Raw genomic sequence first — 1,153,433 nt, forward strand, 5'->3', positions numbered from 1 at the left:
ACGGGAATGGCTGCGAGAGGGCCCAGCAAAGGCGGGGAAGACAGACGAGTCTCTAAGGAGTGGCGAGCTCCCAGACTCAGGCAGAAAAGACGGGGAGGACAGGAGGTTTCAGAACGATCACAGCACCACTCTCTCTAGCCACCCAGAGTGCCAGAGGAAAGAGCCCATAAACGCCAAATATTTGGTCCTTCATGTCCACCAGGCCAGCAGGCCAGGGCATAACCTCAGGACCCCACCTCCTGTGGCCTGGAGGGTACCCTGGGCCCTGCCCTCAGGCTTCCCAGAGGAGCCTCTTATTGTTGGAGAACGTCAGGGTCAGTCAACAGCCAAGACACTGGAAGTGGGCTGGTTGGAAGGGGAGGCGGGGGTTTCTTTTATCTTTTGCAGTTGTATCTGGCTTCTCTGCCTTCTTCACCACAGGCCAGCCTGTTATCCTGGCTCTTTTGAATTTCTGTGGGGCTATGGGTGTCTTGCCCATAGTGTGACAGGCTCAGGCATCAACAAAAGGATGTATTTGAAATAGGAGAGATACCTAGGATTTGGCCCACAGTGTTCCCTGGAACTTCAGTAGACCACTGTTAGGGCCTGCTCAGCAAAGCCAGCCATAGCTCCCAAATCAGGCCTAGGATTCTCTGACCTTCCTTCAGGGAGCATTGGGCCCCTTGCCCGGTATCACAGATCCTAGAAGGCCTGGCCTGAACCCCAGGGGCCCTGGGAGCAGTTCTTATCCCACACTAGACACCTCAGTCTCTGGACACCTCTCTCATGGCCTCAGTCATCTCTTCTAGCCAGAACTTAAGTGGCCCGTTTCACCAAATGTCACAGGGATGAGCCTTAGCAACTGTCTCTTTCTAAGAGTTCCCTGTAGTGGAGCCTCTGAAGTGGTTTTGAAGGCTCATCCCTGACTCACTTTCAATTTCAGCCAGGCCCATAGGAGACTTCACGACACAGCTGCCACCCCACTTGGAAACACGAAGGTAGTGCTCTAGCTGTCCTGGAAGACAGTGTGGCAGCCAGGGACCACAACTGTGGCCTTCTGCCTGATGGCTTGCTCACCATTCTCACTCCCCTCCCCTCCATACTGTGAGGGAGCTGGGCCTTAGGGGTTGGCCATGGTCCTAAAGCTGCTGGGACATTGAGGTCTTCCACTCCTGTCCTTGCCATTCTTCACTATTGCCAGGGTCTCACAGAGACCTGGTGTGTGACAGAAGGCCCTACACTCAGGGGAGAAAGGAACCTGGTGGTTTTCACCTTGACCTGAGCCCCATTTCCAGGAGCTAAGAGGAGGAAATCTCCCAAGCCCAGGCTTGGTGATTTACTCCTGTTACCCTCTTAGCAGCACACCAGAGGGTACCTGTCCCCTCTGTGGAGTCCCTGCTTCCATATGCCCCATCTGGCTTTGTGGGAATATTTCTGGGTGTGCCATGTACACAACGTGTAGGCTGTAGTGGCAAAGTCAGGTTTGTGCCCACAGCCTCTGTGCTTTGAATAGGCTGCCCACTTTCCAAGTTTGGTAAGACTCCAGATGGACTTCTGAATGGATTCTGGGGCAGCTGAGCTTGAGTGATTCTTAGTGAATCCTGAAAACTTGAATATGTGGAAACTTTCTGATTTCACTTGAATTTGCATAAGCCTTTGCTCAGTGTGCAGGTGGTACAGAGCTTCAGAATTTCTTACCAAGGGCTCTGAGTTTTAGTTCCTCTTAGGGCTTTAGTGAGGCTCTTAGGCCCTTGGAATTACACATAACTAGTGGGTACATGTGTCCCCTGTGAACTCATCTGCCATGTCTAAAAGCTGAGAATCATTGGACTTGATTGCCCTTAATGCTCTGAGAGCAGGAATGTGTCTGCATATCTAGTATCCACCATCCTTCATAGGGCTAGATGTACTGTAAGTGCTCAACAAAGACCTGCTGATTGATAATAAATACATCAGCCCATAAATGAATTTATTAGTGGCTTGCTTTAGTATAGGGCCATCCACAAACAGGTATCTGTTGGCCATGAGATGAACTACACTGGGGCCCCCAGGAACCCAGGGAATAGGCCAAGCCAACAGAGCAGCGTGGGCAGAAGGCCCCTCATAGGGGTGTTGGGAGAGCTTGAATGAAGGTTGTCAGGAGGTCTAGATGCAGGTATCCACAAGACCTGGAAGTGTGACCCAGGAACAGATCTAGGCAGCAACCGATCCAGCATTAGAGAGGCCTGTCAGACAAGACAGGTGTGTAGACTGGCCCAGGAGTACCACTCTGATCCCAGGGAGGACTAAGTAGAGAGCTCAGAGTGAGGCTCCAACTCCAGATGAATTGGGGCCCCAGCAAGGGGAGTAGGGCAGAGACTGAAGCTCAGGGGATGGTTTGGACCCAAATCCTGAGCAGAACCTCAGAAGAGATGGCCTGAGGCTGAAGTGCTTGTCCAGAGCCTCTGGGGCACAGCAGGTGAGTTCAGGCAGCCAGGTAGGACTGAGCTCAAGGCATTGTTCATGGCCCCAACAGGAAACATGACAGAGACATGGTGTCAGGGCCTCAGCATATCATTTCAACAGCCAAGTAGAAGCCGCAGAACAATGACTAATCCTAAGGAAGGTAAGAAAGTTAACATGTCCAGTCATGTGCCTCAGTCAATAACCCCGAGAGTCCAGCCCATGCCAGCCATCCCACCAACTGCCTTCCTTTCCAATGTGGGTAGAATCTACACATCCACAGCCTGATCCTCCTCAAGCCCCTCATTCCTTGAATGCCCAGACCACTTCAGTCTGTGCTATTTGCATGTGTGTGCACACACCTACCTCCTACCTCCAGCGTTAGAAGAGTGCGTGTGTGTGTGTTCTTTACTGTCCCCCCAGGCATGTCTATTGAAGTTACATTTTTCTAAAATTTTATTGCAGGTGAAAGAAATGCATAAATGTGCAGTGTGGAATTACTGACACATTCAGGATATACGAGGGACATTAAAGGCACTGTTAGGATTTGATGACAGCTGCCAAGAATCTTTTCTACAATCATAAATGAGATAAACACAGAGCAGTGAGACAACATAAAAGCCTGGCAGGAGCTGGGGACAGGTGTTTCCCCACTGCAGTTAATGACCCCGTGGGAGCCGCTGCAGGCTGGAAACACGTGCAGAGCCCCTGGTGCCCGGGGTTCAGGGGGCTGGGGAGCCGCAGCAGCTCGCTCATTCTCCATGTCCATTTTTACCTGCACACACTTTCCAGACTGATGCCCCAGCCTGCAGAGCATCCCCTCCTGTGCTTTCATCCCCGGGGACTCCTGCCAGCCTTCCAAGCCTCAGCGGGCACCTTCACCCCTGAGAGACTGCGTTAACTTCTCCACTCCACGATGCCCTTGCCCTGCCTCCTGCCACCTCAGTGGGTCCCCGAGCACTTGGGTAGCTGGGGCATTCCCTGGCTCTGCGGCAGGGCACACTCTGCCCACTCAGGCAAGTGTTTTACCTCCACGTTGTTTATGCTCCAGCTACCCCTCCTGTCTTCCAAAAGTGCTCTGTTCTGAAACTTTCAAGCAAATTCCTATTAGTGGCACACGCCACTCTGTTACGATCCCAATGGAGACACCCGAGGGAGCAGAGTCAGCCTCAGCGTAACTGAGGACAGTCAGGACGTCTGTCCTCTCCCCGCACTCCCTGCATGGGCTCACTCAGCGGGAGATCGCCCTCTCTGAGGCCTGATGGGGGGTGGGGGAGCAAGGGAGGGGGGCCAGAGCTCAACCTGAGGTGAGATCCCAGCCAGCAGATCTCAACTGCTTGCGGGAGACTGTGGGGATGGACCCAGTCTCCAGTCCCTCCTGAAGGGGGCTGAGGCATGATGGGGAATGAGCTGAGGGCTCTGCAGGATTCAGCCTGCCTCCCCCAGCCCCAGCCCCAGCCCCAGCCCCAGAGGCCAGCCAGCCAGAGGGGAGGGGGCTCCTCAGCTTGCCCAGGAGACTGGCGGGGAGTGGAGCAGCCCTGGCTACAGAGGACAAGGACAAGGACAGGGAAGGCTCTGGGACCAGGGCAGAGCAGGTCAGCCGGGGGCTAGGACGTCCTCGCTTTCCACCCCAGACAGCTCCTCCTCCTCAGAGACGGCTCCAGCTCCAAGGCTCTCATGAACATGTGGACCAAGCGAAGACTCAGGTGAAATGACACCCCATGTTTTAAGGCCTCTGATTTAACTGTGGGCTCATGAGCTGGGGAAATCCATAGATACCAGTATTCAGGAGGAAGGGGCTTTAAGGTGGAAGCCTTTGAGCAATGTCTGATACCCGGGGGGAGTCTGGGAAATGAAGGGGAGGCCCGAAAGGCAGGAAAACTGCCCTCAGCTTTTCTAGCAGCTGATATCCTGCACTCACCCCAGGACTGCCCGCCCCCCTGCCCTCTGGACGCACCCACCCAGGTGATTCTTGCTTCACCTAACTCAACCAGACCCTGTCTGCACCACCCAGCTGCTGCATACCCTCTAAGATCTCTAATCTGACCAAGCCTAAGTGGAGACGGTAATGTCAGTGCCTACTTTCGGATTGTTGTGAGGATTTGGTGAGCTGGGTTGGCCCCTGTGAAGCACCCAGAGCTGGGGCTGACACAGCAGGGCTCACTGAATGGCAGCCATGGAAGTGGTGCTATTATAATCACTGTCATTCTCCCAGCCGGGAGAGCTCTGGGCTGTCCATTGTCAGTTCTCCTTTGTGTACCACTTAGGGCCTTATGGGGCTGGAGCTTGAGGGCAGGGAGAGGAAGCCAGGACCACCCAGAACCCTACTTATTGCTACAGGTACCACGGCTGCTGCCTCCTGTACACTGAGCACACTCTGTGGCAGGGATGTTGTCTACACAGGATCTCTCAAACATTAGTGCATCTGAGAACCTCCTGGAGATCTTGCTGAAGCACAGAACACTGGGCCACACCCTCAGAGTTTCTGATTAGGTTTGCACTTCTCACAGGTTCCCAGGAGACGCTCGTGCTGCTGGTGCAGGGGCCAGGCTGTGAGCACCGCTGCTGGAGGATGGTGCAGGCAGGAGCTCTTCCACATTGTCTCAGCTGTCTCCCCTGCACCCAGCACGGTACCTGGCACAAGAAAGTGTTCAGTAACCACAGCTGATGCTTTGTGCATGCCTTGCTTGTTCTGTGATCATCCAGCCTACCGCCATCTGGTTTGAGAAGCCAGGGGATCTGACCTACCCTAGCAGCAGGGGAAACCACTCTGTCCCCAAACCTCTTCAACATGCATCTAGCAGAGCTACAGTGCAGCCCACGCCTGGCCTGAGCACAGCTTCCGACCATGCCATGCCCAACACAGTGCACAGATGCCTGTCACAATTAACCTCTGACACTTCCAACATCATGAACTGGCTCCAAGACAGGAAGGAGCCAGAGGTGAGGGACAGAGGGAGAAGGTGGAAACGGTGGGGCAGTCTGAGCCCTGAGGCAGCTGTGCTCAGCCTTTTTATAACCCACCAGTTCTTTCAGCTTTTTGTTTCTTCTTCCTCTTTCCCCTTTCTTCTTCTTCCTCCTGCTCCTCTTCTTCTTCTGTCCTCTTTCTTTGGTTTCTAGTATTTTTCATTTTTATTTCCTAAAATGTTATTAACTAAGATAAGACACTCTCCCAAGACCAGCGATGAGCTTTAGGAGTTCCTCTCTGTTTCACATAAAGGTTCAGCAGACTCTTTCTTAGAGGATGTAATTTTTCCTACCCTGTGGCCTCCACCACACCTGCCCCAACACAGACTCCAAGTCCTCCTTTGAAACGTTGCTCCATCCTACACGCCAGATGTTAGGGTCCATCCTGCATCCCTGTGGTCTTCCACCCACAGTAACCCCCTTTGACTCTTCTCATTTTTGTGATGTGTCCTCTCTCCAGGGGGGTCTACACCACTCTCCTGTTTGTCAAAACTAAAAAATTAACATCAGTAATCACCATTAATTAAACTTCATATTTTATTTGGATTGCACCAGTTTTCTAGTAAGGTCATTTTTCTGTTCCAGTATCCAATTTGGCCAATAAATGGTTTTGGTAATTCAGCAAACTTGCACGGAGTACTTTGGGTGCTGAAAGCTACTGTGAAGCAATCGTGCCTTTGGGAAGCAAAAACTTTTTGATCTTAAGAGGTCTCTAATATACCACCCTTCTGAGACAGGTGACCCATGAATGTGCTATCAAGCAAGCAGATTCTGTTATCTGTCATTTATAGAAATTCAAAGGTCATAAGCAGCTATATTTGTGAAACAGCTTGACAAGAGTCTGTGACTTCCCAGGGAGGTTGGCAGATGGCTGGCAAAGTAGGTGGAGGGGCATCCCAGACTGACTCTTGCATTCTTAGGTACATGCAGCATTGTTCTGACTAACCAATGATCGGAGGACCTGCAGACCTGTGTCATTGTCCTGATGGTGTCCCTCTCCAGATAAGGGACCTTAGCAACTTCAGTGCTCCTCTCTGCTCCTCAGCATCTTACCTCATGAAGAGGGGTGGGTGACCTGGGTGACATCCAGGCTCCCACCTGCTAACTGCCTACTATTTGCTATGCAGAATGGCCTGGAATCTGACAGACAAGGAGTAAAAACAGACATGGCCTAAGCCACCCCAGGGACACCAGAAGGTCACTTCTTCATATCTCATCTCCTAGGCCCCACATCAGAAGTCTAGCCTCAGAGGCCAAATTTAGAGACAGGAAGCATGAAAGCAATTTCACAAATAGGTGTTTTAAAGGCACCTAGCCACCTGCAGCCAGTATGACTTTGCCATCTCTCTTTGCCCAAGCCTTTCACCAGGTTGTACCCAAGGCCACCCACAGCCAGGGGCTGGCTTTTCTGTGGGCATGGGGAGGGGAAATAACTGAGGTTGGAGGTGTCTCAGTACACAGGGCTGTCTACCATCTGTCTGGTTAGAGGGATGTACCCCATGTGCCCCCTACCTCTAGGCCTGGACAGTGGATGGGGAAGCAGCTTCCCCTGAGGGCCAGATGGTTAATTGGCAGAGCCCAGGGCTGGCTGAGGTGGTGCAGCTGCAGAGGACACCTCAGATGAGCTTCTGCAGTGCCCCAGGGTATGAATGTTAGAGCCCAAGGAGCAGGAACTATAGAAAGGATGCGTGGCCCAAAACTCCACCACTAGAATGAACAAAAGGACAGGACCACGCTGCGCTGTGAGCCCATGTAAGATGGGGTGCTCTGGGCAGAAGAGTCCCTCCTCCCTTGCCTGCAGAGCTGGGCTCCTGGGGCTCCACAGGGAGAGTGCTCTGTAGCGAGCACCCTCGAGATAAGCATAATGCCGTCCAAGGGTCTGCTTTGAAGGACACTTAGGAGATTACGTGGGTTCTCATGGGTTTCTGTTCTTTTCTCAAACACAGTACATACAGTCCAATATCCTGCTGCATGTCCCTGAGTTTTGTGGGTTTTTTTTTATCCTAAGTTAAGAGCTTTGGGGCTTTCTGGGTGTATAGGAAAAACAAACTGTTTTTCTCTATACTCTCAACACTTCTGACACCAAATATGGGGGTTGGGGGTCCACACCAAGCAATTTTCCAATTCTCTAGGGACACCAAATGGGTGTCCTGTAATTCAATTTTGTTCTGACACTACCTACCTGGAGTCAGTTAGGGGTCCCACGAGGTAAGGGTTCAGTCCCACTGCTCCCACTTCAGATGCCAATCCCAAGTCCCAAGTTTTCACCGGTACTTCTGACCAACTGGCTATGTATTGGTGTTCCCATGACCTCCTCCTCAAGTTCAATAACTTGCTAGAACAGCTCACAGAACTCAGGGAAACAAGTTTACCAGTTTATTATATCTTGAAGGATATGGTAAAGGATAAAGGTGAGCAGCCAGATGAAGAGATATACAGAGTCAGGTCTGGAAGGGTCCCAAGCACAGGAGCTTCTGTCCCTGTGGAGTTGGTGTGCGCCACTGTCTGGGCATATGGATGTTCACCAACCTGGAAACTCTCCAAACCCCATACTTTAGGAATTTTTATGGAGGCTTCATCACATAGGCATGATCAATTCAATCTCCAACTCCTCTCCTCTCCCCAGGGGATGGGGGGTGGGGCTGAAAGTTCCAAACTTCTGACCATGATTTGGTCTTTCTGGTGACCAGCTCCCATCCAGGAACCCACCCAGAGTCAAATCATTAGCCTACGAGATGCTTATATTATCCAGGAAATTCCAAGGTATTAGGAGATCTGAGTCAGGAACTGGGGGCAGAGACCAAATGTACAGTCATGCATCTCTTAATCATGGGGATACATTCTGAGAAATGTATCATTAGGGGACATGCTCATTGTGCAAACATCATAGCATGTCCTTACACAAACCTAGATGGTAGAGCCTACTACACATCTAGGCTATTACGGTATAGCCATTATGATCTTATGGGACCACCATTGTATATGCAGTCCATCGTTGACCAAAACGTCTTTATGTGGCGCATGACTGTACATCTTTTATTATGTCACACTGGGCCACACTAAGTCCTGTGGTTAATGAGAACCTCAGATGCATATTTATCAGTTTGTGTTGAAATTTTCCGTAGACTATTTCATTCTTCTTTTACACTTCTCCACGGTACTCAGTAGGGATTTCTGCCCACACTGTGTTTGAATGAATGGTGCTCACCAATTTACTCCCGTAGGTACAAATGAGAGCAGTGGGGAGTGAGGTTAGCTACTGGGAATGACAAGCTGAGACTCAGAGCTGCTGGTGCCAGTGCAGTGCCATAGGCACCAGTTATGTGGGTGAGATGTGGCAGGGCATGCTGCACTGCAAGCACGACAATAAACAGAGGGACTCAACAGCTCTCGTTTAAGTCAAGAAAACACATTCATGTGTGTGTGTGGTTTCTGATCTTCAAGGAAAATGGAAAAGAGAAAGGGGAAAAAAATAATGTTCTCTTAAGCTTGGAAGTGGCCAAAGCCTTTGATTTCTCACCTGAAGTTCACAAAATGTTTCAATTTGGGTGGTTTCCTTGAGGAGAGGATAAGAAGTGGCTTCTCTCTATTTACTTATTGGTGTTGGTGACAACTAATATAATAGTATTTCTGGGATTGTCCACAGTCACGGGACCCTTGATATTAATGAGCTCCAGTCCCTGGCTCCCAGCATGAAGGGCCTCAACTTGAAGTCATGGCAGCTTGCAGACAACATGCTCTAGAGGGTCTACACCCACACAGCAGCAACTTTTGCATCCCTGATTGCAAGACTCCTCCTGAAAGCTGGTAGTATAGGTGTAGAAAAGTTAGGACACTCTTCAGATGTTGCCAGGACAAGTCTGGGCTCCCTGCAACGTGGGTATCACAGCCTCCATCCCTGAGGACAGGGGACATTGTCTGGTCCCTTCTCCCAGCCCTGAGGCCCTCTGCCCCTCCCCCCAAGTATATCTAAAGTGGATTTTCCTGAGAGACAGAAAGAGAAACAGCTCCTGCTTTTTCCTCTACCAAATGCTCCCTAGGCTAGGAATGCACAGGCTTCAAACATGGGAAGAGGAGCCAGGAGGAACCCACACCAATTAATACCATGTGAATTACTTGACTACATGTGTATATGTGTGCACATGAAGAAATCTGGCTGGGTGTGTGCCCAAATGTAGTTATCTCTAATGACAGGGATGGGGTGGGGAGACAGAGATTACGGGTGATTGTATTTTCTCCCTTTAATTTCTCTGCACTTTCTACAGTAAATATGAATCATTTGTATCAAAAATTTAAAGTTCAAATGAATAAGTCGGTAATAAAGATAGGATTCTTTTAGAGGCCTAGAAGATAGAATTTCTAAAACAGGAGAAAGCTAAAAGCAGGGGCTATGAAACTGGCCCTGTGAGGAAAACGAAGATTTTCTGATTGATTTCAACTCTAGTGCATGCTCTGAAGATTTAGCTCCTCTTCCACCATGTGTGAATAGCTACAGAGGAGAAGAGAACCACTCAGAGCTCTGTATGCAGAGACCCAGACCTGGAGATGTCAGGTGGGGTGAAAAAGCCATCTCACCACATTTGGAATAAGTCAGGACACTGGCATCATAAACTTCAACTTTATAGCAGTCCAAATGTTCCAGGAGTAGAAAAAATAGCTGTAGGCTGGCCGGTTTCTCAGTTGGTTAGAGCATGGTATTATAACACCATGGTTAAGGGTTCAGATCCCTGCCCCAGCCAGCCACCAAAAAAAAAAAAAGAAAGAAAGAAAGGAAAGAATAGCTGCAGAGAATTGAGGGAGTGAGATTGAGTGAGCAGCCCCCCATCCAAGGCCCCCTCCACCAGAAGCCAGAGTTTCAGAGTGTACATCCTGGGCCATGACCGTTAAGTGCTACCCAGTGAGTGTGTGTGGTGGGGAAATTTCTAATCTTCCCTGAGTCCCCTCAGTCCCTCCTCCCTGTGTCCCCTCAGTCCCTCCTTCTTGTGTCCCCTCAGTCCCTCCTGCCCTGAGTGCTCTCAGTCCATCCTGCCCTGAGACCCCTTAGTCTGTCCTGCCCTGAGATGTAGCAACACCTCCAGATGTGTTTTTTATTTGTCCCCAACTCCCCCTCCCCACAAACTTCTACTGGGTGACAAAACAAAGAGGAGAAGCAAGAGCGTCTGAGTCCCACTCACTCTGGTCAGCTCCTCACAGGGGACTGGCTTTATTTGGTTTGGCGAGCTGGCCAGCTGTTAGATGTTTGGTTTGGGGCTTGGGATCAGGACTGTTTTCCTTTCTGAGTCTGGTGGAGTCCAGCGAGAGGAAGGATCCCAGGGCCTGGCCTCTCAGCCCTCAGCTCTCTGCTGCTTGGGATTCCAGCTCCCCCAGCAAATGTTGAAGAGGCTGCTTTTCAGGGCCAAGCAACAGGCAGCCAGATGTCCCCCCTGCTCCAGGGGCAAAGCACTCCTAGCCCCTGGGACTCTTCCCAGGAGTGGGAGCCTTGGTAAAGGACAGAGGAAAGGGGCAGGGAGGTCAGCTCCCCTCCAGCCTTGAGCCCCCTGTTTAGGCTGCCCGGCTCCCAGGGCTGTCAAAGGCTATTTCCCCCCACCTCCCAGCAGATTCTCAGCATCCCCAGAACACGCAGTAAGTGGGGTCCTCAAAGGCTCTTTGATCTCAAATTACTGGAGTGCCAGGCCATAAATATTGTGCTACCACCCCTGTCACCAGCCCTCCAGCGTGACAACGTCTGTGCTTTTGATTCTTACTTAGATTAACAACATTAAGTTCTATTTAATGATGCCTCTGTCTGGGCTTTTTCCCTTAGCTTGATTGAAAGTTCTTTTAGGATAGAAAGTATTTTCCCTCAAGGCAAAGCATAGGTTAAAATATGACCAGTTGCCCAAATCACACTTTGAATGATAAGGCTGGATGGATGGATGGTCAGACGGATATAGGGGGACACATGATGGGTGGAAGGCAGACATCCTTCACTGAGGTCTTTCCATAGCAGGAATAGCTTTTCTGTGCAATCATCCAAGAAATATTTACTTACTACATGCCAGCTGCTGTTGCAGTGAACAAAAACAAATAAAAGTCCCTGCCTTCATGAAACTAATATTCCATTGGGGGAACCTGTAAGCAGTAAACATTTCAAAAACAAGTATGTTATATAGGATGTCAGAAAGGGATAACTACTGTGGAAACAAAAAAAGTAGAATAGGGTAAGGAGGGTTGAGATTCGGGTGGAAGGAGGTTGTAGCCCATAGGGAGAGCGGATCTTATTGAGAGGGTAACATCTCAGCCAAGATTTGAGGGAGTCCAGGCAGTGGATCACGCGGACATTCGGAGAGGGAGCACTCCAGCAGGGTGAACGGCAGTGCGGAGGCTGTAAAGTGGAGCGTGCCTGGGGTATCTGAGAAACTGCAGTGAGGTCAGCAGCCTGGAGTGGCATAAACAAGAGGAGGAGTAGAGAATAATTCAGAGGGGGGAGGTGGGATGTGCTGGCAGATCTTGTAGGGACTCAGAGAAATAGGGAGCCACTAAGGTTCTGAGAAGAGGAATGACATAATCTGACTCCCTCTGGCTGCTGTTTTGAGAGAAGAGTTCAGAAGGACAAAGGTGGAAGCTGCCAGGAGTTGATACAGTAATCCAGGTGAAGAACGATGGTGGTGCCAACCGGGATGGTAGCCATGGGGGTGGGGAGCCTATGCAGGTGGGAGGTTGCAGTTGCCATCAAGTGAGATGGAGATGGCTGTGGATGACACAGGTTCACTAGGTGGGGGTGGGCACAGGGCAGATCAGAAGAATATGCTGAGCTGAAGATATCATCCAAGTAGACATGCAAGCAGAGATCTGAAGGCTGGAGACTTCAATTTCAATTTGGGCATCAGTGATACATGACATGCAAAGCCATGAGATCAAGTGAGATCACCAAAAGAATTAATGTGGATAAGAAGAGAAGAGGACCGAGGCCTGAGCCCTGAGGGATATCAACCCTGAAAGATCAAAAAGATGAGAGGAACCAGCAAAGGCAACCAAGAAAGAGCAACTCGGGAGCCAGGAGGAAAACAAAGTGTGTGGTTCTGGAAGTCAGGTGAAGAATACGTGTCATGGAGGAAAAAGTGATTAGCTGTGTCAAATGCAGCTGGCAGATCAACTAATCTGAGGACTGAGACTTGACCACTAGACCCAGAAATATGAAGGTTGACAAGAGCAGTCTGTTGAAGGGTGGTGATAAAAGGCTGATTGGAGTGGGTTTAGGAGACAATGGGAGGAAACAAATGGGAGAAAGGGAGCAGAACTTTCTGGAGAAGTTTTGCTGCAAATGGGGATCAAACAAAATGTTGCAGGAGAAGTGAGTTGAAGAGAAGGTTTTTTAAAAGAGGCAGAGATAATCACATGTTTGTAGGCTTATGGGAACGATTCAGGAGAGAATGAACAATTGAAGACACAGGAGAGAAGTGAGAAATTTGCTGGAGCACTGTCCTTGAATAGGCGAAAGGGATGGTGGCTCCAGCACGCAGGTGCAGAGGTTGGCTCTAGAGAGGTGCCTGGAAGTTCATCCCTGTTAGAGTCAAGGAAACAGAGGACGTGAAGGCAGATGCTGGCAAGAGGGAGAGGGAAGGTTGGTGAAGAGGGAAGCAGGGTCATCAGGCGGGAGTAACATCAGAGGAAGGTGCCAGGGTCTGCAGACAGAAATGATGGTGCTAAGTTGCCATCTAGGACAGTGGCAGAGTGAATGGACTCAGGACATGGTGTATGATGATCTGGCAGCAACTAAAGGCCTCCTAGAAAACTGTAAAATGCATTTAAAATGGAATCAGTCAGCAGTTGTATTTTTTCCCCAAACAGGCATGGAGTAAATGGAGAAGTGGATTTACCCATAGTTGTGGTTTTGCCAAAACAGTACAATGAAATGAGAGAAGCAAGGGTGTCAAAGAGACGTGCAATGGAGTGACTATAATGAATGACCATGGAATTTAAGTTGCATCCTAGAAAGAAGGGTTTCCATGTTAGTAAGTGGGAACATGTGAGGTCTTTTACTTTGCCAAGAGGGAGCTGTGGATGGAAAAAGTCTGAGACTCACCGCCTGGAACCATCATTAACTCAGTGATTCCCTGATGACTTAATGGAGGTGAACTGCCTCCTGAACTTGCTTGCACGATCAGTTCACCAAGAGAGGCGATGCAGTGCAGGGTTGGCAGCAGGAGAGGGAGGTGAGGGGCTGTCCTGTTTCATTAAACTTGCTGTGAGGCTGTCCATGGAGCACCCTACTCACCCTAAAGACACAGTCCTCCCTGCTTCATAGCAAGCCTGGCCTTGCCAGGGAAGTTGCCTTACTCCAGCAGTTAACTCTGACCTCAGCTCCTCCAATTTGGGCCAAAGGAGCTCTGCTAGGAAGCTGCTTGTTCCCGTTCTCCTGCCTCCATTTTTGTGGTTGGCCTCCCCACCCAGTTTGTGAGTCCTGGGATGGAGACTCACCCTGGATTAATGTTCTCTGAATTTCCAGAGATTTCTGATCTCTGCATTTGGCTTATAGGACCAAGTCCTTGGCTACTCTTCCACAGTCAACCCTCCACTCTTCCTCACCCAACTGGTCCCCATCAACATCCAGGCTGGACCACACCAGCCAGTCTCATCCCTACATATTCAGTCCCAGGATTGGTTGGCTCAGTCTCACCTTCCCCCTGCAGAGAGCCAATCTCTGGGTCTGTTTCCAGGATCATGATGATGATAATAACAGTAGTAACCACCACAATGTAACCACTGAGAAGGTAGGAACCTGCTACTTTGCTCACTGCAATGTTCATGTTCCCAGAATCCAGTACAGAGCCTTATGCCTAGTAGGTACTCAGTAAACGTCTGGGAAATAAAAGAATGAAGGAGTACCATCTACCAAGTGTTTATTAAGTCCCCGGGATGGTCTAAGAATTTTGCACACATTACCTAACTTAATCTTCCCAACAATCCTCTGTAAGAGATGATCCTGTCCTAACTTTATGGATGAGGAAACTGAGATGCTAAGAAATCACACTGCTAATAAATGGCAGAAATAGATTTAGAACCCAGTTCTGTCTCGCTCTCAAACCTACTACATTATATGGATCTTAAATCCACTATATTATATGTGAGTCCCCAAGGTTACTCTGGCCCTACAGAGAACAGGACAAGAAGTTACAAATCAGAGCACCCAGGCCAGAGCCCTTACCAGTCAAGCAACATCTCATGATGTATTATACAGGAATGGCGAGCCCCTGGCCCCCAGAAATGTCTTTGTCCTCCCATCCCCAGCTCTGGGAAGCCAGGCCCCAACACATGCTGTCCCAGCCCTCTCAGACAGCTCTGCCCAGGGGGTTCCAGCTGACCATCCAGAGCTCTGGCCAGGGACCCCAAAAACTCCTCCTTCTGGTGACCTCCTTCAGCCCCTTCCCTCCACAGCCAGCCTCACTGTGCATTCCAGGCAGGTGTCTGAGATATGAGCTGGGGCTCGAGTAATTTTGTAGTCCAAATACCTGACATGAATGCAAAGACTACCAGTTGTCCCTAAACATTTATTCTTTCTTTAATAATAGAATTCCCAAGTTTTAGATGGATATATGGCTGCCCAGCAAAGTTTTGGGCAATAGGATGACACCAGAAGTAACATATGCTTTTTCTAGATCACTTGTTCTTGACTGGAGGTGATTTTGTCTCCCAGGGGACATTTGACAATATCTGGAGACATTTCTCATTGTCACAACTTGGGGGTACTACTAGTATCTTGTGGGTAGAGGCCAGAGATGCTGCTAAACATCCTACAATGCACAAAACACTCCCCCACAAAAAAGAATTCTCTGGCCCAAAATGTCAACAGTGTCAAGGCTGAAAAATTCAATTCTATATCATATCTTTAAAAGGGATGCTCATGGCTTCCTCAATCCTTTCCTCCTTTTCCAGCCTACAAGTTGAGGAAAATTGGAGCAATCTCCTTGGACTTAGATACTACATGTTTGGAGATGGGACAGCCACTCTAACAGCCCTGGACTGCCTACCTCTACTATTACCATGAAAGAGAAACTATCTTCTCTCTTGCTTAAGGCATTGTATTTTAGGGTCCTCTTGTGCATCTTAGCCCATACCCTAACAGATACAATGGATTTTAAGAGGGTAAAGACCTGGACCCCCTGAAATGGCTTACAGAGTCCCCAGATACCACTCCCTGCCCTTCGGCCCACACTTTCAGATCACCATCTGGTGCTTTTTTGAGATGGTGTCTAGTTCCAGACTAAGTAAGATTTCAATTTAGTGTAACTGAGTGTAATTTCTTTTCTCCTATTTCTTTTGCTCTTGCCCTTTCTTTCTATGACACCCAAAAATGCAGAATAAGTCTCCCCTCCCCCCAAAGATGTCTACGTCCTCATCTCTGGAAACTGTGAACATGTTTTCACATGGCAACAGGGGATTAAGATTGTTAATCAGCTGGCCTTAAACTAAGGAGGTTATGCTGGGTTATCCAGGCAGCCACAGTGTCATTACAAAAGTCCTTATAAGAGAAAGAGGAAAGCAAGAGAGGCAGAGGGCGAGTGATACAGTGTGAGCAAGACTTGACTGACCATTGCTGGTTTTGGCAATGGAAGGGGCCACAAGCCAATGAATGCAGGCAGCCTGTAGAAGCTGGAGAAGGCAAGAACGTATTTTCCCTACAAGCCTCTAGAAGGAATTCAGCCTCACTGGCACCTTGATTTTAGTTCAATGAGACCCATTGAGGACTTAAGACCTCCAGAGCTGTAAGACAACATAAATTTATGTGTTTGAACACCAAGTGTGTGGTAATTTGATATTGTGGCTGTAGAAATAGAATATTCACCCCCTCTTCCTTTCTCTTTCTTTTTTCCTTTATCTCTCTTTCCCATTTAGTTTCTGGGGATCTATTTTCTGTCTATGAAAGTCTGAGCCAGTGTGGAGGAGAGACCCCGTTGGCCTATGCCTGGAGCCTCTTCAAAAGCCCCCACTGGCAGCATAGAATGTACACTGGAGAAATGAAACAGTGGTCATGTTAATCCTGAGCATGGCCAGGTCCAGCGATTCATGGATTCAGAACTAATCTCTTTTATGATTTGTTTTCAGAAACACACATTTCTTCTGCACCCAAGATCCTGCAGTAGTAGCCCAGTGTGCTTTTTACAAAATCCAGGTTATCTCTATGATGGTCTGCTTTTCCAGAGGTGTTCTGTCCAAAGCCAAAGGGACCAGCAGGCAATAGCCATACTAAATGGAGGCAGAATTAGCCAACCCTCTAATTCCAAAGTGTTTAACTTTGGAGCACAAAAAGTTAAACACCTTCTTGCAACACATTGTAAACATGTCAGTGTGTTTAACATGTTAACCGTGCTCTGTTCTCCTGCCCACGTGTTTAGAAAAGAAACAGGTTATGATGTTTAACTAGTGAATGGATGTATGCGCTCATAGCAGCTAACACTTTTTAAACACTTGTGGATGCTTAAAATTATGATGTGTTTAAGATTCGAACACGTTTGCTTTTCTACACTCTTAATCCAATGAGTACTGGCAGCATTTTTTTCTAATCACAAGGGTTTGTCCACCTTGCAAAGGCCAGTCTGCAATGACAAGTTCCTAGAGCTGCCAATTGCTCTTTTTTTTTTCTTGGCATTTTCTTTCATACATGAACCCCCTTCTCAGGGGAAAATAATAACTAAGAGCATGTAAATAATAGTCATTCTTTAGAGGATGTCTAGAGCCCTGTTTCATTAGAGAATCTAAAGGGTTTTACTGGCATCAACCACAAGGCTTTATCAACTTCACTATATGGTTCAGAAAATGAAAAGCAAAGGGATTCCAGTAACTTGATGGGCCACACAGGTGCTACCCAGGTGCTACCTGTCTTCTCTACTCAGTCTGTCCAAACCAGTAGCTGAAAAAGGCATTAAATGCTGCTGCACTCTTCCAAGAATGGGCTCATTGTTTCCAACCATCCGGAGGGTTGTTTGGGGTGGTTGTCCATCTGTATTCCTCTGTGCTGGCGTGACCTCTCCAACCTGGGCCTCTATCCTACCTGTCTGATGACTCCAGTAATCTCCCCATCAATCTCCATCCACTTTGTCTGCCAGTTCTGCATACCCCAGTTCCGACCATAGCCCCTCCTGTAAGTGGCCTCTAAATGGCCTATAAGGCTGTCTGCCATCCGACACCCTCCCTAACCAGCCTTATATTTTGCCAATGTCTCCTTCCCTCTCTATGCTCCAGCCACTATGGCCTTCTTTTAGTCCTCTCTACTTCCTGCTCCCAGGACATGCTGTGCCCTCTGCATGGAAGCCATTCTTTCTTGGTTCTCTTCAATTGGCTGTTTTAAACAGCAGTGCCTTGCAACCCCACAATCCCCTCAAGTCTAGGTCATGTCCTGCTTTTCTATGCTATCCTAACACTCTTTGCTTCTCCCTTGTAGCACTTAATTACCATTTATTTAGGTTTGCCTTCCCCCACTGGGCTAAATTTCCAATGACTTTTTCACCATTGTATTCCCAGGACCCAATGCCTGACACATAGTTAGCACCTAATGAATGTTTGTTGAATGGCCAATGGGACTTCCGGCTATTCAGTCAGTCTCCGAGAAATGCAAAGAAAGATTGCATTGTGAGTTGGGGCTGTAAGTGTAGTTTCCCACCTCCTGTGAGCTGTTTCATTTCTCTGACTTTCAGCCCGTCTGCATACCAGATGGGGAACTGGCTTAATTCAGCTAATGTTTATTGAGCTGACACAGTGTATAAGGACTTTTCTAGGCTCTCTTGGTGCCTAGTGAGATGAAAAACACAGCCCTTGCCCTCAAGGGGCTTGTAGTTTAATGTGCAAGATAAGACTTCAACATAAATAACCACAATACAAGGCAAATTTGATGATGCTCCAAGATAATTTGAAAGGACTAGAGAACCCACTTCCAAGTGGCAGACTGAGAAGGCTTCATTTAGGAAGAAACATCGAGAAAACCTTAGAACAGGAAGGACTTCAGCAGACTAAAAAGTGGCAGAGAGGAGAGGTAGTCCTCTCTCTAATGCAGTGACATTAAAGCCACAGAGATGGGAAAGCTTGGGACGTGGCTGAGGAGTGTCTAGTGTCCAGTTTGACTGCCATGTAGGATACAGAAGAGGAGCTGAAACTGGAAAGTTTCCATCTATGAGGCGAGTCCATTCACGGCAAGCAAGGCTGCGCGCTAGACCCAACACCAATGAATTTGCCAAGTGAATGCCACCTGGTGGAGACCGGGGTCGAAGAGAAACAAGGAGGTCCCTTAAGGGAATCTTATGGGCACAAGTGATCCTAGGCTTTCAAAACCAGTATTTTAAAGATATTTAACACTTATTTAGAAGAAATAAAGGGGAAATTTGTTTTCCAACAATAACGAATATTAATTTATTCTAACTGATATAAAATTGAATTTCAAAATTGAATGTGCCATTAACACTTTAGTGCATCTGGAACAGTCCTTCATTTTCCAGTTTTTTCCTCACCCTAAATGGATAGCATTAGTCTCTCACACTCACTGAAGTTAGAGGTAACCTCCATGGATAGAGTTACAAAGTCATATTTAAAATATGATTTATGATTTTTTTCCTGGTTTCCTATTTTTCTGTAACTCCTTTGGAGTCAGGTGGGTGGAAGGTTGGTGCCCTGCAGGTGGCCTCCCAGAGAGGAAATCGGCCTTCCACAGAGCTCCACGGTTTCTCGGCAGTTTTCTAAACTAGGTAACTTCTTAGGAAGTATATTAAAAAGTTTAACTTTTAGATAATAAATCACTCATTTCCTAAGAATAGCATTACTCCATGCATGATTCAGTTTCAGAATTTCAGCTGACTGTGTCTGCCAGCTTCAAGCAACTGTCAGGGGCTAGTCTCAGGACTGGCAGGGATGCCTTCAATTCATACCATGCAACTTGCAAATATGAGGTACCAAAGCACTTGATGGATACAGAGTCAGTGCAGTAGACTGTTTTCCATGCCTCTTGAGTGCACTGTGTCTGTGAGGACATGGTAGGCTTCCACTAGTGTCCACTAATCATTAGTTCTCATTCCCTTCTTGCCCCAGGACATCTGTACTTCTCAAGCCCCTCAGAGCAAGGCAAAGCCATATGCAGGATTCTGGCTGTGGGTTGAGAAAGGAAGTGACTCCTTGACCAAGGCAATGACAAGCCCTTGCATGGTTTTCTCTGCCTCATTGATTAAGGAGGTCATATGTTTTAGAAACACAGCCCTCATGGGTCCCTGAGTTGTTATACAGAAGACATTGTTATCACAGAGTTGCCAGCACTAGTGTGAGTGAGAAATAAACTTTGTATGTTAAAACTCAGATATTTGAAGATAGTGTGTGGAAATGTGACCCATACCAGATTTTTTCATTTGTTTGGGTGACATGTTAGCTCCTATAACAGATTGGTGACTGTATTAATTCCCTATTGCTGCTGTAACAAATTACCACAATCTTGGTGGCTTAAGAAAACACAAATTTGTTATTTAACAGTTGTGGAAGTCAGAAGCCCCAAATCAGACTCACTGGGCTAAAGTCAAGGTGTTGGCAGGGCTGTTGCCTTCTGGAGGCCCTAGGGGAGAATCCATCTCCTTGCCTTTTCAAATTCCTAGAGGCTGCCTGCATTCCTTGGCTCGAGGCCCCTTCCTCCATCTTCAAAGCCAACAGTACAGAATCTTCAAACCTCCCTCTCTCTCCTTCTCTCTGACTTCTGCTTCTGTCATCACATCTCCCTGTATAACTCTGACCCTTCTGCCTCCCCCTTAGAAGAACCTTTGTGAGTGTATTGGGCCCAGCCAGATAACCCAGGATAATCTCTCATCTCAAAATCCTTAACCAAACCACATCTGCAAAATCCCTTTTATCATGTAGGGTAACACAGCCATAGGTTTGGAGGACTGGGTTGTGCACCTATCAGGGCAGTGACAGGGTGGTGTTGGGGAGCATTATTTGGCCTTCCACAGTGACTAAATGGTCCTTAATCCCACACTAGTGGGATTTGGCTGGCAGCCAGATGGCCTGCCCCAAGTAAGATTCCTCCATATTTCCTACAGCCATACATCTTTTCTGAAACACATACTGTTACACATATGTTGACTGATTATGGAGAAATAATCCAAATGAAGATAAGTTTTATGCACAAAGACGTTTATGAAAAATTATAGATTTTCTTATAAGAAAAATTGGAAACATCTAAATGTGGAACAATAAGGAAATGTGCAAAGAAATTCTAGAACACCCCATATATGAATATTATGTAGCTATGATGAATGTTTAAGAAAAGATTTTATAACTTTGATACTCTCTTTGTAATAATTTTTATAGCAAGTTACATTTGTATGATCTCAACTCTAAGAAAAATACATAGAAGAGAAAATTCTGGACAGGTATACGTCAAAATGTCAACTGTGTGTTTTTTCTGGAAGTTATATGTGAATTTTGTTTTCTTTTTTATTCTTTTACTTTTTAAAATGTCCACAAAGAACAAGGACTACTTTTGTAATAAGAATTCTCTACTGGTGATAACAGCAGATCACCAGACTGGACAAGAGTGACCTGGAAGTCCTAAAAAATTATTACTTACTAGGCAAGGTGCTGCATCAGTCTATAAGTACCTGAGGACTGGTGGCTGGGTGATTCCTGCTTCCATGTGTGCTCAGATTCTAGGGCATCCCTTCTTTCTTGGTATTTGCACTCAGGATTAGCTGATCAGCAGCTAGGATTTCTGCAAAAGGTGCAGGGACCCACTGGAGCAGCATGGACGATGAGGTATAAAGTTGGAGATGTCACTTTGATGGTTACCCACAGGCTTCTATTCAGCCCAGCAAAGAGATGATCAAAGGAATGTCTTTAGTGTGAATATGAAAAACTACACCACCTTCCAGGATAGCCAGAGCCAAGGTAAAAAAAAAAAAATCTCAAGCAACAGCTGCACTGCATAGAAGCAGCGCTGGTCTGAGACCACATCATCCCCAAGACGAAAAGGAGTGACAGCCAGTGTGGTAGACAGAGTGGGAAAATGAGCTCATTCAAAGACTGCTAGAGGATGTGTATACTGGTGATAACCATGTTGGAAGGCAGGAGGGAGTCTGTATCAAGTCGTAAAAATGTCTGTAACCTACGTACGGCTCAGGCTCAGTATTCCCACTTAAAGGCATTGATCCTAAGATGGGAAAAATAATCATCTAAATGTTTAGCTCTATGAGATCCACACAGTGGAATACCATACAGTCATAAAAAATTATGCTAGAGAAGAATATTTAAGAAAGAGATGCTATTCATAATATATTGCTAAATTTGAATAGCAGAACATAAAACTGTAAATATATCATAATCCAATTCAATAGTAAATAAATTTTTAAGCAAGTAAATATATAAACAGATGTTTCTAGAAAAAAGCCTGCTTACGCTAAAATCTTAAAATGTGATAGAATAACAGGTAATTTGCTGGGTGTGTGGGGAGGTGTTATCCCGATTTCCCAAGTTTTCTGCATGAAGTATTACTCTTAACATAGGGATTTTGCTTCCAAAATTCTCATCCCAAAATTTCTGCTGCTGTGGGAGCCCCTGTTCTGCTCCTTGGCAGGAACTCCCTCCTCCACTGTCCTCCTGGGCCACATTAAGTGGTTGCTGGAAAAGATGGACTTTCAGGGGACTACATGGCTTTTGCAGGCTCCTTCTTCCTGTTGCAGGACTGAGTGCCCAGGAATGGTTTTAAGGATTGAACAGGCTTTTTAAGGCCAAGTTTATGGTTTCTTTGGTAAAATAATTTCTTCAAATACTTTTGAAATACTTTTGCTTCTGGTCATTCCATGTGCAAAAAAAAAATACCATTAAAGCTCTTCTTGCCTATTCATAATTTTTAAACCTACAGATTATTCTTTCACCTACCAACTGCTGGGCTCTGCCAGTGCTCCCAGTTTAATGGGAACTGTCCTGAGGCCATCTGAAGCAGCAGGCGCTGGTAGGAAGGCAATGCTCTCCAGCCCGCCTAGGCTCACCACTGCCACATGGCAAAGCACTAATTTTATCCTCTGCTAAGTCCATGGCTTTTCAACAACAGCTTATTCTGTGCTTTGGTTTCAGGTACAGAAACAATTGGCTTTTTCAACCCAGCAAGGCTCCAAATTCCTGAATTCTCAGTCAATTTAGATTCTGGGCTGCAGGCAGGAAAGCAGCACAAAGCCATATTCCCTTCAGGCTGTTCTTGCAGGCCAGCTACTGCTAGCCTGACCTCCCCTCCCTCTCGCAAGATCTAGTAAAAGCAACAAGGCACAACCCAACACACGCTAACCATCCGAATCGTTCTCTCCACTGCCCCTATCGCCACAACCTCAGGCAGCATATGGTCTCTCCTAAAATCAGGCACAGTTTCAGCAAATATTTTGCCAAATACAACAAGTCACTCAGCAATATCTGAGTCCTTACGGAATGACACCTAAAATCCTTTCCGGAACAAGGCTGTGTATGTAGCAGAACATGCACATCCCAAGGAACACCGCCCTTGCTAGGTGATGACTTTGAAGGGACAAGCTTCATCTGGCTGTGTACATTCTATAAACCTAGTTTTTAAAATGCCAGCCTCATTATCATCTTCGTCACACTTAATAATTTCCTGCTCAATGTCCCTACAGGGAGACTTCCTCCACATTTAAATGCCTTTCTCATCAATTAGCCAAAAGTGGACATGAGCTTAGCTTGATTAATCATGTCATGTATTAAGGTGTCTACACAGCAGGAAGGTCCATCAATTCCTCATTAGATTCCAGTGAAATGTCTACTGCTGATTTGATGATGGGTACACAAGGTCAGCACTCAGGTTAAAGTAGAATAATGTCCCTTCACCCCCTGTTTCCCCAGTGTCTGACCAGAATGACGGTGTTTTCCTCATGGCCCCAGATAGGAGGGGGTGAGTTGTCGTAGGTGATGCCCCAGCTTTGTCTGTGTGTCTGATCTGGGTCCACCAGCCCTTCTTCACTCTGCCTTCCATTGCTACAGCTGCAGGGAAGAGTCTGCTTTTTCCAAGACAAATGATGACAATGGTGACAACAGCTTTGCAAGGTTGGAGGAGCCAACCCCATTAGCATTGTCATCTCCCTGGTCAGGACAATCTTCATAAAAGACCAAGGGGGTGGGGTTGGGTGAGCAGGAGGGGCAGACGAGCAAGCTGCCTGTGGAGTGTGACCTGTGAGTGCAAGGGCACCACCAAAGCTCCCTGTTCTCAAGTTTCTTGTCCCCTGAAGTCTCCACAGTCCACCATTAAGGTTCTTGTTCCTTAATCAAGTTCCTCCTTTAAGTGCCTATACCCAAGTAGGACAGCTGCTTGTGGACTGGGGGTACACTGCAGGAAAGACGCCTGTCGCGAACCCACCCCCAGTATCTCCTCGTCCCTCCTCCAGCCTCTGTCCCTCTCATCTTTCTGCCCGCTCCCCTGCCCGGGTATGCTGGGCTCTGACGCGGCTCCTCTTCCTGCTCAGCCCGGTCCATGGGGTCCCTCCTGGTCACCACCCTCGAGGGCAGTGAACCCACTCATCACCGAGCACCTCCGAAGGGCTAACTCGACCGCTGCTTCCCAAGAGGAAGGAACCTGTGGGCAGGGCTGGAGACCAGGCCAAGGGCTAGCTCTGCTTCCCACTGTGCCCAGGGCTATGGCAGCGTCATGGCGCTCGGCCAGGTTCCCTTGTCATTGACCGTCTTCTTTCAGGTCCTGATCCAAAGACCATTCTCAAGGATGCTGCCCGTCTCAGACCGTGAGTTCCTTGAGAGGACAGGTGGAGCCACACCCAGCACAGGGCAGACGTGCAGGGGTGGGTACGTGGGGACACTGGAAGAGGGAGGACAAGAGCACCTCCCTGACTCCAGCCTCCTCCTCTCCCTGTCCCCAGCCTCGCCGCCTGGCCCCATCACTGAGTGGAGCCCGGCCAGTACCCTCCCGCCAGCTCGGGCTCGTCACCTGCGTGCACGTGGCTGCATGCGGCGTGCGCATCGTCTTGCTCACACCCCAACTGGCAAGCTGCTCCCCTCCCTTCCCTGCGGTGCCTAATGGGTCCTTGCTGCAGCCTTGATTGATTGGGTGACAGGGTGGCCAGGGTCAGAGGCACCCTGGTGGCTCTTTGCAGAAGAAAGGGGTGTCCAGGGCACATTCCAAGCCCTGTCAGCGCTGGCTTAGCCCCTTTGTGGTGTAAAATCTCACGTCTGGAGCCCCATAAGCCCCTGGTACCAGCTGCAATTTTATTGGTGGTCTGTGACTTCAAAGCCCTCTCCTCCTGCATGGCTGGGCCAGGCCGGCTGCAGAGCAGAAGGCCCGTGCCCAGGGCACTGGGGAATTCCCCCAGGACCTGGACTCAGCCTCCTCACCAGCCTGCCCTGCCTCTTTCTTTTGTAGTCACAAAAATCACTTTCCCAGCTCAGTGGGTAGCCACAGCAGACGAAACTGCAGAGAGAGAAGCTCTCTGCTTAGGAGACTGCTTTCATGGACCTGTATGTCCCAGGTTTATAGGAAGGATGCTTCTGACCAAATATCTGCACAATGTCCCAAAAGAATTAAGATACTTTTTCCCCCTATGGAAAGCCCTTGCAGTGGCAAAACAGGAGGCTGGTGTGTGGTCTGGGTAACTTGGGCACCCACTTGACATCGCTCCACCTCATCTATCAAGAAGGGTGACACTTAAGTCCAGCTGCTGCCTCACAGTTCTTTGGAGGTTGGAAGAGGTCAGGTATGGGAGGGCAAGCAGAAAAGCTCTCAGATGGAGGTGCTGCTCCGTCGCACTGCTGCTATCCCCTCTGCTGCTGTCCCCTCTGGCTGCCTTGAAACTCAATGAAGTGTTTAAGACACACTCACTGTTTGAATTTCAACTGTGGTATTTCCCAGCTGTGCTACTTTGGATGAGTTACCCAACCCCTCTGTGCCTCAGTTTCCTCATGAGGATTAGTTAATGCTGGTGAAGCACTTTAACAGTCCCTGTGCCCACCAGGTGCTATAGAAATGTTTGCTATTACTATTATTACCACCCATAAACTTTATCTTTCTTGTTTATTCCACATGAATAGGTTGGGCCCGCTAATGAGATGACAAGCTTCCAGCATTTTTTCCCTCCTTTCCCTGGAAACACACACAGACACACAGGTGCACGCCAAGCCCAGCCTGGTGTGGGGGCAAGGGCAGCCCACGTCCCACTCTGCCTTTTGCTTGTTAGGTGAGGTTAGGCATGTTATTAAACCCCTGCAACCCAGTGTACTCACTTATACAGGGGAGCTTCACAGAGCAGTATAGAATTTAGATGAAATTTAAGTAAAGCTACCAGTAAACATCAGCAAAGCTCAGTGCCTGGCCGGCAGTAGGCGTTTAACGAATGTTTTTTCTCCCTGGTCTGGGCACACAATAACTCACTAAACACTCAGGCTTGAAGTCAGTTCTGAAGAGCATGTATTAAACTGGGCGGTGGCATCAAGTTGCCACCCCCCACACACCGCTGGCCACGCCTTCCCAGTGGCCACACGTAGAAGACACTCAGGCCGATGTGTGTGAACCCCGTGAGAACAAGGACTGCATCTTATCTCTAGAACTTGCCTGTTGCTGGTACAGCTCAGTACAAACCATGCAAGACCCAGCCCCAGCAGAAGTGGCCCTGACTGTCTGAGATCCCATCCAGAAGAAAATTGTGAGAAAGTCAACGAAGGGAAAGCTGCCCTCAGACACACCCAGAATCTTGCTGGAGATGGAAACTAACATCGATGGAAACATGACAGCAGAAAAATACAGAGCGTTTTGAAGTCTGCCCACCTGGGAGTCAAGCCACATTGAAAATCAATAAGGCATCAGGGCCGGGAGCTAGGAGAGCTGACTGCGTACCTGTTTGGGCCTCCTGCTTTAAAGCAGGGAAACCTTTGAAGTTGCAGACGACCAATAAAAATACAGCTGGCATTTACAGCTTCAATTCCTCCTGCCTTTGCTTTTCACCACATTGCTAAAGCCGCAGACATAGCTGCCTCAAGCTGGAATCTTGGCTCAGAACCACAGGGCCCATTCCCATTCCATGGACAAGGACAGTGGCTTCTTGTGTCCACTGGCCAAGGGTTGGTGATTAACTGTAGGCACAGTGGCACCTTCCCAGGACAACTCTGTCTTGGGTTTTGGCCATTAGAGGCAGTGGCTGAGGTCCCCCAAAGCACTTTAGTAAGGTAAGCTTAATTAGAAACAGTGTAAGTCTTGGCCAAGGTAAGCCTCAGAGAAGCTCTTGCCCTTGTGGGACCTCCACTCAGTGTGCTTTCCCATCTCCTGCTCATTCTGTGCTCTCTTTTTAATGCCTGTAACACTGGGAGGAGGACAGGCCAGCTGGAATGATTCCTTCCCCCAAAGGATGGAGCAATTGAGACAGAACAGGGTTAAGAGACTAGCCTAACAAGGCAACAGAAGTTACAGTGAGAGGGAGCTAGACCCCAATTCCCACCCTAGGGTTTAAAATGCTGAAATCGGAGGCTCTTCTCACATCTCTCATTTTTCTATTTGCCATTCCTAGGAATCTCCATGACCTTCCTCTTCCTTCAGTAAGCATGTAAAGGGCTCTCAGAACTGAGATCGTGGTCCACTCAGGGAGACTGTAATGTTAAGGAAAAAAGCTACAAAGCAGTCTTAGAATGAATGGACACTGTTATACCATACAACATATATGGGCAATGTCAGGCCTAATGACCAAGCTGAGCTAATGTCAATAAACAGAGAACTATTAGGAAATTCATTAATCAAGGTCTTGTTTATACTCCTATTTTTCAGCCAAATTATTTGTTTGACTTGTGGCCTCCTTGGTTTATTATGGTCACTCCTGTCATCAGCAGAACTGCGCTGCTGGAATTTCACACATAGGCAGCGCCTGCACCCGTCTTAGGTATGCCGTTAGTCAGCCTTTGCACAGAATCAGAGCTCGCAGCAGGGGCCAAGGTCTGTCTTCAGTTAACAAATAACTGCTCTGTATAATCCATGGCTTACTGGGCTTTAATTACTTGATTTGCTCATCACCGTTTCCTGCTTCCAGAAATAACCCCAGGAAGTTGACCTCTGAAGCATCCTCCTGCCCTTGGGGGAATGTCATCAGACTGAAAACACAACAGCAGGGCATATGGGGACTAGCAGCTTTCTGAGGACACCTGAAGTCCTGCCCCGGCTGGTTTTGCTCTTCACAATGCTGTCTCTCACTGTCCTCCCACCCCCACCCGTTCTGCACATTTCCTTCTTTCTCACTGGGCTCATGCAATGCCCCCTTTCCTAGCCTCAGGTGGAATGTCAAGCGCCTCCAGAGAGTCTCCCCAGACCACATAAGCCAAAAAGGATTTGTCCCAGCTCTAGCTTCTGAACTCCTCAGTGCCAACGACTGTCTCTGTTCCATCGATACCTTTCATGCCCAGCCTTGTGAACTGTACACTCTGACTAGCAGCAGAGTATAAGTTCCTCTTTGCATGCCATTTCCTTGGCCCCACACCCCCACCAACACACACATATGTGTACATGCCCACACGCAACGCTGGACCAATAGAGTACTCTGTGCAAATGTGACTATTTCTGTAGCAGTTTTGCCTCCTCCCATACCATACCCTAAGGTATTCCTGTTTAAGGCCCTGCCTGTAAGCAAGTAGGGAATGATAATCACCTTGGTAAGGAGCAACAGCCTTCCCCACTGTCATCTCCTAAGTTGTACTAGTTTCTGGGGTTTCCACCTTCTCTGGGCCAGAGCTTCCTGTTTGGGAAATAAATGTGAAATGATTTCTCCATTCAAAGTGACAGATCACAGTAGGTTTCTGATTAGCGGGCAGGGGAACCGGCCTCATAAAACGTAGACATCCTATATTACTTTGAAGGGAAAAGGGTGAAGGGCCTTGTGGGGGAGTGGGACCAAGGATCAGATTTCTCCAGAATCACTCAGTAATATCTATCCTCAGCAGCCACCCTATGGATTCTGACACACCTCAAAAAAGCAGGAGTCTGGAAAAAAGAAGTCAGAATCTCTTGCTTTCTGCAAAAAGCTACTGTGCAGTCTGTTCCTTTGTAGTTTGGGGTTTTTGTGAAAAGTCAAACCATCTTGGAAAAATCAAAAAGCAGATGCGCCCATAATTGAACTTGGCAAGAGCAATAGAAACCTCGTTATGGGAGTTACAGGCACTCACACCTCAATTAACCTGGGGGGTGGAGGGGCTGTCAGTTTCTCTGCACAGATGTCTGGGGTTAAGAGACCCCTGTGGGCAGAAGATTTAGGTGCCCTGAGACCCCTCTGGAAACTAAGGGCCCAGGACCCTCACCCAGCCTGGCCCAGAATCCCTCTCCGGGTATCAGAGACTCATGCCCAGGGGAGACGCTGGACCCAGGGCCATCTCTGGTGAATGGACCTGCCTGGGGCACCAGGCGCTCCGCAGGGCAGACTGATCATGGTCTGCGGCTGGCTCTGCACGACAGCCACGACCCAGTGCTGAATTTTACTATCCACCATTTGCCATTCTGACGGGGAAAACAAATTTAAAACACCTGGAAATTTATGTCTCTGATGGGTCAAGTTGCACTGTTCCATTATATTAAATAATCCAGGCTGTGCGCTTCAAAGGCCACCAGCCTCTGGGAGGCCGCCAGGGCGCGGGGCCTTTGTTAACATCAGCGCCGACCTGCGGCCGGCCCCATCTGTGTCCCAGCCCTGGCCGCCAGGGTGCTGGGCCTCCTGGAGGGTGGCCTTCATAATCAGCCCCTAGGGTGTCCACAGTGGTTTTGACTCTTTCGGAGGCCTGCTTCCCCCTTCCCCTTCCTCCCTCAGGATTCACCCAGTAGCTTACTGGCTCAGTGACCTGGAGCCTCAGTTTCCCCATCTGTGTAACTGGATGATCATGGTGAGCAGCTGTTTGTGTAGCCAATGCCCCTCCCCATCCACATGCTGCCCCTGACACACTCTCAGACTTACCAGCAGTATCCAACTGAGTCCATTCAAGGTCTCTAAAGGTCAAGGTGGGCACGGAGCAGAAAGAAGGCTGGAGTTGGGAGAAACACCCCAACTGCTAAGACTTGGATGGCTAGAGGAAGCCAGAAGCAGAAGCTGGAAAACCTCCAGTCGGGAGGCACTTGCTGAGATTCGGGGCCAGGCAGACCTCTTCGAGGAGGGAGTGCCCAAGAGCAGCTCGGATTTGGTGGGACAGGGCTCAGCATCCTGGGACCATCCAGAGAGCAGCAGTCACTGAGCACTGACACTGCGGGCAGGAGAGGCAGGGCCTCCCCAGGGCTTAGGGTCAGGGTGAGGACTAGAAGCCCAGAAGCTGGGTAGGAAAGACAGGTGAGTAGTGCTTGGAGTCTGAAACCAACAGACTGGATGAAGAACTTGCATGAGGTCGGGGAAACCTCCAGAAAATACTAGAGGATGGGATGGGGGTGGGCTCTGAGATGTTCTCACCCTGCGGTGAGGGCTGTGAAGCTTCTTGACTTGTTTGTGCTACATTAGTAACATGGAGATAAAGCCTCCTGCTCCCTCTGCATGACAGCTACTACTACTGTGGGGGCCAGAGGGACAGTCTTCCAAAAGCATGTTGTAAACCTAGGTTTTATTACTGTAGTTAGGAAAAGGGAGTCTGGAAACAGGGCAGAGCCTCAGCAGAAAGAGGAGAAAGATGGGAGAAGGTGCTTTCACTCCCAGCTCTGTGCTGTCTAGTCCCCCTGTCCTGCAGGTCAGCAGAGCCCTGCTCCCCTCCCTCGTCTCCTCTAAGTGTCTCTGCCAAGCCATGGGTCCTTCTCAGGGTCACTGGGGATACCCTGCTCAGACACAGCACCATAAAGTAGAGAAAACACCAAGCCAGTCTTTGTAGAACTAAAAGACTTCCTAGAGCAGGTTTGCTCTTTGTATTTATGGCTGCTGTTATGTGGATAAAAGTCATTAATCCAGCCCATGCTCAGGCCGAACAGAACACTTCTGAAGATGGCCCACCTCAGAGACTGGGACTCCAGAGGTCTGGGTCCCAGGGCTGGATCTGCCTCCGCCTAGCTGTGGCCTCAAATTACACCTTACTTTGCCTCCGCTGGCCTCAGTCTTGTCACTGTGGACGTGAGGGTGTTGGGCTGCATTCTCTGAAGCCATCCCACTCCCTTCAATGGTTCTGAACCATGGAAGCACACTGAAATCATTGGAAGAGGTTTTTAAAAACACCATTGTCTGGTCTTCACGTCCTGAGGTTCTGATCTAATCAGGCTGGAATGGGACCTCAGGTGACTCTAGGGTGCGGAGAAGCTTGGGAACCCCTATGCTAGCTGCTGTGAGGATTTTTTTAAAGCAAATGTCAAATCCACATGTAGTGAGAAGCTCAGGGCCCAGAACCTGGACATTTATTCTGTGAGTTTGATTTTCTCTCCTGGAATAAAATTTTTAAAAACTCAAAAAGCCCTAAAGGTGACATTTTTGGTCTCTTTTCAAATTATGGCACTAAAGTCAGGCCACCGCAGTCTTATATAGTCAGAAGAGGGTCCAGTCCCGGCCTGGTGTTGGAGGAATTCATTGGCCACAGAAATACTGGACTGAACTATCCTCAGGGGCCTCCTGGGCAGGAGGAATCAGGAGCCAGAGAGGCCGTTCCACTGCCTCACTCAGACCCCAAGTTGGAGGGACACTTTGAGCCCCATGCCACTAGGGCAGCTTCCCCGACAGGAGGCGCCACCTGGGTGTGTGTGGTCAGCCATTCCCTCTAAGCCTCAGGGGAGCCTGAGAGCTTTGAACTGGTCTGCTGGACCCACAGTGCAGTCAGTGTTCTGAACTGGCATGTGGGAGAACACTGCCAGAAACTCCCTTCCTCTATGCACCAGAGGGGGAAGGACCTTGAGGAGCAGTGAAAAGTTCTCTACCAGAGTGTTCAAAAGAAACCCTATTTTAACCCTTTCAAGGATACCAGATACAGATGTTGGATCTTGAAGATGACTCCAGGGAGCACCTGGCCCAAGCTCTACCAGAAGGCAGGAAAGGTACCCTATCCCCCATGTTACCGTCAGTAAAAACCCAGAGGAAGAGCTGGTCATGTGCTGCCCACCTGGTTCGCTCTGATAAAACGGGCTCATTACTAATTAACCAGACTCTATACAAATGGTGGAACTGACATGCTCGAGAAGTTTTCCTTTCTTAAGTAATAACAATACTTTCCCTTGATTCCAATGTGCTTGCACAGTACGGCACTTCATAACCCCTTGAGATGGCTGAGGCAGGGATTAATGTCACTGTTTCACAGATTAGGCACCTAGTGGAAGTTAACGCCAGTGTGAAACTGTTCTTTAAGCCAGGTCTCCTGAGTATCTGCCATGGTCTTATCATTTCATGTTGCTGTTAAACAATTCTCTCTTCAACTGCAATCAAGCTTATGCTGTTTGCTTGCTCAGCAATTTTATTTTTAATTTAAGGGCTTATGTTGTGTTCCCAGTTATAACATAAAGGTAAAAAAAAAATCATGATACAAAAGTATGCTTAAAGTATTATCCCAACTTTGAAAAAGTGTGTGTATGTCACACTCACATAGAATAAAATGACCAAAATACGTCAAAATATTAATCATGGTTAGCTATGGATGGTGAGAATGTGGTTGACTTGCACTGTCTTCATTTTATCTTTCTATACATTTTAAGGCCTTTAAAATGAGCATGTGTTGATTTTGAATTTTAAAACAAGATATTGTAAAAACTGAGTTTTGGTTCAGTAGACTGTGTAAGAGTAAGCTTCAGTTCAGCCCCATCTGCACCATTGTGAGTTTTCAAAATGGCACCAATCCAGGTGGGAATGGCAATTACCAAGGGAGAGCTGGTAGTTTAGCACCCCAAGCAAAGCCCCAAATTAATGGCTGTTAGCCACGACGATGGCCAATTTCTCAAGGATCACTCTGTTAGGATCTTCTCCGTGGCTTACAACACCAGCCCTGTGACTTCAGACAAGGAGCATCTGCAGCACAGCTGGAGCAGCTGGATTGGAAAATCAATCACTGCCCAACAACTGAGCAACTGATGGCCCATCAATCAAAAACATAAGGCGTCCGCTCCATTTATAAAACACATACATTTGCTTGCAAATCTGCAAATGCAATAAGCAGCCCAAGCACCTCCAGCTCTGGAGAAACAGCAGCACCAGTCACTTTTGCCTGCAGAGAATCACAGACTGGCACCCCAGATGAAGTGCTCCCACTGCAAGAGCCTGGAAAGACCCCTGGCTCCACACCCACTGGGCCTCATAGCCTCTGCCATCTGCAGGGGTCCTGAGTCCTCCTGATATCCACATTCAAGGTTGGCTTTGAGATTTTTAATGGCCCTGACAACAGCCATGCTATAACTCTGTGAGAACACATCAGTGCTTTGAGCCTTCTAAAATGCATTCCTCCCTCCCTCCTCCCTCCCTCCCTCAGTCCCTTCCTCTCTTCATTCCTTCCTTCCTTCCTTCCTTCATTCCTTCCTTCCTTCCTTCCTTCCTTCCTTCCTTCCTTCCTTCCTTCCTTCCTCTTTCTTCCCTCCCTCCCTTCTTTCCTTTATTTCTTCTAAAATTCAAATATTAAGGAAGAAATGTCTTTTGCCTAGATTGTGGTCAGGTGAAGATCAAACTGGTGGAACTTAGTCATCTACATGTGAACTGATTTCTGGGGTGAATTTACTTTCTCGCAAGACTTTGCCACAAGGCCCACAAATGACATTGCTTCACACAGCATTTCACAGGCCCTCAGTAAATATGATCTGAATACACGTATGAACAGAAGGCCTTATATGCAAGTATGCCCACCTGGAAAAGTACTATAAGCCACGTCTGTTCCCTCCAGAACACCCCAATACTGTCTGACAGCGAATCCCTCACTAACCTCTGTAGTAAGGTGGACAGTCATCGGGTTTTGGCCTGGCGCTAGGGTGGAAAGATAGCCCAGCCAGTATCTCTGGTCCCTACCAAGACCACTTAATATGTTCCTCTCCAAATAATAATAATGATTATGAACACCACATATTGCTTCATGATTTATAGATTATCTCACTGGATCCTGAAATTCCTGTGAAATAAGCATTATCATCACCAAAAAAGATGAGGAAAGTAAAAGGGAACTAAGGGAAAAGAATATTTACTATGTGCCTATCAATGATGTGCCTGGCACTGTGCTAAGCACTTTTTAAATGAGAGGTCGTTTATTCTTTAGGACACCCTGAAGAATGTAGCATGTATATATTATTACACCCATTTTAAAGATAAGGAATTAAACTCAAATAGGAAAAAGAATCAGAGAGGCTGTAAGATATATCAAAGTCACATGGCTAGTGATGGGATGAACTAGGATTTAAACCTGGACTTCTGACTCTAAATCCTCAAAACCTTCCAGCTACAGTTTTGTTAATCAAAGTATGTTATGGGCACAGTTCTTAAAGTCATATAAGCTTTCTTCATTGATTGATGACCTGGAGCTCAGGATTTCTTTGCAGGAGCAGAAACTAGACCAGAAAACCCCAGAATTGCTCAGCTCGAAGCCCAAACTCACTCCTGAGAATAGTTCTCCATGACCCACCCCAGCCCAACTCAGCCCTGCAGCTGGAAATTAGGGTTCTGGGGTCACCGTTACCTACATACCAAATACAGCATCAGGTTTTCTCCTCTCAGTCCCTGCCAACTCAGCCCAGAACCACGGGCTCTAATTGCTCCCAAGGGGATGTTTCCTGAAGCCCTTCGATCCCCTGCCTGCAATGGTTTGGGGGAAGAAAGGCTGAGCTTCCTCTGCCTATGGCTTTTGGAGCCTTTCCCTCTGTGAACAAGGAGCACATGGAATTGGGGGGCGGGAGCAGGAGGGAGTGCTGCAGCAGACCCCGTTCCCATTCTGAGAAATGTAATAGTGGTATTACCACATCGTCAGAAAACTGCAGGCAGCAGAACCAGACTGCCAAACCACATCACGCCTGGAGGTGAGCTGTGAAATGACGGGGCACGCAGTGCACAGGGAGCTTGGCTGGGTTAATGGTGTTCAGAAATTATCATTGTAGAGAGCAATTACTGAGCGTTTACATGTTACCAGGTGGAGGAGTGATTGAACTTTTCCTTATGGTTCCAAGCGAGGACCGCAGGGAAGAAGCCAAAAGGAGACAGATTTCAGGTTGTAAAGCGAAGAACAAAGCTATGCAGATACAAAAGGCTGCCTTGGTGGGGAGCGGGTTTCTCATTACCCAAGGTGTTCAGACATAGTGTGGACGAGCCCTTGCTGCGATGTTATGGATAGAATCATGGAATAGAGCGTAAGATTTGAAAGTCTTTAATGTCCCTTTCAATAATGAGGTTTCTATGATTCTGCTTCTGTTTCACCCACATGACTCCTCTCTTTCATCCTTCAAACCAAGCACTTGCTGAAATTTTCCAGCTCTTCTTAGCAATCCCCATGTCCCAGAAGCTCCTGGAGGGGTGGGGACTTGAGGACTCTTTTTCCTTGTATATTCCCACAAAGGTTCAAGACCATGCCCCAGAATTTTATGCTAACACAGTGTTGTTAGGTCACACCTGGAGGCCTTCCTGCACTACAAAACATAGCAACATCACATCAAATATAAGACGAGAAGTTACAAAGACATAGCTCCAATAGCTCCAAACCAGATAAACACTTCTGAAGACCTGAAACCAAATAGAAAGGCAAGCTAGCAAATAGGCAGCAGCTCAGCTCTCACTGGATAATAGGCTCTAAAAATGTCACATAGAGGCAAATGAGTCCAGACCCATGGTCCTGAACAAGGGATTGGGATGGGGCTTCCTTACCCATGAAATGAGGTGGAAAAGAGCTCTGATTGCTGCTCTAGGGTCCATTTTTCAGGAGGGGCAGGGTGAAAGAGTACATCCCCAGAGCCAGGGCCTAGGCCTAGCTCCCTCTGGCTCAGAACAGGAGACCTGAGCCACAAACACCAGACCTGTATCTAAATGAGATTCCTGGGACACGGAACCCAGGAACCCGGCAAAAATGCTAAACAAAGGGATAAGTGCAAAGAGAAAGACACACACACACACACACACACACACACACACACACAGCAAAATTCCATTCAAAATGAGCTTCCAAACAAAAATTCCAAAACACACAAGGAAAACTAATCCTCAGGGGAAAAAAGCCAGGAGTGTACCTGAAGACCTCACCAGCTGCAAGCAGCCTCCTCACCCACTTGCCAGACAGATGGCAGCAGGGCACCAAGGGAACTCAATAGCCACAGGCAGCCTCCACCTATCCAACTGATGGCAGGTGTATGCCCAGGAACCTCACCAGTCACAAACCTTGGCCCCCACTGCTGCTGCAGACACCAGTGCTGCACAAGTGGTCCACCATAGCCATGGGAACAGCCATTGCTGCCACAAGGATGGCTTGCTGCCGCAGCAGCAGCCAGCACTGTCTTATAGGCAGCCCACTGACCAACCAATGGCATCAACAGAAGTAGAGTCACCAGTAGAGCCTGTAGAAAGATGTGAGTGGGTGCAGACCCACCATCCAGTGGCCCACCCACAGGAGGAATTATGCTGCCACATGTGGCAGCATACCTAGGGTTCGAAGGTACATGCACAGCCAATGAGACTGCCTTTACCCAGGGAGATACACAGGTGGAACCCCCCAAGAGTACAGAAACCCAAGATACCCAAATAGAGCAAAGAAGAAAATTCCCATTCACACCAACCTATCCCCCAAAAGGGACCCAGGAGAAGACTCTGCCTGTAGGAAAGAAAGAGAAAACCTGCCCAGGGTCACCCATTCAAATTTAGGAGCTTCAGTATACCCAAGTATACCTATCAGGGTCACAAGATGATCGCTGGGGTGCCGACAAGCCTGCCCAGGGTCACTCACCCCAGCCAAAGAGCAACAGGGCACCCAAGCGCTTCTCCCAAGAACTCTAGAGCTTTCCCACATCCCCAAAGAACCAACACAGGGTCACTAACCTCAGCAAGGAATCACTAAGTGCCCCAGTGCCTAGGCCATGGGGGCACTCACATGCAACTCCATGGTGAATACAGACAAAGTACCCACATAGAGACTATACTATTGCATCTACCTGAAACCAATGCTAAAACACCACACTCAACTGTCAATATAAAACACATCTAAAGGAGGAAGTCTTTCTCCTCAAAGGCCACTCCAAAATAATGGAATAAGCAACTGCTCTACCAGATGACCAGACATCAACACAGATACTATAAATACCAACAAAGAAAACAAAACAAAACAAGAAAATATGACACCACCAAAACAATACAATAATTCTCAAATACCAGACCCCAAACAACAGGAAGCCCTGCTTTTCCTGTTTTCAGGAAATGAGTGAAAAGGAATTCCAAGCAACAATCTTAAGGAAACTCAATGAAATACAAGAAGACTCAGTTAGACAACACAGCAAAATGAGAAAATGTATCCACAATCTGAAAGAGGAAATTTACAAAGAGATTAATACCTTAAAAAAGAATGTAGTAGATTTCCTGGAACTGAAGGATTCATTCAATAAAATTTAAAAAAAAATTTTAAAAACAACAACAACAAGAGCTTAAGCAGCACATTAGAGCAAGCAGAAGAAAGAATATCTGATCTTGAAGACAGTCTTTTCAAAATAACCCAGGCAAACAAAAAGAAAAAAGAATTTTTAAAAAATGAAGGAAGTCTAAGAGAGATAGCAGACAATCTTAAGCGCACAAACATCCAGATCATGGGTGTTCCAGAAGAGGAAGAGAAAGGTAAGGGCATTGAAAGCATACTCAATGAAATAACAGTGAAAAACTTCTCAGGTATAGTGAGAGACATGGACCTTCAGATCTGAGAGATTCAAAGATCCCCATACAGAATCAACACAAAAAAGTTCCTCTCTGAGACACATTATAGTCAAACTGGCAAAGCTGAAAGACAAAGAGAGAATCTTAAGAACAGCAAGAGAAAAATATCAAGTCACCTATAAGGGAGTCCCCATCAGAGTAACAGCAGACTTCTCAACAAAAACTCTGCATGCCAGAAGAGAATGGGATGATATATTCAAAATATTAAAAGAAAAAACTACCAACCAAGAATACCACACCTGCTGATGGAGCTTGGTTGTATCATCCTCCCAGAACTCATATGGAAATCTGATCCCCAGTGTGACAGTTTGAGTCATGGGGGCAGAACCCTCATGAATGGATTAATGCTCTCCCTAGGTAGGAGGAGTAATAAGTGAGTTCTCACTCTTTAGTTCCCACAAGAACTGGTTGTTTAAAAGACCCTGGCACCTCCCCTCTCTCTTTCTTGCTTCCTCTCACCATGTGATCTGATTATACCTGCCAGCTGCCTGCCACTCTCCACCATGAGTAGAAAAAGCCTGAGGCCTGTGCCAGATGCAGCTCTCCCAGAATCATATGCCAAATAAACCTCTGTTCTTTATAAATTACCCAGTCTCAGGTGTTCTGTTATAGCAATACAAAATGGACTAATACACCCACCAAGACTATACTTCAAAACTGAGGGACAAATAGTATATTTCCCAGACAAACAAAACCCATGGGAATTCACTACCACACACCCAGTTCTGCAAGAAATCCTCAAGAGAGCCCTGCATCTTGAATCCAAAAAATGATAATCACTACCATGAATACACAAGAAAGAATAAAACCCACTGGTAGAACAAAAATGCAAATAAAAAAGAGAAAGAAACTTTATCTTACCACCTCAAAAAACTAACAAACACCAAAGACAAACAACAAAAGGGGAAGAAAGGAAAAAAAGACAGGTAAAACATCCAAAATAAAATTGATAAAATGCTAGGAGTAAGACAATACCTTCCAATAAAAAAGCCTAAATGTAAATGGATTAAATTCCCCACTCAGAAGACACAAACTGACTGATTGGATTAAAAAGCTAGAGTCAACTGTACGCAGTCTACAAGAGATTCACCTCATGTGTAAAGACACACACAGACTAAGACTGAAGGGATGGAAAAAGATATACTGCACAAAAGGAAACCAAAAATGAGCAGGAGTAGCTTTTCTTATATTGGATAAAATAGACTTTAAACCAAAAACCATAAAAAGAAAGAAAGAAGGTCATTATCTAATGATAAAGGGATCTTTATCAAGAAGACAGAACAATCAAAAGTATATATGTACCAAACACAGGAACACCCACATATATAAAACACTATTAGATCTAAAGAAAGAGATAGACCCCAATATGATAATAGTTAGGGACTTGAATACCCCTATCTCAGTGCTGGACAAATCATCTAGGTGACAAATCAACAGAGAAGCACAGGATATAAACTACACTTTAGACCCATTGGACCTGGCAGGTATCTACAGAACATTTCATCCAACAACTACAGAATATACATTCTTCTTATCAGCACATGGAACATTCTCCAGGATAGACCACACATTAAGTCACAAATCAAGTCTCAGAAAATTTTAAAAAATTGAAATCACTTCAAGTATCTTTTCAGACCACAATGGATTAAAACTAGAAATCAATAACAAACAAGACTCTGGAAACTATACAAATTCATGGAAATTAAACAACATGCTCATGAATGATCTATGGGTCCAAGAAGAAACTAAGCAGGAAATCAAACAATTTCTTGAAACTTATGAAAATAAAGACACATCATACTAAAATCTGTAGGATACTGCAGAAGTTCTAAAAGAGAAGTTTATTGCAATAAATGCTTGCATCAAAAGAAGAGAAAGATTTCAAAGAAGCAACCTAATGCTATACCTCAAGGAACTAGAAAAATAAGAACAATCAAATCCTTAAGTTAGTAGAAAGAAATAATTAAGATCAGAGTAGAACTACATGAAATAGAGACACACACACACACACACACACACACCCCGCCAAAAAAAAAGATATAAAAGATCAATGAAACAAAAAGTTGGGTTTTTGAGGGCTGGCGATAGCTCAGTTAGTTAGAGTGTAGCCTTGTAACATCAAGGTCAGAGATTTGGTTCCCCGTGTAACATCAAGGTCAGAGATTTGGTTCCCCGTGTAACATCAAGGTCAGAGATTTGGTTCCCCGTACTGGTCAGCCATGGGAAAGAAAAAAAAGTTGGCTTTTTGAGAAAATAAGCAAAATAGACAAACCATTAGCTAGGCTAATTAAAAAAGGAAGCATGAAGACCCAAATAAAAAAAATTATAAATCAAAAAGGAGACATCACGACAGAGAAACATTACACATTTCTATTATTAAAAAAATATATGCCAACAAATTTGAAAACCTGGAGGAAATAGATAAATTCCTGGACACATACAAACTACCAAGACTGAATCAAGAAAAAATAGAAAACTTGAACAGACCAATAACAAGCAATGAGATTGAAGCAGTAATCAGCAGTTTTCCCAAAAAGAAATGCCCCGGACCAGATGGCTTTACTGCTGAATTTTACGAAACCTTTAAAGAGGAATTAATAACAATTCTCTTCAAACTATTCCCAAAAAATTGAAACATAGGCCATTCTCCCAAACTCATTCAATGAGGCAAGCATCACACTGATACCAAAACCAGACAGAGATACAACAAAAAAAGAAAACTACAGGCTAGTGTCTCTGATGAACATAGACATAAAAATCCTCAACAAAATATTAGCAAACAGAATACATCAGCACATCAAAAAAATTATACACCATGATCAAGTGGGATTCATCCCAGGGACACATATATTTAAACATACGCAAGTCAATAAATGTGATATACCACATCAGCAAAATCAAGGACAAAAATCATATGGTTATCTCAATAGATGCAGAAAAAGCATTTTACAAAACTTAGCTGCCCTTCATGATAAAGACTCTCAACAAATTAGGTATACAAGGAAAGTATCTCAACATGATAAAAGCTTTATATGACAAACCCACTTCTAATATCATCCCGAATGGGGAAAAGCTTTCAGCTTTTTTCTTGAGAACAGGAACAAGACAAGGATGCCTACTCTTACCACTCCTATTTAACATAGTATTGGAAGTACTAGCAAGAGAAAGAAAGAAAGGGCATCCAGATTGGAAAAAAATGAAGTTAAACTGTCCCTGTTTGCAGATGACATGACCTATATATAGAAAAACCTAAAGACTCTACAAAAGAACTCTTAGAGTTGATAAATGACTTCAGTAAAGTTACAGGACATAAAATCAACATGCAAAGATCAGTAGTGTTTTAATACTCCAACAACAAACTAACAGAAAAAGAAATCAAGAAAGCAAGCCCATTTACAATAGTCACAAAAAAAATGAAATACCTAGGAATACAGTTAATCAAGGAGGTGAAAGATCTCTACAACGAGAACTACAAATCACTGTTGAAAGAAATTAAAGAAGACACAAAAAGATGGAAAGACACTCCATGCTCTTGGATTGGACAAATTAACATTATGAAAATGTCCGTACTACCCAAAGCAATCTACAGATTCACTGCAATCACCATCAAAATACCAATGACATTCTTCACAGAAATAGAAAAAACCCTAATATTCATATGGAACAACAAAAGACAAAAAGAGCCAAGGCAACTTTAAGCAGAAAAAATATAAAGCCACAGGCATAACACTACCTGAATTCAAATTAAACTACAAAACTATAGTAACCAGAATAGCATGGTACTGGCATAAAAACAGATACTTCGACCAATGGAACAGCATAGAGAACCCAGAAATCAATTAATATACTTATAGCCAACTGATCTTTGACAAAGGCAACAAGAACATACACTGGAGAAAAGACTGCCCCATTCAGTAAATGGACATCCATTTGTAGAAACTGCAAAACTGGACATCCATATGTAGAAGAATGAAACTAGACCTGTACCTTTTGCCATATACCAAAATCAACTCGAAATGGATTAAAGACTTAAATATAAGAGCTGAAACTATAAAGCTCCTAAAAGAAAACACAGGAGAAACACTTCAGGAAATACGACTTGGCAAAGATTTTATGAATAAGACCCCAAAGCACAAGCAACACAAGAAAAAATAAACAAATTGGATTATACCAAACTAAAAAGATTCTGTGCAGCAAAAGAAACAATTAACAGAGTGAAAAAGACAACCTACAGAATGGGAGAAAATATTTTCAAACTGTTATGTAACAAGGGATTAATATCAAGAATATACAAGAAACTCAAACAACAGAGAAAAAAAAAACCAAGTAACCCTATTAAAAAATGAGCAAAGGAGCAAAATAGGCATTTCTCAAAGGATGATACACAAACGGCCAACAGGCACATGAAAACAAGTTCAACATCACTAAGCATCAGGGAAATTCAAATCAAAACCACATTGAGATATCATCTCACACCAGTTAGACTGGCTATTATCAAAAAGACAGAGAATAACAAATCCTGGCGAGGATGTGGAGAAAGGGGAGCCTCCTATACCATTGGTGGGACTGTAAATTAGTGCAGCCATTATAGAAAACAGTATGGAGATTTCTCAGACAACTACAGATAGAACTGCCATACAATACAGCAATACCACTGCTGGGTATATATCCAAAGGAATGGAAATCACCATGTCAAAGGGATATCTGCACTCCCATGTTTATCACATCTCTATTGACAATAGCCAAGAGTTGGAATCAACCTAAATGTCCATCGATGGACAACTGGATAAGGAAAATGTGGTATATATACACAACAGAATACTACTGTGCTGTAAAAAGAATGAAATTCTGCCATACACAGCAGCATGGATGAATTTAGATAAAATCATGTTCAGTGCAATAAGCCAGGCACAGAAAGAAATATCACATGTCCTCACTCATAAGTGTGAGTTAAAAAAATAAATAAATTTAAGAAGACAAAGATAGAACAATCACAATAATTCATTGAACTTTCAAAAGAAGAGAAGAAAACTGAGGCCACCAGAGGTGGGAAAGTGGTGGGGGAGGGGGAATTAGTGAGAAATTCGTGAAAGGCCACAAAAAATGATTTCATCGTGTAAGGTTGAATACACTAATTATCCTGATTTGAGCATCACATAATGCACACAGGTATCAGTATTCACCACTGTACCCCACAGATATGTACAATAAGTTATGCTTCAAAAAATAATAAAATATAAAAGAGAAAAAGAAAAAACAGTCTAAAACTTCAAAAATCAGGGAATGACTTTATTTCAAATGAAGTGAAAATTATAGAGAAATCTAAATGCAAATTTAGAATAAGTACTTTTAGGTATAGGAGGCAAAAGAAGTAAAGGAAGAATTAACACAAATATTTAAAATTATGAAACAACAACAAAAAAATCAGGAAGAGAGAGATAAAAATAAAGCGAACCAAAATATTGGAGATAAAAAATTTAGTTAATCGAATAAAAAAATTAATAGAATAAATTCTACATGGTATATAGTTTTTCTTTTCTTTTCTTTTATTTAATTTATTTATTTATTTATTTATTTAATTTTATTTTGTCGATATACGATGTGGTTGATTATTGTGGCCCATTACCGAAACCTCCCTCCCTCCTCCCTCTCCCCCCTCCCACCCAACAATGTCCTTTCTGTATGCTTGTCATGTCAACTTCAAGGAATTGTAATTGTTATGTATTCTTCTCCGCCCTGTTTGGTTTTTTTGTTTGTTTGTTTGTTTGTTTGTTTGTTTTGTGTGTGTGTGTGTGTGTGTGTGTGAATTTATTTCTTTATTTTTAGCTCCCACCAATAAGTGAGAACATGTGGTATTTCTCTTTCTGTGCCTGACTTGTTTCACTTAATATAATTCTCTCAAGGTCCATCCATGTTGTTGCAAATGGAAGTATTTCATTCTTTTTTAGAGCTGAGTAGTATTCCATTGTGTAGATATACCACATTTTCCGTATCCACTCATCCGATGATAGACATTTGGGCTTGTTCCAACTCTTGGCTATTGTAAAGAGTGCTGCGATGAACATCGGGGAACAGGTATACCTTCGACTTGATGATTTCCATTCCTCTGGGTATATTCCCAGCAGTGGGGTAGCTGGGTCATATGGTAGATCTATCTGCAATTGTTTGAGGAACTTCTATACCATTTTCCATAGAGGCTGCACCATTTTACAGTCCCACCAACAATGTATGAGAGTTCCTTTTTCTCTGCAACCTCGCCAGCATTTATTGTTCAGAGTCTTTTGGATTTTAGCCATCCTAACTGGGGTGAGATGGTATCTCAGTGTAGTTTTGATTTGCATTTCCTGGATCCTGAGTGATGTTGAGCATTTTTTCATATGTCTGTTGGCCATTCATATATCTTCCTTAGAGAAATGCCTACTTAGCTCTTTGCCCATTTTTTAATTGGGTTGCTTGTTTTTTTCTTGTAAAGTTGTTTGAGTTCCTTGTATATTCTGAATATTAATCCTTTGTCAGATGTATATTTTGCAAATATTTTCTCCCACTCTGTTGGTTGTCTTTTAACTCTGTTTCTTTTGCTGTGCAGAAGCTCTTTAGTTTGATATAATCCCATTTGTTTATTTTTCCATTTATGATTGTTATGTCTTCTTGATGGATCAATCCTTTTATCATTACGTAGTGTCCCTCATTGTCTCTTTTTATGGTTTTTAGTGTAAAGTCTATTTTATCAGATATAAGAATAGCTACTCCAGCTCATTTTTCTTTTCTGTTTGCATGGTAAATCTTTTTCCATCCTTTCACTCTTAGTCTATGTGAGTCTTTATGGGTGAGGTGGGTCTCTTGAAGGCAGTATATAGTTGGGTCCTCCTTTTTAATCCAGTCAGCCATTCTGTGTCTTTTGATTGGAGAATTTAAGCCTTTTACATTAAGAGTTGTTATTGAAAAGTGTTGATTTATTCCTAGCATTTTATTGGTTGTTTGGTTGTCTTAGGTGTCTTTTGTTCCTTGCTTTCTGATTTACTGTTTGTTTTCTGTGTTTGTTCGTTCCTTGGGTTGTAGAGCGCCTTTTTGTTTGTTTGTTTTGTCTTCATGAATGCCATTTTTATTATACTAGTGGGTTTTGATTTTTCATGGGTTTTATGGCAGTGGTAGTTATTTTTCAGGAACCAAACCCAGTACTCTCTTGAGAATTTCTTGTAAGGGTTGTCGTGTGGTGGTGAACTCCCGCAGTTTTTGTTTGTCTGAGAAATACACTATTTGCCCTTCATTTCAGAAGGATAGCCTTGCCGGGTAGAGTATTCTTGGCTGGCAATCTCTGTCTTTTAGTATTTTGAATATATCATCCCATTCCTTTCTGGCTTTTAGGGTTTGTGATGAAAAGTCTGATGTTAGTCTGATTGGGGCTCCCTTATAGGTGATTTGACACTTCTCTCTTGCAGCTTTTAATATTCTCTCTGTGTCTTTGAGTTTTGCCAATTTGACTATAACATGTCTTGGAGAAGACCTTTTTGGGTTGAATATGTTTGGGGATCTTTGAGCTTCGTGGATCTGAAGATCTGTGATTTTTCCTATACCTGGGAAGTTTTCTGCCACTATTTTGTTGAATATGTTTTCAATGCATACTCCTTTTTCCTCCCCTTCTGGAATACCCATGACTCGGATATTTGAGCACTTAAGGTTGTCTGATATCTCTCTCAGATTTTCTTCAATGCCTTTGATTCTTTTTTCTTTTTTTCTTTTTGTCTGCTTGTGTTATTTCAAACAGCCCATCTTTAAGTTCAGAGGTTCTCTCTTCAACTTCTGCAAGCCTGCTGGTTAAACTCTCTGTTGTGTTTTTTATTTCGCTGAATAACTTCTTCAGTTCAGCAAGTTCTGCTACATTTTTTTTGCAGGGCATTGATTTCCTTGTACATTTCTTCTTTCAGGTCCTGTATACTTTTCCTCGTTTCATCATGATGTCTAGCTGAGTTTTCTTGTATCTCATTCAGTTTCCTTAGAATTATCACTGGAAATTCCTTGTCAGTCATTTCAAGGGCTTCTTGTTCTATAGGATCTAGAGCTTGAGAGTTATTATCCTTTGGTGGTGTACTTTCTTGATTTTTCGTATTTCTGGTATCTTTTCTTTGATGTTTATTCATTGTGGCAGAGTTTTTCACAGTCCACAGTTTTGACACTATTGACTGACTAAGATGTTGCTGTGGTTGCCAATTTGGTATGGCTACCTCAGTGACTGCTCAGTTGGCCACTAGTGCCTTGCATGTGTGGTTGCCTCAGGTCTTGGGCCTCTCCGGGGAGCCACCTCTCTGGTCAGCTTGCACTCGGCGGGGCTGCTGGATCATGGGGCAGTACCGCAGGGTGTGTGGTCTCTGCTGAGCTTCCACCTCCCGTGCTGGACTTCTCCATGTTCTGTGCGCTCTGGGCCGGGCTGCTGGGATGCAGGGAGGCACTGCAGAGCGTGTGGTCTCTGCGGAGCTTCCCCTTCCCCTGCTGGATGTCTCCCTGCTCTGTGCACACTAGGCCAGGCTTGGGATGGAGACGGGTGGCGGCTGTGAAGCCTACCTGCTGCTGGATCGCATGGTGGCAGCCCCCCTACAGGGTGTGTGGACTCTACGGAGCTTCTATCTCCCCTGCTGGACGTCTCTGTGCTCCGTACGCATTGGGCCGGGCTGCTGGATCTTGTGGCAGCAGTGTGGTCCCCGTGGAGTTCCCGCCTCTCCTGCGGACATCTCCCTGCTCCGTGAGCACTAGGCAGGGCTGGGAATGGAGCCAGGTGCCTGCGGTGAAGCCTACCTGCTGGATCACGCAGTGGTGGTCCCGCAGGGTGTGTGGTTTCTGCAGAGCCTCCACCTCCCCTGCCAGACGTCTCCCCATTTGGCGCACTGGGCCGGGCTCGGAATGGAGCTGGGTGGCGGTGGTGAAGCGTATCTGCCGGATCATGCGACGGCAGTCCCACAGGGCATGTGCTCTCCGTGGAGCTTCTGCCTCCCCCGCTGGATGTCTCCCTGTTCAGTATGCACTTGATGTTATGTTTTTATAGTTTAAATTGGTTGATTTGTGGGAGAGAGTGATGCTAGGGACCATCTATTCTGCCATCTTGACCGGAAGACCATCTACATGGTGTATAGTTAAAGAAAGAAACAATAAATTAGAAGACAGTACCAAGGTACAAGGGTACTTCGAAATATTCATAGAAAAATAGAATTAAAAGATAATACGAGTCTTTCCACGAACTTTTTGAAGATCCCTGTATATATGCAGTTTAAGAGAACTGCACGATAAATTGAGCTGCTCAAACAGATGTTTAATAGAAGCTCCATAAATTAAGCAAACAAAAAACAACAACAACAGCGAAGGAGTAACAGAGAAGCAACATTCAGAGGGATGATGCTGGGAGTTTTTAAAATTGAAGAGATATGGCTCATCAAATGGAAAGCGGTCGCTGAGTGAAGATCGGGATAAAGAAAAATACTTTGACACATTAGAATGAAACTGCTGACCCTTGAAGAGAAGAGAAAATCATTTTTAAAAGTCCTGGTACTGGCTCTATTAGAACTCAGAGAAGGAACACCTGGGGAAGCTCAGGCCTAGGAGCTGTAAATTCTCTTTCACTTGGTTCTGGAACAAGGAGCAAGATTGTCCCCCAACACCAGAAAGGAGCAGGGCTGAGGAGCTGCCGCCCCATCCTCGGAGTCTAGGCGAGGTACACCAGGAGGCACTCACATACCTGTGTCTCTTGGGAAGCTGCGTCTATCAGGGCCCTTCTGCATGCCACAATCTGACAAGCTGTTTATAAAAACTCTCAGAGCCATGGTAGCTCTTTCTGGCATTTGCAACGAACACAGAATCCAGAACTTCTGTGACTGAAATAACCGTGATTCCCAAAGAAACAGGTCTTCTGGAAGGCACTGTGTTCCTCCCTTGCTATTGCCAATTGCTCTTTTTCTTTACTTTGTAACTTTTAGTTCTTCCCACAGGTCATCACTGTGGAGAAAACATGGAAATGGGGCTTTCCCATGTTCGAGACAGAGAGCAGACTCCTGTTGGAAAAAATGAAACTGCCAACCTAGAGCCCCAACCCTGAGTCAAACTTTCCACTGAGCCAAGATATCTACTTGCAACTTGAGAGGCAAAATTAAGTTGTAATATTCCAGCAAATGGCTACAGCCATTCAGAATGCTACTCCTGGCTCCTTGGCTGAAGAACAAACTGATGCAGAGACAAATTTAATTACCTGTCAGGAACTAAATAAAAGCTTTGCTTCATCTAATACTCCCAGTGTGGGGGACAGCTATGAAAACAAGTCTGATGCTCAATCGATTTGCTGTTTACAGAGGCCCAAAGAGGCACTAAGACACACAGGTAGGCTACCTGAAGCTTTTGAAAGTGTGAATATTCTTTAATGCATTTACAACTGCTCCCTTTTCCTGAGCTGGACTCAGAGGCCATGCCTATCCCCAAGAGCTCTTGCATGTGTTCCTTAAAAATATCTCATAATCTTTCCTTTCAGATGTCAAAACCAGCTGTCAGAGTAAGTCCCACCCCTTAAGGTTATCCACAACAGAATGCTCATCTCTTCCAGAGACAATCTTGTTTTCTGAGATCCACTTTCTACTCATCAAGACCTCCAGGTTGCCTTTTACCCCTAGCAGCACTGGCTATCAGCAAGACATGGTAGAAAGAATATTCTGGCACAGGGAGAGTGCTAAGTTCACATCCCTTGCGCTAAACCTCAGTTCCCCAACTACAATCTGGAGAAACATGCTTTGCCCACTGACAGGGTGTGATGGTGGGTGTGGAGGACTGGGGCCGATGGAAGGAGGTGTTCTTCTCACTGATTAATACGTGCCTGGAGTTAGAGGGCCAGAGTCCAGGAAAGGAGCAATGTCTCTCTTCACGGAGGTTGGAAATGGCAGCTGTGAGCAGCATACAGAGAACAGGAGAAGGGCAGGGCAGGTGTATGGTGGGAGCTGGGCAGGAGACAGCTGCTCCCAGCAGAACCCACACGTGGCTGGGACATCCAAGCCCCTCCTCGCACGCTTTGCAGAAAGCAGAGTCAGCCCACAGCCTAGCTTGGGAGAGCCCACCCAGCTGATGGGAAACAAAGGGCAAAATCGGGACTGGGGAGAAGAATTTTAATTTTTAAAAATCCTTTCTTTCCTGGGCCTAAAGTCGGCAGTATTGGTTTTTAGAGCTGGGACTCTGTGTGGCTTTAGCACTAGGACATGTTACTTAACTTCCCTAAGTCTCAGTTTCCTTACCTATAAAATAGATTCTGAAAAAGTAAGTAACTTTTTATAGTGAAAATCATTCTGTCAACAATTCTTATACCATTATGGTTTCAGCCACTTTTCACCTGGGGGCCTGGAGGACTCCGGTGAATGATAGGGTCATCTGTCCTCACTCTATCCATATGAAGGACGCTAAGGATGCTGAGGGTTCAGACCTCGGTCAGTCTCCTCAACCCCGGGTCACTGGGCCAAGTGGGCACATTTTTCAACTTAAAGGGCCCAGGGTCCCAGCATGAATGTCCTGAACTTATAAGGGATTAATTAAAGCAGAGTCTCCCCATCTGCCCCCACACCTGACATCCAGGCTCTGCCACCAGCCAAAGCAGGGATCCCAGGACCAGAGGGGCCTCATGAGTCTTTCCCCACACCCCTTACTAGACAGGCCCTAGCAAGTGCTTGACACAGCTGGGCCAGGACCTGAGTCTGTGCTCAGTCCCCTCTGCTGGCCTGTCATGGTAAGAGTGAGAGGGCTCTATTCACATTCCCACCTCCCCGTCTTTCACAGATCAACTTAAAGTGTACCTCCACCAGCCACCAAAGAAGCATCCTACTCCCTAAGCCCTAGAAGGGGCTGTGGATAATCTCTCTCTTCTCCGCCAAACTCAGGGAGGCCCAGGTTATCCCAGCACAACTGGCCTTTAACCTAAGATGGAATAGATAACGGCTTTTAGAGAGCCTCCAATTCCTTTTTCCAAGAGTAGTGTAAAGAAACATGCTCCCTATCGCATCTGCAGTACCCTGCTTATCAGCAGACACATTTTAAATTTCTCTCCATAGCGTTTTTTTTCTAAGCAGTACTAATAAAATCTTCACGCACGTGGCAGCCTCCCTGCTCATCCACTGTTAGCTGCCCTCAGGCTGCACCAGTTTGTTTATATTATAAATAAAGGCTGAAATATGCAGCTTGCTCAGTGCAGGCTCCTTGGGGGCAGGTGGAACGGAGCCAGCCCCCTCCTTGCCCACCCCCAGTTGGGGGAGGGGTGGCCCAGGAGAGGCCTTGCCTGAAGTCAGCTCCCTGGGACATTAACAAACCACTACGCGGGTGAGGGCGTGCAATCCATCCCTGGAATCCTGGTTTAATTATTTAGGAGGAAGAGCACTTTTGCTCCCCCCAAGTCCTGAAGCCCCCAGAGCCCAGGGAATCATTGTTCAATGTTTATTACCGCCGCAGCCCCCGGGCACAGTGTTGCAGAGACCTCATTTCAATATTTACCACTTAGATCACTTAAGGGCTGTCAGCTTTAATAACATTTTATCAATTGGATACTTATATTATTCAAGGCTTCATAAAAATAACAAGACCTGCTTTGGCATTTCAATCATACCCAGGCTAATTTCAGTGACTGCTCAGGGATTTCGTTTTTATTAACATTTAGATCCACCGTGACTGATTCTCTTCCTGGATGCACAGTGCTTGAGGTGGCCGCCTGGGCAGGCCATGGGAGTGGGCTACAGAGCTCTTCTGCCCTGGGGCTGGGGGGCAGAAGGGGTCATGGAGTTGACACGCCAACAGGCTGGGCTGAGACCCCTCTCCAGTGGTGTGACTCATTCCCAGTGAGTGGTGTGGCTCAGGGCTCCATTGGTAGAAAATGTTCTCCTACAGCCCTTGACAATCTGGCCCCCAGCCTCACCTCCGTCCACCCCACTCCTGGGCTGCAGCCGTGGTGAACTAGCTCCTGGGCTCTGGAAGGCAGCATCCTATTCCTCAGAGCTCGGTCTGGAAAGCCTCCACCGTGTCCTCCACCTGCAGAATCCATACTCAAGGTTGGCTCACCTCCAAGGTCACCTCCACCAGGAAGCCCTCCCCTGCTCCCCAAGAGCCTGCAGTGTGGTGGGTGCTCAGAGCGTGTCTGGGGAGTGAGTGGCGTCCCCCTGGCCTTTCTGGTAGCTTCCCGCACAGCTTCTCATGCCTCTTCTCCCTCAAGTGCCAGAGTTCTGGCCTTTCCTGCAGCCGTCACCACCCTTTCTGCTGTGCCTCAGGAGCATGGCACACACCCAGACTTTTCCTGCCTTTTGCTTGCTGAGGAAAACGCTTGCAAACCCTTTCCCGGCTCAGAGGTGTTTGCTGTTGCTGGTAACTGCAGGGTAACTCCAGGACTTTCATTCCTTGTTCAGCTTGGCAACCAACCCCTGAGAACTGTCCCCTTAGAGGAAGTGCCACCTGCTCCAGCAGCTGCCCCATCTTCAGCAGCTCTTGACCCCCATCATAACTCTCCTCTCTGCTGCTCTCGGGCTCTCGGTCCTTTTTCAGTCCCCGTGTCCCTCAGCCATGCCACTGAGGCAGCCTCCTAACTGGTCCCGCCTGCTTCTCTTTGCCCCCTCCAACCCATCCTCCTCGCAGGCCACGGTCCTTTCATGTCATTCTGCTGCTTATAATGCTTTGGTGGATTTCTATTGCTCTTAAAACCCAATCCAAAGTCTTCACTGCCGCCTCCACTCTCTGGCCTCAGCACACGGCCCTTCCCCAGCTTACAGGTCTCTGGCCACACTGGTCTTTCAGATTCTCAATCCCCCAAGCGTTTTGCTTCCCCCGCCCCGAGCTTGCACAAGGGCAGCCATCCCCAGAATGCCCTTTCCACTGTTTCTCACGGGGCTGACCTAATCTGTTTAATGTCACCTAAAAGAGAGCTTCCCCCTCTAACGCTGCTCTCTCCTTCCAGCCCTGTCATTCTCTACCTTGGTCCTCTTTGCTATCTCCATGGGACCGATCACAACTTGCAACTTTGTAACTTCTTTGTTGACTTGTTTTGTTCCATGAACTGAGACTGTAACTCCCGCATAGTTGCATGGTTTTGTGGTTGCTGCACAATTATGTGTTGAATGAATGAATGGATTATCTATCCATCCCCTTATTCCTTTGCCTTATGAGAATCCTCCCCCACCCCCTGCTCAGCAGCCTTCCCTCTCACATCATCTTGAGTGTTCAGATAAAGAGAATCAGACTCATATAGGCCATTGTTGTGGGAAAATGCCCAGACTAGTGCCCACAGTCCACAGACAGACAGGACAGCACGGTTTAGTGACACAGGCTCTGGGGACAAACTGTGTTCATGTGTCAGCTGTGTGCTCTCAGGCAAGTTCCTTAACCTTTCTGTGCCTCAGTCTGTTCATTTGTAACTTGGGGTTAGTAATACCTACTTCATAGGGTCACTGTGAGGATTACATGAGTTAATATATGTAAAGTACTCAGAACAGGGCCTGGAGCACAGTAAGTGCTCCATAAATGTCATCTGTTATTATTGTAAGTTTAGAACTGCCTTCTGCATCTCCCACAGATACAGTCATCGCCTCCCCCTGCCCACACTGTGCTGCTCCTGAGCTGGGTGACTGGTCACCACTCCCCATAGAGCCCAGGGAAGAACATTCAATGAAGCTGCGGCTCCCTCCCCTCCCTGCGAGTGCTTTGAATGGCCTGGGCTGGGGATGCGGGGGAGAAAGGTGAAGCCCTGCTGCTGGCTCACCAGGCAGATCTTCCCAATGTGGGGACAGGCCTTCTTGCTTCTCATTCCTGCCTGCTGTGCAAGGGCAGACTCCCTGGATCTCTGTAGAAAAAGCCTATTCTTTGCAAAGAGGCTTAAGGGAAGTCAGATTCTCACAACTGCTCCCACAAAAAGGTTGTCACATCTGCATGCCCCATGGTGGCGGGGGGGGGGGGGGGGGGGGGGCGGGTAGCTGGGGAAGGGAAAGCCTGGGCTGGCTTCTCTGGTCACCACACAGAAAGTCAGAGCCTGGCCTGCCCCTCCTCCCCTGGCTGGAGTCCTCTTAACAGAGGCAGATATTCCAGAGCTCCAGGCTCCGTTTGTGCTCTTAAGCAGTGCTGATTCTGTCACTAAATATGTCCATTGCTTGAAGTTTCAATTTCTGTTCCAGAGACGTTAAATGCCTCCCAGGTGACTGACTGGGCTGCAAGGTTTCCAATCTCTTGGGGTAGAGAGAGAGTGTGTGTGTGTGTGTGTAGTGGGGGAGCTATGTAAAATAAGACCTATCCCTTTTGACTCCCTGGGTTGCCTGGGTTCTGTTCTAAATTGCAGGAGAAATTGCCCAGACAGAACCTCCCGCTGACAGACAGTGTCTTTTGTTACAGACGGAGGTGTTGATCCTTCTCTAATCAACAGCTTAATTAGGTCTGCCGAGATGAAAGAGTCATTTTTACTTTGGGAGCTAATATTTATAGACAACCCTGTCCCCAGCCCCTGCACTGGAGGTGTTAACAACTTGAGGGCTAAATCAAATAAAAATTATAAAACTCATTTCTTCACTCTACAAAAATCCCCAGCAAACTCAGACAAAACTCTCCAGACTGTAACCTGTATCATAGAGCAGACTGGGTCACGGCCACAGAGCCCAGCACAGATTCTGACCCACAGTGGGCACTCAGGAAGCATTTGTTGGATTTTGAAAGAGTGGAAAGTCTGTTTGATGGTTTTCTTCTCTATCAGGAATCACTATGATATTGTGATTAAGAGCTTGGCTTGGAATTAAATCCTAGCAGCCTCACCATTCAGCTGTATGACCTTGAACAAGTTGTTTAAGATCTTTAAATCTCAGTTTCCATGGCTGTAAAATGGGACAATAAAAATACGTATTTTATAGGGCTTTCACCCTTAAAGCCTAGAGCAAAGTCTTTGGTGCATAGCAGCACCTTTAGCTTTGGCTACTACATGGAGAGGTGGTAGCAGGTAGAAGTGGAGGTGACCGGTAAACCCCAGTGCCTTCACTTCTATAGGCAAGTCTCCTGGGAAGCTTTTAACCTATCTTGTTTCACAGACTGCTCAGTTTTGTTAAGAATGTAGTAGGCTCCCTTATCTGGGAAATGAAAATCAAAACCACATTGAGATACCGCTTCATACCGACCAGGCCAGCTATGATTAAAAAAAAAAAAGTGGAAAACAACAATGTTGGTGAGGATGCTGAGAAATTAGAACTCTCATACATTGCTGGTGGGTGTGTTCAGTGGTGCACACCAAAACAGTTTGGAGGTTCTTTAAAAAAGTTAAACATAGAATTACCATATATCCATCCAGCAATTCCACTCCTAGGTATATGTGTTAGTCTGCTCAGGCTGTTATGACAAAAGTGCCTTAGACTTTTGTTCTTAGAGTAATTTATAAATAACAGAAATTTTTCACTCACAGTTCTAGAGGCTGGGAAGTCCGAGATCAAGGTACCAGCAGATCAGTGTCTGGTGAGGGCCCACTCCTCATCTATGGTTTCTTCTGTGTCCTCACATTGTGGGAGGAGCAAAGGGGACTCCCCCAAGTCTCTTTTGTAAGGGCACTAACCCCATTGCAGAGGGCAGAGCCCTCATCTCCTAAAGACCCCATCTCTTAACACCATCACAACGGGGATCAGGTTTCAACATGAATTTTGGAGGGTCACAAATGTTCAGGCTACAGCAGTATATCCCCAAAAGAATTGAGAACAGGGACTCAAATACGTACTTGTATTCCAATGTTCACAGCCACATTATTCACAATAGTCAAAAAATCGAAAACAACCAAAATGTCTGTCAACTGATAAATTTTTAAAAAACTAAAGTATATCCATACAATGGAATATTATTCAGCCATAAGCACCAATAAATTCTAATAAATGATATAATGTGGATGAACCTTATGAACATTATGCTAAATAAAAGAAGCCAGACACAAAAGGCCATTTATTATATGATTCCATTTATATGACATGTCCAGAACAGACAAATCAATACAGACATAGATTCGTGGTTGCTATGGCTACCCACTCCCCCTGTAGCTGGGGGGTGTAGGGGGACACTGATAATGGGTGTGGGGTTTCTTTGGGGGATGATGAAAATGTTCTGGAATTAGATAGTGGTGAAGTTGCACATCATGGTGAATATACTAAAAACCACTAAAGTGCACACCTGAAAATAGTGAATTTTATATTATGTGAATTATATCTCAATTTTTATGAAGAACGTATTGAGCTCCAATGGTCTATACCCGGCACTCACTCCCGCTGCGCTGCTCGCACCCACCTGCTCAGGCCGCCTCATCTCCTTGCTGTCTGGGACCAGAACCAACGACGGTTTCCAAGGTAAAGCTGACAGAGTATAAAACTTTTTGTAACACTCTGCAATGTACAAATCACCTTCTAGTTTGATCCTTACAACAGCCAGGAAGGCAGGTATTATTATTACTCTTCTATATATGGAAACGGAAACTCAGAAATATGAGCAACTTGGCAAAGGTCATGCAGGTAATGGGTGGAAGAGCTGGAACTGGAACTCAAGCCTTTAAACTTTAACACCCTCTATTTTCCCTACTAATGCTACACAATTTGGCCAACAGTGCTTTTCAATCATCACAAAGTGAGGCACTTCCACACAGAGTCCCGACTCACCTCTGGTCTCAGCCCTTGACCTCATCTACGTGTGTCGCATTCCCGACCCTGGGACCTCCAGGCCTCCAGAGTGCATGTCCCACTGGTCAGAGAGACAGAGCTTCATGCACAGGACTTGCAAAGCGGGTCACCCAATTCCCATTTCACCCAGGCAAGGAGTTTACCTACAGCATGAGTCATTATCCAGCTGCCAGGTGCTCTCCTGAATGTCCCACTAATTGTGACATTGACCAAACACCTCAAACAAGGGGAAATAAGGAAGTCCCTGTTTTCACTTGTTTCTGTCTTCTTCCTGCCCTATATAAGTCCTGCTCCTTTTGGAAGAAAGCCTTTGCTGAAGTTCAGAGGCTTTTACCTACAAAGATGAGTCAGATGTTGGAGGCCTCCAATCAGCTGGGTCAAGAAGAGCAGGCCAGATTTGCGGAAGCTGGAAGAACAACGAGGACTTTCTATTCCAGATGTTGGGATGAGCTGTAAGAGAAAGAGAAGGGGGAAACCGAGGAAGAGGGTGGGGAATATGCTAAGTATATGGAAGGAACCATGAGGAGCCCAGCCTGCCTGGAGCAAAAGGGCAGAGATGAGGCCGGAAGAGCAGATGGAACCAGATTTAGAAGGCCACGCACACCTGGCTAGGAGGGAGGCGACTCTAGCAGGCAGTGGAAGCCATCGGAACTTCCTGAAAAGGAGACTGATATGCGAGTTCATAGAAGTCTCCTGAGTATGAGTTGTCCGTGCAGAAAAGCCATAAAAACACTCATGAGCCTCAGATGTAATTTCTGTGGGTGGCCAAAAAAGGTTTTAATAACCAATCAAGTTGGAGGTTCCTCGTGAGGAACAGAACCAGTGGAGTATGTACAGAAGTTCGTACAAAAACTTTGGACTATGAGATGTTGGGAAAAGTCCCCAAATCCCAATGCTCTGTTCTTCACGTGAACACCCTGGCACCTCATGGAACAGAAGCTGTCCCCCTTCAGAACTGGTCAGACTCAATAGGCACAAAGATGATGGCCTTGTCACTTTTTCCTGTAGTCACACCAAATCATTTCTTCTTAAGGCTGAAAGTGACCTCAAAGTCATTGATGCTTTCACGTGAAGCCCAAGTTCTGAACTAACATCCTTGCCAAACTTGTCCACCTTCTGCCTGAACACCGCAGTGACAGGGTTGTCACTATGTATTGAGGCAACCCTCTCTATCTTTAGAAAGGTCTGGATTTTAGAAGCTATTTTCTTAGGTAAAGACAAAGCCTGACTTCCTGTGACATCCGTTCATCAGTCTCGTTCCACCTCTTAGGGCTGTTCAGAAACCCACTGGCTCACTCTTCTACCTGACAGCTCTTCAATATTTTATGCCTTCTGTCATCTCCTCAGCACCTGCTCAATGAGTCTTCTCTTCTTTGTATGTCTTGTATGTCACTGATTGGAAGCTTCAAACTATCTTCCTCATTTTACTCTTTTTTCTCTTCTTACTTTTTAGAGAAAAAGAATTCATTTTCTGCATTTCCTCTGAGATACGTCTGAACTTCCCCTCCATGGGTTAGCATTGCATCCTCACTAGGGAAAACTTAGTAAAGGTATGATTTTACCTCCTCCTCACTTCCCAAGTGTTACATCTCATTGCATGGTCACATGTGAATGACGGCAGGAATGGCGATCTGGAACTAGATGCATCAGCTGGAGTATCACAAAGTCAAGCATAACAGCAGAATGTGACATCTAATGGGCATGGAAACATCAGCAGCCATCCAGGAGTTAGTCCAACAATGAGGGTCTCAAGGAGGGTCTCCCCAGAGGTCTGGAGCATAGACACCCAGGAATCAGACATCCAGTGATACCGCAGGAACGAGGAAGACAGCGGCACCAGGGAAGTGTTGCAGCAAGTGGCCAGGCCGCAGGCCAGGGCCCTTGTCTTAAGGAGACTGATATTCTGTGAAAGCCATCAGCAACAAGGATGCAGGTAAAGAGAATTGAGCCCTAAGTCCAGATCTGGGTGAGGGACTTGGTCTTGGCCAGGTTGCATGCCACCTCTGACTGGTCGGTAGTAAGTCGTGGGGCACCCTGCTGCTCTTCCAGCCTCCTCTCTTGCCCTTTTTGCCCCTGGCACGCTGGGCTCCTTGTGGTTTCCTGCACACACTGCACATTGTCCACTCTACTCCTGCGTTCTCCTCTTCCTCCCTTTCTCTCACTCCCCATCCCCCAATCTGCAATGAAAAGCCCTCCTGACTCTTCTTAGTTTCTTGACGTCTGGACTTTTCTTCCTGACCCAGATAATCGGATGCTCCCAACACCTGACTCTTCTAAATTCTAGGACTGTAAGGCTGCTTCTAGAAAGGAGTTTCATGGTTGATTACCAATGTCACTCCAGGCATAGGAGGCTACAGTAGTGGCGTGAATGTTGAGTATTTCCAAACCAGCAATAAGGTTTGTTGCTGAAACTGGGATCAGGGTCACAATGGCAAGAGCATCAAAGGGTACCTGAAGCTGTTGAGTCCTGATGTTGGACCAGAGCTGCTTCGATCTCTCCTGCAGGCAGGACTGATGCGCAGACCGCAACGTAGCTGAGCCTGTCGGGGACATGGTGAGAGAGAAAGAGACCACCAAGACTGGAAGACCAGGCCGGACTCAACAGCCACAGTCTGCAGGTCTACGTGAGGCTCTAGCCACTTACAACGCCTCCAAATTGTGCTGACGCTAGACTTTCCCCGGTTTAGGGGGGAAGTTATGCAATCAGGCAGCATTCTGCAGAAGCAATTTTTACAGTGAACAAAAAGAGAATTCCAACTGTTTCAGGTCAAAAACAAAAACAAAAACCAGGGTGGGTGGGACGGGGGGAAAGGGAGATGAAATGAGGATGGAAATAGTAATAGGAAGACTGGCTTCTATAATAAGTAACTGGCCAAATATTTGAAACTTTTTTATGTATATCTAAAAGTCTCATATCACTACTTGCAAGGTTGTCCTGCATGTGAAACCTGTAATAGAAACTGGCTAGGTTTTCTCTGACTGACTTTCTTGTTAAAAACCCACATTCTTAACAAGGCATGGGAAAATCAGAAGAGGCCACCAGGATGGACCACAGCAAGAAAGAGGACAGATTATCTTGAGATGTTTGGAGCCTGTCAAGACATTTGAGTAGGATTTTATGCAAATCTAATCAACTCCAAAATCAAATCACAATTATTTATCCCATTATCACTGGTCCAGAGTAACGCCAGGCATATTGTTCTTACCAGCTCCTTACTCTGTCAAGATGAGGAAGAAAGACAAGTGTTTACTTTTATTATTATGCATCCCATGATGAACCCCATAGTCGCTGAGTACACACAGCACCTTTAACTAAAGAAACTAATTGCAAGCCACTTTCAATATCTCTTGTTTTTTAATTTAATGCCCTCAGAGAGATATAATTGGGCTGGAGGGAAGAATTTTCACTGAAGTCATGAATTTGCTATATAAATACAAACAAGAAAGAAAGCTAATACAGTAAGGGAATATGGGATTAATTTTGAAATTGTCTGATTAGTGGATTGCTGCCCATCAATAATTGCCTTATATTTTCCCAAGGCCCTCTCTTTATTGGAGTCTGGCACCGCATCTGCCCACAGTCTGTCAATCAGCCCGTGCAGCTGGAAGGGTCTGGAGAGACTACAATTGGAAGCCTGCTGGGGCACCTTGTTAGACAAAGCAATATATCCCAGACGTGAAAACACTCCCATCTCAACTCGGCTGCTAACGTCTTTACACTCAATCCTCCTGCGTTGGAGGAGCGCCTTAATGGGACTAGGTCTGATTTTTAAAAAAGAAAAGAAAAAGTCACAATTGCCTGTTTACATGCCTTTTACAGGCCTGGACTCTGCTGGAGTTTGAGGTCAGAAACACCTTCCCCCTCTCAGAGGCTAAGTGGCCTAATAATGTTATGAAGACGGGCTCTGCAACAGCTGGAATTTTAAAAGCAACATCAGCATCATGGGGGAGACCTAAACACGCTTCATACATTTAAAAATTAAGAAAGATGATCAGAAGGGTTACAAACAAGTATACAGATGGCAGGTTTCTAACTTAATTAATACTTAAAATCTGGAATGTTCCTCAAACTCCGAGAACATTTCCATGTATCCTCTCCAGGCCTGATGGCTCCAAGTCCTTAAAGATTCTTGATCAGAGAAAGGAGAGGAGGGTCTGTTGACTGAACTTACCATAAACATCTTTTCAAACCACACACACACACATACATACACACAACACACACACAAGTTGCAGAGCTGCTAATGATATGTTTATGCCACGTCCATTTCCAGAAATATTTATGTCTATCTTGCCAGCAATCAGTCAAAGTATACAAAAATGGATTTGCATGTAAAGATGCTTCATTTGGAAGACAAAATATGATAATAATAGAACAAAGATGGCTCAGATCATGTTCTTTTCTGTACCATTTTCTTATCATCTACCTTTTTCCTTTTCTGTTTGGCATTTGAGCATTTGTTGTAAATTGGGATTTTGTTCTTGTGAGGTAGGGAATAAAGTGACCCGGAGCTAAGGTCCCTATAGCACCAGGACGAATTTTTAGCTAATGAAGGGCAATTTCCTTTCAAAGTCCAGGTTCCTGCTCTGTTCTGTGGCCAAGATTAGGTGCCACCGTCCAGTCTGTGCTTTGGACACCTGCGTGCTAAAGCAGCAGCCCATTAGGCATAGGGGCTTTGGTCTAAAGGACAGAGCTAGACTGGACCAGGCCTGTGTGATGGGAATACCAGCCCCTGGGACACTGAGCAACTCACGTCCATGCCAGCCACAGAAACCTCAGAAACCCACCCGTTCCCCCGCCCTATACTTTCCATTTGGGCCCCAGCCTTGGAATGTGTCGCACCTCCCTCACTGTGTGTCTTCCTCCCTGCATTGGTGCTTGGACAGCCTCAACCACTCAAGGTGGATGCTTCAGAAAATGTACATCTCCTTCTGGTAGGTGGGAATACAAATACTGTATCACAGAGCTGCTGTGAAAATTGAGACAGAAACAGGCGGAAACGCTTTTTAAGTTCTAGTTTAGAACATTCTGTCAAAGTCAGGGGATATTTTGTTATTACTAATACTAGCAAGCCTTTTAGTGACTGTCTATAATAGTGGCATCGAGGCAGCCACTGTGGCTGCTTGCCTTGCTTTTGGGGAGCAGGAACCACCAGCTTAGGCCACAGGTACACTTGTGCTTATGCTCATAGCAGCAACCTTCCCAGGTACTGAACTTGCAGCCCAGGATGGCGAATGTCTTCCCCAACTGTTTCTCTTTTCCGATCTGCTGCCACCTTAGACACTGGACCGCTTCTCACTCCAACTTGGAGGAAATTACAGTTTCTTTTTCTTATGGGTTAAAATCCTTGGAAAGACAAAGCAGTAGCAGGCAAAGTCCTTCTCTCAGGGTCCTAACCTGGCTCTCAGGACCTCCATGGTGCAGATCTGCTACTCCCCAATGCACCCACCTCTCCCAAGCTGACCTCACCACTCCTGAGCAGGGCTGAGTCTTCCATCTGTGCAAATCTTCCCCTTGCCTGCAATGCCTCTCTTCTTCCTGCACTGGCCCAAGTCTGCCCTTCTTTAATGCCCTGCCCTATCCTCATGGCTTCCAACCACGCCTCCCTCCACTTTCTCTAACCACACTAGCTCTTACTCCTCTCCTCCTCCCTGAATCTGGCAGCATTTGTGGTTGGTAGATGTCACTGGACAATGATAACCTCCATGGGCTCATTCCTTTCACATCTGTTGAGAATCTCCTGTGTGCCAAGCACCATGCCAGGGCAGAGCCACACAAGAACATACATGCTTTATCATTCCTCATTTTATGTTTGCAGGTTTCAACTGCCTGGCTTGATTTTAAGCTCCTGGAGGGCAGAAACCATATCTTATTCTATATTTTGCAAATGTTTGTAGCATCTATCAGTGAATATTAAGTGAGTGACTCAGCAATAACCAGCGGTTGGAGAGATTCAAGGATGAGGTTGCACCATAGAGAAAACAAGCTCTTAAAAATCGAAATGTTGGTGGCCCAGTCAGGGCAGCAGTGTCTCTTGCTTCCTAGATGGCCTGTCCCATATTCTCAAACACATAGTGTGATAGATAAAATCAGACACAAAATAGTCATAACCTCTCTCTAAAACATGATAATCAGCTCTGTGGATCAGACACAAAATAGAAAAACAGTATTCAAGTGGGGCTGAAGCCATCAGTTTGCTGGTTCTAAGACCAGAGGCAGGCCCCTGCTTGTGAAGGAAACCAACACAGCTGCTTAGGATCCAGGGTCCCTGCCCTGGAGGAGTAGGCCGCCAGAACAGGGCTGGCGCTAAATCTGTGAGATCCCCAAGGTTACTGTGGGTAGGAGCCTTAAGCCACCCATATGTGAAACTGAGTTCTGGACTGGGAGGTCAGTAAACCAGGTGGAGACTCCCACAAAACTGTTAGATCAGGAGGGGTGAGCTCAGGGGTGGCTCTTCTATTCCAAATTTGTAAGTGCTGGAGTGCCCTACAGCTCAGTCCTCTTCTCCACCTACGCCTCCTCCCTGAGTAAACCCCACCCAGCCCCATGGCCAGAGTATAGCTATGTGCACATGATACCTATATTTATAGCTTCAGACTCAATCTCTTCCTGAGCTCCAGCTACTTGGATATCTGATAAGTATCCCAAAGTTAACCTGTCCAAAACACACCTCTTGATTCCTGTCCCAAACTAGCTCCATGTTCACGTTTCCCTTTCTCAGTAAATAGCATCACTGTTCAGCTGCCCAGGCCCAAACCCTACTTCTCATTTTCCCTCACGCCCCATAGGCAACCCGTCAGCAGGTTTTGCTGGCTCTATCTTCTGCTGGCTCTATCTTCAGAGACGCTGAATTGACGGCTTCTCGACAGCTTCTCGCCGCCTCGGCCACCGTGACAGGGCACCAAGCCAGCCAGCCTCTGCCCGAGCTGCTGCCGCCGGCTAGCTGGTCTTCTTGCTTCCACCTTGTTCCTTGCTAGTCTGTTCTCTACACAGAATCAGAGTAATATTTTAAAGTGATAAATCAAACCTTGTCAGTTGACTACTGAAAACCCTCTGATGACTTTCCCTTCTGCCTAGAATAAGATCCAAAATCCCTCCCATAGTCTACAACACCCCACCTGATGTGGCCTCATTTCCTGCCAAGCCCTCTTTGTCCTCTGGGCTCCAGTTGCATGGCCTTGAACCCACCATGCTGTTTCCTGCCTCGGGGCCTTTGCACCTCCCTGATGTTCTTCTCTTGGATCTTTGTATAGCTCCCCGCCTCATTTCCTGCCACCTCCACCCAAATATCACCTTCCAAGGAGGGTCTATCCCATCTACTCTCCCTTTCCCCACACCCTCATCACTCTTTATCCCTTTTCCCTGCTCATTTTTCTTCACAGTCACTGCCTAGAACTACATATTCTATATGTTATGCTTGTTGACATCCCCTCCATATAAGATCCATAAGGGTAAGGGTTTTGTCTTTCTGTTCACTGTTATAACCCCAGTGCCTGCATGGTGCTTGGTACAGAAGAGGCACTCAAGGAAGATTTGTTAATGAGTAAATTAGTAAATGGATAAATAAATAAGCTCTAAGTTAATGCAACATTATTATCCTCATCATCGTGTACATGGTAACTCTTCTGGAGTAATTAAAAAAAAATTTGGATATCTTTGTGGGGGGAAAAAATGGTCCTCAAAGAAAGAAAAACACTAGGGTTGATGACAGGATGGCACGGATGATAAAGAAAACCCTTAGCTTCCTTAATAAAACAAAACTCAGGTCTTGCAGGGTTGGAGAAGTATGTCATGGGGGTGTGGCTGGACCCTGTCCTGAAGGTTCCCTCCCTCTAAGAGCTCTGAATGTTCCTGCTCTCACTCCAGCTCCAGTTTCTCCCAGCGGAGCTGAGGCCAGAATGGAACATTCAAACAGGACTTCAGCAAAGGTCCAGGGAAACTGGAGGAAAGGCTTGGTGGGTAGTTAGCAGGGTATCGTGAGCGGGCACAGGAAAGGAGGAGGAATGGGCTCCTCCATGCCCTTCCTTGAGGGCCGGACTCACTGACATTACAGGACGGCCCCTTTGAAAAAGAATGGAAGGTTTGGGAGGCTGAAGGAAGACTTAGAAACAGAGATAAGAACGTGCTTATACTTTCACTCGTTCACCTTAATCTTCCTTACCACTCATGCAAGGTGGAAACCCTAGTCACAATTTTTATGAATAAACACTGTGCTTGGAGGCGGAAGCTCCAATCAGGTGTGCATAACCAGAAAGTGGTGCTTTTTGAAACACCTTGGATCTCCATGCCACCAAGACCCATTGCACCGAAGTCCCTTTCTCCAGCTCGAGCCTAAAGAACATTGTAGGCATCCACTTACATTCCATGGTCTTTAAAAGTCTACAAACACATGTGCTGGCTTGTTTTAAAACAAATGGTATCACACCTGACTCCACATGATCCTCACACCAAAATGGGAATAGGCGAGCCCACAGGGGAAGGAAAGCTTTGAAGCAAAGCTACTCCCTAACCAAGAGGCCAAAACCTTGCCAGGGACTGACTGATGATGTGATAACAGGGTGCCTGTACCATACAGAATGCAAAACAGGAATTCCAAGGTAACCGATTGCATATAAAGAACTAGGTAACTGACTGCATACTAGGAACACAGTTTCCATTTACCCCCTTGGAACAGAACAATCTATAGCATAAAAGGAGAGTAAAATTTGGCAGGGCTCACCGTGAGCTGGCAAGGAGGCATGAGTAGAGAGAATTCCTAAAAGAGATCCTAACTTAATCAATCACTGAAGCAGGAGGCAAAAAGCTGCCTTCGGAAATAGATCAAAAGGGTTGTATTGGCCCAGGCATGCACACACCGTATCAATCTCTGGCCCAACCGTGCAAGGCCCCAGGCATCACCTCACAAGCAAGCCCAGAGCAGCCTGGTTTTATTTGTAAATGCACAGGGACCACCTGAAAAGCAATCCCGGAGCAAGGCTGACGGGGTAGGGGCCATGTGGAGGAGGTGTCAGGACCAAATGGAAATTCCCTCAGATTGATTTTCCTCCTGATTTCATTCCTGTGGAACACACACTAAATTCATCCCCTAACTGACAAATTAGTGGGGACCCCATGTAAGAGATGGAAAAGGACCTGAGGCGAGAAAGGCCAGAACTGGCTTGTGCTAAGGACAGAGGACCCGCCTACTTGGCCTGTATCTGCATGAGCTGGACTCCCAGTAACTGAGGCCATTCCTGGTCCCATCACCTCTTAAGCTCTGGACCCTGCAGCCAGTCTTAGCTCACCTAACTCTGTGCATATAGAAGCAACTATATAGATAGCTTTTTTATTTACATGGAAGGGATTAATTATACACTGTGTTATCCATCTTGCTTTTCTCACTTCATAATATATCTTTTCTCACTTTACACTATATCTTGAAAATATTTCCATATTAACTTTTGTCCCAAGAAGGAACTAAGCCCAAATGTTCTAAGGCAACAATGGATGTCTTATGTCCTATGCATTCAGAATGGCACTAGTCATGTACAATCCTCGGGAGAACTGAGAAAATGGTCATTCAATCACTTTCTGTTTTCTGGGGTTTGGGTGAGTACTTGGGGTATGAAAGGCTTTGAGTGTCACCTTGCAGGGTGAACTATAATTTAACCAGTCCTGTGTTGATGAACATTGAGGTTATCCTTCCCTTTTTTTTCTATTACAAATAATGCTGCAGTGAATATCCCTGTAACATGACTTGGTGAACTTTTGTGAGTATATCTGTAGGGTAAATTCCTAGCTCTAGAAATGCTCTGCAACTACATTTTAAGGTCCTTCAAATAGGAAAAAGTTTTAATCACCTTTCTTGCTCCCTTACCTAGCACAGTCAATATATAGTAAGGGACTCAATAAATACTTGTCGACATGTATTAATGAAAAAGATAAATACATACCCTGAAATTATAGAGCCATAAACACAAAATAAACAACAAAACAAAATGGTTTATAATAAAGTGTTAAGTGAAATGATATAGAACTAGTAAAATTGCCACAGGAATTCCAAATGGAAGGTGTTGGGTCTTTGAATTTTACCCTTTTTTCTACATCTGAATTTTATATAGCATTGCTAATTAACATCTTGTTCTAAAAGGCCAATTATGGATAAGCAGCTCTGCCTTCTTATTCCTGGAAATGACAAATGGGAGGAAGAAAATAATCCTGGTCAGAACTTATTCCTTTTCACTGTAATTTTTTGGGAGACACCTAGAACTCATAGATGGGCATGATTTTGAACACAATTTTCTAGTAATCTGACTGACTCAGGATGTTAGTTTAAAAAAAGGAAAAAGAAAAAAAGAAAAAAATGCTGTAATTTGGAATTTGATATTTTTGTCTTCAAAAAAATTTGGATCACAGCTACTTAAGGACAAACCCCACTAATAACCAGAAGTTCCTAAATCCACATATATGAAGATCTCAGGCTTCCGTATGGGATTTGGAACAACTACGGTTGACTTTGAAGCTAACTGGTATTTCATTGAGACAATGTCATCATTATTAGCATCCCAGCAAAACACTATGAGGTTTTATTATCACCGTTTTACAAATTGGGAAAGTGAGGCATAGAGAAGTTAAGTACTTGACATCCCATAATTCTAACTGGCAGAGCTGACCTTGAATCTGGGCCTTTTACTCTACTCCCTTCCCTTTGCACCCAGGGGTGGAGTTATCTTATGCTTAAGCCTCAGACCCACACTTACACCTCAGCTTCCAAGACCCTGGGAGGGGCCCTAGCATGGTGTTATACGTATCTTTCACATGTATTTTTGTCACATTTGCAGATGTAAGATATTGACTGGGAGTTAAAACCACTGTGTTTTCATTCCAACTTTCCTCACCAACTCACTCCCTTCCTGTTGGGTGGCCTTCAAGTAGCTGAATGCATTTTTAAGATCTGGCTAAAAGAAAGTTGGGTTGGGGATACATTTAGTTTGGGTTTGGTGAGATATGTTCATATAATTCATAATTATTTCTATATAGAGTTAAGTTATTGTTGGCTGTTCTTGTGTAAAAACTAAACAAAACAAACAAAACCCTTAATTTTACTAAAATAATATGTATACTAGGTTACAAATCAAATAGTACAGGGAGCTTAGAGAAAAGTTGAGTAGTACTGCAAGACTTAACAACCAAAAGCAGTCCTCCCCACCCCTCTGAGATAGTCACTTTTCATTATTTTGGCAATTTCTTGTGGCATTTATCTCCATAGTTTTAAACAATATCCTACTACTTCATTTTTAAATTTAAAAAAAAAAACTTGTGGATGTGTGAAACTTTCCTTACAGAAATTATTTTAAAGTAATTTTTGTTTGCATAGAAAAATATCTAAATTTGGTTTTGAATATTATGAATATTAAATATGAAAGTAAGCTTTATAGTATATTTTATAACACTTTTTCTTGATTTATCAATATTAGACATTATCTGTTGATTTCTTATTTCAGTAGATAAAGCTAAAGTTCTCTTTAACCTATCTAGTTCCTCTCTCCCATCTTTTCTTATAGTTATTTTATAATTTTTGGCTAAATCAATAGTCAGAGTTTACATTTCATGTAACAGGGATAATATTTTTACAGATATTAATACATTTTGTTTTCCCCCTCAGATAATTATTCCTAACAGAAAAGCATGCATATGTTCACCAAGAAGATAAGCGCAAGAAAGTTCATAGCAGAATTATTCATAATAGCTTCCTACTAAAACCAACCTAAATGTTCATCAATAGTAGAGTAGATAGGCGAGGCTGCGGAGAAAAAGGAACTCTCATACATTGTTGGTGGGACTGCAAAATGGTGCAGCCTCTATGGAAAATGGTATGGAGGTTCCTTAAACAATTGCAAATAGATCTACCATACGACCCAGCCATCCCACTGTTGGGAATATACCCAGAGGAATGGAAATCATCAAGTCGAAGGTATACCTGTTCCCCAATGTTCATCGCAGCACTCTTTACAATAGCCAAGAGTTGGAACCAGCCCAAATGCCCATCATCAGATGAGTGGATACGGAAAATGTGGTACATCTACACAATGGAATACTACTCAGCTATAAAAATGAATGAAATACTGCCATTTGCAACAACATGGATGGACCTTGAGAGAATTATATTAAGTGAAACAAGTCAGGCACAGAAAGAGAAATACCACATGTTCTCACTTATTGGAGGGAGCTAAAAATTAATATATAAATTCACACACACACATACACACATACACACACAAACCGGGGGGCGGGGAGGAAGAAGATATAACAACCACAATTATTTGAAGTTGATACAACAAACAAACAGAAAGGACATTGTTGGGGGGAGGGGGGGAGGGAGAAGGGAGGGAGGTTTTGGTGATGGGGAGCATTAATCAGCTACAATGTATATCGACAAAATAAAATTTAAAAAAAAAAAAAAAAGAAAAAAGAAAAAAAAAAAAAAGAAAAAGAAACAAAACAAAAAAAAAAAAAAAAAATAGTAGAGTAGATAAATAAATTATGATACACTTGCATGATTGAATACCTATATACATGATAATGAACTATTGTTACACACAACATGAATTTCAAAAACATAATATTGTGCAAAAATCGTGCAAAAATTCATAGTATATGAATCCAATTACATAACATACGAAAACAGACAAAACTAATACATTTAGAAATTAGTGTAGCAGATACCCTTGAGGGAGGTACAATGACTATAAGAAGGCAAGAGGGAGGCTTCTGTGAACTGATAATGTTTTATTTCTTAATCTGTTTTTTTTTTTAAATATGGGTGTGAAGTTTAATTCTAGGTGTCAACTTGGTTAGACGAAGGCAGCCTGAGAAACCTGGTAAAGCTATCTTTTTAGATGTGTCCAAGAGGGTGTTTCCAGCAGAGATTAGTATGAGAGTCTGAGTGGCCTGGGTGGGAAAGACCCACCCTCAGTGTGGGTGGGAACCATCCAATCCACTGGGGGTCCAGAGAGAACAAAAGAAAGAGGAAAGAAGTTAAGCTCTCTCTATCTGCTGGAGCTGGGATACATTCTTCTCTCCTGTCTGTGGACATCAGAGCTTGAGACTCTTCAGCTTTTGGGTTCCAGAACTTACACCAAGGACACCATCAGCTTCCCTGGTTTTGAGGCCTTTGGACTTGGACTGAGCCATGCTACCAGCATCCAGTTTATAGACGGCCTATTGTGGGACTTTTCTTCATAGTCACGTGAGCTAATTCCCCTAATAAATCCCTCTCATATAATTATAACATATCCTATTGATTCTGTCTCTCTGGCGAATCCTGATTAATACAGTGGGTATATTCTGTAAAAACTTAATTGTATGTACAGTTACAATTTCTGTATTTTTCTATATGTCTGTTTTACTTTCACAAAAAGGTTTTGAAAATATCATTACAAAAAGATATTTACACCTCTATTATTAATGATATCTTTTGACCTCCCAGATTTTAAGATTTTTTTATACTCATAACATCTTCATCTTTATCCCTTCTGCTCCCAACTTTATTACTTTATTCCATTTTCACAATATCTTAGTTTACGATATTTACATTTTCTTTTGTAATCAAAAACTCTACATTTATTTGAGTTGTAGTTCTGTAGTTAAATAGATTCAGTGATCACCATCAGATTATTTTACTACAGTTTCCCAGTCTTAGGTAATTAAAATGCATGCCCTTATTCATCAAAAAGCTTCAATGAAACAATACCCCCCCCACACACAATATTCTTACATATTCAGAACAGTTTGTTGGTTGCTTTAGTAAAGCATTAGGATGATAGTTTGGCTGGTAATAAAATTATTGAGTCATAATTTCTCAAGAAAGTATGTTCTATTGCCTTTTAGTTTATCTGAGGCTTGTCTGATAGGCTCCATATGTTACTCTCCCATAAGTAATTCTCAATTTTTTTGTCTGTTTTCCCAAATAATTCTTTGATGTTCAGTGATTTTGTAATGATATATCTCTAAGTTGACCATTCTGACTCAACATTTCCTGGCTTTGCCCTTTCCATATAAGGATTCATACCTTTCTTTTATTTCAGGGAAGTCTACATTGAATTCTTTGGCTTATCTTCCACAATAATCATTTCCCCTTTAAGACTTTCTATTCATTCATTTGCTTTTATTTCATTTTGCTATCTCTTCTCATTTCTATTCTCAATGCTAATAGTGTTAATGGATACCCCTGGGCAAAGACTTTCTAAGGGATATGCAAGCATAGATTGTTTTAAGAGCATCAATTTCTGGAAGCAAGATGGCTGACTGGAAGACTTTACCACTTGTATCTCCCACAAAAATAGACAAAACAATTAATAAACAACTACACTTGGATGAAAATAACTAAAGGCAAGCACTGGAGTACTCAAAGGAGTATCAGAAATGCTACTAGGCACAGAAACTCAGAATAGCCACATAGCAAACAGAAGGAAACACCCAGGTTCCACCACCCTATCCCTCAGCCAGGAACATCAGGGAACCATGAGGAACTTCTCCCCATGGGGATAAGACAAGTGAGAGGACACCAGCATCCCTCATCAATACCTTGGACACCTACTGTCCTCATCACTGGGGACCCTGGCAGTCCTCACAGGCACTAAGCCCAGATGAGGGAACTGTCTGGAGTCCATGCAATTGTGCTCCCTCAGAGGAACCAACACTATGCCCTAGCCTCTGTGGCTCATGCAGCTATTGTACCATCTTGGAACTGGAACTGTTGTTGGAGGGTGTCTTACCCCAGGGGTGAGTGATACCCTTTCATCCCAGAACTAAGCTGCCATTGAACTGGCTTCCCTAAGTGGAGATGAGAGCAGCTGTTACACCCTATCCTATGGGACTAGGTGGTGAAAACCCCCTCAGGCTGAAACTGAAGCTGCAAAGCTGCATATTCTCCCTGGGAGAATCTTTAACTATCTCCATCCTCCCAGTGTGGCTGTGTCCCCCCTGCCCCAGGGCAGAGCTGAAGGGACACATCACCCCCTAGGAAGTTGCTAGTTTGGCTGTTAAGCTGCTTGGCCAAGAAGCTGCTTGGCTGAGCTGAGCACCTGTGTGTCCCAGGGCTGAGCTTACATAGTACCTTGTATCCCAGGGAAACAGAGCAGTGGCTGAGCTGAGACACCCTGCCCTATGGGATGAACAACTCTAATACTCTGCTTCCCTGGGGCAGGTCAATTCCCCTGGAGACTGAGTTGCTGACACAACCCTTGCCCTGGGGAATGAAGTCAGTGCTGTGCTGCTCCATGCTCCTCAAGGCCCAAATAACAGCTGCATCATATCATTCTGGGTTTTTGCTGCCACTGCACCTGACCTCACAGAAGCTGAGATATTGTTGAGTCTCACTGTTCCAGGAGCTAGAGTCACCACTACAAGGTACCTTACCCACTTCAGACTCTAGTGACAACTGAGCCCCATTTGCTCTGGTTCACAAATTGCAGCTATACTCTGCTCCCCAGGCCTAAACTTCAGAGCACTACTTTTCCCCCATAAATGGACCAGTACTGTGCTCATCCCCCTAGGGTCAGAGTCACAGCTATAACCCAGCTCACACAGCCAAAACAGCCAGAGGTCCTCAGAATCACAGACCCTGGTGCAGTGGACAATTGACATCCAACCCTAGCACAGAGAGTGAACCTGAACCTCAAGATCTAGGTGCCAAAATAGGTTTGCAAGATGCTGAGCCACAGCTGCTCTAAGTACCTACACCTAGAACCCCAAACCACTGAAGCTGCTTGTAGGTGGGTCAGACCCAATGCCAAGAGCAATCCCCTTGATAAAGTTGCCCCATTGTGGAAAAAACAAGGATAGAAATAGCCCACAAGCCCTTGCCACCAGAGATCGTAACAACCTGTGCTGCCGCCACCACCACCACAAACGTCTATAGCTGAGGGCACTGAAATGCCTACAGTTAGTGGTGATGTTGACCACAGTTGAATAATCTGCCCAGAGACTAAACCATTGCATCAATGTGGAAATAAAACCACCACACCCTTTTCAACCAGCACAGTGAGACCTAACTGCAGGTGGAAGATTCTGTTATTAAGGCTCTCTGTAAAGTTTGGAAGAGGCAATTATTTTACCAGATACACAGACTCAACACAGGAACATAAGAAACATGAAAAAGCAAGGAAGTATGACACCACCAAAGGAACACAATAATACACCAATGACAGACCCTAAAGAAAAGGAAATCAATGAACTTCCAGAAAAGGAATTCAAAATAATGATCTTAAGAAAACTCAATGAGATGCAAGAGAATACAGACAAATAACTCAGTAAAATCAGGAAACAATTCATGATATGAACAAGAAATTTAACAAAGAGACAAATATTATAAAAAAGGAGCCAAACAAAAATCCTGCAGCTGAAGAATTCAATAAATGAAATAAAAAATATAATAGAGAGCTTCAACAGCAGACTAGAGCAATCAGAAAAAAGAAACTCTGAATTCAAAGACTGGTCATTTGAAATTTCCCAATCAATGAAAAAGAAAGAAATAAGATTTTTTTTTTAAAGTGAAGAGAATCTACAGGAACTATGGGACACTGTTGAGCAGACAAATGTTTGAATTATGGGCATTCCTGAAGAAGAAGGAAAAAGGCATCAAAAACTTATTTAATAAAATATTAGCTGGAAACTTTACAAGTCCTGAAAGATATTTGGACATATAGATCCAGGAAGCTCAAAGTTCCCCAAATAGATTCAATCCCAAAAAGTCCTCTCCAAGGCACATTATAGTCAAAATGTCAAAAGTCAAAGAGAGAATTCTGAAAACAGTAAAAGTGTCAATCAGATATAAGGGAATCCCCATTAGACTAATAGCTGATTTCTCAGCAGAAACCTTACAGTGCAGGAGACAATGGGATCTTATATTCAAGGTGCTGAAAGAAAAAAATTTCCAGACAAGAATGCTATATCCAAGAAACCTATCCCTTAGGAATGAAAGAGATATAAAGTCTTTCACAGACGAGCAAAAACTGAGTATTAATCACTACTAGACTGGCTTTACAAGAAATGCTCAAGGGAGTTTTCATCTGGGAGCAAAAGGAAGATAATCACCATCAAGAAAACACATGAAAGGATAAAATTCACTGGTAAAACAACTATACAAACATTAAAGAAAAAGGTAGCAAACCTTATCACTGCAGAAGAACACCAAATAGCAATGATAAACAATAAGAGAGGAAGAAAGGAACAAATATATACGAAACAACCAGAAAACTATCAAGAAAATGGCAGGAGTAAGTCCTCACCTATCAACAATAACCTTAAATGTAAATGGACTAAATCTCCCAATTAAAAGATATAGACCAGCTGAATGGATTCTTTTTTTAAATATCCAACTATATGCTGCCTACAAGTAATTGACTTCACCTGTAAAGATCACATAAACTGAAAGTGAAGGGATGGAAAAACATATTTCATGCAAGTGGAAACCAAAAGTGAGCAGAAATAGCTATACTTATGTCAGATAAAATAGACTTTAAGTCAAAAACTGTAAAAAGAGACCAAGAAGGTCATTATATAATGTTCAAATGGTCAATTCAGCAAGAGGACATAACAATTGTAATATATATGTATATTAATATATAATTGGAGCACTCAGATATATAAAGCAAATATTATTAGATCTAAAGGAGAGATAGACCCTAATACAACAATAGTTGAGAACTTCAACACCCCACTCCCAGCACTGCACAGATCATCCAGGCAGAAAATTGACAAAGAAACATTAGATTTAAACTGCACTAGAGACCAAATGAACCTTACAGACATTTACAGAACAGTACATCCAACAGTTGCTGAATACACATTCCTCTCATCAGCACATGGAACATTGCCCAGGATTGACCATATGTTAGGCCACAAAATGTCTCAAAAATGTTTAAAAAATTGAAATCATATCAAGTATCTTCTCTGACCACAACAGAATAAAACTTGAAATCAATATCAAGGGAAACTCTCAAACCTGTACAATTACATGGAGACTAAACAACATGCTCCTGAATGACCATGAGTCAAAGAAGAAATTAAGAAGGAAATTAAAAATTTTCTTGAAACAAATGAAAATAGAAATACAACATACCAAAATCTATGGGACATAGCCAAAGCAGTACTAAGTAAGAGCAAAGTTCATAGCAATAAATGATTATATCAAAAAAAGTTGAAAGATTTCAAATAAGTAACTTAACAATGCATCTTAAGGAATTAGAAAATCTAGAACTGGGCTGGCCTGTGGCTCACTCGGGGGAGTGCAGTGCTGATAACACCAGGCCATGGGTTCGTATCCCATATAGGGATGGCTGGTTTGCTCACTGGGTGAGCATGGTGCTGACAACACCAAGTCAAGGGTTAAGATCCCCTTACCAGTCATCTTTAAAAAAAAAAAGAAAAGAAAATCTAGAACTAACCAAACCCAAAATTAGCAGAAGGAAAGAAATAGTGATCAGAGCAGAAATAAGTGAAATTGAGACCAAAAAAATAAAAACAAACAAAAGATAAAAAAAATTTTGGTTTTTTAAAAGATAAACAAAATTGACAAGCCATTAGCTAGACTAACCAAGGGGAAAAGAGAAAAGACTTAAATAAAAAAGTTCAGAAATAATAAAGAAGACATCACAATTAATACCACAGAAATACAAAAGATCATTAGACATTATTATGAACATCTACATGCCAACAAATTGGAAAACCAAGAGGAAATGGATAAATTCCTGGATGCATACAATCTACCAAAATGGAACCAAGAAGAAACAGAAAACCTGAACAGACCTACTGTGAGTAATTAGATTGAATCAGTGATAAATAGTCTCCCATTAAAGAAAAGCACAGGACTGAATGGCTTCACTGCTGAATTTTACCAAACATTTAAAGAAGAATTAATACTAATTCTCACACTCTTCAAAACAATTTAAGAGAAGAGAACTCTTCCAAAGTCATTCTACAAGGTCATTCTGCAAGGTATTACCCTGATACCATAACCAGACAAAGACACACACACACAAACTATAGGCCAAGGTCTCTGATGAACATTGATATAAAAATTTGCAACAAAATTCTGGCAAACTGAATCTATCAGCATATTAAAAAGATCATTCACCATGATCAAGTGGGATTTATCCCAGGGATGCAAGGTTGGTTCAACATACACAAATCAATAAATATGATACATCACATCAACAGAATGAAGGACAAAAAGCATATGATCATCTCAACTGATTCAGAAAAAGCATTTGATAAAATTCAACATCACTCCATGATAAAAACCCTCAACAAATTAGGCATAGGAGGAACATATCTCAACATAATAAAAGCCATATATGACAAACGAACAGCTAACATACTGAATGGGGAAAAGCTGAAAACTTTTCTGTTAAAAACTGGCACAAGACAAGGATGCCCACTCTTACAACTCTTATTCAATATAGTACTGGAAGTCCTAGCCAGAGCAATCAGACAAGAAAAAGAAATAAAGGGCATCCAAATTGGAAAAAAAGGAAGTCAAATTGTCCCTTTTCATAGATGACATGATCTTATATATAGAAAAACCTGAAAGCTCCACCAAAAAACTCTTAGAACTGATAAACAAATTTAGTAAAGTTGCAGGATACAAAGTCAACACACAAAAATCAGTAACATTTCTATAAACCAATAATGAGCAAAATAAAGAAATCAAGAAGGCAATTCCATTTATAATAGCTACCAAAAAAAAAAAAAAAAAAACCTAGGAATTAATTTAACCAAGGAGGTGAAAGACGTCTACAGGGAAAACTATAAAACACTGGTGAAAGAAAGTGAAGAGGATACAAAGAAATGGAAAGACATTCCATGTTTGTGCATTGGATGAATTAATATTGTGAAAATGACCATATTACCAAAAGTAATCTACAGATTCAGTGCAGTCCTGTTTTAGTCCGTTTTGTGTTGCTATAACAGAAATACCTGAGACTGGGTAATTTATAAAGGAAAGAAGTTTATTTGGCTTACAATTCTGGGACAGCTGCATCTGGCATGGGCCTCAGGCTGCTTCTACTCATAGCGGAAAAGCAGCAGGCAGCCGGCGGGTACAAGCAGATCACATGTGAGAGGAAGCAAGAGAGAGAGAGGAGATGCCAGGGTCCTATAAACAACAAGCTCTCGCAGGAACTAATAGAGCAAGAACTCACTCATTACCCTCCCTCCCCCAGGGAGAGCATTAATCCATTAATAGGGGATCTGCCCCCCATGACTCAATTAGTTTCCAACACTGCCACATTGGGGATCAAATTTCCACTTGATTTTTGGAGGGGGCAACACATCCAAACTCCATCAAGTCCCCATCAAAATGCCAATGACATTCTTCACAGAAATAGAAAAAATGATCCTAAAATTCATATGGAACCACAAAATACCCTGAATAGCCAAAGCAATCCTGAGCAAAAAGAACAAAGCTAGAGAGTTCCAGTCAAGATGGTGGAATAGGTGGTCCCCAGCATCGTTCTCTCACACAAATCAACAAATTTACAATGATAAAAATGTAACATCAACCAAGCTGGGGCTACTGGAGCTCAGGTGAAGAGCAGGAGAGACCTATGGAACCCATGAAGGCAGGAGAAACCACAGTGAGAGAAAGAAAAAACTGCTCTCAGTGTTTCAACCCGCAGCTGCTTTAATGCTGGAGCGCATGGAGCAGGAGCTGGCAAAAGCCATAGCTGTGCCATTTAGATGGAGTTACTTGGAGGCAGAAGGGAGAAGAGGACTTTGGAGGCCCCCAGGACAGCAAGACCACTAATAGGGTTCCCGTGGACCCATGCAGGAGTGAGGAGCCAGAACAGCTGAAAAAGGGGAGCCATTCAGAGGCCAGTGAGTCAACGCAAGGGACCAGTGCAGGGCCTGTCCCATGGGAAGTGTTTGGAGCACAGGTGGTGGGGGAGATGGGCCCACTAGGAGAACACTGGGCCACAGCAAGGACAGCCGATCTGTCCACCAGTCAGGACAGGACCACTCAGAGGGGACTGGTCAGGAATGCAGAATTGCATGGGGTGCAGTTTAATGAAAAAACTCAGGCCCAGATCAGAGTTTCTACACAACCCAGGTGCACTGAGTATCAGAGCCAGAAGTACCTACAAGGTCAACCATTAAATCCTGAGCTGCACAAAAAGTCTTCCCTAGGGAAACAGCAGCAAAGCAGCAATTTAGGTTAACCACACAGCTCAAGTACTGGTTCCCACAGGAAGTTCCCCCATGTTATAAGTAAGCAAAGAACAGAAATTTAGTTTCGGCCCAGGCACACCACCAATGCCTTGGGGCCCACCAGGGGACATGAGGCATGAGGCCAGGGGCAGGACTCCTGCCCACAACCACTCACACCGCCAGAACGTTGGGGCCCCACCCAGGAACCCAAGGATTGAAGCCAGACACTGGACCCCACTCCCACATCCAGGCACACCACCAATGCCTCAGGGCCCGCCTGGGGACCTGGGCATGGAGTAGGGGACCAGACCCTCCCTCCCACAGCCAGGTACACAGTGCCAGTGCCTTGGGGCCCATCTGGAGACTGGGGTCATGGAGAAGGAGACCAGACCCCTCTCCCACAACCAGGCTCACTGTGCAAGCACCTCAGGGCCCATCCAGGGTCCTGGGGCATGGAGAAGGGGACCAGACCCTCCCTCCCACAACCAGGCACACCTCACCAGTGCCTTGGGGCCCACCCAGGGACCCATGGCATGGAGAAGGGGACTGGACCTTCCTCCCACAACCAGGCACCCCATGCCAGCACCTCAGAGCCCACTCAGGGACCCGGGGCATGGAGAAGGGGACTGAACCCCCCTCCCACAACCAGGCTCACCATGTCAGCACCTCAGGGCCCACCTCGGGTCCCAGGGTATGGAGCCGGGGACAGGACCCCTCCCATAACCAGGCTCACAGTGCCAGTGAGAAGAAATCTAGGGTGATTGGGGGGAGTGGGAGGGAGGGAAAGGTGGATGTGGAGGGATTGGACAAGGGGCATAAATAATAATTATGATTTGTAACAATGTACATGCTAGTAATATTGATTTGACCAATACATCTCAAAGTTGAACCCCAAAATTTGTATAATCAATTTTGATTCAATAAACATTTTTTAAAAAAAGAACAAAGCTAGAGGCATCATACTTCAGTGTATACTACAAAGCTATAGTAAGCAAAACAGCATAGCATTGTCATAAAAAGAGACACACTGACCAAAGGAACAGGACAGAGAACCCAGAAATAAAGCCATGTATTTACAGTCAACTAATTTTCAATCAAGGCACAAAAAGTATTCAACGGGGAAGAGACAGTCTCTTCAATAAATGGTGCCAGAAAAACTGGATATCCACATGCAGCAGATTGAAACTAGACCCCTATCTCGCATCGTACACAAAAATCAACTAAAAATGGATTTAAGATCTAAATTCAAGACATAAACTATGAAACTACTAAAAGAAAACATAGGGAAAACACTACAGGAAGTGGGAGTAGGCAGCACTTTTTTGAACAAGACCACAAAGGCAATTTAAGCAAAAAATAAACTAATGGGCAACTAAAGCAAAAGTAGAGTAATGGGACTACATCAAACTAAACAAAGATAGAACTAAAGCAAAAATAGGCAACTAAAGTAAAAAAAAAAAGTCTAATGGGACTACATCAAATGAAAAAGCTTCTGCACAGCAAAGGACACAATCAACTAAGTGAAGAGACAACCTACAGAATGGAAAAAAGTGTTTGCAAACTACACATCAGAAGAGGGGCTAATATCTAGAATATATAAGGAGCTCAAATAACTCGACAGCAAAAAAAACCAACCCAATTCAAAAATAGGCAAAGAACCTGAACAGACATTTCTCAAAAGGAGACATACAAGTGGCCAGCAGGCACATGAAAAAATGTTCAACATCACTAACCACCAGGGAAATGCAAATTAAAACCACAGGAAATATCACCTTATTCCACTTGGAATGGCTGTTATCATCAAGACAGAACATAAATGCTGGCAAGGATGCAGAAAAAAGGATTCTCCTACATTATTGGGGGAGGGTAAATTGGTACAGCCATTGTGGAAAACATAGAGTTTCTCTAGAGAACTAAATAGATCTTACAATCCAAGTATCCCACTACTGGGTTTATACCTAAAGGAAATGAAATCAGTATCTCAAAGACACACCTGCACTGCCATGTTCTTCACAATATTATTCACAAGAGCCAAAATATGGAATCAACCTATATGCCCATCAAAAGATGAATGGATTCAAAACAAGCAAACGAAACACACAAAAAACACCATGGTATATAAAAACAATGGAATACTATCCAGCTATTTAAAAAATGGAATACGGTCATTTGAAGCAACGTGGATGGAACTGGAGACCATCATGTTAGTGAAGTAACCCAGGCATAGAAACACAAGTTCCAGATGATCTCACTCATAGGTAGAAGATAAAAAAGAGCTGTTCTCATAAAAGTAAAGTAGAATAATGGTTACCAGAGGCCTGGAGGGGAGGGGGAGTATGGAGAGGGAAAGTGGTAGACTAACAGGTATAAATCCTCTAAGTGAATCAATGTACAGTACATGCATCTATTGAAGCAACACAGTGCACCCCCAAATATGTACAAATACATATTAAAATTTGAGAAATAATTTTAAAAGACCGTCAATTTACATATGTTTTCTTTCCAAAAATTGATCTGCCAGAAAACATACCTGAGGTTGAGCTGTTTTGTAGGTTCTTTCATCCCATCTCCCCCTTTACAATTATGCAACATCACTGGTGTTGGTGAAATCTCCTTTAATCAAGGCACTATGAACCCTCAGTAGGGCTTCCTGTCTTTCCTTCTCTTTTACACGTTTATGTTAATGTTGAAGCACGGCATTAGAAACAGAATTTTGCCTGTTTTGGCAAGTTCTGAATTCATTGTAGTGTAGGGCAGCAGGAGAGATGACAAATTTTTCCTACTAATCTCACTTCTTCCAATCCATAACAGTCGTCAAAGAATGCATTGCCCCTCAGGGGAGTCTTGTGAGAGCATGCAGGGGACAAATTCATGACAAGCCCTGGCTCTTATCTATCTTATCTACATATCCATTAACCTAAGAGTTTGAGTAAGATTTATATTGAAATGATATATCAATCTGCCACAAATCACTCTTTCTGAATTTCCACCATTCTTAGTGATGGAGCTTGGAGAATATTCTCATTCACCCATGCCTTGGTGCATCTCGGGTGCAAATCTGCAGGATTTTGAGGAGAAGGGAGTGAACAGTTCCACTAATTTCCAATGCTACCGGCAGATTAATGCTACATTTGGAAATGGAATATATACCTAAATTAGTATTCTATATTTTCTGGAACATTTATTCAGACTGGTAGGGAAAACATTGTTATTAACTTTCACCAACAGATTATGGGATGCTATAAACTCCTATTTGTGTTTTATTTGGACACAGATCTCCTTCTCACTGCCACTAGTCAACTCCCTGCTGCGTAATTATTCCTTTTTGCCATGCAATTATTAGATATACATTATTGAAACAGAAATATAGACCTCACTGTAAATAATACATGTAGCAACAATTAGTAATAAAGTTTTTATGTCTTCTACTTATTGACAGCCCAATACTATTTTTTTGCTGTTAGTTTACACAAAGTAGTTTAAAATGCATTCTTAAAAGTAGAACATCTACCTCTGTACAGGTGTAGGATAAAATGTTCCCAAAACAAAACTAGAACATAATATCTTGAACTTTACAAGACCAGCTTTATTTAATTAGGAATAATTCCTCCCTCTCAAATGTTGATGTGCTTGTTAAATAATGTCGAACACATATATATAAACATGCCCCTTTTTGACCATTAAGTAAATTACCAACTTATCTCTATATAACAACTGTCAAGTATCCAATTCTGCCCATCTGTCTTGCCTTTTTAAGACATTTTAAGATGTCATAGAAAACTGAAATTCAGCCTGATTATACTTTGTTTACAAAGGAATTAAAATTTGCAATTTTATGTTGCTCTTTTCTTAAATCACCGTATAAGTCATTTAAACTCCAAAATTGAGGTTTCTCTAAAAATAACAAGAATAATTAATAGTAGTTTGATAAGTTTTTTTCTTCAACCCAACAATTTAAATAATGGAAAGTAATTTGATGTCTTGAAAAGACTTTTTGACAAAATTACCAGAAATTGAGAAATTGGATGGCTCTAAAGACTAGGAAACAAAATCTTCTGCAGGTTGGGGGGTTTTAATTCCTGGGTTTCAACAAAATTGAGGGAAAAATCTAATCAAGTTATTAGCTATAGATCATTAAAAATAATTTTGATGATCACTATATGATTTTGGCATATGACTCAATAGAATTTCCAAGCCTTTAGTGACATTAAAAACAAAAGCTAAAAAAAACCCCTCCTTTTACCTTCACCAAGTTATTTATGTGAACAAGGGATCTCAGCTCTTACATTTATAAAAACTAAAAAGAGAACAGAACTGATGCTAAGCCTGTCTCATTCTGAACATAATCATATTTCTATATTTACGTATGGATACATGGACTGTCCAAAAAATGACTTACTCAATTTCATTAAGTGATAATATTCTAATAAGCTTTTACTTTTTAAATTTAAACATTATTTACAAAAATTTATAACATTTATTTTGCTTAATTATATACTACTAATCATTGCAATAACTCAATCAGAAGAAAAAAATGAATACCTAGAAGGCTTATGAATATAGGAAATTACAACAAATTAAATTTTAATTTACATATGATTTTTGTTGCAGAGAAATATAAGATAACTAATAAACACGTTTTAAACATAAAGATATTATACTGGAATAAAATTATATGGAAGTAGAAAGGAAATAGGATTTCAAGGTAAAAAGAAATGATTTACAATATTTTACTGCTAAAAAGAGTTCTTTCATGTATTTTGGTGCATATCAAAGCATTGTGATATTTAGATTTGAATGGATAATTTAAAAGTTGTGCAAACAGTTTAATATGCGTCTCCCTGGTCTAGACATAGGAAAGTGATGGAAAAAATGTTAATAATGCAGGTTAAACTTAAAAGTATGTCCTGTCTGTAGCTATCGCATTGTGACTAGAAAAAAGAAAAGAAGTATTCCTCCAGTATTCAAAAACTATCATCCAATCCAGCAAAGAAGTCACGTGCCACTGACAACTGAGGAAGGAGTGATGTTCCAACATATGTTTTCGTGGTTTCACTTTCATCTTACTCATTAACATTAACAAAAGTATCAATCAACATTTGTATAGGAACTACACTTGGAGAGCAGATTGTTAAACATTTTTTAAAAATTTATACATATTTATGGGGTACAGAGTTGACTATCAGTATTTGTGTGCATTATGTGATGATCAAATCAATATTATTAGCCTGTTTGTCAGTACAAATCAGAATTAGTTTTTCTGTCCCTTACCCAGTTACTCCCTATTCCCCGTCTGCCTCCACCCTTTCCCACCTCAAGTAACTACGGTTCTGTTTTCTCCTTCTGAAAGTTCAACGTTTTATTATGGTCTTTCTTTCTTTCTTTTTTTCTTAGCTCCCACTTATGAGTGAGGACATGTAGCATTTCTCTTGGGTTGTTAAACATTTATCAGCACTATACACTGCTGGACTTAAATGCATGGTTTCTTGTTTAATCCATCTCCTTTTGTTTCTCAAAACCCAATTTGATCTTGAGAAACTTCTGCCACCAGCCTATGCATTTTTTTCTTGCTATTGTGCACAAAGGATTTAGGTCTTACATTTTGGGATGTGTCCCTCAACGCTGAGAAACACACTCACTAGGATGCTTTGAAATCCGCAGTAATCTCTCTCTGCTTCTGCTGACTTGCAATGTGAGACCCCTGGGTCACTGTACCGCCCCGTGACACAGCAGCCCGGCAGAGTCCAAGCTGATCAGAGAGGTGACTCCACAGAGAGGCCCAAGACCCGAGGCAACCACACATGCAAGGCACTACTGGCCAACTCAGCAGTCACTGAGGTAGCCATACCAAATTGGCAACCCCAGCCACATCTTAGTCAGACAGTAGTGTCAAACCTGTGGACTGTGAAACCCCCTGTCACAATGAATAAACATCAAAGAAAAGATACCAGAAATACAAAAAATCAAGAAAGTACACCACCAAAGGGTAATAACTCTCAAGCTCTAGATCCTATAGAACAAGAAGCCCTTGAAATGTCTGACAAGGAATTTCAAGTGATAATTCTAAGATTTTCTTGAATAGGATACAAAAAAACTCAGCAAGACAACATGATGAAATGAGGAAAAGTATACAGGACCTGAAAGAAAAATGTACAAGAAAATCAATGCCCTGAAAAAAAATGTAGCAGAGCTTGCCGAACGGAAGAATTTATTCAGCGAAATAAAAAATAGAATGGAGAGTTTAACCAGCAGGCTTGTGGAAGTTGAAGAGAGAACCTCTGAACTTGAAGATGGGCTGTTTGAAATAACACAAGCAGACAAAAAAAAAAAAAAAGAAAGAAAGAAAGAAAAAAGAATCAAAGGCATTGAAGAAAATCTGAGAGAGATATCAGACAACCTTAAGCAATCAAATACTCAAGTCATGGGTATTCCAGAAGGGGAGGAAAAAGGAGATTGCATTGAAAACATATTGAACAAAATAGTGGCAGAAAACTTCCCAGGTATAGGAAAAATCACAGATCTTCAGATCCACGAAGCTCAAAGATCCCCAAACAAATTCAACCCAAAAAGGTCTTCTCCAAGACATGTTATAGTCAAATTGGCAAAACCCAAAGACAAAGAGAGAATCTTAAAAGCTGCAAGAGAGAAGTGTAAAATCACCTATAAGGGAGCCCCAATCAGACTAACATCAGACTTTTCATCACAAACCTAAAAGCCAGAAAGGAATGGGATGATATATTCAAAATACTAAAAGACAGAGATTGCCAGCCAAGAATACTCTACCCGGCAAGGCTATCCTTCTGAAATGAAGGGCAAATAGTATATTTCTCAGACAAACAAAAAGTATAGGAGTGCACCACCACACGACCACCCTTACAGGAAATTCTCAAGGGAGTACTGGATTTGGTTCCTGAAAAATAACTACCACTGCCATAAAACCCGTGAAAAATCAAAACCCACAAGTATAATAAAAATGGCATTCATGAAGAGAAAACAAACAAACAAAAGGCTATCTTCAACCCAAGGAACCAACAAGTACAGAAAACAAACAGTAAATCATAAAGCAAGGAACAAAAGACACCAAGACAACCAAACAATAATCAATAGAATGCTAGGAATAAATCAACACTTTTCAATAACAACTCTTAATGTAAAAGGCTTAAATTCACCAATCAAAAGACACAGATTGGCTGACTGGATTAAAAAGGAGGACCCAACTATATGCTGCCTTCAAGAGACCCACCCCCCCCTAAAGACTCACATAGACTAAGAGTGAAAGGATGGAAAAAGATTTACCATGCAAACAGAAAAGAAAAACGAGCTGGAGTAGCTATTCTTATATCTGATAAAATAGACTTTACACTAAAAACCATAAAAAGAGACATTGAGGGACACTACGTAATGATAAAAGGATTGATCCATCAAGAAGACATAACAATCATAAATATATACGCACCCAGTGTTGGAGCAGCCAGATTTATAAAACAAACTCTATTAGACCTAAAGAAGGAAATAGACACTAACACCATAATAGCAGGGAATCTGAACACCCTACTGTCAATATTGGACAGATCATCCAGGCAAAGAATCAGTAGAGAAACACAAGATCTAAACAATACTCTAGAGCATTGGATTTGGCAGATATCTACAGAACATTCCATCCAACAACCTCAGAATATTCATTCTTCTCATCACCACATGGATCAATCTTCAGGATAGATCATATATTAGGTCACAAATCAAGTCTCAACAAATTCAAAAAAATTGGAATTATCCCATGTATTTTCTCAGACCACAATGGATTAAAATTAGAAATCAATAACAAATGAAATTCCGGAAACTATACAAACACATGGAAATTAAACAACATTCTACTTAATGACATATGAGTCCAAAAAGAAATCAATCAGGAAATCAAAAAATTTATTGAAACTAATGAAAATAATGATACATCATAACAAAACCTGTGGGATACTGCAAAATCAGTACTAAGGGGGAAATATATCGAATTAAATGCTCACTTCAGAAGAATGGAAAGATGGCACATGAACAACCTAACACTTCACCTTAAATAACTAGGAAAACAAGAACAATCCCAACCTAAGGATAGCAGATGGAAAGAAATCATTAAGATCAGAGCAGAACTTAATGAAATTGAAACCCAAAAAACAATACAAAAGATCAATGAATCAAAAATTTGGCTTTTTGAAAAGAAATAAAATTGACAAACCATTAGCATGGCTAACAAAAAAAAAGGAAGAGAGAAGATTCAAATAACAAAAATTAGAAATGAAAAAGGTGATATTACAACTGATTCATCTGAAATACAAGGAATCATTCGAGACTACTATAAACAACTACACGCCAAGAAATTTGAAAATCTGGAGGAAATGGATAAATTTCTGGACACACACAAGCTCCCAAATCTGAGCCATGAAGATGTAGAAAATCTGAACAGACCAATAACAATAAAGGAGACTGAAGCTGTTATCAGAAGGCTCCCAACAAAGAAAAGCCCAGGACCAGATGGATTCACAGCAGAATTTTACCAAACATTCAAAGAGGAAATGACACCAATTCTTTACAAACTATTCCAAAAGACTGAAACAGAGGTCATTCTCCCAAACTCATTCTATAAAGCAAACATCATCCTGATACCAAAACCAGGTAAAGATATTACCAAAAAAGAAAACTATAGGCCGATATCCTTGATGAATATAGATGCAAAAATCCTCACTAAAATACTAGCAAACAGAGTACAGCAACACATACGTAAAATTATTCACCATGATCAAGTGGGATTCATCCCAGGGATGCAAGGTTGGTTCAACATATGCAAATCAATAAATGTGATACACCATATTAATAAAATCAAACACAAGGACTATATGGTCATCTCTATAGATGCTGAAAAAGCATTTGATAAAATTCAACATTCACTCATGACAAAGACCCTCTATAAGTTAGGTATAGACGGAAAGTATCTCAACATAATTAAAGCCATATATCATAAACCCACTGCCAATATCATCCTGAATGGGGAAAAGCTGAAAGCTATACCTTTAAGAACAGGAACTAAGGATGCCCACTCTCACCACTCCTATTCAACATAGTGTTGGAAGTACTAGCCAGAGCAATCAGAGAAGAGAGGGAAATAAAGGGCATCCAGATTGGAAAAGATGAAGTCAAACTGTCCCTGTTTGCAGATGACATGATCCTATATATTGAACAGCCTAAAGCCTCTACAAAAAAACTCTTGGAGGTTATAAATGATTTCAGCACAGTAGCAGGATACAAAATCAACACACAAAAATCAGTAGCATTTCTATTCTCCAGTAGTGAACATGCAGAGAGGGAAATCAAGAAAGCCTGCCCATTTACAATAGCCACCGAAAAAATAAAATACTTAGGAATTGAGTTAACCAAGGATGTGAAAAATCTCTATAATGAGAACTACAAACCACTGCTGAGAGAAATTAGAGAGGATACAAGGAGATGGAAAGATATCCCATGCCCTTGGATTGGAAGAATCAACATAGTGAAAATGTCCGTACTACCCAAAGTGATATACAAATTCCATGCAATCCCCATCAAAATTCCAATGACATTTTTCTCAGAAATGGAAAGAACTATCCAGACATTTATATGGAATAACAAAAGACCACACATAGCCAAAGCAACACTGAGCAAAAAAAATAAAGCTGGAGGCATAACACTAACTTACTTTAAACTATACAACAAAGCTATAATAACCAAAACAGTATGGTATTGGCATAAAAACAGACACACTGATCAATGGAATAGAATAGAGAATCCAGAAATCAACCCACACAATCTACAGCCATCTGATCTTTGACAAAGGCACCAAGCCTATACACTGGGGAAGAGACAGCCTCTTCAGCAAATGGTGCTGGGAGAACTGGATATCAATATGCAGGAGAATGAAAGTAGACCCATACCTTTCACTATACACTAAAGTCAACTCAAAATGGATTAAAGAATTAAATGTACACCCTGAAACAATAAAACTTCTTAAAGAAAACATAGGAGAGACACTTCAGGAAATAGGACTGGACACAGACTTCATGAATATGACCCCAAAAGCACAGGCAACCATAGGAAAAATAAATAAATGGGATTATATCAAACTAAAGAGCTTTTGCACAGCAAAAGAAACAATTAAAAGAGTTAAAAGACAACCAACAGAGTGGGAGAAAATATTTGCAAAATATACATCTGACAAAGGATTAATATCCAGAATATACAAGGAACTCAAACAACTTTACAAGAAAAAACAAGCAACCCAATTAAAAAATGGGCAAAAGAGCTAAGTAGGCATTTCTCTAAGGAAGATATACAAATGGCCAACAGACATATGAAAAAATGCTCAACATCACTCAGCATTCGGGAAATGCAAATCAAAACTACACTGAGATACCATCCCACCCCAGTTAGGATGGCTAAAATCCAAAAGACTCTGAACGATAAATGCTAGCAAGCCTTCAGAGGAAAAGGAACTCTCATACATTGTTGGTGGGACTGCAAAATGGTGCAGCCTCTATGGAAAATGGTATGGAGGTTCCTCAAACAATTGCAGATAGATCTACCATACGACCCAGCCATCCCACTGTTGGGAATATACCCAGAGGAATGGAAATCATCAAGTCGACGGTATACCTGTTCTCCAATGTTCATCGCAGCACTCTTTACAATAGCCAAGAGTTGGAACCAGCCCAAATGTCCATCATCAGATGAGTGGATATGGAAAATGTGGTATATCTACACAATGGAATACTACTCAGCTATAAAAAAGAATGAAATACTGCCATTTGCAATGACATGGATGGACCTTGCGAGAATTATATTAAGTGAAACAAGTCAGGCACAGAAAGAGAAATACCACATGTTCTCACTTATTTGTGAAAGCTAAAAATAAATAAATAAATACACAAAAAAAACGGGGTTGGGGGAAAGAAGACATAACAATTGCAATTCCTTGAAGTTGATACAACAAGCATACAGAAAGGACATTGTTGGGAGGGGGTGGGCGGGGGGAGGAGGGAGAGAGATTTTGGTAATGGGCCACAATAATCATCCACATTGTATATCGACAAAAAAAAAAAAAAAAAAAAAGAACATTATGATGTATGAAAACTTAAAAAAAAAAAAAAAAAGAAATCTGCAGTAATGATTTCTCTTGGCTGTCTGCATGTTCTCCCACTTGAGTTGCACAGCTTTTGTTTTAATTTTTATCCAGACAGAATAACCTCTTCCTTTTAATCAAAGTATTTGTATTTAAAGTACTTACTGATGTATTAATACCTAAACCTATGAACTTTCTATCTGTCCTTTCTTTTCTATGCTTCTTCCCCTCTTTTCTCTTGCATTTAAGAAGATTAACCAAACACTTTTTAATCATTGAATTTCTTTTTTGATTAGTTTGTTAATTATACACTATTTTACTACTCTTTTCATGGTTACCCTAGATTACAACATGCATTTTGATTTGCTATAATATGACATAAATTTGTATTTTTACCCATGCAAGGAATATACAATAGTTCTCTTTACTCTTTTCCTGCTTTTTGTGCTATTATTGACATGAATTATATTTCTACATATTTTAAACACCTCAAGATAATATTATGTGTTTTTATACAGTTAATATTCATTATATATATATCCACTTTTTGGTATCAAGATAATGCTGATCTCACAGAGTGAGCTGGGAAGTATTCTTTGATATTCTAGAAGTGTTTGTGTAGAATTAGTATTATTTCTTTCTTAAATGTTTGGTTAATTTCCCCAGTGAAGCCATCTGGGCCTGAAGTTTTCTTTGTAGGAAGATTTTAAACTATAAATTCAATCTCTTTAATACATATGGTACAATTCAAATTATCTATTTCTTCTTGTGTGGGCTTTGGTATTTGTGCTTTGTAGGGATTTGTCCATTTTGTCAAAGAGTTAAATTGATTGTCATAAAATTTTTCTTTTATTATTTTTTAAATCTTTTTTTGTAGTTAAGTTGCTTTTCTCATTCCTTACAATGGAAACTTTTCTTCTTGCTTTTTTTTTTTTTTTTTTGATCTGTCTGGGTAGAGTTCCCCCCCACCCCCCCAAAGAATTGGTTTTTGGCTTTATTTTCTCTATCGTTTTTCTGTTTTCTATATCACTGACTTTTGCTCTTGTGTATTACTTTCTTCTGCTGCTTATTTTGGTTTCATTTGCTCTTCTTTTCTTAGTTTCCTAAGGTGGAAGCTGAGGTCGCTGACAGGACTTGAGGGGCAGGAATCCCAAAGAGAAGGGTAGTGTAGTCTGTGCAACTTTTCTTTTCAGGGAATCTGCTGATCTCAAATGGCATAGGAGCAAGCGTTGAAGAAACAAAGCAAAGAGCAGCGGCTTAGAACCTGGGAATCCAATTGGATCTTGCAGCAATCTCTCAGGCTGTGTGACAGAAATTAGAGATCACGGCCTACCAATGAAGATGGGCCCTGGTATACATTCCAGATTTCCAGTTAAGTCTCTGGAGGAATAACACAATAGGTATCTGGGTAAGTTGGAAATAGAACAGCATGCACAAAAGACTGAAACTCAGCTTCAAATGAGCTCATCCCTGTTTGAATTAAAGTGATCAATCCCTACCCTAACTGCCTGCCAAATATCAGTAAGTATACTCTGGAAAAAAACCCCAAAACATTAGCCAGAGCCTCAAATTATATATACAATTTTCATATATAAGGTTTGACATTCAATCAAGGAATTATCAGACATGCCAAAAGACCAATTGACCAAAACCAAGAAATAAAACAGACTTTAGAACAGATTCACAGATGATACAGATATTGAAGTTATCAGGCATGACTTTAAAATAACCATGATTAATATGTTCTAGACAATACGGGGCAAAAATGGAGACTTTCACTAGAGAACTAGAATCAATTATAACGAAAAGAGAGGATCAAATGTAATTTCTCAAACTGGAAAACATAGATTGCTGAAATTGAAATTTCATTAGAAATTAAAAACTGAATAGACACAGAAAAAAAGAGGATTAAGATAGGTTATTGGAAGATACCCAGAGTGAAGCAGAGAGTAAGAAAGGATGATTTCATGGGTGTACAAATGTTACAACTTATCAAATCACACATTTTAACCAAGCGCAATTTATTGTATGTCAGTAAAGATATATCACCTATTATGGGACAAGAATCAAAGTGGCATCAGATTTCTTTTCAGTAAGATCATTTTATAGAACACAATAAAGTAATATTTTGAAAGCTCTCAGAAAAATATCACTTTTACTCTAAAATTCTGTGCTCAGCTAAACTAGCAATTGAGTAAGAGGATAGATTAGTGATATTTTCAAACATGCAAGTCTCAAGGTATTTACATCCAGTGCACATTTTTTTGAAATAAAGAAATGTTAAGAATGTACTCTAGTTAAACAGAAAAAGAAGTGCAAGAAAGACCAAAGCTTCAACAAACAGTGATACTTACCTATGAGTGTGATAAAAAGAAATCCCAGAATGACAGATAAATGGTGGACGTAGAAAACAACTAGTTCCAACTGGACCACAGAAAGGCTACCTTACATAAGAAAGTGGATTTTATCAAAAGGTAGTGTGGTGAAGAAGATGTATGTTTTAATGTTATGGTGAAGGTATGTATTGCATATATTGTAAAAAATGTGTATAATGTATATATTGAGAAGAAAAAAGAAAGGTAATATAAATTTTATATTTGACTTTATAGACATTTTCAATAGCAAAAAATTCCAATATTTTTCTTTTTCAAACATTAATTTAACCTTTTGTCAGACCTACTTGATCATTTAAAAAATATGCTCTTTCTCCTTGTACAAATGATTTGTGTGTTCAATTTCTTCTTTCATTTAAACATATTAAATACACTTATTTTATAACCTTTGTCTAATAATTCCAATACGTAAGGGCTTCACGAGTCTCATTCAGTTCTAGTTTTTTGCTAGCTCTTACTAAAAGTGGCTTGTTTCTTTTTTGAGATTTCTTTTGTTTGTTTCTTAATTTCTGACTTTAAAGTTTTTTTAAAGTTCCATATTCATTGGAATTTTTCTGGGAGAATTGTCTTTCAGAGATTTGTGTTCGTTTCAGCAGGGGCCAAGGAACCCAGTCATTTAAAACATATTCTTGGCTTGAGGATTTGGGGATCACTCAGGTAGCAAGAAATCAGCAGTACTAAGCAGCATTTTTGTTATTTTTGATAGGTTGTGTTTTTCTTTTTTTTAAAGTTCTAAGTATTTTCTAATTTTCATTTTGATTTCTTCTTTGATTGATGGATTATTTAGAAGGTCTTTAAACTTCCAAACATTTGTTATTGTTGGTTTTTGCTACCTTCAATTACCTCTAAGAGCATTCTGCAAGTGAACCTTTATCACTACTACTGTATTCAGGACTTGGTTAACTCTTGCTTGTACTAGAATAACCAGTACACACTAGCTATAGCCCCAATGTTGTATCTACACTTAGGGGAGAATACACTTTGTCCTTTGGGTTTGTTTGTTTTAACTATATGTAGAGGCGTGTCTAAGCTATATCTTGCAAAATTATTCCAGAGAAAAATTCAGACAAAACCTCCTAGAGAGGATATCAGTGATAAATGGAATCACCTGAATTCACCTGAAACAATAGAGCCTATTGAATCAGGGCAGTCAAACATGCTTTCTCTGAGGACACTGAATTGATTTGTTTAATTTCTAAAAGGTCATCTGCCCTGGGAAAGGGAAGAGGAATTCTGCTTTTTCTTCTATGGTCTGTAACCTCATCCCTGACAGCTGCAAGAACACGTGCATGGGGAAGAATCTATCCTTCTCCTCTTTCCCCCTCCTCCCTTGCTATTCACACGTGACTGCGTGGCAAATGACTTTCATCACCATGTCCTGGGATGGCTTTACTTGCTAGGCAGCATGCTCTCCACAGAGGCTTTCCATGGAAAGCCTCTCTCTCTGAGCCCTTCCAATTGCCAGACCAGGCATTATTCCCCTCCTGGGTCCATCCTTTACTGACCTCAGTTCATCAGCAAGTCCTGTGTGTACCTATCCATGCCTGACTCTGAATCAGTGCCTATTCACACTGACTTAGACATTCTCAGCTCCAGAAGGCAAAACACAAGGCAACAAAATCAAAATCAAGCCAAATCAAGGCTCCCATTAACTTGTACCGATTGCAGCAAACTGCCTCTGAACTTTCTCCCTGATTTCCAGCCTCACACCACCCCAAATGCATTTACACGTCTCCCAGAACAACTGTCCTCCTGTCACTGTAAATATTTAAATACTCCCCCATTTCTTTCCCCCACCAAAAATCTTTTCAGTGGATCCTCTCTGCTTAGAAAATAAGGTACAAATGAGGAAAACCAGAAATGATAGATAAAAAGGTTAATATAACAAACTGTATAAATATATACTTGCTTTCTTTTCTTAGCTTATTTAATAGACACTAAATTATATAAAGTAATACTCATACCAATGTATTGTTGGGTTTGTAACATATAGATGTAACAATAATATAACACAACAATAATAGTCCAAAAAGGGTGGAGAGGAACAGAGTTATATAGGAATAGCGTTGCTATATCTTACTGGGAATAAATTAGTATAAATCTGAAGTAGGTTCTGCTAAGGTAGGATGTATATGGCAAGCCTAGAGAAACACTAAGAATGTAACTCCAAATAAAGACATCACAAGTAAAGAAAACTAGAGACCAACATCTGCTATGAATACAGATGCAAAAATCCTCAACAAAATGTTAGCAAACCAAATCCAGTAATATATAAAAAGGATTATGCATTAAGTTTGCTAGGGCTTCCATAACAAAGTACCACAAACTAGGTGGTTTAAACAACAAAAATTTATTGTCTCACAGTTCTGGAGGCTAGAAGTCCTTGGTTTGTGATTATATACCTCCAATCTTCACATAAAACCAAAAGCACAAGCAACAAAATAAAAAAATAGATAAATTGAATATCATAATTTGAAATCTTGTTCTTCAAAGGACACTGTCAAGAAAGTGAAAAGAAAACCCACAGGATGGGATAAAATTTTTATAAATCATATATCTGATGAGACTTGTATCTAGAATATATAAAGAATTCCTATAATGTAGAAAAAGTAACCTAATTAAAACGTGGTCAAAGAGCTTGAAGAAACATTTCTTCAAAAAAGAATACAAATGGCCAATAGTACATGAAAAGATGCTTGACCATTTTATCCATGAGGGAAATACAAATTAAAACCACAATGTGGGGGCCGGCCCGTTCTTCAAAGGACACTGTCAAGAAAGTGAAAAGAAAACCCACAGGATGGGATAAAATTTTTATAAATCATATATCTGATGAGACTTGTATCTAGAATATATAAAGAATTCCTATAATGTAGAAAAAGTAACCTAATTAAAACGTGGTCAAAGAGCTTGAAGAAACATTTCTTCAAAAAAGAATACAAATGGCCAATAGTACATGAAAAGATGCTTGACCATTTTATCCATGAGGGAAATACAAATTAAAACCACAATGTGGGGGCCGGCCCGTGGCGCACTCAGGAGAGTGCAGCGCTTGGGAGCACAGCGGCGCTCCCGCCGCGGTTTCGGATCCTATATAGGAATGGCCGCTGCACTCACTGGCTGAGCGCGGTGCAGGCGACACCACGCCAAGGGTTGTGATCCCCTTACCAGTCACAAAAAGACAAAAACAAACAAACAAACAAACAAACAAAAAAACCCCACAATGTGGGCCGGCCCCATGGCTCACTTGGGAGAGTGCGGCGCTGGTAGCGCCGAGGCCACGGGTTCGGATTATATATAGGGATGGCCAGTGCGCTCACTGGTTGAGTGTGGTGTGGACAGCACCCTGCTGAGGGATGTGATCCCCTTACCGGTCAGAGAGAAAACAAACAAACAAACAAACAAACAAAAACCCCACAATGTGAAACCACTAGGATGGCTATAATAAAAAATACAGGTAATAACAAGTGTTGACGAGGATGTGAAAAAATTGGAACCCTCATACATTGCTAGTAAGAATGTAAAGTGATGTAGCCACTTTGGAAAAAAGTCTGGCAGTTCCTCAAAGGTTAAACACGGAATTACAATTTGATCCAATAATTCCAGCCCTAGGTATCTATCCTAGAGAAATGAAAACATATATCTACACAAAAAATTGTACGTGAATGTTCATGGCAGAATAATTCATAATAGCCAGAAAGTGGAAACAATCCAAATATCCATCAACTGATGAAGAGACAAATAAAATATGATATATCCATGTAGAGTATTATTTAGCAACAAAAAGGAATGAAGTAGTGATACATGCTACAACATGGATGAACTTTGAAAACATTCTGTTAAGTGGAAGGAACCAGTTACAAAAGCCCACATATTGTATTATTCCATTTATATGAAACAGCCAGAATAGGCAAAAATCTACAGAGAGAGAAAGTAGATTAATAGTTCCATAAGGATGGAGGTAGGGGTGGGATATGGAGCAACTGCTAATTGGTACAGGGTTTCTTGGGGTGATGAAAATGCTCTAAAATTTATTGTGGTGATGGCTGCAGAACTCTGTGAATACACTAAAAACCATTGACTTCTACTCTTTAAATCGGTGAATTGTATGGTATGTAAATTATATATCGATAAATCTGTTAAAGATGGGGGGCGGGGCAAGATAAAGTTTCTGGAGGCAAAATTTTTGGTTGTAGACTATTTTCTTTGGTCCTGGACCTATTCGTTAGGGCCAACAGACTGTATTAGGGAAGAGTTGGCCAAAGCCCAAAGGAACTCTCTTGATTTGTGCTTTGCCTTGAGCAATTTATTTTTATCTTATTTTATTTTATTTATTTATTAATTTTTTTAAAGATGACCGGTGAGGGGATCCTAACACTTGACTTGGTGTTGTCAGCACCACGTTCACCCAGTGAGCTAACCGGCCATCCCTATATGGGATCCAAACCCGTGGCCTTGGTGTTATCAGTACCACACTCTCCCAAGTGAGCCACGGGCCAGCCCCTGAGCAATTTATTTTTAAATAACCCTTTGTCAAATTAGACATACAGCCTAGTTTTGCATATCCTTTCCTACGGTTTTCAATGTTTTTATCTTGGGGGTGTGGGGTGTAGAGCGTTTGTTTTCCTCTTTGAAAAATGTGGTGAGTTCAGGGCCAATTGTCAGTTTTAGTTTTCTTGGCCCCTGACCCATGTCCATTTGCAACTCCAACAGCTTCCAGTATCAATCACACAGGAGCCAAAAGCTCCATGAGCCAGAGAGATCTCCCCACTGATCTGAATTTCTAATTTTCTTTCTTTAGTGGATGTGCAGCTGCTGCTCAGTGTTCTTAGAGGTCTAGGTGGTAAGGAAGTGGTCCAGGGGAACCTTGTAAACAATGAAGAAAGAAAGGCTTTTTTGGCACCTCTGTTACCTGGTGTTACTACAAATTGCGATGCCAGGGATGGGCAGGTTCTAGGGCTGACTTGCCTGGGAGCTGGTTGTGTAGCCTGAGTCAGAGTTGAGTTCCACGAGTATAGAACAGGAGCAAGAGATGACTCGGGGGAAAACTGGGGTGGTGGGGGGCAGTTCACGTAAGCTGAGCTAGTTCGGAACAACCCCGATTCTAATGCTCCAGAGGCTACACCAGACCTGTTCATGCAGCTCCCCAGGTTCCCTCAGCCTCGTCTGCATCACCCGTTCCCCACACTCAGCCAGTTGCTCCAGGGAAAGACTGGCTGCTACTGCAGTTATGCTGCTTGCTGTCTCACCTCAGCTCGGGGATGGGGGAAAGGACCAAACTTCAGTGTGGGCTCCATCATGCCTGCCACCGTGGGATCCGAAGTAGCTGCAGCACAAAGGTCTGACCCAACTGGACCAAACTGTGGACTTCCTTAGCAGCTGTCCACAGAAACCAAGTCGTAAAACCTGGAAGTATGGGGGATCAATGCCTGGTAGGATAAATGTTGACCATTAAGAAAGAAACAGGAGAACAGGAGACAAGAAGAAGACAGCAAATAAATTCCTTCTCTTTCCTGCCTTCCTTTTACACTTCCACTGTTCTGAGCCACCATCATTCCACACAGCTTCTTTCAAGACAACCTAGTGACTAAGAAACTGTCAATGTTTTCTCATGAAGCTGTGACCAGCTCAGTAATGCAGTACTTTGTATTTGCTTTCTCTGCTTCCTGGTTCATTTCCCTTTTTCCTTCTTCTGGCTCTCAGATTGTAACCCCAATAAAGCATGAATACATAAGCTTTTTTCATGCTCTGCTTTCTAGAGAAACTCAGCTAAGACAGAGACCAAGGCTAAAACACCATATCTGGAGGAATCAAAGTAAAAAGATGGGAGACTCAGAAAGTCTGGTAAGAGGAGGTCAAAACCAGAGGAGATAAGGAATGAATAAAAGGGGGGTGAAGTTCCAAGATTACCACAAATAGTGGTGGATGTTCAAGGGTGCAGAGGAAGACATATTAAATGCTGTTATGATATACACAAATATACATGTGCCAGAAGTGAAAGAAAGTTATATGGTGCAAGGACAGCTTATAACAATGAACATGATTTAGTCTGGGAAGTAAATAAGACTCTTCTGAGAAGGCCATCTGGAGTGAGATCCAATCACAGGGACCTGATAAGGGGTGGAGGTGAGAGTGAGTGGAAGCTGTTTCAGGTGAAAGGAATGACAACTACAAAGACTGTAGTGCGGGGGGATGTGCCAAGGTGGGGAAACAGAAAGAACTCCTCTCATAGAGACAAGTGGCTCCCAGTCTTGGCTTTTACACTTTTTTTTTTTTAACTCAACCTACAATAAAGAATATATTTTACATCTTAACCCAGTACCAGCACAAATATATGGACATACACAGCTGAATCAAAAGTTTCATGAAACAATATTTACCTGTACTGTATAGGGGGATGGAGTTTCATAATAGCTGTTGATATTTAAATGTGCATATGCTTTGACAGAGCAATACCAGCAGGTCAGTGTACCATGGTGTTCATTTCAGCACTCTTTTCAGCTATTTACATACATACAATGAAACATATTCAGGTAGATGTGTAGGTATTGGTGGAAAGATGTACGTATTATACTGTAAAGAGAAAAAGTGGAACAGTATTTATAACATGATTCCAACTTATCAAAAGTTTTTATAAAGGGCTGGCCAGTTACCTTAGTTGGTTAGAGTGTGTTGCTGATAACACCAAGGTTCAGGGTTCGATCCCTGTACTGGCCAGCTGCTAAAAAAAAAGTCTTTTTATATGGAGGGGTATATGTATAGGAAAAGAGCTGAGGATATACATAAACTAAAAAGGTAGCTACTTCTCAAATTACAGGGGACTTAGGTCTTCCAACTTTTATGTTTCATTATTTGTACTTTTTACCACATATATATTACCTTTTCAGTCAGGAAAAAGGCATAAAAATAAAGGATGACAAATGACCAAAATAACTTCATGTTTCTTGCGGGTGCTACTACAGATAAAGTAACAGTACACCCTAGTAGAAATTCAGTTGTTTTGGCTACAGAAGTAGTAAATTACACCAAATTTGACTGAACTGGCATTTTAAGTTTTAGCTTCATGGAGTCACTTTAACTCTGTGAAGCAAAGAATCTGAGCAAAGCGTAGGTTTGACTTTCACTGGTGCCACCTTCTCCCTCATTGCCAAGAGACTTAAACCTAGGAAACAGGTGGGCAAATGTCAAATGATCAAAGGACCAATCACTAGGGCAGGAGAAATACATCCAAAGGCGTGCTCCCTTGGGGGAAATTTCCCTAGTTATTGTAGAATTGGCTATAAGGAGGTGGAAAGTTTGGTCAGAAGTGGAGAGCTTTCAGTAGCAGACTTTTATCCGTTACTTGATTACTTCTGCAAAACACTGCAATAAATCTGGAGACGTATATTTGGCCAAATTGCTTGGATAAAACAGGACTCTTGAAATGTGGGACTACAATAGTGAGGGGCTACTGCATTGCTCTCTCCTTCCCCCCATCTCTCCCTTCATCATTGTAGCTTTAATTTTAGATTTTCCTGCTAAGATTGGGCTATATAACATTTCTGGCCTGTCACATCAGATGGGTCATACGGTTGTGATAAACTCTCTGGTATCTGAGAGGTTTTCCTGTGGTATTTAGATTAATAATTTATTTCCTTTCTTCATGATGAGCTTTTTCTCCTTGAAAATATTTGAGCGGTGGGTATTACAATCCTTATGTCGATTCTTGGCATGAGGCAAGAGAACAGCAAATCTTTTCTGGGAGTGGTTTTTAAATGAATTTCTAAAAAGGTAATTTTTAGTGCTGACAGGTCCATAGTCTGTTCCCTAAATAAGAAACCCAGCCTTCACACACAGAATCATCCTCACCATAGAAAATGAGTGAGTGAGAAGAAATCTAATCTTTCTTCCTGTGGAACAGACTGCTTTGGCAATGAGCCCAGTCATTCAGGAGCTCTCCATGATCTGTTATTTAAATTCAACTCATTATGACTGATTTTAGGCAGGAAGCCAAAATGAAAAGATTGACTATATATTTTTGGTTTTTCCATCCTGTCCCTTCTTGCTGTCTCCAATTTTAAAACAAGTGCTAACTCTGAGGTCAGGGTAAGATATATAGACGCCCAACATGAGTATTCCATTAATCCAAAGCTAAACTTTCCAAAGGGCCCTGTGGCTTCAAATGAGATGAGAAGCCACCATTTGTTGAAGTAGACAGCAGCCAGGTTGAATTCCAAAATGTCCATGATATTGAAATTAAAATCCCCTTTGCTGCAGCTTAAATGCCAACTCCTCCAGGCTGAAGACACCCTCAAAAGATGCCTTATACATCTTTCGTTCCTAGCACCTCGCACAGCATCTCATCGTTAAGCGTCCAGGATATGTCTTCTGAATGGAACTTTTAGGTCTATAGGCCTGTGTTCCCCCTATCTTTTCTTGCATTCCACAACTGTGACTATTCAATCACTTCTCAAAGGCCTTCCGTTTGCTAAGGATAATTTTATTTATGTATAATTCACCTGGAATTTATTTTTGTGTGTAGTGTGATAATATAATCTTGCCCCAATCTGAAGTGCTGCTTTATAACACGCATAAAATTCCCACTGATTTTGAATTCTCTGGTTTTATTCCATTCTTCTGTTTGTCTATTCCTGTGCTACTAACATACTCTTTAAATGATGGAAGCTTTAGTGTACACTTAAGTATCTGGTAGGGCAATTCCCCTATACCATCCAACCCAATTTTCTTTTTAAATTATTGATTTCATATTTTTTTCACATACTCTTCTAAATAAATTTAACTTTAAAGTTTAAATAAATAAATAAACAAAAGCAAATCCAGTCGGAATGATGATTAGAATTTTGTCAAGAGTATGTATAAATTTTTGGAAGACTAATCTTTCTATACTAGTGTGTCTTACCGCTCAGGAACATGGCAATGTATTCTGCTTTTATTTTATATTCATTAGTAAAGTTTTATAATTTTCTAAATATTCATTTTTTATATTGCTTGTTGGATTATCTCTACATCTTTTATAGTGTGTTGTCACAATAAACAGGAATCTTTATTCCATCATATTGTCTAACATGATTTTTTGGATGATTATTTTATATTCAACCATTTTATTGAATCCTTATTAGATGTTAATTCATTCATTTATTCATCCAATCAATCAACATTTATTGAGCACCTATCACATGCTGGGCATTTTTCTACATATAGGGGATATAGTGGGAAACATCACAAATGTGTATTACACTTTGACTGTAAACCCCTTCCCCAGCTTAAATGAACGAGGGGTTTTGTTTTTTCACATAATGTTAAGTCCAGGGTAGACAGTTCTGGGCATTTTGGTTACTCTACAATGCCGAGATAGACTTAGGAACTGTCTACCTTTCTGCCCAGAAGTCTCTATGGAGTGCTTGTCACTGTTTGATGTCCAGCACTTCCAGCATTCTATTTGCATTCCAAGCAGGAAGGAGGACAAGGGCAAAGGATAAGAAAGCATGATAGCAAAGCTTGACCTCCCCACACTTTAACTTCCCTAGAATCCCATCCCATGACTTTTGCCTACATTCAACTGGCTAGAACTATATCACATGACCATGTGCATCTCCATTAGCCACTTTATTGCTTCCCTCAAATCAGAATTCTCTTAGTGAGGAAGGAGCGGAGAAATCTGAATAGGCATCTAGCAGGCCCCACTACAAGACAAAATTCCTGTCCTTATGGAGATGTTTAAAGAATTCACAGCTGAGTGTCTTGGATTTTCAATAACTCAGTCCTTGAACCTATTCTTTATCTGTACTCATTCCATGGGTGATCTCATTTAATCTCATGGCTATAAGTACAGTTATATGCTAGTGACTACCAAATTTACATTTCCAGTCTGGCCCTCTTCCCTGAACTTCACACACAAGTAGCCACTTGCATAACCTGGCATCTCCATTTGAATGTCTAACGAGTATCTCAGATTTAACCTGTCCAAAATGAACTCCATTACCAAACTGTTCCTCCCACAGCCTTCCCCATCTCAGTGGATAATAGTTCTATCCTTTTGGCTGTTTAGGCCAAAATCCTTGAAGCCATCCTAGACTCCTGTCTCTCTCACACACCTTACACCAGGAGATCCTAACTGTCTCTACCTCCACTTTCCAATTATATCCAGAATCCCACCACTTCTCACCATTTCTACCACGAACATTCTGTTCCAAGCCACCATTATTTTATGTCTGCATTACTGCAATAGTCCCCTAAAATCATTATCCACATAGATAACCCTTGAATTCTCAGTTCTTGATCTCTTCTTCTCTAATGGTCATATCCTCATCCTCTACTTCTGGTACTTAGCCCACCATCATTCCCTATACTGTCATTGCCAAAAAGTCTAGAATGTCAAGGCTATGCATCCCATTTTTGGCAACCACTCTTATCTACCCATCATGTTCTCTATTATTCCTACTCAAACATCCCTCCAACTCCATCAGGACCTACAATCATTTAATCCTACACTTTTCTACTCCTCCTCTCTTTCCCCTTCTACTCCCACATTTCTTCTTACTGAGCTTACATTCCATCTTCAACAAATTTCTTGCCCTTCTCTCCATTGTGCTCGTTTTGCAAATTCCCAAACCTAATTAGATCACCTCTACACCTAATCTGAGCCTGGATCCACACAGCTGATAGGGCTGGAGAAAAATATGTAATCAAGCTGACTGATCCTACGTTCAATTCATGATCACTAACCTCAAGTGGAACATTTAATACTGCCTGACGATCACACTCTATTTATTTCCCTAGGCTTTCACTTTCATTCTTACCCTTTTCTTTTCTTCTCAAACCTCCAACTCCCTGTCCCTCTGATGTTCAGTCTCGTATGATGACATTCCTTCATATTTCAGTAAGAAAAACAGAAAAAATTCAAAGACACCTTCCACGAGCTTCCACACTTACCTACCTCAATCTGTGCCCACATGATCTTTTCTCCTATTAATATGGAAGAAAACTCTTTGTATTTCTATCTTAGACCAACCCCTTTTGCACTAGATTCCATCTGATCTCATCCAGTCAAGGATATCATTCCAGTAATTCTCCTGTCTCCTGTATCAAATTAACCTGTTTTACTAGATCATTTCCATTTGTATATACATTCTTTTGTCTTAAAATAATAAAAAACCTTCTCTTGACTCCATTTCTCCCTGAAGCCACTATGCTATTTTTCTTCTTCTTTACACCCAAACTCCATGAAAGAATTATCTACATTCACTGTCTCCACTCTAACATCTCCTACTCTCTTTTAAACCCACTCCAATAACGCTCATGTCCACCATTTACAGAAACAGCTCTAATCGAGGTCAACAAAACATTTGTCCTATTTATTAACTTCTGGTCATCTTTCACATCTCAGTCAAACGCTACTGAAACATTTTCTGACTTTTCTAAGTCAATTCATCTATTATATGCTGTCACAACTATATCACTTATCATGGTTACAATTTAACAATTTTATAAGATTCTTTGATTAATGATTCTCTTCCTCAATAGACTCTAAGGGTAGGGATAATGTCTATTTTTCTATCACAATTGTATGGTCAGTGTCTAGCACAATGCCCGGCACACAGGAGGCCACCGATAAATGTTCAGGAGAATAAATACTTTACTATCATCATCCCAATTTTAACTTTGAGAAAACGCAGCCCACAGAACTAGAGATACAAGTTCAAAGGCACATTGTGGGTTATTGATAGAACAGGGACTAGGAGTAGTAGAACATACCACCATGCTACGTTTTGGGAGTTGCAATGATAAATGAGATATGACTCCTCTTCTCTCATCTTAGGCATATGGAGTCTCCACCGTGTTTGGGATGGAAAGGACAAACAACACAACCTAGTGCAAAATAAAGACCTCCTTGTGTCCACAAAGGCTTAGCTGGCAGGTCAATGGAGCTGCTTCACACTGTCAATTGCTCTGGTTCCTGTATCCAAAGTGCCCATGGAGAAGACCTCTTCCCCAAAGTTTTGCCGTGAAATTACATCTCTGGCTTCAGAATAAGACTCTTCGCTCATCGTGGATCTACAAATTATGAACTAGGAAGAATATTGGGAGGAGTAAGTAGGAAGATCAACTTAAAGTTATAACATTAAGATCTATTGTCAGTTGAAGACCAGTAAGAAAGAGAGAAAAAGGATTTATTTTTAAATTTTTATTTCTCCTATGGATTTTTTAATACTATACTTATAATTACACAGTAAAATCATTTCTGGTGGCCCTTTACCAATTTCTGGCTAACCCCTGCTTCCCCCTTTCATACGTCTGGTGGCCTCAGTTGCGTTCTCTCCTTTTGAAAGTTCAGTGATTTATTGTGATTGTTGTATCTTCTGTCTTTATTTCTTTTTCAGCTCCCACTTATGAGTGAGGACATGTGGTCTTTCCCTTTTTGTGCCTGGCTTATCTCAGTTTATATAATTTTCTCTAAGTTCATTCATGTTGCCGCAAATGGCAGAATTTTATTCTTTTTTATGGCAGAGTAGTATTACATTGTGTAAATATACCACATTTTCCTTATCCAGTCATCTGTTGACAGACATTTGTTTCCAACTCTTATCTATGGTAAATAGAACTGCAATAAATATGAGAGTGTAGGTATCCCTTCCACATGATTATTTCCATTCCTTTGGGTATACACCCAGCAGTGCAATTACTGTTTTCCATTATCGCCGTACTAATTTACAGTCCCACCAACAGTGTAGGAGTGTTCCCCTTTCTTCACCTCCTTGTCAGCATTTATTATTCTCTGCCTTTTTGAAAATGGCCCGTCTAACTTGTGTGAGGTGATATCTCAGTGTGGTTTTGATTTTCATTTCTCAGTGTGGTTTTGATTTTCATTTCTCTGACACTTAGTGATGTTGAGAATTTTTTCATGTATCTGTTGGCCATTTGTATACCTTCCTTTGAAAAATGCCTGTTTAGCTCTTTTGCCCATTTTTTAATTGGGTTACTTGTTTTTTCACTGTTAAGATGTTTGAGTTCCTTGTATATTCTGGATATTAATCCTTTGTTGGATGCATAGTTTGCAATTATTTTCTCCCACTCTGTAGGTTGTCTTTTCGCTCTGTTAATTGCTTCCTTTGCTGTGCAGAAGCTTTGTAGTTTGGTATAATCCCATTTGTTTATTTTTCTTGTGTTGCCTGTGCTTTGGGGGTCTTATTCATAAAGTCTTTGCCCAGTCCCACTTCCTGAAGTGTTTCCCCTGTTTTCTTTTAGGAGTTTTATAGTTTTGGGTCTTTATGAGTCTTTAATCCATTTTGTGTTGACTTTTGTATATGGTGAGAGGTACAGGTCTAGTTTCACTCTTCTACATATGGATGTCCAGTTTTCCAAGCACCACTTATTGAAGAGGTAGTCCTTTCCCCAACGTATGCTTCTGTTCCCCGTGTCAAATATCAGTTCTGTAAGTATGTGGGTTTATTTCTAGGTTCTCTATTCTTTTCCGTTGGTCCGTGTGTCTGTTTTTATGCCAGTACCATGCTGTTTTTTTGTTAGCCTAGCTAATTGTTTGTCTACTTTATCTTCTCAAAAAACCAACTTTTTGTGTCATTGGTCTTTTGTATTGTTTTTTGGATCCCTATTTCATTTAGTTCTGCTCTGCTCTTTATTTCTGTCTACTAATTTTGGGATTGGATTGTTCTTGTTTTTCTAGTTCCTTGAGGTGTAGCATTAGGTTGTTTATTTGAAATCTTTCTCTTCTTTTGATGTAGGTGCTTACTGCAATAAACTTCCCTTTTTGTACTGCTTTTGTGGTATCTCACAGGTTTTAGTATGATATGTCTGTATTTTCATAAGTTTCAAGAAACTGTTTGATTTCCTGTTTAATTTCTTCTTGGACCCATAGGTTGTTCATGAGAATGTTGTTTATAAATTTCCATGTATTTGTATAGTTTCCAGAGTTTCGTTTGTTATTGAGTTCTAGTTTTGTGGTCTGAAAAGATACTTGGAATGATTTAAATCTTTAAAAATTTTCTGAGACTTGATTTGTGACCTAATATGTGGTCTATCTTGGAGAATGTTCCACATGCTGATGAAAAGAATGTATATTCTGTAGTTGTTGGATGAAATGTTCTATACATGTCTGCCAGGTCCAATTGGTCTACAGTGTAGTTTAAATCCTTTGTTTCTCTGTTAATCTCTTGACTAGATGATCTGTCCAGTGGTGAGAGACGTTGTTCAAGTCTCCTCCCATTATTGTATTGGAGTGTCTTTCTTTAGGACTAATGATGTTTGCTTTATATATCTGGGTGCTCCAATGTTGGGTACATATATATTTATGACTGTTATGTCTTCTTGCTGGATAGATCACTTTATCATTATACAGTGGCCTTTGTCTCTTTATGGTTTTTGGTTTAAAGTCTATTTCATCTGATAAAAGAATAGCTACTCCTGCTTATTTTTGATTTCCATTTGCGTGGTGTATCTTTTTCCATCCCTTCAGTCTTAGTCTGTGTCTTTATAGGTGAGGTGAGTCTCTTGAATATAGCATACAGTTGGGTCTAGATTTTTAATCCAATCAGTCAATCTGTGTCTGTCTTTTTAGGGTTGTTGTTAAAGGTACTGTCTTTCTCCTGGCATTTTATCAATTTTCATTTGGGTGTTTTAAATATCTTTTGTTTCTTTCTTCCCCTTTTATTATTTGTCTTTAATGTGTGTTGTTTTTTTGAGATGGTAAGATTTAGTTTGTCTTTCTCATTTGCATTTTTTGTTCTACCAGTGGGTTTTGTTCTTTCTTGTGTATTTGTGGTAGTTATTATCACTGTTCGGATTCCAGATACAGGGCTCACTTGAGGAATTCTCACAGGGCTGGTCTTGTGGTCGTGAACTCTCATGTTTTTGTTCGTCTAGGAAATATACTTTTTCTCCTTTATTTCTGAAGGATAGCCTTGCTGGATATAGTGTTCTTGGCTGGCAGTTTTTTATTTTAGTATTTTGAATATATCATCCCATTCTCTTCTAGCCTGTAGAGTTTCTCTTGAGAAGTCTTCTGAGAGCCCGATGGGAGCCACTTTGTAGGTGGTGACTTTACGCTTTTCTCTTGCTGCTTTTAGGATTCTCTCTTTGTCTCTGAGCTTTGCCAATTTGACTATAATGTTTCTTGGAGAGGATCTTTTTGGATTGAATCTATTTGGGGATCTTTGAGCCTCCTGGATCTGACAGTCCATGTTTCTCCCTATTCCTTGGAGGTTTTCTGTTACTACTTTGTTGAATAGGTTTTCAATGCCTTTTCCTTTCTCCTCCCTTTCTGGAACACCCAGATTCATATGTTTGTGTGCTTAAGGTTGTTTGCTAGCTCTCACAGATTTTCTTCATTTTTTAAAATTCTTTTTTCATTTCTTCTGCCTGGATTATTTCAGAAAGACTATCTTCAAGATCAGAAATTCTTCCTTCAAGGCTTTCTTTGGGGCAGAGCATGGTGTTATAACACCAAGGTCATGAGTTCAGATCCCCACACTAGCCAGGTGCCAAAGAAAAAGAAAGAAAGAAAAGAAATCTCTTCTGTTTGCTGCTTAAGCTCTCAGTTGTTTTTATTTCATTGAATGAATCCTTCAGTTTCAGGAGTTCTGCTACATTTTTTTTTAAGGTACATTAATCTCTTTGTAAATTTCCTCCTTCATATCCTGGATATTTTTCCTCATTTCATTGTTATCTGAGTCTTCCCATATCTCACTGAGTTTTCTCAAGATTGTTGCTCAGAATTCCTTTTTAGACAACTCAAGGGCTTCCCACTCTCTGGTGTCTCATACTTAAGAATTAGTGTATTCCTTTGGTAGTGTTACATTTTCTTGTTTTTTTGTATTTCTAGTAGAATGTAGAACATTGATGTTGGGTAATCTGGTACAGCACTTGGTTCTTCTATTATTCTGGAGTGGGATCTGAGGAGAAAGACTTCTTTTTCCAGTCTGTGCTGGTGAGTCTCTTTGTGTCAATGCAGTCAAGGGGGTGGCAGGCAACCTGCACAATGGCTGTAGTTGCTACTGTGGTAGCAAGCCACCCTTGTGGTGGCAGTGGCAGTGGCTGTGGCTGTGTTGGACCACCCACACGGAAGCGGTGTTTCTGGTGTGCGCCTGCCTTCTGTGCACCAAGGGTTCTGCCTGAAGCTCCTGCCTAGGACCATGGGCATGTGCCTGCCTTCTGCTGGGCTCTGGGGGCTACCTGCAGCTCATGCCTAGGACTCTGGGTGTTTGTTTGCCATCTGCTGGGTGGTGGAGGCTGTCTGTGGTTCCTGCCTAGGATCCTGGGCATGCTCCTGACTTCTGCTGGGTGGTGGGTGCTCAGGATTTCATTTCTGAAGGCAAATAGGACTTGAGTTATACAACTTTTAAGGAACCTACTGTATTAAAATGATCTACACACACCAGTTGGAAGGCTGTACATTTTGAGAATAGTAAACCACTGGACAGAACTGTCATGAAACACACAATCATAGTCACTAATTTGTACATGATTACTGTTACTAGATGATCATATGATTTACTATCCAAAATGGAGCACTTTGAGAACAGAAAGAGGCACTTACAAAATTATGCTAGGTGGGCTGGGCTGGCCGGTTAGCCCACTTGGGAGAGCACAGTATTGGTAACACCAAGGTCATGGGTTCGGATCCCTGTACCAGCCAGTTGCAAAAAACAAACAAACAAAAAATACCCTTCTATACTCAACAAAAATAAATATAAATAAAATTGATAAAACAACAACAACAAAAAACCCCAAATTATGCCAGAATAATGGATGCTTACTAGGCAAACAGGGCTGTCACCCTCTTTAGTTGCCATCTTTCACTATTTACACATGCAGAAAACCAGGTACTTATTCATTTATGCAATTGACTTTATTAAGCAAATCAACAACAGAAGCAGTAGTCAGAATGAACAGGATACCATTCCAGTGTGGGCTCTATTTAAATCATTTTGACCCTGAACAGTCATGCTACTACTTACCATCTCTGCTGAACAAAAAAAGAATGAGTCACTTTCTTTATCCACTTGCTTTTCTTTCCCCTTCAAGCCTGATCTATATTTAATCTTTAGGAAGACCACACCTATCACCATTTTAAGTTTAATCCTGATGGCTAAGAAACAATATACCCTTCTGTGTTAAGTGAAACAAAGCCATTCTTCAAATTTTCAGAGGCTTCTCTCTTCTCCAAAGGTGCAGCTGAATGGCACACCTTCTTTAATCAAGATTGACTTCTAGATCATTCACTTAATCAACACAGCAAAAACAAGTCACTAGCCACAAAACTTTATTGTAGGGATCAATACATATATCCTTATAAAAATGTTTTGAGCCATTCACTTGGTAGTTACAAACACATTAGAATCTGTTTTACTGGTATATTTTTTGTTTGTTCAGCAAGGTAAAATAAAGATTACTGCAAAATCACAAATCAAGTCCAAAAGGCCTGATTAAAAAAAACCCTTATAAAATGAGAGGATTAAACACTGCCAGCCCCACTGTGTCAACAAACATTTTACAATTCAAATCAAGAAGACAATCCCATATAAGTCCAACAAGGTAGATACTGGCAAGGAGAGGTGAAGCAATCTGTTATACAAAATGCAAAAAGAGTCAAAGATAAATTATAAAAAATAAAATTTTGGTCAGAAAACCATCACTACATAAAGCCAAATAAGGGTGTCTATTAGTTGTTTTCTTTAAAGGGAAAAGAAAGCAAACTGTTGTTAGTTTTTTATCTATCCTGAAGAAAAAATAAGAAAAGTGTTTGGAAAATACTTCTGATATTAAGTCAATTCTTTCTCTTCTGCTATATAGAATTCATAAACATCTGACTTATCCTTGTCAATCTGTAGAAATGAGCAGATAAAATCAGTGTTTGGCCTTCAGTGGGACACTCACAACACCCGAATGAGGTCTAGAGTAATCCTAGATCGGGGGACGTCAATGTTGAGAACTTGGACTTCTACTCTTTCTCCAGGGCCCAGTCCAAGACTCCTTCTCTTCTTCGTTTTAGAAAGTTTTGCTTCTGTTACATTTCGTATGGGAATAAGCCCTGATTTCCCCACTCCTATATCCACAAAAATTCCAAACAGAGTGGCATTCTCGACTTTGCCCGTAAGAACTGTCCCGACCTGCAGATCTTCTAGGCACACTATGCTTCTCTTGAAATCAGGTTTATCAAAATCTATAAGTAAAGGGAAAAAAAGACAGTTAGTACTTCTAGACACAATATAACTCAGTGAATAAGAATTAACTATGTATCAATTACATGCCCGGACCAATATTAAGCATTGTGGGGGGACATAAAAGATAGGCCTGACTTTGAAGAGAATGCATCCTTGTTGGAGAAACAACATTCATACAGAAATAATTTTTTAAAAAACTTACTCAAACAATTTATTCTCCTCAAACTCTACCTCACTAACATCACATTAGCATTGTACACGAGGATTGAGAAGAGTAGAGTATTATTTTCTCCTTTGTGAGACGATAAGAATATGTCTTTGCTCAATGAATATACAAGGCTAAAACACAAACATTGAGAAAGAAATCTCTTAGAGACAGGAGACTGGGAGTTGGTTATTTTTTTCAGTGTCTGGATTCTTAAATTCTTTATAAGTGGTAGGAAGTACATTAACTTTTGGTAAAATGTGGATGAAATTCAAATGTTCTCTCTCCTCACTTCCCACAAATTTGGAACTCAGGAATCGATTCCTATCTATTTCAAATATACTTATCCAATCAGAATTTATGGATTCTTGATTATCCATGGCTCAGGAAACCAGACCACCTAGTACCTAATCTTCTTTCTCTCCTTTCAGGTAGAACATTTGTTATTCCTATTATTATCTCCCACTCAGGCACCCTGCTGGTTTTAGAGTCACAAAGATGAAGACAGGAAGATCTCTGTTCTCAGTTTCCTTTCAGCCCTCTTTCCTTGCTCACCCCAGCATACATTTCTCTGTTTATTAACACCAACCCCCAAAAGGTGGACATAAAGCATGTCAAGGAATCATCAAGGCTCTAGTTAAAACAACAACAACAACAAAGGTTTTATATAGAACTAACAGTTAAATGGGGCTGTGGATTCTCTGTGGACTCCATTTATCCATGCTCTTCTTGGCCCCCATTCCTAGGATTACTGACTGTTTGCTCTAGTAACAAAGAACGCATTCTATGCTTGGATCTCCTTTTACTAAGACCTCATTTTCCCCTCCACCCATTCCATTTCCTTTTCCTCCACAGCTGTTGGCTTTATCCTGATTACTTGTTAAAGCTATCCTTTACATTCGTATTAACAAGAGGTCACCTCTTTCTCCCCCTCCCCCAGTCCAACCATACTGAAACCAAGATTTTTAAAAAATTAAGCTTTTTTCTGTAAAACAAGACGAAAACCCTCTTTAAAACTCAAATCTCATTTTCCTCATAAAAAAAGAGGACATGCTAAAATTAGAATTGATTCTGTAGAATTTCACCAGACATTGAAGCAATGAATTCCAAATGCAAAAACCTACTGTAATGCAATATTACACTGGCCAAGGACTGTGTCAAAGCAAAGTGAAACTAAGTTGTTGATAAGGGCCAGAGGTATGATGGTCTCTGAGGTCCCACAGGCATTGTTTTTATGCTTGGACACTTTTTTCCCTTTTTTTCTTGCAGAGGTCCAGCTGCTGCAAATTCCCCAAGGGTTCCTGATCAGCTGCTTAGTTTAATTTCGCACGGAAAATCAGAGTCAGGAATTACTTAACATGTTCCTGAAGACAGTCTGGGCCACTGAGAAATCCAAAAATCCTCCATGTACCAGGAAAACTTTAACACTTTGATGGCCAAGGCTGCACATTCAGTCTACTGTTGCCGAGCTACTTCTGATGAACCCCATTTTAGATTCTGATGAATCAAACTAGCAACCAGAGTGTTAATAAAAATGGAATTCATTATGTCACTGAGAAAACAGAGGAGAGGATGAGTATGAGGAAAGAATGAGGCATTAAGAAAGGAAATACTTTCAAGAAAATGGAGAAAAGAGATGTAAAAGAAATACTGTAGTGGAAACATCCAAAATACCATCTACCCCCTAAAGAATATGGCTCAGATGCATTCCCCCTTGGGGATGTGTTTAGTAGTAAAACGAAAGTTCTCAGACATCTTGAAAATTATGGCTTACATTAGGGCAAACGTCAGTTCCAAAGTTTGCTTAAAGAGACCTATTTGAAATTTCACTTGTCATACCGATAAACACTGTCGTAACTGGAAAGCTCAGTCCAGAGTCCAGGTGCATTCACATTTCTGCTCAACTAAGGGCATCCCAGGTAAGCACCTCTACTTAGCTTGGTTGTTATTTGATTAGACCAAACAATTTGAGTGTTGATCTTTGCTCTGATTCATAGTGTGACTGGGATAATGGAGCAATCAACAGCATGATAGAAAAACAAAGATGGGCAAGAATATCCAGTACAGGATACTTGCAGCTAGAGTATATTTGCAACCCTCTAATGCACTGCATGTAGGCATGACACTCCAAATCCCACCCTGTTTGAGATCCACTGTTTTACTTGGTATTCCTGCTAGACAACACCCATGGAATTCACATAAAAGGATACCAGGCCTCCAAACAGAGATGGATTTGTTTGCTGAAATATCCACTTGTGTGGAGGACCACTTGGTGGCTTCTACTCCTACATTTTTGGCATAGGTCTCTTACTGGGTGTTTTATTTTATTTTTCTTCAATTTTTTTTTTTTCTTAAACTTAAAACCTACAGAAGAGTTGAAGGAATAGTACAATGAACTTGTGGGTGTGTTTTTAAATTCCCTTAAGCCTTTTCAAAGAAGCATGTCTAATCACCTCAACACAGCCTAAACTGGAATGAAAAGAGCCAAGCCCTAAACATGGTATCATCAAAACTGGTTATGAGATGAGTGTGGAGATTCATTTAAATCTCTATTCAAACTTCCTTGGGAAGTAAGTCATTCAGTACCTTAATTCTTTTTCTCTGGGTCACTGCTCTCAACAACTATGGCTGTTACACTTCCCTCACCATCTACCTGTGCTGAAAGCTGAGAACATTTTTAATTAGAAGGAAAATCAACAGAGAGATATTATCTTATTTGTTCAATGTGTTCATTGACAAAGAATCCAAGAACTTGGAAGACTGTAATTTAGGAAGAAGATTCACTTTTTAGCTTGTGAATTGAGTGCTTTACCTTGGAATTCTGGTTCCTAGAAGATAAAAACAGATTACAAAAGGTTCATTAAAAATATGTGCCTCCACGTACACAGCAGTACAAGTTTGATGCATTTAGTCTGGCATAATGGGAAATGAATAGTGGACAAGGAGTCTGAAAGCCACCTGACTTTTAGCTTTGGCTCTGAATATTAACTATAATGACATTAAAGGAAGCCCACTATGTGTTAATTTTCTCATGCAGAGAATGGGAGAATAATATCTGCTTTGCCTATGGCATAGAATCATTGGTTGTGATAACAAAAGGAGATAACGTGAGCTGCACAAATGCAAGGTGGTATAATTCAAGTTCAATTGTTTACCTGTTCGAAAATCAAAACTTTCAGGCTGGCTGAGACCATCTATGATGACCTGTAAGGTGTGTACTGTTGTTTGCAATCTTTCTGCAGTTTTCTCTATTCCCTCCTTTTCAAGGAATGAATTTATTTTCTTTTGCATTTCAGGCTTCCCAGTCTCACACAGTGTCCCTCCAATGAATGATAAAAATCTGTAGTAGAAAAAAAAGCCCGAAACATATCAATAATATTACTACTTTTCCAATTTCCTTATACAGGTCACCTTAAAATTCATTCTTCTTAGATCCATACACTGATCAGTCTTTATCGAGAATCTACTCGTATCCTGTGCTATAACTGGTGATCTGTTTTGGAGGGGGAAAAAAGGCAAAGGGAGGGGGAGGAGGGGGATGTAGATTCTTGTGCTATTTTCCAAATGAAGCACCTGCTCAAAGTCAGTACCAGAAACGTTTTACAGTGGAATATTCATTATTGTTTATTGTCATATATATTTTCTAAATAAGGATACCTTAATTTACCTCATGTTTCCTAAAATTTCAGTTAGGAAAACTTATTTGAATTTAAATTATCTAATAGGCAAACAACTAATTGATGATATTAAAATCTAACAAAATACACATAAGTGTTGCCAGCTTTTGACAAATGAATTACTCTATTCACGTGCCATATCATTGCTTTTTACTTCTGTGTACCCATGATAGCAGTGTTACCTGTGTAGCATACTATCAGCCTAATAACTCTAAAATTCCATCAATAGTCAAGCCTCACATAAACTAAATTATATCAAGTACACTGAACACTCAGATTCAACAGAAAATATATGGGAAGGGATATCGAAAAGAAAAAGCAACTTTCTTCCAAGTAAGACTTCAATTATATAATCTAAATACGCATACTATCTTACACACTTTATATGTTACATAGCTGTAATCTTTACAAATAAAAATGTCTGCCTTTTAAAATTTCCTTTTGCTATGTTTACCATGTCCCTGGCTTGCACTCCTCTCACTTACTTAACTTTGGAGTTTTATAATAAGTTGATTAAGAAAAAAACAATTAAAGGGTTAAGATGCATTTCCCTTCAATTTCATGTGAATATTAGGCTGTAGCTTACTCTCTTGACATTCCTTGGCTGGATATTTGTCTCCATCATTAAGTTCCATTTCCTATGATTAATGGCACTTTAAAAATGTCAACACAGTAATCAGACAGTGATACTAATGCCCTCAAATCCTTTCCTCTAAGGATGTCTCTGGAATACAAGAAGGGAAAAAAGAAACTGTTAAGAGGTTTGTCTATAATCAGAATTGGGATGTATCCTATTTGGCAGATTACTGCATCATCATTGAAGGAATGCTTGTGATTCCTAGTCTTTTGCATTGTTCTGTTCAATCACAAAAGGCCTCTCCAGTGATAACCTAGTACCTGGTGGAGAAAGTGCTCCCATCTCTCATTTAATTAGGGCATCTCTTTGGTTTCAAATGAGCAATGGTTTTATATTTCTACAGCCATATTTTTGGTCAAAACAAATTCTCCAGCATCCAACTAATTCTTTTGAGAATATATTTTAGTTAATGGTCTAATAAAAGACCATGGATTTGGTGCCTGGTCTCCCTCTTTGGAAATGAGCTTCCATTCAAACTGATGGCCAGTGAGACACACACTATAAGTCTTTGTGTCCATGGCTTCCCCAGCCTAGTGGAGAGACAGCCGGTATCTGTTAGTGCTGATGGATGACAGTGACACACAAAGGCCCTGGTGACAGGGAACAGCTGTGGGAGCTCTGACTGACAGGGCAGATGACACATGACAACCTTTGCCCACAACCAACTTCCTTACACAACTTTCTAAATAATTCATGCCCTGCTGAGCAAGCTTCCCTGGTATTCACCCTCTTGGCTTTGCTGGTCTGTAACTGGTTATTTAGCAGAACATCTTTCAAATCATCAAGATTCTGGCTTATAACCATTTGTTAAGATGCCAAAAAGTGTATTTGTGAGCTGTAAATCTATAACCTTCAATCGCATTTTATAATTAGTAAAAGCAACTACATCACAGAAACTTCCAGAAACACTATACAAATCTTGGCCTAAATAACAAAAACACCAGCTCAGCAGGACACTTGGACTCTTAAGGTTGTGTGTGCACATGTGTGCATGTGTGTGTGAAAGAGGAACTAATTGCTAACAAAGTCATTTCCATATAAAGAATTCTGCTTATAGTGGTTGCAGATGCAAAAAGAAAATTGGTCTGTTTAACCTGGGTGCATATTTCATATATCATTTTCATTCTCACACACATAAGCCTGAGGGCACTGGTAACTGAAATCGATAAAAAAGCACCAAGTTGTACTCCTAACTAATGCTTCATATTGATCAACCCTATTTTTAAATGACTATGGAATAAAGTCAAGTGCTTTTTTATTTTGAAAACTTTCTTAAAGCTAACAAGGTCACATAAAAAGAAAAATAGCAAACAAAAGGGTGAGGAACTATAAAATAAACTGAGAATAGCATTCAGATTGACTTCTCCCGTACTGGATTCCAAGTATATTCAACTGTATATGATAGGAAGCAATGTTTTATGCTTAGTGGCCACTCAATAAACATATTTTCCTTAAATATCCTATGAAAAATTTATTCCACATATTCTTAATTTTCCTTTAGAATTGTGATAAGTAAGATTCAATATAAAGTTTCTCTTTAGAATTGTGGTAAGTAATACTCAATACAAAATATTTTTTAGTCTGAAAGTTCCAAATAGAAACACATTGTACTTTATGAAGCTTGGAACACAGAATGTAAGTGAATAGATACTGATAAATATGTGCCAGGCACTATGCTAGTGCTTGATATTCTCATTTAATCCTGACATTAACCCTAAAAGGTACGTGTCATATCATACAGAAAAGGAAAATTGAGGTTCAGGGAGATTAAATAACTTGCCTAAGGCCATGCAGCTATTCTTGCTAACTAGCTTCATTGATGTGCCACACACAATGTGTGCATCTGTGTATAACTGAAGGTATGTAAAAATTAAAGTGCTATATATGGTTACGATAGAAAATACAATACTTTTGGTAAGATTTTACCAACACAATTTAATGGCAGATTACCTTTAAACATTAGACAGTTAACACTGAATAAAATCCTGCAAAGAAATTATTATACACATGCTTCTAAATAGACAATTCTCTCAAAAGCCAATGAGTTATTAAAATCATATTCTCATTTTCTCCACTGTCTCTGGAAGGCTTGTTCAATTTGCTAAAGATTGCTGTTTGAGCTGCTGTTTTTATTTAATGTGTAATTTCATCCATCTTACTTAAAATAAGAAAGTAGCATGAATGCAACAAATAAGCACATCATGTTCCTTTAGCACACATCTGCACAAAGTTAAAATACAGACCTTTCAGCACAGATAATGCTTATTTTTCAAATGGGATGCAATATAACCTAAAATTGCTTATATTTCCACAGAAACTTGTTATAAATGTAGGGTTTTCCCCTCAAAGAATAAGAAAAGTCCTTGCAAGATTCTTCCTAAAGAATAAAAATTCTCAAGATTCATAAGACTTCAGACATAGCCATTCGGTTTTTTGTAAACTTTTCCAGCATGGAGATTTAGGAGCTGAAGACTTGGTTCATTACATTAAAGCAACATGACACCCTCCAGAGCACAGAAGAACCATGGTGATGCAACACAATCACTTTAAAAACAACTTAATATTAGCATGTGCTTTGTGGGCAAAACACATGTGATTTATAACTCCACCAAGAACCATTCTATAAGGCCAAAGTACTTCTAGTTCTCTATTCACTATCAACGCTTTTAATAGACTTTCATACTTGTTTATTTTTACCCATTAGTTTTACTGTTTTAAAGTAATTACACCAATAAGCAAAACTTAAAATGCAAGAACACAGTCATTTTGGAACTAAATATATAGGAGATAGAGCAGGTCATAACTTGTGAAACAGGTAGCCATTCAATAATTTAGAAAGAGAGTTTATATTCTAAGAGAAAATGTGGCCTTTTAAACTGTGATTGTAGATTAAGTGGTGGGACACAAATGTACATTTAGTAATAATTTGTTACTCTAAAAAACACAGACACTACATAACATTTCCAAATCTACTGCCCTTAATATAAAAGACCAAATATAAGTTCAAATGTGGCAAAGGAGAAAACCTGCTACTCCTTTTGCACTATCTACAGGGGAGCTAAATTTACACAGGTGGGTATATAGCAACACATGTTTAGTTTAACTCAAAGTGCCAGCTTTATCACATCTGCTGTTCCAGCAGTCAAATCAAAGAGACAACAATGTGAACTGCACCTCAATCATCATCAAGGAATCCTCTCAAACTTCTAAACTCCCTGTTAAACCAAGGCATTGAACTGGGCCAGAATCCTTAAAAATCTTAGCGGGTGCAAAATCCACAGAGGCCTATAGAGGTATATTAACCACAGAAGCTAGTAGGTACCTAGTGAAAATAATATTTAAATGGCTTTTCTTAGTATATAATCATCCACAGAAAGTTAGAGCAAATAGTTCTCCCCAACAACTTACAGCTGACTGACTTTTGAAAACTAACATATTGCAGATAAACATTTTAAAAAATATAACTTTTCCAGAAAGGGTAACTGGGTTGTTCTGAAAGCTCTTACAGACTCTGATCTGAGAGTATAGTTTTTAAATGGTATGCAGCTATCTTGACATGGGTGGGGGCAATTTTAATGTTATTGCTTGGTACCATTTAGAGTGTCTTTGGAGTATCTCTTGCATCAGTGAGTAGCAGAAGATAACCAAGAAGAACTAAAAAGTAGAAGCTGTCATGAATTAAGGAATGCAGTTTGTTTTCCAAAAGGTTTGGTTTATAAGCATTGGACTGTTACCTGTTTCTAACTTCTGAAGAACTTACTAAATGTTTCCTTCTTTTTCAAAGGTCTGTTATACATGCACAGAAATCAGATACTCATTGCATGTTGCATTAATTGTACATAGAACATATCCTCAGAAAACAGTTTTATTTTGAAATTTATATTCCTTAGCAATTTAGTACAGGGCATTAATATTATAAAAAAACCAAAACCAAAACAAACAAACAAAAAAACAGTTAAAATGTTTTTACACAGAGACCTTCTTAAAGTTTAAGGTTTAGAATAATCCTTTTAGAAAGAGTTGAAGACAGTGCACATATGAGTTACATCAAGTATCTAACATCAGTGAAATAACATGCCATAAATAAGTAGCACTGATTATTTATGTAGCTTTTCCTGTTTTAGAATTACTTGCTATGTATTATATACTATGTAATTATCACAGAATTTGAACTATAATTAAAAAAACAAATGTATATACATATATATCCAAATGAGTATGAGGATATAAAAACAGGAAGGTATCATGTATTGAGGTGTTGCTATTATTGCTGTAAAAATGTCCAAACTCCTGTTGCAGGTATTGCCTTAGAAATAAGTAACAATTTACATGTGACATAAAAAATCAGCTTTCTCATATTTTTAAAAAAATAGCTCCCCAACTGCCCCCACCCCCCTATCCTATTTCAAATGATAAAGATTTGCTTAAATCAAGGCTCTTCAAAGAAATGTGAAAAACATGCTGAAGCCAATTAAAAATAATTTAGAATAGCATACTCAACTTTATTCAATAAACATTTATTTCCTTCGCAGGAAGACTCTATGAAAGATAACAGAGCCTATGCTGTTGAGTAAGCTTACAGTTAAATTTCAAGTAATGACAGTACAATTGGAATAAATAGTCTTCCACTTATATCTGCTCTTTTAGAGGCGGGATTTTATGTGCAGATAAATAGATATTTTGAAAGTGCTCAATAAAGACGATTTCATTTAATTCTCTCAAAAATTTACTGTGAATGTATATTTGCAGATAAGGGAACCAAACCTCAGAGAGATTAAGTGACCTGCCCAAAGTCACACAGCTGAGACCACAAGACTACAGCTAAGGTAGATGTTATATCAAGCTTTATTACCACTTCTACTCCTTTACTTTGTGGGGGGTATTCAGTGCAGGCAGAAGATTTAAAGCTCAGATAAAATTTGGCACCCAGGACCACTGCCTGGGAACAATTTTATTATTATTTTTTAAATCACATTCAAAAGAAAAAAACCTTTGGCTCTTTTTGAGTTACTGAATAAGAGTTGGACAAAATTAAGTTAGTGATTTCAAAGGCTACAGACTCTGTACAGCTCAAAAACACTGTGTTTAGAATTAATATAATTTAATATACTGCCTGTAAAGCTATAATGTGGATTGATGCCTATGAATGTTGAAAGAGGAGGGCAAATAAAAAAGGAGTATTCAAAAATGTACAGGCTAGTGACGAAAGAGCTGACACTAAGCAGCTCTGGCACTACTAGGGGTCAAAGCTCATGCACTAGAGGTAAAGGACTTTCTTCCTTGAGAAACAGCATTTTTGCTATGAATGCCATCCTGTCAAAGAATCCTCCCTTCAAAAATTTTAAAATGCTATTAACACCTGCCATTTCAATAAATCCCTCACTGTCCTCTGAATGGGCAGAGATGTTTTCATTCCATTTAAAGAGTTGGTTACTGAGGTCAAAGTAACTTGCTTAAGGTGATGCAGAGAACCAGAAGACCGGCTAAGATTAAAATCCATAGCTAGAGTGGGGACAGGAAGGGGAGGAAGGAGATAATGGGAGAATAAATCAATACCCTACAAAGTTTCAGGCTCCAGACTGAGTGATCTAAGCTTGAAGAAGAGAAGAAAAGACAAGGGCGGACAATTACTTTGGAGATGGAAGAGACTGAAGCAAGCACAACTTTATGGCTGGCCAGCAACTTCCTCTCACTACTCCACTGGGTACTAATAGGTGGCTCCAGATAAGCAAGAGAAACCAGTTTTCTCCAGTCCCAAGACCCAGTATTAATATTAACAATGTTAAATACTCCACATTACATCCAGATGACACAGTCAAATAACAAATAGTAATTCATGTAATCCTATGACATAGGTACTATTATTATCCCCATTCAACAGACAAGAAGACTGAGGTTAAATAACATTCCCATGTTAAATAGCTGTGATTTGTCTGATTACTGCACTGCCTCCAGACTGAGCTAGAGGAAAGTTAGATATAGTTTCATGTTCTGGAACTTCCTCGTTCCCTGTACCAGCTTTGTCAGAAACTTCATGTAGGCTGTGTGTTGGACGAATGTGTAACATATTAGATATCAATCCTAAGAACCCCATAGTTGGATCATCTATTCTCAAGTGGGTGGATTCTCTTTCATCATTTTTTTCTTTTGTGAGGGCATTTTTGAAAGTATGATGAATGTTACTTCCTGGGATCTATAGTAAGTTTTTTAGGTTTTAACTACTAACAAGAAAAGAACAAAAACAAAAATCACTTTTAGTAATCTGTCCATTTAACATCCTTGTATTTTAGGTTTGGCCTCTCTCATATGATGCTATGTCTTTTTGTGAAAAGGCAATCTAATATTGTCTAACCATAGCTCCATTAGAAATTAATGGAAGATGACTAATTGATACACATCCTAAGATATCATTTATCAAAAGCCAGCAATGATTCTGCCTTAATTTTCATGTTCATGATACTGCCAATTATTGTGTGGCAAACCCAGAAAAATTTGAGATCTTTCAAATTTGCAAATAATCTCTTAGGTCTGTTTACCTAATCGTCATTTATTTTATAGCACTGGCTGTTGGATTTCTTTCCAGACAAGTTTCCTACAAAGAAACATGTTTTTATCATTGTAGGAATGAGACGGCATGCCAATGCAGCACAAAGCTGTGGTGAATTTTAGATGTGGGGAGGTGTACTAGACATACTAGGCTAAGGGGCTCACCCCTCAGAAAAATGACAAATCATAGGCTGTGGGCCTTCTGGTTGCTCATAGCCGAAACTATGAATATCAAATCTGTCAATGTCATGGGTCTACTGTTGCTGTTTTTTAAAAACAAAAACAATTTAAACTCCCTGCATTACAGCTACTTATTAGCTAGAAGATTTCTTTCCTTGCTGGGCAGCAGGCTAAGGTTGGAAAGAAGGTAATAAAACCTCTGAAAGCAATTCTAAAAGAGTTCAGAGATGCTAAATCCTGGAACAGGAACGGGAAAGAGACCCACAGAGACTAACATATACCCACTCACCTGAGTCTTCGATATTGGCCACGTGTCACCATCTGGCTTGGCTTATTTTAGATCCATTACAGGAAGCAAGCCAGGACCACTAAGGGCCTCCCTCTGCCCCAACCACTGTTAGATGCACCTGTTAGGATTCATTATCTCATCAGGAAATCCTTGTGTATCTGTAGGATTAATTCTACTTTGTGTCTTAAAAACCTGACACAAGTTTTAGTAAATTAAGGATGAACATTGCTTAGCTTTTAGATAGAAGTTCCTCCGCTCCCCAAGTAAATATTTTGCTAGGTTATGTGATTATTCCTGTCCCAGACCTGAATTTTAAATTCATGGTTGTCTACTCTCTGAAAACATACTTTTCAACATTGATTGTCAGGGTCAGAAATAGGCACACTGGCAGTAATAAAGGAAACATTACCATACTAATATTAAAGTACAGGTATTGATACAAATCATTCCTTGATACACATTGACCTAGTCCATTAGAATGGTGCTGCATGTCATATTCCTCCTACAGAGGCTGTTAGCCTAATGGCCAAAATGGAACTAATAAACACTAGCTAACGCTTTATCAAAATGAGTGCCGAGTGACAGTCTTGACATTAAATTTCCTGGCATTTTTCAAGTTAAATCAAGAGCACAACAACTTTCAAGCTTAACTATCTGGAGTGAATCAAATTCTTAATGCAGCAGATTCTTTGGGAGAGTGCCAGGTCTCACTGTGACATGTACAAATCAGCATAAGCTGCAGCACAAAGCACTACTTCCTGGCACCTTATTCAAGAAACAGAGGGAAATCCGATACTTGCCTTGGCTCTCTGGATCAACCCAAACCGGTAAGACAAAAAAAAGAGGAGGTACTGGGGCTGGAACGTTGGTAATCCCTAAATAGGTTGTTTCTGGGCCTCATTCTACTCAATACAGCAGCAATTTTACTCATGGTTTACAGTACCCAGCACAATGAAATCACTCACATGTGGAAACATTGTGATGATTTCTGGATGACAACAGAAAATGGTAAGAAATCCTCTATCATGGCCTGTCTCTGCTTTTCTAGTCTGTAAAATCTAGGAGGGCCTGGGCCCTGAACACGATGCTCTGTGAAAGCAAATGGGATTCAATTTGGGGAGATCCTGAAATCCTTTCAATCCAAGAGAGATACTGAAAGAAGCACTTAATCAACTTGTGGGATAGGTAATGTCAGGACAGGATGTTCTATTAACAGTTTTGTTTATACAACTTCATTGACCTCAGCCGGTTTAGACTACAAAAAAAAAAAAAAAAAAAAAACACAACAAAATTGGATTGAAGTAAAGCTAAACATTTCATTTTGTTCTATTAAAGTTATCAATTTCTGAGTAGTTTCCTTTCCTCAGTGTTCTTCCATGTACTCATCTTTCATTCTCTATTTCTATCTATAGTCTATTCTTTCATTAAACAAATATTGACAATATCAGTCTTTGTTAGGTGCTGGGGATAGAGTGACAAATAAGATTCTTATGGTCCCTGCCCAACTGGAGCTTACAGCCTGCAATATCCTTAAATTTAATAGCCACTAGTCTAGCAAACATTTTCAGATGCATTATTTATTTTGTGAGACAAGGACAATTAGAGAGGCTTACAGCTTTACTTTATGATATTCTACAGTGTTATACTTCTTTTTGACCATCTACATCCATTATAAATAAATGGTGATAAAGTAGAGTACTGAGGGCCACATCAAAAGCAGCTTTTTAACTGAAAATAATTTTAACCTATTATTCTTTTTCTTGCTTTTATGCAAGACGTATCTTCTTTTAAGATCCCTGATATCTAAGATCAGCTCGATGTTCCCCATATTTTTTGTATTCTTTATGGCTTTAATGTTTACTGTATGAATTTTATTGGTGATGATTTTATTCATCACTTAGAATGTGCAGAGACCCGAGGAAGGGTCTAAACAATATAAAATAAATAGTGGTGAGACTATTTAAGGAGACTACCAAAGTAGAGAGGATAAAACATATACACAGATACCATAATAGAGGTCAATAATAAGGAAGTGCACTTTGTGAAGCACAAAGCTTGTTCAAGGAGAAAGCTTATCTCCAGATATGGCAAGATCAAGGATGATTTCAAGGCTTTTGGACCGAGAAACTGAAAGGATAAAAAGAAATCACCTGAGATGAGAAAAACCATGGATGGGGCAAGATTTGGGGGAAAGACCTGGAATTCAGTTGTAGGCATGTTAGGTTTGAGATGTTGAGTAGGTAGTTGGATACATGAGTCTGAAATTTCAGAGTGGTTTGGGCTAAGGATATAAATTTAGGAGTCATGGTGCTTATGATAGTCCTCAAAGCCGTGAGACTGGAAGAGCTCACCAGTGAAGTGATCACTGTTTACTTCTCTAACTTCTCCCTTTCCAATTCTCCTTCCAATGAATGGTCTATTTCAGTCTCCACAACGTCTCTAGTATTCACATTATTTTTGCCATTCACAACCACAGTTACTGTCTTTCATACCCTTCACTCTATCTGGCTGTACTTTCAAAATATGGTCGGAATCAGAACACTTCTCACCACTTCTATTATCACCTGGGTCTCATCTTTCACGTGGACTACTGCAATTAGTTTAACTGGTCTCCCTGCTTTTACCACTGTCCCTTATAGACTGTTCTTAACACAGCAGATGAATGGGATTACTTTAACATGTAAATCAGATCATGTTACTCTTCAGCTCAGAACCTGGCTATGGCTCCTCATTTCACTCAGAATTCAGGCCAAGTCCCTATAATAGCCTCGTAATCCCTTTTGACCTCATTGCCTATTTGTCTCTCCCTTGCTTACTCTGCTCTGGCCACACTGGCCACCTTATTATTCTTTTACCATGCCAGGTCTGCTCCTATATTAGGGTTTTCTCAATTGTCCAGTCCCTCTTCCTGGAACTCTTGCTCCAGATATCTGAATATAGCTAACTCTTTCACCTCCATCAAGACTTTTCTCAAATGCTACCTTGTCAATAAGGCCTACAATGACTAGCCTGCTTAAATCTGCAAGCCCTTACCCACAAACCTGGCAATCCTGATCCCATTACTCTGCTCTTTCCCTGTTTTCCACAGCACTCATCACCTTTACTATACTGTATAATTCATTTATTATGTTGGTTCTGTATTGTCTGTCTCTTTGAGATCAAAGATCTTTAAATGTATTCCAAGATCACAAAAACCTGGAATACAGGAGGCACTCCAAAGACATTTGTTTAATGAATGAATGGATTCTGTTAATTCTAGCCTAGGTTAATGGAAAGACAGTAGTGTCATTAACCATTCTTTATGAAACAACAGATGAAATACCAAGCCTTTTTGTTTGTACTGTTTTTTTTTCTCTTTCTTTTTTTGGTGTGTGTGCAGGGCTAGTGAGGAGGAATAATGGGAGGAGAAGATGGATTACAAAGGGAGAGAGAAAAGGGGGTTCAAGTTTCAGTTTTAGATATATTGAATTTGAATTGCTAAGACATTTATGAGAAAAATCTCTTGCAGACAAATGGAAAGGGGGAACTAGAGCTTAGGAGAAAGACCAGAACTACAGATGTTAAGATGTAGGACTGGAATTACGTGGAAAGGTAAGAGATAAAGATAGTCATGTGAGTGAATGCGGTCACCCAAGGGAGCATATAGAACAAGAGAAAAAGAAGGCTAAGGTAAAAAATGTGAAGAATATCTACATCTAGAGGGCTAAAGGAGGAAGAGAAACCAGAGAAGATAAAATATAAAAACAAAAGCCACGGAAGGTCAATAAATTAATGGTGTTAAATGTGGCCGAATGGGTAAATGGTTTAAGGATGGAAAGAGGCCACTGGTTTTGACAATCGGAAGGTCATTAGTTGAAAGAATAAGAATGAAAGCCATCTGTAAGGGACTGGGAGAAAGAAGGCAGTAAGAATTAGAGGCAGATCTCCTAAGAAGTTTGGCAATGAAAAGGAAGAGCAATGGATTATAAATTCTAGGGGAAAGTAAGATAAGAGGTGATTGCTGCTTTTAGCTTTTAGGGAGTGGGAAAAGGGGAGACCACAACAATAATAAGGCCATGGGCTAAAACTATAGGAATAAGTGGAGGATACATTAAAGATATAAGAGGCAGTCATAATATCTTACAATGCTAAAAGATCTTATTCATTCAGTTGTCATTTACCCCTCACCTTTAGAGGTGAGGCAATTACAGAGATTACAGACACAGAGATTAAGACAATGGGCAAAGTCAAGAGTCCTCAGCAGCAACCTGGGAAAGTGAGGAAGGTGAAGGAAACAAAATTTTAAAAATGGATGAATAGCTTAGGAAGGACAGGAGAGAATGAGTAAAGATATGGAGACAATCTGAAGAAGGGGATTGTAAGGTAGTTTTGGATTTTTTTCAATGAGATGGGACGTGAAATGAATTTGAGAAGACCCTAAAAAAGTAAAAGGGATTTAGAATAGAATGGCAAAGGTGCTGAACAGACATTTCTCAGGGGAAGATATACAAACGGCCAACAGGCACATGAAAAAATGCTCAACATCACTAATCATCAGGGAAATGCAAATCAAAGCCATACTGAGATAGCATCTCAGCCCAGTTATACTGGTTATTATCAAAAAGACAATAACCAATGTTGTCAAGGACGTGGAGAAAGGGAAAACTCCTACACTGTTGGTGGGATTGTAAATTAGTACAGTCATTATGGAAAACAGTACGAAGGTTTCCCAAACAACTACAGATAAAACTGCTACACGATCCAATCCAGCAATCCCACTATTGGATATATACCCAAAGGAATGGAAATCACTATGTTGAAGGGATACTGCACTCTCATGTTTATTGCAGCTCTATCTACAACAGCCAAGAGTTGGAACCAATCTAAATGTCTATCAACAGATGACTGGATAAGGCAAATGTGGTATACATACACAATAGAATACTACTCAGCCATAAAAAATAATGAAATTCTGCCATTGACAGCAGCGTAGATGAGCTTGGAGAAAATTATGTTAAGTGAAATAAGCCAGGCACAGAAAGAGAAATACCATATGTCCTTACTCATAAGTGGAAACTAAAAGATAAAGAAAGAAAAAAAGGATGGATGGATGGAAGGAAGGAAGAACAGAAGGAGGGAGGGAAGGAAGGAGGGAGGGAGGGAGGGAGGGAGGGAGGGAGGGAGGGAAGGAAGGAAGGAAGGAAGGAAGGAAGGAAGGAAGGAAGGAAGGAAGGAAGGAAGGAAGAACAATCACAATAATATGCTGAACTTTGATAAGAGAACAGAACTGTGGTTACTAAAGGTGGGAAAGGAGGAAGGGGAGGGTAGTTAGGGAGAAATTGGTTAATGGACACAAAGAATGATCACGTTTTACAATGATGAATATGCTAATTATCATCATTTGATCATCAAACATTGCATACAAATACTGATAGCCAACTGTGTACCCCACAATATGTATAATCAATTATGTTTCAATAAAAAAATATGGCTTCAAATGACTATTGAAGGAAAATCTATCTGCAGCAATAGTAGGTCTCTAAATCCCATTTTCCCATTATATCCTCTATAATATGGGTTCTCTTACCATGTTTTTTTTTTTACACTGACATTCCACCCCCATACTCCCTTCCTCCTGGGAAGACACTTGTGTGACACTGTATAAGAATATGAACTATCTATGTTGAGTGATGTTTAGATTAAGTGCACTTGAAAGCCAGAAATGACTATTGTAGTTCCAAACTGGATAATGGGAATAAAGCTTAATTAGATAAATGGTCAGTTTTATCTCGAGATTTTAAATGTCAGGAACTGAATAGCATACAGAAGAAATTTTCCAGGAAATAGTCCATAAGTACCCTGCTTCTGAGAGACAAGGATACTCCCAAAGCAAGCATAGAGAAGGTTGGAGTCACTAGTAGAGCATTTATGTTTCACATGTAGAAACTGGTCATATGAAAATTGGCAGAAAAGTACTAACAGGAGAAATTCAAGATTTTTCAGGCTTGAACATTGTTGATTGCATTATAAATCAGTATGTTACTTAGCAATGTATGTCAAGAGCCACAAAAACTTTCAAACCCTTTGGCAGAGTAATTCCACTTCTAGGAATCCATAATAAGCAACTACTACTACTATTACTACTACTAAATTACAGTTCAATCACTTGGTAAAATGTTACGTTGCCTTTTAACAAGAGGGATATGTAGAAACAAAAAAAGTTTGTGCTTATAATAGAAAGCAAGTTGAAAAAACTGAAAACTTGTAAACCATATTAAAATTATATTACGGAGACAAACAAAAATGTACATAAAAAAAGACAATTGTTTGCACAGAACATCATGCTAATTTAGTCCCCATGGAGACATCAGAGTTATTGCAAGAAGTCTGTGAATCCATGTGCACATATGCTTCTTATGAAGCAACAACCACTAACAATACAATTACTATAAGGTCACAATATTTTTTGATATTAAAAAAAATGGGAGCCATGGTCCTGGTGTTGAGAATAAGACAAGGATGCCTACTCTCACCACTCCTGTCCAACACTGTACTGAAGGTCCTGGCCATTGCAACAGGCAAGAAAAAGAAAAATATTAAGATTAAAAATGGAAGAAGTAAAGCTTTAATCTATTTGCTATGACATAACTGTTTATACAGGAAAACTTGAGGAATCTACAAACACCTATGAGAACTAGTAAGTGAATTTAGCAAGTCTTCAGGATATAAAATTATTATACAAAAATTGATTGTTTTTTACACATTCACAACAAAGTAGCAGCAAATTTAAAAACTGCATTTACAATAGTGTTGAAAAACGATACATTTAATAAAACATGTGTAAGACTTGTACACTGAAAACTAAAAAACATTGCTTACAGAAATAAAAAAAGACCTAAATAAGTGGATAGAGATAATAAGTTCATGGACCAAAAGACTCAATAAATATTATTAAGACATCACTGTCCCTAAATTCACCTATGGACTCATAATGCCACCAGACTGTTTTTCAAAGTAGAAATTGACAAGCTTATTCTAAAACTTATAGGAAAATGAAAATCATCTAGAATATTCAAAGCAATCTTTAAAGAGAACAAAACTAGAGGACATCTACTGTCTAACTTCAAAACAGTATAAAGCTACAGTAATTAAGATAGTGTGGTATTGACATAAGGATTGACAAATAGATCAATGAAATAAAATCTCTATTTTGAGCCAGAAATAGACTCATACAGTCATTTGATTTTCAACAAAGGCACCAAAGCAATGGGTAAAGGAAAATGGCTTTAAAAAAACAAACAAACAAACATGGTGCTGGAATAGCTGAATGTTCATAATGGGGAAAGAAAATGAACCTTGACTTCTACTTCCAATCACGCACAAAAAGGCATTTCTGATATATTCCAGATCTAAATATAAAGGTTAAAACCATCAAGCTTTTAGAAGAAAACACTGAAGAATACATTGACTTCAGGTAGGCAAGTTTCTTAGATAGGACAAGGAAAGTAACAAGGATAAGAGCAAAAAAACTGATAAATTAGACATCAAAGTTAAAAGCTTCTCATCAAAAGACACCATGAAAGAAATAAACTAAGTCAAAAACTAGGAGAATATATTTGTGAAACATATTTGACAAGGAACTTTTTAATATATGTAGAATATATATAAAAAAACTTCCAAAACTCAATAATAAAAAGGCAAACAACTCAATTAGAAAATTGCCATATGTTATAAACAGATATTTCAAAGAAAATACACAAATGACTAATACGCCCATGAGAAAGTGTTCAGTATCATCAGGGAAATGCAAATTAAAACTACAAAGAGAGACTACTACACACATATTAGAATGGTTGAAATCAAAAAGACTAATATCAAATAATGACAAAGACGTGAAGTAACCAGAACTCTCATGGTGAGGGTGTAAAATGTAAAATAATACAAAAGTTTCTAATAAAACTCAACATTCTTCAACCCTATAACCCAGCAATTCCTCTCCTAGGTACTTTTCCAAGATAAACGAAAATAAATGACAACAGCAACAAAAAAATGTACAAGAATGTTCATAGTAGTTTTATTCCTAACAGCCCAAAACTGGAAATAGCCAAGGTTCCACATGACATTGGGAAATATATATTTAGTTTTCTTCCTGACAAAAAGCTCCTAAAACACTTGGTCTCTGGAGTGATGAGAGGTGTGTGTGTGTGTGTGTGTGTGTGTGTGTGTGTGTGTGTGTGTGTGTGTGTGTGTGTGTGTGTGTGTGTGTGTGTGTGTGTGTGTGTGTGTGTGTGTGTGTGTGTGTGTGTGTGTGTGTGTGTGTAAGCTCCTAAAACACTTGGTCTCTGGAGTGATGAGAGGTGTGTGTGTGTGTGTGTGTGTGTGTGTGTGTGTGTGTGTGTGTGTGTGTGTGTGTGTGTGTGTGTGTGTGTGTGTGTGTAAGCTCCTAAAACACTTGGTCTCTGGAGTGATGAGAGGTGGGTGTGTGTGTGTGTGTGTGTGTGTGTGTGTGTGTGTGTGTGTGTGTGTGTGTGTTAATAAAATGACTGAGGGCTCCTAGATAGCTTCTGGTTGGGGGCCGGGGTGGTAGTGGTCATCAGAAGAACCAACCACACAGTTAAAGGGTTGTTACTTTCAGCTCATCCCCTACCTCTGGGAGGGGAGAGGGGCAGCCAGTTGAGTTGATCACCAATGGCCAATGATGTAATCAAATAGGCCTACATAATGAAGCCTCCATAAAAACCCCAAAGGATTGGGTATGAATGAGCTTCCAGCTAGCTGAACATGTGGAGCTTCTGGAGAGTGGTATGTCCAGGAAGGGCACAGAGTTCTGTGCCCCTTATCCCATACCTTGCCCTATGCATTTCTTCCATTTGGCTGTTCATCTGTATACTTTATATCATCCTTTATAATAAATGGGTAAATGTAAGTGTTTCCTGAGTTCTGTGAGGCAAGTTAATCGAACCCAAGGAGGGCATCATGGTAATCATGATTTATAGCTAGTCAGTCAGAAGTACAGGTGTCTGTGGTGGTGGAGAGAGCAGTCTTGTGGGACTGAGCACTCAAGCTGTGGGATCTGATACTATCTCCAGGTAGCTAGTCTCAGAATTGAACTGAATTAGAGAACACTCAGCTATTGTCCCATAGAGAATCTGCTACAGAATTGACTGGCTGTTTGTGGGGAGAAATCCCCATACATTTTGGTGACCAGAAGTTATAGACGTGTTCTACGTTGCATTGAGAGTACAGAATAGAAAAAACAGCTTAGTTTTTCCTATATTTCTTAGCTTCCATCAATAGAAGAATAAACTGTGGTTTATTCATATAATGAAATATGACTCGGCAATAAAAAGGGACAACCTACTGGTGCTTGTTATAATGTGGATAAATCTTTAAATGCAATGCTGAAAAAAACCTTACACGAAAGAGTATAACTGTATGGTATCATTTATATAAAGTTCTAGAAGCAGCAAACTAATCCTTGGTAGAAAAAATCAACATAGGGCTGGTCAGTTAGCTTGGCTGGTTAGAGGGTGGTTCTGATAACACCTAGGTCCAGGGTTCGATCACTGTACTGGACAGTGCCAAAAAAAATTAGGCTATATAGTTATTTCCAGGAGGTTGAGGAAGGGACTGAATTGGAAGAAGTATAAGAGGATGTTTTGGGATGATAGTAATGTTCTTTATCTTGACAGAGGTTTGGGTTATACAAATACAGGTATTTGTCAAAATTCAACTTATGTACACTTAAAATCTAATTGTATGTGAATTTTACCACAAAAAAACTGTAAAGAATTATCAAATTGTAGTTAATTATATGCATACTAAAGTACTTAGTGGAAAGTGTACTGATGTCTGTAATTTTCTTTGCAATGCATAAAAAAATAGGATGGATTGATGGAAGAATATATGAATAGATATGTGGGAAAACAGTTGCAGTAAAATGTTAATGATAAAATTAGGTGTGGGTATATAGGAGGAATTCACTGTAAATTTTTTTCGTAATAAAATGTTAGGGGAAAAACAGGAACCACTGCTTTAATGCCGACAGAGTATTATTTTTACTTCTTTTTTCTATGTTCTAAGTTCTCTATAATGTGGCATAATCTTTATAATTTCAAACATTTTTAAAAGAAAGCAAACCAATAACATTTACTAAAATAATCAAGTAAAAATTAATTAAAACAAGTTTAACATTTTATTTTAGATTCAAAGAAAGTTAAAATATTTACTATTTTTAAATCCAGTCATATAATTCAGTAAGAACCTTTAAAAAATTTGGTTATGTCACAAGTCACTGTCTTCGAACTAATTAACATTTTTAAACTAATCAAATGTGCTATTAAAAGATTGTTTTCTCTTTTAATACCTTACATTCAACTTTCCTTGTACTCAAAAACCTCCCCCGTATCATTCTGTGTTAATGTATGCTCACTAAAAGTACACCATTTCTTAGGCTCTGTAATATCCAATCAGAACAGTATTTCTTAGAAAATCTGAGTTTGCTGTTTACTTTCAAAAGGGCTTTATCTTCAGAAAAGCACAAGCTTTATGCCAGGTGCTAGTCAATTGTGTCTTGTTAATTTCCAAAGCAAACAGAGGAGAGTGCTGTGCAATTTCCATTACACACACTTCACCATTAATATCAGGGTTTATTAGCTTGACATTGCTCCAGGAATAATGGTTTCATTCCCCACTAAAATAAAATCATGTGTCACGTAACTCAGCAATGCAGAACTTCTGAAAAATGTCATGTTAAACACGGTCATATATTTCAGTTTCCATTATGCCAAAACAAAGGCCATTTGCTGTAAAGAATTCACTCTGGGCATGGAGAATTCTTGCATGAGCCTGAGACTTACCTCATCGCTATGTCATATGATTCCGGATGAATACAAGTTTGGTCCAAAGGATTTGGCTTCAATACAACGTTCACCGTAGTTTTGCTCTTCTTTTTGCTCTGCTTCTCATTTGTGACCTCCACACCTGCTGAAGATGTCACAGGAACTCCTTCAATTTGGCCTGAAGTTTCAGTCTGACTACTGCAGCCATGTAAAACCAGAAGAAAAAATTTTATAAAGAGGTAAGGTTGGGCAGAAAAGAGTGCTATTTCTCTGCCATACAAATACATATAAACAGTAACCAGATTCTGACCATTCACTTCATAGAAATTACCGCTTATTTGTTTAATCCACTGTTAATAGAGCTTTCTGGTACTTGAAGCCAAAAACATTCTTAACTGATTCAGTCTGTATAATTGGCATTCTAGGAGAGAACAGAACAATGGAGGATAAAGGAGGTGGAGGAGAAGAGGAAAATGAGGAGGAAAAGGTGGAGGAGGAGGAAGACTTCTTAGATCTGAAGAAAAACACAAGTACTCAAAAGAACCTTCTGAGTGCAGAATAGGATAAATGGAAAAAGACTCACACCTAACATATTGTGAGGAAACTTCAGAAAATAAATAATTTTAAAAACCCCGAAAGGATTTCAATAGAAATAAAACAGATTACTTCGAAAGGGACTAGAATCAGACTGGCATCAGATTTCTTGTTGGCAAAAATCAGATGTCAGAACATACTGGAATAATATTTTAAAAGTTCTGAGAGAAAATGATTTTGAATCTAGAATCATATAATTAGCCCAACTAGCATTCAAGTAAGAGGGCAAATTAAAATAATTTCCAGATGTAAGGACTTAGTATAAACCATATAACCTTTGTAAGAATTTCTTAAGGATAAAGTACAACAAAAAAATGAACTCAAGAAAAATGGTAAGAAGAAACAGCGATGAGCACAGAAACCGTAAAAACTTCTTAAGTTAAATAAATACTCATGAATAATATTAAAAAATATATATGAAAAGAACTAGTCTAAAACTAAAATTCTAGGTCATCTCATCGTGGGAGGCAGAGTTGAAGAGAGGAGGTTAGGAAGAGTCTCAAGTTTTCAGTCTTCTTTGGGAGACAGACAGAGACAACAATTAACTCCAGAGGTCAGTCCAAAACAAATTTAAGGATGATAATCATCAGAAGAACAGAAGTAAGATGTACAACTCTGAAATCACTAAAGACAGGTAAAGATGAGATGGGAAAACAAGGAGAGAAATGAGGAGAAAAATTGTTAATGGATCAATCCAACAAACAGCATGAAAGGAAAAAAAAGAATCAGAAAGCATGATGGAGAGAAAATATACAATAAAATGAAAGATTAAGTTCAAACATATCAATAAACACAATAAAGATGAATGTATTAATATCGGATTGGGCAAAACCACAAAATTCAGCTATATGTTTATAAGAGCCATATCATAAATTAAATGCCATAAAAATATAAAATAAAAAAATACCAAGTGTATTCTGAAAAGGCAAATATAACAACATTGCTAACAAATTTCAAAGCAAAAAACATTAAATGAGATAGCAATATTCCATTCTAAATAAAAATATGAACTATCCAGGAGATATAACAATTATAAACTTTTGAGTACTTAATCATCAGTTAAAAAAAAATAAGGCTTTAAAAAAACGTGAATGTTCATCAGTAAGGAACCAATTAGATTAAAATATGGCCCATCCATACAGTTAAATATTATGCACATCATAAAGAATAATAGAAAAAAAAAAAAGTATGTGTGTAATAAGTTGGGAAGAGATCCAAGATATATGACTTAAATAAAGCAAGTTTCAAATAGTTGTGTATAACATGATCCCTTCTGTATGCATTTAAAAAATAATAAACATATACACACAAGATGATATAAGCATAAATTTGCTTTCTGGAAGCAAATATAAGAAACTATTTTGAAGAGAGAGATTGAGGCACCTTTTAGTCTTCATTTTATTCTTTATTAATACTGTTTGAATTTTCTAACCAAGTGTTCAAAAAATATAAAAACTAACAAATATAGGATTTATTTTACCCTCAGTTTTTTTCATTTCTGGCTTCTGGGTTTTGTGGTATACTTAGAAAGAACTTCTACCACTCCAATGTTCTGCAAAATTTGCCCATGTTTTCTTCTGGTACTTTTACAGTATCACTTTTTACATTTAAATCTATTATCCATGTGAAATTTATTTGGGTATAAGGAGTGAGGTGGGACTACAGCTTCTTCCATACCTACAGCTTCTTCCATACATATCAAATTCCTTCCAGTTGTTATAATACCATTTATTGAATAATTAATCAATTTTCCCGAGTATTTGGTGAATTTCAGTTTTTATTCTGTTCTATTTCATTCTTTTAAATTTTAATATTCTTTTTTTCTTTTTTTATTGAAACAATTGGTTATACATATCTGTGGGGTACAGCATTGAATATCAATATCTGTGTGCAATATATAATGCTCAAATCATGGTAATTAGTACATTCAACCCTGCACATCGTAATCATTTTTTTGTGGCCCTTTACCAATTTCTCACAACCCCCTTTTCCCATCATTGTTGGCCTCAGTTCTGTTAGTTATCTCCTTTTGAAAGTTCAATGAATTACTGTGATTGTTGTATCTTTCTTTCTTTTATTATTGATTTATTATTTTAGCTCCCACTTTTGAGTGAGGACATGTGGTATTTCTTTCTGTGCCTGGCTTATTTCACTTAATTTCCTCTAAGTTTATCCATGTTGCACCAAATGGCAGAAATCCATTCTTTTTTATGGCAGAGTAGTATTACATTGTGTAAATATACCACATTTTCCTTATCCAGTCATCCCTCAATGGACATTTAGGTTGGTTCCAACTCTTCGCTATTGTACATAGAGCTGTGATAAACATGGGGGTGCAGGTATCCCTTCTACATGATGATTTCCATTCCTTTGGGTATACATCCAGCAGTGGAATTGCTGGGTCATATGGCAGCTCCGTCCATAGTTGCTTGAGGAAACTCCATACTGTTTTCCATAATGGCTGTACTAATTTATAGTCCCACCAACAGTATAAGAGGGTTCCCCTTTCTCCACATCCTTGCCAGCATTTGTTATTCTGTCTTTTTGATAACAGCCAGTCTAACTGGAGTGAGATTATATCTCAATGTAGTTTTGACTTGCATTTCTCTGATGCCTAGTGATGTTGAGCATTCTTTTGTGTGTCTGTTGGCCACCTGTATATCTTCCCTGGAGAAATGCTGTTCAGCTGCTTTGCCCATTCTTTAATTGGGTTACTTGTTTTTTTACTGTTAAGTTGTTTGTATTCCTGTACATTCTGGATATTAATCCTTTCTTAGATGCATAGTTTGCATATATTTTCTTTCATTCTGTAGGTTGTCTTTTCACTCTGTTAATTGTTTCTTTTGCTGTGCAGAAGCTTTTTAGTTTGGTATAATCCCATTTGTTTATTTTTTCTTGTGTTGCCTGTGCTTTGGAGTCTTATTCATAAAGTCTTTGCCCAGTCCTACTTCCTGAAGTGTTTCCCCTATGTCTTCTTTTAGGAGTTTTATAGCTTCAGGTCTTATATAAGTCTTTAATCCATTTTGAGTTGATCTTGATATATGGCAAGAGGTACAGGTCTAATTTCATTCTTCTATAAATGTCCAGTTACCCATTTATTGAAAAGGCAGTCTTTTCCCCAATGTATGTCTTGTTGCCTTTGCCAAAGATCAGCTGGCTACAAGCATGTAGGTTGATTTCTGGGTTCTCTAATCTGTTCCATTGGTCCAAGTGTCTGTTTCATGCCAGTACAGTGCTATTTTGGTCACTATAGCTTTGTAGTATAATTTGAAGCCAGATAGTGTTATGTTTCCAGCTTTATTTATTAATTTATTGGGTTGCTTTGGCTATTTAGGGTCTTTTCTTGTTCTATGTGGAAGTTAGAATTATTTTCTCTATTTCTATGAAGAATATCATTGGTATATCAATAGGGATTGCACTGAATCTGTAGATGGCTTTGACTGGTATGGAAATTTCTACAATATTAATTTTGCCAATCCAAGAAGCATAGAATGTCTTTCTGTCTTTTTGTATATCTTAAAATTTCTTTCAGCAGTGACTTGTAGTTCTCATTGTAGAGATCATTCATCTCTTTGGTTAAGTTTATTCCTAGTAAACTTTATTTTTTGGTGACTACTGCAAATGGGCTTGCTTTCTTTATTTCTTTTTCTGCTAGTTTGTTATTGGAGTATTAAAATGCTACTGATTTTTGCATGTTAATTTTGTATCCTGTAACTTTACTGAAATCACTTATCAGCTCTAAGAGGTTTTTTTTTTCTTTTTTTTTTTTTGGTAGAGTCTTTAGGTTTTTCTATATATAAGGTCATGTCTTCTGTAAACAGGGACACTGACTTCTTCTTTTCTACTCTGGATGCCCTTTATTTCTTTCTCTTACCCAATTGCTCTGGCTAGTACTTCTAATACTATGCTAAATAGGAGTAGTGAAAATGGCATCCTTGTCTTGTTCCTATTCTTAAAAAGCTAAAAGCTTTTCCCCATTTAGGATAATACTGGTGGTGGGTTTCTGGATATGGCTTTTACTGTGTTGAGATACTTTCCTTCTATACCTAATTTGCTGAGAATCTTTATCATGAAAGAATGCTGAATTTTGTCAAATGCTTTTTGTGTATCTATTGAGATAATCATATGGTTTTTACCCTTGCTTTTGTTGACGTGGTGTATCATATTTATTCACTGCATATGTTGAAACATTCTTGCATCCCTGGCATGAATCCCATTTGATCTTGAGGTATAATCATTTTGATGTGTTGCTGTGGGTGTTGGTATGATGTTTATTTTAATTAGCTTCAAGAAATTTTTTGATTTTCTGTTTAATTTCATTTTGGACCCACAGATTGTGCAGGAGCATGTCATTTAATTTCCATGTATTTGTATAATTCCCATTTACATTTAGAGTTGTTAATGAAATGTACTGTCTTACTCCTGGCATGTTAACAAGTTCCACTTGTTACTGATTTCTAGTTTTAATCCATTGTGGTCTGAAAAGATACTTGAAATTATTTCAGTTTTTTAAGATTTTCTTAGACTTGATTTGTGAATTAACACATGGTTTATCCTGGAGAATGTTCCATGTGCTGATAAGAAAAATACATATTCTGTAGTTATTGGGTGAAATGTTCAGCAGATATCTTCCAGGTCCAATTTGTCTTAAGTACAGTTTAAATCCTGCATTTCTCTGTTGATTTCTTGCCTAGATGATAGGTCCAAAGCTGAAAGAGGTGTGTTCATATCCCCAATTATTATTGTATCAGGGTCTCTTTTTTTAGGTCTAATAGTGTTTGCTTTATATATCTGGGTGCTTTGGCTTGGGTGCATACATATCTATGGTTGTTATTTCTCCTTGCTGGAGAGATCCCTTTATCATTATATAGTGGCCTTCTTTGTCTCTTTTTATTGTTTTTAAAGTCCATTTTATCCAATATAAGAATAGCTACTCTTGCTTGTTCTTGGTTTCTATTTGCATGGTATATCTTTCTCCATCCCTTCAGTCTGTTTGTGTCTTTACAGGTGAGGTGAGTCTCTTGAAGACAGTATACAGTTAGGTCTAGCTTTTTAATCCAACCAGTCAGTATGTGTCTTTTGAGTGGGGAATTTAATCCATTTACATTCAGAGTTGTTATTGAAAGGTACTGTCTTACTCCTGGCATGTTATCAATTTTTGTTTGGATGTTATAAATATCTTTTTTACCTTTCTTTTCCTCTTATTGTCTGTGGTGTTTGTTGGTTTTTTGCGATGGTAAGATAGTTTCTTTGTCTTTCTCATTTGCATTTTGTTCTACCAGTGAGTTTTGTTCTTTCTTGTGTATTCACGGTAGTGATTTTTGTTTTTTGGATTCCAGATGCAGAACTCCCTTTTGGATTTTTTGTAGGGCTAGTCATAGGATAGTGAACTCCTGCAGTTTTTTTTTTTTTTTGTCTGGGAAATACACTATTTCTCCCTCATTTCTGAAGCATAGCCTTGCTAGGTATAGTATTCTTAGCTGGCAGGTTTTTTCTTTTAGTATTTTAAATATATCATCCCATTTTCTTCTGGCCTGTAGAGTTTCTGTTGAGAAGCTTGCTGTTAGTCTGATGGGGTCTCCCTTATAGTTGACTTGATGCTTTTCTCTTGCTGTTTTTAAGATTCTCCCCTTGTCATTGAGTTTTTCCAGTTTGACTATAAAGTGTCTCAGAGAGGACCTTTCTATATTGAATCTGTTTGGGGATCTATGAGCAAATTCAAAGATTCAGGTCTCTGAATCTGAAGGTCCTTGTCTCTTCCCATACCTGGGAAGTTTTCTGCTATTATCTCATTGAATATGTTCTCAATGCCTTTTCCTTTCTCCTCTCCTTCCAGAATACCCATGTTTTGGATATTTGTATGCTTTAGGTTGTCTGCCAGCTCTCTTAGATTTTCTTCATTTTTAAAAGTTATTTTTTCTTTCTTTCTTTTGTCCTCCTGGATTATTTCAAAAAGACCAACTTCAAGATCAGAAATTCTCTCTTCTGCTCACTCTAGCATGCTACATAAGCTTTCAGTTGTGTTTTTTATTTCATTGAATGAATCCTTCAGTTCCAGGAGTTCTGCTACATTCTTTTTTAAGGTATTAATCTCTTTTTATGTTTCCCCTTACATATTCTGGATACTCTTTCTCACTTCATTGTATTGTCTGAGTCTTCTTGTATCTCATTGAGATAGTCTTTCCTTAACAGTGTTACTTGGAATTCCTTTTCAGTCATTTCAAGGGTTTCCTGCTGTATGGGGTCTGGAAATTGAGAACCATTGTAGTCCTTTGGTAGTGTCATATTTTCTTATTTTTTCATATTTCTAGTACGTTTACATTGATGTCTGGTCATCTGGTAGAGAAATTATTTCTATTACTCTGAAGTAGGCTTTGAGGAGACAAGATTTCCTCTTGTACACGTGCTCTTTCTCTGGGCTCCACTTGTGTTAACACAGTTGAGTGGTCTGTGGGCCGCCTGCATGGTGGTGGTGGTGGCTGCTGCAGCACTGAGCTGCCCTTGTGGCAAGAGTGGCAGTGGTGGACCACCGGCATGGTGGTGCTCCCTGCTGTCTGCCAATCTGGCAGGGGCTGCCCACGACTGCTCTATTTAGTATTCTAATTGCAATTCTCTTGCATTCAAACTTTGCATGCAAAATTGAGTCAAAAAGAGACTTCTTCCAAAGCTTGCTTTCTTCTGAGCCATAGGGAGTAGTCATGATCAGCAGTTGTTCCCAAATGTGAAGCTCCTCAAATCAATGGAAGCTGGCATTTGCAAATTGATGAGTGTTTCAGTTTTATTAACTCTGATACAAGGATCCTTTGGCCACAGTGGTACTCTAGATCCAAATGTCCACTTGGGGAGATGGTGGAGGATAAGTCTTCAGATCTTTTTTAGATTTATATCATGAACTCTTTCTGTGGTTGCACACTATCAGAAGTAATACATCAAGAAACACTTCCTTCTATGAAAATCCCACAAGAACAATTCTGTCAACATAGTCTATGATGTTCAACATTCTGCTATTTATTTATTTATTTTTGGTTGGCTGGTATGAGGATCTGATCCCATGACCTTAATGTTACCAGCACCATGCTCTACCAAGTGAATTAAGTGAACACCCCGTTCTATTTCAACATCAAAACCAAACTTTTCAATTACTATAGCTTTATAATGTATTCTACTAGCTTCTAGGGCTGGTTTTCCCTTAGTCTTTTTTCCAGAATAAAGATACTTTTCCTTATGAACTTTATCATAGTTTTGTCAAAAGAAAAAAATACACATGAATGAATCAGGTAGTCATAAAGTAGCAGATACATAAAAGCTGTTCTTTCATGATTATAAAATGCTAAGTTTATCCAATTTCTTTGTTTTTGTGCTACCAGGATTAGAAAGTAATAATTTAGCTCTTAATCTACACAACTGATAGTTAATGCTTTGGTCAATTTTCAGTGAGGAGGGAGTGGGAAAGCTTGTCTATGCTTAGGGAACAGCTACGTCAGTATGAAGTGGTCATTGTGAAGTCACCTTTGTCACCTCATCTCGTAGCAGTCCTTCCCATTTGCTATGCTTCAATCATGTTGGCCTTCACCTCGTTTCTTGAATGCACCAAAGTTGGTCCTGCCTTAGGACTTTGCACACAGTGTTTGCTTTGCCTGGGATGCTTCCCTTCTGATCCTCATTTCCTTCAAAATTCTGCTCAAATAATTTTTCAATGAATAACTCACCTAAAGCAGTTGCACTGCTTCTGAAGACTGTGTCATATCTCTCTGTTTTAATTTTTATAGCACTTATTACATCTGAATCCACTTATTTTACTAGTTTGTTTATTGTCTATCTCACACATTAAAATATACGTCCATGAGAACAGGGAATTTGCTGACTTGTTCACTGCTGTATTCCCAATGCCTAGCAAAAAACAGACATTCCAATACACATTGAATGAAGGCATGATCAAGGGACACCTAGAAACAATAAGAGAGAAAACTGGCGACAGAAACAAGAGTGTACACTTTAATAATCACCTGCAAAATGTTCTAATGTAATCCTGGTTGATTCTGATGAAGCCAGCACACTGCTGGAAGGATTTTGGACCCAGCCCTTTCACTTTCTTCAACTGTTCTCGATTGATGAAGGGCCCGTTTTTCTCTCGCCATTCAATAATACTTTTGGCTCTGTTGGCATTGAGTCCTGCGATATGCCTTAGAAAAAAATATACAGAATGAGTAAACTGAAAGGAAGATCTCATCTGAAAAGATAACGATATAAAACATGTGAATCATAACAACAACTGCAATTACATATTGTTATATGACTAAGTGAAGTTAATCCAAAAGAACAAAGAGGAAAGAATTGTCCAAGAAGAGGGAAGAACAAAATAGTGACAAAACCAGTAGCTGTTATAAAGATGCTGGTAAACTGGTTAACACTGATGCAAGAAAAAGAACTATTCCCCATAGTGTTTCTATACTACACACATTCCTTGTATTTCTGAATCAAGTAATAATTCTGCCTATTTCTGTTTAGCTTACAATGTGAATTAGCAGCAGAAATTAAAATAGCAACAATTGTCTTATCCTCCCCCTTCTGTTGTTGGCCTGTTCTTATTAGTTTAAAGAGTTCAACTACAAAAAGGTACTTATCCATGAATATCATAGTAAGTATAAAAATATGAAAACCATATCATTAGGTAGTTTGCTTGGTGTTAATTAAAAGATTACTATTTCAGAGAATCTAAATTCTATTATGGAATTCCATATATGGAATTGTGAAACATTTGTAGCTTTGGTAGAAAAACAACACCTTAAAATGTAAGGGATATTTTCTACTATACCAGTTTCAAGGAAAAAAGGTCCAAATCCAGGGAATTTCATACTGTATCAGCACACTTGTGTAATAAATGCAAAGCTATAAACAAAAAAACAACTATTTTCTACAGGGAAAAAAGAGTACGTAAGATACGATTACAGTATGATGGAAATTTTGATAGGTGACTTGTGGAATTAGGGTACAAATACGGTAACCATACGTTGAACCCTCAGAATTTATCTTTTGGTTACTGCCAGCTTTGACAGATGCATGCAACAGACTGAAACAGCGAAAAATATTTACTTTCATGTGGTGGGAAACAGCTCTTTTCCAGGTTAATCTTATTTAAATTCTATTAGCGACACTAATACACTCAATGGTTACACATGCTCTTCACTTTAGATTTGCAATATTAAAAATGATAATGTGAACTGTTACAATTCTTTTCTTAAATGATGTCTTCCCCTCTGACTGATTACCTAAAGCAATGTATAAACCCACAGATTTTTCTATACTTGACAACTTGACACACAAGTCCCCTTGTTCTAACAGAGTTTGGACTAGATAGCCAGTTAAATTCAAGATTCTGTGATCTTCAGCCACAGACTTCCTGTCTCACCTTAACAAAATTTCTGAACAGATGTTAATATCCACTCCCACAAAGCTGACGCATTCTTCTACAACACTGTCCAGTGTTGCCTTGAGTAAAGTCTGGGATACATCATGCTGAAAAGACAAAGATCAAATATCAATCAAAAGCAAAGGAGATGCAGTTCTTGGACTATTTATTCCATTACTCTGTCTATATTACTGGAAGTTGGTTAACATACACCATAGTAAATTTCTTCATTCCTCTTAAACACATTGTTAGCAGATGTAATTGAGCTAACTTAAGGAATCTGTGTTTTTTTAGTCTCATGCACCTGACTTGAATATAACAGCACCAGTATTTTTCCCTTGTCTGAAATTCTGCTTAGAGCAATGGTTCTCAAACTTCAGCTTGCATCAAAATCACTTGTAGGGCTTGTTAAAATAGGCTGATGGGCCCCACATTAAGATTTTTGACTCAGTAGGACTGGGGTGGGGCCTGAGAATTTGCATTCTACCAAGTCCCCAGGTAATAGATGGCTGCTGGACCACCATTTGAGACACAGTGGTCTCTATCACTCATGTACTGACTTAAAGTGTTAACTTCACTCGCATAGGTATCCTGTTCCTTAGTTGTTCTTAAGATAACAAAACTTAAATTATAATAGGAGGCAGTAAAATAATAAGTTGAACAGTAAATCAAACTCTCATGTTTCATTAAACTGAATATGGTATTGTTTATATGAAGCAACATTATTTTATGTACCATTAAGAAAGAAAATACAATTAAACTATGAAACATGCTTTCTTATTGCTTAGAATTTTTATTTTTTATTTTATTTTTTAAATATTGAGAGAGCTTTTTTAGATTTACTTAGAAACTTCTGAAACCATATACCATGCATAAGTAAAAAGAAAAATATCAGCAATCTACACTAAAGTATTCCTAAAATTTCTTCACATTCAATGCTCAACTTTTCTGAATCACTTTTATACTTTGAAGCTTTTTTTTAATACTTTATAGCTTTGAAGACGATACATAGCCTTTTCTTTATCTAAGTAGATGAGAAGCAGCAAAATGAAGAGTGGACTTTTAAAAATGAGAGGGTTGGAGATAGGATGACAATGTAAAGGCAAGTACAATGATAGCAACAAAAAAAAACTATCAGAGGAAAAAGATAAAACTATAAAGAAATCAGGGAAAGGAAGAGTAAGAGTTGGGAGCCATTAGATAAGAGCAAACAACTCTATATACTTCAAAGTACTCCAGATGGTTAGGCTATCTAAATGAGTAAGTTACGGTCCCTGTAGCAATCTTGTTTGCCTATCCTGCCTCTAGCTCCAACCCCTTTTTCCCCCTTCCAAACAGATGCTTGACTGTGTTTCATGCATCTACCCCCCTTCTGTAAGGCAACATGCTTTGGAGAATCTGGCCCCACCTCCAGCAGATGATACTGCTTGGTTAATACCAGTGGTTTTCAAACTGAGAGTTATGATCAATTAGTGAGTCATAAAATTAATCTGGTTTGCTTCCAGCATAAAAAAAAAAAAAATCAAAAAAGTAGACTACATATAGCACGTCACACATATCCTTAACATGGAATGAACAGTACAATAAATAATGCAGCCAATTAAGACTATTATGTGAGAGGAATAAAACATAAATTGGCCAGAAATAGGTATTTGGTTTACTGATATCTCATTTGATCTTCTGATACATAATGGTCAATTTGACCTATGATTGATGGAGTTACTTTTTAGTAACGTTACAGTGTTATAAAGCAAAGTATGTAAGAAGTTTATCACCTATTGGCAAAGTGATGATTCTTTTAACCAAGTTTAGTTACAAACTTTCAGTGTTTTTTTCCAGAAAGAATGTTATTGAGTGTAAAATTTTCAGCTATTATAATATTTTAACTGAGTTAGTACAAGCTGCCTATAAAACGAAGCATTTGAAACTTAGAAGAAAAAAAGAATAATGAAGTAAAACCTACAGAGGCAAGCCCAACTACCAGATTTGGAAGTGCTAAAGTGGCAAAATTGAGAAAAAATGTTGACTCCACTCAGTAATCTTTGACTTGAGCCAAGTTTTAAATAGGAAATAATTATAAGACTTTAATATAAACTTGATTTAAAAATGGTTTTATAAATATGCAAAACAATAAAAATGACAGATCCCAGATGTATTGTTGGTAATATTCTTATAGATGATAGCTTAAAACCTTCAAAATTAAAAAGCAAACAAAAACTTGGAACACCCCTACCAGAATGGCTAAAGTGAAAAAGATGGAAAATACCAAGTATTGGTAAGGATGTGGAACAAATGGAATGCTGATAACATTATCATCATATATGTTTTAGGTCATATATGCAAGACAAGGCAGTTTCATAGAGGATTTATTTCATACAGCTTAAATGTAACTTCACATAAAACTGAATCAGATATATTTACACATTATAAAAATGCATTATTGTTCAATATAAATTAAACTAGATAAACTGTAAAGAAATTTAAAGATGGACAAATTTCTAGGAACACAGAAATTGCCAAAACTGACTCAAGAAGATATAGATTAGAACAGACCTATGACAAGAGATTCAATCAGTAATCAAAAATCTCCTAACAAAGAAAAGTTCAGGACCAGATAGCTTCATTGGTGAATTCTACCAAACCTTTCAAGAATTAACACCAATCCTTCTCAAACTTCTAAAAAATAGAAGAAAAGGTGGTATGGGTTACATATGTCTCCCCAAAGCACATATACTGGAAACTTTACCCTCACTGTATTAGTGTTAAGAGGGTAGAAAATCCAAATATGATTAGATTGTGAAGACTGTGCCCTCCTGAATGGACTGATTCATTCAAGAAGTAATGGGCATGGTTTTTATGGCTTTATAAGGAGGCAAGTGAGAAGACTAGCTTACTCTTGTTTAGCCCACTGTCACCATGGGACCCTGAACAAAGTTCCCACACAGAAGGTGACCCTCACCAGATGTGTTCCATGGACTTAGGACCTCTCAGCCTCTGAAACTGTAAGAAATAAATTTCATTCCTTAATAAATTACCCAGTTTCAGGTACACTCTTACAAGCAACAGAAATGGATTAATACAAGAGGCAACACTTCCTAACTCATCCTATGAGGCCATCACTATTACCCTGAAACCAAAGCCAGACAAAGATACCACAAAAAAACTACAGACAAATCTCTCTTATAAAAAGGTGTAAATATCCTCAACAAAACACTAGTAAACCAAATCCAACAGCAAATTTAAAGGATTATACACCATGAATACATATAATATGTTCACCATTTATGAACTCAAGAACCAGATACACTTTTTTTAGTTAAAAAAAAATCCCTCTTCACATTTTTAAACTTTTAATTTTGAAATAATTTCAGATTTAGAAAAACGTGTAAGAGTAATACAAAGAACTTCCTTAAAGCCTTCTCTCAAATAAATTCTTCAGTATGTATTTTCAAACAATAAGGACACTGTCTTACCATACCATAATGTAATTATTAAAATTAGAAACTTATTGATGTAATATCTAACATTCAGCCCATACTCAAATTTAATCAGTTGTTCCAATTCTACTTTACAGTGTTTTCTTCCAATCCAGAACTCAATCCAGGATCACATATTGCATTTAGTTATCTTTTCATACTCTGTACCAGGCAGCTTCCAAGATGGTTCCCAATGACCCCCAAATCCTAGTATTCATATCTTGTGTAATCCCCTCCCACAGAATGTAGAATTCATTGATAAAACTTGTCTGAATCAATGATCATTAAGATCATTTTGCCACTCACAAAGACCTACTTGTATGAAAGAGTATTTTCCATCTTTTTACGAAATTTAAAAGAACAGGCTCAACAGTGTACCATATGTGCTCACAGCATTGTCCTCATGTGTTCTGGACTGGAAAAAACTCATGAACAGCTTAAATTAAATCTTCTCTAAGTTTTGTATTTGGGTATGTAAAAACTTATATTTAAATATAAATAAAAAAGCATTTAACTTCATTATAGGTAGTAAAGGTAAGAAAGTAGTGTTTTGAGAAACATTTATTTTGAATTGTGTTTAACTGTAATGAGAAATATATATTCAAATATATGTGTGGTGGGTGCTCCGGTCATGATGTAAAATGTATTTCCCAATGTCTGTCATGATCAAAAGGATGAAAAACAGTACTCTAAGCCAATCACTGTGGTCCCATTCCATTTATTCAATGAAATGTGAGGGTAAATCTCCCGGGTGCTTCAAAAAGGACTTCACTGCTCTTGAATAGAGACCCTTATAAAGAGCTGGACTTTTCTTCTTTTTATTCAAGTATGACTCCTGGAATCAGGGTAAGCATTGTGTCATGTGATGGGACTAGCTCGAGGAAAAGCTGACTCACTGAGGATAGCAGGTGGCATACACTGAAGACTCAGGTTCTTGAGCTCTGCAATTAACTAGTTCTAGACTCGCCCTCCTCTGGGCTTCCTGTAATGAAATTTCCTTACTGTTTATTAAAGAATAATAAGTTTCCTGATTGTTCAAGCCATTCTAAGTTGGAATCTCTGATGTTTTTCTAACTGAAGCAGCCACTTTAGGGGCTCAAAGTCTAGTGGGAAGACTGAGGCAATGAAAATAAAACCATATTACCCAAAATCCTTGAGATTTTACTGTCAGGCATTGTTGTAAAGCTTTATAATGTCTAACTGAACCCTCACTACAATCCTACAAAATGTATATAGGATTTTATGCAGCATCTTCATATGTAAGAATTTATTCTAAGGAAATAGCAAGACACATGTGCAAAGGGGTGTGTGTGTGTGTTCACAATCTAAAAAATCCACCCAGAGGGGATTCAAAACAAATAAATTATGGAACAGCTACACAGTGAACTACTATGAGGCCATTAAAAAACACACAGTAGACCAGCTATTTCGCCAAAATGCCTTATAAGAAAAAAAAAAGTCCACGATAACATGCTGAGTTAAAATATTTTCTTAATTCCTCTAAGTAGCTATGCATGTAAGAGAAATTTCCATAAGCACTACAATCAGATATAATCATGAATTCTGCCTACAGTCCTTCCAAACTTTTGCTTAGGAAAGTACTGAAGAGTTAAGACTATTTTCTAAAAGTAAAAATTATACATATTTGGGGGAGGGAATACCAGACAAAGTTCTTTACTGTCCCCACAGTAATGTCTTTGACATTAAAGCAGAGGCATTCACTTTGCATTCTAAAAACATTTTCTAAGCAACTATTATATACTAGACACTGTGCTAGTTGTGCTAGGTATTGAAAATATAGGAAAAATCATATGTATTCCATGTCTTCAAGAAGTTCTGTTTAGATTTGCTAAAAGCTATGTTGTGACACATCACCCTACTGGCAGTCACTGGTATAAGAGGCATGTGGCCTCCAGGACTGACTGTGCTAATAATTAATAATTCCCAGGACTTCATGCCAGGGAATATGAACTGTTCCTTTTTCCCTTTTTTTTTTAAGTTACCCAAATCTGAATTTTTGGGCAAGTTCTTTGAATCATATAAAAAGTCTTTTTCAAATTCAAGGAAATACTGTTTGGACCATTACATTTTTAACTAAAATTTATGAGATTTTTAAAACGGAATATGTGGTCATTTATGCTAGTCAGCTTTTTTGAGGTCAGAATCCACATTTTTATTATTACTCTACCACAAACTTCTGAAGAATTGCTCAAACTTCTGTGTTTTATGTTGTCCTGAAGCAATAAAAGTATCTCACAATTATTTTTTTTAAAAAAAGTCCTTCCAGATAAAACACTGATGTGGACTACAGCTTCTACAGCAACACAATTTCAATTTACATATTCCACCTTAAACTTCAAGTTTATTCCCAAGTGATTTTCTGGAGCAATACTCTTACTCAAGTCTTTATTTTATTTAGCAATTATCACACTCATGTTCATCCCTTCATGCCCCTTACTATTGCCAAAATACAAAATGCAGCTAGAAATTGAAGAGGGAAAAAAGCTTTACAGGGAAAGTGTACCACTTTTCAAATAAAGCAAGTTTATTTCCTCATCTTGCATATAGTTTTCATTGATTGACATGTGACAGTTTAAAAAAGTCATTGAGAGGAGTGTGTTGGATGACCTATCAAAGACAGAACTCACAGGAGAATGGAAAACAATTGAGGAGAAGCAACGGTGTGTGCTTAAGAGTAGCTCCTTCTCCAATTCTTCAAATCCAGTATACAAGAGGTATTTACATACTGCCTTTAAAGATTAAGACAATGTTCAGCACCACAGAAATACTTCTTTATAACCTTTAAAAAATCTATGTGTTCTAGCTCTATTGATTACATATAATTACATGTTACAGGACAAATAATCTTTTTAAAACATGTACTTTGAATACTAGCAAAACATTTTTATTTTAAAAATGAATAAACTGTACAGGTTGTTACTCATTGTGTCTATGGAGTTCTGGAATTAAAATGGCAAAAAGCATCAGACTTTCAGCACTGGAGGGATTTTTCCAGATTTGGAAACATAGATTAAAGTATTAACAGTGGTCATTGGGGGGGGGATGGGGATGAGAGGAAAAACACAAAAATGGATTCTCTGTGAATTTCCTCTTTTGATAAGGCATATGAAAGGTATGCTGAAGACTCCTTTGTTGCTAACTCGATATTAAAACATCCAGTTTGCATGTACTTACATTATTTAATGTAAACCAATTATTCAAGCCAACTTGACAGAAAGATCTCTGGGACAATGATTGTTTTATTTTTTTCTACACAAGAAAAATGGAAACTAATTTTAAAAATCCAACCTACCAGGGCTTGACTAGCCCCACTCCTAAGGCACGAACCTTCTGGGGTATCAACTGAGTGCCCACAGTTGTTCAGTGAGGTGTCCTTACTCTGGATGGCCAGAATTCTTATGTTTCCAGGGCAGTGTGTAATCTCTGGAATCTCCATTCAGCTCACAAATCTCCTTCAGCTTTTCCATGCCAGGCCTCATGGAGTCTTGGCCTATACACATGTACCTTAATATTTGACAACTGATTTTAGACATTAGACAACACGTAGTGCAGGACCATGATCCCAGAGAGAGGAGAACTACATAGAATAAGCTCTGCAATCACCCCAGCTTTCTGGGGACACTTTCCAGATTGTGGTACAGAACAGTGGCACAAGCAGAGCATGGCAGAATTACTGAGCTAGTGAAGCAGAAACTGAAGGTCAGAACTGCTGAGGCAACTGGAACTTTAAGAGCATAATACCAGAAAGAATGGAGTTTGAAGAGCAGAACTCCAGAAACTTGTATAAGAGACACCTTAAATATTTAGGTAAATACTAAAGTTGCACATACCCAGGGCACCAGGACAAGACTCTACAAGTCCAGGGGAAAAACAGCTGCCTAGGAGTTGTTGGCTACATAGAGATTCCTGAAATTGTACAGAGCTGGCGACATAGGATGTCCTACCAGCTATGGTAGGAAGACCTCATGGAACACCCCGGATACTCTGCTGATACTCAAGAAAGGGGTAGAGGTGTACTGTTCTAGTCTTAAAGTAAGGGCTACTCTATACTCACCTTAATAAAGTTTTTAAAAATGATCTTTACCCAGATGGGTTCGCTAGTAAATTCTATCAAACATCTAAAGAAGAAATTATACCAATTCTTTACAATCTCTTCCAGATGATAAAGGTGGAGGGAATACTTCCTAACTCATTCTATGAAACCAGAATCACTCTAATACCAAAACCAGACAAAGACAGTACGAGAAAACTAGAGACAAATATCTGTCATGAACATAGATGTAAAAATCCTCAACAAAATATTAGCAAATCAAATCTAATAATGTATCAAAAGAATTACACACCATGATCAAGTGGATTTATCCCAGGTATGCAATTCTGGTTCAACATTCAAAAATCAGTTAATGGAATCTATCACTTCAAGAGGCCAACGAAGAAAACTCACATAATCCTATTAATAGACGCAGAAAAAGTATTTGACAAAACCCAACAAACATTCATGATAAAAACTCTCAGCAAATAGAGGGGAACATCCTCAACTTAATTAAGAACATTTACAAAAAAAAAACCTACAGCTAGCGTCATATTTAATAGTAAGAAACTGGAAAATTTCTCACTAAGAACAGGAACGTGGCAAAAATGTCATCTCTCACCACCCCTTTCAACATCATTCTGAAAGTCCTACTAAGGCAATAATATAAGAAAAGGAAATAGGAGGTATGCAAATTGGGAAGGAAGAAATAAAACTTTGCTCTCAGATGATATGATTGTCTTTCTAGAAAATTTGAAAGAATCAAGCAAAAAACTCCTGGAGCTACTAAGTGATTATAGCAAGATTGCAGGATACAAGGTTAATAAACAAAAATCAATTGTTTTCCTATACACCAGCAATGAAAAAGTGGTATTTGAAATTAAAAAGACATTACCATTTACATGAGCCTCCCCCAAAACAAGGATCTTACGTATAAATCTAACAAAATATGTATAAGATCCATATGAAGAAAACTGCAAAATTCTGGTGGAAGAAATCACAGAATTAAAGAAGTAGGGAGATATTCCATGTTTATGTATAGAATGACTCAGTATTGTCAAGATGTCAGTTCTTCCTATCTTGATCTGTAGATTCAACACAGGCCCAATCAAAATTGCAAGTTATTTTGGGAACATTGACAAAATGATTCTAAAGTTTATAGGGAGAGGTAAAAGACCCAGAATAGCCAACACAATATTGAAGGAGAAGAAGAACTATCACAGAACTGACACTACCTGACTTTAAGACATACTATAAAGCTACAGTAATCAAGACAGTGTGATATTGGCAAAAAAGCAGATAAACAGACCAATGGAATAGAATAGAGAACCCAGAAATAGACACACATAAATACAGTTAACCGATCTTTGACAAAGGAGAGAAGACAATACAATGGAGAAAATACAAAATAAAACACAGTAGGACTGAGTACCTATTGTGTTTCAGGATATAGCAACAAACAAAATATGCTTATTTACTTACACACACACTTGTATGTATCAGATGATAATAAGTACTATGGATAAAAATAAACTAGGAAATGAGGCTAGGAGTGGTATAGGGGGCAGAGTTTTGGAGCCCAGTCTTCGTTCCCATCGGTGCAGGAGGTTAGGTGTGGAGTGATCATTGCGGGTCACATGGAGCGCCTGGATTCTCTGTTTCCATGGTCATGTGGAGACATGACATGCAAATAAAAGAGAACCTTGCCTTTCCATATTAACACTCTGACTTACTGGAAACACATTAACGTGCATCCTTTGCTTGCAGTATCAGCCTCAGGTCTAATTGGGAAAAGTTTACTGTCTATAATAATAATGGGCTAGAAACCAATTCATATCCAACTGCATGTGTGGCCACATACGTGTATGTGTATTTAGGGAGAGAAAAATGTACCTTTAGAACTTACTCCTGGAAATATTAACAAGGAGCCTTGTTTCTACATTTGGGGAAGCAAAACCTTTTTTATTACTTTGCATAATTACCCTTTGATCTCCAACCTCTGCCCCCTCAAACAAACAAACAATTTAAACACTAGGCTATCAAAATTTCTGTGCATGACAAGTGTTCTCTCTCTCTTTCTGTCTTTCTTTCTCTGTCCCCTTCTCTCAGACACACAAACACAACCATAGTTTCAGATCAGATTTTCTGCACGCTGTTTTAATTTATTAGATGGGAAAATTCTCTCTCATGGCTAAGTCTCTGCACCCTAAATTTTTCTAAAGTCCACTTTTATGACTAAACTATAAATCTCTAAAAATAGAGATTTACAGTGGAAATGTAGACTCCTTTGTATTATGTCAGGTCAAAATATGTAGCTAATTGGTGTGCATTTGTTCATGCATGTGTCATAAGCCAGGATTATGTTTTAGCCCAGTGACCACACATGGGGCAGAGAGGTATAGTCTGTTTCATATGTGTTAATGTTTTTTTTGTTGAGGATATCTTTGTGTATTTACCAGCCATTTAGAGATTTCTTTGTATTCCTACTTCCTAACACCATGCTTCTTAGTACAGGTAGGTACTGAATACACCGGATAAGGAAAAGAACAACCAGGGCAGATTTCTACCAGTTCAGCTTTTGGATTGTTGCTGAGGCTGGGAATTTGGTTTAAGAAAATGAGTTGCCCTAAAATAAAAGGAGATACTAGTGACATGGAATTGCTTGAGGGTAGTATGTATAGCAGCACAATCTAAATTCATATTACAGAAAAACATTTTTAGCAGGCATTAGTCAACAGCAAGCTCAGAAGTGAAGTTTTAAGATGAAATCTAAGATGTCCTAACATAACATGTTGAGACTGACCATGGCCACAGGCCCTTCTACACCAACCTGCCAAATCCTCATGCAAATAGTTTCCCCCTAAGTTTCTAGTTCAATAAAGAGTTCCTGTTAATTAAGACCCAAGTCAGACTAATTTCTGATGCTTTTGATTAGAAATGCTTAAGTCCTTCTTTTCCTGGGAACTTAAAATTCAAGCTTCTGTCAGTTAGAACCGAGCTAAAGTGTAGCATCTTGTCACACAACAAAAAGAGACCAAAGAAGCTGTGATATCTGGAACCAGAATACAAAGAAACACTAGGAAGAAAGTCCTGGCTTGCCAGTTTCCATGTCAAGCTTCATTCATGAGATCCCATATGCCATAAAACAGACTATCTGATAACTGACATGATTACAAATCAATGAGGCACCTCTACCAGAAGGTCAAACAACACACCTTGACACTGGTATGTACCTTGATACAACTAACAGGTTTGGAAAATTGATATGAAAATGTTGCATTTAGACATAATGTTTCAAGGCTCAATTTAGCATAATGACTCATTTTCCTTAAATACCTCAATGGGTCATGGCAGGATTTGGCAAAATCATACCCATTTGACCTATACAGTAACTGGGCAATGCACAGGGGCTAGGTTATAGAGTTAAAATACAAATTGAAGGATTCTAGAATTTAGAAGAGGGATACAGATGTTACTATCTCCTCTTTATCACAGGCCATAGGAACCAAACATTGCTCTTTAAAGGATCAGCTATACAAGCAAGATCAGATTCAAATAATTCTTCATGTTATTCATTCCTCAAACCATTAAGGGGAATATTCTATTAAAGTAAATCTCAGTTTAGAACTGACAATTTATTTTAAATAAGTCTGGGTTTTAAAGTGAATTAGCAACTTATTTCCATTCACGTTTTAAAGTTTTCTAACATTGAGAAGAGGGAGGAAAAGGCAGTCTAGCTGCCTTCTTTATGTGCCTCTTTTTAAAAATAACATTCTAACAAAACTTCTTTCCTTCTCCTTGAGGCAGAAAGATCTTTGGTTCATAAAGAGGAAGTCTGTAATAAATATCTACTGTTCTGAGTGGAAAATTTCAGAAGCAACCAAAGTCCCTTGTTTGAGTGGGAAGCAGTATTACGCTTTGCTCTTTCTAAAAGTCATAGTGGCCCAGGTACACTTAGGAAACTGATACATTATCATTAATTACTGTGGCAGACAGACCCTATGGTGACTCTAGTGGTACCCACCTCCTGTTGTTCACTCCTTATGTAATCCCCTCACCTCAAGTGTGTTGCAGTAGAATGCAACAAAGATGACAGAATGTCACTCCTGTGATTAGGTTTCGTTATAGGGTAAAGGTGATTCTCCCGACGTCTTGATGAGGTAAGTAGTCATGGTTAAGAAGCCCACGTGGCAAGGACTGTGGGTGGACTCTAGGAAGATCTAGGAGTGCTCTCTAGCCAGCAGCCAGCAAAAAGCTGGGCCCTCACACAACCACAAGGAAATGAATTCTCTCAAAAACCCGAATGAGCTTCGAAGTGAATTCTGGTTATTTGTTATGGAGCAATAGAAAACTGATACAGGTGTCTATGCTTACTCCAATACTCACTGTATGACTACTGGACACCTTTTGTAAATGTTAAGCCCAGCTTTATTTTGCCATATAACTAATGTCAGCAGCTCTTTTAAGTCTAGTTGCTTTAAGTCTGTGCTATCTGTTTATAATTTATTAATATAATTTTCCTATGTCATCTTTCTAATCCATTCCCATTGTGCCTTGAACAGATTCAAAGGCAAGCAAATGAAGAACTTTCTAATGCTTATAAGAATTCACTCATTCACTTAATAAATGTTCTATTTCCTGAGTGCTTTATACCTGGCCCTATTCCAATTAATAGGAGAATAGTAGCAAATTGATAGACAAGACATACAATTAAGTAAATAAATAAAAATTACAACTTGTGATAAATGCTTTAAAGGAAACAAATAGAATAACATGATAGTCAAAGGGGTTTGAGGTAGCTGCTTGAGTGATTGGGAAACTGACTCTTTGAAGAGATGAATTACAAAGAACGAGAAGGAGTGCTTGAAGAATGGGAGTCAGCCATAGAAAGAGCCAGAGAAAGAACATTACTGGCAGAGAAAACAAGTACAAAGACCCTGAGGCAGGAGCAAGCTACGGTGTTCATGAAACTGAAAGGAGGGCAGAGTGGCTGGGACATAATGGGGAAGTGGAAAAAGTGGTCAGAAACAAGGGTGGAGAAGTAAAGAAGGATCTTATAGGTCTCCATGACAAGGAGCTTGAATTTTATTCCAACTACAGTGGACAAAGAAATAGAATGACATACAGTTTTTAAAAATCATGCCATAGAAACTGGTTTGAAAAAAGACAAAAACAGAAACAGAGTCCTAGTAAGAGACTTTTTCAGTACACCAGGCGGGGATGATGGTTGTCTAGAGTCAGGTGGTTGAAGTGGAAAGAGGAAGGGAAAGAAATTGATGGAGTTAATATTAGGAGATAATGAAGCAAAGGAAGAATCAAGGATTTTAACAGAAAAATTTTAATGACAATAGGTTTGTAGCTTTACTATTTAAGGGAATGGAGATGCCATTAATAGAAATGGGGAAGGATTCGGGACAAAGTGTCTAGCGGTTTTTATTTTAAATTTTTCTGGGGGGTGGGAGGTTTGTGGAGGGAGATCAAGAGTTCTCTTCTATGTTTGAAACACCTGTTAAAACTTCCAAATTGAAAGGTCAAGTTGGCAGGTGGATATATGGAGTTTAGAGTTCTGCGGAGAGATCTGTGGTAAAGCATTTAAAGTTTGAAGGGCCTAATGTGCAGGTGGGAGGAAGATAATAACCATCTAGGACCTTGGGAGGGAGGCAGGGTAGAGTAGGTAGAGGGTCCAGCAATATCAAGGGACAGAAATGGAAACACACATATTGTAAGCAGCTAAATAAACAAAAAATTGTATACAACTCTTTTGCAGTTGCTATACGCAAATAAGTCTAAAATTTATCTGAAAAGGGGAGGAGGTGATAATTAACTACTTTTTTCCTAAGGAGTGTTGTCTCCAAAATCCTTCTTATGTAAACGCAGTGATGTCCATTAGACAAGGTACTCAATCTTTATTGACAGGTGATCCATAGGTGCATGTCTATGACAAGGCTGAATTTCCAGGTAAGAATTCATAATTTGGTGCGGTTGTAGAGGCAAAATATAAAATGTTATAGAGAAGCTACATTAAGCAGTTAAAGTTCTTCAAAATCCCAGTACAAGAAAATCCATTTTATAGTAATAATACCAGAATATATTTATGCTGGTTGCTAGTAGTGTCTGGAATTTTGCAGTGCTAACTTAATTTACCCTCACAACCTTGTGGGGTAGGAACTATCATCATCTCCATTTTACAGAAGAGGAAACTGAGTCACAGATAGGTTAAGTAGATCACCCAAGGTCATGCTGTCAGAGTGTAACTCAGTGCAGAGGATCCATATCTTGAGCCCAAACTTTTAAACACTAAGCCCCTCTATTTCTCATAAGTAGTATCACTTGATCTAGCAATGCAAATTCTATCTTTTGCTTGGGTTGCAAAGGAAAACCACCGACTGCCTATTTTACTTTTTAAGGGAAAGTTCTGTAACAATCATGAACTTTAGTATTTTTTATTCATTCATAAGGCTTACTATGACTAAAAATGTTCTGACAAAATAGACATGCTTTTAAAATTCTGTATCACATTGTTCTCATTACGAATCTTATATAAGTGGTAACAATGTCTGTGCAACCTCAGAGGGAAAAAAAGATTTCTGAAGAAACTACATGGCAACTTGCTTTGACAGGGCGCTAGTCTTTTCTATTATAAAACTATAATTTACTTTCTCCTGTTCCCTTTCCCTCTAATTTTTCTATCCTTCTGTCACTAAGAGAGATCAATTGCACCATTTTATTTGACACACTGAAAATGATTATGATTTGCTACCTAACCAGCTCAGTTATGAATGACAGATGCATTTCTTTCTCAAAGGAAACAACTACTTTGGAACATTGCCATTGTGGGTTGGTTCCTTCACACTGATATAGCATACTTTCTAGTATGGAGGTTAGGACATAGTATGTATGAGTTAGAGTCAGAGAAAAAGAAATATGTCCCTTCAACTGATGGTTTTCTCACTTTTGACTTCTGGATACTTGTATTTTGTCCTGATGAAGTTCCAAATTTGACTAAAAACAATTGCATTTTTAAAAATGCAAGCAGCAAAGATTTCATGATTAACGCTTTCCTTTTGTTGGCAAACAGTACGGGAGAAAAGAATGATCTCCAAAGGTCTTCTTTTGGAATTTCAAAATTTTAGGACTAGAAAAGCTTCTGAGACATCATATAGTATAACTTTTTAATTCACAGATGAGAAAATCTAAGCGCAGAGAAACTGGACAGCATGATTAAAGAAAGTGTCTTTATGTGTTACTGTGCCTTCCACCACAAATAAGAAATACAATTTGAGTTTCTTCAGTTTGGTTTTTTTATAGCCACAATTCAAAAGACAACAAATTTTTCTTTGTTTAGCAAACACCTGAGAACACAAAGGAAGGCAAAGTTGAAAATTGCTTATTGAAATATGGCTTATTGAAACAATGGTTCCCAAATGCCAGTTTATGACAAAATTCTCAGTGGTCAATAGCAAAATGAGGAAAAAATAAATGTGACAAGTTTTTCAATAAGCTAAATTTATTCCATTTAAACAACTGTTCTTAAATGCGTGATTATGACATTCCTACTATTTTTGTGCTAAAACAGTCCTTCTCTTTTCCTTGTTCGTGACAAGGATAAACTTTAGAAATATGTCAGTTCTCTATAACCCCACTGCATTAGTTATCTACAGCTGTATAGCAAATTACCCCAAAGCCTAGCCGCTTAAAACATTATTGTCTCATGCAGTTTCTGAGAGTCAGGAATCTAGGAGAAGCTTAGCTGCGTGGGTCTGGCTTTCATGAGGGTATTCCGTGAGGTCGCAATCAAGATGTCAGCTGGGGCTGCAGTCATCTCAAGACCTGAGTGAGTTAAAAGATCTGTTTCCAAAACGGCTCACTCATGTAATTGTCAGCAGAAGGCCTGAGGTCCTTAGATGCTGCTGGCCAGAGGCCTCAGTTTCTCTCCATAGGTCTGCTCATGACATGCAGTTGGCTTCCCAGACAGAGAGTGATCCAAGAGAATGAAACCATCCATGACAGAAGCCACAATGTCTTTTATAACTTAATCTCAGAAGTCACACCTCTCTTCTGCCGTATTTTACTGGTCACAAAGACCAGGCTGTCTACCACAATTTTTAAAAAAATTATTTTATTAGTCCATGAAATAAAAAACTGGAAACTATTGTTGTAGAAAGGACATAAAAGTTAAAATTTAAAAGAATACTGTTCTAGTCATAACCAAAACACTAACTAGTGGTGGACAAGCCACTTAATTTTCTAGGCTTGTTTCTTTAGAAAATAAGAGGGTTGGGCTTGACAGTCTCAGATACCTTTCAGTGCTAACATTCTACAGTTCTACACTAGGAATGATGATGGTGATTATGACAACTTGATAACTTTGCCCAAGGTCACCAGGCTAGTAAATGGTACAGCCGAAATCTGAACTCAGGCAGCTAGACTACAGAGCCCATGCTGTCCTAACCTTAGGAAATAAATGACAATGAAAGGTAGTAAGGAAGACTAAGCAAGTCAGATAACATCTTGCTGCCCATACTATCCCTATTAAGCACTTCATAAATACTAATTAACTGTTTTCTTCATTATTATTGACTTAGTATATTCCTTCATTGCAATGGCCCATTTTAAGAAACTGTCTTCATTTCAACTTATAATAATGTTTTGTTTAACATAAAATTCCCATTGTAAAATCATTATGCTTACTATATTGTTATAGTTTCACTTCCAGATAACTTTGGTAAAGAAATGATAAGCTTGTTAATATCTACAGTCAATGCAAGCCTTCTGTTCAGAAGACTTGGAGTACAGATGAGGTGGTGGCAATTTTTTATCTTGTTTTTTTTCTTTTCTCTTTCTTCCTTCTTTTTCTGAGAACTACTTTTAACTTACAGGGAAATTTTATAATAGCTTAGTTTTTAATGAATCCTTTTTGTTAATATGTTTTTCAAGAAAAATATCAAATACTATACAAATAAAAGGGCAAAAGGTCATACTGGTCATACTGTAATGGCTTTTAAGTTTGTTATCCTTCTCTTTTAGTTAAAAATAACAATAATAACTTACCAGTTGGCATCACATTCAGGACAATTTCAGTTATGTTTTTTCTAAATTTCCTCTGAATATACTTCTCAGTCCCCCCAATGCTAATGCTCTTTGCACCAGAATCAGAAGCCAGTTAAGTGGGGGAACTCCTTTGATATCAGTATGACACAAGGAAAGCACTTGGCCCTGTGATTGCTCAGTGTTCAGCAAAGGCAACCCTCTGGCATGAAAGCAAGGCCAGAAGTCAGTCAGAAAGAATGATGCAAAATTTCTCAAAAATTTTTCCAGAGGATGAAAATGAAAAGTAGAAGGCAAAATAACATTGTCAAATTTGCTCTCCATTTTAGGAACTCAAAGCAAGACAAAAGTCATCTTGTGAATAATAGACAATGTTTCCATTGCTTTGAAATAATACAGTAGAAAAAGCATTTAAGGTTTCAGGCATTCAAGAGTGACAACTGTCTTTCAGACAGTTGGAAAGGACTTGAAAAAACATTTGTTGGAATAAATGGAATGTGCCTTGGCTTCTGTGGTCAAAATTTCTGGAACTCAGCTGAAACAAGATTCTGGCTTAAGACTTATATGGTTTTCATCACCCCATAAACATTAACATTATTGATGCAGATCTGTCACTTGAAATATTTTACCCATATCCTCCACTGCAAGGAATTTTCTTTTTCCCCATTAATCTCTAGTGACAAATTTGTGGCACTTACAAATTTAAAAGGCTGTCAAAATCTAATAATGAAATCTTGGGGGGAGTCATGTGGGGCACCGATCAGAAAGAACCAAAATTAATTTCAGAGGATTTACTACATAGGTTAGGGGTCACAATGAGGCAAGTTTCTCTATAAAATGTGAAATCTACAGAAGGAATACCTTCCTAGAAGGAAAGAAAAATCAAAAAGGAATTAGTGCTAGTCAAGCCATGGAACAAAGTTAAAAACACATTAAAGAAACCAATGCATAGAAAGCACAGAAAAGCATATGTTGTCAGTGACTTAAACCATGCCAGGCCCATACTTGTTTTAATAATGGCTATTACTAAGAATCAGACAAACTTTTCAACTACTGATAACTCACCTATGAAACTTCCCCGTTGAAGGGATTGAATTTTAAAGGCTTGAGTTCTACAACTTTTCCGTAGCAAAGTAAAACAAAAATGGAAAGATGGTTTAAAAAGAAAAAAGGCCAGGATTTTTTCCCTTGCCAAATCCTCTGTGATGTACTTGCTACTAGAGAAAGTTCAACAGCTAGGAGCAGACGTTTGCCTCAAGGCTTTAGTATCAGGTGTCCTGAGGAAGAAAAGTCAGGAGAAAGTTGTAAGCTGGCACATTTATGCAGGTGACACAGTTGAGGAGAGAGCTCAGAAGTCAGGCAGAACTTCTAGAGGTCTGGCTTGGGATATGTCAGAGACCATACCGGATAAGACCTGGGGCATTAATTCAAAGTTGGACTATAAAACAAAGAGTTGCCTCTTACGAGAGGTAAGAGTTAACATGCCAAAGACTGGTTCCTGGTATGCTGGCTTCCCACAGAAGGAGGTGGCCTTCTGCACAGTGTTCCAAGGGAACAGCAGTTTAAGACAATCAATTCTGATAAAAGGCTGAGGTGATGAATCAGGTCCCTACTTCATAATGTCCCCAATGCTAGAACTGTAAGTCTTCAGACCCCAGACCCCTTTACCATGCCCAAGAAGGGCTGGTGGTCCCCTAACCATGATGCTGAGGTAGAAGAACAGAAGAGGAGGCAAAAGTTCTGCCACACCCTACTATACTTGAATCTTCCGAGTCCTTCCCTAACCATCAAACCTATTCATCAAGTCTATTCTCATTGCCTAAGGACTGGGAATCCTTTCCAAAGTCTGAGGTTTCATATCTGAGGTCTGGTCCTTTGAACTTCTTGCACACAGTCCCAAATGTAAAGGGCTATGAAGAAGAGATGCTGTTCAAAAGGCCTGATGAGTGTGCTGCTCAGGCTATTAAGTCTTATTTGCTGCACACCCCTTTCTTGGTTTCCTAAGGTTGCTGTAACTAAACCCTACCTGCATATAGCAAAGCTCCATTCAGTTTTCTATGGCCATATTCTTAGATGGGAAGAGACTATTGAGGCTCTCATAAGAAGCTGAAAAAGTCTTCATCCTAAGAGATATCAAGATAGCAAATTGGAAAACAAAAAAGAACCAGAAGAAACAGAGATAGAGGAGAAATCCTTCTGGTTTGTAGTCTTAGAAAAATTAAAGAAAATATTGTATGTAGCTAAAAAAATAGACAACAAAAATAACATAATACCATAAAAGGGAATTAGAGATTAAGATAGTATTTTTTAGAAATTAAAAATATGGGGCCAACCCCGTGGCTCACTCGGGAGAGTGCTGTGCTGGGAGCGCCGAGGCCATGGGTTTGGATCCTATATAGGGCTGGCAGGTGTGCTCACTGGCTGAGCGTGGTGCGGGCGACACCAAGCCAAGGGTTAACGATCCCCTTACCGGTCACTAAAAAAAATAAAATAAAATAAAAAATGAAATAAATAAAATGATTAGAAGAAGGTAAGGTTGAGGTACTTCCCCAGGACAGCAGCAATAACAACACAAACCAAGAACTGAAAAATCAGACAAAAGAGACAAAGATGTTCTACCTAACAAGTCCAACATCCAACATAGTGGAGTCAGAGAAAGAGAAAACAGATGGCAACAAGTCAAATATACAGCAAAAGATAATTTCCAAGAAGTGAAGGACATTTTTAGATTACAAAGGTACAAGAAGTATCCAGACCAATGAATGGAAAAACACAAGCACTTAAGCAAAACAAAGATGCAAAAACACTCAGAAATTCAAAAAACCCTCAAAGGAATCAGAAACAGATCACCGTCAATACCACTGTATGGAAGAAGAAGACAGTAGAATGGATGCAATAAAATCCCTAAGGGAAAATTATTTTCAATATAAAATTCTACATTCAGTGAAACTATTATTCAAGCATACGAGTAAAATTCCTTTTTGACATGCACAAACTCAGAACATATACCGTATATCTCCAAACGTCATCCATCAGTGGTAGGGCTTTACTTGCTTATTCTTCTTTTCTAATTTTCCATCTTCTACTAATGTAATAAATGTTTTGTATTTACTTAATGAATACTCTCTCCCTAAAGAATTTAAAGCAGAGATTACTTCTGTGACTTTCTTCCTTTTCGTATCACTTGTAAATAATTACTTTTAAAATCATATGCCACATTTCCTAAATGGGACTCAGATACAAACAGTTAAGTGATTTAAACCTCATAAGATTATTACAAATTTTGGAACACATATATTTTTTGTTCCATATAGAAACCAATTTTCTCCCTCTAATCAGAAACCCCCCAAATTGGTTTTTTTGCCAAAAGAAAACCAAAAGGCAGAAAAATACCCATATATTTGAGATAACAGGCATTAGGCATGTAAAGCTATGAAGGTTGTATATCAAAGTATTTACCAGACAGCTTTGTTTTTATACACTTAGATAGTTATTGCAGGGATCATGTTCCTGAATATGTTAAGTAACAGCTACTGAGTATATCAGAATTACATATTTGAAGCTAACAATTTTACATAAGAAATAGGTATACTATTCCTTAGGACAGAATAATATTTATACCAAGTTTCCATGGTAAACACCAGTATTTCTTCTCCATATCTTAACACACGATATACAATTATAAATTTAAAATAAAATAGCACAGTTTATTGTTTTATAGTAAGAGTATAAAGAATAATACCAGAAACCTATCTCCTTTCATTTGTGACATGCATAAACAGGAAAGGCAACTGTTACCTAGTGCTCTCTTTAATAATATAAGCAGCATGGTTAAAGACTTGTAGTGATGCTGAAATACAAATATAATCATCATGCATATGACTTATCTGTTAAGAGCACAGATTTTGAATCCAGTAGATTTAGCTTCAAATCTTGGCTCTACTATTAACAGATTCTTAACCTCTTTGAGCTTCAGTTGTTTTATGTGTAAAATGAGGAAAATAACAACACCTACCAGTATAGAATCTTGAGAATTACAATGATTAATGTAAGTTTTCTATAAGCTGGGTACTGCATAGGGGACCAACAAATGCTAATGCTATAATCAACACCATCACCACTACCATTATCTTATGATGGGTAAAACCAAACCAAACAAAATCTAGAGTGGAACATTCTACCATTATGACAAAGGTGTTCAGCAATAGGCATAGAGCTGGAAAAATAAAAAGTGCATCTCAGAGGCCTAGTAGGTTACAAAAATGTGTGAACTGAAGAAGTAGAAGAGAGAGATGGGTAGGGGCTTATGGCAAACTGGAGAGGCTTATGCCCTCTTCTAAGGTCATTCAAATTTAAATTATTTTAATATTTCAATGCTGGCCAAGAAAAATCCTCTCTTGGTGGAACAGGGCCTTCAGGTAACTATTTTTTTTACCTCCTGAACTAGAACCATTATTCAAGCCTTCAAGCTGCCCTGAAAGAAATTAGAAAACAGGATTCCTACATTCCAAGTGTCACTACTATTTTTTTTTTTCTGGATTTCTCATTTAATACATCCTTTTTTCTCTGGGAGAAAAAACATGTTTTAATTATATGTTACATTTTTAAATTATAGCAAATTAGGAAAATGCAAAAATGCATAAAGAAAAAGAAAATAATATATACAATCTTAGCACCCGGGTGTAACTCATCTTAATTAACTTTTAGGGATTTTTCCTTTAGTTTTTCCTAGGCATATTTTTCTTCTGTAATACAAATATGAATCCAGATTTTTGATATTTGAACATTTTATTTTCACATCTTCTTAAAGATTTTTTGGAAGCTTAATTTTAAATGACTGCAAATTATTCAATTACATGAACACACTTTAGTTAATTCAGTCTTTTTTTTGTTGAACATTTTCTTCGCTTTTCCAGTTTTCAATTATTATAGGTAACACTATAAGAACATGTTTATGCATAACACTTAAAAATTAACTTGCTTCCTTAGGACATGATGTCCAAAAAAAAAAAAAAAATCATTGGTAAAACAAAAAAAGGACAATTTAAAGACCTTGATACATATTGTCAATCTGTACACTGATTAAATCAGTTACATTCAGTTTATATTCAGTTTAATCAATTTAATTAGTTAAATAGTTTACACTCCCCCAAAAGAATAGAGGAATGTCTTTTTGGCTACCTGTTCACCAATTGTGGGCCTGTGGGTATTCTTAACACATATGTCAAATTAAGATTCCAGGCCCAGGGTTCGATCCCTGTACCAGCCAGTGGCAAAAAAAAAAAAAAAAAAATCAAAATCCAAAATCACTTCTTATACACCACCAAAATAAGAAAAACAAATTTAAATTCTTATTTAATAAGTGAGTCTGATTCTGAAATCAATGCCACTATGACTTAGAATTTATATTATTTTTACTAAGAATGCATTGTAAAGTTGTATTGATCCTCTGAAATATTCTATATTAATACATATGAATATGTATGATTTTATTTCAATTATTTAATTTGTTGGGGAGCAAAACCAGGGTGGGATATTAAGTTCCAGGGATAACATTAAACCTATCACTTTGGCCAGTATTTTCAACCAATTTCAAACCTGAATTTCTCTTTTACAGAGCTATAAGAATAAAAACTAAAACACTGTATCTTACAGCAACATTCTCAGAGGACATACTGTAGAGTACTAGCTTATACTCTTGTAGATATGCTATGGAAAGTAAAGTCTAACTACATGAGAGTAAAGAAGCCGCAATAAGCCAGCTAAAGTTAATACAAACTCATCCTGAATCAGCTATTTCAATTAAACTTCAGTGTGTGAGCTGAGAAGGCAAAGATCAGGGCTTCATAAAGGTGATTAGGATTTATAGTGATTATCTGTCCTAGCTCTCTGCCTTAAGATAGGTGAAACCATGTATCACATATAGGTTTTAGGGATAATGGCCCCATGCAATATTATAAAGTGTCCAAACACCTGGAAATGAAACCAGATTTTTACATTTCCCAACAGATAGCATGAGACCATAGAAAGAAGCAGGATAGGCCTAGGATACTAAATTTTCCTATTCATCTTATTAACGTTACAAGGAAATCAAATGCAAGAACAGCTAAGCATTTGAAAAATTAAAAATCATTATCCCTAAATAATGTTATAAACTGACACATTTTGAAGCATTAATTATTAGTGCAGTACAATAAGAAGATTCTGAATTCAAAGTTCCTTAAGGTCAGGGATCATGTACTTCATGACTCCCATGGTTTATAGCATGTTGCTCTTGACACTGCAGGTTTAATATAATTATTTGTTGAGTAAATTAATAAATAACATTAAACTATGTTTGTATAGTACCATATGTAAAACATTTTTCACATAATGAATCTATAGCCCTAGTAGCAACATGTTTCCAAAAGTTTTAGATCCTCTTTCCTGGAAGAAAGTTACAGTATTCTTAAATTTTTTGAGCTCTAACATTAGTTGCAAATTAAGTTATCAATTAGCATTATATCTTAAAATGAAGCACTGTCCTCGCCCATTAGATGTTCAGGGAGGGAACAAGAGAATGACTATATATGTCAAAGCAATTACAGAACAGAAAGATGCTGGGATGAATATCTATCAAGTTAGTTTTAGAACACATAAGAAGCATCAGAGTTTCAGAGGAAAAAAAAAAAAAAAAAAGGCAAAAGTGCCCTATCTTGGCTGAGTAGCACTATTAAATTCAGATGCAGGGTTCTATTTAGTTTGGACAGATCCCAGCCATAGAACAAAGTCAGTCTGTCTTAGTTCCATAACTGAATTCTACAAGTTAACAGCTTTTCATGAAAAGCTGCCATTTCAAAATGTCAATCAAATCTGAGCATAAGTGGGAACTCCTGCAGAAATAACTAGCTGCAGGTTTGAAAAACATTTTTCACTGAAAGTGGAAACACAAAAGATGTTTGAACGGGATCTCTTTTCATTCCTGTAACAGTAGACAGCCATTTTCACAACATCAAGGACAGAAAACAGAGGACAAAATTGCAAATAATGTCTTGAAAGGGCTATTTGCAGGGGTGATGACTGATTCAAGTTACAAATGACAGAAATATTGACAAATGGGAACTCATTAATATGAAATTGTTTGTTTCTCATTAAGTGATCATAGTATCAGACTATTTTTTTAATTGCATTTGAATGATTATGCCATACAGAAGGAAATATAGCCTGAAGTTTGACATTTATTTTCAACATCTTTACAAAAATTGACTATAGTATCTTCTGAACTTATGGGGGGAAAATCCTCTAATTATGGCTTATGAACACATAAAAAAGAAACACTATTTTGATAGCCTGAAGCTTGACATTTATTTTCAACTTCTTTACAAAAATTGACTATAGTATCTTCTGAACTTATGGGGGAAAAATCCTCTAATTATGGCTTATGAACACATAAAAAAGAAACACTATTTTGCTTTTCAGGATAAGAAAGATAATAAAAGTACTATGCATCAATATTGTACCTTTCTTCCAACTCCCTTGTAAGCAATTATACAATAAACTGAGACTAAATGATAGAGTACTAAACATGATATGAGAGTTTTTGTGGAAGAGAAATAGGACCTACTCAGGGAGATGCATGTAAGAAAATAAGACTCTGTAGAAGATCTGCCACCGTGCTGTATCTTCAGAGACACATACAGCAAAAAGATTAATCAGAAAATAGATTTTTAAAGTGGTTCCACAACTTTAAGAAAGTGGTACAGCACAAATATCCTCCAAACATTTTCTTTTTACATCACACACTTCAACAAATCTTTTTTTCATTTGCTGGCTGCAATTAAGAGAATTTCAGTTCACAGAAATTATGACTTCTCTCAACACCAATGCAATTGTCTGCCTGTGCAATAAGATGATATCAATGTTGATTTTCTTTTATAGAAATGAAAGGTAAAATCAAAACTGTAGTTTAAAAGGCACTACCCATACTATAAGGTCCTATTAGAAATTTGGGGGCTCCAGAGTCAGCCAATTTTTATTTATTTGGAAGACTTAGAAAACCTGTTTGAACTTTGTTTATATATTTATTATCCCCTATATTGTTGTCACAAATATGAAAACAAAAAGGAAATAGACTTTCACCCCCAAATAAATGCTACAAACTATTCAAACCAAAAAGTGCTTTCACATGTATGGAATAATTCAGGAATATAAGAATCATCTCTTTTTATTTTTCAAAAAGTTCAATTTCTCATTTTCAGATAATTAGACTCTGTTGACACAAAAATTTGCCACATCTAACTCAATTTCATTTTAGTAGGTACAGTCTAATTAACATACTTATCTCTTGGCCAAATTGTGATTCTCTGGTTTTGCACATCTTTATCTACTTGAAAATTTCTCTTGGGCTCACACCCAGCAACAGTGGAGCCTCCAAATACCAAATAAGCATCTAATAATATTTGTATATAAATTAATTAAGCAGAGATATAATAAATTTCATTAATCTTCCTTAATCTTTCCCAAAGAGCCAAACCTCATGTTTAGCTACACACCAATGAAATTCTCCCTTAGAAAGAGAAATACTCTCCATGCTAATGTGAATAAATGAATTTGGTTTTAATATAGGTATTTCCAAATATGGGATAGGTAAGTCTTGGCACAATGGTATCTTTTGCTTTATTTTAAGAACTTTTCACCTAGTGCTGAAGCATTCATAGCTCTTCTTATGAGAATATCCAATACTTAGTTCTGAATTTTTTTAATTCTTGTGTTCAAACAGCTGTATGAGATTGTGGAGCTTGTTAAAAAAATTGGTTGTGGTAAGGGGTATGAGTTGGTTACCAGTTGTCACCCAAAGATAACAGTTACTTTTATTGGGGTATTACAAATGCAAATGGTTAATGTGGTATAAACTGTACACTAGGTTTTAGTTAGAATGTCTAAAGCTATCACACAAGGCATTCATCTGTATTCCCTGTTTATAGGAATGAAATATGTAGTCATTTGAAGTCCACAATATGTATACTGTGTTTGTAATAACTGCAGATTTTACAAGCACATTATTCTTTCCATTAGGATTAAAACCTCACCGAATAGCAATTTGTGAAAGAATTCTAGCAGGGCCTGGAGCCCAGAACTCTGACCTCTGATGAGATGCTTGGCAGCAACAAACTCTAGGTCTAGGCAAAACATCTGGTTTGAGTTAGACTTCCTGAAAAAATAGCCCCTGTACTGGGGAAACTGGTATTCACTCAGCTTTGTATATATACTTTGACTGACTTCAACACTGCTATGGAAAAAAAAAAAAAAAAAACTCCACTAGAATGCTGTCAATCATGACAGACTCCTTGGTGGCCCCTCCAGAGTTAAGCACACTTATTAGTTACAACAGCCTATTTCTTTCCATATTCCTTGAGTATTTTTTTCCAATTATAGCATACAGAATGTACAATAATGTCAAAAAAAAGTCCAAGTTTGTTATTAACAAACACAATATATAACTTTTCACTTAGTCACTGTAGGTGAGGAATCACTGGCTATATTTAACCTCATTCTGTTTACATATATGAAAGGAAAAAAGATAAAACAATCATGTGTTGAGAGTTCCTATAAACTTGGCAAATATTAAAACTCAAAAAAAATTAAACAGATTTTAACAAGCATTCCTTTCTTCTAAAAAATTACAAATTTAAATGTAGTAGCAATGTTTATTGGAAAGAGGCTCTGTTTTTGTTTTTAATCTTCACTGCAAATTCAATAAAAATCACAATTCAAAAATTATTACTCTAATACATACACTAGAAAAAAAATGCTCTGGGTTAATATGTAAATATGAAACAAAAATTTGGAGATGAGACATTATTTAAAAGTTCTCCTGCCCATTTTTATCTTCTGATAAGTACCTTAAGTAGGACAAATGTCACAATCTGTCCACTGTAATTAACATAAATCTCTAGTTCATTTAAAACTCATCAAAAGATGACTTAAATTATTTCACATTCTTATATATACAGTCTTTTGAAGTAGGGTTCTTATATATCAGACTGAAGATGCCCCCAAACTATGAATGGTGCTACAAAAGGAAAGGGCAATACCTAGGTGAAGTGGTTTCTACAGCCAAAGGTTAATGTAGGGCCCTTACTAGAAGCATATAAGCAGGATATTCCACTCCATACCTTGAATGTGTTTTGATTTGAGGTTCTGGTAAAAGCAAAAATATAACCTAATTTATCCCATTGTTAATGTCTAAGATCCAGGTCATATGGAATAATGATTGGGAGCATGATTCACTCTGAAAGACCCGGAAGAGTTTTGTCAATCTCAGATGGTGGTGACTTGCCATTTTACCTTGCTATATATCACCTTAATTTAACTATCATCTTTGTGAGTAGAAATGCAAACTCATTTAAATTTAGTCTTTTGATAGAACAGTGTTCTCCAACAGGTATCAGCAATCTACAAACTCCACTTTTACCATACTTTGGCAAGCAATTTATGAGTAATTATGCTTATTTACACTCTGCTTACAGGTTAAAAATAAAGTCTTACCGATGAAACAAGCCAGACTCTGCTCAAAGTTCTTCAGTTCTTAAGTCACACGTATACTTATTTGTCTACTTGTCACAAATAGCACAGTTTTTAATGTAGGTCACAACTGTTATTCAGATTATGGATTTTGTGCTATCTTAACATTATACAGTTTTTAAAAAGAACATTCATATTTCTACCACAAAGTCTTTTTATTTCTATTCTAATCTAAATCAATAAAATAACCATGGAAAGTAAAAAATTTTGCTTCTCTAAACTTTGTTTCTTGAATCCATAATTTTTATATATTTTAACATAAAGTCTTCATTTGCCAGCTTTCAGTAAAGACCATGAAACTCAAATTCAGCACCTTTTTTCTCCACACCCTTGCAACCTCTGGATATACACAGAACACACAACCTCTCTACACTTCTTAGCACACTATAAAATTAAATAAATACCTTTCTCTAGAAGATACTAATTTTGATATAAATTTTAAAGTTAATAAATGACGTGACAAATTCTTTATACTTAAATTTAATTTTTGAGAATGTATTGTGAAATTAAATGCAGATTAATACTAGTAAATTTCTACAAGGACACATTTACCTTTCCACTTCAAAACAACGATAAAGTAAACCTGTTCGGTTCAGTTCAAAGAGAAGGCAGAAGCATTTTTTTAAAACTCTGTAACGATGCATGCAGTAGTATCACTCATACGTATATGTAATCATACGATAGGTATATGGAGGTAGACTGACGGATAAAGTTTTTAGAATAATCATTGCCTCAGATGCCAAGATAAAATATTTTTCAAAGACTGCATTACTTTAAGCCTGACTGTATAATGATCCATATTGTATATGTCAGAGCATAAACATAAATATGTATGACTTGACACATGTAGCTTTTTCATTTTGTCTGATGATGATAAAAGAAAGCCATTCTCCTAATTCTGAAGGCCACTCTGACAGGGGAACCCACTGAAGCACAGGGAAGCGGTCTCCTCTGTCATCCTCCTCATGACTGAAGTATCAAGCAAACATTTTCTCCCTGATACAATTGTGGAATGTATGTAGTTAAATCCTGTGAGTACAGATCAAAAAAGTTGAACAATGAATAGTAACAAAAAAAATAACAGTGGTGATTTTGTATTCTAGTAGTACTTTCACACTGGAATTAAGCAGCAAATTCTCTTTCCAAAAGGCATAAAGAACATGTCACTGCTAACCCCATGCATTTTTAAAAGCTATGGCCACAAAGGCACATTTATAAAATAACCCCCAACTTGTTAAAACTGTAACATTGCCACCATCACTAGTTTCACCTTAGTGACTTAAATAAATATAAAGTAATAAACACTATATGTTTTATAGAGTTCTATGAACTAAAAAAAAAAAAAAAAAAAATCACCTTACTAAATAACCTCCTGGCAAATGCAAAAGAAAAAGCTAAATTTGGTTTGCTTATATTTTCTGAGTTCCCAGAATATAAGAAGCAGTGGGGAAAACCTAACCTAATTAGGTTTTCCCTAAAAAATAAGACTTTTGCTTATTTCACTGTTCACATTGGTCTTTCTGGAAAACAAGGAGAAAAAAGGATTAAACAGGAAAGAATGAAAGAATTAGAGAAGAGCAATCAATATAATAAAAAATATTTGGGCCTTTTACAGACATCTTTCGTATTTATGTTTTAAGATGACTTGATGAAAACCTTTCTGCTCACTGAGGTTAGAGAATGAAAATAAGCTCTATAAGAATCAGACATGATGGCCTGCTAGCCCAGGTGGTCAAAATATTGAGCAAGTGAATTAGTTATCCACTTTGTTTTCCTATCAGTTAAGTGAAGGTAAAACCCTTCATGCTACCGCTGTCAGATGGAGGTTAGTAAAATGTTTATTCAGAATTGAGGAAGAGAAAATAGTAATGGCTACTTTCATATGAATAACTTTCAAAAAATACATTGTTTCAGATTTGTTAATATACTAATGGAGATTTTGTAAAGTTTAGATATAATTTTTGAGTCATCACCTGAATGATATCAACAACAATACTTATTTTAAATAACACCAAATTATATACAGTTGAATAAATTTTATTTGTTTTCATTTAAGGTTTTCTAAAGTTGAGGCCAGCACACTGAAGAAAAATATTAAACTATCCATAACCCTGTGTCAACATATGATGCTACTGGGAATGGTAAGTGAATTAATTTTCCAAGGAAAATTAATTACTTATGACTTACAGTTGTAAAAGCAAACAACGTAACTCTGGATTAGCGCACATTTAATTTCTGTTTGTAATAGCGATTAAATTAATTTCATATAATTCATGGTATGTAATGGAAAGCAGAACAAAAATGAAATTCTAGACAATGACTGACATAGAAAAATGTACATATTTATGAAGCTGATCCAAAAATAAAGGTCATGGATATTAATCACTGGCTAATAAACCTGCATTTTAATGGTTCTGTACTAATGGATTTTTAGCATAGTTTTTGAGAAAGCATTACCAAATAAAAAAGTCTAACACTGAGAAACAAAATAGGAAACTGTAATAATATCCTGTTACATCTCCTAATACTCCCCTCCCCAAAAGGCTGTTGGAGTAAGGATATGCACACCTTTTATTTATAATTGAATAATTTCTGTCCACATAGATTTGGGGCAGTTAAAATTAAATATACCATTAAATGGTTTAAGGATGAAGCTCTTAAAATTACAACTAAATTTTCTTCCCTGGACACCCAAATAGTGAAGTGCTTTTGAATCATCTGTGATTCATCTGACTGAACTATACACCTGAGCACTACTAAGACAGACTTTGGTTGAGACCTAAGACTATATGCACAATTGCACATGTGAAATTATTCACCTTTATATTCACTTCATCACCTCCTATCTGCTCCAATTAAGCCAGACATAATCTTTTAATTTTGGATTTCAACTTTATGGTATAGCTCATTTTTTAAGATAAATAAGTGTTGCCCTGATGCTAACTACAATTATATAGTTTAAAGTAGCTCAAAGAAATGTCATTCTCATGGTGTATTTAAAAAAAGAAAAAAACCACAAAATCAGAATATTTCACATTCTGGTAATCATGCTAAGTATTAACGGTCACTAGCCACCTGGTGAAATCACTGATACCCTACTTCCTGCTAACATTTGGTATCATTTGGCTATGAGAGAGCAAGCATTTTGACACGTGCTTTTAAAGTAAAGTAAAATATTTCTATGACTTATGCTTTTAGAAAAAAGTAGATGTGAACTTCAGGTGACAAATATAGTGTGAACACCATGCAAATAACGGAAATAAAACTCATATGAAATATACTTTTCTCCTCAAAACTTTTTACAAATTTAACTAAAGTATTCCCTTTCCTAGTCACTCTTCTATTACAAAAATAGCACGTACTATTCACTATTTCTCTTTTAAAATATATATATACAGAGAAAAAGTATTAATTTATGTAATGCCTTGGAGATCAAAGAGAGAAAATTACTAAAACTATTCTAAACTCTATCATAATTTTAAAACTATAAAACCAAAGAGAAATTGTGATGTTACTTTGGAATTTATAAAAATAAAAATTTGTGGCACTGTGAAAAGATAAATTAGGGAGAGAAACTTTTCTACTCCTAGAGAAGCTGTGATTTAAGCATGATTAGAAGACATTTTTCTTTATTTTGAAGAGTAAAACTAAATGAAGCAACAGAAACCTCACCTTTCTGGCTTGTTTTCCCAAAATACAGGGTTACCCTTATTTCAAAGTGAGCCTCACTTAGCATAACCCAGATTGAAAAGGGGTCTGTTTATAAAATGGCCTAGATAAATCTCTTTAGAGAAGGAGGCACATTCAGCTTTTTTTCAGCTAGTGAAGCTACTCAGCAGGCGGAAACATCACCTTGGACTCTCAGAAAACTTAAACTTAACTTTATTTCCTTTCATTCCTGCTTTCAACATTAGAACAGAAAGCAAGCAACCATTTCCTTCTGAATAAGAACAAAATATATCCTGCTGTCCACATTAGTGCTGCCCAACTACATTGGTGAAAATGGAAAACAGAATGCTTTTCAGATTGGCAACAGAGTCTCTAAAACAGGGAAGAGTTACACTGATATTCCCTTCTTAGAATACACACACAAAACACCCTCTGTGTTTCCTTAAGTTTGAAATGAATTTCAGAAGTCTCTTCAGGCATCTTTGTTTTATTACAACTCACATTCATATTTCAGTAGAATGACTACAGGGGAATCACTAATTTTTTATCTAAACTATGACGTTTTGGCAAACGTTATATAACCAACTATAAATCCACAACAAGCCCCAAATACTAAAGAGCTGGTAATTACATGATGAGAAACAGCTTGATTATGGGAGAGGAAAGTCAGGCTGTCAACAAACAAACAGCTGTTTCTTATTGCCAACCCATAACTAGACCATGCATCCCAACAAACTGAGTTTGTTTCTGTTGTTCTGTCGCGTTTGTTTTTAACTATTCCATCCTCTTCCACTCCCACCTCCTAAATACTGAGTCAATTTAAACATTAGATATAAACCACAACAGAAGAATCAGATACACAAGGATAACAATTAAAGCACTATACACTTACAAAAAAAAAAATTCTGTAGGTAGTAACTAACAAGTTTAAAGTATATTTTCCAATTCAACTTCAAATGCCTATCTTTCCCCATGCAACAAGTCCTCGTCCTGTCTTTACTATTTATAAGAGGCAGGCAATGGGCCTCCATTTCCTCATTCCTGTATTATTGACCACAGCCATGCCGCCACTCTGATCCTTTGTTCTGGAAGCTTTCCCCACAGCTGCTTCTGTGCTCCCTTTTAGCAGAAGGGAATGAACATGCTTATACCTGCCAGTATGAACTACATGACCTCAAAGTTCCCTTGTAACTCAAAATTAAATTAAGTATTCTATGAATACTTAATAAGGTTAGCATATCAATAAATAATAGAAGTAGAAAAAAATCCCACTAAAGTAAAAGGAATCTGTTTATTTGATGGCCCTATCATATGAAATAACACTTTCACATCTGCACCTTCAGGCACTTTCATGTCTATTTTTTTCTTTTTCCTTTTAACACTTCTTCAGAAAGCATACAGGTATCCTTATCTTATCTTCCAATAAAGCATGAAGAAGTAAAATTACTTTCCCAAGGTGACATGGCAAATGAGGAGCTACACCAAGGTAAAGCTGTATGATCCCTTTGGTGCCCCCAGGACTCGGAGTTCTTTCCACTGAACCACACTGAAATGAGGATGGTGCCAGCGAGAATATTTATGCAATTTTAGTTTGTTCCCTGTCTCTATAGGAGCTTTACTTCCCAGGGAAATTTTGATTAAACACACCCTGAATTATAACTACCTAACTGCAAAGATGGGCGTAGGTCAAGGAGCATAGTTACGTGCCCCAGGCATGACTAGCCAAGAATTTTAATCTAGAATCCAAATTTCCTTTCACAAACTTAATGATAAACACAGGATTTCTCCACAAGAAGGTAAGTCCTGCCTCACTCTCAACTGCAATGTTCCATTTAAAATCATGCCCTTCCCATCTAGCAGATAGGGCTAATGTCTTCTGTTTTCTGTTGCTATCACTGGGTCTGTGTTAATGCTAACTTTGTCCACAAATTTGTATTTTGAAAAACTCAAAAAGTTGCTTAAATTTGTCAACACATATCTTAGTATGTTTCAAATCATAAACAAGGGTTGGATCACTTTTTTAAAGACCCGGTTGTATTTCACACCATATGAAGGGGGCCGAGTGAGGGACTAGGGAACAAAATGCCTCTTCAGAAAGCAGCTCATAGGTTGGAGAGGAGGTGAGGAAAGAGGCACATAAGCAAGTAGACACAGCAGGAGGAAATGCTGAGGGAGACAGAGAAAAATGGAGGGCACACTTGGAATTAAGCTTTCTCCATTATCTATGCTTTAAAAGCATCTGTTATGTTCTGCATTGGTTTGGGCATTTGGAAGAGAGAAAGAAAGAATGGACTTTTTAAAGTCATCTCCCAAGAAGAGTTTTTTAATCTCAATCTTTTAAGAAGAAGCAAAACTGTTAAGATGACAAATTCACTTTTAACAAATTAAATGCTAGCTTACATAGTGTTGAATATAATGTCTCTTGGAATGTCCAAACAGTTTTATTCTGCTGAAGAAGATACCTGGAAGTTTGAGAGGTCCAACCAATATCATTAAAATGAAGTTTTACCTATAATCCAATTTCTTTTAAATTTCTGCCACAATCTGGGGCTGTGGATGATCACAATTAATCACCAGAACTGACTGGTCATGATGACTGTGTAATGACCTAACCAGGGGTGCCGATGCTCCCTCCTAGTCCACTGTTTACAGAAACCACAGGCCTAGACCTCCCCCCTCTACGCCGTCTTTAAATTACATAAATGATGTTTCTCCTGGCTTTTGCCAACACTCCTGGGGAAGTGCTATGAAGGAATGACATAATTTTTAGAGTAAATGTAGGGTTCTGAAGAAAACTGTGGTGTGCCATTCCAAAGAAGCAGAAATAAAATATAAAACTAATTGTTATCCTTACTTTCATGAAGACTCGTAATGTTCCAGATATAAAATGCCTTAACTTATTCTTGTCAATTACTGATTTCTAAGTAATTCTGTTTGTAAATGGTTGGTACTAGGCACATCTGGAAAATGAAGGAGTCTTTCAAAAATATCGCTGGGAAGATGACCTATTTTTACTCTCTCTCTAGGCAGGTTCACATCAACAGATGATGCTACATATGGCTCAACTCCAAGGAAAACAATCTTTTCTTGGTCTTTCAGGGGCTGTTTATGTGTATACAAGTGCTTTATACACACTGCAAGCTTGTTAGATGGACAGGTCCTCTTTCTATCCTACTCTACAGTGTGTATACTTCTGTGTGGTATTACATCTTCACCTCCTCCCACAACCGACTCCCACTTCCAAACAAACGTTGCTCAGAGACCCTTCTGCAGGAGATTAATTTTCTTTTCCATTATAGTATCTGCTTATAAATGCATCCCACAAGAGAGAAAAACAATATGTGCCTTCCTTAACTCCTATCTGACTCCATATGGTTATCCTCATTCATTGAGGGTCGAGAATATTGATTCATTTTGTGGAGTCCTCCTCTGAGGTAGGTACATGTGGGTGCTACTACAAAGATGCTACTTACGTCCCTAATGCCCTCTCCCCCTTATGGATCCTCTCCCCATTTTTTTCCTTTGGCTTGCTGGCAGGACTGTTTAGATCATTAATACTCAGTAAATGCCCACAATAAAATGAGGGAAAAAATGTCGAGTTTAAAACTGGACAAAAACATTATGAAAAAAAAAAAAGAAGAAATCATTTTGTAGATAAACTTCATGCTCTGGTGTTGAAAGTTAAGGTCCACAAATCAAAAAGCAGTCATTTCTACAGAGCTAGGCTTTTCCACTGCACTCTCAGTGAATCATGCTGTGGTTAGTTGAAAGTGCTGTTCACATAATAAATTAACCACCTCATTTCCTTCATCACCAAAATATACATAGCACCCCCATACAGATTTGTTTTAATAAAAGTAATAAAGCAAGCCCAGAGGTTATGGCTGTTATGACATAATCACACCTCCGAGATTTAAAAACACTCACTTGCACATCATGCCTCAAAAAGCCTTTGCAAGCCCCTCTGCACAAAACCTAACTGCACTCATACCCTCTGGCCCCATTTATTCCATATAAATAATGAAACAAAAGCCTTGTATATGTCAGGAGAAAATTCTTCCTTTCAATTATATGTTTGAAAACGACACTTTTTAGTCATACTATACAATAAACAACTTGGTTACCCTGACCTGGATTATTAAAGAAAATGTATCACCGGAGTGAATAGTATGCTAAGAAGGCAGCCTACTAGCCTACTGTCTCATCCAAAACAAATATATTTTCTAAAGTTAGTTGTTCAAAATGTCAAACAACATATGTATTTCCTTCTGAGGGCTGAAAAGCAATCTTCATTCTATACAAATCAACGGGTAATTAGCTTTTCTTACCTGCTAATGACATTTAATTATTGAGAATAATTCAGGGGAAAAAAGAAATCTCTTGTCAATATAATTTTTTCTCAATACAGACTTTTCCCTTTAGAATTCCTTTCCGTGATTACCAGAATAAAAGACACTTGAATACAACTGTCCATAGCCTAAGATAGATTTGGTGGAAAATGTGCCATGAGTGAACTCATGCCGTAATTCAATGAGGCCATTTTTCCTGTCTCTGTACCACATTATAATCACTTTGTAGGCAGGGTTCACTTCTCACCTCAACTCTATAAACCTCACAATCTTTTCTGCAGGATCATGTATTTAATGCATATTGTCAGTATGATAATTACAATGCCTTTCCCTTGAATTTAAAACGTAATATACTCTCACAAGTAATTAAATCTACCTGTGCTATTCCTAAAGACTATGATCAACACTCACCCCAACATATACATAAAGAATGAGTTAATTAACATTCCTAAACAATTTCAGATATCAGATATTCAGAATACACAGTTTTTAAATTCTTAGAAGCAACCTTCCTAGTATTTACAGATTTTATTTCCTGTCTCAAGAGCTATAATTACTTAGCATAATCTTACATTAGGGTTTTCAATGATTTTTTTCTAATATGAACATTACACATAGTAGTTTTTTGTCCTGAGTAAAGTTAAAAATTACATCCAAGATTCTCTCTTAGAATGCCAGTTATCCACACATAATTATATCCCCAAAATCCTGTAAAATGGAAAGTGATATCGGGCCGGCCTGTAGCTCACTCGGGAGAGTACAGTGCTGATAACACCAAGGCTGCGGGTTCGGATCCTATATAGGGATGGCTGGTTGGCTCACTGGGTGAGCGTGGTGCTGACAACACCAAGTCAAGGGTTAAGATCCCCTTACCGGTCATCTTTAAAAAAAAAAAAAAAAATGATATCTATATAAATATCAGAATGAACCGTTTTTGGAGTAATCTTATTCCACTATTTTTAGTCTATAGACTATGCATCCACACACAACCAATACTAGACTTAACCAGTACACTAAAAACTTCCTTAGGGCTCTGTATCAAACAAAAATAAAATTATTAAGAATTTCCATAAGTGTACATCTTAATAGACAATTTCGCTTTATAGGAAAGATTTGATTACAATGAATCCATTGCAACAAAGATTTTTCTTTGATAAAGATATTATGTACTATATTAGTTATATATTGATTTGCTGATTTAGTCACAATTGAAGAACATTCCTCTAAAAGTACTCCTTCTGATCTTTCCTGGTAAGAATTATTTCTGAAGAGAATAGAATATGTATTGTAGAGGGGGGGAAAGGAATGAAATGATGTGTGCTAAATTAAAGAACTTTAGTTCTTTCATCAATCGCCATCCTTCACTCTCCTCAGTCATTCTCACTTCAACTACATGGCTATTCTAATGTTCTGTGCCCCTAAATTCTCAAACACCTTTCACTGCAGGTGTTCACACACAGCATGCCCACAAAAGGATCCGAGACAAAGGGGAACAGAAAGGAGATGAGGTGTGCCAAACAGCTCTCTCCTATCCCATTAGCTTTTATGACCTTTTACTTACTAACTCATTTTATAGAGAATTAGCACCACTCTGTTTACTTTTCAACTCCTTATTTTGACTAAAATTCATTATAGAAAAACAATGCTCTAAGGCATCTCTTGAAAAGACACTTCATGTTGTTAGAACGCTGGTTTAAATGGCATGTGTAATAAAGAAACAATAGTCTTAAAGGGTCAATTAGTAAAGAGCTGTCAAGTGTCACCTCCATACACTGGACTTCATAAAGCATTCCATCACCAAGAACAGAAAGAATGTGGCATTGGTTATTGTGGTCACTACCTCAGCTTTGAGACAGATACATTTTGAGCATGTAACAAGGCCTTCACAAGGCCAGCCACTCACTGTAAACTAAATCCAAGAGCTTGAAATCCACATAGGGAAAAAACATGGAGGCACAAAGTTGGAGACTGGATCAGTGTTCAAGATTATAGAATGTGTAAATGAGACAAAATATTTTCAGGTAACTACAGTCTTAACATTAAGTCTCTAAAAAAGTATATGCCAAATATAACTTAATAAAACAAGAAAAAAGGCTATTTGTGAAATAGTAAAGTGATTTCACCATCTTTAAGCATTCATTGGAATTGTTCTCAATGAACTGAGTATAAATACTTTGTGTTAAAAAAACGTCATGTTTGAGATTATACACACACACACACACACACACACACACACACACACGGAATGCTACATTCTCTCCGTTCTTTGTGATAGAATGTTTATGCAGTCCAGTGTATGGAGGTGACACTTGACAGCTCTTTACTAATTGATCCTCGTGTATATATGTGTGTATATATGTATATATGTATATATGTATATACATATGTGTATACACACACACACACATTACACACACACGGTAGTCAAAATTCTGATGGAAAGTCATCTGACTACAGAAGCAGACCATGGTCCCTGTCTTGCCAAAGAACTGAACAAATTCTTACCTTGAACATAAAGGACTTAAAACTTTTAAGGGTTAAACTATAATAAGAAGAACTGGAAAGGAAAACAAGAGGATTTTCGAGATATTTTCCTGAAAGGAATTTCATTTAAAAAAAAAAAGTAATAACTAACAGTTCAGGTTTACCCAACAAAAATTTTACATGAGTGCTACAGAATTTTTTGGTGTGGGTTTATAATAAATAGAGTTTAAAAATATAGTAAATGGCCAACTACACTGATAATCTATCACTCACTTATTCAGCAAATACTGAATGAATATATACCATGAGCCAGTCTGGGAGCTGTAGATATAGAGGTGGAAATACTGTGCCCTCATATAAGGGTTTACATTGCATTAGAAGAGACAGACAGTAAACAAATGAATACTGAAATTTCAGAAATTTAAACACTAGCTGGTTTTTTTGGGGGGGGGGCGGGGGCGGGTATTAAACAGTAGGTTCCTACTTCACAGAGAAAATAAAAACTGTCAGGCAGGGGAGCAACCCCCCTCACAGTCCTGCTATCTTCTGTTTCTTCCCAGCCACCCACTACCCACAAGCTTCTCTCTTTTGAACTCTTTGTTCATTTCCTTCTTAGGCTAGTTCTGTAGGTATCTTGCAGATGCCACCTCCTTAGACACTCAGCTTTCTCCCAATCCTGCATCTTAAACTTCCCCCTCTCTACTTGTTTAAGCTCCTATTGACATTTAAACACATTTAAATCCTGACCTCCTTAAAAAAAAAACCCGTCATCTTTACGGATTTGTATACACGTTCTCTTAAATGCTAACCTTTCATTAAATCCTGGATTTACTACTGACTTCTGCCTCCACCACTGCAGTAAAATCATTCTTGTAATGATTACCATCAACATTTTTTTATTTAAATATGAAAGACAAATTTTCAGTTTTCATCTTACTTTATCTCATCCTACTTTTGTAATGTTTTACAATATTAAGTTTTGCTGCTTCTCTCTCACCCTTAAATACCAGCATGTCCTGATTTTCCTATTTACATACATTGTAATGTGCATTCAAAACACCTGGAAATCTTGTTAAAATCAGATCCTTATTCAATAGGCCTGGGGTGGAGCCAAAGAGGCTTTAAATAGGGTCTCTTGCTACTCAAAACAGACCAGCAACATTGGTATCACCGGAGAGCTTTACTAGACACACACAATCTCATTCCCCACCTCAGATCAACTGAATCAGAATCTGCGTTTTTAACAAGACCGTGAAGAGGCTTTACATGCACATTCAATTATGTTTTAATTAAAAAATAATAACAACAAAATTTTTAAATGCATCTCATAACTTTCACTGAATGAAAGTTAAAGATTGGACACAGGCTTGTGAATAGGTCTTTGATGTTCTGCACAGAAATAAACTATTTGAATCTTAAAAAAAAAAAGAAAGGAAGGCATTAGAGACCAGTGGTTCTCAAACCTAAGCCAGTAAGACAGATTAGAGGGCCCTACCCCCAGACTTTCTGATACTACAAGTCTGGGAAGAGGGTGTAAGAATTTGCATTTCTAACTAACTCTCAGGTGATACTGATGCTGATGATCTGGGGATCATATTTTGAGAATCACATTAAAATGACCTGAAGATTTTTAAAAAGTTTTTTGCGATGTGGGGCTCACCTCCAGACCACCCAGAGACCAATTAAACTAAAATCTCTTGGGGTGTAACCTAAGTAAAGTATTTTTAAAAGCTCCCCTGCTTAATCTTAAGGTTTATAATTTAGATAATTTACAAGTGACAGAGGCAGATCGTGGTGAAAAGAAAACAGGTTGGGTAAAGGGCATAAAGAAATATCATGATTTATAAGAATGAATATGCTAATAATAAATTTTAAATTTTAATAAAAATTAAAAAAGGAAATAGTGTAAGATGAATGCCAGTTAAATGATACCATTATTAAAACATCCCACAATTCCTTAAACATATGCTCTACCCACTCTGCCCTGTAAATAAGCAACAGAAATTTAACAGTCTACAGGTTTGTCCTAGGCCATATCTCTCTAAAATGACCATGGGCGCAAAACAAATAATATTCAATTCTTAAAACTCACAGAAGAAAAATCTATATTTGTGAGATGAAAAATTTCTAAAGGTAGTGTCAAAACTTGGCATTAAAGATAATAGCTGACTTGGGGCAAAATTAGGGTCTTACAGAAGAAAATTTATAAAAATTTTATAAAATGTAACCTGTAATATTTAATGTATTTTTTCATTTTCACTGAAAAATTAAAATAGCTTTATCTTTTGATTAAATAAATAAATCCTCATTGTAAAACACACACACAAATGTATAAGGAGGAAATTAAAACCCACTGAAAGCCAAAGTTCCTGAATTAAAGCACCTTTATCGTTTGACCAAGCTTAGCTGCATCTTATTTTAAAATTATGAAATATTTAACAAAAAATTATAGAGTATGAGACAACATCTATCCACCAATCAGCTTAAGAAATAAAATATTATAAATTTAATTGAAACTCCTTGTGTACCTCTCCCAGTTCTCATTCTTCTCATTCCATTCCCTACCCAAAGTAACCTCTATCTTAAATTCTTGTGCTTATTTTTATATTACTATATTTTATATTGGTATTCATAAAAAATTTATAGTATTTTTCATATTTTAAAATTGTATATCAATCATATAATATCATACATGTTCTGTAACTTGCTTTCTCTCAACATTATGTCTTATGAGGTTTATACATACTAATATAGGTAGCTATAACTGGGTCATTTTCATTGCTATATAATATTCCACTGAGTATACTAGTTTAGTTTTCCATTTTCCACATGATGGACACACTGTTTTCAAATTTTCACTACTATAAATACTTCATTGAACTTCCTATACCTGTCTTCTTGTGTCAATGTGAAAGATTTTTTCTAGGCTATGTATATGTAGCAACAGAATTATTGAGTAGAAAAGAATCCCCATCTCCAACCTCATTAATTTCCAATTACTCTCCAAAGTGGTTGCACCAATTTATACTCCTACAATTAATGTACAAGATTCCCAATGTTCCATATGCTTGCTAACATCTGAACTCTCAGATTAATTTTTGAGAATCTGAAGGGTTTCCCATCAAGGCTCTAGTTTGCATTTCCCCCATTACTAGTGAGAGTGATAATTTTTTTCATATCTTTATTGGTCTTTGTGTCTGTCTTTTGTGAACTGCCTGTTCATATCTTTTGCCTATTTTTTCTGTTGAATCACTTGTCTTTTTTCTCTTGATTTGTAAGAGATCTTTATATATTCTGTTTCATTTATACAGAATAATCCTGTCTGTGGATTGTCTATATACTGCTTTCTGATTCAAAGACATTTTAGATTCTGATGCAGTATAATTTATTAATCTTTTCCTTTATGGATGTATTTTTAATGTTGTGTAATTTTTTTTTTGCAATAATCATAATTACTTGTTTTAAACACCGTGAAAATACATTAAAGTGTTAGAAATTCTAACAGTGATTTTTGTGCTGATGTATGAGAACTAGAAGGTGAACTTCAGCAGAAACTGAAATGGATCTAGTTTCACTGCCAAGGTCAATGACATATAGAGAGTAAGCAAACAAAGATAAAAGAAATTAGATATGTCATTGTTAATAATTTAAGGCATTATTTGTAAGGTTCTTGAAATCATTCTAACATTTCACATTTCCTTTAAAGATAAGTAATGGTGTTACACAAGGGTATGTGTGTGTGTATACACGGCTTATAACATTGTTGGTGATTTCAAAGAACCTAAAAATTAAAGCTAATATTTTAACGTAGGATGCATAACTCATCCCGAAGGAAAAAAATATCCAGAATAGATATTTTAAAATTTGAAGTTTAAGGAATAATTAGCAAATTCTAACACATGAGTTTGGTTCATACTCCCACTCAAGGTCAATTACTTGTTTCCATTCAGTTAGGTCTCTTCATGGTCACAAATGAATGAAATATCTGAGTTGCAAGTCTGAACTTCACTCATAATATCCTGTAAAGCAGAGATTTGGGTAGAGCCCGTATCCTGGGACTCAGAGTCAAGGCACAAGATTGCAAAATCGTTTTGGCAGGGAATTCACTTGGGAGAATAATGATTCAATTTTAGAAGAGTTTCCTCTGTTTCGCCTTTGTGCTTTCTCTACTTCAAAACATTGCTTCAGTGTATGGCATAAAAATCCAGGCAAAAGTCATCTAAGTGACTGTCCATGAGGCAGACTCTTCTGAATCCCTCTCTACAGTCTCAAATAACTAAGAAATGAATATATTTAAAAAGATTTGAGCTAACAATACAGAACAGATGAGGAACATTAACTTTTATAGACCTAAACTAAAACTACATTTGCCAATCCCTATATGTTCACTATAAAACAGTTTTTAACAGAGTAATGTCACACTGAAGGTTTTTTTCCCCCTAGGATTGATCCCACAGAGGGGATGGTAGAATAAAATGCAAATGCCCACCTTTGAGTTTTACCATGAAAAATTTCAGCTGGGAAGATAATTTTCCTTTTACAGTGACTCTTCCTTATCCACAATAATGAGGAATAAAGATGGCCTGGATATAGAATCCACTGAGGGTTCCAAAAACTTCTTTTGTACCACCACTTCATTGTCTTAACATCATCAAATGATCTAACAGAGAGGCACAAAAGGAGGAAAGAGGGCCGTTCTGAGTCCTTCCTACCTTACTGTGTGCATGCTCATTACCAAATGGAGGTGGTAATGAGCATAAAAGTATTTAAAACACAGTCCAAAGAAGAAATAAATAACAAGTAAATCCAACATATTTAAGTTGTGCTTTCAGGATACGACAAGGCCAAGTTAAACGATCATTCCCCATGTCCCACAGAAGTCAGTACAGCCAACACTGCATCATCCTGCTCTCACCCTGGAGTGTTTTCTTGGGAGTAACACCAAGCCACTTTCCAGCAAAGTCTTTAGGGGTCAGTTAGGGATATGCTGTCATTCAACCACACTGGCTGCCTCTCTCCAAAAATAATGACAGGCATGTGTTTTTAAAATCAGCTCTCCCCATTTTCTAAGACAAAGACTGGAGTGCTGCCTTTAGCATTTTAGCTCTTATTAAACCAAAAGTATTTTAGTTTCCACTGAAATAATAATATTATAGCTTATATTATTTCATCTAACTATTTGACATTTTTTCTTTGAACAGTTTTCACTTTTTAAATCAGCAGTGTTTGTCCATCTACTCATATCTTAAATTAAAATGAATATAAGTATTAAATTTATACTAAACACACTTAGTAGTCCCAACTAAAATGAAATTCAGTCCCACTCTGGTTGTAAAGGAAATCCATTGTATCAAGTCTTAAGTGATCCATTGGCTGAGATATGGAAATGAATATATATTTTATAATAAATTTTTCCTAATACATATTCACTACAGAAAGTTTGAAAAACAAGAAGTGAAAAAGAAAATAAAAGTCCCTAATCATAACAATCAGACATGTCATTCACCAGCCAAGTTGTTTTTCCTTCAATGTAAGTGCATATCTATATTTTTAAAACACAAATTTGTTTTATTCTGTGTCAACAACTTTGTTGTAATTTAAAAACGTGTCAAGAGCAATTTCATGTTTTATATCCTCCTTGGAAGCTTGAATTTTTAATGGTTGTATAATTTTCAACTGATGGATATACCGTAATCCTTCTTAAACTATTCTCCTACTGTGTTTGCTTCCAATATTTCGCTATTACAGAAAACTTGTATATAAATCTTACCAACAGTTCTTATCACTGCCTTAGGACTAGCTAATGGGAGAACTACCAGGTAAAAGAGATGCCTTTTTAAGATGTGCATCTTGCTAGGCATTGATTACTTGCTAGAAATAGCAATTTATACTTCAACCAGCAGTGTACAAGTGTACTTCAAAAAGTTCATGGAAAGATTCATATCATCTTTTAATTCTATTTTTCCACAAACTTTCTGAAGTACCCTTGTATATGAATGCTCAGTTCACTGTACCATTCTCACCTGCACAGATTTTTATCCTCTTATTAGAACTTTACACGATTGTTAAGTTGAAATACTATTACCTTGTTTAATTTGTTTTTTTTTCAATAAAGAGAGAAATTTATATTTCTTCTAACGTAAATGGTGTATAGAGGCTCTTTATATATTTTATACAAATGTTTTATATAAACTAACGTAAATGTTTACAAATCAACAAGAAAAAAATAAAACCTTAATAACAAAATATGTAGTAGGTATATATACATATAAGTTTGTGGCAAATAATTTTTCCATTTCATTACCTGGCTTTAAATTTACGTGTTAACAAATGACTCAGCAAATCCACTCTGAGATATATATCCAAGAGAAATTAAAACACACATCATAAAAACTTGTATGCAAATATTCATAGCCACATAGCTGATTGACATTTGGGTTATTTCCACTTTTGGGCTATTATGAATAAATCTGCTATATATATATGTGTGTGTGTGTGTGTGTGAATATATATTATAAATAATGCTGTATATTTGCATGTGCATGTACACACACACACACACACACACACACACACACACGAATACTATTTGGTCATAAAAAAAGAATGAATTACCAATACATGCTGCAACATGGACCAACCTTGAAAACATTATGCTAAGTGAAGGAAGCCAATCACAAAAGACCACATATTGTATAATTCCATGTATATGCAATGTCCAGAAAAAAGCAGATTAGTGGTTGCCTAGGGCTAGGGAGGGAGGGACAATGGAGAGTGACTACTAATGGATATAGTGTTTCTTTTTGGGGTGATGAAAATCTTCAATTTTCACAACTCTATGAATACACTAAGTATCATTGATGTGTACATGTTAAATGAGTGGACAGTATGGTATGTGATTAAATATCTCAATAAAGTTATTTTTTTAATGTATGTATTAATATATTATGGTCTATTAAGACTCCTGCAAAAAATGTAAATTTGACTCATTCCCTATTTTTTAGAAAATCTGTAATACTGCATATTTCTTGAGGCTATGCTGTTAAATAACAGAATGTTCAGGACAATTACATTTTCTTGGGAAACTGTACCTGTTATTAATATAAAATATCCTTCTTTGAGTTATTTAATCCTTTTTGCCTTAAATTCTATTTTGTTTGATATTCAACATTGCTATGACTGTCTTTGCATTCATGGGGAATATTTTTCTCCAAACTTTTAATATCAAGGTTGCTTTTTTTCTTTTGAAGTATCTCTTGCACATATTCTGCTTAGAGCTATATTTTATTTTTAAAAGTCTGAGGTTCTATTAATAGGGGAATTTCACCTATTCATTTTTACCTACTACTTATTCCTGTCTCCTTACATCTTGTTTACTTATTTTATTTTATTTTCTCTGCCTTTTGTTGGAATAATAAACTTTTTGTATTTTACTTTCATGATTTATATTAAATATCTTATTTGTGGTTGTTCTTCATATATTTCAGGTTACTTAAAAAAAAAAAAATCAAATTCTAGAGGTAATCTATATCTGAATCTTTTTCCTGAAAAAGAATCCTAATACTTTATCACTACTTTTTCTTGTACTCTCCCATGCTCAGCCGATCTGATCCAGACTTAAATATTTAAAAATTAACATTACAGATAAAAAAAGAAAACTATGAGACTCACTTATACATTTTACTGTGCATGTGCATGTGTGTGTATATTTTTAAGCTCACCACTGTTTCCCATGTCATGTCTTTCCCTTCTTTGGACACCCCCTCCCTTTTTTGGACAGGAGTAGTTCCATAAATTCTTTCAAAGAAGATCTGTAACAATCAGGGAAGGTGAATTGCTACAGGTTCAAAAATGTTTTTATTTTCCTCTCATACTGAATTGATGGTTTGGGCCGACCCCGTGGCGCACTCGGGAGAGTGCAGCGCTGGGAGCGCAGCAGTGCTCCCGCCGCGGGTTCGGATCCTATATAAGGACGGCCGGTGCACTCACTGGCTGGGTGCGGTACGGCCGGTCACAAAAAGACAAACAAACAAACAAAAAAGACCTGAATTGATGGTTTGCTTGAATATAGAATTATGGGTTCAAAATTATTGGTTCAACAAGTTTTTCCCACAACTTTAAAACTACTGCATTTCTACCTTCTATCATTTATTTTTACCAATAATAGGACTGATGTCAATCTGATTCCTTCCTTTGTAGATATACTGTGTTTGCTTTCTGGACACTTTTAATCAGTTCCTCTTTATCAATTTCTGAAATTTCATAAGGCATTTGAGTGTAGGCCTAGGCCTTCTGTTATCCTTTTATTCAGCACTCACTATGCATTTTCAAAAGACTTGTCCATCTTCAGTTTGGGGAAATTTCCTTCTATTATTTCTGTGCTCATAACTCTCCTCCATTCTCTTTATTTGGATCTTCTATCAGATGGATATTGAAGCTTCAGAATGTCTTGTAAATTAAAGCTTCAGAATGTCATGTGACTTTCTGTTCATACTTTCCACCTTTTTCAGTAGAAGACTTCATTCTGAAGAATCTCTTAGCTCAGTCTTCGATTTTATTAATTTGCTTTTAACTGTGTTCACTCTATTCAGACCATATATGCATTTTTTATCTGGACGATCATATTTTTGAATTCTAAGATATCTGATTGGTTTAATTTCATTCTACCTCATGTTTGTTTATAAATGCAGCAACCTCTCATCTCTCTGTGAATATTAATTTTACTTATTTTAAAGTCTCTGTTGCCTATTCATTGCTTCATTGGGTGTTATTTTTTAAGTTTGGTGCCTTGTTTTTCTATCAAATGTTTGATTCTTAGTAGGAAGATCATTTCAGAATCCCTATTTGTCTGTCTACGTATGCTCTTTCTGTTTACTATTATCTGTCTCCAGTGATAATGTACGAAATGTGGGACATCATGCCAGATGCCATGTACATGTCAGGAGTTTGTCTTCTCAGTATTAGGCTCCTTGAGCATCCTGATAATCAAAGGCCTCTTGAGGTATCTCCCAGCCTCTCTGGCCTGTATTATACTCAGTGCTTTGGCTTGGATTCAGAGTATATTGAAGGAGGAGGTTACTATGAGCCTAGCTACTCTATGTGCATCTCCTTATCTAATACTAGATAAGTAGGCCACCTCCCCACTACCTGAATCTGACTGGTTTGGCTCTACCTGGAACTACACCTACCTCGAGAACACTATTGACCTATATATGTTTTGAGCTGTGGCTCCATCAGGTTTTATGTCTCTGTGGGTGTGATTCCTCATATTTAGTATCTTTCAGGAATTCCTGAAATTTCTCTCCACTGATGGGATCCCTTCTTATTTTACCAGGCTGTTGAATAAATTATCAATTTATTCATATAAATATGTGTTTACATAGGTACAGATACACATGCACACCTTTTCTGTCATCTCGTGGGATTTGGAATTGTGGATATGCTGGTGGTGGTGGTGGTAGTGTAGTTAAAGAGTATCATGAGCTCAGCCTTTCATCTCGACTACTTTCCCAGTTTCATTTTTTGCTGAACGGTGTGTACTCCAATGCTAATATGGCTATTTCTTTTAACCTCAGACTTGTATATCCAACTCTTATTTGACATCTTCCTTTGGATTTCTTATAGGCATCTCAAACTTAACATGTCTAAAACTGAATTACTGATCTTACCCTACCAAATCTCTCTATTCAGGCATCATCCACATATCAGAACCCTTAGAGCAAATTCTTAATGATTCTCTTTCCCTCACTTATCACCAAGTAGTCTACACAAAACAGACTTAGTTTCTTTTCATTTGTACTGCCATTAACTTTGTCCAAGCACCATCACCTCTCATCTGGACTACTGTAATAGCCTCCTAATTGGTCTTGCTACTTTTCTTCCCCTCTAATTCCTTCTCCCCAGAGTATCCAGAGTCAATGTTAAAAAACACAAATCAGATCATGTCATTCCCTTGCTTAAAACTCTTCTATTACTTCTCACTGCTGTTGGAGTGAATCTACCTCTGAATCCAAACCTGGGGGCTAGGTCTTTGCTCTTTACTTAAAGACCTCTTTGATGTCAACAGCTTATTAGGCTGCCTGGGTTCTTATAAATCTGAAATCTCTCTCTTTTCTTTATTCCCCTGCCTTGCTGAGATGATCCATAACTTCATCTTGAATTGATATAACTATAATTCCCTCTCAATACAGTGCCCATATCACAAAACTGCTATAGTTGTACACTTTAAATACCAGGCATTTCTATCTACTTGTAGCTAGATCAGTACCTTAAGCAACTATCTTTCCCAAATGAACAAGCCCAGTTAAAGGTCTGAATGGCTCTTAGTCCACTTTGCTATAAAATGGGAATACTCCCACTTGAGTCTTAATATATGACACGTTCCTCCAAGCTTTGCCACTGTGTGATCCTGAGTAAAAATCTTGACTACTCTAGGACACAGCTTCTTTCTCTGTCAAATGAGGTGGTAGGGTTGTGTGATTTCTGAGGTCTCTTCCATCTCTAGTAGTCACAGATACCATGACCTAATATAATATTTCTTTAGAGAAAGTATAGCATATCACTGAAATCCCATGAAAACTATATGGAGGATAATATTCTATTTCAGGTTTAAGAAGGACTTTCATGACAGCAAAAAACAATTTGACTCAAGCCTTTTGGAGACAACTTAAGCCCACATAACATTCTGCTATCACTACAGATTCACTCTGACAAGATTTAGTGCTATCCTCAATTGCACGACGAACTCTAGAGTTGAAAATACAGTAACAACAAAAACTACTACTACTATCACTACTACCCAGTAACAACAATCAGGAAGTTTTAGACTATTCTGAACTAACTGCAATAATCAAATAGGAATTGAAAACACAGAAAAAAAAGTAAAGCACAGTAGGTACCAAAGGCTCCTTCCCGAAAGATCAATAGTTCATACTGATTTACACAAAGAGCCAACATGTCTCCATTGTTCTATATCCCTCCATTTTTATAATAATGATAAAGGGACTGGATCTCCAAATTAAGTTACTAATTTGGTCTAATGTTTTAATAGTCTTTAAATCTGACTGCAGCCAATTCTAAGTTGTTTTTTTTTTAAGGGTTTCATTTCTGCTCTGGGACTTTTAAAATTTTTTTTTCAAGTTTATCTATTAATAGTATTTTTTTTTTTACATTCTATGATGTTGTTGCAGAGCAGCTGGGTGGCAGGGGCAGAAAGGAAGGGGGAAGGAAATAGGGTTGGAGAAAGAGCAAGGAGAAGGAGCAGGGTTGAGGCCTGTGGCACCCCCCTCATTCTTGCATGGGAGACTAGAGGGCTTCCAGTGGTGGCTTGGTCATAGCTGGGCTGGGTGCAGATGTCAGGAGGGTGTGGCTGAAGCCCTCACCCTTCACTGCCCCAACTCGGGAGCCTGGGACGCTTCTTGCAGCAGTTTGGTGGTCATCACTGGGCTGGTTGCAGGTGTTGGGGGGGTGTAACGTGCATGGCTGAGGCCCTTGGCCCCCCACTGCCCTGGCTCCCCCCTCCCTTGCTTGGTAGGGTTTTATAGGTGTTCTTTGTGAGATCTTTACTACTTAATATCAATCTTTGTCTCTGGTCTGTGGGTATTTTGTTTTTCTTTCCAGTTCTGTGTTGGATTATTCGCTCTTCCTACCACTTAAACTCTGCACTGGAACTAATTTGTTGCCCTTTGCTTACCTCTAAAATGGGGGAACTTCCTGTGGGGACCAGCACTTGAGCTCTGTGGTTGAGCTAAATTGTTGCTTTGCTGCTGATTCCCTGGGGAAGCCTTTTTGTGCAGCTCAGGTTTTAATGATTGACTTTACAGGTACTTCCACGTCTCATGAGATGTGGTACACCTGGGTTGTGTGGAAACTCTGGTCTGGACCTGAGTCTTTTCATCAAACTGCACCCCATGCAATTCTATATTCCTGACCAGTCTCCACTGAGTGGTCCTGTGCTGACTGGGGGGCAGATCAGCTGTCCTTGCTGTGCCCCATGGGGCAGGCCATGTGCCGGTCTCTTGCAATGACTCATTGGCCTCTGAGTGGCTCCTTTTTTCAGCTGTCTGTGGCTCTTTGCTTCTACATGGGTCCACTGGAACCCTGTTAGTAGTCTTGCTGGCTTAGGGGCCACCAAGGCCCTCTCCTCCCCTGCCGCCTCCAAGCAACTTCATCTGAAGGGCACAGCTGAGGCCTTTGCCAACTCCTGCTCTATGCACTCACCAGGGCCAGCCTTGAAATGGCTTGAAATGGTAGGAGTGGTTCTTTTTTTCATCATGAATTATCCTGCCTTCATGCACTCTGTAGGTCTCTCCTTCTCTTCTCCTGATCCCTAGAGGCCCCAGCTTGGCTGTTGTTGCTTTTTAATAGTTGTAAGTTGATGTGTGGGAGAGAGTGATGCTGGGGACCATCTATTCTGCCATCTTGACCGGAAGCCCTCCAATTTTAAGTCTTGATCAAAATAATTAACACTAGAAAAAAATTTTTTTTCTCCTTCCCTAATAACTTAGAATTCCTAACTACCTTCCCACGAACTGTAAAACCTTTGAAAATGGGAATCTACTCCCACTGACTCTTAATTACTATGCCAGGTTTGAGTACTGTTCTTTGCATTGATGGATTTCATAAATTAAATGATTTGCATTGCTTTACCTGATACATTCCAACTCCAATGTGCTTCGGCTCAATTTTCACTAGCTCAGCTAATGGATCTTGTACACGTCTTGCTATGGAAACTGAAAAAATAGAATCAGAAAACAAGTATGACTTAATGTGAAAAGCAGTGCCCAGATAGTTACTTATGTTAGTTCCTCATAATGTAACTACTTAATTCTGTCCCTCCTCCTCCTCAATCCGCCAAAGACCAACATTTTAACTAAGTTTCAAAACTCCCTTTTTCCCCCCACAAAATTTAAGTGCAAAATTTCAGGATTTAATTATGTCACCAGAACTCCTAGGCATTCTTGAGCAAAACTAGGTGGAAAGGATCATAGATTTAGAAAAACAAATAAAACACTTAGTTCCTATACCTATACAATTATCTGTTCATTTTTTAAATAAAGCATAATAGAGAACCTCATGTTCTAAAAAGCAAGAAGATATTTGTTTTTACTTTTAAGTAATCCTGCATTATTATAGATATGACATTTATATGTCAAATATGCTTATTAGGACTACATCCCGATAATAATGAATGAATGATGGAATCATATCTTAATGCAACCAGAGACCAAGTCACTTGGCTACTGAATTCACTTGCATGGTCTTGAATATGATTGCAAGCTTGCCCTGGGAGGCGATCTCCTTTGATTCCCAATTGCCTGTCTCTTAACACACACACAGTTATTACGTTCCTTTCTTGACCATCACAATCCATGTTCAAGAAACCTCGAGAGTTAACTTCAAACATTCCTTTATCTGTGTCATGATTTTATTTAGTTTATAAGATAGATTTAGCTAGGGAAAAGATATAATATTTATTATGGTTTTTACAGATACTTCTAAAGGCAGCTCCTCCCCATCTCCCATTGTCTCTATTTCCTCCAAATAGGTTTTTTCTCCCCAGAGTATTTTGGCATCTGCCTTTAATAATGTAAGTTTCCCTTACATGTTAGGTGACCCTTCATTGTCCACCAGGGGGCAGGGTACTGAAAAGATAACTCTAAGTGTTTTGCTCAAAGGCAAGGCTTGTCAACTACGGGCTTCACTATACAGTGCTCTGGCCATTTCTTTGTGGAACCTCTAATCTGTTTCTTTAAATGTTGTCTCTTGTGTTGGTCAGAGTCCCCTAATCTGCAAGGAAGGTTTATTCCTCTTTAAGGTCTCTATAACAGCTGTAAATATTTACTTAACCCCCCCCCTTTTTTCCAGTAGATATCCCACTATCATTTGTAAGCTATGTCGTCCATTGTAGTGATCTTCCATTTAAATCTCTCCAGAGAACAAACCTCCAGTCTTCTTCAAAGGTAGAAAAAGAACAGTTACTCAACTGTGTGGAAGGGGAGATTTAATTGTTGTTATTTCACTGAGGTGAAATTCACATAATAGAAAATTAACTAACATGTAGAAATCAATGCTACTTAACATATTTACAATGTTGTGTGACCACCACTTCTATCAAGTTCCAAAACATTTTCATTGTGGCAAAAGGAAACCCTGTATACATTAAGAACTTTCCATTTCCATCTCTTCCCAGTTACTGACAACCACCAATTGGCTTTCTGTCTCTACAGATTTGTCTATTCTGCACATTTCATATAGATGTGATCATATAATATGTGGTCTTTTGTGACTGGCTTTTTTCACTTAGTGTAAAGTTTTCAAGGTTCATCCATGTTGTAGCATGTAAAGTACTTCATTCTTTTTATGGCTGAAAAATATTCCATTGTATGGATACACCACATTTTGTTTATTCATTTATCTGCTGATAGACATTTAGGATGTTTCCAGCTTTTGGCTGTTGTGAATAGTGCTACTATGAGCATTTGTGTGCAAGTATTTGAGTACCTGTTTTCTATTCCTTTTGAGTACATGCCTAGGAGTAAAACTGCTGGGTCATATGGTAATTTTATGTTTAACTTGGTGTCACTGCTTTTTAAACAGACTTTCAAACAATCCTCTTATTTTAGATCCTCCCTCAACCCTCCCAGCATACTTCCAAAGGTACCTGGTGCCATTTCCTGAACCTATAAGGGTTCTATGATACATACTGGGTTAGCTTTCTATTTACAATGCTGCATTGGGACTCAACTTTGTCAAGTTGGCTACTCATCACTCTTCAAAATTTGTTGTTGCTGTTATCTCCCCTTTCAATCTTTCTGTCCTAGTGGGTTTATGCCTTCATTCTATCATGTTACTGTCCTTTTAATGGGATTTCAGAAGGGAAGGAATAAAAGGTATCCCAATATCCCATTTTGAATCAGAAATCCATAATAAACATTTCAACATCCTCCATCTACTAGTCTATCCATTCAACTTAAATGTCTCTCATGTACGATGTATTTATTGTGGGGAATGTGATCACATATAAAGACAACTTCTGTATTCAATAAGCTGATGAGCTGGCTAAGGAGATACAGTAATATGAGGGTCATTTTCTTACATTTGTTTAACACATATATGAATGTGAGGTTCTATTATATTCTGATATAGTAAACTGATTGAGGGTGTAAAGGTAAAATCCATGTCTGTAGGTAGCTCAGGTCCCAAAGCATAAAGTCATCCCTGGCATCAACCACTAGGAAAGAAAAAGACTTCCAGTCAGAAACAGGAATTGAAAAAGAAGTGGGACCTAAAAAGCTAAGAATGAACACTTCGAACTTCTTTGAATATTTGCTCCAGGACCATACTTTAAAGACTCAAAGTGTCTAGGTAGATGTTTTCGGGTGATATGGATTAAACATGATCACTGACACACAGAAGCAAAGTGAGACACAAAAGAAAACCATACCAGCAGTAAATAAGAAACTGAAGACACAGCTAGATTTTGAAATCAGAATAATTAGAATCATATCCCTGTTCAATGAAATAATAGCAGAAAACTTCGCAGGTATTGGGAGAAACATGGACTTCCAGATCCAAGAGGCTCAAAGAGCTTCAATCAGATTTAATCCAAAAAGGTCCTCTCTAAGACATGTTATAGTCAAACTGTCAAAAGTCAAAGACAAAGAGAGAATCCTGAAAACAGCAAGAGAAAATCATCAAGTCATCTATAAGGAAGCTCCCATCAGACTAACAGCAGATTTCTCAACAGAAACCTTACAGGCCAGCCAAGAATGCAATGATACAGTCAAAGTAATGAAAAGAAAAAAACCGGGGCTGGCCACATAGCTCAGTTGGTTAGAGTGCAGCCTTATAACCCCAAGGTCACAGGTTCAGTTCCCCTTACTGGCCAGCCACCAAAAAAAAAAAAGCTGCCATCCAAGAATACTACACCCAGCAAGGATATCCTTCAGAAATGAAGGAGAAATAATCAACAGTATATTTCCTAAACAAAAACTGCAGGAGTTCAACACCACATGACCAACCCCACAAGAAATCCTCAAGGGAGTCCTGCATCTGGAACCCAACAATAATCAGCACTATGAATGCAAGAGATAAAACAAAACCCACTGGTAGAGCAGATACACAATCGAGAAAAAGAAAGAAAATATATCTTACCACTTCAAAAAACCAACAAACACCAAAGACAAATAAAAGGAACAGAAAAGATAAATAAAACAAACATACAAAAATCAATAAAATGCCAGGAGTGAGACAATACCTTTCAATAACAACCCTAAATGTAAATGGATTGAATTCCCCAAAAGATATAGACTGGCTGAATGGATTAAAAAAACAAGACCCAACTATATGCTACCTACAAGAAACTCTTCTCACCTGTAAAGACTCACACAGACTAAGAGTGAAGGGATGGAAAAAGATATATCATACAAATGGAAACCAAAAACAAGCAGGAGTAGCTATTCTTATATTGGATAAAATAGACTTTATGTCAAAACTATAAAAAGAGACAAAGAAGATCATTATAGTAATATAGGGATCTATCCAGCAAGAGGATATAATAATCATAAATATATACACACCCAACACTGGAACACCCAGATATGTAAAGTAAACACTACAGACCTAAAGAGAGAGATAGGCCATAATATAACAGTAGTTGGGGACCTCAACATCCCTTTCTCAACATTGGACAGATCATCTAGGCAACAAATCAGCAGAGAAAAACATGATTTAATTGTACTTGGTAGACATCTACAGAATATTTCATCCAACACCTACAGAATATACATTTTTCTCATCAGCACATGGAACATTCTCCAGGATAGACCACGTTAGGACACGAATCAAGTCTCAATAAATTTTTAAAAACTGAAATAAAGGGCCAGCCCATGGCTCACTCAGGAGAGTGCGGTGCTGATAACACCAAGACCACGGGTTCAGATCCTATATAGGGATGGCCGGTTGGTTCACTGGCTGAGCGTGGTGCTGATAACACCAAGCCAAGGGCTCAGATCCCCTTACCGGTCATCTTTAAAACAAACAAACAAACAAAAAAAAACCAACCAAATAATTTCAGGGATCTTTTCATACCACAGTGGATTAAAACTAGAGATCCAATAACACGCAAAACTTTCAAAACTATACAAATACATGGAAATTAAACAACATGCTCCTGAATGACCTATGAGTTAAAGAAGAAATAAAACAGGAAATCAAAAATTTCTTGAAACTAATGAAAATAAAGACACATTAAACCAAAACCTATGTGATACTGTAAAACCAATACTAAGAGGGATGTTTATTGCAATAAACACAACAAAAAATAGAAAGATTTCAAATAAGCAACTCAACCCTACACCTCAAAGAACTAGAAAGACAAGAACAATCCAACTCCAAAATTAGTAGATGTAAAGAAATAATTAAGATCAGAGCAGAACTGAATGAAATAGACACCAAAAAAGCAAGACAAAAGATCAACATTAAAAAAAGTTGTTTTCTTGAGAAGATAAACAAAATAGACAAACCATTAGCTAGTCTAACTAAAAAAAAGACCCATATAACAAAAATCAGAAATGAAAAAGGAGACAATACAACTGATACTATGGAAATACAAAGAATCATTAGAAAAAAGTATCTGCTAACAAATTTGAAAACCTAGAGGAAATGGATAAATTCCTGGGCACATACAAACTACCAAGACCAAACCGAGAAGTAATAAAAAACCTGAACAGACAAATAACAAGCAATGAGATAGAAGCTGTAATCAGCAGACTTCGAACAAAGATAAGCCCAGTACCAAATGGTTTTACTTCTGAATACTACCAAATATTTAAAGAGAAATTAATATGAATTATTTTCAAACTATTCCGAAAAATTGAAAAAGAGACCATTCTCACAAACTCATTCTATGAAGCCAGCATCACACTGATACCAAAACCATATTAAGATACAACAAAAAAAGAAAAACACAGGCCAATATCTCTGATCAACACAGACACAAAAATCCTCAACAAACTATTATACAACAGCATGTCAAAAAGATGCATCATGATCAAGTGGGATTCATCCCAGGGATGCAAGGATAGATAGTTCAATGTATGCAAATCAATAAATGTGATACACCCCATCAACAAAATCAAGGACAAAAATTATATGATTATCTCAACAGATGCAGAAAAAGCATTTGACAAAATTCAACATCCCTTCCTGATAAAGACTCTCAACAAATTAGGTACTGAAGGAAAGTATCTCAACACAATAACAGCCATATATGAAAAACCCACCACCAATATCATTCTGAATGGGAAGAAACTGAAAGCTTTTCCTTTAAGAACAGGAACAAGACAAGGATGCCCACTCTCACCACGCCTATTTAACATAGTACTGGAAGTACTAACCAGAGCAATCAGGCAAGAGAAGAAATAATGCAAATCCAAATTGGAAAAGATGAACTCAAACCATCTCTGTTTGTAAATGACTTGACCCTATATATATACAAAAACCTAAAGACTCTACCGAAAAACTCCTAGAGGTGCAAAAGGAATTCAGTAAAGTTGCAGGATACAAAACTATATGCAAAAATCAGTAACATTTTAGCATTTTTATACAAAAGAGACAAACTTGTAGAAAAAGAAATCAAGAAAGCAAGCCCATTTACAATAGTCACCAAAAACCAAAACAAACAAAAACCTAGGAATAAATTTAACCAAGGAGGTGAAAGATCTGTACAATGAGAACTACAAATCACTGCTAAAAGAAATTAAAGAGGACAGAAAAAGATGGAAAGATACTCTGTGTTCACAGACTGGAAGAATTAACGCTGTGAAAATGTCCATACTACCTAAAGCGATCTACAGATTCAATGCAATCCCCATCAAAATACCAACAACATTCTTCACAGAAATAGAAAAAAACAATCCTAACATTCATACGGAACAAAATACCCTGAATAGCCAAAGTAATATTCAGCAAAAAAAATAAATAAATAAAGCCAGAAGCATTACACTACCTGAACTTCAAATTATACTACAAAGCTGTGTCAACCAAAGCAGTATTGTACTGACATAACACAGAAACACAGACCAAGGGAACAGAATAGAGAACCCAGAAATCAATCCACACACTTACAGCCAACTGATCTTTGACAAAAGCACCAAGAACATGCACTGGGGAAAGGACAGCCTCTTCAATAAATGGTGCTGGGAAACCTGGATATACATATGTAAAAGAATGAAAGTAGACCTGTACCTCTCGCCACATACCAAAATCAACTCAAAATCGATTAAAGACTTAAATATAAGACCAGAAACTATAAAACTCCAAAAAAAAAAAAAAAACAAAAAAAACAAAAGACATAGAGGAAACATTTCAGAATTGTAGGACTGAGAAAAGCCTTTATGAATAAGACCCCAAAAGCATAGACAATAAAAGAAAAAATAAATGGGATTATATCAAACTAAAAAGCTTCAAACAATCAACAGAATGAAAAGTCAACCTACAGAATGGGAGGAAAATATTTGCAAACCATGTATCTGACAAGGAGTTAATTTCCAGAATATACAAGGAACGCAAACAACTTAGTAAAACCCAAATAATCCAATTAAAAAATGGGAAAAGGAACCGAACAGAGATTTCTTAAAAGAAGATATACAAATGGCCAATAGACACATGAAAAAATGCTCAATATCACTAAGCATCAGAAACATGCAAGTCAAAACCACACTGAGATATCATCTCACCCCAATTACACTGGCTATATCAAAATGACATAGAAGAACAAATGCTGGCAAGGATGTGGAGGAAGGGGAACACTTCTACACTGTTGTTGGGACTATAAATTAGTACAGCCATTACAGAAAACAGTGTGCAGGTTTCTCAAACAACTACAGATAGAACTACCATATGATCCAGCAATCCCACTACGAGGAATATTTAAAGGAAAGGAAATCATGTTGTCGAGGGGATACCTACACTCCTATGTTTACCGCAGCTCTATTTACAATAGCCAAAATATGGAACCAACCTAAATGTCCATCAATGTATGACTAGATAAGGAAAATGTGGTATATACACAATGGAATACTACTCTGCAATAAAAATGAATGAAATTCTGCCATTTGCAGCAACACAGATGAGCTTGAAGAAAATTATGTTAAGTGAAATAAGCCAGGTACAAAAAGAGAAATACTGCATGTCCTCACTCATAAGTAGGAGGGAGGGAGGAAGGGAGGAAGAGATAAAAAGGAAGGAAGGAAGGAAGATCACAATATGTTGAACTTTCAGAACGAGAGAACACAACTGTGGTTACTAGAGGTGGGAAAGGGGGAGTAGGAGGGGTATTACTGAGAAACTGGTTAATGAACACAAAGAATGATTACATTTTGCAATGACGAATATGCTAATTATTCTGATTTGATCATCACATGTTGTACACAAATACTGATTGTGAATTCTGTACCCCACAAATATGTACAATCAATTATGTTTCAAAAATTTAAAAAGTAAAAAAAAAGTAATCCAAGCAACTTTACAAAAAAAGAAAAATCACATCAGGATCCTCCTTTTTAGTATATACTCTTTTCATAAAGTCTTGTTGGAATGTTGTAATCTTATCTCACCTATAATGCTGTGACAGTTATGCACCCACATGGGCCAGTGGTTAAGAAGAAAAAGCAGTCCTTTTAGTAACTGAAGACCTGAGGGATTGCTACCTCCTAGAAAATATGGTCCAAGAGGATTCTTCAAGATGGCGGTGGCTGCGGCGGTTGGCGCAGAGTAGCTGAGGTGGAAAACGCGTCCACTGGGCCTTAGGCAGCTGGGAAACTTGTGGACCTTCCTCTTGCCGTCTCTTAAGGGAGAACCGCTGCTGGTGACCGGTCGTGGGGGCTGACCGCCACTTTGCCCTTGGCAGGAGAGGTTGCCTCGTTTACAGGAAACAGCTTTGAAATGTGGAGCAGGAAAAGAACTGTTTCTTAGCTGCAAAAGCGAGTCTCTAAACAGGGAACACGGCGCCAGGGCTGCTGTTGATGCAGCCAGGATCCCGGAGGCTGGGGCCGCGCTGAAGGCGGCCAACTGCCCTACTCAGGATTCGAGGTTTCAGGCTGGCATAAGAGAAGATTCCTGGGAGTGCCCGACCCACGCCGTGGGACCGACTGAGCAGCCCGAGGCGGCAGCAGCCAAGAACAGGGACAGCGACAAAGGAGAGGCAGAGAGGGAGCCGCCCGACCAAGCACAGCCCTGTGAGTGACCCCCGACCCGGCCCTACTCGGGGGGCAAACACCCGCCTGGCTTCCGCCTGCATCACTGGGCCACTCACGGCCCCCGGGGCTGCCTCCATTTTCTCAGGTGGTGACAGCTCCGGCCCAGCTCAGCCAAGCCTGTCCTCCTCACCCGCCTCGGCTCCTCACTGAGCCTTCCCACTTGCTTGCCCCGGCGTGGGGCTTCCCGGGACCTGCGGGCTGTCCTCCCCTCCCACTCCCTCCACGGTTCTCTGGCGGGGCTAGTGGTGTTGGGCGTCCCCGGCCAGCGTCGGGAGGGCAAGGAAGTACGGGCTGGGCCGACTGTCACTCCACCGCACCCTGGGCTCTGGCCCCCGGTAAACTTCCTGTTACTGGGAGGCAGATACCATCTCTGCAGCCACCAGTTCAGAAAAACGCCTAACCGATTTCTGGTTAGGAATAGTGTGGTTGGAGAGTTCCCAAGTCTGCTTGAACCTGCCGGAGAGCTGACTGCGGGCAGGCACCGGACTCGGTCCGCGCCGGTGGGATACAAAGGTGAACCGTGTGCTGCGGGCTCCTCCCCCGAGGAGCTCATGCTTTGGTGTGGGAGATAAGACAAGTACACAAATAACCGGGATACCAGGAGGAAGGTGATAAGTCCCGAGAAAGATCTACACAGTGCTACAAAGGCACCCAGAGCGACCGGTCGTCTGCACCTAGCAAAAACCTGGTAGACTTCCAGGGCACGGCGGTGCCGAGCAGGGTCTTGAAGGCCCAGCTGATAGACGAGGGGTGCAGAAGACACGTCCCAGCCCAGCCCAGTGCGCACAGAGCGAGGAGACGTCCGGCTAGGGAGGCGGAGACTCGACAGAAACCACACACCATGTGGGGTTGCCACTTCACGATTGAACAGCCCGGGCCAGAGCGCACAGAACAGGGAGAAGTCCTGCACGGGAAGTGAAAGCTCAGCAGAGACCACACACCCTACGGTACCGCTGTGTGATCCAGCAGCCCAGCAGACTCAAAGCTGAACAGAGAGGTGGCTCCCCGGAGAGGCCGAAGACCCGAGGCAACCATACACACAAGGCACTAGAGGCCAACTGAGCAGTCACGGAGGGAGCCATACCAAATTGGCAACCACAGCAACATCTTAGTTAGTCAATAGTCTCAAACCGGTGGACTGTGAAACCCCCGGCCACAATGAATAAACATAAAAAAAGAAGATACCAGAAATACAAAAAATCAAAAAAGTACACCACCAAAAGTTAATAAATCTCAAACTCTAGATCCTATAGAACAAGAAGCCCTTGAAATGACTGACAAGGAATTTCGAGTGATAATTCTAAGGAAACTGAATGAGATACAAGAAAACTCAGCTAGACATCATGATGAAATGAGGAAAAGTATACAGGACCTGAAAGAGGAAATGTACAAGGAAATCAATGTCCTGAAAAAAAATGTAGCAGAACTTGCTGAACTGAAGAAGTTATTCAGCGAAATAAAAAACACAACGGAGAGTTTAACCAGCAGGCTTGTAGAAGTTGAAGAGAGAACCTCTGAACTTGAAGATGGGCTGTTTGAAATAACACAAGCAGACAAAAAGAAAGAAAAAAGAATCAAAGACATTGAAGAAAATCTGAGAGAGATATCGGACAACCTTAAGCGCTCAAATATCCGAGGCATGGGTATTCCAGAAGGGGAGGAAAATGGAGATTCCATTGAAAACATATTCAACAAAATAGTGGCAGAAAACTTCCCAGGTATAGGAAAAATCGTTGAGCTTCGTGGATCTCCAAATGTATTCAACCCAAAAATGTATTCTCCAAGACATGTTATAGTCAAATTGACAAAAGTCAGAGACAAAGAGAGAATCTTAAAAGCTGCAAGAGAGAAGCGTCAAATCACCTATAAGGGACCCCCAATCAGGCTAACATCAGACTTTTCATCACAAACCCTAAAAGCTAGAAAGGAATGGGATGATATTTTCAAAATACTAAAAGACAAAGATTGCCAGCCAAGAATACTCTACCCTGCAAGGCTATCCTTCCGAAATGAAGGGCAAATAGTATATTTCTCAGACAAACAAAAAGTGTGGGAGTTCACTACCACAAGACCACCCTTACAAGAAATCCTCAAGGGAGTACTGGGTTTGGTTTCTGAAAAATAGCTACCACTGCCATAAAAACCCAAGAAAAATCAAAACCCAATAGTATAATAAAAATGGCATTCATGAAGAGAAAACAAACAAACAAAAACACTATCTACAACCTAAGGAACCAACTAACACAGAAACCAAACAGTAAATCAGAAAGCAAGGAACAAAAGACACCTAAGACAACCAAATAACCAATAAAATGCTAGGAATAAATCAACACTTTTCAAAAACAACTCTTAATGTAAAAGGCTTAAATTCCCCAATCAAAAGACACAGACTGGCTGAATGGATCAAAAAGGAAGACCCAACTATATGCTGCCCACAAGACACCCATCTCACCCATAAAGATTCCCATAGACTAACAGTGAAAGGATGGAAAAAGATTTACCATGCAAACACAAAAGAAAAACGAGCTGGAGTAGCTATTCTTATATCTGACAAAATAGACGTTAAACTAAAAACCATAAAAAGAGACAATGAGGGACACTACTTAATGATAAAAGGACTGATCCATCAAGAAGACATAACAATCATAAATATGTATACACCCAATGTTGGAGCAGCCCAGATTTATAAAACAAACTCTATTAGACCTAAAGAAGGAAATAGACACTAATACCATAATAGCAGGGGACCTGAACACCCCACTGTCAATATCAGACAGATCATCTAGGCAAAGAATCAGTAGAGAAACACAAAATCTAAACAATACTCTAGACCAATTGGAATTGGCAGATATCTACATAACATTCCATCCAACAACCTCAGAATAGTCATTCTTCTCATCACCACATGGATCATTCTCCAGGATAGATCATATATTAGGTCACAAATCAAGTCTCAATAAATTGAAAAAATTGGAATAATCCCATGTATTTCCTCAGACCACAATGGATTAAAACTAGAAATCAATAACAAATGAAATTCCGGAAACTATACAAACACATGGAAATTAAACAACATTCTACTTAATGACATATGAGTCCAAAAAGAAATCAATCAGGAAATCAAAAAATTTATTGAAACTAATGAAAATAATGATACATCATAACAAAACCTGTGGGATACTGCAAAAGCAGTACTAAGGGGGAAATATATCGAATTAAATGCTCAATTCAGAAGAATGGAAAGATGGCACATGAACAACCTAACACTTCACCTTAAATAACTAGGAAAACAAGAACAATCCCAACCTAAGGATAGCAGATGGAAAGAAATCATTAAGATCAGAGCAGAACTTAATGAAATTGAAAACCAAAAAACAATTCAAAAGATCAACGAATCAAAAAGTTGGTTTTTTGAAAAGATAAATAAAATTGACAAACCATTAGCATGGCTAACAAAAAAAAAGGAAGAGAGAAGACTCAAATAACAAAAATTAGAAATGAAAAAGGCGATATTACAACTGATTCATCTGAAATACAAGAAATCATTCAAGACTACTATAAACAACTATACACCAACAAATTTGAAAATCTGGAGGAAATGGATAAATTTCTGGACAAACACAAGGTCCCAAAACTGAACCATGAAGACGTAGAAAATTTGAACAGACCAATAACAATAAAGGAGATTGAAGCTGTTATCAGAAGGCTCCCAACAAAGAAAAGCCCAGGACCAGATGGATTCACAGCAGAATTTTACCAAACATTCAAAGAGGAATTGACACTGATTCTTTACAAACTATTCCAAAAGATTGAAATGGACGCAAATCTCCCAAGCTCATTCTATGAAGCAAACATCATCCTGATACCACAACCAGGTAAAGATATAACCAAAAAACAAAACTACAGGCCGATATCCTTGATGAATATAGATGCAAAAATCCTCACTAAAATACTAGCAAACAGAATACAGCAACACATACGTAAAATTATTCACCACGATCAAGTGGGATTCATCCCAGGGATGCAAGGTTGGTTCAACATACGCAAATCAATAAATGTGATACACCACATTAATAAAGTCAAACACAAGGACCATATGATCATCTCTATAGATGCTGAAAAAGCATTTGATAAAGTTCAGCACTCATTCATGACAAAGACCCTCTATAAGTTAGGTATAGAGGGAAAGTATCTCAACATAATTAAAGCCATATATGACAAGCCCACTGCCAATATCATCCTGAATGGGGAAAAGCTGAAAGCTTTTCCTTTAAGAACAGGCACTAGACAAGGATGCCCACTCTCACCACTCCTATTCAACATAGTGTTGGAAGTACTAGCCAGAGCAATCAGAGAAGAGAAGGAAATAAAGGGCATCCAGATTGGAAAAGATGAAGTCAAACTGTCCCTGTTTGCAGATGACATGATCCTATATATCGATCAGCCTAAAACGTCTACAAAAAAACTGTTGGAATTGATAAATGATTTCAGCACAGTAGCAGGATACAAAATCAACACACAAAAATCAGTAGCATTTCTATGCTCCAATAGTGAACATGCAGAAAGAGAAATCAAGAAAGCCTGCCCATTTACAATAGCCACCAAAAAAATAAAATACTGAGGAATTGAGTTAACCAAGGAGGTGAAAAATCTCTATAATGAGAACTACAAACCACTGTTGAGAGAAATTAGAGAGGATACATGAAGATGGAAAGATATCCCATGCTCTTGGATTGGAAGAATCAACATAGTGAAAATGTCCATGCTACCCAAAGTGATATACAAATTCAATGCAATCCCCATCAAAATTCCAAAGACATTTTTCTCAGAAATGGAAAAAACTATTCAGACATTTATATGGAATAATAAAAGACCACGCGTAGCCAAAGCAATGCTGAGCAAAAAAAATAAAGCTGGAGGCATAACACTACCTGACTTTAAGCTATACTACAAAGCTATAATAACCAAAACAGTATGGTACTGGCATAAAAACAGACACACTGATCAATGGAATAGAATAGATTCCAGAAATCAACCCACACACTTACTGCCATCTGATCTTTGACAAAGGCACCAAGCCTATTCACTGGGGAAGGGACTGCCTCCTCAGCAAATGGTGCTGGGATAACTGGATATCCATATGCAGGAGAATGAAACGAGACCCATACCTCTCACCATATACTAAAATCAACTCAAAATGGATAAAGGATTTAAATATACACTCTGAAACAATAAAACTTCTTAAAGAAAACATAGGAGAAACACTTCAGGAAATAGGACTGGACACAGACTTCATGAATACGACCCCAAAAGCACGGGCAACCAAAGGAAAAATAAACAAATGGGATTATATCAAACTAAAGAGCTTCTGCACAGCAAAAGAAACAATTAACAGAGTTAAAAGACAACCAACAGAGTGGAGAAAATATTTGCAAAATATATATCTGACAAAGGATTAATATCCAGAATATATAAGGAACTCAAACAACTTTACAAGAAAAAAACAAGCAACCCAATTAAAAAATGGGCAAAAGAGCTAAGCAGGCATTTCTCTAAGGAAGATACACAAATGGCCAACAGCCATATGAAAAAATGATCAACATCACTCAGCATCCGGGAAATGCAAATCAAAACCACACTGAGATACCATCTAACCCCATTTAGGATGGCTAAAATCCCAAAGACTCTGAACGATAAATGCTGGCGAGGTTGCAGAGAAAAAGGAACTCTCATACATTGTTGGTGGGACTGCAAAATGGTGCAGCCTCTATGGAAAATGGTATGGAGGTTCCTCAAACAATTGCAGATAGATCTACCATACGACCCAGTTATCCCACTGCTAGGAATATACCCAGAGGAATGGAAATCATCAAGTCGAAGGTATACCTGTTCCCCAATGTTCATCGCAGCACTCTTTACAATAGCCAAGAGTTGGAACCAGCCCAAATGTCCATCATCAGATGAGTGGATACAGAAAATGTGGCACATCTACACAATGAAATACTGCCATTTGCAACAACATGGATGGACCTTGAGAGAATTATATTAAGTGAAACAAGTCAGGCACAGAAAGAGAAATACCACATGTTCTCACTTATTGGTGGGAGATAAAAATTAATATATAAATTCAGACACACACACACACACACACACACACACACACACACACACACACACACACAAAACCGGGGGGGGGGGGGGGAGAAGATATAACAACCACAATTACTTGAAGTTGATATGACAAGCAAACAGAGGGGACATTGGTGGGGGGGGAGGGGGAGGGGGGAGGGAGGGAGGTTTTGGTGATGGGCAACAATAATCAGCCACAATGTATATTGACAAAATAAAATTAAAAAAAAAAAAAAGAAAAGAAAAGGGATTCAGAACAGATCAGAAGGTTAACAAAAATAAAAAAAATTTTTTAAAAAAAGAATATATGGTCCAAAAATTTTTGCAACATCTTGTTGGAAGATAATCTTTCAATGCCAACTTGGGAGGTTCTAGATTTTATTTTTATAAAGAAAAGTATCATTTTATTATAGAAGTTAGGGACACAAATATTATGTACACACTTACTGGGTGTGTGGGCTCTTTAAATCTTAGTTTCCTCATCAGGAAACTATTCCTTTATAGTGGGGATAAAAATAAATGTCTCACAGAGCAATTGTGATGATAAAATAATTTGGGTAATATATTTACCACAACATTTCATAATATTACATGCTTAAAAAGATTAGTATTAGCAGCTCCCACTATGATTACTATTTCTACTCCTATTATTATTATTATTACTATTGTTATTACAAGGCAAGCACCAAAAGAGCACAGAGTAAGGAGGTAGAGACCATGTTGAGCTGGTGTGATAGGGAAAAGCTTCACAGAAGAAGCAAAATTGTAGCTGGGACATGACTCTGAAAAGATGATCATTTCAAAAGGGATTGCATCATTGAACAAACAATGAAAGGAAACTACAAGTTCTTTTGGATATAAGAACATTTTTATATTTAGATTAATGCAAAAATTTTCAAAGATATATTTCCAGGCATAAATTTCAAAAACAGCCAATAAAATCTGGTGACAATATTTAAGGAAAAAAATTAAAGGTCCACTACTCACAAAGTAAATTACCTGCCTATCATGCAGAGAAATGCTCTGACCAGATCTAACATTTTGCTTACGATACCAATTGCTTTCACTAGATGTATTGAAGTAGCCTAATTTCTTTACACACAAGATTTTAACTATTCTACATCATAAAAATCAAAGCAATTGAATACAACTAAAATCAAAACAGGATGTTTAAGCAATACTCTATCAAATGACCTCTATTAGCAAACAAGAAAGACTAGTCATTTGACATATTTAACAGTAAACTGAAAGACTGTGTATGTTCATATATTTGCACTACAAATACTTTTATGTTAATATATTATTTTTTTCCAACAAAAGGCTGTAACAGTTAATATTCTGTAATAATAACAATAATAGATCTTAGATATTTTATTATTTGTATTAGTAAACTCTTTGGCATTTAATTTTACTAAAGAATTTTTGGGTTAATTTTTCATGGTACTCTAGAATACTATTCAGTATTCTTTAAAAACAGTACAATATTCTCCCCCTTTTTTCCCCATAATTCCAATTATTAGTCCAACCAACCACTTTCCTTCTAATATTCCAATTCTTATACATATGATAAATTTTCTTGAACATTTAAAATATTTAGCTTTCCATACATGCAAGCCCAAAATATCAAAATCACATGCTTTTGTGATGGCCCATAGTTTCTTACCTGCACTTCTCAAATTAGGGTCCAGCCCTGGCATCTCTTTGTTAGCTTCAGGACTGACACTGTAGATTGATGCTCCTGCTTCACTGACAATACTGAGAAGAAAGAAAATGGGAAATATCACTTTCTAAACTTTCTGCCTAGTCAAAGAAAATAAATGAATAAGACTAGGTATGACAAGAAAAAAATAGGAAGGCAAAATGCTCTCTCCATATCTCAGTGAGACCCATAGCGTCTAATATTTCATTAATATAAAGTGATTAAACAATAATAGTTTTCTTCACATAGGAAATACACAGGCTTAAATCCACAATAAATTCATTCAGTTGTTTTCTCTGCCACTGGTAACAAGAGATGGCTTATAGATGAATATAATTAATACTCGCTCATGATGCCAACTTCAAAATTTTCAGAATACACTTAGCTTCTCCTGTATTTATAAGCCATTATTGACTGACATTTATGACTCCCATCTGAATTAATCATTCTAAGGCATCTTGGAAAGCATATGTGTGGATATGTGGAGATGAGGACACATAAAAAAATCATTTCCATAAACATTGCTATTGTTATTACCTGGTTATAATTAACAACCACACATGAAAAAGAAAGGGAACAAACAGGATGTCACCCCACTTCTTTTCAGGAGGGTCTGAAATCACCCTTTCAGTGAACTTGAAGCCTTTTACTTCAGGCAGGTGTTAAACCATTGCATTTCATCATTTATTTAATCAAAGCATCACACAAATTATCCCCTTCCTTTCTTCTTTGGTTCCAAATACTTTACAAACCACAATGGGAACACTATCTTACAGCTCACATTTGTATGGTTGACATTTGTATAGTTTTTCAAACATTTTTAAATTAGAGTTCCCCTTTATGACATATGATGCAAAGAAACATCACCTACCCTAAGTATACACAAGGCCCATGACTCTATACCACATGACCACCTAGGTGTCAAGATTCAAAAGCAGAAACATGTTAGGGCTCAATTTTTAATACACTCTTAGCAAACTCTCCCTTTCTCTGTTCCTCAGTATTCACTTCAATTATTTGAGACAAGTTTGGTGGATAACTTTTAATGTATTGCCCCATTGTAACAATTAAACACTGAGAAGTAAAATGTGAAAAAGTTAGTTTCCTAACCCTGTCTTTGGAGAGCTTTTGACCAAATTTTGATGACAACTGTAAGGCACCAAGTCTTAAGATTATTCTATGGAATGTGAAGACTTATCTTCTTGCAAGCAAGATCTATCACTCTAAATTTTGTAATAGGAAAAATAAACCCTGTAATTGAAAAGCAAGGCTGCTGTTTCTTATCAACACCATCGTCATGATACAATAAGAGGTAACTGAGTGCATATTATATACAAAGCACAAAACCAAGCATGTTATAGACATTATCTCATTTAATGGGGTAGGTTCTATTTTACAGATAAATGATGTGCCCAAGGTCATATAGCTATTAAGCAACTGAGCTGGATTTGGACCTTAACCTTTTTGATTACCAAGTCTGAGCTTTTAACCAGCACAGCCAGGTAACTCCTAAATAGTTTCACAACCTCTCATTAAAATGAAAACCCATATTTCTGTGCCAAATAACAAATGCTACATCTTTACTAAGGAAGAACTGCTTTAACAATAGATCTACAAGAATGCGTATCTCTTTCATTTCCTTCACCTTTGATCAAAAGGTATAGTAAGTTTTATTTTTTTAAATATCTAAGGTAGAACCTAAAGCATATATACAGAAGGTCAAATATGTTCTCTAATTTTAGAGACCGACTTTAAAATTAAAAATCAATTGTGCTTCTTCTTCAAAATAAGATTTATATTATGCTTATCTTCTACTATATAACAGTCAAGGAGAAAATGTAATGTTAAGTAAAGCTTGAAGTGAAGAAAACTTTTAGTGTGGCATAATAATATGATGTTAAAACCAAAATGCTAGAAGTGATTTTTCAGTTCCATTATAAACAGAGCTTCCTGACGTAGGGCCCTTGAACTACAGGGCAGGGAGAGGCAGGATTAATTAAAACTATATACAAAACGTTTGTGTTTATGCATTTTTTCCTCTAGGACAAGGAGTTATAACTTTCATTGATTACTTGATATCCATGACTCCAAGAAAGGTTAAGAAACACCATCACAGGATTAGAATATTCAGTCACCAGCCATGAAAAATTCAGTTTCAGATATAAAGCAATGCTAATTCTAACAAAGTCTTTTCTAAGAAATCGGAGTATCCATGAAGTGCAGGCTGGACCTATCTATTATTAAGATAAAAGAATATTCTTAAAAATCTCACCATGGATTTATTTGCTATAATTTCTAGAAGCCTCCTAAGTTACAACTGTTTAAGCAAAGAGAACTTAAGTGGTCAATAAAAACTCCAATTAACTGTGGCCTTTAGCATTTGTGTACCTGAGAATTTGCTGGGTGATTCACTGTCTCTTGGAGGTAATAATTCCCAATAGACCGAGGGAAACTGTTGCAGAGAAAAACACTCAGGTAATAAATATTCCCCCAAATACCATACTGCCACTTCTTTTAAACAGATGAATACAAAACAGATGTGACACACTGCACCCAAAGATTTTAGATTAACATTAATATTAAATCAATACAAAATGTAGTAAATTTCATATGCTCTAGCTATTGAACAGTATGGATCCAATAAATAGTTCAGTACTAAACACAGATCAGAAAGCTTAAATAATCTAAATGAATAGAAAAACCTCAACACTGATTACTTCGATATAAAGCATAAAAGGAGCTAAGAAGTAAGTATATATGGCAAGAATTAAATGAAACAAATCAAACTAGGAGTGGTGATGATTTTTTCCAGGAGAATTTGCTAAGAACAAAAGCTATATGTCCCCTTCCCCCTCCGTTTCTATTTAGAGTTCAAGAATAGACATTTGGTTAGATTTATAAGGTGCTTTCTGTTTAATAGCTTATTGGGAAATTATTCCAACTATCTCTAATATATTTTGAGGAAAGCAAAAATGCACTTTGTACAAAATTCATATAACTTGTGATATAATAAGTATTATATTTCACAAAACAAATTTATCTCTGGTATAAACAAATTAGGCTCAAAATCTTAGCAATTTGATTATTTCATGTATTTTGCCATAAAGCAGACAAGACTCTGAGCAGAATTTATTATTTAAGGGGATTTTAACTGATGCAGTTATAATTGAACTAATGTTTCTAGATTATTACAGTACTCCAAAGGCCCTTCAAATTGCTACAGTTTAGACAAACACCTAAATGGATACGTATGGTATCTGGAGCTTTATATATATGAAAGTACATTTCAGCAGCTACCATTGGCCTTACATTTTACCAGACCTATATGTTAATATGCTAATTATCCATAATTAAATTGTTAATTTTAAAAACGTTTTATTTAATCAAGCACTATTTTAGGGTCTCTTTAGGTCTTTTTATTTTAAGAAAATAAACCATACCCTAATTACCTAAAAAGCAAGTAAAATACCTACAATATAGAGGCATTCACTTTTAAATTCATTTAAAAGATTTTTTTACAAAAACCATATGACTTAATAATGCTAAATTTTGTTATCTCAAGTAAAATGCAATGATGTTACTTACATAAAACCGATCATTGATCAACGTAATTGTTTTCTTTTTAAAAGATATATATTTAAATTACAAAATTGATATTTCCAAAGTTTGAGTCTCTTCTGCAGTGACAGACTGTGTGTTGTCGACCTTTTAAAAACAGGTTTGTGAGTATTTTTCCTAAAGTGACCATTCTGGCAGTAAGAAATTAGTAATTTTTTAAAATCAAATTGAGATGGGAGTTTGGGATTCTTTTCACAAGAAAGGAAAACTAGCTTGGTTTTTTTTTTTTGTTTTTTTTTTTTAAGTTATTGGGCTAATAGTTTTCACATTCATTTGCAAGGCTACATGAAACCTCCATATAATCTCCTACCCTCTCCCTATTTCCCAAATATGAAAATAGCTTTATTGATTTTTCTGATTTTAAAATTAATTACATGCTTCCTTATGTTAACAAGAGAATTTAATTCAAAGGTAATTTACTTAAATGAAAATGCAGTTATCTAGCAAAATATCAACAATCAGCCAGGATATATTTCTTAAACTAATACAGACTGATGTGTTTTTAATTCTTTACAGAAGCATACTAGAATTCCTCAAGCCCTCTCAATATCTAGCACCTTCTCCTTTTTTCTGCCTATCAAAAAACATGTACTAAACAGTTACTATGCTAAATATCTTGCTCATTTCACTAAAATTTCAAAAACAATTTATCTAAAAACCATTCTTTCAACTTTTCAGACTGAGAAACATTCATATCGGGAGAGTTTAAATGTCTTGCCCTAAGTTTCTCAATAATTAATAGAAAACAAAATATAAACCCACACGGATCTAAATTCTTTGCTCTGCATATGACACAACCTGTTCTGAAGTATGAAAGTATAGCTGTTAGTATTTTAGGGATAGCAGACAAGGCCAAAAGCCAAACCACCATAAATAGAAAGGGCTTTAGGATTTAATGCTTAAAGGATATGGCTTATTTCTAAGACAATATCAAAGCAATTTGAAATTCCTTTATTTAATAATGAATTATCATTTTAGGTAATCTCCAATGAGCAATACTTAGTCACTTTAATAACTAAGGTAATCTGGTGATGAAGAGGATACAGAGAAACAAGCAAAATCATGTACTGTTAAAAATGTTTAAACTATAGAAATCTTGGGTGGTAATTTAAAAATTAGACCAAAAGTCAAAAAAATGTACATTCTCTCTGAACCAGCTATTATATTTTTAGGAATTTATACAAAAGAAATTTTAAAAATACACAAAAAATTAAACAGTGCTATTTATCAAAGCACAGCTGTGACCAAAAGGAACTGAAAACTAAAATGCCTATCGTTAAAGAGTTCATTAAATGGAAAACTATGCCGTCATTAAAAGGTTCTATCGTAAAATTTTTTGATCTCATGTAAAATAACCATATAAATTATATCTCATATAAAAATAACCATGAAAGAAATGGTTATAAAGCTATGAGACCAACTTGATATTTTAAAAATATGTGTACATACAAAAATAAAAAAGATTGATGTAATGTTAATAGTACTTAAACATGAATTTAAGTATTTGATATTTTAAAAATATGTGTATATACAAAAATAAAAAGTTTTATTTAATATGTTAATAGTACTTAAACAATTACTCTTTTAATTACATTATTGTTTCTTTAAATTTTTCTGCAATAATCATGTAATATTTATTTATAGTCAGAAAAAGTTTAAAATTTAATCACAATTATTTAACTGATCAGGATGTCTGACATCAGATAATGGCCAACTTTTAAAAAATTTTTACCAAACTTTCTCTTAAAGTTATAAATGTGATTTTTGAACTTAAATCTGGGTATTTATATCATTTGTTAGTAATAACCTCTGAATATGGCCTCTAGGAGATCTCAAACAATGACATTTTATGATATTGTTAGATAACATAACAGAAAGGTAGCTGAGCAGAAAGTCAAGAATAAGTTGTCAACTTTTATACACAGGCCAGATAAGAAGCAAATGCATGATGAAAAATTTCACCAGAAAGTACATATTATATATCCTTATGTTTTACTTATTCCATGGCCTCCTGAATCCATTTTCCAAGTTATCCTTCATGATCACTATCCACAATATAAAAAATGTGAGGTAACAGTAGTATACCAGGAAAGCAGTATATATGAAGAAAAACACTAACAGCCAATATGGTAAAGCAAAAAAAGAAAAACACAGAAAATATACAATCTCATTATTTCAATAACACTAGAGGAGTTTACACGAGGTATGTAACACTAGCACCATCTGGTGGAAAACTAGTTAGAAGCAATTCTTCAATTACCAGTTTAAAAAAAAAAAAAAAAAAAAAAATTAGCATTTTCCAAAGAGAACAACTCTAGCAAGGGTACAGTTATCACATAGAGAATCCATAACAAGCCTGGGAGAACTTAAAAAGTCTACCAACCAGAGGACCTGAGTGTACTCCCTGATGGACAACCTATCACATCTTGTCCACAAAGCAATATTTCAACAAAAGAACACTTTCCAGACACAAAAGAAACCTAAAAAGGGTAGACCCTAATTAGCAACTGCCAAGCAAAACTTTAATTTGGAGTTTGGGGTTCCTCAAAGTACCAATTACCTATCCTTCTTTGCCATAAACAATAGTATTTAACCCAAGAATCTGATTTTGCTCTTTAGCATCACAGATTTATGTTCACAATGACACTAAGCTGCTAGAATGTTTCAAAAAACTATATTCAAATCACTTTTACTGCTCTTGACCGGCCATTCAATGATAAAGACGACAAACTCAATAGTACCTTCAAATGCATCACAGGGGAAAAGCAAAGCAACAACTGAAGGACAAAGAAGATGGAGCATTTGTCTCCTATTTGTAGGTTAAGTCTGTCTCCTGAGGTAGAAGCAAAGTCTGACAAAGAATGGCACGAACAGAATTTGCCAATTCTCCACTACCTTCCACACTAAGCATCTCTTTTATTCTCTCTCTCCTTTCCCTTCACCTTCTTCTGCTTTCCTTTTTAAAAATCTCTTCTTTGTTTCTTTTTTTCCCTACCTATATCTGAAACCAACTTGAAGTTGTTACAAGTACTGCATGATACCATTAAGGGAACTCAAGGAAAAAAAAGTTACTGGACCAACTACAAGGCCTGGTGCATAAATGGCATTGAACTAGGCAAACGGCAAGGGCCCTAAATTGACTCTGGGACAGGAAAAGCAAGCTCAAAGGAACACTAACTGTGAACAAAACTGTTGTTTGCAGCAGTACTATAAACATTACATGTTCCCTACTAACAAGATACAAAAACTGAGAGCACAGGGAATAAACACTTTTAATTTTATAATTAAAATGTTCTTTGGTCAATATTTTATATTTTGATATGTACTGACTTAAAAAACATATGTCAACCCACCTGCCATCTCCCCAACACACCCTCCTGATTCTTGCAGTTAACACCAGACTTTTTTTATGAATTCAATTTGTTATTCATATGACAGTTTATCCATATTTGTTTATTCTTGTTCAATTGCAATTCTATTATGAGAGTTGCGTATAGAATTGGAAGCAATAAAATTCTCTTACAAAGAAAAAAGTTTGCTTCATTTTCTCTTTTTTTCCTACCCCTTCATAATTTTTTTTTTTTTTTAGCTTAAATGCATCTATGGGAGTCTGTCCACTAATAAATAAATATGAGGAATTCATATTGCTATGGCACAGATTTTTAGAATACAACTTTTTGCAAATTACTCTACTCCTTTATCATACATCCAATAACAGAAGTCAGAATCAGAATGACTAACTTAGAGGGTTAATATTGTAATATTTTGCTCATAAATACCCAATAATATAATACTGAGTATGAAAAGCTTTAAAAAAAGAACAATAACAACAAAAAGAAAACCCCAAACAAACAGAAAAGAAGTAACAGTAAAGAGACAGAAGCAGAGATATACCCCGTCAGCAACAAAGAGCCCAGTTCTTTTTCCATACAACTGAAAAAAGTTTTGGATTTAACAATGGTTTGTGTTACATTCCCTGAATATTCTTCTAAATAGTATTGTTAACAATCTCAGTGAACTTCACTAACATACAACACACAGTTATCAGTTTTCATATTGTTTCCCAATCCTCCTTTTCTCCCCTCTTACATTTTTATCCCTCCCCCTGCAAACTCTACTTCCCTCTGAAGTGAACTTATACCTCAGCAGAAGTCATCACCACCCCCCACCCCCCCACCCTCCCACCCCCGTCAAGGGAGACCCTATTTACAAACTTCATCTAATATACTTACCAACCAGCAGCCTCCAGTTCGGATCTCCGAGCCCTATTCTGGAGCAGCCTCAACCTTTAGAATTTCTTTTGGACACCCAGTTAATGCTGTAAAAAAAAATACTGAAAGCACATGCTATGTATAAGATCACTACTGTAGATCAGCCCCTTTTCTAATCATGGTTTTTAAAGTACACTGAACAGATGGAAGGAGAATGAGTTGCTCAGTTCAGCTGGCTGCTCCATTTACTTCTTTATCTATAGTCAGATCTCTACTTTTTTTTCTATCACTTCACATTTCTGGCTCTGCTATATTATACTATGTAAATATTTAGGAGAAGTAATTCCTTTCAGGGATCTAAACTTCCACTGTTGTTATGGTAAATGAACCTGTTTATGCTATGTTCGTTAACTAACAGAAACCCTAAAAGAACACAGGAATTTACTAACAAATGTAGTATACAAACATCATAATCATAAAGCTTCTTGTAGGGACATATCAAGAACATGAAAGCCCAGTCTATTTTTATTCCCATTGCCCTGTAATTTCCTTTACCTCTACAGGAACAGTTCTTAATTTAAACCTTTCCTGCAGTTACAGGAACAGGATAGGCTGAATAAGCTGTACCAAAAACTACCCACATCTCTATATGTAACTTTCCCTGACTCTAGAGCAGTAATTCTCAAACTTGAGCCTGCATCAGAATCAGCTGGAGAGTTTGTTAAAACACAGATTGCCAGGTCCTATCCCCAGAATTTCAGCTTCACTGGGACCAAGAATTTGCATTCTGACAAGTTCAATGGTGATGCTGATGATCCTGATCCTGGGACCATCCTTTTTGCTTTCAGGTTCTGTTAAGTTATAATTTATATTTCATAAAATTCACCCTCTTAAGTGTATAATTCAATGACTTCTAGTAAATGTTGCACAACTGTCACCAAAATCCAATTTCAGAATATTTCCATCTCAAAAAGATTCTTTGTGCCTATTTGCAATCACTCCTCTTTCTCATCTCCAGCCCCAGATATCCACTAATCTACTTTCTGTCCCCATATATTCACCTTTTCTGGACATTTCATATTAACAAAATCATACAACACATTGTCTTTTGTGCCTGGCTTCTTCATTTAGTATAATGTTTTTGAGATTCATCCATCTTGTAAAATCAGCACTTTCTTTTTATCATTGAATAGTATTGTGCTGTTATGGATATATCACATTTTGTTTATCCATTTACCAGTTGATGAACTTTTGGGTTCATCCAGTTTTCTGGTATTATGAATAATGCTGCTATAAACATTCACATACAAGTCTTTGTGTGGACAGACATTTCATTTCTCTTGGATAGACTCCCAGAAGTGGAAATGCTGGGTTGTAAATTTATGTTAATTTTTTTAAAAACTACCTAGGTGCAATGAATGAGGGCTTGTTTGTATCTTTGATAATGTTTGTTATTTGTCTGTCTTTTTAAAGCCTCAAAAACTCAAAAGAAACACCAAGCCCTTGAAAACTATGAAAGCTTAGTGGTTTCCCATCTGCATAAGCAATACATTAATGTCATTCATAGCATCTGCTTTTCTGTTTCGTTTTATAAAGTAAAGCCTATCATAATCAGAACTATCATCCTAAACATATTTATACTTTTTATGAGAAGAAAAGAGAATTTGCAACTGGCTTTAATACATTATGTAATAAATAAATGTATTTTCATTTATTTCAGCTGCAGATGGGCCTGAGCTACCACCTGGGAACACAGGATGGCATGTTGATACTAAAGAATAAGTGTTTTCAGAGTCATCAGTTAATACTATGGCTTTTGACACTATGCTAACTAAAGATGTAAGAACTATGTTCACTCTACAAATTAATGGGAAGAAAGATAAATGTTGCACCATGGTGAAGATTACAGAGACAGAGCATATTATCTGAAAGATACATTTGATCTATCTTGGTATTTTTGTGTAATTTTTTTTAGTGTTCCTCACCCCAAGGCCTTTTAAAATAATTCACACACCAATTCAGCCCTTTCTTTGTTGAAAATCTATTGTATCTTAAGTTAAGAGAAACCAAAGATGGTAGCTAAAATTCAAATCTTGTCTAGTACCATAATTTGCAACTGTATGAAACATACTTCAAGAAGTATAAAATACATTTGATTCAGGTAGAAGCAATATCAAGATTGTTCATTTCCACGGTGAAACCCCAAATAATACCAAAATAATATCTATTCCTTGATGATTATCCACATCCAAAAACCAAATCCAAAGAGGAAGATACTTATGTGAATACTATTTTTATAACTATAACCTGAGACACATATTCTGTGATTCTTTGGAAAAACTGTTACAATAGAAAGGATCCAGTTAAAGGATAAAGAAAGTTTAAATTTGCAACAAGAATCCTTCATTATATAATTCAAATTGACCTAGGACTCTAAGCAAAAAGGTTTGTTGAATGAAGAACTACTAGGCTCCTACTGTAATATATTTTTTAATATTTATGTTCCAATTCATGGATCTTATTGATAACATAAAAGCCATTTGTCCTCATTAGTTTTCAGTTGCTAAAGATGAGTTTTATTTTTCTACTAGTCTTCATAAATTACATTACAAGGAACAAGCCTTCTTCAATATTAGCCAATATTTATTCTTCCTCTCCCACTGTGCCGCTTAAAAGTCACTTGAGAAGAAGCTTTCAAAAGAGATGCCAGAGGATACAGCTTCACATGTGATCCACAGTCTCTCAATATGGTCTGGCTCCCAATAAGGTAACTTTTAGAGCAAAGTCTCATCCAACCTCCTTACTTTTTTGCAGTTCAAAAAGATTAGAGTCATTGGAACTTCTTTCCTAAATTACACCAAATTCGACTATCACCATCCCTACTGATCTTATTAAGATCAACGTATGAGAAATAAAGAAAATGGTTTACTCAATAACATACAACCAATTATAATTTATCCATAAGATTGAAAAGTAAGAACAGCAAAATAATAGTAATAGTAATTGTGGATTTTTAAGCTTTCATTTTATACCAGTCTAGTTTTCTCCCTCAATCAGTTATATACCAGTGACTAGGAGGAACAAACTCATCAAATGGGCAGTTCTCCTGTCCTTTATTTACCAATCAGTCTTCTGGACTTAGAACTAAGATGGCTCAAGAGAAAAAAAGAGAAGACAAAGCAGCAATAACCTCAAACAGGTCTTAATCTTGGCTATTTAAGATTTGACAGTCATTGGTGTGTGCATATGTACAGCACATGATCATAACAGAAGCCCATCCTCAAAAATCTCCAATTTCCTACTGAAATTTTGAATATACTATTTAATAAAATTGAGCTTAATAAAAATGAAGAGTAAAGATGAGAACTCCCCAACCCTCATCAATATCCAGTAAAATCCAGAAAATAATCACTGAAATCTTTGCTTATATAAGTGGCAAATTAGCATCACACCAAATAGGTGCAAAGGAGAATAAGAACACATAAACACACCTGAATCTTCTATATAAAACCTATGTGATCTCTCAAAAAATAACTGAAGTGTACCACTTCAGCAATTCATCCAAATGTGAACGAATGCCCTCAGCCTACTCCTGAGAAAGGGAAGAATGATCAGTTGTATCTGTCTTCATCTTGTCTGAAAATCTTGACATTTTTCAGCAAGTAAAGGTTCCAAATGGCAGGTGTCAGAATGTCTTAGCCTCACATGTGGTGCTAGAAGGCAGAAAAAGCAGCAGCAGCATGTGGTCATGTCAGAGCCACACAGAAGCTGCCTAGAGAGCACATTCTGAAAAGAGCAAACCTCAGACTCAGTTAAATCAATCTAGTGCCAGATGCCACTATCAGAACAAAGCTGTGGTGCCAAGGATTAGCTGCCCAGAGAAACATTCAACTCAAGCCTCTCGCAAAAGGGAAAATAGCTAAACACAATGGCACCTGTCCATGTCCTGTCTGTATAATAATTTGGTCAAACTGTTGTCCGCCAACCTCCCAACCATCGTTAATAAAACTAGCTTCTTCTATGTTGAGAAGAAAATGGCCATAGAATTCTTTGCTTAGTCTACAATTGGTATTATTTTCTCAAGGTTACTTTCAGTTATTCTAAAGTAAATAACATGAATCTCCTGCATTTGCACAATACTTTTATAGCTTTCTGAAAGTGCTGTAAGATCTACTAACTCAAACTAACTTATTTTAATATTTATAGCCCTATAAGGAAGTCAGGATCATATAAGTAATTTCATATTTTGAGTGAGAGACCCCCAAATTTAAATAATCTAACAAGATCATCTGAAGCCAACAAGTAAAACCAAGACTTAAAAAGACTTAAAAAGTCTGTTAGGCCAGACTTCATTTCTATGAGTATTTAGATACCCTCTGTCCATTCCTCTCCTTCAAACCATCTTTTCACAGATATTCCCAATAATAAGAAAGCTTTGGAAGCCTTAAAAGTTGTTTGTGAAGGTCAGTCAATTACCATTTTTGTTCCCAGATGTTAATATAACCAGTATTATTGTTACCGACAGGCCAGGCATGGCTTGCCCTCTCGCATTAAACAAATGACCTGAAAGTCCAAAAGTTGGTGCAAGGATTGGAAGGTTTATTCAGATAACTGGTATTCAACTAAATGTCTAACCAAAGCAAACAAACAAAGAGAAAAGAGGAGCAGTGGGGTCCAGTTTATCCTAGTTCCAATCGGTGGGGCCAACCTATTCCATTATCAGTAAGTGATAAAAAGCAGTTCTCCCCACTGTTTTCAGCAAAAAGAAGAAAAGTACCAACTAGATTTATAAATCAAAGAAACAAAGCATAGACAGGAGCCCTCCAGCATGCACCTACATAGTAGTGGATACAATCCAACTAAACAGCAGAAGAGGGCTCAGAAAATCAGAGAAAGGTAAACAGAATAAAGCATTGCCTTGTCAGAATTTAGGCCAGGGACTCCAGGAGAGATGTACCAGCAGCAGAGACATGGGAGCAAAATAGTCCCAGTGGCCACTTGCCTCCTGCAGCTAGAGTCTTCTCTGGTACACAAAGCTTTCCAATTTTTGCCCATGATTAAATTCGGCTCTTGGATTCCAAAGTCATAGAAATGAACAATGTATCCAACAGTAAAGCAAGCAACGCTTTATTAAAAGAGGAGATAGACTTATGCATAAGGGGGGTAGCAACAGTAAGCTAGCCGCCCCCACCCCACCCCCCCCACCCCCCCCCCGCCCAGGGGAGCTGTTCAGAGTCTTTTACAGGGAAAAGAGTTAAGGGGTACAGGCCAGCATCACTGCAGGTGGTCCATGTCCTTCCTGGTTGGGTCATGGGCTCATGCTCAGTAGGTCCAAAATGGCAGTGTTCATCATTGATCCATCAGACCCGCCAGGAGGGTCACTGTAGCAGTCACCTTGATGCTTTGTGCACAGGTGGGAATTCGTAAAGGGGTCTTAAGGTTAATCTGTAACTTTTACAATTATGGTAAACAAGCCTTGGTGAGGGGTTTTGCAACTCAGTAAATATCTGTTTCCTCTCTTATCTCAGTCTATTTTGTCAGGGAAGCCAATGGGGTAATCATTTGCCCTGGGGGTCTCATGACTGAGGAGTGGAAATGCAACTAAGTATCCTCTACAGAGAAAATGGAGTCAGGTTGGTTCACAGGCCTAGCCTTACTCTGTTTCATTATGATATACTTTGTTTCTCCTCAGACCTGAGTCTAAGAAACAGTCATGATGTTTGAGGGATACTCAAAGCAGGAGATGCTGGGGAAGCACCAAACTAAGTTATTTCTTTAGAAAGGAGCATTCACTATCAAGTCATCTGTTTAGATACATCACAAACTAAACAAACTAGTATTCACTCAGATGAGCATTACATGGTTAATGATACAATCCATTCATGGAAAAAGAAAATTCAATATCATTTAGGTTTTTATATTCCATTAGAATATGCAAAGGAATCACTGGGCCAAAGATTAATACTGGGCCAAAGATTAATACTTGAAAACCACTTGATTTCTTCCCATACCTCACAAGACAAAGCATGAACAAAAGCCAGGACTTCACTTCAAGGTAGTAATCCTTTAACATAAGATAGTGTCAACATGAGGGCCTTTGAAAGTATCCAGAACACGGATAATGTAATTCTCTTACCAAAAAATTGTTTTTTTCCTCTACAACATTTTTACTCGCCATGACTACACCAATGACATTTATTTATTTGCCATACACTTGTGCCTATTTTCCACTAAAACAATCTAGTGGAGCCTACATTACCTTGTCTTGCCTTGTCATCAACTAGCAAATATTATTATTCTTCAACTCTGTGCAGTTGCTCACGTAATTTCTCATCTTCATATTAAGGCCAATTAAAATTTATAGCATAGAAAGGATAAAAATACCAATCAACATAGACCCACATTCATATAAGGACCAAGAGTACTATCACCAATATATTCTATAGTTTGAAAATCAAATGTATTAAATAAAATTAAAATTAAATACATGTTAAAATAAAAGTACAATATTCCAAATTAATTTAATATCTTGTTCACTTTTTAGTCTGCAGGTTTCCATATCTGTAAAACATGTTATTTTGATATAATTTCCATGTCTGCTGTTTTTTTCCTACATACTTTGCTGACTTAATTGATTCCAGACTTCCCAGCATCTCATGTTTTTCTGTTTTACACACTGAAATAGAGGGATGTTTTTTCATTAATATGGATAAAAACTAATTTGTGCTCATATTTGGAGTATAGTAAAGATGAGTGTCGGTAAAAACAGTGCTATGCTGCTGTCAAGGAATGTTTATTACTCAAAATCATGCAAATGGTAAACAGAGTCATGAAATAGACAGGCTTTACCTTAGAATCATACTTGGAAGGTATATCAGCTGAAATACAAGCAGGACTAAAACAAGCCAGACACAAATAACTCAAAATGCTGTTATACAGTCATAGTAACAGTCACCAATTTTTTCAGTCCACAAAAAAGCAGACAGACAAACTAGGGCACTTGAATGTTATTTGGCTAATGACACTCACTGCAATCTCTCTGATTAAGCTGAACCACAGAAGACTATGGTTATTGAGATCACTAAACATTCTCTGAAACTTAAAAGTAAATTATTCTATAAAAAGCCAATTCTCCCTTCAAGCCACTAAAATCTTCTAAATCTTTTTTTTTTTTAATCTCATTTTAAAAACTTAATTGTTAGGCCTAACTTTTGGCAAATATGTTTTACCTCAACAATTCTCGATGCTAAGATGAAATAATAAGTGGCAGGAAAAAAAGAGCCTAAAACCAAGAAATGAATAAACATAACCTTTTGGTCTAATCTGACCTAAGGTAATGATATCTTACAAAACAATGCTATCTCCCCTAAGTGAATCATTGTGCAGTATTTTCATGTACTGAAATACACCATACCCACAAAAATGTACATGAAAATATTAAAATAATTTTTGAAAAGTAATGACATCTCCCCCATTCTTTCTTACAGTTTCCTGTCCTTAATTGTTAAAACCTGGCCAGGAGATATTTATATAATATTAAAAACACAATATACTAAAAAAATTTAGAAGGTTGTTAGATATTTAGTTACACTATAATTTAAAAGGTATATATTTTTGGAAATTAAAAACAAATAAAAAATTAACACAAAGTAGAAGAAAGCTAAAGACATGTTCTTGAAATTCCCAAAGGTAGAGAGGAAAAGAAAAGTTATAGCCATCACTTAATATGTACTTAACACCATGTGTAAAAAAATCTACAATATAATCTGATCCTAAAGAATTTAAACTACAGACTTCCTGATTCCCCAGTGCTGGATATCACCTCTAACAGTACCTATACAAAATGGCTGAAAGAACATTTAAAATTACTTTATTTACCCTAAGTTCATTTTAAGTATGAAGTCTCCATTCCAAAGTAAATTTTAAAGCACTTCATGTTGTTCTAAAAATATATTTTATAGCAGAGTTGCGCAGCGGAAGCGTGCTGGGCCCATAAAAATATATTTTATATCAAAGGTTCCCAATAAATTTTTCCTGTTAATTTCTCAAGTTTTCTAACTCAAATTTAGGACAATTACATGTAAAATTACAATCTCTAAAGTAATATTAATGTAGCATATCACACACTTGGAGTCACATTCCAACATCATTTCCATTTGAAAGTTAAAAAACACTAACAAAAAGATGTTATAATACAAACTCAAGTGTGTGATATGGTATGTTAACTTTAACTTTTTCATTCTTAGGATTTTTTTTTCTTAGAAGAAGTTTGAATAGTAGTGTTTCTTCTTTATAAGCAATTTTAACCAGTGGATTGCTAAACATAATAAACAATTTTAATAAAAATAAATGTAAAAATGATTTAAATCATAAGTCTTCATGAAACAAAACAAATTATTCAGTCATAGAAATTCTTACACAATGATAGGAAAGATGTTAACCTTTCCCCATATTTAAATGAGAGAAAAGAAAAAGGGAGAGGGAGGGAGGAAAGAAAAGGAGATGGAGATGGACGTTTGCAAAGGGGGAGGTGAGGGGGGAGGGAGGAAGAGAAGAAGAGGGGGGAGTGGGAGGAGGAGACAGGGAGAGAGGGAGAGAGGGGTGTGTGTGGGGAAAGAACATGCACTAGCACGCCTATGTATATGACCAGCAAATCCATTAAAAGTCTCCTTTTCACTAAAATACATAGGATACACTCACACGGCTTGTAAAGAAGTAACAGAATGTAACAATACTAAGCAGTCTACTTCTCCAAATCATCCACCCACCCTAATCTCAGGAGAGTATATTGGTAGTAAAATGAATGTGTTTTCCTCACCTAGGATAAATCACTATTATCATGAGCAAGTTTAAGAGTATCAATTTCTAACCTTATCTAGTGGTTAAAAAACAAAACTTTACATATTAGAAACACATGCACAACACAAAGAAGAAACTAAAAGTCACTTTTTCCTTTTCTTTCAACATATTTCTCCAGTTTAGAAACTAGGCCTCTGTCACCACATATTTTTCAAACACCTATTCCATTTCCAATTTGGCCATTTAAATACTTTCCCCAAATACTTGGAGAAATGGAGATTTCTAAGATATTTTTTCAGAAATAAATAGCATACATGCTTATGTGTGTATGTTCACTCTATATTTGCTTCAAGCTTTAGCTCTGTTACTTAAAAATGTAAGTTTTCCATTATATGGAGATATACAAAAGCAAAAAAACCCAAAAAACAAACAAAAAAACCCCAAAACACTGTAACTGAAATTAGTCTATTTTACCATTTTCAAATGCCAGGAAGAAATTATTAAAACAAATAATATTTAGAGTTAGAAAAGTGTACACTAACATAATTAAATACAGGGGCATAAAATTTACACATTTTATACCTAAATTTATTGTCCCTTTGGAAAGCTGTGTTTTTGTCACAGGATTAGAATTTACTGCATTACCCCCCAAATCCTATTTATAGAAAAAAAGTCTTTCAACTGTATAATAGTACTTTAGGTGAAGCTTCTATGAAAACACCTGCCAAGCAGCTTGAACTATCATATTAAATGGATCACAGGGTTTATAAAGTGCTACAGACTTTCAAAGGCATTCCCTGCAATGAGTATCACAATCATAGCAAGAGAAGACTCCACTCCAGGCACATGTCTAAGTCATTTACCTGAATTGTTTCTTGTCAAATTAAAGTGTCAAAAATTATCCTATCAATGTTGTCCCTAAGGAATCTAGCTCAATCCAAAAGGCAGCTACCAATTAGTAAAGTTGGGCCTTTTAATGAGGAAAAATTTTCTTTTTCTATTGATATGTAAAATTAGCTGGTCCAAAAAGAAAAGTTTCATCTCAGCAGTTAGTTTAAGTGCTACTGATAGCTATAATCACATGCAGGCTGCAATTCCTTTTGAAAGGCTTTTCTTTTTTTTTTTTTTTTTTTTTTTTTTTTTTTTTTTTGTCGTTTTTTCGTGACCGGCACTCAGCCAGTGAGTACACTGGTCAGTCCTATATAGGATCCGAACCCGCAGCGGGAGGGTCGCCGCGCTCCCAGCGCAGCACTCTACCAAGTGCGCCACGGGCTCGGCCCTTGAAAGGCTTTTCAAGTGAACAAATACAAAGAAAAACGAGAAACACAAGTGTTTTCACAGTGAATGACTGCCTAGGAGTACACAGTTATAAAAAAGGCAAGGTTAGAGATCCAGATATCCAGGAGTATTGTGAACTAACAAACCAAAATCAAAAGTCAAATGAAATCCTTGCTTACTCTTTTGACAAGGTCAGTGCACCTTATCCCTTAGCACAATAACCGATTGAATTGCAGGTTGCAGAAGGTGCTCCAGGAAAATAAAATGCACCACAAATCATTTAATGTTTCTCAATTGCCTTAGATGAGCAAATAAAATCCTCAGAGAAAAACATTTCCTGTTCAATTGGTTGTTTTTCAAAAGCTCCATATCACTTGGGATTGCCTTGTAAAAGTGCTCATTCATTAGCAGCATAAGAGTACAGATGATTAATAGATGCCCTATCTTTTTCACCGGCAAGTCCAGATGAATTTTTATAGTACACTTATAACTTACCTACAGAAGTGAGAGTCATGTTCACCTACGACATGAACTTCCCCCAAAAATTCTAAAACTTGATTTCAAAGAATAGAAATACAAGCAACAGACAGACAAGCTCATGGAATAAGTCTGCTTACAAAAGGCATGTACTTAAGTTGCCCAGGCTTACGATGTTGCAAAAAATCATTTTATGACTTGTGGCTACTAGAGTAATCAAAAGGTTTGATTTTTAACTGTGGTGAAGGACAAAGTTAACAGCAAAAATTCAACAGTATATATTTCCATGCATATATTCCTTCCACACTTTTCACAAAAAGACTCAGACTTGATCAAATACTTCTTAATGTTGATGCCTTTAAAGTCTCTATTCCCAGATACCAAACTTCTTAGATTTGTGGTTCAAGCGATGACAAACGGATCATTTCCTATTCACTCCACTTACTTTATCATCAACAAGACTGCTAGAATCCAGTTACATAAAGAATTATTTTCGACAGCCACCTTCAATTACAGATGTTTGACAAGATCACAGACTTCCGATGTTAATCTCAAGTTGAAATACCCACACTTGTGTCAAGGGCCCTTTGCGACACACAGCATGGCTATTTTTCTTTGCTTTGCCTTATCCTGCAAAGATGCTGAAATAGATTGGAATCCTCTCTTCTCCCCCCAAATTACTGCCATATCCATCTCTTATGCAAAGTAGCATGCAGACCCACATGCTTTCTTGACAAAGGGATTTTCATGGTTAAAGCACTGTTTTTCTAAATATGCTTCTAAACCCAAAGGATTTTTAAAGAAAGGGAAAGAAAATCTTCATGTAATTGACTCATTTCTCCAAGTTTTCTACCTATAGATCATACTTCCTTAGCTTACATTCATTTGCATGAACTGAATGTATTTAATTTCAGGGCTCTATTGCCAACCACAATTCTGGACTTAGAAACTTTATAGTTTAGTTCAGAGAGTATACCCATCACTTACTGAAAAAAAGGAAGCCTGAATCTACAAAGAATAATCCTATCAGCATACTATATTGTACTTATCTGTTGAACAGAGATTTTTTAAATAACACAATTTTCTGGCAAACCAAATTCAGGTATTTATACCAAGAGCATAGATAGAACTGTCTACTATTTCCATGTGACAACCAACTGGAACTCTGAACACAAAGACAATGATTCTGCTTTATGTGTAGGTGAATTCATGAAAATCTGCTCTTAAACTGAATTTGTATACCAAATTCCATTTTAAATGCATTTAACATGTAACAGGGAGCTTACTAGCTAAATGAACTACAAAGTAAAATTTTTACAGTGCAAAGAATTCATTGGTAAAGGAACTGATGACCCCTTCTTTTATGAGCTTTTGTGATATGTGTTTAGAATTCATATAAGTGAATAAATAATACTTTTCTTTGTGCCTACATCATACCTACGCTAGTCATGGAAATGTGGACCTCCATGTTCTCTTAGAGGAAAGAAATGTTGGTCCCCCTTAAGATACATCTAGCTTATGTTAAGGGAAGTGGGAACTCATGCTGAGAAGGACCAAGCAAGCACTTAATAAACACTCATAAATTACCCTGGGAGCACAGGACCCTCAGCTAACAGGAAACAACATGAGAAAGCAAGAAATCAAACTCTACCTTCAAATTGATTCTTTCCTGGCCATGCCACTATTCTTCTGTAACATTTCTCCCATTGCTCCAGCAAGGTCATAGCCACAGAACAGCATTACACATTCCTCCACGTTCCTCATCATATAAAACTGTGTTAGCCCAAAGCTAATCCCTCAGCGACTATTTCTTGCCATTTGCTGACACTTTAGGCTCAAAAAATGTCCAGGTATGATGAGAACATATGACATGTAGTCTACTCACATAATGAAGGCTAGATTACCCCTGAAAGTTCCACTCCTCCAGAATGCTTCCTCAAAAAAAAAAAAAAAAAAAAAAAACTGACCAGTTAATGAAATAGTTAATTAGTTTCAACCTAGCATTGAGACAAATTTAGTTCATTCTGAACCCTAAAATGTTTAAAAGCTGAAGAAGATGGAAAATTCAAAAGAAGTGTTGTATTCCACTACCTTAATAAATGACTACTTGAAAGAGATTTAGGGCCTATAAAGAATAAACTGGCTGGCTTGATCATTTAGCCTCAGGCCCCTTCTAAAAAATGAGCTGGACTAGATCTTCCAGGTAGATCTTTCAGGTATTAATCTGAATATAAGCTCAGTCTTTTTCAGAAGTGTATTTTGCTACTGTCTCCTCAATTAAAGATAAAAGGTAAAATTAAGAGTGTTAAAGATAAGTTTATTCTTCAAGTCAAACTTCCTGGTACCAGCTACCATATTTAAAAAGGTGAAAAGGCAGCATGATGTGCTAGAAACAGCATGAACTTTAGGATCCATGTTAGTCTGCAGTTCAGTTTCCTCACTTGTAAAATGAGAATAACACTTATAACCACGGGGTTACTGTGTGAAATGAATAAGAATAGGTGTAAAGGTACTTGATAGGCAGCAGTAAACCCACAGACTATTATTACAATAAAGTCTGCATTAAAGAATTTACTAAAATCTACTTTTATTTCATCATGATGAAAAATCCATCATGATTTAAGTTAAAAACACATAATACGAGGATACTTCAAAAAGTTCATGGAAAGATTTGTATTATTACAAAATTGTGAATAACACAAAATTTTTTTTAAAAGTAAAATTATTTCTCAAGTACAAACTACAAAAGTCAATACTTAAAGGCAATTTTCCTGATTTTTGACTGTAGTAACTTTTATTTTCTAAACAAACAAAGAAACAAACTATTTGAAACTCTTACTAATTAAGAGTATTAATTCTATAACTTCATTCTTCACAAATTCCCAATTTATGAAATCGCATTTTAGGAAGTGGTGACCTACTGACGAAGCAAAAAAACAAGGTAATTTTTTGTGGTGAAGTAGCACCCAATAACCACAGGATAACCAGGAATTCTAAATTATCCAAATACAATTTCATAAGCAAACAGATACGAATCTCAACAAAAAGAAAATTGTGAGAAATAAAATTTATCTGACAAAAAGATTACTACTATACTTTAATCCTAAAATAAAAAAATACCATTCAGAAACACAGATAATTTAGCTAACTTGCAAGCTAAAATTGGGCAGAAAAATCATTTTCGTACGTGCCTACATAATCCACGGCTAGAATGAAAACAAACACCTGTCACTCTGGACCCTTCTCAGCAAAAATAAAATGGAATGAAGGGTATTGGAACTGTCTGAGACCTTCTGGCTCCATCATTATGGAAATCAATGAGTAGTCTGAGTCAGGGTTTCCAGAGGAAATATCTACTTTCATCACAGTCTCTCTGGAATAAATTCTTCTCAAAATGTTCCAATTCTCATTTAAACCACTTATAAAATTATTAACAACTTCCTTATACCTTACAAATTTTAAAGCACTGACAATTTTCAAAGCATTTTAATAAAAAACTCCATGTCTGTCTTAATTATGAACAGATAATACAGACCATATTCTTTATCAAATGTCCTTATTCAGTCCTTTAATCATTGTATGTCACTCTTTAAATTTCAAAAAGAATTTCTGTATCTCATAAGAAAACACACTAGTGAGCAATATGACTGAGAAATTTAGAAGTTAGTAGTGCTTCAAGCTCAAGAACAGCAAATTCAGTGAAAATTCAGGACAGGAGAGAATGAATAAAATTATATACTACTAGACATATAGTGTGGAACCACTTCTGAACTAAGTCTTATTATTATTAGCTACTAAGTATTAGTACTTACAGCTTATAGAATCAGACACTATTGTCCTACATATGTATTAATTTATTTAACCTTAATAATAAACATTTTATCCTATATAACAGCTGAGGAAATTGAGGTACAGAGAGGTTAGGTAATTTGCTGAAGGTTTTACAACTACTAAGTGGTAGAGTTGGGAAATGAACAGACAGTCTGACTCAAGAGCCCTTATTCTTAAGCACTATTTTTAAATACATACTATGTTTAACACAGTATGGATATTTCATTCAATCCATACATTCCTGAGAAGCAGATATTATTATTCTCATTTTACTAATTAGAAAACTGAAGCTCAGAGAGATTAAGGAACTTGCCCAAATTCAGCCGGCTAGCAAGAAGCAGAGCTGGGGTTCAAACCTAGGACTGTATGACTCTGAAGTCTGTGCTCTTTGATTTAGCACTGTACCACCTCCTAAGGAGGCAGAGACTCCACTACTGCCATCAGAATGCCTCAGCAATCACTGTGATACTTCTTTCTCCTTCTCTATCTCGCTGGATTACTGCTGTGATTGGCTAAGCATGAAAACCAAAATAAATAAGATCATTTACATATTATGATATTTCTAAGTCATCTCTATAAAGACCATTGTCAAAAAAAATTTTTTTACTCTCATCATTAGGCAGGTCATAAATTCACCTTTTCAAAATCCCTGGGCATGCTGGCTGATATGCACCATAACAAATCCCAGAGACACAATCTTAAGGGAATCTTTTGGTGCAACTGTGATGTTCTTCAGCAATCTCTGCCTTGTCCTGGGTCACCTATCTTTTCTTCCATTCTAAAAGAACTTCTAGTCAAGTATTCAACCTTGACTTTAAACACAGGGGAAAGAAACAGGACATCTAATAAGCTCATTCCAAAGTGCCAGGAACTTAGTGTGTTCAATTCCAAAATTGGATTTGAGATAAAACTACTTAATATACAGATTGCATCAAGGGTAAAAATAAGAATCTTTTGCTCTTAAGATGGGGAAAAAATAAACATTCCAAATATATAAACAAAAATATAAGACAGTACAATATTCTTTTCCAAAAATAATTATTAAGGATAAGTAGCAGTTGGAGATGTTTTAAGAGGTGGGATCTGTGTGCTTAACAGTACCCCTGCAAAAAAAAAAATCCATATTCTGAAAAAGTACCATAAAATATGCACATACAATTAAATACTATTTGGCAGTCCTTAAAAATGATGAGATTCCTTAAAAATGATATTTATCTGTAACATATTAATGAGTGGAGGAAAAAACAGATATCCATTAATGTTAAATTATGTAACACACATACATAACAGAGATATGAATCTAGATTCATGTTCACCAATATAATAACGATTGTTACCCTTGGAAGGTGAGGTACACATAATTTTCTGTGTTGTTCTTTAGACATTCTACACTGTTTAAAACTGCTAGCAGGAGCACATACTTCCACAAAAACAATAAAAATAGTATTAATTTGTCAGTATATAAAGTGTATAAGTATAAGACTACTGATACAGTTTGGAAGTGTTGGCCCCACCAAAACTCATGTGGAAATCTGATCGCCAATGTGGCAGTGCTGGAAGCTGTTTGAGTTATGGAGGTGGATTCCTCATGAATGGATTAATGCTGTCCCTGGGGGAGGAGGGGTAGTGAGTGAGTTCTCATTCTATTAGTTCCCACAAGAGCTGGTTGTTTAAAAGACCCTGGCACCTTCCCTCTAGCGTGCACATACTCGCTTGCTTGCTTGCTCTCTCTCTCTCTTTCTCTCTCTCTCTCTCTCTCTCTCTCTGGCCATGTGATCTGCTTGTACATGCTGGCTGCCTGCCACTTTCTGCCATGAGTAGAAGCAGCCTGAGGCCCATGCCAGATGCAGCTGCCCCAGAATCGTAAGCCAAATAAACCTCTATTCTTTATAAATTACCCAGTCTCAGGTATTTCTGTTATAGCAACACAAATGGACTAAGATAACTACACATTAAAATTTTCACAAAAAATGGTTTTGTTTTTTAAAAAAAAAAAAGCTAAGTACTTTCACCATATATATTCTGTGAGACTTTTAAAAGTGCTACTGTAGAAAAAGGCATTTTATTAATGTAAATGCAAATAAGATATACTAGAATCCATAAATTCTGGTTATACAGAATATATCAATTTAGTTACTGAACATATGAATACCATGTGCTAGGCACTGCTCTTATGCCCAGGGATATATCAGCAATCAAACAGCCAAACATGCCCTGCACCAAGGAGCTTACACGTTAGTATAAATGGGTATCTAGTTCACCACACACTCATCACCATTAAATATTACTTAAACATTTTAAAAATCAGTTTGAACACTATTAAACCATACTGTCTTCCCATTGTTTTGCTATGTATATTTTATCTTTTAAATGCTTAGCTCTGTTTTGGCATTTTCTACTGTATTTATTAATCCCTATTCCTATTTTTGTTGAGTGTCACACTGCTTTGTAATATGTTTAATTTCATTTGGAACACACCTTTTATGTTAGTGAGAGTTTTCATTAGAATATGTTGTGGTAACAAACAAATCTTAAAAACAAGTAGGTTATAGCAAGGTAACTAAAAGCAGGAAAAACTGCTAAATCCCTCAGAATAGATGAAAGCTATTAAGAGAAATGAGAGGCTGGTGTGACAAGCTTTGAGCAAATCTACATACAGCTAAGTCATTGAGCATTAATTTGTCAAATTTCTTGTTGATTTCAAGCAAAAGTTAACTCTCAACTCTTCAAATATAGAATTTCAGAAATGTCATGGTCAATTTTATTTAGTTTATACTTTTTATGTATGTACAAGAGTAATTCATGGTAAAAATTTATGTCTAGATAACTCAAAAAGCTCATTCTATGTGATGAGAAAGCACGTCATAATTTAATAGGCAGGGTTTTTTTTTCCTTTAAAGGTACATAAAAATGATACATTTAAAATTGATAACATCTTTGATTCATCAAAATACAATAATGTATTTAGCCTCCACAATAATCCTGTAAGTATTATTATCATCACCATTTTTATAGGTAGGAGAAATGAAAGGTTAAGTAATTCACCCAAGGGTATAAAACTAGCAAAATATCAAAGTTGACCTGGAATCCAGAAATCTAGCTCTGCTATGAAGAGTGGTTTAAGTGAAAATTGCCCCTTCAAAGAGTCTACTGAATACTTAAGTAATTACCCACCACCACCATCTCCCAACTTACTTGAGCACTCCTATATGAGATGATTTTGAGCAGAATGAATGACAACGGTATTGTACGGTAATTCCTAATTAGATTGGCAGTACTTGCCAATTCAGCTGTTTGCTGAGTGGAGTGGGAGGGAGAAAAAGAACAGAGAGACTAGCAGAGGCCGCAGAGTCTCATGTTATGCCTCTCATTACCTTAATCCACAGCACTTTGTTTGGAAACCACAGCTAAGGACAAGTAGGGATTAATCTTCCACTTTACATTTTTACAACATGCCTGGGATTTCTTAAGAATCAACCAAGGAAACATCTTTATGTTATGGACAGACAGTAAAGGGATAGTTTAAAATTAAACAGAATAATGACCTGAAAATTTTCTATATAAAGGATACAACTGTATTGAGCAACTAAACTTCTTCAGCCACAAATATCTAATTTGACTTATTTTGTTTTCATTAATGAGCCAACAATTTGCAAACTGCTCATGTACTTTTCTAGTTTGTACAACTAAAAAAATGTATTTAAATCTCATTTTTCTCAGACAGAAATGGCAGATTTGGGTTTTCTCTATGGCTTTCTCAGGTTGAGCTCCTGAAATGAACAAGCCTTTAAAAAGAAAAAAAAAAAGATAAAAAGAATATCACCATTTTAGTCTAGTAGATTTTCTCACAAAGTATATTGAGCAAGCCTAGAAAATTGATACAGGGCTGGCTGGTTAGCTCAGTTGGTTAGAGCATAGTATTACAACACCAAAGTCAAGGCTCAGATCCCCGTACCAACCAGCTACAAATATAGATAGACAGATAGATAGATAGATAGATAACACAAAAAGCTATAACAAAAACTAAAGATATTCTAGGAATGACTGCAAGCTATAATTTTTATGGGTGCTGGCTGGTTAGCTCAGCTAGTTAGAGCACAGCCGTGAAACACCAAGGTCAAAGGTACAGTTCCCCATACTGGCTAGCTGCCAAAAACGGAAAAAATAAATAAATAAAAGAGTTAAACTAGATAGATCCTAACTAAAGGAGAGCACTGAAAAAGGAAACAAAATGTTTAGTTTCCTCATATATAGATAAGTAAAAATATCAGTTATTCTCAGAAAGACAAAAGAAACAACTTTATAGCCTGCACAATACTCCCATACTCAGCAGTCCTCAACTGTACAACACTGGGACCCCTCTAGCCTTACCACCACCTCATCTTACACCCCACTTCTTTCAAACTAAACCTTGTCCTCCACTGGCCCAACCAAGGAAAGGAAGGAAGTTTCCAAGGTACAAAAAGAAACAAAAAGTTCATCTGGCCTGTTATGCTTCCAAAGGCCTAGGTGCTGGTCATTTAAGGAGTTTACAAGGGTATCTTTGATTAAGCACAGTTTTCATTATGTCCCTCACCCCCAAAGATTGATTAATCCATGCATACTCTTTTACTTCCTTAAATTTACTCAACATACTTATATTCTTTATCTGATAATTCCAACTGCAATGTTTGATGGTTCAAAAAAATTTTTGTTACTTCTGCTGACTCAGGCACAACATTATGTGACTTCAAAAAAAAAGTTTATTCATTTGTCATGGCATTTTAACTTAAGAAAATCTTTGATGCCTGAATTTAATGAATTTTTCCTTCAGAGAGGATGGAATTTGCCTCTGCTATACTGTAGTGGAGCACTCTCCTAAGTACTTTCATAGTTAACTCATTTAATCCTTGAAAAACCTTATAAAATTATTTCTTATTATTATACCCATTTTACATAGGCAGAAAACTAGGCGCAGAAGGGTAAAGTAACCTGACCAAGACCCAAATGCTAGTAAGTGTTGGAATTAGGATTCCAACTCAGGCAGACTAGACACAAAAGTGATGCTCTTAACTACTCCCCTGTATAGGATCTTCATATTTAAAAAAGATATCTCTAAAATGTGACAGACCAAAAGGATAAGAGTAAAAAACAGAAAATTACCTCCCAGACAACTACGACTCAAAAGAAAGCTGTTCCAGATGTCAGTCAAGTAGAGACCAGACCAACAAGCTGTGAGTTGTGGGCAGTGCAGAGACAGCAGCAGCAGGCTGCCCGGACCCAGTGGTAGTTCTGTGCTGTTGCTGGGTTGAGTCAGGCCCATGTCTGCAGGAATACATCCACTCAAGCTATCTGGGTTATTTAAGAGCATCTGGAAGAGACTGTCCTCCAAAGCCCCATGGGCAGCCCAGGCAACCTTGTGAGAACAGAGATTAGCACCTGTTCACACTGCCTCAGGGTACTTTGCTTTCAGCATCATTGGTGATAGCTACAAAAGCCCTGAACTCACCACCAGGATGCAGCCCAAACATGTGGGGAGCTAGAAAAGCAGAGGAGAGCACCAGTCTCACAATGTAGAAGAATCCCTACAACTGAACAATGAAAAGGCAAAAACCCAATTCAAAAATAGGCAAAGAGGACTTGGATATTTCTCCAAGGAAGAGATACAAATAGCCAATAAGCACACGAAAAGATGCTCAACATCACTAGTCATTAAGGAAATGAAAATTAAAACCACAGTGAGATACCATTTCACCCCAACTAGATAGCTATAATCAAAAGAGAAAACAGTAAGTGTTGACAAGAATGTGGCGAAACTGCAACCCTTGTGCATCACTGGTAGAAATGTAAAATGGTATAGCCACTGCGGAAACCACTTTGGCAGTTTCTCAAAAATCAAAATATGGAATGACCATATGACCCAGTAATTCTACTCCAATTCCAAAAGAATTGAAAGCAAGGACTCAAATGAGTATTTGTACATCAATATTCATAGCAGCATTCTACACAAGAGCCAAAAGGTGAAAACAAACCAAGTATCCATCAACAAATGAATGGATAAACAAAATGTTGTATATACAGTTATGTGTCACATAAAGATGTTTCAGTCAATGATGGACCACACATACGACAGTGGTCCCAGCAATAGGCTATATAAAACATAGGTGTGTAGTAGGCTATACCATCTAGGTTTGTGTAAGTACATTACACAATGATGAAATCACCTGATTCATTTCTCAGAATGTGTCCCCATTATTAAGTGACACATGATTATACATACAGCAGAATGTTATTCAGCCATAAAAAGGAATGAAAGACTGATATATGACACAACATGGATTAACCTTGAAAACATTTGGGGAATTGAAAGAAGCCAGACAGAGAAAGACAAATGTTGGATAATTCCACTTATATGAGATATCTAAAATGGACAAATTCAAAAAGGCAGAAAGTAATTGAGGTTACCAGGGGTAGGGAGGAAGGTAGTAGTGTTAATTATTACTTAATGGGTACAGACTTTTTGCTGGGGATGATGAAAAGATTTTGAATACAGACAGGATGGTTACACAACATTGTGAATGTATTTAATGCCACTGAATTGCACACATACAAATGGTTAAAATAATTTATATGGTATATATATTTTACTACAATAAAAAAAATTAAAGCAGTGGGAGTGAAAAACCAATAAATAAATAAATAGATAGATAGATAGATAGATAAATAAAATTTAAACAGATAGAAGCAATACAAAGTATGTGTATGGCCACAATAAAATGAAATTAGAAATAAGAAAGAAATTGGGGAAATTCACAAATATATGAAAATTAAACTCCTAAGCAGCTAATGAGTCAAAGAAGAAATCAAAAAGAATTAAGAAAATACTTTGCGATGAATGAAAATGAGGACACAACATATCAAAACTTACAGGATACAGTTAAAGGAGTACTTATAAGACAAATTATAGCTGTAAAAGCTTATATTAAAAAAAGAAGAACAACCTCAAATCAATAACCTAAACTTTCACCTAAGACACTAGGAAAAGAAGAGCAAACTAAAGCAAAAGCAGGCAGAAGAAAGGAATAACAAAGATTAGAGCAGAAATTAATAAAGAGAAAATTATACAGAAATTCAATGAAACAAAAAGTTGTTTCTTAGAACATATCAACAAACTTGACAAACCATTAGCTAGACTGCCTAAGAAAAAAAAGACTTAAATTACTAAAATCAGAAATGAAGAGGTCACAACTACTGACCTTACAGAAATAAAAATGATGATAAAAAAATAATAAAAACAACTATATGCCAATAAATTAGGTAACTCAGATGAAATGGACAAATTCCTGGAAAGACACAAACTACTGAAAATTATCCAAGAAGAAATAGATAGTCTGAATAACTAATAAAGATATCGAATTTGTAATTTAAAAAAAAAAAAAAGAAAACACTACCCACAAGGAAAGAAAAAAAGCCCAGGCCTAGATGACTTCACCATTGAATTCTACCAAACATTTTAGAAAAGAATTAATACTAATTCTTCACAAACTCTTCCAATAAATAGAACTCATCCTATGAAGCCATTATTACTCTGATACCAAAACCAAAGACAACACAAGAAAACTATAAACCAATATCTCATATGAATATGGATAAAAAATTCTCAACAAATACTAAAAAACCAAATCCAGCAACATATAAAAAGAATTATACACCACAATCAAGTGGGATTTATCTCAAGAATGCAAGGTTGGTTCAACATTCAAAAGTCAACTAATACAATACATAGTATCATGTCAACAGAATAAAAAACAAAACTCATATAATCACCTTAACAGACACAGAACAAGCATTTGAAAAAAGCCAACATCTTTTCATGATAAAAACACTTACCAAACTAGGATTAGAAAGGAACTTCCTCAACCAGATAAAGAGCATGTAGGAAAAATCCACAGCTAACATTACAGTTAATAAGGAAAGACCAGGTGCTGGCCAGTTAGCTCACTCAGTTAAAGCATAGCCTTATAACAACAAGGTCACAGGTTCAGATCCCTGTACCAGCCAGCCACAATAAAATAAAATAAAATAATGAAAGACTGGAAGCTTTCTCCTAACATAGGTACAAGATGAGGACATCCACTCTGCCGTTTCTATTCAACAGTGCATTGGAGGTTCTAGCCAAGGCACTATAGGCAAGGAAAAAAAAAAAAGACATCTAGAAAAGAAAGAAGTAAAACTATCCTTTATTCAACAATGACATGATTTTATATATTGAAAATCCTAAGGAATCCACTAAAAAACTGTTAGAACTAATAAATATGTTCAGTAAGCTTACAAGATCAATTACAAAAACGAATCATACTTCTACACACTTGCAACAATCCAAAAATGAAATAAGAAAAGTCTGTTTACAATAGCAACAAGAATAAAATATTTAGGAATAAATTTAACGAAGTATTAAATTCATACTTTGAAAACTACAAAACATTGTTGAAAGAAATTTAAAAAGATCTAAATAAACAGAAAGACATCACACGCTCATGAAGTGGAAGACTTAACCTTGTTAAAATGGCAATAATCCCCAAACTGATCTACCCATTAAATGCAATCCCCACCAGAATGTCAGCTGACGTTTTTGTAGAAATTGACAAGCTGATTCTAAAATTCTATAGAGGGTTAGAAATCTTGATTCTCGTTTGATTTTTAGTATAGGGTTTTTAGGTATTGCATGTATGGGACAAAAGTCCTCAGTTACAGGGCAAAAGTCCACAGCCAGTGGGCAACAGCCCATCTAATCAATTCTAATCACTGTCTAGGGATGGGATTATGTACTTTGATTATTTAACATACTGATTGTTGATAAAAGATGTTGAAAGAATTGCTGTAGGGAAAAATGTGAAAAAATGTTTGCTATGGGCAAGCTGTTTGTTGATGGAAACTTTAGAGACAATTATATTTAGATTTAATCTCTAAGAACGTAACTTTTGCTTAAATCATTTAAGGAGAGGTTATATTTCAGATTAGATAATGATTGCAGTTTGATCAACTTAGCTTTTCACCAATTGTACTTCGGAAAGTCATGTTATTAATTTAAATGATGTTACTACTTTCTATTGTTTAAGCTATACTTAGCCGTAGATAACTTCTTTCACATTGCCCATGTGTTTGTGTCCTTTTGAAATGACTGAATCAACTGATTTTTCTTGTGAAACATCCTTGTCTTTACAATAAAAAACAGAAGCTAACTTTGAATCGGGGCTGTACTCAGTTTTCTCCTTCTAACAGAGGAGTCGCTGAGTTGCAGTCCCTTCGGGCTTCTCATTGCATTCATGCAACTTTGAGTAATCCTTTTTCACATCTCCGTTACACAGCAAGAAGTGTAACAAAATTCATATCAAATTTCAGGGGACGCTGAATAGCTAAAACATCTTGAAGAAAACAAAGTAGAAGACTCATACTTCTCAATTTTAAAACTTACTATAAATAAATGACAATCAACACATTGTGATACTAGTACAAGGACAGATTTATAGATCAATGGAATAGGACTGAGAGTCCACAAATAAACCCACATACCTATGGTCAACTGATTTTGACAGGGTGCAAAAATCACCCAATAGGGAAAGAACAGTCTTTTCAACAAATGCTGTTTGGACAACTGGATAGCCACATGCAAAAGTATGAAGTTGGACCCTTATTTTATTTCATATACAAAAAATTAACTCAAAATTAATCAAAGAACTGAATGTAAAACTATAAAACTCTTATAAGAAACATAGGAGTAAATTGTCATGACATTGGATTTGGCAAAATGTTCTTACATATGACACCAAAAGCCTGAAAAACAAAAACAACAAAAAATAGATAAATCGAACTTCATCAAAATTTAAAACTTTTGTTCTTCAAATGTGATCCTCAAGAATGTAAAAGGACAACCCACAAAATGTGAGAAAATATCTGCAAATCATACATCTAATGAACTTGTATCCAAAACTATAAGGTACTCTTACAACTCCACAATAAAAAGACAAATGATCTAAATAAAAAATGAGCAAATGCTTCAGTTAGATAGGAGGAATAAGTTCAAAAGATCTATTATATTGAATTCTTAAAAAATGCTAAGAGAGTGGATGTAAAGTGTTCTTACCAGAAAAATCATAACTATGGGAGCTAATGCACATGTTAATTAGCTAGATATAGTCATTCCACAAGGTACATATACTTCAAAACATCATGATGTACATAATAAATACATACAATTTTATCTGTCAAATTAATAAACTAAGATAAAATGAATTAAAATCACCAATAAAACACTAATATGTGTTTTATTAAGTTCTTAAACAAAAAACAAAAACAAGCAAAGGATATGAATAGACATTTATCCAAGAAGCATATACAAATGGCCAATAAGCACATAAAAAGATGCTTGACAACATTAGTCATCAGGGAATGCAAAACAAAACCATAATGATACCACTTCACACCTGCTAGGATGTCTAAAATCAAAAAGATAAGTGTGACAGGATGTGGGTAAATCAGAACCCTCATACCCTGCTGGTGGGAATATAAAATGGTGCTGCCACTTTGTAAAACTATCTGCAGTTCCTCAAATAATTAAACATAGAATTACTACCATAGTAATTCTACTCTGAGGTATATACACCTAAGAGAAATGAATACATATGTCCACGCAAAAACTTGTACATAAATATTTGTAGCAGCAGTATTCGTATTAGCCAAAGAGTAGAAATAACCAAATGCCCATCAACTGATGAATGGATAAACAAAATGTGATATATCCATATAATGGAATATTATTTGGCTATAAAAAGAAACAATGTTCTGATACATGCTTCAGCATGGATGAACCTTGAAAACATGATGCTAAGTGAAAGAAGCCAGTCACAAAAGACCACATATGATATGATCCATTCGTATGAAATTTCCAGAATGGGGAAATCTGTAGAGAACAGAAAGCAGATCAGTGGGTGCTTAGGACTGGGGGGAGGGGAAGGAAGGAGGAGTGACAGCTAAAGGGTACAAAATTTATTTCTGAGATGAACATGTCAATTAAAAATTGACAGTGATGATAGTTGCACATATTTGTAAATATAATTTAAAAAATTGAATTGTATGCTTCAAATGGGTGAATTATATGGTGTGTGAATTATATTTCAATAAAACTGTTAAATAAAATAAATGAATTCAAGCTTCCAAAAACAACAAACAAAACCAAAAACAACACAAATGTTTATCACCTCTAAAGTAGAAAGATACTGTATAATTATGTAGTGCAACACTGATAATGAATAAATCACAGTTTATGTATATGTATGTCTCTGTGTGTGTGTATATACATAATGAATGAACCTATAAAATAATCCTGGGGGGGGGGAAGCAATTCACAGAAGAATGTATGCAATAGGATTCTATTTATATAAAGGGGTCTTCTCATAAAACAGCAAGAGAATTATTAACACAGAACTCAGGAGAGTAAATATCTCTGGAGGGGAAAATGGGAGATCTGAAGAAGGAGGGACAGACAGGAAGGTTCAAAAGTACTGATAATGTTATATGTCTAAAGCTGAGTGGTGGAGAAACACTTCGTTTAGTCGTTATTGTTTAAGTTGTTTCTATGGTATATTTTAAAAATATTTTTAAATATACAGATAACATGTAGTTTTAATCTAGAAATCATACCTTTTATTTTGTGTATCCTCCATAGCACTTATGGAAGTAACATATGCACAGAAGGATCATGTATATATACAAATATATATAGATACTCTTCACATACATTATGTGCAGATGAAGGCAGTAGTTAGTTTTAAATCAATTTGAATTTCTAAGTGTCAAGATGGGCAAAGCAGTAAACTAGGTACTCTTCTAAAGAGATGTACAACAATGACCTCTGGTCATAAACGATTTTCAAATAACAGTTATACAAATAGGTACACTATAAAAAAGGCTATATATTAAGTGTCATATAGAAGTACATAGAAAATTTCAGGGGTACTCGGAGGAGGGTGAGATTAATTCTAAACAGAGAAACCTAAGAGAATTTCATGGAGGATGTGGCATCTGAAACAGGACCTGAAGGACAGGTAAGATTTTGATAGGAAGAGGATGAAGAAAGGGTATTTCAAGGGAAGAAAACAGGATGAGCAATATTATTATTATACATTTAGTAGTTATGGTAAAAATAACAGCAGCTAACATTTATTAATTACATACTATGTGCCAAGCACTATTCTCAGTATTTTTTAATGTATTACTGAATTTAATCTTCAAAAAACACCACTATAAAGCAGATACTATTATTATCCTCACTTTAAAGATGAAGAGACAAAGAAAGATTAAGTAACTTAAGCCCAGTCACTGCAGTACTAAGGGATGAAGCTGTAATTTGAACCTGACACCACAGTCTACGCTCTTAACTGCAAAAGAGTTAGGGGAAAAAACACACACATGCTCCAAGAACAAATATAGCAACTCACCTGCATTTAAGAATTACTGGTATCTGAAAATACTTAGTATAGAAGGAAATGGCACATAAATGGAAGCCACAGGAACCAAAATTTCACTGTAAACAATAGATCATTTAAATCCTCTTCTCATATAAATTATAGATCAGGCTGCCTTGAAAAATTAAACAAAATATTAACAAAAGATAGGATGTAATTGTAACCCTGTACTCATTTCTTTATATATGTATTATTACTTCTCTCATGTCCATGTGCTAATTCTTGTAATGAATAAAGAATAAGTAAACTGTTGATTATATACAATTTTTTAATTGTATGGTTCCTTAATGAATGACATCAATGGCATAATGTAAAGATAACTATGGAGACTCAGATTATGAATGATTGAATGATGAATGTCTTGTGTTGAGAAGTGAGTATCAAGAAATTATACTGGAAAAGTAGGTTGAGGCCAGCTCATGAAAGCGTTAACATCTCAAAGAAAGAAGAGACTGGCAAACAGAAGACATTGAAGTGGAAGAAAGAACTGGCAGAAACGTTCCAGAGATAGAATTGACAGGACCTAATGGCAGTTTGAATGAAGTATATGACAGAATAAGAAATCAAAGATTACAAATTTTGTGCCCAAATGGATCATTAGCACATCACCAAAGCAGGGGTTAATAAAAGAACAAAAAACACATGAAAAACAATAGGTTTAGGAGCCAAAGCAAGGGGTTAAATTTGGTTAACTCTGAGGCACGAGAGGGATAATCTAGAGACTAGCACAAGCCACTGAATTTGATGCCTGGAGAGAACTTGAAGCTAACGATGTAGACTTGGAACCCATGCAGTGGCAAAAGACAGAGCCCCAAGAGCGGATAGAGAGACTATCAGGGAAAAGGAGATATACAGAGAAGACAAAGCGGATGAGGAAAATATAAGTATTTGGAGTGTTGTCTAAGTTTATAAGCAGGATAGGTGCAACAATGCATGGTTAGCAGAATTAGAAGTAAGACTATCAAATGGAGGTGGGAAAAATATCAGTATATGAAATTGAAAAGGAGTGCAAACAAGTTAGAGCTTAGAAGATGCTGCTGGATTGAACATAAAATGGTCATTTGATATGGTTTTATGAATCTTTGACTCCACAGTGTCTAGCACAGACCAAGGCACTCAATAAATATTTGTTGAATGAATGAGTTAATAAATTTTGATAATTAAAGGGGAAAACAATTATCCTAAATACCCAGAAGATTCCTGAATATGTTATTGAAGATGACAGTAATTGTGATACTACAGTAAGATTTCAGGCTTTTAACTGTGGAGGGAAATTTAAATGAAATATTTCACTTCTGTGTAATGCCAAAAAAACAATGCTGTGCATACACTAGATTCTGGAGACAAACATTCCCTGAAGATATTAAATTCAAAAAGACAAGTACACTTTATGTTTTCCCGCTAAGCATGAACCTGTCACTTCTCACTAAAGAAGAGGTAGTCAGAAGGAAGATGGGAAAAAAGCAGTAAAAAAAAAAAAATGAAGAGTAGAAGCAAATCAAACTTGAAGGATCTAAGATACTTCAAAAGGATTTAAGATAGCCCAATGGGTTCCTGAGGTATCCTCATATCTGCTTTCTTTATCCACTTCTCATACGTTCCTGCCAAAAACCATGAATGAGAAAAAAGTTAACTCCCAAATATGAAAATTTGAGCAGGGGTCCCTAACATCCTTCCAAACTTTCTGTACCCAACAAAATTAATTAAATTGAATAAAAGACTGATTTTGTGGTAGAAATTTTAATTATTACTTTTCCCACCAACATGTAAAACATCTAAAAGTAGCATTTCCTATTTAGAACCAGATACAGAATCTCCCAAATGGCTTGAGTGGCAGGGCCCCCCCAGTAAAGTATATAATAAGTATCTGATTTCCTATATAACCAGTGAATTTTAATTTAAAATAAGCCTTGGACCTTGAAAAGAAGGAAATCGTTGAATCCTTGAAATTGGAGTATACGATATGAATAGAAATGGACATCCTCAAAGTATTTCTTGATACCTAAGACATTGCAGAGGTTTCTCTGCATCTCTATCCCACAAAGTTTTGGCAATACTAACATTTGAATTCAGAGCCAGAAACATCCCAAATATATTGCTGAGTGTAACTTAAAATAGAAAGTGGAATATGACAATAACAGTGATGACAGTGGCCTGGTTTAAACAATGGAACTTTGTGAATTCAAAGCTGTTAGGAGTAAGGAAGTGTTTTAGTCCGTTTTGTGTTGCTATAATAGAAATACCTGAGACTGGGTAATTCATAAGGAAAAGAGGTTTATTTGGCTTACGATTCTGGGACAGCTGCATCTGGCATGGGCCTCAGAACTGCTTCTACTCATGGCAGAAAGTGGCAGGCAGCTGGTGGGTATAAGCAGATCACATGGTGAGAGAAAGCAAGAGAGAGAGAGGAGGTTCCAGGGTCTTTTTAAGCAACGAGCTCTTGAGGGAACTAAGAGCAAGAACTCACTCATTAATCCTCCCTCCCCCAGGGAGAGCATTAATCCATTCATGAGGGATCCGCCCCCATGACTCAATCAGTTTCCAACACTGCCACATTGGGGATCAAATTTCCACATGAGTTTTGGAGGGGACAACACATCCAAACTCCATCAGGAAGGTAGTCTATCAAACTTCTTATGGTCCCCGGCAGTCTTAGATTCATGGAAATCATTATGTTGAAAGGAAAAATAAAAATGCTTTGAAGGATAGCAGGAATTTTTTAAAAAGTGGGTAACTGAGTAAACATAAGAATCAGTCAAAAATATACCCATTGATTGCTAAGCTGCTGACTCAATCTGCAAGCTCAAGTTGCTCATCACTAAGAAACTAATAAATCTACTTATAATCTTTGGCTTTGCTGACTCTAATCAATCAAGCTTTAGACTAACTTGTAGTTAATATGTTTGAATGACAATATATACAATACTAAGGCCAATTCATGTACCATAACTGTACTGACCCTAAATTAGGTAGGATACACAAAGCCTCAGAACCTTAACAGGAAAAAAAAAAAAAAAAAAAAAAGCATGAGTCACCAGTCAACCAAAGGACTTCACAACTCTCTGCCTCAGGACATTAAAATCCTTTACAAAATAAGATCTTGGTGACTTTTTAAGCAGTATCATTCTTCATTGTTTTCCAATTCTCTATGACTATGATGAGTCAGTCATATCAAATTATTAAAGGAATATCCTATATGCTAAAGAAGATACTGTTAACTGTGAAGGGGGAAAGAAGACAGGGGTCAAAGGGAAATGTGGCATAAATAGAAACATCTTCCAGCCTTCATTCTACTACCTATTTCCTAATATCCATCTCTCTCAATCCTAGAGGTGTTCAAGTGCAAGGGGTGAGCCATATATGGTATATAGCAATGGCAGCAAGAAGTTCTACATTGCCTATACTAACAAATGGGCAAAGATGTACCTCTCCCACCCACCTTCGTTAATCACAGATCCACCTCCCAACACCCACAACCAGCCCAGCAATGACCACCTAGCCACCGCAGGGAGTACCCCAGGCTCCCAAGCTGGGGCGGTGGGGGGGTCAAGGTCCTTGATACCTGCAATCAGCCCAGTGACTACCAGTGAGCCACTGCTGGAAGCCCCCTGGTCTCCCAAGCCTGGGCAGTGGGGGACCAAGGGCTTCAATCACACCCCCCTGATATCTGTATCCAGTCCAGCAATAACCAAGCCACTGCTGGAAGCCCCCTGGTCTCACCTGCAGGAATGAGGGGAGTGCCACAGGCCTGAACCACACCCCCCTCCTTCCTCCTCCCACCCTATTTCCTTCCCCTTTTCCTTCTCCCCCTCTCCCCAGCTGCTCTACAACATCTTAGAATATAAAAAAAATTATTAATAAACTTTAAGAAAAAAGCTCTATATAATCACAGATTCAAATGCCAACTAAATAGCATACATTCCTCACTCTCCATACATACTAGGCTATCTTCCTTCATAAAACTCCAAAGAGACCACGTAAAGCATTCTATATTGACAGTTACAGTCTGTCTCAAATATCTGCTTTCCTTAAAAAGGAAACACCATTACCAAACTCTGTATCAGTTGTAGTACTGGTTTCTTAAACTTCACATGTCAAAGTCTTTTGTTCAATGAATTGCCAAATCCAGGTCTGGGCTGCAATTTATTTTCATACCATATATAAATAAAAAGTTAGTTAAGCAAGTAAGTACAGACAAAATTACAGAATATCAAGGGAATATATGGGGAAGGGGGAAGAAAAAGAAAAAGAAAAAAAAAGAGAATATACTATTTTAAAAGCATTTTAATATCATACAAATACACATCAACTACTTTTGTACTACCTACAAAAAAGTTTTTATTGCAATAGATTTTAAATGACCTGTACAAGTCAAGGTTAGGTTAGTAAGTTGAAAATAAAGTATGAATTCAAACTCAAGTAAATTTCATTTTCTAAGATATTCCATAATTTCCATTTTTCACTATTCAGATTAAGAAAGTTCTATGGTAAAGATGATAAGAATAGGTCCGGGGACAATCCTGATGATAATCTAAAAAGTAAAACGCTTTTAAATACTTTTTCTTAAGTAGGGAGAAATAGCCAACTAATATTTGTGAAACAAAGAAGGAATCAGTTTCAAAATTTAGCTGCAGGAAGTTCTACCCACATATATTCAGCCTAGAACAGAGACAACAGCCTCTAAAACATGTGTTTACAGCAAAATAAATATTGTACAATACATATGGCAAGCCTTCTCCGAGTCCTGTTTCCTTTGTTCTTTCTTCAGACTCAGTTTCCCACATTACTATGTTTAACAGCTTTTTCTCATATGGCTCAGTAAAGAATAAACAGGCTGTGAAGTTAGACTGATTAAATAATCTCTGAATAAGATACTGACATTGCCTTTTATTCTTTCTTTCACAGAGATTCGATAAATTTTCTTTAGCCATCTTCAATTTTTTGATAACCAAGATGAGTGCCTCCTCCTTCTAATCATAAGCACTGTATTGAAGACACCTCAACCCAAATAAAAGCACAAAAACAATCTTGGAGCACAGTTAGAAAAAAATATGGTCTTAATATCTCATTTACTCTCATTTCTGGCTAAGTATTACCATCCCACCACCACTATCACCACTGTGGCCATAATCACCATTCCCCCTTCCCCCCAAGACTTGAAACAACTGCTTTAAATTTCTTTTAGTGCAGCAAGCAATAGCTTGTAAAAGGATGCAAACCAGCTGAAACATTTGACAGACAGTGTTAAATACCAAGGAATTCCTATCAACCATTTTACTTTAAAAGGTGCTTTGATGTTGGCTATCTTTCATGTACCTCTTTCATGGCACATTAATAAAGAAAACGGAGCTGAAGTAAATCAAGACCCAAGGTCATGTCTAGAATTACAGCAATGTAGGTACCTGATGAAATACGGATTAATGCTGCATGAGTAGTGAATAAATAAAAGCACCTCTACCCACCAATCAGGCAAGTCTTACAAGTGCTTCTGAACTTTATTCTGCAACTAGACCTGAGACATCTTTAATCCCCCATGCCTCTGAAACCTAATTATCATAATGTGAACCCAAATGTTAGGGTTCCTTCAAAATGCAAGTGCTATGAAGCAGAAAAGTAATGAGAATTAAGCTGAGTGTAACCTTAGAAATGTACGGATGTGGGGAACTTAAAAGTGGTATGTGGTATTTCAATAAGTTAGGAGAGTATAATACAAAAATTTAGCCACATAAAATACATTAGAATCAAAAGCCCCCATCCTACTCCTGGCCATAAAGCACATATTAAACACAAACAAGGTGGATTCCAGAACTAGTATGTTCAAATATCAGTTTCTGGCCCCTGAATCTCCGAGTACTACACACCCACATGAAAATGATCTCAACAAAAGAATCCAACAATTTTGGATTCTTCTAATGCAACTGAAATGAGAGAGAGTACCATAGTGTTTCTGTACAACCTGAACAGTTGCAATAAGAAAAAAACTTAAATGTTCCCCAGTAATCAATTCAATACATTTTTTTTAAGTGTTGGTTAAAGGTGAGGGAAAGAGCAAACTGTTTAATGCCAAAGAAAAAAAACAAAATATGAATGAGAACAGGCCAAAGAGTTAACAATCTCAAAGTAAAAATGGTTCCATTAGTAACCACTGATAATGCAGTCCTTCCTATCCCTTGCTCATCTAATTTACTCTAGTAACTATTGTCAAAAAAAGAGCTAAAATTACTTAATACAAATACATTCATCTTGTATTCACTACAACACAGAATTCAGCATAAATGAAGACTGCACTGGATTCTATTCACAGGGATAATTACTAAAAGTCCCCAAAGAAGTACACTACAACTCTATAATATGGTTCCTAACTTCACCAGAATACCATTAATGGAAAGGATTTCACCTACCTATTTACAAGCATTAGAGTCTTAAAAACTATTCTTTTCTACTCAACTGATGTCTCTATGACAAATTACCTGATGTATCTACTTTAAGAAATAACAGAACTGTGTATATATGAAATTGGTAAACTCCACTCTATTTTCAAAATCACAGTAAAATGTCAGTTTGGGGGAGTATCTAGGAGTGTAAAACTGAACATACAAACAGATTAGACAGAGAAGAAATGTAAAATAATTGCTCAAAATAAGGCATTGTTTCTTCCATTTCTAAAGGTTATCAGAAATACTCATAAAATCCCAAAGTTCATCAATTGTTACATTAATGCTGAACATATTGCTGTTTAACTTATATTTTAGATTCTACTACAGCAAATACACTTGTCTAAACAGAACATCTGTTTTGGTTATAATACACTGTATCTTTGGCAAGAACTTACAATAAAACTAACAAAAACAATCAAGAATTTTTATAAGATCTGGCAACAAAAGCAGATTTGTAACCAAAAACCTTAAAAGGAGAAATGACCATCTTTGGGCTGTAGGCCAGTTCTAATCTAAGTCAATAAACAAAGATCTGCAAGAGGGGGTATAGTTAAGGGTGGGTTGAGATAACTCCTGCTGTTATTTAAATTGGACTTAGGGACACAAAACACATGGGATACAAAACTGGTAAAACATTTTATTTTGATCAAAAACTGTCAAACTGAATTCAAATCCAAATGTGTTTTAAAACCAAACACACACACACACACACACACAAACACACACTATTTTTCTCTCTCTCTCTCCAATTATTCATTCCTTATGCCTCCTTTCTCAGCATACTTCACTGAAACAATCTATTTAAATATGTATTTTTAAAAACTACTGGCATTTCAATAAAATGAACATAAATTATATTGGTTGTAAAACATAGTTTTATTTTAAAATTTACTTTATGTCAAAAACATCCCAGAAACGAAACCTTATAAATAACAGTCTAGTGTTTATAATAATCACAGAAATGGATAGAGGAATATCAATAGGTGAAAGGCAACAAAATTCTAGACTGTCACAGTACATCTGCTCAAGCCATCACTGTAGAAAGAAGTGGGAAATTTAAATACCATATCACCTTAACTTGTCATTAAGCATAATAATCAAACTATATCCAGAAAACAATTTAGGCTGTCCCAAGTTCCAAGGCTTATTTATGGCCTTCATCATTACTAGGAAATTGCTGATGGAGGAGACATAATATTTAAATACCAAAACACCTGATTTCACATTTCACATGAAAAACAGGGAAAGTATTGCACTAGTGAGAAATAAATAACAGCAACCACAACAACTTTTCCTCCATATAAAACAGTATTAACATCATAATATTATAAGCTTTACATAGCTATATATACAGTATTTTAAGTTGCCTAGCTAAGCTTTTTGATTTGTTGGAAAGTAAATCTCTTTAAACGAAAGCAAAAGAAAAAGGTTTAGGTGGTTCAGGGCAGAGAAAATCTGCTGCATATTATTCTGATAGAATCATCATGGTCAGAGTTCAAAGAAAAAAAAAAAACCTCTACCAAAAATTCCCTCTAGCACCACAAAAGTCATTTATTCCTATTACAGTTCATGTTAGATTAGGTCCAAAAATTCAAGTCTTTCAAACACTTTTCTGATCCTGATTCTAACATACCTCAATGTCCACCAGTTTGAAAAACATGCCTCCAAACCCAGACTAAATTATTGACTAAAATGTTAACTGATACATGTCTTTGGCATGCCACTAGACCTCATACCACATATCAATCCAATAGCTAATTAACATTCTTTTGGGAGCCACATAACCAAATATTTAGTTTGTCCATAAAGGTATCAAGAGACTATCAAAAGCTGTACTCAGACCCAGATGTGTCTACCAGTCTAGTTTTCCTACAAGAAAATGAAATAGGATAAGATCAAAATGTTTTATTTATAAGAAATGAATGCTGACTGTTCTATTGTCCCTCCCTAAGTGCTCATAAACCATCCTTTTATAATTTAATAATAATCTTACCTGATTAAGATCACACTCAACAGCTATTTGCATAACTTATTTTATTTCCTCTTTGAAACATCGAAATATCTGCTAATCTCCAAGCTTCCACAATTTCTCAACAATTACCAACAATGGGAACAAAATTTTATTTACAAGTCCATTCAGAACTCCAGAAAATGATTCATCTGGGCCAGAAGATAAAACAAGAAACAGAAGCTCTCTTAATACATCTTAATTACATTTCAGTTTTCTTCTATTGATACTTATTTTTTCAGCTCAAAAATCATTCTATCTCACAGATCAAAAGAGGAGTTGAGTAATTCTACTTTCTCTTAGCCACAATTAGGATTATGAAACTATCTATAAGCAATGGGATACCTTTTCTAACTCTCTTTTCCCTAAGATATCATTAAAAGTCTTTTATGCTATACACTCTTAGCACTAGAGGGGAGGCAAGTACTGGAGAGAGTCAGGCATTCTTAAACGTTAGTATTCTAGTAGTATTTTGACAGATCCGTGATACCCCTCTTGCACACATCCTTGGTTACTTGCACTTTTTTCTAATTATATAAGTCTCTGTAAAATCCACACTTGGTAGGGAGTCCACAGGTAGTACATACAAACTGATTGAGAGTAATCTTCCTTTATCCATGGTTCAACTTTCCAGTTTCAGTCAACCACAGTCAACTGCAGTACGAAAATATTTAATAAAAAATACTGGAAATAAACAATTCATAAGTTTTAAATTGTGTGCCATTATGAGTAGCATGATGAAATCCAATAGCATCACCCTTCATCCTGTCCCCGACATGAACCATCCTTATGTCCAGTGTATCCGCACTGTCTATGCTATCTACCCATTAGTCATTTAGTAACCATCTAGGCTACCAGACCAACAGATCACAAGGAGAAGGGTGAGTACAGTACAATAAAAGAGAGAGTGAGAGAGAGTGCATTCACATAAATTTTACAATATATTGTTCTATTTTTTTATTAGTTGTTAATCTTTTAATGTACCTAATTAATAAATTAAACTTCATCATAGGTTTTTTCATAGGAAAAAACATAGTACATTCAGGTATCCAGTGGAGATCTTGGAACATATCCCCCTCAGATAAGGGGAGACTACTGTACTTTCAGTTCCAATTTTTTTTCTGGTGACAAAGTCCCTGGAAGTCAATGTGCTCTATTCAGAAGACGATCGAATACTTGTATAGTAAACAATATGATTAAATATATGAGCTAAATCAGATACTAGATTTTAGTAGACATCAAAAAATTAAGAAAAATGTATGAGTATAAAATAAAAATTGTTCCAAAGTTGGTCTGGCAAAAAATGTCTCTTGTATAATGTAATTTGTAAACTTCTCCTAGGAAAAAAAAAAGAGCATTCTTGATAGAATGCTTAAGTAGTTTTCTGATATTCACTAACGGGTTTAAGACATGTTCTAGCAAACCAATCACCCAAACATTTTTGTTTATTTTTTTCCTTCTGTAATTATTTTACGCTCTCTTTTCCACAAAATTTTGTTACCCAAGAGCACATCTCCGAATTGTCCTACTAGAGGCCTTTTCCCTTGCAATAAAATTACAACAAAACTTTGACATGTGTTAATAACTAAAGTGTTTGGAAAGTTTTCTTTGACATGTGGAATTTTAATTGAGAAGATTCTATCCATTAATTTAACTTTTTCCAGAGAATTGGAAAGAATCATTGTTTGTAATTTTACTGGTAGAGTACATTAGTCCCATATCACAATGTGTTCTGAGAAGTACTGCCCTATTTTCTTTCCTTAAAAGGACCTTTTGCAATTGTATAAAGTAGTCTGAATTATATTTCTAAGAGCTTCCCAATTTCTTATTACAGACTCTTGCAAGTCAATCTTGCTTTTAACTTTGCATTTTTAAAGGTTCAAAAATGGAATTTCATACAGCAAGATTTCTCAGACTTGTCTGATCATCAACAATGAAAAATATGCTTTACATCACAACTCAGTACACAACACATATATGTAACCAAAATAACGATTCAAGAGACAGTACGTAGCCTACTACATGAAATGAACTCTATTTTCTATTCTTTTCTATTGCTTTGTTTTTTTTAAATGCTGGTTGAGAACCACTAAACTGATTTCACCTTTCACCAATGGGTTGGAACCTACAATTTGAAAAACATGGCTTTAGAGAGCTTGCACAACATGGAAAAATGAGGATAACGAGGATATGAATCTGGATGATGTGGATAAATGAGGATATAAGTTCATCATACTTTAGTATGATGTTCAGCCTGGGTGGTTTTTCTTAAAATGTATCTCAAATACCATACCACACAAACAGAATTCCTTTCACTAAGAGATAGGAATATCTGTTAAACCTATATCTATCCAAAAATTGTACTTCTTGTCACTCTCTACTCTCTTGCCTTTCTTTTAATTCTCTATATAGAATTTATAACTAACTGACATAGTATATATAAATACACACACAATTATCTTTTTGTCTATTTTTCTCACTACAAGGAAAGCTTCAACAGATCAGGCAGGTACTCTGACTTATTCACTGCTCTTATTCCCAGTGCATAGTACTGTGTGCCTGCCACATAGTGTGGGTTCTGAGCAACGCTGCTGATTGTATGAAAGTACATGTAATGGGATGGTTTTGTTCTAATTAAAGCCTGTTTTGCTAACATTAGCAATCACCAACTTTGTCCTATAAAATGGGTATGTGTTTGCAGGGAGAAACAGGAGAGAGTTCAAGTTGACAGAGAAAATTTCTTTAGGAAAATGGCTGAAATGCTGTGACATTTCTCCTGTTGTCCCTACATTTTATGGAGAAGGACATCCCCATTCATTGCATGCCGAGTGAGAGGTTGTCACTGGGACCACTATGTGAGCTTCACATATGCTTCCCAGAGTATGGGGAGGTAAACATGTCTTAGAAAAATGAAAATCAAGAGCTACCACTGAGGGCACAGAAAAGAAAGTACAAGGGACAGGAGGGTATGGATACAAAAGAGAATCAGTATAAGCCCAAGCATATGAGAAAGAGAAAGAATTAAAAGGGGGAGAAAGCTGTGCTGAGGATAAGTTGTTAACCCCCCTTTGAGAGTAAGCAAAGATGTATGAGCCCAAATGGGCCCATAGGAAGAAGTGTGGAAGGCTTTCAAGAGATTCTGTCCAGGAAGATTGAGTAGCAAAGTGACCCAGACAAGGGCGGCCTGTCTGAAGCCCAAGTCTGGTGAAGGAAAGCCGCAACTGGTCAACCAGAAAAGGTATCTGCTATGTCACATTTTCCTAGTAGGGGAAATCTCAGAAAACACAAACAAACAGAAAAATCCTTCAAAACACCCCATGAAATAAAGAATCAGTGACTGTATTTGGGCCACCCAGAGGGCCCTATCCCCAGACTGCAACTCTTCCCACTTCCTAAGACTATGCTCCTTTCCCCTATTTTCCTCATCTCTGAGGACTAAACTTGGAGGGATCAGAATATTCAGCTAGTAAGTTGGAGAAGAGGAGAATAACAAGAAGGGAAAGAGAAGAAGCTAACCGTGCCCCCTGCAACCCCCTACAGGAAAGTAGTATTTCTCAGAGTGAAAAAGACCTGACATGGAATTTATCTTATATCAAGTTTGGAGCTTTGATTATTGCACTAGAGATATTTCAATTGCTGAAATGAGACTGTTGCAATGACTAAGAGGGACTAAAAAAGCTATGAGACCTGTCCTTATTCCAGCTAGTGATGAACTTGAGTTCATAGAAACAGTTGAATAAGGAGTGGTGGTAGTAAAGAAAAAGTTGTTATCTTATATCCTATTGAGTCTACCTCATTCAATACAACATTTACATATGATAAATACTTGTTGAATGAATGAATACATAAGTAAAATAACTAAAAGAAAAACTATAAAAATATTAATACTATTCTCTGAGTAGTAAGATTACAAATAATTTTTATCTTCCTCTTTGTATTTTGCTAGATTTATCAAAATCTCTCTTTTGAGCATACTTCAAACAAAAAAATATTATATTGCCAGAGAATGAAGGCTATGTCATGTACATGTTTCAACAGGCACTCATATCCTGAGAAATCAGCAAAAGAAACAAGTAATTCTTAACTGAAAAATATAAATTGAGATGATTAAAATGATCATCTTCTAATCTGAGAAAAATGAAGCTGATGTTCACACAAAGACTTGTACAAGAATGCTCATGCAGCTTTATTTGTAATAGCCCCAAACTGGCAACAACCCAAATGTCCATCAACAAGTGAATGAATAAACTAATTGTGATACAGCAATATAATGGAATACTACTCAGCAATAAAAAGAACAAACTATTGGAACTATTGGTATATGCAACGACATGGACGAATCTCAAAATAATTGCACTGAGTGAAAGAAGCTAGCAAAAGAATATGTACTGTATGATTCCATTATATATAAGTCCAGAAAACACAAACTAATCTATAACTATAGAGAGCAAATCAGAAGTCACCTGGAGGGAAGGAGGAGGCAGGGAGGGAAAGGTAGATTAGAAACACATGAAAATTTTGAGGGGTAATGGATATGTTCATTATCTTGATGGTGGTGATAGTTTCAAATGAATATACATGAGTTAAAACTCATGAATTGCAGGCTTTAAATATGTGCATTTTATCATATGTCAATTATCTCTCAATAAAGATAAAAAACTAATAGAACTTCTTTCTAAAAGTGAAAGGTACAATAACTGAAATTAAAAATTCAATGGATAAGTTTGACAGCTAAAGAAAAAGCTAGTGAACTAGGGAAAAAACTGGAAGAAATCCACCACAAAGCAGCCCAGGGAGACAAGAGATGAAAAATGAAGAGAGAGAAATTAAAAGTCATGGATGATAGAGCGAGAGGCTGAACACAGTCATGCCCCACATTTGGTCAACGACTTCGTATATGACAGTGGTACCATAAGATTATATGGAGCTAGTAACGTCATATCTATAGTAACATCACAGCTCAGCACATTAGTCATGTAGAAGCAATAGGTTATACCACATAGCCTTGGTGTGTAGTAAGCCATACCATCTAGGTTTATGTAAGTATACTATGATGTCCATACAATGACAAAATTGCCTAATGATGCATTTCTCAGGAAGTACCCCAGTCTTAAGCAATGCAGGCATAACTGTATACGTACACTCAGAATTTCAGAGGGAGAATGGGGAGGAAGTGGGACAGGGGCAAAATCTGAAGAATAATGGCTAAAATTTTGAAGAACTAAAAGATAACTTACCTATAAATTTAACAATTCCAATAAATTGTTAATGGAATAAATAAAGCAGTATAAAATGACACAATGGCAAAAAAAACAACAAACTGTCCAATATTTCATTTTCTTATCAACATATTTGTACTCTTCAGATTGAATGGTCAATAGTAAATTTAAGAACAGAAATGCCTTCTCCTTACCACATTACAAATTCACACTAAATATGTCTGCAAATAAATATTGAAATTATGTTCTATAAGTCTGTACTAATAGTTTTAGAACTAAAGATATATCAAGAATTAGAAATAACCAAGTTGTCAAACAACAAGAGATGACTAGAATATGGTACAACCAAACAAAAGAATTAAGGGAGGGAGGAGAAAAAAGGGGAAGGTAAAAAAGAAGGGAAGAGGAAAGGAAGAAATCAGGTGGCTTTGCTGTTTATGCAATATCACACTTGGGTGAATAAAGACCTTATGAAAAGAAGGGAGGAAAATCAGTATCCATTATTTTTTTCAAAACAACTCTCAGTTTATTTAACAACCTTCTAGTCTCTATTTCTGTTATCTAAGCTGATTCTCTAGTTAATTTTTGGTGTCTTAGAGAAAAAAGCTTCAAAGCAACCATATAAGTAACTGAGACGATAATCAGGTTCTATAGCTTCATAAAGAAAAGTCAGAAGATTAAAGAAAAGTTAGGAAAATAAAAATTTGAGAAAGGCAAAAAAAAAAAAAAAAAAAAAATTTGAGAAAGGCTTGAATTGAAAAAAAACGAAACTTGATATTCCTGGACATATGAGACAGAGTTTCTACAAAACCGACACAATACTTTATTAATATTCTAGACTCAAACAAGCATACTACAAAACCCAAAAGCCATAAAGAAAAACGACAGGTAAATCTGACAAAATAAAATTTAAAATTCTGTGTGAAATAAAACTTACATTACAAATGGAGAAAACTATTCCTATAATTTGAAAAAGTTATGACATATACACCAATTATTAATACATAAAGACATTTATAAATCATTATGAATGAGAGGAAAACCCCCAACAGAAAAAAAGAATAAACTAAACAAAGGACATGAAAAAGCCACTACCTACCTCCACACAAACAAAACACAAATGGCAAAAGAATATATAAAAATACATTGGCCCTCATTAAGAATAATAGCAAGTATGAGCCAGTTGCTATTCTAAGCACATAACATATTTTAACTCATTTAACCTTCATAACAATTCTACAAGATTGGTACTATCCCATTTTATGGATGAAGACACTATAATACAGAGAGGTTAAGTAATTTGTCCAAGGTGACATAATTAGTTAATAAGTAATGCTGCTGGGACTTCAACTCAGGTAGCCAGGCAAATTAAAACAAAAATGGTAGACCAAACAGGCAGTGTTAAGACCCACACAGAACAATGGGAACAGAGACATTGCAAGTAGGAGTATAAACTGGCACAATCACTCTGGAAGACAAAATAGCAATGTACTTCAAAAGCCCTAAAAATGTGCAGCTTTAAAACTGATTTTCTTAAGCAATAATTTATACTAAATTCAAGATAGTGGTTATGGGGAGATGGGGTTTGAGGGAATGAGTATGGAGAAAGAAGCTATCCAAGGGAAAAGCATGCAAGGAACCTGAAAGCTGGAAACAAAGAGGCTCATTTTATGCTTCTTTAAACTGTATTCAGGTTATATAGTCTTTAGTACATTTTGATATATTTCACAATTAAAAAATGTTTTATATTCTTCCTTTTCTATACGGTCTTTTATATGTACGAATAATATATACATTTTAAAATAAAAGAATCCCAAATTAGCCAACATACTGAGAAGAGGGAGAAATGTAGTAAGAAAATAATCTAAGTAGTGGATTGGGTTTGGTATTTCAGCATTTTTAATTTAGAAGCAGTGGTAAGGTACCTCTTTAAACCTGGACCCCATTTCCCAGAAAGTACTCTAAAGAAATAAGATTATGTACAAAGATCTAAGCACAAGGAGATTCATTTTAGCTTTGTTTATAATGGCAGTGATTAGAAAAAACCAGCTGTCAAACAAGAAATAACTAATACCAGATAAAATCATTTAAGAGTATCTGAGGGAGAAGGCAGGAGCGCACTTGGGGACCTCAGCAGGAACCACAGGAAGCCCCACCCGTCAGAAGGCAGGAGAGCACCTGAGGACTGCATATTCCTGCCACTGCCGCAAACACTGCTTCTGCATGGGTGGTCCACCACAGCCACTGCCACATCCACTGCCACCATAAGGGTGGCTTGACATCACAACAGCAACCACAGCCACCCATGTGGCCCATCAACCACTCAACTGCATTCACACAAGGAGAATCACCAATGGACTTTGGAAAAAGAGGAGAAAGTCTCTCTCTTCAAAGCCCACTACAGAGTAATAGAAGAAGCAACTGCTCTACCAGATGACTAGATATCAACATAGAGAGATACTAGAAATAAACACAAACAAACAAAAAAAAACCCACCACCACCAACAAAAAAAGCCAATATGACACCACCAAAGGAATAAAGTAATTCTCAAGCACCAAATCCCACAGAGCAGGAAACCCTTCAAATGACTGAAAAGGAATACCAAGCAACAATCTTAAGGAAACTCAATGAGGTACAAGAAGACTCAGTTAGACAACACAATGAATTGAAGTAAAAGTATCCAGGATATGAAGGAGTAAATTTACAGACATTAATACCTTAAAAAATGTAGCAGAACTCCTGGAACTGAACAATTCATTCAATAAAAACAAATAAACAACAACAAAAAATACACAACCAAGAGCTTAAGCAGCAGGTTACAGCAAGCAGAAGAAACTATTTCTGATCTTTCTTGAAGATAATCTTTTTGAAATAACAGAGGTGGGCCAAAAAAGAAAAAAGAAAAAAAAAAAAAAGAATTTAAAAAATGAAGAAAATCTGAGAGAGCTAGTAGACTACCTTAAGCATGCAGACATCCAAATCATGCAAGAGGAGGAGAAAGGAAAAGGCACTGAAAACCTATTCGATGAAATAACAGAAAACTTCCCTGGTACATTTAGAGACACAGACCTTCTGATCCAGGAGGCTCAAAGATCCACAAACAGATTCAATCCAAAAAGGTCCTCTCAAAACACAATACAGTCAAACTGGTAAAGCTCAAAGACAAAGACAGAATCTTAAAAACAGCAAGAAAAAAGTGTCAAGTCACTTACAAGGGATTCCCCATCAGACTAACAGCAGACTTCTCAACAGAAACTCTATAAGGCCAGAAGAGAATGGGATGATATATTCAAAATACTAAAAGAAAAAAATTGCCAGCCAAGAATACTGTACCCAGCAAGGCTATCCTTCAGAAATGATGGAGAAATAGTATATTTCACAGGCAAACAAAAACTGCAGAAGTTCACTACCTCATGACCAGCTCTACAAGAAATCCTCAAGGGAGTCCTGTATTTGCAATCCAAAAAATGATAATCACTACCATGGATACACAAGAAAGAGCAAAACACACTGGCAGAATAAAAATGCAAATGAGAAAGAGAAAGGAACTTTATCTTAACACCTCAGAAACCAATAAACACTAAAAACAAACAATAAAAGGAGAAGAGAGGAAAAAAAGATGTATAACATCCAAATGAAAATCAATGAATTAGTTATAGAAGTAAAGTATCTCAACACAACAAAAGCCTTATACAACAAACTCTCTTCCAATATCATCCTGAAGGGGGAAAAGCTTTCAGCTTTTCCCTTAAGAACAGGAACAAGACATGGATACCCACTCTCACCACTCCTGTTTAACACAGTATTAGAAGTAATAGCCAGAGCAATCAGGCAAGAGAAAGAAATAAAGGGTATCCAGATTGGAAAAGACTAAGTCAAATTGTCCCTGTTTACAGATGACATGATCCTATATACAGAAAAACTTAATGACTCTACCAAAAGACTCTTGGAGCTTATAAACAATTTCAGTGGGCCAAGCCCATGGCACACTCGGGAGAGTGCGGCACTGGGAGCACAGTGACGCTCCCGCTGCGGGTTCGGATCCTATATAGGAATGGCTGGTGCACTCACTGGCTGAGTACCGGTCATGAAAAAGACAAAAAAAAAAAAAAAAAAATTTCAGTAAAGTTACAGGACACAAAATTAATTCACAAAAATCAGTAGTGTTTTAATACTCCAATAACTAGCAGAAAAAGAAAGCAAGAAAGTAAGCCCATTTACAATAATCACCAAAAAAATAAAATACCTAAGAATCAATTTAACCAAGTATATTAGTCTGTTTCTGTTGCTTATAACAGGATACTTGAAAGAGGATGATTTATAAAGAAAAACGAAATTTATTGCTTACAGTTTCTGAGGCTGGGAAGTCCAAAGTCGATCTGGTGGTAGTGACAGTGACCCAGGGGTCTCACATTGAAAGATGGTAGAAGCAGAGAGAGCAAAGAGAGACTAGCCTCTCACGTGCTCTACTTTTAAAGCCCTCAGAACCACACCCCAGCCACTATTTGTAATCCATTCAATAGGGCATGGTCCTACAGTCTAATCACCTCTTCAGGGCTCCACCTTTCAATTACCATAATAGGATTTCCCATCCTCTTAACAGTCACAAGTGGGCCAAGTTACTAATACATAAAACTTGGGGGACACAATTCAGGCTTTAGTGAGTTTTGGGGGAACAAAATTCAATCCACTACACAAAGGAGGTGAAAGATCTCTACAACAAGAACTAAAAATCACTGCTGAAAGAAATTATAGAGGACACAAGAAGATGGAAAGACATTCTATGCTTTTAGATTGGAAGAATTAACATTGTAAAGATATCCATACTACACAAAGCAATCTACAGATTCTATGCAATCCCATTCAAAATATCAATGACATTCTTCACAGAAATAGAAAAAAAATTCCTAATATTCATATGGAACAACAAAAGATCACAAATTGCCAAAGCAGTCCTCAGCAAAAAGACAAACAAAAAAACATAACACTACCTGACTTCAAATTATACGGCAAAACAATAGTAACCAGAACAACATGGTACTAGCATAAAAACACACATGGACAAATGGAATAGAATGAAGAACTCAGAAATCAACCCACATACTTATAAACAACTGATATTTGACAAAGAACATGCAAAGAACACACAACAAGAACATACATTGGGGAAAAGACTGCCTCTGCAATAAATGGTCCTGGGAAAACTGGACATCCATATGTAAAAGAATGAAACTAGAACTGTACCTCTTGCCATATATCAAAATCAACTCAAAATGGATTGAAGACTTATGTAAGACCTGAAACTATAAAACTCCTAAAAGAAAACACAGAAGAAACACTTCAGGAAGTAGGACAGGACAAAGACTTTATGAATAAGACCCCCAAAGCACAGGCAATGAAAGAAAAAATAAACAAAATAAACAAATGGTATTACATCAAACTAAAAAGCTTCTGCACAGCTAAAGAAATAATTAACAGAGCAAAGACAATCTACAGAATGGAAGAAAATATTTGCAAACTATGCATAAGACAAGAGATTAATATCTAGAATATACAAGGAACTCAAAGAACTTAACAGTAAAAAAAAAAAGTAGTCCAATTAAAAAATGGCCAAAGGAGCTGAAAAGACATTTCTCAAAGGAAGTTATACAAATGGCCAACAGACACATGAAAAATGCTCAACATCACTAAGCATTGAGGAAATGCAAATCAAAACCACACTGAGATATCATCTCACCCCAGTTAAACTGGCTGTTATCAAAAAGCCAGAATAACAAATGCTGGTGAGGATACAGAAGAAAGGCAACCCTCTGACACTGTTGGTGAGACGGTAAATTAGCGCAGCCATTATGGAAAACAGTATGGAGGTTCCTCAAACAACTACAGATAGAACTGCCATACAACCCAGCAATCCCACTGCTGGATATATACCCAAAGGAATGGAAATCGTCATGTGGAAGGGATACCTACACTCCCATGTTTATTACAGCTCTGTCTACAATAGCTACACGATTGAACCAAACTAAATGTCCATTGTCAGATGACTAGAGAAGGAAAATGTGGCATATATACACAATGGAATATTACTCTGACATAAAAAAGAATGAAATTCTGTCATTCACAGCAACATGGATGAGCTTAAAGAAAATTAATTCATTATTTTATAGTATAAGTGAAATAAGCCAGGCATAGAAAGAGAAACACTACCTGGCCTTCCTCATAAGTGGGACCTAAAAGAATAAACAAATAAATAAAAAAAGAACGAAAGATACAACAATCACAACAGTTCGTTCAACTTTCTAAAGGAGAGATTGGAACTGAGGCCACCAGAGGTGGAAAAGAAGAAGGGAGAGGGAGGTCAGCAAGAAATTGGTAAAGGGCCACAAAAAATGATTACATTGTATACTGCTGAATATACTAATTATTCTGATTTAAGCATCATACACACAGATATTGATATTCAACACCATGTCCCACAGATATGAACAATCAATTATGTTACAATAAAAAAGAAAAAACTCTTCTAATGTAAATTTTCCACCAAGACAACAAAAGAGTATATGAGGGTACTTTTAAAAGTTCATGAAAAAAAGAATTAAAAGATAATAGGAATCTTTCCATGAACTTTTTGAAGTACCCTCATATCTGTGATAATTTTTAAATGATGTTGTGAAGTATGTTTACTGGTATGGAAAGATGACAATATATTAAGTGAGGAAAAGGATAGAGAAGATACAGTGTGAGCTCCTTTTTATAATACAAACATAACAAAAATCTAGATATATGCTCTAAGATATGAATAACAATTCAGGTAATAGAAAATCTTGTCCTATATCTGTATTTTCCAATTAATCTACAATAACATATATTATTGATATTTTTAAACAAAAAAATTTATTTTTTAATTTGAAGACAAAAGATTTTCATTAGCTTTACTGTAAGGAATTTTTCACAAGTAAGTTAATCCTTTAAGGCTCAAGCTATTCCCTGCAATTAAGTTAGAAACTCTGGAAGGTATATCAACTTATCTCAAGCATCAAAGCTATGATTCCTCAAATTATATTTTCCTTCTGTTAAATGTTCGTACCCGACTGGAATGAAAAATGAAGAATGAGCTTCAATGTATGTTTCATAGATGTCCAGCACCAGCCCTTCTTTCCTAATATGATCTGGCCATCTGCCTGTCCTTCACTGACTGGGCCCCTTGTACACATCTAACCTCTATAACCATGTCCCCAGCCCCCTACTACAGCAATTCTTCCCTTTTCTTATTCTTTCATCACATACTATACTTTTGTAGTTCACTCTGTTTTCTAATTCTTTTACCACCCTAATAAGAGAGGTCATAAGGAAGCAAAACCAATTTCTTTTCTCTTGTTTTCTATACTTGCCTGCTTAAATTTCTTTGTACATTACAGCTTTCAGAGTAGAAACATTAAGCATAAGGTCTGAAATAACAGCACAAAATACTCTTTCCCATTTTCTGCTCCCAGGTTTTAAGTGGCTTCATAAATCTGTGATACTTCAAAATTCACATAATGCTGTGATTTTTAGCAATGTTTAACATAAATCCTGCCAAACAGTTTAAAATATAATACAACAAACATTAAAGATTACTTTTGGTTCTTTCATAGTTCATTAAATATACAATTCTAAACATCTAATTTTTCTTATTTCCAAAAATCATCATTTATCTTTAGCAACATATAAGTCTATAATTTGCCAGTTGCAAATTTCTGCATCAATGAAATAGAGAAAATTGTAAGTCATAGATTTACTAAAGCATTAAGCAGAGCAGAAAATTTCAATAATTTTTGTGTATAGTAATTCTGGTAAATAGTCTTGAAAAGACCTATCTGATTAAAAATAGTTTTATGTTTAATACTTAAGAATTTGAATAAATAAATATTTATCAAGCTAGAACTATAAGTAATATGCCTAACGTGAAGAGGGTAGAGATTAGTGATACATGGTCCACTGATTTAAGAAGGTTTTGATGAAGAAGAAATTGGGATAAATTTCATATAAACAAAACTGTGTATTAAGAGCTAAGCAATTTTTACATTTCAGTAAGTTTCACCAGTACTACACAAAAGAAAACACTAGTTTTTACAATGAAAAAGTACAGGTAAAAGATTGGAAAATTATCAAGTGTGGCAATTTAACAGGAATGGAAACAAATATTCAGATATTCAAAAAATAAAATGTGTGCCTATTATGTTACAGAGGATTGAAAATAGCAAACCATTCCAGCATGTACTTTAAACAAAAGACACATAACATACTGCAGAATTTTTCACTAACATGTACAACTTCATACGTACGTGGCTAACTGAGCCTTAGCATAGTTACATTCTGCAATATAATTCCAGTTTAATTTTTTTCTCTTTTGGTAATTAGGTTTTGAAGCTTTGGATGACTTGCCCCACAGTAGGTATAAGTATCAGAGTTTGTAAGGTTTTTTAAGGGTAGGGAGGGACATAAATGACAGAAAAGATAAATGGATAGATCAGAGGATGCTAAAAATGACTGCCAGAGAAAACATGGAGATTTTGACTTCAATGTAACTTAAAAGTGTTAGATGGAAAAAACATGGTTTCTTCAAACGGCCCCTTTGAACTGGTAAAATGATAACAAAATGAAATCCAAGAGCTGATTTTCCTAAAGTACTCACTGTAAATTTGATTAGATATTTGCATCATTTAAGAATTTCACATTAGCAAACAGATTCTACAAGTATATTAACAGTACACTATGACAAAGTGGAGTTCAAATCAGAATTGCAAAGATGGCTCAATTGTAGGAAATTACTGCTATTATTCACCATATATATAGATCAAAAACCCCACATGACTATAGCACACTTCTGAAAAGGCATAAACTTTATCGTTCATCTTGATGTTTAAAACAATAAAATATAAATCAATATTTTAAAAATACTCATAAAGAAAGACTATTTTCTAAAATGATATTTTAAAAATATACAAAGCCAGCATCATACTTAGGGGACAAATAGTAGAAGTATTCTCAAAAAAGTAAAGGAGGCAGAAAAAAAGGTCCACTATCATCATTATTATTTAACAGTTTTTCAAAGATACTGTATCCTGGGAGCGCCCGAGCCACGCTGCGGGACCAAGCGAGCAGGCCAAGGCGGCGGGAGCCGAGAATGGGGAAGGCGACAAACCAGAGGCAGAGAGGGAGCCGCCCGACCTGGCAAAGCCTTGTGAGTGACCCCCTACCCGGCCCTGCTCGGGGGGCTGACGCCTGCCCGGCTTCCGCCTGCATCACCAGGCCACTCACCGCCCCCAGGGCTGCCTCCATTTTCTCAGGTGGCGGCAGCTCTGGCCCGGCTCAGCCAAGCCTGTCCTCCTCACCCGGTTTGGCTCCTCACTGAGCCTTCCCACTTGCTTGCCCCGCCGTGGGGCTTCCCGGGGACTGCAGGCTGGCCTCCCCTCCCACTCCCTCCACGGTTCTCTGGCGGGGCTGGTGGTGTGGGGCGTCCCCAGCCAGTGTCGGGAGGGCAAGGAAGTACGGGCGGGGCCGACTGTCACTCCACCGCACCCTGGGCTCTGGCGCCGGTAAACTTCCTGTTACTGGGAGGCAGATACCATCTCTGCGGCCACCAGTTCGGAAAAACGCCTAACCGATTTCTGGTTAGGAATAGTGTGGTTGGAGAGTTCCCAAGTCCGCTTGAACCTGCTGGAGAGCTGACTGCAGACGGATACAGGACTCGATTCGCGCCAGGGGGATACAAAGGTGAACCGTGTGCTGCGGGCTCCTCCCCCAAGGAGCTCATGCTCTGGTGTGGGAGATAAGACAAGTACACAAATAACCGCGATACCAGGAGGAAGGTGATAAGTCCCGAGAAAGATCTACACAGTGCTACAAAGGCACCCAGAGCGACCGGTCGTCTGTGCCTAGCAGAAACCTGGTAGACTTCCTGGGCGAGGCGGTGCCGAGCAGGGTCTTGAAGGCCCAGCTGATAGACGATGGTTGCAGAAGACACGTCCCAGCCCAGCCCAGTGCGCACAGAGTGGGTAGACGTCCGGCTAGGGAGGCGGAGACTCGACAGAAACCACACACCCTGTGGGGTCGCCACGGCACGATCCAACAGCCCGGGCCAGAGGGCATGGAACACAGAGAAGTGCTACACGGGAAGTGAAAGCTCAGCAGAGATCACACACCCTGCGGTACCGTCCCGTGATCCAGCAGCCCAGCAGACTCAAAGCTGAACAGAGAGGTGGCTCCCCGGAGAGGCCCAAGACCTGAGGCAACCATACACACAAGGCACTAGAGGCCAACTGAGCAGTCACGGATGGAGCCATACCAAATTGGCAACCACAGCAACATCTTAGTTAGTCAATAGTCTCAAACCGGTGACCTGTGAAACCCCCTGCCACAATGAATAAACATCAAAAAAAAGGATACCAGAAATACAAAAAATCAAGAAAGTACACCACCAAAAGTTAATAAATCTCAAACTCTAGATCCTATAGAACAAGAAGCCCTTGAAATGACTGACAAGGAATTTCGAGTGATAATTCTAAGGAAACTGAATGAGATACAAGAAAACTCAGCTAGACATCATGATGAAATGAGGAAAAGTATACAGGACCTGAAAGAGGAAATGTACAAGGAAATCAATGTCCTGAAAAAAAATGTAGCAGAACTTGCTGAACTGAAGAAGTTATTCAGCGAAATAAAAAACGCAACGGAGAGTTTAACCAGAAGTCTTGTCGAAGTTGAAGAGAGAACCTCTGAACTTGAAGATGGGCTGTTTGAAATAACACAAGCAGACAAAAAGAAAGAAAAAAGAATCAAAGACATTGAAGAAAATCTGAGAGAGATATCAGACAACCTCAAGCGCTCAAATATCCGAGTCATGGGTATTCCAGTAGGGGAGGAAAATGGAGATTGCATTGAAAACATATTCAACAAAATAGTGGCAGAAAACTTCCCAGGTATAGGAAAAATCACAGATCTTCAGATCCAGGAAGCTCAACGATCTCCGAACGTATTCAACCCAAAAAGGCCTTCTCCAACACATGTTATAGTCAAATTGGCAAAACTCAGAGACAAAGAGAGAATCTTAAAAGCTGCAAGAGAGAAGCATCAAATCACCTATAAGGGACCCCCAATCAGGCTAACATCAGACTTTTCATCACAAACCCTAAAAGCTAGAAAGGAATGGGATGATATACTCAAAATACTAAAAGACAAAGATTGCCAGCCAAGAATACTCTACCCTGCAAGGCTATCCTTCCGAAATGAAGGGCAAATAGTATATTTCTCAGACAAACAAAAACTGCGGGAGTTCACTACCACAAGACCACCCTTACAAGAAATCCTCAAGGGAGTACTGGGTTTGGTTCCTGAAAAATAGCTACCACTGCCATAAAAACCCAAGAAAAATGTAAACCCATTAGTATAATAAAAATGGCATTCATGAAGAGAAAACAAACAAACAAAAATGCTATCTACAACCTAAGGAACCAACTAACACAGAAACCAAACAGTAAATCAGAAAGCAAGGAACAAAAGACACCTAAGACAAACAAACAACCAATAAAATGCTAGGAATAAATCAACACCTTTCAATAACAACTCTTAATGTAAAAGGCTTAAATTGTCCACTCAAAAGACACAGACTGGCTGACTGGATCAAAAAGGAGGACCCAACTATATGCTGCCTACAAGAGACCCACCTCACCCATAAAGATTCACATAGACTAAGAGTGAAAGGATGTAAAAAGATTTACCATGCAAACACAAAAGAAAAACGAGCTGGAGTAGCTATTCTTATATCTGACAAAATAGACTTTAAACTAAAAACCATAAAAAGAGACAATGAGGGACACTACTTAATGATAAAAGGACCAATCCATCAAGAAGACATAACAATCATAAATATGTATGCACCCAATGTTGGAGCAGCCAGATTTATAAAACAAACGCTATTAGACCTAAAGAAGGAAATAGACACTAATACCATAATAGCAGGGGACCTGAACACCCCACTGTCAATATTAGACAGATCATCCAGGCAAAGAATCAGTAGAGAAACACAAGATCTAAACAATACTCTAGACCAATTGGAATTGGCAGATATCTACAGAACATTCCATCCAACAACCTCAGAATAGTCATTCTTCTCATCAGCACATGGATCATTCTCCAGGATAGATCACGTATTAGGTCACAAATGAAGTCTCAACAAATTCAAAAAAATTGGAATAATCCCATGTATTTTCTCAGACCACAATGGATTAAAAGTAGAAATTAATAACAAACGAAACTCTGGAAACTATACAAACACATGGAAATTAAACAGCATTCTACTTAATGACATATGGGTCCAAGAAGAAATCAAGCAGGAAATCAAAAAATTTATTGAAACTAATGAAAATAATGATACATCATACCAAAACCTGTGGGATACTGCAAAAGCAGTATTAAGGGGGAAATTTACTGCATTAAATGCTCACCTCAGAAGAATGGAAAGATGGCAAGTGAACAACCTAACACTTCACCTTAAAGAACTAGAAAAACAAGAATGATCCATACCTAAAGTTAGCAGACGGAAATAAATCATTAAGATCAGAGCCGAACGGAATGAAATTGAAACCAAAAAAACAATACAAAAGATCAATGCATCAAAAAGTTGGTTTTTTGAAAAGATAAATAAAATTGGCAAACCATTAGCATGGCTAACAAAAAAAAAGAAGAGAGAAGACTCAAATAACCAAAATTAGAAATGAAAAAGGTGATATTACAACTGATTCATCTGAAATACAAGGAATCATTCGAGACTACTATAAACAACTATACGAAAACAAATTTGAAAATCTGGAGGAAATGGATAAATTTCTGGACACACACAAGCTCCCAAAACTGAACCATGAAGATGTAGAAAATTTGAACAGACCAATAACAATAAAGGAGATTGAAGCTGTTATCAGAAGGCTCCCAACAAAGAAAAGCTAGGACCAGATGGATTCACAGCAGAATTTTACCAAACATTCAAAAAGGAATTGACACCGATTCTTTACAAACTATTCCAAAAGATTGCAACAGATGCAAATCTCCCAAACTCATTCTATGAAGCAAACATCATCCTGATACCAACACCAGGTAAAGATATAACCAAAAAAGAAAACTACAGGCCGATATCCTTGATGAATATAGATGCAAAAATCCGCACTAAAATACTAGTAAACAGAATACAGCAACACATACGTAAAATTATTCACCATGATCAAGTGGAATTCATCCCAGGGATGCAAGGTTGGTTCAACATATGCAAATCAATAAATGTGATACACCATATTAATAAAGTCATACACAAGGACCATATGATCATCTCTATAGATGCTGAAAAAGCATTTGATAAAGTTCAGCACTCATTCATGACAAAGACCCTCTATAAGTTAGGTATAGACGGAAAGTATCTCAACATAATTAAAGCCATATATGCCAAACCCACTGCCAATATCATCCTGAATGGGGAAAAGCTGAAAGCTTTTCCTTTAAGAAGAGGAACTAGACAAGGATGCCCACTCTCACCACTCCTATTCAACATAGTGTTGGAAGTACTAGCCAGAGCAATCAGAGAAGAGAAGGAAATAAAGGGCATCCAGATTGGAAAAGATGAAGTCAAACTGTCCCTGTTTGCAGATGACATGATCCTATATATCGATCAGCCTAAAACCTCTACAAAAAAAACTCTTGGAATTGATAAATGATTTCAGCACAGTAGCAGGATACAAAATCAACACACAAAAATCAGTAGCATTTCTTTTTTCCAATAGTGAACATGCAGAACGAGAAATCAAGAAAGCCTGCCCATTTACAATAGCCACCAAAAAAATAAAATACTTAGGAATTGAGTTAACCAAGGAGGTGAAAAATCTCTATAATGAGAACTACAAACCACTGCTGAGAGAAATTAGAGAGGATACAAGAAGATGGAAAGATATCCCATTTTCTTGGATTGGAAGAATCAACATAGTGAAAATGTCCATACTACCCAAAGTGATAAACAAATTCAATGCAATCCCCATCAAAATTCCAAAGACATTTGTCTCAGAAATGGAAAAAACTATTCAGACATTTATATGGAATAATAAAAGACCACGCGTAGCCAAAGCAATGCTGAGCAAAAAAAATAAAGCTGGAGGCATAACACTACCTGACTTTAAGCTATACTACAAAGCTATAATAACCAAAACAGTATGGTACTGGCATAAAAACAGACACACTGACCAATGGAATAGAATAGAGAATCCAGAAATCAACCCACACACTTACTGCCATCTGATCTTTGACAAAGGCACCAAGCCTATTCACTGGGGAAGGGACTGCCTCCTCAGCAAATGGTGCTGGGATAACTGGATATCCATATGCAGGAGAATGAAACTAGATCCATACCTCTCACCATATACTAAAATCAACTCAAAATGGATTAAGGATTTAAATATACACTCTGAAACAATAAAACTTCTTAAAGAAAACATAGGAGAAACACTTCAGGAAATAGGACTGGACACAGACTTCATGAATACGACCCCAAAAGCACGGGCAACCAAAGGAAAAATAAACAAATGGGATTATATCAAACTAAAAAGCTTCTGCACAGCAAAAGAAACAATTAACAGAGTTAAAAGACAACCAACAGAGTGGGAGAAAATATTTGCAAAATATACATCTGACAAAGGATTAATATCCAGAATATATAAGGAACTCAAACAACTTTACAAGAAAAAAACAAGCAACCCAATTAAAAAATGGGCAAAAGAGCTAAGTAGGCATTTCTCTAAGGAAGATATACAAATGGCCAACAGACATATGAAAAAATGATCAACATCACTCAGCATCCGGGAAATGCAAATCAAAACCACACTGAGATACCATCTAACCCCAGTTAGGATGGCTAAAATCCAAAAGACACTGAACGATAAATGCTGGCGAGGCTGCGGAGAAAAAGGAACTCTCATACATTGCTGGTGGGACTGCAAAATGGTGCAGCCTCTATGGAAAATGGTATGGAGGTTCCTCAAACAATTGCAGATAGATCTACCATACGACCCAGCTATCCCACTGTTGGGAATATACCCAGAGGAATGGAAATCATCAAGTCGAAGGTATACCTGTTCCCCAATGTTCATCGCAGCACTCTTTACAATAGCCAGGAGTTGGAACCAGCCCAAATATCCATCATCGGATGAGTGGATACGGAAAATGTGGTACATCTACACAATGGAATACTACTCAGCTATGAAAACAAATGAAATACTTCCATTTGCAACAACATGGATGGACCTTGAGAGAATTATATTAAGTGAAACGAGTCAGGCACAGAAAGAGAAATACCACATGTTCTCACTTATTGGTGGGAGCTAAAAATTAATATATAAATTCAGACACAAACACACACACACACACACACACACACACACACACACACAAACCAGGGTGGCGGGGGAGAAGATATAACAACCACAATTACTTGAAGTTGATACGACAAGCAAACAGAGGGGACATCGGTGGGGGGGGGGGGGAGAGGGAGGAGGGAGGGAGGTTTTGGTGATGGGCAGCAATAATCAGCCACAATGTATATCAACAAAATAAAATTTAAATAAATAAATAAATAAAAATAAATAAGTAAATAAATAAAGATACTGTATGATACCATTAAACAAGGGAAGCAAATAAAGAGGCATAAAACTCAAAAATGAGTTAGTAAATTCACTATCTTTTGTAGATAATATGATTATACATGTAGAAACCCAAGAGAATCAATGAAAAAACCTATTATAAACAATGAAAAAATTCTGTACTATGGCTGGGGAACAAAATTAACATAAAAAACAGCATTCCTTTAAACAGATATAAAAGAAATAGTAATTATTCATAGAAACATGAAAAGAGATAAATATAAAAGAAAGTTTTCATATGAAATATACAAGATCATTATGAAGAAAACTTCAAAATGTTACTGGAAGCAAAAGCAATAAAAGAAATAATTGATAAACTGGACTTAAATGAAATGGAACACCATGTTCTTCAAAAGACATCATCCAGAAAGTAAAAAGAGTGGGAAAAAAAAGTATTTGCAAGTCATATACTGACTTGAATCCAGAATATATAAAGAACTCTTATAACTCAATAATAAAAAGACAACCCCATTTAAAAGTGGGCAGAAGATTTGAATAGACATTCCTCCAAAGAAGACACACAGTCAATAAGCACATGAAAAGATGCTCAACATCATTAGTCATTATGGAAATGCAAGTCAAAACTATAATTATATACTATTTCTCACCCACTACCAGCGCTATAATCAAAAAGACAGATAATCATAAGTGTCAGCAAGAATGTGGAGAAATCAGAACCCTCACACATTCCTAGTGGGAATGTAAGATGGTACAACCACATTGGAAAAGAGTCTGGCCGTTTCTCAAAAAGTTAAAACAGACTTTCCACGTGACCCAGCAAATCTACTCCTAAGCATCTACATAAGAGAAATGAAAACAGACGTCCACATAAGACTTGTACACAAATATTCATAGCAGCATAATTCACAATACTTAAAAAGTGAAAACGTCCATAACATAGTAAGTAGATGAATAAAATGTGATACGTTTATACAATGGAATACTATTCACCAGTTGGTAACTGACACATGCTAAAAAGCAGATGAACCTTAAACATGCTCTGTCAAAGAAGCTAGACACAAAACAAAACACATAATATATAATTCCATCTAAATGAGATGTGCAAAAAAGGCAAATGTATAGAAACAGAAAGTAGATTAGTGTTGCCTAGGGTTGGAGTGGGAAAGGAGAATGCAAATGTACACAAGGTGTCTTTTCAGGGTAATAGAAATGTTCTAAAATTAGATTGTGATGATAGTTGTATAATTCTGTAAATACACTAAAAGTCTTTGAAAAGTACCCTTAAAATGGGTAAACTGTTTTAAAAAATGTTGCTAAAATAATAAGTATAGCAAAAGAACTAAAAAACAAAACAAAAAAATGTTACTGAAGAACATAAAGACAGTTATTGTGTAGAACAGCCATGAAATAGTAAATTTTCTCTAAATCAATAGACAATTTGAACACAATGAAAACTACCATAAAGATGTTTACAGGGAGAGGGGACTAGAAAAGGTGATTCTAAAGTTTGCATGGAAAAATAAATTTAAAGGACTAGCCAGTAAAATGCTGAAAATGTCAAATAACGGGAGAAGTATATGTTGAAACACTTCAGGATTCCACTGTCATCAAAATAATGTGGTACTGTTTATGACAAATAGAACAAAACATTTCAGAGTTCAAAAATACCCAAATGAATATAGGGCTCTAGTATAAAGATATTAATGACATTTCAAATCAGTGCGAAAAATTTGGATTATTCAATAAATGGTAGATATCAAGGGATTAATATCCAAAATGTGTAAGAAACTCAATTAATTCAGTAGCATGAAAACAAATAACCCAATTAAAAAATGGGCAAAGGACCTGAATAGACATTTCTCAAAAGAAGACATCCAAATGGCCAACAGGTACATGAAAAAATGCTCAGCATCACTAATCATTAGGAAAATGCATATTAAAACCACAGTGAGATATGACCTCATATCTGTTAGGATGGCTTTTGTCAAAAAACTGAAAGTTAAGTGTTGGAGAGGATGCAGAGAAAAGGGAACTCTTACATGCCATTAGTGGGAATGTAAATTAGCACAGTCATTATGAAATACAGTATGGAGTTTCCTCAAAAAACTAAAAATAGAACTACCACGTGACCCTGCAATCCCACTTCTGGACATATATCCAAAGGAAGTGAAATCAACATGTCAAAGGTTTACCTGCACTCCCATGTTCCTTGCAGCCTTACTTGCAAAAGCAAAGATATGGAAAATACAATTATCCATCAGTGGATGAATGGATAAAGAAAATGTGGTATATATACACAATGGAATATTGAGTCTTAAAAAGGGAGAAAATCCAATCATTTGCAACAAAATGGATGGATCTGAAGGACATTATGCTTAGTGAAATAAGCCAGGCACAGAAAGACAAATACTGCATGATTTCACTTATATGTGGACTCTAACAAAGTTGAACTCATAAAAGTAGAGAGTAGAACGCTGTTTTCTAGATGCTGGGGTTGTAGGGAGGGACAGAATGGAGTGTTGCCAATCAAAGGGTACAAAGTTGCAGACAGACAGGAGAAATAGATTTTGAGATTTATTGCACCCCAAGGTAACTATAGTCAAAATAATATATATTTCAAAATAAGAGTAAATTTCAAATATCTCACCTTAAGAAATGCTAAGTATGCAAGGTGATGGATATGTTAATTAGCTTGATTTAATTATACCACATTGTATACATGTATCAAAGCATCACACTGTATCCCATAAATGTATACAACTTTGAGTTTTCAATTAAAAAATCATAGAAAATTTTCAATTTCCACATTAAAAAAAATTCCATAGATAAAGCCTCAGGACAACACAAACAGTAGAATATGTGAATACATAATAGACAAAAGACTAATTTTCTTAATATATAAAGAGCTCCTACAAGTCAACAATAAAAAAAAAATAACAATCTATTAAAAAATGGGCAAAAGGAAGATAGCGGAATAGAAATCACTTTCTCACACAATCGACCAATTTACAGCTATTAAGAAAGCAACGACTGCCCAGCTGGGGCTTCTAGAACTTAGGGGAAAGAGGAGGAGAGACCTATGAAGTTCAGGAAGGTGGGAGAAGCTGCTAAGAAAGAAAGAAGGAACCATTCTAACCATGTTGAACCCCGGCCATTTCAAGGCTGGCCCTGATGAGCACATGGAGCAAAAGCTGGCAAAACCCATAGCTGTGCCCTTTGTGTGAAGTTGCTTGGAGACTGCAGGGGAGAAGAGGGCCTTGGTAGCCCCCAGACCAGCAAGAGTACTGACAGAATTCCTGTGGACCCACATAGGAACGAGGGGCCACAGACAACTGAAAAAAGGAGCCAAAGGCTGGTGAGTCATCACAACGGAGTGGCGCAAGGCCCACCCCATGGGAAGTGTTTGGAGCACAGTGGGGGGGAGGGGCATTCTCCCCTAAATATCAGCTATTATAACTACCCTGTCTTCTGGAATTAAACTCTCTAGGACTTAATATTTTACTGTAGTTTGGAGAGGGTACACATGGCTATTTGAGATTCAAGGAGAAAGTGGGGAAACAATGGTGAATGAAAACAGAACTACGACAGTTACCGGTATACAGAAATTGGGTCATGTACTAGAGAAATTCAATACTAGAGAAACTGGGTCATGCTAATCCAAGGCTATACAGAAGTTATCTGCATGCCTGTATGAAATGAAAGCCTGTGACCAAAAGACAAATGAGAAAGAAACATCAGAAATGCTTTTTAATTTATAATACCTACCTTGGCTCTCAGTTATGACACTGGTTCATAGGCTTCAAAACTTTGGGAGAAGAAGGCTAAGTTATCCACAGTCTGCAGCTCCTAGCCTGGTACACCATCCTACTTACTAGTCAATATTTAACTAGAGCCCCAACGCAAGGTACAACCCGGAAAATCCCATGAAACTAAGTGAGCCCTAAGATACTCCCTCTTTGAGAGGTTTCAGGATACTGTCCGGCTCTAATCATTCCTGTCTCAAATTTCTCCAAGAGACAGATACTTTACATTATCCTGCAAAGCTCATATGAACAGCAAGAGGTAGCTTGGGGGGCAAATAGGAGGCATATCTTAAAATGAGAAGGGAGAATTCATCACAAAAGATATAAGTTTCCATGCAAGAAAACAAACATTCCTTACCAGTAAACAACATCCAGTGGTGCAAAGTAATTTCTCATTATAAGATCAGCAAAGTAAGCTTCGGTTTCCCGGCAGGCGGTTCCATTTCCAATCACCACTGTGCTGCAGCTTCAAGCGAGAAACAGAATGAGAAATTCAATGAGTTCAAAGCATGCTTTGAAATCGACCACAGAAAATATACAAAACGCACAAATACTATTATAGGATGCTCTTATTCTCTCATATAGTCAAGCAACCTCTCCATTGTTTCGCAAGGAAAACACAGACTTATGTAAAATAAAAGGAACTGCTCCTGCATTTGGTATAAGAAGTGGTGGAGAAATATCTTACTGTCATATAATCTCAAGAACAATCAGCTTTCTTCCTATCTAGAAGGAACCAAATTAGACATGAGTGAATAAACTCTGGAGCATTCCAAGTCTCAATAAAGACATTACAACTGAATCATATAAAATGTTCTCAATTTCTGAAGCCTTTACCTAGTACCACATCCATTCCTCAGAGAAGGAAAGAAGAAGAGAGGGAGGGAGGGAAGGAAATCCAAACAAAAGAATTAAATGCTCACATTTGCCCATATTACCACATTTATTTGTGAAGTTGGCAGAGGAAGAGGGCAGCATTCCTCGGGAGTCTCCATATGTAGAGCTCTCTAGCAATTTGCCCAGGCATTGTTTTACATGGTTCCTTCTCTCTCACCAAGGCACTTCCCTTAATCCCTCCCGCCAAATTAGGGGCTTCAAAGGTATCTCTGATTGGCTGACCACTGAAGTACTCAAAAACATTTATTTTCGTACTTGAAATTCAGCAAAAGCCTCTTTATTTTCTCTGCCTCTCGGAAGCCTTGTCCACAGTGCAAGTAAACCACATCAGTATGAAGTATCTGACCTTAAAAAAATGAAAAGAAGCCATTTTGTAAGAAATTACAAATATAGCATACCAACGATTTAATTAAGCAAGTTGTAACAGAAAAGGGCTTGTCTTTTAAAATGCAGTCTTGTTCTGGTCAAGATGGTAGAATAGACAGTCCCCAGCGTCACTCTCTCCCACAAATCAACCAATTTACAACTATAAAAATGTAACATCTGGGCCGGCCCGTGGCTCACTCAGCAGAGTGCGGTGCTAATAAGACCAAGGCCATGGGTTCGGATCCCATATAGGGATGACCGGTTAGCTCACTGGGTGAGCCTGGTGCTGACAACACCAAGCCAAGGGTTAAGATCCCCTTACCGGTCATCTTTAAAAAAAAAAAAAAAAAAAAAATGTAACATCTGCCAAGCTGGGGCTACTGGAGCTTAGGGGAAGAGGAGGAGAAACCTATGGAGCTTATGAAGGCAGGAGAAACCATGATGAGCGAAAGAAAAATCTGCTCTGAATGTTTTGGGCTGCAGCCACTTTAATGCTGAAGCACATGGAGCAGGAGCTGGCACATGCCATAGCTGTGCCCTTTAGATGAAGTTACTTGGAGGTGGCAGGGGAGAAGAGGACTTTGGTGGCCCCCAGAACAGCAAGACCACTAATAGGGTTCCCGTGGACCCACACAGGAGCAAGGAGCCAGAACTGCTGAAAAAGGGGAGCTATTCAGAGGCCAGTGAGTCAATGTAAAGGACCAGCACAGGGCTCGCCCCATGGGAACTGTTTGGAGCACAGGCGGTGGGGGAGACAGGCCCACTGGGAGAACACTGGGCCACAACAAGGACAGCTGATCCGCCCCCAATCAGCGTAGGACCACTCAGAGGAGACTGGTTGGGAATGCAGAATTGCATGGGGTGCAGTTTGATGAAAAACCTCAGGCCCAGATCAGAGTTTCTATACAACTCAGGTGCACTGAGTCTCTGGAGAGCTGGAAGTACCTATAAGGTCAACCATTAAACCCTGAGCTCCACAAAAAGTCTTCCCTAGGGAAACAGCAGCAAAGCAGCAATCTAGCTTAACAACACAGCTCAAGTACTGGTTCCCACAGGAAGTTCCCCTGAGTTAGAAGTAAGCAAAGGGCAAAAAATTAGTTCCCACTCAGGCACACCACCAATGCCTTGGGGCCCACCAGGGGACATGAGGCATGGAGCCAGGGGCAGGACACCCACACACAACCACACACACTGCCAGCACCTCAGGACCTGCCCAGGAACCCAAGGCTTGGAGCCAGGGCTGGAACCCCCCTCCCACAACCAGGCACACCACACCAGCACCTCAGGGCCTACCTGGGGACCTAAAGCATGGAGAAGGGGAATGGACTGCCCTCCCACAACAAGGCACACCGGGCCAGCACCTTGGGGCCCACCGTGGACCCAAGACATGGAAAAGGGGACCAGGTTCCCCTCCCACACCCAGGCACACTGTGCCAGCACCTCAGGGCCTGCCCAGGGCCCAGAGGCATGGAGAAGAGGACTGGACCCCCTCCCACAATCAAGCACACCGTGCCAGTGCCTCAGGACCTACCCAGGGACCCAAGGCATGTAGCCAGGGATCAGACACTCTCCACAACCAGGCACACCACCAGCACCAAGGAGCATGCCAAAAACATCACCCCCATGTGGGTGGCCCACCACAGCCACCACAATAACCATGGCTGTCACGAAAGCAGCTAGACGCCACAACCACCACATAAATGGTCTGCCAGCCACTGGAGTGCATTCATACAAGGAGAGTCACCAGCAGAGGTAAAGAAGAGAATGTCTCTCCACAAAGCCCATTTCAGAGTGAAGAAGTATCTGCTCTATGATAATATTGGGGGACCTGATCACACCTCTCGGGATTGGACAGATCATCTAGGCAACAAATCAACAGAGTAACCATTATTCTTTCAGAAGGAGAGAAGAAATCTAGGGTAATTAGAGTGGGGAGGGAGAAGGGGATGGGGAGAGATTGGACAAGGGGCATAAAGAATAATTACAATTTGTAACAATATATATGTTAATAATATTGATTTGATCATTGTATCTCAATGTTGAACCCCCAAAATATGTATAATCAATTTTGATTCAATAAAAATTAGAATAAACAAACAAACAAATAAATAAAATGCGGTCTGCATCATTCATATCCACTAAGTCAGATTTTGCCTAAGAACTCTAAAATATTGTTAGTTCCAAAGTCACAAGGATTATATTTTGCTACACGAAACCATTATTAGCTGGATAATACTACATGCCAAAATACATAAAAGAGAAATGATTTTCCTTAACACCTAACATTAGTAATAGTAAAAGCTAACATTTACTGAATACTTGCTACATATCAGACACTGTTGTGATACTATTCTTCTTTCTAGATGTAGATATATAAATTTCTTTACCTTGGAATTATTTGAGCTGCATATTTAATAATTATGAGCTACTCTGTATTGCATTATACAGATATTTTATTTTTTTCCTTCATCTATTAAGATATCATATGGGTTTTGTCTTTTACTGTGTTCCTGTGATGAATTATATCATTAGATTTTGTAAAAATGGCAGATCACACTTTCTTAGATAAACTTAACTTGGTCTTGATACTTTCTTCTGCATAATATTATTAGCTGGATAATACTGGATAATTTTATTTTAATTAAAAATATTTTTTAAAATTTGAGGGTAACCACCTGAAGCATAGAAATAATGAGCTAGGAGACCAACTTTGGAAGTTAGGAAAAGGACAACAGCATAATCCAAGGAAAGCAGAAGGCAAGAAACGATAAAAGCCGAACTTAATGAAATAGAAAAAAAAAAAATACAACAGAAAGGATCAACAAAGTTTAAAGTTAAAAATCACATATAAGAAAAACACATATTTTTAGCAATACCAATCAAGAAAAAGAAAGGTTAGAAGGCACAAGAAATGAAAAGAGGATAAAACTAGAGATTGAGCACAGATTAAAAAGATACAGAGAGACTATTATAAATAACTACATTAATTTAGATTAAATGATAAAATAAATTCCTAGAAAAATCTTACAAAAATAGACTGAGGATATATGGGTGTATGTGTATAAAATTTAAAGAATTAGCCTATAAGCAATATAATAACTGAAAACTGATCCAGCAACATATCCAGAAGTATTACGATCAAGTTAATTTTGTGTAAGAAAGTGTGATCTGCCATTTAAAAAAAAATCTAATAGTGTAATTCATCACAGGAACACAGTAAAGGATAAAGGCCACATGATATCTCAAAAGATGAAGGAAAAAACAGATAAAATATGCTTCCCATTTACTGTAAAAATGATTAGCATAAAAAGACAACTAGGATAACACCACCAAAAACCCATGACTATATCTGTAACAAAGGTAACAAAATGTCCCCCCAAAACCCAAAAACTGAGCAGGTGGGAACAACAAACTGATAGCTACAAGACCTCCATGCATCAGCATCTGTATGGGAGGAAGCAGAGAGAAGCAATATTATCTGATGGACCTGAGACCATAGGAATCCCAAAAATGTCAAAAGACACTTCCCTGGAAATCACAACAGTTTGAGAAGCAGAGCTGAAACTGGGGGGATTCAGTACAAAGGTTGCTCTGTAAGATCAGAATGCACTGGAAAACTCTGATCCCTATGAAACAATAGAATATCCCTTTCAAGACAAAATCCCACCTGAAAAGAAGCAGTTGGGAATCACCTCCAAACTGAGCAAGCTAAGGATCATATGAGCAAAGGGGAAAAAAAATCCAGTTAAAAGAAGGGAAAGCAACAGAAAAGCAGATTCCAGAAGTATAGGATTATCTCTCTACCCACATAATTTTTTTTTTTTTTAATAATTCCAAAAAAAAAAAAAAAAACAGAAGGGAAAGTTCTACAGATATACAACTAACAAATCTTTCTTGGCCCTACCTCTCCTAAAATTTCTGGAAAACTAATTTTATGTAAAACTAAGCAACAGAAAAGGATGATGGTCAAATTCCATACAGAATGATTATTTATTAAAACAAAATAAAGAAGACTAGTAATAAAGTCCTTATGGAAAAATGTGCCCACAAAACAGAATATGAGAACAAGCTTTAAAAAAGGAACATTATAGAAAATGAAAAAATTATAAATCAGAATTAGAAAATCTCAGTAATGAATTAGATATGAAAGAAAAAAATTATTTCAGAAGTGAAAACCTAAACTAAAAGAAACATGAGAACAAATAAACGTAACAGTAAATGCCATAAGAGAAACAGAAGATAAAAAGAAAAATTTTAAATATTGGAATTTAAGATATTTACCAAAGAACTGTAATCTATTTTTTAAAGTATCAAATGGAAATTCTAAAACTGAAAAACCAATAACTTAAGAGAACTCAATAGATGGATTTAATAGCAAATTAGACATAATAGAATGGAGAATTAATTAACTTAGAAAATCAACAGAAAATAAAACAAAAGAATGGAAAAAAAGTAATTGAAAGGTCTAACACACATGCAATTGGAGTTCCAGAAAGAGATGCTAGAAGTTCTATGAACCCCAAGTAGAATTCATATAGGAAAAAAAAAAGAAAAGAAAAGAAAAACCCTCATACATACACACACTTAAGCACATCATAAGAAAAGTTCTGAAAATCACAAAGAGAAAATCTTAGCAGCCAGAAGAAAAAAGCATATTACCTTCAAAGAAACAACAATAAGATTTTTGGCTGACTTCTTAAACAGAAACTGTAGTAGTCCCCAAAAATAAAATAAAAATGGAATGACATCTTTAAAGTACTGAAATGTACTGCCAATCTTGAATTCTACAACAAACAAAAATATCCTTCAAAAATGAAGGCAAAGTAAACTTTTTCAAACAAAAACAGAGAAAATTTGTCACCAGCCGACCCACATTAAAAGTAACAGCATAGAGTTCTTCAAGCAGAAAGAAAATGATCTTGAATGAAACACAGAAATGCAGAAAGAAATGAAGAATAATTGAAAAGGTAAATACATGAGTAAACAGGAAAAAAAATTCTGACTGGAAAAAACAATAAAAATGTCTTTTGTTATTTAAAATACATACAGAACTAAAATGCATCACATAAAACTGCATCACAATAAACAGAAGTAGATAGGGAGATAAAGAGTGTTCGAGTCTGAGCCTAGTTAATCCTCAATATCTCCACTGAGGCACAGGAAAAGGTATAAATGATGGCCATATGCTGATGGTTTTGACGAACAAATAAGAAAAACAGAAAGTTTGATTCTCTGGTTCCCATATCCATGTATGTAAAAAAACCATTTTCTAAGCCTTGAAAATTAACATTATTTCGAAATCCTCAGGAAATGGATGAAGTGAAACTTATGCCCAAGCAAACAACTATTCTATGAAAAGCTGAAAGACAACTTACTTGTAGGAGAAATTATAGCTAATTTGCAACCATGTTTGTAACCAGGATCCACTCCCATCAAGGTGCGTCCTGGAACAGGGCTTGTTAAAAGGAGCTGACGAAGATTCCGTCCAAACATCATTACTGATTCCTTCTCTGCGTCTGATGTTAGTTTGGCTCTTTAGAAATAGAAAAAAGGAAAAGAAAACAGGTACTTTGTTTTTTCATACACTCAAATTTTCTTTCCAGAAAATGAGAATTCATTTTGTACTGTTCCTCACAAGAGCACTTATTATAACAAAACAACTCAGGAGAAAAAATATCATATACAAAAATTATATTGAGTTTGTTTTTGCTAATCAGCAATACATCATACCACAGACAGTTCTGAAGCAAACCTTGAGTTTGTCCTATCTACATTCCTGTTGTATCTGCTCTCTGTTATATACAAAACCAGTATGTATATATATGTGTGAATTTGAGAAAGACAGAGAGTGTATATAGATTTGTCACATGGGATGTTAAAGTTTCTCAAAGGATTAAAAATATAAACACAAAATTAGAATGACAAATTATCAAATCGCAAGTAGCCTCCAACGATATTACTGGAGTGAGCAGGACTAAAGCTATGTTGGAACCTAAAACCACATGGGCTCTAAAAGATTTTTAAAAGACACAGTTTTTTTCTTGGCATGCATTTTTCTGAGTTCCCCCATGGTTATTTAATATTTTGAACCTTGATTATGGGGCAAGATGATATTATCTGTATAAATGTAAAGTTGTTTTCCAGTCAGCCTGGAGCTGCAGACTTGCATGTACTATCCAGACCCTGGGAAACCAAGGAAGACATCAATAAAGCTATGCTGATTCCACCCCTCCAGCAGGACCCTGAGATAACAGCAAGGACAAGAGCAGAAACCAGATGGAGCCCTGGCAAGACCTTGCACCTGGCTCCTTGCACAGAGTTCCCATAGCTCACATCCCTGTCCCTCGTGCTTTTCATTTCCCATGTTCCATTTTCTCTACCCCTTCTTTTAAAAACCCTTCAGTAAATCTGAGTCTTTGCGACGGCTTTAGCCTGGCCATTCTCCTTCAGGTTTACCTAAAGTACTCAGGTTTACCAGTATTCCTGAATAAAAGCTGACTTCCATTTTCAGCTGGAGTGGTTTGCTTTTGAAAGGGGGCAGGCAGCCAGACTTAGGCCCTGTAACAATATTTAGTTTAACACCTTCACCTATAAATATCTCCATGTCAACTTCTCACTTTATTCTTTTCTCTACCTTCTTATCATTCTCATTGTGACATGAAATGACCATAGGTGCTAATAGCCAGTCCAGAACTATGCCTCATATAAATAACTTCCAAATTTTATCCAGAGAAATTATTAAAAATCTAATTTTAAGACTTTCTAGGATAAAACATACATCTATAATGGGTTTAAAGGCATTTGGAAACTAAGCTTTACACTATTCATCTACTTAACAGAAGCTCTCAACATATCTCCTGAAATTCGTAAGAATTTATAAAAAGTATGTCCTCTCTGTTAGACCAAATAAAAAATGCATGCCATTGGCCACAAGAAAATTTAGAGTACAAAAGCAACTCAAAGTACATTTCATATTAGTGTTGAGGTAGAATTATCTACATATATGAAGATGCACACAGCTAAATAATGTTTGCTTCTCTGGCTTAATTTAGTTTCTTAAGGTTTTTCAATCATCTTCCCTAACATTTCATTGTCATTCTCCCTGCATTCAGGCAAACTACACGAAAAGTACCATTATATGTATTTCTAATTCTTCACTTTTTCAACTTTACTAATTGGGTGAGCAGTTGTTGTCAGCCTTACACAAGGTACTGTGATTGCTGCGAGAGATACAAAACTGAAAAGATAAAATCCCTGCCCTTAAGACCATTGTCTGATCGAAGAAACACAAAAATAAACAAACAAGCCTACAACAATATTAAGCACTAGGCTAATGGGATCGCATGGGAGGGAGAGCTAAACAAGGAAAATTTTCTAGAAGAGATGTCTTCTCAGGTAAATCAAGAAGGAAAAGGAGTAGAGTTAAGCAAACAGATGTCTTCTGAGGTAAATCAAGAAGAAAAAGTAGTAGAGTTAAGCAAACAAAGGTAGGCACAGTAGATGGAAGACAGGAGAAGAAAACCCAGACAATGGTAGCAGTATATGTAAAGGCTTATGGCTCATTATAGAAAAAGCAAGTACTTTCATATGCTATAGTAAAACGAAATAGGAAGACAGAAAGCTGTCGAGGCAAGAAAAAAAATCAGATCACAAAGCGTCATACATGTTCTTGTAAAGAGCATGGATTTTATCCTGGAGACAAAAAAGATCCAGTGAAGGATTTTAAATAGACAAGCATGAAATAAAGAGATAGGAGTTTTAAAATGGCAATGGGGAATAAATGTTGAAAAAGACAAGACAGAGATCATCTATGACTCCAGTACAGTAATCCAAACAAGAAATGATATCTTGAATTAAGACAGTAACCACGGACATCAAGAGGAGGCAAAATTCAAGACAAAGTAAAAGATGGTAAAATAGGTAGCACTTGATAACTGAAAATATAAGATTGATAAGAGGGGTAAGTGTGAAAATGACACATGGATATTATGACAGTCTTAGAAATAAGAAATGCAGAAGTAGGTTATGCATAGTATACAGTCAACTGAATAAAATGACTGCAAAATAATTAAATCTATATGATTTCTTAAATGCACACAAACGGAAAAAAGTCTGATTAACAACAACAGTTATCTCTAGGTAGTAAAATTATGTGGGTTTTTTTCCTTTTTGCTTTATTGATTTTTCCAATTTTGTCTATAATTAGAACAAGTTTCCTTTTAGTTAGAGAAGTAAAGTATTTTTCTTAAAAAAAAAACAAAAAAAAACAACAATTGAGTTTCCTCCCCTCAACTGCTATTCAGGTAAGTATTTAAATCAAGAGACAGCTCTGTAGACAATGTCTGCAAACTAACTTATGAACAGAACTAAGTTATATTTTTTAAACACAGGCATTTTAGAAAAAGAGAAAAGTACTCTTGCTTGCCCACTACTAATGGAAATCAGAAAAGGATTAAACAATCCTTTAAAACAAGGATTAAACAATCCATTAAACAATCCCAAACCAAACTGCTTACATTAAATCTCAATAAAATTATTCCACATGCAGTGAAGCTACTCAAATCAAATGTATACAAAAATGTCAAAAATGCCACCAGACATATGCAACATGAGAAAACAAGATAAAAAAAAATACAAAAATGAATTGAAATTTTAAATAAGATCTGTTTCCTTCAACAACAGAATCCCTTATTTTTAAAGTTTACACCCTGGCACTCAAAAACAAGAGATGTTACTTCACAGACTTGAAATAAAATTCCAAAAGAACAATATTTTTAGGGGCCATCGAGGCTAATAAAGATGATGCGAAAGATTGAATGACTTTGATAAAAAGAAATTGAACAAAGAAGCTGTGTCTTTTTTGAGCTGTGTCATTTCTGAACTCAACGGTCAAGTCCAGCAAAAGAGAAACAGATAAATATTACACAGGCTACTAGAAGTTCTAGTGAGATTGAAGAGAAGGCTAGAAATCCACAGTTCCTAGGTTGCTCTTGCTGAATCCTATAAATAAGTGAAAATGAAGAAAATCTATAGCACACAGGAAGGAATGTATGAGGGAATGGCTAGTTTCTAAAGATTGACTACCAAGGCAAAGGCTAAAGAGAAGCGAGAAAGAGAGGTTTTTCTTTCCATCTTCTCCCCTAAAAACAATTCTGCACCTCACCTCTTTTCAGTTTTCATCTTTATTGCTCTTAGTCCTTTTACTAGTCCATTTACAAGGTCATTTTAATAATCTCCTAATATTTGTTCATCACTGTTGATAATTTTTCATCCAAACAACTCTCCTTTGGAGTTAAAAACATATATACTAGCATTCTCTTTTCATAGTAATAAATTCATAATGTCCTCTACTGATCTCCTTATGCTTTCTTTGGCTCTCTTACCTCTAAAAACTGCCTCCAACTACCTTTTCCATTAACTTCTCAGTTTCCTTCCTCAAAGCCAAATCTCTAAAAACCATTTGTTTGGCTTGGTTGTCAAACTGCAAGACTAGTATTGCAGAATTGGAAGAAGTACACATTAAATGGTCAAGCCTGAAAAGTATATCATAATTAAGAACTATGTTTTATGATATATGCATATGAATGCATCTACAGACTGAAATCAAGGTAAATTAAAGACTTTGTGATTCTAAGTTCTTAGGACTGGTTAATCGATCAACAAATATTTACTACATGCTATAATGGGATTAGTACCATACATGATAACAAACAGTACACAAAATTAAATAAGAAAAGATGCATACCTGAATTCTCTACAGAGAAGAGGACAAATAAGACGTTTAAAGGAATCGTCCAGTGAATTATGTAAGATCTTCATTAACTCTGGCCTTGCAAAGCCACGTGGTCTCCACCTGCAAAAAAGAAAAAGCCATACAAAAATTGATACAACAAGAATAAGACCACGAAAGGGCTCCTGAAAGAAAGCAGGAGGAGAGGAGTAGAAAAGGGGGAAAAACCTTTACTGAAGCCAAAGTAACATAATCTGTGAGGAGAGGCTGTGCCATCTGGAAATTATTACTATGACATCTGGAGTTTTTATTTTTTAAATCCCGGTAACTATGGTGAGACATATAACTTAAGTGAAAAAATTTCCTCTTCTGGGAAGAGTCTCCAAAGCATTATTAATAATGGCTAAATCATAAGATATAAGATATAAGAAAGTCACACAAAAAAATTACTACCGCACTGCTATATTGTGTACCTCCCCAAATTCATACACTGAAGCCCTAACCCCCAAAGTGAAGGTATTTGGAGATGGGGCCTTTGGGAGCAAATTAGGTTTAGATGAGGTCATGAGAGTGGGTCTCTTGGAATTAGTGCCCTTACAAAAAGAAACACCAGAGAGCTTGTTCTCTTTCTCTCCCTCTCCACCATGTGAGGACATAGAAAGAAGGCGGCTGTCTGCAAGCCAGGAAGAGAGTCTTCACCAGGAACTAAAATGGCCAGCACCTTAATCTTGGACTTTCCAGCCTCTAGAAGTATGAGAAAATAAATTTCTGTTGTTTAAGCCACCCAGTCTACCTGGGTTATGGGACAAAATGTTAGGAAGATAGTCCTTAGAGAAAGAAAGATCTTAATGGAGTGAATTTTTTTTTAATGTACATATCTGATATCTGCTAAATGTCATTCCCTTCAAGCCCCAACCAAGGTTTCCCAATTGTTTGCAGAAAAATGCCATAAATCAATATTACCTACCCACACCCTCTCAAAGCCCCAAAAGTCTTCTTTAACCCTTAAGATCCTCCCTTGGCTTGGACTGCTCTGCTCACCTCCCTAGAAAAGAGTGCTGTGAGTCTATTTTATACCTGAGGATTCCTCAATTACTCTCATTCAGTTGACCTTTAGACCATTAGACCAGGCCCTAAAAGATAATAGCACCATACTTGTTTCCTACATTATAGAAACTCCTTTTTGTTCTTTACCTAACAACATTTTCATTTCACTGCTTCCTGGGATCTATTCATGGTACTTAGCACACTAAGGGACCTGAAATAGTACAGTGAATCCACAGACCTTATTACTTTTTCTATCTTTAAACTTAAATACAATGAGTTTGCTTTATAGGATATCATCTCAAAACTTTATTTTTCCTCTAATTCAATAGTTAAATACCTCTGAATAAAACTAAGAAGCACCTGAGTTAAACCAAATTCCACAATACAAATCACATGTTATATAAGATGTGCACAATGAAGCACAAAATTACAATGGGGGGTCACAAACTCAAATACCTACGAAGGCCAGGATACTACTGTAAACAACTGAACAAGACCTTAGTCCTAAACTGTATGTTTTTGACAGAGACATGTTTATTCACCCATTACACACAAAGAAATATTCTCCACTTTGACAAAGAAATATGCTCTCCCCATTTCTTACATGTAAGATAAGGATAGGATGTCACCTAATTTTCGTTTTTCCACATTTAAAAGAGAATTGGATACAGGAAATAGTTCCCCTTAAATCTACTACATGAAAAACAGGAGCACAATTTTAGAGAACAGAAATTTATTCATCAAGTTAAAGACACAAACATCTGCAAGCTCAAGAAGAGAAGTTCTGGTCATTATATAATCCAACTCATGGATGGGGAATCGTTGAGATCATTCCCTCACATATGTTTTCGTTTAAAGAGCAAACACAGAAACTCGCATTATTGGGGTTCTCACAAACATAACAACTATTTCAGCATCTGATAAGCTTAGAAATGGAAAGATTGATATTATCTTTTAATTCTAATTTTCCACAAACTTTTGGAAGTACCCTTGTATTTGTCTAGTTTACGGGTGGATCTCCAACATCTAGCATATAACCTAAATGGATGGTGTTGGGAAAATAGAATAGCTTGGTCAGGGCCCTCGCCTTGGGTCCAGTTGGGTGTGGTTCAGCATTCTTTGTAAGCAAATTGTGTGTGTGTGTGTGTGTGTGTGTGTGTGTGTGTGTGTGTGTGTGTGTGTGTGTGTGTGTGTGTGTGTGGAGTTAGTGTGCATGCATGCCAATGTATCTTTTTAGTTTTGTTGCTATTCTTGTGTTCTTCTTGAGAGAGAGAGAGAAAGATAGAGGGAGGGAGAGAGAGAGAGAGAGAGAGAGAGAGAAAGAGGAGTTTTAGTGAAGCAGGCAGGTGGGCGTCTGCCTTGGGCATTTGCCCTGCGTGGCCATACTTTCCAACCTATGGCTCCAAGGACCTTTTGGCCGGTTACCTAGCTCATAGACCTGCGTGTAAGCAGTCTGGTGACCCAGCCTGATGTGTGTGGGGTCTGGTGACCCAGCCTGGCATACGAAGGGTTTGTGACCCAGTCCATGAATTGGCTTGAGGGGTCTGGGAGCTCCAGACCCAGACCTAGCTCAACAAACGGCCCAGTCGGCAGGATTACTGGCAGGTAAAAGAGCCTGACAACTGGCGTGGTTATGGAGCTAGACAATTGGTGTCGCAAACAGGATAAGTAGCTCTGCAGTTGGTGCTGTGAGCAGGATTTTGACATTAGCCATAGCCTAGCTGGAGCGCCACAACTGGCGTAGTCAGGACAGGATTAAGAGCTCTACCATTGGCTAAGTCGGCAGGATGCCAACATCAGCCTTAGCCCTGGCTCCACAGATGAGTACATGAGAGAGAAGGAGGGTGGAAAGGCAGGAAAAAAGAGAGTTAAAAAAAAGATGAAAAGATTCATCAAGTAAGCATCTCCAATAATTTGAATGTGTTTAAAGAAAAGAAAAAAATCCTTGAGAATAGTACTTTAGTTACCTGAGAAATGTTTCTGCTCTTAGAATTATCTATATGAAGAAAAACTGCTAAACCTGACTAAAAAATATATTACTATACCCTAATGGTATAATACATATATTGTAGGTAAAATAATATTACCAATTATTCAACTGGAGTAGAACCAAACAAAATAAAATATAGATAAGCTAAGGAAAAACAAATCACTGTAAAGAAAACCATTCCTTAACATTTACGTAGTATAAAGATAATTGGTTAAAGCATAACTAATACTTCTTTAACTATTGAGGACTGACTCTGATACTGAGTATATGAATATCTGTAGGAAAATAAGCTAGAAATTGTATCCAATTTACTGTGATCTATTTACTAAAACATTTCTAAAAAGGGAATAAGCACAATAATCCCACCGCTCTGTAATAATAGATAATCAAAGGCCAGGCACTGTACTACACAATTTCATGGTATATCACTTAATTCTCTCAAATCTATGAGGAAGATATTACTCATTATTTTAAGGATAATGAAACTGAGAAAGAAATTAAGTAACATGGCCATGGTCACATGGGTAGAAAGTAATATAACTGAAATATACCCGTTTCTCAGGATTTTGCTCTTTCTATGAAACTGTCTTAGAGTTTCATTATATCTTAAATTGAAATTATCTAATTTCTTAATACAATCTTTTAAATCTAGGATTTCTTTTCCTTTTTATTTTCAATGGAATTTGCTTATTTACAAAGGAAATATGCACTGATTAAAAAATGACAGCTATAAAAAAAGGGCATATAATAGAAAATAAAAATCTCATATCAGAGCGAAGGAATAAACTGTTTATCTTCTCAGACATTTTCCTACACATACATAAGTATCATTTGCCACTAACGAGATCATACTATAAATATAATTATAAACTGTCCTTTTAACCTAAAAAGACATGTCTATATCTCCACTTTTAGATCTATCTCAACTTTTCCATACCGTATGAATATAATGTAATTGCCTTAAGTAATCTACCACTAATTAACATTTAGATTGTTGCTTTACTTGATGCTTGCTTAGTTAGTATTATTTGGTTCAGCAAGTTGATACTTCATGGAATTGGCTTTTTGCAAACCGGCTTCCAATGAATTGACACAAGAGCTACGTTGGATGAGAGAGCTAATTCCCAAGGTACACAGCACTTACTCTTCTCAAAGAACATCTCATCTAATTTTTCGAGTAGCATTCTCAGCAATCTCTCTAATGTAAGGACACACAGAGCCAGCTGGTGATGAGCACATCCAAAATTTATATCTCCTCACTGCTAGGTAAGCCACTTTTCCTCTTTGCATCAGTTTCTCATTGGTCAAATGGTGGCTACAAACTCTGCTCTACCAACTAAATAGATTGTTGTGAAGCTGAAACACAATCTGAAAAGTTAAAACTAAAAGTTAAAAGTGTTATACAAACATGTGGTACTATTTTTAAAGGTTCCCTTAACAAATGAAAAGGATAATAAAAATTACATATGTTTAGAAATTTCTTTAAAATATCTAATAAATTTAATGTTTATTTCAATCCTTAATGTGTAAAATATTTTAGGTGAATCACATATAGTATGTTTAGAGATTTACAATGTAATATCTGATAAATTAAATTTAGTTTTGATTATCCTTAATGAGCAAAACATTTCAGATATGCTATATACAGTATCATGTTTTCATTAACTTATTTTTTCACAAGAGAAAACATGCTCTTTATAAAAGATTCGAATGGTACAGAGAGGTATTGAAGTAAAAGTCCCTCTCTCTAAAGATAATCACTATTAATAATTTCTTATGCACGTTTCCAGATATTTTCTATTTAAACACACACAACACGTATAGTGTACTTATTTTTTTAAATGTAAAAGGAATACTATATATAGTCACTTGCTTTTTTTATTTTTAACATAATAGACATCTTTCTATATTTGTACATACAAGTGTCACCATGGTAGTTTAGAAAGAAAAAAGAGAAAATTCTGAAAAACTCTATAAACAGACCTGTTTTGGATACACCACCTACAGAATTCATTCCTCACTCCATCAGAAATATTGACCTTGACTGTTAGTATCTTCAAATTTTCTCCACGGTTAATTGCCAGAATCTGAGAGCAAACATATATGGCAAAGACGGATAATTCACAAAACATATAAATGATAAATTTAACCAGTCAACATTTAAGAAACAAACCAAGTGGCTAGCTAAGAGCTTTGTTAATTTTTTAATCACTTATTTACCAAGAATGTATTCAAAACTAATAATTTGTTTATACTTTTCTCAAGTAGCTTACCTCCCTCATAAAACCATAACATGCATTTTGAAAATAAAATACAGGTACAAACCCTATCTATCAGATTCCTAAAAAAGAGACTGAAGAGAGCTAAAAAATCTCATTTCAGATTCTACTAATTAAAAATTTTGATCATCTGGAGTTGGAAGGGTATACTTTTTACAACTGTGAAAAGATAACTGCTGCTAAGAGAAATACAAATATGCAAAATCCTAAGTACAATATTTAATAGCTGCTAATTTTTACCATTTACAGAACCCTTACTAATTGTAGGGCCCATCTAAGCACTATAAATATATTAACTCAAGTAATCCTTACAACTACCAGTGATGTATGTATTATCATCTTCATTCTATATAATGATTTTTCTGAAACTAACTTGTCCCAAGTCACAAAGCTAGCAAATAGCAAAGGAGGAATTTAAACTTAGATCAACTTGTCCATGCTCTTAATTCATATTATATTAAAAGAACAACTATTTTAAAACACATTAAAAACACTCCTTTAAGAAGTGTCAACAAAACCTAAAGCAAGCAGAAGGAAGGAAATAATAAAGAATAGGATGAAAATTAATAAAATAGAGAATAGAAAAAAAAATAGAGAATATCAACAAAACCAAAAGTTGGTTCTTCGAAAATATCAACAAACTTAAAGGACCTTTTGCTAGATGAACCAAGAAAAAAAGAAAAAAACACTCAAACTACCAAAATCAGGAACTAAAGAGAGGCCATAACTATGAACCTTATAGTAATAAAAAGGATTATTATAAGAGAATACTACGAACAACTAATGGACAAATTCCTAAAAAGACATAAACTACCAAAACCAAATACAAAAGAAATAGAAAATCTGAATAGACTTGTAACAAATAAAGACATTGAATTAGTAATTTAAAAATTTGCCACAAAGAAATGTCCAAGCTCAGAGGGCTCCACCATAGAATCTGGCCAAACATTTATAAAAGAATTAATAACAATTCTTTACAAACTTTTCCAAAAAATACAAGAAATGGGAAAACTTCCCAACTGTTTCTATGAGGCCAGTATTACCCTATACAAAAACCAGACAAGCAGAATTACTGCAGATGGCAGTACTGAACAAGAAATAGCTAGTGTAAAAGATGCAAGAAGTGGGACATCAATAAAAGAGACAACAAAAACAAAAAGGAACAGAAGGTCTGAAGTGACAATGTGAAGGCTGAGTAACAAATTCATGTGGTAGAAAAGACCACGCAAAGGACCACTTTGGAGAAGAAAGAAAAGAAAGATACAGCCAGAAATATTAATTTAGTAGACAGCTATAACAGCTATTCCCACAGTATTTGGAGAAGGAGTTCCAGGTAATGTTGTTCCTTTACCACCGTCTTTCAATGTTTTTATTCATTTCTGTATTTTGGGGTATTACATACTGGGGTATCTACAGGGAGGCTAGAAAGTAGGGCTCATAGTTAGGGACATGAGGCCTCAGCACTATAGAGATTGGAAAGCCATCTTTATGACCTAGCATATCCTCATTCCAGCCTACAAGATAACTAAAAAGTTTTTAAAACACAAGACTGTTTTTCAAAACCGACATTCCCAAAATGCTTTACTTTCTCAGACCTGAGTACTGTCACACCCAGAAGCCAGTGTCAATCATTATCTTAAATTCAGCCACAAACTAACTCAGAATGCCCCATGTGCTAAACACACTAGTTAAAATGCAGAGACCAACAAAATATTTTCAGAGATTAGAAAGGCTAGATTTTAATAGAATAAAAGTATTCACATTTTTCCAAAAGTTCCAATAAAATTAAATCAACATGAAGGAGGACAAAATATTACAGCAAAATCATTTCTACAAAAGAAATTTTTGTATTCTTAATCACTGGTTCTATTAAAAATTATCTTTCATTATGCTGTATCAGTGGACCATAACTAGGCAAATAAAATTTCACTGTACTAACTTTTCAAATTATTTAAAGTATGTACTTCATCTGATATGATAAATACAGTGTACACAAAAGTAAAATTGAAAACTTTAGACATAATAGTGAAACATTTCAAATCTTCAAGGGTAGTACTCGCGTCAGCTCTATACCCCAAATAGGACCCAACATATAACAAGTGTTCAAGAAATATTTGTGTGATAATTGAAGACTTGTCATATCATATTACACCAAAACAAACAAAAATTTTTTATATCTATATCATAAATTTTAAAAAGTTACATTTTTAATGATGAAAATTAAATATCGCATGAAAAGTAAAACATTCTAGTCTTTTCCATCATCTTCTCTTTATAGCCGTAAATTGCTGATAGGAAGAAAAATAAATTTAAAAAGTGATTATTGAGGACTTCCAAGTTTGGAGCACACTCAGTCTGATGATTCCAGATCTCCTTCTCATCTTTCCAGACGAACCATAAAACCAATAAAGAGAATAAATAAAACAACACAGGACCCACATCATTGGCATTTCTAGGAGGTAAAGGATAACAGTCGGCAACTAACAGACAAACCAAAAATTCTGTGAATGATGAGGCTGGAAAATGAGATATTTGAGGGGAATATGGCTTTTTAAAATTCCTATGCATACCAGTGACTCTAGCAGTCCACCTGCATACTCAGGGCTAGACACATGCTCTGAAAAGACCAGAGAAGACCTTAAGCTTTCACCTTGGAATGACCTTTGAGCTCCATGCAAACAGGAGGTAAAGGCTAAGGAAGAATTGTTAATGGCCTCACTAAGTGTTAAAGGAGTGCCCCAACACACAGCCAATCTACAAAGGCTGGGAGAATTTGTGTTTTAGTTTGCTTGTTTGCTTAGTTCCAGGTATTTAAGAAAATCTCTGTCAAATAACTAACTGGAGACTTTGGTGGCCACACATAACAAGGAATACAGATTTAACAACCCACAATAAGCAACAACAACTAACACTAGGGAGGGAAGACAATCTGATTTCCAGAGTTGCCAAGTTATAATATTCAAAATATCTACTTTTTAATCAAAAAAAAAAAAAAAAAAAACAAGGAATGCAAAGAAACAAGAAAGTATGACACATTCATAGGAAAAAAAAGAAATTAATAGAATCAGTCCCTGAGGAAGCTTAGACACTGGCCTTACTCAACAAAGATTTTAAATCAACTGTCTTAAATATGCTCAGAGTTAAAGAAAATCATGGAGAGAGAACTAAAGGAAGCTGAGAAAATGATGTCTCAACAATATAGAAACCAATAAAGAGTTAGAAATTATAAAAAGAAACCAAATAGAAATTATGGAACTGAAAAGTACAATCACTGAAATGAAAAATTTGCTAGTGGGGTTCAACAGCAAATTTGAACAAACAGAAGAACAAGTCAGCAAACTTGAAGATAGCTCAATTGAGATTATACAGTCCAAGAAGAGAGAAAAAAAAGAAAGAAAAGAAAAAAAAATGAACAGAGCCTAAGAGATCTGAGGAATACTACCAAGCATATCCAATGCATATGATGGGAATCCCAGGAGAGCACGAAAATGAGGAGAAAGAATATTTAAGGAAATAAAGACTAAGAATTTACCAATTTTGATGAAAAACATTAATTTACACATTTAAGAATCACAATGAACTCCAAGGATAAACTGAAAGAGACCCACAACAAGACACATTATAATCAAACTGTCAAAAGATAAAAAAGAAAGGGGAGAAGCCACACACACACACACACACACACACACACACACACACACACACACACACACACACACACACACACACACACACACAAAGACAAAGACAGAATCTTGAATGCTACAAGACAGCTGATTCCTCATCAAAAACTGTGGAAGCCATACCATAAGATAGCAGACGACATATTTAAACTGCTAAAAGAAAAAAAGCTGTCACCAAGAATTCTATATCAAGAAAAATTATCCTCCAAAGATGAAGGAAATGTTTAATGGGTATAGAGATTGAGTTTTGCAAGATGACAAAGTTCTGGAGATTGGTTGTACAACAAAGAGAATACACTTAACACTACTAAACTGTACACTTAAAAATAGCCAAGACAATACATTTTAAGTTATGTGTATTTTTACCACAATTAAAAATAGTTTTTTTAAAAAAAGGAGAAATTAGGATTTGCCAGAAAAACAAAAACTAAGGAAGGGTGTCACTAGTAGATCTACCCTACATTAAATATTATAGGACGTCTTTCAGGCTGGAATGAAAGGACAATAGACAGTAGCTCAAAGCCACACAAAGAAATAAATAACACTGGTAAAGCTAGCTACATATGTAAATATAAAAGCCAGTATTATTGTATTTTGATTTATAACTCCTTTTTTTCTCCTTATATGATTTAAAAGCTGCATTCCACAATGCAGATATAGCCTATGAATACATTTAGAAAAAAAATTAGTAAACTGAGATAAAATGACTAAATGAGATCTCTCATACTTTATTCTAAATCAGATATCTGTGACTTCTATTTCACATAGAAAAGATCCAGAATTGAGCTCAAATGTAAGCATACTGGGGAGCAGAGACTAACAATAAAGATGACCAGACAAAAAGTCAAGATAACTGAGTTGTTACACTGTCAGCTCTGCTAATAATTCTCAGTTTCACTTACTAACTTTTCTGGGTCTTCAGTTCCCCATTTGTGAAATGGAAAAGATATGACAATATTATAGAATTTATGATTTAGATCCCTGTACTGGTCAGCCACCCTGCACCCCCCAACCCCCCAAAAAAGAATTTACATGAAGGAAAAAAGAAAACAGTTGACATAAAATTCTTGAAATCCTTAGTCCTTAGTAAGTAAAGTAGCAGGCAAATCCAAAGTATTATCATTATTACTATAAGCATGCACAAGCAGTTTCCTTATTTACCTGATGATGCTGGATGTTTCTTATGTTGCATGAAAAATTCTGGTAGAGCAAAAACTTATCAACATCTTTCTCATTTACCTTTTTTGAGGACACTTTTGCCAGAGATGACTGGATACAGATGTATCTATTCTGGCACCTGTTTAGATTCACAAATGTTCAAAAAACAAGCAGTTATTAATAAGCGCTTTAGTAAAGAAAAACATTATGTAGAATAAGTATAGAAAAAAAAGTTAAGCTATTACCAAATGAGATTTTTTAAATAATGCCCAACTATGAAAATGATGTTACTGACCCACCAAAGAGGACTCTTTGCCTATTCATGCTAGTGCAGGTCCTACAAATCTGTTTATATATCAACCCAATCCCCCATAAAATGCCTAAATGAGTTCAGATACCATTTGTAGTTATACAAGAGACCAAACTATCTATAAAAAACACACCAATAACTTGGTCTAAATATCCAACCACTAAGTTAGGTAGTCAGTTAATTAAAAGCTAAAAAAGGAGGGAAACAAAAGGATGTGTCAGGACAGCTTCCAACAGCAATTTATAAAACTGAACCAAATATCAGCAGCATAATTACTTATAAATACACATTTTTAAACCTAAGCAACTCTCCTACTTCAACTCATTCCTGCTGGGGCCATTGAGAAAACAGAAAAGTTCTCTTCCTTGTAATAACAAAACCCTGACAAGCAACAGTACTCAAGTGGTTCATCTCTACCTTTCCTCTCCTCGGTACAGCTCACTCAGAGATGTAGAGAGAGAGAGAGAGAGGAAGAGCAGACCTCTGGAAGAAGTCTGTCTTCTCTTCTGATACACAGCAGAAAAAGACAGAGTACATATAAAAGGGTTTTAAATTAATATCTTTTTTAAAATGAGGAATAAAACTCATATAGCCAAGTAGGCTTTCGGTCAAAGAGCTTTAATCTCTTATAAATTGGGACTGTGATTCCATGGATAAGCTGCTCTCCCCAAGAGCTAAAATTCATTCTGAGGTCACCACTTTTATCCATACCTGATATTACACATTCTCATGTCAATCCAATCATTGGTAAACACCAGAAATGAGATATTATAAAATTGAGCATATACACCACAATCAACATGTTTAAAAGGCAATGCCACCTACTCAACATGACCATGAATCTCTCTCTAGTATCTATTGTGTAATTCAATGGTTTTTAAACTGTATTCATCAGAGCCCTCCACTGAGGTGCCTCTGTGTAAGGAGGATGAGTAGACAGAGTTCCAGTCTCCCTGCCCAGAATTCAATTAAAACAAATTTACTTTTATCTGTTTTATATATTAAGGTTTTGTTGTTTGAACAAAGAGTTCTGCTACTAAAAAAAAGTACGAATACAAAGTTTTTAATGAACACTGGTGTTAGCACTAACCATGTGACCCTTAACACAAGTCAACAAAGCAGAAAACTCTATAAAAGAGTTACTCACAATTTCCGAATGAAGTCAAGCGTGTCTTTGTCTTTAGCAATCATGTCTGCTAAAATATGCTGCACTCCTGTTTCAACATCCTGGAGCACTGAAAGTCCTTTAGGAGAAGGATAAGGAGAACAAAAACAAAAAGTATAAGATTGGTTTTAAAGTCTATAATTAAATCACAGTAAACTGATTCCAATAAAAATAAAACCTTAAATTGACAAACTCAAGACAGAAAGGTGTCAGCAGTGACTAGCTCCCCTCTGCAACAAAAACAAGTCTCCAAAAGCAATAATTCAGGCCATTACATACTCCATCGCCTAGTGGCAAAAATGCAGCTCTGGAGCCAGCTGCCTGGTCTAATCCTGGCTCTACCACTTGTGAATTATGGGACCCTGCACAAGTTACTTGACTTAGCTCTACCTCAGTTTCCTATAAAAATGGATTAATACTAGTACTACCTTCATGAAATGGTTGCAAAAATTAAATGTGTTATGGGAAATATATATTAATAAAGTCATATCCCAAGGTACACTATTTTATTTGTTACAAAAACTCTCCTTTACGAGCCATTTTATTAGTATTCTTATTTTGGATTATGAGGCATTCATTCACATTTTCAATGACCCAATTGAATTTCTCAAATCTTATATACACAAAGCAGGAGCTATCATGCAGTTGTTCATCTTCACAGTTAAAATGTCTTCCAGTGGAGCATTAAGTTCTCTCCAAGAGCTTTCAGTTTGCTAATTGACAGCAGTGAGTCTCATACATCATGGCCCTTGTGATACCAATTTATACATTGAGAGAGAGCATTTACATTGCTTTCTTTCATTTCTTTTGTCATTATTGTCCTATTTGCATTAAAGCTTTTTTTTTTTTTGCATTAAAGCTTGAATTACACAAGCACTGAATATCATATCAAATGTGTGTTCTCCTGTGAGTTTAGTTTTAATGAGTAATAGGGACAAAAGCCAAAGAGAACAGGAGAACAAATTTATTATGGCATAATTAATAAAGAGAAAGTGCCTTGTTTGGTTGTGTTATGATAGCTAATGACTATGGAAGTAATTCTATTTATTTTAAAGAAATTTAAAGAAAAAAATTTGGCCCTTGAAATTAATAGGAATTCTATTTACATTTTAAGAGAATTTCCCTATGAGGGAATTTTCAGTAACAAATTACCTTTATGAGGTAGAAGATTGTATATGTAAAGGACTTAAAACAGCTATGGCACATAGTAAGCACCCAATAAATGTTTGCTCTTGTGTTAGCTATCTCCCTAGAGCAGTCTTCATTTAAGAAAACCATTCAGTGTGCTCTAATCCCTGGAGCCCCAAAGCACCTCAGAGCATCATTACACAAAATTTAATAAGAACACCAGGGTGATAAGTCAGTAATAAAGATGGAACCTATAGTGAGAAGCATTAAAGGAAGCAAAGAACAGAAAGAAGAAATTATGGACTTTGCTATAGCAAAGGCCTTTGAAAAGCCCCCCATCATATGGGGGAATACAATTTGAAAACCTTACATAATTAAAATTATGCTAGAGCTCTACAGCAATGTTTTGTAAAGTTGAATTTGAAGACCTGAAAATAAAATCATACTAGGAACTTGTTAAAAATATGGATTCCTAGACTGTGGGATTGTATTGTTTTATAGAGAACCCCAGATGATCCTGATACTCATTAAATTTAAAAAATCACTGCTAGGAAGGTGCCTTGAGCTACCTCTAGAGCAGTGGTTCTCAATGGGAGGCAGAAATTATCGGAGTCATTTGGGAAGCTCTATCAAATTACATACCTCCTCTTAGTCCAACCAGGGAGAAAAAGAATTGAGAAAGAAAGTCTTGTGTGTTTTGAAAAAGCTCCATCCCCCATCAAAGATAATTGATCTTTGGGGCTTAATACAGCCAAGGATAACTGGAGTTCCAGAAGTTTATCACCTCAGTGAAATCAGGAGGAAATAAGGTCCACAGAACCAGAAAAATATGTCCCTTGCCTTATAATGAAATCTTTCCAGCTATAGAATCTCCAAAGGTCCACAACTGTAACAAAAATTGAAAGGCCAACATTTCTTTTCATCTGCACTTATGGTACCTCTTCTTACATACAACAGATCGGCTACTCCCCCTTATATACAACACAGGGATATTCTGTATCTCCTAGGACAGAGTCCATTTGTGGCAAAGCATAGCTTTTTGATTCAAACCAAATTCTTATTAGTCTGTGGAAAGCTACAAGTGTCTTCTACTGGGGTTGGGGGGACAAAAAACTGAAATATCTGGTTTCCTAAATATTTCTTTGAGGAATCATGGGAATGACAAAAAATACTTCTTTAGAAAAACAGTAATAGAATTGAAGGTGATCACAAGTATGTTGTGTAGCATAAAGAATAAGGGGACAGAGAGAGAGAAAAAACATTCCAAACAAACTTTAAAAAGCAGTACCTAGCTTATTTGGAATTAATTATAATTCTTCTACATTTGTGATCAGAGTAAAAGAAAGACGGAGTAAAGCAAACAAAGTCCTGATACGTCTGCTAGTCCTACTGTAACTGTGCTGGGCCCTGAGCTATCCACATTATCAGAAGTATCACAAAGTGTCCATCATCATGTATTCCAGGAGCATCACAATATATGACAATCCCATATATCCTATAAAGAGATACGGTTATCAAAACCCACCTAGTAGAAACTCAGTATTTCTGAGAGCTAAGGAGACCTTTGATCCAAAGGGGGTGGGAAGTAAAAGGAAAGGAAATTAACTATAAGGAGAAAAAAAAAATTTTTTTTTAAAGGCAATAAACCTTTGTGAATCTAACATTCTAAAAGCTCCAACATTCCATTCTAATAAAACATACTGGGCACAGATAGTTCCCACTGTAGATAACCTTAATGCTTGGTCATAAAAATATTAAATGTTGCAACCATTTGAAAATCTAACTATAAATACACACTAAAAAATTTAAAAATTTAAATTTTACTCATTTCAACCCATCTCTAAATTCAAAAAATCCTATTTTGTTTTGTCTTTTCATTATTGCTCTTTTCCAAACATATTAAGATGTGTATATTTGTGCATGAACAAACATTTGTATTTTACAGACACACACTCAATTTTTTTAATCACAAATTCACATTTGCTGGATTACTTAAAACAAAAACAGGCTATGGTATGCTATAGTTTTCTACAGTTTAGCGCATACAGTGGATTTTGTTATCAGAGATTGCCCCCTACAGACATTTACATCTCCCAGCCTAAAGAATCAACAGAAGGCCAAAAGAAACTAGAATAGGGGATGGGGAAATGCAGGTCACAGAGTACAAAGTTGCAGTTCTGTAGGCTAAATAAGAGCTAGAGATCTAACTTACAGGGTAGATTACACTTAATATTGTACTGTACATTGGAAATTTGTAAGAGTGTAGATTTTAGGAGCTCTTACCCCCCAAAAACAAAAACGGTAACTCTGTGAGATGGCGCATATGTTAATTTGCTTGATTATCACATACAGTGTTGCTTGACTGTGGTACTCATTTCACTATGTATATCAAAATATCATGCTGTACACCTTAAATATATATAATTTTTAAAAACATTAAAAAAAAACAATTTTAAAAAAAAAATTTAAGGTGTCATGCTGTACACCTTAAATATATATAATTTTTAAAAACATTAAAAAAAAAAAAACAATTTTTAAAAAGAGTAGGGATTACCAGAGCATCAATCTACCCCACCCAATCCTAATAGGGAACTCCTAGAAAAAAACACTCTTACGCAGAAAGTTTTCACTCTAAGGCTCATTTTGATAATAAAACCAATGCATCCTGACTTGCATCAATGCCATTATCTTTGAGTTTTCCTTAGAAATATCTCTCCTTTACTCCCTCCCTCTCTCATTCTCTGTCTTGTGCATGCATACACACAAAAGGACAGGAAAATACACTTGGAAGTAAATTTCAGAAAAAGTCACTTTACTCCTACAGTGTAGAAGTATGAGTGGAGCTTCTCCTTATACTTCGTGCATGTCAGAATGTTGAAATTCTTTTTAAAGAGTAGATGTAACTTTCATAATTAAAAAGAAATTTTAGAAATAGAATAAAAGTTTTAAAAGACAATACATGAGAATCTTTATAATCTTGGGATATGATGGGATTTCTTTAAAAAGAAAAAAAAGCAATTATCTTAAAAGAAAAGCTTAATAAATTAACTTCAATAAAACTAAGACCTTCTACTTACCAAGAGATGGCATAAAGTGAAAATATAAGTTACAAGTTGGGAGAAAAGATTTGCAACACATACATGTGATAAACAACATCTAAAAAATAATTACAAATTCATAAGAAAAAGAGAAACAACACAATGGAAAAATGGGCAGAAGACTAGAATAGGCATTTCATAAAAAGAAGAAAGCTAAATGTCTAAGCAAAAGGTATGTCAGGATTTGTTTTATTAGAATTACAGTATTTATTCTTTATATGCTATAATATTCTTTTGTATAGTCATTACTTAATGAAACATTTTTTTCAACATGATTTTTCAAATTAAAAAATAAAAAACCAGAGAGAATCACTTAAGTAAAGCTGGTACCTTTAACATCAGTTTTAATGTAAGATAGCAGATTGAGCTCCCCTGGATTCTCAAGCAGTGTCCTGGCTGCTCCTTCTAATCCCAACTGTTTTGCTCTCTGGGCTTTGGTGCCTTTGCTCCCAGTTTTATATGGAGCAGACTAGAAAAAAAAGGCAGAAAACATATGATTCAGTTTTAAAAAGCAAAAGTTAAAACTAGGATATAAAATTACAGGACATGGCAAGAATGCTAAACACTTTTCTCAACCATTTCCTCTTCCTTCAGAAATGAATACTAACTAGATAATACTGTACAAAGATGGTGTGTGCCTCATCTTATTCTTTACACTTTTCTGTATGCTTAATAGGTTATTTGTTTGGTTTCACTCATTTAACTCTTCACTGGACAAGATCCTCTCCTCAACACCAGTAAGCTTCCCTAGAAGTTGTCTATACACAATGCTCTACTTCTTAATCCACATCCACTCCTCAACCCAACACTACCTAGCTTCTCTTCCCACACAACCTGCTGAAATTGGTATCACAAAGATCCATGACGATCTCCTAATTACCAAATAAATACGTATACATTTTTTAGTCTTTATCTTGCCAAACCTCCCTGCTATATTTAACTATTGATCATTGCCTCCTTCTAAAACTCTCTTCCCTACTGTTACATGGCACCATCATCTCCCGATTCTCCTCATACTTTTCTGACCATTTTTTCCATGTCTTCTTAAGCTCTCCCTTCTTCCACCCACACTTCAAAAGCTGGTGTTCCCCAGTGGTCAATCCTGACCTGCTCACCCCATAAACTTTCGTTGAGTGAGTTCTTCTATCCTCATGGTTTCAAATTTGTATAATCAAAATTGTATAATCTACTCTGCTTCCCCACTCAACTGGGAATTCCCTGAGGACAAGGACTACGTATAATTCATCTTTGCAAACCCAAGTGCCTAGCACAAAAAAAAAAAACACTCTATAAATACTTATTGAATAAAAAATAAATGTTTTGTTGAATTAAACAATGGTAGCTAATGACTTTAGCTTTGTATTTTTCGGTGTTCTTTAACTATTAAAAAACCCAAATTATAATATATTCAGGCATTACGTTAAAAGATAAAAAGGGTTTCTTACCACATGTTCTAGTTCTTCAAAAGTTTTACAATTCAGCAAGGCTTTTAACAAGCACTCAGACATCTTCCCCTCCTTCTTAATTTTCTGGATTGTACTATGAACCTTCTTTGCAACAGCCCTGAAAATAAAAACTTTTATAATATACAAGACCTATATGTCAAAACTTTCTTTCTAAGGCTCTCTCAAACTCACAGAAAAGTTGCAGGTAAAGTAAAAGGAATTTTTTCTTTCTCTGGCCCAATTGAGCATCTAATCCTCAGACCTCATTCAAGTTTCACCAATTGTCCCAATAATGTCCTATGGGGATTCAGTTTAGTATCATGGGTCCATGTAGTTGCCATGTATCTTTAGTCTCCTTCGAGCTAAAACAATTATTTCAGTCTTTCCTTGATTTTCAAGGTCTTGATACTTTTGAATGCTACAAGCCAGTTACTCTGTAGAATGTTTCACAAGTTTGGGTTTCGCTGATGTTTCCTCACAATTAAATTCAGATGACACATTTTTGGCAGCAATATCATAGAAGTGACACTGTGTTCTTCTCACGACATCCTATTAGGTGGCAAATAATTTTGATTTGTCCCATCAGCAATTAACTTTGATCATTTAAGGTAATGTCTGTGGGTTTCTCCACAATACAGGTACCCTTTATTCCCTCTATAATTAGTAAGTATTTTGTGCAGAGGAACTTTGAGACTATGTAATTATCCCATTCCTCATTAAACTTTCCATTTATTCACTGATTTATTTATATCACTATAGATTCATGGTTTCTTATTTTATTTAGTGGTTATAATCCATTGCTATCACTTATTTTAATGCTAAAAGTGTTCCAGATTTGGCCAGAAGTAACTTCAAAGCTAGCTTTTATGTCCTTTTGACATGTCCCCATCATTTTTCGAGCAGTTCCTTATTCTCTGGCACAAGATATTTATTCAAGGCTCATCTTTTACTTTTACTCCTGGAATTAGGAGAATGCTACTTAAAAACCAAGTTATGGATACTAGGTATACTCATTGCTACTGGAGTATCAGTGCTCAGTACGAGCACACCTAGCACCCATAATTGATTTCTCAATGCCATTCTCCACTGAAAAGAAAAGAACCAGAATTCCATGTAGAAAAGCTGATTCCAAGAATCAACGCACAGGGACTAATACTCAAGTAGGGGAGCAAAGGGAGGAGTGGGCACAGTAGCTCCCCACTTTACAATGGTTTTTCACTGTAAATATACAATCCTGTTATTATATTTAATGCTTCTCATCCTATTTCATTACTTGTTCCTATATATAGGACCTGCCTAATAATGGTATTGTTAAAATGAGGAGCAAAAGTTAGAGATGATAATATGAATTATTAAAAATGATTGGTAAAAAAGAAAGCTAAATCTACTTATATATTTTTAAAAAGCTAGGGCAGAAGATTGTAAATTAGAGGAAAGAATATGCAGTCCTTAGATTACAACCTGTATGTCTTTTAGAATCCTGGTAGCCAAGACTGTTTTCAAGGTCTAAAGCCTATCAGGGTCATTTTGATAAAAGGCCAATAACCTGTCGGACTACATATAAGGAAAAAGAGAAGCATCTTTAGAGAAAAATACAGAAAACTGTTCTTGCTATCCAGAATGATACTTTTTAATTCACTTTTTAACAGTGACTGTAGTAAGAAATATACTTATCTTGCAACCCAGTATACACATACATATATACTGTATAATGAAACATTTCATGAAATAGTATTTACCGTTACCACATACACTGCACTAATATTTTCTATTCTCTATTTCATTTTTTTAAGTGGCATGACATTAAATTGGTTTCACTTCTCATGTATGGTTAGCAATTAACAGATTGAAAACCAATAATACAGTTATAGAAAATCTTAAATTTAAGAAAAAATAGAAACCATATCTTATCACCAAAAAGAAATCTCTGTATTATATAAAAAGATCTTCAATGCCCCCACTTAAAGGGATATTCCTCTACTTATATTCAATTTATTCCTCTACTAATAGAAACCCAGAGAATGGAGCTCTTTTGCAGTAAAAGTGTTTTATATAGAAAATAATAATAATCATTATCATCTTGATATAAAGCTTCTATTTGTCCCCCATACAACCAAATATTGTTAGAATACCTTTAATTTTTGTAAGCAAACTATTCTTGCTTGTTTGTGACACTTCTCCCAATTTCAGGTCCCCAAACCATCAGATTTTCTTCATTTCATGTTATTCAAACAAAAAGCTTACTTCAGAATTTGCAAACTGCCGGTCTTCCAAATGCTGCCTATACATGGTTTTGTTTGGCCCAGAAAAGTTTTACCTAAAAACTCAAATTTTCAGCTTCTTTTCAGAAATAGGAAGATACAGCAAACTGGATAGATAACCCTGAATGTCAATAATCTGCTGGAGATGAGTAGGGACTGTCCCTTTTAAACAGGACTTGTAATACCAAGGTCATATCCCCCCCCCAATGCTTCATAGCACCAGCCCAGCCCTTGAACATTTGCATCTGAGACCATTTGATTAGCAAATCTTTTACACTTCTGAATTGGCTAATTGATTTTGCCTCTCATTGAAACATAATTTTCTACATATTAACATTTTAATTCTCCTGGCACTAAAAGAACTTCAACAAAAGGGATAGAAAAGTTAGTGAGATGCAAGTTCTCCCCAAATCACAGGTAGCTTAAAATAAACCCTTGGTACTTTAAAAATGACTTGGTCATTTTTGGTAGGGTTAAATCCAATTTTAATCAGATCCTTGTTGTAGAGTTGAATAATATACACATTAACACTGTGCCTGTAGGAGACATGCAATAAATACATGAATGGTTAAGTGTTTCAATAAACCCTATGAATAATATGGTTGGTCTTTTTATGCATATTTCTGAGTTATTACATTAAGTCCAGAGACATAATTTTGTCTTAAGGAAAAGGTACTTTCCATTCTATAATCATAGACAACTTACAATCTACTAACATTAAAATATCATTACCTTTAAAGAACAGAAAAAGGAAACATACATATTTCCCACCAATATCTACTCTGCTGAAGAACTCACCATTTAGGGACTTTTCAGTATTAAGAGGACACTTTTACGCAAGCTATTGAAGGTGCTTTTCTGAGTTTTCTACTGGCAGTCCTAATTTTGCCATTATTGCCATAGAAATGCCCTATCATTTCTATGAGAGAAGATGACAGTAAAACTCTGTGGCACACACTTTTCTGCAAACCACCTTTTTGCTGATACATGCCCAAGCTATGCATAAACACCCCAGCAGAGGAACTCCATAAGCCCCTAAATAAGTAAAATAGAGCTGACTATATCCAGATTACAATAATTCAAGGAAACAAAACACTGGAACTGTCAAAATCTACTGTCATTCACTTCCTCACTGTTTTTCCTCATTGGCTCATCTACTCTCTTTCCCCTAACATTAGGCTGATCCCTTCCTAGATTTCTTACCATAGTTCCTCTAGGGTTTGTCGAACTTCTCTCAGAGAATCAGCATCAAGGTTATTAATGAGCTCTTTTCGATAACGTATAATGAAGGGAATTGTGTTGTCATCATTAAAGAGACGAATGATGTTGGCACAAACCCAGAGTTCAATATTAGTTCTCTCAGATAAAACCTGCAAATTGGAGATAGTGATTTAAGATACCAAAAATTAAACATCTACATTATAATGTATAATTTAAAATACAGTATCAAATAATGTTCTCCAGTCACTTAGAAACTACTTGTTGTAGTTTCCTAAAAAAGGAAAACTATATAAAACACATGTATGTATTGAGAATCATTATGGTAAGACAGTCATTTCACTAATTCAGTAAAATCCAGTCAAAATCACTCTATCGTTTAAATTCCACAGCACTCAATAAAGGTATTTTTTAAAGATGCAATGATGTACTTTTCATCTCTCAGAATGACAGCAAAGTTCAAGGGGTTGGTAACTCACTGTGTCAGCATGAGTATAGGAAAAAGGCATTTTTAATCTTTGTTAGTGAGAAGGTAGAATAGCAGAAGCAATTTGACAATATCTATCAAAATTTACAATGCATAGTCTCTTTGACCCAGTAATTACATTCTTGGGAATTTATCCTGATATATATACATATCTCTGGAAAATGATATTTACAATTTTTTTTGAAGAACTGTTTCTAGCATAGTAAAAGTCAGCAAAAACCTAAGTTTACAATGGGGAACTGGCAAATAAATTGTAATATGCCATACAGTAGAATACCATGTAACCATTTGAGAATCTGAGGCAGCTCTATATGAACTGACATGGAATGATTCACAAGAACTGGGAACATGGCTCACTTCCAGAAAGGTAATTGGTTGGCTGAGGGTTAGGGTAGGAAGAACCTTCTGTATCTTTTCAATTTTGTACCATGCACAGATACTACATATTCAAAATAATAATTTTTAAAATAATGTCTGTAGGTCTCAGCAAAATGTACATGTAAGTAGAAAAGTTTAGATAAGTTGGACTTGAGAACAGAAAGAATAAAATGCAATTTCAGTAACTATTCTCAAAACCTAAGCAGCTTTTTCAAAGTAAAGAACAAAAAAGTAAGTTTTATTTTACTTCAACCTTGATGCCCAATATCTAAAAACTGGGGGGCGGGGGGCGGGAGGGGGGGAGACGATGACGACAGGGAAAAATTATTAAGGAATTATCATAATCATCTGATCAACAAAATCAAGTCAAGATACATAACAGAATTTCAAAACTATAGATTAAATAAATGGCTGAACTCCAGAGATTATAGAGGATACTTTCTTCTCTGGGCATCTTAAACCCCGTGGCCTATATCTTATCATCCATTCTGATACCAAATCTCTGGTAAGGATGACAATTTCACATCTCCAGCCCTGACTCTTCCACACAAGCTGCAGACTCATTTAGCCAGCTATCTGACATATTATCCTGGAAATCTAATAGGCATCTCAAGTTTGTATTTGCAAAGTGATGTTCCTCTCAAACTTAATTCCCTATATGATGTCTATCTAAACAGCAGTTCAAGCCAGAAAACAGAGAGCCTATCTCCTTCAACCCTTAAATCCAATCCATCATAAGAACCAGACAACTCTAATTGCAAAATATTTCCTTAGTCTGCTCTTCATATCTTCTGTCCCACACACCAGTCTAGTTCTAGCCTCGACTACTGAAAAGCCTTTAACTGTTCTCCCTGTATCCACTCCAGGTCCCATCAATTCCAATTTCCAAAAAGCATGAATGCTCTTTTCAAAATGTATATTGGATCATGTCATTTGACTGGTCAAAACCCATCACTGATTTCTCATTGCATTTGGAATCCAAACTCCTTACCATGACCCAAAAGACATCAGCCTCCCTCTCCAACATCATCTTATCCAATCCTCCCCTAGATCATTAGAAGCCAGCCAAATGGCCTTCTCCCAGTTCCAGAGCAAGTCCAGTTGCTTCCCTCTTAAGACTCCTTCATGAAGTTGCTCTCTTAATCAGAAATGCTCCTCTTGCTTCTTATCTTCCCTGACCCACACAAAATCAAACTCGTTAGTATTTTCTCCATCAAATCTATACATTTTCCCATTTCCTACTCCAGTCAACATCATCATCAACCACAGAAACCTTAGGGGATATTGTGGTTATCTCTCCCAATATTGTGGTTACCCCCATATTACACAGCAGCTATGTGGCTTGGGAGCATTTGATACCACTCCAGCTTCACAGCATTTGGTTCAAGTAAGCAGTTGTTTTGCAAACTAACAACATGAAAATTAAAAAAAAAAAAAAAGAAAAAGGAAGAATTAACAACAGTCACAGTGTGGCGATGCCCTGGCCAAACAGATTAACCCAATCAGTATGAAGCTTCAAGATTTGGGCTGGAACTCTGGACCCAGGTACAATTCCTTCCTTTGGAGAAATATAGCTTGCAGAGGCAGAACCTTGAAGCTGTAGCTATTTTGCTATTATGAGGATGGTGGTGCTAAGAGAACAGTAGAGAAACTATTTCAGTGTACTGAATTTCCCTGTTATGTAGGTCAATAAATCTCCTTGATAGCTTAAACTAGTTTGAGATGGGTTTTCTCTTATTGTAACCGAAAGCATTTTAATCAACGGCCTCAGAATCAGTGTGTTCTCTATCACACCCATCTAATCTGTCACCAAGGAAGCAAACAGAACTTCCAAAACATCTGTTCCTTCCCTTTGAGCTTCCTTTCCACTAATGTCATCTTTTATCAGAACCATATTACAGGGATTTTTTTGTTCCTTATGCCTCCCACACAACCTCTGTGCATTATTACTGATTATATTTCTAAAATACAGACACAATCATCTCTTTTCTTTTTTTGAACTTAAGCTCCAATGATTTATCTACCTACTAGTAAAAGTCCAACCACTGTAGCATAGTTTTAAAATCCCTTCCCAAACTTGGCCCCAAACTTTCACAATCCTCAAGGAGTTAGCAACCTAGAAAGGAAGATAAAATATTAATGCAAATAAGCACAAATAAAACAGCAAGTGCCAGGCAATAGATGGTACCATGTTTTCAGAGAAGAGAAAGATCTCCCTGGTGTAATCAAGGAAGGCTTGCTAGAGGAGTGGCATTTCAGTTGGCCCCTGAAGGACAGGCAAGATTCTGAAAGTCAGAGATGACAGGTGGAAACGACCAAAATGCTCACCATTCTGGAACTGTATGATAGAGCAACCCATGGGCTTCACCTACCAGCTCAGCTACCGTCAAACAAAAGGAACCTAAAACAGCTAAGACTTCAGACCCAAATCTGGATAGTACCAGGTTCTAACAAATCCAGACAGAATAATATGTTTTAAGGGAGTGTATGCTGCTACTTACACAAATTTGCTCCTTAATATTAAGGCTAACAAAACTACACCCAAGCAATCATCACTTTGGGGCCTACAAATCACCAAATTTCTTCTACATTGATTTAGTCAAACATCTGCGTTAGCTCATATTAAATGCCAATAACCATACTAAGCCAGTGACAATCAAGATGTAAAAAAACCAATGCCATCTTCCCAAGGAGCTAACAAGCTAACAAAAGACAGACAAGTAAACTGTTAAAATATGGTGTGATCTGTACTCTGGCAGAATCAAATATACATGCTTTAAGCGCACAACAGTGATGAAAAAGCAACAAGAGAATGAAGGTATCGCCAGGAAGCTAAATGGGGGAAGGGAATTCCAGGAAGAGAGAGCAGCATAACAAAAGCCACTGATAAGAAATCACTGCACATTTTTAAAAATGCTAAAAGATCACTAATGCTGAAATGTACAAGGGGTTTTAAAATCAGGTGAGAAATGGAAAGATGAATAGGGCTAGATGGTAAATTCTATAGAGTTTGAACTTTATCCTATATTCAGGATGAAGCCATTCAACAATTTATCTGCTCACTGCTTAGTTTTAGCAGTTGAGTAAACCCTCTTTTTGAGAATCAATAGGATCTGCGGACTGCAGCAGCGGTTCACAATGTGTGGTCCCCAAACTAGCAGTAAAAACATCACTTGATAACCTTTTTAAAATGCAAATTCTTGTGCCCCAACCAAGATCCACTCAATGAGAAACACTGGAGTGGCACCCAGCAATCTGTGTTTTAGAAAAATGAGGCAAACAACAAAGAAATAACTAAAGGAGTTAAAAATAGAGAGCAAGCCTTAGGGATGGGAAGGGGTAGGAAAGGGAACTAATGTAGTTTTTACTTTTAAACTATTTACACTTATTATTTTATTTATTTGTTTTTTAAATTAATTGGTGACTAGGAATGAGAGTAAAGCTAAAAAAAAAAAAAAGAAGGCAGTCTCAAGAATTTTTTCACCTCTAAGACCTAGGCGCTTTTTGTGACCATTCTTTTAAGTTAATACCTATACAGGGTTTATTATGTTCTAAACCCTTTTACACATTCAATGTTAACTCATTTAAACTATATGAGATAGGTACTATTATTATTCCTATTATACAGATGCAAAAACCGAGATCCACAGAAGTTAAGCAAATCGCCCAAAGTCCCACAAGCTATATTACCTCTTCAAAAATTTTGATTTGTGTGCAAAGCAAGACAATTTTGGGGGGCAAAAATATAAATTAATCAAACTGCCACACTTCTGTTCCTGAACACTTTAGATTAGTGAGACATGGTGACTAAATACTGCCCTCTGGCTGTCTAAAACATGCAACAAAATGCCTTCTCCCAAAGTGTCCTGAGATTTACTCCTCCAAAAAGAAATTCCTATTCCCTCAATTAAAAAGAAAACTTGTAGGTATCAGCAAATAAAGTATAGCTTTAATTGTCCAGGCAGCATGTGCATTCTAAAAGAACTAACATCTGAATTAAATGACTCTTTAATAAGTAGAATTGAGAGAATTTTCTGTTCAAAATCATTCCCAAACCAGCAATTGGAGACCTCCCTTCTGAAAAGCTGTTGACTCCTGCTGTTCTCTTTACCCCTTACCTAGTCATTTTATTTATCACACAAAAAGTTTCCTTAAAGACTGCTAAAGGAAAAACTAATCTGTTCTGTTAAAAATCAGAAGATAGTTATAGTAGAAGAAAGGGGGAACTGGAAAAGGGCATAAATGGGGATTCAGGGTGTTGATATTGTCCTGTTTGTTGATCCGGAAGGTTGTTACATGGTTACACTTGTGAACATTCCTGAGTTGTACACTTAAGTACAATTTTCTGTATGTTATACTTAAAAAGGCTGCTGTTTATTTTTTTCTTTTTTTTCTTTTTTTTTCTTCTGGAAAAAAGAAGCCAATAACAAATACTAACAGCTAAATTCTATTAACAAAAAGTACCAATATAATTTATTTAATCTCTCCTGGGACAAGCAGGTTAAATCTAATGAGTCGTACTGTATTCATATGCAGAACTGCAGTGAGACAACCAACTCAGAGACGTTGGCCACCTTTTGTTCTCACTTCATTCCCCAATTTTGTCATCCCATGGCTTTCTTCACCCACATAATCCCACACAATCTCTTGCCACAAGGGGAAAATGGCTAATAAAGTAACTTTGTTGGCTTTTTCTCTCCAATTTAGCAAACTTTAGTAGGATATTATAGTTGGCTACTCCACTCCTCTACACCCACCACTCTCAAAAAAAAGAAACTGTGTAAAAGCAAACACATCTTTGGAACAGTTTAATTTTCTCAAAAATTGCTTGTAGCCAGTCCAGTCCTCAAATTCATAAAAAGTTTATTGCATTCGTAACATACTTCATAATGATAAAACAGACTTCTAACAAAACTAGTTTCTGGTGGCAACCTCACACCTGCAGTTTGGGAAAAAGAGCTGAAAAAGGAGTATGTTGTTTCTGCTCAAAAGAACTAGTGATCCCCAATCCCTGAACAGAAAATAGACACAGAATATGTTCATATGTAAAGCCTGTTAAATAAAAATTTTAGGACACTATTGTTTTTAACCTCCTGCACTAGGCCTGGACCCTGAAGTAGACAGGTGGCCCCAAACACCCTCCTTTTCTCAGAGAAACTACCCTCCCACCATACACACACATGCACATATGGAGCCCCGGCAGCCATATTTCTACAATATGATGAGGCATCTGTACCCATCATTGGACTAGAGGTATATACCTGACTCAAGTTCAGACACTCAGATTTTCTTCCTGAAATGTGGAAGTGGAATGCAGAATTAGCTGGTCAGTAACTAATAGCAAATGAACTGAAGAGCTCTCATCTTCTATCCTCTGTAAAGAAGCAGAGACAACTAGTATGCTGAGAGAAAATAATAACTCAAACAGAAGCAGCAGAAATGGGTGACCACAGAGAAAGAAAACTGAGAATATTTTCTCCAAGTCCTCACGATTATCCAATCTCTGGTCCAAGTCCTTTGGGAGACTTGATAACATTCTATCCCTTCTGTTCTCTGAAAGGCCTCTGTGTACACGGTAATAAACTCAAAATAAACTAAAACTTCATGGCCTTTGAAACCTGTCCTTCCTCATGCACACTGTCAACTACCAGAGGTGGATCTATGACAATAAACAGAAATAAGCTTAAAAGTGTTAGCAAAGGGAAAGATGGGCAAAATGGGACATGTCCCTAGGCCTATATGTCTGGTCTGGGACCAAGGACTCTGCATTTTAAGAAAGTCTTCGGGGTGAATCTGATGAAGGTGGTCCATGAACCACACTTCAAAAACACTGCCTTGTAGGTCTAAACGAATAAGGGGAAAAAAAAGGCATATAAAGGAGCCTATTATACCCTGTTTCTCTAAGATACACTGGACGATTTAGTACAGGAACAGGAATGAGAAGAAAAGCTGTGAGGCAATGTTCCATTCCTTAGTGGGCCAGAAAGCACAGAAATCATGATCAAAAATTACCAATGACATTCCACTAATAGGTAATAGAAAAGGCAGCATGGTAAAAAGATATTCCTCTGAAGAAAAAAGGTGACACAAAGACAGTCCCAGACTGAGAAGTAGTATTAGGATCCAGCAGAGGCCCTGGGCTCTACACCAGCGATTTACAGCAGGGGAAGGAGTACTTATGTGAATCATCAGGGGACACACAGCACGGAATGAGGTTGCCCCCATCTACCCTGAGAGGCACTGCCATGATTAAGTCTGAAATGGTCCCAATGTGTGTTGGGGAAGACAAAAGATTGAAAATCACTGCTCATAAGCCACTCTTCAGATCCCCTCTGCGATTCCCGAAAGCCAGCCAAAAAAACTGGAAGAAATCCAACTTCCTCGGAGGTAAAAAAATATAAAAGTTGGAATACTTAAAAAATTTTCCTTTAAAAATTGCTAGGCCTTGTTTATAGTATATTATTACAACATTACACTAAGGGTTAAACAGATGGATGAATGGCCAATGACCTAATCACCTGCACTATTTTTACGGGGAAATCCAGTTCAAAGCAAAAACTTAACAATGAACCTTTGTGGGTCCAATCTGCTGGTGCAATCTGTCTACGTGGTATACATTCCCTAAAACACCACGGCAAAGATCTACCATGACTAAGGTCACAGCTCTTAGCTGAAGAACTGATGATGATAAGCCATAATACAAAATAATGTACTAAAGAAAGGCAACTGTGGCTAAAGCCTCCAGAAATCACTGGCAAAATTGAAGAGAAGTGAAAACTCCCAGCCCTTCTCTTAGCCAATACAACCATTATGCTAATGAAAAAAAAGAAATCAAATGAACTAAAGTAACAGGAAAAAGCTGCACATACCTGTACTATGTCCCAGTTCATTTCTACCTCCTCTTTAAAACTGTTGGCATTTATTGGAAACTTGACAGGCTGCCCTTGAAGACACATTTCAGTCTTCATTTTCTTTAAAGGGGACTGACCAAATGTAAAGTCATCTTCATTCTCTTCCTTCTTGCATATACTTTCCCACGTGGTGCTTGTGGACGGTGTCTCTGTACTGTTACTTTCACCGTCTAAGTTGCTGGCTCTGTTGGTTTCTTTACCAGCCTTCAGCTTTTTAGTCCTTGGAGCTGAAAGTGACTGAGCTGAGTTTTTCCGTCTTCTCTTTGCTGTTTTCAGAGTCTGTACAGTATCCAATTCATTTTTTTTCTCTTCCGAATCAACATCTGCAATAGCCACAGAGCTATTCTACCAAACCATAAAGAGAACACATGAGAATTAGAAGATAAAAACCAACTGCCCTGAAATATTACTCAGAAATAAAAAGGAACATATTATTGATGCACACAATAACTTGGAAGAATCTCAAGGGAATTATGTTGAGTGGGAAATAAAGACAACCTCAAAGTTACATACTATATGGTTATGTTTATATAATATTCCTGAACAGATTAGTGGTTGCCAGGGTCAGAGATAAGAAGGCAGGAGGTGGGAAGATGGAAAGGAGGTGGGCGTATCTATAAAAGGGCAACACTAGGGATCCTTGTGGTGATGGAACTGTTCTGTGGTGGTAGATACACAAACCCACACATGACAAAATTGCACAGAACTAAATACATCATATACACACACACGCACACACACAAATGAATACAAGTAAAACTGGAGAATCTAAATAAGATCAGTAGATTTTCTTAATGTCAACATCCTGGTTGTGATACTTTGTTATAGTTTTGCAAGATGTTACCAGGGGGAAATTGGATAAATGGTACATGGAATCCCTCTCTTATTTCTTACCACTGCATATTTATTTAGAAATAAAGAGTTTAATTTTTAAAAATGAGTAAAGGATCAGTCTACCCATGCCAGAAAACCAAGATTAAAATTTACATCAAAGTCAACCATAGAGGGAGAGAAGAAAAACACTCACACTCATAAAACTCAACAGGCTACACTTGCCATCAATTCATTTAGGAGAGAGAACAGAAAACACAGAATGACAGCAGGGTAATGTCAGGCACTTCTCTTGAACAGGAGTCCGCACAGCAGTCCACACAGGTGTCCAGGGACTACTCTCTGCACCACTACTGCCTCCAAACCCAAATGATAGCTCAGGTATGAAGGAACAAGACCTGGCACTCATTTTGCACTGGCGATAGAGTGGCAAATAAGATAAAGACCCTGCATTTAAGGAGCTTACAGTTTCTCAAGCTAGCCTGTTCTGTTACCTAAGTAACCCAGATGGCACAAACACAAAAAACTACCAAACTAAACTTCAGTTAAAATTCAGTTTTCTCTCCTATCAAATAATTCTTCCAGAATTACTATTAAAAATATTGGGAATGGGCCAGCCCCGTGGCTCATTCAGAAGAGCGTGGTGCTGACAACACCAAGTCAAGGGTTAAGATCCCCTTACCAGTCATCTTTAAAAAAAAAAAAAAAGAAAAAAATTATTGGGAACTACAGCACCCCCACCCCAATGCCTACCTACCATCATCACCCTCTGAACTTTAAAAGGATGTACATTAGAAAGCCCTCTGAGTATTAAATTTTTCACTCATAATGGAAAGTAGAGATATGATAAAATGACTCCCAGGCCTGTAAGAGTTGAAAATAATCTAATCAAATGAATAGGCACAACTAACGAAACTGTGTCAGTCATGAAGGGAGTTGTCAGCCACAGAGAAGCAAAAAAAGGAGAACTGTAAAAGCAAATATGACCAATGTACGAAAGACAGAAAAGCTCAGATTTTTTTTTTCTCATTGTTCAAACCATTCACACGGAATGGAATAAAACTTTATTCATTTTAAATTCCACACATAAACTTAAGCAGATTCTGAGTATTTTGGTCCCAATGGTAAGACAGCCCTGCTGTGAGATGGATACTTCAGACTATCTTAGCTTCATGCAGTTAAAACATTCAATTGTCATTGCGGCAAGCACAGTGCCTAGACCACAGTAGGCATTCTATAATCCCAGATGGATGAATATATCTAATTCTCTTATGTTCATCCATGCTCATCAAACAAATTTCTGATTATTATTTAATTCCCTACTTACTTCAGCCTCCGAGGAGAAAAAGTGCTGGTCATAAGAATATCAAATCTTTGTGACGATTATTTCTAACTATTAAACCAGCATTCTATTATTTCAAATTATTAAACCAGCACTCTAGTTGTATACATCACTCTTGGGAGCATGGCTGATATAAAAACACCCATAAGGATATATCGGTTCCCAAAATGCTGACAAAATCACATTCCTGACTTAGAAACCCAGTTCCATCCTTACTACCTGTGCACAGTGAGCAAGTCAGTTAATATCTCTTGCCATGGCTTTCTCATGTATAAAGTCAGGAGAATAATAGCACCTGCCTTGATGGTTGTTATGAGGATTAAGTAAGATCATACAAGCGAAAGGTTAATTAAGCACATCGCCTGACTAAAGGTGAGCACTCCAATATTTGCTAATACCACTACCACACCTACACCACCTCCTAGGAGAGGGAAAAGGAAGTAGACAAAGAAACACAGTGAATCTGATGGTAAATATTATTAAGACCCATAGCAGGGGACACCACTGCCCAACAGTTTTTGTCATTTACATGCTTTGTCTTACTCTGTGTGAGGAGAAAGTAACATCACCAATCAGGAAAAGACCTACAGTGTTCCCACCTACCAGCTCCTCCTTAACAGCCACACCTTCTGAGCCATCAGTGATCTGTGAGGTGTTCCTCTTCACCCGAGGTACCCTCTTTGGTTTGGATTCCTTGGTAATAGGCTGCTTACGGCTTCTGGGGACTTTCTTTTGGGGCTCCCAGGCACTATCTTTGTCATCCTCTTCAGAAGCTGATGATCTAGGAGTAAATTAAAACAATTTCCAGAAAAAAATGAAGCCAAACATCAAAGGTAAAAAAAAGAGAAAAAAATTAGGCTTCTTGAAAAAATGATAAAGTAGGACTTGCTTAATATAAAATGGAATGATATCAGCACAGGCTGCAAGCAATTGCTAAGAATTAATTGAACCGACAGAAGTGATCAGGGACCAATGTAAAAATACTCCGAGTACACTATAACCCACAGGTCTCTCCATTCTCCTCTCTCCTAACCAACAAACACACATACATTCGAGACACAGGAAATTATTTGTTACCTTAAGTAATTTCTGGGTCATGTCACACCCATAGTCAATGTGAGCTTTTCAATTTTAACAGTGAAAAGCACTTAAGTTCCTAAGTGCTAATCAAATTCATTTAAATTGTATTAAGTTATTCAAATCAATGAAAGGAGTGGGAAATGACTCTAGGAAACACCCTAAATTACAGAAAAAGCCAGCACCAAGACCTTTTCAACTGCTTTAATTAACCCTTTTTTCCTTTCAGAGAATGAATTTTTTTCCTGATTAGATTGGATCAGGTGCAGATATAGTGTTTTTCTAACAACCAAGAATCAAACTCATAGCAACAGCAGAGAAAAAGCAGCCATGGGAACTGTTAAAGGAATATCATGCTCCTGCCAACCCACTTAATTCTATTTCTACCCTAATGTAAGAGGTCAATATTAGTGGGAAGGATAACCACTTCCTTCACTGAGACTAGTACATAGGGATGTCTGGGTTTTTGAATGTTAAGTTCTGCCTGGAGGCAAAAACCTGATTGGTTGACTTCTTAGCTAAGTTATGCTCTAGGAGAGCATAATTATGATAGTTCAAACCACTGATATTCTCAAAGTGAATTCTCTTCAGAGGTAGATGCTACTGAGCCCAAGAATAAGCAAAACCCTCCCCCCCCCCCCACCGGCAAAAAGACAAAAAGACATGAGAATAACATAACCATAACACAATAGCAGTGGAGGTGACAGGAACTAGACTTAGAAAACCAAGGAATTAGAAAACCAGGGTTCCACTCCTCATACTGTCACCAAACTGATCAGGGTGACTTACTTCTCACCCCAGTTTCATCATCTGTCAAGCAGAAGCACTGACTGACCCTATTTCACATGGGAATATAACCAAGACTAAAGGAAAACACAAGCACAGGTATCACTTTGTTATACACAAAGTAATTGTTTTTTGTTTTTTTGTGGCTGGCCAGTAAGGGGATCCAAACCCATGACCTTGGGGTTATAAGGCTGCACTCTAACCAACTGAGCTAACCAAACAGCCATGAAGCAGTTCTAAGGAGCTAGTCAACTCTCATTCCCAATCACGTGTGAATTCTCAGCAGCATCTGGCACTCACCCGTTAGACACATCCTTTATATGCCTTCCAGGAACCCCACTCTTCCAGTTTTCCTTGAAGTTTCTTCTTAGTCCCTTTGATCCCTCCTCCTCTCCCCATCCTCTAAATGTTGAATTCCTCCAAGGCTTAGTCCTCAGCCCTCTCCTCTCCTTTGTCAATGCTCTCTTGCTAGCTGATCTTATCTTGTTCTATGGCTCAATATAGGAATCTCAATTTTATATTCCCAACTTGACCCTTCCCCTGAGCTCAAGACAAGTATATCCACTTTTATATGCATGTCTAACAATCACCTCAAACTTACCAAGTCCAAAATAGGACTCCTGATTCCACCACCCTTATACATGTTCCTCTTTCAGTCTTTCCAAAAAACCTCTTTCCTTCACAGCCCAAATCCAATCCACCAGTATGTCCTGTCTGCTCTACCTTCAAAATATATCCCAAATTAGACCATTTCTCATTACTTTTACTTCCAGAACCCTGGACTTCTACAATAATCACTATAACTCACTCATCCCCCTCCTTACATTCTTGCTACCCTCTAGTCTATTCTTCACCAAGAAACCAGAATGATATTTTATAAACCTAAACCAGATCATGTCACATCCCTGTCCCAAACCCTCCAGTGGCTTCCCAACACTCTTCAAATAAAATCCTAATACCATGTCATAGCCTATTAGATCATTTCCATTCCAATCTTATTTCCTATCACTCTCTGCCTTGATGACTCTGGACTGGCCACACTGGTCTTCTTGCCTTTCCCCTAACACACCAAATTCATTCCTGCCTCAGGGTCTTTGCACTTGCTGCTCTCTTCTTGGAATACCCATTCCTGAGATCTTTGCCAGTTACACTCCCAAATCTCATTTAGATCCTCCAAAAGAACTCTCTAACTACTCTCTCCAAAATGTGCCCCCCCATTACAATCACTCACCATGCTCTCTATCCCTTGTCTTGCTTTATTTTTCTTCACAGTACTTATTACTGCCTAACATTAATCAGTAACTTATTTAACAAATATCTTCAGACCACCTAATACAGTGCTCTAAAGCAGAGACTATCAACTAGGGACAACTTTGCCCTCCCAGGGGACATCTGCAATGTCTACAGACATTTTTGATCATCACAACTGGAGGGAGATGCTATTGGCATTTAGTGGGTAGAGGCCGTGGATGCTGTTTCACATCCTACAAGGCAACAATAGCCCCTATAACAAAGAGTTATCCTGTATACAATGTCAATAGTGCAGAGGTTGAGAAACCCTACTCTAAAGCAATATATAAAACTCCCTGTTCTCATGGAGCTTACATCCTAGGGTAAGTATTATGTTATATAAACATGTATTTTTTTTTATCTATTTGTTTTAATTGACATATATTGATTGTACATACTTATGGGGCACAGCGTTTTATTTCAAAATTTGTTTACAATGTGTGATAAGCAAACAGGATAATTAGTAATTGATATTCGGCATCACAGAAACATTTCTTTGACATGGAAGCACTTGAGCTCCATTATTCTAGCCAATAGAGAACATATGATAAATTATTTTTAATTACAGATGCCTAGTACTACTATAGACCACTAGAAATTATTTCTCCTACCTAGCTGTGATTTTATATCCATTTTAACGCACCTCTCCCTATCCTCCCACTTACCTTCCTTCCCAGAGTCTAGTAACCACAATTCTACTCTCTACTTCTATAAGTTCGACTTTTTTTTTTTAAGCTCCCACATGAGTGGGAACATGCAGTATTTATCTTTTCTGCCTGACTTATTTCACTTAACATGTCTTCCAGGGTCATCCATGTTGCCACAAATGACAAGATTTCATTCTTTTTCATGGCTGAGTAGTATTTCATTGTGTATTATACCACATTTTCTTTCTCCATTCATCTGTCAATGGACACCTAGGTTCATTCCAAGTCTTCTTTATTGTGAATAGTACTGCAGTAAAAATGGGGGTGCAGATATCTCTTTGGTATGCTAATTTGCTTTCCTTTGGATAATTACCCAGCAGTGAGATTGTTGGATAATATGGTTGTTCTATTTTTAGTTTTTTGAGAAAATTCCATACTGTCTTCCATAGTGACTATACTAATTTACATTGCCATCAACAGTGTGTAACTGTTTTCTTCTCTCTGAATTCTCACAAGCATTTGTTATTTTTTGTCTTTTTGGTAATAGCCATTCTAACTGGGGTGCGATGATATCTCACTGTGGTTTTGATTTGCATTTCCCTGATGATTAGTGATGTTGAGCATTTTTTCATATACCTGTTAGTCATTTATATGTCTTCTTTTTTTATTTTGTTTTTTTGTGGGTTTTTGGTTTTTTGGGGTTTTTTTTGTTTTTTTTTTTGATGCTGACCAATACAGGGATTGAACTCTGGACCTTCGTATTATCATCACCACACTCTAAGCAGCTGTGTATGTCTTCTTTTGAGAAATGTCTATTCAGGTCATTTGCCTATTTTTTAATCAGATTATTTGGATTTTTTGCTGTTGAGCTAAGTTCCTTGTGTATTCCGGATATTAATCTATTGCTGGATGAATAGTTTACAAATATTTTCACCCACTCTGCCAGTTGACTCTTTGCTCTATTCATTGTTTCCTTTGCTGTGCAGAAGCTTTTCAGTTTGATGCAATCCCATTTGTCTATTTTTGTTTTTGTTGCCTGTACTTTTAAAGTCTTCTCCATAAAATTTTTGCCCAGATCAATGTCTTAGAGTGCTCCCCCTATGTTTTCTTCTAGTACTTTTATAGTTTCAGGTCTTACGTTTAAGTCTTTAATCCATTTTGAGTTGGTTTTTGTGTATGGTAAGAGATAGTGGTCTAGTTTCTTTCTTCTGCATATGGATATCCATTTTTCACGGCACCATTTACTGAAGAGGTAATCCTTTCCCCAATATATGTTCTTGGTGCCTTTATCAAAACTCAGTTGGCTGTAGATAGGTGGAGTTATTTCTAGACTCACTCTTCTGTTCCATTGGTCCATGTGCCTGTTTTTATGCCAGTACCATGCTATTTTGATTACTATAGCTTTGTAGTATATTTTGAAGTCAGATAGTGTAATGCCTCCATCTTTGTTCTTTTTGCTCAGGACTGCTTTGGCTATTTGGGGTTTTCTGTGGTTCCATATGAATTTTAGGATTGCTTTTTCTATTTCTGTGAAGAATGTCATTGGTATTTTGATAGGGATTGCACTGAATCTGTAGATTGCTTTGGGTAGTATATGTTATATATTTAATTGGTTACTTTCTCTCTCCTAATATTCAATACTTTATCACCAACACTAGACAGAGCCTGGAATAGCACAAATTCAACAAATATTCATTGCATGAATGAATGAAAAAGACACAGCCTTCTTCCACCCAAATCACTTGAGAAGTTACTAAGTGATGTAATGCATTACTTTCTAAAATATGCATCACGCCCCCATCCCTAATAAAACCAATATGCTTACAACTCAGAGAAGGAAGAAAATTCATCTTTGGATACTGCAGTCTGGACCTGTACTCTTGCTCGTCTTGGCAATGATGACATCTGGAAGAAATAGAACATGAAATCAGTTGAATAGTCTGACCATTTTACTTGGCTACAAAATGATGTACCATTCAAAACTAACACTATAGGTGGGACTGAGGCGGTGCCAATGGCCCCCAGCACCCGTGACAGGCTGCGCAACAGGTTCACTGGCAGCGGCCTGACGACCAACTGGCCTGCAGCGGCAGCTGCAGCAGCCGAGTAGGGTCTCCCGGCACCCACCCGCACCCACGCTGCCAGTGCTCATTTCTGACACTTTTCTCAGAAATGGAAAGAACTATCCAGACATTTATATGGAATAACAAAAGACCACGCATAGCCAAAGCAACACTGAGCAAAAAAAATAAAGCTGGAGGCATAACACTACCTGACTTTAAACTATACTACAAAGCTCTAATAACCAAAACAGTATGGCACTGGCATAAAAACAGACACACTGACCAATGGAATAGAATAGAGAATCCAGAAATCAACCCACAAACCTACAGCCATCTGATCTTTGACAAAGGCACCAAGCCTATACACTGGGGAAGAGACTGTGTCTTCAGCAAATGGTGCTGGGAGAACTGGATATCAATATGCAGGAGACTGAAACTAGACCAATACCTTTCACCATACACTAAAGTCAACTCAAAATGGATTAAAGATTTAAATATACACCCTCAAACAATAAAACTTCTTAAAGAAAACATAGGAGAAACACTTCAGGAAGTAGGACTGGACACAGACTTCACGAATATGACTCCAAAAGCACGGGCAACCAAAGGAAAAATAAACAAATGGGATTATATCAAACTAAAAAGCTTCTGCACAGCAAAAGAAACAATTAACAGAGTTAAAAGACAACCAACAGAGTGGGAGAAAATATTTGCAAAATATACATCTGACAAAGGATTAATATCCAGAATATACAAGGAACTCAAACAACTTTACAAGAAAAAAACAAACAACCCAATTTAAAAATGGGCAAAAGAGCTAAATAAGCATTTCTCTAAGGAAGATATATGAATGGCCAACAGACATATGAAAAAATGCTCAACATCACTCAGCATCCAGGAAATGCAAATCAAAACCACACTGAGATACCATCTAACCCCAGTTAGGATGGCTAAAATCCAAAAGACTCTGAACGATAAATGCTGGCGAGGTTTCAGAGGAAAAGGAAATCTTATACACTGTTGGTGGGACTGTAAAATGGTGCAGCCTCTATGGAAAATGGTATGGAGGTTCCTCAAACAATTGCAGATAGATCTACCATATGACCCAGAATATACTCAGAAGAATGTAAATCATCAAGTCTAAGATATACCTGTTCCCCAATGTTCATCGCAGCACTCTTTACAATAGCCAAGAGTTGAAACCAGCCCAAATGTCCATCATCGGATGAGTGGATATGGAAAATGTGGTATATCTACACAATGGAATACTACTCAGCTATAAAAAAAGAATGAAATACGGCCATTTGCAATGACATGGATGGACCTATAGAGAATTATATTAAGTGAAACAAGTCAGGCACAGAAAGAGAAATATCACTTGTCACTTATTGGTGAGAGCTAAAAATAAATAAATAAATTCACACACACACACACACACACACACACACACACACACACAAAAAAAAAAAAAAAAAAAACCGGCAGGGGGGAAGAAGACATAACAATTGCAATTCCTTGAAGTTGATATGACAAGCATACAGAAAGGACATTGTTGGGAGGGAGCGGGGAGAGGGAGGAGGGAGGGAGGTTTTGGGAATGGGCCACAATAATCAACCACATTGTATATCAACAAAATAAAATTAAAAAAAAAAAAAAGAAAGACTAACATTTGAGCTGGGATACATCTTTTCCGATATATGAGGCATATATTGTCAAGGGCATGAGGTAGAGACCATGTTACTTGATTTAAAGTACACTAAAAAAACAAACAAACAAACAAAAACTAACACTATAAAAGTTCTGCTACTAGAAAATGCCAGAGGAAAAAAAAACATGGGGCTTATTCACAAGCCCAGACACTGATTTCCCTTGCTATGTAGCTGCCAATTAAAATAGCAGCTAACAGCCTTCCAGTGGTCTCAAAACTCTTATGAGTGTGGGCCATCTTTTGAAAAACAAGCTCCTATAGGGTGCCGATTCTTTGTTTCTTTAGAATTATAAGCTTGAGTATTCTGCAAGTGTTATTCGATGGTGATACTCTCAGGCAGCAATTATAAAGTCCCTTATTAAACTACATCTCAAAGACAAGAAATAATTTTCCCTCTTCTATATCTTCTTATACTATAAAGTAGAGCCCTCTCTACAAAGTCGGCAGTCAAATAAATGACGCTGACTGACTGAATAAGCAGACAGGTTATTTCTAAAACAGGACAACCGTTCCCTTATAACAAAAGTTTATAATACTTAAATAAAACGATTAATCACTATGTCACTAAAAAATACTTACCAAATTCAAAAGTTCACCTCTAAAACAATTAAAACAGCCAGAGATATCACATAATACAGGAAGTAAATAAATTTACTTTAGCTGATAAGATTTACTACCTTAAGAATGTATGTCATACCATAAAAACTGCATTAGACTCTGACACATTAGGAACTCTTTAAACAAGTTCCTAAACCAGCCATATGTTATAATGCCTCTGGCTCTAACATCCACTTACAGGAGGAAGTAATGTCCCATAGAAACACTAAAGGGGTTGTCACAGAAAGGAACATGTTCTATGAGCAGCTATAGCTCAACTCAACCCAGTGAGTGCAAAACTACTGGACAGAATAGAGCTCAGAGGGAAACAGGAGAACAAAAGGAAAGCAGTCTCCAGGAAGTAGACAAATTAATCATCTGTTTTTTCCTTCATTCTCTTTTTGGGATTTTTTGGTTATGCAGATCATCTTTCCTGAAATGACTATTTCCAGATACTGATCATAAAGGAACATGTAATTGTGATTTCTGTGTTGCGCATATTTTACCAGAATAAAACAAAACAAATGAAGTTAGTGAATGACAGGTGTGGCATTTCAAACCAGGGAAGGGAAAAACGGATTACTCGATAAATGGTATTGAGACAACCACCTATTTCCCTGGAGAAAAACCAGGGTTTAATTCCTACCTCCGCACTATGAATAAAATATATTCCACAATGACTAATGATTTAAAAGGTACAAAATAAAACCACAAAAGCAGCACTACAAAAAATAAAGTTGACTCCTTTCATAATCTTGAGTGGGGTTAGAGGAATGGAGGTTTTCCTAGCCATGACTCAAAATTCCAAAACTAAAAAGGATAACAGTTTTCACCACATAAAAATTGAAATCCCAAGCCAGTAGCAGAAGCATTTGAGAACCAAACCAATTTACCCTGCAGTATCCTCAAAAATATCACAGGAAGCATTTAGCTAATACATTTGGAACTAAAGGTGAAGGGGGTTAGGGTTGGTTGTCAGCTGTCTCACACAAAGAAATATCTCTAAGTGCCTTAACTCACTACATGCTATTAGGCAACGGCCCCAGGAAAAAGTCTAGAAGTTTATTCTCTGGAGAAGGTAAAACAGAGTAGACTAGAGACACCAAGTACAACTGCAGGCATGGAAACCACATAGACTAAATGCTAAATGCTAAGTTCCCCAAACACTGCCATTCAGATCCTTAGCTTCTAGGGAAGAGAATGGGAATGCTTTTCTCTGGAAAATCTGATCAGTGCAAGAATAAAAACTTGAGGGTGCTAAGCTCCCCATCAAACAACCCACTCGGATCACCTTACAACTGCTCCCAAAACCCCATTCTACAATATACATGAACTCAGAACATTCCCACACAGACCACCATATACCAATTCTATCTTCACACTTCAGCCTGAACAGAAATGTATTTAAAATAGGTACAGGTAAACCCTTGGAAAGGTTATGTTTTGATTAACCATTACCCTTAAAGAAGGCTTCCCTGAAACAAATATTTCCAGCTGCCCCTTTATTAGGAGGCAATGACAATGGAAAGACAGTAAGATATAATCATTTCTTTTCACAGGCAAAAAAATATGAGTATAAAAGGGGAGGTGGGAAAGGAGTCTGCATGTACATATAGGCCAATTTCAGGCAGATCAGTTTTAGAAAGGGTATACACAGAAGCTAAGGACCTAGAAATTATTTCTTAAAAACTATGTATACCAGCTATACTCCCAGAGATGTGTATACTCCAGTTTAAAGGCCAGTGTTCTTAGGGCCTGTTTCTCCATCTCCACTCCTCCCACATCCTCTTACTTCATATCATAAAACTTGTTAGATTAACCAAGATCTCATCCATGGTTTTAAATACCTATATCACCCACTTATTAACAATATAAATCTCTCCATCCCAAACCTTGCCTTTAGGAGTCAGATTTATATAATAAACTGCCTGCCTCTGAAACTATTTAGATGCCCCGTAGTTATCTAAAATTTAACACATCCACGATGGAATTCTTCATAACCATTCCTTGCCCTGAAACCTCCAGTCTTTCCCATCTCAGTAAACGACACCACCATCCATCTATTTGCTAAGCCAGAACCTTGGAAAATTTTTTAACCACTTCATTGAAGTATAATTGTCATGCAATACACTGCACTTGTTTAGCAAGTGAACAAATCTGATAAGTTTTGACAGATGTACACACATCACCACAATCAAGATAATGAATATATCCATCATCCTCCAAAGTTGCATTCACTAAGCCAAAACATTGCAAATCTTCTTTTCTTTCATCACTCACATCCAGACTATTAGTCACATAAATTCTTCCTCAAAAATATATCTTAAATTTCTACAATCTCCAGTGGGTCTTTAGTCCCCAACATCTCTAACCTGGACTACTGCAATAGTCTCTTAACTGCCTTTCCTGCTTCCACTCTTGTCCCTACAACCCATTCTCCACCTATCAACCCAAGAGATCATTTTTAAAATGCTTTAAAAATATTCAGTGATTTCCCACTAGATAACCCTTCATTTAGAATCAAACCATATTTTTTACCATGGCCTTCTAAAACGCCCTACAGGACTGACCCTGTCTACCTCTCTAACCACATTTACCACTTTCTGTAGCTCCTCAGCTCTAGTCACAACATTCTTTCAGTTCCTGTAATAAGCATGATTCGTTCTCCCCTCAGGTTCACTCTGCCTGGGGCACTCTTCCCGCTGCTTGTCAATTGCTCATCCCTCAGATCTCAACATTGTAGGCCTAAAATGGGTTTGTCAGTTATACCATATTTTTTAAAAGCCTCATTTACTTCCTTAATATAATAGTATAAAAAATAATCTATAATTATTCTTTTGTTTTACTTGTTTATTGTCCACATCCTCGTCAAGGTAGTAAACACCGTGAAGGAAGGAAACACATTTGCCTTATACACTTCCATGTCACACAGTCTGGCACCTAATTGCTGCCCTATAACTATTCATTAAATGAACATAAGAATACTTACAAATATAGTCTCTATAGAAGAATATACATTTACTTTCCATCACTATTAGGCAATGCCACACATAGCACTCACTGCTCTTCTGAAACAATGATAGCACATAAGAACATACCTATTCTTTAGTGAAGTGGGATTTTCCTCCTTCGGAGCTATCTTATCTCTGTGGGTACGTGAACATTGGAGGTTGCAGTGATGTTACCAAGAGAGGAGGCACTAAACAGGGGCAGGTGAAAATTGGGAGAAAGGGGTGGAAGGAGCTGCACACATACAAACATTAAATTAAAACTGAGAAAACTTAAAAACTTAAAAATTCAAGAAAGAGAGCAGAAGGAAACAACTTCTTAAGAGGAACCTAAAGAAGTTTCCCTGAGGGACCAAAAGAAGTACTTGGAATGTTAGCCCAGATCCCTAAGTCATAAAAACAAAATACTGGAGCTGGAAAGTGCCTCTGACATCAGAGTCCTGCTATATTCAGAAGCCTGAGATCCAATGAGGTGAAAAGGTTTACTCAAATGGAAGAGATACGTGGCAATGGACTAGAATCCAGAGCACCCAACACAAAGACTAGCCTCATTTCTCATTCAACACACAACACGTCAATAATATACTGTCGTGTGGGAAGTTCACGGAAAGGTGCTTAGAGAGCTCCCATTCATTTCTTTGCTTAACAGTTATTCTTCGCCTCCTAAGTGCCAGGCACACTGATGAAAGTGCAGTTGATTCAGATAGGGCCACGATCTGACAGTGAAACAAGGTGCTTCCTCCCCATCTCCGATAATTTGAGGTATAAAAACAATTAGGTTTGCCCGGGCTTTCCCATGTCTGCTCCTTAGCGCTAAAAGCGGCTGCAACTTGACTGAGAAGAGGCAGCAGAAGACAAGCGGCAGGTAGGCGGGGTTTTCCGGATGCAGGGTGTGAAACACCGACCGCTGATAGTAAAATGTAATGAAATTTCTCACTTTTAAAAAAGGGTGTTATTTCCCAAGTGAGCGCTCAGAACTTTTTTAAATGGCCCCAAAAATACCGGAGCACGGTAGCCGGGCTCGTGCGAGCCCGCAGGACGACCGCCTAGGCGCACGCACAGCTCACCTTCCAGCCGGGTAAGTCAGAAGACCCGGGATTCTCTGGGTCACAGCGTCTTCCGGTTCCCGCCGGAAGTTTTTCAAACACCGGAAGTCCCGCCTCGCTTCTGTCAGACGAAGTTAGCAGCGCGCAGACAAGGCGCGGCGCCACCAAGGCGGGGCGGAGCCAAGCTGGACTGAGGGAGGGTTAGAGTGAGGATCCCGAGGGAGCGCTGGGGTCGGACGTGTTGTCCATAGAAATGAAAAATGACTTTTTTTTAAATTGTCTTTTTTACCAACCACAGTAAACTCTAAACTCAGAGATACAGCCAAAGGAATTACGTTGTAATATTAGGGAAATAAGGCTGTTAGTCTAAACTAGAATTTAGCAGATCAAAATTTCATGGATCTGTTTTATAAGATTCTAAAAAGCAGCTTTTCCCTACTAGTGATTCATTTGCAGGGACTCTGAGTACCGAAGAGCCTAGCAAGGTATCGAAATGACCTATGAGTGGGCCTTGCTGCATATCCACCCAAAGTGAGCAAAGATTTTACTGGATAATGTTCGTGACGCAAAGAAAAGCAGGACTTTTTAGGAAGTCTTATCTTCTATATCTGAAAGTGTTGGTCACTAATGATCAGTTTCTGAGACTGTTTAAGGATGTTTTTCCGTCTTAATTTGTATAGTCTTATCTTTTGCAATAGCAGTTCCAGAAGTTCTGGAAGTGTCTGCTACAATCACAGGCTGTTCCACAATGTATCATACGGAAAGAATTCTAGAGAACACATTACAGCCTGGGAGTATGGGAAGAGATAAAAATCAACAACAATAATTTACTATTTACAATTTACCTACTTTTGATGTGGCATTGTGCTAGACAGGCTTAAGATAGGGGGTTGTCTTAGTCCATTTTCTGTTGCTATAACCAAATACAACAGACTGAGTAATTTATAAGGAGGAGGTTTATTTGGCTCACCGTTCTGAAGGCCCGGAAGTTCAGGATTGAGGGGTCTTCTTCCTATGTCAAAACATGGCAGAAGGCATCACATGGCAAGAGAGCATCAGAGAGAGAGAGAAATGGGTACAAAGCTGTGCTAAGTAAATCAATTTGCATGTAGTGAAACAACACACTGTACCCTACAAGTACATACAAATAAATGTTTTTTTAAAAAGGGAGAGAGAGGGGTGGGAGGATAGGCCAAATCACTTCCATGATAACTAACCACTCTCGCTATAACACCATTAATCCATTCATGAGGGCAGAACCCTCATGACCTAATCACCTCTTAAAGGTCCCACCTCTTAATACTATAACAATGGGAATTAAATTTGAACATAAGTTTCAAAGGGGTCATTCAAACGATAGCAGGAGTAGTAAGAGTCAAGGGGAACCAATATTCTACAAAGTCTTTTGACATAATTCTTTCCCTGGAGGAATTTACAAACAAGACTGGTGCCTACATACAGCCAGAAGAGACAGAGACTCAAGCAAGACAGTTTAGATTCATGGGTCAGATTATGCAGATAGTAGCCACACTACACAGTGAGAGGGAGAGTAGGGGTTGGCCAGCATAGTCTTGGACCTTGACTCCTCTCACCCTCACCAGGGATATTTGCCTTTCAACTGGAAAGAAAAAAGATCACTAAGCTAAAGTAAATAATCTAGTAAGGTTTTAGAGATCAGACATCTGGGAAAAACAAAACCTGGGGCAGGGTGCTCTGAAATTAAAGTATGTAGGTGGTGGCCTACTCCAAAGGCAAGTAAAACTGTCCAGAAATTATTTCCCTTGGTATTTTTCAAGTGAGCCACTCCCATTTCAAGCTGTCAAGCAAAATTTGTAATCACTTAAGTATAAACCAGTCTCCACCACAAAAAAACTGGCCTTTTCCATCTAGGACTTTGCCCAATATGTTATTTACCTTTGGATCTCAAGTGCTGAATTCCAAGAAATTCATGGATTTAGACTCACAGCCTGAATAATCTGGACACCCATCTGAAACTATGTAATAAGGTTTGGGAGTAATGAAAACATGTTTTGGATTTGCTTGGAGCTTGTTTTATTGCTCCACCATGTACAGCTCTTCCCATGATATTCATTTGTATGTTTTCAATGTTTTCTATGTTTTCAAGTCCTTTTCCTATGGGTTCTATCTCCCCAGGGAGAATTAATAATAATAATAACTTACCTTTGTTGATCACTGACCATGTGCCAGGCACTAAATTACTGCTCTTACATGTATTTGTGTATTTGATTCATATAACAGCCCAAATGAGATGTTGCTCTTGTCCCATTTTTATAAATGAGAAAACCGGTATAGAGAAGTTAAATAATTCATCCAAGTTCACATCAGCTAATAAATTGCATATCTGGTATTCAATCCCAGTGATCTACCTTACTCCGAAACCAGTACTCTTAAAGACATCTATGTAAAGTCAACCCCCCTAGATCAGCAGATGCAAGTTCCTTAGATTCAATCAACCATGAATCAAAAACTTTGGCCCTCCGTATCCCACGGAGATGGAGAGTTGACTGTACCATCAACTAAAAGCAAATATCTTTTTCTCAACTATGGCAGCCAGTACAAGACTGAATCCTTAAGATTCTCAGAAATAGTTGAATCTCTATATACATTACATAAAGTACCATTTAACCACTTAAAATGTAAAGCCATTCTCTCTATTGACTTCAAATTAATTGAAGTTCCGTGGAACAAAAATTCTTAAGATAGATGCAAATGTTTCATCCACTAAAATGTAGGATACTTGGATCTAAGAACTAAATCTTGGTCATTTTTAATCTCCCCCTCTTCAACTTCTCCTTCCACCCACACAGTGCCTAAGAATATTAAATAAATAATAGGTACTCAATAAAACAGTAGACTAACTCCTGGACCTAAGAATGTACCTAGAGTAAAGAAAAATCCTTCCTCATACTAGAAAAATAAGCTAAAGCTCATGCCACACAGCAGGTGGGTTACCATTTTAAAAATCAAGTGTACTTTTGAAAATTCAAATATTTTTTCCCTTAGAGTCAATCACTTAGTGTGCTGGTTAATTTTAGGTGTGGACTGGATTAAGAGATACCTAGATAGCATTATTTCTGGATATATATGTGAGGGTGTCTTCCAAAGAAATTGGCATTTGAATCAGTGAACTGAGTAAGAAAGATCTGCCCTCATCCATTGTGGGTGGACACCATTCAATCAATTGAGGGCCCAGACAGAATAAAAAAATGGAGGAAAGACAAATTCTCTTTCTCTTCTAGAGCTAGGACACTTTCTCTCCTGTCTTTGGACATCAGAACTCCAGGTTCTTTCGGAATGCAGGATTTATACCAATGCTGCCCCTGTTCCCCCAACCCCCCACCAAGGTTCTCAAACTTTTGGCCTGAGACTGAGAGTTACACCACAGACTTCCCTGGTTCTGAGGCCTTCAGACTTAGACTGAGCCATGCTACCAGCCTCCCTGGTACTACAGCTTGAAGATGGCCTATTGTGGGACTTCTCAGACTTTATAATTGTGTGATCCAATTCCCCTAATAAGTCCCCCTTCATATATCTATATCTATATATCTATCTATATCTACCCTATTGGTACTGTTTCTCTGGAAGACCCTGACTAATACACTTAGCAAAGGCAGAAGAGTCCGTTTCATGTTACGGACTGCACAAACTGAAACTGAGCCCTACTTCATAAATTTGCATATCAGCTCCTGCCCTTCCTTTTTTCCCCACTATCAGAAGTTATCATTTCTAAATACTAAAACTCATTGGCTTCAATTAGCTTCTCTGAATAATTCAGCCAAGAATTTAGAGGTTTCCTGCAAAATCTGAGAGCTGGTAAGCAGAAAAGGGAATGCCTCTGTTTCCCAAATAAGAAAGGGGTTCCTTATTAAGTGAGGTAGACCAGGCTGGTAGATGAGGTTCCCAAACTTGGCTTTTCCTGTTACTCTCAATCTGGCTGGAAAAAGCAGCATATTTCCGAAATGCTAAGGCCATTGATCTAGGCCAGAGAAAGTTTGTCAGTCTCTTTATAAAAGAAGAGAGTTTCACAGGATTAAAATCCCAAGTCTTGAGTAAATATTGAATGGATCTCGAGGAGGTATCAGTTAAGCCTGAGGAAATTAATTGTACAGATGTTTCAAAGAATTGGAACCAAAAGGATTACAATACATTTAAATTTATTCACATGAAGTATAATTATTTTTTTTATTTTTATTTTTTTAAAAGATGACCGGTAAGGGGATCTTAACCCTTGATTTGGTGTTGTTAGCACCACGCTCACCCAGTGAGCTGACCGGCCATCCGTATATGGAATCCGAACCCGGGGCCTTGGTGTTATCAGCACCACACTCTCCCGAGTGAGCCACAGGCCGGCCCACATGAAGTATAATTATGAGACCTACATATTGAACTAGAATATAATTTCTGTCTTTAGCTGAAAATTAAAATTTGCAATGTTTTATCCCACTTATTTTTTATAGATCTCCAAGGTGTTTTGTAGTGAATGCAATAAGGAACAAGATTAAGACCCATAAAAAGCATAAGTGATAGATGGAGTACTGTATCTGTTGCATGGTTCATGGTTCCACTCATCACTTGCCTGACAAATTCACTGGTTAAGAGGCATTCAAGACCAGACATATTTCAGAATTTTCTCCTGGTGAGTTTCTTATCAGAAGTGTCTGGGGCCACCTGAAAGGTCTAAGATATGCATTAAACAGCTTGAGATTCAAGTATGGAAACTGCAGAGGGCTCATTAAGATCCTAATTGTGGCATGGCTGTTTGGGTTGCAAGGAAGGGATGAATGGCAGCCTAGTGGGGCCAGATTTTTATTAGTCTAATCTAGACTAACCACAGGGAGCCATGTCTGGAGACTCTATACATCAGAGCTAGATTTTATATCTAGTACCTTTGGTCCATCTTCCACCTTAATACGCAGAAATCATCATGCAAAGTGGTTGCTTGAAACACTCATCCAGGAATGCCTATAGTCAGAATTTTAATACTAGAGCCTTCACACACTAACTGAAATCTCAGTGTAGAAAAGCATTGTGTGTTGGGTCAGTCTGTGTCTAAGTTTGTGCACTTTTTTTTTTACGTCAGATTTATTGAGGTGTAATTTACATAGAGTAAAGCTCACCTTTTTTATTCTGACACACATGTATAGCTGTGTGACCACCACCACAATCAATATATAGAACACTTCCGTCACCCAAAAAACAAATGCCGTTTTGTAGTCAGTCTTCTCCCCTGCCCTCAGTCCCTGGCAACCACGGATCTGTTCTCTGGCTCAATAATTTCACCTTTTCCAGAATGTCATATAAATGGAATTATGAAATATGTAACCATTTGAGCCTGGTTTCCTTCACTCAGTGTAATACATTTGGGATTAATCCACCTTACTGAATGTATCAGTAGTTCATTTCTTTCTATTGCCAGTTAGCATTCCATTGTGTGACTGTATCACAGTTTGTTTATTCATCAGTTGATAGACATTTGTTTCCACTTTTTGGCTATTATGTATAGTGCTTTTATGAACACCCATGTATAAGTTTTTGTGTGGGCATATGTTTTCATTTCTCTTGGGTAAATAAATATCTGGGTACAAAATTGCTGAGTCATCTGTCAAGTGTGTGTTTAATTTCATAAAAAAAACTACTAAACTGTTTTCCAGAGTATCTATACCATTTTTCATTGCCACCATCAATGCGTGAGATCTCCAGTTGCACTACATCCTTGCCAGAAATTGGTATTGTCAGATTTTTAAAATTTCTTTTTGACATTGTAATAGGTCTATAGGGGTATTTCATTGGTGTTTTAATTAACATTTCCCTAATGACTAATGATGTTTATAAGTAATGGGGTTTTTTTGCCATTTATATATCTTCTTTCGTGAAGTGTCTGTTCAAATCTTTATTCAATTTTTAATTGGAGTTTTTGATTACTGAATTTGAGAGTTCTTTTTATATTGTGGATAGTCATTTAGACTGGACTGTGATCTGAATGTAAGAAAATCCAAATAGTTTACCAAGAAACTCCTGTTAGATCCTGCAAGATAGGGAGTTTAGCAAAAGTAGGTATTGCATATAAGAGGTCCTTTTATAACTTTCTACCATAAGCTTTTGTCAGTTAGGAGATCCTAGGTCTACGGTTCCTGTAACTTTCAGTCCTATTTCTAGAACTCATTAGCTAGTACTTTTCAAATTTTATTGCGTATAAGAATCACCAACAGAGCTTCTTTTAAATGCCAATTCCCAGCCCCCAGCCCCCAAGATCCCAAATTAATGAGTCTAAGGTGGTATCTACCTGTGTATGAGGACACCAGGTGATTCTGATGGGGTCTGATGCACTACAGAAAGACTGGCCTTATTTTTAGTGTGCACGTGATTTAGAAAGCTTAGAGAACTGAATTATAGAAGTATGGTTTTCAAATACTGTACATGGTTTTATGGGGCTTAACCCTAAATGCTGTTCCAAAAGGTGGACCAGATATTCATACTTCCTGCCAGCCGCACTAACTACTATGATATAGTTTATTAGTTGAAAATAATAAAAATAACTAACAGAGATTGCTTAATATTTACAAGATACTATAATAAGCACTTTATATACCATTTTAGTTTTAAGTTTTTTTTTTTTGTTTGGTTTTTTTTTAAAGATGACCGATAAGGGGATCTTAACCCCTTATGTTGTCAGCACCACACTCTCCCGAGTGAGCTAATGGGCCATCCCTATATGGGATCCGAACCCGTGGCCTTCGTGTTATCAGCACCACACTCTCCCAAGTGAACCATGGGCTGGCCCCTTATTTTTTTTTTTTTAACTTTTTAAATAACCCTTTGAGGTAGATAGGTGATATTTTTATTTTAAGATGATGAAACTGAAGCTTAGGGAATTTAAGTAATTCACCCAGAGTTACACAGTACAATTAAATAAATCTGTAAAAAACCTCAAGCACTAAAAAAAAAAGTTATATGCAATACCTACTTCAACTAAACCTATAAATCGGTTATCACTGCAAACAAATTACCTCAAAATATTTTGTTTTATGTTATAAATATTTTAAATAATCCACTGGCTCTCCTGACAAGCAAACTGGAAGAATTGGAATCCAGAGAGCCAGAGTCTTTATAACCAAGAATGCATATTCAAAGATATATTAAGAACAATATCCCCAGACTATTTTATAATATAATAAAAAGAATTGGTCTTTTTTTAATTTAAAAGAAGTAGACTTCATAAAGTAGAAGAATAATGTTATTAAAGGTTTTACTAATAAAATACAAGTCATACTGTATTGACAGTGTCAACTCAATTGAGAGACAAAAATAGTGCTAAACCTGAATAGTGCACAGTTCAAATGACTACCAGAATAAGTCTGAATTTAATCGAAGAAGAAAAAGAGGAAGAAGAAGAAGAAAAATGAGAAAGAGGAGAAAGAAGAGGAAGGAGTAGAGGAAGAAGGGGAAGAGAGCAGGAGTTGAAGGAGGAGAGGAAGAAGGGGAAGAAAGGGAGGAGGAGGAGGAGGAGGAACATAATTTAGTCTTCTTTGGTCGTTTTAAGGAGTCACACAGATTTAGGACCTGGGCAAAGCCTACTTGTTCTCATGACCACATGTCTCAGATATTTCTGACAGAAGACAGAAACCCTTATGAAGCTCACAGGAACAGTCTACAGGTTTGGTGGGGGATGACTTGTTTCGGTCATGAGCTGCCGTTCTAGTTCTATCAAACCTCCCTCAGTGCACGTGTCCATGGAGGTCAATTCAAATGGATTCTTTGATTTATCAGGTGTCAGTACAGGTAGGGCCACTGCAGTAAATGTCTGAAAAGTAGAAGAGGTCTTAATATAATTTAGGTCACCAGGGAAATTCTTTTTTAAGATGTTTGAAATAGCAATGTTGTTGTTAATAGAATTATATTTTTTAAACATAGCTAACCCTGAAGATCTGAGAAGCTGATTTATTCAAAGAAATGAGTTACTCACTTGCTCTTCTTTTTGAATTCTCTTACTACTTCTCCCATCCAATCTGTCTCCCCTTCCACTTTTCTAGTCAGAGGGGACTATTTCATTGCTTCACTAGAACATGGGCAGGGGAAACACAAGCCTGTTAAATATGCTACTTGTTAGGTGCTTTGTGGGAAGACAGTTGGGATTTTGTTTGTTTGATTGTTTTTTAAGAATTCGGCAGGACTTCTAGCTATGGTGGAGTGAAGAGGTCTTCCCATCCAAAAAACTGGAAAACTGGAAAAAAATCGTCAAAAAGAATCATTTCTAGGTCCTTTGACATGTATTGCAAATTTTTTTTCTCAGTTTATTATTTGTCTCTTAATTTTGCTTATAGTGATTTTTTCATCAGGAATTTTTTCATGTTTATATGGTTGTCCTCTGAGATTTATATCATACTTCTAAAGAGCTTTCTCATCCTGAAAAAAGGTCTCTTAGTCATTGAAACACCAATTCACACTAGTCATTATCTTGTGTTAGTTTTCTTAGTTTTATTTTTGGGTTCTTGATAAGATTTGGAAGGCAATCTAGAGTCCTAATGGGAGATTGGGATAATGCTCTAATTCCTTGATAAGATTTGAAAAGGCTTTACATTCAGTACTAGCTTATTTAAAAATTCACCTCCTCCTGTGACAAGTTTTCCCTTTTTGATGTGTCTAGATATCACCTGGATAGCTTGTTTAAAATATCGATTCCCCAGCCTGACTTCCAGAGATAGAACTGGGTAGGGCCTAGAAATATGCCTTTTTGATCAGTTCGAGATGAGTGTGATATGGATCATCTACCAGCCACACTTTTTAAAACTGTGGTTTGGAGGTCATTTTTTCCATTTGGTCAAATTTGGGCTGGGACTCCTGTGGGAGAGTGTATCAGTCAAGGTACCAACAGGAGACAAATGGTACATTCAAATTCAAAGAGGAGAGTAAGAGAATGCTGCTGCAGCCCAGGGCCTGAAGGCCTGAGGGGAGGGAGTGGGTACCAGCAGCTGGAGAGAGTCCTGTACAGTTGACCTCCTTGAGAGGAGGAGTGACCTTTTGTCAAAGGACATGGCCATCCTGTTGGCAAAGTGGGGAATAAATACCCTGATTTCATTCCCCTCCCTTGATTTCCTGCCAGAGCTCTCCATTAGTCAAACTCAGCTGAAAGCTGGTGGGTGTGGGAGCCCATAGAGGTAGGCCTCCAGAGACAGACAGTAGGATGGAGAAAGGTGGCAAGTGAATCTGAAGGAACAAACAGAGGATATCTGTCACAGGACCTATGGAAGAATTGTGCCATGGAGTACAAAATGTGTGACAGAGAAAGACAAGCCATAGAGGAGCAGTCATCCCAGTGATTCTTGAAGGAAAGACAATTGGGAGCAATACCTATGATCTCGTGTTTAAATAAGAAAACCATATTTTCTTTCTTTTTTTTTTTTGTTTGTTTTTTTAAAAAAGATGACTGGTAAGGGGATCTTAACCCTTGACTTGGTGTTGTCAGCACCACTCTCCCAAGTGAGCTAACCAGCCATCCCTATATAGGGATCCGAACCTGTGGCCTTGGTGTTATTAGCACCACACTCTCCCAAGTGAGCTACGGGCTGGCCCTAAACCATATTTTCTATACTGTACATTGGAACAAATTGTCTATTCTTTAATTTGGGAAGTTATTACATGAAATGTTTTATGTTAGTTGCACATTAAATTATCAGTCTTAGTGCTCGCCTGTGGCTCACTTAGGAGAGTGTGGTACTGATAACACCAAGGCCACGGGTTTGGCTCCCTATATAGGGATGGTGGGTTAGCTCACTTGGGAGAGCATGGTGCTGACAATGCCAACTGGTCATCTTTTTTAAAATAAATAAATAAATAAATAAATAAATAAATAATCAGTCTTACTGAAAAGTAAACTTATATAAAATTAGACCTGTCATAATTCTAGGAAATTTTTTTATTGCATCTGTACCCCAACACACAAACCACAAAAAGTGGTTCATTTTACTCCTGGGCGTTTACTTTACCCTGCATCAGCCTGCTGATAAGTGAACCACAAATGCCCGCAGGAACTGATGGTAATCACCCTGGAACCTGCCCCTTTTCACACCCAATCAGCATTGGCTTAGATCCTATCTTTGTCAAGCTTGAAAGTTCTGGCCCTTATAATTCTACCTCTGTTGTGTATTAAGCTTTTTGATTTCTTCCTTTTGGAACAAGACTTCTTTTTAGCTCAGCACTGGTTATCAGTTATTCTTTGCCAACCAAGATTGCTAGGATTGACTTTGCTTACTTGAGATTTAATACAACTTTTTGCATGTGTATAACATTCAGAGTGGTCTGGGAAGTGGCTATTTTCATTTATAAATATCATCAACAGGAATGAATCAGCAGTGGGTTTTTGATGACACGCTTAACTGCCGGCATCTTACAATCATGCCTTGCGATTGTCTCCTGGTTCATTTAGCAAACAAGAATAAGCTATCATGATAACTCAATTGTTGTCAAGTGCATTGGCGCCCATTAAACTGTTTTTCTTTTTGAGATGCTTCTTTCATCATCTCTCTAGATGCTGTTTGATGGTTCTGCTGGAAGTCAAAATACAATAAAAGCATAGAATCTGATATATTTATGTGTTGCCTTAATGGAACAATTTTATCAACAGGAAGGTAAAGGAAGCAAAGAGGGAAACAGCTATATTAAACTTAATTTTAACCAACAAAGATCTGGTTAATGATTGTGGTTAGTGCCTGACCAGACACCACGCGAGACTCTAGATTAAGAGTGATGCACATGCTGGCACACCCCTGCCTTCACAGCGCTCATCAGCCATTGCTAGAGGCAAACACAAAACTACGTACAAATCTGTACAAAGTAGTGGTGCCAGAAGGACTCGTATCCATTTGTATTTTTAAATTTGAATTTATTGTTCAAATGTTTTATTTAACATAGTTATGTGATTCAAAATGTGAAAGATACAAAAGGAAATGCGATAGAAATTCTGTCACCTCTATTCTGCAGCCACCTAGTTCTCCACCCCATGAGCAATCTTTTACCAATTTCTTGAGAAACCTTTCAGAGAAAATTCTATGTATATTCAAATAAATGCAAATAATATATTTTATCAAACCTAAGATGCCATACATAGATTGAAAGATGCACCATTATTATGTACACTACTGCAAAAGAAATGTTTTTAAAAGCCCTGCCAATTAAACTACACCTTCTAATTTCAGAGACATCAAAAATGTGGAAGTATGTACATCTCAGAATCAATAAACTATGGTCTGTATCTTCCAACTTTACACAAAAAATAGTAGCCTATGTTTATGATCTGCACCGTGTTTGCCTTAATCAACAATATATCTTGGAGTTTATTCCATATTGTTACCTAAAGCATTTCCTCCTTTTTATGGGTGAATAGTATTCCATGGCAAAGCAGTGAAGAAGAGAACTTTCACAAGTATGTTCTAAGTCAGAAAGTAAAGGAGAAAGAAATGAGACTTTCTTTGGAAAAGATAATAAATCGCAGATGATTGGGGAGAAAACCACAGTAATCCCTATTTTGCTTCTTTCTTCTCCAAAGGATAAAAATTTTTGAATTGAAAAGTGTAAGGAAAATACCATGAAGGTTCTGACATAAAAGAAAAAAAGTAATAAGATGATATCTGGATAGTTTACAGGAGTTAAAGTCTCTGTCTGAATAAATACAAATCACAACACTAAAACAAACACACGGATGTGATGGAATCATTCTTGGGGATTTTTGTGAATTAATGAAGAAAAGAAGAGGAGATTGAGGATGGGATAAAAGATTTTTACAAACATGGAAAATGTAGATTATAGGAAATATGGACTAGTAAAATTTCCTATCCGAGTTTTAGAATATTAAACAGATGGTTTACTAGCATTTAAAGAGTAAAAATATCATACTTTAAGGGGCTGGCCCATGGCTCACTTGGGAGAGCGTGGTGCTGATAACATCAAGTCAAGGGTTAAGATCCCCTTACCGGTCATCTTAAAAAAAAAAAAAGTCATACTTTTTAATGTAATTTAAATAAAAGCAAGAGATTAGAAAGAACCAGAATAAGTTTGTCAGAAATATGATGCCACAGCTAGCTTGTGGCTATGGTATAGGGAAGGAATTAAGCAAACGCTTTGGCAGAAAATTAAATTAAAATTAAAATTAAATGATGGTGCCCTTAAATGGAGCAGCCCTTCACCCATGCTTTGAGTGACACACTGTGGAGAACTACAGGTGGAATGGGGTGAAGACTGGAACTGGATCAAGTCCTGTTTCTGACAACACCTAGTGACCTTGGGCAAGTCCCTTCATCATGTTTTTCCTTCTCTAAAATAAGGACGTTGCATTTATTGATTCCTAAATTCCATTCTGTTAATTACATTTTAACTATCACCTGATATCACTTGATTCGGGAGAATCTGGAAGATCTAGATTTAGCTGACGGAAGCAAAATGTCTGATGTTTTTTATGATATATTGGTGAAAGTGATGAAGAAATGCGGGTTAAGTTCCCATTTAATACCAGTCAAGCTGGCATTTGTGACCGCATGAGAGACCCAAAGCAGAACCACCCAGCTAAACTGTTCCTAGATTCCTGACTGACAAATGGTATTAGATAATATGTGCTCATAGCTTTAAGCCACTAGGTTTTAGGATAATTTGCTTCACAGCAACAGAGGACTAATACACGCAATTACAGGGACATTGACAAACCTAAGTGTGTTCCAAGAAGGACAGCAAGGAGGGCACAAGGGTTTGAAGTCTTGTCATGTGTAGAATGCATTTGAGGCATTTGTCTGGAGTTGGGAAGTCTAACGAGGACCTCACAGCTGTGGGCAAGTATCTTCCAGCCTATGAAAGAGTGGGCAGACCTTCTCTATGTGACTCCAGCAGGCAAAATAATGGTGGAAGTAGGTTTGGGTTCTCATCTGGGAATCATTTTCTAGTAGTCATAACTGACCCACATGAGAAGGGGACTCTTAAATAGAATTGATGGAAGGGGCCTAGCTGAGGCTCGATGGCATTCTAAGAAATGTTGATGTGGAGGTTCCTACATCAGAAGAAAGCATGTCTCCTTAGGGACATCTGAAGGCTTCACTCCTCTCCACCACAATTTGGATCCTGTTTAGGACAGCTGATCTGCAACTCAAAGTGGACTACAGCTGAGTCCTTAGCTTAAATGAATATAAAGAGGTGTTCTCTCTACATTAAACTACAAGCTATTAGAGTTCAGGATCTCTGCCCAGTGCTCAGTGCTGTTCAGTGAGGTGACAGGTAACATCTTGGAGGGGCAAGGATTTTTCATAATGACCATATTTACATCTGCACCAGCCTCTAGAGTTTTCAATGTACTTTCACATACCTTCTCTGGTTTGAGACCAACACTTGAGCAGGAGGCAGGGATGACTTGCCTCATGCACAGATGAAGCTCAGAGCCATTAAGTGATTCACTCCAAATCACACAGCTGGTAATTAGTCAGGCAGGGACTTGTAACTTGGATCCTGTCCATGTTCAAAGAGAAATGTCACAGGAAAGCTGAACTGCAGGTGGGGGGTGACCAGAGGAGTCACTGGTAAACTTCAAAGCTGATTAGAGCAAGCAAACCAGTGAAGGAGAGATCAGCCTTAATGTGTATTCCCAGAACACTTTTCTGGAGACAGCCTTCCACCTGCCTTTTCTGAACCAAGCTTATTAACTGAAGAAATGAGTGAGTGGTTGCTTGATTTTGAAATCAGACACTTGGACAGTTTTCTGTTGGGAAAATATAGGAAAATGGTCAGGGCCCCTCAGATGTTCAGAATCTTGCCAAGCATTTGCTGTGAATAGGTTGTGTGGGTGGAGTTAGGGCAGGAGGTTTACTGCCTTGGGCGGCCACCACACCACATAGCCATGCTTCTCCAACCTCCTGCTCGTAAGGACCTGTTTGGCAGTTACCTACTCATAGACCTGTGTGTGAGGGGTCTGGGGACCGAGCCTGGCATGCGAGGGGTCTGGTGACCCAGCCTGGCGTGTGAAGGGTTTTTGACCCAGTCTGGAAGGGGCTTGAGGGGTCTGTGAGCTCCAGACCCAGCCCTAGCTCGACAATCGGCCCAGTAGGGCCAGGATTACCGGCAGGTAAAAGAGCCCGACAACTGGCATCGTCGAGTAGCTCTACAATTGGTGTCATGAACAGGATAAGAGCGCTGCTATTGGTGACATCGGCAGGATTCCGACATTAGCCGTAGAGCCAGTTTTCTTTCCTGGAAAAAAAAAGTTTTCTCTTAAGGAAATATGAGGCAGTGAGAAGGAAGAATTATTTTCCCAAACTGTGGGGTGCAAGAGAGAAACTGGTGATAATAACCAGGAAATTGGAAGTTTAAAACCTTATCTTCCTTGTGGTAAGCTGAACCTCCTTCTCTTAAAAAGCTTAGCTGCCGTTCAATGGGAAATTTCTTATAAGGATTGGAGGGAGAGGGAGACTCTAGCTATGTTGCTCATTATGCCACCCCTGAAAGCTAATGGCCCCGTTCAAACAGGGAGGGTATACGTTTTCCAGGGTAGTGTGTTCTGCATGCTGAGGGAGGGTGGATTTGGATTGGGGGGATGGGGGATGTAGCATAGGAAAAGTCCACAGCACCACTTACTTTTTCAAATAAACTTGGCTCACACCTGCACTGATCACCATATCTAGGTGGAAACAAGAGCCAAGGCCTGAGGTAGGCAAATACTCTTACTATCTTTTTATTTGAGCGACCAGTGTCCCAGAATAACCAAGCGGCTCAGGTCTCCAGGGAGCCACATGAAAGCTTGGTGTTATTTCATATTCAGAGTGGCTTTTTTTTGCCCTAAATAATCAGCCCAGACCTGTTTCATCAGAGAGTTGGTTGCTCCTTTCTAGGGACCCTGAAGACATTCTTCTGCTGTCTGTGGAGTAAGAATGACAGAGAAGCAGGAACCTGATGCTTCCTTCATTTATCCTTTGACCGCAATCATGAGACTTTTCTAACTTGCACAGGAAGGCAACAACTCCTTGTGTTGAAAACATGGGCTTTAGAGACAAACAGACCACCTCATGTCCTGTTTCCATCACTTATAAGCTGTGTGGTCATAGGTACATTATGTCCCCTCAGCCTCAGTTTCTGCACATGTCAAATGGGATGATACTACTACCTATCTCATGAGATTCTTGTGATGATTTAATGAGACTGTGTATGTAAAATACCCAGCATGTGTCCAGGTTCAAGATACTTGCACAACAAACATTAGGTTTTTCGCCCCCATCTTCTATTCCCAGATCTGCCAGAGTCTTCAACCATGTCATTTCCCTGGGCAGATTCTCCCGGGGCAGTGAATATGCCAAATGTGCCTTTCTTCTGATGGAAATCTAAAGGCTTGTAGGGAGACAGGGCCTTCTGACTTGGACCCCCAGGAATAGGAATAATTAATACTGAACAATCTACCATAATCTTATCTGGCTTCCTTGTGTCTAAAGGTGTGCATCAGAAAGACAAATGGCCAAGGTGAGGAGCAATATCTCTAGCTAGGATCAGGATAAAATGTGTAAGTAGAAGGACTTATGAGTTACTCTCTGACTATGGAGCAAGGCATAGACTAATTGGCCCACTGAAAGTCAAGGCTGGGACTCTGAAGAAAGGCTGACCATCAGCAAACTTGTAAAGTCCATGAGGAGCTCCTCTTCCTGACCCCCAGGCTTCCTTTTTTGGGTCTCTTTTTCTTTTATTCACTCAATAAACTCATTCTACCTGTTTTAGTTTCCTGTGGCTGCTGCAACAAATTATCACAAAGTAGAAGTTTAGACTTTTTTTAAAAAAATTTTTTAAATTTTTTTTTTTTTTTTTTTTGTGACCGGCCGCACCACGCTCAGCCAGTGAGCGCACCGGCCATCCCTATATAGGATCCGAACCCGCGGCGGGAGCCCTACCACGCTCTCAGCGCCACACTCTCCCGAGTGCGCCACGGGGCCGGCCCACAAAGTAGAAGTTTAAAGTAACAGAAATTTATTTTTTCATAGTTTTGGAGGCCAGAAGTCCAAATTCAAGGTGTCCACAGGGCCTTACTCCCTCCAGAGGCTCTAGGGGAGAATCCTTCCTTCCAGCTTCCAGTGGCTGTCACCATTTCTTGGCTTCCTTGGCTTGTGGCCTCATCTCTCCAATCTCTGCCTCCATTTTCATATCATTTTCTCCTCTGTGTCTGTATCAGTCTCTTCCTGCTTCACTCTCATAAGGATACTTGTCATTGAATTTAGGACCCACCTGGATAACCCCAGATGATTTTCTAATCTCAAGATATTTAACTTAATTATATCTGCATATAAAAACGTAAGAATCACAATTCCAAGGATTAGGCTCCAGAGATTAAGACATAGACATACCGTTTTGTTTTTGTTTGTTTTGTTTTTTGTTTTTGGGTGGTGGGGAGGGAGGGCACCATGCAACCCAGTACACCACCTAAGCCCCTTCAGTGAGCTGACCAACTAATTGATGGTAATGCAAATCCATGTATTACTCAGGGCATTATAAATATCATAGTAACCTAAAAGAAAAGGGCACTGATTAATTCAAAAGAAAAAGTAATCACTAATAGTGATACTTCAGGTACTAGCAAGGAACTGTTTTTATTATTTCATTTTCTCATCATCAGTGAGAAAGCTTTTCCTAGAAAGCTCACCAGAAGACTTCCCCACTCCCTCTTCTCACTGTCTATTTTTGTATCTTATGTGCATTCCTAAACTAATCATGGGCAAGGGTGATGCATTATACAAGAGTACCTCAAAAAGTTCATGGAAAAATAAAATTAAAAGATAATGTGAATCTTTCCATGAACTTTTTGAAGTACGCTTGTACATCCCATGATTGGTTTAGAGTCTTAGACTGAGTAGGAATTTACTCCTGGGGCTGGGAAAGTGGAGAGGACCCAGCCTGTGAGACAATAGCAGAACTAAACAATCCCAAACAAGGACATAGAGGTTGGTGACTGGTTGTTGGAAGGCAACCACTGGTGTCTACATTCCATGAGCTGCTTCCTTTCCCACCAGCTGTAGGGCTGACTCTTGCCATTCACACTGTTCTACCACATGGAACATGCCTAAATGGAAGCACTTGACAGGAAGACATAAAAAGACATTTCTGCATGTGCTATCCTGATACTACTGAAATGCAAGAGGCTATGAGAGAAGGCATTTGAATAAATTGCAACTGAATTTTTTTTTCAGTGTTTCAAAAGACAACTACCTTGTCATCAGACAAATAGCCAAGCATATACACTCAGTATTTTAAAAATACAAAGCACCAGGAAATATCTCTTCAAAACTCAATATGTCTCCTCAGAAAAATGATTGTGTATTCAGATATGGCCTGAAAATGGGTTGGTAAGAATTGACAGGAAAAAAGATTAACATATCTGCCTTTAAATCAGCCTGAAGTCTATAGGGAAATTAGCCATATCTGACTCAGTCTGAATCTGTACCTGTGACCTGCTGGTAAAGGGTAAACTTCCTTCTAGAAGAAATGTCAAAACAGCAGTTTTCATAAGCAGTCCCTGCCCTTGAGTTAGCCAGGAACCCACCTCTCTGTAGCTCTACACTCACGGGTTTATGTCCGCATTTGATACTGTACGAATTATACCCTATGAGATATGGCCTTGGGTTGTTCTTGGCTTGTTACTCTAGCTTTTCAAGTCTACCTCAAGTTTCATCAAAACACAGAGTAGGCTCTGGGCATCTCTTCAGCAGCACTGATAAGAGTCCAGGTTTGGGCACTGGAGCACTATTGCTTTATTATGCAATTATACGGCCATGGGATGTTTCTTATATTACTCATGCCATTACATCAAAGACCTCCAACTGGCAACTTACTGGCCATGTCTAACTTGCAATAATTTTTAACTTTTAAATTAGCTGCATTTTAAACACTTAAAACCTTTAAAGTAAAAGGAAGTGTTTAGATTTGAATATTTGTTCTGTCTTTCCCATGTTCTCTCCTTCCAGGACCCCAATTGCATGTTTATTGGGCTGTTTAAAGTTGTTCCACAGCTCAGTGATGACCTTTTCATTAAACATTTTTTTCCCTTTGTGTTTCATTTTGGATCATTTCTATTCTTATGTCTTCAAATTCACTCAGTCTTTTTTTCTGTGGTATCTATGCCATTAATCCTATCCAATGAATTTTTATTCCAGATATTGTAATTTATATCTCTAGATGTTTGATTTGGATCTTTTTGATGTATTTTTTGTGTCTATTTAACCTTTGAACTTTTGGAATTCGGGTACAATAACTTTTAATGTCATTCCCTGTTAATTCTAACATCTGTGACGGTTCTGGGTCAGATTCAATTGACTGTTTCTTCTCCTCATATGGGACATGTTTTCTTGCTTCTTTGCATACTGGTAATTTTTGATGGGATGCCAGACATTGTAAATTTTAACTTGTTGTACAACGAACATTTTTTATTCCCTTAAATATTCTTTAGCTTTATTCTGGGGCATGATTAAATTACTTGAAAATAATTTGGTCCTTTTGGGTCTTGTTTTTTAATTGCTAGGCAGAGCTAGACTACTGCTAAGTCTAGGGCTAATTATTCCCCACTCCTAGTGAAAGATCTTGCTAAATACTCTGCTAGATGCTCTTTGGATCATAAGGTTTCCAACTCTGGCTGATGGGAAGGTACACTCTTCCTGGCCCTGGAAGGGGGGGGGGGCACTATTCACTCTAATCCTTCCAGGTAGTTCTTTCCCAGGCTTCTGGTAGCTTCCCCACACATACGCACTAATCAGTACATAGGTGAATACTGGAGGGAACCGTCTTCACATATCCAGAGGAGCTCCACAGTATTGTTCTCACCTCACTGGTACTACTCCACGCAAGCTCTAGCACTGTGGTCTCCCCAGACTGTCAGCTCCATCTCCTCAGCTCAGCAGTGCACCAGCCTGGACTGTCCCTCACTGCACTATGGCTTGGAAACTCTCTCAGTGTATTAGCTGAGTCAACCATAGGGCTCGCTTTGTTTGTTTTCCATCCTTCCAGGATCACTCTTCACTGTTGCCTGACATCAGCATCTTGAAAAATCACTGTGTCACTGTGTCACATATTTGTCATTTTTATGATTGTTTCAGGTGACAGGGTAAATCCCATCTCTGTTATTCCATCTTAGTTGGAAGTAGAAGTTCTTATCATTCTTTTTAAATTTTATTTTTATTTCACATAAAAAATAGTACATGTTTAAAATGTATTAAAAATGAAGACTACATTGATTGGGCTTCCAGTTCTGAAAAGAATGGAGTAAGCAACTAAAACTCTAGACAGAATGCTTGGAGAAGCTATCTGAAGGCTCTGAAGAGTAAATGATAGCAGACACATAAGGAAGGAAACCAAAACTAGAAGTACTAATGACCTGATGGTGAGTTTTCTTTATTTTTTTTTTCTCTTCCATATCTCCTAGCCTGGACTCAAACAAATACCAAATCCAAAAACTGCACCAGGCATGTCCCAAGGAAAGCCTTCTCTTTCTTGTCTGAGGTACAGGAAAGAGGGCCCCTATGGAATACAGATATTTGGGGGAAATCCTCTTCTTATTTTTAACTCACCCTCCCATCCCAGCCCCAGGGAAGACCCAAACAGAAAACTGCAATCCTGCTGTGGCATGATGGCAGCAGCTGCCAATAGACACTTAAAACACAGAAGGAGGGGAATGCTTCTCTCTAACTGTTGCAACTGTGATCCTAAAAATATAGGAAACCCCCCATTGCTTTTTTTCTCTATTTATCCTCCTTCCACTTGTCCCCAGAGGTAGACTCAGTTACAGTATATAATTGGCAGAGCAAGGAAACTAAAGCTCTAGATTTCTAGTCAGAAGACCTGGAACTCTTTTATATTTATATTTAAAACAATCGAAATAATACTGAATATATTCTATGATCATAACAAAATTAAACTAGAACTCAATAACAGAAAGATATCTGGGAACTGGCCAGTTAGCTCATTTGGTTACAGCATAGTGCTGATAACACCAAGGTCCAGGATTCAATGCCTGTACTGGTCAGCCAAAGAAAGAAAAGAAAAGAAAAGAGAAGAGAAAAGAGAAGAGAAGGAAGGAAGGAAGGAAGGAAGGAAGGAAGGAAGGAAGGAAGGAAGGAAGGAAGGAAGGAAAGAAATCTGAAACGTCCCCCAAAAGTTTGGAAATCTAAATAATATGTATAAATAATCCATGGATCAAAGAGGAAATGTCAGAGGAAATTAGAAAGTATTTTGAACTAAATGAAAATAATGCAGCTAAAGTAGGGCTCAGAGGGAAATATTTAGCACTAAATGCTTAAATTAGAAAATAAGAATAGAAAGAAAACTTCAGACTGATATCCCTCATGAATACAGATGCAAACATTCTCAAAAAATTAGCAATATATACAGCCATATATAATAATAATAGTACAGCACCACCAAGTGGAATTTATTATGGGAAAACAAGGCTGGTTCAACATTTTAAAGTCAATCAGTATAATCCACCATATCAACAGACTAAATAAAAAAAGATCATATCATTTAATGCAGAAAAAGCACTTGACAAACTTCAACATCCATTCATGACTAATACATTTTTAGTATAATTATGTCCCAGGCAATATTTGGAACATAATTATACTAAAAATTATTTGTTGTTTATTTGAAATTCAAATTTAACTGGGTGGCCTGTATATTACCTGGCAACCGTACAGGACCCAAATTGATTTTACAATCCCAGTAAGATTTTTTGTAGATATAGGCAAGCTGGATTCTAAAATACATATGAAAAGGCAAAGGTCCTAGAATAACCAAAACAATTTGAAAAGAAAAACAGAGATAGAAGACTCCTACTGACTAATTTTAAAACTTAATCTCAAGCTATGTAATCAAGACAGTGTGGTACTGATGAAACTATAGACACATAAATCAGTGGAACAAAACAGAGAGTCCAGAAATCGATCCACAAAAATATGATCAATTGATTTTTTAAGATAGATTCTTTTATTGAGATAAAATTCACATAACAAAAAATACATCATTATAACCATTTTAAAGGATACAGCTCATGAACAATTAATTTTTGACAAAGATATGAAGACAATTCAATGGATAAAGGATAGTCTTTTCAATGAATGGAACTACTGGACACCCATAAGCAAAAAATAATGAATCTTGACCTACGTATCAGTATAATTTATAGGAAAATTAACCTCAAATGATCATAGATCTAAATGTAAAATAAAAACTGTAAAATGTTTATTTAACAATATAAGAGAAAATGACTGTGACCTTGAGTTAGGTAAAGAGTTCTTACATATGACATCAAAAGCTAATTCATCAAAGAAAAAAAAGAGATAAATTAGACGTAATCGAAAAAGTTTTTCTGCAAAAAAACATTGTTGAAGAGATTTAAGAGAAACTATCAAATGGGATCAAATATTAGCAAATCACATATCCAACAAAGGACTTGTGTTCAGAAATGTAAATAACTTTCAAAGCTAATCATTAAGAAAACAACAACCCAATTTTAAAAACAGGCAAAGTATTTGATTAAACATTTCACCAAAATTATACAGATGGCAGATAAGCACACTGCAAAGATGCTCAAATTCATTAGCCATTATGAAAATGAAAATTAAAACCACAATGTCATACTACTATAAAACTATCAGAATGACTAAAATTAAAACAGCAGCAGCACCACCACCGCCACCAATGAAGATGCCATGTGCTGGTGAGGAAGTGAAAGAACTGAAACTCTCATTCATTGCTGGTGGGAATGCAAAATGATAGACACTCAAACAGTTTGGCAGTTTCTTATAGAGTTTGACATATACTACTTACTAATACAACCCAGCAGTCCCACTCCTAATTACTCTACAGAAATGAAAACTTATGCTCACACAAAATGTCTGTGTTTATAGCAGCTTTATTGTTTGTTTGTTTGGCAGCTGGCCAGTACAGGGATCCAAATTCTTGACCTTGGTGTTATCAGCACCATGCTCTAACCAACTAAGCTAACTAATCAGCCCTACAGCAGCTGTATTCATAATCACCCAACACTGGAAGCACCTTAAATACCCCCCAATGAGTGGGTTATTAAGTAAACTGTAGGACATTCATTCAGTGAATCACTACTTGGCAATAAAAAAGAACAAATTATTGATACACTCAACAACAGAGATAGAAGCTCAAAGACCTGCTGAGTGAAAGTAGCCAGTCTCAAAAGGCTATATACTCTATGATTCCATTTATTAAGACATTCTGGAAAAGGTGACACTACAGGGATGAAGAACTAATCAGTGGTTGCCAGAGGTTAGGTGTGGGGGGCAGAGTTTCATTACAAGCAGGTAGCACAAGGGAGTGTTGGGAGGTGATGGAACTGTTCTGTATTCTGATTGGGGTGGTGATTGCACAAATCTATCTATATATGTGTTAAAGCTCAGAGAACTACACACACACACACAAAATAAATTTTACTCTTTGTAAATGAAAGACAAAGAGGATACATATATTGACGATATGTGTTAAAATGTTGTTTAAAAGCTACGGATGAACCATCAAAGAAGTTTGTAGCTGGTACAGACTCCTCATTTTACAGTTGGAGAAACTTCTTGGTCAAAGGGTGAAAGTAACTCAATCAAGGCCAAAAGAAGTAGGAAGCAACCACTGGAGAGGATTTTCTCTTGGGAGATGTTTCTTTTTTTTTTTTGTCTTTTTCGTGACCGGTACTCAGCCAGTAAGTGCACCGGCCATTCCTATATAGGATCCGAACCTGCAGCGGGAACGTCGCTGCGCTCCCAGCGTCGCACTCTCCCGAGTGCGCCCGTATATATATATGAAATAGGATATATATCCTATTTCATAGAATATGCAGTCCACATGAGCCCACTTCCCAATGGACAGACCTATGGCTGACTATGAGGTGTTCACAGAATGCCCAAGATTGCAAAACAAGCAAACAAACGGGTAGGCTCTGGAGCTGGACCACTTGTCTATGAATCCAGGCTCTCGTTGCAAGACCCTGGGAACATTGCTTAGTTTTTCTCCACCTTAGTTACTTAATTTGTAAAATGTACCCTAATGGTATGTACTACTAAGAGATTAAAAAAACAAAGAAAACCCAAAAAACTCACCAGCAATTATAATATAAGCCATTATAAGAAAGTACTGTTATAAGAATCCAATATGTGATAAAAAAAAAAAAAAATGTGTATCTTAGAATATTTCATTGTGCTGTTTTGATGATTAAGAGGGTTGTTAAATGTTAATGCCTGATGAGCCTGGAAGACATTATGTTAAGTGAAATAAGTCAGGCACAAAAAGATAAACACTGCATGTTTTCACTCATATGTGAGAGCTAAAAAAAAAAAATAAAAAGTTAAACTTTTAGAAGTAGAGTGTAGAATTGTGGTTACTGGAAGATGGAAAGGGGTGGCGGAGGGGGATAGTGAGAGGTTGGTTAACAAACACAAATTTAAAGCTAGATAGGAAAAATAAGTTCTAGTAGAGTACAGTAGTGCTAGGAAACTATAATTAACAATTTTTTTGTATGTTCTCAAATGACTAGAAGAGATCAAATGTTCTCATCACAAAGAAATTATAGTTTTGTGATGATGAATATGCTAATTACCCTGATTTGATCATTACACATTGTATACATGTATTGAAATATACCTGTAACCCATACATACGTACAATCAATATTTTTTAATTAAAAAACAAATTCCTTTAAAAATTTTTAAAAATAAAAATGAGAAAAAAATCGGGTGGATAAAGCCAATGCAGGTATGATAATCAAATCTTTTTATGGCACCAAACAATAAAGGTTATTTAATTTTAAAAAAATGGTAATGCTTGGCACATAGATCTCAACCAATAGTTGTTAGCTATTATTGTTGTTACTATTACTACTACTTCTACTATCATTATTTTAAGAAATGAATAGTGGAACTTGCAGACCTTATAGTAAATTGTGCAATGCCCCTCCCACCCCACCCTCCTTCTGCATGCCCTACCCACCTTGTTGTGGATTGTGAAGCCCTGGCATATGCAAACACAGAATGTGTGGATGTCACCAGAGCAAAACTAGAGAAACATTTACCACTTCTCAATTCTTGTTAGAGAAAAGCCACAATGACATGCTAAACTTTGTGGTGGTAGGGTCAGATCTTGCCTCAGCTAGCACATTGGTTCTCACTAGATGAGTGGTTCAGGGCAGGAACTTGAATCAATTGAGCAGAGTGTACATCAATCCTTCCTGAAAGACAAGGGACAGAAGGCTGTGTCCAGGCAGTGGGAGCAGGGACTTGGGCTGCAGTTGTGTGTCTGCAGCTTGCCAATTATGGCACTTGAGGCGCGTGGCCAATGTCATTTCAGTCTGTGTCTTCTCTGTGAGACAGAGATAAATTACTACTTTTCATCCCTGAGGGGAGAAACATAAATTAGGGTTCCAGTTGGGTTAAACGTCAGCAAAACTCAACCACAGCTGCAAGGGAAAACTGGTTACCCAACATTATTTGTTTAAAAAAAATTTTTTTTATTTATATTATTGTTCAAGTTTCTTGAATTTTTCCATGCAGTCTTACATCCTATTGTAGGTAGAGACAGTGTATAGGGGGATACCCAGACCTGGGCTCTGGACATTCTCGGTGGGGCCCAGTACAAATCTCTTTGTGTGCTCTGACTCTCCACACTAAAACCCCATTATCCAAGAGCCACCTTGGGGGAGGGGGGAAGCTGTCAGTGCTAGAAATAAAAAAAATTAAGAATGGAATATTCCATTCTTGTGGAAGGATGTATATAAAGGGAAAGAAACTAGTATTTCCTGAGAACTACTTGTGGCAGGTACTGTACCTACCCATAAATCAATACCCATTATTGTTCTATAAGATAATTGTTACACCTTTCTATTACATTTGAATAAACCCAGGCCCATGGAAAGGCAGGTAATTTGCCCAAGATCCTAGAGCTAAGTTCCTGAGCTTCCAAGCTGGAAGTGTCCTTTCCTGTGTGAAGGGACAGGCACTTCATGCCTGCCATCCAGATCACCCAGATGACAATGCTGAGGATTTCCAGGAAAACCACTGATTGGCTAAGCACTAGCTAAGGATCATTTCTTCCTTTCTTCTTTCTTCTAACGAACATTTATTGGGAGCCTAGCATGTGCTCTGGACACTAGGATGGACCCAGGTTTCATGGGGACTGAAGCTTAAACAATTTGAAGAGCCCTTTTCAGGAAAAAGAATACAAAATTGGGAATACGAAATTAGGAACAGAACCTTGGAGGAAGTACAAGTGAGGGGCCCTAAAGCTTATTAGCACCGCTGTAATTCTGCTTTTGGGGGAAACAAATAAGTAGACCAATGATGATAAAATGTATTCAGGCCGATGGGGGATCAGGGAGTCTCCCAGATGAAATGCCATTGAAGCTGAGACCCACCGGATGGGGCATGGAGTCCTGGCAGAGGGTATAACAGGGGCAGGACCCAGTAAAGAAAGGGAGCTGGCATGGTTTTCAGGAAGGACAGCATCCTTTTCTCCTTTCTCAGCCACCGGGGACCGTCCCAAAGTGACTCCTGAGATGCCACATGCCAGATGTTAATGCCTGTCCTGGGCATGGCCGTCACCTTTCCTCAGAGCTCCCTGGGAAATCTCGGGTACTTGGAGAAGGTTCCATGCTTGGTTCCCACACTCCAAGAACGCCGGCCTGCATCAGCTGCACCCGGCCTGGCTTTCCTGGTTAGCTTATGTTTGCATTTTCAAGAATAAGACGATTCAGAAAAGCTTCCTTTAACCTGAGGTGCCACAGGCTCAGAGCAAGAAAGGACAGGGGAAAGGAGTAGGGAGAAGTGGAGAAAAGCCTGACTTTTAAAGGGAAATCCTTCAGTGAGGTTAGAACTTGAGAGACATCTACCCTAACCCAGAGGCGGGGTCAAGTCCGTGACCCGCAGGGAGAAAGCATTCATCAGGGTGCCTAGTGGCTCTGAGTTCCTCAGCGGCCGGAGGTCACGTTCCGAATACCTTTGTTCCTGCTTGTGTACAGCACGGTGCCTTCCTTGACTGTTGAACCATGATGTGTACGTACCCAATCCAGCACTTCTCTTTGTCCCAGTCCCCAGCCGATGGTAGACCAAATGACCCGCGAGTCTGAGCCTGTGTCTCCCTGCAGCCGCCAGCTGGGACAGCAGCCTTTGCCTTGCAGGTCAATGGAACCTCCTCGGAGGCTCGGGTTCCGTTGACTGGCACCTTGCTTATTACACCGATAAAGTGGGGAAGGTTGGTCATGGGAGGAAAGCTGGAGCAAGGTGAGGAAGAGCGTTCGTCTCCCCCGTCACAGCTCGGCTCAGGGCTGAGTCCCGCACCGCAGGGAGCCGAGGCGGTCCGAGCCGCGGGAGCCACGGGAGCAACGGGGCCGGGCACGCTCGCGTCCCCCAGAGGGCGCTGTCGGCTCACGGAGCCCGGCGAGGCAGCCCGGGGCCCAGAAGTGCGGCCAGCAGCCCAGGGATTTCGTTACTGCAGGGTTGCGGCGGCGGAGTGAGAGACCCAGCCATCCCCGGGCACTCATCGGGCAAGGAGGGGAGAGACCGACAAGAGGACTGTTTGTGACACTCTTCTTATTTCAAACGTGTAAAGAGCACAAAGTTGCACCTGCTATGTCCAAGATATTGAAGAGTACCACGATGACTCATACCGGGTCTCCATACTTAAAGACCTTACAGGGAAGAGGCAGAATTAAGAAAGGTACCAAATAACTGTACTACACTATAGTAGGGAGAGGTTCAGAGCTATAGGGAGGAGTAGGGGTGAAGTGGGAGGAGAGTTCAAGGGGAGCTATAGCTTCAGCGAGGAGAATGAAGCCTTCTTCCCATGCAGGATTTGGGCCTTAAATAAAGGAGGGAAGAATTTGCCACCCTGCATCACACATTTGTTGCAACAGAACCTGTGGATTTAACTGGTTTTGGTTACATATTTTGTTACACCTAAATCATTAATATCTTTGACAAAAGGCAGTATTCCCTGTCCTCTAGTCCCAGCTCATTGATCCTGAAAGGTAAATTAGAAGTAGAAATGGATCAACCAAATGTCCTGATTGTACTGGAGAAATATAACGCAGTCTGAAGTCAGATCAGTCATTCTGATCTGATAATTGATAAAATTTCCACCGAGGACACAGCTGTTACACTTGGTACAGGTATCATAAAACCATATGCTGAAAACACATCTACACATCTCTGTTAGAAGAGAAGATGCAAAAATATAGAAGTTGAGGAACCATGAAGTGTCTTATCAACAAAACAACTTAAGGAAGAACTCTATCAATATCATAGTTCCCTTAAGAGTTATTATTATGTTGTTATAGTATATATTATATATGTGATTACAAGGATTACTATATTGTACTGTGCTAAGTCTCGTTTAACTTAGAACCAGTAAATTAAAACAAATGTTGACTTTGGATTTACAGAAATGTTGTTTCTTAGGAATTAAAATGTAATTGAGGTTATTATCATTAAAAGGTGTTCCACTGGTTCCAGTATGACAACGTAGAAAAAACGGCAAATTTAACTAGGAGGTATAATTGCTCTAGACCTCTAATTAGTATTTTGGTTTTTTTTTCTTTTTGGCAAGTCACTTAACTTCTCTAGGTCTCAGCTTCCTCATTTAATAGAGGAATTTAATAACAGTAAAGAGTATAGACACTATGATCTCTCAAATCCTGTGGAGTCTTCTGAGTTTCGATTTCTGTGAATGCCTCTTTAGTGCTGTCTTGGTCTGGAAGTGGCTTTAAGGATCTGCAGGTCCTGTGAGTTTGGGCATATGAAGGGGAGAGGGAAAGGAGCTTAGTTGGCTGCTGGTTCTGATATTAGGCAGGATTCTCCACATCATCTGAAGCCTTTGATCCCCCAGGGCCTCTGTTGGGATCAAACAGTCCCACTCTTATTGTGGTCATTGCTACAGCTAAATTTCTACAATGCTTTCTGACTGGACCATTTATCTGTCATTTACTGTGTGCTACCTTGAATTACCTTTCTGTACCAGTTATTTGAGAAGAGTGTCTATGGCAGCCGTCGGTGCTATTCTCCAAGTATTTCAGGCTTCTTGCCCATGCAGGTGGTAGAATTTCTCAGCCTCTTGGGGTTGGGGGAGGGGTCACACGGCTGGGTCGAGCTAACGCCTCGTGAGTGGAAGCACTTTAGCACTTTTGGGTGGACAATTTACCTGTGTGAGCCACTGCACATGTCCTCTTGCTCTCTGCCTGTGACCAGCTAGGTTCCACATAGTGACTTTCAGCCAGCCTGCATCCGGGAATGAGAATGATGCTGATGTGCAGCAGAGCTCCCTGCTGACCTGGCATGGACTATAGCATGTGTGAGAAGACACCTATGCTATTTTAAGGCCTTGGGGATTGCTACTATAGCAGCATGACCTAGCCAATCTCAATTAATACAGGGTCATTGTGTGTCATCATTTTTCCCCCAGCGCTTGAAATGACATGACATGACACTACCGCCTGCTAAATAAATGACTGACTGAATTGATCTACCCATCTCCCATATATCTATTTGTAGGAATCATCCATATATCTATTTGTCCTCCCTATAGCAACTGTACCAGTATCCTGTACATAGTTGGTACTTAGTATAATACCCTTGGATTGATATATGTACTTCAAAGTCTCAACACACAGCCCAACATCTCAGCCAAAGAAGATGAAGCATGTGATGTTATATTCTATAAGGTGCCCTAGAGTGTGGAGCTCATGGTCGAGGGCACTGAGGAAGGATGGCCCAGGCCATCCCCTCCCTGCATCCATCTTTAAGCTCTATGGGGCTACCTCTGATCCCTGTACCTCCTTGCAGGTGTAAGCGAAGCTTAGCCTGAATCACTGCACCAGAGTTCAGAGCAGAGATGGAGCCAAAATAAGACATGGCCGGTCAGATGAGAGCCAGGAACAGGAGGGTGGACCTGGAGCAAAGTTAGAAGTGGGTCTGGGAGTCAGGTGGGGACTAGGCTGGGGCATGGCCCATCATGCTGCTGCACATTCCATTCCATGGCCCAGGTGGTTGAATTCTGTACAACGGAGCATGTGTGGAATGTATGATAGACCCTGACCAGGCAGACCTTTGCAGAAGCCCATTAACATTCTATAAATGGCAACAAGCAGCACAGCAACAAGGACATGAATATTAACATGCTAGTCTAAGGTTCTGGCTCCCAGTCCCTGCTTTCTTTAGCTGATCTAAACAGCATTCACAAACTGTGTCATTTTTGATCAGACAGAGTGTAAATCATCATCAGACTTGGATCGACTAACGCCCTGTTCTAAGGTGAGTCTCCTGGAGAAAAAATACAGAAGAGGAAACTATCCATTTGCCACAAAATTGCATTTGTAAAGTATTAGCTCCAGTTAATGGTGCTTGCCCACTGGAATGTTTCTCTCCAGGAAAAAGTTCACATCCATCTGCAGGCCGTACTAGGACTTAACTATTGGGTTGCAACCTACCTTATCTCCTGTTGTTACTTGCCACAAGCCAGGCACACCTGGCTGCTTTCTCATCCCAGATAGTCATAGTCTTTCCTACCTGTACACTGCACACTCTGTTCCCTTTGCCTCCATGCCCTTCCCCTCCTCTTTGCTGCTGGAGGAACTCCCATTGGAAAGCCCAGACCTGTTCAAATGACCCTGCTAGGTGATGCCTTCCCAGGCTTCCCCAGGCAAAGGGTTGATCCATCCCGTGCCACTCCCATCCTCAGATCTATTGCAACATTGATCACACTGCCCTGGGCACACTTGCTCTCTATCAGTCCTTTTCCTATGTTTCCTATGATCCTTAATTTTAAAAGGACAAGGACCCCATCTTGATCATATTTGTTAAATTCTTATATCATTTTTATTCTTCTCCTCTTTTCTCTCTGAAAGATTATGAAATAACTAGGACATAGCTGGAATCCAAAGGACATTTTACTCAATGTAGACACCAATCACTGTCTTGTCTTTCAGGATTGTACACAGGGGCCAAGAGAAGGATGAAGTAGGCAATAGTTATTGATTTTTTTTTTTTTTTTTTTTTTTTTACATTCTGAGCTCTCTTCCTGCAGGGACTTTTCTTTTCACATGAAATCTGGAGCAGGGGATTACTTTAAACCCATCTTCCCTTCAGGTAAATTTAAGGGGTTTCCCCTTAACAAGCTCATGTCTGACATCTCCACGATGCTCCTGGAGAACATATATTTTCATCTGGCCAAGTTTGAGAGTAGGAAGGTGAGAGATTTATTTAGAAATAAGGATGTAAGAGGGCCAGGGAACTAGCAATGTTTGCATGCAGAGTATTTGCTTTCTCCCTTTTTTACGTAAACAAATTCATCCAATGTAAAACAGCTATTTTGTTTGACAAGCCTTTTAGTACCCCGACCCCCCAAAGACTTGTAATGGAAAGGAGGCTGGTATTGGTTGCCTCTGAGAATTGCAGTCTGATTATTCACATGGAGTAACAGTCTGCTAAGAGGTACATGATGCCTTCCTATGACTTTACCCAGGACGCAAGGATTTGGTGATGAGAGTTTGTAGGTTACCTGTCTTAAGATAGTCACTGAGATGATAACAGACCCACTTAATATATTTGGGGGTCTTTCCTGGGGATGGGGAATATGATATGCAAAAAGTTCAAGTTCAGTGTGCTCTTAATTCTAAACTTATTTCCTGTTTAACGCACTACAGAGGAGGGATTTAGGTCAATGTTTCTCAATCCTGTGCATTTTTCTGTTTGCATGTAAGATAGGACTCATCCAGAGCAAGAAGACAGAAGGTGTGAAACACCAAGTAGTGAAAAACCCCTAACTTCATGAAATCCTTGACTTTCCAGACTTCCCTGCAGGGCTGGGACTAGGGGGAAGTAAATGAAGCACTCGGCTCAGGCACAAAATTTAAGGGCTGCCAATAGATGCAATAATATAAATAATATTTTAGTGCAATATTTAAAATTATTAAAATTTGGATACAGTATACCCCCTTTTCTGCAGGGGATACATTACAAGACCCCCTGTGGATGTCTGTAACCACAGAGAGTGCTGAACTGTACATATACTATGTTTTTTCCTGTCCATACCTACCTTTGGTAAAGTTTAATTTATAAATTAGACATAGTAAGAGATTAACAATGATAATGAATAAAATAGAACAATTATAACAGTTTTCCAGCATCACTACTCTTGTGCTTTACTAAGTAAAATAAGTAAACTAAGTAATATATTACTAAGTAATATTACTTGCACTGTAAGTAATATTACTTGCATTACTAAGTAAAATAAGGGTTTTACTTGAACACAAACCCTGTGATAAAGCTATGGGCAATCTGATAACGATGGAGGCTAAGTGACCAATGGGTGGGTAGTGTATACAGCAGCATGGATACGCTGGACAAAGAAATGATTTACATCCCCGGCAGAACAAAGCAATATTTCATCAGGCTACTTAGAATAGTGAGCAATTAAAAACTTACAAATTGTTATTTCTGGAATTTTCCATTTAATATTTTGGGATCGTGGGTAACAAAATTGCAGATAAGGGAGACTCACGTATTATGCTCATGCTGGATTTTTACATAAGTTTTGATTTTTAAAAATATTGTATTAAAATATTATTGATCTTGACTACTGAGCTTATTGGTACCTTTTAAATATTGCTTCTTGGAAAAGTATCTCATTCATTTCACTTTAGTGCTGGTCCTGCTTCCCAAATGCATTTTTAGAAGATCAAGCTCTATTTGCCATTGCTCCATTAAGGGGGAAAAAGCTTAGTAAGAATAGAATGGTGGAATTAAGAATCAAGAGGAAAAAATTCAAATGATCAAAGAAAAACTAAAAAACAGCAGAGACATATGCCTGCTTGTGCTTTGGCAAACTGACGTATTTTAAAATATCATACATCCAGCTGGAGGGGGTGGCCATGTAAGGCACAACTTTAAATACTGATTTTTTACATGTGAACTATCTCAGTCGTCCCTGAAACTGCATTTTAGCACCGTCTCTGCTCATCTGCCCCATTCGACAGGGCGGGCTACAAGGAATTACTTGTAAATACTTGTAAACTCCAGAAAGCGACTACAGGCATCGACTTGACAGGCTCTTGTGAGGCGAAAGGATCTGCCACAGTGGCCTTGGTACTTTTCTGATCATTTTGGGGACTTGTATGCCGCACTTGATATTCTGTTGTTCCAGGGGACTGCCTCCTTCCTCGCCTTTAAGCCTTTTTAAGCCTTTAAGCCACAGGCAAAGATAACCTTTTTCCACTGAAGAAAAAGTGATCGGGAGGCGAGTTTTCAATTTTGGTCCGCACTAACCAGACCCGTCAGATGAACACTCAGCTTACCGTGGTCCCTGCAAACTCCCTGACTTGACTTGGCACAAGGGTGAGGGCGGAGGTTTTCTTTTTCTACTGGCTCAATCCGCAGCTCCAGGTGGCGAAGCCCTCTGGCCTGCGCAGCCCCCACCGGTGTCCCAGGTGGGCCGCGCCCCGGGCCTCGGCGCTCTCGCCCAGCCCTCCCAGGTTCCCAGTTCCCTGGCGCGGGGCAGTCCCTCGCCTGGCCGCCTTCCCCGTCCCAGCTCCCCGCGGAGGAAATTCTTCCCCAGCAGCCCAGGGCTCGCCTCACGTGACCAGCCGCCGCCGCGGCTTCCAGCGAGAGTTTAAAGGTTACGGAGGAAATGAGCATGGACACGGCCACTCGCTCCCCGCAGCCGCGACGGCCGCTGTCATCCCGCTGGTCAGAGCCGATGTCCCCCAAAGGGGCGCAGACGAGGTCCCGTGTCAACAGGAAGAGTCGCTTTGTAAATATAAACAGGCACACAAAGCGAGCCGGGGTTCTACCAAGCTTTCACTTGTCAACAAGTTCTCGCAGCCTGAGAAGTCCTGGACAGATCCCGAAGGAGAGAGTGACCCCTAAAGAAAGAGAAGAGAAAATAATCATGTTTAAAAACTCACACCGAGCTGGAGCGTCCCTCCTCCTCCCCCTCCCCCACCGCAGCCGAGTAGAGCGTCTCCGGTCAGAATGACAGACGGGCCAATACTCCTCAGACTGTTCCTGCCGGCCACTGCCCGAGTGGGGGTGGGACTGGAGGAGGCTCCGAGTCCCCGCCACTCGCCTGCCCCCGTCTCTAAATGACAGTGTTGGCCGCAGAGTCCCCGAGAGATGCGCGGCCCGCGAGTCTCCCGGTGGAGAGCAAAGACCACGCATCAGCAGCCCGCGGCCCCCGCCCCCCGCCGCCACTCCCCGGGGTCCCGCGCAGGGTCCCCGCCCGGCTCTCCCGCCCGCCGCCGCGACCCGGGCAGGCTCGCCGTCTCTCTGCCGTTCTCTCCTCAGCTCACTTTTCCCGTATTGCTCCCCCAACCGGCAAAACTTTCTATTTCCCCAAACACTGGCGAGCGCGCGCGCGCGTGCACACACACACACACACACGCACACACATACACACACTCACACTCACTCACTGACGTCTTTTGCGCATTTCCTGCATTAGAGGGAGGGAGACTCGCTCGCACACCGACGGAGGCAGAGGAGACCGCGGCGGAGAGCGGGCTGGCGGGCGGCGAGCGAGCAGCGGCCGAGAGCGGGGACGCGGGGAGCGCGGCGGGCGGGCGCCGGCGCCCAGGAGGTGGGGCCCCGCCGCCGCGCTGCGCACCGCCCGGTGCCGGCCTGCGCCCCGAGCCCGCGGCGGCCACCCCGACTGCCGAGCCCGCGCGGATGTGAGATTCCGGGCTCCTGGCGCCTCCCGATCGCCGGCTGCGGCGCGGCGCTGCTTCGTCCAGGAGGCGGCGGCCGGGCTGGCTGTGTGGCTTGTGGATTTTTAAAAATTTGGCTCCGAGGAGGACCATTTCCTCTCGACATGCATCTCTCCGGATAGACTGAACATCCCTCGGTCCGTCCCCCGCCCCGCGCGGTCAGAGGCAGGCGCTGGGTGTGCGAAGAGGATCCGGGTTGAAATCTGCGCCCCTGGTTCTCGTCCCCGCCGCGTCCCACCGCCTCCTCCCCCTCCCGGAGTCGAAATTTCCCGGGGATTATGTTTCGGAAAGGTAGGTAAGCGCCGGGCGCCGCGCCGGCTTCCCTGCAGCCCGGACCCGGAGAGCCAGCGAGGCGGCGAGGCAGCTTCTGCGGCTTGCAGCGGAGCCGACAGCCCATCTCCTCTTCTGGAGGTGCCGCTGGTGGTAGGGCGGGGGAGACTTGCTCCAAACACGGACTCCCCCCATCTCTCCCCCCCTCCCTGTTTTCCGTTAGGAACCCGGCGAGGAAATACATGCACTCGCTGAGAATCGCCCGCGCCAGGGCGCAACGCCACCAGGTGTAGGGAGTGTGTGGCGTGGGGCGAGAGGGGACCCAGGACTCCCCGTGGCTCGGAGCGCCCGGCCGTGGGCTCTTCATTCCTGCCCTCGGGGCAGAGGGAGTGACCCGGCCCCCACTCCCCGCCCCGACCATGGTAGTGTTCAATGGCCTTCTTAAGATCAAAATCTGCGAGGCCGTGAGCTTGAAGCCCACAGCCTGGTCGCTGCGCCATGCGGTGGGACCCCGGCCGCAGACTTTTCTTCTCGACCCTTACATCGCCCTCAACGTGGACGACTCGCGCATCGGCCAAACGGCCACCAAGCAGAAGACCAACAGCCCGGCCTGGCACGACGAGTTCGTCACCGATGTGTGCAACGGGCGCAAGATCGAGCTGGCCGTCTTTCACGATGCCCCCATCGGCTACGACGACTTCGTGGCCAACTGCACTATCCAGTTCGAGGAGCTGCTGCAGAACGGGAGCCGCCACTTCGAGGACTGGGTGAGTTCGGCGCCTCCTGGTCTGGGAACCCAGATGTGGGGTCTCGGAGAAAGACTCGCTGGCCTTCGTATTGGTCCTGGGGCTCGGAGACTTATTACCTACTCGTGTGTGTGTGTGTGTGTGTGTGTGTGTGTGTGTGTGTGTGTGTGTGTGTGTGTGTGTGTGTAAGTCTCAGTTTCCTTGGGGAGGCACACTTCACTTCACTTAGTAGCTGGGGAGTAATAGGCATTGGGGTTAAGAAGATGAGACTTGGAAAGAGGGTACGGCCCTCTGTCCCTTCCGTGACCTCCAGACAGCGGGTGCTGCTGGGGGCTTGCAATCTAGGAGAGCCCCGAGCCACTGGTGCTGAAGGTTGGCCGAAGACCAGCCTCCTTCCGCAGGCGCGTGGTGGGCTGGCTGTGTGTGACTGTGTGTGGGTGGGTCCCTCCGTCCTTGGAGAGGCACGTGGAGCCTTACACTGAAGGCTTTTTGCACGTCCTGGCTTTGTCCTGCGTAGCCCAGTGAGGAGTTGCTTTATTTTTCCTTACAGAGGGGAAGCTTGCTTGTTTCTATTCCACTGCATGGCAGTTAGCTCATCTTCTGACATGCAGGGAGAAAAATTTGTTCTCCTCTAGGATGTCCCCTCTAGGCAACTGTTTTGCCCAGTTCATTGCCCATTCATCCAGAATGAATGTTATATTTTAAAAATGGTTCAGCTTGTGGGTAATTAGAAGTCAGTGCTTTAAATCTTCCTTAAAGTTATATTGTTTCCCTGTTTTGATTGTCAAGATACTGTGCAATGAAATACTGTTTCGAAATCTGAGATTGAGTTGATTGATCACATTGTCAAAATATCAGGGACTTGGAAATGGGCCTTGTCAGTGTACTATAAACCAAATGCATTCAACCTTGGCACTTAAACAAGCAGAGAGAAGCAAGCTTGTTTTTCAGCTCTTCTTGGAAGAAAAGTGTTAAATTAGGAAATGGATTTCTGTATTTTCAGGTTTGTTACATGTTTCCACCAAGAATGAGTGTCACTCTGGATGCATATGTTTTCAGGGTTCTTTGCTACACAGACAGATATCTGAGCCTCATGAAGAGATGTAGAAGAATTACTTTCTATTGAAAAACACATAACTTTATGAGTGTCCTGGGGTCAGAGGTTACATCTGAATCACGTTGGCATATCACATTATATGTTATTTTTCAAGGACTTGGAGTTTAAGGGGAAAAATAGGAAAAAGCCTGTTCTCTTTATGCTCATGGCTGTGATGTAGTCTGCCTGAAACCATGGTTACTGGGCTTACAGGGAAGCTCCAACAAGAGACACCAGTACAACTCTAGGAGATTTGTGGCTTACACTTTGGGAAGCAGGCAAACCTTTATGGAATCCCAAAGAGTTCAGTGCCATACCATTCCATTTCACAGATGCCCCTCACCTCTGCCCTCCCATCCCCAGCAAGAGTTCCACTCATTCCCTGTTTCCTTTCCACACATGGTCTTAGTTCTTTTATTCGTGTAAGCAGAGAGTGCATGTCTGAGGAGGAGCAGGTCAGAGCCAGACCTCAACACTTAAAAACCTGTGATTTTGAAGTTCTTGTTGTTTTTGAATGAGAAGTGGAAGAAAATAACTTGGCTATGGTAGCTAGGAGATGGGGGCCTTCTGAGGGATATGCAGCTGAGGAGGTTGGACCTGGGGCAGAGAGCAGGGAAGGTGAAGGCAGGTCTGCATTTATCCACAAAACAGATGTCTTCTGGAGGGAAGTTGTCTGAGTGTCTCTGATGATGCTTTGCTGGGGTCTGCCCCAATCTCGGGTGCATCAGGGCAACACTCCCACCCTTTGGCATTTCTAGTGAAGCACGCAGTGAGAACTACTTGCTTGGTTACCATTCTCTAAGCTCTTAAATTCATGTTGGACTTAACTCTAGACCAGATCATCTAGGGCACAGGCAAGTTTTACAGATAAGGACATTGAGTCCAAGAGAATCTAACTGAGTACCCAAAGTCACATGACAAGCAGAGGTGTACTGGAAGTGGAGCCCTCACCTCCTATTGTCCACTGCTTGCCTGGTGGGGAACAGAGCCCCTCTGACCTCCTGGTCTATTCTCCCTACAGATTTATGTGCTGTTACTAATGTTTTCACTATGGATGATTACTTAAAGTACTTTCAAAATCATCATCTCTTTTGCCTTATAGCAAGTGTGAATTAGGTATAACAGGTATCGGACAGGTTAAAAACCTTGAGACACAGAGAAGCCCACAGTCATAGGCTGAATCACAGAGTAGAGCTGGTTCTGACTGCTCATCTAGTGTTGTTTTTACTAGAGGATTCTGTGGCCACTCTGGCTCCTCCAGACTGAAGATGGATGCATCAGCAGAGGTAACTTGTGCTTGGAAATGGAGACAAGTTGCAACTGGGCTCACTAAAGTCACCTTTTCCCATTCCCATCATCTAGAGTACACCTACAGAATCACATCTTTGGATAGAATTTCCTGGGCTCAGGTCTCCATACTTCTTCACTAGCAGGAATGAAGAGACACACCCTTTCTCAGGTGTGGCTAACAAATCTGGCTTGAAGTAAGGAGATGTGGAGAGTGTGAAACAGCTGTTTCTCTCATTGCTGTGGAACTTTTAATTCAACTGCACTTTGAATTCACATATTCATGGAGTTCCTGTTTTGTGCTCAGATCCAACCAGGGAAATTTACACTGTAGGTAGTACAGTGGTAAAAGAGGCCATAGGATACTTTCAAGGGGCTTCCATTTCACAGGGAAATGATGCTAAGTATATATGTATAAACACTTAAGTATCAATTAGGTTCCAAATGAGTGGTACCATAAGTATATTACCAGAGTTCATAAAGGGAATGTACTGAGAGAGCTGGAAGAATCCAGAGGGTTCCTGGAAGGAGGCAGGAACTGGGCATGAAATGGAAGGTGACATTTAAAGAGATATCTACAAGAGGAGACAGTGTTCCGGGCACAGACACCATTGGAATAAAGGCAGAGAATGCCTATGGTCAGAGAGGAAGAACAGACATGCAGGGCTGAAACTGCGGGTACCCTTTAGAAAAAAGCAGACAGGACAAGGTTTCCCCAATTTAAGACTTTTATCTGAGTATCGCCTGTGCTATTATTTACTTAATATTTTTGAAAATTGATTCTTTTATTTTCCACTTAGTCTTTTCAGCCTTAAGTTTGCATATTACAAGTATAATTTTTCTTTGTTCACATTAAAATAAACATGGCTCTAAAATGAAAAGAGGTTTGTCCTAGGTGCTTCTTAACATCATTAGTGATATGGGGCCACACTTGGGATACATTGGAGTAGTAGAAACTTTAGAAAACTGAGGTGGATTCTAAAATGTTTAAAAGCCTGGCTGAGATCATTATTCTCCATATAGTGAGAGAGGTTTCATTTCTGATGATGAAGAGGGTTTGCTTTAGAGAAAGCTCATTACAAAGAGAAGGAAAGATTTTACTTGTACTTGAAGCAGAATACATTATAACACTATTGCTATAGCTAGATTTTCCAAGAACCAACAATAACACTACTCAAACTTTGGTGTGCCTAAGAATCACTAAGGGAGGGTATTAAAAGTATAGATTCTCAGTCCCCATCTTCAAAGCTTTTGATTCTGTGCTTTGGGATAAGTGCTAGGAATTCACATTTTTAATAGGCTGTCTTAGCAATTCTGATCAGACCATGCTTTGAGAAATAGAATAGAAATTGTGGGCAGGAGAGGGCCAGATAATTAATGGATCAAGCTTTCATACATAGAAATGTGCTGAAATTTTATAGAAGAACCTTATAATTCTTAAAGCAAGGTTTATGAGGATAATCATGTAAACTAGAAGTATTGGGATTCATGTTAGAACCAGAGGCTGAATGGCTGTTGGAACAGAGTGGCATTTGCATTTTGGACAGTGGTGGGAGGCGAGCAGAGCAAGGCAGAGGGCTGGGAGGGCTCCTGTAGGTTACAGCTGGCTGGCCCTGGTCACACTTGATATATGGCTCTGTCCTTGAATCAGTAGTATATATACTGAGCTCAGTGTCCCCCTTGTTCTACCACCCCTCCCTCTGAAGACATTATTGGTTTGTGTCACTCCCTTGCTTAATCCTGCTGGAGAAGCACCCACAATACAGTGGTAAGGACAGAAAGTCATCCTTTGAGAGGCTGTTCCCCAGAATACTTAAGGGCATAGCTCTGGAGCCAGACTGCTGGGGTTTGAATTCCACCTCTACCACCTACCATTAATTTTTCTATGTTTCTGTTTCTTCCTCTGTAAAAAGTGGGTGAGAGTAAAAGCACCAACTTATAATAATATAGGGTGTTGTGGGGATTACGTGACTTCTTACAACAGAGTTCATAGATCAATGCCTGGCCCTTAGTAACTGCTCAACGAATGTTTAACTAAGTGCTGTAATTATCATTATTATTAGGCTTGCCCTAGAGAGGCTTCTTTACTCAGTTGATTATTATACAGGCCCTAAAGAAGCCAGTTTTTCACAGTCTCCAAATTAGTTCTCTTCAGTCTGATAGTCTCATTGGGCAAGGGATGGGACACTAGAAGTGTTTCTGTTTTATATTTCCAAATAATCCCATCAGCAGGGCTTCTCAAAATTATCGTACCCCTGCTGACTCTGGGAGATAGGCCTATACCCCATTTGGAGAGATTAGGCTCTGGGGCTGTGTCCCCTTTGGCCCACCAGAATCACTTCGGGAGATTCTTGAAACACCAGTGCCAGGGCACAGCTGCTAGCTGTTCCAAATTTGATGCTCTCGGTGGAGCCTGAGGTTAAGCAGGTCCCCTGATGAGTCTTATACCAATGGTGGCCTGACCACACTTTGATATACATCACCCAGGGGCATATCGCTATCTTCAGGCCATTTGTAGCGAAATCTTAGAGCATCTCTGAAAACCTTCCTATCATTTAAACAGAGAGAGGTGGGAAAGTGTTCCCCCAGCAGCTGGGGTGCCACAGATCTCTCCCTTGTCACTACTCCTATAATACCATCTAATTCAATATTGCTTCCCTTGGTAAATAGTTGGTTTTTTAACAGCTACCCTAAGGGTTGGTTCTTGGCCCAGCGCTATCACAGACAGCCTGTTGGCTTGGTTCCCTAGAGTTAAAGGCCTGAGATAGTCAGCCTCTGACCTCATGGGCAGCCAAACATTGTCTGTCTGTCCTGTTTCTCCTTCTTGGTGTCTTTGACCAGCACCAAATTTAGAGAATATTTGAGACCCTCAGTTCCCTATCTCCTCTGTGGGTCACTCTCTCTGTAATCTGTGAATTCTAACCATAGGATGTCTTCGCCACTCATTAGCTGTTTGACTCTGGGCATGTGACTTAGGCTCTCTAAGCCTGTTTTTTCATTTGTAAAATGGGAATGTGCAAATAATACCTCTTACCTTTCTGGGTTGTTGTGAGAAGCAAATAAGGAATCTATGTAAAATTTTTAGCAATTCTTTTAATATTTGAAGAGTTATGTGTGTGTATTCATAGTTTGAGAACCTTAGAACATATGGTCCTTGATTTTTCTCGTTGATTTGTGAATGTATTTATATAAAAAGTGTTACATGGTCTAAAAATAAATTTAATTTAGTTACACATAACAAATTGCTTTTTTGAATATAATAAAATTACTTGAAATGAGATTGTTTTGTAAAGTGTAGGAATCGTGGCCATGTAGACAAAGGTTAATTATTTATTGAAGCATATGAGTAATTGGAAGTGGGGATATTTGGGAGCTGGTGTTTTTGTTTTCACTGTTCAAATTTCATCTAGTTTCATGGATTTAAATATAATTTCAATGCTGTTGAATCTAAATTCCTAATTCTAGCTTGTATGTGCACTGAACTCTAGAACTCATATATAGGTCTGCCTTCTTGTCATCAACATTTGGTTGTTTAAGAGGCATCTCAAATTCAATATGTCCTATATTCTATACTTAATTTCTGCCCTCCCCAATCTATGCTCATTTTCCCCAGCTCAAGAAATGGCAACTCCATCCTTCCACTTGCCCAACCAAAAACCATGAGGAGCTGTCCTTCAAACTTTTCATTCTCAGGTGCCCATACCCAGTCTATCAGCAATATCTGTTGTTTCTGCCTTCAAAATATATCCCAAATCTGATCATTTTCCATACCTCTGTGATACCACTCAGGCCGAGTCACTATCATCTCACAATTGAATTGTTTCAACAGCTTCTTAATTGATTCTACCTTGCCCAGCTTCTCAGATGCTGCCACTCTGCTCACAAAACCCTCAGGGTAAAAACCCAAGTCCTTCCCATAATCTGCAACAAAGTCAGGCTCTGGTTAAAACCTCTCTGACCCCATCACCTACAGCTCTCCACCATGTTCATGCCTCTCCAGCCATATTGGCCCAGTTGACACCTCTTTAATATATTCACCATGCTCCTGCCTCAATCTTTTACATTTGCTATTCCATCTTTCTAGAATGTTCCTTTTCCAGATAGCCTTATGGCTCAAGTCTACTCAAATGTTACATTCTTAGTAAGGCCTTTTCTGGCAATCCTACCTAAAATTTCAACCTCTTTTTTGATACTTTATATGTTTCTTTCCTGCTTTATTTTTCCTCCTTAGCTCTTCTTTCTTGTACAGTATATGTGTTTTTTTTATTTATCTTTATTGTTTGTCTCTAACACCAGAAGTTCTATAAGTGCAGAGGTTTTTGTTCAGTACTGTATTCTTGACACCCAAACAGTGCCCAGCACATAGTTGAACGAATGAATAAATTTAATTAAACAAGCACCGACTGTGGTCTAGCATTATGGTAGATATTGGGGGCTTGGTAAAACAAAGGTTGTGTATGCATAGTTTCTGCCTCTGAGGACCATGAAATCTCCTCAGATGGGAAGACCAGGATGGTAAGCAGTTGAATGAACTCCTTAAACAATCCTCTGTATAGCTGAAAAAAGTGAGGAGGAAGAAGAAAACAAGGTTATTTTATAAAAATCTGTGAGATCTCTGAAGATATCCTTATGAGAGAATGTCATATTATTTTCATGTGTCAATTTTGCACCACACTGAAGAATCCCCATCAAGTTTGAAGTTTCTAAAAGTAGGAATTGTGTACCCTCTGAGTGCCTTCAGCCCATGCAAGGTTCCATGGTGAGGGGAGAAGAAAAAGGCCCACTTGTTCTCTGATTGCAGAGTTTAAAATCAAGTTTAAATTCTCATCAGGGCTTTAGATACAAAATCTTTTGTAATTGGCAGCAACAAGAAATGAAATTTCAAATTCCAGCGCTTGAGCTTTCAGGGCTCATTGAAGCATGTGCAGACAAAACTTCTAGGGTTTCACTTAGGCTAAAAGAACTCCAGAGTAGGCCTGCAGTATTTCACGTAAATACAAGTACACTTGGTAAAACATTATATTTCTCTCCAAGTTCCTCTGGGTATATATGGGCTTGTTAAGTAATTACAATCTATTATAATGCTAATCAGCAAGGCTGCACCTGTTTCAAATTTAGTTTTCCTGCAGAAACCAGGTGAAGTGGCCAAAGGTCTGTACTGTGTTGAGAGAACCCAGAGGACAAGAATATACTGTTGTCATTGTAACTTACTGCCATCTAAACAAAATTGAAACTCCAAAAGGAATATGATTGAACTTCATAATATCATGCCTGGGAGAAAGAGAAAACAGGAGTCTGTCACCAAACCCAAAGGCTGAAATGAGGATCTTTCCTCTCCCCAACCCTTCCCCATCCCCTCTACCTCACCTTGAAGTACCAGAGAGGTAGTTTAAAGCTAGTGAAAAGTCACCTTTATTTGCCAGTAGGGTGTAAACTCACTGAGATCCTGACCCCAAGAGGTAGATAAGACTAAACATGTAATCAGACTTAAGAAAGGTTTAGAAAAATCATGAATCTATAATTCACTATTGAGGGAAAAAATAGTCTGATTTTGCACATGTTCATCTTGAATAGATTTGTTTGTTTGTTTGTTTTTTCAGACTCTAGCATCCCTTGGTGCCAGTCTTCTTTCCCTAGGCAGATGTAAGCATCTCATGAGCAGGAAGTGTTTTCCTTCTCCCCTTTCTGTTGGCTCTCCAATCAGAGTATGAACCACTCAGGAAGTCCAAGTAACCTACTCACTTATCGGTTGGATGAATGAAAGGCTGCCTCTCCAGGGTCTGTCTTGTAGAAGCTCAAACAGGCAGCATTCTTTAATCAGACTGTGCACTTAGAAGTTCATCATCTGGTACAATGCTGAGAAGAAAGATGGTGGAACACACAAAAGATTCTAAGCAGTGGACAGAGTGGTAGATTCATTCATTGTTCAGGCCATCCTTTAATCCATTTAGCAAATATTTATTGAATACTTTTCATGCCAGGCACCATGCTGAGAGCTGGTCTTTGCTCTCATGGAGCATGTAGCCTGGTAGGTGACACTATATTAATCAAGAAATAACAAACACACTCGTATGTAAAATTACAACTGAGAAAGAGAGTTCATTACAATCCTTTCAGAGCCTGGGGACATGTGGACTTCACCTCTTCAGGATTGGATTGGCTGATACTTTTTTTTCCCCTGGGAAATTTATTGAATGGAGAGTCAGGTGACTCCTATTAATCAGTGATGTTGGATCTCAGAATCCACATCTGTGCAATCTGGAGTTGGATAGTCTGGATGCTTTGTAAGGCCCTTGTTAACAATGATCTTGACTCAACTCTCTGCAATCTACATTTTGGGCCTCAACTATGCCTAACCTAGCACTTGATAATACAGTTGGAGATTGGTTCCACGACCTACGTGATACCAAAAATCCACAGATGCTCAAGTCCCTTATATAAAATGGCCCAGTATTTGCATATAACCTATGCACATCCTCCTGTATACTATAAATCATCTCTAGATTACTTGTAATACCTAATACAGTGTAAATGCTATGTAAATAATTGTTATACTGTATTGTTTTATATTTGTATCATTTTTTATTGTTGTTTTGTTCTTTTTTATTGTTTTATTTTTCCAAATACTTTCAATCCGCGGTTGGTTGAATGTGTGATGGGTTAAATCTATGGTTGGTTGAATCTGCTCGGCACAGATATAGAGGCCCGACTGTATTTTATCTTTATTGTTCTTCACCAAGCCAAGTCTTGTCTCCCCTGCAAAACTGCCAGCTTCTGCTTTTTCCCCTCCTCATCCTCCTCCATTGTTGCAATCAAAATCACAAAGCTATTTTTGATAGCTTGCTTCTTTATCTAGTGTTCAAGGCCCACAAAAAAGAAATTTATTTTGAAGACAGAGCCTTCTTTCTGTATCTTTGAGCCAGTCAAAGAATATTCTAAAAACAAACAAGCAAGCAAGCAGAATTTCTAGAATGCAATGTCTATGAATCTATATTTCCACCTTCTGCACTGTTGATTATCTCAACCCTTTTAGCTAGCTGAAACATCAGTCAGCCATCAAGGATGAAGCATGTAGATGACCATGTTTGCTAGACTGTCTTTCAAGGAGCAAGAACCTTAGGATTATTTTCAGGTCTCTGTGATCCAGGAGGCTGGGAAATGTTGCACAGTCAAATGCACATTAGTGTATTAAAGACTTCAGGATGGTCTATAGCAAAGGGAGTTGTACACCTCCGTCTAGCCAGATGTTTCCCAAATGTATTTCATCATAGAATGCTCTTACTTGTGAAACATTAAAAACTAGTGTTTTGTGGACATATTTTGAAAAACATTATAATTAGATAAAAGAAGAAATGGATGTTCCCCAAGTGGGCCATTTGAGGAATCCAGATTAACACCCTTTTATGAAACAGTGCATTCGAAGAACTGAGAGAATTCAATGTAGAGGGGGATTAATGTGGGTTCTAATAGATGGCAGAGGCTCCTTGGTAAGTTTTTGAGCCAGGCTTTGAAGAAAATGGGATCTAAATAGACAGAGAAGGAAGCCCCTCTAAATTGGAAGAAGAGCATAAAAAATTTTGGACAAGTGGTTTTTAGCATTTGGGGTTATAAGGACAGTCAGGAGACCAGTAAGATTAATGTAGGAATGTAATCCAAAAATAATTGCTTTATTAAAAAAAAAAAAAAAAAAAAAAAAGACCACACAGAAAAACAAGTTAACCAGAGAAAGGGAACACTGGATAGAATGAATATTTATTCATCAATCTATCCAACCATCTACCTAGCCAGCCCCCTACCTAGCCAGCCAATCATTTAACAAATATATATATAATATACATTCATTTATATATATAATTTTATACATATATACACACACACATGTATATATAATTGAGTACTTTTTATGTTCTAGGAACTTTGAACTCTTGGTTATCAAGGAAATCTATCTTGAGAGCTAACCTCAATCTCCCATGCTATATTTCCAGTTAATTTTCTTTTGTTTGTTTCTTGCTGGGTCTGACAGGGATGGAGAATAACACTGTGGCATCCTTCATGTAATTGGCTGGTGGTTTGTCCAAGTTCATAGATCTAAAAAAAAGTAGTATGGGCTTTGGAGTCAATCAGTCCTGGGTTTGAATTTTAGATTTATCAGTTTTGGCTGCATGATATTGGGCAAATTATTTGGCCTATCTGTTCCAGTCTCCTCATCCATAAAATGGGAATAACAGCCATCATGTAGAGTTATTGTAATATTTGATGAAACATGTAAAAGTGCCTGGTTTATAGCAAGTTCCCAAGAAATGGTTACTAATTATTATTTGTAATTATCTGTGATTAATATTTATTATTAGATACAGTAAAATTGTGCTTCTCTCTGAAGATTTTGTTAGTAATAACCAACTGAGGAGTTGCCAGCAAAACCTTTTCCAGTCCCTACTTCCCTCCCTCTCTGAAATGACTGAGCAACAAGAATTGGGTTTTCTGAATTCGAAGTGCACAGAACTAGAATTACACATTTGGCCCTTTTTGGCATCTCCTGAGGTGGAAGGTGAGGGGAACATGGCTTACCTACCCTTAGGCTGGCTTTGTCCCACTGGATGGGCACACTCAATGCACTGATCCCTCTTGCTTATTTGAAAAGCTGAGACGGTGTTGCATTTTGACCTGAACATCATCTGCATTGGCTTGTGGGCCTAGTGTGGTAACTGAGGTTTGAGGCTTTTTTATAGCCTGTTTTGCTGTAGTCTAGGTATACATCCTATTTCTCTGGGCCAAAGCATCTGCCTTTATTTTTCTATCTTGTGTCTCTTATATAAGCCCAACCTGTAATGTAATGCACATTGATTGTTCTGTTGTCCTAGCCAAAATTTGGGAAGTATACAAAGGTGCTCCATTTAGAGAGCTTGATTTTACTTTTGAGCACGATGTTGGAGTTGCTAAGGAGTAACAAGTGTTGAAGAATAGCTAGCCTTTTGGAAAAATTACTGTACTCTTGTAAGGAACTATACATTTACTTGTTAATTGTCTATTAAGACCCTTGATCTTTAAGATCAGATTTTGTTTTAGATAATTTATATTTAATTAACAAAAAATAAATGTAGCAAATAGCTCGTCTGACCTTCACAGCGAATTTTCATCTCTTCAACCATGTAAAAACTTTTTTCTTTTTTTTTTTTTTGGAGGCTGTCTGGTAAGGGGGATCTGAACCTGTGACCTTGGTGTTATAAGTCTATACTCTCACAATCACCTGAGCTAACCAGCCAGCCCCCTTTTCTTCCTTCAAAACCTTCTTCAGATTTCACCTGGGAGCAGGAAGTCTGGTTCTATTTTGTAGCTTTTCAACTTTGAGAAAACCCACTTAACTTCCTCAAACTTTTGCTTTCTAATGAAAAGGGTTAATAAAATAGATATCCTTCTTAGGTTATAGACTTGCTGTGAGGATTAAACAAGATAAATGTAGGTGAAAGTTCTTGGGCATTTAAGCATCAACTCTGTGCCCTATTGATGAGGAACTGTGAGCTTCTTCAGAGTCACCATATCTTGAAGTAGATAGAAAAGTTTGTCTTTGGTACCCAGGCTCCTTTGTTTGTATTCTGTGCTTCTCTGTGACACCCATCCTATTTCCCTTTCTGGTGCCCTGAGCCCAGAGTTGCCAGATGAAATACAGGATGCCCAGTTGAATTTGAATTTCAGATAGACAATGAATACTTCTTTCTTTTCTTTCTTTCTTTTTTTTTATCACAGGAATGTCATAAATATTACATGGAACATACTTATACTAAAGAAAGTATTTGTTCTTTATCTGAAATTCAAGTTTAACTGGGATGCCTCTATTTTTATTTGGTGACTTAGGCCTCTTTTCCCCACAACTCAGAAAATGAAACATGCCCAGGAGCAGTCCTGCTTGTCATTTTGTCCCTCTGAGGGCAGAGGAGAGAAATCTAGCATTTTGCTAAAATAATTATATCATTAGCTAAAAGTAGGGAACATATTTTTTTGATTAGGGACTACTTTCTAGAGCCCCTGGAATCATGGAGGAAGCCTTCTGCCTTCATGTTTGAAGTTCATGCCACCCCATTAGCCTGTCACCCGCTGAAGGCCCCCTCACTTCTCCCCCCATGGTGAATAGCAGGGCTCTGCTCACAGAAGGTGCACAACCCTTGGCCATGATCATCTGGCTGGTTTAAAAAATGTTTTCTTCATTTTAGAAAAGAATATCTCATTTAGGCTCCAGGTGCCAGAGTACTCATTCACGGTGACAGCTTTAGAATTGGATTTCGTATCTTTATTGGTCTGGCTCCTTGGAATCCAGGGGATTTGTGTAAGAGTTGTGCCAGGATCATTGCACTAAATCCTTTTCAGCGTGCTCAGAACCAACTACTGTCTCCCACCCAGCTGCGTTTCCTGCAGTATGGAGTCTAGCCTTTTCACCTGCAGATGTTCAGGGCCCCGTGTGGTCTGCACCTCCCACCCCCCAGAGCCACTTCCCATTTTCTGCCAAGTGGACCTCTCATCCTCCTAGTGAGGAACCTCTTCCATGAGGGCTCATTTCTGTCCTCCATACCCAGTTGCTTTCTTTCCCTTCTTTGTGCTCTGCTCCCCCATCTTCTAATCACCCATTCAAATCTCTCTCCTCTTTGAGCTATCATTCCCAGAACTCTCCAGGCTACAGCTCTTCTGGCCTTGGAATCACAGTAACATTTACTATTTGGGCACTGCTTTAAAATTATTGATGTCCAGTGCTGATCATTTCTGTCTGTTCTCTAGCAGAGACAGAAAAGGTCCTTGAGAGTAAAAACTTCTGCCTTTTTGTGCTAACATTTGGCATATTGCCTTCTCATAATAAATGCTTGGTTGGTTAAATAAAATTTTAACATTAAATTATAATAATATTTATGTAAATAATAGATGTTCTTTATATATGTGCACTGGAGTGTTCTCTTTCCTTTCATGACAGAGTAGAATGTAGTGTTAAAAATTACATACATGCACACACATGTACACGCGCGCGCGCGCGCGCGCGCACACACTCACACACACACACACACACACACACACACACACACACACACCTGTATGTACTTAGGAAAAAAAAAGGCAAGAGAAGATGCTGACACATGCGAGGATTTTTGTTTTACTTCAGCAATATTTTTTTAAATTAATAAACTTTTTTTTAGAGTGGTTTTAGGTTTATAGGAAAATCAAGCAGAAAGTACAGAGAGTTCCCATGTACCCCCTCACCTCTACACACAGTTTCCCCTATTATTATATAAATATATTTTAACTTAAAAAAAAGTGAAAAGAGGATGCGGCACAGCCAGATATTGAAGCAGATGGCTTCATGGTTAAAGTGCCAGGGCTTTGCTTTAGAGGGAGAAAATTTGTAGTCCTGGTTCCAATACTTATCCAGCTGTTGGACCTTTTGACAAATTGTGTAACCTCTCTGAGCCTTCATTTCTTCATCTGTAAAACAAAGTTGGTAATATCTATCTAATTGTATTGTTTGAAATAAGTAATATAATGCATATAAAGTGCTTAGAAAAGCACTTGTCACATGATAAGCACACAAAAATGGTAGCTGTTATTATAATTCTATTCTAAAAATAGTAGATTATGTAGTTTGGGACTGAGTATGTTGTCGAAGAGTCCATTTGACTTAATTCTATTTGTAGGAGGGTCAGTTGGGATTAGGGATGGCTTTTCATCTGAGGGACATGTCTCACACAGATGGTAGTTCTCATTATAATGAGTTACATAGGAAATGGCTGTGGTTTGCCAAGTTCGTATTTGCTGTCTGCTTTCAAGCATTTATAGACCAGTATATAGTCACAGAAAGTGCTACATTCGCAGTTTGCTGGTTTATATTTTACCAACTTGGCTGTACCACCGAGCTGTGTGACCTTGGGGAAGAAACATAACCTCTCTGAGCTTCAGTTTCATTTGTAAAACGGGAATAGTTCTACCGGCACTGCTTACCTCATTGGGTCGTGAGACTCATGTAATATATCTCTAAAAAATGAAACATGTCACACACATGTAAGTAATGATGAACCACTTTGGGATTCAGGGAGGGGTATGGCATTTTCATCCAAAGTTTACAAGTGGGGAAATTGGGGATAGAGGGTGCTTCTTGGTATGGACTAGAGTGAGACTCAGACCTTATCTCCCCAAGTACCTGATAACACTGAGCAACATTTGGGTTTCTTAGCCCAGCGGTCTGCCTCTCTCTTTCACATTGTTGGGGCTAAAGATGTAAAATTGATCTGTGGACTTTGTTTCTAGGAAATTGGTGTCTTTGAAGTTCCCCCCTGCCCCTCCCCCCGCAAGAGAACGTGTCTCTTTCTCTTTGCTTCTTTATCCCTACTTGGCCCTTTAAATTTTTTTCTTTATCACTCCTTATCATATGACTGTGCACAGACAACCGTAAAGCCAACTATTTTAAGGGGAAAAGGGGAGGAAGACAGATAAGACAGTGATTCAGAAACAAGCAGGAAAATGGAGTCATGTGGTTGTCCCGTTGTGGGTGGGATTTACAGCAGTGTTTTAGACTGGGAAAGCCTCCTTAGTGCCTGGAAAGTAAACGAAGCCTGTCAGAAATGAGTTCTAAAGCCCAGATGGAGCACCCTGTCGGAAGTCTCACCTGTGCCGGGACTCGTTAGCACTGTGCTGGGCTCTCCTGCCCTCCTGCCTGGCTAGGGCCCCTACTCTGTGCCTGGGACTGTGCCAGGCATAGGGGGCTCCAAAGGTGAGATCTTGGTGCCTACCCCCAAGGAAAAGAAAAGGGAAAAATGCCCATTTAAAAACACCGATCACATCAGTTTCAGGGAGAGCCAGAGGAAACTGAATCTGGCCCTACCCTGTTGGTAGAAGTATAAATTAGTAGCACTCTTTTTGGAGCGCAACCTGGCAGGTAGTATGAGTAAAAATTAAAATGTATATAATTAAGATGATCAATTCCATTTTTAGTTATTAGTCATATGTGTGTGTGTGTGTGTGTGTGTGTGTGTGTGTGTAATACTCTAATAGTATTTAAGATCCAGACAGTAGCTTGTCTTTGCTGGCTGAAGAGGTGGTGCTGAGGACACCTCCACATGGTGAGGCTGCCACATTCCTTCTCTAGTGGGATTTGGATTTGAGGTGAGTGAAACATCATTTGTTCCTTTCCAAATTTAAATTGGTTAAGAACTTTTAGGGTTTTCAGCCCAGCGATGACCACAGAGCTGCAGCAAGAAGGGCCCCCAGTTCCTGAGCTGGGGATGGGGGGGCAAGGGCTTTTACTATAGCCCCTGACATCTGCACCCAGCCCAGCAATGACCAAGCCCCCGCTGGAAGCCTCCTGGTCTCCCCTGTGGGGATGAGGGGCGTGCCACAGGCCTCAATCCCACCCCTCCTCCTTCCTCCTTTTTCCATCCCATTTCCTTCCCCTTTCCCCTCTCCCCCTCCCTCCCAATTGCTCTGCAAAAACATTATAGAATGTAAAAAATAATAATATTAATAAAAGAAAAAAACTTTTAGGGTTTTATATGCTTTTTGTTCAGGCTCTATTTTTCTTTTTGAGGGGGCAAGACATAAGAAAAGGAGAATAAAAGTACACCTTGCCTACAGCCTTGTTTTTCAAACTGTGGTTCAGGTCTCCTCAATTAAGGTTATGAAATCAAGTATGTGGATTTCAAACAGCAATTTTAAATATAGAAATAGAACAATATACAAATTATCAAAATGCCTTGCATGCAGTAGGGTAAATATTGCTTTATAAAATCTCTGTTTCAATTTTATTTCTGTTATGTATGATCTTGATTCTTACTGTGATTCCCAGTAAAAAAAAGTTAAAATTCAGAAACATTTCTCATTCAGCATACTTTTAATGAGTACCAGTAAGATGGAGATATGAAAGTAAAGAAGAGAGGGTTCCCTACACACAATAAGCTTACAATTTGCTCACTCAAACAATTCCATAAAGACAGATGTGTTATGCTTGCCCAGGGGAAGACTGATAAAGGCTTAGCAGAGGAAGTGGCTTTTGACCTAGGCCTTGAAGGATGGGTAGGATAGACTGGTTTTGAAAAACCTGCTTGACTACTCCTTAGGAAACAAGTCCCTAACAGTGAAGAATGCAGAAGTGCCCCAATGAACTGAAATGCCTTATGTTCTCCAGGAGCCCCCATCTCTTGAAACCCCTGTCGGCATTCAGCCACTATTCAGATAGTGGTGCTTCAGGGTTCCTGCGTTGAACCATTGGAAATTCAAGGTTAGAGAGCTTAGTTCATGTCTATCCAGAGTGGATCTCCCCAGCACTAGCTGCACTTCAGCCAGCGTGGGAGAGTTTGCACCTTCTGATCAGGAATTCAGGGTCTTTGGAAGAAATGGTATTTTGGCCTCATCTCTCGTGGGATTGCACAATGTTAATATATTTATTTAACAATTGGCACTTTTTCTCTTGGATTTCCCATCAAACTTGAATGTTAATGAATATATGTTCTCCCTCTTAATTTGACAATTGAGGAAAGACCTCTGGAAGTAAAATGATGAGTTGGTGGCTGAGGCAGATGAATGAGCACCTGGGTCTCTTGGTTTTTACGGCAGGGTTATTTATTGCACATGCACAGGTACATAGTCTCCCAAACATACTGGGTCCAGGAGGCCTAGGACCTGGTCAGGAAGATATTGATATTAGTACCATTACACAATTGATACCACTACACACTTATGCATTTAAGCTCTGTTAAAAAGGCAATCAATTGTATCAAAACTCCTCCTTTCATTCTTTTCTTCCTACCTTCTTCCCCCCCCCCCATATTTTCTCTCTTTCTTTCTCTTAAGGAAGATCAGATGGGGAAAAGGTCCATGGAACATTTTTCCCTCTCATTGAGAGAATGTAAACACTGCTGTCTAATATCAGATATTCATTAAATCCTTATTTATAGATGAAAAAAATAAGTGCTCAGAAATTAAGTGATTTGATCAAAGTTAAAAAAATCCATTAGAAACAGAGAAAATATGAGAGAACAGGCTTTCTGATTCCTAGTGAGGTGCTTGTATTGCTATATCAAACTGCATTTAACCATCACCCATCCGTCAGCCAGCCCACCAGCCAGCTACCCAGCCTGCCTGCTTACTTGTCAGTGTAATGCTCATGTAGTTAATTCCAATTCCACATGTCTAGAATTTTTAGTAAGAGAGGTTGATTTATTTATTTTAATTTGCTGTTCAGCTATTGATTGAGGTTGGGGCAATTGATCAGACCGTTCTCTGGGCTGACAAAAATTGAACTTGTCTGTTTGGATGAGATAACCATTTCTGTCCCTCAGCAGTTGGTCTTCACATGTCAAGAGGATGGTAAAAACTGTGATGTGACATTAAAAACATTGATTTTCTTTTGGTTATGTCCTTTTTGTTCCTCCTACTTCCAGAAGTCTGTAGAGTGTCAGAATACATTTACTTTTATAATTCAGTCAGACTCTTGCAATGGCAGAATTCTTCCTTTTGAATTGTAATTCTTCCCTTGGAGGAGAGTTTCTCAAAATGTTCCACACAATAAAAGAAGTTAATAAGTCATATACACTCAAAAATGAATGCCATGATTAAGTAAATTTGGAAAACAGTGGATTAAATAAACACAAACATTTATTGCAGGACTTTTCACAGCCTTAGACAGGCTAATTTCGATCAGTTTCCTGGATGGCAATTGAGGGAGCAGTATTTCCAAACTCATTTGATCGTGTAACACTGTTTTGGGGACAGGACTTACATCTCTTGATGTCATTTGGAGAGCACTGCCTTAGAATCTGGCCCCTATGATTTAAAGCAAATACTACATATTTGGGGCTGTTGACCAAGGGAGACTAATGTAGTGAGAAGGAAAGGATCATTTTTCATTTTTGTTAGTATCTTTATCATAAAGATTAAAACTTTGTTTTTCAAAGTAGGATCCCAAGTGTTGTTTATAGACATCTGACTCTAAAGAAGACAGAAAAGCTTAAGTTGAACAAATGATTATATATGAAAATAGGAGTGTAAAAGGGCCCCCCTTAGCAGGATTTTCTAAATGATATTCTAGGAGTTTATCCTTGTTCTGTCTTTAGCCAGTGACATTTATAAAGCAGTAGCAAAACCAATGTTATGGTTCCAGAGACTGTTCATATAGAATTACATGGGCCAAGGCCAGAGGCCCATGGTTCCTCCTTCTTGAGTCAGGTCTGGGTGAATATTATCTGTATGCAGTTTAATTTTGGCTCCTTCTCTTCAGAAATCATTTTTTACTTGACAGGAACCAGAATGTTTGCTAACGATCAACTCTGTTGTGAAGGCATATTTCAATATTTCACCTCTTTGTGTTCATTGGAAAAGATTGTAAAAAAGCTACTTGCAAAGATGTGTGTGATCATTGGGGTGGTCTTGCAGCAGAAATATGAAGAAGGCAGAGACTGATTTCAGGTTTTCATGCCCTGTCTTTCCACTTTGGAGCCCCTCCTAGCCTGGGGCCCAGTTGGGATTCCTGGGTTGCTATTGGCTGATAAACTCATTTACACTGAGTTGTATGGACGTACTGAGTTACAAGAGGCTGGCATTTAATTTAATTTAATTTAATTTTTTTTATTGGTTATGAATATTCATGAGATACAAAGCTGACTGTCACCCCTTGTACCCATGAGGTGAAGGCCAGACCCATACTGGCAGCATGTCCATTACCACAAATAGTGTTTGTACCCCGTGTCCCCCACCCATTTATCCCCAACCTCCCTCCCCCTCCCCCTTTCCCTCCCATGCCACTTTGTATCTCAAGGTATGTTCTCTTCCTCTGCAAGTCCAATGCACCACTGTGGACTTCCCTTCCTTCTTTCTGTCTTAGCTCCCACTTATGAGTGAGCACATGTGGTATTTATCCCTCTGTGCTTTGCTTATTTCACTCAACATAAGTTTCTCCAGGCTTATCCCTGTTGTTGCAAATGAGAGAATTTCATTCTTCTTTATGGCAGAGTAGTATTCCGTGATGATGTATATATATCCCAATTTCCTTATCCAATCATCCATTGATAGAAATTTCGGTTGGTTCCATATCTTGGCTATTGTGAACAGAGCTGTGATGAACATGGGAGTACAGGTATCCCTTCAACACGATGATTTCCATTCCTCTGGATAAATACCCAGAAGTGGGATTGCTGGATCATATGGAAGATCTACCTGTAGTTGTTTGAGAAACCTCCATACTGTTTTCTGTAGTGGTTGTACTAACGTACAGTCCCACCAACAGTGCAGCAGTGTTCCCTTCTCTCCACACCCTCGCCAGCATTTGTGATTCACTGTCTTTTTGATTATAGCCAGTCTAACTGGGGTGAGGTGGCATCTCAATGTAGTTTTAATTTGCATTTCCCTGATGACTTGTAATGTTGAGCGTTTTTTCATGTTGGCCATTTGTATGTCTTCCTTTGAAAAATGTCTGCTCAGCTCCTTTGCCCATTTTTTAATTGGGGTTTTTTTTTTTTTTTTCTTCTGTGTAATTGCTTGAGTTCCTTATGTATTAAGGATATTAATCCCTTGTCGGATGCATAGTTAGCAAAACTTTTCTCCTACTCTGTAGGTTGTCGTTTCACTCTGTTGACTGTTTCCTTTGCTGTGCAGAGGCTTTTTAGTTTGGTGTAGTCCCATCTGTTTAGTTTTTCTTTTGCATGTTAGAAGAGTGCCGTGGAGGAGGCATTCCTTCACTCGGAGGGTGACATTTCGACCTCTGGAATGTTCACGTCAGTAATAGGTGAAGATTGATTTTTTTGATCAGGAGGACTCTTTCAAACCAGATGCTCACTTGTGACCGAGCTATTACTGAGACCATTCTCTAGGTCAAGGGCTAGGGTCTTGACATAAACCTCCAACAGTGGGTCAGGACCTGACTCACTTATGCTGAATGGACATATTTCTAGATTACCTCACATTTGAAACGCTTGTCTCCCCACTCTGTGAGGGATTAGTGCTTTTCCACTTTAAAGAAAAAACAGGCCATAAATAACTGAGGAATTTTATGGCACAGTCCAAAGCACAGATTGGAAGCCAAGGAAAAATAAAACTTTAGTTTCTTTATGGAAAGTCAAATGGAAAAGAAAGATTGCTTCCTGAAAAGAGGGGGCACTGCTTAAGGGAGGGGAGGGCAAGGAGACTTTGAGTTAGTCTACAGAAACTCCTTTTCTGGTGTCCTTGAGGAATTGATGAGAACTCTGGGCCTCATCCTGATGAACTTGAAGGCAAATGAAGCAGGCGGTTGAACTGTCTGGGAAATGGATGAGAGAAGAGATTCTCTCTGGAAGCGGGGTTTTTTGTGTGTTCAGATTATGCCTGCTACACATCCAGTATCTGTATTTGCATTTGCTTCCGGTCAACCACATACCTGAGTCCAATCGATGCTGCTTAAATGCTGGAGAAGGAAAGGAAAGGGTGAGGTGGGCGTTTCCCAGGCTGGCGCTCAGGGAGAAAGCAGGCAAGTTCTGGGGACTGGACTTCATCATCCATTTCAAACATAGAGAACAATCCAGAACATTGTAAGCTGCAAAACAAAATAGGTCCTGCATGAGAAAGCACATTGTAGACATACATCAAGCAGTCTCCTTTCTAGAAAATAAATGTTTCCACGGACCAGGACCCAGCATGCCCCTTGGTATCTTAGCCCGTGCCTTTCAACTCTTCTGCTCGCCTTTTCCTACAGTGAATAGAAATGATGCTGTTTTTAAGTCTTTGCTTTCAGCCTTTTATCCCATCTTTTACTCAGGAGCAGTGAGGGCACACTTGTGACCAGTTAGGGAGAGATGAATACAGTAGTTTTACTGTCATTTATCATTTCAGAATTGGAGTGAATCTAAATGAATCATAACAGTTGCCTTTAATAAATTATTCTCCTGGGCATTGGCTAATTTTAAACCGGTCTGACAAGTTTTAAAGTCCATGCGGTTTGTGGAAATTCAGTGGTGCATTTCCCGGTTTGGTCTCCCTGTTTCCCTCCACCCTTGCTTCTTTTCAGCATGCTGGTCTACTTGGCATGGTTATCTTTAATCATCTTAGGTGGGGAGTAAGGGAGGATGGGGAAGGCTGGGCCCAAGGTCATACAAGAAGAGCTCAAGCCTCTGGTTGTCACCTGGCACCACTCAGAGTTCCCAGGGATCTCTGGGCAGCGGCCCTCAGCTCACAGATAGGCCCGGACCTGAATGGGAGGTAACCATCCACCTAGAAGCCTCTGGTTGGCAAGATGGGTGGGTGGGGAGGTAAGCTCTGGTTGTGAAGGGATCTCAGCATTTTCTTCCGCTTTCCCAGAGTTGCTGCCTCCACTCCAGACTCTGACACTAGAAGCTTCAGTTCCTGGAAGCAGCTCTGCATTGATTTTCTGCCTTGGCTCTGCAATCATGGTGGTTAATGGACACCTGTTGTTGACCTGTTTTGTTTGTTTGTTTTGAGAAGTTGTTTACCACTGTAGTAGGGGGATCTTCTTGGCCCAGGGAAGTTCAGGGAGCCCTGAGATGGCTTCACTTGGAGGTGTCATTACTGGGTCATTATCATTATTGAGTTTCCCAATCTCAAGATGGAACCCCCTGGTGCTTCTCTGCCACTGTTCGGCTCTGTTGATGTTACATAGCTCACCTGTGCAGGTTCCCCCAGCAGTCTGTTTCTTGTAACTGCTTTTATTGTATAACAATGCAAGTACTGTGGTGATTGAAGTGTCTCTCTACAAAAGAGATTTTTAAAACCAAAACAAGCGCAGCAAAGCAATATAAAACATTTTAATAATTTCTTAAAGGACACAGAGCTTTTTCCTCTCTTAACGTGTGCAGTTCAGAATGACATCAATAAGGATTATATTTTTACATTAAGTAAAAAACTAAGTTCAAGACTAGAATGTGGATGGAGAGGAGGATGGTTCTACTGCGAAATAAATTTTGATCCATACTCCAAAGAAAAGCCAGGAAGTGGTGCCAGTGGGTGCAAGTTCCATTGTCTATTGCATTCTGCCTGGACACATACATTGTTCCATTGTGATGAAAAGTTGTTATAATGAAGAAGGTAATAAAAAGCCCAGCCCAAGTGGCAAGTAAGGGCACCACATGCCCACATCCTTCTGTGGTCAGTGACCGCTAGTTAGGGAAGGAGGTAGATATCAATCATCTCCAGCCTTTCCTTTTTTCTTCATAGTTTCTAGATTATTCATTCACATAACAAATCATTAGGGAACCCTTGCCATGTACCAGGGGGATATGGCAGGAACATGATAGACATGGACTATCTAAGGGAGCTAACACTCAAATTGGGGGACAGATAAGCCACGGGCAAATTTTACACAGTATGAGAAGTGCTGTGATGCGTGCCACTGGAGTGCTTAAAAGGGACCCTACCTAAGATGTGTGAGAGAAGGCTTTTGGGAGAAGGTGACATTTAAGTAGAGAACTGAGAGGAGAAACAGAATAGATCAGTGTGACTTCATTGTGAAGTGTGGTGGTGGGAGGGAGTAAGTTGGAGGCATGGGGCCAGAATTTTTTGTCATCTGGTGTCTATCTATCTTGGTCCCTCTTTTCCTCCCATCCTTCCTACTTTCTTTCCATCTATCCATCCTTCCATCTGTCCGTCCTTCCTTTCTTCCTTCCTTCTTTCCTCTGTTCAATTTAGCCCTAGAATCATGAGGCACCACCTTAGGTGAATAGCAATTTGGAAGTTGGGCTTTATTCTGGGGGTAACGAGAGAGCCAGTGAAGGATTTTTAAGCAGGAAAATAGCCTGATCAGATCTGAATTTTATCACCTTGGGAAAATGGATTAGACATAGATTTTTTTTTTTTTTTTTTAATTAGGGGACTGTTATAGCTAGTTAGCCTGTTAGAGATTCTGTGGCCTGAAGTTACGTGCTATTTCCTGAAGTGTGCTCTGGCTTCTTTGACAACTGCTTTAGATCTGCTTCAGGAAACTCTGTTTCAGAGACACTGCTATTTAAGGTGAGCAGTGATGAGGACAATTGAAAGGTGAGTTACCTGATGGAAGGTCTGAAGGGGTAGTGGGAACAGGTATGAGCACATCAATAGCTTTTCCTGCCCTTTTCTCTGCCCCTACAATGTAAATATCAGCTTTATTTTACGTGGAGCTGTGGAATCTTGTGGAACCCAATCAAACAAGTTGGTGGTTTGCCCACTGATGCAGGGGAAAGTGTTGTTTCTTTGTTATAACAAGGGAATTTCTACTCGCTTGCTTCTCTGCTTTCCTCACCTATTTTCTTTTGGTTTTCTTGGGAGTCGGTTGTATGTGTATGTGAGCACCACGTATTGAAACTTTGGGTTTTCTTTTTTAAACCTTTAATAGTCTACCTATGTTCAAATGTGTTCAGAATATACAATATAGTTCTTTCGAATTATATAATGCAAAATATTCTTAAAGCATCTTTTTTTTTTAATTAAAAAAATAAAAGGAGCCAAAGTTAAGATTTTTTATTTCACTTTGGCATTTGTTTCTGGTTGTAATGTGTAATTCTGGTTACATTAGTGAGGGATCAGGTTTTAAAAAGTTCTCTGCATTCTGTAGACTGCAAATGTTTTTCAACTGCCATTGCCAAATAAAAAAATGTATTTGCTAGTTAAGGTGACCAGTCATTTCCAAACCTTTTCTAGTTGTTAGGGCCTAGAATGAATATGCATGATTTAGAGTATTAAAACAAATATTATGTGAGGAAATTTTATAGATGACAGGTTAGAAGGTATAAGAGTCTATATTAAGGGAAATTTTGAGGAAACTCAAAATTCTTCTTTCAAGAGATCCTTCTTTTCAAAGTGATTTACTGTCCAAAATTTTATCCTGGAATTATCTGGAAATGTTTCCCATTTCTCTGAGCATTAGCTCGGCCTCAGTGGACTCTGAGATTTCACAAATACAATGCATTTTGAAATCTCAGAAGTCATGAGAATAGGAATGCAACTTTGGGAATTTGTGAAACTTAAAGCAAGTTCAATGAAGAGATGCTCATCCCTTTTGTTTGAGTTCTGTTCTCATTGCATTATCTCATATTATCAACAAGGTTCATCTTTGGTGAGGCCTATACCAGTGGAAAGTTTCTCATTTTGAAATTAGTTGTTTTTTAATTGGTCATGCAAAAGAAAGGCTTACATTGATTTTGAAAGACAAAACATGTCATTGTTTTTTTCACTAATGCCCAACTTCTACATGGCTGACTGGATATTGTTCAAATTTTCCAAAAGAAAAAAATGAGAAACACCCATTTTTTTTTTTTTGGATCTGGAGCAAGTCATGGAAAATTTCATCTTGAAAGGATAATTTTTCATAAATATGCAAGCAGCAAATGACAATGTGGCTACAATGGAATCCACCCCTGAACTTCCACAGACAATACCTTGCTGTAAACACTGAACTATGGGTACACATATTAGATCCAAAAGAAAACATAGTACTGAAATCCTGATTATTTATTTCCACTGGGATTCAGATTTTTTTTTTCCTTTAAGATCTATACCAGGGCAGGCAAGGGCTCCTATTTCACCTCTATTCCATATTAATTCACAACTTTTTACCGCATACCTACTATGTGAAAGGTGGTGTTGCTAGGGAAAATTCTGCTCTCAATTTGCAGTCTGATTGGGAGAATAAAGTACAAATATATTAAAATCTGAGTCTTTTTGTAGTAAGTGCCAAGTCGCCAACATAGACAGGAAGCACTGTGGATCTAAGGAGGTCAAGTTCACATACGTATGGGCTATCATTGTTGGGGAAGCCCTTCAGGGAGCAGCAGAACTTGAATGATGGGTTGAAAGAGGGGGTGGGTTGGGATAGCTCATGAAGTGGGTACATGTGAAATGCTTACACGAAGAGAGGTGTGGGCAGCTGGTGACTGCCAAGAGCAGGGAGCCTAGAGCCTGCAGGTGTACGTGGGGCCCTGCTGTGGGTTTGTTGATTGACCTCTGTGGGCATTTTGACCTTCCTTCATCTGGATTTCCTCCAGCTAGGGTAGAGAGGGCTGACTCAGCTCAACTCTTCCAGGTCTGATCAAAGGACTATGCAACATGAAGGTGAAGTCCTTGTAGAGCAGAGGGCACGAGAAATCTCTTCCAAATCTAGGCTCTGCTTGTCTTTGTACTTTTATTTCACACTGTTAGATCTGGGAAGAGATTTAGCATCTCTGTTTTAGTAGAGCATTTTGAGAGAGATTGTAATAACTATTGAGAGAAAGGCAAAGAGAAAGAATCAAAGATAAGCAGGGGTGTGTTGGCACGAAAGATGAGGGTACAGGCTTGGCACTAGCATTCACAGACCAATGCTGGCTGTTCTAGAAACAATAAAGTCACTAGACAAATCATGAGGGGGTGGTTTGGTATTAGTGCTACAAACCTCTGGAGGTCACCAACTTTGTTGGATTTAAAAGGTGAGTTGCTAGCTATCTAAAGAGTTCTAGCAGCAAGATCAATTCTTTCCACGTTAGGATATCCTGGTTTGCTAGGGCTGATAGAATGTAGTAAGCATACTCTTGCCTGTATGCCCCTCTCTCCCCCACTGCGAGTGAAAGTGGGAAAAGAAGATCACGCTCCCGATATCCAAAATATGAGTGATCATGTGGTAGGAACGCTTACTCCGGCCCTTTAGGCTCAAACCTGTTCCTTTGACTGATCGTTTTATGGTGCCCAGGGTTAAACATTAAAGTTGGACTATTTACATGCTCAGGACACAGAGACTCTTAACTGTGAAAGTAAGATAAAGACAGGCTGATAAAGCACAGCCAACTTATGCCATTAGGCCAAATTTGCATACACTTAGATATACACACATATATATATATCCAAGACATCTTGCTGGTGAATGATTTTTTAGGGAAGTATAAAGCCTTTTGGCAAATGTGCATATTGTGTACTTTCCAACAGCCTTATCCCTTTCAACTTGTGAAGATAGAGAAGAAGATACGGTTTGTTTTAAGGTGCTTATAACGAAAACCAGACTAAGACATAAAACAATCAAGAGTTGTCTTAGATACCCTATAGTTATAATATAGCATATTTGTTCTTCACTCAACAGACATTTGTTGACTGCCTACTGTGTTTTAGGTCCTGCATTAGAAGTTAGAGATGTTAAAACTCTAGTAACTTACGTATTATAATCTATAAATGTCATTTAAAGACGTAGCATTTTCTTTATGTAATTGCTGTAGCCACTCTTCATTTGCCACATGGTAGGAAGTAATTATGATTGAGTGTCTAGGGCAATATAGTTATCCTAAACTGTAACCAGGTGATTTTTAAATTGCCATTTGGGAAATGGTCCCATTATATCTATCTACAAACCGAGTCATGAGTTTTTCAGAACACCCAGGTAGAAATTGATGGTACACTTAAGTAGAGGCCAATCTGTTTTGATTTTAGTGCTTATACCTGTGATTAATGCTCTATTTGACTCTTTGAGCAATGTCATCTGGAATTATATTCCAACACTTATCTGGCTGGTTATCCCTTCTTTGGCTTGTGGGTGAGACCAGAGAGGTCAGCGCTGGGGCTATATCTTGGTGACACAGCTGCCACGCCCACATGAGTGGACACTGATGGACGATGTCTGTGGGAATGCAGATGCCAAGGCCTTGAGAGGAATGCATGCTCTGTATTTACTACAGCAGAATGGCCCCGTTCTTCCTAAGTGCATAGTCAGCAGTCATTACTTCTGGGACACATATTGTCTGAGTCACTCATTTGGCACTTATTCCATCCTGCCTTGGGTCATTAGTGACTTTGCATGGCTGTTCCTCCTCCCTGGCCGCACTGCCCCAGGGCGGCAGACACAGGGTTTCTCTGCGTTGCCTTCTTCACCAGGGCTCTTTATGGGGAGCACACTTGATTTTTGTTTTAATTATGAAATGGTGGTGTTTCAGTTACTGAAATATAAGCATTGTTTATTTAAACAATTATATGTTGACTTATTGATCTTACCTTTAAAAAACAGCTTTATTGAGACATCATTGATATACAATAAACTGCACATATTTAAAATGTACAGTTTGATAAGTTTGAACTTGATAATGTGATTTCTTATCTTTTTATTTTCTTCAAAATAATGTTCAATGAGCACCAATTTTATAGAAGCTGCCTATCTGAGCGTATGATGTAGGATCTTTTGAAATGACACTTGTGTTGGTCTGGGGGTAATTTGGTTCTCAGGTGGCTTTACTGCTGTAGTGAGTTAAGGTGCTCCTGTGCCTTGAAGATCATTGTACATAGTAGTAAAGTCTTTATCTCTGTGCCTTTTACAGAAAAAATTTTACGTCTTTTATTTGTTTATTTTTAAATGGGGTATAGTTTATAATGGCCTCAGCAACTTAGAGCATTTTGTCCTCTTGACAAATCCAGCAAAGATTTTACTTCCTGAGTGAAGGGATACTGGCTGGTTGAAAGGTTCAGTCAGGAAAGTAAGTTGATATTCCCATCGCTGCAGAATCTCTTTCTCTCAGAATTCCTCTATAATTTTCACAAGGGCTGAGCAAGTCCTGCAAGGTAATTCAGTGCCAGGGCAGGCCAGCTGAGTTTTAATTGATTCTAATTAGCACCCCCATCGACTGTAACAATTTTTTTCCCCATGCAGTCAGCCAGGTGGCATTTGGAAATGTGAGATATCTTTCTTTGGAATCATGAAAGGGGCAAAACTGTTTTCAGATTCAGTCTCTGCAAGTCCCGCCTTTCTCAAAAATAGAGAGGAAGTGAAATAAGGAAAAAAACAAACCCAAACAACCAAAAAAAAAAAAAAACCCTGAGGAGTAAATTGCTGGGTTGTATTCATTCTAGACCCAATTGTGGCCTCAGTCCAGCAGAGAGAAGGTGCAGAAGGGTTTATTCTCAAGTACCTTTGACTCTAGTTGGAAAGAATGAGAATGGGATGTAATCAAACCCGAATGTTTTGTGGGAACTGGGCAAGTGTTTCTCAGGAGCAATATTTATGGCCATTTCAGAAGGCATCTTACCTTGAGCAAGTCATTAGAGCTGTAACCGCATGGTGATGCCAAAAGAATAAAGTCTAACAAAACAAACAGTCCTCAGACAGTCCCGAGTGTTCCCTCGCTTCAGCACCACTGGAATCTTTAGTAGTGTCTTTAGTAGTGAATGCTTCTGTTCTCCCATCCCTTGGCTAGACATAGGTTTTCCATTGATGGACAGCTAAATTTGCAGCCAGTTCTCAATGGTTTGTGGTGCTGGTGGGTGGGGGGATGACAGAAATAATGTAGGATGCTAAATCCATGATCAACTCAAGGCCTTATTAGTCAGAAGTTTCAATCTTCCTTGCCTTTCACACCATTAAGAACTTCAAAGTGCAACTGGCTTGGTGCTGGGGGAGGTGACAGGGAGTGAGAAGGTGGGCCAGAGCTGGACAACATTGTGAACTTAAGGGGGATGATGTGATTGTCTCTCCACCTCATTGAAACCTTTCTCAGGAACATCAGCGATCAGCCACTTAGAGCCCAGTGTGAATTTGTCAGTGGGTTCCTTTTTTCAGGACACTTGCCTTTTGAATCTGGTCCTCGTTGGTGAACTGGGAGGCCATGGCTCCTGGTAAAGGAACCCTAAGAAGAGGAGGGAATAAATAGGCAGACATGATTCTGAGATTGTGCTGGAGAAGGTTAGGCCTACCTCACCTGTGCTCACATGACTACCGTGGGCAAGCATGAGGCTGGTCTTTAAATACTGGACCTGGACCAACAGTAAGAAGTACATTCTGGGGCCGGCCCCGTGGCGTACTCGGGAGAGTGCAGCGCTTGGGAGTGCAGCGGCGCTCCTGCCGCGGGTTCGGATCCTCCTACATAGGAATGGCCGGTGCGCTCACTGGCTGAGCGCGATGCGGGCGACACCAAGCCAAGGGTTGAGATGCCCTTACCGGTCACAAAAAAAAAAAAAAAAAAAAGAAGAAGTACATTCTGTCTTGGGGACAAACTATGGACATGTGAGGAGTAATGGAACAACACTTATCCTTACCACATGAGAAGCACCTGATCTATTTTAATAGTCTATTATTTTACTTAAAAAAAAAATGTTGGTCGGTCCTACTAAATTGATTTCACAACCCACTAGTGGCATGTGACCCACAGGGCCAGGCTGAGTTGCTGTTTCAGGTTTCCTGTACGTGGGCACCTAGTCAAGGTGCCAACTGGGGCTGAACATCAGCTCTCATTTCTCTTGCCAAGTGGGCACTCAGACTCAGGCTGGGTCTGCCAGAGGTACGGGTGTTTTATATAATGTGCACAAGGGGAGGTCCACATGTCCAAGGAAGGAATGCAAGAGACTGGTGTGCCCCCACCCAATCCCATTTGTAATTTACGAATAGGATCTGTGTGGCTGGCAGTGTGATGTCAGTATACAGCATGCAGAAAAGACAGAAGGTAGAATGTCACAGGAGAGGAGGGGCTGGATCCAGATGTAGAATGGGCACCTGTCATGGCTTTGGCACTGGGAAGAGTGTCTGCTCCTGGCTTTTCTCTCACGTTCCTTTCCTGTTCACTTTGTGGTCTGAAAGTTGGCCAAAAGATTAGGAAGGTGTTCAACTGAGATGAGAAGAAAAGAGCCCATGTAACACACTGGCCAGTGACTCTTAAATAACCAAGATTTGGCCAAAAGGAAGAACAGAAATTCTATCTGCATGGAAAAATAAAGAAAGATATATTCTCTGTTGAAAATGGGAAATATTATTAAGTTGACCAACAGTTGTTGAAAACTTTCTCTGTACCTGGGACTGAGTCAGACACTATATTGTTTAAATAGTTTCTTAGTCACTGTGGATTACAATAATTTCTTGTCAAAAAAAAAAAAAAAGATTTGCTCATCTATGTGAATACCCTCATTTGAATTCTATGACTATGCTTCTAGCTAGTCACTAAGAATACATTTCCTGAAAGCAGAAGAGACTCAACTGTTATTATTCAAATAATGACTGTTGTGCCATGAGGGAGTGTCAGGGAGTTAATTAAAGTTCCCAAAGCAATTGCCAAGTTTCCTAGGGTAAGAAAAATAATTTTATTTTACCCTCGTGCTCTTGATAACATCGTGTACAGCACAGGCATTTCTTTCATGTCACTCAGAATTCATAATTCAGCAAATATTTATTGAATGTCCAGTGTGTGCCGCATATGTCCCTGCCCTCGGGGAGCAGAGTTGAAGAGAAGATAAGACTTATTCATGTGCAAGCACAAGAAACGACCAACTGTAGACCTGCTTCTATGGTCATCAGTAAAGGTTCCACTAAGTACATACTAGTTAGGAGTAAGTGTGTCTGCATACAACAAAAAATCCAAATTAACAGTGGCTTAAAGACACAAGGTTTTATTTTCTCAAGGGTAACAAGTCTTGATCAGGGTTGTTCCATGAAGCTATTAGGGATCCAGGCTCCATCCAGTGTTCCACTCCATCATCCCTGGAGTGTGACCCTCAACCACATGGTCCAATATGGCTGTCAGAGCTCCAGCTATCACATATTCATTCCAGGAGAAAGGGGAGAAGAAGGGCATACTGTCTTCTTTTTAAGGAAGGTTGGGAAATATAGCTTTTATTCCAGGTAGTCATGGGCACAGCTGAAAACTGGGAGGTTTATTACTAAGGAAAAAGGGGAGAATAGATACTGAAGTAGGCAACTAGCAATCTCTCCCTGAGTCTGGGGTGCAGTGGTGTGTGAGAGCTTTGTAAAGGGGTGGGGTGTGACTCAGGCTTTCACGGACTGGGTTGTATTTGCATGAGACTGACTGATACCCTGTACACTGCAGGTTAGACCCCTCTGCTGTGACAGATGTTATGGTCATAATAAAGCTTGTGAAAATCCTTCTCTGATAGAACCCTGGCCACCCAGTAGTCTCAAGAGACAAGTTATAACTCAGCAGGTTTTGGTTATTATTACTATTTTAAAATTTAAGTACAGGAAATTTTTCAGGAAAAATGTAGAAAACCACATAAGGAAATTCTCAGAATAGTGTCTTAGTTTCTTATCTTGAATTTGTCCTCCATAAAACACACACCTGGTCCTATAAAGTGTGGCAAATTTTAAAGGAGAGGGGAAGGCAAGCAGAAACCCAGAGGGCCTTAGCAGGAGAAATGCAGTTGCAGGGGTCTGGAGAAAAACTTTTTCTTCTTAATAATTTTCCTGCTTCTGTTCTGTTTCACCTAGGTCCCAGAGCAAAAATCAGCAACTTGATTTTCTCTGTTTCTCTCTTCCCCTAAGGATTTGCAATACAGAGCCTAAAGACATGGGTCTTTAGGGGTCACATGGCCAACAAGATAAGGATGTCTCCTACCACTACTTTTATTAAACATTGTTCTGTAAGTTCTAGCTGATGCACTTGGAAAAGAAATAAAAAAAAAAGTATACATGTGAAAAGAGAGAGATGGAATTACCATTATATGTGTATGATATACTTATATACTATGTAATATTCTGTTTGTTACAGACAATAAGAGAATACAGTGAGGTAGTGTAGGATGGAATTAATATACAAAAATAGACTTAAGGAAAAACAACCAGGTAGAAAATATAATAGAAGCAAAGGCCTCATTCATAGTAAGGATAAGTGAGAATAATAAAGATAAACTAGCTCTGCCAGATGTTATATATTTTAAACCATATTACATATATTTTAGCGTAGCATTGATACTTGAATAGATAGAGTGATTAATAGAACAGAATAGAATCCAGAACTAGACACCAATATACATAGAAAAATTGTCTTTAGTGGCATTTTGTGTCAGTGAGGAACGATAGGTAATAACTACCTCACTGCATTCTCTTATTGTTTGTAGCAAATAGAATATTGCATAGTAGATAAGCATATCATATACGTATAGTGGTAACCTTCTAGAAAAACAAAAAATTGGATCTATATCTCACTTCTTATGTGAACATAAATGCCAGATCGATCAAAAATTTAAATATTAAAAGTAATAGAAGATTCTGAAGCAGTTGGAGAAAAGAAAAAATTAGTAGAAGGAAACAGAGAAGTTTTCAAAATCTTGTGGTAACATAGTCTTCCTAGGTATAACACAAACCCTGGAAAACATAAAGAGAAAGATTGATGTATTAAATTTTTAAAAACTGAAAAAACCCAGGTTGCATGGAGCGGTAGTCTCTGATAGCTTCATGAACCACCATGAACAAAGTTAAAAGACAAATCATGAACAGAGAATCACATATAAAAACCAAAGGAGTAATATTTTTAATTTATAAAGAGCGCTAATAAATTAATAAAAGATCAATAACATAATGGAAAAATGGGGGAAAGACATAAACGGATAATCGACAGAAATGAATGCCAATCACTCTTAAATATATAAAAAGATATTCAACTTATACTAAGTTATCTTTTTTTTGAACCATCAGAATGGTAAACATAAAAAAGATTATTATTGAGGGTGGAGGGAACCAGATAACCATGCATAATAGAAACATAATTTGGAATGCCTTTTACAGTGGGTGTTTTGATAATCTTTATCAAAATGAAAAATGCACATACCCATTAACTCGATAATTCCACTTTCAGAAATGTTATCCTACAGAGATATTTATGTACAAAGACATGTGTGAGAATATTTGGTGCAGCATCTAAATGTCTTTCATTATTCCATGTTTCATTTTGCTTGTCGTGAGGTGGGACACTTGAAATGGCCGGTATAACTGCTTCTCAGAAACAAGCTAGGCTGCCAGAAAGAAGAAAGGTGTTCTCTAAATTTAGGACATTATTCTGGTATTTCAGAAAAAGGAAGAGTCCTAATTATAAGGTAATTGCCCTGTGCTTGGAAATGTCAGGGCAAAGGCAGCCCGGTTGTGCTGGGTTTACCCTTGCTTTTGTACCCTGGCATCAGGTGCGCTGTTGGGAAGCACTTTGGAGGCCACTGTGATGGGGGCAGCTGGTGGCCTTTATGACACTGGGTCCTTGACGTGGAGCACCAGCACCTGGATGATGTGCTCCTCCCCATCTGGAATCCAGCTCTGGTCCTCTAGCAGTGCTTCTAGGGAGAAGTTCCTCTAGGGCTGTCTTGGGTCCCAGCAAGTGGGGAGCCCTCAGATTGGACATTACAATCACACCAACATTAATTTGACTCAGATAATGATGCAACCTGTTACACAGCCCATCAGCATAATTATAGGTAAGGAAATTGCTAAGAGAGGTCCCTGAGCAGTTGGAGGCCAGAAGGAAATATTTCCAATTAATTAATGGGTGGCCAGGGTAGAAAATTTTTTAATATTAAAAAAAAAAAATAAGAATGCCCTAAAGTAAGATGTCATAGCTGGTAACTGTCCAGAAAAGGGTACGTATTAGAAGAAGGTAATACGGGGATGTTCATGGATTTTCAAACTTTGGTTATAAGCTCTTTTCTTCTTCTTTAAAATATTATTTTAAAGATACCGTGTCAGGTTTTCTTCTTTTTTCCCCCTTAACCTCAAAATAAGTTTTAATGAAATAACCATTCTGGGAGTTTATAAACAGCAGAGGCTAGAATTTAGCAAAATTAAGAGAGTTTAGTTTGGATGAATATATTACACATAGAAATTGAGCATCAGTCTGGGTTTTGTTAATGGCAAATGCCTAAACCACCAAATGATTGTGTTGATTTTGTGGGTTTCTTGAAAGAGACCAAGTGTTTAGACTCTCCCGGACTTATGTAACATTCAGCTACTGCATTGGTAAGTCAGGAAAAATAAGCAACAGAGAGCAGGATTTCAAATAAAGCTTCCTTTCTGGGTTGGAAGAATACACTTTCCAGTGATCTGTTATGCTAATTTTATAAATAGTTCCTATAGCGAAAGCACCTTGGTCCTTGGGTCAATGTGCATTATTCAACGAGTCTATCTTGTTAGAGGGTGTCTGAATTGTCTGTATGAGGCACGATGCGTTGGTTGCACATCAACAACATAAGAGACTTGGTGCTGCCTTTCAGCAGCTCACGTTTCAAAACAGATTGTGTTGATGTGGCCAGAACACAGGAACCCAAGGAAAAATGAACAAAATGTCGCAGGCACGAATGAGCCATAGGATATGCTTTGTTTAAAGCAAACTTCAAGAAAGAAAAGTGGGGTTACAGAAACCTAATAAGTTACGGATCCTTTATTTGCTTTGCAAAAAGGGAGTGAGTTAAGCACACATCTTGTAGCACATTGGGAATAGAATTTGATTTACAAAAAATCTAGATCACAGATTTCTTGTTTAAAGCATGTCATATAAATGAAATAAAGAACAGTGATGCCTCGTTTAACTAGGGAGCAGATTTCAGGTAACCTTGGGCAACCAGAACATGATCATGAATAAGAAAATGCTGTGGAAAAATGGAAAGAACAGAACTCAATTGAAAAGCCAGAGGACCGGCCTTCAGCCACCCTCAGGCCATTCTCTGGACCTTGGTGTCCTCATTAGTGAAATGAAGGTATTGGATAGTTTCAAGGTCTCTCTCCTTGTTAAAAATTAATAATGTAATCTATGCTTTATTTGTTTTTTGTCTATTCTATATATTTTAATATTAAAAAAGATTTAACAAATATGAATAGTAAAGAATTCAGACCATGGAAAGGCAAATGGTTAAAAGTTAGCCTTCCCCTTATCCTAGGCCCCAACCTCCCTCTCCAGAGGTTCCTTGTGTATCCTTCCACAAATATTTCATGAATTCTATAAGCATATTATGTATGCCTCTTTTGAAAACAAATGGGATAATCATCATATACACTGTCCTGCTTCCTGCTTTTTTACTTAAAATTTTTGGAAATTATTATTATAAGTTTATATTGATCTACACTCTTTTCTTGGAAGACTCCACAGTACAGTAATCCATAGTTTAATAATTAGTTTAGTGTCTTGGCAAATGTTTAATTTATTTTCGTAAATCTTCTCTGTAGTCCCCTATAGCTCTAAATTTCTATGACTTTAACATCTCAGTTAAAAAGATGTGTGAGATGACTGAGTAAGAAAAAAAGAGTGGTGACAAATCACATGTGCAGCTTCTCTTGGGAGAGAAAGGCCCACCTGTTGTCCGTCCTTGACCACAGACATGTATGGAACCAGGCAACGGCTGAGACCCTCGTCGCTATGTCAGCAGAGGCAGCAGACAGGGGAAGCACCTTTATTCACAGTGGGGACAGGCCTCTTGTACTGTCAATTGTACCCGTATGAGAACTGCTGTTCCTGTGATGAGCGGATCATTGATAAAAGATTAAATCAGATTGCAGACAAAAACTTCACTGCATTTCAAAACAGTATATACATGTAAGAGGTTTTTTTGTCTTTAAAAGTTAAAAAGAACATCTGGAGTTGCAGATGAGACCCTTAAAGAGAGGGTTGAGTATATAGTATAGGAACTAGAAGTAAGGTTGTTATAGAATGAGGAAGGTAAAGGGTGCGAGTGACTTTCCCTGTGTGTATAATGGCAGCAAGTGAAGGGACGGCTACACTTTCGGGGGTTGGAGTGGGCGAAAGTTGAAAGCAATCCTACAGCATCTAGGTGCTCCCAGAGCTCGGGAACAATGCTGAATTACTTTGAGGCAGGTGAGGGACCTACCCAGAATGCTAGCAAAGTAGGGACTCTGCAAATTTATTTTGGAAACAATTTTATGTTGAATATTTACCAAAAAGCTACTAAGTAGTCATCACGGGAAAAGCCTGAACTTCGTCAGAGTGCCTTCTCTAATGGCTTAATATTAGCTTTATTTAAAATCACATACATGGGAACATCAAATTTCAGGACAGAGGATCTAAAAGCTGTAACCAGTCTCGAGTTGCGATGAGCTGCGTCCATCAATGGACAGGCTGGGCAGTGCTCTGTTCCAACCCTTGCCAGGAAGAATGGGCTATTTGCATTTTCGTGGCAGGAATAGTTGTTTTGCCACCCCCAGCTTTGATTTCCTTGCAGGAACAGACTGGTGCACCTGTTGCTGGTCTGCTGTGTCTCCAGAGAGATTGTAGATTTTCACTATGATTCATGAGTATTATTTATGGCCACCAAGCTGGGAGACCAAAGACCAATAGACAGACTGAGCAAAACAAGCTCAGAGAGCATTTCCCTTCTGTCCATCAAAAGGTTTTCTGGAATGTCCCCAGCATGTTGGTTCTCGGTGTTTGTTCAAGAAAGAGAAAAGGGAAGAACTCACTATCTGGCATATTCAGCAGCCTTCTCCCCAGACTGTTCATTCCTAAAAGGCTTCTGGTTCAAGTGTCTACTTTGTTGAATCAAAAGCGTGTCAGTGTCCCTATTGACATCTTGATAATTATGCTCTCTGCTTTACTTTGCATGTGAATAGAGAAACAGGCTTTATCAGCCTTCCCTCCCCATGCCCCTTTTAGTGAATTTAATGTCTGCTGGCTGATATTTGAGGTCATGAGCTCAATGGAACAGAGCCCTGTGCTGATGAGTACAAGGTCACAGTTTTGCACAGAGGAGAAACTCTTCTTCCTGTTGTGGACACCTGCAGGCCCAGCCAGCTGCTTTGCCAATGCTTCCATGAGGTGTGGGAGGCCAGATGAAGAGGGTACGGGTGGCTTAAACCTAGCCTATCTCTGTCTGTCTCTGGACACAAAACACAGATCTGAGGTTCTACTGATTGTGCATCAGTAGTTCTAGCTTAGGAAATGATGGTTTAAGTATGAATATACCATTCAAGTTGAAGAGATTAGTTTTTTAAAAATCTTCACTCATGGCAAAAGTTCCTTGGTGTGCACGGTTCATTTTTGTTCATGAGTTCACCAAGAAGTTAATGAATTTCAGGGACTCTGTGAACACTGAGGAGTCCACAAAGGATTCATAAAACACAGTCCCCACATGTCTTAGACAGTGCCACAAACTGGGTGGCTTACAACAGAAATTTATTCTCTCACTGTTTTGGAAGCTGGAAGTCTGAAATCAAGGTATTGGCATGGCCATGATCGCTCTGAAATCTGTAGGGGAGTCCTCTTGTCAACTTCAGCTTCTGGTAGCCCCAGACATTCCTTGGCTTGTGCTACCAGAACTCCACTCTCTGGCTCTGTCTTTACATGGCTGTCTTCTGTCCTCTCTGTTCTTCTCCTCTTATAAAAACAGCCAGTCATTGGAGATAGGGCTCACCCTAATGACCTCATCTTAACTTGATTATATCTACAAAGGCTGTATTTCCAAATTAGCTCACATTCAAAGGTACTGGGGGTTAGGACTTCAACTTTTCTTTTTGGGGGGACACAATTCAACCCATAACATCACCTGACCTCAGGAAGCTTCACATTCAGTGGGGGAAACTAATGGAAAAGGTTGGTGGAATCAGTGCTACAAAAGGCCCAACCACTGTGTTGTAAAAGTCCAAGGGAGGGGACACACACACACACACACACACACACACACACACACACACACACACACACACACACCCCCATATACCCCAAGCAATACCAAACACACATCTGAGGTATCATGCATAATTGATAAGCTGTGTGGATTCTGTGGAGGAGTTTGCCCTGGCATATGGCCTTCAAGGATGAGTGGAATTTTAGTTATAGAAAAGTGAGCAGAGAAGGGCACTTTAAGCTGACCATGAGCAAAGTCATGAAAACACATTTGGTCAGGCCTGAAAAGGAAGATGCTTCTAGTAGAAATGTGAGGGGAGGATCAGAGAGCTGGAGCTGGAGGCCAGTTGAGAGATTCTGCAGGAGGCCAGAGTGGCTCACAGGGGCTTGAGCTCAGGAACGGTGGTGGGATGGGAAGTCAGACGTAGGAGGGGTGTGGGGGGATAAAGTTAATGGAAAGTGGCAGTGGCTGGCTGAGTGGGAGATGGTCAGAGGAGCTGACCCTCCCACTTTTGGGGGGTCAACTGGGAAAAAAGTGATGCCTTTAGACAGGATGGGGAGCTCAGAAGGAAAGCAAATTTGAAAGGGCAGATAATGAGTTTGCTTGTAAACATGCTGAGTTTGTTGTAGCTCTGGTGTAGGTGCCCAGCACAGAGTTAGACACTTGAGATGGGTGTTCTGGAGGAGAGGTCAGGGCTGGAGACAAGAACACTAATGTGGTAGTTGAAACCATGGGAGTGGCTGAGGTGACCTAGAGAGAAAGTGGACACAGGCAGAAGAGAAGCAGGGCAAGGCCCAGACCTTGGAGAATACCCACAGAAAGGATGGGGTAGGAGGAGGTGCAGGTGCAAACGCAGGGAGGAGAGAGGTGAGAGTAGATGGTGCACTCCTGCTGGGTCCCGCCTGGAGCTAGCTGAGGAGAATGAGGAATGAGGAGACTGCTGGATCTGACAGGTGATGCGCTGTCTGGGAGGCTGATCTCGAGGAAACTCTCTCAGTGAAGTGATTGGGGCAGAATCCCAATTGCGAGAGGTTACGGAGATGTGGAGTAAGGCAGTGAGGACGGACTGTCACTCTTGACAGGTGTGGCAGGGAGAAGTGAGAAGGAATGAACACCTGAGGATGCAGGGTCAAGAGAAGGATTTTTAGTTCATCAGGAAGGTCTTCTTTTTTCTAAGAGAGGATATTTAATTGATGAAGTGAGTTCCAGAAAAGATGGCGGGCTATGGGATCGACAGCAGGGAGAGAAGTTTAACTGAGACTCTCAGGGAATCTGGGAACAACATAAGGGAGTCGTTGTGTGAAAGAAGTCTGAATCATGGAAATTTTAATCCATGAGGGTCATTCTTGCAGAGGGGCTCCACAGCGTCCCTGAAGACTGGACAATGGACTAGTTGACCTGTGGACACGGAATTTCTTTTATCTCTGCTGTACCCTACGGATATAGGGACTGAAGGCCCACTTCCCAACTTCAGCAGCTTCCACATAGATTCTTACGGCTATTTCCAGAACTGAGGGCCAGCTCTGACATCCCAGATGAGCTTTCTCTAGCCCAAGAACTAAAGCCGAGTAAAATGTCTTGTCTAGGAAACAAAAGTGCTTTAGGAGCCTGACCTACAACTACTTTCCTTCCATCACTATCCAGGGGAACAACTATGCTTTTCCCCTCACCCCTGCCTTTCTCTGGATCTGGATAATGGGGCAGGAGAGCGAGGATGGGGTCAGGAAGCTTGGAGTGTGTGACATCAACCCTGTGCCATGCTTATTGGGTGCCAAAGGCATCACATAGGTTCAGCCTCTAAGTGCTAATAGATACAAGAGGAATGGGTTCCCTGTCTTCATGGAACTTACACAGGACTTATGCCTGTCCTATACTAGATGGAAGGGACAAAAGTTCCCCGGGAAATGCTTGTGTACATTTGTGCGGTCCAGAAGGAGAGGCAAAATCAGCGTTGGTTAGAGTGGTGGAGAAAGGTTTCATGGAGGGCCTGAGTGGGTGGCCACCATACCAGAAACAATGTGGCATGTCCTTGAGACGAAAAAACAGGCCAGTCTAGAGGGGAGCACAACTGGGAGTGAATTGTGATGAGGTAAGATGAACCTGGATTGTGGAGGTCTTCGAATGTGAGGCTGAACAGCGTGAAGTGATTCCTCAGACTGACTGGGAGCTACCGGAAGTTAAAGAGAAGGGGTCCCATGAGGAAGTCAGTATTTTGGGAAGAGAACGGCCTCTCCCTTCCACTTCAGGTTGGCTGTGAAGAGCTGGGCGCCCCATGCAAGGTGTGCTGGCCAGGCTCCCTGCCCTCGTGGAACTCACGTACAAGGGCAGCACTTCCTTCCTCTTTTTCCTCTCCGGGGCAGGAAACTCTCCTGCAGGAGCTTGGATTTATTCCTTCAAACCGTGCAGAATGCAGGTTATGTAAAGCTGGAGCAGAAAAACCTGTTTTTTAGTTTTTCTCTGCTTTCTGTCCCCTCTACTTTGGCCTCTTGCCCTCAGCCTCTGAGGGTCTTAATAACATTCTCTCTGGAGTTTCCCTGTTCCCACCATGATTTTAATGAAAGCATCACCACCCACAGAAAAAAACCCCAATTCCAGGCTGGAGGTGGAGAGGTGGACTGCGCTGCCGTCTTTCTTCCCTTCCTGCGGGAGACAGTGCTTGTGTTAGATGAACGCACTGCCCCTTCACAAGGTAACTGCCCATCGCAGAGCTCCTTGAAGACATCCTAAAATAACAATAATAGAACATGTGCCATGCTTGTGGGATGTGAGGGCTCATGAAGAAGGGGGTGGGGAGCAGAGAAAAGAAACAGATTTTAATGTCAGGCTGACAAGAGTTTATTATACACATCAGTGGTTAAAATAATTACTTTTTTAAATTATGAAAAAGGCTTTCTGGGGCCCTGTTAAATACCAGCTGCAGTTCCTTGCAATTGATTTGCCGGGGCCCTGAAAGAGACACCTGTTTTTCCAGATCCCGGTGGGAAGGGAATTCTGGCAGGAGGCAGTGGAAGCGTACCCATTCTCTCCTGGCCCTCCCACTCCGAGTTTCCCTTAAGGTGCCTCGTGTGACTTCGCTCCGATCTCTCCATTTCACATCTTGCGTTTGGTGTTATCCGTCCCACAGGGCCTCGCGGGCGGTGGGTGAAGGTGCCACTCAGCATCATCTTTTCACTTGCTTTGAAAAATTTAGGCCTTTCTGAACAAGCAAAAGGCATAATGGGGAGACTTGGAACCTGTGGGGGTGAGCAGAGGCCTGGGAATCTGAATCTCAGTTTCCCCGCCCAGCTAAAATCTTCTCATGGGAAGCTGAGCATGCTGATTGTTCGATTGTTCCACAGAGAGATCTGGTCACTGTGTGGCCTCTTGTTCCAGCATCAGGCCTTTCGTTAGACTTTTAGGCTCATTGCAGAGCTTGAAGAAGCTGTAATCAGGATTGTTGATCACGTGACTGACTAGTCCTGTGACTTAGCCCCCTGATCACAGATTTTTTGTTCACCCCCTGGGGCCCCACACCCTGCTTCCTTTTTATTCTGGACTAGGTATTTTATTATTATTATTATTATTGTTTTGGCAGCTGTGCAGTAAAGGGACTGAACCTTGGATCTTGGTGTTATCAGTACCACACTCTCACCTCCTGAGCTAACCAGCCAGCCCCCTTTCCATTCTAGACCTTCTTTCTTCCTTGGCTTTTGTACCTGCCAACAAGGCCCATGTTTGGTGCAGAACTGAAAGAAAACCCTTTTATGACCACACTTCCATTAATGTCCATGGTAATATTGAAGATTATGCCCTGAGATCAGAATTATGCCCCGAGGTAAAAGGTGGATGTTGTTCTAATATCCAGGAGATGCCTCCAAGTAAAATGAAATGCTCTGATGTAGCTGGCAGTGATTATATTCTCCTTTCAAAGGGCCAGTGCTCCACCTGCAAGGGCTTGTGCAGGTGAGGAGGGGAGGCGCCCCGCTGGCCTTGCCCTGCCCTCCTGGCTGCCCACATTCCACTTGGCTCTGGTCCTGAGGCTTTCTTGGGACTCTAAGGAGCTCTGGTCTGGCTGACATCATTGCCCTCTCTGCCTCTTAATGGTGCTCTGACTTTCTAGTATCCTTGGCCAAAATAGGGGTGAAAATTTATTTTATTCTTTATTAAGCCAGGACAGATAAGGACTAACAAACAAACAAAAGAAAACAAAACCAGAGTAGAAATGACAACCATTACCTTCCCAACAAAAGCAGAGAAGTAGAGGGACGGAGGACAGCCTTCTGCTCTTTACTCAGCATAGACTGGTTGGCACTGTGTGGGCAGCCCTGATGACCTCACATCTTAGGTGACCTCTCTGCAGGTGCCATCTGCACCTGGAGGCCCCCGGCTCTCACCTGCCTCCATTCCCAGGAGCCCACTGGAAGTTGCTTCCTGTTAGAGCCCCGCCTGCCCTTGAGCCTCCCATTTCCAGACTAAATGGTCAGACTCACTCCACTGACCACCCCAGTTCCCAGCGAGCCTTTTTTGATGAGTCAGCACTCAGGTATTCCTGCAAGTAGGTGGAATTTGTCCCCAGGTTCTTTGTTTGTGTATTTGTTTTTTAACATTGAAAGAAATTGAGAGCATTAAAACTCTTGCACACATTATTCCCAGCCAGAGTGCACTGAAAGCAGCCTTTTGACAGGAGAAAGAGACCAATTTCCAACAAGCTGCCAAGCATGTGTCATGTCCCTGTAGATTTAGTTTCAATTTCCAGGCAGCTACAATTTGAGTGGACATCAGTCGGAGCTGGCTTTATTTTCCACAAATGCTCCATCGGGTGTCACATGCAAATATAACGTTTGGCTGCAGGTCAGGCAATACACAGTCATTCTGTGAGCAAGCTTTTGAAAAAGTGGTTAAAATAGGGTTTTGTGTGTAATGATTTACTTTACCTGTAAGTACCCAGATTACTGGTAGGTGAATTGGTGGAATCATTTTCTACCAGAATCCCAAATCATATTTAGAATTGTATTTTAGCAAAATTAATGTAGTCTGGCTTGAGATAAAACTGAAATCTCCAGTTGGGGGTGTAAGTGAAGGGAAGGGGCTGTTTGGGGAGAGTGCCCCCAGCCAGTGGGGATATGGCTCCTGGGGACAGGGGTGAGGGGCGACAGGCTTCATTTTGCCCAACATCTCTGCTAATGATGGGGAGTACAAGTAAACAGCGAGTTAATGGACTTCCCAGATATGTGAAATTCAGCAGCTGTTGCAAACAGCAGTGAGCACAGGAAAAAAAAAAAAAAAATTATAAAGGAAGAGAGAAAGGAAGAGGAAAGAGAGGAAGAGGGGGGAGGGAGGTTGGCAATATAAGTAGGAAACAACAAGGATGAGATTCAGTTTTTCAAATCCAAATTCTTTTATCTGGGCATGATTACAAACACCATGTGTCCTAGGAACCCATCTGGAAACACAGCTGATCTGAGAACACCCTGAGGGTGACCAAGGACAGGCATGTGGAGGGAGTTGTATGGGGTTCTTGGGGTCTGGTTGGGTAGACGTGGGCAGAACAGGCATTAGATAGAGAATGTGTGGTTATGCTCCCTTTGGAGAGAATTAACACCCATGAACTTAGGAATTCACCATTATTAGTTGTAGGTTAAAATTTATGTGTTGTCAAGGCAGTGGTAACAAATTGCACCTTGTCAGCTAATTACAAGCCCTTTTATAAACCGGCCCCCAGTTTTATCTTTTTTACCTTCATCTATTTCTATTTTTAATAGACAGCCTACCCCTCAGGTAAGTGGTGTGGTTTGCTGTTCCCCAAACAGGTTTTCTTTCTCTGGAAGCTCTGCCTCATGCCCCCCTGTCCACTCTGGGGCTCCTCCCTGCCTTACTGTTCATCCTTGGCAAGCAAAGGAGAGGCTCCTCCTAATCCCCACAGGTGTCACCCTGCAGGCCCCAGGAGCCCTTTGGGCCCACCACTGACGGGACAAACACTCCATGCCTTCTCTTTATCTGCTTCCTTGTCTGTGTCTCCCCAGACTTAAGATGCTGGAATATAGGTGCAAAATCGGCCTCTTCCTCCCACCCCATCAACCCTAGTGTCTCAAATTGCTCCATTGACACCATCAGAACTCAATAAATGTTGGCTGAGTGAGGGGATGAATGAGTTAACAACAAGGTACAGGGTAAAAAAGGAACAGCAGGAAGAAGCCTAGCACTGTCATTCTTTGATGTGATAGATTTCTTCAAGATATTTGAGTCCCTGCTTCTGCCTGCCTGAGGATATTCTAGGAAATGAAACAAAACTGCTTTGACTGAGCCCTCGTATGACCTTGAGGTCATCACTCTCTCATAGGTGGGTGCTATTTGTTGAATTGTGTTCTGGCAAAAAAGACATCTGGAGTCCCAGGACCTCAGAATGTGACCTTATTTGGAAATAGGGTCTTTGCAGATGTAATCAAGTTAAAATGAGGTCATCTGGGTGGGCTCTAATCCAATATGATTGGTGTTCTTATAAGAAGGGGAAATTTGGGCACAGCAACAGAGGCAGGGACAAGATGACCATGGGAGGACAGAGGCAGGGATCAGAGTGTGCTGCCACAAGCCAACAAATGCCTGGGGTTCCCAGGAGCTGAAAGAGTCAAGGAAGGATCCTCCTTTGGAGGCTTCCAAGAGAGTATGGCCCTGCCAACACCTTTGGACTTCTGGTTTCCAGAACCTGGAGGTAATACATTTCTGTTGTTCTAAGCCACCTAGATAGTAGTTCTTTGTTATGGCAAAGTAGTTCTTTATTATGGTTCTTTGTTATTCTCCCTAGGAATGCAGAGATCAACCTGGTTTTCCTAGCTAGTGAGAAGGCTTTGGTGTCAGGCAGCCTGGGGTACTAGTCCCAGCTTTTGGCAAGTTATTTGCCTTACCTTGAGTATCAATTTCCTCATCTGTAAAATGGGGATGATAATACCTAACCACTACAAGCAGTCCTTGTTGTGATGATTAGATGAGATAGCATCTGTAAACTGTCTAGTCAGTTGTATGGCCCATGGTAGGCCCAACGTGAGCAGTTTTAGTTGCGTGTGTTTATCCTGAGCTGTGGGCTTTGTGCTTCCTGAGGCTACTTGCTGGGATTAATTAAAGCATCTAGTCCTGCACCTGATTCCATATATATTTGCTGAATGACTGTTGAATGAGATTTAGCCAGTGTTCTAGAACAGGGTATTCAAATTACTATTACCGCTTTTGGGGGTAGGACCCCCCCCTTTTTTGCAAAGTAAAACTCTAGAGGTACCGCAGCATTAAATAAATCTGAGGCGCTTCGGTTGTTGAAAGCGGGGTGAGGACAACCTCCCCTTATTCCCACTCTCTTTTCTTCATTGTCCCTTACACAATGCCCCAGAAGGGGCCATTTCAATATCTTACACTGGGTGTAGAAAGACTGAAAACTCTACTGGAATGGAAGTTTGAAAGAAAGGGATTGTTCCACAGAAAGACTTCTGGGCTTTTGGATTCCTGGTAAGGTTATAGCTAACAACATTGGCAAATCAGAGCTTCTCTGATTATCAAAGTTTTCTCAAGAAAGCGTTTTTTTTTTTTCCTCCAGGAAGTCAGTCCTTATTCCTGACTAAAAGTTTAACAATTTAGCTGCCCTTAGTAAAGGTGGAACATGTTGAAACTCAGCTTCAGTGCAATTTAAAAAAAAAAAAATTCCTGATGACTATTGCTGTCTCCCCTACCTGAGTTAGAGGCCACAGTCCTATTTGCTTTCCTCTTATATTTTATTCTTTAGCCATAAATAAGTAACTTGATTAGAAGCTCCTTGAAGGTAGAGGCACCTCATTTGGAATCTCCAGTGTACCTCTCATGAAGGGCAATCAGCAGCCCTCTGTGCATGGAACCGATTCTTCTTTGGATTTTCTTTTATTGCCCTAAGAAGAAATCTCCACTTGTTCTTGTAAAGATTCTTTCCTAGAACATTTATTTTGTTTTGTTTTTTCAAAGACAATAATTGGGCTTCTGTCACATTCTTTGAAAAACTATTTTCAACTATGCAGCCTGTTCACTCATGACAACAAAAATTCATATTCTTTCATCCATATGCTCACAGAAGCCAAAACTAAAATAGCTTGTTTATATTACTGGTATTAAAATGACAAATATGTCTCCAAATATCAAATGGGTAGAGTAATGTAGACTTAGATTCCACCTGGATTAGGAGGCATTATTTCTGACAACAGTATTATTTTATTCATCCATCCATCAAATATTCACTGAGCATTTACTTAGTGCAAGGCCCAGAGACATATGGGTGATACATAACTGCATAGAAAGTGGTCAAGGAGGTCTGCCAGGAAGCAGTGTACAGTATGTGGGATTATTTGCATTTTACCTCCGTTTACTCTTTCATTGTTTTTAGGATTAAATATAGAAAAAAAAATCTATTTGTGCCTCCTCAGTGTAGTACATCTCAAGGAAACTACTGGCTTAATATGTAGGGCTTGGTTTTTCTGGTTTGTAAATTGTTTATTTTTCATTTTTTCTCTCATCCTCTGAATATTCTGTACCTTCTATGTCCCTTCCTCATCAGAGACTGGGTGTTTGGAGGGGGACAGGAGAGGATGGAAAGACATTAGTTTTGCTTTTTGTTAGCTGCTCTGGTTAAAGACTAGTTCAGAACTCAAATCCTAAAATAACTTTCCTATATAAAATGTGACTTGGGGGTATTTGAGGTTTTCTTAGCCTGGCATTATGTTGTCGTGGTATGGCCTTTGTCCTCAGACTCGCTCGATTCCTGATACTAACTCTGCCTGTTACTATCTGGGTCTTTCATCTACCTTATCTGAAAAGTGAGCATCACAATACCAGTCTTGTAGAATTATTGTGAGAATGAAATGCCTGGTATGGTGTCTGGCACATGCAGATGCTCAGTGAATATTAGTCTCTTCCTTGCCCCTCTCATTTTTTGAGATAACAGGTAATAGGTTTCACCTCAATGTTGTACCTAAGAAACTTGGATAACACAGTTCAGTGCCATATTTTAAAATTCTTTTTAACTCCTGTACTTATTAAAATAGGACTATCAAATTTGGCCTAAGAAGACCAGGGCCCAAGGGTGGTCCTGACTTTGCCAACTGACATATAGTGTGACCTTAAGTAATTCTCGGTCCCCCTCTTGCTCCTGTTTTACTGTCTGTCAGATGGTCCCCATTTTTTTTCCCAGGGCAGCTGTGAGGCACTGATGAGATAGGGGGTAAAGTATTTCAAGAAGTCCAAGCTTACAAATGCCAGAGACTTACTGTCATCACTATTTGGACCTGTCAAAATTAAATTTCAGTTTCCATTCAGTCTCCTTTTTTTTTTTTTGGCAGCTAGCTGGTCAGTATCATTTTTATAGGCATGTCTTTTGACACCATGTTTAATGCATCCTTGCCCCTGGAAGTGTGGAGACTGGTTCCGTGTTACTTGCGCTAGGGGCCTGAACTTTTATCACACTCTAGGACATAATTTTATGTAGGGCGAAGCAGCAACCTCTATTTCACCTGCTTAAAACTGGTTGCAGAAAAATTTGGCTCAGACTTTCCAAAATAAACTCACCTTTGGGCTGAATCCAGGAGTGGAAAATTTTAGCTGAAAACGATGGCTTGTCAGAAAACATAGGAGTGACTGCAAACTGGGATATATGTCCCTGTCAGAGAGGGCTGGATGTCAGCCCAACCATCCCAGCCCTCCCTGTGCATAGGTTACAGGCTCAGTAGAAGGAGGGAGGCATGAAACATCTTATGATTCCTGTTTTTTTCCACTGTGAGATAACCTGAGGGCTTTGGCTTCTGGAGTGATGGTGGGCTTGCTTTCATTTTGTGGCTTTGACAGCATTTCACTATGTAATTATTCCTCTTAGTTGAATATCCCTGAATATCCTTTGACATGATGGTGGTATAGGTACCAGGCATGAATTCCTGTAATCCACGGAGTGTCAAGAAGGTGCTTATTTTCAGATCAAATGCTTCTGACCTGATTAAGCCTTCTGTCTTGCCTCAGAGCTGAGGATAATGAGTTTGTCCAGTGCAGTGACTGGTGGGACCTGAGGGCTTTTTGAAGATGATTCTGAGCCTGGGTGCTGAGCGGGGCTTTTATCACCAACTGTCAGAAGCTTCAAGTTAGATGTATGCTGTGGAATTCTGTGTCTGAATTTCTATCCTCTGTTCACTCTGTTCCACAGGTCAGTGTAGCAGAGAAAGGGATCTCTGATCCTCTGTAGTTAGCCCTTGAATTTTTTCATTGTTTGAGGTCTAGAAACCATTTCTGCCAGGAATTGCATCTGAGCCGACACAGGTGAAATCTTGAGGGGTGGGGTGGGAAGGAATGGAAGCTCTTGGGGAAAGGATTCTGAGTTGATGCCGGGCTAGAAACGCCACAGGGCTGGCCAGAACAGTGCGTAACAGCTGCTGTCACGTTGGCAAGACAGAGAGGCTACGAAGTGCAATATTACACAGGATTGCCCTAGACTTTCAATGGAAAGTTTTTCTTCCCCCTTCTAATAGGAAATAAATGCACACTAATGGTTATGAGAAAATGGTGCTCAGAAAGTGCCCTGTTTTTCTTCATTCTTATCTTTCCGCCCTTTCCTCTGAATCCTCCCTGTCCTTGTTTCAGGCCTCATTCTGTGGTTCTGCTACATCAGGGGAACTTGAAGAAGCAGAGTCTGCTAATCAGTCTGGACCGAGAGGTGTTGGGGAAGCCTGGGCTCACCCTGGCAGGAGTCAGACTGGGATCCAGAATGATCTTTGCTCTTGTTTCTGCTTTGGGTTAATTAATAGTTCTACATGTCACAATCTCTGGAATCTCATCCCAGCCATATCTTCTTTCCTGTTCATCCCGAGGTAGAATTTTGTAGTGGCTGCCATGGCAGGTTGGCCCCACCATGACAAATTAAATGCCAACAGAAAGAAAATGGGAACCTCTGTCTTCTGTGTGTGAGAGAATCTGAGAACACTGCAGGTGACTCACAGGTAAGAGATTTGATCATCAACAATGAGAAATACCTTTCACTGGAACTGTGTTGTTCAGTTACCAAAGTGCTTTCCCATTCCTTATTCCTGTAAGGAGGAAACTGGGGCAGAGCATGGTTAAGGGATTTGTTCAGGATCCAGAATAGGTGATGATGGACGTAAACCTGCTTTGCCTTTCACAGGTCAGTGGGAAATTGAGTCGGTTTTTCACTTTCACTTGGGAACTAGCTCATTTCCCCAAGGACTGGAGCCTTTGCCAACTCTAGAATCCTGTGATTTTATGACTGTTGTGTTCCTCATGGCCCAACAGATGCCACATCTGCCTCTGTGAGAGCTAGCTTTTGATGAATGCCTGGAAGTCCCCTGTGGGCCACAGTTCATTATTGCCAGGCACATAGCCCTTGGTTAGAGCGTGCGTCTCAGAACCTACAGATCTGCACAGAGCAGTCTCAGTCTCCAGCTCCTGAATGTGGAGGCTGCTGCCTTTCTTCTCCGCATCAACAATGAGTGCTAGCCAAGATTGTAATTGTCACCAAACATCTGAATTCACTGGAGAGGCAGGAAGGGTGAGTGGATAATAACACCTTATATTCCCATATAAAGCTTTATACTTTTCAGAGCCATTTAAACATTGATTATCTCATTCTAACTTCAGAACAGCCTTTATTATCTCCATTTGACAGACGGGGGGAAAAATGGAGGCACAGAGAACTTGTCACTTGCCCAAGGTCACAAAGCAAATTCAGCTGTTCTTGCTTCTTGCCCCCTTCCCCACCCTGCCCCATGCTGGCCCCTTTTGGGGGAGGCTTTATCTGTTCCTAGAAGTCAAGGGTGTTCCCTCCAAACATTTCCCCAAAGCCCCTGCTACTGAGGAGTTGCAGTAGGGGAGGGAAAACCTTTCTTGTGTGGCTTCTCCTGTCTGTGGGACACGGTTCGTGACGAACATGAAATAAAATGGAAACAGCTCTTGCTTCCTTCCCACACACATGAGCTGAGAGTCTGCCTCTGATGTGAGCCGGCATGGAGGGGGAGATGGCTCTGGCTGTCCCCTTCTCCTTGGTTCCAGACAGCCAAGCCAGGAAGAGGGCCTGGGAGTCCCAGGTATGAAGTGCCAGTTAGTCAGGCCACAGTATTTCTGCAGCACGATCTGGGCCTGGTGCCCCTGCAGGTCGCATTTGTGCCCCCTGCCCAACCAGCAGCCACGTATTGGGGGCCTGCTCTGTGGCAGACAGCATGTTAGGAGTGCCCGGGCTCCCACAGGGAGCTGCACCTTCAATGAGGTCTCAGTTTATTGCTGAAGTCTGTCCCTGTCACTCCTCCCTGTGCATCATAGACTGGACATCAAGGGCCATCAGATTCCCTTTAATGTCTTCCTGGGCAGAGCAAGTTGCTGCCTTAAGCTGGGGCTCCATACAGGACTATCAAGTGCCACACAGCAAAGCCATGAAGTCAGTTGTAGCAGAGATGACCTATGTCTCCAACAAAGTCTGTGACCTGGGCAAACAGCTATACAATACCTCTTATTCCCTTGTGACCAGGTGTGACCACGTACGGCCATGTGGCTAAATTCTTGCCAGTGGAATGTGGTGAAAGGATTAAGTGTCTCTTCTATGCCAGCCCACAAAAAGCTCCTGGGCCAATTTCCAGGGCCCTTCCCCCTCTATTGGCTTGAAGTAGTCATGGTGGTCTTGGGGGTCATGGGTAGAAGGTGGCAGAGTCACAGGGGGAAGGAGCCTGGGTCTCCACATCCCTGCATGGAGAAGAGTGGATAGGAACATACAGTTTGGACTTCAATTGCATTGAGCTGCTGATATTTGGGGACTTACCTGTTACCCTAATATACTGTTTCAGGGTCAGAGATGCTGGTTTGAGTCAGGAACATGGAATCTATCTGGACGAAACAAGTGGGATTTGTGGAACTTCTTGGGTGGCTTCTTCTGGAATTAGTGCCCCAGCTTAGAGCCACTTCTGGGTGTGAAAGCATAGGAAGTGAGGACCCCCAATCCCCACTTCTGAAAGAGGAAATTGGGCATGAGGCCTCTAGGGACTGCCAGAGCTTGGTGGCAGGTGCTGGTCAGGAGCACCCTGGGCTGGGGCCAGCATACCTGGCAGGCTTGCCAAGCCAGGGTGGCGGCTGCTCCAGCCAGGCTGAGATCTACACGCTGGGCACTCAGCCTTTCTGGTTCGAGGCCAGATGCTGATGTGGTATAAGATGCCCCAGTTCTGGCAGATCTTGGCTCTTGTTCCAGTGCCCCACACCAGCCAGCTATGTGACCTTGGACAAGGCCCTTCTCTGGCCCTCAGCATGATTCCTTTCCTGTGTAGAGGCAGGGTGTGGACTAGATGATTTTGGATATTTATGAGTGTGCATTTTGAAAGCTTTAGTACGAACTAGTACAGACTACACCCTACGAGTTTCTAGAGTTCTTGGGCTATCCCACCCCATCCCAGATTCCAAGGCCTTGGCTCTGGCTTAGTACAGTTGCTGTGGCATGTTGTAGATAGCACTTCAGCTTTCCCTGTGACCCTAAATCAGTGACTTCCAAATCTAAACTGTTTCAAACTCTTTTAGAAGAAGTAGAAAGCATCTCGTCACCAGTCCCTGTCTCCACTGACCTGGATATTATGATATCCTCCCCTGGGGACAGATGTCTCATGTTTCCCCTGAGCCCATTTATCTCATTTAATAAACATGTATAACACTGCTGGGCATGGTTGTCAGAGCTTCCTATATATAACTCATTTAATCCTATAGCCATCTGATGATGTAGGTACTGTCATTATCTTCATATGGAAGGTGAGAAAACTGAGGCCCAGAGAGATTAAGGAGCATGCCTCAAATCTTTCAGCTAGTGAGAGGCCACACTGGGATTTGAACCAAGGACTTCAAAGTCCTTGCCCTTGACCACTCTTCTAAGTGCTTCTTCAAAGTCCATGCATCCTCCCGAGCCTCTAACATGTCCTGTTGGGGGTTTTGCCCTCTTGTTTCAGAGGCCTGATCTCAGCTGAACCCTAATGAATTTTTTTTTTTTTTTAGTTCTGTTTTCTTCTGTGAAATTGCTTGCATGTTTTCCTCCTTGTGAAGACTGTCCATAGATTGATTCCATTGCCAGGCCGTAGGCCAGAACTCCCAGTCCCAAGAAGTGGCAGGAGAAGGCTCTGGACATTGCGGCTCCAGCATGGCCCAGAGTGTGCCTGGGGCCTGGAGAGTTGCTGTCACAGGGATTTACAGCTGTTACTGACATCTTGTTTTTGCCAGGACCGATCAGCGAAGCCTGGGCCTGACTGAGATACCATTGTTTGTCACCCCCTGTTTCCAGTTCTGGGGCCTGCAGACTCTTACCCCCAGGGGAGCGGGCTGTTTTACTGCCCAGATGACACAGCCCAACTTGTTTGGAGGCTGAACTAGGGCACTGGGACGGAGGGGGACCTTGCCTTCTCTCCTCTCTGCTTAATGTCGGGTGGGAAGATCTGGCCAGGCAAAGACGTATTCCATCTGATTGCCCATGATTCTAAGTGTTCAGCATTTTTTCCAGATTGCTGGTCCCTTGCTGTCTCCTCCCCATGGTTTTTATACTTTTAGAACAAAGGGTGTGGGGAGAGCAGTGAAGGGCACAAACTTTGTGGTCATCTGGACCAATCTGCAACTCGGCCACTCACTAGGTGTGCAACTTGGTAAGGGTACCTATCCTTTCTGTGCCTCAGTTTTCTTTTCTACAAAACAGGGACAAAAAAGAGTGCCTACCTCACAGAATTATTGTGAGGATCAAAGTAATAGACAACAGTTGTTGTCTGTTATACCACAGTGCTGGGCATGTAACCAGCAAGAAGCTGTCGACGTGGTGACCAAGAGCAGGGACTCAGGCCAGACTGCCTGGCTGCAAATCACAGCTCCACTACTTACTGCCTATGTGAACTGGTGTAAGTTAGTTTATGTCTCTGTCTCAATTTCCTCATCTGTAAAATGGGGATAATGAAAGTCCATATTTCACAGGATTGTTGCAAGGATTAAAGTACTTAGAACAATGCCTGGTGCCTAGCAAACATTAAATAAAGTGCATAAGTGCTCAATACATGTTGGCTATTATTTTTTATTATCTTTGCATTATTATTAAAAGCTTTATCATAGACCCACAGAGGAGGCAGGACAAATACTATTATTTCACTGTGCAGATGAAAGGCTAAGTGATAGGGGCAGATCCCCAGTTTAGCCCCCACTGTCACTTGCCTCAGCAATTACATCTTCTCCTCACTGGTCTCTGTGCTCCCAGCTGCTCCTCTTAACCCCTCTCCACTCTGTCCTTCTGACACCCAGATCCAATCATGCTGTTCCCCCTCTTTAATATCCCCGATAGAGGCCCATCCTGTTGGTGGCCTCCAGGAAAGTCTCCTCTCCTTGGCAGCTATGAGGCTGTTAGCCAATTGGCCTTAGCTGCCCTCCAACATTTGCAGTTTCCTCATGATCTGTCTCACCTCTGGGGCCTGGACATGCTGCTTGCTCTGCCTGGAATGGCCTTTGGCTTCTCCATCCAGCTCAAATGCCAGCTCCTCCTGTAGAGTCAGGCTGTCCTCCTCTGGCCTCCCATCCTCTTGGCTCTAGTATTGCATTGTGTGGTCCTCGTTTGCTTAGGAGACATTCAGTTCCTCTAGCATACTGCCCTTTCCTTGATGGGCAGGAGCTGTGCATCACTCATCTTTGTGTTCACCCCATACTTCTCCTCCTTGAGCCTGCAAGCATATCTGGCAAATGGTAAATGAGATTTTGAATGGAGAAATAATAATGATCATGGCAACACTGTCACCTTTCATCTGTAATGCACATCATGATTTTATAGCTCTTACACATTTGAATTTTCATCCTGGCCCTGGTCTGGCAATGACTTTGCCAGTGCTGTTTTCTCTAAGCTAGCTCATCTCCCTGGGCCTCAGTTTCCCCACCTGTAAAGGATCTGTAGTCACCTTCACCTCCAGGTTCTTGTAAAGGTGAAGTGGACGCTTATTTAAGAATACATTTGGAATTAAGCTCTAGATATACAGAGAGCATCATTGTTTCTGCACATCTTGCCCTTGGACTCCACAGCTGATCACCTTGCCAGATGGGAACAGCCACAGGAGAGCACAAGCCTGAGGGTGGCTAATAATGTGCATTTTCTGTGCCCTACATAGTTGTGCAATGCCTGGTGGTAATGGATAGCTGTAAAGACTCATCATGTTCTGTGTAGCTGCAGGGATATGCAACCTCCTCCTGTGTTACTGATCAGGAGGCTGAGCCCGCAGACAGCCATCCGATGCACACGGGTGAACCCTGCTGTAAGGAAAAGTATATGAACATACAAATCAACAAAACTGGAGAGTTATTAATGCAGTAAAAAATGGCTCTGCATTTGAAGAAAGGATCCATTGGCATTTCTTTAAATAGCAACCCATGAATGATTATAGGCCGAAAAATTAAAACCTACATACTAAGGAGCTTGGCAGGCCAGGAAAGGGGAAGGTAGAAAAGCCTACAGCTGTGGTATTAGTGTCCATGGATGGTGAATGAGAAATGAAGATAAAACGCTTCTAAAAAAGTGAGTTTCTCTGGAAATAGATGTGGATTTGCAGACATTCCATTTATAAGCACCTGTTTCAGAAGTAGGTTTGTCGTTTTAACAGAGGAACCCCATTACAATCTTTATTATACAAAAGGACTTTTATTCAATAAAGAATAGGTTTGCAATCTTTTTTGTTTCTTAAAATAGTAAAATGCCTCCTTCCCTCCATCCCCTGCCCTGGAAAAGGGGAAGGGACTGACTTAGAGTTATGTTCTTTGAATTTTACTAAGTAAGAATTTGAAAAATACATTTACTATTATTACTTCGTGAACAAACAGAGCATTTTAATTCAATAATCGAATAATCACTTGTTGAGAGCCAGTATGCCCAAACAAACACCGTGCTAAGTAGTGGCTATTTAATGGCAGACAAGACAGGCATGGCCCCTGTTGTAATGGGACTTAGAGTTCGGTGGAAGATGGGCACAAAAGAAGTCAACAAACAGGCACTCATGTAAAAAGGGCTCTGAAGAAAAACAAGGGTCTAAGATCAAGGTGAGGAAAGGAGGCCTGCCTTGTGCTGGCATGGTCAGAGAAGGACTATCTGTGGAAGGGTCCATTAAACTGAGACACAGAGGGAGAGGAGGAGCGGGATATGGAAAGGGAAATAAGTGGTACAGGCAGAGGGAACAGCATGTGCAAAGGCCCTGAGGTGGGAAAGAACTTCATGTGCTCAAGTTTGAAAAGAAGAAAGAGTAGGACAGACATCTTGGAATAAAGGAAGGATCTTTAGGGGCTGGCCGGTTAACTCATTCGGTAGAGCGTGGTGCTAATAACACCAAGGTCAAGGGTTTGAATCCTCATACTGGCCAGTTGCTGGGTGGGGGTGGGGAAAGAAATGGCTCTTTAAATATATTCAGCTTTATGAAAACTTACAACAATGTCTTTCTGTCTTCCTCCCTCCCTTCCTTTCTTCCTTGTTTTGCTGTGGCCTAGTAAAAGGTTTTCTTGGCCCACGGCTATTAATCCTGTTAAAGAGGATCTGTCCTTTATGCACAGGAAATACAGATCGATTGTGTGGGGAGGAGAATAGGGGCATCAAGGTCAGTAGTGGATGTCCTCCCTGACTCTGGGGACAGTGGGCCTTGAGCCTGCCACCCCTGGGATCTCCGGCATTCTTGGAGTTTAATTTCTGTGTCCCTCAGAACCAGCGTGGACCCGAGGCCTTGGTCACTGGCCTGAAGTGTTAATAACTCTCATGTATGTGAGTAAGCTGGTGGCAGCCTCGCGGTTTGGGTGTTTGGGCAAGCGGACAACCATGGGAGTCTCACCCTTTGGCCTCAGGATTCCCAGCAGCTGCGAGTACCTCTCTAGGCTTCGTTGTCTTCCCTGAAATAGGCTGGAATTGTTCCCTGGCAGAACGTGAGACTGGCCTTCACGCGGATTTTCCGCAGGCGAGTGACTCAGAGCTGTGAGTTGAATGAATAACTCATTCGCTCACATAGCAAGCATTTCTTGAGTGCTGACTGTGTGCAGCTGTGTGCGTGGCATTGCGACGGCACCTTGGGGAGTAGAGGGGAGCCCATCATCAGACACCCTTGGTTTGCACTTTGGCATCTTCTGCCTCCGTGTGTATTGGCCTTGTCACCTCTGCTAGACTTAAGCTCGTGGTGGGAGGAAGCTTCTCGTCTCTTTCCCTTCTGACCCTTTGACACCCCTGGTAGGTGCTAGTGAATCTTGGATTATGTCACTGACTTTTGGAGTTTCAGGGAATTCAGAGTCATTAGAGATATGGTTGGTTTTTTTCTCTGACCAATTTTGCTTCCTCCTCTTGGAGGAAATCCCTCTCCTCTTGCTTTTATCTATCCATTGTCCTTCATTGTCACGGGGCTTCTGGGAAGCAAGGGACTCCTGCTCATCTCTCTCAAAGATTTGGCTTCTTTTGGAATTTTCTACCAGCGTCAGGCTACTGTCTCCATAGAAACAGGCTAGTATATTCTAAGGAGTTGAATCCTTTTCAGAAATAAAATATGGGGCGGTTTCAAGATGGCGGCGGCTGCGGCGGCTGGCGCGGAGTAGCTGAGGTGGAAAAGGTGGCCACTGGGCCTCAGGCAGCCGGGAAACTTGTGGACCTTCCTCTGGCCATCTCTTAAGGGAGGACTGCTGCTGCTGGCCGGTCGTGGGGGCTCAACGCCACTTTGCCCCCGGCAGGAGAGGCTGCCTCATTTACAGGCAACAGCTTTCAAGTGTGGAGCAGGAAAAGAACTGATTCTTAGCTGCAAAAGCGAGTCTTGAAACAGGGAACACGGCGCCAGGGCTGCTGTGGATGCAGCCAGGATCCCGGAGGCTGGGGCCGCACTGAAGGCGGCCAGCTGCCCTATTCAGGATTCGAGGTTTCAGGCCGGCATTAAAGAAGATTCCTGGGAGCGCCCGAGCGGCGCCGCGACTGAACAGCCCGAGGCGGCAGCGCCGAGAACACGGAAGGCAACAAACCAGAGACAGAGCGAGCGCCCGACCTGGCACAGCACTGTGAGTGATCCCTGGCACAGCTCTGTTCGGGGGGTGGTTGCCCACCCGGCTTCCGCCTGCACCACCAGGCCACTCACTGCCCCAGTGCTGCCTCCATTTTCCCAGGTGCGGGCAGCTCCGCCCTGTTCGGCCATCACTGAGCCCATTTGCTTGGCCTGGCGCGGGGCTTTCCGGACCCTGCGGGCCGACCTCCTCTCCCACTCCCTCCGCGGTTCTCTGGTGGGGCTGGGGGTGTGGGGCGTCCCGACCAGTGTTGGGAGGGCTAGGAAATACGGGCGGGCCGACTGTCACTCCACCACACCCTGGACTCCGGCCCCGGTAAACTTCCTGTTACTGGGAGGCAGATACCATCTGCGACCACCAGTTTGGAAAAAAGCCTAACGAATTTCTGGTTGGGAATAGTGTGGTAGGAGAGTTCCCAGGTCCGCTTGAACCTGCCGGAGAGCAGGCTGCAGGCGGGCACTAGACTCGGTTTATACCGGGGGGATACAAAGGTGAACAAGACCCGAGAAAGATCTACACAGTGCTACAAAGGCACCCAGAGAGACCGGTCGTCTGTGCCTAGCAGAAACCTGGTAGACTTCCTGGGCGAGGCGGTGCTGAGCAGGGTCTTGAAGGCCCAGCTGATAGACGAGGGGTGCAGAAGACACACCCCAGCCCAGCACAGTGTGCACAGAGGGGGGAGACGTGCGGCCAGGGAGGCGGAGACTCGACAGAAACCACACACCCGGTGGGGTCGCCACTGCACGATCTAACAGCCTGGGCCAGAGCACACGGAACGGGGAGAAGTCCTGTACAGAAAGTGAAAGCTCAACAGAGATCACACACCCTGTGGTGCGTGATCCACCAGCCCAGCAGAGTACAAGCTGACCAGAAAGGTGGATCCCCGGAGAAGCCCAAGACCCGAGGCAACCACACACACAAGACACTAGAGGCCAACTGAGCTGTCACGGCGGGAGCCATACCAAATTGGCAACCACAGCAACATCCTAGTTAGTCATTAGTCTCAAACCGGTGGACTGTGAAACCCCCTGCCACAATGAATAAACACCAAAAAAAAGACACCAGAAATACAAAAAATCAAGAAAGTACACCACCAAAAGTTAATAAATCTCATACTCTAGATCCTATAGAACAAGAAGCCCTTGAAATAACTGACAAGGAATTTCGAGTGATAATTCTAAGGAAACTGAATGAGATACAAGAAAACTCAGCTAGACATCATGATGAAATGAGGAAAAGTATACAGGATCTGAAAGAGGAAATATACAAGGAAATCAATGTCCTGAAAAAAAATGTAGCAGAACTTGCTGAACTGAAGAAGTTATTCAGCGAAATAAAAAACACAACGGAGGGTTTAACCAGCAGGCTTGTCGAAGTTGAAGAGAGAACCTCTGAACTTGAAGATGGGCTGTTTGAAATAACACAAGCAGACAAAAAGAAAGAAAAAAGAATCAAGGACATGGAAGAAAATCTGAGAGAGATATCAGACAACCTCAAGCGCTCAAATATCCGAGTCATGGGTATTCCAGAAGGGGAGGAAAATGGAGATTCCATTGAAAACATATTCAACAAAATAGTGGCAGAAAACTTCCCAGGTTTAGGAAAAATCACAGATCTTCAGATCCAGGAAGCTCAACGATCTCCAAATGTATTCAACCCAAAAAGGCCTTCTCCAAGACATGTCATAGTCAAATTGGCAAAACTCAGAGACAAAGAGAGAATCTTAAAAGCTGCAAGAGAGAAGCGTCAAATCACCTATAAGGGAGCCCCAATCAGGTTAACATCAGACTTTTCATCACAAACCCTAAAAGCTAGAAAGGAATGGGATGATATTTTCAAAATACTAAAAGACAAAGATTGCCAGCCAAGAATACTCTACCCTGCAAGGCTATCCTTCCGAAATGAGGGGCAAATAGTATATTTCTCAGACAAACAAAAACTGCGGGAGTTCACTACCACAAGACCACCCTTACAAGAAATCCTCAAGGGAGTACTGGGTTTGGTTCCTGAAAAATAACTACCACTGCCATAAAAACCTAAGAAAAATCTAAACCCGCTAGTACAATAAAAATGGCATTCATGAAGAGAAAACAAGCCAACAAAAACACTATCTACAACCTAAGGAACCAACAAACAAAGAAACCAAACAGTAAATCAGAAAGCAAGGAACAAAAGACACCTAAGACAACCAAACAACCAATAAAATGCTAGGAATAAATCAACACCTTTCAATAACAACTCTTAATGTTAAAGGCTTAAATTCCCCAATTAAAAGACACAGACTGGCTGACTGGATCAAAAAGCAGGACCCAACTATATGCTGCCTACAAGAGACCCACCTCACCCATAAAGATTCACACAGACTAAGAGTGAAAGGATGGAAAAAGATTTACCATGCAAACAGAAAAGAAAAACGAGCTGGAGTGGCTATTCTTATATCTGACAAAATAGACTTTAAACTAAAAACCATAAAAAGAGACAATGAGGGACACTACTTAATGATAAAAGGACTGATCCATCAAGAAGACATAACAATCATAAATATGTACGCACCCAATGTTGGAGCAGCCAGATTTATAAAACAAACTCTATTAGACCTAAAGAAGGAAATAGACACTAATACCATAATAGCAGGGGACCTGAACACTCCACTGTCAATATTAGACAGATCATCTAGGCAAAGAATCAGTAGAGAAACACAAGATCTAAACAAGACTCTAGACCAATTGGAATTGGCAGATATCTACAGAACATTCCACCCAACAACTTCAGAATATTCATTCTTCTCATCAGCACATGGATCATTCTCCAGGATAGATCACATATTAGGTCACAAATCAAGTCTCAATAAATTCAAAAAAATTGGAATTATCCCATGTATCTTCTCAGACCACAATGGATTAAAACTAGAAATTAATAACAAACGAAACTCTGGAAACTATACAAACACATGGAAATTAAACAGCATTCTACTTAATGACATATGGGTCCAAGAAGAAATCAAGCAGGAAATCAAAAAGTTTATTGAAACTAATGAAAACAATGATACATCATACCAAAACCTGTGGGATACTGCAAAAGCAGTATTGAGGGGAAAATTTATTGCATTAAATGCTCACTTCAGAAGAATGGAAAGATGGCAAGTGAACAACCTAACACTTCACCTTAAAGAACTAGAAAAACAAGAACAATCCAATCCTAAAGTTAGCAGACGGAAAGAAATCATTAAGATCAGAGCAGAACTGAATGAAATTGAAAACCAAAAAACAATTCAAAAGATCAACGAATCAAAAAGTTGGTTTTTTGAAAAGATAAATAAAATTGACAAACCATTAGCATGGCTAACAAAAAAAAGAAGAGAGAAGACTCAAATAACAAAAATTAGAAATGAAAAAGGCGATATTACAACTGATTCATCTGAAATACAAGGAATCATTCGAGACTACTGTAAACAACTATACGCCAACAAATTTGAAAATCTGGAGGAAATGGATAAATTTCTGGACACACACAAGCTCCCAAAACTGAACCGTGAAGACGTAGAAAATTTGAACAGACCAATAACAATAAAGGAGATTGAAGCTGTTATCAGAAGGCTCCCAACAAAGAAAAGCCCAGGACCAGATGGATTCACAGCAGAATTTTACCAAACATTCAAAGAGGAATTGACACCGATTCTTTACAAACTATTCCAAAAGATTGAAACGGACGCAAATCTCCCAAACTCATTCTATGAAGCAAACATCATCCTGATACCAAAACCAGGTAAAGATATAACCAAAAAAGAAAACTACAGGCCGATATCCTTGATGAATACAGATGCAAAAATCCTCACTAAAATACTAGCAAACAGAATACAGCAACACATACGAAAAATTATTCATCACGATCAAGTGGGATTCATCCCAGGGATGCAAGGTTGGTTCAACATACGCAAATCAATAAATGTGATACACCATATTAATAAACTCAAACACCAGGACCATATGATCATCTCTATAGATGCTGAAAAAGCATTTGATAAAGTTCAGCACTCATTCATGACAAAGACCCTCTATAAGTTAGGTATAGAGGGAAAGTATCTCAACATAATTAAAGCCATATATGACAAACCCACAGCCAATATCATCCTGAATGGGGAAAAGCTGAAAGCTTTTCCTTTAAGAACAGGCACTAGACAAGGATGCCCACTCTCACCACTTCTATTCAACATAGTGTTGGAAGTACTAGCCAGAGCAATCAGAGAAGAGAAGGAAATAAAGGGCATCCAGATTGGAAAAGATGAAGTCAAACTGTCCCTGTTTGCAGATGACATGATCCTATATATCCGACAGCCTAAAACCTCTACAAAAAAACTGTTGGAATTGATAAATGATTTCAGCACAGTAGCAGGATACAAAATCAACACACAAAAATCAGTAGCATTTCTTTTCTCCAATAGTGAACATGCAGAAGGAGAAATCAAGAAAGCCTGCCCATTTACAATAGCCACCAAAAAAATTAAATACTTAGGAATTGAGTTAACCAAGGATGTGAAAAATCTCTATAATGAGAACTACAAACCACTGCTGAGAGAAATTAGAGAGGATACAAGAAGATGGAAAGATATTCCATGCTCTTGGATTGGAAGAATCAACATAGTGAAAATGTCCATACTACCCAAAGTGATATACAAATTCAATGCAATCCCCATCAAAATTCCAAAGACATTTTTCTCAGAAATGGAAAAAACTATTCAGACATTTATATGGAACAATAAAAGACCACGAATAGCCAAAGCAATGCTCAGCAAAAAAAATAAAGCTGGAGGCATAACACTACCTGACTTTAAGCTATACTACAAAGCTATAATAACGAAAACAGTATGGTACTGGCATAAAAACAGACACACTGACCAATGGAATAGAATAGAGAATCCAGAAATCAACCCACACACTTACTGCCATCTGATCTTTGACAAAGGCACCAAGCCTATTCACTGGGGAAGGGACTGCCTCTTCAGCAAGTGGTGCTGGGATAACTGGATATCGATATGCAGGAGATTGAAACTAGATCCATACCTCTCACCGTATACTAAAATCAACTCAAAATGGATTAAGGATTTAAATATACACCCTGAGACAATAAAACTTCTTAAAGAAAACATAGGAGAAACACTTCAGGAAATAGGACTGGGCACAGACTTCATGAATACGACCCCAAAAGCACGGGCAACCAAAGGAAAAATAAACAAATGGGATTATATCAAACTAAAAAGCTTCTGCACAGCAAAAGAAACAATTAAAAGAGTTAAAAGACAACCAACAGAGTGGGAGAAAATATTTGCAAAATATACATCTGACAAAGGATTAATATCCAGAATATATAAGGAACTCAAACAACTTTACAAGAAGAAAACAAGCAACCCAATTAAAAAATGGGCAAAAGAGCTAAGTAGGCATTTCTCTAAGGAAGATATCCAAATGGCCAACAGACATATGAAAAAATGCTCAACATCACTCAGCATCCGGGAAATGCAAATCAAAACCACATTGAGATACCATCTAACCCCAGTTAGGATGGCTAAAATCCAAAAGACTCTGAACGATAAATGCTGGCGAGGCTGCGGAGAAAAAGGAACTCTCATACATTGTTGGTGGGACTGCAAAATGGTGCAGCCTCTATGGAAAATGGTATGGAGGTTCCTTAAACAATTGCAAATAGATCTACCATACGACCCAGCCATCCCACTGTTGGGAATATACCCAGAGGAATGGAAATCATCAAGTCGAAGGTATACCTGTTCCCCAATGTTCATCGCAGCACTCTTTACAATAGCCAAGAGTTGGAACCAGCCCAAATGTCCATCATCGGATGAGTGGATACAGAAAATGTGGTACATCTACACAATGGAATACTACTCAGCTATAAAAACGAATGAAATACTGCCATTTGCAACAACATGGATGGACCTTGAGAGAATTATATTAAGTGAAACGAGTCAGGCACAGAAAGAGAAATACCACATGTTCTCACTTATTGGAGGGAGCTAAAAATTAATATATAAATTCACACACACACATACATACACACACACAAACCGGGGGGGGGGAAGAAGATATAACAACCACAATTATTTGAAGTTGATACAACAAGCAAACAGAAAGGACATTGTCGGGGGGGAGGGGGGGAGGGAGAAGGGAGGGAGGTTTTGGTGATGGGAAGCAATAATCAGCTACAATGTATATCGACAAAATAAAATTTAAAAAAAAAAAAAAAAAAAAAAAGAAATAAAATATGCATGGCAAGGTGAGTGGGGAAAAGTAGGACTATTTATGGATGGATTCTGAGGGCCCCCTGCTCTGCACCTCCTCAGGCCTTGTTGCCTCCATCTTGCAGAGGAGGAAACTGAGTCTTGGCATGTAAACCAACCTGCCCAAGGCCGCTGAGCCCCTCAGCAGGGGACGTGTGGTTTGAGTCTGGGTCTCTGGGACTCCAGAGCCTGTGCGTGCACCGCCACAGCCACTCGCACTGCCTGGTTTCCTGCGCTGAGCCGAGTGCTCTCACTGCTTCCTGGTGAACATGGGCTTTGAGGGAGATCTGCTCTGCTCTTTTTTTCTCCATGTGGCCCATGCCGTCTTGTTTCCCCCACTTCTGTCTCTTGGCTGCTAGTTCAATTTTCCTTGCTTCTTGCCACCTCTTACCACATAAACTGCCTTTCTTTGGTGACTCAGTTATGTCTTCTCTGTCCTATTTCTGGGGCAGGTGGGGTCTGATGGTTTGGGACAGGTTGGGCAATGTTAGCTGAAGGCAAACTGATGTCCACAAAGCCTGTCTTTATTGCTCTTCCTCCCCTTTCTGCACCTCCCCATAGTGTCTCTCGTCTCAAAGCACCCCTGAACCCTCCCTCCTGGATAGAAGCCCAAAGGTCTGTGCTTCCAGTGCTGGGCCCAACATTCTCAGCTGAGTGTTCCCTGTTAAAATCCTGCTTCAGCTTTTAACTTCTAAAGTGCCTTTTGAAACCTGCAAGCCCTTCCTTTCCCTCTCTTATCTTTCCGTACTTGTCTCCTACTCAGCTTCAGTTGAATAGGGGCCCATGCAGAACTAGAATCCTTGGGAAGGGTTATTTCTCACAGCTTTCAAAGGTCAAGGTTGGTGCCATGGTGATAGCCCTGCTGTTCTGAACCTGTCCAACATCCTTGAGTGAAAGGATGGGGATCCCACTGTGTTGCCTCCCAGAATAGGGTGGGCTTGGATGAGCATGATGAAGGAGGAGGAGTTTAGTTCTCTCATTCACCACCCACAGTGTAGCATCTCTCGCTTCTAGGTAGTTTGTGTGTCTGCCACATTGAATGGGAAGGAGAGCTGGACCTGGGAGTTAAGGAGCAGCACTTAGATACCAACCGCTTTGTAATCTCTCTCAGTCAGTTAATCAGTCATCTATGTCCCTGTTCATTGCCCATCTTTTTCTATCTATTTATCTACACATGGGCAGATGTGCGTCAACACAGATACATACATATTTTGGAGAGTTTTGCCTGCATGAGGAAACCTATATTGGGTTTCCCCAAAAGCATAATGCAAGCTTTGTGCATATCTGCAGGTCCCATGGAATATAATGTGTTTCTTCTGTCCTGGTTCTTTAATCTCTCTTGACTGCAGAAAGAGGATCCCAAGGCTTCCTTCCTGATAGCTTGGGTTTGTAATGGTGATGATGATATTCAGTCTGCTGAAGTAGCCTGTGAGGGATGTCTACATTCTTTTTTTTCTGCCCCTGTGATGGGGGCTCCTGAGGATAAGGAGGCAGCTGAGGGGCCCAGTACCCAGTGGCCTGGCTAATTCAACAAGCTGATCATTAATTTTTGAGCAAATGAGAATCAAACTGCATGAGCAGTGCATGAGTAAATAGCCTCATGTAGCTGGTAATTATGGGTAGAGAACTGGGTGGAGGATGCCCCAGTACCACAGGATCACTCTGAGTGACAGACATTTGGGTCCCCGTCCCAGATTGTACCTCTTGTGGAAAATAAAGGGAAGCCTCCTTTTGCATGTGAGCAGAGATTGGTCCCCTGGAGAAGCTAATGGTGGTTGCCAAGAATCCTTTTAGGATGGCAGTCCTTGTTTTGGTGAATTCACCAATATTCTCAGTTTTACAGACCAAGACCATAGACTTGTAGGGTTCCCCATCTCAGCACTACTGACATTTGGGCCAGATAACTCTTTGTTGTGGGGGTCTGTCATATGCATTGTAGGATGTTTAGCAGCATCTCTGGCCTCTGCCCGCTAGATTCCAGCAATACTTTCTTTCCTCCCAGTCATGACTACCAAAAATGTCTCCAGACATTATCAAATGTCCCCCACAGGACAAAATTGCCCCCGGTTGAGAACCACTAGGTTAGCACATGAGACAGAGGCTCCAGGTGAGGGCTGACAGTAACCAAGAGTTGGTATGCCAGTTCAAGTTACAAGGAGAATTGCGTGTTATGCCAATTGAGATTCTAGGATTAGTTTGCTAACCTATTAGAGCTCTGGAGGCAGGCCCTGCAGAAAGTCCAACTCTAATGTTGGAATCAGAATCAGGAAAATGAGTTTGGTGATTCCATGGTTTAATCTGGAGTTTAAAGAAACACTAGTTCTGGGGGCTATTAATGGTTATTCCATAAAGAAAGGATTCTATGGTTAAATGAGTTTGGGAAACATTGAGTTAAAAGTTAAACAGGTTTTTTTATTTCTGAAACATTGAGTTAAAAGTTAAACAGGTTTTTTTATTTCTGAACTTATCAGAGCATTTAATATGCTAATGTGTGTTGTAAGTTTCCTAGACAGTGGATATTCAGTGTTGGCCAAATTTATTAAAACTTGTGGAGCATCTCTTGAGACTACACAATCTAAAGTTTGGAAAAACAGTTTATTAACAACAGGTTGAGAAGGTGTGAGGCATCCATCCTCACCATAGGATACCCTCACCTGCACGCAGTGCTGCGATGGGCATTGTCATAGTGTGCTTGGGGACTTCCCTCTTCTTGGCTGTCTTGGCTGGTCCCCCATCCTTCCCAGCCCCACCCCAGCCTCTAGCTTTTTAAAGATTATGTTAATGTGTTTCATCTGATTGAAATCTAGTCTAAGTGATTGATTTTGCTTATCTCTGCACTGGTTCATTATTGTGTCACTCTTACAGTTTTATTCTCAGAGGGCAAACATGTTTCTTATTTCAACATTTTTTTCTTAATGGGAATATTAGTGGAGGCACAAGTGCTGACATCCTCTATCCCCAGGGTGTCCTGTGGACCATGGGAAGGACTGTTTTGGGCTCAGTCCCTCTCTAGGGAAAGCAGTGGTGGGCAGTGGGCACTTGGGAAATATGTACTAAGTGAATGGATGGATTGTGGGGGGAGGGTCACATTTGAAAGACGGGACCAGGCTTTTAGTTAACAAATATTTCAAAGTGTGGTACATCTGAAACATATATGCGTAATACATACTATGTAGCTGTTAAATATGCATGGCATGTGTATATGGCTTGAAAGAAATTTTCTCTCCTGCCTTTGCAATCTAGATCAAACAAAATTGTAACACACACACCCCTCCCCCCCCAAACAATTAAAATACCCAGATTGGCTATAGTGAGTTCACATAGGGCTTGTTTGCTGGAATCCCTTCCCAGTCTGATGCAGTGGAATCCAAATTCACACAGAAACAGCATTCCTTGGCTGCTTCCTGTCTTCTCTGGTGGAGCTGGGCTGCTTGCCAGAGAGAGAGAGTGAGGGAGAGGGGCTGGAGGGTGAGAACTGTAGTCAGGTGCTCCAGGTGAGGGAAATAAGCCCAAGGCTGGGAGAGGCCACTTTCCCACCCTCTGGGGAGTGAGATGAAGTGAAGATCAGGTGCTATTATTCCAACCTGTTGGTCGATAAGAGGACTCCCTGGGAGACTGGGGGAGCTGGCATTCCTCCTAGTGATTTGAGAATTCCCCAGTAGCCCACAGGGATGGCTTGGGGAGCAACTGGGACCCCTCTTCTATGAGTGGGCGAGAGGCACAATATGAGGCATCAGGATCCTGAGATCATAAAGTTCACGTGTGAGACAGAAATCTGTGGCACTGGGTAGACGGAGTCTTAGCTATGTCCCTGCCCACTCGATGCCAACAATGCTTGTTCCCTGAAAGCCAGTAGCCCTCTTACTCGACACTCATTTCCAAATGTCCCCCTAGGAGGGCACTACTGTTCTCTGGAGAGACCCAAACTTGATGCATTGATTCATACATCATTCATTCATTCACCTAAATTTATGCAGTTGATGGTTAAAGTCATTCCCGCCTGTCATGGCTGTGCATTTGGAAAGAAGATCGGTCTGCCTCCTATAAGCCAGCATTGTGCAATTATCATTAGTTCTCAGAAAAATTCTGAGCTAGGTGGTGTTGGAGAAGCAGGTAATTGGGTTTCACAGGAAGTCTGCCTTCTCTGCCTTTTAGAAATGAGGAAACTGAGGCTCTATAACTTGCCCTGGGTCAGCCTGCTAGTTAAGAGGCAGAGCTGGAATTCAGACCCATTTTCACAGTTCCTCATTGCCTTGGGGAAGCAAGACACACCCACAGGGAAAGTTAAATAACAACAGAAGTTACATAACACAGTACAAAAGTGTAGTGGATGTCACTGGCCAGTGCATGATGAAGTGCTAGGTGGCATAGAAAAGTTCATTGTCAGGGGAGATCAGAAGGTAGAATTCCCAGAGGACAGGGCTTGGCTCATCAAGAAGCTTTGGTGGAGGATGTGGGGCTTGAACCAGACCCTGAATGATGGATAAGGTCTGATGGACAAAAAGCATCAGATTTAGTTTCTCGAGAAACACAGATGGGATGTGAGCTTCTTTCTTTCTTCTAAACTAGTGGTTCTCAAACTTTTGGGTCTCAAAACCAAAACTGAAATTATTTAAATTTAAATATTTAAATTAAAGTAAAATAACTGAAGACTCCGGAGAATTTTTTTTAAAAATGTGGGCTATATCTATCAATATTTACCATTAAAATTAAAACAGATACATTTTAAAATTAATTAAAAAATAAATCCATTACATGTTCACACGAAGAGCATATCTTTATGAAATATAACTAAAACAAAAGTCTTAGAAGCATGGCATTGTTTTATATTTTTGCAAATTTCACTAACGTCTGGCTTAATAGAAGTCAGTTGGATTCCTTTATCTGCTTCTGCAGTTAGTCTGTTGTCACATCACATATCCTGTAGCCCCTGACACTCCTGAGAGTATGAGAGTGAGATAGAAATGTGTTAGTATTACTATGAGAATAATTTTGACCTTACAGACCAACTGAAAAGGCCTCAGGAACCCCTAGGGGTCCCTGACCACACTTCGGGAACCACTGCTTAAACTTAAACGTAGGCAGAAGAGGGTGCTGAACTTGGGTGGGAATTTGGGTCTTGGTGGATCTCCCCTGGGAAAAAAAAAGAGGGAAAGCCAGTGTGACACCATCCTTTTCCTTCCTGGAACCGTCGTGTGGTCCATCTCTGAGTATGAGCTTATTAACCAGGTGTGATTGTTGGGAAAATACAGGAAAATGGTCAGGGCCCCTCAGATGTTCACAGTTTGCCAAGCATTTGATGTAAATAGTCACGTGTGCTCAGGTGTTCCTTGGTTATCGTCTAGTGTAATTGCGATGTGCACCCAGGTGTCCTGGGTTATGGATTTAAGTATAAAGGATGAGGGGCTCTGATCCAGGGTGCCTCCCTCTCCCCACCCACCCCAGGCTCTCCGGGGGAGGCACCATGGGGAGGCCACTACTACTGCTGCTGGAGGCTGCTGCTGCTAGTGCTCCTGGGACCCTCTGCAAGGCCACCACTGCTGCCGGACCTGTAAGCTGCTGCTGCTGAGGACTGAGTTCATGTAGTCTGCCAACAGCTCCCGGAATCTTTCCCAATTACCTAGTATGGACCTGCGTGTGAAGTGTCTGGGGACCCAGTCTGTACAATGGGTTTGGAGGTTCTGAGCCCTAGCTCTGACAATATAAATGGAAACTTAGTATAACTAAAATAATGAAAACATTTTGGCTTTAGTTATGATTTGCCTTGCTTTATAGTGATTCAATAGCAGTGACAGATTTGGCCTATTCCCACTTGGAGTTTTAGTCTTACCTTGTGTTGTGTAAGTAACAAAGGCACCTCGTGGCTCTCTTCGTGGAAACCCAGGAATGCATTGTGGCAGGTGAGAAAATAGGTTAGCAGCATTCGTTCTCTGTTTGCTGATGGTGGGAACAAGCAATGTATGAGAGACGGCTTCTGCCCTCTTGCAACTTTCAGTCCACATGGTTTACACATGTGGTTAGTCCGCCCTTAGAGATTCTTGGTAGAAAATGCTGTGAATCCTCCCTATTAAAATATGCAAAGGGGGAAGAGAGGCCCCTGCGAGTGCCAGGATCTAGTTCACACGTGTTTCCAAGGGTAGTAATAAGAGGGTGCCTGTAATGAGCCTCAGGAGTCCTACAGGGCCTGAGGTTTAAGTGTTAATTTTCAACACAGATGTGCTCTGGGCTTCTGGGCTTTAGGTTAAGTGTGTACTGCTTGGAGCTGTTCTTCAGGAAGGTCCTGTCCTTTTTCCTAACCAGTTTGCCCTGTTGACGGTCATGATTCATCATTCACTTCTGCCCACTGTGGATTTTCTGCTACTCAGGACAGCTCACTATGTTTGACATTCCAACACATGTTCTTTTAATATTTTCATCCTGTGATGACACGGCCTGTTTGTACATTCTTTTAGGAGATGCTGCATTCAGTTGTTTTTTGAGCAGGTTAAACAGTCTGGAATTTCCAATTACTGCAGTCTGGCTTCAGATTCTAGACAGTGTGCTGGCATCTTGGCTATATGGTTTTGATTCTCAGGAATATTTTTCTTATAAAAATATTTTTCTTATAAAAATATTGGATATATTTTTCTTATAAAAATATTGCTGATTTAAGGAATCAGATATGTCCTGGGAGCCTTTGGCTTCTGATACCATTGCCTGGCTTGTCAGCCTTCCTGTTTTCCTAGGTTACATAGATGGACTTGTAAGGTGGATGTAGGGTGCTAGAAAGGGAGGTAGAACTGGATTCCAGGCTGACTTTGCTGCTTGTTAGCTGGGTGACATTGGGCAATCCACTTAACCTTTCTGTGTCTCACTTTCCTCATGGGAAGCAGGATTAAAAATATATTGTAAAGACTTAGTATTGTCAAGCACTATTTTGTTTAAGATTTGGCCTTAGAGTTCTTATTAATGGACCTGCCATTTCCTGTTCAAATCTTCTAAGTAAAGATGTATACCCGGATGCATGTCATAGTACAGTCCCCTATCTGCCTATGGTGAAATGAATTTTATGTGGCTGGGCATAGTTAATCTTTATTAGGCAAATGGTGCAGTTTCCTCCTGAGAAGAAAATTATGTGTATACAAGAATAATTCACTTACGTGTAAGCCAGAGTTACTTATTCAGCATGGGCTAAGTAGAGGGTGATATGGGAAATACAGTAAAACCCTTTGGAAGTCCTTTCATGAGAATGAGATGGGTATTGATAGAAAATCAGCAGTGGTAGAATGTTCTGTATGTCCAACCAGGGCACATGAGTGGGAGTGAGGTTCTCGACGGGAAAGATCAGTGGGATGCCCTATTATCAGTGGAGGCCTCCAAGAGGAGGGAGGGTTGAACTCTGCCTTAAAGGATAAGAGGATTTGGACTAGGAGGGAAAGTATCTCAGGTAGCTTAGAGGATTTGACCAAGCTTCTGTGCAATAGCTGTCATTTTGCCTAGATGTGCTGGCTATCATTTGAGACCCAATAACACCGTTTTCTTGCAATTGCTTTGGTGTTTGCTTCTTGGCTCCACGTTTGGGGCATGTCTTTTCATACTATACTAGAACTCTGGGAAGCCAAGAAGGAAGCTAAAGCCCTCACTGATTTAAACTAGGCTGAGGGAGGTGGTGAATTGTGTAAATGCCATGCCTCACTCTCTGTTTAAGCGTATTTTTTTAAAGTATGACTTCACATCCTTTCAGAAAGTCTTTTGTATCCCATCAAGGGAGTAAGATTATGGATGAGAAGCTATTCTATATAAATTAAAGATACTATCAGTTTTGGATTCAAAGGGCAAAGGATCAAGGTTAGGGCAAAGAGAAATCTCTCGTTTTTTTTTTTTTTTTTTTTTTTTTACTGTTTTTTGTTTTTATACACCCAACAAGAGCAATTTTTTTATTTTTAATTTTTATTTTTTATAATCTCTCCCTGTTGATTTCAGGGGAAACTTTTTTCATAAGACTGTAATGGCCTGCCCGATACCTAGATGGCCAGAAGCTTTCCTGGAGGCTGGTCTAGCAAGCAAAGGACAACAATGTAAGCAATGACGGTTGTGGTTAACCACCCCTTCTCTGCCAGCACCCCTCCCCCAGCGCTCTTACACCCAGGCCCACTCACACACTCTCACATTATCCTGTTGTTCATCTTGCTTCCTTTGATGGTGGCAGATGTGCTAATGGGTGTCATTTTACACTACAGTTGGAACACCCACATTTTAATCTTTACATCTTAGCCATAGACTTCTAGAATGTCCATGCTGGAAGGAACCTGAATTAAAAGCCCTTTGTTTCACAAATGGGGAACTGAAAACCCAGTTTGTCTGACTCTACGTTCAGGTCTCTCTTCACCAGTTCATGGTTTTTTCTATATCTGAGAACATAATAGCTACTGCCTCCTGAGGCCCCATGCTAAGTGCTTTTCATGCATCATGTCATTTACTTTTCATAACAGCTGTATGAGGAAGGTCTTATTATCATCCCTCCTTTAAGGTTAGAGATTGTAATATGTTTAGAGTCACATGTTAATAAACGATGGTGCAGAGATTTGAATTCAGTGTGCAGTGGCTCTAGAGTTCTAGCTCCTACACAGTAGGCTATGTTGCACTGTGTTTTCCAAGTGATGTTTCCTCTGGTCCCACTCTTCCCCCACTTTCATCTATCTCTCTTTTCCCCAGCCCCACCAGGAACCTTACTGTCTACTTGCAAATGTAGGATTCTGACCATGGTCACCACGATGGCTCAGGAGCCTGGGCTCCGAAGGAAGGAGCTCTAAAGCCTTGTTTAATGGTTTAGAATCCTTATCCTGGGACATAAAGAGCTGATGCCACATCACTTATCCCAGGAGTCCTTGGCTGGTTAATTCAGGCAGTCAGGGCACTTGAGGGCACAATGTTTTGCATTGGCTTATGGGAGACTGAGCAAGACAGAAAGTGAATGGAAGGTTCTATGAAATCCATTCTCAACTCAAGCACACATCCTCTTAGCAGGAGTTAGTTGCAGCGTCTTTATTATCAAAGAGTATGACTCCAGTGCTCCTAGTGGACAACCAGGGCAGATGTGATACAAGCCAGTCGAGGAGCTTCCACCTGCAGCCTCTATCATATGCATCTGTGTCTCCTTTTCATTCTTTTTCCTGTTTTCCTTCTTTCCTTTCTATAGCAGTGGCCTGAGAGATAATACTCAGACCCTATGAAACCTTATGTGAATGTTTCTACAGTATTGAATGGATCTGCATATGCAGAAATGCAGATGTTCTTGAATCTGTGCTAGAGATTCTGGGCTGTGCTGGAGGCTTCCTCCCCTATGGGGGCTTAGTTTTCAAGTTGGTAGTCTAATTGATCAGCCTTCAGGCTGACTCTGATTAGGCCAGGGCTGGAGGAACTGGTACCTTCACCTCACCCCAAGGGGAGCAGACTTGGCAATGGCTTAGGAACCCACCTACCTGGAGGTCAGAACAGATCAATATGGAGGAGATCTTTGGGTCATGGGCCAAAGATCATGGGCATAATTTGCATTTTTTAAAGGATGTAGGATCATAATTTTATAGTTCAACAACGCTGATAACAATGGATGCTTTTGAGTCCCTTGGTATTACCTTGGATTAGAAAAGATGAAGAAAGACGGAAACCACACATCAGAAGAGCAGTACTGGGGGTACCGTCATGTTGCTAAGGCCAGCAAGCTTGAAGAGCCGTTTGGGGCTTAACAGAGCATAACATTTTTAACTGTCAAGAGCTGCCAGTTTCTTTTGTGTCTCTGAAGAGACACTTCTCCCAAGAAGTTTCAAAAAACAAAATTAAACAAAACTTTGTATGTCTGCCCAACAAATCACAGGAGACAGAGAGCTGTAATTTATAAAAATCTTATAAAATTTTTTACATTCATGGAACATGAAAATGATATTCCTTGGATGTACCTAAAAGGAAACCAAATTCCATAGGTACAAAAGAACATGTAAAGGATGTTAACAAACGTTTTGAGGTGAAGGAAATAGAAATGTGGAAATAGTGGGAACTTGGGTGCTTTCTAACCAGGGAGAACTCTCAGGCTGAAGGTAGCTACTGTGGACAGTTTGGGAGCTGGTTACAAGGTAAGTTTTAGAGCCAGTTGACTTCTGTGATTAGTTAGCACTCACTTTTGTCTTAAGAGATGAGGATGGTTATTACAGTGAGTGTCTGGAGAGCAGTGTGTGGCTTACCTGAGGGATGTACGGTCTTTGCCTATGATTGACACATGGTGTTTTCCCATGGCGTGAGGATGCAGGCCACTTGCTGAAGAGATTGCCTTCCTCTTACAGTTCACTGTCTTGAGCCCAGAGCATTCACATAGAAAGAGCAGCCCTCATTCCCTGCGGTTTTCTGGTCAATATTTTAGGTCTTCTTTTCTATGGCCCATGTAGTTTTGATGCATAAATGTGTGGCCTGGGAGAAATGCCCATGAGAGTGGGGAATGGAGTAATACAAGAGTAAAAAACATTTGTCTGGAGGTTTTTTGTCTATTGAGTCTTTTCAGGAACAGAGAAGTTAAGTTTCCTTCTTTAGTTCTCACATTCATTTTAAGGATGAGAGAAAGAGACCTTAATTGTCTTGGTGATGATTATGTTGTTTCTAAGCGTGAGACCTAAGCCTAAAAATTAAGGATCTTCTGAACTACTGGCTTGTTTTTACTAATGAAGGCTTCCATTTGTGATAAAAAATGGGTTTTGAGAATGACCTCCCACTCCACAGAATGCCTTTTCTGCCACCTGCCACAGTTTTTGCAATTCCACCTTTAGAAAGTCATTCCTGTAACTTAAAACTTATTATGACTAGGTTAAAATATAGATGACCTAGAAAAGGACCACAGTGTCATAACAGTCACTTAAACATCAGTGTAAATGAAATCTATGAGAGCTTTACCTGGGACAGACTGTAATTGGAGGGGAGGAGAGAATATAGGGGCCCTGGACATTCCAGGGCAGACCGAGGGTTCCACAGGCAGCCCTTGGGGAGGCTGAGGACAGGTATGTTTCAGGGACTCAGGTTTTTCAATAGGTCAGCCCTGAATGCTATTGTAACTACATTCTACCTAGGCCAATAATGTTAAAATATTTGGATATGTTGAGGCTCTTCATATGTTGGTATAGACTTGCAAGGCAGCTTTATGTAAATTTCAGAGTACCTGGCATATAACCAGGAGATTACTAAATAATCAAATATATTATTGATCATTGCCTATGTTATTTAGGTTTATTGCATCCATTGATATCCACCTCTTTGAAAAATGGTTTTAAGTCAGTCTATATTGTCATATGTTTTATGAGTAGCTTATTTTAGGCAGTGGTAGTGGTGGTAGCAATAATAATATCTTAGATGTCACTTCCTCCAGGAAAGCTTCCTGGATCCTCCAAATCAGGCTACATGTAGATGTGCTTCTGTAGTATCTTGCCTCTACCTTCCCCAGTTGGCACTTACCACACTATTTGGTGTTTTCCTGTGTTTGCTTATCTGTCTCTTTCACTATCTGAAATAGGATTCCTTATCTGGACCAAAGAACAAAAAAATGACATGAGTGACTGTTTTCTCAATTCTCTCAAGGATGGTACATAATGTACAATGTAGATGAACAGGAGAGAAGTTAATTAATTATAATTAACAGATGCCCTAGATCAGGGGTTGGCAACTTTCTTCTCCAAAGGGCCAGAGAGAGAGAGAGTAAATAAATATTTTTGCTTTGCAGGCTCTACAATCTCTGTCAAAACAACTCAGCTCCACCACTGTAGTGCAAAAGCAACCATAGACAATACAAATAAATGAATTTATTTGAAAAACAGGCAGTGGCTGGGGTTTGGCCTGGAGGTCATGGTTTACTGACCCCTGCGGCTTAGGGCTTTAGGGCTTTTTTCTCTCTCTGAACTTGGTTGAGGAAGTACTAAACTGACTGGCTGTGGGCTCTATGAGGGCAGAGATTCCTACTTGCATGCCACATTTTCCTGGGTGGCTGGCCTTGCCCTGGTACATTGTGAGTGCTCGACAAATATCAGATCTCATTTATTCATTCACTCAACAAGAATTTATTGGGTGTCTACTATGTTCCATTCTAAGAGGCTGGTCTATATCAGTACAGCAGCAAACAGACAAAATCTCTGTCCTCATGGGGCTTACATTTTTAGCAAGGGAGGACAGATAATAAACATAGCAATAATACATGACGTGGTATGTGAGATGATTATAAAGGCCATGGAAAAAGAACAAATACCAAGCAAGGTAAGGGGCACTGGGACTCCCTGGGCTGATGTGGGGTGGGCAGGTTGCAGATCGTACAGGCTGTTCCATGCTGGCCTCATTGAGAGGGAGAGATTTGAACAAAGACTTAAAGGGGGTCATGGAGTCAATCCTGCAGCTGACCTGAAGTGCTTTCTCCTCCTCCTCACCGTCTCCACCTCTCAGCCTTCTTTCTACTCAGATGAGAGTCTCTCTTTTCCAGAACAGTATGGTAGGGAGAGCTTAGGACTTTGCAAGCCCTGGATTCCAGGCATGACTCTGAGGTGACTCCTGTGGTCTCTTTTTGCTCACTCTGCTGAGCCATGAGGCCACTCTGAGCCTCCTGATCCCTGCCTTCTCAGAACAGTGATTTCACTTCAAACCAGTGACATGTGGCACAATGTGTAACAGGTTCATGGGGTGAGCTTAGCTCCTCAGGAAAACCTCCTTGAAGGCAGGGGCCATGCCGTTCTTTTTATGTACACTGTAGAACAGATAGCATAGTGTGGGACGTGCCATTGAGCTTGGGTGATTATGAAGTGGGTTGGATGGCTAGGAAGTGCTGTCCAGTGAAAAACATTAAACTCTGAAATTCCATTCCATGTCTATAGTTGGCCTTATTGTATGTAATGACTGTAATCCAGAAAAGCAGTATATTCCTCCATGTAAATGTGGGGGTGCGTGTGTCAAGTGTTGGAAGCTAGTAAATGTCAGCAGGAGAAGAGGTGGCTTTATGGTGTGGCTTGGGAGTGATGCAAGCCCCAGGGAGGTGAGATGGCCAGGTCTGTGTGTGCCCTGCCTTCCTGGAGCAGCAGGACTTTTGTTTGGGCTGTAGCATGTGTCGAGATAACCCCTGAACCAGAGTGTAGGGGTGGACTCTGTGATGCACAGCTCCCCCTTTATAATAAGGCCTGGAGTGCTCATGTGCCAATTGCTGGGGGTGCTGACTGCCAATGCTTGCAGCCGAGCCCTGCCTCCCAGAGACTATTGCCCCCAGCTGAAGAGAGGCCAAGTTCCTGCCTCATCCTGAAGGTAGCCCCCATGGAATGACCAGTTTATGGGAAGTAAAAAGTCCCAGCCCCCTTGCCCCTATTTGAGACAGTTTTGCAAGGCCATCCTAGCTGCAGAGCTCCCTGCAGGAACAGCTGGGATCTTGGTTGAGGCTGCATAGCCCAACTTCTCCCTGCGCCTAATCCTGCTTCCATCACTCCTTCCACAGGGGTAAATCTCCTGCCTGCAGATCTCCAGCTCAGAGTCACTGGGTCAGGCCAGTGTCTGGGGAAAACAAGTCTGCAATGTGGGTAAATCCCTTGGAGCCCTAAGGACATGAGGTGATTGCAACATTGCGTGAGGCCCATCGCCCCTGTGGGATGGAACATTTAATGCAAGGCTGTCCTGCCATAGAGGTTTACATCACTGAGTTAAACAATCTCCTCCTTGATGCAGGCTCTCCTCGGCCCAGAGAGTCCTCAGAGGCTATCGCTTCTATACGAATAAATATCTTAGAACTATGTAGTTACAAAAAAGAGCGATCAGAGAAGCTGTAAGGCATGTGAGGTAGTACAGCTTGGGGTTGGAGCATAGACTTTGAGTTTGAATTTTGGCTCCTCCATGTATTTGCTGTGGTCATCCTGGGTGAGTCATTTCACCTCTCTGTGCCCCTCTTCATTATCTGTAAACTGGCAGTAATAATAGCACTCACTCATAGGGTGTTTGGCAGATTAAGTGAAGTAGTCCCAGGGTACCTGGCACACACCTGTGGAAGGGTTGGCTCTTATCTCATTCATCGGAAGGGAAAGGAGCTGAGGGAAGATGGGAAGTGGTAGAAAAGCAGAGTGCTGGGGGTTACCAAAGAGAAAATGAGAACATGAACCTTTTGTGTATTTTTTTCTGAAGATGCAGATTGGAATGAATGAGGAAGGCAGGCTGTACCCTTATTCTGGGGGGGCGGGGCATAGATACCAGGCAGGAGGTAAGGGCAAGAGATGCTACTATAAAGGCCAAGGCTTTGATTCTAGTGTTGTGGGAGTTTGGGGAGCAAGGAAATCGGACTAGGCATAGTGCCAAGTCTTTCCATATATTATCCCATTTATTCCTTACAGTATCCGTTTGACATACATTTTCATTCCTGTTTCACAGATGGGAAACTGAGGCTGTGAGGGATTAAGTCAATTACTAAAGATCAGAGTGCTGTTATGTGATAAGGCGGGGTTGGAAGGCAGTTCTGTGTGACAACAGGGTCTATGTTGCTGTGATTAGAACACACCGCCCAAAGCATTTTTCTTCATGTGGACATGTGTCAGGGCCAGAGGGGCATGGGAATCAGTTGCTTACAGATAAATCAGTCTATTGGACAAATCAGACACGCAGAAGCCACCTCCTCCAGGAAGCCTTCCCTGAGTTCCCCTGCCCCAGAGTCTGCCCCTCGCTCTGACTTCTTTGCCGAAGCTGCCAGCACCTCTACCATCTTTAAGGCTCCTCTTGCTTTCTACCAGGTGTTGTGGTTACCTGTGAGGCTGTCCTCATTCCTGTTATGCAGTCAAGTTTCTGAAGAACAGAAAAGGCCAAACGTCTTTCCTCTCATTGTCCTGCCCTTTCCTAAGTATGCTCCAGTAGGTGAAAGAAGTTTTGTGGAAAGAATGAACGAGTAGGAACACGAGATATCAGTGACTGTAGATCTGCAGCCTTGGTTATTTAGAAATCTGCTGGAGGTGAGGATCACTTTGGTGCAGGATGGTCAGGGGAAACTTCACTGAGGAGGTGAGGCCTAAACCCTGATCGTGAAGAGTGGAAGTGATGGGGGTCGGGGGGCGTTCAAGCAGAGGGAAGAAGGAACATGGCCGTTCTGAGGGGGAGCTGCCACCTTCGGGGGGAAGGACCGTGTCAGCCCTTGTTCAGTTCTCCCCTGTGTGCTGGCAGGGAGCACACCAAGCCTGGCCACCAGCATCTGTCCTGCAGCATGGGGTGAGGGCTGGACATTTCCCCTAGGGGAGTGTGGTTATACCAGCCTGGCCAACTTGAGACCAAATGTTCCTCCTGCGCAGCTGTCTTCAAACTGCAGCCCTGATGGGGAGGTGGGTGAGCGAGCAAGTGAGCAAGCATGAATTACCCCTGGCCCATGTCTTGGCTCACTTTACAGGCTGCCTGGTGGCTTGAGCTTTCTCTCATCTTTTCAATAAATCAGGAACACCTAAACACTCCTCCTGGAATCATCCCTCCCTTCCCACCCTGCCTGGAGCCTGGCAGAATCAAGGCCTGCCAGTCCCAGAACACTCCGTGCTGATCTTCAGAGCACTCAGACATTCAGACATACCTTACCTGTCCAGCCTTCCCCTGGGGGGTGCCGAGGAGACAGGCCAGAAGCAGTGTCCCCATTCACAGGGCGGGAGACTCAGCAGGGACTGATTTGCCCATGGGCGTGTGGCTGCTCCTCGCAGCTGCCTGGCACAGGACCTTCTGCCTCCTTTCTGCCTGTTTCTCTGCATCTCTCCTCTCGCCCCTGACCAATAGATATTCCCCAAGTGTCACCACCCCCCTGGAGCTGTAAGATGCAGAATATCGGGGTTGAAAGAGTCAAGTCCAACTCCGCGCCCTCTGCTGATTCTTCTCACCACCCTCTTGAACGTCCTCCTACCCTGTTCACAGAGCCTATGTTGCCTATGGCTCGTCCTCGCTTCTGCTTGGGTCCTGAGACTTACCCCCTTTGCTAAACTGTGTGTGTTTCCAAATGTTTCTTGGACATCTCAACCTGGACATCACCCCAGCACCCCAAAGTCAACAAATCCAGGAATGAACTTGTATCCCTACCTAACCTTAGCTTCTCTGCCTGATTACAGCAACACCTCCATCCACGAACCCTTTGTTTCTTTCCTTTCCCCCTTGTCCTCGATACCTCCCTGCAAGCCCTGTCTCTGGTCTTCTGACAGCCTCTCTTTCCATGACCCTGCGATCCACACTCCTACCGCAGACGCCCGGACTTCTGCCCTTTCTCATCACTGGCCTCCCTGCTGCCAATCTCTCCCACCTCCCGCGTCATCCTACAACTATTATCAGATTTATAGTTTTAATTATGTTCATTAAAGTCATTAATTAGCACAGTTTTAATTATGTTATTTTCCTGCTCACATCTTTCAGGGTTTTCTATTTGCTTTAGAATTAAATAATGACTTCTTGCCTAGCAACTAGAGTCTTTAATGGTATTTACTCAGTCTTTGACTTAATTTCTTTACACCTGTAGATAAAGTGTACCTTGGCCAAAAGAGCTTATTTGCTGTTTCCTGAATAAGCTGCTTATGTTTTGCTTTCCTCTAAATGCCCTTTCTTCTCTTTCCTGTTAGAAATCCCACTCATTTTTGAGTAGCATGTCTTCAAGGATCTTTTTCTGATTTTCTCAACAAGATGTATTTTCTCTTTCTTTCAGGTTGCCTTTATGAACGAGACTATATCTTGTTAATTCTTATATAACCACAGATCCTACCCTTGTACTTTGTTCTCAGTATTGGCTAAATTATACTGAATTTGAACATCTTGGGAAGAGTCAGCCTGGATTTCTATGAAGGCCTTACTAGTGTTTGGTTGTCACATGTGGCATAACAGGGTCCTTGCTTTTGGCCTTAGAGTTATCGGAAAATAAGATATGAAACCTCTTAAAAAGATACAGGATTGGGAATCGTGTTTCTAGAGACTGAAATAAATGAATTTTAATGTCGTACATCTGTGTAGTTTGTGTGGCTATATCACAGGTGTTTTATGATCCTTGCAACACCTCTAAATAATAGGTTGTGCCTTTATTAGTTTTATTAAGCGGTATTGGGACTGTGTTGGGTCACATACAGGTCCAGGGATGAGGGAAGCAAAGTTGGATCAGGGTGCTCATGTGACCCAATCACGTTGCTGTCTTTGTCCCTTCAGGCCACTGCCTTTGGTTGGCTGTATTCTCAGAGAAGATCTTCCCAAGTGGTGGCAGAAATGGCCACCAGAAGCTCCAGCTTAAATTCAACTAATAATGTTTTAGGAACCCACAGAATGTCAAGAGAGGGTATCTTTCCTGATAGTTTTAGCAGAAGTCACTGGGTCAGGCTTTGAGTCCATTGCTGTGGCCAGGGAGACATGGTGCTCTGACTGGCTGGGTCTGGACCTCATTGGACAGAAGAGAAAATTATGAGCCTCAGAAAGACTAGGTGACTTATCCAAGATCACCGAGTAGACTGAAGTGGGTGTCTTCTGACCAAAGCCCATATTCTTTGAGTTACCCTAAGTTGTTCTTGGACAATGTCTTTTTGCATCCATGTGTGAGCCCTTTTTAGAGTTTAGGGGCAGTGCTTGGCCCAGTTGCGAAGGTGGCAGATTGTATCTTTGGGGCTACTACTTTCCTTTTTCTGTACCTTTTTATTGTCTGAGGACTCAAATTTCCCTTCAAATTCTGTTTCTTCCTATCCTCTTTAGAAACCTGGTATTGATCTCAAAAGTATTATGTTAAGTGAAAGAAGCCAGGCTCAAAAGGCTATATACTGTGTGATCCCATGTATGTGATATTCTGGAAAAGGCAAAACTCTAGGGTTAGAAAATAGATCAGTGGCTGCCAGCAGTGGGGTGGGTGGAAGGGATTGAGTACAAAGTGGCACGGGGAATTTTTTAAGGTAATCGACTGTTTTATACCTTGAATGTGGTGGTGGTTACAAGACTGTATATATGTCAGAACTATACACTAAAAAAAATGGTGAATTTAACAGTATTGTATGTAAATTATACTTTAATAAAAACAACAGAAAACTTTAGATCCTGTTCAGGCCTGGGTGACAATGGGATTTCCATCATAATGAGCATCAAAACTGCAGGCTGTGATGAGCTAAGTAGCTTTTAGATACCACTGTAATCTAATATCAAGAATAAGAAACCACAAAGTATTAGAGTCATTTGACAATAATTGACTCTCATTCACTGGAAAGTGAAAAAGTTGTTGCAGAGCTGAGTAAATCAGTGCCCCTCCTGCTGCCGCTGCCATCTCACTAGAGCAATGAACTGTGTCCCCAACTCTCCTCCCTTGGGCTGAGACAGGGTAGAGGTGCCCTAAGGAATATGGGATCTGAGGTTGAGGCAGAGGGTTTAGGGCATAGCTTGGGGTGACAGTGTCGAGAGATATAAAGATTCAGGAGGAGGCATTATCAGCTCCACCCCAATATTATGCAAGAATGATCCTTCCTAGCTGGTTGATAGGAGAGAGAGAAAGTCTGGCCTTCACAGTGTTTGGCATCCCCCCTCTTTTGTTTCTTCCCTACCTCCTGGCCATCTTAAACATTCTATAGGACCCACTCCTTCCCCTTTATAAGTCCTCCTCATACAGTCCATCCTCAGCTCCAGGAGTCTCCCCAGGGGACTGTCTTTTCAGCCTTTTTCATGCAGTTTCTGCATTCTCCATTCCCACCAACTCCTCCTTGGTCCCTTGTAGCTCAGCTCATTACAATCTGGGCATCTTGTTTTTTCATTCATGTCTGATTATTCACTTCTGCACTCCCAAATGTTTGATCTCTCCCTGCCTCACTCTAATTCTACCTTGTTTCGTCTCAGATCGCAACTGTTTGGATGTGCAGCATTACAAGGAGGTACTAAATAATATACAAATTACATAGTAGTTTCTGAAGTTTTAGTAGCCTTCGGCTCAATGAAAGTCTTTACGGACAGAGAAGTAAAAAAATACTTGCAGTTGTAGATAACACATTTTCTGATTTAAAACATCTGGTTAAATATATATAAGTGGCAAATATACTTTTTCTAAACTTGCCTTCTTGCAAAAAAAATTGCTCATGAATTATGAAAACTTAACGGGGGAAGCTCTGGTGGTAGATTGAGACATTAGGAAGCTGATCTCAGCGATCCCAAGTGTGATTGCTTTTATCTGTGTCTGTAAAGGAGTCATTGATTCTGGAAGCAGGCTTATGCTAAGCTGCAGGTAAGACCTGGAGCCAGGGTAGACTGTTGTATGTTCAGCAATGAGAAGATATTTTTGATGGGTTGGAAAATTGGATTGAACAGCATACCCCAGAAGTGAGGGTAGAGCTGACATTCTAGCTGTAATAAAGCTCTGAGAAACATTTTCTCATGGTTGTTTATAGTTTGCTTCCAGCATACATAGACCTGACACTCTCTGGCTTTAAAGTTACACAAAACACCCTGTCAGTTGTCGGGAGTGAAATAGGTCTTGAGCCAACTGGGCACAAATATCAGGGTCTTCCTGGGGCTTATAGCCCGAGAAGAATGGGGCCTGGTAATGGCAGAGAGAGCAAAGGCTCCTCTGAGCTAAGCCAGCAATGCCCTGGTGGAACGAGGCCTGCTCTGCAGCTCTGACACAGTCCCCAGCCAGACTCCCCAGTCAGGGGGAGACCTTGCAGCTCAGCCCAGCAGATGGGCACATGCACATTTTGGGCCTGTGCCCAGGCTGGATAGCTGGCAGGCTGCGGGCTGTGGTCTCTGAAGGGTGGGTTCAAGGGTGGCTTGATGCTAATGCAACCTGTGCTATGTTACCCAGGAAGGCTGCCAGCATGACCACCATCATGACCGAGAAGCTCCACAGGGCTTCGCTGATCCAGCACAGTCTTCTCAAGGGGCTGGTAGAGAGCTATGGAAGACCATGGGATACTGAAGGTCTCACATTTAAAGATGACTGAAGTCTCCTGTAATGCCTGTTATCTGCTCAGCCTCTGAGAGCACTTGAGTGTGGTCCTGTGCTGTAAGAGATGTTAGGAAGACAGGCTGTGGTGAGATTATGGAGGACTTTCTGTGTTACTGCTTCTGGGTGCTCTCCATCTCCTTCTCAGGAATTTCTGGGATATGACACCAAAAGCGCAGGCAACAAAAGCAAAATAAACAAGCGGGACAACATCAAACTTAAAAAGCTTCTGCATGGCAAAAGAAACAATCAACAAAATGAAAAGGCCACCCTTTGGATGGGAGAAAATATTTGCAAACCATAATTTGATAAGGGATTAATATCCAAAATATATAAGGAACTCATACAACGTATAATAGCAAAAACCACATAACCTGATTAAAAAATGGGCAAAGGACCTGAACATTTTTTTTTTTTTTTTTTTTACAAAGAAGACATACAAATGGCCAACACGTATATAAAAAGGTGTTCGGTGTCACTAATCACCAGGGAAATGCAAATCGAAACTACAATTAGCTATCATCTCACACCTGTTAGGATAGCTATTATCAAAAAGTCAGAAGATAAGTTGTGTTGGTGAGGATGTGGCGAAAAGAGAACTCTTATACATAGTTGGTGGGAATGTAAATTGGCATTATGGAAAACAGTATGGAGTTTCCTCAAAAAATTAAAAATAGAACAACCGTATGTTCCAGCAGTCCCACTTCTGGCTATATATCCAAAGGAAGTGAAATCAGTATACCAAAGAGATGTCTGCACTCCCACGTTCACTGCAGCATTATTCACAGTAGCTAAGATATGGAAACAACCTAAGTGTCTGTCAACAGGCTGGCTGGTTAGCTCGGTTGGTTAGAGCACAGCCTTGTCACATAAGTTTCTGTCAACAGATGAATGGATAAAGAAAATATGGTATACATACACAGTGGAATATTATTCAGCCTTAAAAAAGAAGGAAATCTTGCCATTGGTGACAAAATGGATGAACCTGGAGGACATTATGCTAAATAAGCCAGTCACAGAAAAATACTTCATGATCTCACTTACATGTGGAATCTAAAAAACTCAAACTCATAGAGACTAGAATGATGATTGCCAGGGGCTGGGGAGATGTTGGTCAAAGGTTACAAATTTGCAATTTTAAGTTCTGAAGACCCAACGTACAACATGGTGACTGTAGTTGATAATGATGTATTGTATATTTGAAATTTAATGAAAGTAGATCTTAAGTATTCTTACCACTTAAAAAAAAAAGTAACTAGGTGAGGTGGATATGTTAATTAGCTTGATTGTGGTAATCATGTCACAATGTATACATATGTCAAAACATCACGGTGTACACCTTAAACATATAATTTTTATTTGTCACACCTCACTAAAGTTGGGGGGACAAAGCCTCTGGCAAGGGCAATTGCATATCTTTCTCCTCTGTTTCCTACCCCACACAGACAGAGGTCCAAGAGTCTTCCAGGCAAGACCCGTGCTTTTCTGCCTTTGAAGTTGCTCTGGAGAAAGGAACCAGGAGGAGCTGATGTAGGAAGTTAGCTCATCTCTTCCCACTGAGCCAACTCTGGTTTATCTTTCGGATCCCGCCCTGCCTGGCCACATCTGTGTACATTTACTTATTCCTCACATCCGTATTGTGGGCGTGGGTACTTTCCCCCCGACTGCTTCTTTCAAAACCTTGCCCCAAGCAGGAGGTTTTTAAGACTGTGTTTAGTCCACATAGTTTGAGCCAACACATCCACATTAGCAGACTCAACAGAGAGCTTGATTCCGGCTCTGGTCCCTGCAGATGTTCTGTCAGCTCTTGGGCCATAGAAATAGGAAACTGGCCTGGTCAGAGATGGCCCGAGTGCCAGAATGACCTCATCACTGGGCCTGGTGAAGGGCGCAGAGACCTGCATGTACAGGAAGGAGCCTGACTCCTGGGAGCTAAGTGGATTGTGGATTTGGCTGCTGTTTTTTTTAGATAGTGCATCTAATAAAAATGACATATATGAAAGAAGCAGACAGCCCTGGGTTCAAATACTGAACCCCATCACAAGCTGGGTAACATTGGGTTACTTGCTTTGTTTCTGAGCTTAGTTTCCCTCTCTGTAAAATGGGAATAGCAACACCAGCCATGCTGTTGTCATGACAAATAAGAGACAGTGTGTATTAAGTACCTAGCTCAGGATCGGGACCTAGGAGGCTCTCCCTCAGTGGTAGTGATTGTTATTAGGACTGTCTATCTAGTGGACAGTCTGCAAGTATTGCTTTCCAGAAAAATGTGCTAGAGAAAGCCATGTTTTTCTCTCAGTTCTGGCCACACATCAGAATCGCATGAAGTGGTTTTCAAAGTACATTTGCCTGATTTTTTTTAATCCTGATGATTCTGATTTGTGAGTCTTACGTGTTGCCCTAGAATCCTTTTTTTTCCCAATGTGTTCCAGGTGATTCTGATATGCCCTCCGGTTTAACCCAAACGAATGAATTGCCATGAGTAGAATTTTAGACAATGGTGTGGGGTGCCATGTGAGGGGCTAGGAGGGGAGGGTTGCAGGGCAGGGATGGCAGTCTTCTAGGGGCTCTGAGATCAATCACATCTTACAATTGTCCCTGTCTGTTAGGGGGAGCCTGGAAACCACTCTACTGTGAGTATTCTCCTCCTTCCTGCAGCAATTGAGGCAGATGGTGGAGGGAGTGCCAGGGGATGAGGGGGCCTGGGACACAGATGCCCCATCTCACTGTGCTCTGACAGTCCCCTCAACCCCCACAGTGCCTCCAGAACTTTGCTTAGAATCACAGCCTTGTAGACCTGTTCTTTCCCCATCTGCTCTGTGGTGTTTCCCTTTCTCACCCCTGTTCTCAACTTTTCTTCCCCTCTGCCCTACCACATCACTCATGCTGCCCTGTGGGGATCTGACCTCTGGCCCTGACTGTAATTTGAGGAAGCTTTCTTGTTGAAATGGAAAGATGTGGAGGTTTTGCTTTTCTGTATTTATGGTCTGCACAGATAACTGCCCTGAAATGGAGCTGGGTATGGTATTAAAAGCAATTCCAATCTCACTTATAATCCCACTTAATTTTGTTTCTGGTGGTTAATGGGATGTCTGGGAGATGGAGAGCTGGGACCTGACCAACCTTCTAAGTTTGCCTACCAGAGAGACCATGGACACAGGTAATACCAGCCCCCAAGACAGTCCCCATATCTGAACAGTGGCGAGATGGGGAAACCAGAACAATACCAGCATTCTTTCTGAGAATTAGAATTCCAATTTCTGTATTTCAGTTGTTCAGCATCTAATTTCTTGTCCACCATATTTCAATTCTCTGTAGCCCTGGGTCACTGTCCTAATTTAAGTAGGTGGCCTAAGAGATCATTATAGATGGAGCCACAAGCCTGTGGACTTTTACCACATGAAGATGTTTTCTCTTTTGCAATTAATGTCAATTATCATGTGCCCACAAGTGATAGCTAAAAGAAATCAGACAGCGGAACTTAAAAATCAGGCAGCCATCCTAAGCATGCCTGTTGCTGTTGCCTGAAATGTTTCCTCCTCTCTTTTCCCTCCCCTACTTTCTTTCAGCTTGTATTTGTATTTGTAGGGAAAGCTGTCAGCTATATCTCATGGCTTTAAATACCTCCTATATACTGATGATTCTTTTTGCTTTTGTCTAAACCTCTCCTCTAAACTTAAGACTTGTACATCCAAATGCCTGGGTATGTAACAGGCTTCTGACACTTCAGATGTGCAAAACTAAGCCCCTGCTCTTCCTCCCCAAATCCACTCCTCTGCAATCTTTCCCATCCTCGGTGTCAAGAAGGGTGCCTGGCACATAGTGGGTGCACAATAAATATATGTAGAATGAAGACTCAGAGAAGGGAAAGTCCATACCTTTATGATTGTAGTCAGGAGTGGACCATTTTGAACTCTGCAGCTAGGGAGATGCCTGTCACCAGAAGAGTGGCTCACTCTTTGCCTCAGTTTCCACTTCACGAAAATGCACTAGTACTACTTGCTCTTTTGTGATTTGTGCCAGGACGTAAGGAGAGAGTTGTGCTATGTAAATACAAGGCATTATGTCGTGTACTTTTTCCATAGCGTTCAGTGCTCTGCTTTCCTGCAGCTTCATGTGGACATTTCACCAGCTTTATTCAAGACTGCTCCACATACCTCTGTCCTGTCTACCCAAATGGATTCTCAATGTGCCCTTCTCTCTGAGGAGACAGACTTCCTCATTGTCTCAGGAACGTGTCATCACATTCCTGCCCTTAAGTCTTCTCTCCTGCTCCCAGGCCTGGAATGCCCTCCTCTATGTCCCCAGCCCTTCCAGACTTCCAGACTCTTCCTACCTTTCAAAGCCTCAGTACCCCCTCCGCCCCTGCCAGCTGCACTGATTCTTCGGTTTCTCCAATACTGAGCCTGCCTCACCTTGCATGTGCTCTCATTTCCTCAGAGATTGTAGCCTCTTGAGGCCAAGGTATTTGTTTCCCATTCTCTGGCATCCCCATGGCACACAGCATGAAACAACTGGGTACACTTTTTTTTTTTGCAATTTAAAAAAAAAATGTGGTAAACTACATACTACGTAATATTTACCATTGTAACCATTTTCAGGTGTACAGTTCATGGTATTAAGTACATTCACATTTTTGCACATCCAATCTCAGAACTCTTTCCATCTTGCAAGTCTGAAACTCTATACCCATTAAATACTAACTTCCCATTTTCCCTTTCCCCAGCTGCTGAAAACCACGCTTCTATTTCCTGTCTATGAATTGACTACTCTAGGTACCTCGTATAAGTGGAATCATACAGTCTTTGCCTTTTTGTGACTGGCTTATTTCACTAAGCATAATGTCCTCAAGGTTCATCCATGTTATAACATGTCAGAATTTCCTTCCTTTTTAAGGCTGAATAACATTCCATTGTATGTATATACTAGAGTTTGTTTTTTCATTCATCTGTCAATGAATGCCTTGGTTGCTTTGGTTATTGTGAATACTGCTGTTATAAACATGGGTGTACAAATATCTTTTTGAGATTTTGTTTTCAGTTTTTGGAGTATATACCCAGAAGTGGAATTGCTGGATTGTATGGTAACTCTATTTTTAATTTTTTGAGGAACTGCCATACTGTTTTCCATAGCAGCTGCATAATTTTATATTCCTGCCAGCAGTGCACAAGGGTTTCAATTTCTCCATGTCCTGGCCAGCACTTGCTTTTCTCTCTTTTTGACAGTAGCCTCCTTCACATTTCTCTCACAATTAGTGTCATTGGGCATCATTTCACGTGCTTATTGCCCATGTGTATTTCTTCTTTGGAGAAATGTCTGTTCAAGTCTTTTGCCCATTTTTAAATTGGGTTTTGTTGTTGTTGAATTGTAGGAGTTCTTTACATATTCTAGATATTAACCTCTTCTCAGATATATGATTTCCAACAACTAGGTTCTTTTGATAAGGAACTCATCGATCCCCATTGACTGAGTTGTAGAAACCTGCACCTGAAGGCCCTGAAATGCCTGCTGGTAGGCAATTTCAAGTAATTTTTTCGATCTATGGATATATGCCAGGCATTTTCCATACCCTATCTAAGGCAAAACCCACAACCACCCCGTAAGGTATGCGGTATCACTTCCATTTTACAGATGAGGAAACTGAGGCTCAGGGAAGTCATAATTCACTCAAGTCCCCCAGCCTGGTAAGTGGCAGAGCTGGACGTGAAGCCGAGCCTGCCTGATCCCCCACATTGCCGCCTGCACCTTCAGGCTGAATGAGCGAGAGCAAGCTTCACACACGTGCCGCTCATCACTCTTCTCTGGATTTCATTAAAGAAACCCCTCTGCCTGGCAAGCAGGCCACTGCCAGCATCCCTGACTCTGCAAAGTGCGGCCTTTCTCCATGTTTGGATCGTGGCATGACTCGAATACCCGGTGTTCCATTACCCAGCCTTCATCGGGAGGGCAGATACTCTGGCTTTTTGAATCTATCATCTCTTCTTTACTGTTTGTAGCTTAGGTCTTCTCAGAGCTGCTCACCCACATTGATCAATTCTATTCAACAAGAAGCTTGCACTGGGCAGGCAAGGCTTTGGGTGGATACAGGAGGAAGAGAAGACAGTCCCTACCCTGAAGGAGGAGACTCTGTGGGTGCTGGACTGGGTGGCAAACACAACTGGAGAGCAATGAGAGAGGTTGTGCCTTTGAAAACCAAGCAAACGGTGTAGTGCTGGCTATAAAGAATCTGAAAACAGAGAGGGAATGGGATTTTAATGTGTTTTTGAGGCATTTTCTCTGACCCACCCTGGGTGTGTGCTCAGAAAAGCCAACTTATTCAATATCAGGCTGAGCAAAACACATTAAGGAAGGATGTATGCTACGAACAAATTGCAGTGCGGCTGCAGCTAAGAGATGCGACCTTTGGATCATGCATTATTCTAGCCCCTAGGCCTCAGTTTACTTGGGAATTGAATGGGCATTCAGTGGTACTCAGGTGGCTTGTAGCTCATAGGATGCAGTTCTCCTCCAGGACACAGGCCAGCCACTTGGACGGATGCCTGACATAGACTAAGGGAAGTCATGAGAAGAGGGCTTCATAGCCTCGAGAGGGATTTCACGGTACTAGGTAGGGAATGGCATTCATACAGTGTGGATTGCCTATTTTTAAAATGATAGCACATGTAATGAACACTTGTTAAATGCTAAATACTCTATACTATCTCACTTAATTTTTGTAAGAATACTATGAAGTGTAAGTATGATTATTGGTGAGGCAAAGTGAATTCTACAGACTCACAACTGGTAGATGATGGAACCTGGACTTGAATATGATTCTGCTTTAAATGCTGCACTAAACCACCCCTTCACTACAGGTGCTACAGGAAGATAGGACATAGGTTGATAAAAGGAAGTCAGTATAAATGCCTCTTACCTTTGCCTTCACTTAGCATTCTTCAAGAGATATTTGTAAGGGTCAAGAACTTAAAAGAATAAGGACTTCTCAGGGGAGAACATATATTCTATATTAGAAGAAACCTTCCTTGTCTGTAGCCTGAGTTCTTTCAGCCTGGCTGATTTCTCTAGGCTCTAAAGTACAAATGCTGAGTAATGTATCATCTTCAGCAACTCCCTTGTCCCCACACCCAATGGGGTGTTTTGTCCTGTTAGGATGTTTTTTTAAATTGTGGTGAAATACTCGTAACATAAAATATACCATTAGTGACATTTAGTACATTTGCAGTATTGTGCAACCATCACTGCTATCTAATTCCAAAATATTTTCATCATCCCAAAAGAAAACCCTGTACTCATTAAGCAGTCACTCCCCATTTCCTCCTCCCCAGCCCCTGGCTAACGTTAATCTGCTTTTTGTCTCTAAGGACTTGCAGACTCTGGGTATTTCATATAGCTGGGATCATACAGTATGTGGCCGTGTGTATGTCCCATTAATTTTACCACTCATGGTTCCTCCTTTCCATAGCAATATTTGAAGTCTCACTGCCTTAGTGTAGAGCTGTGCCACAGTGTTGGGTGCTGAGTCCCAAGGTGTCAGAAAGACTGAGCTGGACAATTGTCTTGACAACTTAGGTGACTTCTCTGAGCCTGTCAAGGTGAAACAGTGTAAAGTCTTGTTTTGGTCCCTGGGTAAATTATTTAACACTTCTTTGCCTCAGTTTTCTTCCTCCCTAAAATGGGAATAAGATAGTATCTACATCATGCAGTCTTTCTGAGGACTAAATGATGTCACACATTGAGGTACACAGAACAGTTCCTGCACGTGGGAGTTGCTCAGTATGTATTAGATTTGCATGCTTGGTAAGTGTTTGGTGCCACTGTGTAGACCAGGCCCCTCACCATCCACTGGAACAATAACGGAGGCCTCTCAGTGGTCTTTCTCCTTCTTGTCTACCCTTAGGAACAGCCTGAATATTGTCACCAGAGCAGTGCTGATATCACTCACTCTTCATTCAGAAACCTTCCATGACCCTCCACTTCCTAGAGTAGAGTTCTGATTCCTGAGCTTTGTATTTAAGGCCCTCTGCATCTCACCTGCTTCCCTTTCTGGTTTTTCTTCCCATTCTATTCCCCATGAACCCATTCCCTGCCACCTCTCAGGACCCCCTTCTGTTTCCCCCCACCCTGGGCCTTCCAGCCTCTGTGCTGCTGCTCATACCCTTCCCTTTGTTGGGAATGACCTTGCACTCATCATCACCTGGCAAAGCTATGCTCAATTCTTTCACTCAGTTTTTTCATCTGTCATAATAGTGTGTCCATCATAGGGTTGTTCTGAGAATTAACTGACATAATACATGACTGAGATGATACATTGTACATAATAATATTGACTGAGATAGTAAGTCCCGTATACGTGGGTGACACCTGGTAATTGTTCAGTATGTTATCATCATATCACATCATTATATCATTATGTTAGAACCATTTGTATACACCCACTTTCCCAACTAGATTGCAAATTCCTTGAGAACAGAGCCATGTTTTGTTAATCTCTGTATCCCCACTTATGCCTAGCACAGAGCCCTGCATAAAGTTTTCATATTGTTTACTAAATTGAATTAAAATGTTATCCATCATTGATCCTAAGTGCTAAGTATGCACATATATATGCTAAGCATGTGCATATATATACTTGTATATGTGTGTGTGTGTATATATATATGTATAAATCTTCACTTGGCGTCAGATACTAATTTGGTTTCTAAAGAGTTTCTGTGCATAACTTTTGTTATTCTAACCAGGTCAAAGAAGACGAGTCCTGAAAGGAAGGCCTGTGGTTTTTCCTTTTCTCAGATCCTCCATAGCATTTAGCACCAGGTTGCACAGACAGAATATGATTACAATGAATGTAATCTACTTTAAAAAATTACAAAAGCAACATTTTTGAAAATACATTTTTGAAAGCGCAGAAGATAAAAATTTCCTGTAATCCCACCTCTAAGGCCACTCTAACTTTATCCTCCAAAGCTAAACACTATTAACATTAAAACAAGTTAATATCTTATGTAATAACTAACATTTATTGAATACTTGTTACATGCCAAATATTCAATTTCACTCATATGTAACTTTATTCTCACTGGGAGGCAGATATTATTATCCCCATTTTACAGAGTAGGGAACTGAGGCACAAAGAAGTTAATTTATCCAAAACCACAAAGCTTGTAAGTAGAGGTGATGAGTTTTCAACCAAAGCAATCTGGCTTCAAGGTCTGTACCCTTAATTCTGTCCTAAACTGACTTCCTCCCTCCTCCCCTGTGTTTAATGCAACCAACTCAGCACAGGGACTCAGGGAAGCTGGATTTTCTTTTCTCTGATTAGGACAATCACTTGACCTCTCTGAGCCTGTTTCCTCATCTATATATCTGGGAGCTGGTCTCAGTGATCTCCATCATTCGGCCAGAACATTCTGTGGTTTTATGAATTAAACACTGAAGCAGGGATTTGCTTTTCTGCGCTGTCCTTCACTCCTCTCCACATCTCCTGCACCTGCAGGCCTATTATCTTTCGTACCATGCGGGCGGGCAATCAGGTCACCCTGACCCAGGTACCTACCTCCCCCACCTCAATTTGCCTGGATGAGCTCTCAGCCGCAGTGAGAGCTTCCAATGGGGTTTGCTGAGTAGTTGGGACTTTGTGGGTTATGTAAGCCATTTATGATCTGTTTTAATAGAGTTTGCATCCTTTGAACTGCAGATGGGGTGCCAGCTGTTTATGGGGCTTCCTGGAGCATAGGCTTAGGAGGAGGGTCCTCGGGGTTTGTGGGGGCTTCCCTCTGGCACACACATTTAATGGGGGCTGTGCTACTTTGTTTGTTTCCCCTACCAGCTTTCCTGGTCAGGGTGGAGGGTGGAGGGCAGAGTTTATCTGAGCACAATGTATGTATGTATACACCTCTGCTGCACAGAGTAACAGGCTCAGAGTGATGCCTAAGTTGCTTAGCACTTAAGGACAATGCGCACCAGAATCACCTGAAGGCTGCTGAGCCCCACCTACTCCAGAGTTTCTGATTCAGTAGGTCTGGGGCAGCACCTGACAATGTGCATTTCTAACAAGATCCCAGGTAATGCTGATATTGCTGGTCCAAGGACCGCACTTTGACAACCACAGTATCAGAGAAATTTTGCAGAGAAAATTTACATTTCTTTAAATACTAAACCAAAATTAAATTAAAACATTTCTGGCCATGTTTTCAGGTAGAAATTATTCATTTGTATTTTCAGTATACTGGAAAAATAATTTAATATCTTCTTGAATATAGTCTTAAGGTTGACCATTCATTACCGAGTTTGGCTGTAATTCAGGATGTCCTGAGACCCCCTTGAGATTGACACAGGCCTTTGAGTTGTTGGTTTGCATTTTCAGACCCTTCCTTTGCAGCCAGCTCTCACCCTTACCCTGGCTAGTGCGACTGTGGCATTCTTCCCTGCCTGGAGCTTTTAAAAAAAACTTTCTTATTAAAATGTTCACAGCCCTAAAAATAGGGCAGAACAATGAAACTCCCATATACCCATCATCTAGATTTTTAACATTTTTGGTTTATCTTTTTCTTGCAGGAGTATTCTAAAGCCCTCGCAAATATTTCCGACTGTATCTCTAAAAAACTAAAGACATTTTCTTGTGTAACCACAAAACCATGATCACACTAACAAATTCAACAATAGCTCCTAGGTATCATCTAATACTCAAACCATATTCAAATTTCTGCAGTTGTTCAAAAAAGTCTTTCCAGTTGAATTAGGAGACAAACAAGGCCTAAATTCACATTTGCTTTGTTAGGTGCTATTCCCTTCAAATAGGTGTGGGGATCTTTACTGAACTGGGGATAGATAGTTGCTGCTAGTTACCCAGAGCTGATAAGATACATCTAAAGTAGGGAAAGCAGGTTTTGAGTTCGGGTCTGTGAGTAGAGTGCATTCTGGTGCAGGGGCCTAGAGACAGCTTCGTTGTCTGCTCAGATGCTTTTACTTATCTATTTTCTTTGATTTGGAGAGATAAGGAGGCCAGGCATGTGACTTCTAGATCAGTGAATTACTTTCATGTGTGTGTATGTATTTGTTAGACTATGTTTATAGAGCAGCTAAGTTGCCCAGGGTAGAAAAAGGAGTTCCTGACCCTGAGGACTCGTGGCTGTAGTTGTTTTTCTAGAGTGTTTGAGGCATGTGCTTTATTTATTCTCCACGGGTTTCCCTTTCTCCCTCTGTTGATAATCTAGCCTTCATGGAGGCTCTATGGAGAGAAGATAATTTTTTGCGCTGCAGGCTCGGAGGGCTCTCACACACACCTAATCCACTTGGGTGGCCTGGTTTCTTGCCAGAAGCATGATAAATAAATATTGATGTGCTGTGCCTGCCCCCCTCGCAGCCCCGCCCCTGCGCTCATCCCACACGTAGGTGTTTCGAACATGTTACCGACTTCTAATTTAGTTTCCCCATCCCAACCAAAGGTCCCTCGCTGCAATTTAAATGCCATGGTGTACCCGTGGCTGGGGCTGACGTGTACTGGAAAGCAAAGCTGTCCTGCGTCACAGCATCAGCTGTGCTGCCATATGGCCCACTGCACGGTGCTGGAAGAGGCTGCCAATATCATGCTCACCGAAGATTGAGGCACAGGTTGCCAGGAAGGGAGGACTTTAATGGACAGGGAGCTGATTGCCAAGAGCTTCAGAGGGCTCTCTGCCACTGGTTCAAGGTGGAGGAGCAGCCACACACGTATGTAGATGCTGCCAGTGATCTGGCCAGGTGTTGGCAAAGAGGGCCTGGAGGCGAGGGACATGTGCTGGGCTGATTGCCTCATTTCAGCTCAGTGCAGTCCCCTGTGCTACCTTCCAATGCCCTAGACCCCCTAGCGATGGTGCTGACAGTTCCCTTTGCACCCCTTTTGTGCACCAGCCACATTGTGTTATAATGGACTGTTGCCTTGTCCTTATCCTCCTTTTGACTGGAAGATCCTCAGGGGCAGTGATGTTGACCCTCTTGCTATTTGGCATACAGTGGAGCCCAATAAATGTGCAGCAAGTGCATTACTGAAGCCCAGGAAAGGGAGGGAAGGGAAGAGTCTTTGTGGTGAATTAGGTTAAGCACATGTTACAAGAATAAATCAGACGTGGTGGTCCTGAGTGTCACAGTATGTCTAACCTGCCCAAGATATGGTGCTTCATTCTGCAGTGACCACCAATGGCTGCTGTGTTGCTGAGAGATGCTTATTGACTTCCTGTTCTTCTCCTTTTCCTGCTTGGCAATGCAAACCTCCCACTATATTTAGCTTACATTTCTTATAGCAGTTACCAGGTCTTTTAGAAATATTTCAGTTGTAACCAGGTCTTATCCCTGATCTAGACTTTATGTTGCATGAGGGCAGCATTTACACTTGGTTTCTCTTTCCATCCTCCTTAGCCCTGGCACTGTGCTTTACAGATACTAACAGGGACTCAAAGCTAGTTGCTGAATGAAATGCAAGCCTGCTTAGTGTTTAGTGAGTATGAAAGAAATGGCTCAGACAGTGGATCTCTTTGGGTTCAGAGGAGGGAGAGCTCCATGGCACTAGAGTCATCAGGAGAAACTTCCCAAAGGCAGCTGGAACTCGTTGGCACTCAGAGAATTGGAAAAGATGGAGCGGGCAGGGAAGGAGGACAGTGGAGAGCAGATTTTGTGTTGGGAGGACAAGAGGAGACTGAATCCCCACTGCTGGGTATGATAAGGAGATGTGGTTAATTGGTTTGGAATCACTGGTTTCTGGGCATTTACTAGATACACAACGAACTACCAAAGACTATATAGACTGATCACAGGGAAGGGTGGCAACAAAATTCTTAAAGTGTGATGCTGACTGCAGTTCCTGGTGAGACTGATGGACACAAGTCAGGTTAGGACAGAGATAAATATCTGCTTATCAGATGGAGAGCCACCCTATTTTCTAGGTTCTCGAACTTCAAAAAAGCATGTCTCCAAACATGGAATAATGGAGCAGAAGAGGAATAAGTGGCTCCTTCCCCCAGGCTCTACAGGTTTAGCTGAAAAGGAAATACTGGGGTGGACTGGAAAGGATGGGAAAGTGCAAAGTTTCAGACTTACAAAAGCTGCGATTGTAGAATTCCTTTGGAAAACATTTTGGCAGTTTCATGAAAAGTTAAACATAAACCTGCCACATGATGCAGCCATTCCACTCCTAGGTATTAACCCAAGTGAAGTGAGAGTGTTTGTTCACTCAAAGTTTTGTACATGAATATTCATAGCAACTTCACTTGTGATAGCTGCAAACTGGAAACAACCTAGCGTTCATCAAGAGAGAAGGGTTAAACCATAGTGGTATATCCATACAATGGAATACTACTTAGCCATGAAAAGGAATGGATGGGTGAGTCTCAAAATAATTATGCTGAGTGAACAAAGCCAGACAAAAAAGAAGACATACTATATGATTCCATTCATATAAAATTCTAGAAAGTGCAAACTAATCTGTAGTGACAGAAAGTAAAACAGTGGTTGCCTCTGGATGGAGGTTGTGTGGAAGGGGCAGGAGTGAGAGATTAGAAAGGTATATGAGGAAACTTTGGGGACTGAAGGCTATGTTCATGCTCTTAATTATGGCAGTGGTTTTACAGGTGTGTATGTATGTCAAAACTTATCAAAGTTTATTCTTTAAATGTGTTCAATTCATTGTGTTAATTATATCTCAATAAAGCTATTAAAAATAAATGAAAGTGGTGATTGAGCAATTCAATACAGTTCAATTAAATAAGCCATTATGTGAACTTATTATATTCCTATCCCTGAACTGGAATTAATTTCAGTGGAAATGAGAGGAGAAACGATGACAGCCTCAAGGAGCTTAGGATGGCAGGAAAAGACCCTAACACTGAGCATAGTTAAGGCAGGCCTTGATGGAGGCTTGTGCTGGGGAAAACAGAAGGAACCAGCTTTGAGGACCAGTCAGGGAAGCTCCGAGGTGGTTGAAGGATTGGAGCAGGACCTCACTGAGTGGAGAGAATGTTAAAAGCAGTGAGGTGCCTGATGAACACAGCCTCAAAGACAGAACTAACAATCTGTGTTGCAGATCCAGGGGGAGACCAGTGCAGAGAAGGCCCACAGTGCAAGTTGACAAGGGTTAATATCAAGAGCTAAGACTGGACGGCCCTCCTGGAGCCAGACTGCCTGGCTGTGTGTTCTTCTGCACCACTAAGAAATGGGGCAAGTTTTGGACAAATTACCTAACTTGTCTGTGCCTCAGGTTTTTCATCTGTAAAATGGAAATAGTAATAGTGCACACCTCACAGAGTTACAGTGAATATTAAATGAGTTAATATGTGAAAAGTATTTAGAATCATGCCTGGTGTATACGAAGTGCTCAGTAAATGTTATTGCTGCTAATATTACTTTTGTTATTATCTTCTATTGGGCAGGACCTCGAATGCCAGGATCATTAGGAAACCAGCAATGGGTACAGCAGTGAGAGCCCCAGACCACGAGTTTGAGGAACTGCTCCTAACTTGTCCCACCTCAAGGCCTTTGCGCTTGTTGGGACAACTCCTCTTGGAACACTCTTCCTTGAGATGTCTACCTGGTTACTCCCTCACCTATTTCAGGTCGCTGCTCATATGTCACCCCATCAGAGAGGCCTTCCCTGACCACCATATTGAAAATAGCAGTCTCCTCATCTCCCACCACCTAACATAGATATTTATTTGTTTGCTTATTTTTCCTTCCCTCCACTAGAATGTAACTCTGTAAGCTTCATAAGGATAGGGACTTTTCTTTATCTACTGCTATATACCTTGAGCCTAGATCACCTCCTGGAATGCAGTAGATGCTCAGTAAATCCTTGTTGACTGAAAGACTTATTGAGCCTGGGTCCTGGGGTCAGTCCTAGCATCTTCAGGCCTCAATGTCCTCATCTGTGAATTGCAGAGGTTGCATTCTTGATGACTTCTTCCAGCCTGAAGATGATGTGATTTTGTGGGGAGTCAGGTGTGATTTCTTGAAAAAGGGAGTGATAGGATGAAGGGACCATGGGGAGGGTATTGGAGCTCACAAAATAAGGAGGGAAAGAGCAAGAGAGCTTTCAGAGGAAAGAGGAAAAGGAGAGGCCAGTAGCCAAGGCCAACAGGACCTCAGGATGTGTGGAAAGAGATGGAAATTGCCTAATTCTGCATATGAATTAGTGCCCTGATGGGCAAGGGATTGAAGACCTTCTTGTAGTTGGGCCTGTGCTGGGCATTACAGGGTTCTAAGGGGAGAAACTTGCTCCTGCCCTCAAGGTATTTCTGGTCTAGGCCAGTGTTGCTCAACCTCTAACCCCCTCATCTTCCCCCAACCTTTTGTAACAGTTTTATTGAGTTGTAATTCACTCTACCCTGAAATTCACCCATTTAAAATGTACAGTTCAACAGTTTTTAATATATTCACAGAATTGTACAACCATCTCTCGTGTCAATTTTTAGAACATTTTCATCACCCCTAAAAGAAGCCCCGACCCCATTAGCAATCACTCCCTATTCCACTCTCCCTCATCCCCTGTCAACCACCGATCCACTGTCTGTTCTGGACATGTCATATACATGGAGTCATACAACATGTGGCTTTTGTGTCTGGCTTCTTTCCCCTAGTATATTGTTTTTCAGGTTCATCCGTGTTGTATCATATATCAAGAGAGCTTGGTTCCTTTTTTTTTTCGGCTAAGTAATATTCATTGTATTGGATAGAAGGCATTTTGTTTGTCATTTCACTAGCTGACAGACATTTGAATGGTTTCCACCTTCGGACTCTTGTGAATAATGTTGCTCTGAACGTGCATATACAAGCTTTTGTCCCCTCCTTTTCTTAAAGCTCATACTTTATGAGACTTAAGCATGTCATGCTTCCCACGTGTTGTTTGAAATTACAAAGTGAATTCAGTTATTTAAGGTAATTCTTGAATATGACTTTCCAAAGTCTCTCCTCTCCCCATTGAGACACTGTGCTCCCTCCTGCCCATGCCCTGCATTGAGAGACCCTGCTCTAGACACACGCAGGAAGAGAACATGCTGAACAGGGCAGTGTCGATACATGACAAATGAGTGTTATGTGGGGGCCACCGTTTTAATGTCATGAGCTGTTCCGTTTTAAAAAGAGGCTGACTCCAGGTCCTGTGCATAAGGAGTGCATTAGGCTGAGGGGGTGTGGAGGCTAAGAGGGGAGCTGACACATGTGTCAGAAGAGAAGCCAGCCAGATGGCTCCGATTTACCCATGTCACTGCAGGGCTGGGAAACAGCACAGCCCAGCCGGGACACTGCCGTGAGGCGTCCTGTGCTGCTCAGCCCCTGGGAGGCTGGGCCTCTCCCCTTGCACCTGAGCTCTAGGGGAGCAAGGGTGGCAGCAGCTGGGGATGCCTGCTACTCCTCCGCTTCAGCAGTCAGTGCCATCTCTTTAAGAGCAGACCTCCGCTTAGCTCTAATCTGAAATGTCAGTTATTACACTCTTTTGATTTAAGTATAGAAGCGCCTCGGTTATGATCTCAGGAGTAAGACAGAAATAGCTAGTCAGTGCTGGTGAGTAATCTTCTAAAAGCATTCACAGGGATCATCCTTGCCATGGCATTATGTGCTCTGTAAAGTCTGAGTGAATGCTCAGGAGTCCGGCATTTAGAGTTGGGGGAGGAGCAGCAGAATTTTTTTAGGGGAATCCTGGGTTAAATTTCCTCATAGCTTCTGTTCCAGGTGATCTACCAAACACCTGCTATTCTCTGAGTTCCTAGTGCATGACTGTGGTTAGATTTTATGGGAGGTACCAAAAGGCACAGGAGCAACCCTTGAAACTTAGGGGGAGCGATACCTGTGCACAGATGAGGATGCATTAGAAAGTGCCCGTGAAAGGGCTGTACCAGCTGCTGGAATTAGAGGAGGGAGAGATCTCTGTGGACTGGGGTGATCAGGGAGTTCCTGGAGGAGGCGGGATGTGAAGAAGTGAAAATATTAGGAGTAGAATGTTTTGATTTTACTTGGTTCTCGACCTGCCTCTGTCTGCCACAGACGGAGGCATCTTATTAAAAAACACCTTATACAGTGAAGTTAACAAAGAAGTAGAAAATTGAGGCCACAAAAAGAAAGAAATTGGCTAAAGTAATTGCTCTGATTGAGTACTGGATTTGGTTCTGTGCTTCTTGGCAGCCAGGACATAAGGAAAACCAGGTTAATTACACAGCTCTCCTGATCAGGAAGGGGAAAGTCTACCAGCTCCTTAGGGGAGGATAAATTCTTCCTGGTACATTTTTCTAAAATCATTTTCTCGTGAGAATTTATGTAAAGGACACAGTGGCCTGATAAACATGGGTCCATGGACAGCGAAAGCCTTTAAAAGTGTGGAGGGTCAAACACAAAGGCGGGACACAATAAGGGCAATTTGGCCAGTGGCTAAGCTGGCAGTGTCCAGTTATGTGGCTTTTGGGGGCTCTGTCTTGATGTAAAATGAACTTAGAGTCACTCATTAGAGGAGTAGGCTGAGGACAAATCCCTGAAGGAGGCTTTGTGATGGAAATTTGAAGGGGAGACCTTGTTGTCCCTGATGAGATTATACCCTCCCTCTTGGTTCCCACTGTCCATCATGTAATTACTCCGTCTGGGTATCAGACTTGGTGCCCCGTGTCCTGGCGTCCAGGAGCATCAAAGGAAACGCAGGTCTGTTCCCAGAGTCCAGTTAACTGAGGCATTAAAGCACCTGCTCTTGTCCCCGACAAGTTCTCAAGCAGTTTGAAGTCTAGAAAGGGTAATTTTACTTAAAAAAGAAAATCAAAGTACAGAAAGGGTTATGTGCTTGTAGGTTGGCTTTGAAACTATTCATATTATCAAGAGCTGTCAGTTGTTGAGTATTTCCAATGTCCCAAGCACTTTACCTACATGATATTTATGTCATTTGCACTACAACTTCTGGAAGCATGTGCTGTCATTATCTCCATTGTATCAGAGAGACTGCAGCTTGTGGAGATTTAGGTATACCTTAAGCCCCCAGTCTGCGGAAGATTCCAGCTGGCCTCACTTCTGGGGCTGGTGGACCCACAATTGGCTCCTAGTCTGGTCTCTGGCCATGGATCACTCTCTCTCCCCTCTTGTACCCCTTCTCCCTGGCCAGGGTCTTCTGTTCCACGCTTGTGCTGGGCCTTCTGCAAGTCCCTGGCCTCTTGTATGAGATGAGCACTTACATGTTTGCTTTCAAAAGTTTTCTACAGAGCCTCATGCTGCCATGTTCTGTTCCAGAGCCACCCTTTCTCACCCTTTCTGCTTCAGCCAGTGCTGTCTGCATCCCATCAGACCCTTCCAGAAATCAAAAAAGCAGCATCCGGGTCTCCTTGCTTTTAAAGCCTGCTGTGGTCCCTTCAGGACCACCCAGCAAGTTCCTGCTTCCCACGAGGGAGGTGCCATAGATCAGACATTGAGGAGGGGTCACCCCAGCCTGCATTTCCATTCTGCCCTCTCACCTGAATTCCCTTAGTCAGCCCGCTCCACTCAGCCACTCTCCAGGGGAGTAGCTGCCATGCACCACTGCTCTTTTATTATGTCAAAAGTGTTTTTTAAATGCATTAAGATTTTCACTCTCATCAATGGAGGAGGAGGAGGGCCTTTTGTTAAGCTCTCTTCTGAAGGATTTGTGACTCTTGCTACCTTTGGCCAGCAGGCTCAGTATGCATTCCTTTCTACTGGAAGAGATTGTCTATCTGGGGATGTTGCCAAATTGGTCCTACCATGTTGGAAAAGCTGGTTACCAACTTAGTAGTACTCAGATTTATGCCGAAATCCCTGCCTTTGTCCCTGTTCAGTCTTCCCTTTTGCTCCCAGCTGACTTGGTCGCTTGGGACCAAGATGGGATAAGCTGGGTGGCCTCAAAGTCACATTCTCAGAGGCTCAGAGGGCAGCCTCTTGTGGTGCACTGAGGCTCTTTGTTGTTCTTTGAAGCTTTTGAAGGACAATATTTTCAATGGACTCTTATGCCTGGCACTATCCAGAACGATGGGCCTGGGAAAGAAAGGAGGGGGGTTGTCTAAAAGATACAATGTGAGCAGCTCCCCACTGGGCTGGCACACCCGAAATATCATGGATAGCTTTATTTCTTCTATGAACGTAATAGCTCATTTTATGGCAGGTACAGTGCTAAGTGCAGTAAGTGCATTTGCGTGTTTAATCTACCCAGCAACTGAATGGACACTTATTATCCCACTTTACAGATGAGAAAGTGGGAAGACCAGGATGGAAACCTCCTGTGCTGTTGGAGGCCCTCAGGCTGTAATGCCCAGTGTGGTCAAGGAGCAAACTACAGGTGCTGGGAGAAGGCTCTGCCCTTTTGAGGTGGTTCCTTTGGCCAGTGTAGATCTTGGCTGTGCTTCATCTTGGGTATGGGAATGGGAGGAGCTTTTCTTCCTCAGATAAGGAACCCTTTTGGCAAAAAACAGCAGAGACCTGTCTGGTAGATTATTGAGCCTAATCATGTGCTAAAGGGCAGGGGCTGAAATGATTTCATAACATTTCTCATCCTCACCATCCGAACCCAGACTTAGTGCTGTACAGCCAAGTGCAAGGAATGTTAGGGCTTCGGTCCCTTACCTTCCTTCTCCTCTGAAGTCCTCTCTAAAGGACCCCAGCCCTCATTTGATTTCCCCTCTTCTCTGAAAGTTCTCAGCAATTAAACTCTGTAATACCCAGTCTAGGGCTTGATTCTCCCCTCTCCTTTGGTAGCATCCCCCCATGCTGCTCCTGGTACCAGGGCCCTGCTGGTCTCTTTCACTGCCCTTCTGCCTAGACTCAGTGAGCCCTCTGGTTGGGAATGGCCTAAGGGATCGTGTAGTTTAATCCACTTATTTTATCAGTGGCAGAGAGGGAGGCCAGCTCTAGGGTCTTTTTCCTGATGGAGGAAGAGTTATGCACACCTCGTCAAAAGAATCCCAAGCCAAAGTGAGCAGATCGGGAGCTTTGTTTATTGTTTGTTTTGGTGGACTCTCCTGCATGCCTGGGATTTTTTCACTTAGATCTGAAGTTCTTTTATGTAATTAGCACTCTCCCCTCCTCCATTTTGCTTATGTTTTAGGCTGGTTCTGAGTTTTAGTATCAAACCACAGAATCTCAGAGTAAAAGGAACCTTTGCTGTCTTGAAGTGTGATCCCTTCATTTCAAAAGTTTATCATTCGAATAACTGTCATCATTAGCAAGAAAGGATTATGGGCACCCACTACTGGGTGGAGGCCAGTGCTTCCATTATGATACCCCAGGAGTTCTTGTTTTTGGTGAATCTTTGGAGGAACCAGAGTCCTTCCACAATAAGAAGAGTTGCCTTTACTTGTTTTCAAAATGCTGATTTTCTTATTTCAAGTTTCTTAAAGCAAAGCCCACCTGTATGAATGTTGATAGGTGAAAATATTGACCCACTTAAGTTATACTTGTACATTACATGGTGGGTGAAATTCTAATCTACTTGAGGAAATTCAAACACGGTTTACTAAGAACCTATAAACGGGAGCAGAAAATTTTAGTTCAAAGAAAAAATAATTATAGTTGAAAATAAAAGCGAAAGTAGGACCTTAATTAAGGATTAATTAAGTAATTAACTAATTAATCTGCTAACTGTTGAAACCAGGTTCAGCCTTTAGGCGTGACCTGTACATATGTGTGCAAAAGTTAATACCTGCAGCTCAAGTGTGTGTAGGGTGACAGGCTTGGCCCTGAAACCCAACAGGGAAATTCCGATCTAAGGTTGAGTGAAAAAGGTAGGTGACAGCAGGTTTCACCTCTCTAAATTTCTCTTTGTTCATTTCTTGTATACTATCAAGTTGAGGAAAATTTATCTGTTCACTTAGTAAGCCCATCTAGAAGTAAATTCAAACTGTTACTTTCATATCAAAGGCTAAAGGTAGGGGTTACTATTATTTTTGGAGTGGAAAGAAATTGCCATCTGTTCTGTTGGAAATGAGTTAGACTATATATATGTGTGTGTCTGTGTGTATATACACACACAGACACACACATACATACACACATATATTTTAAAAATCAACATTAAAATCAACATATCAAAACTATTTATGATTCTTTATGATCTTACTCCTGTGCAAAATGATTCCACCTGAATGCCTTAGAGACAAAGGGGCCTCTGTCATCTCTTCTATTTCCCTTGCCATCAGGAACAGACACGCTGAAGAACCTGGACCTCCCTGAACCACAAGCCTTCCTCCCTGTGGCTTTTGCCTGGGGCAGTCCTACATGCCAGACCCTCAAAACCCACCCACTCACATGGGCCTTGTTTTCAACAAATCTTCAAGCCTAGATGGAGGAGATGCTTTACCTTTAATATGTTCTTCAGCCATGCATAACTTTAAGAGAAATTTAACCATGTGCTTCTAATTAATTTTTATTTAATTCTTCAGTGTTTGCTTTATTTATTTTCATTCTTTAAAAGAAGCCACATGATGAGTAAGCTTGGAGATTAAGCTTTCTGAAGAGGTTTTCTTGACAACAAAAATACTATGTTTATAGAAAGGTGGAATCAGTGGCCAAGGACTGTTGAGCCTCCAGGTTGGCTTGTAAGGTGTGAATTGTGGATGGAGTTCGAGGAGAAGCTTCATCTGGATGCCCTGGTGAGTCAAAGCCGCAGGATAACCAGCTCCCAGCTGGCCTCATTCTCAGACTCTGCCCCTGCCCAGGGCTGGTGTGTTGTGCAGCAGCACCTTTTGTGGCTTGCTTCCAAAGGTTTTCATTCAGTGCCACGTGTTTCTCTCCATGGTGCTGTCATTCTCTTTCCCTTCTTTCTTGCTCTTCCCTTTTTTCCATTTCATTTGGGGGAAAGGGTTTATGAAAAGAGGTCAAGTATCTTGGCTGCAGTTCTGATGGTGCTGGAAATAGAATTCTGTTCTGTTGACCCCCACACCCGAGGCCCAAAGATGAGACCACCCAGCAGGATCCTAAGCTGCCCCTAGAGCTGCTTCCCAGAACTGGGTTCTTGGCAGAGTTTGCCTTTTAGAACATAGAGCATTAATGCACGGAAGGGGATTTTCCCTTCTTCCTGCCACCCTCCATCTTCCAACTTCCAACCAGTAGAGCCTGTCTAAGTTTAGGAAAGAGAATTATATTGGGTAACTGTGAGTAGAACTAAGAACCTTATTGCAATGAACGTGCAAGTCCAGAACTTGGTTCCAACCTGAGCCCCCCACCCCCTCCTCCAGGCGGGAACTAGGAAAATTAAAAGAGATACTAGAGATGGGAGAGATTATTTCAGGATTCTGGCAAGCACAGCAGTTCCCCTGTGTTGCTGGCAGGTACCCAAGTTTATCTGTGTTTATGGGGATTTGCAGTGTTGAGCTGCGGTAGATGGAAGCGTGCAGGTCTGTAGACTCCATAGTCAATTAAGTTTCCTGCTTGTCCCAAAACTTCAGGCCAAGATAATCAACTGGGGGAAGGAAAAGAGGAGGTTGTTTATTACTCTGAAGAACTTGCACAAATGTTGTGTTACCTTTCTGGATCTGGGTAGTGTGCAGGCCTCTGTCAATTCTGAAAGAAGACTTGAGTGAGAAGCCAATCTAGTACTTTCTCACTGGAGTAAGAGAGAAAGCCCTGTGGCCACTTGTAGGTTGGTTCCACTGTATTCTTTTTCTTCAGCATGCAGACCTAGAAAGTAGAAATGTTACTTTGGACAAGACCAGAGACATTCCTAGAGAATTAATGGAGACACAGAGACAGAGAGAGGTCGCGAGAGAAGGGTGCTAAACAAATCAGCAAAAGAAGAGCCTGAGGTGTCACTGCTTAACCCACAATAATAAATCTTCATGGCAGAAATTCAGACACTAGGACAGCCTAATGGATGAGGGTATTTTTTGGTTATGGTGAATGGCGTATCTTGGGCCTCTGAAATCATACTTCATAGGTGCCTCTTCCACTACATTCACATTACTAATGGTGGAACAGAAGAAAAAGTCTGTCTGCCTGTGTGTAAATTTGGGAAAATGGCCTGGCCGTGTCCTACTTTGGCCTTTGAATGTACTTCCCATGGAAACGTACTTTTTATCTTGAAGGGATCTGGGCAAATGACTGTCACAAAAATAATACAGAGGCAACATTTTTCTCAAATACTCTCCTGGAAAGAGGGTGGAGGAGAATTAGCTCAGCCCCCTAACTTAAAGCATTGATGTTCTTTGTAACTTTTTTAAAAAAGGAACAAGAAAGTAAAAGGTCTGCACAGAAATGTTCCCTTTCTCAGCCAACCAACCTCTTAACAGGCAATTTCGAGCACTTTCAGAATTTGGAAGAATGATTATGTCAGAAATATGTATTGTCTCAGCATCCTTGTTATACTTATTTGGAAGTCTTGATATTCTTGCCTCTTCTCATTCTAAGGAAATTATGTAGAAAGAGAGTGTGTAATCAACCAGATTCACACTGCAGAGAGGGCTTGTACCAGGAAGACACTGGTATAGCCTTTGTCATACTGAAGTCCATACACACAGAAGAATTTTATAATCAGGCACACTCAAACTATTGGGGCATACTTTGTCTCTAATCATTGCCCTTAAGTTTTATTAAGGGTCAAGGGAACAAAGAATGTGGCTTTACTCTCAGCAGAGCTTCTGTGGCCTTGCTGTGTGGTGTGGCATGGGTGCCCACTGGGAAGGATCCACTCATGTGTTGGGTTCCTTACTGAATGATTTTACTGGAGCAAGATTTAAGGCCTTTATTTTAGAAGTCTGAGGATATCTCTTATTCTACCCTTCATGGTGTCACAGGTGTTTGCCTCCCAGAGCAGGGTGAACTAGAAACACCAAGGGATAGAAAACATCCAGATGTTTCCTGATGGGTAGACATGACCTCTCAGGAAATTTGACAATTTTGGTAATGGAAAGAAGTCAAAACAATTAAAAAGCCTCAAAAAGCTGTTACATTGCTAAATGTACATCATGGAAATGCTTTATTTCTTGGCTCTATCCTGGCCTGGCTCTAATTATCTGCAGAGACCTGTGATTAATTCTAAATGACATGGTCTATGTGCAAGTCCCATGGGGATGGGTTTGGGGAGGAACAGTTCAGAACTATATCACATTTCATTAGGTGGGTCCACCATAGGATGGCACTAATCAGTTTGGTTGATGAAGGAAAGACAGTCTTCCTTAAAATCTTAAGTCACTAATAGTTGGCTGGGTGGTTACGAGGGTAGAGGAGTGTTAGGAGGGGATATCAGAGCTGGAAGATGACAATATGTAGTTCTTTTCCTTCTCACCTGGAGCCCCACCTGAATCCTGGGCCAAACCGATGGGTAGGAGAATAGATGTTGATCAATTATGCTGTTTTCCCTCCTCATTCACCCAAATCCACTGTCTCGCAAATGCCAGATGAAGGAAAACCCACCTCCATTGCTAGTTATCTGTCCCTTCTCTGAGTATCTACATCGATTACAGTCTTTACCACACAGTTTAACACAAATTTTATACCTATCAATTGGCTACTCCTTCTTATATCCAAATTTCAAGTCTCCACTTTGCAGTTAGCTACTGGAGGCCGAGGACGGTCAGACATCTCTATATCTCTCCGTTGCCGGGACAGGGCTTGCCAAAGATATTTATCGATCATCCAGTGGCTCTGCTGCTGACATTCCTCTCATCAAAATCTGGTTCCAATGCTTGGCAGACTCCAGGCAATTTTGGCAGTAGAGCTGTGGGGCAAGATTTAAGTTATTTGTTCACATTTATTGGTGAACTGGGCAATCAATCCCAATTTAAAATTCTCTAATCAGATTAGCTCGTTTCTAATCATCTGGAGTCTGGCTGGGTCTGTTCTGTGTGGGAGCCAGCAAGGCCCAGCTGTTCCACTGACTTCCTTTGCACACTCTTGACAAAGGTCTTTTCATCCTCGCCCACCTCGTGCCTTAGAAATTGTGAGTCAAGCTGTGTTTCAAGCAGGTTTTTTCTTCTTCCTCCCCATGGGGACTTTTGAGTCGCCAATTTCTCTTTCACCCCTTTTGTTAAGTGTTAATACTTCACAGTCCGGCTGCTCCCCTCCGGCAGGGCTGGGAGGACTGTGTGTGTGTCTGTGTACCTCTGCATTGGCGTGTGCATCTGCACAAATGTTTATATATGTATGTACACATGTATACACACACCCATGTGTGCGTGTCTGGGTGTTGTCGTGCACACATTCATGCACGATTGCTGGTGAATAGTTCCTGGGTGAGTGACATGGCCTCTGACTAGGACCATGGGCCCCTGCATGGTGATAAACTAACCATTTTTCATCCAGAGACTGTAGTTTATCTCTCACTGACATTAAGTAGGTTTTATGTGTAAGACAGAATTACAGAGGGATTCTATTTCATGAGTTTTTAAGTTATTTTCTCTTCTAAGGGCTTTAGCCAGCTTGCCTTTAACATGAAATTTGTATTCTGTGCTCACATATTTTTGTATGCTTTGCTTCTTGGGGTCATATCTAGAGTCAGGATCAATCCAATATAGACTAACCTGTGGATATTTGGCCTTTGCTAAGTGCATACTTGTCTTCAAATCCTCAAATTCCAGCACCCTGTATAAAATGGTAGGAGGTATGGGGAGGGACCTGCTGAGGACAGTTCTAGCCTCACACGGTCCCTTGCTCTTGCCAGGGTGCTGTAGGCAAGATTCCCAGGTGCACACTCATGAGTGGCCATCACAAAGCATTTGCAATCCCACAGGAGGTAGGGCTGTGAAACGCTCTCCTTCCCTGTGCCCATGGGTAAACACCCTCATATTTCTTCTTTCTTCTCTTGGGTGGCTCTTGTAGTAGTGGATGCTACTGGAGTAGCGTGAGTACCAGTCCTCTTTCAGGGAATGCAGGTGCCATGGGCCATGTTCTGATGCCCTCCTGCCCTATGGAGTTGCTCCTCTTCCCTGGGTCAAGCGCTGAACAGTCAGGAACGATCTGGAATTACTATACAGATGCATTGGGAAGGTGGAGATCATGCTTCCTCTGTCTGCAAACACAATACTGACTATGGCTTTTTTATTTTAGAAACATGATGTCACTCTTCTGCTTGAAAAGTATGGATACTGCCCAAGCTTTCGCATTCTACACACATAGACTGTAGTTTTTGAGAAAGGTTCTGAGATGTCAGATATATGGTGTTCCTTCTAACATGTTGCTGGGGCTTGCAGAAGGGTGATTTATTGTTTTCACAGCAGTCTGAACTTCGTACCTTCACGGGAGGACCAGGCAGGGCATGGCCCTCGTACCGCCCCCAAGACCACACAAACACCCTGTGATTTAGGCAAGCAGCAGTTATGGTTATCTTTACCACATAGGTGGATGATGAAATTGAGACAGTGAGAAGCCCAGGGGCCAGGATGCCAGCTCTCTAACCACACCCTCTCTCTTGACCTGCAGGTCACCAGTACCAGCCCTATCCGCAGCAGATTATTTCTTCCTTCCTAAAAATCCAGGCTGCCTCTTGCCCTGTGGAGACAATGAGATCCTTAACCAAGGGTGAAAAAGACCAACTAAATCAAAACAAACAAGGCTTTTTTTTTTTTTTTACACTTTTCTTAGGAAGTCATTAAGGAATTATTGAGCTGATTAATGTAGGTGGAAAATATTTAAGTTTGGTCATTGTTTAGGCTGGCCAGTTTGAGTGCATTGGGAATTGACTTTAAGAAACTGCTACACTGTTCTGTCCAAGCATCCTCTTAGCCCTGGGATGCTAAGGTCAAGTGATCTCTGAGTTCTGTGATGATGGGGCTGCAGTGTTTAGGGAGGTCCCAGTGTTTAGGGGGGCTCACTGGTGAAGAGGGAGCATGAGGCTGAGAAGAGGTCGGTCAATTCAGACTTCCCTTCCAGGCTGAGATTCTCTTTTTTGCCCTGAGCTGGCAAAGATGGTGATGATCTAGAGGATTCAGAAGCTGAAGGAAAAACAAAGAGAAGGGCTCAGGGAGAAGGCAAAGGGAACGGGCATGCAGGAGCTGTTTGCGCAGGGCTTGGAAAGTCTTGCATTAAGCAGATCCCTTTCCTGGCAGATGCTGCTCTCAGTCTGCTGGGGAAGAGCCTCTCAGACGACTAATGAGAGGTTCCTTCTCCCTGGCGCTGCCAGCTCCCCTCCCCAGCGGGTGCAGATGAGGAACCTGCTGGCCTCAGGGTGACCTCTCTTCCCACAGTCCCCTGCACAGCCCATCTCAGAGACAGGGGCACAATGCAGCATGTGCTCAGCGGCCAGGTTTTTCCTCCCGAGAGCCTCCCATTGTGACGTGGACTAAATCCTGGCCATCTTCCCCTTCCTCCTCCTTTGTCTTTTCTTAGAATTTTTGTTCCGGTTTTGCACTTGCCTAAGACACAAGGGACGTGGAGTGACTCTATGGAGAGAGAGAGTGTGTATGTGTGTGTGTGATGGGGACTGCTCACCACCAGTGGCAGGCAGGCTGTGCCCCTTTCCCTCCAGAGACCCCCAGCCTGTTTCTGCCCCCTCACCTTTCCCTAGGGCCCCAAGTCTTGCACAGGCTGCATTATGCAGGGACAGTGAAGCTAGAGCCACATGTGTCACTCCAGCTTCCTGGTGGCATGCTCAGTCCTTGCCATGATGGCCAAACCATAGCTCCCAACTCTCTGAATGCACCCCGTGGACCAGTGGAATGGGGTAGAAGGAAAGGGCAACCCTCTTCCTGTCATTCCATTCTCACAGTGGCTTTTGGAGGAGTGATTGTCCTCATTTGACAGCAGGGGGAACTGAGGCCCAGAGAGAACCTGGCTTGTTCAACCAGGTTAAGCAGATAGTTTGGGTAGCAGCATCAGAATTAGCACCCAGATGTGCTGGTGTCTAATTCAGTGTTTCTTCTTCATCAAGCCAGACAGCAAAGGAAAAGGTAGGGAGTAAAAAAAAAAAAAAAAAAAAAAAACTAAAGGAGAAAGAGAAGCAGAGTGATGGGAAAGAGAGAAGGGAGGTGGGGCAGCTGAGGAGGGCTATAGGGACTGGGGAGGGACACTATGTCTACCTTCAAGGATCACGATGAGGCAGAAATGCAGCAAATATATCTCCTAGTAAATGCAGATTTTGCCCTGATATTTCTTGATCACTTTCACTAGTCAGTTGATCATCTTCTGGGTACTCTGCCTGATCCTGGGCTCTTGGGGAGCACTTGGGACTGAGGAGAGAGGGGCTCTTTCTGCAGTGAGCTTGCAGCCTATGATGGACAGCTGTGTTTGGAAGAGTTAAGTGAAAGCAAATAGTTTCCTGAAGAAATGTTAGTTGACTTTCTGCTGTGTGCTGGGCACCGTTTAGGACTGAGTCGTGGGTTCTGAGCCTTGCATGCCCCGCTGCAGCCCAGGGCCTGTTCCTCAACTGCTTTCTCCCTGGCCCCAGAGCAGCCCACCCTGCTGGGAGCACTCTGGGTGAACCCTGGGGCTCCTGTATCTGGAGCTGCCCCCTTGGCACTGGGCCCTTTGCATGCACCTCTGCAGAGCACCAATTGCTGGTCAGTGTCTGTTGCTGTCATCCCACAGCTGCCACCAGCTGCCACCAACTGCCACATCTGGTCAGAAATAAAAATTCCCTCTGGGCTGAGTCCTCTCCTCTCTCTATGCTGCTGCTCTTTTGGGGGACCCACCTGTGCTGCCTTAGTTGGTGGAACGTCTCTCAGAGGGGCGAGGGCTGGAGGATCCCAGGGCTTGTCAGCCTGGGGGTTCCAGGGCTGTCCTGGGCTGGGGAGCCTTGGGCAATCACCTCTGGGCTCAGGTCTACAATGGGCTGACAGACTCTGAGGCCCCCCTCTCTTAGCAGCTGCTCTGCAGCCTCACAGAATGTGACTGGGACTGGCCGGCAGGGTGGCCTTGTCATATCTTCTGTAGCGTCCCACCCTCCTCTGTGGAGATGCTCCCTAAATACGGTGGAATTGAATTGTGAACACAGGATGGGGTAGAGTCCCATCAGGGGCCTGGAAAGGCAAACTTGGCACAGCTTCAGAGATTGAGTGCTGCTTTTTCTCTCTTTTCATTCACTCAACTCTCTTCCATTGTGCCCAAGCACACTGTCCCCTTCACCTCATGGTTATCTGCCAGGCGAGGGATGAATGTAACAGTCAGGCGTGGCTTTTGTATGTCTCTGCAGGGCAGGCAGTAAGAAAAGTGGCGTTCTACCCAGGGTGGTGTCCTGAAGCCACAGGCCTTGGGAGACAGATGGGCATTGGCCTCTGGGACCATCTGACCTCCAACCCTGCCTCCTGATAGATGGATCGAGCCTGGTCACCCTGACTCCTGGAGGGGCTCACCCAGGCTGCACACCCCCGGGGCCAGCGCACTCTTTCCCATGTGCCTCTGAGCCTTGGCCCTGCTCCTCCCATTCCTGAGTCTGTCTCCAAGTCCGGGTATCTTGCTGACCAGAGGAAGCACAGTGACATGGTCCCAGCAGGGTGTGGTAAAGGAAGTTGTTTTTATTAATGGTAAACAGGATAGTAAAACAACAATAGCAGTGTAGACACTTCTCAGTTATTTGCAAGTGGAGTCCTCTGCATTCTGGGTGATCTACAGCTCTCTCCCCGAAGGCAGGGTTGGTTCTCAAGGCGGGTCAGCACTGAGGAAGGAATGAAGATTTATGTGACAGGCATTGTGGCAGGCACTTTACCTACATTTGTTCATGTCATTGTCCCCCAAGCCCCATTGTCCATGTTGCCCTTTTTGCTCATAAGGAACTGAGGCTCGTGGTCACATGGTTTAAAGGTGTCCTAGCCAGGCTGCCGACAGTTCTCTCTGCTTCAGGGGTTACTATCTTCCTGCTTTGTGAGTGTGCTATATGTGTGCATGTGCACGTGTGTGCATGCGTGGGAGGCAGACATGGACGGATGGACTCCACGGGGACTGCCAACCCTCATGCTTCCTGTGGCACTCACAGCATTTGAGGCTCGTGAAATTCTCCCACCAACAAGAGCTTATTCATACTGCCACAAGTTTCTGAGGGCATTTTAAATTGAAGTGGCCCGGAACATTTCCCTACAGTTGTTTTCCATTTATTATCACACCTCCCTGGAGGATGGAAAGGGTGTGCTGACACTATTACCGACTGGGAAACTGAGAGCCAAAGAAGGGAGAGAATCCAGAATCTGACGCCTTCTCTCCATTTCCACGACCCCAGTCTGAGCCTCTGCTGTCTCTTGCTGGGATAATGCAGTAGCCTCCTAATTGGTCTCCCTGCTTCTACTCTGAGCTCTTCCTGCTGCCCCAGCCAGCAGGATCTTCAGGTGATGTTCTTCCTCTGCTTGGAATCCCACAATGGGTCCTCATCACAGATGAAAACCTAAATCCTTCTAACAACCTACGAGGTCCTGTGTGGTCTACGCTCCACCACCCCCACCTATCATTTTGTATTTTTCTCTCTCAATTCATCCCACTGATCTTCATGCCATTCCTGAGTCACACTAGAAATTCTCCTGTCTTTGCACTGGCTGTTCCCTCTGCCTGGGTCACTTCTGAGATCTGTATGCTTCCTCCCAAGCCTTTGCTCCGATGTCCCCACAATGATGCATGCTCTGAGTCCTACTTAATACTACAGCTCTTGCTCCGATCCTGATCCTCTTTACCCTGTACTCCAGAGTATGTACTTATATTCTAAAATATAATAAAATTTTCTTATTTACTGCTAGGATGTAGGCTTTACAAGACAGCGATTTTGTCCTTCTCTTGTTCACTGATGTATCCCAAGTACCTAGAACAATGCCTGGTACATAGTAGGGACTTCAATACATATTTGATGAGGTAATAAAATCACATTTCAGGTCCACGAGGGAGTCATGACTAGAATGCTGGTGTTTTACTCCCAAGCATTTTATGTTAGAAGAAAACAATTCTATTTTTTGAGCTCAGACAAAACGTAACATGGACATAGAAAGCAGAAGAAGGGCACCACCAGGCACTATGTATGAAATTTGTGCCAGGCACAGTGTATACCTGGGTATTACCTCACACAGTCTGCACATCTTTCCTGGGAGGAAAGCGAGACTCAAAAAAGATGCTGTGCCCGTGGCCTCAGCTCCTCGGGGATAGAGCTGGGTTTAACCCCCACTGGATTAGCGGCACTGCTAATCTACCTGTTTGCCTCACTTTCCTGCCAGCTGTGTGGACTGTAAGACTGGAAACTGAGCCCAAGTCTTCCAGATCCTGCTCCTCTCCCATGTGCCATGTGGGCTGGGCCCCCGTCTTGCTCTTCCTTTCCTCTGAGGTCTTGGGTGGCCAAGACTGCATCCATATGAGTACTCAGTCAGGTTCACCACCTAAGCTCCAGGTAAAGCAAGCCAGGAGGTTACAAAAAAGCAGCTGCAGGGCTTGCCTAGTAGTCACTGAGGGGCATGTCAGCCGCTGAGTTCTGGGGCTGGGCACCATGTGGCCCTCCCCTCTCCAGCCACACTTAGTTGCTGGTTCCATGGAGGGAGCCTGCAGGGGAGTGTGGTCAAGGCTGCCTTGCTGTTCTGTCCTCCTTCAGCTCCTCCTTGGAGGGGCTACAACCCCATATTTTAGATAGACTCACTTCCAGATCCTTTCGGGGGCCAAGGAAGACACAGTGGAGAGTGGATTCATTCCTTTGACATAATGAGTTTCTGTTCTTCTCAGGGAGATTAGATATACGATGTAAAATGACTAATATTACAAATCCATAAATCGGGGACATAATATAATCCATGAGCTGTGTGCTGCGTTTCCTCGATTGGTAGTTTGGAAGTGAAAAGCACTATATAAAAATATGATCTTTTTAAAGATTCAGACAGAGAGGTGAGGACAGTAAGGCAAACTGAAGGTCAGTGTCTGGGTAGGGTGGGGGGCACATAGCTGACCATCGGGTTCTGTGACAGGGATTGCATCATCTCTGAATGTGGAGGTCCGGGTTATACCAAGCTAGGCCGTGGGTTGTGGTAGCTCTCACTCTCTGGAAGCCGGTGTCCATTTTGCCTGTAAGGACCAGGGGAAACCCTCCTGTTGGCTACTAAGAAGGGAATAATTAGGAACATCGAGCACACCTTTCAAAACATTGGGTTCCAATGAAGTGAAGGCTTCCCTTAAGCTTCATGTGGTCATTCAAGAGCATTTCTCATCCTTGCCCACTCTCAAGGACCAGGGTTCCCAGAGTGCCTCACATCCCTCAGCCTGGGGTTTCTCTTTCTGGAGAAAATCAAGAGTCAGTGCGCTAAGAGGATCAGAAGACAGCACTGGGCTAGCTCTCCCTCCTGCAGTGCTTTACTTACTGCTGGAGCTTTATAGATTTGTAATTCTGCCTTCCAGTATAATTCATGAGACAATGAATTCTGTGCATGACATAGGCCTGAATAGTGAAACTTCTGAGAAGAGACGATCTGATCGAAACCCTCCTTCCTTTCTGAGCCACACTTTTGGCATTTTTCTTGAGGTCACACATCAGACATCATCATCTGACTCCTCACACGTCATCATCTGACTCCTCACACGTTTTGGCGTTTGTACACGCTCACTAAGTGCTGGTTGACTTGAGAGGGACCGAAACTACGGCTGCCCACAGAAGAGAGCAAATAAGTAGCAACTTGTAGACTGAAGGGCGAAGGGTGACTTTTTTAGTGTGCCCTAATAAACTGACTGAGCCCAGAGTCTCAACCACATAATCTTGCTGGCTTTTCCTTGAGGGACCTTAATCTTAAGCTCAGTATTTTTCAGTAGGTGGTTTTCTTGCAAACTTATTTGCTTTTAATCAGGACCTGCCAGTGAGAAATATTAATTCGGATGATCTAATCAAAACCACACAGGAGCTTTAATGATGCTCAGCTGCCCCCTGCTCCTCCCCCACGTCCCCCCACCAACCATTAACGCTCTTAAAGAAGTCCAAGTGTGGTTCCAGGGCCTTAGAGGAAACTGCTGGAGGAGCCAAGCTTCGTGGCCTTTTGTCATATATGATTCTGGTTCTTTCCTGGACTGGAACTCTCCAAGCCAACTCCTCCGGAGAACCTAGAATGCCAGCCTTCCTTCTGGTCTGTGCATCTTGTCTGAGAGAAGGACCCCAGCCTTAATGTGAAAATTCTCATTTTATTAGATACAGCTATGGAGCCCTTAGGAGCAGCATGGACTAGTGAGAAGAGTTTGGGGTCTTGTGACTGGAAGGGGGCACAAGGGACATCTGGGGGCTGCACACTCAGTTTCTTGATCTGGGTGCTGGTTATATGGTGCTGTCCCTTGGTATACTTTTCTCTGAATATATTGCACTTCAAAGTAAAGAAGAAGAGAAAATAAGCAAGAGAAAAATGAATCCAAATTTAGGAAGAAAGTATTGCTTTAGGAAGGTGGAACCTTCCAACTCTATTTCTCTAGAGACTGTCCTTCCAAGAGGACACACCTGGCCTGTTAGCTTCTTAGAGTTTGTGCGATAGGAGCCCCTGACAGGGAGCTCACCGTTTCGTCTGGTTGTCTTAACATCACTTTTCAGCTGTGGAAGGTTGAGTCATGGTTTGGACTTCTAGCAAGTTCTCACTTTTGGCGGGTGGCATTCCCTCTTTGAGGTGGTACCTCCATTTCCACTCAACGTCCCCTCCAAAACCCTCCACCCCCACCCATTTACGAAGAGTCTTCCAGAAGTTCACGGAAGGATTCCTATTATCTTTTAATCCCTTTTTTCCATGAACTTTTTGAAGTACTCCCAACATTCCTACCCCCACCCCCCCCTGCAGAGAGACCCAGGGACCCTCAGTGGGGTTTCGTCATTGGTGCTAGTGGTTGTTCTTCTAAGTCAGTGCATTTCCTCAGGTTAACCTCTATTCCACTACTGTGGGGAAATTAATACAGAAATTGTCTCCTTTGTATCATCAATTTCAGAAAGATGTTTGTTTCCCCCTGCTCATGGCCCTCCCCTCTATTTGCATAATGGCAGATAAACAATACTGCCACCTAGTGGAGTTTGAAAGTGTGACCTTTAGAGCTCCTCCTCCCGACCCCAGTACATTCTATTATTATTTAAATGAATGAAGAATTCTGAGCACAGTGTCCTTCCCAATATATGAATCCAAGTGGATTTTCAGGTCCCCTTCCTATTCTCTTAAAACTTGCATTTGTAAGTCTCAGAGGGTCTGTTTTGTTGGACAGCAGAGTCTTTGAAACAGGTGCAGGGGCTTTCCCTACTTTTCCTTGACTATTCCTCACAGCAATCCATGAAGTAGGTACTGTATCCCCATTTTACCAGTGAGGAAGTCAAGGCTCAGAAACGTTAAGTAACTTGAACACCTGACATGTACCCAACCATGTAGTAGCCTACCGAGGTAGTATGGGGATTATGGCCTGTTTTCCTCTAAGAATGTACTATTCAGACACAATGGCAAAGCGTGGTCAGGTCCTGGCCAACGAGCAGAGGAGGGGAGACCTTTGTGCACCATGGTAGTCCATGAGGGCTGCCTGGATGAAAGAGGTGCGTCTGGAGCGGGGATTTGGAAGGTTGCATGGGAGGAGAACACGTTTGGTGGTTGAAGGCACAGACAAGACACTAGTAATGGGGATGTCTGTGAGCAAGGAAAAGCCTGTGGGTCCCCAGCCACACCACGTGTCATGGCTGAGGGAGTCCAGGATAGAGAGCCCTGGAGAGCTGGGTTGGCGGCTTGAAGGAATCGCTGTGTCTACTCCCATGCCACATTTGTGAATTGAGAAGTAAGATATGTTCGATGGAAGAAATTTAAACAATGCAGAAATATATAAAGGGAACAAAATGAAAACCTCCCTTCAATCCCTTCCTCTCCAGAAAGTAGGATTAATAATTAAAACTTTGCTGTACATGCTTTCAGATTTTCTATGCCTGTATAACTATATAGATATATGTCCATTCAAATATATATAAATTAATACATACATATATAGTGATTTATTTTAAATAGGATTATATTTTAGCTACTATTTTATAATTTTTCTTGTCATAAAAATGTTCAAAAATATATCAGTCATCTTTTAACTTTTACTATGGAAAAATTTAGATATACACAAAAGTAGAGTAGTATAATAAATCCACTCTCCCAGCTTCAACACTTACTAATACGTGGCCAGTCTTGTTTCATTTCTACCCCTCTCCATAGGTTCCCTCAAACTGGATTCTTTTAAATAAAGCTTCAGACATCATGCATTACATCTGTAAATATATCTGTATCTATCCCAAAAGATAAGGACACTTCAAAAAATATACAACCATAATGTCATTATCACATAAAAAGTCTGAATTCCTTCATATCATCAAATATCTAATCAGTGTTTGAATTTTTGCAATTGTCCTATACTCTTTTCTTTTAAAAAACAGCTGATGTGTTTGAATGATGATTCAAATGAGGTCCACATACTGCATGCGGTCGATTCTTTTTAAGTTTCATTTCATTCACAGGTTTCTACTCCCTCCTTTTTCTTTTTTTGTTTTTGGCATTTTTTTGTTGAGGAAACTCATCATTTGTCCTGTAAACTTTCTCACATTTTGGATTTTGCCGATTGTCTCCTCATGGTGTCTTTTAACCTGTTCCTCTGTCCCTATATTTCTTGTAAACTGGCAGTTCTTGGGGCTTCGGTAGGATCAGACTTGACTTCTTGGCAAAAAGTCTGGAGCTTCTTAGGCAGGGGAATGAGGAGACCAAGAGCAAGAGTGGTGGCCTTTAGGAAAGAAGGAGACACCTCACAGGACTCCCCAAACAGCCCCTGCAATTTGCTCTCCCTAGGAGCAGGTGGGAGACAATGGGGAGCACCCCCAAACCTCTGTGGGTTGGTGTCAGGGTGCACAGTTGCTGTGAATCTCATCTAATTAGAGCCTTCCATCGGGGCTTCTGGGGCCATCTGTTCCCCCTGCTTGGTCAGCTGGGACTGACCAGCAACTCATTCTCATGACAAATGGAAGTCTGTGGCTTCCTCCTCTCCTGGTGGTTTTGAAGTTGCTTTCTTTCCTTCAACCCATAAAGAATATGTCTCCATTAGAAAAAAACAAAACAAAACAGAACATAAAAATGTTTTTCTTTTCAATACTCAGCCGGTTCATCTAGCTGACACCTGTTGAGCCACTGAAGACAGCATAACTGTCTCAGTTCAGAACCAGGAAAAATCTGGACCGTGCCAGTACTCTTGAAACACTTTACACATTGTATCACAAACTCCTGCAGAAGAATCACTTAATTTAAAAACGAAGTGACTATCCCTGAATTTCACTTCCCACCTTATCCCTGAGAGCCTGTCTTCAGCCACATTTTTCTTAATAGCCAGTTTTTCAATACCTTTGATTAGCCTCCCCTCCCCCCACCATAGTAATAAATTGCATTTCCTTATAACAGTTTGGTATTTTCTATTAATCAAGACCCAAAACCGTAGCTGCTCATCATCAGTAGCTAATACAGGGCCTCCACACTGACATGATATCAAGCAACTAAACTCAATAATTTAGTTTGTCTTCTCTCATTGAAATGTAGGCTTTTCTTTAAGATATCAGAAATACTAAAAATAGTTCCCCACCATCACTTTCCTGAGCTCTTACGAGTCTGGGGTACCACAGGGTGGGATCACTTTTCTGGGTTATCAGGATCATCGATCTCATTGTTGGAGAGGACCACAGAGAAACCTGGTCCAGGATTCTGCTTCATCCATCCCTCCCCAGTCTCTTCACTTGAAAAAAAAATTATTATTTGAATCTTAGACAGGTTATGTTCTTTCTCCAAGTCAATGGGCATTAAACAGAGGTGAGATCTGAGCCTAGTCTTTGGTTATGCCTGTTTGAGCTTTATCAAAATTCTCATACTTTTTATGATTTACCCACAGAGATGAAGCCTTCATATATGCAGTCCATGAAATGGGTTGTATTTCTCCTTAACTCTGCCCTCTAAACTCTTTTGAGCAGAGTCAAGGGAGGAATATGTTCTTGACTAAGCTGCCGTGCTTTGCCAAGCCTCCTCTTGTCCTCTCGTCCACACTCTTATTCTGACTCTGGCTCGGCATGTGCTCACAGGCCCAGCTGCCCACTTCCTAGGAATCTGTGTTGATTTAAGAAGCTGTATTTAGGCTGTTTTATGGAGGCAGCATGGTGTAATGAAACAAACCTTAGACAGACTTAAGTTCACAGCCTGAGTCCCCACCTTAGATTATGATCCTCGGTTTCTTTCTTTAAGATGGGCTGAAAATCCCTATCCAGAACTGGCCTGGCTATTCCTGACTGTACAGCTCCAGCCCGTGGCATATACCACATACTTAATAAATGGTTGCTATTGTTACTGTAGAAAGGCAAGTCGAATGCAGCCTCTAGGGAAAAGGGGATGAGAGAGACCTAAGAGAGAAGGCCAGTGTTTTTAGAATAATGTGCACTTTTGTTTGACCCTTAGATTTGGGAAAGATAGTTGTTTTTCATGAACTATCTACTTTTCCTCATAAACTATAAACTGAGCTGAGATAATCAACTCTCTGTCATATAATCTCTTGAATTTTTTTTGGTAGATTAAATATATATATATACATACATATATGAGTACACACACACACACACACACACCCACATCCACCCCCCCCACCCCCCCCACTCCCACACCCACACCAAAGAGGGAAAGATTCAGCAAACCTCTACCAGGCACAGTCTTCTCATGTCTGAATCCAGAAAGCAAACTGGGTTGGAAACAGTTCATGAGAAACATCCCCTTGGATGACCTGCTCAGGTACTTCCTCTTTATTATTTCATTACTTTTTGTCCCGGCGAATTTTGCTCTTACAGTTTCAAGATAATCAATTTATTTTCATGCGCCTTCCCCATCCAAATTGGATTACAAATATAAATAGCTGTGTGCTGGCCCCAGTGGCCGGCGGGCGCTCCCAGGCTGGTGCTTGGCAGCCTGGGTCCTTGTGCAGGCTTGGCTGTTTGTTTATCTTCAATTGAAGCATGAAGTGCTGGAATGACTTCCACCTCCTTTATACACAGTCATCTCAAAACCCGCTTTGTTCCCTGGTTGCAGAGGACAAATCCTCGGCGTTTTCACTAGTTGGGGTAAGAATGCTAGTTCTCTTGCCATTATCCTGCTGGTTGATGTCCTGTGGTTAGCCTTTTTATTTAAAATTTAAAAAAAAATCACTATGTGCATTTGTGTACACAGACACCCCTACACCCTGAAGTTTACCTTGCTGTTGCTTTTCCTTCCAGGAACAGAAGAACACCACCGGGTAATATTATAAGGAAAATAGGACAAGGTCCCAGGTTAGGAACTGTGGTTTCCTTTGCTGGGTTTCAGCATTTCCCTCATTGGGAACCTACTTCTGTCTGCATTTTTTTTTTTTACTTCAAGTTCACCTTTGGTTGTATGAGGGTGGTTTTCTTATTGTTTAATCCCACCTTCAGTGACAGAGGTAGAATTAACTAGAACACAAGTCGGGCTGCATGCTAGTGAGGAGCACGGTTTTCCTTGGTCTTCTAGACGTGGGGGTGTTTAGCGTCCCACCATGTTCTCTGGCTTCAGGCAGCGTTTCTCTCAGTGTGCTCGGTGAACCACCAGCGCTAGAACCTTCCAGGAGCTGGGGAGTGGGCAGCTCTGGAGCCCTACTCCAGAATTGTTGAATCTGAATTTCTAGTGGCAGGGCCCAGGAATCTGTGATAGGAAAGTCACAGGAATAGACTGGATCTGTATATAAAATGCCATCGTGGAAGATACTGCTGTGGCCTCCATTCATTTCTTTATCTTTAAGGTTATGACTCTGAATCTTGATAGGATCCAACCTGCAGGCAGTTTTTGTTTCATTTCAGTCACATACGGGTCCACCCACTTGTACCACTATATCTTTCATCGATGCCCAGATAATTCTGTGCTTGTCCTCAAGGAGCTCAGGATCTAGTTGAAGAGATAAGTTGTGCTTGTATGAAGAGAAAAGTAGAAATCCAAGGCACAAAAAGACCAATTACAAATGTGTAGTGAAACTTAATTGTAAAGGAGGGGAGAGGCATTGGCCTGGCGCAGGATCCTGAGGAAGAAGGTAGTAGGGTTGGAAGTAGGCAGGAAAGCGACCCCTGCAGGGGAACAGCACGGACATGGCCTTGGGGGGGGGGGGGGGGGATGAGAGGCACGTGCTGGTAGGGTATGAAGCACAGCTCACTGGAAAAGAAAGGATTGGGCCAGTTGTGAAGGGCTGTGAATTTAGGAGAAAGTTTCCTTTTGGGGAGCATAAATGATGATAATCAGATTAATTGGGATTTAGGGGAGATAATTTGGCAAATTAGTGCTATAATCAGCATCACGTTGGGGTTTGCAAAGTCAGAATTCAATTTCCTAATTTGGTGTCTTCTCATTTTGTTAGTTCAAGATGTCCCAAATTGTAGGTCTCACTTCAATGGAGGGTCTGGAGAAGATTTTAGTTAAAGTGTGGACAGGGCATCCCCTAACTTCTTTTTAAAGATATTTTTTTATTATAAAAATGTTCAAACACTTATAAAAACATAACACGATCAGAGCTTTTATTTATCAATGAAAAAGCCATCCCAATAAGCCCATAATATGAAGTTCAAGAACAGAAAAAAAACTAGTCTATGGGGATAGAAATCAAAATGGTGGTTGCCTCTGATTGGGCGAGGGGGTGCTTAACTGGGAAGGGGCATGAGAACTTTCTGGGATCATGATAATATTCTTTGGCTACTGGGCTGTTAGTTACGCAGGTGTATGCCTTTGTCAAACTCAACTAACCACTAAGATCTGGGTACTGTGCTGCATATTATCATACCTCAAGAAATAAAGTTATCCCTCTTCCTTTTCCTCCAGTTTTCTTTCAGTCCTTCTGATCGTATCAAGGAGCAACTTTCAGCTTGGGGCCAGAGTGTCATTAAGATGTCTCTAAAAAGGGAGATAAACAAATATTAAAGGCAGAGGGCCCCAGAATAATATTTTGTTTTCATTGCATTAAAAAATAGTTATAGCCAGTGATACTAGTTTTCCTTAGTATTATATTTTTTCTTTAAAAATAAAATTATTTTAGAAAAAAGAGCCATAAGTGGTAAGCGTATACAATGAAAAGGTGGCACATGACTGGCAGAGGTTTGAGAAACACGGGTAGAATGGGAAGCCACTACTTCAGGGGACAGATGAGAGGGTCTTGCCAAAAAATGATCTGTTCTTCTTCCTTGGTGTCACTTGGACTTTACTTGCTGCATTTGGTTTTGTTTTCCAAACTCAAGGTGGCAGTTCCCCTCCGAGCCAGTGGCATTGAGAGATGGCTGTTGGTGTGAGGGTATCCATGGTTGGCTGGTGACCGATCGGCTCAGGCCTGGGAAACAGAGCAGCTGTAGGTAGTTCCACCAGGAAGCAAAATGCTGACCCCGGCCTCCCCACGGCACTGGGCATGTGGGGTGCCAGCTGTGCTGTCTGTGGGGGGAAGGTGGAGGCACAGGCTCAGGAAGTTGCCTCCAACCTCTCCCTTGCTCACCTGTTGTGATCCAGAACCTTCTAGCTCTGCTGCAGGACAGGTTACAGCTGAGCTGCCTTGGTGCCACCCGAGGGTTGAGCATCCCACAGCCTGCTGGGTCATCCTGGGGGTGAATAGATATCCCCTTCTCTGCAGGGACCCAAGGCCTTCCATAGATACACACTGGAGGTCTTTGTTTAAAATGAATAATGTAGCAAGTACTGTCGATTGCAGTCCTCCGGTGACTTACTTATGCCCGGTGCTGCTCCGTGCTTTCTGGTTTCCAAGGGAATGCTGGGCTTTCCAGGTTGCCCGTCCAGCATCTCTGCATATCCCTGGCCTGGCCACACAGGAGAATCCATCCCAAGTCCCCAGGAGGAGTTACAGTGAAGAGACAGTTCGAGTGACAGTTGCTGTTTAACCACCTCATCCATGGAGTTCCAAGAAAACTGTGACATCAGTGAAGTTTGTATTCCCTACCCCAACTTCCTTTTCTGTGCCCGCCCACTCTGTCTCTTGCTGGCTGCTCCTGGTATCTGCTTTCAGCCATTTTATCTTTAGGTTCCATCTGCACACTACCTAATTCACTTCAACAAGACAAGGCAGACCCAAAGCAGCTGGGCCCCACTCCCACTGGAGTTTCAACTGGGAAGGCAGAGTGTTTTGTGTGGGAAGTCAGAGAGGGAAGCAAGGTGGAAGGAGTCTAAGTTCGTTATCATCTATAGCAGCAGATTTTCCTGGAGGTTCACCATGTGCCAGGTGGGCTCTAAGTGCTTTATATACCCTCTAGGCCACCTAATTCTTCAACAACCCAGCAAGATAGCCACTATTATTACCCCAGTTTAATGGATGTGGAACCCATGGGCTTAAACAGCTTAAGTAACTTGTATAAAATGATATGGTAATAGTAGAGCCTGGAGTCAAGCCCAGGCTGTCTGGTTCCAGAACTGCACTGTTAACTGTGAAGCTAATGTTTCTCAAACTTGCCCAGTGAATCACCTAAGGCTTTGGTTAAAGTCCAATTCTCCAGGTGTTTCCACCAGAGACTCTGATCCCGTGGGTTTGGGAATCTGCATATCCAATAGAGACCCTAAGTGAATTTTACCTAGGGTTGGTTTAGGAAACTCTGCATTTGGTCATTTGGAAGTAAGGTGCTGTCCCCCAAGCTGGGAGGAGCCTGGCTATAGTTATTGGCCTTCTTGGAAGCACTGAACTTCCCAACTTGAGTTTGTGATAGCTGGAACAGAGCCCAGACTTAGGAACTTGACCAAAATGGGATCCCAGGCACAAGAACAATAATCAGACCTAGATAAGTTTGGGGATGGATTTGCAACATACTAGAATAAAGTGTAATGAGAGGGAGAACCTGAGCCAGAATAGCAGCTGGGGGGTGCGGCAGAGGGGGCTCCAGACCAATCATCAACTCTGGGCAACACTGGCCACAGAGCAGAACTGAGCCTGCAGGTGGGACTGGAGAGGGGAAGTTGTGGGCAGTGGGGCCAGGCAGGGTCTTTTCAAATGGTTTTCTAACCAGTTGTTTCATGGGACTTTGGGAAGGTGGGGTGACAAGACTCCAGCCACTGAGAGCCCTTCAACCTGGGGTGTCCCATTTTGTTTTTGTAACATACTTGGGTCCCATATAAGATTTCATCTGGAGAGGGGAAAAATATTGAAAACAACAGCCTTACATTTTAATAAAGGAGACCTGACAAATTAAGTGTTCTGGATTCAAGCATTCTCTATCCCAGGAGTTTTTGTATTTAAAAGAAGTGTCTGGATGGTGGGATGTGTGGTCTGGAGGGATGAAGTTCTCAGCTGGGTATTGCAGGCTTGGACACCCTGTGTGGAGGAGATACAGTAGTCCCCCCTTATCCTCGATTTCACTTTCCTGGTTTCAGTTACCCACGGTCAACCATGGTCTGAAATATTAAATAGGAAATTTATCAAAAATAAACAATTCATAAGTTTTAAATTGTGTGCTGTTCTGAGTAGCATGATAAGGTCTTGCACTGTCCCGCTCCATCCTGCTCAGGACGTGAGCCTTTGCTTTGTCCAGTGGATGCACTCTGTAGATGCTCCCTGCCACGAGTCACTCAGCCTCCCCATTGTCAGATCCACCATCAGGGTATGGCAGAGAGACCCTTACGTTACTTCATAATGGCCCCAAAGCGCAAGAGCAGCGAGGCTGGCAATTTGTAGAGAAGAGAGAAGCTGTAAAGTGCGTCCTTTAAGTGAAAAGGTGAAAGTTCCTGACTTAATAAGAAAAAAAAAAAATCAGATGCTGAGGTTGCTGAGATCTAAAGTAATAATGAATCTTCCATATGTGAACTTATTAAGAAGGAAAGAGATTCATACAGTTTGCTCTTCCAACTGTAAAAGTTATAGCCACAGTGCGTGACAAGTGCTTAGATAAAATGGAAAGACATGAAACTTGTGGGTGGAAGACATGAACAGAAACGTGTTCTGATTGATGGCAATCGGGTTCAGTACTGTTTGTGGTTTCAGGCATCTGCTGGGGGTCTTGGAATGGATCTCCCGAGGATGCGGGGGGACTCTCGTATACTTAACGGGAGGCCCATTCTGATCTTACCAGCCAAGAAAGCTTTTCCCTGCTTTCCCTGTGCCTTAGCTGAGTCTGATCTTAGGTCTTCAGTAAAAGCTCAGAGTACCTATATGTGTCTAGGGTCATCCAGTGATGTCCTCCCCGCTTCAGGCCTCACTATGTTCTGTCTCTGAGAGTGATGAGTATTTTTTCTCAGTCAAGCTGAAGTATTTCTTGCTAAAATGTCTCCTGTAGAAGTCTGTGGCTACCTGGGATCCTCAGGAAATGAGTGAGGTGTCTGCAATTTCCAAATAGCTATAGGTTCATCCCTTTAATAGTCCTTGCTTTTCATTATTACTATTTTTGATGGAAGTCATCACACCTATTTCAGCTTCCATCAACAGGTTATAATGAACATAATTTAACAGGTCCTTCGTGACTCTGGGCTTTTTGTAGGGGTACCAGTGATGTTATTATCTGGCAGCACCTTGATGTCCACAGACCCACTTGGGCTACGTCAAGGTATTTGTCCCTTCATTAAAGGACCCTGACTTTAATGCTTTTTTGTGTGGTGTCTACTTATTTTAGTTTTTCTGTCTCTTCCCTACTAGCACTGACTTTTCACTGCAATCAGGAGACCTGCTTCCAACAGTTTCTCTTCTTTTCTACTTGCCCCCTCCATCCCTTCTAATTTACTTGATTCTGATCTGCTGTTGGTTTAGGAACCAGATAAATGATATGGTTTCAACAGTGTACGAAGTGAAATGAAACAAGCTCTCCGTGAGGACCTGAGGGACACTCAGGCTGAAAGGAAAGCATGTGGACATCGTGACATCACTTTGTTTACTCAGATGCCTTTATTAGTTACTTCCTATTTAAGGTAGGCAACTAGTGCTGTCCTTGGGATTTTTATATCTGAAGAAATATATGGAGTTAAATTACCTGAGTTGCCCATCTTCATATGTTTAAGGATGAGTCAATCGGAGAAGGGTGTCGGCATAGGCAGTGGTCCTCAACCCTGGCTGAATATTCAAATAATATTCAAATACCAGAACTTGGCCCCACCCCTGACCAATTAAGTCAGAATCTTTGAGGATGAGTCCCAGGCATTGATATTTTAAAAAAATTTTAGGATTCTAATATGCAACCAAGGTTAAAAACCACTGTTTTAGACCCTTGCAAAACCACAACACTGAACACGTGTTCCTTTGAGCCTGGGGTTCTCGGCCCAGGCTGCCCATGATAATCAACTGGAAGAGCTAAGAACACTTTAAAAATACCCTTGCCAGGCACTTCTAATGAACAGTCAGGGCTGAAAACTAGTACTTTAAGATATTTTGCCTGCAGTATTGATGTTTACAAGTCTACATTTTCTGAGGCTCAGAAATTTTTTTTTATGTATCAGTATCTTTCTGAAGATGACAACCTTTGTCTTTAGATTAGCTTTATAAATCTAACACCCAAATGATAGCATTCATTCATGTTGTTATGATAGTGAGGGAAAGGAGAGCTTTGATCTAACACCTGGGACACCAAAGATTTGTCTCTGGTCCCGAGAGTGGAAATCCTGAGAGCAGCACTGAGTTACAGATCTGGCAGGAGCTCACAGATGGTTTGTGGAAGGATCAGCTTTTCTGTAATAGCCGTCTGCACAGACAGTTCCTGTGTAACTAGCTCTTCAGTATTGTCTATCGTGCATATTTGTATTTGCAAAAATGCACATGTACGTAAATGAGAGTATCCTTCAGCCTTCAGATTATATGTGCAGCTGAATGAGGAATGCCAAAGAGATAAAATCAATGCCACCAAATCCTCCAGTGTTGCATGAAAGCAGTGGTGTCAACCGAGATTCAGGGGGAAGATAACGTGGATATGTGTCGAGGGGAAAACTTGCAGGATGTGCTGAGAAAAACATGCACATGTGTGTTCCAATCTCACTGATTTGGATTCTCAAATTCACTAATAGGGCCTGTGATATTTTTAGTCTTGTTATCAGAGCCTAGAGCAGGTTTTCAAGGCTTGTAGGATGTATCTATTAAAATACCCTATGTGACTGAGTAGCTGTTATAGTATAACATTTTTGTTCCACTGCAATACAATGAGAGGAAATGGGGCTGCAGGAAATGGCCATTCTATCAGAGAATCCAAAGCAGCACAGGCCACTCCAGTATTTACACACGTTCTGGCCATTGTGCTTGCAACCTTGGGTAACCCTCCACTTTTTTCTGCTCCTTTTTCATTTTCTGCAGACGTTAGGGTCTATCAGTCTTGAGGAGGGTTGTCCTAAGCTCTGGGAAATTGATTTGTGAATACACTTTGTGTCTCTGTGCCTTTCTTGGAAAGTTTCAAGATTGTTGATTCTCTAACCAAGCAGCTGACAGTATAATTTTGTGATCTTGGTGGAGGGGAGATGTGACAACACAGCTCTGAGACCTGAGTCCTGTACCTAATTCAAGAATCTAGAAAGGCATCTAGTCCTCCTGAAGAGGCCAGGCCTGGGTCTCCAGACCTTTGAAAAGGAAACAGAGCAGGCAAGTGTATGTGCCATCTGCTTCTGTCTCCACACGTACACCAGCTCAGTTTGGTGACAAAGGGAAGGTTTAGTATGGGGGTTTCTGAATTGGCTTATAGAAGTGCCTCTGACTTCTCATGGGGATTGGGGAGTAGTGATAGTGGCCTGCACTCAGCTGACCCCCTTGCTCCCTTATGTCCTTTTTAGATATTGGGCTTTCTGATAAAGAGGTCCTGCTACCAAAAAATTGAAATCCACTAAGAATAACAGAACAGTAGAGATGGAAGAGACCCTAGGGGTTTTATGTCCAGCTCTCTAGCTTTCAGTAGGGAAAGGTCATAGCTGCATAGGTGGAGGGCCTGGTCCAGAGCCCTGTCCCCCACGGAGCCCACATCCCAGGTCCTTAGCCAGTCCTATGCCCACCAGGACCTACTGCCTTCTAGTTTCAGGCACTCCCGTGAGCCAATAGGATCAGCATTACACTGTATTTCTATAACTCCTTATTTTCTTTCCTTTCAAACCCATTCTTTTTCTTTCTCTTTTCTTTCTTTCTTGAAGAATGGAGTCAATTAATTGATCTTGAGTAACTAAATAGAAGCCTGACTAAATACATGCTGAATTAAATCTTGATAGCTTATTTGACCTCAGAATCTTTACGGATAGCTGTGAAAAGTGGTTGTGTTTTCCTTAAAGTGAGCCTTGTCTTGATGTGGGGTTATGTGCTCATGCCTGCCCTTGTTGTTACTAAAGAAGCACTGAAGCTCGGACGCTCACTGCCAGCTGTAACTCCAGTGGAGAACAGTGGTCACGCATAGGCTCGGACCCCAGCTGTCAGGATAGGAATCCTGGCTCTAGTACTTATGAACTGCGGGACCTTTTTGGGTCTCAGTTTTCTTGTCCATAAAATGAGGATAATGATACTGATCCATAGGGTGTGATAAATGAGCACATGCCTGTAGGTGCTTAGCTGACACACAGTAAGTGCTCAGTAAGTGTTAAGTTATTGTCACTAGCCACTTCCCAATCACTATCCCAAACATAAAGCTTGAGAAATTGCCCCTCCCACCCTTTCACCTCTCTTTAGCTTATTTTGCTGGCTGTAACATGCAGGAGAATATGTCGGCTGAATGAGGCTTCTGGAACCAGACTGCTCAAGTTCAAGTCCCACTTCTACCACTCACTAACCATGTGACCTTGGGCAATTTGCTTAACGTCTCTGGGCCTGGTTTTCCTCCCTTGTAAAATGGGGTTAAGAATAGTTTCTTCTTCTAAGGATTGCTTTTAGGATTGAGTGAGCTAATGCTTATTATAAATATACCCATCCTGTCACAAGCACTGATAAATAGGAGGTGGTATAATTAATTTATTTACCCCTTCGTTTCAGAATAGATTTAAGCAGGGCGCAGAAGAGGTAGTCAATAAACAAAATATTGTGGAAAGCTGTTTGCTGGCCATGAGAGAGCTGTGAAGGACTTTTCCTATTTGTTGAATTCAGGTGAATGGTGAAAACGTGCAGCCCCAAATCCCATTGCTCTGGATCTGTTTCCTGGGCTGCTGCTCTTCTTTCTTGCTTTCTCTCTTTCTTTTTCTGGCATTGAGCGTCCTGTGTTTGGTTAGATCGTTCAGGGGGGAGGGAAGCAGGCTTAGAAAAGAAGAAAGAAGAAATTATACCTAGACGTCCCCAATCCCCACCCCTTGGAAACCCTAAGAGCTGACAGGTGTTCTATTGCTTGTTTCCCCGAAATGAGAATTACTGATCAATCTGAGCTTCGCGTTGTTTTTCTCTAGCAGTGTTGAAGTTTGTGTCAAAAAGCAACTCTTAACAGCAGCCTTGGCTTACTGATTTTCTCTCTGATGCTCTTGCTTTGAGTTCTGTATAAGCGTAACAGGCAGTTAGCCAATTCCAGGTGTGGAGTTCTGTTTCATGGTCAAGGCCAACCACTGTTTTGGTTGAGGCTGTCAGGAACCATCAACAACAGCAATAATTGTTTAAATTTCCCTGCAGATATGTTTGGAACTGGGATCTGGGCTCAGCCAATACCTGTGCTGGTGACCATCAAGGACAAGGACAGGATCTCACACTAACTTGGGAACTGTTTTGCTCAATAGCCCAGCAAAAAGGACTCTGAGTCATGAACGTTGAAATTATTGGGGATTTTTTTTTTTTTTTTTTTTGGCTTGTTTCAGATTGGTTCTGATTATTGGAACATTAGCAGAAACTAATAGATACAATCCACAGCAGTCCCACATCCCTATGCCTGAATCCCGAAGAATGAGATTCTGATTGTCCCTGAAACACTGCCTCGTTCTCATGGGGCAGAAGCCCTGGTACTCTGGCTGTAGTCTCAGAGAGACGCAGATGTTTCAGTCTGCTCCAAATGGAATTGTTGACCAGTCAATGCAGAACTCTTCCTCAGGAGGGTGGTGTCATTGATTTATGAATTATGGCCCTTTTAAACTCTCTGCTTGCCTTCTCAGATATTGATGTTTTAAAAAGCTATTTCTCATGTGGATCCTTTTCAGAAACACATACACAGCGGCCCGGGATTAGCTCTTATGCTAGAATAAATGGAGCGGAGCACTCTGGGCTGGCGTTTCCTTTGAATAATGAATTATTCAGGGAGAGATTTTTGTTTTTGAAAATGCTAAATGCATTGCCAGGATAGACAGGAAGGAATTACAGTCTGGGTTGGGCTTCTCCTTATCTTTTAGGAAGGGTTAGCCAGCCTGAATGAAGCAGGACACTTACTCATTCTTACTAGCCTTATTCTAGCACAGACCTCATTGCAAACCTCTTCGGCAGTTTGAAGTGCCTGGGGAAGAAAGTGAGCATTGCTATTGCTGGAAATCTCAGTAGGAAGGTGATGACCTCCTGACAGCCCCATCCCTGGAGGGAGACGTGGGACTGATCTCTGGCCATTCACTGCTCTTTCCTTTTCCTTGTGAGGGTCTCTGACTTCCTGTCTTCCTCTTTCAGTGCCAATTTTGGACTGTTGAGATACTAGCCTTCTCCATCTCTAATTATTTGAAATATTATCTATAACTGTAGCCATCATTTATTGATCACCTATTGAGCCCTATACAGGGGGGCTATTTTTGCCTCCCCATCATTTCTTAGAAGGGGAAGAAACTGAACCTCAAAAAAGTAGAAATTTTAAGATCACAGAGCTAATGAGAGCAGAGTAATTAGGACCCAGTTTTTGTGGTTGTTGGTTTGTTGTTTTCCAAACTCTTCCATTTCATCTCTATGCCACGCAGCCCTACCTGTCTGGAGTTATACTATCACAGCCGCTAGGTCAAGGGTCCCATTTCCACCTTCCTGAGGAGGTTAGGCTAGCACCTCTTCCTCTTCTCGAGGTCCCAGTGGGGTTTCTGGAGATGGCACATCCATGCTGGTGAGCCAACCAGGCCCTCATCCATTAGTTTCTGGTTCTCTTTGGCACAGGTGTGTCTGCTGCAGTGGACCACACCTTGCATCTAGAGCTTTTGCCCTTGACTCATCCTGGCACATGCCTCTTCTAGCGCATGAAGCCTTCTTCCCTTCTGCCTTCCACCTCTTCCCCTCCCCTGCGTCCATGCTGTGCTCTTCCTCAAACCTTAAATGCTTGGACATTTTCAGTCTTTCCCGTGTATTACCTGCTGCTTGTCTACACTGGATTCCCTGCCTGGCCCAAAGATTGTACCCAGCTACTTCAAACCATGCAAATTGGTGCCCTGGGCTCTGCTTCCCTCACCAGGGGATCGGCCACCGTGCTCCTTGCCCCTTCTCATGTCACTGTCCTTCAGTCCTGCCCAGGTGGCCAGGAGCAGAGCAGGGCTGGGCAATGCCACAGGACCCCATGCATTTGTCAACTGCAGATTTGTGCTGTTTTAGCACAACCCCCACCAAGGCATGATGGGGCTTTTTAAAATTCCAACTAACGTTTGGAAAAGAAGAGAAAAGTAAACACAGGTCATCATCTACAAGTAATTCTTTGCTCCTCCGTCTCCCTTCACTCTCGCCTTACTTGTTTTCTTTGAAAGCAGTTATTCTCCATACCTCTGTGCCTTTGCCCATGCTGTTCCTCAGTGTAGAATGTCCTTCCCTGTGCTACTTGATTAACTCCAGCTAATTCTCTGACATCTTCTCTAGGATCCCCACCCTGATGCCTGCCTCAGGCTAGTTGTCCTCTTCTATGCTAACAAAATGTCCAGGATGGTGGCCGGTAACAGACTGAAGCCAGGCTGCCTGGATTCGCAAGCTACCTCTCCTATTAGCTGGGAGAACTTGGGCAGTTACTTAACTGTGCTTCAATTTCCTCATGTGTAAACAGAGGATAATAACTTTTACTTTGCAGGGATGTAATGAGCATTAAAGGAATTAATATATGTTATGAGAACAATGCTTGGTACATAATAAATGCCACATATATGGAAGCATTGGCTACTATTCCATCTCGTATGATAGCATTTAGTATTACCAAACTGAAAGTATCACTAAACTTGAACTTATTGGGCTGTCTTATCTTGATTCAGTCTAATTCTAGGCAAGTTAACTTAACATCTCTGGCCTCAGCTTCTCTGTCTCAAAATGGGGCTAATATGATATCTACCTCCTTGGGTAGCTGGAAGGAGTGAATTCCAGCCAAGTCCACTGAGGCTCTGGGAGGAGGCAGAGCTGCTCAGAAAGACAGCGAGCACTGAAACGGGTCCGTCTCAGAGGGTCTCGCCTGCAGGGGCAGTGGCGTTTTGGAAGGCATGGCTGGCGTGCACAGGTCAGGAAGGACTGCGTTGCACTTCATAGTTTTGTTTTGCTCCACGACCACCTAGGCACCTTTGGTGCCTTCAGCAGAGGTGCTGCTCCATTCTCCTGTGTGCTCCACCTCGGTAAAGGTTCAGGGGATCCAGACCTCCTCACGGAAATCTGGTATTTATCTGGACTTCAGCTGGAAGGAGAATGCAAACTGCCAACACAGCAAAACCAGGCATGGTGCTTGCTGCACCCCTCGATTCGCCAAAAACCAGGAATGTAGGCTTGTTCGTATTTCCTCATTTTACTTTCCCATAAAGAATTCTCAGGGATGTGTAATGTGATAAACCCAGGAGCCGGCTCCTTGGCGTACTGGGTAGAGAGGCTTAACGAACATACTTTGTCCTGCCTTGATCTCAAGGAGTGCGGCAAAGTCATTTGTGCAAATGAAGCGCACAGTGGAAACCGCTGTTCTATTGGATTAAGCTAAATGAGGTTGTAAAAGGCAGATGGGAAAAAAAAAATAGTTTTAGAACATTATGGAGCATATAATATGAACTAGGATTTACTATGCCCGTTTTACATATGTGGAAACTTAGGCTCCCCAAAGGTTAAGCTACCCCGCTAGTTGGTAGCAGAGCTGACATTTGAACTTGGAAGCCCAAACTCTTACTGCAGAAGGACACTGATTCCTGCTTTGGCTCACACACGTGCCTGCCCCCAACATTTGTGGGACCTACTGTAGGTGCTAATGTGGAGCCCCATATCATGTGTCTAAATATTGAAACATTGTAAGTCACACAAACAGACTTTAAAATATATTCTAGCCTCCTAGCTTGACAAATGTACCTTCAGAATAACAAAATTTTAAAAAAACATGTAAAGCCAGAGTTTTACATGATTGAAAGTCAGCAAAATATTAAGTTCAAGTTGCACATTTGATGGGAATATTTTTCTTGCTAATTTTCATTGTTTTGGTCAGTAATTAAGTCTTGAGTCTTTATGAAATCAAGGATTTGTAATATTGTTTCAAATTATATGGGGCTCATGCTCAAGAGAAATCTTTCATTGTTTTCAGGTTTTAGAAATGTAAGCATTTTCATACAGTATTGATCTTCTATTTCTTTTTTTTCTTTTCAATTCCTTTTTTCTTTTGTGAGCTCTGCTTTCTTTTTGTTTCAATCAATGATCTCAACTTATACTCATTCTCAGTGACCTAAAGAATTACACGGTGAAATGTAATTATATTCAAAGTATGAAAAAATTGAGTCTATTTTTAGCAAATATGTAAGTTGTGTTATATACAAAAATTTAAAAATTAAAACTATTTTTCTTTTCCAAAAAAATTATTTTTCTTCCAAAATATTCAAAATTAAATGGTATGTGTCAATATCATTAGTGCATATTAAAATTTTAAATAATTATTTAGGTAAAGCTAAACATTTTAATTTAACTTTTGAAAATGTAATTAAATTATACTCAATGTTTTTTATAGAAGTAAAACTAGTCACAATTTAGGATTCAAATCCATCTGGTTGCCAACGTACAGAATCAGTCTCACCTTTCTCTTGCTATGTCTAGATCTAAGTCTATACACATTTAAGAGCAATAGGAATCATTATTGCAAAATGTGCCTCAGCTGCCATGTGCAACCACTAATGCCACAGTAATCCATCAGTATCTCAGGAATCATGAATTGGAATGCAAAGAGAAGCAAGAAAGTGGTGACTTGGCACTCCTGAGAAATATGCTTGGTTATACAAGACTCTATTGCATTCATTCATTCTGTCTGAAGGGAAGAATTTTTAATTAATTAATTCTCTGACCTAAGCATCTCCATCACTCAGATCCTCCCCACACTTCAAAGCAGAATCTTTCTCCACATTCAGAAGCAGCACAACCCCAAACCTTCATGACATTTGGATGGAGTCATCTTTGGTTTTGTGTACTCAAGACAAGTGATGGGGAGAAATGTTTCTCTGAGGCCTGAACTATGTTAATTATGAGTGGATGTTTAGGGTGATGGGTTGTACTATGTCTGTGCTGAGCACTGGCTTCTCAGCAACAGATGCACCATATGTGTATTGTTTTTTTTTAGTAAATTAAACTTTTTTGTGTGTTGGGATATGCCCTTGTGCCTAGGTCTACAGATGGTACTGATCACATATTTAGTTTGTCCAAGGGACAGATGCAATGGAAGTAGTTATCAGAATTGGGGCCCAGTGCAGGGCCAGGGCTTTCCAACAGAGGCAAAATCAGGAGTTGGAGACATGACACCAGGCTGCAGCTTAGTGAGGTATGAGGTTAAGCCCTTAGAATCTGGATATCTGGATTTCCCATCCACAAGGCAAGGAAAGCCTAGGCTGGGGACTATTCCCATAGTGTACCCTGGGGAAGGGGAGGACTGGTATGTGGGTGGTCCCCTCTAGGCTGGCCAAGTGGAGAGGGACCCCCTAGTTCTCCAGTTGGATAATGCTGAGTAGACGAAAATATAGTTACAGGGGAGGTGTGGGGTGGAGAGTGGTGCAGGTGCGCCAGGCCCCCTGGGACTGGATGGTGTGTTAAGCAAAGGCATGAAGCAGTGCTCTAAATTCTGCACACTCAGGCCTTATGGTTGCTGGGTAAGGTGGGGGTCAGGGTGTTTTCAAGAGATGCGGAGGAACTGAACTGGCAAGGACAAGCAGTATGGGATGTAACTTTGAGAGCATGGGGATTCCCTGGCCCTAATCACACTGTCTGGGCACTTGCTAAAAGCCCCACACTGGAGCTCTGCCTCCAGAGAGCAGTTGGGTTGCCTGTGTCATTGGTCATGGTCCAAGGCTAGGCCTGGAGTGGCTGGAGCCCAGGAAGAACTGCCACGGGTGCCAAGAGAGGTTTCTACAGGCAACTAGCTATGGGCTATGGCAACAGGCAATGAGAACCCTGTCTGGACTGGTGTTCAAGGGCAGCCTCCATTCCCCAGAAGGACTAAGGTCTGGAGAGAAGGACAAGGGAGAGCCACAGTTTTGGCAGAACGAGGCTGCTGGGTGGGGGGGTCAAGTCCATGCTGTAGGTCCCATGGGGAGTTTCAACCTATGGGGTTCAAAGCAGAAGAACAAAGTAAAACTCCCATCATTAAAATTGAGGAAAGAATTTGGAGTAGAACTAGCAGTAAAGCCGGCTTCATTTCGTCTACAAATATTCATTAGTTGTCTCCTATACACCATGCACTGTGCTGGGCACCCACGGACAAGCATGAGTGAGCCTTGCTTCCATCTCCTCCCCAACCAGTGATTAAGATCCACTGTACGAGACAGACAGAAGAGGAGATCACTGCAATACATTGTGACTAGTGCAGCCATAAAGAAATGCATTAGTTGCCTGGGTCAGGAAAGATTCCTCAGCAAGTCTCAGAAGATGGGTAAGAATTAGCCCAGGGAAGGGCTTTTCTGGCAGGGGAGCAGCATGAGCAGAAACAGCGAGGTGAGTGGCGGCACTGCAGTGTTGTATGCAGCCGAGGATATGACATTTGACGGAGGGGGGAGAGAGGTGAGGGACAAGGCTCAGTGACACCTGGGGGCCTGGCTTGCCAGGCTCAGGAGTCACCCCCTTGAGCTCATAGGCCGTGATGGAACTTTTAAGCTGAACAGTGGCTAGAAAAATTTGGATTCTAGAAAGACCATTTTTAGTGCCTCATTAGAGATAAAATTTAAAAATGAATTTTGGGGGGATGAATTTGAAAAAGAGAAGGCTAGAGGAGGGAAACCAGTTAGAGGGCTGTTGTAGAATCCAGGCAGAAGGTGGCAAGAACAGAAACCGGGCTGTGTCTGTTGGAACAGGAAGCAGAGGACTGGAGAGGGGTGGAATCCACAGGCCTCAGCCACTGATGAGTATTGAGGGTGGGCGGGGAGGGGTCAAGAATGCTTCCCAGGTTCAGCTTGGGGAAGTTCCAGGAGCTGGGCATTTGGGGCGAGGTGCAGGGAGGGAGAGTGAGGACTGCAGTTTGGGAGCAAGGTGGGGAGGGGTGTGGAAGGCCTTGGGCACAGCCAGAGTAGGAGATTTGTGGGAAAGAAAGCAAAGTCCCAGAGAGAATATCTCTCCCTGGTGTCTCCTCACCGACACTGGGCAAGATGCCTTGCCCAAAGGAGTCTGCTGTGCACCTCACGGTGGTGCCCCAAATGGTCCAGAAGCCCAAGTCAGAGTCCCAGTGTTGCTGCTGATACTAGCCCTGTGGCTGGGGTCAATCATGCACCTCCCCTTTTCTTTTCTGCAAAATGGGGATAGTAATACCTACCATCTAGGCTGAGGTTTAACAGCGATATTCTATTGCATTGAGTGTACGATTTTATTTTATTTTTTTTTTACCTTTTAACATCTTTGAATTCCAGATACATCTTACAAAGGTAGCCTGTTTTACTTTGATTGGTAGCATTTTTTTTTCTTAATGATACATAAAATAATGGTCTACCTAAGTGATGGTATCTTAGATTAGAAGAATTATTGTAATGCATGTTAAGTGTGTTTTGAAAGTCACAACATAATAGACCATTGCAAGGTCTTTGACAGCCTGACTCCCACTGTAGTGAGGCTGTCTTCTGGCTTAATCTTCCTACAACAAACAAATTTAAATGTATTAAGTCGTAATTCTAGAAGTAAATGGAGTAAACCCTCCAGGGAAGCTGGACCACTTTAGAATGTTCCACGCAGCTGCCATTCACAGCCAGAGATTTGATAAATCTCTAAAAGCAGAAAGGTTTGAATATACACATGCATATTGCATGGACTTCCCTTTCGTTCCCATAGGGATCCGGTTCGATGGTTCTCAAACTTCAGTGTGGATTAAGCTCATCAGACACAGAAGTATAAACACAAGCATATACATTGTACCATATGGATGATTTAAGATTTTCTAGGATAATCTTTATTATTCAACTTTTTTAGTCACTGACTGTAGAACACAACTCACACCTGGATACGATGCAGACAGGTGGTGTTATCATCACCTGTTAACTGAGGAAGGCTCAAGCGTTACACATGAATGGTAAGCAACCTAGATTGGAACCAACTGGCTAATTGTATGGAAGGCATTACAAAATGCAGCTTTGAGGCCATAGATGCGTGTTTTTTCAGTAAAAGTAAAATATGGCCTGGAAGGTGGAACTTGATTTGTGAACAATATTTTAAAGCAATTTTAAAGAGGAATCCAAAATTTGAAATGTCTCAGACAGTCATGGATCTGAGAGGAATCATATTAATAAACACCACGAGCCCTGAAGAAAAAGCAGAATGTTTAGACATGAGAGAATGAGATTTAGTCCATACCCAGGTGTTTGGATTGTACAAGATGATTTGGTCATTTAGCTGTGACCATTATGTACCACAAAGTAATTGGCTGAAATTAAAGCCTGGGATAAGAATGTTGGGTAAGTGCTTTGGGATCTGTTTGGCATTACAGGAGCCAGTACTAACCCTGAGCACAGTCAAGTTTCCAGTGTTTGCTCCTGTTGGGATTTTGCCATGTGGACAGTTCCAGCTCCCTGTGGACATGGGTTACCATGGGGAGGTAGCCTGTTTGGAGTACACTTTTCCCACTGGCATTGTCAGAGATAGTGGGAAGGGTGAATCTTGAATCTCTTTGGTCCTGCTTGTCACATTTGACTTAAGAGAGTGGTCACGGGAATGCTTTTAACTTTAATCGCTTTCTGGTTCCCACCTATAAGTTGGCCTTTGATATTTACTGATGGCTTGAATGTGGACAGTCATGAGTTTGTTACCATCCTCAGCAGTAATGAGCACTGGCTCGGTCACTGTGGGCTATGCTCTATTTAGATTGATGGGATAAATGTTTAATAAATTGTTTCTGAAATGTTTTAGTAACAGAGTGCTTCCCCCAAATATTGTATACACTGTAAATTTAGTTAATTTTACACAGTGTATTATGCTTTTTGGGGGGAGTCCCGTAAAATCATTTGTCTAAACTTGCAGAGATTCTGCAGAGAGAATGTTGTTTAGGAGGCAAAGATAGAAGTCAGGATTCCCAGGTCCTCATTCTCACCCCTTCCTGGAGAAGGACTTTGGCTGCACATTCGAGTTGAGCCTTGGATTCACGGTCTTGCCAGAACATGTCTCTCCTTTACTGCGCAGGGGTCCTGGGTTGCCTGGGCTCTCTGTGGCTGAGTCATCTGTGTCACCACCCCCACAACACCCAGTCTAGTGTCTTGCCTGCCATGAGTGCTCAGTGTGCGACTCTAGCAAGTGCTTTCTGGAGCTGCGACCGCCAGCAGAGCAGACAATGCAGTATAGCCAAAGCCAAAAGCGGTTAGGAAAAATGACAGAGGGGTCTCAACCCTGACTAAGCATCATCGTTATCTGCAGGAGCTTTCAAAATACCAGTGCCCAGGCCCTGCCTCAGACCCGCTGACCTGAATCCTGAGGAGATGGCCTGGGCGTGTGGAGGAGGCTACAGGTGTTCTAATGGCCTTCCAGGATCCGTGACTTCTGGCCCCGGTTGGGCAAAGCAAACCAGGAAAAGCCTTGTCCTCAGCAGGAGTGACGACTCCTACACGGACTTGCTGAAGGATGTGGGAAAGGGAAAAACTAGGCTGTGGGAAAGCCTCTGCAGGCTGTTCCAGAAAGCATCATACAGCCTGGGTTTTGGAGTTGGTCAGCTCCTTGTGGATGCTGACTTCATGCAGAAGGAACATGGTTCCACTCCGAAAGCAATTCAGCTCTCTAATCGAGAGACAGGAGGGAGTGCTCCTCTTCCTCCCCAGCCACCTAGCGAATATGGAGACTGAGGGACTTAAGGCTCTGGCAGAAGGCTTGGCTGCATTGATGTCTTGATGTCGGAAATCAGGGATTAGGGCAAGTTAGCACGGAAAGGCCAACCAGAAATTAAATTTGGTTGTTTCAAAAGACTTCTCTATTGTTTGTTTCTTGGGAACAGGATTTTGTTTTAGGCCTTTTAAAGACTCTTCAGTTAAATTCATCAGCTATTTTTTGCTCATTTACTCTATGTTCTGTTTTACACAGAAATAAATGACCATAATGGAAAACCTTTCTAGTTGAGGCTGGATATATGGAAGTGAAGGAGAAGAAAATGCAAAAGTTAAAGACTCAATAATTACAGTGGCCAAGACATAAACGTCTTTTTTCACATACTGTTCTGAGCACTAATTTATCTAATCTTTGTAGGAACCCTATGAGTTAGACAATATTATTAGGATCCCTATTTATAGAGGAGAAAACAGAGGCACAGAGAAGGTAAATAAACTGCCCAAGATCACACAGCTGGAATCAAACCCAGTCTGGCAGCATGATTTTGTGCTCATAGCCACCTCACATAAGGCCTCTTAAGATGTTTAGAAGGGGCTGTCTGGGAGCTCAGTTGGTAAGAGCACGGTATTAAAACACCAAGGTCAAGGGTTCAGATCCTGTACTGGCCAACCACCAGGAAAAAAAAAAACGTTGAGTCTGGTGAGGGATCATTGCACAGTTGGAGGTGAATCCTCTGTTCTTGGCATTTGTGCCCACACACAAGGGCAGTGTGGTGTTGTTTACTTGGGTCTGCTCTTTATCGTCTGCCTCTGTAGGCCATGGTTCCTGGAGTACAAGAGTAGGTCCCACAGCACAAACCCTGGCAATTAAGTAAAGAATGTTCACTTAAGGAGCGCTTATGCTAAACAGTTGCATGCATTATTTCATTTATCCTGTCACAACTCTCCTGTTTTGCATAGAAAGAAATAACCTTTGGAGAGGTCAAGGAACTTTCCCAAGGTCATGCAGTCATCTAGTGTGTGTGTGTGTGTGTGTGTGTGTGTGTGTGTGTGTCCATGTTCTTGAGCTTCCTACTGCCTAACTCAGTAAATGTTTGCTCAGTTGAGCTCCAGGGCCAGGGGTTGTGCTGCAGGCTTTTAGCTGCCCGGGAGATTGGAGGAAGTGAGACTGGAGCCCTCATCTGAACATGTTCATCATTGAGAATGTAGATGGTAGAAGAATTGTGCTCTGGGAATCCTGGCTGGTGCATCAACCAAATGAGCCCATGTCTGTGAGCAAGCTTGTGAGCTGAAGATGGCATCAACAGCGTATGACCCCAGGATTTGTATGCTGGTGACATTGCCCTTACCCACCCCCTACCCCACCCCCAAACAGGGATTCAGGACACTTACTTCTACTACTTCTTTCACTTGATTCATTCATTCATTTAATTGATTTATTTTAAAGCTTGTGGTAGAATGCACGTAACAAGATTTACCATCTTACGCATTTTTAAGTGTACAGTTCAGTGGCCTCAAGTACGTTCACAGTGTTGTGTTACCATCACCACCGTCCATCCACAAAATTCTTTTCATCTTGCAAAACTGTAACTGTGTATCATTAGACAAGAGCTGCCCGTTCCCCTCTGCCCCCAGCCCCCTGGCAACCACTCTCTACTTTCTGTCTTCATGAATTTGACTACTCTAGGAACTTGTCTAAGTGGAACACACAGTATTTGTCCTTTTGTGACTGGTGTTTTTCACTTAGATTGCCTGATTATTTTGCTTCAATTACTTTAAGGTTGAGTGAGGATGAGGGAGAACCCGAGGGTGGGTGAGGAAGTGAGTGCGAGGAGGGACCGCGTGGGACCGCATGTGAAGGGGAGGGCCAGGAAAGCGCTGTGATCCCAGGGCCCGAGCTTGTCACTCAGAACCTCCATGAGGCTTGTTTAGTAAGTGGGTCCATGAGGACGTTTTGCCTGAAGAGTCACTGTGGGTAGTCCTTGCTGAGGCTGACAAGACTGTGCTGAAGCACCTTCCAAGAGCTTTCTGCAGGTCTGGGTAGCTAGAGCAGGTCTCAGGATGCAGCGCTGGCACAGCTGGTGAGCAGGTAGACCTTGGTTTTGAATACTGGCCTTATTTTGTATTAAAGATGTGATCTTAGGCAAACCACTTGTCTCAGCCTCAGTTTTCTCATCTGTAAAATGGAGATGCTAATCCCTACCTGTAAGATTTAATGTACATAAAGCAAGAAGCAACGTGCCTAGCACATTGCACCCACTCACAAGTAGTAACAAGAGAATGATCACAGGGGGGCTCCTCAAACTCAGCATTTGTAAGGAAGATGAAATCTCCAACCAGGCAGTGTTTTCTGGTCTTTGCTAATGGCCGAAAATCATGGCAGCTAATTTCTCTTTTTAATCTCTGTTTCACAAAGAAATGAGAAGTGGGAGTGTGAATAGATGTGGTAGGTAGTGGTTGCTGTCTACTAATCCCATCTACACAAAAACAGAAAACAATAAAGGGGATAGAAAAGCCATTTGTAGAAGTAGAAAAGAGCAGGGTGCAAATTAAACAAATCACGACTCCTGTTCCATCCATTTCCATTTCCGGGAAAGATCTCCCAGAGTCCAATTGCTCAGCATTCATGGTCCTCCACAGTCCAGGCTGGTGGTTCTCAAAGTACGATCCCTGGACCAGCAGCAACAACATCACTGTGTTAGAAATGCAAATTCTGAGACCCCTCTTTGTAGACTTTCTGAATCAGAAGTCCAGCAGTCTGTGCTTTAATAAGCCCTCCAGGTGATTCTGATGCAAGCTCAAGTTTGAGCCCCCGGGCCCCTTCCCCCCACATTTCTACTTCTCTCGCCTATTGCTTGACACACACAGTCTACTCCAGCCAGACTGGTCTCCCTTTTGAAAATACAAAGGGCATTTCTACCCTCACTCCCTCGCTGTGCCATGCCTTGCATCTGGGTTGTTCTTGGAGGTCTACTCATCCTCCAAGGCTGTCCTCAGATCTCAGTGCATCCAGACTGTCCTGGTCAGGACAGTCTATAACATCCCCTCCCTCTGTGATCATCTGTAACCCTTACAGTCTGACCTTCTCACTGCCACTTTTACCTCTAGTTAACCTGTTTTGTACCCCAGGCCAGAGTTGTAAGTGCCTGGTTGGCCAGGAATGAGTCTTCCAGTTCCTTATTTTCTCTTTAACATTCAAAGTGTATTTTACCATTATGAGCACCAGTGAAGGGCACATGGTAGTCACTCAAAATATACCTAGTTGGTGAATTGACTTTTGTAGGCTTGGAGGTTAGAGAAAAAGAGCTGTAGAAATTTGTCAGGGGAGCGCTGTTCCTGTCATCTCTGATGGTACATCACGATCAACACTAACAACCATAAGAAACTGTTATTCCCCAGACACCCGACTTTTCACATCATTAAAGGAAACTCAACAGGTGTTGCTGGAAAGCTGATTAAACAATTATCACCCCTCCCTGGCTTCCTGTTTGTGTTCAGTCTGGGGAACGCCAAAGTCACCAATGCTGTCAGCCCTTCCCTCTGCCGCTGATCTTGCTGCCAGGATTGGAGCCACGGTGGCATAGGGGTGAGGTGGGGAGAGGGTTGTCTCCGCCCCTGGCCTGCTGAGCTGAAGATGCTCTCAAGGTTGCTGAGACTATGTGTTGTTCTAGGTAGAAGGAAGTATGATTTTAGGCCTGTGCACCATCTAGTCCAGTGTCAGATGGGGAATGTGAGGCCCAGGGAGGGCAGTGCCTTGCTTAGTCATGCTGCTGATGAGCAGCAGACCTGGCTCCCCAGATTCTGAGGTTACTGCTCATTCTCCAGCTATACCTGGGATTGGTGTGGGAGCTATGGTTTAGGGGTCTCTGCATATATCCTGCTCCCCTCCTGCTGCCAGCCAGACCATTCTTCCTGAATCACTCCTGTACCCTGTTCCAGTCTGCCCAGATTCTAGCGCCTGATCATCAGGTAGGCTGATGAGGTGTTCCCTGTGTGATTGATGTGGGTATGAGACTGTGAGTAAGCTCACGGAAAGGAAGGACCATGCACTGGGAGCATCCTAGACTGATGGGAAGGACGGAGACCCCTCCTAGTCCTGAAACTCTAAAGGCGTCCACACACGTCCCTAGAGTAGGCTGCCCTAGATCTTCTCAGGAAGAAGAGGGGTATACATCAATAAGTTTGTGTTAGAACCTGGACAATTGAGAAACTTGTACTGATTTGTTATCCTGTAGCAGGAATGGTAATTAAATGTCATTTATAACTCTTTTTGATACTAACGGCCACCTAGAATGTGACCTTGAAGCATTTTCAGAAAGGGCTCTGAGGGGAAAAAAAGCACCATGATTGATTCATGATGTTTGCCAAGAATAGTATAAAGGAGAATTTGCAGCTGCACAAAGATGAAATCACTACATAGTCTATTAGTAAAAATTTCTCTTGGAAGTCATTTCATTTTTAGGTTGGACTGTAACAGAAAATCCAAATAACAGCGACTTGAAGATGATAGACGTAGTACTTTTAAAGATGATAGATAGTAATTTTCTTACACATAAAAGTCTGAGTCAGAAGCTCAAGGTGGTATGGTGCTTCCAGGTCACAGGGACCTGGGCTTCTTCCGTCTAGGGGTGGTCTCAATCTTATTGTCCAAGATGGTGGCATCTCTGTTCCAGACAGCAGGATGGAGAAAAGGATTATTAAAGGATTTTTTTTTTTAATGTGGCTGACAGTTAAGGGGATCCAAACCCTTGACCTTGGTGTTATCAGTACTGCACTCTAACCATCTGAGCTATCTGGCCAGTTCAATTTTAAAATTTTTTTAATTTTACTTTTTAAAATTTATTTATTTATTTTTTATTTTAACTTCTCAATGTACATTGTAGTTGATTTTTATGACCCTTTACCCGTTCCTCTTTCCCCCTCCCTCTCTCCCGTAGTTCTATTTTTTTAAAAGGTAAAATCATGAAATAAACACATGGCAAAGATTTTATTTGACTCATTAGTTAATGGGGAAACCAGTAAGATGTTATAACTGGTTCAAAAGAGAACCAAAAACATACACATGTAGGCCATCAGGAATGCTGAAATGAACCTACAATTAGATACAAAATTGATCAATATCCATTGCAATATCAACTTCATCTCCATTGGACCTAATTTGCACATTTGCAGTAGGGCACATTTGCGTTATTAACAGTATTCTCCCACTCCCAGAACTGTAAAAATAGCTCAAAGATGACAAAAGTGCTCTAGACAGGATACCCAGTTGTCATTTTTAGCCATTTCAAAGCCTTTCACATATTTTCCTGACAAGATGAAGATGAAGAGCTTTAAGGGAATACATCTGCTTTCTCTTAAGGAAAGTTCCTCAAAATTGCCGCATATACATTTGTTTATCCTATGGCCAGAATTTAAATTTAGTCACATGACCACACCTAGTTACAAACTCTCTTACAGCAGCCTCTGCCTCGGCCATTGTCTCTGGTTATTACAGCATTGCTCTTAATAGGAAACAACAAGAGGCAACTAAAGGTTCCTGAGATGATTTGTGTTACATTCATACAATGGAATATTATATAGCCATTAAAAGAAGGAAGCAGCTGTATAAGTACTGATATAAAGATCTCTAAGATATAATGTTCAGTGAAAAAAACACATGCTGAAGAGTGTGTTTAACAGACCACTATTTGAGTTGGAAAAAAATATATGAATATGCTGGCAAATACATAAATTCTCACTGAAAAGAAAAAAAGGAATACCGGTCTCAGGGTGGCTGGAGGCCAGAAAAAAGAGGGAGGCTGGCTGACTTTGCATTATAATTGTTTTTGGTTCTTTTTGAATTTGTACCGTGTTCATGTATTATCTGTTATCAATAGAGTAAAATGAAATAAAAGACACCATCTGTGTATGTCTCTAAGGAAAATTGGAGTTGGTCTGAGGCTGGGGAGAGGGTGAGGTTTCTAAATTGTTACAACAGGATGCCCAGTGATGGGGAGAGGTGGGAGACTTGGAGAAAAAGATGGAACCCTGGAATAAAAAAACATGACAGAGAGTCTTTTCACTACATATGCTTTGGTGATTCTTGAATTTTGAACCACTTGAATTTAATATAATTTTAAAACAATTATAAAATACTAAAGAAAAATATACAAGTTATGGTAGCTATTATAGATATGCTCATACCTCTGCACGTAACCCCCTTCCCAGTTATATATTTACTTACTAATTCATTCATTCATTATTGTCTAGGGTATTCCACTACAGGGGAAATCTCTTGGCACTATTTGTAGTTATCTCTTCTTAAAGTGGGAAGAAGTGTGAGTCAAGAGTTAAGAAGCCTGGGTTTTAGCCTCAGCCTCAAGTCTGATGAGCAGTGCAACTTTGAGTGAATCGCTCCACTTCTCTGGGTAAAGATTCCACCTCTGTAAAAACAGGCTGAACTACACTTGTTCTACTTACTTTGCAGAAACATTTTCAGGATTTGCGTTTGGGAGGGAGGTAATCTGTCAGCACTTGTGAAAAATGTAAAGCATTGTTCAAATGCAGAGGATTATTATTACACACTGAGAGGGAAGAAGCCACAATCTCATTCAGGAAATTCTATCCTAGGCAGCAGAAAAGCTGTTTGAAACATGAAGCCTAAAGAGCAAACTGTTGAACTGTTAGCCAGTAAAACAAGTACTTAGGGAGCACTGGTGTGTGTCGAGCCCCAGGCCGGGGACCACACAGGAGGCAGTAGAACCAATGGTGAAGAGCACAATGTCCTAACTGCTGGCTCCCCCTCCCACCCGCTGGGTGACTTTGGGCAGGTGACTTAGCCTCTCTGTGCCTCAGTGTCCTCTTCTGTACAATGGGGGTAGTATTAGCACCCACCTCACAGGCTTTTTATGAGGTTTAAATGAGCTAACAGATATAAAACACTTATCGCAACAGTGCCTGGCACATAGTAAATGCTGTGAAATGATAATAATAGTATCTGCTTCTGTGGATTATGATAGTTAAATGTGCTACTGATTTTAAAGCACCCAGTGCCGGGACAATGAAGTGGTATCTTGTAGTGGTGGAGGTAGCAGCAGAAGTAGAACTGTTAATAGCTTGTTCTCTGCTCGTGTGACTTACAATCTAGTTGTGGGAAGGCTCATGTGAAAGAGTACGCACTAGCAAGAATAGTAGAATACCGGGAGAATATTTCAATAGTGAGTGAACATATTAGAGTTATTAATCCCTGGCAGGTTAACAAGTACCTTAAGGGAAAGTTATTAGTTTGGTTGCGAAAAACACAAAGGACAAGAATTGGAAGAAAATGGGTTTTGCAAATTTCTTTTCTGGGGTTTCCTGGCCGCACCAGCAGCGCAGGAATGAACCTTGTTTGGGATGGAGTTAATAAGCATTTGGCATCTAGTTCCAGCATGCAAAACTTCAGGGAATTGTGCATTATCTCATCCAGTGTGCTAATCACCAGCCAGGAAGCCATTACACCTTCCTGAGGCACTTATCTAACTGGATTCAGAAGCACAGCTGCCTCCCAGCGCCTGGGCTGGGCTCGCTGGCTCTTCTCTGCCAGGACCTTGCTTGTCATGGGTCATTTAAAAAAGAAGGACCTTAAAGTGACTCCCTGAGTGCATTAGCAGGAAAGGGCAAGCTGGGTTAATGGGCTGGATGCAGATAGCTCTTTCTCCAGACTCTGGTGTGAAGCAGGTGCAGGTGCTAATGAAGGGGCTTGTTTCTGAGCAGAGAGGAGACAGGAGAGGAGGGTTGGGTGGCAGTTCTTTTTTTCCTTCCGACCATGTGCCGGCCCCTGCTGCACACCATGTGGGACATGAGAGTTTAGAGCTGGACGGAACCTCAGGAGCCAACCTTCTTTCACAAAACAGAAAATTGAGGTCCCAGGGAGGTACAAAGAGGTCCCCCAGAGACTCAAGCCAGGCCCAGCACTCAGGACTTTAGACCTCCGGTCTTGGAGGCCACGCAGTTCAAGGGGGAAGAATACAGCAGAATAGGGTCTAAACAGCGGCCTGTCATGAATTCTTATCTGTTAAATGGAAATAAGCCTGTGGGGTGTTTGTCAGGAATCACTAAGGTAATGAAAAGCTCCTCACACAGCCCGTGGAGCATGTGTTCCAGAATGTCGGCATCAGTTCTCTTCTGTTACAGCATAATAAACACAGCTGGGATTAGCTGAATATTTGGGAAATCTAAACCTACAAGAGCACTTAGAGTAAATTCAAAACTGAGTATATATAGTGAATCATATAAATTGACCATTATCAGGGAACAAAGCCCCTGGGGTGGGCAAGATAATTAGAGGGGACTGGTTTTGAGAAAAAGAGGAAATTGGGTAGGTGGATTTCAAGTTGGAGTGACGCTGAGGATAACCACTCCCCAGGCATCGTAATGGGGCTTGCTGTGACTGAGACCCGAGTGCAACTTTGGTGCCAAGTTGAGAAGAATCTTGAAGCCAGAGCTGGAGACTGGCACTGGCAAACTTAACAGATTTGATCACATCCAGCCTTTCAAGAATGAGGCAGAGCCATTTTCCTGGAGAAGCACAGACCCGAGGAACCAGATGACTCCACACCCTTACCTTGCAGCTGAGGGCTGGCAGGGAACTCGGCAGAAGTGCTGCCTGTGTGGAAGGCGGCAGTGTCCTGACCGCAGCTGGAGGTCAGAGCTTGGCCTCTGTCCAGATCTCTGGTTTCATTCCTGGCACCACTGCTGGGATCTGAGTTCATTCCTCCTCTAGTGGGATTTTAGGAATCTTTCATGCTGAAAACTAGGGAGGCAAATACAACTCGTGGACAAAATATGTAGTTGTATGTGGAGAAGGAGGGGATAGATAATCCCACATCACCACCGTCTGGAAGGAAGCGAGGAGCCCTGGTTCTCCTGGGGTCTCAGCTACTTGGGAGTATGAGCCAGGCATCTTGATTCTTTCAGACTTCAGGCACATTCAGGAGGCGGCTTAGGTGCCAAGAACATTTGGTGCAACAGAGTTGCTGAATTGTCCCAGCCCTGGACAATGTCTGTGGAGCATTTCATCCTCCCTGGCGGGAGGGGGGAGGGGAGCGTTTTGTAGCACTTTAGCTACAAGCTTCAGTTGTCCTGACGACCCTTATAAGGAGAAGAGACCCAAGAAGGGGTCTTGGGACTCCATCCTACATCCCAGGCTTAGAGGCCTTTGCAAACCAGGAACACGGAGCTTTAGAGCTGAAACGGACATAGAGAACACCCAGCTGGTTTGCAAAGGCTCTGGCTGCACTCTTTAGAGCAGGAGATCTGAGGTTCCTGTTCCCATCCTGCTTTGTTTTAATCAAACATCCTCCCCATAGGAGAATTACCCTGTGGTATAATTTAGTCCCCAAGCCAGAACCTCATTATAATTTAAGAAGGCACTAATCTCATAAGAGGATTATGCAGGAAATTTGATACACCAGTCTACCCCCCACCCCCCACCTTCTTTGGTCTCTCTTGGGTGGTTCAGGGTCAAGATTATAATTTTTTTTTTTTTTTACAGTGTTTATCAAGAAATGCATTTCGCTAAGTGTTGGTTCTAGAGCTAAAAGAATGAAGTGTGTTCCTTGAGCCATGACCACAGCAGGCAGGCTGTGATTCTAGGATATTCTGAATCCTTCACACTCCTCTGAAGCTCAGGTGGTACCTTCCCAGGTTGTCCCCCTCTGTGCCATTCTCTCCTGCATTCTCCTGGCCTTGCTTTGCATTTTGTTGTCTCCTTTCAGCTTTCCAGCCAGAGGTGCTTTCTCTCTTTCCTCCTCATTAGACCTCAATAAAGGCTCTGCCCTCAGAAAGTGCCCAAGAAGCAGTTCCTGGAGGTCACTTCAGAGGGAGATAACCTAAGTGAAAATCACTCAGGCACTTGTAAATAACCAGATGTTTTCAGCCAGAGTCTCGACCCTCCATGCAGGGAGAGTGTTTTACTGCTAGAGCATTCCAGGAAATACAGCACTTTCTATATCTTATTTGTAAGGAAGGACAAGTGTTGCTGTTGAGGAATGACATGGAACTAGAATAGAAAATCACTACCACTAGTATCTTCTACTATTAGAACTAGTAGGTTCCAGTTCTGCCTCTGCTGCTTTCCAGTTAGGTGACCTTGGGTAAGTCATCCTCAAATCTCAATTTCTCACCCAAAGAATGGGAGCAATAGCGTCCACCCCCTATCCCATGCCAGCCCTGGGTTGAGGGAGGGGAACGCCATCAATACAAATGAGAGCTTTGAGTGTTGCCCTTATGGATATGGCAATTAAAGTGAGATGCAGCCCCAGTGTAGACGGGCCTCTCATCTAGCCATTTTCTCTTGGTCTTCGAGAAATACTGAAAGACACGTCTTCAATTATGTTCATATTTGTTTGTTTGCTTATTATCACAACTACTAAAATTCCTACTATTATCATGGCCTGGCACTGTGTAATACAGAAGTTTAATGTGTGGACTTTCGCAAAGAGTGTGATTTCAGGACTCTGCTTTAGAGGCTCCATTGACCTCTTTTCTGAGCCCCAGACCAACTACGAAGGTAGAAGGACTGTGCATCCTAAGTGACCAGGCTGGATACTATTTGTTCACTATCCCCTGGACTATAATGAGCTTATTTTTGGGGTGTCCTGACAGCTAGGAAATCAATTCGTGATTTTTCTTGGGGATGAAACTGTGTAGGTTTTCTCCAGGATGTAGCACGTGGGTGGATAACTCAGCACCTCATTGTCTCCAACACCCAGAGGTGTCTTGCCTTTCTGTGTCAAAGAGGGTGACAGAAGCCAGCACTGGCTCTACTTCAGACTTCTTGTGAAACTCCTAGATTTTGTTTTGTTTTCTTCCTTATCCTTAGATTCCTGCCATATTTTCATCATAATTATTTGTCGAGTGCCAGGCCTTTGTCCTTGGAACACGCCTGCTTTCCTTTCCACCCTATCTTCAGCAGCCCTACTCCTGTGCCTTGGCCTGTCCCGAGCACCGCCCTGCACTCCCCACCTCGTTCATCATACACCCCTTCCTGCCTTCCAATCACCCCTCTCGCCTCCTTGATATTCCCAGCAATCCTCCCTTTCCCTAATTGTTTGAGGGTGAGCCGGCCTGAGGGATGAACAAGAGGGTAAGTTTAACTCCTCTGACAGGTGAAGCACATTTAAAGATCATACCTACTCAGGGGTTGTTATGAGAATTAAATGATTAAAAATATGTTTTCTACAATAATAACAGCACGTGTTACTAAAAATCTAGAGGGAAATAGAAAGTAGGAGAAAAAAATTGTTTTGTGAAGAATCAACTCAAACGATAGAATATCTGCAGAGGTGCTTACCGGTGTGTGTGTTTCAGGTAGGAACAGGTAGGGATATGCTCTAGCAGGAGGGACCTCTTTCTGGCACCCCTCTGCACTGTGATCTGCAACCCTATACTTTGTAATAATAGCAGTAGCTAACTTCTTATTGGGCTTTGCAGTTTAGGTGTAATAGGGCTTTACAGTTTGCCAAGTGCCGACTTTCAAATACTTTATTTTTTAAATCCTCAAATTACTCTCAAACTGCTGACACTGAGGCTCAACTAGGTTCAGTGGCTGCCTGTTTGAGGTCACCCTGTTAACAAGGGAGAAGCCTGGAGTGGAATCCCACCTTTTGAGGCAAGTCTGGTGCCCTGTCCCCTGCCCCCAGAGAGCAGGAGGAGCCGGGTGGACAGCTCACTGCCTGCTCGCAAAGTGTCTGGGCAAGCTAGCCCGGTGACAGCCAGCTGTAGTAGCAATCAGACCAGGCCAGACTCCCTGGAATTTCTCCTTCTCAGCCCTGGAGCTGGGCAGAGTTTAAATCAGTTTGGTCTTTTAGAGTATCACAGTAGAAAAGAGGGTGACACATTCATGATTCTGTGACTTTCTCCCTTTTGGTGCAATGACATTTCAAAATCATTTTTCATCATCAATTGGTCTGTAAAAGGTAAAATGTATTATCTTTCACATAGAAATTTAAGTTCTGCTTTTATTTTTTGGCATTCATAGGACATGTTTTTGTGACATCAGTGTGTTCATTCCAGATATTTGGGATTGAAGGTGTAAATAAAATCAACCTTTTGATTTGTAGATTTCTCTCTTTTTGGCTTCAGAAGGAGGATGGACTGGCTGCTCCACACCCCCCTTCTGGATTTGAAAGTTGACTTTCATCTGAGCCATGAGGATACCATTTGTGAGATCAATACCCCACCAGAAGTTTTAGCAAAGAAAGAATAAACTACCCTGGGTCTCAGTCATCATAACAGATGTTTGCTTAGGAAGGACAGAACTCTGGTGGACAAGTCTCTCAGAGACTGTTGTTAAATGAGAACATCTAAAGGGTTCATCTTACACGTTGGGATTCCACCCTTCTACTCTCCTTTCATCCTCAGCTTTTTCCATCTGCCTTATCTCCTTCCCAGGCCAGCTCTTTGAGCTGGTAGTTAGAATTCAGAAGAACAGAAGACTCCAACGAGCCTCTGGCTTTGGTGGAGAATGACCACTGCAGTTTTAGTATGAGGAGGTGGAGACCTGTTTTTGATCTTTTTAATGTACTGTTTTCTCCTTCAGCACTCACCACGCATGTTTCCAAAACATGTCTAATGATAAAAACTTGTGTAAACATTCTTGAATTTGCCACCAAGTGCATCCAGTAGTTTGCAAGAATCTGGGGTGTTTGCTGAGAAGAGAAAGCAAGAAGAACATTCCATGTGACAGCGTGAATCCTCAAGTGGATATTTGATGTTTGAAAGGTTGGAGGCACAAAAAGGAATAGGAAGGAAAAAGGATTTGGAGAGCTGAGTCCCCTGAGATAGGAAGCTGTCTTGAGAGTGAGGCATTTGCTCTTCTGCCTAAGCAGAGTGAGTGGGAGTGGGTAATAATAATAACCAGCACAGTGATGATGATGATGGTGATAAATGTTTGCTCTGTCAGCCATAGTTTCTATGTGTTTTTATGTAAATGAGCTCACAGAAGCTCACAACAATCCTACAAGGTAGGTATTGTTAATGTCCCCAGTTTGCAGAATGAGAGTGAGGCATCATTGATTTGTCCAAGGTCACACAGCTGCTAAGTGGGACTTGAACCCAGGCAGGGGCTCCCAGGTGCACACTCCCTTACACTATGTGGTATGCTTTTTCCTCTTGTCTTGGGGACTCACCCGGCTCAGAGTGCTGCCTTCCCTCTGGGGCGGTCAGGGAGATCAAACACTCTTATGAAATAAGGTCTGTAGCATCGATCCATTGTCTTCGATCACTTTAGCCATAGAAGAGAGTGGCTGTCTGTTCCCCCAAGCCTGCGGTTTCAGGGAATGTTCTATTCCTGCTGCTTGCCCTCTGCCAAGCCTACCTGTTGTCAGGACATGGTTTTTCATGTTCCTGGGCCTGGGATGAGAGTCTGGGTGATGTGAAGGCAGCATACACACAGTACAGTTGGGATGTGGGAGGTTAAAGGACTGAATGACACTGTATAGCAAGATCTGGGTGACACTGTATAGCAAGCTGGTTTGTGGAGTCGTTGAACTCAGAGCCTTCAGAGCCACTGACTAAAGCTTTGAAACCCATGGTGGTGTGCTGGGAAGTGGGGAATGTAAAGCCAGTCATAATTCATTTTTCCTATAAAGCTTCAGACACGGCTCTCTGGTTGGGTAAATGAGGAACAATGGTAAGACTACAGGGGAGCCTCAACACAAGGAAATAATTGTGTCAAGATGGGTTTGGGCCGAGTCGTTGCACAGCCCCCTGCCTCCGTAACGTATGGATCTGGGGTGGCTGTTTCTTTGAAAAATAATAATGAGTTTAACGGGGACTGAGCACTGGTCTGGGGAATGCAGATGGAACCTGGATGCAGTACTTTTACAGGCCTGAGATGATCTCAGCCGCAAAGTAAAAGAGGATGTTGTAAGTGGGTTGGATTGAAGGGGTGAATCTTCAGTGGGATTTTACAGCTGAATGTAATGGAAACATCATGGAGCTTTAGTTTTTCTTGGTATTATTACATCATTTAACCAACAAGAATTTACTGTGCACTTTTAAAATGCCCAGCAATGTTCCATGTGCTCTTGGTGGGGAGTGGGGGATCTCCAGAGACCAGCAAGAACAAGGTAGGTGAGGACCTGCCCGTGAAGGACTCCAGTGTTGAAAGGTGGAGCAGATTCCAGGTAGAGGTGGGCCTGAAAATTTAGGTAGATTTTGTTCTAAGTTTTACTGGGAGGAGTTTGAGGGGAACAAACTATGCTAGGGAAGGGCAGGATGAAAAAGGCCTGCGGTAGAGGGAAGGCAGTTGGGCCGAAGCATGGGGGGTGGGAGAGTCAGAAATGTCAGTTGGGGCTGGGTTTTGAAGGACATTAAATGCCAGCAAGAGGAGTCACTTGTGGCAGTAGGAATTGCAGGGCTGAGGATTTTAACTTTGTGATTTGGAAGTGAGGTAGTTAAGAAGCCTTTTGTCCTTGAGTCTTGATTCAGGATACAAATGCTGTTGAATCATTTAAACCAAAAGCTTCTTTCTCTGCATTTGCTGAGTTCTTGATCTTCCTAAACATTCTGATGCATCGTTGTTGCAGATTGCTACACTGCTCTGAGAGCTAGTCCTGGGTCATGTGGACCAAAGTGGCAGAATAATGTCAAGAAACTTGACCTTCTGTCTCTTTTCCCTCATGACCACAGCTGGAATCCTGTGAACTCCTAGCTCTAGCTCCTTCACCACCAGAAAGCATGTCAAGTGATGAGTCATTTTACACAAGAGATCACAGAGCCAGCCTCTCTGAGCCTCCAGGGTCAAGGGAGCCAAACTCGGGGTAGGGAGGTGGGGGAGGTCCTGTGTTCAGAACTTCCAAGGCTAGTCTGGGATAATCCACCCTTTCAAGCCCCGGTGCCCTGTGGTAATCTTATGGGCCGTAGCACTCTCCCTTTTTGTAATATTTAGAAACTGGTTGATTGATGGAAAGGAGATGCAACATTGAAAAGTTATTGCACTTGGGGCTGGCTGGTTAGCTCAGCTGGTTAGCCCGCGGTGTTATCATACCAAGGTCACGGGTTCAGATCCCTGTACTGGCCAGCTGCCTGCCCCCCCGCCAAAAGTTATTGCACTCAACATTGAATATTTAGAAGTTGAAGTAGTTATCTCCCCTAAATTATAGATGCTAACAGAAGACTTAGAGCATCACAGCCTGGTGTGGAAGCAAGAACGAATAATTAAACAACTCCTGTGTATGGGACCCTTTGCTAGTCCCTCAGGACTGAGGGATGGTTGGGGTGGAGCACAGGGTAGGTGATGCCCCTGAAGAGCTATCCGTGGAGCCTACCTGGGACTAGTAATACGGGTGAGAGTCCCTGACAACCCAGATGGAGCTCAGTGCCAAAGGAGTTGTTCAGATGGAGAATGCTGGAGGCGGACACGAGCAGTCAGGATGGGCTCAGGATGGAACGTACGTATGTGGAGCCCAGTGTGAGGCTGACTCAGAGACTGGCATGAGTGGCAGTGCTCGGGCAGGATAGTGGCTGGGGGAGCCTGGCCAGAGCATCGGACATTTGCTGTGGTAAATGAGGTCTGAGGGGAACACAGGGCACAGTGCAGAGGAAGTGGCTGCCACACTGAGGAATTGAATGTCACCTTGTGGACAGAGGGACATTTGAGGCAAGAGGTATCATGATGGAGCCTGTATTGTAGATCAGTCAGGTGTCTACATGCTGGCTGGATTAGTGCTGAGGAGTACAAGGTAAGATCTAAGAGCTTTCAGGTCGGAGGCCTGGCACCAGGGGTGGGGATGGAACCAAGGGTAGGCGCAGCAGCTTGTGCAAAAGGACTTGAGGGGGCTTAGAGTTGATATGAGGCGCAGGGTGTGGGAGGACCCATAGATGGCTCCAGATGAAGAGCCTGGGAGAACAGGCTGCAGAATGTTCTGGCACTTGTCCAGTGCTCCCTTCCTGAGTTCTTTGTATATATCTTTTCAGAAATTATTGTGTAAAATCAGCATATAGCAGTTATTGTGTTATCAAATTTGTGTGCGTACAAAGGCACCCGGAGACAGGGAAGCTAAATGTTCCTGTCATCGCCTAAAGGGAGAAAAGTAATTTGTAATTTGGGGAAAGCCCATAGCATTTTAGGAGCAGCTGATTTACAGAGAATGAAACTTAGCCAGCCCCTGAGAGAAGTGCTGTGGGCTCTTGGAAAGAATTAGAAAAAGGCTGAGATTGTGCACCCGTGTGCAGCCCGAGCAGGTGAGGTCAGGGCCTGGGGTGCATGCCTTGTGGAGCTGCTTGTGTCCTGCCTGCAGGGTTAGGGCTGTGAGTGGATGAGTCTGCTGCTGGATGTGGAAGTGGGGGTGACTGCCAGCAATCCCGAGCTCTGCATAGTTTTCCTCCTGTCACCTAGGATTGGATGCCTGTGATGACTCTGGGCAGTAGAGAGCCTTGTGCCATGGCATTTGCACTTTCAACCTGGCTAACTAAGAAGATTTGGCCATTTGGGTGGTGGTGGTGGTAGGGGGGCACTTGGGCATGCTGTTGGGCAAGAGGTGAGAATCTGTCACTCACTGAATGAGCTGCACAATCAAGGGCCATATCTTTCCCATAAGACTGACTCCTCTTTCCTTCCTTAATTAGGAGTTTTGCTTTTTAACCTTCTGTCTCTGTAAGGAGAGTTGCTTCTAAACTTTTTATCTTGGTAATGATTCCCTCATGCAAAACTCAGGTTAATAATTACCCTTATCTCCCACTAGAGAGTCTATGATTGATATGTAATTGCCAAAACAAAACATAATCACAGATAAGTAATTATCTGCTTAGCCTTCTGATTGGGTTCTCTTAGTCACTTCCCTGTACTAACACCTGTTATGCCCCCAACCCCATCCTAGTTGACCAGGCACCAAGCTGGGCCCAGGAGCAACAAAGATGAATGGGACCCTGTCCCCAAGAGCCCAGACTCCTACAGGGCTGTCAAGCCCTGTGCCTGAGGTGACTTGGCAAGGAATGTAGTGGGCTCAGCTATGGCTCTGAATATTGGGGGAGATTCTCAGGGCTGGGATTCTTAAGGCTTGAGAAGTGTGGCCTCGACAACCACATCCTTTCCACTGCCTCCAAACTACACACCTGGGGCTGCGAGGTTTATCTGTGGTAACTTTGATCCTGTGCTCTTTTTGGAAAAAAGAAACTGGAATTAGCTGGAAATATTTCACACCAAATGGCTCAACGGTTGAATTTACTTTTTCAGACAGGTTATTGAAACCTTTGGGTCCCATTAGAACAGGAAACCTTCCATTCACTGATAGATTAATGAATTAGAGAGTGACTTGACTTTCAAAGGAGAAGTGGTGGATTTTCTCATGTTCGACAATTGGGTACCTGCATATGTGTTATATTCCAGGATAATCACCGCACAACAGTAAAATGTATGGGGGGGGGGCGGGGGGGCAGAAAGAAAGCTGTGGGTGGGCCATGGAGGCAGGCACCCCCAGATGCTTGATTTAAATGCTACCTGCAGGCTTTCTAAGTGAGCAGCTTCCATCTGCCTGTGACAAGGAGCTTCAGGTGTTCCATACCTATTCCTTTGGTTGCATTTTATTTCCCAGGTTGTTCCCTGTGCCCAGTCCCACCTCTGAGGGCATACCCAGCTCTGCTGCTGGCAGCCACAGAGGCATCTGAGATGCGTGAGCTCTGGGCAACTGGTTCTGTTCCCGGGCTGGTAAAGCTTTTGCACAGCAGATGCCCGCCCGGAGGCCTGCAGCTCCTGGGATGAGTGAAGATACGGTGTCTGGCTTGGCTGAGATGGACTGAGCTTTACGCTAGCAGGGGACGCTCATTGGATCACTGGCCTTTCCTGGCTCTGCCAGGAGGTTGGCAGGTTCCTTACACCCTGGAGGCTGCAGCCTCTATCCTGTGTAGTGCTGACTCTGCACACTTGGCTTCTTACAGGGGCACAGCCAAGCACGGCCTTGTGGAAGTTTACCAGGTTTGATGGTGGTGAGGTAATCTTGAGACAATCAAAGGGAATCAGGGATAATTTGCAGGCTTCAGCAGGGCAGTCCTGTAGGTAAGACAATTAGTTCCATTAATCCTCCCCAACCATCTAAGGTAAACAGACAGCCTTTGAAGTCAGAGGAAACATCTTTATGAAGAAAGGAAAGGATAGTGATCAACCCCTTTTTCTCCAAAGCACTTATTATCGTGAATCCTGAGCAAAGCATTGAAAACAACCACCACCTACTGGATCTGCAGAGAGGACCAGGGAAAGAGCTTGGGAAGGCTCTTTGGGGCGGGGGGTGGGATGAGGCCAGAATGGACAGTGTGGCTTGGGTCCCTTGCCCCTAGGGGCATTGGGCTGGATTGGGAAGGACCCCATTCCCCAATCGAGATCTTTAAGAAAGCCTAGGATTAGCCTTCAGCCAACAGTCCAATTGGGATATTTAAGTTGACCATTTCTTTCCTCCCTCCTTCTCTACTTCCCTCCTTTGCTTCCTTCTCTTCCTCCCTCTTTCTTATACATTTTATTATGGAAAATTTCAAACATATACAGAAGTAGAGCAGAATAACAGACCCCATGCATCTACCACCCAGATTCAACAGTTATTATGACCAGTGACCGATTTTCTGGTGGTGTTTAATTATCACCACCCTCCCGCTGTGTAGTTTTCTTATTTGTAGAGTGTTGCTCATCTGTTTGTGAATGAAGGCACCCCCAAAAATTCTGAGAGGAATTTCTTGTCTCTTCTTCCTTGGAAGTTGAACAAGCCAACCATGTAGGTCGGTATGGAGGATTTTGGAGCCTAGGGAGCTTCATCCAGGGCAGGAGAAGTGGTTGAGGGAGGTTAGGTAGTGGGACCTAGGAAAAGGCAGCACTGTGGCCCCCTTCAGTGGGCTAGATGCATTCAGGAGTGGTATTACCTTTTCATTTGTATTTTTCACCATTTCTAAGGCTACTTATCTTCCGCAAAACTGCCAACTCTGAAGCACTTTTATTCCCCAGGAAGGAATGTAGGAATAATAGCTTCTGTACTGGTGGCTATGTCGGTGTCATCTTCACCTGGCCTTGGTTCCAAGTCATCTCACCCCTTGTCTGTTTTGCCTTAAAACATGCAGCTGCACCGGTAGAGACCCTGTGGCTCTGCAGCCTGAGAGGGCACCTTGGGCAGGGGGTCTGGGCACTAGCTTCTTGCTACAGTGTTTTCCTGCAACAGGCCTGGGACATGGGGCACCTCACTACAGCACCCCCCAATGGCTTCCTGACAGAATTCTGGGATTGCAGTGTTTAGTGAAGGGGGTGGGACACTCAAATGTGTTAGAGCAACAGCAGCAGGCAGACAGGCCTCTCAGCAGCAGAAAATGCCTTTATGCTAACTTCAAGCATTAGTTCAATTTTTCTAAACAATTTTTCTCATCACACAAACCCCACCTTGCAAAAAGTACAGAGAGTTACTTCAGTGGTACATAAAGTCAGTTTTACAACTGGATTAAAACTACAGCATGTGTGTGTGTGTGTGTGTGTGTGTGTGTGTGTGTGTGTGTGTGTGTGTGTGTGTGTGTGTGTGTAGGGGGCGATAGAGATTTATTTGCCATCTCTTTTGAAGACAGAAAAAGCTAAAACAAAACAAAACAAAGGGCCGAGCCCGTGGCGCACTTGGTAGAGTGCTGCGCTGGCAGCGCGGCAACGCTCCCGCCGCGGGTTCGGATCCTATATAGGACTGACCGGTGTACTCACTGGCTGAGTGCCGGTCACGAAAAAACGACAAACAAAACAAAACAAAACAAAACAAAAAAAACCAAGGCATAAGCTGCGTGTCTGTGATGAGTGTGTATGTTTGATGGTGGTGATTTGGAGGAGGGAGGGAAGTCAAAGAAGACTCCAGCCAGGGTGGTAGAGGTCAGGCCTTTGTGCTGAGGTCTTTTTAGACGTCTGGCCAGGTCCCTCCCTGCCCTCCTGATCTCTGTGTGTTTGGGGGCCCAGGGGTCAGTCCTCATTCCTCTAGTTTCATGACTCAAACTACAGATCCACATCCCTTATCTAAAACCCTTAGGGCCAGATTTATTTAGAAATTCAGACTCTTTTGGATTTTAGAAGGTTAACATAGTATACATATCTTGCATATTATGTAACACCCCCAGAAAGTTCTGGGGTAGCCCTTCTTAATCAAACAAATTAATATTTCTATATCAGAGATGTGTAAATATTCACATTTAGTGGAATAAATATATACAATAAATAGCCTTGTGAAAGTTTGAATCAGATTTTGTTGCCAAATGATTTTGACCCAGACTTCAAAAATCTTTCAGTTTTTAGAGCTCTTTGGCTGTTGGGATTACAGGTCAGGAATTGTGGATCTGCACCATGTATCTGCTGGTGACTTCCAAATTCACACCTTAAGCTTGGACCTTTCCTTGAACCTGAGATTTGCATGTACAGTTGCTGCGGGCTGTCTCATACATGTCTCCAGCTTAGCCTGTGCTGACCCTGTTCCTAGTGCCCCCTCTTGCCTGTTCTGCTCACAGGCTTCTCCTGGCCAGCCAAGGGCAGCTCCACGTCTTGCTCAGGCCGGAAATCTCTGTGCTATCCTTGACTCCTCTCTGTCTCACATACTATATGCAATCCCTCAGCAAATCCTTTTGGCTCTACCTTCAGAATATGTCCAGAATCTGACCAATCCCCATCACCTCCACTCCTACCACCCATTTCTAGCCACCATTACCTCTTGCCTGGATGATTGTGATAGCCTCCTTACTGGCTTCCTGCTTGCTCATTGGTGCCTAAGATTTACCCTCCACACAGCAGCAGAGGGATCCTTTCAATGTGGGAGTCACAGCATTTCCCTGCCCTGCTCCAGCTCTCCTCTGGCTCTCCATCTTGCCATTCTCCACCTCTCTGACTCAGCTCCAGGGGCTCCCCCGACTCTGCTGCAGTCATACCCATGTCCTGGCTCCTGGCAGAGGTCAAGTCCTCTCCCACCTCCGAGCCTTTACACTTGCTCCTCTCACCACCCCCAGATATCCCGGGGGCTGGCTCCTTTGAAAATCAGGAAGGTTTTGCTTGATGACCTTACATTAATTAACACACAGTCTCCAAACCTAAATTTTGACCTTTTTGCAAATGAGGCGTGACGTAGCCCTAAATGAAAACCAACAGACGGTTCAACACATTAGAGAAGATCTATTAATGAAAACTAGGTTCCAGTTACATCTACTCTGGGCAATAAACAAAGCATTGACTAGAAGGATAGACTTGAAAGTTTTCAACTTTATTTTCATTTGATGTCTTTGAAAGGCTGAGAACTTCCTTTGTGCTTGAGGAGTGGTTTATATCTACTATTTATCTCAAGCGCTACTCACCGCCTCCCCTTGGTAAATTAATGATTATAAATGGCTCTAAACTCTTCTCACAACCTGGATGTGAGATCATAGAATCCCTCTCATACGGTCTATAACACATAATACATGTGATATAACTCTTATCTGTGCTTGTCTGAAATATTGTATGGAAATCTAATACCTGAGATAGAAAGCCGTAAATAAAGAACTGGACCACTCAGAGCTGGAACAGACAGTTTTCAGATCCCCTTTGCTGTATGCTCAGGAAATCTCTGCTCTTCTATTTCCAGTGCTAGTGTGGGCTTCAGCACGTGTAAGTCTAATTTGTGTGTCCAGCTGCATCAGCCTGTTCATTTTTAAAGGCCTGGACTTCATAACAGTGTAGAAAAGAAACCCAGCGTATATAGAGTTGCCCACTTTTGGAGAATAGACAATCCCTGTTTTCATATATAGTTTGTACCTGACCACATTATGGAGAAAAAGCCAGGTGGACATTCAAACACATTCATTAAATTACGTGTTAACACAGGCTCTAACTAAGAAAACAGAAAATTATGCCACACTTCTTATTTACATCTTCACCATTTTGATGCAAAGTCTAAAAGTTTTTAAAAAATGTGGTTTTCTTTCAAAATATAACACAGATTTAACTGAACACTCGGTTGAGAGTAAAATGTTACTGATTTTGACACGACTAATAAATCCATTTTACTCTATATAAATGAGATCTATGCTTTGTTTTCTTAGAACCAGCATTTTTCTTCTTTTTCTGAATATTCATGACAAATAGAATATATCCCAAAGGATTCCTGTAGAAATAAAGATGGTGCCACTGGGTAGCAAGATGATAAGCACTGTATGGTCATGTCATGGCAGAGATGTTTGCCCATCACTTGATCAATAAAGTCTATGTTGTTATGACAGTTTGTTACATGGAAGGTAGTTTATAGGTAACATTGTACAAAATAGAAAAACGTGGACTGCAACACCCCATAAAAATGGAGAAACATCATCATATAGAGAAGGAGATTTGATCAAAGCAAAAGATTCTAAAACTAGATCTATCAAGGTATTGAAGGTTTCCTTAATATCTTCAAACTGCATCTAAGTAAGGAATACACCCAGCTCCTTCCATGCTCAGAACTGTTGATGGGATCAAGTAGTGCTGTTACCATTTATTTGACCAGAAAATTACACTTTGAAAGAAATATGTAAATTTAAAATAATTTGTCTCAGTTTTAGCTTGTGTCTTAAAGAACTGGAAGTCAGATTTTTTTCCCCCCAGCTGTGGACAGTTTGTTCAGGCACCTGAATGGATTGCTTAACCTTACTCTGCCTCATTTTTCTTACCTGTAAATGAGGGGATTGAGCTGCATAGTGTTCTTAAAGCAACAACAAATTTATTTATTTTTAATACAACAGTTATAGCAGAAAGAAGAAAAGTAGAAAGTTTAGAAACTGTAGATATGCACAAAGAAAAAAAAATCACACATTATCTCATCTCTCTTTAGATAACATTAAAATTTAGATAACATTAAAATTTTCTTTTGTGTATGTACCTACCCCATACACATCTTATTTTTACAAAATTGGATTATAGAATGCATATTCCTATATAACCTCATTTTCCCCACTTAACACCATATTGTGAATAGCTTTTCATGTTATTAAATATAACTCTACAAGATTTTTTTCATGATGCTGTAATGGTTTGAATATGCTACAATTTATTTAGATAGTTTGCTATTATTGAACAATTGGTTTCTAATTTTATGCTCTTAAAAAATGCTGTGATGATCATCCTTGTAGTTAAATCTTTTTGCACATGTGTGATTTGGGATAAATTCCCAGAAGTGGAATTGCGAGGTCAAAGGATCTTTGTTATAGAATGCCAAAACACTCTACAAATTCTGTGCCAATTTACACTTCATCAGCAGTGTGTAAGAATGTCTGTGGCTCCCTCACTCTTACCAGCCCTGCATAATATCATTTCAGATGACATGTTCTTGCAATTTCCATTTAAGGTGGTCTTGGGGCAAATGTATTTGTTTCTTTGCCTACTCAAGACCTCATCTAAATAATAGAAAAGGAAAAAGAGGGAGCAGGAGTCTATAACAATAAAGGGAGCAGAAACTATTTCAGTCAATTTCTGGGGGATGACAGAAGAAGGCAGGATGGCAATTAATGGAGCAGAATAGAGACACTCAGGAGCCTTGACCCAGAACATGTGCAGAAGGTACAGGGACCTAGCATAGAGCCAGCTTCTCCGCAGAACCTTAAAGGGCTCCAGGCTTGGAGACTATACTTACCCCAGAGGGTAGGAGTGAGATGTGCAGCTAAAAACAAGTGACTACTGGCAGGTCTGTATGTGGAACTGTGTCCTTCCCATTCTCACTGCAGAAGTACTCAGAGCCAGACTGTGGCTCCCAGGATAAAAAATTGTAAGGTTCTTTGATAAAGAAATCACATAATGGTTTGGGGAGAACTAGCAAAGTGGTGTGGGTGTTAGCTCTTCAGAAGAAACAATTTCTCATTCAGGGGACCCCGGCTATAATGGCTGGCTTCCCCAATCTAACCGTAAGGCAGATGGGGATAGTATTCTTAGAACTATATTGCATTCATAAACCAAAAATAAATAAATAAATAAATAAATAACAGAGGATGATGAGAAAATAGGAAAGGCACTTCTGGAAACTCAACATATTATTGTCAAATTGAAAGTTCAGTGGAAGGATTATAAGATCAAGTCAAGGAAATCTAGAACATGGAATAAAAAGATAAAATATATATAACACATGGTAAAAAAAAAAACCGTAAAGATCAATCCAACTGGTTCAGCATCTGAAATAATAGGAGTTTCAGAAAGAGAAGAAAATGAGGAGGCTAATAACAAAAACAAATAGAAGAGTATCTCCCACAAGTTCAGTTTCATTCAGCACAATGAATCAAAAAAGATACCCTGAGATGTATCATTGTGAAATTTCAGAACACTAAGGATTCAGAAAACTTAGAGTGGAAACAAAACAAGCACACAAAGTCACCTACTAAACAAAGTAATCGGGCTAACATCAGAGTCCATTGACAACATTGTTAGTAGGAAGTTTTGATGGATTATGATTTCTTTCTTTCTTTCTTTCTTTTTTTTTTTTTTTTACCTAGACTTCTAAATCCAGCCAAACTATCAATTAAGTGTGAGGACAGGCATGCAAGGTCTTAGAAAGCTGGCTTTCTACCCACTGTTAATATTTTAATCAGAATATATTTTACCAGCAAAAACAAAGGAATTACCCAGAACAAAGAAGATAATGGGTTCCAGGAACAGAACAGTACAGAGGTGTGCAGTACGATAGCTGCGTAGCAGACCAGAGCGTGCTGAGTCCAGACTGGGGAGAAGGGCAAATCCTGAGAGAAAAGGACCCTGAGAAAGCTTGAAGATCTGAGAAAGGCAACTGGTAAATGAAAAGAGAACAATCTATTTGAATTCGATGCTAGGCATATTCTCCATTGAGTGGCATGTGCGTTGTCACATTGGACCCATGGAAAAGAAAGTACATGTAATACAATTTACAAAGTCATAATAAGTAAATACTATTAATTAGTTTTCGGATTTTAGAACCAATGTATACATAAAACATGGAACTGAACAATAGTTAGGGGACTGGATGTCAGTGTTGTCAACCTCGATAGTCTAACAGCAAATATACAAATGACAGGTGGCGGGAGGGCAGTGGGGAAGCAGGCAGAGGATGGGGACTGCTGGAAGCACAATGTCCTCCAGTTACAATGTGAGGGTCTCTAGTTGACGGAACATGAAATTCACATTTCAGATGGCTTTTTTGCAGTTGTAGAGAAGAATAGAGAAAGAACTTGAGAATTGCGAGATATAATTATTTTGTGGAGGGTGATAAAGGAGGGAGATGGTGAGTGAACTCAGTCCTCATCTATCACAGCAGCAAGGCAAGAGACAATGTCTGAAAGAAGAAATCAGGAAATTGAGGTACAGCCATTTTATTTAGAGATGTGGCAGTGACTGCCAGAAAAACCCCAATAGAAATTATTAAAATTGGTTCCCTCTGGGGAGTGATGGGACAGAGAGGACTGTTGCTTCTCATTACAAACAGAAATGCAGTTTTTGATTTCTTAAAACTGAACACATCGCAGTAGTTTTGGTTATATTTGAATGAATGAGTAACAGAAATGTGTAGCCCAAAAGAAGCTTTGGCTAATTTGATAACCAAAAGAAAAAAAAAAGTTTTGTTAATTTGTGTTTCTTTGCATGCTTGAACCAAGTGGTTTCTAAGTTGCTCTGACTCTTAAATTTCATGCTTCTATGATTTGTATAAAACTGTTCTTTTTCTCACAGGACATGGTTCTAACTATATGATGAAAAGCAATGGCAAATAGGACTTGATATACAGAAATATTCCCTGGAGGGGACTTAGTTGGGCATCCTGCATCATGTATGAGTTTCACTATCTGAGCCTTGTGCTGTGGGTTTGGTGTGCCTTAAACTATGAGCTCCAGGAGGACAAGGAAGGGGCTTTACTTCATTGCTTTTGTGTCCAAGAAGCAACTCGATTATTGTGCACACAGCGTGGGCTTCATGAACAGCTCACAATGTGTTCTTTCCACAGAATCTCCTGGAGCACATGCCATTTGCTGGGCAGCATGCCAGGTCCCAAGGTAGCAGTTGGGAGCATTGAGTCTGGAGTTGGAGAGCCCTATTTTAATCCACACTCCTGTTCAAGTTGTGAGGGTGGACAAGTGACTTAAATCCCTAAGCCTCAGTTTTATCACCCGAGAAACAGTTAAGAATAAGGTTATTGCCTCCCTCACACAGGAGCACATGTAGAATGTTCAATAAAGAGTGTTTATTAGAGTTGTGATTATTATGAAAACAGTCCCTCTTCTGGAGGAACCCAAAGGGATGGATAGCAATGATAATGTCATGGGCTTGAAGGGAGTCAAGAAGTGAACATCTTTGTGAGCAGCCATTGGTGAAAGGTTCAACTAGGTTGTAACAGAGACAGAAAAGTTCCTAGTATGAGGATAATTTTTCTGGTTACAAAATCCTGGGCTCCTGACTGAGCTTGCCTCTGTTACATGTGAATTCATTCGGTTCCACCTGGAGTCTTTGTTGATTAGCTGCCTTGTGCCCAGCCCTGGATCAAGAACTGTGGAACCCTCTAAAGAAGGCCATGGCTCTGCTGTAGAGGTGGTCAGAGTTTGGGTGGGAAATAACAATAATGACCTGGAAGCTAACATTGATAGGAAGCCAGCCATGTGCAAGGCACAGCTGCAGGTACGACACCATCTCATTTAATCCCCCCAACACTAGGAAGCAGGTGCTGCTGACATTCTCAATTTATAAGATGAGGAAATCAAAGCAAGTGCCACACAGCTTGCAACAGGCAGAGCTTGCATTGAACCCAGGTAGCCTAGCTTCAAAGCCTTCCCTCTCAATCACTGCGGTTATTGGCTTAATGTAAGAAACAGGAAATGTAAAATAAAACACATATATCCAAATACATCCAGTGAGAGAGACTATTAAAAACAAAAAGCAAAGTGCAGATTGGTAGTGGGATATCCACTTCAGAACGCTTGGGATAAGTGGCTGCCTTCCCTGCTGTCTGCACTCACCAACTCCTCCTAGGATATATGGCCATGTACTGCCATGTCCCTCAAACAAGGTAGAGAAACTATACCGCGACGAGACAATGCTTTGCAAACCTTTACACAGTCTTAATATTAGGTTTGGCACTTCTGGATGTTTTCTTAGCTCTGGAAAGTATTTGCATACACATGGCTGTTTGTTTTTAGCCACCTCTGTCATCAGAGGGAGCCAGCTTTCTGGGGCCATTTCTGAGCCCGTTGAAAAGAGGAAGCAGGTGCTACCTACCGAGTTTACTCCGTTTACGGCATGTCAAGAGCTGGGATCTGTGGTGCAGGCCTCCGGTCCGACCAACAGGAGTCTTGCAAGGAGATGATGGCTGCTGCTCAGTTGGTTCTGTGACCTGCCTGCGGGTGATGGGAAAGCAATGGGCCAGCTGGTTTTGAGGGGCATTTATTTAAAGCATGTCTGGAAACTGAGGTGTGCTGCCCTCGGCGGGGTGGGGTTTAGAAACAGCTGTTAAAGTAAAAAGCATATTTTGTTTTTAAAACAGGCATTGACTTAAATTTTGTAAAAAGTTAGCTCAGAACACAGTTTGAGAAATCAAATTGTTCAAAAGGGCTGAGAGTTTAGAATAAGCTCCCCTGTCCTGATTTCTCCAGGTAAGAAACAGGAAATGTTAAATAAAACACATATATCCAAATACACCTAGTATTTCTCAGGAAATCAGGACAGAGGAGCTTATGAAATTTCCTGTCGCATTCATCTCTTGAGGCATTCCCTGTCTCTTGCTGTTAAGACTCTAGAGATCGTCAATGTGCAGCCAGTGTGTGAACCACATACCCATTTTATTCACGTGGCAGCATAGCATAATAAACACGTTGCATCCTGTTTTTTCCCCACTTATATCCCAGAGATGGTTGCATATTTATCAGTACATTTAGATCTTTTTCATTCGTTTTTAGGGCTTGCCTTGTGATTTACCAAACGATGTACCATAATTTATTTAAGCAGTCCCCTATTCACAGATATTTAGGTGATTAAGGCCATTAAAAGACGTTCTGGAGCATTTGGTCTAATTATCTTATTTTTACATATGAGGAAATAGAGATTCATACACACACAGGAAGATTTAAGTAATTCAGTAGACTCTTGAACCTACATTTTGGATGTTTTTCTTGCTATTATCGTATTTTGATCACAGAAGACAGAAGAAGGTGGTTCAGCTGTGTGCCTGTGAGTGTGTTTGCACACGTGGGTGTGTGTGTGAATGTGTGTGCCTACACAGGTAGGTGTACATTATGTAGTGTGACAGATGTGCTCTTAAATTCTGAATGAGTCCTTTTATTTTTAAAAATGAAAATATGAAATTTTAAATGCTCTGAGGGTGGGAAGACGATTTGTTATTTAAAGGAAACTTGTGGAGGAATCCTTATGTAAAATGAGTTTTTTTTCCTTTTTAAAAAGACTACTTCATTGAGGTATAATTTAAATGCAATTGAGTGAATCCCTTTTAAGTGAATGTCTGCCACGTGTGTACTTTCATGTAACCCCACCACAGTCAAAGTATAAAAAATTTCCATCACCCCCAAAAGTTCCCCTGTGCCTCTTGGCATTCACTGGCCACCTCCACCTCCAGGAGATCACCAATGTGCTTCTTGTCAGTATAAATTAGTTTTGCCTGTTCTAGAACATCATATAAGTGGAATCCTACAGTATAAACTCTTGTATTTGGCTTCTTTTGCATAGCATCCATGTTTGCTACATGTATCAGTAATTCATTCTTTTTTATTGCTGAGTAAAATTCTATTATATGGATCCAGCATGGTTTGCTTATTGATTTACCGTATTGTTGGACATTTGGGTTGTTTCCAGTTTTGGCACCATGAACACTTATGTACAGGTAGATGGCTTCCCAAGTAAATCATTTATGTAATTCGGCTGTGCAGATCCAGTTTTTAAAAAATATAGGTAGTTTAAAATAAGGCCATTTATTCATGGAGCCAACATGTACAAATATGTATGAAATCCCTCCCATGTGCTAGACAGACAGGATTCTGCCCTGCAGGTAGGTAAATTAAAGCCTGTATAACATCTTTGCACTGCAATGGAAGGTGTTTAAGAAAGAAACAATCCTCTCCCCTTATTTTATGAAAGTAAGTGCTATTATAAGCCTGTTAACAGAGTAGAACCCTGAAAATATTTTATTGCATGCATAACCTCTGCTTTTTGACCAGCCAGTGCACTCTTCTAGCACAGCTAGTAGAAAATTCCTCCCCAATCTAAGTCTTTAATTAGCTGATAACTTCAAAATCAGTACCCAGCAGCTGCTTAAGTGGTGTCCGTTTTAGTGCCTCAATGTACTGTGCTTTCCAAAAGCAGAAGCTGGGAGCACACTAATGTTCCGTTTGGTCGAGCTCACCTCTCCCATGCCAGGCAACCGTAGCATGGGGACCGGAGCATGCCCTAGGTGTTTCCAGGGGAAAATGGCCAGCAGCAAAGGGGGTGTAGCACTTGGGTGGCGGGTCTGCTGATTTAGGAATGAATCCCCAAATCCTCTCTCTTGAAGGTTTCCCTTCAACTTCCTCTTCCCTCACTCCTCATCCTCCTCCAAGTAAAAAAGAAAAAAGAAAAAAAAAATCCAGTAGATTATCTAGGATTTAAATGGTGGAATGAGGGCAGCGCAAGCCTCTCTTCCTCCTTCTCGTCCTTTCTGGATTCATCTTTTTCTGACCATAGCATCAGGGAGGGAGCGGGGGCCCTTTGCCTCTTTCCAAGTCTTCATGCCCCACAGCAGATGGAAAGGGAAGTAAAACTGAAACTGGGCATGTGTGACCTTTGTGGGCTGTCTCCAGGAAAGGTTTGCTTAGAGGTCTCAAGTGAAAGTTGAGCCTATGCTTAGGAGGAAGCTTCACTTTGAATTTCTGACCTCCCTGGACCCCGATCATCCCCAGAACAGGCACGCAGACCGCTGTGGATCACTGGTGGCTGACAGTAGCACCTACATGGGGCTGCCCGGTGACTCACTGTCGGTGGAGTCCTCCTGATTTTGCTCTCCTGGTTGTCAGAGTTCCTGCTAGGCAGGTGTGGTGTGGTGGAAGGAATACTGGACCAAGAGTCAGGAGTTGAGGGTGTGAGTTCAGACTGCCAGTTACCTCTGACTCATTTACAGGGACACAGTGAGTGGTGCCCCCTGGAGTCGTGCAGCTGGTGTCCCATCACTGGCATACTGTGAGATATATCGCCCACTTGTCTTCCTTGACCTTGGCTTTCTCATACATAAAATGGCTCTACTAATACTTGTTACCTTACAGGTTGTGAAGAATAAATGAAATAACGCATTTGAAGGGCTTTGTATACAGTCGGGTGCTGCTCAGAAACAGTCCCCTTGAGTCTTCTTGCTTTTCAAAGATGGCTTTTTCAGGGGTTTCTATGGTTTGGGCTCTTTCCCCATTGCTTTGCCCTTAATCCAAATGAGTGGAGCTCTTGTGCACCCCAGACCTCCCCTCAGGGCTCCATGACACAGTCTAGGTGCTTGAGGCCCTGCTCTGCCTTTAAAAGGTCTGAGTGGGGAAGCCAGCTAGCTGCACCTGACAGAATGAGCCCCCTCTGGAGACTAGAAGGGTGGAGGAGAAGCCTCCCCAGGCCAGATGGGGCTGGAGATGGCAGAGTCTGACTTGCATAGAGCATTGTCACAGTCATCTCCTGGAGCTCCAGGCAGACCTGGGTGCAAATCCCACTGGAAGCTCTCCGAGGCCCCAGTTTTTCCATCTGAAAAGTAGAAAATGTTGCCAGTCTCACAGGAGATGAAATGAAAACATGAAAGTCAGACATGGGCTGGCCCCGTGGCTCACTCGGGAGAGTGCGGTGCTGGTAGCGCCAAGGCCGTGGGTTTGGATCCTATATAGGGATGGCCGGTGTGCTCACTGGTTGAGCGTGGTACGGACCACACCGTGCCAAGGGTTGCGATACCCTTACCGGTCAAAAAAAAAAAAAAAAAAAATCAGACATGCGGTGTCTCTTGCAAGGCAGGTGCTCAGAAAATACATGGTCACCCTCCCCTTCCCCTTCTCTCATAAGTACCTTGTGACCTTCTGATGACCAAGGATATAGCCTTTCTGGCCCCTAGGTTCCTCCCTGGCTGGGTACAACACTCTTATCTTAGAGTATTGATATTCGATATTCCGTTTTTTATTTGATATTCACAACAACACTGTAAAGTCTTCGGATGTTCTGGAATAACATGTAATAACATCAACTTTGGGCAAGAAAATGCCTTTTTTTTTTTTCAAGGAAAAGCTTGTTATCATAGAAAGAACACTGGACTAAGAAGCAGACTTGAAGACTTGGCTTTTTAATAATAACAGCACCAACAACGACTGAATATTCTGTGCCAGGCATCATTCTAAGCACTTTACATGGATTATCTCATTTGACCTCACAACAGCCCAAATAATGCAGGACCTGTTACTAGCTCCATTTCACTGACAAGCAGTCTGAGGCTTAAAGACGGTGGTGCTTGCTTCAGGCTACATAGCCAGCAAGTTCACTCTTCACCTCCACGTACTGAGTTTCTCCTGAGAGCTTTGCATGTATATATGGACTTTTCATGACAATCCATTTCACAGATGAAGAGGCTGAGGCTTAGGGAGAGTAAATAATTGCATGAGGTCACTTAGTTGGAAAGGGACAAAACTGACATTCAGCCCTGGTCTGTTGCCAAAGACTGTGTCTCCTCCACACTGTTCCACTGCCTCACTCTGGCCCCACACGGAGGGGTCAACATGGGCACTGTAGCTTGAAAGAGAATCATAATCAAAGAAAACAGATAGTACCCGGGAAGATGTGTCAAGTAAAGGGATGAGGTCCAAGGAGATTTGATAAATAGTGTTGCATCTAGGAGAACTGGGAGGAACATGGAGCACAGGAGAAAGGGTTTAGAACTAACCTTGGGAATAGTTGGGAGGAGGTGGCAGGCCAGCTTTTATGTCGTGCCAGCTGCCTGGTGCTGATGCCGACTGACAGCTTGCCAGTTGTGCAGAGCTGGGCACCTATGTTGCTTCATTACCTGGGCCATGTAATCGTGAGCAGAATTGGTGATTATACTCATTTGGCTGTGGAGCTGCATACTCTCCACCCCCTTTTATACTCTTGACCCCTCCAGTCAGCAATGCTGAAGTCCACCAGCTTGGATGGATTCTCAGAGCCTCCTTGCTTGGCTGGCTGAGGCTTGGCCAGCGCTCTGTGGCCATCTGCCCAGGCTGCAGAGCTCTTTGCTGCTCTTGGCATGTTTAATAGCTTAATTTCTATTTTTCTGTTTGGAAATGCAGTTCACCAGCATTGAGGCAGCAGTGGATGCTAAAATGGTTTCTGATTGCTATCTTGAATGTTAATATCCTAATACATTTTATCGTCAATGACCTGTCCTCCCTGCCACGAGTTCTCACTGCCCTTCTGCAGAGATAGGCACGCTGCCTGCCTTTGGATGGGCCTCGAAGCCCTTCTGCCTCCTGCATGGTCTTCCTCCCTGCTTTTCACAGATAGCATTGTACTTTGCCAGTAAAGGCCAGAGTCGTGGGAAATCTTTGACTTGGAGGATATGAGAAAGTGTTTCATTTTGCCGGCGGGGTTTAATAGGGATGATCTAATCTCCAAAAAGCATACATTATTCAAATTCCATGCTTTTGGGCAAAAGGACCCCTGATATTTTTGAACTTGGCAGGGACAGGATTCTGGTTTGGCTCTATTCAGTTGAGCTGACTGTTGGTTTTCCTGTTTGCAATTCAGTGCAGGGGCTGGGTTGTACTTGTGGGGGCAGTACTAGGGGTGAGATTTCTGGAGAACATTTTCTTTACCCAGAAACCTAAAATCATGGACTCTTAGGGCGGAGGGATGAGAAAAGTCATTTCGCAGAATCACCAGTCTGTTATTCGGTCCGCATCTGGATCCCATACTCAGGCAAGCGGCTCCCAGGGGTGCCCGAGGAGCTGCATGGATCACTGCACCCCTTGCTCCCAGTCCTGATGGTGCCTGAAACATCACCAGTGGCCTCACCTGTGAGACATTAGAGACCCCCCCACTTTTGTTAATAAAGACAAAATTTTGAGGGAAACCATAAGCGCTCTCAACCATCAAAGGCTGAGTCTAGAAATAAAGTGGGGCTCACCAGTGGCTCTGGGAACCGGGGTGGTATGCAGAGAGAGATGCTGGGGGAGGGGGCCTGGAGAACATCAGTTCCGGCTGAGTGTCTTTGCCTCATGACAAAGTGTGTGTGGCTCTCATGGTATAGCTGCCTTATTTGAATGTCATCACATGCCCGCCTTCCTTCCTGCAAACGGAGGCTTGGAGGGGTGAGTGATCCCAGAATAGGCTCTGGAAGTTCTGAACATAGAGCCTTTTCCCACCTCCACAAATGTGTACCAGGCATTTTCTGACTGAGATGCAGTGAGCTAGGGACTAGGGATGCAGATATGATTATCATACTCTCTGTCTAGCAGGGGAGATAGACACGTGCACAGTGTATCACAGTCTAATCAGAACCATGATTAAGATATGACTGTGGGAACACAGATGAGGGGGGTACTTACTTCTGACTCGGCATATCTGGAAAGGCTTCAGAGAGGAGGTGATAATTGACCTTGACAGAGGAGGAGGTGTCCACAAGACGTACTCTTCCTAAGCATTACCGGCTAACTGTGTGCCTGCTCTTTGCTGAGTGCAATGAAAAGAGAAGAGGAGGGGTTAGTGGTTCCTGCCCTCAAGAAATTCACAGCCTGTTGGGGGAGAGCCTGGCACTTGTGAGCCAGCTAAAACTCTGTGTAGACAGATGGGATCGTGGAGGTGGGGAGAGGCTTGCAGGGGTACTTGGTGATCCAGGGTTTCCGGAGATATTACTCCCTCTCATGGAGAACACAGTTTCTGTAAGGATAGTTCAGATCGTGCGTAGACGCCCAGCCCTGTGACTCTTCTCCTGCCATGTGACTTCATTAGCCTGGTTCCGTATGCTAGAAGTAGTTAGCTGGATTTGAGGTGGATGGAGAGGGCTGATGGTAAACTCTTAGCAGTGTTGACTCTCTTTATAGCCCTGGTAGAATCTGGGGTTTGTAAAACACAAGTGCAGCCAACTCACAACCTGAGCAAGGATGTCCCTCGATCTCACATAGGTGCCATGTGCATTCCGAGCCTTTGTTTATGCTGTGGCTTCCACCTTCAGTGCCTTCCCTTTTTTGCCTCTGTGACATCTTCCCAGACTACTCTTCTATGCCAGTGTTAGGCTTGTCCAATATTTTATCAGTTGTTCCCTGTCACTCATCATTAAGCTGGGTTCAGCATTGTTCTCTGTTTTTTAATTCCCTGATGAGATTGTAAACACCATGAGAGCAGGAAGAGTTCTTACACTTCCCTTGTTTCCCCCAGGAACAGTTTGTGTGGTGTGTAGGACACGGGCTCCTTCAGACGGTCTTGGCATTGAATCTCAGCATTGCCACTTTGCCTTGGAACTTTGAGCAGTGTCCTTATCTGTAAAATGGGATGACACAGGGCTTTTCAACCTCAACACTATGGACTAGATGATTTTGGGCTAGATGATTCTTTGTTGTGGGGACTGTCCTGTGTGCTGTGGGATGGTTAGCAGCATTCCTGGCATCCACCCATTAGACGCCAGCAGCAGCACTTTCTCTCTAGACATGACAATCAAAAATGTCTCACAATGTTTGCCAAGTGTCCCCTGAAGAGTAGAATTACTCCCGGTTAGAACCACTGGTATGATGCTACCTTTTGGGTATGCATTAGACCTCCTAGTGCTGCATCTGGAACCCAGCAGACATGCGGTAAATGTTGATTCTCCTTCATTCCTCATTCACCTAGCACTTGACACACTGTGGGCTGATGAATTGCATGGAGCTGTGACTCTAGGTTTTAGCAGTTTGGGGTGGAACTGTTGCGGAACTCTCGGGTTGCCCACGCCATGCACTAACAGAGTCACTGTCATTTTCTTAATTGCAGATTGATCTGGAGCCAGAAGGAAGAGTGTATGTGATCATCGATCTCTCGGGGTCGTCAGGTGAAGGTAGGAGAGTGTGACCTCTCATCCTTGTTCTCTGCCATTGACCCTTTGTCTTCCAGGTCTCTTCCTTCCCTCCTTGGCTGGGACATATTATAGTGACATTTAATTAATTGGAATACTTTAAAGGAAAAGGTTATTTTGAAGATGCTTACTTATGCCCGTGTACCAAAAGGGACCAGCCATCTGTTAACTTTGGTGAAGCAGAGGGAAGATTTTTGACTTACCGAGTGAGGCCAGTAAAGCAGGCGTTTTCACACGTGGTGTGCATGGCTGGCTTCAGTGGAGGGGCAGCCTCTCCCCGGAGGCTCGCGTGGGGTGTGTGTGTGGGGTGGGAGGGAAGGAAGTAAGACCAGTTGGTCTAATGGTATTCAGAAATAAAACAAATAAGGTGAGGCCGACCCCGTGGCGCACTCGGGAGAGTGCAGCGCTGGGAGCGCAGCGACGCTCCCACCGCGGGTTCGGATCCTATATAGGAATGGCCGGTGCACTCACTGGCTGAGTGCCGGTCACGAAAAAGACAAAAAAAAACCAAAAAAAACAAATAAGGTATCAAACTTTGGAATCTTCCTTCTTTAGAGGTTTTGCAGAAGTGCTACTTCTTTTACCAGTTCTTTACACAGGCAAACACCCTGCTCTTAAAGAGAGAGGACGGGGTAAACGAGCATCTGCCCTTCACTGGCTCATTAGACAGCATATAGATTTCCTCTTCTTACACCTTCTTCTTTCAATCCTTTCTTTGCTCACTTAATACCTTTGAGGGGTTTGCTGGGTAGTGAGGACTGAGCAGTCAGGATAGAAGGGAAGGCTAGAAAATGAAACGTGTCCAAACAGAAACAAGGAGATGGCGACAGACTTCAGCTCTAAGGAAGGCTGGGAATTAGGACTGAAATTTAGTTGTTGAGACCATCTCTTCTCTTCTCCTTCACTTTCTCTCTGTGGGCAGGGGGACAGAACAGTCAGCTTTCATGGCATGGCAGAGATTGGGAGACCATAGCTGGTTCATCTTGGCAGTGAGAAAAAATGGGGCTTGGGGGCTGTGTTCTGAGGGGAGGAGAGATTGTGTCAGCAAATTCAAAGGAGTTGGTCAAAGGAGGTGCTTGACAGTGGTGTCTGATGACTTTCATTTGGCAAATGTATCACCCAGTCTCAACAGGTGTTCAGAATAATTTAATAATTGTGTGTCCATGGGGATCATAATAGGATTCAGTCTTCTTCGAATCTCAATTATTTGGCATAGGTTTAAAACTTTAAACTTCATTCCAAAATTGGTTGCTTACATTTTCTGCTCTTTATTGAAATTATGTTTTGGCATTTCCAACTTCCCTTCTCTGCTCCCAGATCTGAACAGCCCAAAGAAGAATCTGTTATAGAAGATTTGAGGATTTAACAATATTTAATATGAAATATTTGAGATCTACAAAAGGACCTAAGTAAAAATAAAGTGGGCACCAGTATACCCACCACCCAGATTGAGAAATAAAGCAACCACTAAGGCGAACCTTGTAGTTGCTTTTAGCATGGCATGGGATCCACATTCACCAGACTTAAAGAGATAAAAAAGTGAATGAATAAATAAATCAGAAGCAATTGATTTTTTTTTCTTTTTACATCTATGGCTTATTGCATGTGAATATCCAAAGCAATTTTCACTGGGCTAAATTCCGAGTCTTTTTTTTTTTTTTTTTTATCTCTTTCATCTAAAGAAAATAGTTTACTTCAGAAATGCTGACACATGCCAGAATCTGTAAAGTGTTAGCATGTGTTGCTCTGAAGAAAAGAAATTTTTCTCTTTTTTCTTGCTGTTGCTGGATTTGGGATCCTGTCTTTGAATTGTGGGTAGGATTTTCAGTCATCCCTTCTTAGAAACTGATCTCATTGTGCTGTGTTTATATTGTATGTGTCCTGTTGCTGGGACTATGAGGTCTCCTAGGCCAGAGGTGGTTTTGGTTTTGGAAGGGTTGGGAGGCTGAGGAGAGGACCCAGAAAATGAGGAATCACATTATTTGTTACCTAGACCGCATGAGAGGAGTCTGGGATAAAACACAGTGTCACAGCTACCCCATTGGGTTTACAGACTGTGGACATTCACAGGTTCTTGTCTAAGTTTCTTTCTTAGAAAATACCTAACTCTTTATTCTGGGAAAGTGTGGATAGAGAGTTGAAATGAGACACAGCTGAAGTTTCCCAACTCTATTATTCTGTCCACAAGCATCCCTTCAGCCCCCCTATTGCAGAGGCTCTAGCCCCATCAAAGAAAAAAAATATATTTATAGAAATTGCACAAACTTTACAACATATGCAAATTCTGAAGAGCTCAGAGAAAGGTGTGGGGGTGAGATGGTGTGAATACACCCTCTTATTCTAGGACGTGCCAAAGGATTCTTTTGCTTGCTAACATGCTGTTAGAAAGCCTGGGTGCTTACGTCTGCTAGAGCTGGAGCTAATGTGATTTCAAACAGTCTAATAAAATTCCACTGCTTGCATGTCCTGTGCAGTTCACCATAATGGGATTTGACTAGTGTGTGCTTTAGCTAAATCAGGCAGCCTAACCCCAGATGTAAGGGGTCAGGCTGGATGACCATTAAGGTCATTTCCGGTCATGTGATTTTATCCTTTGGTATAATTTGAATAGACATCTGTCAGAACTCACAGCTAAAGGCTGGCTAATATCTACAGCAGGTAGAAGGAGTTGAAAGAAATGGACTCCTGTTGACAGGTATGGTGCTAGACAGTTTACCTACATCATCCAAAGTAGCAAACCTACTCAGAATGCTTGTGTGAACCTCCACTCTCAGGTGCTTCTTCATGTTTTGCTTTTACCACAAATAATACTCGTCATCACAGGAGTTCCTGGTATGCATGGCACTATGGACCCACCAGATACTAAATCAAAGCATAATTAGCCCAGGTACCAGAAGCATAAACAGCAATGTAATTCTCAAGTGCACAAATGATTGTTTCCTGCTGTGCACATTAGTTAGTATTGCTTCCTTCATTATGATGTAATTCTTATATTCTTTCTTATTCTTTATAACAATATGGCAATGTACCATTATTCACAGGCTTCCAGATGAGAAATGGTCAGGGGCTCATCTGGGGACTTACAGGCTCTTCTTCTCCTGCTTTCCACCCAGGTGTAGTACTCATTTAGGAGAATTCTTCAAAGTCTAAACCAACAATGGAAATAACAAGAATTAGGCCTCATTGGTATGTTTTGACCACCAAACTGTTTCTCCGATAACATACAGAGGATGCAAAATAATTTGGATGATTTTTGCAACACTACGTCATAAATAACACTGTTAAATCAAGCTGTGGAGGGATTGTGTATTGTGGAAGCAGAAGATGAGGAGCAGGAGAGGAATCCACTCCCCTCCCTTTCTGCAGCCACATGCTGCAGAAAGCACTCAGCAGATAGAGGGACTGAGCAGATAGAGGGTAAGAAGCATAGCCTGAGGAGTCCACCAGACCCGGATTTAAATCCTGGTTCTAGTGCTTGCTAGGTTAGAGCTTCAGATTTCTCACCCATAAGGTGGGGATAATAGAATAGATACAGTGATAAGATTGCCATAAGAACAGTGCCTAGGTACAGTGCCCTCACATAGAGGAGATGCTCAAAAAGTATACTAAAGCCCTGCAGACTTGAGGGCAGGGAGGTGGGTATAGTTCTACCCAGTGCCCTTGAAAGAGCAGTAGGCAGGGAATTCAGGGACAGCTTGAGGACAGGTTTCTGACTCTGGGATGTGGCATGTTCACAAGGGCCAAGAACAGAGCAAGGTAATAAGGAGGCAATTTATAGAATAATGCATCTGGCAGGGGCTATCAGATCACCTTCTGCAGAGTTCAGAAGGTGAACTCTTGCCATGGTTTTGCTCTGTGGTCTCTCTTTCTTCCTCATCTTCCCCAAAGTAAGTAATTCCCAGAAGGACATTCTCTAGCATCCCTTAGTCACTTTTTTGTGCCCTTAATGTCAGAAACTTCTTGTCAAGGCCTGGACTTGTCCCATCTCTTTCAGTGCAGGCAGAGAACATGTGGTCCCCATGCTCTCACTGGCCCCTGGGTATATTCAAAGACAGTTATTAAATCTCTCTTCTTCAGGCTGGATCAGTCGAATCTCTTAACCTTTCTGAAGGAATATTTTAGAAATCTTAATTCATCTTTGCAGCTCTCTTCTGGACTTTTTTCAAGTTGCACAGACAGATGTAATCAAACCAGCTTCACTTGGTTCTGAAATGATAACATGTGTGTAGAGATTTTAGCTTTACCAAGAGCCTGACAGTATTACTTCCATGTGGGAGATGGTGACATTGAGAAGTCAAGTAATATGTCCAAGGCAAAAAGGCTGATTATGAGTCCCTGTTGGGTCCAGATCCCAGGATACGATCTAGTCCCCTGCTGCAAATCATGGCTCCAATAATGAGTTTGCCAACATGGCACTGATGTCCCCGCTGCTCTTTCTATTTTAGTTCTTTTCTTCAGAAAGCTTTTTACAGAAATATAAAGCTCACATTTTTAGCTTTGAATCCAGAGATGACCCAGAGAATCCCTTTTATAAGTAAGCAGATCTTTCCATTCTCTTAGAAATGAAAGCTCCCTTGGTCCCAGCTCAGGAATGGCTGGATTCTTCTCAGACTCTCTGTAATGGGAATTCATCACTCAGTCCTGGCCCTCACTCAAATCAGGTCCTTCCCTTCTCACTAAAGACATTAGGTACACACTCCGAGAGTCTTGTGTTCATGGCAAGCACTTCCTTCAGGGTTGAAATAGAAGGTGTATGTGTGGGCAGAGTGGGGTGAACTTTCTCTTGAAACTCTGTCTAAGCTAAGTGGGCAATATGAGTTCCTACCAAAGCTTCAGTTCATAAGGATCGTACCTCTTTTCTGCTAAATTCTACACTATTTAATCCAATGCCTTCTGGTTATCAGATAATTAAAAAGAACCATCTGTACAAATGAACAGTAGTCACCAATACACTTCAACAAACCTGCCCAGCTTGGTGTCTGTGCTGGGCTTGGGGAATGGGAAGTGGAGGGAGAAGTGGAAAATGGCATTCACAAGAAGTGTAAATCTTGGCCCTTGCCTTCAAGAAGCTTACAATTCAGTTAGGAATCCAAGACTTGCAGGATGAAAGCATTAAAGAGGAATGCAAGGCAATATCACATTAACTGCTCAATTGCATGTTACTAGGAGTTCTCCAAATGGGAATAAGCTGGGACTGGAATAACCCAAGAGAACTTCAAAGAAGAGGCAGGGCTTGGGCTGGAAAGGAAAAGATAGGTAGGTTGGATTGGCAGGGCAGAAGTGGAGAGGCCATTCTGAGCAGAGTGAATCATCACCAAAGACAGCTTTGAAGCTCTTATTTTTAGGTATGGCTGGATGGGCAGGATAAATTAAATAGATTCAGAGTGTGCTCTCTAGGAGTGTCCAAACAAAGACAGTCATCACTGTTGCAGGCAGAAATTTCCATGCAATGCAAACAAGAAAGTGAAATGCCTTAAATGATTAAGCTGTGTTTGAAGGTTGAAGGCAGTTTCTTCTGGGTGTGACTTCATGGTCAAAGCCTCTCTCCCACCCTGACCCCCAAAGAGGAGGGTGTTCTAGGTCAAGTTTGGTCAAGTCCAGGACATTGGGTGGAGCACATTTTATAACTATGGCACTGAGGTGTTTAGAAGGTCAAGCCCAAGTACAGGCATCCTTTGTGGTCTTTTGTGCGTTCTCTCTTTTCTCTCTTTTACTCCTTTTAGAGTCTCATGGTAATCACTCTACTATAGTCGGCATTTTCCTCTTCTCCAGCCTTTCTAAGGTGTCCCCAAATCAAGCCCACACACTCCCACACTTTTCAAGTTCTGTTCAGTCTCTAATAAGAAACATTACTTGAGAGGTTAAGGAGAGCCTCGAGCTTCCCAAACAGGAGACTTCAAAGCCAGGCACCAGATCCAAGGTGCTGATCAGTTTCCCTCCTGTGATGTGCCTAGGCAATGAGATCCTGGTCCTGTTCACTCCACAGCCTCCCCAGACATTCATGGACATGTCAGATCCTCTAGTAGTGCGTGGAGTGCAGAAAACAATAGAATAGCGAAATCCAGGTGCTCAAAAACATTTATCTTGCAATATGCACCACACATTCCAACCCTCAGCGTAACGACTTGCTGCCGCTGATTGATACTTGGACCCATGGAGGAGGCCCCTTAGTCTCCAGATTTTTGTCTCCATTCTTTGTCCTGATGAAATGAATGCTTGTTCCTAGAAGTGGCCATATGCATCAGGTGTGACAAGGGGAATCAGCTTGAAAACAGTGAGAACCCAGCCCCTGTCAAGGCATTTATAATGTCACAAAGAGACATTGCTAAAATGCTTGATGAGAAATAAGCCAAGAAACCCTCATTTCCTTCCAAATGGCCTCTGGATGCACAGCAGTTCCTCTGAAATGAATCATCCCCGGTTAACACCACCAAATGCCAACCATTAGCAGATGAAAAGCAGAACTGAATCCTGAGTATGGAGAGCAGAGCACTTTATGATCACTACTGGAGCCTCCTTCTCTCTGTCATGGGAGCAGAGATGTATATTTTCTGTTGACTTGTGCGCTTGTTTCACTAATGAAGTCATTGAAGAAGGAATAGTCATATTGAAGAAATAAGCTTATAGAAAGGGAGGATTAATAATAGGTCCTTAGTCAAGAAGTTGGCCTCATGTTTCTCACATGGCCTCCAATTCTGTGTCTGTTGTCTTGCTGTCATTCCCTGCTATACTATCATTTCCTTGTCTTACAAAGAAGACTGTTTTGGGAAATTCCTATTTGCAGCTCAGATGATATTGGGTCAAAGTTGGCCTATAATTTAATCATTTGCTGTTGATATTCTCATGATTTGACTTAAAAGAAAAGAGTATTTCCATTCATCTAACCTAATTTAGACAGTTGTCTTTCAGGACCAATTACTTTATTCTTTTATCCAGTTGAAATTGGCCAGTGCTAATAGTTTTATTGATTTTCCTTATTACCTAACTTTGTTGAAACATTCACATTTTCACAATCAAGTGTACTCACCATCTTTAATCCATCTGCTAACACTGGGACTTTTATCTTTCTCCTTTATTGTAAACTTTGGTGTGAGCCTGTGGGGGTCAGGTAAGGGTGTATTTGCTCATGCAAACACAGGTGACAGGTAATGTCTCTGGATGTCTTATTCCGCCTCCCCCTTATCTTCAGTGTCCTTTACTGGACACACCACTTATTTTCTTATCTAATGTATACTAGGCCCTGGGAATGTAGAGCTAATGAAAATGCTGCCTGCTCTCAGGAAGCTCATACTCTGATAGGAGGAGGCAAAGCAAGAGATCAGTAAGCACAATAGTGTGTTTTAACTGTTGGCTCTTGGTAGGACAGGGTACAAGGGGGCCACTGAGGAAACTCCCTTCCATTGAGGGCTCCCCCTTGGGTAGGCAGGCAATAAACAACAACCACTAACATGGCCACAGGATCTCATCCCTGAAATGCAGGTAGTGACAGTTATCCTCCTTGCTTGGTTGAGGACACAGAGGTATCATCCACTGGTGATGCATCCAAAGAGAAGATAAAGGGGGATTAGGACTTGATTTATTCATATTTGAACTTTTCAGGAATACATCTGATTTATACATTCATTCATTCAATGTATAGCTATTAGGCACCTTTTGTATGCTAGTTACTCTACTCAGTACTGGGGGCACAGAAGTGAATGATATAAACAGAAATTCCTGCCCCAGTGGGGCTTAAATTCAAGGGGATGTGCTGTGTCTGTATGTGTGTGTGTGTGTTTAGGCTGTCTCTGCAAGGATACATAACACACTGAGAACAGTGGTTGTCTCTGGGGAAAGGAAATATTTCTTGTCAAGCTGAAAATTTTATTTCTCTTTGCCATGTATGTGGATGAGCTATTTAAAAAATTACATAGAAACTTTGGGGAGAAAATGAATTAGTTATAAATGTGACCAGTCCCATACACAGAGGCACTGATTTGCCCATGGGCAAGTGACTTGCCCATGGGCTTTAACAGGCTCCAGAAAACCCTGTCAGAGAGAAGTGACCCACTGAATACACAGAATGACATGTCTGAGGACAGGGAACTCCAAGAGTAATGCTCTACACTCATTTATTGCTCAGCAGACACCTCTGATATGTAATGGGATATGTGGAAATTAGGGATTCCCTCAGACTGAGCCTGTCACTGAGGACTCAGTCCTCCCGACATGGAGAGGCAGGTGGGCCAGGTAACCTGGACTCCGCAGAGTGGGTGCTGAAAGACTAGCTCCGGGGAGCCACTTGCCTCTGCCTGCCACCCTGCTTGCACCTTGCTGGATGGATGATAGCACTGTGGCATTTTTAGTAGCAGCACTATTCAACATGTGGCGTCTGTTGCTTCTCGTCCCAAGCTTGGTCATCTCCACAGTCCTACTGCCCTTGCTAGCTTCGGTACCTTCTGCTCTGCTCAGTAGGGCAAGCAGGCTTCCAGGAGCTCAGACCTACTCTCCAGACATTCAAGTTTTTCTGTTTCCTGACATTGAAAATAATGGTGATGTTTAGTTTAAGGGGAGAGAGATTCTTCGCAACAGGAACCCATGACCTCTACTATTACCCCAAGGGTGAATTCTTTTGGAATTGTCAGGAAGGGTGAATTCAGGGGAAGTTCAGTTCACTTTCAGGTGTATCTATGTGTTACTGGGACCTGTCTTTTAGTTTCTGCTCCACAATTAGTTAGTTACTTGATTTAATGATTCATTCAACAAACCTGTACTGAGAGTCTGTTGCCTGCCAGCCACCTTGCTAAGGGGCTGAAGAAACAAACATGGGAAAAATACAGGTCTTGCCCTCCAGGAGCTCCCAAGCTAGGGGACATCCAGCAACAAGTAACTTACTCTGCTTGGGCCCTGGTAGCCTGCTCTGTATGCAGAGAGGGGGGGCATTAAGGGTCCTTCCAGCTTTGAAGATCTGGGTCACCAAGAGAAGTTTGCACACAGCTGGGCACTTAGAAGGAGGAAGTGGGAGAGAACAAAATTTTTCAAGCCAGACAGAGATTATTTTATTTAAGCCTAAATGGACCTGCCAGGTAGATTTTATCATCCCTGTTTTTCATATGGGAAAATGAGGTTTAAAGAGCTTAAGCTTGTGAATCACCTGGAGAGCCTGTGGGAATGCAGATGGTTCTGACTCAGTGGGCCTGGTTACGGCCTGTGATTCTGCAGGAGATGCCCATGCTGCTGGTCCTCAGACCACACTTTGAGTAGCAAGAGACTGTAAGACCGGAGATTTTTCCTCTGAACCATGCTGAGCAGACACCAGTTTCCTTGATTGAAAGGTAAGAGGGAAATCTACTGATTTCTCCCTTCCTGAACTCCTAATCATTTAGTCCCTCTCAGAGTCAATACCTTTGAATCCTTTTTGTGTTTAGGGTCTCCTCCCTTCCCATCTCCTTCTGTGGAAAGGGGTTGAGAAGCCACTCAGGGTTCTTTGGGAGGCTGGGCAATGCCCAGTCCTTGGTTTTTCAGTCCTGGCTTTAGTAGTCTGCAGAAAGTCAAAATGGACAACATCAGAGTTCTTCAGAGATAAAAACAAGAACCAATTTATACCAGGAAAACAAAGCATTAAGTAACCCTCCTAAAAGCAACCAGTCAGGATATTGAATTTTTTGTTTTCGTGTTTGTTTTTCTATAAATACCCTGAAGTATTGAGTGGTACTTGAATTTGATCCCACTGTGCTAATTTTCTCCCGGTTCCTGGGGCTTTAATTAAAATAACTCACCCCGGGACCTTGCTAGAACTTATCTCACCCTCCTCTGAAGCAGGCAAGTTGCATCTGCCTTTTATGGAAGGAAAATGCAGCAAGAATTCTGGATTAGGTGCTGGGTACACAGTAGGGCCTAATTTTTACTTGTTGGATAAATGAATGTGTGACTAAATGAAAATAACAGGAAAGTATGTCACTTTTAAAGGAAACTATTGTGATAAACAAGTTGTTTGGACTGACTTTGCTTTGGATAATCAGTTGTTTCAGATTCCAGTGTATAATCAATTTCATGGGTGGGTGTGGGCCTGAATGTTTAAGCTTTTTGTGCCAGGTGTTTATTAGGGACTTTCTAAGGCCACCTTGGTGCCTCCACACACACCAAGTCCCAATTATATATAATACCCTATCCCCTCCCTGCTGATTCAGCTACTTCTTTTTTCTTTCCAAATTTGATTTCATGTTTGCCTCCTGCTGGGAGCCTTCCCACACTGGCCCACCCCCACCATACCCCCTGGTTCATGACACTGTCACTGCCCCCACACTCCTCTTTGTCTTGCTATACAGCCATGTACTCACATATTTATAGTGTATCTATAACTAGAGCCCAGGTTGTACCCTGCCTGCCCCATTAAGCCACAAGCCATTCGAAGGCAGAGGATTCTGTGATGAAAGTGCGGCTCTTGGCCAGCCTCGTGATATGTGGTGCTGGCCCTGCAGCGTGGTCCTACTGTTCTGACTCCACAAAACTTGGGAAAAGGACCACCTCCATACATGGGGCTTCTTGGTCCAGTGGAGAACCTGACATGAAGACAGACCACCAAAGCCCAGTATGAAACAAGTTATCATAGACGTATGGATGAAGACTAGAGAAGCCTGGGTTATTGGAGGGCCACCGTAATGCTGGTCATGAGGTCCCCAGTTAGTCACACTGAATTCAGCACTAAGCAGCTTTATGGTGAGGTGTAGTGGGAGTAACCCCTCTATTGAAATCAGAAGCCTGGACTCTGTTCCTGGCTCTGCTGCTAACCAGCCAATAGAAAGTGAACAAATCATTGGTTATTTCTGTCCCTCAACAGGATTGCATTGACAGCATTAATGTTATGATTCGGAGAATGCTTAGAGTTTAGGGTTCTCAGGTTGAAGACTTCCTGAATACAGGTGTGAGTCAATGAGAGCATTTTCTAATCTCTCCCTACACTTACCACCAGGGAGCCAGATCTAATTATTCTTGGCTGAAGAACAGGAGTCTTAGTAGTAGGCAAGACCTGGTGGGTAACTTTAAGGACTTAAAGTGTGGCCAAATAGAAAAAGGGAAGGACTTAGAGCTTATTCCTGTATGCCTTAGGGCAGCTCTAGGATCAGAGGGGTTATAGGGAGTTACAGGGAGGCAGACTAGAGCTTGGTTTAGTATATGGAAAAAGCCTCTCATAGGCAGAGCTCTCCAGCAGTTGAATACACTTGACAGTAAGTGGGGAGCTGTCCATGTCTGGAGGCATTCAAGTAGAGACCGAATGAGCATTTGAAAATATTGTAGAAAAGATTTGTGTATTAGTTGGAGGGCTGGACTGGCTACCTGCAGTTCTTTTTCTGATTTTAGTGAACAAATGTTTCCATTCTTCTAATGGTCTTTTGTAAGATCTGAGTATTAGTAAGAAATAACTTCCATAAATATATACAAATGGAAGATAAGGCAACTGTTTATTTTATTAAAAAGAAATCCAAGGCACACTTGCATCCAAGGCCTGCACTGTAATCATGTAGAGAATAAGTCTATGAAATATTGAAAAAAGGGCAGGAGGCAATAAAATACTCAAATAACTGCACAAACGCTTTCTGTAGAGTCTAGGCTCTATCAAGGCAGAGACTGTGTCTGTTTTGGTTGCTGCTGTACCTTCATGGCCTAAGACAGTGCCAGGATACAGTGGTACTTAGGAAATATTTGTTAAGTGAATTAAGGAACGACTGTTGTCCAGATAAAAAAGGCAACGCCATGGAGGAGGCACAGTTGCTTGGCAGGCAGAAAGCACCTCCGTGAACTGTCACTCTCAGCCGATGGCTGAGTGTCCACGTCTGGCCCATGTGTTGTTTGAAGGCTAAACAGATGAAAGTCAAGAACTGCCTTTAATAGGTAGGTTTGGTGTCACCAGGGTTGTTGGCAAAGAGGCTGGAGCTTGGAAGACACACTTCACCTGCTTAATTATAGATGTCTCTCCAGCTGCTTGACCTCTCCCTGCCTGTAATTATGGCCCCTGGAGCCACTATACTGTCAGGCCAACTAGAAGCACCTAGCTCTGCCTGGAGAGGAACTATTTTTAATTTTTTAAAACACAAATCAAAACAGGGTCTTTTAGATTTAACATTCACTTCCTATACTGCTTGAGGCCTTCACTAGGCTTCGTTGCCTTAGAAAATGAACAAATGGTGATTTGTCTGACTCAAGGAAAAAATAGCTTTTGTGATTTGTTTTTCTTGAGTCAATTTGTCCTTTGGACTTGATTTGAATCAGCCTTACCCTCCCCCCTTTCCACTATTTGTATTCTGAAATTGTATCATATTTTATGTCATGGGTCATATGTACCTGTGATCCAGCTTAAGAATGGACATTTGCAGTGCCTTTGCAGCCCTCTGGGTTGTCTTAGCTCTTTCTTCCCGAAAGGCAACTGCTATCCTGAGTTTTGTATTAATTATTTTCTTGCATTTCTTTTTATGGTTTTACTACCTATATGTATGTTTTCTTAAATAATATACTGTTTTGTTTTACCTGCTTTTGAGCTTTATTTAAATAGCATCATCCTATATAAGCTCTTTGTGATTCATTCAGTGTTATACTCTTGAAGTTGATATGCGTGTGGCTGCAGTTTATTCATTTGTATTGTTATATATTATTCTATTATATTAATATTTCAAAATTCATGTATCCATACTTCTATTTATAGACATCAAGTTATATATTTTTTAAGTTTTTGCTATTAGGGACAATATTGTATTTTGGAGCACACTTGCATCTATCTATAGTTTCTGTAGGATATGTACCTAGGCATGGAATAAATGCTTCAATAGGTATGTATATACGTTCAACTTTATTAGATAATGATAGTTTTTCAAAGTGACTATACCAATTGATACCACCAGACATGTTTGCAATATCCAATTGCTTTATATGTTCATGAATACTTGGTATTGTTAGACTTGTAAATCTCTACCAGTATGGTGGGTGATGTACTAGTATAATTTTAATTTGTATTTCTCTGATTATACTGAGAGTCTTTTCACGTGTCTATTGGTTTTTGACCTTTCCTCAAAAATGTCTGTTCACTACTTTTGTTCATTTTTCTGTTATGTTTTCATCTATTTCTTGTCACTTCAGAGGCATACATGTGGTGAATATCTTCCTCTAATTTGTGGCTCATCTTTTCATTCTGTCTGTGGTCATCTGCTACATAGACATCCAAGGAATGAAACTTGGTGGGTCTCGAAAGAATCATTTCAAATGTCTGGCTTCCACACATGTTCCTGCTAGGCTAATTGAGCACGTGGGTGCATTTCCACCCTGCTAACTCAATAGTTAGTGGCTAAAGGTTGATGTGCATGAAAGCTTGTGTTGAAAGTAAAATACCACACAACTTACATTACAAGGAAAGTCTAGTTTTCTTTCTACATCATCGTACTGCCTCAATTTTTATACATAATATACTGTGTGGGAATATTTTTTATTATTAGAGCTGCTTTTTAAATTTTTTTATTTCGCTTAGTGTGAAGTTATTGTCTGTTTGCTTATGTATTATCTGGGGGTGGGCTGGAGGCTAGAATGTCCTTCTAGAATGTAAGCTCCTGAGGGCAAGAATTTTATCTGACTTGTTTATATTCCTAGCAACCTGGAATAGTGCCTGGCTCATAGTAGGTGCTCAGTAAATATTTGATCAGTGAATGACTGAGTTAGTGGTGTTAGTAGTCATGTTACCATTGCTAGCTAATCATTCAAACACTCTATTTAGGGGTTGTTCCCTGTTCAGATGACTTGCAAACTTAGGTAGTACATTGTTGTTCAGTGTATCTCTGGCCTTTTCCTTTCCAGAGAGGGAGGGTGGAGCTAGAGGACAGGAACTATGCCCTTGGGAGCTGAGAGCTCAGCTTTTAGACTTGTAGCTGGGGCCCCCTGATGGGCTGGCACTCTTCTGATGGCAGATTTCTTGGGTGAGACCAGAATTTCCCAGGCTGTTTTCTTTGCCCTTCTGTATGGTTGCTGTCAAGTTTGTGCTTTTCCAAAGCCTGTTGGCTTTTGCTTTGTTGCTATAGAAACCAGAGCTGGTAGTTTGGGGGAAATGTGTGTGCATGTGAGTGCTAGGGAAGGGGATGTAGTGGAAGTGGTGGCCATGGTTGTGAAGGGAGTGAGGACAGCAGAAGGTGGTCACCACAGAAGTCTCTCTGAAGGACCTGCCCACTTTGGAGGGCACTCTCTTCAGACAGCTTTTGATTTGGCATGGCGCAGTCTTGAGGAACAGACATCCCTTTGTAGATCTGCAAGTCTCCCCTGGCACCGGTCCAGCTCTTCAGCGGAACATCTGGAAAGCCTTGGTCCCTCACTGTGCCAAAGCCGCTGAGCCCTGGAGACAGAGATCAATGACCCCTTTTTGGCTCCTTAACCCGTGTCTCAGACAAGTGTTTTTCTGGGAACCAGTGAGTAATGCGGATCTTTGATGCCAAGGCTCACGTGCTGCTGCAGTAACACTTTCACTTTTGATAAAAGGGTGCGGGTAGAGAAAGGGCCTGGACAGGGAGAGCAGTGAGAATTTGGCTTTTCAGGAAATCAGAACTCAAGTGGGGAGCCCTGCTTCCTCCTCAGCTGGTTTTCTGGCTGAGCAAATAGCAAGCTGAGCTGTTGCATAATGTTAATACTCCTTCATGCAGGGGCTGATGTTAGGGGTGGGGGTGGGCTTGAGGCAAGAGACTAATTTGATTCTAACCTCCACAGGCAACCTTGCAGCCCCTGGGAGGTAATTCTGAAAAAAGTGCTTGGTGATTTTTTTATGCACATAATTTATAACACACTGGGTTGTGCTGAAGACAGTAAAAAGAACTTTTGATGTGTTATAGATTGGGGGTAAGTGTGCCATGTGGTTACCTGTTCTGCAGTAATGTTTTATAATCCATGTATTAGGTTGCACATTTAATATTTACCATAGACTACACACACTCACACACACGGGTACTTCAAAAAGTTTGTGGAGGGCCGAGCCCGTGGCGCACTTGGTGGAGTGCTGCACTGGGAGCGCGGCGACGCTCCCGCCGCGGGTTCGGATCCTATATAGGACTGACCGGGTGCACTCACTGGCTGAGTGCCGGTCACGAAAAAACGACAAAAAAAAAAAAAAAAAAAAAAAGTTTGTGGAAAAGTAGAAGTAAAAGATAACATGAATCTTTCCAAGAATTTTTTGAAAGCACACATTCATATATATGTATGTACACACACACACACACACACACACACGAAAAATATAGAGTAGAAATGCCCTTAACCTGTCCCCCAGTAAATGGCCTCTTCACACTTGGGGCCAGATCCCCAAGATCAGCTTATTTTCAGTGTGACTAAAATAAAAGCTCTTTTATTCTAACCTCTTTCTTGCACATCGTAGGTACTCAGTAAATGCCATTTGAACTGTTGGTGAGAATGAAACCGGAGTTTCCCTTGACCCAGAACTTCTGCTATAGGTTTAACCCACTGGTGAACCTGCCCAGGCAACCCAGAGACAAATTGCCAGGTTTGCAACAGCAGATGACGGGAAACAAGCTAAATGTTTATAGCTAAGGGATATGTTGTACCTCCCTAGAATGGACCAATATAAGCAACCGTTATAAGTTTTTAGGCTTATTTTTATATATAAAGAAAGATGTTCAAAATAAATGGATTAGTAAAAAAAGTAAGTTAGAATAGTAGGTATACTATGATCCCACTTGTGTAAAAAGAAAAAACGACACACACACATAGGCACACACTAGACTTGTGTACACACGTGAAATTTTACTGCTGAAAAGTGGGAAGGTGGACGAAGGAACTTTTGCTCCCTCATATTGTTTTAACTTATTGACATTTTTGCATTGAGTTGATATATGTTTAAACCTGTTACTCTGGATTCCTTGTTGTGTTGCCTACTAGCATATCCTCACTGTCTCCTCTTTCCTCCGGCAATCTGCCTCCTCACCCTTCCAGGTCTCAGCACCTGCATGTCGCCTCCTGGACCTCTCCCCCATGCAGCTTGGCCTCCTTCTCTGAATAGCCACAGAACTTCTGGGTCATACCACTTACTGGTGCATTAGCCCTATCTGAGGTGGTTTCGCCTAGTTTCCCAATGTCAGCGCGTCCAGCCAGACTGGCAGGAGTCAGTGTGGCGCTGTGTACAAGAAGGCATCAGGCATTACCTACCTGCGCAGTCTGAGGGGTAGGGGTCTCTTTGGCTGGCTCTTCCAGCTTCCTGTGTCTCTGGAACTGGACTCTGAGTCACTGGCTTCTGTGACTTGTACCCAATGGCTGCCATGCTGGGAAACCTATTGCCAGGTCACCCTACAGAGGATGGTAACTAGGTTGCAATGCTCAGGACTTTGGGAACTGCTAGGACTCAGTGCAGGCAGTTCATTACCAAAAAGTCAGTCAGCTCTGTTCTGCCCCCCAAGGCTCTATGTGTGTGTGTGTGGGGTGTATGTGCACGCATGCATGTGAATATGTGCATACAAGTGTGTGCACACATGCGTTTGTAATCCTCTATGCGGTGTGCTCCTGGGCTCAATGCTTGACAGAGGCTACATTCACATTGAAAGCTCATGTACCCTCCTGCCCTAGATCAGAGCATTCTGGCTAAGACCATTTTGAAAAACAGCTTTTCTGGTTCTGTTTTACTCCCTGGTGTCTGCAGGCTCCACCCCCTCTGCTTGCTGGGGCCCTACTGCTGGAGGAGAAGGGAACAGGTAGGGACAATAAATATATGTCTTGAGGGACTGAGGGGGCAGGTGGACCTGCAGTTTGTCCTGTTAATGTGTTTGGGGTTCCTAGAAGTTGGGTATGCAGAAATAGGCTCCCCACTTCCTGATATCTCAGGAGCATTCTGCCTAGACCCTACTATTTAGGGTCCAGACTACTTTGTTTGGAAGAACTTGACTCTTCAGGAAAATGGAGGTTCCCGGGCACACCAACTATTTTGCCCATATAATGAGGCTCTTGGCACACACACTATGTAAAGGGCACATACCCCTATGTAAAGACAGGAAAAGTCATCTGCACCCTCAAAGGGCTTAATGTTTAGTCCTGAAGACAGACTTGTTGTGAGCACAACAATACCAGGGTGAAATAGCACTTGCAAAGGCCGAGGTTGCTCCACTATGAATCAGAACCCCAGATGGCAGCATCTCTGTGGGTGGGGTGGCACCTGCCCTCCCTTCCTCATTCGTTGATGCTCACGGGCTGACTCTGGGAATGCAAAGATGATTCATAGGCAGTCCCTACTTTCAAAGAGTTCACACTTTAGTAGTAGGAATGGGCGTTTAAACAGAGCAAAGGCAATCCATTGCCGTGGACTTAGGAGCTCATTCTGTCCAGGATTCACTGAGGCTTAACGGACAGGCTTGCCAACTCTTCCTGGCTTGGAATAAGGCTTGGAAGCAGAGCTGAGTCTTTCTTGATGAGGAGAGGACAAGTGATCGTGGATGGCAGGCTTCATCTGCAAGATGTGCAGGAGATGGGCTCTAGAGATGGGCAGGTTTAGCTGAACAGCAGAGATGGGGACAGTGTGCTTGGCTGCCCTGGAGACGTGTGGAAGGCAGCATTGCATCCTGCTGGGCGATACATGAGCCAGTTGAAAGGCCATCTAGGTTTAAAGTTTGTCCCTGTTCCTGGCTCCCCTAGACTAGCCCCCTGCTTTTCCAGCTTTCAGTCTCCTCACTTGTAGAATGGCAACAATAAAACTGCCCATCCTACAGCCACTTTTTTTTTTGTAGAGAAGGAATCTGAGGCTCTGATTTAGCTGGTTAGAAAGAAAGCCAGGATTCTGCCTGGGGCTGAATGGCTCTGCCCCTGAAGGATCCACTTTCTGCCCTCTCTACCTGCTTTGCACATCACGGTGGGTGCCCTCAGCATCCGACCCATTGGCTGAGGGGCCCCCAAATCCTCTGACATTGCCTGCAAATACTTCTGTATATTCTGAACATGCATTTTAAGGGAAGAAGGTGCATAGCTTTGCTCCAGTTCTCAGGAGATTTCAAGACCTCAAAAAACCTAAGAATAACTGCTCTGGAGAATGGTCTTGGGTCCCACCATGCCACACTGGGGTAACCTTTCTTCTTGTTCTTTTTTCCCCCCATATTTTTAGGAATGAAATACTTGTTACAATAGACTGTTCTAAGCAATTCTTTTTCACATGAAAGAAATGTAAATTGCTGTAATGGAAATAATTCTAAAATGTAAACTTAGCTGCCTTCTAAAGGAGAATGAATGTACTGAACATAACTTCAGTGTTTAATGTTTTGGACATTTTTGTGAATATCAATTATTGGCTTATGCTCTTCTAAGGAGTGTGAGGGTTGTAGATTTGTCCCTACATCAAAGGACCCCAGGTTGCTTTCTTTCTAATTCCTCCCCACCATTCCTATGGATTATAAAGAGATATCCTATTTTATGTATAATTGTTTATGTGGGAGCTTGAGGATGACTTCAGCTTCTCTTTTGAAGTACATCACTTGTTTTTATAATCATTACTTGTGTCTTAGAGCTATGGATCCACAGCAAAATGGAGCTATGTTCTAGGCTTCAGAACAGTGGGTCTCAAATTTGAGGGGGCATCAGAATCACCTGGAGGGCTGGTTAAAATACAGTGTTCTGGGCCTCACCCCTGGTTTCCAGGGAGGCCAAGAATTTGCATTCCTAACAAGCCCCCAGGTAATTTGAGACCTTGGGTCAGGGGACCAGGCTTTGAGAACCACTGTTTTAGAGTAGCATTTCTTAAACTTTAATGTGTGTACAGGTCACCTGGGGACCTCGTTAAAAGGCAAATTATGAGTCAGAAAGTCTGGGTTGGGCCCTGATCTTCTGCTTTTCTAACCAGCTCCCAGGTGATGCTAATTCTCCTGGTCTGCAGACCATGCTTTATGCAGAAAGACTTTACAGTGGTTTTCTGCCCTGGCTACAGGATTAAAACACATGAGAGGCTTGTGGAACAATGAGGAAGAGAAGAAAAAAAGAGTCATATCCCAAAATAGCTCAATTAGAATCTCTGGGGTGGAGCCTGGTGTTGGGAAAATGTAGGAAAATGTTCGGGGCCCCTTAGATGTTCAGAATTTTGCCAAGCATTTGCTGTAAATATCCTCAGGTGTTCCTTGGTTACTACTTAATTGCATATGGGCACCCAGGTGTCCTGGGTTATGGACCTGAGTATAAAGGACTAACAGCTCCCATACATGCTGCTTCTCAGAACACTCCAAGCCACTAGGATGGCTGCTCTTAGCTCTGAATAAAGCCTATTAATTTTTACCTACGGCTCCCAGGACCTTTTTCTATTACCTAGCTCATATACCTATGTGTGGAGTTTGTAACCCATTCTGTACAATGGGTTTCAGGGGTCTGTGAGCCCTAGCTCTACACCTGGGCAGAGGTATAGCTCTCGAAGTGATTTGAAAGTGTAGTCAAGGTGGAGAGTCTTGTTCTTGAGGTCTGAGATTGCTGAAAGTGTGTCCTCTCAATAAATGAAGTGTTATAGTATTGAGTATTTGACTAGGAGTTTGAATGTGTCCCCTCAAATTCAGGTGTTGCTAATGTGATAGTATTAAGGAGTGGGGCCTTTAAGAGGGGATAAAGTCCTGAGGACGCTGCCCTTGTGAATAGATTAAGACCCTTATAAAAGAGGCTTCAGGCAGCATTTAGCTTGCTTGCCCTTCTGTCTTTCGCTCCATGAGAGCAGTGATAGGGTGCAATCTTCTTTAGAAGCCTAAGAGCAACCCTCAGCAGCCAACCAAACTTGCTGGGGCCTTGATCTTAGCTTTCTCAGCCTCCCTAACTTTGAGGAAAATAAGTTTGTTACCTTTGATTCATCTGGAAAGCATTAAATGATACAGATGAGATAATATGTCTGGGATTTGCTTCCAAATCGAATGGTTGAGGGAGAAGCAGATAAGGGTGTTGATCTGTGCTGTCCAGTATGTAGTCACTCCACACTGTGGCTATTTAAATTAAAACCTAAAAACTGAATTCAGTTCCTTTCTGACACCAGCCACATTTCAGTGCTCAACAGTTATATGTGACTAGCAGCTACCATATGGCACAGCACAACGACATCATTTCTATCACTGCAGAAAATTCTGGACAGCACTGGTGTATGAAATGAGATTGGCCATGGGTTGGTCATGTTGAAGCTGGGTGATTGGGTTCCTGTGGGTTCACTATCCTTTGTCTACTCTTACATTTTAAACTTGCTGTAATGCGCTGCTTAAAAACACCCAGGCCTTACTCCAGACCTTACAAAATCAGAATCTGTAGGGGTGGGGCCACCCATCAGTGTTGTTTTGGCAGCTTCCCAGGTGTTTCCATTATGCAGCCAGAGTTGAGCCTCCCTGGGCTAATTGAATAGGTATGCTTAGCGATGATTAGATCCAGCTGTGTTCCTGACCTGTGTGACCTTCACTCTCCTGCTTGGTCCCTGGATTTTTCCTCATCTGGTTAATGAGGATAGAGGGTACCTGTCCTGTTTTCCTCTCAGATGTGTAGTAAAATCCAGAGAGAAAAGACTAGAAAAGGTTTTAAAAAGGTCACTCTGTATACCTAAGAGGTTTGTTTCTTTTTCCTTGTTCCAAGTCTCACTGCAGTGAGACCTTGGAGTAGGGTTGCCAGATACAGCAAATAAAAATCCAGAAAGCCCAGTTAAATTTGAATTTTAGAAAAACTATGAATAATTTTAAGTATGAGTATGTTTCATGCAGTATTTGGGACATAAATATACTAAAAAATTATTTGTATTTTATCTGGCAGCCCTTTCTTGGAACCTTTTTTCCTGCTGCAGCTGATGGGTGGAGACCTTCAGGTTTTTTAATTTGTAGCTGCAGATCCATGAGGCTCCTCTTGTTTGGGGATTTTTTTTTCTGTTCACTATCTCTGTGAAGGAGATCAGGACAAGAGAGAAAGTAGGAGAGTTTGCCTTTAAAATTCAGTGGAGGAACATCTCTCCATTTATTTAAGTCTTTGACTTTCAGGGGTTTGTAGTTTTCCTCACAGATTTTGTACGTATTTGGTTAGATTTATACCTGAAAGTTTGTGTGAACTAATGTTTTTAATTTTAAATTCCAACTGGTCATTGCTGGTACATAGTCAAGCAGTTAATGTTCATGGAAAATGCATGTTATGAAAAGTATGCATTGAAAGAAAGTGAGCTGAGACGCCAGCTACCGATCAAGCTTTATTAAAGGAAAAGAATCTACCGGGCTGTGCGCAAAGTGGAGGGCAGCACCAGGTGTGGGGGTGGTAGAGCTTACAGAGGGTGCCAACGGCTGGCTGATACAATCAAGGAGGGGCATTATGCTAATGTGGAAGCTACATGACCAGGGTGGAGAACTGCACCATTGGGAAGGGTTCCTGTTTGCAGAAGTCATGAAGCTTCTTGTAAAGGGAAGGGAGGAGGGGTTTGGTGCTGGAGTGGAAGACAAGGCCAGTGCTATTTTGTGCTTATTGTGTACACAATGGCGCTGGTCACGTCCAAGATCCATTATGCATGTATTTCAATTTTTTTTTTTTTTTTTTTTTGCTAAAATTGAAGAACAAACATCAAATTTACGGTGAAGCTTGGGTGGAAGAATGGTGAAATCATTGATTTACAAAACGTTTATAAAGACAATGCCCCAAAGAAAGCAGAGTTTACAAATGGACAGCTCCTTTTAAGGATGCTCACAGCAGCACATAATCCATAGCAATTTGCAATGAAAAAATAAATCCCGTTCATGCCCTAATTGAAAAGGACTGATGATTAACAGCAGAAACAATAGTCAACACCATAGACACCTCAACTGGTTCAGCTCACACAATTCTGACTGAAAAATTACAGTTGAGCAAGCTTTCTGCTTGATGGGTGCCAAAACGGATGTGCCCAGATCAGCTACAGATAAGAGCAGAGCTTTCAATAGAAATTTTAAGCAAGTGTGATAAAGTTGTTGAGGCATTTCTTTGAAGAATCGTAAGAGTTGAAACATGGCTTTACCAGTACAATCCTGAAGACAAAGCCTGATCAAAGCCATGGCTACCAAGAGGTGGCCGTGGTCCAGTCAAAGCAGGATCAGACCAGTCAAGTGCGTTGGTCGTGGCAACAGCTTTTTTGGATGCTTAGGGCATTTTCCTTGTTGACTTTCTAGAGGGCCAAAGAATAACATCTGCTTATATGAGAGTGTTTGAGAAAGTTAGCCAAAGTTTTAGCAGAAAAACACCTGGGAAAGCTTCACCAGAGCATCCGTCTCTACCACAATGCTCCTTCCTGTTCCTCTTAACAAACAAGGGCAATTTTGCAAGAGTCTTGATGGGAAATTACTAGATATCTACCTTACAGTACTGATTTGGCTCCTTTTGTTTCCTAATTTAAAAATCTTTACAGGGCACTCACTTTTCTTCAGTTAATGTAAAAAAATGACTATTGACATGGGCAAATTCCCAGGACCCTCAGCTTTTTCGGGATGGACTAGATGGCTAGTATCATAGCTTATAAAAGTGTCTTGAACTTGATGGAGCTTATGATGAGAAATAGTTGATTTTTTATTTTTGTCTTTTAATTCAGTTTTTCCATGAGTTTTTTTGTGTTACCCTCGTGAGGGAGGGAGTGGAAGAACTGATGGTCAGCAATCAGGGGCCCTCAGTGCAGGGGCCTTCCACCCTCCTCCTCACTTCTGCAGGACAGCCCCCTGGGGAACCCTAGGTCATTCTTGTTTCCGGGGCTCCTGAACATCTCCCTAGTTGGCCAGAGGGATTCCATTTAAACTAAAAAAAAAAAAAAAAAAAAAAAAAATCTTTGTCTTTAATCACTCACTCAGATGAGGTTTTCCTGTGGAACCACACAGCTTTTCAACTGCTCTCTGGTTGCTCCATTCTCCCCATAGGGCTAGTTTTGAGTCCTGGCTTCTGGCTGAAATCATGTGATACTTTAAAAAACATTCATGCCTGGTTTGGAGGGTGAGTGAGTGGGTGTGTGTGTGTGGGTGTGTGTAGCATATGCATCTTTTTAAAGATCTCCAGGTGATTCTAAGGCCCAGCTTGGCTTAAGAACGCCTGCTGTAAGCCTCAAATGCCAGAATTTCCTCTGCTGTTAAGCAGCAAAGCTTCTTTTTAGGATAGTTAGTCCACCCTAGGTGAGTAAGTAAGGAAGAGAAGCTGATGAAATGCATTTGCACCAAAGGATGGGCGGTTGCCAGCCCCCCTCTCCCGAGCTTTACTTTCCCTCCTGGATTTTTGCATTTTAAGTAATTGGTAGAATTTTCAGCTGTGTGTCAGGTGAAGAAGAAATGTTCATTTGGTGTGCAGGGTGCCGTGGGTTTTCTCGACCTTCTAGGATCATGACAGGTGATCTGTCTTAGAGCTGGGATTAGGACCTACCCGGCAAAAGTATTTGAGATGTTGGTTAAATACCTTAAATATAAAAATCAGTAATCCAACATTAATCACTCAGATTCACTAATAGCTTTAGAAAAATGCAGTGTGTGCTAAACGTTAGCCGTCATTGTTATTATGACCAAGCATTCCAACCATGTTTTTAGGGGAAAAATTAGATGAGGGAATAAAAAGTGTTAAGTTCTATGTCCTATTTAAAACTGCTGTAATACTGTTAATAACTGCTAATAATGATTTTTTAAAAAAACCACAAAATCTAGCACTTATTTAGCACCAATTATGCCAGGCCCTGTGCTGAGCCTTTTACACATGCTACCTTAATTTTTCCTCATAACAACCCAATGTGAGGTGGGGACAGTTATTCTTCCCATTGTCCTAGCATAGAGGTTGAGTTACCTAAAGAGGCAACACCTAGTGGAGTGAGCTTTGGATCCTCACCTGGGCAGTCTGTCTCTGTGGTCCATTGTTCCCTTCTATGGAAGAACTCAGGGCCTAAGGTGAGACGTTCCTTTCTGGCCATCAGTGTCCTCACCTGTAAGAGGAGGTGTTTGGATTAGCTGTTCCCTTCTGGCCCATAGCAGCTGCCTCTGCAGGGTTTCTCTTTTCTCTGAGTCCTCGATTTTGAAGAGCCTACCAGTATTACTCTCCTCATTCTGGGGAGAAAGTCAGAGGGCCTGGTGGGTGACCAGGTTGCTAGAAAAGCAGAACCTAAGACTGCAATTCACAAAGTGCTTAAGGGTAAGGTGGCCCTAACAAGGCAGTATGACCACTTTTTTAAAGAAAAGTTCCATGCAAAGTCAGCTATTAGCATCATGCTCTAGAATTTCTGTTTGGATGCTCTTGAGGTGCTGACCTGTCTTAAAAATATAATTTAACTCCCCCCCCCCACACACACACTTTTTATCCTCAGCCATTTTTACATAGTTGAATGTCAACTATTGATTTGGGTATTTAGACTCTTTAATTAAAGTTCACATTCAGGTTTTTCACTGTTGGTATTTTCGTTTTTCTTTTATTAGACATGCAGAGCAAAATTCCCACCTGCCTCTCTTTAGCATCATGGAAGCAGTTTTGAAAATAAGGAGGTGCAGGGGGTGGGAGTCAAGGAGGAATAGTCTCATGGTCAAGTGTGTCGTCTCTGGAGCCACACGCACTTTGTTCAAATCCAGTTTCTATCAGTTACGTTCAGGTGTGTAACCTCGGGCAGTTTCTGTAAGGGGTCTAAGCCTGGATTTCCTCATTTGTACACGGGGATGGTAAGTCTCTCTCCTTGGCCTTGTGATTCATTGAGGTTAGGACAGTGCTGGACACATAGCAAGCACTCGGTGATGACAAAGACCCCCCAGTGGGACCCGCAGCACTCAGGAGGAACACACAGGCTTCCCAGAAGATGGTGAGTGAAGCCTTTGAGGAAATGGGTGCATGGCTGTCGGATGCTGTGGGAGAGACCTCTCAGAGTGGAGGCTGCTCCAGGGCCTGCACATGCCGCTTGTCTTCACAGATCCCAGGTGTCCTGTTCCCTTCAGAGGGACTGTGGCTGAATGTGGAAGGATAAAGCAGGCACCTCAGTTAACCGGGGATGGAAGCCCCCTCCCTCAGTGGCTGGCCTGGCCTGTTGACCTGCCCTCTCTGGAGGAAAATCTCATCTGTGTGTGGCTCTGGCTTTGAGACATTTCCTGCCCTCCCTGCTGGGGACAAATGGAAGGTCAAGCAGGTTCACGTGCAACTGGAGCTGGGGCCCAGGATCTTTGTTGGAGAAACATTTAAATAGATAAATTCTTTACCTGTTGGAGATTAAATGCTCTGAGAAACCTGTGGTTAGATAATCTAGCACCGAGGAAGAAACTATAATTGTTCCGTTGCTCTGCGTTTCTCTTGATAGAAATCAAAGCTTGTTGTCTTAGCGGAAAGAGCAATAAAAACATCTTCAGAGGAGGAGCTTTTTTTTTCCCTGACTCTTTGAGAGCAGATCATTTAGAGGTTTCTCTATAAGAGATTAAATGGGATTCAGGTAAACAGCTGAAGGGTTTACCTGGGATTAAGTTTTTAAAAAACCACCCTCCTAGGGGGTGTTTTCCTTTGGGGAGATAAGGAGCAAAGCAGTGTCTTTGGAAGTCAGGTCAGGGGTGAGGGTTTAAGGGATGAGGCATGGACTTCTCCACACCCCCTCCCAAGACAGTGCCCCAGAGACAGCGTTCTTTCCCACTTGCTAGAATCTTCCCCTTAGACACTGAGGTGCTGGCTGGCTGAGTTTGGTGACTGAGTGGAGAAGAGGCAACCTGAGGAGATTGAACCAGCCAGATCAGTGACCTATAGAACTCACCTTCTCATTCCACAGGTTCCAGGGATAGAATGTGAACAAAACAAAAATTCTGCCCTCATGGGGCTTACCTTCTGGTGGGGGAGAAAGACCACAGATGAGATGTCATGGTGGTTATGTAATTATAACTGCTAAGCAGGAAGAAAATAAAACAGGAAAGGGGGGATATGAACTGTAGGAGGTGGTGAGCCCGAGATGTTAGGGGGACAGGGAGAGCTTTGTGTAACATCGTGCAGGAAGTGAGGAAGTTAGCCATGCAGGAATGAAAGAACATTCTAGACAGAGAAAACAGCAAACACAAAGGCCCTGCATGCGAGGAAGCCTCGACTGGAGCAGAGCAAACAAGGAGGCAAAGGGCAGCAAGGCTGGTGAGGCAGGAGGGAGCCAGCTCGCGTGGGACTTCGTGGATCACAGGACTCTGGCCTTGGCTCTCGAGTAAGGTGGAAGCCATTCAATGGTTCCTAGCAGAGAAATGGCCTGATCAGAGATTTAACGGGTTCTTTCTGGCTGCTGTGTAAGAATGGCCAGCCAGGGGCAAAGGCAGAACTGGGGGCCAGTCAGGAGCCACTGCTGTGATCCAGGCTAGTGATGACAGTGGCCTGAATCAGGGTCGTGGCAATGAAAAGAAGTTAGATTTTGGATATATTTGAGCAGGTAGTTGAATTTTATTGACATGCTAGAGGTGGGTTGTGGATTGTGGATTGTGAGATAAAGAGAGAAATCAAGGATGACTCCAAGGTGTTTGGTTTGAGTAACTGGAAGAACAGAGTTGCTGGTAACTGACATGGGAGAGACTGCAAGGGATGGAGGCCTGTTAAGGAGCTCCATTTCAGCCGTGTAAAACTTGATGTCTGGGAGATGTTGAGGGCAGCTGGATGTTCATCTGTGGTATTCAGGGCATGGTCCTTACTGGAGATGTAAGTTGAGGAGCGTGAACATGTAGGTGGTGTATGGAGCTGTGAGTCTGGAGGAGAGCATGGCTCCTGGGAGCTGGCAGTGTCCTTTGTGGTTTCCTGTGCAAAACTGTCATATTCCATACTCAATCACATGGAATGCAAAGGGTTATACAGTGAGTCAGCTGAAAAGTCTGAATTAGAGCCCAGGTCTGCTAATGCCTACCCAAAGTCACTTCTTTATTATGTTTTAACTGGAGCTATAACACTAGCAGAGTTTGCTGAGACTCTGGGCAGTAGGAGGTGGCTCTCACACATACATACTCAACTGTCTTAATATAGGACGACCACTTCCTAGTCTTCCAACCTAATCCTCAGAGTGCTACTCCAAAATGATGCAGTCTGTGAACTATCTGCTACTAGTCAGTAAAGAGATAAGACCAGAAATTGAGAGGAGGCATTTAGGAATTCTCACAACAATTTGAGTATTGCCAAAATATCCAAGGACAACATCAGTGGACCCATCTTTCTGAGCAGTGCATGGACAGATTTGGATGGTGTTGATCTCACATGGTGGCTCATTTGTGGTATGAGCTTGAGTCATGTGTAGTAGGAATGTGTAGTAGGTTATACATGAATAAACACAGGTTCTTCCCCACAGATAGTTTGAGAGGCACCACTCCAGGGCACCCTTAGCTTTCATGGCAACAGCGTGGTACCATCTGAGATAAACCCTCAGTAAACACCTGTTAGATGGAAGTGTAGAATCTTGTGCTCCTTTTTTTTAGTGTCTGATACTTGGGTCTCGCCTTGTGCCAAATTAAGTTGGCAGTTTACCTTTGCCCCTGTGGGCATCTCAGCTTCCTTCTCCCTCCTCCTGGAGGCCTGTCCCATCTCCTGGGAGACCACATGTCTCAGCTCATTTTCAGTGTCCTCCCTGACAGCAGTTCTCCCAATGATTCCAAGCTGTCCTTAAAGTGTGAGCCCAGCAGTGTTTACCAAGGGATGCCTATAACCCCCATGACCAGAGTCTCTCATCTTGGCATTTCTGACCAGGAAAGAGAGAGATTTTGGTTTCAGTTAGACACTGAGCTGTTGTAGAAAGAGTAGGATTTTTGGAGGGAGATGGACCTTGGACAAATGCCATTATTAACCTTTTTGAGTCTTAATCCCTCCTTCTCCAAAAAAATGAGGCAACAATCCCTACCTTATAGCTGTGTTGGGAGGGTTAGGTGACATAGTCGTGTGAGGTGCTTAGAAGAGGAAGTGGTGCTGAAGAGATTGTCAGCAAAAGTTCTATTGGGTCACACCGTGTAGGTAACTTACTCCTTTATGAATTCAGTCAGGCTTGCCGCAACTTTCCACCTCTCAAACTCCTCATTCTGAGACCTTTCTGGTAGTTCCTTTTCTCCCTATTCTTCCCTTTCCTGCTGTGTCCACCTTAGAGTTTTTTGGTCAACAAGTCGGACCCCAAGTTGCTGGCCTGCTGTTTTCACGGACACCTCCAGAGGGCTTCATTCCTGCTGGTGAGGAAAGGACAAGGCTGCAGGGCTTCCAGGATTATTCTGGCCTCCCCTGAACTTATGTCTGTCCTCTTACCTTGCCGTCCTCAAGGCTGCTCAGCCTGGCATGAGCTGCTGTCTCCTGAGTAGGTCCTCCTGACATTTGGGTGATGCCTGCCAGAGCTGTTTTCCCAACTGGTCACTCGCCTCTGAGGCAGTTGCCAATCGCCACTTCTTCCAGGCCCTACCTCCTTCTTCTCTCTCTTTCTGGCTTGGGTCTTTGGAAGAGCCACATGGGGAGGGTGTGGCCCTGGGATGTGTCAAATATCTAGCTCAGGTGCACCACCTGTTTTATTAAAGTGCCATCTTAAGTAACCCTTGCCTGCAGGTTCTAAATTCCTCATGATTAATATACATTTGGTGGCTTATCATTCCTATAAGCTGCATTCCACTGTTAACAGAGGATCCTTGCTTTCTACTTGCTACTGGCACTGGAGCTCAGAGACTTCAGAATATGCCACTCAATAGATGGCAACTGGGGATATTTGGGAATTAAGTGCCTAATCCTATCTGTAAGTTCTGGGATATTTTAATTTAGAGGTATAGCTTATGTCTATTTGGCCTATGTTTCAAGCAGGAAGTATATCCTGTTTTTCTTATGTTAGTAAGGACAAAAAGATGTAGATATCAATATAATAAATGAAGAGTGTGTACATATACACATACGGACATTACATACATACATGTACAGAACCAGAAACAGGTACATCCGGTCTTCACGGGTCCCCTTGGATACTGCAGGATTGTGCATGTGGACAGCATGGGCATGAGAAACTGGTGTGCACAGGCCCTTCAGGCAGCTCCTGTGGGTAAGACCCAGAGCAGAAATGATGCAGCGGAGTCTGGAAGGAAAGAAGAGCCACGTGCAGATTTCCTTGGACATTAGTAGAGAAAGTCATACATTTGAGCCCAAGGTTCCACCAGCATTATTTGTAGTAAAACTGCCACAGCATATCTAATTTCTGTCTTAGCATTTTCATCTGTTGTTATGATTTAAAGCCTGCTAATTTGATGCCCACAGCTGTACTGAAGTCTCTTCAAGTTGGGGACCAGTTCTGGCATCAAATACTAAGGAAGATGTTAAAACACAGGATCCAGCTCTGGAGAAACCAGAAGAGAGGTCTAGTCTAGAAGCTCAGAGAGAGGGGAGTCCATGGCAGAGAAAACTTGCACCCATCAAGCCCTCAGAGCAGTGATCTGCACATACAGAAAGGGTGGTCATATAGAAGAGGGATTGATTTTGTTCTGCCTCGATCAGGAAAACAGAGTGCAGACCAGTAGGGTAAAATGTAAACTCAAGATAAAGATTTTCCCACAACTAACTTGGCCGCTTTGTGGGGGTGGGGGTGAGCTCCCATCCCTGGAAATGTTCATACAGATGTCAGTTGACCTTCTGCCTAAAAGGGATTTCAGTCGTGCCTGGGAGGTTGGAATAAATGAATTTGTAAATTCATCACAGACATTTCAGAAAATGAGTGACATAATATCTCCTCCTACTTTAAGATTCTGAGTCTTTTGTATTTCCTGCAGTGCTGGGCAGATGCCCAGTCTTCCGAAAATGCTGAATAAATAGTGGTTTATTAATAGTAGAGTGGGTAGGTTTTGAAATTTAAAAAATTAAGGTGATTTCTGAAGAGTTTGGTAACAGTGATGGGAATAACCTTCTGAGTGCTGAAAATCCACATCTGCTTTCCAGATTTTGGTCTCTCCATCTGGGGAGTAGGAAATAAGAATCCTCACTTCTTTGTACATTATTGAGTACCTGTATGTGAGTTAATAAAATATCACAGTGGTTCTGAAATCAGTGATCTAACTGGTCTCCCTGCTTCCAGTCTCCTCATTTCATCTTCCACAATCTTGCTGGAGTGGTTTTAAATGCATATCTCATCAAATCACTCCCCTTATGTCAGCTTAAAATCCTTCAGCCTTTCCTCATCATCTGTAAAATATAAATCTAAATTTCTTTATCAGAATATAAACACCCTGTCATCTGGCCCCTGTGGTTCTATCCAGGTTATCTCTAGCTTATTCTCAAAGTTCACACTGTAGACATATCATTTCCAAAGAGGTCCAAGTTCTTTACTGTTGGTGCTTCAAAGCACTAGCCCTTTGTGTTTGTGCTTAAGTCTGTTGTATTGAAACTTGAGGTTGTGGATGGTGTCTTCTGAGCCTTCCAATACTTTTCAACCATTTGAGATAATTTCTACAATTTTTCTTTTCCTGCCCTTCCAGGCTTGAGTCAGGCCATATTTCTCTGTGATTACTACCCCTCACTACACTGACATCCTATCAGTTTGCTTTCCCACTGCTGGGACTTTGCAGATGCTGTTCCTTCTGTCTTGGTACCCATTCTTGGTCACCTTGACAACTTCTCATTCTTGATATTTGCTTTCTCTCGTGTAAACATTATACTGTTGGTTTTTAAAAAATTCAGTCTGACAATCTTTGTTTTTTAACTAGGGTATCTATTCTAGTTACATTTAATGTAATTAAATTACTAATATATTTAGGTTTAAATCTAACACTTTACTACTATGTGTGCCCTGATTGGTTTCTTTCTCTTTCTTTTCTTGTTTTGAACTGAATTAAAAGAAATTCTTTTTCTCTATTTACTAGTTTAGAAAATGGGCCTTCTCTTTCTATTCTTTTAGTGATTACTTTGGGAATTACTACTCAAATGTTTATGCCTGCTTATCAAATTTTAAAGTTAATCAAAACTTTTACCCTTTTTCTGGATGATACAAGGATCTTAGACTAATTTAATTACATTTACTTTACCCACACTCATCTCACATGCTATTGTTGATGAAAACTTTAATTAAGGGAAACCCTATAAAACACTGTAATTGTTTTATGCAGCCCATGTTTACGTAGATATAGCTACATATTTACCTCTTTCACTGCTCTTTAGTCTTTCTTATACTTCAGACCTACCACTTGGGATTGTTTTCTTCTTAAAGTATATCCTTTAGAAATTCCCTTATTGAAAAGTGCTGATGACAAACTCTCTTACTTTGTTTGTTTGAAAATATTTTCAATCACCTTTATTATTGACTGATTTTTTTTTTCTGGTATGGAATTCTAGGTAGGGAGCTATTTTCTTTCAGCACATTAAGGGTATCATTTCACTGTCTTGAATTGTTGCCATTGAGAAGTCAGCTGTCAATCTGTCACTCTTCTGAAGATAATGTTTTTGGTTTTTGTCTTATTTTTTCAGGGTCTCTAAAATTTTTATTCTTGTTTCTGGTGTGTATTTTCATACAAGTGTGTTTAGATGTGGCTTTTTAGTCTTAGAATTCAGCGGGCCATTAAATTTACATGTTAGTGTCTTTTAGAAGTTCAGGGAAATTATCAGTCATTATCTCTTTAGGTATTACCTCTAGTCTATTTTTTCCTCTTTTTCTGGGATCCTGATTAAATATACCACATTCTCTCACTCTGTCTTCCTTTCTGTTTTTATATCTTTTTGTCTTTCCATGGTTTACTCTGGATAATTTATTCTGACTGTAACTAATTTGGTATTAAACTTTTCTACAGAGTTTTTAAATTATGGCATTATATTTTAATTTCTAGAAGTTCTATTTGATTCTTTTAAAATATTTTAGGTCACTAGGTTTCTGACAAATTTTCAAACTTTAAAAAATGTTGTTTTATACTCTGATAATTCCAATACATGAAATTTTTGGTTCTTTTCTTGTTATGGTCTTTGATTAATTTTTGCTCATGGTGACTTGTTTTTTTATAGACTTTGTTATTTGGGGGCTGTCCATTCTACTTGAAAATTTTATTTGTGGCCTGTTATGAAGGCACCTTCCTCCAGTGTTTGCTTCTGCTAGGTGCCTCATACTGCTCAGCCACTTTAAGCCAAGTTTATCACTTGACTCTTCCAAGTTACAAATCTACACAAAAGTTTATTTCCTGTTCACTCTTATTCTGAGGCTTGGGCCCTAGTATATCAAGGGAGGGTCTCCCATGTGGACCTCCTCTTGGAGCAGGCCCTGATCTTTTATATCCATCTTCCAAATCTTGAAAAACCTTCCAGACTAAATTTCAATTTTCCAGGATTGGTAATTACTCTCAGGACAAAAATGACTTACTGGTTTTCCATTTTTCTTCAATTTCCCTACTTCTTCACTACTATCTTGTCTACACTTTGATGCTTTAAAGAAGAATTTTAACAATTTTATCTAGCATTTTGGGGGTGGTTATTTTTAGTGAAACAGTTGGCTCAAATAACCCACTCTGTCATTACCAGAAACTGGAGGTCTCACTTTGAATGTCACTTCCTCAGTAGAGACTTGGCCGAGCCCAATCTTAATTAGGTCTCCTTGTTAAACTTTTTCATAACCCTGTTTTTTCCTTCATGACATTTATCTCAACTTGTAATTTTATATTTATTGTTATGATTAAAGCAATCTTTTTATTGCCTAGGTGGCTATTTGAGAGCAGGGAGTGTATATATACTAGTGCCTAGCACAGTGGCTAGTTCATAGCAGGTGCATAATAAATATCTAGTCTCTAGGAAGATGAATGCAGCAGGGTATTTGACAGGTAGATACAGGCTAGATGGACAAGATTATGATTTGAATACAGTTCTGTAAAGAAGCATTATTTGTCACTTTGACTTTCATAAATTAGTAAGCGAGAGCTAGATATTAAGGAATCAGAAAAGCTCTTTCAAGATTCCAGGGTACATTTGCCCTCAGGTATTGCAGCTGGCATCTTAATGTTCCCACCTTCTGCTTTGTGTAGTATCTGTCAGTAGAAGCAGAACTACAGAATTAAGGCAGTCCATCTATAGAACATGCTGTGTTTTAATTTAGTCCTGTACATACTGAAAAACAAAGGATAAGACAGATGTTGCAATCTAGGTGGACACATTCTAAATAGAATTTCCATGCCTCATTACTATTTTTTGATAAAATATAATACAGATAACATATAAGAACCCAAGTCAGAAATGTATGAATCTAGTTATTATTGCAATGAAGTCTTTGTATTCATAGTGCTTAGTAGATTCCCAGCAAATGTTCATTAAGTAATTATAATGAATAATAGCCAACTCTCATATAGTGCTTACTATGTCACCCAAACTGTTGAAACCATGTGATGTATATTAATTCATTTGATTGCTTCAACATCACTATGTGGTAGGTGCTATTATCATCCTCATTTTTACAGATGATGAAACTGAGGCCCAGCATGATGGAGTAACTTGCCTGAAGTCACACAGATGCAGAGCCAAGATTCCAACTCAGCCCTTCTGGCTGTGATATCTGTGTGCTTGATCTTATACTCTGCTGTCGAAGGAACAAGATAACTGGCTCTCCCGAGGCTGCCCAGGTCAATGTGCAGTTGTGCAGGTTAGCGAGAAGCTCAGCGGTAGCTTGAGGATCTCTGGCACACATGGAGCTCTGTGTGTTGTCCTAACAGTAGCCTCAGTAGAGATGTTTCTTTGCCTTTCATTGGGTTTATGAGTTATTTCCACAAAGCTGATGTGTCAGGTCTGCCTAAAGGGGAAAGGTGTTTCTGTAGAAAGACATAAACATGAGTAAATATTTTTTAAAGATTAGAGATGAAACTAATGTATAGTTATTTCTTCTGCATTAGTGACTTTTCTCATCAATGTTTTTTCTTCCTATTTTATGATATCATAATTAACAGTATACGGAGACCAGATTCTGAATTTTAGAAATGGATGTCATGTTGATATACCTCCCTGTAAAAGCTGTGAAGTTACAGGGTTATTTTCATGTCAGTTGTCTTTTGGTGCTGTTCTGCAAGGTGGCTGGAATATTTCCTGTAGCCATGTAGTGCTGGGTTTTTGTTGTTGCTGCTGTTTTTGTTTGTAAGTGAGCCTCGCACGTGTGTTCATGCAATAGCCTTGTTCTGAGGCTCTCAGTCACACGTGGTCTCAGGTGGTAGCCTTGGTTGTTGCTTCACTGGGTGTGTTTTTCTGTGGTACCAGGTCTTCCTACAACCACTGGTACTGAAGAATACAAAGGTGTCTTAAGGACTTGTGGTCAACTACTCCAGAGAAAAATGATGTTTGGAAAATTGTGACTGCAGAAGAAGCCGCCATTTATTGGCTCTCTCTTTGATGCTTTTCCTTACCTTGATATTTGGTGGGCATTTCTATTTCCTGAGTTACGCAGAAAATTGTCTTAATTCTTGATGACTCTGTGACCCTGGGGACCTGTCTACAAATGGAGGAGAAAGATGAAGAAGAAAGTGAATGAAAAGAGCCTGCCTTAAGAGCTGGAACTCATGGTTCCACCTGCCCCCTTTAGGCCTGTACTCAACTTTATTTGTAAATGTTCACGTGGAACCTCTGAGTCTGCTGCTGCCAGGGCAGCTCTGGCTTCTGTCATCACCTCTGGCAGGACAGATCTTTGTGGAGGCAAGCAGGCTCCATTCAGAAGGATGTGGAAGTCGTTAATAAGCTGGCTGCTACTTAGGACATGCAAAGGTTTGATGTGTGTCCATCTGGCAAAGCTGGACTGAAACCACACTCTACAGTAAGATGTGGCAATGACCAGTCACTGTGCAAATATTTGCCTCTCTGGGCTTAAATCTTAGGTTAAAATAAAAAATAAAGTCTTCAAATTCATATTCAAATTCATGTTTTGGTACATTTTTGGGTATTGCCTCTCGCTCCTGCAACCAGACATCATGTGTGTTTCTTCTGTGTGTTCATTGCATTTCAACCCTGCTATTTGGGGACTGCCCTAGACAGATTGCTCATGAATAGAGCCAAGTATGAATTTAGATTTTGTAGAGATTAACTGGTCATTGAGTTTGTATTGACAGGAAACTGCAGTGTTGCAGAGCAACCTGGAGAGGTGTGAGAGGTACTCTGCACGGGTGACGCTTGACTGGCCCATGATGTGGGTGAGTGCCTGAGAGGCTCCACACCCCCTGCTGCTGGCTCAGCTGTGGCCAGCATCGAATTCCCTGTACAAGCCAGCACAGGGTCTCAAAGGCTCCCCGAGGTGAGCCTCCCATCACATGAGAGTCGTGGGCAGAGCAGGGCTACCCCTCTCTGCATTTGCCATCCTGACTGGCACCCCTCACCCCTTGCTCATCTGTGTGGGGCTTTGCATTTTGGGGCTTGGAGGAGTTAAATGTATACTGAAGTTTTTGCATATTTCTAGTTATTGTCATGCACGTGCTGGAAGCGTGTCCCCAGGACTGCAGTGCCACTCTCCCCTCCCTACACTATGATGTCTGTCCTTAGGAAGGACTTGCCCTCAATTTCTGTCATGCTGGAAGGAAGGCAAGTGGGGCTGGCATGTCTGTTTCTACATGGCTACCATGGGAACAGGGTGTGGGGCCACTGCACAGGCAGGGGGGGAGGAGGGAGACGGTCCCTTCCCCACAGACTGGGAAGATGGTAGAGGTCCTGGGAATCTTTCCTTGAATACTCCCTTATTGTCAGGGCTTTGTAGAGCTGAGGTTTTTTTTTGTTTTTGGGGCTTTTTTCCCCCTTTCTGCAGAGCATCTCAGAATCCATGAGGCTTCTAGGTCACAAAGCTGTTTTTTGGAAAATGCCTTGAGAGTGGGTGGTTTTGTGGACCACCACCCATCCCCTTTCTCTGCCACACAGTTCCCAGAACATCTGTTTTTACACTGTCCCAAACCAGGACTGCCTGGAATCTCAGCCAGTAGGTGGAGTGAGAGGGTTCTGAGTTCAAGTTCTGTCTCTGTCGATGGGCAAGTTACTTACCTCTTGGAGGTCAGTTTCCTCTTTGGTAAAATAGAGATGCTACTGCTGACTCACTTGTTGAAAGGATACCTAAGATAATGTCCCCATTTTTGCAGAATAAACCAAAACAAATGACCTGCCCAAGGTTCACAGTGTGAAGACAGCATGGCGGTGTAGAGGCAGGACTGGTTTCAGGTCCAGGTCCCCTACTATAGCTCCTGTGGCCCTGGGATGGAGTGGGGGTGGTCATCCTCTAGCCTTCGGAACCTCTGCCTCTGTGCAGGAGCAGTGACTGTCACTGGCAGTGTCTTGACACCTATGACAATATTACAGGTATAAAGGAAGGTAGCGTATGCCTTGTAAACTGGAAGGAATTTTACAGCTGCAAAACGTTTCTACCTCTCCAGCTCGTTGGTAACTGAGCAGGTTAAGTTCCTGGCTGTGAGCTCCTGAAGTGATTTTTAGAAATGTTTTCATGGCTAGTTTTTCTAATCATAAAGGTAGTACTTGTGGTAAAAATTCAACTAGCACAGAAGGGTGAAGAGTGAAAGACACCCTTCTCCGCAATCAGCTTTGCTCGCGGAGGTGACTTCTGTTTACTTCCTGTGTATCCTTCCAGAAATCATCTATGTGCCTGTGTACATACACATGGACAGACACACACGTACGTGTATCTAATTATAGAAGCTGCATGTGATCTATTATAAATAGTCCATTTTTTTCTTTTCTTTAAAAAAAAAAACAAAACAAAACCGAAGAGCCCAAATGACAAAGACCCAGACTCAGGTAGTTTGCAGTATTTTGATTATTAGAAACTGTGCCACAATTATATCTTGGTATCCCTGGATTTAAAACAAATGTTGAAAGCAGCACCTAGTGGCTCAAAGCTTTCAGAATTATTTCTTTTGCACTTAGCAGCATGGATCTCTCCTCAGAAAGAATTATGTTGTTAATACTGTGGTCTTCCATTGCTCCACCCAGTTAAATTTAATCATACCATGTGACTTCCAAATAAAATGATGTGTGTGTCTGGAGGGAAGGGGCCCGACAAAGCTTCCTTTTTTTTACGTGCTGGAGAATACGGCAAAGCTCTCTTCAGAAGACCTTGCTTTCAGAGACCCTCTGCGCGGGGCACTTATCTCTGCAGCTCATTCTCCAGTGCCCTTGGAGGAAGCTGCTGCTATTAGTTGGGTTGTAGAGGGTGGCTATGTGTATTTTAAAGTATGTCTCTACACACAACAACAAGCCAAGTCAGTTTCATTTTTAAAACAGTTAATCTACATGAATTCATATATCTTCTTGATTGCAGTTGGTCTGCCTGGCTATCTTGCCATAATCACAGCCCAACCAAACTTCTTGGCCTGTTGTTCACAACAAATAGGATTTAGTTCTCTAGCTAAAGTAAACACTTCAGATATCCTACAGTGAATATTTTGGAGTTAGAGCAACTCGTGTAATTTCAAGTTGCAGTGTGAATGGCGTCTCTTATGGTTAAAGAAAAAAAATCCACAGATTTTTGGAGTTTTGGTGCTTTGATTTTTATGTTGATATTTTTCCAAAACATTGTGTGTAGAATAATTTAAAAAGCCACATCTTATTTTAAATGCACTAGAAAGCCTCAAAGGAATCCTGTGGCTTTGTGCGTTTTGTTTTTCAATGAAAGCTCTTTTGGTAATGGAAACCCAAGAATCAGGTGTGGAAGGGATATTGGGCCCACCCCTCCTCAGGGCCTGGGTTCTTCCCACAGGACTCCTTGATCATTGGCCCACTTCTCCTTTTTATCTTACTCAAGAAGCCTGCCTGGGCCTCTTGCCACCAACCCAGCTCTTGTTGGCAGGAGTGATTTACCTGTCCTGGTTGTGGGCTTTGGGCCCCACATGCTAGATGATTTCCATTCTTGGCCTAGAATGCATGAGTTTGTTGTAGAACTGTCCTCAGCCCGGGGAGCTCAGGCTGCTGGTGACTCTCATTTCTCATCTGTCAGCTGTCCCAATTCCTAACCCACTCCCTCCTGCACACTGAGAGCTCTGAGCTCCTTAGCCTTTGTCTGGCTGCTGCCTGTCTTCCTGCCTGTTTTAACTGTCTCTTCCTGAGAACCCCTGCCTTGTGGCTGTCTGCTGTCTTAGAGCACACTTTGAGATTGTGTCAAGAGGATTTGCTTAGAGGGGACGTGGCATTTTAAGGCTAGCTGTGAAACAAATTTGCCATACTGATTTCTGTCGTATCAAAAACTGATGAAACAGGAGTGATGCTTGTTTAAGAGCAATAGCAACCACAACAACAAAAACCCAGAACTATGTAACTACATGTGTACAGGAAATATTCCAGTCATCTTATAGGACAGCACAGAAAGACAACTGATGTGAAACAACCCTGCAATGAGTCTTGACAGTACTGTTGAAGTGAAAGATTAAAAGAAAAAAAAAAGAAACACGCCACCTTTCTGGGGATTGGCTATAATTTAAAGGAAGTGTTGCTCTTTGAGCGCTGACTTTAAGAAGCTCATAAAACTATGTCTCTAAATGCCAATGTGCTGAAAAGTTGTGAGTATTAAAGACTTAGCAAGTATCTTTAAACATGTGGGAAAAGGTTGCTCTTTTCTTGGTTATGATTTCTGGGAGCTAGTAAGAATAATATTAATATTAGTAGCAATAAATGTCTTCCTTTAATAGAATACTTTTATTTTTTTCCCAAAGACCTTTCAGGTCTGCTCTCTTCCTGTCTTCTGATGTGGTTTATGATGTTACTATCCCCTGGTGGCAGAACAGGGGTCTGAAGCCCAAAGTTTAACACAGGCTAGAATTAGAACCCGGCCGTAGAAGTCCATCTTGGGTAAACTCTGCTGCCTGAGTTCTTACATGGTTTTTACCTGTGGTGGCTTATAACATAAAGTTGTTATTCCAGAAGGAATTTTAGCTTCATTACTGCTTGGGAGGCAGACATCTGTGTTGACCTGACTTAGGATGCGTTGCAGACAGCCAGCTTTGCAGGATGTGCTTTCAGCATTTTGGCTACAATAGGCCATGCAGGAGGCTTCCCACCTGGATGGAACATGGTGGCCATCTGTGTTTGGAATCCCGCAACCATCAGGGTGAGACTGAGAAGTTAGATCATCCTTGTTGGAACGCAGCTTGAGTTGGGCTACGGGCCAAGGTTCAGTTGCAGAAAATGGAATTCGCAATAGCAAACTTAAAGGGGAAATTAACTAAACGACGTATAGAACTATTAAGAATTCTGAAAACACAAGTTTCTGGTGGTGGTATCAGGAATAAGTGCCCCAGACCACACTGAAGAGATGGACGCCAAAGAAGCTGCTGCCTCTTCCAGAATTGTGAAGCAGCTTTTTCAGAACCACATTGCAACTGCCGTGATTGAGAGGGTCCCACGAACAGGAAGCCATGACTTCGACAGTTCCAGAACAATGCCACATCTGCTGTGATCAGCACCTGTTAACCATGTCCTGGTCCTGCTTCCTGGCACCTGTGAAGCTGGTACTTGGATGCTAGAATGTAACTAAAACTGTCATAGAAGAACCAGGTGCCTTCTTCTTTGCTTACTGAGCAAATAGCAGCTGCTGCCCAAGAGTGGTCTCTGCCTCACTTTGGCTTTCTGAAGTTCACAAAAGCACGTCTGATTGACCAAACTGAAATAATATCTGGACCCTTCGCTTCAAGGGCTCTGAGATATGGGATTCTAGCTGTCCACCCTCTGCAGGATGGGTGGACACACTAGGAGGGTAGAATGTCTGTTGAAAACCATGCCACTGTATCCTCTCTGCTTTGTGATCAGTAGAAACGGATCTTGATTTCCAGAGTCAGCTGCAGAGGACAGAACTGAGGTTATGGGCAGAACATGGAATGGTTGTGAATCTTTTTGTGAATGTGGATAACTCCAGACGACAGGCAGCAAAGAATTAAAAGCATCAAAAGGCCATAGGATTTTCCTCTGGCTTCTGCTTAGCTTTGGTATTGTTAAGCTGCATTTACAGCATCCCAAGGAGGAGTTCTAGAGAACTCTAATTTCACTGGATGTCTTTAGGGAAAACAATACGTTAAAAAGTTATCTGAATTGCAGAGCCTTTACTATGCTAGTGTTTGTTGTGACTCTCTAGATGTGGATACGACATGCGTGGGTTCCCCGAACTTATGTGACCACCGGAAAGTCCCACCTGAAAAAATGCAGAAGCAGTATTTCCCAACATATGTGGGAAATACTATTTCAAAGAAGAAGACAGTGAGTGTCATGGAGAAAAGGTTAGTTTTATTTCCAGGGAGCTGACCTTTTCAACAGCCTCCATCAAGAACATTTACTATCACCACGAAAGGACTTCCTAAAGTGCAGATGGTGCTCTGCCCTTCAAGGAGAACAAAAAGAGGGGACCCTGACCAGTGAAGCTAGCCTGTATGGACAGAGTGGATTCTTTTAGGAATCCAGATGGCCTGAGAGTCATCCCAAGGGGCCTCCAAGGAGGCAGCCTGTGATGACTACTAGAAATTATAACAATAGTAGGATGTTAATCAATCGAAGACCACATCTCATTTGTATTGATCTGTCATAGAAGCAGATGGTGTTGCAAAGAAGGAACCACATTTAGCTCAAGGAAAACAAGGGCAGCAGGTAGGGAGCTCAGAGTCTCCAATGAGAGTGTTCTGGGTGGAGGAGGGCAGGTTGAGGGGAGGCTGCAGCTGAGCAGTGCGTGAAATGCACAGAGGGCTGGAAAAGGCAGACCCCAACTTATAAGAGTTTGCCGCCAGGACAACAAAGTCCCAACAACAGTGATAAGAACAGGCCCAGGAGTAAACGTAAATAAGGAACCTCCAAAAAGCAGATGATGTAGATGAATTCATGTCTTCTAGTGCATCTTTCATTGATTTTTTAATTTTCTACCTTAAGTAATAAAGAGTTTGTGGCATATGTGTGTCATTCTCAAGCAAGTCCTTTTGGAAGTCTCAGTTGGATTATTTAAACAGGATACTGGCTATTGGAAAAAAACACTCCAATCTGAGTATACACCTCTGTTTCTTGACACTAGGTGGGTTCCCACAGAAAGTCAGACATGCCTTAAATATATTTATATGCAGCCTTCCCAGGAATGGGGAAATGGGAGTTACAGAATTAAATTAGTTTGCTGAGAGGTGGGAGTTATGCCTACACAGTGTTGTGAGCATGTTTCTGGATCCCTAAGTTTTTGGGTTCTGCTTTACTGAACTCAAAGTTATGGGATTGTATACTTGTATGTATATGAAGGTAAACTACTTATCCTCTTTCTTCACCTACCGTGAAGATAAAAATGCAGACTGGAACTTAATGAGCTGTGCAATGGAGAGAGTCACTACCCCTCCCCACTTCTGTGCTCTTTGGACTCAAATCCCTCAGTGCTGATTCCCTCACTGAAGTGCCTTTTTTCCTCCTATAAGCACTTTAATAAATGGCAGTTTAGCATTATTACTAAACCCAGCTCTTTCTAATAATATGGATCTCAGTACTTACTATCTGTCTTGGAGCAATCACTTATCTCATAGTTACTAGAGATTTGAGTCCTCTTCCTCGTTGCACTTTGACTCTAAAGGACAGCCATTTAATTTTGATGGGTATGATTTAATCTCTTAATGTTTTTTTATTATGGAAAATTTCAATGTCAAAAGTAGAGAGAATAGTGCAAATTCCCATGTGCTGCTTTCTAGCTTAAAGCATTATCTACTTATAGACAGTCTTGCTTCATCTACACTTATACTCATTTCCTGTTTCCCTTAGATTATTTTGGAACAAAAATTATCATAAAACTGATATATTTGTATATATTCTATCCTCGTTCCTTCTCTATTTCTTAACATTTTTACAAAACGTTCTAAACATTACAGCAAAAGGACTTTTAACTCATATGAGAGGATTTTCAGATTTTGCCTAGAATGAATGAATTCAGATCACCCTGTGGATATATGTACCCTGCATGAGGTGCTATGCTTGGTGAGGGACGGCATAAGGTCAGGTTTTGTTGGATACAGTGGAGTGAGGTAACAGAGGTGGATTTAGAAGATGTCAGGCCCTGTTCTGTCAGCACTTACAGTCCAGTTGGTCCTGGAATGGTGGCTAACAGGAGTGAGCACAACTTAGGTGCCTGATGAGTGTTTGTCTATATGTGTATAGTTGTTCAGGAGAGCTAGAGGCTATGTGGTCTGGTCTTCGTATCTGGGGATGAGGGCTTTGAGGAGGAGCCAAGAGGATGGGTTGGATTTGATATTATCAGTCAGTTGTCAGCAAGCAATGGAAAGTAATTCTGACTAAAGGAATTTATTGGAAGCCCATTGAGTAACTGAATAATGGCCAGGCTAGAGTGTCACTGGAGAACCACACTCTGCCATGCCATAGGAAGCTCAGCCCACATCGTACCACAGACGCTACTACTGTTGCCACCACCCCTGATGCTGGCCATTGCTGCTGGATGCCCCTCTGGAATTGTATCTTAAGTCATCCCTGTGTCCTTGTCACCCAGGTGGGTCTGATTGATCAAGGTAAGCCACATACATGATCAGTGGCTGCTGGTGGGAAGAGGAAAGGAGTGTTGGACTCCTTCGCTTCTACAGAAGCCCTGGGGCACTTCCATCTCCCAAGAATCACGCAATGGGATCTTTCCAGAGAGAGTGAAGGTTTTGAAGCACCCAAAAAAATGAGTGTCTGCTATGAGTATCGCTGCCATCTTGGACTGCTTCCTCTCCCTTGTTCTTGGTGCAGTCCCAAGGTCTTCACTTTCCTTGGAAATGCCATTTGCATCTGTTGTTCTCGCTTTTCTATTCCCATGGCAACTGCGAGAGCCCAGGTGCTCCTCTCTGTCAGGTGTCTCAGTATTTCCTGTACAGATTTCCTACTTCTAGTTGCTCCCTTCTCCAGTCCTTCCTATACGTGCTGCTGCTGCATGACCAGAACAGTGTGGTGGCTCACATCCTTGATGTCCTCCTGTTGGAAGATAAAGGCTAACTCCTGACCTTGGCCCTGCGTCCCACAGTTGACATCTGGCTCCATTTTCAGCCTTATCTGTCATTCCAGAAGTCCTTCTCTCCAGCTAAGCAGGTCCCCAAACACACCCCACATCTTGCCACCTCTGTGACTTTCTTTGATAGTTCTATTGTCCAGAGGCCTTCCCCTCTGCTGTTTACCTCATAACATCTGCTCGATCAGGCTCAGCTTATCTCCCTGGAGAGAGGCGGCCGCTTTCTTTGAGCTGCTATGGCACATGTGTGCATTGCTCACTAAGCCCTTTCCTGCCTCATGTCCATCCATTTAGACAGATGAACTCACTTGACTGCATGCTGAGTCTTTGCATCTCTCTTATGTACCAGCACAGTGCTGGACACATGGGGGCTCACTGGACAATTAAAGCTTTTTTTGTAGAAGAGAGCAGAGGAAAAAAAAAAAATAGGAACAGGGAAAGTAAAATGTAAAATGCAGTGGTAGGAATGCGTAAATCATAAATTGAGTATAGGCAAGTTGGAGTGGGGGAGGAGTGAGGGACAAGTAAGTTTGGAAGGATGGGATGGTTTGCTCTGTTTGTGGTCTAAGCCAAATGGAGACTGTTTGGTTATATGCTTCCCAGGTGTACTCGGAGTGCTCATCTGTTTTAAAGGATGCTCTGGAAGTGGCCCAGAATCAAGTAGTGTGGTTTTCCAGGGATTCAAGCATGTGTCCGTACAAACAGAGGTAAAAGTGGCATGTGCTTGAGCAAAATTGGCTGCTTAATGGGATATGGATTTACCAACACACACCGATAGCAAATGGATTGTCCTCACAGCTTGTACCCATAGGGAACTTTGATATGTATCATTGTGCTCTTTGCACAGAGAGCATCCAGAAGTGTGTAGCACTCAGTGATGTACCCCCTGGGCTGCTGCTGATTGATAGCTTCTCAAGGGCAGCATCTCCAGGCAGCTCAGGGAATTCACCATGAAAGTCAGCCTGGGCTTCCTGCCCATTTCCCCATCAGTTTGTTCTGCTGTTCAGAGAAGTGTTGAAAGGGGCCCCTGAGTTGGGCTGTTGGTGTCCCTCATAGAACCCCAAAAGGCATACCTAGAGCAAAGTTCAAGTACAGAAGAATGAGAAGGGAGAGTTGGAAAGGGTCGGTGCATGTACAGTATTCAGCTGAGAAGTTTGGTGGAAAAAAAGGAGGGAAGAGACCTGGTCCTTCAGAGAACTTGTGGGTATTTGGTGATAGAGAGGAATGGCCCATAAAAATGACTGCCATCTGGCAGGGCCAATGTGATGAGGGCTCACAGGGAGAGGGTGTCCCTAGGGATTATCCCTTCCCTCCCTCCCTTATCATGTCCTGCTTGCCACCCCCCCACACTCCGTCCCCCTACCAGTGCCTCCCTCTTCCCACCTCAGGGACATTGTTGTATGGACAGTCACTGATCCCACTGCAAACACTTGAATTATAGGTTCTTTTTCTAAGGAACAGCCAGGTTTCCCAACTAGGCTGTGAGCTCCTGAGGATGGAGGCTGGTCTGTGCTTTATATGCCCAAGGGCCCTTAGCCCTGTGCCAAGCAGCATGTGGTAGGCCCCTTGAGAGGCTGTCATTCTAGGGCCACAATCTCAGCCTCTCTGCTTCCAGCCATGGGACTTCTAACCTCTAAGTCCATTTGCTCATTTGTAGAATGGGTATAAATATATCCCAGATTAAAGAGGTAGCATGTATAGTGTCCCTGGACATAGACACTCAGCAAACACTGTCCTGATCGTCATCCCTGCATACCCTGCAACCCATACACACTGTTACACAGGGCTGGTACATAAGAGGTGTTCAGTAAGCACATATCTGTTGATTAATATGATAAGAGTTGTCGTGATACCAGTTTTTGAAGGTCTCTTTTAGAGCTCTGATTTTAGCAGCAAGCATCCAGTACCAAATCATGGGGGGAAAGCCTAGAACTTATTCAGAGTGATTAAGGAAAAAGGTTAATTGTTATAGGAAGATTGAGAAAATTGATTGCTGAGCAATGAATGCCTGGTTGATGCCCCATAGAGACATATTAGGGGAGAGGAAGTTAAGAGTCCAGTAAAAGGACTGATAAAAATTAATAGGATAAACTTAAGATAAAGGGAAAATAGATTGAATGTTCTGAGAATTAGAGTGTGTATCATAACACTGAAGAATCTCTTAAGGTGAGGCAGGTGTCAGGAAAGGCGGCCTTGGGCAAATTACTTGACACACCTGAACAGTGGTCTCCTTACTTCACGGAGGCAATGCGAGGATGGGGTTTGACAGTGTATGTGAAACTCTCTGTATTCCCTTCCACTTCCCCCAAAGTTGCAGTGGATGTTTATTTTTAAAGTGAGCTTATCAATGTCACCAGTGCTTCTGTCTCCACCTGGGTAAACTTTGGAACGGAGGGAGACAGGCTAAGAGGTTAGTTATAAAGGTTTGGCTGCATGCTAGGGAGAATGGAAAGGCTTACAGGAGTGTCCTGAAAAATAAATTTTTTTTTTCAGGTTAAATAGTGTAGATTAGGCACATGTTCACAAGTTGATTTCCATTTTGTTTTGTTTTTCACTTCCGGTCACTACCAGGTGCAGATGTGCCCCTTTGGAACATGCACAGCTAGAGCAATAATAGTTCCTTGGCAGTGTTGAGCCTGATGCTGGTTATATATTGACTTTGGGGAGTTTTGGTGGAGGGTAAAAGAGACTTCCTCTTTAAAAAAAAAAAAAAAAAAAGCCTCTACTGTATAGCAAAGGAGGTGTGGCTATCTCTATGTACCCTGAGGTCATCTGACTCGACCCTGGACAGTGGGGATCAATGGTGCATCTGACCAAGGCAAGTAGCCATGTGGTGACTTAAAAAGGAGCAACTGTAGGACAGCAGGAAAAGCCGAATTAATTCTTTACTTCTTCAGTTTGGTTAGGAAAAGAATGCTTTTCTGAGTTGATGCAAAATGATCATGATTTATTCATCATTTGGTAGAAGTCACTCTTGGGACATGCATGGTAGTATATGATGGCAGCTTTTCCACCTCAGATGAATCAAATTTTGCTGAGCCCCTATGCTTTGTTAGGGGCTGGGGAAACCCAGTGGAAGAGGATGTGGTTCCCATGCCAGTGTTTCAGGAAAGCAGGAGTCATCTCTGGAAAGTGAGCTCCACACAGGCGCAGAGGAAGTTGGCAGGAAGGTGCTACATAGGGTGGAGCCATAGTATAGGAGGGCTGGGGGCACGGGCAAGGGGCTCCCAGAGGAGCTGGTGTTTGTGTTGTGGCTGAAGTTCAAGGCATGGGTGTTTCCATGAGGAAGTCTCCTCAGCTGGAGAAGGGCACTTGGGGTGCAGTGCCAGCACTTGACGGCAGCTGTCCTGGACGTGCATGAGCTGCAGTGGTCATCCAGCAGTGAGCGTGTTCACTTACCTTCATGCAGCCCCTCGGCATTGTGAAGAGACCTGGGTCTCCCCTTCACCTCATCAAAGTCACTTAACCTTGTTTCATGTGCACACAGCTCGTTGTATGTTTGTTAAATGGTCGCAGTTATTGCCACCCTGCTTAGAGGTGGTCTGCATAGGCTGTAAGGGAAGAAATTCAAAAGTCATGAGCTTATAAGTAGCTGTGGCTGGGAAGAACCTTAAGAACCTTTTGCCCCTTCCTGTCTCCTGGAGGTATTATCCCCAAGTCCTTCTAGAAGGATGTTACGACCCGGCTACCTACCTGTTTTTTCTCCTGGAGCTTTTTTTCTGGACTTCTCTCTCCTGGCTTTTTACATACTAGATTTACGTGTTTGAATAAAGAAATTGGCTTTTGCTTGGGTAAATAGCATAAAGTACACATTTTCTTTACAATAGGCAATTTTGAGTCACTATATCCTTATCAAAGTAGTGGAGTACACAAATACTTTTATTTGAATGGATTGCAGAGAAGATATATGCAGTTGGCAAATAAGCCTGAGATGTGTATTTACGTGTTTGTAAGTAACCAGAGGTGATACGTGTGTCCAGAGCTTCAGGTGCAGGCTTCAAAGCAAGCATATATAAGAAAAAAAGACCACTAATATCTGTACTGGTGGTATTATTAAATATACTATCCTTTGAAATATCTAAAATTGTATTAAACATACACTCAACTCATCCGAAAAACTGTCTACTCTTTCGTTCAGTAAGAAGTACAGGCATTAACATGTTTTCTCATCTGTCCATCCACCATGTCATCTCGGCCAGCATTCCTCAGACTGTATCTCACGGAAGGTGATATAACCCTCAGACCTCTGTGGGACACTGGTTTTCCTCAGGACGCAGCTTGGCAATCACTGTTGGAGACAGCGTTATCGGTGAGTCTGAATTCAGGCTCCTCTTTTTGCTCAGGTTGCCCATCTTGGTTCGTGCTGATAGAAATAGGTCATTTTTATTTTATGTCTTTATTTTTTAAATTTGAGAGAAGTTTATATAGGTCAAATGGATGAATGAATAGCATGTGTTACAGGACAAAGTGCAATTGAGTATCCTTAGGGGAAAAAAGGCACTCTGCCCGAGATTATCTAAATGGAGGCACATGAGGAGATGATGCCACCTTTTCGACAACTACATTTCAGTGACTTTCATGGCAGAGGTTATATTTGCCTCCTGCCCTGGTCACTGCCTGGCTGAAGTAAGAGGAGTCAAGGTCGGTTTGGGGAGTGCCGAGACAGAGGCGGTGTTGCAATGGGTGTTACATAATTTGAGAAAAACACTTCTTTAGCCACCCAAATATTTCTTCATTCGTCTGCCTGAAATTCAACACAAGAGATTCAATTCTTTGAGCTTAGAATTGGAGTTTAATAATCACTACTGGTCAGGGTATAATGAGAGAGACACCTAGATAAGCTGCTGGTGGAATGAATATACAGTTGCCCAATTTTTGATATATTTTGACAATATGTATGACAATCATTTCAGAAGTATATACCTTTTCTTACCCAACAGTTCCACTCCTATCAATTTATGCTAAGGATACAGTAGGGCAAGCATACAAAAGTCACATGTATGGATCTTCACTGCAGGCTTATTAATGATAGAGATGACTGGTAATAGCCTGAGTCTCTTTTTTTAAAAAGTGAATCAGTTAAATATATTTTGGTACAATTAAACAATAAAATACTATGTGACTGTCAAAAATATTGTCACAATTATATAATTTAGCGGCTTGAAATAGTATCCAGTATTGTTAAATGGCAAAAGTAGATCCCAAATAGAACGAACTCATTTTTGTAAGAAAAATAAACATACACATACAAGTAGAAAACATGAAAAGTTATACACTAAAATGATTAAATTAGTTATATCTTGATGAGAATTTGAGTAATTTTTAAAAATTCATCTTTTTTCTTATCTACACTTAAAATTGTAATAAAATAAGCATATTAATGGTATAAAAACAAAGGTTTTTTTAAAGGTCAACTTTCTTAAAGTATAAATATTCCCTAGGTGGTAGAAAACTGTGGTATGTATGTATTTTTCCATAAAAAATTACCCCCAAACTTAACTGCTTTAAACAAACATTTATTATCTCAATTTCTATGGGCCAGGAAATCAGGAGAAGCTTAGCTTTGTTGGTTCTGGCTGGTACTACAGTCATCTGAAGGCTTGACCGGGGCTGGAGGATCACTTGCAAAATGACTCTCGCACATGCTATTGGCAGGAGGCCTCAGTTCTTTGCCCTGTGAGTCTGTCCACATAGCTGCTTGAGTATACTTACAACGTGGCTGCTGGCCTCCTCCACAGAGAGCACAGGGATGAAGCCACGTGGCTTTTATGGCCTAGCCTTTGAATGTCATCACTTCACCTTATTTATTCATTAGAAACAAGCTACTAAGTCCAGGCCGCACTAGAAGGAAGGGGAATTAAGCTTTACCTCTTGAAAGCAGGAGTATGAAAGAATTTGTGGACATGATTAAAAACAATCACAAAGACGTAAAATCGTTTTCAGTCATAGCACATTAATATGATTAGGATCTATCCATCGGGAGCCGTACTACTCAGTGGGTGATTGAGAGCAGTCTTAAAGCATGGGAGTTTTGATTTTGATATTAGTATGTGCTTGGGTAACATTTAAGGAACAGGAAGCCACTAACAGAAGGAGGACTAGGTCTTTGAAGTCTGGAGGCTTGGTTCTGCTATACGTTGTTCACTTTTTTTGAGCAAGTCAGATTTTTCCTTGGTTTTCCCATCAGGTTACGCTGAGGATCAAATAAACAAATGCAGCTCAAAGCTCTGTGTAAATTATAGAGCAGTAACTGAAGCTGGCTGTTACTTACCATTACCACTTCTGTGACTGCTGGAAAGCAGTACCATTGTGGGAGATTGGGGAGCAGTAGGACATAGAAGTGGGGAGTGGAGAGAGAGAGTTGAATACTATAATTGTACTCGAGTTAATATTTCCTAGGGGCAGGGATGGAGAAGACTTACTTTGACTGTGAACCTGCATGAGACCTTGTCATGACAGTTACAGCGATTTCTGTGAAGGGCCACTGTCACGGGTCTTTGCCAGAACACTAAGGCCCAGTCCATGAGAAAGGCAACAGGACAGAATGTACCAAGAAGAAAGCTAGCCCCCAGTCTTCTTAGCTAGGTCATACATCCATTTCTTGTTTCAGGAAACAAGTATTTATTCCCAGCTCTGTGCCAAGCCCTTTACTAGGGGCTGGGAAGACCCAGTTAAACAGGCCACAGGTCCTCCTCCCCAAGATCCAAGTCCAGCAGGACAGGCTGTGGTGAGAATGTTTTGAATGAAAGACTAAGCTTTGGCTGGTGGCCTCATTCCCTAAGCCTGGATATGAACTTCAGGAAATAGTTTCCTCAGATGGCCTTATTCTCTCAGAGATCACATAGCTCTGAAAATTTTCTCTTTGGAAATGAAACGTTTCTTCCCCACACTGATGTTTATAGGCTCCTGAGTGTTGAGCAAAGATAAAGCCAGGTGATTGCACTCAGATGACTGTAATTTCCACTCCTCCTTCCTTCCAAGTCTTAATGGCCAACACCGTACAGTTTCCAAAGACCGTTTCATGCTCTTCCAGAAGTGGTAGGACCTGTAGTTCTGTATAGAGCATCTCTTGCCTGAGATGCCACTTGCTATTGACTGGGGCCTTTGGAGAAAAGGCTGACACCAGTACGGGGACAAAGCCACACAGCAGCTGGTCTTCTCTCTTTTGCTCACTTATATTTCTAGTGTCAGGTGACTCTATTCAGAAATAATCTTTGTGTTATTCCCAGGCTGTACTGCGAGAAGTCAGTTATTTTTATTTAGCTGTTTGTGACCTCTGACTATGCATTATGTGGTAAACCAAGTCAGTTCAAAGTTTCTTCTCATTAGATCCACTAATCTACAACAACTGTAAGTGGGAACCATTGCTTCAGATGAAATGCAATTGGCAAAAAAACAAAACAAAAAAGTAAACAGGTGAGGATGTCGAGAAATTGAAACCCTTGTGCATTGCTAGTGGGCATGAAAAATGGTGCAGCTGCTGTGGAAAACAATATATGTTTCCTCAAAAAGTAAAAAACTGAAATACCATATGATTTGGCACTTCCACGACTGGATGTATATCCCAAAGAACTGAAACCGTAGATATTTATACAACAATGTTTTTAGCAGCATTATTCATAATAGCTAAAAGGTGGAAACAACTCAAAGGTCCATCATTAGATGGATGAATAAAAAAAAAAGTATATATGTACAGTGGAATCCAGGCTTAAAAAGGAAGGAAATTCTGATATGTGCTCCAACAGGATGAACCTTGAGAACATTATGCTAAGAGAAATAAGCCAGGCACACAAGGACAAATATTGTATGATTCCACCTACACGAGGTCCTAGAGTAGTCTAGTTCATAGAGGCAGGAAGTAGAGTGGTGGTTGCCAGGGACTGGAGGGAGGGGAGATTGGGGGGTTGTTCTTCAAAGGGTGCAGAGTCAGTTTAGAAAGACTCAAAAGTTCTGGAGATGGATGGGGGTGATGGTTGCACAACAATATCAATGTACTTAATGCCTCTGAACTGTGTACTTAAAAATGGTTAAGGCGGTAAATTTTATGTAATATATATTTTACCACAATAAGAACTTTTTAAAACGGTGATTGGTTCACAAATTTATGCTGGCAGGCCCTGATCTGGGCACTGGGATACAGCATTGAACCAGACAGAGGGTCTAAGTGGAAGGAGATCTTTTAGATTATTTTCTACTGAGGAGAGATGGACTATAAACACTTAACAAATGACTAAGGCAATGCACATATTATAAGGACTTTGAAAAAGATAAAGCTGGGTAACTAACGTGGTAGAGAGCCATGTCATGTGTAGGGGACAGGGAAGTTGGGGGTGCTTTAGCTAGAGTGGCCAGGGAAGGACTCTGAAGAATTGACATTGGGCTAAGTCCTGAATGATTAGAAATGATTTGATCTATCAAACCCTGCTTGAATATATCTGGACTCCATTTTGTCAGAAATCTCATTAAGATTTTTGAGATAAAGAAAAATTGCGAGATCCAGAATTTATTACAAGTTGTGCTTGCAAAACAGTGTCTGTGTTGACTATTCCTAATTGGCTGCTTGAATATTGAGGTTGGGACAAAGTGTTAGTGTTTTAGAACGTTAAAATGTTTCTTATCAAATATTCATACCTGGCAATGTTTTCATCCAGGAAATGTATTAACTGGTTCATATATTTCTTATTTAATTTTCTCAGGAACTAGATCCCTATAAAGTTTGCTGTAGGCCTTTTTGGAAAGACTTTTCTTTTTCTTCCTTTCTTTCTTTAACTCAACACTGTACTAACCAGGACTTGGAAAGGCTTTTTATGCCTTTTAGAAAAGAATTGATTTACAAAAATAAGTTTGTTACTGATATTTTCATTACTTGTTATTTAGGAGATCAGTGTATTTCACCTTGGAACCTAAGGCTATTTATTTAAAGCTCTCACTGTAAATCTGAAGATCTTTTTATAATTGACTTAAGATAGAAAAATATATGCTTCTGAGACAACGGAGTGTGTGCACAGTTGATTTGTACAATGTGTTTAGATTTCCTGTTATACATCTTGAGAGACTCCCCTGTTGTTGCTTAGATTTTTCTTTTTAAGTTAAAGTCTTGGGGCAGACCTCCCCAAAGAATATGGAAATGCTGTTGAATCGTTAGAAGTCTGTATTGCACCTGCCTTGGTGAAGCTCATAGCACAATGTCTGTAAAATTCTAAAGTACAATCAGGCACATTAAATAAAAGAGTACGGTGACTTCTGAGTTTGAGAGTAGGTCATTTTGCAACCTGTTCTTTTTCATGAGTACATGGCCATCTTTGCCTTAGGGTAGTGAAGTGGCATTTCCCAGGACAGGAGAATTGAAATTATTTTAATTTCTAGGTTGTAGATTCCATAATCCTTGGGAATTTTGACTTATAAACTAACTGGGAAATTATTTCACCCTCATGAAAATCCCCAACCCTCCCAAGTCTTTCCCACTTCCACTGATGTGCATTGGAATTGGGCTGTTTTCCAGGGATATAGTGATTGCAGTGGGGTTTAGACAATGTGTGGCTCAGAAGGCAACTTCAGAATTAATCTTTCATCCTTTGTGCTGCATGAGAGAAGCCAGCTCATGACTCTGTTAGAAAAAACATTGTTTCTGAAACCTGCAATAATTAAGACACAAGTACATGAATAAACAAACCTAATTCTGTCTGCAAGCATTTACCAAAGGCCTACTGGATGCCCAGCCTGTCTTGCACTAAGGGGCCAGGATCAAGCAGGACAGTCTTGCCTCTAAGTAGCCATAAGTCTGAGAGAGGAGCCAAAATATAGAGAAATGTAGTAATCAGAAGATAATAGTGAAAGTGTTAAATCAGGACATCTGGATTAATATCCCAAGGGCATGGGATGTATGAAAAGGTGCGCTGGGAATAGTGGCTGAATGAAAAGTCAGAGAAACAGAGGAGGTGGTCAGTGTGGACTGGAGAGGTCAGGAGGTCAGGGAAGTTTCTCAGAAGAGGTGTTAGTTGGGTAAGGCCCTGAAGGACAACAGGACTGAACAGGTCTCTGGGAGCTGGCCTAGAATGACTTCTGATGAACCCAGATCCCCAGACCTAAACTAGGGGGTAGAAAGAAATATTAACTCCAGGGTTAGTTATGTTTGAGAAACATTCATATGTTTCTAATATCCAAAGTGTTCCCTGTAGGGTTAGTAGGTCTGAGAATGGAGAAGTAGAGGCCAGTGGGCTCCATGGTCAAATAAATTTGGATAGTGCTAGAATAAGCAAATAGGAGTTTTCTTACTGCAAGACTCCTCAGGCCTTTTATATGCTGATGTTCAGTGATTTTTCCCAGATGGGCATAGACAACATGCAGTTTCCTGCTTATTTGATCATAGAACCATGTTTTTTTCCAGGAGCATCCTTCAGGAATAGAGCTCCAAATAATATAATTGAGTTGGGAAAATGCTGGCCTAAATGATTTTATTTCAGTGTGTTTTTTAGCATAAGTCACTATCAGTAGTCATGTTTTCGATAATCTGAATGCCCAAGGGAATTGAATGGAAGGAAGTCAGAGGGACTTCATTTAAAGAAACCAGTGAAACCAGTGGTTCTCCAAGGGATCCCAGTCTGGAATAAAATACTTGGGGGCCATCTCAGTTCAGAAGTTATTCTTCATTATGTTAATAGATATAGCACAGGCTTTAAAAAAAAAATACTCATTTTGTTAATGTTATTCCTTGAGCTATGGGGAAGGAATCATACTTATACCACAAAAATTATTTGTTGTTTTTCTGGCATTGAAATTTAACCGGGAATCTTTTATTTTTATTTTCTAAATCTGGCAGCCCCATGCAAAACGCTCAGGGAAGCCTAGCCACGTAGACCAGGAAGTGATTTAAAATGTGCAAGACAAGGTAGCATAGATTGATTCCAAGTTCTAGAGAGCCCTCCCTCCTGGGTGAGGGGTTACCGCATCCATGAGCCCTCTGCCTACCACTGTTCACTTTTGTTATATCCCACTCAGTGTGGGAGGGTTTGGAGATGAGAGGTGGCAGCCTGGCAGGTATTTATTTTATTTGGCTCACATGTTTTTAAAAACAAAAAATATAAGATCCAAAATTTTACCAAAAAAAGCTTTCCAGCTTTTTGGACTCTCTTGAAAATGTAAAAAGCTTATAGTTCCATAGAAAGAAGCCAATTATGAACCTGGAAGTCTTGAAACCAAAAGGACAAGTTCCCAGCCGGCGATGAACACCATGGGGATGGGCACGTGTCTATCCAGGGCAGATCTCAGTGGGGAGAAGATAAGAAGATAAGGCTTCTTAACACCACCACTCTCCGTTTTTGGAATTTAAAATGCGAAGGAGGACACCAAATTATCTTACATGTTAAAAAAACAAGGGGGAGTATGTTTAAGAAGCTGTGTCCTTTTGTATTGACTCTGGCCCATATGAGTGTTTTGAGAAGGGAGAGACATGCTTGGTTGGAGTACAGGGGGCTCTGGGCATTCCTTCTCCTGCCAAGAAGTGAAATGTCTTTGCTCCACAGTTAGTGGCGATTACTAAATGACCAGGGCTTACTGTAAGTGGGCTCTGCTCAGGGATCTCATCTGGAAAATGTCTCCCTGTGACCTACTTGGTGGCTGGACCACCCTCCCCCAGCCCTGATGGGACATGCTCCTGACAGTAGGGACCCATGAAGGTGGGGCTGGGGGTAGACCCTGTGCTGTCAATATGGGTTGTTGGGTCCTGGGGGAAGGAGTTGGGGGCAGCCAGGGGGTTAGGGCATGGAGTATGGAGAACCTGTAGCTTCAGCAGGGACTCCAAGTCACTTTGGCAGGCACAGTGACACACAGGACTTGCTGCGGCCAGTGCTAGTCTCAGGACTGGTGCTTGCTGTATCCAATGGCAACAGCAGCTCTTTGCTAACTCAGTAGTGCTGGGGACAGGCAGTGTTGCAGGCTACTTCACACTGGCTGGGACAGAACCTGGGTCATGAGCATCCTTGATTTGTGGCCAAGCCCAGGAACCTCTTTGCTTACTCCCTGACACATACCACCTAATCAAGTTTTGGAATCTGTAGTAGGAGGAGAGAGAATGTTATTCCAGAGGTCAAACTGAACCCTGAGTAATGAGTCCATTAGATTCCACAATCAATATCCAGCTTCTAAACATTATGTATATTGATGAGCTGACTGCTAGAAGACTAGTGCTAAGGGAATTGGAATCTATTTGGCTGGGGCCAAATTGGTTGTTGATGGACCATAGTAGACTGTGGCTTTAATAATCAGCTAGAAACATCCTGCAGCTTAGTAAAACACAGCTTAAGCACTTTGGAGCCCTGGGTGCTTTCCTGAAAGCCATGCAGAGTAGTGTTTTCACTGGGTCCTGCATCTTGTCCTTAGGTACAGATGGGCTCGCCAGAGCCTCAGCTGAAGCCTGTGCTGGGGTGAACAGAGGGAGACAGGGAAGGTGGAAGCCCGACGGTCAGACTCTGCAACTGCGATACGAAGACAGGATCTATATTGAAGGGGATTGGCTCTTGCCTCTCACAGTCCGTGAACACACCATGTTTACCTGAACTGCTTACCCAGCTCTGTTCTCAGGACTCAGAGTTACAAATTGGGTGAGATGTGGCTCCCACAGTGGGAAACAATTTCCTTGAAGGTCTTTAGTCCACGAGGCTTGCTGGGAGGAAGGATGCGTTTGTGCAGGGTATGGTGTGTGTGTGTGTTCACACGTTCGTGTGTGCACTTACATGCAGGGCTGGGGGGATGGGGCTGTTTTCACTGATGGAACACATTGACCTTTCTCCCCCGCCCCCATGTCCCAGGTATGGAGCACAACTTGGTATCCTGGTAGCATGCTGAAATCTAGTATGAATTCTCTTCCTAATTAACTGGGCCTAAAGCCAGTTGCTCTCCTGCTTTTCCCCACTGCCACCCAAGTGATACAGTGCTAAAGCTGGGGAGGGAAGTCCACTAAATGACCAGTAAGACCGAGTTCAAGAGTCTTGGCCATGTGGACTACTGGGCACCTCTGGTCATCTAGGTCACTGCTAGGCCAATGTGGGTCCAGGAGGCTGCACTGCTCACGGGGCATAGGCAGCTCTTCTGGGGGCAGGATACTGCCAAGGTGCAGAGAACAGGTTTCTGGAGGCAGAAAGTTGAAGACAATTGGGTTAATTAAACCCCTACTGATCTCCAGCTGCAGAATTGCTCTGAGGTACTCTGCAAGTTTAAAATTGTGCATTAACTAAAACAAAACCAAAACGCCCACAATTAAATCAACGCGAGCCCTTTCTACCTGCGGTGCTGTGCGTGGCTCATTCTAATTCAGGGGCAGGGAAGAAGACAAAGGGTTTCCAGTGTTCTCTTTCCTTTGATTCTGAACGCAGACCTGGCCATTGTGATTCCAGGGTCACCCCTTGATCTTACCTTCTGCTGGGCCAACTTGGGGGAAGCTGCCTCTGCCTCTACCTCAACAGGGTGATGTGATCCTCTGTCCATATACCTTGTGTGATGGGGCTGCAGGAGAAAAGGCCTTGATCTATTGCTGCCAGTGCCCTCTGCCTGGCAGCAGCTCTGGATGTCAGGATTCCAGCAGCTTCTGGGATGTCTGGCTGTGTGCACCAGCCCTGCAGAGGCCTGGGGCCAGCACTGACTGAACCTTCTGCTCAGTGATCAGAACATCTCTGGAGATTGGTCACACCCTCCACGTGGCAGTGTTTTGCAGGGTGGCCCTTCTCTAATGGGCTGTGTTGAGCTTCTACTTTTTAGTCAGGACCAGAGAATGTGGTGGTGGGACTAGATAGTGTAGGGGGCCCACTGTCTTCCCACAGTATCCTACGGGGACTGTGCTGGGTTGTGCCTCAACCTCTAATCTAATTGGCTACAAAATAAGGCAGTAGAGGCATGGGTGTGGTGAAAACAGAAGACAGCTGGTCAGCAGGGGACGCCCCACATGTTAAGGAGCAAAGGAGCAAAGGTAAAACAGCAGGCTCGTCGACGGTGTCGGATGAGCGATGCAGGCGAACACCCAATAGAACAGAAAATCAAGGCTTAAATATCACAGAGCGTCTTACTGAGAGTAAAAGGGTTTTAAGTGGACTGGCTGTTGGCAAAGGGAAAAACAAATCAGTCCCCTGTTGAGTGACTTTCGTAAATTAGAAGTAGGCAAATTGGATATAGAGGAAACATTTGAATTTACTGGATTGTGTTTGGGTTTGGAGGCCAAGGACATCTCTGAGACCCTCCTCTGCATTCTCTGAAGAGCAGCTGCTGGTAACTCTCCTGGAGAATTAGGAAAAAATTGGACTACACTGGTTTTGTCCCTGACCAGGAGGTAACACCAGCAGAGAAGTTTCTCTGAGGGCTTCATCGGACACTCTGTTAGACTTTCCATGTAGAGGCAGTGGCCAGCGAGGGTGTGGCTGAGCCTGTCTCCCTTGTCATGCGTGCTGTGATTTCCCCAGAGCCATCTTCTTAGCCTGTATTATTCTGTGGACTGCTCTGTCCAGGGAAGAGCACGATGACACACCTGCCATGGGCCTCCTCCCCCAGGCTACGTGGAGCACAGCACCGCTCTGCCACTTCACCACCAGGGTGGCCATGGGCAAACCCTTGACTCCTGGGTCAGCATTGCCCCATTCCGAAATGGACATATGACAGTGCCTACTTCACAGCTTGTGCCGATTCTGTGGTAGTATTCACAAGGTGCTGAGAACAGTGCCTGGTGTCTATATTAATAAATAAAACACCTTATCCCAAATGATCTCTCATGTCCCTCCCAGTTTCACTTCCTAGAATTCTGTCCTATTTCATCCTCTTCAATAGTCTGAGGTGGGGAGAGTGATCATCACCGCTTTTTTGAGATAGAGAAAACATAAGGAGACCTTAGAGGTATTTTCCAGAGTGCAGGTGGCTGGTTTAATGGATAGGCAGGGAAGGAAGCCAAGACCCCTGAGCGCCTGACCATACCACCTGCGGGGGGTGGGAGAGGTGAGCTTGCATTTGAGCTCTGCAGCCCCCACTGTCTCCATTTACCTTCCACCTCCCTCAGTTTCCCTGTCTCCTCATGGGCCCTGTGGGCTTCGCAGGCACAGGATGGAGGGAAACAAACCAAAGATCTAGTAACTCCTAGACTCTGGGAAGACACAGGTGCTGTAGCAGCAGCCAGGCCCCGGGCCATGTGGAGGAGGGTGGCATTGCAGGCCAGGCACCACAGCCTGAGAAGGGACCAGGAGCAAGGGCTGTAGGGTTTAAAGACTCAAAGGCTCAGGTTGCGGTCTGCTCCCAAGTGCTAAAGAAGTGGGACTGGAAGTGACCCTTTGGCCTCTCCTGTCCTTTGGACAAAGGCCTGGCCTACTGGAAAGACGTATTTCCCACAGAGCCAAAGGGACCGAGGCCACAGATTGTCCTGTAGCGAGGTGGAGGGTGCTGTCGTCTGAAGGGGCTGATCTAGCCTCTGTGGGTCTTGCTTGAAGGTGCATCCTAAGTGGTGCTCCTGCTCCTTCCTAAATGATCCAGATCAAGGCGGGTGGGAGATCGTTCACCAAACGCCCAACTCACAGAGTCCTCACCCCAGCCCCAGGTCCACTTGCTCACTCTTGGTGACTGTGGTATGATGCGGATTCTGATTCAGCAGGTGAGCATGTGGCTGCATAGTCTGCATTCCTAACCAGCCCCAGGCCCTGCTGATACTGCTCGTCTGAGTAGCGAGGGTCCTGAGGCCACACGACACAGCCTGGGTGTCTTTCCCACTGAGAGCCATGGCTCCTCGTGAACTGAGCCTGTTTTCCTTCTCGTGCTCACAGGTTTCTCCACACCTGCCATATGGGACCGAGATTGGGCAAGGAGAATGAGGTTCACAGGGGAAGAGGGGAGTTCTTCTCCGAGAGCGCGTTGCTACTCTTCCCTGTGTGTGAAGAGTTATCCTCCAGGTGGGCAAAACCACAGAGCAAGGGGAGCAGGCAGCCTCCTCCTCCTTCCTCCGAGCCCTGCAGCCGGCTGTCCAGGCAGCTTTCTACTTAACTCTCTGATTTCTGTGTCCAATCGATTGGCCACTCTTTGTGCCACATAAGAATGCATGACTGAGCCTTGACCTTGAATCGAGCCAGCCATGAAGACTTCTGTCTTTCACTGTCTTTTTGAACTTAGAAAAAGGTTGGTAGAGAAAAACACCCAACTGCTTTGCTAAAATAACATTGTCACTACTAATGAAACTTCTTTGCATTAAATCCTGCATTAATAATATGATAATAGTACCACTCCCATCCATTTGTGGATTATGTTATGATTTTCCAAAGCACTTTCACAGTCATTATCATATTTGATACTCAAAATGCCATTATGAGATGAAAGATTGTCCCCAGGAAACGGAGGGTCAGACTGGTTTACGAGCTTGCCAAAGATTACAAGGCAGTGGGTAACAGAGCTGGGGTGGACGCTCATTTTCTTATTAGGATTGATATTGACAGTTCAATAGACTCGCAAATTCCGTGGGCCATAATTTGCTCCATCCCAAACATCGTGATTCCACACCAAGTAAAATTCTGAAGGTGTGGCCAGCCTGCGGCTGAATGTTAGGGCTGTTCCTGAAATGATATTGGTCTTATTGTTCCTAAACTGCATAGGTGAGAATGCCCTAAAGTTTAGAAAGGTGTTAAAGTAGCAGATAAACAAAGCTAGCAAAAATCAGCAAAAAACAAAGCCTTAGGGAAATAAACTAGAATGTGTTTTAAATTATTCAGTCTCTCTCTCGTTTTTCCTGGTGAGGCTAACATTCCACAGTGAGGCACTTAGGAAAGTCACCCAGGTGGGAGTTAGTGGTGCAGAGGTGTTGAACTCATTCCTGGAACCTCCCCTTCAGGTCACCATACCTGTCTCCTTCCTTCGGGCAGGCATTCCAAGCCACTGCCTGTGACAAGGTGGGACAGACACTTGGCCAACCACAACTTAATTTTTTCCCAAACCTTATTTAGGCTGTAATTCCACATGCTCCTTGGGGTTGCCATGGAGACCGTCTACTGCCTTCTTCCTCAAATAGAACCGGAATCACACTTCTGCTTCTAAACAAGGTAGAAGTGACTGAGTGGCATTTCTGTAAATGGCCCTTTCCAGTAAACTCGGCCCCAGCCGAGTGCCCAGGAATGTGTGAGCAGGGCACCTAAACTCACGCTACAAGGTACTTAAAAAACAAAGCAAAACAAAACACCTAAGAATAATGACTTGTAGTTCCATTTGTAGTTAATGATTCTAGAAATGTCACTGCTGAACTGCTGTTTTTTTTAAAAAAATGTCATCATGCACAAGTGGAGCCTCACTATAAAAGTGTCTGTGAAGGCCATTGCCACTGTGAACTGGTTGTTCTTGAATCCCAATGGCTGTGTGCAGAATTCCAGACTAGGAGTAACTGAGAAATGGGAGGAGGTTGTGGTGAGGAATGTGGAGAGGGCTAAGACAGGAACTCCACCCTGAAAGGTTTTGCCACCCAGTGGGGAGACATTCATGGACACAAACATGCTTTCTCTGTCCTAGCACTACGTTAGGGTACAGGTTGTGCTTTAGAAAGGGTAACCGTGCAGCACCTTATCCAGAGGCAGGCTGGGGTTCCAGTCCTAACTTGTCTGGTTATTAGATCAGGGTCTTTAAGTGGGTTTCTTAATATCTCAGAGCGTCAGCTACTTTATACTTTCTCCTTTCTCAGTAAGTTTTTATGAGCATCAAATGAAATGCAATGGAGAGCCCAGCACAGTGTCTCGCCCACAGCAGGTACACAGTAAACACTGGTTCCTTTCCTCATCTCCGTCCCACCTATCAGGAGGTTGGACCAGTGGTGAAGGGAGAGGAGAGAAATTTCCCATGGTGGGAGAGAACATAGCCAGGCTTTGGGGGTTGGAGCCGCAGGCATGGCCAGGGGGCAGAGGGCAGTCCCCGCCGCCCTGCGCTGGACAGAGTCCCACACCAACGCTGCTGTGCAGCAACCCATGTGGCCGGCAGCCCCGGGGGGTGAGGTGGCGGGGGGAGTGCTGAGGTGAGTCTGCTCAGCGTCACAGATGTGTAGAAGGGGAATGGGAAATAGGGCAAGAAATGATGCTGATCATAAAATGGAAAACTGGAACCACCGTTTAGGGGCCTTTTCAGTGTTGAAGAGCTGGGCCGATTGCTGTGAGCAGCTTCCAAGTGTGGGCCTTCGTTCAAATGTAAGCAAAGGGTCTAGTATTCTGCCTGTACCCAAGAGATCCTGACCCTTGGCGTTTTAAGCTTTAAAGGGATTTTTCTTACAAATTTCCTCTGACTGAAATCCAGGGAAAATGCTTATCAATCAACACTAGGAAGAGATATTATATTAAAAAAAACAAAAGTTGTCTTTTCCCCATCCACACCTCGCCCAGCCCCACCACTACTACACAGCCTTCCCCACCATTCCTCTCAGAAACTGCATCACTGGGAACACAAGCCATGGGTGCGCAGTGCTGGGCAAGGAATGTGTTACCTGCTCAGAAGTGCTGCGCTAGGCGTGCAGAGCCTTGCAGGGTCTCTGAGGATGAGGGGACAGCAAATCCCAAATGTGGCTCAAAGCAGCTATGACTCCTGCTTCAGGAGGCTATGCCCCGTGGCCGCATGGTCCCGTTTCCCTTGCACCCTGTAGACCATATGAGAAATGGCTTTTATTTTATTTATTTTATTTTATTTTTTGTCTTTTCTGTGACCGGCACTCACTAGTGCCGGCCAGTCCTATATAGGATCCGAACCGGCAGCGGGAGCGTCACTGCGCTCCCAGCGCCGCACTCTCCTGAGTGCACCACAGGCTCGGCCCAGAAATGGCTTTTAAAGAATAGTCTCTGTTAGCACTGCCTGGAGGCAGAAGGATGGATTGATCAGATGACCACTCAGAATCTCTGTCAGTCATTTTCTGAGACTTTAGGAATCTTTCAGGTCCAAGGATGACTGGACTGCTCATGTTACCTGTCTTCAGGGAAGATGGAGGTACCACGGTGCAGTGGTTACAGGCAGGAGTTGACTTGAGCCTGTGTTTGGTCCAATGCTGCCACGTGGTAGCTGTTACTTTAACTTCTTCAAGTTTTAATTTTTTCACTTGATAAATGCAAATAATTTATTATTAGTTCTATACCTACCTGGTAGGATTGTTACAAGGGTGAATGGTGATAGCATGTGTACTGTCTCTGGTAAGTCTTAATAGAGTTAAGTCAGCTGCTGTTGCTGCTGCGTGTTGGTGGTGCTATTATTTTGGTGTGTTGTTATTGTTGTTTTTATTTAGGAAGACAAACTAGAGCAAAATAGAGAATTTTTTGTTTGGCAGGGAACTGGGAGAATGTTGCCCAAACACTTTGTTAACTGAGTTTAAGGCAGTGAATGTGTTTCAGGGGCTTTCTCTTTCTCCTGGTTCTACAGTAGAGCATGATAGTCGCAGCGATAAGAATAATACCAGTAATAATGGCAAGCATCTTTCAAAGTAATTGTATAATCCTATTGGATCTTTATAACACTCAGCAAGATAGGCAGGGAAGGTGTTATCCCCTGTCATAGATGAGCTGAGGGCTAGGTGTCCTACCTGGAGCTACATGGCTAATCTGTAACAGAGGCCCATGATCCATGCCTCTTCAGCTGCAGGGCCCAGGCACTGCCCTGGGAGTGAGCTCCCGGTGCAAGGAGGGTAACGGAGGAAAAAGAGAGGAAGAAAAGCACATATGGCTATCACCATGGCCCAGTGTGTGGAGGAGGGGTCCTTTGCGTTGGGAGTGCTGCTTTGTGCCAAGCTATGAAGCCTTGGTTCTGCCACGTGCTGCAGGGCCCTGATTGCAGAGGGCTTTGAGGCTCACAGTCTGAGCTTTTGTCAGAGAAGGTGTCTGACAGCTCATGGCAATAGGCATAATTCAGGAGGCTGGAAGGAGCTTCCCTGGGGACAGTGAAAGACAGGTTATGCACGTGGTATGCAGCACCTTCACAAGTGCACCTTAGTAGCATATCTGGCCAGAAATCTCCACTGGAACAGCCAGGACCCATTCTTGGCCCATAGCTTCAGTCAGGTGGAACTTGGAGGCTTTTAACACAGAGTAGATTTCAAAGAAAAAAGATTTGAAGGGAAAAAGTCTGAAATATGGAGGGTTTGGAAATGACAAAAGAGACTTAGTTCTGGTATCTGGAAAAGGGACCACATGTACTTTTGCAGTCTGCCTGGAAGCCTCTTGGGGACCACCAGCCAACACTGATCAAAGCTCAAGAATGAACATGAACATCCTAATGAAGTTCAAGCCCACACCTCACTGGGCCACTCTGGGGACATGGTGACATTGTTGAAATGTTTAGAATTGGTGCTCAGGAGCCACTTAACCTAATGAGGGAGCTAAACCAGTAGGATCATCAGCTCCCAGACTTGTGGAGAAGAAGAAAGGTAGTGTCTTGAGCACATTGTGTAAGGAATAGACGCTGTCAGACAGCAAGGAAGTGTTCCTCACAGCTATGTTTCCTTATATTCAGCTACACAGGAGCCCCTCGTCAGCCGTCTCTGCTCACAGAGGTCTGGGTTCAGTGTCCTTAGATGACTCTCAGAGCAGGTTGAAGTCTTGTGGCCTGGCCTAATCTCTCCAGCCCCAGTTTTCAGCACTTCTGGCTAAAAGATCAACTTCAGCATTTAGTAGACCAGTTTCTCTGTCTAGCTGTCCATCTATCTATTCACTCACTTGAACATGTAGTATAGAGCACAGTCCTGAGCTGCTGGGGATATAATCTGCAAACCTTGTCCCTGCCACCCAGGTGTTTAGTGTATAGTCAGAGAGAGGAGCCTGGTGTATAAACAGACACACTACCATACGGCACAATGTTTACCTCTCATCCATGATGCTTCTAGGGCTTTCCTGATGAGGCCAGCTAGCCAAAACTTGAGTGTCTATTCTCAAGTCCTAGAAAAACAAGGATACCCTTCTTTTTTTTCTTGATGCAATATTTACTAAGACTTTTTTTGCGGCCTAGAAACTTAATGGAGCCTAGTACTTTTCTTCCTGGGTGGAAACCATTAGCAATGCCAAGAGCTGTTAGTGGAAGCAGTTTTCTCTGCATGTGTAGCAAAGTGTAATTCACATTCTAGTCCTGAAATGATTTATTGGTGACTTAAATTACAAATATGCATACGGTGTCTTGCTAGGTGCTGTGAGGGCATTAAAGAGTTTGTTGTATAATTAGGGAGATAAATCCATACGTGAATTCAAAAAAGAATGCTATAAGTCAGGTTGAGGGTAAATGCCAGAGTGCCTAGAATAGCTAATAAGATGGGTGGATAATGGTCCAGTGACTGAATATGGGAACACCAGAGGAAGTGGCCAGTTCTGTTTGGACATGTACAGTTGGATACATCTTGGAGACTTATTGTCCAGAGGGCTGGTGGCTCCCTGGGTCTGGAGATCAAAGGAGTGTTCTGTGCTGTAGATCTAGATTTGGGAATTGTCAGCATATGGATAATCCCAAAGCCATGATAGACCAGGGTGTGTAGGAAGAATCTGCCAGAAAGCCAAGCCAACGACAACCTGAGAAGCCCCAAAGGCATGGGATGGGCAAAGAAAGGAGAATCTAGGAAGCAGACAGAGGAGGATTGGCCAGAGGAGCAGGAGGAAAACCTGGGGGTGGAGGCTGGTCCCCAATCAAAGAGCATTTTAAGAACAGTCTCAAGTGTTCAAGAGTGATCAAAATGAGAACTGAGGAGCACCTGTTGGACCCTGGTGCCCAGGGAGAAAGTGTGTCAAAGAAAATTAAAGGGCAGAGGTCAGATTGCACTGAATTGGCTAGAAAGAAGGGGTGGTGGAGAGGGACAGAGAGACCTCACTCTCAGCCCTCCAAGGGGAGGAGAGAGCACAGATGAGAGCTTTCAGTCTCCCCACCCAAAGTTGGGATTTGCTGTTTTCTGTTTACCGAGGAGATGGAGCTCAGAGAGGTAGAATGATTTGCCCTTGTTTACGTTACTGTTGTAAACAGAAACCCTAACCTCATCCCAGTAAAGGTTGTTAAAAATGTTTCCCAAAGGTATTGCAAATAGAAAGTGATTCAAAGTATACTTGGCTCCAAAGTCTTTCTTGCTACTCAAAGTGTGGGAATGTGGGCATCACCTGGGACCTGATTAGAAATGCAGTCGCTCAGACCCTACCCCAGACCTACTGATTCAGAATCTGCATCTTAACAAGGTCCCAGGTGGTTTGCATTGAAGTGCCAGAAGCCTGCTTTGTGCTTTCCCCTATCTTATGTTTTAGTAATCCAGGTATGGGGTAAACATAAAGATTTGTCAAATTACCAGGTTGACAACAAGCAGAGAAATGTGGGAGAGACATGTGACTTCCTTCTTTCTGAGTGATGTGAGACTTCTGCATGTCCCCAGCTGACCTCGAAGAGCTCACCTTCACCGAGAAGGGCAACTGCTGCCTCCCAAGCCCTGCCGCCTGAGCCTGAGGCACAAAGTCTCCCTTCACTGTTTGGTGATGGAATACATCAAGCTCTGGGCAAATTTTGTTACATTTTTAATTAACAGCCATTTTCTTCAAATAATAATGCACAAGCAAGCAAAGAAAACACCCTTCAACAGCTAGTATAATTAAGCTGCACAGATTAGTCTGATCTTTGCTGCCTCTCCAAAGCTCTCCGAGGGAAGATAACTCATGTGCATGGAGGTTTTCTCACATGTTTGCTTCTAAAGGATTCAGTAACGGCCTACCCATGATATTTTTTAATTACAGCAACCCCCTCTTTGAACACTTGGTTTTTGAATGAGTACTCCCTTCAAGGTTCTGGTTAGTCCCTTCTCAACCAAAACAACCAAGCCACATGCAAAACACCAATAAGATCTAAACCCATGGATCCTTTTTTCTGCTGGTACATTGTTTTTCTCACCTTTACTTTCTGTTTGTTGGGTTCTTCATGGGGATATAGTTCATTATTTCCTGGAGTGACCCATTTGTGTCTTTCGAAATGAATTTGGTGAGTCTCAATCTTTTAAAAAAATATATGAAAAAAATAGAAAATATCAATGTGTATAACATACATTAGGAGTAAAAATTGTTTTGCGAAACTTCTGTTTCAGTGATATAAATATGTGTGTATCCTGAGTATCTGTGTAAAAGTGTTTTTCATACTATGGGTCATGGTCAAAAAGTATGACAGTCATTGATCCAGTTCAGAGAGTCCCTATTTATCCAACCATTGGAATCATATAGAGGGTTTTTTTTGTTTTTTTTTTTTTTTAAATACCTATTTCCAGGCCAGTTTTCACACACTGGTTTCAGGAATCTGTATTTGAAAGCATTCCCAGAGATTCTATCAGCCATGTTTAATTAAGATCTACTGATCTGGTTCAAACTCCCACCCAAGAGAGGATTCCCTTTTGCATCATTTCTGGCAGGTGATAACTAAGCCTTTAGGTGCCAGCATTCTCTCCCTATTCACACCAGGGGGCCCTACGTATGAAGAGCCTAATTTGTGAACTCCTTTCCTCACAGAGCTGCAATGCAGTTCCTGCCTTTGTATCTTCTTGTTAGAAACTCCTGGGACTGCCCCAGACCCTGCTTGCCATAGCTTTCACCTATGCAGGCCTTGGTCAATCCCCTGGAGCACTACAAATAAATCCGTCATGTCTTCTCCACTGACAGCTCTACAGATAATAAAAAGCAGCTTTTGTCTTCTCCAGCTAAGCACCTCTGGAGTCCTAAACAGTCCTTCATTGGTTATGGTAGCAACACCCTTCCTTACCCCACCTTAGCATCTCTGAACTACCCTTTGGTCAAATAGAAAATGCAATATGCTAAGTACAGTGTAAACAGCATTGTGAGTGTGGGGTTCTGCTTTTGCCACTATTAGTGATGTGACCCTGAGCGAGCCATCTCCTCTCTCTGGGCTTGCTTTCCTTATTTGTACAGTGGGGCTGCTTGACTGAGTAATCCACTTTCCAAAGCTCTGGTTTTATTGTTAACTGGGAGGTATGTATATGACTCAACAGCAAATAGTATTCTCATTTTCATGTTAAAGTCAATGAGCCATAATCAGATTACACATTTTTTAAGAGTCTGTAGGGTCTTTGGCCAATTAATCAAGTGTTGTTTTTATTGGCTTGGTGTACTTACGAAGTAATGAAAACTTGGATCACTGTCCAGGAGCATCCAGCTTTGGGGTATTACTCATGAATACCCAGAAGGGAACCCTTTTGTGGTCTTTCCTCCTCAAAATTCTATTTTCTCTTACTATCAGCCACTAAAAAAAGTATCCTTTTGTTAGAATTTACTATAGTGCATTTTAGATTGAAGAGATTTTTATTTTCTCCCTATGTGTGAAGTTTTGTGCAAAATAATATAAAATAATGGAGGAGTAGGGCATGGTGTTCTTTCAGCCCAATGAGAATTTTTATTTTTTGTTTCATTTTTGTAGAATAAATAGATTTTTTAAAAGTGTTCAGCCAGCACATCTGTTAGCTTCTAAACACATCTTTAAGATCCGTGGCATGAATTTGCAGAAAGAAAGGGTTTAAATATTAATAAGATTGGGAATTGGCTGTTCTGTGTGAGTATATTAGAATTCCATAGAGCTCCAGTGAACCCTGAAGAACTCAGTCCCTCATCACTAGAGATTTAGGTCCCTCAGGCCTTTCCAGGAACAAGTCCTCTCTATCTCTACCTGAACCACAGGCAGACAAGGGCATGGAAGCTGCCTAGAGGCGGATGTTCAGTTTTCAAGTCTCCCCCAAGTTTTACCAAATGCACACAGTCTTTTCCACGTTTGCTGGTTAGCTTAGCAGAGGTGGTGCTGGTGGAGCCAAGTCGTGGTCTTGCCTGCTGTTGGCTCAGTTACATGTACCTATGGCCTCCAGGGGGAAATGGCAGGAGACACGGTGGACTAAAGAAGCCTGAGAGAACTTAAAAGGGTGTGTCCCACCATGGGAATTCTGCAGCAGCTACGACTTCTCAGGACAGAATCGTCATCAGGGAGAGAAACTTGGACAATCTGATGACTTTTTCCGGGGGAGCCTACCAAGTAATGTGAAAAGGTGGTAGAAGTTGGAGAGTTTGGGATGGTTCTGGGCCTCACGTGAGGATGGCCACACTGAGAAGGAGCTCTGTAGACACAGAGAACAACAATCTGCTGTCTGGTGGGTTTGTGTTGGGCTTTTCTATTGCTACTTATTTTTCCCCTAAGAGTTCTTAGGACAGGACAGAGAAATAGCTCTTTTATACTACAGGCATTGAGGAAATTTCTTATTTGACAAAGTTTGCTGTATAATGTTTCATTTGGGAAACTTTCACATCCTCTCAAATTGAGTATTTCTTCAGCCAAATTGAGAATCTTGGATGGTCTGGTCTCTCTAGGCTATACAAGTACTTTTTTTTTTTTTTTTTTTTTTTTTTTTGTTGTAGTTGCTTTATATAGTGGGAAAGCCTTACACAAATGTCATTATGAGATATTAGGGTATTAACATGATTGTATAAGATCACAGAGATATGGTAGAATATTTAAAATATGCTGGTTTCTTTTGATCTGCATATTTTGCACTGTTTTTTTTTTTTTTTAATTTTATTTTGTCGATATACATTGTAGCTGATTAATGCTCCCCATCACCAAAACCTCCCTCCCTTCTCCCTCCCCCCTCCCCCCCAACCGTGTCCTTTCTGTTTGTTTGTTGTATCAACTTCAAATAATTGTGGTTGTTATATCTTCTTCCCCCCCCCCCCCGGTTTGTGTGTGTATGTGTGTATGTGTGTGTGTGAATTTATATATTAATTTTTAGCTCCCACCAATAAGTGAGAACATGTGGTATTTCTCTTTCTCTGCCTGACTTGTTTCACTTAATATAATTCTCTCGAGGTCCATCCATGTTGTTGCAAATGGCAGTATTTCATTCGTTTTTATAGCTGAGTAGTATTCCATTGTGTAGATGTACCACATTTTCCGTATCCACTCATCTGATGATGGGCATTTGGGCTGGTTCCAACTCTTGGCTATTGTAAAGAGTGCTGCGATGAACATTGGGGAACAGGTATACCTTCGACTTGATGATTTCCATTCCTCTGGGTATATTCCCAACACTGGGATGGCTGGGTCGTATGGTAGATCTATTTGCAATTGTTTAAGGAACCTCCATACCATTTTCCATAGAGGCTGCACCATTTTGCAGTCCCACCAACAATGTATGAGAGTTCCTTTTTCTCCGCAGCCTCGCCAGCATTTATCGTTCATAGTCTTTTGGATTTTAGCCATCCTAACTGGGGTTAGATGGTATCTCAATGTGGTTTTGATTTGCATTTCCCGGATGCTGAGTGATATTGAGCATTTTTTCATATGTCTGTTGGCCATTTGGATATCTTCCTTAGAGAAATGCCTATTTAGCTCTTTTGCCCATTTTTTAATTGGGTTGCTTGTTTTCTTCTTGTAAAGTTGTTTGAGTTCCTTATATATTCTGGATATTAATCCTTTGTCAGATGTATATTTTGCAAATATTTTCTCCCACTCTGTTGGTTGTCTTTTAACTCTTTTAATTGTTTCTTTTGCTGTGCAAAAGCTTTTTAGTTTGATATAATCCCATTTGTTTATTTTTCCTTTGGTTGCCCGTGCTTTTGGGGTCGTATTCATGAAGTCTGTGCCCAGTCCTATTTCCTGAAGTGTTTCTCCTATGTTTTCTTTAAGAAGTTTTATTGTTTCAGGGTGTATATTTAAATCCTTAATCCATTTTGAGTTGATTTTAGTATACGGTGAGAGGTATGGATCTAGTTTCATTCTCCTGCATATCGATATCCAGTTATCCCAGCACCACTTGCTGAGGAGGCAGTCCCTTCCCCAGTGAATAGGCTTGGTGCCTTTGTCAAAGATCAGATGGCAGTAAGTGTGTGGGTTGATTTCTGGATTCTCTATTCTATTCCATTGGTCAGTGTGTCTGTTTTTATGCCAGTACCATACTGTTTTGGTTATTATAGCTTTGTAGTATAGCTTAAAGTCAGGTAGTGTTATGCCTCCAGCTTTATTTTTTTTGCTGAGCATTGCTTTGGCTATTCGTGGTCTTTTATTGTTCCATATAAATGTCTGAATAGTTTTTTCCATTTCTGAGAAAAATGTCTTTGGAATTTTGATGGGGATTGCATTGAATTTGTATATCACTTTGGGTAGTATGGACATTTTCACTATGTTGATTCTTCCAATCCAAGAGCATGGAATATCTTTCCATCTTCTTGTATCCTCTCTAATTTCTCTCAGCAGTGGTTTGTAGTTCTCATTATAGAGATTTTTCACCTCCTTGGTTAACTCAATTCCTAAGTATTTTATTTTTTTGGTGGCTATTGTAAATGGGCAGGCTTTCTTGATTTCTCCTTCTGCATGTTCACTATTGGAGAAAAGAAATGCTACTGATTTTTGTGTGTTGATTTTGTATCCTGCTACTGTGCTGAAATCATTTATCAATTCCAAGAGTTTTTTTGTAGAGGTTTTAGGCTGTTCGATATATAGGATCAGGTCATCTGCAAACAGGGACAGTTTGACTTCATCTTTTCCAATCTGGATGCCCTTTATTTCCTTCTCTTCTCTGATACAAGTACTTTTAAAAGAGCATACTATCCAAACACAATAAAGCCCCATTATAGGGTGTCTTGTTATTCGTAGATTTACTTGATACTGCAAGTAAAATCTTGTGTTGCCTGTAGAAGGGGTAGGTGGTACCTGTCCTTGCCCACCACGAGTGGGGAGAGTGTAACGTGGGCTTTATCTCTTGTCTAGTCTTTTTTTCAAAATTGTAACTCAGTTATTTATTTTCAGTTAAGCTCTGATCATTGTACCAGTGTTATCAACGATATATATTTAAAATTAAGTCTTTATTATTCAACTTTCTGTAAGGACTGTTGAGAACAGGACCAGAGTTAAGAAGCACTCGGATGTGTTGAAGAGACAAGGTAAAGGTAGCAGCAGCAGCTGCTGCTGCTGTTAAGGCCCATGTGTGCAAACATGCACACTTAGATGACAACCATAAGATCATGTAGGATTAGGGACCAGAAAAGGGTTTAGGCAATAAATGCAATTGGAAGAGAAAAAAAATCAGCATGTAAATCATTTTTAGGTTTCTATGGTTACTCTAAAACCAGATGATTTAAATTTAACCCAAATCCCTAAAGCTTTCATGGCTGTGTGTAGTAAACCAATCTGTCCACCAGCTGGAAACTCAAGGCACATATAGGAATTGCAGGCCAGAGTCCTCTGGGGCAAGCCTGGAGAAGGCTGGGGGTGAGGCACCCCAAGAGCCTATTAGGGGCTGAGGTTGGCAAGGGGGAGTGGTCAGGAAAGGGGAAGCTCAGGTCTTCTGGCCTGTCCCACTAATTGTGTTGTGCAGAAGCCCAGAGGACAGACCGTGTTATCTAGAATGTTGCAGAGCTCAGAAGGTCTCGCAGCTCCTTTCACTGCCTAAGTTTCCTTCCTCTTCGCTGTCAAACAGTCCTTGTCTTCAAGGAACTTCCTTTCTAAGTAGAAACACAGGAGGGGCAGAACTGAAAAGTAAACAATCTGGTATCTATGGTATAAACATATACACACAGGCACCCCCTTACCCACACCTCCCCCATGCCCTTCTATACCCCTAAACACTCCTGAGAGAAAGTAACTTAAGACTAACAGCATTGTGTTTGGATGGTGGAGTTTTGAATTATTTTTCTTCCATACTTTAATTTGCCATATTTTAAAAATGATCTTGTGTAGTCTTTATGATGAATATAATATCAAGAGACTTCACAGGCCCTCAGGCAAACAAAAACCAATGCCAAAGAGGTGGTACCAACAGTGGAAGGGAGGGGTCGCTGAGGACTGAAGCCACTGTAAGGCTTCTATGGGTGAGAAGTGTGGGTAACTGGAGAGAGAGGGTACGGCCAGCTGTGCGTGCAGAGGGAGGGAAGGAAGCGTGCGCTATATCAGGCAGCGAGGTACTCACCCTGGCACAGCTGGCAGGATATGGCAGTGGCCAGGGTGTCCCAGCTGGGATGGACAGCCTCCCAGAGAGGGTGTCAGGACAGTTAGGCCAGAGTCCAGCCCATATGGGCTGGATAAGGTTTATGTAAATCAAGGTGGTTATACGGAAACAGCTGGCTTCACTTTAGTTTAATTGAAAACAAGACAGGGTGGGGAGACAAGCAAGGACTACTTGGGCCCACGAGATGACACAGTGCAGACGTGTGGTCAGCATCAATGTAGAGCTTAGGAGACCAGGTGTGGGCAGGCCAAGCTGGACCTTGGAATGCTGGCGTGGCTTCAGAGAGCCTCTGCCTTTCCCAAGCATGTGATCCCCAAATTACTTGGCGAGGGAGATCCCACGAAAGCCAGTGCATGTGAACGTGTTTGCTTACTGCCCTCTAAACTCTGTTTGCTGCCTTTCCACTGGCGTGTGTGTTTACACCTTATTTTTGTCTTGAATTTGGGGACCCTCCTCCAGGTGAGTCTGTGCCTCTCCTTCTGCACCCCTCTGTCCTGGGAGGACTGGCACCCAAGGGGTGCTCAGGGCTGTTTGGCTCACACTTTGGAGAACACAAAATCTGGGGTTTGGGAAGGCTACTACAGGTAGAGGCCATGAAAAAACTGAGGAAGGCAGCCCAAAAGATACACAGATCATTGTCACGAAATGTCTTTCTTTTTCAAAATCCGAGCCTTCTGTGGCTCTAGTGCGGGGGCTGGAGAAAAACACAGGAAAGAGCCCGCGGGGGCACTCACCCTGGCATGCATGGAGTTCGTTGATGATGAAGGCAGAAAGAAATAAGTGTTAGAACCTCTCCAAAAGAAGTTAACAGGTGCAGGACATCTTCACAGCTCTGCAAGCACTAACACCAGTATTCAGGAGCAACGGAAAGGAGATGGGTGGCCAAAGGGAAGACACTGGGGACAGAGGAAGGAGCTTGGGACCGAAGCACTGGCTTCTCTCATTCTGGCCCTGCCAGTTGCTGAGTGACCTTGAGGATATCCTCCAGGCCCTGTTTCCACAAGCATTCAGGGCCCCAGCCAGTTCAGCACACCTGTCACCTTAATCTCCAGAAGTAGGAGCCCTACTGGCATGTAAGGACACAGATTTTTCTCTCTAGTGTTCAGGCAGGATCTGAACAATCTCTCACAATCAAGCTTCTGTTTAATGAGAGAAAAATGTGGCTTAAGCTCACATGGAACAAAGTAAAATAACATCAGCTTAAGGGTAAAAATTTGGAAGATAATGGAGTGTACTCAGCTTGAGGCTTTCCAGCTGCCCACTCAATAGCTAATTGAATATGGGAATGTAAAATGGCGCAGCTGCTTTGGGAAACAGTCTGGCAGTTCCTCAAATGATTAAACATAGTTACTATATGACCCAGCAATTCCGCTCCTAGATATAATTCCAAAATAAATGAGTACACATGTCCCCATAGAACTTTGCATATGAATGTTCATAGCAGTGTTATTTGTAATAGCCCCAAAGCAGAAACAACCCAAATGTCCATCACTGTTTAATGGATAAATGTGGAATACCCATACAAGGAATATGACTGAGCCATAAAAAGGAATGAAGCACTGACATAGGTGAACCTTGAACATATTATGCTAAGTAGATAATGTAAGACACAAAAGACCATATATTGTATGATTTCACTCATAGGAAATGTCCACAACAGGAAAATCTAGAGAGACAGAAAGTAGATTAGTGGTTGCATAGGGCTTGGGGTGGGAGTAGGGAATTGGAGAATAGGGGGGTGATAGCTAAAGGACAAAGGATTTCTTTTTGAAGAGATAAATGTTCTAAAACTGACTGTGGTGATGGTTGCCCATATCTGTGAATACACCAAAAATCGAGTTGTACATTTTAAATGGGTAAATTTATGGTTGGTTTATATCTCAATAAAGCTGGTTTTTTAAAAAAATCAAGTAAATAATTGTCCCTCCCTTTACTCTCCCTCACCCCATGCACATGCCTATAGCTCAGGCATTTCCAGGCACCAACTAGATTCTCAGTTCATCTCTGCTGAGTTGAGCTAAACCATGAGAACAGAGTACAAGTCACTGCAGGATTCCAGCAACTGTGGAAATGGCCCCTGCCCTAAAATGTGGGGCTACAACATATTTTCACAAAATAGAAATAAACTGGTTAGGCATTGGGCTTCAATGAACTGCAGGAGATTGAAGAATATGAGCCAAATAAAGATGTTGGCGAGGTGGGTATCTTCCTAGCAAAGCCCCTAATGGAATTCCTGAAGTTCTGGTGAAGAGGAGACTTGCCTAGAGGTTAAGTGGTGTGGAGTGGGAGCTGCAGAAATTCCTATGGCCTCTGAGAGAGATAGTGGCCCAGGATTATGGAAGATAAAATTGGTTTTGTGTAAAAGGAGTTAACAAAGCCTTCTGAAAAGGGAAAAATAAAATAAAAACAGTTGACCTTAATTGAACACTTATTATGTGCCAGATACTGTTTTAAAGGTTTTACATGTATTAGTGTGTTTGTTCCTTACAACAACCCAATGAGTTGTTTACTATTCTCATTTTCTAGATTAGGAAACTCCAGGTAGTTGGGTCACTTGCACAGGGCCATAGAACTGCTGAGTGGCAGAGCGAGGGAAACTGAGTTTGGCCAGAGCCCCTGGGCCAGTCATCTCAGGCTGTGAGCAGCTTCATCCAGTTGTTCTGTCATGCTGGTCAAACATGATCATTTTCCAGGGCCATTGTGTGACAAAGGCAGCAGCCCTTGTGTGAGACCTTTGAGAGGAGACAGTATTGTCTTTGTTTTGATTTTCTTCCTGGTCTGATGCCTGCTGGCTTACAGAAAGTGCTCAGTGCATATTTATTGCTTTGGACTGAATTAAATTGGATATATAATAGAGGCAGTTGACCAATTTCTATGTTGTTTTTGAAGTTTAGTGGTGGGGATAGAATTACAATTGTAATAATATATATCCACATGCTCCTTTATAAAGGGAAAATGAACTAAGGTTCAAGTGAGATTACAGGTGGGTAGGTGCTCTGAGATCACAAAAACCCTTTTTGCATGGAGGAATTCTTCCTCTGTAGAACTGTGTTTTCTTAAGGGTTCCTGTCAGTGTGAATGTGGTTGCTAATGAGCTGAGGTTCCTCTGGGAGGTCAAGTTTAAAGATCTTGTGTGGAGATGGCATGAATGTCTCTCCATTGACATCGATTTGAGGTTATCTCTGACTCTGGGGGATTGCTCTAGCCTGGATAATTAAAATCTGTAGAATTGGTTCAGGACACAGACCAGTTAAGACTTACTACAAAGGAGCTGTCCCCGAGGACCCTCTGGATTAGTGTGAATTGCTTTTCCTATACTTTCCTCTGCCCAGCTTTCCAGCAAGAGGTTAGTAAACTGGGCAACAGAAAAAAGAGACTCCAGTCTCTTGATTCCCTTTTCCTAGTGCCTGAGCAGCCTCTGCCAGGCAACTGTTTACTATTTCATGCTGTTTCATGCAGTAGTGTCTCTCTATCCAGTTTGGCATATTCTTTAGGTGGGGTACCTTGATTTATCATAACATTAGTACTCCAAAGAAAGGCAAAACTTCCTCCTGACACATTTTCCCATTTGATTTGCACAACCACCCTGGAGTGAACAGGTAAGTAGTACTATCCCTCTTGTATACATGAGGCTCAGGAGGACTTTAAGGACTTTCTTCTCTATCATAATCCAGAGCTGGGTTATGATAAGAGTCTGGTCTTCAGCTTAGGTAGACTAGGTCCAAAATCACCACCTCCTCTCTGGCTCTATATTCTTGTTTCTGTTCCCCACAGCATCTGGGAAAACTTGAGCTCCATAAAATCTGATAAGTAGTAGTTTCACAAATCCCCATTGGCTTTCCTATTATATTTAATGTGGCTCAGTGAAAAAGAGCTGGACTAGAGGCCCCCAAATTCTTTGTGCTGGCTGAGCTGCTGACTGTGTGATGCTCCTAAAGCCAAGCCCCCTTATACCCTCAAGAGGCGAAGAGCCCAGAACAGAGGAGTAAGAACCATGGAGGGGGTTAACTGCCCTCCCTGGAATTATTGTAATCTGTACCTCCTTTTGAATCTCTCCTTTAACTTCTGGAAACCTGTTACCTACCCACTTCTCACTGACTGTCTTCATGAAACCCTTCCTCCTAGGCTGCCCCCACCCCAAGCCTGTGTGGCCCAGTCTCTGCCTGGCAGTGGCAGCCCAGGGCACCTACAGCTGAGGCCTGTGCTCACCACGAGGCGAGAGCCGCTCTTTAATAGAGACATGCGACTGATCCTCCAGCTGGTGTTGCTAAGCAGCTGGTTCTCGGTTGCCTGGCGATTATCATGGAGTCAAGACCACATGGTGCAAGCGTGTGTATCTCACCCAGTGCTGGGATGTGCTTGAACGCCTAAGAACCACCAAACCTTTCTCTTGCAGCTCTGGTTTTATGTTAAATCCCTGTAACTCGAGGGGACATCCTCCATGTATTAACCACTGGAAATAATAAGTGCACAAAAGATTATGTTCCGATTTCCCTGGGTTTATAGGGCTCGATGATTTCTTCAGGATGTAATGGGAGAAAATACCACACACCGTCTGTAAAACAGGGTAAAGGAATGAAACAGAAATTGAGTCTTTGTGCTTGTAATGGAGGGGAGGAGAACAGTGCTTTTTAATTTTCCTAAGAATGAGCAAGTGTTTGTATGAGGGGAAATAATTAGAGGAGCAGGCCTTGCTGAGTGGAGAACATTTCAGAAAGTTCCCGTGGGAGAGGCTATAGCTCTAAAAGTCTTCTAGAAAATGCAGAAATTATAGGTCTCTGGGCTGATAGGGTGACACATTTACCTCTTGAGGTTTTGACAGCTTTCAGAGCTGGAGACAGGAGTGCTGGATAATTTGGGAGGATTTAGCCCGTCATTCTGCTGACAAGTGTGTGTGTGTGCCCAGAGCAGTGCCCGTGTGGAGAAGCAGTGAGCACAGCTCCCCAAGGCCCACAAAGTGGGGCCTGGATTCTTCCTCCTACAGGGAAGAGATGCCAAGTGGGGCCCATAGGATAAGTGACTCTGGCCTGTAACTGTCATTTTGAGACCAGCCTTAGAGACAGATCAGAACCCAGGGGCATTTCCGGTTTCTATCAGCCAGCCAAGTGTGTTTATCACCTTTACTATGTTCTTGGTTTGGATGCTGAGGGGGATAAGGAAGCGTAAGGCACAGGACCTCTGCTCCCAGAGGGCTCGATAGGACAGATGTGTGACAATGTGTGACAGTGCATCATTAAGTACTGACGTTTGTAGCACAGGCTTTGTGCTGTCAGAGGGCAGAGTAGGGAGCTATCCCTCATGCTCAGGAGTTAGGAAAGCTCCTTGGGGCGGTGGCGCTGGGGTTGGCCTTGGAGGATGGAGGGAGGAAATTCCAGCCAGGGAGAGCCTTGAAAGCAAAGGTGAAGGAGTTGGAGCAAGCATGGCATGTAGCAGGAATGTGGGAACCATGCTGACCAGAGCTGAATGTTTTGGGTGCAGCAGGCAATGGGAGAGAGGCAGTTATTGGACGTTTTGAGAAGAGCAGTGTGAATAAACCAACATTTAAATGCAAGCCTGTTGTATCCTAGGCTCCTTGGAGATATTGAGAGAGAAAGAACATGAGTGAGCTCTCCCTGCACAGGCCTTGATTCCCAATAAATAAATGGACCCAACCCACCAAGGACACTCTCCCTTCTCCTCCTGTGATGTGAGTCTGTCGTGAACTTTCACAGCAACCTTTCCCTGTGGGTGGGGAATGGGCAATGGAATTAGCTGTTCATTCCTGGCCTGACCATTTAATTGCTAAGTCATTTTTTTCTTGATCATTATAACAAAGGGAAAGAGACATATTTTTGTTTGGAGAGAGGTAAAACAAATATATCCACTGCCAGAAGAAAGAAGTCTTTATGCCAAATGTGAGGCTCTCTTTACCAGGCCAGTTGTTTTTGAATAGGAAGATGAAGGACTGAAGGCAGAGGAGACATTAAGAAAACAGTGATTGTTGGGATGGGTGGAAGGAAACATTCTTCACTGTATGTGGGTGTTGTTCTATGGAGGCAGGATAACAGAGTCAGGAATGTAGGCTCCTGGGCCAGACTTCCTAGCAATGGGACCTTAGACTAGTTGTACAACTTACCAGGGAAAATAATAGGACCCACCTCCCTACGCCATGGGGTTGTTGTGATTCTTACAGGGCTTAACACACACAAAGTGTATGACAGAGCGCATGGCAATAGTATGCTCTCAGTCAGTGTGAGAGACGCTGCTGTTATTTATATTACTGGCCTACGCAATGCTGGGAAAATAAGTATTTTAGTCTATACTGGTGGCATTGAAGAGTTGCACAGAAATTGCTTCATGGCCGAAGTGAGGCTGAATGCAGCCTCATTTGACTGAGGGCAGGTATGGTGGCGGGCATAGGTCCGTTCCCAAAGCCCGGCCCTGGCTGTGCAGAAACCCCAGGGCTCATCAGCCAGCTGGGATGTGGATAGCTCTGAGCACAGGGAACAAAGGAGCAGCTTCAGGGCCCATGGAAGCCAGGGCTGAGCAGCCGAAGTTCTTTGGTAGGTTCAGAGAGGGGAAACTGAGGAACATTGAAGAGGGCCAAGGCATATGATGCTGTGCAGGACGTTTTAAAGGTATCCAGCCTACCTCGGGTAAGCTTGCTAAGGTTTTAAAGTAGAGAGAGAATTATCTGGAGTGTGATATTTGGCAACCAGGATTTGAGGACTATTCTTTGAGATGTCCAGTTTCTCATTTCTGAGACTCATGACTTGTACTGAGGGTGAGGGTTTTTCCCCTTCCCTTTCTTACAGCCATTGTGAGCAAGCAGATTGTCCCGATACTTATTTCAGCTGTCCTCTCTAAGCATTCTACATTTTTATCACCAATTATTATCAGCAAGCATTTACTATGTACCTAAGATAAACCCAATGAACCCAAAGGAGAATTCTGGAGCATGAGCTCAGGGACCTCATAGGCTGATCAAGGATCATTTAGACTGAAGTTACTCTTCTTATGAGTCAAGACCTGCGAGGCTGCTGAGAGAAGGCAGCTGTCAGCATCAGGGGCTAGGGAAACCTGGACGGACTTCCAGCAACAGGTGGGACTTCAGCTAGTACTTTAAGGTTTTGCATAAGCAAATAGAATGTTGGGGTAGTCATTCCTGGCAGAATATTAGAAACATCAGTACCATCCACTTTTGGTTAGGAGTTTCTAGAAGAATATTGTGCCAGTTTCTTCTACATCCCAGGAAACTGGGGTCTTGCGTCTCGCAGACTTGTGAGGTATAAATAGCTCGAATTTTGAGAAATGACAAGGTTCGCAGGCATGAATTTTCAGTCCGCTGCTCAGCTGCTGACTGCTGGGGCTTGCAATGATGTGCGTGGAAACTTGTCTGGCTGCTTTTGAATTCTCCTTTCTCCAGGGTCCTGGCCAGGGAAGTGTGGGCAGAGGGGGATCCACACTTTGTTTAAGGGCAACCACCATACATAACTACTTTCTTCAAAGAAAAGCCTGTTCCAAATAAGTTTCTATCACACAGCAAGTCAGGAAGGAGCTAGTGAAATCCATGAGTTACATGAGTGCCCACATCTTATGGATCCTTTGTTATGGTGGCGGTGGTGATGGTAGTGGAGGTGGAGGTGGTCATTATGGTGGTGGTGATAGTGGAGGTGGCAGCAACAGTTGTGATGATGACGGTGGTGGAGAGGAGGAGACCTTGCTCTTATATAGTACTGGCAGATTACATATTTCTTCCGTACAGGTAATTTTATTTGATCCTAAAGCAAAACTGAGGTAGACAGAGCAGGTATCATTATCTTCAGTGGAAAGATGGGGTCTGTGATGCAGAAGGATGTGTAAGCCAGTGCTTTTTTGTTTGTTTTTTTCCTTTCTTTTCTTTTTTAATTAAACCACTGTGTCTCTTGACAGTGAGTGCTAAATGAGTAATATGGACAGCCATGGCTAGAACTGTTCAGACAGAGAGGGGCTCCTGTAGGCCAGAGGCACCAAAAAGGATTTCTGGAAATAGAATTTGAGCTTAGACGTTTGGGATGGAAAGTAGGACACACAATAGTGAAAGGTGTAGAATGTGTGTACGTGCGTGTCTGCGTGCGTGTGTGTGTGTGTTGGCAGGGAAAAGGGAGATTAAAAAGTGAAGGTATAATTTGTGAACTAACAAATTTAGTTGGACCTCCCTGGGATTGGAACCTAGAGAAGGGAAGGCAACTGATATTCATCAGCCTCGCTCAGGGTGTCAGGCCCTGCGCTAAGCAGTTCTGCATACCTCATCTAGAGTAATCCTCACCCCTCCCTGAGCGGCAGGTGTTATTAGCTCCAACCCATACAGGTAAAAACCAATGCATAAACAGAATAAATACCTCCTTCCAGGTCACATAGTAAAGCCACATGAATCCAGGTCTGTGTGACCCAAAGGCCATAACTGTCTACAGCACCCCCATGCCTATCCTGAACCCAGCATGGGAAGCACCAGGGTTTAGCTGTTGGTCCAGAGGTTTGCAGCCTGGCTTTTGTTGTTTGATTTGCAGCTTGGGCTGAGGAGCATTGGAAAGGGGATTTCATCTCCATAATTATAAATCAGCAGGAAGTCAGATCTCTCTCCTAGAGGCTGGTACACTCTCCTGCAGTGGATTAGAATATTTGTCTTCCCATTAAATAGGTAAACACATAATTACTAGTTGCTGATGTATGCTGAGGAAAAATACAGCTTGGTTTTTTTCTTTAGCTCTAGGACGACTTTTCCTGTGGTGACTTCAGGTAGTCTTTGGGATATCCAAGGCTTCATACAGATGTGTACCTTCTGAGGTGATTGTTACCTGTTGTGTAAACTTTACTGGCTGGGAGGCAGGGAGAGGATGGGTGGGCCTGGAGGGTGCTGGTAGATCCCAGTGTATGAGGACTTACCTTCAATGAGCCCAGCACCTAGGCAAGGGTATCTGGCTTTTGCATGTTCTCTTGGGCTTTAAGATAGTACTCCAGCACTAAATTCCTTGACTTCGAGGGTTCCCTCTTCTCTCCCTCCAAGCCTTTGTAAGCTCTACTTCTGGAAGTAACTGGTTCTAGAGGGACTTGTTCTAAGTTGTGATTTCTGGGAGCAGGTGGCTTAGCCCTAGTGACCTCTGCAAATCTTACTTAGGGTATGTGATCATGGGTACGGTTCAGACTCATGACAGTAATGCTTTACATTTGAATATAACTTTATGCTTTTCTGGACACATTCATTGTTTTTAGTCCTTCCACAATCCTGTGCATAGAAGTGATGGTACGTGGTTTTAACACAGGGATGCTGATCTGAGAGAGAAGTGTCTTTTCTAGAATGGCAAGAGATGAGACAGAGATGGGGCTAAGGCAAGCTTTTCTCAATCCTACTTCATGCTTTTTCCTGCTTCCCACTAACAGTGCGATGGGCATTTATTCCTAGAAAGATCTGCAACTCGTGCATATAGAGCATGCACAACCAGAATTAGACTGTTCTGGAGCTGCTGGAGCCCCTGCAGCATTTTGCACCAGCAGCTGGCCACCTCAGTGGAAGTCTGGGGCCTCTGTGTCAGGGCTTAGCCCTATCCGCCTGAGCTGTGCTTTATGTTGCTGTGTGCTCGCTGTAGGCGGAGCAGCCTCTTCCTAACACTCTGTAGTTCGATTTGGAATTGTGCGTTCTTTCTGCTTTCCCCTTTTAGAAGGGATGGATTTAGCTCTGGCATGCCAAATACAAACCCTCACTTCAGCTCGAGAGCTCTCTTCCCGTCCACCCTCCTCCAGCAGGCTATTTACAGACTTGCCATGATCTGCTCGTCATCCTACCACGCGGGTCAATCCACCAGTGAAATGAAAGGAAAGAAAGTCCCCAAGCCAACGAATTTGGGCAGATGAGCCTTATATAACACGTGCTAAAAATATGCAGCTAATTGGAATGGAAAAGCGAAAAATGAGTTGTGCTTTAGTCTTAGTCTGAGACACCAAAGAGTGATAGGGGAGCAATTCCTCCCAGCGGAAGATTCCCATATATAAATAATCTTACTCTTGTTCATAGTCTCCATTTTGTGGCTTTTTAGCCATGTTTAATTCTCACTCATTCCCCCCCCATGGGACTGAGTTCAGGCAGCAGAAATCAAGACTAGGGAAGCATCAAAGAAAAGGTACAGGGAGCTGTTGCCCCTTCAGGGCAGGAGACAGTGACTAGGTGGGTGGCCAGGTGTTAAGAAGTTAAATAAAGCTCCCACTTCTGACTTCTTCCAAAGCCGAACATTTAGAAAACTCAAATTGCCAAAGGGTTCTTTCTGTCCTGGAAATTGGGTACCCTTAAGGATTTTTCTAAGAATTGCAGAGAATCCTATTTTCTTTCAGCTTCATGCCCATCTTCCCCCCATCTCCCCACTCCACCCTCAGGACCTCACTCCATCAATTATTTCTTTTTCTTCTCTTGTATCTTTCATCTCTTTTTTTCTTCTGCCATCTTCTCTGTCTACAACACATTAAGCCCTCCTTTACAATGCTGTGTTGTGTGTGATTTGTGTTCAGTGTCTGCATTTCCTACAGAGCATGCACACCCTGAGGGCAGGGCCTCAGTCTAACCCACTGTCATATTTCCCTCCTGTCCAGCATAATTCCTGGGCCAAGATGGCACCAAATACGTCTGTTGAATAAGTGAAATTATTGAATGGACAAATCAAAAGTGGCATGTTATGGTTTCTGAAAAATATAGTGTGAGAGATGAATCTTAGTCTTATTTTTCAAGTCTGATATTGGTCTCCTTTGGTAGTCAGATGACACTTACATCCAGCTCATCAGTCACCTGATTACTGTTCTCTGTGACACCCCACAAATGAGACACGAAGACTCTAAAGATAGCAGAACAAGATGTCATGGAGAGAATTAGAAACAAAGAAAGGTTAACTTTGGTGTTTGGAAAGCACATTGGTTAGAGAATCATAGGTTAAGAGATTTGGAGATGGCCTGGTACTACTTACCAGTTTAAAAATGAAGAAATGAAGGCCTAGGGTGTTCAGAAAATTTGACCAAAATTATACGGTTAGTGGCAGCTCCAGGACAGTGCCTGGTGGCTCATGTTGAATGCTCAATAAATCTTACAAACAAACATAGGCTATGTCTCCAGAATCCAGCCCTCCCCAGACACCATCCTGCCCCTCACTGCTGCAAAAGGGCGCCTCCGTGGATCCATGATGCAGGGCAGCCTTTCCCTCCCACAGGCAGCTCCAAGAAAAGCTCTCACTGCCCACCCTCCCATTTGAATGGCTGAATTTTGTCTGCGGAGGGCATGGCAGGTGCAGTTACTCATAATGAACTCCACTGCCTCATGGTTGGAAGCAAGATCACCATTACTTGCATGATTTACTGCACCTAGAAGCCACTTGCTGCATCTGGTGCTTGTTTGGCTTTGTCTGACTCAAAAATTTGTGGCTGCAAAAGGGATTCCAGGTGACAGATGAGAAAGGCTTGATGTGCAGTCCTCCTAAGAGCTGAATTTGGGGAAATTTGAGGAGATGAAGAGTGGAGAAGTATCCAGATCTCTCCCCCTGACCTCTCCTCTGCTCAGGTCAGATTGTATATGGAGTTTTACAAGGCAATTTGCCATACTTGCCTGGATGCTCCTGGGCACAAAATTGTGTCGCTGATGCCCGATTTCCTCAGCTGTACCTCATATAATTTATTTCATCCTTACATCAACCCTATGAGGCCACTGCTGTCCCCACTTTGAAGTTGCAAAGCAGAGGCCAGGGACTTACCCAAGATCTGTCATGCTTAAGATCAAGCTCTTTGTTTGCAATAAAGTTGCCATAAGTCCTTGCCTTCACTGATAACACATTTAATTTACTACATCATTGTCATACAATTCTAGTATTAGGGTGTCATGTTATTAAACAAGTGGTTTTGTTATTTATGACATGCCTGACTCTATGCTAGGTGCTCTGATTTATGCCAGAGAAATCACCCTAGAGTCCCTGCTTTCAGGGACTTTGCAGTGAAGGTGGACATTCATCAGACATTTAAATAACAAAACAAGGCTGTATGTGATTAGATGCCAAGACGAATGACTTAGGTGGTAAATGTTCTAACACCACCTTCTAGTGTCATCAGCTCATTGACCTAAATTTCTCCACTACTAAACAACTCCTTGATGGTGAATTACATACTGGTTGAAGCTGTATGCATTATTTTGCTTTACCATTATTCCATTAGGGCTTAACTTCCTCCACCTCTTTGTGTTCTAAATATTCCATAATTGAATACTTCATTGTATACAGTGTTGTAGTACTGACTTTGCTAAACTTTTTAATTAAAGTAACATAGACTCAGAAAAATGCATAGCTCATAAGTGACAGCTCACTGAATTTTCAAAGTGAAGACGCCATGAGATTAGCCTCCAGATGAAGAAACAGTACCTGACCAGCTCCCTCAATGCTGTCTTTCAGTCACTATTCCCCTCCTCCCACTTTCTTGACTTTCAAGAACAGAGAGTAGTTTTACTTGGTTTTGAACTTGAAATATAAACAGATTCATACAGTATACTCTTTTGTATCTAGTTTCCTTCATTCACCATGTTTCTAAGATTTATCCATGTTGTGTGTATTTTATTTTCATCGCTGTAGAGTAGTCCATTGTGGGGGTACATTTATCCATTCTACTATTGATGACCATGTGAGATAATGCTACTTTGAACACCTTAGCTCATGTCTTTTGGTGACCATAGGGGCACGTTGGTGTTGAATGCACGTCTAGGAGCATAGGGTTGCTGAGTCATAAGGGTGCAGCTGTTCAGCTTCAGCAGATACTGCCAGTGTTTCAAAATGACTGCAGATTTACACACCCACCAACAGTGTCTGAGAGTTCCAGTTGCTCCACAACCCTGCCAAAACTTGGTATTGTTCATCTCTTTTCTATTACATTCCATTCCAGTACATTACTGGGCAACCATCCATACCATCCGTCTCCAGAACCTTTTTCATCTTCCCAAATTGAAAAAACTAACACCCTGTTTCCCCCTCCCCCTAGCTCCGGACAACCATCATTCTACTTTATCTCTATGAATTTGACTACTCTAGGTACCTCGTATAAGTAGAATCATATAGTATTTGTTTTTTCGTGACAGGCTTATTTCACCTAGCATCATGTCTTCAAGGCTCATCCATGTTGTAGCATGTAACAGAATTTCCATCCTTTTAAAGGGTGAGTCATATTGCATTGTGTGTATGTACCATATTCGTTTTATCCATTCATCCTTTGATTTAATTCTGATTTTAATTTGCATTTCCCTGATGACTTTGCATTTCTCTTGAGTACTGTTTTACATATGCGTAGTGGCTATTTGGAAATCCTCTTTAGAAGTCCCTGCTCAAGTCTTTGGCCCATTTTTCTGTTAAGTTGTCTCCCTTCTTCTTATTGATTTGTAGGAGGTCTTTATAGATTCCAGGTGAGTCTGTTGAATATATGAATTACAAGTACCTTATTCTAGTCTGTGGTTTGCCTTTTCATGCCTTATGAGCATATTTGATGAACAGAAGTTCCCACTAATGTAGTCCAATTTATCAATTTTTTACTTTATGGTTTGCACTTTTTGTGTTCCATTTAAGAAAGCGCTGCTTACCCAAGGATCATATGGTTTGCACTTTTTGTGTTCCATTTAAGAAAGTGCTGCTTACCCATAGGACATTCACCTATGATTTCTTCCAGAAAATTGTCTTACCTTTCACCTGATGTGACTGCCTTTTCAATTGGGAATAGGTTTTTCACCCTGGGGGAACTAGGCAGCTTGCAGCACTATAGTGAAATCATGTTAACGCTGGTCAGTGGTAATAGGGTCAGGGGACTGGTGACAGCAAACACGGGTGCAGATGCTCCTTGTTTTTCTCAAGAGTTGCTTGTAAATTATATCTAGTGAATTTGCCATACTATAAACACTGAAAAAAGAAATGCTGAATGAATTTTCAAACACTGCCACCAAAGTTGAGGAAGTGTTCTCTTAACTGACCTCCATTTTAACTGACTTGCCAAATTCCCTCTTCCTCCCACATCCTTTGAATGATGCCCAGGATGCACGAGGAAGCTCTTGGCTGTAGTGGAGCAGCCCTCTCTCTACTCTCGCTGTACACGCTGTCCCCATAGTTTTAGTTCTGTATTTATTAAAAGTCACTTGTGTTTGTTTTTATTGTAATTACGTAATTTTGATGAAATCTTATTTAAGAATTTTTCTCTTTTCACACTCATGAAAATTAAGTTGCACATGATGGAAAGCATCAATAAAGATGAATTGTTAATAAAATCACTGTTAAATTATGTGTGAGAGAGAAAAAAACTCAAAAGTGTGGATAATAAAGCTCTAAAAGATTCTGAATTCAGTTGATTCATAAGTATCTTTAAGTTTTTACTCTGCTAGAAAGAAACTGATATTGGAAATCATAGATAATCTGTTATCCATGAGAAACAATGCAGAGGTCAAATCAGGGATTATACCTTAAAGACCTTGGTCTTCTGTTTCTGGAAAATGAGTATACATTTGTTTTCAGATAAATGTTTTAAATGTGAATGCATATTGTCAGTTAAAATATTTAAAGTACATATGTCTTATTTTTGCATGATTGTCTGCTTTAATTTTTTATTAGCCAGTGTTCCATTTACTACAGATAAGAGAGACTGAGGGGAATGAACACCCTCCAACCCCCCAAGCTAGCCTCAAGCTGAGCACTTCTTTGAAGTACTGTTGTATGGAAGAAATAATATTACTTCAAAATTTGCATTTTACTCTATGTATAAACAAAATAAAAATGTTCCCCCCCCCCCCCAAATCTTATATAAAATCACAGCTCAGCTGAATTCTGTGACAGAAGTTGGTGATTTAAATTACCTCCTCCTGTTTTGTCTGCTGGGGCAGTGTGCCTTTGGATCCCTCGTTCTCTCTAAAAAGGGCCCACCTGTGTCTGGAGCTCTGGCTCAGGCTTGCCTGTGCTCACGCTGCCTGTGGTGCTGGAAGTTCGGGCCCTGTCTGTTCCCCAGTGGCCTGTGGGCGTGGGAGACCCTCTGCTGAGAGGCTCAGGCTGCTGCCCTGCTTCTGAGGCTGCCGTCTTCCCCCTGGGACGGCAGGCACTGAGGGCCAGCATGCCCGTCATGCCAAGGACACATGGTGACCCACTGAAGAACTGGCTCTTGCTCTGCACACCTCTCCTTGGGGTATTCATTTGCTCCCCTTGTGTCAGGAGGTAGAAATTTGGAAATTGCGTTTATTTATTTAATTCTCCTCATCCCTCCCTGTATAATTACTCAGTAACCTGTGCCCTAGGCGATGCTGGGAATGTGCTTAGAAAGTGAGGGGAACCTTTGGGCTGACACCCACACGGTTTTGAAACACCCAAGGCCGATCCGCCTGAGTCACTGCCTTGGTGGCGGGGGGCCAAACGAAGAATCATCCAGTAGCGCCTCTGCCATCACCCTCCTCCTCCTCCAATGTGTTTCTTCACAGGGAGGAAGCCAGTGGGAGGCCCCAGATCCAAGGCGCTGACTCGTGTGCCCCCGTGTGGCCACAGTGGACGGCTTCAGAAAGTGCAGCCAGGTTTTCCTGACCTTACTCACCGAAGGCAGCCTGCAGCCCCTGCACCCCCGGCACCCCCTGCAGCGCCTGCACCCAGCTCTTTTTTGCATAATCTTTGATCTTGTTATTGTTTCTTAACAGTTAAGCATCCCAAGGCCTGGTGTAACTTGAGTTGTGAAGCATGGTTTGGGCGGGGCCCATGGATTTTTCTGTTGGTGTGGGGAATGTCCCTCCCAGTTCTGGGAGATTTCCTCCAACCCACAGTTCTTCCAGATCCCTGTTCTTGTTAAAAGGGGCAGGGACAGAAGCTTTAGAACTTTGCTGGTCCCCCTCACAGTTTTGGGCTGTAGTCAATCAGCAGGAATTTACCAAACATCTGCTGGGCTGCAACCTCAAGACAGAGACTGATGCAGACACGAGGCTTCCGTGGTTGTATTTTGAACTCCGCTGGTGCTTGGACCTTGTTTTATGGGATTTTCAGACAATGCTAATAGAAGATCAGTGCTCCCAGGGCATGAGCAAGGTGATCTTTGGTAGGGAAGAAAAGATTCAGCTTCCATCCATATTTATTTTTTGTTTACTCCTTTAAAAATATTCCCTTTATTTATAGTTTTATAATTGTACTTAAAAATACCTGGTTAGGGGATTGTAATTGAAGCTGTTGGTGTCTCAGCCATAGCTGTGTCCTTTGGCCCACCACAGAAATCACCCCCAGAATACATTTGTGACTTCCTGTGTCTCTCTGAGGGTGACCTAAGCCACGATGTTATAGAGTGGAAGCTGAGCCTGAAGGGCCTCACCTTTTAGGTCATTTGGTTTTAAGAAAATTCCTTTTAGGTATACATCATTATTCTCCTAACAGCTACAATGATCGAGTGCCTACTACGTGCCTGCCATGTCGTAATGGTTACATTCTAAATGTCACTCCAACTCTGGAAGGTAGATATTAATATCCCTTTTTTTAGAGATGAGGAGGAAACCGAGGCTCAGCAAATGACCACAGGGGTACGGGACAGAACATGGGTCTCGCCAAACCCGAGCTCCGTTCAGCCTGCTTGCTGCCCTCTGGCTCCTCTACAATGAGGTTGGTCTGGACTTCACTCACCCTTAACGATACGCAGAGGGACCGACCCCCAAATCTCAGTCGTCTCTTCTCTCCTTCCACCTTTTTTTCCTCTCTCTCTCTTCCTCCTGTATTTTCAGGAGCCAGTGTGACCCCAGAAATGAATAATGAAAGATTATTTGTACTCACGTATAACCATCTGTGAAAATGGGAGCTCTCTCTGCCTCAGGACAGGGCTGATGGGGTGGTTTTTAGCCCCTTGCAGCAATTGTGCAAATGTAGAAGCCAGTGTAGACAGCTTGGCTGGAGGGTTGTTATCTGGCAATTCGATGCATCTTGTAGGAGTTTGAGAACTAGGGTGACTACATAGTTTATCCTCCAAGGAAGGACCCAATTGAGAATAAGAAGTGACATTATTCATAATTACTCTGAAAAAACGTGCAAAATCTAGGACTGCCCTGGGTGAGTCAGAACCTACATCCTCCCTCCCCACTTTGTGAATACCCTGAAATTCCTCACCTTGCTCCCATGACTGGCCTCTTGGGCCCTTTGAACCTTTTAGTTCCCGCCCCCCTCACCCCAACCAGTCCCTGCAGCAGCTATTTATTCAGTTAGCAAACTTTTGCTGGCCTCCAGTTTGCATTCTTTCCTAACTTATGCATCGCTCCTCTTTTGCCTAAACATTGACTTTTCCTGGTTGTGTCTTGCCTTATTCAGCAACTTTCAGAGCAAAGTAAACACGTGTACGAATTTGCTTACTTACAACATTGTACCAGTTCTCTTTCTCACTCATTTCCAGTTCTCTAAAACACTGGCCTATTCCTGATGTATCAGACTGTAAACCCCTGAGGGCAGAGGCCGGGTTTTCTCACCCAATTATGCCTGGTGGGCACCTTATACGTAACTCTCTCTAGCACGTTTAGCTCTCGGCCCTAGTGGAGTTTTGTGGCTGAGTCAACTCTCGGGAATCCAGCGCAGTAGGCTAATTCCGCGCTGGCTCCGACCTCATCCAACCCCGAAGTCCCAGTGAAATCCAGCCCCGAGCACCCTGCCAGGGTGGAGGAGGTGCTGGATTATAACTCTCCCTGTTGCTGCTTCTCCTGGAATACATTAAAAAAAAAAAAAAATACCAAAAAAAAAAAAAACACAACAGCTCTATATGTTATACCCTTGTGAATCTCGCTCGCAGGGTCACTTGAAAGCTTCAGTGGGAAAGAGAAATTTGACACAAGTGTGAAGTGTTATTACTAAAGATCTTAAGAGTTTCCTTTGGCAGCACCCCAGTAGTGACAGACAAGAAGCAGGCATGGATAGTATGCGTACCACCACCCTCCTCTGGGCTCACCATTTCATTCCAAAATAAGCCTTACTGTCGGGTGGTCCAGCCTTGGAGCTGACCCTGCTTCCACTTGCTTCTCTTTCATCATTTTAAGCCATATTCTTCTGCAGAGTAGCATCTGACACGTCTCTGACTAGATTACTAAGACTTTCAAAGAGACGTCTTCAACTCCATGTCATTAAGAGAAAATGTAATGAATTTTTAAAAATGTTTTACTTAAGTGACTCCAGTGGCAAGTTAGCTAATGCACTTTTAAGGTATGCTTGCTGTAAATTGTCATTTCTGAGATGCAGGTGTAACCCAGTCCCTCGGCATGCTGGGCTGGCTGTGAACAGGCAGGAAGTACATTCAGAAAGTATATGGACACTCTCCCCTACCTCCAGTGTAACCTTCAAGAGTCTCCTTGCTTGCTTGACTTGATGTTTTAAAACTCATCTCTGCATCTGCCTGTCTTCTTCCTTTTCTCCTTCACTTACTGGCTCCTAGAAATTGGCATCAGCAGTGCGGAGTGGAGGCTTCCCTCTGGTGCAGAAGAACACAGACTTCATTTCCAGTTCATCACATGACATTTGCTTTAAGTAATCCAACACTAACCCTCGGCAGGGTGTATGTTTGTCCAGGAGTCAGATGAGAGACCAGATTAGTGGCCTACAAAGTAGAATTTGTACACGGCATACTGTAGGCAAGATGAGATACTGGGATTTGTGACACAAGCAATTGACCTTCCATCTGTATTCATTTTCTTAAGTAAGAAACAAGAAAATGATTTAGCTTTAATATTTAATGTATGGGTTGCCGGTGACACATGTTTATAAATTATAAGAAATAAATATATATCAAAAATGTTTTGCTGGTATTGTGGTCCAAAATATTTGGAGACCTCTAGCTTAGTAGATCCAAGTAGGTCCCAGAAATGGAAGAAGCAGAGACTGTATCAGTTGGTGCAAGTGCAAAGATGATGACGTGTATGCAGGGCACGCGTGCATGCACGCTCTGTGCACACAGCATACATTTGCACACTCCCCCAAGGGCTCACACACTCTCAAACCACATGCACATCACACACACTCACCTTCACTCACTCCCACACTCACTCACAAACACACTTTTTGCTTAATAACCTACAATGATTGAAAACTTAATAGACACCTACCTATTCCCAACTGAACAAATGACTTATATATTAACCAAAAGAGGGACACCTGCTCCCGGGAACAGGAAGGGAGGAGCAGCATAGTTAAGCCCTTGGAGAAGCATTTGTGTGGCCACTTGCCGACTGACTTAACCCATTCTAATGGCTGGGAATCAGACTTAAGCCTCAAGAAGCTGGCACATGGTGTGTGCTCGGTGACTGGAGCTTAGTGACCAAGGTGTTTTCTGCACATTCCACAAGTATTAGGTAGACACCATCAATATATTCATCTATGGATTAGGTGATCTGAGGTCAGGTAAGAGGAAAAGATATGTTCTCCAGACTTAAGGAACCTAATATTTGGATAGGGAGATAAACAGACCTACGTAAAACTAGGCACCGACAGATGTTTATAGAGCACCAGGCTGTGAAGCTCAGAAGAAGGAGGCCACGAAGGGTGGGTTAGTGGGAGGGCTCTGTGGAAGATGCAGGACGTTAGCTGGACCTTGAAGGGTGGACAGTTGATTAAGAAGGGAGAGCGGAGGGGAGATTCAGCCAGCACAATTTCATCTGTTGAAGGACAGAGGACCTGCTGAGCTAAAGTCACTTATTCTGAAGTGAGTGGTTCCTTGGTCATTGGGCAATTCAAGCATGCACTGGGGAAGCCTAGGAGGGACTTCAGGTGATGCAAAGTTATTGACCTACATAACCTTTGAGGTCTGCTTGGGCCCTGAGGTCATATAATTACATGACAGTCTTCCCTGACTGGCTCTTGCTAGAAGGTGGGGAATTCACTGATATGGGAGGTTGTTCCGTGGGATAAACGATGCTTGTGGCTGGAGAGGTTTACCTCTTCTACACAGCTTAAAACTAGAGAACCAGGCAAGAGGCTGCTGTGATTAGCTGAAGTTTTGTCTGAGCTGGCTCTGTCTTTCCAAAGAGCTGTCAAAGCAAACTCTTAGAAACCAAACCTAACAGCCATTCTGAATTTACTTCTTTTTGAGGCATGACACCTCTGGCATGGTCCATGGAATGTGAGCACTCTTGCTCAGAGATGTGTAGGGACCAGGTATTAAATATCTTTCCCTTCTCATGTTTATCTGAGGCAGTTCCTATAAGACTTGATTCTAGTTCTACCTGTTAAATGTTGACAGAATGAAACCTTGTGCTAGTTAAGTTTCAAAAACACCAATTAAAAAAGCATTTCTGGCCAAAGATAATGCTTATTGGAGTGGACCCTGAGATGCCTCAGAAAATTTACGTGTGGAATAGGATGGTAACATAAGAACATTATTTGGTTGAGGACTTCCAACTTGTGCAAGTGAGAAAAAGATAACAATACAGGCAGCATGTCCCTTTCTAGAGTCCATTTAGGTGATATAAAATGTAAATGTTGTTATAATCACTAATGACTCTCGTATTATACATGGAGTGTCACGTTTGAGGAGCATACAGCCATTGCAATGTGAAAGGTCCCTGTGGGTCTCAGGAGTGGAACCGCAGGGGTCGACACAGGGTGTGCACTTAGCAAATTACTGTTGGTCTAATGACGAGTTCCCCGTGGAGAGGATTAGAATGTGAATGGCATACAAATTTCCCTCTTTTCCGTGCTTTGTTACAGAAACACACTCTGTTTTCTGATTCCCTGATTAACTCTTGGGAAAGTCACTTATTCCTCTTGCAATTCAGTTTTTTCAACAATCAAATGCATTATATGTGATATAGTACACATGTGATTAAGTGTGTGTATATATATCTCTCTCAAAACTCTGTAAACTTCACTTTAAAAAATTGTTTAAATAATAGAAACCATGTATGCTTGCAGTAAAACATTTAACAATACCTAAGAGTTCTTTAAGGTATAAAATAAAAATTGCCTGCCTCTCTGACCACTCCACAGAAGTTAGTTGCTGTGGCAGTTTTATATATACATATATATATATATATATATATATATATGTATATATACATATATACATATATATGTACTTTAAAGTGTTATACAAATACATGTGATTATAATTTGTGTAAGATAATATTTCAACTTTTATGGCATTTTGCAAATTGATAAGCCATTTTAGCTAAAGAGAATGATTTTATCTTGGGGCAAAGACTAGGTAGTGAAGATTCAGGAGGTTTTTAAGTACTCATCTTAGGTAATTTTCTACTTTTGAATACTGTAGGAACTAAATTCATTTGTTAAAGGACACAATTAGATTTACTCTCAACCAGACTAACATTGATTCATTTATTCCTCCATTAAAAAAAAAAAAAGATTTTGCACTTAGCATGTACAAAGTACTTACGCAGCCTATGAAAGATGGAAAGGGTCATAACGTCTGAGCAAGGATTCAGGGGTTACAGGCAGATATTACAGTACAAAATATACATGCCCAAGGAGGGGTGCAGGTAGAGGGTTATGGGACTTCACCATGAACCCCTCTAGCCAGCGGCTTAGGAAGGGCTTCCAGGGGCAGGTAACATTTGAACTGGGCTTTTTGTAGCTTGGTTAGAATTTAGACATACAAGATGAGAACTTGTTTTCCTACAATGACTCAAAATCATTGAGATTACACAGGCCAGAATTTCTTCTTTCCAGAGCTTTTTTTTTTTCTTTAAATGTTTTCTAGTTCCACTGCCCCAGCTGACTTTGAGGAGTACAGAGGTATTTAAAGTTCCCACCAGACACCAGGATATAAAAAACATGTCAGCTAAGTTACACTGTCTTAGAGTAAACTGAGTCTCCTCTCCTGCTCTCTTGTGTTCTCTCTAGCAAGAGAGTTCCCAGTTTTTAGAATGCACCAGACAGCTTCCAGAGAGGCTGTGTCTGTGTCAAGTAAACAGAGAAGGTTGTGGGGTCACCATGCAGTGAAAGTACCCTGGCTAGATAGTCAATACAGGACTGTTTAAGTTGCTAGAGCCAGAAAAGACACGCAAAAAAGCATTGGGTGTACTCTGTTTTACTGGTTTGAAAACTGAGACACTTAGATGGGGTGTGATTTATTCAAAGACAGATAGTGGGGGTGATGGCTGAGTCGGGTGCAGAAAGAATCTACTCCAGTGCTCGACCACCACAGCAAGCCCCGGGCCGTCCTATGCGTATTCCTGCTGGGTTCATTGACCGCAAAGCCTTTGAGGACTGAATCACATAGTTGGTGACTCAGTTCTGCTCTCCGTTCTGCTTCACTGTTCTAGTTCCATTTACTCCGTTCGGACTTTTTGATGCTACTTTTGTTCTGCACACTGCGGGTTGCCTCAGGATACCAGGACTCTAGGGAAAGATTCACGTCTCCCCAGTGGGGTGTTTCTGACATATGAGCTCTATATGAAATGCCTTCAAGCTGGCACAGAAGATACAGCTCAGGTCAGAAGAGTGACTACACTAGTGTATACATTTGTCAAAATTCATTGACTTGTAAACTTAAGATCTATACATTCTACTTTATGTAAATTAATCTTTAATGTAAAAAATACAGAAAACAAAAAACCTCACTCAAGTGACCTCACTTGTAAGTCCTTGGACATTTATGTTGGAGAATTCCCCTCAAAAACATTTTGCAATGGATACAGAGGTGGCCTGAAGTAGAGTGGGGACGCTTGTCTTCATGCTCCCAGCCTTCCCTTTCAGTGCTCCTTTCCTCTCAAATAATGGTTCTTCCCTTTCCTGCTCCTCTTCCAACCTGCCCCTTCCCTGAGCCTTCAGGTGCCACAGGCTCTTTCCATTAGACAAGAAAATGACTGACACACCAATACACTAAGTAAGACAAGGATGTGTTCCAGGAGCATTTCAGTCTTAGAGGAGGACCCAGGGAGGGCCACACTACACAACTACAGCCACTGCCATCATTTATTAAGCACATACTACATGCCAGGCACTGTGCTAAGTGCTTTGCCTGAGTTACTACATTCAACCCTCACAATCACTTATGAGGAAGATACTCTTATTACCCTTTCCTTATAGATATCTTAAAGAGATGATGTATAACTGCGCCCTACTAGCAAGGGCCAATTAGAATACAGGCACCTGACCCCAAAGCCGGGGCTCTTTGTCTCTATTTTATACAGCTTCTTGAGAAGAAAGAATGACTTGCTAATGGTGGATTGTCAGGCACTGGTGGGGAAAGACCATTTAGTGGGGGGTTTCCCCATCTCCTTAAATGAAACCATATGAATGGCCACATACCTATGTATGAAGCCACCATTGGATGGTGGTGATGATAAACCAAAAAATGGAGTGGATTCGGTGCTCTGCATGTGCAAGTTATTTTGTGGTTATTAATGAGCAGGCTCCCATTAATCTCTAATCTTCAAGGACAGGATTGGTTATGAACATGGCAGAGGCCCTCCCAAGGTGTAGGATGTTGGCTGAATACCAACCAAGGTGGCCAGAGTTTGCAGAACCACTCTATAAAGGAACCTGGAGGAGCCCTCCATCTCTTAAACTCCTGCCCACCACTGGCTCTAGGACCATAGGACCCTTGATAAGAGCATTGGTGGCTGCGAGTCACGCTTGATCAACTGTGACTAACCATGCAATAGGGCCATTTGGCCTATTTGCTTTCTGGCTCACTTCACTTGAATCTATTTTTCACTTAAATTCTATGGAAATGATTATAGGTTATAAATGACCTGAGTCAGAACCTCAGAACATGCTGGCTCACCTCTTCCCAGGGTTTGCTGGGAAAGCAGGTATGGCTGAAATTATTTGAGGGGAGAGAAGATGAGAACCTGGAGAACAGAGCTATCGAATTCCAGAGACATCAGCCCTCCAGCCCCTATTCAAAGAATGTCAACAATGGTGAGAGCCCTCCTGCCAGCTTGCTGCCCTGATCTTGGTGAAACCTATGCTGGAGCTCTGGGAAATGGCCAGTTGCAAGAGGTTTTGGGAGAGTGTCACGGAGAAGAGATGAATTAAAGATCTGTGGAACCAGGTTGTGATAAAGGTACCACCATGATTTTCAGGGTTAAAGCCTCCCCTGCTTGCCTCATGGGGTTTCTGTGCAAAGAAAGTATGAGTAAAGGTAGGTGTGACCTCATTCTGGAACAGCTGGGGATGCTGCACCTGTGCATACCTCAGCTTCACGCCCCTCAAAGGGATCTCAACTCCCACATAGCATGGGTGTGTCAAGTGGCCTCGTGTTGGCTTGTAGCAGCCAGGAGCTCCAAGAGCCCCTGTCTGGTGTAGGTTCTTAGCAAACCCAGCAGACCTAGACCCTATGAGACGTGTAGCTCCTCTGTCGGCTTTAAAGCCACAGCAAGTCATTTATGTCAGAATAGGGTAGACAGAAAACTCTCTGAATCTCTCTCCATCAACTAGTGTACTTATTTTCATTGTAAAAACAGTAACACATACATAAAGTGTGGTCGGTCCATGCAATGGAATATTATTCAGTAATAAAAAATGAAGTACTGAGACGTTCTGCAACATGGATGAACATTGAAAACACTATGCTAAGTGAAAGATGCCGGTCACAGCAGCCACATATCATATGATTCCGTTTCTATGACATGTCCACAATAGGCAAATTCATAGAGACAGAAAGTAAATTAGTGTTTGACAGGGGCTACAGTGGGGTGGGGGTATGAGGGATGCCTGCTAGAGGGTATGGAGCTTCTTTTTGCAGTAATGAAAACGTTCAGAAATTGACTGTGGAGATGGTTGCACAACTCTGTGAATATACTAAAAACCACTGATGGTACATTTTCAGTAGGTGAATTATATGCTATGTGTATTATAGCTCAATAAACTGTTACCAAAAGATACTTAAGTAATAAACGATGCATACAAAAAGTGTCCCAATGATAAAGAAAAAAGTAGAATGTTTATAATACAATGCTAACACAGCTATTTTAATTTTTACATAACATCTAATCTTTGGCGATTTGGAGACATCATTTTATGTGGTTATAGTCACAGTATGCTTTTTTCAGTTATATTGCTAGCAAACATTTGTCCATTTTATCACAGTCTTTATAATTATCATTTGCATTCTATCAGCTTGATATTTTACTTAATTATTTTCCAATCGATAGGCATTCAGGTTTCCAGATTTGGTGTGGTGGTGGTTATTACTGTAGACAGCATTTCTATAAAACTAAAAAATTACTTTAGGATTTTCTTTGAAATGGGACTATCATGTCAAAATGTCTTGCTATGAAATTTATATTTCTTTTCTAACCAATTTTACTCAATAAAGTTTGGAGATATAAAAATGGCTGAGAAGCAGAAGGAAGTTAGAGAACAATGTATATGTAAAGTCAGCAACATCATCTCTGTACAGTAATAAAAAATCCTCCCTTCCCCTCCCTGTCCTAGACCGTGTTCCAGCATTGCTCACGTGCATAAATGTCATGTCTAAATGTGAGCCACTGGCTAATAACTGTAGCTCTGGGGAGCAATTAATAAATTTATAAACCGCATCTGTTTTAAAGTTGTACTGTGCCAGACAATTGCTTATTTGTATTCATGTGTCACATCTTCAAATTCAGTGCACTGAGGTTAAGTCCTTCCTATATCATAACATGGCGCATTCAGAACAAATGTTCATTGGCACATAGACATACAGAACCTTTAGAAATGTTGGAAATATTTCTAACATAGATGAAAACGCAAGAATAATTGAGTGACACTCTAATTATCCATCATTAGCAAGTGTAAAAAATTTAATATTTGCTGCAGATCTTTTAAATTTGCTTTATTAAAGAAAAAAACATCAGACACAGGTGAAGTCCCCTTTCGGGAGGATTTCCGTTCCTCCTCTCCCCCACTAGGTGGTAACCACTAGGCAGCTAAAGTTTGTGTTCAGCCTGTTCATGTGTGTACGCTTTTATTTTTTTAAAAACACATACATGTGTGTCATTAACGTTTGTTTTGTGAATCTGATTTTATATACATGGTATACTATACATATTATTTTGTAACATGCTTTGTAAAAGGAACACTATGTTTTAAAGATTTATCTATGTTGATGTAGTAGATATGGTTCATTCATTTTAACTATTATATGATATCCCTTGTATGACAATATCATAATTTTTATCCATTCACTTGTATGGACATACAAGTTTCAGTTTTTTACCACCACAGTGTTCCAGTGAGCATTTTTGTGTGTTTCTTTTATATGTGTGTACTTTCTCTACAATACATGTTTTGGAAGGAACTGCTGGGTTATAGAATACACACCTCATTGGCTTAGTTAAGTATTACAAAATGGCTCTTTGACGTGCTTATATTAGGTCACACCGCCCTCCCCCAGCAGTATGCAAGAGTTTGCTTACATCCTCACCAACACTTAGTAATGCCAGGTTTTAAGTTTTGCCAACCGGTAGATATAATACGGCATCCCATTACTTTAATTTGCACCTCCCTGATTACTTCTAGAGTTGAGGATCCTTTTAGGATTATTGGCCAATTTTTGGTCCCCCATGAGAAGCAACTACTCATGTCGTTTGCTTACTTTATTGTTTTTTTTCTTTTTGATGGTAGGAATTTTTGATGTATACCGAACTACTAAATCTAAGTCTGTTATCTGTTGCAAATATCCTCTCAGTGTCTGTGGTTTGTCATTCTAATTTATGTGTGGTTTCTTCTGTTCTGCAGAAGTTTTACATTTTAATATGATTGTACTTGGTTTATGCTTTTTGTATTTTGCTTAATAAATCCTTCTCTATTTAAATGACACAAATATTTTTCTATTTTTAACATAAGTTTCGGTGTTTTGCTTTTTACACTTGGATCTAATTCTATTTTTATTTTTTCCCAATTTGACATCCTACAGAGGTAAGATCATATTGTGATCAGTCCATGTTTTTTGCATTGAACCTCTTGTTTCTGATCTCTGTTCTATTGCTTTGGCTTATCCCCCAGAGTCAACACACACGGTTTTAATTGCTTTAACTGTAAAATAAATCACGATATCTGATAGAGCAAGCTCCTGTTCTTTATTCTTATGTAAACATTTTTTGCTATTTTTGGCCATTTTTTCTTATGTGAATTTTAGGATCAGCTCAAATTTCATGAGAAACCAATTGGGATTTAAATTGGAAATTCGTTGATTCTTGAATTACTCATTTTTAAAATGCCTATAGATGTATTCAAGTTTTTAATTTCTTCCTGAGATTGGTGAAATAAAATGCTTGCCTAAGATAAACCTTTAGAAAATGCCTCTAATTGGTATCCTGGGGAATATAACAAAATAGTTTTATGCAAAATAAAATTTTGACTGAAGGCTGAAACTGTCTTCAGCTTAGTTGCTTTTTTGCCTTTAATGAAATCAATACACTTACCAGAAACTAATGCTTAGTTTTAACACTAGGAGTAAAAACAGATCACTGCTTTATAGATCAGGTAATTTATTGCCCCATAATGGACATCAGCCAATCTCTGGTCTTTAGATGAGTGCATTTGATTTTCACGTTTTATGATGAAAAGCTTTTTCTTGAAATTTGCTGGCAGCATTTCAGTTACACTCACTGAGAGTTAATTTATTTCTGCATTTCACATTCTAATTTTGAAGATAGCTGATAAAGATGTCACAGCACATTTACATGAGGAACTGGCTGAGTGAGGAGAAAATAGCTTTCAAGGTCATTACCAAGGTTTATTCTCAACTCTGCCTGTTTCCCCAGGGATTACCAGATGCCTGGTTTGATGTCCCAGGCCAAGTGTGTAATAAGCTGTGGAGTGAAAAAGATTCTTCAAGCACACAGAGGGCAGAGAGAAATGGATACTGAGGGGGTGTGACGCAGATGAGCCCTGTGTCTGCCCAGTCTCTTGTTCACACTTCTGTTGGCTCAAGGTGAAAAGTGTTCAGGGATGAGGAGCGGCAGCTGGTGAACAAGTGGGAGGACTGGCATTCCTTCCGTACCTCTGAGAACTCGACTCCTTTAATTAAATGTCTTCTGTCGACTGGCTTATTTCTTTGGCCTATCTTTGCCCACTTGGTGGCACCCAGATTTTCTGCCCAGGACCATGTTCACTTGGCCATATGACAGAAAGCCCCAAATTACACTTGCCCTGGCATTGTCTATCCCTGGTCATGATTGTGAATTATACTCTAATCCTTCCCACAGTTTACTACCCAGTGCTTGGACCATGCCTCTAAACCAGTGGTCTTCAAACACTATAATCTGTCTGATGCTGTGCTGGCTGCAACAGGTTTCCTGGGGAGCTGATTAAAATGACAGATTTTCAAGCGTCACCCAGTGGAACTGGGGAGTAGCTCTGGAGTCTATGGTTGCACCAGCTACCCAGGTGACCCTGATAAGCAACCAAGTTTGGGAATCACTGCTCTAGACAACTTTAACCCAAGGCTCTAGGGAAGATCCAGGTCATCTAGGAGACAGCTTCATATAGACAGTTCAGGAAGTAATGTTTCTAGTCACAGCCTTCTCCTTGCACATGGCCCTCTGTCTTGCAAGTCTTTTGGCTTCCATGATTCCCCTTGACCCTGACTTCCTCACTGAAACTAGGTGATATTTATGTATCCATAGTCTGTACACCTAAGCCAAGGCTCCTCTGGGCCCAGAAGGATGGCCCTTAGGCATGGGGCCACACTTAGATGTTAACCACAAGATTTGTGCTCCACTGCCCTTAGGTTGAAAGGTCCTGCTCTCTCTAAGGGCCAAGCTAGACCATGCAGCCCCTAACAAAGTGGGGGCCCCAACTGAGCCAGTGCAGACCTGTGCTGCAGGCAAATGTAGCAAAGGCTGAGGATTTTGGCACAATACACAACCTACACAACCACAGACGGTAAGCTCGATGCTCCCACATCTCATCTTCTGAGTTTGTGCCACTTTAGATCAAAGAGCTAATAGAGTGGTTATAGGACTGTAAAGGTGGACAACATCAGATGACCCATACTCTCCAAAGAACCCCAAATCCTAGAATATTAGAGCTAAGAAGGACTTAGAAATCACCTACTCTGATATTTCCATCAAACAGATAAACTGATGCCCAGAGAAGGAAAAGGGTTCAAACAAGGGCACACGACTAAGTGGTAGTGAGCAGAAGGCCCTTGGCCCCCACTCATCGCCATGTAGCTTGCTCTCTCTAATTGGCTCAGTACACAGAAGCACCCTCAAGTTTAAACTAATAAAACACTCTCCTTTTGCTGAAAGTATACATTCTAAAGGAGCATGAACGACAAGCAGAATTTGTTATAAAATACGCCAGGCTCCCTTGTTAAAGGTTCAAATTAAGGGAGCATAAAGCAACCTCTATTTTACATTGAAATTACTATGTTAAAATTTAGATTTACCAAATAGCTGAATTAAGGTGCAATTATTAGTATTACCAAAAAATTTAGTCACTCTTCAAAAGCACTCACCTCAGGGCTTCCTTGTATAACATTTCATGTACATTAAAATGGGGTTTGATTGATGGCAAGTCCATTGACATGTGGCTTTCCAGGAACACAACTTTTGTAGAAAAAGTAAGAACACTGAAAGTGCTTGGTTTAAGTCATAATGTGCCATATAACACAAAGATTCTATTAGACAACCAGTTCCTGTTTTCAGGGAGCTTATAAACTACCAGGACAAAACACAGCAGCCAAATAAAACTGTAGATGATAGTATGAGAATGTGTTTAACATGGCAGGCTGAGTTTACGCTGAAAGCTAATTTCATGGACAGGAAAGTCAAGCCTTTCTTGACATTACTGAACAGTGTTTGAGATAATGAAATTCTCAAATTATAGCTCTGAAATAACCCGGGACTAGTCATTCTCAGACTTCAGCATTTGCTTTAGATTACCTGGGGGGTGCTGAGCTCTGAAGCCCCTTCCTCATTGTCATGGGATCCAGACAAATGCACATTTAATAATCTGGAGATTTTAATGGAACATATCTGGAGAATCTCAGAACCAGAAGGGACTTGAAAAACACAAAACCATCTATGTAATTTTGTCTTGTGGAAGATGCAGCCAAAGCAGGAGAAATGACTCAGGGGTCACCAATCTGATTAGTGCCTGAGCCAAGACTGTCCTCCACATACTTTTCAATATGGCTAGCACACCCTCCCCGCCCCCTCTTCTGTCCTTTTCTGTCTTCCCCTCTTCCTTCTGCCTGAATACCCAACTCCCTCTCCTCTGGAATACCTTTCCTGGAATACCCAGGAGTGCCCAAAAAGCGAAAAGTGGCATTGAACCCGAAACACTTATTCAGTGTCATAGCTGCTGAGTCAGAAGCCACTTTGCTTGATCAATGCTGTTGTCCTTCGATGCCTTTCCTGATTTTTAGTGGTGCCACCACTCACCTTTCTGTCAGTGCTTTTGAACACTGGCTGTACATTAGAATCCCCTGATGATCTTTAAAAAAAAGATGCCTGGGCCTGGGCTTTGCATGCTCCCACCCCCCGCACCCCTGGTCCAGGTGGTGATGCGGTTGTCCGGGGTGGGTCCCCGGCACTGGCTTATTTCAGTGCTGTCCAGGTGAGTCTCAAGTGCAGCCAGGGTGGCGAGCCAGCATCACGCGGTTTTAGTTCCAATTATCTTTGTGTACCTGCTGAACTTAATTACCAGTTGATGTGGGCAAAGCACAGGGGGAGTTGAGTTTTCAGAGAGGTGAATGGATTCACAAAAGCTATTTTCCTGAGGCATGTAAGCTGCATCACCCCTCCCCTGCAATCTTATCTAGTGCCTTTGCCTATTAAAAATTTTTTTTAAAGATATTTAAATGCCACTTTTTCTAGCTCTATGGGTTCTTGGAATAAAACAAATCTTACTCCCACTTTGAAGGGGGCCTTGGGTACACAGTCTTTGCATGGCCCCAGTGATTCTGAGCAAAGAACAAAACAGTTCTCAAACACATTCACACACAAGTCTCCATATATTATTGGAAGACATTGTATATCCAAACCAAATGAGGGCTGATAGTTTCCTTATCACTAAAAATTCTATACAGAGTCAAGAGTTTAGAAGCCAGTTAGAAAATTTCTAAAAGATAATTTCCTTACAATCAAATACTTCCTTATCAATAATATTGCGTTGTTCATTTATCCTTTACTGTAGAATAACCAAAGAACTTATAACGAAATGTAACATGAGACTTTGAATATGGCAGCATTAACCCAGCATGGTGTTCTTCTTGCTTCTTTATTCTACAGGCTTAAAAGACTAATTATATTGGCCTATCTAATTTAAACATAAGTATGCATGAAAATAGGAAATACCCATAGAGGGTGCATATTAACTCAAGCTGCATTCCCACAGACTTCTAGAAGAGAAAAGAAATGTGCAGAATTTGATTATTGTTTTAAAAAAAGGGGGTGGGTGATATCCCTCATTTCGAAGTGATATCATGAAAGGAATCTTATACATGGAAACAATGGCATGTCAAGAAATGCATATACTTACTGAGTGCTATCGTGGGTCCTTTAGGGATTGTCAAATTGCTTAGAACCAGGGATGGCTTTTATTTTGTGAAAAGACGTTTTAATCACATTGTATGTGAAGAAAAAGTACACAGTGATTTTGAACTATAAATGCATGAATCACAATACGTTTGATACCACATTGCTTCTCTGACCTGCTCTTGTCAATACTTTGTTATTTCCTTCCATTAATAATCATTAGTACTAGCAATGGGGGTGTTGGGGTGAGGTTGGGGAAAAAGATGCAAAATAAATCAGAAGGTCTCCTTTTCCTATAGTAACTAGCAGTTTAGCGAGGAAACAATGGAAACACCACACCGAGTACTCAGGAAGTGTATAATTAAATGTTTAATGGGTGAATATCAAATGGAGTAGTAAAGACTCCAAGTAACAGTAGTTCACAGAAGAGGAGATCCCTGTGGACTGGTCCAATGAGGAGCTCTTTCATGGAAGAGTTCCATCTTAAGCATGGGAAGGATTTAGATTAGGAGAGGGGAGGAAGATCTAGGAAGGGAAGTCCTAGGAAGGAGGACTGGCGTGATTAGAAGTTTGGAGGGAGGAATGAATATGATTTCTGAGAGGGGCAGTCAGCAGACTGATCTGGTTGGGGGATTAAAGGTAGCACCAGGCAGTGGAGAGCACCAGGCTTACACCAGATACCGAAGCTTTTTGTGTTTGTCGTCTCTTCTACTCCATTATTAGTATTAAGCTAGTTAAATGCTTTAGGCAGATGTTCATTCTAAACTGTCCTTAGGGCCGTTCTTTGTATCTTAAGTAGCTCCTGATGTAGCGCTGAGGACATAGTAGGTCCTCCTTAATTATTTCTCCTTTTTTAAACAAATAAAAGTATCATTTACATACAGTAGAGTTCATCCTTCTTAGCATATGGTTCTGTGAGTTTTGACAAATATGTACAGTCCTGTCATCTCTATCACAATCAACATAGGTATGGGCATTTCAAAATGTTCGTGGAAAGATTCATGTTCTCTTGTGATTCTATTTTTCCATGAGCTTTTTGAAATACCCTGTAGAATAGTTCCATCCCCCCCCCCCCCCCCACAATTCTCCCCCGTCTTTCCCCTTTCATAGCAAACTCTTTGTCCACCCTCAGCCTGTGGTAACCACTGATCTCTTTTCAGTGCCTATAATTTTGCTTTTTCCAGAATGGATTTAAATGGAATCATACAGTAGATACGCAGGCTTTTGAGTTTAGCTTTTCTCATTTAGCATGATGCATTTGAGATAGTGTTGTTGCCTGTGTTTGTAATTCGTTCCTTTTTACACCAATTTGTATACACCAATTTGTTTGTTTATCTGTTGCCCAGATGAGAGACATTTGAACTGTTTCCAGCTTTTGGTTACAAATAAAGCTGCTATGAGTATTTGCATATAGGTTTTGTGTGAACATAAGTTTTAATTTCACTTCATTACCACTACCTCGGAGCGGCATTGCTCGATTGTGTCTGGTGAGTGTGTGTTTCATCTTATGAGAAACTGCAAACTGTTTTCCTAAGTGGTGGAGTCATTTAGTATGAAAGTTCCAGTTACTTTGCGTCCTCAACAGCACTTAATATGTTAAAGTTTTGTTTTGTTATATTATTACTTTTTAATGTTAGCCATTATAATAGGTATGTAGTGGTATTTCACTGTCATTTTAATTTGCATTTTTCCAAAATTTGTGTTGAGCATCTTTTCATGTGTTTAATTGCCATTCATATTTTTTTTGGTGAGGTGACTTTCAAATCTTTAGCCTATTTTTTATTGGTTTGTTTTCATGTTATTGAGTTCTGAGAGTTCATTAAATATCATAGATGTGTGTCTCACCAGATATGTGATTTGCAAATTATCTTTTTTTCCCATTTTGGGACTTGTCTTTTTATTCTCTTAGTGTCTTTTGAACAGCACAAGTTATTAATTTTGACAAAGTCCAATTTATCAATCTTTTCTTTTTTAAATTGTGCATTTAATGTTGTAGCTAATAAGTCTTTACCTAACCCCAAAGCCACAAAGATTTTTCTCTGTGTTTTCCTCCAGACATTTTATAGTTCCAGGTGTTACAATTTTGTCTATGGTATATTTTGAGTTTATTTTTGTACAAGATAGAAGGTACAGATCTGTGCTTTTTTTTTTGCATATGACTATCCAATTGTTCCAGCACCATCTGTTGAAGACTGTCATTTCTCCACTGAATTGCCTTTACACCTTTGTTGAAAATCAATTGAACATATATGTGTGGGCCAAAATCTGAATTCTGTTCTATTGATCTATATATCTGTTTTTTGTAATGGTGGGAGTGACGATCTTTCCAACTTTCAACAACTTAACCAGGGCTCTAATTACTTTTGAATAAATAAGTTGATCACTTTTAAGTGATTCAGAAAGGTGGATAATGGGGCCTACACAGTTCTCAAGATGTGGTCCTAGACCTGGAAATGAAATTCCCAGCCCCTGCCCAGACCTGCTGAATTAGAAACCCTGGGGATGGGTCTCAGCAATGTGTGTTTCAACAGCCCTGCAAGTAATTCTGATGCATGCTAAAGTTTGAGAATCACTACTATTTTAAGAAGGAGAGGATCTCAGAATTAAGTTCATTTAGAAGAAAATGCTGATGGGATTATGTTAATAGATCTAATCTAGGTTCTTCTGTGTTCTAATTCAGATATGACAAGAGATTGTAGCCATTATCCGTTTGAAAGAGAGATTAACTATTCCTCCACTTCTGGCCTTTAAAACATTTTTCTGGATTCCTTTAGCTGTCACACTCCAACAGGAAACAAGATTTCCCATTAAGCAATGAGAGACCATTTCTGATATCTAGAAAGGCTTTTAAGCAGGTTATCAACTTCAGACAGAGCCATGTCAGGGTGCACATTTCAGGTTGACAGGTTGAAAATCAACCTGAATTTCTTCTGTCTAATGATTTGTCAAGTTTCACGTTGTCCTCACCCAGAAATCCACTGGAGTTCTGATAAAAGAGAATTCACATAAGGGGGAAGAAGATTGTACAAGCTTTTAAGAAGCACTCAGCTTCCCTAAGTCTCAAGGAAGATTGCCTCCCAGCTCTCCCATGGTTGACAACAGATGCACTAAGAACTCTCCTTTTAACAGATCCTTGGGGCTGCTAGCAAAGAGGCCAGGATAGCTTTCAAATGAAGGCTGGATATCTTCTTGAATACCACAATCATTTTTTTCTGGAACGTGATTTGAAAGAACAAAAGACATAATGTCATGTGTTCATTTTAGTTCTCCTGCCTTGAAAACATACACCTAATATTTTAACCTCTCGCTTCTAATTTTCCGGTAACAGATTTGATCTGGCTTTTGCTAATTGCTTGTTTGGAGAAAGAGAATAATGTTTGTTTAAAAAAAACAACAAAAAACCCCAAAAACAGAAGCATTAACTTCAATCTTTGTAGCCTCAGGATTGAGGCGGGACTAACATGGAGAAGAGAACACTTTTTCTTCATGGCTGTTGTTCCTGCCAGACCCAAGATGTCTTGATCAGCTTTAGGGAACACTTTGATCTGGAATTTTCTTCCCTGCTGGGCCCAAGCAGTTATGAATTTTTTGTTCCTGGAGGGTGTTGCCTATGTGATGGTTATATTAGCTCCTGTATCACCTCACTTATCCTTCTGCCTTACAAAATTCTGTATGAAGTGACTGGAGTCAGTACAAATGAGCCGGAAGTAGGGCCTCCGGTCTTCTCTCTGTCACCCCCTTGTGCTACTTGGCATGTGTACTGTAGTGTGAGAGGGAGTTGTCTCTATGAGTTTTAATTTTCTGTTCCTTTGCCAGCAGTCTGGTTTCCATAAAAACCTTTCACACTTCTCATCAAACCCCGTATGCACTTAAAAGAAATTGACCTCTCCTCTTCCAATCTGCTAATAATTTTTCACATATTTTTTTTAATAGTATTTGGAAAGGAAAGTTCATTTTTAAAAAATCTGCACACTACCTATTAGAGAAATATGAACAGCATGCTTGAGTTTTCTTGAGTGTTCTTCCAGTTTTTATATGAAATAGAAAGAGGGGGAAACATCTATTTCATATTCTTTAACACGTGTGATATGGTGGGGAAAACATGAACTATGGAGCCAAACTGACCTTGGCACAAAATCAAGCTCTCCTGCCTAATAACTATGTGGCCTTGGGTAGGTCATTTAGATTTCCTTAGCCCCAGTTTTCTCATTCATTTGGTGGAGGTGATAACACCAGTCTTGTAGGAGCCTTTTGCGAAATAGAGGAAATATGTTTTAATTACCTACTATGCAGTAAAGGTATCTGTTATTTCTGATCTTTATTTTTTTTAGTGGATTTGGTTTTTTGCTTTATATACACCAACCACTCATCTGCCTTTGACTGTAAATTTAGAAAATGTATCTCCTGCCACCACTCTACAACCCTTTCTGACCCACAATTTTCCTACCTTTTCAGCACAACCTCTCCAAAGAGGATCTGAAATTCATCCATATTAAACTCATAATGGCTCTCCCGGAACACTTTAACATGGTTTAAAGCCTCAAGCTTAGAGGACAAAGTACAGTGGAGCAAGAGGGATCATTTTATTTCAGATTCTGTACCACCAGCTCTGTCCAGTGTCTCTGAATTCCCAGCTCTCAGGAGCAGGCTCAGCCTAACTCACTTTTACCTGGGCACTAGTTTCCACGTGATAGGGATTCTAATGTAATCTGGCCTATCATAGTGTTTGTTTTTACTCTGCCTCTCTCGGTGGGCAGGATAAATGTGTAACATGAAGTTTAGACACAGTACCTGGGACCTAGGAGGCACTCAATAAATACTGGTTGAGAAAATGAACAACTTTCAGTTAAAAAAATTTTTCCTTTCGGTGTTTGCCCTAAGTCTCTCCTGCTGGTTTATCTATTACTCCTTGAATTAAGTACCTATTGCTATATTGCAGATAATCCCAAATCTAGCAGATTGACAGTAATAAATATTTATTATGGTTTCTGTGAGTCAGGAATTCAGGAGCAGCTTTAGCTGACTGGTTTTGACTCCAGCTCTCTCATGAGGTTCAGTCAAGAGGTTGGCCAGCACTGTAGTCCTCTAAAAGCTCGACTAGGGCTGCGGGATCAGATTCCAATGTGGCTGACACACACGCGGCTCATGAGTCAATATTGACTATTGGCAGGAGGCCTCAGTTTCCCCCCAGATGGACCTCTCCACAGGGCTGCTTGAGTGTCCTCGTGACATGGCAGCTATTTCTCCCCAGAGTGAATGATTTAAGAGAGAGCAAGGTGGAAGCTACATGTCCTCTCTGACCTAGCTCAGAAATCACACTCTGTCATTTTTGCAAAATCTTTTTGTTTACACAAGCTAGCAGGTCATCTCTATCCAGTGTAGGAGGGGACTAGATGAGGTATGAATACGAGGAGGCAGGCATCACTGGGGGTCATCTTAGAGGTTGGCTACCATATTTCTCAGTCAATCCCTTTCTTATTTCTCCCAGAAACTGTGGGATTCTTTACCTCTTTCCTTTAGATGGATTTCAGTTCTCCCCCCTTAGGCATCTCATGACCTCCTAGGGGTAGCCAGACTCACCAGCACTTCAGAGGTATGGCAGCTTGCTTTGGCCAGGGGCAGTGCTAATCCATCACTAGAGATTCTTGAGAGTCTTCAGCCTGAATGGAAGACCTTCACCCCAGCACAGGCTTGCAACCTATTTCCAGTTACTACTTAAACCAAAACCTACTGAAGAGCAGGCAGGTGACTGTACTGCATGAGGACTCAGATTTCTGGGTTAGGAAAGTGCCACCTTCTATTAGTAAAGTCACAACTGTGGGGCTGCCCCATGGTCAGTAAGGTAGGAGATGGAAGTTGTATTTTTAGGTAAGAAACTGGGTAATGGTGACCCATTCCTACTCCTTCCTCAGGGCCCTGGTGACCAAGAATATATACCTGCAAGAAGTTTGGCTAAGATTCCAGGCAGGGCCTGTGGCCACTAATATTTTCTCCTGGATAAAGATAACTTACTCACATGGAGAATTTGATCTCTGCTTATACTTCATTAGCACCAAGAACTAAGCTAACTGGATATCCCTTAAGCATCTGTGGCCTCAGAATATTTTCTTAGGTTCATTAAGCTAGGGGAAAAAAATTTTCCCCATCTTTGTCTTGGCATTTTCATTTTCTCTGTATGGGAGTTTACAATACTCGGTTCACCATTTAGCTGATGTCTCTGTTGGTTGCAAGAGCTATTAGAAATAGATTCTTCTCCTCACACAGTGACTGTTCAACATTCTCATGTCACTGTGAAAGACAGCTTAAGGGGAAATAGGAGTTGCCAAGGCCCTAAAGCCTGAACAATCGGGAATTTGGTGGGTTTCCAGGACTACAATGTCTGCTGCATAGGGGGAGGGAGGGCAGCACACATGCGCATGCGTGTGTGTTTCTGTGTGTGTGTGTGTGTGCACGCGCACGTGCAAGCATGTGCATGTGCGTGTCAGAGCCTGTGAGCCCTGAAGGAGCATGGGTTGGATGATGGGATGCTTTCAGTTATTAAAAGCATTATTGCTTTTGACCTTCCTATCCCTCTCTCCATGTGCAGTTTTGGTGACAGTCTCAGTGGAATATAAAACTTGTAAGAAAAAGTTTAAGGAGGTTTTTGCAGCTGCAGGAAAAGATATAACTTCCATAAGAGCTATGGCCATTACAGCTGTTTCTGTAAAGAGACTTTGGGCTTGTTCACCTATGCGAAGCGTCCTGAGGAAGGTCCACCTCCCTGTCACCCTGTCCTGGAGGCCAGGTAGGCCTGGGTTAATAGGAACGAGGGTGGAAGGGAAACAAGCACACTTCTTGGCCAGTAGGAACCAAAGGACCAGGGAAAGTAGTTTGTGTTATGTAAAACAAATCCATCTGCTTTCTGGGAAGGTTCGGTGAGCAGCCCAGACCTTACGACTTAATAATCACCCTTCCTTCCTTTTACCCTCTTTTTCTTTCTCTGTCTGCTTTGTCTTACCACGCTCTCATTGCCTTTTGTTTTCCTTTTCTCTTCTGCCTCCCTGAGACTCTCCTTCCTTTCCAGGTAGTGCAATAAGAAATACCCACCTGGTCAGCTTCATGGGAACCCCACCCAGGACTCCAGATCTCTTTGAGAGAGGCCATGATTGTTCTTTCTAATTTTAACTTTAAAAGTAGCAAGAGCTCAAAACTGCCTTCACAAAGAAGCAGTTTGGGCAGAACATGAAGTTAGTTCATTATGGTATTTTGGGAAAATGTGCAGGCACTGAATTTTGAGAAGGTCCATGGAGCCCAAGATGTGGTAGCTATGGGCACTTGGGCAGTCAGAGGGTATGATTTCTAGTTCAGTCTGCTTTAGCTTTCCTTGAACTCTGCCTGCTGCCGACTGAATGATGTGGACCGGCAGATATAAACAGCATTAGAAGGGTATGGATTTTTCAATAAATAACCCCATAACCTTTTTGGCTGCAATGCCTATAGCATTAAAAGGCTTGTTATTTATTTGAGAGGGGTAGGCCAAAGTTCGTTTAGCATTGACACTCCCCCCTCCCCATGACTAGCACCTGGGAACAGACAGACACCTGTGAAGACTTCTGGTACTGCTATCCCACAGGCCTATTTTAATACAGCATTTTAGAAACATGAACAATGGACAGAACATGACCGCCATAGTGCTCAGGTGCCCAAGAATTCAGCAATAGCATGGTTTCCTGGGATTCACTCAGGACCACCTCTGGCACCAACAGGGCCTCTGCCCCACCCTTGGCTGATGCCCCACTTAGATGATTTCCTGGGCTGGGAACACTCTTTGAGCTTTTAGCGGGTCTGCTTGGAGGGTTTTTGCTCTGTGGTTTCCTCCTAGGAGTAGTGACTTTTCTTGGGTACTAGAAGCGCAAGTAAAGCTCCGCTAGGAATCCAATATGAAGGAGGGAATGAATGAATGTAGACTGGAGGCAAGCAGACTTCCTGCTTGAGTGAAATCCCTGATCTCCAGTGCTTTTCCATGTTCAACAGAGTGTCATCAGAAAGCATGGGGTGGTGGGACTGGGGGTTGCCTTCCCCTTTCCTCCTACTATCCTTAGTGTACACCAGTGCTGCTCTCCGTACCCTATCAATGTGCTATGTCTTCATTTTTTTCCTGTACAACAAACCAACTAAAGTTTTGTTTCCGTAACTGGGTGGAGCATAAGCTCTGCCATGAACACAGCAATCAGAAAGTGAAGAAGAGACAGAAGAAAAGGGTTTATATTAAATTTGAGATGGTAATCTTGAGATGCCATCAGTGCCCTCCTGATTAGTTTACACACAGAATAAAACACGCAGACTGTCCCAAGACGTTCTTCTTGGACATTTCTGATTCGCATTGTGCGACTCTCTGGGAAGACACAGATAGCACAGAATAATCTCTCTGAGGGAATTAATTGCTGTTTCCTCTTTCCTGTTTTGAACAGAAATCTTCTTTATTGTGTGAGTACAACATGCAGAACATATTCTTTGGCGTCACATAAACATTTACTTAATATTTAAAACTCACTGTCATGAAGCATTTATTTCACTGAAAAATATTATAACCTGTTTTTCTCGTGGAAAATAAAAAAAATAAAAGGCGCTGACTGCCCCTTTGATCTTCAGTACCTAGTTGTGTTTGTTTGTTTTGTTTTCCTTCCATTGACCTTGCATTTTTTACCAATAAGTTCATAAAGTCCAAGCAGAAAATTATTGAAAGGGAAAAGTAACTGAACTCCCCAGAGGGTGAGGGGAAGCTTTCATCCCAGCTTCTGTCAGCAATATTTCCTAATCATAACCACTTTTGTATGGAATATCACAGCCATTCCTTGCTTCGTTAGTGGAGAACTGCTTAAGGACTAAATCCAGAATTTCTGAGAATAGCAATTGAGGGAGTGGCTATGGTCCATCCCCTTGTGGCCCAGAGTAGTTTAGTCTGTGTCCAGAACAGTGCCTGGCATCCACTACCCACATAATAAACATTTTTAGGATGAACAGTTTATTATGTCCCTTTTCAGAAATTCTCCGTGTGAATTTTTGCTCATGTGTGTTTGAGTATGTTTGTCCTTCTCTCTTTCTCATTTTGTACAAATACATGCTATAAACATGTTTCTTGGCTTTCTTTTTCTATTTAGTTTCTTGGTGGACTTGGCATATATGCTTTGTTAAACCGCTGCATTAAATTCCATTGTGTGGGTGTACCACGAATTAATCAGTCTCCTTTAGCTTTCTTTTCTAAGTCTCCAGGTGAGAGCAGGGGCTGATGTGAGGAGGTGGGAGGCACAGCCAGGAGGAGACTTCCATCCTCATGTCTGGGTGGGTGCAAGTAGACCTCAGGCTATTCCGCCATCCTTGGGAGCTGTGGATGGATGGGCCAGGGTAGCAATTTCTGGGCAACATTTATTGCTAGCTGCATGACCTTCAACACAACAGGCATTTAATCTCTTGGCACCTTGGTTTCTTTGTAAGTTGAAATAATACTACCTTGTGGTATTAGAGTGTGGACATAAGGTGCTTACTTATTACATGTATATGTAACATAGGTTGAGCATCCCTAATCTGAAAATGCAAAATTCTAAATGCTCCAAAATCCAAAGCTTTTTGAATGCCGACATGATACTCAAAGGAAATGCTCATTGGAGCATTTTGGGTTTTGGATTTTCAGATTAGGAATACTCAACCAATATGTTATCTGCAATATTACAAGATATGAAAACATTTGAAATCTGAATACTTTTAGTTCCAAGCATTTCAAATAAGGGATTCTCAACCTATAATACCTTGTGTGTTTGTAATACTACTTCACAGATCTATAACAGTACCTCATGTATATGTAATAGCATCTCTGCTGAGCTCTTTTACCTGCCTGTAATCCTGCTAACTGGGCCAATTGTTGAGCTAGGGCTGGGTCTGGAGCTCACAGACCCCTCAAACCCGTTGTCCAGACTGGGTCACAAGCCCTTCACATGCCAGACTGGGTCCCCAGATCCCTCACATGCCAGGCTGGGTCCCCAGACTCCTCACACACAGGTCTATGAGCTAGGTAACCAGCAAACAGGTCCTTGGAAGCCACAGGTCGGAGAGCATGGCCGTGCGTGGCAGACGCCAGCCACGCCATGGCATTGCGCATGCGCGCTAACTCCACACGCACACACAATTTGCTTACAATGAATGCACCGCACCATCCCCAACTGGATGGGCAGGTGAGGGGGCCTGATTAAATTATTCTATGTTCCCAACAACCTCATATATGTAAGGTGCTTAAAGGTGTCCTCAGCATGGGGCAGGGATACCCTAGATAGTAGCTATTGTTTTTTTGGCTTCTGAACATCCAGGGTTTGACAGTTACTTAGAAAAAAATACCAGGCTATCGAATTATTTTCTTTGTATTGTGAAATTACCTGACTTGTAAGGACTATATTCATTCTTTGCTTGGGTTTCAAGACAAGCCTTCTGAGGAGGCCTTTCACCGTTTCTCAAACTAGTCATGTTTCTTACTGCTTTTGTTCTAGAGCTAAGTCGCTTTCCTTGACCGACCCGATCTTCCTGACCGTTTCCTAAGTCTGAAGATGGAGTCTGTGTTCCTAAAGCCCTTGGTGGTCGGGGTGGGGAGATCATGCTGTCTCTGTCTCTTACAGTGGCAGGGGCATATACCTGCAGGCGGCTGGATCCCAGCAGGGTGGGGGCAGCAGGGGTGTCAGGGTAGGTTTCGCAGTGTAAGGTGGAGGCAGTTTCACTCTTCTTTGGTGTTGGCTCCAGGGAGAGAGAGAAAGAAGCGAGGGATTCTGGAAGTCAGTATCGAATGACTGAAGCCACAGCTTCAGTGGATACAGCCTGGTTTTGGAACAATAAAGGAGAACCTGCGCCACAACTGTATGTCTAATCTCGGGGGGCACTGCTGTGCTGGAACATGTTTAACACCTGGCTCTCTGAGAAAGCCCTAATTTGTAGCATTTGCCAATTTTTCTGTAAATACCCACGCTGCGACCATTTTAAGCTACGACCATGCAGTCCTTGGACGTGCAGAGGTATGTGCACCACAGGCTCCAGAGCCGGCTGCACACCCCACTGCCACCGTCAGAGGAGGAGAAAACCTTCCCCTCAAGTGTGTGCCAGGCGCCAGAGGAAATTCAGTAGTCACCATTTCAACTCATCACGTTTTTGGCAGTAAAGTGTTGTTTCTCTGTTTTTTGCTTTTTTGGTATTTTTTTTTTTTTTTTTTTTTGGTCCTTACACTGTAAGTCTCGTGGACCATCTAAAGTGTCCCCTGGGGTGAATGTAGATCCTGGAAGGCTCCCCTGCCCCCACTCCACAGTAGACCGTGTGACAGGGAGAAGGGCACATGACAGCGTCAACAGCAGCCCCCTTGAGAAGCACAGTGCGCTTAGAAAGTACTTCACATAGGCCTTTATTAGCCTTTCCACCCAGGGTCAGGACCACAGTGGGAGCAAAATTCAGGGGCACCCAAAGTCTCAGTAATCAAATGTAATAACATTTTAATACAGAAGTTCAAAAAAATCAAATTAATGAATGAAATAACATTTTAAATAAAGATACAATCAAGATGACCAATTTTTTTTTTTCCCCTTCTCACCTCAGGCTCCAACAGCTTGAGGTTTGGGCTCAGCCATTGTATTACCTCCTCTTGATAGGTAAGGAAACAGAGGCCCAAAGAGATTAAATGACTTGTTCGAGGACAAAAAGTGAGTTTGTGGCAAAGGCAAAATTTGTCTAGTGTCCTAGCACCTAGTTCAACCACACTGGCAGAAAGAGGAGGTCAAAAGAGGGAGCTTGGGAAAAGAGAAAGAAGCCCTCACAGCACACCTGCTTATGGAAAGCCCCCTGAATGCCATGAACATGAAAGGCAGGTGACTGTCCTATAGTGAGGAGTGACAGGGGCGCCCAGAGGTAGCCGGTCATGCACATTGGTGACTGTGATCCAGCCAAGGACCCTTGAATCTGGCAGTCCTTGTTACACATCCCCTGGGGGAAAGGGCTGGCATGAGACGGTTCCTAAGTCTGGGCCTATTAGAAATTCCCTGCTAGGAGTTCTTAAACTGAAAGGCATCCCAGAACGCTGCAGTTGAGCGTGCCCATGACCTTGAGTGGGGGTGGCATTCAGTTCGGTCAGCTCCCTTTCTGTGCAGGGGAAGAGGTGGCTGGTGAGGGAGATGGCAGTGGAGCCTGAAACCTTCAAGGACCAGACTGGAGAGAAAAGCTGGTTTTAGGGCTAGGGCTGCCTCTCCCTGTGTCTCTGAGTGTTCCTCTGTTCTAGACTGAGAAGTTGCTCCCCCAAGGAAAAGGGGCTATGTGAAGTGGGACTAACAGAATAATAACTGCTAGGTGAGAACTCCTTTTTGCTGTTCCTGCTACCTGCCTGCAGCCTGTTGTAGATGCTTCTGTGCATCAGAGCTGTAAAATATTCATTGATGTAAAAGTTCCTAGGAGTGTGAAGTTTATAGACTAATTGAACCATGTGAAAAACATGCCTGGAATGTTTTTGGAGGTTGGGGTTACTGTGGATCTTGTAGCTGCTTCGGAGGACATCTCTGCTTAGCATTATACCTTTGCGAATTCTTGTCATTACGTCAGACCAGCCAAGGTCTCCATTTCCACAGAAAGTTTCACAAAGTTATCCAGCTTTTTGTTAGCTCTTCCCTTCCACTGTGTGGCAGATGCAGCCATAGAATAAGGGATCTGCAAAGAGTCGGATGGGTCCTCTGGAAGGCCAGCCAACCTTGGCTTTGCCTCAAAAGCCACAGCAAATGAACGGGCCAGCTGAGTATGCTTGAGTGCATCTGGTGACAGCAGTGAGAGTCCTCCAGAGTGAGTCAGAGGTGCAGGGGGACAGGTCAGATGACTCTGGCTTCCATTTCTTCAGTTAAGAACCACTGGCAGTTGGGAAGCTGACAAAGTTCTCTACTTGATCATGCTGAGTAGCCCCAACTCCCGCAGCACGAGGGAGCCTTTCACTACCTAATGCTTTAGAGGAGAAAGCTTTAAAAAGTCATTAAAGAGCATTAGAGAACACTTTTCCAAATATTAAAATGCATAATCCCATCACCCTAGTGTAACACATAATAATTCTTTCTTTTATGTTAACTTCAATCTGCAAATATGTTTTGTGTAGTGTTGTGTTATTGTGCATTCTTTTTTCACAGTTTCATATCACATTTCCCCATGTTTCTATAGTCTTTCCTCACTATTTTAAAATTGCTATTGATGTAATTTGATTCATTAGACTGTCCTCCTAATGCTATACAATCAAGTTATTTCTATTTGTTGGCTAATATAGATATGTAACAGGGAACATCTATAAGTTGTAAGTATATAGTTTTTGGTTTCTGTTTATTGTCTGTTTATTTGGTTTCTATTTAATTATTGACAGAGTTAATTGCTAAGGAACTGCCAAGTCAAAGGATGCAAGTATCTGTGGTGTTTGCTATGTATTGTAATATTGCTTTCTGAAAATGCCATGTCAGTCGGCATTGCCTCTAGCAGGGAATGAATAAATCAGTTCAAAGTAGCCTTGCCAGTAGTAGGTAATATTTTAAAACAAATGTGTTGCTTAATTCGGTATGTGAATGGTATGTCAAGACTGTTCTACTTTGTAGTTTTTTAAATTCCAAGTAAGTGAATATTTTATATTTCTCCTTTTGTAAATTTTATGTTTAGGTCATTTACCCAGTTATCTATAGGGATCTTCATGGATATGAGTATTTAAATTTGTTGATAGACCTCTGTGGTATTCTTGTTATTTAATCTGAAACTAATTGGGAAGAAACAATCAGACACATCCAGATTGTGGAACATTCCATAAGATAACATCCTGGATTCTTCTAAATGTAGCATAAAAAGAAAAAAGGAAACTGTTTCAGACTAAGGAGACTAAAAAGATATGGCAATGAAATGCAATGCATGAGTTCTGATTAGCTCTTCTATTAAAATTTTTTAAAAAACACAAAACTACAAAGAACATTTTGGGAACAATTGGAGAAATTTGAATATGAGCTGTGTATTAGATAATGTCATATCAATGTTAAATTTTATGACTCCGATATTGTAGTTATGTAGGAGAATGTCTTTGTTCTTAGGAGATAAAGACTGAAGTATTTAGGGGTGAATTAGCAGTGTATCTGCAACTTTCAAATAGCAGAACAGAACTATATGTGTGTGTATTGTATGTGTTATATATAATAATGTGTACTATATCATAGATAATAGTATTTTGTAAATCATGCATAATATATTTAATATATAATATATCAATTAATATACACACATTTATATACCTATTCTCTTACAGTCACATCACACACACACATGATGTATTACCTCTACCATGGGGCCTGCATTTTATTATTTATTTATTTATTTTTGTGATAACACTTAACAATTTGTTAGGAGGGTAGATTTTATGTTAAGAATATAATACAGTATTGTTAACTATAGGCACTGTGCTGCACAGTAGGCCTCTAAGACTTATCCATCTTGCATGACTGAGTTTGTACCCTTTGACTAATAAGTATCTCCCTGATCCCTTCCCCCTCCAACCCCTGGTAACCACCGTTCTACTCTCTGCTCCCATGAATTTGATTATTTTAGACTCCTCATATAAGTAGTATCATGTGGTATTTGTCCTGTGACTGTCTTATTTCACTTACCATAATGTCTTCCAGGTTCATGCATGTCATCGCACATGGCAGGATTTCCTTCTTTTTATGGCTGAATAATATTCCACTGTATGTGGATATCACATTTCTTTAGTTCATTCATCTGTCAGTGGACATTTAGGTTACTTTCATGTCTTGGCTATTGTGAATAATGCTGCAGTGAACATGGGCGTGCAGATATCTTTTCGAGATCCTGATTTCAATTCCTTTGCTTGTATGCCCAGAAGTGGGTTTGCTGGATCCTACAGTAGTCCTATTTTTAATTTTTGAAGAACCTCCATACTGTTTTCCACAGTGGCTGTACCAATTTACATTTCCTCCGACAGTGTGCAAGGGTTTCCTTTTCTCCACATCCTTGCCAACATTTGTTATCTTTTGTTTATTTGGATAGTAGCCGTCCTAGCAGGTGTGACGTGACGTCTCATCGTGGTTTTGATCTGCATTTCCCTGATGATTAGTGATGTTGAGCATCTTTCCATGTACCTGTTGGCCATTTGTATGTCTTCTTTGAAGAAAGGTCTATTCAGTTCCTTTGCCCTTTCTAAAACTGGGTTATTTGGTTTTTGCTATTGAGTTATAGGAATTTCTTATATTTTTTGGATATTAATCCTTTATCACATATATGGTTTGCTAATATTTTCTCCCATCGTGTAGGTTGCCTTTTTACTCTGTTGATTGTTTCCTTTGCTGTGCAAAAGCTTTTTAGTTTGATATCGTCTCGCTTACCTATTTTTGCTTTTGTTGCCTGTCTTTTTGGTGTCATATCTAAGAAACCATTACCCAGAACAGTGTCAAGAAGCTTCTACCCTATGTTTTCATCTAGGAGCATTATGATTTCAGGCCTTACATTTAAGTCTTTAATCCATTTGCAGTTGATTTTTGTGTATGGTATGAGATAGGGGTCCGATTTCATCCTTTTGCATGTGGGTATCCAGTTTTCCCGGCACCATTTATTGAAGAGACTGTCCTTTCCCCATTGTGCACTCTTGAGACCCTTGTTGAAGTTCAGTTGATTCATCACGGTTTAGAAGAATTAATATTGTTAAAATGTCTATACTTCCCAAAGTGATCTACGAGTCCAATGTAATTCCTATCAACACCCCAAAGGCATTTTTTATAGAAACAGAAAAAGTGATCCTAAAATACATACAAAACCACAAAAGACTGAACAGCCAAAGCAATTTTGAGTAAGAAGAACAAAGCTGGAGGCATCATACTTCCTGATTTCAAAATATATTACAAAGCATCAGTAATCAAAATGGTGTAGTACTGGCATGAAAGCAGATGTACAGACCAATGGAGAATAGAGAGCCCAGAGATAAATCCACCCACATATGGGAGCTACTTTTGGAAAGAGACCCTTCACAGCAGTGGGAAATGCTAAAGGGGAGCTGTTTCTGGTGGGCGATTCTAGGCCCCAGCAGGGAGGTTCTGGGGAGAAGGCAGCTGAGGACCCTTCTGACTCCCTTCTTTATATTATATAAGTTGCTTCCTTTTCTGCTTGTAGATGACAGGGCCAAGGATGCTTTGGCCTGACCCTTGACTTCCCTGTCCAGAGGAATGTAGGACAGGGGTGTTTTCACCAGCCACAGACTCCAAGCCCTTTCCCCTGTCGCCTACCAAGTAGCTTTGCACCTGGGCCTCATTTGGAGCATGAAGGTGACCTGTGCTCTTTTGCTCCTATAGCCTTTTGTTTCCCCACATCTTTGACATGCAATCTGACTGAAGAGGCACCGCAGATGTGCTCTGGGCAGGAGTATTAGAAACCTTTGGGGAAGTTCAAGTCAGGCAGACCCTGACTTAAAGGAGTTATCTTTGGCTGTCAGCCTAACCTGCACCTGCCCGAGGCCCTCCCCTTCAAGTTCCCCAGGTGTCAGCCACCCAACCAAGAGGTCTTTAAAAATAAATGGAGTTGAATTAATTGGTTGCCATATTGCCCCATTAAATCAATGTAAACACAGTTTAGAAGTGATTTCATTGCTGGTCATTTCTGTAAAAAGTTGAGAAGGGGAAGGCTCTCAGGGAGGACTCCCACCACAATTATAGCAGTGTTCCTTTGAGAAAGCTAGATTGGATTCATCTCTATTTTAACTGAAAACAGAGCTTTCCAGGATGCAAACGACTAGTAAATTTGAGAGATTTGTAAATCGAATTGCAACTTAAATGCATCGGGAGGCTGACTTACTGCTGAAATGCATTCCATGGTGAATCCTTCTATGGAAAAGAAGGATGCTTTCTGCGAAGACAGGTTGCCTCCCTGGCCTGCAATGCCCAGGACTGGAGTTTTTGGACTGGATTTTTGGAGGTCATGTTTGTAGCAAGTAATGGCTACTGAATAGTTTGATTTTCAGTTATCATATTTTTTCCCTGCTTATAAAAAGAGTAGGACATTCTTAATATAGTGAAAGTATGAAGCAGAAATAAAAATTACCTATAACTGCAGAACTGAATGATGGTTGTCGTGCCTCTGTGGGGTGTGTGTGTGTAGATGTCTCTATATTAAAATGGACCTGGGATCTTCCTGTGAGAGTTTGGTCAGTGGTCAAGACTCCTAGATTATGGCAGGGTAGGAGGTGGTGGTCTTTTTACACCCAGAAGGTGGTCAGTGTCAGAGACTTTTTAAAACAGTAAGCACCAGTTAGAAAGAAAACTCAGGCAGGTGGGGGGCCAGGAAGCAGGGGCCCAGCAAGCAGACCCTCACCTGGGTCATCTGTGTCTGTGCTGAGGATGTAGTCTGGGAGTGCCCAGGGCAGCCTCCTAATAAACAGCTACCTATTTGCTTGGAGGCTGCTTCTCTCCAAAAACACATATTGGGCATCTGGTCCCCATTCTTGCCTTTTCCTTCCTTCAGTTTTACTTTCCCTCCAGTCTACCCCCTCTGGACTAACAAGATGCCCTTGGATTAGACAGCTATTTGGGTCACATATGTGACTTCCACTGCAGGGAACCTTATATTGAAAGAGGTCCTGGAGGGAGCAATGCTTCTTCCCACAAGGACTGACACTGTTATGGTGGGATGCAAGGCACCAGCTGGTACAGGAGGTCTTTGGGGGCACAGAGCCTTCCTAGTGCATTTTAAGCATGAAGTGCAGGGACCTTCCAGGGTCTCTGTGAAGGTGCCATGAGCCTGGCAGGAGACCAGGAGCTTACTCTCTCTGCCCTTGGGGAAGCCACAGACAGTTCGCCTCTTTCCATAATGACAGCAGCTCAGATAAGAGTCCTGAGGACTTGCTGTAGCAGGTGTGAGCTGTCCCTCAGAGCAGTGTGTGGACAGCAGACTTCTCACCCACTCTCTGGGTTAGAATCTGGGCTCCCCCACTTAATAGCCATGTTAATAGGAGCAGATTATTTAGACTCTCTATTCTCAGTTTGCCTACCTATAAAATGGAGATAATAGCAGTACCTTTCAAGTAGTCATGTTGTGAGGATTCATTGAGTTATGCACTTAGTATAGTACCTGCCACAGAGTAAATCCTTGATAAATGTTATCCACTATCATCATGTCTTAGCTCAGGCTGCCATAATAAAATACCACTGACTGGATGGCTTAAACAACAGATATTTATTTCTCATAGTTCTGGAGCTTAGAAGTCCAAGATCAGGGTGCCAGCATGGTTGGATTCCAGTGAGGACCCTCTTATTGTTTTGTAAACACGTACCTTCTGTGTGCTCACATGACAGACAACAGATCACTCAGGTCTCTTCTTCTAAGGGCACTAAAGCTATCAAGAGGGCCCCACCCTCCTAATCTCAGCTAATGCTAATCACCTCCCCAAAGCCCCATCTCCAAATACGATTCACATTGGGGGCTGAGGCTTCAACATATGAAGTGGGGGGGGGGGGACAACATTCAGTTTTTAACAGTCATCGTTATTATCTTGGTTGTCATCTATTAGTCCCCTTGCAAGTCATTCTTAGGACTGGGGCAATCTCATTGGTGAAGGAAAGAAAGAAATAAGGAAGGTCCTTTTGTCTCCAGTGGGATCTTAAAGCCCATGGTGGTGGGTCTCAAGCCTTCGGGAGACTGGTGATTTTCCAGTGTTATATTTCCCTCTCCTTCTGACCTTTGGAAAACAGTTCTTGGTTATCCTGGGTAAGAGGAAGAAGGAAGACATCAGATTATTAGGCGGCTTCTGCACCGAGCCAGGAAGCTGGGTGTGTGGGGGTTCACGCCACTGGCTCCTCACAGCCACCCCTCTGGGGTGGGCACTGTTGTTCCAAAGGGGCACTAAGATTTGAACCTTCAGCCTTTTGACCCCCAGGCCCTTGGAATGTGCAGCTTGTGTGGGGAGGGGTGGAGTGGCCAAACTGGGTACAGAATTTGGATTGGGATGGATTCCGAGGACACAGGTGGATGCAGCAGGAAAATGCACGATCTGGGTCTTTCCACCCTGCGGGTGCCCACTGACTCCAGCTGAGCAGTCGCACTCTTCGGAGCCCCGAATTCCTCCACAAGCAAAGGTTGCCTCCCACCACCCCACCTCCACTCACCTGAAGATGAGTAGCTCTCCGGCAGGAGGTCACTGTTAAGGTCCAGTAACCCAGACTCTGTTTTCTCTTCTGCTCTTGTCCTTCCCCAGCCCCTAAGGACAATGAAGAGCGTGTGTTCAGGGAACGCATGCGGCCGAGAAAGCGGCAGGGAGCCGTCAGGCGCAGGGTCCACCAGGTCAATGGCCACAAGTTCATGGCCACCTACCTTCGGCAGCCCACCTACTGCTCCCACTGCAGAGATTTTATCTGGTAAGCCCATCTCTCCTGGAAACCTCTAGGTATGACTTCCCTTGCAAGAAGTTGGGGATGGGATGTGAGATTATAAACTTCATTTAAAAAGCACTCATAGGCTTTATTTCTTCTTTATCTGATTGCAGAAGACTTTCCTGGAGGGCTAAGTGTGTTTGGTGCATGGGTGGAATAAATGCAAAGAAGAAACTGGTTCTTGGTGACTTTACGCTTTTCATATCATATATTTAGGGAGTTAAGGTTTTATAACCAATAATGATATTGTGGTTGTCTTTTTTTTTTTTTTTTTTTTTTTTAAAGAATCCTTATCTTTTAGAGAGACTGAATTATTTACAAATGAGATGATATGATATCTGGAATTTGTTTAAAAAAAAAAAAACTCCTAAAAGTAGGGGAGAGGAGCTGGGGTAGAGATGATACAAGACTGGCCATGTGTTGATGATTGTTGAAGCTGGGTGATGGATATGTGAGGGTCCATTATATTTGTCACTCTATACACACACACACACACACACACACACACACACACACACACACACACACACACACACACATATGAATTTTTCCATAAGGAAGCCCAAAAATACTTGATTGCCAATATTTGTAACACAAAGCAGTTCTCAGCAAATTCTAACATTGCTGCTGCTAGGATGCTGAGATTTCAGAGGAGCGAGAGAGCAACATCCATTGGCTGGAGCGGTCAGGGAAGGCTTCCTGGGGGAGGTGGCATTTCTCCTTTCACGGTGACTAGGATTTTGATAAGCAGAAAGAGGTAGTTAGTAGGCTTTTTGAGAAATGGAAGAGGATAATGGAGTGCTTGTCTTGGGGTTGGAGGGGGAGTTTTAATGAATAACCACCACATGTCAGATTCTACCTTAGGCATGGAATTATCTAATTAAATTTTCTTAATATCCTATGAGCTATGTAGTATTAACCCCATTCTGTTAACAATACCAAGGTTCAGAAATGAAAAAGACACTAGTCTGATGTCCTCTAGCTAGGAAGTATCAGAGGCACGATTCTATCCCCTGGCTAGGCTGATTTTAAAGCTCCTGCTTTTCCTGACATTCCACCAGCCTTCCCGGCAAGCTCTCTGAGCTCTCTGAGGAGGATGCAGGGGTTGCCAGCACACTTGGACCCAGAGGGGGAGAACAATTGAGGCCAGGTTTCAGTATGAACCCAGCCAGGGGATGATTGAATTAGGCTGTGAGGCCCCGCTGCATTCCCGAGGTGTCCAGGAGTAGCTTTTCTTATTCTCGTGGTGTTACGAAACAAGTCACTGAGGTTGGCATGGACATCTGAGATGACACAGCCCAAAGCAAACTCAACCCAACTGAGGCAGAAATAATGCCCCACCCCAGCCACAGACACTTCTCATTCCCAAGGCTGGCTGAGCCATCTGACCTCCATGTTCTGCACTTTGGTCATGATTTAGTGACTGGTGTCCTCTAAGCCCGTGGGGAACAGCACTGAGCTCCAGGTTTCCCAGGGTGTAGGCTGAAGGACTCTGGCTCCTCCCGCTAGCTGGGAACTGCAGGGAGCTCCCTGACCGGCTGTTGTTGGTACATGGAGGATGGGGTAAGGCCAGGTTAGGTGGATAGTTCTGTGTTCACACTGACCTCCAGCCTTGCCCCAGGGACCTTACTCTGGCCATGTAGGGGAAACCTCTAATGTTGGTCTTCACCCACATGGTAGATTGAACCCCCAGTCCTGGCCACACACTGGCCCATAACCCTTCACTGTCCTGTACATTTAGCCTGCAAAGCATGTCCTAGGGCTGAAAGACAAGGAACAGTCATTTTATCCAGGGTGAAGGGCATGTTCACCTGATCAAGGCCTGCTGAGAGCAGGCAGGGTCATTTGTGGCTTTCTAGAACACTGCTGATCCTGCTGGAATGGCGATTTATATAGGAAACCAAGCCCTGGCACTGACCAAACCTTGCACTGGGGTTGCCCTCCAAGCACTGGTGCTGTCCTCTGCGGTCTTCTGGAAGGAGGCATTTTAAGGAATCCTACAAGCAGGAATGAAATCCTGCTGCTCAGTGGACTCTATGGAACTTGGTGCAATGTGGGTGGTGGCCAGAATTGGGTGGCTTTGTATGTGTGCTTTTTGATGTAGTAAATTTCTTAAGGGTCTGTATTCTTCTTTTCAGGGGTGTCATAGGAAAGCAGGGATACCAGTGTCAAGGTAAGAGGTATTTTATGAAACAAATCTTAGGTGATTAGGTGCAGATTGCTGATGCTCCAGGAGGCATGTGCTAGTCTGATCACATTTAGAGGCTCTATATAGTTTGCATGCTTTGTGTGCTATGCTCTCCTCCAAGAACCGGGACTCTGCTTGCCTTGTCCCCACCTGGCTGTTGCTCCCACATATGTACATGTACTTATATGTATGAGGGGTACCTGGCACGTTTCACCGATCTGTAGGTGTCCCAGTGGTCTCAGCAAGCCCCCACTCCACCCGGCCTTTTCGTGTCAGCTGGAGCAAGTAGCGCTTTCGTCGTTCCTAGTGAGACATGACTTCAACTGGAGGCTCTTTGAGAGTCCCTCTTTGCACTGAGCTGGGTCTGTGTATTCTGTCCCTTCTTTAGTCAGTATCACTGAGTGGTGTTTGCTGATTCTCTTTTTTATCTCTACTGTGGAATCACTAGCTCTTAAAAATTTAAAGCTCGCTAGAAGGTATTTAATTGACTACAAACACAAGGTTAAGTTGCACAAAATTGGAGGCTGGAAACATGGTGTGGTCAAGTTGAGGTTTCTCTGAGGTTAGAGCAGGGAGGCTGCTCCATCTCCTCGCCCAGCACTGCTTAACTTGGTTGGGTCTCACTCTTGGGGAATGAGGGTGGAGTCTCTGGGAGGTGGCTGTGTCTTTTGGGCAACAGGTGAGCAAAAAGAGAGTTAGTTTGTCAGCCACCTATTGTCCACACAGCTCCATAACACAGTAGACAGAGCTACAGGCCACTTCTTGTGGACATACTAAATTCAAGGGAAATTTTAACATTTGGCATGTAAGGGCACAACAGATTAAAAAGCCTAAGAACTTCTGTGCCACCTGCTGCAATTCTACCTATGACAGCAGCCTCTCTGGCATGATCCTGAGTGGAGCAGGAGATAACCGCAACACCTTTAATAGACAGTGCTCCACGGGAGGGCTGGGCAGGAAATTATTCCCTGACCTTGGATATTGGAGCCAGAAAATTGATCAGTACTCCTGGAACTAGAGAAAACTGATGCCCTTTGAATGAAATATACATGTTTCATTCTTCTCCAGAGCATTAGGAAACCCTAATGGCTCTAGTGGCAAAGTGTTTTGAAATAACTACATAAAGGGCTTTAGCAACAATGTAGAATTAAGACCCATGACAGAAGGGCATGGCTCCCCTTGTGCCTCCATTGAGACCTGATTAAATCTTGGGATGAAAACTTTCTTTCCCCCTGTCACTCAGCCTTCCTATTTTTGCCATTTGCAGTTTGCACTTGCGTGGTCCACAAGCGATGTCATGAGCTCATAATTACGAAGTGTGCTGGATTAAAGAAACAGGAAACTCCCGACGAGGTAAATATTTATAACATTCAAATTCTGGGCTTTCTTCACCTCCTGCCCCTCCTTCACTGCCTCCTCCTCAGTCCCCAAGAAAACCTTATCTCTCTGGGATCCTGTGGCTTGCTTCATTGTGCTGATCAAAAATGAAGGGAGTTGTTCACAGTCTTCTGGCGTGAGGACAAGCTACAGAATGAACACAGCTCCAAGTCAGTTCTGCCCCTGTGGATATCTTGCAAGAGCAGCATGATCCCGGAGCTAAAGCCCGCAAGGAACATGTGAATTCTTTTATTTCATTATCTCATCGGAACACTGAAGTGACAAACTGATGTGTCCATGGCTCCAGCAGGTAATAAACAGTGATAGAAACACAACACACAGGCAGAGCCTTATCTTTAATGAAGTGATGGGGGAATGGAGTGAACATATACAAGGAATACTTAGGAGATGGAAATAACCACAATAATAATTACAGTCAACAGTCATGGGGCACTTACCACGTCCTGATTTAACACTATAACATCATTTAATCCCATACCGACCGTAATGAGGTAGATGTTATCATCATCTTCATTTTACAACAGAGAGAATGAAGGCATAGAGAGGTCAAATTAACTTGCCCCAAATCACACAGCCTGTATGTGAAAGAGCCACGTTCAAACCAGGCAGTCTGTTCTAGAGTCTGAGCCCTTGACCGCTGCACTATGTTGTCTCTTAATGTTAGAAGCTAGTGTCAGATTGGCTCTTAGGGAAGTTGCTGGGGGTAAGGAAGCAAGTAAATTCAACGACGAAGCTAAGTTTCTCCTAATTGAGTGATTGGGAGAATGACGTTCCCACTGAGAGATTAAAAAGCCTCTCTGAGAAGATGACAGGTGTGATACAAGTCTTAGGTGTTATCTGTGTTCAGAACAGGTGGTTTAAAAGCCATGCTTTTAATTCTAGGTGAAGGAAATAAGTACTGTATGATCATGAGCCATCAGAATTAGGGGTCAGAGAGAGGTCCTGGGTGGGTTTATAATCAGCCGGGTTTATAACTTGGCTTCCAAAAGGAATGATTTATAGAGACCTTCTACCTGCTTCTCAGTAATTCAACCAAATAACATCTTGGCATCTAAGACATTTCCCATCTTTTATCTCCTTTTGCTTTCATACCATCTCTGGAAAGCAGCAAGGGACAAGGCTTAGACTAAGCCTTCCATGTCCCTGAAGGGCAGACAGAGTCCAGAGCACCAAAGTAGTTTGCAGGGCTTCTCTTGTCATGGTTACAATTGCAAGTCAGCACTGGGGTCTCCTGGTCTAGGACCATAGCCCCAAGTACACTGTTACCCACATCGCTTTCATGGATAAATGAAAGAAAGAGATGGCTTGCTTGCTGTCTGGCTTCCTTCTTTCCTGTGGACAGTCCATTGAACATTTATTGGGTACTTCCTGTATGGAAGGCATGTGCCATGTCCCAGAGAAACAAAGAACACTCCTGCATTCACAGGAGTCCTGCCCCCAAGGGTCTTTATAAGTCTCATCACCTGTGGATGTCTGCAGGTTCCTAAAGTTCTTCTGTACTTCCTTGGAGGGAAAAGTCCTACAAGAGTCCACGCCATGCAGGTTAGACAGTTGAGATTTGAAATGCACAGAACCCAGCTTGATCTATGACCTGGTTCTTCTGACTATCTTTCCTGGCATACTGAGCAGTGAAGATTCTTCCATGATATGCATTCACAAATTTGGCGTGTGTCCCAAGGGACAAATTGCTATGTATTAAGGAAGGTGGGCTTTGAGTTTCTTAGCTTGACAGAACTGACTGCCCATCCCGGTTCTCCACACCCTTATCTTCCGCCTGTCTCCTTTAGTGTCTGTGTGTCTGGCCCATCAGGGCAATGGCCATGCCCTCTGCCAGGTACTGACTGTTGGGGGCCAACTCTTGACTTCATTCTTTGTCACCACCTTCAGTGTGACACACACGTGCACACATGCACATCTATATACATACACACCACAAGCACATGTGGCCCTAAACACCATGCTCTCTCCTATTGAACAGCGCTTTGCCGACAGGCTCCCGGGACCTTTCATATGTGAGCACTCAGCTGGTGTGCCTGCCCTGTCTTGTGTGTGTGGTGACACTGAGGACTCCCTCCCTCGCTCTCTGCACTTCCACGTGTGGTAGTCAAGGCGTGCTATGTCTTTCTTTGTGCCACCTTCTTTTCTTTCTTTTTGTCTTCTTTTTAATCTTACAGTTCTGTCTTTCTACCCTTTTTTTCCTCTCCATGTTCTCTCTGTGAGTCTCACTCATCCCTTTTGTTTCTGTGTGTTCCTCAATAGGACTGTGCGTGTGTGTGTGCGCGCGCGTGTGCGCGCACCTGCATACACATATGCGCAGTCTCTGTGTTTGCTTCTGTCTGACTCAGTGGCATGTTTTTGTGTGTGCACCTTCATCCTCCTTCCACCGTTCTCTGATATGTTAGAATCCTTAGTGGTCTCAGCTAAGGGCCACACGGCTCTGTCTACACCCCTGCTGAATCTCCTAGTCCCTCAGAACAACTCCCACCTCTTCACCTTCGTCTGTCATTCATATCCCTGTGAGGCTATTCCTGGGAGACCACGATTCTGTCCTCAGTATAGGTCCACCACATCTTCAGGATTTGTTGGGATAGAGTGGGCACCGTGACCACATACATCCTCAGGGGTGAGGCAGACAGAGGTAGAGTGGACATGTCTATATTCACAAATAGGCGCACCTAAGCTACGAGTCTAGGAGGGGTGGGTACAGTTGTTTTCAGTAAATCTGGGAATCTTGCACCCAGGCAGGACCCTAATTGATAGCCCATGCATCTCAAGCAGAGATCAGTAAAATCCTGGTGCAGTGGAAAGATCAGCCATTCCTTGGAGCTGAGTAAGGAGTCAGATGGGGAGCTCGTTATGGAGTCAGGTGACCCTGGGCACATGCGCGTGGGCACAGGCATGCCTTTGTGCTTGCATGCAGCCCGTGCCCCTGCTCCTGCCCAGTGCTAATGCTCCCCCCATCACTCACCGGTCAGCCAGTGAACCAAGGCACAGCTCGGCTGCGTGCTGTCCACTCCCTAACTCCCAGGGTAGCAGAGCAACTTCCTTCCCAGCCCATGGAGGTCTCGGTGGTGGTTTCCTGCCCATTCTGAAAGGGGCTTGGGTCATGTGGCTGCTCCACTAGAGGCAGAGAGCAGCTCCGTGGAGAGGCAGAGAAGATCCAGGAAGGCAGACTGGTGCTGAGAAACCCATGCTTCTATGGAATACTCCATGTTTCCCACCCCTCCCACCCTCATCTCATTGACCTCCCCATCCTGGGACATTAGGTGGGACAGGGGTGCCATCCTCATTTGCTAGATGTGAAATCCTAGGACCCAAGGAGTCAGAAAACCTGCCTGAGCCCTCATGGGTGGTCAGTGGCAGACCTAGGCCCACGCACAACACACCTGGGCTTCCTTCCCTTCCCATCTGGCCACCTTCTCTTTACTCCTTTTAAATAACAAGAGGCAGCACGGTGGTTAAAAAGCCAGGGCTCTGAATTCAGACTTGTGGGGGTAGAAGCTTGTCTTTGCCTCTCATCAGCTCACAGCACATTCTTGAGCTCACGGAGCCTTAATTTCCTTGCCTGTGGACTTGGAGTAGCAATGGTTCCACCCCCTGGGGTGGTGGTGAGGTTTAACTGAGATAATGGAGCCTGGAGTGTGGTTGGCATGGATACCTTAGGGTCCTCAGTGGTCACCCCTCTGTATTAGCCATCTTTGTTATAATTACTGTTTGTCCCTAGGCGAGGCTTCCATGCACAGAGCAGCACACAGTGACCTCTTGAGTGGCTGAAGTGTGAAGTGCAAATTGAGGCTGGGTGCTGTGACTGTTTAGATGCCTGACATCCTGCAGGGGCTGTATGGGGGAGCAGGCCTGGCCTGCAAGGTTGAACGGTGCAGCAGACGATGAGTTAGGGGCATGCGAGCAAAGGCTGGGGCCAGGATGGAGGCTCTCTTCATCTAGTTTCTCAGGGCAGCTTTCAGAGCCAAGTGCTTTCTGGGAAAGAAGTTCTGTAACAGTTCCAAAAATGAGTGCTCGGGGCATGAAGGAGTTCCATGGTGACCCATATTTTGCCATCCTTGCAGGTGGGCTCCCAGCGGTTCAGTGTCAACATGCCCCACAAGTTCGGTATCCACAACTACAAGGTCCCCACCTTCTGCGACCACTGTGGGTCCTTGCTCTGGGGCCTCTTGCGGCAGGGTTTGCAGTGTAAAGGTAAGTGCTTCCTGCCCTACCCCCCTCCCCTGTACCCACATGCCCCCCTATTTTCCTCCTCTTTGTGAAATATGTTTCTCCATTCTCATAGCCTAGAAAGTAAGTTCCAGATTTGTCTGGAGGACTGAGCACAAGCCCTTGTTAAGCCCTTCTTAATAACTGTGCACTTGTTAAGCGATCTCTATGCAGAGACTGTGCAAGACTGTGGGAAACAAGAGGAGGGAAAGCAGGACCCCCCACCCCTCTTAGGATAGTTAATAAGAGGGGGAGACAAGATGAGTCTATGAAAGTATAGAGATAATTTAAGGAAAGGACACATTGGAGCAGAAGGCAAGAAATAATTTTGTAGTTAGTCTGTGAAGTAAGTAATAGATATTTATTGGGGCTTTGCTCTCATGATCTGTGGTTCAGATCTTACTCTTAGAAGGAGCCTTGCTAAATGCTGTCACATAAGCTGTCTTATTGATCCTTCACAGCCTTGTGATGTAGGTGATATTATCCCCATGGCCCTGGTGAGGAGACTGAGGCTCAGCTACTAAGTAACTTGCTCCCATCACACACCTTGTTAGCAGAAGGCGGGTTTGAACCTTGACTTTTGAGTCTCAGTTTCCTTCCTGTTTCTGCTGTCCTGCCCATGAGTTGTCCACTTATGTGAGTGTGCTAAGTGGCAGATAATATGGGAAGGCAAGAACATATTCTGGGGCCTGAAGAGAGAATCCAGTTTTATAAGGGGGTCCCGCCTGCTCACAGAGTTGGACAACCATGAACTATTGGGCAGATATAGTGCACGTACGTTATTTTCTTATTTTGTTTTGTCTTTTGCTTTTATTTTTTTGTCTGGCTAGTACAGGGATCCAAACCCTTGATCTTGGTGGGTTTTTAAAACTTTTTTCATTTGTTTTTTGACCATTACAGGGATTGAACCCAAGACCTTGGTGTTATCAGCACCACAATTTAACCAACTGAGCTAACTGGCCAGCCCTTTCATGGACATTATTTTAAAATAGGATTTCGTTGTTTATTCTGAATGTATTGTTAATTCGCATTGTGGAAAAATTAGAAAAATAGTTAAAGAATAAGAAAACACATTGAAGGCATGAACAAATTGGTCGTTGACAGGATCCCAATGAGAAATTATGAGAATTAGAAATAAGGCGATGGCTGCAATGGAAATAAAGAGAATAACTTAATATTAAGGAGCAGTAATTTGTTGGATGTAGTGACCAGATCCAGCTGAGAGGATAGTAACACCATCCACTGAGACAAGGAATACAAGGGGGACAGCAGGGCTGGAGGCAGATGGTGGAGCTGAGTTGGGGACGTGTTAACTCGAGGTGCCTGCGAGAAATTTACAGGGAGCTGTCCAGCAGTTGGCTATTCTCATTAAAAGTTGGGGGAGATCTGGACTGAGCATTTAGATTTGGGATTTGTCAGTGTCTAAGTAGTAGTTAAAGCTATAAAGAAGATGTCATTCTCCAGGGTAAGTACCTTAACTATGAAGAAAGAAGAGCTGAAGACAACACCTTGGGGGTGAGGGAAGGTTACCAAATCCAAGGGTGAGCCTGTAGCAGCATGAGAGGGAAGGACCTCGTGGGTAGGAGGAAGAGTAGCAAAGAATGGCATCACGGAAACCAAAAGAGCGGAGAGTATTAAATAAAAAGTAAAGAAGTGGCAAGTGGTGCCAAATGCTCCCAAGAGATTATTTAAGATAAGACCTGAAACATGGGGTTGAATTTGACATTGAGGAAGTCACTAGTGACCTTGGCAGGAGTTGTCTAGGTGGGACGGCTGGACGGAAGCCCAAGTACAGTAGACCGAAGTGAGAATGGAGGTGAAGTATTTTCAGAATGTTGTAGATAGTCAAGAAAAAGGCAGTGCTAAGGGAGAGATGGAGCCAGGAGGGAGAGGGGACCATTGATACAGCAGGGGCAGACAAGGGGTAGGCGTTGGGGAGAAAGCTGGACGCCCGCCTCCCAGGTGGAGGGGAAGCCTGGAGACCAGCCTGGGTGCAGGTGCATTTCTGGGGTTAGGGATGGGAATCTAGGAATAGGTGAGTGGGCAAAGGAATCATTTAATTTGAATCTGCTGAGGGCATTGCAATGAGATTTGCCTTCTTTTTGAACTAAGAGGTCCTTTTCCAAGGTGAGGGGAGAAGTGGGGGTGTGGGAGGCATGAGGAGGCTGGTGAAGGTTGGGAATAGCTGTTGTGGGAACTGAAGACAGGGGGAAGCTGTTGACATTCCTGGGGTCGTGCAAGAGGGGAGCACAGCCATTCCAGCCTCCCTCCTGAGTATTCTCTCTAGCACGCAACCCTCAATGAAACAGGACCTGCTGGAATCCTTCAGGTGAGATGAGAACAATGGAAAAGGAGGAAAGGGATGGAGTGGGGATCTCGACTGTTTTGAGCAAAGGAGTGGTGCATTTTCGGGAAGATGAGTGTGGTTACCGGCAAGCAGAGAGCCTGCTTTGAATGGAACTCTGATGAGGCGATGTCTGGTTTGTAGCAAATATATTAATTATTGATCTACTGAGGGAATCTAAATGAAGATATGTCATCTCATAAATATTAATGTTGTAAGAAAGCAGCCCAGACACCCAGATGTCGCTGCCAGGGCTGTGGGTCCCTGCATGACCCCGGAAGAAAGCAGGGCCCAGGGATAGTGTATTCAGCTCTCTTTTGGGAGGAGATGCTCTTGGGCCTGCTCAGATATAGAACGGGAGAGTGCAGATGCCCAGCTCGAGCGTCTGTGCACAGGCACCAGGGAGCCGGGGGAGTCGGGCACACACAGGCTGGAAGGTGAGGGCTGTTCAGAATTTCGGGACCCCGACAGACCTTCCCTCCCCTGTTCCCCTGAGGGTATGACTTGGCTATTTCCCCCTTGCTCCTGTCCTTCTCCTGCTGCTCCTGTCTCTCGCTCTTTGTTTTAAATTAGGAGACTTTTTTTAAAGAGCAGTTTTAGATTCACAGCAAAAATAAGAAGGTAAAGCGAGTTGCCATATCCCCCTTCCCTCCCTTCCAACCTCCTCACCACTAATGTCCCCCACCAGAGTGGTGCATTTGTTGCAATTGAATCTGCCTTGACGCGTCATTATCACCCACAGCCCATCGTTTGTGTTAGGGTTCACTCTTGGTGCCGCACATTCTATGGGTTTGGATAAACGTATAGTGACATGCACCCAGCATGATAGCATCATACGGTGTAGTTTCGCTGTCCTAAAAAGCTCCTATTTCAGGCCGACTGGTTAGCTCAGCTGGCTAGAGCAGGGTGCTGATAACACTGACATCCAGTGTTTGATCCCAGTACTGGTCCGCTACAAAAACAAAAATAAACAAAAAACCTCTCTTGTTTCAAAAGAGCGCCTGTTTCTACTTCTCTCTTGGTCCTTTCTCAACCTCAAGTCTTTTTGACCCTGCAGACCCCTTATCCTACGGGGAGGGATCATGGTCAGAAGAGGCCAGCACAGGCTCAAGGCAGGGACCAATTTTGCCCATGCATAAGCCTGGCTCTGCTGCTATGATTACTAAGAAAAAGAAATCCGGACTTACTGACCCACGAGGGATCCCTGGACAAGTCCCCACGGAGCTAGATTTCCAACCCAGGCTGCACCTGGCTCTGGTCAGTGCTCTCCCTGCCTTCTCCTGCTCAGGGCCACTCAGCTAGCCTCACTTCTGCTGGACCACACTGGCTGTCCTCCTGGGCTGGAGCCCCGGTCCCCAGTCCTGGTTAGAGACCAGCCATTTGGCCTGCAAGTCTGTGGCTTCAGCTTTGCTGCCAGTCTTACTCCTGGGAATAGGCACCAGAAAGAGCTGTTTCACGAGCTTAGGTCCACAAGGAAGGTTCCATGAGGTTGTCCTGGTCACTCTCCCTTCAGCCTAAAATTGTTCGAGCCACATAGGTTCAAGCATTGTGTATGTATGCGTCTGGGGACTGTCCCTTTGCCAACCAGGTAGAGGGAGTATAATTACCTCCCTTTTACTGATGGGGAAGTAGAGATCTGGAGAGGCTGGGCAAGGGGCACAAGAGCATATAACCAGGCACCTGAGGGTGCCCCCTGCCCTCTGGGTTGTCATTTCCCTGACATGGCCACAGAGGGGCCAGACCCTCAGAGGATGCTCACGATTGCCGGGTGACTGAGCTCCTTAAGCAGGGGCAGAAAGCCCCCGGTGCTGAACAAGCAGGCATTTCATTCCTTCCTTGGTCTTGTGATTCAGGTGCTGCAGAGTCTGTCTCTCTCTCCAGACTTGTCCGTGGGTCTGTGAGCACCTCAGCCATTGTCACACAAACTAGCTTCCAAGGCTCAAGCACTAGTGTGACTAGTCTCTGGGGCATTTGAATCCTTTTCGTTCTTCACTTTATTTTAAGGGTGCTGCCTTCTCCAACTTCACTTTCTCCTGCACAGTGACCACTCTGGGGCCCTGTCCCCCTGTGTTTTACTTTTCACTGGACACATGGAGTCAGTCCCCCAGGCGGGAGAGATACCGATACCTTATGACTGTTTCCTTCTCTAGAGAAGATTCGGTGTTCTGGCCTGCCCCGTGGGCCGCCTCACGCTTCTCTCTGCCCACACTCCCACGCACAGCTCAGCATAGCCATCCTGAAGTCATCAGACACCAAGGGGCAATTTCACAGGAAAGCCAGTCCTCCTTACTTCATGCAGCTTTCAATGTACCTGCAGAAACCCGCGGAAGCCCTGTTTTTTCTCATCCCTATTTGGGGTAGGCCCTCTGCGCCTGTCCATCCACACTCCATGCTGAGGCCTGGCCTGGAGATTCCTACAGAATCCCCTTCCTGGCTCCTGTGTCTCTCTGAGATCCATTATAATAACTGTCTGCCCTGAGGCTGTTTTCATGGGCTGAGGGGCAGCATGTCACCTGCTCTCCAGGAAGTAATGAAGGACAGACACACCCCTTAGGGGAGCTGTGTGCTGTGATATCACAGGCTAGCACTTGGAGGAGCTGTCCTGGTCTTGGCTTGGTTACTGCCTGGCTGGGGGATCACAGGTAGGTTGCCCTGGCTTGGTGCCCCTCGGTTTTAACCCCTACTGCCCTCTTGTCTCCTGAGGACAGTAATAAAACAAAAAAAAACAACAAAAAAAGTGATCTTAGCTAAGATCATACTTCAAGGGGTGGCTGTGCAGAGCCATAAAGAGAAAAGAAAATCTGCCTCCCTTCCCCCCTCCCTCCCTTTCCTCCCTTCTTTCTCTCCTTCCTTATATAAAAAGGTATTTTGGATATTTAAGAAACTCTAAAAACATGGAAAAGGATTTTTCATCTCATCATTTCTGAAAATGTCAGTCCTTTACTATTTTTTAACAACCAAGCTTCTTGTCATAACTTCAACTTTTATTTGTATTCTCAAAATTAAAAAAAGAGCAGAAGTAATATAAAAATACATTCTCACTATAAAAGATTCAAGCAAGATTTAAATATAAAGAAAAAATATAAAGAACGATGTTAAGTCTTTGTTTATATTCTCTTTCCACTTCTATCCCCGGACTAAACTGCTACTACAAATTTGCTATGGGTCCTTTCAGGCAAATTTCTGTACATTTGCTGCATGGATACTCACACACATACTGCGCTAGTATCTATTGCTGTATAATAAATTATTCAACAACTTATTGGTGTAAAACAATGAATATTTATTTTCTCAGAGTTTCTGCAGGTCAGAAATCTGGATGCAGATTAGCTGGGTGCTTCTGACTTGGGGTCTCTCATGAGGTTGCAGTCAGGCTGATAGCTGGGGCTGTGGCCTCATCTGAAAGCTCGACCGGAAGAGCATCCACTTGCAAGCTCACTCCCATGGCTGTTGGCCAGAGACGTCAGTTCTTTGCCACACGGACCTCTCTGCAGAGTAGCTCACAATATGACAGCTGGCTTCCTTCAGAGCAAGCAAGAAAGTGGGAGAGGATGCCCCAGACACCAGTCTTTTGTAATCCAATCTTAAGATGACATCCCATCACTTTTGACATTTTCTGTTAGGAGAGAATCACTAGGTCCAGCCCACACTCAGTGGGAGGCAGATACATAGGGCATGAATCCCAGGAGGCAGGGACCCCCGGGAGCCACCATAGGAGCTGCCTACCACACCCACGCCCCCTCAATCCTGTCCCCCCCAGTGAGATCACCTTGTCTGTGGGGGCTACCCTGACCACCCTCCTGAAAACTGGCACTCATTGCTCATCTTCCAACACTTGCCTCTGCTTTCTTTTCACACAGCACTTACCACCTTCCAGTAGTCAAAGTCACTTATATGTTATGTTTATTACTGTCTCTCCCCATCAGACTATAGTTCCATGAGGGGAGAGGGGTTTTTTTTGTCTGTTTTGTTCTGCATAGTTAGAACAGTGCCTGACACATTTGGTATTCAATAAATATTTGTTAATTAGATCCTCTATGCGTCATTTCATAATTTGCTTTTCCTACAATATGTCTTGGAGTATTTCCAAAGCAGTGCTTAGAAGACTACTTCATCGTTTTTTTTTTCTTTTAAAAAAAATGTTTTATTCAGACATAACTAACATACAATAAATTGCACATATTTAATGTGTACAATTTGATAGATTTGACATATGTTTGCCCAGTGAAACCATCACCATGATCAAGATTATGAACTAAAAGTTTACTCATGCCCTTTGGTAATCCCTTCCGTGAACCCCCTCACCCCCACCCCAGGCAACTGCTGATCAGCTTTCATCACTATAGAGTCGTTTGCACTTTCTGGAATTTTATGTAAATAGAAACATACAGTATATATACTCAGCATAATTAATTTGAGGTTCAGCCATGTCGTTGCATGTATCAATAGTTCCTTCCTTTTTATAGCTAAATAAAATTTATAGTATTACATTGTACAGATGCACCATAATTTGTTTAGCAATTCATTGTAGGGATGTTTTTATTCAAAATATTTTAACATTTATTTGTACATATTTGTGGGGTACAGTGTGTTATCTTTTGGGGCTGATCTGAGAGTTGTCATCTCTGCTGCCTAAGTACTGCTAATTTCCATTGAGTTAGAATGTACTGGAAAGTGGCATCCTGGTTTGCAAGGTGTCGTGGAGAGCACGGAAATGAAGCCTTCCTTTAGCCTTCTAGAAACTTGCACTTGACTTGGGCATTCAATGTCACAAGGTAAAGAATAGACAATAACTCAAGTAGTGAGTCAGAAATAAGCGTGAGCAGTTCACAGGCAAGAGAGGCCAGCCGGGCTGGGGTGGTCAGGAGAGGGTTTTGAGGGGAGATGGGGCTTGACCTGCACCTTGAGGGAGAACGACTCAGAAAGGAGGGCAGGGGAAGATGTTTTAGGTAGAGGGCAGGAAGCAAAAAACACAGGTCAGTGCTCAGCACTGAAACACCCCGGGAAGGTTTCTGGTTGAGTCCTTTGCAGTAGCATCTGGCAATGCTAGGGACAGTGATGAATGGCCCCCATCATGCATGAAGGTCAGGTGAAAATTCAATCAGTTTTCCTCTGAGGGATGCTGTGTTTCAGATAAGTGGCTATCGTGGTCTCTGGAAATCTCGGAGAGATGGCTCCAGTGTGGTCAGGACTCCCAGATCTCTTTCCGGTGACATTTGGCCCAGCACACCCCAAGGGCCTACCCCTCTATCCTCTCTTTCTCCTCTTCTGCCTGGGACTCTGCAGCCAGCCACTCTCACTCTGCTACCAGCTCCCACTACACAGTGTGTCCAGTTTCCTATTTACAATTGTTTGTTCTCTGTCTCCAAGCATGGCTGACTGTAACCTGTTATGAGATTAAACCATTGCCCTGGCTCACCCTCAAGGGCCAAATCAGCCTAACATAAAGAAATTCCTGCAGCATACATAGACCCAAGTATCTCCTCAGGTATGGCTTTATGATCGTTCTGAGGTCTCTGCTTGCTTTGCAAGATTCCCAATAGCCTGACCCGCCATTTGCAATCCTAGCTTTAATCTCAGCTGTAAATCCTAGCTTTAATCTCCATGGAAACAAAGTTTCTCCAAAGGATGGTAAAATGTATAACAGAATAATCTGCCCTGAAACAACACTGCTGTAGCAGCCCCACCCAGCACATAGTAGGTGCTCAACAAATATGTGATGAATAAGCTGGGTAGTAGCAGAATAGTGATTCTCCATGTATAAGAGCCTCAGTCAAAGCAGCTCTTTCTCTGCCAAGCACAACTGCATCCAGGTGAAGCCAGTGAAAAGGAACATTAAGAGGCACCCTGGAAAGAGAAGCCTCAACCGACAGCCCAGAGCTAATGGTGCTCCCACAGTGATGGGGGCGGGGGCTTGCATGGCTCATTTGGCTGCGTTACGTGAATGCACCCAGGTTTCTTTGGTGTCAGCTGCGCATCCACTTTCCTGGGCTGGTCTGCAGTCTCCGGTGTCCCCCAGCCTCCGGGAGCCCCTGCTCCCATTGACGATGCCTGAGTTAAGTTCAGACCCCCTTCCTCACCCAACTTTGCTCTGGCGTTTCTAGACTTTTCAAAGCACTGTCAAAGTCACTGTCTCATGTCGTCTATGATGGACATGTGATTGGGATATTTTTACATATTAAGACAGCTACATGGCTCTCCCATGGAAAGAGCAGAATTTTTAAAAATAGAAAGCAGTCCTCTAAAACAGTCGCTGCTTTGCTGACCTGCCAGCGAACCCAAGTTGTTTTGTCAGGATGGACAGGTCTGGCATTTCAACACCAGAGGGCGCCAGTGGCTAAGTTATGTGACAAGTTACTTGCCCTTGCCAAGAACTCCCTTAATTTGGCTCGTTTATTCTTGTCCTTTCTGTCACCTCACCAAGAGGCAGAAGAGGGCTTTCGTGGGGTTGGGGAGCAGAGCGGGTAAGATGAATGAGTGTCAAAGGGGAGCTGTTGCTAAGGGGAGTGGAATGGAGAATCAGAGCAGAGTGCTGTTGCGTGGCTCATATGATCAGCCTGAGGACCGTCAGGAAGCCATTAGCACTGACAGCTGTGGCTGGACTGTGGGGGGCTTTCTTGTGTGTTTATGTCATCTGAGAAAGCCACCCTCTCATCGCCACACCCCCACCCCTGCCTTTAGCCCTGTGGGCATCTTCGGTTCAGTAGCTCAGTTGACCTCTGCAAGCCTGAGTTAGGGGCTCTGTGGTGTCCCCCTACACCCCCTTCAGGCCAGGGACCAGGTCATGCAGAGCAAGTAGGGGATATGGTCCATCCTGCCTGGTTTCCTTCCGGGAGTGTATTTTTTTTAATTGTTTTAATAGACTTTATTATTTTTGGTTTTTTTGATTGAAATGTATTGATTTTACATATTTGTGGTGTACAAAGTTATATTTCAATACATGTATGCAATATGTGGTCATCAGATCAGGGTAATTGGCATATTCTTTATTGCAAAGCTTAATCATTTCTTTGTAATGTGGACATTTGATCTTCTTTTTTTTTTTTTTTGGCAGCTGGCCAGTACAGGGATGGAACCCTGGACCTTGGTGTTATCAGCACCATGTTCTAACCAACTGAGCTAACTGGCCAGTGCTGACTTTATTTTTTAGAACAGTTTTAGGTTCACAGCACAACTGAGCAGAAGGTAAGAGATTGCCCATAGGCCCTCTGCCCCCACACATGCATAGATTCTCCAACCATCGACATCCCATACCCCAGTGGGATTTGTGAACAATAGATGAACTTACATCAACACATCATTGTCTCCCAATATCCATAGTTTACATTAGAGTTCACTCTTGGTGTTTTACATTCCATGAATTTGGACAAATATACAATGACATGTATAAACCATTATAGTATCGTATAGAAAGTTTCACTGCCCTGAAAGTCCTCTGTGCTCCACTTATTCATCCCTCCCTCTCTCCTAACCCCTGGCAACCACTGATCCTTTTACTGTTTCTATAGTTTTGGCTTTTCCGGAATGTCATAGTTGGAATCATACAGTGTGTAACCTTTTCAGATTAGCTGCTTTCACTCAGTAATATGTATGTAAGGTTCCTTCATGTCTTTTCATAGATAGCTCATTGTTTGATAGCTCATTCCTTTTTAAGGGTGCATAATATTCCCTTGATTGGATGTATCACAGTTTATATATCCATTCACCTAGTGAAGGACATTTTGGTTGCTTCCCATTTTTGGCAATTGTGAACAAAACTGCTATAAACATCTGTGTGCAGATTTTTGTATGGACATAAATTTTCAACTCATTTGGGTAAACGCCGGGAGTGCAATTCCTAGATCATATGGTAAGAGTATGTTTAGTTTTATAAGAAACTGCCAAACTGTCTTCCAAAGTGGCTACTATTTTGCATTCCCACCTGCAACGAATGACAGTTCCTGTGGCTGCACATCCTCGCCAGCATTTGGTGGTGTTAGCGTTTTGGATTTGGGCCATTCTGATAGGTAGGTAGTGGCATCTCATTATTGTTTTAATTTGCTTGTCCTTGATGACATATAATGTGGAGCACCTTCTCATATGCTTATTTGCTATCTGAATATATTCTTTGGTCAGGTGTGTGCTCAGGTCTTTTGCCCAGTTTTTAATTGGGTTCTTTGTTTTGTTATTGTTAAGTTTTAAGAGTTCTTTGTCTATTTTGGATAACAGTCCTTTATCAGATGTGCCTTGCGCAAATATTTTCTTTCAGTCTGTGTCTTGTTTTCATATTCTCTTGGCAGTATCTTTTGCAAAGCAGCAGCTTTTAATTTTAATGAAGATTAGTTATGTATTCTGAGGATCATGTCTTTGGTGTTACATCTAAAAAATTATCTCCGTACCCAAGATTACTGAGATTTTCTCCTATGTTATCTTCTGGAGTTTCATAATTTTGCATTTTACATTTGGGTCTATGATCCATTTTGAGTTAATTTTTATGAAGGGGGTAAGGTCTATGTCTAGATGTATTTTTTCTTTTTTCTTTTTTTTTTCTTTTTGCACGTGGAATGTTCCAGCACCATTTGTTGAGAAGACCATGTTTGCTCCATTGTATTGCCTTTGCTTCTTTGTCAAAGATCAATTGGCTATATTTATGTGTATCTGTTTCTGGGCTCTGTATATTCTGTTCCACTGATCTATTTGTTTATTGTTTTTGCCAATTCCATACTGTCTTAATTACCATAGCTTTATAGCAAGTCTTGAAGTTGGGTAGTGTCAGTCCTCCAACTGTGTTCTCCTTCAGTATTGTATTTGCTATTCTGGGTCTTTTGCTCTCCTTATGGGCTTTAGAATCACTTTGTTGCTATGCACAAAATAACTTGGTGGGATTTCGGTTGGGATTGCATTGAATTTATAGATCTAGTTCAGAAGAATTGCCATCTGGACAAAATTGACTCTTATTCATGAGCATGAAATCTCTCTCCATCTATTTAGTTCCTCTTTGATTTCTTTCATAACAGTTTTGTAGTTTCCCTCAAACAGATCTTGTATATATTTTGTTAGATTTACACATAAGTATTTCATTTTTGGAGGTGCTAATGTAAATGGTATTGTGTTTTTAACTTCAAATTCCATTTGTTCATTGCTGGTATATAGGAAAACAATTAGCTTTTGTATAACCTAGTATTCTACAGCCTTGCTATAATCGCTTATTGGTACCAAAAGTTCTTTTTTCAGTTCTTTCAGATTTTTTACATAGACAACCGTGTCATCTGTCACAAAGGACAGTTTTTCTTTCTTCCCAATCAGTGTACCTTTTCTTTTCTTGTCTTACTGCATTAGTTAGGAGCTCCAGTATAATGTTGAAAAGGGGCAGTGAGAGCAGATATCCTTGACTTGTTCCTGATCTTAACAGTAAAGCTTTTACTTTCTCACCATTAAAGTATGCTGTTAGCTGTAGGTTTTTTGTAGGTGATCTGTCTTAGGTTGAGGAAGTTCCCATCTATTCCTTAGTTGCTGAGATATTTATCATAAAAGGGTGTCGGATTTTGTCAAGTGCTTTTTTGGTGTCTGTTGATAGGATTATATATTTTTTCTTCTTCAGTCTACTGCTGTGATTGATTACATTAATTGATTTTCAAATGTTGAACCGACCTTGCGTATCTGAGATAAATCCCACTTGGTCATGGTGTATGTTCTTTTTACACTTTGTTGGATTCAATTTGTTGGTATTTCGTTGAGGATTTTTGCATCTATGTTCATTAGAGATATTGGTCTGTGATATATTTTCCTTGTAAGTCTTTGTTTTGTTTTGGCATTAGGGCAAAGGTGGCCTTATAAAATGAGTTAGGATGTAGTTCCTCTGCTTCTGTCTTCTGGAAGAGATTGTATAGAATTGGTATAATTTCTTCCTTAAATGTTAGGTAGAATTCACCATTTGGGCCTAGTGCTTTCTGTTTTGGAAGGTTATTAATTATTGATTCTGTTTCTTTACTAAATATAAGCCTATTCATATTGTCTATTTCTTCTTGTGTAAGTTTTGGCAGATTGCATCTTTCAAGAAATTGGTACGTTTCATGTAAATTATCGAATTTGTGGGCATAGAGTTCATAGTATTCCTTTATTATCCTTTTAATGTCTATCTGATCAGTATTGGTGATACCTCTTGCATTTCTGGTATTGTAATATGTGTCTTTTCTTCTTTTTTTCTCAGTTAGCCTGGCTAGAGGCTTATTGATTTTGTTAATCTTTTCAAAGAACCAGCTTTCAGTTATTGATTATCTGTTTTCAATTCAACTGATTTCTGCTTTAATTTTTATTATTTGTTTTCTCTTGCTTACTTTGGATTTAATTTGCTCTTCTTTCTCTAGTTTTCTAAAATGGAAAGTTAGATTATTGATTTTTATATCTTTTTTCCTTTTTTTAAAAATTTAATTAATATTATTTTTTACATTCTAGGATGTTGGTGTGGAGAAGTTGGGAGGGAGGGGGAGAGGGGAAGAGGAAGGAAATGGGATGGAAGAAGGAGGAAGTGGGAGGGGCAGGATTGAGGCCTGCGGCACCCACCACATTCCCACGGGGGAAATCGGGGGGCTTCCAGAAGTGGCTTGGTTATTGCCAGGCTGGGTGCAGAGGCCAAGGGGGTGTGGAAAAGCCCTTGCCCCACCACCACCCCAGCTCAGGAACTCAGGGCACTTCTTGCTGAGGCTTGGTGGTGGTTGCAGGGCTGGTTGCTTGTGCGGGGGGGGGGGGGGGACGCATGGAGGAGGCCCTCAGCCCCCCACCATCCCAGCTCAGGAGAGCCCAGGGCATTTCCTGCAGCAGCTCAGTGGTTGTCACTGGGGTGGTTGCCCTTGTTGAGAGTGTGTGGCCGAGGACCGAGGCCTCCATCCTTGGGACTGGTTGCAGGTGTCAGGGCTCATGGCTGAGGCCCCTGGCCCTCCCCCCTTCCTGGCTTGGTAGCTCAGGGGACTTCCAGTCCTTCTAGGTGTTAAAGGTGTTCTTTGGTGAAATGAGACCTTTACTAGTTATCAAACTTTGTCTTTGGTTGTGGGTACTTTGTTTATTCTTTCAGTTCTATGTTGGATTATTTGCTGTTCCCACCACTTAAACTCTGCACTGGAACTAATTTGTTGTCCTTTGCTTACTTCTAAAATGAGGGAACTTCCTGTGGGGACCAGCACTTGAGCCCTGTGGTTGAGCTAAATTGCTGCTTTGCTGCTGATTCCCTAGGGAAGGCTTTTTGTGCAGCTCAGGTTTTAATGATTGACTTTATAGGTACTTCTGGATCTGGTGCACCTGGGTTGTATAGAAACGCTGGTCTGGGTCTGAGTTTTTCATCAAACTGCACCCCATGCAGTTCTATATTCCTGCCCAGTCTCCTCTGAGTGGTCCTATGCTGATTGGGGGGCAGATCAGCTGTCCTTGCTGTGCCCTAGTGTTCCCCTGGTAGTCCTGTCTCCCCCACTACCTGCGCTGCAATCACTTCCCATGGGACAGGCCATGCTCTGGTCCCCTGTGATGACTCACCGGCCTCTGAGTGACTCCTTTTTTTCAGTTGTTGTGGTTCCTCAGTCCTATGTGGGTCCACAGGGACTCTCTTGTTGGTAGTGCTGGCCTGGGAGCCACCAAGGCCCTCTTCTCTCCAGTTGCCTCCAAGCAACTTCATCTGAAGGGCACGGCTGTGGCTTTTGCTGGCTCCTGCTCCATGAGCTCAGCAGCTCCAGACTTAAAGCAGCTGCAGCACGAAACAGTTGGAGCAGTGTTTTCTTTTTCTCATAGTGGTTTCTCCCACCTTCGTGCACTCCATAGATCTCTCCTCCTCTTCCCCTGAACTCTAGGGGCCCCAGCTTGGCTGTCATTGCTTTTTAATAGTTGTAAATTGGTTGATTTCTGTGAGAGAGTGACACTGGGGACTGTCTATTCCACCATCTTGACCAGAAGCCTATATCCTTTTATTTTCTAATGTGCACATTCCATGCTGTAAATTGCCCTCTAAGCACTGCTTTTGCTGTATCTCATTAATTTAATAATTTGTATTTTTAATTTCAATCAATTCAAAATATTTAAAATTTTCTCTTGAGATTTCTTCTCTGACTCATATGTAATTTATCAGTCTATTCTTTAATCTTCTAGTGTTTTGGGATTTTCCAGCTATCTTTCTGTTATCGATTTCTAGTTTAATTTTATTGTGGTCAGAGGGCAGACATTGCATGATTTCTACTCTTTTACATTTGTTAAGGTGTATTTTATGCCCTGGAATGTGGTCTGTCTTGGTCAGTATTTCATGTGATCTTGAGAAGAATGTGTATTCTGCTGTTATTGAATGAAGTAGTTGATAAGTGTCAATTGTATCCAGTTGATGTTGATGTCAAGTTCAACTATGTCCTTACTGTTTCTCTGCCTGCTAGATCGGTTCATTTCCGATAGAATGGTGTTGAAGTTTTCACTAGACTAGATAATAATGATTCCAACTATAATACTGAAATCATCTATTTCTCCTCAAAGTTCTATCAGTTTTTGCTTCATGTATTTTGCTGCTCTGTTGTTAGGCACATATATGTTAAGGATTATTACTTCTTGGAAAATTAACCCCTTATGTCATGCCCCTCTTCATCCCTGACAACTTTATTTGTTCTGAAGTCTGCTCTGCCTGAAATTAATATAGCTATTCCTACTTTGTTTTCATTAGCATGGTATATTTTTCTCCATGCCTTTATTTTTAATCTATATGTGTCTCTATATTTAAATTGAGTTTCTTGTGGACAACATATAGTTGGGTTTTGGTTTTTTAATCCACTCTGACAATCTCTGTCTTTTAATTGGTGTATTTAGACCATTGACATTTGAAATGATTATTGATATAGTTGGATTAATATCTATGATGTTTGCTACTGTTTTCTATTTTTTGCCCTTGTTCTTTGCTCCTGTGTTTTTCTTCCACCCTCTTTCTGCCTTTTGTGGTTTTAACTGGTGTTTTATGTGATTCATTTACTCTTCTTTTTTTAGCATATCAATTATACTTCTTTTTTTTACTTATTTTAGTGGTTTCCTCAGAGTTAGCAATATGTATTTATAATTAATCCATGTCCACTTTCGGATACTTTCAAATAATACTGTGCTGCTTCCTGGTAGCACAAATACCTTATAATAACAAAATACAGTCATGTGCTGCATAACAACATATTGGTCTACAACTGAATATACAACAGTGGTCCCATAAGATTATAATCGAGCTGAAAAATTCCTGTCACCTAGTGACACTGTAGCCATCGTAAGACTGTGGCACAACAAATTATTCATGTAGGAGCAATAGGCTATACCATGTGGCCTAGGTGTATAGTAGGCTGTGCCCTCTAGGTTTGTTTAAGTATACTCTATGATGTTTGCACAAAAACAAAATCCCCTAACACATTTCTCAGAAGGTATCCCTATTGTTTAGAGACATATGACTGTAATCCTAATCTCTCCCTTCCATCCCTTGTCTCATTGCTATCATGCATTTCACTTATGTATGCACAAAAGCACATAATCATACTTAATCACATATAATTGAATACATTGTCAATGTTATTTTGAGCAAATTATTACCTGTTAGATCAATTAAAAATAAGAAAAATAAAAGTTTTTATTTTGCCTTCAATTATTTCTTTCCCAGTGCTCCTTCTTTCTTAATGGAGATCCAAGTTTCTGACCTGCATAATTTGTCTTCTCTCTGAAGACAAACGTTTCTTACAAGGCAGGTCTACTGCCCACGAATTCCCTCAATTTTTGTTTGTTTCAGAAAGTTTCTATTTTTTCTTCACTTTTGAAAAAGAATTTTACAGCGTACAGAATTCTATGTTGGCGGAGTTTTGTTCCCTGTACATTTTAAATATTTCATTTCACTTTCTTCTTGCTTGCATGGTTGCTGAGGAGAAATCAGATATAATTCTTATCTTTGCTCCGTTATAGGTGAGGTGTTTATTTTCCTCTGGCTTCTCTCCGAATTTTTTTCTTGATCTTTGATTTTCTGTAGCATGAAAATGATATGCCTGGGTAGAGGTTTTTGGCATTTATCCTGCTTTGTGCTTTCTGAGTTTCTTGCATCTGTGGTTTGATATCTGACATTAATTTAGGGAAAATTCCTAGTCACTATAATTTCAAGTATTTCTTCTTTTTCTTGCCCTTTTTCTTTTCTTTTCTTTCTTTCTTTCTTTCTTTTTTTTTTTTTGTTTAAATATGACTGGTAAGGAGATCTTAACCCTTGACTTGGTGTTGTCAGCACCACACTCTGCCAAGTGAGCTAACCGGCCATCCCTATATGGGATCGAAAACCGTGGTCTTGGTATTATCAGCACCACACTCTCCCGAGTGAGCCACGGGCTGGCTCTTGCCCTTTCTTTTTCTTATGGTATTCCCATTATGCATATATTATATCTTTTGTGGTTTTCCTACAGTCCTTGGATAGTCTGTTCTTTTTTCAGTCTTTGTTCTTTTTGTTTTTCCATTTTCAAAGTTTTGACTGATATATCTTCAAGGTCAGAGATTCTTTTCTCAGGTGTGTCCAGTTTACTAATAAGCCCATCAGAGGCATTCTTCATTTCTCTTACTGATTTTGATCTCTAGCATTTCTTGTTGATTCTTTCTTAGGATTCCTGTCTCTCTGCTATCAGTGCCCATCTATTCTTGCATGCCATCTACTTGATCCATTAGAGCCCAGAGCATATTAATCATAGTTGTTTTAAATCCCCAATCTGATAACTCCACCATTTCTGCCATATCTGAATCTAGTTCTGATTCTTGCTCTGTCTCTTCAAACAGTGTTTTTGCCTCTTAGCATGCCTTGCCATTTTTTTTTTTTTTTTTTTACAGTTGGCCAGTCAGGGAGTCCAAACCCTTGACTTTGATGTTATCAGCACCATACTCTGACCATTTTTTTCTTGATAGCAGATACGGTGTACTAGGTAAAAGGAATTCCAGTAAATAGGCCTCTAGTATTGTGGTGGTAAGGTGTGGGGAAGGAAAAGCATTCTATAGTACTATGGTTAGCTCTACGTCTTTTAGTGAGCCTGTGCCTCTGAACTGTGAACTTCACAAGTGCTTTGGGTGGGACAGCATGGCTAGAGAGGGCTGGAGTTGGGCATTTTCTTTCCCCCAGTTCAGTTAGAATCTGATTTTTAAAAAACTCAGTTGTTTAAGCTCTGGTAAAATAGTTTATCACAAGATCAGGCCTTGTTAAGAAGAGCAGAATCCTCTGGCTTATTTCAAAAATAGTTCTTGCACCCTTTTCCTGATGGAAGCACAAGGGGATTTTTCTCCTATGTTTACTGTGAGAACCTGGTTGAGCTCCTAGAAGGAAAACTCACAAAAGACTGGGGCCTCCCTATGAGTGGCCCCCCTGGAGTTTTTGACCCTCGGACTTGTCCACATTGAGCCTCCAGCAATTCATCAGTCACAGTCGAGGTTTTCCTACCCTGGCACTGTTCCTGTGGAGCTCTCTGCTTAGGGGTTTATGTTCTAGTAGGTTTGATTCTCTGTATTCTCCTGGCCATCTGTTCAATTTCAGGGGCAGCAGTTTGCTCTGGGACCTCACTTTACTCATGGGTCTAAGAAGAGTTGTTGATTTTTTCATTTGCTCAGCTTTTGCTTGTTAGAACAGAACGATGATTTCTAAACTCCTTACATGTGGTACTGGAAACTGGAGCAGTTTATGTTTTCACCTTTGATGTCCTACACCGACAGCCAAGAGATGTGGGTACAACAGAGATATTCTTTGAAATCAGATTGTGGATCTGGAAGGGCCTTAGAAGTCCAAGCATGGACGTTCCTCTCTCAGTAATATTCCAGCACGTTAGCAGAGTGATGGAGCAGGCTGTGTTCACATGACCCCTTTTGGTACAGAATTCAAATAAACTTTTTTCAGAGAAAGAAATCAAGTTCTAAAAAAAGAAGAGTGTCTTTTGTAGAAGGAAAAAGTAGAATAATGATTACCAGAGGCCAGAGGGGTGGGAAAGTGGAGGATTAATGGGTACAAAGCTATGCTATCTACGCTAAATGGATCAACGTATAGTACATGCTTGTATTGAAACAACCACAGTACCCCACAATATGTACAAATAAATTTTTTAAAAATTAAAGAATATTTAATAACACCACCACAAAAAAAGAAATCAAGTTCTAGAATCAGTGTTCTGTTCCCTGAAAGGAAATTTAAATGTGATATTTATTCATATTTAATATGAGTGTGAAAGAATGTGTAAAAGGAAGTAACTAGAAACAGTGGTTATCTCTGCAAGGTAGTTTGGATGATTTTAGTTCTGCGTGATAGGATGATGAGTGATTTTTCTTTTTCTTTTTGTTTTACTGAATGTTCCAAATTCTAGCTAATGCACATATGTTCCTTTTACAATCAAAACAAGTAAGGGTAACATTTGAGGCCATGAACATTTGGATATCTCGTCTCGTGTCTTTTTATAGTCTGCAAAATGAATGTTCACCGTCGATGTGAGACCAACGTGGCTCCCAACTGTGGAGTGGATGCCAGAGGAATCGCCAAAGTGCTGGCTGACCTGGGTGTCACTCCAGACAAGATCACCAACAGTGGCCAGAGGAGGAAAAAGGTAACTGGCTAGGTGGTGGCGTTCCTGGAGCTCGATTTCGGCCGGTGTCTCTGTGCTGGTTTCCTGAGAGTACCCTGGACTGAAGTTATAAGATTCCTGGGCTTGAGGCATGTTATTCAAAACAGTGTATTCTTAAAGAAACAAACAAACAAAAAGAGTCCAAGCAGGTAACAGTAAAGTCTCCTTTAGCTCCCAAAGTGGGGGCAAAACAGAGGAAGCCTCAAATGTGATGTTTGTCACAGAAACATAAGCTTTGAGATGAGGACTTTGGAATTCCTTCCAGAAAAAGCTTACCAATTCTAGACAAGGAAATAGACGTATCTGCCTCCAGAACTGGCATGGAAACAATGTCAGTGTCTGAACTTTGCCCTTGGCATCATTATAATGAGGATAAATGGCTGAAGGGCTGGAATCACTTTTTTTTCTACGGAGGAAGCCAAGAAGATTTGTGATAGTACCAGCACTGAGCTGCCTGAGGCATATTGTTAAGGTCCCATGACATGAAACATCTGGAACTTTCTTTGGGGACCAAAACCTTGTCTCTCTCCATGTGACATTCTGAATGTCAGTAGGAAGAGATCCGTTACTAAAATGTTATTTTGGTAAGTCAGGGCCCACAGACGTAAATAGAGCTAACAGCACCCGTAGCATTTTGTTTGCAGGCCCATTAGCCTTGGCTTCTACCCTAGAAAGTTTAAGAGGCCTTCAAAAATAAGTTATGAGGAAATCAGAACCCTGTTAATTGGGCAAGAAATCCTGGGGGAGGGCGGGATGGGGGTGGCCCTCGTTGCCCGGTGACAAACATTCTCAAGGTCTTTACTAGAAAAGTAAGTCCGACTCTAGGTGCCTCCACAATCTTGACACCTAAATGTTCTTCCTAAATTTTGCCTGCAAATACCCTCTGAAGGGTCCTATGTTTCCTAATCATCTCCCCACTTTAAAACCTGCTCATGTGTCCCCTGGAGCCTCCTAAAAGGAGCCTTTTCTCTTGAATGAGAAGGGTTGATTTTGTCTTCCTAAACTTCTTCTTCTCTCCATTCCCAGTAAACAAAGCTGTTTTGCAAGGGACTCAGAAAAAAATTCTCTTCCCCCTGGTTGAGTAACTATGAGATTTTGAGCTACTGGTGGCTCTTCTTGGCTCTCTAAGTCCCACTGGTGGAAACAGGATTTCAGCTGTTGACCCGAGGCGTTGGCACTGCAAGCAGAATGTTAGTACCCAGGAATGCTAGAGCCCCCCTAAAGAGGCGAGTTAAGCAAACACTCTGCGATGACAGTGCTAAACAGATACATGCATGAGCTCTAGAGAGGGCGCTTTTCAGGAGACGTGGCTTTTTCTCCTGCTAGAAGTAAATTAAGACTGAATCTTTAATTTTCATAAAGCATTTCAAAGAAAATTCTATACCTGCCCTCTCCACTATATTACCATGGGCTGCAATGTTAGCAATGAGGCATTATCTGCCTGTCTTGGATGTGGAACCCAGTGATAAGAAGCCAACATGAAGAAATGCAGGAAGGGCAGAATGAAAGCCTAAGGGACTGTAGTCCTGATATTTTTGTGGCTGTGATGCTTCTAATGCAACAGCTGAAAAAAGCCAACTAGTAGCTCAAGTTAGCATGAGGGGATAAAAGAGAGGTGCCTTAGCAGCTAAAAGGGCTTCTTTGCAGGAGCATCTGACTTGCTGTAGTTTTGGTTCCCCTCATATTGTCCTAGGAAGCAATCCATCACCCAGAAAGGCCACATGCACACAGTGAGTGGACCAAGACTAGGAGGGAGTAGAAATGCTTGTGATCTCATAGTCCAAACCATTGACTTTAATGGTGACTTAAAGTGGATATGCCAGCATCCATGCCAAGAAACACACTTCACTGGGGGTGTGCTGTTAAAATTTGCCAGCAAAAAATCAATACATCTGAAAATATTTACTGAGTATCTATTATGTGTATTACTTCGTGCAAGTCACTAGGAACAATGAGAGTACTGGATAGAGCCTTACCTTCAAAGAACCTGTAGTCTAATTGAGTAGAGAACCCCGCACTATATACACATACAGATATTATTAACAGTACAAAGCTGAATAGGATAATGAATGAATATCAGACAAGTGTTCGGGACAACAAGCATTGCATTGCTTTGGATGAGATAACTCGCGTTGTTTAGATAGGCAGAGGAAGGTTTTATGGAAGAGGTGGGACTGGGCTTTGCTTACAAAGGTCAGCTGTATTTGGATGGAATAAAAATTGACCAAACTGAAGTCACTTGCTTTCTTCTCTTAATTGGCAAATGAAACTTGAGTCTTCCAGAATATCAGTTCAGCGACTGCTGCTGTGCACCAGGAACTCTTACAGCTCTTGGTATAGTATCTTGATGCTTTTGACCTCAGGGAAACTCTCAACTTTCCCGTCTGATGCCTCTCTCCACTCTTTTTCTCCTCTCTAGCTCATTGCTGGTGCTGAGTCTCCGCAGCCTGCTTCTGGAAGCTCCCCGTCTGAGGAAGATCGATCCAAGTCAGCACCCACGTCCCCTTGTGACCAGGGTGAGACCCTCAGATTTGCTTCCTTACCTCTGAGCTCTGTCATTGGAAGGGCCAAAGAGCTTGAAGTCTCTCCACTCAAGAATGACCTCGTTAGCTGAAACAGCCAGCAGCCCTGGAAGATCTTCAGACCCCCTTTCCCTATTGATTTAATAGTAGTTCTTTTCCTCTACAAGGCTTTCTTGAGGGCTGGGCACTAAGTGGCCGTGCCTGCCTTAGATTCCTTCCAGGCCGTGGTAAGAGAAAGAGCATGTGATGTTAGGGTTCTTTACTTTCTCTTGCCTCTTCCTCAGCTCCAGGTGCAGAGGAGGAGGAGGGAGGGGCACAACTCCTTCTCTTACCACTCTGCCCCAGTGTCTGGCCCTAGACCTGTCAGTGCCACTCCCTTGAGTTGAGTCTGACACCGCCCTGTCCTAACTCTAATCACCGTAACCAAAACCTGAGATCAGGTTGAGTTGGGGAATGGGTGGGGAAGGGTAGAAAGAGGAAGCTAGAGAAGAGGTGGGGAGCGAGCTGCCTCTAGCCCTGACTCCCCTCTATAGCTCAGCTCAGGATGTCTCCTCCTTCTGCCTGAATATGCTTAAGAATGTGCTTAAAGTAGTAATAAGTTGTGCAGGCATAGCGTGCATCATAATAATCCTGCAGGCATCTAAGAATGCTGAGGCTGAGGGAGGACTTATGCATTCAAATGCTTCCACTCTGGTGGCTGGTACCAAACGTCACCGGGAAGGAATATACGTATCTGCAGAACAGGAATAATCACCGTAGTGCAGCAATAGTGCCCTGATGTTCTGGACCCCCTTTGTATTTATTATCCTAATTGTACGCTTACACCAACTCGCTGATGGTGCTCCGTCCCTGTTCCCAGGTTACAAGGTGGGAAATGGAAGTTCAGAGAGTGGAAAAGTTTGTTCCAAGGTCAGGAACTAAGTCAGTGGTAAGGGTGAGACTGCCCCCCTGGCTTAGGGACCCCACTCTCAGCATCCATGCCATCAAACCCTCCTTGGAGGTCATCACTTGTGACACAGCCCTTCATACCCAGGAATAACACAGCTTCAGGGGCTCATGTGTCTGTCCTGAGGCCACAGAACAATTGGTCTCAGTCCCTCTTCGTGCTACTCCAATTAACTTTCTGTGTCTTTACAATCAACTTCATTCCAAAAGAGGGAACCTGACAGTACTCTGGGGCCTCCAAACTGGTAGATATTATCCTGGACCAGTGTGGGCATTTTTATGTTTCCCTTTTTACTTCTGAGACCTCCCTTGAGAGCTTCAAGGAGACAGGGTCCTATGGTAAAGGAGACCCCAAGTAAGAAGGAAGCGACCATGGTTTCTAGGCCTGGCTCCTGCCCGGCATGCTCTCTGGCCTTGGCAAGACATGGGGCCTCTCAGGGCCTCCACTTGTCCCCTGGTACTGCAGGTACCAGTATTTCCCAGCAGTGATGTGAACACTAATGAATGGAAAGTTCCTCTTAGCAAGACATGGCATTATTACAGGACAGAAATAAGACAGAGTTTCTTTTCCTTCCACTGTAAGAACACACAGAAAGATATTTCCTCCCAGTTCTGGTGTCCCCAAACACCTATGTTCTGCCTTCCAAAATCCCTTTAATAATGGAGACTTTTAGCTCTATGGTGAGATTAAAAGTTGTGCTTAGTTAAGAGTAAGAGATAGCGAAGTGTTAAACTTCAGGTGGGGGGCATGTCTGTAGACTCAACAGCTGTCCCCACCTTTACTCTCCCCGCTACCCTAACACATCTTAGAGGAATCAAACTCCAGATCTAAGAAAGATCTCTAGTCTCCTTGAGGCAGCTCTCACTGGCCTCAGTCCCTCTGAAAAGAAGCTGAAGTAGGTTTCTCTTGTCTGGTGGCACCTGGTCACCCATGCCTGATTCTGATTCCCAAGAGCTAAAAGTCTGTGTCCCCCTTCCATTATCCCAGTAATTCACAAGCATCTTTTAAAATCGGATTATGCTTGGGATGCTCATTTCTGTACAGACAAGTGCATGTCTTGGTGAATGAACAGCTATCAATAAAGCTCCTTCAAATAGAAAAGGTCAAAGGATAATCCAGTGTTATCACCTTCAGGCAATTCAGGTCACATTCTCTGGAGCGGGCACAAGACCTCTCATGTTGTGAAATTGTACCGAGGAATTCTCACCCCATCGGAGATAAAGTTGCAACATGTCACTCTGGGAAACAATTCTAATGATAAGCGCATTGCTTGTTTTGTCAGATAACCTTGTGTGAGATGGGTATTTAGAATAAACCCAGCAATAAGTCCAAGTAAAGACCTTTATAAGGGGAAGGCTTTCTACTCCTAACTGTTGAAATAATTATATCACCAATGATTATTGTGATGCTGGTTCTTCATTAGTTCTAATCTTCAGAGGGGAAGGGTACCTGTTGCCATTGTGACTCTGTAGAGTTCTAGAGAAGGCCTGGATTCTTGCACTACACCTAGCATAATGGAATAGGCTACTATCCAAAGGAGGCAGTCAGAGCAGTGGTCAGGCCCTGTGAAATCTGAAGGAGCTTGTGGAGTCTCTGCTCCTCAAGGGACCTCTTTGCATACCTAGTCCCCGCTGTATGTTAGGTGCCAATGAAAGTGTGTTGAACAGATGAAGGAGCTTATGAAGAGATGCCATGCAAGATCTGTTGCCATGGAGAGCCAGAAAGAGGGTTGGGAGCTCATGGGGGAAATTCTGACTATCAAGTCCCAATGGGAAAGGCTCATGAGATGCACATTCATGCAATATCTTGTTACCCTTGGCCCTAGAAATAAAAGAACTTGAAAACAACATCCGGAAGGCTTTGTCATTTGACAACCGAGGGGAGGAGCACCGGGCAGCATCGTCCACTGATGGCCAACTGGCAAGCCCTGGAGAGAATGGTGAAGTCCGGCAGGGTCAGACCAAGCGCTTGGGCCTGGATGAGTTCAACTTCATCAAGGTGTTGGGCAAAGGCAGCTTTGGCAAGGTCTGTGGCCCACATGGGTAGAACTGATGAGTTTCTCTACCCCTTGGCATTGCCTTATGCCAATCAATCTCTGTGATCGGAGATTGAATGAGGAACATTTCAGCCTGGTCTTGTTCCTAGTTGAGTGAAGAAAATGGCCTGAGGCCAAGCAGATAGGAGCTCTGATTCTGCTCTTAATTGGCTATGAACTTTAGTGTCGTCTTTTCATCTCTTTAGGATGCAGTTTTTCTCATTCATTCAACGGGAACAGGAATCAAGTGAGATAGTGGATGAGAAAGCACTTTGAAAAGTATCAAATGCTTTGCATGTGCTCAGCATTCTATTATCAATAATAGTAGTACAGTTCTTCCCTCCTCAGACCTCCATCTGAAATTGTTTCTAATTCATTAGGAAGACTTTGAAAATGAACTCTAGAATCTCTGCCCTCAGTGAACTCAGAGTTCAAAGCGAATCTTAGCATGTATTATTTTGGAAGTTAAATGTTATATAACCAATTTTTCTGGCACTTACTAAATGTTCTGTTTATATCCTCTTCATGTAGCAAGAGAAAAAGAATAATCATCTCATGTCAGGTCAGGGTCCTCTGCCCTTGGGGCCATTCTCCATGTCCTGCTCCCCACTGAGACGAACACAGTGGTGTGGATGTGCCTCCAAGTGCGCTCAGTAAAGCATTAATGGTGACCAACCACCACTCTGATGGCTGGGTGAGATGGAATAGTAATTCCCGTTCATTCTAGAAAGAAGATGGAGGGGCAGAGAGCCAAAGAAGCTGGTCGGCATCTCAGCTGAGACCCCTGATTGTCCCCTGGCTCTCCTCAAAACTGTGCCTGGAAGTTGATGAGAGTCGCTTTTTTGGAACCTCTTGGAGCAGAGACCCTGCTCTGGGAACCAGGCAGCTCCAGGATTACATGCCCCCACATGTCTTGGATTCTTGAAAGCAGCCACCTGTAGGTCAGTTGGCTGAGCTGCAGGCCCATTCCACTTCCCTGCAAAGGGAAGGGCTCTGAGAAGCCCCCGGGCACAGGGTCTGGTTCCCAGACATCTCACTGGCCCCTCTCTCCTCCTGAGCAGTATGGTAACTGGAGTTTACTTCAGTGGCAAATGAAGCAATCACATTCGTTAGAGACTGGCTAAATAAGGAGCAGACTCCAGTCCCCTGGCTAGGCATAACTCTGAGATGTGAGCAGGACTTGGTTTAATTTTGAACAAGATTCAAAGAAAACATCAGACTCAGAGTTTTCAGGTTTCTATATAGTATAGGCAGGATGGGAACTTGATGACTCTGGAGCACTTGGGTTTTTTCCCTAGGAAAAATCACAGCCAAAGTTTGAGCCAGTTTTAAAGAGTCTGTATTATGTAGGTGGTGAAAAGTCTCAGGTTAACATCACGAATGCTCCTTAGTTTTTACTGTTTGCATTGGAATACTATACTTAGCAGTTAGTTATTTCAAAAGAAAAGATTTGTAACATTATAAGTAAATGAGTACAAAGATATCAAATGATAGGAAAACTTTAGGAAAATAGAATTGTTAATTGGCTCTCTAGAGAAGGAATCACTTTTCCAGCTTTAAAGCTATAGAAGAAGCCATAAAGGCAAACAAGGGTAGATTCAACTACGTAAAGACAAATTATTCTGTTCAATAAAGTAACAGAAAATTGTAAAACAGGCTTAGAAAAACCTTTGCAGAAAGTAAAGCATTAGTATCCTTGTATATCATATACAAATTTGTAAGAAAATAAGACAGCAGATAACTAGATAAAGGGCATATAAATAATTCACATAAAAAGAAATATAGTTAGAAAACCAATATTTAAAAAGTTTTGTTGAAAGTTAAAACAGCATCAAGGTAACATTTCACACCATTAAATGAGCAAAACACTTTTTAAGTGAAAGCATGTGATGTTGGTAAATTGCCATGAAACTAAAACATTTCTTCAGTGCTAGTGGCACATTATATTGTACATCATTTCTGAAAATCAGTTAGGAAATGTGCAAAATGTTTAACCTTTTAATCTATTTCTAAGAATTTCTATCTTAAAGATGTAATCCAAAAGAAATGAAAAAAATTTATATACAAAAATACTCAATGCAATTTATTTAATACTGAATAATTATATATAACAAGTGTCTATTATGAGGAAAATGCTTAAATAAATTGCAGTATATTTACTTTGAATTGAGTATCAGCAACCATGATAACAATGGAAACCATATAGAAAAAGGCTTACAAAATAATGGTTCTGTTTAAAAAAAACAACAAACTATACTGTATTAGCTGTTCTATAATTGCAAGTGTGACAAGTGTATATGAACATATGAATAATAATTTAACAGATGGGCATTGAACTTTTCTTTGCCTGGGCACTGTGCCAGAGATAAAAATAAGTAAATTGTAGTAGCTGTATTAGGAAGGATAGTTTTTCTAAGCATTTTGCAATGCTGTTATAATATTTGAAATGAAAGAAAAGGAATTACTTTTTGAAGTATTTAGTATTAACTTGTGTTTCTTCTTTGATTCCATACATGCAGGGATTGATGAAGATGATTTTGATTGATTGCAGGTCATGCTGGCGGAACTCAAGGGCAAAGATGAAGTATATGCTGTGAAGGTCTTAAAGAAGGACGTCATCCTTCAGGATGATGATGTGGACTGCACGATGACAGAGAAGAGGATTTTGGCTCTGGCACGGAAACATCCATACCTAACCCAACTCTATTGCTGCTTCCAGACCAAGGTATGTTTAGGAAAGAGCTGGCTGAACACTATCTTGGGATAGCCCATAGAACATTACAGTACCTTGACCGTCAGATCAAAAACCAATTTTAGGCCCCCTCCATTCTTCTCTCAAAGACCTCATAAAGTGGAATGTATTTTACCCTTGAGAAGATCGGGGTGTATTTGAACAGCATCTTTTTTAAGGTCATGGAATTTTCCATTCAGTGTCGTGCTTGAGAAGGGATGAGAGAGCAGTAGAATGCTTTACAAATACAGCTGGACAAAGCCAAATGACTAACCAGTGTTTGCTCACTGGGAAAACCAACAGACATGGTTAATCCTTGCTCTATTCCTAACTTTCTATCACTTGTCAAATCACTTAACTTCCATGATGCTTTCAGGTCAAATGAAAGAGAGGAAAGGCCACCCTAACCGCTTCTACTTTGTGTTATATCATATGAGATGAAGGATGTAAACAAATGCTTTAAAGTCTGTAGTGAAATAAAAACATAAGGTAGCATTTTGACTTGCCATGTAGATGCCTGTGAACCAGAAGGTGGCAGTAAAGAAACAAAGATAATCTGTATACTGTGGAGTCTGAACTATGAGAGTCATAATTGATTTGTTACTTACTCTTAGTAAAGAGAAGAAATGCCAACATTTTTCATGTAGCTCTTATTTTATTATCCTTTTTGGGGGGGGAAAATTAAAGTGTTTTAGCATGCATTATGGATTTGTAGCCTTTGGCTTCTTAGAAGGCAAAGATGACCTCACCTGGAACTCCTGCCTGTGCCCACCTGGAGCCGGACAGTGAAGGGGCCTCATGGACCGGCAATTCCTTAAACCTGGGCCTACTCTTGGCTTCATGTTGTTGTGATGCCAGTCTTTCCATTTAGGATTCAACAATTACTCATTTGGCAAATTTGTATCTTCTTATACTTTATTGAATCCTTCCCATGTGCCCCGTGCTGAACCAGGTGCTGGAGTTACAGTGGTGAACAAGACCCAGTCCCTGACCTCAGGGAGTTTACAGTCTCTTTGGTACACTGTTTCCCAGAGGGTATTTCTCAGAACCCTCATCACTTGAGAAGCTGTAAAAATAAAGGACTCTGTGGCCTGTAGTTAGGGACACTGCACTCTTGACTGCTCTTGGACAGTCTCAACACACGTTTGTTTGTTTATTGAAGTCTCTGAAGAGACCTGCAATGGAGGGAAAAAAAAAAAAAAAAGATCCCCTTTGTTTACTGTTTCCCAACTTATTTTATCCTTAGCCACCACATCCCCCACCCCCACCTCAGCCACGCACAGCACCTATTCCGCACTGAGAACACTGATCTATAGGAATTTTTCCTACCTCTCTATTTTCTTAAAAGAATAAGAAATCTTCTGAAAAATCTCAAAATCATTCTGCTTATCCTTCAAGAACCTTTCTATTTCTTTGAGTGTGAAACTTTCCTCGCAGACCCACATTTAAGAACCTGTCCCTTTCTGAACAAGTACAGGATTTACTAGCTGTCCTGGTTCTTGAGGTGTGTGGTGTCATGCCCAGTGTGCATGGGTTAGTGCATGTATGCGTACATACGCAGAGTCCAAAGCAATAAAAAGGGCTCAGTGATGGGGTCAGCTCTCTTCTTCTCTCCACGAGAGCATAATTCTAGATTACTGAGAAATATGTCATATCCTGTATATCTTTATCTTTCATGGTACTTATCACAGGGCCTCACACCTGGTGGGTGTCACAATTGTGACATAACACAATTAAGTGTGAGATGAGGTAAAGGATGTAAACAAGTGTTTGAAATTTCATAGTGAAATACAAACATCAAGTGACATACAAACATAACATAGAGGCTTGGAAGATGTTTTTTTAAACCCCCTCTTTTACTCTTCTTTTTGCACCAGTGAGGAAATTGGGTTTCAAAGAAGAGGAAGGTTTTGTCCATAGACTGCATATTGATGGAGTCACACCTGGCCTCTCATCTGGTCTCTGGGGCTCCCAATCCAGTGGGGTCTTGCTCCACTATCACATTGCTACTTTCATGTGTCTAACCCAGCACAGTGTCCCCTCTGGGGGGATCCCTCGGATTACCCCTACCCCCAGCAGGTAGCCATCTCTCTTACTGTCTGAGGTGGTTTCCTGGGCATACAGCATTATTTCTTTGGACACATTGCCAACATGCTAGGAGGGGTCCAGTCTAGCTGTGAGGATTCTGCGGAGCCCTTACATGGCAGATCTTGGGAAGCCACAGTTGAAGGTCAGCTTGGCGAAGGAGTGAGAGAGTGGGAGTGGATATCTTCAGCGTCAGCAGGGTTCTCCTCCGTGCACTGTAGAATAGCAAGGCTGAGGTATCTGTGTTTGTGTGGCAATTTTTGGAGCACAAAATGGCATTGAATGACTCCATGGATTTCCTTCATGGCAGAATAATAATCAAGCTGACATGGATATTTGGGTCTGTGCAGCTAAAGGATGAGGATGGGGAGAGCAGGGACTTCTCTGCAGTGCAGAGATTCGCTAACTGTTCTCAGGCTAGTGTCCCTAGTCACAGTTGCAGGAGCAACTTCATGCTACCTTTCCCATGCCACCACTACTCAGCAGAACACCTTGCTTTACACAACACATGTGTGTTCGCCTCATTTTTCTAAAGTGCATCATATTTTAACCTCAGTAAAGGTCTTTCACTTAGTAATGAAAGAAATCTTATGAAAAATCATTTTATAAACCCCCAACTGAACTTTTTAAAGATGTGACTCTTCCTGTGACAATCAAGAGTCATGGTTTTAAAGAGTGGCTGTTATTCACCTGACTCTGAGGTAGGTGCTGGGTGTGGGGTTATCAGCAAAGAGAAAGAAGATTCTCAAGTAGAGGGCTTTCCTGAGTAAGAGATTGAGAGGTTATGCTAACTTCCACGAGCAAAACCAGCACTGAATAGTTATGTTCTGGATCAGGGTATTTAAACTCTGAATGGCAGGGTCTCTCTAGGGTCTAGTGGAAAAAAGGGGATTGAGCCAGGTTTTGAACGGGGAGGAGTTGGACATGATTTGGGTGGGAATGGGATCTGGGTTTGAGAGTCATAGTTCAGTCTTGCATTAGTGTTACTTATCCTGAAAAGAAAGGATTTTTCCTCTGAGCCACCATGAACCTGGTTTCGACTAAGACTGTAATTCATGATTCAGGGACACAAAGATCTGATTACAATCCTATTAAGATTTCTTTCATTCTTGTTTAATTATAACATGTAGAGAAACAATAATGCTAAGTCGGTTTTAATTACTTTTAAGTACGCCTTTATTTTTCAGTGTGTAGGAAGTAATAGTCGTTTTGGAAACATTCCTTTGAGAATTTCCTGATAGATTACACATGGCTTCAGTCTGTGCATGACATATAAATTACCTGGCAGGACTTAGAGGTGTGTAAAGTGAAAGTACAGTATCCAATAAGGCAACCAAGGGTGATGATTGTGGAAACCCATTGGCATCGGTCATTATGGTATAGTCAGATCTGGTCACTGCAGCCCACTGAATGACCAAGTTATATAAAGAGCAATATGGGCTTTTCTGTACTAAGCCTACCTGCCCTTGGCTCATGTGCTCTGGTTATTCTCCATGGGATCTAAAAGGACAAAAAGCAAGTGAAATGGCTACAGCTTTCCAGTGCTAGTGAGAAAGGGCAGACAGGCCAATAAATTAAGCCTATAACTAATCAAATTCAAACCACTGTGTTTGACTTGAGTTCCCATTCTGCTGTGTGCTCTTTGGGATGCTAAAGTAACCTGAACCAACTAGGGAAATATACAAAAATATATTTGATTAACTGCCAAAACATATGGTACAGAAAGAAAGTAAGGGGATTCTGGTTCCAGCCAAGATGGAGCAGCCTCATTCCTCCAGGTATTCCCTCTTACAGTTAAAAAACCCTGAACATAATTCTTATTTTATAAAGGTATTATGCACATCAAAACTGGTATAGCTACAAAGAATTATATCTGTTGATATGGATGAGAAACTAAGATTTTCATATTTAAAATTGTCAGATGACTTAAGTGAATGACATTAAATTATTGTCGGCAGTGTTTAATATTTTCTCATACATATGAGAAAAAAACATATTTTCTCATGCACACACAATTGTTACTTGCTTTAAAAAAGTTATGGCCTGTAATTATTTCAATGAATGTCCAGGTATTTATTGAACATCTACTGTGTGATAGATACTGTGCTAAATTCTAGGGTTACAAAGTTAAAAACATACCAACTCTGAACTCACAATGATTGTCTAGTGGGGAGATAGACATGCAAGGAGTGATATTCTACAGCATGGCAGCTCTTCTGATGGAACTACATAGATGATACATTTAAAGTTCTGCAGAAGGCAGGAAGCCTTCCTGGCAGAGGTAGAACCTAACCTGGACCTTGAAGCTTGGGTAGCATTTAGAAGAGAGTAAGGGCAAAGAGATGACTGATGAAACCTAGAAATTATCCCCAAATCTCATTTTCATTATTTTTCCAATGCTAGAACTCCCAACTTATTCTTTTTCCTGCTTCTTCCAAGGAAATGATAATGGCAGAACCACAGCAAGGAAGAAGAGAAAGAAAGGGAGGGGATTTGGAAAATAAGGAGAGAAATTCCTGTATCTGCAAGATCAGATGCTGGTTGGGACAGGTAATGCTGTGAGTCCTGTCCACCTAGCACCCTGCTAGGCTCTTTATTTTTCAGTGTGTAGGAAGGAATAGTCCTTTTGGAAACATTCCTTTGAGAATTTCCTGATAGATTACACATGGCTTCAGTCCGTGCACAACATGTAAATGGGCTTGGTCAAGGTCAGGGTTGAAGAGGGTAAGTGACTTCAGGAATTGCCTCTTCCAGGTTCCCATCATCCATTGTCTGCTAGGGATAGGAGAGCTTGCTGAGAGGTAGGTTTATCTCTGCTTTTGCTTTTGTTTTTATAGTTAGAGTAAATAAAAGTACCAGGGATTTTTAGGTTCTATGTATTTGTATTTATGATCCCGTTGTGAAACCATCACTTCCAACAGGATCCCCCCAAACCTGTCTTGAAAAATTTCACCCATGATTTTTCCTCTTTAAAAATTTTAATCTCAACACAATCCTTCTCATCCCCCACTCTTTGGCATTTCCTGCCAGGCCTGGGAAGCCAAATCTTGGAGGGTTTTGCTGTGAAGGAAACATAGGGTGAACTTCTAGAGAATCTCCCTTGGCCAGCCTCTCCCACTGCCCTGGGGAAAAAAACAGCATGGAAAAATCCTTAAAAAGCAACTGGAGACATTTTTCAAATGCATTTTAATAATCTGTGTGAGCATGGGGAGAACTGCTAAGAAGGAGTATTGACAACATAGGAGAAAAGTTGCATAGTTTTATGGAACTTTGATGTTTATTTTGACTGTTAACTTTGAAGAACAGCAAACACCAAGCAAAAAAAAAAAAAAAAAAAGTAAAAAATTAGGTCATTGGTAGATTTTTTTTTTTTTTTTTTTTTTAAATGAGATGACTGTCAGATTAAATCTAAAAGAGCTAAGAAAGCAATGAATGAAGTATGGGCCTCTTTCCTACTAGACCACACTGCCTGTCTGAGGCAGCATGACTTCGAAGGAGTTGGAAGGTTTTTGACCAGATTTGATAAGTGCTTCAAGAGAGTAGGTTGAGATGTTCAACATGGCAAATTGGTTTGTGGGTCAGGCAGCCACCTGCAAATCAATATGCTTGCCGAAAAAAGATTTCAAATAGAGATAGCCTTAGTAATTTTTAACAGATTTCAATGAAATAAGGTCCATGGTAGAGATTGCAGGCTTAATGTTGGCAGAATCAGTTATCAAAGTGAATCAGACTCTGGCAAAGGAGTATTGGCAATATAAGAGAAAAGTTGTAGAGTTTCCAGCAAACTCCATCTCCTTACCTCTGAAGACCAGCCTTGCCTGAAAGTGGACTGGACAACAATACCATTTCTTCTAATCAGCCAACTAACACCTCTTTAGGGAGGGCCTGTGGCATGCAAATCCCTGCAGGGCATAACCAAACTTTTATAGTAGGGCCTTTGGTTAAACTAGTTGGAGGGATGAGCTCTGTTCTCTGGAGGAGGAATGGGGGCCAGTGAGTATATGTAGTCGGATATGTCTATGTGTAGACAGGCTGGGAGTGCTGCAGCCAGTCAGAGAAAGGAGATCACAGGTTTTCACAACCAAGCAAGTCTTCACATAGCAGGAGGACTTCACCCAGGGCTTGTCCCCTGTGACTGTGCTCTGGGAGCAGAGAGGGATGTGTGCTGGTTCTTAATCTAGATGCTGCGACCTCATATAACTTCTTTGCATATAAGGAAACCTTGCATTTGGATAGGACAGTTGCTTTTAAAATAGCCTTCACTTATTTCTGTCATCTCCAGTCTTCTGAACAATGTCTCTGTGAGGTAATTATGGCCACTCACTCCCTTTCCTTTTTTTCCAAATTTTTTTTCTTTACCATCTTAACTGTTTTTGAGTGTACAGTTCAGTGGTATTAAATACATTCATAATGTTGTGCAACCAACATGACCATCCTTCTCCAGAACTCTTTTTATCTCATAAACTGAAATTCTGTACCCATGAAATCATAGCTCCCCATCCCTACCCCCAGCCCCTGGCAATCACCATTCTACTGTCTGTGTCTGTGATTTTACTATTCTAAGTACCTCATTTAAGTGGAATCATATGGTAATTGTCTTTTTATAACTAGTTAATTTCACTTAGTATAAAGTCCTCAAGGTTCGTCCTCATCCATGTTGTAGCATGTGTCAGAACTTCCTTCACTTTTAAGGTATCTGCCATTGAAGATACATACCACATTTTGCTTATCCACTTACCTGTTAATGGACACTTTGGCTTCCACATTTTAGCTATTATGAATGATGCTGCTAAGAACACAGCTGTATAAATATCTCTTCAAGATCCTGCTTTCCATTCTTTTGGCTATGTACCCAGAAGTGGGATTCCTGGATCATATGGTAGTCATATTTTTAACTTTTGAGAACACTCCATACTGTTTTCTATAGTGGGTGTACCATTTTACATTCCAACTGACAGTACAAAGGGGTTCCAGTTTCTCCGTCACCTTGCCAACACATGTTATTTTCTGGGTTTTTGAGAGTAGCCATCCTGATGGGTGTTAGGTAGCATCTTTGCATTTCCCTAATGATTAGAGGTCACTTCTTTTAACTCATGAGAAAAATGAGGCCCAGAGCAGTCTTATAACCTGTTTGTAACAGAACCTGGATTAGAATCAAGGTTTCCCAGAAGATTTTGTTCACACTGTTTTTCTGTCTCCAGCTCCTCCCTTCATGTAAATCCTCCACTTGAAATATCATCACCTCTGAATCCTCTCTCCCCAGTCCCCATTTACTGTTAGATGCATAAGAAAGGTCTGAGCTCTATTTTACTTGGACTCAGTGAGATGGAAATCTCAACAAAAATTAATGCCTCTTAAGTTGGTGAGAGTGGCAGGTTTTGTCAGCCTATTTCTGGAAATATTTCTGTTTTCTGAAAGAGAGAAGGGAGGAGAAAGGGGCAGGGGCACAGGAATTATATCCAAAACTGGCTGGAGCAAGATGAGGCCCTCACACTTGTTCATTTAGCCATTGTTTGTTGAATAGCTACCATGTGCCATGCCGTGGGGCATCGTGCAGTGCCACACTGCTTGCCGAGGGAGATAGTGATGGACAAGGTGGGTGTGGGTCCTGGCCTCATGAACCTGAAGCCTCATAGGAGCATGTTTCTTGCACCACAATGTGAAAAGTTCTGGCCTCTCTCTAGTGCCCAGAACTCAGTACCTATTCTCCTTTGGAAACAGTTGGCCTAGTCTTTTCCAAAATATATAAAATTTTTTATCACAAAGAATATTTGGTAAGTGTAGAAAATTTGGAAAATTTAGAAAAGACAAAAAGGAAAGTAAGATGAAAGACCTAGGTTTAAGACCTGAAACTTTAAAATTAGTAAGGGAAAATATAGGTGAAGCACTTCAGCAGTTAGGTCAGGGCACAGACTTTATGAACATGAACCTGAAAGCACAAGCAGCAAAAGAAAAAATAAACAAATGGGACTATATCAAACTAAAAAGTTTCTGCACAGCAAAGGAAATAATCAACAGAGTGAAAAGACAACCTACAGAGTGGGAGACAATTTTTGCTAACTACGCAGCTGACAAGGGACTAATATCCAGAATATACATAGAACTCAAGCAATTATATAGTGAAAAAATAAATGATCCAATTAAAAAATGGGCAAAGGAACTGAACAGACATTTTTCAAAGGAAGACATACAAATGGCCAACAGATTCATGATCAAATGCTCAACATCACTAGTCATCAGGGAAATGCAAATTAAAACCACATTGAGATACCACCTCACTCCAGTTAGACTGGCTATGATCAAAAAGACGGTGAATAACAAATGCTGGCGAGGGTGTGGAGAGAAAGGAACGCTACTGCACTGTTGGTGGGACTGTAAATTAGTACAACCACTTTGGAAAACAATTTGGAGGTTTCTCAAACAACTACAGATAGATCTTCCATATGATCCAGCAATCCCTCTACTGGGTATATTCTCAAAGGAATGGAAATCATTATGTTGAAAAGACACCTGCACTCCCACGTTTATTGCAGCTCTGTTTACAATAGCCAAGACATGGAACCAACTAAATGTCCATTGATGGATGACTGGATAAGGAAACTGTGATATGTATACACCATGGAATACTACTCTGCCATAAAAAAGAATGAAATACTCCCATTTGCAACAACATGGATGAACCTGGAGAAACTTATGCTGAGTGAAACAAGCAAAGCACAGAGGGATAAATACCGCATATTCTCACTCATATGTGGGAGCTAAGACAGAAAGGAAGGAAGGAAAGAAAGACCACAGCAGTGCCGTGATCCAGCAGGGGGAGGGAACATTCCCTAGGGCTACAAATAGGAGCGGAGGGGAGGAGAGAGGGGGAGGGAGGTTGGGGGATAATTGGGAGGGGACAAAGGGTACAAAAGTAATTTCTGATAATGCCCCCAGTATGAATCTGGTCCTCACATCAAGGGCAGGCGGGAGGACAATCAGCTTTGTATCTCAGGAATATTTGAAATGAAAGAAAGAGAGAGAGAGAAAGCTTCAAATGACCACCACTAACATATTGATGTGTATATTTCTCGTTTTTTCAAAATACGTGTCTGTTCATACATAGATATTTATAAAATTGGTGTCATACTCTATGGTAAACTGTTTCACCTAGTGATACAGTACAACTGTTTCCCTTGCCACTAAATGTTTTTCAACCAAATTACTTCTAGTGTTCTATACTGCAGGAGGACCTCTCATAGAGAAATTCGTGTTTGGGGGCTGCAGGTGGCTGGTAAGTGCTTAGCTTGCTGTGGAGCTGACATTAGCCCTGCCCAGTGTTGCCCGGGGCTGGCATTTGTCTCTCTGCAGCAGAACTACCTCTTTCTATTTATATTTCTCTTTTTCTGCAACATAAACGAGTATAACTTGTAAATAATCTATTTGACATTGACATACTGTAGACCAAGATTTAATTTCCTTTAACATTAAATACATATGTATATATGTTTATCTAGTGGGTGTTTTTGTCACCACTAAGGAGTGCATTTACCCATTCTTCTAAACTATTTACTTATTCTTCTAAAGCTGTTGGTTTCAAATTAGGAGTTGTGGCAGTTCCTCAGCTGCTGTGGTGTGCGTGCGTGTGTGCGTGAGTAGGTGTGGACATGCCCTGCGTGTGCTGTGGTGGGAGGAGCTGCACGCTCCTCCTCCTGATCCTTCTGGCAAAGCAGACCCACTTGCAACTGCTTCTCACGTTAGTATTTTTTTTTTTTTTTTTTCTGACCGGTGAGGGGATCGCTGCACCACGCTCAGCCAGTGAGCGCACCAGCCATCTGTATATAGGATCCGAACCTGCGGTCTCGGCGCCACCAGCACCGCACTCGCCTGAGTTAGCCACGGGCCGGCCCCACATCTTAGTATTCTAAGTAAGATAACATTTGAAGGAAATTTCATTCTGAGAAAAGAGAAAGTTTAAAGCCACCATAACTTCCACTGAGAGTTTTGATGGTTTTTTCCTACCCATATATAATTCGATGTATATAGGCAGGTGTCATTTCTTGAAGGTTTCCATTACAAATGTCCTTCCATTATTAAAATGGGCACATTCCTGAGATTTGCATCGATATGGAATTTTGGAAGCAGATTCAAGACTGACATTTCTCATATTCTGTGTGAGTGCTGTCTTTAATTTGGTTGGATCATTAATGGAGTGCCTGCTGAGATGTAAAAGCATGTGTTTAAACCTTTTGGTTCACTGCTGACAGTTGCAGAGGCCTGTGATAGAGAGAAAATGACTGGAATAGGACACTGCTCTGTCGATCGTGAGAATCTGCTCTGTGCCAGAACCCTTTTAGGTGCCATTGGGAGATTACGGGACTGAGACTCTTATGTTCAAGGAGAGATGACATGATTGATATACATCAAACGGTAACTTAGAATAAAGGCAGTAGGTGATAAAGAGGAAGGAGAGACATATTTATTGAGCATCTCTTATGTGGCAAGCCTTGTTCAAGATAATTAAGAGCTCATTTCATAAATCTTGCACAAGTCCCATGGGATGTAGGTATTATTGCCAGTTCTTTGGGGAGATGAGGAAACTGAGACTTGGGAAGGCTTAGCCACTGGGTCAGGATCACACAGAGGTAAGTGGTAAACCAACAGTCTCCACGCTTGCCTTCTTGGGAGAGAAGGGTCACTGCGGGATAGGACGCACAAGGAATGTGCTCTGTGGGGTTGTTACTGGTGAGGGGGCAGAGCAGAACACAGTAGGTTTCAGGGAGGGAGGGATTTGCAGGAATGGACCTCTAAATGGGGGGGGGGGTGCAGTGACATGTCACGTTGGAATAGCAGGCTCACACTGGGAAGGGGTGAGAAAAACAACCTCATGAGGAGACCCTGGTAAGTGGTGGAGTTCTTACAGTGCCAGGCAAGGAGATTGGACTTGTTTTGAAAATATAGAAGGATTCCTTGAAGATACCATAGGAAATGAAAGCACAACCTGGCAGCTCTGTGTAGCATGGATTAAAGGGAAAAATGAAAAGCAGATACCAGTAAGGAGGCTATTTCAATAACCCAGGAGTCCAGAGGCAGTGGGGAGACCATTCAGTGTCCCCTCTCCATCTGCAAAGGCTGGCCTGCTTGTGAAGAAAGCATAGTCCTCCACTTAATACTCTAGAAACTACTGATTGTGTAGTCCTGGGCTGATTAAAAGTGAGAACTTAGATTGCTGCCAATTGCAATACGTGATCTACACACTTCTAAGGTGTCATTTGCCCACAGTTTAATGGACACGTAATGATCCAATTTAAAGAAGAAGTTTCTTCTTGAAATCTAAAACCAGAAGTCCAAGTTATCTAACCTGTCCTCCAAACAAAGCCGGTTTCCTTATGGTTGATGTCAGACCTCCCATCTCTCCCCAGAGCCCATCATCTATTGCATTTCAAGATTTACCTTTCTTTAGAGTGTCTATTTTCAGGTTCATGTTGAATTTTGATAGTGGTCTGATGTTGTTTTCCACAGGGAAAGTCACATGAGGCATTTTGTAGAGAAACTTCTACCTGCTCTATTGAGATTACTCAGCTGAGGCCATGGACTTTCCTCATATAACCTGAACTTTTTGTTCCAGTGGTCTTGGATACTTCAGATAACCCTGCTGGCCCTTAATACTCTGACTTTGAAGATCTTGCCAGGTGGTGGGCACAGCCCATTTGGCTATTTGTTTCGATGTGTGCCCTATTGATTTGTAGGGAACACAGGAGACAGTAAAGAGGGCACCATGAGTCAAGAAACTCTGGCTTCTGCCACTAGTGCTTGCCCTGAGACAGTTTTCTGGCCATTGATTTTCTCATTCTAATACAATATGGAGGAGGACACAGAGAGGGGAGTTCAAACTATGTGATCAGTAAGATCCCTCCAGAATCTGATTCTAAAGATCTGTGAAAATGCAATTCGCTGGGAGCTGTATATGGAACCACTATAGACTTAGCCATTGCTGGTGTGTGAGGAGACAAAGGCAATAAAATCAGGAACAGTGCTTCCGTTTAGCGTTCTTTTTTCAAAGTTCAACTCAGTAAATGCTCCTACCTTGATTAAAGCCTTTATGTTCACAAGGCCATCATTCTACATCAGAGTACCAAACTCAAACACATTTTCAATGACTAATGGCCCCATCAGATGATCTACCAGGAAGCATTATATTTGTCTCACTGAAGTGTAGCATAGTTTCTAGCACACAGCAGCCACAATAAGTTTTAGCTTCTGTCTAGTTAACAGTTTTAATTATCCTTTACATAGATAGACTCCAAGCTGGGCTGAGAGCTTTGACATGTTTCTCTTTACCTACAATGATGACCTGTCCTGACCAGTTGGCCAACTGCTCGTGAAACAGAATTGAGAAATCATTGTTGATAGACTTGCCTCCTGGGCATACTAGCTCCATGAAGGGAAAATATGCATTATCTATCCCCTAATCAGAGTCCGTGTTGTCCTTTACTGCAGCTATAGCCCAACCCCTTCACCTGTCTGGTCATCTCACAAGTGCTTTGGTCAGGAGTGCATCAAGCGAGAAATGACTGAGAGCCAGCCCTTTTCCCAGAAGAGGATATGCCCAGCTAGAAGATGAATGCTTTATTAAATCATTTTGTTTCTTAATTATAAAATCTATTTATAAATTTAGAACTGTAATGGGTTAACATGAGGGCCACATCTTTGGTCGTGTGTCCCAAGGAGCTAGGTAGCTTGTCCTTGTGACTGCTTGAATCCATAGCTTGAACTGGGGCTAGCACAAGTGGGTCACTAGAACAGTGGCTCTCCTGGCTTCTCTGAATGCTTTTCTTCATCTGTAAGATTCCAGTGAGTTCCTACTGGACCCTTTGTCTTCTTCCTGTCACTGAGAGGGGTCACATATTGGGGTTGGCTCCTCCTGATGGGGAGAGGAAGTTACTGGTCCTAGTGAACATCTTGGACAAAAATGCTCCCCTGGTGGTTTGTCTTTGGAGGCTGCTGGTGTAGCCTGAAAGCAGAGAGAGTTCATCTAGATGGGCTAGTCATTGCCTTCTCTTTCAGGGCCATCCTTGACTCAATAATAACAATAATAGCAAAAACTTAGGTAGTACTGATTATATGCAAGGTTCAATTTCAAGCATTTTACATGTATTAACTCATTCAATCTCTTTACATCAATCCTGTGTGGTAGGACTGTCATCCCAAAGAGAAGTCACACAGGTGGAAGTGGCAGAGCCTGGATTCAAGCCCCATTTGTTGGCTTCCAGAAACTTCATTTTGTCTGGTTCCCAGGGGAGATTAGTCTCCTAAGGATTGGTGAACACAAACCAAACTCCCAAGAGACCAAGGTGTAAATAAAATGGCAATTGGTTGATTTATAGTGGGGTGACCAGACTACTTCTGTGTGTTGCCCAGGGTTCCCTAGAGTAACTGTCAGGATGGTATTCTAGACAATTTGTGTTGTACTGGGAAAGCGATAGAAGGAAGAGCAGACCCTCTGCTTCCTGTTGCAAGAACATTTTTTTTTTTGCAGAGACAATAGGAAGTTGAAGCACCCACTTTTGACCCCATTGGAGCATTTTGTTTGTACCGTGACATTCCAGGGAGAATGCCAGGAAGGATCACAAGCAAAAAGAATTCTGTCAGCCAGCCCCTTGGTGTAGCAAGAGGTACAAATTAACTCCTGTGTTGGGTTGATATGATATTCAATTGGGATTCATCAGCAGAATGTAATCCATTTATTGGGAACACTTGAGTGCAGGTTACTAGGGGAACTAAGCTCATTACCTGCATCTGGCTCTTAGAGCTGAGCTTGCTGGCTCTAGGCTGGATTTGGGCCTGACAGGTTTACAGCCTTCCCTAGTCCTCCAAAAGGAGCATGGAAGGTACAGCACAGTAAAGTCCGAGGATGACAGTGGTTGGGGAAGATCATCTTTGTTCTCAATGTTTCTGCTGCCATTTATGATCCAACCCATGCTCATTTGTGGTTGTTGTTTTCTTCTCTCTCTCTCTCTCTCCTTTTTCAGGTAATAGCTTAAATCCAACCTCCTTTATCAAGCCCTAATTTAGGAAGATTTTCTAGATTTACCAGTGTTAACATTAAAAACTCACCAACATAACCAAATGAAACACATTGCCATTAATGTTGAAATAGTCTAATTTGCCCAGAGTTTTATTTCTTTGGGAGAGTTTATTAGACATCTGGGAAGTATTTTTTGATATATGAGTACATAAATCAGTGATAAACTTCACAGAGAAGTATAGGGAGGTTTCACTGTAAGAAATCTTGAAAACAAAATCTGATCTTATAAAAACAGATTTAGGTGTGACTGTTCACCTTATAAAAGCCAACTCTTATTATAAAATGTTTACAAAAGAATTTACTAGAAAACTCCTTGGGTTGGTAAGATTCATTTGGATTGCCAGAGAGACAGGTGGCTGAGGTACAGAGTTGTTAGGAGAGTAGCTGAAACCTGCTTTAAAAACAACAGCAACAGAGGAGCAGAACCAGGGAGGGTAAGCCGTCCGCAGCACATACCATCAGCCGGGGAGGCAGTGTTCTGCTTTAGGATACATTAGACAACTAGTATTTTTTAAATAGCTATTATGTCTTCAGCTTAGTATCAGATATTCCAGGGGTAAAAAAAGACACAACAATCCTTGCCCAAAGAACTTCTGGTCTACCCAGGGAGATGAAGCATGTTTTAACATAGGGGAACCAGAGAATGAGGTGGAATTCTGTGCGAAAGCGAGTGTGCAGAAGTTATCTTAGAAAGAAGAGGTATGAGTGGGCTGGGGTGATAGGCATATTCCAAATTGGAGAAAACCGAGGCTTGAGCATTTCAGTGCTCTCTCAGGGACAGTCTCCTCTAGCCTATGAAGGACTTTGTCACAGGAATAAGAACCTTGGGTCCCACCTCAGGAGCACAGTGGTGAGAGCCCATCTGGAGCAAGGAGACTGGCTTCATGGGGTTCTGATCATTGTGTGGAAAGGCACAAACCCTGTGTGAGGCTGAGCTGTATGTCTATGTGGTTCAGATCCTCCCATCCAGCTGCCTGGCTTAGTGTGGATCTCTGCTGCTTTAAATCACATTAATCTGGTGGGGGTGGTGGGGTAGGGAAAATCAGCCCATTGCCATGGAAACCTAAGACAGCCTGTGTCCTAGGCACTGGGTGAAGAGTGGAAGTCAGTACCTTGTGGATGCCATAGGCAGGAACAGACTGAGGCCATCCAAAAACTTAAAATGAGAGATAGATGCTTCCAGCTCAAAAACTATGTGATTCCTGTGCATCTATATCCCTGGAAGGATGGATTCTGTTTAGCTGTTTAAGCTAATTATTAATTCCTAAATCTTGAAGACACTAAGTTTACCATAAAATGCAGATATTCAGATGCTCCTACCTCTCCTTTGGTAAGTAAAAGTAACTATCTGCAGAATTGCGGGAGTAAAAACCCCATCTGATCCAAACAAATAGGCATTAATTAGGAGGCAGGGGGATACAAAGTTAGAGGGCTATGTAAAAAGCTGTGAAAATTGTTCAAAGGTAAATATGTGAAACCTAAAATCCCAATTCCACAAAAAGGGACATTGAGACTTCATGGTAAGGGAATTCAAGAATAGGGGAGAGTGTGAGCAGCTGGACAAAACTGGAAAGAAAGATAGAAGGTGGTGCAAAAATATTAAGCATACAGCGCTTGGGGGGGAAAAAACTACCTTTTTGGAAGACAGTATCATTTGGAAGGTTTGAATGCATTTCTTTGATCTTTAAATCTCCCAAAAATGCCACTTTGATGTAAGGAAGTAACATTTGGATTAAGGTAAAGAACTGGCCACAGTTGACCCCAATGTGGCAGACCATTTGCATCGAAGGGAACAGAATGAATCAGTTTACTTGCTGTGTCATGATGTTTTAGGGAAAATGTTTGAGGGATGTTTTAAGGGCAATTTTGAAAGAGAACGTGAGACCCCTTAAGAACAGAGAACTGAGCCATAAGAGCTGGTGATTAAAAAGGGGGATTCGCAGATGAATGTAGAAGTAAAGTAGCCAGGCCCAGAGAGATACATGCAGCATCAGTCCACTGATGTAAAGTCCCCAAACAGACAAAATTAGTGCATTGTTGAGAGTTAAATACACAGGGGATGAAACTATAAAGAATAACGAGGCAATGATTAGCAGGATAGTCCAAATGATAATTACCCCAGGGTGGGGAGGGGCAGGAGATGCCGTCAAAGAGGGTTAAAGGGGCTTCTGAGGACCAGCAGCCATGTTCCATTTGTCAGCCTGGGTCACGGCGAAAAGGGAGTTGTTTCATTTAATTATTCCTTAAAATACAGGTGTATGTTTTATGTAGTCTGGGCTGGCTGGGTAGCTCAGCTGGTTAGAGCGGGGTGCTGATCACGCCGATGTCCAAGTCTCCACCCCCTCTGGGCTGGCCGCCCCACCCCCACCTCCAAAAAAATAAGTTGCTTTTGATATATTCTTCTGCAAATATACTTTACAGTAAAAGTATGAGGAAGGAGAATGACAACATGAAGGTATTCCAATTATCATAGACATTAACATTTTAAACAATCATATGCCCTCCAAAAAATTCTAACTTGAACAAAGACTTTGCTTGAGGACACTGTCTATGTATCATTATTTTGCCACTACAATTTTGATTTTCCTGTTGTCTTTGGCAGTGAGGTCTGTCTCAAGGACAGGAAGTGTGGCCATGGGTCACGTGGTCTGTTTAGCTGGAAGGATGAAGCACTGTCCCTATCCTCTTCCCAAGCCCAAGGCCAAGATGGGGCTGAAGACGAGGGCTCCTGCACAGTAATGCTGGCCCCCTTCTGCCCACCCTGGGTTCTCCCTCTTGAAGGGTGAGAATCCTTAAGGAGTGACCCAGCCCAGCCTCACTCAGCATGCAGCTCCGAGTTGGAGAAATCTTTTCTAGTTTCCACACTTAGGGGTTTCTCAACACTTTATTTTAGCAATGTTTTACTGTTAATGTAGTCAAACATTTCATTTGAAAGTCTACATTATGAAAACCATAGGCGTCTTTCCATTTTCATCTATAAAATTATAATGATAAATTAAATCTGCTCTCAAGCTGTAGATGTTCTTTCGCAATTCTGATGTACCCTCTGCAAGGGACAAGCCCCTTGCTGGGCTGCCCTCCCTTATTCCCGCCACCAGTCGAAAATAACTGTTTTTCTTGCTGCCTTCACTAGCAGCTAACATGTTCACAGCACTTACTATGGATCATTTGTTAAAGCTCTTCACATATATTGATTAATTTGATGCTTGCAGTGGCCCTAACAGGATGGTATCCTGAGACACAGAGAGGTAGATCCACTTGTCCAATGTCACACAGCTAACCAGTGGTAGGGCTATGGTTTGATACAGGGCAGTCTGTGCCACTGTCCATTTCATGGTGCTGCCTCAGGTAAGATCTAGCAACTGTACGGGTGTGGTTTAATCTTCTCCACACCTCTGACAGATTCATTCCCCCCAACCCCCCCATTTTATGGATAAGCATACTGAGGTTTGGAATTTCATTTGCTACAGGGGTAAACAGCAGAGGGAGCCACGAGAGTGGCTTGGAGATAGGACCAATGAAGATCCCGTTCATTGGTTGCCCCTGACTCCTTCCACCCCCCTCCACCCAGCGAAATGAAAAGGCCTCCCCGTCTCTCCCTATCCCAGGGTGAGTGGCTCCTGCAACAGGAAGAAAGAGCAGGTCCTAGGCTGAGAGCGAGCAAGCCCGTTCATGTATTGCTAATTGCTTAAACATCGTGGAAAGGAGTTTGTCTTATTATAGGTTTTTTGTGGGAAAGTTTTCATACAATGCTGGCCGACTTCTGAGCCTTAAAGTAAACAACTACATCATCCTGTACAGAGAGAGTCAGGAAAAGGAAACTGTAAGAAAATACCAAACTCTGGCAGCTCTTTTTTTTTTTTTTTTTTTTTTTAGTGTAAGTGGAGGAAGTGGTATTTAGGAGGATTTGCTGGGGTCCTCGCAATAGAAGCCTCTATGAATAACGACCCCCTTCCCAAACTGCATATCTGAACAAATGTTTCCCACACTGTACTTTTGCCTAAACACCCTCTCTGTGACGTAAAGAGGAAAATCCACCCACAAAACATGGCTAGGAGATTTGGGAAACCCATTAGAAAGTTAAGCTACTTCCCATCAGGGAGTGTTGAAAAGCCCTCACTTGCAAAATTGCTGGGTGATGGAGCTGACCGCTCTCTGAGCTCCCCACATCCTGGGGTACAGCATTGCCACTGCATTCTCTGTTGTCTAAGAACACAGACAATATGCTAGACATCCCCCTTGCACATGGAGAAGACAGTGCTGGAGAACATCCCAGATATAGATAGACTCAAGAATACTTACAGCAGACTTGCTGAAATACAAGCTTATTTTCTTAGTACAAGAGACATAAGAAACCTCTCTGCCTAATGTCCATGTCCACAATGGGACTCTCTGGAGGGCTTTCCTAGCTCCATAGCCAAACTTAAGCTTTTCCTGCCATCCCAGAATACTTCATGGCAGTGGGAGAGAGTAGAGGGACAGAAGACACAATTATCAAAACCACATGGCTGTTTCAACCATTCACCCACCCTGGGGATTTTGAGTTGCTGATTCTCCTCCCCAGTTAAAGGCTATTGCATCTTATGCATGAGATGTAAAGCTTGCTACCTTTAGGATCTCTGAAATTAATGTCTTCCAGGGTTGCTACTATAGTAACACTTTTCTGTAGCAAATTGTAATTATGTCGCATCTGAAAGGAATTCTCCACTTCCATAACTTTGCCCCTTTTCCCCACCCAACCCACTGTTTGTTTCTCCTAGTCCTGCGGGATGTGCAGGCGTTCCTGTCTTCCTGAGCCCTAAACTCTAGGATCCTTGCCATTTGTCATCCATGGAACAAGTATATTTTTTTCTCCCTGAAAGTAGTTTTCATTTTGTGTTTCCTTTTATGATTGCTGGGAATGTCTCTGAGCTGTGTGTCTTACACAGTCCTGTATACATCATTCATTACCTGTAGGGCATCCTATTTTTAAATAACTGCCTTGTGAATGATGTAAGTAGCTTCATGGGAGTAGGAATGAGTATTTAAATGAGCTTCCCTTAAATACTATTTTGGATAGTAACTGGAGCAACAGATTATAGTGGGATAGCCATTATCATTTTTATTTGAAATGAATCACTCATGGAAGGAGTTTTACAAATAGACCAGAAGAGCTTGCCTGCTTTCGCCATTCTATTCTGAGACTTTGGGCACCTTTCCTGGGCTATAAAATAGCATGCCAATCTCTTCTTGTTCCTTCACTGGATCTCAGACTGCCTGCTTTCTGGAAACTCTCGCATGTGAATTCCTGCCTGTTCCCTTTGCCTAGGACGACCTAGCCCCACTTGTGATTATTAAGCGGGAGGAGAGGACCTCGCACCTCTCCTCTCACACGCTCCTCTTCCATAAACCCTTCCATTCATCTGAACCCCTCAAGCATTTGTGAATTACTTTTCTCACTTGTCATTCAGCATGTCTTTATACAATATGAATAGATATGTAGACATATATGCACAAACCTCTTATCTCCCCAAACCAACTGTAAGCATCCAAAGGCAGACACAACTTTTCTACCCCTTTACACCCTTCCTCTGTGTGTGTGTGTGTGTGTGTGTGTGTGTGTGTGTCTGTGTGTGTGTGTGTGTGTGTTTAGGAAAAACCCACTTACCCAGAGCATGTGCTCAGTAAACCCATCCTGTGGCAGTAAAGGTGGTGAAAGCCAGTGTGATTACACCCATCAGGAATCATTTCTGGAATTAAAATCAACTGATTCAGTAGCTGCTGTCTTGCTGCTAATCCATCGTTTGCCCTCTCTCAGCACAAGACTGTAGAATCCTGAACATATCACATGCTCCTCACAGCCCCTACTGATTGCAGTTAGCATGGGAGAGAATCCAAATATGTTTTTTGAAACTCCTTCTGCCTTAGACAAACTCATCTCGTAGCTCCTTAAGAACAGGGTATCTCATTTTGAATGGGCATTTAGTCTTCAAAGACCTATTATTTTGTGTTTGATTTTTTTTTTTAACTTCCAGCAAATATTGAGAATGCCACTGAACCTCGATTTCCTCCTCTACGAAGTGGAAATAATAATGCTTCCCTCAAAGGGCTTCCATGAGAATTTAGCTCAGTGCCCAGCATGTAGCACACATGCAACTTTTAAACTGCTTTACAGAGTCCTTTGTACATTACCTTCTTACTTTTTGTTCACGGTACCTGTGAGACAGACAGGCTGCTGGTGTATTTTTCTTTGACAGAAGAGGAAATAGGCAGAAATCAGTGAGAGGACTTGCTTGAGGGCCCATGATTCATGAAGAGATCTTCCTAGGCCCACTCCTGTGCCCCTCCTCTTCCTGACAGTGTTCATTCTGGGGAGAGGGAAAGTGCAGCCTTTGATTACAAAATGAACCCCAATACCCGGCTTATGCCTGAGAAAACCACCATCCCTCTCTTAAAATGGGCATGAATTTGCTGGCAGGACTTGCCCTTAATTATGGTTAGGCCACTTCTTCACCCCCGGCATTCCAGAACCTTCCCCCTGCTTGCCTCCAGTTGTACAATTTGTTAAAGGCTACCATGTATTTTTCTTGCATCCCAGTCATCTCAGAAAGTTCTAGGATGACTTGGGAGTTTTTATTGGCTAGGCTAAAAAATGCCCAGGCAATGATCATATGTTGATGCTTGGAGTCAGATTGGCTAGAGCAAGAAGTGATTTATAAAAGCCCTGTAACCCTAGAAGTTCCTAATCGGGAGGCCGAGAGAAAGAGATGAAGCATTTTAATCCTCTTCATAATTTTATTATTAAGAATGACTCTAATTAGTCATGGGTAAAGTTTCTCTTCCAAGGTGTATGCTTTTTGAAATATCAAAAAATTTCATGTTTCCCTGCAACTTCCAAATCTGTAGCCTGCCAGTGTTTTCGGCTGTGAGAAAAGAGCTCTTTGCCAAGAATTCATCTTGTACTGGAAACAGGAAAGTATGGATTGAAGTAGCTATCATCAGTGCTCCTTCTAAAGGTCAAGGTTTCATTTTTAGAACTGGAGCCACCCAGTTGGAAGAGAAAGGCCCATTTTCACCTGTAAGAGTGAAAAGTATAGAAGCGTGAATCGGATGGCCTCCACTTATGATGCAATGGCGAGAAATCGATAGGTAGTATTTACAAAATCAGTCATTTCTGGGAGGATTAGAGAGGAGAAAATGTGAACTAAACATTAGTTATGGACTTAGGCATATCATCTTCATCAACAGCAATGACAACACATCACATCATTCGGGGGACAAAAGTGGGGTTAGGTAGCCATGTGGCAGGGTTCTCAAACAGTAGTGTGTATGGGTTCTCCCAGGGAGCTGGTTAAATGGCAAATTATAGGTCCCACCCCTGGAGATCTTGGTTCAGTAGGGCTCAGGGATTTGCATTTTTTAATGCAAGGGGATTGTTGACTACCCTTTCAGAAATGCTGCCTGATAGTGGCAGAGCCACCTGATATTGGAGAGAGTTGACATTGAAATCAATCAACAAATGATGCCCTAGGCACTGTCCTAGGCCCATCGGGATTTGGAAAACATCCATGTGCTATGAGCCTTATCTTCAAGATGTGTGTATATAAAATGGAGTAAGCAGGGCAAGATTTGCCAGAATCAGATGCTGAGCTGCTGGAGGAGTTCCAAGAAGGCTGGAGAGTCAGGGCCATCTGGGCATGAGAGGTGGCATTTCTGCTGGAGCCTGTAGGATTTGCACTGATGACTCAGAGGAGAAAGGGGTCATTTCTGATGGGAGGAACAACCTGAGGGGGCACCAGCGTGAGCCTTGAGCTTGACACTTCACCAGCCTGAAGGCATATGTTTCAGTTTAGAGAGAGCCAGCATGAAGTCTCAGAGTGCACTGGCCAAAGTGCCCTAAATCTGGCATTAATGTACTAGAAATGGGCACCAAGTCTAGGCAGATGACCCAGCCCAACATCAGCAGGTGAGGACTTAGCCCAAACCATGCTGGAGATGGCAAACAACACTCTGGGTTATTAGAAATTTTGCTCTGCTGTATTATCAAGAGGGCGAAGACATGCTGACATGTTACAGCTACTATTTTTAGCGATGTTTTTAAATGTGTGTATATTGGGGTGGGAGGGGGAGTGAGGCCCCAAATATAGGAATTCATTGATAGCTGAAATTACGCAAACCCAGAAGTCCCAGCCCCCTTTTCTTGACTATATCACAAGTGATTGAAGCCCAATAAATTATTAGGTTAGAATTAGTCCTATAACATGATATGATTTTTCTTACTAGATTGAAAATTCACATTAATTTGATGATTAGCCATGATGGGTGGTGTTCGTAATAATCACTGTTCTGTAGGCTTACATTCTGAACAAAATGAGAACTTAAGGATGTTTACTATTGTTCTTACCTAAAAAAAAAAAAAAAAAAAAAAAAAAAAAAAAACCAAGCAGGACTTCAAAAAAAAGCACAAATTGAAGTAGTAGACCCATATCCATAGATAGTTTATTTATTCTACCAATATTTACTGAGTTCCTAATATAGGTGAAGAACCACTTCTCATATTAGATTACTGAGTGATTTGTATGACTGTCTATGGAAGTGAAGAGAACAACATTATGTCCTTCAAAAAGTACTCGAGTATCTTTTAATACCCTCTGTGTTTTCTACTTGGTTTTGTTGTTAATCATAGCAGGAGATGAAAACTATTCTTTGAGTTGATTTTTTTTCATCTGATGTAATAATGGAAGCCAAAGTATTCGCATTTCTTAAAATAGCCCTAAATGTACTCTTGAACTTCTTACTGGAACAATATTTGATTCGCTAGTATATAGGCTGTACTTATGTAATATTTAGAATGACATACTAATAAATAAAGTAATCCATTAAAAAAAAAAAAGAAATTTTACTCTGAAATAAAGGGTGTCTTGGGGCTTCCCAAGAGCCACGACTGTGGTCTATGAGAGTTCAGAACCTCAGTACTTACACTTTAATGTTGCTTGTAAAGTATGTTGCAGATTTTTGAGGCACTCACTTCTGTGTGATTCTTAGATGGAGTCTCTCACCTACCCCACAGGGGCCTACAACCTCCCGCTAGGATCATAATGAGGATTAAAGAAGTAGCTGGGGTAAAGCACTTACCTGATGGCACCAATAGTAAGCATTCAATAAATGATGGCAATTATCAGGGCTTCCCCCCTGCTCTCTTAAGGAGGGGGCTGCATGCTTGTGCTTGAACTCAGGGTATCTTCCATTCCAACACTCAATTTTGAAAACATTGTATATAGATTTCCAGCCACCAATTCATCAAAACTCAAGAAATACCAGAACTCATGTTCGGGTGCTGCTTCCTTTGCACAGACCTCCTTCCCATATCTGGAGGGGCCCCACAACAACTCAGTTTCTGTTACCTTCACCTCCCATAGCCTGGGGAGCACTCTGGGGCTGTGGGCTTATATGATGTAGACTGGCATGCTGAACAGAACCCAGACCAGGTCTCTAGTCTGGGCTCTGCTGCCCAATCACAGGGGCTTCTTTGGCAAATTAACTGCTCTGACCTACCATGGAGAGTTGTTGGGAAGATTAGAATATTATTCCCAGCGTAGTGCCATGCACATATCAGACTCATAAAGAGCTTGATTCATTACGGATGGTATGTTCTGAGACTGGCAACTTTGGAGACCGCTTGCTTGTTGGTATATTCTGCCTATACCTTAGAGGGACCACATGATAGCCCTACTATGTGTGGTCTCTGCAGATCTTGGTCCTGGGAATGGGGCCACAAATCTGGATTTGACCCAGTGTCCATTCTCAAAAGCGGCCTGTAATTACACAGCTTGTACTTCTGGAGCTGAAGGTCTCACCCACACTCTTTTCTCAGACAGAGTCTCCATTATTCTGGCTCAGAAACGTCAGGGTGACCCTGGTCTCAGGCAGTGTTCACAGCTTCCATCAGCAAGCTGTCCCAGGCCCTCACACACCAGCAGGCCTGCCCCATCTCAGCTCATAAGACCACACTTCAGGGTTTGATACTATGGAAACATCAGAACTGAAGCTGGGCTGAAAACACAGAGCCTTCCCTGTGGTCCTCAGGACCTGATCTCCTTTCTTACCAAGGACAAGGTCCAGACCTCCTATGTGGACAAGGGCCGTAGCTGGCCTACACCCCATGTTGAGAATCCCTTTGGGCTGAAGCTAACTTGAAAATTTTCCCCTGGACTTCTAAGAGCTACCAGCCAGGAAGTCATCCTTGAACAGGTATCAAATGAGTAAGCCTATAGTTTTCTCTTGTGAATGTGGGCCTCATCTGGCTGTGAGATTGTAATGTTGGAGACAGTGTGACAACGACACTCTGTCCTTCCCAGTCCCTGCCTTCTCTGCTCCTACCCCTTACCTCCTCCCTTCAGTCCAGGGGGTATACTCCCAGCCCTGGGGAAGGAGTGTGTAAAATGAAAAACCAATCGAAGTCTGAGCCCAAGGAGAGAATAATATTGTTATTCATAACAAATATCTGTTGAGTATTTACCATATATATACACACATCTATATAGCAGAATGTGTGTGTGTGTGTGTGTGTGTGTGTGGCATATGCCACATATGTATGGTAGATGATAAGGTAAATATCAATTACTGTATATGTACTACGTGTGTGTGTTTTATATATATGATAAATAGCAAATGTATCTGTACACACATACACACATATACATAGCTTAACGCTATGTAGGCAAAAGAGCTATAACAGAGATATTCATTTATTCAACACCTGTTTATCATGTGTCTACTACGTGCATAAATGTCCTAAATGTGGGAGATCAGCAGTGAACAAAACAGCTGAAAATGCTGCCCTCATAGAGCTTATATTCAAGGAAGGAGAGAAAGGCAATAAACAGATTTATATCTGTGATGTCAGGTGGTGATGAGAAACAAGATCAACAAAGCAGGACAGTGAACGTGCTAAGAAAGGATGTTTGTTTCTCTGTGTTTATTGTCATCTGGGGTAGTCTCTGATAAATTACGGTAATTTGTTGAGCAAGGCCATGAAGGAAGTGAAGGAGTGAGCCATTCAGGTATGGGGGAGCAGGTTCCAGGCAGAGGGAGCAGTCAGGGCAGAGGCCCTGAGGCAGGAGTGTGCCTGGCATTTCTAAGAAGCGATGAGGAGGCCAGCGTGGCTGGAACAGAGGGAATTACAGGGAATGGGATGAGGTAGAGTGAGAGGGAGAGCAGGCACTCACCTGCCCATCCTAGAAAAGAAGGAATATGGTTGCATAAGAACCTAGGTAACCAGACAAGGCAGGACATGGTAAGTGCACACTAAGGGTCGTGGACAGTCAGTTTAAAAACAGGAAGGGAAGCATCCCCTCTGGGCGGAGGTGGTCAGGGAAGGTCTCTGCAGGAGGTAGGACTTGAACTAATGAGGACGCTGCAGCTAGGTGGACGCTTGAGGATGTTTCTGACAGGAGAAATGTGAACACACCCAGAGGAGAGACTTTTTTTTTTTAATTTACTGTAATTTTATTGTAACTTAATGTACAAATTACATAAAATATAAAATTCAGCAGAAAATTGATGAATTTTGTTTCTGTAGGTGGTCTTTAAGAATCTTAAAAGCCTTGAAGTTTGCTATCTTTTACAGTGTTCTTGCAAAGAAAAAAATCTGTGACTGAAAATCCACTTCTTGGAAAACAGCCAAATGCAGAGGCCTTCGGTATTGGTCATAGTGAAAGGACAGTATTTTTCTGCGATGACAAGTAGATCAGGCATGGGATATACCCTCAAAGCATAGCCCAGTATTCTGGGCAGATGTAAAGAGGTAGAGTGTCTGATATCCTCGGGATAAGGTAGTCTTTACAAAATGAGTAGTAATATCCAAATTACTACTAGGAAAACACACACAGTTTATGCAAATTTTATTCACTAAGTCGTCTCCAAAGACAATAATTTCTCATGTATACTACTGAATTCTGCAAGTATTAGTAGTAAAAACTGAAAATGGTACCCTTTGTCTGAATTTATTAGTGAAACTTTCAGCAAGTGGTGGCCTTGGTAAGATGGAACCAAATTCACAATCCTCTAGACCAGGTATAGACACAAAACAACTATGGTAGCAAAATTCAACATAACTTTGGTGAATGTTTGGGTATTCACATATGCTTGGACTTGATTTTTTCCATATGGTGCAGATGTAAATTACTACACAGAATAAGAGGGCAGGTTGGAGGTGCTGATGAAAAACGAGAAAACATTGTGTGACATTTTCCTAATATTTCTACCTGGTCCAAACCAAACATCAAATAAAAACACAAACGTGGCATCTTCATTCTCATCTTCTAGTTGTTTTAGTTTTGCAAAAGTCTTCATAAACTAATTAGAAGACCCTCCAAAAAATTAATATTTTCATGGTATGCCCTATTATACTAGAGGGCTGAGTGGGTGAAAATCCAAAGGCATTAATGTGAAACACTTGATATTCAATCCAACCTTCTGCTAGGACAAAGCACACCTCTGTGTATAAACCACTATGGATCTGAATTTTACTAAGATCCAGTTGCACCATTCCAGTAGAATCTTCCAGAAAAAAATTTCCCTCTTTTAACTGGATTATATTCCAAGAACAATCACATCTCCAGTTCTGGTTGTACTACCCAGTAAGATTTCTATTGTTTTAAGCTGGAATTTGCTTCTGCTTTCATCAGGATGAGAACCTATCTGGAGGAGTAAATAATTCATGTCTGTGAGTCCTTAGATGTGATCTTTAGGCAAATTATTAAACTTCTGTGGGCCTCAGTCTCTTCATCTGGTGCAAAATGGTGTATTGTTCACAAAATAGTTCTGCTTTATCTCATGCCATTCCAAATAAATTTGGCACAGAGTGGTTGGTCATTAATAGAAGAAGAGACTTTTTTCTTTCTGAATTGTACACAAAGTGTAGAATATCAAATGCTCCTATGATGTTGAAAATATGCTCTATAGTTGCCTCTACTGACTGGCTATCTTCCTGAACTGCAACATCCACTACAATTCGTTCAGTCATGTCTGATGACCAGGGTTGCTTTTCAACTGCATTGATGATCTTTTCTAGTGTATCTTCAGGCTCTAATTCATTAACAGATTGAAGGGTTTCTGTGAGGTACTTAATAGCCTCACCCCAGAGCAGCAAGCTGCACAGCTCCAGCACCATGGCCCAGAAGAGAGTTTGTAGAGGGACCTAGCAAAAGATAAAGTAGAAGACAGAGGTGGGGACTGCATTTAGAAGGCCTCAGCTGACGGACAGATAAAGATATAAAATCCAATGGGAGCCTGGCTGGTCCATGTTTTGTCCCACAAAGCATGCAGCTTGGCCCAGGCCGGTTGAGATGCCAGCTCTCAAAGGCTTCCCAAATGCTGCTGAGGCCCAGGCCCTTCACCCCGCCTGCCTCCCCACAGCTGTTGTCCATGACACTTGGGTTCAACGCCTCCACTTGCTGACTCAAACTTTCCTGTACCCCTTCCAGTGATGACTGTTGCTCTGCCAAGGGCACAAACTAGGTCCCCTCCCAGTCACAGACACCCTCCCCAGACATAAATCTCTGAGGTCTACAGGAATTCTCTTTCTGCTTTTCTGGAACCACTGGAATCCCACAGGCAGGGGGTGGGCAGCTATTCCTATGTAAAGTGTTGTTCAGTCTCTGCACTAAAAAGGCATGCTGGAGCTGAAGATAAGGATCCCACACCCCAAGTCAGGCTCATCCGCAAGCAAACCCTGAAACTTGCTCACCTCTCCCTTGCATCAGCCGTTACCCATGTGTGGGAAAAGCAGGGAGGCATTGTTACTATATGACATGGCAAAAGGGATTACCACTAACGCCAGTTGGTTTAGTGATGCATTGTTACATAAACTACTTTGGAGGAGTTCAAATATCCTCCAGGCTACTGCTTACATCCAGATTGGTAACACTATAGCTGAGTATTGTTTTACTTGCCATTTTTCAAAAGAGAGAGAAAAACACCCCAGCCATTATTCAGCCTAGTAATAATACTTCTGAAGGAAACAACCCCAACTCCCAAACCTTTCTTCTGAGGGCAGACATTGTGGGGCTGTTGTTCCTGCTCAGGCCACCCTTCAACCTACAGAAACCAGTGAGGGCTACCGTCAGATTACAGGAGGTATTAGGAGGCCTTTGGGAGTCAGGGAAAAAGACTTACAGGTAGCAGCCTCGCTCTAACTAAGAGTGAAAACCTCTGGCTTCAAAGTCAGATGCATGTGTGGCCTCTATTTTTGGTGCTGGTTAATTTTGAACGAATTATTGAAACTCCTTGAACCTTAGTTTTCTCATCTAAAAAAAGTAAGCGAGGTTAGGGTGATGAGCATCCCATAGGGTTGTGTCCAGGTTGGGATGCAGTGACTTACTCGCAAGTGCCAGCCCCGGGACTTGATCCCAGTTTCCTTCTTTCCTCTTCAGCATCAGCTGCAGAATGAAGAGGAGCTGTTGGGTGAGGTGCTGACTGGCTGAGGCCCCTTCTTCTACATTTATCTTCTTTTTAAGACATTTATACTCTGGGTATCATTTTGAGGAAAAATATAAATAAATAGGCGACAGAGTACTTAAAATTCTTTTTTAAAAACATACTGGCAGCAAATACCAAATTATTGAAGTTCCCAGACAAGCGAGCAAATGTCAGGTCTTGGCAAAGTGGGATGGGGAATTTTCTGAGTGTGACATTTGAATAAAGAAATCTAAATTAGAAAAAAAAAAAAAAAGTTTCCCCAGATCTTATCATTGTATGTTGAAGAGTTGTATAAAAACTGTTTGTCCCCACTGCGTGTTTACTTACATTGGGCAGGATATCTCATGGGCCAAAAGTTCAAACTACTGTTAGCTCCCAAGTGATGTATGAACTTAAAATGAACTGGTTTCAGAGGAAGCTCAAAAATGATCTGACCCCAAAATGCTCCTGCCTCCCAAATGCCTCCCCATACTTGCCACGCTCCTTGGTGATATAGTGTTAAATATTTAGTGAGATGAAATGAAGGCATAGTGGTAGCTTCCCGCACAAATACACTCACACCCACAGACGTACTTTTTCCAGATATTTCCTTGTGATGAACGGTCTTGTTCCATTACATCAAGCTTGTAGGCTTAACCATACTTTTTAGTGATAAAACAGAGCACCTCTACCAACTCCAAACAGGGAAATGACAGAAATAGGTGATTGTGATTTTTTTTTTTAATGAGGATTTACTTTGAGTTTTTCTACTTTATGCTGTAGCTCCTGTGAACGTCTTCAAGTTAGGAACCAGATCTTACTAAACAACATTTGAAGTGCCAACACAGTTCCTGGCTTTTAGTACACATGCAGAAAATGTTTTAAGTACAATGTGTCTGGTTCGTTGGCATCCCAAATGTGTTAAAAGGCTGCTTAGCATGGTGGTAAGAACATGGCCTGAGTTTAAATCCCACCTCTGCTATAAGCAGCTGTGCAGTTTTGGACAAGTTACACTTCTTGGTGCTTCAGTTTTTTCATTTGCAAAATAAAGATAATAATCACTAATAGGCTTATTTTGAGGATTAAATGAGTGCATAGAACAGGAAGCCTTTAGAAAAGCACATGACACATCATGTGCTAAGCCTTTCTTATTCTCTTCAAGTTTACCATCAGTCTCTCCCCTGTGTCCTACCATCTCTCCACCACTCTCACACCTTCCCTCTAAGAGAGCAGTCTTTCTGGAGAGCTTGTAAACCAGCTGTCCATTCACTGCCACTTTCTTTTCAGGACTGCACTTGACCTATCAGAGGTTCAGGTCCCCATATTAACGTTCCAAAATACTGTTGCTAAATAAACCTCAACCTAGGCCTGTCCTGTCTCTACTGAACATGTTTTTCTGGCTGCAGTATTGGTTCAAGTTACTTAAAAAAAAAAAATCTTTGCTCCCAGAGTCTAAGTTAGATCTCTGGACTGGCTCAGCTTTCCTCTTCCAGAAGCCTGTTCTGGCTAATATCCTTTGAGGTATTTTTCCTCTTACTTTCCTGTCATTTATTCCAGAAATAAAGGTGATAGTATTGACATTAGGGTTGAGGCACATAGGAGGCCCCTCACTGCGGTACAGGGCTCGCTTCTAGTTGCCTCCATGGCTCATCTCTGCTGATCTAGGAGGAGGAAATCTGGGCTCACACCACAGTCTGCTCTGTTGGGGTTACTTGTGGGTCTCCACGGCATCGTAGATTTACTTCTCCTCTCCTGGAATTGACTTTGGTTGTGCTTTTAGGCTGCTATGCTTGTGGGCCTGTGCTGCTGACGCCAGAGGAAGGGTCTGGGGAGGCCTGGTAGCTGGCCTCAACTTACCCTGTCCTCTTACCAGGTTCTTGACTCAGCCACAGGAAAAAATTGAAGAGCAGAGTCACAGCAAAAAGTGAGAATAGATTTAATGTAACAAGTAAGAGATACAGACTTGATAGACAGAATGTGGCATAGCTCGAGAGACTGAGAGGGCCCACACCAAGTTTAACATAAAAGTAAGAAATAGACACTTAAAGTTCAGTACAGAGTGCAGACTGGCTCAAGAAAGTGAGCAGCCACTTGCTGAAAGTAAGTGTGATACAAAAGAAAGCACACACACCTCAGCTGGGAAGTGTGGGTTGGCCCCAGGAAAGTGAGAAACAACTTGCTGAAAGTAAGTTTGATACAAAAAGGAAGAAATACACACTCCACAGGCAGAGTGTGTGCTGGCTCTAGGAGAGTGAGCAACTGCCCCACCTTCTGCTGGGATTCAGCTTTTATAGTTTCACTATCTAATGAATATTCAATTAAGGGGGTGGTTCCCAATTATGTAACATAGTCTTGCACACGCTCAGTTGGTCTCTTTTCAGAGCATGTCACTGGGCAAATCCTATCACATGCACCAGACATATTCAAGAACATTCTGTGCTCCTTAGCACCCCTAGTGAAAGGCCATTCAAAAGATAGACCCCCTTCCACTGGGCATGCTCAGCTACCAGGGTTATATGACCCTCTCTACTGAGTATGTCCAGCCATTGGGTTTGTATAAGCAAGCCCTCTGAGGTCTCAATTTCCCCTGTTGGTGCCCAAAATAGGTCCAACAAGCAACAGTAACTTTCCCCTGGCTGAGGGCCTAGAGGAGGGGCCTGAGACCTGGGGGAGTAGCTTGAAACCCAGAGGTGTGTCGTGAAACCTGAACCCAGGGAAACCGAGTACCTCCTATCTCACCATTTCTGGAATTGCCATTTTTACCGACCGAGGCTAGGACGTTTGATTTGAGTGAATATCTTAGAAAATTTTGATTTCTTAACTCAGTCAATATGTCTATTAACCATGGCTGGAAGTTCCCTGAGGGGCAGGACCTATGTCTTGTGCCTCTTTGTATTCCCAGAGCCAAACACAGTGTCTGGCTTAGGGTAGGTGCCTAGTGAATGTTAACAGATTGAACCGAACTGGACCTAGAAGGATGACTAGGATTTTAGCTGGTAGAACTGCAGATCTAGGGGCATTCCAGGGAGAGGATTAATGTGAAAGAGGAGACCGGTGGGAAGCAAGGATTGTGAAGGTGAACAGCAATTAGACTGCAATTTAGTTACACACTGGTAATTGGAGGACAGACGGGCTTGGGCTTTGAATACCATAAGACAATGTTGTCTACCCTGACTTCAGGTTAGAATCACTTGGGCTACCTTAGAAACATACCACCTCCCAGCCTCACCCTAGTTCAATTGAAACAGAATCCCTGTGGGCGGGACCTGGGAGCCAATGGGGGAGGGTTGAGAGGGTTGAGAGCCACTGGTTTAGGACTTCCAGAGACATTTCACAGAAGGTGCGGAGAACACCACACCAGGAGGCCTGTTTTACTATAAATTGCTAGTAATCTTGAGGAAATGGCAGAAACTGTCTCTAAGTCTTCTAAGCAAGAGTTTAGAATTTTAGAGTGAACCTAGAAAGAATTGCATAAAAATCACGGGAAGAGATCTGTTCATGACACAGAATTAACAGTAAGGACTGGTAAAGATCTGGGCAGGCAGTGCTAAAGACTTACTAAGACTTTACTACCCCGACTCTTCCCTACACTGTATGTAACCTTTGCACTCTGAAAATTCCTGATTTCCTGGAAGCTTGCAAACTGACTAATCTCAATTTTAAATGTAGTTCAGACTTTACCCTCCTTCTAGGTTCAACTAAAGCTGCTATATGTACCAGGAATGAGATGATGGCAAGTTAATTTAGGGTACTGTTTATATTTCCAGTACTCAAATCACTCGGTTTAATCATCATGTTCTGACTTTTTGAAAATCATTTCTGCCCGTGAGTAAGTGGCATGAGGTATTCATTTCATAAGTAGGTTTTTGTTCTGTGGGTCTTCAGGCAGCAGGAACACCATCTCCAGCTTCTTTCATTTGGTACATGTAGTTAAGCCACAGGAATCCAACTCAGTGATTACCCTTGATCTCAGAGTATGAGTGTATTAGTCCATTTATGTTGCTTATACCCTCCTTCTGGTACCAATTTTCTGTATTAGTCCATTTGTGTTGCTTATAACAAAATACCTGAAACTGGGTGATTTATAAAGAAAAATGAAATTTATTGCTTACAGTTTCTGAGGCTGGGAAGTCCAAAGTCCATCTGGTGGTGGTGATGGTCCCTGTGGTCTCATATTGCAAGATCGTGGAAGTAGAGAGAGCAGAGAGAGCAAGAGAGAGAGAATGACAGACTCTCCCCTCATTTTAAAGCCCTCAGAACCATGCCCCTGACCACCATTTTTTTTTTTTTTTAAAGGATGACCAGTAAGGGGATCTTAACCCTTGACTTGTCAGCACCACGCTCACCCAAGTGAGCTAACCGGCTATACCTATATAGGGATCCGAACCTGTGGCCTTGGTGTTACCAGCACCACACTCTCCCAAGTGAGCCACAGGCTGGACCCCTGACCACCATTTTTAATTCATTCACTACTGCATGGTTCTACAATACAATCACCTCTTTAAGGCTCCACCTTCCAATTTCCATAATAGGATTTCCCACCTACTTAACACTCACAGTGGGGGCCAAGTTTCTAATATATAAAACTTAGAGGACACAATTCAAGTTTCAGTGAGTTTGGGGGGAATATAATTCAATCCACTACAATGGGCTGTATATCCATGTCCCATGTAAGACTTTTAAAGTAGTATTAAAACAAAACAAAATGCTTTTCATATAGGGATTGGTTCATTAGTTTTTTCTTCCATAAGTCATTACCGGATGCTTTGGCTTTCTTAAGTCATGTAGACTTATGGAGCCACATGCACCCTGTTGGGAACAAATTGGGTTTTAAAGAGAGAAAAACACATGTGCATATTTCTCCCTGTCCTGACTCGGGTCACATCCATGCTGGCCTCCCAAAGAAAGGCAGAAACATTTACAGTGTGGAAAGTTGCAGTATTTGCAGGAACTATGGGAATCTCTGCACATCATCTTGAATAAACTTCACAAGTATTGGCCCAAGTAACCATGGAGCCAGTGACTTTGGATTTGTTTACCGAGTTACTTGCCAAGTCACAATTAATAGTATTTTTGCTTAATGTAGAGTGAACAACATAATACTAAAGCATTTCCTTGCACATACCTTTCCATATGCATCATGAAAAAGTATAGATCAGTTTACATTATATTGTTTAATTAAATTTGAAATTCTTTGAGCTGGAGGAATTTGCCCTGAAACTGTACTGCCTTGCCAACAATTTGATGTTGAAAAAGCCAGCCTCCATTTTAACATTTCAGCTAGAATACTCTTACTTTCCACACTAAAAACACAGCATGAGCTTTTCTTTTCAGTGGTTAACTTAGTTGTCAAAATTTATGACAATCTATATCACATGTTATAATATAATTTGATGAGGTGATCCCATTTCCAGGAATCCCATTTTATTTCTTGGTTGTATTTTTTAATATATGAGTTATAACTAAACTCCGAATGCCGAATACTGGGAATACCAGCCAGTAAATATTAACATTATTGAAAATGGTAGGTCAACATGAAAAGGGAAAGTCAAAATTCTTAAATTAACAGGTTATTGAGGGCCAGTACTTGCTGGTCTTTATTGTGTGTGGACTCCTTTGATTCCCCAGCTGACCCACATTGTCTCTGTGAGTTCTCCCTTCCTGCCCATGCTTTCCCCCAACATCCTAGCCCCAGAAGAATAATGTTGCCACTATTTATTTTAATGGAGGTGAGAAACAAAGTTTTTCTGTTTGTTTACTGCCTAGATCAGTTGGAGTTTTTCACAAGGAACATTGGTAGGAAGGAAAAACAAACAAGAGTAAATAGGAGAGGTTAGAGTCCAAGATTCTGTTCCAAAATTAAATAAGGTCTAGCCACAGGGTAGATGGGCCAGCTGGGTTGAGGAACTACTTCACCCACCTGAAGATCCTTCCCTTTAACTTCTGGAGAGCCATGGCCAAAGCCCCCTTTAAAGCCCATCCTATAAGAGGGGTCCTGCTAAATTTCACCTAATGACATGAGCCCTGAGCAGAATTCTGTTAAGCAAGTCACGGGAGGAAAAAAATCTCCCCCAGGCCTTCTCCATGGGAGGTTTCTATCTATGTTATAAACTACCAGAGGTGGAGGGTGGGACCCAGCTAGTGAGAGCCTCTACTAGTTCTCCCTGGTTAACCAGTCGTGGTGACTCCGGCCTGACTATAGGCTTTTTCGTGGATGTCCTTATTCATAGGCACTGCCCTAATCAGTGTTTTGATTTTCAGACATCACAGTACTAACACGGTTGTTTCGTGTAGCATTTTTCATAGAAGGAGAACACAGTCAAGTTTCGGAAACCATACTGGCCTCTCTGCTGCTTCTGCCTTTTCAAGCTCTTTTAGAATTGTGGTAGTTTCCTCAGAGAATCTCTTTGTGTTAGAACTTTATTCTGAACTTCCCATCCAAACTAAACATTTGAAGTGGGGAAACTTTGTGGGGCCTTCAGAAAAACAATTTTTAAAGGTGTTCTGTAAATATGGGATTATAACTGATCCTTGTGCCAAAATCATGTTAAATAAAAGTTTCCGATCTGTACTTTTACTGACCCAAAGCCCTCTTTCATCACAATTATGCCCTTAATCTGTTCTAGGATCATTGCCATAATCTTATCACTCTAATTATAGCCCCTAAAAATATGAAATGTTATATAACTGAGCTTGTTTGGACTTCTTATAGACATGCTTATATGGCAAGAAAAACAACTTTTGGTCCAACAGTGGAGGGTAAGAGTCATACATGCGGTAACTATTCCAGTTTTGTTTTGTTTTTTTTTGGTGGCTGTTGTGTTTTTTTAAGTAACATTATAAATGTGCAGTTGATTTTTTAAAAATATATTACATTAAGATTTTCTAACTTAAAGGGCAGTTACATAGTACACCCTTAGAGATAAGGCAGGTGTTACCCATAAGGTGTAATGGTAAATAATGGAAACCTCCACCAAGTTTCTTCATTATCTGTAAAAACAGAGTCCTTGATTGTGTGTATGGCGGTGGGGACGTGGTGCAGGTGGGGGAATGGGGGAGGGTCTTAGGCAACTGAGATGACATATCAGAGAAAGTAAGGTGAGGGAAGGTTTCTGTTACTTCTGATTGTTCTCTTGAATGTCCATTATGGAACTCCAGATGGAAGGAATTAGAAAGGAATTTCTGTATGTCTGTGACCCATTACAACTCATCCATCTGTTCTGAAAAGGTAGGTGCTTTGTGACTGAAATAGTGGCTTGTTATGTAGGTGTCTCCCATTTATTCTCATGGCAACCATCTCAGAGCAGATGCAGAACTCTGAAGGGGGGAGACCTTTCTGCATAGGCAGGGTCATGAGTGGTCCCTTGACTGGAGTGTCCTGAACATGCCAGTGACGGGTGATGAACTCTGTTCTTGTTAGGATTTCATGCCAGCCACCTTACGTCGGAGAACAAAGTATATTTCTAATCCTGGGCACCAATTATGCAAGTTAAATTTAGTTCTGTACTACACGTATAAACTGGGGACTCTGTGCAAAACCCTGGTGTAGAGACTGTAAGAATATAAGAAAAGGGTAGCTTGGTGCTTAGTAGGTCCATGGTAAGTATTTGTTGAATGAATAAAGGAATGAGAAAGTCTGGGCTGGGGCTTTATATTCTTATTTCATAAGATTTAGCTACATGAAACAAAGGATGTTTTACACTCCAATTATCTAATATGATCTGTTAGAGAAAGAAGTTATAAATGAAATATAGGGTAGGATAGTCAGGGAAGGAATTCATGAAGGAGGCATTTGAAGTCTCAGAGCTGAGCAGTGTGGAAACCCTATAGGCCAGACTCATCTGGAAGATAGGTCAAGGCAGAGAGAGAATGAGACAATGTATATATGGTGGATTAGGTTTAGGGTTAGGGAAGACCATAAGGACACTCAGTTGACCAGAAGAGTGGGGGGAAGAAAGAAGAGTTTGGATAGGTAGGTTGGGACCAGATGCTGGAAGGCTGTGGAACCCACTGCTAGAAAAGGCTGCCTCACCCCTAGATGACATGGGGTAAGCAGGAATATATTTGGTCTTCCTGATCCCTCTGGCTGGAGGAACAAATGTAAATCTGCTAGCAGGTCCAGAACATCATGTCAGAAGTGAGTAGTGGCCCCACCACTGTGTAGGCTGCCCAGTGTATGGCAGCACTTACCGGCTTTGTCATTCTCATAACAGTGGTTCAACTATCACACCTTACAAAATACTCAGGCAAGAGGCTCTATTAGTTCTTCTATGCAGTATCTGCTGTTTCCTGAAACTGTTGTTAAGTCTCAGAGAAGACCAGCAATAGCCTTAGTGAAGCTCAGCTGGTGCTTTGGGGCTTTGGTTCAAGTGTGATCACTTAACTTTTGGCTGGACACGTTCATGTAATAAATACTGTTGTATTTAGCTCTGATATGGTCGCATTTTTGCACCATATTCAGAATTTTCACCTTCTTGCTCTTGAGCTGAGGGGGTTGCTAATTTAGCATGCTGCTATTAAATTAGGGTTTATATCATTCAACATCATTCAGTGCAAAGTCCTATAGAGACCTGGAATGCCCAACAGCTCCTGGTGGCAATAGGAATGCTGTGAGGTCACCACACACAAAGCTTTATTTTACGCTAATTTAATTAAAGGTGGTTGTTAAATAAATTGGGACAAGTGCACTGAGTTCCACTCTGCCCTGGAGTGAGTGCCATACCGAGCTGTGACCTACTCGGAGCTCAGGGCTCTCAGCTCCTCCAGCCTCTCCAAGCAGGAGAACAGTGTGATTCTGGTGTATGTTATATATATCATGTTTGTACCTCATTATTCTATATTGTACTTTATCGTGCATGTTATGTATTTGCTTTCATTTTATTTTACAGAGCAGTATACACAAAAACACATATCCTGTACTCTACAGATGAGTTAAAGCAGCATTTTTAAAACTCCAGGTTGTGTCTAATTAGTGGATCATGAAATCGCTTAGTGTGTCTCCATGAGCATTTTTACTTTAATGAACTAGAGTAGGATAGAAAATACGAAAGTGCACCACATTTAGTAAATGTAGAAATTATATTGGGAAACTTTTAATTTCACTTACTTGTGTGTGTACACTTATATGTCACATGCATACATCTGTACACATATACATCCTCATGTGTGAATAACTTGGCCACATATGTATCTACATCTATGTATTTACTTGGTCATCACTACTGCTTGTTGTGGTCAAAAAACAAACTGATTTTAGGGATGTTCAAAGCAATTTGACCGTCCTCTTTGACCTACAGGATTTTGCCTCATGCTGACGTATCCCTCTCTCCTGCCTAAGACAGGCTATCGCAGAGTCCACTGGTTTGCAGAGAAATTTAGGCTAGTGACATTGGAGGGACTTCTGGGGCTCTGATGAGCAGGATCCACATGTTGCTTTATTCTTTCTCTCTTCTTCCTCTGGAATATCAGGGACGTCCACTCTGCTGTCGGAAACGGAGTGTGTTAGACTGTAGGTCTGAACCTACAGTGTGGGGCCCCAGCAGAGGTAACTGAATCAGCAGATGGGAGGTCACAGTAGCATCCCAGGAGGGTAAAGATCCAGTCCTGTTAGGAGTTCTAGGAGAGAACCACAGGGGCAGACCCAATTCCTAAGGGCTCAGCTGCTGGCCTTGGTTCAGAGCAAACCAGCTGCTCGAAGACTGGCCGGGCAGCCCATCTCCTGTCTGCAGCCTGGCTTGGCATTCTCTAGCAGTCAGGTGTGGGCTGTGGGGCTTGACCCACCTCTAGGGCTAGAGGTCATTTTCCCCAGCAATATGTGGTGACACCTAGCTCCACAGGGCAGTGTTTCTCAAAGAGCAGCCCTCGGTACCCTTACTTTTCATCAAAATCCACTCCTGAAGCAGAATCTCTGGGCTGAGGCCCAGGTGACTTTAACAAGCCTTCTAGGGGATTCTTCTGCATATTCAAGTTTGAGACTCCCAGCTTTAGGGTTCCTTTGATATACACATCACACTGAAAAATGGAATAATTTAAGCATGTAGCATTTTTTTAAATAAAAAATTTTAAAATGTTTTAAAATGGCTTAATTTGGGGTTCTTCTTGGTCAGGGTTTACATAGCTGGTTGAAATTTTGAAAGGGAAGTTGAGTCAACCATGTAGCTATAGCAGCAGTACTATAGCACTGCCCTTAGGGTCCACACTATGGGCAAGACCATTCAGGAATTCTTTGGAAAATACCATTTTATAAATATGAACTTGGAGCTCTTTAATAGCCAGGGTCCCCTTGGATGGGATTCAAGAGAGCTCCGTGTTCTCTGCTGATTTTCAGTGAAGTTACTGAGTGAGTGGTGTTAGAACAGCCTATTTCCATTGACCTCTACCAGTTAACACGCAGCTCTCGAAGGCTCACCGTGTGCCAGACACTGGGCTCTCCGCCTGTTCCCGCCACTCGGCATGGAAGGGCCGTTCTCAGCTTTGTTCTCTGTCTCTGCTGAAGTGAATTCTTTTCAGGTCAGGGGAGGTGTATCTGATGTCCAAGAACTACCTGAAGGAGGAATGAGGAATTCTGTGGCATTTTTTCCACTGGAGACCGAGCCTTCCTGGCCATTTTGATCCCTAGGTAGAGAAGTTTTAAGGCACAGGATTAAGAGCAGACTGGGCCAGGTGAGTTGATAGCCAAGACCTTTCACTGAACTGTGCCACTTGTCTGATACCTCCTTGCCAACTGCTTTCTAAAAATTCATTGGAAAAAAGAGTACAGAAATCTCAGCTCCAGTTGTCCAAGAGAACCCCAGGTCCTTGAACTTGACAAGCTCTATTAGGGGTTAATAAACACAACTGATACCTGGTGCTGCAGGTGCTCTTTTAGAGAGCAATGAAGACATGTGGCTGGAACAAGAGACAGGAAAACTGCATCGTGGAGGACATTGTTCTGGGAAGCGATGGCACCCTCTGCACACCCAGCAGGCTGCCGAACTCATGGCGCTGTGTGGTCAGCGAAAGGAGGGCCTTAGTTGGCTCATCCTGCTTAACTTGCTGAGCTAGAGATCACTGTAAAGCGCAGTTCCATCAGTAACATGTTGAATGTCTGAGAAGCTGTGCATTCCAGACACTGAATCTGATCAGGACAGACTCTGGACCACATTAATTGTTCAAAGCTTCAAATCAAAGTGTTTGCCTGTCCCCCTCCTCTTATTTACTTACTTAACTCATTTATTTTTGAGTGAGAATTCTAAATGACTCAAAAGCAAAAACTTTGGGAAATTTTTTTTCAACAGAGAGGATGTCTTAACCTAAAAAAAATTCCTTCAAAGCATTTCCACTGATTGTAACCTTTGACCTACATACAGGAAGTTTTCTGTCAAGTACCAAGCAAATCCTGGAAAATTAAATTTTATTTTAAAATGCAATTCTCTCTTGGCTTCACAAGGACCAGCTGGGTAGTTCATTAAATGTAAAAAGTGCTATGAAAATTGGAAGGCCAACACACATGGTAACTATCATCAGTTGTCATAAAATTGGTGTCTTTTAATTTAACTCATCTACTTCTGCACAGTGGTGAAAAATTCCACAGATGAACCCACCTGCCTACCATAGTAAGGCTTAGTGGCTTGCTTATGAGCATATGCAGGAAAAGGAGAATTAAGTTATATTTTCTCTTCTCTGTATTGCTAGCAGTAAGACCTTAGGGCAGCTACACGATCTCTTTGAGCCTCAATTTCCTCATCTGTGAAATGAGGACACTACTTCCCTGCTTCATTCACAGGGCTGTCCTGGGGCTCAAATGACAGCCTTTTGAAAAGTCCCAAGGGTATTTATAAGATGGAAAAGTCCCATCTGTGTGTTCCTTTTATATTCTAACACGGATCAATTTCCCACTTCCAGGGATTCTTCACTTCCAATAGAGACTCATGTGGGGTTCACTGGACACAGTGTTGCACCAATACCCCTCTGCCAGTGCCTCCCACCAAACAGATGACTTCCCAAGCAAAGTCATCAAGTCTCAGCACAGAGGGGCAGGTTTGCCCAGCGTCACAATCTGTCCAGTTGTCTTTGATCCCTTTTTGTTTTAACATTTGACCTTTCTCCAGGAGGAGGCAGATGATAGCTGGAAGTGAAAAGCTCTGCATGGGAGTTTGGGCCAGTTCTCTGGTCAATGGGGAACAGGTGAGCTTTTCCTTTGGGTAGGGAATGCCTTGGGCTTTGAATGCAAAATGGTCTGGTTAGTGAATGCAAAACCTTGACTTGGGGAAATTCTGCTCATCCTGCAAGATCCAACTCAGTGTGACCCCTGCCCTTTTCCTTTCCCCTTCCCAGAGAGCAGGCAGTCTGCATTTTCATTTCTCCACATGGCACAAACCACAGGGTGTAATGGTTAGTTGGACCTGAGTTGTAGTGATTCTCCAATGATGCCTGATGTCCGACCTACGTTTGAGGAAGTCCATGCAGGTTCTATAAGCAATTTAGTTGGGTTTTCCCCTGCAGTCTAGAGTACCAGGGCCTGCCTTGGAGTCCCCTGATGCAGATGGCTCTGACCTTAATCGTCAGAGTTGGAAGGGCAGGAGGAAGAGACAATGCCCTTCTCTTTCCTTCTAGACTGAGCATGGGGCAGGATTGTCTGTCCAGGCCTGTCCTTCCTAGACTTTTACTTACTTCGTTCCTTACCCTCCTTGGTGGTCTCCAAGGGGCTCAGAATTTCTGCTTAGCAGCTTCCCAACCATTCACTAACTGTAGAGTGGACTTGGAATGTGGTGGAAGCCCCCACCTCACTGGATTAATGCTGCAGTGGTTTTTTTTCGAGTCCTGACAATGCACATAGCATAGGTCACTCTCAGGCCTACAGATCCTTTAAGCCTCTGTTGACTTAAAGTGGCCTGAGATAGGGCAGCAAGAGATGGGACAGCATGTACCAGATTGGTGCAAAGCCCTTTACACACACATTTTGCAACTGTTAGCCTATACCAGAGTCCAGCCCTTGGGCAGCCAAGCCAGTTTATGCCTGAATTATTCTTGACTCTGGTCAGAAGGAAGCATCTGCAAGTTTTGTATCTGCTGCAAGAAAAACCTTCTGGTGTCCTTGTAGCTGCAGGAAAGTACTCTCACGTGAGTTCTTGAAAGTCACTAAGGGTTGAAGGGCTTCTCTGCTTTTCCATGATGAACTCCCCTAAGTCCCGCCTGTTCTAGAAAGCCACCATGGGTTTCCTGCCATGGGTTTCCTTCTGCACAATTCCTCATGGTGCACATCAGCTTAGTCATGATGACATACCATTTTATGTTCTTCCACTGATTTTGTGTTATTTATATTTTCCCATCATGACTGCAAGACCCTTGGGGCAAAGACCAGGCAGGTCCTTCTGTCTGCTGAATCCACCATGGTGCTGGTCCCCGTGAGTCCCCTGAGAGGTGCCTGAAACATAGTCATCATGGCCAGTGTGGAGGGCTGGGGGGTAGACACTGACCCCACCAACTGCTGGGGACACTGGAAGCCCTTGCAGAAGTGGAGGCCTGGCACTGGCATTCCCTCCCCTGGTTTCCAATTACCTGCTCCCTGGGGGTGGCTTAGGTGAGTTCATGGCCTGTGATGCTCACCATCCCCAGACCTATCAAGTCATTTCCCTGAAATCGCGTTTACGTTTCGCCAGAAAAGGGCCAAAGCAGGAAAGTTTGACCGAGGTAGTGCCACCAAGACTCGTGCACTGGTAATGTCCTATCACCCTTTGTGATTGTAGAGTTTATGAAGTTTAGGTAAACAGTCTTCCTCCTAATCCCTGAGCCGTGAGAAGCTGTCTGAGGGTTTATTTGCCGAGCCGTCCGTGCATGCCTAGGCCATGGCACACCTAGGCTCCAGCATTCCGCTCGTTAAATGGTGTCTAATTTCTGTAATCACCTTGGAGTTTAATGGGTTTTAACCATGTGGGTTGCAGTGGAGAGAAAACATTTCTAGTTGATTGGCCTCTCGCTCGAGAGCTGAATGGATTATAAAACATTAGGTGTGACCTTGTGGGTTGGGAAAGGAGAAAGGTCTTTGTTTCCCCTACCCTTCTGCTCCCCCAGCACTGGCCCCTTGATGAGGTTCCAAAGGTAACTGGGGACAATTTCAGGACACTGTCACCCATGGTCTGGAAAAGAATATGACTCGGCTGATCTTTGATTTTTTTTTTCCCCCCCCAGATATGTCCTGGAAGTAATTTAGGAGCAGGTTGACACATTTTGGAAACATCTTCTATTTTCATTCTTTTTGTCAAACCCAGTGCATTTCTGTAAAAACCACCCATGGTCTTTCTCAGTGCCCACTATGGGCAGAAACATCTGTGCTGTCATCTGGAGAGTCTCATGAGGGCCTGACTCTCAGGGATCCTCTTCTCACCTCACCTCACATCACTTCCGTCCCTTCCTCCATCTCCCACTCACTCACACCCAGCAAGAGAGGGAATGGAAGGGGAGGACAATCTGTGCGTCATGACAGGTTGGAGAAACTAGCCTTGTCCACAGGAGCTGCTCTCTTAGGCAAGCCCACCAGAATAAGTTGATAAAAAATCCTCTTTGCTACCGCAATTCTCAAAATATCTTCAACTTTCACCTCCTGTCATTTGATGCTCAAATCTGACCTTCCCAACCAGGGTACCGTGACTGAGTTACAGGTGAGAGGTGATGTGGCTTCTCCTCTTGGCTTTGGGGACAGCACAGGGATTGCCTGGGATGGTGGGTTCCTGGGCTAGTGGTTTTTGGTGGCAAGGAGTAGTCTGGACACTTCAGTGTATCATATACGCGCTGTTGCTTTCTCTCTTGAGCCATGACTGTAAAGGTTGGGAAGTGGTGGGTAGGGCAGATGTCATCTCGCTTTTACAGATAAGAAAACCAAGATTTGGAGAAGTTACATGGCCATAGCACAGCCGTCCCCTGAGTGCAAGGTAGTGCCCTTGCTGTTCTTCTCACCAACTGCCAATTTTAAGGGGGCTCTGATCTTTTGGGGGAACCTGGAAGATATTTTCTGGGTCTTGCACCTGCTTTGCAGGCGTGTTGAGTGTCAGTTTCTGATGGGCCGTTTCCTATTTTCTTTGGGGCTTTTCCACTCACAGGTATTGTTTCCTTTACTTCCCACCCCCACCCCCACCCCTCTATTTTTACTTAACTGAAATATAGTAAGAAACAAATACTCAGTGGTGCTTTTCAGTGCATGGGAAGGAAGGAAATAAGCCACTGGTCTCAAGTTGTGTCACTTTCAGCACAGTCTCTATTCCTTCCAGGGGTCGTGTGTATCTAAGGTGTGAGCCAGTTTCAAAAGGTAGTATGTCCAGACAACATGATACTCTATGCAGAAAATGTTAATGAACACACACACAAGTGCACGAGCCTACTAGAACTAGTAAATGCGGAGAGCAAGACCACGGGATACAAGACCAACATACAAAAATCTCTTGCATTTCTATATACTAGCAATGAACAATCCAAAAATGAGATTAAGGAAACAGTCTCATTCACAATGACATTAAAAAGAATTAAATGCTCAGGAATAAATTTAACAGAAGAAGCTGAAGACATATACTAAAAAATACATGTACAAAACATTCCTGGGAGAAATTAAGGAAGATCTAAATAAGTGAAGAAACAGCTCATGTTTCTGGATTATAAGACTTAGTATTATTAAAATGTCCGTTCTCTCCAAATTGATCTCTACGTTCAACGTAATTCCTAAAAAGTACCTGCAGGCTTCTTTGCAGAAACTGACAAGCCGATCTCAAAATTCATATGGAAATGCAAAGGACTCAGAATAGCCGAAACAATCTCAGAAAAGAACCAAGTTGGGAGACTTACAATTCTTGGTTTCAAAACTTACTATAAAGTTACAGTAATCACAACAGTGTGCTACAGGGATAAGGGTCAGGCTATAGATCGGCGGGACAGAGTGGACAGTCCCGACATAAGCCCTTACATGTATGGTCAATTGGCTTTCGAAAAGTGTGCCAAGACCATTTAATGGGGAAAGGATGGTTTCAACAAACGGTGCTGAGACATTTAGACCTTCCTCTCACACCATACACAAAAGGACCTCAAAGTGGATTATAAACTGTAAGGTAAGAGCCTGTCATACAACTTTCTGTGAAGCTACAAGGAAGAGAATGTTAAAGGCCGAGGGCGCTGACCGAAGAGATATGAGCAGGAGAGTAAAATTGTCTTTTTGTCAAGAACTTCAGTGATTTCAAGTAGCTGGATGTGAGAGGAAAACAGCATAAGCGCGGTGAGAGTCTCTGCTCGGAGGAGGAGGCGTCAGATGCTCACTGTTCGAATCCCACTAGACATTTGCAGCCTAAGAAACTTGAACCTAGAAAAGCCTAAGGATAGGGACCTTACTATGTTATATGGGAGCTTACTTTTTAATATAAAATAGCTCCTCCCCCCACCCCACATTTTTTATTGTGGTAAAATACACATAAATTTGACCATCTCAACCATTGTTAAGTGGACAGTTCAGTGGTATTCAATACATTCCTCCTAGTATGCGTCCAACCCACCATCCATCTCTAACTCTTTCCATCTTGTACAACTGAAACTTTATAGCCATTACCTCCTCCCCTAGCCCCTGGCAACCACCATTCTGCTGACTGTCTCTATGATTTTAACTATTGTAAGTAGCTCATATAAGTGGAATCATACAATATTTGTCTTTTTGTGACTGGCTTATTTCACTTAGCATAATGTCCCCAAGGTTCACCTATGTTGTAGCATGTGTCCGGATTCTCTTTTTTTTTTAAGGCTGAGTAATCTTCCTTGTGTGTGTACCACATTTTGCTCATCCATTCGTCCTTTGGATGGACACTTAACGTTGCTTCCACATTTTAGCTATTCTGAATAATGCCGCTATGAACATGGCTGTACAAATATCTCTTCGAGACCCTATTTTCAATTCTTTTAGGTATATACTCAGAAGCAAAATTGCTGGAGCAGATGGTAATTCTATTTTTAATTTTTTGAGGAGCCACCATAGTGTTTTGCACAGCAGCTGCACCTTTTACATTTCTACCAAAAAAACAGCTAGTTCTTATTTCAAAGTGGTCCTGTATGTGGCTCTGTATGTCACTCTCATGACCCCCTGGTGAGATAGGAGGGCAGTTACCATTGTCTTCGTTTCAGCTAACACTTACTTTGTGCTTGTTATGTGGCAGGCTCTGTTCCAAGCACTTCAGAAATTATTAACTCATTGAATTGTCACAACAGCCCTAAGAGGTGGGTACGATTATTGCTTCTATTTTACAGAGGAGCAAATGGAGGCAAAAAGTGGTTTTTTGTTTGTTTTTTTTTAAATTTATTTATTACAAATATTCATGAGATACTAGGCTGATTGTCCCACCTCCTGCCCATGATGTGAGGACCAGATTCATACTGGGGGCATTATCAGAAATTACTTTTGTACCCTTTGTCCCCTCCCAATTATCCCCCAACCTCCCTCCCCCTCCCCCCTCCCCTCCACTCCTATTTGTAGCCCTAGGAATGTTCCCTCCCTCTGTTGGATCATGGCACTACTGTGGTCTTTCTTTCCTGCCTTCCTTTCTCTCTTAGCTCCCACATATGAGTGCGCTATTTATCCCTCTGTGCTTTACTTGTTTCATTCAACATAAGTTTCTCCAGGTTCATCCATGTTGTTGCAAATGGGAGTATTTCATTCTTTTTTTTGACAGAGTAGTATTCTATAGTGTATATATACCACAGTTACCTTATCCAATCGTCTATTGATGGACATTTAGGTTGGTTCCGTATACTGGCTATTGTAAACAGAGCTGCAATAAACATGGGAGTGCAGGTGTCTCTTTGACATGATGATTTCCATTCCTTTGGGTATATACCCAGAAGTGGGATTGTTGGATCATATGGAAGATCTATCTGTAGTTGTTTGAGAAACCTCCAAATTGTTTTCCAAAGTGGTTGTACTAATTTACAGTCCCACCAACAGTGCAGTAGTGTTCCCTTCTCTCCATACCCTCATCAGCATTTGTTATTCACCATCTTTTTGATTATAGCCAGTCTAAGTGGAGTGAGGTGGTATCTCAAAGTGGTTTTAATTTGCATTTCCCTGATGACTAGTGATGTTGAGCATTTTTTCATGTATCTGGTTTTGTGACTTTGGCTTGCAGCTAGTAAGATGCAGAGCTGGGATACAAATTCAGTCTGACTATAGGACTGACTTCACCATGCTGCAGACCACCTCTAATCACTGGCATTTAGTAGTTGAGAAAACTGAAGAGCAGAGATATTAATGATTCATTCAAAGTAACGCAGCAAGTTAAGTGTCAGATCCAGGTCTCCAGCACTTCATCTAGTGTTTTTCTACTATGTCATGTCCTCAGCTTCTGCCCACTAAGAGTGCATATCCACATGTGTAAAGTATTGGGTAGAGAAGAATTATAAAACAAAAATCTTCAATCCGTAGGACAACTCATGTCCAAATTTAAAATCCCTGCAACTTCAACCATGTACTGAATCCCAGGGTTTGAAGACATCCCTTGGAAACCCTCTAGTTCAATCTCTCAGAGCTGGAACTCATCAAAAGCTAGTTGTCTAGCTTCTGCTTGTGCATTTTCTGTGAAAGGAAGCTCACTGCCTGAAACTGTCAATTCTTTTATATCCCTGCTATATAGAAAATCTCCTTTTTGAGCCACTGTTGGCGTTGGCCTTGCTGTGACTTCCATTCTCAATCCTGATTCTGCCCTTTGAAACAATGCTCCATAAGTCTAATTTTTACATGCCAATCCTTTGTGGTTAAAAGCGCAAGACTCAGGAGTCTAATTTCCTGGGTTTTAATCCTGGCTGTGCCACAAGCACTCTGTCACCTTAGGCCTTAGTTTTCTCATCTGGAAGATGGAAGCAAGCTGTTTAGAGGAGTGAATCAGGTAGTTAGTAGCAGCCCAATCAGCTGTTTGCAAAGTTAGTGGGAGCTCAATCAACTGTTTGCTGTAACTATATCTGGAAACAGTAATTACATTCAATCTTGATCTTCTTCACTATTAATGTCCCTGGTTCTTTAGCCGTTTTTTTTTTTTTTTTTTTTTAATTCATCTCTTGATTTTCAGGCCCATCACTTTTAGATATCTCTCCTCTGGGTGTGCTTTGTCTTCAAATATCTGTCCCAAAAGAAGCCAGAGCCAAGCTCAGTATCCCCGACCCTCTGACCATGTTGTGAGCTGAGCATACGGTAACTTTTATATGGGATTAAGTTTCCATAATCGAGGCCTCTGATAAACTGTTTGTTTGCTATATGAAACATCTGAAGGGATTGTATGTTACTTTCTTTAAATCATTTCATCTTTCCTTTCTCAAAAGGTTTTGTGTTAAGACAAAAATTGGCAGCAATTAGTGAATTTAGGTGTTTCTGGATTTTAAATCTTTTCCTCTGAATGTCTTTGTATTAAGAGCTTTACTCTGCATTGTCAGTAATTATTTCTTTATCTAAAAATACGTATTAGATGCCAGTCAAGCCTGGAGTTAGATTTTGTCTTCATCGTGCCATCCATCCAGGGGATGGTGGTAGGGCTGAAATTACCTTCTCCCATTTTTAAAGATAGCTTTGAAACTTTTTTTAAGTTGTAGAATTCATGGTTCTAATCCTAATGAGAAAACCCAAGTATATAAACACATGAAAGCATTTGGCTCTGACTGAAAGGCAGCACTTGGAGCTGTTTTGATTATCGTTACTGTCAAAGAAAGCACCCCAGAACTGAGAGGCTCAGCTCAATGGTTCTGGCTCAGGGCCTCTCATGTGGTTGCCATCAGATGGCACTTGGATGGGGGTTGTGGGGGTGGAGCTGGGGGGGACTTGCTAGCTCCTCACGGGGTCTCTCTGCATGGCCTGACTTGGGCTTCCTCGGGGCAGTCACTGCTTACATGGCGGCTAAAGCTTCCAAGAGAATATTCCAGTGAACAAGGTGAAAGCCGTGTTCCCTTCTGTGATGTAGCCCCAGAAGTCATATGGTATCACTTCTGCCACAAAAGCCCACCCTGTTTCAAGGGGCATGTGGGATGGGAACTATTGTTGCAGGTATCCGTGGGAAGTACAATCTTCTCCCCACCTAATCCCCCCCATAGGGCTCTTTAGTACATAATTTAAAGTTATTGCTATAAAGTACTGGAGAGTGATACTTATAATAAGAAAATAAAGATTCTCTCTTTAAATTCTTTTAATTTGGTGAATGACTTTATGACCCTGTGTTTCTATTTTGTTTTGTGAGAGTTTGTGTTTTTTGACACAAGCATTTAGAAGTTGATTTGTTCCTCCACCGACATGGGGATCGGGATATAGCAGACCCTGTCTCCCTCACCAAGCTGTTATGAGGATCGGGTGACCTACAACTTGTGAAAAAGTCTGGGTGCAAATATCTGTTAGGATTGTTCATGGTGATTCTTGTTACACCAGCTGAAACACACAAAAGGCAAAAGACCACTCAGCAGCCAGTGACAAAGAAGATGCAAAACTTAGGTTCAGACCTCAAGAGTTACCTCCTCACCCGTTCCCTTTCTTCTGCTCTCGTTTTTCAGTTTGCAACAGCAAAATAATGGGCAAATCCATGCTTTCCTCAGTGCTGTGTAGTTGGAGCTGGAAGGGACCCTAGGGACCATCTAGTTCAATTCCTGTTAGGTAAAGTGGCCTGCTCAAGCTCATACAGATGTCAGACAAAGCTGGCGGAAGGGCTGGTGTTGGCCGCTTCTGCAGACTTTAGTCTTCTCTCCTGGCAAGACACAAATGTCCTGGGCTTAGTGGCCAGGGCAGGTGAGGACAAGAGGAGGTCAGCTGGCCACGCCATCCACCCAGCCTCTGGAAAGCTGGAACTGGACTGGCTGGGATCCAGATGCTCATTGTGTGGGGAAGAAATGTTTCCAAAGGAACTGGCTCATTGTTCAGGATGCTAAATATTTATTTGATCAAACCAAACTTCAACTAAAGAAGCCAAAGGATCTGAATTTTAAATCCCATAAGCCTGGCTTGGAGGCAACAGGCAGTGGGGAAGGGGAGGTGAGATTTGTTTCAAATCAGAAAATTATGGTAAAGATGTTGATGTGACTTGTTCTCCATGTCACCTGGTGGGAGGCTGGTTAGACTAGTCACAAAAGCAGGACGGGCCTAGGTGCTTCCAGTTTTCCAGAGGTCCCAAATGCTGTGGGTTCAGTTGCACCGAATGATCTTTTAATCTCCCAAATGCCGTGGGTTCAGTCACATTGAATGATCTTTTAATCTGTTACTTAAAATGATACTTTTAAATAAAACAGAATAGTACTAATTCACTGTAGTTGTATTCTTTTGGCCAGAACAGTTCTCTTCTGCAACTGTTTGGATACAGTGGCCTCAGCCCATAAGTTATTGCATCAACCAGAGATGATTCATGTCACTCAACTTCTTTAAGTAACCAGCACCGACGTGGGTGATCGGTCAGTTTTTACAGTGAAAGGTCTTCTCTATTCTGTTGCTGGAATCTGATTCAGAAAAACCCATCTTCAGAGACATGGGGATTCATCCTGCTTTTGCAGAGATTAGTGATTTTGCTAATGTTTCCAAGCAGATCTAAGAGGCAGTTCATCATTGTGGTTATTCCCTGCCATGCCCCTGCTTCTGGAGATTCTCCAAAACCAGTGTTTGATCTGGGCTGTCTGCTTGCCACTTGTAATTTGGTATTTACATCCTTTTCAAAATAAACTCAAATTCAGATGTTGAACATTATAGAGATTAAACAAGAGCATTTCTTATTGCTAACTTGACATTTCCTTATTGCTTTGTGCTCAAGGTCATGTGTTTGCATGATTGCCACATATATGGTAAAAAATGAAACCAAATAAAAAAAATTAAAGGACTAAAGAAAAAATAGACAGTGAATAAACTGAATGTGAAATGTTTTGTATTTTATTAAAGAATATCAGCGCATGTCTTTGGTTTTGAATTGCATGCTGTTACAGTTGGGAGAAAAATTGTTTTGCCATTTATCTGTTTCTAGAGAACATACTATTTCAATTTATGAATGCACTTTTGAGTCCCCCAGAACTAAAGTTAATAAAATGAACGACTGAAGTAGCAAGTTCATATACAGTCACCACACATAAGGTCAGCTGGCTTTCGTCTTCCCTAAGCAAAGCCTGAACAACCTAAAACCCTGCACCACTAGAGAGAAGACGCTGTGCAAGGTTTCAGCTGCTGTGAGTGAGACATGGGCTGAGCAAAGCAGTGGAGGGTTAAGTAAGTCCCAGAGCTCTCCTGCCCCAGGATGGCCCACATATTCACTGAGATGCAGCCAGCAACTAGAGGGAAATGGGCAAACAGTACCCACTCCTGTTCGCTGCAAAAAGCCATCCTTCCGTCCAGTGCCACTGAGCTCCAGGGGCCTGGTGGGAAAAGGGCCCAAGAAGAGCTCCATGTGCTTGTGAGATGCCCTTCAACCCTTTCCAAATGGTATGTGCATCTGTGCATCCATCTCAGTGACCCAAAGAAATCATCTAGTCCTATCAATCTTATAGTCAGATTTTTTTTCTTTAAAGATTCCTTATTCATTCTGTTTCTTTTTCTGTAACTTAGCGTTCTCTGTGGTTCTGAGGAAAACCAATTCTCTTGAGTTCATTATCATTGTGCTGAGGCCAACGTCCCAGAGCAGTGATTTCAGGCTATTTCCTTTCTTAAAATGAATCCTGCAGAGAAGCTCACTATGTAAAATTATAAAAGGGGAATCCCCTTTTTACTGAAGTGAGCTGGGGGATTTGGCTCTCTGGTGGCTACCCCCAAGACACCTTCTTGGAAACTGTAAAAATTCCTAAAACGTTTTAAATCTCTTTTCGATGTGGGGGAAATCAAGTGTGGCCATCAGAGTCTCCTGGATATTAGTATGGTGTTTGTTTTACTGAGCATTCTGTCAGCATGTTGCTCTCATTCATGCAAACTTTAAATATTCTCACTCTCCTGCTAGGTATAAAGCACTGTGTCAGATGCTGGGGGCGTAGGAATAAATAAGATAGACACGGCCTCTATTCTCTTGCTAAGGATAGGGATTTAGGTTTTCAGGAACAAAATCTGGCCCGGTGCATGGGCTAGTTTGTGTGTTCTGGCAACAGGTCATCCCTGTGGGCGCTCTCTGGGCAGATGTATCTTGCTCCATATTGTCAATCTCTCCATACAAAGTGTTCCCCTTGGGAAGCCACGAGAAGCCCAGCACACCAAGAATGCCTGCTGTGATTCTAAAGCTATCCCTGGGAATTAGGGACTAGACACAAACTATGGGGACTAAGAAGCAAATAGAAAAGTTGGACAGAACGGTGCCTGAGCTTCTCTGTAATGCAGTAACGATCTGTTTTCTTTATTTTTGAGTTGATCCCCCTCTCTCCCCGCTTCATCCCCAATATTCTTTTAGGTAGGACATAAAGGATAAAATCCCAGCTTATTATGTAGGTTCTCCCACACTTACAACAATAACACAGAAATCTTCAGGCAGTTCTGTCATCTTACTTAGTGCTTTCCTGGAAATCACATAAGAAAGCAGAACAGAGAAAGCGGATCATTTTAAAATTTTTTTCCTCTGCAGGTTACTGTATAGTTTGTAGTTAACTGCTTTTGCCACTAGAGGGTGATCACAGTTGGAAAGGCAGACCTGAGTGGGTCAATATTGAACCAGGTCATGTTGAAATAGCAACTGGTTATTACATTTGATTGATCCAGAGCCAGGAAGAGGAGACCAAAGACCTAAAATGCTTCAGTCTTAGCTAGGTGAGCAAATTTGTGGTATTCTAGGAGAAATTTTGGAACTACCCGTTTCCAGTGTTGTATATTTTACGTGCAAGATCCTGAAATTTAACCAAAAAAAAAAAAAAAAAAAAGTAGACAAAAAGTCAGGGACAGAGCTGCCTTTTCTTTTAAAAATAGATACATAGAAGCATGTGTTTATTTGCTTCCACTCGGTATTTTTATTTTACTTCTAAAATGAAACAGCTGAAATAATTTGTGAATTGTTCGGACTTTTGAGTACAGACTCCCAGACAGTTTCTGTGGTCTGGGCCCTCAGAAACCCACCTGATGAGGGATGGAGCCCATCTTTGGAAAAAGCTATTTGAGGCTATGTGAAGCAGCCCGAGTTTGTTTGTTTTCCCTTGTAATTGAAAATGGAAGTCAAGCCTGCTCTCAGAACAGAATTCAGCAATTATGACCATCTTGAGAGGGGCAGGAAAGGACTTGCATAGTGTTTTTCTAGACAAAGCCTTGTCTCCACTTCCTACTGGGGTAATTAATAATCCTTACTAGCGAGACCTCTGCCTAAAGTGGAGTAGCATTTTCCTATCAAACTTATTTATGATACAATTTCCTAAATTACCTGGAAGGAGGATGGAACAGTCATTTCTACTGATTTTACAGAATCCCAGTTCCTCTCTGAGCCCCAAGAGTTGTTGACTGTCATAAGGTTTATAAGGTTTTAGTCCTCAAATCCTTCATTTGCTAATAATATTTTGCTGTCTATAAAAATGGTTAATTGTCCTTAAAATATAGCTTTATTCCTCTGACACTCGAAGTTATCTAAATATATTTACAAATGAAGATCACATGAATTTCAGTTAGCGATGCATTTCTCAATACTGACTAATTGGCAACCCCAAATTAATCCGATTTCCTTGCACTGACGGTTTCCTTAATAAAGGGTGTAAAAGATAAAATAATAACAAATTTAGTTTAAAGATCTTAATTGGCTTTGTTTGTGGTTCTAGAATCAGGCAATACTTTATTTCATAAAATAGAATAAGTTTCCGATGAGCAGAGTTGAGGAGGTTGGTTTTATAGACAGAGAAGTGGTGAAGAAAGCAGAAACAAAGAACCAAAAAGCTGAATGGTCACGACTGAAACTGACCTGTTTGGGAATTTGGCTATTCTCTCTCTCTCTCTCTCCTGATTTCTCAGAAGATGAGGTAAGCAACTTAGTTTCACCTTGGTGATTGGAATGTTAGCATGAGTGACTCCATTTTGGTTTGGTCTGTTAGGCCTAGTGTGGGAGCTAAGTCCAAACCAATGGCCTCCTACAAATTTTATTTAACAATTATATTAGATGATAATGGAAAGAACAGTCTTGGCAACAAATGTGTTAATCATAGCCCAGGGGATTTAGATTATCAGCAGCAGCCTGCATCAGAAGCAAAGTCTTATCGAATGCTATCCCTTTCCTAGATTAGATAGAAAGAATTAGGGAGTTATAAGGAAATATTTTCTAAGGATGGTTATACTTTGATTTTGGTGACAGTACAAACTGTAACAATTGGAAAGTGCCTTATTGGTCTAAAACTGGTAACATGGTAAACTAGTACGGGAGGCAGTTACATTTACAGAATTTTTTATAATTCTCTTGGGCTCTCTCTTTGGGCTCCCTAGTATTACAGAATTTTGCTTCTTGATGCTTACTTGTGTCTCTTTGCCTGTCTAAATCCAGGGCCTCTGAAATTTATCTCCCTTTGCATGTGGGGTGTGGGGAAAAGAGGTGGAGGAGTGGGGGGTGGAGGGGGCAGTGTTGTTGCTAAGAGTGACTGTAGCTCTCTGCAGATGTTGCTATCCATTTTTAACCACAGTACAGAGAAAATGTTGACCCTCTAACCTGTAATACCATGCTGTTAAATTTCTTGACCCTTGTACACTTAATTAATATTTTGACTTTTCAAAATGTTTTATTTCAGTTTGTCCACTCTTTAGAGCTGGGATCATAGACTATATGATGATAATTCTCCAAGCATCTTTTATTCAAACAGGTAAAGGAATAAGGGGAGGGGGGTGCTACTGTAATTACTAGATAATTTAAACCTAAAAGTCTGCTGTTAGGAAAGAGAAAGGGGAGAAATGGCTGTTTAAGACCTGTACCTTGAAAGAATGCTGTTTATCTAGTATCCCCAGGTCAGGGAGTGTGTCTGTGAGTGAACTAAGCAACTCCTCCAAGAATCCCAATGGGAAACATTTTGGGGAGTTCTCACAGTTTCTGATATTCTCCTGAAACAGTCTATTTCCCAACAAGTGAAAGCAGACATCCTTTCATACAAAGATTTTCTGACTCTGCCAGCAAACATCTCCATCTTCTTGTCTGTCCTCTTCAGCTTCAGAGTCAGGAAAAGAGCTCAGCCATTTTGGTAAAAGATTTGTCGTCCTTCCCTCTGAATAACCAGAAGTTATTTGTGTTGTGGGCCACAGTTCAGATAAGATCTGTGGTAACTAAATCTGGGGAAATAACTTTTCAGATTTTAGCAGAATCCTTTTTACCTTCCTGTTCTAGAATTAGATACTTAACGATGGGTCTTTGCTTTATTTTCATGATCAAGACCTGATGTCAGTAGACATCAGAAACATATATAAAAAAGAAAACTTAAATATTTTCCAATTGGAAAATTATCCTAAAAAATCTTTATATATTTCCGAGCCACAAACGATCATAGGTACTTTGAGTCATGTTGCAGATTCCAGGAAAGTGTTTGCGCAAGTTTGGAAAATAGAACAGACCAGTTGATTCATGCTTTAGCTGATGGCATTGTCTCTTGGGAAGATAACACACTCTTGCCTTATGTATATAGGACTGGTGGAACGCTGCTGTTTAATTGGTCTAAATATCCTTTCTGAGACTGTACTGCCCTCCCTCCACCCATTTGCAGAGATCCAGTATCCTTCCAGAGACTGTTTCACAGACATTCCAAAGGTCTGGATGCTCTTAGCCCACCCAACCGCCATTTTAACCTTGGCATTTCCTTGAGAGGGTGTGGGAGCAGCAACCTGTGACCTAGAGGAAGGATCTGGAAGTGGTGAGGGGCCGTAGAGGCTGCGGGGTGATGAGATAACTCTGTACAATATCGGGTGAAGAGGAAGCATTTGTAAACTTCCTTTCCTTTGTTTTGTTGTATCTGTTTTCCCCTGTTTCTGCCAACACACCCATTTGAATGCCAGCTTGGCTAAGTCACCCCAAAGAAAATATTGAAGTACAAGGAGTCACCTACCTCACTTTAGATCTCACTTTCTTTCCCTTCCTTTCCATTCCCCCAAATTTATGAATGGAAATAGATAAGCAGAGGTTGAACTGGCCAAGACTGAACGTTGTATCTTGATTTTCCAGTCTCCAGGGAAAAAGAGCAGGGAACCAATGTAGTTCCAATTAGGAATCTTTGACTTATGTTCATTTAACAACTTTGTATTACCCAGTACATTTTGTTCAAATAAATTGTGAAAGTAAGTTATTTCTAGGGCTTGCAGCATAGTCTGTGAGCTGATCAGTCTCTATCTCTCATAAATTTTCTATTTGGATAATAAGAGCAAGGCAGGAGTTTTTCGCTGTGCTGTTAGGCTACAGCCAACTGTTGTCACTGGCTGACCCCTGGTTATGAGTCCGTGGGAACGATGTCCTGGTCTTCACAGGCAAGAGAAGAGTTAGTTCTGTGGTAAGGTCTGTCTTTGGGTTGGTGGGAAGCCAACCCCAAAGAATATTCTTTTGTGGATGCTTCTATGTTAACCAAGTTGGCAGAGTTTTATCTTATCCAAACAGAGATACATGGCAAAAGAAAACTAATTTGGGCAATTAGAACTGGTGGTTGATCTGAATTATATGGAATATGTTCAAAGAGATAAGATTATACTACTTATGTGCATGGATAGGAATTAGAACTGCTAACAATTTGTTGCCAGGTAGAGATTCTGAGGAGACTGCCATGATAAAAAGATAAGGGTTATTCTAATTAGCAAATTTGTTACATAGGTGGATATTATTGAAGTGCTCAAAAATTTTATGTTTTTAAGTTATTCAACAATTTTGAGCATTTGAATTGGCTGTTAATTGGCCAAGCAATGCACTTTTTTTATAAAGACAGAATGTCAGCCTGGTCCCATTCAAGATATCACCATATCATATTGGAACAAGTGCCAAATGAATGACACGCACTGTACAGTGAGGTCTTGTTCATCAAAATAATTTGGTTCAAACAGTTTTGTTTAATGGGAAAAGAATAGTACTTAACACAGTGGTCTAGAGTCATGAGAAATGGCCTGCGGTGGCATCTGAGAGACGGTTTTGGCCCTGCCTCGGAGGGTGAGGTGAGGGCAGTCCCTGTCAGCCCACAGAGGTGAGTTTTGTGTTATGGTCTGGCCTTTGCTCGCTTGCAGTCTTCCCTGTTTCATTTGCATGTTCAGTGCCTATCAGAGGTGGGCCCAGCCTACATGGTACAAAATGAACCACCCAATATCATTTCAAGGGTAGACAGGTCTTAGAGTTCTGAGAGAAAGATGAAGTAGGAGCAGTTTATGTGTTGGAGACATACTGCTTACATCTATTCAGTACTCACAAAATATCGGCCAAGGACTGATTGGTATTCATGAAATTAAAGCACAAAACTTCCAGTTGCTTTAAAGCAGAGCCTGGAGGTCCAAAGTTGAGGGATTGCCCATCCTTATGAAGCCAGTCCACTTGATAATAATTACTTAGCTGTCCTCCAAACTGGACAAACCAAGAATCTGATGCAAGATGGGGCTACAATAAAAGTCATGTGAATCTGGAAACATACCAGTTTTCCAGGCTTTTTTTTTTTTTTTTTTTTAAGAGTTTCCTGGCATTGGATTATTCATAGGTCAGTATTGCAAGAGAACTTTTTGCATAATACTGCAGCTAACAGCAGGGTTTCCTTACCAGCTTACTGATTATTTCACTAAGTAAAGGAATTGCTCAGAAGGCAATTGAATAATCTCTGTTTTCATTGTTCAAGACAGTCTCTGGTGGTTTGCCTGCACTTTTACATCATTAGTGGGTGGAATCCCCCTTTATGATTTTTAAAAGAAGGTTCATGAATGTATATAAACTTTAGCTGGTCTCCATCTGGATGAGCCACTTAAGTAATCAGCCATCTAATTTGTGAGCATGCCTACTCTATTAGGTACAGCAAAGGGTTCAGAAAGAGATCTCAGGGGCTGCTTTGGGAACCAAGATCATAAAACAGTGTTGAACTGGGTTGTCTAGAATAATGGTGCTCACCCACCTCAGTGATTCACACAATCTTAGCTGAGCAGAACCAAAATTATATTAAATATATTGATTGATATGTCTAACTAACCAGTGATTATTTATTGGATGACTAATATGTGCTAGGCATGGTTCCTGCTCTTAAGGACTGAGAAAGTCCAGCTGGAGAAATGGGGTAGAAAAGTAACATGAGGGCCGGCCCTGTGGCTCACTCAGGAGAGTGCAGCGCTGGTAGCGCCAAGGCCACGGGTTCGGATCCCTATATATAGGGATGGCTGGTGTGCTCACTGGCTGAGCGTGGTGCTGATGATACTGTGCTGAGGGTTGTGATCCCCTTACTGGTCAAAAAAAAAAAAAAAGAAAAGTAACACGAAATTAAAAAACACTCTCCAATTTAACAGTATAAGGCAAAGGTATAAGATTGTCATGCACAGGATAGAATTAATCATCAGATGGGTAGTTTAAGTATTGCCATGAATTCAGAAGAGGAAGCATTCTCTGAGGGCTATTTTTACTTGAAAAGGCATCACCAAGGAGTAGGAGAATAGGAAGTGTTTGACATGTAGGGAGGAGGGACTTGGAGCAGTTTTCTGGATGCTTCAGAAATGACCAAGAGCAAGAAGTGGTTGGGTTATGAAAAGAAATCAGCTCAAGTGGGGAATTGTCAGACATCAGGTTGAAATGTAGATTACTGCCAGATTGGGGGAGGTCTAACATGTGCTACTCAAAATGTAATCTCTAAACCAGCAGCACCACATTACGTGTGAGCTTCTTCGAAATGCAGAATCTCAGGTCCCAACCTAAACCTACAGACTCAGAATATTTGGGTGCAGAGCCCAGAATCTGTGTTTTTAAAAAGCGTCCAGTTTATTCTTATGTGTTGCTTTGCCTCCCACGGATTTGTCACCCCTTTCCCCCTGGGGGATGGAGCCACCAAGGATCACTCAAAGCCCATCTCTTCTGAGCAGTGAGAAGCCCCGAAAAGGGGTTAATCTCCTGGAACCCTCAAGATAGAGGCATTCCTTCCATTTGGGAAATCAACCACGAATTGGGGTTCTCCTCCCGCATTTATTCTCCAGACCAGGAAGTTACAGGAAGAGAACATAGATGGGTTTTTTGCTAAGTACAGTTTAACAAGTTTAACAATAGAAGCTGGTAACAATCAGTAAGACAAGCAAGGTGACATTCTATAATGCAATTAAGTCGATCCACTAACAAAAGCTTGATTTTAGCAAACATTCTCTTCTTATAGCAATTTCCCAGTATCTTTACATATCAATCAGTAACCTGTCTGTCTTTGAGCCAGCAACCTTGCTGTGTTACAATTTTTTATCTTACAACAGAGACTGTATAGCCTGGGGAAAATTTTCTGTCCTTTGCAAGGTCAATATTTGAAACTGCAAGGCTTTGGAAAACCAGGCCCTGTGAAGTACATTTGTTTTATGCATACTTCACACTTCTGCATACTAAAGTTTGGAAAGCAGTGTTGCTGATAATTTAGACTTTGTTCCAAATAACAAGGAAGATCCTTTGAAGAAGAGAAGTGGCATGCTCATTAGTGAGCAGACACATCTGGGCATTTGGGAGACTGTCTTTAACACTGTAGTCCCCTCCAAATTCTCACTTACCTGCTGCTCACCACCTGCAGGATGAAATATCTCCAAATTGCCAGTCACGTAGCTGTTGAAACTGAAGTCATAGAACTGCTCTCTGAAGAGGTTTCTGAAGACTGAGGATAGGTCCGGTCTAGGTAACGGTGTGCTATGCATCTGATATATTTCTATAAGTAGGGATTTTATTTTGTTTTATTATTTATTTATTTATTCATTTACTTATTTATTTTGGCAGCTGGCTAGTATAGAATTCAAACCCTGGACGTTGGTGTTATCAGCACCTCGTTCTAACCAACTGAGCTAACCGGCCAGCCCTTAGGTAGGAATTTTTAAAAAGTGCTTGCTTTGCAAGAACATATTTAAATCAATAACAAGAACAAACACCTTACAGTCTAAAGCATAAAATTCATTTATATGTTTTAAGACCATTTAAAATATCAGTTTTCACTACTTTGAATCAGTTCGTTTATCTGGCATTTATCAGGACATTCAGATTTCCACATTACAAAGTTATGTGCTCTTATAAACCAGTAAACCATTTTAATGGGAAAATTTTTTCAACCTATATCATTGCCTAATCATTAATACGAATAGCATTGCTGTTGTAATAATAAAATTAGCACAAATTTTTAAGTCTTGGTAAAAAAAAGAATTTTCAATATTATTTTAGTTTTACCTGGTGTCTTCGGTATAATAATGCCTTCAGGGATATAAAAAGTTAAGACTGCTATTCCTACTTTCAATAATCCCCAGACTGGCAATTTACCCTCTCTTCCCATCTTGCTGCTCCAATAAGCTGGGAAGAATGGCGTTTTCTTAATGTTAAATCCTAACTTTAATTTTGCCTACAGTACTGCAAAGTGGTACTTTGCCGATGGACGTGAGAGTGGTGTTTGCTTCTGTTATTGTGTATCCTGTGGGTCTTGACACCAGTGTTTCCCTGCCCACTCAGAGGACTTTTCCTCTCTTACAGATTTACAGTGGTGGTCCAGTTGGTGCAGTTTGCCAGAGAGCAGACCACTGTGTAAAAGACATTACAGTGTCTTCACCTAAACCCTAGGTTGACTCTAGAAAAGGCCAGGAGTCCTGTGGTCAGAGGGAGAAGTGTCATGCTCCTTCAAAAAGCAGCAGAGTTTGTGTCCTAGAGATTCAGCACCACCTCTGTAAATATAACCTGAGCAGAGGATTAATGGGCAGACCTGGACACATATTCTTGAATCTTAGCCTCAAGCACCTTTATTTTTGATGAATAAAACACAAGCTTTATTGACAGTTTTATTGAAAGGTGTTGAGGGTGACTCCTGCTGTAAAAGAGTCACAAAATCTGGGCTCAAAATCTGGTTGTACTACCTACTAGCTCTGTGGCTGTGGGCAAGTCAACTAGCTCCTCTGAGGCTCTGTTTCCTTGTATAAAATGTGGATATTAACACCTGCTCTCAAGATTCTTGCATAATGGAAAAGTAGCTCATACTGGACATACAGTAGCTGTGTAGTAAATGATAACCATTGTTAATCTTTACTTGTTAATTGTCACCTCACATTTGCTTTAGATTAAAATTTTCTAAGAAAAAAAAAAAAAAGGCCAAGAGGGAGATGGTTTGCTCCAAACAGCTAGGTCTCCGCACTGTTCCTTAAGTATACCAAATGCATAGCAATCTCTACACCTTCATCGTTTTCCTGCTCCTGGGATACCCAAACCTGTTTGTTTTGATGCCTTCCCTACTTTAAGTCCCAGCTGAAGAGCTAAAGAAAGCATGGAGGCTTCCTTCATGAATAATAAAATACCATTCTATGGTGTTAATTCTTATCTCGTTGGAGTTTCTCATTCCTCCAACTAAAGCATAGACTTTTCGAAGCCTTCTATAAATGCAGACTAAAATTGGCTGATTTGAAATCTGTCCATCACCGAACCATATGCAACTGCTAAATGGATGGTTGCAAATGAAAAATTAGAACTAATATTTTTCTGAGCAGTTTTTTGGGCCAGGCACCTACAATGAAAATAATCTATTTAATTTTCCATGAAGTAGCTACTACTGAATCTCGATTTTACAGATGGGGAAACCAACGCCTCAGTTTGTCCAACTTCACACAGCCAGTAAGTAGCTGAGCTAGGATCTGAACCCAGGAAGTCTGGGTCTAGAGGCTGAGTTTGGATCATTATCTTATCCAGGTGAGGATGAGGATGGGAGAGCCATCAGAAAATTTTAAAACACTCACAGAAAGCGTACTACAAACAGGAATTGACTGCAATTAAACCATGAACCATTTCAGTTTAGGTTTCCAAGCTCCTATCTTTTTTCTCATTTATGGCATTAACAAATCTGTTTAGACGATGGATTTCTACATTTAGAGAGACCAGCATCCTGTCCAAATTGTGGGCCCTCAGTCCATACCAGAGCTTCAACCCAGTCCTGAAACTCTCACCTGCTTTGTTTATATCACCACCTTTCCAGGTAGTTAAGAACAAAAGGTTTGTGAACAGATTAAACACAGGCTGTTTTTGTTCTGCTTCTGCAAGCATGTGTTCCTGCTTAATGTGTACTACATGGTGCTGACTAGAGTCTGTGCTCATATATTTTAAATAAACAACACATGCGGGAATTTAGCACCTTCCTACAATAGCACAACAGTGGCTCAAAAATTCTTGCAGAGGACCCTGTGCTATTACACCAAATATTTCTAAGTTTATCTCACTACACTGCTCAGCATTCAGAGTAAACCTAAGCAGAAATATGGAGATCAAAGAATTTTGTAATCAAATAACCCCCTTTCATGCTCTATCTGTCATCAGATGAAAGTATTAGTGAAGTGGTATGGAAATCCTCTTCAGCATGCCTGGAACCTCCAGCTATTCCACTTAAGATTTAAAACAATGTGATCAAGTGTTCAGAATCCACAGGATTGAGTTGTATGTGTACATTAGTGTATTATTTCCAAGTTGCCAGTTTCCCCCAGATTAGCACATTTTAAGTTCGGCTTTATCAAAGGAGTCAGAACATGAAAGGGGATCTAGCAGAGTGGAGATGTCACTCTTTCTTGCCATCATGAAACGGTTTATTTAGTTTGGGGCAGCCATGCATATAAATCCAGCAACACGTCTATAGACTAAAAGTCAGCCAAGTAGGACAAGGAATACAATTATGTAGTGGAAAAATAGCTATCTAGCTATTGGTGGGAACTTTAGGCCCTTGATTTGATTTTTATATGGGCCTACAATTACAAAAACACAATGCAGCAGAGTATTGGCTACACAGTAAGTGTTTTGTTATGGCATTACCAGAATGGCTTGGGTGAGCCCAACTTGGTGTTAAGCGTTATGGGGACACAGCCAGATTCAGGAGACATGGCCATGGTAACTCCAGGATAAATTCTCTTTGTAGAAAGCCATGGTTTTGATGGGAGTGCACCTTGTCTATTAGTGTGCTGGGATAGAAGACTAGAAACCACTGGTCCAAGAATTTATACTCTAAGCTGGATTTACCAACACATGAAATTATTAGAGGAAAATGCAGAATAAAATGCAATAAAGTCACCAAATCCTGATGTTAGATGTCATCCCAGCAGTTGCCTCATCCACTGGTTCCTAAAACTCACTAATCATTAGGAACTACCTGGGAAATTTAAAAATAAGTACACATTCCCAGGGCCACCCCAGAGTTAGAAGCTCTAACAGAAGGGCCTGGATATCTGTATGCTTTAAAATGCTGCCCAAGGATTCTGACGCTCAGCCAGCTCATCTGGTCCAGCCTCTCAATGAACAAAGAGTATTTCTGTTAACAACCCTGCGGTGATCATCCAGCAAGGCGGGCATCCCTCAGGTTGGAAGGAACTCATTGAGAACAAGGCAGCAGGATCCAGTGTTGGACAGAGGGATGGAGTCATTAGAAGTCTTTTCTATACTGTATTTAAAGGGTTCTGGCTACATCGTCTATTCATTGGTCTTAGTTTGGCCTCTGCAGTAACACAGACCAAATCTCCTTCCAACATGGAAAGCCTTCAAATGTTTTAAGAGAGTTTCTCTTCAGTTCATTCCTTTGTTTGATGGTTAGTTCATTTGTTTATTCATTCATTCGCTTCAGACTGTCGGTCTCCTCTAGGACTGGATTTACTGGGGCTGGCGATTGCCACTTCTTTCAGCTGCTCCTCCCAGGTACTGGCTTCTCCCTACCTCCTGTTTGCCTTCCTCTGGATGAACTCTAGTTTGTCAGGGTCAAATGTGGTGCCCAGATTCAGACACCACGCTGACCATGTTGTCTGACCAGCAAAGTCCAACAGAAGCATCAGGAGCAGTTGCTCCCTGCATCCTAGACTCTGTCCTGCTTCTACTAAAGACTGTTCTGAGAATAACCAAGGGCCCAATCTGGTGCAGACAGGAAGTTCTGTGGCAGATCAGGAAGGGAAGAGGTCGGTGTGGCTGAGCTTACCAGGTGTGAGCCAGGTCCTAGTGAATGGGTACACTTTGGAATAGAAGAAAGGCACTTTCCTTTCAGTATTCCAGGAGGAGAAGTAAGGTTTCATTGGATGCCCGGATAATTACAGCAGAGAGCACAGTGTGCACACCGCACACCTGTTGTCTAGTCTGCAGGCCAAACAGATGTTCTTTTTTTTTTTTTTTTTTTCCTTTTTTGTGACCGGTAAGGGGATTGCAACCCTTGGCTTGGTGTCGCCCACACCGCAGCACTCCCAGCACCTCACTCGCCCGAGTGAGCCACGAGGTCGGCCCCAAACAGATGTTCTCACTGTGTGGTTGTTCTTATAGGTATGATCAGTTCTGACTCTTACACTCAGTTGGGGGGTATGAAGGGGCACCTTGTTTTCACTCTTTGTATGATGTAATCGAACTAAATATTTTCACCTAAGCAGGTTATATTTTCTTCCCCAAACTGAAGGGAAATATTGATGTACCTTCTTTACTTAAGGTCAGTTTCCTGGTGTTTGCTTATCTTTAAAACTGTCATGAGAACTTTGCATGTTCTTAGGAAAGAAAAGGGTAAGAAAAGAACTATTGTAATGTTGACAGCTGGTTGTAAAGTGAACAATTCAGTTAACTGGTTATTTGTTTTATATACACAAGAATGAAAAAAGTTTCTTTGATTGCTTTTCACTGAATCAACCAATCATTTCTACAGTAGCAGCAGCAGCAGCAGCAGCAATAAAATGGTTCAAGGATTGCCCTAACCCAGGACTGCAGGCTTTATTTACAACAGTATTCAGTACATGAGCCTCCTGGAAATCAGAACTTCAGCATGACTTATGTAAGGGCTTCTTTTTATGTGGACACAAGAAATGATAAGGTGACTTCTGAGATTCTGGAATCAGAGTAGCAGCCATGTGGGCTGCTTCGGTTCTGTGTGGGGCCACTTCCAGCAGCCATGAGGTAGAGACCAGGGAGACTCTTCAGTTCTTCATGACTGAGCTACAGGTGCACTGAGACTAGACAGATGGGGATAACAAGAAAGGGGCATCGTGAGCACCAGCTGTTGGCCGTTTATGTCCTGCTGGGACACAGAAAAGCATACAAGTGAGAAACAAGCAGAGTTTGGTGCAGTCCACAAGCTGAATTGTTGGGAACAGTCTGAGCTCTTGAGAAGAGCGATGGTGAAGGGCAAACCATATTTGGCTGAGTTGGAGAAATGGGATTAGAACAAGAATACTTTTATTCCTGTGCTCAAAAAGATGTACAAGGAACATTCTATAGCTTTAGCTTCAAACAGCTGACTACTGGTGCCAATGAGCCCCAATAAGCAACCGAATTTTTTTTGTTTCTGTTTAAATTCTTTGTTGGTAGCGTCAAAGAGAGATTTGGCCTGTGCTATCATGTGCCTAGAATGGGCAGACCATGTTGTGGGTGGGCCACAGGCCCTCCACAGAGCATGAAACCTCTGCAAGATGACCAGGCCACTAAGTTGCCCAGATGACTGAAAGGGAGGTCTCTGAAGCCTTGCTGCTTTTCTGGAGTCCAGGTGAACAGCCAAGGACAGAGGCCAGAAGCCATGGCCCATGAGTGGTGACTGATGGAGAAAGCAGCCAGTGGGGTGAAACCAGGGGGAGGCCATGGTACGGGAAGGTGATGAATCATCCTGGACGTTGATGCTGCTCATGCAGTGAAGGAAAAGAAAGAGTCTCTACAAAACAGCATTGCTGTGCTTTCCATTGGCCAGGTTGCCCCTCTAAACTCTCTTGATTCTGTCATTTTCAAAGAGGAAACTAATGACATGCCATTCCTGCTTAACTTTAGAGGCTACTGTTTTTGTGGGATTGCCCTCGTGGTCAGCTCTACCAAGATGTAGCTTAGGTGGAGGCTGTTCCATTCTTACTGTCATATCATGTAATAGAAACTTCTTTTTCCTAAGGCGCTGATGACCCCTGTAAAAGGAAAGTGTTCTCTGGTTGGACCAAATCCTCCTCCTTTCCTCTGGCATTCGCACATAGATGGCCGTGTATGGGGCAGAGTGGCAGTAATTTGAGGTTGTTCCCTGGGCTCAGTGCAGCTCTAATCAGAGACAGGAAATGTTTATTTGAGTTTTATTGAGTGAGTCATTTTGGTGCTGCTTTAGGTCACTTTAAACTTGGGGCATCCTGTTTAAGTCAAATAATCATAGTTTTAAGCAACTGGAAACAAGTATCACCTGTACATGAATGATGTTTATACCTTCTCAACCAACAGACCATAGTGTGGAATATTTACTATTTAGCCAAATCTAATTGGGCTAAGTCTTTCCCCAAGAAAAAAGGCATCTCCCCTTTTACCAAAAGTAGGGTGGACTCTACCCTCTCTGGCTTATAGAGGATCATTATTAGCAACAACTATGTCTACATACAACAAAATATTTTTCAACCTTAGAAAAGAAGGAAATCGTACCATTTGCGACATCATGTTGCAATAACTGGAGAACAGTATGCTGAGTGACATAAGACAGAGGAAGGACACATACTGTATGATTCCACTTACATGAGGAATCTGAAATAGTCGAACTCATAGAAGTAGAGAAAAGAACACTGGTTGCCAGGGCCCGGAGGAGGGAGAATTGGAGAGGTATTAGTCAGAGGGTACAAAGTTTCAGTTATGCAAGATGAATAAGTGTTGGAGATCTGTTGTGCAGCACAGCACCTAGAATTAACAATACTGTATTATGTACTTACAAGAGAGTAAATCTTATATTAAGTGTTCTTATCACATACACACAAAAATAATAAAAAAGGATGGGAAGAAACTTCTGGAGGTAATGGATATGTTTGTGACATAGATTGTGATGATGGTCTCATGGGTGTTTACTTATCTCCAAGTTCATCAAGTTGTAAATGTTAAATATGCACAGCCTTTTTAAATGTCCATTCTACCTCAAAATGATTAAAAAAGAAGAAATGAATAAAAATAACAGCATTGCATTTAGAAAGAAAAAAGAAGCATCCATGTGAAAACCCATTTTCTATTTTACACCCTACTGTTGGTGTGAATAGAATTGGCCGTTGCTGTAGGAATTTGGTTGTGATAACTCTGAATTTGGGGAAAGACCACAACAGAGTCCTTATGCTTGAGTAAGGCGTTGAGCAGTGGGAGGCAGAAGGGAGAGAAGGCCTGTTAGAAGAATGGCTGAGAACATGTGAAAATGACTCTTTGAACAACGTTACGAAGGTGATTTACGTAACTAACTAATTTTTATTCAGATGAGACTTTTATTCTCTGAAATTGACAGGTAAGTACCCAATAAGAAAAAAAGATCCTGTTTCTTGTTTTGTTTTATCGTCTACACACACCTTCCAACAATACATAGTTGGCGGGACTCTGATACCAGTTAGACATGGTGCATCTCCTTAAGAGCCGGCAAGTCCCACTCGTTATTTACCATTTTTTCATTTATTTTAATGATGGCTGTACTTTCTTTGTGACTTAACATTCAGAAAATGGGGAAATGAAATTGGTTTGGTTAAGTTTCCCAAAGCAATTGGCTCTTTACTTCAGTTCATAGCAAGGAAGGAGGTTGCTTGTTTTCCTTTTCCAAAGATAACAAAATGTTAAGGACAGTGGGAACGGAGAAGCGATGGGGTAACTTCAGCCTGATTCTTCCAGTCCATCATGAACTCTGCTTTCAGAATAGTTTTCCTTTAAAATGAACTTTCGTTATGCCATTTTCACAACTCAGAAGATTTCCAGGGTCCTTTCCCCACCACCCACACCACCACCCATCTGTTTCCCTCCTACCCATATCCAGGGTTTATTCACAGTTCCCAGATGGCACGTTGTTTTTGCTGGATGCACTCTGCCCTTCAGGGCTGTGCCTCTAACTTGCCAGGCCTTCTCTTCCTCCTGCCTTGCATTGTCCAAGACTTTACTCAAGTGCAGTCTTTCCCCCCATTCAGGTTTATCTCAACCAACTTCTCACAGCAATGGCCAGTTCCATCAATACCATTGTATTATGGAAAATACAGAGTTTTCACATGACTGTTTCTTATCATGATCTTCTGTAAGTGATGAGGCCTGGATGGCAGATGATTATTGTCTAGGGAGGCTAAGAAGGTACAATTCAGATACAGAGGTTTCACAATCTGATTTCATACAGTAAAGTGCAGCATGTAGCATTTTGCATGGCTTTCTCTGGTTTCCTATGTTCAATCTTAGCTCTTGGAAACCAAAGCCTTGTTAATAAGTCAGATGATGTAGGCATGGAGGGGAAAAGGAGAAGTTTCAGAGTGTGAAATGAGGACCCGTGATTTCCTTAGAAGGTACATTGGAGAGTCGTTCATGCCGTCACTAGCTCATCCAAGGCGAACTGTTCCAAGTCCAGTCTTTTGTTGGGCATTCGTGTGAAATTGATTTAAAAGTGATAGAATCTTTGCACATATAAACAGCTAACAAATGATGGACAACGTGTGTCCAAACAAACCCAACTGGCAGGACATGCAGTGCTGCAGAGAGGAAGCCACTGGCTATCCATCACACCTTGAGAGATGGGCAGGGCGGGCCTAGTTTTCCTTTCAAAGGCAGGAAAGGTCAGTGCTCTGGGAAAACGGAGCCCAATGGGAATCTCAAACACGCGGTGTGGCCTTTCCAGCTTACAGGTCATTATTGACTATTCTTACCCTAAATGGCCGTGACACTTAATCTCTCTCCTAATTTTATTATTTTACTTGCTATCACAAGACCGTAACTTTTTAGACATTCAGGTGAGATTAAGGGAGGACAAGGTGGAGTAAGGCTTTTACCATCTTTGATTACCTCAGAAAACATATTTGCTTACTTTTCCAGGAAGTTGGTTTTTTGTTTTGTTTTGTTTTCTACCGATGCCAAGAGGGGATTAATGAGTAGACGCTGGGTTTGCCAGCTTTCTTTTGATTTCAGTTTATGTAATTAAGCAGTTCCCAGAATGACTTGAGGTTCTCACTCAGCATCAAAACACGGTTCTCAAATGTGTTAGATTTGGAGGTCAGAAACAATCCAAACGCACTGAATAGAAGAAAGAGAAGTGAAAGACGTATCTTGCTTTAAAATGTCTCTAACATGTAAAAAGGGTTGATTTTGCTTTGGGGTCATGCACATCAGGCTACATTTAGTAGAAAGCAGGTTAAAACTAAAGTTCAAAAGGATCCAAAGTTAGAATTGCTAAAAATGAGGTTAACAATGGAAATAACACGGGGACACTAACTCTGGGTTACTTTTGAATTTCTAGCAACTGGAGGCTCATCCATGGCAGATGCTCAGGAACTCAGGCACTCAGCACAGAAGTACGAGGAACCCACTGTGTGCCAAACTCAGTTCTAGTTGCTAGGGATACAGTGAGGAACCAAAGCAACAAAAGTTCCTCATGATGCTCACTGAAGTGAATGTTGGATGAGCGGATTTGTATCGAGTGCCTCTCAGGTGCAGAGTTTTGAGCTAGTGTTTATTGGGGTTGCTAGGAAGAATAAGATACGTTCCTCAAAGGACTGAACATCTCACTGAGAAGTGAAGACACCTATCCATGGAACAAAAGAACTGTTCAAGGCTGTAACCAAATACTGGGTTGTTGATGCAGACAGACCCCCTATAGCTGAGATGGTCAGAGTGGGCTACAAATCTCCAGATTCCATGGGCAGGAGGCTCACATAGCAGGCTGACTCACCTTGAACTCACTGAGCACTAAGAATTTGCAGATAAAAATATTAGACTGCCCTTTGCTTCCATTTCTGTCTTATATCCCCCTAACCTTTTTTAGTTCTTCTATGCACATGATACTTATATTTAAAGGGAATTATAGCAGCTTCTCTTTCAGGTTAGTCTAGTTCCCTTAAAAAAAAAAAATTAGGTCAAAATCACCAACAGTTCTGCCCTCATGAGGCATACAGACAACTGGAGGAGAAAGTCATAAATCAGTTACACAAATAAACTCCACTGTGCTGAATGTTACAACAGAGAGCATAGCACATATTAGGGGGACTTGACCTTGTCAGAGAAGTCAGGGACAGCTTCCTAGAAGGACAGATGGCTGTACTGAAATCTGAAGGATGAGGAGGGATTGATTAACCAGGGGAGGGAAGTGGGAAAAACATTCCAAGCAGGGGGAATAGCCATGGGGAATAAGAGACAGTTAGAAGAGAGATGACTTAGAAGGTCACACAGACCTTGAGGCATATTAAGGAGTTTTCTTTTTATTCTAAGAGTAACAGGAAGTCTTTAAAAGAATTAAGCAGTAAAATGAGAGGAGGAAAGAGGATGGGTTATAATCAGATTTCCATTTCAGCAGGGTCACTCTGCCTATTGTGTGACCAACATTTGGAGGGAGGACTGGAGTGGACTGCATTAGTAACAAGGCACTTGCAAGAATCTAGATGAGATGACAATTGCTTGGGCCAGAATGGTGGTCATGATGGTGGTGAAGATGAAGAGAAATAGACAAATGTAACAGGTACCACAGAGATATGTGCAGAGGTACAGTAGGTAAAGTGACAGGGTGATGGATAGACGGGAAAGGGACTCCAGGTTTCCAACATAAAATTGGCCGAAGAGTGAAGCCCTGCCCTAAGACAAGCAACCCTGGATGAGGACCAGTTTGCTGGGAAAGATTATGGAGTCAGTTTTGGACACATTGGCTTTGAGTGCCTTTGAGGCATCTAGAGGGAGATGTCAGAAACCCAGCTGGGTACGTGGGTCTGGAGTTTGGAGCAGAGGCCTAGGATGGAGGTCTAAGTTTGTGAGTCATCTGTGAAGAGAGGTGCACTAGAAACTGTGGGTATGGTTGAGATCCCGCAACTACAGAGGGAGAAAAGTGGAGAGCCTAGAGCCCAGCCTTGTGAGATTCCAACATTTAATTGCCAGGGAAAGGAAAGCCTACGAGAGAGGCAGAAAAAACCCAGACAGAAACATAGGGAGACACTAGACTGCAAGCCAAGGGAAGCAAATGTGCTAGAAGAAGGTGGTCAGGGGAGAAAGCTACTGAGAGGTCAGAAAAAAAGAAGACTCAGTAATGATAATAATAATACAGCTATAATACTGTCTATAACAATAGTCATGGACAGTCTTCATGGAGTACCAATTTTGAGCCAAGTATTTTAACATATAATTTAATCTTCGTAAGAAGTCTATAAGGCAGGTCCTATTATCACTCTCATTTTTACAGATCAGAAAACTGAGCACAGAGAGATGAAGTCATTTGCCTGAGATCACACAGCCAGTAAGTGATGAAGTTGGAGTGGGAGCTCTTCTTTCTCACTCCACAGTCCCTGTCTTTAAATGCTGTGTGTCCTGTGTTGGTAGAATAAAAAGCAACCAGGTGGGGAGGGGAGGTTTTTCCCCTTTAGAGATATGGATTCTTTCAAACAGAGTCAGGGAAATACTCCATTGTTGCTAAAGCCCAAGTGCAGGGTTGGTGACTACAGAATGGGCAGGGCAGCAGGAGTTTCTGATGGTGTGGTTCAGCTAGACTAGGGCAGTGTTAAAGGAATGATGCGGCTGGACTTGCCGTGTGAAAGGCTTGCCCTGTGAAAGGCTTGCCCCAAGTACTCTAGATCAGAGGTTCTCAAAGTGTGGTCCCTGGACCAGCAGCAGTATCGTCACCCAGGAACTTACTACAGAAAGATTTTCAGGCTCTACCCTGATCTTCTGAATTGGAAACTCTGGGTGAGAGGCTGTATTAGTCCATTATTATTACCTGAAACCAGGAAATTTTTGAAGAAATAAAATTGATTACTTACAGTTTTGGAGGCTGGGAAATCTATGGCCCAGGGGGCATATCTTGTGAGGGCCTTCTTGGTGGTGACTCTCCAAAGCAACACAAGGTATCATCACATGGCAAGAGAAATGGGCTGAGCAAGAGAGCTAACCTTTTAACCTCACTTGCTCTACTTTTAAAGCCATCAGAATAATGCCCATGACAACCCATTAAAACATCAACCCATTACTTCATGAATGGATCAGTCCATTAACTGAGGGCACAGTCCTCAGGATCCAATCACCTCTTAAAGGCCCCAACTTCCACCACCACATTGGGGGTTAAGTTTTAACATGAGCTTGGTAGGATGTTCAATCCACAACAGGGGCGCAGGAATCCATGTTCTAACAAACCCTTGCGTGATTCTGATGTCCAAGTTTAAGAACCCTTCTTCTTGGGGGAATCCTTGAAAAGACAGAAATAAAGACTGGAATAATTTATAGTCCTTTTATTGCACAGATGCAAAATACCTCAACAGGGACCAGTGGATGAGAGTCAGTGGTTCTCAGCCCTGGCTGCACTTTGGAATCACCCGAGGAGCTTTAACAACTACCGAGGCCTGGGTCCCACCTGCAGGGATGCTGATTTCATTGGGCTGGGTTTGGCCTGAGCATTTGATTTTTGAAACAAGAATCTATATGGAGAATGGGTGGTTGGGTGAATAGTCAGCAAGGCAGCTCATGTACTTCTGAGTGCAAAACTGTACTCTGGGGAGAAAAGGAGGCAGGCCTTGAAGGGGAGGGGCAAGACAAATGGGAGAGAAACTAGACCTTAGGCCCTTTGTGAATTCCAGTGAAGCTGGGATAATTTTGGAGATTGTGGTGGGGGAGAAGGACTTACTTTCAAAGAGATGCCAGTAATAAAGTAGATGTGCTTCATAAATAAAGAAGTATTACTGGTAAATTTTGCTCAATCTTAATGGAAAACAATATGCTAACATCCTCCTGGAAGCTTCACTTGGACTATATCTGTATGTTAAGAATGTACTCTGCCCCTCTGGCCTCTCAAACCTCACCGTTTTCTTTGTGAACCTTCCTCCCCAGCTAGTCTGTTCAGTTTACTGGCCCCTGCACGCTCACTGTGTTCCCATATCCGGCATTGGTTCCTGCCTCCCCCACCTTCTCTTTCTGTCAAAGCCTAGCTCCATCTAGAATCCTCCATAGCCCTCCAGGTCAGAGAGCTCCCCTTTCTCTGAAGCCTTAAACCTTGTGTTGTTAATGCACTGTGCTATTTTGATTTTATTCTGCTCATTCCCCATGGAATGTAAGGCCCCAGGGCAGTGATGGCTTGTAATTCTTTGCCCGCTGCTAGCACCACATGCTAGGAGCTCAGTACATAATAGTCAAGAAACTCTGCAAAAGTGAGTTCGTCCTCTCCCCACATTATCATGGATTACAGGTGAGAAGGCGCCACCCCCAATGAGGTATGACTGTGGTCTGACCATTCTGAAGGCTGCCCTGAGGGAAGAATCCATAGGAGTCCTAGAAGGAACATCTCCAAAGTATAAGTGGCCCTCACAGGCAATGGGGGTCTCACAGTCTCATTATTCCATGTTACAATTTATTAGTTTCCTAGGACTAACTTGGTAGCTTAAGACAATAGAAATTTATTCTCTCACAGTTCTGGAAGGCAGAAGCCTGAAACTAGCATCACTGGGCCAAAATCAAGGTGTTGACTGGGCTGTTCTCCCTGCAGAGTGTCTGTTCCTTGCCTCTTCCAGCTTCTGGTGGCTGCCCGCATTCTTTGGCTAGTAGCTGCATCACTCCAGTGGTCTCTGCCTCCATGGTCACACTGCCTCCTCGTCCTTTCTCAAATCACCCTCTGACTCCCTTTTATAAGGACACTTGTGATTATATTTAAAGCCACCCTGGTAATTCAGGATAATCTCCCCATCTCAAGATACTTAATCTTATCTGCAAAATACTTCTTGCCATATAAAGTAAAATTCACACATTCTAAGGATTAGGACCTGGATATCTTTTGTAGGATAATTATTTGACCTACTGCACAGATAAAGTTAACTGGAGCCTCCAAAAGGGCAGAGACTTGTCCAAGGCCACACTACAAATCAGTGGCAAATCAAAGACCCAGGTCTCCTTTCTGTCAGTTTTAGGCTTCTTCTGCTAGATCAAGCTGATGCCCACAGAAGTAAGATGGAGAAAGAGATGTTAAAATATCACTTTATATCCTAGACTGTGTGCTTTTTTCACCTGTCGTCTTTCTGGATTACAGGCTACCAGCATTTGCCCATCATTGAGCCTTCTTCCCCTTGAGTCCTGGTCATCTGACCTGGGGCTGGCCTGTGTGGGCAGCTGCTGTGAAATGACCTCCATGGCATTTTCTTCTCTCCTTTCAGGACCGCCTCTTTTTCGTCATGGAATATGTAAATGGTGGAGACCTCATGTTCCAGATTCAGCGCTCCCGAAAATTCGATGAGCCCCGTTCACGGTTCTACGCTGCAGAGGTCACGTCAGCCCTCATGTTCCTCCACCAGCATGGGGTCATCTACAGGTAGCCTGTTCTCTCCTCCTCTCTTTCCTGAAAGTGAAAAAAGCAAGGAATTCTGCAGACACTTGGACTGACTTTGGCTCCTGCCCAACTGGTCTCTTAGCAACCCACTTTAGATTGGTTGCTTGTTTTAATTTGCTTACAGAGGACTTTTTTGGGGGCTGTTTATCACTGTGAACGTTGATATTTGAATGGCCCCAAGAGATCTGACCCACTGTTTGTGCCAGTTAAAGCTCAAGCACGACATTTTAAAGGCTTGGCGCCGAGCACCCTTGGGGTGACCTTCATTTCTCTCTCCCCACCCTCTTCCTTGAACATCGAGGTACTCTCTTTTTCCTTCTGTGCCATGAACTTCCTCTCCTCCCCAATCTCTTGCCACTTCCTGAGTTTGTTTGGCTTAGTCGTCTCCAGTAGATAGAATCAGGGAAGGAGGAGTTGCTGGGGGGTCTGGGGGTTTATGATCTGGAGTGGGGGGTGGGAACTAGACAATATCCAACAGGAAGTGACTTTTTGCTGATCATCCAGTCCTTTATTACTGCCCAGTCCCCTTCCAAGAAACACACACTCTCTCTCTCTCTCTCTCTCACACACACACACACACACACACACACACACACACACACACACGCTAATTTTCCAGTAAGGGAGCAAAAACTATTTACGCAAGCTCTTCTGTGAGGTCAGGAATTCTGGGAGGAGTAAATATTTAAAATTAGCAACAAGGACACTAAAGTTCCTTTAAGTTTTTTCAGTGACTGTCAATTTCCTTACTCAGACTTTGCTTCCTCCTTTTTTTTTTTTTTAATTGGGTGAAAGAGTTTATCCCAGAATTTAGTCACTCACCTAAACTTTTCTGACCTGCTCCTGGGAGCAATGCCTTGACTAAGGGTTCTAGTGAACTCCACCCTAGGCTTTCCTTCCTTCTGCCATCTCTTAGCTTCCTAAAGCATGCCTCGCTAGTCAGTGGTTCACATAATAAAGCCCACACTTTTTAGCCAGCTATTCCTGGACCTCCACAATGGGAGTCCATGTATTATTTCCTATAGCTGCGTAACCAGTGACAACAAACTGAAAACAACACCCATTGATTATCTCCTTGTCCATGGGTCAGGAATGCAGGCAAGGCCTATCTAGGTAATGCCCAGGTTCTCACAAGGTTGTGGTAGAGGTGTCAGCCACACTATATTCTCATCTTAGGTTTGGGCTCCTCTTCTGAGCTCATGTGCTTGTTCGCAGAATTGTTTTCCTTGCAGCTTTAGAACTCATGTGGCTTGCTTCTTCAAGGCCAGCAGGAGAGAAATTTTCTCCTGCTTCAAGTCTCTAACTTGAGGGAAGGCCTGGATCTTCTTTTAAAAGACTCTAATTGGGCTCACCAAAGATAATTTTCCTGTTGATAAACTCAAAGTTAAGTGATTAGAGGTCTTAATATTTGCAAAATCCCTTTGCCCTTGCCACATGCATAATGTCACATAATCACAGTAGGTGATATCAATCACCTTTGCCATATTCTATCCATTACAAGTAAATCACAGATTCCACCCTACTCAAGGGAAGAGAACTGTGGGATTATACCAGAGCATGAGGCATTGGGGGACACCTTGTTTTGAGCCCATCAAATTTCTTAGCTTTTTTCAAACTCACCAGGCCGATTTCTAACTTTGCTATGCTTGTGGACCTCACCTGTCTAGCCCAGAATCCACATGCAACACCGCCTACTTTCAGGAAACCTAGTGCCATCAGTAGAGTGAGCCTCTCCGTCCCCCACACTTTAATTTACAAATGAATTGCAATTTGAGGCTTTCATTGCTGCACCTACAACTGTTCACCTTGCATTGGATTAGGCATCTTTGTGAATCCTTCACTAAGTTGCAAACTCTCTTAAGTGCTATTTCTTCTTTTTTTAAACCCTTGATCTTCTTTTATTCTTACTATGCATGCTCTTCCTGTCTTGCATATAGTAAATATCAACATATGACTACTGGCTTCAGTTAGTTTCAAACCCTCATCCTTGTTCCCAAAGCAATCTGTGAACTAGATAGAGATGCAGGAGTTGGATATGTGAAAATATTATTCATACGACAAGATAGTGCATTGTAGTCAAGGCAGTGCCAGTGACAAAAAGAACTGCCGTTCCTTGAGACATCATCCCTGCACCATCCCAGTTACAGTAGGTACAATCATCCCCCTTTTACTAGCAGGGATACAGAGACTCACCTCGAGTAATTTTTCCAAGGAAGTGTACTGACTGACCAGCTCGTGCTGTACACCATGACGCTTGTTACCCTGCCTTTTCAAGTCCAGCTTCAAGCTCTTTAGCCTGTCATTCCAGGTACTGCAAAACTTGACCTTCCCTTCCATTTTTGCTTTCCTAACTGAATGATTTCCTCTCACCACACCTGTGACCACTCTTGTCTATTGGCTTCTATGAATCATTCTCTGTCCCTATCTCTCTCCTTCCCTCCTCCCTGACCGTTTCTCCTTGATCTCTGTATTGATTAGTGGGCCTGTGCCCTCCCCGCCCCCATTCTCTAAGTGCTGGTTTTCTCCAGAGCCTTCAACTCTCTTTATTCCTACCCTAAATACTCTCCCTGGGCAAGTTCAATCTCCCATGGCTTTCAATGACTCTTGTATGCCAGTAACTCCCATAGATCAATATCCAGCCTTCCTCTAATCTCGCCTTCTCAAACTTGGACCTGCAAGGTCTTCTTTTCTTTTTCTCTGGCTAGTTTGCAATAATTTACTGAATGTTTGCGATAGTTTACTGAATTGACTCACTCACTCCTTCGAGAAATCTTCTTGAGCAAATTGTGGAACCACTTTGTGACTGGTTTCCATTTCTGAAGTTCAGAAAATATCTGCCTTGTCTTCTTCATGAGAGGGGTTGCTAGAAGTCAGATTGTGGTAGAGGACACAAAAACAAGTGGGAAATGACAAGGCATTTTATTTATATGAAGTGTCATGAATGATTAACATTTGTCGTTTTGAGCACTAAAATTTTGTCTTTATCCACCAGAGGAGGACGTTGTAAGTTACAAAGCTCTCCTGCTCCTTAAATTCTCCAAGCCTTTCAATCTTTAATGAGCCATCGTCATTATTCCCCAAGAGTCAGTCTTCCCTGGTGCCTGTCATGTGCCCAGTGCCAGAACTGGGCAGTGGGAAGACAAGAGGAGAGAGGGAGCCGCTGCTTTGGTCCAGCCTAGATCCCTCTGTACTCAGGAGGTGTTAAGAGAGACATTCTTCATTAACCATGTTGTCTATAGAAAATCAAATAAGAATTAAGAGCAGGGAACAAAATTTAGTGAATAAAATTCAGCGTGCCATATAAGCTTTAGTCTTAAATATTCTGTTCCCTCCAGAGCTGGAGGACAAAGGCCGAAAGGAGGGGCTTAGGAGGAGTTTTCCTAGAAGGAGCTGGGGATATACTGAGGCCTCTAGCTGTGCTCTCCACACTGGGCCTCCCTGGAAAACACATACAGAGTTGTGATATAAACTATGGTCTTGTTGTCCTCCTAGTCGAAGGGTGAAGCGTGTGTCTTGATCCATAGAATCATCCTTAATCCCTGGGATCATTGGCACAGTTAGGGATTCCCTGACTTGATGAAGGTGTCCAGTTAAACCTTCATTAGTAACTGGAAGGTCTAATGTTTACAGTCTCATCTCCTTTCAGTACGTGTTGAAGTTATTTAAAGCTAATGCAAAGCAGGGGAGGAAAAGGAGGTGGAGTGGTCCCTCCCTTTTGCCTGCCCAGTCTTCTAACACCTGGCCCGCAGAGAGTCACTGAGGGCACTTGGGGATCGTCTTCCTCACAGAGCCTTGCTCTCAGCGGTCCACATTCCCCCACCCATTGTAGAAAATATTGAATATAAAAGTCCTGAGCATCTAAGGGCAAAGTTTCTAATGGGAAGATATCGCTCCCCTGGTGGGAATGATGAATGTTAAGGATGGCCTCGGAGACTATATGACCCAACTCCTTTGTTTTATAGATATGGAACTTGGAAGCCAAAATTGGGCAGGATTTCACCCAAGTTTGCACAATGAGATAGTATAAAGCTTAGAGGTTATGTCAATCAAAGATATACATATGAAGAGTTAAACAGTTCTGCAAGGTGTTTAGGGAAATAAAAAGCAGTTTTCTGCCTTCCTTCCATTCAATTTTCCCTTCTGAAGAGGTAATGACTTTTAGCTCTTAGCTGACTCAGTATGGACCTTGGTATATCTGAATAACATTATTTTATTGTTACTCCAAAAAAATTTTTTTAGGCACTGTCTAGTGACTTTCCACTATGGAAGATAAGGACTTAGTTCTCTTTCCCACCCACCACCCACTCCCACCACCCTGTCACACTCACACACTTTTTTTTTTTTTTTTTTTGTGACTGGTAAGGAGATCGCAACCCTTGGTGTGGTGTTGCCTGCACCGCGCTCAGCCAGTGAGCACACCAGCCATCCCTATATAGGATCCGAACCCGCGGCGGGAGTGCCTCTGCATTCCCAGCGCCGCACTCTCCCGAGTGCGCCACAGGGTCGGCCTGCACACTTTCAAACCTCCTGTCCTCTCAATATAGTTTACTGTAATTTTGGTTCAATGAATACACATTGTATGCATTATCACAACTGTGAAACATTATTTGGAAGTGAGTCATGTGGTATGCTATAATTCTCCTTTCCTATACATTATTTTTGGTTTATTTTCCTTGGAGTTAATAATCATCTCTTTGTTTTCAATGTACTTATTAGTGATTCAACCACAAACTATCTACAAATTATCCACATCTCCCCTTAGGATATTTAGATGCAATCGATGTTCTACCAACTTCACATTCTTGGATACATTTCTCCCAGAGCCTTTTCAATTGCTGTCTTCTGCGTAGCGGCCTGCCATGCCTGCTGCGGAGCTGTCACTGTTAAATCTCCCTTCACTATCATCCCAACCTTCCTTTCCCACTGTCCTATGTTGAAGCTCCTGTTTCTCGTATCTCATATCCTCCTCTTTTTTTGATATACTCCCTTGGTTTGATCAGGTACCTCCCGCAGTGTTATGAGAAAGAGTATGGGAAGTAGATTTTTGAGACCTTCCATTTATATCTTAAATCATCTTTATTATATTCTCTAACTTGATAAAGAGTTCGGCTAGGCCTAGAATTCTAGATTAAAAACCATTTTCACTCAAAATTTGAAGATGTTGTTCCTTGTCTTCTAATGTCCCGTGTTGCTATTAAAAAGTCTGAAGCCATTTTGATTCTTCTTTTTTTCTTTATTTTGTGGCTGGCCGGTACAGGAAGTGAACCCTGGACCTTGGTGTTATCAGCACCACGCTGTAACCAACTGAGCTAACCAGCCAGCCCTTCATTTTGATTCTTGATCTTTTATGTGGACGTATTTCTTTTTTCCAGGAGTGTGTTAAAACTGTCTGTCTCCATTACTCTAAAACTACGTATTGATATAGTATAGGTCTGTTTTCATTCCTGGAGAGATCTTTTCAACTTGGAAAGTCAAATCCTTCAGTTCTGGGAAATGTCTTATTTATTTCTCTTATGATTTCTTCTCTTCTGTTTTCTCTTTCTGGAACTATCATTTGGATATTAGACTAGCCAACTTAGGATTTCATTGTGGACTAACCTGACTGGCTGCTTACTTGGGGAACCTCTGACTGTTAATATTTTTAGACCTTTCCTCTAGGAGTGCTTAGATTGCCCAGAAAGACATTTCCAGAGTCCTGCCTGAAGAAAGAAAGAAGGCCTGGCAGCCAAGTGAAGGAAAAGGGTTGGAGGACCCAGCTTTCCAAGTGCATATGTTTGTTTAATTCTTCTGTTTTTAGTATCGTACCCTGGGGCCTGCTCCCCCCCAACGCCTCCCCCTCCAAGTCTGTTTCTCTTTTTCACAGAATAAACTTAGGGGCAGGGAAGGGAGGTGCAGAGAAAAGAAGAGAATCTGGGTTTATAACTACTTTTTCAACCAAATCTCTATTTTATCTCTCTCCACATCACCTTCATCTCCAGAGGTAATTGTTACTGCTTATTTCTGAGCTTTGGGGGAGGGAAATGGAATGCTGCAAAGTAAATTTGATTGTTCATGATTCCCCCCATTGCTGGTCCAGGATTCAGCTTTCTTGGGTCTACCAAGTCAGTTGCTACTCATCCACTGCTTTCCAGCTTCCAAAATCGTGTTGCTATTGTTTCTTCTCTCTTTCTCCCTATCTCTGACTGTAATTTTGGGAAGGAGAGAAAAGTAGTTGTGGGTATTTAATCAAACCTCTGTATCCAGAAGTCAATAATAATAACAACAACAATGACAACCATAGCAGCAGCAACAACGGTAATAAGAAAATATTTATTGAGCCTTTGTTATGAGCCAGATGTGATTCTGAGCACTTTGCACATATGAACTCATCTAATCATCATACTAACCCTATGAGGTAGATACTGTTATTATCCACAGGATTTATGATCTTTCCAAGGAAGGAGATCTTGCCAGATCTCACCACCTTCACTGTCACTGTCAGGTCCCCCTGTCCCTGTTGCTACCGGCCACGGTTTTGTGCGGGAAGCAAAATTGTATGTTAGAGACAGCATTGAGTTTGGGGTCAGAGGACTGGGGTTGAATCCTGTGTCTGTCTCATCTTTGTTGTGTTTTCCTGGGTAGAATAATTAAACTGTTTGGAATGTAGTTTTTTCACTGTACCATGGGAATTATAACACAAACCTCTTTGGACTGTTTTTAAAATTACACGAGAAAACCATTTGGAGAAGTGTGGAATGCAATCCTTGCCACTGACTAGACTCCATAAATATTGGTTGGATGAGTGGAAATCAAAGGGTTTTGGAGTGAGAGGGTATTAAGGGCTGAATTTTGTTCCCCCTAAATTTATATGTTGAAGGTCTAATCGCCAGTACCTCAGAATGTGACTGTACTTGGAGATAGGGCCTTTAAAAAGATGATTAAGGCAAAATGAGGTCATGTGCGTAGACCTTAATCCAACACAACTGATGTCCTTATAAGAGGTGATTAGGACACAGACAAGCACAGAGGGAAGACCATGTGAAGACACCTGGATAAGAGGGCCATCTGCAAGACAAGGAGAGAGGCCTCAGAAGAAACCCACTCTGCCAGCAACTTGGTCTTGGGCTTCTAGCCTCTACAACTATGAAAAACTAATTTCTGTTATTTAAGTTATCCAGTCTGTGGGGTTTTTTTGTTATGGCAGCTCTAGCAAATTAATACAGAGGACCTGGGTTCAGGTCCCAGTACTGCACTATCTGTGTAGCCTTGGGCAAATTACCTCATCTCTCTGTTACCACATCTGTAAAATGGTGCTAATAAACATTAAATATAATAAGATGGAAAGATCTGCAGGGCTGACCCCGTGGCTCACTCGGGAGAGTGCGGCGCTGGGAGCACAGTGGCGCTGGGAGTGCTGAGGCCGCGGGTTCGGATCCTATATAGGGATGGCCAGTGCACTCACTGGCTGAGCGCGGTGTGAGTGACACCAAGCCAAGGGTTATGATCTCCTTACCGGTCACAAAAAAAAAAAAAAAAAAGAAAGATCTGCAGACTTGGCCTAAATTGTGAGAGTTAAGTAAGCTAATGGACATAAAAATGCCTCTGGAAGTTGTTTTCAGGCTCAGCCAGTGTCTGGGGAGGTACAGACACGCCTGTGATGATGCCAGTGCAGTCACACCCCTGTTTGGGAGAATCAGATTGGTGCATATGGGGATCTGTGTCCCTTGTGCAGGTTAAGACCCATCTAGAGCAGGGCCCCACTCTCAGGATCAGGTAATATTTCAGAGAAAGGAAACTTTATTTGGTGATGTTCCATCCTGTGGGTGCTTTGGGATTCTGGAACAGGATAAGTAAGTGCTGATGGATGCATGTGATGGTCACCAACGATCTGGAACAGCTGACAGATCTGCTTGCATTGAAAAGCTACAAAGTCTGAGTTTGGTGCCTCAGCCTCTCTGTAAGGCTCCCTTTGTACCCAACCATCTTCATGAGCTCCCTACCCTAAGCTTCCACATGGTCCCTGTATGACTTGCTTCAGCAAAGAAGCTGATTTTGGAAATATGCATTTTAGTAATGACAGTCATTCTGTCCCTCTCCATGTAGTATAATTGAAGGCTGGTCCTCCTAATAAAGGAATGCTAAATATTAGCATGGATTTTCAGGAAAGTCACTTTTTTGTGGGCACAGATTTACTAGAGGGTAAGACCATCTTCACCCCATACTGATTTCATACAGTATTACCTGCTGATAACAGTATGGAGTAAAGTCATTGTGACACGATAAAGGGGAGGGGAGGAGAGAGCAGAGACTGAGCTGGTTGGGATGAAAGCCAAGTTTACATTCTGCTGAGGAAGCCACATTATTTCTGACCAGATCAGAAGTAGAATTCTGACTCCCATTGACTTTGGAGGTGCAGAGCAAACAGGAAGTTTGGAACTAGAGGGAAATTCCTGATTAAATTTGTTTGAGTGTTCCAGCTAGTAATGTGTATTCAAAGGAAAAACGATCAGAGACCCTGTCATCTCCTACTTTTGTGTCTCTCGTGGTACCTAGCATAGAACTGAGAACCCAGCATAGTGGCTAAGAACCCAGCCCTGGAACTCTTGGGCTCAAACTCTGCCTCCACTGCTCTTTAGGTATATGATCTTGAGCAGGGAAGTTCTTTAAACCTCAGTTTCTTCATCTGTAAATGGGGATATTACCTCCCCCACAGAAATATTGTCAGGAACACATGAGTTAATACATGCAAAGCAGTTGCAACTGCTGTTGTAGCTGTGGCTGTTACAGAGTAAGCACTCACTAAAGGTTAGCTGCTGCTATTATTATCACTGTTACACTGTTTCACAAGTGGCAGAGTGCACAGTTGACAAGATTCACTTTGTCCATCTCAAAAATTTCACCATGAATGTATCCTCCCAGTTCACAAACTGACGAAAACACCTTGTCTGGTTAGAGACTTCCAAACAAGGGCTATTTTGAGGCATTGGGACCCAGCCTATGAAGGGGAATTTGATATTTCTGTTACTGTATTATTTTATGACTATGCAGTGTTCTACAGAAAGTAGAGATCTTGGAACAAGTATTACTGCAATGTATTTAATAGCAGGGACTAAATTCTCAAGGTTTAGTCATATGATTTTGTTTCTTCAATGCCTTTGGCTAATAAATACCTACTAAAAGTGGGAATTATTTTAGCAAACAATCAGCGGCTTTACCATGGTAAGCAGAGTCCTGTGTGAATGTCTCAGGCTGGTCCCTGCAGTCTCTCTGGGTTGGCCATGTTTGTTTCGAGATGACTCAGGCTAGAAGCGGGGTGGAGAAGGGAGCAATGAGTGGCGGCAGGAGGGACCACACTTGATTGGCATGGCTTCTCTCTGGTCATGTGACAACTGGCTGAAGGATTGATGCTGGTAGCTGCTGCCCCCTTCTCTCTCCTTGCTTCTGGGTCTCTTCTCCCACCATTCCTGGCCCATTAATTCTCATAAAGCAAAGGAGCTGGGACACTTCCTTGCTCAGGAGCCTCCAGTGGCTCTGTGTTATCTCGAGGTAACGTCCAGACTCTTCTGTCTCTTCCTCGGAGCTATCCAGAAGCCGGCTATGCTCTCACTAGCCTCATCTCTGGGATGCGCACACAAGGCTCTTTCTACCCCGTCAGATGACCCCTTCTGGTCTTCCCAAATGCTTCTCCCCCAGAGCTCCTCTTTCAGTCACTTCTTGAGCCTCACAGGTATCCTCATCGACAGACTCTGACCCGCCACACACCACGTGCATTATCATCTAGTTCCCAAACATTAACATGTTCCCACCACTGCCTGCCTTTGCTTAGGAATACTCTAGCTTTTCCTGGAATAACATGCTTGGGGTTTTTTTCCCACCAACTCTCATCCTTTAAGATTCAGCTTCACCTCATTTTCCCTGGCCTTTTCCAGAAAAGTTAATCATTTCTTTCTCCTATTATTGCATCTGCTACATTGTATTACAGGATTATTCACACTGTATTGTAACTCTTTCTTGATTGAATGATCCTCTAGGGCTTCTACAGATTATGATAAATTTATGGTTTTACTCAATGACCCATGATTTCTTGGCAGACCTATTCAAATTTATCAAGAAAGCACCTCTGGGGCGGTGGGGGGATTTTCTAATAAACTTCTTACTGGACCAGCTTTCCCTGGGCCCCTTTCTGTGTGCACGGACCCATTCCACACATCTCTCTACCCTTCACAATGTCAGGTTGATGAATAGTTGCAATGGAAGGAACACCAAGCTAAGCATCAGGGGCCAGAACTCTCACAAACCTCTCCCTTAGCTGGGTAGCCGCAGGCAAATTACTTCTGTGGGCCTCAGTTTCCTTACCCACAAAATATGATGTCCAGATTGTATAATCTAGCTCTGTGACTTTAAGATTGTTTGGTCTAAGAATGACTCGAACAGAATCTGAAAATGAATCTCTGAAAGTGCTGTCTCAAAATGATCTCAGTGAGACTCCGGAGGGTCACTGAATCCAAGCAGCAAGAGTGCCCAGGTGCCCCTTAGGAGGGCTTAGAGGTCCTGGCCCATGATTCTGGCGACTCCTTGACAAGTCAGACTTCACTGACAGCTGGCTCCATGATCTGCTCTCTGTGGATCAAATCACCATCTGTGGCTTTTCCCCTTCTCTAATTTGTCCACAGCCCTCTCTCTCAATCAAAACAAATCATTTTTCAAGGCTCTGATGTTCCATTTATCCCTGTGGTAAGCAGTGCTCCCTCAAGGGGCTGTAACTGACCATGGTCCTTGACCACGTAGCAAGGACCCCTGGCTGAGGAGCAAAGATGCTTTCTTAGAAAGTACTGGCCCTATCGGGAATGAGAATCCCACACACACGTGTCAACACCTCTCAGAAGTGGCGCATCTCTCTGATGGAATTCCCTCCCTTGCTGGAAATCTGCTCATGCAAATGCATTCATCTGAAGGGGATTTCTGTTTGGATTTTTACTTTTGTCAACCAAGAAAAAGTCTCTGTTGTTTGGAGAGCCATGTATTTAAGCAGACATTCATTTATTTGGTCAACAATGATTGTTAAGTCTTCTTGGTATACCGGGTGTAGGTCTTCAAGATGCCATGGTAAGGAAGAGAGACACGGTGTCTGCCCCTTTAGGCTCTTGAATTTGAGTGGGGATGGCAGATAATAAAACAAGCAGTAACAATAAAAACTGTTAAGGATTATGATAGGGGAAATATAGGGTGCTGCCAGGAAAATGCTTAGCAGGGATACCTTAGCTAGTCTGGAGAAAGTCACTGAAGGCTTTCTGGGGGAAAGGATCTCCCCCAGCGAGGCCCCATGGGATAAGCAGGAGTTGTCCAGAGCAAGAGGACATAGAAGAATAAGCCAAGGGGTGGGAACAGGATGTGCAAAGGCTTTGGTGTGTGTGTGGGGGGGCAAGAAACAGGTCTGTGGGACTGAGGGAGTACTATGTGACTGGTGCTCAAAGCACAGACAGGGGCCTGGTGAGCAATGAGGCTTGATGGGAGGTCAGGGACCCCAGCCTGAGGGGCTATCCAATGATTATCAAAGCACCGTAAGTGCACAGTGACATGATCTTGGGTTGTGCTATATGTGGGAACTATGAAAGATGGGTCTGCTATTTAATAGAATTTCAGACGTGGAAGAAAATATGGGATGCTATCTACTCCAGTTCCATCTTTTGTAAATGAATAAATGAAACTCAGAGACTGTGACTTATCCAAGGTCACTCAGTCTCTTAGTGACGCAGAGAGAGCCATGAATTGAGGCTCTGCTATTTTCATAATGTATGCTGATAAACTGGCTATCAAACAAACAAATGAAAAACAAACATGATTTGTAGCATTTGCTAATTTGTGGGGTGTAAATACTCTCTCTGGGGTCAATTTCATGCTCCCGTGCTTAGTAGCCAGCTCACAAAATTCCTGAAAATTGAACAGTCTGCTCTTGTGCACTGGTATGGGCTAGCACCCAGTGGGAAAGCTGGTGGTGCATAGCTCTCTCTTCCCAACTCCGCGTTCAGCCGTAGTATGTTGGTAAATTTGAAATCAGCCATGGTGGGAGTATTTATACCATGGACACAGCAACCACTGCAGATGAAGGTTTTGTCCCCACTGAAGAGCCATTGTTAAGCATTTACCAGTACAGCACCGGAGTACACTCTTCACTGAACAGTAGTCAGAAGCATTCCAGAACGTTCCCAGTCCTACACAGTGCTACTTTACATCTCTGGTCTTGATTTTCTCATCTGGAGAGTAGGAATAATATCATCGATCAACAAATTAAAGACACTTTTGATTTTAAGAAACACCTTGTTTTAATTTAAATGTTTTAGTTTTAGATTTACAGAAAAGTTGCAAAGAGAGTTCACATATACCTCCCATCCACCTTCTCCTGTTGTGAATATCTTATGTAAGTATAGTGTATTTGTCACAATTAATAAGCCACTATTGAAACATTGTTATTAACTACATCCATACTTTATTCAGATTTCCTAAGTTTTTACCTAATTTTTTTTTTCTTTTTCTTTTGGTCTCAGGATCCCATTTAAAATATTACATTACCTTAGTAGTCATGTCTCCTTAGTCTCCTCTTGGCTATGACAGTTTCTCAGATTTTCCTTGTTTTGATGACCCTAACAATTTGAGGGATACTGGTCAGGTATTTTGTGGAATATCTCTCAGCTGGGATTTGTTTGATGTCTTTCTCACAATTACACCGTGCTCATGGATTTTGGGAGGAAGACCACAGAGTTATACCATTTTCATCACATTGTGTCAGGGGTGTGTGCTACCAAATGATATTGTTGGTGTTGACCTTGATTACCTGGCTGATCAAGGGTTTGCCACATTTCTCCACAGTAAAGTTACTCTCTGGCTCCTTCTCTTTGCACACTTTACTCTTTGGAAGGAAATCACTGTACGTAGCCCACACTTAAGGAGCAGGGCGTTATATTCCACCTCTTAGAGAGCCAAGCAGCTACATAAGTTATTTAGAATTCTGCAAGGGAGATTTGTCTCCTCCCCCCTTATTTATTCCTTTTCTCATGTATTGATATTAGTATGGACTCACAGATATTTATTTTATACTTGGGATTATAACCCAATACTACTTTATTTATTTTGTTGTACAAGTTATTCCAGATCTGCTCAATGGGAACTCTTTCATTTGGCTCCTGAGTCTCTTTGACATACCCCCATCATTGTGTGCTGTTTTGTTTTCGTTTGAGCACTTCCTTACTTTCTGGCACTACAAAATGCTCCAGGCTCATCATGTGTATTTCCTGCCCCAGTCCTAGAATCAGCCATTTCCCCAGTATCCCTGGCTCCTTTTATTGGTGAATGGTAATAGAAACCAAGATCCGGGCTCGAGGTGTGCTCATTGCTATTGAGGTGTCATTTCTTTTAGGCCCTCTCAAGTGACAGAGCAAGGAATTATATGTATACCAACTCATGTATATACAAATATCTATAAATATTTCTATTTGTAACCATCTGTGTCTATATTTAGCTAAACATGAGCTCATACTGATGACTGCAGCTCTAATCTGCTACCACGTGGATTATTCTAGCCTTCTCCCCTTGCTTATCTGTAAACTTTAACAATGAGAAAACTGGCTCCCACCATCTATCATCCACTTACTTGTCATCTTAATTGTTCATTTCCAGTATACTTATACAAGTATAGTGATATCAGAATTGTTAACCCATACTGCCATGGGAAACAGTTGTATCAACTAGAGTACTGTATTAGTTTACTAGAGCTGCCATAACAAAATACCACTGGATAGCTTAAGAAACAGAAACTTATTGTTTCATAGTTCTGGAGACTAGATGTCCAAGATGAAGGCGCCAGCACAGTTGATTTTCTCTGAGGGGTGTAATGGAAAGATCTGTTCCAGGCCAGAGAGGCTTACAAATGGCTGCCTTCTTGGTGTCTCTTCACATGATGGTGCTTCTGGACACATGCATACCTGGTGTCTTTCTGTGTGTCCTAATGTCCTCTTCTTATAAGGGTACCAGTTAGAGTGGATTAGGGCCCCCCCCAATGGCCTTATTTTAATTTAGTGACCTTCTTAAAGACCCTAATTGCTAACAGTCACATTCTGAGGTGATCAGGGTTAGGACTGCCACATACAAATTTGGGGGGAAGACAGCTTAGCCCATAACAAGTACAGTTCTTATGCACCGTTCTTACAGACTGTAGTAATTTTCAAAGTTACTTAGGCCAGCACCTTTTCCCCACTTTCTTCAGTGAAATTGTTTCATAGATTTGTAATATACATAGATTATTTTGTCACATTTTGCATTCCATCCTGGGATTTCTCAACTCCTAAATAATTTTTTTTAATTTGCATGTATTAAGGTTCACTCTTTGTGCTGTAAAATTCTATGGATTTTTACAGATGCAAGTGTCATGTATGACACCATTACAACATCATATAGATAGTTGCATTGCCTAAAAAATTACCTGTGCTTCACCTGTTCAACCCTTTTCTCTTCCCCTAAGCCCCTGGTAACCACTTATCTTTTTACCAAGGCTGTAATTTTGCCTTTTTCAGAATACCATGTAATTGGAATTAGACAGTATGTAACTTTTTCAGATTGACTTCTTTCACCTGGTAACATGTATTTACAACTTATTCATGTCATTTTGTTGCTTGACAGCTCATTTCTTCTTATTGCTGAATAATATTCCATTTTACGGATGTACCACGGATCGTTTATTTATTCACCTATTGAAGGACATCTTGTTCGCTTCCAGTTTTGGTGATTATGAATAAAGCTGCTATAAACATTTGCATGAAGATTTTGGTGTAAATATATGTTTTCAGATCAGCTTAGGTAAATACTTAGGAGAGTGTTGCTGGATCGTATGGTAGACTATGCTCAGCTTTATTACAAGATGCCAAACTGTCTTGTAAAGTCGCTGAACCATGGTGCATCCCCATCAACAATGAATGAGACTTCCTGTTTTTCCACATCCTCTCCAGTAATTAGTGCTGTGAGTTTCTGGATTTTAGCCATTCTAATAGCTGTCTAGTGGTATATCTTATTTGCCATCTGCATATCTTCTTCAGTGTCTTTTTAGGTCTTTTGCCCATTTTTTAATTTAGTTGTTTGTTTTCTTATTGTTGAGTTTTAAGGGTTCTTTGTGTATTTTGAATACAAGTCCTTTATCAGATACATATTTTACAAATATTTTCTCCCAGTCTATGGCTTGTCTTTTTATCTTAATAGTATCCTTTGCAGAGCTGAAGTTCTTAATTTTAATAAAATCCAACTTATTGTTTTCTTTCACAGATTGTGCTTTGGGTGTTGTATATAAAAACTCATCATCAAACCCAAGGTCACCTAGATTTTCTCCTCTGTATTCTAAAAGTTTTCTAGTTTAGTGTTTGATATTGAGTTAATTTTTGTGGAAGGTGTAAAGTCTGTGTCTAGGTTTTTTTGTTTTGTTTCATTTTGTTTTTAATATGAATGTCCAGTTGTTCAAGTACCATTTGTTGCTGAGACTGCCCTTTCCCCACTTCATTGCCTCTGTTCCATTGTCAGACATCAGTTGCTTATGTCAGTGTGGGTCTATTTCTGGGCTGTTTGTTTTGCTCCGTTGATCTTCATGTCTATTCTCTCCCCAATATCATTCTGTCTTGATTACTGTAGCTTTATAGTAAATTTTGAAATTGGGTAGTGTGATTCCTTCAACTTTATTCTTCTTCAGTATTGTGTTGGCTCTCCTAGGTCTTTTGTCTGTCCACATAAACTTTAGAATAAGTTTGCCAATACTTGTAAATTAGCTTCTTGGAATATGGATCAGGATTGTATTGAATCTATATATAAAATTTAGGGAGAACTGACATCTTAACAATATTGAGCCTTCCAGTCCATGAACATAAATTATCTCTCCATTTATTTATCTTTCCTTGATTTCTTTCATAAAAGATTTTCCACATACAGATCCTATACATATTTTGTTAGATTTATACCTAAGTATTTAATTTTGTGTGTGCTATTGAAAATGGTATTGGGCCGAGCCCGTGGCACACTCGGGAGAGTGCGGCGCTGGGAGCCCAGCGACGCTCCTGCCTCTGCGGGTTCGGATCCTATATGGGAATGGCCTATATGGGAATGGCCGGTGCACTCACTGGCTGAGTGCCGGTCACGAAAAAGACAAAAAAAAAAAAAAAAAAAAGGTATTGTTTTGTATTTCCATGATGATTAGTGATGTTGAGCATTTTTTCATGTACCCTGTTGGCCATTTGTATGTCTTCCTTTGAAAAATATCTATTCAGTTCCTTTTGCCCATTTTTTAATTGAGTTATTTGTTTTTTTACTGTGTGATTGCTTGAGTTCCTTGTATTTTATGGATTTAATCTCTTGTCCAATGCATAGTTAGCAAAAATTTTCTCCTACTCTGTAGGTTGTCGTTTCACTCTGTTGATTGTTTCCTTTGCTGTGCAGAAGCTTTTTAGTTTGATATAGTCCCATTTGTTTATTTTTTCTTCTGTTGTTTATGCTTTCAGACTCATGTTCATAAAGTCTGTGCCCAGACCTAGTTCCTGAAGTTTTTCACCTGTATTTTCCCTTAGTAATTTTACAGTTTCAGGTCTTATATTTGTCTTTAATCCATTTTTGAGTTGATTGTAGTATATGGTTAGAGATGCCTGTCTAGTTTCATTCTTCTGCACATGCACATCCAATTTTCCCAACACCACTTAATGAAGAGGCAGTCTTTTCCCCAGTGTATGTTTTTGTTGCCTTTGTCAAATATCAAATGACTGTAAGCCTGACGGGTGATTTCTGGGTTCTCCATTCTGCTGCACTGGTCTATTTTTTATGCCAGTACCATGCTGTTTTGGTTACTATAGTTTTGTAGTATAATTTGAAAGTCAGGTAGTGTTATGCCAAAAAGACAGAGAATAACAAATGCTGGTGAGTATGTGGAGAGAAGGGAACACTCCTACACTGTTGGTAGGACTGTAAATTAGTACAACCACTATGGAAAACAGTATGGAAGTTTCTCAAATAACTACAGATAGATCTTCCATACGATCCAGGGTATATACCTACTTCTGGGTATATACCCAAAGAAATGAAAATCATCATGTCAAAGGGATACCTTCACTCCTATGCTCATCACAGTTCTGTTCACAATAGCCAAGATATGGAACCAACCTTAAATGTCCATCAATGGATGATTGGATAAGGAAATTGTGGTATATATACACCATGGAATACTACTCTGCCATAAAAAAGAATGAAATTCTCCCATTTGTAACACCATGGATAAGTTTGGAGAAACTTACATTGAGTGAAATAAGCAAAGCACAGAGGAATAAATACCATATGTACTTGCTCATAAGTGGGAGCTAAGAGAGAAAGAAGGAAGGAAAGAAAGACCATGGTGGTGTGTTGGACTTGCAGAGGGAGAGAACATACCTAGGGATACAAAGTGGAGTGGGGAACGGGGGATGGGAGGGAGGTCAGGGATAATTGGCGGGAAAATTGGGTGGGGAACACAGGGTATAATCACAATTTGTGGTAATGGGCATGCTACCAGTATGATCTGGCCATCACATCTTGGGCACAAGTGATGACAATTAGCTTTGTACCCCATGAATATTCATAATCAATAAAAAATAAAAGTAAAGAGAATAATGCTAAAAAAGAAAAGAAAAAGGAATTGTTTTTTAATTTCAAGTTTCAGTTGTTCATTGCTAGTATATAGGAAACTAGTTGACTTTTATATATTAACCTTGTATCCTGCAACTTTTCTATACTTGCTTATTAATTCCAGAAGTTTTTTGGTCAATGACTTTGGATTTTCTACATAGACAATTATGTCATCTGTGAACAAAGACAGTTTTATTAATTCTTTCCCAATCTTTATATTTTTTCTTTACTTTTTTTCTTTTTTTATCACACTGTCTAGGACTTCCAGTACAATGTTGAATAGGAGTGGTGGAAGAGGACGTTCTTGTCTTGTTCTTGATCTTAGTGGGAAAGCATTCAGTTTCTGACCATTAAGTATGGTATTAGCTGTAAGTTTTTTGTAGTTGTTCTCTGTCAAGTTCAGGAAGTTCCTCTGTGTTCCTAGTTTCAGAGAATGTTTATCACGAATGGGCTTGGATTTTGTCAGACACTTTTTCTGCATCAATTGATATAATTATGTGATTTTTCTTCTTTAGGCTATTAATTTGGTAGATTATGTTGATTTTCAAGTATTGAACCAGCCTTACATACCTAGAATAAATCCCTCTTCGTTATGGTATGAAATTCTTTTTATATATTGTTGGATTTGCTAATATTTTTTTGAGTAACTTTTGCATCTATGTTCATGAGAGATATTGGTCAGTAGTTTTACTTTCTTGTAATGTCTTTGTCTGGTTTTAGCATTAGGGTAATGCTGGCCTAATTCAAAGAGTTAAAAAGTTTTGTTTTTTATATTCTGGAACAGATTTTGAAGAATTGGTGCCATTTCTCCCTTAAGTGTTTGACAGAATTCACCAGTGAAACTATCTGGGCTTTATGCTTTCCTTTTTGGAAGGTTATTAATTATTGATTCAATTTCTTTAATAAATAGAGGCCTATTCTGATTATCTATTCCTCCTTGGTAGTTTGTTTCTTTTAAGAAGTTGGTCCATTTCATTTAGTTATCATATTTTGGGGCATAGAGTTCTTCATAGTATTCCTTTATTACCTTTTAATGTCCATTTGATGACTAGTGATGATACCTCTTGCATTTCTAATATTGTAATTTGGGTCTTGTCTTTATTTTCTTTGTTAGCCTGGCTAGAGGCTTATTAATATTATTAATCTTTTCAAGGAACCAGATTATGGTTTCTTTGATTTTTCTGTATTATTTTCCTTTTTTAATTTTATTGATTTATGCTCTAATTTTTATTATTTCTTTGTTTTTGCTTACTTTAGTTCTTTATTTTCTTGAGGTAGAAGCTTAGTATTGTTCTTGTCATTCTTATTTTCTTTTATTTATTTATTTATTTATTTATTCTGTTGTTTTGTTTTGGTGGTTGGCCAGTGCAGGTATTCAAACCCTTGCCCTTGGTGTTATCAGAATCACACCCTACCAAGTGAGCTAACTGGCCAGCTCTTCTTTCTTATTTTCTAATGTATGCTTTCAATGCTATACATTTTTCTGTAAACAATGATTTTGCTGTATCCCACTAATTTTGATAAGTTGTATTTTCCTTTTCATTTAGTTCAAAATATTTTTAAATTTTTTTTGAGATTTCTTCTTTGACTCATATTACTTAGAAGTGTGTTCTTTAATCTCCAGTTATTTAGAGGTTTTCCACCTATTTTTCTCTTATCAATTTCTAGTGTAATTCCATTATGGTCCGAGAAAATTTTTTGTAACAGTTTCAGTTGTTTTAAATTTGTTAAGGCATTTTTTTGTGGCCCAGATGTGATCAGTGTTGATGAATGTTGCATGCAAGCTTGATAAAAATGTGTATTCTGATGTTGTTGGGTGCAGTATTTTGTAAATGTCAATTATATCGAGTTGATTCATAGTGCTGTTCGGGTCAACTATATCCTTATTGATTTTCTGCCTATTTGATCTATCACTGAAAGAGGACATTTGTTCATTTCACCTTTCGGTTCAATCATTTTTTTTTTGTAACAGCTTTATTGAAATATAATGCACATACTATTCCATTCACCCACTTAAAATGTACAAATCAATAGTTTTTAGTATATTCAGGCAGTTGTGCAACCATCACCACAATCGACTTTAGAATGTTTTTATTACACCAAGAAGAATTTCACTCTTTTCAACCATTCGCCCGCTTTCTTCCTACTCCCTCACCCATAGTGGGCAACCACAAATTAATTTTATTTCTCTATAGATTTGCTTATTCTAGACATTTCATATAAATGGAATCATAAAATATATGATCTTTTGTGACTGGCTTTTTTTATTTAACATAACATTTTCAAGATTCATCCATCTTGCAGTATGCATCAGTACTTCATTTCTTTTTATGGCTGAATAATACAAGGTTACTTCAAAAAGTTCATGGAAAGATTGATTCTATCTTGCAATTCTACTTTTCCACAAACCTTTTGAAATAATGTCATATTTTGTTGTATGAATATACCATATTTTGTTTACTCATTTATCAGTTAATGGACACTTGTTTTTACCTGCTGCTAGATATTAGTGTACAAGTTTTTGAATAGACATAAGTTTTTATTTCTCTGGGGTATATACCTAGGAATGGACTTACGTACTCTGGGGTATATACCTAGGGTCAAATGGTGATTCTATGTTGAACTATTTGAGAAACTGCTAGACTGTCTTCTGAAGTGGCTGCACCATTTTACATTCCCACCCGCAACATATGAGGTTTCCAATCTCTCCACATTCCACATCCTCACCAACACTTGTCATTATCTGTCTTTCTTATTATATGAGTGTATCCAAGTGGATGTGATGTATATCCCACTGTGGTTATGAGTTCCGTCAGTTTTTGCCTCTATCATTTTTGACACTGTTAGGTGTATACCTGTTTAGGATTTTTAGATCATCTTGAAGAACTGACCTTTTATCGTTGTGTAATGCCCCTCATTATGCCTTCTAATTTTCGTTGTTCTGAAGTCTGCTTTGTCTAAAATTAATACAGGCACTCCAACATTCTTTTGATCTCTGTTAGCATTGCATTTGTTTCTCCATACCTTTACTTTTAACCCATATGAGTCTTTATATTTAAAGTGGGGTTTTTTGTAGACAACATATAGCTGGGTCTTGTGTTTCTTTCTTTGTCTTTGCCTGTTTGTTTGTTTTTTTTAACCCACTCTGACAATCTCTGTCTTTTACTGTGTTTTTAGGCCATTCACATTTGAAGTGATTATTGATATAGTTGGGCTAATATCCACCCTCTTTATAGCCATTTTTATTTATTACATTTGTTCTTCATTTCCTCACCCCTTTCTGTTTATATTTACTTAAAAAAATGCCAATTTTAATTGTAAGATACATCTTACTTTTGAATTTATTAAAATATAAAAAAAGAAAAGTGTGTTCTAGAATCTATGACATATGGTCACAGTACCTCCCTCACAGGGAGGCTTTGCAGCTTAAATACAACAGTGCATCAAAGTACTTAGCACAGTGCAGGTTGAGCATCCCTAATCCAAAAATCTGAAATTTGAAATGCTCTCAAATATGAAACTTTTTGATCATCTACACAATGCTCAAAGGGAATGCTCATTGGAGCATTTTGGATTTCAGATTTTCAAATTAGAGATGCTCAGCCCATAAATATAATGCAACTGTTCCAAAATACAGAAAAAAAAATCTGAAATCCAAAACACTTCTGGATTTTAAATAAGGGATATTTGGTTTGGCAGTGAGCACTGGATATTAACTATTAATATAATTACTGTATTAGTACTACCCAATTATGTTATGGACCTCACAGCTGATTTAGACACCCCAATCCCATCACTGCATCAAGGTTGGGAATAATTACTCTAAATACATTGCAGTATAGTTTTGGGCTGCTTTGTTTGTAGTCATTTGCTGTGAGCATGTCCTCTTTGTGTGTTTGTTCTGTAGTCCACAATTAAATGCAGAACTCTGAAGTTAGGTAGCCTTGTGTTTAAATCCAGACCATCACTTACAGATGTATGGCCTTGGGGAGGTTTCTTTCTCTAAGCTTTAGTTTACTTACCTGTAAAATGTTTATACTGATACCTTCCTCACAGAATGTGGCCAGGACCTTGCAGGTGCCCAAATCGTAGGTATTATTACTGTTATCAGTCATCATCACATCTCTTCCTCTAAACAAGGTGCTTTCTCTGACTCAGTCTCCCTTTTTAAGCCAGAAACTCTGGGCAGGAGTACTGTGGATCTGATGAAGGCAGAGGCTGTGTATAAGGATTTGACCATTAGCAGGGAAGACGTCTCGAACCATAGGGATAAATCTGTACTGGTAGAGTTTTCAGCCACTGAGTTGGCAGTGGGAAAAATGATGACGCCACTTCCTGGCATGCCTTATGCAGGGGCTTCCTCTCAGTCCTGGCTAGGGTTAGCTCTTGCACAAAAAGGGATTCCTGAGGGATGAAGACAGTAGGGGTGACATGACAGTAGCCACCCCTTCTCACACCCATCGTAAAGCTGTGAATTTTGGAGGAGTACCAGCTGTTTATTCATCTCTGGAGGAGTCCTGGCTGCTGTGGGGACCCCATATGGGTGATTGTACTTTGTTTCTGCAGCTTTCTCCACAAGAGTATTCTAGATACTGCTAGTTATTTATTTTTCTTTACTTCCTTATTTATTTTTCTCTTCTATTTTTGTTTTTTGAATCTGCAGTCTGGGTTTAATGGGAATGAATCACTGCCTCTCTCTTCAATCCCCAGACTCATTTTTAATGTCTGAATAACTACCAGGCTTAGCCTTTGCACCCAGATGAGCAAGGAGAAGTGCATCCACAGAAGAATCCTGTAACGCTTGGCTGTGTTTCACAGCAGTGGTGGGTATGTTGAACAGCACAGAACTAAACATGTGCAGAGGTAGACCTGCCCTAAGAGGAAATTTTTGTGTCTGTCTTATTTTCCTGTGGTCAGGATGCTTTGTTGATGATTTTTTGGAGTTAAGGCTACAATCTTCCGAAAGGGTGGGCATTGCCTCACCAATAGGGCTGGAGACAATATTGTCCTCCTGGAGTTCAATGCTTCCAGGAGAATTTAAAACCCTTTCCCTCAAGAAAGCCCCTTTGTCATGCCTTATGATTCACCGAGAATTCTGATATGCTGGTATCAGTTTAAAATATATATGTGATGAATTATAGAAATTATCTGGGCTACTTAAGCCAAGAAAAAGGAAGGATTAGGAGAAAAAAGATTTGAGGCCTTGATAATATATACTTAGGAATCCCTCTTCTCAAGATTATATGTTTTAGAAGATCCCGGGAAATCTGTCCCATTGGCCAATGCTGCTGAGGATATGCAAGGACAGTTCCATGAAGGCTTCCAGTGGTCCTCAGCAGCCCTCCACATGAATCATGCAGCTGCAGAACTGCTCCATTTAGTGTTCCCCTTGACCACAGTGTAGCCCAAGCCTCAGTCCTAGGCACGGGCAGGTTCTGTTTGGATAAGGTGGCAGGGAAGTAGTATTTCACAGTTATCAGCTATCCAAAGCAGAACAAAGGCTCTAAGCTCAGCCTGTCACCTTGGAGCCTTGCCACCTGGCCTTCCATGCTTCCATAGGGCCTGTTCCTGGACACTGATGCCCATCCTTCCAGGTTCCCATAAGGTAGTGTAGATGATTGATATTGGTGGGAATCTGAAAACCTAACTTAGATTTTGCACATAAAAAAATAATGCACATCCTTGAAAATTTAAATCCCTGGTGAAAAATTTTCACCCAATCTGTCCTGCCTAGAGATTTGAGCTAGCTAGTACATGGCTGGAAGACAAGCCAAGTGGTATGAAGAACCCAGAAGCCCCATTTTTCTGAATGTTCCCCAACATTCTACAGTGGGGATCCCTTTATTACATGGGCATGCTTGTGTGAATACAACATGGTATCTCACTCTTGATGAAAGACTTATCATTGAATGTTTAAGGCCAGATTTTAGAAGTATTTCTATGTGCATCAGTGCTTGCTTCAAAGCAAGTTTGGTGTGTGTGTGTGTGTGTGTGTGTGTGTGTGTGTGTGTGTGTGTGTGTGTGTGTGTGTGTGTGTGTGTGTGTGTGTGTGTGTGTGTGGTGTGTGTGTGTGTGTGTGAATTATAAATCAGTATTTTAGATGGAAGTGAGACTCAGAGCTATAATTAGAATCTGCTTGGAGCCAGACGTGGGCTGATTTTGCCTTCTGTAATTAGCACCCCTTCACAGAGGGCACCCTGGGGAACTCAGCTCAGGGAGAATGTTTTCACCTTTTGCCTTCTTTTCTTTTATCTTTGTATGTGACTTTTCATCTTTGTTTTTCTTTTCAGTATAAAACAAACAAAATTCCTTGCTATTAGAAACCTATGGTTCCTAGTGAACCAAAGGCCTAAAGTTTCAGAGGGAAAGAGCTTGCTTTATAATGTTACAGGAGACAGGAGGATTGGGGTGAGATTTTCCCAAAAGGTGAATGGGCATTAGCCCAGTGGTTTATGGGATGTGGGAGTGTGGGCAGGGATGTAGTGCTTGCTCAGCCTCGAAACGTTTCAGTTTTGTTAGTCTTGTCTCACCAAGGAAATCTATAGCCTTTGTAGGTCGGAGACTATGACCCTCTCCTTCTCTCACATCCTCCAGGGTGCCCAGCCTAGGGCTGAGTAAGAGGTAAGCCTACTTCAAGGAAGGTTTCCCCATTCAACAGGTGGGCACATTCCTCCATGATGGAGAATGTCAATTGAGAGTTGCTTTCTAGAACTTCTCACAGAGCAGTGTGCACAGGTGGGCATACCTTGCAACTATAAGCCACAAGATTCTAATCGAAAACATCCTCATGACTGGGTGGTAAGCAATTTGGTAACCAACCAGGTAACTGTGACCTGGTTGCTTTCCTCCTAGTTTCAAATAGAATAAGATGATTAAGAACAATGTGACAGGAGATTGGATTGCTGCTGAGGTAACCTGGTACTGTTGACACCCAGGAGCAATTGTGAAATACGAAGGCTGGGTTTCCCCACCTCATCCCACCCCACCCTACTATCTGCCCTTAACTGAAATCAACTGGGGCATTGAATTGATGGGAATTGGCCTGTGCTGACAACAGTACTAACCCCACAGCCTTCATGTGCTTGTCAGCCAAGTTCATGGTCTGTACGTTTGTCCCCACTCTCTGCTGTGGTTGGCAAGATGCTTATTCAATAATCACAAATAGTGCTGTTTCTGAGAAGCATACCTAAACAAAGAGAAAAGCTCCTTGCAAGCCTGGCTAGAGAAATGTGAGGAGTAAAAACATCCTATGCTGAAATTCAGGGAAGGAGAAATAGTAGCAAATGAGAATTCACGTCAGCGGCTAGTTTTGGAGAGGGGAAAATGAAACTGTGGACAGCAGAAAGGCATCTCACTTGCAGGATCTAAAGAATTTTCTGGTAGTTTTTCTTGCTATTGTTTAAAGGGAAACCAGCAGTAAAGAAAATTACAAGTCATATTTCATAAAAGAAGGAACATAAAACAAAGGATGTTATCTTTAATAGCTAAGAACCCAGTTTGACATTTGAAGGAAAACGAAGAAAACAGTTGACTCTCAAAGTACTGCAGAATCTGCCAAATTAGCTCTTCTAGAAAGCATGTGAGTGCATAAGGGCTGGGAGTTTCTCAATTTTGCCATAAGGAAATAGAATGATTTTTTTTAAGCAAACATACCAGAGTTTACACATCTGAACGAGTATCATCCTTTCCTTTAAGAGTCCTCGCAGGAGACTTCATTCTCAGGGCAAAACTACTGCTTTTACTTGGAATGTTTTTATATTCCTCTTAAGGATTTTATGTGAATAGTCTCTTTTGTGGCTAGTAGTCCTATTTGGGGAGTAAATATGATTTCTGAAAATCATTTTGTATTAAAAATAATGTGTGTATATAAAGGGAAAACACTAGTTTTTCTGAGGGGCATTGAAATGATGGATTCAGAAAGAAACTCTACATGAGGGTCTGAAATCAGGTGGGCAGAAGCCTCAGTGTTCTCCAGGGCACCTTCTGGGGAACCCAGCATGCAATCTGGCTAGGCGATTCATACCTGTAAGCCAGCCTCGCCTAGGATGGGATCCTGGCTCCATTTGTGAATCTTAGGCCAGTTCTTTTTCTATTCTGACCTTCCATTTTCTCATTTAAAAACTGGGATAGTAATGATACCCAATTCATGTGATCATTGTGAATATTAAAGGAGGTAATGCTTGGAAAAACACATACGAAGAGCTTTACACATAGTAATTGTTTATTAGTATTCCCTTATAATATCTTAACACGGAGCCAGGTATGTGGTAGGTAATCACTAAATATTTGTGGATTGGTTGCAAGTTTGTTGCTAAGGATGTCAGGTTTTGACTTGAAAGTACACCTGAGGGCTGGCTGGTTAGCTCAGTTGGTTAGAGCATGGTGAAGATAACACAAAGGTCCAGGGTTCAAGCTGTGTACAGGTCAGCTGCCAAAAAAAAAAAAAAGTACACCTGTATTTGTAGAGTGAGGTCATCTGAGGTTACTGCAGAAGGACTAGAAAAGCATTTCTAATCCTCAATCCTGTAAAAGTATCACAGAATGGCATTTGTTCTACCCCAGCTCTAATAGTCTATGAAATCATGACGCTGAATTACATAAAACAATGGAATTAATGTGAACAATAAGAAAAAAATGTTGATAAGTAGCATGGATAATTGAAGAATAAACTGTCATAGACAAGTAGCCCTAGAGGAACAGCTCAGAGGACAGTTTTGTGGAATTGCCAACTGGAGAGACTCCTCTGTGGTCTCATCATTTAAACTGATGACATAATTGTTTAATTTCAACATAAGAGGCATCACTGGGAGAAAACATCCCCGAAATTCTATACACAAAGAGGAGTGGGTTCTTGGATAGTTGTGGGACAGGGTAGGGAAAGAAATGCCCAAAGTTGGCCAAAGATCTTGTCATCTTTTTATAATGATCTCAAATTGGGAAAGAAGGTTTTCACAGCTTTGCAGAAAGTCTGAAAGAGAGAAGACTCATAGACACTGGTAATGGTGCCTACACTGCATCGACTGCAAAAGCCAATCTGTTTCGGTATCATAAGCAGGGTGTTAAATATTATTTTTTAAATGCAGAAACAAAGTAGAGTATGCTTTTCATGGAAAGCTTTGAAGTAACAAAAAAGAAAAATAGAGCTGAGGCTGTTATTTGATTATCACTGCATAATAGTTGACTTCAATAAGGAGGTTCTTCATGCCCTTTTGTAACCACAGAAGACAGCAAGAAGAAATGGACTTAAATTAAAGCCAAAGAGATGGAAGTTGAGGCATCAGGAAGACTTTCTTGCTCTTCTGGGGGATAAAGCATAAGAATGAGGATCCCTACTGATGGACAGGAGTAACTATGGAATCTGGAGGTTCAGGCATTGACCTGCCCAAAAGCAAGCCTGAAGCATTGACCCTGGGGAGCCTGGGGGCCTCTCAGAAAGCAGAGACTTGACCCAAGACCCTCACTGAATCTCAGCCTGTGACAGATGGAGCAAGAGTTCTGTCTGGGGCGCTGCAGGCTAAACATGATAGGAGTAGAGTGAAGTGCAGGGACTCAGTTCCTAGAGGAAGAGACGAACAGCCCATGGAGGTTTCCTGTCTCTGGCTCCTTGGATTCAGGGAGTCAACATGATAAAATTAGCAGAGCTAAGTAGGCAGATTTGCAGGTTTGGAGGCATAATTGGTCCTGTTTTTCTCTAGTCTTGACCTAACTTGAGTTCACTGGGTATGTAATGGAAAAAAAACAACTAGCTTGATATAAAAATACAGGAAATGCCTGCAATCACTGCTGATTACAGTAGCAGCTTTCCTTCTGTTATTTTTGTGAAGAAGGAAAAAAAAGAAAACAAAAAACAGGGTTTTTAGGGTAATTTTTTTTTTTTCTTTCCTAAATGGTAGAAACAACGTGGGCTGTTCTTTTTAGGGCATTCTTTAGTGAAATGATGTCACTTAATCTTTATAAATAAGGGGGGGGGTGGTGGAAGACATTCAAATTCTTATCATAAATAAAATTTCTGTGAGTATAAAATACACACAAATGGTCCTAAGTATGGTTTATCGGCCCTAGGGGCTCATGTTTTTGGAATTTCTCCAATTTCTAATCTCTCCAGGCTGAACAGGATAAATTTTGGTTTTAACATAGGATCTCCCTTTGCAGTACAGTTTCCATTAGCTTTAGGAGAGGTAACACTGTTTCCAGCAACTTCTTTCCCAGAAACCATCACTGTTTAGCTAGTGAAGACACACCTGCAAAGACCCTCTCAACCACTGGATTGAAGAGCACACATTGTTCCAGCAGTAGCAGCAGCAGCAGCAGAGAGAGAGAGAGAGAGAGAGAGTGCTAGATTCTCACCAAATTGGACCTAGCAAGGACCACCCCACCCAGTTTGTTAGTAGAATTCATTTAACATATCTTAATTTTGGCTTTAAGATTCTCAATTCCTGTTCCTGGAAATCAGCTAGAACTGTTAAAGTCCTTAATTATAATGTGTCTTTTAAAGTGTCACCTGGAGATTTGTTGGATTCTCCTAGCTTTCATTTGGTGGGTACCCTGGAAGTTGTAGCTGGGAGGCCTCTTGGATACCTGGGAGATGCTGTGCTCTGCCTGGTAAGCTGTGAGTTTCCTCTGTACATATGGTTCCAGGAGATGCTGTCATTCTGGGCAACAGACTTAGAAACTCAGTTCTCCAGCATGGGCTCAGGTAAACTGAATTTGGTTCTTAAGTGGAAGCATTGTTTAGGAAGAAAAGCCCCAACTCAGGTTCCAACGCTCATTGGCATAGTGTTTTCACCTCCCTGATGGGAAGAGGTGATTGTTGATGTTCCTCCAGCACCGTGGTTCTCAACCACTGGTGGTGATTTTTCCCCCAGGGGACACTTGGTAGTGTCTAGAGACATTTGTGGTTGTTGAAACTTGGGGAGGGGGGCAGTGGTGTGCTGGTTGCATCCAGTGGGTAAAGGCCAAGAATGCTGCTAAAAATTCTGCAATGTGCAGCATGGTCCCCCATGACAAAGAATTATCTAGCCTAAGATGTCAGTAGTTCTGAGGCTGAAAAGCTCTACTCCAGTTCTAAAGTCCTGTGATTATGTGACCCTGAGGTTTGGGGAGGTTGCGGTTCACAGGTCCCTTGTTTTGGCTAGTAAGGCTTATGCAGATTTCGCCATGGTCTTTAGGTGGAGTACAGCCAGATTTGCAGGTTTTTCAGGCCCTCAAGAAATTAGATCAAGATGATGTAGGCTTTTTGAACTCTTTTGAAGACAGGAGAAGGCTTAAGGGAGAGACTTCCATTGTCATTTCATTTCCTTTCTCTACTCAACAAGTTTTTACAATTTATCTTCTCAGATTGTATTGAACTTTCTTTCAAAGGATACCACTGTGTTTGAAAAACCGGGGGGGGGGGGTTGTTCCTGTAAATATTAAGAAAGATACTTAATCTATCCATACTGTAAAAACTGAAACAGTCTAAATATAATCCTCCTTTCTTATTAATGTATTACTATCAGTTTCCCACCACTTGAGGCCCTTATGTGTGTTCAAAATGAATATGTGACACTTGGCCTTTATGATCAGAAAGATGAAAACCCAACTCAGAGCCATAACATTTATTGCCTAAAAAAGCATGGTATCCTTTTGAACTGCTTAGATCTGTTCTCAAACTAAAACCATTTCTCTCCAGATAAATTGTTTCAAACAAAACAATTTTTTAACAAAAATGTCTTTTTACCATGACAATTCTATCTAACCAGGGTATCTTAACATCTCCCACCCTTTCAGCATTCTTTATGGGGAGGTTTGTGGCAGTAATGGTTTGGTGTTCTTGGGATTAAAAAGATACACAGGTAGACCATTTTCCTTTTTCACCTTGGTGCACCCATTGTAAAATAGACATTGTACTGTTTATGGCCTTTTGGGGCCAGACTGCCTTGAATGTTTTATGGCATGAGGTCAGTCTCAGGAGGCACTGTCTCCATGCTGTAAGATGGGCTCCACCCTGCACACTGAGAAAAGTTCCCTGGTTCTGTTCTCTCTGACATCAGGGTGCCCTGTGCAGTCACTCCCTGTCTTTGATATCCGTGTACCTACAAATGCCTGCTCAGTATGTACAGCTCCACACAGTGGGCTCTGAGTTGTTACACGTGTCCATAGGGAATTTACAGGACTTGGCATGCTGCTGGACTTGTAGGGGATGACTAAAAAACATTGACCAAAATTGTCTGATGGGAAATTCTAGGTTGATGGTCAGGCTCACAAATTTCAACACAAGGATCATGTGGCACCAGGTATTCAGACCATGTCAATAGCACGTTTGGATTGAAAACACACAGGTGTGCTGTGTTTGAATGCATACCCTCCTGGTTTCGTACACCTAAATGTGCACCGAAGTGATGCTCGTGAATGGTGCCTCTGTTCAGGAGCTGTGGTCTGATCATGAAGGAAAGACAGCACTAGTCTTTCCTGCCAGTCCCCTTACTCAGGGAGAGGGCCTCTCCTGAACTGCTTTTTTGGATAACTTAAAAGGAGCAAATCAGAGCAAGGGCAAAATCATTTACCCTTGTCCCCCTCTTTTCTTTTCTATTTTTCCCCTCTCCCTTCATTCTTCCATTCCTCACTCCCTCCTTTCTTTTTCTTTCTTTTTTTCCTATTGAGATATAATAGGCCTACAGTCAAGTGCACAATTCATAGATGTTCATGAATTTGTCCATGAATATACACCTATGTAACCCAAATGAAGATACAGAATATTCCCATCACCCCAGCAGGCTCTCTCATGCTCCTTCACATCAGTACCACCCCCATTGCCGGGAGAGGTCACCAACATTCTCACTATAGATGAATTTTATATCTAGGTCTCTTTAAAGCCAATCTTAGTGAAGAAATAGCCTAACTAGCCCTCACTGCATTCCTCTGACCTTGCCAGGTCTGGGTAGATAGATGAAGCTCCTCACTTTGATAATTATTATTAATTACTGAGGTGTTAAATTGGGCCTGGCAGTAAGTGTTTTCTGTATGTTCCCTCGGGAATATAGCCTGTGAGGTAGGTATGACTGTCTCTGTTTTATAGGTGAAGAAACTGAGGCTTCAAGTTGTATCATGGAGTAAAAGGATCCAGTGGGCAGGAAATGGGGGAGCAGCACTGGAACCTGGCTCTCTCTGACACCAACAGCTTGTTTTCTTTAGCACTGTGCCAACAAGCATTTGCCTCCATTGTAATAAGAGTCCTACTGAAGCCAAATTGTTTTTCATATAAAATTGAGTTCTGTGCCCCCTAGTGAAGTTTGAGAAAAGATTCTAGAAAACTTTACCAGACTACCTTGTCACTGGTCATTGTGGCAGTATTACTGCCCAGTGGCCATGGTTTTTGAAACCTCTCTCCGGAATGTATGTTTAAAAAGAACATTTAGTTAAGTTCACTAGCAAAAATGGGCAGACACAAGGAAAGGAAAAGCTTCACAAAGGAAAATGCTCAAGCCTTTTTATTTATTTATTTTTTTTGTCTACACACTGCTTAAAGGAAACTCAGAGTAAAAAGATAAGCAAATCATACCCTTTGTGTGTCTTAAATTATTGCTTTCAATTGTGGGACAGTAACTAGGAAGTAGTAAGGTTGAAATGAGGATCATTGAGATAATGAGGATAGAAGCATTTGGGAGTAGTCAAAAGCACACACAAAAGCAAGGAATTACTTTCATTGGGGAATAAATATTTGGCCCGTTTATTCTGAGAATCCTTAAGAATGCTGTATCATGTAGATCAAAAGCAAATATAATGATTTTTATGTTATGTTGTATCTTATTCCTTCTTCAGCTCTCTTAGGTGTTTAGTGGTAAGAATTAGTGCCTTTCCAAATGCAAAGAAATTAAGTTGCCAACAATGAATGAAGAAACAAATGTTTACAAGGCACACGACTGACTGAAGGAGAAGCAAATTCAGGCAAGGCTCTGTTCAAGTGATTGGCAGTGGTCACGCAATTTCACCAAGGCATGCTAGTTTGAAAAGGATTTTAAAATGTTTGCTTCTTAATAAAGAAATGCTAGTGTTGAGCAGCTGACACTCTTCTTATTTCTGATTTTAATGGTGCTGTTGCCTCCTGAGACATAATAAGGAATATGATTAGACAACTATCTGTAGAGAATTTCCTTTTAAAGAATTGTTCAATCTAATCAACCAATGTCAGTATAAACAAGTCCCTCCTCCTCTGTGAAGCCTTATTTGATCAGTTCCCTTGACCCTGCCTTATAACTTTATGTTCATTCTACAATCAGAGACCCCTACTTCTGTTAAAAATAATCATGTATATTCGTGGCTCTGCATTTATGTTCGAGCTTTTGGGTAGAGGAAAGAGATCATATTCTTTGTACCCAACACTTCACTCACTGATCAGCCTTCGACAAACTACAAACGCTTTACAGACTGGGAATGAGTCTTATATCTCTCTGATCTTCCACTCCATCTGGCAAAGATCCTTACATAGTCAGTGCGGAGAATCATAAGGACGATGGTGTTGTATGGTTATTGAATATCAAGTCGCCCTAAACAATTAAAAATATTTCTCCACTAGCAACCTCCACTTCATTGGTGAATATGGTGAGTCTTGAAAGGAACTTTCATAGACAGTTAAATCTTATCTGGAAAAAGATGTCTCACTTGGACTATCTCACTGTGGTGCAAATAAGGACACTTTGATAACTATTTGTAATGGTGTTTTACCTACTTCAGCTACTTATTGCCCTATAACTTTTGCTACTTTTTCTCTGTAGCAATTTCTCAAGTTCTTCACTGTCATGTTTAGTCATATATGTATATAAACTTTAAAAAATTGGATTTTAATTGATTTGCAATTACATTTATCTAAATATTAGTAGAAACATCTTTGGGGAGGATATATGAGGAAATGGATTGATGATCAGTACTATAGTTCATTCATTCTGTAGAACTCAGCAACCTAAATTCTTATAGAAAGGAAAAATAGGCACAGTGCCTGTTTTATGGTTGACAGAGAGAATTGTTTGGTTTCTAATATTCTATGCTTCTCTAGAAAGTTCTTTGGAACCAGCTGATAACAGTGAGTTTTGGGGAACATTTTAGGTAACAATTACTGGATTTACAATAAAAGCTTGAATTTGTGGGAATCAATTTATCTGGAAAAGAGGACTCTTTTCTGAATAGTATATTGGACCAGAGGTTGGTTCTTGCATGCAGGGCTTAGGGGGTCAATTTCCTGGATATGGTTAACTATATATAATCAGGGGAGAAATGAATTAGTCACTAACTTCATCTAGCCAAACACAACTGACTGATGGAATTTTTCTACTTTTCAGTGTCTTCAAATAATTCCCTTCTCCTAAATTCACACATGCCAATAAATACAGACCAAAAAAAAAACAAAGACCTTAACAGTATAGAGACATTTAGTATGTACATAAGCAAGGACCCTCTGAGAAAAACAAGTGTTCGATCTATGACAGTGAATCATTCTGAATTCACATTAGGATTAAATAAACATGAAAATCAAAGTCCATTCCATCATACATGATTACTGCCATAACAACATGGAATGTGAATTAAAATACAGTTGTACGTGTCTTCATTGTGTCTAAGTGAAGTACCTGTTTAAAATGATTAAAAATGATTCAAGACAAGTTAATCTGCTGAAACAACATGGCAGAAGTAAGCAGCAGGGTTGGGGCTGCCAAGCCAGGGTACTAATGCCCCAACAGGTTGGTTCTTGTCAACTGGGTTCAGGCAATGTTGTTTTATCAGCTTGCCATCCAAGCTGTGTCACAGGCAACACTGTTTCCAGAAGAAAGTTACTTAATGCATCTGTCTTTATTAAGTACTCCAAGGTGCCTGCTGTCTTGGAAGTTGACCCCGTTAGCCCACAGTGATCTCTGTGGATCTTCTCTTAGTCCCTGTGTTCATTCTTAGTCAGTCATCAGAAATTTATTAAGTGCCTACTACCACCCAGACACTGTGCAAGGTACTGTGGGGACAGAACAGTGAGCCAGACTCAGTCCCTTCGTCACTCTTTGTGGACCTCAATGCTTAGTGGGGGCGTTCACACTTCCTTGTGATGAATACTATGGCAGGGGAGGTCCAGGTGCCCTGGGCCCCTTAGGAGGGGCACTGAACCTAACTGGGGAATCCATGCAAGCTGCCTGCAGGAAGTGATGGGAACTGGCAATGAAGAGAAGGAAGGAATGTTACAGGCAGAGGGAGCAGTTTATGCAAAAGCCCGAAAGAGAACATTTCACGTTTATACCTTTTATTTGACATTTACTCAAACTTAAATGTACCTTTTCCATTTTAATACCAGATTAAAAGCCTTTTCCTGGTGGTAGTTTTCTCTTAGCATTCTTGTGCCTCCCCCATAGGACCTCGCACAGAACCTGGCATATGGTGAGGGTTCGACACGTGTGAATACCTCCCCTCGTCCCTGAGGATTCACACTGGAGGATGAGATCTGCTGTCACAGCCATTCCTGGGACTGGGGCGGGGTGGGGGGGGACAGCCACAGCAACGGAGAGGCCAGTGGGCACTGGAGGCCGGGAGGGGGGCGCCGCCAAGGACAGGCAAGCGTGAGCAGAGGAAAGGCTGCCGTAGTAAGACATGCCTCCGAGATTCACGGTTTTCTTAAGGCCCAGCACGAACAGCCTTATCCTAGATGAGCTCCTTTGAAATGTGGGTGTTGTTGAGGTTAAAAATTTAGAGTCAGTTAGTGCTATTTTAAGCCGCCTGCCCCTTAGCCTAGAAGTTGAGGAGCAAGTACGGAAAGAAGAGACGCAAGGGCCAGAAAGCTGACAGATTTGGGCCTTCCTGGTTGGCTCTGCTGCGTCAGTTTGAATTCTTTATTTAGCTCCCAGTTTAAGTTCAAAATTGTTGATCCTTGTCCTGACAAACTCGGTATTGATATTTTCTCCACATGTCACTAAAATCCTGGATTCTTAGAATCCTTTTAATACAGTGTCTCCCCACAAGGATTCCTCCAGGTTTTAATAATAGGCTTAATGTTTTCTCTTACTTTGAAATTGGAGTGGAAACAGCTGTATACCCTTTTTTGTTTGTGTGTGTTTTTTAATAAAAGAGAGAGCAAGTGCGTACACTCTAAACTGGCCTCTGATCCTAACCTCTCAGCTCCTGGGTGTTCATGGGTCATGTCGACATACATTGGGTGGCTAGTATCTGCCCCAGCCTTCTCTTGGAGTATGGAGGCCTGGTGCATTTGGTGATGCTGGTTATGCTGCCCTGGACCACCCTTCACAGTGTTGGTCTCTGCTCTCAACCAGTGCTGTGCCCAGAGTAGGTGACCAGCAGGTCTTTGTGATAAATGGATGATGGCTAGCAGGGCCTCTCTACTCTCAATTACAATGACCTGGCTCCCAAGATCTTTTCAAGTTTGCAAGTCTTTGACAGTGAAGAGGCTGTCATCATGGCAGCCTGTTACCATCGAGGAGCAAGGGGTTTTCAGACTGGCCTAAGACTGGGGGTCTAGTCAGCATCGTAAGCATAGCTTTGGCTAACTTGAACAGAAAAGGAATTTGCTGGAAAGACATAGAGCAGCACACAGATACCACAGGCAGCTGGAAAACCAATGGGAAAATGGGCAGGGATGTAGGAGGCTGGGTACAGCCATTCTTCTGAGACATAGCCATGGGAAACCACAGCCTGGTCAGCTCACAACCTCTTCACCTTAATGCCACTGCCTCAAAGTCACAGGAGTATGTAAATGGCCAAGCGTTGGTATCCCATGTGCTTCCACAACTCCCACACTGAGTCATGCCCCCATCCATGAGAAAGTCTGATACAGTGGGAAAGAACCAGGCACAGTCACAGTTCTGCAATTCCTAGGCTAATTGTTCATCTGATGGCCTTTCTGCATTTCCTCATTCTGGTTTCTCCTTTGGGTTTTTGTTGTTCTTATTTGTTGTAGTGTTGCTCCCCCATTTATAACATGGTCTTTCTGAAAAAGAGCAGATACTTAAATCTGTGTATGTGACGACAGTGATTTTTTTTTTTTTTTTTTTTTTTGTATGTATGTGAGAGAGAGGTAAGAAACTAAAGGTTTAAAAGGTCAAGTTTGGAAATTGCTCATGAAGGGGAATTGGAGCTAATAACTGTCAAGCACCCACTCCGTGTCAGGAACTGTTATAAACCCTCTCCATATTCTCTCATTTAAGCATCACAGTGAGCTTTTGCAATGAGTATTGTTATCCCCACCTTACGGGGTAGGAACCTGAGGCTCAGAAGATTAAGTCACTGTATTCATATATTGTTACTAATAAATCAAAGTCAGAGTAATCCTCAAACTCTTGTCTATGAGACATCATATTCTCTTGTTCAGTCTCAGTCATCTTTGCCTTACAAATCCTTAAGTGACATCATGGAGTGCCCCTGTTTTGGTAAATGTTCTCTAATTCTTATGTTCTTGATCTTTTAACCACTTTTCCAAGGGCACCAAACCTAGATCTCTGGTTGACCATTACAGATAAGACTGATAAGTCAATGAACTGTCATTATTGAGAAGAAGACAGGGCTGGATAGACACACACCTAAAGACTTTCTGGGAGGGAAATTTTGGTGATCCTGAAAGTAAACCACCAGGCAGGCAGTATTTACTGAACTTCTCCTTGAACCTTTCTCTGGAGCAGGCACTGTGGATCTGGGGAGAGTATGGACAGTGCAGCGCATGTGAAGTTTTCAGCTTCCCAGGCCCTTCTTCCCCCACCACCCAGCCTACATCCACATGGGGGGTGTGGGTCTCCACTCACTCTCTGGGTTCAAGTCTTGGCTCCTCATCCCCATCCTAGTTGTGGGCTTCTGGGCAAGGCATTCATTCTCTCTGTTTCTGTTTTGTCATCTCTAAAATGGGAGTGCTGATAGTACCCATTTCAGAGGGTTTGGGGAGAATTAAATGATATTATGCATGTGCAATGCAGTAGCAAATGCTCACTAAACCCTGTCATTGAGCATGGTGCCTTGATGGTTTTCTCCTTGTTTTACGTGTGGATGGCAGAAGCCAAGTCTTAGAATTCTGTCTCCTGCAGATCATCTGTAAGAGTTTGGCTGGGGAACATGCAAGGTGCTCAATACATGTTTGTTGATTAATGGAAAAGAAACAAGGGTATGGGCCAGAGTCAATCCCAGCCTAAATGTTCATAGCACTTTCACTCCTCAACCTCATTTATCTTATTGTTATATTGGTTGATTATTGCTCCAAGAAAACAGGGAGCTTGTTCCCATAGTGCCAAGATCAGTGCATGTCACACAGTAGCCACTTTATAAATATATAAATGCATGAATGAATGATTTTTTTTCCTGTGAAAGGAAACAAGCTGACTAGGAACCTTTGGGCAGCTTCTGCCCTGGAACCTCCTGAGCCCTGGGCTTACAATCTCACTCTCCTGCCTGTGACTCCAGCCAGCCCGGGGTTCTTGCTGGAGGCTACCCACAGGAAGCTGCCTGTGCTTGTTCCTTGTCCCAGCACCTGCAGGGCCCAGGGCAGAGCTCTGCAGATTGGCAACTGCTTAGTTCCATGTCGTAAGACTCACTGGGAATTTCTGCCATTTGGACTTATTATTTTAATTATTTTATGGTTTATACTTGTGCCCTGCAGTGATTTTCCATTAAATCAGAACATTTATGTTTTCAAAAAAGAGCAGGTAAGGTTGTGGGTGTATATCTTAACAGCTGATCTCTGGCAATAAAAACTGACAGTCATCAACAGATTAGGAAATTAGCATTTGTTTAATTAACCTCTGTTAGGGACTGTTAGCCCATGAAAATAGTGAACTATTTAAGCCCGATTAGATGACAGATTTTGCTTTTGCACACTCTTAAAGGATTTAAGAGTAATTGTTTTTGTTGTTGTTCTTGTTTTCATTTCTATTAGCATAAACCGTTGGGTTGGTGAAAATAAATTGCAAAATTGGGAGAAACGAACAACATCAAATATAGTCTAACTCACTTACAATTAAACTTTTGTTGATTCCATGTGATATGTACATGTGTTATACTGTATATACATATAGTATATAAAATACAAATATATATATATAAGTGATTATACTAAATATTCATTACATATATTAATCGTACTATATATGTCTTTGCATATATACTTTATTGCATGTGTACAAGGATACTTCAAAAAGTCCGTGGAAAAATTTATATTATCTTTCAATTCTGTTTTTCCATGAATTTTATGAAGTACTCTTGTGTCAGGCAACATATAACCCCCAACATCTCTCTCTCTCTCTCTATATATATATATATACTCTATACCTTATTATATTCAGTTGGCCCTCTGGACCTGTGGGTTCCACGTGTGTGAATTCAACCAACTGCAAATCGAAAATATTTGAAAAAAAATGGATGATTGAGTCTGTATTGAGCATGTATAGACTATTTTTTTTCTTGTTATTGTTTCCTAAACAGTACAGTATAACAGCTATTTCTATAAGCACTTACCTTGTATTAGGTATTATAAGTAATCTAGAGATGATTTAAAGTATATAGGAGGATATGCATAGGTTATATGCAAATACTATGCCATTTTATATCAGGGACATGAGCATCTGTGAATTTTGATATCCTCAGGAGGTCCTGAAACCAATTCCCTATGGATACCAAGGGACGACTATATATGTACTTCACTTTTGGGGATTTGGCTATTATCTCTCTCTCTCTCCTAATTTCTTGGAAGGTCAGATAAACAACTTAATTTCAACTTGGTGATATGGAACATTAGCATGAGTTACTCCATTTTGGTTTGGTCTTTTGGGCCTAGAGCAGGAGCTTAGTCCAGACCAATAGCCTCCTATAAATTTTATTTAACATATGCATATAATAAGGTATATAGGTATGATTCATATAATCTAGAGATGTAGCTACATGAGGGAGATGTTGAGAGTTATATGTTGCCTGGACACATCCGCACAGCACATGTCAACAGCCTTTTTAGTTTTTACAGAAGTTTCCATTTTGCTAGAGCACTTGCTAAAATAAATTCACAAGTCATGATTTCTTTATTTCAGAATAGAATATTTAGAGGACTTATTTGTTATGGATTTGAACCACCAACAAGTTCCACCTTCCTGGGAAGGATCTGGATGAAGCACTTGCTTTCTTGCTGGGAAGTATCCCTTTCACAGCCCTCATCACTCTGTCTCTACTTGACCTGGCTCATTTGCTGGCCAACTGACTTACCCCACACTAGCTTCATTAAAAACCAAGTTAAAATATGTACTCGACACAGGTAGAGATTGCTACTTGTCAAGGACCCTCAGAGAAGCTCAGGAATAATAAAACTATAAATGCTAGATGGAGGTCTGCTGTACTCAGTGTGTGTACCCCCTGGCCCTCAATATGCTTCCATGACCTGAATTGTAATTGAAAGAGACTTTGTTTAAAAATGATGTTGAACAGATCTGCACATGGCTTGGCAAGGCCCATAGTTTGGGGGAGGGTGATTTTTAATGAGAAGGAAGTAAAGAAATATCCAGAGTACAGGCGCCCACCCCCCACCCCCCTCAGATGGGGCAGTCAGATAGGAAGTATCAGCCAGAAAGCTCTGGGCCTGGTGGGCTGTATGGAGAAGAGAGGGCCCAGGAATACTGACCTACTTTTTGGGTTGGGACACCATTGCACTGTCTAACCTGCTCCTCAGACAGCCTAGGGTGGGCAGAGGAGGAGGAGAAGCTGCTAGATAATTCTTGGTTGGAAGACATGGAACTCCAGTGAGTTTTCTCTGAATGGGGTTCTTCCCACATGGGGACTGCCACTGCCTTGCGCAAGGGCACGTCTCCCAGTGTCCCTTGCAGAGTTATTGCTTTCTTTTGTTTTTTTCCCTGAGTGGAATTCTGGAAATCCCCTTCCTCTTTCTCATTGACAGGTTTGAGGTTTACAGTTTTTTTCTGTAGTTCACTTTGCCAACCCTGGTACATAATACTTCTATTGGTCTGGAAAGTCTTTTCTTGAAAAATATAACTACAGCTACTGCTACTACTATTACTCCTGATTATCATTTCTAAATTGGAGTCTCAAAGCGTAAAAAGAAAAAATAAATATAAGTAAGGTCAAGTGACTTTATTTCCCTGGGCCTCGGCTGGATAAACAGTTCTCTGAATCACTCAATTTGAGATGCCGTAGCAGCCTGTCCCTGACTGGCATGCCCTTTGGTTGAGATTCTTCCTCTTCCAAGGCTTCCCAGACACCACAGTCTCCTGAGTGTCCTCTCTGGCTGCTGTGTTGCAAGCGGTGGCCATTAAACGTTTGGGTTTGCTTACAGACCAGCTCTAGCCCTCTTCTCACACTATACCCTCTTCTCAGAAAATCTCACCACACTCATTGTTTTCACCAGCCCAAACCTCCACACACAACCACCTAGTCAGTTAGGTGTCTTCAAGGCACCTCAGACTCAGCAGGTGCAAGCTGAGATGTGGCTCTATCCCTGCCCTCACTCCAAAACCTGGACCTGCTTGGCACATAGTAAATACTCAGTATTCATCAAACGGAGCAATGGAGGCTGTCTTTAGCTCTAATTGTCTTTGTTTTCTAAACTCCACCAGATTGTGTCCTCCCTGCTAAAGAGGTGGAATCTTCTCAACCTGTCTCATTCTCGTGAGACTGTGCATCCTCCCATCCATCAGCCATAGGACTGAGCCCGTAAACACAGGTGTAGGTGTGAGCACAGTCCTATGTCCTTTCTCACTGGCGTGTATACATATACGCACATGCATATGCACACACTCATGCGCATGCACACATATTCCTCATCAGCTGAAAAACACCACACGGTCTAAAAGCAAATTCCATGGCCAAATTAAACAAATACAAATGCAAAACTTATTTTTTAAGAATAATAAAATCTGTTTTCTGTCCTTCAGAGGTCAGTTTGTTTTCAGCCCCCTGGCCTTGCCTCAGGCCTCTGATATCCTCCAAGCAACTTGGGTGACCCCCACTTCACAGGAAGACGTGCCTTCCCTACATCCCCTCAACTTGTGTGGAGTTACATTTGCATTTCCTCAGCTCTTTATCCGAACTGGGGTGACCTACTAAGGGTTGACCACTCTCTTAGCACGTGACTCCTTATGTGGCTGGATTTAGAAGATGTACGCTTCCTAGTTTTGGCAGCTTCTTGTTCTGACGAAGGAGCTTGAAGGGTGGTTTTCTGGCCTTCCTGTCTGGGAGCTCTGGGCCCTGCATCAGGTTCTGCAGTCCACTTCCACCAGGCTCCAGACCCGCCCCCAGAAAGGTTACTCTTGGTCCTTTAGCTGGAGTGGCCCTTTCTGTGAGGATGGCTGGACCACGAGCTGCGAATCACTGGGTCCAAAAGAGGCAAGACCAGCAGCCCTTGCCTTCTAAGGCAATGACTGTGTCCTGTTTGTTCCTCTGGTGTAAAACTTATCATCCCGAGCACTCTGGCCTCACGTCCATCTCTCCCTCCAGACCCCAAGCCACTCCTTGAGGACAGAGATTGTGTCTTCTCTCTCAGTGTCCTCAAAAGGCCTAGCACGAAAATGGACTCTGAGTAGAAACTCCATAAATACTGTGGAATTATTACATGACAGGGCCTGGAAGACAATAGATGTATTAGTAGTTACCATCATGCCATTAACTAGACTGTCACTAAATGGACTTACAGAGATGCTGCCCATTATTTCACTCCCATGTTCAACAAACATCGAGTACCTGGCACTTTGCAGGGCTCTGGGGACCAAGCTGTGAACACAAAGGCGAGTCCCCGCCCTTGTGGAGTTCATGTGAGGGAAACCAGTAACACTCAAGGAAATGAAAAAGCAAAATAATTATAAATTGTGATCACAGATGTGAAGGAAATGACCAAGGTGCTGTGACTGTGATTAAAGTGAGGGCTGGAGGCAGGTGGTGGGCTGCTTTAGATACACGGCCAGGAGAGGAGCCTTCAAGGAAAGGGGATCGAGGAAGAGTGCACAGTGACAGTGAGTCTGTTGCTTGCGGCTCCTCATGAGTACAACGGGGAGAATGGATTGGAGGGTGCAAGAGAAGGTCAGATTCGGCTGCCTCTCGTGGTTTGGGCCTTAGTTTTTATAGCTTTCAACAAAAATAAGTTTTAGTAGTTCCATATGTCATCTGGAAATGTGCATTCGGGTCCTCTGGCTGCCTGGGGCCATGATCCACAAATTCACCTCTCTACTCATTCATTCCTTCATCCCTTCAACCAGCAGGTATTGAGACACTAGGAGGCATCAGGCAGTTTGGGGATTCAGAGGCCCTGCCCTAGTGGAATGGTCCACTGTGGAAGACAGACACTCATGGTGGGGCCAGGGCCATCAGGGGAGGAGACAGGAAGCACCTGAAGGCCCCCAGGCCCCGAACCCCCAGTTTGGATCAGGAGGGCATGTGGTGACAGATTAAGCTGGAATGCCAGGCTGGTGGAGACCCCAAAGGGCCTCCCATGCCATACTAAGAAGCATGCTCCTGGGCGCCATTGAAGAATACAAGCAGGAGGAGAGAGAGCATCATATGCTGTATATTTTGTATAAAAACGCCTGCTGGCAAAAGTTTGCTCCAGAGTGGAAAGGGGAACATTTGGTGTGCGACAGCCCAGGATTGCAAGTTCAGACTTCATGGGCTCCAGCTGCCTTTGCTTCCCATGATCTTAGACTGGAAGGGTCCTTGGGGATTAACCCACCAGCCATCTTATCTCACTGAAGGACAGTAATGCTCAGAGAAGCATCTTGCTTGAGGTTACCTCTGTCCTTGGCTCCAGTCTGTACACTGAAGCCCAAAATAGCCATTTTGGTGAGCACATTGATTGATGGCCTGGAGAGGGATGAGGGGACTAGGTGGAGTGTCATGGTGGCCAGGGCAGCTCATCCACATACTGGGGACACAAGTCAATGCCTGTTTCTCATCATCAGGGGTCAGGATGTTACCCGTGAACATTCAGGATAAGAATGGGCTTTCATTAGTGTGGTTAAAAAAGTAATTGAACATCGTGCAATCAGATAAGTTATTCTACAGTGATTCCAAGTCTCAATGCCCAGGTACAGCCTCAGGCTGTTTATTTTGGCTGTAACTGGATGCTGTTTGACACCTCAGGTTTCCAGCTGTTGGTGTAATGGCTGAAAGTCTGCTCTCCAGACAAGGGGCCATCTGTTTGGTCAAAATAGCATTGTCTAGCTTATCAGTTACATCTTGTAAACATGTTGCCATGAGTCAGAAACCACCACCTCAACAACAACCACTGTGTTCTCTATCCCACAAAAAGGGCAGGAGTGTGGATGCAATTTTTTTTTCCTCCTCAAACAACATAGCAGAGTGGTTAAGAGCGTGGAAGTGGTGGCGAACAGGACCACTTTGTCACTCACTCATCACCTGTCTGCCCTTAGGTCAGTTAAATAACCCCTCAGACCCTTTTTTCTCATCTAGAAAATAGGGATAATAATAGTCCTACCAGCTTCATAGAGTATTTGTGGGATTAAATGAGATAATGAAAGTAAAAGATTTAACACTGAGCCTGGCATACAAAAGCATTCGGGATTGTACAGAGGTGGGGGGGGAAAGTAGTTATTATTTTGCTCTATGAAAAGACTTGGAGAAGATTTTCCCTGCAGATTGGCCCAGATTCTGATTGACTCTCAGTCATCAGCACTGTGATGGAGAATTTTAAAAATCTGAAACAAATTATGCTTAGCTTGCCTTCATGTTTGGCCTAGGGTGTTCTCAGTGACTCAGCATTTGTTCTTGAGAGTGATGGCAGGTGGCTGCCCCAGAGAGTGCCGGTAGGGATGCCAGCTGGTCACCAGCATTTGCCACCATGTTGAGGGACACTGTCTTTCTCTTGAGTATGTTGTTAAATGTATGAAGGTGTTTGGCAACATTTGCCAGAAAAGCCTCTATTCCAGTCTGATGAACCACGGTCATTCTCAAGACCCCACTATTTGTCCAAAAACAAGCAGAGTTTCTTCATAACCTCCCTGGAGGGCCTGCTGTCTGATGTGAAGTCATTTTTCTAATCTCTTATCTTCAAAGAACTGGAGGAATTTGCTGTCGTTTATGTGGCACTCAGGCCTGAGCTTTGTAGAATTACACACTGGGGGAACGAGGACATTACAAAAATGACTCAGGGGTGAAGAATACAGGGGCAGACGGGTCTTCTTTTACAGCAATTTTTCAAGCAAAAGAACATTTTTTTCCCCATTCTTTCTCTGATAGGGGCCTCATGTGTGCCAACCCTTTGCTAAATGTTGTGTGGTTTACAGGAGAGTTTTCTGGCCCTTATTTTTGGGGAATCTACCATCAAATGGGAAAATACAATTTTCTAAACTGGAATAAATGAGTTCCAGTGAGACAGCTGAGGTGCATTGTGAGGAAAACAGGATTCCATCGAACATCTGAAGCCCAGGTCCCAGCTTACTGCCCCCTCCCACATTTTTTGTATATGCGTCATATTTTTCATCCCACAGCATCTATCTTGGTGGCTTATACACCATAGGAAGTAATAAGTATTTTTCAAAAATAAAAGAGTTGTTAGGGATTGCCCTGCCTGAGGATGTTTATTTTTAGAAGTGATTGTTAGAGACCCATGGAGAAGGCAGAATTTCTGGGGTAACTTCCATCTAGAAGGCACTATGCTAGAACTTTCCTGTAGGTGACAACATTCAATCATGGCAATATTGTCCTCATTTAATAGATAAAGAAACTGAGTCTCAAAGATATTTTGGACCAGCCCAACATCATTCAGCTAGTAAGTAGCAGAGTTAGGATTCAAGAAGAGACACAACACGCAGGTGTCAACAACTTCTTATACCTAAACTATTATGCACAGAATTAGATGCAAGCATAGCCACACCTTGCAGACAATTCTTAGAAGCCAAAATATGGATTTCAAGTTATTCTAGACACACTGCTAGAGATATCAACAGTTGGTTTCTTGCCATATTAAAATTATTCTTCTATTAAAAGTAAAAGTATAATTTGACCTACCAGTGATCTCATGTCATCTCCCACAGATGTCCCTGACATTAAGCCCTTCTTTACATATGAGTTCTCCCTCAGTATTAAGTCATTTCCTCCCCACCACTTAGCAAACTCATTTTAGGGGTCTTTATATTTGCTCATAGATCCCTTTCCCTGTTCCCACCCCAATAAAGTGGTAAATACAGTTGGTCTTAGAAGTTAAACTTTTTTTGTCCTTCTCCTGAAACTGCTAGGTCTTATTTTGTTTTTTCCTTAAATAGGTTTTATGCAATTTTTTTTTTTAAGTACATTGTTTAGGGAATTTCCTTGACGTCGACTGACTTTCTGGAAGAGATCTGCACTCCTACCCCAGGGGAGCCTTGGTTATACCATCCTGCCTCTAAATCAATCCATCCCTGCCGGTGGCTGTGACTTCTGGGTCTCTATGGTCCCCTTCTCACCACTTAGCCTTTTTTTCCCAGCCTAAAGGAATTTGAGTCCAAACACCAAATAGAGGTTTCCAACTCATATATCTTACATTTCATCTAGAAGGTGGTCACAGGCAGTCATGTGGGGAAGCTCAGACCAGCCTCTTCACAGCCATGTGGCCTCAGGCAAGTTACTTATCTTTTCTGAACCTCAGTTTCCTCATACATTTAGAAAGGTGGATTGATGCTGCCAAATGTTAGCAGAGGTGGTGTGGTCAGAATTTCTATCTCCCAGAAATGGCAGAGAACACTCCAGGAAACACACCCTTTCCTTACAGCTGGAACATGGCTCTGAAATCCCTATTTGGCTTAGTGATCTGGGCCAGGCCCTCTTGGAGCCTTGGTGACTGCTTAAGACTTAGATTCGAGCAGTAGTTGTTAACCAGAAGCCTTGCAAGGAACATTTGGCAATGTCTGGAGACAATTTTGGTTGTCACAACTGGAGGGAGGTACTAATAGCATCTAATGCATAGAGATCAGGGATGCTACTAAACATCCTGCAATGTATAGATAGCCCCCCACAACAAAGAATTACCCAGACCCAGACACCAGTCTGGCCCCAATGTGCCGAGGTTCAGAAACACTGGACTAGAGGATACCAGAGGTCCTGCTCCTTATCCTCTTATCCGCAGCACACATCCCATTTGGCCCCCTGGCAGTGGGAGGAGGAAGTTTGGTCCCATGGATGTTCTCACACAACTTCAGTCGAGTAGAGAGCAAGGTAGCCATCAGTCTGGGTGCCAAGTAACAAGGGCTATGATGAACGCATTCTGGCTGAGGGGGAGATGATACAAGTGGCCCTCCTAAAATCAGGGACTACCCAAGATGCTCATTGTCACCATGATTACTTAGCATTGTTCTTGAGGGTCGAGTCAACACAATCAGACAAGAGAAATGAATTAGAAATACAAATACTGAAAAGGAGGAGGTAAAATGATCATTGGTTGCACATGATTTGAAAGAATCCAGGAGAATCAACTGGAAACCTCCTTTACAAAAATAAAGAGACTTCAGTATGTGAAACCCCATTTACGATAGGAATTTAGAACATAAAGTAATAGCTTGGATTACTTAGAAGTGAATTCCATTGCAATTAACATATAAACCTCAAACAACAGTGTTATAAATAAGATACAAGTTTGTTTCTGTTTTATATGCGAGTTATCTGGAAGTGGTCAGTCCAGTGATCATTCCTAGGGTTTGGTCCTTGTTTTCACGTTGAAAGTGGTTGCTAGGACTCCAGGCATTATATCCTCATTCAGGCAACAGGATAGAGGAAGGAAAGAAAAAGGGGAGGAAGGCTCTTCCCTTAGAGGAGACTTCCACACATCTAATTGGCTAGAACATAGTCACAGAACCACACCCAACTCTAAGGCAGGCTTTTAATTCTACTTTATAGCTGCATGGCTATGTGTGTGACTCAAAAAGAAAAAAATCAACGTTCTCTTACAAAGGAAGCAAGTGAGAGTGGACAACCAACAATCTGCCATAAAATGTAACAAGAAATGTACAAGATCTATGTAAGAAAACTTTAAAATGCCCCTAAAAGACACAGATAAGACTTAAATGGAACGACAAGCAATATGATTGGATAAGAAGACTCAACATCATTAAAACATCAATTCTTCCTGAGTTAATTTATAACTTTAAACACGTTCCCAATAAAAACATCACCAAGATTGTTTTTTAACTAGACATGATTCTAAAGTTCATATAGAAAAATTAACAAGCGAGAATAGCCAGAAAATTTTGAAAAAGAAGAATAACAAAGGGACCAGCCCCACGGAATATTAAAACATATGGTAAGCCCACGATAATTGAAAGAGTGTGATATAGAGAAATGTTACAGAATAAAGGCTACAGAAAAAAATCCAAGTGCATATGGGGATTTAGTACCAGTATTTGATAAATGCAATGTTTCAATCAGTTTGAAAAAGATGAACTATTCAACATCTGAAATTGGGACAACTTACTCAATGCTGTAGATTGGCTAACCGCCTCCCAACCATATTGAAGCTTAAATCCCCACAGTAACTGTTGAGAGGGCGGGAAATCCTATTATGGTAATTGAAAGGTGGGGCCTTGAAGATGTGATTAGATTGCAGGACCATGCTGTAATAAATGGATTAAAAATGGCAGTCATGGGAGTGTTTTGGTGGGCTTCAAAAGGACAGTGAATAAGTAGGTTTGTGTCTTTCTGCTATGCCATTTTCGCATTGTGAGAGCCAGCCTTTGCCAGATGTGTTCCCTGGACTTTGGCCTTCCTAGCCTTTGAAACTGTAAGCAGTAAATTTTGTTTTCTTACAAATTGCCCAGTTATGGGTATTTTGCTATAAGCAACAGAAACAGACTAATATGCGACATATCTGGAAACAAGTAAGGTTGTATGTATACCGCACACCTTTTATAGAACAAATTCCAAGTACATCAAAGACTTACATTCATGAAATAAAAGTATAGAAGTACTAGGAGAAACCTTGGGAGAATGCCTTGTTAAAAGAAAAACTTTATTTATTTTTATTTACTTTTAATTTTTTTTATTTTACTTCTCAATATACATTGTAGTTGATTTTCATGCCCCTTTACCCTGTTCCTCTCCATCCCCCCCACCCCCACATCATATCTGTTCACTTGACTTAAACAGTTCAAGGAATTTTTGTGGTTATTCTGTCTTCTCCCCGCCCACCCCCCCCACCCCCCCACCCCCCCAACCCCCACACACACACCAAAAGAAAAACTTTAAACAAATTAAATTTAGCAGAGTTTAATTGAGCAAAGAATGATTCTTGCATGGGGCAGCCACAGAACCAGAACAGGTTCAGAGGGACTACAGGGCTGCCACATGATTGGATAACATTTATGGACTAAAAAAGGAAAGTGACCTACAGAAAACAGAAGTGAGGTACAGAAACAGCTGGATTGGTTACAGCTGAGTGTTTGCCTAATTTAAATCTGGTTTGAAGAGCTGGCTGCCTGTGATTGGCTAAGAATCAGATACTTGTTACAAGAGTAGGTTACAGTCTATTTACCCATGGCGTTAGGTTACAGTTCACTATGCGTGGAGAAGCCTTTAGGCCAAACTTAATTTAACAGCCTTAATAACTTTGAAGTGGGTAAAGCCTTTCAAATTAATATGTACAATCCACAAACCACAAATAAAACATCAATTCAGTTACATAAAAATAAATAATATCGGCATGGCAAAACCACCATAAGCAATGTCAAAAGTCAAATAATATACTGGGAATATTTGCAATTCTTGTCCCACACAAACTTTGTTTCATAGAAAGAGCTCCCCCCCAAAAAACCAATAAAAAACAAATGCCACACTAACACAAAAAAGGGCAACAGACAGTTCACAGGAAAAAAAAAAAACCCAATAGATTCCTTTTAAATATATGAAAAAAATACCCAAACTCACAGAGAAACTTAAGAATATGCTGAGATACTATTATCACCTATTAGAATACCAAAACTTGATAACACACCATGTTGGCAAGAAGAAGAGGAAGCGGGCACTATCATATATTGCTGATGGAAGTATAAATTGTTCAACCTCTAAGGAGGGCAGTTTGACAACATTCATCACAATTCATATTCTCATGGTATCTGATTCAGAAATTTATTTTCTAGGAAATGTGTGTGATTGCCTTAACACCTGTGCAAAATGTCATATGTACAAGATTATTCACAGCAGCACTCTTTATAATAGCATGATAATGGAGGCATCCTAAATGTCCGTCAATAAATATGAATGTGATAGAGTATTATGCAGCCACAAAAAAAGAATTAGGAGGCTTTTTATGTGCCAAGACAGCAAGATCTCCAATATATATCAAGTGAAAAAAGGTAAGGTCTAAAAGAGTGCATATGGTAAGCTTCCATTTATTTAAAAGGAGGGAAATCAATACATGTTCACATTTTCTTATTTATGTATAAAGTGTGACCAAGAGGATACACAAGGAACGAATGAAAAGCAATTGCCTGTAGGGAAAGAAAGGGAATGGATGCAGAAGGGAGAATTTTTACTGGATGCCCTTTCATACTTTTTGGTTTTTTGAACACATGAATATATTACCTATTGAAAAAAATTGAATGAAACTATTAATTGAATTGTAAAGTATAGTCAGTTGAATACGTAAAGGCTAGTCACATTGGCTTATGTATAGGAAAAGAGATTTTGGAGAAAGGAGAAAAGACCACCCATCTTGCCCTGCCAGCTGGACCTCAGGGTAGGCGAGGCTGGGAAACAATGCCACCCCTCCTCCCCAGGGAGACCCAGAAGCCCCCTATTGAAGAGTCAGCACTAAAACCTACAGGTGGGAGAATCCTGGGGCAGGACTAGGAAGTGGGAAGTCAGGGATGCTGGGGCAGCAGCGCTGGTGAGGAGAAGGGAGGAAAACACCAAGGGAACCGCATGGCACAGCACTTGGCCAGCCTGCAGTGAGCACAATTTCAGTGGCACCCCTGCTCCTAGCAGCCTTCACCTCCTATCCCCCTGTAGGGAAGGACACCCCCCCACACAAGCAAGCATGGCCCTGGGCTTCCCTGACCCCTCCTGTCCACCGAGACCCTGCTCATGAACTGCTTTCCCCTGAGAACCCACGACCAGCCAAGTTTGGTCCCAGAGGTGTGAGCACTTTTCTTTTTAATGAGACTGAAGACCCCCAGAGGAATAAAGTTCTAGCAATGGCCTTTCTGACTCCCAGGGTCTTTTGAGTCACACTTATCTTTTCTGTCATAAAGGAAAGGAGCATAAGTCACTAACTCCTCCTGGATTTAGTTTTGTGTGGGGAGTTAGAGTTTTTGAGAAATATAAACAATGGAGGGAGAATCGGAGGAAGTGACAGGGTTGAGATTTCAGGCATCCGTAGCAGGACAGTGGGGCCTCCGTTGGCCACAGCAGAGGGCAGCTGACTGTGCCACCTGCAGAACATGCTGGGCCAAGGTGGCCACACAGGGCCTTCAGCTGGAGGGGCTTCTTCCCTGGGGAGAAGCAAGAGCAGGAAGCCAAGGGACGGTTTGTGTCTGGGGCCAGTGCAGGAGCAGGCAAAGAGGAGCAGGAGGCGGAGAGAAATGAGACCTTCCACCTTCTCTTGCCCCTCCCTGAAAAGTGTAGGAACCCTGAGCAAAATGCAAGGCTGTGCTTGATGTGCCTGCAAATGCTGATTCCTGCAACTTGAGACACAATAGAGGCGAGGCTCAGGCTGGTGTGGAGTCTTCTGAGTCTATCCCATTCATACAGAATTAGATTAGAGAAGGTGCTTCCTTTGACACAGCAAAGACTTTCCACGAGAGCGTTTGAGGGGTGGAATTGTGGGTATCTTATAAAGCTGGGGTTGGTGGCTGGCACTGGAAGAAGGCAACTGATGTGGAGGCAGGAAGGCAGGGGAGCACAACACATGTGGGGGGAGAGTGGCAGCTTTCACAGCAGGAGTTCTACCAAGTCCCCAAGCCTTAAAGAAGTCACTTACCTTCTTGCAGTTTCCATTGCCTTATTTTTGCAAGGTGGCAGGCAAGTGTGCTCTTCCTAGATCACAGCATTGTTCAGAATGTGACCATAGTTTGTAAACCACGAAGTGCTTTCCACAATGCAGAAGTGTTACTGTTGGCACTTTCACCGTTAGTATTGACATGTGATCATCGTGCCTGCCGGTGGGTCTCAGAAAAGCAACGCTGGATGCTAGAGCACCAGGGGGCATGTGACTTGGCGAGCCAGCAGCCAGCCCCCCAAGTGACGTAATATCTGCAAGTGAGCAGGGAGGACACCCAGCTCCCTCTCAATCAGTTTCCTCATGGAGAAAGTGAATGTAACTATATGAAAAACCTTCTACTTTTACACACATTCTCTGAGTCTTTCAAACAAGCCTACAAGCAGGAGTGTGTCATTCCAATGTGACAGATAAGGTAGCAGACCAGGGCCATGCCACAGTGAGGGATGAAAATCCAGGCCTTCTGTGTCCCAGCCCAGGATTCATCTTACTGCTCTCCCACCCAGCCAGAGCTGAGCCTTGCCCATACACAGTGGCCAGCATGTGGGACAGGGAAACCTGGTCCCACTGGCTCCCTGTTGGTTGGGCTCACTATTCATTCTGTAGTTCATGAACATTTGCTTAGAGCAGCACATTTTATGTGCTTTCTTTTTTGCAAGAAGTCCCAGCTGTGAGCGGAAACAAGGTCATGGATACAAGGCAGGCAGGTCCTAAAGTATTTCCTGCCCCACCTTTGCACTCTGGCCTAGATCCCTGACGATGGCTGGAGTTCAAGTCCAGATGCCAGCAAACTTATGAGCAAGGCCCCTCCTTCTCTCTGTGTGCAGGGGAATGGGCCTTCTTTGCAAGACCCCCCTAGCCCAGAGTGGTCGCTGAGGGAGGCCCAGGGTGGGGAACCCTATTCAGACAGGTAGGGTTCTTCTACGGGGCCAGGCCTGGGGTTTCCAGCCTTGGTTGGCACGGGAATTCTTACCCAGAAGACTAGATTTTATATAAGATCTTACACAGAACTCCAAAGTATAACATAGGCCACAAGGGAGCTGCAGTGATCTAGGCCACATGCCCTCATGGCCCTCACTAGCTGCACAGAGCCATGTGGGCTCTGGAGGTCCAGGTTATGCAACCAACGTGCCTTTCTTCCTGCTCCCAAACCCTCCCCCACTCAGCTGCTTCCCCTAGAAGACCGATCTTGCAAACGCATCATGCTTGTTGCAGGCCGGATGAGGCCCGTTGCTCTCAGCATGAATTCCAAACCTCTCTTCCTGGCATTCCAGGCTCTTTAAGGTTGGTTTCAACACACCCGTCTTGCCTCACCGTTCACTGAGACCCAATTCTCTGGTCTCTTCACATCCTTTTTCTTCTTCCATGTTGGCCTTTCCCTCCCTCCCACTTTCTCTCTTTATGGTCTAGCCAAACCTAACCTTCTATCCAAGCTTCTCTTGAGAGTCACTGCTTCCTGGAAGCCCTCACTGCCTACATCAGCTGTCCATGGTCTCCCCCTCTGAAACACAATAGCACACAGGGTCAGTGCCCTGTAAAGCAGCATCTATCTTTTAGGTGAATTTATCCGATTCATTGATGTTCATATGTGTCAGCCTGATCCCCCCAGCTGATCCCTATGGTGCATTCATGAAGGACAGCGGATAAGCTACTTCTTTCTTTCATAGCAGGCTCTAAGTAGTATGAAGTTCAGCACATTGTAGGGCTTCAGTAAGTAGCTACTGACTTTATTGAACTGCAGCAGTCTTGATATATGTAGCTTCCAGGGGTTACGGAAGCTCCTTCCTCATGCTGAGGAGGGTGGAGGCCCTGTTGGGGGTTGATCAGCATAAGAGAGAGCCCTTGGGCTGAGGTTGGTTGCAGGCAGGTCAAGCCTCCTCCAGGACTTTCTTTTCTGGAGATTTCCCTAGGATGTGCACATCTCACCAACTTAAGAAAACCATGGTGGGGTAAGTGAAGCATTCACTGTATGGTTCTGGCCTGTCTTTCAGGGATTTGAAACTGGACAACATTCTTCTGGATGCAGAAGGTCACTGTAAGCTGGCTGACTTCGGGATGTGCAAGGAAGGAATTCTGAATGGCGTGACGACCACCACGTTCTGTGGGACCCCTGACTACATAGCTCCTGAGGTGAGATCCGTGTGCAAAGGGCCACCTCTTCCTGGTGCCAGGGCTGAGGTTGTGGTCTAACCCCACGCCCTAAAGTCATCTAGTGGTGCTGGGGGAAGGCTCTGGGAAACCAAGATGATTCTGAGAAGAGAAGAAAGAGGAAGGTAAAAGGTTTGCTGATTTTTCCAAAAAGAAGTCATGGTGATGGGGGAGAGGATGGGTGAACTGAGAGGAATAGGCTATTCCCCAAATCTGGGCAAGTCCTCACTGAACATCAATCTCCTGTCCCAGTCCAACACCAACAATAAAACTAGCACCAAGATTAATTTGTTAACTGGTATCATTGTTTTCATGTCTTAAAAGTCAGAATGAAGGAGCATCACTGATAAAAGCACACAATAATGAACAAGGAGAGGAGGGTGTCCGTGCCTCATTATAAATAGAGACCAGAGGTGTTCCTTGTGAGCCTCACCAATGAGTTACCTTTCGTGAAAGCTGTTGGGACTTTTTACTCATCATAAAGTGTTTGCATTGAGTTCCTCCACATCAATCTTGCCCCGACTGAGAGATACCTAGTATGGTGTAGTTCAGATTGACAACATGACCTCTTACACGTACTTAATCAAAATGATCTTGATGGTTCTGAGACATGCAAGATGGGAAGAAAGTACCAATCCCCATTAAACGTTGCCCGTGGTAGATAAGTGTTAGTTAGCACATCTTACTGCATTTCCTTTCAATGGGCATTGTTTGAGCACCTGCTGGACACAAAGCAATGTGGGGATAAAGAATTGACTGGGACACTGGTCTCTCTCCTAAAGGAACTTTTGATCTAGAGGGGGTGACAGATAAGTAAACAACTAATTAAGCAGAATAAATAGGTATCCAAAACAAGATAGTGTCCTTGGGGATCAAGAAAGGCTTCTTGGAGCACCTGGTAATTGAATCAAGTTGTAAAGAGTAAGGATTTCCTTTGGCAGTAGGGCTGTGGAGGGCACTCCTGAAAACAACAAGGAGGATTGGAATGAGGGTAGGACAGGGAAGATCAGTATCCCCGGGCTCTGCATCCTTTCAGAGCAGGGTCTGTTTCTAATCTGAGTACTCCCAGGATCCAGGACACAAATCAGGCTCTTAGTAATAGTCCATTGAATGAATGAATGATAATCTGTGACATTTCAACATGAGTAAAGGCCAAGGGATGAAAACATCTTGGCCTTTTTTCAGGAAAGTTAAATAGTATAGCTAGAACATAGGACTTCTTAGTACTCATATTAATGAACGAGATTAGGATAAAGGACCAAGGAATGTAGGATCTGTGGACCCACTAAGGGTTCTGGTGGAGGAGGGTCCTGATCAGACCTGTCCCAGGAAGAAGACAGGGAACAGCAGTGCAGATCAGGAGGCAGAGAGAGAGGCACGGACAAGATAGGGAGGCCTGAAGAGGCTCTAGAGGTAAGAATGGTGAATAACAGGTAAATTCTCTGTGGAGCCTTTATCTTCTAAGAGACTGTGGAGCAGAGTACCAGTCTCTCTGCTAGTGAGTTCTCTTAGCAGGAATAGCAGGAATTCAGCCTTTAAGGAGAAATAAATGAAAGTGAGGGCCTTCAGTTGGCTGCTCCTTTTCCTTTCTTCCTCATTCAGTCTTTATCATCAGGATACTCACTTCCAGTCCCTCTGTGGGTTGGTGCCAGAGTCCTAGGGCTGACAGCCCATTGCAGTAGTTAAGGACCCAGCCCAAGACAAACATTCGCTTTACAAGGAACAAAACACCCACTCAGCTGTCATGAAAAGCAACCCATTGGTGAGACTTACAACGAATGACTCTGATCTCTGTATACAATGAAGCATGGAGGCAAGAAAGAGAGCACGCCGGGGGCCCTAAGACAGGAGCCAAAGGGTCAACCCCCTCCACCCGGATGCAAGAGACGGAGCTCGCCCGGAGTCCTAAGGCAGGAGCCGAGGGCCAGCCCAATCCGCCCGCATGGACGCAGAAAAGACACAGAGCACGCCCAGGGTCCTAAGGTGGCAGCCGAGGGCCAGCCCGCTCCACCCGCATGGACGCAGGAAAGACACAGAGCACGCCCGGGGTCCCCAGGGCCAGCCCGCTCTGCCCGCATGGACGCAGGAAAGACACAGAACACGCCCGGGGTCCTAAGGTAGCAGCCGAGGGCCAGCCCGCTCCACCCGATGGACGCAGGCAAGACACAGCGCACGCCCGGGGTCCCCAGGGCCAGCCCGCTCCACCCGCATGGACGCAGGAAAGACAGAGCATGCCCGGGGTCCTAAGGTAGCAGCCGAGGACCAGCCCACTCCACCCGATGGACGCAGGCAAGACACAGCGCACGCCCGGGGTCCCCAGGACCAGCCCGCTCCACCCGCATGGACGCAGGAAAGACACAGAACACGCCCGGGGTCCTAAGGTAGCAGCCGAGGGCCAGCCCGCTCCACCTGATGGACGCAGGCAAGACACAGCGCACGCCCGGGGTCCCCAGGGCCAGCCCGCTCCACCCGCATGGATGCAGGAAAGACACAGAGCACGCCCGGGGTCCTAAGGTAGCAGCCGAGGGCCAGCCCGCTCCGCCCGCATGGACGCAGGCAAGACACAGCGCACGCCCGGGGTCCCCAGGGCCAGCCCGCTCCACCCGCATGGGTGCAGGAAAGACACAGAGCACGCCCGGGGTCCTAAGGTAGCAGCCGAGGGCCAGCCCGCTCCACCCGATGGACGCAGGCAAGACACAGCGCACGCCCGGGGTCCCCAGGGCCAGCCCGCTCCACCCGCATGGACGCAGGCAAGACACAGAGCACGCCCGGGGTCCCCAGGGCCAGCCCGCTCCACCCGCATGGACGCAGGAAAGACACAGAGCACGCCCGGGGTCCTAAGGTAGCAGCCGAGGACCAGCCCGCTCCACCCGATGGACGCAGGCAAGACACAGCGCACGCCCGGGGTCCCCAGGGCCAGCCCGCTCCATCCGCATGGATGTAGGCAAGACACAGAGCACGGCCGGGGTCCCCAGGGTCAGCCGGCTCTGCCCGCATGGATGCAGGCAAAAAATCGAGCACTCCCGGGGTCCTAAGGTAGGAGCCGAGGGCACGCCCGCCCCACTCCCGGATGCAGGCAAGAAATCGAGTACTCCCGGGGTCCTTGGGCGGGAGCAGAGGGTAGTATCCCTTGCCGGGAAGCAGGCATATAGCACGTTGAAAATACCAGTTCCTCGTGGGAGTCCCACCACTGCCACCGCCACAGCCACGACTGCCGCAAAAGCAGCTCCGTGCCACAGCAGCAGCCACAGCTACCATGCAACGCAGGTGGCCTGCCAGACACGCCTAACTGCAGTGACACAAGGAGAGTCACCAGCGGAGACCAGAAAAAAGAGAGGAAGTCTCTCTCCTCAACGCCCACTCCAGCGTAATAGAAGAAGCAACTGCTCTACCATTCCCTGCTTTATTTCTGATTTTAGTAACTCTGTCTTCTCCCTTTTTTTCTTGGTCAGTCTAGATAAAGGTTTGCAAATTTTATCGACCTTTTTAAAGAATAATAATAATACTATTAAGCAGTCTACAAAGCATGATTGATGTAAATATTTTAATCAAACGTTAACTTTCCATAATTCTTTTAGGGTATAATAATCTTTATATATATTGTATAACTTGTTAAATATGTAACTATCATTCATTTTTTTTGACAGACTTTGTTATGGGAGATTGAAATCAAGTTCAAAACTCATTTCTCATTATGATCTAAGTTTTTTTCCTTACTTTATTTCTTTTCTGCATCTCTTATGACAGTTTTGAATTTTCTAATTCAGAAAGTTAAGAACATTTCTGTTTTCAAGAGTTCATCGTAATACATTTCTATATTATTAAATAAAATAAAATCATCAAACTCAAACAAGTAAAACAAAATAGATGAGGCATGGACACGGTTCCTTCCTGCGCTATCCTGTGTGCCCACCGTGCAGAATGACTGCTACACTAGAATGGCAAAGAATCCCTGGTCTTCTTACTATAGGCAAAGTAATGTGGCTAATAAAGGTATTGCTGCCTTTATCAAGGGCTACTGGGAAAATGAAATGAAGTTATGCCTCTAAAGCACTGAGCATGGTGCCCGACCCACAGTAAGTGCTGGCTAAGTGGTGGCTCTATCATTATCATCATTATTGGGTTGCATAATGGGGTGGGTAAAACAGTCCTGAGAATTGAAATTTGAGGCCAGACTTGACCAGTAATGCCCCCATGTGACCTCGATGAAGTCACAAAACGTTTTTGAGTCTCAATTCATCTTTCAAATGAGAATCATAATTCCTGCCCTACCCATCTCATCAAGCTGTTTTGAGAATCTAATGAGATTAGAGCATGGAATTGCTTCAGAGAGCATAAGCCTCTACTCAAATAGGAGAGGTTATGGGGCGTCGGGCTAACTCCGAAACCAGAGCCGCTTTCTCAGGCACTGGCTCTGCCCCAGGGCTTCTCTTCCCACCATGTGCCCTTGGCTCACCCCCATGACGCCCCCTCTCCTTTCTCCACACCTGGCGCCTGCTCCCAGGAAAAGCCACCAGCCCTGGACAACACTTCACATCATCAGGCCGGTGCCTGCTCTTCTCTTCTACCCCAGCTCTGGCCCACTCGAGTTGGCTGCCATGCCAGGTGCCCTCTCATGACTGCGAAGCCTTGCCCTTCTCACCAGCTCTATGCTGACAAGGTGCTTAGGAGGCAGATAATGAGGGCCAAGCCTAAAAGAGAATACAAAAGATGCCACCCCAAATGAGAAGGCTGTGGAGGGGCCTGGGGAACAGTGGGTAGGGCCGCTCTGCTGTTTCCACGGTGCACAGTCTGAGCACACACAGACCACCTGGAAGCCATCTTCTCACCACACCGAAGAGGCACAGATCCCAGCTGTCCCACCTCCCCAGGGCTCAAGTGGCCACCTTAGCATCCAGAGCCCCCAAGCCCGGGAGAGAAGGGAACATGTCCAGTGAGATGCACACAGTGGACACACATGCCAGCCTGTCATGAAGCACTGGCTGTCTCCTTAGTGATGGTATGGGATGGTCACCATGGTGGGCTCAAAGGAATGCTGGAGCCCTTACCTAGCATATCTACAAAGGCACTGGTGCTTTGTAGCTATCCTGGGGAGACAGCTGCCCGGGAGAAAATAACTGGAACCTAGTAGTATGTGGAAAGTGCCTGCAAATCTTAGGAACAGGCAGGGGTCTTAGGGCGTCAGAGGATGGCAAAAGAGCTGGGGAATTCCAGGAAAGCTTTCTGGAACAGATAGGTCATAACTATGATCTTGAAGGACAGAAACTGGTGGTACCATGGTGAGCCAGGTTGGGTGCTGGATTTTTTGAGGATGAGGGAGGAGCTGGCTTTAACTTTGGAACAGAGTAGAATCACCGGCTCCTCAGGACAGTGGAGCCTACTGCCCTGATCTTACAGATACCCTGCAATAAGCACTGGATCAAGAGATCAAAGGTGCTAACCAAACAGATTACCAGCACCAAATAATTTAGAGTGGGCTGCATTTTCTCACAGTCCTTTACATTCCAAATTCAGAAGATTTCTAAACCATGCATATTTTTACTATGTTCAAATGCTTCTATCCAAGTCTTTTTGTGTAATCCCAAGCAATCTGTAACCTCTAGAAGGGTATTCTGTGTAGACCACAAAAAAATCAGATACTTGAGTTCAGCTTCCTCTTCCCTGGCCACCTTGAAATCTGAGAACTAAATTGGAGTCTTGTCCTGGGTCTGAGAAGTCACCTGCCTGACGTGTCCTGCGAGCTGAAATGACCTTTGCCTTTTGGGGGGGGGTCTCGGAGTGTACCCCCATTAAGGACATGCACTCCGGCCTTGCTCCTCCTCAATACTCTTCACTTTTTGGAATTCTTTATAGAATTACAGACCTGGAGAGATCATCTCAGCCACTCTCATTTCTGAGCAGGACCATGCCTAATCACTCTCTGACTGATAAGAAGAGAAAATAATTGTGGAATGGGAATGTTGCTTCATGATCCCTTCCTTAGCACTGGGGACAGCTCATCTATTTCTCCTCTGAGCCCAACACACGTCATTGACTTGCTACATATTTTATATATATGTATAGGATATGTATTTGTACCTAACAGAAAAAAACTTGGATTTAATACCACCTTTCAATTGTATAGAGCTTTGTATTTTGTGATATGCTTTTAAAATGGTCCACCTTAATTTTGTAAGAGTAAGCTGAAAATCTTTTTTGTGTATGTGGTGTCTGGCTGGTACAGGGATTCAAACCCATGATCTTGGTGTTATCAGCACCACACTCTCCCAAGTAAGCTAAACAGCCAGCCAAAGCTGAAAATCTGAGCTTCATTTGATAAATGAGGAAGTCAAGTGACTGGTTCAAGGTCACCTAGAAAATTTAGCAGCAGACTTGGGATGGAATATAAATATCTGGAAGGCCTTCTATCTCCTAGTGTAACACAAGGCCATTGCTCCAGGAAAGTTAGGATAGGGGCAGTTATTTGCTTTCAAAAGGTTCTGCAGCTTCTTGACTTTAGGTAGAATTTTTATGGTACATTGAAATTATGATTCGGATTGTAAAACTTCAGTCCCCGGACACTGTTCTGCAGGAAGCTGAGGGCACATAGTATTCAGTAGCGTCGTGTGATGCATGCATTTAATCTCAGTGAATGCGACTCTCCACATTTGACCAGAAGAAAAAAAAAAAAGAGATAAAGAGAGGATAGATAAGACAAATGGCCATTGTCAGAGACAAAATGCATCAGACAATCAAGGAGATGATCTGATTCTGGCTATTGCAATAGGGAGAACATTCATTAATGAGGATGGCCTCAAAGAAAAGGAAGGGGACCTGGGGTTTTAAAGAGGCAGGTAAAGGAGGGATTCATCAGTGAGTCTTATGGATCATGAGGAACGATGGAGATGGGTCTTTTCTTGGTATATGTAAGAGCACAATGGTCCCTTGTGGGTAGAACACAGAAGGGTGGGGCAGAATTATTACCTGTCATTTTCTTTCCTGGAGCACAGTGCTCAGGTCAATTCAATGCTGTCAACATTTAAAGAAGATTGAGACTCAGCTCATCCTTCCACTCAAGCAGTGGGCACACCCCAGACCAAGTGCAAGACGGGAGACCTGAGCCTGCTGCATTCTCTGTCCCGCTTAGTCTGCACCTTGCTCCCGTGGCCTTGGTTTTAGTGTCAAAATGGGCATTTTTTTTTTTTAACATGGCCCTAAATGCAAGTCAGGAACTTGTCTGCTGCTCAAACAAACAGCGATTTGTTTCCTCTGGAGGACAGACTATGGACAGTGACTTTGGAGAGATGATAGTGGGCCCCTAATACAGTGCCTCCCAAAATTAATTTTCACTGAATTTGCTGATTTAGAACCTCACTGTATGTGACACAGGGCTTCATCTTGGAGGAACAAGCTGGAAATGCAGACGCAGGCTTCCCCACGGGCACTTGTGGCACGGGTGTTATTTGGGATGGGAGTCTTTGGTGGTCCCTGACATTGCCTGTTTCCTGAACAGATCCTGCAGGAGTTGGAGTACGGCCCCTCAGTGGACTGGTGGGCCCTGGGGGTGCTGATGTACGAGATGATGGCTGGGCAGCCCCCCTTTGAGGCTGACAATGAGGACGACCTATTTGAATCCATTCTCCATGATGACGTGCTATACCCGGTCTGGCTCAGCAAGGAGGCCGTCAGCATCCTGAAAGCTGTGAGTCAGGGCCCCTCCCCACGGCTCTGCTCCCCGCCTGCTCCCCCCATGCACACCAGCGTGTGCATACACCCACACTCACACACTCACACACACCCACACACTCACACATACCCTCACACTCATGTACACCCACACTTACACACACACTCATGCACACCCACACTCCATATATACTCAGGCACATGCCCACACTCACACATCCACACACACACTCATGCACACACCCCCCCACACACTTACACCCACACACACACACACACTTTTCTCACTTTCTCTCTCCTGCCTCTGCTCAAGACTGAATGGGAGGAGTCGAGGACAGTCACCTGGGAGTTCAGGCATAGTTTGGAGGACTGCTGCCTAGAACTGGGGCTCGGGACAAATTGCTCTTCTTGTGGGAAAGGGACAATACTTTGTGTTTCCTGAGATGGCATGCTGTGTACACTTGAGTCCTCCAGCATTCTGAGGACCCCTGAACTGTCATCACCTCTGCCACTCACTCTGAGTACTGGATGCTCCTTCTTATCTGCCACCAGTGGCCCATCCTCATCCGGGGCCTGTGCTGGGGAAGAGCAAGGAGGGGAGAGAGGGCACTGCCCCCAGTGTCCACGATAGCCCTGCTATGGCCCAATAGCCAATCAGAAAAGATCCTGCCCACTCAACACCCATGCAGCCATGCTGGACTCAGACATGTAATAGACAGACTGTCCCTTCCCCTATAAATAATCATCCCTCACGTGTGAGAACACTTTATGCTTTCTCAGCACAGCCACTTCTACAAGGTACTGCCACTTGTACTGTATCCAGTAAGTGACAGTACCTATCCCCTTTTGAAATCTGTGAAAGCTGAGGTGCAGGGATGTTAAGCAATCATTTTGCGCAAGGTCACTCTGCTGGACCGCGGCAAGACTGGATAACAGCCCAGGAACCTTGACTTCCAATCCTGGCTTCTTTCACCCATCAGAATGCCCCAAAGTTCAGTAGTTTACATGCCACTTTCACAAAATTTGCCTTATTCAGTTACCCTCTGTACCATGATTTGCTTTTCTTGTTAATTTCATTGACTCCTGATATTTACCTAATTATGTGTATCTTACAAAGAAATTTTATAACACTATTATAGATAGAAAACCAGTATCACCCACTGTGATTAATTAACATAAGTCATCATATGAAAAATTTTGAAAGACCTAAAATCATTTTGTGGGTGTCTGGGGACCCATGTACCATATTTTGGGAAATGCTACATCAGAACATGTTACTCTTTTGTGCAGTTCTTTTTTTCTCTTTACCTCCCTCCTTCCCTCCCCTAATTTTTTCTCCTACTTCCTCATCTGTTTCCTTTTCTCTCCCACTCTCCCTCCCTCCCTTCCATTCATTAATTAAATAAACTACTGTTTATTGAGTACTTCCAACGTGCCGGGCATTGTGCTAGATGCTCAGTAAGTATTGAACATACAGCCATCACCCTGCCTTGTGGAGCTCCCAATCCAGTGGGAGGTGAGCAATAAATAAAAAGTACATCCATATGTACTCACAATTGGGAGAAGAGCAGCAAAGGAAGCAAATAGGGTGTTTCATTCCTACATTCATTTATTCAACAAACATTTATTGAGCCTCTAGTATGTGCCAGGCGCTGGCAGTACAGTGAACAAAGTCTGTGCATACAGTCTCGCGACTTTGTATCACACTGAATAAAAATAAGTGCTGAAAAGACACAAAGGAGGGTAAGGAGACAAACAGGAAAAGAATGTTTTGGGGGTGCTGTAGAGTCTGGAAGGGCCTGTCCCATAAGGTGACATTGGAGCAGAAACCCGACCTAAGGGGAGTTTCAGGCAGGTGGCTACCAGGGGAAAGGGCATGTGGACAGAAGGAACAGCAAGTTCTGGAAAAAGTTTGGTGCCGTGGAGAAACTGAAAGAAGCTCAGGGGAGAATGGGGTGAAAGGAGGTTGGAGGGACAGATGGGGTATGATTATACACGGCTCCTTTGCCATCATGAGAGGTTGGACTCAGTTCTTAGTGCAGGGGAAGCCCTTGGAGATACTCCCCAGGCAGGGGAGTGACCTGCCTCTACACTTAGTACACTTAGAAGACAGCTGTGGCTACGGGGGAGAGCATGGCCTGGAGGGTGGGCCTCCCTCCAGCCTCCAGTGGCCTCTGGCTTTGTCTCCAGCCAGTGAGGAGGTCTTGGGGGTACTAATCTTACTTGGGGGTACTAGTTTATGCTACTTTCCAAATTAAGTGTGTGTTCTGGCCTGGGCCTCTTGCTGCAAGCTTGGGTTCTGCTACTTGTGGAAGTGACTCCTGTTGCACTTTCTGCTTTTGTTTCCTTGTCCCCCATCCCTCCTTGGAGCCTCAAAGCCCCATTCACTGGCTCAACTGAGCCCCTCTGTGGTAAGCCCTCTCCATCCTTGCTCTCTGGGACTTGGCCTTGGTCTCTTCTGGCATTCGGGTGGCTGCTCTTTTGCTGTCTCTCTCCCTGCTCCCTAAATGTGGACATTTTCAAGTGTTGGCTCAACAGCACTTTCTCAACAAGGCTTACTCTGTCCTGCCCCACCCGCTTTAAAAGTTAAAACTTCCTTATCCTGCTCAACTGATCCCTGGTCACATTTTCCACTTTTTAAAAAAAAATTTATTTTATTTTATCAATATACAATATAGTTGATTTTCGTGTCCCTTTACCAATTCCTCCCTCTCCCTCCTCCCTCTGCCCCCTCCCACCCATCAACATCATATCTGTTCACTTGTCTTAACAAATTCATGGGATTGTGATTGTTGTGTCTTCTTCCCCACCCCACCCCCATTTGTTTTTGTATTTATTTATTTATTTTCAGCTACCACAAATAAGTTAGGACATGTGGTCTTTCTCTTTCTGTGCCTGACTTATTTCACTTAATATAATTTTTTCTAAGTCCATCCATGTTGCTGTGAATGGTAGTATTTCATTCTTTTTTATAGCAGAGTAGTATTCCATTGTGTAGATGTACCATAGTTTCCTTATTCACTCATCTGATGATGGAATTCGGGCTGGTTCCAACTCTTGGCTATTGTAAAGAGTGCTGCTGCAATAAACATTGGGGAACAGGTATACCTTCGACTTGATGATTTCCATTCCTCTGGGTATATTCCCAGCAGTGGGATAGCTGGGTCATATGGTAGATCTATCTGTAATTGTTTGAGGAACCTCCATACCATTTTCCATAGAGGCTGCACCATTCTGCAGTCCCATCAACAGTGTAGGAGGGTTCCTTTTTCTCTACAACCTCTCCAGCACTTATCATTCTCAGTCTTTTGGATACTAGCCATCCTAACTGAGGTGAGATGGTATCTCAATGTGGTTTTTATTTGCATTTCTCGAATGCTGAGTTATGTTGAGCATTTTTTCATGTGTCTGTTGGCCATTCATATATCTTCCTTTGAGAAATGCCTATTCAGCTCCTTTGCCCATTTTTTAATTGGGTTATTTGGTTTTTTGCTGTAAAGTTGTTTGAGTTCCTTGTATATTCTGGATATTAATTCTTTATCAGATGTATATTTTGCAAGTATTTTCTCCTACTCTATTGATTGTCCTTTAACTCTGTTAATTGTTTCCCTTGCTGTGCAGAAGCTTTTTAGTTTGATATAATCACATTTGTTTATTTTTCCTTTGGTTGCCTGTGCTTTAGGGTCATATTCATGAAGTCTGTACCCAATCCTACTTCCTGGAGTGTTTCCCCTATGTTTTCTTTTAGGAGTTTTATTGTTTCACGGTGTATATTTAATTCTGCAATCCATTTTGAGTTGATTTTGATATATGGTGAGAGGTATAGATCTAGTTTCATTCTCCTGCATATGGATATCCAGTTTTCCCAGCACCATTTGCTGAAGAGGCAGTCTCTTCCCCAGTGTGTAGACTTGATGTCTTTGTCAAAAATCAGATGGCTGTAGGTGTATGGGTTGATTTCTGGATTCTCTATTCTATTCCATTGATCCATGTGTCTGTTTTTATGCCAGTACCATGCTATTTTGGTTATTATTGCTTTGTAGTATAGTTTAAAGTCAGGTAGTGTTGCACCTCCAGCTTTTTTTTTTTTTCCAGTATTTTTTTGCTCAGAATTGCTCTGGCTATGCATGGTCTTCTGTTATTCCATATAAATGTTAGGATAGTTTTTTCCATTTCAGAGAAAAATGTCATTGGAATTTTGATGGGAATTGAATTGAATTTGTGGATCACTTTGGGTAGTATGGACATTTTCACAATGTTAATTCTTCCAATCCAAGAGCGTGCAATATCTTTCCATCTTCTCATGTCCTCTTTAATTTCTCTCAACAGTGGTTTGTAGTTTTCTTTGTAGAGATTTTTCACATCCTTGGTTAACTTTATTCCTAAGTATTTTATTTTTTTGGTGGCTAGTGTAAATGGGCTAGCTTTCTTGACTTCTTTTTCTGCATGTTCACTGTTGGAGTTAGAAATGCTACCAATTTTTTTGTGTTGATTTTGCATCCTGCAACTTTACTGATATCATTTATCAACTCTAAGAGTTTTTTTGTAGAGGCTTTAGGCTATTTGATATATAGGATCATGTCATCTGCAAACAGGGACAGTTTGACTTCATCTTTTACAATCTGGATGCCCTTTATTTCCTTCTCTTCTCTGATTGCTCTGGCTAGTACTTCCAACACTGTGTTGAATAGGAGTGGTGAGAGTGGGCATCCTTGTCTAGCTCCTGTTCTTAAGGGAAAAGCTTTCAGCTTTTCCCTGTTCAGGAGGATATTGGCAGTGGGCTTATCATATATGGCTTGAGTTGTGCTGAGATACTTTCCCTCTAATCCTAACTTGTAGAGAGTCTTTATCATGAACAAATGTTGAATTTTGTCAAATGTTTTTTCACCACCTATAAAGATGATCATATGGTCTTTGTCTTTGATTTTATTGATGTGATGTATCACACTTATTGATTTGCATATGTTGAACCAACTTTGCATCCCTGGGATGAATCCCACTTGATCATGGTGTATAATTTTACATATGTGTTGCTGTATTCTGTTAGCTAGTATTTTATTGAGGATTTTTGCACCTATATTCATCAAGGATATTGGCCTGTAGTTTTCTTTTTTTGTTGTATCTTTGTCTGGTTTTGGTGTCAGGGTGATGTTTGTTTCATAGAATGAGTTTGGGAGAATGACCTCTGTTTCAATTTTTTGGAATACTTTGTAGAGAATCGGTATCAATTCCTCTTTGAAGGTTTGGTAGAATTCCGCAGTGAACCCATCTGGTTCCAGGCTTTTCTTTGTTGGGAGCCTTCTGATAACAGCTTCAATCTCTTTCCTTGTTATTGGTCTGTTCAGATTTTCTACATCTTCTTGGCTCAGTTTTGGTAGTTTGTGTGTGTCCATTTCCTCTAGATTTTCAAATTTGTTGGCATATAGTTGTTTATAGTAGACTCTAATGATTTCTTGTATTTCTGAGGTGTCAGTTGTAATATCACTTTTTTCATTTCTAATTTTTGTTATTTGGGTCTTCTCTCTTCTTTTTTTAGTTAGCCATGCTAATGGTTTGTCAATTTTATTTATCTTTTCAAAAAACCAACTTTTTGATTCATTGATCTTTTGTATCATTTTTTGGGTTTTAATTTCATTAAGTTCTGCTCTGATCTTGATTTCTTTCAGTCTGCTAACTTTGGGTTTGGATTGTTCTTGTTTTTCTAGTTCTTTAAGGTGAAGTGTTAGGTTGTTCACTTGCCATCTTTCCATTCTTCTGAAGTAAGCATTTAATGTGATAAACTTCCCCCTTAGTACTGCTTTTGCAGTATCCCACAGGTTTTGGTATGATATATTATTATTTTCATTAGTTTCAATGAATTTTTTGATTTCCTGTTTAATTTCTTCTTGGACCTATATGTCATTAAGTAGAATGCTGTTTAATTTCCATGTGTTTGTATGGTTTCCAGAGTTTCATTTGTTATTGTTTTCCAATTTTAATCCGTTGTGATCTGAAAAAAATACATGAGATAATTTTAATTTTTTTGAATCTGTTGAGACTTGATTTATGACCTAACATATGATCTGTCTTGGAGAGTGTTCCATGTGCTGGTAAGAAGAATGAATATTCTGAGGTTGGATGGAATGTTCTGTAGATATCTGCCAAGTCCAATTGGTCTAAAGTGTTGTTTAGATCTTGTGTTTCTCTGCTGGTTCTTTGCCTAGATGATCTGTCCAATATTGAGAGTGGGGTGTTCAGGTCCCCTGCTATTATGGTACTAGTGTCCATCTCATTCTTTAGGTCTAATAGTGTTTGCTTTATAAATCTGGCTGCTCTGACCTTGGGTGCATATATATTTGTGATTGTTATGTCTTCTTGATGGATAAATCCTTTATCATTATATTGTGGCCTTCTTTATCTCTTTTTATAGTCTTTGATTTAAAGTATATTTTATTAGATATAAGAATAGCTACTCTGGCTTATTTTTCATTTCTATTTCCATGGTATATCTTTTTCCATCCTTTAACTCTTAGTCTATGTGTGTCTTTACAGGTGAGGTGAGTCTCTTGAAGGCAGCATATAATTGGGTCCACCTTTTTAATCCAGTCAGTCTGTGTCTTTTGAGTGGGGAATTTAATCCTTTTACATTAAGAGTTGTTACTGAAAGATGTTGATTTACTCCTACCATTTTATTGATTTTTGTTTGTGTGTCTTAAGTATCTTTTGTTCCTTTCTTTCTGATTTACTGTTTGTCTTCTGTATTTGTTGGTTTCTTGGGGTGGTAGATAAACTTTTTTTTCTCTTTATTGTTAGCATTTTTATTTTACTAGTGAGTTTTGTTTTTTCTTGAGTATTTATGGCAGCAGTGGTTGTTTTTCAGACACCAAACCCAGTACTTCCTTGAGAATTTCTTGTAAAGCTGGTCATGTGGTAGTGAACTCCCGCAGTTTTTATTTGTCTGAGAAATATTCTATTTGTCCTTCATTTCAGAAGGATAGCCTTGCTGGCTAAAGTATTCTTGGCTGGCAATCTTTGTCTTTTAGTATTTTGAATATATCATCCCATCCTTTTCTGTTTTTAGGGTTTCTGATGAAAAGTTGGATTGGGGCTCCCTTATGGGTGACTTGATGCTTCTCTCTGGCAGCTTTTAAGATTCTCTCTTTGTCTTTGAGTTTTGTCAATTTGACTATAACATGTCTTAGTGAGGACCTTTTTGGGTTGAATATGTTTGGGGATCTTTGAGCCTCCTTAATCTGAAGATCTCTGTCTTTCCCTATACCTTGGAAGTTTTCTGCCATTATTTCATCGAATATGTTTTCAATGCCATTTCCTTTTTCTTTCCTTTCTGGAATACCCATGATTTGCATATTTGAGTGCTTAAGGTTGTTTGTTATCTCTCTTAGATTTTCTTCAATGTTTTTAATTCTCTTTTCTTTTTTTTTTTTTTGTCCACTTGTGTTTTTTCAAACAGCCCATCTTCAAGGTCAGAAATTCTCTCTTCTGCTTGTTCTAGCCTGCTGGTTAAACTCTCTGTTGTGCTTTTTATTTCATTGAATGAATTCTTTAGCTCTGCAAGCTCTGCTACATTCTTTTTCAGGGCATTGATTTCTTTGTATATTTCTTCTTTCAGGTCTGTATACTTTTTCTCATTTCATTGTGTTGTCTAACTGAGTTTTCTTGTATATCATTTAGTATCCTTAGAATTGTTGCTCAAAATTCCTTGCCAGTCATTTCAAGGACTTCCTATTCTATAGGATCTAGAGCTTGAGAATTATTATTATCCTTTTGTGGTGGTGTACTTTATTGATTTTTCATATTTCTGGTATCTTTCCTTTGGTGTTTAGCCATTGTGGCAAGGGATTTCATGGTCCACTTCTTCGATCGTAATGTCTGGCTAGGATCCTGCAGGGACTGCCAATTTGACATAGCTGCCTTGGTGCTTCTGGGCAGGAGGCTTGGGCCTCTCTGGGCCATGGGGACTGGCCTGGGCTGGGAGTCCCGCAGCAGCATCTACCTATTCTGAAGTGGGTGGCTTGGGGCCTTGTGGGCCTGGTGTCTTTAGGGCCTCTCTGGGAGGTGTGCACTGGCCTGGGCTGGGAATCCCACGGCGGTGCCTACCTCCTTTGGCATGGGTGCTTTGGGGTGTGTAGGCCTGGCAGCTCTCGGGCCTCTCTCAGCATTTTCCACTTTCTAACATATTACACAAATTATGTACTATGTTTATTGTCTGTTTCCTTCCACAAGCATGTAAGCTCTGGGAGGGCAGGAATTTTTGTCAGTTTATCTCACAGATGCATTCTGAGGTCTGAGAACAGCGCCTGGCCATTGCAGGTGCTAAAGAGTATTTGTTGAAAAATTTAATGCAACATCTTAGTGTTCCACTCTTTACTTTTCAGCACAGACTGCACTTTTAATGCCTATAAGAGCCAAGGAGATAACATGCAAAGTGAACTGGCTAGGAGGGGACAGAGTAAACTGGACAGCCTACACCTGTATCAAGGGGTGTCCCCTCCTGGGCTCCAGCTGATTGTTACCCTGTAGGGATGAAGACTTCATCTCCTCAGATTCAGCTTTACAAACAAAGCCTGAAATCCAGATTTCTATGTAAAATCTCTCAGTGTGAAATGGTTATAACTAGTTCAATTAGAAGGATTGTGAGAGCCAAGAAAACCCCCTGCATGGGTCACCCTTGGCCCTTTTCTTGGCCTATGCTCTGCACCAACATCAGTTAATCCTGCGGCTCAGGATGGACATCCCCAGCCAGACCTGTCTCCCATCCTCCAGGTTCTATTTCCAGTTCTGTACTCAGTGCCTCCATTTGGCTGTCCAGTGGCCCCTCACATTCAATGTACCCCAAAACTGAGCTCCTGATCCTCCCCTTCAAATCTGCTTGCCCCCAGGTTCCCTGGCTCAGTAAATGGCACCCTGCCCTCCTGCCTTCACAGGCCAGAAATGTGGTCACTCTACCTGCCATCTCCCTCTCTCCCCCCACACCCAGTCAATCAGTGAGTCCTTCCTCCCTCCTAACATTTTCCACTTTTGACACTTTTCTCCAGCCCTGCCACCACCAGCCTGGTCCAAGCCACCAGTACTTCTCCTTGGTGGACTGCAGGACCTCCTAACAGGACTCCCCCTCTGTCTCCTTGTCATCTCTGAACTTCAGCCAGAGATCTTATAAATCTTGTCAACCAAATCTGGCCATCTCATGGCTCATGACCTACATAAGACTCCTCAGTGCACATTGTGGTTAGATAACCGCATATCTTGAATGCAGCCTCCAAGGTCCCACATGGGGCCATGTCTGCCCCTCAACCATCCCCCTCGCTGGCCCAGCTCTGGCCATATGGGCCCATGTCTGGGTCCTGGAATGCGCCTGTGCTTTCCTGCTCAGGCCTTAGTGCACAGGGCTCCTTCTCCCCGAACATCCTCCATCCTCCCCCTTCTGCCTAGGGACTTCTCGTTCCTCTTTCAGGCCTCAGCCCAAATCGTGCTTCCTTGGGGAAGCCTTTGTCACCTTCCCTGCCAAGACGTAATGTCCCCAATGTACCCTCATAGCTGCTGCACTTTTCTCGTGTCATTCAGCACAATTTCAATTCACTGATTCTCTTGGGTAGTTATTTGTGTCTTCTCAGCCTCCCTTACTCTTCTACATGCTCCATGACAGCAAGGACCATGTCTCTCATGCCATCACGGTGTCCCCATCACTCCTGACAGCACATGGTGTAGATGGAGACTAACATACATTCAGAAGAAGGACAGGGGGCTGTTCATGGGCCAATCCTGAGCACCTGCCAGGCCAGGTGCTTAGCTGGGCTCTCAGCGTCCACAAGTGACTCTCCTGGCCAGACTTCTCTCTTCCATTTTTACTTTCCTACAGGAAAGCAGAGGCTTTTTTAGGGAGGGTGCATCACCCAGTGGGAAGGAATCTTGCTTAGGGGAACTCAATTATCTAACCTTTCTTTCTTTTTTATTACTTCATTTTTTTTATTATAAGCATATTTGTCATTACAAATTGTAATCCTTCCCCATGCCCTTCACCCAACCTATCACCCCCCAACCTCTCTCTCTCCCTCCTCCCCATCACTAGTATCCTTAGATTTGATCTCTCCCTCTGAAAGTTCAGTGCACTACTGTGGTCTTGTCTGTCCGTCCTTCCTTCCTTCCTTCCTTCCTTCCTTCCTTCCTTCCTTCCTTCCTTCCTTCCTTCCTTCCTTCCTTCCTTTCCTCCCTCCCTCCCTCCTTCCCTCCCTCTCTCCCAGTTATGAGTGAGAACATGTGGTATTTCTCTTTCTGTGCCTGGCTTATTTCACTCAACACAATTTTCTCCAGGCTCATCCATGTTGCTGCAAATGGCAGAATTTCATTCTTTTTTATGGCTGAGTAGTATTCCATTGTATATATACCACATTTTCCTTATCCAGTCATCCACAATGGACATAGATTGGTTCCAATAGTTTGGTTATTATAAACAGAGCTGCACCAATCATCAGGGAAATGCAAATAAATTTTCAAATTAAATTGTTTTCTAGCTTACATATTAAGGCTTTATTTCATTATTTACTTGCTTGTTTGAATAGGTAATACATTCACATGGTTTTTTAAAAAGCACAGAGTTCAAACGGGACACAGTGAAAGGTCTCTTTCTCATCCTTGGTCCCATCTGACCAGTTCCCACACCCTCAATCCCATGCGTAAACTCTGTTTTTAGCTTTTCATATATCCTTTCAGAATTTCTTTAGGTATATACAAGCAAATACAACTATAAATTCTTATTTCTTTACCTTTTTTATACAAACGTGAGAATGCTGTACTTGTATTTCATTTTCCTCTCAATAGTGTATCTTGCTTTTTCCACTCAGTTCTGTATCTCGACAGACATGTATGTGTCCATTGGTTCTACCTCTACTTGCACCTTGGAGCTGCCATGTGGGGGCATCTCTGAACCACCACCACCCTACTTGGGTAACTGACTAGGGGTAGAAGCAGGAGCCTTTGCCCCCTCTATTTCCCAGAGCCATGTCTCATCCCATGTCAGTTGAGTGGCTGAGGAAAAAACCTCCAGCACCTGAGGCAGCCAGAACACCATGCCAGCAGAGCTGGCTGTGGTCCCAGGCCCTGACACCACCCCAGCATACCTTCCTGGGAGTCCCCCTGACTGCACACTGGCTGAGCCCTTTCATTTTGGATGACCTGGAACACCAATTCTCAACTAGGGGCAATTTTGCATACATATACACACATTCCTGCCCTAATTCAGCAATGTCTGGAGATATTTTTGATTGTCACAGCTATAGGTGGGGAGATTGCTGTTGGCCTATAGCAGGTAGAGGCCATGGAAGCTGCTAATGCACTGGACAGTCTATATGACAAAGAAGTGTCCGTCCCAAAATGTCAATAGCACCAAGGCTGAAGAAATTTGACCTACAGAGACTCAGAAGTTAGAGGTCGTGCCTGTATTAGCTGGTTAGGAGGTTGAAGTTCATGAGAAGAGCACCTTCTTTCTGAGGAGAGCCTCTGTCTCCAGGGCTGCCCCCTGAGATGTTCAGACCTACATATTTATTCCTAGTGCTGAGGCTTTTCCTCCCAGAAGAGGGAGGACAGGAGGAGCTAAGGAAGTGAGGAGGAGTATTTTACTCCCTGTGCTTTGGAGCACCTCACTTCCTCACATTGTCACTTGATTGTAGGACCAGGCTAGGTTTTCCATGACTCTGGCCACTGAGCTGTGTCTCAGAGGCTGCTGCCTATATAAAGATGGTACAGAACTCTAGAGAAGGCCTTTTGCACCATAGAGTCATGCAGTGCACAGCTGTGCAGCAGTAAGTGACGGTCCTGGTGCCTCTCTTCCTCACACGGCCCTGAGGCCCAGGCTTCAGCCTCCTGTTCAGTCGTTACAGTTTATGGAGTGCACAGTAGGAGCCAGGCACTGAGCCAGGGGCTGAGACTGATTCCCAAACCACAGAGCTCATCAAGGGAAAGCGATCTTTAGACGAATTATCATTTAAATATATGAGAAACATGGGGTCCAAGGTATCAAAAGAGGGGACATGTGGGGAGGCTGCACACAGAAGGCAGCATTTTGACTGGTTCTTAAAGGATACTGAGGGTCTGGAGAGGGGCATTCAACCAGAGGGAATAGAGGCTGCAAAAGCCTGGCAAGTAGACAGGGCTCAGACTGAGAAGTTCGTGTGTACCACACTAAGGAGTGTGGATTTATCATGTGGGCCGCCCGAGGTGTTTAAGCAGGGGCAACCTCACGGACTCGTAGATTAGAAAGGTGAAACGCATTGGTGCCATTCCTGTCTCGCCTCCACTTACCACCCTTCTTCACCCCTTATCTGTGGCTCTCCCACTCCGGTAGCATTTAGCCTTTGCCCCTGTGCTTTGCCTTCAAGGACACCAGGCAAGAGATAGCAGGAGGTTCTCTCTGCCTGTGGAGCCTCTGTCAGTAATCCTATCTCATGTCCTCATCCCTGCAGTTCATGACCAAGAACCCCCATAAGCGTCTGGGCTGCGTGGCTGCGCAGAATGGCGAGGACGCCATCAAGCAGCACCCGTTCTTCAAGGAGATTGACTGGGTGCTCCTGGAGCAGAAGAAAATCAAGCCGCCCTTCAAGCCACGAATTGTAAGTTGGGCCCCGAGCACATGCCATACCGTGGGGCAGACCTGGGCACTCGTGCGGCAGGCCTTGTGTGTCCTTGGTGACCCACAAGCGTGGTCTTGGGGCACGTTTACAGCCAAAGTGACAAAGGCAGAAGGTGGCCAGGACTCTCCGTAAGAGAAGGTTCTCAGGCCCTGAGCATTTTACTGTAGAAAATATGTACTGATGTAGCTGTCAAAAGCAGTAACCAAGATGGTGATTTATATGGGCCACAGAAAAACACTTTTTATTTTAATAGAGCTATTTATTTTGATCAAAAGTTACAAATGGTACTAGTTTTTGATGTATGGTAGAGATGTAAGGTTTCTATATAGATAAATGGGTTTGTTTTTAGTTAGTTCATTTAAAGAAAAATATTAACTAAATAATAGTTATGGTCATTATGTGGGACTAGCACAGAGCGTGAAGCTGGGCCCCAGTGACTGAGAGCTGAGAAGGACTGTCCCTGTGGGAACCCTTGGAGAGGACTAATCTGTAGGAGGTCGTTTCCCTAGTCCTTTTCAGAGATTTCCTCTTTCTTCTCTGCCCCACAATCCCTCTGCTTTCTCTCAGCCTCAGATCTTAGGCCTGTTGTGGTGCCAGTGGGAGGTGGGGTGTGATAAAGGGTGTTTGAAGCTCAGAGGTTGGCAGGAGGACGAGAACTGCAGTCTGGGCTTGACTCAGAGAACAAAGGCCATGTCCTGGCAGTGGCCTTCTGCTGGAATGGGGAGAGGGTTGGTGGTATGCTCCTTAAAGTGTGTGTGTATCTGTCTGTCTGTCTGTGTGTGTAGGGGATATCTTAATTCTCTTGCTTTTATAGCCCAATGAGGCAATTGATGGTTCAGACTGAAAGTGTGTGGCCAACTGGCAGGCTTACTGGGGGGTGAGGGGGTGTGTAATTTAAGACTTTATTGGGCAGGAGCCCCAGGGCTGTGGGGCTGGGGTCCTGTGCAGGAAAGAGCTGAGATTATCCACTCAGCCCTCGGCCACCCTGCATCCTGTCAGATGAGCCCTCTTCCCCACCTCCAAGTACAGAAAAGGCCCCCTGTGCTTTGTGAGTCATCACAGAGGAATTCCATTCTATTCGAGGTTTTCTGGGGAGCCGTTGTTGGCAATAATGTGACTTGTAGAAAGGTTCCATGGGGTTGTGGGGTAAACGCTCAGCTGATGGGCATGGTCCAGGCCTCAGCGAGACATGGAAGGTTGACTGTCCCTGGACACTCAGTCCTGTCTCCATTCCCCATTGGCTTCCTCCTTTGGGCGTCATGGTTTTCTTTGGGTAGCACACAGCTTAGGACAGGCTAGGTGTAGGTTCCCCTTCTTTCTTTGTTAATATCACCTCCACTCCTGCCTTTCCCCACAGCTCCAGGGTCCACCGTGCCAAGCCCATGCTGTGGGTTTGGTAGATGGGAAGGTTTGGGGCAAGCTCCCTGGGCTGCCTCTGCTGCTGCCCATGAGGCTCACTGCTCGTGCCAGCCTGCATGGTGGCTGGAGGCCGGGGGCCTCTACAGGTGCTCATAAAGGACAGGATTAACTGTGCCCCTGACAAAGTGGGGGAAGTAGGACACCAAAGGCCTAGCAGAGGAGGAGGAGACACTAAAGACTCAGATTTGAGGGTAAATTTTGATTTAGATTTAATCTACTACATTAATTGACCCAAAGAAAAATGAGAAGTAGAGCTACATAAAGAATCTAGGCCCAAGACACAGGAATCCAGGATGATGTCAGGGCTGATCAGACATCAGCATAGGTCTACCAAAGGTCCTAAACCTAAATCAAGACTCTAAATCAACAAACTCTTTAAACTAGGCTTATGGAGCACCAGGCCCCAGCTGCGCTGGGCCTGAGTGGAGGAGCAGCCCCCTCCTGCTTGGCACAGCATGGAGGGAACCAGGGAGGTCTGGGGGGACCATCTACAAGGCGGGTGAGCACAGAGGAAGCCAGGAATCTGTGTCGAGAGGCCACGTGGAGGGATGGAATTAGGGAAGAACGTTAATCACCAAAGGCACACAGGCAGTTTTAGCGTGTGGATGCACAGAGAACGGTCTCTCCCCAGGGTATAAGATAGTAATGAACACTGATGGCCAAGGGCCTTTCCCAGGAGTTTTTACTCAGATCCAGCAGAGACACATGCTCTGGGATTTAAGGAGCCCTGAGAAGCTTTGGTCTTCCCAAAGCCCTGGCAATGCCAGGAACTCCTAGCTGGGCCTTCCACAAACAGAAGTGCAGGCCTTCTGAGAGGAGCCTGGCTTCCAGCAGTGCCCCCCACCCCACAGAGGGAGAGAAGGAGCAGGGTGGGCCATGAGGAGGAGCTGTGAGGTGGCTGTAGGCCCACAGGAAGGGAAGAGCCCAGACACAGAGGAAAGGGGACAGGAGAGCAGAACAGCTCAGGAGGGGCCCACATGTGACCTTGCAACTGATGGGAGGCTTCAACTCGGCTCAGGCTGGCAGGGAGTGCCTCGAGCTTCCTTGGACAGGAACAAAGGCACTCCTGTGGGCAGGGGCGTGAGGGGCCCCCAGCTACCAGCAGGAGGAAGTACATCCCTGGGTCGGGGTCGGGGGAGTCAGTCACGCCAGGGGGTCAGGTGGGCCTACACCTCCTCCTGGACACCTGGAGCACCAGGGACCAGCCCTCCACTCCTTGGGCCTCTCAAGAGCCCTCCACCTGGGACGTGGGGGCAGGACCCTGCTTGCTTCCTTTGCTGGAGGGCTCAAGTTGGCTTCCATGGGCCTCACTGCACCCTGAGAGGATGGCAAGAGGAAGGGCAAAGGCCGTCCAGAAGTTACCACCAATTTCAAAATTGTTGTAGTCAGACTTCCTAAAAATGACTTCATCTTTTACTTGGAAATCCTCTGTGTGTGTTCACATTCTGCCCCATCCCGCCTGAGCCCCAGAGTCAGCCTCGACACCATGGGGATCGGGGGGAGGGTGTTTTAGGCTGGGCTGAATTCAGTTGGGAGGAGAGAATGAGAACATCTGGAGGAAGGAAGGAGAAAACGGAAAACTTACATTGTGCAAGAGGTGTTGCTGGACACACTTGGAGCTGAATAATGTTTATCCCGAGAGAGTTGTCAGCTACATGTCTCTAAAGCCTTATTCAAGTTATTTAAACATCTGGTCCCATGTACGTCCTTGGGACTAGAGACGTCTCTCAGGAGAAACACCAAAATGAGAAAGAAAAGAATAGTCCTTATCAAGTTAGCAGGTGGGAAAGGTGTCCCAAATCTGTCCCTAAGTTAAAAGCTCTTTTCTGAATAATGTTAATGGCGCCAGCCTGAGTCATCTGTGGGCTTGTGTATAGCAGAAATGCATTTTAAGCTGAACTAAAGCCCATTCCAGTGATCAATGTACTGTATTTCTCATCTCAGAAAGTCTTGTAGAACCAATGTGAAAACTCACCTGATGTGTTTATAAGCCATTGCCTTCCTCTAACCAACTTGGGGTTAACCTGGGTTATGGGCACCTAGTGGGCTCACGTACCAGCAGTGAGCATAGCTCTGTGCTCCATAAGCAGGGTCAGCCTTACTGTAGGCAGGATGGATGGTCACCCACAACAGGTCATTGGGGAGGCACTAGGCAGCTGATGTTATGTCCCCGCAGAAGTCCCTTTCTGGGCAGGGAGTTCCATTATGAGGCAGGCTTTCCTTGGGCTTAAGGAATCATATAACTTGAGGACACATCAGATGCCTTCCTAGGAGAGCTGAGCAAGAAAGGGTTTTGCCAAAAGGAGGAAGGAAAGTTGGTTTAGAGCCCAACATTGGGAAGAAGTAGCCAGGACAGTGGATCACAAGCAGCCAGGGACAATGATTGGATTCTGGGTCTTAGGGACAGACATTAAGTGAAAGGAAAGATACTGTGAGAAGGGAAAGGGTCAAGTCTATGAGCAAACATCACCAGCCTCGCAATGTGGTGGTGGCCTCAGGGAAGCATTGGTCATGTGTTTATACAAGTAAGGAAACCAGATGCACAAACTTCCCTAATCTGGTGAGACTGGAGACCTCCAGGGTGATTCAGTCAAGTGCTTGAAGCCTATGCAGAAGCACCAGGTTTCCTCTGGCTTGGGCCAGCTCCATTTGCTCCCCAGCCATGCCCCATTGACATCACACCAGAATGCCACCCAGCCCCAGAAACCTGCTGAATAAATAGCTGTGCCCCTCTCCTCAGCGGGCCGTACTGAGTCTGAGTAACCTGGGGGTGACCAGCCTGTCTGATTCAGGAAGGAACTGGTTTTGTCAGTGTGTAGCTGCTGGAGGTAAGGCTGGGAGAGATCGTGGCATCCAGTCTAGGACTTCAGAAGAGCCAAGGTGCAGTGGCAGGGTACTCCAGAGCTCTTGACACCCCCCCCCTCCCGTGCGAGGATGGAGCCTGTCACTCCGTCTGTGGCAAACCTGCCAGGCACAGTGAGCCTGCTCTCTGTCCAGCTGGCTCAGCTGGGGGCTGGGGTCCCTGGGTCACCCCCAAGGGGCTAAGGATGCATCAGGAGACCAGCTCCCAGGCCTGCTTTCCATTCCTTCCACAGGAAACCTCACCCCTCTGAAGATCTTACCAAGGAGACTGTCCCTATTTGTGGCTGGAATTTGGCCTTTGGTTGGGTTCCATCACATACCTTGCTGGCTGCTGTCCCCTCCAGGCTTTGCCTTCTTGAGATGTTTGCTAGGCTGAGATTTCTGCTCCCCTGGTGCCTTCAGCCTCCCCGTCTAACCCTGCCCTGACTTGCCAGCTGTCAGTAGTCCCACTGGGATTCCTGCCTTCAGGTTGGCACCACTTGCCCTAACCTCTGCCCAGGATGTTTTCAGTGGCCTCTGCTTCAGCCTGGAGCTTTTCCTCTTGTGTGTCTTCCCAGCTGTCTTATGTATTCTTCCTCTGCTTTCCCTTTTATATGCCTCCTGTCCACCCTCAATCCACCCACGTACTGAACTGATTTTGTGTAAGCCACGTGCCATCTACACCAAACCAAAAACTTTGTGCCACCCTGTACTCAAATCAATTTTCTGGAGGTGGCTTGCTTCAGAGCAAGGGCAATGAGGTGGGATATTTGGTGGCAGGTCCCCCAGCAGTGGGTGGGTGGGGGAATAGGAAAGCCAGCAAGGCTGGAGCCAAGGCCTTTGATACTGGAGGAAATCTCCAAGCATAGAATTTGCTGGTGTATCCCATGGGGGATTTGGTTCCAAGATAGTACCATTATCTAATCACCAATAAACATAGCACAGTTAGCTTTTGTGTTACTGGTGGGCTTGCCCTCTCTGGGTACCATAAGGGGCAGAGTGATGTATTTGGTGTGGTTGAAGAGCATCGTTTGACCTTGCAGATCTTGGAGATACTCTGCACACTCCTGGCTTCCCTCCCGTATACCCCTTCTTTCTCCCCAAAAGCATTAGGCTCTGGGATTATGGCTGCCAGGGCTTCAGGGCTGGAATGGAGGGAAGCCAGTGCAGGAAGGAGAGATCTGCCTCCCCAGAAATAGCTATCCTCAGTGAAAGCCAAAGGCAATGAGGGAAATGCCAGCCAAGTAAACTTCTCTTTGTGTACGTGTTCTCTCTTTTCAAGTTTGCTTCAGTGTGAATGTCCCTCTTTAAGGTAAGGCCTCCAGAATGGGGACTCTCTGCAGGTAGGTGAGCCCTCAGGCCCAGTGACATGGAGGCCCCCTCTCAACCTCATGATCTGTTTCCATCCAGCCATCCTCGCTGCATGGCGGGACCCCGAGGGAGGCCTCCCCTGCATGCTCCTGCATGATGGGCTGTGCTGGGAGGAAACCTGGGAAGTGGGCTTGAGACCTCACACCCTCACCAACTTAGCACCCTGAGGAGGAGCCCTGCTGAACAGGCAGCCCCTTCCCCTAAAGCCAGCCCACCTGCCCAGGACTACCTGATAGCGTGGACCATGACAACAGAGTCCAGAGGCCCGCTAGACACCATCCTCATCCTCCATCTCGGCAGAGCAGGAGCAGGAGCTGGGCCAGATTCTGCAGCCCTTCAGCAAAGACATGCCCCTGGACTGTGTTCTTGCCATAGTGGGAACCTTTAGCATCCAAGGGGCTACAAGATCGCTCAAAGAGCCAGGGCTCTGGCCAGTGCTGGAGGGCATGGGAAAAGTCTAGAAACCTGTTTTAGGTAGTTGGCCCATGTGGTAGCTTGGTACAGCAGACAGAGAACTGGCTTTGACTTCAGAAGAGACTTGGGTAGAATGAAATCACTATCACAGGATAGCCATGTGATCCTGGGAACTCACCTCACCTCTGGACCTCTGGCCTTCCTGAGCCCTGACTCCTTATCCATGAAATAGGGATGAGAATACTTCCCTCCTAGAATTAAAAACAGGATTAGATAACACACCTAAGAGACTTTGCAGACTGTAGGTTCTCAATACATTTTAGTTTCTTTATCTCCACTCACTACCCTTCACCCCAGCTTGCTGAAGCCCTTCTTCCTCTCATCCCATGACTCCAAGAATGAAGAGTTAAAGATTGATGTGATGTTTGGAGGCAAGACTTTGGAATCAGACACAACCAGGTTCCCTTGTGGGCTGTGGGATGTTGGGAAGGCCATCCCATCTCTCTGAGCCTCAGTCTGCTGATCCATAGAATGGGGATAATAAACACTGGCTACCCAGGATTGCTGAGAGGAGTAAGCAAACGGTGGTGTGAAATGATTAGCACAGTGCCTGCAGGATGGTGTTGGCACTTCAGGAGTCTAAGGCTGGGGGAGGCTGGACTGGACAGTACTCCTGCTCCCAAGGGGTTGAGGGGCCAGGCGTTCAGATGAGGAATGGCACCACCCAGTCAGGGCCCAGCCGCAGCAGGGCAGAAGGGCTCTGAAGACTGACAGGGAGCACAGACCAGAAGTCTGCTGGAGGGCCTGCTGGGGCTTAGTTCTAGCGCAGCCCTGGGCTGAGCTGGGGGGCGGGGGTTACTAAGAGAAGCAAGGTGCTGTAAGAGGGGGACTCACCCCAGATGCCAGTATTCCTCAGCCATTTGCCCCTCGGGAGAGCACCCCGAGTTTCCTTGCATTATCAGTCCCCCTTTTATTCTGTGAACTTGCTCACCACTGTACTTTTCCTGCCTTCATTCTCAGTAGTGTTTCTACTGAGCACAGCTACATGGCTCAGTGTCCCAGCCCTGCAATGGTAGCAGTCACCAGAGAGATGCCATTCCAGTGCAGCAGGTTCTCAAATATAGCCGAGCTCAACAGCCTCTGTGGAGTATCTCTGACAGTGCACAAAAGATTTCACCATCTGAGAATTCTGATTGCAGGAGCATTCCTTCAGCCTGCGGTGGGAGGGCCAACCGGCACATCATTTTAGTTCCCTGCCTCCACCTCAGCTGGGCTGTCCTGGGCTTGGTTGGGCATTCCTATAAACTCCTGTGTTTTCCATCATGACTTAATGGCTGTTAGGTTGGAATATTCCTTCCTGGGTTCATCAAACTAGTTTATTGAACTTAATCTCCTCTCTGCCCCTCCAGCACTTGAAGTAATGCACATACTGCCTACACAGGAGCATGGGAGGACTTACTAGCCCACCAGCACTTGAAGTAATGCACATACTGCCTACCCAGGTGCATGGGAGGACTTACTAGGCCATGCCTGATCACAGGAGAGAAGAGCAGGAGAAATCAGGGAAGGTTTTCTGGAGGGGTGGGATCTTGCAGAGAAAGCTGGGAAGGGTTAGGAATTGAGAACTGCCTGGAAAAAGGAAGGAAGGGAGAAAGGGAAAGGCAGAATCCAGATCAGTTCTGCTCAGCAAGGATTAATTGAGTATGTACTTTGTTCTTTCTGTGAAGCCCTGGAGGGGATAGTTGACAAAAGCAGGGAAGGAATCCCCTACCATCACCCTAATGTTACCACCTCAACAAGTTCAGATGGCAGGAGAAGACTGTAACACAAGACATTTAAGGAGTAACAGGCAATAGGGTAAAATCTAGGACTTTACCCATAACACAGATGCTCATTTGGGAGGAGTTTTGAGCTTTGCCTCCCAAGGTTGGAGGACAGCGGGTGAGAGATGACATGAAGAGGGTCTCCCCAAACAGGCTGGTCAGCAGGGCCTCTGTGGGCCCTGGAACCCATCAAGCCACTTCCCATCCTTGGTGTTTCAGAAGATTCCATCCAGTTGGAACCTTGTTGCTGGAAGAGCAATGCCCCTCTGCCCATCTCTGCAGAGAGGGCTAAAGGATGGTCTGGCAGCCAGGAGTGGAGGGGCGGTGGTCAGAGGCTGGTTCATGTGCATCATAGTAAAAGCAGGAAGAATCTCACACCTTCCCCATAGAGGGCCTCAGCCCTCCAGCCCGCATTTGCCCTTTGAAGAGTATAGGTACCAGGGGACACTGTGCACACTGACAGGTTTCCTGCCCTCATCCTCCACCATGCTAAGGACCTTGAATCTCCAGGGACGCATCTGCTATGGAGAAAAGAAGCTCTGAGAAACCCAGTTTTGCATTTTAGGAGATTGGGGTCCTGTTTACTTCCTGTTGTTTATGCTGGGGCAGGGAATGGTAACCAAGTTGGATTTGGCCTAAACTTAACATTCAAACATTATTCTGTAGTTCTGGGATTTGACAAATACACATTAGTTTGCTAAGCTTCATTAAGGTTCCACATCAGCCTCGGTCTCTTCAAAGTGAGGGCCTAACCACATACCTGCAGGCCACCCACCCGCCAAGTGTTTCTGGCTGCTACTTTCTGGGACCTACTCCACTCAAAAGTGGTTTTCTTGGAGCTCAGAGCTTGGATGTCAATGGAGTGTTTCAGGTGTGTGGGCCCAGCTGGGTGTGGAAGAGGGTTGAGATGGCTGGGCTGGTGAAATATGAAACATACTTGCCTTAGGGAGGGAGATGGGAAGATAAGCCCTCCAGAGTGGGGCCTATCAACTGAGATGACTTAGAAAATAAACCAGACCTTGACTTGGGAATTTAGCCAGACTCCTTCCCCTTCTCTGCAGCAGCTGGCATCTCAGCTGGAGTTTGGCAGCAACAGGATTTATAGTTTTCCTGGGGAGGCACAGCAAACCCAGGCCCACTGGTACCTGGGTTGTAGGCGTTCCACTGAATGATTCAGAATACAGTCACCCCAAAATATAGGATTCCAGAATTAAGCACCCACCCTGTGTCACAGGCAGTGAGTTAAGGGGGAACGCTGGACAGAGCTGGGTGCTGATCCCTGCTGTTCCTATTTGAGACCCTGGGCAAGTCACGGAATCTTTTTATTCCCTTCCTGTAAAATGTGGAACTTAAATAATCCCTAAGATTTCCTCCAGTTTCCAGCCATGTACACATGCTCCATGAGGGCAGGAATTTGTGGGGCTTTTAAAATAAACTTTATTGCAATAAAATTTACATAGAATAAAATTCACTCATTTAAAGTACACAATTCGATGCATTCTTAAAACATATATAATCCATGTAGTCAACAGCACAAGGAGTATAGTGAATAACCCCATCCTCCACAAAGCTGGGTGTCCATTGCCTCAGGCAACCTGATCTGCTTTCTGTCATGGGAGATTAGATTTGTCTTTTCTAGAGTTTCATATAAATGGAGCCACATCACATGTATTTTTTGTGTCTGGCTTCTTTCACTCAGCATCATGTTTTTGAGATTTGGGACTTAATTTAACTTTTTATTATGGGACATGTCAAATATATACAAAAGTAGAGAGAACCGTTTAATGAATCTCCATGTGTCCATCACCCAAAGTCAACAGTTAGCAACGTATGGTTAATCTATCAAGAAAGGGAGTTTTATCTATTTTGTTCACATGCGAATCCCTAGAAATTAGAGCAATTCCTGGCACATAGAAGGTATTCAATCTATATTTGTGGAATGAATGAATGAATGCTGTAGGTCTACAGTGTTTTTCTAGAGTATGTTTTTCTACCAGCTCCATCTCTCAATTCTCTTCTCTCCTCTTATGACCCAAGATTGATTCCAGAATATGCCTGGGAATTTGGGGTAATAAGATCCTGCATTAGGAAACCTGAAATTGTTGTTGAATGGTGAGAGAAGGTGGGTCATCTCATCTTGACTTGAGAGGCACATATTAGAACATTCACAGTTCCTGTTTCAAAGGCAGCAGGCTACTCATTAGTAAATCCTGGGCCAAGAGATCTGATCTCTATCTAGAACATTTTCATAAATAAGTGGGTGGAAGGATTGGTAGGTGGAGGAACATGGCCTCTGCCAGGGCCAAATTGGAAATTTTCTTATTTGGGTACCAAAAATATCCCTGGAAGAGCTAAACCCCAACAGCTGTCAACAATGACAATTCTTTGAAAAGCAGATGATAAATGAAAAAAGCCCCGCGGTTAGAAGCAGAATAGGGCCAGGTTTGCCAGTGCTTGCCTAGCCACTTGCAGCTGGAGACAGAGGCACCATCAGCCTCAGGTCCTGCCACTGCACAGCCCGCTACGTGGGGCCAGCTCACTGCAGAGCCTGGCTCAGCAAGCTCCGGCCCCAGGAAAGCCATGACAGGCAGAGCGCTGCTTCCTCCTAAGGCTTTTTATTCCTGGATATCCTCATAGCATTTTTACATCTTGTTCAGTGCCAGGCACCTGCTGGTGTCCCTTTACCCTACTCCAGGTTCTACCCAGTAGTTGGTTGTAAAATCAATTTGGTGCCTCAGCTGGAGAAAAAATGTAATGAATGCTAGGATGAGATAGAACAGAAAGTGAGACTAGAACACAAATGCCTCACATACAGTAAAGATAGAGCTTATGAATCTGTTCTTGGGGTGGGGGGATGAGGTGATGTGCACCAGGTTATATATAAAATATATTTATCATTGTTCATAATACAAAATTTCAAAGGGCTATGCTTCTCTTTACCCCTGATGTCAAGGAAACGACCCCAGAAGACTCAGTGGGGTTGGTGGCCTCACACACCAAAGGGTACATGGCAGGATGCAGTTGTTTGTTTTGAACACAGCAACACCACTATTGACAGCAACCACTGAGCTGGTAGCTTGTGCTGGTAGCAGTGCTTTCGTGCCTTTGCATAGGTGGCTGCATTGACACCTCCCAGCAGTTCACAGTGGGAGATAGGACGCTACAGGCCAGAGACATGGGCTTTGGGGTCAGAACAAGCTGAATTTAAGTCCCGACTCCACCTCTTGCCTGCTGGCTGGTGTGCACCTCGGGCAAGCATTTGCCCCCTCCTAGCCCATTTCCCCATCTTTACCGCTGGGGTGTGGCACTCGCTTCACCCTCGGTAGGTGTGTGGTTCCATGAGTCTAGAGCACTTTGTGCAGTGCCGGCACCTGGCAGAGTCTCCATCTATGACCTCTATTCTTTTTTCCACCCAAAGAAACTGAGGCTGTCCCAGGCACTGAGCTTGTACTAGAAATACAAGGTAGACACCCAGGCGGAGCTTCAGGCCAGTGGAAAAGCCAGGCACTGACTAAGCCATCGTTAGCCCTAGACACGAGAATGCCAGGAGAGAGAAGCATGGGGGAGTCAAGGTGTAGAAGGGGACTGGCCTGGTTTGCGGATGGTTCCCCCAGGAAGGGGCATCTTCTTTCCCATACGGTAGCACCAGACTCTTCTCTTTAGTGGCGGAATGCGTAGGCCTCGTGGCCTCAGGAACGGTTTCACAACTTATTTGCAGCTTTGAGAGTGAAATGAACCCCTCTTTACTTTCATTCCTGCTCTTGGAGGGGTGGTGGGCCCAACTGCAGAGAGAAAGGCTGTTGCTCTTTGCTGTCCTCTGGGGACCCTGCAGGGCCAATTCAATTAACCAGGAGCCTGCAAGGCCAGGGTGAGCTGGGCTCTGCTAGTGAGGGCAGCTGCAGCAGGCCCTTCTCGCCTCCAGGTGCCACCTGCCTGCTGGGGAGCTGAAACTCAGCGGGGCACTTAGAGACACCTCCAGGACATTTATAATTTTCAGACTAAATAGCATCAAAGGCCAGTGTATGCTATATAGACGATGTGGACTCATTCATAATCATGTGGCCCAAGATGACCCTTTGCTGGAACTTATGCATTATATTTTTGTTATCAAATTTTGGAATCGACTGGTCACAGCCAAAGGTGTGTATGTGTGGACCTGGACAGGCTGGGAGGGAAGTGAGCTGGAGGATTTGAGAAGCAGGAATAAGTACCAGCCTCAGAACTGTCCAGAAATGCCTCCTTTTCTAAAAAAGAATAGAGAAATGATGTGCCCGGAGCTAATACTTTGAGACAGTTGGCTTTACCTGCACTTAAAAGACCCTTCTGGAAAGATCCTTGGATACACAGTCTGCATCTGCAGGACTTTTCCCAGCCATTTTCATGAGACACACTTCAGCCTTCCCCGCAGAGCACTGGAGAGTCACTGAGACCAGAAGGGATGCCTCATGCTGCTGACTCCTGTGGCCTTAAGTGAAAGGGGACATTTCAGGTCCTGAAAATACTTCTCAGGGCTTTCTCCTCCATATGGATTCCTCAGAGTTAGTGTGCCACTGAGAAAGTCAGCTTTTTATAAGGGAAAATGTTTAAGTCAGTGGTGGTTAAAACCCCTTTGAGAATCTGATACAGTAAAATCTCCTTCCAGGAAGATCCAAATGTGCCTATACATGCAACATGTTGTACTATATTTTACAATGTTCATGGACACCTCTAGGGCAGGGGTCAGCAAACCACAGCCCATGGACTAAATCCAGCCTGCTACCTGTTTTTGTGCAGCTCATGAAGAATGGTTTTTACATTTTCTTTTTTGAGTGGTTGAAGAATACTGTATCATGCCACATGAAAAGTATATGAAATTCCAATGTCAGTGTCCACCAGTAAAGTTTTATTGGAGCACAGGCATGGTCATTCATTTATGTGTCATCCATGCTGCTTTTGTACTACAACAGCAGAGTGGAGTGGTTGTGATCAAGACCATAAGGCTCACAACACCTAAAATATTTATTATCTTTCACAGAAAAATTTGCCAACCTTTGCTCTAGGGCTGGGAACCCAGGTTGAGAAGGCTTGCTTTAAATTCTTCACTTCTGCTTAAAATAATTGAGCCATAGAATTTAGAGGTAGAGCAGCTTTAAAAATCGCCCCAGGTAGCTGTGTCTGAGGCCCTCCCTTCCTTCTGTAGGTTTCTATACCTGGCACTGCCTTACGAATGAACCTTACGTAGTTGCTCTGAGATCTTGTTTAAAAAGCGTCATAACAAGTATTTGAAGTTCAGTAGCAGCTTTTTTATAACAGGGATACCTGCCGTCCCCTGTAATGGAGGTCTCTGAGAGCTATGTCTACAGAGCCCAGCTAATTCATAGGTGAATCGTAGCTGCCTGAACTCCCATGGTGGCTGAAGTATTTGCTGGGTGCAATCGAGGAGGTTAGTGTTGGCTAATAACTGAAGTAGAGCTTTTTTTTTTTTCTTTTTCTAAAGTAACTCTTTAAATGGAATTTGTAAAAATATATTTTTTTTGGAATTTAGCAAACAAGCAGGGGAGGAGGGGAAATAGTTGGATTCCACCAAACAGCTGACCTGATAGAAGTCAGCTGTGGCTGGTTGTTCAGCATGCCTGGTGGTCTGAGGGAATTGGTTTATTTAAAAATATGTATGTGTATATACAGACTGCCTTAGAAGGAATGGAGCACCTTTCCCCCAAAGTGGTTTAGAGAAGAGAGCAACCAGACTGTGGGACGGGGGGCATGTGAGGCCCTTGCCTGAGTTTGGGTAGATCCTCTCTCTGCACACCAGCAACCAAGTGGCTTCCCATTTTTAATTGCCATGAAGCCAATCATTTGTCTTAAAAGGCAAATGAGTCTTCATTTTCTTCACCAGTAAAAGGTAGAAGCAACTTTACCAGACTTGAGGTCACAAACTGGAGGATTGTGTGACCCATGCAGCCAGAAGACCATCTGTCAGGAAAATGAAATGGATAAATGGTCAAGACCCCTCAGATGTTCAGAATCTTGCCAAACATTTGATGTAAATACGCACATGAGCCCAAGTGTTCCTTGGTTATTGTCTAATATAATTGCCCATTTGCACCCAGGTGTCCTGGGTTATCGGACTTGAGTACAAAGGACAAATGCTCTGATCCACAGTACCCTCTCCCCACCCCGTAACCCCCCCCACCCGGGGGGGCGGGACACAGGGAGGCTGCCACTGCTGCTGGAGGCTGTTGCTGCCAGGGCCCCTTGGGACGCCCCAGGAGGTCACTAGGGCGGCTGCTACTAGCTACCTGAGCTTGCATCTGAATAAAGCCTATTAATTTTTACCCACGGATCCCAGGATCTTTTTCCTATTACCTAGCTTGTGGACCTGCACGTGAGGGGTTTGTGACCCAGTCTGCACAACGGGTTTGAAGGGTCTAAGCCCTAGCCTGACACCATTTTTTAAAAATATTAGTTGGCAATATTTAGAAAATCAGGAGATTTAACATGAAAGTGTTGATGGGGGCATTTCTTGGCAATTCAGAAGATCTAGGAACCCTGGCTCTGTGTCCCTGACAGGTGCCATCAGTTGGTGAGGCACTCAGTCCCTAGCTAGCCTGGCTCCGCAGCCCCCAGTGCCCTTGAGTCACTCTGACTGTGTGGCTTTATACACATGTGCGCACACACACACACACACATACAGGGAGATGCACACAGACACGCATGCTACTCATCACTGAAAAAGGAGATAAGGTGTCACAGCCAGCAGTGCTAAAAGTAAAATCTGTCCTCTCCTCTTCCTTTTTGTTTTTCTTATCTTGCCTTATTCCAGAAAGTTTAAAGATGTACTATAAAGTATGTACTATGAATGTAATGTCAGTGAAAATAAGCAAAGAAAAAGCCAAAAAGAATCAGGAATGTTCTTTCGGGTGGGTCACACATTTGGCTCTTTGCTCAGAGTGAAGACTGGTTAGTTCTAGATTTAGTGTGCATGGATGAACGCACACAGGTTGCCCAGGTGAAACAAGGATTATTCTGTGAACTAAGACCAAATAGAAATTTCTCCCCGGGATCATCTCAAAGACAATGCTCTAACCATACAGTGGTAATATTATGTACTGAGGGAGAAATGACATTAATAGTTTACCTTTACTCTGTGCCATGTACCGTTCTCACCCTCGAGTGCATTATTGCATTTAGTCCTGATAAATATATGGGAAGGACTACAAATGTTCACAGTTTATGGATGAAAAACTGGGGGCACAGTTAGGCTACATAATTTGCCCAAGGCCACAAAGGTTAGTACCTGGAAAACCAGGAATGGAATCCAGGCACTCAGTCTGCAGAACACGAAGGCTAAACCAGTAGGCTACCCAACCTTACCAAGGGTAGCATGTAGAGAAACCACTGTGATTTACCAGTGAATTCTCAGATGTCCCAATGTTATAAAGACCAATATAAACTAAGAAGGCATGAAACTGAGAAGGAATGCCAATATATAGCATGAACCTGACAGGACGCTAAATCTAGAACAAGCTTAGGCTCCTAAACAGACTTTAAGATGACAAAAAGGGCTTTTGAAACTGTTAAGAAAAAGAGATCCACTGCTTCTTCACACACAGGGACTCAACCAGACTGCACATCAGAATCACTCATAGAGCTTTTTAAAAAATGCAGACGCCTGGGCCCCATCTGCTGGAAGTCCCAATACATGAGGTCTGGGGCAAGGCTCAGGTGTCCAGATCACTGTGTCTGTTTCTGGTGTGCAGCCAGGACTGAGAATCACTGTGTTAAACCACAACAAAAAGCAAGGCTGTTATTTTGCCTCTAGCTTCTTCCCAAAGAGAAATATGTTCGAAGTACAAAGATTAGGGCAAAAACCACTAAGAGGGAACTGAAACCCAAGAGAGGTGAATTAATGCGTGACATTAACCAAGCTTACCTGGGGAGCCCTAACATCCCATGCCCAAGCAATGAGACAGAATCTCAGGGCTGGGTGGGGCCAGCATCACAGTCACTTGAAGCTCCCCCAGGTGATTCCATGTGCGGGTGTGGTTGAGAGCCACTGCTCTAGGCCCAAGTGAATTATATCCCAGGCTACTGAAGAATCCACTGTGCCCACTATTTGGTAATTTGAATGTGACAGAATGGAGCAGTGATACCAAATGATAGGAGACAGGCATATAGTCTCCCAGTATTCAGAAATAAGGAAATGTGGACCTGGGATACTTTGAGATGGATGTGATTAAAGCAATTTTTAGAAGTTTTTATGAGAAGATAGTTAGTGGGCATTTAGAGGGAAAATGGTCATCAGTTGGAGCCAGTTAACTTCATTTCTGGCAGAGAAATGCTGTAGCCATTTGTATCATTATTCCAGCAAAGCAATTGAAAGAGTCTTTGATATCATCCTTATGAACAAGATGAAAAAAATGACCATGGCTGGTTGATTCTCAATGGGTTTAACAACCATACCCCAAAGAGTGTGGTGGGACTTGGTGGCCTCTTGCAAATCTGACTATTTGTAGGGGTCAGGTCAAAGGTCCTGATCCTGTTCTAAACAATATTTTTATACGTGTCTTAATAGAGAGATTGGAGGCATGCCAATAAAAATTTAGGATGACAGAAAGCTGATGGGTATAGCAGAAAAGATGGATGACAGAATTAAAATGACATTTGCACAGTATTTTAGAGTTCACCTGGGCTTTATCTATATGCTCTTAGAACCCCCAGAAAAGTAGGTGTACTCGTATTTTTTATCCCTGCTTCCTAAGTAAATACATTGGGATTCAGAGAGGTAAATTACAGAATCATTATTTATGGGGTGATCTTGACAGGATAGAAATATGTCCCCAAATAAGAAGAAATCAAGGTTAAATGCAAAAGATTACATTTGGATTTTAAAACTCAATTCCATAAGAATAGATTGGAATTTGTATTAGTTTCCTAGGATTGTTGTAACAAAGTACCATAATCTAGGTGGTTTAGAACAACAGAAATGTATTGTCTCACAGTTCTGGAGGCTAGAAGTCTGCAATCAAGGTGTCAGCAGGGTCATGCCTCCTCTGCAACCTGCCCAAGTGAATTATATCCTTGCCTCTTCCAGCATTGCTCCAGTCTTTACCTGGCCCTCTCCCTGTATCTGTTCACGTGTTCTCCCCTCTATGCGTGTCTTCCTCTGTGTCCAACTTCTCCTTCTTATAAGGACACCAGTCATTAAATTAGGGCCACCCTAGTAACCTCATCTTATTTTGATTGCATCTGCATAGACCTTACTTCCAAAAACGGTCACATTCTGAGGTGCTGGGGTTTAGGACTTTACATATCTTTTTTAGGAGACACAATTCAACCCAGATCACTCAACTGGCTCTAGGTAAAGTAGCAGCAAGAGAGTTGCATTTATTTTTTCCAGCAGATGTCTATTGAGTACTCAGTATGTGCCAGGCATGGTGCTAGGCTGGGCATAGAATGGTGAAGTCAACCTGGTCCCTGCCTGCAAGGTGCTCACAGATTTGTTGAAAGGGGGAGGCTCCTCAGTTTGGAAAGCACTGTGATAAGAGTTAAGAGAGGTGGTGGAGGCACCCAGAGAGGCGTCACTCAAAAAAGTGTCAGAGGGACAAGGAGGGCTTCCTGAAGGAAGGGCATCTACACCAGGATGGGAAAGGTGAGTAGACGTGGGGCAGAAGGCAAAGAGAGGGGAGGGTGTTCCAGGCAGCGGGTTAGCTGTGCAGTCTTGGAGGCAGAAGCCAGTGAGTCTGGAGAACCTCATGGTTCAGCAGCACCAGGGACAAGAAGTTGGGGGAGTAGGCAGGGACAAGAGCCTGAAGGGCCTTAGGAGTACGTCAGTGTAAAACCCAAGAATTTATCCCCAAAGCAGTGAGGCCCCATAGAAGAACTCAGTTACCGGAGGAAGCACTAAGATGTTCAGGCAGACCCCGGCTCAGCACTAGTTCAGGATTTGGATGCTTACAGGGAAATGAAAGACTCAGTCCTGACCTTCCAGAAGCTCATTGGTGGGCAGATCATACAGACTGCATGGTAACACAGCCGAGCTGTACCTGATGCGTGCCCACAGCACATGGGTGCTAAGATCTGGAGGCGGGGTAGGAACTCACATTAACTGGGTGCCACTATGTGTTAGGGTCTGGAGCAAAGCACCTAACATCTGTCATCTCATTTAGTCCTCACAGTAACTTATAGGGTACTTGTTATCACCCCCATTTTACAGATGAAAAGACCAAGACTCAAAGAACTAACTTCACAGTGTCATATAACCAGGAAGGGACAGTACCAGGATGAGAGTTCAGCCAATGATCTTTCTCCTACTCCATGCAGCCTTCCCTGAGTGTGGGCCAAAGGCTGTGGGAAAGGCTTCATGGAGGAGGTAAGGTCCTGCAGAGTTAGGATGTTGTTCCATGTATCCCAGTGTCATCTCAGGATGTGCAGTGTGGGCTAACAGTCTGGCATTTAGGCAATAGGGGAGGCATACGGGATGTCTGAGGATCACAATAAACAGACTGTCTCTGAGGGTTTGCATGTGGGAATCTTGGAGTCAGGTCTTATACCTGCTCTGTGAGGGAGGCAGCAGCTTTCCAAAGAATAAAATCAGTGAGTAAAGGATATAATCTCCAGTCCTTTCCAAATTGGAGGATGCTATGCTGCTTCCATGCCATTAATAGGGGATGGGGTTTCCCAGAGATATTTGCTTTGGAAAACTTCCCAAGCCTCTAATGTTAATACTCAGAAATTGCAGAGTGGGGATGTTGGTAATTTGGATTAGAAGTGGGTAACTGACATGCACCTAAAATGTTTCCAAGGAAAATAGGGTGGGGGCCAAGTTGTGCAGGGGGGTGGGTGAGCCAGGTCTGTAGAGGTCACTATGTGTTATGGTCTGTGCTGCTCAATGGCATCCTCACTCAGATGCTGCAGGTGACTCTGGGACTCCTAAGAAGCCTAGAGCTGAGCTAAATGGCTCTCCAAGCCAGCCCACTATGGAGCTAGAGGTCCTCTGGGAATGACATGTCTAGCCGTGTTGACTGAGCCTGGTTCCCTGGTTGTAGCAAGTTGTAGAATTCAGACATCCTGTAGAATCTAGCTCTGTCACTATGCTTGGTTGAACTCAGGAAATGAAACCAGTTTGCATGACTAATGGACCCTAATGACTGACAGGTGAAGCACAAACAACTAAGTAAACAGACAACCGATGCCAGAGAGGTTACAGATTGTCTGAGGTTCTTTGTACACATGCTCTCCCTCATTAGTGGCTTGTCGAGAGGGAGCTAAGAAAGACCTGGGCAGGGCCCGTCCTTAGCGATGCTACAAATGGAGCTTTCCTCTTGCCCTGTTCCTTAACTCTCTTCTTCTCCCTACTGCCACCCGTCCCCCGCCCTAGTCCCCTTCCACTCAAGCTCCCAGTGTGGATGCCCCTTGGTCACCTTCTGGGATGATGCCCAGTGCTTCCCAAGTTGCTACGACCACCTCCCCACCCAGCCCCTCCCTCCAGACTCATTTCACCCAGCACAGCAGGCCCATACCCGTGATCCTCCTCCTTCAGTTCATGCACCCCTCCTGCAATAGAGATCTCCAAAAGAGGCTTTAACATGCCTTTCCCTTGGCACCACCTCCCACATCCATAGTGGGTCACTACAGCTATAGTCTTTGCCATTCCTCTCTAAAGTCCCTCTCCATGCAGGACCCTCCTCTTTCTCTTGCTCTGTACACACTGGAGAAAGAGAATAGATAGTCCTCCTGCCCCAGGCCAGCCCTCCTGGCAGAGATGACTAAACCACTCCTGGGCTTCCCCATCTCCAGGGGCAACACAGAAGAACTTCAGCTGCAAATCCTGTTTCTGGAAATCCCTTTGGTTTTCTGTGTCTCCTCCCTTTCCCCCTTCCAAAGCCTCTAAGACCTACTGAACTGTGCCACTCAAGCCCAGAGAGAAGACAACAAGCAGGACTGAAGGTGCTGGAAGAGTGGCTCACCCCACTCTGTGCAGTCCATGACTCTGATCGCCATCAGGGGCCGTTTGGAAACAGCCCCCTGCCCAGCTCACCCGATCCATGGGACCCACTATCTCCCCAATCCGCAGCTCTTCCCACTCTGCTTGCCTACTGACAGCCTTTCTAGCTTTATTTTAGTCTAGTGGTTCTACCCAAATGTCTCTTAGTTGAACCTGACCCTTGCTATGTTTCTCATTTTTCCAGTGTCCAGATTTCCAGACCTTCCACGCCATGGGAGGCATCATGCGGAGGCCTGGATTTGAATTCTGGCTCTGTTCTTACCTAGTTGGGTGACTCTGGGCAAGTCACCAAATCTCTCTGAGCCACAGTTTCCTCATCTGTAAAAACCCACCTGTTCCAAGGATCAAATGAGCAAATGAACATGCAGATGCTTTGTAAGCAGGAAAGCAGCACTTCCCAAACTATGTTCTGCAGAACTGTACTCTCACGAGAGGCGTTCGTAAACTATTCAGGGAAAAAAAAGTTTTATGCCAAGTTTGAGGAAGGCTAACCAAAACAAAGTAAACCAGGTTTCCTAACTCTAGAACTTCTCAGAGCCTTTAATTTGCCAGCATGCATGGCAAATCTCCAAGAGCAGGGTAGAAAATACAGCTTTGTCTCAAAGCCACTTTTGTCATGGACTACTTATTAACATTTTTTAGGTTACTGGTTTCCATAGAGCATAGTGTATATCAATACTATTCCTCCTACAAACAATAATGCTAATCTTTCCACCAGATTTGTTTCATTATCCAGGTTACTAATCCTGGTAACACCAGTTAATTAGTGTCTGAAAAAGTATTGCCAGAGTGCCCTCAGTCTTCTCGGCATTCTGCTGCATACTGTGGGGGAGAAGGGACCTGGCACTGAAGGCCTCTGCAGTGGGACTCCAGCCTCCCCTCCCACCATCCCCATGCAGGACTCTGCCCCAGGCAGCTTGACAAACCCGTTGTCCTATGTATACATCTTTTGTGTTCCTGACCCCTTGCCAAAGTGCCTTCCACCCATCTCTACCAACATAACTGCAACCCATTCTCCATGTCTTAGCCCAAGCCTTGACTTCTCCGTGGAAGTTTTTCTAAACAATGCAATGTGTTCTAGATAGGAATCCTGGCTCACCAACTCAACTCTATGTCCCTAATGGCAGAGAGCATTATTTATACTTTCTGATTTTCTCCCCAAACCAAGATTTGTTTGTGGGTTGGTTGATTGCTACTCTCTCCTGCCCCAAAACCATAACCCACACAGTCATACTTTGGGAACTTGAACTTCCAGTGGGGTATGGGCACTTCAGAGCTGGGGAGTCGGTAGCGGGTTTGCTCACTTTATTCAATAGACACTATTGCAACTATTGCAGGGGAACTGCTGGGAACAGAGGTCGAATGAGACAAAGTCCCACCCTTTAAGGAACTCTTGGTCTAGACAAAAGTATAAACACATCATGGCAAATCAGTGTGTTGAGTGTAATAATAGAAAAAATGTGGGAGCACAAAATAGAGTTCATGGTGAGAGGAGGTGAGGATCAAGGCAGGCTTCCCAGAGGACGGTCCCACCCCCCTCCCCACCCTCCTACATATAGAGAGGATGCCATGTGGAGCAGACATGGCAAGATTATGGGGTCTGCCACCAGTGCGGAAAGACCACTGGAGACAGTGTGGGAGAGGGATTCAAGTTTGTTCCCTGGATCACAGGGACGGAGGTCTTGATGAAGCCAGAGGGTTACTGCAGATGCTAGAAGGAGGTGTGAGATGGGAGCTTTTCACCCGCTCTCGCCAGACACACACACACACACACGCACACACACACACACACACACACACACACAGAGTCTGTGGGAATCCCACTTCCCTGCTTTTCCATCATTCCTTCTCACCCCTTCTCCCTTGCCACATTGACTCATTCTTCCTGTCCTCCCCCTCTGTCACCTCCCGGTCCCGGGGCCATCGTCGTTGCCTCATTGAACAGCCCCGTGATTGCTGTCAGTAGCTAGAGGCTCGCTGTGGCGAGAGGCTGGTCAGCGCGATGCCCACTCCCCGTGGGGACCCTCAGGAGGGAGGCCAGCCCTGACTCAGCGCTTTCTCTTCTCTTTCCGCAGAAAACCAAAAGAGACGTCAATAACTTTGACCAAGACTTTACCCGGGAGGAGCCGGTACTCACGCTTGTGGACGAAGCGATTGTGAAGCAGATCAACCAGGAGGAATTCAAAGGCTTCTCCTACTTTGGTGAAGACCTGATGCCCTGAGAAGCCACTCTAGGGACAGTTCGCTGATGCTGCAAGAAGGGGTGCCGAGAAGATTCCTGTGTTCCTGAGGCTCAGAAGGTCTTGAACTGCTTCTCTTCCCCGGAGCCCCAGTCCTGTCCACCCTCTATTTATTGCAACCCCTTCCCCCAGCCACCCCCCACCTGGTGACCAGAAGGCACACTCAGTTCTCATGGTCGCACCCGTCATGCACACTCGCATTGAGTCAGCAGTTAGCTGTGCTCGCTGCCGTGTCTGGACTGTTGCCAGGCCTGGTTCCACTCCTCTGGGGCGCCTGGCAGTGAAGCAACTTCAGTTCTTTTACCACAAAGAAAAAAAAGCAAACAAGAAGACCCTGGCTCTGCTGCTGGACATAGATCCCGACACCTCTCTCTTCTCATTCCTCCTGTCCCCCGGCTTGCCATCCTGCCCTTTGGTCCAGGGGGAGAGACTGGTGCTTCCACATGAGGGAGGACACCCTCGAGGCGTGCCCTATGCCAGAGGGAGATGGGACACGCACAGATCGGCTAGCTGTGTTGGTTTGCTCCAGAATGGCTAATTTCTTGCTTGGTTTGGTTTTAGCTTTTGAGCATGCCAAAGTCATGTAAGTTTGTATCTCATAGAAGAAATCACTCTTTGTAGAAAAAGAAATTTGATTTTGAACTCTGTTAACATTTGAATATATATTGCCAAATTTGTTTTCTAATTGGTCAAAAGATATAAATTTCAACATGAACACAGGTAGACATTAAAGGGCTAATATACAGTGAGAAACCAGTTGTCCCAGGTTAATGCTATCCATGCTTCAGTGGCATACGAGGGCTATATGAATCGAGAGAAAAGGAAACAAGTAATGTAGTGCTCCTCGTTTTTAAAGTTCTACCAGACAGAGGCCATCGCAGTGATGGCCAAGACCTGGGTTCTAGCAAAACTCAGCTCCTAAATTCTCTTTCCACTTCCATCCTCTGTTTCCAGCATAAACACTATTTGTTTTCTACAGCAGTGTGTCATTTTTGCACACTTCTATAAAATGGTAGTACTATTGTGTTGTAGTTTTTAAACATTAAACATGTAATGTTAAATACGAAATATCTGCTTTTAGAACAAGCAGAGTGAGGCCAAACATGGGTCATGCAGAGGGCACCCGGAGACCGAAGAGCAACTTGTTTGAAAACTGGCAGTGTGGCAAGATGTACTCAGAGTTTGGCTTCTGTGTGACACATAATGGCAACTCATGTGGACACTATTTAATGGATGTGATGTTACCTCCTGTAGATATGCTAACAGTGTTACATTCTTTAATTTCCAAGGGTTTTCTGTGGCTTTGTGTATATGTTTCCCAGAGGTCATTTGATTACCTATTTTACCGAACTGATTTAGCAGGGAATGGAATCCATTCCAACTATTGCACGTGGATTTCCCAGCTGACCCTAAATATATATACTTGTGAGTGGCAAAGTGGCACTATGAAGCTTTTTGCCTTTTGTACATTTGAGATTTTTGTATATAGTGTTTGCTGCAAGGCCTGTGGAATTAATTCATTGAATATAGAGGTATCAACTGCTGCATGTTCAGGCATATTATAAAACTTTAGTCTATGAAAGAATAATTATAATAATGTCCAGGTGCAATACTCTGTAAGTGTATTGGTTCAAGTTACCGAGAGATAGGTGTGTTCCTTTTGGGGGGTGAGGTGTCCTTTGTATTGTTTATTTCATTTTGGTTTATTTTAAAAGATGTAAACATATATTAAGCTATATTAAATCTCACATATAGTTCTCCTGTGCTCTATTATGTCCTGATAGAGATAGGGGAAAGAAAGGAATGTTTTCGATGGTGGTTTCAAAGCTTGGACAGTGACAATTTTGAGCCCATGGAGAGTGTGTCCATATTTGCATCCGGCTGGTCATAGCCTTTGTTACTAATGATGACATTCAGTTCTCTTTTGTTTTTACTTTTAAAAAACTCAGGTGTAATTATTATCTGTTCTTATAATAATTGCAAATATTAAATATTATGCTCTATCAGTTCATGTGTTTGGCTTACCAGTGAAGTGATGAAGAACATTAGGTTAATTTAATTTATCTTTGGTAACTTGACATACTGGGGAGAGACTATCTTCTGGAGTTGAGTACAAGCACAGAAACATCTTCACGGTGGCATCATCTCATTTTTTAGGAAGACATGACGATACTGCCCATCCTGCTCATGCACAACTACTGCTCTCTCTTTTTCTTCTGCTTCCTTCACCATGATGAACTTCGGACTATCAAGCAAGCTCTGACTGCAATGCCAGAAGGCCTTGTCCAGGGGCTTGGTAGTGCGTGGCAGCAGAGGTTGGGCCCTTCCTGCAGGACAACTGGCTTTTTTGCTGGGAAGCCAAATAATACATTCCACCCGGCAGCTCTAGGCTGTCTGTCCTCCTGGCCCAGAGAGGCTCCCTTCAGCACCCAAAGTCAGGCTGGCTGGGATGCCCCCGGCTGATGAAGCTCTCACGTGGGCCAATTTAAATCCAGCATGGGCTGTAGAAAAGGCTTGTGTGTTCCTTGAGTATTCTTTGTTTCATTTTCATTTTCACAAGGGTTTGGAAGCGGCCACACTGTTACATTTCAGCCAATTCTTTCTAATCTTTTCATCTCTCTTTCTCAAGAAAAAAAGAGTGCAAAAAAAAAAAAAAAAAAAACCAAAAAAATATATGAAGGATAGCTGTTCTCCTGTGTTCTCTTATTATAGACTTTGTGAAGTGGAAACATAACTTTTTCCTCCAAAGGTGAAAAAACAATGCATTCTTGCTTTTAAAATCAAAAAAGAAGAAGGCTAAAAAAATTACCTCTTTTTAAATTATGTGCAAATAATTCTGGCTAAATATAAAATGTATTCAATTTTAGGGATTTTTTTGTATTGTGATGCTTTATTTGTACATTTTCTTTTTTTTTTTTTTTTTTTTTTTTTCCTTTCTGGATGTAATTTTAATCTCTTGCCATTCATTAGTGTTATTTCATTGTAAACATTATTGTGCCAAATGTACTGTATTCAAAAGGATGTGAATGTGTATTGTTTCAGAACCTAATAAATACAATGACGTTAAGTCTTATTTCTCAGCCCCAAGAAGGATTTTTATCTCCTTTCTATGTGCAAAGTGGCACTAATGAAGCTTTTTGCCTTTTGTTAGTTAGAGATTCCAAAACTATTAAACCTAGACATGGTGTCCGCTTTCCCCTTCCCTTTTGAAGATGCACAGAAACTGCAAGTGTCCGTGTCTGTGTGCTTCCCTTGCCCACCTCTGCCTTTCCTTTGTGTTTCTGGGCCTGCCAACCAAGGGGATGTCGGGGGCTCATGCAGTTTGGATGTGGCTCTCAACCGCCTTGGTATGGAACGAAACCATCCTGTCTGCCCCAGAGTCCTGGGAGATGGGCAAGAAGGCAGGGCTGGGCAGTTAGTGCACTTGAGGGAGCATGGTGCTGGTACACCAAGGTCAAGGGTTCGGAACCCCGCACTGACCAGCTGCCAAAATTAAAAGCAAGGAAGCAGGTGGCGCCTGCATTTTTGTCTTTTCATATAAGTGAATGCCAGACCTACATGCAACCAGTGTCCATTCAAGCCTCCTCATGACTTGTCTCTGGCATGCTGTTCAGAACTTTAGTCCTTTGGGCTCCAGCAGACTCCTCCTGGGCTAGGAGCCCCTTGCAGCCTGTCCTGGAGCACACGCTAGCTGCTGGGACCCCCGCCATACCCACCTCCCCTGCTCCACTGATGTTTGTGGCCATCCTGGTGCCTCCCAGGCTCTCGGGGTTCCTCCTTCTCTCTAGTGCTCCTTTTCTGCTACTGCCTTCATGTTGCCCTGTTTCTGTAGGTTCCTCCTCTTCTTTCTCAAACATAGAGTTTTCAAGAACATTGAAAACTCAAAAGTGCCCTTGAGTACACCAGAAATTTCAACTAGCTAAAACTCCCTATTCCTTAAAAGTTACAGAAATTATTGCAGTTTTACTGCTCATCATCCTAAGATAAGGGGATGGCCTAAATTGTCACCCTTTCTGCCCACAAAATCATGTCCTCATAAGCCCTCCAGTGACTTTGGTCTATCATCCTGAAAGGCCTCCCCTCTCACGACTTCCCCCTCTTGGCAACACTGTCTGCCTGCCAGAGAAGTAAGCACAGGTCTCCAGACCCACCCCCAGAAGCTTGTGTTTATCCCATATTTTCCTCCCTTTCAGGCAGCTGCTCCGAGGTAAGTGGGCACCCAAGGAAAAGCAAGCTTTCCACCAGCTTGTCTGTCTTTATCATGGATTCAAACAAGAATCAGGAGAAATATCAAACTCATAGAAGCAGAGAATAGAATGGTGTATTTCCGTGGGCTAGGGGGTTGGAGGGAAGGTGATGGGAATTGGCAGATGTTGGCCAAGGGGTACAAAGTTTCAGGCAGGATGAATAAGTTCTGGAGATTGTACAGCATGGTGACTATGGTTAATAATAAATAATACATTGTATACTTGAAATTTGCTAAGAGAGATCTTAACGTTCTCACCACAAAAAATAAGTATGTGAGGTGATGGATATGTTAATTAGCTTAATTTAATTATTTCCTGATGTATGCATGTACCAAAACATGTCATACACCACAAATACATAATTTTATTTGTCAATTATAACAATAAAGCTGGAGAAAAAAATCAGGAGACACAAAGTAAAAGGAGCTGTTCTTGGAAGGTGGGAAGACATCTTCGAGCTCGTCCTCTCAAGTCTACGTGCATCACAAATCACATTGCAGCGATAAGAAAAGCCAATTGCTAATCACTGGCCCTGGTTTAGAACTTCTCTTTCCACACGCAGCCACATTTTGGGAGAGAAAGCCAGGTGCTGGCAGGCCTGTTCTGGGGAAGCCATAACCACTGGTCCCTAGCAAGGGGCTAGATGTCTCCCGAGCTGCTTCAGGAGAGCCTGACCGTGTGCTGTGCCTTGAAGTGAGAAACATCCAGTGTAACAGATTTCTTGCAGAGGGAATCTATGGGAAGATTGTCCCTTCTCTATTTCCTTGTACCTGAGTACAGCTCAGCATTTGGGTCACCTGCAGCCTGAAGTTCCCCATGCAATGAAATTGTGGAACCACTAATGTGTTGCCCTAGCGTTTAAGTGGCAGAGGTGGAGTGGAAAGAAGGCTTAAGAGCCACATGATAAAGTCTGTTTTTACTTGAAAGCATCTTAGCCCAGAAAATGATATAACATATATGTTGTGTTAGTTTTAAGCTGCCCCTGAAGATTAGCGGTTGTCCTGCTTAGGGATACAGCCTCCAGGGACTGCTTAGGGATACAGCCTCCAGGGCTGGTTGAGTAGACCGTGTTCACTCAGCCACTGCACATGTCCCGTAACACCTGGAGATTTCGTTATTAGCATAAAGAATAGAATACTAGAAAATGATTTTCTCAAGGAAAATGGTGGCTTGTTAACTTGCATAAAGATTGTTAGAAAGGTGACAACATTAGTGGTTTTGAAATACGTAAATTGACAAAGATATTTCAATACAAATCTCCACATTTTGAAAAATCAGATATGAGAACCTAGAGAACCTTCAACTTCCCTAGTAATCAGAGAAATGCAAATTTAAATCAAACTGTAGTACCACATTACACCCACCTGAATGACTAAATCAAGGCAGACATAAGATGCGGAACAACTGGAACTTTCAGTGCTTCTTGTTTGGGTATAAAATGGTACAAGTACTTGAAAAGCTTTGGCAGTGTTATCTACCAAAGCCAAATATGTATGAGAGTACTTCAGAAAGTTCATGAAAAGATTCCTACTGTCTTTTAATTCTATTTTTCCATGAACTTTTTGATGTACCCTTGTATACCCTTGACTCAACAGAAAAGTCTATCAACTACAGAATGGGTGAATGAGTTGTGGAATATTCACACAATGAAACCTTAGACAGCCATGAGAACACATGATTTACAACTACACATAGCAATACAGATGAATCTCACAACACAAGGCTGAGTGAAAGAAGCCAGGCTGAAAGGAGTACACGCCGTGTGATTCCATTTACGTAAAGCACAAAACAGACAATCTCCTGTTAGAAATCCGCCTAGCAGTTACACTTCTGGCGGGTGGGGAGGAGAGATTGTGACCAGAAGGGAGCACGAAAGAGCTTCTGGGTTGCTGTTTAAGGACTGGGAACTGGCAAAAATGTGGGTTCCCTTTGTGATAATTCATGGAGCTATATCCTGAGGATTATGCATTTCTCCATATGTGTATTATACTTCAATAAAAAATTACCCCCCCAAATCTGGGATGACCTTTGTCTTTCACCCTTGGGATGGCACCCTACGCTGGACCCATAAACTGCCTGTGTCTCCTGCTGTCTTGGAGGTGTCTCCGTTGCCTATAGTCAGCCTGATTCTGTGGCTGGAATAGGGTCCCATTGGCCTTTCCTGTGAGGCACTATCAGAAACACCCAAAAGGACAGAAGGCTGGAAATTCACGGAGCTTTCAGAATGGCCAAAGACTCTTCTGTGCCGGCTTGCTAATAAAATGTCTGTATATGTCTCAGAATGTGGTCTGAGAGGTCATTACAGAGTAGCTAAGCCTCCCTTTCTCACAGCTATGGAGATCTACTGAAAAGAACCCAAGGCTGTGTGTCACAAAATTGACTTGGAATCAGCAACAAGCACGGTTTGGCTTCAGCTCTTCCACCTTGGGCAGGTAACTGTACCTTTTCTAAGCCTGTTTCCGTATTTATAAAATGGTGATAATAAGACCTCAAAGCCTGTGTGAAATGTCACTGAGGTCAAGAGTTCCCAGGCACAGGGCCTGGCACTATTGCTATTATTTCTCCTCTCAAAGGCACCCTCGCCCTCACCTCTTCGTCTGCCACCTGCATCATGAGGAGAGTGGCTGGGAGTAACAAGGGCAGCTTTGCTTTTCTCTCTCTGTTTCCCCCGATTTGTTGGCCTGCCGCTCAGTGGACTTACGACCAGCAGGAGACAAGACAGGCTCCATGCAGAAGAGCAGTATGAAGCAGACAAAAGAGACAAAGAAAGCCATGCAGACAATGCCAGGGAAATCCAGAGAAAGGAGTTAGGTTTGCCTTGTCGAGGCAGGCTTCCTGGAGGAGGCAGTGCTAAGAGGACCCTGATGGGTGAGGAAGACGTGGATAGGCAAAAGGCAGGGAAGGCCCTGGCAGGTGGCCACTCAGCTTTGCATGGCATGGAAGGGCTAGGAGCTTGGGCACTTGAGTTCCAAGGTAGTACTGCAGGAGCCTTCAACTTCATTTCTCAACATGAGACTGTCAAGGTCATGGGAATTTTTAAAAGTGGTTTCATGATCTTTGCAGGTGGGTCAGTCTCAGAGAGCCCCACCCACCCCTTCAAGAAAGGCACCCTTGTCTTTGTGTATGATGGGAGAGTTCGTGTTTCCCTACCTACTCTCCCCATCAGATAAGGTAAATGCTGCCTGATGGCTGAGATCACACCAGCCTCAGTTCCAGGACCCAAGTGCTGGGTGAACAGTGATGCACTTCACTTCCTCCCAGGCCCCATGCACACTGGAGCAGGCAGCTTCCCACTAGCTGCTTGAGAGGTTCTGAAAAGCCTGCCTTCCTGGGCACCAATTGCAGAAGCCCACCACTCATGCTCTTCTTTTTAGGTTATTAGTAATTTAAGTATAACTTTTATTGTCTTCTTTGATCCAGACATGGTACAAAGCACTTCACATAAGTAACCTATTTAACCTCACAAAAATCATATTAGAAGTTTCTCCATTCCAAGTAACCCCATTTCATAGATAAGGAACTGAGGCTCAGAAATTTTATAACTTATTTAGTCCTTACAACTCCATGAAGCTATTGCATCCATATGTCCATTCTACACATAAGGAAGCTGAAAACTGCCCAGATTCTCAGACCCAGTGACAGGTCAGATCTGGCTGACCCCAGAGACCATACTGAACGTATGTACACACAGGGCAGATGACATGCGGAACTATTCATTCACTCATTCATTCATTCGGTTATTCCACAAATTTTCATGGAGTTTCTGCTATGTGCCAGCCATTCATCTAGACATCAGTGAACAAAACACACAAAAACCCATGCCTTTACAGGGGGTAGGGTATTGAAATCCAAGCAGGGCTGAACTGGGTGGTCTCTCCCCATCCTTCCTCGAATCCCTCCCACATAGCCAAGGCTAGCCCCTCCAGGTCTGGCCCCACCATGGGGATGGAAGCAGTGGAAGCCTTAAAAGTGGAAATAGCACCTCCTTAAAAATATTTCTCCATGCTAATGTCCTTCATACAGGGCCTTACTTTCCATTCCATCCATCCCAGCTGTGCACGGCGGTGTTTAATCTGCGTTCTGTGGATGGGGGTAAGGAGGGAGGCGGTGGGCTCCTGAGCAATCTGTGGCAGGAGAGGAGGAACTGACAGAGTCTGGTCTGGTGAGGATAAATGCAGCCAAAGGCCAGGTGGGTGGGGACAAGCAGGAAACTCTGTCCTCCACTGACCCCTCTCAATTCACCACCCGATGGGGCAAAAGAGTGGGAGCTGAGCTAAGTGAGCAGCTGGAGACCAGAGCAGGTCTGCAGGGGTGGAAAGGAGTCTAGGGGAGGGTTGGGGAGGGGTCCGCTGCACCAGATAGGAGCCGCTATTTTGGCAGAAATGATCAGATTGGATTGCTTGAGGAATAGTGCACTTCTGTGCCCTCTTTCTTCTGTGCTCAGCTGGGGAGAAAAAGACTGGCTTCCGGTGGTACCTGCTACAGGCCAGGCACTATTCCACCTGGGAGGTGGTAATAATGCACACCTCTCTGCCCCCCACCCCCCACCCCCCATTTTAGAAATGAAGGTGGAGGCTCAGAGAGGTCAGGAAGTTGTCCAAGTAACACAGCCAGCATCCAGCATCCAGCACCCAGCTTGTGGTTTGAATCTGGGTCTGGTTGGCGCCAAAGACCCAGCTCTTTGCTGAGTGCTCCTGGTCACTATCCCAGCACAGGTCCTGCACACTTTTTGCTTCCTCTGTCCAGAGAAATTTCTCCTCCATGTGAAATACATATGACTGTTTGACGTGATTAGACTTGTGCTGGTCTCTCTAAAGGCTTGGGATGTCAACACAAAAGCACAGCCAGGAAACAGGCGAGGCGTCTGGAGATCCTTTCTCTCTTTTCCCACCCTTCTTCCCATGCCACCTCCTAGCAGGGCCCCAAGAGCTGGTCGTCCAGTCCAACAAAGCTGCATCCTCCACCCTCAGACACCCCACCCACCATCAAAAACAGAAACCATCCCTGTGGACTATTCTAAGCAGGAAGCTGAGTTTTTAGTTCACTGGAAAACAGGAAATGCCTCCGAAGGTCTGAAGTCTGTTCAGGCACTGTGCCCTTCATGCAGGGTCTGCGTCCCAGGCCCGCCGCTGAGGACAGCCTTTGAAGCAAGGTCACCCCAAACCCCAGCCCTGAGAGTGTGACCCTTGGTGCCACTCATGAGCTCCCCTACTCCTGGAGAGGAGCCGACTCCATCCCCTGCTTGGCACTGGACATTCTGGACTAGGGCAAGAGAGCTCGGGTTGCCAGAGACATGGCAGGAAGCCCCAGAGAGGTTAACAGCTGTGCAAGCAGCAAGCCCTGGCCATGGACTGAGACCTCACTCCAGCCAAAGGCTGACCTCTCACCCCAGCCAGATTGACCTCTGCACTCCATCAGAGATTGGCTGACCCCCAACAAGACTGATTTCCTAGCCCTTTCTTATGGTTGATTTTAACATCCTGGCTACAGACTGACTTTGACCTTGTTAGAAACTAACCTTTAATTCTAGCAACCTAACCCTGGCCACAGACCACACTTGCCAACCTCCTCATTCCTCACAGTCATTTGTGGAGCTGCTGCTACTGAGCACCAAGTGCTGGGAGCCCAGCACAACCCTCCCAGCCCCCGCAACCTGGGGGAGGTGCCAAGCTCTAATCTGAGAAAGATTGTGAGTGGGGGCTGGGAGGAGGGACACAGGAGTCCTGCATGAGAACCCGACACTGTCTACACGTTGCTGGGTGACCTTGGGTTGACCACATCATCTCCTGGGCCAGAGTCTCCATATGTTCCTCTACAGTGGGGTGATGTGCCCAGATGGTCTCCAAGGTCCTATCCCTGCTAGCACATGCCAGTGGGGGAAACCCAGAAGTGGTCTAGGATGTGAGGCCTGTCAGGGTTGCTGTTACTCTCAGGAGTAGGAAAGCCAGACTCAAAAGGAGATAAGAGATCAGGCACTCCCAGCTCTGCGTGGTAGATGAGGGTTACAAGAAATGCCTCTGTTTGAATGTTGTTTTCCTGGTTCCGCCACGGATGGCAGGGCCCTGACTGGACACCACTGAATCTTCTTCCTGCCTCAGCAATTACCTCTGTAAATAAAGCTGCGATGGCAGCAGCTTAGGAACTTTGAAGGGCCGGCAGATGGGCCCATATGAACATGTACTAATTCATATCGAAGACTTTCCACGGACCAGAAGACAAAGTCAGATTCTGGCTGTCTATGTGTTGACCCAAAAGATTGAAGAATTAGGATGATTTGTGATTAGAGCTATCCAAGGCCCAGCACAGGAGCTGCAAGGTTACAGTTTTATTCCTCAAAGTTTCCCCAGGATGGGGGTGGTGGAGTGTGGCTTGGCTGAAGCAGGAATCGACTACCAACTAGAAACTGCCCCGCCTCTGCCGTCATGTCCCTTATTAACTGCACACTGCCTGCAAGTCCATGTCGGGGAGTGGCCACTGGACATGCAGGCGCTGCCTGCTCCTGGCACTGGTAATGCATGCCACTAGCTGTCACTGGTCCCCTGCACAGGGCCTCATCCTTTACCAGTGCTCCTCTGAGAGCAGGACACAGAGAGAAGAGGCAGACATGAACTGGGCAAAATCCACACGAGCACCTGAACACAGAACTAGAGCAGCAGTTCTCAAAGTGAGGTCTGAGGACTCCTGGGGTTGCCTAAGACATGTTTATGGAATCCATTGGCTTTCTAATGCTGTGCAATAAATAATCCCTAAACTTAGCAGCTTAAAACAGCAAACATTTATCTTATAGTATCGCACAGTGAGTTGGGAATCTGGGCATGGCTTAGCTGGAGGCCTCAAGGTCGCTCACAGATGACAAACGAGGGGTCAGGTGGGGCTGCAGTCCCATCTGAAGGCTCTGCTAGGGGAAGGTCTGCTTCTGAGCTCATTGCCGTGGCTGTGGGAAGAATTCAGCTCCTCACTGGATATTGGCCAGGGGCCTCCCTCAGTCCCTTGTCAGGTAGGTCTCTCCATAGAACAGCTTCCAATTTGGCAGCTGTCTTCCCTTAGAGCAAGACACCAAGACAGCAAGAGAGAGTGATCTCAAGAGGGAAGCCACGGTCTTTTTGTAACTTAATCTTCAAAGTGACATCCATCACTTTGGCCATATATATTCCTTAGAAGTGAATCGCTAGGTCTAGGCTCACTCATGAGGGGAGGGGATTACACAAGAGTCTGAATATCGGGGGTGGGATCACTGGGAGACATTTGGGGGGCTGTCTAACATAGAGGATCCATGAGGTCCTCTCTTTTCCAAATACATATCTCTGTGATACTGGATTTTCTTCATATACTTCAACCAAAACATGGCGTAATATGTGAAGCGGATATAAGAATCTAACTACCTTCTGTTAAAGCTGCACATTAAAGAGATGTATAGAAATGTTAAAAAAATGCCACTCAGTTAATATATATAACAATAAATAAAAGCTTTTTGGGGTCCTCATAATTTTTAAGACTGTAAAAGGAGCCTGAGATCATAAAGCTTGAAAATTACAGGTCTAGAAGGATAGAGCTAGGCTATATTGCCCAGGGAGGGCTGCCCTGGTGGCCCTAGGACACACCTGTGAGATATCTCAGGGCAGCCAAACATCCTCAGAGGCCCAGACCCCTAGGAAAGAGGGGGTCAAACATAGCGAACGAGAGGAAGGGTCTGGAGCCTGGCTTTCCCTCTCTGCACAGTTTGCACACGCAGTGCCTGGGAGGACGCTTGCCTTCTCTGCATACGCGTGCATACTGCTTCTCTCCACACATGTATTTGTTGGCATGAGCCTGTGTGTGCACGTGCACACATGGGTGTACCTGGGCAAGCACATGTCAAAGTCTTCCCATGTGTGCACATATGTGCGTACATCTGCCTTTTTAAGCACACATGTGCCTGGAGCCCCTGGGAGTGGGCAGGGCCTGGTGGGGGCTCCAGGGCATCCTGAGAAAGGAAGTGGCAGGGAGGGTTTGGTGGCGTGGACCACCACCACCTCCACAGCTGTGTGCCGCTGGAATCCCCTCAGCCCTCTGCTCTCAGCATGACTCTCCAGTGTTTTTATCTTCTATGGGAACTTCCTGTTCAACTTCCTGTTGTTCTTGGAGTTTTCTTTTTTAGTTTTTTTCCCCCCTAAGGTTGTCATTTTTTAATCCGCCTTTTTATTTTGCCCAGGGAGGCACTGTGGTCCCCAGCCACCTCTGAAAGAGGGAGGAAAAAATCTTGCCACAGCAGGCCAGGTCCTTGGCCGGAGTCAAACAGTCCCAGGAACTGAGTACAGGGAGTGAAACTCCTCTTCCCATCAAGATAAACTAAGTCTTTCTAAACCCCAGTTGCTTGTGTAGAAGCTGTTTGAGTGCTGTGTGCTGTGCGCCAGTGGGAGGGGTAGCAGAGGGCACAGAGGCCTCAGGGCAGATTTCTCTGGGGTCAGGGAGGCCTGTCCCTGGTGTGCAGGGCACAGTGACCCATCTGTCCCACCCGTCCACCTCCTTCCCTTCTCAAGCTGCGAACAGGAGAGCAGTGGACAAAGAATTCAGAGCCCAGCCTCAGCTCGGCCCAACCAATCCCCCAGCCCCATCCCTCTGGCCAGTCCCCTCCCCTCAAATGGAGGTTCCCCTGGGAAGTCTGGGGTCTGTGCCCTTGATGTCCCTCTGCCCGTGCCCTTCATTCTCCATCCACCTTCACTCTGCCAGATCATTTTTGCAAGGTACCATCAAAAGGCATCTGGGAAGCCTTCCCCAGTGTTCCCAGGCCAAGAGGAGTGCTTGGTTCATAATGCCCCTCCCCGGTCCTTTTCCCCACTGCTCCCACCACCTGTCCCCATAGCTGGTCCCTGTGGTTTAGCCGTCCTTGTTTTTGCATACTCCAGATTCCCCAGGCCACAGATGCCAGTAAGTCTGCTCCAGGTCTGCCCCTCCCTAGCAGTGCCCTGGGTTCTGGACTTCATCTCCTTTTCTCCCCCTTCCTTCTAGATGCTTCCAGAAGGCAGGTTTTTTCCTGGTTACTCTTGCCAGCCCTGGCTAGGATTTAGCACAATTGATCCTGGATAAATATTTGTTATTCTTGTTGTTTGACAAGATGAACTCACCTCTATTCAACTGTTAAGAGCTGATGAACCTTTCCCCCACCCACCTACCCCCTGCAGAGGGGGATTTGCATTTTAGCAGGAGGCAAACATTGCTGCCATAGGATACAGCAATCCCACTGCTGGGTGCATACCCAAAGGAATGGAAATCATCATGTGGAAGGGACACCTGCACCCCCATGTTCATTGCAGCTCTATTTACAGTAGCCAAGAACTGGAACCAACCTAAATGTCCATCCACAGACAACTGGATAAGGAAAATGTGATATATTTACACAATGGAATGCTACTCTGCCATAAAAAAGAATGAAATCCTGCCATTTGCAGCAACATGGACGAACTTAGAGAAAACTATGTTGAGTGAGATAAGCCAGGCACAGAAAGAGAAATACCACATGTCCTCACTCCTAAGTGGGAACTAAAAAAAATAAACAAACAAAAGAAAGAAAAGAAGAAAGATACAACAATCACAATACATTGAACTTTCAAAAGGACAGAAGGGAACTGGTTCCACCAGAGGTGGGAAAAGGGGGCGGGTAGCAAGAAATTAGTAAAGGGCCACAAAAAAATGATTACGTTGTATACTGATAAATACAGAAATTTTCCTGATATGGGCATCACATGTTGCACACAAGTATTGACATTCAATGCTGTATCACACCGATATGTACAATCAATTATGTCTCGATATAAATAAATTAATAAATTTAAAATGTTAATAAGAAGAAAGGAACCAATCTCTACTGGTGGGATTCTAGGCATCCTGGACAAGATGGGGAGAAGAGTAGAGGCAGGTTCGGGCTGGGACTTTCACCCCGGCTTACGGCCAAGCCCTGCCCAGAGCTAGACTGCTCCAGTCTCTGACCTGCCTAGAAGGGAAACTGGCCTTCTCCAGCTGCTGGTGACCCAAGAGCCTCCCCCCTACCCTGTACAAATGGGAACTAACAGTGTCATTTCCAAACACGTTCAAGTAAAAACGCAACACTTGGGCTCCACCCCTCAAATTATGAAGTCAGATTCTGAGGGTGGAGGGTTTTAAAGGTGATCTGGTGTGCACCTAGGGCCATAAAACTCTGTCTTCCTGTGGACAGAGTGTCCCCAGTTTCCAGTTGAGTGACCACCACGTTGGGTGCCCATAAATGTTTGAAGAATTGAATGAGAGGCAGGCAGATCGAGTTTGCAAAGAACACGGTTCTAAGGGGTCTGCCGCTTTCTATGGGACAGTGGGCATGGTTCCTGCATCAGCAAAGAAGTGACACCCACCCCACCCTCCCAGGGTTATTGGACGGCAGCAAGTGTGGCCCCTGGCAGGACGCAGGATGGTGCCCAGCATGAGTATGTAAGGGGAGACCCCCTCCGTCCTGTCTTCAGGAACTGAGAGGACCAGCACCAGCATTTCTAGGGGCTTTCCCTCCCCAGCCTTGGCCTGTGGGGGCTACTTGGAATTCATGGGATTGTTCCTCTGGGACCAGCTCAAGCAAGCAGCATTCCTGGAATCTGTTGTTTATGAGTCGGGATAAGAGGACAGGACAGCACTTGCTGGTTAAGCCATCTCCTCTAGACCTTATCTCTGCCCAGCACTTTTACATACGACCTTTGCCCTGCGGTTGCCTCCCTCCAAGGCCTCTGCAGCCTGATGCTGGAGCCTATGGATTCACCCCCACCTCCAGGGAATTTTCCTTTCTCCCCTACTGGCTCCTCTATGGAAATTTCCTTCAAGACACATGGAGGGAATCCCTGCCAAACCAGCTCGACCTCCACCACTCAGCTCCATTTTATTGATAAAGCTCTCATTATGCCAAGCCCCGAAAACTCCAAGAGGAGGATTTGAGATGGTCATTTAATAGGTTTTCTCTTCTCTCAGCCCTGCCCAAGTGATTAACTGATCCCCCTTTACTTCAGCCACCACCGGAAGTCCAGAGTCCCCCAGGGACTCTGCAGGGTCTTACTGCTCTGATCATTCCTGGGCCTTGTTTTATCCATTCCTCTGCTGATTCCCTCCTTCTCGAATCCTCCCACTGGGCCCCTGGAACCTCCAGCCCCCTCTCAACAAGCTCCCCTGTGCCCTCAACCTCCTTGTTCCTTCTCACGTCACTGCAGCCGGTGGAGCAGGTTTCCTCTGGGCTTAGAAGTGGCGTAGGTGTTTTCCTTGCCTTTCGTTGACATCCCCAGCCCTTTTGCTCCTTCTGTCAAGTCCCAGCTCCTGTGACTCTCAATACATTTCACCATATCCTCTGCAAATGCTATCCTTCTACTGGCCTCTCAGTTCTTACCCTCTGTCACTGGAGACTAATTTTTAGTTCTCTGTTTCTCTTTCCTGCCTTCATTCTATGAAACTTTAACATCCATGTGGCCATCCCATTTAACACCCTGATCTCCCAGTTCCCTGACTTTTCTTCTACCCTAACTCAGCCGTCCCCCAGTGCTATCCAATATCAGTGACTGCAGCACCCTAAAACCCAACCATGAGGCTCCCACTCTCTCACCACCATCCTAGCCCTCTAGCCTGGAGTGCACTTACTTTTGTATCCCCTCAAGCAGTTTCAACTTCATCAAGACTTCCAGCTCATTATTGCTTTTTCACAATCTTCTTTCATCCTCACATTCCTCTTTATCCACCTTAGATTGCATCATGGTTATAATTACCACCTTTCAAACACTCCCAGCTTCCTCGGAACTCAGTGCTACTTATCTGGAAAAATCCTAAACGTGGTTAAACCCAACAGTTTCACTGTGCCCGTCCTTGAACAACAAAATATTGGTTGAATAAATCACAAACTCTAGCTCACAGGTTTCACTTACGTTCAAGACACAACTTTTCCTGGCAGTCCTTGGATGTTCCCGAGTAAGTTTGCTCTGCCATTCTAGAAGCTGATTGATTAGTCAATACCTTTCCCTCTCATCAAACCTCTGACTACTTCTCACCCCAATCTCATCACTTCAAGCTGGGGCCATCAGTCAAAGAATCCCTCATCCTCCCATCTCCAAATCTACCCTGGTAAGAAGCCATTAGAGCAGACATTCTTGATTTACTCCTGACTTTCAGGGAAATTTCCTATAGCTTCAACATTAAGTATAATGCTTGCTATAGGTTTTTGAAAGATGTCTCTTTTCAGGTTACTTTCTAATACGAGTTTGCTATGAGGTCTGTTTTGTTTGTTTGTTTTAACATGAGTGAGTGTTGGATTTTATTAAGTGCATTTTCTGTATTGACTGATAATAACTATATGGTATACCGTGCTCCATAGGCAACTGAGCAAATCACTGGGATTTGGGGTATTATTTGCTATATGGCATTACCAAAGCAAAACCTGACTAATACACCTTGTAAAATATGTCGGATTCTTTTGTTCTTCTTCTATTCTTTGAAACAGAAAGTATAACTTTCTATTCTCTGAAACAAAGCTTCCGTATAAATGATCTGAGCCTGGTGTCTTTTGGGAGAAGGAGGCTTTTGGTTACTGAATCACCTTCTTTCAGTCTCATCGGTTTATTTGTTTTCTTAAATTTTCTTCATGAATAAAGTCTTGCTATTTATATTTTCCTGGTAATGTATTCATTTCATTCATGTTTTCAATTTTTTTGGCATTGTCTATTTCTTTTTAAAAGTTTTTTATGTAGGTGAGGCTTTCATAAGGCTCACAAATCAAAAGGTATAAGGAGTTATACAGTGAGAGTTCCCTTTTGATAATAGTGAACGAGTTAACTCCAACCTACCCTCTTACTGTGAATAATTAAAGAAACAGGATATAATCATTAAAAATCCTCTTAGAAGCATCAAAGGACTTGATAGAGGCTGAGGAATTATCAGGAGACAAGGAGAACCGAGAGAGTTAAGCATACTCACTCTAAGCTACGCTTGCTCTGAGTAATTTACCTGGGAAGAAGGCTGTGAAGCAGATCTGAACGCCTGGTTTCCTCATGGGGCCTGGGAAAAGGGACAAAAGTCTCAACCAAGAGCTTACCAAAAGTCAGCAGTCTGGTTAAAGCACTCCTCAGCATATCCTAAGCCAGAAATAAATCAGTTCATGCACCAACCTGCAGCCCACCTTCCTGTCATCCAGAGGTCTAAGGTAGCTCAGGTCTTTACCTTGGATTAAATGGTCCTAGACAGGTAGCACATGTAGGAACCTGGCAGGGGCCAGCAAAGATCCATAGCAGAGGAAAATAACATCACTCTCGTCATAAAATTATTTCTCAAAATAACTTTTACACACAGTGCACCAGTATTGAATCAAAAACAATCAGGCACACAAGGAAACAAGAAAGTAAGAACCCGTAGAAACAACAGACAATAGAAATAGACCATCTATCTCAAGAAGTTAGAAAAATAACAGAAATAGAAATCCAATAAAAGTAGAAGGGAGAAAGAATAAAGATCAGAGCAGGAAGAATTAATGAAATAGAAAACAAACATTCAAAACAGAGGAATCCAGACCAATCAAAAATAAAGAAAGCATGCAAACATGAATAAAAAAGGGTTTCTCAACATGGGCTATTGACATTTGGGGCTGGATAATTCTTTGCACAGAGGGGCTATCCCGTTCATTTAAAGATGTTTAGCAGCATCTCTGGCCTGTACTCATGAGATACCAGTAGCTCCATCAGCTCCGTCTGTGACAAACAATAATGTCTCCAGATGTTGCCAAATGTCCCCTTGCAAAATTGCAGTCAAGAGTCACTGATTAACATTCGAAAATCAAGCAATATGATTCACCATATTAATAATTAATTCAGAAAAATGTTTGTTAAAAACAAACAACTGGGGCCGAGCCTGTGGCGCACTCGGGAGGGTGCTGCGCTGGGAGCGCGGCAACGCTCCCAGCGGCCGTGGGTTCGGATCCTATATAGGAATGGCCGGTACACTCACTGGCTGAGTGCCGGTCACGAAAAAAAAAAAAAAACCTGTTTGTTAAAAACAAACAACTGAGGCAGACAGGAGGCACATAGAGCACTGCAAAGATACAGATCTTTTTTTTTTTTTTTTTTTCCAGCAATTGGCCAGTAAGAGAATCCAAACCCTTGACCTTGGTGTTGTAACACCATGCTCTAACCAATGGAGCTAACCAGCCAGCCCAAAGATATGGATCTTCTGGAAGAGTTTGGTGGGTGAGGCCATCGTTCTCCCTGCACTCCCTGCCCCCCTCACCCCCCCGCCATACAAAGATAAGCTGCACTATGAAGAATATGGATGAAGCAGAAATCCAAGCCGAGGAAGGAAAGCAACCCTCCTAACCAACAGCCTCTAATTTTTGCTGACATGCTAGCAAGCCACTCCGTTTTCTTGGTGTGCTGCTATAAAGTGATGACCTCACTTTCACTCTCAAAGTACATTATCCAGAGAGAGTTTATCTACCCTGTAGTTGGCGCTGCATCTTTGGGGGCAGCTTCACTGTGTCTTCCTCTGCCAGTCTGCCCAGAGATACCACTGAAACGACGACCTATTGAAAATATTACACCTAGCTGAATACCCTGCTTCAACAGAGCAACAACGCATGCTCCAAGAAAAGTCAAATAAAAGCCCTTCTCCCCACTTGCTTAACAAAGGTGGCCTCATTTCTGAGCCCCATAGAACTTGGGACCTCAGTAAAATTTCCCCTTGATTGACAGTAGCAATTAAACAACAAGAACAATAACCTCTTAGCAAATTAGGAAAAGAAGGAAATTCTCTAAATTTGGCAGCACATATTACATTTTATAAGTAAAATGTTGAGAGTTTTCCCTTCAAAATTATGAACAAGACAAAGATACCTGTTGCTACCACATAATCATTTTCTCTACTTAGCATTGTGCCGGGACGTCCTAGCTCGTGCAGTAAGGCAAAATAACTGACCAAGTAAATGACATTTATATGAGTAGGAAAAGAAGAAACGAAACTCATTTCTAAAACAGATGATTGCCTGTGAACATGCAGATAAATAATAAGAATTAACAAGAAAATTTAGCAAAATATCTCCATACAAATTCAATGTTCAAAAACAAATTGTATTTCTATATACCAGCAATAAAAAGGTAGAAAAAGAAATTTGTAAAAGATGCTATTTATATTAACATCAAAAACATCAAGTATCTATGAATAAATATAGCAAATGGCACAAAAAGAAAACCATAGAACATGAACAGACATTAAAGAATACTTTAAGAAACAGAGAAATCTACCATGTTCATAGATTGGAAGATTTAATCCCTACAATGTTGTAAAAAAAATCTGACCCTATTTGATTTTTTTTCTCTCTTGTAAGAGACTTAATCTTTTGGCATGGCAGGCTGAAAAGATTTTCTTTGTCTTGCAATTGTCTTGATGGTTATGTCTTTACATTGACTACTCTGGGTCAATTTGTTCTGGCATACAGTGTGCCCTTTCCTTGTGTAGACTTGAGCTGTCTTTTATTTCAAGATTTCAACATTTTCCTTAATTCTATATTCTATCTTAAGATCACTTAAATATCTGTCACACTCCATTTTATTTTTAATCATCAATGACTCCAATTACACGTGTTGATCTCTTTTGCCTGTCTCTTACATACTTTTCTTCCTAACTCTTTGAAAACCTTTACCTCTGTTACACTTTGGTCAAATTTTTTTATTTCTGACAACCCTGTTACTCACTTATTTTCTGCCAAGACTATTCCCCTTTTAATTTCATCTTTGCTTCTATGGTAGTTTTTCTTTCTTTCCTGAGTGCTACCAGCTCATGTTTCATTTTCTCTATTACTTCAACATCAACTCTTGATTTCTTTTCATCTCTTCCCTGAACTCTTATGTTTCTTCTTTGTGGTCTTTTTTCATAGAAACTACATGTTTTTTTGTTTGTTTTAGTCATTTTATTCTTTTTCAAAAATTTTCATTCACTTTCTTCTTTTTTTAAAATTTACTTTGTTAGATCTTAATTTTTAAATCATAGTGAAATGTTATTACAGAATTTTCTTCTCTCCCTTCACAATATTTTTTTGATGAGTATTCTGCATGTAGTCAATGTTGCTGCCCTTTTACAAGTGAGTTGTATTTTCCTGGCCCAGCTATTCATAAGAGGTAATATCATAGGGTTATTTTTGCTGATACTATCTGCAATCTGATACCCTGGGGCTGTTTCATGATTCTCTGCATGTTTCGTTGTACTTCTCCTCTGTCTCACACTCTTCTCCCTCCCTAACCCCAGCCCATGACTTCTGTCTCATTTCTGTCCTATTTCTCCCTGTCCTTCTCAGATCTTGAAACAAACGTTTAATAATACACATTTATCACTGCAATATGGGACTCATCACCAGGAGTATGTTTTTGACAGAATTCTCTGAGACCTACTGCCCCTGAGCTATCCAAATACTGTCTGCAGGTCTCTGTTATGCTTTTCCAGCACAGGGTTCCTGCTCACCTCCTCACTAATTTCCTCAGATCTCATAGATCTTTTTCTCTAGGCAAAGAGTGAAGGTTTCAGACTTCAGGGTGAGACTGCTCCCAACCTAAGATTCAAGGCTGCAGGACCTTGCTACATTCCCCCTCACAGTTTCTACACTGATCCTACCTGCATTTGCCATTCTGCGTATGTTTTATATATCTTTTTCCTAAGATTTGCTTAGAATAGAGTGTGTAGGGTTTTTTTTTTCCACCTTGTTGCTTACGAGTGATATTTAGGAAGAGAAAAGGGAAATTGCTCTCTCATGCTACCACGCACCTACAATTGAAAGAACAGACTCTATCCTATCTATAGATTGTATCTCCCTATCTATTTATCAGCAACTGAGTTCACATTGATACCTCTAATTCTAATTGAATAAGGTTTGTTCTAGCATTTCCCCTTTCCTTATTTGTATTATCTTTTTCTCTGGCTGTGAAAAAACCTGGCTTTCATGATCTACAATTGCATTAGTTTTCTATTGCTGCTGTAACAAATTACCACAAGCTTTGTGGTTTAAAAGAAAACAAATTTGTTATCAGATAGTTCTGTAGGTCAGAACTGTTTAAGACGAAGGTCTCACTGGGATAAAATCACGACATTGCCAGCCATGTGCCTTTCCAGAGCTCTGGAAGAGGATCCGTTTCCTTGCTTTTCCCAGCTTCTAGCGGCTGCCTGCATTCCTCGGCTAATGATCTCCTTCCATATTGAAGGTCAGCAAGAGCAGATTGGGTCATCACATTGACCCACCTCACCACTCCAGTCTTCTCTTCGGTCTCTTTCTTCCCCTCCTAAGAACTGTCATGATTACACTGGACCCACCTGGAAAATACAAAATAATTACCCTATGCTAAGCCAGCTGATAAGCAACTTTAATTCCATCTTCAACCTTAATTCTCCTTTGCCACATAACAGCCTATTCACAGGTTCTGGAGGGTGGGATGTGAACATCTTTGGGGAACCATTATTTTGCCTGCCACGACAACATATGCATGCATTTGTTCAATCCAAATAGAGACAAAAGGTAGTTGCACAATTGCTAATCCATATCTGTAAAAAACAGATTTACTAGAAATGTTAGCGTGTTTGTATGATTCTTTAACTTTACAGTATTTAATCAAAATACTATTTTCCTAAGTTATTCAAGTTAGTTCTTTTATTTCCCATTCCCTTCGTTTTGGTTGTGTTATTGATTTGTAATACAGTTGGGCTCATTTTTTACTGTTTGCATTGCATTCTGGGTTTCCCTCTCCCCACATCTGGTCTGGTTTTAGTTAGTTGCGTTTTTTATTCTTCATTGTTTAATGTCCAATTTTGCTAATGAACCATTGTCAGTCTAATCACCATTCACTTGTAGGTAATTTGTCTTCTCTACCTGGTATCTTTTAAGATTTCTCTTTATTCTTGATATTCTGCAATTTTACTACATGTCTGGGCAAATACTTCTTTTTGTTTACCTGCTTATGGTACATTTTGACCTGAGGACTTTTATCTTCCTTCGATTCTGAAAAACTTTCAGCTGTTATCTCTCAAATACTTTCTTTATCTTTCCCTCTACCCACTTTTCTTAAATTCCTTTAGGATTGTTTTGGACAATCTCAATCTATCCTGAGTCTGCTAGTTGCTCTTTAATATTTTTTAGCTCTTTGCCTTTTTGTTTTGCAATCTCAGTGAATTTCACAGTACTTTCTTCCAGTTGACTAATTGTCTCTAAGTGTTTTCTCTAAAATTTACCCTCTGTATTAAGTTTATTATTTGATTGTCCATTTTCTTTTCATTTTTGATATTTCTAATATGGGTCCACAATAGTTTATCTGAAACTCTTGGGGCCATATATATTTCAGAACTTTTCACATTTTAGAAAGTAACAGTGCACATAACAGCTTTATATAAAGGTATATACCATATATTATGTGATATATACCTTTATATGCCATATATTATATAACACCTTTAGCAGAATCTGGAGTGGCACATCTTGATCAAACATATTAACACTCTGTAGCAAAACATGTAAAATTTTGTACTAGATAAACTATATAAAGACTATAAATAAACTCATATCAGTTTATATCAGGTTTTTGCACCAATAAGTTCATTTTGAGTCACATTTTACCACCAAATGAATTATAAAGTTTTGGTGTTCAGAATCTTGGAGTTTCAGAATATAGACCCATAACTGTTTTATTTTTACCTGTATTTGTTCTGTGTTAGTAAAAGTCATTTCTTTATTTATTTCCTCAAACATCCTAAAACATTTATTTTAAAGTGTTTATCAGATTGTCTTAGGAAGCAAACAGAAATAAAAAGCATTTTGGAGAAAGAAGAAAACTTCACAAAAATAAAAAAAAAACCATCAATATCCTCAGAGAAATGACAGAAGATTTTGCAATTTTAAAACAAAAATAGTATGTTACTTCTAAATGGGATGAGAGATATTTAAAGAGCAACAACAGAAAAAGTGCTCTTAGAAATTTTTAAAAAGATAGCAGCAGCAAAGAAAAGCACAGTGGACAAATGACTTGAAAATTCTTGACTATTATTTCTTTGAATATTGCCTTTTTCCCATTCTACCTCCCTTGTCCTTCTGGGACTCCAATTACATGTATGTCAGATATTTGTCCCTGTATCCCATATCTCTCTTAAGCCCTTTTCTGATTTTTTATGCCTCATCTCTTTTTTATTTCTGTACAAGTTTAGATATTCTTTCTTAACTCTCCTTGAGTTCCCTGTATTTTCTGTGTCTAGTCTATTGTTTAACTTGAAAATAGAAAAGATTTCTATATTCTTATAAAGAGACTATCCTCCCCAGTAACAAGCAACACAATACTGGTTTCATAGCCACCCTAATTGACTGAATTACAACTTGTTTCAGTAATCGTGCTTCTGAATGCCAGTGAATCTGTAACCGCCACTTGCTTCTGGAAGTTAGCCAATAAACAACAGCCTCACTTGGAAATCCATGCTTCTATCGCCAAAAGTCAACAATTTTCTGAATACATCTACTTCTAAAAATCTGCCAATTCTAAACTCCACCCTTCCCCAGACCCTACACAAGAATGGCTTTATGCTTTACTCACAGATACTGTGTCTTATGAGAACAGCACAATACATTCAGCTTTTTGTCATATAATGAGTGACGGCATCTTCCTTTGATGATCCAATCTAATGAGTTCTTCATTTCAGATATACGTTATGCAGTTACTAGAAAGCCCATTGATTTTTTTAAGAGACTCTAATGTTGTTGAAACACACCATTATTCATTTGTTTTATCCATTGTTCCTCTATATTTTTTATTATATGAATCATAGTTATTTTGAAATTCTTCTCTGTTAACTCCAATTACTGTTATCTACTCTGTGTCTACTTACATTAACCTCTTTCTCTCTTAATCAATGTTCCATTTTTTATCTGCTTCTTTTGCATAATTACTAGGTTTTCAATGCAAGCTGGATATTGTGGATGACACACTTTAGAAACTTGGGATTATGTTACCTTTCTCTAAAGAAGGGGTCAGCAAACTATACAGCCCACAGGCCAGTACTGCTGCTTGCTTTTTAAATAAAGTCATTTATTTACATATTTATTTATAAATGAACACGGCCATGTCCATCATTTGCGTATTGTCTATGGCTGCTTTCATGTTACACTGACAGAGTTGAATAGTTGTAATAGAAACCCACAGAACCCAAAATATTTACTCTGGTTCTTTACAGAAATATTTCTCAACCCCTGCTCAAAAGAGTTTTGAGTTTTATTTGTAAAGGCAGTTATATTACTATGGATCACCTTGATCCTATTAAATCTTGATTTTCACCTTCATTAGGGCAGGTCTATTTTAGTTTTGTCTTTTTAGAGCATAGTTATTATTCCTAGGACATGACTTTCCTGTGGTCTCTATTTTGGGGGTGGGGGTTGCTGCTGGTCAATACAAGGATTGAACCCTGAACCTTAGTGTTATCAGCACCACATTCTAACCAACTGAGCTAGCAGTCCAGCCCTGTGGTCTGAATTTAATGCCCACTATGTCCATCAAAGTTCCTCCACTTTGGCCAGGTAGAATATCTAATGTCTCCCCAACTCTGGATAACCTCTAAAATCTCTGTTCATTTTACAGGCCCCACTACACAGCTCTTTTCTTTATGCCTGTTGGAGTTTCAGTTTGTACATGCACATCTGAGGATTAGGCTAAGGATTCAAGGAATATTATACACAGATTTCTGAGGCTCCTTCTATGTGGCTTTCTTGTCTTAGCATCCTGTCCCTCCAAATCCCAGCCATCACGCTAGCAGCCCCAAACTCTGATATTGGTTTTCTCCACCCAGCAAAACTTCCCTTCTCTGCTTGGGCGCTACTTCCTTGCACCAGTTTGGAAAATGCTCCCAGGAATAAAGCCAGAGTACATGTGGAGTTCAATTTGCGTATTTCTCTTTTCTCAAGGTTTGCAACCTTGTACTGTTTAGTATCCAGTACCTACAAAAAATTGTCATAATTTTTCAATTTTTTAGTGGGGTGTGTGTGTGTGTGTGTGTGTGTGTGTGTGTGTGTGTGTGTGTGTGTGTGTGTGTGTGTGTGTGTGTGTGTGGCAGGCAGGTTAGTCTGATGCTGACTGCACCACCATGACCACAAAGAGAAGAACTGAAAGATAAAGATGAGGAAACCTCCAGAACAGTAGAAGGAAGAAACATTGAAATGGTAAGTAGGAGTACAAAGATTAGCAGACTAGATCAGGAGATCCAGAACCCAATAATGGGGGTTACAGAAAGAAAAAATATGTATTAATTATCTATTGCTGTTTAACAAATTACCCCAAAATTTAGTGGATTAAAACAATAACAAACATCTGTATTTCCCTTAGTTTCTGTGACCATGAGTTCAGGAGGGACTTAGCTGAACCCTTAGTTCTGGCCTGTCCTTTCAGTTGGATGTTGGCCAGCTCTGCACTTTGACTGTAGCTGGGGAATCTTCTTCTAAGTGGTTCACTCACATGACTAGCAAGTTTGTGTGCTTTGATGGTAGAAGATCTCACTTACTTACTGGGTGAGCCTCTCCATAGGGTGGCTTGATCTAGCTTTCCCCAGAGTGATCCAAGAAATCAAAAGAAAGGCTGAAATGTCTTTTATATGACTAGCCTTGGATGTTTTCCATTGTCACTTCCATAATATCCTCCCGGTCACACAGATTATCCCTTTTAATGTTGGAAGGGACTACACAAGAGAATGAATAGTAGGAGGCAAGGATCACTGGAAAGGGGCAAAAATAATCAAAGAAATAATAGAAGAAAATTTTCTGTGAGAAGCTCATGAGATTCCAGATTAAAGGACTCTTCAAGTTTCTATGATGGTTTAAATACACCCTCCTCCAATGCACATCACCATGAAATTTCAGAACAGTGAAAGTCAAAGAGAAAAATCTCACAAGATTCAGGAAGGAAGAAAAAAGATGTCACATGGAAACATTTAGAATCAGAATGGCTTCATATTTCTCAAAGGCAGCATTGTAAGACATAATACATAATGTCATACATAATGAATAGAAACATAATATAATGAACCAATGTCTTTAAAATTCTAAGGAAAAAATTATTTTAAACCTATAATTTTAGGGCCGACCCCATGGCGCACTAGGGAGAGTGCAGCGCTGAGAGCGCAGCGACGCTCCCGCCGCGAGTTCGGATCCTATATAGGAATGGCCGGTGTGCTCACTGGCTGAGTGCCGGTCACGAAAAAGACAAAAAAAAAAAAAAAAAAACCTATAATTTTATACTCAAGACAAACCATCAGTCGAGTTTTAGTGTAGAATAATGACACTTTCAGATATTCAAGTTAAAAAAGTTATCTCCCACATACCGTTTCTCAGAAACCTTGGGAAAACAGAAGCTCTAGGAAACAAGGGATTCAACACAAGAAAGAGGAGAAGGAAATCCCCATAATGTTGGAGAAAGGATTTCCCAAGACAACAGCTATGTGCCAAGTACAGAGGGCAAAAAGAACAGACTTGAAAAGATCAGAAGACTGTTTCACAAGAAAATGAAATTGATAAAATACCTGATGTGTTTGAACACATGGAGGGAGATTTACACAATAGGGGGAGAGTCTGAAGTTGAACTGGTAAGTTCTTCAATAAGTAATGCAATTAAAAAATAAAATAAATATTAATTCCAGAGAAAACAAAACACGGTGGCAGGAAAGGCAAAACAATCAAAGTTTACTATATGCCTCAGCTGAGACTGGCATTTACAACATCATAAAACTATAAACAGCATTCTGCTCTAACTAAATTAAGACATAATCGTATTGGGGGGGACACAGGAATGAAGTGTACATGTACAAGATGGGACAGGTCGGGGTTAAAAGAACTAAATCCTCATTTTTCCATAGTGGGAAATCAATAGATAATATCTAGAACTGAAAAATTAATAAATAGCAGTATAAGAATGTTATTTAGACATTTGGAAGGAAATACCAAATGAATCAACTGAAGTTGTTGAAACCGGTTGCCTTGGGAAGCAGTGATTAGTGGAGGATCCGAGGAGGAGGTGTTAATTTTTGTAACGAGCCTTGTAGAACTAGTCTATCCTTCCAACTATATCCATGTAAATTTTCATCAAAATAAAACTAAATAAAAACTATTAAACCCAAGAAAAATAATGAAGATGTAGGAAGTGGCCAATTGTGTTGAACAAGGCTGACCACTCATGGAAGACAAAAACAGAGAATAGTTCATTAAAGTTGACAACATTCAGGTAATTGGTGACCAGAGGAGTAGTGGGGGTGGAACCCCTTTAATATTCAAAGAGATAAATGAATCGATAAGGGAGAAAGGGTAAGACCAAGAGAAAAATAGGCAAAGACTATAAATAGACATCACAGTAAAAAGAAATATAATCATCAATAGACAAGAGAAAAAATGCTCCATTCATTCATAATTAAAGAAATGCAAATGAAAGCAATATCGTGCCAATTTTTTGTTACATATTGGCAGTGAACAAAAAATAATATACTCATCATTGGCAGAGGTACGGGCAGATTGGCAACCTCATACATGGCAGGTGAGAGGATAAATTGTGGCAGACTTCACTGAAGGCTAGCTTGGAATATCTATGAAAGTGTAAAATGCACCTGCTCTTTCACTGCGCAGCCCCTCTTCCGGGATTTTATTCTGCAGGTATACTCACAGAAGTATGCAGTCTATATTCAAAGGCATTCCTTAAAAATAATACAAAGAAATGTCTCAGTACAGAAGTAGCTAAATAATAGCACATACTTCCTATGGAATATTACGCACCATTAAGAAGAGCAGTGGCTCTGTAAGTGCTCATATTGAAGACAGGACAAGATATCTTAAGTTTTAAAAAAAGGATTTTAACAGTATTTATAGTATGAGTCCATTTGTGTGACTAATGGAGAAAAGTAATATCTGTAGTGATATGGCACCTACTTGATGGTCAATAAATGGTTAATAGACTTAATAACTGCCCCTAATGCAAGTTGTGAAATAAACAATAATTATCATTCAAAACAAAATTCAAAAATACACTGGATAAAGAGGCTCATTTGGCTGCAGAGATGATGTATGTATAATCTGGACTTTACATTTTCGTGCATGATTTACAACAGTTTGTTCTCATTGGTCAGCTTAATCATGATTAAATGCAATAAATTTGTACTTACAAAATAAATTCATATAACATTCTGCTTTTATATGTTTTGTATGTTTTTGTATGTTTTACCTATTGGGCATTTTTTAAAATGAGCTTTCTTTAAAAGTGACATAATTCTTTGGCTGAAAAAAAAAAAAAACCTAGTAAATAATACTCCCCTTTTCCTTCCCCAGCTGGCCTATACTTTCCTGACCCAATAAGACCACAGCAAATTTGTCCTGGACCAAAATTTAGTAGAAGTGGGTTCCAGTCCTTGCTCAGCTACTCACTAGCTGGGTGACTCTGCGTGAATCCCTCAGCCTCTCTTAGTCTTATGGGGACAGTCTCTTTCCTATCCACCCCATGGGACCATTATGAGGAGCAAATGCAGTAACAGGTACTTCCACTTGTAATCTGTAAAGGCCATTCAAACAAATGGCTTTTATTTTCATGACAAGGAGGAGCCTTTCAAAGGTTAAATACTCCTGCTTTCTGGTTTCCCAGCAAAGGGGCAAGCCTGGGTATTTATTCAATAAACCTGGAGGCCTTCCTAGGCCAGGCCCTACGCCAGGGGCTGGTGATCCAGAATTGCATATGATGCAATCCCTGCTCTGAAAGAATTCCCAGTTTGGTAGGGGAGGCAGCCAATAATTACAGTAAAATGTGAGAAATGCAATAAAACAGTTACAAAGAATGGTAGGACTCAAAGGAGTAACTATCTCAGTTAGGGAACTGGCAACATGACATTTGTGTTGAGTCTTGAAGAACACGTAAGAATTTGCCAGGTGGAAATGGACTGATTGTTTGGTTGAACCCAGGCAGTGTTCCACTTTGGACCAATTTTTCACCTTTTCTTTTTTTTATCAAACCTTACCTGTGCTGTGTTGTTGTAGACCATCAGAAACTTGCTCTCAGCTGCCCGTCTTACTGGAAAATATTTACAAAAAGATGTTAACAGGTTTGGTGTGTTTCTCTCCCAAGAATATATACATTTGGGTCCAGAGGGTGATATGGGTCCCTACACACAAAGGAATCGATAATGTTTTAAATGTACAGCTTACATTAGGGAAAGTGCTTAAGTATTTTCTATGGCCACTAATTGGTGCCAAGTCATTACAAACATTACTTTTCTTCATTGTCACAACAATCCTGTTTGTCTCATACTATAGGTGAAGGAACAGACGGCCTGAATCACCTGGCCAGATAGTGGCAGAGCTGGGATTCAAACTTGGGCCATGACCTTGCATATCCATTGGCAAGCTAATTCTCATGGTAGCCCTGAGAAATGGGAAAGAAAGTAATTTATCCCCATTTAAGATGGGGAATCCAGCACTTGGAAAGCTTTCCTGGGGACCCTCCACTAGGCTTGCCAACTCCTGTCCCAGTTGAGGCTGTTACCTTGAGGTGGAGGTCAGAACCCGACAGGCATCAGGGGCATATTTTGGGGTAGGCTATCTTCCTGGTGCTTCTCAGGTCTCATCTTGTGAAGCAGCTGCTCACTGGGCCCAGGAGTCCAGCCTGCCCTGGCTAGGCCTGGGGCCCTGCTGTTCTGGAAAACTGCTGGAAAGGGATACCTCTCCTCTGATTTTCCTCACCTCAAGGTATCTGTCAATGGATGCTCTCTACCAGGGTCTGCTCCAGGTTAACCCTTTCTCCTGCCCTTATTCAAGGATATGACAGGGATGTCATAGGAGAATATGTCCCCTTGGCTTGAGACAGCATTGGGGTTACAGAGAATAACCTGTGGGTTCAGAAAGTGGAATAATAGAAGAGCATGAATGATGGTTAACCAGGATGAAGACACATCCAAACATATCCTCTCATCACCTCCTTTGATGAGCTCCTCAAGACCGACTGGGCCCTTTCTCTTACTCTGTCCGCCTGTCTTTCTTGGTATCTGTCTTTCATTCACAGGCCTTTAGGTGCATCAAGGTGCACTGCACAGGGGTTCTCTTCCTCTTTCCTCTGTCTCCCTCCAGCTCGCCCTCTGCTCTCTTTCCTTCCCCTTTCCCTCACTTCTCCTCTTCCATTCTGCCAGCCTCATTGCAGACCTGCACACATTTAGGATTCATTGTTCCCACTGAAGAGATTCTTTAATCACTTCTTCTGTTAAAAAAAAAAAAAAAAAAAGTAGGCAAGTTGCATTCTATATGCCAAGAAGACACAAAATCATCTTAATTTAACTTTTTTTTCTGGCCATGGCCATGTGGCTGGAGCAAAAATAGGTCTCCCTGCTTCTGGTGCCCACACCACCCTCCCTGAGCTGCAAGCCAGCCCAGTTGGCAGACACAGCTGTGAGGCTGGAATCCCGTTACCCAACCCAGGGCTGGTGCCAGAGCTCTGAGTGCCCGGTCAGGCCTCCCAGCCAAGGCCCTGGATCACTCTGAGGCCTGAGGGGACCCAGGCAACAAGGCCAAGGTTCCTGCCCACCTGGCCCTGGGGCTACGGCTGGCCTTCTCCCTTCCCCAGAGGGGCCACAGGAAGGGTGTGGCTGAGCCCTCTCTCAGCTTGTCACCTATGCCCAGTGACACCTTACAGTCTGGGTCAAGCTGTCAGGTTAGCACCCAACCCAGTTCCGTTAAATTTATTGGACTAACATTTGAATAGGAATTTAGTTACATAATGTTTTTACCTCACAACCACCTAGTAGAAAAGGTTTTATTGAGTCTTTATAGGTGACTAAACTGAAGCTCATAGAGGTTAAGTTATCCAGTTAATCAGGGATGGAGCCGGTACGCAGGACTCTGGAATCCCTTGTCCAAATGTTCCCAAACCAGGCTCCAGGCCTGCATGGCCACTTCCCCGGGCCTGTTCTCTTAGGGTGGACAGTAGTGTGTATCCACGCTATCTCTAATCTCGAGGATGGCCACAGGGCAGAAGTTTGGACATGTAGGCATGTCCCCGTCCATGAGTGTAAGGTCCTCTGCAGGGCAGAATATTGCCGGGGGTAGGATGAAAAGGGGAGTGGGCTGGAGGCCGGGGGCTGGAGGCTGCTCTTCCTCAACCACCACATTCGGGCATGAAACTCCCAGGAATCTAAAAGTTCTAAATTTGAACCTGGGCCTTCCAGGTCACTGTGAATGTGTATTTGTGAAGTTAGGAGGAGAGAGTATATTTTATTTCCTAGTGTGTTAACTCGATTAATAACTCTGAAATATTGAGACTTATGTTGACTGGGCTGTCACTAGACTTAAGGGTCTGGGCCCCACAAGTATTAGAAGTGGGCCTATTGAGCACCTTTTCACATGTTTATTGGCCATTTGCATGTCCCCTTTTGTGAAGTTCCTGTCCAAGTCTCCTGCCCATTTTTTTACTGGGTCAGTTTGATCACTTTGGGATGTTTTTGTGCCCCACCCCATTGGAGTTTCTTACCTCGCCCCAAGAGGAGGAAGGGCTAATCCTTCATTGGAGAGAATGAGTGGGTCTGTGGAACAATCCTAGGCACAAATTGGAATGGGTGGAGTTGTTTCCTGCTCCCTCTCACCTCATTGGACCACACTTATCAAGATCCCATCCACCTCTCACCTTCCTGCTAACCTCTAGCTATCTTAGAATGCCCTGGTTATGCATTGAATTGTGTTCCCCCAAAAAGACATGTTGCAGTCTTAATCCCCCAAACCTGTGACTTAACCTTATCTTAAAGTCTGTTCTTTGTAGATGTAATCAAGCTAAGATGAGGTCATTAGGGTGACCCTAATTCAACAAGACTGGTGGCCTTATAAGAAGAGGGAAATTTTGAGAATGCCATGTACTACAGTTTAAATGTTTTTCTCTCCTCCAAAAATTTGTGTGAAACTTAATCCCCAATGCAACAGTACTGGGATGTGGTCTTTGGGAAGTGATTGAGTAATGAATGGGATTCATTCATTACTCATGAATGGGATTATGAGCCCTTTTAAAAGGGCTTGATGGAGGGAGTTCCCTCTTGCCTTTCCACCTTCTGCCATGTGAGGACACAGCGTTGCTCCCCTCTGAAGGACTCAGCTTTCAAGGTGTCGTCTTGGAAGCAGAGAACAGACCCTCACCAGACAACAAAGCTGCTGGTGCCTTGATCTTGGACTTCTCAGCCTCTAGAACTGTGAGAAAATACATTTCTGTTTTTGTCAATTACCCGGTCTCTGGTATTCTGTTACAGCAACACAGACAAAGACATCATGTGACAGTAGACACTGGTGTGGTGTATCTGCAAGCCATGTTCCTCCAGGGAATGTGGCCAACCAACACCTCTATTTCAGACTTCTAGCTTCCAGAACTGAGACATTACATTTCTCTTGTGATTTAAGTCACTCACTTTGTCATACTTTGTTATGCAGCCCTAGGAAACAAATACAGCCGCTTTCCCTCAGACCCTGCCTTCTGGGAAGGCCAGGAGTGAGAATGGGTACAGACCTCTTGCTTCTCCTGCCTGCCTTTGCTTTGAGCTCCAGACTTCCAGCAAATTCTCCATTACCTGCAGACAGGGAGGAGATCTGGACTCCCTAGGACTGAACTCTCTTTTCCTTCTACCCTGACCTGCTCCCTGGCCTAGCTCACCTACCCACATCAGGCTGAGATGTCTGACTCAGACCTCCCTCCTGAGCTCTTCGCCACCTCCACCTGAATGTCTTATAGAGTCCTCCAACTCAAACTGTTCTCTCGCCCCAGACTGTTCCTCATGGTTTCTGCACCCAGAAGTCTTTGGCTGTTTCTTCTCAGTCCCAGTTCCCCGTTTATCTATCACCAAGTCTGGTCTACTTTATCTCGCTCCAGCCACTGAGTCCATCCACATCTTTCCACCCACAGCTACTGCTCTAGTACCCTTCAGATCCTCTCCTCTGGGGCCCAGGAAAGGCTTCCAACCACTGTTCTGCCTTTAGCCTCACCCTGCTCTATCCCCTTCTCCAGTTCTCCATTTTGCTGATGGAGGGGCCTTCCTAAAGATTTCCCAAAATCTTCCAAGTGCCCCACTGCCCAAGAACTAGACTTCCAGCCCTTAGTCTGCCCTTCAAGGTGCTTTTTCTTGTGACACTGATTGTAGAAATCAGGTTGCTTCCCATGGTGGGTTGGAGAGGCCTGATGGGAATAAATGCAGAAATCAGGCAATAGCCCCTCTGGCAAAAGCCAGGAAAAGCCACCAAGATGGATCAAGGTGGGCAGCAGGGGCAGGGCTCCTGAGACAGCATGCAGAAGAGGGCTCATCCCCCAGCTCTTGTACTGTGCTGTCCCTGAAGGACACACAGTATTCTGCTTTCTCTGTGCATTTTTCTTCTACTCTCACCATCAGCCACTGCCTTTCTTTTTCTACCTCTACTTTGAGATCCCCCAGGGAAAAGATCTGTTGATCCAATTAGTCCCAGTATTTGTATTCCTTTGGGCAGAGTGTTCTTGCCAGTCCACCACAACAGACTTAGAGCAGACTGATCCAATCAACTGAGAGCAGAGAGTGGGATCACCAGGTTCCTGAAGCTGGTCTCCTCATTCTGGGGTGTGCAGGCAGGTGTTCGAAGGCCCGGCATGCCCTGTTCATGGGCCAGGCCCCAACACACCATCTCTGCTGGTCCCCTCACCAGGTACGCTCAGCTTTTAAGGCTCAGATAAATGCTACTCCTCCCTTGCCCTCGCAGGAAGCTTCCCTTAAACCCCCCTAGCTAGAATGAACCTCACTCTGGGCCTCTATTGCTAGCTGCTTATAACTTTGTTAGCAGATTTCATTTTTTTACTACTGTTGAATTGTTACTGGTCTGTCTTCTTAATTGGGTTGTAAACACTATAAAAATGGAGACTATTTTATTCATCTTTGTATGTAGTCCAAATGCCTAATACAAAGCATTGCATATAGTAAGCTTTCCGTTAAATATTTGGTTGGATAAATACAAGAATAAATGATCTGAGTAAATCAGCACAACAGATAATCCCCAAATTAATTCTCTTTTCTCTTGGATGCATCTTGCAATTTTTTAAAACACTATGAATAGATTTTAAAAACAGGAAAGCTCAAAGACCCCGCTCCGCCCTGCCCCCTCCATCTCGTCCTGCACTAACTCCTCCTCAGTCAGATCCAGAGTCCTGCCCTCTGTCCCAGGGGGCACCTGGTGGTGGGGCAGCATGGGCTACCCAGGAACCTGTATGGTCAGGGCTCTGTGCGGAGGGCCTGCCAGGACAGCCTGGGATGTGGCTGGACTGCTGCTGGGGCCTGGGTGGGGTGGGAGGTGTGGGCAGCTCCAGCGTGCTCTCCCTCACGTCCTTGAAGCTTCCCCTGTCCTCTGACTCAGCTCCAATTTGTGGATGAATGCCCTGGTCCTAGACAGAGAGCCAATTCAGTCCAGCAGGGTTCCTGGAGGGCTCCCAGGAAGGGGAGGCCTGGAAGATGGCCAGTGGGCAGTAAAGTTGGGGTGACGGCCAGTTCACTCCAGCTGCAGCTCAGGGCAAATTCTTCTCTACCACCATCCCCCATGCCACATTCTGCTGGTACCCTCAACAGTGCCCAGGTCTGTGGGGCAAACAGGAAACTCAAATGTTCCTTGGGAGCTCAGTTGCTAGTGGCCTACGCTCCCTTGCCCTGTCCCTATCTCTCTCCCCCATCTGGGTTTAAGTGTGTACATGACTGTGTGCATGTGTGTGCATGTGTGTGAGGGTGTACAATCCTGACAGCAGATGCAGATGAAGCCTCCATTCGGAGGTCCCTGCACGCCCCCAGGACTGCCACAAACAGAGCTGCAGAGGGAGTATAAGCCCCTTATTGAGCTCAAAGAGCCCCTGAAGGCAGGCTTGAGCTTTTTTTTATCTACTGTAACTGAAATAATTATATAAAACTTGATATTATTTGGTAGATTAACATGCAATATAATTTATATCTAACCTGATATCACTTGATAAAATAATACACAACAAAATGTACATACCAATTTGAGAATTTCTGACAACTTGAATGCAACTGCCATCCAAGTTACAGAGTAGTTCTATCTCCCCAGAAAGTTATCTCATGCCCCTTTCCACTCAACCCACTCCCCTTCCAACCGCTATCTGATTTATATCACCATAGATCCATTTTTAGGTCTAAAAAATCTTCATCAGAGGAGACATCACGAGACTCTAAAACAGACAGCACAGTCCTCCCGCAGCTAAGGGGTCCTGGCCTCCCTCCTTCCGGGCATCCCCACAGCAGCCTGCACCAGTTGCTGCATGACAGGACTGTGGCATCAGTAAACAGTCCAGGGGATGAACACAGGATGTGGATCAGGGTCCTGGGTTTCTCTGATGTGATTGAGCCAAGGTATTGGATCTTTCCAATGCTCAGTTTCCTTAGCTGTACACTGGGAAGGAGATGGTCAACCCCCAAGGCTGCTGGGAGGGTTAAAGCTGATTTGGCAGCCAACTTTAATCCTTTGTAGATGGAAGCAGAGCATCAGTCAGCTAATTAACACAAATAGCTAACATATACGGAACTCTCCTGGTTGCCAGGCACTAGGCTACCAACTTCCTTTAACCCTCGAGAAAGGGAGTGGGGAATATTATTTATCCCGGTTCTACCGATGAGATAACTGGGGCTCGGAGGAGTTGAAAGTCTTGCCCAAGCCCAGCAGAACACGATGGAGCTAGTGTTTGACTCTGACTGCCACTCTAGGCTACCACTCTTGACCATTTGCCATTCCTCCTCCCAGCTGAACACATCCATTGATAAAAATGAGCTATAACTGACAGCAGCTGGTAAACAAGGATGTGTGATGCACGTGCTACTAGTAACTATCTCTATCAACAGGTTTTGAGAGCCAGAGAGGAACAGGATGACACCCACAGGCCTCACCCCCTGAAGGGCTGTGGGGAGAAGGGAGAGCAGAAGGTCTAGCAGAGTCTGTGGGGGAAACGCCTTCCCCTCTGGGATAGAAGGGCTACTGGCTCACTGCTTGACCTTGGTTGTGCCTTTCTTCCTGCTGCCCCTGTGTCCCCACTCTCTGAACGCCTGCCCCTCTTGCTCTGCATAATCAAGCACTGCCCGGGTGTGGGCACTCAGCTCCCCTCTGCCTGCACTTCTGCTCATCCCACACCCCTCCCAGCTCTCCTTTTCTGCTCCTGCTTCCGTGAGGATCCCCATCCATGTGTCTGCGTGTGTGGTGTGTGCCTGTGTGTGTGGTGTGTGCCTGTGTGTATGCACTTGGGTCTGCTCTCTAAATGCACCTTTAATTCATTCAACAAGTATTTCTTGAGTACTTACTATATGCCAGGCCTAGTGCTAGGTGCTGGGATTCAGGTCAACAGGGCAGATGCAGGGCCATTGCTAGCCCATCGGGCATCTGTGCAAATTAGAAAAAGGTACCTCTATGGATGGGTACAGTCCTGTGGCCGAATGGCTTGGTGAACAATTGATGCTTGCTGTGGATTGATTGAATTGTGTCCCCAAAGTTCATATATTAGAAGCTTAATTCCCACTGTAACTGTTGAGGGTGGGAGATCCTACCTGGGATCCTATTATGGTAATTGAAAGGTGGGGCCTTGAAGAGGTAATTGGATTGTAGGGCCGTGCAGTAGTGAATGGATTAATAATGGTGGTCAGGGGTGTGGTTCTGATGGCTTTAAAAAGATCACATGAGAGGTTAGTCTCTCTCTGTTCTGCCATTTTCTGTCATGTGAGACCCCTGCATTGCTGTAAAATGACCACCAAGGCCTTCACCAAACATGTTCCTGGAACTCTGGACTTCCCAGCGTCCAAAACTGTAAGTAATATATTTCATTTTCTTTATAAATCACCCAGTTTCAGGTATTTTATCATAAGCAACAGAAGCAAACTAATGCTTTTGCACAGAGAAAAAGAGTCTTTTCCACCCAGAAGATGCAGCCCCAGATTAAGGTACGCAGCTTGGGAATTAGATGTGAGCATGAGCCGAAACCCCACTCACCCCTCTTGGCTAAGCCAGGCACCTTTGTGCATTGAACAAAACACACATCTCCAGACAGCAGCCCAGGAAGCTTCCTACTGACCTCTGGCAGGTAGCATTCCAGCTCTGGGTATCTGTGCAGCTGGTACTGCCTATGCCTCTTTCGGCCTGTGCAAACCTCAGGAGTCTGTGTGTGTGTCTGTGCATGTGTTCCCATCTCGGTGTACTGCTCTGTGCCCACGTCTGTGGAGTGGGTACCTGTGGTGGGGAGGGGCGTACGTGTGTGCACGTGCAGCACTGACATGAGCCTTTCCTTGTCACCCTGCATATCTCTCCTAGGGTGGCTTCCTCAGCTTCCCTAATTGTTCCATGTTCCCCAGCTGGACCCCATGTTCTCTGAAGTCTTTCCTGCTGTGTCCCCCACCACACCCTGCAGCCCTAGGCTCGGCAAGGCAGGGTGGAGCTGAGCCACTGCAGTGAGCCAGACCACCACTGGGCCCAGCCCTCCTCCTAGTCTGCCTCTGCTTCTTGCTTCTCTGGAAGGAAGCCCTCAGGCAGCACCATGGGACAGGGAAAAGAGCACAGCCGTGACACAGAAGGCCTAGGTTCCCTCTGCCTTGGCATCTCAGGGAGACCTCGGCTATTTCCCTCACCTCTGCTGACCACTTACCCACGTGGAATACAATGAACTTGTTCATTCTTTGCCCAGTAAATTTTGCCCAGTCTTGCCTCTGAAGTTTTGCTCAGGCTGTCACCCTGTGGCATGTCCTCCCATTCTTCAAGACTGCGAGCCACTTCTCCATCCAAGCCCAGGGTCTGGGTTGTGATGCTTCAGCTCACCTGGAATCAGCTGCCCCTGAGTCCTAGCATCTGACAGGCCCAGAGGTGGCAGATATAGGGCTGTGTTCTCTACAATTCAGGACACGGCAAGAACCAGGCACCACAAGAGAATCTTTGAGATGCATGTCCTGTCCCGTGTGTGGGTGAGCTAGATACACACAGTCTGCCCACACAAGGAACACATAGTCTGCCCACACAAGGAAATGGGTGATAAACTTGGAAAGCAGTTCTGGATAGCAGCAGTGCTGTATTAAGCTCAGGAGGAAAGAGTGCAGTGGGCCAGAAGGGTCTAAGAAGACAACCCAGAGGAAGTGGTTGGCAGTTCACCAGGGAGAAGGCTCAGAGGGTCTGGAGGGCTGCCCTTAGGGGAGGCACGCGTGATCATGGCCGTGCGATGCACACACTGTTCCATAACTTGCTGGTTTTGACCTCCCTCCAGAGTGGAGAGAGGACAGGCCCCCGTATGGACTCCTTGCGAGCACACTGGTACCCGTCCAGAGAGACTTGACCTCCAATGTTGACACTATGACTTTCTAGATGTGTAAATTTGGGAACATCACTTCTCTGAGGCTCAGTTTCCTTATCAGTAAAACAGAGGTAATAACTCCTACCTCTGAAGGTTGTTTTTTTTTTTTTTTTTTTTGGTTTCATCATTCTTTGAAGTGATATACTCTTAAGAGAAACTTCTAATCTTTCCCTAATTTGAATGAGGTTGAGAATGGTACTGTTTGGATTCCCTGACTTCTATCAAAAGTATTCGTTTTCTCACTAAGAGGCAAATCCTGTATGATTCCACTCATATAAGGTGCTTAGAGTAGTCAAAATCACAGAGAAAGAAAGCAGAATGGTGGTTGCCAGGGGCTGGGGTCAGGGGGCACGGGGAGTTATTGCTTAATGGATATAGTTTCAGTTTTACAAGATGAGGAGTTCTGGAGATGATGGCAGTGACGGTCACACGTCATGAATGTATTTAATACCACTGAACTGTACACTTAAAAATGGTTAAGATGGTAAATTTCATGTTATGTATATTCACACAATTAAAAGATAAGAAAAAAAGTACTTATGTCCACAATTTCCCCTTTGTTCTTTGTAATGATGGCCCTTGTTGGAATTGTCAAGGATCTCTGGAGAGGCAAAGTTGGCCTTGGTGACAAGATGGGTTCTGCAGAAACAAAATTGTGCCTTGGCCCAGTCCAGCTAAGTGTGGACCAGCCATACAGATCAGACAGCAGGGACTACAATGGCTCATAAAAGGGGACACCAATAAGGGCAGGGGAAGCCAGAGACACTCACTGTAGAAGCTGGTACTTGAATGGAAATTTTGAGTTTGTTAAAATGTGTGATCAGATTTCATATGCATGATTTTTCTGCCTCTCATTTGAATTTTTTTTTTTATGTTAGTGTATTTGTTATCTATTCTTGCCTAACAAATTATACAAAATTGTATGTTTAAAACAAACATTCTGGAATGGCTTAGCAGGGTGATTCTGGCTCAGGGTCTCGCATGAGATTACAGTGAAGACGTCGACAGGGGCTGCACTGTATGTACTCTGAAGGTTCGACTGGGCTGGAAGAGTCACTTCTGAGTTTATACCTATGACTGCTGGCAGTAGGACTCTATTCTGCACCAGCTATATTCTGAGGCCACAGTTCTTGCCTTATGGGCTGTTTGAGTGTACTCACAACATGGTAGCTGGCTTCCCCCAGAGTGAGTGACCCAAGAAGGACTGAGCAAGGAGGAAGCTACCCTGTCATTTATGACCTCTGAATCCACACCATCACTTCTGCTCTTCCTGTTATGTAGAAACTGTCTCTAAGAACAGTCCACACTCAAGGGAAGGGGAATCAGACTTCACCTGCAGAAGGGAGGAGTATCACAGGATTTGTGAAAATGTTTTAAAACCATCACAATTATGAATATTTTTTCTTTTTACCAGGGAAAATTTCAAACATATGCAAAAGCATAGAGAATAGCAGAACACATCCCCTATAACCATCATCCAATTTCCATTTATGAACACAGGCCCACATTTCTCAGCTTTATTGAGATATAACTGGCTTACAATAAACTGTGGATAAGTAAGCACAAAATTCAGAAAATTTTGACATATTTCTACCCATGGAATCATCACCACAATCAAGGTAATGAGCGTATCTCTCACCACCAAAAGTTTCCTTGTACCCTTTTGTAATCTATTCCTTCCTTCCCACTCCACCCACCTCCACAGACAACCACTGATCTGCTTTCTCTCATTATAAAAGTTTATGTTTTCTAGAATATTATATAGATAAAACCACACACTATGTACTTTTTGTTAGATTCTTTTATTCAATTTAATTATTTTGAGATTCATCTATGTTGTGTCTATGAATAACTCATTCCTTTTTATTGCTGAGTAGTATTCCATTGTAGGTACATATTACTGTTTGTTTATCCATTCACCTGTTGATGGACATTTTCATTGTTTCCAGTTTGGGGCTATTACAGACAAAGGTACTATGAACATTTGAGTATAAGTCTTTGTATATATATAAGATTTCATTTCTCTTGGGCAAATATCTAGCGGTGAAATTACTGGTTTATATGGCAGGGTATGTTTAACTTTTTAGAAGACTGCATACTATTTTGCAAAGTGGTTGCACCACTATACATTCTCAGTATTTTTTGTTTCAGACATGCTAAAATTAGTAGCAGCACTTCATTGTGGTTTTAATTTACATTGCACTAATGACTAATGAAGTTTAACTTATTTTCATTTGCTTATTTGCCATCCAGCTGCTGTCTTTGGTAGAGTGTCTGTTGACATTTTTTGTCTACTTTTTATTGGATTGTTTACTTCTTATAGAGGTTGTTTGTGTGTTTTTTTTTTTTTTTTGAGGTAGCACCCAAAATTATTTTTTAAAGCACTTTATTGAAGTATGGTTGACATACAAAAAGCTGTATATATTTAATGTACACAACTTGATGAGTTTGGAGATAAGTGTATACACATGACATTATCACCATAATCTGTGGCATAAATATATCCATGACCTCCAAAAGTTTCCTACCGTCCTCTTTACATATTATTATTGCTATTACTATGATTCTTACAAAGTTCTGAGAGTTCATATATTCTGAATAAAAATCCTGTCTCAGAAATGTGACTTACAGGGCCGACCCCGTGGCGCACTCGGGAGAGTGCGGTGTTGGGAGCGCGGCAGTGCTCCCGCCGCGGGTTCAGATCCTATATAGGGATGGCCGGTTCGCTCGCTGGCTGAGCGCGGTGCGGCCGGTCACAAAAAGACAAAAAAAATAAATAAATAAATAAATAAATGTGACTTACAAATATTTTCTCCCAGTCTGTGACTTGTCTTTTATACTCTTAAGGGTCTTTTCAAAAGAGGTTCTTAATTTTGATGAAATCCAATTTATCCTCACCCCCTCCCTTTTTTAAAAATAAAAGGGAACATGTTTTTGGTATTTTCTCTAGGAATTCTTTGCTGAATACTAGGTCATAAGGATTTTCTCCTATGTTTTCTTCTGGAACTTTAATACTTTTAGATTTTACATTGAGGTCTATGATTCATTTGAGTTAAATTTTGTATAAGACTCAAGGTATGGGTCAAAGGTTCTTTTTTTCGTTCTCTCTCTCTCTCTCTCTCTCTTTTTTTCCACTTACATATGTCCAGTTTTTTCAGCACCATTTGTTGAAAAGACTGTCCTTTCTCCACCTTGTCAAAAATCAATTGGCCATACATCTCTAGATCTGTTTCAGGACTCTCTACAATTTTTCCATTGATTTTTTTTTGTCTATCTTTAAACCAAAACACATTATATTAATTACTGTACATTTATAACAAGATTTTTCCCTGTTTTTAAAAATTAAGATGCAATTCACATGCCATTTGTCTTTTAAAATAACAATCCCTGGGTTTTATATATTGACAAAGTTGTACAACTAACACCACTCTCTAATTCGAGAACATTTTCATCACTGCAGAAAGAAACCCTGCACACATTAACGATCAGCTTCCAATCCTCCTCCCCTCGGCTCTTGACAATAGCTAACCTACTCTGTCTCTACAAATTTACATTCAGTGGTGTGGTCATTCTTCACAACTAGCTCTCCCTTCCTTCCCTCCACATTAGGTAATAATAATCCTGAATCCTGCATTCTTTGTTTTCTTGTACTCATTTTAATAGTGTTACTGTATCTATATAATTCCTAAAATGTTATTTTAAAAATTTTACCTATTTCTAACTTTGTAAAAATTATATCATGCTGCATGTCATGTGGGGGGACTTTTCCTTTTCTCACGTGATATTCTACTCCTGAGGTTTATTCAGATTGTTGTCTATCACTACAGTATATTTATTCTACCCCTACGGGAGAATATACCATAATATAATCTTCCACTCTGTAGATGAACTTTTGGGTTGTTTCCAGATTTTTGCTATGTGAATGGTGCTGCTATGAATACTCTTGCACATGCTTCCTGAGTACATGTGAGTGAGTGAAAACATGGGGCATAGGATATGTTAATTTCAACTTTAGGAAATAACACGAACTGTTGTTCAGAAATGGCTCCACCAATTTATACTCCTACCAGGGATATATAAGAGACCCTATGGATGTGGATCCATGTACTCTAAAACCTTGATATTGTCAGATTTTTTAAAAATTTTACTAATTTAATGGGTGTAAAATGGCGTTTCATTATTATCTTGATTTGTGTTTTTCTGATCACCAGTGATGTTGAAAACCTGTTCATGTGCTTGTTGGCCATACGTCTTCCTTTCTGTGAAATCCCTGTTCCTGTCTCTTCTCCATCTCTGTTGGGTTGTTTGGGCCCATTTTATTTTAAATGGTTATTGTTATATATACATATGAATACACTCTTGATACTAACCCTTGTCAGTTGTCCCAATGTATCACTTGTCTTTTTTATTCTCTTTAAAGTTTCTTGAAAAGCAAAAATTCTTAATTTTCATAGAGTCAGATTAATTTATCTTTTATGTTTTAGCCAATGCTTTTTGTATTTTAAGAAACCCTTTTCTATTACTAGGCATAAAAGATATTTGCATATATTTTCTGCTAGGAATATTAGAGTTTTGTTCTTGACATTTAAGTCCTCAATCTACATGTAGCCATGAAGAAAGGATCTGTTTTAATCTATTTCTGTTTGGGTAAACTTTTTATTTTTCAGTTTTATTTATTGGCTAATCCCTCTTTCCCCATTGGTTGAATGTATAACATTTATCATGTGCCAGTTTCCCACATGGCATGAATCTATTTCTGAGCTCTCTATTCCATCACATTGATCGATTTGTCTATTCCTGCACTGCAGAGGGGTACCACACTGTTTTAACAATGATAGCTTCAAAATAAGTTTTGATATCCAGTAAGGCAATTCCCCTCTCTGCTCATCTTCAGAAGTGCCCTATTTTGGGCCCTATAGTTTTCTAAATAAATTTTAGAATTATTTTCTCAAGTTCCATCTAAAAATCTCCTAGTAGATTTTTCAGTAGAATTGCATTTCATCTATAAATCAGGTTGTAGAGAATTGATACCTTTATGATAATCAGCTTTCCTGTCCATTAATACAGTATTTTTACATTTACTTATGCTTTTTAAATATCTCTTAATAACATTCCCCTGTTCTTCAACATCTTTTATTGGGTTTATTCCTGCATATTTGATATTCTTTCGTGCTATTGTGAATGATGTTCTCTCTTCAATTGCACTTTCTACTCATCTGCTGCTAGTGTATAGAAATGCATCTGAATTTTGGATATTGATTTTATATCCAGGAACCTTGATGAACTTTCTAGGTAGGCTTTTGGAATATTTGTCTTCAAAAGTCTTAAGCTTCACTGGACTATAGACAGGTTCAAGTCTTTCCTTTTTTCTCCTCTTTGGCACTCTCTAGGTCTTTCCCATGTGTGGTTGCTCAGTTTTTGGTTTTTAATTTCAGGGAATACATTTCTATTATTTCATAAGATGTTTTCTCTTCTCCTTTTTTATTTCTTTCTCTTACAATACGTCCTATTATACAGATGTTAACATTTCCACCTCTAAAATCCTTATCTCCCAGCTTTTCCTAGCATATGTTCTATTTCTTTCCTTTTTCTGTTTGAGAGTTTTTCTCAATTTTGTTTTCTCAATTCATTTCTCAGTTGCAATCTTCCTGCTATTTATCTACCTATTGTGTTCTTTAATTTAAATAGCATATGTTCGTAACTAATATTCCTACTTGGTTTCTTCTTAATGGGCTTTTCAAATGGCTGCCTATTTTGGCTGGGGGGTCATTTTCTCCTAGGAGTATGGACTACTGTGTTAGGCAATAACTATGGGGGGAGGGCCAGGCCCTAGCCTGTGAAGATTCCCAAAGACTCAAGGGATGGCAACAAATAAACCTGAGGGTGGAGAGAGCCTCAGGCACCGGAAAACCACAGTCCACACCCAGGGCTAACTTATCCATTAGCCACAGTACACAGCACCTAGAACCCATGGTATTTTTACATGCCCATAAAAGTATCTTATATCTAATTTATTTTGATATCAGAAAAAAAGGAATATTATAATGACAAATATATAATAATGAATCCAGTCTGGGTTCTATTCATCTTTACATCAATGCAGCCGTAAGATGTAATTTTTAATATATCTTATGAAGGAAGGGTGCCCAAGACCCCCTAAAGGGCCCCAGAGAGAGAAATGCATTAAGAGGAGATACCCTTAGAATATAATTTCCCAGCCCTCGGGGTTGGAAGGAGATGGGATAGGAAAGGCAGCCAGTTGGTTCCCATCTGTTTCTGTCACCTTCTCTTGAGCCCAGGGCTCCTGATCGCCCTGAGAACTGCTGATTTGGTGCCATAGAGAAGTGGGCAGGAGTGCTGTGCATGCATGTGTCCTTCTCCATCCAGCCAGATGGCAAGTTGACATAGTAATTAGGCCATATCTCTCTCTACGAACCTGGCTCTGTTACTCCCCTCTACTCTTGATTTCTTCCATACAGCCCTGTATCAGTCTGTTTCTGTTGTGTATAATAGAATACCTGAAACTGGGCAATTTATAAAGACATAAAATTTATTTCATACACTTTTGGAGGCTGGGAAGTCTAAGGTCCAGGGAAGACATCTGATGAGGTCCTTCCTCTGGGTGGGAACTCTCTACAGGGTCCCACAGTGACAGGGTGTCACATGGCAAGAATAGCCTGAGCAAGAGAGAGAGCTAACCTTCTCACTTGCTCTCTTTGTAAAGCCAGCAGAACCACACCCATTACTCTATGAATGGATCAATCTGTTCATGAGGGCACAGTCCTCACAATCTAATCACCTCTTAAAGGCCCTGACTTTCAAATACCATAATCAGATTTCCTACCTTTTAGCACTGTTACAATGGGAGTCAAACTTTAGCAGGTTTGGGGAGACATTCAATCCACAGCATCCCACAGCCAGAAGTTGGTGAACTCACAAACTTTGGATTTGGGCCTAGGGTGAAATAGAAAGTCTTATTCACCTTAAATCTAAGCATCATACTTCAATCCACCTTTCGCCCAAGACCTGCACTTGCACAGCTATTAAGTATAATTTTGATTCCTATTTGGCTCCTGTTCCTTCCAATAGGAACTTTCTGGGGCTGAGAGGAGTCTGACTTTCCAGGATTTCTGGCCACATGCCATCGCATGCCAACCGCCCCTCTTCCCCCTTGTGATGGGAAAGGTTTCCAGCCCCTCTGTGACCTGGCTCCTGCCCTCTCATTCCAGTCTTCTTGCCATTTCACCCCAGCCTGTGGTGCTCCTGACATACTGTGACTTCCTGTGTGTCCCCAACATTTAGCATGGTGCCTGGCACTGGGCACAAATGTGGAATGAACAAACTTAAATAGATATTGCCACCCCCGTTTCCTGGATGTAACTCATAGAAGCTAAGTCATTGACCTGAAGTCACACAGCTAGTCAGAGTAGGACCTGGATTGACATCAGGCTGGCCCAATTGCCCATCCCTGCTCCTCTCCCTGGCACAGCCCCAGCGCCATCGGCAGAGGGAAACTTCAGGTCATGGAGATTACAGGCTCCGGCGCTGGCAGCCTGTTCATCTCGCCCACTTTGCTGTCTATCTTCCACACTTGCAGAGGTACTGCGGGCATAGTTCTTATTAAATTAGGCATGAGATGAAATCATTTATTTAAAGTCTTTTACCTGTCCATTTCCCCGGGGTAGTTCTTTATTAAGTGATTTCTCACATTTTCCGAGTGACTCAGTCAGTGGGATGGATGTCGTGCCAGGGGAAGTGGGGGAGGAGAGAGAGTGACAGAGAGAGCTGTAAAGGCGGCTGGGCGGCTGGAAAGGAGAGCTTGGTGTACCCAGCGTGGGGACAGACAGTATTTGAAGCCTACTGGGAAGAGCCGGAGAGAGTTACCCAGAATGCCCTCACTAGAAATTATGCCCTTCTGAGCTACTTTCTTTTCCCAAGAGGAAAAGCAGCTGTTCTTCGCTGGGCAGGAGCCTCAGGGCAGAAGGCAGGTCCTATGTTTCCAGAGGCTGAAGAAGAAAGTTGGAAAGGCCTAGAAAGGAGAGGGGAGCTGGAGATAACACCTGAGGCCAGACTTCATCCAGGGTAGAGTGTGGAGGTGGCCAGGCCCCTGTGGGGGAGAAAACCTCCCTAAGGCGGGTGGGATTTGAGGACTGAGAGAATGACAGGGCCTGAAGAACTGAAAAATAGCCAAGGTCTCATCAAGACTTTGAGAAATCTGGAGTGAACCAGTCAGGAGAGTTTGTGAGGAGGGCAGGCAACTGCACTGGGATCCAGTCAGGAGGTGGGTGTCACTCGGCACTCAGGGCTCAAAGGCCCCACATGTGAAAGGGGGTCTTGGTCTGATGGCTCTCTCAGGCCATTCAAGCCCAAGGCAGGACCTTCTGCCCAGGTAAAGCTTCCTGATGCTCTCTGGACCTGGCGTCTGAGGGCATCTGCCAAACCACCACATGTGGATCATACACAAGGCTCCTGAGGCCAAGACTCTGCCCTGAATCTCAGTGTAGTAGAAACATTTTCTGATGTGCCTCGGAGCTCAGTTGGCTGCCCTGACAACCTGATAAAGTCTAGACCATTGGCCTTGGATCAGGACACCTGGTATCAAGTCTCTAATGCTTCTGGGCTTCAACTGTAAAATGAGGTCAATAATACTTACGCTTCCTACTCTGTGGGGTTGAGAGGGTCAAACGGAATATGACTGTGAAGGAGCTCAGAAGAATACAGAGTTCTCCTGCAGAGCAAGGCGTTATTGTTGATGCAGACACTACTATGCAACTGCAAAGGGAGGACTAATACTTCAGAAGAACAGACACTCGGTTTTGTGAGGAAATGATGTCTTTCTTGGATTTATTTTGAAAGTATGACATTTGCTTTAAAGAAAGGAATCTTCCCAGACTGCGAGTCGGGAAGCCTGGGTGGTGCCTACACCCTGGGAGATTCCCGTTTAGGGGGTCATCAAGCTTGGTGCCACATCACTCTGGCCACAATCAAAAGGACAGGGGATAGGTATGGGCAACACTAGGCTGGCAAGTAGTAGGTATGAGGTCTCTGCCCCCAGGGCTGTGCTCTGCTGGATGCTGATTGGGTGACCTACGACACATGGGGTTCCAGCCCCCGTCCCCAAAGCTCTTCTGCCACCCTACAACCCTGTACAGCCTCATTCTTCTGCTCCTCTATTTCGAAACTCCTTGAAAGAGTGGTCTACACTCACTGTCTCCTGCAGGGAGACTGCCTCTCCTCTCCTTATCTCTTAAGTTCGTTCTGATTAGGCTTCTGCCCCTATCTTTCCACTCCTGTGCAAGCCACCAGTGGCCATCACATTGCAGAATGACATGTGGTAGTCAGTTCTCAGTCCTCACCTTCCTACACCTCCCAACAGGATTTGACACAGTGGATCAGATCACTGTTCCTTCCTCTTGACATCCAAGATCACTCTTGGTTCCCCCACAGCTTCACTGGCTGCTCCTTCAGGGTCCCCTCCATTTTCTCCATCTTTGAATGCTGGAGGATCCTGGGGTTCAATCCTGGGCTCTTTCTCTTCACCATCCATACTCATTCTCTAGTTGGACTCCTCCAGTCCCATACTCAACTGTGAACATGCTGGTAATCCCACACATATACTTCAGTCCACACCTTTCCCCTGAATGTCACTCACTAATTCAATTCCTGTCCAAAATGTCCACTTGGATGGCATCTCAAACTATATCTGTCCCAAACCAAGCTCCTGCTATTCTCCACCCCCTACTCTCCAATATTCCCTACCTTAGCAACTTTATTATTCCAATTATTCAAGCCAAAAACCTTACAGTCATTCTTAATTCTTCTCCATCTCTCCAAAAACTGATGGGTTTTTTGGGGGGTGGGGGGTGGGGGGGAGTGGGGGACAGCTGGCTGGTACAAGATTGAACCCTGGGCCTTGGTGTTATCAGCACCACACTCTGGCCAACTGAGCTAACCAGCCAGTCTCTCTCTCTCTCTCTCCAGCTCCTGTCAACTCCACCTGACCACCTCCTACCACCCCCACAGCCACCGCCTAGTTCCAAATCACTGAGTCACACCCAGAGACCTGCAACAGACTCCCCACCCTCTCCTTGCTCCATCCTCATCCCCACCCTCTATCAACTGCAGCCAGAGTGACCCTTCAATACATAAAAGTAGACCATATTATACATTTGTCAAAACCCATAGGATATACAATACAAAGGGTCAACCCTACTATGAACCGTGGACTTTAGTTAATAATCATGTATAAGTACTGGGTCATCAATTGTAACAAATGTACAGCACTAACATAAGATATAAATAATAGGGGAAACTGGGGGAAGGGGTATGTAGCAACTCTGTACTTTCCCATCAATTTTTCTGTAAACCCAAAACTGCTCGAAAAAAATTAAGTCTACTAATTAAAAAAAAAAAAAGTAGAAAGCATGATGCATCACACCTCTGCTCTAAACCCTCCAGGGGCTCCCATCTTACGGGGACGTGGGGGGGTTGGGAGGGAGAGATGAAGCTCCTACAGTGGTCCTTTTAAAAGACCTCACGTGGTGTGGTCTCCTGTGACCCCTGGAGTCTCCACCTCATCTCCCAGCCGCTCACTCTCCCCCCTCACTGTGCTCCAGCCACACCTGCCTCTTTGCTCCCCCTCAAATACAGCAAGCAGCTTCCCTGCTCCTCTGAGCCAGGACTTTGTATGCACTCTTCCCATGGCTGGGAAAGCTCCTCCTCAGATGTCTCCTTGGCTCACTCCTTTGCTGCCTTCAGATCTCACCTTGTCAGAAAAGTCCTTCCTTCCTGCTCCGTGAAACATGGCACCTCCTCTTGTGCTCTCACTTTATAATGCTTGACTCTTCTTCTTTGCATATAGCACCATCTGACTTTTTTTTTTAGTAAGACTATCACTGTATTTATTTTTCTACAGGTCATTTTTCTATAGCTTGAACATTTTCCCCTCAAAATTATAAGAACAAAAAATTCCTGAGGCTTAGAACAGGATCACTTGGCCCTCTCTCTTATCTCCTCCTGGTTCTAACTACTGGCATCTCTTAAGGGCCAGCATGTCTTGCATCTGCAGTTGGGCCCAACACATTCAAGCTTCTGCACAATCTTCTTTGTGCTTTGGGTCTTCTTCTGGAAAACTGGCTTAGTCTGCCCACCATAGCCACTCTGGTTCTATCAAATGCCTCTTTCCCTGGGCATACATGGAATCTTTGCCCTTCTCACACTGGGTCACTTTGTGAGGCTGATGCTTGCCACACCTCTTACAGAAAGATCTTTAGGATTTAGTAAACTGACCACCTTTGCTGCAGAGATGTCTACACAATGAAAATGGGAACTCCGGTGTCTGCCCTCCATGCCTCGCTCTCCTAGAGCCTCCCGTCTGATGAGCATATGTAATTGTTTTGTCTTCCTCCACTAGAATGTCAGCACCATGAGCACAGGAACTTTGCATTTTGTTTAGTGCTATATCTCTGGCACATCAAATATAGCCTGGTACATAGTAGGTGTTCAATAAACATTTGCTGACTTAATGAATTCAAAACATATTAGAACAAATTAGAGTCCTTCTGAGTCTGCCCTGGAAAGGCTCAGGAAGTCAGTATTGGCAGGAGCAGTGTAGCCAGGGAATGAGTGGGCCCAGTCACCATAATGATGGAGATTGACAGAAGTCACTTCAGAACCTGCTGCTAAGGGAATGACTAAATAACCATGTCACTACAACTGGGTTGCTCCCAAACAATAAAATGTTTTCCAATTGATGATTCAGCCTCCCTGAGACCTAGCTGTTTAATACATTTGAGGTTGTTTCCTATTCTTTCCTTCTCTGTATCCTTTCGCAAAACCCTCATTAGCTAAGTTAACCCAAATATGTGTTCTTATTTGCAAACAGAAGAACCTAATTCATACAGAGAGGTAGAGTACCATCTTCCTGCCCAAGTATAAAAATTTACTTTTATGTTTAAAACTTAATTTTTTCTTTTTTAATCCTAAGTTATTTCTCAGAAAAGGAGAAATCACTTATTGTCAAGTGCTTATGAATGCTTTTATTAGCAGCACTCTTTAAATTATTTTTTAACAGCAAAGAACTGTTGGAAGAAGATACATAAATCCTGTGCTTCTCCACCCTGACTGGTATCTCAGGGTTAATACTAATAACTGGGTACCACCTGAGGCCAGTGCTATCAGAATGTCTGGGGGTGGTGCTGGGTATTTTTATAAAAAGCTTCCCAGCTGTTTCCAGTGTACAGCTAGGGCAGCGAGCCCCTGCTTCTGAAATGACCTCAATCCTTGCTAATTTTGTATATTTATAAAAGTGCCTTCTCAGAGTCAGAGTCCAAGTAGCTAAAGAAATTTACTTGGATTTTGTCATTATTCTTGGGGGCGTGACTTCCTTCTCTTCTTATCAACCCATTCTCAGGAAACTGACGAGCTCAGCCACACTGAGGTGTTAATGACTGATAACACTTCATGTGTTAGTGAGCTTTTTAATAGGACACCCCTGGCCCAGAACAGGAGGAGTCATGGGGGCCTTCTGCATCCACGGCCCCTGTCCCCCATCCTCCGTTGACTGGCTGCTTCCTGTAAGGCCTGTCTGGAGTCCTGAGGGAGCTCTAGGGCTTCCAGCCATAAAAATAGAGTGTTCCAGAGCCAGCTTTGGGCCTGTGAGCAGGGCAGTGTCCCTTTAATTTGCTGCTGGAATTGGGCAGCATCTGAGATCAGGACCTTTGAAATATTTATCTGCTGGTTATTTATCTGAACAGGGTGCAGGGGAGAGGAGAGGTCCTGGGAACTATGCCCAGAGCCAGAGAGTACAAGGAAAACTTTGCTAAATTTATTTCAATAACTTTTACTGTACTTTTTTTAAATTATAGAAGTAACAATGCTTACTAGAGAAAACTGGGAATATACAAAAAAAAAGTGTAGAGAAGAAAACAATCATCCATAATCCCACAACCCAGACATATCCGATGTTAACAGCTTGGCATATTTCCACTCGGACCTCTTTTTTAAGTACACGCACATGCACTGCATAAAATTGTAAATAATGTTGCATCCTCTTCTTTTTCCTTTAACATTATATCAGGAACACATTCCTATGTCATTAAAAGTTCTTTTAAAACATAATTTGAAATGGCTCCATAATATTCCTTTATTTGCTATCTCAATTTATTTAACTAATTTCCTATCACTGGATATTTATTTCCAAGTTTTCATTTTTATAAAAAATAGTGGGACTAGCATTTGTCCATAAATCTGCTCATATTTCTGATTAATTTTTAGTTTAATCTTTGATCAGAAAGGTGACATGGTATAGAGAAAAGAAAGCATACTTTATCTTTTTTTGCTTACTGGGTTTTTGTTTAAGTTGAGGCAAAACTCATACAACATAAAATTCACCTTTTAACTATTTTGAAGTGTACCTTTTGTGGCTTTTAGTACATTCACAATGTTGTGCAACTATCACCACTAATTCCACAATGTTTTCATCACCCAAAAAAGAAACCCTGTACCCATTAAGCAGTCACTCCCTTTTCCTCCCTCCTCCCAACCCCTGCAACCACTAATCCGCTTTCTGCCTCTATGGCTTAAAGCACAGTATTCTTATACTCAGGAATACCAGGATTCAAATCCTGATTCACCTACTGATTAGGCTTGTGACTGTAGGAAATTTACTTAGCCTTCTTCAGCCTCAGAGTCCTCACGTGCAAACACTGAGCTCTCAGCAATTTAAATGATACACAATGTGGGACAATGCATGGCATATAGTAGAGCTCAACAATTTTAAAAAGTTAAAAGATTACAGCTGAAAGGAACTTTTGGAAATAATGTAGTACAATCTACTCCACAGATGAGGAAACTGGGGCCCAGAAAGAGAAAGTAAGTGGGGTCTTTCCAACATTGCTGCACTTGAGCTTATGTGTATGCTACTTTGCATGCATGTTCAAAGTACGCTACTACTAGTATATATAGTATACTGTATATAGTATACACCAATGTGCCCGATATATACAGATACAGTCCCATATAGCTGTACTCGAGCTTATGTCTACACTAGTTTGTGTGCATGTTTTAGACTGACAATGTTTTGATTGGAAAAATACAGTCCTCAGTTCCAAATGGTTACAGACAACCCTGGGGACAAGAGGCCAGCAGCTCACAGAGGCACCGAGGGTTCCCATGCAGCTGGCCTCAGGTTAGTGTTTGGGAACACAGGCATCTGGTTACTGTTGTACCATTGTTTCTTTTCGCGTTCCCAAAATACCTGCAAAGGTGCTAAATAAGCCAAAGGTGAAAGTCTCAAAATATCACTCCAAGATTACTCATTAGTTACAAAGGGATAAGAGTCACTTTATAGTGGAGAAAGCCAGTGGAAACCACGGTGGTTGAAATTTGGCATCACCAATAATGGTACAAACTGACATTATTTGCCTCCTGATGTGACACACTGAGAAGGACATATTACCTCTGTAGTATTCTTGCCAAAAATGTCCATCCTTCTATGGTGAGAATACATGATGTGACAGATTCAGACACAGTCTTCAAGGAACTGGCTGGGCTCTTCTAAATTTTCAACATCGTGAAGGCAAAGCAGGCAGGGCAACTGCTGAAGATTAAAGGACACTAGACGGGCTGGACAGCTAAGTACAGTGTGTGACTCTAGATTAGATTGCACATTTTAAAAAGATAAAGTTTTATGACTATTAGGGAAGTTTGGATATGGACCATATATTAGATAATATTGTATCATGCTTAGTTTCTGGAGCGTGATGATTGTATTATGTTTGTGTAGGAATTTGTTCATAGGTGATACATGCTGAAGTATTTAGGGGTGAAGGATTATAATGTTTGCAACTTACTCTCAGATCATTTAGCCAAAAACAAAGTGTGTGGATATAGAAAGAAACAGAGATAAATAAAGCAAGTGTGTAAATGTGTAAAATGGTAACAATAGGTGAGTGTAGGTGAAAGGAATATTCATCTCACACTTCTTTCAACTTTCCTGGATTTGAAATTTTCAACATAATGAAATGGGGGGAAGAATTGAGTATAGCCCATAGAAATGAAGTACTTGAGCTTTAGGGTGTTGAAAGTTTTTTGAGCCAATATTAAGAAATGAAGAATTTAATTTAAAAATCTGATCTCCAACTTCTTTGAGAAAACTACCAGATCTGGCCACACTAAGTCAGTCCACATTTTTTGGCAGGGCAGCAATTGGTGCTGCTGAGTGATCTCTTTCTGCTTTAAGAGGCCCCCAACTCACTCCAAGGATGCATACTTAGACTCCTACACCTACTGGTACAGGAGCATTTGTCCAAGAAAGCCTTGAACAGAATTTCCACATCATGTTCTCTATGGGAAAAAGAGAGTTCTGAACCAGAAGCCCTCAGAAACCCACAGAGCAGGCTGCATTGCCAACACAGCCAACCAAACCAGCATAGTCTAACAGCATGATCACCTAGATCCTTCCACACAGATGTCTCGGTGGAATGGGGGCTGAGCCTCCTCCTTCTGACTGAGGACTCCTTCATAGCCCCATCCTCACCAGTTGAAGGCCTTCCTGAGAGCAGAGAGTGTAGACTTCTGCCCTTATATTATTTCCAGAGAAAGGTGTTTGCTAGAGCACACATTACTGACAGCAGGCCCCCAAGTAACATTTTAGGAATCTCGACAACACCAACATCCATAATGACTACTACTAACAGAATATTTCACTTAGAAGCCCGTGGCTTTTGGTAGTCAACCCATCCCCATGATGCCCATCATCTTGGCCAACCAATCACAGACCAAAGCAGGCTGGGACAAGAGCAACACCTCATGTCCTTGAAGAAAATTACGATCCTTAATTGGCTAAGATGAATCTAATGAGGAGACACATACACATGCCTCACATGACATAATTATAATGAGTTAATGTCCTTGTCATTGGTGGGGAAGAAAGAACATTCCGATTCTGGTCTCAGCATCACCATTGACTCATCCTACAAGGATGGGTGAGGACTGACCCCGTGTGAGCCCTCAGATGCCTTGCCCTTCAATTGGACATAATTGTCCCTGCCATGCCTACTTCTCAGGGGCATTGTGATTAAAGAATAAGATAATATAAAGGAAGGCTTTGAAAAATACTGAGAAGTACTAAAATGCTATACTGTTCTACTGTATATAACTACATAAATATATGTATAACTATATATATAACTATACTGTTATTTTTCCCCCTAAAGATATCTTCCCCACATCACGGTTGTCTAGTCAATTTTTTTTTTTTTTTTTGCAATGATCTCTCCTAAGTCTAAACTTTCCCTTATCCCATCCTGGAGTTCTTAAAGCTCTCAGGGATGGCTTTCCTTGAAGACTCTGGTCCCAAAACATATGCAGATGAGGTCTGGATACTTGAGCCACAACAGGACTTCCACAGGAGCCTGCATGGCCGTATCTGTCTCTGCAGCCCTGGACAGATATCAGGAGGCTCTGCCCTGGACCTGGTATCAAGCAAGAGCTCAGTCTGTGTTTGTTGACTGAATGAGTGAGTGCCTGAGGGATGTGGGTGAGTCCCTGTCAGAGGATGGCTCAGCAGGAGAACAGAAGAGGCAGGATGGGTCCCAGAAGCCAAGTGCTTCTGCACAGCAGGATGGAGTAGGGAGTAGAGAGGAAGGGCCTAGGTTGGGGGCCAAAGGAGAGAGAAGCCTTCTGCCCTGTTATTTGGAGGAACCTCTGGTTTGGGCAGCTCCCCCCAACCCCATACACCCGAGTGCTGTGGGATCCAGCTGAACAGTGTACATGGATTAACAACGATTTATAGTTAGGCAGGGTTGAGATACTCCACATCTCACCTGCCTCCTGGTAGAAGGGGCCTCCAAAGCCACCACTCTTAGATTCAACAGGTGAAATGAAAAAAAACTTCACTTAAAGCTGCCCAGTTTTCCAGGCACACTGCCAGCACCTCGGGGCCCCACCCGGGGACCCAGGGTATGGAGTCGGAGACTGCCCCCGCCACAACCAGGCATACCACCAGCACCAAGAAGCATGCCAAAAATATCACCTCCATGTGAGTGGCCCACCACAGCCACCACAGTAACCACAGCTGCCACGAAAGTGGCTAGACATCATAACCACCATGCAGATGGTCCGTCAGCCATTGGAGTGCATTGACACAAGGAGAGTCACTAGCAGAGACCAAAGAAAAGAATAAGATGTGGGCCGGCCCGTGGCTCACTCGGGAGAGTGTGGTGCTGGGAACACCAAGGCCCCGGGTTCGGATCCCATATACGGATGGCCGGTTCGCTCACTGGCTGAGCGTGGTGCTCACAACACCAAGTCAAGGGTTAAGATCCCCTTACCGGTCATCTTTTAAAAAAAAAAAAAAAAAAAGGAATAAGATGTCTCTCTCCACAAAGCCCATTCCAGAGTGACAGAAGAAACATCTGCTCTATGATAATATTGGGGACCTGAACACATCTCTCAGCACTGGACAGATCATCTAGGCAACAAATCAACAGAGTAACCCTTACTCTTTCAGAAGAAGAGAAGAAATCTAGGGTATTTAGAGGGGGGACGGGGGAGACTGGACAAGGGGCATAAAGAATAAGTACAATTTGTAACAATATACATACTAGTAATATTGATTTGATCAACATATGTCAAATTGAATCCCCCAAATATGTATAATCAATTATGATTCAACATAAATAAATAAATAAAATGTAATAAAATTAAAAAGCTGCCCAACTTAACTCTTTGGGTTCATTTTACTTTTTTTTTCATGTGGGAAAGATGTGGACAAGAAGGCTTTGATGTTCTGCTTAGGTATAAAATTCCAGCCCATGGGATTCAGCTTTGAAAACCACAGACTAAGGAAGGTAAGGTGGCCTGCTGCTCTGAAAGCAGCCTGTGTCAGTCCCATGAAAGTGGGGGGTTTTGACATTCAGAACACACCAGGCACCATGTTAGGCTCTAGAGGCAGAGATTTAAAAAAAAAGAAAGATGCAAACTCCCATGAGTACTTAATGGGAGCATGCTGTGTGCCAGGCACTGTTCTAGGGGGCTTACAGACATATAAATAAATCAAACCTACTGTATTTATAACATTTGTTAGCTGGTGGAAAGTACTGTGGAGAAATACCAAGTGGGAAAAGGGACTAGGGAATGTGAGTGTGCGTGTGCAGGGCTGGGAGTGGGTCAGGGAGGGCCTATCTAAGGATGGGTTTGAGTAAAGTCCTGAGGAGGGTGAGCCAGTGAGCCATGTGACAATGTGGAGAAGGCGTGGCCTAGGCAAAGGGAACTGCAAGTGCAAAGTGCTCCCCTGAAGCGAGAGGGGACCAGCAGGAACAGTAGGGGCCAGTGTGGCCAGGATGCAGGCAGGGGCGTGGTTAGTGGGAGACGAGGTCAGAACCACAGGCAGGACCTCAGAGGCCATTGCAGGAATGTTGGCTTTTATTTTAAGTGAGCTGGAAATAATTTTTAGTGGGGAACAACATGATCTGACTTTATTTCAAAGGGTCACTTGTGTTGAGGAGAGACTATAGGGGACAAGGGGAGGGATGATGGCAGTTTGGACCAGAGTAGTTGTGGCGTATGTAGGTGGAGACATGGTCAGCTCCTGATATGTTCAAAGCAAAACCCACACGTCTTGCTGATGAATTGCATGTGGAACAAACAAACAAACAAACAAAAAACCTTTTGGGCTGGACAAGGAGAAGGGTGGAGTCACCATTCGCTGAGGGGGAAGACAAGATGGGCTGGCAGGGTGCGGGAAAGAACAAGAGTTTGGCTTTAAATATTCTGAATTTGAGAAATCTCTTAGACATCCACGTGGAGATGTCAGGTAGACATTTGGTTATGAGCCTGAAATTTTGGAAAGTGATCCAGGACAGAGACATAAATTTGAGAGTCATCAAATTTATATTATTTGTGTATGGGTCCATGAGGGAAAAAATTATGTCTTATTCATCTTTGAACCCCCACATAACCTAGGAGAACTTACTTACCCATAGCAGACACGCAACAAGATTTATGGAACACACAGCTGTATTTGTCTGTGAAAATCAAGTCAGAATTGATTGAGTGGTAAAAACAATGCTACCGCCCCTGCCCCCTACCCACATGCACACACACATGTATGGGTAATGGCAAAAGCACAGGATCTAGAATGAGCTGACTTAGACAAGAGTGTTGGTTATGTTGCTTATAGTCGGGTAACTTACTTACCTCCCCTAACTGGTTTCCTCTTCTGTGAAATGGGAGTCATCTCAATAACTACATCAAAGGATGGTTTTGAAGAAAAAGGAGGACATGAGTGTGAAATGTACAAATGCATAAATATGTACAAATGTCAGTTATTAATTTTGAGAATCAGGCAGAGATTACAAACATGCGTTCTGCTCCTCAAACTTATTGCTGCCTTCTTTTTATCAGAAGGACTTTGAGTCCTGTTGGGACCCCAGAGGCTGGGATTCAGGATGCAGTAGGCTGGCCTCTGCCTGGCCAGACCCTCTCTACTGCCTTAGGGCCGGTTTGACACCATCACTCTCACTCCATGCACAACACCAGGCACTTTTCTGGAACACCTCAGCCCCGGCTGAGTTTTCCCCACTCTTGTCCCCTACAGCAATGGTCTCCCAAGTGCCAATAGTTGTATAATATTCAGGTTATGCTAGAAAATACTAGAGCATTTACTCATTTATTTTTATCTTAAAATATAAATAAATAAAAGATGCTCAACATCATTAGTCATTAGGGGCATCAAATTAAAATCACAATGAGATACCACTATACACCCATTAGTATAGCTGAAAAACAATATAAAATAAAACAAAACAAAACCTGATAATACCAAGTGCTGGCAAGAATTTGGTGCAATTGAATCTCTCATATATTTCTGGTGGGAATGCAAATAGCACAGGCAGTTAGGGAAACACTCTGGCATTTTCATAAAAAGTTAAACATACTCTTACCATATGATCCAGCAATCCTACTCCTAGGTATTCATTCTAGAGAAACAAAACCTTATGTTCACACAAAAACCTGTGTGTGGATGCTTATAGTAGCTTTATTTATAATTGACAAAAACTAGAAACAACCCAGATGTCCTTTAACCAGTGAATGGACAAAGAACTGAGGTACATTCATACAATGAATGGAGTACTATTTGGCAATAAAAAGGAACAAAGTATTGATTCAAACCACAACATGGATGACTTTTAAATGTGTTTTGTAAGTGAAAAAAGCCACAGCAAGAGGCTCCTTATTGTATGATTCCATTTGTATGACGTTCTGGAAAAGGCAAAACTATAGGGGCAGAGAACAGATTGGTGGTTGTCAGAGGCTGGGAGGAGTTCATGACAAGGAGGCAGTGTGCAGGAAGTCGGGGGTGATGGAGGTGTTCTGCTCATGTCTAGTGGTGGATACACACTCCTCAGCATTGATCAAAACCTATAGAACTCTACTCTACAAAGAATGAATTTTACAGTGTGTAAATTTTAAAAAATCAATTAGGATGTGGGGTGAACTCAAAATAGGGCACAAACTGTTGCAAATGAACCTAGCTATATTATTAAATGAATAACATCACCATGTTGAAAGGGTGAAGAAAAGAATGAACCTAAGTAAGTAAATAAGCAGTATTTTATGAACCGTGCACAAATAATGTAGTTAGTAAACTTGTTTTTCACAGGGATATGCATTAGCAATTCCAAAAACGGATATAGTTAGGTTGAACTATAAGTAAATATATTATAGATAAGGGGAGCCTGGTTTCTCACTATCAGAGAAAGAAGTTCCAGATAAGGAAAGGGGGAAGGCTGGAATGATCTCTGTGTTGTTGGACTGGATTCAGAAGTGTCAGCATGAATCCGTGTTTGTTTGTGATAAAATATACACAACATAAGATTTACCATTCTAACCTTTTTAACTGTACAATTCAGTGGCACATTCACAATGCTATTCGACCATCACCACCACCCATTTCTGGAAGTTTTTCATTATCCCAAACACAAACGCTGTCATCCTGAAACAATAGCCTCCCATTTCCCAGCTCTCCTCATCCCTGTTAATCTCTATTCCACTTTCTGTCTTTGTGACTATGCCTGTTGGGTACCTCATGTAAGTGGAATCATCCAATGACTGTCCCTCTGTGTCTTGCTTATTCCAGTTAGCATACTTTCTAGGTTCATCCATCTTGTACCATGGATCAGAACTTCCTTCTTAGAAAGGCTGAGTATTCCATTGCATGTATATAACACATTTTGTATATCCATTTCTCTGTTTGTGGATACTATTGGTTTTTTAATATACATACAGGTAGATAGCTACAGAAATAAAAATAGATACATTGTATCCAGGTATTACTCCCTGATTGCTGAAAAGGCCTAGAAGCAAAGTTAACCAAGTAGCAATGAGCACACCAACACCCAGATCTTGGTTTCTAAATACTATTCTCCAATAAAAGGAACCAAGGCTCTGTGGAGAAGTGGTTGATTGCAGGGCTGGGGCAGGGAAAATGCAAAATGCTCCTGAAGCATCTCGTGCTGCCAGAAGGACGGAGCGTATAAAAAGGGAGTGGGAGCCAACAGGAAGGGGCTCCCTATAGCCAAAGCTGGAGCAATTTGAGGAATAAAATAAATAATAATAGTAATAATAATAATATTAGATTATAACCATATAAATATTCATAGGTTCATACGAATATAGATAAATAGTTGAGGAAATAAATAAATGGGGGAGAAAGGACATTTCTTCCTTTAAGAAGGATTCCAACTAAAAATGTAGAAGGAATGAAGGAAGTAGAAAAATCGCCATAGTCTCAAAGTACCTTTCCCAAAATATACATTCATTACAAAGGTTAAAGTTGCAGCTTGACAGTGGGGAAGCCCAGTGGATACCACCCTAACCAACTGAACAAGGTTAAGATCACCAGTAATAAGATATGTGGACATCCTGTAGCCCCTGATATGATACACTGAGAAGAGCATATTGGCTTTTGGTATTCTCTTCCAAAACGCATAGCCACAATCTAAACATCAGAAAACCTCATACAAACTCACATTGAGGGGCATTCTACAAAATGCCATGATCATGAAAAACAAGGAAAAACAGAAACGATCACGGATTGGACCAAGAGGCTGAAGGGACAGGACAACTAAATGCAACATGGGATCCTGGATTGGGTTCCAGAACAGAAAACAGATATTAGTGGAAAAACGAGTGGAAATCCAAATAAAGTTTGTAGTTTGGTTAATGATATTGTACCAATGTTATTATCTTAGTGTTGATCACTGTTCTATGATTATGTAAGATATTAGCAGTAGGAAAAACTGGGAGAAAGGTGTATGGGAACTCTGTAATATTTTTGCAACTTTTCTGTAAGTCTAAAATTACTTTAAAATAAAAAGGTTTAAAAAGAAGAAATAAAAGTTTTACCACTCTCTGTATGTTTTAAGTTATATATAGCATATTAATATAGTAGTATAAACGTACTAATTCGTAAATTAATAATTATAGATATATTGGTGGTGTGTGTGCAAAGATACTTAACTGGTGGGAGTTCATGGTTAAAAAGATTTGGAGACCACCATCCTTCGGCATGAACAAAAAGTACTACAGATACTTAAGAGTAGTCGAGCTCATAGAGACAGAAAGCAGGACAGTGATTCCAGGGGTTGGGGGGAGGGGGTAATGGGGAGTTGCTGTTTAATGGGCATAGAGTTTCAGTTTTGCAAGATGAAGAGTTCTGTGGATAGGTGGTGGTGACAGTTGCACCGCTGTGTAAGTGTTCTTAATGCCACTGAATTGTATACTTAAAATGGTTAAGATGGTAAATTTTATGTTATATGTATCTTACCACAATTTTAAAAGGAAAAAAAAAAAAGAACTGTAGAGTTTATCACTCGGTTCTGCATGACCTTGCTTCTAGATATTTCTTGCAGGTTAGACTTTTCTTCCCAGCAAGTCTTCACGTGATGTGGGTCTCAAACACACCTTGTTCTGTGAGACAGAGCCACCAGGCTGGGTATCGGTACATGCTTCGTCCATAGATAGGAATCCAAAGGAGAGGGGAAAGGTCAGAGTGCAGAAAAGAAAACTTGCTGCCTTAGTTCATTTGGGGGACACTATTGACAAGGTTTCTTTGAAGTTTATCTTAATATCCCAGAGACAAGACAAGCCTTCCCTCAGATCTGTGAGTTCTGGTGGCTCCAGGCTCTGGGGTAACCCATGAGATGCATGCCTGCTCCCCAGGCTCCTTCCCTGCCTCCCTGAGGGGAGGCAGCCCAGGTTATGCAAGTTCCTCGATTCTGTGGGCTCTTCCTACATGATTTATGCTTAACTCATCTGCATCTATGCATGAATCCATCTGCATAGGCAAGGTTCTGTTGTGGTAATAAACAGTCCTCAAATCTCAGTGGTTTAAAACATCAGAGATTATTTCTTGCTCTTTCTACACACATACCATAGGGTGGTTGAAAGTTCTTCTCTGTGCTCTCATCTCTCTGGAATCCAGATGATGTTGCAGTGACTTTCTGGAACATGTGGAGATCGTGGGTGCTAGTTCTTGCAGCCTTTGCCTGGAAATGACCCAGATCGCTGTGTGCACATTTGATTGGCTAAAGAAGGTCACATGGCTAAGCATGACTTAAAATAGGTGAGAAATTAAAATCCTGCAGCAGGGAGAGCACTGTCTATTAGGGTGAACAGTAATACAGTTCACCACTCTGTCCCAGCCCCCAACAAACACTTCCCTCCCTGCTGGGGGAATAAGTTTTGATGCTGGAGAGTACGCCACCCCCACTCTCACTCCACCTGACCCCCTATACATACTCTGCCTCACTGAAAGAATTCTTAATGCCTCTGCCTCCTGGAGGTGAGGCCTCAAAGCCCAATTAGGAGAATTTATTTCAGGTTCAGAGGTCTCTGTTGCTCCCCTGGGAGTCTGTTCATTTCCTATTTCATTGGCACACTCCAGGCTGGGTCTGCCCAGGTGGTTGTGAAGGTCCCACCCTGCCCCTCCTGGGAGCGGACACACGGTTATTGATGAGAAGCACATATGAGCTGCCAACATGGGCCCCCTGTGACTCATGGGCTTCCCAGAAGCGAATCACAAACTGGTGATTAGTGATTCTCCAGCCTGTTTTCCCCTCTTCCCCTACTCAGAATCAGTAGCTGCAATCTTGGAAGATTCAGAGAATCTCTATCATACAAACTCACATTGAGGAACATTCTACAAAATGCCTTTTTCTTTAAAAATAATGTAATCTTTATTTAAGATTGGACCCTTAGCAACTGATAAAAGAAGTGGGAGAGTGTGGTTAGTGAGTGTCTGTGAGTGTGTATAATTTCTGTGATTTAGCTGGATTTCACCTTACACTAATTTAACAAATTATTCACTTTCTACACAAATTCATTGCATTCTTAAAATAGCCAGTTCTCATTGTGCATTTAAAATACTAAATTGTTTTATAAAAATCTGACTTACACCCAACTTTTCGGGAGTATTGTTCCTCCAAAAAGCAAAGCAAATTCCTAGAACTAGAGACAATATGGAAATAGAGGGTCTTGGATACAACAATTGGAATATTTATGACTCACCCGAAACTTGCTTCCCTTTCAGGATGGGGGATTTCTGGCAGAAAGGAAACAGATTTATTCATTTGTTCAACAAATATTTGTTTTGCTGAGTGACTTCTAAGTGCTGAGCACTCTGCTGAGTACCATAGAAGATGAGAGGAAAGATTAGCACCCATGATGCCCCCGCTGGTTTACAATGTGGCTGAATGATCAAATTTCATTTGCATAACATCCTCCCTGGAGAAGTGTCTTCCTACCCAAAGATTGGATGAGAAAACTGAGACCCAGAGAGGTTTAGGCCCCAGGCTAGAGCCTCCTGTGTCCAGCTCCAGACTTATTCCACTGGACGAGTCCCTCAGCAGATGACAACTGCTGATGCTGCCCTTGCCTTGTGAACAGTCTCTACCCTTCTCTCCCTAACACACCTCCCACTGGAAGTTGTCCTTGGCAGACACGAGTCTCTCCACCAACACTGTGGCCTCCCACGACCCAGCCCTGCTGAAGAACAGGCTGTGGCCCCAAATGAGACAAATCGATTCGGCACAAGGCGCATCCAAACTCAGGTTTCTCTATTTGCTTAAGTTAATCCTTTGTTATTGTTCAACATTAACGTCTTATTAAATCAGGGCGGACCTTAATTGGCATGTGAGTGCTGGCAAGGGTAATGGCTTTGCAGAGCTGGGTATAATTCTGTCCTGGGTACAGAAGACAACACCTTGGTCTGCCTGGGTGTGGTGGCAGTGGCAGTAGCCTAGAGCAGTTTGTCAGGACCTGGGCCATCCAGTCAGTCACACTGTCAGGCAGGTAGGAAGGACTGTTGTGACTGAGAAAGGTGCTGGAAAAGGTTGGTCCCATCTCTAGAGTTAAAGCACATGTTGCCCCAAAGGGAAAAATATTAATAAATCAAGAAACTTCTCTAAACCTGACCTGCCATTTAGTTTCAAGGCCTCTTCTGTGGAGCAGTTTTACAAAGGAGTTAGGAAGGCAACCTTGGCTCCCTCCTTTGGAGGCTGATCTGAGGCCCCCAAAGCTTCTGCAAGAACACTTGGGGAGCAGATCCCCTTATAAGGCCAGTGAAAGTATACACACAAGCAGGGTACCAATGTCTCCTGAGACCCTGCAGAAAGCAGCCACACTGAGTGCAGAGGTGCTGAGTAAAGCAAACTGGCTGATCCGGAACTTACTTACAAGAGATGGTTGTTTCTCTCCTTGAGGGATTATTGCTCTAAACACAAACACCACTGCAGTTGTGCTTAGGAATTTTAAGAGGTGATCGAACTAGTATAGTCCCCTGCCTCTGGACACGATGTCATTTAAGTTATGTGTTGGTTTTATATATATATATATATATATATATATATATATATATATATATATATATATATATAAAATACTTGCATGCATTCCCTCTCATCTGCTCACCTTCTCTAGAACGCTGCTCCCTCCTCTCTTCCTGCACTCTATCCATGCCTCAGTTCAAGGGAGCTCAACCCCAGAGGACGAGAGGAGAGGATGTGAGGAGAGGACGTGGCTAGAGTTGAGAACATAGACAGCAGGGCTCTTGCATTTCCTGTGTGTTCCTGCCCCTAGCTCAGGCCCCTCACAAAGTGGGTGCTCAGAAAGTGCTTCGGGATTGAGTTGTATGCTTCCTCCCTGCCTGCTTTCCAACTCCCCCCCCCCCCCGCCACTTCCTAACCAAAATTCTTTACCCTGCATGCATCTCAACTTTCTTCCCTCAGAAATAAATTACTAGGGAAGGGGGGTGGGCGGCTTCTTCCTCACACTTTGGATTCCATGAAGGGGGAATTCTCCATACCCTCCTGGCTGCTAGCTCCGCCCATGAGCCCTCACCACAGGGGTGCATGGCCTTAGTTAAAAGAGTGAGCAGTTGGGAGCTGAGCAGGGTCGGGTCAGCAGGGCCCTGGCAGCAGGCAACTTGCTGTCTAAGCTGCCCAGGCTAGGGCAGCAGTAAGGGACCTGCCCTGACTGGGGGAGCTGTAGCTGGGTGGGGCCTGCTGAAGCTGATCTTCTCAAGGATCCATTAGGAAGCCCTTGGTCTTCAGCAGCTCTGTCCATAATAAAGCTGACATTTTTACTTCCATCTACTGATTCTGTATTTCAGAACTTAGGGTGGGGAAAACATAGCATTGTCTATTAACCTCCTGAGCCCCAGCAGGCCCAGAAAGAAACCAGAGAGACATTCTTAAGAACAGTCTTGTAGCCCACAGGCACATGGTAAGCTGGGTGCCCAGGGTCTGGAGCCCTGTTTTACAAAGTAGCTTTCTGAGTCTATAAATCCTCTTTCTTCCTACACAGACACCTGGCTGGGGCCTGGGAGCTGCAGAGTGTTGAATTAGACACTGTGCTCAGCCCAGTGTAATTACCCAGGGTCTACACGAGGCAGCAGACAGCCCAGATTCAAAACCGTGGTTCCAGACCCAGGTCCTCACTCACTGTGTCCACAGTCTCCTGAGGAAGTCCCTGAAGGAAATCTCTGGGCAGAGGGGGAGGTGTCGAGGAACCACCAGGGAGCTGGGCTAGATTCTTGGTGAGGCTGGAAGGACAATGCACGTCTCAGGAAAAAAGTCAAGACACTCCCGGCAGCCATTCTTCTCTTATTTATAATCAGCACCCCCACCCCATCCAGTTTTCTGGAGATCAGGAGTACCGGCCCTCACCTCCTGTTCAGAGCAAATGTCTGCTGTAGTTGAATTCTGTGTCCAAGCCCTGAAATTGGTGCATAAGGAGGGCCATCTGAATCTACATTAAACGTGTAACTTAAGGATTTTTGGTGAGGCTAAACTTTCAGTGTGTGTGTTTTCTGAGCCAATTGTGGAGGATTCTTAACTTTCCATTTTCCTGACGAGATAAAACTTGACAACTTTCATAGAACAGTGATTGGATAAATATTCCTGTAAAGTCCTAAAATTTATGAGCCCAATGTAAGCCCCATATCAAACAATTCTAGGAGGCCACTCTATCTTCAACCAACTCTATGACCCAGCTGACCAGGAAGTAAATAGCTCTGGAAGATTTTATAGTTTGCTTAACCCCAAGCCATCACTCCCATGGCTAGTGGATTGATCATTTACCAATCTTTAAAGAACAGCTCTGCCAAGCAAACCTAACTAATTCTTCTCTGATGCATCAGAGGTATTTCAGGATCTCTTGGGATTTCGACATTCTCTTGGGATTATCATTCCCATTGCACAGACAGGGAGGAGCCAGGGCATTTAGTCTAGAGAAAGAACAATTCTCAGTCTGCGAATATGGAAAGGGCCAGACAAATTTAGTATCACCCAGGGAGCAGAACTGTGTTGAGAGAGAGTAAGCTTCCTGCCATGAGGAAGTTCAAAAAAGACTGTATACACATCAGTCAGGATGCACAGAGTGGGTACTTATGTCACTTGTGAGGATTGGTTCCCAAGACACTTCCCACCTGTTATGGACTGAATGTGTCCCCCTAAATTCGTATGTTGAATCCCTAACCCCCAATGTGATGGTATTAGGAGGCAGGGCCTTTGGGAGGTGATTATATTTAGATAAGATCATGAGGTTAGAGTCTCCATGATGGAATTAAGTGCCCTTATAAGAAAAGGTAGAGACCCCAGAGCTTCCCAGCCCCCAGAACTTTGAGAAGTAAATGTCATTTAAGCCACCGTGGCTATGGTATTTTGTTGCAGCAACCTGAGCTGGCTAAGACACCACCCAAGAGTTACTGATTTCATCAAGGATAAAGAGATAGGGCAAAGACTACATCTCCTTATAAAGTCCTATGGGATGCCCTGCACATTATAAAAAAGAAAAGAAAGAAAGAAAAGACCGTTCTTTTTTCTCCTCACAAAAGCAGGAAAAAAAGCCTCTTATGGTTTGTACTTTCATTGGATTGTAGATAAATAGGAATCTGCTAAATTTCATGTGTTTTCCTGGATCAGGAGAGTGCTACTCAGGGATGGGCTGGGGGGATGCCGGGTTTCACTGTGTCTCATGGGTCTATGAGCATCCTCATAAATCCCCCACTCACTTGGGGACTGCAGTGATATAGACTTGAGTTACCAGGAGATGACACTGGCTGGACCCCTACTACCAGAGACCATCTTTCAGGTTTTCTTGTTTTCTGTTCATCCATCTCCTCCACCATCTAGTTTATAAGGCAACAATCAAGGTCTAGGTCAGAAGCAGAAAATAAAATATGCAGGAAGCCAAGGAAGTAAGGTTGGCCCTTCATGTAGGAAGAGCAGGTGGCTCTTCAAGGGTGAGTCTTAGACCCTTGGAAAGTGCCTTTGTCCCCACCCCCCACCCTGCTCATCCTCCATGACCCCTCACTCCACCCCACCAAACTGCCATGGTGTCTTGGTCTCCCAACTGGGATCTGGAAGAGACCTGTCATGCCGCTGAGGGGTGACTCCCTTGTGCACTCAGGCTCATGACCAGCGGCCAGTGGAGACTGACCACCCCACATTCTCTCTCCTTCTCCAGGTGGGACGAGTCAAGGCAGGCCAGGGCCTCTTCCTAGAAAACCCCGCCCAGGCTTCTGCAGCCCTTTGGCCTTTCCTGCAGCCATTGTCGTGTGCTGGGAGGACCGCATCAGCTGGGCCTGCCAGGAGAGGCATTTCCGGGATGCATGGCCGGGCAGCCTGGCGGGGTGGCGCCGCCGAGAAAGCACTTTATTCTCCGTATGACACGTTCGTCTCGCTGTGCCAAGTGCCCCGCTGGGCTGGGTGGAGGGGAGGAGGCCGCGCCATGCTAGGGGCCAGACCAGGCGGGGCGCAGGGGGCAGGGAGCCCGGAGCACTCACTTCTTGGCGCGTTCCTTCCTTCCTTCCTTCCTCCCCCCTTAACGATGACGGCACTTCTTACATTCATACAGAGCTCATATCTCTGTGTGGGCACTGGAAATACAAAGACGGTCTCTGCCTTCCTTCCTTCATTCGTTCACTCATTCATTTGTTCCACAAATAGATATTGAGCATCTACATGAGGCAGGCACTGTTCTAGAAGTTGGGGATCCAGCTGGGGAACAAAATATATAAAGATCTCTGCAGAGAGAGACAGTGAGTAATAGACATAAGTAAGTATATTAAACAGTAGATAAGTGCTATGGAAAGAAAGAAATGGGAGATGGGGGGGGTTAATAATGGGGGATGGGTGAGAGAGTTGCCAAACAGATATCTGGGGAGAGGACTCTACATAAAGGAAACAGGTGGTGCAGCGCTCTGAAGAGGAGCCTGCCTGGCAGAGTGTGAGTTTCACAGAGATGGTCATCTCCCTCAGCCACCAGGACTCCCAGGCATCAGCTAGAGGAAACCCCATCCCTGAGGCAGGGCCAACAGTGGGTAGCCATGTATGAGCTCCAATGACTCCCCAGGTCCTGCAGGATAAATTTTAGACACCTCGGGATGCCCACAGGTATCCCCCTTATCTGGAAACTTGTTTATCTCTCCGGTTCTGTTTCCCACCCTTTCCTACTTGCACAATACCATGCAGCTTGACCCATGACTTGTGATTCTCTAGGTGCACCATGCTGCTTCAGGCCTTGCCACAGGGCATCTCCTGGAATGTAATACACTTTCCACCTACCTGTGTTCACCTGACAAGCCCTTACTCTTCCTCAAGATTCTGTTTAACCTCACCTCCTCCTCCTCCGTGAAGCCTTTTTTGACTTCCCTCTGAGCATTCCAGCTCCATCCTCTGTTCATATGACACCTGGCACAGACCTCAACTGGCAGATGTCTGGCCACATTGCAGTTATGTGTTCCCTTGTTTGCAGCCTCCCTGGGCTGCGGCTCTGTCTCCCTCACCTTTGTGCCCTCAGCCTCTAGCACCTGCCTAGTGCAAGTAGGTACTCAATAAAGGCATGCCTTGTGATGCCCCAGGAGCTTGCACCAGGCATTCCTCAGCCTGCCTTTAGCTATTTAATAGACTGTATTCACAGCTGTGGCCTCCCGGGACACGGATTTCCTGTGGGTGAGGGACTGGCGGAGTGAAAGGCCCTCATTTAACCACAGAAAATGGCTGGCTTGGGGGCATTGTTGTCCAAGAGAATAGGAGAAGCCGCCCCTCTTTCTGACTCCACCCCTGCCCTGGGTGCCAGTCTGAGCTGCGGCACAACTCCTGGAAACCCTGGTCAGAAATGTGCTTCCTCTCCTGCCCCTGTGGATTCTGAGCACTCCTGGGGCAGCGGCACCCAGCAGCTGGGGCCAAGGCACTTACAACGAGTGTAATGGGCTGCCTGGTTGGCCACCACTCAGTCCACAAGGCCTGCCCAGGCTTATTTTGAAAGTCCCTCACCACTGTCCTTTTCTTCCCATCCCCATCTCCACAGTCCTAATCCATGCCTCTATCATCTTACCTGGGTGGCATGGGATGTCTCTGACTCACTGGCTTGTCTCCAACCCCTACCAGTTCCTATCCTCTCCTGCCAATGTTGGAATCTCTTTCAGAAACTCCTCTTTTCTAGGGTTTGCTTGGAAACCTGAGGCCTCTCATTGTCCAAAGGACAAAGTCCAGACACCCAAACCTGGCATCCTGGATCCTCTGAAAATGAATCCTAACTCCCTTATGTGCACTTTTTCCTATTCCTCCCCTTCACCAACATTCTTCCAACAGTCTGCTCACTGTCCCTTAAATACTGTCCTAGCCCTGTGCGTGACCTGTGCTGAAGGCCCTCCCCAATTCTCTGCACCTCTCTGGTCCTAACAGTCCTTCTGCCTACGAAGCCTTCCCAGACAGTCCTGGCTCAGCCAGTCTCCGGACCCTGCATCCGTTATGCTGATTACCTATAACAGTCATTTAATAACCAATTAGATAGTCAACCTTGCAAGCTTTTAAGGTCCCTTCAATCCTGTAGTTCTTTTCTACCATGTGTTTTTGCTGTTATTTTTCACAAGTTTGTCTTAATTCTCCACTTACAAAGTAAGAGACTTGAGAACTAGACCTTGCCTTGTATGAGTCTGCATGGTCTACGATATGGCAGTGCCTGGCACATGGTAGAAAACTCAGTACAGTTTGCTAATGGAAAGATTCCAGACCCCCATCCCCAGGTATATCCATTCTCATTAGTTCCCAGTTCAGCTTCCATATGCTGGGGCTCTCACGTACATGCTTTCTGAAGGGGAGCTGATAAATATATGCATATCAAGGGATCAGACTTTAATATGTTTGTCCTCCAAAGGGAATAAGCATTGTAAAAGGTGCCTGGGAAGAGCATTGCTTTACCATCATCAAGGTTTAATGGTAGGATCCAGTTATCAGCAAGGGAGAAATGTTTGGCATAGGAAGATCTCTTGGAGCCATCTCCCTGCCTTCTTTGCCTGGGTGTTCTGCCAGCTCTAGATGGGGATGGGGAGGGTCAGGGTAGAAAGTAGAAAGAGGAGAAAGAAACCATTTACAAGGAAACTCGGTTCCCACTCCTTTACCCCATGCAAACCTTACCTCTCTAGATGTCATACTAGAAAGAAACTTTGTGCATGGGTTGTCGAGGTGGAGGGAAACAGGTGTCATCCTTGTTCCTCTGTCCCTGGTCAGCAAGGCTGCCTAGAGCTCCTGCTGACACCTTTCCCTGAAGGAAGAGCCATGGGCAAGAGCTAACTCAATCCTTTTGGGCCAGCAGACCCACTGGGGAGACAGAAGTTACTCAAATGAAGGAGAGTGAGAGAAACTCAGTGGCACACAGTGTCAGAATGAGGAAGATGCGTGTGGAGACAGGAGAGGGAGCAAGGGGTGAACTTGTATTTATTGAGCACCTGTTAGTGCTCTGTGCTAGTCACATTCACGTGTGTCCCCAACAGTCTCGGTAATCGTCATTAGTTCCATTCCCCAACACAGAAGTTTATTTTCTCTCACACCCTTTCTCTATCATTCTTCTTTCTTATCTTTTTCTTAGTTCTGGTCATAAAATAATTGGTGATCTTTACAGACATGGCATATGAAAACAACATAAAAGTGTATGGAAGAAAATAAAAATTATACATAATTTGGCATCTATGAGTGAAGGGGTGTTTACAACTCATTGATCACAGCCAGTTACAGATTTCTTTGTTCCTTCTCCACTCCCACTGCTTCACTTGACTAGCCTAAAAAATTCTAAAAATGGTATATGAATATAATCCCATGACCAAGATATGAACATGTGTTAGCATTTACTTCTGTATATTCCAGGTTTTAAAATTCATTTTAAACATATGTGATATCACACTGTATATACAATTTTCTATTCTTTCTTATGATCTTTATAACAATAATATTTTTATGTCATTAAAAAATTCTAGAAAAGTATCTCTAGTGCCTTCACAGTGTTCTGTTATGTGAATATACTAGTTTCTTAACAGTTTTCCAACTGCTGGACGTCTGTCTTTCTGTCTTGCTATTATAAATAATGATTTAATAACATCTTTATACCAACATTTTTCTCTGAAGTTCTAATTATTTTTTAAAAACAGATTTGAAAAAGAGGAGTTACTGGGTGAAATAATATAACTGTGACTTTAAATAGTAGTTTTATTTTCTAATTTTAAAAGTAGTACTTGTTTATTGCCAAAAATTTAGAAAACATAAAAAAGCAAATAACATCATCCAGAACCTTTCAAATTGCTATCATTACTATTTTGGGGTGCTTATTTCTCAGTCTTTTTTCTATTGGCATACATACATATAAGCAAATAAATATAGCTGCATAAAATTGGAATTATACAGCTATATCCTGCTTATCAGCAAGCATGGTATGAGTATTATAATCATTATACCATTAATTATCTTTGAAAATATTATTTTTGGTAGGTGTTTGAGGATTCATTATAACCAATTTAAGTATTCTTTTGCTCTGGCCAATTAGATTTTTGTCTCCAAAAATTTCCTATAACTCTGTGATGAACATCTAAATATCTGTGAATATTATTCTTTGACCTCATCTCTGATTATATCCTTCAAACAGATTCCTAGAAGTGAAATTACTAAGTCAAAGTGTATGAGAATTGTTAAAGCTCTTGGTACATATCACCAAATTGTGTTCCAAAAGGCATTCCTAATAACCGAGTAGAGATTGTCCATTTTATCACACCTTTGCCAATACTGATTACTATAGATTAAAAACTGTAGTACCTTTTCATAAGCAAAATGTGCCTCATTTCTTTAATTTTCACTTTTATTATTAATGATGTTAAACATGTTTTGAAATATTATTACCTACTTGTAGTTCATCTTTTGGAATTATCTGTTTATGACCTCTGTCCACTTACTGTTTTTGTCTCTGTGTGTTTCTTGTTGTTTTAGATAAACTCGTTACAGTTTAAAGATATTAACCCTATGTCTATTATATTTATTCCTGAAGAATTTTCCAGACAAGAAGATATTCCCATTTGTACAGACAAGGAGGACAAGACTCAATGACGGAAGTGAATTATCTGAGGTCAGCCAACCGGTCAAGCTGGAATTTGAACCCAGGTGTGAGTGGCTGCAGAGCTCTTGATCAGAAAAAATAAGAAGGGGAGAGGAAACAATACCAGTAGCTTTGGAAACCTTACTGGTTAGAACTTGAGTATGTTCTGTAGGATGACTAGAGGTCAGCTGTTGGAAGGTTGGGGACATTTATGGAGGAAAAGAAACAAGTGCTGGAGACTTGGGAACTAGGAAGGAGCCTGGCCTGGGGCCAAATGTTAATCTTTCTGATCATTGCCTCCAAGCTTAGGGACATGCTCCTTGCATCCCTCATCTCTTTATAATTCTTCAGAAAACTGCTTCCAGCCATCTATCCATAGCCTTTCCAAATCTGCCACATGTGTAGCAGCACAAACTTTGATTAGAACTCACCTACATATTCCCAAGGCTTTGAGGTGGTCCCTTGTTTTTTCTTGAACTGATATTAAGGGATGGGAGGGGCCTTAGAGGCAACATCCTCAGCAGGATTCAGAATCTAAGGACTTCTTTGATTATCTTTTCTTACCCAAGCACATTTAGTCCAACCCACAGTTCTACTGATTCTTGCTAATTGGCAGAGAAAGAAGGGGGAAGAGGAGAGAGAAAAAGGAAACAGTTAGAAAGATGGATTGCTGCTTTCTTTAGGATGGGTGCACATGGTCTCCCAGCTAGTCTATAAGCTCCTTGATTTCCCTGCAGCCTCTGCACCTCTGCCTTTCTCTTCACCTAGCAGAGGTCCTGCACCAAGGGAGGGCTCAGTAAACACCTGAGGATGACTGAAGGGAATCAGACTGCTGCTGAAAAGAGTTTGATGCTCTGTTTCCTCCCCCAGGAAAGAAAAAAGGTTAAAAAAAATCCAATAGTTTAATCTTGCATTCCAGGGTCAGAGGTCCCCTTTGGGAGATGGGGGATGGGGGGTGGCATAGGAAGGAGGAAGAGGAGTGGCCCCTTGTTACTTGGCCTCTCTTCTCTCTCATGGCCACATCTGGACTTATCCTTAGGGAGTTTGAAAATGCCTAAAAATTTATTTTGGCAGTTAACTACACTGTGGGAAATGGATGGAAACTTGCAGATTTTGGAGACTTTGTGGAAGTAGGGATGGAAGGGTAGAGAGGCTACAGTGTCCATGGAGAAGGGGAAGAGAATTATGAAGTCCTACAGGTTGAAAGAAATAACAACAAATGGAAACTTGACCTACAGAAAAGAATGAAGAACATCAGAAATTGTAAGTACGTGGAGAACATTAAAAGAATAATCTTTTCAGTTCTTAGTTTATTTAAAAGGCAATCATCTAAAGCAACAACAACCATAGTGCAGTGTATAGCATACACAGAAATAAGATAAATGACAGCAGTAGAACACAGTTCTTGTGAGTTTGAGGTAGATTATGATAAATTAAGGATATATATTGTAATCCCTAAGAACAAACATTTAAAAAACAAAACAGAGGGTTAGCTGAAAAAGCAAATAGAGGAGGTAAAAATGGAACAACTAAGTGATACTTGATTGATCCAGAAGAGGGCAAGAAAAAGGAACACAGAACCAATGGGACAAATAGAAAATAAATGATAGCATTTACTAATTGTAATGTTATCCAGAAAAGGAAGAAATTAGGTGCTTTGTAAAGTCTTTCCAAGCTTTCGATGTCTCTGATTTTAGTCCATATCCCCCTGTCAGTTTCCACTCAGGGAACTAAGGCCAAGTTAGTTAAAGCTAGCTATGGCAGAGCCGGGATGAGAGTGGGGCCTGCTGGTTCCCAGGTCTATCACTGGCCCATTGGATAAAAAGGACTGTGCTTATGCGTTTGGGTTTGCTAATGAGATTAGAGTAGCAAGTTAACGTGATGACTAGGGGCAGGGTTAAACTTAGGGAAGATGTTAGTTCCAGCAGTCAGGCCTACAGTTAAGGCCTGATTTATGTATATATTTCTTTTTACTTTTTTTTTTAATTGAAACATAATTTATTGTATGTATCTGCTGGATACAGCATTGAATATCAATACCTGTGTGCAATATGTGATGGTCAAATCAGGATAATTAGTATATTCAACATTACATAATTAATCATTTTCTGTGACCCTTTACCAATTTCTCACTCAACCCCCCTCCCCTCTTCCCCTTCTCATCACTGGTAAACTCAGTTCTGTTCTCTCCTTTTGAGAGTTCAATGAATTATTTTGATTGTTGTATCTTTCTTTCTTTTTTTATTTATTTTATTTTTTTAGTTTCCACTTATGAGTGAGGACATGCGGTATTTCTCTTTCTGTGCCTGGCTTATTTCACTTACCATACTTTTCTCTAAGTTCATTCCTGTTGCTGCAAATGGCAGAATTTCATTTGTTTTTATGGCAGAGTAGTATTCCATTGTGTACATATACCACATTTCCCTTATCCGGTTGTCCATCAATGGACATTTAGCCTGGTTCCAATTCTTGGCTATTGTAAATAGAGAGAAATAAACATGGGACTGCAGATATCCCTTCAACATAATGATTTCCATTCCTTTGGGTATAGACCCAGCAGTGGAATTGCTGGATCATATGGCAGTTCTAACTGAAGTTGTTTGAAAAACCTCCATACCGTTTTCTACAATGGCTGTACTAATTTACAGTCCCACCAATAGTGTAGGAGGGTCCCCTTTCTCCACATCCTTGGTGGCATTTGTTATTCTCTATCTTTTTGATAATAGTCAGTCTAACTGGCGGGAGATGGTATCTCAGTGTGGTTTTGATTTGCATTTCCCTGATGCTTAGTAATGTTGAGGATTTTTTCATGTGTCTGGTGGCCATTTGTATATCTTCCTTTGAGAAATGCCTATTCAGCTCCTTTGCTCATTTTTTAATCTGGTTACTTGTTTTTATACTGTTAAGTTCTTTGAGTTCCTTTTATATTCTGGATATTAATCCCTTTAGTTTGCAAATATTTTCTCCCATTCTGTAGGTTGTCTTTTCACTCTTGTTTCTTTTGCTGTACAGAAGCTTTTTAGTTTGATATAATCACATTTGTTTATTTTTTCTTTTTTTGCCTGTACTTTTGGGGTCTTATTCATAAAGTCTTTGCCCAATCCTACTTCCTAAAGTGTTTCCCCTATGTTTTCTTTCAGGTGTTTTATAGTTTCAGGTCTTATATTTAAGTCTTTAATCCATTTTGAGTTGATTTTGGTATGTGGCGAGAGCTAAAGGTCTAGTTTCATTCTTCTACATATGGGTGACCGGTTTTTCCAGCACCATTTATTGAGGAGGCAGTTTTTTTCCCCAATGTATGTTCTTGGTGCATTTGCCAAAGATAAGTTGGTTATGAGTGTGTGGGTTGATTTCTGGGTTTTCTATTCTTTACCATTGGTCTGAGTGTCTGTTTTTATGCCAGTACCATGCTATTTTAGTTACTATAGCTTTGTAGTATAGTTTGAAGTCAGGTAGTGTAATGCCTCCAACTTCATTTATTTATTAATTTTTTTGCTCAGGATTGCTTTGGCTATTAGGGGTCTCTTTTTGTTCCATCTGAATGTTAGGATTGTATTTTCTATTTCTGTGAAGAATGTCATTTGTGTTTTGATGGGGATTGTATTGAATCTGAAGATTGTTTTGGGTAGTATGTGCATTTTCACAATGTTAATTCTTTTAGTCCAAAACCATGGAATGTCTTTTCATCTTTTTGTGTCCTCTTTAATTTCTTTCAGCAGTGATTTGTAGTTCTTGTTATAGAGATCTTTCACCTCCTAGGTTAAATTGATTCCTAGGTATTTCATTTTTTTAGCAACCATTGTAAATGTACTTGCTTTCTTGATTTCTTTTTCTGCTAATTTGTTATTGGAGGATTAAAAAGCTACTGATTTTTGTGTGTTGATCTGGTGTCCTGCAACTTTACTGAAATCATTTATCAGCTCTAGAATCTTTTGGTAGAGTCTTTAGGTTTTTGTCTATACAGGATCATGTCATCTGCAAACAGGGACAGTATGATTTTGTCTTTTCCAATCTGAATGCCCTTTATTTCTTTGTCTTGCCTGATTGCTCTGGCTAGTACTTCCAATACTGTGTTAAATAGGAGCGGTAAGAGTGGGCATCTTTGTCTCGTTCCTGATCTTAAGGGAAAAGCTTTCAGCATTTCCCCATTCAGTATAATGTTGGCAGTGTTTTTTTGTATATAGTTTTTATTGTGTTGAGATACTCTCTTCTATACCTAATTTGCTGAGAGTCTCTATCATGAAGGAATATTGAATTTTGTCACATTTTCTGCATCTATTGAGATAATCTTATGGTTTTTGTTCTTGATTTTGTTGATGTGGTGTATCACATTTATTGGCTTGCATATGTTGAACCATCCTTGCATCCCTGGGGTGAATCCCACTTGATCATGCAGTATAATTTTTTTTGATGTGTTGCTGTATTCTGTTCGCTAATATTTTGTTGAAGATTTTTGCATCTATATTCATCAAACATATTGGCCTGTAGTTTTCTTTGTTTGCTGTATCTCTGTCTGGCTTTGTTATCAGGGTGATTCTGGCCTCATAGAATGAGTTTGGGACAATGATCTCTGTTTCAATTTTTTGGAATAATTTGAAGAGAATTGGTATTAATTCCTCTTTAAAGGTTTGGTAGAATTCAGCAGTAAAGACATCTGGTCCTAGGCATTTCTTCATTGGGAGACTGCTGATTACTACTTCAATCTCATTGCTTGTTATTGGTCTGTTCAGATTTTCTATTTCTTCTTGGTTTAGTCTTGGTAGTTTGTATGTGTCCAGAAGTTTATCCATTTCCTCAGAGTTTTCAAATTTGTTGGCAGATAGTTGTTTGTAATAGTCTCTAATGATTCTTTGTATTTCAGTGGTATCAGTTGTAATGTCTCCTTTTTCATTTCTGATTTTTGAGTCTCTTTCATTTAGTTCTGCTCTGATTTTTATTATTATTATTATTATTATTATTATTATTATTTGTCTATTAATTTTGAGATTGGATTGTTCTTGTGTTCCTAATTCCTGGAGCGCTAACATTAGGTTGTTTATTTGAAATCTTTCTATTCTTTGACATAAGTGTTTATTGCAATAAACTTCTCTCTTAGTACTGCTTTTGCAGTATCCTGAAGATTTTGGTATGATGTTTCTTTATTTTCATTAGTTTCAAGAAATTTTTTGATTTCCTTTTTAATTTTTCATGAACACATAGGTCATTCAGGAGCATGTTGTTTAATTTCCATGTATTTGCATAGTTTCCACAGTTTTGCTTGTTATTGACTTCTAGTTTTAATCCATTGTAGTCTGAAGAGATACTTGAAATGATTTCAACGTTTTAAAAAATTTTGAGATTTAATTTGTGACCTAACATATTGTCTGTCCTGGAGAGTGTTCCATGTGCTGATGAGAAGAAGAATGTATGTTTTGTAGCTTTGGGATGAAAAGTTCTGTAGATATCTGCCAAGTCCAACTGATCTACAGAGTAATTTAAATCCTGTGTTTCTCTGTTGATTTCTTGCCTAGATGATCTGTCCAATGCTGAGAGGGGCTGTTCAGGTCCCCAAATATTATCATATTGGGGTTTATCTCTTTCTTTAGGTCTAATGGTGTTTGCTTTATATATCTGGGTGCTCCAGTATTGGGTGTATATGTATTTATGATTGTTATGTCTTCTTGGTGGGGAGATCCCTTTACCGGTATATAATGGCCTTGTCTCTTTTTATAGTTTTTAGTTTAAAGTCTATTTTATCCAATATAAGAATAGCTACTCCTGCTTGTATTTGCTTTCCATTTGCATGGTATGTCTTTTTCTATCCCTTCACTATTAGTCTGTGTGTGTCTTTACGAGGTGAAGTGAGTCTCTTATAGACAGTATATAGTTGGGCCTAGCTGTTTAATCCAGTCAGTCTGTGTCTTTTGAGTGGGGATTCTAATCCATTTATATTTAGGGTTGTAATTTAAAAGGTATTGTCTTACTTCTGGCATTTCATCAGTTATTATTTGGATTTTTAAATGTCTTTTGTTCCTTACTTCCTTTTTTATTGTTCTTCATCAGTTTATGTTGTTTTTTTGAGGTGGTAAGATACAGTTTCTTTCTCTTTCTCATTTGCATATTCATTCTACCACTGGGTTTTGTTCTTTCTTGTGTATTCATGGTATTGACTGTCATTTTTGGATTCCATATGCAGGACTCCCTTGAGGATTTCTTGTAGGGCTGGTCATGTGGTACTGACCTCCAATAGTTTTTGTCTGGGAAATACACTATTTCTCCCTCCTTTCTGAAGGATAGCCTTGCTGGATATAGTATCGTTGGCCAGCAGCTTTTTTTCTTTTAGTATTATGAATATATCATCCCATTCTCTTCTGGCCTGTAGAGTTTCTGTTGAGAAGTCATCTGTTAGTCTGATAGGGACTCCCTTATAGGTGACTTGCCATTTTTCTCTTGCTTCTTTTAGGATTCTCTCTTTGTCTTTGAGTTTTGTCAGTTTGACTATTATGTGTCTCGGAGAGGACCTTTTTAAATTGAATCTGTTTGAGGGTCTTTGAGCTTCCTGGATCTGAAGGTCCATGTCTCTCCCTATACCTGGGAAGTTTTCTGCCTTTCTTTCTTTCTTTCTTTCTTCCTTCCTTCCTTCCTTCCTTCCTTCCTTCCTTCCTTCCTTCCTTCCTTCCTTCCTTCCTTTCTTTCTTTCTTTCTTTCTTTCTTTCTTTCTTTCTTTCTTTCTTTCTTCTTTCTTTATGACTGGTAAGGAGATCTTACCCTTGACTTGTTGTTGTTAGCACAGGCTCTCCCATGTGAGCTAACCAGCCATCCCTATATAGGGATCTGGACCCATGGCCTTGATGCCATCAGCACCACACTCTCCCAAGTGAGCCACAGGCCAGCACTTTCTGCTATTATTTCACTGAACATGTTTTCAATACCTTTTCGTTTCTCCTCCACTTCTAGAACACCCATGATTTGGATGTTTGTGTACTTATGGCTATTTGGTAGCTCTCTTAGATTTTCTTCATTTTTTAAAATTCTTTTTTTCTTTTTCTTTGTCTGCCTGGGTTACTTAGAAAAGTTTGTCTTCAAGATCAGAAACTCTTTCTTTTGCTTTCTCAAACGTGCCACTTAAGCTCTTGGTTGTTTTCTTTGTTTCGTTTTTGTTTTTTTATTTCATTGACTGAATCTTTCAGTTTCAGGAGTTCTGCTACATTCTTTTTTAAGGTATTAATCTCTTTGTAAACTTCTTCCATCATATCCTGGATAGCTTTCCTCATTTCATTGTGTCATTAAAATGACTCTTGTTATATCTTACTGAGTTTCCTTAAGATTGTTGCTTGGAATTCCTTTTCAGTGATTTAAAGGGTTTCATGCTCCATGGGGTCTGGTACTTGAGAATTGTTGTATTCCTTTGTGGTGTCATATTTTCTTGTTTTTCATATTTCTAATATTTCTACATTGATGTCTGGTCATCTGGTAGAGAAGTTACTTCTGTTACTCTGGAGTGGGCTTTGAGGAGGTAGACTTCCTCCTGTAGACATGTTTTATATTGACCATTGAGTATGGTGTTTTAGTATTGTCTCCAAGTAGACACAGTAGTGTAGTCTCCATGTGGGTACTTTGGCTGTATTCAATTTTGGAGTTGCATGTGAATGCCTCTGTAATCTAGGTACTGGAGCACTTAGCAATTCCTTGCTGAGGTTAGTGACACTGTGTAGGGTCATCAAGGACACTGGTGAGCTCTCAAATTCTTGGGAGAAGCACCTGAGTACCCTATCACTCTGGCTAGGGTGGGTGACCATGGGTGGGCTTGTTGGCACCCCAGACAGCATCCTGTGACCCTGGTGGGTGCACTGGAGTATACTGGAGCTCCTTAGTTTGAATGGATGACCCTGGATAGGGCTTCTCTTTCCTCTTTCTGAAAGGTAAAGGCTCCTTGTGGGTCCTTGCTTCCTCTAGTTGGGGGATGGGTTGGTGGCAGTGGTTGAGAATTTTCTTCCTTACTTTATTTGGGTATCCTGGGTTTCTGCACTCTCCAGGGGTCCCACATGTGTCTCTCCCTGGATCAAGGCTGTCTAACAGATTGCGCATGAACCTCCCACCTCCATGTGTGCTACCACAGGGGCAGCATAATTCCTCCTGTGGATTGGGCCACTGATCATGGGTCTGTGCTCAACTCACCTCTTTACCCAGGCTTTGCTAGTGACCCTCCTTATGTCAATGCAGTCAAGTGGGTGGTGGATTGCCTGCATAGCAGTGGCAGCAGGCCACCCTTGTGGCAGTGCTGTCTATGGTAGTGGCTATGGTGGACCATCTGTGTAGCAGCAGTGTCTATGGTAGCAATGGGCCACCCACAGATGGCAGGAGTGTACTCCTGCCATCTGTCAGCAGGGGCTGCCCTTTAGGCCTGATTTAGAGTCAAAGTCTGCTCTGGAATTACTGCTAGGGTTGGTTTTTGAGTCAGATCTGTAAGGTTGGAGTGAGCCTGAGGCTCAGAAACATTAGATTGGGTGGGGATGGGCTGATCTAGCAGAGCTTATTCAGTCTCTCATAGCAGCTAATCATGTACATTAGACCTATTGCTTCCCATCACTGACAATCTCTTCTACCCTTACTCTCCTAGGACTTTTTCTCTCTTTCTCTTATTAATGCAGTGCAATATTCGTTCTTTTGAAAACCCTTTATTGATTACCTGCTATGTGCCAGGTACCGTTCTAGGTACTGGGGATGTAGTGTGAAAAAAATAAAATCCCTGACCGCATGGGGCTGATGGCCTGCTGATGAGAGACAGTAAACATGTAAATAAACAAATAAGATGATTACACAAAGCAAAAACAGGGAGTGGGACAGAGTCATCTGGAGGCCTGGGATTGATGAGCAGGAGGCTGGCTGTGCAGAGCCAGTAGGGGAGAGGGGAAGCATGGATAAAGACCTGGAGACAGGGTAGCATGATGGCAGCATGGCTCGAGAGAAGGGTAGGAAAGGAGCTCAGAGAAGAGCCATGGCTAAGCCACCTGTAAGGGCTTAGGTAAGCCACCTGGAGTACATTCACTATCTAGTGGGAAGCCATTGGTGGGTGTTAGCAGGGGAGTGATGTGGTCTCATTTTGGGTTTAAGAGATGACTCTGGCTGTGGTCAGAATGGCATATAGCAGTGACAAGAGAAAACCTAAATAAATAAATAATGGACTAAGAGATAGGAGCCCTGGATCCCTCAATATGCTGTGTGATCTGGGATCTGTCACTTAGCCTCTCTACATTGTCTGTATGCGGCGTTATCTCTCTGTAAAATGCCAGTAGTAACATCTATGCTATTTATGTCATAGAGGCATAGTGGGAAACAGTGACACATTTCTTTTAAAGAACAAAGGGCTATACAAAACAAAGGTTGTGGTTATCTTCCTTCTCCTCAGCACACTGGACACTAGTTAAATTCAATCAACTAAGTGGGGTCTGTATGATAATTTGAGTAAACTTCCTCCATGAACACTGTGGCCTGACACATCACTTGTACAGTGGTTGGTTAGCTAATTTGGTTAATGAGGCCAAACTCAACCGTGTAACTCCAGTGCTAGCCAGATCCTTTCCCTCGGTTACCAGGCCAGGGATAGCTTTTGAATGGATGTCACTGATCACTACCCGCCCCGCTGAAACAGTGAGGAGCATTCTCTGTGGCTTCCCCACCACTGAGGTACCCCCAGTGCTAAGAATGACAGCAACATCTAGGACTGGAGACCAGCTTCAAGACTGGCACGACTGCTGAGGTGCCTCACTTGTCTGGGGTTGACAGAAACCCTAGGAGGTGTTCAAGTGTCATCTGTGTTGTTGTTGCTGGGAGAACTAATTATTCCTGTTGTCAGTGCATCAAGAAACAAGGCTTTGTAACACTTCATGAAATGTTTTAGTGTCCCTCCAGCAATGTGTCACCTGTGCCCAGCACCTGCCCTGCAGGCCAGATCTCTATAGAAGAGCATTTTGTTTAAACACACACTCGCACAAAACACAAAACAAGCAATGAAACCAAAAAAAAAACACAAGAAGCCAGACTTTGTCCAAGGCTATAAGATGAATTCCAGGGCTTGGAGTAGGCCCAGCTCTGTCTGATTCCAAGGCCTCATTCTCTGTGGTCCTCAGGCTCACAGTCATAAAGCATTTGTTGTACCTCTTCCCTTCTCTGTCCATGAAGCCCAGAGCTCCAACATTCTGGAAAGCCCTCAGGCCAGAGGTAATTGAGGGCAGGCTCAGACCTCTTGGGACTAGGTTGTCATTCAATCCATCAAAAGACAAATGATCAATCAGCCAGCAAATGTTAATTGGAGGTTTGTGTGAGAGGTCTGGCAGGGCAGGCAGGAGGCATGCATCTTTCAGAATAATTCAAGTGCAAGATGCAGCCATATCCGTGCCCAGTGGAGGTGCAGTGCTGGCCTCTGAAGAAGGAGCTGACCAAGGGCTAAGGATGGGGCAGGATCAGTGAATTCTAGGGGGCAGGTGAAAGAGGTGCTGCCATGGGCTTAGTTGCCACTGCAGGGAAACCACAAGGCCCCACTGCTTCCCTTCCTGGGGCCTAGGACCCAGGGGCCTAGATCCCTCCGGAGCATAGGAAAAGGCCAGGCCAGGGCCACTTGGAGTGCCACCCAGCCTGCACCCATGTCTCCAGTTTGCCCAAGTGACCCAGGCACAGAGCCTGGCCCCCTGTCCATTTCCTCTCCACAGCCATCGCTCAGCACTACCAGCTCCTAGCTCAGGATGGGATAAGTGACTGCAGCTTCCCAGGGCCTGGGCGCAGGAAGTGGGCTAGGAGAAGGGTTTTCTTCCTATGTGTGGGGAGGCCCATGGAGGAAAGGGGAAATCAGTGGGAAAGACAGATTCTCATGGCAAGACTGTGCAGGGCCAAGGCAGTGCAGCACCCTCTAATGTGACAGCTGCTCTGAAGGTGACAAGGTGATTGGGTGTGGGGCAGACAAGGGCAGAAAAACCTGCCCTTCCTGTCAAGGCACCTCCCTGCCTGCCTACCTGCCTCTCCAAACACTATTTTAAAAGTATAACCAGAGGCTTCCCAATACCCCCTCTACCCACACCCCCCGTTCCAAATCTGTTCAAGGAGAAATGGAGGGAGTTCACTTAAACAGCCCTCCTCCTGCAGTGGGTGTGGGAGTGGGCCTTCTCCATAGGTGGGCTAATTTAGCAATTGCAAAGAACAGGCAGAGGGGTCTTTCCTAACAGAAACGCTTCTGAATTTTAATATAAACTGACATTAAATTATCTTAAATATAAGCTGTTTTAAAATGTACTGAATCTGTGTTACTTGAGTGTGCAAGATTTAGTTTTTCCATTTCCTTCTGAGACTGTTTTATCTGGCCAACATTCTCCCTTTGGAAATCCCTTATGGTATAAAAAACACCATGATATTAATGATAGACTATTAATAACCACATTTGTATTATATTTTATAAGTTGGTTTTTATCCTGTCCATCAGTCTATGAGGTGGGAATTACTAGAATTCTCATCTTGCAGATGAGGAAGCTGGGACTTGAAGATGTTGGACAGGTTGATGGTCACTTAAGAAGTAGAAACCAGAACCCAGGCTGCAGGCTCCAGACTGCGAGCCACATTCTTCCCCACCCAGTGGGCTCCACGGCACCCTCGGCACCCTCCTATGCATGAACTTCTTGGCCCAAGGACAAAAGGGCAACATTTAACCTATCTCCTATTCCAGGTCCACCCCAGCTCAGAGCACCTTAGCCCACACAGACCTAGTTCATTGGGTTCAAGCCCCTATATTCATATTGGGCTTCAGACTTTTCCCATCCTTTGTCTCACTTACTTCTCCACCTCATGAGGAAGATACTTTTCCTTTCATTTGGCAGGAAAATCAATTTAGGCACAAATGGGAACTGAGATCCCATTGCTCGTTCCTGCCTTCTCTAGCTCTCTGCCACATGTCTCTAGCATTCCTTGCTCCCAGGCACAGCCCCGAGGCCTAGCACAGTGCTGCGTACCTCAATATTGGCCTGAGTGATTTTAAAGCCACAGAAACTGGCTTCGGACACAACCTCCAACATGTCTTTCCCTCCAGTTCCTCATAAGCATAAGTCTAGCCAGGCCTGTGGAGAAGAGCCTCATTAATTCTCCTATCTCTCCTGCAGAGACAGGAATGGAAATGGCCTCTTATCTCTGTGATCAACATGGTTGTGAAAAGTCTGGTCACTGCAATCTTCAATCTCAGTAGAAACTTCTGGGGAGAAAAGATATATTTATTGGGAAAGAGGAATGGGGAAAGAGAAAGGAAGGCATAGAGAGGAGAAAAGGAAGAGAAGGCACAGGCACAGAGGTCAGGTGGAGGGCAGTACCCAAGGTGAGAAATTTAGTGGAAACTTACAGGGCCCAAAACTCCTCATAGGTCCACACTTCCCAGCTCTAGGAGCCTCCCTCATGCTGCTTACGCCTAAGAATAACCCGAGTTGGACTGTGGGGGATGGTTTGATTTTGGCCCTATTTAACATCCCCAAGATGCCGTGGCCTCCACAACCACCCGTTTATACTTCCAGGGCCACACATACCAATCAGTGTCCCCGACAACTTCAGGGCTGCAATAATTGGTTCTTTGTTCAGGGCAAGGTGCTCTAGGAGATCCTAGAACTCATAGAAATTTTGCTCTAATGTGAATGACTATTGTGCAAAATTTTAGTGTAAAGAGAACATTAAGGTTTGGTAAAGATTGGGCTGAACAAGAAAGATAAACTCTTTTTTTTTTTTTTTGTCTTTTTCGTGACTGGCACTCAGCCAGTGAGTGCACCGGCCATTCCCATATAGGATCCGAACCCGCGGCGGGAGCGTCGCCACGCTCCCAGCGCCGCACTCTCCCGAGTGTGCCACGGGCTCGGCCCAAGAAAGATAAACTCTTCTTGCAAAGGACTTGAAGAAGGTACATGGTAACCCAAGCCAAGGGCTGCAAAGGTCAAGGGCATCCACACTTGGTTCCACAGATGCTCCTAGAGTTTGCAGAGGAACACACACTGCTGTGCTTTGGTATCATTGCTGTCATGATGGCCACTTACTTATAGAGAACAAATCCAAGGTGGGAAAGCTGAAATGTCATGAGCTTTACCACTGGCATGTTTTTAGGCCAGAAGGTATCTCTCCTCCATAAATTACTATCTGATCATGACACATTTTAATTTAGCCTAAGAGAGAAATAATTAGGAGAGCTAATCTGCCATGAAATAAAATTAACAATTAAGATAGTGCATGCCAAAGACCCATTGTCTAAATGTTTTCAAATGTATGTGCTTCATCTTCCTTCCACAGGGACAGATCATTGGGCATATTGGGCACAGCTGGCCTTGCAACCCCAGGATTCATGCACCACAGTCTACAACCCTCTGAGGAGATCAAGAGAAAATCCTTGGGCTTTAAAGCCTTAAATATTTACAGGCACGTTTTCAGCATTGCATCCCTGGTTTTCTTCAAAAAGCAAAGACAGAGGTATGCACTCAAGAGAAATGAAAAGTTTACAATGAGGTTTGTGTGGGAACCTATTTCTTGACTTGGCACCTGTGGAGGTACATGAGTATGTAGTATGTGCCTGAACGTGCCAGTGCATTGGGGGGTACATCCATGTGTGCTTTAGTAGTTGCCCCTGTATCTCTCCCCTCTAACACCAGCACCTCAAAAGGACCCAGCTTCAGTCCCCAGAACAATGCAGATAGAAAAGGCCCTTCACAGCCACTGGAAATCACAAAGGAGCAAACATTTTCCTCATTCTTGGTATATTATATATTGAGTGCCCATTTTATGCCAGGTACCCTGCCTGGCATTGAGGATGTCAGGGTATTTCCCCACCCAGCACCCCTATCCCTATCCTTCCACTTGGCTGCAGCAAGCCACTTCAGCCAGCCTCTCACCAGTTGGCAATTTCCTGTGTCCCTCAGGCTCCAAGGGACAAGTACCAAGCTCTCTCCATGGTCTCCTGGAAGCCCTAGTCTGGTCTTCTGTGTCAATCATGCACTCCCTTTAGGTGGACAGAGCTAGAGAATGCATGCAAAACCACTTTCAAAAAGCCCTTTCTCGCGTTGTGCATTTTGGAAGTGGGGGTAGTTGGCACCTATTGTCTTGGGACCTCAGTTGAAACAAGATAGAAAGAGTCCCATTTTAATACCCTGGTACAGGCAAAGCCACACCACAGGATGGAGAGGGTGTCTTTCCCCAGCTCTGTTCCACTTGCAGTCCTCCAACTCAGGGCAGTGCTACTTGGGGCCAAAGGTCATCATTCTTAGTGACAGAGTACATTCATTTCTGCTCATGCCTTTTTCTAAAGTGGGGCTGGCATGTCCTTCCTCTTGGCCATTCCTCATGATCAATATCCCACATGGGTATTATTTTACCACCTCGGAGGTCACACCCACCAGCCTGGCAGATGGGCCAGTCCAGGCTAGGCTTCTCTGTAGGGTTGTAGCAGTGGACATGGCTGGGACTCCAGATTTTTCTGTTTGTTCCCTCACTCTCTCCCCCGTCTCACCCACCACCACCAAATTCTTACCACACCTATTGTTTAGACTATATAAGTTTGTTCTCAATTTCCATATTTAAAACATTTTAAGAGCATATCAATGGTATATATTTACCAATTTAAAAATAATGTGGGGAGGAGGGATCATTATTATATCAAAAAATGCTTGCTGATTTCAGAAGCCTTAAAAAGTGAGTAAATGTGCATTCATAATCTGAGAGATGCCTTGTGTGTGCTCAACTGGACTGTGTCCTCCTGGTGGGAAAGGAACCACCAGTGTGCTCTTCCACCAGTCTGATGCCTTACATTTTCCCTGAGGCAGCAGAACACGGTGGCCGTGGACCAAAGACGACTTCACTATTGGTTAAATGACATGATGATAAACACACAAGACCTTATATAGCCAAAACCTCATCTCTAAACCTAGCAATGAAAGACATTAGTCTCTAAATCATTGGTAATCCAGGTGTGAGGAATGGGGAAACTGGGGTTCTTTAAAACTGGATCCTTCTTACCAGTAAGCACATAGGAATTCAAGCAGAAAAAAGTTTGACCTTTTCCTCAAAAAAAAAAAAAAAAAAAAAAAATCATAGAACTGTTTTTGAAAGATGACAAATTCTGTACCTGTGGGGTCAAAAGTCACAGTGTTTGACATTAGATACAGCACATGTCTGCATGAAATAGCTGGCGGTATTGGCCTGAAGCCAAACACAAGAGGTATGGGTTCAGTGACAGGGAGTCTGAGGATAGATTTTGTAAAGTCACACAAGGGGCTGGTTGTTTGGATGCGGTAACATGCAAGTATGAGGGGAAGGGTTTTCCGGTAGAGGAGCAGTGGCCTCTGCCAGATTGTCCCTCCTCCTTCTCCACTTCCCATCTCCCATGTTCTTCCCACCCCAAACCGACTAAACAGCCAGACAAGGGTCAGGTGGGTATCACATGACATAGCACATGTGGCAGAACAGGGACTAGGGCATTTGCACAACCCTGGAGTGCCTCCTTCGATTTTGATTCCTAAGGGCCTCTCTTGCTTCCTGCTGGTCCCAGCCCCAGTATGTGACAATGCACTGAAAGTCATAAGGCACCAATGACATCACCCAGCCTTCCCAGATCTCTTCTCCTGTTAGATCCCACCATTCCAACCTCATCTCCAACAACATCCTGGACTACATTGTCTGTTATGTTGATGGGACTATTGGGACCTTCTTTCTTCCACCCACTCACTGCCTCCCAGGGGCCTGCTCTCTACCAAGCTTGTAGGTTAACCCCTTATCTCTTCCCATCCTCCAAAAGATATACTCCACAAAGGAGAGAGGAAGCTAGAGACTCAGTCTTGCCCCTTGTTAAAACAAGTAGGTCTTCCCCTGTCCCCATGCAGTCCAGTCCAGAGTTGGGAGACAGGTGGGGAGATTTGCAGGGAGGCGGGCAGTTTGCTCTCATTTTAAGCAGCTTGGGAGCTCTGGTTATCAGTGCCCTCTGCTGCCCTCTGTGGTCGAAACACCAATGACCCTAGACACACCACTCCAAATCCTGGGACCCAGCTCCTGCACCCCCATCCCTACCATCACTTTTCAATGCTTTTTTTCTTCTTATCCACAGGGTCTAAAAAGTAAAATAGGAGACACTCTAGCCACAGGCCTATGTCTGTTTTACACTCTCAGCTCTCCTTCCTGCAAAGGTTGCTGAACTGAATCCTGGAAGAAATCTTTTAAGAGGTCATTGGGCCACCCAGTTCTGCTCTAAGCAAGGCTGGGTCCAATCCTTTTGGGAATTATATAGGGCTTTTGGTGAATGCCTCAGACACTTCCAAAATGCTCCTTCAAAGTTACTCACTGGGATTTCCAGAAAATCTATCCAGTTGTTTATCTTAACTTGTGGGCCTTTCACTTATAGGGCAAAATCCTAATTAGAAAGACAGGCAGGCTGGCCATGGGGAAGGCCATATTAATACAGTTGATGTGCTCTTGAGTGACCCTTTACCTTTCTTTTTCTTTAAACATCTGAAAAGCTAATTTCATAACCTCAACCCTGCTGAAATGTTCTCTATGTGCTGGAGACACTGGTTCATTACCTCCTGAGCACAGCCCAGGACTCGAGGGCTCTTGTGGTGACTGACTTTGGGTACCTGGAAGCCACCAAGGTGCCTGTTTTGTTTCCCCACTCCAGTCTCAAGTGAGGTAAATAAGCTTATGGTTGATTAAGGGAGAATTGTGTCTACCAATCTGAATTCTTCATTAAGATAAATAAATGTGTCCACTAGGATTGATTAGCTGGAGACTCTAAGAAATCGCCCCATTCCTGAAACCCACTAGCTTTAAGAAACAGGTCCCTAGAGAGAGATCTGCAATCTTTGTCTGAATTCCTTGTCAGGCAGGACATCTGATTTCGAAGTCTGTACGCATAGTGCCCAGCAGCTCTCAGAAAATGAGAAAATGTGAAAATGTGTCTGGTTCCCCAGTTCTCCGTCGGTTTTTCCCCTCTCCCAGTTCTGCTTTCGGATGCCTTCCGAAGGCTCCTGAAAAGTATCCCCGCCCCTCTTCTGTGTACATGGGGAAAATACGAGTTTATTTTGTATTATGGCGCTGAAACAAATCTATCCACCCCCAAAAAACTGGTTTATGCAGATCATTCTAATATAAAATAGGGTGAGAGAGGCTAAAGGAAGAGGTTCAGCATTCCTCCGGGTACCAGGGCGGACCAGTTCTCCGGCCCTTGCTTTCTCTTCGGCTCACACCTGTGAAGCCCATAGGCCCTTAGCCAGGCTTCAAAAATTAAGGGCCTCCCTTGCCCTTTCCTGAGAGGTACCTGCTGAATCACCATAAGGTGGGTAGGGAATAGGAGAGCAGCTGAGCGCAGGGCCAAGGTGCACCGGGCCGGCGAGGGTCGAAGGCAGAGCGCTGAGAACGCGGCTGGAAGACCTCTGAGTTCTAAACGCCGGCCTAAGCCCTTTAGGAGTACGATCTCCCAACACTCATAGCTTTCACGTTCCTAGGACTTCAGTCGAACCCCGGAGACCCAGAGGGCAGGCCCGAGACCCAGTGACTTAAGGACATGCTGCCAACTCTGCTACCCCAAGATCACACTAGAGAGCCAGACTGCCTTCAGTCCTGAACTGGCCCGGATCTGAACGGTGGTGGCGGGATGTTGAGAGCAGGGGGCAGCAGGCCGGACAGTTCTAAGGCCCTCTTCTGCCGCCTCCCCGCCCAAACCAAACCGCCCAGCACAACCCCGCAAGCAACTATGTGCCAGCTGAGCGAAGGCAAGAGCAAGCACAGCCCTAGCTCGATGTCGCTGCACGGTGTCTCCTAGACTTAGACCGGCAGCAGGTGATCGATCTGTCGTCTTCCGGCCTCTCCTCCCAGACAGCAAAATCAGCTGCGTCCCGCCGAAAAGGGCGCGTCGCCCAGGCCTGGGGAGCGGCTGCTGGGGTCCTAGGAATTGTCCCCACTCTGCCCGAGGGACCACGCAGCTGGGGGAGGGGGGAGGAAGGGAGCGCAGCACGGTGAAGGGTCCCGCCCGCGTCCCAAGGGCAAGGGAGGGGAGGGAGGACACGGGCTGCGGTGCACCCCGCTCTCCTGAATGCCGCTTAGCCCCGCACAAGCTGCGCCTCCCGGGCGCGCAGTCCCACCCCCAACCCCCGACCCCGCCGACCTCACAAACAACCCCTCCAGGCGCGAGGGAGGAGGCGGGCCGGGCAGGCCGCAGGCGAGCGGAGCGCGGCGCGGGGGCAGGGGGCGGGCCGGGGTCAGGGCAGAGGCTGCGGCAGCGCCTCCCCATTGGCCCGGACGCAGTGGGTTGCCCGGGCGCGCGGCGCGGGCGGGACGGACGGGGCGGGGCGGGGCCTGCCGAAGCGCGCCCGCCCCAGCCCGAGCGCCCGCGCCCCTCGCGTCCTCCCCCGAGCGGGCCGCCGGAGTTTTTAAAGTGGGCCGGCAGCCACCGGAGCACGACATTCGGGAGCGCCTCGCCGCACTACGCCGTCGTCCGCTGCGCTCCCGCCCCAGCTCTCCTGAGACGGCCGTACAATCCTCGGCAGTGTCCTGAGACTGTATGGCCCCGGACTCGTTCCACTGCCCGTCGTTCGAGCCGCTTCTTTGAAAACCCAGACAAGTGCCTCCTCTTCGAAGGAAATAGGAACTTCGATTCTCTTGTCGCTGTCCTCTTCTCGCGCCTGACAGCGTCCTCCCACTCCTTTCTCCGACCCCGCCTCCGCGTGCAGGTTCCTCCCCGTCACCTTTCTCCACCCCTCGACCTGCACCTAGCCAGCCGCCCGCAAACTGCCACCTGAGTGTGCTGGGCGCTCGGGACCTGCCTGCACTTAGGACCTTTAACACCCGCCGGCCTCAGGGAGCGGACAGGGACCACAGCGAAGGCAGCGGCTGCAGCCTCCACCAGCCGGGGAGCCCAGGTGTTCGGCGTCCCAAAGGGCCACAGCGACGATGACAGCTGACAAGGAGAAAAAAAGGTAAGCGAGCTTCTGAGCTGGCGAGGAAGCTGGTCCGAAGCAATAGCCGGGCTGCGTGGGGCTGGCTCAACCGAGAGCGGTTGGGAGAGCAGTGCGGAGAGGTCTTCGAGGCCCGAGGATCGGTTCCGAGGGTTTGAAGCGGGAGAGCAGGTGCCCACTCTGGGGACGCGGAGCTGCGGCTTCGTAGTGGAGAGTTCTGTGGGTCGGAGTTGCCAATCCGCGTGTGCAGCGAGGCCGGGAGGCTGACGGAGATGGCCTTGGAGGTCGGAGGTGCTCCCGCGGTGCCTTACAAAATCTCCTGTCCCCGCGCACCTAACTGCCATGGCCAGCACGTCGAAATGTTTGGGGGCTGATGCCCTCGACTTTCTCGGGTCTCGTATGCGGGGGCAGCATCCACGCCTCTCTTTTCCTCCGGACCTCCCGGCTCCTTCCAAACGTGCGCCTTTGCTCGCGCTGTGCCCCAAACCTGGCAAGGGTCGGAGGCGGAGCGCGGCTCCGGGATGCGCCCCCGCGGACGAGCCCGGACTCCTCCAAGGGCCCCCGCCGAAGCTTAGAGAACCCCCTTCCCTCGCCCCGCACTTTGACTCCGCCAGAGTGGGGAGTGACCTGGATTGCCCTGCGGGGGCAGATGTCTCGGTGTGCAGGGAGGGGATGGCGACACCGGGCGCCCTCGGCAGGCCTGTCTCCTAAGAGGACTGAGAAGGGCAGCCGCGATCTGCTCGCTTGCCCTCGCGAGCCTCTCGGCACTGGATGAGAGGCAACTCCGGCCAACTCGCGCCGCCCTCCCTGCTGCTCCCGGTCCGGCCGAGCCCGGCGGTCTCCGAGCGAGGGTGGAAGCGTACGGCGCGGCCGCGCGGAAATGGGTACGGCCTCCCCTCCCGCAAATGTGCGCGGTTCACCGCCTGGCCCCTCGCTCCTCCCGTGCTGCCCCAGCGGGCTGGAGCTTCCAGCCCCGCGCTCGGCGGAGGCTTGGTAGGATTGGGTTGCAGGGGACTGGAATCGAACGCGCGGCCGGCTGAGTGGTCTGAGCTGCGGTGACCAGCCGTGAGGTGGTGCGGCGATGGGAGGACCGTGCTGGGAAGGGAGGGGGACTGGCCCGGAGGGCTCGGTGCCCGGGTAGATTTGCTCTTGTTCCGACTTCCACTGCGGGACGTGAGCCAGAAACTGTGTGTCCTCCTGTCGAAAGCGGCGGTTCCCACCTCGGGACACCGATAAGGGTTTGATAACTGGGAGCGAATCGCGCCCGTCCTGGCCGGGCGCCCGGGCCCTTCACTCCCGGATCGCTAGGGGGAGGGGATTGAGCCCCGCTCCCCCTTCATGGCCGCAGCCCCCTCCCGTGTCACCGTCGCGCCTGCACGCCTGAGACAGGCTAGGGAGGCCTGAACTGCGGCCGGCGCGCCCCTGGGACCCTCGGAGCAGCCCGGGGGTCCTGTGTCTTTTGAGGGCAGCAGAACAAGGAAAAGACTTAGAGATTCCAACTCATTTTGTAAAACCAGTCGTAATGCCACTACTAGTGACGGAACAATTAAAAAGCAGAGTTAAGGACAGCCCCTCTGCGAGCGCCGTCGACCCCGGAGCCGGCGAGGGGACTTCTTTTACAACTGCGATGCCTATTGGCGAATGTCGCAATCGCTCCGAGGTGGGGCCTGATGGTAATCTTGACACTTGTGTGAAGTGCCATCTTCTCCCGCGCGCCTCAGCGCCGGGTCCTGTGCTATGATTACAGTATGTTCATGGTCGCACGAAACTTGGGAGCGGGGGGGGAAATGGTTTCGACACACCCGGCTACAGTACCTCCTTGGTTAGAGGGCTGGGGGCGGAATAGAGGGAGCGGGAACGCGAGCAGGAAGGAAACTGCGTAATTAGACCTAAAATTATTGGCGAGAGCGGCCGCTTTAAGAACCACTGCGGGGACTGCCTGCGAAACTCCTGGAAGGCCGCTCCGTGGTGGTCGCGCCGGGGTGGATTTTGCGACCTGCCTGGATTTTGTGCTGCAGAACGGCAGGGCAAACAGAGTGTCCCTCGCCATCCAGAGTCCCATGAGGGATTGTCCAATTCCTATTGGACTAATTGTTCCGAGACTCACTGTCTTTTGGCGTCTGGCTGTTTGCTGGCTTCAAGTTTCTTGAGGGACCAAGACGTAATTAAAATGTGAACCAATACATCGAAAGTTGATGTTGTCGTGTAAGTGGCTGTCCGTGGCTTTCCTGGAGAGCCTCACAAGTGCAGTGTGGCACTGAGGGGGGCTCTCCACTAGGATCTTGCCCACCACTAAATCTTTACGATCTTAAAGATTTGTGTTTCTTTCGCTTCCGCAGAGACATTTCTTCCCCAAAACTCGAGATGCACGGAACATTTGCAATATACCTTCTAACAATAGCCGCTTGAGAAGTGGTTAGGATTATTTTGTTCCAAGACATTCATGCGTCGATGGATATGTTAATGTTTCATAATAAAGAGTTGCTTTCTTAACGCTGGCTGGCCTCGATAGACGGTACCAAAGTGCACTCTTTTGGTGATAGTGAGCCTTTTCAGTGACATCAGAGATGTCAGACACTGAAGCTTGGTAGGATACTGCACTTTCACTCACCTTTTTCTGCGTCCATCTATCAGGTGCCATTAACCAGCCAGGGTTCCTGATTCTTGAAAGAGCTAGAAAGTGTCTGGGTGACTCATGTCCTGATAATTTCAGAGTTCCTTCTCTGAAAGAGAAAAGTGTGTGGAAGTTCTTAGGTGTGTGGGGATTGGAGAGTGGTTTATGTAAATATAAATGACATCCTTGGATAATCGGGGATCAAAGTTCAGTCCCAAAGCCAGACCCAGGTCTGAGCACCTTTCAGGAATGCTTATATTGCTTAGTTGCAGGGCAGGGCCAGCAATGGAAGGGGAATTGGAAGCATCTGAACCAGAAGTTTTCAAACTATCTCCCCCTCCCACTGCCAGCTGGACTTTGTTGTTCCTCTGCTAAAATAAAACCAAAGACCATCTTTTTTCCCCCAACTCTGAAGAGAAAAAGGTTGCTGGATAGTTTTTCTCAATTTAATCATATTTTAAATAAATATTTCTTCAATATTTGGTATCTGTTACCAATGCATTACCAGAAATACAGGATGATACAGAATTGATATAACACATTATCGGTTCAGGTGTTTAAATTTTAATTCATACAGCTTTCATGAAGTTCAAAAGAATGCTGTGGCATCAAGGTTTTTCAGTGTTGCTGATGAGGAGCTTAGAATTATTTTATAGGAAATCGTGGAAACCATCTAGTCAAATGTTTCTTTTTTTGGATAAGGAAACTGAAGCCCAGTGGGGTTAAATGACTTCTCCAGTCACAAGGAAAATTACTGCTGGTAAGAATCAGAACCCTGGTTCATATTTTCAATTAAGTATGTACTTTCCTATTGTCCACAAAAGAGTACCCCCAGCCCTAAAATGCCTTCAGGCAGTGAGAATGATTTCCAAAGGGTGAGAGTGTTTGTCACACCCTCCTCTCCAAACCACTATATCTTGTATAAAGGAGATTTGCTTTTCTAGATAATTATAAACGCCTTCAGACTGCAGTCAGAGAGATTCTGTTTGGAAGCAGAGTTGGTACTGGTCCCAGCATCTGTAAACTTTGGGAGGTATGAGTACACCGTTTTAGTGCTCACCCTTTAGTTAGAAAAAAATCTACTAATATAGGTAGACCTCATTAAATAAAACCAAAGCAGCTAGTAGACTGATTCTTATACTGGGTGAGTTGGCATTTTTGAAAACCATGAGACTAAAACAGTTTAATTTACTTAGCATGTAAATCTCTCTCTCTCTCTCTCTCTCTCTCTCTCTCTCTCTGTGTGTGTGTGTGTGTGTGTGTGTGTGTGTAGGGTGATTCTCAACTTTCTAGGAATGTATTGTGTAAAGAATTTAGGAATAGAATGAGCTAATTAGATAATTCTTAGTGTTCCAGGATTTTATTAACCCAATACATTTGAAAATACTTGCTCTCATTAATTATCTCAAGATTTAAGCTTTTCCACTTTTCAAGAAATCTATTCTGTCCAGTAGTATTTGCTTTTTTATATTTTCCCCAGTTCTGTCCTATACCACCATGACAGTTTCCCTTTTCATTTTAGCCTAACGAATCTTTCCTTTTTGCTTTTAGTGCCGACTGTCGCTGGTAGTTCATAAAAGGTCTGACTTTTTTACCACTATTGTAAGGCTAGCAATGTCTGCTCCCAGTGTTCTAATACCCTTTACTCCCTCTCCCCCTCTCCCCAGTACCATGCTGCCTATTTTCATGATGAAAACTAGCTCTGATATTCACACCAAGATATGCATCAATAAGACGACAAATGTGTTTGGAACACCTGCTCCTAATCGGGATAAAATGCTGAGGAGAAGACTAAGAAATAGGGGATGTGGTCCTTGTCTTTAAGTTGCTTAGTCTGATTGGGGGGGGGAAAGACACACAAGGAAATTTAACTGGAAATATAAGTAGCTGGCAGGTTACATGTAATTTTTCTGTAAGCATCAAATATTTTGAAGCTAAAAATATGAAGCTCTGAGTAGCATTTTAGGTAGTAATCACACAATTATTTAAGAGTACGGTGAGGCAGCAGGGGGAGTTGGTTCCTCGTGTCCCTGGAATCACACCCGGTAGTTACTGACCACCAGCGTAAAGACTGGCTCTGAGGGAAGGTCAAATGGGGGAAGTCAGTGTTTGGGGGTAATTGGAGTAAAGAAAACATGGAGGGTTCGAGTATTCCCTATCATGTACTTTGACACTGTAGACAGAAAGGTCTCCAAAATGGAATGTTTGCTGTTCTTTACACACATGCTTTGGGTGAGGGGCCTGGAGGGAGGAATCTGCTAGAGCTCCATGAATGAAAGGAGTAGAGGTTTATGGTTTCGCTGAGGATAACTGTGGAGACAGCTCCGACTCCAGGGAAGTCAAGAAGGGAGAGAGGGCTTCTTAATCAGCCTTTGTAAACAGGCTTTAGGGGATGGTCTCTGAATGTCTAAAATTGTGTGCAAGGTATGTTTTCCTAAAGGAAGTCTCTCTAGCTCTCAACAGCCTGTCAAAGGTTCTATGATCTGTAAAAAGCAAAACCTTGCTCTTGAATGTCTGATTTGGTGGCTGCCTTTTGTTTCAGGATCTTTCTGTTCAGGTTCCAGACAATTTCTACATTTCACTGCCAGTGCCTCTCCCTGTCTTGGAGAAGGGGGAGGAGGTTGGTGTGTGCATCTAGTAAAGATTCTGTGGTGCAGTTTAACCTTACCTGTACGTGACTGGCCTGTCTGTACACCTCCATGTCCGCTCTCAGTAATGGAAGGAAGGGGAGCCTAGTGCCCTGTACAGGGTGAATTCTGGTCTGGCTCATTTTGTTAATGCTTCTTAAAATGGCCATGAAAATAAGTTTATCCTCACATTTTCCATCACCCTCAAAAAGTTATTTGGAGGTCCTTCTATGCACTAGGAATGTATGCATCCTCAATAGAAATGATATATGCAGTAGGACAAAACAGAAAACGAAACACTTACTCTTGTGCCAGCGCTGTCCTCAGAACTTTACTCGGATTAACTCTTTTAATCCTCATAACAACCTGTGAGATAAGCCCTGTTATTATCCCCACTTCACTGATGGGAAAGCTGAAGTATAGAAAGGTTAACTGCCCGAGGTCATATAGGTAGCATGGGCAGAGCTGGGCTTCACGCTGGGCAAAGTGTCTCCAGAGTCTAAACTCTTAACCATTGTTCCATACCTCCTTACCTTGCCTAAGATATCTATAAAGTATTTAATACCATGCCTGACTTGTGGTGAGCACTCTATAAATGATGACTGCTTTTGTTGTTGTATCTATAATTATAATTACTTTTCTCTTCCATGACTCATCACTTATATCAAACCTTGCAGGCAGACAGGGATTGTAGTTCTGAAGGGTGGACTTGAAACTCCTGGAATTTCTTGTTTTTCATGAGTTTTCCTCAACTCTGATAGGAGATGGTTCTCTACTGCCCCCAAAAGTTCAAAGCGTTCCACCTCCCACCCTTTGCTGGTGGCAAGACTTCAATAATTACTTCAGCCTTCGGACTCCATTGTGCAGGAGAACCTGTTAGAAGCTCTTCCTCTGGGGCTTCTGAAGAACCATCTACAAATCGAGATGCACAGTATTTCCTCTGCCTTGTTTGATCTTTTGAAATTGCAAGCACAGGAAGGAAAGAATGAATTGGGGGATAAAGCATAGCTATGATTGTTGCAATAATAAGATGTTGCATTTTTATGGAGCCCTTTCTCTGATGAGCCTGGAATCTTCACAGCCATCACACCATTGGCCTCTGTACTGTGAACCTAGAGGTCTTCTTGAGTTTCCCAGTGCTGTAAAACATAATTGCACTGACACCTATCACAATGGAGAGAGAAGCAAGTCATGTTAGCAGTTGTGTATCACAATACGTGTGTTGGCCATCCATGGCTATGTGCCACTAGCAACATTTGCAGTTTGCAAGTAGAAGTTGGGTGTAATTTGTTGCCAGTTGTCTAGTCCTGCTGTTGGAAGCCACAGAACTGACTTGAAACCATGAAGTCAAGAAGAGTGTAGAGGCCCTTTAAGGTCCTTGGAGCGAAAGAGACAGGTGCAGAACGGACCAGAATGTTACCTACTTCTAAGTGACCTGTTGTTTTTTTCCTAATTTCTTAAGAAATGCTGGTTTGCTTGACTATCTTTGGCTGTTTCTAGGGGCCACTTGTACATCAGAAAAACTCATATTGTATGACATCACCACCAGAAGCTTCACATGTTCCCAGGAGGCACATTTTCCCCCCTTAACTTGGAAAGATTCTTCAGTTTTAAAGTTACAAGTAACTTCTATGCCAGATAATGATTCTGGGAAGCATATTCTTTTCTCACATGGAAAGATATTTCAGAAAGGGTGGTTTGTCAATAAGGAAAATGAACCCATTAAAAAAAACACTTATTTGCCATGCACGCATCTGGCATTTTCTCAATTCTACAAAGCTATGGAAGTGCATTGTTAAAATTCTGTTATATGCCCCCAGCGACTTTCTGATCCTCCCGCCTCCCTACCCCCCACCCCGTGGCATGATACCCTTCAATAAAAAAATCAAACCTTAGAGATAAGTGCTGGGAATCATAACAGATTAGTATTTTATTTGGTTAGGCTGTGTGATCAAACACCTGGGCAGGAATGTGATCCCCCATGCAGCACTCACGATCATGATGCTGGAGGTTAACCCCCCACTGCCACGCTGACTGCCCCCAGAACCAACAGGGTTCTTAGGAGTTACTGAACTCTGTAACAGCTTTGGTTGGCTCTTTTGGTCTCATTTTTAGCCCAAGGCACCCTGATGTTGGCCTATGACTGCGGGGAGCTGGTGCTTAGCTGCGAATAAGAGGTTACATGGGCTCAGTCTGAGAAAGTTAAGAAGCATCTTATAAATCCCTTAACATACATAAATGAAAGTATATAATTATTTCTTGGTCCTAATCATTTAAATCACTGTGCTGCATGTCTAGCCAGATGGTGTTCTCTCTTTGTCTCCTGATGTTATATTAGTATTAACAAATACACGTTTTACTCTTGATAAAAAATTTTCATACTGTATCACTTTGTATAGGATTTGTCCTGACAGCCTGTGGGTAGGGGGCAGGGGGACGAAAGGCAACACATCACTCTCATTTTATATTTGGGAAATGGAGCTAGTGAAAGAAGCAAACCGCACTACCTGAAGTGAAACCTAGAAGCGGACCTGGGTGTCCCAGTGTGGCTAAGCCCCTGTGTACCACTTCGGGCCCCTGCTCGAAGGTAATGAGCCAGAAACACAAAGGGGTGACTCAAACTGTAGTGCTGACTATTCTCATTACTAATGAGTAATTACGGCAAATATTTACAGGCCTCCTTCCTACCTTTACGACTTCCTGTTGCTGAAGCACTTTGGAGTATTGAGAAAGATTGTCCTGGAAAATACGTCATACACAGTCGCAGGAAAGCGTGCCTTTAAGAACTCAGAAAAAAATCAGTTACTTGACTTTGTTTATGAATTCCATGTGGAAACAACAAAAAATGATGCTTGGGAGGGGTTATTTGAGAATCCTTTCTTCTGAATTTCAAGACAAACTTTTAAAAGTCAATTCCAGACTATCAAATATATGGGGAATTAGGACAAACAGTGTTTTTAGAGAGTGTTCTAGAAATAATAGGACTGTGCAAAGTTAGTAAAGTAAAATTTGGGGTCAAAGCACAGGCTATATAATAAATGCATTTTTCTGAACATATGGCCTCCATAGTATTTTTCTGAATGAAAACAATTGTGCTTAATGGAGTAAATCAGGATATATAAAATATGCCATGTGGGGGATTAAGGGAGCTAGAAGAATATCATTCACTTTATAAACAAAAATCCTGATAATGCTCATTTCCTATGTATTTAGTTAAAAAAGTACTCCAGTGAAATTGCTTTCTCAGTAAGTTTCTGTAAGTCACTGTACCCTTGTATTTCTCTGCTATGTTTCTAAGGGTTCTCAGATGCTATTTTAGAATGGCAGCATTCACTCCAGCACTGGCTGAGGTCCACGGAGCTAATTTTGGTGCCCAGAGTGAAGGGAGAGAGAAGTCATCTCCAGAGCCAAAAGGGCTTTTGGGTGCCTGGGTTTGGAGCAGCATGGTGTTACCGGACACACCACATTTCACCTTTAGAACCTTTATTTGTGGGCTTGCACAACAAATGTTTACCCAGATATTAAGATAAGGAAAGTATGAAGGTCACATTACACTAGTGACAAGAGAGCTTCTATAAATGTAACCATATCACCGGTGCAGCTGGAGTCTTTTATACTATACTAGGTATTTAGGGGAATAATGTGGGTGGGTCATGGGAGCTGAGGCCCTTCTCAGATTTTTGGCTTTCTTGCCATCTCTCTGCTTGTCTTGGCTCAGCTGAGGTGTCCCTCCCATTTGGTGAGGCCCTTTGTTGTGGTCAAGAAGTCAGGGGAAATCCTAGTCAGAGACTGGATGGCCCCCACTCTCTGGAGCTTTCTGGTGTTCCATGGGAATCAGTGCCAGCCCATCTCCCTGCTCTCTTTCTGGGAAGCGCCCTTGCTACTGAGATAGCTTTCCTAGCCTCTCGGAAGACGCTTGCCTGGTGCTGATACTGCCCTCATTTTAGACCTCCTCGGCAGGATTGCCATATCCTCGGGGCACAGAGAGTCTTCAGAGTGGGAAAGGTGTTTCTTTTGTGGATTTAGGTGTTTTTCTTAAGGATCTCCAAGGATTAGCTAGACACACTCAGAACCTGAATGGAGACATGCATGGATTCTTGGCCCAGTTTTCTTCCCAAGGGCAGCCTGTATGGCAGTAGGAGTTCACCTTGTTGACAACAGAGGACCCCACCCCACCTGTCTCGCCCCATTTACCATCACCTTGAGTTCCAAATGCACAGACCTCCTCCCTGTGCCCCAGAGGCAGTGGCACAGTATTTATTCCCGTCTCTCTTCCTGGCATCTGCATGCTTTCCCCTCTTTCCTACTCAAATAGCTCCCACTTTCCTAGTGTGAGCCCAGGCTCCCCAACTTACACGAAACCTTCCACAGTAATTCCCACACTGGCACCTCCCCCTCCATTCGTTACCAGCTCTTAGTTATGTTTGCCAAAGAGCCTGATTATATTTCCTAGTTATCTAATGACATTTTATTTGTCATTGCCTTTCCAACAAGACTGCATGTTGCTCAAGGGCAGGGATGTCTAATTTTGTGATGTTCTTTGCATTTTTTCTTTGGCTCTGAAATCATGCTTAGTTAAAAAAAAAAAAATCATAAAATTCTTGATGTACTTGGATATCCTGCCTCTTGGGCTCTGCTTTCCCCATTCATGTAGATTAGAGCTCTTTACTCATTTCCCTTGAAAAAGAAGAAAAAATTGGGGGGAACCACAGGCAGGTCTTGTTGATACATGATTCTATGTCCAGTGCAAACACCAGGCTAGTATTATGTTGATACTTCAAGTGCGCCCTATACACTAAGGCAAGTACCAGCCGAACAACAAAGTACTCCAGCTTAATCTCAAAGTTTAAAAAGTCAAGTGGAAAAGTTATGCAAAGGGGTGCCAACTCTCATTCAGAGATCATCTTCCCTGAAAAGCCTTCCCTGACTAGCTGCACATTGTTACCCCTGTATTTATATGGTCTTCAGTCTGTATTTTATTACTTGTATCATCTTTTTACAACTTGCTTTTGAGTGTGTATCTGTCCCTGATCACCACTTAGGAGGTAAACCCTTCAGGAGAGCAGGGATCCAGTCATATTTTTCTGTTCTTTCTTCCCAGCACCCAGAGCAGAGGTCTGTTTAGGTACCCAGTAATTATCTAGACTGAGTAATTCTATCTATTCCAGGAACTTTGGGAGCTTAGTGTGGAGGATTGGAAGCACAGGAAGAAACTTTGCTCACATCAACTCAGCCCCCTCATGTAGTGAGGGATGCTGGCATCATCACTGTGTGTAAATATTCACAGGTTACCTACCAAATTCAGGTGCAGTGCTACACAGTGAAGTTACAAAGAGGCATTAGAATGACTCTGCCCTCAGGGTCTCCTAAAATGGCTTGTTTAAAACGATGTAAAATAAAATGGCTTATGTTAATGGATGTCCTGGCTCCATCTGTAGGATGTTGCTATCTTGTTAGGAAGTCAAAAGTAGCTCAGATAAAACACTGGGCAAACAGTGGAAGATTGATAGTAATTAAGTGAGGGTGAATAAGGATAAAAAGATCTTGTGTGTGGCGAATAGTTAGAGAGGAAGTGATTAGCTTCTGTTAGAGGGAGGTTTAATGGAAGAGCATTAATATCTAGGTCTTGAAGATTGGGTAGAATTTGGATAGGCAGATGGGCATGGGACTTTGCAGTGGAAGTGAACAGCGAGAATAAAATGAGGGGCAGGGATGAGTGGGGTGTGCAGGCCACAGCTGGCGAGCCGGCTCCTTCCAGAGCCGAATCTGGAGCTCTGTGAACAGACGGGAGATGAGGACCAGGCCTGGGCTGGTGTTGGGAAGTTTAGGGACAGGCCTCTCTGAGTCATGTTGTGATGGAATCTTTGGACTGCCTTGGGCCCCTGGAAGCAGTGAGTGCATGCCTCTTTGGAGACATGAGGAGCTTCTCAGGGCACCTCCATTACCCCTCCAACCAGGAGCCTGGCTCTAGTGTGAGCACCAAGGGGTGGTTGGAGGAGGCCCTGGTTGTCCTCCATAATTTGACCTCAAAAGCCCCTGTATCCCTTAGGAAATCAGTCATCTGTGAATGTGCCTGGATTGCTCTGGTACATATTTCTTCTTGGCTTTTACCACCCCCCTCAGGGTAATAAATGCCATCTATTAGCCTCCCAGTGTACAGAGTGGGAGCTGGAAGGGGACAGTTTGCCATATCCTAATGCAGCAGCAACCCTCATCTCCATATTCTCATCTGATGATAAAGCCTTTGTCCCCTTGATGATTTCATAAGGGTTTTCTCATTCCAAATTCTAGGTTTTTGAGTCTGATCATTATGGAAAGACAGGACTATCCCTTCAACAACCCACTATTTGTAGGGAGGAAGACAGTTAAACCCAAGTCAGACCATCCCTTTTGTCAGTTTCTACTGATAATTGTCATTGCATGCCCTGTACGGAGCTCTGACCAAGCTGTTCCTTGACCCTCTTATTTCCTGTTATGCAGCCTCACCATTCCCTAGCCCCGATGTTCTTCTGCTGTTGCTGCCAGAAGAAGAAGAAGAAAGGAGGCATCTTTCTGGAGTCACCTGAGTAGGGCAGCTGGGGCTTTTTCTCTCCCTCAACAGCTGTAACCTTTCTTCTGAAGGAGTTTAGAAGCACTTAAGGTCACAGCTGAACATTGTGGGCCGGGCGTTGGCCAGAGATCCCAAGTCACTGGAGAAGATCCCACTCCAGGGACCAGCAGAGGCCAGTGAGTCTCATCCAACACACTTTAGCTCACCCTGCCCCATGGTACTTCCAGGGAGGCTAAAGCTCCTGAAAGCTCTTGGCTTGGAATTTAGCCTCATAATGACAACTGCATGTCTCTTCTTTTTCTATCCCTCCAGTAATCAGTACATGGTTGTAGAACTGGGAAACTGCTGCCCAGCCCAGGCAAGACTGGTGGTTCAGTGGTTCACTCAGCAATCATTTGATTGCCTGCTCTACACAGGCTGCTGAGCATTGGGCCTGAGCCCAGGGAAGGGCCCTCTGGAACCAGGTGGAAAGAAGCCTCCTCATATGGAACTGTTGGAATCAGGAAGGGACTGCTGAAGCCAGAGAGCTTCGGAGCACAGTGCAGCCCAGCCCAGCCCAAGCGGCTGTTGGAGCCATGGACATTCCCTGGGAAGCTGCCTCAGGGACACCCTAAGAAGCCTCATAGGCCAGAAAGTAGTGTTTACCCAAGTCTTGCCTTGGCTGGAAATTTGACTTTAGCTTCTACCTTCTCACGGTTCCTGGTAGGCCTCAGGAAGGAAAAGGAAGGCAACTGGATATCTGTTAAGGTGTGAAACCTGCAAACGTATCCATGTCTGTTCCTTTGTGTTCATTTTCTTTTCTCTTCCTTCCCAAAGTAAAAAGTCCTCTTAAAAAATTCCAACTTTGCCTCTACTGAACTCCTGATAAGCTCTTTTCCCCACCTTGGTTAATGAGATGATGGGACCAGGGCACACCTGAAGGTGGTTTGGTCAGTGTGGCTGCTGGCCAGCTCAAGGCCAATGGAAATCCCAGTGACCAGAGAACCCAGGCAGAATGAAGTCCAAGATGACTATAAGCATTGATTCCTTCTTTTTGAGCCATCTCTTTTGAGCACATTTGAAACCATTTTCCATACCCAGGTTGACATAAGCCTTGTGATTCTGGGCCACCTCTGTGATTGTGTGGGTCCAGATATTACAAGGGTAATGACAACAGCCTAATTTTTCTTGAGTTAGATCTTCAGGGCCAAGACAGAGTACATGTTTATTTTGGAGAGGGACAAACTTTCACCCACTTGAATTCCTTTGCTCCAAAATTAGTGTTGGAATGACCACAAGGGCTCTATGTTTCTTAGCCTTTGTCTTGGCAAACAGATTGTAAATGCTCCTTAGGGCCTCCTTCTCTTCTTTAGTGTCCCTGGCAAAGCCTGCCTCCACATGAGATTCAGAGGAGTCCTCAAAAGTTTCTAGGAGTTTGAAAAACTGTTCTAGATCTTTCTCTGACTTGTGTGACCTGGGACAGGTAATTTAACCTCTCTGCATGTTTCCCTTTCCTAAATGGGTTTAGATACACTTGCTGATTTCTCAGAGTGCTATTATGAGATTGAAACAAGTAAGAGTTTCAATAAAACAAAAGATATTATATTTAAACAATTGCTTCTGCAACCATTATCTCAATAGAAAGACCTTTGAAAAGTATAAAGTGCAGACTTTCAACGCATCATTAATAATAAGCACAGCAATATAATCATTAGGTACATAATAACCTTGAAGTGATTTGACTGCATTTGGAAGGGAGCCTTAGGAAAATCTAAAAGGAAAAGGAGATTCTTGTTTTCAGGCCTTTAAATTTCCCTCCTGGCTGGGTTTTTCAGGATTATGAGCTCTTGCCAGTAAGTTTTAGGATATGAGTCATATTTTTGCCCATACCCTGAGATATGAAGAAATTTGATAACACCAAGAGACTGAGGACTCCTGATGAATGGTGTGACCTCAGATATGCTCCTTTCATATCTGGCCTGCCCCCAACCCCCCACCACCTGTGGAGATGGAGAGGGTTCATACCAACTGCAACCCAGTCAAGAATGGGAATTTGCCTTCCATTTTGCACATCCAAATCTCTAGACCAAAAGGGGGACTATATCTGCACCATATCAGCTTGGGTCCTACTTGTTGCTTTGCCTCTTATGAGCAAAACCTAACTGTGAACCACTAAAGAGAGTAAGCAACTTGCCCAAGGTCTTTAAGAGGTCAGACAGCCCATTGGAAGATCTAAAACAGAGGTGAATACTGATACCTAGAAGATGCCTTGGCCTCCTGGTATCCCAAGAAGTGGGAAAGAGGCTTTGGGTGCAAAAGCCTGGCTCTGCTGCCCACAGACTGTGACGCTTAGCAGGTCGCTCAGAGCTGACTTCAGGTGCGTCATCTGTCCCATATCTGGTACCTCTTCTGCCTAAGTAGGCTCTTCCCTCAGCCCCACTCATGGGGTCGGCCTTCAGGTCTTGGCTTCAATATCACCTCTTCAGGGAAGCCTTTTCTACCCTCCTTGAGTTAACCTCCATGGCTGTCCGTTTTCTTTTTAACACTTCCCATATGTTGTAATGTTTTCGTTTGCTTATTATTTGTCACCTCTCCATGAAGGCAGAGACTGTGGGTAACTTGCTTACCACCATATCCTCAGTGTTTAGGGCAGTGCCTGGCACATACTATGTTCTTGAATATTTGTTAAGTGAAATAATTAATCTAGGGTTGCTGGGTCATTGTCCTAAACGTTATCATGCCCTATATTTGTTCAGTGCCAAATTTTTCTCCAAAGCTCTAGAAGTAGACTAACGCGGTTGTCATTTGCACCATATAGATGAAGCAACCGAGGCACAGAAACACGGTCACGAAGCCAGAGAATGGCAGCGCCTACGGGAACAGCTCCCAGCCCCAGACTCTTTCCACAGACCCATGCTGTCTCTCTTGGCACATTATTTTTCTGTCGTGGTGGTGTTATTGTTTGTCTTATTTGGCCATGTTTACACCGGAGGAGTAGGGGCCATTGTGTGTTGATGGCGTCTGGAAATACACAGCCGAGTCCCAGGAGAGTGCCACTGTTGGTTCTTACCACAATTAGCAATTGTCAGGCCAGGGGCAGTGATTGGGTGGGTGCCGTTCCCTCTGTGGCCAGTTGTGCGTGATGAAACACCACTGCCTGCCCCTCCAGAGAGGAAAGGGGAGTGGGCATCCTAGGACTCCTTCTCTGCCCAGCCCTGGCTATCCCTCCGCTCACATCTAGGCCCTTCCTGCTTGGGAAAATGTACTGCTTGTGTGTCTACTGGGATTCCTGTGGCCTGGTAGACAGGAAGGATGAGTGCTGACCAGCTGTATGACCTCTCTGGTCCTCAGTTTCTCCGTCTCCAAAATGTAGTAGTAGAGGCAAACCAGGCAAAATAGGCCCAGAGAACCCTTCTAGGGTTCCAGCTCCATTGTAAAGTGACTTTTGAGTGGAGTCTGGTTCTGACTTCTGTTTCCAGGAGCTCCCTTAGGGAAGGGAGATGGGAGGTTAAAGAGGATCCATGTGTGTTTGGAGGAAGCATCTCCAATTCCCTGGAACTCCCTGCTCTCCAAGAGGAGGTTCTGTTAGAGTGGAGGGGAGCAGAGACTTAGAAGTTGCTGTTGGGTGTGGCCCAACCCACTTCGACGACAGCAGCAGGAAAGAAGTGGCAGAAGGTGGGTTTCCCAGTGGTTACTACAAGAAGGAACAGCTTGGTTAGCAGGAAGGGCAGTGTATCTATCTCCTGATTCCAGGGAAGGAGGAGGCAGGCTGCTGAGGGGAGTGAGAGCTCTTTGAATAAGGAGATACTGCAGCTGTCGTGGGCTCCCTCTGAGCCTCAGTTTCCCCATCTGTCAGGGGGCTGCTGTCATCTCTGCCCTGCCAGTTGGATTGGGGCTTTGAAAATATAAACTACTGCAAAAGAAGGGGTTATTAGTACTATGATTGAGAGAGGTGTGTGTGTGTATATATATATATATATGCGTATCTGTGTATATATATGTATATGTATATGAGAACATATCTGGGGTACTTATGACGTGAGATGATTGACACAAGCAACCTGGAAGTATGGTGTCCTCCAAATTGGAGCAACGAGAGAGAGGACTGAAGAAGAAAGCTGGTAGTGGTGAGAGGAACAGGCTTGAAAATTACTGAATGAAGTCATGTTGTATAGAGAGGGGGAGGGGTGGCGCACTGTAGGACAGAGGTGAGTCATGGTGCATAAGTGTTGGGGAGTCACCTTGAACTTGGGCCAAAAGTAGAAATATTGGGACTTGGGTTTATCTGCCTCACATCAGGTACATCAAGTTCTGGATGGCTGCCCACTGGCCAGAGACATGAGGTGGAGGCTCTCCTTTGCCGCCCTGGGAAGGCTTTCTGCTGGCTTCAGCCCCGCTGAGCAAAGTCCGCTTGTTCACTGCAGTTCACACAGACTCCTTGCCAGGCCTGCCCAGAATCCTGTCTCCTCTGACTTCCTGTGCTCTTGCATAATATTTCCTTGCTTCTTGAATGGCTGGCCCCAGCGCGGGGGCAGCTCGCTGACGCTGCTGGATGGAGGGCAGGATGTGGAGGGAGGACAGGGAACGTCACCCAGGGGTGCTCTGAGCCCTGAGGGTGGAGGGTAGGAGGGGCAGGGTGCCTCATATTGTTTGATGGAAGATTTTAGCACCATGGGACTCAGGGAGATCCTGAGAGCACGTGTACACACCCCCATTTCCATGAGTTGTCTCTCTATAAAATTGATTTTAAAGTAGCTAATTTGTTTTCTTCTGATTATAGTAGTATACATATTCCTTGTAAAAAGTACAAGAAGTCATCGAGATAAAAATTAAAATCACCCAAATTCCACTACCCAGAGATAACCACTGTTAACACTTTGGTGAACATACTTTCTTCTATATTATTCGTACCATGTTAAATGCTGTTGTGAAAATGCATTTTCCATGCAGCAGTATATCAGAACTACCTCTTGCTATCCAGATGTATTGATTTAATAAATAGCTGTATTAAATTCCACTTAGAGATGTATCATAATGAAACCCCTATTCTTTCTCATGTCCAGGCTCAGAAAACAAGCTATAACCAGCCCAAAGATTATTTTCAAACATAGGAGAGTAGCATCTCTCCTATGTTTCTGACCAGTGTGTTAGCTCTGGTGTCCCAGAAATAACCACAAAATAAAAGGTTATGTGCCCATGGAGGCCTTTCTGTAGGCTTAGAATAATTCACATGATTACATAGGAAGAGGCTGCAGTGATGACAGCTCCCAGGGCTAGGCCAGATCTCACTCTGGGTACAATGATCTCCCAGTGTCGCCCATGTGTGCTTAGAACAAGGAGCCACTAGCTGGTAGAACGAGTTTTTCCTCAGTGGCGTTCCTGTGACCAAGATTTCAACTAAGTCCCATTTTAAATTTTAATTGGTTATTACTCTCCTGAAATTTTGTGACACAATCCACATTTTTCAAAAGCACCCTTTCTTCTTCATACAGTAGTGTTATCATGATATTGAAAATTTTAAAGCATATGTAGTATTATTCAGATTTGCTTACTGTTAGATTATCCAACAAACCAACAGTTTAGCTGAAATAGATGCTATTACAGTGTTTCTATCTCATCCCTGAAAGTTGTATATTCTTAAGGGTTGTGATTTGCTTTTTCTCTTAGATTGCTGAACGTGGATGGATGTGGCGTAAGTTTACAGCAAACTGATGTGATTTCTGTTCATTTTGGAGCCAGGCGTTTACAGTATTTGCATGTTTCCTTTGATTCATTTTTAAACTGGATTGAATATTTCTTTGATTTAATCAGAAGTTTTAGTATGAGGCAGAGGATAATTGCTTGTGGTTGGGAATTGCTTGTTAGATTTACTTTTGAGTTAAGACAAATTGTTTCCTAAAGCTTTCTGTTTTAGACTTTTCATCTAAATCAAAAAGCACAATAATGCCAGTCGGTTTAAATACCTTTATTTAAAAGCTCTCAGGCATCTTTTTAAACAAAAATTTGCAACAAAATTTGGCAATAGTAGAATCCAAAGATTTTACCTCATTTTGTTTATAGTTGCCTGCTCTCTGGGCAAATGATTTATTACAACTTGCATAATTATAGTCTCTCCTTCAATTTATTCACCCTGAACTCCTTTTTGTAGAATTACTGGCCAGACTGTTATTGCATCAAATTCCTTGACTCTGTATTCCTGAGAAATGAAGATGGGAATAAGAGTTAGAAGAAATAATGATCTTTGTCTGCTTTACAAAGTTTTCAGTGTGTAGAAATTTAGTAAGTTGATTTTTTAATTGCTCCCTTACTCGGCCATTACCTGATTTTGGTGGGGTCCTTGCCATGGGTGCGCATTTGGGAAGTGGAGAGGGGCAAGGCTGAATTGGTCCTCAGAATTATGAAGCAGGACTTTGTTGAAATTGATACTTCTGCACAATGAACATGGAGCAGCTGTTGGCATGGCAACTCCTACGTGGAAAAGTGCACGCTGCTTGCAGATGACTTTTGCAGTACTCAGTGTTAATTTGATAAATGGCTTTTTTAATAGTAGTTTGTGGGCTAATGGAAAGGTCGAAGCAAACCTTCATTAGCAGAAAGGAAGACGGGGATTTTGAAGCCACTGGGTGAACACTCCAGAGCACCGCAGCCAAATCTCCATTTTCAGCTGTGCATCTCTTTTTCACAGCAGATATGCTTGGAGTATGGCAAGTTAAATTAAAGAGGATGTACCTGCCATTATCATTTTAGATTTCAAGCATGGGAAGGTTTCGGTGTCCTTTTTATTCAAGACATTTACTTTGTGTGGGAGTTTAGTTTAAAAGGACTGTAGAATGTTTGCACTGTGTTGTCTTTTTCCTTTGGTGGTGGGGTTAAGGTGGTTAACTACTCTTTTTTTACTACTGTGGTAAAACATACATAATATAAAACTGATCATTTTAACTATTGTTATGTGTACAACTCAGTGGCATTAAGTCCATTCACATCATTGCGCTACCATCACTACTATCCCTTTCAAGAACTTTTTTGTCATCCCAAACTGAAACTCTGTACCCTAAACAGTAACTCCTCATTTCTCTCCTAACCCTGCCAACCCCTGGTAACCACCATTCTACTTTCTCTATGAATTTGGCTAAGTGCCTCATGTGAACAGAAATGCAAAATATTTGTCCTTTTGTGTCTGCCTTGTTTCACTTAGCATAATGCTTTCACGTTTCCTCCATGTTGTAGCATGTATCAAAATTTCATTCCTTTTTAAGGCTAAATAATATTCTATTGCACATATATACCACAATTTCTTTATCCACTCTTCCGTCAATGAACATTTGGGTTGTTTCCACCCTTGCCTGTTGTGAATAGTACTGTTATGAATGTAGGTGTACAAATGTCTGTTTCAGTCTCTGCTTTCAGTTATTTTGGGTATATATACCTAGAAAAAGAATTGCTGGATCACATGGTAATTCTGTGTTTAATCTTTTGAGGAACTGCTGCTGCACCATTTTATATTCCCACCAGCGGTGCACAAAGGTTCCAGATTGTCCACATCCTGGCCAACACTTGTTATTTTCTGTTTTTTAGGTAATAGCCATCCTAGTGAACATGAAGTGGTATCTCATTGTGGTTCTGATTTGCATTTCCCTAATGATCAGTGATTTATTTGTCTTTATAAACATATTTTCCCCCCCCCACCCCCACCCCCACACACACACCTGCGAGGGAATGGAAATCACTGCTGCTTTGTTCATACCTGTGAGGCAAATGAGAATATCAATGTAATGATATTTGTGGGAGTGAAAGGTGTTAGGGAAGGAGGGAGGCACCATATGATTGTTATACACAAAAAAGGCACGTTGGTAGACCTGTTTTCAAAGTTTGTACTGTGGAGCAGGTGTAACTATTTTAAATAGAGGCCTTTGAGATTTAAATAACTGAAACTCTTCTGAATGAGATTTAACTAAGGCAAGCTGGCTGTGGGCTAGTTCGACCCTATATTATCTTTTCTGATTGAGAGTGACATGTAGGCATACAGATCTCTCTTCCCTGAAAATAATCATTGTTGTAATCAGCTAGAGAAGCCTGAGCCCATTTTCTTTCCTCTTCTTGGGGAGGAAATCACCCAGACACCTTGCCAAGCATCTGCTTAGGTCTTTGAGCTGACCCACTATAATTTCCTTCACCTGAAACAGTATACAAACTCCTCTTCCACCCCATTAGGTACTTATGTTGGCAGCTTGTATTCTGGCAAGAAAGGAAAAGAAGTTAGAATTTACTGAGCACCTCTTGTAAGCCTGGCACTTTGCTAGTCACTATGTAGCAAATGGAAAACATGACTTCTGTCTTTATAAGTACTACAGGACTTATTTAATATGTGCTCTTTACAACACAGGTTCCAGACTTTAGCATGCATCAGAACCAGCTGGGGGTTAAAGATCACATTGCTGGGCTTCATCCCCAGACTTTCTCAATCAATAGATCTGGGGTGGGGCTTGAGCATTTGCATTTCTAACAAGTTCCCAAGTGATGCTGATACTGCTGGACCACACTTTGAGAACTATTGCTTTCCATTAACCCTGTGAAATTGGTATGATTTCCACTTAGAGGTGGGGAGCTGAGATGTGGAGAGGCCAAATGACTTGCCTCAGGTCAGGATTTGAAGCTGAGGGACCTCCCTCCAATGCTCCTGCAATTTCCTTTACATCAGGAATGGCAGATGCATAGCACCTTTGCTTCCCTCACCTAGTCCACCCCTAGGACAAGCAATATTAATGAATCACGGCACATCTGAGCCCACAGGTGGCCTTGGAATCCCTCACACACTGCTCCTGACAGCCACTCCTACCCATTAGTAGGAGCTGAAGTTTGCTATGCTCGTACCAACCTATATAGCCTCTTTAAAATGGAGACATCACCAAGAAATGAATCTATTAACGGCTAAAAAGAGACCTTGCCTAAGCTCCAGTCTAGTCTTCTCAGGACAGAAGTGTTTGGTGGATTGGGAGCTGTGAGAAGCACAGCATTCCCAAATTGTGCTGGGACCTCATGGGTCATATCTAGGGTCTTTATTGAGCACCCAGATGACACAGGGCCTTTACCCTTAAAAAGTTTAAAATCTAGATGAGGTTAATAAGGAGATTTTTTTTAAAGCTGCCATATTTTGTCTAATTCATATCTGCTACACTGTGTTATAAAATTTAGTTATTCCATTATTTGGCAGTAAGTTCAGTGGTGGATATAAAATTGGGCTCAATAAATACTTGTTATGAAAGGTAAACATAAAGTAGGTGCTGGAGGCAACTGTGTCCGCACTTAATGAGGACTTTTAACAAGTGAACAGGAGAAATAAACAAGGTTGAATGGGGGATACTTGAATTTACATAGCATCTCTGAGTCCCAAAGTCATCCACAGATTTATATCTTTTCTGTGTTCTAATGAAATGAGAGATTGGTAGAAAACTGAGCAAACTGAGCAAAAGAATACTTTTTTTTCCCTCTAAAAATTGTGAATTGTATCAGTTTTGCAAAGATCAAAGGTCTTCTAATCTGTGTATGTGACTGATCAGAGGAAACTGACTATATCGGATGTGATTCTCCTGTCTTCTGAGATAACTCACCACTACGTTTTGCATGTTTCTGCCAGCGCACACAGTGTCTAGCCCTCATCACCACCAACAACAAATATTTAGTCTATGGCTATTATGTGTACAGGGTGACCTCTTGTCTCATTTGCTCTTTGTAAGCAGCTTAAGGGCAAGGGCATGATGAATAATGTTTTTATATTATATGTGTTCAGCTTCCTACAGTACTTACTACTTAGTGTAGTAGATGCTCAATAAATGTCCATTATCTGAAAATACAAACCTTATTTATGAAAATACAAAGCGTAGGTGTGGGTCAGAGATAGAGAAAGGTAACCCCGAGAACAGACTGGTCCAGGGCTGTCTCTGGCCAAACCGGGACACAGTACAGGGAACATTTATGTCCCACTTTGGCTGTGATGTGCCCCATGGTGGGCAAGACTGGGGCAGGCTGGTTAGAATGAGAAATGGTCATCCTTGGGCAGCTGCTGGATGCCAAAGTTTTTCCGCAATAAGTTTTAAAGCCATGTATTAAAAGCAGTTACGTAAGTGGGAAACTAACTGCATCTTATAAAAGGCTTAAACAGGAGAGGCAGAATCCTCCGTTTGGAGCCGTTTTATTAAATGTCAAGGGTAGAGAAATCCAAAACTGGTTAATGTTTCTGTTCTGCACTGAAAACAGACTGGGTCAGAGCCAGCCTCTCAGCCTGCCGGAGTTTTACCTCTGGCCCACATAGCCTGGGGACAGGCTTTTGCTGTACTATTAGATTGGGCAGTTCCCCATTGACAGAGAGCCCGTTTAATATTTAGGTATGTCCTGTAGCTCTTTTAACATTGAAAGAGAAGAAAAAAGGTCCAGTTTATCTTTAGGGTGGCTGACCTTCCAGAATGGAGAAAGAGAAACCCCTAAGGACAGGCCCCTGGGAGGAGCTCCCTTCCCCACCTAAAAGCACAGGGAGGAAGACTCCCTCTGACCTGTTTGACCCAGTGCTGTCCAGTAGGCAGTGTTCTAGATGTTCTAGGTCAGAGTTGTAGCTAACAGGGGTTTATAAAACCGTTACTGTGTTACATCAGAATATTAATGCCCTTTGGAGTTTTTTAGACAGTTACTTTTGGGGTAAAGCTGTTTTGCCCTGCCCACTGGAGTTGGAGGAGGAGCATGCAAAACAACATAAAGAAAAATTCTGCTGATGTGGGTGTTTCCTTGGGGCTGAGGAACTGGGAGAGGCACCCAGGGTGTGTTTCATTCGTGGTAAAAGCTCTAAAGCCTCAGTGTGAAGAATGTCCTGTAGGCAGGTGAAGAAGGATGGCATGACTCACGCTGGTGGTGACCTCCTTGTAGTTCAGCTGAGAATCCAGGCGAATCAGATCAGTAGAGGGTAATTGCATGGTAACAAGTCACCCTTTCCATTCTCCTGCTCAGCAGAATTCTGGCCTCGGTGCCAGTGATGTCAGGCAGGTGTTGGAGGATGAGTTCCATAACCATTTTCTCTGTCCCTGCCAGCTGTTACAGAAAAACTCCACTAGGATATGTGCCCTCACTTTTAGTATGTCTTATAGTCATCCATAGCTGCTGCATGGGTAGAAAATTTGGCAAAAAAAAATGATATTCTATTATCATGATGATTTTCAGAATTCATGTTAAGGCTTTTTATTTTTAAAACAAGGACACAGATGTAGAAGAAACAGAAAACCACTCTCTACAGCTTAGTGAAAGCCCCTCAGCTTCACCCCATTTAGATCCTGAAGAGAGAAAATAGCTGAGCTGTAGAGATTACTTCCTGCAAAGAGAACTAATTATGGGGCCCACTTATTCCTTGTAAGGGGCAGCCTTGGAATAGCACAGGTGCTATTTTGAATATTTGAGAAAAGAGTGACATTCAATGTGAAATGGAAATGATTCTGTGCTACTGGGATTGGGGCAGTTCCATTCAGGCATCACTTGCCCCTAGGGATAGCCCACTTTCCTCTTCTGTATGGATTTGGGAAACACTTGAATCTTAAAGTTGTTGCTGACTCTCTCGTCAGCAGAGAACCAACTTATGCTCCTGGCAGAAGCCAGAGAAGTAGGGAATCTGCTTTTCTCTTTAAGCATCCAGTCCCAGCTGCCTAATATCAAGGGAACTAAGACTTCCTGGAGTGGCTTAACTTAAGTATAGGGGCCGTGACGTCTTCTGTACAGAGTGAAAGAATATGGGTATAAAAACTATGATTGGACACAGAAAGGAGTGGCTGGATCACCTGCCTGGGAGATGAGCCTCCCATGTGACTTCATGGTTGTGCAAGAATTGGGCAACATTTGGCCAGGGCGGAGAGGCCTTGGCAAAGGCATTTGCTCTCCTAATAGATCTCTATCTCCAACATGGGGAAAAACAAGTATTAAAAGTTGTGCACGGCATGTTAGGAGGAAGAAATTGATTGCTTTATGCTGTGATCTGAATGTGTCCACCAATTTCATGTGTTGGAAACTTAATCTCCAAATTCATATATTGGTTGGATGTGGAGCCTTTGGGAGGTAATTAGAATTAGATAAGGTCATCAGGGTGGGGACCCCATGGTGGGACTGGTGGCTTTATAAAAAGAAGAAGAGGGACCTGAGCTGATATGCTGTTGTCCTCTCACCGTGTGATGCCCTTTGCCATGTTATGTTGCAGCAAGAAGGCCCTCACCAGACGCCATACTATGCTCTTGAACTTCCCAGACTTCTACACTGTGAACTAAATAAACTTGTTTCCTTTATAAATTACCCAGTCTGTGGTATTCTGTTATAGCAACAGAAAATGGACTAAGACACCTTGCTAGCTTACTCACTAAGCACCCATTGTAGAGAGGGCACTGGGCTGAAGGCCCCAGAGAATCAAAGGAGACACCTTTTTTTCTGCCCATAGGAGCTGTAGTCTAGTTGTGGCCAGGTATGGGTAGGACAAGCATACAGGTGATCACAGTCAAGGCAGGAGATAGTAAATACCATGATGTGGAAATGGGGGAAATGGTTCTAGGGGTTCTAGAAACAGGAGAGAGTGGTGGTCAACTCCAGGCTCTGGAGCCAGATTGCCTGGGTTCAAGCCCTGGACCTACCACTTAGTAGCTGTGGTATCCTAGATAAGTTACTTAAACAATCTGTACCTCTATTTCCTCAATTGCAAAATGGGGGTCACTGTAGTACTTACATCAGAAGGTAACGGCTTACTGCTCATAAAGGCTGGTCTTAGCTCCAAGAAAGGAGGGGCTGCTCTGACCTTGAGTTAGTGACTTACAACCTCCAGGTCTCAGCTTCCTCATCTGCACAATGAAGGGATTATACTGGATAAATGCTAATATTTCATTTATTCTAAAATGCTGTGATTCCATGGTTGAGTATATATCAGGTTCCTGCTGTGTGTCCCGTACTATGCTGGGCATGACAGAAAAGAGAAAAAGTAGAATATGTGGGCCCTGCTCTCAAGGAGCTATAATCGAAGAGAGGACATTAATATACAGGAGAATGATAGAGATTTAGACAATATTAGAAATTAAAGAAGTGGTATGGGCAGTAAGAAGAGAGAAATAGAGAGTTTAGAGTGGACCAGAGTGGCAGGGAGATTTGATAGGAACCCATCCAATGTTTAGAACCACCAAGACTTTAGACAGGAGCTCAGACTTGTCTGCCAAATCCTAGACTTCTGAAACTTGGAACATTGGCATTAATATTAAGTTAAAGTTGAACTGTAGGGCTGACCCGTGGCTCACTCGGGAGAGTGTGGTGCTGATAACACCAAGGCCACGGGTTCAGATCCCATATAGGGATGGCTGGTTAGCTCACTGGGTGAGCATGTTGCTGACAACACCAAGTCAAGGGTTAAGACATCTTAAAAGATATCTTACCAGTCATCTTTTAAGAAAAAAAAAAAAAGTTGAACTGGAGAAAAACAAGTTACCTATTTGGGATTTAGATGGAAGAAAGTTTATAAAACTCCTTGCCCCAAACAGTAGTATGGACTGAAACTATAAAGAGCTCACACTGGTTTCCCACATATTCTTGGATGATAATTCCATTAGGATATAGTGCCTGGAACAAAGAAAACGTGTTGAATAACTAGTGAGAAAACCCAGTGCTCTTCACTGCTCAGCTTTGAACAGCTACTGGTACCCTGGTGGTGTTCTTAGCCCCACCTCTAGAGGGCAGCTCATGGAGGACACCCTGCAGAGCCCTCTAGCCATATTTCTGAAGAGTTTAGTATTGCCTCACGCCTCCTGAGCCAGCCCTCTCTATCAAAGAGGAATTCTACTGCTCCCTGAGGTTTCCCCACCTTAGGAACTACAGGCACTCCCTCCCAAGCAGTGGCTGAACTTAGGTTTTGAGGAAACTTGGCAACAGCCTCAAATTTCTCTTGCAGTCTGACAATCCCATAGTTCTCAGGGTCCATATGCGGATTGTGCTGTTAGGGACCCTGGCTTACACGAGTGACGAGAGATTTAACAATACTTAGCGGAGATGGTTTAAGTGCTGAAAGAGTGGTGTAGACAATAAGTGAGTTCACCCTTGCCAGGGAATTGGGGCCCCTCCTAGAAGGGGTGAGCTAGGAGCTTGAGTGGGCCTTGAAGGATGCGTACAGGCCACGTTGGCAGATAAGATGGGTGGAGGCATCACATACTTCCTGTTTCCAGGAAGCCCCCATACTACTCACCCACCAAACATGGGCAGGTCCATTTAGATCTGGTGCTTTATTCTGAAGGAGGAAATAAGGCGGAAATGACAGATGAAGTGCAAGCGTGAGCTCCCTGAGAATTCCCGCCCATCACCTAAGCAGTCAGTGATGGCCTGCTTGATAGGCCAGTTCATGACGTCCTGGCTTCAGATCAGCAGACCACAAACCCTCACAAAGCTCTCTGCTGAATTTCCTTCCCTGTACGGAATCCAGAAATCCTGGCAATACATGTCACTACATTTTATTTATATAGCACCCTCTGTGAAGGCACAGGTACAGATCATATTTGTCATCAAAACACACCTTCACACAATCACCCACCACAGTAGGGAGGATAGATAGGGTCAGAGAGGTTCATAAAGGCGAAAGGTTCAATTACTTGCTGTTATAACTCTTCAAAGCAAATCAGAGGTGAAAATGTTGAGAATGGGAGTCTGCCTTCCAGGCCAATCTTCCAAGCATCCTTTTCTTCTCTCCCGAATTTTACCCTCGTCTCATTCCCACTTCCCTCCTCCTTTTCATTCATAAAAAAAGTTATTTTTTTCCAAATAAGCAAGATGGAACCAAACTTTGCAACCTCCAAATGTATGAAATAAACATTATTCCTAATGAGCCTCTGGGAAAGTGCTCACCTTTGAACTTGGCCTAGGATTATGAAGGAAAGAAAAAGTCTTAAGAACTTGATAGAGTGTTAGAGCTTCCTGGGTTTTTTAAGTCGAGTTACATATTACATTTCTTTTCCTTAATAAGGGCAGTTCCAGAAATCCTTCCTGATGACAAGGCCATGTCTGAAAATGGAGATGTAGGGTTGGTTACTGACTCTGGTTTAGGGATTGTCGTCTGGGTACTAGGCAGCAACAGGGTAGGAGGCACCATTCCTAGAATGTTGTACTTTCCTAGGACTCAGCTCCTACTCTGGGTGGTCCTTGAAAGGCAAGAGAGGAACATGTAGGCTGTCCATCCTAGTTTGAGGTAAGGGGAGACCTAGAAAAGCACAGGCAGATGCTCAGAGGAAGCTGGCACCTAAAAGGTAATAGGACCAAGGAGTTCTCCCTTTAAGACAAGGATGGGTTTATTTTGGGGGTGGGGGGGAGGGTTTCCTGGAGATTTGCCTGTTCATTGGCCTGTGCTCATCTCTGTAAGATTTCTATTTAAAAAAAAATAAAAACTCAAAATACTTTCTTAAGGACAAAAAACACCACTGGCTGTCTGTATAGCCTTTGCCTGCCTCTATGGAATCTTACACATTTTAATTTCGCCAGCTACCAGCTCACAGCCAAGAAGTTCACCTATAGGCATCAAGATGAATCATTCACAGAATGACGTAAATCCAACTAAGAACGTGTAACTGCTGAACACATTCTTACTGAGGCCCCAGGACATTTATGATGCCCTGTGTTTGTGTCATTAAGCTTCAATAAATATTTTAGTTGTTTCCCTTTTTTTGAAACTTTTCCTCCAATTTTCCATCTTAATGCTTTTAATCATGACAGAAGCAAAAAAGCTCTGTCCAACACTCCTCCACCCCCCCGTGATGGTGTGAGCTTCACCAGGCACTCCTCATTCCCACAGAGATCTGGAATAAAGGGCTCTACAGAATCCAGAAATGTGGATGGCCATTCCAGAGCTGTTATTGCTTCAGGGCACAGGCTGCCTTTTCTCTTCCCTGAAATCCCTATACACAAAGCTAGGCACACATAGATGTTTAGTACACAGTCCCTGAATTGAAACTATCCCATGCACAGCTACCTTCTGCCCAGCACCTGTTTCAGTGCAGCTCATCTTTTAAAATAAGCCATTCTACAAAGAGTAGTTTCCCTGGTGGCCTTGAGGTTTGTTGGAGGTTCTCTACAATTGGCAACTTAGCTGTGACCTCAGAAGTCTTGGCTCTGGCAAGGCAAGGTCTTTGCGCTAAAACAGGCTCAGTGCCCATGGAGATAATCACCTCTTGTAATATCCACACAATCATCTCATTGTCAAAGCCCAAGGAATGCAAAAATAGAAGAAATGTCACAACAGGGTTGCCCCATGGTTCAGCTAACTTCCGGCTGAGGGCACCTTAGGACATCTTAGGAGGGATGGCTTCAATCATCATTCTGGAGGCCAGCCGCAGTTGGTAAGACCTATGCTCCTACAACCTGAGCCTCACCAGGCCTGATTTTGCCCCATCTTTTGGGGACTCCTTCACCACGTCTCTGGCCAATTCCCTTTTTTCCGTAAAATCTCAACTGAGGAAGCCCTCCAGGAGTTTTCTTTTCTCCCCACTTTGGGTTATGGCATCCTTTTTGCTCCCAGAGCACTTGTTACTGATTTCTCTAGCAACAGCAGCAAGAGCTTCAACACTACTGAGTGCAGGGTACGTGTTAGGCATTGTTCTAAGCATGTTACATGTATATTTCATTTATTCCTCAGGAGAGCTCTTATGAGGCAAGTACTTGTAGAGCACCTGTTTTACAGGACACTGAGGTTTCAAGAAACTTAAGTAACTCACGCCATGTAACAGAGTAAGTAAGTTCTGAGCCCTCAAGCCCAGGCAGTCCAGCTGTGTCCACCTGGCATGTACCTTTGGCCTGGTCTGCCTGTCTGTCTCCCTCACTAGGCTGTCAGCTTCTTGAGAGCAAGGACCTGTCTTCCCTTCTGGATCACCAGTGCCTGGCACTTAGTAGGCACTCAGTAAATGTTAAATTAATGACAGCTAAAGCTCACCAAACATAAATACCAGATGGGATTTAAAAGAGTCACACTTCTTACAAAAATGCTAAAAGGACTACTTGAATTTTTTTTTTTTTTAAGCTAAGTAAGGATGGCTTTTTAGAACTCTGACTGCTTCAGAACTTTCTTCTAGGTGGCACAGAGTTGAGGGTTTGGGCAGACCGCCATGGGGAAAGGACAAATGCGTTTTTCAAGATCTCTAAGGCCATCAGAAGTCACTCCAATGAAACATCTGACATTTTAAAAATAATTAAGGGAAATTACTAAGCAGGAAAACAGAAAAGACCATTTCTTAGTTGATTCTGGAGAAATGAACCTTTTCCTTCTACTCCCTGGCAGCAGGATTTGGAGTGTCCCATTCACAGCTGAGAGACAACTTAGAAAAGCCACTGGGTCACACAACCACCTCTGCTCAGGTCTCCCTGCACTTGGGCTAATCTTCTAAATCGTTTAATTGAACACAGCGCAGCCTCTGAGGCTTCGGAGACTTTGGGTTTTTTTTTTTCCCCGGGCTTAAAGTCTTTCTCTGTGCTGACTCACATGTTAATTATTGCTTTCCACAAAGTAGAATTAACAGTGCTCCTGCACTTGCCTGCCTGGGTGTTATACAACGTTTTCTCTGCCGGGGCAGAGCTGAGTATTCAGACACGCTGGCCACTGTGTCGCCAGCGGTCCCTTCAGCCTCCAGGGTGGCGAGCATCACACATGCACACACCAGCCATTGCTTTACAGGGGAAAAGGCTGCCCGGTGTGCTCCGCTCAGCCCAGGAAACAGGGTTAAGAGCCAAGTCTTTTGACCAAAATGTCTTGTGAAGTGTGACCATAGAATTTCAGTTCCTTGTCACCTGTCAGCACTAATGGACAGAACTGGTGTTTCACAGAAAAAAATATCAACTTGTTCTCTCTTTTACTGCTGGGCTGGATAATGAGGTAAAAATGACATTATCTCTAATAAAGAAGATTTGCAGAAATCACTGACAGGACCTCAGTAGCAGAGATTTGCCATTAGCAGTTTATCCAGATAAGAGGAGCAGCTGGGGTCTGTTATCCCCCTCGTGGTCTGGTCTGTGTGTTGGGAGGCAGAAGGGAGTTGAACGTTGGAGGAGTAAATTTTTAAAAATTGAAGCTTGGACAAATAGAGTGTTTATTCCAAAATATGGATTATTCTTTAACCCCACTTCTGATCTTTAGGGTTGTCATTGGGTTTTAAATTTGTTTGGTTTTGTTCTGTTTCTTAGGATTTTCGTGTTGGTAGCTTTGGGGGCGGGGGATGGCTTTGTGCATTTTCTCACTTCCATGTTTTATCACCAAAGGGGTGGGACCCAGGCCAAGCCCTGGCATCCTCCCTGCCAGAAATCTGACTCCAAGAAGGGCACCTACACACATGACGTGAGGGCGCTGGTGATGGGTGGTGTTGGGCAACAGATTGCTCAGTTGTGTCAAGGAGGTGGCATCCAAGGCAGAAACCTCCCTGGCTTCTTGGGGAGGGGAAGGGAGGGGGCCGCCCCTGTCAGGGCTTGTTCACTCGTGTCAGTGAGAGCTGACTGAACACACCTGTGCTGTGGATAGCAGGATGGCCAACCACTTATTCTGTATGAAAACATCCTTAGGATATGGGGATCTTTTTCTTGGGGATAGTGAGGAGTCATGGGGTGTTACGTAACCTAGTGAGGAATGCAGCCACTATCACTCTTTATTAATCCACTTTCTGCTGGAAAGCCCCAAAGCACTGGAACTCCGTGATACTGATCCTACGGCTGAGGGGCCACAGCTGGTTTCATCTTTGCCCCAGCTCATCATACCATATCTGAAAGTACCATATGACACTATTGTTGTTGGGGTAAGGTACTATGATACATAAGAAGTTTGGCATTTTGCCTGTGCCCTCAGAGGATACCCTTAAGATAAGGAATAACAGGCGATGGTACCTCTCAGTTAAGTAGCACAGATTAATTCTCTAGGTGTTCAGGGCAGGGGTCTAGTGGCCAAAAAAGCATCTCTGGAGGTGGCAGGCTTATGTTGGCTCTCGAAGTGTAGGGTTTGGAAGGCCAGAGAGGAAGGAGAGCATTTCAGGTACAACAGAACAACTAGGGACATGGCTGGGTGGCAGAAAGGGGTGCTGAGTTTGGGAGATGTGGTATACAGTGTGGTCTGGCTGGAGCAGGCATGGAGCCTGGACTAGTGGGAACTGAGTTTGGAAAGTGAGAGTGGGGCTTGGAGACCCGGAGGAGCATGTCACACTTGTATGTCATCATGAGGGAAGTGGGGAGCCACTTCTGTTTTTAAATGGGGCAATGACATGCTGATATTGGTTTAGGGGAAGGTTGTGGGCTGGGAGCTGTCCTGTCCCAGAGGTCTGATTTGAATTCAGTGGTAAAGGAGCTGAGGGGCCAGGAGAAACAGCTAGAAGATGGAGGCTAGAGTCTATGGAAATAAATAAAACACCTCTGGATCCAGAGGAGGCTTGTGCCCTCAGCGAAGTTTTTCATGCCATGGGTAACATTTATGAGTTACTGTTCAGCCTCGCAGAGGTCTCTGTGGACTGAACTGAAGCTCCAGCCTGTGGCAGCCCAAGGGTTGCTGCTGTATTTACAGCTTCTAACAAAGGGATTCATTTTCCCTGGCTTTGGTGCCAAAAAAGAGGGGTTCTCATTTCTTGCTGTCCAGTATGGCAAAAGCATGGCTGGGGTGAGGGGGCCTGGGTTCTTGCCCTGCCTACCACTTGTCACCTCAGTTGCTCGCTGGTCAACAGGGTAGGCAGTTATCTGACTTTATTTACTTGTCCTTTTGTTGCTTAGAGCCTTCCTCTACACTTGGCACCTTGTGGACACTCAATACTGATTTTTTAATCAGTGCATTCTGCCCATTCTGACTTTTACTGCCTTGCACTCTGCTTTCCAGCCTGTCCCCTGACACTGGACCCCCACTCATTCCCACAGCGGTCTCTCTGTCCTTGTCATCCCTCTGTCCTCCTGATTGCCTCCCCACATCCTGCTCCTCCTTCAAATCCCACCTCCAGCGCAGAGCTCTCTCTGTCTTCTCCAGCCTTGCAGACTTTCTCCTCGCAAACTCCTGTAGCACTGACTAACTAGAAAGCCAGTCCTTCTGGAAGTAACTCTTCGCTTGTCTGCAAGCTTCCCAAGGTCAGGAATAGTTGTTCCATGTGTCACTGTTTCATTCTGTTGATCGCAGCCCAGCACATGAAGAGGGAACCATAAACATTTGTTGAATGAGTGGAGGGTTAAGCTACTTCTGGGAGAAAAACACAATCCTATTTTCCAAATTGCTCACTGTTATCATTTGTGAGCATGGTAGTAATTTGGGGAAGACTTTTAGCATTTCCTGTGGCTTTTGATGACTTCTTTACAAAGGAATGGAGCGTAGCTTCGTAAATGTGCATGAACATTTCACTTCTCATTAGAGTAAGAGTGGGCAGAATCAGGAGAAAGCACATGCTTATGCTGTGGCCACGAACAAGATCCCACTGGACGTGTGACCATGTAAACAGGCCACAAATCAGGTTCTTCATAAAGGAAACCTACAAGAAATTCTCTATAGGCTCCTTCAAGTTATGGGATGGGGGCAGGAGAGTGAGTGATCCTGGGCTCCCCCACCACAGGCACACTCGCTGTTTTGAAATACTTCAAATACCAGGCACCAGAAGTTCTGGCGTCAAATTGGGATTAGTAAGGCAGATCCTAGGATATTTCACTAGGATCTTAGCATGTGATCTAGCATCAGGCCTGATTAAAAAACTAAACAAATGTTATTTTCTTGGAAATTAAAGTGTCTGATATAAAGAAGAGAGAACTGACCCTTAAAATCATATCCTGTACTTGAAAAGGGTTCTCTCTGACAACTGTCTGTTCCAGTTATGACTTTTTATTTTTTCACCCAGAATGTCTGACGACACGGCCAGGGGAATTTCTGCCCCCTCCTTCCTGAATATACCCCCTGAGGCAGCCCAGCTCTGTTTTCTCATGACACAGTGATTATTTTTGGCTTTGCACATATTTTCTGTAATGTTATTACCTTTTCCACCACCCTTCTTGGTTGCCTTTTGAGGAGCACTCGTTTTGGCAACTACGTGTAAATCAGGGGGTTGGTCTCAGTTCAGTGTAGTGTTGGGGGGGAGCAGGAGAGAGGACCCCCTTCTACTTTTGCCTTCTCTGCAGCGCCCCACCCCCACCTCAGGAGGGACAGAGCGGTCCTCGCATGCCCCCCTCATGAAAGAGCTTGCTTTCACCAACTCTGTGCTCACCATTCATGCTTTTTGCCAGCAGGCTTGAGGATGTGGAGATCCAGAGGTGACGCTGGGGGCTGCACCTCGGGGATGGCATCTTAATGACTTGATTTGGCGGCACTAGAACAGCCCCATTCAGAGGGAGTTTGCTCCCTGTGCAGTTGGCTCACTCGGTCTCTGTCCATAGAGTTCTCTTGTTCGTGCTGCAGGAGGAAATGGAGATTTCCAAGTGGGAAGCAGCCTTCCTGATGCTTTAACTCTTCACTGATGGGAAAAGGGGCTTCAGTGAGCAAAAGAAACCTACACTAGCTCAGCTGCAGCTCCTGGGAGAGGAGCAATGTCCTGGGCTGGGAATGGAGACCAAGGCAGCTGGGACCATTTTTTCTCTCTTCCCTGAGAGGGAAAGGAGAAGAGTATAAGGCACACTTGAATTGTCCTTACATCAATTAGCTTCTCTTCCCTAGCCCAAGGTCCTGTGAAGGATACACATAAGTAGAAGATGTTGTGTCTGAGGGCATCTCCCCCAGCCCCCTAAGGTTCTTACAGTCCAGTTATAGCCCAGGACATTTGCACCGAAAAGCCAGCAAGACAGGGAGGCCTTTAATAAGAGGCAGTGAGTCATGTGGCAGGAAGTGAAATGGAGACAGTTGCTAGGGGGCCAGGGACGCTTCTGGGGGAAGTAGGGCTAGAAGTGGCCCTGAAGGATAGATTTTTAAGAACGAGAAGGGATGAGATGTTAGAGGTGGGGAAGACCTGAAGGAGGAGAGGAACATCAAAGTAGGGCTCAGTTCCACAAAGAACTATACAAAGAGAATAGGATTCTTCCTGGCAGAATGGAAGATCTGACATGTTAGACTGTAGCTGCCTTTGGATAGGATGGCATCAGGGTAGCACTAACCCTGCAGATGGCGTCTCCATTGTGTCTTTAGTCTCAAGATCTCATGTGTTTCGGGGTCTCTTTCTACTCAAACTGTGAGGTCACAGGCTGGTAGAATCAGCATTCTCTGGGAAGTTGTTAGAAATGCAGAATCTCAGGCCCCAGCCCAGACCTACTGAGTCAGAAACTGCTTTGTGGCAAAACCCCTGGGTGATGTGTGTGCTCAGTAAAGTTTGAGAAGGGCTGATCTCTGAGACTCCACAGGCACCTGTTGGAAGCACTATCCCAGACCCCAAATTTGATTCAAAAAGGTGATAAAACAATGACACACATACACACACACATCTTTGAGTGTCTCTGCACAATGACTCTTCTCACATGGAAACCTTTTATTCTAGTTAAGAGTTGGACTTTAATTCTTATGAAAGAACTATAATAGTCAACAGCTTTGAGGAATTTGTAGAACCAACATCTTTGAAGTCCAGTATCTTCAATTTGTACCACTTTGTACTACTTATGCTTTAGAGGACAGTGAAAGAACAGATGGTGGGGTTCTTTCCTGATAGATGGAAGTGATATAAAGGGAGAACAACACAGGGCCGGACATGGAGTGTGGAATCTCTGCGGTGGGATGTGGAGGAGAAGCCAGGTGAGGTCTTCCTGGAGAAGATGGAATTGTGGGAGCTCATGAAAGATGAGCACGATTTAGACAGGCTGAGGAGATAAGGAGTGTATTCCAGGAAGGATGCGAGGAGGGGCAACTGCAGGAGCCAAGTGTCAGGGCTAAAGGGCAGCGGTAAGCTGCCTTCACTTGCACCAGAGCGAGTGTTGCTTCATGCTGGGAGCCCCTTTTACATCTTGTGCACTTTCTCTTTATCCCACTGCTGTGCTATTTCTTTGCCACTTTTCTCAGCTGAAAGCAGTGTTGCAAGGATGGGGTGGCTTCACATGCAGAATGGTGTGAGCCAAACCACAGATTGTGTTGCTGGAAGCCTAGGGGATCCAAAGCAAGAAGGCTGCTGATGGGTAGAAGCCCGGAAGAGAAACCCTGAATCTGATCTGGTAACATCTGGGGTGTGGGGAAATACTTTCAAGCCCAGAGAAGAGGCACCAAGGAAAATTGTCTAGTGGGAATGAAACACTTAACCTGTGGTGTCTGTAGACTCTGCTGGCAAAGTAAGACCTTTTTTAAAGACAGACATCTTCATGCAGAGGAGAAACATCCCGCCAGGGCTGGTTTGCTGGTTGAGGGGCTGACCCAGACAAGAGGGTAGCCAGGATGTCCCTCTTTGTTGCTTCCCAGACCAAGTGTATATTTCCAAAAGCTCATCAAATTAAGTATCTAGGAGGCTTTACCCCCAGTACACGCAGCTCAGCTATATCTTTTGAATCCACAAGAGTGACCTGTTTATTGGAATTTTGGGCAATGTTGCCCAATTACAATCGAGAGTATGGGACTGGGGTCAAGTGATACAAGATTCAGGGCTGCCTCCATCACTGGGTGATGGTCCTGAGCATGCCACTAAAATCCTTGGGGTCTGTTTCCTCATATGTAAATGGGGATGATGCCATACCTACCTCACAAGATTGTTTCAGGAGTAAGTCAGAGGCAGTATGATGAGAGTTCTTTATTAACAGACAAGTGTTATTGCATGTGGTTGTTTGCTTGTTGTAGCAGCAGCAGCAGCAGCAGCAGTATTTCAGCTTCCTAAGGTGAATTAGTCCCTTTGCTGGAGTCAGGGTTGGACAGTAGCAGGTATCAGGCCATGGAGAGCAATGGAGGGCCCAGGCAAATACCCCCTCCAGCAGCTTGCTTTCTCTTCCTTTTCACTGTTGAAGGTGTCGCCAAGTCTTCTACAAACATCGCTGCACTGAGGTGGTGGGGAGACAGAAAGAACACTTTATTTTTACATTGGAGAAAGAGGTCCTGCTGCCCAGCAAGGGTGGCCATCCTCTCAGAACTGGATTAGAGTCAAAGGAAGCCTGCAATTTAGTAGAGTTGGTCATCTCTCTTCAGATGTTTTAACCTGCTATGGCATGAGGAAAAGAGGAAGTCTAAGAGCTCGTGAGTAGGTAGCCCAGGTCCGAGGCTGAGACGTAGCACATTCTGCTTTCCTTCCCTCTGCTAGCTCCCTCTGAAGCACCTCTTTTCAGGCTCTGCATTCAGGAAGGGTGGCCGTGGTCCTGAGGAAGCCCATGCCACCTAATCTGTCTACTCGACTTTCACTGGGGGGGTCACCGTGTGGTCGCTATGAGGAGTTTGCAGCAAACCGGATACATATCATCTTTTATTATAAAAAATAAAAAGCAATACCTCATACAAAGGAAGTCATCGTAGTGTTTTTTATCACAACTAAAAATTGGATACCATAACTGAACAATAGTAAGGGAATAATAGAATGCATTGTGATCCATTCACACAATATATTGTGAATATTTTGAAAGAATTCTTAATAAAGTGACATATTACTGCGTAAAAATAGTAAAGCAAAAATCCATAAATCCAATGAGATCTCAGTTTGTTTTCTTTATACCATTCTGTATTTTTGTGGTTGCCTGTACTAAATATGTATTACCCTTATTTCTACCAAAGCATGTTTTATAAAGGATGTGGTCTGTTAGGAAAAGCTAGGTTATAATAATATGGACATATAATGAAGGCCTGTTTTAAGATGTGCTACATGTCTAGTTCTGGCTAGCAGCAGGCTCTCTTTTCAGGTGTCCTTGAAAAAGATCTCAGAGGTTCTGTTCCAGTTCCATTCCCATTACCTTTCTAAGCCTCCTAGAGTTTTCCTCTTCTCTAGAATGGAAATAATGGTCTTTTTATCCTACTGTGTGATTTATAGATTTACTTATAAAGTGCTTTACTTATTTACACATTAACTTATAAAGTGCTTTATAAACATTAATGTGTGATACAAATGTAAAGTGTTATTACTTACTAATATCTCGAATAAAGAGTGCCCTGATGTCTCAGTCTATTCAGGCTGCTGTAACAAAAAACTGAGAGGCTTATAAATAACATTTATTTCTCACAGTTCCAGAGGTCGGGAAGTCCAAGATCAAGGCGCCAGCAGATTTAGTGTCTGGTGAGGGCCCACTTTCTAGTTCACAGATAGCACCTTCTCACTGTGTCACCACATGGGGGGAGGGGGGAGGGATCTTTCTTGGGCCTCTTTTATAAGGGCACTGATCCCATTCATGAGGGCTCCACCCTCATGACCTAATCACCTCCCAAAGGCACCACCTTCACATGCCATCACATTGGAGGTAAGGATTTCAACATATGAATTGGGGGACAGGGGGAACACAAACATTCAGATCATAGCACCTGCTCAGGATAGTGAAGCTAAGCAGAGGGACAGTTTGTCACAATTACTCCTGTACATGCACTGTTTTTCCCAGCTGGGCTGGGGACTCCACATGTCCTCAGATCACGTAAGGAGGTGAGTTATCTGGAGCCCCAGATGGGCTGCTTGGTAATTGAATCTGCTGCTCTCTTCTCCAAGGCTGCCTGGAGCAGAGAAGCCCAGCAGATAAGAATCTCCAGTCGGCCGCAAGCAGAATTGACCATTAGAGGGCCAAGTTGGGTGGGCCCCAGACATTACTGTCAGCTCTGAATGCAGTCCAGGCCCTCTGCTGCAGGGAGACAGGCCATCAGAGTGGGCCGGAGGATGGGGGCTCAGCCCCTGCAGAGGGGAGGCTGGGAGGTTGAGGTATGAGACTTTTTTCAGGATTTCTCCTTCAGGGAAGAGGCGAGTAAAAGCATCTGTCCCTGTTTTAGCCACCCCAGCCCTCCTGTCTTCCCTCCTCACCGTCCCCTCTTTTAGGACTTTTGATATGCGGGTCTGTAGTAACAGTCTTATCTCTCAATTGGGCTGTGCTCTTTTAGACAGAGACCAGGCCCCTCACAAGAGGTGTATATATTGAAGTGTACTGATGCTGTTTTTCACTTGCCAAGGTCTGTCTGATCTGCCCAGTTCCTCCTGAAATTGCTAACTTAAGATTTATATTTTGCCTGGCTAACATTGATAACCTTATCCTCCCCTATATAATAGATTCCCCTACTAACCAACGCTGCCTTTGGACAAACATCAGAATGTACCCAGAGAGTTGGCCCTTGGAATGCCACCTTCATCTAAAATGTTTTTGCCACTCCTTTGGCATTGCCGTCAGAGCCAAGACCGTTCTTTTGAATACTTTCAATTGTGGCAAAGCCTTATCTCTTGAGGGCACATTTTATTCTTTTAAACAACCATAATCCATCCACAGCAAGTCTGGTACTAACAGGGTAGATAATATTGTTTGGGGTTTAAAATGAAGTATGTACTATTCACTGTTGCAAATGATTCTCTCATGTGGCTCTGAAACTAATTCTAAAAAGACCTCCCCAAATACTTAAAGCAATGGCCATCTCACTGGAATGAAGTTAGAGCCTTCTCCTGAAGCTGCTGTTTTGAAGGGTAGCCGCGTTTTATGTGACCTCTATTTCAAATCTCTGTCTCGTTTTCACCTTCCTCTTTCTATCAGCCAAAGTGTCTGGTACCATGATGGTCACACCAGTTCCTAGATAAATGGCTGTTTGGTTTATGATGGTGACTCTAAATTTGCTGGACACATGAGTGTGGACACAGAGCATGGAGAAGGAAGGAACGTGGGTGCGTTTTTGAAAGAGACCTGGGTTTCAGTAGATGTGTGATCACCAGCCCAGAAATCTGTGTTAATAACCCTTCTTGGTGATTCTGATGCAGGCTGAAGTTGAGAACCACTGCTCTGCAAAAATGGGGCCAGTAAGGATGAAACAAGATTGTTTATGAAATGCACCTAGCCCCAGTGCTCAATAAATGTCAGTTTCTCTTTTCTCCTACATCTCCAAAGACACTTAACTCCAAATTTCACCAAAAAATGAAGCTCTTTTAAAACTGACTGTTTTGGGGCAGTGGTTCACAGCCCTGGCTGCACATGAAAATCATATGGGGATCTTTAAAACTCCCAACACTCCTCCTGTACCCCAGGCCTCTTAAATCAGAATCTTTGGGGGTAGAACCCAGGCATTGGTTTTTGAAGACTCCTCTGGTGATTCCAGCGAGGAGCAGCCAAGATTGAGAAACATCGGCTTTGGTTCCGCTCAAATTTAATCTATGAAGCAATCTACTGCTAAGCGTGGGGCCAGTGATTTGTCCTGATGTCCGGGACCTGAAGCAGCTGTGTTTCTCTCATTAGGAAGCCCATGTGCAGCAGCCACTGCCTCACTGAAGGGCCACTAGATCCCTCCCAGTTGCATTTGACCTTCATTTCCTCCATTCACAGCCTCCTGCAAATTGGCATCAGTTTAGAATCTCACCACCAGCCAATAGACTGACCCAAGCTGGCTTAATTAGCTTCAGTCTCCCTGACCTGCTGAAATCCATTCTGCTTCTAAGCCACTTAACCTTTCGGGGTAATAGACATATTGTTTTGATGCCCTGATGGCCACAGGCATTAGACATATGAGTCCTAATCACTCTAAAGGTCAGAAGTCTATAGCTAATTAAGCAGCTGATACAGCTGGTGACATCCTGGGGCCTGCTCCAGGCTGTGTTCACCTGGAAGTCAGAAACCACAATCATCTTGACCAGCAGCAGGTCATGTTAGATTTATGACTTAAGTAGGGATCCCTAAGCTACGTTTGGAGCAATGACCCAAAAGTTAAGATGACATTTTTAAGGTAATGAAGCTCTGGGCAAAGAAGTTTTTCTTGATTGAGTTATAGCATATACTTGCTGACATTTTTGGACAGTCAGTTTTGTTCTGTCTTTTGACTGGCTGCCTGGTCCTTAAGTAGTTGCTTCCTTTAGTTGGGATCAAATGTTTCAGAATGTGGGTTTCCAACTTGGGGAGAGTAAGTATAAACTTGTGCATTTAAAATGTCAAAAAAAAAAACCCCAAAAACAAACAAACAATAAAACCCCAAACAGAAGCTGCTTGTTCTCCACCTGCAGTGTGGATAGATACTGTAGCAGGTTGGACCTGCTGCTTTTTTGGAGCACTGTGAAGTCCTATCTGATAAGAGCCTGATAGTGACAGGGGCTGCATCTGCTAAGGCCTACAGCACTGACCCCCCTTTTTCCCCTCACACCCCATCTGAACTCAGATATTGGTTCTTAATCCTACTCCTAAGATTCCAGGTGTTTTCCTAAAGTGAATAGGTGCTCACTTAAACACAGACACCCTTACTCCCACGGAATCTTTGTCACTATATCTTTTCCAAATCTTAGCCCTCCTTTTCTTCCCTAGTATGTATGAACATCCAATTTACGGGAAAGTATCTAACATAGCACTGAGCATGTCAACATTTTACCGTAAATAGTAGTAATTTTTGCTGCCTATGGAAAACCTTTGATCTTGGACCCAGAAAAACTAGAGTTGAGATGATGTTTTTTAGCAAATTATTTACTCTCTCTAAATCTCCACTTTCTTATCTATTAGATGGGGATAATATTTTCTGTCTCTCAAGGTTGCTGTGAGAATCAAATGAATAACACATGTTTAAAAAGTGCATTCTGAGCACCTAAAACACTGTTTGTCCTGTTTGTCCTTCTAGGTTCAACTGAAATCCTGCCTTCCTGCATAGCCATTCCTGACTTTGCTGGCACTCACCTGCTTGTTTCTTATCTTAAACCTCTATAGTGTGTATTGCCTGTACCTATCTCTGTGGTTAACGGAGACGTTTCAAGTTGTTGGCTCCCTCACTAGACTGCACCCTCCTTGAAGACAAGGAACGTGTGCCCATTCACTCTGCAGGGACCACAGGACCCATCACGGAACTCAGTAAACACTTCTGGGTCTGCACGAGGACATAGTAAGCCAGGACCACATTTACGTTGTGTGCTTCGTATACCAAATACCATGCTGGACCACCTTGCAGGAGGAGGAAGGCCACCAAGAAAGACAGGAGGAGAACTTTGTAGAAAAAAGCAATTGGTGTCAGAATATTTCTGAGCCTTTTCTGATGATTTAGAAAATTTAGGATGAAATATCTTTTTAAGAGAAACCAAAGAATTCTAACATGCAAACTCTTGAATTATTTTTAAAAATCTTGATCTATTGAGGTTAATTCTAGGACGCATGTAGGAAGAGAAAAAAAAAGGCAAGTATTTTAGGAAGTGAAACCTCATGGACCTAAGAAGGTTCAGCAACATGACACAAACATCTGGTCAGGATCAGCCTGCCTGCTGTCCACCTCCAGATCTGAGACAGCTTATTTTAAGATGAGGAAGAACAGCCGTTATGGCCAGAGTCTGTGCTAATGCTCAGGTTAGCCAGATAATGGGCCATTATATCTGTCATAATGGTTTCCTTTCCTTTTCTTTTCCTTTTCTTTTTTATTGAAACCTAATTGGCCATACAGATCTGTGGAGTACAGCATTGAATACCTGCATGCAATATGTCATGCTCATATCAGGATAATTAGTATATTCAACAATAAAGAAAGAAAGATACAACTATCACAATAATTTGTTGAACTTTCAAAAGGAGAGAACAGAACTGAGGCCACCACAGGTGGGAAAGAGGTGGGGGTTAGTGAGAAATTGGTAAAGGGCCAGAAAATTGATTACATTGGCATGGTGGTTTTCATCAGTGGTTTTTCTCATACTTTCAGCCCTTCAACACTCATCTCATTTGATCCTGACAAATAAAACATGTGATTCCTCTCATTTTACAGATAAGGTTATCAGGGCCCAGAGAATGTTGTATTTTCTTGTCCAGAATCAGAGAGTTAGATAGTATCGTGGCCAATATATTAAAACCCCGCCCCCTCCTAACTCCCAGTCCTCTGTTGCATTTGCTCAGAGGTCCAGCCGGTGATCGGCGACGCAACGTAGAGCACGCAAGCATCGGCGGGGCTTGGGGGTCTTACTTCACACTCAGTGTTAATTATGCTCGTTCTTCAGTGTTGTTAATTAAACAATGGCAGTGTTACACATTTTTGTCTGTTCTTCAAGAGTCAACATCAGACAGACATCTCTGCGCTGTGTCAAGGTTAATTAGATAATCTAATTATGTTGGTCTCAGAGTGTAGCTATAAAAACAAGGTAGCTAAAATGGAGCTCACAACTTTTAAACCAAGAGGCTGCCTGTGAGTTTCAATCTTTCTTTTTCTAAATGTTAAGATGTTGCTGTTTATTTCATGCTAAAGCCACTATCTTCTACAGTGAAGCAGTGAAAAGGGTACCGGCCTAGGAAGAGTAGGGCTCTAGCCCTTGCTCTGCCTCTAATTAGCTGGATTGCCCTAGGCAAATAACTTAACCTGGTCTGGTCTCAGTTTCTAGAACTGTGAAATGGGGTTGTGACAGTGCCTGTCTGTCCACTTACCATGATTGTAAGGATGGAATTAGGGGGCACCCAAATGTCCCAGGACTTCTAATTGTCTACTCACTGACTATATACCCTCCAAGGCCTTATGTAGACATTGGCTTTGTGATTTTAGGCAAATGACATATAATGTCTGAGCCTCAGTTTCCACATCTGTAAATTGTGTGAATAATTCCTACCATATTCTGTTGTTAGGAAGAGTATAATGAGATAATATATGTAAGGTTCTTGGTGTAGCACCAGGCACAAAATAGGTGTCACTAAACGTTTGCATGGTTGAAAGAGTATGACAGGACTCAGACTTCAAATGCCATTGGCAGACAGAGTACTGCCTCCAGATCGCCATCCCTACCTGGCTCTTCCTCTCTGCCTTGTCGGTCCTTCTAAGGAAAGGGCAATGGGGGCGGGGGGGACTTTGTGCATATAGATATTGGCATTAAGGCCACAGCCTGTGCTGGGATCTCTTCCGCCCCAGGATGGCATCTCTAGATATCCCCAATGACTGGGTTACTCACTGATGAAGCTTTTGTCGGAGAGTGCAAGGGCTGGTGCTAGAGAATGGAATTCAACATCTTTTACCTGGCCCTCGTACCCCAAAGGCAAGATGTGTACAGTTTTAGCATCCCTTCCTCTCCTGTCTTCCTTTCCTGTGCTAGCAGGCCCACAAAACATTAACTGCTTTTTTCCCCGCAATCAGAGATCAGAATTAAAATGCACATCAGAGGGACTAATATACAAACCGCCACTAAGGGCAAGTTCTGAGAGAATGGGAATGGGTGGCGTGCAGGGGTGAGAGTCCTGGGAGAGAGGGAAATGGGTTAAAGGAAACAGAAAAGGGAGATGGGACAAGAAAAACAGTTCCACTCATTTCATTATGTTTCTGAAGGTTCTTCCTGCCCCTTAGCATCTGTTGGACAATTCTGCCTGCACTCTGAGTATATGAGGCTTAATCCACCCAGGGAGTGGGATGTGCTGTCTTTTTAAATGAAGCATGTTGTAAAGTCAAAACAATGCTTCTGCCCCAAATCTTGAGGGGTTTGAGAGGCACGTCAACATTCCATGAATCTCCAAATACTGATTTTCTGTCCAGATAACAGGCTGCAAAATCAAACAAAAGAAGCCGTCCTTGGTCCTGGAAATCTTGGAAGGCAGGACAGAGCAAATGAGCTGGAGCTGGTTGGTTTGAGGGCTTGAGAACCACGAACTGCACTGGACACTTTTTAAAAAATAAAAACAAACTTGTTTTTATTAAACAAGCAATATAGGTTATTTATAGAAATGTAAGAAAACACAGACAAGCGCTAAGAAAAAAATCTCTCCTAACCTCAGTGCCCTATAGCTGCTCACATTTTTGAGTAGAGACAGACAGGACAATCACTGATGGTTAAGTGTCTAGATTCTGGGACCCACCTGCCCAGTCCAAAGCCCAACTTTCGCTAACTGCTAGAGGCTGCAGGTAAATTACTTAGCCTCTATGGGCCCATCTCCTCGACTGTAAATTAGGGATATTAATACTACCTACTTCCAAGGGTAGTTGTACATATTAAAGAAGCTAAGGTAATAATGCTAACACCGTACCTAGAACATAGTAAGCGCTATATCTGTAGTAGCTATAATTATAGTTATTATTTTATTATATTTATAGACTTTTCCTATATAATGTATAGGGAGTATTATGTACAATACATAAATTCTATGAAAATAAGATTAGCCTGTAATGTTTTGTAACTTTTTACTGTCATGATCATCTTCCCATGGAAAGATTTTTTTTTAATTAATATTAACTATCATTGATTGCTTACAGTTGGGACAGACCTGGTGCTAAAGATTTTACGTAAATTACCACATTTTATCCTCACAATAACTCTGTGGAGTTAGTACTATTATTACCATTGTACAGATGAGGAAACTGAGGCTAAACAGTGTGTGTCATCTTTCCTTCCATCCTGCAACAAAGAGGAAAGTGAGTATGAGACACGCTGGTCACCTGTGCTGGCACAGTTTGGAGACAGAGTGTGCCCGTGCCCACTCCTTTTAAACCCTCGACAGGTGTCCATGTTGAGACTACAGACTGATGAATGTTTGACGAACTGTTCTTGGGCTGTAAGGGCATTTTTGATTTTTACTGTGAAAATCACTCTCTGATGTAAAATGGAGTCTAAGGTCCAGTTACGTTTTCTGAGTGTGTCTTACCTAGAAAAGGAGAACTGTGAAGCAGTTTTTCCATCCTGTTCTCTAGAGCCTTTGACAGAGCCATCTGGGACCTGGCCATAGCCTCCTCATCCTTCCCTTTCCATCCCTGGACATTCACCCATGTCCCCAGATAACCCAGCACTAGGTCCAAGGCATTGCCAGTTAATTAATTTAATCAGCAAGACTTTGCTGAAGCCCCGCCCACGTCAAGCCCTGTTCTGGACACCATGGGAGTGCAAGAGGAGGTGGTGGTAGAGAAGACACCAGTGCGCACAGAAGCAAAGCTCACAGTGCACCGCTGGGCACGTGTGGCTCAGGTGGCTGCTGTGAGCCTGGATCAGTTCAGTGGCAGAGTTTGGCGGCACCATGGGTTGGGGGTAAACGGGGATGTCTTGACCAAGCTGTGATATAGGATAACAGTGACATTTTAGGGACTAACCCCTCTCTCTCAATTTAGGAGCAGCTCGGAGAGGAGGAAGGAGAAGTCCCGAGACGCCGCGAGGTGCCGGCGGAGCAAGGAGACGGAGGTCTTCTACGAGCTGGCGCACGAGTTGCCCCTGCCTCACAGCGTCAGCTCCCACCTGGACAAGGCCTCCATCATGCGGCTGGCCATCAGCTTCCTGCGGACGCACAAGCTCCTGTCTTCAGGTGAGGTGGCAGCCTTCCCAGCATGTCCCTACACACAGGAGGCCTCCACTGTGCCAGAATTGGAAGGCCTGCCTTTCCGGGGACGCCCACTCTGCAAACCTTTCACCAGGGAAGGGCCATCACTAGTGCTTTATTCCTCCATGTGAAGCATCTCCTTTCCAGCAACGGTGATGGATCCAGCCATGGAATGAGTGCCAGGACAGGACCAGGGAAGAGCGTGGGCACTTGGAGGCTGAGGAGAACAAAGGGGCTTGGAGGAAGAGCCAGGAGTGGCTTTTGCTGACTTCCCAATTTTGCTAGCACCTGCCATAAAACCCTCACTCCACACGAGATTGAGTCCACAGGGAGCATTTTAATCCTTACCTTCCAACTACCTTCTCCAGAATGGCAGGGAAGGTGTCTCCATGAGATCTCTTCCCTCGTACTAGCCAGTTAGGCCAGGTAAATCACTTGGTCTCTCTGAACATTGGTTTCCTCATCTGTAAAATGGATTGGAAATACGTATTGCACAGGGTGTCTGTGAGAATTGACTGAGATGATGTCTGTGAAGCACCTGGCCCAGCTGCACTCATTTCCACTGGGGGTCCTTAATGGATGACAACCTAAAGCATCGCCCCTCCCCAGGGAACCAGTTCTCACCCTTCCTCGTGTTGCTGCTACTCGCAAGTTCTCAAAATGTTTTTTTCCTCAGAGAGTTACATTTTTCAAAAAACCATTTCCTGTTAGTCCTGACCAGAAAGAGGTATCCTGAGGAGTTTTCCAGTTTCAGATCCTACGTGACAGTCTCGTCTAGTGCATCAGTTTTGTAAGGAACTGGGGCAGCATGTAGTGCTCCTCCCCACCCAGGTCGGGTGCTACGGGTAGGCGGCGTCTGAGGGGTGAGCATGAGGGAGGCAGTCAGGGAGGAAGCTGCTTCTGTGGCTGGTTTTCAGTTTTCCTGAGAGAGCATGGTGCCCCAGAGGCAGGTGGATTCTGCCATCCTGTTATGAAGTGGCTATTCTGGGAAAGGAACCCTGAGCAGAGGGAATCCAGTGTGAGGCTGGGAGGGCAGACCGGCATGCGCTATTCTGGGCCCTGCAGCACAGGAAGGATATGGGGGAAAGACTTTCAGAAAATAGGACGACAGCTCAGAGGGTGCAGGGGTTGGAGGGCTAAGCCTGCACTGCAAGCCTAAGGAGGATAATTGTGCAGAGTCTCATAAGAGAGAGACAGGAGGGGGAGAACCAGCGGCAAAATGTGCTCTATAAATACTTTCAAAGAAACAATGCAAGGCAATGTCAGATTCATAGTCCTAGATGCTACAGAAGGAGGGAATGAGGGGCAGAAGCCTTGCAAGGCTGGGATTGCTGGCTAAAAGAAGGGCCTGTGACTCCATCACAGGGCACTTGAGGACTCCTTCTCTGAAAGAGGCTTGTCTTCCTGGACAGCTGAGGGTAATGTCTGGTAATATTGGAATCATCTTTACATATACACAGAGTAGACAGGGGAGGCCTCAGTGAATAGATGGAGACCCCTTCCCCACACCTAGAGCCATCTCCTCTGCTTCCCAGCTGTACTACTTAACATTCTACTCCTAGACATTAATTTCTTTGGGTTAAACACTGGTTCCTTCACCACCACCCTCTTCCTCCACCATCAGAGAGCCCCAAAGGGTTAATACATTAATCCTAGGATGCCTCTCTGAATTTGAATTTGTGGAGTGTTTCTCCTTGTTTCTCAGATAAGTGAGGCACAGAAAAGTCACAGTTGCTCGAAGTCACACATTTAGCACATGGTGAATCTGCACCTGGAATTCAAGTCCTTCTGAATTTCGGTTCATGGGAAAGACAGACCTGGGGTGGCAGGAGCATTCTGCAAACCTGGTCAGGTGAAGATGTTGACAAGGACTGTTGGGGGGAAGGGAGAAGGCAGGGGAACCAAAGTCTAACGGAGGCCACTGGGGCCAGCCCTGAGTGATGGGGTGGGAAGGAGGTCCTCACACTCAGAAAGCTGTTACTGTCCTTCCCTTAGTGCACGGCCTTGTCTTCCATCCTCATCCACACACAGCCTGGCCGTCCTTCTCAATGGTTCAGAGAATGGCTTGGAGAGGGCCACAAGCTGGAGGCTGGGCCCTCTGAGCACGTCTGCCTGCATTTGGGCTGGTCTGAACCCCTGTGTGCCAGACACACCCACAGAGACAGGACCAGAATGGCCACGGCAGGACAGCACACATCCCAGCTCAGGAGCTGTTGAAAGATGTGGACAGAAACTGCCTGCCCTCTGGCTGGGCTTGGCGCCAGACTGATCAGAGCCCTCAGCATGTCAGCCCAGGTCCTCTCTGTCCCAAGGAAAAAAATGATGGAAAAAGATAAAGAGTTTCTACTTGTGGCCATCTGGTCCTGGTGTCCTTGGAGGAGAAGTTTCTCATAAAAGGAGCACAGCCATGGGGAGGAGGCAGAGGCTTCTCATCATCTCCCTTTCTCTGCCTCCTCTCCCAGGCTCCTGCCACACGTTCCATAGACCGATTGTCGAAATCGCTTTTGGAAATTGTATGCGACACAGGATCTTTTTCTTTTTTAATCATATTTTGTTTTTCAATACATGTAGCAGTGAAGAGGAGCACAGGGTTTGTGGGCAGAAAGACCTGCCCTGGAATCTCAGTTTAGCTCCCTTTTTCTCTGCACCCTTCTACAAATTTCCTTCTCTCTGTGAACCTTTGTTTCCCCATCTGCACAAAAGGGACAGTGGTACTTACCCTGCAATGTTGTTTGAAGATTGATATAATGGATATAAAAAGCCTGTCCTCTAGCCACATATTATGCTCTTGATAAATTATAGCTTAGAAATAAAAATTATTACAAACAAGTAGATTGATTTACAATAAGTATAGGCTTCTGGAGAAATGATGTCAAAGAAAACCCAGTGGAAATCCTTACTATCCTCCTACCCACCTGTCAGCAGTTTCTATCAAAATGCAGACTTGCCAAGCTTTTCCAAGTCAAAACAAATCACAAATTCATTATTTAAGCATTTCTAACAAAGGTGAGTACCAATTTTGGCTCACTTTATAATAGGAAATAGCTGGTTACATACCTCAGAGTTCAAAAGGCTAAAAAATACCAGGTTTCTCTTTAGAAAGGTTTCTTCTTTACTTAGTAACACATTCCCTTTGATTTTCACAGTAGGCCGTTCTGTGTGGGAATGTTGGAGAGGAAACCTCAACGTTGAGCATTCAGGCTGTGGGTCTGGGCTGCCGACTGAGATTCGTATCACAGGAAGCAAACTGAAACAATAGCTGTATGATATTGGCTTCCACACTGGGCTGGGGACAGAACACGCTCTTACAGGAACATCAGTGGAAATACCACTTGATTGTCTTAAATCCTCTTTCAAGATGAGCCTCACAAATGGTGGCCAAATAGGGGTCACTTCTGCATTCTGAGGACATTAAACAGCAGTAAATATACAAAATTTGCTTTTCAATGTAAAACTGATTTGGGGCTTCCCCATACTCAGACATAGTGAAATCAAATTCATTTTAGATAGAGCTGGAGATCAGTGGGAAGCAGAGTTCCTAAAGAGAAATGTCAGGCTTATTATTGAGTCAGTGGAATTTGCTTAATGAAGAGTCTTAACAAGAGATTTTGATTTCCTGATCTCTAGACTACTAAGGGAAAGACATTAAAATGTGGGACAACTGATTTTAAGGTTCTTACCATGACCTTTCCATGCAGGAAAAATGGGATAAAGAGCAAAGAACTGTGCAGGCAGTTATGGTTTCTGGTGCCCTCTTATGCCCCACTTCAGACTTCTTTTCCCATGCTTTCACCCCAACTTTTTCACTGCCCCACCCCCTTGCCCCACCCATACTCCAAATTAAGGCCTTTTTCTGTCCTTCTTGGAAGGAAGCCAATAAGCTGATTCATGTGAGGATGTTAATGGATGAGCGTAGTTAATGTACAATCTCTTCTAGGGATTCTGACCTTGTTCAGATCATTTCCTTAACTGAAACCAAAAAAGTCTGCTCAATCAGGAGGTATTTGCTGAGCCCAGCCCTGTGCTACATCTTCTGAAGGGTAATACAGAGAGGTGAGCTAGGATAATAAGATACGTAAGGAACAAAAGTTTTGATAGGGGACTTTCAGGGCTCCCTGGGACCCAGCAAAATCAGTAGGACACAGTGTTTTCTGCTAAAGGTGTGACAGTAGTCCAAGCCTGTTAGTAGTGGTAGGGTTTACAGGTATGCCTAACAATCCACTAAGTGATCCAGGAATAATTTCCTGGTGGCTTGACTGGCACTACTTTTGCAATCAGCACAGCCAGGACAGGGGTGTGGTGGAGCTGGCCCTGGGAGAGGTAGAGGGGAGGAATCAGTTTAGGCAAAGCCCTTAGAGGGAAGGCCGCTGCAGTGATAACTAAATGGTGACCGCCAAGCACATCTGACCAGGAAGACCACATCAGAATGGCTTTAAGCGCAGTCAGAGCAGTCATGGAGCTTCTCAGAGTAGGAAACAAAGAGCAAGAATGACCCTGGCAGAATAAAATTGTAGCCAGCATCCTGACCAGCAGTACCATCAGGACAGCCTGGTCTTAGAGACCCTCTGGAAGTGTCTACTCTGCCACCCCGCCTGCTCCTCTCAGATACCCAGCTCCTGCTGCCCAGGGGGTCCCACCTCACACGGGCGGTGCTGCCTGAAGGAAATGAGCGGTGCTCCGGAAAAAGTGCTCCGAAACCTCAGCCCGCGCATATCCTGGCTGTGGGGAGTCATCAAAGCCTGTTTACTGGGGCTATTTTTAGCATTAAAGAATCTTGTTGTGCTCCCCAGGTCGAGCATGCTCTGTCTCAGCAGTGCCTCTGGTTTATGTGTACCTCTTGTTAGGGGTGGAACCCTGAAAGGGCCTGGGAGACAAGTAAGCACACCTAGGGCCTAAGATGACTTAAAGACCCAGCTGGTGGCTTGTTGAGCGCCTACTGTAGGGTCCTCGCTGGACTCTGCACCAAGGGCCTGTTCTCCCTTGTGCGCCTCACCGTGGCTCGTCTGTCTTCCCTGCCAGTCTGTAGATTCCTCAGGGAAGGAAGGGATTGCTCTTGCACCTCTAGGTAGCACTGATGCTCCCTAGGACAAGGCTGAGCACATAATAAGTGGCACTTGTGGAAAGGTGACTTTGTGCCTAGCACAGGGAGACACATAGTAGAAGCTTAATAACTGTGTAGTGAGCAAGTGCATTTTCCCACAACCTAAGCATGGAGTTGGATGTTAATGATGCTTCAGAGAAGACACGATGTTCACAGGAAAAAAGGCTGAGAAGTCAGCAGAGTTGTGACAGTAGCCCCCTGGCTCCACAGTTTTCTGCCCCAGCTCCAAGCTGGGAGTGACCAGCCAGGTTCCTTCACAAGCTCCTAGAAGAATAAGCAGGTGGGCAAAAGCAAATAGTTCCTCAGAGGGAAGAGGCCCGCCCCAGCCTTGCTGTCCCGGGGTCCCTGGGGGCCAGCCTGCCGGCTTCTTAGTCCTCCAGCCATTGTGACCTCAGTTCCAAGACATTCTGTCTTCCTTCGTGGCCCCAAAGTGCCCCTCTCCCTCCCTCCCTCCCTCCCAGAGGCCACTGACCTGCTGCTATGGCCAATTTCGCCACCTCCTGGAAGCAAGTGTACTGGGCACAAATGGAAACCAGTTTGGCTGTGTTGGGAATGTTAAAAACAGGAAATTTTAAGCAGAACTATTTCCTCTGGTCCTAGTTAACCCAAATAGGTCTGTCTTAGGATTACTCCAGATTTTGAAGTCAGTGTTACCACTGAGATCAAAGAAATTGAAGAGAAAATATCTTCTCCACAGGCCAGAAACCACAGGACTGGCCTCTGTCTGGAGAGGGTTGTCACCTATCTGATATGATTTAAATGGTGCCGAAAACCTCTTCTCACCCATCCCCCAAGTAAGTCACCACGTGCCAAAATAGGCTGATTTCCCCAGCATTAGGGTCACTCATAGGACCTTGAGTTGCGGCAATGCTTCTCAGCGTGGTCCTACAAGTAGCAGCGTTCACATCACCTGGGAACTTGTTACAAAAGCAGATTGTCAATCCCCACCTGAGACCTTCTGAATCAGGACCCCTGGGGGCGGGGCCCATCCAGGGCTGGCTTCATGGGTGTGTAACCTGTGCCGTCTTGGAGGGCTCCACACTTAGAAGGGCTTGGTTTAGTTTCTCAACAAGCAATCATGCATTTTTACTTTGGGCCCCGCAAATTACACAGCAGTCCTGGGCCTAGAATTCTTTGTTTTAGCCAGCTCTCCACGTCATTCTGATGCACACTCAAATTTGGAATCACTGAGTTAAGTCATTCTGTTTCCTAAAGCCCCTGTTTAAGTGTGACTGGTTACTGGGAGAGCTAACATTAGCAGCAGCACCACCCACACTAGGAACACTGGTTCATCATCATCAGTTCATCTGACTAGTTAGCTGGCAAAGAACAGATACATCAACAGAGACCCTAAGCAGGGATCAGCTGTGGGTTTGTATATGGCATAAGGCCGTTCCTTCCATAGGCCACCTGAACCAGGGCGTAAAGACAAAAGAATTTTCCTCTTTTTGCTCCACAGTTTTAGCAAATCAAAGGGAAATCCACCAGGATACTATTCTGTACAGCTTGATCTTTGGCTCTGAAAGCTGGCCTATCCCTGGACAGGCCCTGCTCTGTTTCTATAGAAATAGCAGCATCTGTGACTCTGGCATGTTTTCTGATCCTGTGTCCTGAAAGATGGCTGGTCCCCAGTGGTGCCATTGAAGCCCCTTGGTAGGAACATCTCCTAATTTGGATTTGTTCTTCTTGAGGAATATCAGCATATAAGCCAGAGCTTCAATGTAGGGGTTCAAGGAAAAAGAGAAAAAAGAATTAAATAAATCCAGTGCCCTTGCAGAAAGACCCTTGAACTGCATCTCACAGCACTGACGTGTCCCTGGCCAAGTGGCCAATAAACCTAATTACATTTTACATTCCCTAAAATAGTCTCCATTTGAAAGACTCCTTTTAGTTAGTGAATATTAACTTTTGTATAAGTGACAAATTACTCTCTGATCACCTTCTTCTGTAAATCAAGTGAGGTATGCCTGAATTGATGTTTGTACTGGATGAATACAAATTGTTATAAGTAAACGTATATTTGGAGTTAAATAGTGAACTAGGAGGAGGAAGGCTGAAATAAAGTTTGTGGTCTGAGGGTAACAACCAAGGGCCTGAGGCCTGAGAGGTTTTTCTGTCTGGGACAAGAGCTGAGGCTGCGTTTTGCAGGTAGCGGAGGTGTACTTGATTGGCAGGAGTACTTAAAGTGGGTGGTATGGGGTGGATGTTCTCCCAGGCTGCCCCTAGAAACCTCCTCTCTAGCTTGCTGTTAATGCACCTCTGGGCTTTACTCTACCCAGACTATTCTGCGTGCCATGCCAGATGAATCTCGCCAAAACAATGCTTTGAGGTGCAACTCCTCTGCTCCTTTGCCTGGAATGTAAGGTCCCTGCAGGACATGGACCTACCTCACCAGCCCAGTCTGAAACTGGGAAGTGGACCCTCGTCCTCAGCCAGATGGGTCTCTCCTCAGTCCTGGGAGGGAGCTTCCCCAGGTCTTTTTCCATGTCTTCCCAACCCTGTCTAGCCCAGAAGGCCTTTCTCCTTTCATTCTACAAGTGAAATCTCTGTTTTTCATGAGTCTCCTCAAATCCCTTTCTTTGAAATAATTGTCTCTGATCACCCCAAAGTGACACCCTCCTCCTCGGGCTCCAGGAGCACTTATTCTCTGCACCCCTCCTTGGGCACCCAGCTATGATGCCCTTGAATTTTTATCTGGCTTTGCCTCTCTGTGTGCTATATATTACCCATCTTTGAGCAATTTGAGGATAGTGATCGTGTCTTGGAGCAGAAGGGAGAAAGAAATCACAATTGTTGATACTGTTTTAGGTATTTTATATACTTATCTAATCCTTACAATTCAAAGCAATAAAATGATTATCCCGATTTTGCTGATGAGGAAATTGATGTTCAAAGTTATTACGTATCGAAAGACATAGCCTAATAGGAGGCTGATCTAGGTATAGAATCTGTGTTTATTTGACTCCAAAGTGTATAAATGGTTGAGTGTGGCTTCTGGGCTCAGCTACCAGGGCTTGCTAGGTTTCCAGCCTTTCCACCCTTAGGCAAACAGCTTAACTTCTCTAAGCCTCATCTGTAAAATGAGACTAAGAATAGTACCTACCTTGTAGGTCATTGTGAAGGCTCTGTAGCATGCTTAGTGCAGTATCTGGCATGTAGTAATTGCTCGATAGACATTAGCAGATAGACATTAGCAGCTAAGATTTTTGTACCTACTGCTACTATGACTACCATTATATCTATGACTACTATTGCTGCCGTTACCACTAGTACCACAAGTACTGTGGTCATTACAACCACACTGTTGCAAAGCCCCTGCTAAGGTGTCCTCTGTGTAGTCGGGCACATCTAGTGCTCACTGCTTGAGCATGTGGCAGACACTTAGATGGTCAGCAGTGTGCTTTTCCAGAAAAGTCCACCTGATGCTTTTGAGCCATCCCTGCAGACATCTGTCCATGCCAGTCATGCATGTTTTAACACCACATTCATACAAGCTATCCAACCCCCTCTCTTTCCAGTCTGCTCTGAAAATGAGTCTGAGGCTGAGGCTGACCAGCAGATGGACAACTTATACCTGAAAGCCTTGGAGGGTTTCATTGCTGTGGTGACCCAAGATGGTGACATGATCTTTCTGTCCGAAAACATCAGCAAGTTCATGGGACTCACTCAGGTGACACCATCCTCTTTGTCTTTCAAAAAGGGAGCATGTTTTTATTTGGGGGCGAAATTAGGGAAAGGTGCTAGGCACAATCCCTCTTAACCCCTCCCCACACATGCCCACTCCAACCCTCAGTGACCTCAGGCCACAAGCCTCAGGAACACACTCCCACTCCCAGGTATTGGGTTTGGCATTGCTTGTGGCTGTGCTGATGGGCAGCTCTCTGCTGACTACATTAACAAGGCTGGCCCTCATGAATTAAGTCTCTGTCATCAGCCGTAGTCTTCTTACATCTGTCTGTCTGTGGACCTAACACTGAGAAGCCCCGATTCAATTTCCTCCCTGCCTCCAAATCTGGAGGGTGGCTCAGCTTCCTCTTAGATCCTTTTACCTCCATGTTAGGAGTCATGAAAACTTCCCTCATTTTTTAAACAGGTGGAGCTAACAGGACACAGTATCTTCGACTTCACTCATCCCTGTGACCACGAGGAGATCCGTGAGAACCTGAGTCTCAAAAATGGTAAAGTGTTGTTAATTGTGTGTTTACATCCTTCTTGCCCCAACTGGGAGGGGATCTGCCTTCCTCTACAAGTACAGGAGAGATGGCTCATGACCATTATGATCCAAGAAAAACGGACATCCATAAAAATATCTGGCCAGGCTGGCCCTCTGTATAAGCTGCAGCCTGTGAGATGAGACTGAAGGCACCGAAAGGATCCAGTGCTCAGAAATACTTCCTGCTGGCTGCCTAATGCCTGATCACACTACTAGGGCCCCCCTTTGGTTAGGACACTATCTAGGAGGTTTCGTCACTTGAGAGTCAAGCATCTCTGCCGAATGATGCCACCCAAACCAGTAAACTCATCTGTGCCAGAGCGCTCAAGGAATTGTAGCTGTCTATTGCTGTGTAACAAACCACGCGAAATGTAGAGCTTCAACAATCATTTTCATATCTCTCAGGATTCTGTGGGTCCTGTGGGTGGGTCTTCTGCTCCAGGTGATGTCAACTGGGCTGCAGTCATCTGGGGGCTGGACTAGGCAGAGATGATCAAGATGGCTGGGTCCTTGTGGCAGGTGGCAGGAACCTTGGGCTCAGCGGGAATGGCTGGACCTCTCTCTCAGTCCATGGAGTCTCAGAGCCTCTTCCTTTCCATGTGGTGTCTCTACAGTAGCCAGACATCCTACATAGCAGCTCATGGTTTCCAAAAGTGCAAAAGTGGAAGCTGCCAGGCCTTCCCAAGGCTTAGTCCCAAAACTGACACAGCATCGCTTTTGCCCCATTTTGTTGGGTAGAGCAAGTGACAGGCCAGCCCTGATTCAGCGTGGGAGGGAAGCACATGAGGCCATGAGTGTCAGAGGCAGGGCTCTCTGGGGCCACCTTTGGAGAGTAGTTACCACAGGAGCCATAGAACAAATCTGGTCCTCTGGTGATGTGACATAGGACAGGTAGGTTTTGACAGAATTTAAAAGGGTCTAGTGCATTGGACCCTTCCTCTGAGGATATCCAGCAGGTGCCAGTGGATGAGAGGATCCACACAGGCAGAAAGCACTTTGCAGTGACACTGGAGCTTCATCTCCTGTAACTGGGGATATTCAAGCAAAGGCATGAATGGGGACATGTCAAGAGGACCGAAGGTTTGGGTAGCAGTGGGGCTCAATGACTGTCAAAGTCTCTTCTAAACCTGAGATTCTGTCACTGGTCTGGGCAAATTCTGCCTGTGTCTGGACATCCTCTTTAACATCTCTCACCTGCCAGCCTGCCACTACCATGGGACTTGTGCTTGTCCTGCCTGCAAGGTTTGGCTCTTGTTACCACATGCACTGGAGAAGCAAGGCAGTTCCTTGGCTCCCCTCCATCCTTGTTCACACTGACCTGCAATCCACAGGTGGGCCTGCAAAGTGTAGAGGTACAACCAGCTCCCCTTCCACCGCTGCCACTGCCCTCTCACCCAGCCTCTCCACCCTCCCACCTGAAGGCCACCTGGCTCCTAGAGTGCACCAGCTGCACCCCATGTGCTGTTTAAGGCCTTGTCTGTGCTGCTGAGAAAGTCTGTGCTATATAGAACATTGGAGTCTGTGAGGATGGGGCTACCAGACTTTTGGGATCACTTTCTAAAGTAGGTGCTTAAAGCCTGAGGAAACCAAGAAATCTCTCATTTCTTCTCTACTCGGGAAACCCTTTATCCCTCGGGTTCTTAGTGTCCATTCAACCACTGACCCTAGCTTCAGTTTGACTGTGTGACCTGAACCAAGTACTTCACTCCTCTGTTCCTTAGAGTCTTTCAGATTGATAGTATTGGACTAGGCAAAGTCTAGGACCTTCCAGCTCTCCAGTGCTATGAGTTACAGCCAAGTGAACTCTTTTATCTAGTAGAACTTTAGATCTCTTGGTCTTTATATTGAGGACTTGGGATCAGTCAAACTCAATGAATCAGCAAATCCTCATTAAAGGTGCCATCCTGTGGGTGGACTCATGATCCAGAGGTAAAGGGTTAGGTGAGTTCATAGAGGAATATAAGGCCACAAGACAGATTGTGGAAGCCTTTGAAGGCTGGGGGGAGGGCCTCAAACTTTATACTTACATAGTAGGAGTTATTGAAAGTTTTTGAGCAGGGGTGGGGGTGATCTGCTTGGAGTGATATTTAGAGAGAATAATCAAATGTCAGAATAGGAAGAATCCAGAAGTTATCAAGTTAGGAGGCCACAATAATAACCCAAGCAAACAGCCACAAATGAGTCACCCCCGCGCTCTCAGCCCCAACACTTGTGCTGGTCCTGGTGATGGATCCAGGCCCCAAGATACAGGTCTGCCTCATTATATGCAAATCCCACTTGTGAACATTAAAGTTATAAAAAACAATTATTTATGGGTCAGATGGGATAGACAGTTTTATGATCATGATAAAGGAATAATTTCTCTTTAAAAAAAAAAAAAAGTAGATTCACCATTCAGTTTATTAAACATCCTCCCCCTAAGGATGTTTAAGTTCAGTTCAAGGATGCCGCAGTTCCTTTGACACACAGCTCTTCAGGAATATGTCAGTCAAATAAATCAAGGTCCTCTAGAAGTTTAGGTGCAGAGGCTAGGGACTGCCTGGAGGGAGGGGTGTGACTATTTGAAAAAAGGCTCCAGATTATTCTGTGATGGTAGGCAGGAGTGTACTTTGGAAGGCCCGGGACAGGAGTGGCAATGTGGGCAGAATTCACACACAGAGAAGAACTAAGCCGGTATTGCATTCATTACTTTGTTTTACAAAAAGTGGAAAACATTCTGAATGAGCAGGCTATTTGGAGACTATAAGGAAGGAACCTATATGGTTGTCTCAGTGATTTATTTAATCTTGGCTGAGAGAGGTTGTGATCTGTGTTAAGTCAATCCTGAAAGTGGGTGTGCTTACCAAATCCCAGGAGATTCAGACCAGAGATCTCTCTTGAGCCTTGACACATGTCACTTCAAGGGATAACTAATGGCATGTTATTCTGAACATAGCTATTGCAGTTACAAATAGGGTACAGGAGGGTTGAAACTCCTGAGAGACAGGTTAGAAAAAAAAAAAGGAGTGTTGGAGGGACATTTCTAACCTGAGAGGCTTATACTTGGAGTATCTGTGGTCTCGCCCAGACTGTCCCTTGGCCTTTCTGCTAGAGAACCTAAGCCTGCTTCAGGAGATGTTTGTTGTGATTGTGGCTAAAAGTCACTCATTGCCTGGCCACTCTGAAGTGACCACTGACGTGTGCTAGGTTCAGTGGGAAATCAAACAGTGAAACACCTCCTACCTTTCAGGAGTTTATGCTCCAGTTGAAGAGACAAGCTGGAGATGAGAAACCATCATCCCACACGCCAAGATGGAGTTCAGTGCTCATGGCAGGCTACAGGTGCTAAGAGAGCAGATACATGGTGTCTTAGTTCATTTTCTGTTGCTATGACTGAATACCTGAGACTAGGTAATTTATAAAGAAAAGAGCTCTGTTCAGCTCATGATTCTGCAGGCCGGGAGGTTCAAGATTGAGTGGCCGCATCTGGTGAGGGCCTCGTGCTACATCAAAACATGGGGAGAAACAGAAGAAGAACTGGGTGCATGCGAAAGAGAAAAACATTCCTGTGAGAACTAACCCAATTTCTTCTGAAAGACATTAATCCATCTTAAGGACCTAATCATCCCTTAAAGGCACCACTTCCCAACAGTGCCACATTGGGGACCAAGCCTCCACATGAGTCTTGGTGAGGACAAACCACATTTAAACCGTAGCACTTGGGAAATACAGATAACTTGCCCAGAAAAACTGCAACTGGGTGCCTCTTGTGAATGTAAATGTAAAGCTAAATTCAGCTGGTTTTCCCCACTCTTCCCCATCCAGGTTCTGGTTTGGGGAGGAAAAGCAAAGACATGTCCACAGAGCGGGACTTCTTCATGAGGATGAAGTGCACGGTCACCAACAGAGGACGAACTGTCAACCTCAAGTCAGCCACCTGGAAGGTAGGACAACAACAGGCCTGGGTTGGAGTCCCAGGATTGGGCAGGGAGATGCCGAAAGCCCTGCCCCCATCCCCAGTGCTGCCGGCCTCCGTCTGACCCTTCGTTGCCGGAATCTAGGTCTTGCACTGCACTGGCCAGGTGAAGGTCTACAACAACTGCCCTCCACATGGTGGTCTCTGCGGCTACAAAGAGCCCCTGCTCTCCTGCCTCATCATCATGTGTGAGCCGATCCAGCATCCGTCCCACATGGACATCCCCCTGGACAGCAAGACCTTCCTGAGCCGCCACAGCATGGACATGAAGTTCACCTACTGCGATGACAGGTGGGGGTCCAAGAGTGTGTGTGTGGGCAGGGTGAGTCTTTCCTGCGTGAGTGTAGTTATAAAGGTTTGGGACTGGGGCATCCATGCTGTCCTGCCACGGGCACGGTTGTGGGCCTGTGTCACTGTTCCATTCCATCGGTTCTCTGCTGAGGTTCCTAGTGCCATATTTGTGGTCTCCCATTGACCCAGCATCAGGGTCTGCTGCAGAGCTGTTCGGGTGGATGACTCTGTTTGTCATCGTTGTGGTGTGTACGTATTTCCCCTCACGTGTGTCAGGCTCCTGAGATTTCCAGGGCAGCTCTGCCCCAGAGACAAGGGTCTAGAGAGTTCTTTTGGTACTCCGACCCAGAGCGCTGCAGGGAGCATCAGGTTCTGGCCTGGGACCTGAGCCACAGCTGGACGGCTTCTCCTTGTCCTCTTCCATCAGTGACTGAGCTTTCCCCTCAGCCTTTGCCCCTCCTGTGTGAGACCCCATTCTGCCCGTTGTTAGCCTTGTTTGGAAGGCTTTTAGGGAAGGGAGGTAAGCCAAGCCCTAACCCTCAACGCCGGGCCTCACCGGAAATTCTCTCAGGGGACGTTGTAGTGGATGAGAGGGTAGGATCTGGGCTGGACATTGTTCAATGTCAGCCCTATTCTCACCTTTACAAAAGCTGTCAAAAGAGCCCCTAAGACATGTAGGCATGTTGTGTCTGGTTCTCAGCTCAAGTCAAGGGTTGAGGCAGGTGAGGAAGAGGTGGGGGTTATCATGGGAGGGAGTATTCACACCACCCCACATCCCCTGATTCCCCCACGGCCCCGCCTCTGGGAATGTGGGGGCCTGACGGTCAGCAGGTGGGAAGAGGAAGGTGGGAAGAAGAGACACCATGAGCAACAACCGGCACCAGGGAGGGACGAATGCCAGGAGAAAGGCCCAGGCAGGCCTGGTGCAAGTAAACACCACTGCGGCCGGCCGCTGACTAGCGCATCCCTGGCTGTGCCCTTTGGGGCCGAGATTCCCCCCCTGTGACCTCAGCTCTCTGCAGTGCCTAGAGTCCCCATTGTTTTCAAGTCACAGCTCCTGTGGCAACTCTTTACCACCCCAAACTCTGCGCCCCCTCTCATCTTCTAGGATTTCTTCTCAGGAAACCCCAAGACCTGTTTACCATTCTCTAAAATGGAGATAATACTTTCCCAGCCTGTTTCAGAGGGTCATTGTAAAAGGAGATAGTGCTGTGAAAGCACTCTGAAAAGTACGAACACCTTAACACACATGAGGCTTCTTGTTATTGCTAATATCTTACTGCCTGTCCTGACCTTCCCCCAAAAAAAAACTGCCCCAGTGAACTCAAGGAGCTGAGATCACTTCTGAAGGTGTTTAGTGGCTAGGGCCCTGGAAGAGGAAGGAGAGACCACCAGCAAGACACTGCCTTGCCTTCCCCAGCCAGTAGGAAACCACCAGCCCAGGGAGAGAGCCCTGCTCAGCCCCCAGGCCCACCCACCTTTCTCCCACAGTGTCTGGTTTCCTCTTGGGTGGGACCTGACTTTCTAGGCTAGGCTGTTTCTCTCCTCTGACTCTACACTGACATGGTGCTGGCTGGTGAACCTTTCTAGAATTGGCCACCACATTTGGCACATTTTCATAACTTTTGTAAAAGTATCCTTGAGTCATTCCTGTCCCCCAGTTCTGACCACAATAGGGGCAGTACTCAAGGCCCTTGGAGGTGGTGTGTAGTTATGTAAGTAGAAAGAAAAGCTCCAACCTCATAGGGAGAAAATGTTATGTATGAAGCCTTTTGTCCTGAAACTATGACACAGCTAGCATTTACTGTAGTTACTAGTGGTATTGTTGTGATGATGACGATGATGATTATAGAGGAAGATTGCTCCAAAGGCAGGCACCAGAGGAATGAATATTATGGATAAGGCTATTTATCAGATGTAGTGTTTGTATTCAAATGAACATTCTGGGTAGAAGCCAGTTTTGTTACGTACACCCCTCTCAGTAGTCTTCTGAGATAACATGGGAGATCCCAATGCATAGCCCACATGTCACTGGCTTTGAGGTGAAGTGGGGCTCAGGATGCCTTATTCATATGGCCTGGGAGCAGCTATAGTGCTGTGGGTGATGACAGCTGGGTGCAGTCCCTGTGAATGAAGCACATTCAATGTGGCTGCACAATCACTGGGAAAACCCTGGTGTCCTAGAAAATAACTTGCCATCCCTAGACAATAGAAAAGAGAGATTAAAAAAAATAATAAAATAAATAAAGCTTAAGACTTTGGTCCTTGTTAAAATGAGGAAAAAATCCTCTGGAAAGGGCAATTTAGTGTTATTCTTTGTTGATTATCTTGGTTTGAATGAGTTTCAGGTAATTTTCTGAAAGCACTAAACTGCTGGACAAAAGAAGGGGAAAAAACACAAGGAACTGGGTGCCTAAAAGTGGTTGAAGAGGAAATGTACAGAGGAAAGGGAGAGACACTGTGGTGACTTCTTAGTTTGGTTCAGGACTGGTAGGCAGAGTATATAATAGCTTAAATGAACCTATGATTTAGAGCTTTATGACTCATGGTGCAGAAGGTCATATTGCTTATAAGTTCTGCAGGACGTATTACATTTTCAGCAAAATTTTGCCTTTCAAGAAACCTAATTACATGGCCCCAACTCTGAACTCAGTGGTACTGGAGAGATGAATGTAGAGGCATTTAAAGACATAGAATGTTGTGCCACACAGAAGCTGTGTTTACCCGATTAGCAGATTAGTTAACAAGGGCACAGACATGGCTTAGACAGTCTATGAAGTGACTATTTAAAGCCCTTAAATCCCTAAGTGTTACTTCTCAATTGCTTTAATAAGGACTAGGACTTTTTGGTTTTGGTAGCTTGTTTTGTTTTCATTGTTTGTATGGGGATGGGGAGAAGTGCCCGTGCGCGCGCGCGCACACACACACACACACACACACACACACACACACACACCTCTCTCCCCCTCCCCCTCCCCCTCCCCTTAATACCCTTCCAAGATAAATGCTTCGAAAACCAAGACCTACATATGATAGCCAATGGGGGGCGGGGCTCTCCATTTCAATCAGGGAATTCACTAGGTGTAATGACATATGACACACATGAGGAGCGATGATTTCCAACAAGGAGGGTTGTTTTCCCATAAGGAAAGTTAGAAAGAATCTGAACAAGATGTAAGGCTATTAGAATCTACAAAATCACTTTTCAGAGAGTTTGTTACCTTTCTTAGATGTATTGGGACCACAGACACAACCATAAAAGAGAAAGAGAAGGGAGAACATAGAAGAAAGGGGGAAGAGAAATAGAAAAAAGAGAGAAAAGCAATTCTAATCTTCTGTTGAATTCTCAGGTTTCCAAATCGATTGAACCTGAAACAACCTATTTTGAAACATCTGAAATTGAATGAAGGAGTGCAGATGGTTCAAAATGTATTTGTCCTCCCCTTAGTAAAGGGTCAGAGCACCATATTAAGTGCTGTATTAATTTATTTGAAACAGTAAATACTTTAAAGAATAAATTCCATAGCAATCTATATGACAGTCACATTTATGTAGATATGGTTGACTGCTCTAGACAAGGGGAGCAAAGTTGAATAGCATGGTTAAAGAACAATGACCTGATCACCAGTGTAATTGATGGCCTCTTCTCTATTTACAACTCAGACATAGGTGTTATACTGTTTCTTAAATACTGAGCAAATTAATGAACTGTCATTTATTGAGCATCTGTGATATGTATAACCGTGTGCCTGACTATTACATCAAAGTAGTAAGAGAGATGATTCCTGATCTCCAAGAGTTCAGAGTTTGAGACATAAAAAACTTAATGAAACCACAGGGAATGGCACAAAATAGAACATGTCATTCACCCAAAAGGAAGACAAAACTTGTTCCCAAGTAGTTTAACTGTTAAATGGGGTGGTTCTTAAATTCACGTGGAGGTGCCATCTAGCGGCTAAAGAGAAAAACTGAAGGAAGCCAAGCCATCAGAGACAAAATATTTCTAATTTACATATAATCCCACTTTGATTTTGTCAGTTTTATGAGTCTTCCTGTATCTGAAAAGTAAATTATAAAAGCAAATTATATGGATAGGAGCAATATCACTAGGGGAAAAAAGATAACAAAATTCTAGTAAAAATTTCAGGTTAACAAAGAGAGCCATGTAGTCTTTACAGATAAAGAATTCGAAGGCAACCCTGTTTTGTCATTGGATTAAGGCAACATAGGACTTAATTTATTAAACTTTAACTCCTTATGTTATTAAGATGCCTGCATTCCAAATTCTGTGGGTAAAATTTATGATGAATTTTTTCGTACAAAGAAATTGGGAATAGTAAAGACGGTAAAAGTGAGGGAAAAATTGAGGATAATAAAGAAAATATCAATAAAGACAATTATAAAGAGCCACGAGTTGTACTCCCCACATACTACCTCCCTATGTATAAATTCACCCCCAGGTACCCCATAACACACCACAGACAGGATGGAAATTTATTTTCCATTAACCACAGAGATGTTTAGATAGATTTTATATAACCAAGTAATATTTGAGGAAAACACAAGGCTTAAGTACTGTTGTTTAAAGCAAAAATATTGTGGATAAAAATATATTAAAACTAACAGAAGGCATTGAAATCTGGGTTAGTGAATAGTCTAGACATTAAGGACATGCAGCATTAAAGTTTATAAGCTCGTGTGGAAATCAGATGACGTGAATCCAGGTTGCCAGAGGGTGGAAGGAAAGAGAACAGACTTTCATATACGTATTTATTAGCAAATACCTTCTTTGGAAAACAAATAGGTGGTTACAAAGTACTTAAAGCTTTTATCCTCTTAAACAGTTTAAATACTCTCCAGCCATCTCGTTTGCATGATTAATTCACTTAGCAAATCCTTTACCTGTGTAGGGAGCAGGGGTGAAAACTGCAGCCAGACGTTGCCTGTCTCCAGGCAGGGGCATCTAGAGTCAGGAAGCTCGGCCGCCAGGTGGTGACACACTGGTAGGTGAGGAGCTCTCTCAGGCCTGTGGTGGATTTCTCTGCCTCCTCAAGTGACAGCACTGAGTCTGTGGCCACGAGAATAATTTTCTTCCTAACGTTCAGCTGCAGGTAGTCTGTTCTGAACAGAGCTTCTGAACATTTTTAAGTATAAAGAGCAAGTGGAAAGCAATGGAAAACTCATTTTACATTTTGCAGGCATATGTCACTCTGAAGTCCAAAGCCCAAAGTATGCCCACTCATTTACTTGGGGTAATACTAACTTCAGAACTGAACAACCTTTTTTCTCTGCATTTTCTATTTTCATTTGTCCTCTGCCTCTTGTGCTTGTTCCTGCCTGTCTTGTCAACATCTCTCTCGGCACTTCATCCTTGGATGACTTCTTTTTCCACTTAATTATTAGAGGGTATCCCCCATTCTTCTCATTTTTGAAATCTGATAAATTAAGTCCTTTTATAAATCTCTCTTCTCTTAAAATGGAATGGCACTGCTGAGTTGACTTTTAAATTTATGGGCGATCCCCAAACTGATTTTTTTTCCCCTAGTGAGTCAGGAGCTCTTAATTAGAAAGAAAGAAAAAAATAGTTCCCCTGCCCCTGATGGAGAGAACAGATGAAACTGTGTTATCATAGCTCAGCGCTGGAGGCTGGTCTGGAGCCGGGGAAATGAGCAGTGACTGCAGTAGCCGACCCTATAAACAAGCTCGGTTCATTAGCCTCCCTGCTGGCGTCTACGTGCCTGCACAAGGGGCGAATGACCATCAGCTTTAAGTTGGGGTTTCCTGGCTTTGTGAAGTTTGACATCTCAAATGTTCTTCAATTGTGTTTGGAGTATGTGTATTTCCCAGCTTTTATAGTAGTCTGTTTAAAGGAATGAAGAGACATTAAATATTTATTTTAGTTGACAAGATAAATGAAAGCTGTACTGGGAAGATATCTGGCAATTCTGAAATCTAGGTTTGTTTGTCCACTTCCAAAACATGCCTATTGTGTGCCTTTGAATGGACGATACATTAATTAGATTTTAAAAGACCATTTTATTATGAGGCTGATTATAGTAAATATTTCCTCTGAACATTTTAATTTAAAGATTCTAATCTTGAAAAGAAATGTAATTCCTTCAGGAGTAGAATCATATCTTTCTCAGAATGCCCACAGACTCATTTTTGAGTGTCTCTAGAAAATTCTAGGCCTGCCCAGGAATAGAAGCAGCTTATCTGGCAAATCAGGGAGCCTGTAAATGGCCAGCCCATTGTCAGCAGGGCTCACCCGTGCAGTTCTGATTCCCAGGCTAAGCTTGAAAGGCATTTGACCCAACAGAAAAGCTAGTTGGTTGTAGGGCCTCACTGTTCTGTCTCCTTCTGCTCCCTGAATCTCCATCTTATCTAAGGTGCCATGCGGTGCCAGCTCCACGGTCAGGCTGCCGGGGAATATGTCCATTGAGTTCAGAAACCTCTCTACTTGGGGCCAAGTGAGGGGACAACAAGTCCTGCTCTGAGACCAGCTAGCTGGTGCAAGTGAACTGCTGGAATCTTGCTGGAGAAACCAATCCCCATTGGGCTGAATCAGCTGAGACCTAAGCCTCTCAGCCCTGTGGAGCTGCCCCTTGCTTGAAAAAGGCTTTAACCCCCCCCCCCGAATCTCACCCAGGCAGAGAACTTGCCTCTTTTCCTCCTCCCTCAAAATCAGACACCCTACAGAATGAATAAAGGAAGGACTGCATATTACAAGGGGTTCCACTGCAGGCTGTGTGTGTGTGTGTGTGTGTGTGTGTGCGCGCGCGTGTGTGTGCGTGCGTGCACATGCAGGCGTATGCATATGCATGCGTGTATGCAAACCAGTGTGCATTGAGACACTTAATCATGTTCTAAGAAGAAAAGGAGATCATTAGTGCCCAGGTTCCTTAGCAGTGCTGGAATAGACAGAGCTCTAGTTGTACCTTAGGTCCAAAGAGAAATCCATCTACCAGTCAGCTGCTCAGGTATTTACTAAGCACCCATTGCAAGGGAAGCAAAAGAAAAAAGTAGTCCCTGAGCTCAGGAGTTGATGGCCTAGGATATGAAAAGATGATGCGTAATTCTCTGTGACATTGTGCACAGCCTGTAGGACTTCAGAAGGAGAGATTGGTGAGGACTAGAAGGATGGGAGAGGGCTCTATGGAGAAGGTGAGGCCTTGGCGTGGCCCTGCAAAAGTCAGGGCTTGGAGAAGAGAAGGCATAAAGGTTCTGCAGCAGGAATGAGTTTGCCAGGTATGGGGAACTGTGAGCAGAGGGATCTGCCAGGGCAGAGAGAACACGACATGCTGCAGGTTAGTTGAAAATCAAATTGCCTGGAAGATGGAGACTAGATTCTGGGGGGACTTGGAACTTAGGCAGAGTTTACTCTTGATGTGGTTGGTGATATGGCAAGCTGTAGATGCTTAAACAGGGAGTGACAGGATGGAAATAGTATTTTAGGACGACTTAGTGTGACAGACATATGCGAGTTAACCTGCTTGGAGGGGAATGGAGAGTAGAGACGAGAAGCCAAGGAGCCATGCCTCTGCCTCCTGCTTCTGCTTTCTTCTCCATGTTGTTAATCCCCAAAATGGATGAATGACAGGCCCATCCCCAGAAGTCATGCGTTCTAAAATAGTAGAAGTAGTTCCGTAGTAGTGAGGATACATCATCACTTCTAACTCGTGATGGGCCAAGTAAACACAACAGTGAATCCATGAGAAAAATGTGTGAGATAACAAAGATTCTGTGAAATATTTAGGTATGACATGGTAAAGCAGCCAACCTAGTCGTTCTTGGGCAGGGTTTTGTTTATTTTAATAATTTCAGCAAAGGGTCCTAAGAGCTTTAAGTGATTCTTCATGGTCCTCCACATTTGCCTTTTCTCTTGTTTTCCTATCAAAACCAGACATCTTACAGAATGAAGAAAGGGACATTTGGGACAGCCAGCCTCTGTCATTTCAAAGCTGCCTATTTTTCTGACAGTGTAATAAGGGGGCAGAATTCTATGACTGTGATTTAATATTTCTTCCACTCAACACCTCTCACCCTCCCTCCTTTCCTTGAAATAGGGAAGGACAAGTAGAAGCAGCTGTGGGAGGCACACTCGATGTCCAAGGGTACCTGAGGCCACAGGCAGGACCTGGGAGAAGCATCCAGAGGCGTGCGGGCTGAAGCACAGACAGGGCTCTCCTGCCCAGGCTCTTCCCCACTCTGCAGCTAACACAGAGACAAAGGCGGCTCCGTGCCATTTCCCCACTTCAGGCCCATAATTTGTACTTTTCAGCTGGCTCAGTTAATAGGGCATGGTGCTAACAACACCAAGGTCAAGAGTTTGGATCGCGATACAGGCCAGCCACACACACACAAATCACTTTCCATTTGTATCGCCTTCTACTCTGATAAGCTCGGTCTAGTAATCAGGAGGCCCCAATTTTCATTATTGTTCTATCCCTGGACACTTGTGTTGACATCAAGCAAATTGTCTGACCTCCCTGACCTCTGCTCCCTCGTCTGCAAAAACTGGGGTGGGGTGTGTGAGCCCCTTCCAGTGATTCTTGGGGAACAGGCATGTGTATGTAGTGGGGATGGTGGAGAGAGAATAGGTGCTTTGCTTCCTCCCAGACACGACTTCAGGAGGCAGGAACAGCAGGGGTTTGGGTAGACCCACAAGTGCAGGTTGAGCACCATGTTTTTTCATGTGGATAAATGGCATGACCAGAAAGTGTGGATTGTGTTCATCTGAATGTGTGCACCTGATTTGTCTTCTGGGTTTAGCTCCTTCAGCCCCAGCCCATACCAAGCCCTATGCCAAGTTCATATGGTCTTTCTTCTCCACGTGCTTTTTTTTTTTAATTTAGAATCACAGAACTGATTGGTTACCACCCTGAAGAGCTGCTTGGCCGCTCAGCCTATGAGTTCTACCATGCACTGGACTCTGAGAACATGACCAAAAGTCACCAGAACCGTAAGTTCCAGGAGTGCCCCATGTGACTTCCTTATGCCTGTGGAATCTGGCCTTGGGTGGGGTGTGATTGGTGAGACAGAAAACCGGGTTGCTCCCTTCACAGAGCCACCATATTGTGTGGCAGACAAGACTGATGTCCTCAAGATGGTTAGAGAACCAAGGCTGTCACCAGCCTATATTACACCTTCATGCACATTAGTAAAACAACCCATGCCAAGGCACACAGCTTGGAGAATGGAGGATAAGTTGAACCTCAGTCCCCACGTACCACCTCCGCTAAGCACCTTCATGCAGTCAACAGTCTGCATAACCCTCCGGAACAGCCCCATAGAGAGTAATACAAGACAATATGTAATCAACGTGGGTCTGTACTGTAGAGGCAAGCACATTCATTCATAGAAGAGGAGGGCTGGGGGAGTTAAGGAAGTGCCCCTTGAGTTGGACCTTGAAGGATAGGGGAGGATGAGGCTAAACAGAGGGAAGGCAGTATGGGACCACCTTCATACCTGTGTTGAGGTAGGCATGGTTCTGTAAGAGCTGGATCAGGAGAACTTTAGAGGAGGCTATGCAGGCAACTCAGCAGTGGCATATGGAAACTGCTTGCAGCTTGAAAGAAACGTAAGTTATGTAAGGATTCTAGAACAGGGCTGTACAATAGAACTTCCTGGGATGAAAATGTTCTACATCTGCATAGTCCACATGTGATCTATGCAGTACTTAAAATACGGCTAGTGCAACTGAGGAACTGAATTTTTAAAAACTTAATTTTAATTAATTTAAACTTAAATAGCCACATTTGGCTTGTAGCTACCATATTGGACCAGAGTAGTTCTAGAGTGTTCACTTGGCCATGTTCCCAATTCAGACTTCCCATTTGCAGGTGATCCAGAACAATTTCCTTTAATCAATACAACTCATCAACCTGCAAGTACTCTGGGCCTGTTACCCTACACTTGGCCCACTGGGGACAACAGAAATTGGTAGAGTTGATCCCTGCCCCAAGGAATCTTATTTCTGAGGAAAAATGGGGATTGTGGGCTCCTTGGGAGCAAGGTGGCTCGTATCTTTAACCTCAGTGTCTAGCATAATGTCTGGTATAGTACAAAATAAGTGCCCTCGGTCATGCAGACAGAGGTGCTGAGAGGATTGTAGAAGGATTAAAAATGGGTAAAGTAAGTCTGAGAAGATTCCCTGTGGCCTTGCTGGCTATGTGTTCATTGATCCTAAATCCTCCATCTATCCCAAGGTTAGGACAGCTGAAGTTCAGAGCAGCTAACAGACTGGCACCCGCACAAGCTGTAGTCGAGCACAGTTAACAGTCTCTTAAGGAGTGAAATCTTCTCTCTCTAACTGGTTCCTCTGCTTTGTCCTCATGGCTTTTGGGTTTGATCTGACAGTACAGGAGGGCCCATTATAATGTCTCAGAGAAGTTCCTCACTGTGCTCTCTGGCAGAAGACAAATAAACAAAACAAGCTAGATTCAGCCCCATTCAAGGACCCAAGGATGGGGAGGGAGGTGGAGGTACTCTTGTGTACCCATGAACATGACCCAGCTGCAGCCTGCCCCAGCTCTGAAATTACAAGATTTGGTTCCAGCCTTACCTTTGGGATTCCTCACGCTTTCCTGGTCTGTGAGGGGTTCCTACGCCCAAAGGCAGGTTGACAGGGTCATCAGGCACAGGGACTAAGAAGCCCGAGCTCAGGCCCAGCAGACCCACTGATTCCCCAGGATCTGGCTTTCTGGGTTTAGAGGTAAAATTAGGGGAAAGTCCAGCCTTCCATCTAAGCCAAAGTTTGAAGCCAAAGCAGGGGACAAACATACAAAGTTTCTGGGAATTCTTGGAGGACAGCATTATATTTTATTTTGGGGGGTGGGAAAGCAAAGGAGCTACTGTCAAAGGGAACAAAAATGATGACTTCTCAATTATGACTTCTTATTAGGCATATAAAAAAGATTTTTCTCCCTCTTCCTTCTTAAAACACCTTTGATCCTTAAAAAAGGCTGAGATAAAAGTTTTCTGCTGACTCCAGGGAAAATATGGCACTTTTTACTGAATCCACATATTTAAGCATTAGACACACTTAAGTGTAATTCATAGCCCAAATTAAAATCACAGGCTCTCTTCTTCCCCTGACAGAGCTGAGTGAAACTGCCCTGAGCCCAGAGCACTGTTCCCCAGCCAGCAAGCCCACATCCAGCAAAGAGAAGTCTGCGTGGGTTGGAAACTGGGTTAATGTCACTTATGATAGGAGCATCTCTCTCTCTCTCTCTCTCTCTCTCTCTCTCTCTGTCTTTGGGCTTGTGCAAATAAAGTCAGACTACAGACTCACACTCATGCTGTGGAATAACTGGAGGCTTAGGTTTGAGGCTGGTCTAGGTTTATGCTCTGGGGTCCCAATTTATACACATGTATGTGTCTTAGCCTGTAAAGGTTTACCCTTGAAATGACTGGTGTAACTCAGTCCTCAATCAGAGTTAGATCATTGAAAGCCATCATTTCCAAATGGATTAATAATTTATTCATTGTCACTCTCGGAGGATGGGAGTGGGGGGGTGTCCATTTCTCTTTGTTGTATGAGGATATTATGTGCTCTTAGGAAAACTAGATTAAAGGCCATAAAAAGCCTATCTGCCAAGTAGCAGGCCCCTCACCGAGGCTGGCATTAACAAGCAAATGATTAGAAAGCTGGCGTTAATTACATTGTACTGACAGAGCAGGCCCTCGCCTGCAGTTGCTAGAAATGCAGTTAAAACCTTTGCTCACTGCACTGCTTAATCAAAAAGAATAATAGACCTAAATTTGGTTTGCATTAGGAACCGTCTAAATAAGTTAACTCCAGGCACTTGAAATTGTGCAAGAATCATTTTACTGTAGCAGGGAGCCTCGATGGTACAGATAAGGGAGGGCAGAAAGGACAAAAGTTATTTTTTGGGACAAGGAGTCCATGATGGTTTAGAACAGTGTCAACAGCAAATTTAGTCTTCCCTATGATGTGTGGTTCAAGGTCGTATATAAGAAAACATTGTGCTAGGAGCCACAAGACCTGTTGTCTAGCCCAGACTCTTGCTACTGTCCTGTGTCATATTAAGCAAGTCACAACCCCTCCAACCTTAGTTTCCTCATGTTAAAAGAAGATGATATCTATCCTCCCTACAGCACAGGATTTTGTTAAAAAGATTAGACTAGGATGATACAACCACTTTGGAAAATAGTTTGGCAGTTTCTTTATAAAGTAAACATATACTTAGCATATAATCCAGCAATTGCACTCCTAGCTACACCCACTAGAAATGAAAATCTATGTCCATACAAAGATTTATACACAAATGTTTATAGAAACTTTATTCATAATAACCTAAAACTGAAAACAATTCAAACATCCATCAACATGTGAATGGATATACTAATTATACCATAATATAGCCATGCCGTGAAATACTACTCAGTGATGAAAAGGAATGAACCCCAAATACCTGCAACAACACAATAAATCTCAAAATATGCTGAGTATAAAGAAGCCAGACACAAAAGATGCATACTCTTGTGTAATTCTATACATATGAAAAGCTAGAAAAAATCATTTCAATATATAGTGATAAAAAGCAGCTCAGTCAGTGGTTGCCTGGAAACTGAGGGTTGACTGCCAAGAGGCATAAGGAATTTTGGGGGGTAACAGAAGAGTTCTATACTTTTACTATGGTGATAATTACATAAGTATGTGATTTGTCAAAACTCATTGAACCGTGTGCTTAAAATGGGTGCATTTTCATTGAAGGTACATTAAACCTCAATAAAGCTGGTTTTTAAAAATGAAAAACAAGAAAACGTTTAGACTAAGAGTCTTTAATTTGGACTATAATCTTGTCTCCTATTTCCAATGAGGGGGCCTTTCAGCAATCCACTCAGTCTTTCTAAGCCTCAGTTTTTTCAGATGTAAACTGGGACTAATGATACATATGTCATGGTGTTGCTTATTAAACGAGGTGACAATGACACTAATCTTTATTGAGTGCTTATGTGCCAGGCACTATTCTCATTGCTTTGCGGAAGTGAATTCATCTTATGAGACAGTTTTGGACATTGCAAAGCAGAATACAAATGTAAGTTACAGTAATTCCTACACCTTGCAAGTGCTTGCTAAATTTTTGAAGAGGGTAAAATGTGCCAAGCAAAAGATAAGTGTAAAGGATTACAAGCACCATTAGTACGAACCAAGCTGCATTTCTCAACCACACAGAGCTAGTGAGTGGGGAGGTGGCCCACGAGCCTACCAGGAGAACTGGGCAGACTCTCTTTTAGAGAGAACCTGGATATTCCCCCAGGAGGTCCCTCATGGCATTATCTACAAACTTCCGATACAACATTTGTCAGTGACAGTCAACATTTGTGTACTGATAAGCCAGGCAGGAATATTTGATCCTCAATACAAACAGCAGGGGTATACTGGGTAGCTAATAATGGCAATTATTATCATTACTGCTGTTATTATCAACACCCCTTTTTGCAGAGGAGGAAACCAGAACCAAGAAGGATTGTTTCTTTCCCAAAGTCCCCAAGCTAGCAAGATTTCCTGATCCTTCCACCACGCCTTTTCCCAATTCTCTGTGTCTCGCGGGGACTTCTAAGCTGGAGTTCTGAAGAATTAATTCCCAAGGAATGAAAAAAAAATGGGCAGTTCAGAAAACTATCAGAAATTATACCACTAGTAGACTTTAAGGGAATTTATTGATTCCTTTTTAATGGGAGCAGATGGAACATTCTGGACTGGGGAAGAGGACAGTCTGGGGTGTGGGATCCCTTCCCCAATGTTTTTAGACAGTAACAACACATTTTAAATGAACATTTAGAATGATCTGGAAGAGGAAAAGTCATAGGCAGCCTCACTGGGCAGGTGGGAGAAGGGCTCTAAAGGACTCATCACGGCGTATGAAGAGACTGTGTGCAGCTGCTGGGGCCTCAGCCCTTTCTCGGCCCCAGTGGAGGGGTGGGGGTGGGGTTGCCTCTGTCTTTGCTGTAAGTCACAAACCTTCTATGGCCCCAAAGGTGGCAGGCCTGACAGATGACCTGGAAAAATTGAGGGTATCGTTTTTTTTTTTTAAACCGTTTTTAGTCGCAAGCAGGGTCTTGGTGGCAGGTGTGCTGTGGAGGGCTGCCCCGAGGTCAGGCCTTCTCCCACGCCGCCCTGCCGCCCTGCCGCCCGGAGCGTTTGGCAGGAGAGCTTTCCTTATCCGATGTTGAGGGGCTTCCTCTCATTGAACTCCGTGGGGAAAGTAGGGCAGGTTCTGCTCTTGGTCCCGCTTACAGCAGAGCCGGTGTGTGAGCCCGAAATGGCAGGGGGCTGGGGAGGCACCACTGCAAAGCCACATAGTGAGTCACTCCCTCGCTGGACAGCCTTGGGAAAGTCATTTAACCTTCTCTTTGCCCCCTTCTCCTGTATTAAAAACGAAGAGTTGGCTGAGATGGTCTCCAAGGTCTCCTGCAGCTCACTTTCCCTGGTCCTGTTTTTCCTCCGCTAGTGTGCACCAAGGGCCAGGTGGTGAGTGGCCAGTACCGGATGCTCGCCAAGCATGGGGGCTACGTGTGGCTGGAGACACAGGGCACTGTCATCTACAACCCTCGCAACCTGCAGCCCCAGTGTATCATGTGTGTCAACTACGTCCTGAGGTGAGCGTGTGAGGACTGCTGGGCTCAAGGACCGGGCATGTGGGCTGCCAGCACAACAGGCCCAATGCATGCTGCGTCTCTGGGTACCCTGCGCACATGCCTGGGAGCTCTCGGCAGTGCTGATCCTTATGACTGGGAGAGCTTCCCATGGATGTTGTGGGGACAATGGGATACCCTCTGGTCTATCATTCATGCCATGCCTCTGACCCAGGCAGGGAGCACACTGTAGTCAAATGATAAATATTTTCTGAATGGGGGAAAAGGGGAGAAAACTGCTTGTGCTTTCTGGGAAAAGCAGCTGCAACACCTTCTCTCTGTAGCATGTGGGAAGGAAGCTAGAGGAAGTCACTGTAAGGGTGGGAAAAAACCCGAAGCATTCAGGCCTGGTGTATACCACCCAGATCAAGCATTCAAAACAGATATATGAGGCAAGTTCAAAAAGTTCATGGAAAGACTCATATTACCCTTTGATTAATTCTTTTCTACAAAACTTTTGAAGTACCCTTGATGTTCAGAAGATAGTCTCCTTGTCACCCCCTCCATGGCTCATGCTCTTCCATTTTGTGGTTCTTTACAAAATGCAGTGTCCTACCCATTGTCCTTTTGTCTGAGAGGCTTAGTGGTCAGGGTTTCTGTGTGTCTTTGGGAGCAAAAGGTTTTGCAAAGCAATGTGGAAGGTCTGAACGGCTCTCCTGTCCCATTAGTGAGATTGAGAAGAACGATGTGGTGTTCTCCATGGACCAGACTGAATCCCTGTTCAAGCCCCACCTAATGGCCATGAATAGCATCTTTGACAACAGCAGCCAGGTGGCAGTGTGTGAGAAGAGCAACTTCCTGTTCACCAAGCTAAAGGAAGAGCCCGAGGAGCTGGCCCAGCTGGCCCCCACCCCAGGAGATGCCATCATTTCTCTGGATTTCGGTGGGTGCTTCTTAGCTGAGCTGAGCCCACAAGACCCTCTTGGGACTGGGGGAAGTTCTTACCCTAACAGCCACCCTGGCCCCCACCAGGTACAGGAGCGACCCCTGCCCCTTCTCCAAGTCTTGCTCATCACCTGTTCATGATCTATTGTGCTCTGCTGGGCACAAAACAGCACATATACCGGCCACTGAGTAAGACCCTGCCATATGTGACCTCATGATGCACTGAGTGAGGTGGGGTTATGAAAGGACGCCCTCCTGAGGAGTTGATTTGCCACCACAGGCGGTGGGAGCCTGAGACAAGGGGAGGGGGGAGGTAAGACGAGACTTCTGCTCTGAGTCCACTCGGAGGTAGTCACAGAGAGGGCAGATCCCAACCCGGGTCTCAAAGTACAGCTTGCTCCTTTAGGCGGAGGGCTAAGTTGGAATAATGTAGGGAGGGATAATTCCATAAACATGGATGGAGAACAGATTCAGGCCCAGGATTAAGCCCTCAAATGCATGACTTCATTCAATGTTAGCCTGCACTCTAGGGATGCAAGTGGCCCTTGGCAGAGTTTTCAGCCCTTCCCCCTACTCCATTCTGGAAACATCCCTAAGGTGCACCAGGGAATGCCCCTGCTCCCCAGTGTGAAACCCGCCACTACCCTCCCCCGGCCTTGCCATGCCTGCTGGAGAGTAGCTACTGCTGTAGCGCTCACCCTAGGCTGTCTCGGCCCCTCCTAGTTGTGTTCTTGAGAGCCGTGTGAAAACCACAGCTTCAGAGAACGGTGAAGGGCAACAGGCCCTGGGACACGACATCCTGCAGCCTTCTTATTTAGTGATAGTACTGAGGCAGACAGCCCAGTGCTCCTCTCATAACTTCTTCATCTATGTTCTGGATTGTTCTTCAGGGAAGAGTGGCTCCTAATACGTTTAGTCTCTGAAAATTAAATGCTCCAGGAGAATGTTCTTTTTAAAAGGAGTCTGTACATTGAATCATAGCCCCAGTCAAAGGCCCGTTTGTCCTAGCAAAGCTCCGGGGTGCTGAGGGCCTAGCCCCTGACGTATTTGCAAGACCCTTTAGGACCTTCTGTGCCACGTTTGGACTTCCTCTGCCCTAGGGTGCTCACCAGCCGGGCCCTTGTCTCCACAGGGAGCCAGAACTTCGAGGAGTCCTCAGCCTATGGCAAGGCCATCCTGCCCCCGAGCCAGCCCTGGGCTGCAGAGCTGAGGGGCCACAGCACCCAGAGCGAGGTTGGAAGCCTGCCTGCCTTCTCTGTGCCCCAGGGAACCGCACCGGGGAGCACCACCCCCAGTGCCACCAGCAGCAGCAGCAGCTGCTCCACGGTGAGCACCCCTACTACTTTGGGTGAAGATGTGGGGGGTAGAGGGGGATGCTCTTCTGGCTGCTGCCAGATGCCTGAGGGGACAGTTGAGACAGAAGTACTGCCCTCTTCCTCCAGTTATCACAGAGCCCCCTAGGGTACCTGTGACACTTACCTGCCAGGTATTAGAGCTGTTTGCATGCTTAGTGTCCACTCCCCTCCCCTATCGAAATGATAAGCTCCTAAAAAAAAAAAAAGAAAAGAAAAAGAAATGATAAGCTCCTTTGAGAACCATGAGCCTCTAGCCCAGCCCCTGTGCAGGGCAGTCTCCATCCTGCCCGGGGCATAGAGATGCAGTTTGCCGAGCCCTGCCAGCCACAGCCTTTACCCTGTTTGCTCCTCAAAGTAGTAGCCCTGCCACAAATACTTTTTTGGTGGAACGGAATTGAATCTGTGGGTCCAAGAATGTATTTCTCCTTCCACATTGGACTTCTGGGGAGACTGGTGCCATATCATTGACTTGGTCCCTCTCCATCCTGGCCCCCAGCCCAGCAGCCCCGGAGACTATTACACGTCTATGGATGATAACCTGAAGATTGAAGTGATTGAGAAGCTTTTTGCCATGGATACAGAGGCAAAGGACCAGTGCAGCACCCAGGTAAGTGGCCGTGGAGAAGGTCAGGGTGGTGTGCCATGCCTGCTGTCTGGTGAAAGCTTACGTCCATTCTGCAGCCGTCTCCCTTTATTGCAAAGACCAGTGGAGACGCTTGGCCAGGGCCCAGGGCCCTTAAGGGGTGAAGGTACAGGGAAATGGAGCCTGTGGTCACCCCCGTCTCCTACTTCTGCCCTCTGTCAAATCCAGCTCTTCCATTTTTAACTCTCTATTTATCTACTCTCTTGGATAACTTTCTTAGTACACATGAAAACCAAAACTACAACCAAACCTTTAAGGAGGCCCTGTATTTGAAAAGCATGTCCAGATTTATAGAACATTTATCTTAAAATACTCTGAAAAAATTTGTTTAAATGCATTTAAAAATTACATTTGATTTATGAATTTTTTACTTACAACTTTTCAAGAACACGTTTATTCCATAAGGCCAAATGTTCTTGCAAAACATGTGTTAACAAGGATAAGGTGGGTGGATGGGTATGTTTCACAAAACCCCTGGGAAAATCATTGATTCCCCCATTTGTCTTAGTCTGGGATGTTCATCCAGATTTCCACCTTGCTCCTCAGCTCATGTCTTGGTCCTGCCTGGCACAAGTTCTAGCTATTCTGCAAAACTTCCCCTATTTCAGCCCTCTGTCTCCCCTTCTCTCCTTGGAACTCATGGAGGATTTATCACTTAGAACTTAGTTACAGGCATCTGCTCTTTAAACGTTTCATGTAGTTGTAATGATTAATAAGCTGTGTCCCCCCCCAGCAAGGGTATCAGTCTCTGAAGGTAGAAACCGCTTTTCTCCATCTGCCTCTGAGTATTCCTTACAGCGGCCCTCATGATCTCCGAGGAACTGCTGATGGGAGCAAATGGTCTGCTCCCTCTCACGCCTAGCTGTTACTCTGCGAGAGTCCGCAGATAGACCCTGGGCACTCACAACATGCTTCGGCCTGTGCCAGGGCATACAAGGGAGGCGAAGAAAGCTGACCTTTGCTCCCCGGGAGCCATGGTGTGCACCACAGACCTAAGTGTTGTAGGATGACAGGGAAAGGGGCAGTCCCCCCAGGCTGGAGTAGGCAGGGCTGGCTTGCCCAGCTGCGAGAGAAGGCAAGGTTTGGACAGGTGGAATGGAAAGAGGAGAGCATTTCAAGTGGAGGTGACACCCATGTGGTGCATAGAGATTTGTGGCGCAGGGTGAAGAGGGGCTAACCACATGAGAAGGCTAGTGGCACATGATACAGAATACCTTGCACACTAGATGGTCAAGTCCAAATTTCCCTGGAAACTGAAGGGAACCAATGGGGGTGTCTGAGCTGAGTGACTCTGGCCAGGTGCTGGGGGCATGGGGGGCTGAGCTGGAGGGGTGTTCCTGAGGCTCCACCAATCACTCAGCCTCTTTGCCTTTGCTGTGTCCCCCCTCAGACGGATTTCAACGAGCTGGACTTGGAGACGCTGGCACCCTACATCCCCATGGATGGGGAAGACTTCCAGCTAAGCCCCATCTGCCCAGAGGAGCGGCTCTTGCCAGAGAACCCACCGGCCACCCCGCAGCACTGCTTCAGTACCATGACGAACATCTTCCAGCCCCTGGCCCCTGTGGCCTCTCACAGCCCCTTCCTCCTGGACAAGTACCAGCAGCAGCTGGGAAGCAAGAAGACAGAGCCCGAGCACCGGCCCATGTCCTCCATTTTCTTTGATGCTGGAAGCAAGGTGTCTCTGCCACCGTGCTGTGGCCAAGCCAGCACCCCTCTTTCTTCTTTGGGTGGCAGATCCAACACACAGTGGCCTCCAGATCCACCATTACATTTCAGACTCACGAAGTGGTCTGCTGGGGACCAGCACACAGAGCCGTTGGGGTCCCCTGTCACCTCTCCCCGTGTCTCCATGTTCAAGACCAGGTAAGTGGCAGAGACACTTAGCTGTCTCAGCAGGGACTGGCTGAGCAGGGTGGGGACAGAGAGGCACCCATTGGTGGGACATCTGGAGCCCTATCATCTCATCCCACTCCACAGCCATCTGATACCCCACGTGGCCCTTCTCTGAGCTCTGAGAGCTCAGTCTTTGGGGGAATCACCTTTAGATATGTGAGGCCTAGAGCAAGACAAGTTTTTATCAGGGCTGCAGAAGATCAAGAGGAGACTGAGGACAGGCAAAGGGAGAGAAGTGGCTTGTCGGGAGCCTTGAACCCTGCCATCTCCCTTTGGACTGCTCCTTAGAATGCGTTTCTTATCCAGGGTTCATGTGAGCCACAGAACATATCTGAGTGACTGTTTTCTCAGCCTTAAGTATGGGGTCTGGATGGGCCTCTGAGGCGACGTGGGCTCCAGACTCCCTCACAGCCTGCTTTCTTGGGCTTGGCAGGTCTGTGCAGGGCTTCGGGCCACAGGGCCCAGATGTGACGAGCCCAGCTGCAGCGGCCCTCTCCCACAAGCTGAAGCGACAGCTGGAGTATGAGGAGCAAGCCTTCCAAGATGTAAGTGGGGTAAGCCATCCCCGATAGCACCGCAGGGGCCTTCCACAGTCCTTGGGGCAGGCTGGATGGGAGGACCTCAGTGTGAGCACCAGCCGCATTCCGGCACAGCTGCCCCAAGCCTACCACACCCACCCTCGCCTCCACCCGGGTACCTGGCCCTCTCCCCTCTACATCTGCCTTTCCCACACCAGGGGGATCCGCCAGGGGGCAGCGCTTCACACGTGATGTGGAAACGGATGAAGAGCCTTGGGGCGGGGAGCTGCCCTTCCATGTCCATCAGGCCACTGAGTGCAACTGTCCCCAATGGTGAGCAGTAGCCACAGGTCAGGGGTTCCTGAGGATTCTGGTGGAAGGACTGGGGCCTCCGGGGCCCATCCTCACTCACCACAAGCCTGACCTACCTCTGAGCCTGGTTAGAATGGTGTCCTCTGCCCCACCTTCCATACCCTCCTTCCCCCTTCCCACTCTGGCTTGGATGATGTGGTCAGAAGTCTCTGGGCTCTGAAGTCCCAGGGGCTGGCAGTGCTTCTAGGGGCTTCATGGTCTCTCCCCTCACTCTCTGGCTTTGATATTTCAGATGAGTTCACCCAAAACCCAATGAGGGGCCTGGGCCAGCCCCTGAGGCACCTACCACCACCACAGCCACCATCTGCTGTGTGCTCCAGGGAGACTGCCACGAGTGGGTTCCCCCCACAGTGCTACGCCCCCCAATTCCAGGACTGCAGACTGCCGTTAGCTCCTAAGGGGTCAGGTGAGTGTGCTCAGGCACTGGCACCCCCATCCCAGGGTGTGGTGTGTGTGGGAGGCCAGCATCTTCACACACATTTTCCAAGTTCAACACTTGGAAAAGCATCAGAGCCTTTAAACAACTGCCGTTGTTGAGTCCCTGCTATCCCTGGGTGCCGTGCTACGTATGGTATGGAGGAGTCCTCCGCTGGCCGTGCTGCTGGATTCCCTAGGGCCAAGCCCACCTCTCCTTTCTCCCAGGGCCTGCACAGTGCCTGGTGCATGGTGGTGCTTGGCAATGACTTAAAGAAAGAGCCCTTTCCCTGGGCTTAGGTCCCCTGGATTTGAGCCTCTTCTCCATGAGTTCCTCTGACACATCAGCAACCAGGCCCCCATGAGGGGAAGGGGGTTGTGAATCTGAGACACAGCTAAAAAAAAAAAAAACAAAAACCCACAAACACAAGCTCAGACTAGACAAACTGAAGGAGAAAATCCAGACCACAGAGGGCTGCACTCCAGCCCAGCTGTCCTGGAACACTGCAGTGTTCTGCAGACTGAAGGCTGTTGACTCCTAAGGGTCCTTTCAGAAGAAAAACGGCAGTCAGGTCAGTGAGGGGGGCTGTCACAGGAGAAGAGAAGGTGAATGGGGTGGAGAGGGGCCAGGGGACAGACATCACAAGGGAGCGGGTCTTGTCTCCATGGAGAGACAGCTACCTCGTGTCTTTCACTCAGTTCTTCATGTTCCTGTACTGCCTACAGTCCCTTTGCCATAGAGGGAGAATCACCTGAGTGCAGGCAGGAGCTGATGATGGTTCCTGGGAGGGTTCATTGCAGCCCCTGATCCTGCCTTCTGCCCTGGGCCACCTTAGTCTGTTACCATCTTGCAAAGCATAGATGTCTTCACAAAAGTTTTCTATTTAGCATGGACATAATTTGGAGAAACATACCAGACCCCGTCCTAAAAGAAGGCACTTTCCTCAGCAATAGAGTTTGGGACAGTTGTAGTTCCATGCTTCAGAGTCCAGGCAGTGGAGCCACAGCCAGCCCTGGGCTTCCGTCCGGCTCTGTTACGGACCAGCCAGATGACAAACACATCAGTATGGTCAAGGAGAGATCTGCACGTCAGTGCTGAGTTTGGTGACTGTGTGCATTTCTGTGTAGTAAAAGGTAGCCAGCATTATTAGTCCTGTTGTGAACCCTACGCATTTCCTTGAATGTTGAAATCAAGGGAAAATCACATTCTTTTCAACTAAGGTCATCTCTGACCATGAATAAAAAAGGGGGAGTGGGGATTAGCAAGGGCCAGTGTCTGTTGATACTGTTGTCAAGTGGAGGAGGCAGGCATGGACCCTAGGAAGGGTCTGGGTTAGGAGGTTCCAGACGTCAGGGGATGAGGCTGTGAGCCATGTGTGGATGTGTGTAGTGTGTATGCATGTGTGTGTGTATACAGGCACCCCTCAGCTCTGAATTCCCTCTTTGCTCAGCCTTTCCTCCTTGCTGCCAGTGCATGATGGGGATGTGGCCGGCCACCCCAGGCCTTGCCCAGGCTCTTGATGAAGGCTTCATGAGGGTTCCTGCCACCCAGCCTTGCACCTTCCTCCTCCTTGGGGCTCAGCACCCCAGTGGTAGCTGGATCTAGAGGCAGACATGTTCTCTGCGGGGTCCATCTGTCCTTCAAGTGTGGAGTAGGTCACGGGAAAGCTGACACTGAAGGAGCAGAATGAAATTGGGGGTGCCCTGCTCATACCCCACCCCATCACGAAAACGGGAAATGCCTCTTTCTGCATGTGCCTTTCTTGTCCCTGCTAGCCTCTTATGGAACACTTTTCCAAATGTTTGATCTAGGCCTTCTAACATATGGTACCAAACACTCTTTCAGGCAGAGCAAGCCGGCTGCTCGGGCCCTCGTTTGAGCCCTACCTGCTGCCTGAACTGACCAGATATGACTGTGAGGTGAACGTGCCCGTGCTGGGAAACTCCACGCTCCTGCAAGGAGGGGACCTCCTCAGAGCCCTGGACCAGGCCACCTGAGTCAGGGCAGCACCCACTGACACCATCTCACCAGCTTCACTCTCCATGTCTGTTTTTGCATCTAGGTATTTCTAACACCAGCACACTTTTTACAAGATGTACTTACCTGGCAGACTTGCCCGGGTCACCAAGCAGTGGCCTTTTCTGAGATGCTCAGTTCATTCATATTTTTTAAATACGTGATTGTTTTACTTGCTGTGTTTTGCTCTGTCAATGAAAATGTTAAGTTTTATAAGATTTTTTCCTCCCTACTTTCTGTTACTACTTCTAATTTATATTACCATAGGTTTCTCTCTTGCGTGCACACACAATATCCACACTAACAAGTTTGGTGTATGTTTGTTCTGTAGGGAAAGCTTTGGCTTCATTTAACTAAAAAGAGTTTTTGTTATTATTGTTGCCAAAGAGAAACAAAAATGATTTTGCTTTCTAAGCTTGATTTGTGGCTTTTCCTCCTCAAAGCCCTTCTCCTTTCTTTTTTAAAACTAATCACTGCATTGTAAATTTCAGTCTTTTTTTTTTTTAAGCCAACTCTTTAATTTTGATAATGACTTTAGGGAAAAAAAATGTGAAGAGTGAACTCCAGTGTATGTGGTTATCTGTGAAAGTTGCACAGTGTGGCTTTTCCTAAACTGTTTGGTGTTTTCCCCCCCATTTGGTGGATTTTTTTATTATTATTATTATTCAAAAACATAACTGAGTTTTTTAAACAGAAAATTTATATCTGGGTTAAGTGTTTATCATATATATGGGTACTTTGTAATATCTAAAAACTTAGAAATGGAGATGGAATCCTGCTCACTAAATCACTTTAAGATCTTTTTTAAGCTGTTAATTTTATTTTTTTCTTGGTATTGCTGACACTGCAGATTGTACAGTACTCCCACGGGCGTGTACTAACACTGCTAAAGCTCTCTCTGGTGGCTTTTTGCTTTTGTCATATGCTGTAGGTGTGACAAACAATCCAAGAGGTGGAATCATTAAGTGGGAGCATCGCAAGCTATCTTCTCATGTTCTCTCTGTGTCATGTGTGTATTATCGCTGCCAAGAGGGTTTGATGGCACGTCGGGGGGTGGGCTGGGGAGAATGCTATGGGAGGGGAAGTGCTTTAGCTTTTCTTAAGATTTTGTTGCTAGCCTTCAAGCGCACTGAGCTGTGTGACTCTGATGGTCTTTCACGTGGCACATTCGGGTATTTCCAGAACTACCATGAAATGGTTTAGGTGGGAATTCATGAAAGAAAGTAAGGACAAAGAAACGGTGCTCAGGACCTTACAGACGTGGAGGTGGAGCTGAGAGAGGGTGCACCAAGGGAGGGCAGCTGGTTCCTGACCAGCCCCAGCCCAGCATCCCTCTCTCAGCCTGTGGTCAGATCGCCCTGCAAGGACACAGTGCAGCGCCCCCTGCTGGCGAGCAGCAGGCAGACCTCCAGGGACGGCCCCTCTCCTCAGGCCCTCGCTGGGGTCTCTCTGTCACATGAAGTGACGAGTATAGGTAGGAAGCACTGAAAATAGAGTGTTCCCAGAGCACTTTGTAACTCACTGGGTAAGAGGGACAACACCTTTTGGTTTTTCAATACCAATCACATGGAACTTTTCTGTCATGGGTACAATGAAGTTTCTAAAAACACACACACAGAGCACATCAGGCCAAGAATTTGGTAAGCCCTGATGGACTTATTGCCAAAAAGAAAAAAATTAACTTTCAAAAGAAATCTAAGTTATATGAAAAAAATTACACAGTCACGGTGTTGCCTAAATCCTATTTCAGTGGCACATGGTTGCCCGACACACGGTGGCAGAAGCTGAAGGGTTGCTGACATGTAAATGCTGATATTTGATCTCCTGTGTGTGTTGCCTCAGCATTAAGGGCATTTTACACTTGCAGTTTTACTAAAACACTCTGAAAAATATTCCAAGCTTCATATTAATCTTATCTGTCAACGTAACGATTTTATGAACATTATATTGTTGAATTCCTACTGACAACATTATAACTATATGGGAGCTTAACTTTATAAGGAAATGTATTTTGACACTGATATCTTATTAAAGTATTCTGATTCTACCACTGCTGGTCGCTCTTATTTCTTGTGGATTATCAGGGGCTACACCAATGTAAAGTGAAGCATTTATTGAATAGTTTATAGGAAATGAACATTGGCACTGACCTTTACGAGACAACTGAGACGAGCTGACAGGAAGACTGGGGAAGGAAGGAAAGACTATTATTAATACACAACAATTGCCCGGGACTGGGAAGCCATATTGTATCCCCCATATTTGTACCTCATTATTTTTCTATCTGCATCAGGGCCATTTTTTGTATCATCCCTTGGGGAACCCAAAGAAAGTTATGGTCCCTGCTTTCTGAAAATTCCATGAGCAGTGTGAGAGCCATGCTGGCCTGTGTGTGGCTACCCCTGGGATGGAGCTTCCAAAGTAGGGGGCAGCCTGGCTCAGGCGGTCACAGAGAACTTCAATTTGGAGGTGGCAGGGCTCATGTGGGGCCTTCCCAGGTAGAATGTGGGTGGGAAGGGCAAAGGCAACCTTGGAGCGCAGCGAAAGTCGAGAATTAGACCCGAGCATGCCGTGGTCCTTAATGGAAATTTTACTTTTCCAAACCGCAACCTGCTGATGAACAGGCACCTGTGTCCATGGTGTGACTTGGAGGGATAGAGGGCAGGGGGGAGACCCAGCAGCAGCCTCTGCTCACACCGCCAGCCCTAAGACACATGGTTCCAGCACTGCACCCTTGGTTTGCCTGACAGTTTGGGCTCTATGGTGTGGTGTCATACGTCAGCTTGTTAGCTCACTTGATCCTCAGTCTAAGCAATGCCGTGAGTGCCCATTTTAGAGATGAAACTGAGAATCATGTTAAGTGACTTACTCAAGTCACAGCCTGTTGACGGGAGAAATGAAACCTAAACCCAGTCTTGGCCAGTGCTTCTCTCCTCTCACACCCTACATTGCTGGCTGGGAGGCATAGGACCTGTTTTCATTTTCAAATAAAAAATTACTATCTTTGTTACTTCAACTTTTAAACCTCCTTCTGATTCTTTGGCTTCTGCTTCTCATACCTTCCCTTCCCAAACTGGGTGCCTAGACCTTCAGACTGGTCTTTCTGGGCTCCCACCCACCCTTGCCTGCCATCCTGGACTTCCTGAAAACGTCACCTGTTCTCTTCTGATGCTCTCTATGCATGACACATCTCAGCCCATCCTTAGGAGCAGAGTTGCCTCCAAGCACTGGCAAGTTCAGGACAGGCCTGGGAGGGTGCTAGCTCAGGTCCCTAGCAACTTCAGTGACCCAGGGATCTCCAATGCCCTCCTTGGGCAAAACCTATAGTCTTAAGCATACTGAAGGCTGTGATTGTGCCCTCCAGCCCCTGGGGGGCACAGGGAAGCTCCAAGCTCCTCTGGCTTCTAGGTCCAGCAAGCAAGAGGGGAGCACTAGAAAGCCCTTGGTCCTGATGGATTATTGGAGCTCAGCCTCTGTCAAGCACCAAACACAGACCCACACAAGCCATCACTGCTTCATTCTTTGTCTCCAGCAGTCCAGTAAAGACTGACTTAAATGCTCCTGATTTCATATTTTATTTTCAAAATGCAGGAGGCTTAGGAATCACTATGTGCCTGCATGGCAGGTGTGCAGATGCAATATCCCTGCACTGACTGGCAATCACTCAGCCATTGGGGTTCCTCCTAACTCTAGATATGTTCTCCTCTAGGCAAGCAAACCCCAGTGGGGTGTGACATCATCTCAGCATTGGCCTTGGTTGGCAGACTCCAGATGGGAACTCTCTCTGGGAGGGGGATTCAGACCCAAGGCTGAAGCACTGAGAGGCCCCACCTGGGGAAGAAGGGCCAGCCCTGCCCCTCTGATCCATACGGTACAAAATTGATCTCATCCTGCAGAATGGCCTCTGATGCACATTTCAACTGAGGGCTGGGTGAACAGGGTTTTTTCTGGAGATAAAGGAAATGCAGACCTATTTCCCTTACAATATGCAAGATTCAACCATCTACAGCCTTTCCTCTCTTAGACCCCTGCCCATCCCCTGCTTTTTAGAGAAAGAACTTTTCCCAGGAGGCCTGTATGAGAGTGATCAGGTTAACGCGGTCTTCCTTTCCTGAGGCAGGGGTGGTCCTGGGTCAGTAAGACAGCACCGGAAGTGTTAGCTCAGATCCACATGGGATGCTGAAACGGGCCGAGAAACCATGTAGCCCTATCCCATCACTCATTGTCCAACCACCTCATTTTACAGATGAGGAAACTGAAGCCCAGGGAAACAAAGTGACTTGCCCACAGTCACACAGTGAAAGAGTGGCAGGGCTGGGGCAGAGCCCAGGCAGCATCTCGTAAGAACTCACCTAAGTAAAACTTACATGAGAATGTAAGAACTCACGTAAGTGAAAGGGGCCAATGTCCTTTGCCCTTGAGGTCAGTTCTCAGTTTCCCAGCCCGTGTACAGTCCTCCCACACATGGCCCTTCCCACCACAGCTCACCGGTCTCTGGCTTCTTCCTTGTTCCTTCCCTCAGGGCACCTGCAGTTCTTCTTACATGATCACGATCGCAACGTCATCCCCATTTCTTCAAAATATTCCTTTGAACTCAGCGACCCCTGTGGGAACTGCTTGGCCTATGACTGCAATGAAGTCGAAGTCAACTCCTTCACTTTCACACTGAACTTTCCTTGGCCTCTCAGGACCTGGGAGAAAAGGGCTTTGAAGTACTTCCCTGACCTAATTCACACACAGACATACACACACACATGCACACACCCACACACAGTGTTTTTAAATGATACTTATTCAGCGAAGTCATGATCCCTCTCTCTAAAAGCTTACCAGCTGGTAGAGGAAACAAAAGCCATCCTGGATCTCAGACCACTGTACAAGAGGGTGTATAATGATGAAGGCCTGGGTCCCACATTTTCCCAGGCAGTCCCAGTGTTAGATGTTGTCTTTCCAGGTCCCCAAGTGTGTAGGTATCCTTGGGTCAAGGCCCCCATTGTGGGTTCAGAAGGCATGATAACCACAAATACCAAGGAGGCCTAGAGCGGACTCCCACTCCCACTCCTGTAGAGTTCAGAGGAGGCCAGGAGCAAGCAGCCTGGGTTTCCAGAGTGGAGAGGCTCCCCACGGGAGCTGGGATAGAAGAGGATTAGAGAGGCAGGAGCAAGAAAGAAGTCGTTCCAGGAGATGCAGACCAGGGGGTCAAAGGCATCATAACCTTGGGAGCAAGCAGGATGGGCACGGGGACAGAGAGAGAGGGTAACGGGCAGCCTGGTTGCTCGCAGCACAGGCCTAGAGTCAGAGAGACCTGGACTCATATCCTAGCTCTGCTACTTCCAGCTGTGTAGCCTCTAACAAGCCCCTTAATGTCTGAGAGCCTGTGTCTGCTGTTCTGTAAAATGGGCATGATAATAGTCCCTACCTCAGAGGGTTAAGGCTGGAGATACAAATTTGGGAATCAACAGGAGGTACATTGTACTTAAATCCACGAGTTGGAATAAAATATGCTTGTGAGATAAGAGTGCAGACAAAGAATAGAGATCCTAAGACAGAGACCTGGGCCACCCAAGTCCGGCAAAAGTCAGACAAAGGAGGAGCTGGTGACAAGGCTGAGCAGGAGCAGCTAATGAGAAGGAAAACTCCAGGAGCATAGTATCCCAAAAGCCAAGGGAGAAGGATGCTTCAGGAGTAAGGGAACAGCTGACTTGGCCACCCACTGGACCCAGTAAGGGTAAGATAAGGAGAAAAGATGGACTCTGCGATTGGCCAACATGGAAGTCATCATTGGCTTTAGCCATTTTGGTGGGAAGTAAGGACAGCAGCTTGCCTGGAATGGACTGGGGAGCACACTGGCTGGGGTGGGGGTGGAGACTGCAGCAACACACAACTCTTTAAGAAGTTTCCCTGGGAAAGAAGCAGGGAAGTGGAGTGAAGCTGAAGAAAGACGTGGGTCAGTGAAATTTGTGTGCTTTTTCAATATTTAACAAACTTTTATTTTAGGATAGTTTTAGATTCACAGAAAAGTTGCGAGCATTCCCTGGGCCCGGTCTTCCCCATTCTTTACATTACTATGCTACATACGTGGCAAGTAACGAAGCAGCATTGGTACATTATTATCCCCTAAAGTCTATTTTATCCAGACATGCTAGTTTTTACCTAATGTCTCTTTTTTTCTGTTCTAGAGTCCTGTCTAGGATACACATTACATTTAGTGGGCATGACTTCTTAGGCTTCTCTTAGGCTTTTCCATGTTTTTTATGACCTTGACAGTTTTGAGGAGGACTGGTCAGGTATTTTGTAAGACATCCTTCAATCTGATTTGTTTATTTTTCTGGTTGGACAGAGGTTATGGGTTTTGGGGAGGAAGACCCCAGGGGTGAAGAGCCACTCTCATCACACCGTGTCAAGGGTACATGCCATCAGCACGACTTATCACTGGTGACATTAACACTGCCCACTGGCCTGAGGTAGTGCTTGCCAGGTTTTTCTACTGTGAAGTTACTGTTTCTTTAAGGGATGTTATTTTTGAAGATGAGCTATATTAGGAAAAGTTTATGGGGTGATGGCAAAGGGAGAAATTGGGGAAGGCAGGAAAGAGAAGAGATAGTTGTGGAGTAAAGTCATTGAAAGTGGGGGGTGGGCACGGGTGGAATCCAGTGCACCTTGGAGGAGGTGGCTCTGGATAGAAGCACGGACAGCTCAGCACTTTAGAGGAGGGAAGGCAGAGAGTGGAGTCAGGATGTATCCGTCAGGTGCAATTGGTGGTGGGAAGACAAGCAATCTCCAGTCTAATTGCTTCCATTTCCTCAGTGGTGTATGAGGCAAAACCATTCACTGAGAGAAAGGGAGGGGCTGTCGGAGGTTTGAGGAGATAGAAGGTGAACAGTCCTTCTAGAAGACCGGACTGATAGTCAGTATTGGAAGTTCCGATGAGACTAGGGGTCATGAATTGACCCACTGGCGCAGTCGTGTGTTTTTCTCTAACCACTTTCTCTTACTGCTGAAGGAAGGTAGAATAGGTAGACAGGTGAGTTTACCAGGTTGGGGCTCAGCCAGGCAGGTATATTGAGGGAGTGAGGAAAGGTCCCAGGAGGATGACTATTATGATGGACCATGAAAACTAAGTTGTGTGAGAGGCAAAGAAAAAAACGAAAAGGCTGATGGTCAGTGAAAAATGGTAGGCTCGGTGGATTGGAGGTCTTAATGAGGAAAGAACAGTCAGTGCAACGTGTTAGAGAAAGAGAACCGTATGGGTAGGGAGCAGTTGTTGGGGAAGAGGAAACTTAACACTGAAGATTTTATGAACACTTCCTAGAAGGCTCAGCTACACCACTTTACCTACTTATCCTAAAGAAGTGAAAATTTTAAATTCACACAAAATCTGCATGCACACAGAGGTTTATAGCAGCGTTATTAGTAATCACCAAGAACTGAAAACAATCCAGTGTCTTTCAACAAGGATACGGATAAAAATAAATTTAAAAACTACAGTACATTCATACGATGGAATACGACTCAGCAGTAAAAGTTAACACACTTGATTCAAGCAACATCAGGAATGAATCTCTAAGGTATGTTGAGTGAAAAGAGTCAGTGCCAACAGGGTACATTCTGTGTAATTCCATTTGTATGGTATCTGGCAAAGGCAAAAATATAGGAACAGAGAACATATCACAGCTTGCCAGGGGCTGGGGTGAAGAGAGGTTTGCATATGAAGGGGCAGCATGGGGGTGTTTTGGATATTGGAATTGTTCTACGTACTGTCTGTGGTGGTGAGAATCTGTGCATGTTTAAAAAAAAACCCATGGCACTGTACATCAGAAAAAGTTTTGCTGTATATGAATCTAAAATATTTTTTAAATGAAAGCAAATTTTGAGATTTCAAATGGAGGAGGAGGTCACAGGAAGTGAGGGAGCCAGGATATTATCAGGTTGCTCGGGGTGTGTTAAAGTCAAGGAGATAGAGGTGGAGGAGAGAGGGGAGCTTGGGCTGAAATCACAAGGAAAGTGACCAGAGGCCATGGTGGAGAAACTGGAGGAGAAAGGAGAGTCTGGTGGCCTGAGGGAGAGGGAGAAGGAGGAGATGCGATTTGGAAGCAGCAACGGAAAGCTAGGACGACCCCCACACCCCCCAGGCCCTGCCTGACACCTGCCTGCAGAGAGCACCTAGCCTCACCCTGCGTGGCTGCAGGAAGCAGGGGCCCTCAGGACAGAGCCAGGCTGCAGTTAAAGAAGTCTCATTCAGAGAGGATGGCAGGCTCTAGGGGTGGCTGAGGTCAGACAGTGTGCCTGAAAGTGCAGTGGAAGGATTGGAAGGTAGGGAAGGGTGTGGGAGGATGTGTAAGACTGTCTGAGGACAAGGGCCAGATGGTGACTGATGGATGAACTGGAAGACTTGGTCTGTGCTGGTGACTGAGATAAAGAGAGTTAGGGGAGAGGGCATCTTGTCCTGAGGGTCTTTTAGAGGCTTGAGCTGGAAGGCTGGGGACTCACCTCTCCTGCAGCCTGAAGGGGCGAGGCATGGCATGGGACAGAGGGAGGTACAAACACTCCTTGGGCATGTCTGTGGAGCTTTCAGGTTCTCCTCATATCCTGCAGCTCCTGGGGACCATCATACATGTCCACTCATTGAATGTAAAGTGGGTTTATATTTGTTGCTTTCTGGCCAGAGGGCAGCTCCCTCCTTCTCTGTCCCTGATCTTGGCTTTAAACCCTGTGGGTGGGCCTAGCACTTTTAGGAACAGAGAAAGAAAGAAGGCTGCAGTTGGAACGCTGCATTTGACCGGAAACAAAGGATGTTTTCCCCATGCTCATTAGCCTGGTTGAGGCGAGAGCAGCTGAGCATGAATATTGACATCATTTTGGGGGCCTCGCTAAAAGGCCAAGGCAAGGCTCCAAGTAAGATTCAAGCATGGATGGGAAGGATGACTCAGACAGGGGTAGGTTGGCCCACACATGTTTGGGAAATCCAAATAATGTGTGTCTGGTCCTGTGCTGCTTAAAAAGTGAGGCTCCAGCCGCACCAGCCAGGACGGGCTCTTCTGTGAGGGTCAGTCATTCCCTCCACTGCACACATGCTAAGGGCCAACTCTGAGCCTCATTGGGCTGTGCTCAGGCCCTGGGACTGATCGTGGGTCACTCACTCTCTAAGAGGAGAAAATTGTAACCAGGAAAAAAGTATGTCAGGATCATGTAAGTAAAAAGACTGCTCATAAGATGGTAGAAAATATCTGAATCATATATCTAATAAGGAACTAATATCCAGAATATATAAGGGACTAACTTAGCAATTAAGAGAAAAATAAACCAGTTAAAAATGGGCAAAATATTTGAATAGACGTTTCTCCAGAGAAGATATACAAGATGCTCAATGTCATTACTCATTAGAGAAATGCAAATCAAAACCACAATGTGATACCTCTTCACATACCACTCGGATGAATAAAATCTGAAAGATGAGTAATAACAAGTGTTGGTGAGGGTGTGGAGAAATTGGAGCCCTCATATGTTGCTGGTGGGAACATAAAATAGTACAGCCTTTGCAAAACAATCCGGCAGTTCCTCAAAAAAGTTAATGCAGAATTAACCAGCAATTACTTTCCTAGGGATAACTGAAAACATATGTTCACATAAAAACTTATAAAACTTACACAAAATGTTTATGGCAGCATTATTCATAAAAGCCAAAAAATGGGGGAAAACCAAATAGCCATCAACTGATAAATGAATAAACAAGATATGGTTATAATCATACAATGGAGTATTATTCAGTCATATAAAGTAATGAAGTACTGGTATATTTAACAACATGATAAACTTCGAAAATATTATGCTAAGTGAAAGACACCAGACACAAAAGACCGCATATATTGTATTGTAAGATTCTACTTACATGAAATGTACAGAATAAGTAAATCCGTTGATACAGAAAGTAAACTAGTGGTTGTCAAGGCCTGGAGTAAGAAGGAAATGGGGAGGGTTTCTCTTTGGCACGATGAAAATGTCCTGGAATTAGATAGTGGCGATGGTTGCACAATTTCGTTAATATACTAAACACCACTGAATTGTATATTTTAAAAGGGTGAATATTATGTCATGTGAATTATATCTGTATTAAAAAAAATAAAGCAGATAAGAATATAAAACACTGAAGTACACAATTAAGAAATAAGACCTAATTGACATATTCTGTGCCTAACAACTACAGAATAGACATTCTTTTAGGTGCACATGAGGGAATTTACTAAAATTGGTCATGTACTAGGCTATAGTACTAACACTGAGCAAGCTGTAACACATTTAAAAAGTTTACAGTGACCCAGAGTATATTCCCTGGCCAAGGTGAAATTAAACTAGACATCAATAACCAAATATAAGTTTAAGAATCACCAAATGTTGAAATTAATCAATGCACTTCTAAATAACCCATGGTCAAAACAATTACGTTGGAAACTAGAACATATATTGAGTATTAATGAAAGCAATACATCAAAGCTTTGGGATTCAGTTAAAGGGAAATTTATGGCATTAAATAGAAAAGAAGAAAGGATGAAAAACAATGATACAAGTATATGAAGAAGCTAGAAAACAAACAGCAACTAAACATAATAGAAAAAAATTTTAAAAAGCAAGATAAGAGGAAAACTTAATGAAGTAGAAAATAAATGCAAAACAGAGAAAAATAAACAAAGCCAAAGTTAGTTCTTAGAAAATACTAATAAAAATTGATGGACACTCGGCAAGATTTATCAGGGAGAGAAAGAGCAGGAACATATCACTCACATCAGAAATTAAAATGAAAGATTATAAAGAATATTAGAAACAATCTTATTTCATTAAACTAGATGAAATAGACTAACTCCTTGAAAGGATCAAGCTTACCAAGACTGACACAAGAAGGAATAGGGAATAGGAATATTTCTATATTTATTAAAGACATTGAATCCTTAAATAAAACTTTCCTGCTAAGAAAACTTCAGTTCCCAGCTGGCTTCAACATTAAATTCTCCCAGATGTTTGAGGAACATCACTCTGTCTCAAATACATTTAGAGAACAGAAAAAGAGGGAACACCTTGAACTTATTTATGAGGCCATAATATCCTTGATAAAGCTTGATGAGCATATAACAAGAAGGAAAACTTACAGGAGGCCAATCTCTCTCACAAACGTCAATTCAAATACCTTTAACAACATAGTATCAAATCAAATTCAGTAATACAATAAAAGGTCAATGCATTGTTAGCAAGCTGTGTTTACTACAGGAATACAAAGTTACTTTAATATGGAATAATTGGTCAACATAACTTACCATATTAACAGAGTAAAGAAAAAAAAACTCATCTCAATAAATGTAGAAAAGACATTTAGTGAAATTTGAAATGCATTATTAAAAAAATGCTTAGCATGCTAAGAAGAGAGAGTAACTTCCTCAATCTGATAAAGAGTATTTATTAAAAACTTACATCGAACATTATACTTAATGGTGAAATATTAAAAAGCTTTCCCTCTGAGAGAAACAGGACAAGGATGCCAGCTATCTTACTTCTATTTGCTATTAAATGAGATAAGAAAAACCAAAGTCAGTTTCTCCTACTCTACACTCTCAGTCACTCAACACAACACTTCTGATACCAGCTGTGTGGGGATCTTCCACCACACAACTCTCGAGTGGACACCAACTGGGTGTCCTCTAATTCAGTTCATTTCTGACACCCTCTACCTGGAGATAGTATCAGATCCCACAGGCTGAGGTCTCAGGGCCACAAGATTGCCCCTGCTTCTGATGCCAGTCACAAGTAGTAGGTTGTCACCTATACTTCTGACTGACCAGCTATTAAACAGGGATTCCCACAACCCCCTCCTTGGGCTTGATTAATTTGCTAGAGTAGCTCACGAATCTCAGGGAAACACTTTACTTACATTTACCCATTTATTATAAAGGATTTTACAAAGGATACGGATGAACAGCCAAATGGAAAGGATGCATGGGGTGAAGTATGCAAGAAGGGGCCACGAACCTCCACGCATTCAGCTATCCAGAAGTTCCCTGAACTCTGCCCTTTTGGGTTTTTATGGAGCTTCATTACATAGGTATGATTGATTAAATCATTGGCCATTCGTGATCAACTCAACCTTCAGCTCATCTCCCTTCCCAGAGGTTGGGGGGGTGGGGCTGAAAGTCCTAACCCTCTAATCATGCCTTGGTCTTTCTGGTGACCAGCCCCATTCTGAAGCTGTCTAGGGGTCCAAAAGACACTCTTATTACTCAGGAGGTTCCAAAGGTTTTCGGGGCTGTCAGGAAAAGGGGATGATGACCAAATACATATTTCACAATATTACAAACATTATACTAGAGAACCTAACCAGTGCAATAAAGCAAGAAAAATAAAGTTATGTAGATTAGAAAGGGGGAAAAAACTGTCATTATTTACAGTCTACATGATTGTATATATAGAAAATGCAAAAGGATCTTCAGATAAACCATTACGGTGCATTAGTGAATTTAGCAAGATTGTGAAATTCAAAGATAATATACAAAAATCAACTGCATTTTTATATACCAACAACAAATAATTGAAAAGTTACATTTTTAAGTGGTAGCATGTACTAAATCAATAAAAAGTAAGAATAGATCTAAAAGGTGTACAAGAACGTTAAATACAGAACTTCAAAAAATATTGAGAAAAATAAAATACCAAAATAAATAAAGGGCTATCCCGTGTTCGTGAATTGGAAACGTTGATATGTCTAAGATGTCAGTTCCCCTCAAATTTAGATATATATTAAGTGCACTCTTAATCAGAATCCTAGTAGTTTAGTTTGTATGTATATGTGTGTTTGTATTCTGAAAAACTTATTCTAAAATTTATCTGGAAATGCTAAGAGCCAAAAGTATCCAAAACAAAATTGAAGAACAAAGTTGGAGGACTTATGCTACTGGACATCAAAACTTCTTTTAAAATCACAGCAATTTTGACAGTGTGGTATTGTGTAAGGACAGATAAACAGACCTATAGAACAGAAAAAAAGAAAAAGTCCAGAAATTGACCCACTGATATATGGACACTAGAAATCTATATGGCAAAGGTAAAGCTGCAGAGCAAGGAGGAAAAGGCAGTCTTTTCAGGAAATGTACTGAGTCGATAGGATATCCATAAAGGAAAAAATTATTCTTAGCTCCTACTTCACACTACATATAAAGTTTCCAGGTCAAATAGAGACCTAAATGTAAAAATTAAATAAAGCTTGTAGAAGATAACATAGGAGAATATTTTTATGACCTCAAAGTAGGTGAGACTTCTTTTTTTATTTATTTTTCTTTATTTTAATTGACACATTGTAATTTTATAAACTTATGGGGTACAGTTTGGTGTTTTGATACTAGGCAAGACTTCTTGAATATGAAAAGACAATCCACAGGATAGGAGATATTTACAATACTTACATCTGACAAAAGACTCCGATCCAGGATATATAAAGAACTCTTCAAATCAAGCAGAGAGAGAGAGAGAGAGAGAACCCAATAGGAACATGAGCCTAAGGCTTGAATAGACACTTCACAACAATTTTGATGGCCAATCAAAGTACAAAGTGGTGCTCAAACCCAGTAGTCACTAGGAGAATGGACATAAAGCAACAGTGAGAAACCACTTCCACTCCCACCAGAATGGCTGAAGTGGACCAAGTCTGTCAATAACCAACAATACCAAGCACTAGAGAGGACATGTAGCATCGGGATCTCTCGTACATTACGGTGGAAGCGTAAATTGATACAACCACTTGGGAAAGCTGAATGTAAGTGGACTCTCTGACCCGGCGATTTTCCTCCTAGGTAAAAGAGAGATGAATGCATTTGTCCTGCAGATGACAGGTTTAAGAACATACATAGCAACATTATTTCCAATGGCCCCAGACTAAACTTAACCCATCACTGAAATGTCCATCACTAGTAGAATGGACAAGAAAAATGGAATATACTATAGCAATGAAAATGAATGAATATGGAAGAATACGGATGAATCTCACAAGAACATGGATGAATTTCATAAATGCCGACTATTAGGACACAGAAACAATAGATAACAAATTATAAAAATTCTATGTAAAAATTTAGCACAGGCTAAACTAATCTATGGCATTAAAAGTTAGTTACTGGTCACCTTTGGGCAGGAGGGAGGGCTTCTGGGATGCTACCTTCTGGGAAGGTAGTTATATAGATATGTTTCACTCTGAAAAAATTAATTTAACCAAACACTTACAATTTCTGTCCTTATCTGCATAATTTTTTACCTTGATAAAGATTTATCAGCTGAAAAAGACTTTGATAAAATATTATTGTTGAAGGTATGGAGGGAGACAGGCACTCTATATTGGTGGAAATAAAAATTATAAATATCTTTGAAAGGCAATTTTGTCATATCTATACAAATTGAAATGCCATTTATATCCTTTGAACCAGCGATTCTAATTCTGAGATTTTTACAGTTACACTTTCACGTACTCATAAAGATACATGTATAACGATATTCGTAGCAGCATCATTTTTAAGTCTAAATGTCAGGGGGATTGTTTGAATAAATCATGGGGTATTGAAACAATAGAATACCAGTGTTAAAAACAAACGAATGTTGACCAAATCTGGCCCAAGTCCACAAAGTCACACGCTAGGGTTACATATGCTAGAACATCTCTGAAGGGCTCACAGGGAAATAGCAGTGGTGGGAGCCTATATGCAGGGCACCAGAGGACTGGGCCTCAGGGCGGCACGAGGATTACCCTACTTCATCCTTTGAATTTTGTACTGTCAAAATAAAATCCATTATTCAAAACAGAAATGTTACCCTAGCCTTACAGTAGAGTTCCAGGAGTGACTGCACCATGGGATGCCACAGAAAGGCAGGTCTACAGAGGCCACGGTCTAACCCATCGTTATTACGCAGAGGGAGAGACCGGGGCATCTGTGGTCTGCATTCCTTCAAAATGGATAACACATCACTTGGGAGATAAACACACCCACACCCCATTACCCTTCCACCTGAGAGCAGATGAAGCCATACGATAGCAGCTAAGGCCCCAGGAAATGTGCACAGGAAAAGCAGGTTTTCTGCAGGAGTAGGGGCTGAGGTTGCAGATGACACGCAGCGGGGAGGAGAGGCAACCACCTAGGGTCCCGGGTGGGATCCTGGACAGACCAGAGGTGGGGGAAACAGGAGGGAACTGTTGACAAAGTTCTTTTGCCTCAAAGTACGCTTGGTATGAAAGAGCTGGTTTCAAGTCCAGTTGCTTCAGTTTCCAGTCCATCCATTCAATCAATCATTCATTCATCAGCTATTGACACTCCTACTATGCACTAGGATCTGGGCTGGGCATGAAGAATATAACTTAAACACAGTCCTTGCAGAGCTTATGTACCTACTGGTCCAGCACTTGGACAAACTGTGATGGTCTATTAAGATGACTACTCACAGGGCCTGTCTTTTTTTTTAATGTCCTGTTACAGTTTAATGTGAATATAGCATGAAAGTGTATTTTTATCCTTTATGTTCATTTGAAATAAATCTCCAAATATATTTAATACAATAAATATGTTTAATTTTCTCCCCAAACTTTTTATAATCAAAGTTCAATAAACTGCACATATTCAAAGTATGCAAATGAATTGTTTTTGACATACGTATATACCTACAAAAGCATCGATGCAATTAAGACAGAGAACATTTCCATCACCCCTGAAAGGTTCCGTGTCCCTTTTTATAATCTCCCCCTCCTTCCCTCCCCATCCCTAGGTAACCCTGTCCTAGAGAAAGCATTTTTGGAAAAAAAAGAAGGGGCCGGCCTATGGCTCACTCGGGAGAGTGTGGTGCTGATAACACCAAGGCCACGGGTTCGGATCCCATATAGGGATGGCCAGTTCGCTCACTGGCTGAGCGTGGTGCTGACAATGCCAAGTCAAGGGTTAAGATCCCCTTACCGGTCATCTTTAAAAAAAAAAAAAGAAGAAGAAGACTGTTAAGACTTTGCTATCTACTCAGGCCAATCCTTGTAGGTCAAGGGTGAGGCGGGAGGATGAAGAAATACCAGGAAACGAGGGTTCGTGTGGTGAAAGCTGATGGCACAATGAAAATGGAAGGGTAAATATCTTTAGCAACACAGAGGTATTCAACCCTCATAGCAAACTTAAGGGAAAGGTATCATTATCCGCCTTTGATGAACGAGGGTACCATGCCTTACAGCCCAAGGTGCACAGCGAATACGCGACACAGCTGAGCATGTCTGCCTGGGTCCAGAGCCCACGCTCGGTCCAGGGCCTGCGGCCACTTGCCAGGACTGTCTGGACTTGCTGAGGTCACCATCTGGGCCCCAGGAAGGGCCTGCCCTGGGTGTCTGAGCCCTTCCCCTTGTCAAGAAGGGAGCCGGCAGGGCCAACGGGCCGAGAACATGGACTTCCCACGGGCCCTCGTGGCACTGCCAGATCTGAGGCTGAAAAGCCCTGGCCTCTGCAGAAGCACCTTCCAGGCAAATCCCCAAGCTTTGACACTCTGGATCAGGGCCCATGTTGGGGACATTTTAATGCCACCTAACATCAAAACCACCACAGGCCCATGTTAAACATTTAGCTTCTGAAAAGTTGCCAAGTAATCTGCAATGCTTTCATCTTTGCCTAACCCCCTTATCATCTGGGGGTCTAGCAGGGGTTGAGGGAGGGTGGGGAAGCCAGGGATGGGATGGGGGTCAAGGAAAGGGATCAGGGAGGTAAGGTGGGGCAAGTTGACTCACAGAGGCCTGTGGCACATGTTACTTGGTAACTTAGGAAGAAAAAGTAATCAGTGTTTTACATTGGACAGGGTCATTTTGACACATCTGCACTAAAATGGCGGTATCTAGGTGACAGGGAGAATGCTCCAAAGCCCTCTCTGAGCTTCAGCTTCCACAGGAAATGTGGCGTAGAGGCTGCAGGAAGCATCTGGGAACAAAACATGTCACAGGCCTCAGTTCCTTCAGGGAGCTGAGGGACAGCAGCTAGGGTGCACATCCCACTTGGTGGGACAGAAAACTCAAAGGAAGAGGTGCATCCAGAATCTGGAGCGACTGGCATTAGAGCTACCAGACTTCCTGGGGAATGGGCACTTGGTGGGAAAGCAGCGCCTGGCTCAGTTTCCTCCTCTGCATGATGGACATCATACCCCAGCTCCTGGAGTCTCAGGGCCATGTGGGACCAGGTGTGTTGGGTGCCCGGCACATAGAAGGAGCTCGTCAAGTGGAGGCTCCCTCCTGCTCTATTGTTGCTCCTGTCAATACCCCCTGAAACCCAGGTCCTTCGCCTAAGGGGAGCTCTCTGGATGCCATGGGAACTCTGCATCAGCCTCAGAATGCCCAGTCTGGATCGATTTCCTTTATTCTGTCAATAGATTCCTTGATCACAGTCATATGGGGCAGGATGGCCATCAGTTCTGCATTTGGATTCCTTATTACTCTTTTTGTCATTTGAGTTGGGGAGAAAGCAGCTGGGGTGGCAGAGGAACACTCCGACAGGATCCACTGCTGGTCTGTCTCCTGCCCTCGCCCCCCCTTCCCTCCCTGTGGCTGGGCAAAAGCATCAAGCTGTCATCTGACCAGTGTCCACTAAGCCTCCATCTCCCAGACAAATGAGCCAGAGCTCTTCCCTAGTCTGCTGGCAACTGTGGCTCCTCTGCCACCTGCACACCTGACCAAGAACTGGGAATGCTTCCAGCAAAAGAAGAGTGCAAGGTTGGGCCAGGCTTCAGGGAGAGGGTAAGTCCAGACTTGTCTTGCGAATGGAGGGCCAAAGGCTGGTAGAGACCAGAAGGCATTCTGTCAGAGTCCTCCAGATGACACTTCACTCGCCAGCTCTTTTGTTTTTATTTAATAAATATGTGCTAGGCATCCACCAAGTGCTAAGCACGGTGGGCAATGGGGGTGAGAAATGAATAAAACATGGTCCTTGCCCTCCAGAGGCTCATAGGAGAAAGCAATGTGACAAACAAATGCTGTAACAAAGAGACAGCAGACACAAGCTCAGAAGGGAAGCAAAACAGTTCCTGGAGAGGCCGGGGGCCTTCAGTGTGAGACAGTGCCAAAAGGGGCTTGAAGCACAGTGTACTGGTCAAATGCAGATTCCAGAGAGGGCCACAAGGATTTGCACCCAGGCTCTGCCAAGCTCTAATTCTATGAGCTTGGCCAACTTACCCACCTCTCTGTGCCTCAGTTTCCTCATCTGAAAATGGTACTACTTCATGAGGTTGTTGGAAAGATTACATGCATTAATACATGAAAAGTACTTTTAGTACAGTGTCTGGCTATTAGGTCCATAAACACATTTATTAAGATTACTGTCTTGAGGGAAAAGCAGGCATTAGCAGGGGAAGGAAGGCACGGGGAAGGAGATGCAGGAAGCAAGAGCAGCAGGAACAAAAGCAGGCAGGTGGAAGCATGGGCTGGGGTTTGGCATGGCTGCTATGTGGTGGCATGTGGTGAAAATGAAGACAGAAAGGCAGGCGAATGCCAGGCCTTGCCAGGCCGTGCACCCCGTGGAGGTGTGTGGACTTGATCCTGTAGTCACTAGGGGCTGCTGGCGGCCTTTTCACAATGATCAGATTTGGTGTTTGTGTCCTGAGGTGGCTAGACTGGAGAAAGTGGAGGCAAGGAGCCTAGCAAGGAGCTTACAGTGATGGGAAGGAGAGAAATAAGGGGTCCCTAAACTCACACGGTGGTGGCAGGAACGGGGAGGAGGCGAGTGTGGGGCCTGGAAACAACTGGATGTGGGAAGGAGGAACGGGCAGGACGCTGGGTGACCTGAGTGAACACGGAGCCAGTAACCAGGGCTGGGGAGACTGGAGCAGGGGCAGGTCTGGGGGCGGAAAGGAAGAAGTGATGGAGCACAGGCACCAGGCACAGATCGGGAGCTGTGTCTGAATTATTTCCTACAAAGCGCACACTGACGCTGTGAGAAGGTGCGGTTATTATCCCTGTTAATAGACGAGAAAACTGAAGCGAGGACTGATTGGAAACTTGTGATATCAGAGCTTCCGTGTGGTTTTCAGAGCTCCGTGGTGACGCTGAGACACCGAGGGCGGACGCTGTGTGTCTGCAGCTCAGCAGAGAGGCCTGGGCTGGAGCCACAGGAGGGACGAAGCCACCCAGGAGTGTGTGAGGAAGTGAAGGACAGGGCAGGGGCTGCATGCGGAGAGGGGCTCTGTCATGCGGGTGGTGAGGGGCTCTGTCATGCGGGTGGTGAGGGGCTCTGTCATGCAGTGGAGAGGGTCAGGGGAGGGAGCCTGGGGGAAAGAGGTCCAGCCAGTCAGGAACCTGGAGGACCCAGCGGGAGCCTTCCCCTTCCCTCTCTCCAGCCCACAGGGAACGGTCCCCCTAGGCCCTGCCCGTCCTCCCACAGCCTGCAGAGAGGACACAGGTGCCTGGGCCTCTCCACCCCTGCAGCCGGTTGCATAACCCTGCCGAGCTGGGCGAGGCAAGGATAGCGTTACCTTCCTCCCCCAGGGGTAGTGGAGGGGAGGGGGAAAGGATTAGGCTCAGCTTCTGGAGACAAAACATACGCTAAGTGGAAGGACGCCAACCCTCCCGGGCTGTGGGGAGGCCCAGTCATGTCCACATGCGGACAGGGCTTAGGTTCTGTTGACAAATGCAACTCAAGCTGTTTACCTCAGCCCCACAGCCTGCTGGCCCAGGTCCTGCCTGAGTGTCATTGGCGCGCGCGCACACACACACACACACACACGCGCACGCACACGCGCACACACACACACGCGCACACACACACACACACAATCCCAGGCAAATTCACCTGAAGCGCCTGGCATTTCTCTCCACACCCAGCGGGTCATCGCGCTGAGTTGTCAGTGGAGAGGAGGCCTCACTAGTTCACTGATTCACACAACGAGACTCATGCGTTCCTGCCGGGTGTCGCGAGCGCTGGTCCTTCCCCAGCACTGTCACCTTGGGAAGAGGAGAGTAGAAGGGAAGGGATGGAGGGGGGGGCTAAGGGAGGGCAGTTTTTCATCAACCTCCACTTGCTCTCCCCTCCTCCCTGCCCCCCCAAGTCACTGCGGTTCCGATCACAAGCAGGGCCAACGTCTGGCCCCTAAAATGGTGACAGAAGTGAAAGTAGGAGAACAAAGAAGTGGGGATTACAGAACATAGAATGTTATGTCTTCAAGGGCCCTTACAGACCATTAATCGGTCTGACTCTCTCACTCACAGGTGAGGAAACTGTCCAAGGACACTCAGTAGGTGAATGACAAACTAGGAACAGAATCCAGGGTTTTCCGTGCCACTTGGTGCTCCTGTCCCTATATATCACGGACTCCAGACAGTCCAGGCAGGACTGGCAGAGGCTAAGATGCCCATGAGCCTAACCCTATATCTGCTACTAGAGACACCCCAAAGCACACGCCCCCAGCCTCTTCCTTGGGGATCTGCAGGCTACACAGCACAGCCTGATGGGTCAGATTTATTCCCTGTGGTATCGCCAGTGCCTGGCACATAGTAGACCCTCAATAAGTGTTGCATGAGTTAATCTAATGGAATACCATTCTCTCCCACATGGTTATGTGGTATCCACTTCTTTGGAAACCATGATAAATTTAAAATAGGCTTTAATCTTTTTTTTTTTTTTTTTTTTTTTTAACTCATATATCTCTTCACTATCCTGGCTAGAATTTCTGTGGCTAAGAGTTCTTGACAGACCGTGCATTGAGGCTGGTAAATTCCCCTTGTGGCATACCTGAATTGTGTGTTCTCTCTCTTCCTCTCTCTCTCTCTCTCTCTCTCTCTCTCTAGCAGGTGCCCAGCAAGTGAGGAGTAGCCAAGACAGGGCCTTCCCAGCTAGCCCTGGTGGTGGGAATGCGTGATCAACTCCCCCCACCACACCCGAAGCAAACAAAGGGATCTGGATGCAGCTACCAAAGTTGACTGGGATGCGTGCCCTGCCCCCTCTGCCCTTGGCACAGCTGAGCGGGCATTGGCCAGCAGCCCATGTTGTGCCCAGAAGGGATGTCTAAGATCAAGTGGGACCTTCCTGGTCAGCTGAGATGACAAATGCTGAGAACGTTTCTTTATCAAAAAAGGTTACTGAGCACCACTTCAGGGCCAGTCCTGATGTAGGCCTGGAGGGTACAGAGGTGGAGGAACATTGGCCTAGGCCTGTCCTTGTGGGGCTCAAAATCCTTCTTACTGTCCCAGAAACACGAATGTACCTGTATTGATCTAATAGTCTAATAGTCATGCCTATTAGATAAAGATGGACAGAGAGATGGAGGGATGGGTGGATCTGGAGGAGTTTCAGGGCCTTGCTGAAAAAAAGAGGACGATTGAAGAGTAATTCAGGAGACAGCAGTGCCTAAGAATAATCACAGCAAACATTCGCTGAGCATTTGCAGTGCACCAGGCCCTGTGTGGAGTCCTTTCATGTCTTTACTCACTTAATCCTTTACCCACACTGAGGCCATTAGCTGAACTGGATCAGGTGGGGTCATACATGTGGTGACAACAGGGTGGTAGGACCAACAGGTCCCATGGGTGATGTTGCTTTGGCATTTCTCGGCAAATTTATCATGGCCAGAGTCTAGCCTTACACTGACCAGAAAGAGGACTATGTCACTCACACAGAGCTGAAAATACTTATTTAGTAAGCAACTGATGCTGATCAAATGCAAAGGAGATCCATAAAACCCAATGTAAATGCATTCACTTACTTTGTGTGGGGTCCATGTAAGAGTGACCTGGAGGAACCAGCCCAGGAATGGGGCACAGCCCCTATGAGACGGGAGCGGCACTCTGGAGGCTGTGAGGCAGTATGACACCTGGGCACAGGAAGGGAGCTGCAGGTAGGTCTCCCCGCAAGGCACGGCACACCTCCATGGTCACGGCTCCAGACCTTGTGCTGGGAAGTGGGGAACAAGCTGGGAACCAGACCAACCTGGGCCCTAATTCACTGAATGTATGGTCTTAGCCAGAAGCCAGACAATGGCCATGTCATCATGGGTGGGTGAGTTACCAGACACATTCATGTTGCTCTTGGAAAAGACTGGATGACCACTGTTCTCCAGAATTGATTCTCCTCTCACCCTGGTTAGATCTGTTGAGTACCCATCACCAGACTGGTTTCTCTGATCCTGACTTTCCTATATCCGGTGTTTCCCCATCCAGACAGATGATGTATTCCTGGGCTCTAACAGCTGGACCTGAATGACCTTTCCTGTCTCACCTTGGGGCATCCAAGTGAGTGCAGGCTTCCCTAATGTGTGAGATTCCCTGCTTCTGTTCCAGGAGGTCTGCTCCATTATTTTGTGCTGATTTCAGCTCAGCAGCATCCTGCATTTGCTACTAGAGACGCCCTACCTCCTCCTCAGGGTTCCTCAGGCTAAACAGCCCTGCCATGTCCTCGCTTCCCTCATCTCCAAGTTTTAGGGGCCACGGTCAGCCCCACATATCGCCAACTGCCAGTGTCTGTCACAGAGAACTGGAAAGAGCTGGACTGGCCAGGTTGTTGAAGCCAACAGGACACAGGGAAATGATGCTACTGGTTACACAGACAGGATGGCACCTTCTCATTCCCTCACAAGCACCCTGGACAACCCATGAATGTCCCGGGAGCACCTGCTTCAAGCCCAGCCCTGGTGGACCAAGAAATCCCACATTTGGGCAGCTAATTTTCTCCAAGTTCTTTTCTCTTCCAAGCACAAAAATTAACAGCCCAAAGAGGGCAGGATGAAATAAAGCCAAGAGTTCTCACGATCCCAATTTAAAACATAAAAATAAGAAATGCCCACTGTACAAATAACAAATAGACCAACCCTTACTCCCCAGCCAAATATTGATATTTCCTTTAAGTTTCTGGCTAAAATACCCATACTTGGGTCGGGAGAGACTTGTGGTTATTGGCCAAAAGTTGTTCTAAGTCATATACAGCCATTAGATTTATGATTTATAAACAAAAGTTAAAGACTTAGAGTGACTTTCTCAGCTCAAAAGTTATTTTGACCTTTCAAAAACTAAATCATCAGATCAGCACACCACCACATTATGTTGACAACAGTGTCCAAAACAGTTTTACTATTTTTAGTATTTACTTATTTATCACTTTATTTTTATATATTTATAATTATATAATTTATAATCAAATAAATAATATTTATTTATATCTAGGATTTTTTTAAAGCCAATATAAATAGACAAGAATGGAACAGTTATAGTCATGTATATGGCAGATAATACGTAAGGCACTTTTTCCTGGGGTTCTCCTGAATGCTGATTGGATTCATCTCCCAAGAAGCTTGTGGTATGAATCCAGGTAGACCAAGCAAAATAAAAGATAATCTAGCACAGAACTCGCAGTGTTAAAGTTGTCAGCCAAATAATTCAGATGGTCTCTTTCTTCAGTCATGATCATTTTGCTCTCAATCTGCTCAGCCCACAACTGATTCCTGACCTGAATCAAAAGCCTAGGACCCCATCTTTAATATTCCTATCCTGACTCCCCTCCACTCACCAAGGAATGGTAAGGGAGGTCTGAAGAGGAAAAGCTGTACGTAGAGGCTGCACTCTTGTAAAATATTGGACTTGGAAGAGGCAGCTTGCAATTGATTACACAAAAACTAACAACCATTGTAGAAGCAATGCTCGTCAGCTAACTTGGTAATTTGAGAGGGTGGAGAGCTGCCTTTCCAAAAAGGGACAAGGCTACACCAGATAGAATCCTTCCTGTAGAAATGATAAAGTTAGGAGCGTTTGGATCCCAACATTCTGAGCAGCTCATAAATGGCTTGGGGGCAAGATGTCCTCTCAAGGTGAAACTGTATTTACTAGTAAGGAAATAGAGACCAATTAGAGAATGGTCTGAGTTCTGTATAATTTGGAGCAGTTGAGCATGATTTGCAAGGCTGCAGGTTAGCTTTCAGGAGCTCAATGAAAAAAATCATAAGTGAGTTAAGTCAATCCTAGACACCATCTGAATTACCATACATGGAGAGGCAGTACAGCAAAAGTGATTAGGTCGGACTCTGGAACAGATTTGAATCTCAGCTCTATCGCCTTCTAACCAGGCCACTGTGGGCTAGTTTATTTTTCTTTTTCATTGGAAAATGGACATAATAGTGTTACTTACCACACAGTTGTTTTATGGATAGAATAGAGATCCAAAGACCTACAGAGGGTCCTCCGAGTTTTCAGCTAGGAACAAATCAATGCATTCATGTGAAGAAATTATCCGAGGCTGAGGAAACAACCACTTAGTTAGAGAAAATGGATCACTGGAACTTACCCAGAACCAAGAGTAATTTACATTCTCATTATCCAGAATAGAAAATCTCTTGATTTTATAGGAAACCTCTATAATCTTTGATGTATCAGGTAGAGTACTCAGAAGGGTATTGCCTCAGTAGTGTGGAAATTTAGCCCAAGACTAAAGGTTATGAGGCTCCCGCCCACGTAAGTTAAAAGCAAGCCTCAGTAGTATCAAACTGTTTCCAAATAACTTAATTGCATCCTAGAACAAAATTTCAGTTATTTGTGGGGATACAAAAATATCCAGCTCCCAAAAAGGAAAAATTCATAATGTCTGGCATCCAATAGAAAAATACAGGCATACCCATAAAGGAAAATATGACCCATATGAGGGAAGAAAATAATCAATTGAAGCAAATATGAATATAACACAATTGATAAAATCCATAGATAAAACCATTAAAATAATTAGTTATCTATATTCTATACATTTAAGAAGGTAGAAGAAAGATTGAATATGTTAAGCAGAGACATGGAAAATACAAAAAAGACCCAAATCAAATTCTAAAAATAAAAACCTCAATGTCTGAAATAAAATAAACACTGGATAAGATTAACAAGAAATTAGACGCTGCCAAAGAAAAGACTTGTGAACTTGAAGACATAGCAAGAGAAATTTATCTAAAATGAAACAGAAAGAAAAGACCTGGGAGGAAAGGGGAAAAAGACAGAACAAGAGTGGACAAAATACATGTAATTGGAGAGAGGGGAGAGCAAAAAGGCTACTTGAGAAAATAATGGCCAAAGCGTTCTAAAAATGACACAAACTGTAAGTACACAGATACAAAAAGCTCAACACACCCCAAGCAAAAGTGACATGAACACTACACATAGATCATAATTAAATTACTTAAAAACAGTAATAAAGAGAGCAATCTTAAAATCTGGTAGAGGGAAAAAAAGATACTCTATATGCAGAATAACAAAGATAAAAATTGCATGAGAATATTCTTTGGAAACAATGCCAGCTAGAAATCAATGGAGTAAAATCTTTAAAATACCTAAAAAGAAAAAAGCTGTCAACCTAGCGATTAAGACCCAGTGAAAATATCTCTCAAAAACAAATGCAAAATAAAGTCTTTCGCAGAAATACAAAAGCTGAAAGAATTCAGCATCGGCAAAGCTATATTACAAAAAAATGTTAACGGAGGGGTGGCCGCCGGCCCGGGTGAGGGGCGCACAGGGCTGCGCGTCTCCACTGCGGCTCCGGGAAGGGCCGAGGACCCGCCCGGCAGCCGGGAAGGAGGCGTGTGCACGGGCCGGGACGGCCGCCGAGCCCGGGCCCGCACTGCTGCCAGGGAGCTCGGGGAGGACGCACCTGCCGCGGCTCTAGGGATCCGCGCGCCCTGGCTGAGCGCATGCGCGGACGGCGACCCGTGCTCGCCCACCTGGCTGCTGCAGTCAGGCGCCACGAGCAGGCCTTGACCTGGGGGACCACCCTGAAGACCACCTGGAACGGTGTGTAGAAGATGGACACGTACCTGAACGCCGCCTTGGACCTCCCGGGAGGCGAGCACGGGATCTGCCGGTGTACACGCGGTGCTGGATCTGAGCCTCCCACCTTACGGTGGTAAACCTGCCCGTCCAATGGATGTGGCTCTCCACGGTTTGGCGTTCGTCTGAACACTGGCAACCCCTTCCCTGCAAAGTGCTGCAACCAACAGGACAGGTGCTATATAAGACCTGCGGCCAAAGCAAGAACGACTGATAGGAGGAGTTTCAGTGTTGCCTCCCAAGACCTGCACGATGTGCGGAAAACACTGGGACGGGCTAGTTCGGCATGTCCAGGCGTGTGAGACAACAATGACCTTTGTTTGATAGTATTTGATTCAGGCGGTAAACTATGCCTGGACAGCCAATGAGCTGCATGGCGGTGTCGCTATGAAGAAAAATCAATCTTTAAAGAAGATGCTGACAGCTGTTGACAGTTAAGGACAGAAAATGACCTTTGACAAAGAACTAATGTTTTTACAGCATAGAGATGTCTTATGTTCGTGAAAAGATTATTTTAAGACCTTACAAGACTTTATATTTTGATGTTAAAGCCTCAAAGTAAAAAAAAAAAAAAAAGAGTGGGAGAGGTAGTGAGGAGAGAATGTACACCTTCCCAGGTATTTTCCTGGGCGTTGCTGCCTTGGTGCCAAATTGTCTGGACCGATCTCAAAAACAGGTCCAGGTTAAGGGGAGAAATGTTGAAGAGTCGAGTACATAACTCAATTTTCACAACTATATTTACCAAAAAAAAAGAGATCAAATATATAATTCATTATGAGGTCTGTTCAACATTATCTTATTTGGAAATATGTGAAAATCTTCACTTAGAAGTATTATTTGTTTACTATGAAATTTTAAATATACATTTATGACTGGAAGGATCTGACTTTTTTTTTTTTCTGTTTTAGTTACACATAATAGGTCGTTTCTCTGTAGCCCATTGAGCATATGAGTGTCACACTTAGGAATAGTTAGGAGGACAAGATTTCCATGTCAGTTTCTCTTGTCGAATGGGAACCATCAGCTGGTAACCTCTTAGGCAGTAAACCCAGGATATCTAAGTACTATGTAATATGCCTAGAAGGTGACGTGAACAAGATTCAGAAGCACGGCCAACTCCCATTTTACGAACCACTCAATGACAAATGTCATCTTTTATTATAGCTTTTGCCTAAATTGAAGGAGATTAATTTAAGAGACAGGTGAAAAGTTGTTTAATATAACACATCAGAGCACTATATGCTGTTGTGCTTTGATGTTTATTCCCTAGCACTTGTTCCTCATAATAGATTCTCAGGTACTTTTAAAAGACTGTAATCTTTTACCAATTGTGGCCTTAATAACATTTGTTCTTGAAAAAAAAAATGTTAAAGGAAGTATTTTAGGCAGAAGGAAGATATCAGATAAATAAAGACCACTAGAAATGATTAATATGTGAGTAAATATAAAAGTTTATTTTCTTATGTTTAGAATCTTGAATAATTGACTGTTTAAACAAAATTAATAACAATGTGCTGTGAGGTTTCTAACATACATGGAACTAAAATGTATGACAGCAATAACACAAAGGCTAGAAGTAGAGAAACACAAATAAACTGTTGTAAGTTTTTTATACTACACATGATACAGTATAATATTACATGAAGATAGACTGTGACAAGTTAAATATGCATATTATAAAACCTAAAACAACCACTAAATAAACAAAACAGAGATTTATAACTATAATCCAACAAAGAAAATAAAATTTTTTAAAAAGCAATAAGTGCAAAAGAAGGCAGAAAAAGAGAAAAGTGGGAACAAAGAACAAATGAGACAAATAAAAGTCAAACAACAAGATGGCAGATTAAACCAAACCTTATTATTAAAATTATTAAATGTAAATGGTCTAAATACCTCCACTTAAATGACAGCAAATGTCAGACTGGATAAAGAAGCAAGACCTACAAGAAATACACTTTATGTGTAAAGACAAAAATAGGTTAGGTTAAAAGTAAAAGAACAGATATACCATGTTAACACTAATCAGAGCAAGCTAGAGCTAAACAGGGACATTTCATAATGAGAAAGGGGTGAATTCATCAAGAGGACATAATTCTACATGTGTATGGGCCTGATAACAGAGTTTCAAAATATATAAAGCAAAAACTTGTTAAAATCATAAGTAGGAAAATCCAAATTATAGTCAGAAATGTCAATACTGCTTTCTCAGTAATCAATAGAACAAGTGCACAGATTATTAGTAAGGACATACTATACTTGAAAAACACTTTCAACCAACTTGAGCTAATTGAAATTTACAGAATAGTTCACCCAACAAAAGCTAAATATATATTATTCTAATGTGTGCATAGAATATTTGCCAATATTGACCATATTCTGGCCTGTAAAACCAGTCTGACTATTAAAAGGTGTCAAGTCATATAAAATATGTTCTCCGGCCACAATGGGATTATATTAGAAAGAAATAACAGAAAAATATTTAGAAAATTTCTAAATATTCAAAAATGTGAGTCAAAAAAGAAATTAAAAAAGGAAATTAGAAAGGATTTTTAACTGATGGGACATGAAAATACAGCATGCCAAAATTTGTGAGATACAGTGAAAAACAGTGCATTAGAGAAATTTATAATACTGAAACAGCTTTTATTAGAAAAGGAGAAATGTCTCAGTTCCATAATCTCAGCATCTACATTGAAAATTAGAAAATAAAACCCTGATGAACATATATATATGCAAAAATCCTCAACAAAATATGAGCAAGTCAAATTCAACAGCACATTAAAAAAGATCACTCACCATGATCAAATGGGATTTAACATCTTCTTCATCATAAAAATTCTCAACAAATCAGATATGGAAGGTACTACCTCAACATAATAAAGACCATCTACAACAAGCCCACAGGTCACATCGTATTCAATTGTGAAAAGTTAAAAGCTTTTCCTCTAAGGTCAGGAACAAGACAAGGGCACTCACTCTCATCACTTCTATTCAACATGGCACTGAAGTCCTAGCCAGAGCAATTATGTAAAGAGAGAGAGACAGAGACAGAGACAGAGAGAAAGAGAGAGAGAAAAGAACATCCACATAGGAAATGAAGAAGTGAAATTATGTTTATTTGCTGATAACATGATCTTCTATATAGAAAACCCTAAAGACCACTAAAAATGTTAGAACTAAAAAAGGAACTCAGTAAATTTGCAGGATACAAAATCAACATACAAAAGTCAGGAGTGTTTCCATACACTAATAGTGAGTGATCTGAAAAAGAATTTTTTTTAAAAATCCCATTTAAAATAGCATCAAAAAATGAAATAAAATACTTAGGAGTAAATATAACCAAAGAGGTGAATGATCTATATACTAAAAATTATAAGATATTGACAAAAGAAATTAAAGATGATGCAAATAAATGAAGAGATATTTCATGTTCACAGATTGGAAGAATATTGTTAAAATGTCCATATTGCCCACAGCAATTTACATATTCCATGCAATCCCTATCAAAATTCCAATGTCATTTTTCACAGAAATAGAAAATATGATCCTAAAATTCATATGGAACCCATTAAGACCCCAAATAGCCAAAGCAATCTTGAGCAAAAAGAACAAAGCTGAAGGCATCGCACTTCCTGATTTGATTTAATTCCAAAATATATTATAATGCTATTGTAACCAAAACAGCATGGTACTGGTATAAAAACAGATACATCAACCAATGGAAAAGGATAGAAAACCCAGAAATAAACATATGCTTTTACAGCCAATTGATTTTCAACAAAGGTGTCAAGAACACACAATGGGGAAAGGACAGTCTCTTTAATAAACAGCACAGGGAAAACTGGATATCCACATACTATAGAATGAAATTGGAACCTTACCTCACACCATATACAAAAATCAACTCAAAATGGATTAAAGACTCAAATATAAGATCTTAAATTGTAAAACTACTAGAAGAAAACATAGGGAGAAAGCTCCATGACATCAGTCTGGGCAACGATTCCTTGGATAAGACCCCAAAAGTACAGGCAACAAAAGCAAAAATGGATGAATGGGAATGCATCAAACTAAGCTTCTACACAGCAAAGGAAACAGAGTGAAGGACAATCCACAAATTGGGAGAAAATATTTGCAAACTATATCTCTGATAAGAACAAAATACCTAAAATACATAAGGAATTCAACAACCCAATAGCAAGAGAATAAATAACCCAATTAAAAAAATGGGCAAAGGACCTAAATAGACATTTGTCAGAAGAAAATATATGAATGGCCAACATATATATGAAAAAATGCTCAACCTCTCTAATCAGAGAACCGCAAATTAAAACCACAATGAGATTTCACCTTATACCTGTTAGAATGGCTATTATCAAAATGATGAAAGAGAAATTATGGTGAGGATGTGGAGAAAAGGGAACTCTGGTATACTGTTGGTAGGAATGTTAATAAGTAAGCCATTTTGGAAAACAGTAAAAAGGTTCTCAAAAAAAAAAACTACAAATAGAATTACCATAAAATCCAGCAGTCTCACTTCTGTGTATATATCCAGAGGAATTAAAATCAGTATGTCAAAGAAATATCTGCACTCCCTTGTTGATTTCAGCATTATTCACAATAGCCAAGATATGAAAGCAACCTGTCTACTCAGTGGATGAATGGATAAAGAAAATGTGGTATACATACACAATAGAATACAGCCTTAAAAAAGATAAAAATTCTGTCATTTGCAACAACATGGATGAACCTGGAGGACACTATACTAAGTGAAATAGCTCAGGTACAGGAAAACAAAGACTATATGATCTTACTTATGTGTGGAATCAAAAAAATGTCAAATTCATAGAAGCAGAAAGTAGAATGTTGATTACCAGAGGCTAGGGGGTTGGGGAGGATGGGGAAAGGGGTGATTTTGGTCCAAGGATACAAAGTTTCAGTTAGACAGAAGGAAAAAGTTTTAGTGATCTATTGTACAGCATGGTGACCATAGATAGTAATAATGTATTGCATATTTCAATGTTGCTAAAAATAGATTTTAAAAGTTCTCACCACAAAAAAATGATAAGTAGGTAAGAGGATGGATATGTTAATAGCTTGATTTAATCTTTCTGTAATATATACATATTTCAAAACATCACATTGTACCCTATAAACATATATAATTATTTGTCAATTAAAAATTTTTTTTAATTATAAAAAGAAGATAAATTAAACCAAAGTAAATAAAAGAAATTAAAAAGAGCAGAAATCAGTGAAATAAGAAAAAGGAAAACAATAGAGAAAATCAGTTAAAACAAAGCTGGTTCTTAGAGAAGATCAATAAAATTTATGAATTTTAAGCCAGAATAATCAATAGTAAAAAGGACACAAACTGCCAATATCAGAAATGAGAGAGGGGACATTATTACATATTCTTCAGCTACTAAGAGGATAAGTGAATATTATGAAAAATTTTATGCCAATAAGTTCAAAAACTTAGATGGAATGGACAAATTTATTGAAAGACTCAAAACGCCAGAGAGCATTCAAGAAGAAATTAATAACCCCAATAGCTTTATATCTTTTATAGAAAACTCCAGGCACCACTGGCTTCATTGATAAATTCTACCAAACATTTAAGGAATAAGTAACATCAGTTCTACACAAACTCTTTGCAAAAGTTGAAGAGAGGGGAATACCTCCCTATTCATTCCTGGAATCTAGCATTATCCTAATAACAAAAGCAAAGACATCCAAGTAAAGAAAACCATAGATCAATGTTCTTCATAAACATAGATGCAAAAATTGTTTTAAAAAATTTTCATCAAATTGATTGCAATGTTATATACAAAGGATAATACACGATGAGTACGTGGTATTTATCCCAAGAATGCAAGATTGGTTTAACATTTGAAAATCAATGTAACTCATTATTTTAACACACTCAAAAGGAAAAACCATATGATCATATTAATAGACACAGAAAAAGCATTTGATAAAATTAAACATCTTAACTCAGAGGTTAAAAAAAATTAAATATCCATTTCTGATTTAAAAATTAAAAACTCTCAGCAAACTGGTAGTAGAAGAGGATTTCTTTAAATTGATGAAGAGCATTTATAAGTCTTACTTAATGGCAAAGGGCTACATGCTTTTCCCCCAAGATTATGAATAACACAAGGATGACCATTCCTACCACTTCTAGTCAACATGGTACCAGAGGTTTTAGCCATTATAATAAGGCAATAAAAAGAAAAAAGACATTTCGATGGAAAGGAGGAAGTAAAACTATCTTTATTCACAGATTCCTATGGAATCTAAAAAAGGCGCTAGTACTAATAAGTGAATTTTTCAAGATCGTACACTATTAGGGTCAATATACAAAAACTCAATTGTATTTTTATATACTAGTCATGAACAATCATAAAATTTTTAAAATATCATTCTTCATAGCATAAAAAGTACAAAATAGGAAAAAATTCGACAAAAGATATTCATGACCTAGACACTGAAAGTTAAATAACATGTTGACATGCTGAAAAAAATTAAAGAAAACTTAAATAAAAAGATAGATTATGTTCATAAACCATAAGACTCAATATTGATTAGATGTCAACTCTCCCAAATTGATCTGTAGATTAAATGCAATCCCAATTAAAATTCTAATTTACTTTTTTGTAGAAATTGATAAGGTGATGCTAAAATTCAAACAGTAACACAAATGACTTTGAAAACTAGGAACAAAGTTGAAAAAGTTATACAACCCGATTTTAAGACCTTATTTAAACTACAGTAAGAAAAACATTATAAAATATAATAATACAGTGTAAAGATAAAAAATCCATCAGTGGAGCAAAATAGAGTCCATAAATAAACCCATACAGATATGGCCAATTGATTTTTGACAAAAATGCAAAGGTTATTCAGTAGAAAAAGGATTGTCTTTTCAACAAGCGTTGCTGGAACAATTGGGTATCCCTGTGGAGAAAAAGTGAATCTCCATCCATATCTTGTACCACACACATGTATACACATACACTAAATGTATTAAAGAACACATGGTCACTTGTGTCACTTAGGATCTGGTACTCAGCTCTGACACAACACAATTCATAATCTAAATATCCACTCTCGTGACCAACACCATTCAGACTACAGGGAATCTCTTATCCCCACCAGAAGGCTGAGAAGATTCATGGGCTTTGCCACTGCCAACATCAGAGATGGACACTTCTTCAGAATGTAGGGAAGATTTAAGTAACGATTCACTTAAGTAACAGACAAGACAAATTAATTAACTCACCAAATCCTAAATCTCACCATAAATTCAATAAATTTCTACATAAAAAATTATTTCCTAGTAGTTTTAGGTGTCCATTTTATTGCTTCTTTTATGTTCCAAATAGTGGTTCTGGACGTACTCACAAAATACTGCTGATTTTGGAATATTTGTTCATGTTGGCTGAGGAGCATTTTGCAATATTAAACCATTTATATTATTCTTAAATTTGTATATATGTGGGTCTAGATGTAATATGCATGTAATTCTAATCCTTTATCTTGGCAACTAGATAGACATTGAATGCTAAAATTGTTAATTTTTTTTATTAAAATATTTAATATTTTAAGTAAACAGTAAAAATATTTAAATGTTCCAGATTTAAATAATTTTTACTTAAAAATTTTACAGTTCAATTATTTGTACTTTTGCCTTTTGTTTCAGTAAATTTTGCATAGTCTGGATGAAATAAAACACATTTTGAAACACTTATATAAAAGAAAATTAAACATTTTTTATATTAGCTAGAATTTTTAGTAAAAACTATGCAAATTTTATATATTTGAACACTTCTATTGCATTTAAATACATTTTATTTTTTAATGCTTTAGATATCTGAGAGGGTATAAAATTGGAGATATGCTAGAAATTAAAAATAGCAAAGTAGAACTCAGGAAAGAAAAAAGTTAAAAAGAAAAATCAAGAGAAAAATATCCAAGTGGTGATGTGTTAAGTTTTGAAATACTGGAAGCAGTGAAAGTAAACAGACTTCTGTCAAGCACGACCCAAACAGAATTTGAGTAGAAGACATTAGAAAATCTTTACTTAATAAAGTTTCAACTTTTGATCAAAACAATAAATACGAGAAAGAAAATTATTGTTGTCAAATCTACAATTTGAATGAGTCAAATGAAATCTTGTAACTTCTTCCTAAAAGATTTTATTGCTGTTCAAAACAATGACAATGAAAAAGAACTGATAAATTTCACAACTCAGAAGTGAAAAATTAAACTCTGGCCTTCCAACTAAAAGAAGAAAATTACATCTATAAAACTGGCCTATTAGATGTGAAAAAAGAAACCTCCATGGCTTTACTCTACTTATTGGACAATGATCCTAGATTTCCTAGGATGGCAGTCATGTGCTTTTCTCATAGCAAGAAAATACTCACAAAAAACAATTTCATATAAACTAATGTTTACAATTTTCCATTGGATGAACACAGAAGAAAGTTTAACACTTCATTTTATACCAAAATTATTTCAAATGAAGAAACTGTAGATAAAGAATTTTGTAACTACTATTATATGTTTCATAAACAATACTCAAGATCAACTTTGACCATGATTCGGCTTGTGCCTGGAAAGACTTAGGTTCTCAGTTAATAGAAAACAAAACATCATTTATACACAAAAAGTATGCATGCAATTATTAAAAGTAAAAAACGGCTATATAAACAGCAAACCTTTGACAGTACTCCATCAAGGTAAGAAATTTCACTGATGTTCTGAAAAACAGTATCCAATATTTTAGCTAATCAAACTGAGGATTTTGTATCCAATATTTTGTATCCAATATTTTAGCTAATCAAACTGAAGATTTTAAAGCATTAATAGCATAACATTTAAAGAAAAAATAAAGAAAATTTCTAGATTAGAAATTACTTTGAAACATGGTTCTTAAGTGGCATGATACAGATTTTTTTTAACAATCACCATCTAAGATGAAAAATTCAAAATGAGATGATTATTAAGTTAATAAATAATAAAGTAAAAAAAATTAAATACATAGAGTAAATGCATAAAATAAATGAATATTACTTGAATAAACTAGATTATAACACAAACAAAAGTTATATTTAACAACATCCTTGATTTGTATTGAGGAACTACTGGAAAAGGGAAACAAGGAATTGATACATTTTTCAACTGTTGTGAAAAGTACAGACTTTGTCTTAAGGGAAAACTATAGAAACTACTTTCAAAGAAGAAATTGATTAAAAGACTATCAAGAGCAAGCCTTTGATAATAACACTAGCACGGCTGGTAAGTAAAAAGACATCTCAGCCAGAATTTTGGCCAAAAATCTAGAAGCATTCTTTGTGCTATATAACACATAGTTTGAATTTGTGTCTAAGGAGACATGGGCCCAAGTATGTCAATAGCTAATAATATTCTTTGGAACTCAAAGATTTTATATGACGTTACATATGGAGTGTCTTGGTGAAACACACATCAAATTTGATCTCACAGATACTCAGGGACACATGGTGGAAACACTGATTAGGTGTTCTTAGAATAAGCAGATTTCATTTAGACAAGGTATGAAATGCTCTAGATGAGTTAAGCCAAACAGTAGAAGATCCTCAAATAAAGAGTGCATTGTGGTCTTTGGTGGAAGATGATATTAATTTTTAATTTGCAAATCCACAGCTATCTGGTATGAACTTTTCCTTGCTATTAATAATTTTTAAAAACTTATCAGAAAATCCAAGCAAGTCTAAATTCAGCTATTGTACTTTTAAAGGATTTAAAACTTTTTTAAAAAATTTAGAGAAAATGATTTTTAAAAGTCAAAAGAAACTACATGAGAAATATGCAAAAAAGTGACATTCCAATAAGATATGAGAAAATTGGAAAAAGGAAACAGAAATACTTGCATGACTCTGAAGGAGAGAATCCACATAAAATAAGCACCAAAACAATTTGTATAGTCTATTTTCTAACAATTAGAGATCAAGGTATAATCTTGATTGAAGGAGCTTTGAAAATAAGGCAAAAGATGCAGCTTTCAATGTTTATTATAATATCTAAGCATTAAAAAGTACGAGAAAGGAAGAACTTAAGAAGTACTGTAGGGATCTAGATATTGCTTTAAATTGATGATAAGGATATTTTGATGAAATCAAAATGTTTTATTTCTGCACTAACAATAATTTATGTTATGCAATCCCATTATAATGTTTGTACTTACATGTAAAACTCTTGGTTCATTTTTGTCAGCACCACGGTTACCCAGTGAGCAAACCGGCCATCCCTATATGGGATCCGAACCCGTGGCCTTGGTGTTATCAGCACCGCACTCTCCCAAGTGAGCCACGGGCCGGCCCTTGGTTCATTTTTGAATCAAAGTAATGCTTTAAGTACTTTATTGACAATTTCAGTTGCTACTGCCTCAGCAGAGAGAAGGTTTTGCAATTAAAATTAATTTTAAAAATTGAGAACTACAAAGACTCAGGAAAGGATGTCTAATCTGACATTACTGTTAATCAAACACAACTGTTGTGAAAACCTTGAGTATAACTACAACTTATATCAGATAAAATAGACTTCAAGCCAAGGAAAGTAAAAAAAAAAAAAAAAAACAATTCAGAAGATCATTATATAATGATAAAGGGATCAATTTAACAAGAGGATATGACAATTCTAAATATATATGCACCCAACTCTGGAGCACCCAACTATATAAAGCAAATACTATTAGACCTAACAGGAGAGATACAGTCCACCACAATAATAGTTGGGCACTTTAACAACCCATTTTTGGCAAAGGACAGATCATCCAGACATAAAATTAATCAAGAAATGTCAGAATTAGTCTCTACCAGGCTGATTGGATTTAGCAGACATTTATAGAACATTTCATCCAACAACTGCAGAATACACATTCTTCTCAGCAGCACATGAAACATTCTCTAGAATGGACCATACATTAGGCCACAAAACAAATCTCAACAAGTTTTAAAACTTGAAATCATATCAACTATCTTGTCTGACCACAACAGAATAAAACTAGAAATCAACAAAAGGGACACTAGAAACCATACAAATACATGAAAATTAAACACTATGCTTCTAAAAAGCAAATGGGTCAAAGAAGAAATCAAAAAGGAAACTTAAAAATTCCTGGAGAGAAATTAAAATGAAAACACAACTCTAACCCCAGTTAGGATGGCTAAAATCCAAAAGACTCTGAACGATAAATGCTGGCGAGGTTGCGGAGAAAAAGGAACTCTCATACATTGTTGGTGGGACTGCAAAATGGTGCAGCCTCTATGGAAAATGGTATGGAGGTTCCTCAAACAATTGCAGATAGATCTACCATATGACCCAGCTATCCCACTGCTGGGAATATACCCAGAGGAATGGAAATCATCAAGTCGAAGGGATACCTGTTCCCCAATGTTCATCGCAGCACTCTTTACAATAGCCAAGAGTTGGAACCAGCCCAAATGTCCATCATCAGATGAGTGGATACGGAAAATGTGGTACATCTACACAATGGAATACTACTCAGCTATAAAAACGAATGAAATACTGCCATTTGCAACAACATGGATGGACCTTGAGAGAATTATATTAAGTGAAACAAGTCAGGCACAGAAAGAGAAATACCACATGTTCTCACTTATTGGTGGGAGCTAAAAATTAATATATAAATTCACACACACACACACACACAAAAACCGGGGGGGGGGAAGAAGATATAACAACCACAATTACTTGAAGTTGATACGACAAGCAAACAGAAAGGACATTGTTGGGGGGGAGGAGGAGGGAAAAGGGAGGGAGGTTTTGGTGATGGGGAGCAATAATCAGCCACAATGTATATCGACAAAATAAAACTTAAAAAAAAAAAAAAAAAACACAACATGCTAGAACCTATGGGATACAGTGAAAGCAGTCCTAAGAGGGAAGTTTACACCATTAAACACCTGTCAAAAAAGAAGAAAGACTTCAAATAAACAACCTAGTGTTACACCTCAAGGAACTAGAAAAATAAGAACAAACCAAAACCAAAATCAATAGAAGGAGAGAAATAACAAAGATCAGAGCAGAAATAAGTTAATTAGAGATTTTTTAAAAATATAAAAGATGGATGAGACAAAGAATTGGTTTTTCAAAAAGACAGACAAAATGATAGAACTTTAGCTAGACTAATGAAGAAAAAAGAGAGAAGACAAATAAAATCAGATATGAAAAAGGAAACATTACGACTGATACCACAGAAATATAAAGGATCATAAGAGACTACTATGAACAATTATATGTGAACAAAGTGGAAAACCTAGAAGAAATGGATAAACTCCCAGATATGTACAACTTACCAAGTTTGAACCATGAAGAACTAGGAAACCTAAACAGACCAAAAACAAGTAATTAGATTGAAGCAGTAATAAAAAGCCTCCCAACAAAGAAAATTGCAGGACCAGATGGCTTCACTGCTGAACTCTATCAAACATTTAAAGAACTAATACAAATTCTTCTCAAACTCTTCCAAAAAATTGAAGAGGAGGGAATACTTCCAAACTCATTCTATGAGGCTAGCATTACCCTGATACCAAAATCAGAAAAAAACTTAATGAAAAAGGAAAACTGTAGACCAGTATCCCTAATGAACACAGATACAAAGATCCGCAACAAAATACTAGCAAACTGAATCTAATAACACATTGAAAAAGATCATTCACCATGATCAAGTGGGATTCATCCCAGGGATGCAAGGATGGTTCAAAATATGCAAATCAGTAAACGTAATACATCACACCAACAGAATAAAGGGAAAAAAACCATATGATCATTTCAATAGATGCAGAAAAAATATTTGATAAAACCCAACACCCCTTCATGATAAAAACATTTGACAAATTAGGAGTAGAAGGAATGTACCTCAACACAATAAAGTCCATATATGACAAATCTGCAACTAATATCACACTGAATGACAAAAACTAGAGGTTTTTCTTCTAAGATCTGGGAAAAGAGAAGGATGCTCACATTCCACTATCTTATTCAACATAGTACTGGAAATTTTAGCCAGCATAATAAGGCAAGAAAAAGCAATAAAGGGCCTCCAAATCAGAAAGAAGGAAGTCAAACTATCACTGTTTGCAGATGACATGATCATAAACATAGAAAACCTTGAAGACTCCACCAAAAAATTACTAGAACTAATAAATGAATTCAGTATAGTGGCAGGATACAAAATCTACACACAAAAATCAATAGCCTTCCTATACACCAATAATGAAATAGCTGAAGCAGAAATCAAGAAAATAATCCTATTCACAATGGCTACCAAAAAAATAAAATACCTGTGAGTAAATTTAACCAAGGAGGTAAAAGACCTCTACAATGAGAACTGCAAAACATTGATTAAAAAATTGAAGAGGTCATAAATGAATGGGAAGATATCCCACGTTCATAGGTTGGAAGAATTAACGTCATTGAAATGTCCATATTACCCAAAGCATTACCACTACACGTTCAATGCAATCCCTATCAAAATACCAGCTACATTCTTTATAGAAATAGAAAAAACAATCTTAAAATTTGTATGGAAACCTGAAAGACCCCATATAGCTAAAGCAATCTTGAACAAAAAGAACAAAGCTGGAGGCATCACACTTCCTGACTTCAAAATATACTATAAAGCTATGGTAGCCAAAACAGCATGGTACCAGCATAAAAACAGACAAATAGACCAATGGAACAGAATAGAGAGCCCAGAGATAAACCCATGCACTTACAGCTGACTGATTTTCAATAAAGGTACCAAAAATACTCAATGGGGAAAGGGTAGCCTCTTCAATAAATGGTACTGGAAAAACTGGGTATCAACATGCAGAAGACTAAAACTAGACCCCTATCTCTCACCATACACAAAAATCAACTCAAAATAGACTAAAGACCTAAATTTAAGAACTGAAACTATAAAACTATTAGAATAAATGCTGCTGGTTAGCTCAGTTGGTTAGAGCACAATGTTATAACACCTAGGTCAAGGGTTTGGAACTCCATACTGGCCAGCCACCAAAAGCAGAAAAAAAAGAAGAAGAAGAAAACATAGGGGGAATGCTACACAAAATGGGAGTAGGAAGTGTTCTTTGAGCAAGATTACGAAGGCACAGGCAACTAAAGCAAAAATGCACAAATGGGACTACATCAAACTAAAAAGCTTCTGCACAGCAAGTGACACTATCAACAAAGTGGAGAGACAACCTACAGAATGGGAAAAAGTGTTTGCAAAGTACACATCAGACAAAGGGCTAATAGCCAGAATGTATAAGGAACTCAAACAACTCAACAGCAAAACCCACAAATAATCCAATTAAAAAATGGGTGATGACCTGAACAGCCATTTCTCAAAAGAATACATAGAAAAGGCCAACAGACCCATGATAAAATGCTAAATATTACTAATCATCAGAGAAATGCAAATTAAAATCACATGAGGTATCACCTCACTCCAGTTAGAATGGCTATTACCAATGAGACAGAAAATAATAAATGTTGGTAAGGATGCAGAGAAAAAGGAACTCTCCTACATTGCTGGTGGGAATGCAAATTGGTGCAGCCACTGTGGAAAACAGGATGGAGGTTCCTCAGAGAACTAAAATAGATCTACCTCATGACTCAGCTATCCCACTACTGTGTACATACACAAAGGAAATGAAATCAATATATGAAAAGATACTTGCACTCCTGTGTTCACTGCAACACTATTCACAATAGCCAAGAGATGGAATTAACCTAAATGCCCATTAACAGATAAATGAATAAAAGAGCTGTGGTATATATACACAATGGAATATAAGTCAGCTACAAAAAAAATGATATCCTATCATTTGCAGCAACATGGATGGAACTGGAAACCATCGAGTTAAGTGAAACAAGTCGGGCACGATGAAAGACAAATACCACATGATCTCACTCATATGTGGAATCTAAAAAAAAAAAAAGTGGTTCTTATAGAAGTAGAGAGCAGAATAATGGCTACTAGAGGCAGGGAGGAAGGAGAAGTGGTGGACTAATGGATATAAGACTATGCTGTCTACCGTAAGTGAATCATTGTGCAGTATGTGCATATGTTGAAACAACACACTGTACCCTACAAATATGTAGAAAGGTTAAAATAAAAAAATTAAAAGTTTTTAAAAATCCACATAAGTATGACCTTGGGAGGGGCTTGCAGTCAATATTATTGAATAAAAAACTAAATGAATATTTGAAAAAAATTTGAACTATTTACAAGGTATTTTATATTCAATTATTTATACTAAGTCTTTGAAATTTGTTGTGTATTTATCGAGTTAAACCACCCATTATATCAAGTGCACAATAGCCACATGGACAGCACAGGTCTAATGATGTGGAATTTGGGACATAAGGCTCTGGTTGTATTTAAAAGCCAGGCACTGTTCTAGGCTCAGGATAAAGTAGGAATAAAGGTTCCTTTTCTCATGGAATTGACGTTTTTGTATGAGAGACAGCATATAAACAGATTTTTTTTAAGTTTATTTCAGATGATGACACATGCTGTGAAAAGGGGAAAACGGGGTAACGTGATAGAAAGCAACTGGAGGGAGAAGGGGAGAAGTAACTTTAGATAAAATGGCCAGTGTCAGAAGGACTCTCTGAGAAGGTGAAACTTGAGCACCACCTGAGAAGCGAGAAGCAGCCAGGCAAGTGAAGATTTCCAGGTGAGGCATTCCAGGCCAAGGGGAGAGGCAGTTCAAAGCTGTGATTCTGGATGAGATTTCCTGGGCTCAAGAAAAGAAGGCCGAGGTGGCAGGAATGTGGCAAAGAAGGGGACAGTGGTGGTAAAGAAGCAGAGAGGCAGGCAGCTGCCAGACAATGTGGGGCAGTAGCTCTCAACCCTGGACTGTGGAATCAGCTATACAGCTTCTAGAATATACTCATGCCCAGCTTCTCCCCAGAGACTCTGGTTTAATTGTTCTGTGAAGCCCAGGCATCAGTATTTTTCAAAAGCATTCCAGGTGATTCTCAAGCTTAGGCAGGGTCGAGAACCATTGAGTTAAGGAGTTGCCAGCTCCAGTAGGTTGTTAGCATTTATTCTAAGTGCAGTGGGAAGACACTGTGGTTTAGAGGGAGTCGTGACAAGATCCAATTCACCTTTAAAGGGCTGAGGTTTTGTGAAGAGTGGACTGTGGATGGGGTAGCATCAGAAGCAAGGGCACTAGTTAGGAGCCTACTGGAGAGAGTAAAGGGAATCAGGATATATGTCAGGCCTGACCCAACTTGCTGATGGAGGAGATGCTGGGAATGAGGGACAGAGATGGCTCCTTGAAGTCCAGGAATCTTTAGCAGGACCAGGCATGGTGCTCCTGTAATTTCAGGCGCCAGACAGTAATCTCTGCTGTCTGTTCCTCCGGCAGCCCCCACAGCCTGCAGCAGGGCAGGCACCTGGTGGAAGCATGGCTGGAATGAGGCAACATCTCTCTGGTGCAATAAACCTCCCCCTCTAAGGGAGCACAGGTCTCCTGCGTGATCGCGGTAAATTCCTTCCCCTCTCTGGCCTTTAGAAAACAAATTATATTTTCCAGTGCCTACCTCTCAGGAGAGATATTTTGAGTATCCAGGGCAATAATGGGCAATGATGGCTAGTAATAGTTGTTTTTAAGCTCAGCAACCCTGCAAGATAGGTATTGTTATACCAATTTTATAAATGAGGACATCGGGCTGAGAGATTAAGTAACTCCTTGAGATCAGTCTGCTATCAGTGCTAATGTTGGATTGTGATCCAGACTATCCTGACTCTAAATTCTAGTTTCCTTTCACCATATAATGCTGAAATTGAATTGAAATTGCAACACATCAGACTATACACTGGCAAGATGGCAAGGAAACTATTACATTCATTAATTGTTCCCCATACTGAGACACGGGATATACTTTTGAAAAGCAATTTGGCAGTAAGTATCAAAACCCCTAGAAGTTTTCCTACCCCCTGTCCTTGATGAATTCACCCTAAGGAAATCAAATTTATAGCATAAAAAGGTACATGCATATTTATGTCTGCATTATTTGTAACAGCAATAAGTTGGAAGTAACCTAAACATCCAGCAGTACCAGGACTGGTTGAAAAAATTATGGTGTCAAGTCAAAGGAATATTATACAGTAATGATTCTCAACTGGTGATGATTTTGCCTTCCAAGAGACATTTGGCAATGTCTGAGGACATTTTTGATTGTCCTAAATGGGGGAGGGGCAAGTTCTATTGAAATCTAATGGAGAATGGCCAAAGATGCTTGCTGCTAAACATTTTGCAATATATAGGACAGCCCCTATGCAATAATGCTGAAGTTGAGGAATCCCATTACACAGAAATTACATATTGTTAGTATGAAGACTTCCTGACTTGATGTTAAGAGAAAAAGTAGAATTCCAAATTTAGGGTATACCATGATTGTAACCATGGAAAAAACTGTCTTGCATATGAAATAACACTAGATGAAAACATGGAAAACTGAAAAAAATGGAAATAATTTATTCTTTGAGAAGTTTGCCTTAGTGATATTATATTATTTTTTACAAGAATCAAAAACTGGAAAAATTAAAATAGAACTTGCTATGGATATGAGTTGTAATTTTTATTGTCCAAGTCATTTTTATTGGAGATGGCACATTTTTTTGTGCTCAGTAAATACTTCTGGAAGGATAGAAGTTGTCTTTGTTTGTTTTTTATGAAAGTTATGTGAACAGATCTGGATGAAAAGTGGTATTTTTAGAAAGCCATCAAATCTCATATCCATTTTGTAGATAGGACCCCTTCTGAGCCAAGGAACAGACATCAAACTGGAACTAGCCTGTGTAATGTAAGACATATATCAGTTCATGTGACTGGGAAAAAAAGGATGGATGTGGCATCAACTCAGATGGACCCAAGAGCTCACCCAATGCTCTCTGCTCCTTGGTGCCCTCCGTGCTTTTCTCCCACTCTCAAACTACCCACCACGTACCTACTCTCCTAATGTGGTCCTTATTCTCTACTGCACGCAGCCTCCTCATACACATGAGGAACAGAGGAAACACAAATGACTACAGACCTAACATTTGACCAGAGTCCTGCAAATACGAGCAGAGCCACAGAGATGTGTGAGCCTCTGCCGTGCAGGGGGAGGGTGCTCAGAGCAGCTGCTGAGTCTCCCAGATGTGAGGCCAACTGGGGCTGTGGCGTCTTGACAAAGGGTGAGTTTGGCTTTGGTTGTGACCCCAATTACCCACAAAGTATGACTGGATTTCTAGTGAATGGGCCCAGACATTCCATTTCTGGAAAACAGAACCTCGTGGCCCGAGCATAGTATTGCACACAACCAGATAGGGTTAGAAGAGGATTGTGCAGAATCGAGATGCAAACAGATGCTGACCTTTGTTCTCTGAGGAGAACACTCCTCCTTGGCCCTCTTTTCTGGAATTTCCCACATACCATGATGACCCTCACCAAGGGATAATAGGCTCCTACAAATGTAGACTTGCCCCGACTTCCAGTGTGATGTTGAAACTTACTCATAGAGGAATTTGTGGCAGTTACAGATATTTGTGCAGTACAATTGGAGTTTTGTTTCAATGAGAAAATTGGGCTGAAGGAAAAATAAAATAGGCAAAAGAGATAAATCAAGAAGTAAGACACAATGCTAGGTAAAGAGAAGACCACAAATTTGACAGCATGCTTCCCAGTGGCAATTTCATAGAGGGTAATATCGGTTACAAGTTTCCTGATTTCTAAAAGATAACAACAGGTGCCCAGAAGCATGGGTTGCCCTGGTACTGAAACCAGGGAGAACTTTCTCCCCATCCCAATGTAGTAGATTGGAATGAATTCCATCTTCAGTAATGACCCGCAATGAACACCATAACAGGTTTCAATTCCTCAATATAGACTAATGGAACAAGTCAAAGCTCAGTTCATCAAATGAATTCTTGGAAAGGCCAAGACAATTTAGTTCAAGACTGTAGCCATCTGATGATCTCCCTTGATCCAAGGACAATATTAAGAATATAGAGAAAAAGTGAAGGGCTTATCCTTCAAGTAATCCATGAACATTATTTCTTAAAAATAAGCTTCTGATAAGAATACAGCAGCAGGGTTTGAAGTTATACTATCAGGCATAATCTTGAAATTCATGTCATCTATTGTTCCTACGGAAGGAAAACTGGATATGCATTGGTCATAAGCCACATGGAGGATGGAGCCAATGTCCTCTTTTGCCAAGTTAAGGAGTCTAATCAGCGTTGGAGCCAGCATGAAAATCCACTGAACATCCACCCAGAAGGGGGCCAGCAAGAGCAGCAAAGTTTCCCACAGGACTTAGTTCTGCATCTATTCCAACCTGTGGCCAAGTTCCAAAAGCTGGACATCACAGAGATCATCCACTAGCATGTTAGCCTAGAAAATGTCTAAAATGGCCATTACCAAGATCACAAAACTGTTAACAAAATGCCCAGAACATTTGAATACTAACACCAGCTAATACAGCCAAAAATAAATAAGTAAAAAACACATTGCATGGCCTAACGAAAATGAGCTACACACAGTTATCTTTACAAGTCGTAAAATGAGAGTGCTAGCATGAGAAAGGAGGAGGAAGAGTACGCCAATGTTTAAAAGATTTGGATTTCACTATGAATTGTTATCTTTGAAAATAGGTACTTGGCCCCACAAAGTCTTCTGATGATGTGAAAAGAAAGTTCTAAGAAATTCTCATTTGCTTTTCCCCCTCTTGCCCCACTGTCTACAGCTTACCCCGCTCGTCCAATAAACCCTAAGGGTCTGTCTTTCTTTTTCCTTTCCATACAAAAATTACACTGACAGTCTAGCCTTCCCAAATCACCACTGGCAACTTCAACTGAACTCATCACATACCAATTAATTCTAGGAGGCCAGCTCTGATCCCAAGAAACCATGACATTGTCCTCATTGGAAGTCACAACCTTTACCTGCCAAGCTGGACTCATCCTGTAGGCAAGGGAAGGAACAAATTTTCTCCTTTGATTCATCTGGAGCAACAAGTTTGGGGCACAATTAAAATTAGCTTAAAGTGCCTTCAGAGGAAGGATTTGTCCATACATTCTTAATTCCCCCATGACGCCTACTAGAATACTGCATACACTGTAGGAGCTTAATAATAATTGCTACCATTTGGTGAACACTTTATTCCAGGAGCTTCACTTGAAGCTCTACGTAAATTATTTCATGCATATATCTTGTCATTCATTATAACAACTCTCCTAGAAAAGTATTGTAATCCCCATTTTTCAGATGAGAAAACAGAGGCTTTGGCAAATGCATTGACTCATTCAAAACAATACAGCTATTAATTAGCAGAGAGAACTCTGATGCCAAGCCTACCCAATGCTAAAGCCTAAACTTTTTCCACTCCACCAGGCTGTCTCCCTATAAATACTTCATGAAAGCAACAAGTTTCTTCAGTAACAGTTTTGCCAATGATGAAAGCTATAGGTTGGCAAACTTTGTCTCAATATATCACATAAACCACAGTACAGTTATAACGTTCAGCAATAGTAAAGACCATGGGGTAGTGAACACTTCATCACAGAAATAATTTTCTCTCTGAGATAATATAGAGGGGATTGCTACTCTGGTTGAAAAGCTGGATATTACCTCAATATCTAAAACAAAAAAGCAAAGACGAAGAGTCGCATTCTGAGAAATGAGTCCAAAGTTGAATTCCAGGATCCTTTCATTTCAAAGAATGCACATTAAGAACATTAAATATTAGACACTACATTTAAGAGATACAGAATGAAAAAAGACACAGTTGCCAATATGGAAGAAGGGTTATTACTTCAACAGAGCATTGAAGAAAAATAAGATTTCAGAAAACGGGGGTGGAAAAGAGTTGACTATTATGCCTACTATCAAATGATGGGAGTAGAGTATTCAAACACAGGGTGATGAGACAGTTTAGAAAGGTAAATTGAGGTCAGATTATAGAGGGCTCTGAACGACTAAGGGATTTGGATTTTAATTGATTGTACTCAGTAGCCATTGAGTCTTTTGAACAAGGGAGTGATGGCTGTGGCTTAAATAGATCAATCTGAATCCTCAATAAAATATTAATAAATAGAATCCAACAATGTATAAAAAGAATTATTCACCATGACCAAGTGGAATTTATCCAAGATATGCAAGGCTGGTTCAACATTTGGAAATCAAGCAATGTAATCTACCACATCAACAAGCTAAAAAAGTCATCTGATCATATCAATTGATTCAGAAAAAAAAAAAACTGACAAAATGTGACACACATTTATTATAAAAATTCTCAGCAAACTGAGAATAGAGAGAAACTTTATCAACTTGATAAAGAATACCTACAAAAAACTACAACATCATATTTAATGGTGGGAAACTGGATGCTTTCCCCCTAAGATCAGAAACAAGGCAAGAACGTCCAATCTCACCAGTCGTTTTCAAGGTCATATTGGAAGTCCGATCTACTGTAATAAGACAAGAAGAGGAAATAAAGGACATACAGATAGGAAAGGAAGAATTAAACTGTATGTATTTGCAGATGACATGATTGCCTGTAAATAGATCAATCTAGGACCCAGTATAGGAGGGACCCTTACTAATTTAGTAGAATAAGTTTGAGTCAAGGGAGTGGAATCAATTTCTTAAGCTCATGCTAGAGTAGAGACCTGCCAGAGTCCACGTAAAAAAATTAAAAAGAAACCAACAAGCAAACAAAGCCAAACTCTGAACTTAAATAGCAAACTTGAACTGAGTTGATATGGAAGCTAAGGCACCTAGGTGAAAAGTGCAGAATTCTGCCAAATGTCAGGGAACAAGCCACCAGTTCTGTTTAGGCCAATTCCATTGCACTCTCCTCCTTTCCTCCTCCACCCCAGACATTGACTTCTGTTCTGGGGGTGGGAGAGGCATGATGTGAGAACTGAAACTGTGTACTAATAAGGTGCTTTATAATGGCAATGTATTTATTTTATCTTCTTCTTCATCTTCTGCCAAGCTCAGCCCAAGCCATTAAGATAACACTGGAAGGGCCGCCCGTGGCACACTCGGGAGAGTGCGGCGCTGGGAGTGGGCGACACTCCCGCCGCGGGTTCAGATCCTATATGGGAATGGCCGGTGCACTCACTGGCTGAGTGCCGGTCATGAAATAAAAAAAAAAAAAAGATAACACTGGAAACAAAAACGGCCATAATACATTTCTATATTTCCTTAATAATTTCCAAGTGAATATGTCCTCTGTAGCTATCAAACTAGAGCAGAGAACTTCAGAACAATTCAATCAATGAGAATTTAGTTGAGTAAGACCCGATAGAAAATAAAAGGAAGCTTGGACAAGCATAAGGTAGTAAAAGAGAAAAAACAATAGATTTAGAGTCAGACAAACCAACTTGAGTTTTGGGTCTTGCACCGTTATCATCAGCCAAGTGATAAGCAAGTTTGTTAATCTGTCTGAGACCTCAGCTTTCTCACTTTTGCAATGAGAATGAAAATAACACCTACCTGAATATTATGAGGATGAAAAGAGATGATGCGTCAATGACTAAACAAATGTTCATTTTGTTTATCCAATTGGTATGGCCAGTGGCAAAGCCTACATGAGACCATTAAGTGCCCAAAGCAGACAAAGGGAAGAGGAAGTATAAAGAACAGAGGAAGAAATCTGTGGGATGGAGTGGACAATGAAGGCATCCCAAAAGATGTCAGATTCTAGCTGAGTCTTAAAGGATTCAGAGTAGAATTCAGATAGGCAAGGAGGAGGAAGAGTTGCTGGCATAAAGGAGGCACTCAAAAATAGTGAATAAGTGACTGACTGAATGAATGAATAAACAGGGAAACAAAAGAACAAATTGGAATGTCCAAGAAATACCCTAGAGGCAGTGAGAACACCAGAGTCCAAAATAAAAGATAGCCTTTTCTAGAAATTTTGTTTAAGTGAGTTTTCTCTGTATGGGTGCCCCTGTGAACACACGGGCATATTGTAGAGATGGGCATTTCTGTTCCTCAGGCCTAGAGAGACCACATGTCTATAGAAGCCACACCGTGGCTGGTTTGAACCCTGGTGCTCTCTCTCTGACCTATCTGTGATCTGCTCATTTGGGTGAATACGTTTCCTGTAGCCCCAGTGAGACAAGGTAGCTCTTGAACCTGCTGACATATTGAGACACGTATATCAACGGCCACTGTTCTCTCGTGATAACTACCACGTCACCTAGATTGCCGAAGTCAGCTTCCTCCACAAACCACAGTCGAAAGATTCTCATGGGGAAGAAAAAAAAAAAGGTGCCAAGGCACTATATGACTTCGGTGCTTGTGTTTTCAAAGTGAAGCCTTCAGGTAAGACTAATGGTCAGAGGGCAAAGAGAATTAGGAGTCTCAGGGCAGATGTAGAGGTAGAGGCTGAGAGCAGGCAGAGCAGAAGGGTAGGAGGCAGCAGAAATTAATGGAAAGAACCCTAGAGATTCGGGCTCCAGCTTAGCACCTGCCATTAAATCTCTCTGTGGTCCAGAGCAGGACATGTAACCTCTCTGGACATCAGTTTTGTCATATGCACGTCAGGAGGTTGATGGAAGTGACTTCTGAGAATCTTACAGCGCTTATATTCTAAAACTGCAAACAAAAGACACCCTATTTTCTGTGCTGGGAAGAGACATGTCAAGCCCAACTCTTCTTTTCTGATGTTCCTTTATCCATTCTCCCTTCAAATCCCCTAATGAACCAGAGAAGTAGCTGGCCCCATCATTAGGAGCCAGTGGGTAAATAAAGTTGGGTTGAATCAGTAGGTCTGTTTTTTCTGTTTGTAACTTCCACTCTCTCATAAAGAGGAGTCACTGGTGGGAGGTTTCTTCTCCCCACTGAGGCTTTAAATGAGAATTTCTCATCCAGTTCTAATCCCAGAAATTTCTATCACACTTTAAGCCAGACATCGACAAACTGAACTTAGACCAGAGACAACTGACCAGAACGGTAAGAGTCTGGGAACTTTATCTCATGAGAAACACGCAGGAAGGAGGGTGTTCAGGCTGGACAGGAGCAGACTCCAGAGAAGCACCATGACAGCCAGGAGCAGCTGAAGGATGGACAGAGGAGAGAGGTTTATTTGGTGTTGCTCCACAGGCCAGAACCGCGAGCTACCAGAGCAATCTCCAGGAAGGCAGATGACATGCCCACTAGAAAAACTTGCCCTCAGCTGGAGCATCCAAGGACAGCTCATGAGGGGTCTCAGGAAAGGTTCTAGCCCAGCAGGCTCGATGCCCATCTGCCAGGAGACCTCAGAGAGTGTACAGCCAGTGGGTTAAGGGGTTTAAGGGGCCTTTCCAAGGCTGATATTATACGATTCCACCACAGAGTGGGCTCAAGCTCAGCAAATGTTGTTCACCCTTCTTGCTAGCCATTTTTGGTTTTGTTTTTTTAACTTGCCTGAATTGTAAATTGATCCTGTGCTGTGTGACTGCATTTGGTTACTTTTCCATAGATCTTCGAGGAGGCAGAGACACCCAAGCCTCTGACTTAAAGTTCCCCTGGTTTCTATCTCCTCTCCCACTCAGAAGTCCCACCAGTGTGATCAGGAATAAAATATTTTAGCTACAATAGTGACAATTATTTAAAGGTTTTATGAAGCCAATTATCCCTTTGCAAAGTGAAATGTTGTTGCTTTGGATTTTTCTGATCAGAGTATTATAGAGAGGAGACCACCCTTCTCTTGCCATACAGAGAAGAATGAAAAAGACGCTTTTACACAGCATCTGGGTGGACCTGATACAGGACAGTGGAGGGAATTCAAAACTCCACAGTGTCCTGTAGCACATACAGCCTCAAGCAACATCCAGGAGGCCAGGCAAGAACAGACAACGGCCCGCTGTTTCGGTGGGTTCAAGTCTCTGCCTGCTTCCAGAGTCCTTGGCTCAGCTTTCCTTTCTTAAATTGTTCCTAATTTGCACCCAAAACATTCCTCTTCAAGAAATCATTAAACTTGACCTGGTGATACTGTATCTGATAGGAAATAAACAGAAACCACTTAGCTCTTCAACACAAGAGGAATATTTTGTTAAACTCAACTGCGTGCAATATTACACAGCTGTAAGCAAGGATCATTTAAAATCCATGAAACAACTATGCAAAATGCCAAGACAAAATTTTTAAAAAACTGTACATATTGTAGGGTCATGATCCTATAAGATATGCATGCATATGTGCAATGATGTAAAAAGAAAACAGTTTTAAAGACAAATAGTTGAAATGATATCAGAGGAGCATTATTGGAAGGACAGCTTCTTCCTCCTCCCTCTCCTCCCATAGACCCATATTTAAAATGTCTATTAATTTCTTAAAATTGTTTGCATAGCAAGTAAGAAGTTAAACACATATTTGAGGATTTCAACATTACCTTTTTCCCCCCAGCATTACCTCTTGGAGGCTGGTTTTCTTCCCCAAGACACAGTCATGTGTAAAGTGGGGCTGGTTAATCTGATCTTTATTTGAAGTTGCCACAATCTGTTCACTCTGAAGGTGATATTCATGAAAGAAACCCCATAAGAAAATGGCAATAAGCCTAACGCTTTACATTCTTAGCCATGAAAGGTTGTAAACCCCTCATGACAGGAAGAGGCACGCAAGCCAGGGCACTTACACCAATATCAATATCCACCAGAAGATGCTGGCATCCCCGGTCTCGGTGCCCTGAGCTTAGTTGTCCCTTAGGAAATATCTGGTGCCCTGTTTCTTGTTCAGAGCTTAACATCCCACAGAACCTGCACCTGATCCAGTTCAGCCCCTGGCATGGGACTCATAATTGCCATGTGCTCAGCCGGGTTCTCCTGGCTAGAGAGTCAAGTTTCCTAGATGCCCTCCCTGTCTTCTGGTGTCCACAATTCTTACAAACAAGTACCCGGCCACGAATGGCCTTCAAAAGAGGCCCCTCCCCCATGATATTCCTGAGTTACTGTCACCCTAACTTGCCCCACAATCTGATAGTTGGAGGGATCCTTCCCACCTGTGAGGAAAGCTAAAGAACTTTCACCAATAACTTCAATATTGGAGATCAAGTCCATGACACCTCTCCGCTGTCTCTCTGGAGAACACAGTGCTTAGAACTACATGTGCAGGGGCCCCAGGCTGCAACATCCCCCACAGGGCCCGATGCCTCCTCTGTACAGTATCCCAAGGGCTCTTTCCAGATGAGCCACACAAGCTTTTTTAGTTCCTTAAGTCCCAAACCTTAGACATTTTTATTCAAGTGGATTTATAAACCATATCAATTCTACTGGAGTTGTTAAACATTTCCTAACACAAAGAAAGTCACCCCGTGTTGGTGTAATAGACCATCCAGAGCAATATTTGCCTTCTGCTATCTGTCTCAACTCTCTACGAGGCTTCACGGGTCCTTTATCAAACTCCAGCCCCCAGCTGGCCCTGCCTCTGCCCACATCTGAGTTGTTCCTGGGTGGGTCACACTCTGAGAGTCAATCATATGTCTGTCTTTGATCCTTCTCTAATTAGCCCTGTCTCCCCTTCACTGGACTGAAAGCTCCTTCTGGGAGGGCCTGGGTCAAGGCCCAGAGACTCCAGCACTGGATGGGACCTGGGGAATTAAACCAGAACAGAGACATTACCAAACATCCTGAACAGCTCTTCATAACCCAATACTAATGCCGGGGGCCTGGCCAGTTGGCTCAGTTGGTTAGAGCGACGCCTTGTGACATCAATAGGAATGTCATCCATGAGCTTATCTGTAACACCTGACACAAGTAATGCAAATTCTCCAGGTATCAGCTTCTGGAATGTGGCTGGCAGGCATATTCTCCTTTGTCAGATCTTCCATGCTATCTAAAATGTGATACAAGTCCTCTAACCACAGAGGAATGTGGAAAGTTTAAGTAACAGAAACTCAGTTATCTCAGAGTCTCAGATAACATGAGGGTCCTGTGGGCCCTGCCTCTGCCCTCCAGGCACCCGTAGCTCCTGGACACCTGTACTGAGCCCACGCAGTCCCAGAGACACACACTTCCCGAAAGTCACTCTCATGTCTCCCCATCTCACCCCAATGTCTCTAGTTCTCCTGCTTCCTTAACAGCCAGTATTCCCTAAAGGTTCCTTTGGGGCCTCTTCCTCCAACCATGGCTTGTTTTCCTGTTGACACATTTCTGAGGAATTTGAGGTAAGAACTCTAGTCCCAGCCCCGCTCCAGCTTTCAGCCAGTGGCCCTCTAGCTAAGGAGATCCTCAGCTTATTCACTACTGGTTGAATTGGGACCCTGTTCTAAATTCAAGTTGCTCAAGATTCTGGGGGCAACTGCCCCCATGCATCACACCAGAGCCTCATTCTCAGCTCTGAGCCCTTCCTGGGAATAGAAGTGAGGATAGAGACCCAAGGACGCATGGGGTCCAAGCCACTGGGCTGACTCCAGCTCAGCCCCTCTCATGTGCCTTGAAGGGTCCCTCGCAAGGAGAGCACTCACAATGGCACACACTCTTCATCCTTGCAAATATCTAGGAAGCATGTAGTTTCAAACAGGAAAGGAATCTGGTGATTTAGGCTTTGATATCTCCAGATATTCAGTCCTTGGAAGCCTCTTCTCTGCAACTCATCTTAAGAGAATAGACCCTTCCCCTCAAGTGCTTAGCATTTATGGAAAGGAATTTTGTTCAGAAACTTGAAAATTACTTCAATTGCAGGAAAAAAAATGTGCAAAATTTCCTGCACATGTGGATGCACACAAATACACATAAATGTGCACACTTGCTTGGAAAATTAGAAAAAAGGCCAGCCTGGTGAAAATCTGCATATTGTTAAAAACGTAATTCTAATAAACTTCAGGAACGTACAAATTCGGTTTACTTAATATTCATGTTATTCATTTCCTCTTGAGTGAAAAATAAAAGGTAGTCTGTATATTCCAAGGAATTTGTCCATTTCATCTTCAGTTGCCAAATTTACTGACATAAAGTTATTCATAATATTCCCTAATTATCCTCTTCATAGTGATATCACCTCTCTCATACCTGATATCAGTCATTTGTATTTTCTCTTTTTTTTTTTTCCCGAAGTTTGGTGAGGGTTTTATCATTTTTCTTGATCTTCTCTTAGAATCGGCTTTTGATTTTCCTTATGTATTTGGTCTGAGTATATATTTTTGTTCACCGATTTCCTGTCCGATCTTTCTAATTTCCCTCCTGCTTACATTTTTGGGTTTTATTTACTCTTCTTAGTCTGCTTTCTTAAAGTGAAAGCTGAAGTCAGTGATGGGAGATTATCTTTCCAAAACGGGCATTTTAGTACTGTAAATTTCCCCCTAAGTACTGCATTAGTTGCACGCCACAAATTTTGAAATCCTGTATTATTTACATTCAGTTTAAAATACTTTCTAATACCTCTTTAGCTTTCTTCTTTAACCCAGGTGTTATGTAGAAGTGTGACAGTTTCCAAACATGTGAAGATTTTCCAGATATCTTTCCTTTACTGACTTCGTATTTAATTCTATTGTGGTCAGAGAATACACTTTGGATGTCTTGAATACTTTTGAATGTATTGAGTCTTGTTTTATGACCCAGGATATATTCTTTCTTGGTAAATTCTCTATGTGCACTTGACAAAAATGTATATTCTGCTGTTGCTGGGTGGAGTGATCTGTAAGTATCAATTAGGTCAAGCTGGGCGATAATATTGTTCAAGTCTTCTATATACTTATTGATTTTCTGTCTACCTGTTTTGTGGATTTTCCTATTTCTCCTTGCAGTTCTAGCAATTTTTGCTTCACATATTTTTAAGCTGTTATTCGGTAAACAAATGTTTAGGACTCGTGTCTTCCTGATGAATTAACCCCTTTATCATTATGAAATAACTCTCTTCATCTCTGATAATATTCATTGTTTTGAAATGTACTCTAATATAGCTACCTTACTTTTACTTTAACCTACTTGTGTCTTTATACTTGCATATGAATTTTTTTAAAACATGAAGATGCATTTTTGTTGTTGTTGTTAAAATGGGTTTCTTGTAGGCAGCATGTCGTTGGGTCTCACTTTCATATCCAATCTGACAACATCTGGCTTTCTGTTTGGGAGATTACGTCTTTTTCACTTAATATGATTATTGTTACGGTTGAGTTTAAATCTACCATCTTAATATTTGTTTTCTATTTGTCTCATCTGTTTCTGTTCTTTTTCTTCCTTCTTTTGGATTACTTGTTATCTCCTTTGATTGTTTATTAACTGGACTCTGTAAGGTTGCTTTAGAGTTTATAGTAGGTGCAAAATGAAAATATAAATATTAGTCTCTGTCTCCACTTCCTGACTCACAGCTCCTAAACTCCCTGTAATTTCCTAAGCAATAGAAGTCTTAGGAACATCTTTTGTTCTAATATTTGGACTTTGACCCTGGTTCCTGACACAGAAATCCTAAATCCGTTGGAATTTCCTGAGCAATAGGAGCGTATTTTGTTGTAATGAGGCAACACTTAATAGGCTCACAGATGGGGGCTGTTCGCCAGAAAGACCAATCCATGATTAGAAACTTGGAACTCTCAGCCCTGTCCCCCATCCTCTGGGGAGGGGAGAGAAACTGGAGATTGAGTTAATAATTGACTGTGCCTATGTGAAGAAGCCTCCATAAGAATCCCTCAAGTACAGGCTTCAGAGAGCTTCTGGGCTGCTGAACACATCCGTGTGCTGACAGGGTGGCACCCTCCAATTCCAGGGGGACATAAGCTCCTGCACTTGGGACTCTTCCAGACCTCACCCTATGTACCTCTTGATCTGGCTCCTCATCTGTATCCTTTATAATGTCCTTTGTAATAAATTGGTAAATGTGTTTCCCTGAGTTCTGTGAGCCATTTTAGCAAATGATAAAAGCTGAGGAGAGGATCATGGGAATCCCCAGTCTGTAGCCAAGTCAGACAGAAGTTATGGGTGACCCTGGGACCCACCACTTGCAATTTGCATCTGGAGTTGGGGGCAGTCTTGGGGGACTGAGCCCTCAATCGATGGAGTCTGTGCTAGACTCAGGTAGATACTGTCAGGATTCAATTGAAGAATACCCCATTGGTGTCCACAGAGAATTGGAGAATTTTTTGGTGTGGGAAAAACCGCACACACACAGCTGGTGTGAGAAGTGTTGTGAGAATAAAAAAGAAAACATTTGTTTTTCCTATACAACATGCATCTTTATTTTCAAGTGTTATTATACTATTTCACATATAAGAACCCTACAACAGTAAACTTCCATTTCTCCCCTCCTGTCATTCGTGCTACTATTGACATACATTGTACTTCTAAGGTGTTATAAAAGAAGTGAACTCAGGACTGTCGATTTTTTTTTTTTTTTAACGTTTCAGAAGAAAATATTTATTTCTAAATGCTGAGTAGGAAGGCATAGATGAAGGTCTGGTTTACTGATAAAATTTCAAAGAGAATTTCAATTAGCTAGCAGGAATTTTCACTCCATTCTCAAGCCTCTAAAAACAGTTCCTGGTAGAATTAAACAGCTGTTTCTCTTTCCAAATTCTGTTTAATTTCAGCCATATATTTCCCATAGAATTTTTCTGTTTTCTTACAGAATCGGCGTTCCTTTCCTTAATGTAGTCAATATCTGCACCATCATTATAAGGACATCTCTGGCTATATTTGTCTTGTTTTTCAACTTGTTTTTCTAAACCTATGACCGTCCTATCAATTTCCTCTGTGGAAGGCACATGTGTTCCATGAAGAAGATGGTGGGTGTTGGGAAAAAGTCTTCTGCATGTTTTCTCTCAGTCTTTCATACATTTCCATGTCAGGTTTGTTTGCTTGGTCAATCAATGATACTGGCATATCTGGAAAGCATTATCATCTGAAAATCCCAGATCTGGGTTTTTCCTCTTCTTTTTCCTCTCCCACCTTTCAGCATCTTCTCCCCTGACCTTTAGCCACTTTAGTTTCTCATGGTCTTCTCCTCTTGCCGCACATTCTTTTTTCTTTTGTTCTTCCTGTAGTTCCCATTCCAAACGAGCTTTTTTGGCTTCCCAATTTGCAGGTAACTTAAGTCTTTCATCTTCTTCCACAACTTCCTGGTGACTCAATTTATGAGCTTCATTCTGCTTCAGGTGCAGCTCCGGGAATTTGCACAACCCCTATTCATGTTTCCGGGCAGTCAGCTCCCCCGCAGCCCTAATGGGCCCCTCCTCCATGTTGTCCATGGGCACCTTCTCAAGTTCAGTCACAGCCGCCCTCGATATCGTTTTAGTATCTGTGACAGTGGTAGTCATCCCAGAGGGAAAAACATAAAAAACAAAAATCAAACAAACATGGGATTTTATCTGCTTCTAAATCAGATGATAAAATTCAAAGAGATGATAAAATTGTTTTGCAAGGGTATAAAGAATCAGAAGCAAAATACATGGGAATTCCTTAAGAAAGCCAAAGAAATGGAAACCTTAAGCAAAGGAGTGTCACAGTATGTTGTAATATTGGTGAGGTAATAGGCAGTCACCAAAAGTTAGGCAATGTGTAACTTGACATTGAATATAGAGGATGGGCTTAGAGTGACCATTTGGAAGTCAGGGACCTAACCTCTGCTCCAGTTTTACAGGCAAGAGCAAGCTCTATGCCCTGGCAAGGGTCTTCTCTGGTCAATAAACTCAGAACACCTGTGTTAGAAGCCCCAAGTCACTCAAATTGAAAGGACACAGTTGTTTTTCTTATTGGATAAGTGCCTTTCCAATCTTAGGAGATTTAAATTTAAGCATAGGAGGCTAGCCAGTTGCTCAGTTGGTTAGAGTACAACCTTACAATACCAAGGTCATGGTTCAGATACCTATGCTGGCCAGTTACCAAAAAAAAAAATAGAACGATTAAATAAATCAAATATATATAAAGGTAAGATGTTAAATTTAGGTACAATCCATATAAATTTAATATCTGAATCCATATCATGTTTATGAGAATTTGCATATTAGAGTATCTAAGGAATTAGACTTGTGATTCTAATTTAAGATGTGTATTACTTTTAGACTCATAATTTTAAATTGGAAATCATAATGTTTTCTTAAGTTTATAAAGAATGCTGAGAATTACTATATTTAATATATTTTTGAAAAGTATAATTCATACTTCAAAAGATAGTGTTCATTAATTAGAAAGTTGGGGCACTTAAAAATAAAAATAGAACATATCGAATTTTAAGGGCAGTGTGAATATTTTAATGGAAATTACAAAGGCCCCTTTAACATGATTCTAAATATTTGCTAGATTGAAAAATAGAATTATGAAGTTTGCAGGTTAAACTTAAAAGCTTAAGAGAGAATTAGTTTTCAATTTAAAATGTGAATATAAAATTTGAAATGAAAGTAGAGCCTGAGCAATCTTTTATAGTAAATATCCCCCCTTTTCCCTTAAAATACCAAAACACTCACATTGACCGAAGGGATTCCAGGCCTCCGAAAGCACAGTGTGAAGGTAATTGCTCTAAACTGTGGTCAGTCACTGAAGGGTGTTCAATGGCTGATGGCAGCTAACACTTATTGAATGCTAACTCTGTACCAGGTACTGTTCCCTAGAGATTCACTCACTGAATTGTCACAAGAACCCCCCCCAAAGTGGGGATTATTTTTAGTCCTAGTCTTACCAATGAAGCAACTAAGGTTCCCAGCCAGCATGTGGCAGAGCTGGGGTTCAAGGCCAGGCCTCCAAATCCAGAGTCTGTGCTCTCCATCACTCTGCTACATGCAGGGTGAGCCCTTTATGTTTTGTTTTATTTTACTTTGTTTCCAAAGAGAATGGCAGCAACATAGAGGATGGGTAGGGCAGAAGCCAGAGTCAGGGAAGGCAGCTGGCAAACGGCCGCACCCAGCCAAGCAGACAGGGGTATGAGCAGTGACTGTGACCAGAGCTGGAGAAAGGCCGGGGAGGGCTCCTCAGAGGTGGCCTCTGGACTTGCTGAGGGAGAAAGGTGACTCTAGGCTACTCCCAGGAGTTGGGTGGGGCCCTGGGGAGGACAGTGGGGGACAAGATGGAGAGAAGGAGAAGGCTGAGGAGGAGAAGGATGGAATCTGAGTGCCAGTGGAAGTGGTCAGCAAACAGCTGGACAGGCAAGTCTGAAAGCGAGGACAAAGAGAAGGGTTAAAAACTGGAGAGGCAAAACTTACTGGCACATGAGTGCTGTGAAAAGAATACTGTTAATCCAGTTCGAGCCATAACTAGTTTCTGGCTAAAGCTAGGGTTTTGTTTGGGTTTTGTCTGCTAATTTTTACAGATCTGTCTCTAAGGGCTAACTTGGAATCAGTGTGTGAACTAAAAGCTGTCTTTTACAATCACTTGGAAGAGAACACCATGTAGGCAATTATGTATGCAACCGTATCAAAACAAAAAACAAGAAACAGCAAAGCCTCCTTGCTCAAGGGAGCCAAACAGCATTCCTCAGACCAACTATGGGCAATACCTGTGCTCTGCGCATTAAACAAAGTGCCTGGGGGCTACCAACATCCCTCTGTCCCTGGCATTCAAGTATCTGCTGTCTACTGCAGGCTACATGGGTCAGTCCAATATGTATTAATGAGTCCTGAAGTATCTTCCATAATTTCAGACCTGGTCTTGCCTTGCAGTTGCCAGATTCTACAAACTTTGTTATTTCTTCTTTTGTTCACTTGGATCAAAGAGATAGAACACATAATCATTTTTCCATTGTTTAAGCAGGACACATTACAGTTGCTGAGAAGTGGTAATTGAGTTTATCAAACACAATTACCTCTACTCAACCCACCTCCTCCTGAGTTTGCCTTTCTCAATTAAAAAGAACTAACCCCACCTCTCACAAAGGACCCTTGCATATTTGAATGGCTTCCCAGGAGTCTTTGAGTGGCATATAATTACATGAAATTTAATTTTTTTGTCATTAGTCCCAGGGGCTTTGATCCAAGGTCTCTGTTATTCTGATATAAGAAAAATAAAGCTCCACCTCAAATTAAATATTTGCCTTTGCATATGATTTGCTGTTCATTGTACAAGTAATCTTCTGTTAGTCTCTGGTTTCCAGCAGCCACTTCTGGGCTTGGCATCTTTTCCAGTTCCTTGTGTTTCCCCACCAGTGGTCAGGTCACCAGGAACCTGAGCAAACTCAGGTTTCATGAACACTTCTAGATCTCAAGGTCTCAGGAGGTGACACATACAAGAATCTAATCTCTCTCTTGTTTTCCATGAGAGGCCAGCAATCCTCAGACTTTGAACTTTGAGAATGGGGTGTTCCTCTTTAAAACGCAAATTGATGGAGCAAAGATAGAGTTCTGACCCATTTATTTCAGGCAACGTACCCAATGTAAATCACAGCCTGGCCAACCTTCCATTTTTAAAGCAACATTTATTTGGTATCTACGATGTGAGAGCACATTAGACCTGTCCTCACGGACCTGACAGTATTGTGGAAGAAAAAGACATGTAAAAAGTCAATAATAGTAAGAGGCCAAATGAAATACAGGCTGTCACAGAAGTGAAAAAAATAAAATGCAGAGGGACAGCTTTTGGGCAAAACCCCGCCCTCCTTGGTGGCTTAGCCAAGCATTACATTGTCCTCAACTTGCCATCATCCCTATTCTTCAGGGACTGCCTGGACTCATCACAACCTAGCTTGAGGAGTTTATCATCCAGATCCACTCACTTCCTTTGCACCCTAACTCCTGGTATCATCTTGGGAGTATTTTGCATCCATGTAAATATCTAACATCCCAGCCTCCAGGTCCTTAACATTTTCAACTCCAATGACTGTCACCTTCATTCCGTATTGGGCTGCCCATCGCCCTGAGCACACTTTCTATTTTCCCACAGAGAATGACCTCATTCTTGTCTCCACCTCAGCCACCTCCAGGTCACAAGCTCTTATCCCTCCAGCTGTCACGATACCCCCTCGCTGACCTCACCTTGACCTGCGAGCTCCTGCCTCTCACTAGGTCCTCCGTATCTATCAGCACCTTCTGACTTCACTGTCCCCCCCCCCACTCCAAGACCCTACAGGGTTTCACTTCACCTATTCTCTTATCAACCTCCTCCGCTCTATCATCTTCTGTCTTTCTGTCACATCTACCCCCACAAGCTCCTAATCCTGGATTAATCTAAACAAGCACCTTCTATACCAGGATTATGTTGGGGCTGCTGGAGAAAATCTGACCACAAGGAAGAATGATGCCCCACAAATTTATGGCATCAACTGCACCCACAACACTCTCAGCAACTCCTGGAGTCCTTCTCCCGTTCCCCTCACGGTCTCTTCAGAACTTTTACCCCAAGGTTTTCAAGTTTTATCTCAAGCTTTTCAAGTTTTTCTTCAAGTGCTCAACTCAACTCCCTTCTCTCTCATTGTCTCTCATTCTTATTTTTCAGAAATGTAAATAAAAATCTCTCAACTTCCTGCCCCTCCATCACCACCACCTAGAAATCTATCTGCATGTGTCCTCAACCTTCTCTCTCCTCAGAGAAAAAGACATTCTGGATGTTCATATGTGTTCATTATCACTGGCCTCCTCAAGGACTTGGCTCCCTCAGGAACAAGTTTCTCCTATGGCCGTTGGCTTCTGGATCCCCACGATTCTTCACTCCCTCCTGTCAACAAGCTCATGCACAACTTTCTGTCTCATGCAAGCTAATAGGAGGTGTAGTCCACAGTCCACAGACGTGTAGCTTCAGTCTCTACTTCCTCACCTCCAATTCCCTCCCCAGCATGGGGACCTGGCTTCCACCCTCCCGTGCTACTCAAACTGCCTAGGCGACATCTACATTTAGACGGCTAATGGACAGCTCAAACAAAACCTGCCCAAAGCTGAATTTCTGACCTGTGAACCCAAACCTTCTTTACCCACAGTCTTCACCATCTCAATTGAAGGTAATTCCATCCTTCCAGTTGCTCAGGCTAAGAAACTCAAAGCAATCCTTTCTTCTTTCTGTCACACCCCACATGCCAATCCATCAGGAATTCTTATGGCTCTGTCTTCAAAACAATTCCAAAGTGTGACCACATCTGACCACCTCCACCGCTCCCACCCTGACCCAAGATACCATCATCATCTTGTGCCTGGATTAGTACAACAGGTCTCCCTGCCACCTCCCCTCCTGACAGTCTTATCAATGCAGTAGCTAAAGTGATCTTTTTAAAGCATAAGTTAGACCATGTCATCCTCTAGTTCCAAACCCTCCAGTGGCTCCCCAAAGCCAATTCCTTCCCATGGCCTACCAGGCCCTGGAAGATTTGCCTCCACCCCACCCCTTACCTCCCTGACTTTATTTCCTACTACTCTCTCTCACTTAGGCTGCCCCAGCCCCACTGGCTTCCTGGCTAGTGCTGCTAGAACACGCCAGGACATCCCACCTTAAGGCCTTCTTAATGTCTATGTTCTTTGCCTGAAATGCTCTTTCCCCAAATGTACACATGGTCAACTCCTCACCAGTTTCAAGTCTTTGCTCAAATGTAACTTTATGACCATTGTATTTAAAATTGTAACCTCTGCCCAGTGCTCCTGATTTCCTCTTTACATGTTCTACAGTTTTTCTTTATCTATATTTAGCTCTTACTACCTTTTAACATGCTATAAATATACTTTTCTGTTATGTTCATTTTTTATTAGCTGTCTTCCTTCACTAGAATAGAATTATTCACTGACATATCCTAAGGTCTAAGAGCAGTGTCTGTCATACCGTAGGCACTGAATATATTTGAGGAAAATAAATTAAGTTGCCAAGGTCACCAGTGACCTGCCAAATCCAAAGGGAGCTTTCCAGTCCTTGCCTTCCTGGGTGTCGCTGCAATTCTGATGATGTTGACCACTGCACCTTTCCTGAATCTCTCTCCCTTAATTTTTCTTCTTTATCTCTGGCCACTCACTCCTCCCTGCCTCTTTTGTAGGTCTCTCTTCCTATACGTATTGATGTTTCTCCCAGCTGTATCCTCAATCCTCCCTCCTCCCTAGTTTACATTCTCCCTAAAAAAGGTCATTCATACCCAAGGCGTCAACTGCCACCTAAACACTGAACAACTCTAAAATGTATACCTTTACATAGACCTCTGTCAATTTTCAGACCTACAAAACCTGCTGATTAGCAGATAATCTCACACTCAATGTGCCCAAATCTGCTCCTCTCCAGAGTTCCCTTTTCCAGTGATCACCATTTGCCCGATTGGCCAAGCCAGAAACCTGGGATTCGTCCCAGATCTATTCCTCTCTCTGACTCTCCACATCTGATCAGTCACCGGTCCCCTGTATCCCCCCCACACACTGACATCTCCTAATCACCTGAACTGCCATCACAGCCTCTATAGTGTCTCTGCTTCCAATCTCGCCCCTCCAGCCCATCTGCCATGCTGTCACAGTGTGATTGCTCAGTCAGGTGCCTCCTGGCCTCTCAACAATCTACAGAGGAAAATCTCAACTTCCCTCGGGCAGGAATGCCAGACCCTCCCCATACCTGTTCCAACAGTCCCGAACCATATGCGGTCCCCCTTGAAGGTGCCACACCTGCTCATGCCTCTGAGCTTTTGTGCATGCTTTTCCCTCTGCTGAAATCCGACCACTACCTATCTATCTCTCCACACCTCATTCTTCAAATCTCAGATGGGGGCTAGCTGGGTAGCTCACTCGGTTGGAGCATGGTGCTGATAACACCAAGGTCAAGGGCTCAGATTCCTGTACTGGCCACCCAACAAAAAAAGGGAAAAACAAAGCTCAGATGACACATCCTCCTAAAGCCTTATCTGACTCCTTCAAGCAACCCAAAGCATTCTGCCAGCCTCCTACCACATTTTTTACATATCTCCACCATGGCAATTATCTTACAGACTTGTAATTATAAAAAATCTTTCTCTACTGACCTTCCATGGTAGTTGTGAGGGTCGAGTGATAATAGGGGAAAGGGTTTGGTAAACTGTAAACCTCAAATAGATAATAGTCACTGAGAAAGGCAGGGATCAATAGGGAGACATACAAGGAAACAATTACAATACAATGACATTATTACTGTCATGGATCTATAGATGTGGACATTGAGGCACAGGGGCCCCTAAGCAGCTTCAACAAGGAGCAAGGAGCAAAAGGATTTGGATCTAAGCACCCTGGTAACTGCAGTATCAGTCAGGGTTCAAGTATAAGAAACAGAATCCAGTCTTGTTTGTTGCTTTTTAAGCAAACAGGCTATAATATTGGAAATCAGGTGCTTACAGAATGGATCGTGGGCATGGCGGGAGAAAAAGGCGGTAGGCTGGGCCATCAGAAGTGATGCTCAGAACCTGCCAGCGAACTCACCTGCAAGGGGAGCTGCCATCTCTGCCATAATCAGGAAGGCAGCTAATCAAAGCTCAGCACACAGAATTGTTGAAATCAAGAACACACTGCCTAATCTCCAATCCCAGGATCAGGGAGGGACTGCATCCCACTGATGTGTCGTGACACCCATGAGGCTAGCGGGTGGACATCGAGTCACTGCTGCGGAAACCTCCACACACCAGAACTGCACTGGCAACCAGCAAGAGCCAGCACAGTGTTAAGACAGCCTCAGCTCCATGTCCACCCTTCAGTGACTGCATTAGCACATCTCATAGTAGAAACTGACATAAATTCAAAATCCCAGGAGCAAAGGATTCTAGGAAATGCTATTTTTAGTTTTCTAGCCTCTCAGGTACAGGAAGACACACAGAAGGAGTTTGAAATGGATGCCAAGTGACAGACCATAGCACCCCGCAAACAACACAAAGGAAACACACTAAGCCATAGACATCATATTAGGGAAAAGATCCCCTGGGGAAGACAGGGATTTTGTTTGCTTGTTGTTTGTTTGTTTTAGATAAAGAGCTGAGAAACTTTTCAGTTCCTGAGGAAGAGATAAAGTTTTCCCTAATACAAACCACTGACAGAAATTTCTCATGAATGGGGCATTCCATAGTGGACACTATGTAATGTTATGAGGTCTTCAACGAAATTTTCATAGCAGATACAGGAGAACTCATGCACAGGTTCTTCAAGTGGCTTTTAATAGAAGGCAAAAGCATAGGACACAGAATCAGGGCCCCCACATCTGTCACTAGGCATCTGACCCTTAGGTCGGCCACTTTCAAACTGCACTGCTCCGAGGCTGCAGGTTCTGGAGAGGAGCCTGGGATGGGGGGTGGGGCTGAAAGAGGGGGCTGCTGAGCAGGACACTAGGTCCCTCTACCAGAACAGCTGGAGTTATATGTCTTATCTCAATGCCACATAAAGTTTCCTTTGAAAAAACGGGTTTCATTACTTTCTAAATTATTTGAAAATTAGTCTTTGAGCATCTCTCCTAAAAGTAATTTCTTAAAATTGGCTTTTGATAGGAGCCAAACAGAGGACACTACAAGGTTTTACACTGGCCAACAAGACCATCATTCTGTTCAGACTTATCCAAAAGCTTTTGAGAGACTCAGGATAGCCAATTCTGCGGTTGCCCTGCCCAGATGGCAAAGTCTGCTTTTTTTCTCCACTGTGGCCCACAAAACCCAGCTCCAAGCTGCAACCGTGGCACAAAATAAACCACAGAATACCAGGCTACAAAAGGGGCTTGGAGATCCTCCAGCCCAGGACTCTCATGTTACAGATGAGGAAACTGAGGACTAGAGGGAGGATGGGACTAGTCAGCAGCAGAACTGGGACCTCTCTCCTGTCACCCACCTCCTTTTGGAGGGCTCTTATACCTACCTTTTCCAGCCAATTCTGTATTTAATCAACACCTTGGCTGCATCTGTGACTCCCTTAGAATTAAAGTGCACACCTCACAATGCTAGCAGCTGTCTCCTGCAGGGTGCTGAGAACTTACTAGAGATTGGTGATTCCAAGAAAACTGCAGCAAATAAATGTCTCTGTCAGTCATATGAGCAGCTGTCTGAAAAGGCTTGAACTGGAGGAAAGAAATGCCTCTTGCTGTCTTTTGCTCTTCCCAGAAAATGTTCTACCATCTTTCTGTCTCTCTCCTCCTTCTTAGGCAGAACTCCTGGTCTCTGCTCCTCAAATATAGTCTGCCAAATGTGGCTAAGTTCTCTACCTACCCCAATAACAGCTGAGTCCTGGCTTCACAGTGAATAGAACACCAGCCAGGGAGCTTTCTACCAAGGCCAAGGTCAGAGCTCAGCAGAGAGCCAGACCAGCAGACCCATTTCTTACAGTGATTGGTCACTAGAGGCTGAGTCAAGATGCAGGGTTAGGTGGAGAGCACCTTCTGAAAGCATGAGGGGACCAGAATGGTGAGCAGAGTCTTGGGGGAGTCTTATCTGATTGCAGGCTCTGCTCTCCTTCCCACCTGTCACAGCTTATATTTGGCCAAATGAACATAGTCACCTCAGGCGGAACATCTTTAAAGCCCAACTTGCTGCCTGAACCAGGCTTTCCTCTATGGCCTTCTCTGTTTCTTCCACAGTACCACCATTCTCCTAGTGCCCGAGACCTGAACTCAGGCAAGTCCTATTGATTCTTCCATAGCGGTTTTTGTATCTTTCTCCTGCCTGGGCACCATCTCGGTCTCACACACCATCCTCTCTGACTCAAAACTTATAATAGTCACCCAAATGGGCCCTCTCCTCTGGGTCTCCAACCCCCTCTCATACTCAAATGACCACATCACTCTTCCTAACCCTACTTGGCATGTGACCCTTGCTCATAAGCTTGCAATGTTCCCAAAGTAATGAGTCAGGACTTTAAGACCCTCCATCATTGGATTTTAAATCAAATTTCCAGCCTCATCTCCCCATTACAGGTGCAGTCGTACGTGTAAGTACACACACACACACACACAAACTCCTTTTTTGATTAAGTCAGAGTGATGGACTCACTACTCCTTAAAAATGTTCTGTGGGTCCCTGTCATGGTGCCATTGTTCCCACCATTTCCCCACCTGTCACACCCTCCCCCATAAGTGCACATGTCTAAGCCCCTCTCATCCTTTTCCCCTTCCCTCCTCCTTCCACCTCCCTGCACCTTCCAGGCCCACAGCGAGCCCTGGCCATCTTGAATGCACACACCATTTATCTGCACTATGTATGTGAGCATGGCCTCCAGATGACTGGCAAGTTAAAGAGGACACATATTATACCCATTCTACAGGAGCAGAAGCTGTGCCTGAAGAGTGGAAAGGTCTGTCTCGTCACAGGTGCACAACAATGGGCAGCTTCAGCAGAACTAGTCCTGGTCTCCAGCCCCGCCTGGTCCTCTCCTATTGCAATGCCAGAGGCAGAGGGGCCAGGGTACTGGGAAGGAGCAGGAGGAGGAAGCAGGGGGGAGGGAGAACAGGTCAGGGACGTCACTCACTCACGCTCCAAAGACCCTGAGGACAAGTGGCTCCCCAGTCAGCCAGAAAAAATAGGGCAAGCTGAGCTTGAGGAATAATCCAGCCCACCCTGTGATCAGCCAGGCCTGAGGCAGAGGCGGGGGTGGCTTCACGGAAGCAGCCCCATTGCCATGTGGTAGAAACATGAACAGGCTGTATTTCTGATTTCCTAGGAGGGAAGACTGAGGCAATTGCCATCTTCGTATATTTCTGTGTGATCACGTTGACTCCGGGGGAGTCCAACACCATTTGTCAGACCATGCAGGAAAACACAGTAGCCAGCCTTCAAAACAGGGCGCCTTTGTCCACGACTGACACCCTGGCCCGGAGCCCGGCACAGCTTCAGGGGAGGATTTAGGTCAGAAGAAAAACGGGGGTGGGGGGTGGCTGCAGCCTTAAAATCTGTCTTAGCACAAGACTGGGGAGGTGTTTCACCTCTTCCCACGACCACACCTATGCCCCTGGGGGCAGGGGTGGGCATGGCTGGCCTTACCTTAGTAATCACAGCTGACTTTGAGGAGAAAGTATTTGTAGGTCTCTGACCGCAAAAGAGCCATTTGGCAAATTCCCATTGTGCTGGAAATTCCCCAGGCCATTTTGTCAGGCTGTTCCCTCTTTCCAGTCAGCTCAAGTCAGAAAGTCTTTACTGACCTCTGAGAAGTATACAGAGCTCTGTAAAGGGGGATATGACCCCATCAGAAGCTTCCAGTCAACTGGGGTGGGGGAGGAGCCGCCAGCGGCCATAGGGCTGGGCGTGATTTCCAAAGCAAACAAGCTTCACCAGGCAAGAAGGACCTAGTCCCGAATTATTTAGTTTGAGGGCTTCATATTGAGTTTCTTTTCCATGGCGTTTCAAGGGATGCTACTCAAAGGGGGGTTTGGAAGAGCAGCCCCTCATGACTAGCTATTACGATTTCCCTTCCAAAAGCTTTCCCTTCCCTTTCCAAAAGGCTCCTTTCACAGGGGTCAGTCAGGAAACCTGCCTCAAAGGCCAGTTCTTATGTTTGATGTGCATTTATAGGGTTGACAAATAGTTTTCGGGTTCCCGCGTCTTTTACGAAAAGGGGTAACTGCTCAGGCCTGGCTCTGGCAGCCGAGCATGCTCTTTCCTGCTGGCCTCGCCTGCCATCTTCTGGAAGGAGACGGTACTGCTGCCAGGGAGATGATCTCGAAACAGGTTTCTAGAGCAAACTTGAAAATCAATCAGGGAAGGCCGATGAAAAAAATTACCCTTGAATAGCAAGAAACTAGTAATAGGTTTCATTTTCTGCAACAAAGATGCACTTCATGATATATTTTGTCATTTCCAGTGTGTCTCGCCTCACTTGTCATTCAACAAGCATGTAGTTGAGCCCCTACTACACGCAAGGTGCTGGGATAGACATGAAGCAGCCAGTCCTGTCTGAAGAAAGCCTGAAGCCTGCAGGTACAGAAACATGTGAGCCAATAGTAACATCGGAAATGTGATCAGTGCACCAGAGAGATGTACCTCGTGCTACAAGGCGCCACAAGAGGAAATCTGCTTGGGGCAGAAAAGGGATTGGTGGTGAGCAGCGAAAATCAAAAAACTGAGGGCAGAGATGGTTCAATTCAGTCTCGTCAAATTGAAAACTCCCACTACTTCCTTCATACCCCACAGAGGCAGCAACACTGGCAGAAGCATACTGGTCACCAGGAAACTTGGAGGGCATCTAGGAAAGGGGCAGAGGTGAAGAGTTATGGGGTCATTTTCAAGACTATTTGTGGGGACCTGTAAGTCTATTGGCTCAGTCCACATGTGTGGGACAGTAAGTGCTGAGGCCAAGAGGAAGTAAAAAGCCAGACTTTGGAGTAAAACAAACCTGGGTTTGGATCTCACCTTTGTTACTTACAGCTGTGTGATGGGAGCAGATCACTTAACCTCTCTGACCTAGTTGCTTCAAACAGAAATAGAGGTGAAAATAACAATCCCCCCTGAAGGGAATGAAGTCATGCATGTAGACCCCTAGCCAGGGCCTAGCGCACACACACACACCTGCATAAATGATTGGTGGTGGTGGCCCAAGAAAGGCTGTGTCAGGGCACAATGCCAAGTCCTAGTGTGGCTCTTCCATGAAGCTCTTAGTGTTCACCTGATCCAAGAAGCATCTCCACACTTCTCGAGCATCTTCCAAATAAGGTTGCCAGTTACTGCCTGGAACATACTTATATTAAAACATTATTTGTTGTTTATCTGAAATTCAAATGTAACTGGTGCTCATGTATTTGTAGTTGCTAACTCTGGCAACCCTACTTCCAATCCACATTGGGGATATGACCCAAGATAGTCAAGGGACACAATAGAAGTGGATTAGGGCTGCCACAGAAGCCTCTCCAAGCTGCAGAGAATGCACACCAAGGTCAGAGACTTTCTGACAGCTTCTGTCGGTCAAAGCTTTATTTTGATCCACCCTCTAATAATGACCCCAGTGTCACTAAAACAGGTTCCCCATGAGTTCTGTAGAAAACTAGTTCTAAGGGAAGGAAACGCAGAGCACACAGGAAAATGAGTCTAGAGTTAAATAAATGTGGGAAAGTCTGCATTAAACAAAAGTGCTCCTGTTCCTTCAATAAGGCAATGTGAATCATGACTTTCTCGCAGGGTAATATGGACTACAGCACCTCCCAACCTTATCTGGTCATGGCAACTTGATCTCCACGGTGCATCCCTTAGGAGTGGCCTCCTGATACGTGCTCTCTGGGAAACGCTGCCCTAAGGTTGAACATCTGAAAGCAAAGCTATGTGAAAAACTCCTATTAATTGCAGGCAAGACCCAGGTGCTAAACCGTCCCTGTAAAAGCGAGCCACTTTTTATCCTGCCAGGGACTAAGGCAGCCAAGCCTCTTAGCCAGCAGCCAGACAACATAGCCATGGCCAATGTTTTTAAAGAGGATCCCGCATTAAGTGCTCGTATTTTAAGCTTACGGGGGGCATTGTCTTGTATCACAAGGAAGCACTCTGAGAAGCCTTCCCCTGACTCCCAGCCGTCTCTCCCAGCATTCTGCTTCTGTACCTAAAATTTCATCATTTGGGTTCAGAGGCCTTGATACCAGTTCAAATGCAAATATGCCTTGAAAGAGTGGCACCTCGAGCTATTATCAGTCACCACAACTTCATGTGACTCAGCAGATGGGATCCCTCTCAGGGTCACAGCTAAGGTGGCAGCTTTGTTTTCCTATCTGGGAAGTCCCTGAGCCTCAGAGCAGGGCTTAATGGCATACGCTTAGGGAAGGAACAGGTCCCGAGCTGTCCGGGGGCAGCACAGACCCTGCTGGGGCTGGCAGAGAAGAAACACAAGCTAAGTGCTGTCAGAATTTACCAAGCTCAGGTCTTACATAGAGTCTTGTAAAAATGTGAACACAGGCCCAGAAGGACACCTGCTCTCATACAGCTGGAGGCACTTAATCCTTTCCCAAGCTTCTGCTCACCTCTGGAGACTCCGGTCATCCTGGGGGCCTCTAAGTCCCCTGGGAAACTACACACTTACTTATGAGCACAGGTCAGCCCTGGGCCAGGCCTACCCTAACCTACCCCCAATTCTGCTGACTGAGCCCCACCTGTTTCCCCAGTGTCCAGTTCGCAGACTCCTCTCCCTCACCTTCTTTTCCAAACCCCAAACGTGATTCCCTGCCGGACCTCCCCTCCTCTTCCTCAGTTTTCTACTTGCCATTCCACTTCAAGTCCCCAGCTCTTTGCCCTTCAAGGGTCTGAAATCCTACCCACACCCCAGCACAATCTAGTTGCTTGCTATCACTGCTCGCCAATGCCTTCTGCCTGTTGGAAAGACACTCCAGGGGCCGTGCTCCACCTGCCTGCCTGGATGGCTGCTTCCTGCTAGGTGTCCCTAATGCCGAACGTCCCCCTTTGGCTCCTTCCACCATGGGTCTCATCCCCATGGCTCTGGCTGGGTGCAGCTCCCAGGTGTTTCTGCTTATGACATACTTCTCCCCACCCTCATCTCCTCCCTGAACACAGATCTCCACAAAGCCAGTGTTGCAGATGTAGGTCGCCACCAGGTATTCTCTGGAGCTGAAACCCCTCTGCAGGGTCTCGTGGGTTCACCTTTTCCGGGGTGACCTTCTGATAGGTCTGCTAAGGAATAGGAGCTGGAATCATTGGAAAAGGAAGGCTGAAAACTTTCCAGCAAAGACAAGCTGGAACCACAAGGGGGCAGTATTACCTAACACCCGCTTGACAGGGTAGCGGTCACCTTCCATTGCTGTTGGGGGAGGGATGGAGCAGTGTGCAGAGAGGAGAGGGGATTTCTTTATGGGCATAAGTTTATTTTTATGTTAACTTATACATATTAACTTATAAAATGAAAAAAGGGTATCAGATGAAACATTCAAGGAGGATTGTTTAAGGGAGACTCCAACAATGTCACATGGCTTCACTCAGCTGATCTAGTTTGAGCACTCAGAGCCAAGAAAGGGCATTCTTAAAGGCCAGATGGGACCAGCGCCAATAGCAGGTGCATGCCCACATGTAAGGTGGGAACAATGATGACAGGACTATAAGAGGCATGGTAAGCTTAACTGCCCCCATTTTTGGATGTGGAAGCTGTGCCCCCAGAAGGTTTCAATGACTTACCAATGTCTTGGCTTAGCTCATGACAGAGCTGGGGCCAGAACCCCAGGACTCCTATCCCTGGTGCAGAACATCTTCCACTGCACTTCACTGGGCCCCTCTCTGACCCCAAAGGAATCAATCAGCCAGTAATTACTGACAGTGATCACCGGCCCAGGGTGGGGGTTCTCCAGGGCCCCCTCCAGCTTTGAATGATGAAAGCCCAGGATTTCAGCCTGACACAAGCTCTTCCTTGGAAAATTTTTCCCTGCTGGAGCTTCAACCTGGTTAGGGCACAAGGGCACCTTTACTCAGGTTTCTCAAGTCATCAAAGGTGGGCTTCACTTTCACAAACCCAGTAGATGAATGGTCATTGGGTTTCCAAGAATTATAAATTGGGGGAAAGCAACTTTGTTAAGTTATGCACAAAGTTACTTTAAATAGCTTAGTTCTCACAGCTGTCACCCTACTACCCAAGCATCTAAAGTAAAATTAAACTTACAAGACTTTGATTTACATCCAACTTTGTGGGAATTCATCTACTGCTGATTCACCCACATTAAGGTAGAGAGATAAAGGAAAGAAAGCCATTAAGGGGTAAAGACCCTGATTCTGCTTGGGGTGCATAAACACAGAAAAGAGAAGGTATAGCCCCTTGACCCTCTAGTCTGCCTGCCTGTGTCACACCCACTAGCCAGAAGAGAACCAGCAGCCTGGCTTAGGGCCATTGGCTAAAATGGCCCTCTACTGGCACCTGCCATGGTCAAGGTCCTATGCTCTACCCTTAGCCAGCCTCTAATCTAGTGGGAGAGATGAAGCAAGCACCAGATCATTTGATCACAAAGCAGCCAGAGAGATGTGAAGAAGGTAGTGGCTGGAAGGGACTTTCCCAGATGGAGATAGGGGAAAGGAGTTTTCTAGGCTGAGGAAACTGCCAGAAGGAAGGCAGGAAAACAGAGAGTGTATCAGGGGACATTAAGAAGCATTCCCTCTCGCTCCAACTCGGTTGTAAACTCCACATGTGATGATCCTGGTGTTTCCCCACAGTGCCTAGCATAGGATCATGAACCTGGAAGAGACTTGTGAAATATTGTTTTGGGGGCTAGCTGGTTAGTTCAGTTGGTTAGAGTATGGTGCTAATAACCCCAAGGTCCAGAGTTCCATCCCTGTGCTGGCCAGCCAAGAAAAAAAGAAAGAAAGAAAGAAAGAAAGAAAAAGAAATATTGTTTCCAGGTGAACTTCTCAAAAGGCAGGACATTCCCCCCGGGCAATGAGGCAGGTGTGTTGAAAGGGAATTGACTTGCTGGTACGTACATGCGGTGCTGCGTATCGATTTACTGCTTCTCAGCTGCAAATCCTTCCTTAATTGCCCTGCTCCTGACACTGAAGCTGAACCCTATGAATATTTCTCTTGCCAGCAGACATGATGTTATGCTTTGTTGGTAGAGGGCACTGGAGAGACATCACAGGACAAGGAGCTTCTCTTCCTGGTTCTGGAGCACCTTTTTCTTCTTACTCCAATGCTCAGTGGACATGCCGGACACCTAGTGGCACTTTTCAGTAGCATCTAGGGAGCAGCTCCCCCAAAAGTTTCCCAGCCAAGGTTCTCCTCAGTGACTTTCTGGCAAGTTCAACACCCCATAGGCAGCTTCCCAGTGAATTTTGTTGACACCCCACAGTCAGTTTCCTGCTTGCCAGCCTTGACCTACTTGACCTTGACCTCAGCAAACATTTACACCAGCCAGTGGCTGAGCCACACTCTCTCCAATGAGGTCTGAACCTCAGCTTCAGAAGGGCACCTCTTCTGAATTTATTCCATTCTACATGTATTATTTAAAGTTCTCTCAACCTTCTAAGTGGTAGTAGCCAATCTCCTGTTACTAGTTAATTCTTTACATCTTACCTTCCCTGTTGCAATTACTGCGGTTTCTGTCTCCTGCCTGGGCCCTGACTGATACAACACTCGTTCACATGCATTCACACACGTCCTGCATTCTCCTTGGAAGGGCCCTCGTTGGACGGCCCCTCACTCCCTCCTCAGTCTGCTTTCTCCAGTGAATCCCTGGAGCATCTTAAGCCAGCTTCTCCTCTTGGATACCCCCTGTGTTAGCCAGGGTTCAATCAGGAAAACAGAAACCACTCTAAGTATATCAATTAGAAAGGGATTTAACACAAGGACTTTGGAGCTTAAATACTGGTTTAACCTCTTCCTGGCTGTGTAACTGTGGACAGGTAACTTAGCCTCTTTGTAACTTAGTTTCCACTTTGGTAGAGATAGTAATAGTACCTAATTCATAGGTTGCTCTGAAAACTAAAAGAACCCCTGAAAAATTCCTAGTGCCTGGTACATGGTTAGTGCCCAAAAAAGTAAGCTATTTGTTATTGGTATTATTATAAACGTCTAAACACTTCAGCACACCTGAGTAAAGTGTCTCAAAGTCACAACAGAGTCTGTAGCAGAGCCAGCCAGAAAAGGAAGAGGATATTTCAGCAGTAAGACATCCATCCCTCATTGAAATAAAGACTGCTCTGGATTGGAGAGGGGCACAAGGGTGGCCAGGATGACGAATAGGTTGGAGATGACCAGGTGGCTTGAAGATCCCTGCCTATCCTCAACTTGAACAAGTTATACACCCTAAACTTCTTTCACCTATGCTGAGTTTAAGTTTTTAATTGAAAAGTGTAACATATGCATTTTTTTAAAAAAGTCAAAGAGTATCAAATGACATAGAGTCAAGAATGTCTCCCTCCAACCCAAAACACCCAGTCCCTCAGCTCTCCCACTGCAGAGACAACCACCACAAATTCATTTCTTGTGTGTCTTTTCAGACATATTCTAGGCATATATGAGCATAACATATGTTCATATTTTACTACACATAGGAGCACTGTTTTTGCTTTTCCAATAAGTAATATATCTTGGAAAACAAGATATTTGCACTGATACAGCTACCTTATTTTCTTTTTCTTTGATCTTATTCTTTTTAACATTTGTATACTGTTCTTGATATGAGTACAGCACCAATTATTTCACCAGACCCCCTCTGGTGGAAATTTAAGTTGTTGCCAGTCTTTTGCTCTTATAAACAATGCTGTAATAAACCTCTTTTTTATTTTTATAAGGCAGAAAATCATCTCACCTCTTAGAGCTGGAGCCCCAAAGACCATCTTTATGGTCTAGTATGAAAACACAGGAGGAAATGGGAAACCTGCATTTCGGTCCTGGCTCAACCACTAATGTCCTTTGCAAGCAGACACAAATCACTTCATCTCTCTGAGTGACTCAAGTTCATTGATTAGCAGGCAGAAGTTAATTGTACCTGCTTTAAATTGCCTCACAGGGGCATTCTGAGAACCAAACAGGATCATGTACATGAAGGCTTATGAGCACTGTACTAATACATAAGACTCTCATCTGGTTCTATGCAAACCTATAATTGATACATTGCTCTATGAGGTGCCCGTCCATCTTCAACATGGTGGCTGCTACACCTACCGCCCTCCCAAAGGAAGCTGACCCATCCACAGCTCCGGCTGATGGGCAACCCAAGGCTACTGTGCACTGTACCCTATGTCCCTGTCCTCCCCCTCCTTCTATTTCACCACAGACTGGACTGGGCACCTTCCCAATCCATAGGCTGCCCAGTGACTAGGCTGAAAAGCTCTGTCCTAGTAGAGATAAGCCAGGTCACTCTGATTCTTGCCCTTGGAAACCTCTACTAGGAAATCATGTGTGACTCAAATAGGACAAACACAACACAGAAGGCACAGAGAGAGGCCATGCAGTCAGGGCCATGCCGGACCATAGCAGCTGAAGTTCTAAGTAAGCTGAAATTGGAAGGAAGCAGAAACCTTGCACACGCTGAAGCCGTGTGGGAGAAAAAGTGAGGAAGGATGTTGATGAGAAGCGAGAGGACACAGAACCAGAAACCCCAGAATCAGCCAAGTCATAACAATGACAGAGGGCCTGTGAAGGCACCCCAGTCCTGGTTCTGGTTCACAGAACTGCCCTGAATCCAGCACAGTTCCCATAGGGCCAGATCATCCCAAGTCCCTAGTGCTGAGCTCCCACATGATTCTGTCTCCCTTGTTCCCTCATGGGGCTTTACTATAACCCTCCTTCCTCTGAGTTCAATGCAGAAGACAGAGGCTCTTTTCACACTGCCACAAATGCCAAACCAACCCAAGGCACATGAGACCTACCTCCCCACTTTCTGGGGAGTTCCCTAAAGGACAAGTTTGTGATCTTCGTATATTGGGATGAGGAAATGAGAATCCTAGACTTCCTTTTGCTTTGGATTATACTGCTTCACTTGACAAATTAATGCAGTTTTATGGAGTTTAGCCTCCTAGAGAGAGGCCAGGGTGAGGAAGGGCAGAGAGCTGAAATCAAGAGGCAAATGGGCAAGTATCATTCGAGACTTTGCTCATGCTGATCTTTTCTTCTTACCCAAATCCCATCCACCTGTCATATCACTTCTTGCACCAAACCTTCCCCAGCTACTCCAGCCATATACCAGCACTGATGTTTTGACTCCTATGGTGCATTGCCTGACTGGCCCAAATTCTTCAACCCCTGTATCCACACTTTTTATCCTATGTCTTTGCATTTCCTTTCCCTAATGGGGCAGAGTACATTTCCCCATCCTTTGACTTTGGGTTTGGCCGTATGACTGGCTCTGGCCAGTAGTATAAGATGGAAGTGACAGTGTGCTGGTGCCCAGGCCTCTTGTGCAGCTTCTATCACCATGGAAAGAGCATGCCCAGGCTAGCCCAACTATCCCAAGAAGAAAATGAAAGACACATGGTACAAAGCTGCCTCAGCCAAGACCCCCAGCTGAGCCTAGATTAGGTAACCCTTAGATGTCCAAGCTAAACAAGTATTTACTGTTGTATGCCACAGAGGTGTTACGGTTGTTTGATATGCAGCTGAGACAACTACCCATAGTACTTATGTACATTTTAGTATTTGGTGATTTTTAACAGCAGTCGATTATTTGGTCATATATAATTGCCTCTTTGGGCAGGTCTCTCAGTTAAAATCACCTGATTTAGCAAATAAAAATACAGGATGCCCATGTAAATTTGAATTTCAGACAAACAATGAATAATTTTTTAGTAGAAGTGTATCCCGTGAAATTTTAAAACATATTTATACTAAAAATTAGTTACCTAAAATTCAAATTTATATGGGCATCCTATATTTATTTGGCAATCCTACTTCTAGTACTTGAGACAGGATAGACACCTTACACGATATCTGTGAGATAGTTTGCATGGTCACCACCATAATGACAGAGAGAAAGCTGTGGTTAAGTTGAAGATTTGCAAGGACAGGTCAATCTTCAGCACTCTCTTCCCTCCAGTGGCAAGCTCACCCCTTATAATAATGACAACAGTTATCATCTGCTTAGTATGGACAGGGAGTGAGCTAAACACACTATCTTATTTTCACATCAGTACTGCAGTGTAGGGAAGTGGCTAAATCATTATCCCCACTTACAAATGAGCACTCTGAGCCTCAGGGAGCTGGTAACAGCTAGAGAGCAGCTCAGCTTGGATTCAAATGCAGTCCTTTCTCTTCCCATAATGCAGTGCTGCCTCCAATCACCAAACATGTTTTGCTGTGGTTTTCACAAAACAGAGGATGGCAAAGTACGTTCCCCAGTCCTCCAATCTCTTTGCTCTTCCCCCTCCATCCATTCTACCCACCTGGTAGTATGGATAATAGGGGTTGTATTTGTTTGCTAGGGCTGCTTTAGCAAAGTACCACAGACTGGGGGGCTTAAGCAACAGAAATTTACTTTCTCACACTTCTGGAGGCTGGACATCTGGGATCCAGGTGTCAGCAGTGTTGGTTTCTTCTGAGAGCCATGAGAGAACAATCTATTCCAGGCCTGTGATAGATAATTTTATGTGTCAACTTGACTGGGCCATAGAATGCCCAGATATCTGGTTAAATATTATTTCTGGGTATGTCTTTGAGGGTATTTCTGGAAGAGATTAGCATTTGAGTTGGTGGACTGAGTAAAGCAGATGGCTCTCCCCAGTGTAGGTGAACCTCATCCAATCCACTGAGGGCCTGAACAGAACAAGAAGGTGGAGGGAGGTTGGATTGGTGCTCCCTTCCTGACTGCATGAGGTGAGACACCGGTCTTCTCCTGCCCTTGCCCTGGGACTTACACCACTGGCATTCCTGGCTCTCAGGTCTTTGGACTCAGACTAAAATTTACACCACCAGTTTTCCTGGGTGATCGTGGAACTTCTCAGCCCCATGATTGCATGAGACAATTCTTTATAATAAATCTCATTTCATATATCTCTTATTGGTTTTGTTACTCTGGAGAACCCTAATGCAAGTTCTCCTTGGTTTGTAGATGGCTGTCTTCTCCCCTGTCTTCACATTATCCTCCCTCTGTACACTTCTGTGTCCAAAGATCCTCTTCTTAAAATGACACCAGTCATATTGGATTAGGACCCACCCTAATGACCTTATTTTAACTTAATCACCTTTATAAAGACCTTATCTCCAAGTAAGGTCATACTCTAAGGTACTGGGGGTTAGGACTTCAACATATGAATGGGGGGGCGTGGTTTATCCCATAACATGGTTTATGGAACTAACTGCAACTCATCCCAACAGTCTGCATTTAAAAGAGAAACCGAAAGGAATGGATTTCAAATAGTGGAATTCTGGATTTCAGCTGGTGGAATTCTAGTTTTCAAAGTGGTCCTTAGGGGTGGAAAAGACCCATCCTGCAGTTCTAATAATGGCACCTCAAAGGTGTCACACCCCAAAGGGGCCCTAGCAACTGGTAGAATGTGGGTTATTGTGAGCAGAGGGGATTGTGATGGTGGCTGGGCCGTGGAATCTGGTGAGGCCAAATGTTAGTACCTCAAAAGATGTCCTTTGGCTGCAATTGGCAGCATTGTAGTTTTCTGGATGGCAACAGAAGACAGGGAGGTGACGGAAGCCCGGGGGGCGGGAGAAAGCTGCCCAAACTACCCCAACATGGTGCCTGGTGACTCCATGTCTGAAGGGAAGTCAAGGGCTTTGGTAAGAGGGGTGCCCCGTCTAACTGCCCCAGCCTGTTCCATCAGGGGAGGGAGAGTACTCTAGGGACATGTGATAGGGGCTGAGTGCTATAGATTCTAGAGAGCTGCCAAGAGCAGGTGAGGAGCTCCCCAACCCCACAACCAGCATGCAGCTGTAACCAGGAGCTGGGTAGACCTCCACAAGACTGTGAAGTCACTGGCTTTGGTCTCACCCAGCTACCTCTCCATTTAAGGTCCTTTCCTCTCTCTGTGTAGCGGACCCAGCTACCCCCATAGCCCTTTTTTTGGTCCCCATGTTTAGGTTCTCTCAAAGCAGACCCCAGGTTTCTTCCTTCCTCTGTAGCCCCAGAGGTTCTCAAAGTCAGGTAGGGTGGGCGGTGGGAAAGTTACCTGCCTAGTGATGTGGAAATCACTAGGAAGACAGACATCTACCTCAACTCCCAACACCTCCACCTGCATTGGGAAGCACCATTGCTTTGGTTAGTTTGCCTTCTCCTTCTTACCTCTCAGGATTCCGTGGAGGTACACTTCTGGTAAGAACTCAGCCTAGATCTTTACAACTCAGGACCCTCTAACACCCAGGCCCTTGAGGCTTGGTGCTGTGGGAGAGCTATGGGGGTGCGGGACAGCCCTAGACTGACTCCTCACTGTCCCCGCCTCTCCCCTCTTCCTCTGCCCCAGGAGGCGGAGTCCCAGAAGCCAGACTCCTCCTCCGACTGCCTGGAGGAGACGGAAACTTGCCAGGACAGAGGTTGCCCAGGGCCGCCTAAGTCGCTGTCCTCCAAGGCCGGCTCCACCACCAAGGGCCAGGCGGGCGACGGACCCGAACCTGCACCGGCGGAGATGGCCCCGGCCCCCACCCCGCGGCCAGAGCGCAAGGACGAGCTGGAGCTGGAGCTGGAGAAGGCGCGCATGGAGTTCGAGCTCACGCGGCTCAGGTGCCTGCACGAAGAGAACCAGCGGCAGAGGCAGCACGAGGAGGTGATGGAGCGGCTGCAGCAGCAGGCGGCGCCCCCCAAGGTGGGTGACACGGGGAGGGGCACTGGAGGCGGAGGGAGCCCTCCTTACCCGCCCTGGCTGAGCGTGCACACCGGCTGCCTGCAGCCCCTGCTGTCTCGGGTCCCTTCGAGAAATGGCCTGGGACTGCCACAATGTGGCATGGCCGTGCTCTGCCAGACACAGCTTCCGTGTTAAGCTGAGATCAGACCCTCTGAGGACAGTTGAGGCTAGGAGGGGCCCCAGAACCACGTCGTCCACCCAACAGCCCTCTTAATAGGGAAAAGTCTTCAACACTTGCTCCACGACCGGCTTTCCACCACTCTCAATTTCTCCCTGCATCTCTCAACATGTGATACCTGGACACTAGACCCAGAATCCCCACTGCAGTCTGGCCAGTGGATTTTAATAGAGCCATCACCTGCCCACACAGGTCACCTGCCTTGTAGTCAACTGAAACAGCCATCTTTTCACAAGAAATGGACCGCTCTCCACTGATCTGTACTAAAAGGGGATAAGGATGCCTACTTGAGATTAAATGGGATGTGACGTGCTTAGCACAGTGGCTAGGCCATCACAAGCACTCAGTGATAGAAGATGTTATCGTTTAAAGCAGCGTTTCCTGGGCTAAAGTCAGACAATCCTAGGTTAAAATCCTGGCTCCACTATACATAAATTGCATGAAACTGGACAAGTTACAAATCCTCTCTGAGCCTTGGTTTGCTCATCCACAAGATAGTACCTACCTCATGGGGTCATTGTGAGGATTAAAGGAGAGCGTGCACTGTGCAATGAGCCCGGCGCATTAGGTAAGCACTCAATGAAATGTTAGCTATTACCATTTTTATGTACTCATGCAATTCACTTCTTGACCCAAATGCAGCAACTTATATTCATCACTTTTCAATTTTATTGGGATGTAATGTATTAGCTGTGCTTCCCAGCTCTGAGTCATCCTCAATTCTGAGAAGCTTGCCTTCTGTCTTTATCCAAGTCATCGCTATAATTATTGAGGAGGATATGACCTAAAATAAATACCACTAAAAGATCTCCCTACAGGTTAGCAGAGTTCCATTAATCAGTACTCCTTAGTTACATTTTATATAGCTCACATTTCTCTAATTCATCCAAAAAACTATCCTGAGACACACTGTCAAGTGGCTTCCCAGAACTAAGATATTACATTACCTACAGCATTTCTCCAATTGACTGGTCAATTATTTTTTATTTTTATTTTTTTAAGAAAATAGGGTTGGCTTTGCATGATTTGTTTTGAATGAACACATGTTGAATCCTAACCAATTGCCCTTTTTCCTTGCTCACAAAATATCTGCCTAATTATGACTAAGTAATTTCGCTGAGCCACCTCAAGAATATTGAGCCAGGATTTCCAGAATCCATCTTTTCCCCCCTCTTTTTGAAAATCTAAAAAATATTTGCCTGTCTCTAAGATTCTGGCACATTTCCTAGTATTTTTGAATTCTCATAAGTTCCATTTCCAGTCTTGTGGTTTTTCACGTTAACCTGGGATAAAAATTGTCACAAATTGAAGCAGATATGCTACTGTACTATGTCCTTCATCTGTGTCTCCCCCTAACCGTATTTATTCTTCTTTTTAGTTAGAAAATCTTTCTCCTTGAGAGATGAGCTGGAAACCCTTGGTGTATAGACCTGTTTTCTGTCTTCTACTCAAAAAATAGGCCATTGAAAGTGTTTTTGAAAGTCTAAAGGGTTTCACAAATGCATTTTTTGTTATCAAAATCACAATGATAACCCATCAGCATTTCAGACTGAAAACACATGCAGACTGCAGAAAAGCAGTAGCAGAATCCCTGGGGCCAGAGCCATACTAAGCCTGCACGGAACCTCGAGGTCAGTGCAGCCCTTCAGTCCCATTAGAACACTGGGTTTCTTCCTCTGATCTTCAACTTTCCTTGCTATTCATTTTAGAGGCGCCATCAATGAAGTCATTCTCTGCCATTCTCAGTTTTATTCAGTTGCCCTTGCATTTTATTTAATTGCTTCAACAATGGTGTGTCCAAGCCACCAGCATTCGGTAATAGCTTACAGAAGTGTTTTATATTTTGTGCATTTACCAAAAGATAGATAGCTCACTTGATTTTGTAGCTCCCTGTCTTCTTTTTCTGAGTGGGTAGATGGATGGATAGATGAATGGATAGATTTTGTTGTGTTGAAAATACTTCTTCGAGTGTGTTTATAGCTAGTTTAGGCCATCTGGCTGCTTTCAAAAAATGTGGCATGATTTTAACTAATATTTTAAAGAATAAGCCATGGGTGATGGCTTAACTATAGATCAAAATAATCATTTCAGCTTTTGCCTTTCTTATACATTAATGCTTTCTACAATTACAATGGGGTCTGTCAAACAGTAGAAGAAATTTACAAGAAAGAAAAAGAAAAGTGGGATCTGTCAGACCCCAATTGTACAGATTCAGAAGAGAGCAAATCACAGACAGAACCATCCAGACCACTCAAGATGCTTTCCCCCAATCCCAGCACTCTGAGGGCTTAGGGGGGCCCTGTCACCCATCTCTAAGCACCTGCCTCCAGGAGAGACCAAACCCTGGACAGATGACTCTGGACTGACCCGTGTGATGTGTGCCAGGACCCAGGGAGTCAGAAACAGTCATTGTACCCAAGAGACACCTTCTCATCATTGCACTGTGCAGAAAACCAGGTTGAGTATCAGGGCAAACTGTAGAGAGAACTCTCAAGACCCAGCATCCAGATCTAGAGATCTTGGCATTAGAGAGAGGCTGCCCCCGTACGTGACTCTGATGGACAGAATGGAACAGAAAGGGAAAGGGAGGCATGACCGGGTGCCCAGTCAGGAGGGATAAGAGTAGTCTCAAGAAGTGAAAAATAATGAGTTCCCCACATTCCAGTTTCCTTACTAGGAATTTTTTATCTCACTCTTCTTCCTCAATCTAGTGCAGTGGGCACTATTACCCTTTCTTTAGGTGAGGACGATAACCTGCCCGAGGTCACAGAGCAGGACTGAAACCAGGTGTGTCTGGTGCCCAGCCTGGTGTTGCCAGCTCCACTTTCTTCTTTCCCCCACAGTTCTCAGGAGGCTTCCAAGACCTCCTGCTCCCCCAGAACCAGTCTGCCATGTTCCTGTACTGCTTCATCTTCATACACACAATCTATGTCACCAAGGAGATGGTCTTCTTTCTCTTCTCCAAGCACTACCTGTTCTGCCTTGCAGCCATTTTGCTCTGTTTGATTAAAGCTTTATGGTCATACTTCCAAGTGCCTGTGCTCTCTCCATCACTGGGACCCTCTCCCCACACTAGCATGTTACCAGGACATGATCCAAGGTAGCTCCCAGCCTCCCCAGCACCTCCTTCCCCCACACTGTGCCTCCCTCAAATCAGAACCTGCTCTTAGCAAGGGCTCTGCTATTAGCCATGGCTCTGCTATTAGCCATTTACACTTGAGTATGAAGAAGCATGTTCAGGCCCCTTGTACTGAGCCTGAGTTCTCACTGTGGGTGATGCTTTATCCCCTGAGAGGAGGAATTCAGAAGTCAGCAGGTTAGGGAAGTATCTGTGGGGAGCAGGGGTTTCGAAGGCCTTTCCACTATCATAGAATCACACCATGACCAAGCTGGCTTGGGTGCCACCACATCTACTCATGTTCGTGGATCTTCTCTGAGGTGTGGGAAGCCTGTGGTAGGCTTGGGGGTAGTCCCCCCAAAGATGTCCATGTCATAATCCCTAGAATCATGGATATGTTGCCTTGCATAGCAAAAGGGACTTTGAGGTGTAATTAAAGACCTTGAGATGGGGAGATGATCCTGGATTATCCAGGTGAGCCCAATGCAATCACAAGGGTCCTTATGAAAGGGAGGCAGGAGGGGAGAGTCAGAGAGGAGAAGTGACCACAGCAGCAGAGGCTGGAGTGATGTGGGGCCACAAGTGGAGGAATGTGGGCAGCCTCTAGAAGCTACAAAAGGTGAGAATATGGATTCTCTCCCGGAACCTCCAGAAGGAGCCCAGCCCTGCCAACCCATTTTAGACTTCTGACCTCTGGAACTGTAAGAGAATAAATCTGTGTTGTTTTAAGTCACTAAGTTTGTGGTATTTTGTTACAGCAGCAATAGGAAACTCACACAGGAGCCTAGACTCCCGAGCTCTTTCCAGCTATGCTATCCTGACATGGTTACATGTTTGCATCACCAGGCCATTGGCAAAGTTCCGTTTAGCACGGTGCCTGAGCATAACCATACACAGCCAGCCATGTGGGTTTGGGCCTGCCTTCAGACAACATATGATGAAAAAGGAGAGACATCAAAGCTCCAGGTAGCCCAAGACAGGCCTATCAGAACCTGGTGGGCAAGGGGAATCCCTATCACTGAGCAGTACAACCCTTGGGAGAGAAAGGAGCCAAACAAGGTCAGACTCCTACAGGGCACAGGGAAGGAAGAATTAAACACCTGAATGGGCTCAGAGCAAGTCACCCGAACTACTCTACTGGAAAAGCGGGAGGAAGACAACACCCACATCCCCATACCCACCTCCAGCTCAAGCACGCAGATGCAGACTCACAGAACTGCAGAACAGCTAACCTAGAAACAAAGACACTGACTTACACATACAGAGATACAAAGCAAATAAGCAGCTGTCCACAGCTGCCCCCAAATAAACATACAGCCACAATCAAAAGGAACAGACTTTGAACACTAGAGGGCTCACCAGGAGGCTCAAAATGAAGCTGCCCAGCGTGTATGTAACAAAGAAAAGGAGTTCAACTCCCCAGTCGCCAGTTCCCCAACCCCTTCTTCAACACCCCCCACCCGCTGCAGACTGTCAGCGGCTCTGACCACACCAGCCCAGCCTGGCCACACTTGCTGGCTGGTGATGGCATAGGAGACTCTACTCTAGTGATAATGCAGCACACTGAGCGAGCCTGGACACAGCTGTGCAAGCTATCAAGTCTTTATTGACCCCTCCTCTTCCCTGGCATAGAGCTCTGCCTTAAGAGGGATGAAAGAATAGGTTTCTGTCTTGGGCTCTCTGAGCAATGCTCAGTGAAACCACGTGGGGAAAAAAAAAAAAAAAAAGACTGCCTCGGGACTTCAATGTCAGTACACATTATCATGCCATTTAAGTCCATGGTGACTTCTCAATTTCCACCCAATTCAATACATCCACCTCCATTTATAGCCGCCTGTGACAGGTACTTAACTTGGAAGTAATAAAACTGTCATTCCTCATTAAACTTTCAATAATGAGACTTTTTGCTATGGGTCGCTTCTCACAATCATTTGATCTGGGTTTCTGGTGTGAGATTGAGAAGAAAGGAAGAAGAGATCAAGATAGCAAAAAATTTAAGGCCCACCTGTTTACCTTATGATAGAATTGGGAGTTTGTAAAAAAAAAAAAAAAAAAAAAAAAAAGCAAACCAAGTGCTATAAGGCCTGTTAGTCTATCAACCTGTTACCAAGTAAAACTAGACTTAAATACATTCATTTTCCTAAAACTCTTCAGATTAACTCCCTTGAGCAGTTAACTTAGCATCTCATCTCACACCCTTAGCCATCGGAATAAAATATCACTCCCAATCCCTTCTTTTGGGCTTGAAGACTAGAAGCCAGTAGCCTAAGGTCTGTCCTCTAGGAAAATGAAAAGAATTAGTAGTCACTCCCCTAAACTTAGTAAAGGTCTCCTGGTCCAAATGCAAAGCAGAAAATCTAAAGGGAGAGGGATGCAAAGGACAGGAAAAAGGCACAGCTAAGCAGTTACCAACTCAATAACAAGTCAACATACAGGCACCTCCAATGTACCAGGCACTCCGCTAAGAGGGACTATGTTCACTTAAATCCTGGAAGGCAGAAATGTATATTAGTCCCTTTTCACAGATGAGGATACTGAGGTTCACGTGAGTTAAATGACTTACCCAGGATCATCCTAGACCTCAAGTCTGTCTCAAAGCACATGCTCTTTCCATGCTGCCAAGATCCTGCTCTGGAGGATCTCACGACCTGGGCTGGGGAGATGAGTTTAACACGCACAAAAATGTAGAGAAGCCATCAACACATAGACCTCAGTTATGATGGAGAGCAAAGGAAGAGAGCTCCCTGAGCCCAGGGTGATAGAGGAAAGCTCCTTGAGAGAGCTGCCCACAAGGGTAGTTAAGCCTGTAACAGGAGGAGGAGAAAATCAAAAACCAAGATCAGGGTGGGAGTGTATAAGCTGTATTCAGGAGAGATGGGTCATCCTTGCTCCAGTGAATGGTGTAAAGAGTAACAGGCCTGGAAAATTGGTTTGGGGCCAAGTTTTATAGACTCTCAAATGTGAACTTAATCCCTTGGGAAATGGGGAATCATTGAAGGTTGTAGAGTGGGAGAGTGACACACAAAAAAGGAATAAAAGCTTCCTTTCCCTTCTAACTTCTAGGGACCATGTTCTTGCCTTGACCTTCCCTTTCCATTTCAAGTACAGAAACATTCTTTCTGAGGTCCCGAGTTTGAGGACTGTATTCAGCTGTAAAAGAAATCCAGCCACCGTGGCTTAACCAAATAGAGGTTTATGTTTCTCACATACCAAGAAGTCCTAGGTAGTCAGTCCACAGCTGGTGAAACTTCTCTAGGAAGTCATAGAGGACCCAGGCTGCTTCTTGCTCCACCATCCTCAGCACACAGCTTTTATCCTCATCCCATGGCTTTCAGCTTCATGACCTCAACACGGCTGCCACAGCTCCAGGTACCAGGTCCACAACTCCAGGTCAGAAAAGGAGGGAAAGGCTGCCTTTTAAAAGCTTTCCAGGAAGCCCCACCCAGAGACTTGTGCTTACATCTCATTGGTCAGACTGGGTCATGTGGTTACTCCCAGCTACAGGGCAATGGAGGTGGTAAGTTTTTGCCTGGGCCCTGTAGCAGCTTTGGACAAAATTAGGATTCTGATAGTATGAGGAGAGGGGAAAGATATTGAATAAGCAAATAACTGTGTCTACCATCCCTACTTTCTAAGGTTCATTTCCCATTCCCTTCTGGAGCTGCTGAGCTGAGAGCCTTGGTGGGAGAGACAGTTGGGTAGAGCACAGCTGTAGCCAATCTGGCCTGGCCCACTGCTGCTCTGTGCCTTCAGGAAGAGCACCACAGACCACATACCACAGCAGGAAGGTCATGGATTTCCCTGGACACACGCCTGGAGCAGCTCTGCCTTCCTCCTGACCTCGCCTGAGGCCCCGTGACCTTACACAACCAGGGCAGTAGCTTGCCTAAAGGACATGCCTCTCTATGCAAAACTGCAGGAGGAGGCAAGTGTGACTCCAGGATCCCTCCCATCTTGATTCCAGATGCCACAGAACAGAGCCCAGTGCCAGTTGGGGCAGGGGGTGGGGAGGTCTGATAAGCTGCTAAAGACTGTGTGTAACAGGTGGTACTCATGACAAAGGTCCACTCAGCTTTAGCCCAAATAATGAAGCACTAATAGTAAAGTTCAGGCAGGCTTCCGGAGAGAAAGATAGGAGAATCTTGCTCCCCAAATGGAATATCATAGGCTGCAACCCTGAGCCCAAAGACAAGACTAGACTTGGGGAGACTGCTGAAATCTGCAGGCGAGAACGGGGAGCAGGCTTGGTTCCAAAAGCCCCTTCCCCACCATGTCTGTTTCTAATCCCATTCCAGCAGGTGCCTGCAAGCAAGTCAGTTAAGCTTTAGAAGCTTCATTTGGGTGACCTGTAAATTAACTAGGCTCTCAGAACAAAACCAACAAAGCCTAGGGTCTGATTTCATAAATTCTGACTTAACTGATCCGAGATGGTGTCCTGAGGTGACTTCCTAGCCTTAAAAGTGCCCCCGCTGATTCTAATGTGAGGCCAGGGTTGAAAAACCTAAATCCCTCTCCCCAGTGTGGTCTGTGGACCAGCAGCATCAACATTCACTGGGATGGAATAAGAATAAAGATACAATTTACTAAAACTTGTGAAATGGAGAAAAAAATTGTATATAAAAAAATGTAAGCCCTGATTTTATTTTAAAATTAAAAAAAAAAAAATTGAGATTAAAAAAAACCCCAAAAAACAAAAAACCATTTACTGGGGAAGCCTCTTAGAATCGTAGCATCCCAGGCCCCACCTGGACCAAATCTGATGCTTTTCGATGACATCCCTGGCTGATTCACAGGCACACTAAAGTCTGGGAAGCCTGCTCCAGGTGATGACACTCGGTTCCCCTAGCCTCTGTTGTGAGGACACTGCTCTTGGATGGAGGGTCTCGGCAGGGGTGGGGGGCGGGATGAGGGGGCAAGATAGAAAAGGAGGAGAGAGAGGATAACTGAGTGAGTGGCCCTTTGCAGTGCTGTGGGAGCCTCCATCCACATCTGTCACAGCCGGCGGGGGCCAGCACATCTGCCCCTCCCCCCTCTGTGCTCTTCCACCAGCCCTTGCTCTGGGCTTCTGAGGAACCAAATGATTTCACCCTGGGATGAAATCACTCTGAGATTCACCAGAAAGTTCTGGAATCCCCCCAGGCCTGTGTCTGCCTCTGTCCCTTTTTCTGATCTGGCTCCTGTGTATAGCTTTGGGAAAATCTTGCTAATATACATTCATTCATTATTTAAAGATTGCCACTGTTCCTTCAGGAAGGTTAAGCATGATTAAAAGATGGGATTTTTCCACAGGACACAGCAGAAAAGCTAGGGCTCCCACATTTTTAAGCTGTTTTGGCCAAGTCTTGCTGCATAATTTAAAGTCTGTGACTTATTTAGATTTATTAGCCAAAGGAGCAGCAGCTGTAGGTTCATTAGTCAGTATTTATTAAGCACCCTCAGAGGGCTTTGTGGCTCATAAGAGCCAAGTGGAGGATGGGCTTCGGACTTGCATGTTTCTTATGCTTAAGTAGGCAGGGATTACAGAAAGTGTCAGGAGGTGGGCGTGTTTGTTCCTCACAGCAAAGGGGTGGCATCAAAAGGCCTGGGTTCATCGGGCAAATCCCTGCAAATGGCCCTGAGCCAGAGGTGTCAGCTCCTCACAAGATGTAGTGACAATGTAATAACAAGGTCCTACCCAGATGAGAGATATTAGTAAGAGCAGGAAAGTGAAGAGATTGTAGACCTGAACTTCAAGGACTGGGAGAGGTGGAGAGGACAGGATCCGTACACTTGTGGGGTCCATGCAAAAGGATGATGCGGGGTCCCCTGTTCAAAAACTAGTGAGAATCCTAAGGCGGCACTAACAGAGCATTAAGCAAAACGGGGTGCCACTGTCCTGCTGGCACACCCACGATGCCAGCCCTGGAGGTGGATGAAGGAGACCCTGGGGTAAGGGGCTTTTGTGGTACCTCTCAAATCCTACCCAGAGAGAGTGTTCTTGGCCTCCACTCCACCAACAGGAGGGAGGGAGCAGGCTGTGCATCTTGAGGGGGGTGGAGACCGCTGGAGTAGGTCTGCGTGGAGGATGCTGAGCCCAATGGTCTAGAGTGACACAAGGCCCCCTCCAGGGCAAGGAGCTCCCACATCCACCTCCCAGTTCTGGAAGCAGCGTCTGGCTGAGCAGGAGGCCCCTCTTAGCTTGCAGGTCACGCTCCGGGCTTCCAGCTGCTAATCCCAGGACTAACAGAAACCTCGAGTTCTCCGACTTGGTGGCATTTCCTGTCCTTCCTGACTTCCACCCCTAACTCCATTCAGCTGATCATTTTTCTCTGGGCTAAAAAAATCCAAAAATAGGAGAAGAAAGCTATACTTTTTACCCCCTTGCAACTCTTGTATCAAATGACACAGCCACTTTGCCTCAAACTTTTCATCAAAGGAGTCTTTGTAAGGTCCTGGGACAGAAAGCAGGCCTTGGAAGACAGCCACCAGGAAGCTGTGCAGAAAGTGCTGAGCAAGGGGACCCTTGGAGGAGGGGGTGGAGGCGGGGGTGGAGTTTCCGGGAGCTTCCCTCCTCCCCAGAAAGGGCCAGTGCCAGAGGCTTGCTCCCAACCACTGGGCAGCTCTTCTCTGAGCATCCAGCTCTGGTTTCGGGGCCTGGAGATGCCAGAGCAACTACTAGTGTGGCTGCATGACCACCCCATTCTTGGGAGCCAATCCCGAGTCCACAGGAGGCCCATCAGTGCTTCAGGGAAACTGAGTGATTGATCAAATAAACAAAAGAATGCCCTGGACGATCTGAGAGGGGATCTGCCAGCTAAAGTGTCCTGTGGAAGCTTCTTGGAAAGGGGAAAGAGGGGCGTCCTCACCTTTATCGAATACCTATGGTGTATCATGCCCTGTCCAGTGCACTTTATGTCATCTATTCCTCCCGCGGCCACCCCGTGAAGGAGCACTATTACCATCCCAACTGTGTTAGCTTGGGATGCCATAACATATCACAGACTGGGGGGCTTAAACAACAGACGTGTATTTGCTCACGATCTGGAGGCTGGAAGCCTGAGATCAAGGTGTTGGCAAGGTTGGTGTCTCCTGAGGCCTCTCTCCTTGCCTTGCAGGTGGCCACCTTCTTGTGTCCTCACACAATCTGTGTGTGCACACCCCTGGTATTTTGGTGTGCATCTGGATTTCCTCCTCTTATAAGGACACCAGTCAGATTGGATTAAGGCCTCATTTTCAATTAATCACTTCTTTAAAGGCCCTGTCTCCAAATAAGGTCACATTCTGAAGAACTTGGGGTTAGGTCTTCAACATATGAATTTTGAGGAGACAATTCAGCCCATAACACCCACTTTGCAAATGAAAGACTCAGAGAGGTCCAGGAATTGCCTGAGCTTACTCAGCCAGAAGGTGGCAGAGACCAAGTGTGGCAAGGAGCTGAAAGCTGAGTTAAAATGAACATAGAGGGCCGGCCCCGTGGCACACTCGGGAGAGTGCAGCGCTTGCGAGCACCGCGGCACTCCTGCTGCGGGTTCGGATCCTATATAGGAATGGCCGTTGTGCTCACTGACTGAGCGCGGTGCGGGGAGCCACCAGGCCAAGGGTGGATCCCCTTACCGGTCACAAAAAGACAAAAAAAAAAAGTGAACAGAGAAATATGCTACATCTTATCTATTTGAGTTTGTGGATGGAAACTCAGAGTTGCTTTGATAACATATGTGAAAAGAACTGTTACTGTATTTGGCTCCACGCTATGCTCCTCTATATGTGTACACAGAGGGGTAGCAGCTTCAAAGTTTTTTTGCTTATAAACCTACCCTTTTATTCTAACCATTCTCTCACTTCCCGTCACCAAAGGCTGAGACAGAGAATGTCTTTGAGAGGGAACAGAATGTAAGTCCTCACCAACCCACCTGTTCCACACCTGCCATTTTCTTGAGTGGTAGGAAATCCATACTTCAGACCTGGACAGCTGCCTCTGGGCCCCACCCCACATCCTCTACTAAGTCCCCCAGTCAGGAGAGTGAGTCTATAACTGGCAGCAGGGGGTCTTCCCTCTTAAATCAGCCATATCTGAGCCTTTTTCTGAAGACCAGGATGCTGTGGCCCATCCTGAGACAGGAGCTGGAATATGGAAGAAGAGGAGGCGGTTGGACTGAGAGATTACAGTTCACTCTCACTGACTTTCCCTTCTGGTCAAATTCTGTATCCTCAAATACATAAGGCCCTTGGTATCTGAGCTGGCCTGAGTGTGATCCTAGAAAAGGATGAGGTTTGATTGGAAGACTCTGGAATCCCCAGTGGGTGGTAGAAAGCTCACCTGCCCTCAGGTATCAGGCTAACTTCAAAGAACTTTAAATGGCTGCCCAAAGCAAACCACACACACTAAGGGACAAGCCCGATTCTCCAAACAGATCAGTTAGGATGAGGGTCAAAAACAATGCCATCCCATAGCGGCCAGCTGCCAAAAAAAAAAAAGTTTAAAGGCTAGCTTTGTTTAGCTCAATTTGTTAGAGTATGATGTTGTAACACCAAGGTCAAGGGTTCATATACCCTCACTGGCCAGCTGAAGAAAAAAAGGAAAAATTCAAATGCCAGGAGGGGGGCCCAGGTGGGTCAGGTAAAAGAGGGGAGCTGGCCAGGTGTAGCTGACAGGAAACGAAGAGCCACTAAAGCAGACAGTCCCTGTGCATCTCTCCCCTCCCCACCCCCCATTTTCACCATGTGGAGTTAGAGGCCCCACGTCCAGTTCAAGGGCAGGTGGAAATCCAGGCTTTCATGTGCTACCGGCTGATTTTTAAATGTTGGTTCAATTTTCTTTAGCTACTCTATGGACCTAACAAAAGTCTGTGGGGCCACCAGCTCACAATCTCTGAACTTGGGTTGTTATTTCCTTTGTGATAGAGCCTCTATTTCACTCAGAGACATGCTGGGGGATTTCTTTAAACAGAAAACACTCCCAGTACAAAAATAGAACGTGATTCACTCTCTAACAATGTTTAAGCACAGAAGCGGCAGTGAGGAATGTTTCTTCCCTTCACAAATTGCCTCACCTGGAGGTGTTTCAAGAGAAAGATCTCTTAATGCATTTCAAATCAGGTTAGAGTAGCAAAAATCTAATTTTCATACAACTTCTTGAAGGAAGATAGGAATTTAGCTAAAACCTGGATCAAGATTAAGGAAAGTACAAGGCAGAGGCCTGGGAGCAGGGAAGTGAGGTGGGAGAGGGGTGGGGGCGACAAAAAGGCCAAGCTGGGTGCCGGGATGAGTAATGTCAGGAGAGGCTGGCAACGCTCAGTGAAGTTGGCCAGACAAAGATTGGTGGGGCATGGGGACCAGAGTAAGCAGAGAGGGGATGGGGGGGGGGCATCGGTAGTCACCATGGTGACAAAGGAACAGGGAACAGGGGAGACAGAGTGAAGGGGGATCTCAAGAAGAGCTATGTCGTGCTGCTGCCTACCACAGACTCTCTCCTCCCTACCTGGACCTTTGTCTGTGTCTCCCTGGCCCCTCGGTTACCTGCCCCATCCTGACTCTGCTCATCTGGCATGGAGGAATTACGACGGAATTAAGTCAAGGACATTTAGACCCTACGCATGGGTGGGATAAATGGGTACCTACTTAAGAAGCCTCTGGGTCTCCAAAAGGCCTCTAGAATTCGAAAGATTTTCTCTACTGTCCTGCCATAAAGCCTCTAATTCCACCATTCTGTCAACATTTCTTAGGCTAAGACTTTGTTCATTTTCAATTACAAACCCTTATTAGGAGGGCTAATATCTTGGCTATCAGTTTCTAGAATCTTGTAAGGAGTTAATTTACCATATGCTGCAGGGATCTCAGCTGCAGCCTAGGAATGTCTACAATTAGGGTTTAGGCATATCTGAATGTGTATAGTAAACTGGTGGGCAGACACCAGACGGGCCAGTTCCTAGGGTGGCACCAGTGACATTTGCTATGTGTGTCCAGCATTTATTTCCTCTTGATTTTCTTTTGGGGAAGCTCCCTCTTCCCCGATCTTAGTCCATGAGGTTGAGGTGAGCTGACTTCCAGACAAGGGGTGGGCCCAGGATCCAGACCTAGCCAATCAGAGCATTCCATCTTCTGGCCAAAATTGTTGGTTCATATGTGGACACATGACCCAAGCCTGACCAATGAGTTTCAAATCTAGGACTTTTGCTGGAACTCTTGGGAAAGAAAAACTCTCTTTCCCCTGGGTACTAAGCTGGTAGAATATATGTCCAGAGCTGCTGGTGGCCATCTTGTTCCACCTGGGGACAGCCTACCTGAGAATAAAGCCCATAGAGAGAAGAGCAGTGCCAAGAGATGGGAAGACACGGACAGGGAACGAGAAGGAGGGAGGTGGAGGAGAGAGAAAGTGAGTCATTGATGATGTGATTTGAGCCCCTGGGTCCACCTGAAATAACAGACATCCTCCTAATCTTTTCAGCTTCCATTTTGCTGTTAACTTTGATTGGAATTGGGTTTCTGTCACTTGCAACATGAGTTCTGAATCACATGAGTTGGCATCTGGGGGACTGGCTGATAACACCAAGGTCCAGGGTTTGATCCCTGTACCGGCCAGCCACCAAAAAAAAAAGAAAGAAAGAAAGAAAGAAAGAAAGAAACTGAGTTGGCATCTTGGCTCAGCAACAGCTAATATAGAAGCTGTCATGGCTTCTGTACCAGCCTGTTCTGTGGAGAAGGATGTGGAGATGACAGGAGCAGCAGAGCTATTAGGGGCACATGAGAAGGGAGTCATTCCCTGCCTTCTTGAGAGAAAGCAGCTCTGCTCTAGCACAGTGAGGGGACAGAGTGAGGATGGTGCTGAGAGAAATGTGGCAGAACCCAGCTGGGAGGGGTGCCTGGTGCAGCTCTCCACAGACAAGCATATGTTGTCTGCCAATGTGCACTGCGCTCACAAGAGGGTCCATGAAAAGTCTGGAAGCAACCCACAGGTCCATCAACTAATGGGCAGATAAATAAAATGTGAGATGTCCACACAACAAAATATTATTTGACAATAAAAAGGAATAAAGTACTGATTCCTGCTATATCGTGGACGAATGCTGAAAACATTATGCTAAATGAAAGAAGCCGGGCACAAAGAACCATGTATTGTATGATTTCATTTATGTGAAATGTCCAGCGTAGGCAAATCTATAGACAGATTAGGGGTTGCCTAGGGCTGGGAACAGGGAGACAAGGAGGGGGTGAGAGCTAAAGGATACAGCATTTCTTATGTGGGATGAAATGTCTAAAAATTGATTGTGGGACTTCCAGTCAAGATGGCAGAATAGATGGTCCCCAGCGTCACTCTCTCCCACAAATCAACCAATTTACAACTATAAAAAAGCAATGACAGCCAAGCTGGGGCCACTAGAGCTCAGGGGAAGAGGAGAGACCTATGGAGTGCATGAAGGTGGGAGAGGCCATAATGAGAGAAAGAAAAAACCACTCTGACTGTTTCAAGCCTCAGCTGCATCCAGGCTGGAGCTGCAGAGCACACAGAGCAGGAGCCAGCAAAAGCTGTAGCTGTGCTCTTCGGATGAAGTTGCTTGGAGGCTATAGGGGAGAAGAGGGCCTTGATGACCCCCACACCAGCAAGACCACTAATAGGGTTCCCGTGGACCCACATAGGAGCAAGGAGCCACAATAACTGAAGAAAAGGAGCCACTCAGAGACCAGTGAGTCATCGCAAGGGACCAATGCACAGCCCAGCCCATGGGAAGTGTTTGCAGCACAGGCTGTGGGGGAGACAGGCCCACCAGAAAAACACTGGGGCACAGCAAGGACAGCTGATCTGCACCCCTATCAGCAAAGGACCACTCAGAGGAGACTGGTCAGGAATATAGAATTGCATGGGATGCAGTTTGATGTAAAGACTCAGGCCCAGACCAGAGTTTTGGGTCTCTTGAGAGCCAGAAGTACCTATAAAGTCAACCATTAAAACCTGAGCTGCACAAAAAGCCTTCCCTAGCTTTTTAGGAATCAGCAGCAAAGCAGCAATTTAGCTCAACCACATTGCTCAAGTGCTGGTCCCCACAGGAAGTTCCCCCATTTTAGAGGTAAGCAAAGGATAACAAATTAGTTCCAGTGCAGAGTTTAAATGGTGGGAACAGCAAGTAATCCAACACAGAACTGAAAGAAAAAACAAAGTACCCACAACCAGAGACAAAGTTTCATATTAACTAGTAAAGGTCTCATTTCACCAAAGAACACCAATAACACATAGAAAGACCAGAAGTTCCCTGGGCTACCAAGCCATAAAGTGGGGAGGGCTGGGGGCCTCAGCCATGCCCCCGACAACTGCAACCAATCCTGAAGGTGGGGGATGAGGGCCTCAGCCACACCCCTCCAATATGTGCAGCCAGTCCAGCAGCAAACACCAAGCTAATGCAAGAAGCACCCCAGGCTCTCCTGAGCTGGGGCGGTGGGGGGCCAGGGGCCTCAGCCACACACCCCTGACATGTGCAACCAGCCCAGCAACAACCACCAAGCTGCAGCAAAAAGGGCCCTGGGTTCCCAAGCTGGGACAGTGGGGGGCAAGGGCTTTTCCACACCCCCTTGACATCTGCACCCAGGCCAGCAATGACCAAGCCACCACTGGAAGCCCCCTGATCTCCCCTATGGCAATGAGGGAGGTGCCACAGACCTCAATCCTGCCCCTCCTCCTTCCATCCCATTTCCTTCCCCTTTCCCCTCTCCCCCATCCCTCCCAACTGCTCTGCAACAACATCCTAGAATGTAAAAAATAATATTAATTAAATTTCATTTTCTCTAAAAAAACAAAATTGATTGTGGTGGTAGTTGGTTGCACAACTCTATGAATATACTGAAAGCCATTGAAGAACACTTTAAATGGGTGACTTGTATGTTATGTGAATTATATCTCAATAAAATTGTTATAAAAAAAAATCAAGGCTCTTGAGGTTCCTGTCCAGTCTATGTGTGGTGAGGGTGAAGGCAGGCTCAGCCTCCAGAAGGCCTGGGTCACCTCATGTCATTACTGCCACTCTGGAAGGCAGTACTGCCCTTAGACCTGGACAAGAGGGACCTTGCTCTGGGCTGGCACTTTAAGAAGCCTCCACTCTGATTCTCTTCCAGCCTCACCCTTCCCCATGGGACCCAGAGGACAGGTTCACCCACACCCATACTTCCTTCTTTCCATATCATACTCTAGGTATACAGGACCCTGGAATTCCTTGCCCAAATGGCCCAGAACCTGTTTCTGGAAACTGCAGGCCTCTTGCCCAAGCTGTCCTCCCTAGGGCAGATTGAATCACTGGTGAGTAGACAGGAGGTGTGATTGGAACTTGGGTGTGTAGGATGGAATATCAGGCCCCTCAAAGGCTGAGGCAGACCTGGGAGGAGTGCAGGAGGAGGACAGGCCATGGGCCATGAGTGCAAGGTTTCGGGGAAGCCTGGAGCCAGCGCTGCCCTCAACCACCACGTTCCAGCATGGCACTCTGAGGATTATGAGAGTCTAAACTCAAGCTTGACCTTCCAGGTCATTACCAAGATTTATTTGTCAAGATAGGAAGCTAGAATATTTGACAATTTATTAGTTTGCTTTATAGTTGTAACATTTAAACACATGGTTTGTGGACCTCTTTGAGTCCTCTTGTCCTATGCCCACACAAATGTTAGCTGACCTGCTGGGAAATGCTACATTGAAGAGAAAAATCGATCACAGCTTTTCTTTCTAGTGAATGGTGGTATAGGGTTTTCCCAGGCTGCATTTATGGATTTGGGAAACACAGTTCACAGATTCCTTGCTCCCGGCTAAAAAGAAAGCTGACACATGGCTGCCTGCAACCTTGAAGTTTAAGATTTCTCTCAATAACATCTTCTCAGCTGAGCCCAAGGACTGGGGCAGGCAGTGAGGCCCGGGCTGGAGACTGGGGTGGTTCCATGAGCCTTACTAAGGGATTCCGTGTCCTTTTTTTTTTTTTTTTTTTTTAAGATGTAATGTAATAGAGTCCAATTGGCAGGACATTCCAGCAGCAGAAGCTCATGAGAAACATCTGAGAGCTGTGCTGGGGGCAGGCCAGGGAATAACAGTTCATCCTTCATTTACATCTACCCTGAGTTTCCACAAACCCTGGGGGATCTGGTGCTAATGCCCTTGGGGATATAAACTTGCAAAACATATGGTATCTGGCCTCCAAGAAGTCATCATCTGGTTGAGGAATTAACACTGATACTGAAGTCATTTGAACACAATGTTAAACAAACAAAAAAACCCACAACATAATTTAGGATATGCACAAAGTGTTTTCAAGACTAGAGATCATCTAAAGTTTTTCAGTCTCAGCACTGTTGACATTTTGGGCCCGATCATTCTTTGCTGCATGTGCCAGGGTGAGGGGCAGAGCACAGTCCTGTGCGTTGTAGGATGTTTGCACCATCACCGGCTTCTATCTACTGGATACTGGTAGCAGGCTCCTTGTCCCAAATGTGACAACCAAAACTGTCTCCAGACACTGCCAGATGTCCCCTGGAGGTCAAATCGTCCCCAGTTGAGAACCACTGTTCTAGTCTAACTCCCATCATTCCCAGTGTAATTAATACCTATAGACTCAAAGTGCTGCAGGAAGCCCGGGAAGAGGGAGCTGCGTGGGGTCTGCAGGTACCTGGAGGAGAGGGAGGAATTGACTAATCTAGCTAGAAGGACAGCACTCCAGATAAGGGGACAGTGTGCTCAAAGGCAGAGAGGCAGGAACTAGCAGCACACCCCAGAGGTATGCTGTGCAGTTAGTTGTGCAATGCCAAAAGGCACCCAGCTGAGGGGACAAGTGGGAGCTGAGAACCGGCCCACCCTCCCGTGGCCAAGCCATGCCCCTGGCACTGGGCTGCATCAGCCTGGAAGAAGGGGAGCCTTTTTCTTAGTACAAAGGTGTCTTGTGCTTCCCACCCCATGGGCTCATGGTGCTGCCTCTGCCCAAAAGGGGGCCTTTTTCTAATGACACAAAGGCACCACAGAGGCCAGCAAAGGCCCCACAAATGATCACGCCCTGGGACAGCGAGGCCAGCACTCCATTAGGGACGATGGGCCTCTAGCTCTCCTTAGCCCTAGCTGACCCCTCTGTGTTCCTCTCCACTCTGACCAGTCTGGTGCGGACCTCACCTTGCCCTTTAAAGGCCCCAAGTGGAAGAATAAATAAGTTCCTTCAAGAGCTCAAATTGGGTTGAACCAGAAAGAGAAGGAAAGCTCTGAGAGAAGAGCCTGGATCTAATGAGACAGACAGCAGCCAGTGTGTCTGTCCCCTCCAAAGACAGGCCCTACAGAGAGAGGGCCACGCCGAGGGAAGTCACTTCTGCCCAGAGCACCTTCCTTCCTACAAATAGAACCCCTTGCCCCTTCCTTTACTCCCCTATCCAAGAATGGGCCTGAACAAACTAAGGGACAGGCACTTGAAGACTTCCCAAAGGGTACATATTTTGGCATGGGTCATTTTAAGAGCCTCAAACAACTAGACCTCAACTTCCACCAGGGCCCTCTTGTACAGGTGATCTGTCTGAGCACATGCGTGTGGGCAAGGATGCTGCTGGTTCTCCTTCCTGCCTCCCCTCCCACCACCCCCTTCTCCCATACCCCAAAAGAAAGACACATTTCTCATCCATCTGCTTGGAGGGAAATGTCCCAGGTAATGAAGGAACAACCTAAATCCTGGTGTCCATGCTGAGAAAGGAGCAATTCTAATGACTGAGCAAATCAACTTACTTCCAATTCTCTGCTTTCATTCACAGTGAAGGAGAATCAATTCTAGTTATCGGCTGATAGATTTTTAATGATTTACCCATACGGTTTTTGGCATATAACCCAGTTTACATATTTGAGTGACATTGCTATCACAAAAGTCCTTGCATTTCTTTGTACTTATGTGAAAAAGTTTTCTGAGCTCAGCTCTTGCATCAATTAAAAAGAAAAAGAAAAAAAAGTAATAGAATTAATTCCGAAATCAGGCCCTTTCTAGCAATAAGTAATATTCATCCATGGATATATGAACTAATTGGGGTGGGGGAAAATGCTTCATCTCTTCAGGAGATGCATTTCCAATTAAACTTTATTTTAATGCTTTCTTAATATCTATTAAAATGTGTAATAGCATTTGTTTTGATTCATTGTGTTCTAGTCATGGTACAAATCCAGACAAAATGTTCTTTAACATTTAGAGTCTATGGTCACAGGAAATTTTAAAAATAAATTCATTTTATATACATAGTTTTACTGGAGAGAAATATGATGAGGTGATACATAAAAGACTTTCAATCATAAAATTATATTAAGCTAAAATTCTGTAGGGGAAGTAGAATGGAAATATAAATTCAAGAAGATAAAAAGAAAGATGAAATTTGTCCAACTTGTTCATGTATTTTTAAAAGGAGTGGTGGTGGGTATCCAACCACTACAGTATTGCATTTAGAAACATTTTTAGAGTACTGTAACAGTTTTATTTTAAAACATCAATATTTGAAATGATCCAGGAAGTAGACTCTACGTAAACTATTTAAACTTATGAAAAAAATGCTAAATATTTGCACCTAAAAATGTGCAAGGGGGTACACAGATTTTCAGAATTCGTTTAGGAGACTGAAAAAAAAAAAACTGTTTAGAGCACCAGGCTCCTGGAGCTGGCACTTGCCTGCATGGAGAGTGTGCCTAAAATGGATGCAAAACTAAGCACTTTGAATATTCCCTGTGTTTGGGGGAAGGTAAATTCTCACTGGTGCTGGGTTGGTGGGAAAGGAGCCAAGGAGCTCCTTCATCCTATCAATACTCTCCTCTGGTCTTTTTGTTTGTTTTTTTTTTTAATATTATTTTAAGTGTTCCTCAAAAATCCCCTTCTCTCCACTACAGATGCCCTGTCAGGTCAGGGTGAGCTCTGTTCTGGTTTTTCCATCCTGACAATCCTGACTCAACCCTTCTTTCTCAGCGGATGCTCTCCCAGCCAGCAGTACCCCCACTCCACCTGCCCCAGCCTGGCTCGCCCCAGTCCAGCACCGCCTTTATGCAGCTTGGTACCCAGTGTATCCTCCAGCTGACTTACTCTGGGCTAGTCCTCACTTCCCAACTGGGAGTTTTCTCATCTGTGTCTGTCTCCAAGTCTGTTTCCTCAGCAGTAAGACGTGGATGATCAGAATGAAGTGAGATGAAATTTAAAGAGCCTGGCACGGAGCTTGGCCAGCAGCCAGAACTGGGCACCTAGTTGCATTTAGCAAAACGTTGCTAATCATGCAGTTAAACTGTCTCTGCCCTGCGATTAGAGAAGCCTGGTCTTCCTAACATCTCCCTTCTTCTCCCAGGGAATCCAGGCGAGTTCCCCAGACCTCAGGTCTCCTTTAAACAACTTGCCAACTTGGGGTGATGAAAACGCCCTCCCTTCCTCCTGTTCTGGGTCTGGCTCTGCGAGCCCCAGCCCCGGAGCCATGAGGTCATGCTTGGGTCACGTGACCGCTGCCGCATCTGTCAACTGTGATACAATTACTAAGACAGTCAGGCAGCTTATGACATTCAAACCTGCTCTGTCTTCCTCCTCCCTTTCTCTTGCTCCGGCCCCTTTCACACCAAGGGACTGTCTCAAAAGTCTAGGAATCTGAAGGATATGGCTCCAAATGCTACAACTTAAGAAAGAAAGGGGAGAGGGAGAAAAAAGCCCAAGATTGCACTTCTTGCTGCTGCACTGTGAAAACGGCCCTATTTTTTAAAATCTTTTCTGCCAAAGCAATTTGGCATATGTATTAAGAGTCTTTTAAAAATCGTCATATTCTTTAACCCATTATTTACAGTTCTATGATGCTTGCCTATGGAAATAATTCAAACCGGGACAAAAATTTAAGTACACAAAATTTACTGCCTTATCATTGAAACTAACTAAGCATATGATGAGCTTGAATAAGTTCGAGTATAAAAGAACAATATAATATTAGGAAGTCTTAAAAATGGTAATTTTTAAGAATTTTTCATGACATGCAACATGCATGAAAAAATGACATTATTTGTTGAGCTCTTGCTATGTGCCAGATGTTCTGCTAAGTGCTTTATATGGATTGATTCTCACAACCTTAAGACACAAATATTATTAATATCCTTCTAAAAAACTGTGGCCTATAGAAGGAAATTACCTAAGGTTGATTAGCTAATAAAGCGTGAAAATTGAGACAATATTTATCCAAAGGACTAAGTGACAGAGGCCAGATTTGTACTAGGTTAATCTGAGTCTAGAGTCCAGCTTCTTAACCCTCTGCACTTAACTGCCTGCCATGTATTAACAAGTAGGAAGAAATCAGGATACAGCACTGTATATACCCCATCATGTCAGTAATGTGTATCTATGTGTATAGACCCATGCGCCCTACACACAATATATGCAGGGAAAAAGAATGGGAAGACAGACTGCCACGTTTTTACTGTGGTATCTCTCAGTCTTACAATTACCAGTGATTTAAATTTTCTACAATGTTGGTGTATTAATTTAACAATTAGACAAAATGCTTTATACAGATTGATTCCACTAAAAAGCTATGTACTAATTACAGCATTATTCATTGTAATGAAAACTGAAAGCAGCTCAAATGTCTATTACTATTGGATTAATTAAGTAAATTATAAAATACATATTAGTTGCAATAGTTTGCAAGCATCGAAAATAAAGATACAAGACCAAGTGATTCCATTATGTGAGAAACTGAGGTACAAAATGATAGATATAGTATTCATGATTATTTGAGGATATGAGTGTGAAATCTGTAAGGAAAGAGAAAATGGTAACTGTAGCAGGATGGTAAAATTATGTGACTTTTAAAACTCTTTTGAACTTCTATAATGTTTTTCCATTTCTTATATAATAACAAAAATAGTTTCACTGAGTTAAGGTTCAGTAAAAAAAATTAGTATGGAACACATGGGAATCTCTTTTGCCTTTTCAGAGTGCTTTCTGTTTTATCTCATTTCATTGCCAAAACATCCCAATGAAAATAAGCATTTTCTCTCTCATTTTACAGATAGGAAAGTTAAGGCAGTGAGAAGAAAGTGAGTTACTTGGAGTAAACTAGCAAATGAATGGCAACTCTGACTAGAACCTAGGTAGTCTCCTACCCCCGGGCTCTGGACTATAAATCACACTGATTCCCTTATATACAGGACTGCTTGGCACTGCCTGGAGAATACAAACTGCTATTATTAAGACCCCAAACTCTGAGATCCAAGTGCAGTTCTCTCCAATGGGTGAGCCTGGAGGCAGGAAGCATGCCCTATTAATGTTCTTTGTCTTCACAGCAGGAATGCCTGAGGCTTAAAGCATTCTCCTGCCACCCTCCAAACCCACCCACCCATCCCCACCCACAGCCACCCTTGTCCCCAAAAGCAGGCTTCCTGGGAATATACCTGCCCTTGGATGGAGAGAGAGGCCAGTAGATTTGCAGTTTATTCTCTCCTATGCACTTTAGGGTACAACTCTGCCCACAGCTCGAGTAGGAGGAACAGAGATGCCACAGGCCAGCAGGTGCCAGTGAAACAAGCCTGGGAGAGAGATGAGAAGAGGTAAAGGGTCAACCACAGTTGGTGAAGCCAGCAGTGGGGGTAGGGGGCATCTATGAGGAACAGGCCCTCAGCAGACATGGAACCAGCTGGAGCCTTGATCTTGGACTTCCCAGTCTCCAGATTGTAAGCAATAAATTTCTGTTGCTTATAAATTACCCACTCTAAGGTATTTTGTTATAGCAGCCTGAACTGACCAAGACAAGTGTGATACACTTGCAGTTCCCTCTGTTAGAGTGCCCTTCCCCTCTCCCCAGTCCCTCTCCTGCTGTTTCTGTGGCTGCCTCCTTCTTATCCTTTAGATGCGAGGGAGAATTAGGAGGGGGCTCCACTTGAGCAGGGGTCATGGAAGGCCTTGCTGCCCACGGCCCTTTCCTTCTCCTTAGCTCTCAGATCAGCCAGAACTCATCGACTGTCTGCTTGTTTGGTGTCCCCTGACCAGCCCTCCATATTAGAATGCTCCTTTGTGAAGGTTGGGGCACTGAGGAGATGCAGTGCCTGACACGTGGTGACTGCTCAGTAAATATCTGTGGAGTGAATGAATGAATAAGATGTCTGCTGATTAGAATTTTATTGAGTGAAAACCCAGTGCTCAAATTCCAAACAGGCAAACCTTTTTTTTTTTTTTTTTTTTTTTTTTTTTGTCGTTTTTTCATGACCGGCACTCAGCCAGTGAGTGCACCGGTCAGTCCTATATAGGATCCGAACCTGCGGCGGGAGCGTCACCGCGCTGCCAGCGCAGCACTCTACCAAGTGCGCCACGGGCTCGGCCCCCAAACAGGCAAACCTAGGAATCTTTAAACACCCCCTACTGTTCTCCTTCCACCCGCTGAGCCCCACTTGCTTCCACCTTCTCCTCCCCTCCCGCCCCTCCCTTCCTCTTCTTCCCTCCCTCATTCTTTCCTGCCCTTCCTTTTTCTGTCCGTTCCTTCTTTCTTTCACAGATGTTTTTCAGCACCCTCTGTGAGCCAGCCTTGGGCTGGGTGCTGTGTGCTGGGCCCACCTTCCCACCCACTGTGCTCTCCAATATGCCCCCAGGGCCCTGACCTCTTACCAGGGCCCAGACTTCCCCTCCCATCACACTCCCCATGCAGTCACCCATAGGCACCCCTTCTCTGCAGGCCTTCCTTGTGATTGAGTCCTAAGGTCCACAACAGCCTGGGAAAGAGAAGTGAAGGGTTCTCCAAGGACCCAGCTGTGGCCATGCATTTACTATCACATCATTTTGGGAGCCAAATTCTCGAACTTCTGTACAGTAAGTTTTTCATAAAATGTATGATAACCCAGTCTTTCCAGTAGCCTGGAAAGGCTCCTTTTGTTTGCAGTCCCAGTAGCCTTATTAGCTGATATGACTGCTTCCTTGCTTCCTCTGGCCTTCAGATTAAAACACCTGGCTGTCAAGTTCCCCTCAAGTTCTAAACCTTTAGTAATTTCCAGGACATGAACACACTCAGGTTTGGTAGCAGCCAGGATGAGTTAAATAACACCCTCTACAGGCTCCTCTCCCAGCCATGAAAGAGTGTGCTCAATTCCATCACTCCAAGGATGTGTTAGAGGGTGTGGTGAGCTGGATGAGGGGTCTGCCAGGACTGTCTCCCAGCACTTGGGATCCCCTTTTGCTGCAGAGAAAAGTGGAGTGAGCTGCCTCTCAATAAAAGAAGTGCTGTCCCATAGGATGAGCTGTGAGATTGTGCAGGAAAGTGTGGAGTGCTTGAAAGAGCAAGAGGTTGTAATGCTTTGGAACAGAGCATAGGGAGGTGGGGTGTGAGGAGAGGCCAAGGTCCTTTCCCAGTGTTGTCAATAAGAGGCCTGACTTCAGAAATGAGATCAGGAATTGGACAGTGTATGGGGTTATATGGGGAAGAGCATAGGAAGGGGCCAAGACTTGAGCAATGTCCCTAGGGGAGCCCAGAGCAAGGGGGCACAGTTGCTCCCCAGAGGTGTGGGGAGAATATGGTTGGGCCTGGAGTAGATCTGCCTGGAGTAGACCCCACTTCTGGGTTCCTATGACCCCAAGGTCAGAGGGGGAGTCCTGCAGCAGCATTTTCTGTTCTGCTGGTCTGGTCTCCCTGCCTTCTCTGAGGTCCTGCCACATGGTCAAAGCATGCCCTCCATCTCCAGCTCTACAGGCTGAGAACTAAGTCTGCATGCTCCCTCTACCACATTACCCGTGCAGACCAACCCAATTCATTCATTCACAGGGCAGCAGGCCCCCAGAGGGGAGGGGAGTGAGTCTATAGCTGTGCAACATCACGTAAGCAAAGCCTCTGCATCAGCAGCGATGCCGGATGCCACCAACAGCTTCCCTTGCACCTCGGGAGGAAGTGTTAATGAGAGTGGTGTGGGGAAGGGTGGTGCCTGCCTGCGGTGGTATGTTTGCTCCTTTTTGCTCATGGGAACTGAGGAGCTTGCACAGGGAACATGCCTTCTCGAGGGCAGAATGTTAGTGCTAAAAAAGAATGCATGTAAATTTGTACCTGTCCCAACCAACAAAAAGTGCCCAGTGCAAGCATTTCTAAAGCAAAGACCCCAAGAAGGCTGCAGCTGTCAGAGCTCGACCAACTGGGTGGTGACAAGCAGCCTGTCCCAGAAGTCAAGTCTAGCATGAAGGGCCACATAGACATGAAGGCTGAGACATGCCTATCTCATAGCTAAGGCCCCTATGGAGGACACAGACTAGGCCTAGCCCCTCCAGAGGCTCCTAACTTTGCACCCAGATCCAAAGCAAAGCCCCTGCCATGTGTTGCCTCCTGGAGGGAAAGTCCAGGAAGTAAGCAACCACTGGATTGGAGTGAGGCAGGGGGCAATCCTACCTTGAGTTCAGGCTCCTGCATCCACAGCCTGCCCCTCAAGGACAGAAGAGAAGGATTTTCTTGTCAAGAAGATCCCTGGAACACAATGCAGGCACCTTGCCCCGACTGCCATCTCACATACTTGCCCCTTTCTATGGCCCAATCTATGGGCCACAAGAAGAGAGAGCCTCAGGAGTCCTCCATGCAGAAACCAGAGCCAGGCCTGGAGAGAAGAGTGTGACAACCATCAATGCTTGTTCCACACCTACTTTGTGCACACCCCATGTCAGGCACCAACATGACAAGGCAGCAAGGATGCGGGCCACGTGGAGCCATGTGGAGGATGGGACAGGCAGGTGAGGTAGCCAGCCGTGACTAAGGACAGCGCACCACAAGTCCTCGATGAGAGGCGCGGTCCTTGTGGCCAGGGGCTGGGGGTGGCCAGGGCTTCGTTAGCCGCCCTGTCTTTGCTCTGCTGAGGGTACATGGTGAGGGAGGAGACTGGAACCCACAGGGCTGAGAGGCTGAGGAGGAGAAGGCTGGGGAGAAAGGGATAGTGGGTGGCAGCTCCCGGAGAGAGGAAAGTTGGGAAGACGTAGATTTAAACGGGACTGAGGGGAAAGTTTGCCTCATAGATACTATGCAAAGTTCTCCTCAACTTCCAAAAATCTTTCATAAGACCAACAGGACTGTCCACTTCTTTGGAGATGAATTCATGTTGGGGGCCGACAACAGATTGAAGTGGGGTCAGACAGTCCCGGGTTACAGCAGGAAGTAGGGTCTGAGCTCCCAGGAGGGGAGGTGTCTGGGGGCCTGGTCATCTGGAAAGGAGATGCTTGTGGAGCCTGGAATGACAGCTGGGAGAGAAGGGCGAAGGCCCAAGGGTAGGTAGACAAGAAAATACTGTGAGATGATGGGAAACTGTGAAAAAGCCTCAAGCTCTGGACAAGTGAAGAAAATGTATTGGGGTTGGAGGAGGGGAAAAGGGAGTGGATAGGACATAGGTCATTGATTCTAATCTCTCCCAGCCTACGTATCAGTGCATCTCACCTGCCTCACAAAAGAGCTGGGCAGATGACTTATCATCTCTCAACGAGGCTGTTAAGTAGCTCCCCTGACAGGTGTCCTGCCTCCAGTCTCTCCCCTTCTCTAATATGTCCTCCACATACAGTGACACTAGAATAATCTCTTATAAAGTCCAGTTCTCATTGTTTCACTCCTATTTAAGGCCCTTCAATGACCCCCTCACCACCCTCCCATGAGAAGTAAGTCTACACTCCCCAGCAGGGCGTGGCAACACCACGTAATCAGGCCACAGCCATCCTTCCAGCCGTATCTGTGGTCCCTTCCCCTCACCCCTCACCTCCTCACACTGACCTACAAGCAGGTCCTTTAACACACCCCGCTTTTTCACACCTCGGGGGCTTTGCAGTGCTCTCCCCTTTGCCTGGAGTGCTTTCCCCAGCTGCATTGCCAACACCTAGGAAGCCTGCTGTGACCCTCCCTTCCTGTCGCAGTATTCCCATGGTATCTTATCTGGCCACTAGGCCTGGCACTTACCACCACTGTCTTTTTACATGCATATGACCAGTTAAAGGGCAGGACCAGATTTTATTCTCTGCAGCCCAGCACCCAGCACATTGCCTAGTTCATCACTGGCATTTAGAAAATGTTCACTGAATGACTGAATTTGCAACTCAAAAGAGCCCACATAGAAGACACCTTTTGAGGAGGCTGTTCAGCCGACAGACTTTTCTTTTCCTGGGAATTGCCTTCTGATACCAACTAGACCATAGATGGACATCTGACCCAAGCTGGGCCAGATGGATTCCCTCCCAAGAAAATAGAATTGACTCTAAGAGAAGCCAGTTTGTTTCTGTAACTATAACATATGAACTTTGGAATTGTGGGGCATGCTATGCCATCATTTAAACTGGACAGTACCCTTATTGGCCAGCCACCAAAAACCAGAGAATAAAGAAAATTAAATAAAAATATAAACTGGACAGTGGATAATGTCACTCTTCAAAGAAAAAAATAAAATGGACATAGGATTTTGGATGGCTTTCTGAGTCCCAGTTCCAGCCCTCTCCTGAGATTACTGCCACTAGGTTCTGTAAGACACTTCTGTTTACAACCTGTCCCCTACTTTGTATTTGAATGTAATGGGGTTGCTGTTCCTCACACAGTCCTAACACACATGCCAAAGAGTTGCTTGGGTTTCTTTTTTTCAAAAAAACCTTTATTTTAATAAATAAAGCATACTCAGTCAGAGATGAGACTTTAAGTCACACATACATATGCAGAACCTGCAGGGCCCAGTACAAAATGAAAATGTGAGATACTTTGTTCAAAAGAGAAAAAAAGTGCCATTAAAGACACTAAAATATAAAACTTTTTCCTTTCTTCTGCAGTCTCTCTCTTGACTTTTCATAGTGTTTACTTGCTATTTAATGTCTTCCTAAGGAAATAAAAATTAAAATTTTACATTATTAGTATAAATTTTACCATTCATTTTTATTTTGTGCAATACCAATATGCAGAGTCACCCAAATTACACAATCTGTGTTTCTTGGCTTCTCCCTGAAGGTGCCTTAAGCTGGCCAGAAGAGACAAACCCAAGCCCCCCAGGCATTAAACTATCCAAGGGAGCACTCCGCCAGGCACAGGGATACTCCGTGAGCTAAGTGCAAACATTCATAAGCTCCTGAAGGTCCTGCTCTGAGACTTGGGTCCAGTAAGTTTGACAGTTGCTGGGTTCCCCTTCCCACTAGCCACCAACATACACACTCTGCCTGGGCCAGGATCACAGGAATAGAGCCAGGCATTTCTCCTTCTAGTGAGCTGGCTGCCCCACAGCAGGCAGGTGACTACCAGGGCCTTTAAACCTCTACACCAGGATGTGCTCAGTGTCTAGTGGGCAAGAGACTCACCCTCGCTGAGATGCCTACTGAATGCGCCATGGAGCCTTGGGTAGGGACAACTACCATCCTGCCCGGCCCTGAAAGTCCCTAGAGTACACACACCCCACTCTGACCTCCCAGCATGCACATCAGGCCCTTGTCAGGGGCAGAGGGCAGCAATGTTCACTGGGTGAGGCAGGGGAAGGCAGGGCCTCAGGACACCAGGGAGCTGGGAAGTGAGTGGCCAAGAACCCATCCTGAGGAGGTGGGTAGGCTTCAGGAGTCGGTGCTATGCATGAGCCAAGGTTCCAAGGCCCTGGAGACTTGCATGCTCCAATGTCCCATCAGGCTTCACTTACAAAACACACATGCGGAGATAAAATTAGGAATTTCAAGGAAGTGGCCAAAGAGCATTAAACCCCAAGGGCCGGGTACTTCCGAGCATGGAGCCCTGTGTAACTATGCTGGTCATATGCCCGTTAAGTTGGCCCTGTACACATGAGGAAGACCTCTAAATCTCAAGAAATAACATAAGTACAGATACTGAAGCTAAAACAAAAGAAGACACACTTCCCATGCATATTAAAGAATCTCAGAGCACCTAGACCCACAGGCCAAGAATACCATTCACAGTTCACCCAAGGCCAAGCCAAAAAGCAGACATCTTCACTCTCATTCCAGACTGTAGAACAGACCAGAAGCTGTGGTATGTATGAATGAACTAGATTTCAATTTTGAGCCTTAAATTGGGCTTTATTCCAAAGTTCATACTTTATAATGCCTTTAGCTATCCAAAGGGTATTTCATGAAAGAAGATAGCATAATATCAGAGTATCAGAGAGAAGAAAACATTACTCATGTCCTTTGCCCAAATAATTTGTCGCTTTGGTTTAGCAGTTCACCATGAGCTTCACTTCCCAGAGGCTTACATAAAAAACTTTCTGTTGGCATTGCCTCCAAACAAAGCCATTCGTATTTCTGGCATCTTTTGCTGAGCTAAGAGATCCAGTCTACTTTCCAGGGTATTGGAAACCTTTATTCTCTGATCAGTGCTGTAGACCTCCACACCTCCAGCTGCATTCACAGCCAAGTGTGCCCCTTGATCAATCTGGACCTTCACATGTTTTTGGGAGACCATCATGTATTCAGGGATGGCTTTTTGCACTGCAGCCTCCACCAGGAGGAGGTCCTGTGGCCTACAACGCACAATCATCACAGGCTCCAGCAACCGGAGCAGAGCTTGGAGCACTAGTTTATCCAGCAGCACTTGGTAGATTTTTGGGTCCTCCACAATACTGTCGAGTCTCAGTTTTGCATCACTGAGCAATACTGAGATGAGGTCATCTCGGGCTCTTAGAACTTTCAGCCTTGCCTGATTCCTCATGGTGGACATTTGGATTTTCTTCTGCTGCTCTATCTGCTTCTCCTTTTTCTCATAATACTCCATAATCTTCAGTCGTTGGGTTTGCACAAGGCGTCCTTTCTCAATGTTGAACTCTTCCTCAGCCTTGGCATCTATTTCCTCTGCCTTTTCACTGGCTTCCTGCTCAATGAAAGCCATCATCTGCTTAATCTGCTTCTGCACATCAACATCACTCAGGGCCATAGCTGCTCTCGGGAAAGGAGGTGGAAGAGGAGCTGGTGAACCCTTTGGTTCCTTAGATTTTGGGCAGAGTTTCAGGAGTGTCTCTGGAATTCCACTTCCTCACCTGTGGAGTGCACAAGAGGAGGAAAGAGAAAGTTAGAGCCTAAAGAGAAGGATCATGGAGGCCATCTATACACCCTTCATTTCACAGATAAGGAAATTGAGGCCCAGAGTGGGAAATCAACTTGTCTGAGGTCATACTCCAGAAGAACAGAGGCTTGAACCTGGGTCTCCAGAGTTTCATCCCTGCTACACTCACTGTTTTTTTGTCACCATGAGGTAGTAAGAGCCAGACCTAGTCCAAAAGTTCTCTAGGCAGTGATGGCCTAAGACTCAGAAAGTAAGCCAACAGAATAGAAATATGAAATTAATATACATATGGAAAGTGTAGGCACACTTTGGGGTAAGGAGAACTGGGGAGAGTCATAAGAAACCTATGGTCAGACAAGATTCAACCCAGGGAGGCTGCCAGGAGGTGGAAGATTTCAAGAGCCCTCAAATGATACAAAAAGGTAGAGTACTGCTAGGCAGATAATGGAACCTTGAAGAGTGCCAGGAAGTGGAAGGGATTGAAGGCAGTCTTCACTGGGAGTGGTTTCCAAACCTGGATATTCATCTGAATCACCTGGAAGACCTTTAAGAAATACAGCTTTCCAGCCTGCACCCTGTACCCACTGAATCAGACTCTCTGCCAGTAGGGTATGAGAATCTGTATCTTACAAAGGCTCCTGAGATGTTTAGTGACCTCAGGAAAGTGTATGAACAAATGAGAATATCAACAAAGAGATTTTAAAAAAAAAACATAAAAAAGAACCAAACACATTTTGGATTTAAAGAATACAATAACTGAATTTTAAAATTCACTAGAGGAGTTTAACAGAAGACTATATCAAGCAGAAGAAAGAATTAGTGAACTTGAAGACAGGTAACTTGAAATTATTATCAAAGGAGCAAAAAGAAAGTATAAAAAAGAGTGAAGAAAGACTAAGGGACTTACAGGACACCATCAAGCAGATAAATATACACATTATGAGAGTCTCATAAGAAGAAAAAAGGACAGAAAGCTTTTGAAGAAATAATGGCTGAAAACTTCCCAAATCTGGGGGAAAAAAATGGATATCCAAATTCAAGAAGTCTAACAGACTCCAACTAAGATAAACCCAAAGAAGTAAACATCAAATTGTAGAAAGTCAAAAAAGAAAAAGAGAATTTTAAAATCAGCAAGAGAAAAGAGTCTCACTTTGTATAAAGGAGCTCCCACAAGACTACCAGTGGATTACTCAGCAGAAACCTTTCAATCCAGGAAGGAGTGGGATGATATATTCAAAGTGCTGAAAGAAAAAATTTAAAAACCTGTCACCCAAGAATACTATATCTGGCAAAACTGTCCTTCAAAAATGAAAGAAAAAACAGATTTTCCTAGGCACACAAAAGCTGTGGAATTTTATTACTACTAGACCTGCCTTACAAGAAATGATAAAGGGAATCCTTCAATTTAAAACAAAAGGACACTAGACAGCAATATGAGAGCATATGAAAGTATACATGTCACTGGTAAAGATAAATATAATGGCAAATACAGAATACTTTAATACTGTAATGGTTGTGTGTAAAATAAATCACTTTTAATTGTGGTATAAAAGTTAAAGACAAAAGTATAAAAATAACTGTAATTATAGAATGTTAATGAATACATAATATAAAAAGATGAAATATGTGACATCAATAAAGTGTGTAGGGAGGTAAAAGAGTAGAGTTTTTGTATGTGATTGAAGTTGTTAGCTTAAAATAGATTGTTATAATTATGAGATATTTTATGTAAGCCCATTGTTACTGTAAAGAAAATACCTAAAGAAAATACACAAAAGAAAATGAGAAAGGAATCAAGGAATATCAGTACCGAAAAAAAAAAAAAAATCGGTGAAACACAAAGGAAGATAGTGAAAGAAAAAGAGAGAGATAGAAAGCTATGACACAGAAACAATTAACAAAATGGCAACAGTAAGTCCTCTCCTATCAGTAATTACTTTAAGTGTAAATGGATTAAACTCCCCAGTCAAAATACATAGAGTGGCTCAATAGATAAGACAACTGCATCCTACTACATGCTGTCTACAAGAGACTCACATTTGAGTTAAGGACACACATAGGCTGAAAACAAAGGATGGGAAAAGATATTCCATGCAAAATGGTAAACAAACAAGAGCAGGGGTGACCATACTTATAAAAGACAAAATAGACTCAAGTAAATAACTGTCACAAGAGATAAAGCCATTATATAATGATAAAATTACCAATTCACCAATAAAATAGAACAATTATAACTAGATATATCCACCATCAGAGCACCCAATTATATGAAGCAAACATTGACAGAACTGAAGGAAAAAATTGACAGCAACACAATAATAACAGGAGATTTAAATATCCCACTTTCAAAAATGGGTAGAACATCCAGATAGAAAGTTAGTAAAGAAACAGAGAAATCAATAGCAGAAAGAAAACTGGAAAATTCACAATTATGTGGAAATTAAACTACACACTCTTGAATAACCAAGGGTTAAAGAATAAATTAAAAGGCAAATTAGAAAATATATTGAGACAAATAAAAATAAAAATATAATATACCAAAACTTATAGGGTGCAGCAAAAGCAATTCTAAGGGGGAAGTTTATAGCATAAACACCTACATTAAAAAAGAAGAAAGATCTCAAATAAATAAACTAACTCCACACCTCGAGAAACTAGAAAAAGTTTCTAAGAAACTAAGCCCAAAATTAGCAGAAGGAAGTAAATAATTAGGATCAGAGAACAAATAAACAGAATAAAGAATGGAAAAATAGAAAAATATCAACAAAACTAAAAGATGTTTTTTTAAATCAACAATATTGACAAACTTTTAGCTAGACTATGAATTAAAAAGAAAGAAGACTCAAATAAGTAAAATTAGAAATGAAAGAACAGACATTACAAGTGACGCCATTAGGGAAAAAAAGAAGGATTATAAGAGACTACTGTGAACAACTGTATGCCAATGAATTGAATAACTTAGAATTGATAAATTTCTAAAAGCATACAACCCACCAAGAATGAATCATGAAGAAATAGAAAATCTAAACAGGCCTATAACTAGTAAGGAGATTGAATCATAATCAAAAACTTCTCAACAAATAAAAGCCCAGGACCAGATGGCTTCACTGGAAAATTCTACTGAAATCTAAAGAATTAATGCCAATCCTTCTCAAGTTCTTCCAGAAAAATTGAAGAAAACGGAACACTTCCAAACTCATTTATGAGGCCAGCATTCCTTTGTGCTAAAGCCAGCCAAAGATACTGCAAGAAAAAAACCACAAAAACCCTATAGGCCAACATGCCTGATGAATATAGATACAAAATCATCTACAAAATACTAGCAAACCAAATTCAACAGCACATTAAAAGAATCATACACCATGACCAAGTGGGATTTATCTCTGGGATGCAAGGATGGTTCAACATATGAAAATCAATGTGGTAGACCACATTACAGAATGAAGGATAAAAATCACATGATCATCTCGATAGATGCAGAAGAGCATTTGACAAAATTCAACAACCTTTCATGATTAAAAACACTCAACAAACTAAGAATAAAAGGAAATTATCTCAATGTAATAAAAGTCATATATGAAAAGTCCACAGCCAACATTATATTCAATGGTGAAAAACTGAGAACCTTTCTTCTAAAATCAGGAACAAGGGTGGGATGCCCAGTCTTGCCACTTTTATTCAACACAGTATTGGATATCCAAAGTAGAACAATTAGGCAACATAAAATAAAGGCATCCAAATGGGAAAGGAAGAAGTAAAACCATCTCTGTTTGCAGATGACATGATCTTATTTGTACAGAACTCTAGGGATTCCACAAAAAACTGCTAGAACTGATAAATAAATTTAGCAATGTTACAGTGTACAAAATCAACATTCAAAAATCAGTTATGGGGCCGAACCCATGGCGCACTCAAGAGAGTGCGGCGCTGGGAGCACAGCGACGCTCCTGCCGCGGGTTCGGATCCTATATAGGAATGGCCGGTGCACTCACTGGCTGAGTGCCAGTCAAGAAAAAGACAAAAAAAAAAAAAAAAAAAAATCATACACTGACAATGAACAATCTGAAAATAAAATTAAGAAAAGAATCCCATTTACAATACTATCAAACAGAAGAAAATACTTAGGAATAAACTTAACCAAGGACATGAAAGACTTGTACACTGAAAACGATAAAACATTACTGAAACTAAAGATGCGAATAAACGGAAAGGCATCCCATGTTAGCAGACTCAAAGACTTAATGTGAGTATTTTTTAAATGTCCATACTAACCAAAATGATCTACAGATTCAGTGCAATCCCTATCAAAATCCCAATGGTAATTTTTGCAGAAATATGAAAGGAAATCCTGAAATTCATATGGAATCACAAAGGACCACAACTAGCCAAAACAATCTTGAGAAAGAAAACAAGCTAAAGGTCTCACACTTCCTGACTTCAAAACATGTACAAAACTAAAGGACCTTCAACAAAGGTGACAAGACTACACAATGGAGAAAGGACAGCCTCTTTAACAAATGGTGTTGGGAAAACTGGGTATCCATATGTAAAAGAATGAAATTGGATCTTATCTCACACATACACAAAAATCAACTCAAAATGGATTTAGTACTTAAACATAAGACCTGAAACTATAAAACTCCTAGAAGAAAATATAGGGGAAAAGTTTCATAACATTGGTCTTGGTAATGATTTCTTGGAGATGATACCCAAAGTTCTGACAACAAAAGCAAAAGTAGACTAACGGAATTATATCAAATTAAAAATCTTTTGTGAAGCAAAGCAAACAATTAACAGAGTGAAAAGGCAACCTATGGAATGGGAAAATTATGTGCAAACTATAGATATGTTAAAGGGTTAATATCCAAAATATGTAAGGAACAAATCAATAGCAAAATAAAACAAAAACAAAACAGATAACCCGATTCAAAAATGGGAAAAGGACCTAAGTGAACATTTCTTTAAAGAAGACATACAAATGGCCATCAGGTATATTAAAAGATGTTCAATATCACTAATCATCAGGGAAATACAACCCCAAACCACAATGAGATATCACTCCATACCTGTTAGGATAGCCATTATTTTAAAAAAGAAAAAAAAAAAAAAAAAAGGAAATAACAAGTGTCAGCAATACCTGCGCACTTTGGTGGGCATGTAGAATGGTGCAGCCGCTATGGAACATTGGCATAGAGGTTCATTGAAAAATTAAAAATAAAATTACCATATGATCCAGCAATCCCACTTCTGGATATTTATCCAAAAGAACTGAAAACAAGATCTTGAAGAGATATTTGCTCACCTATGTTCACTGCAGGATTATTCACAATAGTCAAGAGATGTAAATAATCTAAACGTTCATCGATGGGTGAATAAATATAGAAAATGTGGTATATACATAGAATGAAATATTCAGCCTTAAAAAGGAAGCAAATGCTGTCACACGTAATATCATAGATGAACCTTGAAGACAATGCTAACTGAAATAAACCAGTCACAGAGGGATAAATACTGCATGACTCCACTTATATGAGGAATCTAAAGTAGTCAAACTCACAGAAGCAGAGAATAGAACGACGGTTGCCAAGGATGGGGGTACAGGGAAATGGGGAGTTGCTGTTTCATGGGTATAGAGTTTCAGTCATGCAAGATGAAAAAAATTCTAGAGATCTGCTGTACAATAATG

General features: G+C 42.1%; 5 protein-coding genes and 2 pseudogenes across 8 annotated transcripts; 3 read left to right on the top strand and 4 right to left on the bottom strand.

The window, feature by feature from the left end:
- Positions 1–106,881: 106,881 nt before the first annotated feature.
- SRBD1 (S1 RNA binding domain 1) lies at positions 106,882–328,715 on the bottom strand. Of its 3 annotated transcripts, none has more exons than XM_063078557.1 (21): positions 328,664–328,715; positions 322,046–322,125; positions 317,024–317,201; positions 314,206–314,592; positions 306,457–306,623; positions 302,993–303,110; positions 301,878–302,016; positions 297,304–297,400; positions 295,850–295,985; positions 290,710–290,813; positions 285,705–285,812; positions 281,335–281,492; positions 275,849–275,939; positions 275,055–275,162; positions 206,802–206,893; positions 190,398–190,480; positions 140,110–140,216; positions 138,707–138,883; positions 130,125–130,304; positions 111,113–111,297; positions 106,882–107,751 (listed from the first exon to the last, which is right to left on the bottom strand). In XM_063078557.1, exons 2-21 carry the CDS (start codon positions 322,123–322,125, stop codon positions 107,462–107,464), a joined length of 2,985 nt encoding a protein of 994 aa, XP_062934627.1. In that variant the 5' UTR covers positions 328,664–328,715; the 3' UTR covers positions 106,882–107,461. The 3 variants fall into 3 exon arrangements, with proteins under 3 accessions (XP_062934627.1, XP_062934628.1, XP_062934629.1); XM_063078558.1 differs by lacking the exon at positions 328,664–328,715 and adding an exon at positions 327,687–327,740; XM_063078559.1 differs by lacking the exon at positions 111,113–111,297 and having other exon boundaries at positions 107,668–107,751.
- Positions 328,716–362,382: 33,667 nt separating this feature from the next.
- Positions 362,383–867,631, top strand: PRKCE (protein kinase C epsilon). The gene is made up of 16 exons (XM_063077698.1): positions 362,383–362,708; positions 362,911–363,454; positions 538,097–538,160; positions 660,655–660,814; positions 662,968–663,002; positions 664,285–664,370; positions 668,483–668,612; positions 687,406–687,548; positions 689,986–690,082; positions 692,860–693,059; positions 695,621–695,794; positions 769,525–769,679; positions 822,261–822,399; positions 829,910–830,098; positions 842,538–842,684; positions 864,635–867,631. The coding sequence occupies exons 2-16, from the start codon at positions 363,107–363,109 to the stop codon at positions 864,779–864,781; spliced, it is 2,214 nt and encodes a 737-aa protein (XP_062933768.1). The 5' UTR covers positions 362,383–362,708; positions 362,911–363,106; the 3' UTR covers positions 864,782–867,631.
- Positions 721,529–723,105, bottom strand: LOC134363204 (DNA polymerase epsilon subunit 2-like; annotated as a pseudogene).
- An 88,070-nt stretch (positions 867,632–955,701) lies between the features above and the next one.
- EPAS1 (endothelial PAS domain protein 1) lies at positions 955,702–1,039,698 on the top strand. 2 transcript variants are annotated; one of them, XM_063078304.1, is made up of 16 exons: positions 955,702–956,275; positions 1,001,122–1,001,312; positions 1,009,947–1,010,098; positions 1,010,522–1,010,606; positions 1,014,446–1,014,564; positions 1,014,682–1,014,887; positions 1,023,743–1,023,849; positions 1,029,368–1,029,515; positions 1,030,220–1,030,434; positions 1,031,569–1,031,762; positions 1,032,288–1,032,398; positions 1,033,825–1,034,300; positions 1,034,764–1,034,884; positions 1,035,067–1,035,181; positions 1,035,453–1,035,626; positions 1,037,481–1,039,698. In XM_063078304.1, exons 1-16 carry the CDS (start codon positions 956,250–956,252, stop codon positions 1,037,630–1,037,632), a joined length of 2,592 nt encoding a protein of 863 aa, XP_062934374.1. In that variant the 5' UTR covers positions 955,702–956,249; the 3' UTR covers positions 1,037,633–1,039,698. The 2 variants fall into 2 exon arrangements, with proteins under 2 accessions (XP_062934374.1, XP_062934375.1); XM_063078305.1 differs by having other exon boundaries at positions 1,034,764–1,034,875.
- A 54,295-nt stretch (positions 1,039,699–1,093,993) lies between these two features.
- Positions 1,093,994–1,094,760, bottom strand: LOC134362508 (pre-mRNA-splicing factor SYF2-like; annotated as a pseudogene).
- A 21,573-nt stretch (positions 1,094,761–1,116,333) lies between these two features.
- On the top strand, positions 1,116,334–1,122,411 carry TMEM247 (transmembrane protein 247). Its single transcript, XM_063077768.1, has 4 exons — positions 1,116,334–1,116,447; positions 1,117,128–1,117,466; positions 1,120,527–1,120,715; positions 1,122,271–1,122,411. The coding sequence occupies exons 1-4, from the start codon at positions 1,116,334–1,116,336 to the stop codon at positions 1,122,409–1,122,411; spliced, it is 783 nt and encodes a 260-aa protein (XP_062933838.1).
- Positions 1,122,412–1,146,937: 24,526 nt separating this feature from the next.
- Positions 1,146,938–1,147,618, bottom strand: ATP6V1E2 (ATPase H+ transporting V1 subunit E2). The gene has a single exon (XM_063077573.1). It carries the CDS (start codon positions 1,147,616–1,147,618, stop codon positions 1,146,938–1,146,940), a length of 681 nt encoding a protein of 226 aa, XP_062933643.1.
- Positions 1,147,619–1,153,433: the final 5,815 nt, after the last annotated feature.

Source organism: Cynocephalus volans, chromosome 14 (genome assembly GCF_027409185.1).
Source record: "Cynocephalus volans isolate mCynVol1 chromosome 14, mCynVol1.pri, whole genome shotgun sequence".
In the NCBI taxonomy this organism is placed as follows: Eukaryota; Metazoa; Chordata; class Mammalia; order Dermoptera; family Cynocephalidae; genus Cynocephalus; species Cynocephalus volans.

Coding starts and splice junctions, on each gene's coding strand:
- SRBD1 (XM_063078557.1), bottom strand. CDS start 322,125: ATGTCATCATTGCCAAGACGAGCAAGAGTACAGGTCCAGACTGCAGTA. Junction 281,493..285,704: donor CTTCTCTGTAGAGAATTCAG/GTATGCATCTTT, acceptor CTATTTCTAAAG/AGCCAAACTAACATCAGACG. Junction 206,894..275,054: donor CCACTGGATGTTGTTTACTG/GTAAGGAATGTT, acceptor CTTTCTTCTCAG/TATTGTCAGTGAAGCAGGAG.
- PRKCE (XM_063077698.1), top strand. CDS start 363,107: ATGGTAGTGTTCAATGGCCTTCTTAAGATCAAAATCTGCGAGGCCGTG. Junction 664,371..668,482: donor AACAGGAAACTCCCGACGAG/GTAAATATTTAT, acceptor CCATCCTTGCAG/GTGGGCTCCCAGCGGTTCAG. Junction 668,613..687,405: donor GCAGGGTTTGCAGTGTAAAG/GTAAGTGCTTCC, acceptor GTCTTTTTATAG/TCTGCAAAATGAATGTTCAC.
- EPAS1 (XM_063078304.1), top strand. CDS start 956,250: ATGACAGCTGACAAGGAGAAAAAAAG. Junction 1,010,607..1,014,445: donor GAACCTGAGTCTCAAAAATG/GTAAAGTGTTGT, acceptor TTCCCCATCCAG/GTTCTGGTTTGGGGAGGAAA. Junction 1,035,627..1,037,480: donor GTTAGCTCCTAAGGGGTCAG/GTGAGTGTGCTC, acceptor ACACTCTTTCAG/GCAGAGCAAGCCGGCTGCTC.
- TMEM247 (XM_063077768.1), top strand. CDS start 1,116,334: ATGGCAACAGAAGACAGGGAGGTGACGGAAGCCCGGGGGGCGGGAGAA. Junction 1,116,448..1,117,127: donor AAGGGAAGTCAAGGGCTTTG/GTAAGAGGGGTG, acceptor CCTCTGCCCCAG/GAGGCGGAGTCCCAGAAGCC. Junction 1,117,467..1,120,526: donor AGCAGGCGGCGCCCCCCAAG/GTGGGTGACACG, acceptor TTTCCCCCACAG/TTCTCAGGAGGCTTCCAAGA.
- ATP6V1E2 (XM_063077573.1), bottom strand. CDS start 1,147,618: ATGGCCCTGAGTGATGTTGATGTGCAGAAGCAGATTAAGCAGATGATG.